The sequence below is a fragment of the Schistocerca gregaria genome, chromosome 3 (genome assembly GCF_023897955.1).
Source record: "Schistocerca gregaria isolate iqSchGreg1 chromosome 3, iqSchGreg1.2, whole genome shotgun sequence".
NCBI classification, from domain to species: Eukaryota; Metazoa; Arthropoda; class Insecta; order Orthoptera; family Acrididae; genus Schistocerca; species Schistocerca gregaria.
The window spans coordinates 778,053,377-778,997,454 of record NC_064922.1 but is presented as its reverse complement, the minus strand read 5'-3'; the positions used below and the strand labels follow the sequence as shown (position 1 = coordinate 778,997,454).

The 944,078-nt window shown below is 42.3% G+C and overlaps 1 protein-coding gene and 1 pseudogene across 13 annotated transcripts; one reads left to right on the top strand and one right to left on the bottom strand.

Annotated features, from left to right (window-relative positions):
* Window positions 1-58,182: 58,182 nt before the first annotated feature.
* On the bottom strand, window positions 58,183-685,737 carry LOC126354167 (phospholipid-transporting ATPase IA). 13 transcript variants are annotated; one of them, XM_050003592.1, is made up of 25 exons: window positions 685,602-685,737; window positions 290,386-290,603; window positions 284,479-284,577; window positions 276,021-276,181; window positions 247,035-247,232; window positions 246,125-246,402; window positions 243,985-244,094; window positions 225,120-225,215; window positions 224,717-224,842; window positions 210,609-210,732; window positions 185,291-185,513; window positions 185,085-185,205; window positions 167,536-167,673; window positions 167,291-167,443; window positions 166,976-167,173; window positions 166,620-166,778; window positions 147,612-147,797; window positions 128,385-128,648; window positions 114,618-114,736; window positions 110,605-110,739; window positions 105,855-105,956; window positions 74,722-74,753; window positions 74,437-74,521; window positions 68,919-69,016; window positions 58,183-64,111 (listed from the first exon to the last, which is right to left on the bottom strand). In XM_050003592.1, the coding sequence occupies exons 1-25, from the start codon at window positions 685,666-685,668 to the stop codon at window positions 64,014-64,016; spliced, it is 3,588 nt and encodes a 1,195-aa protein (XP_049859549.1). In that variant the 5' UTR covers window positions 685,669-685,737; the 3' UTR covers window positions 58,183-64,013. The 13 variants fall into 13 exon arrangements, 12 of the variants coding, with proteins under 12 accessions (XP_049859549.1, XP_049859547.1, XP_049859548.1 ...); XM_050003590.1 differs by lacking the exon at window positions 685,602-685,737 and adding an exon at window positions 404,313-404,547; XM_050003591.1 differs by lacking the exon at window positions 685,602-685,737 and adding an exon at window positions 292,778-292,967.
* Window positions 335,063-335,179, top strand: LOC126356703 (5S ribosomal RNA; annotated as a pseudogene).
* Window positions 685,738-944,078: the final 258,341 nt, after the last annotated feature.

The window sequence follows — 944,078 nt, the reverse complement described above, 5'->3', positions numbered from 1 at the left end:
CTGCTTACATCAATGGTGCATGGCCTGGCTGACCAACACTTCCGATCACATGAAGAAGTCACAAATTGGATTGATTCATGGATCGCTTCAAAAGATGAACAAGGTTTTTGACACAGGATTAGTACACTGCCCAAAAGATGGGAGAAAATAGTAGCCAGTGATGGAAAATACTTTGAATGATGCATGTGTAACTAATTTGTTTCATTAAAGCCTCAAATGTTGGGGAAAAAACAGCGGAAGCAAAATTGTACACCTTTTAGCAAAGTTTTCATTTTTTCAAACAACAATATTGTCCCCTTCAGAGTAGTTCCTTTTGGGGCAATCCTTTTCATTGTCTTGGTAGCAATGCTAAAAGGCTACAATTGGTAGGCCCTTTAACATGTCGGTTGCATTCTTTTGAATGTTTTCCATAGTCCCAGAATGGTGTCCTTTTAAGACATTTTTCAATTTCAGGAAAAGAAAAAAGTCTGAAGGTCCCAGATCATGTGAATAGGGAAGCTGTGGAACAACAGGAATGGCTTTTGAGGTCAAAAATTCTGTGATGGAAGTGGATTTGTGACATGAGGCATTGTCATTATGCTGCATCTTCAGTCAAAATTTGATGTGCAGTGAGTCTTTAAATTAACAGGTCACCCATCATCCTTATTGTTAAATATCAATCTGATGTCATAAGACCAAGCACATTTAACATTTTCATTGGTTTTTGAAGCTGAAGATCTCGCTGAGCGAGGTTCATCTGTAATGTGATCTCGTCCTTCCAAAAATGATTTGTGCCAGTGCAAAACCTGCAGTCTTGATGAGGAATGATGGAGTAGGACTTCCCATTTTAATGTTTCCAAGTACATTTTGAACTTTTTTGCAATGTGAGGTCGAGCATTGTTGTGCTGTCCCCATAGTACTGTTTCAACTTTTCAAAGGTCACACTCATGGATTCCTCAAGTTTAACACAAAACTTGAGTGCATAATGTTGCTCTAAATTCCACTGTTCCATTTTCGTAACACACAACAAAAATACAACTTCACTGATGGTGCTCTCAAAAATCACATGATGGCTGTATGAAGCTGAAACTCTGACTGAACATCGGGAAGGCATGAAGACACCAGTCTACACAAGCATAACAACACAGTGTTTCCAGGTTGCTTGCAGTGTTGTCAGTCACATTACGTTTTTCATACATCTCATATACTCTGAAAAACACTGTCAAGTGCATAACAGAGAAGACTTGCTGTTGTGTCAAATGCTAGTATTTCTTCACATTCCTTTCATATATGCAGTGCAGAAAGAATGCTTGCATAAATGCCTATGTGCATGTTGTAATGAGTGAAATCTTGTCAATGTGATCACCACAGGAGTAATATACATAGGGAGTGCATAACAGTTATAGATTTCCCATGTAACACTGGTTTTTGAAACTTCATAAGTAAGCTGTTGTAGGGTAGTTTGTGTCAGTGTCTGCCAGTTGAGGTTTTACAGCAGTCCCAAGACTCTCTGCCAAGGGTCAATAAAACGTCTATCCAATCATGTTGTCAATAAAAAGATCCTTTTATTAATTTATGCCCACCCTCAGTACTGATACTTGCCAAAAAAAAAACGTGCCTACAGTTGTTTCTATCTTGGTGGATTTGAGTTTCTTGTCTACTAAAACTGATACAACACCTTCATTTCCCATTAGCCTATTCTTTTGACATGCACTTAGATTTACCCCAAAAATCTTGCTGTTGTCATTTTTGGATTTTAAACAGCCTTCTGTACCTAGTATTATATGAGCTTTCTAAGAGTTCAGAACACTGTGGCACTTTGCTACAAATGCATCGGCAATTGATCTCTAAGATTTAAAATTCTCATCTGTGGTAACGAGAGAAACCCACCTGCAGTCATCCACCTCAGTACAGCTCAATCTCTTCATGGAGTCTGAGTAACCTACTCTCCCTTTTTAGAAGCTACTAGAGTGTTGTCACCTTTACTTTTGTGTGTATCTATTGTCAGAACTAAACATTTGCTCCCTGAAGGTAAGCACTAGCCAGAAATTCTGTCTAATTATTAATATGAGTTTCTGTAAGATCAAGATTAAGTTTCTTTTTGTGAACCAGCTGTAAGCCTGCCCCACTATTTTTTATTTATAGAATGTGTATTTTGTAGATGCATACTGCTATGAGCTCATGCTAGGTGTGTAAATATCAATATCCTGATTTTTCTGCTGCAAATTGGCCAGGCTCTTGTCCCAGTTCTTCATTCTTAATTTTTTTTTCTTTTCTTCCAGCAAGCTTTCTTCTGTTCACTATGTTTCTTCTTTCTGTCTTCAGACCATTTTGAACCAGTCTTTTTTTGCCACCCTCCCTTGGAAACCTCCCTTTTCCAATACTGTTTCCTAAAAACTTCTCTGTTGTTTATGTCTTCTGTTTTTTATTGTTTCTTTCTAAATTCTTTTTTACTTCATTGACTCAGCTTGTTGTGGGCTTCTTACCTCTCAAATATTTGAAAATCTTATTAGTTAATCTACTGTCTTGCATTCAACATAAATGTCCAGAAAACACAACTCTTCTTTTTCTCATTACATTTGAAATACTTCTTATATTTTGGGATATTTCAGCATTACTGTGTAATTTCCAACCTTCTGCTGTTTTTTGTGGTGCTAATATTTTCCTTATATTCACCTTTCTAATACTTCTAATTTATCTAAATTGTACTGTAATGTCAGGCATTTGATTGAATATAGGCATTCTGGCTTCACTACTTTGTTATAATGCCTTATTTTTCCGTCTCTTATTGTGGATGCCTATGGTGATACCATATGCTCTCCCCAGTTTATGCAATCTTTCCTCTATTGCAGATTGTTCCAAAGCATGTTCTTGGGTTATCTCCCCTAGATATTTGAATTTTCTTGCCCTCTCTATTTGGTTGATACCTGTTTTCAGGAATTTTGGAGCATCCTTAATGCTTATTAAAAATTTTATTTTTTCTGCAGAAATTCTTATGTCAGTTCTGCTGGCTATTTTTTCTAGGAAATTTATTTGTGCTGTAACTGATGCCAAATATTCTGACTATATTCAATAACATTTACGTTATACGAGGGCTGCTATATATATTTTTGGCCTAATAATGAAAATACGAATATTTATCAACGAAAATGGTTTATTGTTTTTCAAAATATTCTCCATCAAGATTTATACACTTTTGCATGCGCTCAAACCAATTTTCGAAGCACTTTTTCCACTCCGATTGAGACACCTCCAAAACATGGTTTTTGAATGCTGCAACAGCATCTTCTGGCGACAAAAATCGTTGACCACGCATTTTTTTCTTGATGTGTGGGAATAAAAGAGCCGATGTGTGACAGCTCGCATTGTCATGGTGCACAATGATTCGTCTTCCCTTGTTCATTTTTCGAATTTCTCCTAAGACTTCAGGCAAACAAATGGTGGTGTACCACTCAGAATTGACCATCCTACGTTGCTCAAGCGGAACAGTCGCCACATGACCAGTTTTGCCGAAGAAACAGGCGACCATTTGCTTCGAAGTGCTTCTTCCACGAACAACTTTCGTTGGATTTGGCTCGTCTTGGAAGACCCACCCGGTCGATTGCTGTTTTGTTTCGGGCTCATACGCATAGATCCATGATTCGTCACCTGTGACGATCTTATAAACGTCTTTTGAAGCACCGCGATCGTATTTTTTCAGCATTTCTTTACACCAATCCACACGAGCTTTCTTTTGAGTGATTGTCAAATTGTGCGGGATCCAACGAGAACAAACCTTTTTTACGGCCAGGTGTTCATGCAATATCGAATGTATGCTGGTGGGAGAAATGCCTAGGCATGCCTCTATCTCACGGTATGTCACATGACGGTCTTGCATTATCAGTTCACGTACGGCATCGATGTTTTCTGGCACAACGGCTGTTTTTGGACGACCTTCACGGAATTCGTCTTTGAGCGAGCGTCGGCCACGATTGAATTCGTTGTACCAGTTTTTCACAGTGCTATAGGATGGTGCTTCGTCGCCATACAAAGATTTAAGTTCATCGATGCACTCTTGTCGTGATAATCCACGTCGAAAGTTGTGAAAAATGATCGCACGAAAATGTTCACGAGTTAATTCCATTTTTGTGCCAAATTGATTTCTTCAAGTCCCTGTAAAAGAAAAAAAAATTGTCGTAAGTCAAAAAGTTCTGAGTACATTTATGCTAAAAAATGTCAAACTTTCCAATGGAAATGTCAGATTGCACCTGGCAACACTTAGTGTTGCCTAGGCCAGAAATATATATAGCAGCCCTCGTAGTAAAAATAAAAAAAGATTTATAATAAAGAGGCTAAAGGATTATAAAATCCAAACAACAAATGATTATTATTCAGACACTTTAATGTGGTAGTTGTAGGTGGGAGGTGTTTTGAGCTATGGCTGCGTAAGATGAAATACCACATTTACAACACTACCAACCACAGTGAACAAACACTTTGTCATTGTTAACCAATAGTTAGTGTACTCCACTTTGCTATGTGTTGTATATTGCTTATTGTTTTCTTTTCTTACTTTCAAATGTATGACATGACTAATCCTGGTCCTTGACAGGGTTCAAGTACAATCCTCATCACATCAGAAACAACTGGCAATTCCTATGATCATTATGTCAGTTCTTCAGCAGGACCACAAAAGACGGACATAGATTGCCAGCAATGCGAGAAGGAGGATGTTCCAGTTCTCCCACTCTGCTTCTCTCCCCTCAGGTTGTCAAAGTTTTCGTTCACTTGTTTACACCTGCTGCAACTGCCATGATATATTGCCTGCACTACACCGTTTTCAGACTTAAAGGGTTATATGTTCCGAAAAAATATTACAGACACAGTCATTGATATATACTTGGGTGACAGTTCAGAAATACGTATTCAAATAATACAATGACTAAATAAAAATAACTAGATCTACATGCTGTTTGAATAACAGTTGCCTGTTGTGAAACTGTTTTAAGTAGACACTTATTTAAGGGGGGAGGGGGGACACTTGTATGAGTGATAAAGTACCAGTATTTAAGGCATTCACAACAGTGTCTTTTTTAGGGTCAGGTGGACAGAAAAGAACAAGTTTTGAGAGGTTTTAGTATGAACAAACCTTTTCTTTGAGAAAAAAAGTAAACAACATAATTCTGGCATATTGCATCAGCACTAACAGCTGCTACAGGGTGTTTCAAAAATGACCGGTATATTTGAAACGGCAATACAAACTAAACGAGCAGCGATAGAAATACACCGTTTGTTGCAATATGCTTGGGACAACAGTACATTTTCAGGCAGACAAACTTTCAAAATTACAGTAGTTACAATTGTCAACAACAGATGGCGCTGCGGTCTGGGAAACTCTATAGAACGATATTTTCCACATATCCACCATGCATAGCAATAATATGGCGTAGTCTCTGAATGAAATTACCCGAAACCTTTGACAAAGTGTCTGACGGAATGGCTTCACATGCAGATGAGATGTACTGCTTCAGCTGTTCAATTGTTTCTGGATTCTGGCGGTACACCTGGTCTTTCAAGTGTCTTCACAGAAAGAAGTCACAGGGGTTCATGTCTGGCGAATAGGGAGGCCAATCCTCGCCGCCTCCTGTATGTTTCGGATAGCTCAAAGCAATCATACAATGATCGAAATATTCATTCAGGAAATTAAAGACGTCGGCCGTGCGATGTGGCCGGGCACCATCTTGCATAAACCACGAGGTGTTCGCAGTGTCGTCTAAGGCAGTTTGTACCGCCACAAATTCACAAAGAATGTCCAGATAGCGTGATGCAGTAATTGTTTCGGATCTGAAAAATGGGCCAATGATTCCTTTGGAAGAAATGGCGGCCCAGACCAGTACTTTTTGAGGATGCAGGGACAATGGGACTGCAACATGGGGCTTTTCGGTTCCCCATATGCGCCAGTTCCGTTTATTCACGAAGCCGTCCAGGTAAAAATAAGCTTCGTCAGTAAACCAAATGCTGTCCACATGTATATCGCCGTCATCAATCCTGTGCACTATATCGTTATCGAATGTCTCTCGTGCAGCAATGGTAGCGGCGCTGAGGGGTTGCCGCGTTTAAATTTTGTATGGATAGAGGTGTAAACTCTGGCGCATGAGACGATATGTGGACGTTGGCATCATTTGGACCGCAGCTGCAACACGGCGAATGGAAATCCGAGGCTGCTGTTGGATCACCTGCTGCACTAGCTGTGCGTTGCCCTCTGTGGTTGCCATGCGCGGTCGTCCTACCTTTCCCGTACGTTTATCCGTCACGTTCCCAGTCCGTTGAAATTTTTCAAACAGATCTTTTATTGTATCGCTTTTCAGTCCTTTGGTTGCATTAAACCTCCGTTGAAAACTTCGTCTTGTTGCAACAACACTGTGTTCTAGGTGGTGGAATTCCAACACCAGAAAAATCCTCTGTTCTAAGGAATAAACCATGTTGTCCACAGCACACTTGCACGTTGTGAACAGCACACGCTTACAGCAGAAAGACGACGTACAGAATGGCGCACCCACAGACTGCGTTGTCTTCTATATCTATCACATCACTTGCAGCGCCATCTGTTGTTGAAAATTGTAACTACTGTAATTTCGAAAGTTTGTCTGCCTGAAAATGTACTGTTGTCCCAAGCATATTGCAACAAACGGTGTATTTCTATCGCTGCTCGTTTAGTTTTTATTGCTGTTTCAAATATACCGGTCATTTTTGAAACACCCTGTAGTTAAAAATTCTCAGCAATCAGCAGAAATTTTATTTCCACCCAGTTTTAACTCAGTCAAGGTGAAATCCAACTGTCTTTATTACATCAAAATATTCAAGGACTAAGATTTAAAATTAATGTACTACTTACCTGTGTTGTTGAATTAGTCATCAAACCCACTTGACATAATCTGCCTCTCTGAACATTGTGTGAGCACTGGTTTAGATGTGATAAATGTTACAAGATTTTTAAGTTGCATCTCACTTTTGTAGAGCAGAAATGGAGAAAGGAGGAATTGTCACATTTATAAGAAATTGTCAAAAATTTAAGAACATAGACAGACATTCATAAATTTTGCTTAGTGCACATATGGAAGCGCATGTGACAAAAGCAGAATTTCGTAACAAATCCTTCTTGATAGTAAGACAGACAGACATTGTTAATTATTTGTTGAAAGGTCTAATTAAGAAAATTATATTACAAAACTAGTAGTCAATGGCGTCTCAGTCCATGACATGCAGTTCATTTCGTTAAACGTTAATAATGAACAGGATATAGAATTTATCAGATCTGAAGAGGGTAGTCTGTAAGTCAAAAATCGATTATTTTAGGACAGTAATTGAGGATATGAACTGGATTGATGTATACAGCACTCATAAAATGCTTATCTTGTTTGAATACCTTTTTCCCCCAATACTAAATCAGACTAGACCAATGTCTACAAAGAAGCTGTGGATTACTCAAGGAATGAAGGTAATTTGTAAGACAAACAGGAAACTGTATCTGTCAGTCAGAAACAGCTCTGATATGGATGCTGTAGCACATTACAAAACATACTGCAAAATATTAATGATGATAATAATAACATCAAAGCAAATACATTGCAAGAAAATGACAATCACATCAACTAACAAAATAAAAACAGTGTAATATATAGTGAAGGAAGAGACTGGTAGAATTACGCATGAAGAGTGGCAGACAGCATTAAGACTAAATGATCCATTGGTAACAGGTGTGTAAAGCGAAGCAAACTTTTTAACAAGTATTTAATAACTGTTACTGAAAAGACAGAGTTGTCAGTTTCAACGGATGCTGCCATGGAGCACCTCAAACCAATCATTACACATAACTTCAGTGATATGCATATGACCCTTACTGTCCCTGTGAAGTAATGCCACCTTAAAAATCTTTAAAACAAAAAGAATTCTAGTGGTTATGATAAAATACTAACGAGATTAATAAAATAGTGTGTTTCTGAGTTTAGTAACATTCTATGCTATCTGTTTAACCACTCATTTATCAGTGGAGCATTTCCTGATTAGTTGAAATGCGCTGAATTTAAGCCCTTGTTTGAGAAAGGAGTTGAGTAAATACCATCCAGTTTCACTTTTACCAACATTCTTAAAACTTTTAGATAGGTAATTTACAGTCGTCTTCTTAATCATTGGACAGAAAATGGAGGAGGAGGAGAAGGAGGAGAAGATTAGTGTTTAACACCCAGTCGACAATGAGGTCATTAGAGATGGAGCACAAGCTCCAATAAGGGAAGGATGGGAAGGAAATCGGCCATGTCTTTTCAAAGGAACCATCTCGGCATTTGCCTGAAGCGATTTACGGAAACCACGGAAAACCTAAATCAGGATGGCCGGACAAAGGTTTGAACCATTGTTCTCCTGAATGCATGTACAGTATGCTAACCACTGCATCACTTCAGTTTGTGGCAGAAAATAATAAGAATTATGAACTGGATAAATTGCTATTAACTGTCAACATGACACGCTGAATTGCAGACAGGCCAATGAAAAGACTGTTACACACTAAGCTTTTTACCAAAGCCTTCTTGAGAAAAGAAAGCAAAACACACACACACACACACACACACACACACACACACACACACACACACACACACACACACACACACGCTGGTCACTCAAGCCACATCACAACTGTTACGATGAACAATAAGAATATTATTATTATTGTTATTAATAAGTGTTGATATTCCATTATGGTTTGGGTTTCTAGAGGGTTCTGACGTTCGGAGATCTACCTATACTTAAAGTGAAAATGTACTTTTTGTGGTCCGTCAAAGTCATTTGACTGTGGATCACAATATCCTTTTACATAAATTTGCTTACTGTGGTATAACAGGAAATGCTGCAGAATGGTTCAAACCATATATCTCTGCAAGGAAACAAAGGGTGTCATTAGGAAAGAGACATGTATTAAGCGATCAGGCATTTCACAACTGGAAACTAATTAAATGATGTGTTCCACAAGGTTCCAGCTTAGGGCCCTACTTTTTCTTGTGTGTATCAATGGCCTTTCTTCTGTAATGTCATTAAATGCCAAGTTTGTTTGGTTTGCAGATGATGCAAACATTGCAATAAATAGCAAATCGAGTACAGTTTAAAAAAGATTAGTTAATGAAATTTTCATGGGTATTAATAAATACTTCCTTGCCAATTCTTTGTCACTAAACTTTAAAAAAAGCACACTACATGGAGTTCAGAACTTGTTTTCCACCAGCATATACTTAAAATGTGATGACAGCAGATAGAAGAAATTTGTGGGATTGCAGCATGATAACAAATTCAACTGGGAGGAGCACACAGAAGAACTGCTGAAGTGCCTAAACAAATTGCTATCTGCAACACCAATGTTGTCATGCATATGGGATATAGAAATAGAAAAGCTATGCTTTTCCATATGGGATTATTTTTTGGGATAATTCACCAAGCCAATTTAAATTTTGTCAGGTACAATAATGTGTAATAAGAATTATTTGTGGTGTGGACTCAAGAACATCCTACAGAAGTCTATTTAGGGAACTGGGGGCATAACTACTGCTGCCCATTATATTTATTCTTTAATAAAATTTGTCATTAAAATATATATCTTTTTCAAAACAACAGCTCAGTTCATGGAATTAATACTTGAAATAATAGTAATCTATACAAAGATTTAAAGTTCCTTCACTGAAGAAGACAAAGTAATATTCCAGAATTTGAAACAACCACCACCACCAAGATGAGTAATTTAGAAGCATATATCCTTAGAGTAGTGAAGCAAATTAATTACTTAATAAAAGGAAGTCTTCTGGTACAGACTGTATACCTGTTAGGTTCCTTTCAGAGTACACTGAAGCAATAACTCCATACTTATCAATAATATTCAACCATTCACTCGATGTAAGATATGTACCCAAAGACTGGAAAATTGCACAGGTCACGCCAATTTTCAAAAAAGGTGATAGGAGTAATCTGCTAAATTACAGGTCCATGTCATTAGCGTTGATGTGCAGCAGGATTTTGGAACAGATGTTGTGTTCAAACATAATGAATTACCTGAAAGGGAACGGTCTACTGACACAGTCAACACGGATTTAGAAAATATCTTTCTTGTGAAACACAACTAGCTCTTTACTCACGTGAAGTACTGAGTGCTGTTGACAAGCGATTTCAAATTGATTCTGCCAACTATCAGTTTAGTAAGTTACTGTTTGGAAAATACTAACATAAATTCTTTACAGACAAATGGAAAAACTGGTAGAAGCCGACCTCGGGGAAGATTACTTTCGATTCCACAGAAATGTTGGAACACTTGAGGCAATACTGACCCTACGACTTATGTTAGAAGCTAGATAAAGGAAAGGCAAACCTACGTTTCTAGCATTTGTAGACTTCGAGAAAGCTTTTGACAATGTTGACTGGAATACTCTCTTTCAAATTCTGAAGGTGGCAGGTGTAAAATACAGAGAGCAAAAGGCATTTACAATTTGTACAGAAACCAGATAGCAGTTATAAGAGTCGAGGGGTATGAAAGGGAAGCAGTGGTTGGGAAGGGAGTGAGACAGGGTTGTAGCCTATCCCCAATGTTATTCAATCTGTATATTGAGCATGCAGTAAAGCAAACAAACGAAAAATTTGGAGTAGGAATTAAAATCCATGAAGAAGAAATAAAAACTTTGAGGTTCGCCGATGACATTGTAATTCTGTCAGAGACAGCAAAGGACCTGGAAGAGCAGTTGAACGGAATGGATAGTGTCTTGAAAGGAGGATACAAGATGAACATCAACAAAAGTAAAATGGAGATAATGGAAGGTAGTCGAATTAAATCAGGTGATGCGGAGAGAACTAGATTAGTAAATGAGACATTTAAAGTAGTAAATGAGTTTTGCTGTTTAGGGAGAAAAATAACTGATGATGATCGAAGTAGAGAGGATATAAAATGTAGACTGGCAATGGCAAGGAAAGCGTTTTTGAAGAAGAGAAATTTGTTAATATCAAGTATAGATTTAAATGTCAGGAAGTCGTTTCTGAAAGTATTTGTATGGAGTGCAGCCATGAATGGAAGTGAAACATGGACAACAAATAGTTTAGACAAGAAAAGAATAGAAGCTTTCGAAATGTGGTGTTACAGAAGTATGCTGAAGATTAGATGGGTAGATCACATAACTAATGAGGAGGTATTGAATATGATTGGGGAGAAGAGAAATTTGTGGCACAACTTGACTAGAAGAAGATGATCGGTTGGTAGGACATGTTCTGAAGCATCAAGGAATCACCAATTTAGTTTGGAGGACAGCGTGGAGGGTAAAAATCATAGAGGGAGACCAAGAGATGAACACATTAAGCAGGTTCAGAAGGATGTAAGTTGCAGTAGGTACTGGGAGATGAAAAATATTGCACAGGATAGAGTAGCATGGAGAGCTGCATCAAACCAGTCTTGGGACTGAAGAGCACAACAACAACTTAGGAATTACAATTACAAATAACTTAAATTGAAAAGAACACATAGAAGATGTGGTGAACGTGAATCAAAGATTGCATTTTATTGGCAGAACTCTTAAAAGATCCAACAGATCTAGCAGAGAAACTGCCCACACATTACAATTGTCCACCCTCCTCTGGAATGCTGCTTGCTCGATGTGGGATCCTTTTCCAGATAGGATTAACGGAGTACATCTACAAAGTTCACTGTGTGTTATCGAGAAATGGGGGAGAGACTGGCATGAACAAGATACACAATTTGGGGTGGACATAATTAAAACAAGTTTTTCTTGTTGTGGCGGGATCTTCTCATGAAATTTTAATCACAAATTTTCTCCTCTGGATGTGAAAATACTTTGACACTGACCTACATAGGGAGGAATGATCATCATAATAAAATAAGGGAAATCAGATGGGAAGATCAAGGCATTTGTTTTGTCAGCGCTCTGTTTAAGAGTGGAATAATAGAGAATTATTGTGAAGGTATTGTGATGAGCCCTCTGCCAAGCACTTAAGGTGATTTTCAGAGTAGCACTGTAGATATAGATGAAGTCACTTACTTTGGCCCAAAAAGGTGTATATTATTAAGGAACAAACGGTTTCAATAATTTGACAGCAGCCATGAAAAGTTTAATTACCAATTAACTTCAGTTTAAGTGTAACCTAAAGAATTTATTGGTAGCCAACTACTGCTACTCCACGGATGAATTTATTAGTTAAACCAACTGCAATGTGTGTAATATCAAATAGTGCGAGTATTACTAAAATTTGACTGCTGTGCAACAATGCAATAATTGTAAATAAGTGTTATAAAATGATTTTTCTGTTTAGTATTTATTACATTTTATATGAAAATACGTAGAAATTTTTTTAATTCATTCCACAACTGTGAAGATCATTTCACTTGTAATCTGTGGAATGTACATTAGAATATTTATTTTTTATTGTAAATATTTATTGTGTATTCTTGTTTTTCTGGCAGTTTATACAATAGTCAGTCAGTTGGAAAGAAAAGTATGTCTAACCTAATCTAATCTTATTTGGTAGGTTATCATGTACAGTCTTAGACATAAAAACTGACCGCCGGCCGGCCGCCACAGAGACTAAGTCTGAGTCGTTCATTTAAGGTGGCCAATAAAACTGACCGCCCCTGACAACGTCAAGTCCGGCCATCTGCACAATCTGGCAACACTGTAAGATGGCGAAGTGTCAAGAGGAAGTGTTGTCTACTTCCGAGGTGTTGTAGGATTGTGTGAGCCCGTGGTGTAGTGGAAACCGTCGTTCATTCTAAACTTATGGTCGCCTGTTCGCCTCCAACTATAATTTTTTTTTTTTTTTTTTTTTTTTTTTTTTTTTTTTTTTTTTTTTTTTTTCCTCTCGGCCCTCGTCTAAAGTTATGTGTGTAATTGAACATCGAACATCATTCGCTTCACATTCAACCCACCAGCAATAACAAGAACTTCTAAAAACAATTCCGCAGGACAGTTAATGGCTGCGACGTGATCAGAACAGCTTACGCTCGAGCGTTTTCCTCTCGCTGCAGCGGCTACCGGCCACCGGCCACCGGCCAGACGCCACCCGCTGCCTGAAATACGGCGCCGCTCATGTCAACGCGGCGCGACGCCGTCAATGTATGTGTCAACTGTCATTTTCGAATTTGAAGCTCTAGTTATCATCTTACAGTTAAGCATTGGATTTTGCATACCTGAAAATCATGAACTACGGTTAAGCATTGTAAAATTGAGTCGCAATTGGAAAAAAGGTGTAATATCTGCAACACAATATATACTTTTCTTATAACAGAGGGGTGAAGGCAGAGGAGGCGGCTAGAAAGATTTAAACAGTGTGTGGAGTGAGTGCTTTTGGGAAAAGTACGCCAGAAAAAGATATTCATGTTTCAACACAGATCGTTCTGGCATGAATGATTTTCCACATTAAGGAAGTCTCGACTACTGATATAGGTGATGGATTACCACTTAATCATCATGCGACATTTGCATTCAACAGGGAAAGTTCATAAGTCTGGTGTAGGAGTACTGTTTGCTCTAATTCTAAACAAGAAAAATCACCGGAGTGACTATTATTGAACGTCATCAGGTCGCTCACTGAGTATTCCTATGCAGTACTGTTACTGGTAACGAGTTATGATGCCTTTATCGTTAACTTTCTAAGAAGAAATGAAAGGCTGAGCCCTACCAAAAGACATAAACTCGAGCAAAGGGTAGTGTGAACATAATAGTTTACATCTGATGGCACCAAAAATGTGTTTTGAGCTACGAATTCTGAGTTTTGCAGTACCATAAGGTTTCCTCTCTGACACTAAGAGGTGCTAAATGTAGCAAGACGAATTTTGCTCGAGCATTGTCTTATTGAGTTTGTATCTGCCTGCTTGTAGCTCTGCTACAAAAGAATTAAAAATCTGGCCTTCAGCAAGTCTCGAAAGGCGAACGAAAGCAGCCTGCACCTGGTAGCCAAGCATGTTACCTGAAAACTGGTTTTTCCCTAAATTGGGTAGACATTATTTTGAGGTTGAATTGTTGGCAAATGTCAGTCAGACGTGTGCCGTTGGTGTGAATGTTTCGGTGTGTTGAATTTGTACCAATGATTTTTGTATAGGTTTTTTTCTGCCCCAAATAGAGAGTTGAAGTCTCCCAAGCTGTGTCACAGAGGAAGACCGCACTGCAGTTCCTTCTCTAAACCCTCGCACAAAAGAAAAAATGGCTGACATCGAAATATGTGTCCAAGGAATAGAAAAGCAACTGAAATAATTCAACAGAGGAATGTCCACTGGACCTGACGGGATACCAATTCGATTCTACACATAGTACGCGAAAGAACTTGCCCCCTTCTAACAGCCGTGTACCGCAAGTCTCTAGAGGAACGGAAGGTTCCAAATGATTCGAAAAGAGCACAGGTAGTCACAGTCTTCAAGAAGGGTCATCGAGCAGATGCGCAAAGCTATAGACCTATATCTCTGACATCGGTCTGCTGTCGAATTTTAGAACATATTTTTGCTTGCGTATCTTAGTGTCAGTATCTACTCTGTAGGAATCAACATGGATTCCGGAAACAGCGATCGTGTGAGACCCAACTCGATTTATTTGTTCATGAGACCCAGAAAATATTAGATACAGGCTCCCAGGTAGATGCTATTTTCCTTGACTTCCGGAAGGCGTTCGATACAGTTCCGCACTGTCGCCTGATAAACGAAGTTAGAGCCTACGGAATATCAGACCAGCTGTGTGGCTAGATTGAAGGGTTTTTAACAAACAGAACACAGCATGTTGTTCTCAATGGGGAGACGTCTACAGACGTTAAAGTAACCTCTGGCGTGCCACAGGGAAGTGTTAAGGGACCATTGATTTTCACAATATATATAAATGACCTAGTAGATAGTGTCGGAAGATCCATGCGGTTTTTCGCGGGTGATGCTGTAGTATACAGAGAAGTTGCAGCATTAGAAAATTGCAACGAAATGCAGGAAGATCTGCAGTGGATAGGCACTTGGTGCAGCGAGTGGCAACTGACCCTTAACATGGACAAGTGTAATGTATTGCGAATACATAGGAAGAAGGATCCTTTATTGTATGATAATATGATAGCGGAACAAACACTGGTAGCAGTTACTTCTGTAAAACATATGGGAGTATGCGTGCGAAACGCTTTGAAGTGGAATGATCATATAAAATTAATTGTTGGTAAGGCGGGTGCCAGGTTTAGATTCATTGGGAGAGTCCTTAGAAAATGTAGTCCATCAACAAACGAAGTGGCTTACAAAACACTTGTCCTACCTTTACTTGAGTATTGCACATCAGTGTGGGATCCGTACCAGGTCGAGTTGACAGAGGAGATAGAGAAGATCCAAAGAACCACGGCGTGTTTCGTCACAGTGTTATTCGGTAAGCGTGATAGCGTTACGGAGATGTTTAGCAAACTCAAGTGGCAGACTGCAATTAAGGCGCTCTGCATCGCGGTGTAGCTTGCTGTCCAGGTTACCAGAGGGTGCGTTTCTGGATGGGTACTGAATATATTCCTTCCCCCTACTTATACCTCCCGAGGAGATCACGAATGTAAAATTGGAGAGATTCAAGCGCACGTGGTGGCTTTCCGGCAGTCGTTCTTCCTGCGAACCATACGCGACTGGAACAGGAAAGAGAGGTAATGACAGTGGCACGTAGAGTGACCGATGCCACACACCATTGGGTGGCTTGCGGAGTATTAATGTAGATGCAGAAGTAGATCAGTATTTTCATGTCTCTTGGTGAATTTTGCTCATAGTTTTATCGAGTGTGTTACAGAATTTTTCGACATTTTCGGTGTTTTTCTTCTTTTCGATGATCGTCTGAGCATGTGCATTAATGAGTGTATATTTTTTATTGGGGCTCTGAATAAGCGTAGTCATAAGTCGATTGTTGATGGGTGTGATTTCTTTGACAGAGTTGATGATAGATCTGTGTTCGAGAAATGCCATGCTGAAGATTGGTGCGAATATCGCTATCTTCTGTTGTGTTTTGCTCTTGAAGATGCGATGGTTCCTGTAATGCAAGGTTTCGTTGCCAGTTTGTCGTGGTACTGGAAGAGCAAGCAGGAGAATTTTTTGTCGGTCGATTTCTTATGTGAGATTATGTAGTTTTCGTGTTTGGATCAATGTATCGATGTTTTGTTTTTAAATGCATGTTTTCTGCATGTATGGAAATTTACCAGAGATCTCCGATATTCTCTGCCGTGCTAGCCTGGACTCCCCAGAATCCGAAAATCCAGCTGCCACCTTTCGACGGGCGGGTTGTTACTGTGATGTCACCGCCAGACACCACACTTGCTAGGTGGTAGCCTTTAAATCGACCGCGGTCCGGTAGTATACGTCGGACCCGCGTGTCGCCACTATCAGTGATTGCAGACCGAGCGCCGCCACACGGCAGGTCTAGAGAGACTGCCTAGCACTCGCCCCAGTTGTACAGCCGACTTTGCTAGCGATAGATCACTGACTTCTTCGCTCTTATTTGCCGAGACGATAGTTAGCATAGCCTTCAGCTATGTTATTTGCTATGACCTAGCAAGGCGCCATAGTCAGTACTATTGATATTGTAAACCATGTATCGTCAAGAGCGACGTTCGTCATTAATGGATTAAAGTTAAGTATTCCACCAGCTACGTCCGTTTTTCTCAATTCTAATTCCCTTGTCATGTTCCAGATCTCACACCAGCCTGCGTGAGCTAAAACGCGTGCATTTCGGCCTCCTTTAGTTAATGTTGGCTCTCCTGCCAACCACAACAAGTACCACCTGGGGTAAAGTTGACTTTGCTTGCACAGTTCATGTTTGTTTCTGTTTCATTGGTATGGCCTTGGTGATAACAGGACCAGACAGGACCAGAGGGTGCTGAAGCTCATTGAGCTAACAGACGGTGACCAGGGTACCGGTGATTTTCACTCAGATGTGTCTGGATTTTGTGTTCAACGGATTGAGTAGCCGTTCAGAATTGTGTTAGTATTTGGTTCACCCCAAATATTTTATTTCCTCGCTACCACCCATATGTGGGAGGCTTTCCCGTTTCCGCCAACTGGATTATTATTATTATTATTATTATTATTATTATTATTATTATTATTATCATCATCATGATGTCATCAGCAAATCCGATATGGTGTGTCTTCCCATCACTGAAGTAGATGTGTATTGTTCGATTCAATATTTCCATCACATAAATGTGGGTTATAATTACGTTACATTGCTGCTAGTGGGCATATTTCTCACTTTTTCTTAGACAGTTGCTAAATGTTACCCCATCAAAGGAATTATGTGCCCAGCATTGTTACAATACAGACTTTCAAATTATCCGATTTCTGTAATTTCATTTCGATACCAGATCGTTCTAATCGGAATCAGCCAGTCAGTCTTCATGTGGATATCCGACTACGGCTCTCATCATACACGATAGACTGGGTAAACCACATTCTTCATCGGACTGTTGAATCGGGATCACTCATCTATGACAGGGCCTGAATTCTTAAACATTATGGAAAATACTAATACAATGTGCTTATTACAAATACGTTATTTGAATATAAATATATGAAGTAACGATAGAACAATTTATTTACAGGAACAGTGCCCCATCCATCATACCAGAGCAGTGCAAGATTGGTTTCAGGGCGAAGAGAGGATAAATCTGTTGCGGTTTGTTACACGATCACCGACCATCAACCAGATAGAGAATGTGTGGGCAGAGGTAATAAGGTCATTGTCATGTGGACCTACAAATGCAACTGACCTTTGGACGAATACAGAAAATGTATCATGCGAAGTAAACCATGACGCTACACTATCGATGACTTAATGAAATTAATGCCCCTACGATTTCGATACGTCTTACGTAATGATGGTGGGGAGGTTGGTTACTAAAAGTATACTCGTCCACAGAACCCATGTAGGCAATTATCTGATAATCGGTCAAGCTTTGCTTTCTCGCATCTCTTTAGCATACAAGTCCATTTCCTTTCAGTCTCCTCCTTACAATTCTTGCAATGCAAGGTAATTGAGAAATCTCATCCACTCGACGCCAACTGAGGAACTGATTGGAGCATGTGTTGTTCAACTCACAGTAGTCGTCACCCTGACTGGTATCAATGTGTGTGTGTGTGTGTGTGTGTGTGTGTGTGTGTGTGTGTGTGTGTGTGTGTGTGTGTGTGTTTGTTTTCGTGTTCACGCACAATCTGAATCAATACTATTAACATTAGAGAGACAACCAACAATAAATATTGCATCAAATATGACTGTAAAGTATTTTAATGCGATGGTAAGTTACAAACTGAATTTTTACCCAACCCACGTCCTGCATATTACGTTAAGTAAGTAAGATGTATTAACTCCATAATATCGTTAGGAGAGACAGTGCACTCTTGTTGTCGCAGCTCGTAAGTGCAGCGACTAGCAGTGCTCAATGCCGCCGCGATTTGTTTATGTTGCCTGAGCGTGGACACTGCAGCAGACACTTCATCATAAACAGAAAGAAATCACCTTGGCTCTGAGTGCAGTGAGCGGACATCACTACCTCCATGATCTTATAGTAGCAAACGTGAGACTCTACTCACATGTGCCATGGAGAAATTGCAACAGGTATCATCAGAGCATTTACCACTCTACTTGAATCCCAAAAATATGGGAACATTCTCACAAAGTAATGTGAGATGATACCAAAATTTATCTAATAAGCAAAAATTAACTGCAGAGCTTCCAGGCACGCAGTAGTAGCACATAAGGAAATACACTCCTGGAAATTGAAATAAGAACACCGTGAATTCATTGTCCCAAGAAGGGGAAACTTTATAGACACATTCCTGGGGTCAGATACATCACATGATCACACTGACAGAACCACAGGCACATAGACACAGGCAACAGAGCATGCACAATGTCGGCACTAGTACAGTGTATATCCACCTTTCGCAGCAATGCAGGCTGCTATTCTCCCATGGAGACGATCGTAGAGATGCTGGATGTAGTCCTGTGGAACGACTTGCCATGCCATTTCCACCTGGCGCCTCAGTTGGACCAGCGTTCGTGCTGGACGTGCAGACCGCGTGAGACGACGCTTCATCCAGTCCCAAACATGCTCAATGGGGGACAGATCCGGAGATCTTGCTGGCCAGGGTAGTTGACTTACACCTTCTAGACCACGTTGGGTGGCACGGGATACATGTGGACGTGCATTGTCCTGTTGGAACAGCAAGTTCCCTTGCCGGTCTAGGAATGGTAGAACGATGGGTTCGATGACGGTTTGGATGTACCGTGCACTATTCAGTGTCCCCTCGACGATCACCAGAGGTGTACGGCCAGTGTAGGAGATCGCTCCCCACACCATGATGCCGGGTGTTGGCCCTGTGTGCCTCGGTCGTATGCAGTCCTGATTGTGGCGCTCACCTGCACAGCCCCAGGAGCAACAGTGTCCCTAATTTGCTGGGAAGTGGCGGTGCGGTCCCCTACGGCACTGCGTAGGATCCTACGGTCTTGGCGTGCATCCGTGCGTCGCTGCGGTCCGGTCCCAGGTCGACGGGCACGTGCACCTTCCGCCGACCACTGGCGACAACATCGATGTACTGTGGAGACCTCACGCCCCACGTGTTGAGCAATTCGACGGTACGTCCACCCGACCTCCCGCATGCCCACTATACGCCCTCGCTCAAAGTCTGTCAACTGCACATACGGTTCACGTCCACGCTGTCGCGGCATGCTACCAGTGTTAAAGACTGCGATGGAGCTCCGTATGCCACGGCATACTGGCTGACACTGACGGCGGCGGTGCACAAATGCTGCGCAGCTAGCGCCATTCGACGGCCAACACCGCGGTTCCTGGTGTGTCCGCTGTGCCGTGCGTGTGATCATTGCTTGTACAGCCCTCTCGCAGTGTCCGGAGCAAGTATGGTGGGTCTGACACACCGGTGTCAATGTGTTCTTTTTTCCATTTCCAGGAGTGTATTATGTCTTGGAAGCGTATATTTCATTTCCTCATCTCATATCGTAGCTTTTGTTTTTATTTGAAGTAAAAATAAACTGTTTAGGATTTTGAAGCATAATATGACATTAGATTCTTTTCGTTGGGCGCGCTATTGGAAAAGCAAAAAGCAGGGAGCTGTCCATTCTTTTGTCAAACAGTAAGTTTCCCTTCATGCATTACTGCCGCTCGGAGATTATTTTAGGACTAGTGGGCATCAAGTTCAGCAGAATAAGCCGTATCTTATTGTGCTAATTACAGTATGGGAAAAATTCAACAAAGACGAGTTCCCCTAGAGCAGTGATGATATTTGCACATGTCTGTATTCAGCAGTGATTGCTAACTGCCACAACACTTCACATAATTTTGCTCTAGCATTGTCTTACAACTCCCTCATAGAGTTTATATCTGCTTCCTTGTAGGTCTGCTACAAAATAATTAAAAATTTGGGTTTTAGCAAGTCTCGAAAGATGTACAAAGGCAGTGTACACCTGCCAGGCAAGCACGTTACCGGATATCTGTGACTTACTTATTGGCCCAGTAGCCGCTACGGCAGTTAAATCACAACAGAAGAGACGAGAGTTGTTGTATTTCCCGTGTGGGACGACTTCCCTTGACTCAAAAGCATTAACTGATATCTTTGTGTCTCATTTCAAGAGAAAATCACATTATTCAATTGAAATGAAACGATAATGTCAAGTGAAATAAGCAGGATAGTTCTGTGCCATCAAGGAAGTAACTTGTCAGTCACAGAGTTGCCAAACATATTCTGCACTGTTGCCAAGTTTCAGTTATACTGCTAGGAAGGATACCAACTGATGTATTCGATGAGTGACCTCGAAAGTGACTAGAGCTTCTTCTCAGAGTTGCAGGTGGCAAGGGCCTCAATATCATTATATGTCAATGAGTCTTATTCGCATTTCTGTAAATAGGTTTAGGCGCTAGAGTGTACTTGCTTGTAACACTTCGATGCAATGAGTGCTAACTAAATGTCATAAATTAATAACTGTGACAATTATTTGTGTTTTACTGTCTTAATCGGACCGAAACCTTGAAAGTGTATTAACCAGACACGGTCTCAATTTTTGGAGATCCTCCAGTGGTTGAGTTGTCAACGTATCTTTGCTGTACAATATTGTTATTGAGATCACTGCCATTGGCACATCCGCCAGAAGACGGGCATGGCCTGGATTTTTTTTTTGTCAGCTTTTCTGACGGATATTCTGCCTTCGCTCGAAACATGGAGACTTATTCCATATGGCGAAAAATTTGATGATTCTATTCTTACAGCTCTAACATTCCAAAACAGTTACAATAAGCGGCAGAAAAGCGCCTGTGAACCAACGATTAATAATGCAGTGATAATTGGTGGAATCTGACAAATTCCATCTGTCATCTGATAATTGTGAAAAACTACTTTTTTCTTCTGCACAACACTGCAGTATGAACTAAAGGGTTTCATAGGACTCCTATACTTCATTTCGTTGTGACCGTTTTCAATGACAGTAGGGGAGGAGTAAAACCATCTGACCTGAAACAAAATTTTCCAGTGGGATTTGAACCTTTGGCTACAGCTGCAGTAGCACGTCCAGTCAGGTATCAAGAATGTGACCAATCACTCATTGCTGTAGTACAGGCTAGGGCAGAAAGAAGCAGGTTTCTGACAAAGTAAACGATGAGAGACACTGTCGCTGTGACGTATTAAAGAGAAATTGTTCAGAAAATTACACCTATATGTAATGAAATGAGTAGGATGATGTAGCTCCAGTCCGGCACTATCACTGAGTTGCCAAACATTTTTCGAATAGCACAAGATAAAAATATCTCTCTGTGTGTGTGTGTGTGTGTGTGTGTATGTCTGTTCTTTCGGACATTTCCGAAAGGACAGATACTACGAATCATATAGACAGCTTTGTTAATCAATTAAATATCGAAGGACAGAACAACGGTATCATATGAAAATTTGTGCCTGACCAGGTTCAAACCCCGATTCGTAGTGTCTTTTCTTTCGGACATGTCAGAAAGAACAGACACCACACATATACCCATATTCAGGGTGTTTCAGGAGGAATAGTAGATATTTTATCAGGTGGTAGTACAGACGAAGTGCATAAAAAATTCCAAATAAATGCGTCCACTTTTTATTGAATACAGAGATACAGCTGTTAGTAGGCAACCCTAACAAACTCAAAGGAAAGGCAAATGAGGACGTTTAAAGTTGATTTTCAAAAATTTCCCGCTAATTTCAATGCACATTTGACTTCCCTTGATAACTTGATAACACCATGTGCAGCTCTTATGAGGGCGTCTTTGCGTTCTTTTATGAGGGCTGCACTATTCATAATCCGAACGATCAAATCGGCTGTTGGCTTTACTTTTTCTTTGTATACTTCACCTTTAACCATCCCTGCTGGCAAACATCCAAAGAGATAAGGTCCGGGGACCTTAGTGGCCAAGAAAAGTGTCCATATCTACTGATCCATCTTCCGGGAAATGTTAGGCTTGGATACTTTGTCACCTGATGACTAGAATGTGCAGGAGCTCCGTCATGCTGGAGGAACTTCCGCATTCTTGTAGCCAAAAAAACCTCTTCCATTAACAGTGGAAGCTCATTTTCAAGGAAGTGTAGACAACTGGTTACTGTAAGGACCAACATACGAAACGAAAATGCATTTAACCCAGCTATATGCACTCAGTAAAAATTGGTCACATGTTATATGGCATTTTGGTGCAATTTTTCTATACTACCACCTCCTACAATGTTTACTATTCCTCCTGAAACATCCTGAATAATTATTCAGGACTCTACGGGTCATCGAAAGTTTTCAGTGCTAGACACACGTCATCGTCAGACCTCTCGCGGGAATTCAGTGTGGCCATGAGCGAGTGGAATAATGTAAGGGTGGGGTGGGGGGGGGGGGGGGGGAGCGGAAGGTGCCGCGCATGTGGTATGCGGCAAAGATGGGAATTCGCGTCTGACGAGGATCGTGTGTAGATAGGTGCTCCAGAGAGATTGGCTGCTGTCTCCCGATAGTGCCCACCGTCGGCGGTTCGAGTTCTCCCTCTGGCATGGGTGTGTGTGTGTTATCCATAGCGTAAGTTGGTTTAAGTTAGAATAAGCAGTGAGTAAGCTTAGGGACCAATGACCTAAGCAGCTTGGGCCCATAAGATCTTACCACAAAGTTACAAAACTTAAATCCAAAATACTGCATCTCGGTTCTTACAATAGTACGATAGGTGCGCATTGGTTAGATGTAACTGAAGGGGAGGAGTAAAACTCGGATTGTGGGTAAGGGCGAATCCCAATCTCATGGCTACGAACAATTGGGAGCGGAAACTCAATGTCATCGGAACCTTGTTGAAGGACCATGACATGCGATCGTTAGACTGACTGCAGAAAGTTCATTTTATAAATACATACATACCTAGCAAAATATATGATGTGGCAGCAGTCTTACCGATACCGCAGGTCACCGCACATAAAATACAAGCTGCAGCGTGTTGGTATACGTGGAAACAAAATATCTTCAAAGTATCCTTCCACACGGCGACTTTGCAGAGGCAAAACGGAGGACTTGGAATTAAAGACGTTAAATCTAGATGTGACGCACTGTTTCCAACTCGTTCTTTTATAGTAATACATGCCACTAAGACAGGCATCACGAAACTTCTGTTCTTCTCGTTAGATACTGGGGATAGGAACGCTCCTGCTAATGTAGCAAATTTAGATAGCCTACATTACGGCCGAAAGTACTATGTCGATTGCAGCTGTATAAGACTTCTACCAGCACAAACCAACACTAGAACCGCCTATGATTATATTACCAGACATGGTCTTCACCACCCAATTCAGGTAAATTGTTGTTGTTGTTGTTGTTGTTGTTGTTGTTGTGGTCTTCAGTCCTGCGACTGGTTTGATGCAGCTCTCCATGCTACTCTGTCCTGTGCAAGCTTCTTCATCTCCCCCTACCTACTGCAACCTACATCCTTCTGAATCTGCTTAGTGTATTCATCTCTTGGTCTCCCTCTACGATTTTTACCCTCCACGCTGCCCTCCACTGCTAAATTTGTGATCCCTCGATGCCTCAGAAAATGTCCTACCAACCGGTCCCTTCTTCTAGTCAAGTTGTGCCACGAACTCCTCTCCTCCCAAATTCTATTCAATACCTCCTCATGAGATATGTGATCTACCCATCTAATCTTCAGCATTCTTCTGTAGCACCACATTTCGAAAGCTTCTATTCTCTTCTTGTCCAAACTATTTATCGTCCATGGTTGGTTGCTTGGTTGGTTTGTGGGGAGGTTAAAGGGACCAGACTGCTAAGGTCATCGGTCCCTATCGTCCATGTTTCACTTCCATACTTGGCTACACTCCAAACAAATACTTTCAGAAATGACTTCCTGATGCATAAATCTATATTCTATGTTAACAAATTTCTCTTCTTCAGAAACGCTTTCCTTGCCATTGCCAGTCTATATTTTATATCCTCTCTACTTCGACCATCATCAGTTATTTTGCTCCCCAAATAGCAAAACTCCTTTACTACTTTAAGTGTCTTATTTCCTAATCTAATTCCCTCAGCATCAGCCGACTTAATTCGACTACATTCCATTATCCTTGTTTTGCTTTTGTCGATGTTCATCTTATATCCTCCTTTCAAGACACTATCCATTCCGTTCAACTGCTCTTCCTAGTCTTTTGCTGTCTCTGACAGAATTACAATGTCATCGGCAAACCTCAAAGTTTTTATTTCTTCTCCATGGATTTTAATACCTATTCCGAATTTTTCTCTTGTTTCCTTTACTGCTTGCTCAATATACACATTGATCAACATCGGGGAGAGGCTACAACCCTGTCTCATTCCCTTCCCAACCATTGCCTCCCTTTCATGTGCCTCGACTCTTATAACTACCATCTGGTTTCTGTACAAATTGTAAATACCCTTTCGCTCCCTGTATTTTATCCCTGCCACCTTTAGAATTTGAACGAGAGTATTCCAGTCAACATTGTCAGAAGCTTTCCCTAAGTCTACAAATGCTAGAAACGTAGGTTTGCCTTTCCTTAATCTAGCTTCTAATATAAGTCGTAGGGTCAGTATTGCCTCACGTGTTCCAATATTTCTACGGAATCCAAACTGCCCGCATCTCGTGGTCGTGCGGCAGCGTTCTCGCTTCCCACGCCCGGGTTTCCGGGTTCGATTCCCGGCGGGGTCAGGGATTTTCTCTGCCTCGTGATGGCTGGGTGTTGTGTGATGTCCTTAGATTAGTTAGGTTTAAGTAGTTCTAAGTTCTAGGGGACTGATGACCATAGATGTTAAGTCCCATAGTGCTCAGAGCCATTTGAACCATTTTTGAATCCAAACTGATCTTCCCTGAGTTCGGCTTCTAGTTTTTCCATTCGTGTGTAAAGGAGTCGTGATAGTATTTTGCAGCCGTGACTTATTAAACTGATAGTTCGGTAATTTTCACATCTGCCAACACCTGCTTTCTTTGGGATTGGAATTGTTATATTGTTCTTGAAGTCTCAGGGTATTTCGCCTGTCTCATACATTTTGCTCACCAGATGGTAGAGTTTTGTCAGGACTGGCTCTCCCAAGGCTGTCAGTAGTTCTAATGGAATGTTGTCTACTCCTGGAGCTTTGTTGCGACTCAGGTCTTTTAGTGCTCTGTCAAACTCTTCACGCAGTATCATATCTCCCATTTCATCTTCATCTACATCCTCTTCCATTTTCATAATATTGTCCTCAAGTACATCGCCCTTGTATAGACCCTCTATATACTCGTTCCACCTTTGTGCTTTCCCTTCTTTGCTTATAACTGGGTTTCCATCTCAGCTCTTGATATTTGTGCAAGAGGGTCTCTTTTCTCCAAAGGTCTCTTTAATTTTCCTGTAGGCAGTATCTTTCTTACTCCTAATGAGATAAGCCTCTACATCCTTACATTTGTCCTCTAGCCATCCCTGCTTAGCCATTTTGCACTTCCTGTCGATCTCATTTTTGAGATGTTTGTATTCCTTTTTGCCTGCTTCATTTTCTGCATTTTTCTATTTTCTCCTTTCATCAATTAAGTTCAATATTTCTTCTGTTACTCAAGTATTTCTAGTGGCCCTCGTCTTTTTACCTACTTTATCCTCTGTTGCCTTCACCACTTCATCCCTCAAAGCTACTCATTGTCTTCTACTGTATTACTTTCCCCCATTCTTGTCAATTGTTCCCTTATGCTCTCCCTGAAACTCTGTACTACCTCTGGTTCTTTCAGTTTATCCACTCCCCATCTCCTTAAATTCCCACCTTTTTGCAGTTTCTTCAGTTTTAATCTACAGTTCATAACCAATAGATTATGGTCAGAGTCCACATCTGCCCCTGGAAATGTCTTACAATTTAAAACCTGGTTCCTAAATGTCTGTCTTACCATTACATAATCTATCTGATACCTGTCAGTATCTCCAGGCTTCTTCCATGTATACAATCTTCTTTTATGATCTTGAACCAAGTGTTAGCTATGAGTAGGTTGTGCTCTGTGCAAAATTCTACCAGGCGGCTTCCTCTTTCTTTTCTTACCCCCAATCCATATTCACCTACTACGTTTCCTTCTCTCCCTTTTTCCTTCTGGCGAATTCCAGTCTCCCATGACTATTAAAAGTAGGTAAATTAACCTACTAAAAACTGGATGAACGTCTGGAAAAATATCAACAATAAAATTCTACCAACTAGAGTCAGGGCAGTATGGTACGACGTTGTAAATGAAACCATACTCACAGTGGAACAATTATGGAAAATCAAATTAAGACCATCTCCATACTGCGACAAATGTCGGCTTGTAGAAACTGTAGCATACATGTTTTTTTGTGAAAATAGAATCAGAATTTGGAGCTGCAATGGGAAGAAATCAGCACTATCAACAGAACGGCAGAAAGTCATATGCCGATAACTGAAGCTTTACAACCCGACTGGAAATGTTACCCGTCCTCAAAGAATAACAGTTTTTCGTGGCTTCTGGGACAGTTTGTGTTTTACGTGTTAACAAAAAACAACTTCGAACTTAGAAGCGTACATGTTTTATATTGCAGAAGAACATTTTAAACTGAAGAAGAATAACAAATATAAGGAATGGTTTCAAAATGTTTTGTTGTTGCTTTATGTGGGCTACAAAGATGTGGACAGTTTTATTGATTAGAAGCAGAATACTATTCTTTCACTTTTTTTTGTTCCTGGAATCTTCTTTTACGTTGGTTCTAAAGTCGGAACTGTTCTAATTTGGCAAAACCCCTCCGGCTCCGAAATTTCTTTCATTTGTTGATAAATATAGGGCTTCTTTGCAGACGTCATATGCATCCAGTGCATAATAACTCAAATTGTAATATGTTTCTGAATGAATGTTTGTTATGTAATTTTTCCGTCACCCTTTTGACTGTTATAAGTTATGTTCTACAAGGAACGCAGGAGGCGGCAATCTGTAATTTATTTTACCTTAATTACTACTTCAATTTTGTTCCACAATTTAAGGCACATATGGCAATAAACATGGAATATATGGGAATAATGCAGCTGCTCAGTAGACAGGTATGGGGGAGGCATTGTGCCCAGGCCTCGGATCTGCGACCCTGCCCTCTTTGCCTCCACCTACCTGGTGCTGAAAGACTTCTCAAAAAAAATAGTGCAGTGGTCAGCGCATCTGTCTAGTAAGAAGGAGGTACAGGTTCGAAGGCCTTTCGGTCTCAAATTTTCATCTGCCGTCGTTGCTGTATTTCAACGCGCTGTGACAGTGTGGACGTTCGTCCTTCGATATTTAAGATGCCATTGTTTTTTTTTTTTTTTAGACAACATAGGTGATTTGCCAACATTTGTCGTGCCATCAACGTACCGGGACTTCACTGATATGCAGCCCTTAGTCATTGCTTTGTGACGACGCTAACCAATGTCATATACATGCGAATCAGGTTGTAGCGCATATTTAGTCAAACGACGAATGGTCAATATACAAGTATTTACGAACAGTAGAAGCAGCATTGCAGCGAACAGATCACTTAACCAAGTGCAACGTAGAGTACCTGTGTAATGAGTCATTCCAGCTGCATAGCTGAGGGTAATATTTGTTAAGCAATTCACTGCAGATTTAATGTTATACCCGCACGATGATCTCTGTAGTCACACTGTATTATTAGCAGCTCGCGTATGGAGTACTATGTTCGTTAACACGGATTACTCAAGCTGATACCAAATAAAGAAAAGCGATGACCCCACCACACTATCTTTACTTAAGTAGGTAGTCAGCACTTAATTATGTGCGCCACCTGTAAACAGTTTGACAACCACACCAACACAACTACTGCCGACCTGTACCATTATCAACATGACGTTGTAACTCGCATAGATTACAAGTTGCTGATGTTTGTCAAGAATAACGGCAAGCGCCTCATAAATGTGAAATTCTATTTCCATTACGCCTAGGACGGAGAGAATCCTAAATAATAGTAATAGGTCACCCAGCGAAGAGAAGAGTCGACGTATTGTCTCAACTTCTTGCAGTTTGACATTAGTGTAGTTCCCGATGGCTTCACAATAACGGGTTCTTTAGCCTATTGGAATACTCATGTGAAAATTATCAAAGTGTAATTGCTAGAATGCTCAACTACCTTAATAACACGTCATTCTGGATTGAATACAAATCGGAAAGTGACGTAAATTTGACATTTCCGTCCATGTATTGACGTCTTACTGAATGAAGTCTGAAGTGCACCCACAGTTGTGTTGCCTGCCGCATGGATTCTGTGAAGTGTTGTGGCAGCTGGCAGTCATTCCCGAATACAGACACGTGCAAATGTCCTCACTGCTCTAGAGGAACTCGTCTTTGTTGCATTTTTCCAATAGTGTAATTAGCACAATAACATACGGTTTATTCTGCTGAAGAACTTGATGCCCACAAGTCCTAAAATAAGAATCTCCGAGCGGCAGTAATGAATGAAAGGAAACTTACTGTTGGACAAAAGAATGGACAGCTCCCTGCTTTTTGCTTTTCCGATAGCGCCTACGATAAGAATCTAGTGTCATATTATGCTTCAAAATCCTAAACAGTTTATTTTTACTTCAAACAAAAACAAAAGCTACGATATGAGATGAGGAAATGAAATATACGCTTCCAAGAAATATTTCCTTATGTGCTACTACTGCGTGCATGGAAGCTCTGCAGTTAATTTTAATGTATTAGATAAATTTTGGTATCATCTCACATTACTTTGTGAGAATGTTCCCATAGTTTTGGGATTCAAGTAGAGTGGACATTTCATCACTGGTAAATGTTCTGATGATACTGTTGCAATTTCTCCATGGCACATGTGAGTAGAGTCTCACGTTTGCTACTATAAGATCATGGAGGTAGTGATGTCCGCTCACTGCACTCAGAGCCAAGGTGATTTCTTTCTGTTTATGATGAAGTGTCTGCTGCAGTGTCCACGCTCAGCCAACATAAACAAATCGCGGCGGCATTGAGCACTGCTAGTCGCTGCACTTACGAGCTGCGACAAGAGCGCACTGTCGCTCCTAACGATATTATGGAGTTAATACATCTTACTTACTTAACGTAATATGCAGGACGTGGGTTGGGTAAAAATTCAGTTTGTAACTTACCATCGCATTAAAATACTTTACAGTCATATTTGATGCAATATTTATTGTTGGTTGTCTCTCTAATGTTAATAGTATTGATTCAGATTGTGCGTGGGCGGCCGTGGTGGTCTAGCGGTTCTAGGCGCTCAGTCCGGAACCGCGCGACTGCTACGGTCGCAGGTTCGAATCCTGCCTGGGGCATGGATGTGTGTGATGCCCTTACGTTAGTTAGGTTTAAGTAGTTCTAAGTTCTAGGCGGCTGATGACCACAGATGTTAAGTCCCATAGTGCTCAGATCCATTTGAACCAGATTGTGCGTGAACACGAAAACACACACGAACCCCCCCCCCCCCCCTCCCCCCTCCCCCCCCACACACAAACAGTCATTGATACCAGTGAGGGTAAGGAGGAGACTGAAAGAAAATGTACATGTATGCTAAAGAGATGCGACAAACCAAAGCTTGACCGATTATCAGATAATTGCCCACATGGATTTTGTGGACGAGTATACCTTTAGTAACCAACCCACCCACCATCATTACGTAAGACGTATCGAAATCGTAGGGGCATTGATTTCATTAAGTCATCGATAGTGTGCACCAATCTTCGGCATGACATTTCTTGAACACAGTCTTATCATCAACTCTGTCCAAGAAATCACACCCATCAACAATCGACTTATGACTATTCTCAATCAGAGCCCCCCAAAAAATATACACTCTTCAAAGCACATGCCCAGACGAACATCGAAAATAAGAAAAACACCGAAAATGTCGAAATTTCTGTAACAAACTCGAAAAAACTATGGGCAAAATTCACCAAGAGAAGTGAAAATACTAATGGGAGACTTCAACTCTATTTAGGACAGAAAAAACGTATACAAAAATCATTGGTACAAATTCAACACACCGAAACATTCACACCAACGGCACACGTCTGACCGACAATTCAACCTCAAAATAATGTCTACCCAATTTAGGGAAAAACCAGTTCTCAGGTAACATGCTTGGCTACCAGGTGCAGGCTGCTTTCGTTTGCCTTTCGAGACTTGCTGAAGGCCAGATTTTTAATTCTTTTGTAGCAGAGCTACAAGCAGGCAGATACAAACTCAATAAGACAATGCTCGAGCAAAATTCGTCTTGCTACATTTAGTACCTCTTAGTGTCAGAGAGGAAACCTTATGGTACTGCAAAACTCAGAATTTGTAGCCCAAAACACATTTTTGGTGCCATCAGATGTAAACTATTATGTTCACACTACCCTTTACTCGAGTTTATGTCTTTTGGTAGGGCTCAGCCTTTCATTTCTTCTTAGAAAGTTAACAATAAAGACATCATAACTCGTTACCAGTAACAGTACTGCATAGGAATACTCAGTGAGCGACCTGATGACGTTCAATAATAGTCATTCCGTTGATTTTTGTTGTTTCGAATTAGAGCAAACAGTACTCCTTCACCAGACCTTTGAACTTTCCCTGTTGAATGCAAATGTCGCATGATGATTAAGTGGTAATCAATCACCTATATCAGTAGTCGAGACTTCGTTAATGCGGAAGATCATTCATGCCAGAACGATCTTTGTTGAAACATGAATATCTTGTTCTGGCGTACTTTTCCCAAAAGCACTCACTCCACACACAGTTTTAAATCTTTCTAGCCGCCTCCTCTGCCTTCACCCCTCTGTTATAAGAAAAGTATATATTGTGTTGCAGATATTACACCTTTTTTCCAATTGCGACTCAATTTTACAATGCTTAACCGTAGTTCATGATTTTCAGGTATGCAAAATCCAATGCTTAACTGTAAGATGATAACTAGAGCTTCAAATTCGAAAATGACAGTTGACACATACATTGACGGCGTCGCGCCGCGTTCACCTGTGCGACGCCGTATTTCAGGCAGCGGGTGGCGTCTGGCCGGTGGCCGGTAGCCATTATTTATTTTAAAAAAATCTCATTTTGTTCGTTTTCGTTCGTTATATCTGCTCGGGGCGGACGTCGCAAGACACCCAGTTCCGTTTGTCGTTGCTACATTAGCACAGTTTTTTTTATTACAGAAGGCAGCTAACCCTCCGACCATGCCGGCATCTCCACTAGACCACGAGTTCACACAATCCTACAACACCTTGGAAGTAGATAGCACTTCCTCTTGACACTTCCCCATTTTACAGTGTTGCCAGATTGTGCAGATGGCCGGACTTAACGTTGTCAGGGGCGGTCAGTTTTATTGGCCACATTAAGCAAACGACTCGGACTCGGACTTGGTCTCTGTGGCGGCCGGCCGGCGGTCAGTTTTTATGTCTAAGACTGTACAAATTACTCCAACAGAGTAGAATGACCAGTTCGATAGAAACTGACATACACCAATGAGTCAAAACAGTATGTCCATCGCCCAGCATTAGAGTGTCTGCCACATGGTGGCTTGCAGGCATGTGACGCAGCAAACAGAATGGAGGCAAATGGTGAGTCATTCTAGTTACAACATGGGCAGGAAATCCACTGACATAAGTAACTAACTGAAGAAACTGCAAAAAGGTGGGAATTTAAGGAGATGGGACCTGGATAAACTGAAAGAACCAGAGGTTGTACAGAGTTTCAAGGAGAGCATAAGGGAATGATTGACAGGAATGGGGGAAAGAAATACAGTAGAAGAAGAATGGGTAGCTTTCAGGGATGAAATAGTGAAGGCAGCAGAGGATAAAGTAGGTAACAAGATGAGGGCCACTAGAAATCCTTGGGTAACAGAAGAAATATTGAACTTAATTGATGAAAGAAGAAAATAGAAAAATGCAGAAAATGAAGCAGGCAAAAAGGAATACAAACGTCTCAAAAATGAGATAGACAGGAAGTGCAAAATGGCTAAGCAGGGATGGCTAGAGGACAAATGCAAGGATGTAGAGGCTTGTCTCACCAGCGGTAAGATAGATACTGCCTACAGGAAAATTAAAGAGACCTTTGGAGATAAGAGACCCACTTGCATGAATATCAAGAGCTGAGATGGAAACCCAGTTATAAGCAAAGAAGGGAAAGCACAAAGGTGGAACAAGTATATAGAGGGTCTATACAAGGGCGATGTACTTGAGGACAATATTATGAAAATGGAAGAGGATGTAGATGAAGATGAAATGGGAGATATGATACTGCATGAAGAGTTTGACAGAGCACTGAAAGACCTGAGTCGCAACAAAGCTCCGGGAGTAGACAACATTCCATTAGAACTACTGACAGCCTTGGGAGAGCCAGTCCTGACAAAACTCTACCATCTGGTGAGCAAAATGTATGAGACAGGCGAAATACCCTGAGACTTCAAGAACAATATAACAATTCCAATCCCAAAGAAAGCAGGTGTTGGCAGATGTGAAAATTACCAAACTATCAGTTTAATAAGTCACGGCTGCAAAATACTAACATGACTCCTTTACAGACGAATGGAAAAACTAGTAGAAGCCGAACTCGGGGAAGATCAGTTTGGATTCCGTAGAAATATTGGAACACGTGAGGCAATACTGACCCTACGACTTATATTAGAAGCTAGATTAAGAAAGGCAAACCTACGTTTCTAGCATTTGTAGACTTAGAGAAAGCTTTTGACAATGTTGACTGGAATACTCTCTTTCAAATTCTGAAGGTGGCACAGGTAAAATACAGGGAGCGAATGGCTATTTACAATTTGTACAGAAATCAGATGGCAGTTATAAGAGTCGAGGGACATCAACGGGAAGCAGTGTTTGGATAGGGAGTGAGACAGGGCTGTAGCCTCTCCCCGATGTTATTCAATCTGTATATTGAGCAAGCAGTAAAGGAAACAAAAGAAAAATTCGGAGTAGGTATTAAAATCCATGGAGAAGAAATAAGAACTTTGAGGTTTGCCAATTACATTGTAATTCTGTCAGAGACAGCAAAGGACTTGGAAGAGCAGTTGAACAGAATGGAAGAGCCTTGAAAGGAGGATATAAGATGAAAATCAACAAAAGCAAAACAAGGATAATGGAATGTAGTCGAATTAAGTCGGGTGATGCTGAGGAAATTAGATTAGGAAATGAGACACTTAAAGTAGTAAAGGAGTTTTGCTATTTGGGGAGCAAAATAACTGATGGTCGAAGTAGAGAGGATATAAAATGTAGACTGGCTATGGCAAGGAAAGCTTTTCTGAAGAAGAGAAATTTGTTAACATCGAGTATAGATTTAAGTGTCAGGAAGTCGTTTCTGAAAGTATTTGTATGGAGTGTAGCCATGTATGGAAGTGAAACATGGGCGATAAATAGTTTGGACAAGAAGAGAATAGAAGCTTTTGAAATCTGGTGCTACAGAAGAATGCTGAAGATTAGATGGGTAGATCACATAACTAATGAGGAGGTATTGAATAGAATTGGGGAGGAGAGGAGTTCGTGGCACAACTTGACTAGAAGAAGGGACCGGTTGGTAGGACATGTTCTGAGGCATCGAGGGATCACAAATTTAGCAGTGGAGGGCAGCGTGGAGGGTAAAAATCGTAGAGGGATACCAAGAGATGAATCACTAAGCAGATTCAGAAGGATGTAGGTTGCAGTAGGTACTGGGAGATGAAGAAGCTTGCACAGGATAGAGTGGCATGGAGAGCTACATCAAACCAGTCTCAGGACTGAAGACCACAACAACAACAACAACAACAACAACAACAACAAGTAACTTATACAAAGCGCAGATTGTTATGGCCTGGCACATGAAAACAATTGCCTCAGAACTGACAAAGCTGATTGATTTTTTCTATGCTACTCTTGTGAGAATCTATGGAAAGCTGAAGGATGATAAAATGAGAAGTAAGCGACAAGATGCCTGATGTCCACGCTTCATCACAGAACATAGATGTTGGACACTTGCCTGCCCTGTAAAGCAGGATAGGTGGTGATCTGTGGCAAATATAATTAAAGAGTACAGTGCTGCTGCTGGTAGAAAGTGTTTCAGAGAACACCATTCAGTGCACATTATTGAACTTGCTGCTTTGCTGCAGATGACCACTGTTAGTTAGTTAGTTATGTTACTTTTTCCATGGATCATGAACACGATTCTTTCGTAATGATGTGGAACGTGTCAAAGTACACAAGATTCATTTATCCCAAATAATCATTGTTAGTCTTATATACGGTACAATTGTTAATGCTTACTGTATTTCTTTGGCCTATGTCTAAAAATTCATCTATGGAGTAGAAGGAGTTGTCATTCAGGAATTCCCTTAACTTACTTTTGAATGCCAATTGGTTGTCTGTCAGACTTTTGATATTGTTTGGCAATTAATCAAAAGTCTTTGTAGCAGTATAATTCACCCCCTTTTGTGCCAATGTCAAATTCAATGAACGGTAGTGAAGGTCACCCTGTCTACTAGTATTGTAGCTGTGGACTGTGCTATTAATTCTGAAGTGATCTGGGTTACTAACAACAAATTTCATTAGGCTGTATATATATTGTGAAGCTACTGGCAATATCCCTAATTCTTTAAATAACTGTCTACAAGATGATCTTGGATGAGCCCCAGACATTATTCTGATAACACATTTTTGTGCAATAAATGTGTGGTATGTGTGTTCACATGCTGACCAAATGACACCATAAATTATGATTGCAGGCCAAGGGATGATTGAGACTGGACTGTGAATCAATGGAAATGTTTCTTGTTATGTTATGATGTTGGTTATCTATGGATATGCTGTCATCCAGGAAATGGCTTCTCAAAACCTGCAATGCGCAATGGATTCAGCTTGATGGGGGCAGTATTATGTTACAAGGGACATACACCTGGGCTTCCATGGGACATATGATAGTAGTGAAAGGCATCATGGCAGCTGTGAACATTATTGTTGACCAACTGCATCCCTTCATGCTGGATTTCTTCCCCAACAGTGAGGGCATCTTTAAACAGAATAACTGTTCATGCCACAATGCCAGAATCATGCTACAGTGGTTTTCAGGAACTCGTGTAGATATCTTGGCCACCAAATTTGTCCGATCTGAACCCAATGGAAGACAATGGGATGCTATTGGGAGCCAGCTCCACATTCACAAACAACTGGTCCATAATGTATGGGAATTATGTAACCTGAGATAGACATTTGATGCTGTATACCTCCAAAGGCCTACCAAGGACTTATTAAATTCATGCTACACTGAATTCCTGCTGTATTCCATTCCAAAGGTGGATCAACATGTTATTAAGCAGATGGTTATTAGCACAGTGAGTGAAGCCAAACAATGTGAAATAAGGGAAAAAATTCATAGAAGGGAGTGCCACGAACAACTGCGGGTGTGAGCATGTGAGTGGGTGAGGGAATTCAATGTAACGTCTTTTGTGTTTCTGGAATAATTAAAAAATCATGGCTTCTAGTGAAAGTGATTCTCAGTGGAAATTGAACTACATTAAATTTCCTCGACAAAATGACTGATTAATTTTTCTCTAGGACTAACATTTCCCATGTCACAGGAGGTAGAAAAATAGCAGTTATTGAAAACAGAGTTGTACTGTTATAAAACGAATGTTTATTATTAAATAAAGTGGATTAAGAAGAAATATTAAATGTGTGCACCACATCCAAGTGCATCAGAACCATTTTAAGGGATAAATTGTGTTCTAGAGGTGTTGAAGCGTAGATGCTTTGAGGAAAGTCAGGTTGCCAGATTGTGGTCATGCACTTCCCTCTTTCAAAGATCTGTAAACTGAAGAGTGATCAGATGATTCCCCACCCTCTTTACCCTCCTACGTCACAAGAAGAAAATTAAGGATGTTTCCCAAAGGGGAAAAAATCATTGTGCATAAAAAAGCTATCAGGATAATGAGCTGTGTCCATAATAGACACTCTTACGTGTACTTCTTTCAGAAGATGGGGATCATAGTATATGTTTTCCTTGTTGACTTTTGTCTGTAATAACTTTTCTCTGAGCAAAGACAACAGCCAATATCATGACTACAATACAAGAACCAGAAACAGTTTTTACTTGAATTGAAAAGTCTAAATCTGGTTCAAAAATGAGTTTATTTCTCCAGCATTAAGCTGTTTAATGCACTGGCACTGCATATCAAATGTCTTCATAAACAACTGCCAAAATTCGAACAAATTCTGAAAGAGCACCTAATAGAGAAATATTTTTATATGGTAGATGAATCTTTGAGAGAAAAGTGAATGTCACCACTAATTTACAACTGTTTTACAAATACTTTTAATTGATTTTATTTTGTGAACTATCATTGACATCCAAAAATTTGATTTTCGGTATTCATGTATTTATTTATTTATTATAATACTTAGCTTAACTTTGCTTCCAGTATACATTATTGATCCTTCCTCAGTGTAACACAACTTTCTGTTAGTTGGATCTCTTACTGTATTTATATAAGCTACATCTAAACTATGTACAATTTGACATACTCCATATCCTTTAAATTCACCCACTACCTGGATCTAAGGAACACAAAATAAATAAACAGAATAAATAACCCTTCCTTTTGGTTGGCAATGATAGGAAAAATCTATAGATTAAAAAGGGAATTGTGTTGAAAAACAAAAAAATTCCAAAATAATTTGTTTTGTGGGCATGTGGCGCACTTTGTAAAAGAATAACTGTCTTTATGTCACCAAGGTAAAGATGAATGAGCAAAATCACAGTTTAATCATAGTTTAATTCAACAACAGTAAAATAAATTTACATTATATGAGCTAAAACACTGCTTAATTAAAGAATAATAAAATAAACTTTCATTATATCACTCTTTCATCATGTACAAGTGTTACCCCACAGTAATGACCATCTGCAAGCATTTAACAGCACAGCTGCTTCAGGGCCCAACCAACAACTCATTTGATTACTAATTATCTCATAGACAGCTGCCTTATTATGGGATTGTGCTGCTAGCTTGTGATCTGGGTCTTTCCTTGCCAAAATTGTAAATTTTTTCTCACGCAGCTTGCTGTTTACTTTATGTTACTGATGCTCTCTTGGATGTATGACAACACAACTTATCACTGTGTTAGTTGATGCAATAATGCAGGAATAAGTATGGACCCACAACTGGAAAACAACAATGGAACAGTACAAGACAGTGTCATCTGTGATTGGTGCACTCTATACATAGACATGCCAGCTTGAGGAGTAACATTCCAAATTCCACAAAAACTCTCTATAAGTTTTGCCAACTAACAATCCTTGGAGAAATTTCTTTACAGCATACACTGTTCACTTGTAGGATTTTTTTGTTATTGATACTTCAATGTAAAATTCCTTGCACTTGAAATGCTATTGTTAAACAATGTTCCAGTATCTGTGTTATTAGACTACTGGGAGCTCTACAGGTTGGTGTGATAATGTATCATTTTACATTACACAATGTAATAGCAGCTAGTACCTGTATAGCTGTGATGCTGCAAGGTGAAGTAGTGGTTAGCATTGCTGACTGATATGCTGCAGATTGCCAGTTCAAATCTGGTCACCAGCAAATGCTTGTTACTTAGTATTTAACATTTCTAGAAGGTTACTGAAACTTCTTACATTTGTAATGTTTACACATTCTGGGATAATGCAAGTCTATATAAATACCAGCATTTCTGAATACTTTGTTTGTATAAATAGCAGCGGGATGTCAGTTCTTTCCTGTTTGTAAATTGGAGACTGTAATAAACATGTTTTCAGTGCTAAGTGTTGTACTTTACTGATGGCCATATTTTCAGATTTGGACTTGATTGTGGGTATGATGTGACACTGTTAGAGGGAGATGCCAAAACATCTATATAATCAAAGCTCCAATTAGGCAATGTAAAAGCCATCACTTATACAGGCAGAAACTGGAATACAAGCAGGACATTGTTCCCCAATGTCCATATATTATGGAGACCAGTGGATTCTGAAATAGCTGTAAGCCAGCTGCACATCTGGGATTCACAGTATTTTCTGGTGATGCTGGTCAGTACCTGACAAAATAGCTGAAAGGGTTTGACCAAGATGTCAAATATGTCAGGTGGGATGACATGATGTGTTTGGCACATGCATACTTTTACTTGGATACCACAGCTCAAGAGTAGTTTGAGAACAACAAATAGAAGCTAAATAGCTGGTACAAAATGCAGGTTGCACTGAAGAAAATGTTTGGTGATAATCAGCAGCAAGTCCACTTGGCAGATGTACAACTGAAATATAGCACCACAGATCATACAGAAATGACAGGATGTTTTGTCTCTTTTCCACATTGTGAATCTGAATATGGCAGAAGCCAACAAAATCTCACTCTTGATGAATGAAATCACCATAGATATGTACCAAGCCCTTCTGGTAAAGGATGTCACAACAACTGAGGAATTTATCAAGTTGTGTCAGAGCATAGTGGAAATACAACAGAAAAGAGTCAGATGAAAGAGGTTTGAGCAACTCCCACAGTTGGTCTCTATGACAGTTGTGGAACACTATCATGAACTCAGCTCTCTCATATACCATCCTGTAAAAGATGAGATACAGCAGTTTATGAGTGACTCGGATTTAAGTCACAGTTGTCAAATGATGCTCCGCCAGGTATAATGCTCTGCAGAAGAATATCTATTTGGAGGACAACATGCTAGTATGTTTCCACTGTAGCCACACTGGATAAATTGTATGCTTCTGCAAAGAAAGGAGACAATTTTCAGTGACTAATGCCTCAAGCCCCTCCTGCAGTGTCAGGGGCTAGAATTGACCCATGGTCCTTCCTTGAATGTTGTAAGAGGCGACTAATAGGAGTCTCTTTTGCTGTTGGGTATTTGGACAGGTGTCCCACGAGGGCAACCCTTTCGACCAAACCCTCAATGTTTCAACTGTCCAGTACCACACCCTCCTCGTTCACCAAATTTTCAGTGCTTGAGAGGGAGAAGAAAATTCAAGATCGTAAAATGGTTGACCACCTGTCTTATCAGGATGCAAGGCATAAGTTTGAAAGACTGTCATGTCACAATGCACACATCATGGGATGACAATGTATCACATGACACCTACAGGCCCTGGTTGTATTCTGTGGCCTGCCCTACAATTGGGGGGAGGGAACATTAGCTCCCTCATCCCCTACACCTATACCACTGATGGTTCCCACACCGTTTGTGGCCAGAGATGCTCAGTCATTCTCTGGTGTCAGGGATGAAGACACCGGTCAAGATGCAACCCCTCAGGCTGTGGGCTGAAGAAAAGTATGGTCCTCTTCATTCCCAGAAGATAAAATGGGGAAAACTTCCCAGAAATTGAAGTCTCAGAAGGATAAGTGGAAAGGTAAACTACTTTCTGAAGCTTTGGATATTCCACTTCCCAGCCCTGCAGAAGTTGAGCCTATGCATACAGACAATGGATCACACAGTCATGTGGACCACAACCTGGTAGGAAAGTGATCACATCCATATTTGCAATTCGCCACTTTCTCAGACCTGACACCAATGTTCTTTCAATAGAACTGTAATGGCCACTATCAGCATTTGACTGAACTCTGTCATTTAATGGCTACTTACTCTGAAATTGGCAGAGTGCTTCAGAAAACAGGTTTATGACAACACACCTCCCTGCTCTGGAAAACTGCAAACCCTTCTGTACCAATTGCGTTAATGTTGAGAGAATGTCCATTGGGGTCTGTACTCTCATACACCCTGATATGTTCAGCTAGCAGATGTCCCTCTCACTGCTCTAGAGGTTGTGGCCATGTCAGTTTATATGACAAAAGTAATGTTTATCTACCTCCAGATGGACCTTTACATTATCATGAGCTGTTAAAGTTAGTGGACAGCTATTTTCCCCCTTCCTCTTGTTGGTTGACTTTAATGCTTACAGTCTTCTGTGAGATGGTGACACTATGTCTCATGGAGAGTAAGAACTATAATTCCTCCTTTCAGAGAGGGATGTCTGCCTGCTCAGCACTTGAGTTGCAATCCATTTCATTGTGGCCACAGAACATTTTCTGCTATTGATTTCGCAGTTTGCAGCACGAGTATCTTAACCCTGATTCAGTGGCACAACCGTTGCAGTCTTTGTAACAGTGACCATTTTCCTATTGTTCTCTTCCTCTCCACTCACAGACATTGATCGCTTGAAAAAGCTGATTGGCAGGCATTCTCCTCCTCAGCCACTTTTGCAGCCAGTCGTGTAATGGATATTGAAAAATTCATACTGGATACTGTTGATACTATCACTTGTGCTGCAGCTGCAACAATACCCTACTCCTGTGGCTCATCCCTGTGACAGCTGGTGCCATGGATATAGATATAGCCACAGGTATCAGGGAATGCCACAGGGTGCTTCAATGGCACAAATGCCATCCTTCTGTGCATAATTTAATAGCATTCAACAGACTCTGGGTGAAAGCACAGTTTATAATAAAGAAAAGGAAGCAAGAGTGTTGGGAGCAATACATCTCGACTATGTGATCCCAGATGCCATCAATCCAAGCCAGGACTAAATTCCACCACCCACGGCAGTTCCTGGCATCTTTGTCAATGGTAACATCTGCACTGACCCTGTGGTACTTCCCAAATGTTTAGCAGCACACTTTTCTGGAGTATCCACATGTACAAATTACAAATTACCATCCTCATTTCCTGACCCAGAAACACCTTTTTGAGTGCCACATCCTATTTTTCCATAGACGTGGCTCTCTACCAAATTGTCCCTTTAAGTGAATGGGAGCTTCACAGCACTTTGGCAGTGTGTTGACATAAAGCCCGTGGACCCAACAAAATACACAACCAAATGTTCAAATATCTTCATGCTGACAGCATGAAACGTATCCTCGTGCTTTTAAATTGCATTTGGCAGGAGGAAGTATTTCCCTTTCAATAGCCTGACTACTATTATTCCTACCCTGAAAATGGGAAAGGACTCACATTTATTTACTAACTACAGGCCAATAATGGGCTGTGTAAGCTGTTAGAGTGAATGATCATCCGCCATTTTTGTTGGTGCCTTCAAGCTGGAGAGCATATATCATGATTCCAAAGTGGCTTTCAGGATTTCCGGTCTACCACAAATTGACTGGTTCATTTGGAACCCACAGTGTGCAATACTTTTGCACATCACCAACATTTGATTGCTGTGATCTTTGACCAACAGAAGGCATGCAATACTAGCTGGCAACATCACATCGTATCTACACTGAATTAGTGGGGTTTACCCATTTTTTAACCAGAATTTCCTCTCTCCTTGACTTTTTTGGGTCCAAATAGGTTCAACTCTCAGCAACCAATATGTACAGGAAACTAGTATCTACACTGAATTAGTGGGGTTTCTGGGTAAGTTTACCCATTTTTTAACCATAATTTCCTCTCTCCTTGACTTTTTTGGGTCCAAATAGGTTCAACTCTCAGCAACCAATATGTACAGGAAACTAGAGTTCCGGGGTACTGAGCCTGACGCTGTTTGCTATTGCTATCAATGGTATCATAAATGTAGTGGAGCCCAGAGTCTCTCTGTCACTGTATGTTGATAATCTTTGCCTGTATTATGCCTCTGCATCACTGTGCACCAACTTCAGGAGGCTGCCTGAAGCATCCATGATTGGGCCATGAACACAGCTATCAATTTTCTCCTGCAAAATCATGAGTTATGCATTTTTGTTGACTCCAGTTGGCATTTTATTTCTCAACAAGCTAACTTGGCTGCTGCATGTCCACCAGCTCAAGGAAACTTGCATGAAGAAGCTGAATGCTCTCTGTATTCTTAGTCACTCCCCATGGAGCGCAGACCACACAGTTCTTTTGAGACTTTACAAAGTGCTGATTTTTTCCTGCATGGACATTGGATGTGTTGCCTACGAGTTGGCAGCACCTTCTGTACTGAGCCTGTTCACCACACTAGCATGCAGTTGACAATGGGGAGCCTTCTGTATGAGCCCCGCTGACAGCCTCCTGATGGAAGCCGGTGTCCCACCACTGTGGGTGTGATGACGGCCGCTTCTGGCAAATTACGCACACACTGTCAATCAGATACCTACACATCCATGTCACTCAACTCTGTTCCAAGACCAACAGTTCAGACTGTTTGTTTATTGCCCAAAAGTAGGTAGACCAGCTGGTTTCTGACTCGATATTCTGTTGAAGGATTTCCTACAGCCTCTTTTAGTCCATGTTCCTAGAGCTCCCTCTTGACACCTGCCATGGTCTCTAACCTGTCCTATGGTATGGATGGACCTCTTTTGTGGCCGCAAGTGGGATGCTGATCCTACCCTTCTCTGACACCTGTTTCTTTTGATCTTCTATGATTATTCTAATTTTGAATGCATCAATATGGATGGAGCAAAAGTCAATGACAGGGTCAGTTACGCTTTTGAACATGCAAGGGTACATGAGAAGCACTCGCTGCCGAGTACCTGTAGTGTATTCACTGCATAATTAGTTGCCATATCTCAGGCTTTGCAGTACATTAAATCCCAGACCATGATGAAATTTCTGATCTGTAGCAAATCCATGAGTTCCTTAAAAGGCATAACCCTGTACTATCCCAAAAATCTTTTGGTTGCCAATGTCCATGATCTACTGGTTGACCTCTACAGCTCTGGAAAGACAATGACCTTCATCTGGACACTGAGAACAAAGGCATTCCAGGAAATGAACTTGCCAACTGTCTAGCTAAAGATCAGACTACAGGAGATCAACTTCGACGCAATATTTTGAGGCTCTGGGAATTTGAATTGCAGGTTACTATGACCCAGAACAAGTAGAGAGCATTTAAAGTGTCCACTAATGTGTTACACACATCTTTGCAGGCATCTCAGAAAGATACCATTTATCTATTGCAATACGTATTCCATAGATCCTGTTTTGCATGGTAATGCATGGATGTGGAATGAGTCAAAACATTTAATTCATTATTACATTTGTTTCCATCAGGACAATAAACAAAGATTAAGAACACAACTGAAAATAACAATAAAGTAACATAATCTGTAAGTTCTAATGACACTCACAAGCAGAGGTTAAGATATAATTTTCAGATCTTATCTAAACAAATTTTTACAGAGTAAAAGTGATCGTCTCCTTGACTTGCAGATCACCAGTTAATCAAATTAAAGCCATGAGATACGTTGAATAAGGAATTCACAATAATACATGCTAAACAATCTTAGCCATCTCTGCTACAGAATTCTTCTTGAGCATAGAAACTTTTTTCAAGTACAAACTCCTTTAGCTTACTTTTAAATAGTAGATTATTACCCCATGACGTACTTGACTTATTTCCTGTTGGATCATAGGGCAGCAGTAAAGACCTTCCATCTGGTTCTGTTGACAGCCAAACATTTCACTTCACTCCATGCATTACCAGCTTTCAGAGCTTCTTCTTCCACTATTCTTTTCCATGTCTTTTTCGGGCGGCCACGTCTATGTGTTCCTTGTGGGTTCCAACCCAGTGCTGCCTTTTCAACAACTCCTTGTTGTTTGTGTTTTGTGTGACCAATCCACCTCCATTTCCTTTCCTTTATTTGTTCACTGATTGGTTCTTGATATAACATCTGGCCACCTCACATTTATAATTTGCGAAGATACCTGTTTAATAAGACTTACAGCTTGTTTACAATCATGTTTGTTACCTTCCATGCTTCACAACTATTCAGGAGGACTAACTTTACGCTGCTATTGAACAAGTGCAGCTTGGTTCGTCTCGAGATGTTCTTATTATGGCAGATTGGGTACAGTTGTGCAAAGGCTCCATTTGCCTTCCATCTTTACTGACAGTACTTCCTAGATATACAAAGGAGTCTACTTGTTCCAATTCCTTTCCATACACTGTTAGCTTCACTAGTTTTTCGGATTGCATTCTCATTCCTCTTTCAGTCTTTCCAACTTTTCTTCCATGTCACGCAATCTTTGTGAGAGCAGACAGATATTGTCAGCAAAGTCAAGGTCTTCAAGCCTGTCTTGCATTCCCTACTGAATACCTCTTCTCCTACCATCAACAGCTCTTTTCATTATGCTGTCCAGTACCAACAAGAACAAGGTAGGTGATATAATACATCCCTGCCTCACCCCTGCATTTGTTTGGATAGTTTCAGTAAGTTTCCCATTGTGTAGCACCCTAAACTCATATCCACCGTACATGGCTTTAATAATATTTATTATCTTTGATGGTATTCCATACTCTTCCAAGATATGCCGCATAACTCTCCTATTAAGAGAGTCAAATGCCTTTTCAAAATCAATAAATGTAAGGTAGTGTGTGTTCTGCCATTCTGCACTCTGCTCAAGTATTATACACAGTGTGTTGATGAGATCAACAAAACTTCTGTGCTCTCTAAACCTAGCTTGCTCTTTTCTCAGTCGTGCCTTGACTGAGTCCTTGATACGATTTAGCGTCAATCTGAAGAGTACTTAACTTGGTACAGATAGGAGGGTGAAGCCTCGCCACTTATTACAGTTGGTAGTATCCTCTTTTTTTGGCAACTTAATAATCAGCCCTTCCTTCCAATCCTTTTGTATTTTCTCTTGTGATCATATCTTTTCAAACAATGTATGCAGTAGACTTACGGTGGTATCAATGTTTGCTTTAGCACCTCAGGTGCAATATTATCTGTTTCTGGAGCCTTCCTGTTCTTTTTCTGTTTGAGAGCTATTTTAATGTCAGTCTTAGTTGGTGTGTTTACATTGATTCCGTCACTTGCATCTGGATAATTCCATTACCTCTCCCTCTCTTCAGGTTGCTGTCTGTTTAGGACTTGAGAAAAATGTTCTCTCCACCTTCTAAGCTGGTCTTCTTCTGTCGTCAACAGTCGACCCTCCTTGCTTTTCATAACTCTGTTCTTGTTGAAACCTTTGTTGGACAACATTCTAGTGATGCGGTACAGTTCTTTTGCATCACCCCTTGCTGCGTCTGTCTCTGCTTTCAAAGCTTGCTCATCCATCCAATTTCTCTTATCATTCCTCACACTCCTCTTTATTTGAGAGTCAGTAGCTGCATACTCAGCTTGCATTCGAGTTTTCTGCTGTCATGTTGTACTCATATTTAATTTTGCTTTAATCTCCTTCCTATACAGCTGATCAAATTCCATGCATGCTTAGACATCCAGTCTTTCTTCAAACGGTTTTTAAAGCCAAGGACCTGTTTGCTTACATTGCAATAGATGTCCTTAATCTGAGTCCATGTATCATCAACACTATTTTTATCATTTTCCTGTGCTTCTTGGAGTGCCTTGTAGCAGTTTCTTAGTTCAAGACAGAAAGTTTCTTCTTTTGCTGTTATTCTAAGTTTTCCCACATCATATTTTTTGTTCCGTTGTTCGGATTTTCTATTTGTAGTCATAATTTTTAGCCTAAAATTTGCAACAATAAGGTGGTGATCACTGCCAACATCAGCCCCACGTTTATTTCTCACATTCATCAGCGACCTTCTAAATTTTCTGCTTAACGCTATTTGATCGATTGGTTTTTCGTTCTGTGATCAGGAGATAGCCATGTAACCTTATGGCAGTTCTTGTTTGGGAATAATGTACTTCCTATCACCAAATCATGACTGGCACAGAAATTTGGAAACATATCCCCATTTTCATTCATTTCTTCGATACCATGAACTCCCTTTACATGCTCTAGCCCTTCATTGTTCTTTCCAACTTTTGCATTTAGGTCTCCCATAATAATCAAGATGTCTCTCTTACCGGTACTTTTAATGGTGTCACTTAAGGACAGGTAAAGCTCTTTTTTTCTGTTCCATATCTGAGGTATCTATAGGAGCATAGCATTGGATGATTGTGACATTTCGAATGTTTGTCTTAAAACGTGCTGTCAGTAGTCTTTCTGAAACTGGTTTCCATTCCATGAGACTCTTTTTTGCTCCTTTGGCTAACAAAAGTCCAACTCCATTTCTGTGCTTTGCATCCTCTCCAGTGCGCCCAGAGTATAAAACGGTGTATCCATCTTGTGTTTGGATTTCTCCAAAATCCAGCCATCTCACTTCACTAAGTCCGAGAATATCCAACCTGTAACTCGTCATCTCCTTTGTAACCTGTTTCAGTCTGCTGGCTTCTCTCAATGTTCTAATATTCCAGAAACCTATTTTCATTGTCCTTTTCATGCCAAAGGTTGTCATATTTGAGTCCATCTGGCTGTTCTTTTCTGCTGTTTCTTTAATCATTTGTTTTTGGGAGTGCCGCTTGATTGGCCCACAACTCCCTAGTCTCAAATAGAATAGAATAGAATAGATTTTTTTTCATAATAAAACAAAAATTATTACCCCATGGACACTTAATATTACTTGGAAGTGCATTGAAGATTTTTGTGCTTGCGTATTTTACATCTTTTTGTGCCAGACACAAATTTTTCAGTTTATAGTGTATGTCACATTTCATTCTTGTGTTATGATAATGGTATGTTTCTTTCATTTCATGTTGATATAGATTGTGCAGCATAAATGTCTTGATTGAAATGAGATGATATGAAGTAGTGGTTAGTATTCCTATTTGCTTAAAAAGATTACAACATGAGGTTCTTGGAGGCACTCCACGCAAAATTCAGGCAACCTTTCTCTGACTTGTAAAGACTTTTTTGACAGTGGTGAATTGCCCCAGAAGATTATACCATAACACATAAGTGTATGGAAGTAGCCAAAGTAAGCAGGTTTTGAGTCACTGATGTCTCCAATTTTGGCAATTATCAGGATGGCAAATGTTGCTTTCTCGCAGTTAAGCCTGTTATCTGTATGTATGCCCAAGAATCTCAAACATCTGTATCTGCTGGCTCTCATGTTCAATATTTATCTCCTGTGAGATTTTGTGACCAGGATGGAAATGAATGTAATTAATTTTGCTGAGGTTTATTGGTAGAGAATGTACTGTGAACCAATTCAGAACGTCCTCAAGTAATTGGTTAATTGGTTGGCATTTAATTCTAGGTCAAGGGATGTCTTATTGTCTATCACAATACCTGTATCATATGCATATATTGTAAAGTTGCATGCTTTGTTTGAGGACAAAGGTAGGTCATTGGTATACATGAGAAATAGCAGGGGCCCAAGGACAAAACCTTGTGGAACTCCATAATTTACTGTTCCCCAGTTGGACTCTACCCCTCCTACCTGTGTATTGTTACCACCAAACACTATTTTCTGTTGTCTCCTCTGTAGATAGGATTTAAGCCAGTTGTCCATTTGTCCTCAGAGTCTATAGTGGTATGGTTCCTCTGTAAGTATTCTATGACTGACACAGTTGAAGGCCTTAGACAGATCACAAAATATCCCCACAGGTAATGTCTTCTTGTCAAGGTATTGGAAAAAGTTATTGGTAAATGTAATTGTAGCTTTGGTTCTGGAGATATCTTCTCTGAATCCAAACTGGTTTTTACTAATCACTGCAAAGTTTTCTAGGAAACTGACTGTACAGGCAGGTACACACATAAAAAAAAGTTTTGCATCAACCTGGGCCCAAGAGTTCCGGAACCTGTACAGAAAATTGGAATAGAGATCAACATAAACATTATTTCCGCCCTTTTTATTGCCCATGAAAACCACACATTGCATGTTGTACCATCATACAGCAAGACCTTCAGAGGTGGTGGTCCAGTACCTCTAATACCCAGAAGCACATCCTCTTGCATTGATGCATGCCTGCATTTGTCGTGGCATACTATCCACAAGTTCATCAAGGCATTGTTGGTCCATATTGTCCCACTCCCCAATGGCGGTTTGGCATAGATCCCTCAGAGTGGTCACATTGGGGGTCACATTGTCCATAAACAGCTCTTTTCAATCTGTCCCAGGCATGTTCGATAGTGTTCATGTCTGGAGAACATGCTGGCCACTCTAGTGGAGTGATGTTATCCTGAAGGAAGTCATTCACAAGATGTGCATGATGGGGGTGCAAATTGTCATCCACGAAAGTGAATGCCTCGCCAATATGCTGCCGATATGGTTGCACTTTCAGTCGGAGGATGGCATTCATGTATTGCATAGCCATTACTGCACCTTCCATGACCACCAGTGGCGTATGTCAGCCCCACATAATGCCACCCCAATACAGCAGGGAACCTTCACCTTGCTGCACGCACTGGGCAGTGTGTCTAAGGCATTCAGCCTGACAGGGTTGCCTCCAAACATGTCTCCGACAGTTGTCTGGTTGAAGGCATATGCGACACTCATCGATGCAGAGAACATGATGCCAATTCTGTGCGGTCCATTCAGCATGTTGTTAGGCTCATCTGTACCGTGCTACATGCTGTTGTGGTTGCAAAGATGGACCTCACCATGGACGTAGGGAGCGAAGCCTATTGTGCATAGTTTGAGTTATAACATGATATCCTGTGGCTGCATGAAAAATATTATTCAGCATGGTGGCATTGCTGTCAGGGTTCCTCTGAGCCATAATCCATAGGTAGCAGTCATCCACTGCAGTAGTAGCCCTTGCGTGGCCTGAGCGAGGCATGTCGTCGACTGTTCCTGTCTTTCTGTACCTCCTCCATGTCCAAAAAACATCGCTTTGGTTCACTCCGAGATGCCTGGACACTTCCCTTGTTGAGAGCCCTTCCTGGCACTAAGTAACAATACAGATGCATCCAAACTGTGGTATTGACCGTATAGGCAAGGTTGAACTACAGACAACGCGAGCCATGTACCTCCATCCTGGTGGAATGACTGGAACTGATCCGCTATTGTACCTGCTCCATTTAATAGGTGCTGCTCATGAATGGTTATTTACATCTTTGGGTGGGTGTAGTGACATCTCTTAACAGTCAAAGGGACTGTTTCTTTGATACAATATCCACAACTTTTTTTGATCTGTATATTAATTTTTTGAGGACTGTAGAAAATGTAGTCAAAAGCGAGATAGGACAATAGTTTGTACCATCTGAGGCATCGCCTTTAAGAGGGGCTTTATAATAGCATACTTCATCATGCAATGGAAGATACCCTGTTTCATTTAGGCTTGGAATATATGAGCTAGGACATCACTGAACTTATTGCAGCAGGCTTTTATCAGTTTACTGGAGATATTATCAACATATGTTGAATTTTTGCTTTTTGAAGAAATAATGTTTTTCTTTTTTTTTACTTCCTGTACTGTTACAGGTTATACTACCTGCTCTATGGAATTTGGGAAATGACCTTTCAGTATTTTTAAGGCCTCTTCTAAGGAGCCATTGTGTCTTGTTTTTTTTCAGCGACACTTGGAAAGTGCTCATTAAAAATTTTTGATATAGTCTCTTGATTTTGTACTTGTCTACCTTGATTACTGAGAACAATGTTTAGGACCTACTGGGGCAATCTGCACCAGTCTCACTCCTTAACACTTCCCATATTTTTTTTTTTATTCTGGTATTAGATTTATTAACTTTGGAGCAGAGATACAAACTTTTTGTCTCTTGAATAGCTTTACTTAGTATTTTAAAGTATTTTATAGTGATTTAGCTGGTTGTTGCAGTTTGAATTTTTGTGGTGATATACGGCTCTCATTTCCTTTTGCAAGAAATCTTAATACCAGTGGTTATCTTGGGCTTCTGGTATGTTTTGTGGTTTTGGTCTTATACATATTTTTTTGGGAAGTTACTTTCAAATATCAGTGCCACTTCATTACCGAAAAGATTGTACTTGGAGCTGGCATTTTCAAAATTATACACAGGTCTCCAGTCAATGGCTTGGATATGTGATTTAAAAAGTCTGGATAATTTCATCATTACTTGTCCTAGCTATTTTCCAATTGGGGCCACTATCATTCTCATAGATACACTCAGTATTTTTACCGAATCTTTCTCCATCATGGTCAGAGAGACCATTCTGAACTTGCCTGGTAGTTATATTGCCTATTTTCGTCTGGTCTACAAATATATTATTGATCAGTGTGCTCATACATGAAGTTACTCCAGTAGGGAAGCAAGATTATATGTGGACATCAGATTTTCTAGGTCTGACCTGTCTCTGGAATTTGTTAGAAAGTTTACATTGAACTACCCAAGCACTGTCACATCTCTTTCATGCCTGAATAAGTATCTTAGGAGGGCTTGTAACTTCTTCAAAAAGAGACTAAAGTTCCCTGAAGGTGCTCTGTACGCTGTAACTTCTGATATATGGGAGTTAGCCTATGGCACACCCTTCCAAATGTTGTTCTAAATAATAATTCTGCACATCAACTGCTCTACATATGACACTATTTTTAACATAAATTGCAAAACCACCTCTTTCTTTACACTGCTTACAAAATGATGATGTTAATTAATAATTATTTACCACAAGTTTTTCTATACCAGTATTAATATGGTGCCCACTTAAGCACAGAACATGGGCATAATCCATACATCAAAACTCATGGATACTGATGATAAGTTCATTGACCTTAGTGCAGAGGCCTCGAATGTTTTGATAATAAATTGCCCATTTTGGTTTAGGGAGGCATTTACATTGCTTTTCTTTAAAAAAAAAGTTTCAATTGAAGGTCTGGGCAAGATATTTTTAACTGCCCATTTCTCGAATTTGGTCTGTTTCCACACTGATAGATAGAGAAGCAGCTCTTTTACCTTTTTTTTTCTACCAACCAGTTGTCTGCTTGTAGCCAGTCCTACAATTATCTTGGGTTGTGGCACACTCTTCATTCAAATCTGATTGTCCTGGGTTCATGTTGTTCCCCGCATTTGCCATTATGTCAAATTATAGTTGCTAGATGAGTTTCCTCCTGCCAGTTGAGTTGAGGGCAGTGAGTGGTGTAAAGTTCCCTACCAAATTTGTGAACTTCATCTTATGAATATTTTCAAAATTGCTGCAGATTTTTGCATAATGTCTATTTGTAGTTATTACTGCCCCCCCTCCCCCCCATGAACCATGGACCTTGCCATTGGTGTGGAGGCTTGGGGCCTCAGTGATACAGATGGCCATACTGTAGGTGCAACCACGGCGGAGGGATATCTGTTGAGAGACCAGACAAACGCATGGCTCCTGAAGAGGGGCAGCAGCCTTCTCAGTTGTTGCAGGGGCAACAGTCTGGATGATTGACTGATCTGGCCTTGTGACACTAACCGAAACGGCCTTGCTGTGCTCGTACTGCGAACGGCTGAAAGCAAGAGGAAACTGCGGCCGTAATTTTTCCCGAGGGCATGCAGCTTTACTGTATGGTTAAATGATGATGGTATCCTTTTGGGTAAAATATTCTGGAGGTAAAATAGTCCCCCATTCAGATCTCCGGACAGGGACTACTCAAGAGGACGCCATTATCAGGAAAAAGAAACTGGTGTTCTACGGATTGGAGCATGGAATGTCAGGTCCCTTAATCGGGCAGGTAGGTTAGAAAATTTAAAAAGGGAAATGGATAGGTTAAAGTTGGATAGGGTGAGAATTAGTGAAGTTCGGTGGCAGGAGGAACAAGACTTTTGGTTAGGTGAATAAAGGGTTATAAATACAAAATCAAATAGGGATAATGCAGGAGTCGGTTTAATAATTAATAAAAAAATAGAAGTGCGGATAAGCTACTACAAACAGCATAGTGAACGCATTATTGTGGCCAAGATAGACACAAAGCCCACACCTACTACAGTAGTACTAGTTTATATGCCATCTAGCTCTGCAGATGATGAAGAAATTGATGAAATGTATGGTGAGATAAAAGCAATTATTCAGGTAGTGAAGGGAGACGAAAATTTAATAGTCATGGGTGACTGGAATTCGGTAGTAGGAAAAAGGGAAAGAAAGAAATGTAGTAGGTGAATATGGATTGGGGCTAAGAAATGAAAGAGGAAGCTGCCTGGTAGAGTTTTGCACAGAGCATAACTTAATCATAGCTAACACTTGGTTCAAGAATCATGAAAGAAGGTTGTATACATGGAAAAATCCTGGAGATACTGACAGGTATCAGATAGATTATGTAATGGTAAGACAGAGATTTAGGAACCAGGTTTTAAATTGTAAGACATTTCCAGGGGCAGATGTGGACTCTGACCACAATCTATTGGTTATGAACTGTAGATTAAAACTGAAGAAACTGCAAAAAGGTGGGAATTTAAGGAGATGGGAACTCGATAAACTGACTAAACCAGATGTAGTACAGAGTAAAACTGCAGTAAATGAAGCAGGCAAAAAATAATACAAGCGTCTCAAAAATGAGATCAACAGGAAATGCAAAATGGCTAAGCAGGCATGGCTAGAGGACAAATGTAAGGATGTAGAGGCTTATCTCACTAGGGGTCAGATAGATACTGCCTACAGGAAAATTAGAGACACCTTTGGAGAAAAGAGAACCACTTGTACGAATACCAAGAACTCAGATGGAAACCCAGTTCTAAGCAAAGAAGGGAAAGCAGAAAGGTGGAAGGAGTATATAGAGGGTCTATACAAGGGCGATGTACTTGAGGACAATATTATGGAAATGGAAGAGGATGTAGATGAAGATGAAATGGGAGATACGATACTGCGTGAAGAATTTGACAGAGCACTGAAAGACCTGAGTCGAAACAATGCCCTGGGAGTAGACAACATTCCATTAGAACTACTGATGGCCTTGGGAGAGCCAGTCATGACAAAACTCTACCATCTGGTGAGCAAGATGTATGAGACAGGCGAAATACCCCCAGACTTCAAGAAGAATATAATAATTCCAATCACAAAGAAAGCAGGTGTTGACAGATGTGAAAATTACCGAAATATCAGTTTAGTAAGTCACAGCTGCAAAATACTAACACGAATTCTTTACAGACAAATGGAAAAACTGGTAGAAGCCGACTTCGGGGAAGATCAGCTTGGATTTCGTAGAAATATTGGAACACATGAGGCAATACTGACCCTACGACTTATCTTAGAAGCTAGATTAAGGAAAGGCAAACCTAGGTTTCTGGCATTTGTAGACTTAGAGAAAGCTTTTGACAATGTTGACTGGAATATTCTCTTTCAAATCTGAAGGTGGCAGTGGTAAAATATAGGGAGCAAAAGGGTATTTACAATTTGTACAGAAACCAGATTGGCAGTTATAAGAGTCGAGGGATATGAAAGGGAAGCAGTGGTTGGGAAGGGAGTAAGACAGGGTTGTAGCCTCTTCACGATGTTATTCAATCTGTATATTGAGCAAGCAGTAAAGGAAACAAAAGAAAAATTCGGAATAGGTATTAAAATCCATTGAGAAGAAATAAAAACTTTGAGGTTCGCGGATGACATTGTAATTCGATCAGAGACAGCAAAGGACTTGGAAGAGCAGTTGAACGGAATGGATAGGGTCTTGAAATGAGGATATAAGATGAACATCAACAAAAGCAAATTGAGGATAATGGAATGTAGTCGAATTAAGTCGGGTGATGCTCAGGGAATTAGATTAGGAAATGAAACACTTAAAGTGGTAAAGGAGTTTTGCTATTTAGGGAGAAAAATAACTGATGATGGTCGAAGTAGAGAAGATATAAAATGTAGACTGGCAATGGCAAGGAAAGCGTTTCTGCAGAAGAGAAATTTGTTAACATCGAGTATAGATTTAAGTGTCAGGGTCATTTCTGAAAGTAATTGTATGGAGTGTAGCCATGTATGGAAGTGAAACATCGATGATAAATAGTTTGGACAAGAAGAGAATAGAAGCTTTTGAAATATGGTGCTACAGAAGAATGCTGAAGATTAGATGGGTAGACCACATAACTAATGATGAAGTATTGAATAGAATTGGGGAGGAGTTTTTGGCATAGCTTGACAAAAAGGAGGGACCGGTTAGTAGGACATGTTCTGAGGCCTCAAGGGATCACAAATTTAACATTGGAGGACAGCGTGGAGGGTAAAAATTGTAGAGGGAGACCAAGAGATGAATACACTAAGCAGATTCAGCAGGATGTAGGTTGCAGTATGCACTGGGAGACGAAGAAGTTTGCACAGGATAGGGTAACATGGAGAGCTGCATCAAACCAGTCTCAGGACTGAAGACAACACCCTCAGATTTAGTGGTGATAACCCATCAAAAACTAAACACAGATCAAGGATGAAAACAGATAGGTGTATGAACTGTCAAAAAGAGGAGAAATATAAATAGTGAATGGTCCAAGCCCAAGGTGTGCCATTGAGGGAACTGCATGAACCACGGTGACGTGGTCACAGTGTTGACTACAGGGGGAGAGCCATGCTGAAATCATTTTTTTCACAAAATTATGAACTGCCTGTCGGGACACTGTCGTGTCTGTTCGCTATGTTCAAATTTGTGTCTGTGTCCAGGTGTAACAGCCGTTTGCAACAAGGAAGGGACTTCCAGATGTACGTAACTCCTCTATTAGTTCTACACAACTGCCACATGTTATGACTCTTGAGTTTCATTTTGGAAGTTTTGGCTCTTTAATTCCTTTGTTGTAACAATGTTCACACCCATTTACTGTTGATTTCATTTCTGTGAGTGCTCTATCACCATCTCATCCGCTCTCATTATTCATCATATTTACTCGTGACTTTAGTATAATCTTGCCACATGACTCATCTTCTATAACCAATGCATAGTATGACAATTGCCAAGATTGCAGGAGAAGAGCAGACATGTCAGTGATAGAAAGTTCATTATTTTGTGGGAAAAAAGGGACATGAGGAAGACATGAACATTGGACCTTCTGCTTCACAGTACGAACTGTAATCACACAACCATGATGCCAGGGTTCTTGCAACTCCCCCAATGTTGCACATCTTGAGCTTGGACCGTTCAATGTTTCTATTTTTTTTTTCTTTGTTTTCCCAGCTCAGAATACCTTCTTCCTGTTTTCACTGTTCAGTTTTTGACAGGCTATCCTGTGGGTCATTTTACCATTAAACTGGAAAGGGGTATGATGGGGAGTTTCCCTTATTAGTATTTATCATTTCTAGAAGATTCTCTAAATTTTGTATATTTGTAATGTTTGCATTTTCTGGAATACATGATGTTTGAATAAACAGCAGAACTCTCCATGCGTAAGGCAGTTTTGTTCCATCTGTACATTGGTGTCCACAATAAACATCTTTTCAGTGTTTAATGTTGTATTCATGTTGCGGTTACTGTGTGACAGTATGAAAGATTAGATGTTCAAGCTGGTCAAGCATATCAGAAGCAATAGTGGTCACATAATAACAAAAACAACTTACTGTATGTTTTTCCAGTCAAAAGATGGCTTTTCTATTTGTTTAAGAAAAGGCTATAATTCAGATACTATCTTTTATCAATGCTAATTATTGTTAAATATGAGAATTCAGTTACCGCAAATGAATTACTTTTGCAGAGCCATTATAAATTATTATCTTAATAAATCTAAAGTGTGATACATTATGCAACAATAACAACTTTTTTGGTTTATCATGAAATTTAATTTGCTTCACTCATGTTGCTTACACATTTTTTCCAAAGAATAAATAAATTTACAAACATTTCATAAGTAATTTTTATCTGTATATCAGTATGTTGAAATTTACAAATGGAAAACATTAAAAGTTATGTCCCCATAAAAATATTGTTATGTATACATAGGACAATAAAATATGCCTTGCATGCTCCCTTTTATTTACAAAATAATGTTCTTAGAGCTTACTATTTAACAACTTTGTAACGTTCTATTACGTTATCACTAGACACAGAAAATATAAATCATTACAGTTGTTTTATCAGATTCATTATCCTCACAGGTTCTAGTACAGTAGTTTCTGACATGCACACGACCTCCGATAAAACAGGTTAGTGCAGAGTAAAATGTGCAAAACAGTAGAGCACAACTGTCTGGTGATTATATATAAATGCTAAGTGTAATGTGGTTCTTACATGGAGTAGAAGACATTTCAGTCAAGGATGTACCCATTCCAATTTTACATTTTTTCAGTAATATTTAACTTACTAAAATTACTTACATTATAAATGAACAGGTAAAGTATATCAATTATACAATCACTGCCAGTACTTAAGAAGCCAGCTCTGGCCTAACATAAAATTAAACAAGTGTGAAAGTACGCAATTGCTCACTATTTCCTTGGAGGAAATGCATGTGCGCGCTCACACACGCATGATCGCACACGTGCACGCACACTCTCCCACACGCACACACACACATACAAACTCTAAAGAACAATATCAAACACAACTATAATTTACTAAATGTAACTGTATCCATAAAATGAGACATTAAAAAAATATACAGCAAAAATGTTTCAAATATGTGTTTATCAATAATGCACGAAAAACAGTAACAATACTGTTTCCATGTCATACATTTAAAAGTATGGGTCCTACTGATCTCTCAGGCCTCTGTTTCTTTTCCATGGGAGAGTATGTGAGATACAACACTGGAGGAGGGGATGAAGTCTACTGAGTGAAGTGCATGTTATATAAAAATTATATGTGTATGTGAGATACAACACTGGAGGAGGGGATGAAGTCTACTGAGTGAAGTGCATGTTATATAAAAATTATGATTAAGAAAGGCAAATCAGACATGATTAACAGAGCATGAGGTACAACATTCCTGATATCCCTCTATTTTATTTATAGTGGTCGGACTTGCTTTTAATACAAAAATACTTTTAAAATGTCAGGTGTTACTAAGCACATTGAAGTGTTACTAAGCACATTGAAATAGTAACAAAAAATATGACACTTTCAATTAACACGTTGCAAAAGTAAAGTTCATGTTCACATTCCAGGTAGTGCAGAATTGTGACAAAATACATCGAACAGTAAGCGAGAGATATGTCAACAGGCACCCACTAACAATATTCATTCTTGCTAAGAGGAAAAGTAGAACATCTTTGTATGAAAAGCTTGTATATATTCAGTGTTACCTAACAGGGAATCATTGTCATGATGTCAGTATTTTTTGTATTACTTTTGTAATACATCAAGAACATCTGTAACTGATGTGATGTTGATAAACAAAACACTGAATGGGAATGGGAACTTGCTTCATTCAATTCTAAGGGACAATAATATGAATTTTCAGTCTGTCCTCATTATGGAATTCTATGGCCTATGAGAACTTGAAGGTATATATTTAGCACTTTTTCCAGTATTGTAGCCCATATATTAGTGCTACCCATATATTTACATAATCTCATAAGATTGAATCTTGTGTTCTCTGAAGTGAAAAACTATGATCCATAAAGTAAAAGGAATTCTTGAAGTTCTAAATGAAAATGAGAAGCTGGCAACTTCTAATATCAGACATGCTAAAACTTCTATGTCTTTTATTGAACAGAATGCAACACACTGGAAAAATAACTAATCACAGACAAAAAGAAGCTATATAAGCCAGTTAAAAGCTACAGATATGGAAAGCCTGTAAACAGAGAAAAATTGAGATAAACCAATAACTAAAGAGGAGATAAATGATAAGTAAGTACATGTAAACGAACTAAAATGGAGCAAAAGGAGAGGGGGAAGCAGAGGAGGGGGAGAATTGACATTCGCAAAAAGAACCTGAAATGGAATTTCTGTCCAGTTGGACATTTATATATATATTTTTGGATGTTGCAGAGATTCTTGTTAAAGCATGATATTTGCCTTCACAGCAATGTTCAGATAAATCAATAGCAGCTTTGATTTATTTTGAAGAACCACAACACACATAAGCATTTAACAATGAGAAATTAGAAACTGTATTATTTAAATATAGTTGTAATATTCAAATATATGGAAGTTGTAAGAAGGACATTTGTACTAAGTTGTAATTTAATCATCTTGCATCAAAAGTACACTAAATGTCAGGACTGTGGAATGTGTGTATACATCTGCCAGTTCAAACCGCAGTAGTAACCATACTGTGCAAGGACAATATGCCAACTCTAGGAGATAATTTAGGATCTACAAGTTCCTCCAAAACAAGATTGTAGAGGCATACTAAAGGACAAATGGAACCTGCAGCAGGTACATGAGAGAGATGATCTAGCTTGATGTTACTGATGACAGTTTGTAAATACTACATTATAGAACACAAAACTATTGACACAGGGCTCCAACGTATATTTCTGACGATGCACAATATTACAGTGCAACCACACACATGATAAAACTTATTTCCTCAAATATACACTTATGTACAATTGTAAGGCGAGTTAAGGTTCACGAGCAACACTCAAAAGTATTAACATATACATAGATGTAAATTTGTACATAAGCTACATACTGTAAGGAAACATTGCGTTTTAATGTAATTGACAATTCTGAGACATACACTTCTCGTGCCACATGTAGGAAGAATTAAGCATACCGAACTACAACACTTAAAATTACAACAATATTATTTTGCTGCACAGTCTTAATACAACTTCAAAGAATAATAAATACATAGGCCAATGAATTAAAACAATCATATTAGCACGTGAAGTGAGACAAATTTCTTTGTGGAAATTAAAAAAATGAATCACATTTGATTAATCTTTCAACTACTGGCATATTAATTGTTCTCTTGTTGAGTTTGTGGAGATTGAATGTTTTTGACACTCTTCTTAAAGAAGAGTATTTAGTTTAGTCAACAGCTCTGAACTCTAAGAGTGTGGAGTTTTTTATTCCTCTTCACCGATTAATTTCCTTGTATCCTTGTATCCTTATCCTATCCTTCCTTATGGCAACTGCAGGAGTATGCAAGTCTTTATTGTGTTCTAATGAATGACAATGTTAAAATGCAGTTTTGAATAGTTCATTTAGTTCATATTATGCTGATTCACGTGTAAGATATGATAAAATCTTTTGTCCCAAACTACTCTTAAAATTAGAATCTGTTCAATTCTGGTTTGAGGTTTAAGTCATCATATACCTGACTGATTTCAACATGGGGGAGCACTGTCATTGCTCCCCTCAAAACTATAGTATTTGGCTTCAAATTTCTCCTAGTTAACTTCCAGTAGTATTACTCTTAACAAATACTGCAAGGTATCAATATGAATGGTAGAAAAAAAAAGATCATTATTAGAAAAAAAGGGGAAAAATGTGGAGGTGGGGATGATGACAGATTCAAGGAGATTAGTTGTCAAAAACAGGAAACATAATTTACATATTAATTGCTTGCAAATGCTTTTGTGTTTATTGGTATGTACCTAACCTACAAGACCAGGGTATTTTACAGGTTACTGTTAGCACCAAAATTAATTGATAAAACATTTATAGCACATCAAATCTTGTCGCAGCATTTTCTGAAATAAGGAAGCTGTCTAGCACTTGCCTTTCTGACCGTTTAGTTCCTAGAAAAAATGACTATAATAATCCAAAAGCAAAATCATATTTGATGCCAATGCCTATTACAAGGTCCTCTATACCATACAAATCGTAACTTTTCTCCCTTCTATTATGCACGAAGACACATCAGAAACTTATGTAGAGAGCAGCACACTCCAAAAGAGCTTCATGTTACCTTTTAACATGATCATGGCACTAATTGATCCATTAAAAACCATCGCATTTCAGTCAGCAATAACAATACTGGGTACCCTGAATTGACACTTATACTAAGAATACAGAAGCATTTAAGAATGAACAGGCACAAGCAATAAATTCCCATAACCGTCATCTTTGAGAACTCACTCATAACTGGAAGAACATTTCTGTTCTGGCCGTGTAGACTTCAAAAAGGACGTATACAAAAAAAGCAATGCATCACAATTTGTTTTGATGATATATAAATCTTACACAATTTGGTACAACTATTATATGGTAACAAGGAAGGTATGATTTGGCTATCTGCAGAAACACAAAACATAACTCACAGCACCTAAATGCAAAATTCCTAGATCCAACTCACCAGCACTACTAACATTGATGGGTAGGTGGTTAATACATTAGTGCTATTTAGGTCAATTACAAGTGCTTGATATATAGTTGAAAAATGCTCAGACTTCAAGAACATAACAATCCCAGTCCAAAACAAGGCATGTGCTGATAGGTGTGAATATTATGTCACCATCACTTTCATTTGTTACGGTTACAAAATAATGTAAAAAGTTCTAGAAGCGAACTTGTGAGAGATTAGTTCGGATTCTGGAGAAATGTAGGGACACACAAGACAGTATCGACCATACTACATATCTTAAAAGATAGAACAAAGAAAAACAAACCTGCATTTATAGCATACATGATTTAGAGAAAGCTATCAATATTGTTGACTAGAATACACTCTTTGAAAGTCAGAATTTAGCAGGAATGCAACACAAAGAGCAAAAAATTATCTAAAACTTGTACAGAAATCACACTGCAGTTATAAGACCCAAACGATATGAAAGGGAAGCACTAGTTGAGAAGGGATTTAGAGGGGGTCCATAGCCTATTCCTGATGTTATTCAACTTGTTTATCCAGCAAGAAGTAAGGAAGCCAAGGAGAAATTTAGAAAGGGAAGTTAAAGTTCACAAGGAGGAAATAAGAACTTTATGTTAGACTTAACAAAAGACTTGAAAGATCAGTTAACAGGAACTGATGGTGTCATGAAAATAGGTTACAAAATGAACCTCAACAAAAGTAAAAAACAGATAATAAAATATAGTCAAATTGAATCAGGTGATGGTGAGAAATGGGATTATAAGTTCAGGCACTGAAAGTAGTAGATGAGGACATAAGATGCAGACTTGCAAGAGCAAGTAAAGTTTTCTGAAAAATAGTAATTTGTAACAATGGTACATACATACAATTTAAAGTCCCCCACTGTGTTTTTCTGTCTGTATGTGACAGCTAGTTTCAGGAACTATTTTAGGGATTTTGATATGGTTTTCACTATTAGATAACTGATTCATGAGAAAGATTTGTGCATACAATTTATAAATGCTCCACTGAAAATTGGCTGAACTATGATGAATTATAGTTCTCCACCATGTTTTTTCTGCCTATATGTACCTCAGGATACTGACACTGTTTTCATCAATAATAGACTGATATACGAAGAAGGTTTATGTACAACATTTATTAACACTATGCAAGGCAAGTTGTGTGTTGTTTACTGCGTGATGCCAAAGTGGCCTACTATTCATACATTTAAGTGTTACAAAATCTTCTGTGACATTATTTGTCTATGTTGTAGTCTTATAGAGTAGTGGATCATGGAGAATATATCACTACAAACAAGCAGAGAACAGAAGCGTTTGAAAAGTGGTTTTACAGAATGATGCTGAAGATTAGATGGGTAGATTGGATGTCTAATGAAGAGGTACTGAATCAAACTGAGGAGAAAACAAAACATTATGGCAAAATTTGACTAAAAAAGGGGGCCAGGCAGCATGGAAGAGTTAATTTGGTAATATAATGTAGTGTAAAGGGGCAAAAATTGTAGGCGAAGGAGACCAAAGCTTTAGTACACTAAACAGGTCAGATGGATGCAAGGTGAAGTTGTTATCCAGCGATGAAGAGACTTGAACAAGACAGACTAGTGGGGAGAGCTCCATAAAGACGACGACAACACTTCATAAAGACAACGACAACAGCAACAAATAATATTTTGGCCTAGAGCTATAAAGCCCATCTTCAATGTAAATAGAGGTTGCCATTTTTGTGTTTACCTTGGGGTTTTATCCATGGTATGTGCATATATCTGGCTGGATCACAAAATTTCATTGCTACATCACTCACTGTTACTACAAGACAGACATGGTTATAAAATTTTGAAAACACTATAGTACTTATTAACACATTATGTGGAAGCAGATGATATTTGGATGTCTGTGTAATAAAGCTATTTTTTCAATGTGCAAGATTTTTTTTTCAAACTGGAGTGCAGGGTAATAAGATGAGCTATAAATTTGTTATTGCCTTTCATGTGTTATAACAGCACTCCGTCCTGCTAAAGAAAGTATGATAAAATTTGAAACAGTGAATTGTCCTTGTGTATCACTTACCATTACAGGTATATCTGAGCATGTGATTCTTTGTTTCAATTGCATATTGATATAACCAATAAAATTGTGTTGCTCCATTGAAATATATAATTGTGTTTGCACATGGTGTTACACTCATAGATTTATAGCAATGACTTTCACAGGTAAAAAACAAGACGTGAAAAACATAATTGTTACAAGTAATATGTCGTGACAGGCTTATTAGTTTCTTCGATATTATTGCATATAATCTGCAACACAAACACTTAAAATAGCAAAATTTACTTTTTATTTTAAATATAAGTTACGAAAGTGAAAATATGAACATTCAGAATGCATTCATATATAGTACAATTAACAAAATTTTTCTTTGAATTTATTTACCACATTCACGATGGACGTGCTGCCACATTCATTTACATATTACTGATTCTTGATTAGTAACACTGTTTCACATAACAATAAATCTGCATTTGTAGCAGAGAGGGGGGAGGGGAAGCATCTTTCTTTCAATTTTTGTTGTCAGTAACTTTGTCTCTTGCACAACACTTTAAAAAAACCTGAATATATAAAATACAAAGGCTGATACAAGCGTATAAGAACCATTACGTCTCTGGATGCACAATTAATATGTGTTATAAACAGCATAAATTCTTACTCTTACAATACTGAATGAAACCAATAGAAACAAAAACCTGATTCCCAGTACTAGGAAAAAAGAATATTTGGATAACAGTTTGTTTTAAAATTTACTCTATTATAGTTTGAAATTTCATACTGTTATGAGCGAAACAGGTTGATAACACTGTTTCTGACTGAATATTGCTGGACAATGAGTTATGGTACTTTCACTGTTATTCCCCAGTGAGTTAATATTTATAACTTCAACTCAGTCTCTGTTTAAAGTTCTATACTGGTTACACATAATTTAACATAATTGAACGAGGCAAAGTGTACAACTTACTCTAAATCTCACTGAACTGATGATTTTTGATGTCAAAATGTAGTAACAAAAATGTATGTCCATGTATTATAAAAAAAGAGGGTGACTATTAAAAATGCCTACAAAAAATAAAAAAAGTCCCCACATATGCTAAGACTCTCCTGATTACATTATTAATAGAAAATGAAATAGTGACAACTTACAACATTAGTAATGTATCTGACAAGCAGATATTGACTTTAGCTACACCATATTCTATCAAAATACATTTTTCATAAGGAACAGTAGAACTGGAGGTACTGATGATGGAAGGAAGAACACTCAATGTGAAAATAGTGTCACAGTCAGAAATAGTGACCTCATTGTCAGATTTACACTTTATCTGAACAGTGATGCATTTGCCACTGATGATTTAGTTATTTGTAAGCTGAATACTGTTGGTATCTACAGTAAGTACTCACTTAAGACTTAATTAATTTTGTTGAATATACTCATAATAAAGAAATATAATGTTTCAGATCAGTTACATAAAGCATAATTTACCCTGTTTCCTTTCTTCAACTGAGATCCATTCAGTATGAAACACTGAACTGGTTTGAAAATAAAAAATAAAAATGTACTTTACATAATATGAAATTGACTGTACAGCAAACGCACAGACATACACCACAAACACCATTTGTGAAATCTCTGATGCATACTAATACCAGCATTCACAGAATACAATAGCTGCAATAATTTGCAAATTAAACCCTGCAGTAACTAGTCCAAATGTCATCCCATTTGCACATGCAGGATTGTAATAATAATGTCTCTTAAATTTTACATGCCACCCGGTTTTGGTAAGTTGGTGTTGTAAGCACGAATAACTTCTGATTGTGTGACAGCACCACCTTCTTCTTGAGAAAATGCAAAGCCATCTGCCAACAAAAAGAACTGAATTCATTACCAGTGAACTATGTGACAATATCTTCTTATAAATTTTCAATGTAACATTCATTTTTAAAGCATGTTGTATGAAGAATAAAAAATACTAAAATATTAAAATTGTAACATATAGAAACTATTTTTTACTGACACATCACATCGTCAGCAGAAATTTCGTATTTATAAACTATTTTTGTTCTGATTTACTCCATATTTCTATGTGAATACAATCACTTGAAAAAAAACAACATAGACTGTTACTCACCACATAGGAGATGGTGTGAAGCAGACAGGCGGAATGAAAAATACTACTAAACATTTAAACTTTCAGACAAAAGCATCCTCCTTCAGAAATTGAAAACACCTTCAAGCAAACACGACACTCACGCACACATGGCCATTGTCTCTGAGTGCCTTAAGACCATGAGCAAGTATGTGTGTGAGCTGTGCTTTTGTTTTAAATTTGGGAGCAGGACTTTTTTGTCTGAAAGCTTAAATGTTTAGCAGTCTTTTTCATTGTGCCTTTCACTGATTCAATGTCTTCTCTATGTGGTAAGTAACAGTCTATCCTTTTCACAGTGTTGTTATTCCATCCTAGACTTTACATCATTTAACCATTCTAGCTTGTAAAAGGATTACGCCAAAAGCAAGCAAGTTTTCTTTCTTCTTGTGTGAGCTTATTGACAACTTAGTGCTCTGGTGATTGGTCTCCCTTAATCCAAAAGTATTTACATTCTACAAAAATTTTCCTACAACATTTACATTTTGATTCTTTAATTTTTGCTTCACTGTCATCAAGTGATTTTGTTTTTATAATGCGTAGAAATGCTGCAAGTGATACAGAATCTGCCCACGAACACATTAGGTGTAAATTATCTGTGCTGTTTTGCTTCTTTGTTGAGGAGTAACAAGGCTACAACAAAGGTTGTACAAAAGCCCCATGAAAAAGAGGTATGCAGTATTATTTGAGACAATACGGAAATTTTTTGGGTGTTGTATGTGTGACAGGCACTATACATTCACAGCTCATTTAGTTTATTTGTTTTATGTTATGTAATTCATTACTTCTGAGACAGAATTTTCATTCTAGTCTTTTGATCTGCTGTCACAATGACTTGTTATTGTTATTTGTCTTAATGTTTGTGGAGAAATGTAATGATAACATCTACTTCTGATGATAACTTTTCCCGCCACATGTGTATTTTCTGTTACACATTATCTATCAAGTATTATCTTTTAAATCTATAACACTTTTGAAACTCAAATACCAATTTTTATTTCTTGTTTTTGCTTCTTTAAATCTTTCAAATGTAAAGTTGCAAATCATAATATCTGAGTTCATAGTTCAACAGTGAATTTCAAACGCAAAGTAATATATTTACTACCATCATATTATGACTTCATTCTGCAACAACAACTAGAGTTCCTTTTTGTTTGAAGACTGCTTCTACATTTTTATGCAGACGTTGTGTACTTTCATGATCAAACATTTTCTTGTCTGCTCTATTTTATGCAAAAGTATGCAGGAAAAGCCAGTTGTTATTTATGATTTTAGCACTATGTGCTTGTCATTATTTTTATCCAAACAAAATTTATGATGGATGCCACATAATGTCTAGCTAATTATTGGTTCCCTGTTTCATTCTGGAAAGTGGTTCACTTGCTTTCCATACAGCAACACAATAAAAGTTATTGCTTGCAATAGTAAGAAATATTTGTTATGCTAGTTTTTACCTAGTTTTAATAAAAATATGAGAAGCCAGTGCAGAAGATTTCAGTAATTTTGTAGTGATGTGCAACTTGGGATGGCTGACCACTTATTCAGGATTTGTATAAGCAGAAGCATTATTGCATCAAATCCATTAGAAAACTAAATTTGTAAACAGGAAAGGTACAGTGTAAATTGTTCTCAACCACCAAGGACAAATGAACATTGTATTTACTTAGATGCCAATAGCATTTATTTTTACAGAAAATAATAACTTCTTTGCAAAATTAGTTTTCTGACCTTTTAGATTATGTGCTTCATGTGCAGTAATCATTTTATGTTTTTTGGAAATATACTGTAAAAAACATGCAGTCTGCATGATTGGTTGATGCCCAAATAAACACTGTTCTTAGCTTTCATTTGACATGCATCTAGTAGTGAAATTCTGTAATCATATGCAACTGCAAGTGCTTTGAACATGTGAACATGGAAAACATCACTATATTTTTAGGCCATTAAAATTTATGTCAGAAAGTCAAATTCCTTGAATTCTCTTTAAATATGGCCCCCAATCAATCTACAGTTCAAAGTTTACTCGGATACTGATCTTTTTTTCACACTGAAAATTTTCTTCAGACTGCACCAATTGCTGCAAAATTCAGCATAACAATTTTTCCTCTAGGCAAAAAAATATATGAAGTTGAATGTTTTAAGCGATATTTTTTCTGCTAGACTGCTAATTAACATAGCACACACTGTGCAACGCTAGAAATGAAAATCTAATACATATTTCCTTGTGTTGTAATGCACTAGCACTGCCTCATGTTAATAGCTTGCAAATTGAGGAAAGGAATTAGAAGTTGCCAATCAATACCTTCTCTTCCTCACAATTATCGAAAAAAGTTATATGCTTGTATGCTACATATTTTGTCAAATCGCCAGAGATTCAATGAATGGAAGCTGCAGCGTAACACCTATAAACATTTTCATCAGCAATCTGTCAGCAGTTAATAACATTTCAGCCTGAAGTCTGTGAGGTAAGAAGCAATTAACTAGCACAAAAATAAAATAACTTTCACTGCAAGGGGGGGGGGGGGGGGGGAGTAAGACATGGAAATAAAAAAAATGTATTCCCAAAAAATTATTGGAGTCATGTGAAAATTTATTATGTCACTTTGAAAGGTTGGGTAAAATAAAGTGAATCCTTCCTTTCTTGAAAAATAACCCGTGGATCTCCTACAAGTATCTTGCTTCAAGTTGTATGCATTGCTACTTCATCTCATGTCACTTTCTTTCCATTATTTTATTTTATTTTATTTTATTTCAAAGGCAGAAACGGTCACTCTGGGAAGTGAAAACAATGCCCATCAATGATATTGTGTGCTTTTGGAACAGAAATAATTTAGAGGAGAGAGATTTGGCCTGTAAACTGGATGTGGAAGTGTGTGATTTGAGACATTCTAGCTCACAAAATGAGTGTGGTGATTGACCTTAAGTTTGGTAGTGTTGTGAACAAAATGCTTTGAAGTGCAACCCTTGGCTCCTTTCCTGGTCATTTTTGAAAGACTCTGAAAATTGTACTTCAGCACAATAATCTCCAGTTACTCCCCTAACTTGAAATGTGTGTAAGATAGTTTGCTAACACAGTGATGAAACTGCACACTAATCTTTGTGCCAGACCCGTTGCCTGTTTCATTTTTGTCGAGTGAGTGTAAGATCCAGATTTATAGCTGCTTCACATCTGGGTCAAACTGGTATGGACATGTGTTTCAAATAACTTTGTGTTTCAATTAACTTATGATGTAGAATATAGGTTCTGACTAGCCAGGATTAAATCTATACAAGCCCTGTTTACAGTACACGTGCTCACAATTTCTTTTTCTTGAAGCAAAGTTGTGAAAGGGCATGCTGAACTGTGAATACCTGGAATCAGATTGTCTTTAGTGAGGTATGATACTCATTAATAAGGAAAAAATCCTTCCCCTTCTCTCTCTCAGCAAGAAAGTGTACAGAATCTGAGGAAACAATTGTGACAAACAGACATGTCACAGGTTACCATCAAATTTATGTATGCCTATGTGCACATTTAAATCACATTCTGTTACCAATGGTGGAACAGCAGAGTTCTGGAGTCACGTTTAAAATTAAATTTCTGCATCACACTAAGTAATTTAATAATAAGCCTAGGAAGGAATCCTATGAAAACTCTCATCTCACACCAAAACAAATACTTTACACAGAACAGAAAACAAATCAGATTATTTGTGTTGTAATAACTATCTGCCTCGCAGGAAATACGTATCATATTTAAACTTTTGATGGCAGCATTAATTATGGGTTTCGGTGTGTTTAAAACTGGAGGGTATGCACAAAAATGTTGTTATATTAGGTTTGTGAAGACTGAATTGAAGAACTTTGCTGCATAAAAGCAACTTGCTGCTATGTTATTAGTGACATTTCTACATCTTAGCTGATATAAGTTATTTGAATTTTTTTTTAACAATACATAAAAATACAATTGGTGCTGAACTGTGAATATAACATCAACTAGTGGACAGCTGCATAAGAATACATTAAGCAAAGAACAAAAAATTATTGTAGTGATACTGAAAAGCAGTGCATGTCTATTGTAAATAGCCTTTGTCTTATTATGACTACAATAGGTCTTAATAAAGCTAAGGTATGTACATTACAGTATTACATCTTATGTTTTTTAGTATTGAGAATATATGAATGGATAGAAGCCCCTCCCTCTTCTTACTTGATCTAATTAGCAGCACATTTGTTGAGAAAAACCAAACTATTAAAATGATCTGATTGGGCACAATACACAGATTAAAATGGGTGTATATAGCAACTTGAATGTCAGCAAACAGTTAACAAATGACACACACACACACACACACACACACACACACACACACACACACACACACACACAATGTTAAGCATCAACCTTTCATTTCCCTGCTATCTGGAACTTTGTTATCAACTGTTACAATGTCTCTTAGTTAATCAGAAGAAAAACTGAATTATATCACAACAATAATGTACAATCATGAATTCCAGTAATCAGTAGCTCAGATACTTACGAGAAAGTTCCACTTCCATATTTACCCTGGTGGCAGAGCGTCGGTTGAATGAAAATACACTTCTCACATTCTTCAGGAGCCTTGCTGTTTCCGTCAGTCTGAAAATGTGGGTTGCAATGTTTTCTACGCATTACGAAAGTCTAATCTTAACCCATTTCAATTTTTTCAATAAAAGGAAATTATTGTAACATGCAGCTTCACATAAGCCATGCAAGCACCCTGGTATATATTAAGATACACTGCAACGTACTCAAAATATATATTTACCTTTTTCTATATGTCCAGAAATGATGAGATATTTCACTTATATTTTAATTTAACAAAAGTTATGTTGCAAAACAATTGTCTTCTCCTCCCCATCCATCATTCATTCTCTAAATTGGACACAAACTTTGATAAGCTTTACAGTCCTCAATGAAAATTTGCTAGTCTTTATATCATGTCTACATACCTCCATTCAGGTTAACACATGGACAATGTTTTACACCCTGAACTCCCTATTTTGCTCTCATGGTAGAGATATGGGTCACCAAAGTTATTATCATGTGCCTTGATTCATTTATGAGTGCAGGATGTGGACAAATCATCATATAAAGTTTTGCAGTACATTATACATCATTCTGCAATGACCAGTAAGGGGTAGATGCTATCAGTACAGACTGACTCATTTTCTATGCAATCCACAATGGTGTGCATAAAAAAGACTGGCTCTGCACTGTGAGCTTTAGCCCATGTGCTGTGATTTTGTTTGCCATGTCTTTGATATAGGCATAAAAGAATGCCATTTCAAAGTACAAGCTCTTTGAACAAAATAATTAATAAGCATCTCCAGGGTTTCAGAATATGACAGTTACAAGAGAGATAACAGCAAGAATACATCACTCAACAGATAATCTTCCCAAGTTTCCACTCATAGCTCCTCCAGTAGCGTAGTTGCAAAATGTGATGCTAGCAGTCATATCATGGGATAAATCAGAGCATTAATGTATTTTTCATATTTGAACTCACTAAATGTGATTAAATTGTGATGATTTACACCAGGTGGTAGGTGGGAGCTTCAATTGATGATACTATTGATGGGTTTACAAGAAATTCAGAGAGATTGTCTTCTTGTACACTATGGCAAAATAGGTGATGTCCAGGCCTACCAACTAGGAAGGTGGATACTATGGAAAAAAGATTTATCACAAGCCATAACTTGATGTGGTCCTTTCTTATTTTAGGATTAAATAAAAGATTATGTGACTGCACACCCAATGCCATATAGTTCTCACAAGTACTAGGAACAGTCACGAATGTTGTCATTGATATGAACCATAATACGTTTGGACACACTTGCAATGAGTTAGAATTAAGTATTAACATTTGTTATATCATAAATGAAAGCAACATTTAACATTTGAATGGTGTACTTAAAACTTGCAGAGATTCTCTATACACTAACATACGTCCTTTTGCGGTCTTTCCTGTAGTTGGTGCACAATCATATTCAATGGTTTTATGCTAACAGATATTGCTGCAAAGAATTGTAGTGGTTGACAGAGATAAATTAACACCGCAATGTAAGCTGACAGTAACCATGAAGTATTGTACAGTGGATGAATATTTGCAAACTAGACTTTTTCCAAAGTTCACACAGATACAACATAAGAGACTACATAATGTTACTGAAACAAATGACCCCTGCAGAGATGTTAACTGTAAGCTTTCCAGTAGTAGACAGCAGATTTGTTGGTGGACCAAAGTATATAAGTATTGGCATGTGGATATTTTAGGGTTTTGAAAATTACATATTTGTTCATAAAATTGCAGGATGAAAATTTATTTGAGCAGTTAAGTTTCAACAAGCACTTGCTTTAACTGAAATATGATTGGTTAAAATAAAAAAGGTTACACACCTATTTAGTATTCCTCTGCTGTGTATTACTGATTTAAAAGCAACTGCCATATTTGAAATTGCATTCATTTATAAATATTCTCAATTAGTAACGTAAGTGAACAATGAAGAATGTCAATGAAAGTGTTAACATTTAATCTTGGAATGTAACAAGTACAGTGGTTCAATTGGCAAAAGTAAATTTGAATGTAACCAATCTTTAATTAAAGATAGCTTTTAAGTGAATTAGTTTTCAGAAAACTGAAATTGGTCATCAGAAGAAATGAAATATAGGCTTTTTAATGAGCAGTGTCAATACTCTCAAATCTACTTATTAGCTCATTCTTATTTTGAACAATACATGATGCAGTAATAATTTCAATTATCAGTTACTCTTAATGAACATGGTTTTCAACAAAACTATATCATTGTAACCAGTGAACTGAAAACCATCACCTGAATAAAATAATAATGAGATATTGTGTATGTACAGTAACTTGTCAATTTCAAATGTTTGGTGTATACAGACAGACAGATACAACTGAAATATAAAGGGGAAAAATAGTTATTCAGCAGGCATAGAAAAGCAGCAGTTGGAATAGTTACAGGTTGTTACATTTCACTGTTCAGTCTGTGTAACCTTTTTGGCAGTTTTCTCTCTGTACCTCATTCAGATTGCCTGCAAAATTCTTACACTGGAAAACATTTATCTATGGTCTGTTCATTTCCACTGAACAATTTATCATCTATCCAATCATTTAAAATTGGCAATGATCCCAAGCAAAATAACAGAAGCCCATGGAAGGCATTCTCTTTAGAGAGCTTCACAGATATGAAGCTAACTGGGGTAAAAAACCAATCAGTATGCAGTAACTCTGCAACTAATTGCTGGAGATCAAGAGTCACTAACACAAAAATACTCAAAGATATCCCTAAACAGCCTCTAAAAGTTTGTTGATGGATTTCTGGTTCACCATGTATACATTTTTATGTGTGTCTCAAGTTTGGTATTAAAGTTTCATCAAAACATGTTTTGTAGTTTTGACTTCTTTCACATCACTGAGGACCATTTCTCTTATAATATGTGGAAGCAACATCAGTACATCTCTTTTTCTGTATGTATCACTACCTGACAGAAAAAGTGAAGCACCCAGAGAACTTAGTAAGATGTCAATGTAACTTTGCACATGTACACACCAAGTTGGGAATACAAGTGATTAGAAATGAAATTCTCTGTGACAGGTGGAATGGGCACCAGAGTGCATTAGTGTTATTACCAGGTCTGGTAGAGTATATAAGGTGTGTGAAAAGCATCAGATGTTGTGGGATTACTGTGAAGGAAATGGAGATGATGCATACTAATGTGATACAGCTCATGGGTTTCCATTTGGCCATCTGGTCGAATAGTGCAAAATTCAGATTTGTAGGACATTTGGATGTGACAGTGGCCCAATGCTACACTGCATGGGAATGTGAGGGCAGATATACATGTCATCAATGTTCCGGTCAACCATGCCCGACCACTACATTGGGTGATTGTTGCATTGTGCACTAAGCACATCGTAACCCTTTTGCATCTGTGCCTGCTATCCAAGAACAAGAAAGGGATTCCCTCCAACATTCTGTGTCACCCCACACCATTGGTTGGAGACTAACAGCAGACAGTATAGGGAATTATTGTCTCTTGCATAGGCTGCTATTAACTCCACAACAGAAACAGCTACATTTGGACTGGTACCATGACCAAAATGTGTGGACTGCTGATGAATGACATCCCATTGTGTTCACTGATGAATCACAGTTCTGCACTACACCGGATGAATGTTGCTGGCGAGTATGGCAGCAACCTGGGGAGAGGTTCCTTTCTTCCAATGCTTTGTGGAGGCACAGTAGTAGTTATTTTGGTGTCATGATGTGAAGTCCCATTGAGTATGACTTCAGGTCACAGCTGGTAGTGATTGAGGAAACTCTGATGTCACAGCACTACATAACAGACATTCTAAGAGGGGCAGTCAAATGAAAACTGAACACCTGCCACAACACAAGCATGGACTGGTTCCATGAAAAAGTCGTCACCACATGTGTTAAGACCTTTACCACAAGGGAGACTAGATGCTCAATTACTGTTTTCACAGAATGAGGTCAGACCACACCCACTCTTTCATTTCCTTGTCTGTCTGAAAGCGATGTCCATGTATGTCTTTCTCCAGGTCATCGAATATGTGAAAATCACGCAGTGAAAAATTCAGGCTGTACAAAGGATATTGTAGTGTTTCCCAACCTTCATCCAATTGGCAGTGTGGGAGCAGGTGTTACTGTGCAACAGGATGATCCTGTCCAACAGCAGTGCGACAACCTGAGGGCAAATGGCAAAGCCAACAGCAGAAACATCCCACATCTCCCCCATCAAAGAACTCCAGAGCTGTTCACGCAAGTTCCAGTAAGGTCACGGTGACCTACTCCATCAACTGCAGGGGCCCTCTGTCTGTTAAGTTCCTCAAGTGTAGAACCACAATCAATGCACAGCACTACGAAGACATCTGAAGAAACTGTGATGCAACTTAAAGTCAAAATGTCCCGGAATGCTGTCAGACAGAATCATCCTGTTACATTATAATGTCTGCCCCCACACAACTAATCAGATGGAGGCTATGCTTCATTGATTTGGTTGGGAAACATAGCAACATCCTTTGTACAGCACACATCTTTCACATTGTGATTTTCACATACTTGGTTACCTGAAGGAAGACATGCATGGACATTTATTACAGTTGGACAAGGAAGTGCAAGAGTGGATGTGGCTGTGGCCAACCACATTCTATAAAACATGAATTAATTGTCTTGTCCTCTAGTGAAGTAAATGTCTTAATGCGCGTGGTGAATAATTTTGAATGAAACCATTTCATGGCTGCGTCGTGGTGGGTGTTCAGTTTTCATCTGAACACCCCTTATATGTCCTCTTTTGTACTTCTCATGGAAAGGTATGGTGATGCCAGCTTTCAACAGAACAATGCATGTGGCATGTGTTTCTATGAACTGTCTGCCTGATGTTGACATACTCCCATAGCCAAAAATATCCTTAGATCTGTCATTGATAGAACTTGTGTGAGGCCACTTTGAACTTTAACTCAGTCCTGTACCAGTATCCAGAATTTCAAGGGCCAGTAACAAAAGTTGTGGGCCAGCTTGCCTATGGAAGGAATACAACAGTACTGTGACAGCCTTCCTACCTGAATCGGTGCATACATCCAGGCCAGAGCTGGTGCAGAGTCATACTGCTAAGTGGGCTCATACCACCAAACTCTTTGTAATCTGATTCGATAGTACTATCACTGAAATAACATCACATACTCTCGCAGCCTATGAAGTTTAATTATATTTCTTCCTTCGCTTCTGAGTGCTTCTCATTTTTTTTTGTAAGGCAATGTGTATTACATATTTCTACATCCTTCATGATCTTCACACTATGGATCTATTGAAAAAAGTGTATCTATCTATCTAAATATTATGCACAGAGACACAGTCAATTGTCCTATCATTAAAAAATGCTTTATTACCAAGTTATATTTGCATAATATGATGTTCTAAGATATAACTTTTGTTCCCTTATGATTTAATCTATTTTATAGTTTTCGTACAAACCGTGTGTAGAATCTGCATTGGTTCCTGTGATGAAAGCAACAGAGTGGTGATGTGATGCGATCTTCATCTGTGCCATGCCACGTAACTTGCAAATCAAAATATTATGGTAACAACTTTATTACACTACATGATGCATTACACAATGAAAAATACTACTGTACCTACAAATTGTCCAACAAAAATTATGTGAAACAGCATGAATTAATGACTACAGTATATTTTAACAGAAGAGCAGCATGCAGTACAAGTCATATTATTTTTAAGGTGTCATTTAGTAGTACTTACATCTCGACAGCTGTCCAATTGCATGCAACGGTCTGAAGAAATTGATGAGAAGGGAAAGAAACAAAGAGAAAGAACACCATCAATAGAATAACAAAGACAAGGTTTGGGTGTCAGGAAAACATAGAATTATTAGTAACTACAATACATACGTAAAGTCAAACAACCAGTGACAACTAAACAAAAGATGTTAAAAAACATGATTCTTTTTAATGCATATGGAATTTTTGTTAGAAATAATAGTTATATCATCACCGTGGAATCAAATTGTAGTATTAGGTTAAATGCAGGTCTCTTTGATAGTGTGCATGCTGGAGCAGCCACGTCCATTCTAAAGAGTTTGTGGGTAAGGAGATGGCTGTATTGCATGATGAGCACTCACTTGAATTTGATGAGCAAACAAATGTAAAGGAATTAACCAGGAAAGTGACTGTATTTTAAAATTAAACTCAAATGTTTTAAGAGTAACTTACAATTTTTAAAATAACTACACAATAATATTTTTATAGGAGCCACTAAGTACAGAAACTAATACATAAATGTGAACAGAATAAAAGCTTTGTACAAAGCAATGACAAAATTAATTCATAATTTAAAGGGTGATGGTGCTTATCTGAATTTATTTATTAACTTGGAACATGTGCGTAAGGAATATACAAATGTGTCTACAACTGCTATAATATGCACACATTCAAATCTATATTTAATAATGTCTGTTTTCAGTATACAGTCTATGATATTACAATACTTGTACAGAAAAAGGTAGTGTCTTTGTTAACAACTTTAGGATAAAATACTTTTGGTGACGACTGATGTGCAAGTGTAAACAGTGTATTGTACACAGAATTACACAGAAGAAAAGTGATACTATACACAAGATTTCTGGAATCTGTAGAATAATTTAACTTAGATGTGCACACCTGCAGCAGTAACGAATGTATCTCTTCCTTTTATCACTTTTTTGTGTTATATGCTTACTGCAAATAAATGTTTCTCATTTTTTCTTTGTGAAGCAAAGAAAGGAAATTTGTAACTTTCATACTGAACAATGATGAAAAAAGGAAAAGTCTATCCTTAGAATGATTCTAAAATTGCAACAAAAGAAAATTTGCACCTTCATACTTAACAATGATGAGAAAAGGAAATGAGTATCTTCAGTATGATTCTAAAATTGGAAGCAAGTTGTACTTGAGACATGTATATAAAGAAAATCTAAAATAAATACTTGGTGCATACACATTAACTACAACTATTTGCACACCACCTTTCCATTTCTAAAAGGAAATTTACATAACACCCTAATTTGAGAATTACTTTCACTATTGTGAAATAAGTTTGTGAAACACATAACATCAAAAATTACAGTAATATTCCATACATCTGCTCTTGAACCTGCCTAAGAACATCTCATGTCAGAAGGTACTATTTTTAGTACTTTTCAGTTTGACATCAAGTAATTTGCAACAGTTTTCCTTTAAATTCTCATTTTAAATAATTCCTTTAGACTGTTTTTCTTTTTGAGTCTATAGGAACTACGAAAGGAGTGCCTACTATTCAACTACAAAAACAAGAGTGAGAAATTGTGGATTACAACGTTAAGAATTACTCAGGTACCCTCTGAATACAATAAGATTACATCCCCAAGTATATTTCAGGTAGACTTGATTAAGCTGAACTTATACACAACTGTAGAAAACCGAAATTTGTCAGTCTGTGACAGATATTTCACATGAATCCTATGTGTCAATGTTCATTATTAGCAATGATACTTAAAGAGAAAATGCCACAGAAGCGTAATGATGATTCTGGTCAGCCCATAAAATTAACTGACAAAAGCCAATTCGCTCTGCAGCAAACTATCAGTTTTCTGTTGTTCTTGTCATCCACAACAGAGAACGTCCATTGTAGCTCACATTCAGACATCAATAACAGAATGATTAACTGAAAAGTGATAGTACTATGTTTTCCTCCTAATTCTGCTACCTAAAAGCCACTGATCTAAAGAATGAATCTTTCCTTTGCAGTGCCCATTATCCAGCCAATCCCGTTTTAGGACTGATACCAATTTCACTGAGAACCAACTATGCCCATATACATGATATTATTATTATAACTATTATTATTATTATTACTACTATGAGCTCACCACAATCCATGTACACTTTCTTATGTATTTATATAATAGAGGGAAACATTCCACGTGGGAAAAATATATCTAAAAACAAAGATAATGTAACGTACCAAACGAAAGCATTGGTATGTTGATAGACACACAAACACACACATACAAAATTTGAGCTTTCGCAACCTATGGTAGCTTCATCAGGAAAGAGGGAAGGAGAGGGAAAGACAAAAGGATGTGGGTTTTAAGGGGGAGGGTAAGGAGTCATTCCAATCCCGGGAGTGGAAAGACTTACCTTAGGGGAAGAAAAGGACAGGTATACACTTGCACTCACACACATATCCATTCGCGCATATACAGACACAAGCAGACATATGTGAAGGCAAAGAGTCAGGGCAGCGATGTCAGTCGAAGCGGAAGTACAGAGGCAAAGATGTTGTTGAATGGCAGGTGAGGTATGAGCGGAGGCAACTTGAAATTAGCGGAGGTTGAGGCCTGGTGGGTAACGGGAAGAGAGGATATATTGAAGGGCAAGTTCCCATCTCCGGAGTTCTGATAGGTTGGTGTTAGTGGGAAGTATCCAGATAACTCGGACGGTGTAACACTGTGCCAAGATGTGCTGGCCATGCACCAAGGCATGTTTAGCCACAGAGTGATCCTCATTACCAACAAACACTGTCTGCCTGTGTCCATTCATGCGAATGGACAGTTTTTTGCTGGTCATTCCCATATAGAAACCTTCACAGTGTAGGCAGGTCAGTTGGTAAATCACGTGGGTGCTTTCACATGTGGCTCTGCCTTTGATCGTCTACACCTTCCCAGGTTACAGGGCTGGAGTATGTGGTGGTGGGAGGGTGCATGGGACAGGTTTTACACCAGGGTTGGTTACAAGGGTAGGAGCCAGAGGGTAGGGAAGGTAGTTTGGGGATTTCATAGGGATGAACCAAGAGGTTAGGTTGATGGCGGAAAGACACTCTTGGTGGAGTGGGGAGGATTTCATGAAGGATGGATCTCATTTCAGGGCACGATTTGACGAAGTTGTATCCCTACTGGAGACAGTGTTACACCATCTGGGTTATCTGGATACTTCCCACTAACACCAACCTATCAGAACTCCGGAGATGGGAACTTGCCCTTCAATATATCCTCTCTTCCCGTTACCCACCAGGCCTCAACCTCCGCTAATTTCAAGTTGCCTCCGCTCATACCTCACCTGCCATTCAACAACATCTTTGCCTCTGTACTTCCGCTTCGACTGACATCGCTGCCCAGACTCTTTGCCTTCACATATGTCTGCTTGTGTCTGTATATGCGCGAATGGATATGTGTGTGAGTGCAAGTGTATACCTGTCCTTTTCTTCCCCTAAGGTAAGTCTTTCCACTCCCGGGATTGGAATGACTCCTTACCCTCCCCCTTAAAACCCACATCCTTTTGTCTTTCCCTCTTTCCTGATGAAGCTACCATAGGTTGCGAAAGCTCAAATTTTGTGTGTGTGTTCATGTGTCTATCAATATACCAACGCTTTCGTTTGGTAAGTTACATCATCTTTGTTTTTAGATATATTCCTATGTATTTAGTGTATTTGCATGGTCAAATGTGACATTTTTCAAAGTGTTTGCACATCATGTATCCAAGTCAGGACTTGTGAAACAGCCAAGTATTTGCCTAGGTGGATGTGGAAAGTCACCTAATAATCATATGTCAACACTGACAATTCTAGTAATGGTACGGTGTGATGTGACATAGCTCTTTTGTGTGTGTGCGTTTCGGGGGGGGGGGGGGGGGGGGGACACAGAGAGGAAGGGTAGGCATTTAGTACATTAGTGTGTGGTCGTGACAGAAAAATTCATTGCAATGGCCTGGGGCTTAGGTCACCAGTTTTGGCCGATGGCCAAATGAATGCAGGTGTTAATGGAAACAATTTGGAGAGGAGAATTCATCTCAACTATAGTAACAATTTGAAACAAAATACTTACCTGTGCCAGGAAAATAATGGTACTGTCCAAATAGTGAAGGTCAATGGACTGTCGTGTGTATGAAAAGTGGATTTGCTGGACTGGTCTATTCAGAGTGCAGATCAGACTGCAACTGGACACTGTTGAGCTTAACTAGGATGCTGTTTTGTGTTGCATGTATCTGCACAAAATCTTGACAACAACCGTACACTGCCCGTAACGTAGAATGGAAGTAAATACCACCTTCAGTGTACAAGAATACAATGGAAGGTCGCCTTTGGTTGTTGAAAGTTATAACGACAGCAGAAGGAAGCCCTACATTTTATTAATTACATGGATGACATCTTTGGAACAGACAGCTATGGAGGATTTTGGTCACACAGTGTGTCTTTTCAGGTTTGATATGTTTAGTATTGTTTGAGTGACATATGATTCTATCAGTGTCCCTACATTTTTCTAGGCCACTGAAGACAGCAAAATATAACTTACAAAGTATATGCTATTTAGTTTCCTATTCTTTTATTACAGTATACCTGCAACTGTCTTAAAGTGTAATGTTTGTGTTGAAAATTATGATTCTCAGTTGCTCTGAAGTTTGGATATTTACTATGCAAGATGTTCAAACATATTAAAAAATTATGCACTATTGTGTATATGAAAATGCTGCTCCAATTCATGTTCTCAATGATTAAATGAGTTCCTTCATACTGGCATGAATGCCACTCTGAAACAATGTTCAATAAGGATTCACTCAATTTGTTATATGTTTCTACTGAACTCTAGTTCATATTCCAATTTCCAATTTGTAGTGTCTCATATGCTGTCCCACTCTATCTCATTGGCACTTCAGCTCATGACCAATAAATCATTAAATAGTATTTTATTTTTAGTTTTCTGAAAATCCAGCCTAAGAAGAGACTATTAATATCCAATACAAAACTGCTTTCTTTATTTCTTTCCAAATACATATAATTCACACTTTGTGTACCTGTTATTGCCTATTTATTCTTCTTGCTTTGTATTTACTACAGCAAAGTTACAATCAATGCAGGTAGGCTACTTTGATATTCTGTTTGATTAATTGGTATGGAAATGTTATCAAAATTTTACATCAGACAAATACCTGTAAAGTCTTTTTCAAGTCTCTTGTTGCGGCTATTTTCACAGCAGCTATATAAACTACTGCAATTTACAGCCATTTTCCACTTTCTGTGACTAGAAGAAATAGCAGTTAAAACATGACAGTCTTGAATTGTCTGAACATGCATAGCAAAAGTTTGTCAAAATGACAACTTTTATGAATAAGAAATCTCATTCTAATCTAATTCTTGAATGACATGAGCTTTCCACAATCACAGGGTTGAACATTGGTGGAAAATTAAAGTTTTGTGACACTAATTTTAATTCAGATTCCTCTCTTCTGTGAACAGCAATACTCTGGTGAATCATAGATCTGTGACACATTATGTATCTATGTTTACAGTGAGCTCTCCATAGCCTGTATCACAGCCAAGTATTCCATAAAACATTTTTATAGTATGCTGTAATTAAATGATATGATTGTCTGAACTGTGTTATATTAAAGGGATCACCAATGGATGTGATCATAGCATCCAGTCAACATATGACCATAACAGACCCATGACTGGGTTCCCAAGAGAAGTTATGCTTGACAAGTACTAGGAGACATGGAAAGCTGTCAGCATCTCACATCTGCTTCAACAAAGATTTAAGAACTAAATACCGTTCCACATGTTTCAATCAGGGTTAACCAACTGATGAAGAGGAACAGCCAGAAATTCATAAAAATAAAGCAAATGAGACTAATTCTAAGAAATGACAAAATTAAGATAAAAATAATGAGGAGGTTACAATTATGTAAAATCAAAAATCATTCTTTAATGTATTACGAACAAAAGAAAATAAAGAAGACAAAATTTAAGAATGAATAAGAAAATAGTTGAAAATTATGCAAAACTATAAACATACTACAATGAAAGTAGAAAATACAAAAAACAAACTGAAAGTCAGTGTAGTAAGTTTTAAGAAATGACAACAAGCAATACACAGAAGCAAAGTGGAAAAGCATATGCAAAAAAAGTAAACACTGAATACAAATTATTAAAGGAAGATCAATGGTCTGACTGTGTTTGCAATCAAGCAGAAATATATAAAATGTTCCCTCATGGTTATTTTTCGAATGTAGTATACTATAACATATAAGCTCTTGGGCAAAAATCCAGTGATGTATCTGTAATACTGCTGCAGAAACAGTATCGTGAGGAAACTCCATGTTTTTACAGAGAGTATGGAATGGATCTTGCAGTGGAATCAAAAGCTTCGTTGAATATGTTTAGGAAGGGGGAATAATGTTATTGTAGATAAGGCACAAGAGAGTTAAGTTATAACACATGAGAAGGTAATGAGACCTGAAACCAAACTAAACTGTCTTGTTGTTACAGTAGACCATTCCTGATTACCATTATGAGATGAACTTAATGACATACAAAATTAGATAGATTTTTGTATTTTGTGCTCAGCAGTTTCAATAATTGTATGAATGATATTTCAATAATTACATCAAAGCTGCAAGTTTTCTTATATTTACTTTTCCACTGCCATTTTGATACGTGGTTAATTGCCAAGCTGATAGTCTGATTTTATACAAGTATTGGTTGAAAGTGAATCATACTTAAAACTGACAACAGAATAGAAACTGGTGACACAAAAATAATTGTAATGACAATTGCAAATGTGGAAGAATATATTAAGAAGTTAAACAACAGAAAGTCCAAGATGGAATAACAACAATATGAAAGGGATTGAAAGGAAGAGATGCTACACCATGTAGACGAGGCTCTGAGTCACAGACAGCCACAATGTTGACTGCAAGTTTTTGGGCAAAAAAGTCCTCCTTCCAAAATAGAACCTCACTGGAGAGCTTCTGTAAAGTTTGGAAGGTAGGAGACGAGATACTGGCAGAAGTAAAGCTGTGAGTACCGGGCGTGAGTCGTGCTTCGGTAGCTCAGATGGTAGAGCACTTGCCCGCGAAAGGCAAAGGTCCCGAGTTCCAGTCTCGGTCGGGCACGCAGTTTTAATCTGCCAGGAAGTTTCAAATATCACTTCCTTTCCAGCCTGACTGTTCATCAGATGTGTCATCAAATGAACATGAACAGAACACAATAAACTAAACAAAGCTTCTAGGAGTTAAGTCAGTGACTTGTTGACCTGCATGAACACAGCATATAGCAATGTCTCAGCAATAATTCTGGAACTCTCCATTCAATATCATTTTGCTTGTGGTTTGAAATTTCATTTCACATCAAAGAACAGATGAAAATTATACTTTAATAACCTGCACAAGCTGAGATTGGACAAGAAAGGGAAAGGAAACAGACAGTGGACTATTCAGAAGAATTGTCCCAGCACCAAGCTCTGAAAGTATTTAGAAAGTCACCGAAAATTTGATAAGCATTTGACCATCCTTCTACTGAATATGAGTCTAGTGTCTATAACTGAGTCATGTCGCTTGGTAATTTGAATAATAATAATAATAATAATAATAATAATAATAATAATAATAATAATAAGTGATTGCTTCCTTGCTTTAACAATTTATTTTTATCAGTCTTCATCACATGTGACATGCATTCCAACCATTTCTTCCCTCAGCATTGTTATACTTTTAAGTACTCAATTTTTCTAACGCAGGTCTATGACAACTACTATTAAACTTGCATATGAGATGTTTACGTATGTCCTACTGCAGATTGTTAATTAAGTCTTGAAACATGGAACAGGTTCCTAGGTATGTAAGTGGCTTTAAGACTTCTTAAGTAATAGAATCCATGTCATTATGATGGATGAGAAATATTCATCAGAGGCAAGAGTATCATCAGGAGTGCCCAAGGAAGGGGCTGCTATTGGTCTCCGTATACATAAATGACCTGACAGATTTGGCGAGCAGTAATCTGTGACTATTTGCTGATGATGCTGTAGCGAATGAGAAAGTGTAGTCCTTTAGCAAGGATGACTTAGCCAGATTTTCTATTCGGTGTGGTGAATGGCAGCTTGCTCTAAATGTACAAAAATTTAAATTAATGCAGATCAGTAGGAAAAACAATCCTGTAATGTTCTAATGCAGTATTAGTGGTGTGCTACTTGACAGAGGCACACCAATTACCAGTTAAATATCTAGATGTAATGTCATAAAATAATATGAAATGAAACTAGCTTGTAAGGTCACTAATAGGGAAAGCAAATGGTCACCTTTGATTTCTTGGGAGAATTTTAGGACAGTGCACCTCATCTATAATGGAGAGCACACATAGAACACTAGTGAGACCCATTCCTGACTAATGCTAAAATATTTGGTATCCTCAGCAGGTCATGTCCAAGCAATCCAGATGTATGTTGCTAGATTTGTTACCGGTAAGTTCAATCACGACACAAATATTATGGATATGCTTTGTGAATTCAAATGGGAATCCTTGGAGGGAAAATTATGTTCTTTTTTGTGAAACACTATTGAGAAAGTTTAGAGAACTGGCATTCTTGGCTAACTGTAGAATGATTCTACTGCCACTGAGTTACATATCACATAAGAATTGAGTAGGGAAGATAAGGGAAATTAGGGCTAATGCAGAGGAACATAAGCAGTCATTTTCTCTTTCTCTATTTGTTTGTGAGTGGAACAGGTAAAGGGATGGTTAGTAGTGGTAAAATGTACCTTCCGCTATGTGCCGGCTGGTGGAGTATGTATGTAGATGTAGACAAAATGAAAACACTTTAATTTCTTGAGAACTGACATCCAAATTGATTTTCATGCCCACATATGTTAAGCGCAGTAGTACCACAGTTTAATTTAGCAATATTTGTTCATTTCTTGTAATAAGTCAATAATGGCATGTAGTATGAACGTATTTATTAAAAGCAATGAGAACTTTATAGAAAGTACTGAATATTATTGACCTTTTAGAATTCAGCTTCCTTCTTTATGAGAAGTACGGTAATGAGGAGTGGTGAAGTAGAAGACAGAAGCGGGTAATTGCTCACAACCCATATCAGAACGAATGTCACACCCTCACTTATTCTTTTCCTGTGATACATGATGCCTTTGTGATCAGATATCACAGTTCAACAAATGTAAAGAAAATATCCTTTCCGATAGTTTCTGTTGGCATCAATTTTGTGTATATTATCTTTAGTGATTACAACAGCCTTGCTGTCATTGAACATTTTGCATATCATGGCAGAATCATAACTCCATGATCTGCAAGGAAGATAACATGCAAAATATTAATGGTAAAAATTATTGATGATGAACATTAGATTAGCAAATTTAAGTGTGATAGGCTAATGCATAATGTATGAGTCTTATTGGTTTTCATTTCACAGAAGATTATTTACATGAAAATATTTAATGAGTTAAAAAAATTCTTTTAAAATTGAACTAAAGGTATAACTAGTGAATAGCATTCCCTTTCCAACAGAGTAAAAAAGTAATATGTACAGTTTGTTTTATCTTTCTGTAATTGATCAATTATCCATGTTTGTTTAGACACCTTTTAACTGAAAAATAAAACTAGGATAGGAATTGGTTAACTAAAAGTAAGGAGATGACTCACATACAAATACAAAATAAAAAGACAAAAAAGAAACAGTAGTGTATTTTGTCATTGCAATATTGTACAACAAAAAAATCTGACTTGTCATACAACAAAGAGTTTTAGTAAATGGTGGGCATGAAGTGAATTATGTACACAAGTATCTCACCTGTCCTCCTGTAGTGTTCCAAAAGCAATGACTATCTATAATACTCTAATGCTCATGCACACCATTCCACTAAAAAGCACTCATATGCAAATTTCCAGATAGTTTAAAAACTGTACATGCTGTTTATAACAGACAGAAATTTGAATCAAAAAGACAAAATTTTTAAAATAAAGTGTCCCAGTAACTTCAAAGTCTCTTAGGACAGTTATTTACATGCTATCTCAGTAACTTTCATTACATTGCAAATGAAGCCCTCTCGTATGTTATTCCTCTCAATATTAATCATGTTAGTTATATCATAAAACACAGCTAACAAAATTAATACAACAGTATTCCTAAAATATGATACACAGTATACTTTCTAAACTGTAAGAAATGTACATGGTTTTTAGTCTGGAGATACAGTTTGCCATAAGTGCACAGAATTAGGTGAATAGAATACAAGAGATCAGGCAATAGTAATTATTCAAGCACAACCATGCAAGTCTTTGCATTGACAGTGCATGGTCAGCAGGTATTTCTGCAGACAGTCTTAAATATTCAGTCATGTGACCTCTACAACAGAAAGAGAAAAAAGGAGGTGATAACTACAGGCTAAAATTGTTCCAAAAGTTTGGCCACATTTACCTTCACATACAGATCATTGATAATTTCATAGTTTGGCTTTAGCAATGGCTCTTCTACTGATCAGGCAAAAATCCAGTGAAATTGGGTATCTTTTTAATCAAGGGTTTTCACTATGTAGACCATTGACATAATGCTAAATTAAAGTCACTTGCACTATTTTTCGCTCTTTATCTGAAGGCTAATCTCAGGAACTCCAGTAGAGGTTTTGATATGGATTTCACTACTGGACAGATCAATTCAGGAGGAAGGTTTATGTCTGTACACTGCCCAACAAAAAAAGTGAAGCACTCAAGAGGACTGCATCACATATCAATGTAACTTCGTACATTTACACAGCTTTGGACAGTATATAAATGATTAGATTTGTACTTCTCTTTGGCAGGTAGAACAGCCAGCAGAATGCATTAGTGTTGTTCTCGTTTAGTATTGTTATTAGGCCTGATAGGGTATATAAGTGGTGTGAAGATGCCGAGTTATCAGTGAAGGACACAGAGACATCACATACTCGTATGGGCCTATGTTATTAGCCCTCGACACGGTGTGAAAGGGACCTCACTGTGGGTCAGCAATTGGCCAGCTCGTCAAATCATGCAATATCCACATTTGTACAGCATTTGGATGTGACAGTACCCTGACACTGGACTGCATGGGAATGTGAGGTCAGGCATACTTATCATAAAGGTTCTGATCAACCACGTCTGACCATCACAAGAGAGCATCACTGTGTTGTGCATCATGCACATTGATCTTCTTTCACTGTACCTGCCATCTGTGAACAAGTAATGGACTCCCACAAACATTCTGTGTCATCCCACGCCATCTATACTACTAAGTGACTGTACTGGAAAGTCGATACCAGTTGCAGGTCACTTATTTAATGGTTCCAGAGGGAATAAAAATCTGATTTTCAATATTTTGCATAATTATTGACTGAATTAAACAATTTCAAATGCTAATATAATCTACTCATTATGTTAAAAGTTTAACACAATAAGACAAGTATTACTTAGAAACTGTGTGTTTGTCTTGAGGCAGAGTAACTGATGGTGTGCAAACACCCAGAATTATTCATCCAGTGTTTGAGAATGGGAACACTTACCAACTTCCAACAATCTTCTTCTCACTTACATGCTTAATGTAAAATGTTGAACACCTTAAATCACTTGTAATGTAACCAGACACATGAAGCTATTGTATACATGGGAGTTCAATTCTAGGGGTTTACTGATTAGTCAGAGACTAGGAGCAACCAAACTAGGGAATTACTATCCCATGTGCAGGCTGCCATTAATACCACTATACAAACAGCTGTGTTTGGAGTGGTGCAGTGACTGGGAAGTATGGACTGCTGATTAAAGACATCACATTGTGCTGAGAGATGAATGGCAGTTTTGCACTACCCCAGCTGACCATTGTCATATGTTGGCAACCTGATGCCAGGAGAGGCACAGTGGTGTTACTCCTGGCATCACCGTGTGGGGAGCCATCAGGTATGACTTCAGGTCACAGCTAATAGTAACTGAGGTAACTCTGATGCCACAACGACATGTTACAGGTATTTTGTATCCTCATATGTTACCTATCAGTGGTGGGACCATAGAGCCATTTCTCAATATACGTGAATAGCATAGCATGTCTCTCTTTCAACTGCCAGCAGAATTTTGAGGTACTCTCATGGCCAAGAAGGTCCCCAGATCTGTCCCTGACAGAGCATAAGTGGGACCAAATTGGATGTGAACTCTGTCCCAGTGCCTATATCCAACATACTAAGGACCAGTTACAAAAGTTGAGGGCCTGCTTGCCTCAGAAGAGCATACAACAGCATTATGACAACCTTCCCAATTGAATCAGTGCATCCATCCAGATTAGCTGGGGTCTAATGTCACATCGGTGAGTGAGCATATACTGTGAAGTTCTACGAAAATTTTACTCAATTTTGTACAACATCACGTACCCTCTCAATCTGTTAAGTTTCATTTCATTTCCTCCTCCCATTATCAGTGCTTCATTCTCTTTTTTTTCTTTCCTTTTTTTTGTCATGAAGTCTAACTTGTTATTGTTACACCAGAAAATTCTGGTGATAGAAGGTACTCAGTGCTACCCATGTGAAGCTGGGGCAAGTCGTTAGAATGTTACTAAATAAGTTAGAACATTATGGAATGATGGGTCTGACTGAAGGTTCATTTGCTTTACAAGCAGCAGGAAGCAGAAAATTGTTTTAGGCAGCGTCACATAGCAAGCTTTCCAGCTCCCAACTGAGTCACTGTTACATTTGATGCTCCTCAGAATTCCATAGTAGGATTACTTCTTTTCCTCATAATACATTAATGATTTGCCTTCAGTTGTAGCAGGTGACGTAAAAGCTGCTCGGTTTTGGGCTAATAAAAGCATAATTATTGTTGATTCTTTCTAGGAATCTAGTAGTACAACAAACAATATTCTCAAATAAAGTGATACTTATACATTGTTTGTGTTCTGCATCTCCTCCTAAACTACTGGACTGATTTCAACCAAACTTGGTACACACTTCCCTTAATATCAAGCAACAATTGCTACAAAGGTTAGAATTATCAACCTATCATAATTCAGGAGATATGACATCATAAACAACAAGACACTTTAAAAACTGCCACATGAAGTATAAATGTATTACTTCTGTGTTACTGACTGTGTTGGCAATAAATTTTGCAGGCAGTATTTACATATGCTGCTAAATAAACTTTCAAAAGTATATCATGGTACCACATATAGTTTAGGAGATATGATGTCATCAACAATGAGAAACAATGTGAAAAACTGCCACATTGTGCATGACTTTTAAATTTATTACTTCTTGTCTACTACATCTATTCATAACACATTTTGCAGACAGTATCCACAAATGCCACTGAATGTACCTACACAATCATATCATTTTATGATGCATAGATCAGGAGATAAGTCATCAAATGCTGAGACCAGAAAAAAACTGCAGCATCATGCCTGACATTTACATTTATTACTTTTTTGTTACTAATTTTATTCGCAACACTTTTTGATGACAGTATTGATGTGTACTGCTGAGTACCTACACAAATATATCTTTGTATGACATTAGTTCAAGAGATATGTCATCATAAATAATGAGATACATGAAAAAGATGCCACATTATTTATGAAGTTTTAATACATTTATTTTTTAGTACTAAGAAAGTCGAGTCAACTTAATGAAACTCCTCATACATGTCAACTGTGAAGCACAAATGGTTGTAGGTGGAAATGGTAGTTTTCTATAGAACCGTGAAGAGGTGTTGGCACAGAGACGTTTACAAAACCACAGTGTAGATATGTGACGCAGCTGCGTCCAGCATACAGAAACTGGCTGGTATCACTTCTCTTAATTTGAATACTGTACTCATACATTTGCACATTATTCATATTTCTTTGTACAGCTGCTTCATAATTTCAAAGTTTTTACAAATACATAGAAATGGAATTTTTTCGGTACTTCACTACAAACACAGTTCTTTTTTGTTTTTGTTTCTAAGAGAGAACAGGCAAAATGAATGACACCGGGTTTGTCAGCTAGTTGCAATGTAACATAGTACAACTAGTTTTTGGTACACAATTCTGTTCAAAAATATGCAACTCACTTACAATTGTGGTAAAATCATGTAGAGAAAAAAGTCTGGGTCAGTGAGTAAGAAATGCACTAAAAGTTGGTTATTTCACACCCGTCCTTTTGGTGACATGACAGGTAATAATATTTTGGAACATTTCACTTCACAAAGGAAGAATATTTTTCAAAAGGAGACCACCAGTCACACATCACATTAATTCACAATACTCAAACAATGGAAAATCCAGGACAGAATGTAACAATATAATGAAAAGGATAATTGTTACTCACCATACAGTGGAGATGTGGAGTCGCAGATAGGCACAACAAAAACCTACTCACCACCAGCAATACCTCCACTTCGACGGCTGTCACCCTATCCATACAACCTAGTCATCCGTGGTCGTCGTATCTGCAGTGACGAGTGGTCCCACTTGAAATATAATGAGGGTCTCACTGAGGCCTTCCAAGACCGTAATTATCATCCAAACCTTGTATGAAAACAAATCTCCTGTGCCTTTCCTTTCCAGTCTCCCACCACCTCCCAAAGTTTCACCGTCTGGCCATAGAAGAGCATTCCCCTTGTAACTCGGTACCACCAAGGGCTGGAGCAATTGAATTACATTCTCCCTCAAGGGTTTTGACTACCTCTTGCAGTGCCCTGAAATGAGAAAAGTCCTGCCCACTATCCTTCTCACTCCTCCAACAGTGGTATTCCGTCGTCCGCTGACCCTACACAATATTCTCGTCCATCCCTGCACAACCCCTGCTCCCAACCCCTCCTCGTGGCTCACATCCCTGTAATAAGACTATATGCAAGACCTGTCCAATACATCCTCCCACCACCAGCTGCTCTAGTCCGGTCACAAACATCACCTACCCCATCAAAGGCAGGGCTACCTGTGAAACCACTCATGTGATCTACAATCTAAGCTGCAACCACTGTGATATACTCTATGCGGGGAAGACAACCCACAAGCTGCCTGTTTGCATGAATGGCCACCAACAAACTGTGGCCAAGAAACAAGTGGACCATCCTGTTGCTCAGCACACCGCCGAACATGACATTCTTAATTTCAATGACTGCTTCACAGCCTGTGCCACATGGATCCTTCCCTCCAACACCAGTTTCTGAATTGCACAGGCGCAAACTCTCTTTGCAATATACCCAACATTCCCGTTACCCTCTTGGCCTCAACCTTCATTAACCATTGACCTCAGCCTCTAGCCCCTTTCCTGTTCCTAGTTCAGCACTACACAGCCCATTCCACCAATGCACTCAGGCTTTTTACTTTTCTGTTTTCCACTATCCCCCACTTCTCCCCTGCCCTCCGTACAACCTCCCGACTGCACCTAACTGACTTACCCTCTCTACACCTAGCTCTGCACACTCCCCATCAGCTCTACACAAACCCCACCCCTACACTGCTATCCCCCCTCCCCCCCCCCCCCCACCCAACCTGCACCAGCCTCCTCCTTACCTGCACACAGTTGCCTCTCCCATCATGTGCTGCTGCTGCTGCTGCTGCTACAGTGTGGCTTCAGCTGCCAGATATGGCAGAGAGTGTGTGTGTGTGTGTGTGTGTGTGTGTGTGTGTGTGTGTGTGATCTGATCTATATTTGACAAAGGCCTTGTTGGCCAAAAGCTTATTTTGTGACATTCTTTTTGTTGTGCCTATCTGTGACACAACATCTCCGCTAAATGGTGAATAGCATCTATTCTTTTCATAATATTGTATAATTCACATGAACTAGAAATTCTTACAGCATCATTTCACTGCATCTACTGATTCATGAGAGTATGCAGTACTCTGCAATAGATATTTTCAATGGGATTGCACAACAAGGTTTGAAGCCAGTTTGTGAAAAATCGCTGTTTTTCAAATCTAAGTTGAAGGTTTTCTCCTAGCAAAGTCCTATTGATTTCAGGAATACATCTGATGCCTTGAGTGAATGGACAATGTTAAGTTGTGAAATATGTCACAATTGCCAGGCTGTAAAAAGAGAGTAGTTGTCATCTTTTATTATATCTGTTTTACAATGTATCTCAAGGTACAATGCCAATCTGAAAATGGCTGTAGATCTCAGGTGGAACCTTTCACTGTAAAAACAAAACTAGGTATTGTCATCTGGTAAAGTCCAGTGCACAACTGTCATACCTCTCTGCTATGAGGGTGGTTTGAAAAGTTCTCAGAATCACCATGGGAGGTCAGCACTAGCAGGACGAGTTGTTCATGTCATATTCATTGGACTGTTGCCTGTAAATACATGCCTCATCAGTGCTCTTGGAAGAGAGCCATGGTGGTGATGTGACTCTGTTGTTGTTCCAACGTAGTGATTTGTGAAGATGGAAAAAAAATCGAGATTCGAGTAGTGATTAAAAACTTCATAAAGTCATAAAGAAAGGTAGGAAAGCAAAGGACATTCATGCCAATTTGCAGAATACACTGGGAGACTCTGCTCCTTTATATTCTACTGTTGTCAAGTGAACAAATGAATTTAAATTTGGTCAGGAGACCTTAGATGATGATCCGCGCAGTGGTCGCCCAAGATGTGTTACTACTCCAGAAATCATTACAAAAGTGCACAAAATGGTCATGGAGGATTGCTGATTGAAAGTGCACGAAATTGCTCATGCCTGCCAGATGTCATCTGAAAGGCTGTATCACATTTTAACTGAAGAATTAGAAATGATAATGAGCTGGGGAGCTATTAATATCAATGGGGGCTACTCAAGGGAAGAAGGTAGAGTTGGCAGAGGCTGCAAGTAAGATGGGGCTGGACATTTTAGCTGTTAGTGACATTCGGGTAAGGGGTGAGAAAGAAGAGGAAGTGGGAGAATACAAGGTCTACCTGTCAGGAGTCAAAGCAGGAATAGCACAATGGGGTGTAGGGCTTTACATCAGGAAAGGTATGTAAACGAACGACTGATGTGGATAGATTTGACAGTGTCTAGCAAAAAGATTAGTATTGTGTCAGTATATGCAATATTCATATTGTGAAGGGACAGGTCAAGATAAGATGGATAGTTTTTATGAGGCACTCAGTGATGTAGTTGTTAAAGTAAAGGACAAGGACAGTGTTCTGCTCATGGGGGATTTTAATGCCAGGATTGGAAATCGGACAGAAGGGTATGAAAAGGTTATGGGTAAATTTGGAGAGGATATGGAGGCCAACAGGAAAGGGAAACAACTCCTGGATTTCTGTGCCAGTATGGGCTTAGTAATCACAAACTCATTTTTTAAACATAAGAACATTCACCAGTATACTTGGGAAGGCAGGGGAACCAGATCTGTCATTGACTATATAATAACAGATCAGGAATTCAGGAAGGCTGTAAGGGGACACACGTGTATTCAGGGGATTCTTTGATGTCACGGATCATTATTTAATCTTCAGTGAAATTGGGATTGTGAGGCCGAAAGTGCAGGAGGTCAGGTCCATATGTAGGACGATAAGAGTGGAGAAACTTCAGGATAAGGAAATCAGGCACAAGTACATAACAGCGATCTCAGAAAGGTACCAGTTAGTTGAATGTAGTCAGTTACAGTCATTGGAAAAGGAATGGACAAGATACACGGGCCACAGTACTAGAAGTGGCTAAAGAATGTCTTGGAACAGTAGTGTGTAAAAGTAGGATGAAGAAAACAGCTTGGTGGAATGACACAGTCAAGGCAGCATGTAAAAGGAAAAAGAAGACGAATCAAAAATGGCTACTTACTAGAACTCAGGTAGACAGAGAAAGTTATGTTGAAGAAAGAAACAAAACCAAACAGATAATTACAGCATCCAAGAAGAAATCTTGGGAAGACTTTGGAAACAGGTTGGAGACTATGGGTCAAGCTGCTGGAAAACCATTCTGGAGTATAATTAGCAGTCTTTGAAAGGGAGGTAAGAATGGAATGACAAGTATTTTGGACAGGCCAGGAAAACTGCTGGTGAATCCTGTGGATGCCTTGGGCAGCTGGAGGGAATATTTTTGAAGAGTTGCTCAATGTAGGTGAAAATACGATCAGTAATGTTTCAGATTTCGAGGTAGAATGGGATAGGAATGATGATGGAAATAGGATCACATTTGAGGAAGTGGAGAAAATGGTCAATAGATTGCAGTGAAATAAAGCAGCTGGGGTGGATGAAATTAAGTCAGAACTCATCAAATACAGTGGAATGGCAGGTCTTAAATGGCTACACAGGATAATTGAAATGGCCTGGAAGTCAGGACAGGTTCCATCAGACTGGACAAAAGCAGTAATCACACCAATCTTTAAACATGGAAACAGAAAAGATTGTAACAACTACAGAGGTATTTCTTTAGTCAGCATTGTGGGTAAAATCTTCTCAGGTATTGTTGAAAGGAAAGTGCGAGTATTAGTTGAGGACCAATTGGATGGAAATAAGTGTGGGTTTAGGCCTCTTAGAGGTTGTCAGGACCAGATCTTTAGCTTACGGCAAATAATGGAGAAGTGTTATGAGTGGAACAGGGAATTGTATCTATGCTTTATAGATCTAGAAAAGTCATATGACCGGGTTCCTAGGAGGAAGTTATTGTCTGTTCTACGAGATTATGGAACAGGAGGCAAACATTCGCAAGCAATTAAAGGTCTTTACATGGATAGTCAGGCAGCAGTTAGAGTTGACGGTAAATTGCGTTCATGGTTCAGAGTAGTTTCAGGGGTAAGACAAGGCTGCAACCTGTCTCCATTGTTGTTCATATTATTTATGGATCATATGTTGAAAACAACAGACTGGCTGGGTGAGATCAAAATATGTGAACACAACATAAGCAGTCTTGCATATGTGGATGACTTAGTTGTGAAGGCAGATTCGATTGAAAGTTTGCAAAGTAATATTTCAGAGCTAGATCAGAAATGTAAGGACTATGGTATGAAGATTAGCATCTCCAAAACGAAAGTAATGTCAGTGGGAAAGAAATATAAACAGATTGAGTGCCAAATAGGAGGAACAAAGTTAGAACTGGTGGACGGTTTCAAGTACTTAGGATGCATATTCTCACAGGATGGCAATATAGTGAAAGAACTGGAAGCAAGGTGTAGCAAAGCCAATGCAGTGAGTGCTCAGCTACGATCTACTCTCTTCTGCAAGAAGGAAGTCAGTACCAAGACTAAGTTATCTGTGCACCGTTCAATCTTTCGACCAACTTTGTTGTATGGGAGCGAAAGCTGGGTGGATTCAGGTTACCTTATCAACAAGGTTGAGGTTACGGATATGAAAGTAGCTAGGATGATTGCAGGTACTAGTAGATGGGAACAATGGCATGAGGGTGTCCACAATGAGGAAATCAAAGAAAAAGTGGGAATGAACTCTATAGATGTAGCAGTCAGGGCGAACAGGCTTAGATGGTGGGGTCATGTTACACACATGGGAGAAGCAAGGTTAACCAAGAGACTCATGGGTTCAGCAGTAGAGGGTCAGACCAAGGAGAAGGTACCTGGATTCGGTTAAGAATGATTTTGAAGTAATAGGTTTGACATCAGAAGAGGCACCAATGTTAGCACTGAATATGGGAACATGGAGGAATTTTATAATGGGGTATGCTCCAGACTGAACGCTGAAAGGCATAATCAGTCTTAAATTATGATGATGATGATGATGATGAATTAGAAATGAAAAAATTATCTGCAAGATGGGTGCCACGACTCTTGACGCGTGCCTGCACACACGTGCCACCGCCATGGCAAAATTGCACGAACTAAGGTACGAATTGTTGCCATACCCACTTTATTCACCTGATATGGCTCCATCAGACTTCCATCTCTTCCCAAAACTGAAAATATTTCTTGGTGGATGAAGATTCACTTCAAACGAAGAACTGATGGTTGAAGTTGGCAACTATTTTGCAAGTCTGGAGGAAACTCATTTTCAAGATGGGATCAATTTAAGTTCCTGGATCATAGATAAATGCCTGTCCAGAGTAATATATTTCAGTTTTCTCCTAGAGATATGGAATTACTATCCCTTTATCTAGTTTACTGAGCATGTAAATTGCCATATTTGTTTTAGTTGTCCTTTATATTTAGGTAAGCACTGTTGCTACAACTGCCTCAGGGTCACTGACAGCCGCTTCAATGTGGAGATCTAAGACATCAAGTCTATCTGTTGCCAATAGATCTAGTACATTTCCATTATGAGGTGGCTTGTGAACTACCTGTTGTAACTAGTACTTAGAGAAAACATTTAGTATTGCTTTGCAGGAAGTACTGTCAGGCTCTCCATTTACAAATTGCAATTACCATAGTTAAGTACTGTATGATAAAGTCTCTTTCAGAGATCACAGTATGATTGTGGAACACACATATTAGTGAGAGTATTTAGTGATAAGGTGTAAAGGTATCAAGTGACAGTATACTTGAGGCACTGAGTTGTTGACAAACACATAAAGAAGAGTGATAATGTCAACTAGCTTTACTGCAGTGCCAGCTAGATAAGCTTGTGTTTATAGGAAGGGCTGCGTGATGCTCGGTTGCAGATATTACCACAGTCATAGCATTGGCACTCTGTCAAATGTGTTGGCAGAGAATTATGATGTCTTACAGTTACTTTACCTACCATTGGATGGTCTGCAGTCAGTTGTGTGGTTTGAGTCATGTTGTAGGCTACATTAGTTTTTGTTGTGTTTGTGTGCCTTACTGTATAGTACTGTCAACCTCAGGTACATATAATGGTGTTTTACCTTCTTCCAAACACAGATTCACTTTTGTGTTTACTGTTATTGTGCTGCTTGTGCAGCACTCTCTGATAAGCTGTTTTGCAGACTTTTCCAGCTCAGGCACTGCACAATCTGCACACCTGATACAGAGAAGTGTGTGCTACGTTTGACGGAAGAATCCCTTGGGACCAGTGTGTGACAATTAGTAACAGCACAAGGGAAGTCTCATTCTCTCAAGAACAACTGCTGCAACCATATCAGCTACAGCACATTCAGGTCCTAAGTTCACAGAATCATCATGGCAGACAGCAGTCCTGTCAATGGCTGTTGCAAAAGTATGCCGCAGATCTGCTGTTTACACCCAAGATTTTATTTACGGATTAGGCAGGGTTCACAAAAGATATTATTGTGAATTTCCATAACCAGTATGTATGGGCAGATGTAAATCCCCTAGCAATTCAGGAAAGAAAGCACCAACACTCATTCTCAATCAACATATGGGCAGGCATACTTGGCAATAGATTAATAGCACCATGCATGATACAACAAAGGTTAACTGGGGCATGTTATCTAGACTCTCACATTAATACATTGCCTTCCTTGTTGGAGGCTGTGCCAGTGTAGCAATGAATACAAATGTGACTCGTGTTGGCGCACCAGCACACCTGGTTGGAAGGGAAAGGGGGGGGGGGGATAGGGCGGGAGGAGATGCCTTTAACTGCTTGTTTCCCAGACACCAATCACCTAGACTTTTGGTTGAAGTAATTGCTCAATGCCATGCCAATCAATGATGTGCGGTCACTACAGGGTCGTATCTTCAATGTGTGCCAGCAGGTACAAGAACAACTGTGTATACTTCAGAGGGTGCACCATTCCTTGTGCTGGAGGGAAGAGGGGTGCATTGTCGTTGGAAGCTTCAGTTCTTGATCATCCTAAGAAAACTCAACTTCAATGGGCATTTAATTAATATTTAGTTTATTTACTTATGGTTACTGTTCTGTTGCAGGACAATGCTATCAGTCAGATCCAAAAATTTTGAAGGAAAAAATGCATCAGTACACTGTGATAATGGGTGAAGACTGGGGAAGACACTGTTATAGTATATTATATATAGATGTCACATCACAGGAAAAAAGGAAATCTCCTTTCTTCAGCATGTGAGAAAGGATATTATGTTCCTCATTCCTGTTACCTGATGAATCTCCTAATTTACAGAAAATCTGTGGCTTTTACATCACAGTATTTTATGTTTACATTCTACTTTGGAGAGCTTATGTGACTCTTTAACGAAATGTCTACAATGTCTAACAGATGGTTATACAAACTGTACAAACTGAGATTGCCAATTCTTACACGACAAACTTATGTAAATAGTGCAGACTGAATTAAGATTTTATGATTTTGTTAATTACACCAATCTGTTCCTGACTTATAAGGTATGTACCCATTATTATTATCATTATTATTATTATTACTATTATTGTTGTTATTATTTTATTCTATGTTATTTTTTGAAAAAAGGAAGACTATGATAGAAAGCATGTTCCCTTTTAAACACACATCTACATAACAATAATGGAAATTTCTGGATGGAGCAGTATATAAAATAAGGAAAAGGCAACAACTCATTCTGTAGTGATGCTTGTAGCACAGTAACACATAACAGAAAACAGCGAGAACTAGCTCTTTTTCCCATGGCCACCGGTGTGTGCACTTGTGTGTGTGTGTGTGTGTGTGTGTGTGTGTGTGTGTGTGTGTGTGTGTGTGTGTTTGTGTGTGTATTTATTTGAATGCGTGTACTACTGCTGAAAAAAATAAATAAAAAAAAGGAGTTTGTGTTCAAAAGCTAGTGCAAATGCTGTTTCCTGTTATGTGTTACTGTAACCCAGGCATCGATCCACTATACATGAGTGGTTGCCTTTCACTTATTTTATCTTAGGATCTATGTAAACCAGGAATGAATATTAGTTTATTATTTGGAAAACGCTTATGGGGAAGATGCATTATTACTTATTTAAGTATTAAGACTGGAAATCTTGCCAGAAAGAAAGTAACACACACACACACACACACACACACACACACACACACACACAGAGAGAGAGAGAGAGAGAGAGAGAGAGAGAGAGAGAGAGAGAGAGAGAGCAGGGGGGGGGAGTTAGGGATTGATTTCCTGGCTGATTTTCCTATCTAATACATTAACAATGAAATATAATCAATTATTAATAATACAAATTATATTAGTAATTGATTAATTTCTCTGAACTGTACCCCTTTCCCTAAACCTCTCCAGTCCTTTTCCTTCTCCGTCAACTCTTCTGCCAGAAGGAGGAGCCATTGTCTCTGAAAGCTTATAAAAGTTAAACCCTTTCGCGTGTGTCTTCCCCTGCCACTGCTTGGTGAGTAGATTTTTTTAGATTATCTAACTAATTAATGGAAAATCTCATATAAAGATGTGAAACAATTACTAACAAAGAGATAGAGGGGCTGGCCAGTACTTACCTCAGCTCAGTACAGCCGATAGAAACACAAAAAACAACCGAAAATTTAAGTTCCTAGCTTTCGGAATAAATGTTCCTTCATCAGGGAGGAGAGAGGGGAAAGAAAGGGAAGAAGGGAAAGTGGATTTAGTTACTCACAACCCAGGTTATGAAGCAACAGGGAAAGGAAAACAGGGAAGGTAGCAAGGATGGAAGCATGGTTGTCTGAGGGAAGCCAAAGATATTCTACTGCAGGTACTGTGCCAGCTTCAAACCAAAGAGGATGCATACAGAAGTAAAGAGGTGTATAGTATAAAGATGTAGGATGGAAAGATGCATGAATGGCTAAAGAGGAAAGGGAAAGAGGAGAAGACTGAAAAGTAAATGGGAGTGAGGTGGTTTAACGTAGGTTCAGTCCAGGGGGATGGCGGGATGAAAGGATGTGCTGGAGTGCAAGTTCCCATCTCCGCAGTTCAGAGGGACTGGTGTTGGGTGGGAGAAGCCAAATGGCACATACAGTGTAGCAGGTTCCTAGGTCCCTAGAATTATGCTAGAGGGCATGCTCCGCTACTGGGTATTGCACATCTCCTAGGCGGACAGTTCGTCTGTGTCCGTTCATACGCTCAGCCAGTTTAGTTGTTGTCATACCAATGTAAAAGGCTGTGCAGTGCAGGCATGTCAGCTGATAAATGAAATGTGTAGTCTCACACGTGGCCCTGCCTTGAATTGTGTATGTTTTCCTAGTAGCGGGGCTGGAGTAGGTGGTTGTGGGGGGATGCATGGGGCAGGTTTTGCAGCGGGGTCGGTTACAGGGGTAGGAACCGCTGGGTAGAGAAGGTAGTCTGGGAATATTGCAGGGTTTATATATATTTATATATATTTTCGTCACCAATTGTGCTAGTTTCATTTGCCTCCTATTGTCTTGTTCGGTTTATACTCCACTTCTCTTGTTCTCTGTATTGATTTATTTATTTAACATTCCATTATTTAACATTCCATAGTTTTAACGTTCGTTATTCACTGTTTTCCAGCCAACAATCTCTTCCACACCTATCAGTATCATACAATTCCGTCGATTTCGTGTTGCTGGTGATATTTTTGTGCCATTGCCTATCTTTCTCTGCCATAGGAAACATTTTTTGGAACATTTCTGCGCCACCCGCGAACCTTTTTGCGGCACGCGCGAACCTTTTTGCGGCACGCGTGATCTTTCTTGCGCACGCACGATCTTTTTTACGGCACGCGCGATCTTTTTTGCGTCACGCGCGATCTTTTTTTCGCTACTTGCTATCTCTGTTTTTGAGCAGCGTGTGTTCTTTTTCCCCTGATCTGGACATACTTGCTTGGTCTGGTCAACTTTTTCCGTATTTTTCTTATTTGGTGGTCTTTCTTTGGTATTTAACGTTACCAACACAATTTCTTTCTTTCTCGCCCTTCCTTCCGTGTTTTATTCCTTCTTATGATTACTATTCTAACTTTAGTTATTTAATTTCCCTACCCACCAGTTACCCACTATGTACCCTAATCCTATACCACATTATTTACATTCATTCCGGAAACATGCATTTACCATAGCCAAACTGCAATCCCACATACTTTTCCTCCGTTCCTGCTTAACCTTTGGAATTACCCCTAAAGGACTTACCTTAAAAGTTCCCATCTCTGGGTGCAATTCCTCCTTCCACCAATCTCTCCTGGACTTCCAGAACCTTCAATCCTTAGCCCTTACCCAACTTGTCCTGAATCTCTACACTACTTCATGTAACCACCACTCCCAACAGCTCCTATCTCTCTTCAAAGTCCTCCACCTCTCAAACCCTTGCTTGGAGAACACACTCAGGAACATCATCCTAGAAGCCAGCCACGAACTTGAGTCCCATGCCACACACCACCTGAAAAAACTATCCACAGTGCTAGTGCAACACCTAAGAAGTGGGGTCCCTCTCCCTATCCCTCACAAACACCAACCACAACAGAACTATCAACAAACCCCCCTCATAGCCAACAAACCTAGCCTAGCCACCCTACTCAATCTCCCGATCCCAGCACATACCCCACACAGACCAAATCTCAACTATAACCACAGTCAAATGCCACATATCACCAACTCCAATTCAGTTCTAAACCTCTCATCCAGATCCCTCTCTCCTCAAGAGACATCTGTTCTATCAAAAGGCTTAACCTTTAGCCCCACACCTAAATTCAACCACACTGCCCTGGTTAAAGATCTCCTCTCTTTCACCCGGAACCTCAACTGGAAATATCACTTCACCACCCAAACACAGCCCCCAAATACTAGACCCAGTGTTGAACCTTGTTTAGAACAGTTCCGACCGCCTTCTCAAAGGGATCCTCCTCCCCTCCCCCAAAACCATCCCTTGCAGACATTTCAAGAATTCCTCACATCCAGTGTTGCCTCCCAGTCCTTCTTGAAGAACATCCCGACAACCCCCAACATCACCCCAGCTGAATCCCGTGCCATTAAGCAGCTGAAAACAGACCGCTCTATTGTAATCCTTCCGGCGGATAAAGGCTCCACAACTGTGGTACTTGACCATGTGGAGTATGTGGCAGAAGGACTGCGTCAACTCTCCGACACCTCAACCTACAAAGCTGTTACCCAGGATCCCATTCCCTCCATTCAGACTGAGCTGCAGAAAATCCTAAAAATCCAAGGTCCCTCACAAGGCCTCACAATGGCTTCCATAGACTTACTCACTCCACCTGAGCCACGTACCCCTACCTTCTACCTATTACCCAAAATCCACAAAGAGAACCATCCTGGCCGTCCCATTGTAGCAGGCTTCAAAGCCCCAACAGAACGTATCTCAGCTCTGGTAGACCAACACTTCCAACCTATCACCCGCAGACTCCCATCCTACATCAAAGACACAAACCACTTCCTAGAATGCCTCAAATCCATTCCCACTCCTCTCCCACCTTAAACCTTTCTTGTCACCATAGATGCTACATCCCTTTACACAAACATCCCACACACCCATGGTCTCTCTGCCGTTGAGCACTACCTCTCCCAACGCCCACCCGCAGCTCTTCCAAAAATCTCGTTCCTTATCACACTTACCAACTTCATCCTCACCCATAATTACTTCACTTTTGAAGGCCAGACCTACAAACAAATCAGGGGAACGGCCATGGGACACAGGATGGCTCCGTCCTATGCCAATCTCTTCAGGGGCCGCATGAAGGAGGCTTTCCTGAAGACCCAACAGCTGCTTCCCCTGGCCTGGTATAGGTTTATAGATGACATCTTTGTGGTCTGGACTCATGGTGAAGAAACACTCCTTAATTTCCTGCATAACCTCAACTCCTTTTCGAATCTGAATTTCACCTGGTCCTTCTCCAAAACCAAAGCCACCTTCCTGGATGTTGACCTTAATCTTGTTGAAGCTCACATCCACACCTCTGTCCATATCAAACCCACCAACAAACAACAGTACCTTCACTTTGATAGCTGCCATCCATTCCACATCAAACGCTCCCTTCCCTACAGCCTAGGTATTCGTGGCAAACGTATCTGCTCCAGTGACGAATCCCTCAACAATTACACCAATAACCTGACCAGTGCTTTCCTCTCCCGCAACTATCCTGCAGACCTTGTCCACAAACAGATCTCCCGAGCAATAGGAGCAATACATTCCTCCCCGTCCAACAACAATATTCCTACCCTCAGACCACACAGAAGCATCCCCCTTGTCACCCAATATTATCCTGGCCTCGAATACATCAATAAATTACTCCGCCAGGGATATGACTTTCTCAAGTCAACCCCTGAAATGAGATCATCCCTTGACAAAATTCTCCCCACACCACCCAGAGTTGCCTTTCGTAGTCCTCCTAACCTCCGTAACATCCTTGTTAAACCCTGCAATATTCCCAGACTACCTTCTCTACCCAGCGGTTCCTACCCCCGTAACCGACCCCGCTGCAAAACCTGCCCCATGCATCCCCCCACAACCACCTACTCCAGCCCCACTACTAGGAAAACATACACAATTCAAGGCAGGGCCACGTGTGAGACTACACATGTCATTTATCAGCTGACATGCCTGCACTGCACAGCCTTTCACATTGGTATGACAACAACTAAACTGGCTGAGCGTATGAACGGACACAGACGAACTGTCCGCCTAGGAGATGTCCAATACCCAGTAGCGGAGCATGCCCTCCAGCATAATTCTAGGGACCTAGGAACCTGCTACACTGTATGTGCCATTTGGCTTCTCCCACCCAACACCAGTCCCTCTGAACTGCGGAGATGGGAACTTGCACTCCAGCACATCCTTTCATCCCGCCATCCCCCTGGACTGAACCTACGTTAAACAACCTCACTCCCATTTACTTTTCAGTCTTCTCCTCTTTCCCTTTCCTCTTTAGCCATTCATGCATCTTTCCATCCTACATCTTTATACTATACACCTCTTTACTTCTGTATGCATCCTCTTTGGTTTGAAGCTGGCACAGTACCTGCAGTAGAATATCTTTGGCTTCCCTCAGACAACCATGCCTCCATCCTTGCTACCTTCCCTGTTTTCCTTTCCCTGTTGCTTCATAACCTGGGTTGTGAGTAACTAAATCCACTTTCCCTTCTTCCCTTTCTTTCCCCTCTCTCCTCCCTGATGAAGGAACATTTATTCCGAAAGCTAGGAACTTAAATTTTCGGTTGTTTTTTGTGTTTCTATCAGCTGTACTGAGCTGAGGTAAGTACTGGCCAGCCCCTCTATCTCTTTGTTAGTAATTTTTTTAGATTATATAATCCTTTAATATGTTAGATAATGGAAATTTTTTGGTGAAATATAAACAATGAAAGGAGTAATGGTACCAACTGATGATGTAATTTATGCACTGAGTTGTTGACAGGCACATAAACAAGGCTGTTAATATTGTGCAATTAAACTGCAGCTAAGAGGACTATGTAGCTGTGCATCTGTACTGTGTGTGTATATGTGTTCTGTTAAATCTGAAGGAGGACAAGTTCAAGAGCTTAGCAGCATTCAGAACCTTGTTTATGAGCTTACTGATGGCGCATCACCTCAACTTTACTGTACAGGCTGCCCTGCCAATTTAATAATTTACTTAATTATTGTGTGGTTCAAATATAGCTCATTGTGGCCTACGTGCCAAGTAAAATCATGGCTTCAGTGGATGCAGTTTGTTCCTGTGAAGTGTGAGCTGTTAATAATCTGCCCTTACGCAATAACTGCATCTAGCCTATAGGATCCATGGGAGAAGATTAACATGTTGCCTATTAGCTGCCACTGAAGATTGTAGATTCCAAGTCACAAACACTGGCATCCAGCTAATTGCGGCATGTTTCTTTCCTGACTTCTTCCATCTCTAGCGTTTCACCTTTTGGCCCCACCAGAGAGTCTGGTGCCCCTGTAACCTGACCTGGGCATGCACGACTGTAACCTACACAAGGAATCAACTTCCCTTAGGTTCCTAAAAAATCTACATTTTATGATTTAACGACCATAAAGATGACCAAACTTTGACTATCCTAACTAGGCTCACTTTGCAGCTGAACAATATGGTGAGTTTTACCTTTGCTCCTGCAGGAAGTCTAAAATACATACTTCAAGCACATTTTTGTTTCTTTTTATGGGTGAAGTATACCTTAGTTTATATGTAGTGACTTGGAATCTGGAGAAATTACAGAACACGGTGCATAGCTGAATGACTCCCCTCCCCTCGATTACACAGATGTCTCATCTGTCATTATTCATCTGAAGTTATCTTTTGGACTACACTTCCCTAAATAGATATTTTTAAACACATTTATGAAAAAATATTCAACAAAAATAATCAATTTGTAGAAGAATAATGTAATTGGAAAGATAAAAAAAATCTACTCACCAAGCAGTGGCAAGAAAACACATACATAAAGGTATTAATATTTGCAAGCTTTTGGACCCAGTGGCTCCTTCTTCTGGCAGAAGGATTGAATGGGAAGGAAGAGGGGCAAAGGAAAAGGACTGGTGAGATCCAGGAAATTGGGAGAGATTGGAAAAATTTCCAAGAACTCCAAGAGACTTACTGGAGAGGATGAGAAGGAAAGTCTCTGGGTAAGGAGAGATTTACTGGACCGGATGGGAAGGAAAGTCTTTCCTTCTCATCCTGTCTGGTAAATCTCCCCTGACCTGCAGTTCTTGTTGACTTTTTCTGAAATCCCCCACCCCCCCCCCCCCCATTTCCTAACCTTCACCAGTTCTTTACCTTCACCCCTCTTCCTTCCCCTTCAACTCATCTGTAAGGAGAAAAAAAAGCTATTGGCTCCAAAAGTTTGCGGATTTCAGTACCCTTATATGTGCATTCTCCTACCACAGCTTGGAGAGTAGATTTTTTTTATCTATCCAATTACATTATATTTTCAAACATTTATAAAAAGGTGGTTTATGGTAAATTCTGTGGAATTTTGCTTGAAAATGACCTGACCTTCTTACATTAGCATCAATACTGTATATTCAAAGAGGAAGTGTCATCACTGTAAATGCACAGAAAAGACTGGTGACAAATAAATGAGCAATACCATGATCTATTAATCACTCAAGTGCAGCTGTAAGCTCAATAAATAATGGATTACTGAAGTTCCGTTGCTGTGAAAGGTTAGTAGCATTAGTCACAACGCTATTCTACTGAAGATGGTGTTTCTTATCTACCCTTTACATTTTCTATTTCTGAGTATGTAATCACTATACTACTGTTAGGAAGTGTTTCTTGCCTTGCTGTTTATGAAGCACTTTGGAATAAAATTAATCAATGTGATACAGTCATGCTTAAGAATATATGAAAAACAAACTCATAAATAATTAATGCGTAGTTGACAATGCAACCATTTCAAGTTGTCAACATGAGCAGAAAAATAAGTTTGCTTCTATACCACTCTTTAAGTACTACATATATACAGTGTTGTAAATATTATTTACACACATTACACTGCACACTTATATTGTAAAACATAATTACTTCCAATGAAAAATGCATGCAGGCCACACATAACAAATAGAAAACTTTTAGTTAGAAACATGGTAATATACTGAAGAACATGCTTCAATAAATATTACAGGAAGGTAAATCACCAGTTCTCACAATATAAATGACATAATGAGCAGTGTATAGAACACACTGATAGGCTACACCTGTTTAGATTTACTCGTATTCTCTTCATTTCTCACTGTTTCACCATTAAGTGAAAAAGTGATCCACTTTTCCTGTAATTATCTTCTCAGATGTATGTTGTGATTTACCATCAAATACTAAGATCCTGACTGATAGTTACAAGAAACAACTGTTGTAAAAAATTGTAAGCTGATGTCTGATTAAAAATTCTAAACCTTTTTCTTCAGATATAAGAAGTTATTAAATGCTCGTCATGTACAAAGATGCGAACTATTAATATACATATGAACAATAATCAAATATCAATATTTTTCATTTTTATTTTTATTTTTTAAAAATACACTGAACTTTAAAGTCAATGAATAAGTTATTTACAAACTACAGCCAAAAAGCATTTTGTAGCACTTCATTCAGTCATGCATATCTGAAGAGCCCACTGTAGCGTAAAAGGCAATCACATCAATTGCGTTTACTATTTGGTTTACTATACCAGTAGCTGAAAACAAATAAATGTCTCTCTCTGTATTACTGCAGTAATAACTGTCAATAACAGAACATCACTGGGGCACTGCATTAAAAATACATGGTTGTAAAAAAAACCACACCTGATAATGTTTAACACCATTATTATTATTGAAGACAACTTCCAAGGACAAAGCTACAAATTTTGTTAATTTTTAGTTTTTTTATTCTCAAAAGGCAATTTCAGAACGCAGTATGCAAAGTGATGTTCTGCATGTGTGAACTAAGAAATGGATATTTTCTACTACTCACGAGTGCCTTGTTTCTCTCATTATAACATTTCCTGGGTCTGTTTTCCTGATTTCACTTTCCCTCGCAGCTTCTGTAAGTGATTTAAATGCTGTCGAATGGATGCTGTAAAGAAGTTTCCGAATTTGTAAGAAAGATATAATAAGAGACAATTTATCTTTATGTTTAATAAATGTCATAATGTGGTTTCTTTTCAGTTTAAATGAAGTGAAGCATAAAACTATATCAATATGTGGCATATAAATAATAAACATGCAAAATTAATTAGATGCATGTAAATTGATGAAACTGTGTGCTAAACCAAGACTAACATTAACACCTTCCTTTTGAGGACAGTGATTCAATAACTGTTGTTATTTGAGAATGAATTTTGAATTCACTCAAAACATTAATTTTTCACCAGGTTCACTCTATCTCCTTCCAATTTCAAAGAAGTCATCCATTATATTTTGGAACTGGCCACTCCAGAAGAAAGCATATGCTGTAATAATGTGTTGCTTATGGTGATATAGGGAGTGGGGATCTGATGATAAGATAGAATAGAATGGACATGAGACCACTGAGAGAAAGGTATGGTGGGAGATTAAGATAGAATAGAATGGACATGAGACCACTGAGAGAAAGGTATGGTGGGAGATTCATTGGCTACAAAAACGAAAGTAAGGGGAGAAGAAAGAAATAATAAAATAAATAACTGATTTTTTTGAGAGGTCGGGAGGGTGGATTCCAGGATTGTGGCATAGAAGTCGAGTTTGATGGGAAGGGGAGTGGAGTGTGTTAGGGTGAGGTGGGATGTGAAAACCCAGACAGCATGGGCTGTGCAGTAGCCACTGATCTTGGTCACATACTCAGTAACATGCTCAGCCATTACGTGGTCACCTTTGATCTAGACTACAGTATTGTGGTGCCCATTCATACACATAACAGAACAACTTAATTTATTTTACGAAAAAATTCAGTGGATTCCATATGCTAACAACACAGATGCAATAACACGAAGACAAACATGATTTTAACACCTCTCCAGATTCATCATTCATCAGCGATACAACAACAAAGGATATGCAACAAAACATACTTATAAGTAATCTGTCTCAGGGCCAATCAGAATTCCACTGCAAGACCAACATGAAACAGCCATAACATTAATAGAAAATAACATTGGAACTGAAACTCACTGGAAGATTAAAACTAAGTGCTGGACTGGGACTCAAGGACCTTTCTACATCTACGTCTACATAGATACTTCACAAGCCACCATATACTGTGTGGCATGTGGCAACCTGTACCACTACTAATCATTCCCTATCCTGTTCCACTCACAAATATGGTGAGGGAAATACAACTGTATACATCCCTCCAGATGAGCCCTAATTTCTTGTATCCTATCTTCATGGTCCTTACATACAATGTATTTTGGCGGCAGCAGAATTGTTAGGCAGTCAGCTTCAAATGCTGTTTCTCTAAATTTTCCCAATAGTGTTTCTCAAAAAGAGCATCACTTTCCCTCCAGGGTTTCACACTAGAGTTCCTGAAGCATCTCCATGACCCTTACGTGTTGTTCGAACCTATTAGTAACAAATATAGCTGCCTGCCTCTGAACTGCTTCAATGTCTTCCTTCAATCTACCTGGTACGGATCCTAGACACTCACGCATAATTCAAGAATAGGTTGCACCAGCATCCTGTACACAGCCTCCTTCACAGGTGAACTACTGTTTCCTAAAATTCTCCCAATAACCCAAAATCGACCATTCGCCTTCCCTAACACAGTTGTCACCTACTCGTTATCACTTTTGCAATGTTATGCCCAGATATTTAAACAACTTGACTGCATCAAGCAGGACTCTAGTGATACAGTATCTGAACATTACAAGTTTGATCTTTCCACTCACCCACATTAACTTACATTTTTACACATTTATTTAGAGGTAGCAGCCATTCATCACACCGACTGGAAATTTTATCTACCTCACCTTGTATCTTCCTACAGTACTCTACTTTGACACTTTACCATACACCACATCATCATCAGCAAACAACCACAGATTGCTGCCCACCCTGCCCACCATACCATTTATGCCTTTTGTGCGCAAATACTCTACTTATTGAACTACCAAATTACAACTCATGACCTGCCCGCACAACTTCTCCTCTCCCAGTACCTCTCTCATCTCAACTAAACTACATCTGTGTTTCAAACAAAATAATATGGGAACTGCCATGGGTTCAAATACTCATGTATTTCATTAAGACTGTCAGTGATTGTTCCTCTCTTTTGGTAGACTATTTTTCACGGAGTGGCTTTAAGTGATTATAAATAACTGCAGGCTCTGAAAGGTTGTTGATGGTGATGATTTACAATCTGCAGAAATTTTACATGATATGTATTCGTCCTGCCCTAACTGCTATTGACTCATTATCTCATAAGCAGGCATTTTTTTTCTATACCATTTTGGAGTTTTTTGTGATTACGATTTAGAATGTTTGTTTAAAAGCAGTTACGTAAATAGCAAATCATTCTATGATTAGTGGACAGAGTGCAATCAATTTAACAATACCAAATTTGAAGTTGGAGGCTCGTTACATATTAAATTAAAAAATATATGCTATCACACTTTTTGGCATCATACACCACCTCTTAGGGAGATTAGTTTGGGTTACAGAGAAATGTAAGAACATGCAGGACAATACGAACACTATGACATATCTCACAAGACAAATTGATGACAGCCAAACCTAAAATAATAGAATTTGTAGATTTAGAGAAATTTTTTGATAATGTTGATTGGGCTACACTCTGAAACTCTGGAGGTAGCATGGATAAAATACAGAGAACAAAAGGTTATAGACAAACTGTATGGGAACCAGACTGGAATTTAAAAGAGTCAAAGGACACAAAAGAGGCAACAGTTGAGAAGTGAGTAACACATGATTGTTGCCTTCCCTCCATGTTATTCAATAAGTACACAGTAAAGAACATCAAGGAGAAATTTGTAAAGAGACTTAAAGTTCAGAAAGAAAAAATAAAAACATTGTGGTTTGCAGATGACATTATAATTCTGCCAGGAGTTGGAGGATCAGTTGAACAGAACGGATAGTGTCTTGAAATGTTATAAGATGAATAACAACAGAAGTAAAACAAAGGTAACAGATTGTAGTAAAATTAAGTCAGATGGTAGTGAGGGAATTAGATTATGAAATGAGACACTAAAGATTGTAGAATATTCTGTCACTTGAGTGGCGAAGTAATGGGTGATGGCCAGATTAAAAGAGGATGTAAAATACAGACAGGCAATAGTATGAAAAGCAGTCCTGTAAAACTGTAAGTATTTACCTGGAAACGTAACCTCATATAGAAGTGAAATGTGGACAGTATACAGTTCAGACAAGAAGAGAACAGAAGCTTTTGAAATTTGGAGATTAGATGTGTGGATCGGATAACTAATAAACAGCTACTGAATTGAATGGGGGAGAAAAGAAATTTATGACACAACTTGATTAAAAGAAGGAATGATAGATAAGACCTTTCCTAAGGCATCAAGGAATTGTCAAGTTGATAATGGAAAGAGGTGGGGGATATAAAAATTGTAGAGGGAGACCAAGATTGAGGACATTAAGCAGTTTCACATGTATGTAGCTTACCGTAGTTATGTAGAGATGGAATGAAATTATGAAAGAAAATTGTAGTTTAATATCTCATTGGCTATGAAGTCTTTAGAGGGGAGCACAAGCTCGGATTATGAAACTATGGGGAAGGAAATTGGTCGCGCTCTTTTCAGAGGAACCAACTGCATTTGCCTGGAGTGATTTAGGGAAACGATGGAAAACTTAAATCTGGATGGCCAGATGGGTATTTGAACCTTCATCCTACAGAATGTGAGTCTAGTGTGCTAACCACTGTGCCACCTCACTTATGCAGGATATACTAATGTGGAAACCTTGCCTCAAACCAGTTTTTAGGCTGAGTACAACAACAACACCTCTCGTACTCATTTATTTATTTACAAACGCACACACGCACGCACGCACGAACTTCAAGGATCAGGAGTGAGTCAAATTATATATTAATTGGCAGGATCAGCCACTGAAGGCTATTTCTATAAAGTATGCTAACAACCAATTATGATTTGTACTTACCTACTCACATTGCAAATTCCTTCAAGATGGGAATTATTTTACATACCAAAAGTAAAATTCACACAAGAAAAGTATAAAATTATAAAACAGCGTTGCTGGCCAGTACTTACCTTCAGGAGGGTGACATTTTTAACACTGCTGATAGACACATATAATAATACAAAACTCTAGGATATCGCTGCTTTCAGAATGATAAATTCCTTCCTTGGAAAAGAGAGAGGGATAAGTTTAGGAAGGTCAAAAATAAAGGGCAGGTCACTCGGATTGCAGGATGCGAGGGTCTCATGTTTTGTGAGTATGATGATTGATGGGATACAAAGATGAAGAGGGAGGTACCAGAGAGAGTAAGACGTCGAAGAAAGTAAATTAGTGAGAGGTAATGAGAACAAAGTGAGATGTAAAGATGGATTAAAGGATGTGGAATGAATAGGGCAAATAAGAGCTAGTAGGAAAAGGAGATGAAAAATAAAAATCCGTTTCTCCTCCCAAAGTAGGAAAGTACTGATCAGCAATTCTGCCTCATACTTTGAGTATTATTTCACATGATCCTTACAAGACTATCAGTAATGAAGGACAACACACAGTCTTTAATATATACAGTAGCTAACACTTACACCTTGTAGGACACATCTGCTATCAGCGTACTAAATGGGATGAGAATGAGTCCAAGCCAAAAAACAGGTGAAGTACACATCATTCGATCCATTCCCAGCATAACAGCTCCAACAGGGATGACAGGCCAAAAATTACTGTAGAATGAATGACAGTATTAGCACCTGTAGATTCAATATGATACTGTAACTGCATAAAATGCAAACCTAAATATGGGGTGTTCAAAAAGTCTCTCACAGTGCCGCATGATTGTTAGCCACACGCGCTGTATGCCACAGTGAATATACCAAAATGAAACTCAGTGAAATACAAGTTATTAATTTATTGAATATTCATTTTTACTTACAAATTTTCACATTAAATGTTGAAAGTGTCCCCCCTGTTTTTGGATACAGAATTCAATTCTGTCTAATCATGTTTCCAAACACAAGCTGTAACATTTCTTCTGTAACAGAAACAGTGAAAGTGGATATTATAGTTTCCAATTCATTGATGGATTTTGGATGGTTTTCATAGACAGTTGCTTTCGCTGCACCCCAGAAGAAAAAGTCCGGTGTTGTTAGGTCAGGTGATCGTGGAGGCCAAAGTCCCTGTGAAATTATGCAATCACCAAAAACATCAGCAAGCAGTGACACTGAAATGTGAGCTGTATGCACAGTTGCACCATCTTGTTGAAAATAACCGTTTAGTATTTCACTTGACACAAGTTCTTCTATGAATCGGTACAGAATATTACTGCAGTATTGTTGTGCGTTTATTGTTTTGTTGAAAAATATGGGACTCACAATCCAACGTCTATAAATTGCAATCCAAACTCCTATTTTCACAGAATGAAGTGGTCCCTCATGAATACATAATGGATTTGCGGTACACCACATACGAGAATTTTGCGAGTTCATGTACCCGGGTAAATGAAAGCACGCCTCATCAGTGAAAAACGTTTCATTAAGAATATCCCTTCCATTTTGTTTAATGAAATTTTTGAACCATTGACAATAATGCAGCCTCTTGCCATGATCAGTATTTTTCAGTTCTTGCTGGACTGTCACTTTGTATGGGAAAGTTCTAATTTTTCCTTACAGTTGTGTGGGGTGTTCCGACACTAACATCAATTTCCTGGGCGAGTTTTCTTACTGACTTGTTTGGATTCATGGGCATTTTATCAGAAATATCGAGTAGTTTATCCTCAGACAAAACACTAGGACAACCGTTTCTCGGTGCATCTGTCACTGAATCCGTACTTCGAAATTTGTAAATCAAATCTCACACAGTATCGCAATGTGGGAGTGTCGTCTCTGGGAAAACTGAATTATTAAATGTTTGACAAACTGAAACTGTGTGTTTACTGCCAGCTTTGAACACTTATTAGACTAAAAACACACATTCTTCAATGGTTAGCATTTTAACAATGACAAAAACAATACAAACGAAGAAAGGAACTAAACTTAAACATTCACGTCAACATGTAATGACACACACCAACGATACTACTGTCGCTGGCTGAGATAAACGAAACAGTGGAATGTTGGGAGAGTCCACTTGAAGGGAAGTAAGCCAGGCGGGCGAACAATCCTACGGCACGCGTGGCTAACAATCGTAGCACTGCAGAGAGACTTTTTGAAAACCCTGTATGTCCAATGAGATGCTTTTCCATTAGTACAACCACATTAAATATGACAATGACTGGTTATTAATACATGTATTGTCTCTGTTCTTTCAGACATGCACATCTGAAAGAACAGACACCACTGTGTCGATCCACAACTGCATATCACTCTCTCTCTCTCTCTCTCTCTCTCTCTCTCTCTCTCTCTCTCTCTCTCTCTCTCTCTCTCTCTCCTTCCTCCCTCTCTCTATGAGAAACAACTTAATGGGTAATGGTGGTAGATGAAAATTTGTGATGCACTGGGATTTGACCCTGGATTTCCCACTTAACGTGAGTGGTCACCTTATCCTCTTTAGCTGTCTGAGCAGTCTCCTATTCCATCCAAATCTCCATATGTCACTCACCACAGAGAAGTGTCCCTTTCATTATTCCTCTTTGCTCCAGCCCTATTGTATTCCCATGAGAGGTCAGACATCATTGTGTATCTGCACTAAGATCAATGGGCCATCAGGCACATATGTTATATAGGTATGGTGTCTCTTCTTTTGGACATGGACAGGGGAATCTACTCAGTAATGTGCGACGTATGGAGAATCTGGGTTGAACAGGAGATGTACTTGGATAGTTGAAGTGGTTAAAGTGACTGCTTGCATAAAATGGGAACATCTGCATTTGAATTCCCAAATTTTCATCTATCACCAATGTGTAATTTCAGTGCCCCAATGCAGCAAAAGTTGGAAATTCCTTTTGTCAGTATCATTAAAATATCACTGTATATTTATGCCAACTTATGAAATTGCAATTCTAAATAAAACTCTGCTACGTAAGTTGAGAAATGAGCATTTCTGTAAGCAACATGTCTTCATATAAATATTATTCCACAAATAACACTAACCATATAAGCTTCACACATTGAGGACTAATAATTGTGGAGGAGCTTGCTAGATGATTGGGGAAAGAAGTGCTAACTATTTAGTATACAACACGACAACTATACCTGGGACATTTTATTGAACAACACAGGGTAAGACCAAATAGCTACCAATAAAAAGGTCAACAGGATTCAGAATTAGGATTCTGTCAGCCACTCTATTCATTGGATATCGTGCTTCTTTCCAAATGTTGGCTTACTGGATGTGTGTTCTGTGGATAGAAATTCTCCCCTTAAAGCCTAGGTTACATGAATAAACTGAAATGTGAAGTTTGTTTCTTGAAACCAGTGTTGCAAAATAGTTTTCATAAATGGCTGTCTATACAGTGACATCAGTGAACACTTCAGTTTTGACATTTGGTGAGTACCAAAGCACTGTTTTTAACTCTGAAATGAAATTGTGGCAGATACATTTGTAGTAAAGGAGTTGAGGCTTGTCTGAATAAAATTCGTACAAAAGGAAAAGAACAAAAATGCTTGAATTATTGACTGGATAAAAAGAAGATGTGAATTTGGGCATTCAGTGACAACATTTTGGCACACTACTCTAAAAGTTACTTTAACCACCTATGAATGATGTCAGAAACATTCATAGATCTTAACAGAGTTTAAGAGGCTATGAGGAAAGAATGTACACTAATGTATGAAATACCATCAGCACAAATGAAACTGGAGAACATATAGCAATATTTTGGCAAGTGGAGATTTTTATCCTCATCCCTGTAGTACCCCACATCATGTTCCATAATTGATAAATCTGTTCCAGGTGTTTGTGATGCCACCTTTCAGCGGTCGTTTCTTATCTCTGGCTTTCTGCCATCAAGCTTTACACTTCTATGTTTTAAATTTTCTATTTTCACAATTAGCTTCACAGTATAATCTTTGGGCAGCTTTCACAACTATACAGCAGTGGCAAAAGAGAGAGAGAGAGAGAGAGAGAGAGAGAGAGAGAGAGAGAGAGAGAGAGAGAGAGAGAGGGAGGGAGGGAGGCAGCTTTCACATCTATACAGCAGTGGCAAAAGAGATAGATAGATGGAGCGAGAGAGGGGGGGGGGGGGGGGGGAGATATTTATGTTCAGTCCAGATGTTTGGATCATGGTCATATAATGTCCTCTTAATACTCTAATGACACACATAATGAAACAGCTATACAGCTTCTCTTCCTTTCTTTGTTTCAAGGGTTGATTATTACCTTACTGGAGGGATCACATAAATAAACGTGGCATGATGGGGACTGTTATGAGAGATGTTCATGTAAATCAAATTTTTCCACCATAGTTTTTGTTCATATGTCTGTCTTTCAGGGTGCACTAAAAGGCCTTAATGGTTCATTGTCTACTTCCACACAGCTAAATATTCCTTGTTAGCTGCTCCACATTACAATCTCAGTGAGGGACAAATCTAGGATTGTCCCATACAATTAGTTTCATTATACCTTTTATTAAAACTAGTGTATATGTTCCACCAGATATACAAACCTGTACACAGCAACAAAGATAAACCACATGGCAATAGAGCCCCAGATTGCAAGATGAGTGAGCCACGTCCATGCATTTGTCACCAAGCCAGCCTTCAAACATACTGTCACTACGACATACTGAAACAAAGAAAGTATTTTATATCAGGTGATGCCATAATAAATTACAAATATATCATGTAATAATTTCATCAGGAGCAGTGACATTACAAGTCAGTCTGATTTCCCCTTCTGGCACACCCATCTCAACATGTGAGCTGAGTGAACAACCCCTAACTCCAAAAGCCACTTTGCTTTCCTCACTAAGCAGGAAACACAGTTCACAAGTCAATGAATAGTTTTCTCTACTTTTAAATGTATCAACGAATAGCACTTGAATTTAATCTCCTGGAGACAAGTACTGGTCAGCTATTTAGTCTTTTTGTAATTTTACAGTTTTCTCTAGTAAATTATCTTTTTGATATTATACATTATTAATGTTCACTGAAGTTAAAATTAGCAAAACAAAATTAAGAGGAGGGTTCTTAATTTAAAAAAAGGCTGATTCAAATTGTTATATTAAGTGGTTTTACTCAGAACTGACTTGTAAACAAAATTCTTCGATTTTATTATGAAAATGATAGTTGCTACTCATCGTATAGCAGAGATACTGAGTCGCGGATATGCACAACAAAAAGACTGGCAAACACAAACAAATCTTTCAGCCAAACAGGTCTTCATCAAAATTAGACCCTCCCCCCCCACACACACAAGCATGTGTGTGCAAAATGCAGCTCACACACACACACACACACACACACACACACACACACACACACACACACACATTACTGGAATTCATGATTGTACATTATTGTTGTGATACAATTCAGTTTTTCTTCTGATTAACTAAGAGACATTGTAACAGTTGAAAACAGGTCGATGCTTAACATTGTGTGTGTGTGTGTGTGTGTGTGTGTGTGTGTGTGTGTGTGTGTGTGTGTGTGTGTGGTGTGGTGTGTGTGTTTTGTCTAATTCTGATGAAGGCCTGCTTGGCTGAAAGCTTTGTTTGACAGTCTTTCTGTTGTGCCTATTTCTGACCCAACATCTTTACTGTATGGCGAGCAGTAACTATCCTTTTCATAATACTGTCACTATTCCATCCTGGATTTTCCATTGTTTGAAATTCTTTGATTTTATGTTCCCATTATCATTATCAGTTTTGACTTCTCAGAAAATCATCACCATATGATCTCTTTAAAAGGAGAGAGGAAAAAAGGGAAACATTCTCCTTCAGAGGGATGCCTAGAACTATGCAGTAAAAGTGCGACTCTATGAGAGGTGCCAATGGTGTAAACAGGTTTGCACTCATGTTGGGAAAGTTGAAGGTTCCAGTTAGCTGCAGAATAATATAAAGCATGCAACACATAAATTGGACAACATAAAATTAAAAAAAAAAAATCATTATAATAATATGATTGTCAGATACACCCTACCCAAAAGTAAAAACTAGTAAAAAATACATAACTACCGGTGTAAAAAAGTTAGAGGTTTACTAGAAATGAAGTACATAGTGCTTGTCTTTAGAAGTGATACACAACTGACAAACTGGCCATTGGCTGTGAACACTCAACATCCAAAATGAAACATCTGTTCAGACAAGCTTCAATTAAACCAATATGAACCGTCAGAAAAGAAAGATGGTAGAGAATAAAGGTAGTAATAAAACAGCTTTTGGTTCTCATTTGAAAAAATGAGGACACAATGTGAGGTACACACTTCAGCATCCTGGCATGTCATTACATTCCAGTACGATGCCAATAATTGACATGTACATGAAATTTTTATTAATATAAAAACATCAGTCATTAAATGAACAAAGCTTTTTTTCAAGTACTTAATATATTTATTCTCCTTCTTTTGCTATGGTTCTCTTCTGTAAGTGCATCCTCAAGTAGCAGGTGTTTGATATTGGATATTTGGTGGACACCAGTGGTTACTGGTATCCAGTTTGTCGCACACAGATAATATATGCATGTGGGCATCATCTACTCTGCTACAATTTATTTACATCAGTGGCATGTTACTTTTAGTTTGAGATGAGCATGTCTTACAATTAAATTAACATTCTAAATCTTTTAAAATTATATTTGCAGTTTCAGAGTTGCAAGCTTTATACTATTATACACTTAAATACAGCTTTGATCTTCACCTATCAGATTGCATATATGTTTACACTGCGAGTGCATGTCTTAACTTTGTATTTGATCTTCACCTATCAGATTGCATATATGTTTACACTGCGGGTGCCTGTCTTAACTTGTTCAGTTCTAATTTTACTGAAGTGCTGCATGCTTCCTTTTTACGAGTTACTACATAAAATATTCAAATGCATGTTAGCTGATTTGAGTTTGTAACTTACTTACTTAGTTAATTTACATTATTATTGTTATTGTTATTATTATTATTATTATTATTATTATTATTATTATTACTAAACAATGGAAAATCCAGGATGGCATGTAACAATATAATGAAAAAGATAGATGCTGCTAACCATACAGCAGAGATGCTGTGTCGTAGAAGGGAATAACAAAAATAATTTGGAAAGTTAACTTTTGGCCAATAAGGCCTTTGTCAAAAGTAGACAACATACATACACACACACACACACACACACACACACACACACACACACACACACACACACACACACGCAAACACAACTCGCACACATATGGCATGGTCGTCTGGCTCCAACTGTCAGACACTGTGGTCATCGGTGTCAGTTTTGAGTGTGAGCATATGTGTATGCTATCTATTTTTGACAAACGCCTTGTTGCCTGAAAGCTAACTTTCCGACAGTCTTTTTGTTGTGCCTTTCTGAGACACGGCATCTCCATTATATTACTATTATTATTTTATTAGTGTAATGTGTAAAAGGTGGTAGGTAGGAATTACTAACACGTGTGTATATAATAATAATAGTAATACTAATAATAACAACATCTGAGTAAGGAATATAATAATAATAACTTAAAAATGATCAGCATAATTTGCTTTGTGAATGTAAAATGACTTGTTCCACATCATTATCATTTATATTGAAAATGATCCATGTAACATGAAACTAACCAACCAACTATTCCTCTTTTTTACTTTTTTCCAAACATATCATCTGATGATGGCTTTTTAAGAGTCTGAATCTGTTAATAGTTCCATGTGTATGACCCGTGACTAGAAAGACAGTGTAAAAGAATTTAGTTAGAGCTTATCTACTACTGCTTGCTTAGTATTCACAAAATTCTATAAGAATTATTGAAGAATGAGGATTGTTGTTGTTGTTGTTGTTGTTGTGGTCTTGCAGGGTTGTGCAATAAATTACTTTTATTCAAAGTATCTGTATAAATGCTGTTTTTATTGTGGCCAGTGATCCCACAAGTGGTGAACCCTAAAAACAATGAATACATGTGAAATGACACTGCCGGCTACAACAAATGGCATTTCACTAGAACAATCTGTGTTTTGAATAATGTACATACAAATATTCACTCTCAAACAGCTCTAGCTACAGAAATTCTCCAGTATTTGTGAACTGTGTGCAGCCTACAAACATTTTGCCTGTTCATTGCACTGCATCCTCTGCGCCGAATAGCACAGTCGAGATTCTGCCAAATATGCCACATCAGTCAAACTTGAGTTTGAAAATGCTCAAATTTTTGTTTGCCGCTTATGGTTTGCATGACAACACATTGCAGTTAATTCTTACTACTGATGCACTGGATGCACAGGCTCTGTTGTTCATGCCACCCCTGAACAGGGTACATATCAATACCTGAATGACAACGTGCTTAAACGAGTGTGTAAATTGCAGGATCTACACACGCAGCAGGTTCTATACAGTATTGTTATTAGTGACTAATCTCCCTCAGAATTTTGGTGCCACCTTCATGCATTAGTTACAGAAATTTGAAGTATCTGGTGCAACACCGCACAAAGTATGATTTAACCAACTGCCATTTGACGTTAAAAGTGCTGTGACTTCCAACAGTGGTGACATGTCTTCACAGTTGGACATTATGAACCAAATTCACAGTATTTTGCAAAATGACAACACAGGTGCAGCATCTCAATATTGTAATGGCATTGCAGCCATAGTTTCACCTGATGCTGTAAGACAACATCAGCTTCTGCCTGCGGAGCAGCTCCATGCACATAGGTCATATCCAGTGGCAAATAAAGGAAACAGAACTACAGCATTGACACACACCAGCTGTGGCAGCAACATCCATTGGACCACATGCTGAAGGATCAACAAACAGATGCTGACTCAGTGTTGGTACCACTTGCTTATCAGAACACAAGCAAGGAAGTGCATCTTCCCTTGTGGTTACCCAAATGACAAAAATGACTGGATTTAGGCATGACCGGCAGCATGAAGAAGAAGCACCCAACTACCAACGTTACTACTAATCAAGGAAGACTATTTGAATTGGCCTTGTTCCATGAAGCCGACAACCTGAGCGGTTTGCAAGACTACCATACAGCCAGCTACCATCCAGCCAGCAATGGGATGGTGAAATGGTGGCATAGGGCTGTGAAATTGTCATTAACATGCCACCATACACTACAGATATCAGTACTGCTTTAATGCTAATAGGATCATATACGGCTGAAAAACCAGACGCTGGTGCCTCTGAGGTGGATTTTGTTTATGGAGAAACCCTTCAACAGCAGGAGCATTTTCTGTCTACATCTACATCTACATAGATACCCTGCAAGCCAACGTACACTGTGTGATGGAGAGTAACCAGTACCACTACTTGTCATTTCCTTTCCTGTTACACTCGCAAATAGAGTGAGGGAAAAATGACTATCTATATGCCTCCTTATGAGTCCTACTCTCTCGTATGTTATCTTCATGGCCCTTACGTGCAACGTACATTGGTGGCAGTAGAATTGTTTGGCAGCCAGGTTCAAATGCCAGTTCTCTAAATTTTCTCAATAGAGTTCATAAAAAAGAATGTCGCCTTCCCTACAGAGATTCCCACATGAGTTTCTGAAGCACCTCCGTAACACTTATGCATTGTTTGAAACTACCAGTAACAAATCTAGCAGCCCGCCTCTGAATCGCTTCAATGCCTTTCTTCAATCTGACCTGGTACAGATCCAAAACACTCGAGCAGTATTCAAGAATAGGTTGAACTAGCATCCTATATGCAGTCTCCTTTACAGGTGAACCGTTCTTTCCTAAAATTATCCCAATAAACTGAAGCCAACTGTTCGCCTTCCCTACTACAGTTCCAACATGCTCATTCCATCTCGTATCGCTTTGCAACATTATGCCCAGACATTTAAATGATTTGACTGTGTCAAGCAGGACACCAGTAATATTGTATCTGAACATTACAGGTTTGATATTCCCATTCATTCACATTAACTTACATTTTTCCATATTTAGAGCTAGCTGCCACTCATCACACAAACTGGACATTTTGTCTACGTCATCTTGTAGCTTCCTACAATCACTCAACTTCGACACCTTACTGTACACCATGGCATCATCAGCAAACAACTGTAGACTGCTGACCACCCTGTCCGCCTAATCATTTATGTATACAGATAACAGCAGCAGTCCTATTACATTTCCCTGGGGCACTCCTGATGATACCCTTTTCTCTGATGAACACTCACTGCCAAGTACAACACACTGGATTCTATTGCATAAGAAGTCTTCGAGCCACTCACATATACATGTGAACGTATTCCAAATACTCATACCTACTTAACAGCCTGCAGTGAGGCACCAAGTCAAATGCTTTGTGGAAATCTAGAAATATGGAATCTGCCTGTTGCCCTTCATCCACAGTACATCATGTGAGAAAAGGGCAAGCTGAGTTTTGCACAAGCAACGCTTTCTACGGCCCTGCTGATTCCTGGACATAAACTTCTCAGTCTTAACAAAATTTATTATATTTAAACCGAGAATATGTTCACGGATTCTGCAGCAAATGGAAGTTAGGGATACTGATCTGTAATTCTGTGAGTCTATTCTTGTACCCTTCTTATATATGGTATCACCTGTGCCTTTTTCCAGTCAACTGGCAGTTCATACTGAGCGTGAGAGTCACAAAAAATGCAAGCTAGGTAAGCAGAGAATCCTGTAGAGCTGCCACTTGTCATTCAACATGTAAAGCATTATGTTTCTAAATTCTGCCCATATTTTTGTCAGTAATGATACCCACACTTGTTCTTGTGCAGTGTTAAGAAGGGATGCAGTTAGAGTGCCACTACAGTCTCCATACACTAGCCTGTATACAGTCTTGGCAAATGATGAACACACACTGAAAATCCTACAGAGTGGTAAAGCCACTACCATAATATTATAATAAGTTAATCCTGTCTACGTATTACCAGAGGACACAACTTCAGCTTAACATTATGACTGTCAATGAAGCCTATACTATAAGACAAGTGTTGATGAGACTACACCATCACCTAAGCAGCCTTTGCCATCACTGCAAGCTACGCAGGTTTCACAGGATCCATTGCCAATTTGACCCAAGGCTGGGCAAGTGCTGCATTACAAATATCCCTTTACACCTGAAGCTCCAATCCACAGGGTGAGAGGGGTGTCTATGTGGCAATGCAATTAGTGAACTAAAGACAAATACTGAGAGAGAAAAATTTGATATGTCTGACTTCGTTCACATTTGTTCAGTTCTCTTTGTTCCTTCCACATGATTGGTAAATTTTGAATTTATGTTGATTTTATGTTTCTTGCAGGAGTGTGCAATAAACCAGTATACATTCTGCTTTTGTTTTTATTGTGGTCAGTGATCCTACAATGGTTTTCAATTCTTGACTATATATAATCTGACAGCTTGTAACAGTCGATAACATTATGTATCTGGTCCTGGTTGCGTAAGTTTCTAGAAGCACTGTTACAATAAACAGAAGCATTTTGGACTCATTCTTAATATATATTCTTAAACAAGGAACTCTCTGGGCTATATTGCAAATACACACTCGTATGTAAAGGAGAGATTGCCATTCACCACAAATTACTGCTGCATATCGAAACTTTTGGACAAAAAAAGGTCTTGTTGCAGTCAGACACAGTGGTCAGTGTGTGTGTGTGTGTGTGTGTGTGTGTGTGTGTGTGTGTGTGTGTGTGTGTGTGTGTGTGTGTAATAGCAGTCTGTCCTTTTCGTATTGTTATTATTCCATTCTGGACTCCCACAGTTTAAATACACATTTATACAACATAAAATATTCTAAGTACATGATGAGTTAGAAGTAAAATTAACAATTAAATGCAATATCATCAGTTAATTTAATTTTCAATCACTGAAAAACAAGGTTTATTTGAAGATAAGATAGAAAACTATGTTCCTAAGTTTCCTACATTCATCCAAAAGCAACTTTTGAAATAGTAAGTTTAACAGTTTTTATGATATTTAAAGATTTATCATTTTTCTGAGTGAAATAGGAAATAATTTATTTATTTATTTATTTATTTAACCTGGCAAGATTAGGGCCATCAGGCCCTCTCTTACATCTAACCAGGCATTCTACTTATTTTACATTCATATGTTTTAGTAGGCATGTTTAACTACATCTAATACAAAAAGTGAAATAAACAATTAGAAAGGTACACCTGGAAAAATACATTATTGAAGAGAAAGATTTTAGATAGGAGTGCTGGCAGCAGAGAGTATGAGGGAGACTCATGGTGAAGGGAGGAGAAGAATAGAGAGACATAATGAAACATAATTAAGGAAATATAAAGGAAAAGAAGACTGCGTGGCTAATAGAGATAGATAAAGAGGAAGGCATCTCAGGAGCAAGATAGGAGATGCTAGCTTTGCTATTTGACAGATGAGAGGATTGGCCTTGCACATTAATTTTGTGGAGAATTTTATGAGGATGATAGTAGGGAATGCTTCAACTTCTTCTTAAAAGCAACTGGAGATTGAATTTTCCTCAAGGTAAGGGGCAGTTTGTTCCAGAGGCGGACAGCGGCAACTGAGAAACAGTTTGCTAAAGTTTTTGTTTTGTGAGTGGGCACAGTTAGGATACCAGATAAGAGTGACCTCGTGTTTCAATTATGATGGCATGACAGGTTTTTAATCTCTGAAGCTAGGTACTGGGGTGCTTCCGCGACGAGGAGTCGGTGAAGTAGACATAGAGTGTGGTAGTCACGCAGTTTGTCAGGCCGCAGCCACCCTAGCTCGGAGTATGAAGCACTAACATGATCATATCAGCGAATGTTGCAGGTGTAACGCACACAGGCATTCATGGTTAGCTCTAGCCGTCTTTTGTTTTCACTACTCATGCCTTGTTGAATCACATCACAATAGTGGAGGTTCGGTAGAACGAGTGCTTGCACAAGCTGGTGTTTCAAGTCCTGTGGAAATATGTTCCGAAACTTTTTGAGAGCATAGAGACAAGCAGACGTCTTTCCGCACACTGCGACTGTATTCTCCACCCAGTTGAGATGCTCGTCCAAAGTTACACCCAAGTTCTTCACTGTTTTCTGATATGGTATTGGAGTACCGTCGAGCAGAATAGGAGGTAGCCGTTCGTGGAAATCTGAACTTATTAATTTATGATGGGCTATTAAGATTACTTGCGTCTTTTTTGCATTTAATTTAAGCCCAAGGTTTTTCGCCCAAGTCACTACTGAAGACAGATCATCATTCATCAGAGCGATTGCAGTGTTTACATCTTCAGGTCTGACACTTAGGTAGAGCTCGAGGTCGTCGGCATAGAAATGATGTTTACAGGAGGACAAAACCGACGTAATATCGTTGACATATAAAGAAAACAAAAGTGGTCCTAAGACTTATCCTTGTGGCACTCCCGAAGAAACATGTTTCCAGGGAGATTTTTCATTTGCACAGACAACACATTGCTGTCTGTCTTTTAAGTAGCTTTCAAACCATCTCATTGCACTATCAGAGAAATTAAGCTGTTGCATTTTTCTGAGTAATACGTCAAAGTTAACAGTGTCAAAAGCTTTGCTGAAGTCCAGTAGCGTCAATATTGTTGCCTTTCGATTGTCGATGGCATATTTCAGGTCATCAGTTACTTTAATTAGAGCAGTGTTTGTGCTGTGATGTTTACGGAAACCGGATTGAAATTTGTCATATAGACTGAATTCATGCAAGTGTTCAGTGATTTGGTCATGAACAATATATTCAAGTGCTTTGGAGACTGCAGGCAGTATGCTAATTGGTCGGTAATCACTAGGCAGTTGCGGGTTTTCGATCTTAGGGATGGGTCGAATTATGCTTCTTTTCCATGCAGTGGGGTATATTCCGTTCACGAGGGAAAAATTAAATATGTCAGTTAAGACAGGTACTAAGATATCGGCAACATTCTTAATCATGGTTATACCGTTACTGTCGTTGCCTATTGCATCAGAAGAGATTCTCATTATTGCTTTTCTTGCCGTATTTGTTGTTACATGTTTTAGATGGAAGGTATCGTTGTTGGTTATCCTGTTTGGGGATTCTTGTGGACAGTAATTATCAGCCGTGCTGGTATTCAGAGGTGCAGAGAAGAATTCATTTAATTCGTTAGCTGACACATGAAAAGTAGTTTCCGATTTTGCCTTTCCGACCCCCAAGCTACGGAGATTCTTCCATAGAGTCGTGGGTGTCAGATCGCTGCATACAAGAGAGCGAACGTGCCTGATTTTGGCATTGCGAATGCATTGTTTCACTCTGTTCCGTAGCTTTCTATATTCTTCGAAACGCTCGGGTTTCGGATCTGCCTTGAAACGCAGCATCCCTATTAGTCATCATTTGACATAATTCAGCTGTCAGCCATGGAGCAGGAGATTTTCTTACACGGACTGTGCGCACAGGTGCAAGTTTGTCATAGAGGGCAGTGAGTTTATCACCAAGTTCATTTATTTTGCCATCGATTGTAGGTTCTCTGATTATTTGATGCCATGAGATTTCTGAGCAATCGGCTGTTAAGAGCGTCAAGGTCAATGCGTTTCATGTTCCTACAAGTTATGTAACGCGATTTGATCCTTGGGGGCTGCACAGAGTAGGCCAGGAATATTACGTCATGTGCTGAGAGGCCAGTGGCCGATGATTGACCAACATCTCTTACTTTGTCAGTCTGTTTCGTTGCGATCACATCTATAAGAGTATGACTGTGCGCCATATGGTGTGTAGGTTGTAATGGAAGAATGTTCATGCTATTGCAACTAAACAATATTCTTAGGTTTATTGCGGAGGGAGTGTCTCTTAGCAGGTCTATGTTCAAGTCACCCATTACGATGACATGTTTGTATTGACACTGAAGTGAATGTAATTCCGACTGGAAGGAACTCATTGAGCTTATTTTTGGCGGCTTGTACACTACGCCAGTCAAGAATTTCCGACTTTGTATATTTATTTCAATGAACATGAATTCAGCCTCTTTTTCTTCAGCAGGATTTGACGTACACAAGACTTTCGCTTTGAGATCTGTTCGTATATACGCGCCGACCCCGCCACTTCGGTTTTTTGATCTGTCTGCCCTAAGAAATGTGTACCCTGGTAGATGAATAGATGCAGAGTATATGTGTGGTTTCAACCACGTTTCGGATAAGAGGATTACGTGGTAGTTTAGTTGGTTGAAGAGGAGGCTAAGTTCTTCGTAATGCGCAGGTAAAGACTGAATGTTGCAGTGAGCTGCTAAAAGCTCTGATGCGTTCCGCTGAGCAGCCTGGAGTAGGGTGGCAGACTGGTTTGTCCCTTTCTTAGACACTACCTGCCGCGAGGGGCACTGGCCGGTGTTTCCGCCAAGTGACATAATACAGGGGTGTCCGAGATTTTGCGCGCCCTGTTTGTGACTCCGCGAGTGCCGAAAGAAAGGCGACTGCAAGAGATTTCCTGAGGTTGCGGGAGTATATAAAATTGATAAGTGGTATTCGGTGCAGGGAGAATATGATCAAAATAGTGACGGCTGTGTGTCACTGAGTATCCTATGTCATAAGAGGAGAAATGTAATTAGCGTATTTGAAACAGATTAGGGTGGAAAATAAGGGAAAGGGGAGTGATTTAAGAGGCCGATGCTGCCAGCAGAGAGAAGTAAGCTTAATATTTAATAGATTATCGTAGGAAGCTAGAATTAAATTAAAATTTACTAGAGTGATACTAGTAGTGATTATCGTAGGAAGCTAGAATTGAATTAAATTTTACTAGAGTGATACTGGTAGTGATTATCGTAGGAAGCTACAATTAGATTTAAATTTGCTAAAGTGATACTGATAGTGATTTTTGTTATGAACAATTTAAACCGAAGAGATGGTTGACTAATGAACTAAAGGAGAGACTAATAATTGCAATAGAACTATTACAGAACGGAAAAGAATAAACTGAGGAAATGGAAAAAAGTATTAGCAGTAACTAAAATTAAGCAAAGGCTACAGCTACAGACACAAAAAAATAGTAAAAAGTTAATACAGTTAAAAAACAATTAGTTGAAGGTACAAATAATTAAAAAGTTAATACAATTACAAGACTATATCTGAGTATAGGACTGTTTCAATTTGCAAATGGTGTTAAATTTTACTTTTGGCTTGAGTAGGTTCACTTAATACTATTTAGTTCAGTCATGTTTGTGACTGTCTTCTTTCCAGCTGCAGTCTTAATGATTACTCTGCCATCCTGAGTCCACACATTCTGAAGACCGAAATGGGATATGGCACTGTTTAAAATCTTTAGCCGCTCGTGTGACAGATCTTCCCTTATTGTAAGCCCTGTCCTTGCTAACTTCTTCTTCTGGGTAAAGATCTCAGCCCTTTTCCGGTACGACACAAATTTAATTATTATTGGACGAGGTTTGGTAGCACCTGGTAGTTTTCGTCCCACCCGGTGGCTCCTGTCAGTGTCTGCCTTGGTCACTTCAACGCCTAATTTTTCACGCGCAACCTGTATAAGCAGGTTGTGCGTGTCTTCTTTTTTATTTTCTGCTACTCCAAACAGTCGTAGACTATTTCGCCTTTGGTACTGTTCTAGCTCGTCTGTTGCGGCAGATAGTTTCACTTCCAAGTCTTGTGCCTTTTTCTCGTATTCAGACACAGACTTTTTTAGTGCTGTAATTTCGGCGGTATTGGCCTCAACAGTTTCAGGCATTTTGGCCAATACTGCTGCCGTTACAGTATCTAATATAGTGCCTGCTATCAGATCGAGATTGTTTTTATCGCGAAGCGCAGCATTTACCTCAGAGCGGACCAGCTCCGCTATACCGGGAGCCGCTGCCGTACCTTCCACCAGGAGCAGGCCCGCCGCACCTGCTGCTTCCCCGCTGCTGGACGCGCTGCTGTTCACTCTTCTGTTTACCATTTTATCAAAGATATTGGCGGAGCACAGAAAGAAAAATAGCACTACTGCACAGAACACTGTTGTTTACACGATTTCCACTTGTGCTAGACAACACCACCTGCGAGAACACCTTCGAATTCGACTAAATTTCGCGAGCCGAACTTAACACGTGTTACACTGCAGCCGCCATGACACCAAGGCTGAACGATTGCTACAAAGGTCATTATTAAAGAACCAGCACTGGTTTATATTGGACAAGGATGAAGAATCAAATTATCCCAAATTGCCTGACATGCAATTGAACCATGTTTCTCTTAAAGTCCAGTATCTTAACTACTGTAGCCTTTTACTTGACCCTATAACAGGAGTATGTTTATACAACAGTATCAGTTAATGGTACAAGCTTGAACCAAAACCCTATACACAGTTCTGCTATCAATATAACACCTAAGATGGTGACAGAAACTCCATGTTTTCTAGGTGAAATAAAATAATAGGCGAATTTAATAGTTTAAAAAGTGACACTGAACTTAATAATGAATACTTCTAATAAGCAATTTTTTAAAATCAAAAACATACCAAAAAGAGGTGAGTCATTTTGATGACAAGCCAGGTGTTCTATCAAAGTATGTACAGCTTTGAGTAAGTGTGGCATGAAAAAGACATAAATAAGCCACATTCTGCTGCTTCATGGTATAAAGCCATGCATCACTTACTCTGTCATGGTCAGCATGGCATTATACCTTTAAGCACCAGGATCTGGCTTGTTTCGGTCTTTTTCATGCTACGCTTACCTAAAGTTGTACACACATTATGAGAGAACTCCCGTCATGTCATTGTAATGCCACATCTGTTTTATGGCATGTTTTTATTTTTAAGAAAATTACTTATTGGAGGCATTCCTTATTGTATGTTGACTTTGGGTTTTATTAAACTATATGAACAGAATTTTATGAGAGTTGTTATTTTACAGCATACTGCATAATCCTTAAGTGACAGACTAGTGTAAGCACTGTATGATGTTAACTGCTACTGACTGGTTTTATGGTTATGTAATTTTTGTCACTGACCCTACATGCTTGTTGTGTATGCCCTACTAAATTTGTTTTTTAATTTTTCTATGGTATTCTTGTAACCTTCATATATTTTTCTTTTAAGATCAGAGGATGGCAATGCATATTACTGAAACTAGTAATCAATTGTGTTAACATAACAGGCTTGGCAAATAATTTTTTTTCTAAAAGAAGACTACACTATAAACTTATATGTCACCTCCTGTGCTGAATGATCATGTCAGGTAACCATTAAAACTGTTTGTTGCTTAATTTATTAGACACATGAACATCAATACTTAAAATTATCAGTAAATCTACAAAAATGCACAGGGCAACAAGAAAGTATTTGTTCTACTATAAACTATAACTATAAATTAAACAAATAAATTAGTTTTTTTTCCATACCGTATACACAATATTTCCTAGAAGCAGATAACCACCTTCTCGTCCATTGGCCCATATAACATCTTTCTGCAAAGCAAATAATGGTAGCCAGTACAGCAGTACTGAGTGTACAAGAGCATTGAGGATCCATACCCAGAAAACTCTAACATTGAACAGATCAGCATTTTGAGATGGTTTGTACAGAGCAGGATACTTCAGCATTGTCTCAGCAGAACAGACTTTGTCAAACAGACCCAGTGCAAGTGGTGGAGCTGCTGTGAACAACTAATTCAATGTTTATACTTCAGAAGTTATTTTAATAATTAACAATGGCACAATAACAATAATAAGAATATGAAATACTTTTTTAAATAAAGTACAAGGAAAAAGCATAATTATAGAGAATGAAAAAATTTCATTTACAGCATACTAACAATTTGGAAACAATACACTGCCGCTCACCATATAGAATAAGCCTAAATCCAGTGCTTCCTTTATATAGTGAGCAACAATTTATCCTTTCCATATTGTCGTTGTTCCATCCTTAATTCATTTAAAGCATCCTGTTATATGTGTGACTTGTCTCATGGTACGTAATTTTCAAGTCTTCTGATTTATTATACGAGAGATGCATTGTGTTGCTACATGCTCAAGTGACTGGTAATATGAAAGTTGTATTCCACAATTACATAGAATTAAGTAAGAGAAGACAATGAGGTTAAAAAAAACAATAAAAGTCTTCATTAAATTAGTGAGTGCCAAAATCTGAATATTAATTTTGTGTGTGTTTCAAGAGTGACTGAGAGGAGACGATAAAATAATGCCCCACGAATACGAGTATTTTTTCTCCATTTTGTTAGTTGATACTTAACAGCACTAATAAGTTACAAACTACTGTCGAGATAGTAATTTATTTTAAAACCATGTTTTATAAAAACTGCCTTCAACTGCAAGAACACACCTGCAAGGTGAAGTTGGCAATAAAAAGTCCCCAGCGTGTGGAAACTTAACATCACAGAGTGGTTCTTCCAGAACTTGCTACAAATATACAGTTAGGTTGGTCACAAAAAGTAGTGCCACTTTGGTCAGTCAACCATTTCCTCAGGGATCCAAGAAGAAAAGTCACATTTCCTTCACAACTAGTTTCTAAGAAACAACATGCATTTCTGTGGTCAGTACACATTTCTGTGGTTAGTATTGTCAACTACTGGACTACATGGACTTTTAGTTTGGGTGCCATGACTGTAGAAGTTTTTTGAGGGAGTTGAAGGATGGCTACCAGTTTTCAATGAGCAGTCATTTTATTCATCTTACTACTCACTAGTCACAAAAATTTATTTAGTTAAAATAACGATGCTAGGCCAGAATAGTGATTGATTTACAATGGAATGGAAAGTCTGGAAGTTTTCTTCATATACCATTGCATGAATGACGCCAACAAAACGAGTATGCCGACTTCCTCACAAAGGGTCCAATACCCAATGGTGGACAATTGCTTATGCGCCACATCAATACATTCGACCTCATCTCTAACAGTAAAGTGAAGGCTTATAACATATGGAAACGTCAATGGGAAGAAAAATAATGGCAAATAATGGTAAGGTGGCCACCAGTACAATTTCCCGCTGGCATTACTACTGTCCTCAAATCACAAAATGCAAAAGTTATCAAGAACTTTATAAGAAATTTTGACCTGTAAATGTAACTGATTTTGTGTTCCCAAGGTGACATTTTATATGATACCAAGGACTTCATATCAAGCGATATTGTTGTATCTATGTACTGCTTAATCTTTTCCTTATCAAAGCTACCAAACAACAATAAGATAATGTCACATCATGCCAAAAACTTCCTAGTGGAATTCACAATCCATGGGCACATGGGCCAGCTTGCTGCCTGCATAATTCAGAAAAGTGCTGGTCCACCATAGTGAAAGTGTCCACTCTAGTACAATAGCCAGTGAAGTTATCAAACTCTGGCCTCCGACTCTTGCTGCTTGGGGTCTATATAAGATGGCACCTTTTCGTAACAATACTGGTGAGCCCATATAAATACAGCCTTGCATTATCTGTCATCAGCAGTCATTTATCCAATGTGGGTCATCTAGTCTCTCTTAAAACTAAAACTAGTCTCCGCCTTTAATAGCCTCTGGTCTATAGGTTGCACCTAGAACTGATGCTGCTGGGGACTGAACTAGAACCTTCCACCTGGGGCATCTGATGGCTGACATGAGCCAAGTTCTGGGCACTTCCGAGGTGGTTTTTGATTCGCAGATGGCAAAATGGGGTGGCCTCTGCTCCTAACCTATTCTAAGCTTGTGATTGGCAGCAGTAGTCACATCTAATGGCATAACTGGTCTACCTGCAAGATTGCCGCCACTAAGTTCCTGATATCTGTAGGCCTGATGTAACTGTACACCTGCTGTGATGCTGACACCACTCCTTCACTGTGGCCGTCTTTTCAGCCCAGTGTCCTTTCACTGGTTAGGTGCTGAGCTGGGCAAGCCAGTACCACCTAGGGTTATTATACACCACTGGGCCACTATCTGCTTCAGATGTATGAGTTTTGCTGAACAAATATGTTACTGTTGCCACTGCATTTATGATTCAATATTGCCAAAGAACTGGTTATTAATACCTGCAAGTCCAGTTAACTGACATTAGCTTTAATAACCTGGTGTGAAGAATGACCAGTGACTTCAAGCAAAGTCACCAGCGTAGAGGGGTGAGAGAAAACAAACTATACTTTTTGGCTGTGCTGCCTTCAAGCATCACAGCATGTCAGGCCAATTAGATTGATGGACTCATTTGAACGTTCAAGGGTAATACAAGATAAATTTATGCTGGTATATATCTTGTCAGGTATACATCATTTCTGCTGTGCTTCATGTGCAGAACATATGGGCATTACAGTACAAGTGCAGTGAGTGTGCATGGTTTGTACTTAGGTGGAGAAATTGAGTTGTATCAAGAGTTGTTAAAGTGTCTTTGTGTTTATTCTATTCTGTTTGTCCTAGTATGTTAGACTGTAGCTTCAAAATGAGTGAACTACAGGGACATGTGGTTACCACTCAGGAAGGAGTTCAGTTTTTCTAGATCAGGTAGCACAAATGAGAGTGGGTAATACAGAATTGTATAGGTAGTTAGATGCTATGAAGAAGGACAGAGTCCGTTCAGTTTTTGAGTAGTTGCTTTAGATACTATTACCGTTAGCCTAGTTGATTCTTTTATGGGTAAGGTGGGGGAGGATATAGTGTTTGTGGATAACTTGTTGATACCTGCAAAGCTAGGTTATTGGATAGACGAACAATTGTTGCAAATGATCTAATAATGTTTAACAGGAGACACAAAAACTTATATTATGTACCACGGGGATCTGGAACATGCACAAATATATGAAATGCTAGAGAGATATCTGATACAAAATACAGAACAGCTGTAGGTACTATCACAGGCAATTAAATGGTGTGTCATGGAAGCAAGGTGAATCTATTGTAAATTTTGTGACTAGGCTAAGAAAACTCAATGTCAATACCTGTGAGTTAGCTGTCAGTGACAACACAAACAAAATCCTGCAAGAAACAGCGCAATATGCATTAGGTGCATTTTTATGGGAAATACCAAATGATGTGTCAAGGAAAGGGTGGGTGGAATTTCCAAGGGACTTCTAGTGTTGTAAGGGAAAGAGCAAACGGCCAACTGTTAAATGGCAGTGGAAGCCCCTGGTGTTCCTGGTAAATTTTAATGCTACAGAACCATAAGCCAGAATTTTGCTTGATTGGTGTAATGGGCAGTAGCTAAAACTAGTTTTTATTAGACACAGATGTACAGTTAAGCCCTCCGTGGTATAATTTAGGCAGAGTCAGGGGTAATGGCGTGTTTTCACTGGGTTCAGCAATATTAAGTTTTCAGATGGGAGCAAAATAATTCTGGGAATGTATGCTTTGTATATATGAAGGTTACTGCATGATCTTGGTGTTAGAGAACCTTTACAAGCATCACATTACAATTGACCTTGGATGATATTGTCGCAGAAGAAGCCGACTAGCACAGTCGATGCAATATAGTGGCTATGATACTGGATTGTTGCATGGAGGGTTGTGAGTTCAAAACTCACCTGAACTGAAACATTTTAATTTCTATATTAGGTTTGAGTACATTCTAGAAGTATCCACAAATGGCAAGAATCATTGTACTAGAATGTTCTGTAGCTGTATATATACCATGTGTGTTCTGGCCGGAAGCAGTTCGCTCTGCGCTCTTGTATGTGCAAGTGCTGAATAAACCTTCGTTAAGTGAAGTTAGTGGGTCATTCATCTACTTACACCTTTCTCTACATGATATTATTCTGGTGGAGGCGCTGGGTAAAGGAACTTGTAATACTGCACATTATCAATGACACAGTGGCTCCCATCAGGCCATGACAGAGCCGCCATTTACATGGTGAGAAACCCGAGTTCAAGCCATACTCAACAGATCGCAATCTATTGGAGACAGAAGAAGAAGATGTCATGATGACAGCAACTGTGTGTCACCACATGAGACATCCTTCCAGGTTTTCTGGTGACGATGTCCAAGATCCAAACACGTGGCTGAAGGTATATGAGCGTATAGCCAAATTTAACAAATGGGATGACACCGTGTGTTTGGCTAATGTATTTTTCTACTTGGAGGGCACTGCCAAGCAATGGTATGACAACAACGAGGAGAAGGTCACAAGCTGGGAAGTATTCCAGGCAGAACTGCTCAAGTATTTCAGCAACACACAACAACAGAAGCACAAGTCTGAAGATAAATTAAAGCCCACAGCGTCCAGGAGAAACAACAGCATCCTACATTCAAGACTCCTTGGAGCTGTGTAAAATAGTGGATCCTCAAATGAAGGAGGAAGATAAGGTTGCAAATCTCATGATGGTGTTGCTGAGGACACATATCAAGCCCTACTCCTGAAGGAGGTTTCGACAGCAGACAACTTCATAAAATGGTGCCAGTATTTTGAGACAATGCATCAAAAAAGAATTACACACAAGAAGTTTGAGTGGCTTCCAAACATCGTATCGATGTCTGTGATGGAGGAAGAAAGTGATTTCACAAGTGTTCTTTGGAAGTTCACAAGACACTTGGATTGCACGGCGAGCAAAAAAATGAGACGCTTCAAGAGGTCATAAGGGAGGAAGTGAAACAGACATTGAACCCAATCTCTCGTCCTTCATTTCCCTTTAAAATGGTAAAAAAGGTGAGGCCCAGGCAAAGTTACGTTCCTACAATGCCGCATGAGGAACCTGTTTGGGCACCAAGGAAGACTGATGTCTGGAGGACCCAGGATAACCAACCAGTCCACTGCGGACGACCGGGACATGTTGTGTGCTATTGTCGAGAAAGGTAGTGGATATTTGAAGATGCCTGCGTCAGAAGACGGCAGACCAATCTTAGCCGACGCCAACTCCTGGACGACGAAGGTTAATAATTAGATGTATGTGCAGGACGATGTGTGTGCAACCTAGCCGCTGCAGAGGATGCTACCCAACATGCCGATCAAGGTCTCCATCATTGTTTAGAAGCTCCAGATGATCACCTAGCCACCACAACCTGGAAAACTAAAGGGTGTGACCTTCCTTGGAGGTGAGGCCACCGAAGAGAAAAATCCTCCGCCGTCCATCACTACAAAAATGATAGGAAACTACATTGATATCCTCATGGATGGCCAACCAGCCCAAGCTCTTGTGGACTCTGGAGCATCACATTCAGTCATTTTGGAGAAGTGCTGTTGCCAGTTTCAGAAAACCGTATTCGTCGACAACAAAACATCTCTGCTGAAGGTGGTTAATGGGAAATACATAACACCTACAGGAAGATGTGTCATTCGTGTGGGAATAAGTGGCCATACACAGCCCTTAGAATTCATCGTCTTACAAGAGTGTAGTCATGACGTCATTCTTGGATGGGACTTTTTGAAAGCTTCTCAAGCAGTTATAGATTGTGGTCACTAGAAGATTATGCTAGATGAGATGAGATACTGTGGACAGGAAGACACGCATTCGAGTGTGTGGAGGCTATGTGTGCTGGACGAAGTGATCATTCTTGCAGTCAGTGCTAGAAGGTAATTGTCTCCTGTCATGCAATGCGTCAACCCATGGATCTTGAAGTGGAATGAAGAATAACTTGGTCATCCCAGCCTCTGTCGTCTCGTTTAAGAACGGATTCGGTGAATTGTGGATAGTTAACTGCCACCGAGAAGTGCAGGACCTTCCAAGATGCATGTGCGTAGCATACGCTGAGCCATTAATTGAAGAACAGATGAGCATCATAGAAACCTCCCGTGCTGAGTCTGTGGGCGAAATTAGTGCTACCACTTCGAGATAAAATCTAGCATGACTATCACCAGATCTCAATAAGGAACAACAGAAGAAGCTACTTACCATTCTTCAAGAGTACCCTGAATGATTCAATCCACAGGTGAAGAGCAAATTACACAAATTAATGAAGCACCGGAGACTACCAACCAATAAGCCAGAGAGCATACCGTGTGTCAGCAACAGAATGTCGAATAATTCGTGAAGAGGTAGAGAAAATGATGAAGAATGACATCATTCAGCCTTCGCAGAGCCCATGGTCGTCACTAGTGGTCCTTGTCAGGAAGAAGGATAGCAGTTGGTGCTTTTGTGTTGATTACAGGAGGCTTAATAAGGTAACTAAAAAAGACGTTTACCCTCTTCAACGAACTGACGATACACTATATTGTCTGAAGGGGGCTAAGTTTTTCTCAATGATGGACATGTACTCGGGATGCTGGCAAATGAAAGTAGATGAGGCTGATCGTGAGAAAATTATATTCATCACCCCCTGAGGGCCTGTATGAGTTTAAGGTAATGCCGTTTGGTTTGTGTAATGCACCAGCAAGTTTTGAACGAATGATGGATAATCTTCTAAGGCACCTGCAGTAGACAATGTGTCTTTGTTATTTAGATGACATTATAGTGTTCTCAGAGACATTTGATGAACACATAAAAAGACTGAGGGCCGTTCTTAAGTGTCTCCAACAAGCCAGACTGAAACTTAATCCAAGAAAGTGTCTCTTTGGAACAAAAGAAAATAAAATACTTGGCCACCTTGTGTGAAATGGAGGTGTGTGGCCAGACCCAGAACAGGTGAGAGCTATAACGGAATTTCCTATTCCTAAAAGTATTAGAGATGTGAGAAGCTTCCTCGGATTGTGTTCTTATTACAGTCGTTTTATCAAAGACTTTGATATCAAAGCCAGGCCACTCCAAGAATTGTTAAAAACTGATGCTAACTTCATTTGGTGTGGTGCCCAACAAGATTCTTTTGATGTGCTATGAAAAACTCTGACAACTGACCCTGTACTTGGTCTGTATGATGAAAGAGCACCTACAGAATGACACACAGATGCCAGTGCGTATGGGATTGGTGCTGTTCTGGTGCAGAATTCAGATGGAAAATAGAAGGTTATAGCCTATGCTTCTAGGACACTTACAAAAGCTGAGAGAAACTACTCACCTACAGAAAGTGAATGTCTTGCTGTGATCTGAGCCATGTGTAAGTTCTGACAGTATCTCTATGGAAGGCCATTCACAGTTGTTACAGACCATCACTCACTTTGTTGTTTGACAGGTCTTAAGGATCCAAGAGGACGACTCAACACGTGGGCACTACATCTTCAAGAGTATGACATTACCGTAGTGTACAAAAGTGGAAGAAAACACCAAGATGCTGACTGTCTCTCAAGAAACCTTGAGCAAGACCATCAAGACTTTGATGAAGATAGTCTCACTACACTCCAGTATCTCTCTGCTGAACAGAAGGAGGACGCCAAGATATCACAAATTATGCTTGCCTTAAATCGGTCAGAGGATGTGAAAGAACAATTTAAGGTAGTTAATGCATTACTTTGCAAGAAAAACTTTGATCCGTTTGGAAAGAGGTTGTTGCCAGAGATTCCTAACCACATATGCTTAGATGTTCTACATAAATTCCATGACACACCTGAGGCCGGACATTTAGGATTTATTAAGACATGCGATAGGATCCGCAAGAGATTTTTCTGGCCGGGTTTACTTAGAAGTGTTCGTCACTATGTGTCGCACTGTCTAGAGTGCCAGAGGAGAAAGGCAATTCCTCAGAAACCACCTGGCTGACTCATATCAATTCCACAAGCCAAAATGCCTTTCCAGCATGTTGGGATTGACCTCCTTGGATGATTTCCAATGTCTGCTAGTGGCAATAGATTGATTATTGTTTGCACCGATTATCTGACGTGCTATGCCATTACAAAAGCATGAAAACAGCCGAAGCATTCAAGGTAGCCAAATTCATTGTAGAAGACATTGTATTAAAACACGGTGCCCCAAGGTCATTAATTATGGATTGAGGGAAAGTTTTTCAATTGAATCTTGTGCCAGAGATAAACCGTGCGTGCAACATTACTCATCACGTGACAACTGCCTATCATCCGCTTACTAACAGGCTTACTGAATGCCTTAATAAAACCTTGGCCGATACGCTATCAATGTTCATCAGTGTTAAGCAGAGCACCTGGCATGAGGTGCTACCTTTCGTGATGTTTGCCTACAACACTGCCAAACAAGACACCACAAGATTTATGCCAGTTTTCCTGGTGCATGGGCATGAGGTGATGACGACGATGGACACTGTGTTTCCATTACATCCTGATGATGTGGATGATGACTACATCGGCCATGTGTTAACCAGAGCTGAGGAAGCTTGGCAGTTAGCTCGACTCCACACACTGTAGGCTCAAGAAAACAATCGCCAAAGGTATGACGCAAGTAACCATCCTGTTGCCTACCAGCCTGGTGACCTCGTTTGGATCTTCACTCCTGTTCAGAAGGTTGGTCTCTCTGAGAAGCTCCTCAGGCGCTACTTTGGACCTTAAAAGGTTGTAAGACAGTTATCTGATGTTACTTATGAAGTTGAAGATTTCGACCCCAACACAAGATGACGAAAGATCAGAGATACGGTCCATGTCCTTCGAATGAAGCCCTATATGGATCCTGCAACCCAGGGTAAATTTGAAGCTCCAGTGACAGCCAACAAGTGGAAAGGTATTGAAGAACGTAGTTGCAAGGGAAGATCACCGCTAGGGTGAACATCAGTCATTGGGAGTTGGAGTATGCAAGACTGATGACTCGTTCCTGGACTAGGAGGACGTTACACCTAGACGCTGTTCTCTTAAGGAGGAAGCAATGTCGCAGAAGAAGCTGAGTAGCGCAGTCACCGTAGAATAGTGGCTATGATACTGGATTGTTGCATGGAGGGTCGTGAATTCAAAACTCACCTGAACTGAACCATTTGAATATCTATATTCGGTTCAAGTACATTCTAGAAGTATCCACAAATGGCAAGAATTATTGTACTGGAATGTTCTGTAGTTGTATATATACCATATGTGTTCTGGCCGGAGGCAGTTCGCTCCACTCTCTTTTATGTGCAAGTGCTGAATAAACCTTCTTTAAGTGAAGTTAGTGTTTGTCATTCATCTACTACACCTTCTTCTACGTGACAATATGTAGCAGAACTCTATGGAACAATGTTTTATCTGGGAAAACTGTTACCAGTGCTACTCCGCCACAAGAGTCATCTCTTGTGAAAGATAAACAAATTAACCTGTGCGCAAGAGCACTAAGGATCAATTCGCTTGGTAAGATGCCTCAAAGTACAGGGAAACTGTTGTGTGTGAGTGTAGGAAGAAAGCTGTCTGTAAAAATGCTGCGTGCAGTTAAGCCATGGGAAAAAATGATGAGTTAGATAAATCATGATGTTTTGCACACAAGAGTATTGAACACGTAAATAACATAGACAGTGAGTGAGTAGTGCCAAATGGTATTGATAATTTTCAGACTGAAGGTTTGGATTTGTCTAAAGGGTTGTTAGTTGCCAATTTAGATGTTTTAAATGAATATGATTTAGACAGGATGAATTCAAACCCTTGCCATAAGCAAACACCCAGTGTACCTCTATTAGACGAGAAGACGAACACAACAAGTAGTAGTTGTTAGAATCTAAGGGCTTGTTTAATCCTCATAGATCTTTACTCACAACCAGTAATAAAAGACAGAAACCCTACTGGGAATGAGCCACCTGTGTGTTGTAAGCCACATAAAGTGCCCCATTGCCTATAACTTGTGCTGGAGGGATTCATTAACAAGCAAGTACACTACAGTATCCTTGAAGAAAGCACCACCAACTTGTGGGCTGCGCTGATGGTGATAGTGGCATAAAAGAGCTCAGACAGAACAAAGAAGCATCGATTTTGCTGCAACTACTGGTACCTTAACAGTCATATAGTTACAGACGCATATCCAATCCTGAATACAACAGACAACCTAGACAACATGGAGCTACAAAGGTATTTTTTCATGAGAGATTTACAGAATGGTTATTATCAGCTAGCAGTAGCACAAAAGGACCAACTGAAAACAGCATTTAGGTTCCTCAGGGACACTACAAGTATCAGCATATGCCAATTCAGTTAAAGACTGCACCAGCTACATTTCAACGTGTTGAGAGGATTAAAACCAGACAGTGTATGATGTATCTGGATGATATTACTGTGTTTGTGGAAAAACATGTGTGACAACTGAAGGTATTTAAGAGGTTACACACAGCACAGTATGGAAAAATATCGCTTTGCACTGCAGGAAGTAAATTATTTTGGACATAAAATTAGTAACAAGGGAATATGGACCCTAGATTGGTGAAAACAGTATGAAGTTTTTCAAAGCCTCAGACATGAAAGGCTTTTTTAGCATTAGTGAATTATTGTAGGAAATTTTTACCAGGATTTGTGGAGATAGCATGTTGTCTTACACACTTGTTGAAAAAATGTGCAAAGTTCCAACGGAAATTGTAATATGAAACTGTATTTTGGAAACTGAAGGAATTACTGACAACTAGTCCAGTGTTGGTCTTCCTGGTCAATGAAAAAGACTCCATATTATCATGTGATGCTAGCAATCATGCATTGGGCTGTGTTTTGAGTCAACTGGCAGAGGGGAAGGAATATTTGGTCACATATGTGTCACAACAATCAAACAAAGCATAGGGAAGCTATTCTATCACAGAAAAGGAGATTCTGAACCCCAACAATCTGTAATCACTTTTCCCTTCTTGACATATCTGTCATATAAAAATACCCATATCTAACATGCTGTGTACATTCAACAAAATGAATAACCTCAGTTTCCAACATGTGACATTCCTTTGCAAACACTATATGACCATCACAGTCAGTTTAGATAAAATGCTCAAATCAGCCTTCAAAATAATCATTAACATATGACAAAATGAAATCTGCCCACATTGTCAATTTGAAAATCAATACCTGAAAAGTACCACAACAAAGTCCTTCATTTGTGTACTGTTCACATATCTTCATTACCAAGTTTCATGACACAACAGACACCCAGTAAAACTCCAAAAATCTTAATATGTTATCTCTTCTGTGGCTTTAACTCATATAGCAATGTATGTGTAACTTGTGAGGTTGTGGCCAATCTTTTCTTCTTAATGTCCTCTAACCCCTTTCAGAGAGTGGCACTGGTGCTGTAAGTAATGAATCTGGCACACCCCAGGAAGGACGTTTACATCTGACATGTATGATGATCGTACTCGTCGGAAGTTGCAGTTTAACCTTCACTCACAATGCCATCTCAGTAACCTGATATGGACCCTGAATGACTTCTTTTCCCCCTTTGGGGTGTAAGGGCTTGTGAACATACCCACTGACCCACACTGTACTAGCATTGTGCTGCCCTATCAATTTCCGAAGTTCAAGGGCCTCTCTGTACCCACTGGTATGCGTGACTCGTCATTTGTTCCCACCTTAGGGTTGATTATCTCAAAAAGCTATGGTGTTTTGCAGCTATACACAACTTTGTTCAGTGATAGGCCTGTACTTTCATGATTTTTTTTTTATTTTAAGCGCAACATTTCATGGAAATAAAGCATAGTGGCTAAGCACTTTCCCTATTATTCGAGGTACATGCTCTGTTCTTCCATTTGCTTGTGGCTAAAATAGGCTTCTCCTCAGCTTATGAACATGTAGGAAATGGCACAACTGCTTCATCTATGCCGGTATAAAACTGGTGCTCTAATCTGTAATTAACATGTGAGAATGCTGGATTTTAGTAATTAATTATTCATACTGGCTTGTGGTTCTGTGTCACCTTGCTGATTCAGGATAGTTATCATTCCCATGGTAATGTGAGAAATGACATAGCAGTTCCCTGCTGATGTCTGGAAAAAGGTCCTAAAATGTTCACCCCAGTCATTTAAAAAGGTTTACTGGCTTCAGGCAACGTATACAGTGAAATACATTGATGGCTCAACTCCACCTTCTGTGTGCATGGCACACCGTACATAACATACTCCCCTACATCTTGTCTGTGCATATGACACCCATGGTTCTGTGCCCTGTTGATCATATTATATGTGATCATGTGCCTGTTTTAAGACTTCTTCTCTCAGTGTGGCTGGCACCACAACATGCAGACCAAGCTTTGCTGTCTTGCACAACACACCATTTTGTACAGCGAACTGTGACTGCACTGCAAATTGCTTTCACACCTTGTGCCACTTCACAGTGGTATTACCTAATAATACACCAGTCTTCATACTGACACCATCTGCATTACCGTGATAGCTCCCATTTTTATGGACTACTTTTAAGTTGAACTCGCTCAGTTCCAGTGCTCAGCACATTAGCCTGTGTGACTGACTGTGATGGTCATATAGTGTTTGCAAAGGAATGTCACATGTTGGAAACTGAGGTTATTCATTTTGTTGAATGTACACAGCATGTTAGATATGGGTATTTTTATATGACAGACATGTCAAGAAGGGAAAAGTGATTACAGCTTCCTTCCTCCACCTGACACAACCAGTGAGGATGACTGCAAGGTGTATCACACTACTAGTGGTGCTGCACCTCCACAGCTGTGAAGGTGATGATCATCTTTCAAGAATAACCACTGAAGGGAAAGGTATTTTTCACCAGGCAGGATGACATCGTCTTGATCAGTCACCAGTAGAAAAAAATGGTTCAAATGGCTCTGAGCACTATGGGACGTAACTGCTAAGGTCATCAGTCCCCTGCAACTTAGAACTACTTAAACCTAACTAGCCTAAGGACATCAAACACATCCATGCCCGGGGCAGGATTCGAACCTAGCGACTGTAGCGCCTAGAACCGCTCGACCGCTCCAGCTGGCAGTCAGCAGTAGACACAGAGATTAACTTGTAATGCAAAGTGAGTAAGAAACAAGGTGTGAAGGCTGCACAAAGCTTTCTCAACACCTTGAAAGCAGGAAGAAGGCTGTGTTAAGAGAGATATAAGGGAAGTACCAGGTGCTGCATCTCTTGTACGAGCACTTATGGATCAATTGCAGCAAGCCATGGACTTGGTGCCTACCCTCTGGCTCCTATCCTTGCAACCGCCCCCGGTGTAAAACCTGTCCTATGCACCCTCCCACCACCACCTACTCCAGTCCTGTAACCCGGAAGGTGTACACGATCAAAGGGAGAGCCACGTGTGAAAGCACCCACGTGATTTACCAACTGACCTGCCTGCACTGTGACGCTTTCTATGTGGGAATGACCAGCAACAAACTGTCCATTCGCATGAATGGACACAGGCAGACAGTGTTTGTTGGTAATGAGGATCACCCTGTGGCTAAACATGCCTTGATGCACGGCCAGCACATCTTGGCACAGTGTTACACCGTCTGAGTTATCTGGATACTTCCCACCAACACCAACCTATCCAAACTCCGGAGATGGGAACTCACCCTTCAGTATATCCTCCCTTCTCGATATCCGCCAGGCCTCAACCTCCGCTAATTTCAAGTTGCCGCCGCTCATACCTCACCTGTCTTTCAACAACTTCTTTGCCTCTGTACTTCCGCCTCGACCGACATCTCTGCCCTTACTCTTTGCCTTTAAATATGTCTGCTTGTGTCTGTGTATGTGCGGATGGATATGTGTGTGTGTGTGCGCGAGTGTACACCTGTCCTTTTTTTCCCCTAAGGGAAGTCTTTCCGCTCCCGGGATTGGAATGACTCCTTACCCTCTCCCTTAAAACCCACATCCTTTCGTCTTTCCCTCTCCTTCCTGAAGAAGCAACCATCGGTTGCGAAAGCTAGTAACTCTGTGTGTGTGTTTGTGTGTTTTGTTCATGTGCCTGTCTGCCGGCGCTTTCCCGCTTGGTAAGTCTTGGAATCTTTGTTTTTAATATATTTTTCCCATGTGGAAGTTTCTTTCTATTTTATTTACATCATCATTAATTTGAACCCAACAATTACGTTTGTTATTGTCTCTGTTGCATTTCAAAATCTTCTCTATCGTCTTACTTTCTCTTTTTGTTTGTACAAGAAGTTTCACTTTGTATTCATCTTCCATTTTTCCGTAATCTACCATACATTTTATCCTGCCTAATTATACTCTATAATACGTAATTAACTTCCAAACCATAACCTAAAATTTTCAACGCTTTCAACATAACCGCTGCTATAAAATCCATTGTTCCAAGTTTACAAACATTTCGTGTAAACTCGTGAATACTATTTCACAGCTTCAGTTCCTTTCACCCATTACACAACCATCTCAGTTTTTTCCAACAACTTTCGTTTTATTTCCATTCCTGTTTTTTCCCACATAACCAATCATTTTTTAGCAGCTTCCCACAGGTTTACACATTATTTCTTCATCAAACAATTGTTAGCCTCATTCTCATAACCTGCCAGTACATAACCAGTCCTTTGAATACATTTACACACATAATCTTCGAGATTTTATTCGAAATTTTTTTTCGAATTTTATTTTTTCGGAAATTATTTTTTCGAAACTTTTTTCGAAATTTTCTTGAATTTCCCCATCCTTTAACGTGATCTGGAGACAACATAACTACCCAACCTTTGCACCCATTGTTGTTCACCAACCTAAGTTCAGCACATGATCAACATAGCTCATCTCAAACCATCACTTTTTCGACTTTTTTCACACCTTTATCTCTCCCTATATAAATCTCTATTTACTTTCACTATAACCTCATATTACCCTTTCCACCTACTAATACCATGTCAACCCCACAACATCCCTACAATGACCCCATTAAATTTTATTTACATTCCCTCCGCAAACATGCCTTCACCCTAGCCAGATTACGCTCCCATATTTTATTTACTCAGGCTTGTCTGACATTTGGCATTACTCCCAAAGGCCTCACACTTAAAGTTCCCATCTCTGGCTGCAATCCTCCTTTCCATCAGTCCTTATACCAGTTCCAAACAGCACAATCCATAGCCCTCATCCGCCTAATCCTTCACCTATACATCGACTCGGCCAATGAACACACCCGTCAACTCCTATCCCAAATCAAAGTCCTCAATCTTTCCTCTCCCACATCCACACCGGCTGTACATAGCATCCTCCTACAGGCCAACCGCAAATTAGAACAACATGCCACCCTCCACCTCAAAAAACTATCCAATCTCCTGGTTTCCCACCTCCGGAAAGGCAACTCACTCACCCTCCACAACCTTTCCAACAAACCTCAACCTCCTCTCATTGCACACAGACCCTGTCTCTCCCATCTACTCAATCTCCCACTTCCAGCTCCACTCCCTCCCCCAACACCTCAAATTTCTAGTCAACACAATCTGGAACCACAACACCCCAATTCAGTAGTTAACCTTTCCTCCAAACCCCTCTCCCAATCCGAAACCTCTGTCCTATCCAAAGGCCTCACCTTCAGCCCCACTCCCAGGTTCAACCAAACTGCCCTTGTCAAAGATTTACTGTCCTACACTCGTAGTCTCTGCTGGAAATATCACTTTGCCACGAAGAAAAACAATCCTGATCCCACTCCTAATGATCCAACTCCCCAAGACACTATCCAAATTGAAACCTGCCTGCAACAGTTCCGTCCTCCATCACAGCGGGACCCACCTCCTCTTCCTCAAAATCACCCTCTCCAAACCTTCCAGGAATTTCTCACTTCCAGCCTTGCCTCTCAATCTTTCTTGAAAAACCTTAATCCTACTCCCAACATCACCACAGTCGAAGCCCAGGCTATCCGTGATCTGAAAGCTGACCGATCCATCATCATTCTTCCGGCTGACAAGGGTTCCACGAGCGTGGTACTTGATCGTCGGGAGTATGTGGCTGAGGGACTGCGTCAGCTTTCAGACAACTCTACATACAAAGTTTGCCAAGGTAATCCCATTCCTGATGTCCAGGCGGAGCTTCAAGGAATCCTCAGAACCTTAGGCCCCCTACAAAACCTTTCACCTGACTCCATCAAACTCCTCACCCCACCGACACCTCACACTCCTACCTTCTACCTACTTCCTAAAATTCACAAACCCAAACATCCTGGCCGCCCCATTGTAGCTGGTTACCAAGCCCCCACAGAACGTATCTCTGCCTACGTAGATCAACACCTTCAACCCATTACATGCAGTCTCCCATCCTTCATCAAAGACACCAACCACTTTCTCGAACGCCTGGAATCCGTACCCAGTCTGTTACCCCCGGAAACCATCCTTGTAACCATTGATGCCACTTCCCTATACACGAATATCCCACCAACACCAACCTATCAGAACTCCGGAGATGGGAACTTGCCCTTCAATATATCCTCTCTTCTCGTTATCCACCAGGCCTCAATCTCCGCTAATTTCAAGTTGCAGCCACTCATACCTCACCTGTCTTTCAACAACATCTTTGCCTCCACACTTCCGCCTCGACTTACATCTCTGCCCTTACTCTTTGCCTTTAAATATGTCTGCTTGTGTCTGTGTATGTGCGGATGGATGTGTGGTTGTGTGTGTGTGTGTGTGTGTGTGTGTGTGTGTGTGTGTGTGTGTGTGTGTGTGTGCGAGTGTACACCTGTCCATTTTTTCCCCTAAGGGAAGTCTTTCCGCTCCCGGGATTGGAATGACTCCTTACCCTCTCCCTTAAAACCCACATCCTTTCGTCTTTCCCTCTCCTTCCTGAAGAAGCAACCATCGGTTGCGAAAGCTAGTAATTCTGTGTGTGTGTGTTTTGTTCGTTGTGCCTGTCTGCCGGCGCTTTCCCGCTTGGTAAGTCTTGGAACCTATGTTATATTCCTTACTGTCATTTCTTGTTAACAATATTAGCTTATTCCCAAGAATAAGCAGCTTTCACTCAGTTAATACTCAGCAGAAATCAAACATGCATTTGGATCAGACTTTCTTAACTCTTGTGCAGAAAGTTGTGTCGTATACTGCTGCATCCATTTTCAATAAGCTACTACGCAAATTCAGAAATCTCAGCAGTAATCTACGCTCTTTCAAGTCAAAACTCAAGAGTTTCCTCATAGGTCACTCCCATTCTGTTGAGGAGTTCCTTGAAAAAGCAAGCTGATCCTTGTTGTATTGTCGATTGCTTTTACCTAAACTTATGAATTGGCTTTTTTCGCGTTTATAAACATTTTATTTTTATCTGTTATTACTTTTGTGTTGTAATTTCATGTACTGACATGTTCCATGACCTTGGAGATTTGCTCCTCAATTTGGTCGTACAGAACGTGATGTGTAAATAAACCAAAATAAATAAAAACTTGACTTTCCTGAACAATACTATGGATCTTGAGCTACTCAGTCCTGCGGACAAGTTTACAATAGCGTAGGACGGATGTAATAGTGCAGAGCTAATGTTTCTAAACATAACACTGTACCACAGCAGGTTCAAGCACAAAATTGTGGTGACTGACATCTCAACTTCAAGTACCATCTTGCACAAATTCTGGTTTGTGTAGCAAACATCTATCTATGACACAGAACTGCCTATTCTTCTGAACTCCACACTCATCCTTAGAAAATAACCAGTCATTAAGCATACTGGATATTGGGCCTTGTAAACTTGACTAGATCAGTATAAGATCCATTGGGACAAAAAGCGTACATAAATGGGAGAAATGGAAAAATTAAAATGTAATGTTTAAGTATCTGCAAAGTTAATAACAGTCTGTGATCTGATGGAGTGGATCTTCTGAAGGGAGGAGGAGCATTATAACACCACCCAGTGGACTTCAGAATCCTTGGGTAGGTGGAACAGCTTCCTGATTGCATAATTCTGGTGTGTGGTGCTGAAAAGTGCTGAGCCAGCATGGTGAAAGCTTCTACCCTGGTGAGCACGGTTACCACACATTGGGCCCTGACATTTATTTGCTAGGCACCGTACATGATGAGAAGTGGCACCTTTTAATAATAGCACTGGGCAAGCCCATATATGTAATCGCTGCTCCATCAACTGATGCTTACACTGTGAATGCATCCATTCCAGCTGTCACCCCAATGTGAGTCACCACCACATGCCACTGCCTCCGCTAACTGCTGGTCTATGAGCTGTGCCAAAAACTGATGCTGCCAGGTCCTGCGCTGATGTCTTACAGATGAAGCCTGCTTTTAGCTGACAGTAACCAACTCCCTGGAGGTTTCAAGGGGTCTTCAGTTTACAGACCACCGTGGGGTGCCTCCTGCACCTAATCCACTGTGAGCTGTAGGCTGACCTTGCATTCCCTGCATTCATGCCTAACAGTGTACCCATGAGACTACTGCTGCTGTGCGTCTGACGTCCGCAGGCCTGATGTAGCTGCTCAGGCCATGCTGTGTGCTGGGCTGAGCAAGCACTGCCACTCATAATCATCGCCTGCTATGGGGACACTGTCTCCTTCAGCTGTACGAACTCTACTGAACAAATATCTTGCTGTTACCATTCATTTATGATTCTATAGTGGTCAAGGAACTGATCCTTCATAAACACTGTCCTGTCAACTATTATGGTCCGTAATATCATTTATAATTACTGTATTTGTACTGTTTTTCACCTTTTCCCTCTTGATCATTATGTATTGTTGTGATTTGCTATGAGTTGCTGAATGCTGTGCATCTGCTTGCACAAAATTTTTGGAATGATAGGATGATATATAAATAAAATTCTGATAAATGAATAAATTAAATCTGTACTATCACATGAAGTGGCCCTTTCTGACATGCACGAAACTGCTTTGAAATTTGTGCTTTGTATTCTTTAACATTCATATCTTGAACATCATTTCTTGATGGCAATATAAATAAACAACATAACTGACCTGTACATGATGAGAATAGGTATTAAGTTTCAAAAATATCAACAGCTCTTGTTAGAAATTTCAGAACAGAACTAAATATCAAACAAGTACACTTACCACATTGTATAACCCAATAGACCAACGTTCAAACAGGATTTGTCCTGACCACCCTGAATATATTGCAAACCACAGTTCAATTACGTAAAGGCATATGTTTTTGTAAAAGCTGTACAATATTAATTTGCACATTCGATTGTAGTTCCATGCTCCATGGACAAAAAGCAGCTTCAGAAGAAATCGAAACTGCAAACAATAATTTGTGTTAATTAGCATGAAAATTCTGCTTGTATGTTTCAGCATACTGATAATGTTATATTACTTTTACACTTAACTAGATTAACAACAATAAATTTCATAATCATTACTAAATCTGCACATCATAACAGTGATCGCTCTATGTAACATGCTAATTTATACATGAATCCTCACAGTGCCATATAGTACATAAAAATGAAACAAAATATTCTTTGCAGATCTCAGCTCTACAAGTACATATTGAAGTCCTAAATGCTTCATCTTTTGTATCTCCAGCCTAACAATCAATAAAACAACAATGAGTTATGTATGCATCATGCTTACAACTTTCACCAAGATTTTTAAAAATAAAGTAGCCAGTAAATGACAAAATAAAATCTTGCAGCCTTTAACATAGTACCACTGATCAAACACAAAAAATGTACATGTCAAACACAGAAACAGTAAAACTTTTGAAAAAGTTATTGACAGTTCTAAAGTTTGTGTAACTGACCTTCTACTTTATAAACTTCCATAGCAATTGCCAATTTCAAGTATCAGAAGTCAGCAGTGCAAGACAATATTTGTAGAAATACAAACATTCCTCTAGCCAGCTCTTGTTTTTTGTGTAAAAAATTGGTAAAGCCATTACCAGGCAGTTAAACTAAACTCAGCTTTTGAAGAACAGTCCACAATGTCAATTACTCTTGCAAAGTACTCACTGCAACAGGCGACTTCCTAAACTGATCAGTCAATTAATCAATTAAAAACTAGCGACCCTTTGCAGCAAAACCTTCACATCTACACTTACAGTTCAGAAATAAAAGAATTCAAAATAGTGTGATGGGAGTTTCTCAAAGTAATTATGTTTATTATGGAACTATAAATACACTAAAATTAGTGTTTTACTACCTGCAAACAAACTGACTGTACCAAGCAAAGGGAATATTTTGTGGCTTTCCCCCCTCAAATAAACTTAGAGCCATGACTACAAAACATGTCTATGCAGGCATAAATGCAGACAGAAGTCTCCAAATTATATGAGGAAAGATATCAGAGATGCAAGACATTGACTGAATTTCCAGTTCACTTGGTGCTCAGCTAACAAGGGAGTGGTCTAAACCAACATGTCAAAATCCACCCTGAAAATTTTATACAGGAAGAATACAATAAAAGTATTCACTGTAAAAATTTCAGCTGGTAAGTTGCACTACACGGATTTAAAAAAATGTTGAAGTTGCTTGTGTGTGTTTTTTCCACCCCTCACATGAAGAATCACTTATGAAAGCAGTTTGTACAGCTCTTTGTGCCTAGTATGTGATTGGCCATGACAAGAGAGCATAGTGCTTTGTAGTGCTAATATAGGGAGTAGCACAAGCATATTTAAAGCATCTAAACCACATGAAAATTGTCATGTATAATTAATGGTTTGAATAAGGGGCAGATTGTATTCACACCTAAACTTTCGCATATGTAATTCTTACAAAAGTGACTAGCAGAGGAAAAGAAATCAAGGCAATGTTTGATGTTTGATTATAAATGACTTTCATCAACCATAACATCAGTTTATTGAAATGAAATATTTCTTATAACGGTTACTATAGTACATTTCATAAGATAATTTTTGAATGTGTATTTTCTTGTAATAACTCATTGTTTATTACCAATAGTTGTAAAATAAATTGAGGTATCATCTGAATGACGAAAAAAAAAATTTCTTCTTTAGGGCCAGCAGCATAATATATGTCTTGTAATGACATGATTGTTAGGGTAGATACACCAAATAGCTGCTTATAATAAGTAATCTTTGTTTACATTTATGACAGACTGACCACATTCAAGTACGTCTAGACTGATCTGACGTCCATACTGCATCGTTAGTGGACTGCTTTGTAACTGTCCCTGCTTTAATAAAATAGTAAATGTTGTCAAGATGTTGAAATTAAATGTTAATTATGACATGACAGCAGTTTGACAGTTCCACTCTTATGATGCTGTAGGTTTACAAAGTGGGACTGTCAAACTGCTGTCATGTCGTAATTAACATTTAATTTCAACATATTGATAAAATTTACAATCTTATTAAAGCAGTGACAGTTATAAAACAGTCCACTAAAGATGCAATATGGACGTCACATCAATTTAGACATACTTGAAATGGCAATTAAGCTGAAACAGTCTGTTGTAAATGTAAACAAAAATTATAAGTAGCTATTTGGTGTACCTACTCTAACAATCATGTCATCATCAGATGAAAACAAACATTTTCCTTTCACCACGCACACCTGACAAAAGAAAAATTAATGCTTTCAGGCTTGTCTCAGTAACTGAAGACCCCACAGAAGAAAGTGGTAAGTCCATATAATTAGGAAATGAGTTTATGGCACATTCTGATGTCTAGTTGTTCGTACTACAAGGCAATTAAAATGACTTTCAAATAAAGTAGCAAGTCACCTAGAAACAAAGGATTTCACTTTTAGTGAAAAAGGAAAGAACATTCTAAGTTTTCACGGAAAGAATGGGGCAAGCCCGAGGTTTGCTTCCACTGTTCACATTACACCTTTAAAGTCAGCTGAGTTGCAACTGCAAGCGTGATTGATTGAGTTTCTTACTATGTGATGTTTCCTTAGAGTAAAAGTGTTTCAATTGAAGTGTGATAGTAGTGTGGCCCTCATAGGATTTTCAAAATGTGTGGTTTATCACAAGACAGTGTGAAACCATCTGTTACTCAATCAACTAAAAAGTAGATAGTTATGGCAAAGTGAATAAGGTTTGTAGGGACCTTAGGGCAATGTCTCAAGAGTTAGGCACTGACTGTAAATGCTTACTGTTTAAGTGTTTCAGGAAAATGCTCACTGTTTAAGTGTTTCAGACAAATCAAACCCCACGAAAAAGAACAGCTTATTAAGAAGTTTAATTTGTTAGGTAACTAAAATAATCACTCTTCCTATTTAATCTGCTTAATTTCTGTGACATTAATTGCTCATAGAAGGCCTAGGTATCATGATTTCGATGCCACATATTCCTTTTTCTGACACATTATAAGAATCAAAACAAAATGATAGGATGAGTGAAATTCCTGTTTGCCAAAAGGCTGTTATTACTTTGCATGAAATAATAAAGCACAGACTGCATACTATATAGCGGAGTACGAAGGATACTGGAATAAGTCCCAAAGATAAGAGAGATATACATGATACTTGCCTTGGAAACTATCCAAGGAAATTAACGGAAGAGAGATCCTACGACAAGGAAAAGACAGACAGACTGTACCTTCAGGAATACCTATCAATAAAAACATGCCATGAATTATATAAAGAAAAATATCCCAAACTTCCTGTTGTGTATGAGACATATCAGAAAATATTTAACAGCAAATTCAGCTTATCACTGGAACATCTGCATACCGATACCTGTTCAACATGTGACAAAGTTCAAGCAAAATTAAGAGGTTTGAATGCAAAGAATTCACAAAATATCTCTGAAAAAGAAAAGTTAGAAATTACAAAGCAAAGTACTTAGCACAAAAGACTAGGTTCGTAAGATAAAGACTGTTACATTTTATTCAAGAAAATGAAAAGCATTGCAGGAAAGTCAAAAGATTAAAGAAAATGAAGCAGCATGCATGGACTGTAAAAAAGAATCTACCCTTGCCAAGTATCAGCACAAATGATGTTTATTACAAGCGTCAATTGTGGTTTAACATGTTGACATTTATCAACTGACCAAGAGTGATCCAATATTTTATACTTAATTTATTATTTATTAATGTTTTAAATTTATTAGTCTTTTTAAATTTATTAGTTTCTTGCACAGTTATGTGAGTGAAATTCTTGATCCAAAAGTAAGGGTTCTTGAAATATTTTGTGATTCATGGTCAGGACAAGATAAAAACTATGCAGTGTTTTTACATCTTCATTACGTCATTCATATGACTAAGAGATTAGACAACACCACAATAGTATTTCCACTATGAGGACACTGTTACGTGGAATGCGATAAAAAATTTGGTTTTATAAAATAGAAAACTACTGCAGAGTTAACAATAGGCTGGATTATGGGTTTTGGAACCACAAGAGTGAATCCAAGGACTTACGAAGTCATTCCTGGTCAACAAGAAATTATACAAGACTGGACGACATTTTTAAAAACATGTTACAAACTGAAGTGTTCTTTGAAGAAATGACCATTCAAGAAGCTTTGGTTGTGAAGGAAGATAAGTCGTTCAAATACAGGATTACTTACAATGGAACCTGGCCACCACCAGATAGGGAATGTTCTGTTGATCTACACTTACACGTCAAGTCCAAGAATCAACCTCAGGGACCTGATGAATTCTTATGGCCTCATTGAGGATGTAATGATATGTGTTCTGTAATATGAAATTTTTTGTAAGGTAAATGAAAACTGTTTGCAGATAACTGATTCTAGGGGTATACTTTCAGCACTCCTGCCAATATCTTACGAAAAATATGCAGACCTTCAAGAACTTAAACAGTATTGAGATGAAAGACGACCAAAAAGTGATGGTCTTACCATAGTCTTTTAGGAGCAACAATATACTTTCTTTGCATGTATAGTCTTTTTGATCATATAATTTAAATTATTATTTTTTCCTAAGGTACTTCTCATCTACAATCATCAAATTTGACATTGTAGCTATATTGTTTACACTCAATTATTGAGTTTTAAGTACTTTTTTTGTAATCTTGGAAGTTTAAATTTCCTCTCCTGAATAATGTACTAAATATGACTTATCCATGTTTTCTGTGGGCTCTTCAATTACTAGTGTTATTTAGACAGAACTGCAGGTGAGTAAGAAATGGTCCTGGCCTGTACACCAAGCATACTTAAAGCAATTCATGAAACATGCCAATGCAAACTGATAATGCATAAATGACTAGAATTTAAGAATACTGTTCTCCTGATAAACCTCAGCTAATACGGAGCAACTGAAAATTATATTGTTTCAAAATTTCCTTAAAAATATTTTCCACTGTTGAAAATATTATTTATTGGGACTCACACTGACTTTTCTGGGTGGCATCTGAATTACTTCAACAGTGTTTTCGTTGCCCTCCTGAAAGACAGATGTATCATTATGTCCATGCCAAGTGTCCAGCCTAAGTATGCAGCTGGTTAGAAACAGTTTTGAATGAAATATTCAATATTATTCTTTCCTATTTTTTTCAGATTTGAAAATATAAATTGTAAGATTTTTGCCACCATATAGTCATATTTATGATTTTGGTTATAATGCCTAATAGTCCCTGAAGACAGATAGAAACCCATGGAAAAAGTAATCCACTCCTACTTATCAAAGTCATTGTTGTTTATGAATGTGTCATAGCATTAATCAAATTGCACAACTGATTTTTTTTTTTTTCGCCTTAAAAAGATAATGTGTAATTTACTCAAAGTTCTTTCATGAAACCTTACTGATCGGCATTAATTGATCGGCATTAGACACAGCAGATGCGCAGATAACAACAAGCTTCATCTTCATGTCAGCTATGAATTACTTACATCTCCTTTACACTTTTACTTGAAGTAAAATTTGTTGTTTTGCCACTTCCTATACTGTATTACTTGCTTAATCGTTTAACCAAGTCGATGAAGACATGAAATCAGCAATGTTCATCTCAACTGCATTTCAGAGAGCCCAGTGTGCTGCCTCTCATGATCAGCTCTACATAGTTCATATCATTCAAGCTTATAAGTTTATGTTGGTTATCAATGGCGGGTAATGGGACTTTGTGGCCACCCTGTACAGTGAATCATTCAGATGATTTTTCTTTCACAGTTTTACAGGTTTCATTTTGAGGCATATATATTACTTTGTGTAAATCTTTTTTCCATTTATACAGTTCATGGTCAGATTTTACAAAGCAAAACTGGATTTGCACACTGCTTAACATTAAGAGTTAAACACAATGAATATTAATTCAGTTTTATCTCCATTGTTAAGCCTTATGCTGCTGCAAAAGCAACTGGTAATTATTATGGATATTATATGAGCTGCAAATTTGAGTGAACAGTAATTGCAAACAACCGTTTCATGAAACTTTGAATGAAAACTGAAATTCGCTATGCATATCATGATAGCACTGAGCTGTGTTGCCTGTTTACCAATGCACCATCAACCAAGAACATATGCACGCAATGTTGCACAAGCACAGTCCAATACAACTCCAGTAATAGTGTACACTGCTCCAGTAACCTGGTGAGCTACAAATTTGGCAATTTTCAGCATAAAAAAAATTACTTGAAGTGTGTCTTAGCAGCTAAAATTTTGACAGGATCTTTCTTTCAGTGAATTTTTCCCATATAAAAAAACCTCAGGGCATGTTCTGACACAGACCATTCCCTCGCAAGGAAAATGAATTGGAGAACTGCCAAATTCCATCCTAGCCTTAAGAAGAGATGGAAGGATGTTGCAATGATCAACACTTTGTTTTTCAGTTCTGGAATTAACTGAAACAGCAGCAGTCTAAAACACACTTTATTGAGGTGCAGTATGTTAAGGGTCATGTGAGAAAAGGAAGGAAGGAATATTAGGTTTTAATGGTTAATCAATGAGATTATTTGGTGTGACGTCACGTATGCTGCACTGCTGTTGAAATAGCTCGTTAATATTTTATAAATTTTAGACTTCATTTACTTATTTCAAAGTTTATTTGTTTTAATATTTACCGTAAAAATAACTTATTAGTAGATTTTCATTAATCTCAGTCTTTCTTCCTGTGTTATTGACTCAAGTGGTCTGTTATTTGTGAGTCTGCTTTGTCGTTCGTCTAAGACTCGCGCCTCTGTAGTGTGTTTACATTTTGCGGCGTGCACTGCAGCTATAGCGGAAATAAGCTAAGTACTGACAAACTTATTTGTGCTCTGTAATACAGTTATTAAATTTAATAGATTTCAGCAGTGTTGCATGCCGTTTGTGGCAAAATAATGACTTAATAAGCTTTTGTAATCGTTCGCTCGCTGTGTTTTAGAGAGTTTTCAGTGTGTTGAAGTCATTAGTAATTTTCGTGCTTTAGTTTTCAACTGACGTTTATTATTCTTTCTAGTGAAATATTTCAGTGAAATTTTCATATAGTGTTTTAACTTCGCTTAGTGTTACAGTGGTAGTTTTAATTTATTGGTTGTAGCTAATAATTTTGTGAAGTTTTGCTGGTATTGGTATTGGCTGTGTTGTAGTAGTATTAATAGAAGTTGCTGCTTTCTTAGTAGGCAGAGAATTTCGAGACCATTATTGTTAGTTCTTAAATAGTTCTACTGGTGTGACTGAACTTTGGTAACGTAGACGTATAGTTTTTTTTTCAGTAACTGTAAAATTTACTATGAGTGAAAAGTGTGGGCTCTGTCATAGGTTTGTGAGTAGTGGATTCCGGTGTGGGATTTGTTCAAAGTATTTTCATTGGGGGGGAATGCAGTGGGGAAGCCAGTGGTCATTTTAGGGAGATCCTCTCCTGGGAATGTAGAATCTGTAGTAGAAACAAGTTAATAGAGGAGCAGGAGCGCAAGATCTGTGCCCTTCAGGTGCAGTTACAATGCGCAAAAGAGGAACTAGATAGGTTGAGGAGGGTGAAGGGTGGTGGGGAATGGGAACTGGCCGTTGGCAAGAGGGTAGCTAGGAAGAAGAGGTACTCAGACAGTTTTACTTTGCATACATGCAATAGATATGACCAACTGTCAGAGTTGAGTGGAGAGGAGCCTTGTGTAGCCGTAGATGTGGGTAACTTGCAGCAGTCCTCAGCAATTAGGAGGCCTAGGTTAGTTGCAAAGTCTAGCAGAAAGAAGGTTCTGCTGCTAGGAAGTTCCCATGGTAGAGGTGTGAGCCAGCAGTTGCAGGGAGTATTGGGGAGTGAGTACCAGGTCACCAGCATTGTGAATCCTAGTGCAGGGTTGGCTCAGGTGACTGAAAGCATAGGGGAGTTATGTAAGAATTTTAAGAAAGAGGATCAGGTAGTGATAGTGGGTGGAGCAGGGAACAGTCTCGATAGGGACGGGGAATATGATGTCAGTGACTTGGTTAAGATAGCTACTCAAACTGATGGTATTAATGTGCATTTCGTGCAACTGTTTCAGCGCCATGATCGCCCTCACATTAATGCGGCTGTTAGACGCGTTAATGTGGGGCTGGGGACGGCACTGGTGGCGGAGGGCATGGATCAGTTCCCAGGGGTGACAGTTGGGTCTATCAGTAGATGGGGTTTCACTAGGCATGGCCTGCACCTCAATAGGTATGGGAAGGGAAGGCTGGCTAAGCTTGTAGGTGACAGTGTAGTGGGTGATGGTGGTGGTGGTGGTGGTGGTGGTCGTATCACTCATGGAAAAATTGGTGTTAGAGCTGCACCTTTTTTTAGACTGAAGTCAGCTGATAGGTATTCCTGCTTAAAGGAAGTGCCTCTAACTAAGGGCTCACCTCCAGAGGATGTAATGTTTCCAAGTAGAGAAGGAATTAGCATATTTCATCAAAGTATAAGAGGTATTGTAGATAAAGTTAGTGAACTGTTAATAGATGCTAACTCTGAAATTATTGGTATATCTGAGCACCACTTAAATAATTTGATAATTCAGAGGCTCCCTTTACCAGGCTACAGATTAGCTGGTTGTTTCTCAAGGAGTTCCTTGTGGGGTGGGGGAGTGGCTCTGTACGTAAAAAACAGTATTTCATTTGACTCCATAGACGTATCACGACACTGCACTGAACAGATATTTGAAAGTTGTGCAGCATTAGTTGAATTTAGTGCAACTAATCTTCTAATTGCTGTTGTTTATAGGTCCCCTAACTCCGACATCAGAGCATTTTTGCTTAAGCTAGATAGGGTTCTTGATTCACTTTGCAGAAAGTAGTTCTATGTGGTGACTTCAATATTAATTTTGTACATGATTGTGCAAGAAAAAAGATGTAGGTAGATCTCCTAAATTCATATGATTTGATGCAAACTGTGTTTTTTCCAACTAGGGTGCAGGGGAACAGTAGCACAGTCATAGGCAATATTTTTATTCATTCTTCATTACTAGATGGGCATTCTGTTAGGAAAAGGGTGAATGGCCTTTCAGACCATGATGCACAAATTTTAACACTAAAAGGTTTCTGTACTCTAACCAATGTCGTATTTAATTACAAACTACGTAGGAAAGTTAATCCAACAGCAATAGAGAGTTTTTCAAAACTTATTAAGAAACAAGAGTGGCAAGATGTTTATAGTGCTGATAATATAGATTATAAATACAATGCTTTCCATAACACGTTTCTCATGCTCTTTGAGAGTTGTTTTCCATTAGAACATTCTAAACGGGGTACTAGCAGTAATGAACAGCACGGTTGGCTGACTGATGGGATAAGAATATCATGTAGAACAAAGCGGGAATTATATCAAAATGTTAGAAGTAGTCACAATCAAGCTACAGTAGCCCATTACAAACAGTATTGTAAGGAAAGACTTACCTTAGGGGGAAAAAAGGATAGGTGCTTGTGTCTGTGTATGTATGGCTGGATGTGTGTGTGTGTGTGTGTGTGTGTGTGTGTGTGTGTGTGTGTGTGTGTGTGGGCGCGCGCACGCGCTCGAGTATATACCTATCCTTTTTTCCCCCCTAAGGTAAGTCTTTCCGCTCCCGGGATTGGAATGACTCCTTACCCTCTCCCTTAAAACCCACATTCTTTCATCTTTCCTTTTCCTTCCCTCTTTCCTGACGAAGCAGCCGCCGGTTGCGAAAGCTCAAAATTTTCGTGTGTGTGTGTGTGTGTGTGTGTGTGTGTGTGTGTGTTATTTTATTGTGCCTATCTACCGGCGCTTTCCCGCTTGGTAAGTCTTGGAATCTTTGTTTTTAATATATATACTTCTTTGTGTTACAGACAAGAGGGAGACTGAGACAAATCATTGAAGACTAAGGACTCTCATGGTTATGATGGAGTGTCTAGTAGAATATTAAAGTACTGTGCTGCACATGTTAGCCCTGTATTTAGCCATATTTGTAATTTTTCCTTTAGGAATGGTCAGTTTCCTGAGCGATTAAAGTACTCAGTAGTTCAAATGGTTCTGAGCACTATGGGACTTAACATCTATGGTCATCAGTCCCCTAGAACTTAGAACTACTTAAACCTAACCAACCTAAGGACATCACACAAACACCCAGCACTCAGTAGTAAAGCCACTTCATAAAAAGAGAGAAAGGGATAATATAGATAATTTTAGACCTATTTCTATGCCATCAGTGTTTGCAAAAGTTATCGAAAAGGCTGTGTATGTAAGGTTAATTGATCATTTTATATCACACAATTTGCTATCAAATGTACAGTTCCGGTTTAGAAGTCATTTGACAACTGATAATGCTATATTCTTTTTTCTCTGTGAGGTACTGGATGGGCTAAACAAAAAGTTTTGAACGATTGGCGTATTTTTTGATGTAACAAAGGCATTTGACTATGTTGATCACACAATATTGCTCCAGAAGTTGGACCATTACGGAATAAGGGGAGTAGCTCACAATTGGTTCACCTCTTACTTTAGCAACAGGCAGCAAAAGGTCATTATTCACAATGTTGATAACGACTGTGATGTGGGATCTGAGTGGGGTACTGTCAAGTGGGGGGTGCCCCAGGGCTCAGTGTTGGGGCCGCTCCCGTTCCTTATTTATACAAATGATATGCCCTCTAGTATTATGGGTAACTCTAAAATATTTCTGTTTGCTGATGACACTAGCTTGGTAGTAAAGGATGTGGTGTGCAACATTGATTCAGTTTCAAGTAGAGCAGTACATGACCTCAGTTCATGGCTTGTAGAAAATAAACCAACGTTAAATCACAGTAAGACTCGGTTTTTACAGTTCCTAACACATAACAAAACCTGACGTTTTAATCTCACAGAACGGGCATATGATTAGTGAAACTTAACAGTTCAAATTCCTAGGTGTTCAGATAGATAGTAAGCTGTTGAGGAAAGCACACGTTCAGGATTTTGTTCAAAGACTTAATACTGCTATTTCCACTATTCGAACGGTATCGCAAGTGAGTGATATTTTGACACATAAATTAGTCTACTTTGGTTATTTTCATTCACTTATGTCATATGGTATTATGTTTTGGGGTAACTCTTCCAATTCTAGAAGGATATTTTTGGCTCAGAAACGGGCGGTTCGGGCAATAAGTGGTGTGAGGCCACGAACCTCTTTTCACGAGTCTGGGTATTCTGACATTGGCCTCTCAATATGTATAATTCTTATTGTCGTTTCTTGTTACCAATATTAGTTTATTTCCAAGAATAAGCAGCTTTCACTCGGTTAATACTCGGCAGAAATCGAACCTCCATTTGGATCAGACTTCCTTAACTCTTGTGCAAAAAGGTGTGCAGTATACTGCTGCATCCATTTTCAATACGCTGCCACTCGAATTCAAAAACCTTAGCAGTAATCGACGCGCTTTCAAATTGAAACTGAAGAGTTTCCTCATGGGTCACTCCTTCTATCCTGTCGAGGAGTTCCTTGAAAAATTAAGATGATTCTCACTGTATTGCTCATAGTGTTTGCTGAAACTTATGGACTGATTTTCTTTCAGGTCCATGAACATTTATTTTTATCTGTTATTGCTTTTCATGTTGTAAGTTCATGTACTGACACGTTCCATGACCTTGGAGATTTGCTCCTCAATTTGGTCCTACAGAACTTGACATTTAAATAAATAAATAAATAAAGTCATTAGGGGTGGAGAACATGGTATGGACAATGATGGAGCAAAGTGGTCAATCTGGTACTCATCTTAACTGATTTAGGGAACCCAAGGAAAACCTAATTCTGTGTGGTAAGATGAGGACTTGGGTCCTCCTCCTGAACTGAGTCATGTGTATTTACGATAACATCATTTCATTTGATATCACGATATGATGTACTAAACTGATACATGTCATGGCCAACTCTTTCACAGCTACATGATAATTGTATGTAACAATGTCTTTTACTGCTGAGATGTTTTCTCCTGGCACAACTTCATGTGCCTAGCATACTCACCCCTGCATCTATGACTGAAGTGAAGCTGTTTTAGAAACTTCCTACATGACTCAAATATCTACAACAGGGCAAACAATAATCAGCATAGTGTGATTTTTGGTAGATTTACATGGGTTGTGTGCCTTAACTTATTGAAAATGCATGACAGATATCTGGATAACTGCCCTGTATTGTATTGCTGGATAACTGCCCTGTATTGTATTGTATTTTTATTAACTGTGTTGTTTACAAATGCAGTTTATGTTGCGACTCACCGATCATTCAAAGTGATGCCGCGCAATTATACATGTCCTCTACATGCGGCGCTGTCTGCCAGCCATGCAGCAGCCACACCACCTAAGCGGCCAGCCAGCCAGCGGCCACTAGGCTTGGACTCAGTGCTGTTTTGAATATTACCGTGTTCACATGTCTTGCTTTGTCAACTTGCTCTGTGACTTACATGCGTTGTGTCGTTTTTGAAATATGTGTGTTCAACTTGACGTTATAACATGGCTACTTTAGAGCAACTATTGCAACGCTTCTCACATCGGCGATTCGCGATTTTGTCGTGGCATCCAATGCGGGCCGTTCCTCATCATTGTCTATACCTCCTTTTCCTCCTTATGACGAGACAGCAGAAGACCAGTTTGATTACGCAAAATGTCTTCGACAGCACTTCTTGGCATTTCATGTAGCAGATGAACAAACATGTAAGTTTCTGTTCTTTTCATGGATTTCACCGCAAATATATCGCTTGTTGTTGCAATTGGCTCCTTTGAAAACTCCTGCGTCTTTGTCCTTTGCTGAAGTGTGCTGACTTCTGTCCGTCTATTTTCAAAAGCAAGCGCATGTGGTAGACTCTCATGTTGCCTTTTATCCCTGTCAAAACCAACTGAATCAATCCTATCGCGCTTGGGCTGCTGAACTTCACAGCCTCAGTAGAAAGTGTCAATTTGTTACTGAAGTTCACAAAGAATCCTATGCCAATTCCATGGTCTGGGATGCTATTATTCGGTCGGTGCCCGACAGAGAAGTTAGGCAGCATGCCCTTCAGTTGGCAAATCTGACTCTCGATGAAGTCCTATCCATCGCGCAGTCGTTTGAAATTTCTCGAGCCGCTGGAGCGCAAATTGAGGCGTGGAGCGATGTCGGAGAAATACAACCTCTATGCACTATTGATGATGCGTGCGGCGTGTCCCCGCAGGCCTAAGTGGCAGCAGTATGCTCCCAAGCACAGCCTCGGCCTAACCGTAGTAAACAAAACTCTAAGAAACTGCAGCAAAACCCACGGCAACTTCCTTCATGTCCGCATTGTTTTACGAAACATTCATGCGAGGATTGTTCCCAACGTTGGGCCGTGTGTCACAATTGCAAAAAGAAGGGTCATATGTCTTCCGTTTGCAAATTCGACCACATACATGATGTTCATGAATGTGACGCTGATTCTGCTTCTGTGTTGTCTGTCAATTGCACTTCTTCCCTTACAGGGAAGTTATTCCTCACTGTCCAAATCCTTGGTAGGGATGTTCGCACGCAGGTGGATACTGGTTCTGCTGCCACTATTATTAATTCTCAGACATATCTTCAGTTGGGTTCACCATTCCTATCACCTGTCACTTGGAAATTACGGACGTACAATAAACAGAAAATTTCTCTCTTGGGACAATTTAATGCTGAGGTATCTTACAAATCCATCGTTCGCACTGTTCCCATATTTGTGGTTGACCAGAGCAATGCAGAGAATCTTTTTGGTTCCGATGCCTTTCGCATTTTTGGGTTCTCCATAGATGACTCTGTCAATATTGTCTCTGATGCTATTCCTTATGCTCAATTGGATTCCTTGTCGACGACATTTTCGTGCCTTTTTTCTCCTGGGTTAGGCCGTGCAAATGACTTTGAAGCTCATATCACACTCAAACCTACTGCTCGGCCTAAGTTTTTTCGGGCTCGGCCCATTCCTGTGGCCCTTCATGATCGCGTAAAACTGGAGCTGGATCATCTCACTACTTCAGGGGTCTTGCTTCCTGTCACTTCCAGTGAGTAGTCCTCTCCTGTTGTTGTCTTTGCTAAACCCAATGGTGATATTCGTCTCTGTGGCAATTTTAAGGCCACTGTAAATGTGCAATGCCCCATCGACACTTACCCCATGCCTTGACCTGAAGAATTGTTCACTAAACTTTGCGGGACGCCAGTATTTTTCTAAAATTGACCTGTCAGAAGCTTATCATCAACTTCCTCTCGACACTGCTTCCCGGCAGTTTCTGGTCCTTAACACGCCTTTCGGCCTCTATCAATACCAACGATTACCATTCGGGATTGCCAGCACCCCTGCTCTCTTTCAGCGATTCTTGAAACAATTATTGCTCCCTGTCCATGGGTGTATCAATTACATGGACGACATTGTTGTCACTGGTTCCACCACTGAAGAACATCTTCAGAATCTCCGACCACTTTTTCATGTCTTACAGACTGCCGGTCTTAAGTGTAATCTTCAGAAATCACAATTTTTTCAGGCATCTATCACATACTTGGGGTTTCAACTCTCTCGGGATGGTATTCGTCCGCTTCAGCAAACTGTCGCTGCAATTGATGCCCTTCCTCGCCCTACATCTGTTAAGGAACTACAGGCTTTCTTGGGGAAAATAGCATACTATCACAGGTTTTTACCGTCTGTGACTTTAGTGGCTCAGCCGTTGCATAAAAATGTGCCTTTTCACTGGTCCGCATCATGTGATGCGGCTTTCCAAAACTTGAAGACTATGTTAAAACAGGCCCCATGCCTGGCTACTTATTGACCTGCCCAACATCTCGTTCTTGCCACAGACACCTCTCAATATAGGGTTGGTGCAGTCCTTGCGCACCATTTTTCTGACGGTTCTGAACAACCCATTGCTTATGCCTCGAAAACGCTCACGGATGAGCAATGAAAATATTTTCAGATTGAAAAAGAAGCTTTGGCCATTATTTGTGGTCTTCATAAGTTTGGTGTTTTCTCTATGGATCCAAATTTCATATTGTTACGGACCACAAACCACTTGTTTCCTTGTTTCATCCATCAACATTGCTTCCGGTCAAGGCTGCACACCGCCTCCAGCGTTGGGCTCTTTACTTGTCTCGTTTCAATTATGAGATTCATTTCCGGCAAATGGCTCAACATTCAAATGCTGATGCACTGCTTCGCCTTCCCATGGGTCCTGATCTGGTATTCGATAGGTACAAACTTTTGTGTTTCCACCTGGATGTTGCTGAGCAGCAGGTTGTGGACGGGTTCCCCATCACCGGGGACCGGCTGGCGTCTGCTACGAGTTCTGACCCTACCCTCTCCCAGGTTTTACGCTGTATTCAGAAGGGTTGGCCATATCGTCCGTCCACTAAGACTTCTGATCCATTGCAGAACTACTACACTTTGCGTTACTGCCTCACGGCTAGGGATGGTGTTACCCTCCTTTCCACTGAAAATGCTTTGCCGCATGTTGTGGTACCTGGGTCTTTGCATGCTTTGGTCTTGCGCCTCCTTCACCAAGAGAACTGGGGTGTCTCTCGCACAAAATCTTTGGCACGCCGTCATGTGTAGTGGCCCGGCATCGACTCTGAAATCGCACACATGGTCACTGCTTGCGGCCCTTGTGCAGCATAGGCCGCCACCCCGAAGTCATCTGTCACCGTGGCCTTTACCTGAGAAGCCCTGGGAGCACATTCACACTGACTTCACGGGACCTTTTTTAGGTACTTATTGGCAACTAGTATTTGATGCCTACTCTAACTTTCCTTTCATTATCCGTTGCACGTCGCCTACCACCGCGGCAACCACAAGTGCTCTCGCCCGCATTTTCTCTTTGGGAGGCCTTCCCTCTACTCTCGTTACTGATAATGGTCCGCAATTTGCCGCTTCCGAATCTGTGGATTTTTGTGTTCGTCACGGTGTCATGCATGTCACGGACCCTCCATTCCATCCACAATCAAACGGTGAGGCTGAATGACTGGTCCGCACATTTAAGGCTCAGATGAGGAAACTCCTGACTTCTCTGCTGCTGATGATGCACTTCTACAATTTATGGCTTCTTACCGTTTCATCCCCATGGGGGCCACAGCCCAGCTGAGCTTTTACATGGCCGACAGCCCTGCACACTACTTCATCTTCTGTGGCCTTCCACCTCATGGCCGCGGGTGCCTTCACTTGGCCGATTCACCAACGGCGACCTTGTATGGGTACAGGGATATGGCAGGCGGCCAAAATGGAATCCTGGCCGCAACTTATGACACCATGGCCGATGCCTGTATGAAATCCAGATGGACAAGGGTGTTGCAGTGAGTCATTCAGACCAGCTTCGGCCTCGTGTGCCAGCAACGCTTGTTCCGGATGCCGCTACACCACCTTCGGCTCTCCCTGACGTTCGAGATCTTGGCATCTCTCATTTCTCACTACGCAGCCCTCTCACCATCGTCTCGGTCCCAGCAGGAGATGTGCCCATGCAGGAACCGGATGACCATCATCTGTCGGAGCAACTCTAATCACCTCCTTCTCCTACGGACGCCGACACATCACCCATGTCTCCTGTTATAACAACCGGACATGCCGCTACAAGCAGATCGGTGCATGGGGCCTCAACAGATTTGAGCCCTATGTCTCCTGTCATCTCGACCCGTTATCATCGGGGACATCTCCGTCCATACGGGAAGGCTCCTCCTCGAGACTTTACGGCCAGTCAAACCACGCCTATGGACGTTAGCAATCTACAAGCCACCTCCATCAAGACCAGTGCAAAAACTTCAAAGGGGGGGAAAAGTGTTGTGACTCGTCGATCATTCAAACTGCTGCCGCGCAACTACGCGCATCCTCTACATGCGGCGCTGTCTGCCAGCCATGCATCAGCCACGCCACCTAAGCGGCCAGCCAGCCAGCGGCCGCTAGACTTCGACTCAGTGCTGATTTGAATGTTACCGTGTTCACATGTCTTGCTTTGTCAACTTGCTCTGTGACTTACATGTGTTGTGTCGTTTTTGAAATATATGTGTTCAACTTGACGTTATACCAGTTTATGCTCGCAGTTTTGATATCATTGGGCTCTCCAATACAGAGTGGAAAATTCATTCTGGAATTTGTTTGTTTACAAGTTCGTGAAGTACTAGAACACACTGTAATCCCTGAGCCATAGTTTCTTAGCAGGTAGCTATATGGGGCCACTAATAATTATCAGTTTGAAAAAAAATAAAGTTACATAATTCATTTATTGCTTGTTTGTGAGTACATGTCTGCTGTCCCAGTATATATTGTAATCCCTGTGCCACAGTACTGCTGCTTGTTGCGAGGAGTCAATACAAAACAGTACAGACCATTACCACTTTATCAGTGGGTCGTGCCATTTGCTACGGATTCCTCTAGCAACAAGCAACAGAGCTGTGGCACAGGGATTTCATTGTGTACCAGGACTGCAGACATATACCTCCAAACAAACAAATAAAAATTAATTATGTAACTTTACTCTTTATACAATAATTAAAATGTTATGACTATCCCTCACACATTTCCAGATTCTATTATTGTTAGCTACTGATCTGGTATTCATAACTTCACAACTTGTGATTTCAAGATTTCTCATTACTTACAAGGGCTTGCTGAAAAGTAATGCATCCAAATTTTTAATGTTAAAACTCTTAAAACTTCAAATAAAACAAACATTATTAACATTCTGCATCTTTATTCTTCATTTATACATATTTGCAGCCCTCCGTCACTGGAAGGCTCCTCGTTGTAACATGTAACTCGGCAGTGTGTAATGTAACTATTTCAGTGTATGAGTAACAGTGTTCTGTAATTGAATTCAAAGAGCTCGTCCACATGTGGAGCACCCTCTCCTTCAGCATGGCAATGCAAGACCACACAAGTGCTGCGAGATCTGACATCACTGTCATTGATCATTCTCCATGCATTTCCAATGTGGCCCCATCTGATTTTCATCCATATCCAAAAAGTAAAGAACACCTTTGGGGAATTCACTCTGATAGACTGAAGTGTTAAGTGGTGTTAGCAAAGGTGAGTGTGTGGCTCTGTCAACGAAGTCAGATTCTACAGTGATGGTATCAACAAAGTAGTCTCCTGCTATGAAAAATGTGTTTGTTCCCAGGGGGACTATGTTGAGAAATAAATACGGAGACATGAAGAATAATCATGTTTTTTTTTTTTTATTTAAAAAGCTTTACGAGTTTTCAAATACAAAATTCAGAGGCATTACTTTTCAGCACACTTGTATACTGCTTAAATTAATAAGGTTTTTTATCTTTATTCTCTAACATTCCATTTTATTAATGTATTCTAAGTCTCCCTTCTACGACAACCATCCCCTATGCACAAATGTTATGCTTCTTTCTTATCTCACTATCATTATATTTACAAAAATACACACCAGTGCCAATTACTGGTTTTATGAACATAAGCATTTTTGGAATCTCATAATAAAAAAGGTAACATTTACCAAGCTCTTTTCTTTCTTTTGTCGGTGAGCTATGTAAAATCATTAAACATATTGTGTATTCTTACTAAATGCTATTCTGTCATTTCACACTTGACATCTTTTATTGTTACAAACTTTACACATTATTTTCTTCACAAGTGAATGAATGATTAGACACATATTTTCATTGTAACTGGGTATGTCACAGCATAAATGAAGTGTGTGTTTGTGTGTGTGTGCGCGCGCGTGCATGCGTGCGTGCGCGTGCACGTGTATGCGTGTGCGTGCGTGCGTGCTTGCGTGTGTGTGCGCGCTGAAAAATAGGAATAGATAAAGGCAAAGTAGTGTAAGAAAGTGATCCAAATTTTAGAAAGGTAATGAAACTAACCTGTGCTATTGAGTAATCAGATGCGCATGCTGCTTGGAGACCTTCAACTCCTGAGATTCCAACTCCAACATGAGCTTTTTGGATCATAGCAACATCATTTGCACCATCTCCTATAGCCAGTGTAATACTTTTCGTATGTGATGTAACAAGTTCCACAACCTGACAAAAATAAAGATTGATTTTTAATCAAATTATACTGGGTTAAAATGACAATGTTCGAATTTGTAAAGTACAGGTGAGAGAGCTAAAACAATTGTTACTAAATAAGAGTACTACAATATCCTATGTAAAAAATCAGTTTCTCGGAATTAATCTTTTACAACAACTTAATATTTCCTGCAATTATTATTACGAACCTCAGCCTTCTGCATTGGGGAGACACGGCAGCAGATAACCACATTGCAACTGACACAGAGGTCAAGAAAATCCCTTCTGACATCACAACTGAGGGCATATTTTAGAGTTTTCCCATCAATAACAAGAGCAACATCATTTGATTTGCCCAACTGGTCACCAAATTCTGAACTATGGCGTGCTATCGTTTCTCGTGTACTCTAAAAGAAATGATAAATAGCTTTCAACAAAAAATAAAGTGTTATGGAAATTTACAAATTTGCTTAAATTCTAATAAGTAACAGTTGTATTAAAATTTAAAAGTCATATAAACTTACATCGAGGCTATCTTCATTCAGTATCAGTAGTGGTGTTCCATGAACTATCAGCTTACATGAATAGCCAATATTAATAGCAGTTTCTTGTTTATCCCCCGTCAATACCCAAACACGTATATCAGCTTTAATGAGAGCTGCTATTGTTTCAGGCACCTAAGAAAAAACTTTTGAGTAAGTTTTAAGTTGGTACTGTTGAGCCCAGAACAGTTTTGTTGATTCAAGACACCACTATTTACAGATTTTACCTGATCTTGTAATTTGTCTTCTATAGCAGTTGCTCCCAGAAGTGTTAGATTATTTTCTATTAAGTTTGCTGCATCTTCTAATTTCCTCTCCCGATATTGCATTGAAGTGCTTGCTTTATGGTAAGTGTTTTTCCATTCCTTCAATTAAATATACAATTTATAAAAGGAATCAAACAATGGAAACTCTAGGTATGAATATCACTAATGTAGGAAAATACAGGTTGCTACTTACTATAAAGATAACAAGATAAGTTGCAGACAGGCACAATTAAAAGACACTTACAACGTATAACCTTCCAGCCACATCCTTCATCGGAAAAAGAGAAACACATACCAATCATTCATACAAGCAAGCACACCTCACACACACATGACCGCCCACTCAGGCAGCTTGGGACAGGAGGTGAATTACAGTATAGATGACTGACACAGTAAAAGAAAAAAAAATCTCTTCCTAGCTTTAGGAAATGTTACCTCCTTTGTAAAGAAGGAAAGTGGGATAGATTTTGGACGGTTGGGAAGAAGGGCAGGCCACTCACACCCCAAGATGAGCTGGACCTACCTGATGTGAGGGTCTTACCTCACCTCCCTTATTCTCACATCAACTCCGTCTCTTCCTGGGGTTTGAGTGACTCATCCCTCCTTCTCAGCCTTATGAAATGTATCCCTATTTCCTCCCAGACAAAGGAACTAACAGTATCACAGCTGGGAATATATGTTTTTTACTTTTAATGTGTCTGTCAGCATTACTATAATTACTGTCTCCTTGTTATTTTACAGTTTATGAAAGTGAATTCTCATTTTCATTTTTTTCTTTGCTGCTACAAATACTTTGTTGACAGTATCTGTGGCATTATGTCCTCTGTTGACATCAACATTACCATTAGACATAACCACTGAACTGTACTGTACTAATTTGGTCATGTACTACACACTCCTGAATTTCTAATTGCACATTAGCATGCTAAGTTACTAAATTTATGTCTTCATCAACAATGTAAAGTTGCACTGTGGTTCAGACTCAACATTAAACTGTAGAATTCCAAAACTGATGAGTAATTCAGTTCAAAGGTCAAAAGAAGCAAAGGCCTATCACGTCAGATAAGACCATTCCTAGCGAAGCATTATGGTGTTCAAAACAACCTTCAGGTTACGGATTACTTTATGTTTTACATCACTCAAACTATATATCATCTAGTATTTACCTTAGGTTTTTCGAACATGATATATCAATTTCATTTTGTGCTGTAATATATTTACAGTAAACGCATTAATGACTCCCTTACTGATTCTAAATTACACACATTGCAATCAAGAATTAAACTCTATGCAAGATCGTATGCATATTCTTCTGGATTTGTGTATGCAAGATGTAGCTGCTCTCAGATGGGATCAAAACAATTTTCTTGCAAAATTTTATGTTTTGAGTACAAAGAACAAAGCATGATAGCTGAACATTAACTGCTGTTGCCACTGATTCACAACAGTGCCCAAAACTGTTTTATCACTTTGTTAACACTGGTCCAACATATGGATAAATCCCCATCCTCTCTACAAGGAGTAGTCATGATGTTTCAGTTGTCACCATGAAAAAATAAAGTTACATAATTTTTTTTTGTTTGCTGGTACACTTAACAGCAAAAAAACTAACCCATTGTAGACAAAAGGCAGAAAAATTACATCATTTGACAGCAGCAGTATAAAAACCAGGCTGTGGTGTGACATCAGACAAAAGAAGTGGGTTATTGATTGAAGAACTGTGAGATACCTAATGCTCACTCTGTATTCACTCATGCCCCACATACTAAGGATTGCTTACTTTACGAAACAGACCACTGGCCTCACAATGTTAGAGTTCCAGTGACAGCATCTGGATATCAACAGATATGAGGCACAAAGGCAATAAAAGTTTTACAAATGCATTTATAAGGCCTCACTATCTACCGCTCAGGATTAACTAAGAATGTAAGACAAATTTTACCAACAAGTTTTCTTCTCAGGTCACTCATATTTGTCTTTTGAAATGATAATTTTGCATGTTTTAGACTGAAGAAAAAACACACAAAATTACCTATGATGAGCATATAGACTCAAGAGTTCAAGGAAACTTCTCATGTCTGTCTCTTTCATGGCAGAATGGACAGCGGAATGGAGTTGTAATCTGAAGGTGCAAAGTTCAAAGGTAGGTATAATGATGATGTAAATAAAATAGAAAGAAACTTCCACATGGGAAAAATATATTAAAAACAAAGATTCCAAGACTTACCAAGCGGGAAAGCGCCGGCAGACAGGCACAATGAACAAAACACACAAACACACACACAGAATTACTAGCTTTCGTAACCGATGATTGCTTCTTCAGGAAGGAGAGGGAAAGACGAAAGGATGTGGGTTTTAAGGGAGAGGGTAAGGAGTCATTCCAATCCCGGGAGCGGAAAGACTTCCCTTATGGGAAAAAAAGGACAGGTGTACACACACACACACACACACACACACACACACACACACACACACACACACATATCTGTGTGTGTGTGTGTGTGTGTGTGTGTGCGCGCGAGTGTACACCTGTCCTTTTTTTTCCCCTAAGGGAAGTCTTTCCGCTCCCGGGACCATCGGTAAATAAAATTTCCATTTGTTTTTTCAACTTTTGTACGAATTCACTAGAAAGAGAAAGATTGTAAAATTTTGGCCAATGATTATCCAAATTATGAAATTGAGTGTGTGAGTAATGAAATACTGATTGTTAGTTTCACTAAAAGTCAAATATTATCCAAGTAACTACAGTTATGGTGCCTTGTGACAGAGAAAATACCCAACCACAAATGCAAGTTTTGGACGGTTATTTACAAAAGTCAGAACTGAACATGAAATCATTGGAACTTAACGTAATGTAAGGAAGCTGGCAAAGAGCTGATAGTAGTATTGCATGATACCATTTTTATCCTTGTCTTGCACGTCAAGGTGAAGCTGGTGATCCTTGACTAAATTATTTCAGTAATGCTCAAGTTTTGGGAGTTGATTCACGTCTGCTGATATATTTTTCGCGTAATGGCACCTTGCTGCACCGGGACTGCATTGAAGCTTGTGGCGAGGACCAGAAGTTGTGAAAGTAAGAAACCATCTATGAAGCGTATTAGGAGTTCTTTCATCATTTAGGGACAAATAAACAACAGAAAAAATATCAGCTGCAATAAACTGCATTTGGTGCCTAAATGTTTAATCTGTTTCGTTCTGATATTATCTAAAACTGTTGCTTTAGCATCTTTCACCTTCTTAATGACCCTGTCAAGTTCTTCCATGGTGATTCCAACTGCGGGGTTGCTACTCTCAATATCTATTTGTCATTCCCTTATAAATAAAACAGAAAGAAACTTCCACATGGGGAAAATATATTAAAAACAAAGATTCCAAGACTTACCAAGCGGGAAAGCGCCGGCAGACAGGCACATGAACAAAACACACAAACACACACACAGAATTACGAGCTTTCGCAACTGGCAGTTGCTTCGTCAGGAAAGAGGGAAGGAGAGGGAAAAATGAAAGGATGTGGGTTTTAAGGGAGAGGGTAAGGAGTCATTCCAATCCCGGGAGCGGAAAGACTTCCCTTAGGGGAAAAAAGGGACAGGTGTACACTCGCACACACACACACATATCCCTCTCCCTTAAAACCCACATCCTTTCATTTTTCCCTCTCCTTCCCTCTTTCCTGACGAAGCAACTGCCAGTTGCGAAAGTTCGTAATTCTGTGTGTGTGTTTGTGTGTTTTGTTCATGTGCCTGTCTGCCGGCGCTTTCCCGCTTGGTAAGTCTTGGAATCTTTGTTTTTAATATATGTCATTCCCTTATGTTATATTTATGAGACCCATAATTTTTCAGTTACACAAGAGCTAATGAGCAACAGTATGAGGAGACATGCTGATGTTCCCAGCACCTATCTCAAAGGCAGTATTCTATCTTTACAATAGCCTCCATGTGTTTTGACTTGTACAAGACATGCCAAACATTATACGGGTTTATATGGAATGATTTTGTTTATCTACCATTAAGCTTTTCAGCTACATTACTCTGTCAGAGGATTTAGCTGAAACAAAGAACAGTGTTTACATAATACAACATTAGATTATGTCCCAGAACATAATTTACATTACACCTGGTCTGGTCTGAAACTGTTGTTTATCACTACCACGGCAAGGTCTCAGTCTGCTAAAGACCAGACCAGATTAAGTTGTATACCTACTTAACAAATTGTTCATTGCCACTCAGCATCTAATCATATTATGCACTCACAAAAAAATTTAATGATTGTCAGCTGAAGAAGAAAAGTGCTGGAATTTCATAAGATTTTCACCTCCAGATTTAAAACATACTGAATACAAGTTACAAGAAGACTTACATTGCAGAGGTTTTCTTAAGATTTCCTTACCAATTTTTGGTCTGGTAGTTTAAAGAATGTGGAAGCCAAGTAATAATCCTCCAGCAAGCTTTGAACCTACAGCTTATACTGCCACTGCTTCAGACAACATTCATATTACCACTACACTAGCAAGCCAGGACTGTGTTCCATGCTTTGTCACTGCTATAGTAATAGCTAGCAAAGATAACCTGTAGTGTACAATATGAGAGCATTTTATTTTTCTATGGATCAACCTCCTTGTGTTCAAAACCATACATATGTTAACCCAATGTCGCACATAACACCTGGCAAGAAAATATCAAATGAATTTAGCACCTGCAGGAAGAGCCTGACAATCACAGAGTTGTCAAGTGTGATATGCAACATTGTCAATTTTAGCAGCCACAGAAACACAAAAAAGTGCCAAAGAAACTGGTATAGGCATGCATATTCAGATAAAGAGGTATGTAAATAGGCAGAATACAGCATTGTAGTCGGCAATGCCTATATAAGACAACAAATATCTGGCACAATTGTTAGAGTGGTTACTGCTGCTAAAATGGCAGGTTGTTAAGATTTAAGTGAGTCTGAACATGGTGTTATTGTCGGCGCACATGCAAAGGGACACAATATCTCCGAGGTACGGATTTTCCTGTGCGACCATTTCACGAGTGTACCATGTACACTACTGGCCATTATAATTGATACACCAAGAAGAAATGCAGATGATAAACAGGTATTCATTGGACAAATATATTATAAAAGAACTGACATGTGATTACATTTTCACGTAATTTGGGTGCATAGATCCTGAGAAATCAGTACCCAGAACACCCACAGCAACGCCTGGGCATTGAGTCAAACAGAGCTTGGACGGCGTGTACAAGTACAGCTGCCCATGCAGCTTCAACAAGATACCACAGTTCATCAAGAGTAGTGACTGGCATATTGTGATGAGCCAATTGCTCTGCCACCATTGACCACATGTTTTCAATTGGTGAGAGATCTGGAGAATGTATTGGACAGGGCAGCAGTCGAACATATTCTGTATCCAGAAAGGCCTGTACAGGACCTTTAAACATGTGGTCGTGCATATTCTGCTAACAGTCATTGGATCTCGACCAACGCGAGCAGCAATGTAGTGATGCGATAAACCGCAATTGCGATAAGCTACAATACAACCTTTATCAAAGTCGGAAATGTGATGCTACGCATTTCTCCTCCTTACACGAGGCATCACAACAACGTTTCACCAGGCAATGCCTGTCAACTGCTGTTTTTGTATGAGAAATCGGTTGGAAACTTTCCTCATGTCAGCACTTTATAGATGTCGCCACCGGCGCAAACCTTGTGTGAATGCTCTGAAAAGCTAATCATTTGCATATCACAGCATCTTCTTCCTGTCGGTTACATTTTGCGCCTGTAGCATGTCACCTTCGTGGTGTAGCAATTTTAATGGCCAGCAGTGTATATCAGAAATCTGGTAAAACATAAATCTCCAACATTGCTGCAGCTGGAGAAAGATCCTGCAAAAACAGGACCAATGATGACTGAAGAGAATCATTCAACATGACAGAAGCGCAAACCTTCTGTAAATTGCTGTACTTTTCAATGTTGGGGCATCAGAAAGTGTCAGTGTGTGAACCATTCAACAAAACATCGTCGATAGGTGCTTTTGGAGATGAAGGCCCGCTCATGTAACCTTGATGACAGAACAACACAAAGTTTTACCCCTGGCCTGGGCCCGTCAACACCGACATTGGACTGTTGATGACTGGAAACATGGTACCTGGCTGGACGACTCTCATTTCCAGCGGATGGATGTTTACAGGTATGGAGACAACCTCATCAGTCCATGGACCCTGCAGGTCACCAAGGGATGTTCACGCTAGTGGAGGCTCTGCAATGGTGTGGGGCATGTGCAGTTGGAGTAATATGGAACCCCTGATATGTCTAGATATGACTTTGACAAGTGAAAGTATGTAAGCATCTTTTCTGTCCTCTCTGCAGTGAGTACGGGGTGTGAGTCATGCTTGGGTAGTTCAGTTGGTAGAGCACTTGCCGGCGAAAGTCAAAGGTCCCGAGTTTGAGTCTCGGTCCGGCACACAGATTTAATCTGCCAGGAAGTTTCATCCACAGAGTAATTCTGTAAGCTGTGAGTCGCTTAAAGCCTTAAATATTTCAAGTGAATTCTGCAAAGAAACAAAGCACAATCTGTGCAATTACCGGGAAAGCACACTGCAAAGGCATATAGACATTAAAACAGGGAGTGTAAAAATGGACACAGTACACTGACAGTATAGTCTTTAAGGAGTCATTCTAAAGTAAAATTCTCATTCAGTGTGTAGTAATCAGAATAACGCAAAGTACATCTACTCATAATGATTACAAATCATTGCTGATACTATGTTCATAAAAGTGAAAATATTCTTATGAACAAACAGTTTAGTTTGTAGTACACTTATGACAGAGAGAGACAGAAATAACAAAAAAATGGCTCTGCGCACTATGGGACTTAACATCTTAGGTAATCAGTCTCCTATAATTTAGAACTACTTAAACCTAACTAACCTAAGGATATCACACAACACCCAGCCATCACGAGGCAGAGAAAATCCCTGACCCCGCCGGGAATCGAACCCGGGAACGCGGGTGTGGAAAGCGAGAACGCTACCGCACGACCACGAGATGCGGGCAAATAACAATAAGAAGTTGATCTAGAGCAAAGGGCTCATTTGCAAAGTAATGCTTCACAGCCAGTGCAGTTTTTTCTTACATTGTTGCCTGATTGTGTGATATTAACTTTTCTAGGCCTTGGGAATCATGAAGGAGTAATTGCTAGAACAGACAAGTGACATCAGCATGGTCAAACATGAAAAGGTCATTGGAAAATCATAAAATGAAATTGAAATATACATCGCTTAACCCTCAACCTCCATCCTGTAACGTCATCAAAAATTGAAGGACAACAAAAAGGCAAGTCAAACAAAATAACATAGTTTACTCCCAGTTTAACCAGCCTCATAACGGTCATTAACTCTCACAGCTAGTTATTTGCTCTCCAGAGCTGCCTTTGCTTAGTTACATCATCTTCTTTTGTCTCCATATGCTATAAGCTGAAGAACAAAACTGCTGATCAGCCAAAGTTCCCTGCATCAAGTCAAGTGTTTCTGCACTACATCAACACTCGCCTTCAGATGTTGCATTTTGGCGATGATATTCAATGCCTACACACAGAAACAGAATTTATTCTTGTAGTCTTTCTACATCTAGAACGAGCTTGACAAATCCCTGTGGGTCCCAAATGTCAGTTTTGATAAATTATTATACTACTGAAATAAATCTGCATCCATTTGGCTGCTAAGACCACTCTTCTATGAGTGAAAACAATGACTCATTGATTCTATGAGTTCTCAGTAACCCATGAAATTTTTAAGATCCCTGCATTTTTGCTGATTGATGCTGTAGCTACAGTTTATTTGCCTTCTTATCACACCGATGGGCCTGTACGCTTGTCCAGACTCCTGTGCCCCCAAAAATAGTTCTCTACATCAAAGCTCAAGTAATTCACTCACTGAAAATATCAGAAAAGATCTCATGAGGTCATAGGAAACCATCACATCAAGTTCAGGACAACTGCTGAAAGTGGACTCCCGTCACTGATGGCTGTGTATAAATCAAAGCATCTAACTTTCCTGTCAACCTCACCCAGTAGCTCGTCAGAATGACAGAAAGAAGTGGGAGGAAAAATTAAAGGTAAATAAATATTAGAAGAAATCTTTTACATATTTTTGGCAGGATGGAGGAGGTACAACAGATGGCAACAGGGATGGGTTTGAAATATCAGAAAATAGCCTTAAAAAGTCACTCATAATTTATTATTTTAAGTATATAGGCAGAGAGCAAGTGAAATAGATATGTAATACACAAAAAATATATTTAAAAAGAATTTATTTCAATAAAAGAATAACTTAAAGGAAAACTAACTCACACTTTATTATCTCATTTTCGATACTTTTCCATTGTCAACTGATTTTCCACATACTCTCAATGCCAGAAAATTGGGCAAAAGAACAAGTAAAGAAAATTAAAATGTTTTCAGTGCTCTAATATCATCTCCAGAATAGCCCAATGTTTTCAGTGCTCTAATATAATCTCCAGAATCCCCCATGATTTCTAACTTTAATCGTGTGTCTTGGCATGGGAACTATGAGGAGTGAGACGTAATTGCCAGGAGAGACAACTTCCTTCCAGGATTCAAGGATTCAGTCTCAAAGGGTGTCACCTGTAGCAGGTTGGTTTTGTGGCCAGTTATCTGAGAGTTTTCATGCTACTTCAGCTCAGTTATTCTCCATTGGATTGATATCAGCAGCATGTGGCAGCCAGTGCACCAGATGGCCAACACCCCAAATGGGGTGTCTTGACCAATAATCCCATGTACACATTTCATTTTTTCCTTCAGTGTGTAGCACTCCCACTGAAGGAAGTATCACATTTTTCACTATATGGGCATACTGCCTGCTATCGGGAGTTTCAATCAAGTACTCCCACTTTCTTCACATAATTCCAACTCCAGTAGCAAGCCAACAGCACCTCACTTCTCCTTGTAATTACTACACATTCTTCATGACGTCTTGTCCCTTGTGGCCCTTAAGTCATTCTTGGACCAATATTGCTTACCAAACTCGCCTTTTCATCAGTAAAAATTACGTTTTCCCCTGCCATGTTCAGAGGGAGCTACAAAGATGCCAACTGGTATAAGACATTTTTCTCTCTGAGTTCCTGTTTCACAGCATATCTTTGTGCATGCAGGTCATTTCTTCTCAGCGTTTGGCGAACTTTGACACTGTAGCGAAGGAAGTTGGTCTCTTGCTGAAACTGCTTCATGGTTAGGAAGGGAAACTGTCAGCTCTTATGCACAAGCTCTCTGTCCTCCTAGTGCCTTCTCAGTCTCTCCCTGTCTAGACAGGAACCCTGTTGGTAGTGCCTCTAGTCTGGCACACCATACCTTCTGCTAGCATCTATAGCTGAAAACGTGCCATCTGCAATCACAGTGATGATTCTGTCTTTAACTGAATGCTCTTAGTGAGCAATTACAAAACCTGCAAATATGATTCCTGCTTGCCATTTGTATACTGATGCCTGGAGAGGAAGTAAACATGTTTCCATCAAAATGAGGTGCAGATGTGTCATACTGTGGAAGACCTATTCAAAAATTCTTGGTACGTAAGTCAATGTGGTCCTGGCTTGTGAAGGTGAGCGGGCAAAAATACCAAGACACTTTTTCAGAGATTATGGATTTGAATCCTGCACATGAAATTGACACTTTTGTCTTGAATTTGTGTTTGTCCACATCATCTGTGTGTGTGTCCCAAAAGTGTGGACTAGTTCTTAAGACACTTGCTTGAATTTTTAACAAATAATTGATAGCTGCACTGTAAAGTTACTAAATGTAAGTAGTTGCCATTTATAGCAGGCACATATCTGACGACAATTTATTTAAGATGTATATGTCTAAATAAAGAGAAAAAGTCTGTTTGGCAAGACTCCTGTTGCAGGTGGAACTAAGGAAGCAAGACAGAGATCACTGGTTCAAACGTATTCCAAGTGTTGGTGATTTTCGTTCAGTGTTTGTGTTGTTTTTCTGCATACTCAGAGAGTAATAATGATGACTACAAAACACAGTGAATGATTGTTTTGCCTAATGGTCGAATGGCAATTTCAAGGATATGAACCACTGCATTGAATATTGATTCTGAAACAACAGAAAAAAGAATCATGTACTCAAAATATCTACATCAGACATATATGTAATGCATGTCACACTGTTGTTGGTTTCTCCTGAAGACCATGCATTTATTGGGTCCACAGCACAAGTCTATGATTGCACCCTTGGTAGTCTGAAATTTGAGCCATCGCAGGGATGGATATTTAATCCACAGTTCCCAATACAAAGGCAACTTCCTTTCTCATAGTCATCCTTAAGGTGAATTTATTTAGCTTTTGACAATAAATGTTACTGCCACTTTATCACTGTCGTGTGGATCCAGGATACCTAAAAACTCATAAATTTGCTAGATATGTGAGACATGTGAATGAATAAGTCAGTTTACCTGTATACTGTTACTAAACACAGCATTCCAAAATTCCTTCACCAAAGAAGACAAAATAAATATCCCAGAATTCAAATCACAAACAGCTGCCAACATGAGTAACTTAGTGGTTGATATCCTTGGAGTAGCAAAGCAACTTAAATGCCAACATGAGTAACTTAGTGGTTGATATCCTTGGAGTAGCAAAGCAACTTAAATTACACAATAAAAGCAAGTCTTCCGGTCCAAACTGTATACCAGTTAGGTTCCTTTCAGAGTGTGCTGATGCAATAGCTTCATACTTAACAACTGTATACAACTGCTCGCTTGACAAAAGGTCTCTACCCAAAGACTGGAAAGTTGCACAGATCACATCAATATTCAAGAAAGTTAGTAGTATGAGTAAGCCACTAAATTACAGGCCCATATCATTAATGTCGACATGAAGTAGATTTTTGAAACATATATGTCTGAACATAATGAATTATCTTGAACAGAACAGTTTATTGAATAAAAATCTCTCGGTGTACATGCCACATCAATTCAGGATAAAACTTCAAGCTTTCGACCACTACCTCCATGGTCGTCGTCAGGGCTAAAACTGACTGTTGCGAACTAGCGAGGCTCCTACTTTTATATACAAAAGGGCGGCCTCTGATTGGCTGGAATATGTCATAGCAACAGCGATATGGCGCGTAATGAAGTGGTGGGCTCTACTTCCATAGAAATGAGAAAAAATGGGCAGCCAACAGTTGTAATGTGTCATCAACAGGTACTTTGGTGTATGGAGAAACCATGTCGAGGCTGACCATATCATTTGGGCCTACTTTCATTTGTTTTATGATATCAACAAACATTTTTGAATTCGTAATATGATGTGGGCAGTGACCAACTATAGGTGCCAACAATTTAGTTAAGTGTTTTGCAAGCCTGTACATAGAGAGCCAATAGCGCTAACAATCGGTCTCAACAGGACATTCTCCTTATGAACCTTTGGCAAACCGTACAGTCTTGTTGGCCTAGGTGCTCTTGGCCGTAAGTTCTTCACCAGTTCGTCAGAGGGGCCAGAGTTTTTAGTAGCTCCCTTGTCTTCCTGCTGAGTGCCTATGTGGGATCCCGTCTGAGAATCCGGTATGTGCTGTCCTCCAGTAACAATCCAACTTTCTTGTGGTAATCTGTAGCAATGAGGATTACCGTGGCGTTCCCCTTGTCAGCAGGTAAAACAACTAGATCTTCATCCTTCTGCAACAATTTCAGTCCTTGTCTCTTCTCCCTGCTGATATTTGACTTAGGCGGTTTGGATTCCTCAGAAATTTTGAAGTTGTTCCGGCATACCTTGACAACCACTTACTTTTTATACAGTGGAAATAATTATGGAATGACGGATGGAACAGCCATGGGTTCACCACTGTCACCAGCAATAGCAAATTTTTCCATGGAGGATTTCGAAGAACGGGCGTTGAGCAGTGCTCACCTCCGCCCATCATGCTTCTACAGATATGTCGACGATACTTTTTTAATCTGGCCACACGGCAGTGACACGCTGCAGCAGTTCGCCAAACATTTAAATGGTGTACATCCAAATATAAAATTTACATTGGAGGTAGAGAAGGAAGGGAAGTTACCTTTTTTAGATGTGTTGGTGGAGCAAAAGCCGGATGGACAACTGGGCCATTCTGTGTACAGGAAGCCAATCCATACAGACTTATATCTGCATAGCCACAGCTTCCATCATCCGTCTCAGAAGAGAGCTATGCTGAATACTTTAGTACACAGAGCCAGGACTATTTCCGACAAGGACCACCTTGGTCCCGAGATTAACCATTTGACGACTGTTTTCAAGAGGAATGGTTATTCTGCTGGTGAAATTAAATCAGTATTGACCAAGAAAGTAGGACACGATGCCGGCCATATACAAAAAGAGGACCAACACATATCGCGGCTTCCTTTTTGTGGTGCTACAACAAGCAAGATAGGCAGAGTCCTAAAGAGGCAAGGAATAAAACCAGTTTTCCAACCACTTAGGAAAATTAAAGAAATGTTGAGACCAGTCAAAGATAGTCTTGGCTTAAGAGTGCCAGGAATTTACACTATTCCTTGCGAATGCGGCAAGAATTACGTGGGCCAGTCTGTAAGAACTGTTGCCGACCACTGCATTGAGCACCAGTGCCACCTGAAATACAGGTATTTGGAAAAATCAGCGGTGGCTGAACAAAGCCTGCTTAACAAGCATAAGATTTTATTTGAAGAAACCAGAGTAATAGCCCACGCATCGAATTACTGGGACTCTGTGATCCGGGAAGCAGTCGAAATTAGACTTAGCGATAATAACTTTAACAGAGACAATGGCTATGCACTTAGCAACACTTGGAAGAGTGCACTGGATAAAGAAAAATCGCAGACAAAAACTTCCCGCACTTTTCCTCCTGATTCAAGGGATGGCGCTGCAAGCATCGCGGGATAGAAACTACATCTATGGAAGTAGAGGGGACCACTTCACTATGCGCCATATCGCTGTTGCTATGACGTATTCCAGCCATTCAGAGGCCGTCCTTTGCATATAAAAGTAGGAGCCTTGCTAGTTCACGACAGTCAGTTTTAGCCCTGATGATGACCATGGAGGTAGTGGTCGAAAGCTTGGAGATTTATCCTGAATTGATGCGGCATGTACACCGAGAGATTTTTATTCAAGAAATACGTCGCGAAAGACTTCGTAGCCACACAGTCAACAAGGATTTAAAAAACATTGTTCTTGTGAAACACAACTAGCTCTTTATTCGCATGAAGTCTTGAGTGCTATTGCCAAGAGATTTCAAATTGATTCAATATCTCTAGACTTCCAGAAGGCTTTTGACATTGTACTATACAAGCACCTTGTGATGAAATTGTTTGCTTATGGAATATCGTCTTAGTTATGTGACTCAATTCATCACTACCTGTCAGAGAGGTCACAGCTCATAGTAACTGACGGAAAGTCATCAAGTAAAACATAAGTGATCTCTGGCATTCCCCAAGGTAGTGTTATAGGCCCTCTGCTGTTCCTCAGCTATATAAATGATCTAGGAGATAATCTGAGCATCCATCTTAGGTTGTTTGCAGAGATGTTGTCATTTATCATCTAGTAGTCATCAGAAGATCAAAACAAATTGCAAAACAATTTAGAAAAGATATCAGTATGGTGTGAAAATTGGCAATTGACCCTAAATAAAGAAAAGTTTGAGATCATCCACATGAGTTAGTGGAATATGTTAAACTTCGGTTACACGATAAATCAGTCAAATCTAAAGGCTGTAAATTCAACTAAAGACCTAGAAATTACAATTAAGAACAACTTAAATTGGAAAGAAAACATAGAAAATGTTGTGAAGAAGTCAAATTAAATACTGAATTTCATTGGCAGAACAAATAGAAAATGAACAGATCTACTACAATACACGTGTCCATCTTCTTTTGAAGTACTGCTGTACAGTCTGGGATCCTTACCAGATAGGATTAATGGAGTATATGGAGATAGTTCAGCTCAGAGCAGCACATTTTGTATTATTGCGAACTAGGGGAGACAGTGTCACTGGCATGATTTAAGTTGTTCTTAGTTGTAATTCCTAGGTCTTTAGTTGAATTTACAGCCTTTATATAAGAAAATAAAGGAAATCAGAGCTCACACAGAAAGACATAGGTGTTTGTTTTTTTCGTGCATTGTTTGAGATTGCAATAATAGAGAATTATTGTGAAGGCAGTTCAATAAATCCTCAGCGAGGCTCTTAAAGGTGATTTGCAGAGTATCCCTGTAGATGTAGATGTACTGCAGGTGAATGCCAAGTCCTACGTGACTATTGCTAGGTTCACATTGGAGAATAGGCCACGTTGTCTAAGAAAACTGCTTTAAACACCTTCAACATCATCAGCATGACAAAAGCGATAAATAAACATCAGGTCAATATGCTACATCTGTCAAAAGCCATAAACTTCTTTGACAACACCTCGGTTGTCAACCACCCATAATCAGCATCTTGAGCATAATACAATTTGAGTTAAACCTTTAACATGAGTAATGATATCCAGTGGTATGTTCACTGGTTTGTGTGTATTTATTTTTTATGTTTGTTACTAGTAATTAGTGTCCCATGATTGCTCAAAGGCCTCTCCCAACTTTTTCCAGTGCTCTGTGATAGTGTTGCCATGAGGGGTTCATCACATGGTTGGCAGTCATTTCGCCATCTTCTTCCTGGTTTTCCCGTCTCGTTTTTTCTTTTAGGGGCAGTTAGTCTGCCATATGATCATTTCATTTCATTTCAAATGATCACAGGGAACTTCGCATAATATTTGTTGTCCCAGAATTCACGTCCAAGATATCAATCACATATGACGAAAATCTGGGTAATATTACAAACTCCTTGATGAAATTTATGACCTTTTTTTGCCAAGAAGGGTTTCTGGAACTGCATTTCACAGCATCAACATTGCATGGACCCTATGCAGGCATTTTAGCTCTGGGAACGGAAAGTGAAATAATAGGTCAGCGCACGTGATGGATGAATTTCGTAGGTGTATGATAGCGGTTTGTGATGCAAGGTTCTGCTTAACTAGCCCAGCGACAGGAAGATATATCGAATCACAATTTTTACTATTTTCATTCTCTCTCATTATGTTTGGTTTGTATTTAATGAACAACACTGAACTACCCCATTAATTGCATTTACCTCATTAGTTGAGATGTGAACATCTGAGTTCAAACTCCTCTGTAGAACTTTGAATTGTGTGCATAATTTAGTTCTAGAAGTCCATAACAAACTTCATATACTTCAGTTAATACTTTCTGACAAGTAGGTATCCAGTAATGTTATTTTACTAATTTGCTAAAACTGTCCCTTCATGAGCGCTTGAACGGCTGTTTCTAGGTGCACAAGTACCAGTAACAGCCTTACTCATTCACTGTTGATTGAAATATTCTACCATTCATTTATTGGGAAAATGCAACCACTGTCTCTAAACTATTTGTAGCATTTTTTACACTGAATTAGTAATGATTTCCTGTTCAGACCAATCTTTTGAGAACAGCTCTCCAAAAATTGCTTTTGTGGTTGTGTATTTTCTCTGACATAAGACACCATAAATCTCCCAACTGTAGCTGCTTGAAGAAAAATATATGAATTTTAGAGAAGCTGATACACAATTTTTCTTTATTCTCACATTTGATTTCATACTATGGGTAAACTTTGTCCAAAATTCTGCTGTCTTTTTCTTTCTAGTGAATAAAAAAGAAATAAAGAAAAGGGAGCATATAGCTCTGAATTCTGCACCTTCAGATTATGACTCCACTCCTCTAACCATTATGCCACAAGAGACAGATGTCAGAAGTTTTCTTGTACACTTGGATCCATATGATCATTGAAAGTAATTTTGAGGCTTTTACCTTCATTCTAAAAAGTACAATGTTAGCATTTCATCTTTCAAAAGACAAATATGAGCAATTTTAGAAGAAGAAGAAATAGAAGAAGAAGAAGAAGAAGAAGAAAAATACCTAGTTGGTAAAATAGATCTTTCATTTTTAGTTAACCTTGAACGGAAGATAGTGAGCTATCATAAGCACATTCTTAAAACGTTGATAACCTCTGTGCCTCATATTTGTTGTTATCCAGATGTTGTCACTGTGGTTTGAACATTCAGTCTGGTCTATAATCTGTGTTGTAAGGTAGGCAATCCTTTGCACACGAGGCAAAGGTGAAGACAGAGTGAGCATCGGATACGTCACAATTCCTCAATCAATGACCCACTTTCTCTGTCTGATGTCATGCCCTGGCCTGGTTTTTGTGCTGCTGTTGCCAAATGGTCTGATTTTTCTGTCATTTGTCTACAGTGGTCCAGTTTTTTTGCTGTTGAGTGTACCAGGGAGCAAACCAAAACTTAGTAATGCAACCTTTTTTTTTTTTATGTAACAATTAAAACATTATGACTATCCCTCATACATACACCAATGGACATTCAGACTGAAACTTGATAGCAAAACTTTGATGTAAAAAAATAGTGCACTGTTGTTTATATCTAGCTATTCTGGCAGCTTTTAGAATGAAATGTTACACACAAAATAATTTTTTCTGGTAGTTTTTGCAGTAGCCACCAGAAAGATCGCGGGCAGCGCACATCGGCATGGTGCGTCGCGGATGGTAGTTGCCGCAAGTAGAGTCCCATCCAACAGCGCGCACGCGAGAATTCGGACGCGACCTCTGCCAGCATAACAACAACAACAACTCAGGCAGTATGGGCCGTGCCAAATCAGTTAACATCATGCATGCCTAGGACACAGTCCCGGTCTACGCTAAGTGAAGTGCGACGTAAACGTGAACAGTGTTACTACACTTTTCCACAATTTTCATGTCCAGCTCAACGAGACAACATTTGTCTAGTTTCCAAAGAAAGTGGCAGGACTATATACTGCTCATGGTACCAAAAACCAGCTGCTTTGTAGCATACCAATGAAGCTCATTAACACATAGTTCAACATTTCTTCTTCTGGTAATGAGCAAAGATTTGAATGACCCTCAACTCCATGTCACATCCTCCATCTTTTCCCTATCTTGAAAGTAGGCTCCATTATCTTTCCTATTACCCACACTCTTCTCCTACACTGATTGTAAGAACATTAACAGCAAGTCATTGCTCCTGACCAAGAAGGCATTTTGTGTGCTCAAGTTTAAATAAGAATATAAGCCACACTGGACTTGAATGCTGCTGTACCTTGCAGTGTCACAAAGTTTAGTTCCCTGCAGCTACAATATGGTTAGTTGAGTAACGATAATGGAATTACTATACATGCCAACACTGTCACCATTATCCTACAGAAAGGTAATAACTACAGTAACTCACCAACTTCTGTAAATTCTGGGTGGTGTACCAGAAAAAAATTTAGCAAATTGAAATTTCACATATTAGTTTAAAAATTTTGGAAAATTTTCCTGAAAGGCCATAATAAGTTTAATAATTTCACCAGCTTCTGACCAACTACAAAAGTAATAAAGGCTTCATTTAATACCACTACTATCTCACTGTAATTAAAACTTTTACCTCATAGGCCTCTTCTGATATGTTGGCAACTGCGCAACACAATGTTCTAAGCCCTTCAGTAGCAAATTCTTCCAGGTGTCTGAGAGTTGCCTCACGAAACTGTTGCCCATCTGGAGATAACCTTAAACAAACTCAGATTGGTTAGTTAACAGTCTTATAGAAATACATAGAATGGAAGATGAGATGCTACATTTATAAATATTTACCTTTCATATATCACAGTGTCTGCACCTTTACAATATAACTTTATTTCACCAGCTGAATTCCGTGTAATGACTGACATTCTTTTCCTACTGCTTGTAAATTCCAAGACATTCAGAATTTCATAACGCTCTCTTGTTCCCAAAGCACTTATTTCTACATGATTTGGTGTCCTGGTGTCAAAAACATAGCCAAAAAGGCAAGCACCACGAACAAGAGCCCTCTCATCTGGAAGAAAAAAAGAAGTAACAGCAACCCGAAGATTGTGTAATGTCTATTACACAAAAACAAGAGAAATATTTGTTACCTGTGGCTCAGAACACTATATGGGGAAGATGTTTTATTCTATGACTCAGCTGCTAACAGCTTGTTGCGTCTGTCTGCTGCTCCTTATCACCATCTCACACACAGACATTTCCATTCCATCTGAGGATTTGCCATCATAGTATTTACTGCATCTTGCAGTTTTCATTGCTAACTACAGAAATGCTAGGTCTTCATTCTGATCACTTCTTTATCTTTTACCAGTTAAAGATATCAAATATGTGCCTGCTCACTGTACTTCCAGAAGTTGTATGACAAATACCTCTGTGGTTAAACTGTGAAGTTTGAGCTGGTCAGAATTTCTGATTAATTAGTGAGAAAGTTTGAATTTCCAAGTAGTGTGCTTTGTCCCATTATCCCTGGTACTACTACAGGAGGTCACAAGCAAGTCTGAGGTTGGCTGGAGCAAACTGAAAGTTCATTCATTTGAGCAGAACAAAGGTGGCCACTAAGTGTAGAAATACCAACTAAAGTCCAATTTATGAACTATGGCAGCCTGCACAGGTCAAGGCACAGAGGGGACAGCAGTGTTGCCAGCGACACTTGCAGTATGTGCATACAGATCATTTGTGCTTGAAGAATGTGTCAATCCTGTAAAATTAAGTCTTTTGCTTGTTTATGTATAATTTGACATTTACCACCATCATCAGCCATGACAACTTGCAACAAATGGAACAAAACTTCACTAAATAATTTGCTATGATCTTGTTTAATGCTCACACAGGCTATGAAATTCACAGCAGAGTGCTCAGGACACTACTGAATGCTCAATGGCGGTCATAAAATGGATGACATCTCAGGTGCACAGAATGAGTCTAAACTTGACAGCTATTGTTCATTGCTCCACTGGCTAGGAATACAGAGGGGAGTCAAATGAAAAACTTTAAAAATGTAATTAAAAATCAAAGTTTCATGCCATTGGTCAGTAAGTTGAAGTTGACAGTACCATTACCAGTGACGTAAGGAATGCCCTACAGGCAGCAGCACACGCACACACACACACACACACACACACACACACACACACACACACACACACACACACACACAAAAACGAAATGAGGCCACGATACCAGTTCAAAAAAATGACTGCCCTGCTTGTGACACACGCCAATGAAGAATGAAGAATGAAACCAATTGAAATTCATGGGCAAATGAAGGTCTCATAGGTGATGAATGTCCATCACTGCAACAAGTGTATGAGTGGAATAGAAAGTTTGGAAATGGCTTGACTTCTGTGACAGACGTTTAGCACCCAAGTCAGACATACTACGTTGCGACACCAGAGTCTACTGCAGCAGTTGAAGCCACAGTAATGGAAAATTGCCATCGGACAGCAAATGAAACAGCCACAAATCTGAACACTAGTCAAGGCTCAGCACATCATATCATTCATGGAGTGCTTAAGTTTTGCAAAGTGTCTGCCATGGTTGCCCACTTCAGAACCGAAAATGCAAAGCATTGACACCTGCGAAGAAATTCTGCAGCACTCTGAACCAGAAGGTGATGGTTTCTTAATGAGAATCATTACAGGAAATGAAAACTGGGTACACTACCCCCACCAAGCAAGGTGGCACAGTGGTTAGCACACTGGACTTGCATTTGGGAGGATGAAGGTTCAAATCCACGTCCGGCCATCCTGGTTTAGTTTTTCCATCATTTCCCTAAATTGCTTCAGGCAAATACTGGGATGGTCCCTTTGAAAGGGCATGACCAACTTGCCTTCCTAATATAATGAGACCAATGACCTCACTGTCTGGTCCCCTTCCCTTCCCCCAACCAACCAACACTACCACCGATCCTAAACAAAGAGAGCAAGCAAGGAATGGTGCCAGTCCTCATCACCAAAGTTCTGGACACAGCCATCTGGAGAGAGGATTTTGCTGACATTCTTTTGGGATGCACGAAGCATTGTCTTGGAACACTACACAACTAGGGGAAACACCATCATATTTCAATGTGTTAAATTTCATATTTCAATGTGTTAAAAAATCTATAATAAGATTAAAGCAATGTAGACTTCTGACTACAGGTGTCATTTTGCAACATGATATTGCTCAGCCTCATACTACTAGTATCGATGATCTGAACTTTGATACTCTGTCACGTCTGCCATACTCACAAGATCTCACACCAAGAGATTACTATGTTTGGACGTTTCAGAGAGGCAATGTGGGGAAAGACATTTCATTCCAGTGGAGACGTGCAGCAGACGGTGCAGAAGTGACTGTGCACACAACCAACAGATTTTTTTCTTCAGTGGAATCGATGTACTTTTTACACACTGGAAAATGTGTTTTGAATTACAGGGAGACTATGTCAAAAAACTATACACTTGTGTTCCCATTTTGTTCCATAAAAGAATTAAAAAATATTTAAGATTTTCATTTGATTCCCCTTCATGTATTTTCCATGATGTGTTACATAATGGAGAAAAAGGCTCCCCTTTCAACTCTATAGAGTGTCACGGTCATTATACAAGATGTCCACTGTGAGGGTGCAGCCCTGACTATGGTACAGAAATGTATTCATTTCAGTGACTAACATTTTTAATGCCCTCTCTTCACAAATCAATTGCCTAGAGCAGCGATATTCAACCTGGGCAAGCATATCCTCATGGGTACACAAAGGCTTTTTAGGGAATATATAAAATTTGTTTCCTGAATAATCACAAATAACAAAAAATATTTTAGCCCGAGAGATTTTAATTGGCCTCTATCCAAGAATCCATTTTGCTTATTCTACTGGTCTATCCAACAATGTTATCTTACAGATGATCTCAGTAATCATTGTATTGTTTGCTCCAAACACCATCAACAATAACAGTGTCTGCTAACATATGTTACTGACTGATTTATTAACTTTCAGTACTCAGAATAGTTTTGTGACTTATGTGCAGTAAATATAACGAAAAGATAGTCCAAGTTGTAAATATTTTGGTTTTAATTTGATGACTAGTTTCATGCCAAGACCCATTTTCAAATCAACATAACATAGTCGAAATGGCATTTCCAAAGATATAAAAAAATGTATAATGTACATTTACAGTTATCTGTATGCACTGTAAATGTACATTATGCATTTTTTGACATATTCCAAAACTCCACTTTCAATTTTGTTATGTTAATTTGAAAATGGGTCTCGACCTAAAATAGTCATCCAATGAAAAATAAAATATTTGCAACTTGGACTGCTTTTTCATTCTATTGATTAGCAGAAGTTGCAGACCCAAGCTACTCCAGCATGCTGGAAGTTCGTGTTACGTGCAGGTACACTATGTGATCAAAGGTATCTGGACACCTGGCTGAAAATGACTGAAAATGGCTTACATGTTCTCGGTGTCCTCCATCGGTAATGCTGGAAATCAATTTGGTGTTGGCCCACCGTTAGCCTTGATGACAGCTTCCAATCTCGCAGGCATACATTCAATCAGGTGCTGGGAGGTTTCTTGGGCAATGGCAGCCCATTCTTCATGCTGTGCTGCACTGAGGAGAGGTATTGATGTTCGTCGGTGAGGCCTGGCACGAAGTTGGCGTTACAAAAGATGCCAAAGGATCTATAGGATTTAGGTCAGGACTCAGTGCAGGCCAGTCTATTACAGGGATGTTACTGTCATGTAACCACTCTGCCACAGGCTGTGCATTGTGAACAGGTGCTCAATCATGCTGAAAGATGCAATTGTCATCCCCGAATTGCTCTTCAACAGTGGGAAGCAAGAAGGTGCTTAAAACATCAGTGTAGGCCTGTGCTGTGATAATATCACACGAAACAACAAGGGGTGCAAGACCCTTCCACGAAAAGTATGACCACATCATAACACCACCACCTCCGAATTTTACTATTGGCACTACACATGCTGGCAGATGATGATCACTTGGCATTTGCCATACCCAAACCCAGCCATGGGATCACCAAATTGTGTACCGTGATTCGTCATCCTAAACAAAATTTTTCCAATGTTCAGTTGTCCAAAGTTTACACTCCTTACACAAAGTGAGGTGTCATATGGCATTTACTGGTGTGATGTGTGGGTTATGAGCAGCTGCTTGAGCATGAAAGCCATGTTTTCTCACCTCCCACCTACCTGTCTAGTACTTGCAGTGGATCCTGATGCAGTTTGGAATTCCTGTATGATGGTCTGGATAGATGTCTGCCTATTACACATTACGACCCTCTTCAACTGTCGGTGGTCTCTGTCAGTTGACAGATGAGGTCGACCTGTATGCTTTTGTACTGTATGTGTCCCTTCATATTTCCACTTCACTATCACACCATAAACAGTGGATCTAGGGATGTTTAGGCGTGTGGAAATCTTGCATACAGACATATGACACAAGTGACACCCCATCACCTGACTATGTTCGAAGTCTGTGAGTTCGATGGAGCACCACATTCTGGTCTCTCATGATGTCTAATGACTACTGAGGTCGCTGGCAGTACCTAGTACCTGGCAGTAGGTGGCAACAAAATGCACCTAACATGAAAAACGTGTTTTTAGGGGTATCCGCATACTTTTGATCACATAGTATATGTTTTCTTTACTCAAAGCCACATATCTCATTCTTTATATTTGTAAACAGATTTTCAGATTAACACTGTTGAATTTCTTTTTATTATTTTGGTAGCAGACTACATATTTTAATATTTGTTGGCAGATGGATAAATTCTTTGTAAGAACAAAACATAAAACCAATGAAATAAGTGCTAGTAGTGATAGTATTGAACCACCGCCAGTGAAAAGTGTGATAAGGCATTTTCCACCAGGGGACATAGGTGAAGATACTGTTGAAGTTGAGGCATCTACAAGTAGGACAAGTAACCCAAGAAACATAAAATCTAATATTACTGTGAATCTTACATTAAAAAAGGATTTGTTTTGTATATCTGTGATCCACCTCTTCCCCTCAGCATTATTTTGAACCAAACACTGTTGAATAATTCTATGATACCATCCATACTTCACATACACTTGGTAACCAATCACGGCAATTATAAAGACAAGTCAGTCAAATTTTTCAGATGCAAAGTAGAAAATTTAGATAAAACTGGAAACAAAATACACAATTTTACAAAATCAACAGAGGTGGCACTGGAGACACTATATGAGTTAGCATTGCTATTGCAAAAAGTAAATCACTTTATATGGCAGTTGAATGTCGTTTCATTCCTGGTTCTATCATTGTAGCAGATAAAATGTTACACAAAAATTCTGCTAGAATTGCTGTTGTTGTAGTGGTCTTCATTCCAGAGACTGGTTTGATGCAGTTCTCTGTGCTACTCTATCCTGTGCTAGCTTCTTAATCTCCACATAACTAAACTGCAACCTACATCCTTCTGAATCTGCTTAGTGTATTCGTCTCCCGGCCTCCCTCTACCATTTTTACCTTCCCTGCTGCCCTCCAATACTAAATTGGTGATCCCTTGATGCCTCAGAACATGTCCTACCAACCTATCCTTCCTTCTAGCCAAGTTCTGCCACAAATTTCTCTTCTCTCCAATTCTTTTCAATACCTCATTGTTAATTACTTGATCTACCAATCTAAACTTCAGCATTCTTCTGTGGTACCACATTTTGAAAGCTTCTATTCTCTTCTTATCTAAACTATTTATCGTCCACATTTCACTTCCATATATGGCTACACTCCATAAAAATACTTTCAGAAAGGACTTTCTGACACTTAAATTTACACTCAATGTTAACATATTTCTCTTCATCAGAACCGCTTTTCTTGCCATTGCAGTCTACATTTTATATCCTCTCTACTTTGGCCATCATCAGTTATTTTGCTCCCCAAATAGCAAAATTCCTTTTCTACTTTAAGTGTCTCATTTCCTAATCTAATTCCCTCAGCATCAGCTGGTTTAATTCCACAACATTCCACTATCCTTGTTTTGCTTTTGTTGTTGTTCATCTCATATTCTCCCTTGAAGACACTTTCTACTCCGGTCAACTGCTCTTCCAGGTCCTTTTACACTGTCCATTCCTTCAACTGCTCTTCCAGGTCCTTTCCTGTCTCTGACAGAATTACAATGTCATCGGCAAAATTCAAAGTTTTTATTTCTTCTCCAAGGATTTTAGTTCCTACTCCAAATTTTTTTTTTCTTTACTGCTTGCTCAATATACAGATTGAATAACGTCAGAGATAGGCTACAACTGTGTATCACTCCCTTCTCAACCCTACTTTCCTTTCATGCCCCTTTTATTCTTACAACTTCCATATGGTTTCCATACAAATTGTAAATAGCCTTTTGCTCACTGTATTTGACCCATGCCACTTTCAGGATTTGTAAGAGAATATTCCAGTCAACATTGTCAAAAGCTTTCTCTAAGTCTACAAATGTAGGTTTGCCTTTCCTTAACCTATCTTCTGAGATAAGTCATAGGGTCAGTATTGCCTCATGTAGTCCAACATTTCTATGGAATCCAAACTGATCCTCCCCGAGGTCCGCATCTACCAATTTGCAGCAGTGACATATTAAACTGATAGTTCAGAAATTTTCACACCTGTCAACACATTCTTTCTGTGGGACTGGAATTATTACAGTCTTCTTGAAATCTGACAGTATTTTGCCAGTCTCATACATCTTGCTAACCAGATGGCAGAGTTTTGTCAGCACTGGCTCTCCCAAGACTACCAGTAGTTCTAATGCAATGTTGTCTACTACTGGGGCCTTGTTTCGACTTTGGTCTTTCAGTGCTCTGTCAAATTCTTCGCGTAATATCATACCTCCCATTTCATCTTCATCTACATTCTCTTCCATTTCCATAATATTGCCCTCAAGTACATTGCCCTTGTATGGACCCTCTGTATACTTCCTCCACCTTTCTGCTTTCCCTTCTTTGCTTAGAACTGGTTTTCCATCTGAGCTCTTGATATTCATACAGATGGTTCTTTTTTCTCCAAAGGTCTCTCTAATTTTCCTATAGGCAGTTTCTCTCTTACCCCTAGTGATATATGCTTCTACACCCTTACATTTGTCCAATAAACATCCTTGCTTAGCCATGTCGCACTTTCTGTCGATCTCATTTTTGAGACATTTGTATTCCTTTTGCCTGCTTCATTTACTGCATTTTTATATTTTCACCTTTAATCAATTAAATTCAATATCCCTTCTGTTACCCAAGGATTCATATTAGCCCTCATTGTTTCGTCTACTTGATCTTCTGCTGCCTTCACTATATCATCTCTCAAAGCTACCCATTCTTCTTCTACTGCATTTCTTTCTCCGTTCTTGTCACTCATCCCCTAATGCTCTCTCTGAAACTCTCTACGACCTCTGGTTCTTTCAGTTTATCCAGGTCTCATCTCCTTAAATTCCCACCTTTGCAGTTTCTTCAGTTTTAATCTACAGTTCATAACCAATAGATTGTTGTCCAAGTCCCTAGAAATGTCTTACAAATTAAAACCAGGTTCCTAAATCTCTGTCTTACCATTATATAATCTATCTGAAACCTTACAGTGTCTCCAGCCCTCTTCCACATGTACAACCTTCTTTCATGATTCTTCAAACCAGTTGTTAGCTATGATTAAGTCATGCTCTATGCAAAATTCTAACAGGCGGCTTCCTCTTACATCCTTTACCCCTATTCCATATTCACCTACTACTTTTCCTTATCTTCCTTTTCCTACTATTGAATTCCAGTCCCTCATGACTAGTAAATTTTCATCTGCCTTCATTATCTGAATAATGTCTTTTATCTCATCATACATTTCTTCAATCTCTTTATCATCTGCACAGTTAGTTGGCATATAAACTTTTGCTACTGTGGTAGGCGTGGACTTCATGTCTATCTTGGCTACAATAATGTGTTCACCACGCTGTTCAGAGTAGCTTACCCGTGCTCCTATTTTTTTAATTCATTATTAAACCTACTCCTGCATTACCCATATTTGACTTTGTATTTATAACCCTGTATTCGCCTGACCAAAAGTCTTGTTCCTCCTGCCACCGAACTTCACCAATTCACACTATATCTAACTTTAACCTATCCATTTCCCTTTTTAATTTTCCTATCCGATCCGTGTAATGCCAGTTTTGTTTCTCCTGATAATGATGTCCTCCTGAATAGTCCCCACTCGAAGATCCAAATGGAGGACTATTTTACCTCCAGAATATTTTACCCAAGATGATCCCATCATCATTTAACCATATAGTAAAGTTGCATGCCCTCATAAAAAATTATGGCTGTAGTTTCCCCTTGCTTTTAGCCGTTCCATTACCAGCACAGCAAGGCTGTTTTGTTTAATGTTACAAGGCCAGATCAGTCAATCATCCAGACTTGCCCCTGCAACTATTGAAAATGCTGCTGCTAGAGTAATCAAAATAATTCTGAATTCTGACAGAAGCATAGGGCGTAGAATTCATGACATGGCACAAAATACTGTTGGCCAAATAGAAGAAAATATTAACATGGTCAAAGGAAATGGTATGGATGTCAGATGATGCTGAGCTACATAGACATTGTGTTTCACAATTCATGTTACCTACTTCTAGAGATTGTAGAGGGTACTTATTAGATCAAGTTTTACATAGGGACTCACATCCAATGACACTACAAAATATCAAAGTTATAGGTGCTGGCACCTGTAAATGTATGTACACACAGGGTGATTCTGTGATGATGATATGAACTTTTATGATGATGGAGATGGACTAACGTATCAATCTGAGGTAAGGGACCCTGGTTTGGAAATAAATGAGTCGAAAGTTACAAATGAAATCATTCTGATACCACTGACAATGGAATACACGTACCGGTACTGTTTTTACTAAGAATGTAGGGTATGCAACTTTCAGAGATGGTAGTATGGATCAAGACAATAAAAAAAATGTCTAGTAAGCATCAGCTCTAAAATGCATACCTGAGGAGCTATGAGCAACTGTTCTTATTCACTGGTGTGAAACACACATCAGCTATTGAACAAGAGCTCATAGCTCTTACGGTATGTATTTTGGAGCCCATGTTTACAAGACATTTTTTTCTTGTTTTAGCCTATACTACCACCTCTGAATGTTGTCTACCATACAATCTTAGCAACGTCAGTACTGGTACGTATGTTACACTGTCAGAGGTATCAGAATGGTTTGCGCTTATAACTTTTGACTGGTTTGTTTCTGGTACAGAGATCCTTACCTCAAATTGATTCACTTATCCTTCTCCGTCATCCATAAAACTCTATAACATCATCATGGAATCACACATTATATACATACATGGGTGAGATATCTACATTTTCAAAATATGTGCAAATGTCGGGCAAGGCAATGGTTTATCTCCAATTATGTTGAACTATATCGTGGAGAAAATTATAAGGACATGGAAGGAAAAACTGAAAGAATCCAAAATATCACCAATTTTGCTAAAGACAAGGAACAAAGACATTACAATAAACTGCCTAGCATTCATAGATCATTTTGCCATACTTTCTGAAAGTGTTAAAGAAGCAGCAGTGCAAGTCAGTCTTCTGGAAGATACAGTGTTATAACTTCAAGTTGAACAAATATATTTCAAGGGAGATGTAATACATGAAAGTCATAGATCAAGTAAACAGAGTAAGACGTGTGTACACTTTAACAGTCAAATCATAACTGAGTCCGAGTCTCGAGGCAGCTGGCTGGCTGGCCGCTTCGGTGGCGCTGCTGCTGCATGGCTGGCAGACAGCGCCGCATTTAGAGGACGCGCGTAACTGTGCGTAACTGATCGGCAAGTCACAACACTTTTCCCCCCTTTGAAGTTTTTGCACAGGTCTTGATGGAGGTGACCTGTAGATTGCTAACGTCCGTAGGTGTTGTTTGACTGGCCGTGAAGTCTCGAGGAAGAGGCTTCCTGTATGGACGGAAGTGTCCCCAATGATAACGGGTCAAGATGACAGGAGACGTGGGGGTGAAATCTGCTCGGACCCCATGCACCAATCTGCCCGCTGTGGCAAGTCCGGTTATTATAACAGGAGACATGGGCGATGTGTCCGTGTCCATAGGAGGAGGCGGCGACAGGTGATGGTCATCTGGTTCCTGCATGGGCACGTCTCCTGGTGGCAACAGTTCTTGTGCTGGCACCGATATGATGGTGACAGGACGGCGCTGTGGGTAATGAGAGATTCCAATATCCCAAGCATCAGGTAGAGCCGTAGGTGGTGTAGCGGCATCCAGAATAGGTGTTGCCAGCACATGAGGCCGAAGCTGGTCCGAATGAAGCACTGCAACACCCGTGTCTGTCTGGATTTCATACAGGTGTCGGCCATGGTGTCGTAAGATGCGGCCAGGACTCCACTTTGGCCACCTGCCATATCCCTGTACCCATACAAGGTCATTGGCGGTGAACCAGCCAAGCGAAGGCACCCGTGGCCATGAGGTCAGGAAGGCCGCAGAAGATGAAGTAGTGTGCGTGGCTGTCGGCCATGTAAGAGCTCAGCCGGCCTGTGGTCGCCCATGGGGGTGAAACACTAAGCAGCCAGAAATTGGAGAAGCGCATCATCAGCAGCAGAAGAAGTGAGGAGTTTCCTCATCTAAGCCTTAAATGTGCGGACCAGTCGTTCAGCCTCACCGTTTGACTGTGGATGGAATGGAGGGGCCGTGACGTGCATGATGCCATGACGGGCACAAAAATCCGCAAAATTGGAAGAGGCAAATTGTGGACGATTATCAGTAACGAGAGTAGAGGGAATGCCTTCCAAAGAGAAAATGCGAGCTAGAGCATTGGTGGTTGCCGCAGTGGTAGGCGACGTGCAACGGACAATGAAAGGAAAGTTAGAGTAGGCATCAATAACGAGAATCCAATAAGTACCTAAAAAAGGTCCCGCGAAGTCAGCATGAATACGCTCCCAGGGCTCCTCAGGTGAAGGCCACGGTGACAAAGATAACTTCGGGGTGGCGGCCTGTGACACACAAGAGCAGCAGGCAGCGACCATGTGTACGATTTCAAGGTTGAAGCCGGCATAGTACACATGACGGTGCGCCAGAGATTTTGTGCGAGAGACACCCCAGTGCTCTTGGTTAAGGAGGCGCAAGACCGAAGCACGCAAAGACGCAGGTACCACAACACATGGTGAAGCATTTTTGGTGGAAAGGATGATAACACCATCCCTAGCCAAGAGGCGGTAGTGCAAAGCTTATCAGTTCCGCAACAGATCAGAAGTCTTAGCACACGGACGATCTGGCCAACCATTCTGAATACAGTATAAAACAAGGGAGAGGGTAGGGTCAGAGCCCGTAGCTGCCGCCAGCCAGTCCCCGGTGATGGGGAACCCGGCCACAACCCGCTGCTTGGCAACATCCAGGTGGAAACACAAAAGTTCGTCCCTATCGAATGCCAGATCAGGACCCATGGGAAGGCGAGACAGTGCATCAGCATTCGAATGTTGAGCCATCGGCCGGAAATGAATCTCATAATTGAAACGAGACAAGTAAAGAGGCCAACGCTGCAGGCGGTGCGCAGCCTTGTCGGGAAATAATGTTGATGGATGAAACAAGTGATTTGTGATCCGAAACTAGATGAAATTTGGATCCATAGAGAAAAACACCAAACTTATGAAGAGCATAAATAATGGCCAAAGCTTCTTTTTCAATCTGAGAATACTTTTGTTGGGCATCCATGAGTGTTTTGGAGGAATAAGCAATGGGTTGTTCAGAACCGTCAGAAATACAGTGTGCAAGAACTGCACCAACCCCGTATTGAGAGGTGTCCGTGGCAAGAACAATATGTTGGCCAGGTCGATAAGTAGCCAGGCACCGGGCTGTTTCAGCATAGTCTTCAATTTCTAGAAAGCCACATCGCATGACGCAGACCAGTTAAAAGGCACGTTTTTATGCAACAGGCGATGCAACAGCTAAGCCACCGAAGCAGCAGACAGTAAAAACTTGTGAATATGCTATTTTCCCCAAGGACTGCAGTTCCTTAACAGATGTAGGGTGAGGAAGGCCATCGATCGCTGTGACAGTTTGCTGAAGCAGACGAATACCATCCTGAGAGAGCTGAAACCCCAAGTATGTGATACATGCCTGAAAGAATTGTGATTTCTGAAGATTACACTTAAGACCGGCAGTATGTAAGACATGAAAAAGTGTACGGAGATGTTGAGATGATCCAGCTCCCGTTTTACGCGATCACACAGGGCCACAGGAATGGGTCGAGCCCGAAAAACTTAGGCCGAGCAGTGGGTTTGAGTGTGATATGAGCTTCAAAGTCGTTTGCACGGCCTAACCCAAGAGAAAAAAGGGACGAAAATGGCGTCAACAAGGAATCCAATTGAGCATAAGGAATAGCATCAAAGACGATATTGACAGTCATCTAGGGAGAATCCAAAAATGCGAAAGGCATCGAAACCAAAAAGATTCTCCACATTATTATGGTCGACCACAAATATGGAAAAAGTGCGAACGACGGACTTGTAAGATACCTCAGCATTAAATTGTCCCAAGAGAGAAATCTTCTGTTTATTGTACGTCCATAATTGCCAAGTGACAGGTGACAGGAATGGTGAACCCAACTGAAGATACGTCTGAGAATTAATAATAGTGGCAGCAGAACCAGTATCCACCTGCGTGCGAACATCCCTACCAAGGATCTGGACAGTGAGTAATAACTTCCCTGTAAGGGAAGAAGTGCAATTGACAGACAACACAGAAGCAGAATCAGCATCACGGTCATGAACATCATGTATGCGGTCGAATTTGCAAACGGAAGACACATGACCCTTCTTTTTGCAATTGTGACACACGGCCCAACGTTGGGAACAATCCTCGCATGAATGTTTCATAAAACACTGCGGACATGAAGGAAGTTGCCGTGGGTTTTGCTGCAGGCTGTGCTTGGGAGCATACTGCTGCCACTTAGGCCTGCGGAGACACGCCGTACGCATTGTCAATAGTGCATAGAGGTTGTATTTCTCCGACATCGCTCCACGCCTCAATTTGCGCTCCAGTGGCTCGAGAAATTTCAAACAATTGCGCAATGCATAGGACTTCATCGAGAGTCAGATTTGCCAACTGAAGGGCATGCTGCCTAACTTCTCTGTCGGGCGCCGACCGAATAATAGCATCCCAGACCACGGAATCGGCATAGGATTCTTTGTGAACTTCAGTAACAAATTGACACTTTCTACTGAGGCTGTGAAGTTCAGCAGCCCAAGTGCGATAGGATTGATTCAGTTGGTTTTGACAGGGATAAAAGGCAACACGAGAGTCTACCACATGTGCTTGCTTTTGAAAATAGACGGACAGAAGTGAGCACATTTCAGCATAGGACAAAGACGCAGGATCTTTCAAAGGAGCCAATTGCGACAACAACCGATACATTTGAGGTGAAATCCATGAAAGGAACAGAGACTTACATGTTTGTTCATCTTCAACATGAAATTTCAAGAAGTGCTGTCGAAGACGTTTTTCGTGGTCAGACCAGTCTTAAGATGTCTTGTCATAAGGAGGAAAAGGAGGAGACAATGACGAGAGACGCCCCACATTTGATGCTGCGACGAAATCATGAATCGCATTTGTGAGAAGCATTTGCTGTTCTATGAGACCTTGCAATAGTTGCTCTTAAGTAGCCACAGAAACATGTGGGTCAATGATGGAAAAGAAAAATCACTACCTCGTCGCCAATTGTTATAACTTCTAGTTGAACAAATATATTTCAAGGAAGATGCAATACATGAAAGTCACAGATCAAGTAAACAGAGTAAGACGTGTGTACACTTTAACAGTCAAATCATAACTGAGTCCGAGTCTAGCAGCTGCTGGCTGGCTGGCCGCTTAGGTGGCGCTGCTGCTGCTGCATGACTGGCAGACAGTGCCGCATGTAGAGGACAAGAGTAACTGAGCAGCAGCACTTTGAAAGATTGGCAAGTCACAACATACAGCCAACATGACAGGCTTAAGAATCTCTATGGAATAAATGCAATTTTTGACAAAAACTGCTAGAAACTATTTAACAACAGATAATAGGCAAACAGAAACATAAAAAAAATCCAAACATTAGGACAGACTGCTCAAGAAAATAGTTTAGAAAAATCTGCTTAAAAGGAAAGGATACACAAGACAGTAGCTGAAGATGAGATGAGGAATATGATACTGCAGGAAGAATTTGACAGAGCACTGAAGACTTAAGTTGAAACAAGGCCCCTGGTATAGTGGGCATTCTATAAGAATGTTTTTTTTTTCTTTAGAGGAGAAGAAAGGAAAACTACAAAGAAACTTGGAAATGGACTATGTGAGTGATAAAACTAACAAAGCTCTTCCAGTGAGTAAACAGGACAGTTGTTGCAATTGTGCACTTAAGGCTATGAAAGCTAACCTCACTTGGTGCAAATACCACACACTTCTGATGAAGGACAATATCTTTACCGAGTTTATAAACAAGAATACTATAGTCTACAAAAAAAATTTGTGGTCTTGTGTATGGCAAAGCATGCAACAAAGTTTATAGAAACCATGCAGGTTTTGACAGTGAAAATGGGTTTAGACTATGATAATACAAAGTGATTTCCTTTGTACAACTTTCATTGCCATAGCAAGGGACTATAAGGAAATCTGAAATCTATAGCTAAAATGCACCGACTTTACATTAATGAAAATGAAAGGAATGATTTCCAGAGTTGTAGAGATAATACAAACAGAATTACATACACAAGAAAATTTAATCCCTATTTCAAAATGCCTCATATTGAGACTTGTAATATGTGATGTATGGTTATTCAAACAACAGGATATAATACCTCTGGATGTTCGCTTACATTGAACTCGAGTCTCGGCTGCTCAAAGACGAATAAGACTTTTGTTTAACAATTAATGATTTGCAGAATGCTCTTGCAACACCAAAGATCTACTAAAGTTGTGTTCTATTTGTAGCAATTTTGGGTGTTCAGCTTCAGTATCCATATATGTAACAACGATAGTGGTGTTAGGTGTATGACACCTGTAGACATGAGTTCACAAAGTGTTTCAGGAATCATGTCTTGTTTGTTAGACTTCTAAGTGTCCCAGAAAACACACTAAAAAGGAGACTTTGCTTTTGTTTTATGATTCCTGCTCAGCACAGAACACGAATAATACATTGTACCTGATATCTTATTGCCTTGTAATGGTGGGAGATTACTCCAGCAGATTGGTAGAGGCTGACAGAGGATGCCCAAGGAAGATTTTCAACATCTGTAAGATTTGTGCCATGATGATTGACTTTGGCAAACCAAGGATTTTCCAATTTAAAGAAAACTACTCTCCACTGAATTTTTGGGAGGAAGCTGAGCTTTTGAACAGAAATACTGGATGACCTCAGAAACACACAGCATCAATACATTTCAACCCAACGAAACTATTTCAGGATTACAATACGTGAAGCAGCAGAAACATTGCTGCTGCAAAACTGAGGAACTCGTTGCCCCTGTTCTCTTAGATCCCTGAAAATCATAATGCCATGTATTGTCCTCTTTGATCGTACATTCAAGGTGTAAAGAGAGAGAGGAGGAGGAGGAGGAGGAGGAGGAGGAGGTGGTGGAGGAGGTGGAGGTGGAGGAGGAGGATCAAGACAGCCGGAAGTAAGCACCTGTGGCTGCTTGGAGTCAGTGTGACTCGAACTCCTATCACTAATAGTTAACCTTAAATGTAACAAGACATTCATGTTGAAATAAATCTAAACTAACTGCATTTTAAAACAAGTAACGGACTGAAACTGAACAATTGTAAAAGCAAACCATTTCTTAAAAATTTCATTTTTCAGATTGGGAGCTGACATTTTTAAACAATTAATAGACATTACAAGCTATTTTAATTTTACCACATTTTTTGGACTATTAATGTTTATGAGCCAAAAAAGCTTCTGGAGAAATGTAGGAATATACAAAGCAATACTGACCCTACAACTTAACTTACAAGTTAGGTTAAAGAAAGGCAAACTTACATTTACAGTATTTGTGGATTTAGGGAGAGCTTTTGAGAGTGTTGACTGGAATACACTCTTTGAAATTATGAAGGCAGCAATGATAAAATACTGCAAACAAAAAGTTATTTACAACTTTTACAGAAACAAGACTGCAGTTATAGGAATGGAAGGACATGAAAGGGAAGCAGGAGTTGAAAATGCAGTTGAACAGAATGGATTGTGTCTTGAAAAGAAGTTAGAAGATAACATTAAACTACAGAGGAGGTAAAACAATGGCATATGCAAATGTGACCGGCTGACCACTTATGAAAAACATAGGTGAGCCAGTCGTACTGTTAACACATTATGAGCATCTCCCCATAATCGTGGGAAAAAATGCTAGACACTCACAAAACTCTAATTCTAACCACATTCACTGGAAAGTAACCAAGGTCTGTCGGCAAATCTGCCATTACCCCCAATCTGAAAATAAGACACAGTCTAATAAAATGTAGCAACAATGATCTGTTGCCACAAGCACAAGGTTTCTCTTGCTGTAGAAAAAAACCATGTACACAAGGTTGCGCCTATGCAAAGATGAGTAAGGGCACTCTTGTCCTGTCAGTGTGGCTGGAAAGGTGCATGTTACGAACATGTTGTGTGCTTTATTGTATGGAGCTTACTGTCTGTCACTTCAAGTCACTCATCCTCCTATCGATGCAAGACTCCATATCTCAACAGTGAGATGATAGCATGCACAGGGATGGCACATTGAACTAACTGAGGATTGCGACTCACCTCCTTGGCTGCTACATCTGTCCTTTTGTTCTCCACAATATCCATGTGCCCTGGCACCCAGCAGAAAGACACCTCCATCCCCAGTTGCTGTAGCTGGAGAAGGGTGTCCTGGACATTCTGGATTACTCTATCTGCTGGATACAAGTTTCGCAGAGAGCAAAGGGCACTCATAGAATTAGAACAGACAAGGAATTTAGCATTGGAATCTTGTTTCATTTGCTCCAGTGTCCACAAGGTTCCATATAGGAGGAGGGGATTAGTGTTTAATGTCCCGTTGGCAACATGGTCATTAGAGACAGAGCACAAGCTCGGCTGAGGGAAGGATGGCGAAGGAAATCGGCCGTAACCTTTCACAGAACAATCCCGGCATTTGCCTGAGCTGGTTTAGGGACTTCGCGGAAAACCAATGGTTAGATGAGAGTCTGAACTCCCAGCCTGTCAAATGCAAGTGAAGTGTGCTAACCACTATGAAACCTCGCTCAATAAGATTACATATAATTCCACAGCAAAGAAAGTAAAGTCCTGAGGCAGTCAGATCCTGAGGATACAATCAAGAAAAACAAGAGAGCAAGCAATGGAGTGCCACTATTTTGACTCATCCACAAAGACAACTGTGGAGCTGTGGTGCTCAGTTAAAATGTTCTTGAATAATGTATGAAAAACTTGTACTGCACTGAATCTAAAATTACCCTGGGTCTTGCAGTAACCAGGGTGGTACACGGTTCAAACCTTGGATTTGACACTGTACTTGCTCCACACTACCTGACTGCAGCACATGCTGCACGCAGATCCCAAATGGCCTTGTTGCTCATGAACGACTGGAGAAAAGGCATTCCAGAGTTGGACAAGTAACATTATTGTGTACCAGTGAATTCAGAGCTGCAAGGAACTTACGTGCCTGACACACCATGAGAAGTTGCCATCAGATTGTAAGTGGCAATTCACCAGCCTCAGCACAGAGACTGGATAGGGGGTGGTTCTATAAGCACCTGTGACCAGCCTAATCCCTTCATAGTAGACAGCTAAATGATCTTCACATAAGAAGTCCTCGCTGATCCATATACTGTGATACTATGCACCCATAGTACAGCTGCAAATGCATGAAATCCCTCTACAACTAGAGCAGATGCACCGTCCACTCCCCAAGCTTGTGGCTAAGGCACTTTATGATATTCAGTGCCTTTAAGTACCTGGCTTTCAGATATCTCAGGCGGGCCAACCATGTCAATTTGGAATAAAGAATGAGGCCTAGAAACCCCACTCTTTAAAATTTAGAAGGGTGCCCGTCATATGCAAGTGAAATAAATTAAACACATGACAAGTTGATTGGCGACTCCTTGGAGTGCTGTGTGCACAACGACCATATATGTTAAATTAACAGGAAGGTAATCGTTGGCCGTAATATTGATGTTTTATTGACAGCAGAATTGATTTTCGATCACATAGTGACCATCTTCAGTACTGTAAAAATTCAACTCAGATACTGGTATCACGTTATCAATAACCAAAACTAAGAAGCGATCACAATAACTTTATTGCTAGTTATTGTGATCGCTTCTCAGTTTTGGTTATTGATAACTTGATACCAGTGTCTGAGTTTAATTTGCACAGCACTGAAGATGATCACCATGTGATCGAAAATTGATTCTGCTATTAATAAAACATCAATATTATGGCCAATGCTGACCTTCCTTTTAATTTAACATATGACAAGGACACATTTATCCACAGGTAAATGAAAACCTGTCTTTACAGCCCATTCCTCTAATCTCTGCACCGTAAGTTGCAACTGGCGAGTTGTTGTGGCAACACTAGAGGAGGTACAAAAATGCCAAAATTGTCCACAAATAAGGAGCACTGTACAGAATTCTCAATGGAGACATGATACTGTTTGTGGCTGTAGCAAAGAGAGTAACACTTAAAACACTGCCCACAGGGACACCATTCTCCAGCTCAAAATGATCGGACAGTTGTCACCAACAAGGGGGCCTAAGAAATCGCTTAGACAGAAAGGACCATGTGATGATTTAGAGGTGGCACTGAAAGCCCCACAGATGAAGTTGCTCTAGTAGTGTCTATGCATTACTCATCTCATAGAATATACCAAGACAGTGACGTTTATGTAGGACAGGCTTCTGAATATCCATCTCTAGCAGGATCAGTTCATTGACAGTGGACAGATATCTCTGTAATTCACACTGAGAGCAGCTAAGAAATTGCCTGGTCTCTAACAACCAGACTAGATGGCAATTAAACATTTACTTTAGGGTCTTTCTGACAGAGCTCATTAAGGCAATACTCTGGCAACTACTGGGACCCCTGCAGTCCTTTCCTGGTTTGAGGAGAGGGATCAAGATTTCCTCTTCCTTTCTGCCATAATAAATTAAACATTTGAGGACTTCATTTGATGCTTTAGGCAAATGTCGAAGAATGCAGTACCAGATTGGCTCATGATCGGGTTCAATATCTCAAGTCTCAGACAGTGACGATTCCAGCTCCCACATGGAGGAAGGTTAATTGTAGAACTCAGAACGGTTGGATCTGAAGTTCCACTTGCCAGTCCCTACAGTTGCACAGAACCAGTGAAATGCTGGATCCTGGCTGGTACTCGCAGCAGTCTTTGGAAAATGCTCTGCCATCACCTGAGTGATGTCTCCAGGTGTTCCTTGTTTCAACACTACTACTATTGGTAAACAACTGTGTTTAATGGAAATCCTCCTGACAGCTTCTCATACTTTTGTGGAACAAGTGGAATGGTAATTGAGCCCAGGAACACTTGCTATGACCTTTTCTTTCTCTCTTTAATTATGCGTCGAGCCATGGCTCTTGCAACAAGAAATGCTGTGAGGTTGTCTGCTGTTGGCTGGTACTTAAACTGCCAGAGAGCCACACACCTTCCCAGATTGCTGAGCAGCATTCACCAGCCCGTCAATGTAAAGGTTGCTTCCTACGATGATCTGAGAACTTTCAACTGGATAAGTCAGTGGCATCTGGATCACTCGTATAATGTGGTCCACCCATTCCTGGACACTGTCACATTGTCCAAACACAGACAGCTGACTGAGCAGAATCCAGGTAGCCATGCTGACCATCCATTTTGATGGCTTCTGTTCATGAATGCTCCATCCAGTAGGAAAATCCACAGTGGGAAGTGGTCAAGGGAATGAAGGTTGTCAATGATTTCCACAGAATACAGTTTGTGAGGGCTGGGAGCAGAAAGAGAGGTCAATGGCAGAGGATGAGCCAGTAGCAGTTCAGAAATGAGTGGAAGTACTTATGTTGAGAATGCACAGCTTGTGAGATGTCATGAGGCTCTCCACAACCCAACCCTGAGGGCAAGAAGAGGTCAAACTCCACAAGATGTGATGGGCATTGAAGTCTCCCAGTAGGAGAAATGGTTGAGGGAGTATTCCATAAGATCTGCAAGAGCCTCGGAGTCTATTGCATCTTGCAGAGGTAAATACAGCGCGCAAACAGTTATCTGAACACAAATGAATTTCAGCTGCAACTGCTTGCAGATCAGTAGCCAGTAGGGGAGCAGAGGACCTGTAGCACAGGGCTGTCAGTATCTTGAAAATGTGTTTCTTGTAAACACAATGATAGGGGGTATGCCTGTGCTAGGAGTCTCAGTTCGTCCACATGAGTCCTGATCTCATTCATGTTCCACTGTAGTAGGGGAGCCATTTCAGTGGTGTGGTTTTAATTTACCCCTGTCTCTGTGCTGGGGACACAAGGCACATGTAGGGCACAGGGGAGCGGAGGGAATGCCTGGGTCTACTGATGAGGCATCTAACTCCATGAGGTGCATCTGGTGGCAAGGCATCCAACCCCATCATCAATCAGATGTGCCAGAATGACGTCTGATGGACCATCAGATAGCTTTTGACGCAAATGTTGTGACCCTTTCCCTGCTCCCCCGTCCCTTGATGATGATCAGGAAAGGGGGTCGTTGATAGGTACTTTGCTTTTAGTGTGCCTTCTCAATGCTCACTGTGAAAATGTTGATTGTCTCTTCTGTCATAGACACCTGGATTGCTATGTCTTTACTCACTTTGCCTTGGCATGTACAGGTGCGAGTACAGATGTTGGTGGTGGATCGTGGTATTATGGACCTTGTCTGCTTCAAAGTGTCTACCTTGGGACTAGATTTCTGCACTATGGACGCATACAAAGTGGCTAAGACAGTTTTTGTCAGCTTAAATTCTTTTTTTTTTTGGCTTCAGCAGCATAGGAAATCTGTTTGGTTCTTTTATTTTGTGAATTTTGTGTTCCTCAGGAAATATAGGGCAGTCTCGGCTCCAAACTGGGTGGCTCCCAGATGAGCTGCCTTTCCACACTTCCCGCAGGTTGCTTCACCACCACAACTCATCACTGTATGACCAAAATGCTGGCATTTATAACACCACATAGGCTTAGGTATGTAATGCCTAACTGTTAAGTCAGAGGAAAACTGCCATCATAGGTTCGGGCAGCATTGGACAATTAAAGGTGACAGTGAAGGTGGTGGTCTTCTCAATTTCTCCATTATTCCTATGTGTCGTTTGCTCCGTTTCCACTATCTCCTCTGACACCTATTCTTGTTTCAGCTTAGCTACATCTGTGTCCATGATACCACAGCACATGACAACACCCATGCTGCGTTGCGTTTCATTCCATTGCACTGCGTTGCGTTCCATTGCATTGCCCGCACTGAGGGTAGTAGAGCTCACATGTCACGAGAACTGTGTGTATGAGTTGTGGTGTGCCATTGAGGCCCTTGGCTCATTCGGGTAACCGGCCTAACCCAGGCATTCAACACTGCTGGAAAGGGAGGAATAATTGGCTGCACATGAGCAGATTTGCGTTCTGAATCATCTGCACACCTTTGAGAACTGTGAAGGTTTGATGTGCTGGAAACCAGGCATTCTTGATCCTTTGGAATGGAAAATAACTCATAATCCAAAATAATGCGTAATACTATCATAAATGTAGTACAAACAACTTTTTATTGGTTTATGCACTTCATTCTTTACCTTTTCTGCTTCCTTCTATAGCCTACATGTTTATGAGATCTTTTATGAAACCTGATCTCAAAATTTTTATTACACTTTTGTCCACATTTCGAATATTGTCTAGAAATGTTTCAGCAATCTCTCTGCTGTAATCTCTCTGTTTTTTATATTCTTCTTTGTGTAATGTTCATGGATCATTTTCCACAAACAAGGTCCTTTGCATTACAGTTTTATAATTTTTTTGATTTGATCTGAGTGTTGGTCCACTCCTTTGCCACACTGTAACTAAGTAGAACTTGCTGTCATGTGAAAACTGTAGGAAAACTCATGAACTTTATGAATGTGGTCTGACCCATTCTGCAGAATCCAAATGTGTGTGCTGAGCTAATGAGCCTGCTTTGGCTGTTCCGAGAACTGCAGGTGACAGCCAGGTGTCCCTAACATCCATTCCTTTGTGGCCAACTAAAGCAGCCCCATGCAGACAGTTTGGCATAGCGACTAGCCCCTTAATTGTATGTTGTTGTTGTTGTTGTTGTTGTTGTTTATTATTTATTGAACAGCAAAGGTGCTTCCAATGGCAAGGATTAGGAAACATGTAGAAGACAAAAAGAGTTTCCCTGAACCTGGAGGAGGGAACTGACACTCATCTGAAGAAACTGAGGGGTAGCATTGTATGACAAAATTTTACACAGGTTGTAGATACTGATCTGTAACAAAATGTCTACCAGATAAGATGTCTACCAGATAAGCCACTCAGAAGCCAGACTTTGCCTTGGGAAAGATGTACCTTGTGAGAAAAATATAAACTTCACACGATGTGAGAACAGCTCTACTGTCATATAACTGCCTAACATACATGTGTGTCAATAAAAACTTTTAAGTATTTGTCGTTTCCTCATAAAGTATTATAAAAACTTGATAATTAGTAGGGTAACCTTTAATAAAACTATCTATTTCATTGCATCATAAAATAGAGTGTTTTTTCATGTGCACATGACAATAAGTCGATTTAACAATTGCAAGCAATGGAGGATATTTAAGTAACTGTTTTGTTTCTGGTGCTACAGCCATCAGATAATCAAATATAGCACCAGAAGTGAAGTACAGTGTCAGTAAATACTGTGTGTAGTAAAAAACTGCTTGAAAATGGGCAACAGAGTCTTTGTTAGGCACCCAGAACTGTGTGACGCCTGGCAGGCATGCGACTCAACGAGAAGCCGAGCCATAAGGGCACTTTGCTAGATTTAGGTCCTGGTTGCACACTGCTTGGCCTGGAGGGCCTTGGTGTGACTCCACTGGCCGACTGGCAGCACGAGTTAAGGCTCATCCGGCAGCCATGGCTGCAGTCCTAGGCAGGCTGCACAGGCTCAGTGCATTCCTCTGGCATGCATCCCAAAAATGATGTTACAATCACCCAATTTTTGTGACTTCCTAAGCAGTTCCATCTGCTTTGACTGATTAATTTTGACCAACGACGAACCCTTATGCAACCATTTAATAGACTAAGGTGCCAGCAAACTCTTCTAAACCTTTAGGGAAATAGAAAGGGGACACTTTTTCAAACACCCTTCCTTCCTCTTGATCATCAAAAACACATTTTGATTTATGACTCCTCAAGCACTATTACTGAAGACCAACTGATTATCAGGAGAACTAGCCTCATTCATTCATTCATTTTGATGAATGGGCATGAGTAATCCCAGACAGTACATCCATCACATGGTGAAGAGAAGAAGAAGACTGCAAGGGTCCCATCTGAATCCCATGAGCAGGGTCCACTCAGACAGAGCCCTATGTGCCTGAGTATGCCTTATAGAATGGAGGTGCGACAGGTACCCCAGAGGTTGCCCACTAACAACTATTCCACCTTAACAGCCACAAATCTCTTCAGTGCACAGCACACTTTGAGGTCGAGGGGTTATTTATAGAAGATTTCAACATCTTCACAATCCAGCTGCTCAAGCCACGATCCCCATTCCTTGTGACACACAACATTCCACTGTTGCATTGCATGGTGGTCGCTAAAGCATGCCCAGAGCTTACTGTAACAGAGGACTTGCGGCACTTACCAGTCCCCAGCTAAGGAACCCCTGGGTTGCCAAGTGTGTACACAGCAAATAAATGCTGAAAGGGCAAGGGAATTTAAATCAAGTGACAGTGAGGGAATCAGATTACGAAACAAGACACTATAATAGTAGATGAGCTTTCTATTTGGGCAATAAAATGACTGACGATATCCAAAGCAGAGAGGGTATAAAATGTAGACTGGCTACAGCATGAAAAAAAAAATTCTTAAAAAGAGGAATTTGTTAACAATGGCTATAAATTTTAGTGTTATGAAGTCTTTTCTTAACGTATTTGAGTGCCCTCCATAACTCACCCAACAACACCGTTTGTTAAGGATAACATGGCAGTTGGTCAGTCAATACCAATGCACCTGTGAGGGCCTGTGGATGAAGTTTACATTTATGTTATGGTGTCTTGTACAGAAGTGAAACATGGATGATAAGCAGCACAGACATGAAGAAAATAGAAGCTTTTGAAATGTGATGCAATAGAAGAATACCGAAGAAAGATGGGTACACTGAGTAACTAATGATGGTATCAAATCAAACTAGGGAAAAAGAAATTTATGGCACAATTTGATTAAAAGAAGGGATTGATTGTTAGAACACATCTGAAAGCATCAAGGAATTGTCAATTTGGTAATGGAGAGAAATGTGTGTGTGTGTGAGTGGGGGGGGGGGGGGGGGGGGGTGTTAAGATTTGTAAACAATGACCAACAGGTGTCAGTTTCAAATGGATGAAGGTTGTAGTAGTTATTTGAAGATGATGAGGCTTGCACAGGATAGATTAGCATGGATGGCTGCATTAAACCAGTCTTCGGATTGAAGACCACAACAACATGTATCAAATCTGGTGTTCACTATTATGATTGGGGATACATGTTTCTGCACTTCTGGTGATTTTGCATCCACTGTGCATGTTTAAATATTTTCATATATGTAATTTTATTCGATGCGACATATTTGTTGTGAATTAAGTGTACGATGGTCATGATTGATTTCTGGCTTTTTAAGTAACTGTTAATGAGCAAGTTTCAAAAACCAGAGTTATAATGGTCAGGATAACGAAAATAAATTCTCAATTTAAAATATTGGTATTAGTATTGCAACACCTTGAACACTGTTGAGTCCAACTATGAGTCTCAGGTTGTGTGTTGCTTTCATCAGCACTTCTAGGCACAGTTTAACTACCAGTACAGCACAATTCAGAGTGCAAGATTTTGTTTCATGCTGTCATTAAAGAGTGTTTATTTAACTGTATCTATAAATTCCAATAAAATAAAAAACAAACCTGGTGATGCAGCATTGTATATAATTGTATCCTTACTCTTCTCAGGAATGACTGTATGACAAACAGACATAAGAATAAGGAATTCTCTAAGGTAGAGAGCTGAAGGATGACCAGACTGCAAATTCTGAAAATAATATAAAGCACAAAACACATTAAGGAACAATGACGTGCCACAGGAGCATAAAATTTCATAAATATCCTTACTTCACAACAAAAATAATGTAACGACAAAAATGAAAGCTAATATCACATATATGACTATAATTATAGAACCACAGTAATTAGTATGATGTGCAAACATTGCTTAAAAGTTGCATTACAGAGTGGAGAAGTAACATAATCCAGACTTACTATGTAAAATAGAAGAATTCAGTATATTCAAATTAACAAAAAAGTTCAATATCTGGTCCAAAGTTTCCATTAAATGAATTCACTACTTGGAGCTTAAGTAAGGTTAGCAATGAGTGTATTCATTTTTAATCCTGACATCAGGTAACTCCAGTATCCCTACTAACGCCACACTGAGATTTATTTCCTAAAATGATTAAACATACAGTAGTAATACCCATTTATAAATATGGTAATTATAGACTGATTATCCCTACTTCCTGTATTTGCAAATTTTTTTGAGAAGGTAGCTCATAGCGGGGAACTGAACAATCTTTCTGACAAAAATCCTTTAACAGCAGCTCAGTGTGGCTTCCACAGAAGTGTCTATACAGAAAAAGCTGTATATGACCTTACAAACTCTATTCCATTAGAACCAAACAAGAATGATTACATATATACAGGTATAATAAAGGTGATGACGGCCAACGATTCCTTCTGCGCAGATGCACTCTGAGCTCGAACTCTTATAGGAATTGGCAAGATGCCATGAGTAATGAAGCTAATGAGCTGGGGCATTATATCAGTAGTGTGAGGTGTAAGTTGAGAATTTGGCTCTGATGGAAGGCATGCGAGGGTAGTCTGTGCAATTGTGGTGACCACTGTGTCCAGACAGCATAGCTGTCAGCACATCTGCCTTGTATGAAGGAGACCCGGTACCGATCCGCGGTCCAGCACAAATTTTCGATTTGCTCCACTGTTATGAATCAGTGCCCTTGAAAAAAAAAATTACCATGTTGGTTTTTTCTGTGACCTCACCAAGGGTGCAGACTGTGCAGGTAACAAAATTCTACTTGGGGAGACAGAATGTTATGCCATTAAAGATATTCCCACTGCGTGGATGGAGTCGTGTCATATCAATAAAGAAATAGTGTGTCACATTAATTAATGATAACATTATGTATGGAATGGGAAATCCTTAAATATGGTGGCCCAGCCCTCTTCTTGACTTACATGAAATATTTACCAGGGATATTTGAGGACTCTTCAAAAAAATTCAGAAGTTTATTGATTACACAAGTAAACACACAAAGGGTCCAATGGCCATGAGAATAATTGAAAATGCTTACAACTGGTTTCTAGCAAATAGCTTAATACTTAAATTTACAAAGATTTATGTTAACTAACTCCAATCAAAAAAGAATGACTTGTAGATATCAGAGCTAGAGATCTGTGGGTATACACTATACAAAGGCCATATTCAATGTTCCCAGGCTTTCAGATGGGTAGCAAACTGAGGTTACAACAGCATGTGAATACATTAATCAGAAAGCTGAGGTCACCTTGACTGCAATCAGAAATGTCTTTCAGTGTGTTGACATGAACATGGGATTGCAGGCTTGTTTTTCACTTCATACTGGTCCTATGGCAGAATCATCTGCGGAAATGCACCTAAGATCAAATAATATTTATTCTACAGAAGCATGTAATAAGAATATTACAAAATGATAACTGCACAATTTTAAGAAGCCTCCTCACGAACCTTGGGACTGATACACAACATATGCCAACACATTTAATTCCTAATGATATTTGTGGCTAAATACAAGGGTGAGCTGAAAAGAAATGCCTCAAAATTTTTTATGTGAAAACTCTTATAGCTTTTTAAATACATAGACATTACTAACACTCTACATCTTATTTCTGCATAACTGCAGCTCACTGCTGCTAGAACACTTGAAATTGCAGCATGTAACATGTTGATGTTTAACATAATTAGTCGATGAATGACAAAAAGCATGCTATAATCGAGTTTCAAATTTGAAGAGTTCGTCCACACATGGAGCACCCTCTTCTTCAGCATTGCTATGCCATACGACACATGAACGGTGCAGCAACAATCTGATGCATTGGGTTCACTGTTGTCGATAACCCTCCATAAAGTCCTGACTTGGCCCTATTCGATTTTCATGTCTCCAAAACATAAAGAACACTTTCACAAAGCTGGGGTTGTGGCTCCACCAACAAAGCAGAATTCTACAGGGACAGTATCAAAAAACTCCTCTCTCATTGGGAGGAGTATGTTTGTCATCAGGGTGACTATAATAAGAAATAAATACAAAATTATGAAAAGGATATATTGGTACCACCAAATAGTGGAAATATGGAGTCACAGACATGCAAAACAAATGCTACTAAAAACATCCACACACACACACACACACACACACACACACACACACACACACACACACACACAGAGAGAGAGAGAGAGAGAGAGAGAGAGAGAGAGAGAGAGAGAGAGAGAGAGAGAGAGACTGAAAGCTTACATGTTTAGCAGTCCTTGTTGTGCCTGTCTGTGACTCAACTCAACATCCCCGCTATATAGTGAGTAGCAGTCTATCCTTTTCAATTGGCAGCAGAACACACACATAAAAGATGGTTGTAATTGGCAACCTTTCGGAGTCAGTGGCTCCTTCTTCAGGCAGAAGGAGAAGTAAGAGGGGTGAAGTAAAAGGACTGAGAGGTCTAAGAAAAGGGATAGATTTAGGGGAAAGTCACCCAGAACCACAGGTCAGGGGAGGCTTACCATATGGGATGAGAAGGAAAGATTTGGTGGTAGTAATGCCAACGTAGAAGGCCGCACAGTGTTTACATAACAGCTGATATATGATATGTCGTTTCGCAGATGCTCATCCCTTTCATAGTATATGTTTTGCAAGTAACAGGGCTTTTATAGGTGGTGGTAGGAGGGTACACAGGGCAAGTCTTGCAGGGGGATGGTCACAGGGGTAGGAGCCATAGGGTAGGGAGATGGGTGCAGAAGGAGCATAGCGTCTGAGAAGACTATTGCAGAGATTGGGAGGATGATAGAAAGCTATTCTAGGCGTGGTGGGCAAAAATTCAGACAGAATGGATCTCATTCAGGGCATGATTTTAGGAAGTCATGGCCCTCACGACGTAGCTGATTAACACATTCCAGACCAGGATAATACTGAGTCACCAATGGTGTGCTCCGAAGTTGTTTTTTGGAGGGATCATAGGTACCAGGATTGGATGTGATGGCCCGGGAAATCTGCTTTTTAACTAGACTGGTGAGGTAAATATGTGCAGTGATGGCTGACATGAGAATGGTGGTGTATTGCTGTAAAGAGTCTGCATTCCAACAAATGCATTTGCCTCGAATGCCAAGGCTGTATGGAAGGGAACATTTGACATGGAAAGGATGGCAACTGTCAAAATGTAAGTACTGTTGTTTGTTGATAGGTTTAATGAGGACAGAAGTGTGTAGTTGGCCTTCGTTGAGGATGAGATCAAGATTGAGGATAGTGGCACGGGATTTGGAATAGGACCATGTGAAATTTAATTAGGAGAATGTATTCAGAGATTCCAGGAATTTTAGCAGGTCAGCTTCACCATGAGTCCATATGATAAAGATGTCATCAATGTATCTAAACCAAACCAGGGGCTGAAGACTTATGGATCACAGGAAAGCCCCCTCCAAGTGACGTATGAAAAGATTGGCAAAGGGAGGAGCCATCCTGGTCCCCATGGTTGTACCCCTGATCTGTTTGTATGTTTGCCCCTCAAAGGTGAAGTAGTTGTTGGTGAATGTAAAGTTGTTTAAGGTGAGTAGGAAGGATGTCATAGGCTTGCAATCAGTTGGGTGCTGACTGAGGAAATGTTCAGCAATAGACAGACCATGTACATGCAGGATGTTGGTATAGAGAGAGGCAGCATCAATGGCGACAATAAAGTTGTGTGGTGGAAGTGGGACGGGCACGGATCTCAGACGATATACGAAATGGTTGCTATCTTTGATGTATGAGGGGAATCTTTGTACCCACCTAGCCTTAATTTACATTAATTCCATCTGTCTCAACATTTCTTCACTGCAACTATTGTTTTCTTCACTCCATTTTAGTTTTCTACATGTCTATTTTTCACCCCCTCCCACCTCTGTTATGTACAATGCAGTTAGCTTTTCATTCTTATTAACTCATGCATGATGTTTCAACAGTAATTTCTGTCTGCATATTACCCTATCTTCCGCCTTTAAGCTCTCATGTTTTCAAATCTCGTCTGATGTTGTCCCCAACAATCAGTCTTTCCTTCTTATCCAATTTGGTAAGTCTCCCCTGATCCATGGTTCTGGGTGACTTCCCGAAATCTACCCCTTTTCCTAGACCTCTCCAGTCCTTTACCTCTCCAGTCCTTTTCCTCTCACACCTCTTCTATCCCCTTCAATACTTCTGCCTGAAGAAGGAGCCCCTGATTCCAAAATCTTGCCAACTCCAACCATCTTTTATTGTGTGAGTAGATTTTTTAAAATCTATCCAATTAAATAATTTTGTATTGTTTGCATTGTTATAAATCTATCCTTTTCATAATCTTGTCATTATTTCATCCTGGCATTTCCATGGCATGAAAAATTAATATGTAGACACGAAGAATATGGTGCAGAATGTTAATAAATTTGTTTTATTTACAAATCTTTCAAAGTTTTCACATAAAATTTCAAGAGACATTACTTTCCAGCATGCCCTCATATCGAGTGTATTTAGGATGAACAATCCACATCATACCACAATACTAAAATTAAAAATAACTTCCACATAGAGCAGGCATCTCCATCTCAGCTTCTGAATGGAATTTAATATTCCAATGCAAAAGCAACAGGTCGTCAATAAACATCAGACAATAAATTGAAAACCCACTGAAGTTTATAAATAAGTGGAACAGTGCCATATTAGCCACTCCTCCAAAATGACAATTTAACAGGATATCTGGACTCAGGGACATAGTTTTTTATTAACACAAAATTAGGGCATGTTGAAGGTGTTCTTTAAGTTTCAGCAACATGAAATTGGATGGGGTCAAGTCGAGACTGTATAGAGCATGATTTATGAAAATGAAGCCAAAATGTAGGATTGTTGCAGGAGTTGAAGCACTTGTGTGTGGACTGGTATTTTCATGCTGAAGGAGACAGTACTAAATGTGTGAATGAACTCTTCGAGTTTGAAACTCCGTTACAGAACGCTGTTTCTCACACACCGACTTAGTTATGTTACACACCATCATGTTAAGATACCACAACTTGGAACCTTCTAGTATAAGAGGGCTGCAAATATATAGAAATGGAGAATACATTTTTAGAATGTTAATAACATTTGTTTTATTTAAAAAGTTTTAAGGGTTTTCACATAAAAAATTCTGAGGCATTATTTTTCACCACACCCTAATATTTAATATATTTCTTCAGCTTTTCCAATGCATAGGCAGCTATAGCGGTTTATGAAACAGGTGAAGTTACATAATTGTTTAGCATGAAGTAACAGTTGAAAGCCACAACAGAATAAATAAGCAATAAGCAGTTTTTTTTTTTTTTTTTTTTTTTTTTTTTTTTTTTTTTTTTTAAGTAGCTGCTAGTACACTTTACAAAAGTTGCCTTACCTTCTGCTTCTGCCTGTAAATGGGGTTTACAGAACCTGATGTGTGAATGAATGAATGAATGAATGTGCACACTTAAAGGGAGCACAGTGCAACAGATGGGATGGAGCTACTGTGTGATGGTAGCATACTCCTCCTAGACAATGCCTAATTCCACTTTTGAGTACTACAGGAAGATGTGCGTCAAGAGATTTGGCCAGGGGATACCTCACATTTCTCATCTGAAGCCTATCTCTTTTACTATGGGACTTATACTTTCTGGTGAACTAAAGAAAGACATCTAGACATAATTTTGGAATGGATGATATTTCATTTGACAATCACTTGCCTAAATATGTATATGAGATAAGGCACAACTATTTGGTCTCTCTTGATTTACAAGCCTTAGCTGTCATGGAGTTTACATTTGAGATAGTAAAATTGTTTAATGACATTTAGTGAAAATCATCCAGTTTCATTTTTATTCCCCCTAGTGGTTTGACAGTGAAATTTGTAACTATGGTATAAACAAGGTGCCAGACTGACATTTGCCTCACTCTTTGGTGTTATATCAAGTGGCTCATTGTAAATTTGGAACATTCAATATTACACTCCTGGAAATTGAAATAAGAACACCGTGAATTCATTGTCCCAGGAAGGGGAAACCTTATTCACACATTCCTGGGGTCAGATACATCACATGATCACACTGACAGAACCACAGTACATAGACACAGACAACAGAGCATGCACAATGTCGGCACTAGTACAGTGTATATCCACCTTTCGCAGCAATGCAGGTTGCTTTTCTCCCATGGAGACGATCATAGAGATGCTGGATGTAGTCCTATGGAACGGCTTGCCATGCCATTTCCAACTGGCGCCTCAGTTGGACCAGCGTTCGTGCTGGACGTGCAGACCGTGTGAGACGACGCTTCATCCAGTCCCAAACATGCTCAATGGGGGACAGATCCGGAGATCTTGCTAGCCAGGGTAGTTGACTTACACCTTCTAGAGCACGTTGGGTGGCACGGGATACATGCGGACGTGCATTGTCCTGTTGGAACAGCAAGTTCCCTTGCCGGTCTAGGAATGGTAGAACGATGGGTTCGATGACGGTTTGGATGTACCGTGCACTATTCAGTCCCCCCTCGACGATCACCAGAGGTGTACGGCCAGTGTAGGAGATCGCTCCCCACACCATGATGCTGGGTGTTGGCCCTGTATGCCTCGGTCGTATGCAGTCCTGATTGTGGCGCTCACCTGCACGGTGCCAAACACGCATATGACCATCATTGGCACCAAGGCAGAAGCAACTCTCATCGCTGAAGACGACACATCTCCATTCGTTCCTCCATTCACGCCTGTCGCGACACCACTGGAGGCGGGCTGCACGATGTTGGAGTGTGAGCGGAAGACGGCCTAACGGTGTGTGGGACCGTAGCCCAGTTTCATGGAGACGGTTGTGAATGGTCCTCGCCGATACCCCAGGAGCAACAGTGTCCCTAATTTGCTGGGAAGTGGCGGTGCAGTCCCCTACGGCACTGCGTAGGATCCTACGGTCTTGGCGTGCATCCGTGCGCTGCTGCGGTCTGGTCCCAGGTCGCCGGGCACGTGCACCTTCCGCCGACCACTGGCGACAACATCGATGTACTGTGGAGACCTCACGCCCCACGTGTTGAGCAATTCGGCGGTACGTCCACCCGGCCTCCCGCATGCCCACTATACGCCCTCGCTCAAAGTCCGTCAACTGCACATACGGTTCACGTCCACGCTGTTGCGGCATGCTACCAGTGTTAAAGACTGCGATGGAGCTCCGTATGCCACGGCAAACTGGCTGACACTGACGGCGGCGGTGCACAAATGCTGCGCAGCTAGCGCCATTCAACGGCCAACACCGCGGTTCCTGGTGTGTCCGCTGTGCCGTGCGTGTGATCATTGCTTGTACAGCCCTCTCGCAGTGTCCGGAGCAAGTATGGTGGGTCTGACACACCGGTGTCAATGTGTTCTTTTTTCCATTTCCAGGAGTGTATTTTGGATTAATCAGAATTCAATCACAATAGCAAAAGTAAAAATAGCTTTCATAAAAATTATGTAACCCTATCTGCATCTACACTCTGCAAGCCATCTAACGGTTTGTGGCAGAGGGTATTTTGCATACAAGTGCTGCTTCCTCCTTTTTCCATCCCAGTCATGAATGGTTTGTTGGAAGAACAACTGCTAGTAAGCCAACATGTGGATTCAAATCTCTCTAATTTTATCTTCATGGTCTTTTCTCAAGATATACGTAGGATGAAGCGATGTACTGGCCGACTCTTCATGAAACATACACACCCGTAACTTTAACAGCAATATCAGTCCTATCTGGTACAGATAGAGGATTCATGAGCAATATTCAAGTACTGGTCAAATAAATGTTTTGTAAGCTAGTTACTTTATTAATGGACTACATTTCCTGAGGATTTTTCCAATACATTTGACTAAATTTGTGATCATTACATTTCAGATCACCCCATAGCTGCCAAATTCAGAGAGTATTTCTGCCTTTGTATATGCAAATATGTTACATCTGTTTATGCTGAGGATCAGCTACCATTCCATGCACCACGCCTGGATCCTCTGCTGGTCTTCCTGCATCTTGCTACAATTTTCCAGTGTTGCAACATCTCTGCGTACAACAATATCCATGAAAAATCTCATGCAACTTCCGACATTATCTACTAGGTCATTTATGTACATTTAGAAAATAATGGTTCTATAGCATTCCCTTGGGGCATGACTGAAGTTACTTTTACATCTAAAGACACCTCTTCATTCGGAATGACATACATTGTTCTGTTTGCTAGAAACTCTTCATCCCAGTCACACAACTGGTCTGACATTCTGTACACTTGTATTTTGGTTTTTAGGTAGCAGTGTACAACTGTGCTGAATGCTTCACAGGTGTTAATGAAAATGGCATCTATCTGGGCACCAGTATCTACTGCTTTCATGGTTTTGTAGGTCAACAGAATGAGCCAAGTTTTCCATGATCATTCCATGTTGATTCCTACAGAGGAGATTTTCAGTCTCCAGAAATGTCATAAGACACAAGCTTCAAACATGTTTCAAAGTTCTACCACAGACTGACTTCAGAGATACGGGCCTATAATTTTGCGCACCACTTAAATGACTCTCCTTGAAAATGGGAATGACCCCTACTTTTTACCAATCATCAAGAATGCTTTGTTACTCCAAATACCTATGATCTCAGCTGGTACAAGACAGGCAAGTTATTACACAAAATCGGTCTGCTATACCATCAGATCCAGTGGTCTTTAGTTTGTTGAGTGATTTCAATTGCTTTTCCATCCCTTGATCACTTATTTTGATATCTGTTATTTAGTCATTTGTGTGACATTTAGAAAAGGAAATTACAGTGCCCTCTTCCTCTGTGAAACAGTCTTGTAGAAAGGCATTTAGTATTTTGGCCTTTACTGTGACATTCTCTGTTTCAATGCCATTAGCGTCACAGAGTGTCTGGATGCATGGCTTCGATCCATTTCCCTATTTAACATAAGACAAAAACTTGTTTTTTCTGTCAAGTCAGTAGATAAAATTATACTTTCGAATTCACTGAACACTTCAAGCATGGCCCTCCAGATGCTAATTTTGGCTTTGTTTAGTTTTTGTCCATATTCGAGTCACTGGCTACATCTAGGGTTTATCTGCTTTAGTCTGCAGTCATACTTCTATTCTGTGAAATGACTACTGATTTCAGAATCAAGTGCCATTATCAGGTCATCCCCTGACGTGAAGTATATGACATACCTACCTGGAGTATATGAGGATGGTTTGAAAAGTTCTTGGAATGGAATAGAAAGAGAGTACTTACATCATTGAAACTCTTTTATTTTTCAATGTATTCTCCCTGTAAATTAATGCACTTGGTCCAATAATGTTCCAGGGCCTTGATCCCATCTCGAAAATGAGTTTCCTCCAGGCCTGCAAAATAGATGTCAACTCCGGCTATCAATTCTTCATTTGATGTGAATCTTTATCCACCAAAAAAGATTTTCAGGTTTGGGAAGAGATGGAAGTCTGACAGAGCCATATCAGGTGAATAAGGAGGGTGTGGCAACAATTCATACCTTAGTTTGTGTAGTTTTGCCATGGTGATGGCACATGTGGGTGGGTGCGCATTGTCCTGACAAAAGATGACTTTCTTCTTGCAAAACCTGGCCTTTTTTCACGTATCTTTCATTGAAATTTGTCCAGGAGGTTAGCACAGTATTCCCCAGTAGTTGTTTGCCCAGTGGGGAGATAATATACAAACAGAATCCCCTTCACATCCCGGAACACTGATGCCATGACCTTTCCTAGCAAAGGAATTGTCTTTGCTTTCTTTGGTGACAGAGAATCAGCATGTTTCCACTGCTTTGACTGTTGTTTTGTCTCTGCGGTATAGTAGTGCACCCAAGTTGCATCTATTGTTACAAATCGACACAAAAAAATCTTGTTCGTTTCTCCTAAAATAGACAAAACACTGTTCGGGTATGTCCATTCTCATGCGTTTTTGATCCAGCATCAAGAGTCACGGCACCTGTCTTGCAGAGAATTTTCTCATTTCTAATTCTTGTGATATATCCTTTTAGATGACACCTGGCAAGTGTGAGCAATTTCACGCACTTTCAATCAGCGATCCTCCATGACCATTTTGTGCACTTTTGCAATGATTTTTGGAGTAGTGACACATTGTGGCCAACCACTGCGTGCATCATCATCTATGCTCTCCCGACCAAATTTAAATTCATTTGTCCACTTGGCAACAGTTGAATATGAAGGAGTAGAGTCCTCCCTTGTATTCTGGAAATCAGCATGAATGTGCTTTGCTTTCATACCTTTCTTTATGAAGTACTTAATACTGCTTGAATCTCGATTTTTTCTATCTTCGGAAATCATCATGTGGGAACATCAACAGAGCAACATCCTTGGCACAGTTCTCTTCCAAGAGCACTGACATGACACATGTTTACAGGAAACAGTCCAATGAATATCACGTGAACAACTCATTGGGCTACTGCTGACCTCTCATGATGATTCTGAGAACTTTTCAAACCAAACCATACTCGTCACAATATTATGAAAAGGATAGTTGTTATTCACCATATAGTGCAGATGCTGAGTTTCAGATAGGCACCACAAAAAGACTGTCACAAAATTAGATTTTGGCCAACGAGACCTTTGTCAAAAATAGAACACACACACACACACACAAACACACACACACACACACACACACACACACACACACACACACACCTCTCTCTCTCTCTCTCTCTCTCTCTCTCTCTCTCTCTCTCTCTCTCTCTCTCTCTCTCTCTCTCAAGCAAATACAACTCATACACACATGACACAGTCTCTGGCAGCTCAGACTGTGGTCCTTGACAAAGGCCTTGTTGGCCAAAAGCTTATTTTGTGACAGTCTTTTTGTTGTGGCTATCTGTGACTCAGCATCTCTGCTATATGATGAGCAGCAACTATCCTTTTCAGAATATTGTTACATTCCATCCTGGATTTTCCATTATTTGACATACCTACTTGGGTAAGAGGGAGAGATGACTGCACACCAGAGGTAAGATGGCCTGATGGAGGTACTTGGTATCGAAACTGATAGTAATTTGTCGGAATGGGAGTATCACTACATATTACTGCAAATAAAAAAAATTATGACTTAGTTGTTTACTGCCACAATCAACAGTTTGTCACAAATATATGTTTTCATAATTTTTCTAATAGTGTAAATTTAATATTAGTGTTAAGAACATAAAAGAAGTCAGTTTTTTTATTCCATGTTTTCTGCAAAATGAAATTTGTTTTAAACGAGTATCTGAATACTTCTTACTTCCTCCTTCTGACCATTGTGCATTAATACTTTGTCGTACTCCTCACCTCAAGATACGCACTATTTCTTGTTAAGTGTTCAGTAGTTCCTTATTCTTGTTAAAGTGCACATTATTGCTTTCCTGTCATTAAAACATCAGCAACATGTGTGATAATTGTGGATGTTGCTGTATGTTACGCCGTCTGGTTATAACATGTTAGAGTATGGTTTCGTGTTTCACTGGGATGACTAGCTGGGAAGTTAGTAAAGTATTTGATTAGGCTCTCCCATGGAACTGTAAAAATATATATAATAGAATCATAAAGCAAAGGAAGAAGCCTTCAGGCACAATTAGAAATACGTATTTTGAATTAGATATAAATAAAATAGAAAGAAACTCCCACATGGGAAAAATATATTAAAAACAAAGATTCCAAGACTTACCAAGCGGGAAAGCACCGGCAGACAGGCACATGAACAAAACACACAAACACACACACAGAATTACTAGCTTTCGCAACCGATGGTTGCTTCTTCAGGAAAGAGAGGGAAAGACGAAAGGATGTGCCTTTAAATATGTCTGCTTGTGTCTGTGTATGTGCGGATGGATATGTGTGTGTGTGTGTGTGTGTGTGTGTGTGTGTGTGTGTGTGTGTGTGTGTACACCTGTCCTTTTTTTTCCCCTAAGGGAAGTCTTTCCGCTCCCGGGATTGGAATGACTCCTTACCCTCTCCCTTAAAACCCACATCCTTTCGTCTTTCCCTCTCTTCCCTGAAGAAGCAACCATCGGTTGCGAAAGCTAGTAATTCTGTGTGTGTGTTTGTGTGTTTTGTTCATGTGCCTGTCTGCCGGCGCTTTCCCGCTTGGTAAGTCTTGGAATCTTTGTTTTTAATATATTTTGAATTAGATAGGTTGACAAGGAGAGAGATGATGGGAATTCGTAAATCGTAGTAAGTAAAAAAGATTAGAAGAAAATTCTGACAACACAACTGACATTCCAGTTATCAAACAGTTTGATATGTAATATGGAATAACCCTTTGTCACCTGCAAAGCAATGTAGATTGCAGGAAACTCATAGGATTTATGTTAATACTAGGTTGAAAGTAAAATCAAATGAAAGACAGACAGACTTGCTGACAGCAATAAAGGAAAAGCTGTGGGCCAGGTGCTACAGAGAAAGCTAAATGTAGAGGACCAACTCACAAATAATGTGAAACCAGGTATTGGAGTTAGGTTACAGAGAACATAATGAGCATGTGCCATGATTTTGCTGACAAAAGAAAAGTGCCCATAATGAAAGAAGCAAGAATGGCTTGCTTAACAACTTAGATTATTCAGGATGAATTTTCACTCTGTAGCAGAGGATGAAGACCTTTTAAGGCAAAAACTTACTTGTTTGACAGTCTTTTTGTTGTGACTGTGACTCAGCATCTCCACTATATGGTGATTAGCAACTATCCTTTCAGAATATTGACATAAATGGCTGTATCTTTTGACTGCATTGACTTTGAAGTTTACATTTATTACACTGCCAAGGGACCTCAGACCTTAGTATGTGACATTAATTTCAACTTGATACTTCTATCCATTCATGAGAAAAAGGGGTCTCAAGAGACACACAGACAATCAGATCGCAAATGACAAAAAAATTTTTTTTGTATGATATAGTTACAAATTAACAATTATCGGATTTCTTCCTTTAGTTGTACTGTCACACTTTGGTTGCACTGACATTAAAGCTTCACTGACAGGGCACCGTGGACTTCAGTATATGGCATAAATTTCAACTTGATATGTCTATCTGTTCCTGAGAAGAACAGTTTTTTAACAGACAGACAAAGGGTTTCATTTTTACCACTTCAGATACAAAACCCTAAAAATGACCTGGACAGAACAGGAGTACGAACAGCAACACAAGACTGGGTTATGGGAAGCTTCTGCAATGCCATAATGACCCTGGTTCAACACAGCACTGCCAACATTCATATAAACAAAGAGCTGACTCTTCTTCCAGAAAGTAGACTTATGGGTGAATTATTGCAATGTCCTAGTCCTCTAATTACTACTAAATGTCTCTGCATGAGTCAAAGTGAGGCATTCTAATGTTGAGGGGCAATACTGCTAGCAAACCACATTTGAGAGGCAATATTGCTAGCAAATCACATGTTACCCATAAAAATGCTCATCACAATGCCACCTTCTGGTATGAATGAATGAATGAATTGAATGAATATGATCAATTGTACATGTTTAAAATAATGAAAAAGGAAGTTGTGAAAACAATGTATCACTGGCGCTCCAATGTTTACCTACATTTTCCAGCATTGTGCTGAAATGACAAACACAATTCCAGAGTGAGTGTTTGTTTGTGTGTGTGTGTGTGTGTGTGTGTGTGTTTTAATTTACTAACTAGTCCAATAAAAAACTATTCTGAAATAAGTGAGAAGACAATCTTTATTTTTTTTAAAAATAGCCAGTTTCACTTACCTTCACTAACTCTGTGTCATTTGGATTATCTGCTAAAGTATAAATTTGTTCAGCTATGGAACACTTCTTGAAATCCATTATATTTCTTGTAAGTGTGCCAGTCTTATCTGAGAATATATACTTCACCTAAATTAGAAACATAACATTATCTCAAGAGTGTGTATCATTTATCCACAACTACAGCATTCACACAGAACAGAGAATAAAAAGAGAGACTTTCTCCTATAAGAATTTTCAGGATTTTGGCTATCAAGCAGGCAAAGAGCTGAGCTCATCAACGAGTTGATATTACTTTAGACATGTGTTATTTGACATTACAATGTGACAAGATATACCAGAAATTATTCACAACATTTAATCATATTGCATCTTAAATCAGTAATGCACACAAAAAAATCTGTACCTGTCCTAGCTCTTCATTCAGATTTGATGTCCTTGCCATAGCTGGTGTATCGCTTTCTTCGTGGTACATATCAATATCCATATTAATAAAAATAGCCTGAAAAATTAATAGTTTGTATCAAAAGGTGATCCACTGTATTTACTGAGCACACAGTTTTAAGAATGATAAACCATTCTGGATTGGAGGGTAAGATACAATATTTGTTAGATTTCAAAAAATGTGTATCTGCTTATGTTTCTTGATGAGATGGACCACTTAAAGAAACGCATACTTTCTAAATGTCATTCATTTTACAATGTGATTCTTTCCCCTCGGAGAAAAAATTACAGAAACTTTTTCGTGAGTTTTCAAGTCTCTAATACATAGGTGCAAAAATACAGTGCAATTATTGATGTCTTGGTACTGTCATTTGCAATACTGCTGTTAGACAAACTGAGGAGGAGATTATTGCCATGTTGGTAACTATACCACAATTTTTGAACTGCCTTCAGGCATTCAGGTGAGTGGTACGATCTAGTTGGCGGCTGAAGTTTTGATGTGATGGGACGATCTTCTTGAAAGAATGGATGCATGGTTGTCTCGGCATCTCTATGCGCGTTTGTTATCGGGATGTGCGGATGTTGAATGCCTGCCAGAAAAAATGGATTTCAAAGGCCAATAGAGGGCAGTGTCACTGCAGTGCTGGACTTGCCTAATGAGTGTGCACCATCTCGCTACATGAATACACTGGCCAATAGTGTCTCTTGCAGCTGGCATATATACCACCACACATCGACCGCTCAGTCAGTCATGCACTTCATCTGATAGTGTTCGTTACTATCTCCACTGTAGTACTTACTACTTGCCGCTGACTTTGCTTTTGATATTGGTTTTCCTCTCAGGTCTCAATTTGCATTTGGCACATACTTGATCTGTTGACAGGACTGAATCAAAAGTTTGCCGCACTTTGTTGTATCCTAGATTGCTCTTGCCTTGCTCTTGTTGTGCCGGTCCACTGTTCGCCTGCCCTATAGTTCAATTCTGGTGTGGGTTTGAGACCCAACCACAGGCGGTCTTCCCGTCTTGCACCATCATCATTTCTTGCCTTTTCTCTGACATGTGCACTGGTAAGTGGCAACTCACAGATATAGTACAGAGAGACAAGGGAGGCCAGAAGATACTCTTTCCTGCTATGTAATTTGTTCAGATTAATATCAATGGGGGCTATTCTGGGAAGAAGGTACAGCTGGCAGAGGCTGCAAGTAAGATGGGGCTGGACGTTTTATCTGTTAGTAACATTCGGGTAAGGGGTGAGAAAGAAGAGGAAGTGGGAGAATACAAGGTCTACCTGTCAGGAGTCAAAGCAGGAATAGCACAATGGGGTGTAGGGCTTTACATCAGGAAAGAAATGGAACCCAGTGTAGTTGCAATAAGGTATGTAAACGAACGACCGATGTGGATAGATTTGACAGTGTCTAGCAAGAAGATTAGTATTGTGTCAGTATATTCAATATTCATATTGTGAAGGGACAGATCAAGATAAGATGGATAGTTTTTATGATGCACTCAGTGATGTAGTTGTTAGAGTAAAGGGCAAGTACAGTGTTCTGTCCATGGTGATTTTAATGCCAGGATTGGAAATCGAACAGAAGGGTATGAAAAGGTTATGGGTAAATTTGGAGAGGATATGGAGGCCAACAGGAAAGGGAAACAACTCCTGGATTTCTGTGCCAGTATGGGCTTAGTAATCACAAACTCCTTTTTTAAACATAAGAACATTCACCGGTATACTTGGGAAGGCAGGGGAACCAGATCTGTCATTGACTATATAATAACAGATCAGGAATTCAGGAAGGCTGTGAGGGGACACACGTGTATTCAGGGGATTCTTTGATGACACTGATCATTATTTAATCTGCAGTGAAATTGGGATTGTAAGGCCGAAAGTGCAGGTGGTCAGGTCCATATGTAGGAGGATAAGAGTGGAGAAACTTCAGGATAAGGAAATCAGGCACAAGTACATAACAGCGATCTCAGAAAGGTACCAGTTAGTTGAATGTAGTCAGTTACAGTCATTGGAAAAGGAATGGACAAGATACAGGGACACAGTACTAGAAGTGGCTAAAGAATGTCTTGGAACAGTAGTGTGTAAAAGTAGGATGAAGCAAACAGCTTGGTGGAATGACACAGTCAAGGCAGCATGTAAAAGGAAAAAGAAGACGAATCAAAAATGGCTACATACTAGAACTCAGGTAGACAGAGAAAGTTATGTTGAAGAAAGAAACAAAACCAAACAGATAATTACAGCATCCAAGAAGAAATCTTGGGAAGACTTTGGAAACAGGTTGGAGACTATGGGTCAAGCTGCTGGAAAACCATTCTGGAGTGTAATTAGCAATCTTCGAACAGGAGGTAAGAAGGAAATGACAAGTATTTTGGACAGGTCAGGAAAACTGCTGGTGAATCCTGTGGATGTCTTGGGCAGATGGAGGGAATATTTTGAAGAGTTGCTCAATGTAGGTGAAAATACGATCAGTAATGTTTCAGATTTCGAGGTAGATTGGGATAGGAATGATGGTGGAAATAGGATCACATTTGAGGAAGTGGAGAAAATGGTCAATAGATTGCAGTGCAATAAAGCAGCTGGGGTGGATGAAATTAAGTCGGAACTCAAATACAGTGGAATGTCAGGTCTTAAATGGCTACACAGGATAATTGAAATGGCCTGGGAGTCGGGACAGGTTCCATCAGACTGGACAAAAGCAGTAATCACACCAATCTTTAAACATGGAAACAGGAAAGACTGTAACAACTACAGAGTTATCTCTTTAATCAGCGTTGTGGGTAAAATCTTCTCAGGTATTGTTGAAAGGAAAGTGCGAGTATTAGCTGAGGACCAATTGGATGGAAATAAGTGTGGGTTTAGGCCTCTTAGAGGTTGTCAGGACCAGATCTTTAGCTTACGGCAAATAATGGAGAATTGTTAAGAGTGGAACAGGGAATTGTATCTATGCTTTATAGATCTAGAAAAGGCATATGACTGGGTTCCTAGGAGGACGTTATTGTCTGTTCTACAAGATTATGGAATAGGAGGCAAACTTTTGCAAGCAATTAAAGGTCTTTACATGGATAGTCAGGCAGCAGTTAGAGTTGACGATAAATTGAGTTCATGTTTCAGAGTAGTTTCAGGGGTAAGACAAGATTGCAACCTGTCTCCACTATTGTTCATATTATTTATGGATCATATATTGAAAACAATAAACTGGCTGGGTGAGATTAAGATATGTGAACACAAAATAAGCAGTCTCGCATATGCATTTAGTTGTGATGATAGATTCGATTGAAAGTTTGCAAAGTAATATTTCAGAGCTAGATCAGAAATGTAAGGACTATGGTATGAAGATTAGCATCTCCAAAACGAAAGTAATGTCAGTGGCAAAGATATGTAAACGGATGGAGTGCCAAATAGGAGGAACAAAGTTAGAACAGGTGGACGGTTTCAAGTACTTAGGATGCATATTCTCACAGGATGGCAACATAGTGAAAGAACTGGAAGCGAGGTGTAGCAAAGCTAATGCAGTGAGTGCTCAGCTACGATCTATTCTCTTCTGCAAGAAGGAAGTTAGTACTAAGACTAAGTTATCTGTGCACCGTTCAATCTTTCGACCAACTTTGTTGTATGTTAGCAAAAGCTGGGTGGATTCAGGTTACCTTATCAACAAGGTTGAGGTTACGGATATGAAAGTAGCTAGAATGATTGCAGGTACTAGTAGATGGGAACAATGACAGAAGGGTGTCCACAATGAGGAAATCAAAGAAAAACTGGGAATGAACTCTATAGATGTAGCCGTCAGGGCGAACAGGCTTAGATGGTGGGGCCATGTTACACGCATGGGAGAAGCAAGGCTACCCAAGAGACTCATGGGTTCAGCAGTAGAGGGTAGGAGGAGTCGGGGCAGAACAAGGAGAAGGTACCTGGATTCAGTTAAGAATGATTTTGAAGTAATAGGTTTAACATCAGAAGAGGCACCAATGTTAGCACTGAATAGGGGATTATGGAGGAATTTTATAAGGCGTACTATGCTCCAGAATGAACGCTGAAAGGCATAATCAGTCTTAAATGATGATGATGATATTTATTTGGTTCTGCATCTCCTCCTTGTAGAGGAACTTCACCTACATCTACATGTATACTCTGTAAGCCACTGTGAAGCAGAGTGTACATTCCTGTTACACCAGTCATTAGGGTTTCTTCCCATTCCATTCACTTATGGAGTGCAGGAAGAATGACTGAATGAAATGCCCCTATGTGTGCTGTAATTAATCTTGTCTTCACAATCTGCATGTGAGTGATAAACAGGAGTTGTAGTACATTTCTAGAGTCATAATTTAAAGATGGTCCTTGAAACTTTTTAAGTAGGCTTTCTCGAGACAGTTTACATCCATCTTTAAGAGGCTGCCAGTTCATGTTTCTTCAGCATCTTGGTGACACTCCCCCATGGGTCAAACAAACCTATGACGATTCGTTCTGCTCTTCTCCATATAGTTCACTATCCCCCGTTAGCCCTATTTGGTATGGATCCCCATACTTTCCAGAATGGGTCACACGAATGATTTGTGAGCAATCTCCTTTGTAGACTGATTGCATTTTCTCAGTATTCTACTAATAAACCAAAGTCTACCACATGCTTTACCCATGACTGAGCCTATGTGAGCATTCATTTTCATATCCCTACAAAGTAGGAGTTGGCCAATTCTAAGTGTGACTCACTGACATTATAGTCAAAGGATACTATGTTCTTCCATTCTGTGATGTGCACAATTTTACATTTCTGAACAATTAAAGTAAGTTGCCAATCTTTCCTCCATTTTCAAAACTTCTAAGATCTGACTGAATATTTGCACAGCTTCTTTCAAACAGTACTTTATGACAATAACTGCACCACCTGCAAAAAATCTGAGGTTACTATTAATATTGTCCGCAAAGTCTTTAATATACAACATGGACAGTAAGGGTCCCACCACACTTCTGTGCAGCACACCAAAAGTTACTTCTACCCTCCCTGCCAAAAAAATCTTGAATTCAATCACAAATTTCATTCGATAGCCCATCTGATCACACTTTGAAAATAAACATAGCTGTGGTACTGAGTTGAATGTTTCTCTGAAATCAAGAAATATTGTATCTACTTGGCTGTCTTGAACCAAAGCTTTAAGTATATCAGTGAGAAAAGTGTGGGTTCGGTTTTGCACGACTGAAGCTCTCAGAATCTATTCTGGTTGTCATGGAGGAAGCAATCTGCCTGAGGTACCTCAGTGTGTTTGAGCTCAGAATATGTTCTGAGATCCTACAACAAATCGATGTCAAGGATATTGGATAGTAGCTTTGTGCATTACTTCTATCACCCTTCTTGTGAACAGGTGAGACGTGTGCTTTTTTCCAACTATCAGCATGGTTTTTTGTTTGAGGGATCCATGATAGATTGTAGTTAACAGCAAGACTAACATAGCCGCAAATTCAGTATAGAATCCGATAGGAATTCCATTGGGCCCTGGAGCTTTGTTCCATTTTAATGATTTCAGGTGTTTTCCATTGCCACTGACACTAACATTTATTTTAGTCATCTTTTCAGTGGAACAAAAATTAAATTGGGACAATTCGCCTGGATTTTTCTTTGTAAAGGGACATTTGAAAGTGGCCTTAAGCACTTCAGATTTTGCTTTGCTACCATCAATTTCAGTCCTTGTCTCATTCTTGAGTGACTGGACACTAACTGCCTTGCCTTAACATACAAGTAGAACTTCTTTGGATTTTGTAAAATATCATATGACAGTATTCTTCTACGGCAATCATTCAAGGCTTTGTGCAGTGCTTGCTTGATGGCTAAATGCATTTCATTTGGCATCTCTTTATCTACAGGCCTATGCTTTGTTTGAGACCTATTAAGCAGTAGTCTCTCTTTCTTCAGAAGTTTCTTTACAGTGACTATACACCACTTGGCAGCATCTTCCATTATGAACATTTCTAATGAGTAATATATATCCAGTACAAGATCAACTATTCTTTTAAACTTGAGTCATAGTTCCTCTACATGCTCATGTCATGTGCTGAAAGTTTCAAGTTCTTCATTCAGATAGACTCTGCTGCTTATTCTTGTTTACTGAATAAACATACGTCTCTATTTGTTTCAGTTGTCCTTTGTAATTTGGCAATCACTGTTGACACAATCAAGTCATGGTCACTGATACCAGTTTCGATGTGGGCATCCTCAAAAAGGTAAGGTCTATTTGTTGCCATTGTATCTAATATATTTCCATCATTAGTGAGGTTCTAAACTATCTGTTCTAGGTAGTTTTCAGAGAAGGCATTTAGAAATGTTTCACAGGTTGTCTTGTATGCTCACCAACTGTAATTTTCCCAATTGACTGTTGGATAATTGAAGTCTCCACCGATGATTACAGTACGATTAGAGAACTTATTAAAAAGCAAACTGAGGTTTTCTCTAAAGTTTTTGGTCATATCAGGAGGCAAGTCTGGTGTGCCGACAGAACAATTTAATTAGCATCTTAACCCCAACCCAGATGTGTGATATTTGGCTTTCCTAGAAGATAATGATCTTCAACTGCTCTTGGATCTTCAGCTGGATGAATACATAACAGATATTCAAGACCATCCTATGCCAGATAAACCAAAGATCACACTACTCTTTATTTTTAAATTAATTATTATTATTATTTGAAACATATTTTACTAACTCAAGTGTTTCATAAGCTCTGATCTGAGAGATGAACATGGGTTGTTCTTACAAAGTGGGGGTGTGGTAATTTAAGGTAAATGTTGGACATTCATTAACATTCAATCATTCCCACAGCACATCAGAAGACTGGAAGACAAATGCCACGTGATATTTTCTAGTAAATTGATTATTTTGCTATTATTAGTGACTGCTGTGGTTAAACATCAAGATGAAAAACCAAGCTAATAGCCACCTAACATGGCATTACTCGTTAGAGATACTCGATGTACTTTAAGATGGAATTAATACTACTCTATAAGATACAATAACAAAAAATACAGCACGAATTTCAAGAATGATGCTCAGTTAGTACAGCTGGAAGTCTCCTGCAAAGTCATTTGTTCAGGATCATTCTCAAATGAATTAGGGAGGTAAAGTTACTTCTTCTTATACAGATTGTAATTATCTGTACTGCTGCCATTGATGCAAATGGAAGGAGGATGAGAACTGTTATATATGTTACACCTTGTCATCATTAAAGAGGACCGAGGCAATCAGCAGTCCAGTGTTTCCATCATGTGAACAATCATAACCAACTATGCCTTATGCTCAGAGTTGACACTGATTTTGTCCGTAACATCATACATAACATAAATTATTAGGAACTGTCTGTTACTTCTACCCTTGGCTCACAATAGAAAAATATACAATCGATATGCTTTCTGCCAGTGGGGCAAGAATGATCTCATCCTTTCATGTTCAAGAGTCTTACAATATAAATGAGATATTCCATGGTATTAACTTTCTGCAATGTAAGATGATTAACACAGACTTTTATATCCTGCCCATGGAAAAATTTGTCACAAAAAGCAACACAATGGAAATAATGGAATCTAACTAACACATCAAGGATAAGTTTATTTATTTGCAGTTCTGTGACAGTAAAAGATTGTAGTAATAAAACCTCATACGTGGCTACATGTCAAGTTCGGATACAACTGCACATCATTTATACTAAGATATTAAATTAAAGGTTGAATGAAAGTGGATTAAGAAGAATGCTGTTGGTTCTGTGAGGACCCACACAGTTTTTTTCCAACTGAGTGAGCTGTTGATCAACAGCAAACACAGGGAAGAATATTGCAGTCCTTCAGAACATTAATACATTAATTCCTGTTTATCTGAAGGCTGTAAATAGTTATTTTTAAGAGGCTTTCCAATTTTATGTTCCTTTTGAGTAAGTTTCCATCAGTGCAAGAAAGTGTGTTAGTAGCGCTCTATTGTTTGACAACTGTTGTTGAAGGAAGTATGTAATTTCTTGTAGTGACTGAGTTTGGGCATTTGCATGGTTTGGTATGGTGTGGTGAAAACGTAATTTTCTAGCTAGTACCAAAGATGAAAATTAAAGCAAAATGACATGTAATACCTTCAGAGATATTTAATACTATCGGGTACAGACACATTTACTGTAAGATATGTTCCATAACAATTAATTTGTTGTGCTGGCATTCAGAAAAATGACCAGTTTGATGCAGCTATCTACACTACACTATACTGTGTGAGCCTCTTCATCTCTCCAGAACTTTTTTAACCAATATCCATTTGAAATGGCTTACAATAATCAAGTCTTGGTCTCTCATTTCAATTTTAGCCTCTCACACTTCCCTCCATCATCAAATTATCTTTTTCTTGATGTCTCAGTATGTACATGTAAACAGATCCACAGTCAAGTTGTGCCATAAATTTATTTTCTCCTCTGTTTAATTCAGTACAATTTCATTAGTTATCTAACCTACTCAATTAATATTCAGCATTCTCATGTCACATCACATTTCAATTGCTTCTTTTTTCTTTTTGTCTGTGCACAGCTTACTGTCTACTGTTCACTCTTCACTTCCACACAAAATTAAAAGGAAGACATATACTTCCAAAAAAGATTTTCTAACACTTAAATTTACATTAGTTAAAATATCTGCAGTTCTCACAAAAATTTTCTTGCCACTGCAAGACTGCATTTTTTATCCTGTTTACTTCTGCAATCATGTTATTTTACTCCATAAATTGCAGAGCACATCTTCTACTTTCAATGTCTCATTTCGTAACCTAATTTCATTAGCATCATCTGCTTTAATCCAACTACATTTCATCACTTTTGTTTTGCTCCTGTCGATATTCATCTTATGACCGATCTTTAAAGACATAGTTTACTGCAGAAATGAAAATATGTTTTCACCTTTGACTGTAATTATTTCCAAAGGTAGACAACTATGTCATTTCAGAAATTTTGTTCCACTGCCACTGTGAGGCATACCCGCAAAAAAGTAATGTAACAATCCGTTTTGCTCAACCTATCCTCCAAATTTGTTGCTGTCTCAGACACAATTAAAATGTCATCAGCAAATCTTATTTCTTCTCACTGCACCTTAATTCCCTTTTCAGACTTCTCTGGGTACCTTGACAGCTTGCTCATTGTTGCTTTTAGATCTTCATTTATATGATGTTTTTTATATACTACCACGTACATTTATTATTTGTGGTTTTAATAATTCTTCTTTTCTTTTCCTAAGATGCTTAAAACTAAACATTGCCCATAGTGTTGGTAATAGTAGGCCACTGCTACTGACCCACTTTCATATCACTGTATTTCAGAATTCTGATCTGATGGTTATTACAATCAAAAACAATCACCTCTAGTATACTGAAAAGAAACTGTAATTTAGACTATTGCTTTTTGTTTTTATACAAAGCACAAGGTTTGAAGATTCAACATGTTACCAGGTAGTTATTTGGCTGTCTGGTTAGTGCAAACAACAGCAATTTAACTCAAGTCCATTAAAAATTATACTGAGTGAGTGAGTCTAAAAGCATAAAAGTTAGTTTATTAAACAATTAATATGTATGGTTGTGTGGATGCTAATGCACTTGTTCTCGTCAAAAATGAAATGAAACCATGAAGGGGCCTATATGCTCTGTAACATCTTACAGAGGAGGCAAAATTGTGTAATGTTCCATTGTTATCAAAAGATACATACACATTTACTCCTACCTTGCCTACTTCCCACAACTTTCTTCCCTTAGCTCTTCAGTTCTCCTCAGATTCCAATAACAGCACTCACATTTTTAAAACCACAAGATTTGGCCAATACTGTCTCATATTGCTGGTAGCCTTGTCTTTGTTTTGTTACTGGTACATGTTTCTTCCTTTACATTAATATAGCTTCAAAGGGATAATAACGTATCTACAAAATCCTAAATACAAGGGTTGGAGCTTAAATAGTGGCAACTATTTATTCACAACCAATACAAAAGAGTTGCATGTTTGCACCTATTACTGTCCTTCAAAGTAGTCACCAGCTTTGTGTAGAAACTGTTGCCAGTGATGTGGAAAGTACAGTATACCATTACCAGAGCCTGTTCAATTGACGGTGCAAATGGAGTGGTCTACTGCCTGTCGAATCTCTGGAACAGTTCTGAAGCAAATGCCACGAAATGGTTCCTTCATCTTCGGAATCAAATCAAAGTCACAAGGACTTAAGTCTGGGGAGTATGGTGGATGGTACAGTACTTCCCAGTCCCATTGACTGAAAAGAGCAGCCACAGCTTGCACTGTATGCGCCCGTGCATTGTCATGCAAAATGATGGGTGGGTCGCACAGAAAGTGTCACCAATTCTTTCACAAAGCTAATTACAGGTGATCCTCCAAAAACGACCAGTAATACTGTGCACTGAGCTTCTGCTGTGGGGGAATGTAAGATGTTAGGATAACACCATCACAATCGTACACAAAAATCACCATTATTTTTACCATACTGGGGCTCTGACGCACTTTAATCTTTCGCGGCAACTCATAATGATGCCATTTGTTGGATTGGCATTTCAGTTTCGGCTTGTACGATGTGGACCATGTGTCATCCAGTGTTATGACACAGCCTCTACTTTGCACTCATAGCGCTCCACGTGCGTCTGAGCAGCGTCATAAAGCATCCATTTCTGCATTTCCATCAATTCATGTGGAACCCATCGTGTGGCGTAATTCAGGATGCAAAGCACAGTCATATGCGGTAACCCAGTTTTGTGGGCGAGCTCATGAATCATGGCATTGGTCACTGTCCACTAATGTGGCAACAGCACGCAGTTTTTCAGAGATGCTAGGACAACCTGCCCAACACATGTCTGCCACAGTTTGGTGACCTTCATTGAAGGCTTTTACCCAATGTTCCACTGTTCTGTACAGCAATACCGATTCCTCGCATGCCTCTTGAAGACCTTGATGACACTGTCATGCTGTATGACCTCTGGCACATTCAATCTTGATCAGACTCCATTGTTCCTGTTTCTAAAACACAGTGACACCATTATGTTAGACTGCTCGCTCAAAAGTGACTGTGTTTCCCTCAATTGTGTGCACGCCGGTGAACTGGGACGGGTGAGTCCATTTGCTCGGAAGTAAGGTAGGTATGTCAACAACGTGTGCTATCAGCGACAATAGTAGATTCCACTGCATAATGTCTCCACAGCAGTGTTGCCAGTATTTAAGTTCCAACCTATTTATAATGTACCTGGATAGACAAATAAATTTACTCACCAGGTGGCAACAGGAGAAAACACATATAAAAGGTATTACAGTTTGCAAGCTTTCAGAGTCAGTGGCTCCTTCTTCTGGCAGAAGGACTGGAGGGTAAGGAAGAGGGGTGAAGGAAAAGGACTGGTAAGGTTTAAGAAAGGGAGTAGAGTTCAGAAAAGGCACCCAGAACCCTGGATCAGGGTATACTTACCAGATGAATTAGAAGGAAAGACAGTTTGTTGGGTACTATACTGTATGAATTTTGAAAAACTGAGAGCTTAAAGATGAAAGATAAGTAATATGCAAGGGAGAGATTACTGCTAAAACATTGTGCATGAGTTAATAAGAGTGAAAAGCTAAATGCATTCTTTGTGATAGAGATTGGTAGTGGAATGGAAAAATAGACAGATCAGAAAATGAAAGATGTAGAAAACTAAAATGGAGTGAAGAAAGGAACAGTTACTGTGAATAAATGCTGAGACCAAAGAAATTGTTGTAAATTAAGGCCAGGCAGTCGGAGACATTCAAGGACATGGAGCGCAACTTCCCACTGCGGAGTTCTGAGAAACAGGTGTTTGGGGAAGAATCCAGATAGTACATATGGTGAAACAGGCACTGAGATCATGACTGCCATGTTGTAGAGTACACTATGCAACAGGATATTGTCTGTTGCTAGTATAGACCCTCTCCCTAAGTCCACCATCCTAACCGATAACTTGGTGTTTACATAACAGCTGGTATATGATATGTCATGTCACAGGTGGCTCTCCCTTTGATACATATGTTTTACCAGTTACAAGGCTGGTATATGTGGTGATGTGAGGGTGCAAAGGGCAAATCTTGCAGCAGGAATGGTCACATGGGTAGGAGCCATAGGTAAGGGAGATGGGTGCAGAAGGAGCATAAGGTCTGATGTGGATACTGTGGAGATTGGTAGGACAATGAAAAGCTATTCTAGGTGTGGTGAGGAAAATCTCTGACAGAATGGATCTCTTTTCAGGGACATGATTTTAGGAAGTCATAGCCTTGTTGAACTAGCTGATAAATACATTATTTTTATCCTGGTCTTGAAAAAATTAATCAGCTACTTTGACATGGCTATGACTTCCTACAATCTATTCTGGCCAAGATTTTGTCTACCACACCTAGAATAGTTCTTCACTGTCCTCCCAATCTCTACAATATCCTTGTCTGATCCTATGCTCCTCCTGCAACCATCTCCCTTCCCTATGGCTCCTGCACTTGTGACCATCCCTATTGCAAAATTTGCCCTATGAACCCTCCTACCACCACCTATACAAGCCCTGTAACTGACAAAATATATACTATCAAAGGGAGAGCCACCTGTGAAATGACACGCCACAAATCAGCTGTTATGTAAAAATTGTTTGGTCTTTTACATTGGCATGACTCCCGCCAAGTTATCAGTTAGGATAAATGGGCATAGGGAGACAGTGTATCGTGGCAACAAACAATAACCTGTTGCACAGCATGCTCTACAACATGACAGTCATGACCTTAGAGCCTATTTCACTGCATGTGCCATCTGGGCTCTTCTCCTGGACACCAGTTTCTCAAAACTCCACAGATGGGAACTGGTGCTTCAGCATGTTCTCAGTTCTCACCACCCAACTGGCCTTGTATTCTGTCTTACGGCAGGTCTCCCACTTTTGTCTGTCCATAGCCAGTCTTTTCATTTCTGAATATTTGCCTCCTTTGATATTGTCCAGCATTTGATATCTTCTTTTTTCTCTTCCCCTCTTTCCCTCCACCATTCCTTCTTTCAATAAACAGTCCCTCCTCAAACAATGTCCAATCTACTTCCGTTTTCTCTTTCTGATGACTTTTAGCATATTTCTTTCTTCTCCAACTCTTCATTCCTTACTCAGTTTCCCATTTCACTTTTTCCATTCTTTGATTAGATTAGAGATGAGATTAGATTAGATTAGTACTTGTTCCATAGATCATGAATATGACACTTTGTAATGATGTGGAACATGTCAGGTTAATAAAAGGTGTCTATACAAGGTATTACATTAGACAAAATATTACATGACACTCAATTTTTTTTAGTGGGTGTTGGGAAATTACCCACTTACTATATCCAAAAATTCATCTAATGATGAGTAGAAGGAGTTTCCATTAAGAAATTCTTTTAATTTCCTTTTAAATGCTATATGGCTATCTGCCAGACTTTTGATGCTATTAGGTAAGTGACCAAAGACTTTTGTGGCAGCATAATTTACCCCCTTCTGAGTCAAAGTAAGATTTAACCTTGAGTAGTGAAGATCATCCTTTCTCCTAGTGTTGTAGCCATGTACACTACTATTACTTTTGAATTCGTTCAGATTGTTAATAACAAACTTCATAAGTGAATATTTATATTGTGAGGCTACAGTGAATATTTCTAGCTCTGTAAATAAGTGTCTGCAGGATGATCGTGGATGAGCTCCACACTCTTTTACTCAATGATGAGTTACCCCAGAATATGACACCATACGAAAGCAGAGAATGAAAATAGGCGTGGTAAGCTAATTTACACAGATGTAAATCGCCAAAATTTGCAATGACCCTAACAGCATAAGTAGCTGAACTCAAACGTTTCAGCAGATCCTGAGTGTGTTTTTTCCAGTTTAACCCCTCATCAATGCATACACCTAGAAATGTTGAATATTCTACCTTAGCTACTGATTTCTGATTGAAGTCTATATTTATTAATGGGGTCATTCCATTTACTGTGTGGAACTGTATATACTGTGTTTTGTCAAAGTTTAATGAGAGCCCATTTGCAGAAAACCACTTAATGATTTTCTGAAAAACATCATTTACAATTTCACCAGTTCATTCTTGTCTGTTGGGTGTGATAGCTATACTTGTATCATCGGCAAAAAGTACCAGCTTTGCATCTTCATGAATACAGAATGGCAAGTCATTAATATATGTTAAGAACCTTGCGGCACCCCATTCTTGATTGTTCCCCAGTTTGAGAAATCACCAGTTTTTTGCATATTATGTGAACTGTTTATTTCAACTTTCTGCACTCTTCCAGTTAGGTATGATTTAAACCATTTGAGCACTGTCCCATTCATACCACAGTACTTGAGCTTATCTAGAAGTATTCTATAATTTACACAATCAAAAGCCTTTGACAGATCACAAAAAATCCCAACGCGTGACTTCCGGTTACTCAGAGCATTTAATATTTCATTAGTGAAAGTATATATAGCATATTTCGTTGAAAAACCCTTCTGGAAACCGTACTGACATTTTGATAAAACTTTATTTTTACAAAGGTGTGAAGCTACTCTACAATACATTACTTTTTCAAGAATTTTGGATAAGGCAGTCAGAAGGGAGACTGGGTGGTAGTTGTTGACATCAGATCTATCCCCTTTTTTATGCAGTGGTTTAACAATGGCATACTTCAGTCTATCTGGGAAAATACCCTGCTTCAGAGAGCTATTACATATGTGGCTAAGAATCCCACTTATTTCTTGGGAACAAGCTTTTATTATCCAGCTGGAAATGCCATCAATTCCATGTGAGCTTTTATTCTTGAGAGAGTTTATTATCTTCCTAATTTCAGATGGAGAGGTGGGTGGAATTTCAATTGTATCAAATTGTGTAGTTAAGGCATCTTCCATTAACTGCCTTGCTTCTTCTAATGAACATTTAGATCCTATTTTCTCTACAACATTTAAAAAATGATTATTCAAAATGTTTTTGACTTCCGGCTTGTTGTTTATCAAGTTTCCATTCACTTTGATGGTGATGCGGTCATCCTGTACTCTTGGTTGTCCTGTCTCCCTTGTAATAATATTCCAAATTGTTTTGATTTTGTTATCAGAGGTATTAATCTCAGACATGATGCACATGCTTCTGGACTTTTTAATAACCTTTCTTAATGTAGCACAGTAGTTTTTATAATATTTGGCTGTTTTTGGGTCATTACTCTTTCTTGTTGTTAGATACAGTTCGCTTTTGTGGTTACAAGATATTTTTATTCCTTTAGTAAGCCAAGGTTTTTTGCATGGTTTCTTATAATTAGATTTAACTACTTTCTTGGGGAAACAGTTTTTAAATTCTCTTACAAGTGTATCATGAAATAAGTTATATTATAAATTAGTAACGGGTTCCTTTTACACCTCATCCCAGTCTAACTGCTAAAGATTTTCTCTGAAATTTCTAATTGTTGAGTCATTAATTGAACGCACAACTTTGGAGGGTAGTTTTGAATTACTGAATGGAGCTATGTCATATACTGTAACTAGCTGAGAATCATGATCAGAAAGCCCATTCTCAACAGGACAAGATTTATATTTTTAAACCTATCTTGGTCTATAAAAGTGTTATCTATCAATGTGCTGCTGTCCTTTACTACCCGAGTAGGAAAATTAATGACAGATGTCAAATTGAAAGAACTGAGCAAGACTTCCAGGTCATTCTTCCTATTACACTCATTCGATGAATCAACAATGAAGTGCCCACAAATAATAATTTGCTTTCCCTTATCTGACAGATAGCACAACAAGGCATCCAAGTTTTCCAGGAATAAATGAAAGTTTCCTGAAAGGGGCCTATATACTGTAACAATTACAAAAGAGCCCTCCTTCGGTTTAAGTTGACAGGCACATGCTTCTATATGTTGCTCTAGACAAAAAAAAAAAATTGTGTCTAAGCTTTCTACACAGTGATAACTTTTGACATATGTGGCAACTCCTCCTCCCACCTTATTCTCTCTACTCACATGTGAAGCTAGTTTATGACCACTGATATTTACCTTTTCCATATTGGACACAATGTGATGCTCAAACAGGCATAGTATATCTATTACATTATCAGATTTAATGCCATCTAAACAAACCAGGAGCTCATCTACTTTATTCTTCAATGCCGGAATATTTTGGTGAAAAATGGTAACATTATTTTTTACTTTACTTTTGTGAGAATCTACTTTTTTGTTTAGTCCACCAATATTTTGGTTAAATTGGGTAACATTATTATTTAATTTCCTGTTGTGAGAATGTTGTGAGTTTTGGACCTCTTTAGCACCTGCCTGCCTGAACTTCTCATTGGAGACTGATATTAGTCTAAAAAAGAGGTACATCCTTGAGTACTAGTGTCGCCCCTTAAGGATTTCGCTAATAACCCTGCAAGTTTACCCTTCCCTTTCCTATTGAGATGTATGCCATGCCTTGTGAAATCCCCCCTATCAATAGCCTCAACAGGAACCAACCCAATGTCTGACAGAGTGGCCGCCCTATGCAACTGATCCAACTCCATATTTACCCTCCTGACAGAGCAGTTCAACTGAGGCTGATCATGCCACACAAAAGGAGGCACCAGCCCAACATTGGTATGGATCGCTGCCGAGGCTATTTTCACCAGGTCACACTCAATCCTGTAGCACTGATCCCTATCAATACTGTTTCCCACTCCACCCACTATCATCACATGATCCTGCTTTGTGAATCCCTTGCACAAGGAACCTATATCCTCTATCACGTGGCTACGACTTGCACTTGTCTTGAAAAAGTTTGTGCCCTGGTACCTGTCACCCAATTTTTCCTGCAAAATCTGGCCCACACCTCTTCCATGGCTGCTACCTAGCAACGGAACTTTCCTCTTACTTTTTACTTTTTTTGAAACAGTTGGTTTCCTAGTGAGATTCTGTTGCATCTTAACTACATCTACTTACCTTATTCCTACTTAACTGTGGTAGCAAGGCAAATCTATTGGTTGTGCCAGTTGGGAAACTGTCAGACACTGTCCTCTTTCTGTGGCCCCTGTTCCCAGCTACCACTTCCCACCGCTGTTTGCCCTCCTCCCCCCTTAACCTCTTCAGTTCCTCCCTCACTCTGTCCAAATCAGCCTGAAGGGCTCTAATTTTCTCCTCCGGTTGAGCTATAATCCTATCTCTTGAGCAAACCCTGCAAGAGAATGGAAGAGTCTCGTTTGCTTCCCCAATTCCCACACCGCTACAATTTCCCCAATGAAACCACCTGTCACAACAGCTGCACAAAACCCCTGAACTAACTTTCCTACTGCAGCTCACACACTTAGTATCCATGGTAATTTGGAAATTAGTTAAGAGATTCACTAAGTGATAATGATAATATTTAAATACAGATGCAAAAGGACACTAAACTAATATATAAGTAAACTATTACCAAATGCACTTAAATTTGTGGTATAATGCTAAATATGCATGATCAAAATTAGGCCTAAACAGCCAAATGTAACCAAAATGAACTTTTTGCAATAAGTGGAAACATATGTAAAAAAAAGAAAAGAAAAGAAAAACCTTTAATGACAAGCTTGAAGAGCACACTAATGAATGTATTTAATTAGTTAATCTATACAAAATTCACTTAAGATTGTGGTATAACGCTAAGTACGCACACTCGGAAAGTAAGGCAAAGCCGCGAAATATAAACAAAACAAACTTTTCGCGATTACTGGAACAATACACAAATAAAAGGAAAACCTTTAATGGTGAGCTTGAAAGGCAGCCTAATGAACGTATTTAATCAGTTAAATTACAGCAAATGCACTTCCAATTGCGGTATAATGCTAAATATGCACACACAAAAAATTAGGCCTAAGCAGCAGTAAGTAAACAAATGAACTTTTCGCGATTACTAGAACACTACGCAAATAAGAGAAAAACTTTTAATGGTGAGCTTGAAGAGTACACTAAGGAACATATTTAATTAGTTAAAAGTGTTCAACTACAATTAATTACAACCTAAATAACTTATCTTTATCTCTATATCCACATCTCTAGTGCCTCCAATCTTCTTTCACCTTCCTTCCTCAATGTCCAGGTCTCTGCCTGGACTTAATTTATGTTAATTCCTTCTGTCTCTGCATTTCTTCAAAGTAACTATTCCTTTCTTTACTCCCTTTTAGTTTTCTACACCTTTCATTTTCTAAACCTGTCTTTTTATGCACCCTCTCACCTCTATCACATACAAGCATTTAGCTTTTTGCTCTTATTAACTCATGTATGGTGTTTTAACAGGAATCTCCGTCTTGCATACTATCTATCTTCCACCTTTAAGCTCTCAGGTTTCCAAATCTCGTTCAGTGCAGTCCATAAGAATCACCTTTCCTTCTCATCCAGTCCGGTAAGTCACCCCAGATCCTAGGTTCTGGGTGACTTTTTTGAACTCTCCCCCTTACCATAAACCTCACCAGTCCTTTTCCTTCACACCTCTCCCTTACCCTTCAAACCTTCCATCAGAAGGAGGTGCCACTGGCCCCAAAAGCTTGCAAACTGAAATACCTTTTATGTTTTGTACTCCTACTACTGCTTGGGGAGTAGACTTTTTATCTATACAATTACACTACATTTTCAAAAATGGATTATTTTTGTTGTTACTAGATCCAAAGTAATTTCAAATGTTACAAAATCAGTGAGAAATTTAGAACTTCAGTGAATTATTAGAGCAAAACAGTTACCAATTTCTGAAGCCTACTATATAGAAAATATGAAGTGTCATCTCCCTTTTGATCAAAAAGGAAACTCAGGTAAATTACAAAACTGGCACTGCATTTACACCATTCACATTAAAGTACTGACCTGTACAAAACGAACAACTTCAAGAGAAACTTGTAAGGATATTGGTATCAGGTTGTTGTACAATATTATGAATGTCAGAAGATTATATCCAAAGTTGAGATTAATCATTTCTGAAAATGAAAACATACTGTATTACAAAGTAAGAAAACAAAATGATAAATACAATACAAACTTTTTTTAAATGTCACAAGCATTCTCTAGCACAACTCAATATTACATTTCACAATAAACCAATTAAATAAATCTGTTGCTTACTTATTTCAAAATATAGGAACATCTCCAAGAAACTAAAACCAAAAGGAATATCAATAAAGTGAGATGATAAGGATGACAGAACAAAAACCATAATGCAAGAAGATTGATATGCACTTCTAACAGTGTGAGGCTAAGGGCACATAAATTGAAGGAGGGAAAAACAGCAACAGTAATAATTTACTCAATATTAACTCTGATGAACAGCAGATGTACAGCTCACATTTAATCATGGCAAGCAGCAAAGTCCTGAAGCATCACACACAGAGCTTCAATTCACGGACATCATTTCTGCACAGACGATGCCTGTCAAATACTCTCAAAACATTTTGTTAACACATGAGTCAGTGTATAGTAGATAGTCGCATCAAGAATTCAGAATGTTCAAATGTGAACTGTTGGGAGCAGTTCAAAACAAATGCTATACTACATAATTATTTCATTAATCACTTGAGAATGAATCAGATTATTTATAACCACTGTAATGTACCACTTTCATCTGTTCATACAGAATGCTACAAAAATGTTTACATAGCTTAATAACTGACATTTTACATTCTGACTAATCACTGTACTTTTCATGAAGGTAAAAGTGTGAAAATATTCAAGCATATCTGACTATTGATATATCAACTATGGTCTGTTATTCTTATTTAGTTCTACATCTGAAGTAATTGCCCTTAGTTGTACTGTTGTGGTCATGAACATATCTGCACTTGCTTATCCCCTCTTGATTTTACAAAAAAAATGTTATTTATACAAATAAAAGGAGTGTAGTGTTAGATATTGATGAATTACAAATGACTCATGACAGACAGTGTCCTAATCCACGCATCAAAGTGTGGACACTGAATACTTGATGGAGAAACTCGTTAACTGCCATTGTTAATCTGCATTCTTCCTTGAAGTCATATCATGTTACTAGCAGCAATTTGTTTAGCAAACAACTTTGCCTTTGAGTGCCTACACACACTATTCATCAAGGTTGCTTCTTATCCTATTTTACTGTAAGATTTACAACACAATATAAAGCTGATTGGCTTTTCGAATATCAAATGTATTAGAAACTCACTATCTCAGAATAGAGACAGACACCGATGTTTGGGAAAATGACAGCATTTAGAAAGAATGGCATGAATGAATCCAAATTCAGAGGATATGTAGAACAGTCTACCAGTAATGTCGGATTAAGACTGCTGGGAGATGTGGTACATGTAGATCTAGCTACAACCTCTCTCACGAGACTGTAAAGGCCACTGTTATATCTAGCTAAATAACTGAAGAGACATTAAAAAAAGGAGAACCTTAAAAGCAAGTTCTAATGCACCTCACACATTACAGACCTCATGCTGGACACTGTAACCAAGCACACAATTCTACTGGAACTAATCAGCTGTGAAAAAGCACCTGGCATGAAATCTGCCATTTACTCATGGCAGTGTCTTCTCCTAGTGTGACCACATTGTACATAGTCTCCACCAGTGAGACTGACTAGAAATGGTAGGCTCAACAGTTTCTAGAGTTAACACTTGTGTGTAACGAGCCAGATCTGCAGCATCTGTGCCTGTACCTTCTCAATACCCTAATTACCATTATGTTTTAAGGTATTAGAGAAAGTCCTTCTTCAGATAACACACACACACACACACACACACACACACACACACACACACACACACACACACACAAATACTCAAAACTTGTAATCCATGCACAGAAGCCCAAATTTGTTCAATAGCTTAAAATATTTAACAGATTCTTTTTAATGTGCTTGTCTGCCACTCAATACAGTGAGTAACAGTCTATCCATTCCATGCAGATGTTTTTTCTAATTTATTTTAATTATATGTTAAAAAGAACATATTGTAAAGTTGATGTTAAATATTACCATCAATACCAATATACCAGTCAGTTCTTGCATGTTCCTTAGTCCATATTTCATTAAATATAGCAGATAGCAGGCACAGAACAATGAGTATGAAGAACAACATCAGTATCTGTGTGTTTGTGAGCTTATCAACAGTAGAACGTTTCAGTGGAGCTGAGGTAGAATTCTTCATGAGTTTGGTCTCATGACCAGTATATACCACAAGGCCAAATATCCAGCTGGTATTGCGCAGCATTGCACCTCTAAGTAAAAGCTGGTCAGGTCCCAGTGGTAATGTCCTGCAAAATTATACTATCAGTATATCCACATTTTTAATTCTGAGCTGTGATATACATTTTTCTTTTTCTTATCCAAGTGAACTTGCAAATGAAAGCTAAACACAGAAGGCATAAAAGGATTGTGTGTGTGTATGTGTGTGTGTGTGTGTGTGTGTGTGTGTGTGTGTGAGAGAGAGAGAGAGAGAGAGAGAGAGAGAGAGAGAGAGAGAGAGAGAGAGAGAGAGAGAGAGAGAGAGTGTGTGTAATTATCAGATATATTGCTGTTAATATCTGTAAGGGAGTTTATTGAAACAGCAAAAGTTAAGAAAAGTGTAACACACAAATCTAACAATTCTTGTCTTTCAGGTACACAAAGTGACAGAATTAGCTGTAAAAACTACATGCAACTGAAATAATAATGTAATATAACTTTAATCACTAGGTGCAGCTATTAGACAATAATAATGTTACTAAAATTTTGTGATAAATAAATGAGCTGTAACATAACTGAGAATGGCGCTTTCAAATATCTTACAAAACAAAATAACTATTGCACTAAATATTGAAAGGTAATTTCTGTCAATATTCTAGGTCCTTCTAATATTATTGTATACAGCACTGTTACATAGATAGGAAAAGAAGACACCACATACTGTTTGTTTGTTTCTTTCAAGATTCCTGTGAACTCATATAAGTGACGATTTGGGAGCTCACATTCCAATGTTCCAGTGAATTGTGTCAAATCTTTTGTTTCCAAAAGATGCGCTGTGTCAGGCAGTGCTTGTCTGATTTTCAAGTTTGTTTCTCCATCCAGGTTTGATGTTTCAATGTAGCAAATTGCTTGTGGCTCACTGTAATTAAAGTCACACAAATTTGAATAATTTCCTTTCCGCCATTGACCATATACTGTGAAAAAAGTATCTTCATTAAAGAAAACTATGTCTTTTTTTCCCAAGAGGATTCTTTTAAGAAAAAGACTACTTTTATACAAACATTCTTAAAAACTAATGCCAATAGCACATGGTGTGCTCCGTTCCATAAGTGACTCCCATGATTCGTAAAAGTGATACACCAAATTTTGTTTGATCATGAGTTCTACGCACTGAAATATTTGTTTCTTGCTGCTGTTAACAATAATTCAGCAGTTTTTGTGCAGTAGCTCCACATCTACATCTATGCTGTAGAAAGCACTGTGAAGTGCATGGCAGAGTGTTCGCCCCCGTACCAGTTACTAGGGATTTTTCCTGTTTCGTTCACATTTGCAGTGTGAGGAGAATTATTGTTTAAATGCCTCTGTGCATGCTACATGAAATCAATCATGTCGTCCTAATCTCTATGGATGCATAGAGGGTTGTAGTATATTTTTCTAGAGTCATCATTTAAAGCTTGTTCTTGAAATTTCGCAAGTAGCTTTCTCGGGATAGTTTACACTTATCTTCAAGAGTCACTCAATTCAGTTTCTTTGGCATCTCTGTGACTCACTCCCATGGATCAAACAAACCTGTGACCATTTGTGCAGCCTTTCTCTGTGTACATTAAATATCCCTTTTAGTCCTATCTGGTATGGGTCCCACACACTTGAGCAAAATTCTAGAACATGTTACACGAGTGGTTGGTAAGCAATCTCCTTTGTGGACTGATTGCATGTTACCGGTATTCTGCCAATAAACCAAAGTCTACCACTGCTTTGCCCATGACTCAGCCCTCAGCCTAAGTGATCATTCTCTCCCCCCGTTGGACGTTCGAGTCCTCCCTTGGGCGCGCGCGCGCGTGTGTGTGTGTGTGTGTGTGTGTGTGTGTGTGTGTGTGTGTGTGTGTGTGTGTTTTGTTCTTAGTGTAAGTTAGATTAAGTAAGCCTAGGGATCAATGACCTTAGCAGTTTGCTCCCATAGGAACGTACCACAAGCTTCCAAAATGTGATCATTCCATTTCATACCCCTACAAAGTGCTACACCCTGGTATTTGTATCGGGTGACTGATTCCAACTGTGACTCATTGATATTATAGTCACAGGATACTATGTTTTTTTTTTTTTGTTTTGTGATGTGCACAATTTTATACCCCTTAACAACTAAAACAAGTTTACATTCTTTGTACCACTTTGGAAACTTATCAAGATCTGAGAATAATTGCACAGTTTCTTCCAGACAGTAATTAAAGCTAGATAATGCATCATCTGCAAAAAGTCTGAGGTTACTACCAATATTATCTAAGGTCGTTAACATACAATATGAACAGCAAGGGTCCCAATACATTTCTCTGTTGCACACCAGAAATTACTTCTATATCTGACATTGATTCCCCAACCAAGATAATAAAAAAACTATACATCTGGTAACAAAAAACACATTTTTCACACCATTTCACAATAAATATTAATAGATTATTTTATCTTTTGTCTTTTAACTGACACATCACAATTTTCAAATAACTGAATATTATAATATAAATAAAACAGAAAGAAACTTCCACATGGGAAAAATATATTAAAAACAAAGATTCCAAGACTTACCAAGCGGGAAAGCACTGGTAGACAGGCACAATAAAATAACACACAAACACACACACAAAATTATGAGCTTTCGCAACCGGCGGTTGCTTCGTCAGGAAAGAGGGAAGGAGAAGGAAAGATGAAAGGATGTGGGTTTTAAGGGAGAGGGTAAGGAGCCATTCCAATCCCGAGAGCGGAAAGACTTACCTTAGGGGGAAAAAAGGATAGGTATATACTCACACGCGCACACACACACACACACACACACACACACACACACACACACACACACACACACATCCATACAGATACAGACACAAGCAGCAGTGATATATGCCTCTACATCCTTACATTTTTACTCTATCCATCCCGCTTAGCCATTCTGCACTTCCTATCAATCTCATTTTTGCCTGCATAATTTACTGCATTTTCATATATTCTCTTTTAATCAATTAAATTCAATGTATCTTCTGTTACCCAAGGATTTTTCCTTGCTCTCGTCTTTTTACCTACTTGATCCTCTGCTGCCTTCACTATATCATCTCTCAAAGCTACCTGTATTCCTTTCCCCCATTCTTATCAATAATTCCCTAATGCGCTCCCTGAAACTCTCTATAACCCCTGGTTCTGTCAGTTTGTCCAGGTCCCATCTCCTTAAATTCCCACCTTTTTGCAGTTTCTTCAGTTTTAATCTATAGTTCATAACCAATAGATTGTGGTCAGAGTCCACATCTGCCCCTGGAAATGTCTTACAGTTTAAAACCTGGTTCCTAAATCTCTGGCTTACAATTATATAATCTATCTGAAACCTTCCACTATCTACAGATCTCTTCCATGTATACAACCTTCTTTCACGATTCTTGAACCAAGTGTTAGCTATGATTAAGTTATGCTCTGTGCAAAATTCTACCAGGCGGCTTCCTCTTTCATTCCTTACACCCATTCCATATTCACCTACTACTTTTCCTTCTCTTCCTTTTCCTACTATCGAATTCCAGTTACCCATGACTATTAAATTTTCATCTCCCTTCACTATCTGAATAATTTATTTTATCTCATCACACATTTCACCAATCTCTTTGTCATCTGCGGAGCTAGTTGGCATATAAACTTGTACTATTGTGATGGGCGTGGGCTTCATGTCTATCTTTGCTACAATAATGTGTTCACTATGCTGTTTGTAGTTAGCTTACCCATGGTCCTATTTTTTTTAAATTCATGATTAAACTACTCCCGCATTACCCCTACTTGATTTTGTATTTATAACCCTGTATTCACATGACCAGAAGTCTTGTTCCTCCTGCCACTGAACTTCACTAATTCGCACTATATCTAACTTTAACCTATCCATTTCCCTTCTTAAATTTTCTAACTTACCTGCCCGATTAAGGGATATGAAATCCCACGCTCTAATCCATAGAATGCCAGTTTTCTTTCTCCTGATAACAACGTCCCTCTGAGTAGTCCCCTCTCAGAGATCCAAATGGGTGACTATCTTACCTCTAGAATATTTTACCCAAGAGGACACCATCATCATTTAACCATATAGTAAAGGTGCATGCCCTCGGGAAAAATTACGGCTGTAGTTTCCCCTTGCTTTCAGCCGTTCGCAGTACCAGCATAGCAAAGCCGTTTTGGTTAGTGTTGCAAGGCCAGATCAGTCAATCATCCAGACTGTTGCCCCTGCAACTACTGAAAAGGCTGCTGCCCCTCTTCAGGAACCACATGTCTGTCTGGCCTCTCAACATATACCCCTCCATTGTGGTTGCACCTAAGGTACAGACAGCTATCTGTATTGCGAGGCATGCAAGCCTCCCCACCTTTGGCAAGGTCCATGGTTCATGGGGGGAGGATATATGTGCTATAGTAAGAAAATCACAAACACCAATTTACTATGAAATAGCTTATGCGCAGGACAGTGGTAACTTCTGGAAATTCTCAAAAATAAACTTATTTCTCATGTAATTAAACAACAAAATTAGGTAATGATTGTTTCTGTATGAGGGCTACTAATAAGAAAAATTTCAATTCAGGTCTAAAGTTGATGAAAACATTACGAGTTTATTGTGGCACTTGCAAATGTTCAAAATATCACAATCTATTCTGGTACATGTGAGTAGCAACTCAGTCAATGGAAGGTTATGCAAAATGGATACAAACAGCAAACATTAGAATCTAGTATTTTGAATTGGCAAATGTATCAGGCAAACACAGCCACACACAAAGGAAATTTTGGAAGTCAGCCTTTGTATAAATAACCATGTGAATTACAAAGACTTTCTTAGCTGATTCTGTGACAATCTCTACACTGAAGTGTTGAAGAGGAACACTGTAGCATCAGTTTATCTCAGTGAAAATTGTGCAGCACCAACACAGACACCATGTCTTTTGCTTGGAGCAGCTCGCACTGCAATATCTCTTGTTACTGTTGACATTATCCTATCAGAGAATACAGACTGCACTCATCATCATCATCATCATCATTTAAGACTGATTATGCCTTTCAGCGTTCAGTCTGGAGCATAGCTCCCCTTATAAAATTCCTCCATGATCCCCTATTCAGTGCTAACATTGGTGCCTCTTCTGATGTTAAACCTATTACTTCAAAATCATTTTTAACCGAATCCAGGTACCTTCTCCTTGGTCTGCCCCGACTCCTCCTACCCTCTACTGCTGAACCAATGAGTCTCTTGGGTAACCTTGCTTCTCCCATGACCCCGCCATCTAAGCCTGTTCGCCCTGACTGCTACATCTATAGAGTTCATTCCCATACTGCACTATGTTTTCAAATTGTATTTGAGGGGAAACCCCTATGGGGATCCTGGGAGGTAAGAAATGATTTACCTGGCACATTTTCATGGCATCAGCCATTTTTTCAAGCTACTTTAGTTGTTTCTGTGATACTGTAGAAGAAAGGATGGTCACACTAATCATTTAGAGCCCACAGTAAACGAAAAAGCAAAGAATGAGTACAGCGGCAAAGAAAAAAGTAGAATTTGTGAATTCTGTCTGCAAAGTATGGCCAGACACTTTTAAGCCTAAAAAGATAATTTCGCTCATCAAGGACACAGGAATCTGACCCTATGATAGGTCACAGTATTCTGTTCATCAACTGGATTCCGAAGAAGTTCAGAGATATAATATACAAGACAAAACAACATTGAATGATCCATAAATGTCACTGAGCTGGGTCACAACATTTCTGAAGATGATGCCATGTTGTCTTAGAGTGATGGAGGTGAACTGAAGCTAATGGCTCTGGAAGCAGTTAATCTCTGTTCACGCCAGTGAATCTTCAGACAGCTTTGAGAATTTATCAATTCAGAGAATAATAATAAAAAAGACAAACCTGTGATCATGACTAGTTGTCACATCATACCTCTGAAGAATACAGCAAACTCATGCAGGTCAAAAGCAAAAGAGATAGAAAGCTACGCCTGTGGCCAAAGCTGTGGCAATTATATGAAAGAGAAAGGAAACTGAGGGGACCGGTCAGATTCTGATATCTCTTGGAGAAGCGACAACAGTCTGTATGATTTTGATCCCTTTGAAGAATGCACACCACATCCCATTGTAATGACTGATCCAGTACATGTAGTTGGAGGAGATTATACCTTGACTAAATTTCAAAGATTAAAGAGGAATTCACACAGCTACAGACACCTCTGTGCTAAACAAAAAGTACTGGAAAATTACCTAGAAGTTGTGGCACTAGAATGTCAGGAAAAGGAAAAATAATTTTTAAATTAAATGAAAAAGACATTTCTTTTATTAACATGAGTGCTGAAATTGGGAAATCGCCAGTTCCTCATTTTACAGTGTGTATGAGCTTATCACATGTGTATCATATTTTGGACCAGGCATATCGTATAAGATTTTTAGTCAAAAAATGAACATTATTTTGAAACAATTTGCATACACAATTTTTTCCTATCTGCTATTACGTTTCTTTAAAAGATACAAACAAATTTATTTAGATCATCTTACCCTACCTTCTTCTGTCTTTCTAGAATGTCTGTGAAATGACCAAAGTGTCATACAATAACAAACTGTAAGAAACTGAATTAAGTCATCCTTAAATACATATCACTGACTAAATCTAACAGTTTTCACATTATAGAGGACACCCTTGACATTCTCCTCCCAGCCCAGTTTCTAAAATTTTTAATTATTAGCCTTCTATGTCCACAGTTAATCACAACACAAGTTGCTGTGATTTACAGGTCGGCAAAGCAGTTTATTAGATGCAAACCAATTTAATAGATAGTCCAGGATTTCCAGCATAGCACAGTGCAGTTCTATAGCATTGTGACATGCATTAAACAGTTTTGTATCATCTGCATAACAGATAACTGACTGAAGCCCAAGATGACTGACCAATTTAGTCCCAGGACTGAACCCTTTACTTCCCTTACAGAACAGTGCCTGTTTTCACCTGAGGCAAATTGTCCCATGTTGCTTAAATATTATCAAATCACAGCTAAGGATGAGTTAATTATCTCATACTATTCAAGAATTTCAAGCAGAATATTGCAGGGGATACAGTGAAAGGCTTTACTTAAATGACAAAACACTACAGATATAAGGGATACTCTAAACGTTTCTATTTGAGGGCAATGCTGCAGCGTACATGCAACATAGCATGACTCTGATGTGGGTACATGAGCCCTGACATGTAGCCAAGGAATTAGTGTGACATTCATGTCTTTCCAAAGAGTGTGCAGTAAATTCGAAAATGTGGCAACATTATCACCAAAAGTGTCCTGAAAGGATCTGCATGCTATTATTCTTTCCTTGGCTGTCAAAGGACAAACACTGGAAGACATCCATCAAAATGAAGAATGTGTATGGGAAAGCATGTCTGTCAAAAACCACCATTGTGAAAGGGTGCAACAAGGGGTCATGCTGCTTCATGATATTGCATGATATGTCCTCATATTACAAATGTCATAACACAAAAGTTACATCAACTCAAGTGGGAGACACTCCAGCGCCTACCCTAAAGTCCTGATCCCTCCCCATGTAATCATCACAGCTTTAGTCCCATTAAAAAAAGACCTTGAAAGGTTGACAGTTGCTGTACGACAAGGGTATGCAACAGCCAGTTATGGATTTCTTCACTCAGCAGGATACAGTGTTTTACTAAAGGCAATGTTCAACCTAGTGTGTCAGTGGGATGGTGGCTTCAATGCTCACAGTGATTTTGCCTTATTGGCATTCTGATTCTGGACTGCACAGCTATCTAACGGAAACCTTTTGGTCACCCCTTATATTTTGTTCTTGTTTTCAGATGCAGTCCAGTGCTCAATAACAATTTGAGGGAAGATTCTGATTTTCAAAATAATAGCACAGCTGATGTAAAGAACACACTCAAATATTAGAGAAAGGATTGGGAGTTAATCTTGATAATTAACACTGGGTTACTTTAGAAATTTTCCGTGACTAGAAAAACACTCTGTATTCTGATCACTTATCAAGTACTGATGAATGGTCTACAAATAAGACGTATTGTTTTCTTCAGTTATGTGAATAGATATAACATAACAATCCATATTTCTAAAATTGGTGAAGTCAGAAACAACTTTTATCACATCTGTGGGTGTGGTAATAATATACCAGTGGAAACCAGAGAGGCTTACACCATGCAGATGTATTGTATGTTCTCTTTTGAGTGGAACTTGAATCTCAGTTTATTTACTGGGATCATAAATTTTAAATTATGTTGGTCAAGAATTATATCTTATGTATGAGTACGAGACTGCTCTTATTTTACAATATGCAATGCTGCATTCAACTTTCAACACATTTTTCACAGGGTACTCTTTTAGCCAGAATAAGTTTGTCTTTTCAAAGTTTCTTGCATTCAGATACAGCGTGTCATATGGCACTGCATGACCCTCATAACAGCTTTTATTAATTCCAAATACTGTGCCCATCTGAACCTTCCTGGCAGATTAAAACTGTGTGCTGGACCAAGCCTCGATCTTGGGGTCTTTGCATTTTGGGGGAAGTTCTCCACAAACTAAGCTACCCGAGCATGATTCACAACCCATCCTCATAGCTTTACTTCCACCAGCACCTCATTTCCTACTTCTCAATGAGTAATGCTTCAGTAGCTCAGTTGGTAGAGCACTAGGCTGCTAAATGCAAAGGTCCCGAGTTGATTCTCAGTCCAGCACACAGTTTTAATCTACCAGGAAGTTTCATCAGCACACACTCCATTGCTGAGTGAAAATTTCTTTCCAGTTTGAGCTTCTCTTCCCTAACATTAGCCATGTAACCACAGGACCATTTTAGTTTCTTCTTTCAAAACAGATGTTTGGGATGGGTCTTCTTAAGTGGCGATTAAGAGTAAAATGAATTAATGAACAATTGCAAAAAAAAAAAAAATTTAGAACAACTTCAACACTGCTCATCTAAACAAAATTATGGTCAATAATATTCTTCTTGAGTGTGCAGCCGGGTCATAATGTCATCTTGTCATAATATTTCAGCGGTCCAACTTGTCGCCATCTTCAGGTGAGAGTGCTGGTATACAATCTCACCGGAACTGACTTCTCAGTGCAAGCGGCGGCCCCTATACAGGCCACAGAAGGCCCACAACGTGTGCATGAGAAGGTGCCGTAACTGTCCTCTAGCGCAAGTAAACATACCGCACTGCCAGTGGTGAAAACAGGCAAAATCGAAGTATCGCTATTTTTTAAAAAAAAAATTATTCAGTCGATCGAAACACAGACCTTAGTTTTTTAATTGCTGATAACAGCGGGTTCCAAGTCTTACTTAAAAGGTAACTCTTGTCTCCATTAATAAGATTATCAGATAAATGAACCTCTATGGATTCATTTAAAACACAGTCCCAATAACGAGATGCAGGGGCAACCATTTGTGTCTCGTCATACAGCATTCTATGTCCTGTGGTGAGACAGTACTCCACTACTGCAGATTTCTCAGGCTGAAGCAGCCATGTGTGCTGCTGGTGCTCAACACATCGGTCCTGAATGGTCCGGATTGTCTGACCAATATAAGCCTTCCCATAGTGTCAAGGGATCTTGTAGACAATGGGCTTCCTCAAACCCAAGTCATCCTTAACAGAGCCAAGAAGTGCTCTAATCTTGGCTGACAGACGAAAAATACTTTTGATATGATATCTTTTTAGAATTCTTCCTATCTTCGAGGAAATGCCCCCAGCAAAAGTTAGAAAAGCCACCGATTTGCAGGTATCTTCTGGTGGTTCAGGCGAAGATCCAAACTGGAAAGCATGATGGATCTGTTTATCTGTATAGCCATTCTGCTTGAACACAACCTTGAGATGGTCCAATTCTTGTGTCAAGCTTTCTCTGCCTGAAATGGCATAAGCTCTTCTTGCCAACATCCGCAGGATCCCCATACGCTGGAATGATGGATAACAGCTAAAAGCATGCAGGTAAACGGTCCGCGTGCCTAGGCTTTTGATAAACACTGTGTCCCATCATCCTTTCTGTACACCAGAACATCCAGAAACGGAAGCTTACCATCACTTTCCACCTCCATAGTAAACGTGATGCTGGGATGCAGGGAATTAAAATGATCTAGTAGGCGGTCAAGAGCTTCTCTCCCATTAGGCCACACCATAAACGTATTGTCAACATACCTCCAGAAACACGTTGGTTTTAAAGATGCCGTCTTCAGCACCATGTCCTCAAAATCCTCCATAAAAAGATTAGTGACTATTGGGGACAATGGGCTCCACATAGTCACTCCATCAGTCTGTTCAAAATATTAGTCATTGAATAAAAAGTACATCGATGTCAGCACATGGCGACAAAGCTTGGTTGTTTCCTCATCCAGTTTCTCACCAATTAACTGCAAAGATTCTTCCAGAGGAACCCAGGTAAAAAGCAGCACAACATGAAAACTCACAAGCAAATCCCAGGGACTAAGGGACAAGGACTTCAATCTCTGAATATACACCATAGAACTGGGAATGTGTTGTTTACATTTACCGACGTGAGGGCCAAGAAGATATGCTAAATACTTGGCTAGATTGTAGGTAGGAGCACCCAAATTACTCATGATCGGATGAAGAGTGACCCCTTGCTTATGAGTCTTGAGTATTTGGCCACCCAGATCCCCTGACATAAATCCCACCAAACATTTACACCACATAATTGAGAGATCAGTTTGTGCATAAAAGTGAGCATCAATAATAACACTTTCACAATTATAGACAGTTATAAAGGTAGCATGGCTCAATGTTTCGAAGGGATTTCCGAGTTGTTGAGCTCTTGCCAAACAGTGTTGCTACACTAATCCAGGCAAAGAGGTCCATCACAATATTAGGAGCTATTAAGTGACTATTCTGGACCCAGAAGCTGTTGCAGGTTGCCTACCTAAAGGCTTCTGGGGGTCAACAAAAATTTGATTTTTAGTATTTTGCACAATTATTGGCAGATTTAAAAATCTGAGATGTTGTCATAATATACTCATTTAATTTGATGTTGAAAGTTTAACACGATAAGACTAGTAATACAGTTAGAAACTCTCTGTTTATCTTGAGGCAGCATGACAGACGGCACGTAAATTTCTGTACTTTATTCATCCAGTATTTGAAGAAGAGAGCACTTAGGGCGAATTCAATAAACTTGATACATAATTTCAAACCTTTATGAAACTTTTTCTTGCTGACACTCCCCATAAAATGATAAAAGGAAAGAAGTTTATCGTTTAATAAATTTTTGCTATTCATGCAGTAAAACTTCAGCATCAAATGACATTTTAATACTTATTTACTACCGACTCCACAAACAACACACCTTGCAGACAGTATCCACATATACCACTGAGTGTGTCTGCAAAATTATATCATTGTTTGACAGTTACTTCAGGAGATATGGTGTCATAAAAACTGAAATGCATGAGAAACTGTCTTCTGCTTAGAACAGAACACAAATTACCCATCAAGTGTTTCATAATGAGAACATCTAGTGACTTCCAATAAACTCTAAGCATAATTTCAAACCTTTTCCAAACTTTTATCATTACCTGCTTAATCTCAAATATTTAACACACTAAATCATCAGCAAAGTAATCAGTCATTTGAAACTGTTTTACATATGGAAATTTGATTCTTTAAAGAGTCAGCAATTTATACAATGTAAATTTAAAGACCCTAAAAGGCTACAACATGTGTAAGTTAACAACAACAACAACAACAACAACTCAGCCTTACACAGCTGAATTCTGCTTTCGGTTCAAAATACTACAACTTAACACTTAACTTTGGAAATCTAACTGAATCTCTACAAAATATCTTTGTGAAATGATTTGGGTGAAGGTCACGGTTAAAGCAGGCTCAGACATGGTAATTGGATGTCTCTATAGGCCCCCGGGCTCAGCAGCTGTTGTGGCTCAGCACCTGAAGAATAATTTGGAAAATATTTCGAGTAGATTTCCCCACCATGTTATAGTTCTGGGTGGAGATTTTAATTTGCCGGATATAGACTGGGAGACTCAAACGTTCATAACGGGTGGCAGGGACAAAGAATCCAGTGAAATATTTTTAAGTGCTTTATCTGAAAACTACCTTGAGCAGTTAAACAGAAAACCGACTCGTGGCGATAATATATTAGACCTTCTGGTGACAAACAGACCCGAACTATTTGAATCAGTTAATGCAGAACAGGGAATCAGCGATCATAAAGCGGTTACTGCGTCGATGATTTCAGCCGTAAATAGAAATATTAAAAAAGGTAGGAAGATTTTTCTGTTTAGCAAAAGTGACAAAAAGCAGATTACAGAGTACCTGACGGCTCAACACAAAAGTTTTGTCTCAAGTGCAGATAGTGTTGAGGATCAGTGGACAAAGTTCAAAACCATGGTACAATATGCGTTAGATGAGTATGTGCCAAGCAAGATCGTAAGAGATGGAAAAGAGCCACCGTGGTACAACAACCGAGTTAGAAAACTGCTGCGGAAGCAAAGGGAACTTCACAGCAAACATAAACATAGCCAAAGCCTTGCAGACAAACAAAAATTACGCGAAATGTAGTGTGAGGAGGGCTATGCGAGAGGCTTTCAATGAATTCGAAAGTAACGTTCTATGTACTGACTTGGCAGAAAATCCTAAGAAATTTTGGTCCTATGTCAAAGCGGTAGGTGGATCAAAACAAAATGTCCAGACACTCTGTGACCAAAATGGTACTGAAACAGAGGATGACAGACTAAAGGCCGAATTACTAAATGTCTTCTTCCAAAGCTGTTTCACAGAGGAAGACTGCACTGTGCTTCCTTCTCTAGATTGTCGCACAGTTGACAAAATGGTAGATATCGAAGTAGATGACAGAGGGATAGAGAAACAATTAAAATCGCTCAAAAGAGGAAAGGCCGCTGGTCCTGATGGGATACCAGTTCGATTTTACACAGAGTACGCGAAGGAACTTGCCCCCCTTCTAGCAGCGGTGTACCATAGGTCTCTAGAAGAGCGAAGCGTTCCAAAGGATTGGAAAAGGGCACAGGTCATCCCCGTTCTCAAGAAGGGACGTCGAACAGATGTGCAGAACTATAGACCTATATCTCTAACGTCGATCAGTTGTAGAATTTTGGAACACGTATTATGTTCGAGTATAATGTCTTTTCTGGAGACTAGAAATCTACTCTGTAGGAATCAGCATGGGTTTCGAAAAAGACGATTGTGTGAAACCCAGCTCGCGCTATTCGTCCACGAGACTCAGAGGGCCTTAGACACGGGTTCACAGGTAGATGCCGTGTTTCTTGACTTCCGCAAGGCGTTTGACACAGTTCCCCATAGTCGTTTAATGAACAAAGTAAGAGCATACGGACTATCAGATCAATTGTGTGATTGGATTGAGGAGTTCCTAGATAACAGAACGCAGCACGTCATTCTCAATGGAGAGAAGTCTTCCGAAGTAAGAGTGATTTCAGGTGTGCCACAGGGGAGTGTCATAGGACCGTTGCTATTCACAATATACATAAATGACCTGGTGGATGACATCGGAAGTTCACTGAGGCTTTTTGCAGATGATGCTGTGGTGTATCGAGAGGTTGCAACAATGGAAAATTGTACTGAAATGCAGGAGGATCTGCAGCGAATTGACGCATGGTGCACGGAATGGCAATTGAATCTCAATGTAGCGAAGTGTAATGTGATGCGAATACATAGAAAGATAGGTCCCTTATCATTTAGCTACAAAATAGCAGGTCAGCAACTGGAAGCAGTTAATTCCATAAATTATCTGGGAGTACGCATTAGGAGTGATTTAAAATGGAATGATCATATAAAGTTGATCGTCGGTAAAGCAGATGCCAGACTGAGATTCATTGGAAGAATCCTAAGGAAATGCAATCCGACAACAAAGGAAGTAGGTTACAGTACGCTTGTTCGCCCAATGCTTGAATACTGCTCAGCAGTGTGGGATCCGCACCAGGTAGGGTTGATAGAAGAGATAGAGAAGATCCAACGGAGAGCAGCGCGCTTCGTTACAGGATCATTTAGTAATTGCGAAAGCGTTACGGAGATGATAGATAAACTCCAGTGGAAGACTCTGCAGGAGAGACGCTCGGTAGCTCGGTACGGGCTTTTGTTGAAGTTTCGAGAACATACCTTCACCGAAGAGTCAAGCAGTATATTGCTCCCTCCTACGTATATCTCGCGAAGAGACCATGAGGATAAAATCAGAGAGATTAGAGCCCACACAGAAGCATACCGACAATCCTTCTTTCCACGTACAATACGAGACTGGAATAGAAGGGAGAACCGATAGAGGTACTCAGGGTACCCTCCGCCACACACCGTCAGGTGGCTTGCGGAGTACGGATGTAGATGTAGATGTAGATGTGTGTGTGTGTGTGTGTGTGATTACAAAAGCCAGTAGGATGTAAAACTCAATTCAACCATCCATAAACCAATATTTAATGCCAATACAATGTCAACATTTTCAAACATGCAAATGTTTCAATTAGGACAGTGATGAAGCCAATATTAACTTCAGTGTTAGAAAATAATGCATTTGCTTAAAATTTTAAAACATGCTACCAAGTCTCAAAATTCCATTTATTTAATTTGTAAACCTGAAATCATGAAAGAAAATCAAGAAGTTGTTAACAAGAAATATGTATACATTATTGAAAAGAACACCCCCCCCCCCCCCCTCCATGAGCCATGGACCTTGCCGTTGGTGGGGAGGCTTGCGTGCCTCAGCGATACAGATAGCCGTACCGTAGGTGCAACCACAACGGAGTGCTATCTGTTGAGAGGCCAGACAAACGTGTGGTTCCTGAAGAGGGGCAGCAGCCTTTTCAGTAGTTGCAGGGACAACAGTCTGGATGATTGACTAATCTGGCCTTGTAGCAATAACCAAAACAGCCTTGCTGTGCTGGTACTGCGAACGGCTGAAAGCAAGGGGAAACTACAGCCGTAATTTTTCCCGAGGGCATGCAGCTTTACTGTATGATTAAATGATGATGGCATCCTCTTGGGTAAAATATTCCGGAGGTAAATTAATCCTCCATTCGGATCTCCGGGCGGGGACTACTAAAGAGGATGTCATTATCAGGAGAAAGAAAACTGGCGTTCTACGGGTCAGAGCGTGGAATGTCAGATCCCTTAATCAGGCAGGTAGGTTAGAAAATTTAAAAAGGGAAATGGATAGGTTAAAGTTAGATATAGTGGGAATTAGTGAAGTTCGGTGGCAGGAGGAACAAGACTTCTGGTCAGGTGACTACAGGGTTATAAACACAAAATCAAATAGGGGTAATGCAGGAGTAGGTTTAATAATGAATATGAAAATAGGAATGCAGGTAAGCTACTACAAACAACATAGTGAACGCATTATTGTGGCCAAGATAGATACGAAGCCCACACCTACTACAGTAGTACAAGTTTATATGGCAACTAGCTCTGCAGATGACGAAGAAATTGAAGAAATGTATGACCAAATAAAAGAAATTATTCAGATAGTGAAGGGTGACGGAAATTTAATAGTCATGGGTGACTGGAATGCGGTAGTAGGAAAAGGGAGAGAAGGAAATGTAGTAGGTGAATATGGACTGAAGCAAAGAAATGAAAGAGGAAGCCGCCTGGTAGAATTTTGCACAGAGCACAACTTAATCATAGGTAACACTTGGTTCAAGAATCATAAAAGAAAGCTGTATACATGGAAGAAGCCTGGAGATACTGACAGGTTTCAGATAGATTATATAATGGTACGACAGAGATTTAGGAACCAGGTTTTAAATTGTAAGACATTTCCAGGGGCAGATGTGGACTCTGACCACAATCTGTTGGTTATGACCTGTAGATTAAAACTGAAGAAACTGCAAAAAAGGTGGGAATTTAAGGAGATGGGACCTGGATAAACTAAAAGAACCAGAGGTTGGGTTGTACAGAGTTTCAAGGAGAGCATAAGGGAGCAATTGACAGGAATGGGGGAAAGAAATACAATAGAAGAAGAATGGGTAGCTCTGAGGGATGAAGTAGTGAAGGCACCAGAGGATCAAGTAGGTAAAAAGACGAGGGCTAGAAGAAATCCTTGGGTAACAGAAGAAATATTGAATTTAATTGATGAAAGGAGAAAATATAAAAATGCAGTAAATGAAGCAAGCAAAAAGAAATACAAACATCTCAAAAATGACATCGACAGGAAGTGCAAAATGGCTAAGCAGGGATGGCTAGAGGACAAATGTAAGGATGTAGAGGCTTATCTCACTAGGGGTAAGATAGATACTGCCTACAGGAAAATTAAAGAGACCTTTGGAGAAAAGAGGACCACTTGTATGAATATTAAGAGCTCAGATGGAAAACCAGTTCTAATCACAGAAGGGAAAGCAGAAAGGTGGACGAGTATATAGAGGGTCTATACAAGGGCGATGTACTTAAGGACAATATTATGGAAATGGAAGAGGATGTAGATGAAGATAAAATGGGAGATACGATACTGCGTGAAGAGTTTGACAGATCACTGAAAGACCTGAGTCGAAACAAGTCCCCTGGAGTAGACAACATTCCATTGGAACTACTGACGGCCTTGGGAGAGCCATTCCTGACAAAACTCTACCATCTGGTGAGCAAGATGTACGAGACAGGCGAAATACCCTCAGACTTCAAGAAGAATATAATAATTCCAATCCCAAAGAAAGCAGGTGTTGACAGATGTGAAAATTACCGAACTATCAGTTTAATAAGTCACAGCTGCAAAATACTAACACGAGTTCTTTACAGACGAATGAAAAAAACTAGTAGAAGCCGACCTCGGGGAAGATCAGTTTGGATTCCGTAGAAATGTTGGAACACGTGAGGCAATACTGACCCTACGACTTATCTTAGAAGCTAGTTTAAGGAAGGGCAAACCTACGTTTCTAGCATTTGTAGACTTAGAGAAAGCTTTTGACTATGTTGACTGGAATACTCTCTTTCAAATTCTAAAGGTGGCAGGGGTAAAATACAGGGAGCGAAAGGCTATTTACAATTTGTACAGAAACCAGATGGCAGTTATAAGAGTCGAGGGACATGAAAGGGAAGCAGTGGTTGGGAAGGGAGTGAGACAGGGCTGTAGTCTATCCCCGATGTTATTCAATCTGTATATTGAGCAAGCAGTGAAGGAAACAAAAGAAAAATTCGGAGTAGGTATTAAAGTCCATGGAGAAGAAATAAAAACTTTGAGGTTCGCCGACGACATTGTAATTCTGTCAGAGACAGCAAAGGACTTGGAAGAGCAGTTGAATGGAATGGACAGTGTCTTTAGAGGAGTATATAAGTGAGACACTTAAAGTAGTAAAGGAGTTTTGCTATTTGGGGAGCAAAATAACTGATGATGGTCGAAGTAGAGAGGATATAAAATGTAGACTGGCAATGGCAAGGAAAGCGTTTCTGAAGAAGAGAAGTTTGTTAACATCGAGTATAGATTTAAGTGTCAGGAAGTCATTTCTGAAAGTATTTGTATGGAGTGTAGCCATGTATGGAAGTGAATCATGGACGATAAATAGTTTGGACAAGAAGAGAATAGAAGCTTTCGAAATGTGGTGCTACAGAAGAATGCTGAAGATTACATGGGTAGATCACATAACTAATGAGGAAGTATTGAATCAGATTGGGGAGAAGAGAAGTTTGTGGCACAACTTGACCAGAAGAAGGGATTGGTTGGTAGGACATGTTCTGAGGCATCAAGGGATCACCAATTTAGTATTGGAGGGCAGTGTGGAGGGTAAAAATTGTAGAGGGAGACCAAGAGATGACTACACTAAGCAGATTCAGAAGGATGTAGGTTGCAGTAGGTACTGGGAGATGAAGAAGCTTGCACAGGATAGAGTAGCATGGAGAGCTGCATCAAACCAGTTTCAGGACTGAAGACCACAACAACAACAACATTGAAAAGAAAAGATAGCAAGTAATGAAATTTTACTTATTTTGAATGTACAGTATACTGGAAGATTAAATCATTAAATTTTTTGACTCTTTGAAAGCATACAGAGCTGCCAACTCTGGCAATAACAGCAGTTCTAACCCAGCCTGTCATTCAATTGAACTGAGCTTAGATGACAAATACATGTATCATTCCATGCTGCTTCACATCTATGCCAGAATTCATCAATTGTAGTGGCTGATGAGTGGTAGAGTGCCAGACTATTACAAACCCATGACCAAATGTTCCTGGTAGACGAGATCTGTACAATGTGCTGGTCAGGGCAACAATTCAGTATCCCCAGTATTGAAGAAAGTGAGGACAGCATGGGTGACAAGTCATTTTGCAATATAATGATGAGCAAAAACATTATGATCACTGTCCACTGTGAGACTGAATGCCTCCTGGTGCTGCTGTGGGCATGTGATGCTGAAAGGAAAGAATGTAAGTGGAACAGATATGAATGGGTAGATGTTATGGTGAAGATAAGGGAGGCAAGTGGGAAAATCCACTGACATAAGCGGTTTTGATAAAAGGGCACATTGTTGTGGCACTGTGGCTGGAAACAAGAATTTCTGAAACAGTGAAGCTGGTCACCTGTTGATGTACTACGGTCATAAGCACCTGTGGAAAGTGGTTGAAGGATGGTGAAATAAAGAGTAGGCCTTATGACATTGGATGACCATGGCTCATCACAATCTGTGGCAGATCTGATGACAGAGAACAATACTGGTACAGGCACATATGTTTCAGAGCACCCTGTTCAAAGGCCATTGTTCAACATGGAGCTCCACATCATACAACTCCTATGTATTCCTGTATCGACATCATCATTTATAATTGTAGTGGGCACAATACCACTGACTGTTCACCGTGTATCAATAGAAATGTGTTGCCTGTTGAATGAAACACATTTATTGCTACACCAGGTCGACGATTGGGTGCTTACACACTGTCATCCAGGCAAATGGCTGCTTGAAACATGCTTCATGCCACAGATGCAGGCCACTGACGGCATAATTATGCTACAAGGTACACTGAGTTGGGATTCTATGGGACCTATGGTAGTACTCGAAGGCACCATGACAGCAGTGAACTCCACTCGAACAGTCCATGAAGGCCCAATGGCACCAACCAGCCGCTGTGTCATCCTCAGTCCACAGGCATCACTGGATACGGATCTGGAGGGGCTTGTGGCCATATGACAATTTACGAAACTGGAGCCGCTACTTCTTGATCAAGTAGCTCCTCAGTATGTCTCACAAGGGCCGAGTGCAACCTATTTGCCAACAGCACACACCAGATGGTCACCCCCGACAGCGCTTCGGTGATCTGACAGGAAATGGTGGTACCACTGCACCAAGGCCATTGGCGACAGCAGTGAACTATGTGAACATTATTGTGGACCATTTGCATCGCTTCATACTTGAAATCTTCCCTACGGTGATGGCATCTTCCAGCAGGATAACTGTCTATACTGCAAAGTCAGAATCATGCTCCAGTGGTTTGAGGGGTGTTCTAGTGAACTCACATCAGTGTCTTGGCCAGCAAATGTGCCTGCTCTGCACCCATTGGTACACACTTAAGGTGCCAGCTGCATTTCTGTAAACCATCTCAGAATCCATACCAAGCAGAATCTCTGTTACACTGTGTTTGAAAAGTGAAACAACAGGCTATTTAACAGGTGGTCATAATGTCACACAGACCTTGAAGATAGAGCACAGCCATCAGCCTTAATATATCAGAAATGTAATGGCTGATTTCCACATTACTAGCTATGTGAATCAGATGTGGTCATGTTGTTTATCCAGTACAATAGTGATGAGTGTAACGTGGCAATGTTTGTTTTCCCCAGAGCCTCCACATAAAGACATGCCCAACATGATGCTGTATGCACAACCAGAACTTGTCTGAGAAGATAACAGTGCCATGCCTGCATCCAGTGTTATCGTTGGGCACACCACCACTGGCATGCCTCTATTTGCTGCCTTGTCAAGGAGGCTGCAACAATTGTTGCAGTGCTGACCCTGTAGCACCATCTGTGTGGTACTTGTCTTGCTGCAAGCAAGCCAGTACCTGGCTCAAGTTATGCAATATGGCTGTATGATCCTACACACCTGAATCAACAATATATCAGCCCCTTGGATATAGGCACATGGGGCCGTCGTGAACCTTCACAGCATTAAGTATGACCGTCATTTCACTAGCTACATATACGTCTACATAGCTACCCTGCAAATCACACTTAAGTTCCTGGCAGAAGGTTCATCGAACCACCTTCGCAATAATTCTCTTTTATTCCACTTTTGAGCAGTGCACGGAAATTATGAACAACTATATTTTTCCGTGCAAGCTATGATTTCCTTTATTTTATTATGATAATTGTTCCTCCTTGTGTAGGCTGGCGTCGACAAAATGCTTTCGCGTTCGGATGAGAAAGTTGTGTTTGAAATTTTTGTGAGAAGATCCTGTTGCAATGAGAAACGCCTTTGTTTCAATTATGTTCATCCAAAATCCTGTATCATGTCTGAGACTCTCTCGCCCAGTTCTTGATAAAACAAAATGTACCATTCTTCTTTGCACTGTCTCAGTGTACTCCTTTAATCCTAACTGGTAATGATTCCATGAGGCGCAGCAGTACTCCAAAAAGAGGATGGACAAGCATAGTATTAGGCAGTCTCTTTAGTAGATCTGTTGCATCTTCTAAGTGTTCTGCCAATAAAACACAGTGTGGTTTGCCTTCTCCACAACGCTTTCTATTGAGTTGAATTTACAGCCTTTAGATTTGATTGATTTATCGTGTAACTGAAGTTTAACAGATTCCATTTAGCACTCTTGACGGTGATATCACAGTTTTCATTATTTAGGGTCAAATGCCAATTTTTGCACTGTACAGACATCTTTTCTATATAATTTTGCAATTGTTTTGAGCCTCTCAAGACTTTACTAGATGATTAATGACAGCATCATCTGCAAACAACCTAAAATGGCTGCTCATATTGTCTCCTAAATCACTTATATAGATAAGGAACAGCAGGAGCCCTACAACACTACCTTGGGGAATCCCAGAAATCACTTCTGTTTTACTCGATGACTTTCTGTCAGTTACTATGAACTGTGACCTTTCTGACAGGAAATCATGAATCTAGTCGCATAACTGAGATGATATTCCACGAACATGCAATTTGTTTATAAGCCACTTGTGAGATGTGGTATCAAATGCCTGCTCAAAGTACAGAAATGTGGAATCAACTAGAAATCCCTCATCAATAGCACTCAGCGCTTTGCGTGAGTAAACAGTGTTTCAGAGAAATGATGTTTCCTAAATCCGTGTTGTCTGTGTGTCAATAGACCATTCTTTTCTGGTAATTCATAATTTTCAAACACAATGTATGTTAGAAAAACCTGCTCCATATTGACATTAATGATATGGGCTTGTAATTTAGTGGATTCCTTCTATTGCCTTTCTTGAATATTGGTTTGACGTGTGCAACTTTCAAGTCTTTGGATATAGATCTTTTGCTCAGCAAGCGGTTGTATATGATTGTTAGGTACAGAACTGTTGCATCAGCATACTCTGAAAGGAACCTAACTGGTATAAACTTTTGACTAGAAGACTTGCTTTTTATTAACTGATTTAAGTTGCTTCACTTACTCCAAGGATATCTACTTCTAAGTTACTCATGATGGCAGCTGTTCTTGATTCAAATTCTGGAATATTTGTTTTGTCTTCTTCAGTGAAGGATTTCAGAAGGCTGTGTTTAGTAGATCTGCTTTAGCAGCACTGTCATCGATAGTACTTCCATTGGTACTGCGCAGAGAAGGCACTGATCGTGTATTGCCACTAACATACTTTACATACGACCAGAATCTCTTTGGATGTTCTGCCAGGTTCCCAGATAAGGTTTTGTTGTAAAATATTGCCAATCTTGGGGATTTTGTGTTTATTTAAATTCTACTGGATTCTGATGCAGGCTGATAGGCATTACATTATCCTCTTACAAATAACCGATGTTTAAATGCATTTCTGAATGAGCAAATCAATGTGTAATCTTTCAATATCTACAAACTTTTGATGGCATTATGCCTGGTGGCACTGAAATGCTAATTGTTTACATATACAGTCAAGCATTTTGTTCATGCCACCTTCTTGGTGATGAAGTTTTAACAAGCACTGTACATTTAAGAAAGATCTATTTTTCATCTATATTCTTTCTTATGTAAAGTTTATGCTGTTGTCACTGCTGTAAATCCACTTTTCTTTCTGAAACCTAAATGACAGCTGACAACAATCTGCCAATGGTGATTATGCTGGGAGCAAACTAACAACTCTGTTAATACTCTTTGTCATGCGGTAAACATGTAACACAATGATCTGCTTTTTGTTTCAGTAAAATATATGACTGTTCTGGCAAAGCCCCCCCCCCCACAGAGGGTGAATCACCTAAAACTTGAACCACAAATATTGGAAAAATGGGAAGTGCTATTGATGTGAGGTTTTCACAGAATGCATTGATTGTCAGCAGCTCGTATTGTCAGCCAATAAACAGATTGTAATAATACTTAGAAAGCGTATTTTTGTACAGACCCACACTTTTTTTTAAATGGAACAGTGCCTATTGACATTAACAGACTAAAAGTATGGTAAATTAAAATGTCAGTAGCATTTGTTGCAGGATTCTAGAGCAAGTCATTTACGACATACCGAATTTTGAAAAGTTTCCACATTGACACTTGTTTGTTCCATTCAACTTTCTAAACTTGCTACGTACAATGTTGTTATGTTTGATTACAGTGTGCTTGTGTGTTCCTCGAGTGCACTGTGACTTGCTAGTCAGTCAGTGTTTGGCAGTCCAGTAGGTTGTGAGTAGATGGTGGGATTTACCAATGCAGAAAAAACTCGCATACTGATAGTGTGTGATGAGCGTATGAAAAACGCAATTTGTTCTTGTGCAGTATATGCGGCAAGATATCCTAATAGACATCAACCATCTGGGAAATCATTTATCAATCTCATCAATCATTTGTGTGAAACTGGTAGTGAAGCACCTAGACAATGTAACAAAATGAAACAACTGATGATAGAGGAGGGGGAAATTAATGTTCTTACTGCTGTTGCAACTGATCCACACTTTAGCTCAGATGCAGCCACATGAAGAAGTGGCACGAGTCAGCAAGAGTCCTATGCATTCTCGATCAACATAGGTTCCATCCATATCCCATCTCTCTCCATCAAAAGCTGCTTGGAAATGATTATGCGGATTGTGCCAACTGCTGTAAATGAGTATTATAACAGGATACTCCACATGTATCTTGTTTACCAATCATTACCAGGTACCATAGGCAAGTATAAGACAAGGGTTCTTCCCAGATTCAGATTCTTTATTCACCATTGACCACCTGATGTGGAATAGGCAATTTACTTGGATATCATATAACATTTTCCTTGAATAGTGCCTTAAAGCTAAATGAGCATTGCAAATAGTGCCCATAGATGATAACATACACCAAAACATAAGATAAATACATTCAGTGACATTACATAATGAAATCCTTAAAATTAATGTCAATTGATTTTATATACATAAATTCTGTTATATTGTGAAAAGGATTGATTAGTAACCAGTTTAGTAGCTTGCTCCTGAAGCTACTTATGTGAGCCAACCGAGAAGAAAATGGAAGTTTATTAAATATTTTTAGACTATTGATTAGATGGGAATTCCCTGTTCTTGTCGGCCTGTGCCTAGGTGTGTCTAATTTTGTTTAGCCTCTGGTATTATGGTGGTGTATGCTTTCCCTCATTTCAAAATCTGCTATATTGTTTTTTGCATACAATGGTGAGGTGTATATATAAAGATTGATAACTGTTAATATTTTCAGCTGAATGAACAGTGGCCGGCAGTGCTCTGATCTACCAGAATTGCTCATTGCCCATATCACTTTTTTCAGAATTTTTGGAACTTCAGAGATGTGAAGAGAGTGTCCCCATATCAGCAATCCATACTCTATACATGACTGAAATATTCTTTTGTCACCAGGCTTCTCAGTTTCCACTTTAAATACGTAACTTGAGACAATTTTGTGTAGGTATGGTTGATGTGTGTTTCCCACGATAACTTATCGTCTACATGAATTCCTAGAATTTTAACTGCTTTCACCTCTACCTCTTTTGACAATCCTACTATAATTTGTTGGTTTTTATCAGGATTGCAAAGCAGTGTATCTGATGAGAACCAGTTTAGTGCTGCTTCCAGGACATCTTGCATCACATCTTGCAGAACTGATGTGTTCTCAAGCTGAGCAAGCAAAGTTGTGTCATCAGCATAACAAATAACAGCACTGGGGCTACAATGGGGTAAATCATTGACTACAATTATAAAAAAGAAGGGCCCAATGACAGAATCTTGTGGGACTCCTGTCTTAACTTCTAGCAATTGTGAGTCTTTGTTTCTGACAGAGGCAAACTGCTTCCTATTGTTTAGGTATGATTCAATTACTGCCAATGCAGAGTCTTGTACACCATAGAATTTGAGTTTAGCTAGTAAGATATCATGAGAAAAGCAGTCAAATGCCTTACTTAAATCACATAAAATAAGTGAAGTTTTATTTTTATTCTCAAAGGCTGTTATTACTTCATCCGCAATTGAAAGAACAGCAGTGGTGGTATTTGACTATCAGAGAGTAAGTTATGCAACTGAAAGTAGTAGTTTAATTGGTTACAAATAAGAAATTGAAATATTTTCGAGAAAATGGGAACTATTGAAACTGGTCAGTAATTTTTGAGATCATGTTTGTCCCCTTTTTTCTACACTGGGTTAACTTTCGATATTTTTAGAGTTGTAGGATAGACTCCAAACTCTAGACACCTATTAAACAGTAAGGCCAATGGTTCACTAAGTATATGCACTCTTTTTTTTTTTTTTTTTTAATTCATCATTCGAAAAATACAAGCTTGCCTTACATACACAGATTAAACTAATGAAGTCAATGTTTTTACATTGTTTAATAGATTAATACAAAGCTTGTCTTATACTTAAAAATTACATTTTGGCTATTGAGGTTTCATACAAATTTATTTTGAAGAATTCAGAAGGGCAAGGCGTAACAAATGCTTTCATCTGCACAGGCTTGAGATTTCCCGCCTTGCCGAAGCGCACAACAATATTTTGGAAGCATGGAGCATTCTCACAGCAGTATAGAAGTAAAATTCGCTAGGTGTTCGGGAAAAAAACAACTGAGTTCTCAGGTCCCACTGTCACCACAACCTCAGAAATCACAACATATTCAGAAGAAATCGCCAAACATTTGTGACAATGAAGATGTAAGTTTCATAGCTGTTCTATTAGTTGATGACGATGATGGTTAATGATAATGATATGAAGACAAAGGTAAACAGATTGGCAGTGAAGATAAAAAGTAATGTATATCATTTATTTTTGACATTTCTTTTTGTTTATTTTATTTACCCTTGTATTAACAAAATGAATAAATGAGATAAGTTTAGAACTAATGCATTGTTAACTGTTTCAGTAGAACCTTACATCCATAAAATTTTGTAATATTGAAGCCCGAAAATGTTAAAAAATGATTTTGTATCAAGGAACCTCTTAAAAATGGGGGTTGTCTAGGCTTGGGTAGCTCCATGGTAAACTGCCAAAACATGCACTATTGGTCTGTTGACAATCCCGATTGGTTTTGTCAGGTGGAATCCCAGCACCGATGGAGTTTAAACATGTGGTGTGAATAGTGACCCATCAGCTCATAGGTCTGTTTTTCACAGACTGAACACTGAACACATACAAGTACTGCAGCCTCCTAACAGACTATCTTCCACAGATGCTAGAAGACATTCCTCTGCAGACTAGGAGGAACCTGTGGTATCAACATGATGGCTATCCAGCCCATAATGCATAAAGTACTGCAGCATGTCTTCACAAATTGTTTTCAAATCGCTTGATTGAAGTGTCAGTGTGGGAATGTTTCAAAATATGATACCTTGTAAATGACTCACACTAGAATCCTGCAACAAACACTATTGACATTCTAATTTACCCTACTTATAGTTTGTTAATATCAATAGGCACTGTCCCCTTTAAAAAGTATATGTTTGCCAAAAAAAGGTACTTTCTAAGTATTATCACAGTTTGTTTATTGGCTAACAATATGAGCCTCTGACTAACAATCCATTCTGTGAAAACCATATATCAATAGTACTTTCCTTATTTGTGGTGCAAGTTTTAGGTGATATATATATATATATATATTAAAAACAAAGATTCCAAGACTTACCAAGTGGGAAAGCGCCGGTAGATAGGCACAATGAATAAAACACACACACAGAATTTCGAGCTTTCGCAACCGGCGACTGCTTCATCAGGAAAGAGGGAAGAAAAAGGAAAGATGAAAGGATGTGAGTTTTAAGGGAGAGGGTAAGGAGTCATTCCAATCCCGGGAGCGGAAAGACTTACCTTAGGGGGAAAAAAGGATAGGTACACACACACACACACACACACACACACACACACACACACACACACACACATCCATCCGCACATACACAGACAGCACCGGCAGACAGGCGCACCGGCAGACAGGCACAATGAACAAAACACACAAACACACACACACAGTGTGTGTTTGTGTGTGTGTTTTGTTCATTGTGCCTTTGTGTGTGTGTGTGTGTGTGTGTGTGTGTGTGTGTGTGTGTGTGTGTGTGTGTGTGTGTGTGTGTGCGCGCGCGCGCGCGCGCGCGCGCGCGCGGTAGTGTACACCTGTCCTTTTTTTTCCCCTAAGGGAAGTCTTTCTGCTCCCGGGATTGGAATGACTCCTTACCCTCTCCCTTAAAACCCACATCCTTTCGCCTTTCCCTCTCCTTCCTGAAGAAGCAACCATCAGTTGCGAAAGCTAGTAATTCTGTGTGTGTGTTTGTGTGTTTTCTTCATTGTGCCTGTCTGCCGGCGCTTTCCCGCTTGGTAAGTCTTGGAATCTTTGTTTTTAATATGAGATGCATAATTTCTATTAACTTCACTCTGTTGCTAAATGAATTAAATTTATTATATATTGCCTCTTTGCAAATGAACACAGCTCAGTCTTCTATTACAAGGTTCGCTATCACAGAGCAGAAGAATTTTAAAGCTGGCTTGAATAAAGTTAATCAGGTTCCAATCTCTTCTGACAGTAGTTGTCTTTCTCCTGCTACAGTCTTATAGTTAAATTTATGACTTATCTGAAAGCAAGTCAGAAGTCTTTCAGCACCTCAAAGCATCCTACGTTCCTCAATTCAGTCTCAAATTTTATTAAGTATCTTACACATTATTAACATTCTTCAGTTTCTGATTTACAGTTTTGGGATCGTAACATTGATTTCAGTTAGACTGCTAATGTACGTGACCTTATAAATGAGTCTCTATTTATGCATGAGAATCTAGTTATCGGATCTGTGATGCTAATAAACTCCTCTATGATGTACAAAATATATTGTCATTCATATGATAGTTGTTTACAGATATCTTACGAGTTGTGATGGTTGGACTCATTATCAAAGGATATTCCAAATAAGACATTTCACAGTAGAACATTGTTCTTGGAGTAAAACTTGAAGACATGATATATCGCCATTCCACAAGTGAGCCATCTTCATGCACAGATACACAGTACACAATGAGAATTGCTAGCTACCTTCCAATGTAAATATGGCTTTTAGTGCCAGTAGTATCTGAAGAGATGTACAGCTCACCTTTGACCCAGCTCTTTTCACTTAAGCAGAGAGGCTGCATCTCTGAGGGAATTTCAAGCTGTCAGGAAAGAAAAGAATTCAGAAGGAATTGGCTGTGACCTATAGTAAGGAACCAACCATGGCATCTGCCTATATTGGAAATGGGAAACCACAGAACACCATTTTCAAGGTTGCTGGCAGATGGATTCAAACTATCTCATCTCCTGAGTACAGGGATTGCTCGCTCAGCACCTCAATGCACAAAGCTAGCCTGGTCAGGGGAGAATTTGGAGAAACATTTGACAGTGCATAATTTAAGATTTAATTACACATGGAATTCTTGGCTTTAGTTATTATAAGATTACAAGAGCGTATATAGATTTTGGAGCCACAGTTGGCTCAGATGAATAGAAGTAGCCTGCTGAAAAAATCGTTTACACGTGAACGCTGTCATCACATACCCCTTTCACTCTCCACAAACCCCTCCTCACTGTCCCATATCAGAATTGGTCTTCATAACTGAGCACTGCGCGGGTGACCAGATTGAGCAATATTTTGCCATTTGGAATATTAATGATAGAATATTGAGCAATTTTTTTTAAAGAATACAAACCTTCACCATTTGGGCAACATAGGCAAGTCCAAGTATGTTTTTATGCACCAGTTTTAATTTAATTTTGTTTGTAATGCTGTTTACAGTTCCACTGCCTGAAATACTGAAATATTGCAGCTCTAAAGTTCTACCAGTCTCAAATAATGATTCAAGTGCTAATATTAACCTACTATGGATAAGTAATTAGGCTACTATAGTAGTGCATATGTATTTTTAACTTACCATAACACTAGTGGATGATCTAAAACAGATTTTCCTTTTTTGTCTTGCTGCTAACTTAACCATAATTAGAAACTGTCACAACAATGCACAGCACAAAAGCGATAAACACCAGTACTTACATTAGATTCAACTGGAATTAGCAACTGAAGTGATCAACGAAACAACAGCCGAGTTCAAGTAAATCCAAGCAACGGTTGGTCTTCGCTAAAGTATAAATTGGCGATAGATGATAGTGCTACTGGCATATTGATAGTTTGAATCTATCAATGGCCTTGTTGACTATTGATAGTGTGTGCCCCTTTTTTGTTGTACGACTGAAAATCAAAATAATTCCCAATTGCACTGCACAGCAACAGCACTACAGCAGTAGATGAAAGAGTTGAAATACAATGAGAAAACCTACTGAAGAACAATACAGTGAACAGACCAGTGTTTATAAATGCATAGAAAAATTTGTGCAGTGAATTGCATCAGAAAATAATAACAAAATAAATAGTACAATAGTGTAATGTTACACAACAGCTCCACCACTGTACCAAGGATGAAAAAGGACATTTTAAGATGCCAGAATTGTAAGTGAAGAACTTTCACATGAAAAAGTGTATTTTTGAAACATAATAACTGATGCAAAACTCTATATCCCAGAAAGGCTGTGGTATTAGTCATAATAACCACACCAGCAGCAGACATCATCAGACTTCAATTTCTGGCCAATCACTGCCTCTCCCCTCCTTTCCTGTCTTGCCTGCAAGTATCCTAACAGGCACGCCAGCAGCGAATAACAAACAGAGAGTTGTCTGTTACTTTAGATTACCACAGTTTATTTATAAGTAACAATTTTGTGTATGCACAAGTGCCTGAAGATGGGCAGAACGTGTTCCAAACTCACTGAAATATGTTCAATAAAACAAAAAACAAATAAAAGTGATTGCTAGTAGAAAATACAAACAAATAACAACTGACATTGTTCCTCTTGTTTTACAATCTCTATAGTAATGTAAATCATAATTAGCTGTTTGACATCCATCACTGGGCAATAAATATTACCTTGTGATCTTCATGTACATGCTTTTTTTTGTTTTCAATAATATTTTGATAAATGTTACATCTGCTATATTAAATCACCAGATAAACCAGCTTTACAGAAAGGAAATAATGAAGCCATAAAGCTAAGAAATTATACTACACACTACAGCTTTTTACCTTGATGATAGGATAATGAGGTCTGCTGGAAAAAACTGATTGTTGTGCACTTTGACAATATCTCCCACCACTACATTTCGCCACTGTATCCAAAGCCAGTGACCATCTCTTAACACTTCAACATCACGATGATTGATTTCATTGTCTGCATGATGCCTTTTCTGGAAGGTGAAAAAATGAATAATCAGTTAGGACAAATGTCTTTATGATAACACTATGTTTCTTAATTTAAGAAATGTTATGAAGATAGGTACAAAAGAGTGATAATTGATGTACTGTAGCCTAGCTACTGAGCTTTTGTGTGAAGCTGCCTACTGCAATTTCATTTTTTGGATAGAGGATTTTGTATTACACGTTAATTTCTCTTAACAATGAAGGAAGTAAATTTAACATCTCAAGGAAGAAATGTTGTTTTGATGTAACAGTCATACAACTAATTACAGACTAAATTTTCACAGAAGTAATATGTGGCCTTATAGACATGTATTTCAAAACTGATGTGATAAGTACTGCAATATTATGGAGAATATGAACTTTTTCTCTAGTTGAATGACAAATCTACTAACTGCTATACTCATATTAGTATGGCGAATAACAGAGACAGAACAAAAAGATTTTATCCATAAAAGAGGAACAGAGGAAATGAAAAACAAAAGACAGAAAGATAAAAGTTAACTTAAAAATAAATAAGAAAATAAAAGAAACATCACAGAAAAGTGCCAGATAACTGATAACATACAACTCTATAGAGGACTTCTGAATAAAGATTGACTGAAGAATAACTTCTGATAAGAAGACAGAAAATGCGTAACATAAGAAGGCAGATAAGGCATGACTGAATAGATGTTCATTAACATGTTACTCGAAAGCCCTAAATGGAATACAGACGATGGAAAAAATAAAAAGACAGTCACTTTTCCTACAGATGAATTACTGGTCAGTACACATGCATATAAAAGAAAGACTGAACTTGTAATTAACCATTCCTTCCTCTTACTCACTCCTGCCAATTCCACTACTCAATCTAATCAAGCAAGAAAATCAACATTGTTTGTGTACCTGTTTACCACCCAACATTTCAAGCATACAGTGGGTGCTTATCTTACTGTTTCCATTGTTTGAATATTAGTTCAGTATGACTAGTTGTGTGTTAATGAAAGTAACTGTGAAACCATGAATAATATACATAATTTTATTGGAACTGCTATTAAATATGTTTTGTTGACATTATCTGTAAATCATGTTACATCTTTAACATTATGGATATGAGAAAACTGACAAAACTTTCTAACACTGAAAATGAAAACAAGAAGCTCACTGATGAAATCTGAACTGATTCATAAACAGTAATTGGAATAAATTTCTTTCTTTGGGCACACTAGCATTTGAGAAGTGTGAGTGTTGTGTCTTTTATTTCTGTTCAGTGTAGATTCTGTTGATAGCCGATGAGTAAGTCAAATGAGTAGTGTTGTGCTGGAGTAGTTGATGAGTAAATGAGTGGGTAACTTGGGTGCTGGGATGTTGTCCATTCAATGCAGATAGCATTAATAGGGTCACCTAGTTTAACATTCCTGTCTGATATACAGGGTGCTGCAGGAGGAATTACCATTATTCAAGGATATGACATGAACAATCAATTGAAGCCAAAAACTTCATATGGAAGTAAGCTTAATAGTTTAAGAGATGGAACACATTTCATGCACATTTGTTTTTGGGCTTGTGGCATGCATGAATGTATGTCATCCTAATTGCTGGATTGGTTGTGATAGTACAATTAACTGGTCAGCGAGATAGCCAGACCTTATACCACTAGATATTTATTTATGGGATTGGATAAAGTCTGAGGTGCACAAACAAAAGGGGATATGACAGATGAACTGCTTGGTCAATCATGAATGCTGCTCCCCTCTTTAGAGAACATGCAGAGACACACGCAACACAATATGTTCTCCCAACAGTGCAGTTGACAGTGGGATATTTGAACATGTATTGTGAACTGTACAACAGCTGTAATGTGATGTGTATGATAATGCTTACTTTGTAAAATGTAATATTTATTGACTTTATACAAGTGTAAACCAGACAATGTCCTGAATAACACAGCTACAACAAATAATGACATCAATGAAATGTGATCTATCTCAAAAACAATTCAGAAAAAGGCATGCCCGTATGCAGTTTTTTTTTCTTTTTCTTCAAATGATTGTTCCTCTCCTATCCTTAGATACTGAGCATTACTCCTGGGATACTCCATATGAATCACCAACTATGATGTCAAATAATCTTCCTGCATGAGACAAATTGGACTACATTTCTCACAAATATGAGTTTGTTCCCATACTTATCAAGATTGAATTTCATCCCATTGTACACACGAGGATGTCATCAGCAGCCTCAACAGTATTTTCATGACTGCATGAGCATATCTGCCTTTTGATACAACCATATTACCAGAGTTCTGTGAATCATTACTTAAGGTTAATATTTTCCTTGCTTCAAGTGTCCAGTGGTAAGATTACTGCACACACAATAGTATCAACCTTGTGAATTGCTAGTAGCAGAGGTGGGATGCTGGTCTATGTGCTCCACGATGAGGGTGGTTCTGAGTGTTATGGTCACTACACTATTGTTGACATCCAGCCTTATACTGGTTGCAGATCACTTGCATTGTGCTCAGTATGGCAATGTATCCAGTCATGGTTACTGATAAAAATTCACATACTAGTTGACTGTCATCCTTGTCACTGACATATTGAGCACAGCAGTTGGCACTGAGATTGTGGTTTCATTAAACCAAGACACTTAAAGCAGTCATTTGACACAACAGAATTAGTAAGGCCCTGTAACATCAAAGCCACATACCCTACCAACTATTCCATTCTTTGAGACATCTGCATCTGCTTTTACATTAGTTGATCTGCCCTTTAATGTGTGACAACCATGACTGGAAGATACAAAATGAAAACATGGAGGATTGCTATGTCATAGGATGGATATATTGAAGGCATAGGAAACAGAACTAGGAAAGCAGGATAAAAAAAGATAATTTGAAAAAAAAAAAAAAGAGGATTATTTCTACTCTGATGGGAGGTAGCAATGTGGGCACAGCAAATCATGAATGTTAGTAACTGTAGTCCTTGCCAAGATTCTAATGACAATCAACAAAAATAAATTATCCTAACACATAAATACTATTAATTTAGTAATTCATAAGTTACATTTTCTTGATAATATAGCCAACTACTTTATGCAAATTCTTGTCCATTTCTTTTGTAAGTATGTTGCTGTAGCATACATAATGATATTGATCTGCATTATATTTATGTCCTATGAAGAAAGATTTATTAATGGCAAACTGTATAAGCTGTATTAGACAGGTGCTCAACAAATGATGTTATTTTTTAATAAGTAATTAAAAGTACTATCTAAAATGTAAATTATGTTCAACTTCTTCAGCAATAAAAAATAACCAAGAACATAGAGCTAACAATAAAGTGTTTTACTACACAAGGTCCAACTGGACCCAATTATCTGACTTTCCCTTAATCTTACTTGCAAACAAGCTCAACATGCGCTTGCATGGGAATCTACAGTTGAAAGTTGAATCCAAACCAAGATGGAACTTGATTTTATCACATTCTCAAAGCAATGACAGAGGTGTAATTTGTGCTACTTGCCAAAGTAAACCCCAATCCAACAATTGAAGACGGAACCCGAGACTTCTGGATTTGTGATAATACACCTGCACATTGACTCTAGTAAACAATTGCAGTTAAACACCAGTAAACTTCAAAAACAAAATTAAATCACATCTGGAACCAACTATAACTCTAAAATCTACTAGTCTGGAACATGAATACAGTATATAATGTAATGCAAGTATATAGACACCATAGAAGGTTGTTAATAAATCTTTTTAATAAAGGGGTATTTCATAGAGATCCAGCTGACATCTCAAGACTATATCTTCTACATGAACAGAGGTTGACAGTTGGGGAGAATTTGAACTTACACAGAAAAATTTTAAGTTTATCTCAGCAACAACTGTCAATTGTCGGTTCATGTGGTTGCCAGCAATGATCTCCCCTGTGCAGCTACGTTAATTACTCTTTCACCACACAATTACATGAGAACATGCTGGAAATTTTATTTTTCAACAAGGCAGAGTACTACTGCAATGGCACGTCCATGTAAGGGCATTCTAAACAATGAGATGCCTTGATAATGGGTTTGTCGTAACAGGTGTATGGATCTCAAAATCCCCCATTGGCCTCTAAGGTCAGCTGATTATATTATATGACATCTTTTTTGGGCATTTGTGAAAAGTCCGGTCTAGGTGCTCCTCCCCTTTTTCAATAAGATTAGGTGAACTGTGTTGCTGCATAGCAACTCCACACATGCTCATAAAAGTATGGAATGAGCCAGATCATAATTGGATGTTTCTTGTGCATCTAGTGGATGGCACATTGAACACCTGTGTAAGGTAAATAACAACTTTGCTTCTAAACACAACTGTCAAAAGTACCCAAATTGTATGTGCATGCATGTAAAATACATACCTTTGTAAAAATGGGCTATTCTTTTGAAAATAAAAACTTTGTAGTTAAAATTCACCCCTTCTTTCTACCTTCATTCATGTAGAAAACATAGTCTACTGAAATCAGATGAATCTTTTCTAAACACCCTGTGTATTACGATGGTATGCAAATTTCCAATGAAAGTTTCAATGCAGAAATCAATCTTAGTCTCTGAAAGATCTGCTTTCTCCCAAGCTCTTCAAGATACTAACCATGCAACCATGATGGGGAGCCTTTGAGAAGTAGAACAGAATAAACTGTAATATGCACCTTTAACACACTCCAAATGTCATATTTAGGTGGCCCAATCTGGAAAGTCTAATGAGCTATCATTAACAATATCAGAGGATCTTTAACATATGAGTGATACTTTCAATCAAAGAATTACAGTATCCTTCAAATCACATTTCTGCTATTAAATTTTGTTGTAGTTTATATTCCTGTTTTGCATCTCATCATATCTTTTTCAACATAGGTGCTATCTGCACTTCATTTGCCAATGGACAAAGCATTCCCTACTCACATGCCGATGATGTTATTTTTTTAATTATCTGAAACATCAGTTACAAGTTCCATAAACTCTTTGCTGTCGACTTAATAATATTTTGCCAAACTTGTCTATTTTTACAATAGTCTCTATAAATGGTAATTTTCTTAAAGAAAAGTATCTTTCCACATTATCTAAAAATGTTATTCTTGGCTGCCCAAAATGTCTATCTTCTGGGACTGGAAGTGTCATCTTGCAACTTCATTACATGACCAGTCCACTTAATTCTTCTAACTTTTATCTTTGCTGTAAAGACAGTTTCTTTAAATTTATCAGATCTATGTTCTTTTTTCAGATTCACAGTTACCTTCACCACTACAAAAATTATGCACTCATCTTCATCCACTCCACGATGCTAACTAATCCAGGTGGAGTTATAACTTTCGCGACGCCTTTTCAAATTTGCCTGCCCCCACCCTTCCCAGAGCAACTGTCACTTGTGGGTGCCAAATTCAAACATGGAAGTCGCTCTGCCCCACCCAGAATTAGTGACTTATAGATGCCTATTTTGTTACTTTTTCCCTTCCCTAGGGATTTTCTGTTCTTGAAGACATTTGACATGTGTAATACCTTTTGTTTGCTTTCTGAATTCTAATTTCTTCTTCACCATTATCCGTTGCATTGATATATAAACTGATTTACATGTTCACATGTTTCAGTTTGGCCTTTCAAGTTGTCATTCTTGAAAATATCTTGTCTTGTAAATATTTGACTGTCAATCAGGTTCTGTGAGGGCTTCAGTTAAATGCTGTTTGAGAGCTACAATTTCTCCTTCATTGACATTGGTTTGCAGTAGGGTTTTGGAGCATATACTGTATTAAAACATTATGAATCACCTCGAAGGGAACGATCTAATGATACGTAATTAGCATGTTTTCAGAAAACATCGTTCTTGTGCAACGCAGCTAGCTCTTTATTCGCACAAAGTAATGGCTGCTATTGACAGCGGATCTCATGTTGATTCCGTATTTCTAGATTTCCGGAAAGCTTTTGACACCGTTCCTCACAAGCGACTTCTAATCAAGCTGCAGGCCTATGGGGTATTGTCTTAGTTGTGCGACTGGATTTGTGATTTCCTGTCAGGAAGGTTGCAGTTCGTAGTAATAGACGGCAAATCATCAAGTAAAACTGAAGTGATATCAGGTGTTCCCCAAGGAAGCGTCCTGGGACCTCTGCTGTTCCTGATCTATATAAATGACATGGGTGACAATCTGAGCAGTTCTCTTAGGTTGCTTGCAGATGATGCTGTAATTTACCATCTAGTAAGGTCATCCGAAAACCAGTATCAGTTGCAAAGCAATTTAGGAAAGATTGCTGTATTGTTTGGCAGGTGGCAGTTGACGCTAAATAACAAAAAGTGCTAGGTGATCCATATGAGTTCCAAAAGAAATCCGTTGGAATTCGATTACTCGATAAATAGTACAATTCTCAAGGCTGTCAATTCAACTAAGTACCTGGGTGTTAAACTTACGAACAACTTCAGTTGGAAAGACCACATAGATAATATTGTGGGGAAGGTGAGCCAAAGGTTGCGTTTCATTGGCAGGACACTTAGAAGATGCAACAAGTCCACTAAAGAGACAGCTTACACTACACTCGTTCGTCCTCTGTTAGAATATTGCCGCGCAGTGTGAGATCCTTACCAGGTGGGATTGACGGAGGACATCGAAAGGGTGCAAAAAAGGGCAGTTCGTTTTGTATTATCATGTAATAGGGGAGAGAGGGTGGCAGATATGATACGTGAGTTGGGATGGAAGTCATTAAAGCAAAGACGTTTTTCGTCGCGGTGAGATCTATTTACGAAATTTCAGTCACCAACTTTCTCTTCCGAATGCGAAAATATTTTGTTAAGCCCAACCGACATAGGTAGGAATGATCATCAAAATAAAATAAGAGAAATCAGAGCTCGAACAGAAAGGTTTAGGTGTTCGTTTTTCCCGCGCGCTGTTCGGGAGTGGAATGGTAGAGAGATAGTATGATTGTGGTTTGATGAACCCAATGCGAAGGACTTAAATGCGATGTAGATGTAGATGTAGAGGTAGATTGTCTCATAAGAGAATTATGTCAGAGTGTGATGTTACGAAAGAAATTTCATCTCACATCACAGACAGACAAAATAACTGTACTAATGAGATAAATTGACTGTGAACGGCAGACTGAAATACATCATTTCACATAAAAAAGTGAAAGAATGTTGGGCTGCACATATGTCCTTGTTCAAGATAAAATTAAACATGGGAAGGAAACTAAGCAAATACAGTTAACTTTGATAACATTTAAGTAATGGTGCAAAAATGTATAAGTTACATTAGCCTGTGTCGAGATGGGTATAACAATTTACATTAGCTCTCAGTATTCCACAAATCATATAAAACATTCATAAGATTATATGCTTTAGAGAACAGGTATCATCTGTAGAATTCAGAATCCACTTTATTTAGATTATGAATGTAACAATGTAATATGCTAGGAATGACATAACTGAGGCACTGGAACCATAAGGGCCTAAAGCACACTGTCATCAGTTCTGAGATTGTAACATGATATTTGTTGATCTTATGGTGAACCAGCTGTAGGCCCACACTGTGTACATGAACATTCATGAAATGCTGTTTCACCAATTTCTCCAATATTCATTTCCATACAGACCCACAGAACAAAGCACAATTGACATTTTGTGTCTGCACTTTGGACCCTTATGGTTCTTCTACAAAATAAGTTTATATGTGTTGCTTGTCTCTTCTTGATATCATCTATAGAATACAATGAATGAATGAATTATTAATTAGCATATCAACAAAAATTACTATAACATGTAACCATTATGGTCAGCTCTCTTTTATGTAGGAATGTGTACTAAATCTGATGCCTTCTGTTAAATGAATCTCTTTCATGCGGCCACTACTAATGTTCAGGCCATTATTAGAAATCTGACCTGTCACATCTGTTTTCCTGTTTACATTTCCTCCTCCAACCCACTAGAACTACCAATCATGGGTTCCATATGATACATCTTCTGTCCTTAGATCCATTTTCCTTAGTTCCTCAGGAAACTTGTGATTCAGAAATGTAAAATTTAAGTAATAATAATCTTGATACAGTCCAAGACACTTTACTATTTACTTTTGGTGGCTAGTTTCAGTTAAACAATCTTCAGACCAAAACTGGTTATCAGATATAAAGGTTTCCTTTTCATGATGTTGAAAACTATTAAAATTTAAGTATTCACTTATGTGTTTTTCTATATTCTTACTTTAGATGCTTTGTTAAAAGAAGATAATCAATTATTAGTGATGCACAAAAACATTCAAAATATGGCAGCTCTCATACTTACAACATCTTCAATAATCTCCTTTATAGCTGATACACTAAGGATGAACACTAGAGGCACCAATGTGGTATACCGCCCAGTAGGAGACACATCAGGAATTTGCTGTTGAAAAATATCATGTTAGTTCACGTAAAATATTTATAAAACATGAGTTACAACTACTCTGCATTGAAAGATTTACTGAATGTTAATTCTACTTTTTGCCAGGAACTGCTAAAGCATCAAACACATTATTTTTAACACACAGGAGGAATTTAATCAGCTGAACAGTCTCTTCAGTTTCCATTCTCATTAAAATAAATATGTTTAACCATGTCTTTCAATGATATTATACAAATTATGTTAATTTGCTGACATTTTTCTACTCAGACTATTGCTCAACTCTGCTATGGTTCACATCACAGTATGCATACACACAAAGAATATATCAGGTTCATATAATCACTTTCTCTTTGATTATGATTTTGGTTTTCTTGTTTCTGTTATGGCATCATCCCAGTTTCTGATTATTCCCATCTTCATGATACCATTCTCCTACATGTAACACATATAGAATTTTCCTTCGTGTAAGTACTGTCAGTAGAAACATTATAAAGTGAAAAAGTTAGTCTACACTTTTGAAACTATTAGTTCCTTCCTCAGGTAGGAAAGAAGGATAGGTCAGGGACAATTAGAAAGGAAGGAAAGGTCACTCAAACACAATATTTTAAGATCTTTAAACTTGCAATGCAGCAACAAACATCCTGCTACATTCGCACGTAGCCGAATATTACTAGGAACATCAGAGCTCCGTAACAAATGGAAAAACAGGTGGAAGAGGAACACAAACCAATGGTAGGCAAGCAAAACGTGATAGACAGAGAGCACACAAACAACAGATGATGACAAGAACATACAACACAGATGACAATGAGGCAATAAGCTAAGCCTTCACCACAATGACAACGACAACGGCCGAAGCAGTGGAGACACAAATTCGAGACTTGACAAAAGAGTCTAACTGAGTGACAAGCAAGGTAGTTATCAAGCAGTCTTAGCATACCAATGATAGATGTCTCATCAGATTTGGGAAGGATGGGGATGGAAGTCGGCTGTGCCCTTTCAAAGGAACAATCCTGGCATTTGCCTGAAGTGATTTAGGGAAATCACAGAAAACCTAAATCAGGATGGCCGGACCTGGGATTGAACTGTCGTCCTTCCAAATGTGAGTCCAGTGTGTTAACTACTGCGCTACATCGCTTGGTGACAGATCCAATGATATCAAGCACTACATTGATGAGCTGTGTATTGGGTGGCCACCTATATACTTGCTATATGTAACTCTACTGGCCACCATATTTATGAGGAGTGAGGCAGTGGCACATCCACCATGCTATCGCAGAGCTGCACAGATGTGGTGCCCTCTAACAGACACCTATGTCCACCTCCTCTGGTGGGCATTCGACCGCCACGGCATCAGATGCCAGATATCCTACTCGTAATGATGGGTGCCTAGATAATATTATCGTTAATTTACTTAGAGACGAATACGTTGCTAGCCTGGTCTAAGTAGCTTTCACAGATCATGATCCATTACTTTCACATTTTATCATAACCAACCAATTTATTCCATTGAATTTAATGTGACATGGGCATGAGGGCAGAAATAGGTGCACATTATGTTATTTATTGACAAGTTGGAGAACACATATTGGGACTCTGTATATGAGTGTCAAACAGGAAAATCTGGAAAGATGAAAATTATTTTGATGATTTTTTAATAAATATAAAGACTTATGGTAATCTTGTTCCCCATTAGCTCTTCAGGTAAACATAAAAATACAAAACTTAACTTTGTATACAAAAGAATTAGCAGAAATTAGAGAAAGCACACTCATCCTGTATCGAATATATAAATGTGAGGATGACTGAGGGGTGAACAGGGGGATCTGATTTACAATGATTACCATAGAAATGAAATGTGTTACAAAGCTGAGCTCATAGAAGTTGAAAAAAGCACCATGTAAAGGTACATAGGAGATGCAACAAACACACTAATTTCAGAACAAACAGAACACCTTGAATGACTAGAGATAGGATGTTCAAATTCACAGGACATGTACATTAGTATGTTCTGCAGAAACGATTAGCATTTCAGTCATCTCGGTTCATCATGTGTTGTGTAGCCTATTAGGAATAGGGTATGCCATGAGCTCCAATAACTTGTGCTATGTGTGATGACATTGATGCATATAAGGCATGAATGGTGTCCTGTGGCACAGGCATCCATGCTGCAATCATTTGATTCAAAAGTTCATCTGTGGTGGTTGGCACTGAGTCACAGCACTGCACCCGTCATTTAACCATATTCCACACATATTTTATTGGCGGCAAGTTTGGTGAGCTAGTGGGCCAGTGCAAACGGCTGATAGCATCAGATGCCAAGAAGGCATGTGTTCATGCTGCAATATGTAGTTGTGCATCATCTTACTGAAAAACGGTGTCTGGTGTTGTGCAGAAAGGGTGTGGCTATGGGCCACAGGATGTCATACACGTAGGTCACACTGGTCACAGTGCCCTGGATGTGTACCAACAGTGAGTTTCGGTTGTACTCAATAGCATCCCACATCATAATGTTTCGAGCTGGCACTTTCTGTCTTGTGCAAATGCAGTCACTGTGATGTCTGCAGCGAACCAAAATGCGACCATCGTTTTCAAAAAAACAGAACCTGGATGCTATCTGCTATCTGATGACATTCCTATCCCCAGTGACATCATTCCATCTGAAGTTTTTTTAATGAATTGTCATATTCTGATTTGATCACACCTTTAAACAATTTCAGTTTGTTAGTTGACAATCCATTCTACAGTATGAGAGAATTCTTTGATACGTCCAGTGCTGAAATTGATACTGAAGATTGTGATTTAAAAGCTGAACAACTTGTTATTATCGTTAAATTTAATTTGTACATGAAATGTGAACATTAATCTTAATATTTTGATTGTAACTGTAACATGCTGTCACCGAGAGAGCCTATTCTACAGCTTGTGGTCAACGGCAAATAAAGAATAGGATGAAAGGGACCAAGAAAGACATTTTCAATCTGAGGGATCTATTCTTCCTTTCTAAACTTTCCCAGCCTCTCTTTCTTTCCTCCATGAGGAAGGATTTGGCAATTCCATACGCTAGAAACAGTTTGTTCACTTTCAAATGTGTCTATTGATAGTACTGGAATTTGACCCCTTGGAGGTAAATACTGGCCAGCCATTCTGCCTCTCTGTAATTTTATAGTTTTCTCCAGTGAATTTTCCTTTTGAGATATTTTCATTATGTTTATCATTTCTTTTTCATCTGCCTGCTATCTTCACAGTCTCCTTCACACATTGACCCTATTGTGTTCAATAATTATTTGATTTTGTATAACGTAATTTGGCTTTTGTTTCTTTTGCACACTGTTTTCCTGATGTCTTGCTCTGCCTAGTACTCTTCTTACTTAAAGTCCATGTCTGAAACTAAAACACAGTCATATGCTTTCCCTGTATTCTCTATCTCTTTATTGTAAAATGTTTTCAGTAAGCTACAAAAACCAGCATTTTGTCTTGTGCAAAAGCACCATTCTGTTGTAGTACTCACTGGAGTCTCTTATGAAAGACTCTGTACTCTTGGAGTTCTGCCTTCCATATTAAAGATTCCAGTTTTCTGTTGTCAAGCAGCTGTACTGATACATACAAAACCAAATGAGGAAAAATAACTGATGAACCTGACAACTTTTTTCTCCGATTCTATAAAATTATGTATGAATGTACGATCACCACACCAAACTTATAATTAATTCCTTTGTGCTTTTTGACATATGCACTATCTAATGGAAGGAGTAGAAGGAACTGCTTACCACACAAATAAGATATTGAGTGCATACAAACGTTGGCTTCTGCAGCCATTGTCACAGGCAATAAAATTTTTCTGGGTTTGTGACTGCACACACACACACACACACACACACACACACACACACACACACACAGAGAGAGAGAGAGAGAGAGAGAGAGAGAGGTTTTATAGGTGGGTAGAATTGCACACAGAAAGAGGGCAGGGGTACCACAGAGGAGGATGGACAGGGGTACCACAGAGGAGGATGGAGACTGCTGCAGAGAGGGCATAGAGGGTGTGCAGATGTTGGTAATTCACTGAGATTGGACATAGCCAATCATATGATAGCATATGGCAGCCAATGAGTATTGCTAAATTTAATGATTTCTTTTGGCAGAAGCTATGGATTGATTACAACAGTTATCGATATGGAGAGAGCCAGAACAGATTTTACTGATCTGGTTATTATGAATTCTAAGCTTGTGTACTGATTTTCAAAATTCTTTGACGACTGGAAAAACCAATGTGAGGTGACAGACTGACCTAAGGAAGCCAGAGCCTAGGTTTGGTTGTAATGTGATAATTCAGTTGTGAATGGTGAAGCCAATAAAAGTGAAAGCAAAAAACATGGTTGTGGTGACAGACTGATCTGATTGGAGTGTAATAATTTGCGTGTTAGTTGGCAAAGCCAATGGATCTTACAATGAAAATGAGATTGCTGTTATAGACTGACGTCCAGTGTAGCCTGACATACACATTCGTCACTATAATAACCTACTTGTACATCTTATTTCTCATTTTGTCAAAAATTCCAATGATGTGGTTACATTCTAACCTTATACAACAGAATACCAGCTAACAAGATTTATGAACCATAGGAAATTACCGATGAGAATGTCATTGGCTACCTACATCTCACTCATGAACTATCATTCAACTTCCCCAGAATCATCATGCGAACTGCTACAAACAGCAACCCACAATGGAAAAGCCACCAATACGTTAGTGCACTTTTACCAAGATTAATGGAGTGAAGACATGGGGACAGGGAATAAAGGAGGTTGAGGCCAGGATTGTGGGATTGAAAGATATGTTTATGGGAAATAGTAATCCAGGAAATTCAGAAAAGAGCTAGTATTGGGAGTGTTCACCTACTGGATTAATAAACACATCAGCTACACTAATTTGCTAACTTTTTTTCCTACAGCAACTGCTCTTGTGCATATTTGCACAAACTGCATCAGCAACATACATGCTGATCAGTCCGATGAGTAGGTCTTCTTTATCCACCCCACAGCACTAACTCTTCTAGACTGCAAATATGAATAGCACAGGCTGTGTCTCATTAACATTAGAGCTTCAGTATCTACTAATACTACATCCTCAATCAGTTTACATTCTTTCTCAGACTTCCTTTTTCTAATTTTCTCCATTTACTTCCACCTTCTGTCCCATTTTGCTTTCACTTTCACTTTCTACTTTCATTGTCTTACTTTTCTATGCAGCACTTTTCCTTCCTCTCTCTTGATCACTTGTTCCTTCTTTTCTACCCCTAACATTGCCCTGCCTCCAATCTCGCCCCATAGTGGAAGTAAGCAATATTAATTTTTCTGACTCTTATCTTGCATAATGATCATGTCCTCCTTCTTCCTAATACACAATGTCACTTCATTTCGTCATCATAAAATTCTGGTGTGCCTATGAAAGCATAGCATATGCACTCCCAATACTGACACTACTTCGCCATTGTGAAGAACCACTGTCTCTGATGTTGCACATCAGCCTACACACCACAAATAATTTCATCATAGAAGCAGCTTTAATATTTACGTTTTCCGTTTTTATTTTGTTTGTTACCCACCTCCCCCCCCCCCCCCCTCCCAGAAAATGGGATAAATACACAAACCAAACACAATTTAATATAAATGGCAGAAAATGATTAAGTCATAAACGAAGTATTTTGATCAACTGACATAGGTCTGCTGGTATAATCAGCTGCTTACACTAAAAACACAAGAGTGAGTGGAAAAATAACAACTTGCATACATTTTTTAACAAACCTGCAACAGTGCGATGAACAGAAAAAAGATGTTGGAGTAACGACGAAACTGCTCAAAAAGGAAGCTTGGTACAAAAGAGAGCATGTTGTATTTGGCAGTGGAGATGTGATTACTGCAGTATTTGCTTGGTTGTGGACGGTTCACAAATATAATTCGGTGCTCCACTAAACCTCCTTCCACTTCCTCCGTGATGCCCGAAGTCGTCTCCACATCTTCATCTAGAAAAAGAGAAAAAACCAAATACGACTGTCAATGACATTACCAGAATCCATTTTCTGTAACAGGTATTCTTTGTTGTTTACTGATTTATTTGTTCTGTAATAATTACAAATGATTAGTAAAGAACAATAAAAACTAAAGGCATGCATGACTTGAACACAAAAACATGTACACTGCTGTGTGCCTATTATGCTTACATGAACAATTTGCTTAGATATGGTGTGATCTTCTGGGGAAATACAGGTACAGCAAAACAAGCTTTCAAACTTCAAAAAAGGGCTATTAGAATAATGACAGGGGTTCTCTGCAGAGTGTCATGCAGGGAAATATATAAGAATTTAAAATAATGACTCTTCCTAGCTTATACATCTATGAATGTGTATGCCTTCTGAAAACTCACCAGGAATCTTCAACATTAAATAATCAGGTTCATATCCATGAAACAAGGTTCAAATGGTTATGAGCACTATGGGACTTAACATCTGAGGTCATGAGTCCCCTAGAACTTAGAACTACTTAAACCAAACTAACCTAAGGACATCACACTCATCTATGCTCGAGGCAGGATTCGAACCTGCGACCATAGTGGAGCGCATAGAACCGCTCGGCCACACTGGCCAGCTCATGAAACACATAGAGATACCTACAAAGGAGCACTATACCAAAAAAGTGGAAACTACCAGCCCAAAATTCTTTTTAGTGCATTGCCGTCTACAATAAAGAAAATTAAAGAATTTCATAAATTCAAGGTAGATCTTAAACAATTTTTACTAACACATAGTTTTTATAGCATTGAAGAATATCTGAATATGGAAAAGTAATACTGTTTATATATACTGATATAAAATATTTGTATTAATTATCCAAGTTTTTGAAACAAATTAAAGATAAGGAACTATATTGTAATTGACTACTACCATATAAGTTATATTGTTAACGGATGAGTAAAGAGATTGATTGGAATATTTGATGTTGATTTCCCAAGATTTTGTCTTGTGCAGTCATCCTACACTGAGTAACAGTTTCATCTTACATAGATGATGGAGAGAGAGAGAGAGAGAGAGAGAGAGAGAGAGAGAGAGAGAGAGAGAGAGAGAGAGAGAGAGATGAATCAAAATACTCTTAAGAGATTTGTCTACAACTTCTGACTGTTTCTTTTGCTTAAATTTACTTTGCAGTTTTAGTTTTTATAACAAAAATGTGTGCGTTTGGTACCCACACTATGGATGAATTGGATACCAACATCTTCACAGCACATTCACACTGATTACATATGTGAACGTGTAAACAAATTGACAGTCTACAGTAGACTTCAGTCTACATTCCACTCTAGACCTCGAGCTACACTTCAGAACAGTCTGCCACCAACACAAAGACTTCATGGGATGAGGGGTATTCTCTTACTCTACCTGTAGCCTTCATGTGGTGGTTATTTGATGCTTCAGTATTTCTCTCACTAGTGTCATTTATTAAGTCTTCATAATAACTCAAATACACCAATATTTAATGACATTTTCAATATTCGTCTTTTGTATTGCAAATATAGCTCAGTATATCTTAGTATTCAAAGAACTGTGACTGACGCTCAAACAACAGGGGCTTACATGCATTGAGAGTAAAAAACATCACATTGAGAATGTCTAGCTACTAGCCAAAATCCGGATTTGCACAATAAAATCTAAAAAGGACGACTGATTGCTGCACTCTATAGTTTATAAATATCTCAGATGCCCCCATTTTTTTTCTTTTTTATTTGTGGCAAATTGCATTATTCACTAATATAAACACCCCCATGAGTTTGCAACAAATATTTTGTAGGCTAACTAAATGGCACTGTAGCAGCATACATCTCAATTTAATAGGGACAAAGCACAAGTCACACCTACGGTTTCTTTCTAGTTATCCATTTTATCTGTTAGTACGGTAGATTTTGGGTGAGTACGTGGAGAGTAAAGTTAAGGAACTACCGGTATTTTATTTTCAATGTGACATCGTGCAGTAGAATGTTATTAATTAGGTGTGTTTATCATTATGAATCCACATTTAACGTATATTGCGTAAAAGACAATGGTCTCTTTCTTAATCCGTGACTATGTAATGACAGTGACATTCAAAAACTTCTACGACTTGCATTTCTTTAATGTTTCTAGTGAGTGAACTAACGTAAACTAACTGAATATCCGTAGTTCAATTGTCACTTCATCTGCGTAACTTCTTCCAGCCGGATGTAAACTCTGGGATCGGTCCATCAGGAAGCTGTAACAGCCAGTTTGTCCTCTGCATTTCCCTTAAAACAAGAAATACCCGATAACTTCGCTTTTCCTTTTGAGTTTAACATTCATAACACTTCCGATCTCAACATAAAACTAAACGTGGACAATCAGAGGTATTAATTGTACGTCCCAACTCTCATAGTTGTTACAAGCAGGCTATGAAGCATGTAAATTATCAGAATTAACTGTATTGGCTATTCGTAAATCAGAAACTACAACGGAAATGCTGACAGTAAATAAAGTCAAGTTTCCGGTATCATCTTTGCTTTTTAATATCGTCGAGCAAAGTGCAGTGGTATGTTGTCCTACTTGACAGTTCTGGAATTTCGCTGAAGCTGAACTTGTTACAATTCCACTGTACTTTGACAGCATCACTGCGCTATTGCAATACTGCGCATTATACATATGCTAAGACCACAGTGTATCTTGTTGCTATGTTGATAACAGAAAAAATGGCGGATTCATAATCACCATGGCTCCTTTATACTTAATGAACTTGCGCCACTTCCCGTTTCTTCCAACCACTTCCCTTTCTAAGTATTAGTCTACTCCGCAGTGAATTCGTTAGGCAGGAATCATCATCCAACGGTACCGTGCACTTCAGCAATATCCAACTACAAAACGTGAAAACCATCCGTAAAGTCCCTGCTTGAGGAACTGCGTATTCACCATAATTCGTCAATGATCCGACACTTTTTATATCTGCAGCTTTCAATTATGAATTAGGACTGGTTTCCATATTTATTAAGTAATATGTCAGATATGATTATGACATATCAAGACCCCCCCACCACCAAAACGAATAACGGATCGCAGTAACTCGTTGTCCGTTCGCGCGATGTGTCAGTGTGTTTGTGCAATTCGTAGCTATGGATTGCTGATCGCTGAAACATCGATGAACGACATGTGACGAATCGCCAGTGTGTGGCAATGTGGTTGTCTGAATGAGTCTGTTAATTAAAGATGGTTGTGTTTCGTCTAGCTATGTCCATGTTGGAGTGGGTCTGCATCGACAAGTATACTCAGCAAATCACTGTTAAGTACATGGCAAGTGCACTTCCACAGTACCAAGTATTAACTCAAAACTCACGTGGTGACTTTTCTGTAACGTGTACTACGAGGTGTGGTCTCTGAGAGTCCTATCTTTAAACCAAGATTAAAGCTATAAATGACTTGAAAATATAATTTGTGTTATATAACATTTATGGTTAAAACTATATAATTGATGCTTAAATACTCCTTGTTGATTTTATTGCACTAAATAAAGTCAACAGTATTTTATTTTTGTATCAAGCAAAAATCACATACTTTTGTGAAGCTTTTTCAATCGTACACATAACGAATTGTTAGATAACTAAATTTTACGTTCTGAAAAATTATAGTATCTCTGTAGAAAGTAAATTTTCGCATAAAACTAATTTCCAGGGATTAAATTTGCATATAAAAACTGAACTCGATAGCCAGAAAAAGAAAGGCTGCAAAATTAATATTCAGTACTGAAATCTACATATTTCCTTACCACCACCAATAATACTTTTAATTTTAACTAACATCAAGTATTTTGTTGGGGAAACAGAAAGGTCCTCATCACCATTGTCCTGAAGTTCTTCTTCTGAATGGTTCTCTTGTTCGCTAGCAGAAATGTGATCACTGGCTATTGAAAAATCGTTGTCTTCTTCGTCTACTTCTTGTTCTATATCATTGACATCATTCTCCATCCAGTGACTAAAACTTTCATCGAACTTAGAGGGTGTAAAATTGTTACATTCTTGTTAACTCATTTTGTACTGAACTGACGAAAGAAGATGCATAGTTCACGAGGCGCGGTCTCGTCACATGTCAACAACAATCAAAAAGACGATGACAGAACTGACAATAATAATTTGTAGGGTTGGTGATTACAAGAGGGTGTCATTCTCATTAGTCGTCTTACTCATTGCCGAGGGTCGTGACCTCATTTCCTCATTCACTCTTATGCAGTTGAAACTTCAGACAGACGCCTCCATTCACAGAGGTCTTCGGTCTTTCTTAATGTATGATGTGAAGAGGCAGGATGGTAATCTTCTTCGGTGTTGTGTGATGTCCTTAGGTTAGTTAGGTTTAAGCAGTTCTAAGTTCTAGGGGACTGATGACCATAGATGTTAAGTCCCATAGTGCTCAGAGCCATTTGAACCATAATCTTCTTCACTTGATCCAGCCATCTGTTTGCTGCCTTCCCTTGTGGTCTTCTGCCCTCAGTTTTTCCTTGCACGATTGTCTTCTGTAAATTATCTCCTTTCCTTCTCAAGATGTGCCCAAGGAACTGAAGGTATCTTTGGCTGGCGCGAGAAGATATCTTCTGGTGATTTTAAGCTCTATTATTGAAACATTTGGTCTTTTTTGTGTCCATGGTACACGTAGCATCCTCCAGCAACACCGTATCTCGAAGGCATGGCGGCTCTTATCACTACATTTCACGGTCCAGGTCTCGCATCCGTTTAAGAATACAGGAAACACCAATGCTTCTACCAAGCGCATCTTCGTTGTCTTGGATATTGCCCGAATCTGCCAGTTAGTTTGACCATTGCGACTCGGCCAAGAATGATTCGCCGTCTTGTCTCTGTATCACATTTGGCTCTGCAATTGATCAGATTGCCTGGATATACATAACCACTCACTATCTCCAGATTCATTAAGCATCCTGTAACTTGATTTTGATCGATGCTTTGGCGATTTATAACTATTAGTTTTTTTTTCGTGTTTATCTCTAGGCCAAGTTCCTAGGGGCTCGGATAGATAGTAAGCTGTTGTGGAAAGCCCATGTCCAGGATCTTGTCCAGAAACTAAATGCTGCTTTATTTACCATTAGAACAGTATCTGAAATAAGTGACACTTCAACACGAAAAGTAGTCTACTTCGCATATTTTCATATTATTATGTCATATGGTATTATTTTTTGGGGTAATTCTTCTGATTCAAAACGGGTATTTTTGGCTCAAAAACGTGCTGTACGAGCTATATGTGGTGTAAATTCGAGAACCTCTTGTCGACCCCTATTCAATAGTCTGGGAATTCTGACATTGTCCTCACAGTGTATATTTTCTTTAATGTCGTTAGCTGTTAGCAATATTAGCTTATTCCCAAGAGTTAGCAGCTTTCACTCAGTTAATACTAGGCACAAATCCAATCTGCATGTGGAATGCACTTCCTTGACTCTTGTGCAGAAAGGAGTGCAGTATTCTGCTGCATCCATTTTCAATGAGCTACCACAAGAACTCAAAAATCTTAGCAGTAGCCCAAACTCTTTTAAGTCTAAAATGAAGAGTTTCCTCATGGCTCACTTCTTCTATTCTGTCGAGGAGCTCCTGGAAGAGGTAAAAAATTATGCAAATTCCAGTGTTACATTGTTGATTTTCTTTATTTAAACTTACGACTTGTCACCTGAATATGTTTTTTATATTTCATTTTATCTGTTTCTAATATCGTGTTATAATTTCATGTATTGACTCGTTCCATGACCATGGAGACTTCTCCTTAATTTGGTTCCACGGAACAATAAATAAATAAATAAATAGACTAATATTTTTCACTCGTGGGAACAGGTTTCTTCCTCACTTCCTGCTATGAATGTAGTATCATCTGCGAAGCGTAAATTGTTGATTTTCCTGATGCCAATTGAAATCAGCCATCCAGCACTTTCCTGATTACACACTCTGCATAGATACTGTAGAGTTGAGGTGACAGTTTGCAAACTTGTCCGACGCCATTAGTCACATCGAAAAATTCCGAGTATTCACCATTTACTTTTATGGTTGCGGTATGGTTATTATAATGACCTTTTCATAAGGGTATCAGGTGTTTTGGAAGAAGAGGGTAGGTTGTGTATAAAAATGTTCCTCCATAACTGACCTACGAGAGCGACTTAGAAAATTCTGGCGCGGTCTGAGAGGCCACACCTCGTGAGTTAAGGGTTAAGGTTTCCCCTCCCCTTTCACTTAAGGAACTCAGGAAGAATGACTGCTTAAAAGCCTCTGGGCACACTGTAATTATTCTAATCTTGCCTTTGTGGTCCCTACGCGAGCGATACGTGGCGTTGTAGCACATTTGTAGGTTCTTCACTCTAGTCAACAAAGGAAAATTAGGAGGAAAAAAATCGTGCAGGCTACATGGGAGTGGTCATTGGCCTGGGGGGGGGGGGGGGGGGGGGATGGTACAGGATGGAGCGTTTAAATGGTCACTTTTTCATGTTTTTCTCAAATAACGAAAACCGCGGCTCCTATCGTACATGTTTCGCAGTACAAAATTTAACTACATTACATTTCCTCCAAAAATGATACCATTCATTTTTTTCTCTAGGATTAACAGTTTCCGCGTTGCAGGGGATGGAAAAAATCGCAGATTATTAAAACCACTTTTTAACGGTATAAAATCAATGTTTTATTTTAAAATGAGTTAGAAACAAATATTAGATGTGTGTACTACATCTACGTGTATCACAGCCGTATTAGTGGACAAACTGTATTCTGGGGTGTAACAGGGCAACAGGGGAGATGGGTCGGCCAGTAGCGCGAGGGAAGTTAGGTAGCTGGATTGCGTTCATTTACTTCCCTTTTCGAAGGTCTGCAAACAGCTGATTTCCACTTCGTCTACCCTGCTACTTCACAAGAAGCAACTACGAGGAGTTTCACGGATCCTGCACAGCATGGCTTATGAATCACTAGCGACGGAGTGCGCAGACATGCCTGAAGAGTGTTTATTTTGCCCAAAATATGTTAATACCACAGGGAAAGCGAAAATGAGTCACTGATAACACTAAAGTAACAAACGCATAAGGACAGAATCTACATAAATTTCAGCTCAGTTCTGCACTGCCAGACGGTAAATCGCTCATTAGTCGTCCAGTATGGCAGGTGTACTGTTCTTCCGGGAAAGGCAACGTGCCACACCACGAGCGTTGCTCACTTGTCAGTTTACAGGCAGACTGTGTCCGCCAGCAGTTTCCGTCTAGTTCTCTTACGTGAGGGGATAAAATAACTTCACCTACCTTGTGGTCATATAGCAGAGATGTTTTCGGTTTATTGAGTATTTATTTACAGTTGTTGCATGAACTGTTACGTAAAAACGCTGAATAGCTGGAGCTGACAAATGTCTAGTATACTGAAGAGCGTAACATGCTGCCAATATGTATCAGACAATTTCGATTTTATTGTCTCCACTATTAATGACAGCGATACTTCACACAGCATGATGTGAGTTAACGAACGTTGCGCTATCATTTAAATATATGGCCGAAAGAGTCAGCCTACAGGAATTGTAAAACGAACCCTGTCGTGCAGGACCGTGTGCCACAAAGGGCACAGATTCACCACGGGATGGCGAAACTCACAGGCGTCTATAGTCTATTAAGGCCAAAGTACTGTAGTGTGCGAGTGAGACAGATGAGAACCTACGTCATAGGGAAACCAGTAGAAGGCCTTTGTGGCCAGGCTCAAAAATGTCTCTGAGCACTATGGGGGAGTTGAGGTCATCAGCCCCTAGAACTTAGAACTACTTAAACCTAATGACATCACACACATCCTTGCCCGAGGCAGGATTCGAACCTGCGACCGTAGCGGTCGCGCGGTTGCAGACTGTAGCGCCTAGAAGCGCTCGGCCACTTCGGCCTGCTATGGCCAGCGAGACGTAGCAGTGTTAAATATGGCGGACCTAAGATCAGCCATAAAGGGAAACATTTATGAAAACTATTTAATTGTGTAGTAGTGCTGGGAATGAAGCCACAGTACTTTTAATCTACCATACTTCATAAAACTTCATAGTGATCCCAATAAAACTTTGATATTGATCACATCCATAATAGTTTAGGATTTACTGTTAAAGTGAAATTAATGAGTTTTGTAACAAAGACCTGAATGACATCTCGTGGAAATCGGGTTTTCTGCCGGATATCAGTGTCTTCCAAACACGATATTTCGACGTCATTACTTGACGTCTTCATCAGGTGTTCCCTGAGACAGTCTCGGGGAACACCTGATGAAGACGTCAAGTAATGACGTTAAAATATCGTTTTGGAAGACGCTGACATCCGGCAGAAAACCCGATTTCCACGAGATGTCATCAAATCGCCGGGAAAGTCTTAGAAATTACATCAAAAGACCTGAATGCTAAAATCTGAACGCTTTGGTCGGTCTTAACGATCTAAATTTCACATAGAAGCGCATCATTAAGGTGACAGATATTGTAAATATCAACTCTGTAACTTTATTTGTTTAAAAGATATAGTAAATTTAAATTATCAGTATTTAAGTTAAGCAACAGATCATCATTTCCCCCACACAAAACACACTGAACGATGACAGTATGACACCTTATTGAATCATTAGGTAATAGAATATTTGTTGTAAAGTTTAGTGCATAATAGTTACTTTTGTTCTTTATTTATTTATTTATCAGAAAGCGCATTGGTGCAAGGCTACTGGCCGTGACGTTCAAAACTAAGAAGGAAATTGTATTGGTTTTATGTAAAAGAATTTAACGTCTATTATGTAATGGATATTATTGTTACTTTATTTAGAACGTGAAAGTGACCAAGCTTTGATTATTTAAACGTGTTGAAATGTAGAGCAATTTAGAATAAGCTGTAGCCAATTACATGGACAGCTTCAGGAAAGGGAACTGCACTAGTCAGTTGAGCGAGGATGTTCGGCGCGAGGGAAACGCAGCCGGGGATGGACAGAGGGCAGTGCTGGTGCAGGCGCGAAATCGGACAGTTCGGCTGAGGGCACGAAAGCTTTAGGCAGCTAGGAAGTGAAACGACTTAGAAAATTTCGCGCTGTGTGGTATCGCGAGACCTAGTCTCTGAGCGGTGAGCGCGCCGCGCGTCTGCTGCGAACTCTATCTTTTTGTGTAAATGACGAGGTGGAGTATCGGACTTGTCTTTCGCGATGGGACTGTGAATGATCGAACTATGTCAGATGAATATGCGCTCGAGCGTAACAGTAACTCTGCATCATTTATGGGTCGTTAATTTAGTTCCTGATGTTATTATTACAGTTATTGTATGTTATATTAACTTTGCATTTCGCAAAATTGCCATCAGCTAGACAATTTAACCAAAGGGACAGAAGTGTCACGTTATATAACTTTGCATTTCGCAAAATTGCCATCAGCTAGACAATTTAACCAAAGGGTCAGAAGTGTCATGTTATATTAACTTTGCATTTCGCAAAATTGCCATCAGCTAGACAATTAAACCAAAGGATCAGAAGTGTCATGTTATATTAACTTTGCATTTCGCAAAATTGCCATCAGCTAGACAATTTAACCAAAGGGTCAGAAGTGTCATGTTATATTAACTTTGCATTTCGCAAAATTGCCATCAGCTAGACAATTTAACCAAAGGGGCAGAAGTGTCATGTTATATTAACTTTGCATTTCGCAAAATTGCCATCAGCTAGACAATTTAACCAAAGGGTCAGAAGTGTCATGTCATATTAACTTTGCATTTCGCAAAATTGCCATCAGCTAGACAATTTAACCAAAGGGTCAGAAGTGTCATGTTATATTAACTTTGCATTTCGCAAAATTGCCATCAGGTAGACAATTTAACCAAAGGGTCAGAAGTGTCATGTTATATTAACTTTGCATTTCGCAAAATTGCCATCAGCTAGACAATTTAACCAAAGGGTCAGAAGTGTCATGTTATATTAACTTTGCATTTCGCAAAATTGCCATCAGGTAGACAATTTAACCAAAGGGTCAGAAGTGTCATGTTATATTAACTTTGCATTTCGCAAAATTGCCATCAGCTAGACAATTTAACCAAAGGGTCAGAAGTGTCGTGTTATATTAACTTTGCATTTCGCAAAATTGCCATCAGGTAGACAATTTAACCGAAGGGGCAGAAGTGTCATGTTATATTAACTTTGCATTTCGCAAAATTGCCATCAGCTAGACAATTTAACCAAAGGGGCAGAAGTGTCATGTTATATTAACTTTGCATTTCGCAAAATTGCCATCAGCTAGACAATTTAACCAAAGGGTCAGAAGTGTCGTGTTATATTAACTTTGCATTTCGCAAAATTGCCATCAGCTAGACAATTTAACCAAAGGGGCAGAAGTGTCATGTTATATTAACTTTGCATTTCGCAAAATTGCCATCAGCTAGACAATTTAACCAAAGGGTCAGAAGTGTCGTGTTATATTAACTTTGCATTTCGCAAAATTGCATTCAGCTAGACAATTTAACCAAAGGGTCAGAAGTGTCATGTTATATTAACTTTGCATTTCGCAAAATTGCCATCAGCTAGACAATTTAACCAAAGGGTCAGAAGTGTCATGTTATATTAACTTTGCATTTCGCAAAATTGCCATCAGGTAGACAATTTAACCAAAGGGTCAGAAGTGTCATGTTATATTAACTTTGCATTTCGCAAGCTTGCCATCAACCAGACAATTTAACCAAAGGGTCACAAGTGTCATGTTATATTAACTTTGCATTTCGCAAAATTGCCATCAGCTAGACAATTTAACCAAAGGGTCAGAAGTGTCATGTTATATTAACTTTGCATTTCGCAAAATTGCCATCAGCTAGACAATTTAACCAAAGGGTCAGAAGTTTCATGTTATATTAACTTTGCATTTCGCAAAATTGCCATCAGCTAGACAATTTAACCAAAGGGTCAGAAGTGTCGTGTTATATTAACTTTGCATTTCGCAAAATTGCATTCAGCTAGACAATTTAACCAAAGGGTCAGAAGTGTCATGTTATATTAACTTTGCATTTCGCAAAATTGCCATCAGCTAGACAATTTAACCAAAGGGTCAGAAGTGTCATGTTATATTAACTTTGCATTTCGCAAAATTGCCATCAGGTAGACAATTTAACCAAAGGGTCAGAAGTGTCATGTTATATTAACTTTGCATTTCGCAAGCTTGCCATCAACCAGACAATTTAACCAAAGGGTCACAAGTGTCTAATTTAGGGCGTGTAATGCGACACGTGCGGTTCAACCCCTAGACGAGTTTTAGCCAAGACATATCGACGAAGGGAAACCGCTTGTGAGTCCGAACATCTCTGGGATGTTAGCTCGCAATAGGGGTATCAAATGCATCATTCCAGCCTCAGCTCTCCCGAAATCTGTAGAGCCTCAAACGCTTAAATTTTCCCCCTCTGGAGCAGAAATAGTTTACCTAAGTTTTATAGAACATCAGAAATTTCAACATAAGACAAGCAATGCATTATAGTAGTTTGTTGTTCAACTTCTGAACATGATCTGTCCCATTCCATCTGACACATTCACAGCCATCTTGGAAGATATACTGCGTACTGTGCAGCCCACACTACAAGTGACATAAATTCCTGAATGGAAAAGATTTATGCAGTGTACCGTCATCACAATTAATGATGAGAGAAGTGCAGTAATTTTTTGATCATTCATTAATCCACCACCAAGTTTTTAAAACTCGATTAAAGGGTTTTACAATATGCTGTCAACGACATACAGCAGAAGGTACCACTTTTACCAGCCCAATTACACTCCAACCTGCACTACATAGGGCACTGAAAACATCATTCTTAGAAACTGAACACACATGAACGCAATTTTCAGATTTCTTTACTAATTTTCACTCATGCTTTATTTCTGACTGTGTGGTCAGGTCTTATGTGGTGCTGAATTTTACCTAAATTCATTGACAGTCCATTTGCAGAGAACCAGTAACTAATTTTGAAGAAAACACTATTTACATTTTCAAGAGTGCATCTACTTCTGTATACTCCGGAAAAAAGATTCAAATGCTCTGAGCACTATGGGTCTTAACATCTGTGGTCATCAGTCCCCTAGAACTTAGAACTACTTAAATCTAACTAACCTAAGGACATCGCACACATCCATGCCCGAGACAGGTTTCGAACCTGCGACCGCAGCACTCGCGCTGTCCGCAAGCCACCTTACGGTTTGTGGCGGAGGGTACTTCTGGGACCATTCGCGAATGGCGCGAGAGAAGAACGTGGGTAAACTTCCCAATTAGCTCTAGTATCTCGGACTTTCTCGTTGTGGTCATTTCGCGAGATACGTGGTACCGCATTGGTGTAACTAAGGTTTTGGGAGTCCCGCTGCAAATAAGTTTTGGGGGTTTTGTTTACGAAAAAACAAATATGATAACATCAGGCACTCATACATCAGAACTCAGGTTAAAAGTAAAATATATGAATTTTCCGACCTGTTGTATTATTATAACAATAACTGCAGCTAAATGATCTATTGATACTACTTTCTCTAAGGAAAGGCCCGTGAGGCTTGCGTGATCTGCTATTTATAATTTTTAGTTTAGTCTCTTCAGTTTACCTGGGAATAATCCTCTACCAGTGCTTAAAGATGTATTTTGCTCATTAACTTTCAAATTGAGAAGAACAATCTGTTGCTGGTGAATATGCGTCTTGCGTCTATTGCTAGTGGCACGTTTCCAAATTGTGCATCACCAAATTTTACTCTTGGTTCCTTTTAGAAGCTGGTAACGTGTCCTATATGAACTTGCAAACTGTCAGAAACTTCCCGCGTCTCGTTTTTGCAACTGTATTGGTCCCCAGTTTCAACTTTTACATCGTCATTTTTTCTCCAGTTCCACTTTCATTACCAATTTTAGTACATATCTGCCCTGGGCGTGAAGCGGATCGCTGGAATCTTCATTGTATTTTCAGCTTCTTGTCTCGGCAGTTTTTTAAATTTCGCTTTTGAGCACCACTTAAATAAGACCTTTTTTATAGACCTTGTCGTTTTAACTTAACGCAAAATTTAAGAGAAACTCAAATAAGAATAAAAAATTGCAACATGTTTTATATGACCGTAAGCGTAGCTTAGATGAAGAGGAAATAAGTCACTCTCTATTACCATTTCACATTGAGGTGACGAAAGTCACGGGATACTAATATCGTGTCGGACACCCTTTTGCCTGGCTTTATGGAGCAAGTCGTTGGAAGCCCACTGCAGAAATATTGAGCCATGCTGCCTCTATAGCCGTCCATGATTGCGGAATTTCCAACTACCATTCCGCGCCCAAAGTCTGTTAATTCCCGTCGTGCGGCCATTATCACCTTTTCACATGAATCCCTGAGTACAAATGGCAGCTCCGTCAACGCACTGCCCTTTTTACCACCATCTGTGTATGTGCGTATCGCTATTCCACGACTTTTGTCAGCTCAGCGTACTTGCACTATTACACGGCGTCTATCACAAACGTACAAATAACTTCAGGGAATGTTAGTAGAGGAGTCTATTGTTGTCAAGGCCAACGGAAGGAAATACCTGGCGTGGGTAGTGCATTCCAGAACGCTATCTGCGGTACCGCCCATGGCTTGAGTAGAAAATTAGGCTGGTGGAATCTGCAGACTGTGCATAGTGCCGGCCGCTACACGCTGTAGCATTCTCGTGAACGTTGAACAAGAGGGGTGCGAAATGTTTTCTGGCACGCTTCTCCTTAATGAGTTTCCAACTGAATATAAGAAGAGAATTTTAAATAAATCATTAAAACCAGTTTGCCACCTTCCCCCAACTCCCTCCAGCCCCCTAATCCTCCCCACCCCCCATTGTGGGGTCTACGTGGCGGTTATTTACGCCACTGCGCGGGAGAAGGTAGTACGTTGTCCGACTCTTTCCGGAACGCATTTTCTCGGAATTTCACTAGCAAAGGTCTCTGTTATGCACAATGCCTCACTTGTAACGTATGCCGCTTGAGCTTGTCGAACACTTCTGTAAAGCTCTCGCACCGACTAACACGATCCTGAGACGAAACCGACCCGTCTTCGTCGGATATTGTCTATTTCTTCAATTGGTTCAAATAGCTCTAAGCACTATAGGACTTAACATCTGAGATCATCAGTCCCCCAGACTTAGAACTACTTAAACCCATCTGGCCTAAGGACATCACACACATCCATGCCCGAGGCAGGATTCGAACCTGCGACCGTAGCAGCAGCGCGACTCCGGACTGAAGCGCCAAGAACCGCTCGGCCACAGGGCCGGCAACAGGTAAAGGTATGCGTATTGAAATACAGACATATGTAAACAGGGTCACTACGGCGCACTTGTTAGCTACGTTACTGCTGCTACAGTGGCAGGTTATCAAGGTTTAAGTGAGTTTGAACGTGGTGTTACAGTCGGCCTACGGGCGATAGGACACAGCATCTCCGAGGTAGCGGTGAAGTGGGAATATTCCCGTACAACCGTTTCACGAGTGTACCGCGAATATCATGAATCCGGTAAAACATCAAACCTCCGACATCGCTGCACTCGGAAAAAGATCCTGCAAGAACGGGACTAATGACAACTGGAGAGAATCGTTCAGCAGCGTGACAGAAATGCAATCCTTCCGCAAATTGCTCTTGATTTCAATGCTGGGCTACCAGCAAATGTCAGCGTGTGAACCATTCAACGAATCGTCATCGAAAGGGGTTTCGGAGCCGAAGGCCCACTCGTGTACCCTTGATGACTGCACGACACAAAGCTCAACGCCTCGCCTGCACCAGTCAACATGTTGCTTGTTAGGACGAGCCTCGTTTGAAATTGTAGCGAGCGGATGGACGTGTACGGGTATGGAGAGACAACCTCATGAATCCACGGATCCTGCATGTTAGCAGGGGATTGGTAAAGCTGGTGGAGGCTCTGTAATAGTGTGGGGCGTATGAAGTTGGAGTGATACGGGACCCCTGATACGTCTAGATACGACTGTGGCAGGTAACACGTACGTAAGCATCCTGTCTGATCACTTGTATCCATTCATATCAATTGTGTATTCGACGGACTTGGGCAACTCCAAAAGGACAATGCCACACCCAACTCGTCCAGAATTGCTACAGAGAGGCACCAGGAACACTCTTCTGAGTTTAAACACTTTTGCTGGTCACGAAACTCCCCAGACATGAGCATTATCCAGCATATCAGAGTTGCCTTGCAGCGTGCTGTTCAGAAGATAGCTCCACTCCCTCGTACTGTTACGTTTTTATGGACAGCCCTGCAGGATTCATGGTGTGAGTTCCCTCTAGCACTACTTTAGACATTAGTCGAGTCCGTGCAACGTCGTGTTGCGGCAGTTCTCCGTGCTCATGGGGGCCCTACACGATATTAGGTAGGTCTAACAGTTTCTTCGTCTCTTCAGTGTATAAGGGCTTCATTGTACTTCTCCATTTGGCCGGCTAGTCGAATCGTGCAATATTCAGATTTGTGAGGCATTCAGATGTGTCAGCGTCGCGATGTGAGACTGTATGGGAACGTAAGGGGAGACATTCTCGCTGACAAGGTCCCGGTCGACAGCGTCTAGAATCACCGTATTGCGCACCGAGCATATCTTGGCTGCTTCACATCTGCGCCTGCCATCTGACAACAAGTAATGGACTCCCTGAAACTCTCTGTGTCACCTTGCGCTACTGCTCGCAGACTAGAAACAGCCGGACTAGGAAACGGCTGCATTTGGATTTTTGCCGCGACTGGGAAGTACGGATTGCTGATTAATGACGTCACATCGTATTCAGCGACGATCAGCGGTTCTGCACTACCCAGGATGATCATCATCAGTATGGCGGCGACCTGGGGAGAGGTTCCATTCATTCACTCAAACGTTCATAACGGGTGGCAGGGACAAAGAATCCAGTGAAATTTTTTTAAGTGCTTTATCTGAAAACTACCTTGAGCAGAGAAACAGAGAACCGACTCGTGGCGATAACATATTAGACCTTCTGGTGACAAACAGACCCGAACTATTTGAAACAGTTAACGCAGAACAGGGAATAAGCGATCATAAAGCGGTTCCGGCATAGATGATTTCAGCCGTAAATACAAATATTAAAAAAGGTAGGAGGATTTTTCTGTTTAGCAAAAGTGACAAAAAACAGATTTCAGAGTACCCGACGGCTCAACACAGAAGTTTTGTCTCAAGTACAGATAGTGTTGAGGATCAGTGGACAAAGTTCAAAACCATCGTACAATATGCGTTAGATGAGTATGTGCCGAGCAAGATTGTAAGAGATGGAAAAGAGCCACCGTGGTACAACAACCGAGTTAGAAAACTGCTGCGGAAGCAAAGGGAACTTCACAGCAAACATAAACATAGACAAAGCCTTGCAGACAAACAAAAAATACGCGAAGCGAAATGTAGTGTGAGGAGGGCTATGCGAGAGGCGTTCAATGAATTCGAAAGTAAAGTTCTATGTACTGACTTGGCAGAAAATCCTAAGAAATTTTGGTCTTATGTCAAAGCGGTAGGTGGATCAAAACAAAATGTCTAGACACTCTGTGACCAAAATGGTACTGAAACAGAGGATAACAGAATAAAGGCCGACATACTAAATGTCTTTTTCCAAAGCTGTTTCATAGAGGAAGACTGCACTGTAGTTCCTTCTCTAGATTGTCGCACAGATGACAAAATGGTAGATATCGAAATAGACGACAGAGGGATAGAGAAACTTAAAATCGCTCAAAAGAGGAAAGGCCGCTGGACCTGATGGGATACCAGTTCGATTTTAAACAGGTACGCGAAGGAACTTTCCCCCCTTCTTGCAGCGGTGTACCGTAGGTCTCTAGAAAAGGGTAGCGTTCCAAAGGATTAGAAAAGGGCACAGGTCATCCCCGTTTTAAAGAATGGACGTCGAACAGATGTGCAGAACTATAGATCTATATCTCTAACGTCGATCAGTTGTAAAATTATGGAACACGTATTATGTTCGAGTATAATGACTTTTCTGGAGACTAGAAATCTACTCTGTAGGAATCAGCATGGGTTTCGAAAAAGAGGGTCGTGTGAAACCCAGCTCGCGCTATTCGTCCACGAGACTCAGAGGGCCTTAGACACGGGTTCACAGGTAGATGCCGAGTTTCTTGACTTCCGCAAAGCGTTTGAAACAGTTCCCCACAGTCGTCTAATGAAAAAAGTAAGAGCATATGGACTATCAGACCAATTGTGTGATTGGATTGAAGAGTTCCTAGGTAACAGAACGCAGCATGTCATTCTCAATGGAGAGAAGTCTTCCGAAGTAAGAGTGATTTCAGGTGTGCCGCAGGGAGTGTCATAGGACCGTTGCTATTCACAATATACATAAATGACCTGGTGGATGACATCGGAAGTTCACTGAGGCTTTTTGCAGATGATGCTGTGGTGTATCGAGAGGTTGTAACAATGGAAAATTGTACTGAAATGCAGGAGGATCTGCAACGAATTGACGCATGGTGCAGGGAATGGTAATTGAATCTCAATGTAGACAAGTGTAAAGTGCTGCGAATACATAGAAAGATAGATCCCTTAACAGTTAGCTACAAAATATCAGGTCAGCAACTGGAAGCACTTAATTCCAGAAATTATCTGGGAGTAGGCATAAGGAGTGATTTAAAATAGAATGATCATATAAAGTTGGTCGTCGGTAAAGCAGATGCCAGACTGAGATTCATTGGAAGAATTCTAAGGAAATGCAATCCGAAAACAAAGGTAGTAGGTTACAGTACGCTTGTTCGCCCACTGCTTGAATACTGCTCAGCAGTGCGGGATCCGTACCAGATAGGGTTGATAGAAGAGATAGAGAAGATCCAACGGAGAGCAGCGCGCTTCGTTACAGGATCATTTAGTAATCGCGAAAGCGTTACGGAGATGATAGATAAACTCCAGTGGAAGACTCTGCAGGAGAGACGCTCAGTAGCTCGGTACGGGCTTTTGTTAAAGTTTCGAGAACATACCTTCACCGAAGAGTCAAGCAGTATATTGCTCCCTCCTATGTATATCTCGCGAAGAGACCATGAGGATAAGATCAGAGAGATTAGAGCCCACACAGAAGCATACCGACAATCCTTCTTTCCACGAACAATACGAGACTGGAATAGAAGGGAGAACCGATAGAGATACACCGTCAGGTGGCTTGCGGAGTATGGATATAGATGTAGATGTAGATTCAGTACTTTGGTTAGCACGCTAGCACCACTGCACTGGCGTCATGGGGTTGGAAGCCATCGGGTACGATTTCAGTTCACAGCTGGTACTAATTGAGGACGCAATGGTACGTCACGGGCACTGCGACTCTTCATGTGTTTACCTCCCAGGCGACAGTACCGTGGTGCCATTTTTCGATAGGATAAGGCTGCTCCACACATGCCGCATGTCTCTTTGAATTGTCTGCGTATTATTGAGGTACTCCCGCAGACAACAAGCTTCCCAGATCTGTTCCCAGTGGGAGGTGCGTGGGACCAGCTCGGACGTCAATTTCGTCCCAGTGCCAGCCCCAGTGTGCCGAGGACTAATTAACAACATTTATGAGGCAGCTTGCCGCAGCAGAGAACACGATGGCTTATGATACCCTCCACAACCGAGTAAGTGCTCGCACTCAGGTCAGAGGGAGAACAACATCATACTGATACGTGGACTCTGCCAAGTCCATAACAAATTTGACTATATTTGTAATCACCGAAATAACATCACTTACCCTCTCAACCTGTGAAGTTTTATTTCATTTCATCCTCCTCTTCATTTTTTTTTTTTTTTTTGTCAGGCGCTGTGTATGTGGCAAAATTATGCATGGGGACGGTCAGTAACATAAAAAAATGTTCAAATGTGTGTGAAATCTTATGGGACTTAACTGGTAAGGTCATCAGTCCCTAAGCTTACTCACTCCTTAACCTAAATTATCCTAAGGACGAACACACACACCCATGCTCGAGGGAGGACTCGAACCTCCGCCGGGACCAGCCGCACAGTTCATGACTGCAGCGCCCTAGACCGCTAGGCTAATCCCGCGCGGCCAGTAACATAATTTGTGTCCGTTATAAAATTGTTCTGAATTACTGCTATGCAACATTATACAGCAAAACGAACGAATTTTTAACGTCACATGAGATGGAAAAAACAAGGAAGGTACAAATTAATTTCAAAAAATGGTTCAAATGGCTCTGAGCACTATGGGACTTAACATCTATGGTCATCAGTCCCCTAGAACTTAGAACTACTTAAACCTAACTAACCTATGGACATCACACAACACCCAGCCATCACGAGGCAGAGAAAATCCCTGACCCGCCGGGAATCGAACCCGGGAACCCGGGCGTGGGAAGCGTGAATGCTACCGAACGACCACGAGATGCGGGCACAAATTAATTTAATCTTAAGTTTAGTGAACAATAAAGTACGAAGTGAAGGAATGATAGACAGACTAAGCGTCTTACGAAATCCTTAGCAAACCGATACATATTGAGGGAATATATACCTATGTATACAGAAGTAGGTTATCCGGCCACGGGACCAACAGCGGGCGGGGAAGTTACAAAGCGAAACAAAGACTGGAAATACGAATATAGAGCAATGAAGAGATTTCGTAGGAAGCGTGTAGGATAGGGAGAAACTAGAGAGAATAATGACTGAGAAATTCGCACATGCAGGCAATCCATGAACGTGTAGCAAGTCACCGTTTATATACCCGCATGCAACTTTCTGGAACAGCAGCTGCTTTACGGTTAGTGGAAAATTAAAGAGGACATTCCGATGTTTCAATGTGTGAAGGCCCGCTATAGAAGAAATAATTGAGTCGTGTTGATCAATATCGGGGTTATCGCTAGTCCGAAATAAGAAGCAAATGTCGCACAAACGTTTTTGAGTCGAAAGTAGATGTATTTGCGCGTGTGAAGGAAACAGGTAGTGACGAGGGAAACGTAGCAAATTCCAGTTTTAGAAAGTGAATCAGGTAGTACAGAACAAAACCAGAAGCTATGAAATCGCTGAAATTGCGCACGTTATCTCAGCTTTTAGTTTCCGTATATTGTGAGACAGCTGGATTCCGGAAATGGGATAAGAGAAACATATAAATGTTTTCATTGTTGTAAACTTTGTGACATTATTTTAAATACGGATATTACAGTTGGAAAAAGTCGTTATAAATGTGTAATGGTTTTAAGAATAACCTATCGGCAAACTCTTTCGGCAACAGAGCCAAATAGCAATAGCACAACTATTGAAATTTCTTTTGCGATCCAGGTTTTCTTAAACTTTAAGTGTGGCTCTCCTAAGAAGTGTTTTTCTATAAACGTCAATCTGATTACGTTCGCTGATGTCGGCTCCTTCCAGCTTGTATACTTGTTCGTCTACCTCCTTTCGTTCATTGTTCCCTGTACGTGGAAACCGTCTCAACATACCTTTCTCAGTACTCTAACTACACCTCCCTTCACTCCACAAAGCGCCCTAAAACTAACTTAATAAACTTTAAGTAACGTTCCAAATAAGATAAGCTGGATAAAACTTGATATCAAACTTAATAGCGACATTACTTATTGATAACATTAAATTTTAAGGCATCCATAAAATTGAATCATGACAATGTAAACACCAATGTGGAGAATGGTCTTGCTTTTCCATCAATAGTTTGCTTAAGTCAGTTCTGCATGTGGTTGTTTTTAATTTTAGACACGATTCCAGGTCCTTATTAGTAAGACGAATTCTCAATTTACACTCGATAGGGTTAATGCATGAAAATGAATGCTGGCATAAAAATGCGGACCCGAATGAGAAAAGAACAGCAAACGCTAGTTTTTTTCAGTTAATTGTATCAGTCAGGAATACTATTTCAGATGTTAGAAACCAAGGTATCTTCCTTCGTCAAGTCTTTCAAAGCAGACTTTTTCCAATATTTCTGTATCAGCGCAAATACTGAGCTTGAAACTCCACAATTGTTTGTTCTTAAACCCAACAATTGCATTGCAAAGTTTCAGTTGCCAATATTAAAGGGATAAAGCTTTGATTCTACTACAGTAGCATTAAAAACTTTTTTTTTTTCTTCACAAATACTAATGTGGTTTTGATGTTCCCAATTCCTGAAACCTGTCACAAACGATTCCCTCATATTTCAAAGTGTTACTTTTAATAGAAAGTCAGTTTTGCAATACACGCAAAAATATCGTGTTTCTTCATCGTTAATGATACTGGTGACCGTATTACGATAACAATAACGATGAGAAAGAGAGCAAAAATTAATCAGCAGAGATCCGTCACAGGTGGAGAACAATAGTGGTCAATAACAGGGAAACGAGTCGGAAGGCGTCTTAATATTCCTATGACGTGATTTACGATAACCATGATAAAATGAAACCGCTCGTATAAAAATACCATTCTCACGAATACGAAACTACTGTCTTAACTAGTGCACCGTGTAAGTCGCTGCGGATTTGAAGCGCTCCTGTAAACCAGATCAAGCGAAGGGTATCGCTGGGCGGATAACACGTCCTTTTCGAACAAAGGAACTGGATGAAATTACAATGAAATCCAGACCATTAGCTGCTTACAGGCGTTGATAAATATCAACTGTCCCCGTTGATATTTATCAACGCCTGTAAGCAGCTAATGGTCTGGATTTCATTGTAATTTCATTCTTCGAGAGCTGCAAGATCACTAGTGGTTTCTGTTCTTTCTGACATGACCGAAAGAACAGATACCATCTTCATAAAGGAAATGCAGTACGCCCAACATGCCTTTGTTTCTTATATTGCTTCTCGGAACTGGAGAACGAAGTAACTGTCTAATTTTTGCTTTACCATGCGTACACCGAAGGACCCTATACACAACAATATATTGCTGGCAGTTCGGCAGCAACATCACCTGGAAACAACATTTCTCGTCGACACCCTTCATACACGGGCGATTTACCAAGCAAGTTCAACCACACCACTGAGCCTGCTGAAGTTAAAAAACAAGGGGGGGGGGGGGGGGGAGTACGTTTAGCAGCCGTGATACTTCATCTGAAATTGTCGAGTAATACTTATAAAAACTAGAGACGCAAATCACCTGATGTTTAACTAAAACCCCTTTTTACTGCTGGCCGGGGTGGCCGAACGGTTCTAGGCGCTACAGTCTGGAACTGCGCGACCGCTATGGTCGCAGGTTCGAATCCTGCCTCGGGCATGGATGTGTATGATGTCCTTAGGCTAATTAGGTTTAACTAGTTTTAAGTTCTAGGGGACTGATGACCTTAGAAGTTAAGTCCCATAGTGCTCAGACCCATTTGAACCCTTTTTACTTTTAAATAAATTTCTTGATATTACTGATTCCAAAATCATCAGCAGGAATTGTGAACATTGCGACCATTTTTATGAAATTCTGCTTCAGCAGAAATAGTTTCAAAACGCTGATCAATGCGAAATCTCATAGACAACTGGGGCGCTTCCTGTCAGCCACATTTATATTCGTCGACAAATCGTCGCCAACAATTTACCGGACCGCTTTGGAAATATGAGCGATCAGCCATTAATCGATGGTGTCTACTGACAGGTCGTGCGACCTGGCAACGTGTCGTTTTGATTCCCGACGTTTTAGTGGGTGGGGGGGGGGGGGGGGGGGAGCTCTCCCCTAAGCGGAAACTGATTTTTTTTCACGGTGGATTTATAGATACAGTGGATCGGTAGCTCAGTGGTAGCCGGCTCGGTAGCTCAGCATGTTCGGTCAGAGGGTTAGTCCGCCATTGTAACAATAATGATAAAAAAAAAACTGAGTGAGCGGATCAAGGATGAAATTGAGACGGTACCATGGGCACCCGCCCCGAACAAATGCAACGAACAATAAAAAAAGGTAAACTGCAAGATTATCGATCTCTGGTACGATCCTGGTTCACTGCTAAGGTTTTTAACTGCCACTTATCACTTCTTTGCCCGCTGCCAATGTTTGTTTGTATGAAAAATGCCGAACTGACCCGTGACTAGGAGCCCCGAGGTTGGCGGCCATCTTTCTACATTTACGTTTATACTCCACAAGCCACCCAACGGTGTGTGGCGGAGGGCACTTTACGTGCCACTGTCATTACCTCCCTTTTCTGTTCCAGTCGCGTATGGTTCGCGGGAAGAACGACTGTCTGAAAACCTCCGTGCGCGCTCGAATCTCTCCAATTTTACATTCGTGATCTCCTCGGGAGGTATAAGTAGGGGGAAGCAATATATTCGATATCTCATCCAGAAACGCACCGTCTCGAAATTTGGACAGCAAGCTACACCGCGATGCAGAGCGCCTCTCTTGCAGAGTCTGCCACTTGAGTTTGCTAAACATCTCCGTAACGATATCACGGTTACCAAATAATCCTGTGACGAAACGCGCCGCTCTTCTTTGGATCTTCTCTATCTCCTCCGTCGACCCAATCTGGTACGGATCCCACACTGATGAGCAACACTCAAGTATAGGTCGGACGAGTGTTTTGTAAGCCACCTCCTTTGTTGATGGACTACATTTTCTAAGGGCTCTCCCAATGAATCTCAACCTGGCACCCGCCTTACCAACAATTAATTTTATATGATCATTCCACTTCAAATCGTTCCGCACGCATACTCACAGATATTTTACAGAAGTAACTGCTACCAGTGTTTGTTCCGCTATCATATAATCATACAATAAAGGATCCTTCTTTCTATGTATTCGCAATAGATTACATTTCTCTATGTTAAGGGTCAGTTGCCACTCCCTGCACCAAGTGCCTATCCGCTGCAGACCTTCCTCCATTTCGCTGCAATTTTCTATTGCTGCAACTTCTCTGTATACTACAGCATCATTCGCGACAAGCCGCATGGAACTTCCGACACTATCTACTAGGTCATTTATATACACTCCTGGAAATGGAAAAAAGAACACATTGACACCGATGTGTCAGACCCACCATACTTGCTCCGGACACTGCGAGATGGCTGTACAAGCAATGATCACACGCACGGCACAGCGGACACACCAGGAACCGCGGTGTTGGCTGTCGCATGGCGCTAGCTGCGCAGCATTTGTGCACCGCCGCCGTCAGTGTCAGCCAGTTTGCCGTGGCATACGGAGCTCCATCGCAGTCTTTAACACTGGTAGCATGCCGCGACAGCGTGGACGTGAACCGTATGTGCAGTTGACCGACTTTGAGCGAGGGCGTATAGTGGGCATGCGGGAGGCCGGGTGGACGTACCGCCGAATTGCTCAACACGTGGGGCGTGAGGTCTTCACAGTACATCGATGTTGTCGCCAGTGGTCGGCGGAAGATGCACGTGCCCGTCGACCTGGGCCCGGACCGCAGCGACGCACGGATGCACGCCAAGACCGTAGGATCCTACGCAGTGCCGTAGGGGACCGCATCGCCACTTCCCAGCAAATTAGGGACACTGTTGCTCCTGGGGTATCGGCGAGGACCATTCGCAACCGTCTCCATGAAGCTGGGCTACGGTCCCGGACACCGTTAGGCTGTCTTCCGCTAACGCCCCAACATCGTGCAGCCCGCCTCCAGTGGTGTCGCGACAGGCGTGAATGGAGGGACGAATGGAAACGTGTCGTCTTCAGCGATGAGAGTCGCTTCTGCCTTGGTGCCAATGATGGTCGTATGCGTGTTTGGCGCCGTGCAGGTGAGCGCCACAATCAGGGCTGCATACGACCGAGGCACACAGGGCCAACACCCGGCACAATGGTGTGGGGAGCGATCTCCTACACTGGCCGTACACCTCTGGTGATCGTCGAGGGGACACTGAATAGTGCACGGTACATCCAAACCGTCATCGAACCCATCGTTCTACCATTCCTAGACCGGCAAGGGAACTTGCTGTTCCAACAGGACAATGCACGTCCGCATGTATCCCGTGCCACCCAACGTGCTCTAGAAGGTGTAAGTCAACTACTCTGGCCAGCAAGATCTCCGGATCTGTCTCCCATTGAGCATATTTGGGACTGGATGAAGCGTCGTCTCACGCGGTCTGCACGTCCAGCACGAACGCTGGTCCAACTGAGGCGCCAGGTGGAAATGGCATGGCAAGCCGTTCCACAGGACTACATCCAGCATCTCTACGATCGTCTCCATGGGAGAATAGCAGCCTGCATTGCTGCGAAAGGTGGATATACACTGTACTAGTGCCGACATTGTGCATGCTCTGTTGCCTGTGTCTATGTGCCTGTGGTTCTGTCAGTGTGATCATGTGATGTATCTGACCCCAGGAATGTGTCAATAAAGTTTCCCCTTCCTGGGACAATGAATTCACGGTGTTCTTATTTCAATTTCCAGGAGTGTATATTGTGAAAAGCAATGGTCCCATAACACTCCCCTGTGGCACGCCAGAGGTTACTTTAACGTCTGTAGACGTCTCTCCATTGACAACAACATGCTGTGTTCTGTTTGCTAAAAACTCTTCAATCCAGCCACACAGCTGGTCTGATATTCCGTAGGCTCTTACTTTGTTTATCAGGCGAGAGTGCAAAACTGTATCGAACGCCTTCCGGAAGTCAAGGAAAATAGCATCTACCTGGGAGCCTGTCTTATAAGGAGACCACGCCTACCCGTTGTCACCTTTTTCGTCTAAATTAACGGTACGGCCTGGAATGAAAGTCACAGAAGCGGGAGTTTCAGCAGTGTTGCGGCGGGTGAGGCAAGACATAAGCCATTTATGTTAGGTAGTTTCAAGGAAGTGGTTGGCGCAGCGGAAAGATCACGGAATGGTAATCTGAGGGTCGTGAGGTCGAGTGTCTATGAGGAAACTTCTTTGTATTTTCAATTTTTACGTTACGTATAGTGTAAATAAACTGAAATAGTGCTCCACATTCTGCGTTTATTAATATTTTTTAAAAGACATGAAAAGGAAAGGTGAACGAAAACTTGGGACTGCAAATAAATTTCCAGGAAGCGTTTGCAGGGCGTACAATATATTGAGCATTATTTCAGTTTATTTGCATTTTAAGTAACGTAAAAATTGAAAATAAAAAGAAGTTTGCAATAGGAACGTAGGTCGGTGTCAACAAAATATTTTCGCATTCGGAGAAGAAAGTTGGTGCTTGGAATTTCGTGAGAAGATTCCGTCGCAAAGAAAAACGCCTTTCTTTTAATGGTGTCCAGCCCAAATCCTGTATCATTTCTGTGACACTCTCTCCCATATTTCGCGATAATACAAAAGGTGCTGCACTTCTTTGAACTTTTTCGATATTCTCCGTCAGTCCTGTCTGGCAAGGATCACACACCGCGCATCAGTATTCTAAAAGAGGACGGACGAGCGTAGTGTAGGCAGTCTCCTTAGTAGATCTGTTATATTTTCTAAGTGTCCTGCCAATAAACCGCAGTCTTTGGTTAGCCTTCCCCACAACGTTTTCTATGTGTTACTTCCAATTTAAGTTGTTCATAATTGTAATACCAAAGTACTTAGCCGAATTTACGGCTTTTAGATTATTCTGATTTATCGTGTAACCGAAGTTTAACGAATTCCTTTTAGCATTCATGTGGATGACCTCTCACTTTTCGTTATTTAGGGTTAACTGCCAATGTTCGCACCATTCAGATATCTTTCGTAAGACCTCGGCAAAATGCTGTTTTTCTTTCTTAGCCCCTGGTCACCTGAATCTGCCACTTCTGTCACTTTTATTTCTGGCCATGCCCCTGTACAAACCATAAATATGGAGGACCTCAGTAATGGCAAGTAGGTACGTCCCTTTATTAGCTCTCGAGGCCGGTTTTACCAGCTTCAGTTTAATTAAGAACATATTATTCCTGTCTGTCGAAATATTTTTTGTTACTAAGCAGGAAAATTACACCATTAAGAAATTGTTAACGATAGTTGAAGTTTACGGATTCGGCTGAGAATCTAATTCGATTCGGGCAGCAGTGTGGTCCGAGAAACTGCCTAAAAACTACGCCATGCAGGCCTGCGCACCGACCCTCGTCATTAATTCGCCAGCAGGATTCGATCTGTGGAGGGCGCATCTCCGCATCCTGGCAGATGGGCTTTAACACGCACAGCTATCCGGGCGGGTACGGAAAACAAAGTCTGTTTTCTAGAAACAAGAATCGCTGATAAGCCCTTGCCGACAAGTATGCTCAGTTTTGATTACAAAAATCATTACTTCAGTATGAAATGCACCGAATTACTTGGGGTTGCCTTGGAAAGACTCTTTCGCATTACGGAAGGCGGCTGACCTTGGCCTGCCAAGCGACCAGAGGCTTGTCCTCTGCCTGGGGCGACGTATAGGTGTGACACCTGAACAGAACGTCCATCTTCCGGTCGTTACCACCCACCGGCTTACGAAACCCTAGCCGCTACTACCGCTTGACTAACTCCACAATACACCTCATGTATACCTGTTGTTGTCCTCAAACGACATGAAAATCATACAGTATCGCTGGTCGATTCTTTGTGCCCTAGACAGTTGAATCAAGCCAGTTTTTTTTTTTTTTTGACATATTGAAAACTGATCTCTGTCGTAACTATATCTTTTTCAGTTGACGGTACAAGATCGAGAAAAGCTCTACAAGTGTGGTTAGAGGTGAAGATTGTGCTCATTGTGTTCTTCAGTTTTAACAGCATAGTTCTCTATTATTTCTTGCGACCAATAAAGAGTACTATTTATAAGTAATCCGAAAGAAAATGTCGGTCTTGTGGTGAAACAAATCATGGCTTTTGCATCACCATAACGCACCTAATTATACTTCGTTCCGCGTTGGTGAATGTTTGGTCACAAATAGTACCCGAAAGATGTGACATTTTTCGGTTACCAAAAATAATGAAAATCTTTAACGGCCATCGTTTTACAAGCGCAGACGAGATTAAAAACGCACTGCTGAGAGAGCCGAAAGCTATTCCAGAGAACGAGCTCTACAGATATTTTGAAGATTGGAAAAAGTAGTAGTGTACGATTTTAATACACAATGGGGACTATTTTGAAGAGGACAGCTCTGGGGTATACGCATAAATAAAATTGTTTCCAAAAAAGAAAATCTGCCCCTATCTTTTTGGAACACACCTCGGATGCAAAAGTGTGTAATAATTAACCCCAGCCCCTTCACCCGCATTGTCTCCCAAATTGTTTATATAGAAATTATTTCGGCCCATATGTGGCATACAGCAAACCAGTGCTTGACAGTTTGGTTAAAAACAGTCTTGGTTGCAATTTTATTTCTTTATTTTTCAACGGCTCGTTTCGCTTTATTTAGGCATCTTCAGATTATCTACATAGAAAACAGAGAACAAATACATCTGTTTGAGAACCGCGATCGCGTTGTGCAGACTTGGATAATCTATAAGCACGTATAAACAGATCAACTAATGAAAGAGCAAATACCTTAATTTGGTATTTCTTAGAAGAATCCTTTTGTCACTGTAGCCAAAGGACCAATATCGCCTTCGTTTTCAATAGTTGATCTGTTTGTACGTACTTCTAGGTTATCCAAGTCTGCACAAGGCGATTTCAATTCTTAAATAGATGTATTTGTTCTCTGTTTTATATGTAGATAACCTGAAGATGCCTAAATAAAGCGAAACGCGTCGCTGAAAAATAAAAAAAAACTAAAATTGTAACCAAGACTGTTTTAACCAATATTGTTTATATAGATTACAATTAGCAGAGGGGCTATAACACTTTCTTCGGGAACGTCAGATACAGCTTCTGTTTTTGGAGAAAACTACATTTCGTTTAAGGAGACGATGATTCGCTTACTAAAATGTTTTGTTTATTTCTTTAAACAATCACAACTGGTTTTGGCTCAATGTCTATCTTCAGATGCTAAAAGTGGCATTTGGTGAACACATGTTCACCCGTTATCAACCTTGTCCCCGACACCATTCATAATTGTCTCACAAAAAGTTACTGCGTCAAGAAATAAACAAAACTTTATCACTTCTGTTTCACTTGACGGTTTACCGTCAGCTACTATGAACTGTGTCTTTGCTGATAGGAAATCACGATCGCAATCACACGACTGAGAGAATATCCATAGGCCGCAATTTGATTAGAAGCGGCACGTGAGGAACGGCGTTAAAAGCCTCCTGGAAATCTAGAAATATGGAATCAACTTGATATCTCCTGTCGATGGTGCTCAGTACTTTGCGTGAATAAAGGGTCAGTTGTGTTTCACAAGAATCATATTTTCTGAATAAGTGTTGACTATGTATCAATAGATCGTTTTCTTGGAAGTATTTCATAACGTTCGAACGTAGTGTAAGTACCAAAACCTTGTCAGTCAATAATTCAGTGGATGACTTCTGTTTCCTTTCTTGTGTACTGGTGTGCCCTATGCAACTTTACAGTCCTTAGATACGCTCCGTGCTTAATTGTACAATATGTGACGAGCTACACGCGAATACGATAATTTTATGACCTGGATATGATTGGTACCGCAATCGAAACCGGTCGTATGATGATATAGCTTTGCGATTTGGGCAGATAAAAAGTTTGTATTTTTTTCAAAATGACTGAATTTGTAAGTCTGCCTGTGTGATGAGACAGGGTGCAAATTCGATTTGCGACAATAATTTTCGTCTTTGAAGGCTGGTGTAGCTGACATCACCTGCCCTGATTGATGAGCTCTTGCGGGCCAGTCTTATGTCTTACGAGGAAGCGCGCTCCCCTGTAATCGGAGGGGGGGGGGGTGGGGGGGCGACTGCGGGCAGACTGGATGTGCTTTCGGCCGGGGCAGCTCCCACCAACGACCGTTGAGAATCAGTGCTCAAGGTCACACGACGACCGCCCCTACAAGCCCCTCGGGTTACATTGAGCCACCGCCACACAGGTGGCGTTGATTGAGCACAGTGGCACTGGTGTGTGGAGAAGTCCAGGACGGGCAGCTTGTCACTGTGGTGAGTCAGAACTTAGTCGCCACATCAGTCGTACCAATCGAACAGCAGCTTTCTAATTAGACCGACTGAGCTCTTCGCCATACATCGCCGATGCTGACACCACGTACAGCCATTATTTCAACACAAATTCGCGGGCCAAAATTGTTAACAGGAAGGAGAAGAAGCGAAATATCACACAGAATGACTAGGTGCACGAGAGATATTGTCAAAAATTGTTAGGTAGATGAAGTATACTAGAAATAAGAATTAAACGAAAAATGTCGACTGCAAATCGATAAAACGCGAATTGGAAATGTGAAGTAAGGGGCATATCTACGAAATTATGTAGATTGTATCGGAGATAATCGGTAAGCGGAGGATGATCTTTATGGAATTATGATAGATTACGAATGTTCCAATTCTTTCTTTAACACACAGAATACGGAAAGTAACCTAAGGACATCACACACATCCATTCCCGAGGCAGGATTCGAACTTGCGACCACAACAGTCGCGCGATTCATTTTTGGGGGAGAAATATAACATTTTATTTTCTTTAGTTCTTTTTAGTGAACTGTGATGTTGCAGATATTGTCATATTGTTTGCAGTTGAGCTTTCTATACACTGCATGAAATGTTCATTAGCCGGCCGGTGTGGCCGAGCGGTTCTAGGCGTTTCAGTCTGGAACCTAGCGACCGCTACGGTAGCAGGTTCGAATCCTGCCTCGGGCATGGATGTGAGTGATGTCCCTAGGTTAGTTAGGTTTAAGTAGTTCTAAGTTCTAGGGGACTGATGACCTCAGATGTTAAGTCCCATAGTGCTAAGAGCCATTTGAACCAATGTTCATTAGTATAGCACAAGAGAAGGAAAGAAGATTAGTGGTTACCGCCCGATGCCTTCGTTGTCATTAAAAATGGAGCATTAGCTCAGGCGGAAAGGAATGGAAGAAGGAAGCAGCCCTGGTCTACGTAAGAAAGCGTCTCGGTATTCGACAGAACTTAAATTAGGATGACAGTACAATGGGTATAGCTCCAGTCCATTGTCATAACTACCAAGCTACTTCGTTTGCTCGGAGATTGGGAGATTATACTGTAGATATTTGTATAACACCAGCTATTTTTGAGATGTACATCATTAATGCGTTACCTGTTTCTAGCTTATTTTTTTTAGCGAGAACCGGGGGGAAGGGGGGGGGGGGGCAAGGGGTCTCTTAGCGATACACAATTCCGCTCTTCAGCCACGAGCATTAAAAAATATATCAAAGGCGGAAACAAATACTATCAAACGGTAAAATGTTTACAGATAGTTTTAAAAACTGTAAAAGGGATTGTTTTTTTGGAGTTTATGAAGAAACATTAAGACTCTTACTTTACTGTTTTTAGGGTTCTATACCATAACTAACAATTTATGTTACATATTTTGAGACTCAGAAACTCACTCATCAAAGCTTATAGGTTACTTCCTGTTGGTCTAGAATCATGAATTTTGGCAAGAATCAAGGTTTCAAATTACAAGTAAAGAGAAACAATCCGAAAATTTCGACTTTGTAATTGCATCACAGGAAAAACGTTTTTTGGCATTTGTTATTCGACTTTGTCTGTCTGTTAAGACAACGTTTTCTCAGGTACGTGTAGACGCAACAGATGGAAAGTTACGTCACATTCTACGGTCTATAGTTCCTTGGCGCTGTAATAAATGTAAGCTTCTAAGTCAATACAATCAAAAGACATAGCCATTTATGTCAGACATTTTGATACTCACAAACTCACTAATTAAAATCCATAGGGCACTACATTTTGACATAGAATCGCGATGTTCGTCGGGAAGCAAGGTTTCATAGTACAAGTAAAGGGAAAAAAAATCAGAAAATTGCTAATGATAATTATTACACATGAAAAAATGTTTCTTTTATCATTTGTTATCCGACTACAGACTTAAAATCAAAACATTCTCGAAGGTCTTGGCGTTCCTGGGACCGATATCTTGCCAATATCAGTGTCGATAACAATCAAAAATGGCCGAGACTCTCGATTCCCGAGATGGATGAACTGTATGTGTGCGTAATTAAGTTTATACGGACCCCTCAGAGCCCGACTCGTACTCGCACCTGACCGATTTTTTAAAATTAAAATCAGAAGACTAAAAGATAAAAAAACAACAACAATACTGTATATACATTTAAAACCACGTCGTGGGAAAGGTGAAGAGGATTTGGGATAAGAGAGCTCATGCACACAGGGTTTTTCCCCCCTTGTTTTGGTCCATACTATCACCTCTCAGCACCTGGAATACTTATCTGAACACCCTATGTGTATGTATACATCAGGATGCCCACGCACGCCGTCCTCCGTTGAGGTTAGTTAATCCGGGATACCACAGATTCCGAAAGGTTTGCCTAAGCAGAACAGTAAAGGGGACTTCACACCAAGAAAGAGGAGACACTGCCAAACGTAAGACCAGCGCTTGAAAACAAACACTTTACAGCTATAACTGGTCCTATAGCTCGTTGCTAGAAAAATTGCTTGCTGTAGGTGGGGTGCCAGGATCGATTCCTGGGTTCGAAGACGGTGACTGTGTAGAAGAATGGTAGTTCCTGATCAAAACAATACGCATAAGAGCCAAAGCATATTAATTATCTGTTTCAAGGCACATCAACATATGACAGGTAATTTATGAACAACACATAATGCAGCAATTCGTGCTACCTTGATGAAGCGCCTCTCGATATTAGCATGAATACCCCTTAATATTTATACAAATACTGGAGCGCATGCATGACATGTTTGTTCTGTTAACATACATTTAGATTTTCCGGTTCCGTTTCGTAAACCCTGGCTTTGATATAATCATATAAGAAAAAATCGAAGGGCATTAAATCATGCTGTCTCGCTGACCATCGAATGCAACCACCACGACCTATCCACTGTTTGCGGTACACAGTCTTGAGACATTCCCTAACCCCTCTACAATAATGGGGTGATGCACCATCGCGCTGAGACCAGTGCCCCACAGCTAACTGCACTGGAATGTCTTATATGATTTCCCCAATATTCAGCTCACTCTGTATGAAGTGCAAATACAGTCGAACAATTGGTCTGGGAGCCAAGTAAATTGGTCTGGTGATGTGGTCTCCTAGGATGCCGCACCATAGATTACCGCCCCACAATAATGTAGATTGTGTCTATTATGAGTGGCGTCATTGGCGAAAATCTGTCTGATGAAATCCAGATTTACCGCTACTTTATTTACGAGACATCTAGAAAACGATAGCCGATTTTGGAAATCGTATCCTCATAGCTGTTGGTGTAGGTGCAACTTAAAAGGATGCTACGCTACTGGCCATTAAAATTGCTACACCAAGAAGAAATACAGATGATAACCGGGTATTCATTGGCCAATATATTATACTAGAACTGACCCGTGATTACATTTTTACGCAATTTGGGTGCATAGATCCTGAGGAATTAGTACCCAGAACAACCACCTATGGCCGTAATAACGGCCACGATACGCCTGGGCGTTGAGTCAAACAGAGCTTGGATGGCGTGTACAGGTACAATTGCCATGCAGCTTCAACACGATACCACAGTTCATCACGAGTAGTGACAGGCGTATTGTGGCGAGCCAGTTGCTCGGCCACCATTGACCAGACGTTTTCAGTTGGTGAGAGATCTGGAGAATGTGCTGGCCAGGGCAGCAGTCGAACATTTTCTGTATCCAGAAAGGCCCGTACAGGACCTACAACATGCGTTCCTGCATTATCCTGCTGAAATGTAGGGTTTCGCAGGGATCGAATGAAGGGTAGAGCCACGGGTCGTAACAAATCTGAAATGTAACGTCCACTGTTCAAAGTGCAGTCAATGCGAACAAGTGACCGAGACCTGTAATCAATGGCACCCCATACCATCACTCGGGGTGATACGCCAGTATGGCGATGACGAATACACACTTCAAATGTGCGTTCACCACGATGTTGCCAAACACGGATGCGACCATTTTGATAATGTAAACAGAACCTCTATTCATCCGAAAAAATGACGTTTTGCCATTCGTGCACCCAGGTTCGTCGTTGAGTACACCATCCCAGATGCTCCTGTCTGTGATGCAGCGTCAAGGGTAACCGCAGCCATGGTCTCCGAGCGGATTGTCCATGCTGCTGGAAACGTCGTCGAACTGTTCGTGCAGATGGTTGTTGTCTTGCGAACGTCCCCATCTGTTGACTGAGGGGTCGAGATGTGGCTGCACGATCCGTTACAGCCATGCGGATAAGATGCCTGTCATCTCGATTGCTAGTGATACGAGGCCGTTGGGATCCAGCGAGCAGCAATGTCGCGATACGATAAACCAAAATCGCGATAGGCTACAATCCGACCTTTATCAAAGTCGGAAATGTGATGGTACACATTTCTCCTCCTTACACGATGCATCACAACGACGTTTCACCAGGCAACGCCGGTCAACTGCTGTTTGTGTATGAGAAATCGGTTGGAAACTTTCCTCGTGTCAGCACGTTGTAGGTGTCGCCACCGGCGCCAACCTTGTGTGAATGCTCTGAAAAGCTAAACATTTGCATATCATAGCATCTTCTTCCTGTCGGTTAAATTTCGCATCTGTAGCACATCATCATCGTGGTGTAGCAATTTTAATGGACAGTAGTGTAGTAGCGACTGGGTAGCGCCTAAACTCTCGCTGACTGCTTTCGCCATGAAGCAGCGCTGCTCACCCGCTCCTGAAATACTGTTTATTAAAATTAAAAAAAATGGTTCAAATGGCTCTGAGCATTATGGGACTTAACTTTTGAGGTCATCAGTCACCTAGAACTTAGAACTACTTAAACCTAACTAACCTAAGGACATCACATACATCCATGCCCGAGGCAGGATTCGAATCTGTGACCGTAGCGGTCGCGCGGTTCCAGACTGTAGCGCCTAGAACCGCTCGGCCAGACCGGCCGGCACTGGTTATTCTTCATGGTTTAATATTCCATGTTAAAACTTATCATTAAAACGGATATCGCGCTAGACTAATTTGGGACTGCTCTGTCGAATGGTCACGTAGAATCTCATTTTAAAATAATTTTGTTCGTTACGGGAAACAAATCGACGCTTTCCTTCGACAAAGGGCGTCGGAAGAAAGACGTGACTTTCGCTGACTCCAACATACATCGACAAATCTCATGGGAACACTGTGTCAGTAAAATGGTTGCTGCCAGCTCGCCCCAAATTCGACGTGGAGGGGGAATTAAATTATCAATTAAAAAACGTCTTGGATATCCGTGTGCTGAATCGATCGTATAGCTGTTTTCTATGTGGGATAGCATGGGGTGATTATTGAAAGGGCAGTGTTGTGGTCAGCGTAGGAAGCGATAACACGCTGTGGTAACACGGCACGGCGCGACGCTTATCAGGAAGTCTACACTTGTTGCGAAAGTAGTCGCCAGCTGCCAGCAGTAACCAGATCACGCGCCAGATTTTGATGATGGGTGTGAGCGGTGCCTAGGGACACAATTCTTGCGATTAAGACATTTTGACAGGTTCCCAGCGGATGTGCGTGAGGGTGTCTATTGAGGCAGTCACCGTGTTGACAGATTATGGATGATTCGCATTCTTGTAAGCCACCGAATGAGTAGGCCTAATACTGAACTCGCATTAGATTTACGATTTCAGTGGTTCCGCTAAAACACTTAAGGCAAATAAAAGAATGGTTCATTTGAAAAGCATATGGTAGAATTCCTTCCTCAACCATCTCCTATCAAATCTCGTAATTCGTCTCAAATTACCTCATCGCCGACGGGGCGCTATACTTTCGTCTCCTTTCCTTAGACTCGTTGGCTGTTTACAAACACGTTCCAAATATTGCTTCAGTCGAGTAGTCTCTACAACGGTAAGCAGTGGAGGCGTAGATGATGCGACGTTTTTCTGGCCAAAGGGCCCACAATACAGTTTCATATTGCCTCATAGTAAACGAAAGACGTGCATATTGCATATGTAACTAACTTTTTACATACACTACCTGACATTTTCAGACCACAGCGACATCTTAAAGTGTTTTTATCACAAATTATATGAATGGCTTACGCGCTATTAAATGTGATTAGCGTTTTACTTGTAAATCACTGTGGCAATGATGATTCAATGTGAAACTTCAGGCAAAAACCCATTCGTAGGGTTTTTAAAGCGTAATAAAGAGATATTTTAGTAGCTGTAATGATTTCCGTTAGTAAAATTTTCTGCTTCAAACAGAGCTCAGTCCTTCTCAGTGAGAAGAGAAAGGTAGTCGGCAGGCCTTTGAGAAATGTGATTAAGATCGCTACTATTCAGAGAAGGACGACGAAGTTTTACCACGCCTGTCGAGTCATGAGAAAATCGTTGCTCAACGCAGGAAAAGTTGCATCTGACCAACATGTCATAAACTGGTATAATGTATTGTGCGTAAACAGGCGATAAGACCCAACATTACTGGTACTGTTTGCTTACGCCAGCGCTTACCCTGTCACTGGAATCAGTCTCGCAGTTGTCAGGCATCTGGGAGTATCCATCCAGAACGATTTGAAAATGAAGCGGTAACGCGGGGAATGCGGGGAAAGAGGCGATAATTCGATAGTTTACTTACTTATTCGACAAACTTTGAGTGTTTACCAGTCAAATTAATCGAAGTTTCGAGGAATCGGGAGGGCGTTTTAATTGTATTTCCTTGATGTATATGTAAAGCTATTGCTTTTTAAAAATCCGGGTCTTTTACTCGGCTGGACGGGAAATTATTTACACCACTCAAATCCCCTACTGGGAGCCGTTATATAAGATATTAACAGGGAGTGAACTGATGCAAAATGTCCACAGAAAATTACATCCCACAGACAAGAAGTAATTCTGTCATGCATTTTGCTTCAGCCGTTTGCTATTATCTGCTATTCACGATTTTTTTTCGGGGTGACTTGGAGAGGTGAGCAGTGGACTTCTGAGTACTGATATAGAAAAACATGCGTTAGCATCATAGTCTGAATCCAGTGAAATTGACGTGTAACAGGAAGATAAAGGTATCAGTCGTGTTTTAGTTTTTTTAATTTCTTTTTATTCTCAAGGGATTGAGAAATAAACTGTAGTTCATCTGCAAAAATAAAACTAGATAAATTCAATGAACCATTTCTACTTGGGCTGTTTAATTAGAACAAATGCTTTACACTGCGCTACTTGGTAGTTGCGAATACATCCACAGTGATCTTGTCAATGACCAAGGGTCAAAATACACGTACAAAATAACGCCTCCTGTAATTTCAAGTATGGTTTGTTAATCCATAGGTGCGCACAACTTTGTAACATAGACCACCAAACCATGCGTATGCTAGTTGTGATATTCATAGCCACATGTGACCAGCACGACTTTTCCGTTTATAGTAGGTAGAGACTGAAAAGTTGACCAGCGGTGTTGACTGAATTGCTAGCCATCTGTTCTTTAAGTTGCTTCATAAGGCTAGTGTGCGGCATACATGTTTCACGGGTCACTATGGAGCCTAAAGCGCGAAGGTGATACAAATTTAAGACGTGGTTGGAAGGGCAATAATTATAAATAACAGTAATGAATATCAAGAGCTCAGATAGATAACCAATACTAAGCAAAAAAGGGGAAACTTAAAGGTGGAGTGAGTATATGGAGAGTATAAAAAAGGGATATGAACTTGAAGGCAGTCTTATAGAAATGGAAGAGGACGTAGATGGAGATGAGGTGGGGGATATGATGCAGCGAGAGGAATTTGACAGAGCACTGAAGGACCTAAGTCTCCAAGGAGTATACGACATTCCACCTGAACTACTGAAAGCCTTGGGAGAGTCAGCTATGACAAAACTAACCCATCTGCTGGTCTTCACGAAGAACTTAATAAAAGCAAGCAGGTGCTGGCAGGCGTGAATATTAGCGAACTATCGGTTTAATAAGTTATGGTTGCAAAATGCTAATACGAATTCTTTATAGAACAGTGGAAAACTGGTAGAAGCCGACCTCGGAGAAGATCAGTTTGGATTCCATGTAGGAACACACGAGACGATACTGAACCTACAATTTCTCTTAGAAGATAGTTTAAGGAAAGGTAATCCTATGTTTATAGAATCAATAGACTTGGAGAAGGCTTTTGACAATGTTGACTGGAATACATTCTTTGAAATTCAGGAGGTGGCAGGAATACAATAAGGGAACCGAAAGGCTATTTACAATTTGTACGGAAACCAGATTGCAATTATAAGAGACGAGGGGCATGAAAGGGGAGCAGTGGTTGAGGGTGTGAGACAGCGTTGTAGCCTATCTCTGATATTATTCATTCTGTACTTTGAGCAAGCCGTAATGTAAATCAAAGAAAAATTTGGAGTAGGAATTAAAGTCCAAAGAGAAGAAATAAAAAAAAAATGAGGTTTACCAGTGACACTGTCATTCTGTCAGAGACAGCAAAGGACTTGGAAGAGGAGTTGAATGGAATCGACAATGTCTCGAAATGAGGATATAAGATGGACTACAACAAAAGCAAAACAAGGATAATGGAAGGTAATAAAATTAAATCATGTGATACTGAGGGAATTAGATTATGAAATGAGAGACTTAAAATAGTAGATGAGTTTTGCTATTTGGGCAGCAAAATAACTGATGATGGCCAAAGTAAGGAGGATATAAAATGTAGACTGGCTATGGCAAGAAAAGCGTTTCTGAAGAAGTGAAATTTGTTAACATGGAATATAGATTTAAGAGTTAGGAAGTCCTATCTGAAAATATTTGTGTGGAGTGTAACCATGTATGGAAGTGAAACATGAATGATAAACAGTTTAGACAAGAGGAGAATGGAAGCGTTTGAAATGTGGTGCTACAGAGGAATGCTGAAAGTTAGATGGTAGATCATGCAACAAGTGAGGAGTTGCTGAAGAGAATTGGCGAAAAAGAATTTTGTGGCACAACCTGACTAGAAGATGGAATCAGTTGATAGAACACATTCTGAGACCAGTTTAGTATTGGAGGGAAGTTGATGGGTAGAAACCGTTAAGGGAGAGCAAGATACGAATGCGGTAAGCAGATTGAGAAGGATGTAAGTTGGCATTAGTTATCGGAGATAAAGTGGCTTAGACAGGATAGAGTAGCATGGAGAGCTGTATGAAACCAGTCTTCGGACTGAAGACCAGAACAACAACAAGAGCAAAAGCGAGGAGGCGAAGGAAGAGCGAAATCGTGGTGCCAACAGGGAACTCAAAGTTGACACAGTACTAGAGCAGAATATAATTGAAAAACAGAACATTGCGGCCTTGGCTTCACTGTACGTATTTTTACTCTTGGCGACGAAAGTGTGAACGCGGAAAGTATCTCTGTTACCTGAAACAGCGTGTGTACGGTTCTACTTCGTTACTGCTACGTCATGGTAAGTAGTGAACGATTCCATGTGTTAGTGGTGCGTCACCTTGCGAGAGCCTCGAGTTCCGTACAGCGGTGACCCCCCCCCCTTTCTCCCCCGCCCCCCTCACCCGACCGCATCGGGTAGGCTGGTCGACCAGGCTTATCGCCGGTTTGGTTGCGTCAACCCGGGCAAGCGGTTAATAGTCTCGCTTCCACGTTCTGAGGTGGCCAGTGCCGTGCTCTACTAGTGTTTTCCTCAAGCTTCCTGCTAGCTTCCGCCAGTATTGTTGTTGAAGAAACGTATAATACGAGTATTTCTGTGCTGTTTGTTGGACAGTATAAACGATGTCTAATAGAATGGTATAAGATAATTTACTAAAAGTGGCGTCCTTCGGCAGCTACAATCGTTTCGTTCAGTGTGGGTAACAAATGGATACCGTATTTTGTTTTAAAAAGAAGAAAAAACCAGTTTCTTTTGAGGCGATGGCCCATTGGGGTAGATTTCTACATCATAAAAGATGTGAAGTGTTGTTCAGAAGGGACATGCTTGCTTGGACTGAAACAAATGGTAATCGGAACGAGCGATGTGCGGTGAATATGGTGGGTGGGGGCTAGCCATTCCATCGAAGTCCCTTCGAGGTTATCTTCACTCGGTTAGTGACATGTGATTTGGCACTGTCATGAAGCAAAATTAGTTTGTCATGTCTTTAAGTGCGCGATTCGAATTGAGTGATTGTGTTTCGTAACGTTCAGAATTTTCTGTTTGACCCGGTTGGAGCAGCCACCACCACCAACTTGATCTCACCAAATATACAGCATAATTTTCTTGTTATGTATATTGTCGAAATCAATCATTGCGCGTTGTTTCCGACAGAGCATGTTCTCCATACGTTTCCACTAGCAAACGATGACTTTACGCAGCAAATTACTCGAGATGAAAGCAGAAGGTGAACATTTCCCGCAAAGCTCTTTGGAGATACAAAACTCGACATATTCAAGGCACTAATGAGTTTTTTTGCACTCCACTCTGAAGCGGATCTGAAAGCCTTATATTTTTACTGTTTTACTGTTAAATGGGTCTCGTGTCGCTGTCCGCAAAGTATTGTAAGTACTGCCATCTCTTCGTCGACAGTGAGAATTAATAAAAGCTCTCAGTAGCAACTGATGTGCAACTAGGATGTTTCTTGCGACTTAAAAAAAAGTTACCGGAAAAGGAAATGATCTATGGCGTAGATAGTTAAGTATTCTAGGTATATTCACACACTTTGGGCGCCATAGAACAGAGAGTGTTTTGTCTTAAATGTAACAGTTCCGTCCGCAGCCCGTGGTCGTGCGGTAGTGTTCTCGCTTCCCGCGCCCGGGTTCCCGGGTTCGATTCCCGGCGGGGCCAGGGATTTTCTCTGCCTCGTGATGACTGGGTGTTGTGTGGTGTCCTTAGGTTAGTTAGGTTTAAGTAGTTCTAAGTTCTAGGGGACTGATGACCATAGATGTTAAGTCCCATAGTGCTCAGAGCCATTTTTTTGTAACTGTTCCGTGTGATGTGTGCGTGCAGAGTGTAGTTACATGATAGTGATGAAATGTAAATGTCGTTTAGTAAAGTTGGTTGCGATATCCCACGGAGAGGGCTCAAGCGCCTGTCGGATATGTTGTTCTTCCTCTGTGCTCAGTAGCCATTTCTTTGCGATTAGGTGAGAGTTGCGTCGTTGAAACGAGTAGGTGACAAGCTGTTGGACGTTCATGCCTCAACGTGGCGTTCGGAAGCTTGCTCGTTCTGTACAGCGGATAGGCAGCAAACTGTGGCAGGTCTATGATTTAATTAGAGAGAGAGAGAGAGAGAGAGAGAGAGAGAGAGAGAGAGAGAGAGCGTGTCTCCCTCCAAAAGATCATGCGCGCGGATTTTGGGAGACGGTCTGGCAATCAAGAGTTTTACGTCATTACTCTATTTCACTTTCAAACTCTGGTGTGGCAAATTTCTTCCACTAGAGTGGTTCACAAGAACTCTTTCTCCGTTTCAACTACCGATGACTTAAGCTACTGCGCCAGATACAGCTAGCTTTGACAAATCACTATACGAAACTAAAGTCAATCATTTCAAAGTGAGATGTGTCTCAACATATTCTTAAGTTGCCCGTGAAAAGCAAATAATACAGAAAGGAATCGACCTCTGCAAACTTCCGGTGGCAGTTCGCGAATGTTGACTGATCTCCGATACCGTGACGCAGAGACCTCGACGTCGACGAGAATCAGTTTCAATTCACGTCGGAAAGATGGTCATTTGGGGATGGTGTACTAGTACAGTTAGACAAAGATCCAAATTTTAGACTATAAAAAATGTCTTGGTGTCATAATATTTATTTAGTCGAGATGGTAATAAATTATTTGTTTTTATTTACGGTAACTGGTTTTCGTCTACGTGACCATCTTCAGACCAAAGGCTTAGAAGACGTGAGGAGCCGGTAGACGGAGCCGTTGTGAGAACCTACTGGTAACTGTCATCAGCTGCTCAAGTGAAGCCGGTTACAAGAATAAACAATAAATAATTTATAACGATCTAGCAAACTGTTTTTGTTAATGCATAATTTTTTAAACTACGCGCCTAAGTGAGGCTGGTAAATTTTTGTGTTGATGATGGCTGCAAAGCCGAAACCAGTAATCACTTTTAATAAAATATATGTGTCCAAATTAATGACTTTTATAATCTTCACCATTACAAAATGTCACTGGTCTCCTTAGGAGGTACAAACGGTCTCACTTCGCGTCAAAAATTTTATACTAGCAACGAAATACTCCAGAGAATACTTCTAACCACCTGCCTGTCGGTGGTCAAAAATAATCTGAAAACTTGTAACGGTGTTGCAAGATAGGTTGTGCTGGGAAATAATTTTTAAGAAAAAAATTCGATACGTTACGCTGTTTTCGATTTAATTGCCATTGAATTTAGCCAATCAGGCCCATGTGAGAGCAAATCCAACTGACCCGACAGATACCGTTAGTGTCAGCTGTTCTCATAGCGTAGATGACAGCGCAAGAGACTGCTCAGACTTTGCCTCGGGTTCGATCCTTACTATCGTCCCACGTGCAGTTTTTGTATCGCTCTTCTGTCCGCTTTTAGGGAACCATACGAGGAACACATTTCGCGACACAATTGTGCGCGCAACGACCTGATTGGCTTTCAATGCTAATTAGCTTTGAAAGGGCGCGGCGTATCGAATCTGTTTTTATTTCTCAGCACAAACCACCCTGCAACATTCTTACAAGCTTCCCAGGCTGTTTCTGACCGCTCCGTACAATCCAACACCTGCTGATAGTTGTTTATTGCAAAATTTGTTGTCTGTCGATCTTCACGATAACGAAAAAACTCTGAAGCAGTGCGTTGTCAGATATGCTGACGAAGTACGTTCGACTTTAGGAGCTCCGAAAACACTGATAACCCGGAACAAGGTAAGTCGACTGGAGCCTACCAAGTGAGATGGCGCATAGCTTCTACATCAATACATCTACATCAACACTCCGCAAGCCACTTGGTATTTGGGGGAGTGTTGTTCTGGAACCACCAGCTTAAGGCCATGGACTCGCATTCGGGAGACGCAGAGTTCACATCTCAATCTGGCTGTCCAGATTTTGGCTTTACGCGGCTTACCTTTGAATTGAGCGCTGGTTCTTTGAACAGGACACTGAAAACTCTCTTTCCTATCCTTATTATATTCGAAGGAAGGAATATTAGGGTTAAAAGTCCCATCAACCGAGAAGTCATTAGAGATGGAGCACAAGCTCTGATTAAGGAAGGATGGAGAACGAAATTGCCAGTGTCCTTTCCGCGAAACCATCCCAGCAATCACATGAAACTGGTAATATATGTAACACTTATGTTAAATGATGTTTACAACTTTGTGTAGTACAAAGAGTATATTGTATTGGTATTAATAGATTCACAATAATGTCTGACGAATACCAAGTTTATATTCCCAAGTAATTAGGCTTGAGTATCAGCGAAGAAGCGAGTAATGCTATAAATATTTTCCGATGACCTTTAAGGCATTCGTCTTCAGAGCTGGTTTTGTGTCCAGGTAGCATCTGGAAGCATGGAAGTGAAACATGGACGATAACTAGTTTGGACAAGAAGAGAATAGAAGCTTTCGAAATGTGGTGCTACAGAAGAATGCTGAAGAATAGATGGGTAGATGACGTAACTAATGAGGAGGTATTGCATAGAATATAGGAGAAGAGGAGTTTGTGGCACAACTTGACTAGAAGAAGGGATCGGTTGGTAGGACATGTTCTGAGGCATCAAGGGATCACCAATTTAGTATTGGAGGGAAGCGTGGAGGGTTAAAATCGTAGAGGGAGACCAAGAGATGAATACACTAAGCAGATTCAGAAGGTTGTAGGTTGCAGTAGGTACTGGGAGATGAAGAAGCTTGCACAGGATAGAGTAGCATGGAGAGCTGCATCAAACCAGTCTCAGGACTGAAGACCACAACAACAGCGTCTGTCATCTGTGGATTTACTCGTCTGATATAAACCACGATGAGTTCAATTCACAGAAACTTTTCTGTGTTATAAAGTATTAAACCACTAACGTAATCGTTTGTAAGGATAGTTAGGGCCTACAGCTAGTTTTGTCCCTGCCGTAGATTTAGGTGAAAAGATCGTCGTGGATTCACCTTAATTACATGCTATGGAATGCTTCTGATTAAGAATGGACATTGGAGATAGTATTGTTTCACAAATTTCCACGAAAATGTTGACCGCGGTAATAATGCAAATTATTTCGGCTGACAGTGCACATGCAGGATTGTTACTGGAAATTTGCAACGTGATGAAAACAGTTTATGCACTCATTTGAATATCATAGGCGTGTTATTTACTTATTTTTGGTTGGTTTTTGATAGTAAGAAGGATTTGGAGACAATCTGATGCAGGTGGTGTAGCTACTATTTCTACTGTTCGAAACGCTTCTACAATAACTGATGGTAGTCTGGGTAAAACGTTATCAAGCGTACCAGTGGCCGAAACGTCTAGTACAGATGCAGCAGGTAGGGTAGGCTGCTTATCTGTGCATATGAAAATAGTGAAACTGATGCTGAAGTAGCTGCCGATGCGGATTTATAGACATGGTTTAAAGATGGTTGTGAACTCTAGCCCTTTGGGACATTGCTAATTTCTCGCAGATTTTATCAAACTCTTTCAACACAGATTCAGTGATACGAATATTTACCACACCGTAACTCACGGTGGACTTGGAAATATATAATAAACTGAGCAATTTTATTGCATACTATTCCCAAATAGTGGGCAACGGCCTTGCCACAGTGGATACACCGGTTCCCGTGAGATCACCGAAGTTAAGCGCTGTCGGGCGTGGCTCGCACTTGGATGGGTGACCAGCCAGCCGCCATGCGCTGTTGCCATTTTTCGGGGTGCACTCAGCCTCGTGATGCCAATTGAGGAACTACTCGACCGAATAGTAGCGGCTCCGGTCAAAGAAAACCATCATAACGACTGGGAGAGCGATGTGCTGACCCCATGCCCCTCCTATCCGCATCCTCAACTGAGGATGACACGGCGGTCGGATGGTCCCCATGGGCCACTTGTGGCCTGAAAACGGAGTGCTTTATCCCCAGATACTGTAGTACATACTATAATGTACGAGGGTAGGAACTTAAAAAGTGTCAACTATTTATTCACAACCGATACAAAAGAGTTATATGCTTGCACCTGTTATTGTCCTCCAAAGTAGGCACCAGCGTTGTGTAGAACCCGTTGTCAGCGATGTGGAAGGCGTAGTATACCGTTAGCATAGACTGTTCCACTGATGGTGTGAATGGAGTGGTCTACTGCCTGTAGAATCTCTGAAACAGTTCTGAAGCGAATGCTGAAACGCCAGTGCAACGAATGGCGTCATTATGAGTCGCCGCGAAAGTCGAAAGTGAGTCAGAGGCCCAGTACGGTGAAAGTTATGGTGATCCTCGTGTAAGACTGTGATGGTGTTATCTTAATGCACTACGTTCCTCCAAGGCAGACCGTCAGTGTACAGTATTACTGTTCGATTTTGGAGCATCACCTGCGACATTTTGTGCGCAACCCACCCATCATTTTGCACGACAATGCGCGGGCGCATACAGCGCAAGCTTTGGCTGCTTTGTTCGGTCGATCGGACTGGGAAGTACTGTTCCATCCACCATACTCCACGGACTTAAGTCCTTGTGACTTTGATTTGATTCCGCAGGTGAAGGAACCACTTCGTGGCATTCGCTTGAGATTCGACAGGCAGTAGACCGCTCCATTCGCACCATCAAAAGAACAGGCTCTGTTAATGGTATACTACGCCTTCTGCATCGCTGGCAACGGGTTCTACACAACGTTGGTGACTACTTTGAAGGACAGTAACAGGTGCACACTTGTAACTGTTTTATATCGGTTGTGAATAAATAGTTGCCACTATTTAAGTTCCAACCTTCGTATTTGCGCGCCCGGCTAGCCGCACGGTCTGACGCGCTGCTTCCCGAGCGGCAAGGCGTGGCGGTCCCCGGCATGAATCCGCCCTGGGGATTAGTGTCGAGGTCCGGTGTGCCGGCCAGCCTGTGGATGGCTTTAAAGGCGGTTTTCCATCTACCTCGGCGAATGCGGGCTGATTCCCCTTCAAAATGGTTCAAATGGCTCTGAGCACTATGGGACTCAACTGCTGTGGTCATTAGTCCCCTAGAATTTAGAACTACTTAAACCTAACTAACCTAAGGACATCACACACATCCATGCCCGAGGCAGGATTCGAACCTGCGACCGTAGCTGTCACACGGTTCCTGACTGCGCGCCTAGAACCGCAAGACCACCGCGGCCGGCCTGATTCCCCTTATTCCACCTCAGTTACACTATGTCGGCGATTGCTGCACAAACACTGTCTCCACGTACGCGTACACGATCATTACTCTACCACGCAAAGATTTGTGGTTAGACTCGTCTGGTATGGGATGTTCCCGGTGGGGGGGTTACTGGGGGCCGAACCGCACAATAACGCTGGGTTCGGTGTGGGGCGGCGGTGAGGTGGATGGTCTGCTGTGGTCTGTTGTGGGCTAGTGAACCATTGAGGGTTACGGCGGGACGAAGCCTGTCCATAGTTTCTAGATCCCCGGTTCAATACACAGTACACACAGTAATGTATTTCAATGGTATGCTGAACAAAAGGGTTAAAATATTTAGCAAAATCTGCCGGTCTGATGGGGTTTGGAATCCCCGACCTCCCGCAGACGTGTCAGTGACTTAGCAGTGTGCCACCTTGCTTGCTTATGTCCTGCCCGCGTCTCTAATGACCTAGTCATGACGGAACGTTGTATCAAAAAGTTACATATTTCTGCTTGAAATAAGCTCCCAGTTTTATAAGGCGTCCAATTTAAATCTTAACACATCAAACTAAACATACTTTCCTTAAAAAAGTAGAACTATGCAAGTGTGCGTTCTGCGCTAGAGTAGCAGTTCTCGGTAAGACACGTAGAATGTTATAACAGTCCTGAGAATAACTTAGGGAGCAAAGGCAGATTCTCAATCAGGATTGATCTGCAGTTCATGTGTGACGACTGACTGAAGCAGCGCCCAGAACTTCCTGGCAGGACATCCGAGATGAATGTAGAATAGATTTTGCAACTGCCTGGACGTGAGAGGAAGGAGTGGACGCATTTAATGCTGACACTGATGCATTCGAGGAGTCTCGCGATTTCATCGGTGTAAAACGTGTTTGAAGCTTAGCAGACTCTGGAACTCCGGCATGAATTCGTATCTTATTTCAGTCGCAATAATCCTCCGATAGTGCTCGATTCAAATCGCCACAGAAACGTGAGAAAAATGATGAAATTTAAATTTATGTTTTCTCCGTCATTTCTTCTCAGGTCAATTAAATCGGTACCCAATAGAAGGGTCGTCTTACTGTAACCATCCTATAGTACAGAATGGAAGTTTGAATGTTACGCACATCATCCCGCTAAGGAAAATAGAACAAATCGGTTGTTTTTCCTTTTGCATTCTATGTGGTCTTTAGTGTGCCTTAATGGGCTTATGGAGGCACCATTTAGTTCATGGGCGGTTCCTGAGAAAACACAAAAAAGCGTTTTTCGTCATTTTTTGCCGTCAGCGGCGGGTATCTAAATAATTAACTGCAGCATATCGCCAAAAAAATGGTTCAAATGGCTCTGAGCACTATGGGTCACAAGTACCCTAGAACTTAGAACTACTTAAACCTAACTAACCTAAGGACATCACACACACCCATGCCGGAGGCAGGATTCGAACCTGCGACCGTAGCAGCCCCGCGGTTCCGGACTGCAGCGCCAGAACCGCACGGCCACCGCGGCCGGCAGCATATCGCCAAAATTACAGTGTATTCTCTAGGTATATATCAAGAAGCGCCATCTTCCTGTTATCAAAAATCTAAAATCTTTATCCGTTGCCCAGATAAACTCCAGAAACTTGGTATTTTGGGTATCAAATCCGCGCTGCCATTTCCAACACCGATACGCACAGTCAATGGCTGTAATTTTTACTATATATTCCTAACATTCCGATATCGAACAATCTTTAAAATTTTGCTGGTATCTTTATGCGTTTCCGAGATACGGAGGCTCAAAGTTACCCTACTTGTACATGTAGAATACGTGCGTAAAACCGGTGTGAGACGAAAACGTAGTTTATAAAGTGGGATAGCTCGGAGAAATATGCTGTAAAGTGTCTCCGTTATCATCAGAAGTGTTCTGTGACACCATGTTGTAGTGCTGAAGAGCGTGAAAAATAGTTGTGCACCTACAATCCTGTCTGGGGTGTAAAATTAGTTTTGCGTTATTCCAGTTTCACATAAGTAAACTATTAAAATTTTGCTGATCAGTAAAGTTCTTTTCATATAAGTGACATTCTCAGATGTGGCAGGGAAAATAAGTGAACCAATGGAAAAAACCTCCTATCAGAGCACAAAAAAGGCGAATAAGATCCTATTTAAAAGATTTCGACTGAAAAGTGGCGATCCAGCTGCCTCATTCTGCCTTCCTCAGCATCTTTAAAAATTTTCTCAAAAATTTTGACATGCGAACGTATTCGTGCTTTTTTATGCTGAGAGATGACAATGGCAATTGCAAAGACACGGAAAAGTAATAAATACTGGAAGATAATACAATGGTTGTGGTATAGAAAGAGCGAAGGAGACAATGACAGTGCTAGTCGTAGAAAAGGACATAGTAGCAGTTGAACATAGTTGACAGTGACAGAACAGTGCTAGGAAAAGAGTGAAGGAGACAATGTCATTGGGAGAGGAATAAAGAGAAGGAGAAAATGGAAGTGGGTGAGAGTGAGAGCCAGTGATAATGACAGACAGAGTCTATGGCAATGAAAACGAGGAAGACAGAGATGGTGACAGTGAGAAGAGATAGCAGCAGTGGGAAGGAGTGAATGAGATCGTAGCACTAGGAGAGAGCAAGCAGGAGATAGTGTCAATGAGAGGAGACAGTATTAGAGGGGCAGAACGAAGGAGACTGTGGCTGTGAGACAGGAGACAGTGACAGTTAGAGGGGCAAAAAGAGATAATGATAAGGAGTTGGGCTGAATGAGTGAATGAGATTTCGCAAGTGGAAGGAGACGGGTATGAGCAATGGGCTAGTAAGTGAGAGTGAGTTACAATTAGGAGAGCTTGAGGTAGCGAGATGTGAGGTTCATGTTAAAAAGAGCGCAAATATGTTCGCATGCCAAAATTCATGGGAAAAATTTTAAAGGTGCTGAGAGAAGTAGAACGTGGCTGCTGGTTCCGCACTTTCCAGTCAGAGAGTTTTAAACAAGAGCATATTCACCCCTCTTGTGCTCCGGTAGGAGCATTTTTCCGCTGTTTATTAAATAGCTGTATTTGTCTCATTGAGAACATATATGCTGGAATCACAAAGTTGCGCAGTTCTTCTTGGAAAAGAAAAAACAGAAACAGTGCTGGTGCCTTTAAAACTCGATGGCTAATATGACTATGGAAAACAAGGGCACTATTTTATCAGCTATGGGACAAGTGAGCGTTGCACTGAACGATTCGTGTCTCATGTTCCAGTGATGGTCAGCATTTCATTAACTATAACAGCGGTTAGTAATGGAAACTCTTATCATATTACTTATAAAGAGATTATTCAGATTTATGGAAAATGCAGGGGTCTGCCGAGAACGAAAGTGATAGACGTGGGAGTTCCAGATGGCAAAGTGTTTAGAAAAAAAATGGAATTTTCGGCGCGGGTCGGGGGAAGCATCATCCACTTACGTTGGCTTCGTTTCCAGGCAGTGGTTGGTGCAGCGGAATGAATTCAGAACAATAATCCGAGGGTCTCTGCGTCGAGTCCCTATGCGTAAACTTTCTTCTCTTTTTTAATTTTCAATGTTTACTTTAGTAGTAGTAGAGAGGATACAAAATGTAGACTGGCAATGGCAAGGAAAGCGTTTCTGAAGAAGAGAAATTTGTTAACATCGGGTGTAGATTTAAGCGTCAGGAAGTCGTTTCTGAAAGTATATGTATGGAAGTGTAGCCATGTATGGAAGTGAAACATGGACGATAAACAGTTTGGACAAGAAGAGAATAGAAGCTTTCGAAATGTGGTGCTACAGAAGAATGCTGAAGAATAGATGGGTAGATGACGTAACTAATGAGGAGGTATTGAATAGAATAGAGGAGAAGAGGAGTTTGTGGCACAACTTGACTAGAAGAAGGGATCGGTTGGTAAGACATGTTCTGAGGCATCAAGGGATCACCAATTTAGTATTGAAGGGCAGCGTGGAGGGTAAAAATCGTAGAGGGAGACCAAGAGATGACTACACTAAGCAGATTCAGAAGAATGTAGGTTGCAGTAGGTACTGGGAGATGAAGAAGCTTGCACAGGATAGGGTAGCATGGAGAGCTGCATCAAACCAGTCTCAGGACTGAAGACCACAACAACAAAAACAGCTTTAGTTACACTGCAGATAAACCAAAATAATACTCGATATATTGTGTTTAATAATATCTTCATAAAAAGAATGAAAAGGAAAGCCAAAAGAAAATTTTGTATTGGGAATAAATTCCCAGAAATGATTGTGCTTACAGAGTGAACGACGACTCTGCAAATAACTTTCCAAGAAGGGATTGTAATTAAAATGTCCAGGAAATACACCGCAGCTGCATGCGAACAGTAGGTTCCCCGCATTTTACGATGAATGTAACTCCAGCACGTCCAAATCATGATCTATAAGATAATAAAAAGGATCCACTTTTGTAATACGATGTTCTAATGAGTCACTTACAATTCCTTCGTGAAAATTTATATGCAGTCCCAAATTTTCCTTTAATTTTGCCTTTAATGATAATTTTAATAAGTACATTATATTCAACATCTTTCGCTTTATTTGCAGTATAAGTAACGTGAAAAACGGAGAAAGAAGAAAAGAAAGCTTCCCGCATGCGGACTAGACCCCATGAGCCTCTGATTTCCTTTGTAAAGTCTTTCCGCTGCGCCAACTGCTGACTCGAATCTGTGCTACCACAAATGGTTCATGCCTCATTCGAACCGCCACAAAAATGCTATTTTTTTTCTAAATGCTTGGCCATCTGGAGCTCCTATTTCTGTCGCTTTTATTTCTGGCCAAGCATTGCATATACTATAAATTTTGGCGTAAACGGTCAGGAGGAGTAGCTGGATACAAAGTCTTACTAATTTACTGTCGCCATTTCCTTCAGTAGCAACGTTTATGTATGCCAGTAAACTAAATGCCATAAAGTTTAAGAAATTAAAAAAAGAACCGGGCCTGGTTGCATTGGCAGGAATTCTATTAATTCGTATTGTTTCAAATAGAACTTAAGGAGGAAACGGACTCTACAGAAGTAAACAACAGTTTTTCCCTTACGCGGGAAGTCGTAGTACAGTTAAGTACACAGAAGAGAATTTGTGGTGGCGTGGTTAGTCAGAGCAGATGTGTCATAGACGCGCTTAACTAAATTCCTTCGGGAGAGCCAAAACAAATGCGTTGTGCGTCACGAGGACGATTAAGGAAACAGTTCTGGGAACAGACCTTCCGGGAGGACTTAAGAAATGTTTTACTGCTTCCGGCATACTAGACTGAGATGTAGAAAGATCTTGCTATTACTTAGTCACAAAGACCGTGGCTGCTAAATCCATACATATTATAAAAGTGGATGTATGTATTTAAGTATGTATGTTTCACATCTTGTCCTAAAGCGCTGGATCGATTTCAACCGAGTGTGGTGCACATATCATCTTCTGTCTGCGAACAGCCGCTTACTACATTTTCACTGCTCATTCAGGGTTTAAGAGGGGACTGCCTCGCATCAGGCATGACCTTTTAATTTATTATTCTTTACTACTAACTCTATTAGCAACTCATTTTGCAGACAGTATTCATATATACCACTGTATGTACCTGCAAAAATACCGGATGATCAAAAAGTCAGTATAAATTTGAAAACTGAATAAATCACGGAATAATGTAGATAGAGAGGTACAAATTCACACACATGCTTGGAATGACATGGGGTTTTATTAGAACAAAAAAATACAAAAGTTCAAAAAATGTCCGACAGATGGCGCTTCATCTCATCTGAATAGCAATAATTAGCATAACAAAGTAAGACAAAGCAAAGATCATGTTCTTTACAGGAAATGCTCAATATGTCCACCATCATTCCTTAACAGTAACTGTAGTCGGGAAATAATGTTGTGAACAGCACTATAAAGCATGTCCGAAGTTATGGTGAGGCACTGGCGCCGGAAGTTGTCTTTCAGCATCCCTGGAGACGTCGATCACGATACACTTGCGACTTCAGGTAACCCCAAAGCCAGTAATGGCACGGACTGAGGTCTGGGAGGCCAAGCATGACGAAAGTGGCTGCTGAGCACACGATCATTACCAAACGACGCGCGCAAGAGATCTTTCACGTGTCTAGCAATATGGGGTAGTTCTAATAAAACCCCGTGTCATTCCAAGCATGAGCGTCAATTTTTACCTCTCTATCTACATTATTCCATGGTTTTTTAAGTTTTCAAATTTTTTACTGACTTTTTGATCACCCGGTATATAATTGTATGACAAAGAGTTCAAGAGATATGACGTCATAAACACTGACATGGAAGAAATACTGCCGCATCATGCTGACGTTTTAATTTTTTATTCTTTACTACTAACTCTTTTCACAACTCACTTCGTAGACAGTATTCAAATATACCACGGAATGTGGTATTTTGCTACCCATTGTTCTGGAGATCGAGCTTCGTGAAAACGAAACCGCAGGGCGAAATTGGCTGCATATGGAGGTGAAATACGTGTGAAATGTGTTAAATGTATGTGAAATATATGTGACAAGTGCGTATGCAGGCAAAGTTGCTGGTAAAAAAAACCCCTCCTAAACCCCTGGATCGATTTCAAACTAACTTAGTGTCTGGAAAGAAATATTGTGAGAGTAAGAAGCAGAAACATGCTATTGAAATGGAGGTGATAACTTATAGAAAGAAGGGTGCAGCAAAAGATGGACAGAGAGAGTTGGGGAAGAAGGAAATGGACAGAGAAATGGAGATCGACAGAGAGTGAGTGGAGGAGGAGATAGAGAAAAGAATGAGAAGGAGACAGAGAGAGAGAGAGAGAGAGAGAGAGAGAGAGAGAGAGAGAGAGAGAGAGAGAGAGAAAGAGAGATGGGAGAAAGAGATGCAATGTGAGAGGGGGGAGGAGAAGAGGACAGAGATGGGGAGGAAGAGTACGTAGTAGAGAAACAGATGGACAGAGAGGGTGGGTGGGTGGGGGGGGGGGGGAGGGGAGGATACTGACAGAGAGTGATGGGACAGAGAGAGATAGAGTAGTAGGAGTTGGATAGAGGGGGAAGAGGAGATCGACAGAAAGGGGAGGAGGAGGAGGAGGAGGAGATGGACTTTGAGGAGATGAGGAGATGGGAAAGGAGCAGTTGGTCAGGGAGTGGAGGGAGGAACTGATGGACAGAGAGGGGGCAGGTAGCAAATAGATAGGGCAGGAGGAGATGGACAGACTGGGATTCATTGGAAGAATCCTAAGGAAATGCAATCCGAAAACAAAGGAAGTAGGTTACAGTACGCTTGTTCGCCCACTGCTTGATTACTGCTCAGCAGTGTGGGATCCGTACCAGATAGGGTTGATAGAAGAGATAGAGAAGATCCAACGGAGAGCAGCGCGCTTCATTACAGGATCATTTAGTAATCGCGAAAGCGTTACGGAGATGATAGATAAACTCCTGTGGAAGACTTTGCAGGAGAGACGCTCAGTAGCTCGGTACGGGCTTTTGTTGAAGTTTCGAGAACATACCTTCAGCGACGAGTCAAGCAGTATATTGCTCCCTCCTACGTATATCTCGCGAAGAGACCATGAGGATAAGATCAGAGAGATTAGAGCCCACACAGAGGCATACCGACAATCCTTCTTTCCACGAACAATACGAGACTGGAATAGAAGGGAGAACCGACAGAGGTACTCAAGGTACCCTCCGCCACACACCGTCAGGTGGCTTGCGGAGTATTGATGAAGATGTAGATGTAGACAGAGAACGTGGGAAGGAGAAGATGGACTGACACAATGCCCTACAGTCATCTAGTAGAACTGTTAAAGAATACTCAGACAAACGCTGAAGAATAAATCCTTAGTAGGTCTCATTTTCAGCATGTTCTATGTTGTGACGGTCCCTTTACTAGCAACCTTCATTTGTGAATACAAGATTCGTTGCCTCTTTTTTCTGAATAGAGACGCCTTTGCTTGAATGTAGTTACTTGCATAACCTTCATTAGGTTTAGTCATAGCAGAGAATTTTTAATTAGCGGGAATACTAGTTTTGTCAGCTTTCAGTAAAACACTTGAAGTTTATTCGAATGGAAGGCACGGACAGGGCTGCTGGAAACCTTATTACGCACAGCATTAAAGCCGACGCTTGACGGGAAAAGCCAGGAGGACCTGGGAAGCAAACTAGTACTGCTAAAGAGAGCGTTCCTCGCTAGATTACGTCTACTAGTATCAACGACATGCTTTAGCTAGAGAAAGCCATTGCTCTGAATGTTTGGGAGGTGCGCAGAATTCTTTGGAATCGAATTACGGATTGTGTAGAAGGGGAAAGAGGAGAATCGAAGCGTCTACGGTGTGGTGTTTGAGAAGGATACTGAAAACTAGGTGACATAAGAGGTGCATTCAAGTTCTAAGGTCTCTGATTTTTTTCTCCCGACTGGAAAGAGATAGAAACATGCGCATTGTTTTAAAATGAGGCCGCGTTCATTGTCAATACGTCCCAGAGATGGCAGCACCGTACGGCAGATGGAATTTTACTGCCAGCGGCGAGAATGAGAACTGTTTTAAATACTTAAAATGGGGACGTTTTCCTTACTTGAAAAGCGTGCAATCATTCTTTTTCTGAATTTGCGTGGTGTGAAAACAATTGAAATTCATCGGTAGTTGAAGGAGACATGTGGTGATGGAGTTATGGATGTGTCGAAAGTGCGTTCGTGGGTGCGACAGTTTAATGAAGGCAGAACATCTTGTGACAACAAACCGAAACAACCTCGGGCTCGCACAAGCCGGTCTGACGACATGATCGAGAAAGTGGAGAGAATTGTTTTGGGGGATCGCCGAATTCCTTTTGAACAGATCGCCTCCAGAGTTGGCATTTCTGTGGCTTCTGTGCACACAATCCTGCATGACGACCTGAAAATGCGAAAAGTGTCATCCAGGTGGGTGCCACGAATGCTGACGGATGACCACATGGCTGCTCGTGTGGCATGTTGCCAAGCAATGTTGACGCGCAATGAATGGGACTTTCTTTCCGTCGGTTGTGATAATGGATGAGACGTGGATGCCATTTTTCAATCCAGAAACAAAGCGCCAGTCAGCTCAATGGAAGCACACAGATTCAAAGCCACCAAAAAAATTTCGGGTAACCGCCAGTGCTGAATAAATGAAGGTGTCCATGTTCTGGGACAGCGAGGGCGTAATCCTTACCCGTTGCATTCCAAAGGGCACTACGGTAACAGGTGCATCCTACGAAAATGTTTTGAAGAACAAATTCCTACCTTCCTGCACTGCAACAAAAACGTCTGGGAAGGGCTGCGCGTGTGCTGTTTCTCCAAGACAACGCACCCGCACATCGAGCTAACGTTACCCAACAGTTTCTTCGTGATAACAACTTTGAAGTGATTCCTCATGCTCCCTACTCACCTGACCTGGCTCCTAGTGACTTTTGACTTTTTCCAACAATGAAAGACACTCTCCGCGGCCGCACATTCACCAGCCGTGCTGCTACTGCCTCAGCGATTTTCCAGTGGTCAAAACAGACCTCTAAAGAAGCCTTCGCCGCTGCCATGAAATCATGGCGTCAGCGTTGTGAAAAATGTGTACGTCTGCAGGGCGATTACGTCGAGAAGTAACGCCAGTTTCATCGATTTCGGGTGAGTAGTTAATTAGGAAAAAAAAAAAAAAAAATCGGAGGCCTTAGAACTTGAATGCACCTTGTACTGGGAAACGAGGAGGCTCTTCGCAGAACGACGAAGACAGGGATATATGGAAAACACTATAGGGCTAGGGATAGTATAATAGGATTTGTTTCATCAGAGAATAATTTCCGTCGCCCCAGAGGGAATCGTAGAGGAGACTGGAATGTATAAAATAGTAATTAAGAACGTTGTGTGTTACGTGCTGCTCTGAGAGATTGCAGCGGGTTGCGCCACACCACTTACAACACTGACTAAAAAAGAAACCTTTTTGGTCTTTATATAAAATACATACACATATATTCAGCATAGGCACTGATAACCAAGCCGTAGAGTGCCCCAAAAAGGGCATCGTTATCAGCATCATGGTATAATCATTATCATCACAGTTCTTTCAAGTCGGAAGCGGGTACAGCAGAGACGATGTAATCCTTGTGCTGGCTCTATAGCATTCGCTTTCCTTCTTTCTTTACTCCTTAGTGATGTCTGAGAGTGGGGCAAGGTTGTTGATGCAAGCTTTTAACGTAGTGACAACATCGTTGTGAGTCCTGAGTTAGTGTTCCTATTCTTGACGCTAAGGAACTCGAACGGGGCGATTGTTAGCATTAATTAGTAGGCTGTTCTGAAATGACTCATGTGCGACAAGTAAGAGCGATTCCGGTTTAGTCAACAGCGAGTTTCGTAATAAACAACCTAAGTGATGAAGACAGGCGCTGCTAAGAGGAAACTCATATGGTATGTCTTGTTACCTGAAGATCCGAGGGGGAACTGGAATATCTCCACGTCATACAGTTATGGCGTCTGGAGCAACCTTGGCTTGAAAGTAACTGCAAACGGCTAACTAGGAGTTACTCTGCAAATTTCTCCGTGCACAGATGCTGAGGAGTGCTGGAGCAATTTAATAAAACTGGCTGATTCACTCACGGCTGGTATTCGGGATGAAGGCGGTTTAGATTATCGTCCTTGCATCCATATCAAGCTTTCAGTGCTTTAAAAAAGATGGCTCTGAGCACTTTGGGACTTAACTTCTGAGCTCATCAGTCCCCTAGAACTTCGAACTACTTAAACCTAACTAACCTAAGGACATCACACACATCCATGACCCAGGCACTATTCGAACCTGGGACCGTAGCGGTCGCGCGGTTCCAGCCTGTAGCGCCTAGAACCTCTCGGCCACTCCGGCCTGCTTCAGTGTTTTTCGTGATTCGATGAATACAAATGCCGGGATGGTATCCCTGAAAAGGACACCGCCAATTTCACATTCATATCCTACTCCAATTCGAATGTGTGATCCTTCTCTAATAACTTCGTCGTCGACGAGATATTAAACCATTATCTTCCACCGTTCTTCCCATTTACTCTTAAAAACGCATATAAAGGCAGAGTAAAATATTTATGGAAACTGAGAACACCTTATGCAAATAGAGTTTAATTTATACTCACCAAAATAAGTTTCTTAAAAAATGGTTCAAATGGTTCTGAGCACTATGGGACTTAACATCTGAGGTCATCAGTCTCCTAGAACTTAGAACTACTTAAATCTAACTAACCTAAGGACAACACACACATCCATGCCCGAGGCAGGATTCGAACCTGCGACCGTAGCGGTCGCGCAGTTCCGGACTGAAGCGCCTAGAACCGCTCGGCCACACCGGCCGGCCTAAGTTTCTTCATCGACAAGGTTTCTGTTCTTTTTTTTTTGCTTCGTGTTATGAAAATAAATAAAACAGCAAGCTACTGAAGAAGGTGTAGCGATGGCGAAACGTGTTGGGGAACACAAAGTAAACAGTATTTGCGTGAGGCGGACACAATTCTCTAAAACACAGAAACAAGCTTGGTAAGCTACAGTTACAACTACTCAAGATTCTGAGCTTAGGGATAGACTCCGCAGATCATCTGAAATGAATGCCTGGCGCAGAGAACGTAGAGAACATATGACTGCGTCAGTATCCCCACCCCCCTCTATTTCAGTGTTACTTGATTTTCGCCGTTCCACAATGGTTGAGGTACCATCGTCGCAGCAGTAATATTTACACGCCTTCTTTAACCATTACACACACAACAAATAAAAATAACTGTTTTGCTATTTCGCAAGACGTTAATATAGCTAGGCTTTTAAAATAGGAGACAGACATTGCGGATACGCTGCTTAAAAAAATAAGAGAGTAGTTTTCATTGACGACTTGATTTAAAACACACGGAGAACGTTATGAGCATCAAGATAAGCTACTGCCTGAATAAAAAGTTTTGTATTAAGCCATACGAGTAATTTGCTCTGTGCAGCATTATTTCTTGAAATGTATATGTGTGTTCAGAGAGCGGCATCGTTTTACGAACCATTCCGTTTCACATTTGTGGCGGACATCCTTAGATCGTTACAGCTACTATGTCATATGATTTTGTATTGGATATAATTATAAAAAGATCCTCTCAAATAGTATAACCTACAATATGCACATTGACTTACGTTTTTTGGACCTGGTGATGATCTATATGATCTAAATTGTCAGTGAATGTAATGGTTTTTATTCAGAAAAAAATTAAAGTATTAATTGTCTAGATCACAGTAAAATTGCAATAATTAGATAACTAGCTTCCGTTGAAAAAAAAAATCAACCATCTTCAGATCCAGTTTGGTGAGAATTTACTATATGAAACGAATAAAACATAGGATCTGAATAGTAGGAAGCATTCCCATCGAAAATATATAAAATGAACAGTTGTGTACCACAGTGGAATCTCATGAACGAAATAAGTTCATTAGGAATAGACCACGTCAACAGAAGAGCAACGAAGTGCTTCTAAAACATGCTGGAGGTAAATGCACACAAGTATAAGAAAAAAAATCTATGCTTTGCATCGTTACGTATAGTAACTTGTGAATCAACACCGGTACAATGTACGGATATGCAAGCAGCTCAATGCTGATAGCGATTTATTCGAAGGAACACAGCAAACTCAAAGTACGTTATTGCTCTTCTTTTGATATGGTCCATTTTAATGAACATATCTCTTTCATGAGATTCCATTGTGGTGCTCGAATGTTCGTTATATATATTTTGCTGGGAATGCTTCCTACTGTTTGGATACTGTTTTTTATCCGTTTCACATTTGGTTAACATTAAGTTCTTCGCCAAAACGCACTTGAAGAGGGTTGATATTTATCTAATTATTGTTATCTTTGTTGCATTCCAGACAGTCAAATTATTTTAAACATATTTCAAACATTTTTAGATATAATAATTATATCTGAGATCGCTTCTCTCCATCCTTAACAAATTTTTATTCTCTTCAAACGACTCACGGTTACTTGACGCTTTACGTTTCGATAGGTAAACAACCATGAACCATGGACCTTGCCATTGGTGGGGAGGATTGCGCGTCTCAGCGATACAGATAGCTGTAACGCAGGTGCAATCGCAACTGAGGGGTATCTGTTGAGAGGCCAGACAAACGTGTGCTTCCTGAAGAGGGACAGTAGCCTTTTCAGTAGTTGCAGGGCTAACAGTCTGAATGATTGACTGATTTGGCCTTGTACCATTAACCAATACGGCCTTGCTGTGATGGTACTGCGAACGGCTGAAACCAAGGGGAAATTACAGCCGAAATTTTCCCGAGGGCATGCAGCTTTACCGTACGCTTAAATGATGATGGCGTCCTCATGGGTAAAATATTACGGAGGTAAATTAGTCTCCCATTCTGATCTCCGGGCGGGGACTACCCAGGAGGACGTCGTTATCAGGAGAAAGAAAACTGGCGTTCTACGGATCGGAGCGTGGAATGTCAGATCCCTTAATCGGGCAGGAAGGTTAGAAAATTTAAAAATGGAAATGGATAGGCTAAAGTTAGATATTGTGGGAATTAATGAAGTTCGGTGGCAGGAGGAACAAGATTTCTGGTCAGGTGAATACAGGGTTATAAATACAAAATCAAATAGGGGTAATGCAGGGGTACCTCGTACCACAACTAGCATCTTCTCTCGCTGTTCCACTCCCAAACAGAACGAGGGAAAAATGACTGCCTATATGCCTCTGTACGAGCCCTAATCTCTCTTCCGTGAAGAGTTTGACAGAGCACTGAAAGACCTAAGTCGAAACAAGGCCCTGGGAGTAGACAACATTCCATTAGAACTACTGATGGCCTTGGGAGAGCCAGTCATGACAAAATACAATGTGGTGAGCAAGATGTATGAGACAGGCGAAATACCTTCAGTCTTAAAGAAGAATATAATAATTACAATCCCAAAGAAATCAGGTGTTGACAGGTGTGAAAATTACCGATCTGTCAGTTTAATAAGTCACGGCTGCAAAATACGGACACGAATTCTTTACAGACGAATCGAAAAACTGGTAGAAGCCGACCTTGGAGAAGATCAGTTCGGATTCCGTAGAAATGTTGGAACACGTGAACAATACTGACCTGACGACTTATCTTAGAAGATACGTTAAGGAAAGCCAAACCTACGTTTCTAGCATTTGTAGACCTAGAGAAAGCTTTTGACAATATTGACTGGAATACGCTCTTTCAAATTCTGATTGTGGCAGGGTTCAAATACAGGGAGCGAAAGGCTATTTACAATTTGACGGAAACCAGATGGCAGTTATAAGAGTTTAGTGGCAAGAAAGGGATGCAGTGGTTCTGAGGGGAGTGGGACAGGGTAGTAGCCTCTCCCCGTTATTATTCGATCTGTATAGTGAGTAAGCAGTAAAGGAAAATAAAAGAAAGATTTGGAATAAGAATTAAAATCCATGGAGAAGAAATGAAAACTTTGAGGTTTGCCGATGACACTGTAATTCTGTCAGAGACAGAAAAGGACTAGGAAGAGCAGCTGAACGGAATGGACAGTGTCTTGAAAGGAGGGTATAAGACGAAAATCAACAAAAACAAAACAAGGATAATGGAATGTAGTCTAATTAAATCAGGTCATGCTGAGGGAATTAGATTAGGAAACGAAACAGTTAAAGTAGTAGATGAGTTTTGCTATTTGGAGAGCAAATTAACTGATGATGGTCGAAGTAGAGAGGATATAAAATGTAGACTTTTCTGAAAGTATTTGTTTGGAGTTTATGGATGTGAAACATGGACGATAAATAGTTTAGACAAGAAGAGAATAGATGCTTAAAAATGTGATTCTACAGATGTGGTGCTGAAGATTAGATCGGTAGATCATGTAACTAATGAGGTGGGATTGAACAGAATTGGGGTGAAGAGGAATTTGTGGCACAACTTGACTAGAAGAAGGGATCGGTTGGTAGGATATGTTGTGAGGCGTCGAGGGGTCACCAGTTTAGTCGTGGAGGGCAGTGTGGAGGTAAAAATCGTAGGTGGAGACCAAGAGATGAATACACTAAGCAGATTCAGAAGGATATAGGGTGCAGTAGGTACTTGGAGATGATGAAACTTGCACAGGATAGAGTAGCATGGAGAACTGCATCAAAGCAGTCTCTGGACGTAAGAACACAACAATAACAACAGCAACAACAACAACAAAAACAGGCAAATAGCTCTCATCACTCGAGATCCTTTGAATCGAAAATTGGTAAAGTAAAGAAAAAGATGTCGCTACACGTCCATCTCAATTATACACACTTAGTTTCGAGTTATATTCCGACTACTCTGCAGATTTCCGGTAATATCTCTATGCTTGGCTACAGCTTGGTTATTATAGTTTGTTCAAACCGCACTTTGAAAAACGCAGCTGATTTCAAGTTGAGCTCGATAGCTTCCATCTTCGTCACTCAGTATCGTAAATGTCGAAGACGTGCACTATTAGCAATTGCATCTTCTTCACACACTTTACGGACGTTGAAGCATTACGCATCCAGGCGTTTGTGTTTATTAAATTCAGTGTATATGATGCGTTCCTTAACAGTTTTCCGTTTCATTAAGACGGTAGTCTGTGCAGCTTTGAGCTCACACGCTCGGACGCTGCCGGTTTTTGCTGTAATGTCAATTACTCACGCACTGACAGTGGCACATGTAAGTGGGTTACTGTTAATGGGACGCCCTTCTCTGACATTACATTTTTATAGAAAAAACCGATACCATTCATATTGTGGATTATTGTATAGGTGAACGTTATCTCAGTTGCTTAACTAAAAGAATTTCATATGATTTTGTATAGAATGTGTTATATTTCAGGCTAAAATGTATAAAAAGAAATTAATCTGATAGCACTATGTACGTACAGTTAAAATTATTCTTCTTTTAAAAATATTACCTAACCGTTCACACGCAAATAACGGGTAGAACATTTACACGTTCCTGCTATTCAGAAGGCACTAAGAAGTTCTTCTGGCGTCTCTGGGGACAAGTTCCCGGAACCTGAATTAACTTTTCATGGAGTGCGATTCCTTTGCTGCAATGTTTCCTGAGTTCACCATGACGCCGTCGCTCTCGTGCTGAATAAACAGAAGCGATATAAATAGGTCAGCACTTTGGAATTCCTGGTCTTTAAGTTACTACACTGATTCTTCCAAGTGATGTTCGTTATAAGTTCCTCTCATTTTATCTTGATAGATTTTACACACTTTCATTTAATGTATCGTCTTTAGTGTCCATAGTTGATATCAGCGGGCCGTGTCTATTTGTTCGTAGTTGTATTTGTAATATTACGAGTTGCCGTGAAAAGGGGCTGGGCCTGTTCAATTCTTATTTGGGTCCTTTATTAGTACCGTTGTGTCATTAGTAAACACTGCACGTTTTTTTTTAAAAAAAACTCCCCTCAGAGTTTTTTCCGAGGCATTTATGTAGGGTTAAGGTGGTTAAGATATTTCAGTTACAAATATCGACTGACGAGCGTTCCGGAGCGACCGATAATAACTCTGCTTCGAAGAGCAATTGTACTTGCATGACTTTGCAGTAACCTTTCCTGAATAGCTCTCCTAGAGTGAAATTTAGACGGTAGCTATAAAATTACATTTCAGTATCATTCGCTATTCCACACTATAACTAAGCATCTAATGTCCTATTACAGAATCGAAGATTCTGCGTATTCCTGAAAGAGGGAAGAGAAGTATATGAGAAACCAAAAGAATTGTTTTCCACAAAGGAGCATTCTTCCCTCTGTTCCGTACAACATCTACAGAAATGACCAGCCACTACAGCCAGAAATTAAAAGGTTGATATACGCAGACGACACCGCCATTACTGCTCACGGAAAAACATTTGAAGAGAATGGAATAAAACTGACAATGTCTTTGGAAATCCTTAGGAACTGCTAGACTAGACAATAGCACCAGTCTAAAATAATGGAAATGACCCGATACCGTGCGCTGTCATTTAATAAACACTGTATCCTAAAGGAAAAAAATATGTGCAAGAAACAACACTGTACATAAATTGACTGTATCAACATGTGATGGGCGCCTAGAAATTATTCGATCATTTACAGTGGGACCATGTTTTGCAGCTCGAGAATATGCGGCACCAATATTGGAGCCTACTCAAAACAAATAGACATAGCTTTTAAATTTGTCAGGACTGTTAATTGATGTCTGAGTCCAACACCTATTCAAAAAATTTCCGACCACCAGATATCAGACGCAAAGTAGTCCGCGAAATAGAGAGGAATAAAGGAAACAGAGCACGGGTGTTATTGAGTAACTACCAAGCAGTCGTGAGACCCACCATGTATTTTTTCTGGTTGGACTGTGTGCAAAATACAAACTTGCAGGCCGGCCGAAGTGGCCGAGCGGTTCCAGGCGCTACTGTCTGGAACCGCGCGACCGCTACTGTCGCAGGTTCGAATCCTGCCGCAGGCATGGATGTGTGTGATGTCCTTAGGTTACTTAGGTCAGTTCTAGGGGACTGATGACCTCAGACGTTAAGTTCAAAATGGTTCAAATTGCTCTGAGCACTATGGGACTTAATATCTATGGTCATCAGTCCCCTAGAAATTAGAACTGCTTAAACCTAACTAACCTAAGGACATCACACAACACCCAGTATCACGAGGCAGAGAAAATCCCTGACCCTGCCGGGAATCGAACCCGGGAACCCGGGCGCGGGAAGCGAGAACGGAAGTTAATTCCCAAGTGCTCAGAGCCATTTGAATTTGAACAAACTTGCACTTCAAACAAGAAATCACGCAAGACCAGCAATTACAGTACAGTACATGGAGAGCACTGAATAAATTAAGTGCTGGAGTCACAAAATGTAAAGTAGACATTGTTATGTGCGTCTACTCTGAAGATGGCCAGGGTAAATCCGGAGAAACACAGATGACTGAACATATACTCATGTGCCCACGGATGTAGTCTGCTTGAACAGCGGAAGATATATTTTTATGCAATAATAAGACTATTAAAGCTGCAGAGCTTTGGAAATAGAGAGTTTAACTGTTGCCCAGACACGGAAAGCAAAGTAAGTACTTGCCTAATAGCATATTGGTCCACCTACTGACTGCAATACAACAGCAATCCTGCGTGGCACGGATTCGAAGTCGTTGGTAGGTTTCGAGAGGTAAGTGGCCACTATTTCGTACGCGTAGATCACGCAGTTCCCGCAAATGTATGTGCCCGATGGCGTTCCAGTCGTGCTCCACAGAGTACAGAACAGGTGGTCAAGACATCAACTTGACTATCAAGCCCTTCGAGTCACTGTAACACAATTATTCCCTTGTGACACGGAGAGTTATCCTAATGAAAGATGCCATAGCCGTCGGGGAAGACATCAAGCATGAAGGGATGTAGATGATCCGCAGTAATGTTCACGTAGTCCACATCTGTCACGGTGCCTTCGAGTACTGCCACTGGTCCTATGGGATTCGACGTCAAAGTCCCCCATAGCACAATACTGCCCCACCGCCGAAGCGGTGGATGTTTCGGGCAGCCGTTCGCTCGACCATTGACCCGGTCTTAACAAGACCAGGCGACACGTTTACACTGACCAACGGTCTAGCCTCGAGGATCCCGTGCCCACTGAAACCGTAAGTGACGATGACGTTGGGTCAACATGGTAACATGCAGGGATTGTCTCCCGCGGAGCACCATATACGACGATGAGCGCCGAACGACGTGCTCCAAACGGTGCCTGCGCCGGCACTGTAACTCTGAGCTCAAGACTGTCGCAGATGGTCACCTATCGTTCTTTACAGAGTGGCGGCTGTCCAGCGCCTCGTCACGTATTCGTAGCTTCAACAACCTTCCAATAAACGCCCTGGACTGTAGCACATTAACAGTGACCATTTTCCACCGTTACCGGGTTGCCCGTTCCCAGGCGTCGGGCCCTTTCTGAAAGTCGCTTATGTCCGTGGATTTCTCCATTTATAGCCCTTACTGTCGCTAGAATGATTACTCATTCGTCACTTCTCCACTTATGCACTTTCCTTGCGCATCACGCCAGCAGGCATTCAGATTCGCGGCGTGCGGTGGTCATCATGTTTAGCTCAAGGGCATATTCTGATAAATCACGTTGCTAATATATTGTATTCTCTTCACTGATATCAAAATGGAGCTACACTCATGAGGCTGCGCCTAGTTGATGTGAGCTGGTGATTTTTTATCATCTTCGTATAGTAATATCCAGTGTTTGTACCCAACATGTCCCCGACACAATATTCTCCACAGGCGAGTCACGTCGTTGTCTTCTTAAATCAATAAAAGGCAAATGACATGATGATTCTGTAGAAAGGCATCCGGCCTGTTTCCACTGCTATACTGTACTGTACGTCTTTGTGCTTTGTCTCCGCATCTTCGCCACTGACGGAACGTTAATTCATAATCTTCGTTCACTCTGTAATATCCTATAGCTGCTCTAGCATGTATTCTTGTTGCCTTTTATCCAGCGATCGCAGAATTTCGCAGTTGTTGTGGATTCTCCACTTTCTCACTTACCTCATGAGAGAACCGCTAGTAACAGTGTTCGGGAGACATTTGTAGGGACATCAGTGACATTCGGTTTGAAACATGCCTGGAAGCGTGCTCAGATAGGCTAATCGTCAAGGAGTCAGCTGATAAAAGCATAATATCCGTGTTCGATCCCAATCTGGCACACATTTTCATTAGTCATAACAAATTCATTATATTTGAGTTCAGTATTTCCGAACATTACGTCGATATACCATTTCACATTACAGCGCCTTCATTGATTTCATCTCCATCACAACCACTCACTTCATATCAGTTGAACTAAGCCATGATCTTCCTTCCCTTTCCATCTGTCGGCTCATTTTGTTGTGGCTAAACCCCTATGCTCAATAGATCCTCTTCACGTTCACGCCTATGAGTGCACTACAATAACAACAATTCGGGATCCCTGCGAATTCCCTATTTGGATACGCTGGATAGAATTCCCTTTGGCAAGAGCCAGAAAGCGAGAGCTAGTGTCACACACTGTCTCTCACAGAGGACCATATCCCCTTTAAGATTCAGCGCGTAACGTTACGGCTGCTTCCGCTCGCTAAGCTACAGTTAACCGGAAGCGTCAAGCGACACGTTTCGCTTCAGGTGCTCCCCTGCTGTGATAACCCCCACTTTTGGAATTGAAGCTAGCGGTGTGTTTGTCAATGTTATTTCCATAAAGTTTAAAATGCCAAAAGGAGAAGCTGGCTAGATGCTTTAAATCGCTCCTGCGCCTGCGCAATAACACGCCAACCTAGCACCCAACTGCAGTCGTACTCAAGAGTACGCTGTAGTACTACATTTTCCCGAAAAAAAAGTTTCGTCCTGAAATAACATACTTGATTCTGAAATCCATTGAACGCATTAAGTCACGACACTGGACTTGCATTTTGGAGGACAACGGTTCAAACCCCTGTCTGGCTCCTCCAAATTTTAGTTTTTGCTATCTTTTCCGAAAATGTTTACGCCAAAAGTCGGGATGCTTCATTCAGAAGGACAAGGCCGATTTCTTTCTCCATTCTCCACCAACTTGAGCATATGTTCCCTGTCTAATGCTCGTCGTCTGCCTCTAAGCTTCTTTCTTTTTTCTTTGCAAAAGTAATTTGAAACAGTCGTAAACATATTTTCGTTCCTAGCATCTTTTCCGTAAAATTCCAGCAAGACAGAATACTTGTCCGTCACTTTTTGTGGCAAATTATTAGGTCTACAACATTGCTTCCACCATTTTTTTCCCTCGAAGTTCAAGGCTTTATTGTGAAAAACTTACAAAAAGTTTACAATTCAGAGTGATGGCCATCGCTGACCACTACTTTCCCCTGTCTTTCGGGTAGCATACGAATCCCGTGGTGGAATCGATCCAATTTTGCGCTTGTTGATATGACCGGAAGTGCTGGTCAGCAAGGCCGTCTGCCATTAGTCGAAGAAGGTGCTAGTCAGAGGGAGCAATGTCTAGAGAATACGGCGGCTGTGGTAGGAGTTTCTACTTCAACATTTCCTAGTATGTTTCGGCGCGTTTTGTGACACGGGGTCGAGCAATGTCACGCTGCAAAATGACCTTCTCATGTCTGTCACTGTATTGTTGCCGTTTGTGTTTCAGTACTCGGCTCAAACTCATCAGCTGTTTTCTATAACGACCTCCTGTGACTGTTTCCGTCTCTTTCAGTAGTTTCGAAAACCGTCTCTCTTCCACCGCCATGCCGGTCTTCGACGTCAGCCGCGGGGTTTAAGGCGTCTCGTCGCAGTACGCGCTGCTCCTCCCGTCAGAGGTTTGAGTCCTGCCTCGGGCATGGGGGCGTGTGTTGTCCTTAGAGTAAGTTAGATCAAGTAGGGTGTAAGCTTAGGGATCGATGAACTCAGCAGTTCGGACCCTTAAGACCTTACCGCAAATTTCCAAGATTCTTCGACGTCAAAATCATCGTTCTTGAAGCGTAGAAACCATTCTCTGCACATTCTTTCACCGATAGGTGCCTCGCCATACGTCTTACCAAGCACTTTGTGAGCCTCAGCCGCAGATTTTTTGATTTTAAAGTAGATAATGAAAACTTGCCACAGGAGCCGCGCGGGATTAGCCGAGCAGTCTCAGGCGCTGCAGTCATGGACTGTGCAGCTGGTCCCTGCGGAGGTTCGAGTCCTCCCTCGGGTATGGGTGTGTGTGTATGTCCTTAGGATAATTTAAGTTACGTAGTGTGTAAGCTTAGGGACTGATGACCTTAGCAGTTAAGTCCCATAAGATTTCACACACATTTGAACAATTTTGTAAGGTGACGAGAATTGGGTTCGATAGTCGTTATATTCGATCGAGAATAAGATCAGGATGTAATCACAAATCGACTAATATTCTGATGGCGTTATGTTTACAAATGCCTAAGCTCATTTTATGAAACTGCCCCACCACGATATTATCGCACTTGACCTCCCGCGGCCGTTAACGGAAACACCGTTACCGTAAAGAAGTACAGTGATGACTAGTGAAAACACATCACGCTATGAATGCTTTCAGGACATAGTTGCACATATATTATCGAGTGGTACACCGTGTCCTCGTCACATATCACGATAAAAACTGACGATATGCCCACCGAAGCAGCCTCACTCTCAGGTGCAATAATATTCTGGTCGACTGTACGAGCTACCACCTGCACCACCACTTGCCGCTACTGCCATCTATTGCAGAACGGCCGAAACGAAGTTGCAGACGTAATAGAGCAAAACTTTATATCAATGAGTTGCGGAAGTTATACTGTGATGCGGATGTTCGTATACACTACGGTCGACTGGTCGTGGGAAACGAATTCGTTTCACATTAGTATGTTAATAGCTTCGTGTGGCTCCTCAGCTTTTTTAACGTTCTTTCCCGCTAACACATCGGCCCGTTCATCTAACTTTTTCTCACTGCTTGTGTTACTAGTGATCGTTTTGTGCCTTGCCGCCCCACTCATTTCATAACACTTTTCTATGGACGCCTATTATCTAACTTCCGTGCGCTGTTAACTATTCTTTTGTGGGATATGGCTGCAGTGAAAAAAATCTAACTGTGCTGGCTGCGTAGTTTTTGTACCATATTTACTACTTTCGGCCCCTCAGCAATCAGTATACATAATAGCAATCGCAGTTAATCCTATACGTCATCTTCGTAGGGATTGGACAGAAATATGGAAACACCGCTACAAACGTATACCTGAACATAAATGTAGAAGCAAACCAAGTGTGCAAGTTGCGCTGTTGTACTTGAAACTTAACCATGAACGGCACTTGTGCAATGTCCTTCACACGTTGTAGCTGTCGGTCGGACTGATGACCCTGTGGTTTAGTCCCTTTCTCACCAGATCAACTAACCAACTGTCAGCCGTAGTCGGAACGGAGCTCTGTGTTCTTGTGACTGCATTATGTCAGAGCTGATTGAACTTAAACGTGGGCAAAAAGTTGCTACTCCTAAGGTGGGTGCTTCCGTAACCAAGAGAGCTGAAGTATTTGGAGTTTCAAAAGGGAACTTACCGAAAATTTATACCGCATACAGCAAAAGCGGAAGAACGTCATACGCTAAATCACAACGCGGACGAGGTTGTGTGGTCGGAAAAAGACCTTGACTGAGAGGGACCAGAGACGCGTTTCATGGGCTGTTAATCAAAATCGCTTCCCAGCAGGACAGTAATTACTGCCTGTAGTGAAAGAAGGTCCGGCCCAATTTGTTACCGAGGGATCATTGCACCGGGACCTTCATACAATGAGCAGTTGGAGTCAGTAACCTCGCGAGAGGTGAGCCACGGATACATAAAGATGTCAGCAGCAAAGTTCCTCGGGATGGAAGAAAATGTGACTGGTTTCCCGAATTCTCCTCCAACCTGATATATTTTGATTGGCCTGCAACATCACCCGAGTTGGAGCCCATAGAAAATCTGCGGTACATATTGGAACATCGGGTAAAACACCGATATCAGTATCCTGGCAATTTGTTGAAACTGCGCCATCAAATCCCAAGCGAGTGGCGTAACCTGGATGTGACGTGCCTGTTCAACCACGTGGACTCAGTTGCTAACCACATCCATGGAATGATTTTTCTAGGTGTGAGCTTAGAAATAAAAAGTTTTTGCAATAAATGCCTGTCAGCAATCCAGCCTTTAGCGAGATAACCGTGAATGCGTGGCTACGAGTTACCTTAGGTTCCTGAATGAAATGTTATCCTAGTTAGTGGGAATGTATTTGAAATATAAACTTTTTGAATAATTGGGCTCAAATTTGACACAAGACCCGTCATGTGGTACTTGCTAAGTGAGGCACCAGCACTTTTCAGCTTCTGATCGAAGACTATATCCAACGCCATAACGATCAGGGGGATCCGGAAAACCAGAGCATCGCAGATACTCACAGGCGGTTGCAGAATGTGTGCGGAGACGTGGTAGTGAACAAAAGTGCGGCAATTTCGTTGGGCGAAGCGTCTGACGTCATCGTAACAAGGTCGCGCAAACCCGTCTGATCTTTCGTGTGCCGGCTGGCCGCGCGCAGCTACGACTGCTGCAATGTTGGAACGCGCGGACACTCACTCGAGGAGATAGACGGATCACAGCCAAACACTTCGCTGCTCTACTGGACGTCTCCGTTGGCAGTGCTGACACACTCGTTCACCAGCAGTGATGCTCGAAGGAGCGTGCGAGCCCGCTGCGTTCCTCTCCATCTACGTACAGGGTGTTTCAAAAATGACCGGTATATTTGAAACGGCAATAAAAACTAAATGAGCAGCGATAGAAATACGCCGTTTGTTTGCAATATGCTTGGGACAACAGTACATTTTCAGGCGGACAAATTTTCGAAATTACAGAAGTTACAATTTTCAACAACAGATGGCGCTGCAAGTGATGTGAAAGATATAGAAGACAACGCAGTCTGTGGGTGCGCCATTCTGTACGTCGTCTTTCTGCTGTAAGCGTGTGCTGTTCACAACGTGCAAGTGTGCTGTGGACAACATGGTTTATTCCTTAGAACAGAGGATTTTTCTGGTGTTGGAATTCCACCACCTAGAACACAGTGTTGTTGCAACAAGACGAAGTTTTCAACGGAGGTTTAATGTAACCAAAGGACCGAAAAGCGATACAATAAAGGATCTGTTTGAAAATTTCAACGGACTGGGAACGTGACGGATGAACATGTTGGAAAGATAGGGCGACCGCGTACGGCAACTGCAGAGGGCAATGCGCTGCTAGTGCAGCAGGTGATCCGACAGCGGCCTCGGGTTTCCATTCGCCGTGTTGCAGCTGCGGTGCAAATGACGCCAACGTCCATGTATCGTCTCATGCGCCAGAGTTTACAACTCTATCCATACAAAATTCAAACGCGGCAACCCCTCAGCGCCGCTACCATTGCTGCACGGGAGACATTCGCTAACGATATAGTGCACAGGATTGATGACGGCGATATGCATGTGGGCAGCATTTGGTTTACTGACAAAGCTTATTTTTACCTAGACAGCTTCGTCAATAAACAGAACTGGCGCATATGGGGAACCGAAAAGCCCCATGTTGCAGTCCCAGCGTCCCTGCATCCTCAAAAAGTACTGGTCTGGGCCGCCATTTCTTCCAAAGGAATCATTGGCCCATTTTTCAGATCCGAAACGATTACTGCATCACGCTATCTGGACATTCTTCGTGAATTTGTGGCGGTACAAACTGCCTTAGACGACACTGCGAACACCTCGTGGTTTATGCAACATGGTGCCCGGCCACATCGCACGGCCGACGTCTTTAATTTCCTGAATGAATATTTCGAGGCGGCATGGATTGGCCTCCCTATTCGCCAGACATGAACCCCTATGACTTCTTTCTGTGGGGACACTTGAAAGACTAGGTGTACTGCCAGAATCCAGAAACAATTGAACAGCTGAAGCAGTACATCTCATCTGCATGTGAAGCCATTCCGCCAGACACGTTGTCAAAGGTTTTGGGTAATTTCATTCGGAGACTACGCCATATTATTGCTACGCATGGTGGATATATGGAAAATATCGTACTATAGAGTTTCCCAGACCGCAGCGCCATCTGTTGTTGACAATTGTAACTAATGTAATTTCGAAAGTTTGTCTGCCTGAAAATGTACTGTTGTCCCAAGCATATTGCAACAAACGGTGCATTTCTATCGCTGCTCGTTTAGTTTGTATTGCCGTTTCAAATATACCGGTCATTTTTGAAACACCCTGTATATAATCCGCTAGACACCAAGCGGTGTTTGGCGGAGGGCACAGTTCGCGCCAAAGTCATATTCCCCCCCCCCCCCCCCCCCACTCTGTTCCATTCGCGGATCGCGCGAGGGAGAAACGACTGCCTGAACGCCTCGGTACGAGCTCTTATTTCCTTTATCTTTGAATGATGATCATTACGCGATTTGAAAGTTGGTGGTAATAATATATGCTCTACATCCTCGGTGAAGATTGGACGTCAGAATTTAGTGAGCAGCCCCTTCTGTTTAGCGCGTCGTCTATCTGCAAGTGTGTCCCACTTCAAACTTTCTATGAGATCTGCAACGCTCTCGCGATGGCTAAATGTACCAGACACGAATCTTGCCGCTCTTCTTTGGATCTTCTTAATCTCTTGAATCAGACCCAACTGGTAAAGGTCCCATACAGACGAACAATACTCTAAGACTGGACGAACTAACGTGTTGTAAGCTATTTCCTTTGTTGAAGGAATGAATCGCTTCAGGATTCTACCAATAAACCGCAATCTAGAGTTCGCCTTACCCGTTACTTGTGTAATCTGATCATTCCACTTGAGATCATTTCGAATAGTCACACCCAGATACTTGACTGATCTTACCGCTTCCAAAAACTGATCATTTATTTTGTACTTATACATTAATGGAGATTTTCGCCTTGTTATACGCAGTAGGTTACACTTACTAATATTGAGAGATAACTGCCAGTCATTACACCACGCATTTATTTTGTGCAAATCGTCATTGATTTGTTCACAAATTTCGTGTGATACTACTTTCTGTAGACTACAGCATCATCGGCAAACAGTCTAAGGCCGCAATCAATACCATCAACCAGTTCGTTTATGTAAATCGTAAAAAGCAGAGGACCTATTACGCTCCCCTGGGGCACACTTGAAGTTACGCTAGTTTCTGTTGAAGTCACCCCGTTCAGGACAACATAGGGCTCTCTGTCTGTTAGAAAACTTTCTATCCAACCGCATATGTCATTGGATAGACCGTAAGCGTGCACTTTTTGTAGCAAGCGACAGTGCGGAACTGAGTGGAACGCCTTTCGAAAGTCGAGAAATATGGCATCAACCTGGGAGCCGTTATCTAGAGCCTGTTGTGCATCATGCACAAAGAGGGTCAGCTGTTTCTTGCATGACCGCTGTTTCCTAAAACCGTGCTAGTTTCTGCAAAGGAGCTTCTCAGAGTCTAGGCTCGCTGCCCAACAGAAGGCCCCGAGTATCGGAGGACCATCCGTGCAGAATTGCTTGCGCGTTACGAGACTGATCGTGACAATTTTTTGTCGAATATCGTCACAGGCGATGAAACATGGGTTCATCAGTTCGACCGGGAAACAAATTAGCAAACCATGGAGTGGCGCCGCGCATCCTCTCCTCTGAAGAAAAAGTTCAAAGCCGCATCCTCAACCGGCAAAGTCACGGGGATGGTCTTCTGGAACACTAAAGGAGTTATTCTGTTTCATGTACTCCCTCACGGTGCAACGATAAACTCTGAAATGTACTGTGCAACTGCCAAGAAACTGAAAAAACGACTTCTGCAAGTTCGTCACCATAAAAATGCAAACAAACTTTTCCTTGAAACTTCCTGGCAGATTAAAATTGTGTGCTGGACCGAGACTAGAACTCGGGACCTTTACCTTTCGCGGGAAAGTGCTCTACCATCTGAGCTACCCAAGCACGACTCGCGTCCCGCCCTCACAGCTTTACTTCTGTCAGTACCTCACCTCCTACCTCCTACCTCCTACCTTCTAAACTTTACGTTGCAGAACTAGCACTCCTGGAAGAAAGGATACTGCGGAGACATGGCTTAGCCACAGCCTGGGGGATGTTTCCAGAATGAGATTGTCACTCTGCAGCGGAGTGTGCGCTGATATGAAACTTCCTGGCAGATTAAAACTGTGTGCCGGACCGAGACTCGAACTCGGGACCTTTGGCTTTCGCGGGCAAGAAGAAAGGATTCTGCGGAGACATGGCTTAGCCACAGCCTGGGGGTTGTTTCCAGAATGAGATTTTCACTCTGCAGCGGAATGTGCGCTGATATGAAACTTCCTGGCCGATTAAAACTGTGTGCCGAACCGAGACTCGAACTCGGGACCTTTGCCTTTCGCGGGCAAGTACTCTAGCACAGAGTTACCCAAGCACGACTCACGACCCTTCCTCACAGCTAGTTCTGCAAGGCACGCAGGAGAGCGTCTGTGAAGTTTGGAAAGTAGGAGACGAGGTACTGGCTGAAGTAAAGCTGTGAGGACGGGGCGTGAGTCGTGCTTGGGTAGCTCATATGGAAGAGCACTTGCCCGCGAAAGGCAAAGGTGCCGAGTTCGAGTCTCGGTCCGGCACACAGTTTTAATCAGCCAGGAAGTTTCATATCAGCGCACATTCCGCTGCAGAGTGAAAATCTCATTCTGGAAACTTTTCCTTCTTTATAACAACGCCTCATCCAACTATGTGCACCAGAGAGGAACTCACAAAAAAGCCTTTTGACTGTTATTCCTCATGTACACTACAGCCCCAATCTTGCACTTTCCGACTTCCACCTGTTTGGTCCAATGGAAGATGCACTCCGCGGGAAGATTACTGATGCAGTATGACGACAGCTCCACAGGCCCTCCCACTAATGGCCGTCGCAATGACCGGAAATATGTTGAAAAATAGGGTTTTTAGCCAAAAGAGAAGGAAATAACATGATGTATTGGAATCCTGAATAAAACCAATGTTGTTTCAGAAAAATAAAAATGTGTTACATTACTTACTGAACGTCCCTCGTAAATTGTAACATGTGACGTGCTGAAGCAATACCGTATTTCTTGCCTAAGTAGGTTACAGATGGAATTCGAGCTCAGTTTGAAGGAGAATTAATAGAAAAGGTTATATTTCAAATACGTATATACGGACTAGGGCAATATTTCACACTGAACTATCCCCCAAACGAGTTCACTGGAACGTGTTTCCTCCTGTAACCGCGTACTTTCTCCCGTGACAGTTTTGCGTATTAATTACGATATGTCCTGCACAGCTTATCAGATCCATTGCTTTTGACCTCGAACATAAACGAGCGCGCTATGTGACGTAACTGCGCACGAACAGTAGTCACAAATTGCGACAGAAAGCAGTCAAAAGTTAAAGGGATATAATCAAACAAAATGCGATAGTGTACGCCACTCGTTGACAGCAGTAAAATTTATTAAGAAAGTGTATAACCTGTGGTGTCCCCTGCAGAACGAGGTTTCGCGCAAAACCCGGTACCTCACGACGGCACCACGCATCTACGTCGGTGTACACGTTCCCCCAAATGTTTCCTTAGGCCGCCGTAGCCGGAGAGTTATTTACGTCCGAGCGCAGTGTAGCTCAGCCCCCAGTCCTTATGCAATCAGCGACCACTTGTGTTAATCGTCTTAGCACAGATCCGGCTGCGTGATAATAGAACAGTTATTCAGAACTCTACATCAAGTTATAGACAACCGTACTCTGATGTGAAACTTTCATTCTGAAATCAACGAAGTGCTAAATTTTGCAAATATCAGCGACAGTATCAGACACATGTCACCTATGAGGACAATAATTGTTTCCAAAGTATTTTCCACATTCAAGCTTTAATAAATTTCTATTAATTTGTGTTTGTGTTCCAGTATCTGCCGGACCTCCTCCTGAAGTAGTCCTGACTTGCTACGATACACAAGACTTCCGGAAAGCATTTGATACGGTGCCCCATTACAGGCTGTTCACGAAGGTAAGAGCATATGGAATAAGTTCACAGATGTGTGAGTGGCTCGAAGACTTCTTAAACAATAGAACCCAGTATGTTGTCATATATATATGTATATACAGGGTGCTCCAAAAATGTACGGCCAAACTTTCAGGAAACATTCCTCACACACAAAGAAAGAAAATATGTTATGTGGACAAGTGTCCGGAAACGCTTACTTTCCATGTTAGAGCTCATTTTATTACTTCCCTTCAAATCAGATTAATCATGGAATGGAAACACACAGCAACAGAACGTACCAGCGTGACTTCAAACACTTTGTTACAGGAAATGTTCAAAATGTCCTCCGTTAGCGAGGATACATGCATTCATCCTCCGTCGCATGGAATCCCTGATGCGCTGATGCAGTCCTGGAGAATGGCGTAATGTATCACAGCCGTCCACAATACGAGCACGAAGAGCCTCTACATTAGCGTAGACAAGAGCTTTCAAATGCCCCCATAAATGAAAGTCAAGAGGGTTGAGGTCAGGAGAGCGTGGAGGCCATGGAATTGGTCCGCCTCTACCAATCCATCGGTCACCGAATCTGTTGTTCAGAAGCGTACGAACACTTCGATTGAAATGTGCAGGAGCTCCATCGTGCATGAACCACATGTTGTGTCGTACTTGTAAAGGCACATGTTCTAGCAGCACAGGTAGAGTATCCCGTATGAAATCATGATAACGTGCTCCATTGAGCGTAGGTGGAAGAACATACTGACGAAACTAAAATGAGCTCTAACATGGAAATTAAGCGTTTCCGGACACATGTCCACATAACATATTTTCTTTAATTGTGTGTGAGGAATGTTTCCTGAAAGTTTGGGCGTACCTTTTTGTAACACCATATATATATATATATATATATATATATATATGATTTGGAGAACAGGGTGGGCAGCAATTTGTGGTTGTTTGCTGATGATATCATGGTGCACAGTAAGGTGTCGAAGTTGAGTGTCTGCTGGAAGATTCAAGACGTCTCAGACAGAACTTCCAGTTAGTGTGATGAACGAAAGCTGGCCCTAAATGAGGAAAAATGTATGTTAATACGGATGAGTAGGAAGATCAAATCTATGATGTTTGGATACAGTATTACTAGTGTCCTTCTTGACACAGTCAAGACGTTTAAATATTTGGGCGTAACGTTGCCAAGTGATATGAGACGGAGCGAGCATGTGAGAACTGTGGTAGGGAAGGTGCGTGGTCAGCGTCCGTTTATCGGGAGAAGTTTAGGAAGAGTGGTTCACCTGTAAAGGAGACCACATATAGGATGCTGGTCTGACCTAATCTTGAGTACTGCTCGAGTGTTTGGTACCCGTACCAGGAAGACATCGAAGCAATTCTGAGGCGAGCTGCTGGATTTGTCACCAGTAAGTTCGAGTAAGTTCGAACAACATGTAAGTGTCATGGAGATGCTTCCAGAAGTCAAATGGGAATCCCTAGAGGGAAGGTGACTTTCTTTTCGGGAAACACTACTGATAAAAGTTAGAGAACCGGCATATGAGCCTGAGTGTCGAACGATTCTACTGCCACCGACATACATTGCGATTAAGGACTACGAAGATAAGATACGGGAAATTAGGGCTCATACGGAGGCATATAGACAGTCGTTTTTCTCTACTTCTATTTGCGAGTGGAACAGGAAAGGAAATAACTAGTAGTGGTAGAGGGTGTCCTCTGCCATGCACTGTGCGGTGGCTTGTGGCGTATCTTTGTAGATGTAGACCTAGACATAGGTACTTGATGGTTTGCGGCGACATGTAAAGCAACTCAAAATCTTTTGTGTAGACTTTTTTCTAATCGACTCATATCATTTTGTTTCAGGTGACAAAAAATTATCAGAAATTACTACACCTCTAGACGGAGCGCAGTCTTCCACTGCTGTCCAAAGAAATTTCCGGTGTGAACTGGTAAATGAGGCTTTAAACGTTGAGACGATTAAGGCTTGATACGACAAGTTTCTAATCACCGGAAGCGTAAACATTGTTTACAGACAGGAATGGTAGAGGTGATGAAACGTTAGAGGAGATCAGAGAGACCTTCCAAACAAGCACATTCAAGTCAGTTCGCTGAACACCATGAGATATAAACATCGCTCCCTCAACAATTCACTAGGTGCTGAATGAACGCGATCACCTGCACGCTTACAAACTTCAAATAGTGCAACCATTAAAGAGAAACGACCTGTACCTTCGCCACGGATTTGCTGCTGAGATGTTGGGCCGGACCGGGCAAAAACCCAACTACCTAGAAAATGTCGTTTTTTCTCTGAAGAAGCAACCTTCCACACATGTCGGTAGGTTAGTTTGCATAACTTTAGCATTTGGGTTTCGGAAAACCCCCGGTTTCCGGAAAAGTGTCAGACAGCGAAAAGGAGAGTGTGTGGTATGCACTGATGAAAGACAGCATAGGTGGATCTCTTTTCCTTCATCGAGCAAACAGTACCAGCAATCGTCTATCTGGACATTCTTGAACAATTTCAAGTAGGAATTTTCATTGGTCAGCAATGGATGATTTCATTAACACATACCACACCGTGCGCTTGGCTTTTTCTTGAGGTGTAATGATTTCTACTGACGGTTTAGCAACTGAAACGAAGCAGAAACACACGGTTAGCAAAGAACTCTGACTTGCTTCTCATGACCCTGAAAACGGTAAATATCTGTTTCTCATAGTTGTTTTTCCAATTGCATTTGGAAATAAGAGATGTAGAAACCTCTCTGGGAACTCACATTCTGCGGAACACATTATCAACATCGCTTCTCAGTAAACGTGTAATGCCACGTCGTGGACAATCGGCTAATTGAATCTTGTTACGACGTTTACATAAGGAGACTTACTAAAAATGAGTTGACACTGTTATTGGAAAAGGTTCCTACAGCGACATCACGGCACCAACTACTTTACGAAGACGGAGTCCCTGTACGCTATAACCGGCAGGTAACACATAATGTAAATCCGACACTGCTGATCGATGGATCGACCGCACCAGTGACGCGCATTGGTCGCCAAGGTCATTAGACCTCATTCCAGTAGGACGGATGGAAAACGAAATCTAGAGACAGAAATGTGAAACAAGAGATGAATTAGTCTCTCATGCATTGAACAATGTACATTAATAAACGGCTATTCTGGTCCATGGTTCATGATTAGAGTTGCAGGTTGCCTATCTAACAGCTTCAGGAGCAATAAAAGTTTGATTTTTAATATTTCGCCTCATTCTTCATCGAATTTAAATCGCTGTCATAATCTCTCAGTAAAATGTATAACCTTATGTTGAACGCTTAACACAATGAGACAAGTATTATATAGGGTGGTCCATTGATAGTAACCGGGCCAAATATCTCACGAAATAAGCATCAAACGAAAAATCTACAAAGAACGAAACTTGTCTAGCTTGAAGGGGGACACCGGGTGGCGCTATGGTTGGCCCGCTAGATGTCGCTGCCATAGTTCAAATGGATATCAACTGCGTTTTTTAAAAATAGGAACCCCTTTTTTTATTACATATTCGTGTCGTACGTAAACAAATATGAATGTTTTAGTTGGACCACTTTTTTCGCATTGTGATAGACGGCGCTGTAATAGTCACAAACGTATAAGCACGTGGTATCACGTAACATTCCGCCAATGCGGACAGTATTTGCTTCGTGATACATTACCCGTGTTAAAATGGACCGTTTACCAATTGCGGAAAAGGTCGATATCGTGTTGATGTATGGCTATTGTGATCAAAATGCCCAACTGGCGTGTGCTATGTATTCTGCTCGGTATCCTGGACGACATCATCCAAGTGCCGGGACCGTTCGCCTGATAGTTACGTTATTTAAGGAACAGGAAGTGTTCAGCCACATGTGAAACTTCCGCCATGACCTGCAACAAGTGATGATGCCCAAGTAGGTGTTTTAGCTGCTGTCGCGGCTAATCCGCACATCAGTAGCAGACAAATTGCGCGAGAATCGGGAATCTCAAAAACGTCGGTGCTGAGAATTCTACATCAACATCGATTGCACCCGTTCCATATTTCTATGCACCAGGAATTGCATGGTGACGACTTTGAACGTCGTGTACAGTTCTGCCACTGGGCGCAAGAGAAATTACGGGACGATGACAGATTTTTTTGCACGTGTTCTATTTAGCGACGAAGCGTCATTCACCAACAGCGGTACTGTAAACCGGCATAATATGCACTATTGGGCAACGGAAAATCCACGATGGCTGCGACAAGTGGAACATCAGCGACCTTGGCGGGTTAATGTATGGTGTGGCATTATAGGAGGAAGGATAATGGCCCCCATTTTGTCGATGGCAATCCCAATGATGCAATGTATGCTGATTTCCTACGTAATGTTCCACCGATGTTACTACAAGATGTCTGCATGACAGAATGGCGATGTACTTCCAACATGATGGATGTCCGGCACATAGCTCGCGTGCTGTTGAAGCGGTATTGAAAAATATACATCATGACAGGTGGATTGGTCTTCGAAGCACCATACCATGGCCCGCACGTTCACAGCATCTGACGTCCCGGATTTCTTTCTGTGGGAAAAGTCGAAGGATATTTGCTATCGTGATCCACCGACAATGTCTGACAACACGCGTCAGCGCATTGTCATTGCATGTGCGAACATTAAGGAAGGCGAACTACTCGCTGTTGAGAGGAATGTTACACGTATTGCCAAATGCATTGAGGTTGACGAACATAATTTTGAGCATTTATTGCATTAATGTGGTATTTACAGGTAATCACGCTGTAACAACCGAAGTAAAATGTTCAAATATACCTACGTTCTGTTACCGTCTGTTCGTCTAAAATCGTGAGCCATATGTTTGTGACTATTACAGCGCCATCTATCACAAAGCGAAATAAGTGGTCCAGCTAAGATATTCATATTTCTTTACCTACTACACGAATATGTAATAAAAATGGGGGTTCATATTTTAAAAAACGCAGTTGATATCCGTTTGACCTATGGCAGCGCCATCTAGCGCGCCAACCACAGCGCTATCTGGTTCCCCCCTTCAAACTAGGCAAGTTTCGTTCTTTGTAGTTTATTCGTTTGACGCTTATTTCGTGATATATTTGGCCCGGTCACGAGCAATGAACCACCCTGTAAAATACACTCCTGGAAATGGAAAAAAGAACACATTGACACCGGTGTGTCAGACCCACCATACTTGCTCCGGACACTGCGAGAGGGCTGCACAATCAATGATCACACGCACGGCACAGCGGACACACCACGAACCGCGGTGTTGGCCGTCGAATGGGGCTAGCTGCGCAGCATTTGTGCACCGCCGCCGTCAGTGTCAGCCAGTTTGCCGTGGCATACGGAGCTCCATCGCAGTCTTTAACACTGGTAGCATGCCGCGACAGTGTGGACGTGAACCGTATGTGCAGTTGACGGACTTTGAGCGAGGGCGTATAGTGGGCATGCGGGAGGCCGGGTGGACGTACCGCCGAATTGCTCAACACGTGGGGCGTGAGGTCTCCACAGTACATCGATGTTGTCGCAGCGACGCACGGATGCACGCCAAGACCGTAGGAGTGCCGTAGGGGACCGCACCGCCACTTCCCAGCAAATTAGGGACACTGTTGCTCCTGGGGTATCGGCGAGGACCATTCGCAACCGTCTCCATGAAGCTGGGCTACGGTCCCGCACACCGTTAGGCCGTCTTCCGCTCACGCCCCAACATCGTGCAGCCCGCCTCCAGTGGTGTCGCGACAGGCGTGAATGGAGGGACGAATGGAGACGTGTCGTCTTCAGCGATGAGAGTCGCTTCTGCCTTGGTGCCAATGATGGTCGTATGCGTGTTTGGCGCCGTGCAGGTGAGCGCCACAATCAGGACTGCATACGACCGAGGCACACAGGGCCAACACCCGGCATCATGGTGTGGGGAGAGATCTCCTACACTGGCCGTACACCTCTGGTGATCGTCGAGGGGACACTGAATAGTGCACGGTACATCCAAACCGTCATCGAACCCATCGTTCTATCATTCCTAGACCGGCAAGGGAACTTGCTGTTCCAACAGGACAATGCACGTCCGCATGTATCCCGTGCCACCCAACGTGCTCTAGAAGGTGTAAGTCAACTACCCTGACCAGCAAGATCTCCGGATCTGTCCCCCATTGAGCATGTTTGGGACTGGATGAAGCGTCGTCTCACGCGGTCTGCACGTCCAGCACGAACGCTGGTCCAACTGAGGCGCCAGGTGGAAATGACATGGCAAGCCGTTCCACAGGACTACATCCAGCATCTCTAGGATCGTCTCCATGGGAGAATAGCAGCCTGCATTGCTGCTAAAGGTGGATATACACTGTGCTAGTGCCGACATTGTGCATGCTCTGTTGCCTGTGTCTATGTGCCTGTGGTTCTGTCAGTGTGATCATGTGATGTATCTGACCCCAGGAATGTGTCAATAAAGTTTCCCCTTCCTGGGACAATGAATTCACGGTGTTCTTATTTCAATTTCCAGGAAATATATATATATATATATATATATATATATATATATATATATATATATATATATATATATATATATTATTTTTGAGGCTGCGTCATCCAAATAGTCAGTGATATTCTTCCAGTATTTGAGAGTACAGCACTTAGTGACGTGCAACAAACTTAACATATAATTTCAAACCTTTACCAAGATTCTGCTCGCTGACATTCCCCCTCAAACTAATGAAATAAAAAAATGGGGTATCGCTTAGTGTGCCGGCCGCGGTGGTCTCGCGGTTCTAGGCGGGCAGTCCGGAACCGTGCGACTGCTACGGTCGCAGGTTCGAATCCTCGAATCCTGCCTCGTTTATGGATGTGTGTGATGTCCTTAGGTTAGTTAGGTTTAAGTAGTTCTAAGTTCTAGGGGACTAATGACCACAGCAGTTGAGTCCCATAGTGCTCAGAGCCATTTTATCGCTTAGTGTTGCGACAAGAAGAGCATCGGCCACAAAGCTAAAATAAAATTTGCCAAGTCTCGAAAAAATAATGGGTATTTTACGACTGGATAAAGACTAGGACAGACGAGTAGAGTCAAGCTACAATGGTCGTTTCCGCCAGTTTACGCGCAACACGTTTCCATAGAGGGCCAACTGCAATACCCCGCACGACATGGCTGCCCGAATCATCACCGAAGCTACGCCATGTTTCACTCTTAGGATGTAAACGAGGCGGAAAATTGGAAACAGTGTGAAGCAAAACTTTCTTCCACTGCGCCATAGTTCACGTTACACGGCTTCTTCGGAACTACGTTTTCGTGTCACGGACATTTGCATTGCTGTTGAGTGGTTTTTGGAGTTCTATCTGGCTCCGCAATTCCCTGCTTATGGAGGTCCCTCCGTGTTGTTGTGGAGCTGACAGGGTGGTTCGCGAGTGCGTGCGACATTCAGTTTTGCAGTGACTTCTGCAACTGTCTTCCTCTTACTTTTTGTCACAGTCCTCTTTAACGACGGTCTGTCACTATCATTTAGCACACACTATCGTCCACGCTGTGACTTAGCGAATCATGTTTTTCCTCTTTTCTTGTATGCAGCATAAATCTTCAATACGATCACTCTTAAACACCAAACGTTTCGGCTACCTTGATTAAGGAAGCTCTATCATACGAGCACCAACAATTTGCTCACTTTCGAATTCACTTAGCTACGGCATAATGCGATCACAACTACACAGAACACTGCTCTGGTCAAGCATTGAGAACATTGCACATGTGTCGTTCGCGGTCAAATGCGACAGAGCAACCTACAAGCTTGGCTACCATTTGGATTTACGTTCGAAACACGCACGTTCAAAACACGCGGTGTTTGCGTGTTTTCGTCCAACCCCTGTATCTCTTCATCGGTGTGAGGCGGCGGATGAGCAGAAATCTGCAGCGAGAGCACGCGCGGTTGACTGTTGACCGCCCCTGACCTGAACCAGAGAGTCTGTGCGCCTCGGTCCGCCTGCCATGTCTGCGCAACGACCAACTCACAGTGCAGGTCAGCGTTGTCTTTCACGTCACGCGCAACGGAAAGAAATGGCGATCAATGCCATAGCACCGTTCTGCAGCACTGAGAGCGTGCACTTTTGTTCTATCAAGTTGTTGTTGCCTTCCGTCCGAAGGTCTGTTTGATGCAGTTCTTCTCATTAGTCTGTACTGCACACTTATCTTCATCTCTGCATTAGTACTGAAACTTACAGTTGCATCTGTGAGCGTCATTTTTCAACGAACACGAAATCAACAGATGCGGAACGACTGCAGCGCTTCGTAAAGTGGTATTATTTGTTACCGCACAGCTGTGCCAGACCAGGAATTTTGGAAAATGCCTGTGTTTCATAAGAAACAAATGCTTGAAGCATTGACGTTAGCCGCGCTGCCTTGAACCGCAATACGCAGACGTCTGTGACGTGTCCACGGTAGAGTTTGTCATAGAGTTCACGAAGATGGAGAATTATTCGTGGCACGAGCTAGAAAGCATTGATGATGTAGTCCAGGCATTCTGTGACGGCTTGATTTTAAATTTGGATATTACTACCAGAAAACAAAACCTATGAGCGTGTAGGAAATCAAATTTTATATATATTTTATACATCTGAAAACTGTAAATGTAAATTAAAGGTGAAAATTACAATAAAATTCTTGTTTATCTCGTCAAGCTGCCCCACAGTAGGATTTTTGTATGCGGTTCAAATGGCTCTGAGCACTATGGGACTTAACTTCTGAGGTCATCAGTTCCCTAGAACATAGAACTATTTAAACCGAATTAACCTAAGGACATTACACACACCCATGCCCGAGGCAGGATTTGAACCTGCGACCGTGGCGGTCGGGCGATACCAGACTGTAGCGCCTAGAACCGCTTGGCCACTCCGGCCGGCTTTGTATGTGGTCCCGAAGCCGAATACCCCAGAGTAAGTACAAAATGATTTTCGTGCGTGGTCCCGTAGCCTAGATATCGAAGAGTATGCAAGCGAGGGCAGTTTACAATCAGAGTTCAGAGAAGGAGCACAGGCCGGTCCCTCCTACATCCCCCCCCCCCCCCCCAACACTCTGCACTTTGGCCTGACTTGGTAATAATTATAGTCAATGAAACAGTAACCTCCATCAAGCGCATCGCAGTAAAATGTTAACTGCTTCCACTAGACTTTTTTTTAAAGTTATCTCTTCTCTAGAAGATCGTAGAATTCTTTTCTTCTTCGTGAAAAACGTCAGCAATTTCTTTCTTTAAAAGGTATTTTCATAAACAATTGAGATAGTTAGCTAAGACACACGGCCAAAAAAAAGTGCAAGTTTTTTAACGTCAGTTTTTGATACTTACAATTACAGTTAATAAAACTGTAAAAATTATCGAGTAATATGGTAGCAAAACTCTTTATGAAGCAATTAAGCCTAAAAGCGTTATTGAAGGGCCATCTGCTGAGAAGATCTAGCCAATTATCGACAGCGCCCTTTTTTTTTAAAAAAAAAAGATCCATTTATCTCGAGAAATAATTAATATTTTTCAATTTTTCGAACAAGTATTTCTTCGACATGCCGTTGGTTATAATTAAGGTACATAGATAGTACGGGAACGTGAAAGTTAACGGTTACAGAGAACCCAACTTTTAACAGTTATATCTTTTTAAGCCATACAACTTTCGCATTTTATATTTTGGTCGGAGCTACAGGTATTTTTATTTGTGTAAGACAACCGTGTTACGAAGCTTCGCGACTTTTTTTAGCCATGTTCGCCATGTTGGATAGAGTTCCATGAAAAAGAGACTCTATTTAAAATTTAATTTCCTATGCATTTATATTTTTTGTTTTCAGGTAATATTTTTTGCAATTATTTTTTCAGAATGCTTGGATTAATTAGCGAAAACATTGTGCCCATTGCTCACCGCGAGGGTGAATTTCGTCTGGTTGTGTTGTGGTCACGTGACGCGGTAAGGAAGATACAGAAAAGGTGCGAAGAGGAATGGGGTATCATTTTGTGCACGACACGGGCTGAAAATGGGGAAATCCACCGGATAATGGCAAGTGACATTTACAGCATCGAACTGCTATGGCCCGGCGCGTGAAAAGAAGCACCTGGAAATCGGCTGTTTGCCTGCTATATCGAGTGCGTCTATGGAAGTGACTGAATGTTGATACAGTCACGAGTAGGCGGCCTGTGGCAGATCTGACGGCAGAGGAGAATGATGGCGCAGTCATTTCTCAGCCAACAATATAAAGAGAATACAAAGAATAAAAAATAAAAAAAGTTAATGACATACAACAGTAAGCAGCAGTGAGCTTATTAACAACATTTAACACTATAAAGTTTACTTGCAGGAACTATTTGCGAATACTTACTCAACAAACGTCGTTAGCGTGCAGAAAAATAATAAACAGCACTTCAACAAACAACATATTCTGATGATCTTATAATAGAGCTAACTATCTGTTCGCTATCGCGTAAATTTTACATGTGCCAATGTAACGTATGCGAGTGTCTAAGGGTATGTGTGTTGTGAGTTCAGTGCTGCTGCCACATTATAAGTTACTGATAGTAAACAAAACGGAGCAGCAACAGTACGCTCTATCTCTGATGATAGTGTCGCCTACGGGATATTTAACCCTCTAAGTCTTCCATTCGTGAGTCAATCTTCCTATGTACATATACATCCAACAAGCGGTTCTAGGCGCTTCAGCCTGGAACCGCGCGACCCCTACGGTCGCAGGTTCGAATCCTGCCTCGGGCATGGATGTGTGTGATGTCCTTAGGTTGGTTAGGTTTAAGTAGTTCTAAGTTCTAGGGGACTGATGACCGCAGATTTTAAGTCCCATAGTGCTCAGAGCCATTTGAACATCTGGCCTTCAGATATACGCCGAGGTGACTTTTGAGTCACGGGGTAGCGAGATGTACATATACAGATGGCGGTAATATCGCGTACACAAGGTATAAGAGGGCAACGGATTGGCGAAGCTGTCACTTGTATTCAGGTGATTCAAGTGAAAAGGTATCCGACGTGATTATGGCCGTAAGACGGGAAGTAACAGACTTTGAACGCGGAATGGACATTGGAGCTATACGCATTTCAGATTCGTTAGAAAGTTTAATTTTCCGAGATACGCAGTGTAAAATGTATGCCTAAAATACCACATTTCGGGCATTCCGCCTCACCATGGACAACGCAGTTGCCGACGGCGTAAACTTAACGACCGAGAGCAGCGGCTTTTGCGTAGAGTTGACAGTGCTAGCAACAAGCAACACTGCTTGAAGTAACCACAGAAATCAGTATAGGATTACAACGGCCGGCAGGGGTTGCCGAGCGGTTCTAGGCGTACGGTCTGGAGTCGCGCGACCGCTACGGCTGCAGGTTCGAATCCTGCCTCGGGCATGGATGTGTGTGATGTCCTTTGGTTAGTTAGGTTTAAGTAGTTCTAAGTTCTAGGGGACAGATGACCTCAGAAGTTAAGTCCCATACTGCTCAGAGCCATTTGAACCATTTTTTATGTACAACGAACGTATCTGTTAGGGCAGTGCGGCGAAATTTGTCGTTAATAGGCTGTGGCAGCAGATGGCTGACGCGAGTGTCTTTGCTAACAGCACATCACCTGCAGCGCTTCTCCTGCACTCGTGACCGTATCGGTTGAGCCCTAGACTGGAAACCCGTAGCCTGGTCGGATGAGTCCCGATTTCAATTGGTAAGAGCTGATGGCTCCACAATGGTGTGGGCCGTTCTTACATGCCACGCATTGTCTCCTCTGGACATTCGGCTACGTGGTGCAGCCATTCACAGGCGTATTGTTCCCAAAGAACGGCGGATTTTTTTGTGAATGATAACACTCCATGTCACTGGGACACAACTGTTCGTCACTGGTTTGAAGAACATTGTGGACAATTCGAGGGAATGGTTTTGTCACCAAGAGTGCACGACATGACGCCCATCGAACATTTATGGGACATAGTCGAGAGGACAGAGCGCGCACAAAATTCTGCACTGGCAACACTTTCGAAGCTGTGGAAGGCTATAGAGGCAGCGTGGCTCATTGTTTCTGCAGAGGGCTCCCAATGACTTGTGAGTCCACGTCACAATGTGAGGAAACGGGCAAGTTGAGTTTGGAGTTGGCGTGACCGCACGGGCCGCTAGGCAAGCCGGGGCGCGGCAGCAGAAACGTAGTGGCGAACGTTAGCCTGACAAGTGGGGTAGCCCCGGTCCAGCTGCATGGCTGGGAATTCCATTGTGTCGATGTCGGAGACGCGTCGGGAGTGCCAAAGATGGCGGAGTTCGTCAAACCTTAATGGCCGACATTTGACAGTTCGTATAGAAATTAATAGTTGCCAGATGAATCATGATACCTCAAAAAGAAACATGAACGTTGCCATTATTTGCACGACGATTCTGATGGTGTAATCAGATTTTTAATAGGCAGACCGGGGCGCGGAAGCAAAAACGTGGTGGCGAACATTAGCCTGACAAGTGGGGTAGCCTCGGTCCAGCTGCATGGCTGGGAATTCCATTGTGTCGATGACGGAGACGCGTCGGGAGTGCCAAAGATGGTGGAGTTTGTCAAACCTTAATGGCAGACATTTCACAGTTCATATAGAAATTAATAGTAGCCAGATGAATCACGATACCTCAAAAAGAAACATGTACGTTGCCATTATTTGCACGACGATTCTGATGGTGTAATCAGATTTTCAATATCTTTATTTAAAGTTTAGTATTTGACTCGGTCTAAGGCGCTGCAGTCATGGACTGTGAGGCTAGTCCCGGCGGAGGTTCGAGTCCTCCCTCGGGCATGGGTGTGTGTGTGTTTTGTTTGTCCTTGGGATAATTTAGGTTCAAATGGCTCTGAGCACTATGGGACTTAACATCTGTGGTCACCAGTCCCCTAGAACTTAGAACTACTTAAACCTAACTAACCTATGGACATCACACAAATCCATGCCCGAGGCAGGATTCGAACCTGTGATCGTAGCGGTCACGCGGTTCGAGACTGAAGCGCCTAGAAGCGCACGGCCACACCGGCCGGCGATAATTTATGTTAAGTAGTGTGTAAGCTTAGGGACTGATGACCTTAGCAGTTAAGTCTCATAAGGTTTCACACACATTTGAAAATTTGAACTGTATCTGACCGTAAACTATTCAAGTAACACCCAGCAACGAATTTCTAAAATTTAAACGGTTCGTCCGATCTCGTCGATCTATATGTCTTTAGAAAGCTATCAGTGTAAATCTAAATAGGTATGAATTACAGGCATGTGACTTAAATAGTACATGAGTTATTGGAGGTCAAAGTGGCAGATTACTATCGATCGCTTCAGGCCGTAAGTACTCCACAGTTACACGAAAAAACGGTAGCAGCATGCTTATAAATATATTTATTCATCTATGTCTTTGTTTATATCCGATGTATACTATTCATGAAGAAACTGGTTAAATGCTTACTGTGTTTTAGAAAGCACAGAGACATTAGGTTACTGTCCGACCTTTTGTTGCTATTCCTTTGATATATGTTTATTTAATTCCTATATGTACTTAATAATGTGTGTTAGAGCGTGTTTATGGTCCAGCTGTAGGAATATTTATTTAATTTCAAGTTATTTAAATGTAAGTCCAGTATTTCGTATGAGTTTCAATTTGTTTGTGAGTGGACGTTGGCTTGGAGACATGGAGGGAGCGCTCTAGCCAATAACAGCGATCGTTACTAAGAGAGACGTATGGAGGTTTGGGAGGATCGTCGGCTCCGGAGAGGACACGAGCGAGTTCTGATCAGGGCGGCGCGAGGGAGAGTCGCACAGGACACGCGGAGTCTTGGACAGTACGGCGGGACGGACGCACGGTCGCGGGGAAAGACTTGGACAGTGGAGCAATTTGCGCGTGGTCGCGGAAGATAGAAGTATTTCGGAGTGTCGACTTGTGCTCTTGTGTGATTTCCGTGGCGCCTGTAGTGAAGACGTAGTGTGCGTTTAGAAGTGAATATCTCGCGAGCTATGTTGTTGTTCATAACTAATTACGTGCAGTAGGAATCTATTGCGTCCCTGTTACTCAACTTGTATTTTATTTAATTGCTGGACCATCGACACCAATAAGTGTTTTGCAGAAATCTACGGCATCCTCAAAAGTACTTCTGCATTCCTACTCATCATTTAAAGTCGTTAAAGTAGTATCTGCAGATTTTATTTAATTCCCATTTTTCATTTATAAATTTCTATATTAATTCGCAATTGCCGAATGATAGGAACCTTCGACCATTCGATTCATGTCTGTATTCGTATTGCCGGCTGGGGTGGCCGAGCGGTTCTAGGCGCTACAGTGTCGAACCGAGCGACCGCTACGGTCGCAGGTTCGACCCTGCCTCGGGCATGGATGTGTGTGATGTCCTTAGGTTAGTTAGGTTTAATTAGTTCTAAGTTCTAGGCGACTGATGACCTCAGAAGTTAAGTCGCATAGTGCTCAGAGCCATTTTTGTCTTGTATTGTATACTGTGGCCTCTGCAGTATTTGGCTTGTAATGCGGCAACTACGTATCCCAGCCCCTAGATAACGAAACCAGCCAACACTTTTAATACTTCGGGTGTGTAGTTGAGAGCCACCACATTACACATCATTTCAATTTTATTAATTCGAAAGCCCGCAAAATGCAGTTGTTGCATTACACAGGGAAACAGGAGGTCCGACACGATACTGAGGAGGTATCCGATGACTTAGGTCTCCTCACTGTATTTTTTTTAAACTGTGTAGTGTGGGCTGAAGAGATCATCCTTGATGACTTCTAGTACGCGATGTAAGGATAAAAGGAAAACACTTTATTTATTACACATTCAGTTAGGCTTGGGCACTCAATGGGTCCTTTAGCTTGCTGTCTATGGTGATGTGTGTGTGCTGTGGAGGTTGAAATGAGTCTAGGCTGTTATGTGTGACTGCTTCCTCGTGTTATGACAGTTTGCCTATGGGGGGTGAAACGTTATTGACTTCGATACTCGATACTTGTGCCATCTTGCAGGGTTTACCGTTCCTATCGATTCTAATTGTCGAACTTCGTCCCTAAGGGCGTCGATTTTGTCAAAAACTCGTAGAGCCTTGTCACGGACCTTCTCTTGTATAGTGGTCTCGTGGAGTGCGGTGCGGATGTCGACGTTTCTTGCCCACCACCGAGCTCCTGTGATCCATCGAAAGCAAATGTTCTGCAGCGCTTGGAGTTTGTTGTAGTTGGAGACGCACGTACTTCCCCACGAGGTGGAGCCGTATAACATTGTTGGTGCCATCGTTGCCTTATACAATTGGAGTTTAGTCTTAGGGTTGAGATCCTTACTCTTTAGTGTCGCCCTAACCGCCGTCTGCTTCACGTCTGCTCTGCAGCGAGCTACCTTAATTTAAGTATTAACTGTATTTTTCTTACTTGTCACTTCTTCTTCGGTGTGTTTTTGCTTTTAGGAAGTTTTAATTGTCGAGTGCTAGTAATAGTGTTCCATAGATTTCGTGTTTGTTTTGAATACAGTCAGAGAGAGTCCCTTTAGTCAGCCATAGTGCCAGTAGTGCTAGTGTTTGTTTTCAATACAGTCCAGAGACAGGTAGTGCTATTTTCATTGTTTTATACAAGAAGTGGTTATCAATCACAGTTTAGTCAATAATCAGCCGCCTTTAGTGAATTAGCAGTCTAGTTAAAAGTTGATTAAGTCTCTTCAGTAAATTGATTCCTTAGGATGGATAGGATGTGTGACTGCTGTGTACGGACGCAGGAGGAGCTGGCCACTGTTCGCGAACAGCTGAACGTGTTGATGGCCGCGGTCAGCCGTCTTCAGGCTGCTGCCTCGGAGTGTAGCGGCAGTGGGGAGTCTGGTGCGTCGCAAGGTACACCCCAGGTGTTACATGCTTCACCCACTGTCCCTGCTGTCGAGACATCTTCGCGGGTACCGGGCGCGGTTGGGCCACCCTCTCCCCAAGGGGAGTGGCGGGTTCAGCGAAGTTCGCGGCGCACGAGGCGGAGGGTCAATGTGGAGGCTGGCCGTGTGGCATCGCCCGCTCTGCCTGTGAGTGGATATGTGGCTGCTCCTAAAGCATGGTCCGAGCAGGCACATGGGGGGAGGGGTTTATTAGTTATTGGGAGCTCCAACGTTAGGCGGGTGATGGAGCCCCTTAGGGAAATAGCGGAAAGGTCGGGGAAGAAGGCCAGTGTTCACTCTGTCTGCTTGCCGTGGGGTCTCATCCGAGATGTGGAGGATGCCCTACCGGCGGCGATAGAGAGCACTGGGTGCACCCGACTGCAAATTGTTGCTCATGTCGGCACCAATGACTCCTGCCGTCTGGGTTCAGAGGTCATCCTCAGTTCGTACAGGCGGTTGGTGGAGTTGGTGAAGGAGGAAAGCCTCGCTCGTGGGGTGGAATCAGAGCTAACTATTTGTAGTATCGTTCCCAGAACCGATCGCGGTCCTCTGGTTTGGAGCCGAGTGGAAGGCTTAAATCAGAGGCTCAGACGATTCTGCGGAGAGCTGGGGTGCAAATTTCTCGACCTCCGCTATCGGGTGGAGAAATGTAGGGTCCCCCTGAATAGGTCAGGCGTGCACAACACGCCGGTAGCGGCTACGAGGGTAGCGGAGTACGTGTGGAGTGCACATGGGTTTTTTTTAGGTTAGAGAATTCCCTCCCTAGGCCCGACAAGACACCTCCTGAGACGCGGCAAGGCAGGAGTAGGAAAAATGCAACAGGGAATAACAATATTAATGTGCTAATAGTAAACTGCAGGAGCGTCCATAGAAAGGTCCCAGAACTGCTCTCATTAATAAACGGTCACAACGCCCATATAGTACTAGGGACAGAAAGTTGGCTGAAACCACATGTAAACAGTAATGAAATCCTAAACTCAGATTGGAATGTATACCGCAGAGACAGGCTGGACAGTGAAGGGGGAGGCGTGTTTATAGCGATAAGAAGTGCAAAAGTATCGAAGGAAATTGACGGAGATTCGAATTGTGAAATGATTTGGGTGAAGGTCACGGTTAAAGCAGGCTCAGACATGGTAATTGGATGTCTCTATAGGCCCCCGGGCTCAGGAGCTGTTGTGGCTCAGCACCTGAAGAATAATTTGGAAAATATTTCGAGTAGATTTCCCCACCATGTTATAGTTCTGGGTGGAGATTTTAATTTGCCGGATATAGACTGGGAGACTCAAACGTTCATAACGGGTGGCAGGGACAAAGAATCCAGTGAAATATTTTTAAGTGCTTTATCTGAAAACTACCTTGAGCAGTTAAACAGAGAACTGACTCGTGGCGATAACATATTAGACCTTCTAGTGACAAACAGACCCGAACTATTTGAATCAGTTAATGCAGAACAGGGAATGATCATAAAGCGGTTACTGCATCGATGATTTCAGTCGTAAATAGAAATATTAAAAAGGTAGGAAGATTTTTCTGTTTAGCAAAAGTGACAAAAAGCAGATTACAGAGTACCTGACGGCTCAACACAAAAGTTTTGTCTCAAGTACAGATAGTGTTGAGGATCAGTGGACAAAGTTCAAAACCATCGCACAATATGCGTTCGATGAGTATGTGCCAAGCAAGATCGTAAGAGGTGGGAAAGAGCCACCGTGGTACAACAACCGAGTTAGAAAACTGCTGCGGAAGCAAAGGGAACTTCACAGCAAACATAAACATAGCCAAAGCCTTGCAGACAAACAAAAATTACGCGAAGCGAAATGTAGTGTGAGGAGGGCTATTCGAGAGGCTTTCAATGAATTCGAAAGTAAAGCTCTATGTACTGACTTGGCAGAAAATCCTAAGAAATTTTGGTCTTATGTCAAAGCGGTAGGTGGATCAAAACAAAATGTCTAGACACTCTGTGACCAAAATGGTACTGGAACAGAGGATGACAGACTAAAGGCCGAAATACTAAATGTCTTTTTCCAAAGCTGTTTCACAGAGGAAGACTGCACTGTGCTTCCTTCTCTAGATTGTCGCACAGTTGACGAAATGGTAGATATCGAAATAGATGACAGAGGTATAGAGAAACAATTAAAATCGCTCAAAAGAGGAAAGGCCGCTGGTCCTGATGGGATACCAGTTGGATTTTACACAGAGTACGCGAAGGAACTTGCCCCCCTTCTTGCAGCGGTGTACCGTAGGTCTCTAGAAGAGCGAAGCGTTTTCAAGAAGGGACGTCGAACAGATGTGCAGAACTATAGACCTATATCTCTAACGTCGATCAGTTGTAGAATTTTGGAACACGTATTATGTTCGAGTATAATGCCTTTTCTGGAGACTAGAAATCTACTCTGTAGGAATCAGCATGGGTTTCGAAAAAGACGGTCGTGTGAAACCCAGCTCGCGCTATTCGTCCACGAGACTCAGAGGGCCTTAGACACGGGTTCACAGGTAGATGCCGTGTTTCTTGACTTCCGCAAGGCGTTTGACACAGTTCCCCACAGTCGTTTAATGAACAAAGTAAGAGCATAAGGACTATCAGATCAATTGTGTGATTGGATTGAGGAGTTCCTAGATAACAGAACGCAGCATGTCATTCTCAATGGAGAGAAGTCTTCCGAAGTAAGAGTGATTTCAGGTGTGCCGCAGGGGAGTGTCATAGGCCAGTTGCTATTCACAATATACATAAATGACCTGATGGATGACATCGGAAGTTCACTGAGGCTTTTTGCAGGTGATGCTGTGGTATATCGAGAGGTTGCAACAATGGAAAATTGTACTGAAATGCAGGAGGATCTGCAGCGAATTGACGCATGGTGCACGGAATGGCACCATGTAGACAAGTGTAATGTGATGCGAATACATAGAAATATAGGTCCCTTATCATTTAGCTACAAAATAGCAGGTCAGCAACTGGAAGCAGTTAATTCCATAAATTATCTGGGAGTACGCATTAGGAGTGATTTAAAATGGAATGATAATATAAAGTTGATCGTCGGTAAAGCAGATGCCAGACTGAGATTCATTGGAAGAATCCTAAGGAAATGCAATCCGCCAACAAAGGAAGTACTTGTTCGCCCACTGCTTGAATACTGCTTAGCAGTGTGGGATCCGCACCAGATAGGGTTGATTGAAGAGATAGAGAAGATCCAACGGAGAGCAGCGCGCTTCGTTACTGGATCATTTAGTAATCGCGAAGCGTTACGGAGATGATAGATGAACTCCAGTGGAAGACTCTGCAGGAGAGACGCTCAGTAGCTCGGTACGGGCTTTTGTTAAAGTTTCGAGAACATACCCTCACCGAAGAGTCAAGCAGTATATTGCTCCCTCCTACGTATATCTCGCGAAGAGACCATGAGGATAAAATGAGAGAGATTAGAGCCCACACAGAAGCATACCGACAATCCTTCTTTCCACGTACAATACGAGACTGGAATAGAAGGGAGAACCGATAGAGGTACTCAGGGTACCCTCCGCCACACACCGTCAGGTGGCTTGCGGAGTATAGATGTAGATGTAGATGTAGAACGGAATCAATGACCTGGGCATCTTCTGGGCTGTCGTCATCTTGTCGTCAATATGTTGCATAAAGAGTAATTTTTGTCACAGTGTAGCCGGTCACCAGACAAGCTTTAGTTTCCGCGACGAGCGAAGCACACCTCATTTGAGGAAGCGACATTGCGAGTGACGGAAGCAGCTATCGGCCGCTGCGAGTGGAAACGGCAAGATAGCGGAATTTCTCCCGCTCCTCGCGTATTGCAATGGGCGATTTGGAGCGGCCACCACGAACCGTGCCGTGCCAACAGGATGACAGCATCGCCGCGGACCTGAAATAGATAGCAGCTAGGGAAACAGCGGAGCCCCGTTACACGAATGCGCTCGCTCTATTTCGCTGTGGCGTCGCGGCGCAAGCTGTAGCTGGGTGCGAGCAACAGCTGGCGCTGTGATAACACCGGCAGGACGCTATGGGTCATAACGTGCGGCGGTGGACCTGCTATCGGCTGCTTTTTGGAACGCCATTTCCTGCATTATTTTATCGTAACATTCGGCGGCAGAAATCTATGAGCGTCGGTTTACGAGCCACTGCTGTTCGCGATATACGAGGGGCGCTCTATAAGTAATGCAACACTTCCCTTCTCGCCCAGTGTAGGTTGAAAAAATGTGGAATTTGTTGTGGGACAGCGTGGAATATTCCCGCTTTAGCCCCTATAGTTTCACGATGTTGCATTGGGTGGCAGCGCTATACGTAGCTTTCAAAATGGCGCCTGTAAAGGATTTACTTTCCAAGCAGAGAGCTGTAATTTTCTTTTGGCGGAAAACCAGAGCATCGCAGATATTCATAGGCGCTTGTACACTACTGGCCATTAAAATTGCTACCCCACGAACATGACGTACTACAGACGTGAAATTTAACCAACAGGAAGAAGATGCTGCGATATTCAAATGATTAGCTTTTCAGAGCATTCAAACAAGGTTGGCGCCGGTGGCGACACCTACAACGTGCTGACATGAGAAAAGTTTCCAACAGATTTCTCATACACAAACAGCAGTTGACCGGCGTTGCCTGGTGAAACGTTGTTGTGATGCCTCGTGTAAGGAGGAGAAATGCGTACCATCACGTTTCCGACTTTGATAAAGGTAGGATTGTAGCCTATCGCGATTGCGGTTTATCGTATCGCGACATTGCTACTCGCGTTGGTCGAGATCCAATGACTGTTAAAGAATATGGAATCGGTGGGTTCAGGAGGGTAAAACGGAAGGCCGTGCTGGATCCCAAAGGCCTCTTATCACTAGCAGTCGAGATGACAGGCATCTTGTCCGCATGGCTGCAACGGATCGTGCAGCCACGTCTCGATCCCTGAGTCAACCGATGGAGACGTTTGCTAGACAGCAACCGTCTGCACGAACAGTTCGATGACGTTTGCAGCAGCACGGACTATCAGTTCGTAGACACGGCTGCGGTTACCCTTGACGCTGCATCACAGACAGGAGCGCCTGCGATGGTGTACTCAACGACGAACCTGGGTCCACGAATGGCAAAACGTCATTTTTTAGGATGAATCCAGGTTCTGTTTACAGCATCATGATTGGTCGCATCCGTGTTCGGCGACATTGCGGTGAACGCACGTGTATTCGCCATACAGCAGTGTCACCCGGCGTGATGGTATGGGGTGCCATTGGTTACACGTCTCGGTCACCTCTTGTTCGCATTGACGCCACTTTGAACAGTAAACGTTACATTTCAGATGTGTTACGACCCGTGGCTCTACCCTTCATTCGATCCCTGCGAAACCCTACATTTCAGCAGGATAATGCACGACCGCATGTTGTAGGTCGTGTACGGGCCTTTCTGGATATAGAAAATGTTCGACTGCTGTCCTGTCCAGCACATTCTCCCGATCTCTCACCAATTGAAAACGTCTAGTCAATGGTGGCCGAGCAACTGGCTCGTCACAATACGCCAGTCACTGCTTTTGATGAACTGTGGTATCGTGTTGAAGCTGCATGGGCAGCTGTACCTGTATACAGCATCCAAGCTCTGTTTGATTCAATGTCCAGGCGTATCAAGGCCGTTATTACGGCCATAGGTGGTTGTTCTCGGTACTGATTCCTCAAGACCTATGCACCCAAATTGTGTGAAAATGTAATCACATGTCAGTTCTAGTATAATATATTTGTCCAATGAATATCCGTTTATCATCAGCATTTCTTCTCGGTGTAGCAATTTTAATGGCCAGTAGTGTAGAATGGCTACAGAGACCTGGCAGTGAACAAAAGCACGGTGAGTAGATGGGCGAGGCGCTGTCATAATTACAATAAGGTCGCAAAAACCATCTCGGTTTCCCGCGTGCCGCCCGGCAGGTGCAGTGCTGGGACGTGCGGACACTCTCATTCGAGGTGATCGACGGATCACAATCAAACTCTTCGCTGCACAACTAGACTTCAATGTTGGTAGTGCTGACAAACTCGTCCTCCAGCTGGGATACTCAAAGGTGTGTGCCCGCTGGGGTCCTCGCTGACTAACAGACCATAAATAGCTTGGCCCAATGAAGGATGTACTCCTCGAGGAGTAGTATGTGGCTGACGGGGAAGTTATTGATGCAGCAAGACGTTGGCCCCCACCAATAGAATGGTACCGTGCGGGTGTACACGCCCTTCCAGTAAAGTGGCGCGAGGCCGTCACATCGAACACAGATGCTGTTGAAAAAGCGAGTTCTGTAGCGGAAAAGAGTATGGAACAATATAGTGTACTGGAATCCTCAATAGAACGAGCCTGCTTTCAGAAAAAAAAGGGTTGCATAACTTGCTGTACGCCTTTCGTATACACTGCTCCTCAAAACTGAAGGACAAGAACACTTGTGTTCAGGAAAGAACAGAACACCTAGAATGACTAGAGATGTTGTTGTTGTTGTGGTCTTCAGTCCTGAGACTGGTTTGATGCAGCTCTCCATGCTACTCTATCCTGTGCAAGCTTCTTCATCTCCCAGTACCCACTGCAACCCACATCCTTCTGAATCTGCTTAGTGTAGTCATCTCTTGGTCTCCCTCTACGATTTTTACCCTCTACGCTGCCCTCCAGTACTAAATTGGCGATTCCTTGATGCCTCAGAACATGTCCTCCCAACCGATCCCTTCTTCTGGTCAAGTTGTGCCACAAACTTCTCTTCTCCCCAATCCTATTCAATACTTCCTCATTAGTTATGTGATCTACCCATCTAATCTTCAGCATTCTTCTGTAGCAGGACGTTCATATTCACAGGACATGTCACGGTGATGCTGCTCTCCCTGCCTGCGGCGAACCAATACGCGGCCTTCACTTTCAAACAAGCAGAATCCGCATTCGTCCGAAAACACTATCTGATAGCATTCCTGTCCCCAGTGACGTCGTTCCTTACAGCATTTACGTCTAGCACGTTTCTGCACATTCGTCAAAGGCAGGCGAAGAAGTGGACGACACGCGGTGACGGAATGTTACCACTGACAGTGTACGATGTATTGCGCTGTTCCACTGACTCGCCAGAGCCGAGGAGGACTCCTGTCCTGCAGTGCCACTCGGATGAGGTGTCGACCTTCTCTGGAGGTGGTTAGGGTGGTACGACCTGACCCCTCTTCTCGTGTTCTACGGGCTGGGTACACCCGTTGCACTGCCGAGACAATTCCCGCCACACTAGCAGCATACTGTCCCATTACTTCATAGTCCTCAAATTAAATTAGATACCGATGAGAGGCATCCGACATCTACACGCGATACCAGCCCAAAACATGACTTACGCAGCTTTCTTGTGAGCCTATGAGATGTGGACTGCTACCAGGTCGCTCCACATTCATCTACGCTAGATTGTTTCAGCTCGAGTGGCCACTTGGATGGACACCCACGAGCAGTGGTGGGTACAGGTGGACAGTTATTCGCCTACACTGGACTGTTTCACCTTAAGTGGCCACTTGGATACAGCTGGGCACCCGCGGGCAGAAGTGGACATGGGTGGGCAAACAACTGAAGTGTGGCTGTTCGGCAGCTGGACTATAGCATACGCAACCTAGAGCCCTGATATCATGGCAGCAGGCAGACAGGCCAAGTGGTACGTGCATTAACAGATTGCATGCTATAGGGTACCTGGTGGATAGCCTGCACTAGCTGCCCAAGGCCTAAACGAGCTGATGGGTGCTGGACACACCCGTTGCACTGCCGAGACGATTCGTGCCACACTAGCAGCAATTTCCCAGATGGATGCATCACATTCTCTCATGCCAATGATGCGCCCTCTTTCAAACCGACTGATTTGATGGTACGCTTCACGCATACGTCTGTGAGGCATCCTGCACGTCTGCTCAAGTTACGCTGATCCATTTATAGCAACAACGAAAGCCGCAGGCATATTTTACCAGTAGGTGGTGTTGCAAGCGATATCAATGTTGATCTTGAACCCGCGGGCCGACATAGTTCAAATGCAGAGCATACTAATGTACAGAGAATACGTACGTCCTATCTCTAGTCGGAAGAAAGGTAGTGGTCCAGTCATCCACAGGCAGCTGGAAATCACAAAGCTTGAGCTCGGCGTGACTGAAGCGCCATATGGAGCTGTCTCTGCAACACGAGGCAGCAGAAAGTGTGGCCGAGCGGTTTTAGGCGCTTCAGTCTGGAACCGCGCGACCGCTACGGTCGCAGGTTCGAATCCTGCCTCGGGCATGGATGTATTTAATATCCTTAGGCTAGTTAGGTTTAAGTAGTTCTAAGTTTTAGGGGACTGATGACCTCAGATGTTAAGTCCCACAGTGCTCAGAGCCATTTGAGCAGCTGAAGGAATCGGAAAAGACAGCGTGTGTTAATCGGCGAGCACAACGGTGCACTGTGCTGGTGCTTTTTTTTATTACAGCTGCCCCGCAGACGACATCTGGATGACGTTACACGGAAACAATCATTGGGAACGTGGAAAAAAGACAAAGTGTGACGAATGTAGTCCAGGAATTTTGGTCTTGCTCACAGCATTATTTTACGTGCAGGGAGAGCGTAGCGAACCACAGGCACGCTCAGCTATAGCAGCAAATGACCGCTACATTGTGCACCAAGGAAGAAGGGTCCGCGTTTAACTGGAATGGAAGGCACGCAATCTCACGCTCCACAGTGGCACGATGACTGCCTACAGGCACTGTCTTTGCCCGACGAGCCGTATGTTGTGTTCTGTTGATACTTGCACGTGTGCGGCACCGTTTGCGGTGGTGCCAAGAGCATAGAAACGGGTCCAACGAGGAGTCGGGTCGCATGGGAGTAGATTCAGTCTTAGTGATCTGGACGTACCATTATATGGGAGAGTTTGGAATACGTAATGAACTAAGGAACATTGTCGAACACGATCGTTTTGGTGATGCAGGTGTTATATGTGGAGAGGGGGGAGGACATTAAGTTAGACGGACGATTGGTCTTCTAGATCTTTGAATATGGCACACTCACCGGTCAACATTCTTCTGACACTGTACTCCCTCCCCAACTGCATCTTCTCATAGGTGCATTCGGTCCAGACTTGATTTTTGTGGATGACATTGAGGGACCGCATCGCACAGCGCAGGTGAGCAGTTCTTGGAACGAGAGGATATTCGCTGAATGCACTGGCCTGTCCGTTCCCCCGACTTAAATGCCGTCGAGCATGTGCGGGGTGCTTCGGGAGACGTATTGGGGCAAGTCCATGTGCACCAACGAGCATCCACGAGTTCAAAATTGTTAAGGCTTTCGTGGCCACTTGTTGACAAACAGCCTATTAGCTTCTGTCTCGGGTTCTTCGGCCGACGTTCATCTAATGATTTTTCTGACGTTTCGCCAGCACGAGTGGCTGGCATTGTCAAAGCTTCACCCTCCATTGCCGGTGGTGAACTGGAGCCGAGCTCGCGGCCGCAGACTGTATGTACCTGGCGAGCCAACGTCCGAGGGCTTCTCCGCGGTCATTTCCGGTGCGGTTCTCCTCTTGCTACCTGCGACGGTCGTTCGTTTCAGTACAGTAAGCCAGGATCCGTTTACCTTAAGGCTTTGCTCTTTCTTGTTGAAGCTGTTCGCGTATTTTTGTATTTCTACAGCTTCTCTAAACAAGCGCGCATGATAGTGCTGCTCTAAAGCCAGAAATTCCGTTTCGGCGAATTTTATTACGTGGTCGGTCTCACTCAGTGCGTGCTCTGCCCCAAACTGCAATGTCGTTTATGTTCTTTGATCCTGGTGTTGATTGATCGTCCAGTCATTCCGACATAAACTTTTCCGCATGTCCAAAATATACTGTATATTCCCGACATTGCAAGTGGGTCCCTTTTCTCCTTAGGCGATCTAAGACATTCTTTGATCTTCCTTGTTGTTTGTTTTGGTCCTCAGTCCTGAGACTGGTTTGATGCAGCTCTCCATGCTACTCTATCCTGTGCAAGCTCCTTCATCTCCCAGTACCTACTGCAACCTACATCATTCATCTCTTGGTCTCCCTCTACGATTTTTACCCTCCACACTGCCCTCCATTACTAAATTGGTGATCCCTTGATGCCTCAGAACATGTCCTACCAACCGATCCCTTCTTCTGGTCAAGTTGTGCCACAAACTTCTCTTCTCCCCAATCCTATTCAATACTTCCTCATTAGTTATGTAATCTACCTATCTAATCTTCAGCATTCTTCTGTAGCACCACATTTCGAGAGCTTCTATTCTCTTCTTGTCCAAACTATTTATCGTCCATGTTTCACTTCCATACATGGCTACACTCCATACAAATACTTTCAGAAATGACTTCCTGACACTAAAATCTATACTCGATGTTAACAAATTTCTCTTCTTCAGAAACGCTTTCCTTCTCATTGCCAGTCTACATTTTATATCCTGTCTACTTCGACCATCATCAGTTATTTTGCTCCCCAAATAGCAAAACTCCTTTACTACTTTAAGTGTCTCATTTCCTAATCTAATTCCCTCAGCAGCATCCGACTTAATGCGACTACATTCCATTATCCTCGTTTTGCTTTTGTTGATGTTCATCTTATATCCACCTTTCAATACACTATCCATTCCATTCAACTGATCTTCCAAGTTCCTTGCTGCCTCTGACAGAATGACAATGTCATCGGCGAACCTCAAAGTTTTTATTTCTTCTCCGTGCATCTTAATACCTACTCCGAATTTTTCTTTTTTTTTTCCTTTACTTCTTGCTCAATATACAGATTGAATAACATCGGGGAGAGGCTACAACCCTGTCTTACTCCCTTCCCAACCACTGCTTCCCTTTCATGTCCCTCGACTCTAATAACTGCCATCTGGTTTCTGCACAAATTGTAAATAGCCTTTCGCTCCCTGTATTTTACCCCTGCCACCTTTAGAATTTGAAAGAGAGTATTCCAGTCAACATTGTCAAAAGTTTTCTCTAAGTCTACGGATGCTAGAAACGTAGGTTTGCCTTTCCTTAACCTTTCTTCTAACGTAAGTCGTAAGGTCAGTATTGCCTCACGTGTTCCAACATTTCTACGGAATCCAAACTGATCTTCCCCGAGGTCGGTTTCTACTAGTTTTTCCATTCGTCTGTAAAGAATTTGTGTTAGTATTTTGCAGCTGTGACTTATTAAACTGATAGTTCGGTAATTTTCACATCTGCCAACACCTGCTTTCTTTGGGATTGCAATTATTATATTCTTCTTGAAGTCTGCGGGTATTTCGCCTGTTTCATACATCTTGTTCACCAGATGGTAGAGTTTTGTGAGGACTGGCTCTCCCAAGGCCGTCAGTTGTCTACTCCGGGGCCTTGTTTCGACTCAGGTCTTTCAGTGCTCTGTCAATCTCTTCACGAAGTATCGTATCTCCCATTTCATCTTCATCCACATCCTCTTCCATTTCCATAATATTGTCCTCAAGTACATCGCCCTTGTATCGACCCTCTGTATACTCCTTCCACCTTTCTGCTTTCCCTTCTTTGCTCAGAACTGGGTTTCCATCTGCGCTCTTGATGTTCATAGAAGTGGTTCTCTTATCTCCAAAGGTCTCTTTAATTTTCCTGTAGGCAGTATCTATCTTACCCCTAGTGAGATAAGCCTCTACATCCTTACATTTGTCCTCTAGCCATCCCTCCTTAGCCATTTTGCACTTCCTGTCGATCTCATTTTTTAGACGTTTATATTCCTTTTTGCCTGCTTTATTTACTGCATTTTTATATTTTCTCCTTTCATCAATTAAATTCAATATTTCTTCTGTTACCCAAGGATTTCTACTAGCCCTCGTTTTTTTACCTACTTGATTATCTGCTGCCTTCACTACTTCATCCCTCAAAGCTACCCATTCTTCTTCTACTGTATTTGTTTCCCCCATTCCTGTCAGTTGTTCCCTTACGCTCTCCCTGAAACTCTGTACAACCTCTGGTTCTTTCAGTTTATCCAGGTCATATCTCCTTAAGTTCCCTCCTTTTTGCAGTTTCTTCAGTTTTAATCTACAGGTCATAACCAATAGATTGAGGTCAGAGTCCACATCTGCCCCTGGAAATGTCTTACAATTTAAAACCTGGTTCCTAAATCTCTGTCTTACCATTATATAATCTATCTGATACCTTTTAGTATCTCCAGGGTTCTTCCATGTATACAACCTTCTTTCATGACTCTTAAACCAAGTATTAGCTATGATTAAGTTGTGCTGTGTGCAAAATTCTACCAGGCGGGTTCCTCTTTCATTTATTAGCCCCAATCCATGTTCACCTACTACGTTTCCTTCTCTCCCTTTTCCTACTGCCGAATTCCAGTCACCCATGACTATTAAATTTTCATCACCCTTTACTATATGAATAATTTCTTTTATTTCATCATACATTTCTTCAATATCTTCGTCATCTGCAGAGCTAGTTGGCATATAAACTTGTACTACTGTAGTAGGTGTGGGCTTCGTGTCTATCTTGGCCACAATAATGCGTTCACTATGCTGTTTGTAGTAGCTTATCCGCATTCCAATTTTCCTATTCATTATTAAACCTACTCCTGCATTACCCCTATTTGATTTTGTGTTTATAGCCCTGTAGTCAGCTGACCAGAAGTCTTGCTCCTCCTGCCACCGAACTTCACTAATTCCCACTATATCTAACTGTAACCTATCCATTTCCCTTTTTAAATTTTCTAACCTACCTGCCCGATTAAGGGATCTGACATTCCACGCTCCGATCCGTAGAATGCCAGTTTTCTTTCTGCTGATAACGACATCCTCTTGAGTAGTCCCCGCCCGGAGATCCGAATGGGGGACCATTTTACCTCCGGAATATTTTACCCAAGAGGACGCCATCATCATTTAATCATACAGTAAAGCTGCATGCCTTCGGGAAAAATTACGGCCGTAGTTTCCCCTTGCTTTGAGCCGTTCGCAGTACCAGCACAGCAAGGCCGTTTTGGTTATTGTTACAAGGCCAGATCAGTCAATCATCCAGACTGTTGCCCTTGCAACTACTGAAAAGGCTGCTGCCCCTCTTCAGGAACCACACGTTTGTCTGGCCTCTCAACAATGGGTTTGAAAATCGTCTTTACGCCGTGATTGCGCAATATACTGCCGATTCTGTCCGTCACTCTGGGAATGTATGGCACAAAGGGCGTACCCGACATCTCTTTTTCTGATTCCTTACTTCACCGAGTGTTTGGCTCTGTTACACTTCTAATATAATTTGTAGAGTACTCGTTGCTCCTCAGAACACTTTCCAAGTGTTGCATTTCGCGTCTGAGGTGCTACGGCTCACATATTCGTCCTGCTCGCGTTACGAGCGTATTAATCATGCCTCTTTTCTGGTGGTTGTTCCATAGTTTGTGCAGGTATCGGTCCGTGTTCAGAGAAGCTGTAGAAAAGCAAAAACACGCGAACACAACAAGAAAGAGGATAGACTTAAGGTAAACGGATCATGGCTTCCCGTACTGCAGCGAACGACCGTCGCAGGTAGCAAGAGGAGAACCGCAACGGAAATGACCGCGGAGAAGCCCTCGGACGTTGGCTCGCCAGGTACATACAGTCTGCGGCCGCGAGCTCGGCTCCAGTTCACCACCGGCAATGGAGGGTGAAGCTTTGACAATGCCAGCCACGCGTGATGGCGAAACGTCAGTAAAATCATTAAATGAAGGTTGGCCGAAGAACCTGAGACAGAAGCCAATAGGCAGTTGGTCATCCAGGAGTTGTCAACTCCGCTAGTCGAGAAGGGGAACGCCCTACCACAAGAACTCCTTAACAATCTCATAGCCAGCAAGGGTTCACGTTGCAGAGCATGCGCTGCCTCCGTGGTGACTGCACACCCTATTAAGAATCATGTTCCGCCTACTGTAATGTCCAGAGAATAATCATAAATCGTAATGACTTCAGTGTAATTATTGTCTTTGAATTAAAGCGTCATTTGTGTTTGTCTCATTGCGTATTTATTTCTGTTACGTGCGGTACTTTACTGTAGCAGTTCTTTCTATGTACGGTACGAGTTTCATCGAGCTACCTTACATAGCTGTGACACATCATGCGAAAGTTATTTTTACCCTTAGGTCTTGCACCTGATGTATAAATGTTCGATCGCTTTTATACCAATGACTCATAATTGGAATATGTCAGTTCTGTGGAATGATAATATAAGGTTGCTCTGTATTAAAATCGCTGACTGCGCTGTGTGCAGTCTGTGGCTGGTTGGACTCATTGTTGGAATATTCGTTAGTGTAGTGTTGGGCAGGTGGTCTGTTGGAGGTTAGCCACCAGCAGTGATGGATGTGGGGAGAGAGAGATGTTAATATGAGGACGATCTGGACGTGTGTCCATCAGAAAAAGGAAATTTGTCCAAATGGATGTCACGAATTTATATATATATATATATAATGACTTTTGAACACTATTAAGGTAAATACATTGTTTGTTCTCTATCAAAATATTTCATTTGCTCACTATATGCCTATCAGTAGTTAGTGCCTTTAGTAGTTAGAATCTTTTAATTAGCTGGCAGTATTGGCGCTCGCTGTACTGCAGTAGTTCGAGAAACGAAGGGTTTTGTGAGGTAAGAAAATGAAGGATATAGGTTATTTTGTGAGGTAAGTAACTCATGAAGAATATAGGTTATTGTTCGTCAGGGCTTTTGTTTTGTAGGGATTATTAAAAGTCAGATTGCGTTGCGCTAAAATATTGTGTGTCAGTTTAGAAACGATCAGAATAAGTAAAGAGAAAACTGAGTACGTTGAGCTTTACTCAGATGTTTCATTATCAAATAAAGTAGAAGTTTACCAGCACAGTCTTTCTTCAAATTCAAAGGGGAAGTTTCAGATTGCTTAGAATAAACTCGTGTCATCTATCCTAGAGCCCTGCCGAAGTATGAGAGGAGCATGCCAAATAGGTCTAACAGTGGCTATTGAACGTATACAAAGCAACAAGGCTCTATTTAGTTTGTGTACATCCCCAGGCAGAACTCGTGGTGCGCTCAATATAGGGGAAATTTTGTGATAGTTAAGCCAAATAAACGTTGGAACGCGTGACGTGATACTGACCCCATACTTATCTTAGAAGATACGTTAATTAAAGGCAGACTTACGTTTATAGTTTTTTTAGGCTTAGAGAAAGCTTGACTGGAATGCTTTCTTTGATATTCTGAATCTAGCAGGCATAAAATTCAGAGAGTAAAAGGTCATATAAAACTTGTATAGAAACTAGAAGACAGTTATTAAGAATCAAGGGGCACGAAAGGAGAGCAGTGGTTGAGAAGGGAGCGAGGCAGTGTTGCAACCTATCCCCGATGTTATTCAATCGGTTAACTGAGCAACCAGCAAAGGAAAATTTGGAAAAGTAATTAATTTTCAAGAAGAAAAAGAAGTAAAAGCTATGAGATTTACAGATGACACTGCAGTTGTGGAAGTGAACTTGAACGGAATGGACAGAGTCTTGAAAGGAGGATTTAAGGCGAACATTAACAAAAGCAAAACAAGGTTAATGGAATTCAGTCGAATTTAATCAGGCGACGTCGAGAGAACTGGATTAGGAAATGAGGCACTAAAAGTAGCAGACGAATTTTGATATTTGGGCAGCAAATTAACTGTGGATGGATGACGTAGAGAGGGCAAAAATGTAGATTGGCAATGACGATTCTGAAGAACAGAAATTTGTTAACCTCGAATGTAAATTTGAATGTTAGCAAGTCTTTTGTGAAGGCATTCGTCTGGAGTGTAGCATTGTACAGAAGTGAAACGTGGACAATAATCAGTTCGTACAAGAAGAAAACAGAGGCCTTCGAGAAGTGGTGCTACAGAAGAATGCTGAAGATTAGAGGGGTGGATCGCTTAAATAATGTGGTACTGAATAGAAATGGGGAAGAAAGAAATTTGTGGCATAACTTGAACATCGGTTGACAGGACACATCCTGAGACTCAAGGACTCGTCAGTTTAGTATTGCAGGGAAGTGTGTGTGTGTGTGTGTGTGTGTGTGTGTGTGTGTGTGTGTGCGTGTGTGGGTGGGTGGGTGGGATTTAAGAGAGAGGTGGAGAGATAAATACAGTAGGCAGGTTAAAATGGACGTGGGTTGCAGTAGTTACTCGAAGATGAAGAGGCTTGCAAGGGCAGAGCAGCGTGGAGAGATACTTCAAACCAGTCTTCGGACTGGACTGAAGATCACACTAACAACAAGACCAACAACAACACAAAAAAACAGCATTTAAGTGCAGTTTTCTAATCAAAAGTCTGTAACATAATATTTCAGGCTTATTATTTAATTTATTCCATTCCATTGTGACCAGTTGGTACAACAACCGTTTGGAGTTCTTTCAGGTTGAATACCCGTCTGGGTTGCGAACTTATTTATTTCAATGACGCGTTCTCCCCTTCTGAGGCTTCATCTGTCTATCTTGTAAGTTCTCGTATATGTTTCAATTCTCTTATTAGCGTAGTTGTAGAAGAAGGACCTTGCCCTTCCCTCCACTTTGTTCTTAATGTATTGATTTCCTGTTTTATAAACAGTCAGATCATGCCTCAAAAGCATGGAATGCGTTATTGAAAAAAATAAGTTTGCAACCCAGACTGTTTCTAATCTGAGATATGATTTAATTGTATAAAATTTTACTGTGTGGCTTGTTATATAATGAACTGATGAGATTGAAAAATGAAATTTTAAAAAATTCTTTTCTCCTTTAATTGTATTTTATGGCAGTTCAAAATAATAGGTCATGCAGAAAAATGTAAAAAAAAAATGTTATTGCAGTAACAGTTCTACTTTGCTTTTACGTTGTCATTAACTCGACAATGATAGGTACACCACCAGCAGCAGTCCTGAGTATTGCGCTAGAATGACGGGTACAGCCGTCAACAAGCTGTGACGGGGGTGTTTCTGACCCCGGTTCTGACCTAGCTTTTCGGGAAGTTTTCCTTGGTTGTAAGCCAAATTATTGAACTGGTAATCGCCTCCCAAATGGTCCAATCCGGGGTACCACTCCCAGCTCCTTTGGTAATTGGCTGGAAAGTCATTACTGGAACAGACCTCTTCTCCTTGAGGGACAGGGAATGAAAGTATGTGAACAAAAAACTAACGTAGGCTACATGATCTATATTACCGAACGGCTAACTCGGTTCATGGTACCCAATCCCAGTTGCAGGTTGCCTATCTAAAAGCTTCCAGCGTCAACAAAAATTTCATTTTCGTTACTTCATACAGTAGCCAAACTTAAAAAGTTTAAATGCTACCAGAATGCAGTCATTAACAGGAATAATTTTATGCTAAAGGTTTAACACAGTTAGATGGAAACTGTGTATATAGAATGATCCAGCTGCCCCTACCGATGTCGTTTGATGCAACACGCAATGTTGTATGTAGCCTTCAAAGACCGCGCGCGAGGTTTTCATATTCTCTTACGCGTTAGGCGCAAACTATTGGCGATACAGAAAACAATGAACAGGGCATGTTTGTGGGATACTTTTTCGGTAAACGCCGTGGTTTACGATTTTGTCTATCCAAGGAAAACGTATAAAAGTGACCTTCAAAAGCATTCCCACTCCTAAACTCAGCCACCATCACTCAGTATTTCTTGTGTGCGGTTCATGGTACTCGCTCCTATCACCGCACAAAAGTTTACGACTGGGCGAGTTATTCGACCTTTATTGGCGTTTATTGACTGGTCTCACCACACCACCGACTAAGTAGAGCACTTACAAAGTGTAAAATCGATGTTTATGTAAATTATACCTAACAATGTTGTGAAATTTAACATCATAAAATAATAACAATGTCATACTCGTAAGACTGCTGACTATGAAACTACTGTGCTGAGTTATTTCCCACATTCGACCTGTTTTGGCCTTCATTGATTGGTCTCATTACACCACTGACTAATTGGAGCACGTACAAAGTGTAAAACCGATGTTTGTTTAAATTTACCTAACAATTTTGTGAATTTTAACAGCATAAAATAATTACAATGTCATACTCGTAAGGCTTCTGACTATGAAACTATTGTGCTAAGGGTTAAGATTTGATCGAATTGTCAACATAATTAGTTTTAGCGTAACGATTACTTAAGTCGTTTATCTTTCTTTACCTCCGCGGGAATGTTTAAATTAATAATGTTAATGAAATACGCGACTATGATTATGGCTTAATAGCCCAATCAATTAGTGACTAAAAAAGGTCGAATAACGGAACAGTTCGTGCAGTCCAACATTTTTGCACAGTGGTAGGAAGAAGTGCCACTAACTCACGTCAGCGGTGAGTGTGCGGGTGGTCGTACATTTTAGGTCATTTTTGTACGTTTTTCATGAATAAATCGAAGGCTGTGGCCTCCGGCGGAAATGTATCTCAGTACAAATTGAACTACATTAAAATTCTACAAAAAGGTCCTGTTCATTTCGTTCTGTAGGACTAATAGTCTACGAGTAACGAGCGAGAGAATATGAAAATTTCGCAGTTGACTTTTGGTGGCCGCACATAAAATTGCGGGTTGTATAAAACAACATCGGTAGGGGCAGCTAAAACACCCTGTATATCTTGAGACAGTGTAGCTCATGTCGTGCGGTTCAAGTTTCATCCAGTATCTGAGAATGAGAGTACTTAATGACTTGCAGAAAACTTTACTTACAGTATGGTTTCAAAGCTTTACGAGACTTTCTCTCACTGCCAGCCCCCACAAAACGAGGAAAGGAAAACAGTTTATCGCTTACTCCATTTCCGCTGTCATCACAGTAAAATGTCAGCAACAAACATGGCATTATAAATTATTATGTCTTTGCTACTATATCCGCACGACTGATCAGCGTGGTTTACTGCTAAGCAGAGGACCTGAGTTCAATTCCCAGTATTGCCAGGGATTTTTCTGTGGTGAGAGGACAGGTATGGGGTGAACTCTGCCTCTTGAGGCCAACTGAGGATCTGTTCGGCAGATCAAGGTTGAGAAACCCGATAATGACCGGAGAGCGGCGTACTGAACGCTTGTAGTTCCATACCATACCCAATGACACCATTGGCAGAGGATGACATGGCGGTCGGTCGGACCCGAATGGCCTCCCTAGCGGACTTTTACCTATTGCAACTACATACACACTCTGCAAGCTACCGTATGGTGCGTGGCGGAGAGTGAACTGTACCATTAATAGTCATTTCTTTTCTTGTTCTACTCTCAAACAGGGCGAAGAAAGAACTACTGTCTATATGCCTCCATATAAGCCTTAATCTCTCTTCGTTATCCTTACACGAAATGTACGTTGGCAGCAGAAGAATCGTTTTGCAGTCAGCCTCAAATGCTGGTACGCCAAATTTTCTTAATAGTGCTCATCGGAAAGAAAGTCAACATTCCTCCAGTGATTCTCATTTGAATTCCCGAAGCATCTCCGTGGAATCTGCGTGTTGTTCTAACTTACCGGCAGCAGTTTTAGCAGGACGCTTCTGAGCTGTTTATATGTCTTCCTTTAATCCGACCTGGTGAGGATCCCAAACGCTCGAGCAGTACTCAAGAATGGGTTGCACTTAGTGTTCTACATCCTGTCTCCTTTACCACACTTTGCTAAAAATTCTCCCAAAAAACCTAAGTCGACTATTCGCCTTCTCCACTACAGTCCTTACATGCTCGTTGTACAACATCGCATTACTTAATATTAGTCGTAATCCATGGATTCTGCGGAGTGTGGTCTTTGGGATGTAGAAAGAAATCAAAGACATAAACTTAATTTAAGTGCAATACAACGAAATGGTATAAGGTTACGAAATACTATAGAATTACAGTGCTAATTCTAACTATAAAATAATTTCAGACATTATGTTTAAGATTTTCTTTGAAGATATTCTTCATTGGAGAGATGGTGTTGTCCAATAAAAAATCATTTTAATTTTCTTAAACATCAGCACTTTATCTACGCGGCAGGTTCTTGAATTCATGTCTTACTCAAATATGACTCATTTCTGTACCAACCTTCCACAGTCTCTGTATAATTTGTTTGTGGTACTGTATTCATGTTTTTCATTGCATTTCGAGAAAGAGGAAAGGATAACAATGAATACATAGTGAAATAACTATGAAAATATCAAGTTTTTCGAAATGGATTCTGTACAATGTTCACTTGCATTAAGCAAATCAAACAAGCTCATTTATCCATCGAGTTGTCTGCTTTCTAAACCATAATTCACGTGTGAATAGTGTGAAAGATGTGCGGCCGGTTAGTAAAATTTATGGTTTACGATAAAAGCCCGGCACCAACGTCTGTCTCTCTCGAGGTCCTGATGCTACTTAATGTTTGAGGCTTTCAATGGTTACCTTTACGAGACACTCGTTATAAATGAAGCCCTGCATGTGCAAAGCGACCGAATCTAGTAACATTGCCGTTTGTCCCTTGCTCCTTCGCACGTCTGTTTCTTCTGATATTGATTCCAGAAGGGCGGGTGTTGGTATCTTGCCAACTCAACTAGATTCATTGCGGTTCGCTGAATGTAGGAATAGTACAACTAAGGTAAACACGTGAAGGTTACAAGTGTTACACAAGTTAACCTGTCGCATAACAACAACGTGCAATGTTTTATTGTTTTTTTTTTTTCTTCGGTGACTGCAGTTGCAGTGAGAAAATATCGCCACGCATCAACATTGATACAGATCCTACACGTTACAGCAAAAAGTATGTCTACGAGGTAAGATCAGCCAGCAAACAGTTCTCGCTCTGGACGGGACAAGTGCCACGCATCGTAAAAATTTGCCAGGTGCGAGCAGGACACGCCCACTGAGGGTTGCGTACGGACTCAAGTTACGTAGGTAGACAGACCAACCATTCCGGTAATACAGAACCTCGACGATTTTTGCCTGTTATCAACATTGATACTGACAATATATCGGTCCCAAGGGTTACAGGGCTATCGAGAAAGTTTCAGTTTCAGGTCGGAGATTAAATGACAAAAGAATTATTTTCCGTGAGATACAATTACAAATAAACAATTTTCGGATTTTTTGCCCTTTACCTGTACCGTGAAACGTTCATTCTTGCCGAATTCCATGATTCTACACCAACTGGAAGTACCCAATAGGTTTTGAAGAGAGAATTTGCGAATTTCAAAATATGTAACATAAATGGCCGTATCTTTTGAGCTTAACTTTCTTATTGCACCAGAGGACCATAGACCTCAGAATGTGACAAAAATTTCGAATTCATACGTGAACCTGTTTCCGAGAAAAAGGGGTCTTAATTGACGGAGAGAGAGAGAGAGAGACAGTCTCATAACAAATGACAAATTTTTGTGTAATGTAATTAAAAAATTAACAATTTTTGGATTTTTTCCTTTGCTTGGACAGTGAAATCTTGCTTCTTGCCGAATTTCTAGACAAGCATCAAAATACGTGACATAAATGGCCGCAAGTTTTTGACTGCGTTGACTCAATCTAACGTTTGTTAGAGCACCAAAGGAGCATAGGCCGTAGTATATGACATAAATTTTAACTTCATACGTCTTCCCGTTCCTGGAGAAAAGGATTTTTAAAAGTCGGACGGACAGGAGATGGACACCAGAGTGATCCTTATAAGGGTTCCGTTTTTTACCGACTGAGGTAAATCCCTCTGGAACGCCTAAAAAGCGCCGGCACAGTTCTTCATCGTTATTCAAAAGCTCTTTTCTTTTGTGCAAAAGTAGGACGCTTTAGAGGGCTACGTCGATACTCCCGGTGCTACCAAAGGGAAAACCTTTTGACCCAGGTCATGTTGACGGACATTACACTGTTCATTCATTCAGTAGTTTAACGTTTCAGAAGGAATGAAGCAGCAGCGGATACTGTGCTAAGATACTCTCTGACCTTTAAAACTGCGACTTTCATTTGTATTCTCGTATGTACCTTCATTGCTAATTGAAACCGTACAAGTGCAGCGGGGACGCGAATTAAAGCATAACACGAGAATAAACAATACCTCAAATTCCACTCAGGTTCACGGTACGGTAGGTGGATTGTTCTGTGATTTGCCACATGTTAGTCAGGTCAGTTCTTACGTTGCAGTTCTTGTCTGAGTGAAAATGTGTGTCTGAAACAGATCTGCGCGTCCTCGGCCGGGCTGTCAGTAGTGCATTGCACCCGGTGTCACCCAAATATTAAAAACTGCGAAATCCGCAAAATGTTCGATGGAAGCATAGTGACATGGTGACATCCTGAAAAGGAATAAAAGCACGGGTGCAACAGTGGCCTCCACCGAACAAGAAAGGCGCACTGAATAAGTTCGAAACAAATCGCCACAATTAATATGTAAATAATACGAGCTGGATAAAATTGAAAACTGTTTTTAACTTGCGATGCACATCCTTCGACAGTGACGCCGTTACATAACGCGCAGTAATAAGCTCCTTTTCGCATGCAGAGGTCAAACCGGTTCCGGCGTCGATATACGACACAATGACGGCGCATCAACACAACGCCTCCAGCGGTGTACTGGACTCTGGGTGAATACGAACCCGTGAGCGGCGTCGGCCGGAACGTCTGCCTCCACCAGCGGCCGCCCCGGCTGCAGATTCGCAGCAGCGTCGGCGGCAGCCGTCGCCAATCGCACATTGCTGCAGCTCGCACGCACCGGGTGGCGTCACACGCACCGAGCTCACGCTAAAACTCATGCGACTTTACGCTTTTGTAGCGTAGCGTTGCGACGGGCACCGAGCCAGCACGTGACAACTGACTACAGATGGCACTAGTATTTCGGCTGCGCTGCGAGTTGCAGCCGGTCGCCGCCAGAGGCGCTAACGCCTGGGGGCTCCTGTGTGCGCCTGTACGCTATCTAGCGCGCAAACGGAGAACGACGAGGTGGTGGCAAAGCCGTACAGATCCTCTGCACTACTGGGAATTCTTTTCCATTTACATTTTTATAGCGTTATCAACCTTTAAGATCCTCGTACTCTTCTAGCGTGGTTATGAGTCCTCTCCTCCAGACGACTCTGTGAAAGTACCGCTCCTCCTTCCCGAACAAAGGAGACGTGAAGAGAAGAATTCCATATTTCTATTTTTCATCCCCTCGGCATACCAAAAAATGCCCCTGATACAACCGGGTCACGCAGCAGTCTAACTAGGACTACTGTCTGGTAGAATTTCGGGATTACACCCCTCCACTATTCTCCACACCTACAAAACTCTGTAATGAACCATCCTCTGCAACTCAAATGTTACACGGACCTATAAACCTTTGGTTTATAAGTCCCTCCAAATCCTCCAACGCCACGTACTCCGTCTCGCCTTCCGCATGTGTTCATCTTCTCCTATATAGATCTTCTATCATCTCATCAAATTCCCACCCCTCCTTACCAAGTCGAAAACCTTCGCGTCTCCTCTGCTATCCGCAAACTAGATTCCAATAGTCGCATTGTCTGATCACTAGACCTGGCATGCTGCCTTTACAAAGACGGCCCTCCATCTTTACTCTTAAACATACTCCATATCCTATCCCAATTTAATTTCAACCAGCTCCCTCTCCCAGACAACGAGATCCGCTCCGATATTTATCCATCTCACGAACTCTTCCCAGCTGTCCCACTCCACATCAGGGCTCCTTCTATCTTTTCCAATCCATCCATCCCCAACCCCTTCTTCTGGTTACAGCCACTCTACACACACACCAAACTCCTCCACATCTTTGTCTTTCCCACCTTCAGTCTTCCCATAATCAACCCCAACATCTACCTTCTTTAACATTGTTTTCCTACCAAACAGTCTCCTACCTTTTGTACCTTTACCCTATGGAACGTACTCTCTCCTCCCAAAATATTTCTCTCCCAGTGCAGATCCCACAGATTTTAAGTGAAAGTGCTTTTGTCTTAGTATAATTACACCATTCTGCGATGTGTTTTTAAAATGTATATACACTATGTGATCAAAAGTACGCAGACACACCCAAAAACATACGTTTTCATATTAGGTAGTCCATATCAGCGACCTCAGTAGTCATTAGACATCGTGAGAGAACAGAACGGGGCGCTCTGCGGGACTCAACGGACTTCGAACGTGGTCAGGTGATTGGGTGTCACTTGTGTCATACGTCTGTACGCGAGATTTTCACACTCCTAAACATCCCCAGGTCCACTGTTTTCGATGTGATAGTGAAGTCGAAACGGGAAGGGACACGTACAGCACAAAAGCGTACAGGCCGACCTTGTCTCTTGACTGACAGAGACCGCCGACAATGGAAGAGGGTTGTAATGTGTAATCGGCAGACATCTATCCAGACTATCACACTGGAATTCCAAAGTGCATAAGGATCTACTGAAGTACTAGGACAATTAGGCGGGAGGTGAGAAAACTTGAATTTCATGGTCGAGCGGCAGCTCATAAGCCGCACATCACGCCAGTAAATGCCAAACGACGCTTCGCTTGGTGTAAGGAGTGTAAACATTGGACGATTGAACAGTGGAAAAACGTTGTGTGGAGTGACTAATCACGGTACACAATGTGGCGATCCGATGGCAGGTTGTGGGTATGGCAATTGCAGTGATCATCATCTACCAGCGTGTGTAGTGCCAATAGCAAAATTCGGAGGCCGTGGTATTATGGTATGGTCGTGTTTTTCATGGAGGGGGCTTGCACCCCTTGTTGTTTTGCGTGGTACTATCACAGCACAGGCCTACATTAATGTTCACTGTCGAAGAGCAATTCGGGGATGGCGACTGCATCTGTCAACACGATCGAGCACCTGTTCATAATGCACGGCCTGTGGCGGAGTGATTACACGACAATAACATCCCTGTAATGGACTGGTCTGCACAGAGTCCTGACTGAATCCTATAGGACACCTTTGGGATGTTTCGGAACGTCGACTTCGTGCCAGGGCTCACCACCGACATCGATACCTCTCCTCAGTGCAGCACTGCGTGAAGAATAAGTTGCCATTCCCCCAGAAACCATCCAGCACCTGATTGAATGCATGCCTGCGAGAGTGGAAGCTGTCATCAAGGCTAAGGGTAGGCCAACACCATATTGTATTCCAGCATTACCAATGGAAGGCACCATGAACACGTAAGTCATTTTGAGCCAGGTGTCCGGATACCTTTGATCACATAGTGTACCTGCACGTAACACGAACTTCCAGCATGCTGGAGTAGCTTGGGTCTGCAACTTCTGTTAATCAATAGAATGAAAAAGCAGTCCAAGTTTCAAATATTTTTCTTTTCATTGGATGAATAATTTTGGGTCGAGACACATTTTCAAATTAACGTAACAAAATCGAATGTGGAATTTCGGAATATGTCAAAAAATGCGTAATATACATATACAGTGCATACGATAATTCTCGCGCTTGACGGCTGATGCTATCTCCGGAATTGATTGATATTTTTCTGAAAGTCTGACGGTACATCGCCAGACTCATACATTCTACGTACCAACGTGGGTAGTTGTTTTGTTGCAAACTTCCTCCAATGATTTTAGAAGTTTCGATGGAATTTTATGTATCCCTTCTGCCTTATTTGATCTTAAGTGTTCTAAAGCTCTTGTAAATTCTGATCCTTATATTGGGTCGCCTATCTCTTCTAAATTAACATCAGCTTATTCTTCTTTCACATCAGAAAAATCTTCCCCTTCATAGTGGTCTTCAGTGAACTCTTCCCACCTATCCGTTCTCTCCTCCGCATCTGTGAAATTACCACTGCATTCATACTGTTACCGCTTCTGCTTCTAATTTCACTGAAGGCTGTTTTGACTTTTCAGCATACTGAGTCAGTCCTTCCGATAGTCTTTTCTTTTTCGATTTCTTCGCATTTTTCATGCAGCCATTTAGTCTTAGCTCCTCTGCACTTCCTATTTATTCCGTACCTAAGTGACTTGTATTTCTGCAGGCCTGAATTTCCCTGAACAATTTTTACTGTCTTCTTTCGTCGATCAATATTTCGTTCGGTTTATTCGCAGTTACGTTCTTTGTACCTATGTTTCTCTTTCCAGATTTTGTGATAGCCCTTTTTATAGATGTCCAATCCTCTTCAACTGCAGTACCTACTGAGCTATTCTTAATCGCAGTGTCTTTAGCTTCAGAGAAACTCAAGAATGTCGCGTCATTCCTTTGTACCTCGTATGCCACTTATTTGTGCATTGATTCTTCCTGACTAGTCTCTTTAACTTATTTGTATTTCTAAAATTATCTAGAACTCTCGGAAATTAATATATTATGTTTTAAACCATGGTGTGATTACATGTATTCCATGTAACTTTCTACTCTGATGAACATTGCCCTAGAGCAATCGAAACGGTGGTCATTAACAAAAAAATTTGTCCAACTGAATTGGCTGTATATGCGCCCTGAGATGAAATAAGGTATGGTTGCTGTATCACAGCCAATCAGATGTTTAAAATTTCTAAAAATGTGAACGCTTTTAGGGAGTTCTGACCCCGCGTCCCGCGTCCCTTCCGCCTCTGGCTCAGCGCCTGTTTCGAATGTATGTATGCGAACCAAAGACTGCGATTCATTGGCAGAAGACTTCAGAAGGTGCAACAGGTCTACTAAAGAGACTGCTTATACCACGCTTGTCCGCCCTATTCTGGAGTATTGCTGCGCGGTGTGGGATCCGCAATAGGAGGGATTGACGGATGACATTGAAAAAATACAAAGAAGGGCAGCTCGTTTTGTATTGTCGCGAAACAGTGGAGACAGCGCCACAGACATGATACCTGAATTGGAGTGGTAGTCATTAAAACAAAGGCGTTTTTCGTTGCGACGGGATCTTCCCTCCGATTGCGAAAACATTCTATTGGCACCCACCTACATAGGGAGAAATGATCACGATAAAATAAGAGATATCAGGGCTCGCACTCGTAGGTGCTTTACTGAACCCTCTGCCAGGCAATTTATTGTGAATAGCAGAGTAATCACGTAGATGCAGATGTATGTACATTGCGGGGAACTCTGTAGCAGCAGACGCTGTTGTACGACACATAATTTTAACCTGGCAGCTAGGCGGCGACTGGGAAAACAGAGTTTGGCTCATGGGTATTCTCGTGTCTGTGTAGACGTGGTTGGGCCGACGCAATGGAGTCATCGGCCTGAGAATAGCAGCAGCGAACGTACCGCTGGGTGCAGCGGCGACTCGCCGGCCGCTAGCCTAAGGCTCTGCGAATTAGCATGCAGCGCGCGCGCCGCCGAGTCACGGCCCAACAGCCGTACATAGGACTGCTAACCGTGACCGACAACGCAGCGGATGGACTCAGACCCGACCAGTTATCACGTCGCTCTCTGTAATAGAATCTGACACAAAAGGTTCCGCTCAGGAGATTTCCTAGATTGACAAACAAACCTTTTAAGACGTGTCTTCTCTTCTTTTCCATTAAGCCATAGTACAGGAAGCTGTACACGGTGGTCCATTTATAGTGACCGGGACAAATATCTCACGAAATAAGCGTCAAACGAAAAAACTACAAAGAACGAAACTCATCTATCCTGAAGGGGGAAACCAGATGGCGCTATGGTTGGCCGCATAGATGGCGCTGCCATAGGTCAAACGGATATCAACTGCCGTTTTTAATAATAGGAACCCCCATTTTTATTACATATTCGTGTAGTATGTAAAGAAATATGAATGTTTGAGTTGGACCACTTTCTTCGCTTTGTGATAGATGGCGCTGTAATAGTCACAAACGTATAAGTACGTGGTATCAAGTAACATTCCGCCAGTGCGGACGGTATTTGCTTCGTGATACATTACCCGTATTAAAATGAACCGTTTACCAATTGCGGAAAAGATAGAGATCGTGTTTATGTATGGCTATTGCGATCAAAATGCCCAACGGGCGTGTGCTATATATGCTGTTCGGTATCCTGGACGACATCATCCAAGTGTCCGGACAGTTCACCGGATAATTACGCTATTTAAGGAAACAGGAAGTGTACAGCCACATGTGAAACGCCAGCCATGACGTGCAACAAATGATGATGCCGAAGTAGGTGTTTTAGTTGCTGTCGCGGCTAATCCACACATCAATAACAGACAAACTGCGCGAGAATCGGGAATCTCAAAAACGTCGGTGTTTTTAGACTGCTACATAAACGTCGATTGCACCCATTCCATATTTCTATGCACCAGGAATTGCATGGTGACGACTTTGAACGTCGTGTACAGTTCTGCCACTGGGCACCAAAGAAATTACGGGACGATGACAGATTTTTTTGCACGTGTTCTATTTAGCGACGAAGCGTCACTCACCAACAGCGGTAACGTAAACCGGCATAATATGCACTATTGGGCAACGCAAAATCCACAATGGCTGCGACAAGTGGAACATCAGCGACCTTGGCGGGTTAATGTAGGGTGCGGCATTATGGGAGGGAGGATAATTGGCCCTCATTTTTATCGATGGCAATCTAAATAGTGCAATGTATGCTGATTTCCTACGTAATGTTCTACCGATGTTAGTACAAGATGTTTCACTGCATGACAGAATGGCATTCGGGAGGACGACGGTTAAATCCCGTCTCCAGCCATCCTGATTCAGGTTTTCCGTGATTTCCCTAAATCGTTTCAGGCAAATGTCGGGATGGTTCCTCTGAAAGGGCACAGCCGATTTCCTTCCCCATTCTTCCCTAACCCGAGCTTGCGCTCCGTCTGTAATGACCTCGTTGTCGACGGGACATTAAAAAAAGCTCGCGTGCGGTTGAAGCGGGATTGAATAGCATATTTTATGACAGGTGGATTGTTAGTCGAAGCACCATACCATGGTCCGCGCGTTCACCGGATCTGACGTTCCCGGATTTCTTTCTGTGGGGAAAGTCGAAGAATATTTGCCATCGTGATCCACCGACAACGCCTGACAACATGCGTCAGCGCATTGTCAATCAGCGCATTGTCAATGCATGTGCGAACATTACGGAAGGCGAACTACTCGCTGTTGAGAGGAATGTCGCTACACATATTACCAAATGCATTGAGGTAGACGGACATCATTTTGAGCATTTATTGCATTAATGTGGTATTTACAGGTAACCACGCTGTAACAGCATGCGTTCTCAGAAATGATAAGTTCACAAAGGTACATGTATCACATTGGAACAACTGAAATAAAATGTACAAACGTACCTACGTTCTGTATTTTAATTTAAAAAACCTATCTGTTAGCAACTGTTCGTCTAAAATCGTGATCCATATGTTTGTGACTATTACAGCGCCATCTATCACAAAGCGAAAAAAAGTGGTCCAACTAAAACATTCATATTTCTTTATGTATTACAGGAATATGTAATAAAAAATAGGGGTTACTGTTTTAAAAAACGCAGTTGATATCCGTTTGACCTATGGCAGCGCCATCTAGCGGGCCAACCATAGCGCCATCTAGTTTCCCCCTTCAAGATAGACAAGTTTCGTTCTTCTTAGTTTTTTCGTTTGACGCTTATTTTGTGAGATATTTGGCCCGGCCACGATCAATGGACCACCCTGTATAAACAGATCTGAGGATGGGGGACACCGCCCTAAACCGGTCACTATGCACAGCAAAAATCAAACAACAGCCGCATTTCTATCAGCTCTTTTGTGTTTTTAAGCTACCTATTTCGGCGCTGTTGCCATCCTCAGGCCCCTATGCACATGAACGGATGTACCACTAAGTTTGGAGCAATACAAGAGTACCCACGAAATAAATCTGGATTCCGTGAATATTTTTCTGAAGTGAGTAGCCCAACGGATAGACAACAGGTGACAGTTCATGGAATCAAGATTTATTTGGTGGCTTCTGCTGTACCGCAACAAGCTTTGTCTTACATCTGTTCATTGTACATTAGGGACCTGAGGATGGCAACAATGAAGTGCTGAAACTTGATGCTAAAAAAAAGGAAGTGATTGGAATACGGCTGTTATTTAGTTTTTGCTCTACATATTGTTTGATCAGCCCTTCTCCCGAGTCCATAATGGATTCAAGAAGACTAAATCAGCCAGGTTGAAACAATAAACACAGAGATCGACAGAGGGAAACGAACATCTGTTTTCTAAAAGAAAGGATCGCGGATAACTCCATAGATGAGCATCAGATGCCCCAGATTACTTGTAGATGAACTGGAAAGGCTCCTTCAGACTACGGACAACGAATGATCTTGGCCCGCCAAGTTTGTCTCGTCCTCTTCCAAAGGCAGGGACGGCCAAGAATTCGAATGTAGTACTTGAGAACGCGTGGGAATTTCTCTTGCTTGCGTGCACAGTTACTCCTCTACCACGCCACGCTGCCTGTGCAGGAAGAGGGAAAGCTGGCGAAACTACGAAAGCGCCAAACGCGAAATGTGGCTTTGTTTCATATTTCTCAGTAACACAGATCACAAACAAAATAAATTTTTAGTATTATTTGATTTCATTTACAATACAATTTATATCTGGATCAAGCTGTCGGCATCCGGACAGACGCAGACAGTTTCGCATATTTTCGTCACTCAGGGTGAAATCTAGTCGTGACTTTTTTGGTTTCATAATAGAAAAATGCCTTTGCACTTACCTTCATCGAAATAGTAATATATAACTGCATAATGGAGACATGAAACTCTTACTGAGGAAAACAATGTAGAGCTCTTGGACAATTTTAACTTAACACAATTTATCTGTTAATCTGGAATCAGAGTGCAGATCAACTACTACGATCTGTAGATCCGCAAGGGCGCTTTCATCTGAAATGGAAAACGGTCTCGAAAACAGCTCAAAAACATATGTAAGATCTGCGGTATCCTCAAACATAGAGAAAGCTATTCCTATAATTCTTTCAACGCCACAATGGATTCTTCAAAATTCTCGTTTTCTTGGCTTAGGGAAATGGACTGCGTTCCTTGTCAATAGTTATCCCTTCTGCTATGAGACTTTCTCTTTTAGTGCATCCCCTTTCGACATGAAATCAGAAATAATTTGCTTCTAACCTTGCACTGTCTTTATCAGGCAATCTGCAGTCAACTCTATTTAAAATGCAAGGTCTGTAACCCATTTTGGATTTTGTAATTTTTGTTCTTGCCTTCCTTTTTTTTCATAAATTCAACAGTAGCGGGTCTTAGATCGAAAAAAATGTTTCAGGCATATCCTTTGACCTAAGCAACGTACTTTTTAATAATATTTAACGTCTGCATATTCTTCCTTCAATTCCAATGCAAAATTTTGCAAATAACGATATTGGAACGTGTTCAAAAATGGTTCAAATGGCTTAGATCACTATGGGAGTTAACATCTGAGGTCATCAGTCCCCTAACTTAGAACTACTTAAACCGAACTAACCTAAGGACATCACACACATCTATGCCCGAGGCAGGATTCGAACCTGCGACCGTAGCGGTCGCTGTAGCGCCCAGAACCGCTCGGCCACATCGTCGGGCTTTGGTACGTGTGCGACTTCAAAAAATTTACTGTTCGCACTATGAATTCCATCACGTATTACACGCTCGATGATTTACAGAGTAGCCTGTACAAATCGTTGTCGAACATTATGGGTTTTAGCTCCTTCATCATCAATTAAAGCTTTACATTACCTGTGCTCTAACACCGTTTTATAGGAAACTTGCGATACCTGTTGATCCGTAATATGTGCAGATATTGAGAGTTTTCATTCTTCTCCTCTCTGCTTCCTATTCATTTTGAATAGACGATAGATTGATGGAGTGCCTCCTTTTCCGCAAACAGCTACTGGACTTTCGATATGCTTTTACTCCACGAACAAACAGCGAAGGATAAACAGGCTTTACCTCATACTGCTGTCAAACTGAAGAAGGCCGTGCCGAAAAAGGTAAGCCCTACCAATAGCTGGAAGAAAGTGTCGAATTGCACCGCTAAATGAAATGTAACGCTATAGACATGTCGAGCCTCGACCCACACGTGTGCAGAACATTGTGTAGGAGTGAAGTTTTGTACAACGTGGGCAACCCTGGCCTAAGGCACCAGTGCTGGAGTGACAACGGGGAATACCCACCTTCCGGTCGTAAACGCGGGCCTACGAACCCCGAGCCGCTACTACTACTTTAGATAACCCCCCCCCCCCCCCCCCCTGTTGCCTTCGTGAGGCCGAAAACGCCTATTATAGACCTCAAATCAAGGAAAATTCACTCACAGTTTCTTAGGTCGCCTCTTTGAACCTCGTGTAGATAAATTAAATCAAATCTCTTTTTGGTATGCTGTGAAGCGATGTCTGTCAATAACAACGGGCTTTGCAATTGACAGAAAAATGATTCTCATGGACAGTTAAAATACGTGTGATTTACAGGGTGACTCATAAGGTTTTACACAAATTGAAGGAGCTGATATGGGAGACTTATTGCAACAACTATGGAATAGGAACTTGCAGTCTTACAAGTAACCCTAGGCCAGTGAAAGCTTTGGAGTCAGCAACAACAAGAACCATCAATGCCCATGCACCTTACCTTCAGCGTATCTATATCTACATCTACATCCATACTCCGCAAGCCACCTGACGGTGTGTGGCGGAGGGTACCCTGAGTACCTCTATCGGTTATCCCTTCTATTCCAGTCTCGTATTCTTCGTGGAAAGAAGGATTGTCGGTCTGCTTCTGTGTGGGCTCTAATCTCTCTCATTTTATCCTCATGGTCTCTTCACGAGATATACGTAGGAGGGAGCAATATACTGCTTGACTCTTCGGTGAAGGTATGTTCTCGAAACTTTAACAAAAGCCGGTACCGAGCTACTGAGCGTCTCTTCTGCAGAGTCTTCCACTGGAGTTTATCTATCATTACTAAATGATCCAGTAACGAAGCGCGCTGCTCTCCGTTGGATCTTCTCTATCTCTTCTATCAACCCTATCTGGTACGGATCCCACACTGCTCAGCAGTATTCAAGCAGTGGGCGAACAAGCGTACTGTAACCTACTGCCTTTGTTGTCGGATTGCATTTCCTTTGGATTCTTCCAATGAATCTCAGTCTGGCATCTGCTTTACCGACGATCAACTTTATATGATCATTCCATTTTAAATCACTCCTAATGCGTACTCCCAGATAATTTATGGAATTAACTACTTCCAGTTGCTGACCTGCTATATTGTAGCTAAATGATAAGGGATCTTTCTTTATATGTATTCGCAGCACATTACACTTGTCTACATTGAGATTCAATTGCCATTCCCTGCACCATGCGTCAATCCGCTGCAGATCCTCCTGCATTTCAGTACAATTTTCCATTGTTACAACGGCTCGATACACCACAGCATCATCTGCAAAAAGCCTCAGTGAACTTCCGATGTCATCCACCAGGTCATTTATGTATATTGTGAATAGCAACGGTCCTATGACACTCCCCTACGGCACACCTGAAATCACTCGTACTACGGAAGACTTCTCTCCATTGAGAATGACATGCTGCGTTCTGTTATCTAGGAACTCCTCAATCCAATCACACAATTGATCTGATAGTCCGTATGCTCTTACTTTGTTCATTAAACGACTGTGGGGAATTGTATCGAATGCCTTGCGGAAGTCAAGAAACACGGCATCTACCTGTGAACCCGTGTCTATGGCCCTCTGAGTCTCGTGGACGAATAGCGCGAGCTGGGTTTCACACGACCGTCTTTTTCGAAACCCATGCTGATTCCTACAGAGTAGATTTCTAGTCTCCAGAAAAGTCATTATACTCGAACATAATACGTGTTCCAAAATTCTACAACTGATCGACGTTAGAGATATAGGTCTATAGCTCTGCACATCTGTTCGACGTCCCTTCTTGAAAACGGGGATGACCTGTGCCCTTTTCCAGTCCTTTGGAACGCTTCGCTCTTCTAGAGACCTACGGTACACCGCTGCAAGAAGGGGGGAAAGTTCCTTCGTGTACTCTGTGTAAAATCCAACTGGTATCCCATCAGGTCCTGCGACCTTTCCTCTTTTGAGCGATTTTAAGTTTCTCTATCCCTCTGTCGTCTATTTCGATATCTACCATTTTGTCATCTGTGCGACAATCTAGAGAAGGAACTACAGTGTAGTCATCCTCTGTGAAACAGCTTTGGAAGAAGACATTTAGTATTTCGGCCTTTAGTCTGTCATCCTCTTTCGGTACCATTTTGGTCACAGAGTGTCTGGACATTTTGTTTTGATCCACCTAGCGTAGGTAATAAACTGCTTACTGAACAAATCTGTACACTGCAGATGGTGTTCAAAATGGTAACTGCCACATTCAATACAGGTTTTATTTCGACTCCGCTATCAACTCCATCAATGTGAGCGCAACTTTTTGAATCACCCTGTATAATATCGGGTGATTGAGTACGACACGAACTAGCACAGAAAAGTTTGCAAATCCATCATCGTCCAAAATTGTGGCGCATTCTACTAAGTACACCAGGCATCGGACGAGCGTCATCAGACGCTGCGAGTGTCTTGGCTCTTTCTGAGAAGTGTTTTTTCGTTGGGAACTGGTGTCACGTTTGAGGCGTTTCATATTCACCAACAAATAAGAAAAGCAGATGGGTTTCTCCTTCCTGTTTAACGCCTGGAATATGTGGCATTGTCAGCGTTACATACTATCACAGAAAAGAGTGCATGTCCTTCGCCTAGGTGTATCACACCTGACGGTGCATATTAAGTGGTACATATTTGGAAGAGTTTGTTCGCTGTAGACCGTGTATGTCACTTTCCCTCACTCCCTTTCACTAGCTCAAGTTAACTTGTAAGGCCAAAAGTTCCTATTCTAAAGTTGTATTTTGCCGGCCGGAGTGCCCGTGCGGTCTAGGCGCTACAGTCTGGAACCGCGAGATCGCTACGGTCGCATGTTCGAATCCTGCCTCGGGCATGGATGTGTGTGATGTCCTTAGGTTAGTTAGGTTTAAGTAGTTCTAAGTTCTAGGGGACTGATGACCTGAGCAGTCAAGTCCCATAGTGCTCAGAGCCATTTGAACCATTTATTTTTGTCTCCTCTATCACCTCCATCAATCTGTGCGCAACCTCCTGAATTACCCTGTATAACACATAGACCAACCTACTATTGAACGTATGGAACGTTATTACGGAAGTGTGTCAGGCTCAACAATTTATTCTTAATGATTATTTTAATAAAATTTAAAAAGAAAAACTATAATTGTAACTGGTTATGTCGGTCATGACTGACAGGCCTTCGTTTTGGGCACGCCGTATTGTGGCGCTGCTTTAATTTTATTTTAATGCCTGAAGTGTCACAATTGTATGTGTAAAACAAAAGTGAATCATTGAAATTAATTTTAACAGTTGTAACGAAGATCTGTGCTGTTAAAATTAGGTTGTTTCTACGATTAAAAGTGCAAGTAATGTTTTAATTAGTATGAGGCTGTCTCATATCTCTCCTAGCGACCTCTACCGAAGTTGTGAGGCGATCAAGATGGAGCAGCATTCCAGTTTTCTGCGTTCGACTGGAAATAAATAACACTATATGCTCATACGAAGTAATGAGTAATCAGTATTTGCTTACCCACATGTGCATTGGTGCGAACTGCGTGATGATGTCATTTACCGTCATGTAAAGTCATCAGATGATCAAAACGACTTGCAAAATGGTTTAGATAAGATATCTGTATGGTGTGAACAATGGCAATTGATCCTGAATAAAGAAAAGTCTGAAGTTATTCACCTGAGTACTAAAAGAAATCAGCTAAATTTTGATTACGCGATAAGTAACACAAATCTGAGGGCTGTAAATTCAACTAAATACTTAGGGATTACAATTACAAATAACCTAAATTGGAACGATCACATAGATAATATTGTGGGTAGAGCAAACTAAAGACTGCGATTCATTGGCAAAACACTTAGAAGGTGCAACAGGTCTACTAAAGAGACTGCTTACACTGCACTTGTCCGCCCTATTCTGGAGTACTGCTGTGCAGTGTGGGATCCGCATCAGGTGGGGCTGACGGATGACATCGAAAAAGTGCAAAGAAGGGCAGCTGGTTTTGCATTATCGCGAAATAGGGGAGATAGTGTCACAGATATGATACGTAACTTGGAGTGGCGATCATTAAAACAAAGTTGTTTTTCGTTGCGACGAGATCTTCTCATGAAATTTCAATCACCAGTTTTCTCCTCCGATTGCGAAAACATTCTGTTGGCACCCACCTGCATAGGGAGAAATGATCATCACAATAAAATAAGAGAGATCAGGGCTTTGAATTTCGCCGCGCTACACTCGTTCCCTCAGATATAAATTATACCGTCGCAGCTGTACGGGCGCTCGACGGCAGAGAAAATATATAAGAAAATGAAGGTACTAAAATTGTAACTCTTTTTTTTTTACCCGCTTTTGTCTTTGAGAGCGGAAGCTTAACTTACTTATTAGATAGTCGTGGTCGGATTCAGACGAAAAAACTTATTGATGTGCAGGCATATTGTGGAATGATTCCTGGACGATTGCAAAATTTCGGAGCAGCTACGACTTTTCACGCAGAAATGAAACAGGAAATTTTTGGAGAACAAGACCCGGACGCCGCTCGAGAGAAAACATGTTAACATGGTAAAGAATGAACTCTTATCTACGCCATTTCCCCCTGTTAATCACATTTTGTTATTCTCTGTTCTCTTTCAAATAATTTTTGTAGTGGAAATTGGTTTGACTTTTGCTCAGAAACGCCACAAGGACCACCCTAACAATAGCTTTTCCGAATCACGAAGTCCGATTACTTTTCTGTAATACGAAGTCTGACTGGCATTTCATTCTTTCCCTTTTTCACGGTCATTAACGATTTTAAAAACCCCTTTTTATTCACGATTTCTTCCCATATTTTCAACCTGTTCTTTTTTTCTCTTTTTCTTTTTTATTAACTACTACACATTGAACCCTCTGCCAGGCACTTTATTGTGAATAGCAGAGTAATCACGTAGATGTAGATGTAGATTGTACTCACATCTATGCTCTGTAAAACATTTATTGCTTAGATGAAACTTTTTAATGCTTTATGTAACGTTCAACTTGTATGTAAAATTATGAAAATACACTATAATTTTTGTCTTTGTTAACATATTAAGTCTTTAGCAGGCCATGGTTAGAAAACTGACGTGATGGTCCGAAACGAGTCACCACAAAGAAATGTTATCGAAACTGTGGCGGATATTGAAGGAAAATAAAGATTTAATAATCCAGGTTGCTGATCCTATCACCGTCAGTATGTTGCAACTTCATATAGCGGGAAAATTGTTAGGGCATTAAAAAACTCAGTTCTTTTGCAGATATCACATGTTCCATGGTAGAAGATCATCCTTTTCAAGTTACAAGGTGTTGCGCCAAGGACGAAGTATGGCTTAACTTCCACACTATATGTATTAGTTTTATAAACATATGGAATTTTACTCGCCATAAAACTCTGTCACTGAAGAATTAACAGTATCCTCAAAGCAGGTTCAGTACATTATAATACACCACTTAAATATGTAGGACTCGTAATATCTACAAACTCCGCAAAAAACACAATCTCATGCCTCGCCTCAACCGACGCAGCATAAGATGCGGGAACTGCTCGTGGCGGTCTCCAGTGCGCGTTCCTTTATGTGACTCTAAAGTCGGACACTGGATTGAAACAACGACCAGAAAACTTCATATGTCCCTAGGTACACTCCCCTCCAAGAACAACATTCTCCCCTACATTATATTGTTCACGCTGAAGGTAACTTTCAGGTGTGTCATAATTGCTCTGTTCAGATCCTTCATCCTTACTGTAGTTCTTTTTGATCCGAAGCGAACACAACAACTTCATCTGCAAATAGAAGATGCTTTCGATACAAGCTAGGTCTGCGTTCATATCAGTTTAATGAATTAACCATTTCCTTCAAGGTTGAAAAAAAAGTTTTGGAAAAGGGATTCACCATGCCAAATTCCTTTCTCAATTTTGAACTTTTTATTGTCTTGTTCTAACTGAATGGTAGCAATAGGATGTAGAAAAACTACACAAAGTTTTTGTGTTTAGAGGAGATAAAAATTTCACAGGTCAAACCATTCCCCGATAGGGGTCAATGAAGATCTTGGCGCCGGTGACACTGAGAGACGCTGTTCAAACTGCTGTCCAATGAATATTATTTTACAGATGCTGCTGAAAATGCCTTCCGTTTACATTAATCACAACCAGAAATTGGATTCCCTTGGGGCTATGTGCTCAACTCAACGCGATATTAGTATTGTAAACAAGTAAGTTGGCAGTATCGTTCGTAAGAGGTTTGAAATCATTTATTACAGCAAATCGATTTCAGTAACTGTGTGGGCATCTTCAGTGCAAATATTAAAGTCTTGAAAACTCATGTAATGAAAACACACATTAAAAACTTACCAAGGCGTCATACAGAAGAACAGCAGCTAACGAACAAATTTTGAACTCAAAATTTTTGAACTCAAACTTTGTTCATAAGTTGCTATGTTCTTCTGTACTGACGGCATATTGAAACTGTAATTCTTCTGTATTGACGCCATACTGAAGCTTTAATATGTTATTCTTTTACATAGGTATTCAAGAATTTAATATTTGCACTGAAGATGGTCACACAGTGACTGAAATCTATTTGCTGTAATAAATGATTTCAAACTTCTTGCGACCGATACTGCTAATTTTGTTGTTTGCAATTCACAACAATGTAATCAGCTAAATAGCTGCGACAGCTGAAAAAATATAATAACAAAAAACTATCATTTGCCTGACAACGTTTGTCTAACACAACTTAGCAATATTCACGACCATACGGTCTTCTGCCTCAAACGCTCGGTGGCGGAAATTTCTGTAGCCTTTCTCTGTGAAGTACTACCGGAAATGTCTCAGAATGTCCCGCTAGCAGCCAGGCTACTGTTACGGTTCCAACATGACGGAGCCCCACCACACTTTGCTGTTGGTGTCAGAGATTTTTACACAATGTTTCCTCCTGTTGTTGGATCTAGGGGGGGGGGGGAGGGATACGGGAGTGGAGGGAGTACCATGACCACCACTTTCTCCCGACCTCACTCCTATGGATTTCTTGTCGTGGAGGGAGAGGAAGCGTTTGGTATATAGAAACGTGACAGACACACCAGAAAAGCTGGTTGCCTCTTTGGCTGAAGCTGCAGTCACTATTTGTGAAACACCTGGTTGTTTGGAGCGCGTCAGATAATCATTAGTATGCAGACCCCAGTGTCTGTTAATGTAAACGGACGACTTATTCAGCCACATCTCTAAATCAGCATTCATGAGACAGCAGTTTGAACACCGTGTCTTGAACATCATTAGCGTCAAAACTTTCATGGACCGCTAACGGGGAAACTGTACAATTGTGACATTTGTCACATAAACAAATGTTGCTTGTTATCTCACTAGGGGTAAGATAGATACTGCTTACAGGAAAATTAAAGAGACCTTTGGAGAAAGGAGAACCACTTGCATGAATATCAAGAGCTCAGATGGAAACCCAGTTCTAAGCAAAGAAGGGAAAGCAGAAAGGTGGAAGGAGTATATAGAGGGTCTATACAAGGACGATGGACTTCATGACAATATTATGGAAATGGAAGAGTATGCAGATGAAGATGAAATGGGAGATATGATTCTGCTTGAAGACTTTTACAGAGTACTGAAAGATCTAAGTCGAAACAAGGCCCCCGGAGTAGACAACATTCCATTGGAACTACTGAGAGCCTTGGGAGAGCCAGTCCTGACAAAACTCTACCATCTGGTGAGCAAGATGTATGAGACAGGCGAAATACCGTCAGACTTCAAGAAGAATATAATAATTCCAAACCCAAAGAAAGCAGGTGTTGACAGATGTGAAAATTACCGAACTATCAGTTTAATAAGTCACAGCTGCAAAATACTAACGCGAATTCTTTACAGACGAATGGAAAAACTGATAGAAGCCGACTTCGGAGAAGATCATTTTGGATTCCGTAGAAATGTTGGAACACGTGAGGCAAAACTGACCTCACGACTTATCGTAGAAGAAAGATCAAGGAAAGGCAAACCTACATTTCTAGCATTGGTAGACTTAGAGAAAGCTTTTGACAATGTTGATTTGAATGCTCTCTTTCTAATTCTGAAGGTGGCATGGGTAAAGTACAGGGAGAGAAAGGCTATTTGCAATATGTACAGAAAGCAGATGGCAGTTATAAGAGTCGAGGGGTATGAAAGGGAAGCAGTGGTTGGGAAGGGAGTCAGACAGGGTTGTAGCCTATTCCCGACGTTATTCAATCTGTATATTGAGCAAGCAGTAAAGGAAACAAAAGAAAAGTTCGGAGTAGGTATTAAAATCCATGGAGAAGAAATAAAAACTATGAGGTTCGCCGATGACATTGTAATTCTGTCAGAGACAGCAAAGGACTTGGAAGAGCAGTTGAACGGAATGGACAGTGTCTTGAAAGGAGGGTATAAGATAAAACATCAACAAAAGCAAAATGAGGATAATGGAATGTAGTCGAATTAAGTCGGGTGATGCTGAGGGAATTAGATTAGGGAATGAGACATTTGAAGTAGTAAAGGAGTTTTGCTATTTGAGGAGCAAAATAACTGATGATGGTCGAAGTAGAGAGGATATAAAATGTAGATTGGCAATGGCAAGGAAAGCGTTTCTGAAGAAGAGAAGTTTGTTAACATCGAGTACAGATTTAAGTGTCAGGAAGTCATTTCTGAAAGTATTTGTATGGAGTGTAGCCATGTATGGAAGTGAATGATGGACGATAAATAGTTTGGACAAGAAGAGAATAGAAGCTTTCGAAATGTGGTGCTGCAGAAGAATGCTAAAGATTAGATGGGTGGATCACATAACTAATGAGGAGGTATTGAATAGAATTGGGGAGAAGAGGAGCTTGTGGCACAACTTGACTAGAAGAAGGGATCGGCTGGTAGGAAATGTTCTGAGACATCGAGGAATCACCAATTTAGTATTGGAGGGCAGCGTGGAGGGTAAAAATCGTAGAGGGAGGCCAAGAGATGAATACACTAAGTAGATTCAGAAGGATGTAGGCTGCAGTAGGTACTGAGAGATGAAGAAGCTTGCACAGGTTAGAATAGCATGGAGAGCTGCATCAAGCCAGTCTCAGGACTGAAGACCACAACAACAACAACATCCCGTTTAAGCACTACAATTTTGTGTACATGGTTTTACATATTCTGAACAGACTGATGGAGGTAGATTCATCCTGATGAATAATGAGTATACACGACGAGGAATGAGTGATTTGCCTTATGTGCTAAATTTACATGTCTAAGGAAAGACAGCCATCAAGCTCATCTCTGAGAGCGCTTTCCGCTGCTTCCATACGCCACAGGACCGCCTAGCGACTCTACTACATACACAGTTGTTATGCTGTGCGAGTTGCCTAACGAATGGTGGCGAGGCGGTGCTTCCATTTCGTTGCGGCCGCCTGGGAAAACTTGAATACGAAGGGTAATTACATTGTAGCGTCGTTACTACAGTCGCCATTAACTTGTTTGTAGACCTCTGATGACCATCATTGTGTGCCACCAACTTAATCACAGAAAATCCCGACCTAGCTTGTGTGCAATTAGCTTGCCTTGTGTTCTATAACTACCAGTGGTGAAGAACAAAAATCCAGAGTTACAGACAAACAGCAACGTCGAATGCTCCCGTCTTGTTTAAGAAGTGTTTTGGTACTTCCGTACCAGCTAATAGGGGTAATTATCACACGTTGCGTAAAACGCATAAGAGGGCAATTGTAACGTATTTTTATATTCTTATTCTATTTGGTCACGATCCCTGCTGCTGTTTACTACTTTATCTATGACAGAATTTTTATGATATGAACTATCCTCGCCTAGTTCTGCGTTCTGACAGTATTGATGTCGAGCCACAGTATTGGTCAGTCGATGCACTAACCTCAATTTGGCCGCGCGGGGTAGCCGTGCGGTTTATGGCGTCTTGTCACGGTTCGCGCGGTTCCCCTCGTCGGAGGTTCGAGTCCTCCCTCGGGCATGGGTGTGTGTATTGTCCTTAGCTTAAGTTAGTTTAAGTTAGTTTAATTAGTGTGTAAGCCTAGGGACCGATGACCTCGCCAGTTTGGTCCCATAGTCCTTACCATAAATTTCCAATTTTCCCTAAATTTGTAAGGTTTAAATTTATGAGGGCGGGCTGAAAAGTTATGCCTCCAAATTTATGTGAAAACTCTTAAAGCTTTGTAAATAAAGCAAATGTTATTAACATTCTACATTTTTATTCTTCACGTTTACAAATTTGCAGCGCTCTGCCGCTAGACAACTCTGTATTGCAGCATGTAACATGATGGCTTGTAATGTAACTATCCCGGCGCCTGAGAAACAGCGTGTGCTTTAACAGAGTTGAGAATTCAAAGAGGCCGTCAACACATGGCGCACCCTCTCTTTTAGCGTCACAATGGCAGACCACACAGGAGCGCTGTGACATGGGCAACAATCCAATGTCTTGGGTTCACTGTCATCAATCATCCCCCATACAGTCCTAAGTCACTGGAAAAAAGCGCAGGTGATTCCTGAAGAAGAGCAAAAGAACTGACGAGGAAAATTACGGACCAATGTCCTTAACATAGGTTTTCTACAGAATTCTTGAATACATTATCAGTTCGAATGCAATGAAGTTCCTTGAGACGGAAACGCTTCGGTTCGCAAATCAGCATGGTTCAGAAAGTGTAGCTTGTGCGAAAGTCAGCTTGCCGTTTTTCACATCACTTCCTGTGAACAATGCGTGAAGAGCAACTAGAAAATTCAAAATTTCCAGTTTTCCGAAAAGCGTTTGGCATGGTGCCCCACTGCAGACTGTTAACAGACATTCGAGCATACGGAATAGATTCCCCGACATGTGAGTGGCTTGAGTAATGTGCCCTCTAGGGGGAGTGTTCTTCAAGGACAAGACGTGCCCCAGGATATGTGACAGGAGCGCTATTATTAACAAAAAATATGAATTATCTGAGGGATTGGACGAGCAGCAATCTACAGTTGTTTACTGATGATGCTGTGATGTATGGGAAGGTGGCATCGTTGAGTGACAGTAGAAGGATGCAAGATGGCTTTCACAGAATTTCTAGTTGAATGACAGCTAGCTCTAAATGTAGAAAATCATAAGGACATGATAATGAGCAGGAGAAACAGCCCAATAACGTTCTAATGAAGCATAAATAGTGTGCTACTTGACACAATAAGGTATACTGAACATCTAGTCGTAACAATGCAAAGCGCTATGAAATGGTACGAGGGCGGAAGGATTGTACTGGGGAAGGTGAATGGTCGACTTCGCATAAAGAACACTAGTGCGACCAATTCTTGACTGCTGCTTGAGTATCTGGGATCCCTACCAAGTAGGATATGTTTGTTTGAGTCATCATTGTTTGGACTAGTTTGATGCGGCCTGCCACCTGCGCCAAGCTCTTCATCTCAGAGTAGCACTTGCACCCTACGTCCTCAATTATTTGCTGTGTGTATCCCAATCTCTGTCTTCTCAGGAATTTTTGCCTTCTATAGCATAAAGGTAGAAGGAGTATATAGGGGGTCAATACAAGGGAGATGTACTTCAGGGCAATATTATGAAGATGGAAGAGGACGCAGATGAAGATGAAACGGGAGATATGTTACTGCGTGAAGTGTTTGACAGAGCAATGAAGGATCTAAGTCGAAACAAGGCCCCGGGAGCAGGCAACATTCCATTGGAACTACTGATAGCCTTGGGAGAGCCAGTCCTGACAAAACTCTACCATCTGGTGAGCAAGATGTATGAGACAGGCGAAATACCCTCAGATTTCAAGAAGAATATAATAATTCCAATTCTACATGCTGCGTCAGTCCATCCGACGATCATTTCTTTTTCGATTTCCTGTAGCCATTTAGCCTTAGCGTCCCTGAACTGCCAGTTATTTCATTGCCATGGTTAAATTACCATATTATTGTCTTTCCTTTAGCATTTCTGTACCTCATTCTATCGTCGATCAGTTGAAGTATTACCCAAGGTTTCTTCAGAATTACCTTCGTTGTAGCTATGTTTGTCTATCCAGCATCTGTGATTGCTCTTTTTATAACTCTTCATTCCTCTTCAACTGAACTGCTCACTCTGGTATTTCTACCGCAGTGTCCATATCATTAGCGAGCTTAATCGTCCCTCAGTAATTCAGTATCCTACTTCTTTCCACACTGATTCGTCCATATGATTCTCTTAAACTTCAGTCTACTCTTCATCAATGCTGAATTGTGATCTCAGCCTATATCTGATCCTGGGTACAATCCAATATCTGTTTTCGAAAACTCTGTCTGACTAATATGTAATACAGCTGGAATGTTCCCATGTCTTCGGATATTTTCCAAGCATAACTCCTCGTCTTGTGATTCTTGAAAAGATTATTCGCTATTAACATTTGAAATTTATTGCAGTACTCAGTTACTTATTTTCTTTCCCTTACAACCGCGTTCCAATCACCCATGATTATAGATTTTCATGTCCCTTAACGTACTGAATTAGCTGTTCAACGTCCTCGATACTTTCTCTGTCTTCATCTTCTGCTTGCGACGTCGGATTAACTACCGCCGTCGCCGTTGGCTCGCAGTCGAATCTGACGAGAATAGTCCCATCCCTACTGCTAACACAATGAGGAATGATAAATTGCCGTTGGTGCACATTTGCGATATTCTCAATTCAATGACGATTAATGACTTACGCTTGCTGTTCGGTATGGCACCTAGGGTTGCTCACCAAGAACTGAGGTCCTGTTCGTTATGTTATGGATGGTGAACCTTAATTGTGAAATATATTACTACAACGCTCGAAGAATTGTGGCTTCTCCTGGATACCAGTATTTACTACACAGCCAAGGACTGGCTTCGTTACGTGTGACTAAATTACTGGTTGCGATTCGCAATAGCATCTACTCTTTGCGCGAGGCTTTGTTATAGAAATTTAATTTGGGTTCTCGCGTATAATGCTCTGCACCTTCCACTAGTGACAGTCATATTTGTCTTACTCCTCGTAATAGATCAGCAATCCGAATTATAAGAGCATGCCCGAAATACCCTTAAGTCACTTGCAAAAAGCAGTACTTTGGCAAACAGAAAGTCTTCATATTTGGTGCAATTATCTATTTTGAAATGTGTGTTTCTTATTTAAAGGGCCATGTGTTAAAACAGTAACTAAAGATTAATTTTTGTGAATTGTTTGTTCCTTTTTAAAGACTCTTGTGTTAAATTATCACAATTACGTTTTTTAAATTCAAGGTTACAGAGCCGAAATATACACTGATAAGCCAAAAAATTACGATCACTGCCCGCGGCGACGTTGGATGCCTCCTGGTAGCCTTGTGGGCACGTGACGGACTAACGTATGTACGGGGAGCAGACACGGACGGGAGATCACCCTTGCGGATATATGGGCTGACTATTAATACGCAGAGCCTGTGAACGAGTACCTCGAAAACGGCGAAGTTGGTCGAATGTTCACGTGCTACTGTCACGAGCGTGTACGGGAAAAGGCGGAAAGACAGTGGAACTGCCACTAGGTGCACCAAATGATTCGGTGTCCAGGACTCTTCACAGAACGTGGGGTGAGAGGCTTGTCTGCTCCGTCAAGTAGGAAAGATGGTGATCTGTGGCATCTCTGCCGAAAGAGCACAACGCTGGTGCACGTACAAGTGTTGCGGAGCGCACCGTTCATCGTACATTCTTGAACACGGAGCAGACTACCCCTACATGCCCACATATTGCCTCAACGACATCGTCAATTACGATTGCTATGGACACGGGACCATCGGGATCCGACCGTCAATCAATAGAAACATGTAGGCTCTTCGGGAAAATCACATTTTTGCTGCACTAGGTCGACGGTCGTCTCACGAACGCCATCATCGGAGTGAATGGCGGCTGGAAACGTGTAGCGCGTCACGGACGCACACTGGTGGGAACAGTATTATGCTATGGCAGAAATTCTCATGCGCTTGCATGGCACCTGTGGCAGTAATCGAAGTCACGCTGACAGCTGTGAACCACATGTGTCACTGCATGCTTGATGGCTTCCCCGACAGTAAAGTCATCCTTCAGCAGTATAATTGTCCGTGTCTCGGACCCAGAACCGTGCTACAGTGGTTTGAGTAGCATTAGAGTGAACTCATGTTGATATCTCGGTGAGCAAATTCTCCTGATGTAAATCATATGGAACCCATCTGGATCGTTATCGGGCGCCATCACCACGTACGCAGACCAGATGCCCGTTAATAACACGAATTACATGCCCTGTCCACAGACATTTAATGCCACAAACCTCCACAAACATACCAACAAACTGTCAGATCCCTGATTCGCAGAATCAGTGGCGTATTTCGTTCCAAAGGCGGACACAACAAGCTATTAAGGAGACGGTCATAATTTTTAGGTCATCGGTGTAGAGCCTTGTTGATCAGAGTTAAAGCCTGAAAGCGCCTCTGAGATTTTATAAAAAATGGCTCAAATGTCTCTAAGCACTATGAGACTTAACATCAGAAGTCATCAGTCCTCTAGACTTAAACCTAACTAACCTAAGGACATCACATTCATCCATGCCCGAGGCAGGATTCGAACCAGCGACCGTAGCAGCAGCGCGGTTACAGCCTGAAGCGCCAAGAACCGCTCGATCACAACGGCCGGCTGAGATTTTATAGCGTGCGATATGTAATTCATTTCAGCTGTTGTTACCTTGTGGCTATGTGATTTTAATTTTCATCCTGTGTATATTTTAGAGTGCCTAATCTGGCTTAATAAAGCGACAGAGGAGTGTCTGGGGTAAGCTCAAGCTGGTCACCCGATGTCAACGCCTGATAATTAACCAGATGTACTTGTTTCTAGCTTCTTGAACTGTGATTTAATACTGTTAATGCTTTTATTGTTTATTAATTCATCTAATGAATAAAGAAAAGCCGTTGTGAAACTAATAAATCTCGTTAATACTGATCATTTCGTTGTTTCTGGGATTTAAGAATTCATAAGCGCAAAAATCTTTAAATTTTCTTGGAATGTTTAAAAGAAGAACTAAAAGCGTCGTTCGGATTGTGTGATATACTAATAACTTTATGTTGGTTCTTATAACGTCAATGTCCGCCCCGATAGCTGAGCGGTCAGCGCGGCGGTCTGTCGTGCCAAGGGGCCCGGGTTCGATTCCCGACTGGGTCGGAGATTTTCTCCACTCAGGGACTGGGTGTTGTGTTGTCCTATCATCAGTGGAAGGCAACGGGAAACCACCACTGGAATCACTTCCCTAGACGCTCATGCGGTGGACCTCTCTGACGAGGTTTCCCCATGACAAGACCTGGGGTAAGATAGAACACAAAATTTGTTTCATAATGTTAATTTTGGAGGAAGGCGAAATAATTCTGTGTTAACTGAAATATTATCTCCTTCGGAATTTTATTTTTCATTATTGCCAATATTAAAAAAATGGTTTAAATGACTCTGAGCACTATGGGACTTAACTGCTGAGGTCATCAGTTCCCTAGAACTTAGAACTACTTAAACCTAACTAACCTAAGGACATCACACACATCTATCCCCGAGGCAGGATTCGAACCTGCGACCGTAGCGGTCGCGCGGTTCCAGACTGTAGCGCCTAGAACCGCTCGGCCACACAGGCCGGTTTGCCAATATTGCTGAATTCCGGTGAGGCGAATAAATGTTGAATAGTACTGCCCATTCCCTAAAGCTTAGTTTACATTGTTAAAAACATGTTTGTTACACAACATAAATGAAGAGTGCTCAGATTAAAACTTACTCAGCCAACGTCAAGACGTCACAAACTTCAGCTTTATAACAGTTTAACCTGTAATAATGTGTAGTTTAATTATTTATTGTATTTAACACTGTCCATTGTGTAAAGTGTAATTTCAACGTTAAGAAACAAGTTTGATGTACAACACTCTGAGCAATTGGATTGTATCTTTGGTTATAGTGTTGGTTAACTAACAAGTAGTGTCTGTTTCAGAAGCTATTCGGCTGTTTCCTAAAGATGGCCCAATAAGCCGTAAACTAGTTAGAAATAAACGAAAATCGATAGAACAAATATAGAGAACTTGTTATTCAACCTTGCAAATAAAAAAATGTAATTTTTTTCTTTCTGAGCATGTTAATTTCAGCACCTCACCACTCGCAGCTCCATGCAATCTGCCATATCTTTTCCTTATTGTTGCAACAGCTAATGGTAATATTCGTTAGTGAACGTCTTTTCGTTAGCGATTGCTTCACTTGCTCTACGAAATAACAGCGTCAACTACTTCGTAACTGAACTCGGCTAGACCTTGCCAGTTTTAATTCCCGCCATGGCGCGTGCGAGACTCGGATTTGTCAGCTAATACGTGTTTCGCAAACATCGTTGTTGACAAGGAAGTGCCTAGGAGAAGGCGTGCCTAGCGACAGGGCGGGGCGGGTGGGAAGGATCGATAGGGCGGCGCCAAACGTCATCAACGCCGGCCATTGACGCCACCCAGACAGGCGTCGCCGGGGGATGGACACACGGTGGTTAACCGGCCAGCCACCTGTAACACGGCCACACCGTCCAGCGTTTATCTGACGTTCGTCGTTACAAGTAGAGATGTACGGCAGTTGAGGTTACCTGGGCCATAATTTGACACTCATTCAGAAAACTGACTTGGGGGACATGCTTCACCATTTTAAGTTGCTGTCGTTTACATATAAAAACACACATTTTGTTGCCACCCGTTACATTAATCATTTATTTTTGGTGGTTTAGGTTTCGGATTATTAGTCTGCTGTCTAGGACAACTGACCAATATCCTGACGTGCACAGTGGTACAAAGCATTTACGATCTGCATGTTGTTATCAATGGACAGACGTCTACAGACGTTAAAGTAACTTCTGACGTGCCACAGGAGAGTGTTATGGGACCATTGCTTTTCACGATATATATAAATGACCTAGTAGATAGTGTCGGAAGTTCCATGCGGCTTTTCGCGGATGATGCTGTAGTATACAGAAAGTTGCAGCATTAGAAAATTGTAGCGAAATGCAGGAAGATCTGCAGCGGATAGGCACTTGGTGCAGGGAGTGGCAACTGACCCTTAACATAGACAAATGTAATGTATTGCGAATACATAGAAAGAAGGATCCTTTATTGTATGATTATATGATAGCGGAACAAACACTGGTAGCAGTTACTTCTGTAAAATATCTGGGAGTAGGCGTGCGGAACGACTTGAAGTGGAATGATCATATAAAATTAATTGTTGGTAAGGCGGGTACCAGGTTGAGATTCATTGGGAGAGTCCTTAGGAAATGTAGTCCATCAACAAAGGAGGTGGCTTACAAAACACTCGTTCGACCTATACTTGAGTATTGCTCATCAGTGTGGGATCCGTACCAGATCGGGTTGACGAAGGAGATAGAGAAGATCCAAAGGAGAACGGCGCGTTTCGTCACAGGGTTATTTGGTAAGCCTGATAGTGTTACGGAGATGTTTAGCAAACTCAAGTGGCAGACTCTGTAAGAGAGGCGCTCTGCATCGCGGTGTAGCTTGCTCGCCAGGTTTCGAGAGGGTGCGTTTCTAGATGAGGTACCGAATATATTGCTTATAGGTTAACCGACTATGATCGACGGGAGGCAATACACTCACAGACGTCGGTATCTCTTGTCACGTGATTTCTGTTGTGGAGTCACGTCACGTGCCATCATGGAACAACCCGATGAACCGAGGCGCATGTCCGTCCGCTGCCACTGGTATCGAGTCCATGTAGGTCATCCACAGAGAAAGTGGACCAAATGGTCGCTTAGCACAACGGCTGTATCAGTAACAGTTTCCGGGTCGTGGCTGTCCATCGCAGGCCTGTTTTGCGAGATTGGAAAAACGGCTTCGGGAAAAGGGCACCTTCAAGGCTAACAGGGGCAGACGCCCCACATCGTAAAAAAGTGGAGAACTGATCGACCGGAACTGGTTGGCAAGTGCCAACAACATGGCAGGTTCCGCGGGTGTATCCCAGACCAGCGTCTGGCCCAAAGACATGGTGAAAATAATTTGATTTCACAAGGGCACTGCAGTCGTGAAACATTTTGAGCTTTAGACAGAACGCCATTGTGATAGTAAGGGTCTCTTAAGCAGGGTTATACTGTGACTTGTAAGGAAACAGACAGAACATTATATGTTTGCTGAAGCACACATACACTATTTATTACTTGTAATTATACTGCCTACACATTCCATTCTATGTGAAGAAACATGGTGACGAGGTACACAGCGTTTAATTGCGAAGATTAATTCGAGTAAGGCACCAATGTTACCTTTCGCAGGTACACTGATATTTTTGGTGTACAGGACGTTAATGCAATATTGCTTGACCAAAGTTTCTTTAACATAATATAAACATAATGATCATGCATGTATTTGCAAGTTTCCTGTTTGAAATCAACAGCCTTCAAAAATGTGGATAATACTGTCAAGAGGCTGTATATTAGATCATTGACAAGACTCTGTATATTTTGATGCTTATGTGTACAGAAGCGAAAACAATAGTGGGTCTATGCACTTGATGACAATATTATGGAAATGGAAGAGGATGTAGACGAAAGTGAAATGGGAGATATGATACTCTGTGATGAGTTTGACAGAGCACTGAAAGACCTAAGTAGAAACAAGGCCCCGGGAGTAAACAACATTCAATTAGAACTGCTGAGAGCCTTGGAAGAGCCAGTCCTGACAAAAATCATCCATCTGGTGAGCAAGATGAGACAGGCGAAATACCGTCAGACTTCAAGAATAATATAATAATTCCAATCCTAAAGAAAGCAGGCGTTGACAGATGTGAAAATTACCGAACTATCAATTTAATAAGTCACGGCTGCAAAATACTAACGCGAATTCTTTACAGACGAATAGAAAAACTGGTAGTAGCCGACCTCGGGGAAGATCACTTTGGATTCCGTAGAAATGTTGGAACACGTGAGGCAACACTGACCCTGCGACTTATCTTAGAAGAGACGGTAAGGAAAGTTAAACCTACGTTTCTACCATTTGTAGACTTAGAGAGAGCTTTTGACAATGTTGACTGGAATACTCTCTTTCAAATTCTGAAGCTTGAAGCGGTAAAATACAGGGAACAAAAGGTTATTTGCAATTTGTACAGAAACCAGAAGGCAGTTATGAGTTGAGGGGCATGAAAGGGAAGCAGTGGTTGGAAAGAGAGTGACACATGGTTGTAGCCTATCCCCAATGTTATTCAATCTGTATATTGAGCAAGCAGTGAGAAGAGAGTAGAAGCTTTCGAAATGTAGTGCTACAGAAGAATTCTGAAGATTAGCTGGGTAGATCACATAACTAATGAGGAGGTATTGAATAGAATTGGGGAGAAGAGAAATTTGTGGCACAATTTGACTAGAAGAAGGGACCGGTTTGTAGGTCATGTTCCGAGGCATCAAGGGATCACCAATTTAGTATTGGAGGGAAGCGTGGAGGTTAAAAATCGTAGAGGGAGACCAAGAGACGAATACACTAAGCAGACTTAGAAGGATGTACGTTGCAGTAGGTACTGGGAGATGAAGAAGCTTGTACAGCATAGAGTAGCATGGGGAGCTGCATCAAACCAGTCTCTGGACTCAAGACCACAACAACAACAACAACAACAACTGCGTACATTTATCGGACATAAAATTAAAAACAATGAAACGGGAATCCTCTACGTAACTATAACCTGTGGCTGATTTCATGTAGTACGTAAAAAAATAAAAAATAAATGAAGAAGCTATCTTATAGGTGACATACTTAAATGAGACACTGTGTCTGTGACATAACTCAAAGGAAGGTGTGTTATAACCAAAGACATCGTAAAAAAATTCAAAATTCTCGCATAAGCTTACCACCACAGTGGCCATGCTCAATTTGCCCGCTGTTCCCAGTGGATCACGTACACGACCCTAGTACCTCCACAGGGTACAGGCACACAGTCCAGCTAGTTCTGCGCCGATTGCCCGTTACTGCGTATTGTTCCTGCACTGTTGTGTCGACGTTCCAGACTTCGCTTGGATCAATCTTTTCACACATGAAACGCATTTCACAAAGAAAGGTCTGCACAAACGTAGCAACAGCCACATTTGTGATGAGGAGAACCGTTATGGAACACATCCTCGAGGATTTAATTATCGTTTCGGTATTACTCTGTGGACTGGTACGATATACTGTCGTCTGATTGGCTCTTGTGTTCTGTCACTCCGTCCAACGGCTCACACCTACTTGGCCTTCCTGCAAGACGTACTGGCGCAGGATTTGGAGGACGTGGTTGCATATTCGTCGGACGATGTGATTTCAGCGTGATGACGAGACAGCCTGCTTTTCTCGCTACGACCATCAGTACGTTCACAAAAAATTCGGAGGCAAGTCGATAGGTCGTGGTGAACCAATTAAATGGCCACCACGATCACTCAATTTAACACCTCTGGACTTTATCCTGTAGGGCTACTTGAAGAATACTGTTTACGAGACTCCTGTGGAGTCAAGGCGCGATATCCTTGTTCGGGTAATGGTTGCAGCGGACATCATTCAGGGCGTTTTAGGACTTTTAGACCATGTGTATATGAACATTGTTCGCAGATACAGGGTGTTTCAAAAATGATCGGTATATTTGAAACGGCAATACAAACTAAACGAGCAGCGATAGAAATACACCGTTTGTTGCAATATGCTTGGGACAACAGTACATTTTCAGGCAGACAAACTTTCGAAATTACAGTAGTTACAATTGTCAACAACAGATGGCGCTGCGGTCTGGGAAACTCTATAGTACGATATTTTCCACATATCCATGCGTAGTAATAATATGGCGTAGTCTCTGAATGAAATTACCCGAAACCTTTGACAACGTGTCTGGCGGAATGGCTTCACATGCAGATGAGATGTACTGCTTCAGCTATTCAATTGTTTCTGGATTCTGGCGGTACACCTGGTCTTTCAAGTGTCCCCACAGAAAGAAGTCACAGGGGTTCATGTCTGGCGAATAGGGAGGCCAATCCACGCCGCCTCCTGTATGTTTCGGATAGCCCAAAGCAATCACACGATCATCGAAATATTCATTCAGGAAATTAAAGACGTCGGCCGTGCGATGTGGCCGGGCACCATCTTGCATAAACCACGAGGTGTTCGCAGTGTCGTATAAGGCAGTTTGTACCGCCACAAATTCACGAAGAATGTCCAGATAGCGTGATGCAGTAATCGTTTCGGATCTGAAAAATGGGCCAATGATACCTTTGGAAGAAATGGCGGCCCAGACCAGTACTTTTTGAGGATGCAGGGACGATGGGACTGCAACATGGGGCTTTTCGGTTCCCCATATGAGCCACTTCTGTTTATTGACGAAGCCGTCCAGGTAAAAATAAGCTTCGTCAGTAAACCAAATGCTGCCCACATGCATATCGCCGTCATCAATCCTGTGCACTATATCGTTTGCGAATGTCTCTCGTGCAGCAATGGTAGCGGCGCTGAGGGGTTGCTGCGTTTGAATTTTGTATGGATAGAGGTGTAAACTCTGGCGCATGAGACGATACGTGGATGTTGGCGTCATTTGGACAGCAGCTGCAACACGGCGAACGGAAAGCCGAGGCCGCTGTTGGATCTCCTGCTGCACTAGCTGCGCGTTGCCCTCTGTGGTTGCCGTACGCGGTCGCCCTACCATTCCAGCACGTTCATCCATCACGTTCCCAGTCCGTTGATATTTTTCAAACAGATCCTTTATTGTATCGCTTTTCGGTCCTTTGGTTATATTAAACCTCCGTTGAAAACTTCGTCTTGTTGCAACAACACTGTGTTCTAGGCGGTGGAATTCCAACACCAGAAAAATCCTCTGTTCTAAGGAATAAACCATGTTGTCTACAGCACACTTGCACGTTGTGAACAGCACACGCTTACAGCAGAAAGACGACGTACAGAATGGCGCACCCACAGACTGCGTTGTCTTCTATATCTTTCACATCACTTGCAGCGCCATCTGTTGTTGAAAATTGTAACTACTGTAATTTCGAAAGTTTGTCTGCCTGAAAATGTACTGTTGTCCCAAGCATATTTGCAACGAACGGTGTATTTCTATCGCTGCTCGTTTAGTTTTTATTGCCGTTTCAAATATACCGGTCATTTTTGAAACACCCTGTACCCTTTGTGTAACGAAACAGGTGATCGCCACTTCTAGCGCATGCTGTAGCTGCGGTAGGTGTGATTTGGTTGAGCATTGAGTTTAAGTACGAGGCGTTTTTTTTAAGTAAGTACCGTTCTGAAATTAAAAAAATGACGTGCTAATATATCTCAATAATTTTATTTTCACATGAAAGCCTGTACCTTAATCTACTTTTCTACATAATTTCCGCCAATATTGAGGCACTTGTCATAACGTTGTACCAGTTTTTGGATACCCTTCTAATAGAAGTCTGCTGCCTGACTAGCTAACCACTGCATCACACTATTTTGACTTCGTCATCGTCTTGAAGACGCTGACCGCCCAGGTGTTTCTTCAAGGAACAGATGGCAGTCACTGGCCGCAAGATCGGGGCTGTACGGAGGATGATCTAGAGTTTCCCATCGAAAAGATGTGATGAGATCTTTGGTATGATTCGCCACATGTGGACGGGCATTGTCTTGCAGCAAAACTATGCCTTTTACTCAACATCTATGGACTGTTCCTTTGATTCTGGTGTGACGTAGGCCACCCGTGTTTCATCCCCCATAACAATTTGGCTTAAGAAATCATCACCGTCGTTGTGATACCGCTCAAGGAAAGTCAATGCACTGTCTAAACGTTTGGTTTTGTGTACATCCGTCAACATTTTCGGTACCCAACGTGAGCACAATTTTCGGTAATTCAAGTGCTCGGTCACAATGCCATACAAAACACTACGAGAAACATTAGGAAAGTCATTCCGCAAGGAGGATATCGCAAAGCGTCTGTTTTCTCTCACCTTATTGTCCACTTCCTGCATCAAACTTTCATTAACACGTGAGTGACGCCCACTCTGTTGTTCATCATGCACATTTGTGCGGCTATCTTTAAATGCTCTCACCCAATTTCTTACCATTCCATCACTCATAATGTTTTCTCCGTAAACTGCACAGATCTCACAATGAATATCGATCGCTTTTAGGTCTTTAGCACTAAAAAATCTTATCCGTACTTCACAGTCGGCGAGACTCACGATTATCGGAGGCATCCTAAAGACTCAGTACACAACGTAAACAAGGAAGAATCGGACTGTAATGGCGTCAGTGCGTAGGTAAAGACTTTCATGTAAAAATAAAATTATTGAGATATGTTAGTGCGTCTTTTTTTAATTTCAAAACGATACTTACTTAAAAAACACGCCTCGTACTATACAGGGTGTTTCGGAAGTGATGGTCAATATTCAAGGATACGAAAGGAATGATCTTTCGAAACGAAAAAGTTAAATAAAAATGGGCGCTGAAACGCATACCTTAAGAGCTATGAGCAATTCTTCATTTTCGATACTGTGAAACAAATCTCTTCTACTGCAAGCTCTTTGCTTTCCATATTTTGAGAAATGGTAGCATGGACCAAAACAAGAAAAAAATGTCCAGTAGGCATGTACTCACTCTGAAACGCATGCTTTAAGAGCTATGAGCGCTAGTTGATCTTCGCTACGTTGAAACACAGCTCTTATAATGAACAACTCATAACTTTTAATGTATGCGTTTTAGAGCACATGATTGGTAGACGTTTTTTTCTTATTTTCGTCCATACTACCAACTCCCAAAATATGGAAAGCAAAGAACTTGCAGTAGAAGAGATTTGTTTCACAGTAACGAAGATGAAAAATTGCTCCCAACTCTTAAGGTATGTATTTTCGACCCTATGTTTACCGAGACTTTTTTGCCTCTAGTATCGCGTACCTTCAACTGTATGCGTTGCGCCATTGATTACGATACACTCTGCATACATCGAAGAAACAATGACGGAAAGGTTCAGCAGTGGGATTAAAATTCAGGGTGAAGGGATACCAATGATAAGACTCGTTGATGACATATCTACCCCCAGTGAAAGTGAGGAAGAATTGCAAGCGCTGTGGAATGGAATAAACGGTCTAATGATCACACGCTATGGACTGAGAGTAAACCGAAGAAAGAGGAGGACCACGAAGTGATCGATACAAAGAAAGGCAAATAACATATGACAGACGAAGCAAGGATGACATAAAGAACGGACTAACACAGGCAAAGATGGCTTCCATGCCCACATGAGGCTACTAGTTCAATGGTTCAATGGCTCTGAGCACTATGGGACTTAACGGCTGAGGTTATCAGCCCCCTAGAACTTAGAACTACTTAAACCTAACTAACCTAAGGACATCACACTCAAGGAGGTATATAAACTACATAGAGTGGCTATCTGTGAGGTATCAGCGCTCCCAGCGGCTGCCAAAAGCAACACCGCCCACCATTTTTTGAAACGTCTACATGTCAGTATATTTAAATTTGGTGTATAGTAGTGGCGTTAGAAAATAACTGTTTTCCGGTTGTGATTTGTTTTAAAAGTCTTATTGACCGATCGCGAATCATGCCCAGTGTATGTGCAGCGTACAATTGCGCTAATAGAAGTGATAAAACAACTGGAATATCATATTTCAGGTGAGTATCTAAATGCGTGTTGTACTTAGCGTCTTGTGCATCATTTTCGTGTTTAAGCTGTATACAAAATGTAAATAAGCTACTGTATACACATCTCTTTATTTTTAGATTTCCTCTGAAAAAGAAAGAGCTGTTAAGTCGGTGGGTAGCCAATATGAGGCGAGATAAGTGGCAACCAACTCAATATAGCTACATATGCTCGTTTCACTTTGAAGATACATGTATAGTACAAACGAGAAAAGACGACTTCTGGCAAACGCAGTACCGACAATATTTACGTTTCCTGACCATCTGCAGAAAACAACTATAGTATAGAGACAACCAAGGAAACGGCTTGTTAGTGAAGAATCAGCTTCCTTATCAAATGAGCCAGGTAAAATAGTTTTCCTGTTATTTATTTGCTATGTGGGTTATGTGTGAATTTTACTATTAATCAATGTATGGTAAAAGAAAAATAAAGCTTAATGATAATACTTCGTTTTTTTAGGTGAAAGAGTGAAGCAGAATGATCATACAGATCATTCTTATTGTTTGCCTAACACCAAAAAATAGAAACAGAATTATGAGGCACTACAGAAAAGGACCGAGAAGCTGAGGAAGCAAGCGAAACATGCAAGGCAACGTGTTTGAAGAAAGAAGAAACAAATTGTGACATATAAAACAGTGGTTGTGGGTCTAAATAAGAGACTTCAAGACTGTGCTTCTGAAGTGATAGGATGTGACAAAAATAGTAATGTTCTGAAGCCATTTTTGCAATGCAAAAAAAGTTCAATTCCTGAATATCCTAAAGAAATAAGACAGTTTGCCCTTACACTCAATTTTTACTCCTCCAAAGCTTATAATTATTTGAGGAAGTTTGTTAAATTACCCCATCTTCGAACATTCCGCAGGTGGGCAACTACAGTAAATGGCAGTCCTGTATTTACAGAAGAAAACTTAAAAAAATTAGCACATGAGGTTCAACATAGTTCAGGACCTATTTTCGCTGCACTTATGTATGATGAGGTGGCTCTTAAAAAAGACTTAATATGGAGTGGTAATAAGGTCTGGGGTTATGTTGACTTAGGGCAAGGATGTGAGGAAAGTGATGATAGCCAAATAGCAAAAGAGGCACTAGTGTTTATGGTCACTGGGATTAATAGGAGTTGGAAAATTGCTGTTGGCTGTTGTTTTCTTAATGGTTTAACAGCAAGTGTGAAACTTAATTTACTGCAGCAGTACCTCCGTAAATTGGAGGAAACTGATGGAAAACAGGTTTCGTTGCAAAAAAAATAGCTTTTATACTGTTCCAAAGGGTGTATTCAAATTGTTAACAGTGGCAGAAACGGTTATCAGGGACTGTCAAACCTTAATATGGAAAAAGAACTACCTTCTGTAGTTGTGTGTGGATTTGTTCAGAATGTTGGGTGACAGGCCGAATTTATTTACTCGATTTTGACCATCTAATGGTTCCAGCTGAATTTGGAGAAGAGTCACATTACTCTTTTCTAGTCAGGATGCTGTTAAAATAGTATTTAAATTGTAGGTTACACCATTCGTGCAAAAACCAGGCCAATGGAAGAAAGAGGGAAACATATTCGGCAAATATATACAAACTTATATTGTTTAAGGGACAATGAAAGGGCCTGCGCTGTCAATTGATCGTTTTTGGACCTACTGAACTATTTAAAATTGTTTTTGACCTAATCTATATGGCATTGCAGCAAAATGAACTGCAACATTTCGAAATAAACTTTTCAATTAATCGATGTCACATGTGTGTTTCATTTCTTTTAGCCTTCATCAGTATATGTTTTACAGTAGAGAAATCAGACTGTCAGTGCAGATTGGCTTTTTTTTACGCCATGCGTAGTAAACAATAACAACATTCAGTATTAGCAGACGGCGTGTAGGCTGCACCTTGACATTAGAAGACATGGCGGCTCAGTTTTCAAGTTGCTTGTTGTTTATATAGGTCGTTGATCACACTCATCCATGCCCGAGGCAGGATCCGGACCTGCGACCGTAACGGTCGCGCGGTTCCAGACTGAAGCGCCTAGAACCGCTAGGCCACTCCGGCCAGCAGGTCTACTACTATCGGCCTTAATTTGAGGAAGAAGTTTCTAAGAATGTACGTTTGAAGCACAGCATTATTTGGTAGTGACTCATGGACTGTGGGAAAACCGGAAGAGAAAAGAATGAAAGTGTTTGAGATGTGCTGCAGAACAATGCTGAAAATTAGGTAGCTCATAAGGTAAATACGAGGAGGTGCTCCGCAGAATCGGCGAGGAAAGGACTATACGGAAAACACGGACAACAGGAGGTAACAGAATTACTGTACGTGTATAAAGATATGAAGAATAACTTCTTTGGTACTTGGAGATGTAGAGGCTGAAACCTGTAGGAGGCGACAGAGATTGCAATGTACACTGAGGTGACAAAGGTCAGCGGGTACCTCCTAATATCGAGTCGGACACCCTTTTGCCCGGCGTAGTGCAGCAGCTCGGCGTAGTCGTTGTAGTCCCCTGCAGAAATATCCAGCCATGCTGCCGCTATAGTCGTCCATAATTGCGAAAGTGTTGCCGGTGCAGTATTTTGCACGCGAAATGATCTCTCGATTATGACCCACAAATGTTCGATGGGATTCCTATTGGGCGATATAGGTGACAAATCATTCACTCGAATTGTTCGGAATTTTGTTTAAACCAACCTCGAACAGTTGTGGCCCGGTGACGATGCTGATTGTCATCCATAAAAATACCATCGTAGTTTGGGAACATGAAGTCCATGAACGATTGGAGGTGGACAATCATCGGTTCAATTGGTCCAGAGGACCCTGTCCATTCCGTGTAAACACAGTCTACACCATTGTGGAGCCACTACTAGCTTGCACAGTACCTTGTTGACTACCTGGGTACATGGCTTCGTAGGGACTGCACCACAATCGAAACTATCATCACGTCTTACCAACTGAAATCATCTGACCAGGTCACGGTTTCCCAGTTGCCTAGGGTCCAACTAATACTTATCTACATCTACATTTACGTGATTACTTTGCTATTCACATTAAAGTGCCTGGCAGAGGGTTCAATGAACCACCTTCAAGCTGTCTCCCTACCGTTCCACCCTCGAACGGCACGCAGGAAAAACGAGCACTTACATTTTTCAGTGCGAGCCCTGATCTCTCTTATTTCATCGTGATGATAATTTCTCCCTGTGTAGGTGGGTGGCAACAGAATGTTTACGCAATCGGAGGAGAAAACTGGTGATTGAAATTCATGAGAAGATGTCGTCGCAACGAAAAACGCCACTCCAATTCACGTATCATGTCTGTGACACTATCTCCCCCATTTCGCGATAATACAAAACGAGCTGCCCTTCTTTGTAATCTTTCGATGTCATCCGTCAGTCCCTCCTGATGCGAATCCCACACCGTACAGCAATACTCCAGAATGGGGAAGTCACGAGTCCAGCAGAGGCGCTGCATGCGTTATCGTACTGTTAGCAAAGGCACTCGCGTCGGACCTTTGCTGCTTTAGCCCATTACCACCAGATTTTGCTGTATTGACCTTTCGGATAAGTTCGTTGTACGTCACACTTTGACTTCTGTGATTATTTCACGCAGTGTTGATTGTCTGTTAGCTCTTTCAACGCTACGCAAACGCCGCTGCTATCGGTTGTTGAGTGAAGACTGTCGACCACAGCCTTGTCTATGTGGAGAGATAATGCCTGAAATGCGGTAATCTCGGCACTCATTTGACACTGTGGATCTCGGAGTATTGAATTCCTTAACGATTTCTGAAATGAAATATCTCATGCTTCTAGCTCCAACTATCATTCCGCGTCCAAAGTCTGTTAATTTCCGTCGTATAGCCATAATGACGTCAGAAACGTTTTTACATGAATGGCAGGTGCGCCAATGCAGTGCCATTTTACACCTTGTGTACGCCATACTGCCAAAAATAATTCGAATGGCTCTGAGCACTATGGGACTTAACATCTATGGTCATCAGTCTCCTAGAACTTAGAACTACTTAAACCTAACTAACCTAAGGACAGCACACAACACCCAGCCAGGCAGAGAAAATCCCTGACCCCGCCGGGAATCGAAGCGAGAACGCTACCGCACGACCACGAGAAGCGGGCGCCATATTACCGCCATGTGTTTATGCACAAGGTATTCCTTGACTTTCGTCGCCTCAGTGTATACAACAAGTAACAGCGAATATCAGGTGCAATAGGTTGGCAAAAGACATCGCTCTGCCTGTAAGTCATTTCTCGGGTGTTGCGTAATGTAGATGTACTGGGCAGCAACGTTACTTTCAGTAACATCTTCCGCGTTTCAACAAGGAGGGACTTGTCGCGCTCTTTCAAACGCTCCGTGATCAAGGTGGTAATAAAAAACGATCGCGTGACCAGTAACTCTTAGCAGTTGCATGAACAACAAGCGGAGGACAGTAAATGCTGCTTAACCTGTGGCGCGAGCAGTGGGACCCCACATACGCGTTGTGTCTGAAACAAGCAAAGACTTACGTTCCGGTGTCGATCCGTTCTCGCCAGACGCTACAGCGTGAGGTCGATAACACTCGACAGTCGTAACCAGTCGTAACCAGTGCGACATCGATTAGGAGCACAGGAAAACAATTGTCGGCACGGAGATCGTGGACGTTATTAAGGTATTAACTCCCAACTCCGCTACGGCAGCAACACAAAAGAAAACAGTAATTTCTCCGGGTGACAGCTACTACGAGAAAACTGATTACTACTGAAGGACTGCCACTTCCATCACTTGCCGTCGCTGTGGTGTAGAGAACCGAAAGTTTCTTTTTTGTGTTCTAAATAAAGTAAAAATAACTGTCAGTGTCCTGATGGCTACGCAGAATAACTGGCATATAAAGACAGTTAAAGGCAGTTAATGCGACTGTGAAATCTGACAACGAAAAAATACGTGAAAAAAGGACGGCGGCGTGCTCTTTTTTATATTTTTGTGACTAACCTTGAGGAAGTCCCGCCACTGTTTGTCACTAGACTTTCGGAAAAATATTAACCACACAATCACTATGAGAACACGGGCAGATCAGTGCGAAAATTATCGTACAGCCAACTTAACCCCTTACTTACAAGAATAATACACGGAAGAATGGAAAAGAACATCGAGGAACTGCTAGATGATGATCAGTTTGGCTTTCTGAAACGTAAATCCACCAGAGTGTTCTGCCGATCGGGTTGGTAATAGAACCGAGCGAGATGGTGCCGTGGTTACTCTCATGCGGGAGGGCGACGGTTCAAGCCCGCGTGCGGCCATCCAGATTTAGGTTTCCCGGGAGTTCCCTAAATCGCTCCAGGCAGTTGCCGTGATTGTTCCTTTGTAAGGTTCAACTGGTTCAACTGGGTCTGAGCACTATGGGACTTAACATCTATGGTAATCAGTCCCCTAGAACTAAGAACTACTTAAACCTACCTAACCTAAGGACATCACATTACACCCAGTCATCACGAGGCACAGAAAGTTCCTTTGTAAGGCAACGGTCAATTTCCTTCCCCCTACTTGACACAATCCCAGTTTGTGCTTCGTCTCTAATGACCTCGATGCCAACGTTAAACCCAATCTTCCTTCCTTTCTTTAGTAATGAAAGCAAGACTTGAAAAAAATGAAGCCACGTTCCTTGCTTTTCGTTGATCTACATATAATTTAGACAATGTAAAATGGTGTAAGATGTTCGATATTCTGAGAAAAATATGAGTAAGCTTTAGGGAAAGTAGGGTAATATACAATATGAGCCAACACAGAACAATAAGACTGGAAGTCCAGGAAGAAGGTGCTCGGATTAGAAAGAGATTAAGACAGGAATGTACTCTTTGACCCCTACTGTTTAATCTACACATGGAAGAAGCAATGATGGAAATAAGAGAAGTTATCAAGAGTGGAATTAAAATTGAAGGTGAACGAATATCAATGATAAGTTTCGCTTATGACATTGTTAAATGGTTCAAATAGATTTAAGCACTTTGGGACTTAACATTTGAGGTCATCAGTCCCCCTAACTAACCTAGGGACACCACACACATCCATGTCCAAGGCAGGATTCGAACCTGCGACCGTAGCAGCAGTGCGGTTCCGCACTGAAGCACCCAGAACCGCTGGGTCACAGAGGTCGGCTTGACTTTGTTATTCTGGGTGAAAGTGAAGAAGATCACAGTGCCTGTTTACTGAAATAAACAGTGTAACGAGTACACAATATGGATTAAGAATAAACTGGCGAAAGATGAAAATAATGAGGAGCAGAAAACACAGGATATGGATGAAGAATAAACCAATGAAAGATGAAAGTAATGAGGAACAGAACATCCTGTCTAAATGAAAAGAGCGATCAACTTAACATCAAAAGCGATGACCACGAAGTAGACGCTATTAAGGAATTCTGTTGCCTTTGGAAGAAAATAAAACGTGGCCGACGAATCAAAGAGGATAGAAGATTTATGATCTGAAATCAAGAAAAAAAAACTTTCACGCCTTGTCTACTAATTATACTCGCGGCGAGAGTGAAGAGTCAGCTGCATCGAAGAGCTACCAACTCATCGATCTAGTGTTCAACCTTGAATGGTGCTGTTAATGTGCTTACGGTTTTCTCGAAAGGCTCTACTAATAATGACAGGTGCTACTATTGCTGTATGGAAGCCCGAGAGACAAACGCCGTTTTGTAAATATTCGATGAGGACTTGGTCACTCCGCCTTGCTGATTCCAAATAGAATTCACCCTACACAAAATTCATGAGATATATCTAGGTATGGCAGAGGACTGTATATTGAAGAGCATTACATCAATATTTACTTCATTAACAGATTAATAATTGGCTTCTAACAATGCTATGTTTTCAGATTGATTAGTATGCGTGGTACAAACAAGCCATTAAAATTTATTTTCTCCTTGGCAGCAGGTCAAGTACTGAGGTGTGGATGTGTAGAGGCGGAAGGGAAGTCTATACTGACAGGTATAGTCTATTTCATGGTGCAATTACGACCGTACACAGAGCATCTAGCTGTAAGTTAACTGAAATGTTTACCGGAAGATCTTTAGCTGCAGACAAAAACAACTTACACATTGAAGCAGGTACATATTAAGGTAACAATGGTTACAATATCTGTATCTATGCCCCTAACACACTTTATATGTACAGAGTGTCCCAGAAATGTCGTGACAAATTTTAAGAGATTGTAGACGACGTCTTGAGGAACAAATCGAGGATAGGAAGCCATGTCTGGCAACGCTATCCACCATCGCTACAAGGCGCCGGCGCATGCCACCAGGTCATCCATTCGGCAGCAAACTTGACTTTGTACGCTGACGGACTATAGGCGGAACGTTTCACAGTGTTGCTTGTTATTCAGTGATTGGAGAAGATGGGGTAAGCTACTGCATAGACATGCCTTTTCTCGTATGAATGCCCTGGTGGACGGTACCCATCTGCAGTTTATTTTTCTCCTGTATACCGAAAAACAGAGGAGATTTTGGAGAGTTTCCAGGAGAGAAATAAACTGAAGACGGAAACTCATGTACGAAACCGACACCAGTAGAAGCAATCGTATTCACAGGAGATAAGGCATGTCTGTGCGGCAGCTAGCTCCATCTTTTCCACTAGCGATTGTGGTAGTCAGTCGCGATCCTGAATAAACTACATTCTGATTCGTTCCGTCTACGAGACGTCATCGTAAAAAACAAGGTTGCTGCCGAAGGGATGGAAGTGCCTATAACTTCGACGCTCTATAGTGTCGTTGGATGACTTTTCCGGACATGAGTTTCTATCCTCACGTAGTTTTTCGGCATCTTTTTCGTCTACCTTGAAGGGGGAAACTAGATGGCGCTATGGTTGGCCCGCTAGATGGCGCTGCCATAGATCAAGCGGATATCAACTGCGTTTTTTAAAATTTTTTAGTACGTAAAGAAATATGAATGTTTTAGTTGGACCATTTTTTTCGCCTTGTGATAGATGGCGCTGTAATAGTCACAAACGAATAAGTACGTGCTATAACGTAAAATTCCGCCAGAGTGGACGGTATTTGCTTCGTGATACATTACCCGTGTTAAAATGGACCGTTTACCAATTGCGGAAAAGGTCGACATCGTGTTTATGTATGGCTATTGCGATCAAAATGCCCAACGGGAGTGTGCTATGTGTACTGCTCGGTATCCTGGACGACATCATCCAAGTGTCCGGACTGTTCGCCGGATAATTACGTTATTTAAGGAAACAGGAAGTGTTCAGCCACATGTGAAACGTCAACCACGACCTGCAACAATAATGACGCCCAAGTAGGTGTTTTACCTGCTGTCGCGGCTAATCCGCACATCAGTAGCAGACAAATTGCGAGAGCATCGGCAATCTCAAAAACGTCGGTGTTGAGAATGCTACATTAACATCGATTGCACCCGTACCGTATTTCTATGCACCCGGAATTGCATGGCGACGACTTTGAACGTCGCGTACAATTCTTCCACTGGGCACAAGAGAAATTACGGGACGATGACAGATTTTTTTGCACGCGTTCTATTTAGCGACGAAGCGTCATTCACTAACAGCGGTAACATAAACTGGCATAATATGCACTACTGGGCAACGGAAAATCCACAATGGCTGCGACAAGTGGAACATTAGGACCTTGGCTGGTTAATGTATGGTGCGGCATTATGGGAGGAAAGATAATTGGCCCCCATTTAACGATGGCAATCTAAATAGTGCAATGTATGCTGGTTTCCTACGTTATGTTCTACCGGTGTTACTACAAGATGTTTCACTGCGTGACGAATTGCCATGTATTTCCAACATGATGGATGTCCGGCACATAGCTTGCGTGCAGTTGAAGCGGTATTGAATAGCATATTTCATGACAGGTGGATTGGTCGTCGAAGCACCATACCATGGCCCGCACGTTCACCGGATCTGACGTCCTCGTATTTCTTTCTGTGGGGAAAATTGATGGATATTTGCTGCAATGCCTGAGTCCGCGCATTGTCATTGCATGTGCGAACATTAAGGAAGGCGAACTATTCACTGTTGAGAGGAATATAACAAGTATTGCCAAATGCATTGAGGTTGATGAACATCATTTTCAGCATTTATTGCATTAGTGTGGTATTTACAGGTAATCACGCTGTAACAGCATGCGTTCCCAGAAATGATACGTTCACAAAGGTACATGTATTACATTGGAACAACCGACATAAAATATTCAAACGTACCTGCGTTCTGTATTTTAATTTAAAAACACATACCTGTTACCAACTGTTCGTCTAAAATTGTGAGCCATGCGTTTGTGACTGTAATAGTCACAAATACATGGCTCACAATTTTATCAGAAAGCGAGAAAAGTGGTCCAACTAAAACATTCATATTTCTTTACGTACTAAAAAATAAAAAAAAACGCAGTTGATATCCGTTTAACCTATGGCAGCGCCATCTAGCGGCCCAACCATTGCGCCATGTGGTTTCCCCCTTCAAGCTAGACAAGTTTCGTTCTTCGTAGTTTTTTGTTTGACGCTTATTTTCTGAGATATTTGGCACGGTCACGATCAATGGACCATCATATACTGTATATATGAGTCATTTCATCGTGGCAACAGTAGTATGTTAATATAGAAAGTTACATAATGGATTTATACGTAGCTGATCTTTGACATTCTTTACGAATTCAGTGATCAAATACACAGAAGCGAACAGAATGTATCAAAATTCTATAAAATGGCTAGTATCATTTGTAAAAAATGATTTTTGCCAGATTATTAAATCGTGTTGTAACAATGCTGCTAGCAAGTAGTAGCAAGGGCGAAACCTGCATGAAAACTTTCGTCACAAACAGATGCAAACACATGAATGTATTCCCCTAGGGCTTGAAATACATAGTGAGTGTATTTGTGACTGAATGTGGGCTGCTGCTACAGTATTTCAAGTAAATAACATTCCTTTCAAAATTATATGGGAAACATAATGGACATAGTGGGCAAGATACTGTGAACTGGTGAGAAAGGGTTACCGCGAACGAAAAATATATGAGATCACGAAGGAGACAAATATACATGAAATTCAGTTGTTTGGAAATGATCTTAAGGCAGAATGTTGTACCGTATGTATTCCGTATTCTCGAGACACTTGTCCGTTAGAAAGTGTTGGTTATCACTTACTTTCGTTGTTGAATGCCCTTACAATAATTGTTTTTGTCTTAGATTTGTTGCGAACGTCCTCTCAATGAATATGACTCTTGAAGAAACCACATTTTATTTCCTAGCTCTTCTCTGAACAAAAACATACTTTACTTCTTTTCAGCTACATGACAATTGCACTACGCAGAAAATGAACTAAATCATCTTTAGTGCGAACTCACATGAGCAGCAAAGAATAACTGGTCCATGAAAAATTGAACTACTCCCTTCACTCAGATCAGAACGCGATTTATTCTAACAAATCACTGACGTCATGTGTTAGGAACCTAGACCCTTTTGTTATAATAAATAAACAAACACCGTCTGTACCACAGCTGTTTATTTACCGACAACCAGTTTCAGTCTAGCCTGTAGATTATCTACAGTTCCAAGTTGGAAAAAATGCGTTTACAGAAGTTTACGTGGATAGTAGAGATGAGAGTAAAATATTATATACTCACACATACCTGTCGCCGCTAAGTGCAGTTTGTCAACTTTCTGTGAAACTGACAAATAAAATAAGGATGTGATGTGGAGAAAAATTTTCGTATAGTCACGTGGCATGTGCGTAAGTAGTAGATGAGTACATTAATTCAGTTTAAAACAATTCCTCTATGTGTCATTAAATAAAAAGTAATAAAAATTGAGGCTTTAAGGACACATTACTGTAGTGCCTTTCAGCAGGAATGATGCGTTACACAACAACAGATGAAAAAAGAAATGTTATAAACGTACTGATAGGAGGCTTTGCATCATACATTTTCAGTCCTGTTTATATATTTAAATTTTTTTTAAATGCCAGTAGAAAATTAAGGAATGAACTTTTATGTCACATAACGTTGACAAACTGAGCTTAGGCGCCAGGTATGTTTACTTTCATAATATTTTGTGACATTTCTGCTAACCATGAGACAAGCGTTCATAACATAACACTTCTATAAAAACATTGTGTTATTGTCTTTTTGTTCTAAGCTAGGCCTGAAGATGATTGAAACCGGTTGTCGGTAAATAAAAAATTGTGATGCAGACTGTGTTTACTTATTCTAACAAATTTAACTGAAAGTAGGTAGGTCTAACTAATAGGTGTCAGAGACATTCAGTTCCTGCCTACATAGGCAGTGAGAGTGAGAGGGAGATGGCGGGGGGAGGGGGGAGGGAGCAATGATTATATTGAAGCTGATTGGCACAACGGCTCAAGGCGTCATATTTTTACCTGTGTCTACCGTGGCTAGAGTAGCACGTGCGGTGCTGCCGTAGACTGGTTTTAGCGCTTACATTATCCTTTCTTCTTCTTCATCTTCTCCTTCTCCTGCCTTTGTCTCGCATCTACGCGGCCTTGTCATAATTATTATTGGATACGGAATGGTTAATTTGAGGGATGCCCTCCATGTCACCATCCCTTTACTCCCGGGACGAAATACGTGTACCTCAACTGTCTGTATTTAGCGATATCCCTGTGAAAGTGTGCGAACCTTTTCTAAATATTTGCCATAAAAGTTCAAATAACACAATTTGTCTGTGTCAGTCACTTTTTATTTTCTCCCACGACGCGTTTCGAGAGTTTATACTCTCATCATCAGACGATACCATGTCTCATGTGTACCAGATGGGTGCAGCTAGTTGTTTGGTTTGGTTTCAGTTTGCTACAAAAAGTATAACAGGCACTTGATATCGTCATATGGCGCTAGTATTATGCATTTGAAATGGCGATGGAGTTATTTACAATTTGTTCCAGCGTACAGAATCCTTGTTGTTCTGCAAGCGCAAGATTGAATAGAAAAGCCACATTTTTACTATCAAACAACTGTTGGACTATTTTGGTCTCTGGCTTACAAGAATCATTAAAGCTGTTCATTAAATGCATAATAAACTATGACTCATAAGTATTTAAAGCCGCATTTTAGTACCTGTCGTAGTAGGCAAGTGGTGTAATGCCTGATTAGCAACCCAAAAAACTCTCATTCAGTCCTCAATCAATTCCACTTTTTTTCGCAGTACTGCTTCCTTGACCTCTGCCAGTGATTTGTTCATGCAAAAAAAGTGATTTACTTCTTGTACATGTGTAGTAATACATTCAATGAGAGCACATATTTTCTTTTTTAACAGATTAATTTTTTCATTGTAGTTTGTTGACAGTTACAGGGCGAATTACTTATTATGCAGAACAAAGGGAAAGAAATATAAACTTTGTATTGCGCTAATAGGGGTATAACGTGGATAAACAATTATCTGTTATGTATTGCTGCTACTGTGTCAGTGGAGAAGATATGGACCTAGATGTTGCGTTTTCGAAAATCAGCTATTCTGAACTTGTTCTTATCATTCTTTATGTTTAGCTTTTCTACATATCAGTGAAGAAATACATTTTCTGGATTTCCTCAGTACAGCAACAGGTTATTAAGTATTGCCGCCCTTTCACCTAATAGGATGGATTTGTTTGTAAAATGCATTTAATGTGCAGTATGTCTAGGAGTGAGCCAATTTTTAAAAGGAAGTCATATTCAGCTACAGTAGACTCGATCTCGGGTGACTGTGTTTAGCATTGCCCTCACTCGATGACGGCAGATACGTTCTACATTCATGCACAACAACGAAATTTTTTCTCGGAACTCCATACAGATGGAGATATTGCAACAACATAGCACGTACCTAAGTCAAATTACTGCAGCCAGCTTCTTAAGTCATCGCTTAGATAACATTACATTTTAACGCCCGTGATATTATAATTAATTACACGCTCAGCTCAAATATATTCAAGAAAGCGACCCCTTCTTACATCTCCACTATGAGATTCTGTCAGTCAGAGTCCGGTGAGGGTAAAGTACTGGAGGAATACGGAACCTGTCGACGTGGTCCGAACCGGACACGAACATTTCACATGGTAACGATACTTCTTGTCTTGCGTTGGCTTTAGGTGAGGACTCTGTACAGGCCAGTCCATTACTGGAATGTTACTGTATTCAATAAATGTCACACAGATGCTGTGGTTTATAACAGGGCGCGCTGTCATGCTGATACAGTTATCGTCTTCGATCTTTCCTCTTCCATACATATTCGCCTGCATTTAGTGTTTTCTTAAGCACAACAAAGGGACCAATCCCTAACCACGAGAAAAACACCCACATCTTAACACAGCGTGGCTGGTGGCACTTCACGTAACGTCAGGCGTTCGACAAACCCAGATCCTTCCGTGGGGCTGCCACAGAGAACAGCGTGATTCGTCGCTCCAAATCAGTCGGTTTCAGTCATCCACTGGGCACTGGCGCCGCTCCTTACACTCCCTGAAGCGTCGCTTAATACTGCCTGCAGAAACGTGCCGCTTACGAGGAGCTGCTCGACCACACCCCATTGTTCTAACTCCTTACGTACAGCCATTGTGCTAGCTGGACTTGTGGCAGCACTTTGGAACTCACGAGTGACCATGTAACACCGCAACTCAGACCCTACCTAACTGTTTACTGATTCATTTTTCCTTTCTGTTTAATCAAGATTATACCGTTGAGCTTTTGTAATCATTATTAACTCAATACTGTACAAAACATGTATAATCTTTTCTCAGTTGAAAACTTTAATGTCATTTAGATTGTAGGAAGTGTAATCTCTGTAATATGTGCAATATGAGCAAATTATATGTTTTGTATTTCTCATATAATCTCTTTGGTTATCTTTAAAATTGAATAATTTTATTTAAATAGTTTTTTTGTAGAGCTACCGATATGTGCAAACGATATGTTTTGTTAAAAGTGATTGTTTGCTGTTATGTAAACTGCAGACCTTCATTTAGGGCTTTTAGTTATTTTGTATGTAAAAGGTGGTGTCGTTACCCTCGGGAACGGAACTGAGTAGCGCGCGCAAAATGTGGTTGGCATGGATAGAAGGGTGGAACAAAGAGTCAGTCGGAGACGAGCTACTGAACCGCTAACAGCTTATGTAAAAGTTTTGATATGTGCTGCTGCCGAGAGGGGCTTTCAGTGCCGTTTTAATGCGCGTCAAAGCCTCGGATGAATGGAGTAAATGCTAACAATACTCTGAAATTAATATCTATCTTCGCCACCAAGAAATGACAGTGTCCAGTTTGTCTATCTGCATCTCCAGCCAACAATATGCACTCGCCACCACATTGCGCAATCACTGAAAAAGGAGCAGGAAATAGTAGAATTGCACAGTGAAGGATCAGCTCATTGGATATTTCAGTGTGCTCAAACATAAGATAATTTATACCTGAAATCTTGTACCTATCCTGATTTTTTATCCTCAGTCACTTATCCAATCAGGGTCCTTCGCATGTTAAAGTGCTTACCGAGTATCCTAATTGAAAGAATATTAAAGCCCACTGTGTTATATTAAAGGCCTCTTTCAAACATTAAAACTTTTGTTAAAATTAAAAAAAGTTTGGTTAAAATTAATGTGGATAAGGAATGTGCCATGGTAACTGTTTATTGAAGTAATTTTTGGAATCAAAGTTGTTGCTTAAATATCAATGGGTTTTCAAAGAATTATCGAAAATGTAGAAGCAGATAAATTCAATTAGGTTTTAAAACAATTTGATGTTATTTCAAAGCTGAGACTACAAAATTTTGTTCAGTAAATGAATAATATAGCTTGTTGTCCACTGCACCAGGTGAGTCAATGCCTGATGTTTTATGTTAACTTGTGCCTTACTGCAGGAACAGGTTAGATTACTGATGAAAGTATGAAGTATTAGGTTTGCTAAAATAAAGATCTCATGTGTGTAGGAAAGTGCATATCATTAGTGTAATGGGACGTACAGTTTGCTTATTGTGCTCACGAGTAGGAAACATTTCATAGATACACCATTTGTTATGATTATAGTAAATGCTTTCAGCCATAGATCAGTGAGAAAGTGTTAGTCAGTGCATTTCATTTAAATTTTATTCTAAGTAGAAAGGTATTTAGCTGAGAGAGACTTAACCTTAGCCCAATTCATAATTTTATAGTGAACTATGTTTACATTCCTTTGGTAGATAGGAAAATGTTTGAAAAGTAAGACAGAAGCTATGTCCAATTTATGATTCCATGGTGAATATTAATAGTAACATAGTCGAGACCATCCTGTTTGAATAAGCACTGAAGACAATAGTGTGTGTCAGTATCTGTTGTACTTAGGCAAATAGTTTGTTCTGCTCTGACTATCGGCTCCAACCTTAACGTTAACATATGCTTGTGCTAGAGTTCATTGCACTCTCGTGTGGCAAAGTATAAGTTGTGTTTGTCCACTAAAGTTACTCATGTCCATTTTCTTGAATAGGAATGTTACTCATTCTTATGCCTAATTAGGATGGCGACCGTTTTCTTTATCATTTGTACAGTGTGGGTAGGTAAATTTTGTTTGTCACCGTTTAAACATTTACGTAATTCTGACTTTCCCGACCGATAAGCCACTTCCGATAGGAACATCACGGTCAAAATAACAAAATTCTTTACAGAGGGTAACACTGCTCTGCTTCTTTATAGTATAATTGCTTTGACTAATAATTTCGTGATACAATTTGCCTCCAGCTTTGGGGGTTATGGTATAACAGTAGCGGACGGTAGTCTTACAATCAGTTCCGCTGAGTTCGTGAGTTTTTTTAAAAGCACTCTTCGAAATGTTCAACGGACCTTGTCCGTCTGTATGTGACATCTGCTTGGTCCTGGTTTAGCTCGGTTGTTCCTTCTTGTTTCCACTTCAGCCACATCACCAACAGTCAACGTGCGCAGCTTTAGACGGCATGATTCATTCCATTCCATCGCTGGCTGATTGATACTGTAACCGGTTTTCATAGTCATATTAAAAGTAAAAGTCACGGTAGCAATATAAGCTTTAGAGGGGTTGAAATGTCGCTGACGGATTTGTTTCTCAGGTGACACTGAATCGCGTTCGAGTTATACTGTCCGCAGCTCGTGGTCGTGCGGTAGAGTTCTCGCTTCCCACGCCCGGGTTCGATTCCCGGCGGGGTCAGGGATTTTCTCTGCCTCGTGATGACTGGGTGTTGTGTGATGCCCTTAGGTTAGTTAGGTTTAAGTAGTTATAGGTGACTGATGACCTTAGATGTTAAGTCCCATGGTGCTCAGAGCCATTTGAACCATTTTGAGTTCTACTGACAGTCCAATTCTCGTGTTACTGCTTCTTTGCAGTCAATGCAATACTCCACACCTTCTTTTATACTGGCGTATCCGCTTCTCATGACATCTGGTGGTCAATTCCGTACTACATAGGGGTGTCCGGACTAGATAGCATATTTCATTTCTTAATATTAATTTTGTTTCTATGTACTACATCTAGATTTGCCTCTCAAAGAAAAGTCGGAGAGTATAAAGACTCTCACAGCCAGATTGCTTATGTATTGCAGAAAAGTGACGCGGAATCTGATCTATCGTATGGTCACCACGAGAAAACGTAATTTCTCCAAAATGGCTACCGTCATCAGAATCTGCTGAAAATTTGAACTTCTTCGTAAAAGATGAGCATTCGTCTAGAAAATGTTCTCCTCCGCGTCGGTTGGCACCTTGAGGAGCTAGCTCTGAGGCACGAAGGCATATCCGTTTTCTCTGTCCCAGTAGGTAAAACAAGGTCGCTGCATTTCTCAGCAGTTGCTGGAATATTTAGTGTGGTCGGAAGCTTACTGAGTACCAGTCATTGCGAGGTCATAAAACTCCGGGTCGCGGCCGTCACGCACCCAGTTCTTCTCGTCCCGACGTCTGCGGTTGCATGTTCGGAAGACGCCAATAGTTACCGCATTCGATTCGTCATTTGCCTCTTAGTATTTCGTTACTGTTTTCGCTCTTCATTATGGTAGATAGAGGTGCATAATTACGACCGCGATAATGAGGTACCATCAACTCAGCTACCGAGTGACCGTTTAGAGTCGAAGTTTACACTATTTTTTACGGTACCGTTTATATCAAATACTTTCGTTTGAAACAGATCCGAAGTCAGGTACAGTGTTTGACAAGTATCACTCTAAGTCAAATGCTAATCCTGTTGGTAGGCGCATCCAAGAAATTCTTTAGCGGCTACTCGTCATCACTGATCCCATCCAAATTTGGAGTATATGCAGACCTTACCCAGAAATGAAAGTGACAGATGTGGGAGTTCCAGATGGCCCAACGTTTAGAGGAAATAACATTTTTGACGCGGATCGGGCCATTTATGTTAGCGTAGGTTCCAGGCAGCGGATAGCGCTCCGGAAAAATCGCGGAATAATCCGAGAGTAGTGGCGTCGGGTCCCGAAGCCGAAAGTTTATTTATTTTCCATTTTTACATTACTTACACAGCAAATAAACCGAAATAATGTTAAATATATTGTATTTATTAACATTTTCGTATAAGGCCTTAAAAGGTGAAGCAACATTTGGGGTTGGAAATAAATTATTTTTCAGTGAATTTATACGTGCTGTGGTGATACTGGTTGTAAGAAAAGGGGAAGCACTAATTTTTTCGGTATCTTACAAACGCTATAAATGATCCATTTTTGCAATTAGATCGTTGTTTTAAAGTTTCTACAGAAAAACAAACTTGGTCTACGTTCATAAAAGATTTACTCTCATGGAACGGTTTGGCAGCATCATTTCGTCAAATATTAGTGATGTACAATGAAATGTATATTAATGCAGTCTTCTCGGGATGTAATGTCTTTTGTCTCTCTCTGTGAGAAAAGTGTGGTTCTGAAGCTTTTTGATAAAATTCTTTATCTGACAATGAAAATAGACATCACAGAGTCGCATTAGCATAGTGCATTTGGAGGGGGGGAGTCGCTTTGATACTGCACGATGGCAACCCTTCTTGTCTTGAAAAATCGGAAAATCTCGCCATATAAATGTAAATTCGTCTGTGCCCCCCCTCCCCCCAAGACCGTTAACAGAAGAAATTTGTTCTCCTTCATGTAAGGCTCCATTATATCAGTCCATTTTTTTTGTATGGGGCTATTGTAAGTTTCTCCTGACAAAGTAATGACGGCATTTCTATATTTTGCAGCGTACTCATGCACCGTTTTTAGAGTCGTCGGTCCAAAAGAGCCAGTACTATCTTGTGAGAGTACGTAGAATGTTAGCAATAGTTTTTCAGTAAGGGTTATACGATATTGGGCTGAATGCAAGTGGCTTACTTTGTTCATATCTCCGTTTATTTGTAGTGTAAGTAACGTAAAAATTGAAAAAAAGAATAAAAAATTCCACAAAGGACTCGACTCCACGTGCCTCGGATTTTCGTAGCGTACTTTTCCGGCAGCGCCAACTGCCGGCTGAAGAGTGAAAAACATATGACTCAGGCTCAGACCGACCCGTGCCAAAAATTCTATTTTTTCTAAACGCTTGGTAATGTAGAGGTCCCACTTCTGTCAATTTCATTTCTGACCAAGACCAGCGTACACCACAAATCTGGACGAAACAGGTAATGACGAGTAGGCGCGGTCCTCGTGTAAGTCCATTCGCGATTCTGTGCAGTGGTAGACCGGCTGTTCTTCGTTGACGCTCGCCCTAACTGTAATGGTGGGCCTCGGTTCCGAAGTAGACCCGCCGATTGACTCTGCAGACGACAACCCACATAAACACTCGGCAACCGGAACGACATCAAGCAATGCTCTGCTTCTGCCCTTGCCTTGCCGAAACTACGACTTTGGCCTTAAGTCATCTTTCCGCGTAACGCCTACCGAGCGGGCAACCCAGCAAACACTGGTGTATGCCGTGGAGCCTATCGCCCAGGCTACAGCATATTCGTAGGCAACCATTCCACTTGGTTGTTTCGACCAAATTTTCATAAGTGCTATAATTTCTCTGTTCTCTGCTTCTTCCAGCAGTATATGCAGCGTGGATGTTAAATTTATCTGCTAGAGGAACGGTGTGCTGTTCATCACTCCATAATCATTTATTGTTCATTAACTCACTAAAAATTGAAGTTTCTTTAAGCGTCAGAATTTTCTTGTGGTAGTCTGTCGTGTAGCCTTGGCTGAATTGTGCTTTTGTCAAGACTGTTTTTGGCAATGTGAATGTCTTTTGTTTTAATTGGAGAATATTTTAATGATAAACTTTTTCATTGTGTACTATTAGTTACGTCCACATCCACAGTTTCTTCATCAGTTTAGAACCCCTCACAAGTGGGGGAAAGAATGAGATGAAGAGTGAGAACCCGAAATCATAATTTTCCGGCAGATTGGGCACAAGATGGAGACATTCTTCTGGTTTCAGTTAAGCTGAGTGACTCTCTGACAGGCAAAGTTACAATGAAGTATGTGGTTGGTAAGCTAGGTCAATGATCACGACGCTGAAAGTCGTGCAGCAGTAACATTACTGAGTCCACCATCAGGTACGGCAAGCAGCTGTACCACTCGCCAGACCGGACTCCAGCATGGCGCCTTAGAGTTATGGTCAGTCGCCACATAGATCGCGAACATATTATGCCTCTCCCAATAACTTACAGATCATCCGATCCATCCGCAGATAGTTGTGTCCGACGCCACAAAGGACGCTGTTACCAGGGACTACTTCCTTCATCCATCAGATAGTTCGCAGATGAACATCTTCCCGTCGACCGCAAATTAGCCGACCGCGGTGGTCTAGCGGTTCTAGGCGCGCAGTCCAGAACCGCGCGACTGCTACGGTCGCAGGTTCGAATCCTGCCTCGGGCATGGATGTGTGTGATGTCCTTAGGTTAGTTAGGTTTACGTAGTTCTAAGTTCTAGGGGACTGATGAAAAAAAAATGGCTCTGAGCACTATGGGACTCAACTGCTGTGGTCATTAGTCCCCTAGAACTTAGAACTACTTAAACCTAACTAACCTAAGAACATCACACACATCCATGTCCGAGGCAGGATTCGAACCTGCGACCGTAGCAGTCGCACGGTTCCGGACTGCGCGCCTAGAACCGCGAGACCACCGTGGCCGGCGGGGACTGATGACCACAGATGTTAAGTCCCATAGTGCTCAGAGCCATTTGAGCCATTTTTGACCGCAAATTTAAGCGGTCGCACCGCTTCTCTCAGGCAGCTTCAGTTGCAGTTACCTACAAGTATCGTTAAATTGCGCAACTATCGCCTAGTGTCGGAGTGTTTATCTATCAACTGAGACTGTCACTGAGAGCAGTCAAGACTGAGCTACAATTAGCCATAGCTCTCTGAGTTAAATTTAGACTAGTGTTCAGAACTTTTACACGAGCTTTTTCATCAAAATGAAGTTCAGTATTTACTTGTGTAGCGACGACCAAAGTCAATTGGCATAAGGGGCTAATTAGCACTCAGCTCCTCTTTCCTGCCACTATGTAGCTAGGACGGTGTCCCTGTACTAGCGAGGAGAGGATGAAAAGGTGCCCCACCCACCGTAACCTCATTCTGCTTGGAAGCGTCACGAAGGCAGGACCTCTGATTTATCGTTTTTCTGACAGGTGAGTAATTTATTTATATATTTACTTTTTTGTTCCGGTGAACTTGTAGATCGAACTGAGGCGTTACTGAGGGCGCTTTTCGAAAGAGTGGTTAACTATTATTCCATGCGTGTGTCATAATATTTTGTTTCTGATATTTGGAGTTACGTGATACCCACTTCGTTTTAAATATCCCCTCGGGGCTTGTTGGAATGGGCATGGGAAAAGTTGATATAACTATGAAAAGTCGTACTGCACCTATGCCAACTAATTTCTCCATTGATATTCATTAAAAATCCTCTTCACTTTTCTGTAACACATGAAAACCCCAGAAGGAATTCGCCCTTTCTACAAAGCCTTGCCACGACAGTAATCCAACCATGGCCGGAAACGAAGGTTTACTGACAGTCCCATCGAAGACACAATCTTGGTAGAAAGGACCAGTAAGAAGGAAAAGCCATGATGAGTCAAAAAGGGCAACATGCTCGTGGTTGACAAGTCTAAGAACAAAACCCTTTCCAGAAAACGCCAACCTGAATTTTTTTCTAAGGGTTCTGCTGACGGCGTGTCATACGTTACCAAGGCCACAATTGACGACTGCTTGGCCTTTCTTAATGATAGTTCAGAGGCTGAAGAACTTCTCCATGGTGGAGCAGAGCTTTCGTCCTCAACCTCCTGCCGAGACGATGGTGACATTCTACAGTTTCCACGAATCCTGGAAAACCTCAAAAAGATGCTAAAAGGTCACACCGTCCAAGACCAACGACGAAATTCCCGCAATCCTAAAGGCCTCCCAATCACCCTCAATAGCTGGCCGGGGTGGCCGAGCGGTTCTAGGCGCTACAGTCTGGAACCGCGCTACCGCTACGATCGCAGGTTCGAATCCTGCCTCGAGCATGGATGTGTGTGATATCCTTACGTCAGTTAGGTTTAAGTAGTTCTAAGTTCTAGGGGACTGATGACCTCAGGAGTTAAGTCCCGTAGTGCTCAGAGCCATTTGAACCATTTGACCCTCAATTCCACGACTTTATTCTGGTGAAGCGTCGTGCCCGCCAGTACCCTGTGAATATTGTCGTAAATAATGGCAACCAGATTCGCATTTTAAAAATGGTCAAACAGGGCAAAAAAATGGTGAAACAGGGCAATAACTGAAGATGGCAAGGCGAAAATGATTCAGCTTCATAACACTAAAGTAAAATTGTGAAGGAATTGAAGACATGTGTTCAAATGAACAAGCGCCCAACTCGTACATTCATGGCTGATTTAAAACACTGAGCTAATTCTATTTGAAAATATTTAACACTCCGTTGGCTGCCCGGACGGCAACCATTGCGAGCAGAGACGGAAGCGAGTGGACTGCTGCGCCAGCAACACCAGCGGAAGTTGTCAGATACAGGGTAATTTAGATCAGTTTCTTTCAAGTACTTCTTCGAAAAGTGAGCTGTATTTGTCTATTCTACTGTGTTTTAGTGTTTAACAAATTACTCCGGATCCTTATGTGAGACAGATTCCTAATGTAATTTCCCGGCCACACGGGATTAGACGAGCGGTCTCAGGCGCTGCAGTCATGGACTGTGCGGCTGGTCCCGGCGGAGGTTCGAGTCCTTCCTTGGGCATGGGTGTGCGTGTTTGTTCTTAGGATAATTTAGGTTAAGTAGTGTGTAAGCTTAGGGACTGATGTCCTTAGCAGTTAAGTCCCATAAGATTTCACACACATTTCAGCACTGTTTTGTAATTTTCCGCCGTCAGAAAGGCCACGTCACATCTCCACGTTTAAATCTCGTGTCGGTACACAGCATATAGATTAATCAGTGCACTGATGTCTGTATATTTGAGGAGCATTGTTTCAAAACGTATTAAACGCAGCGAAGGTCAAAATTTATTTTGATGCGTTTGCAGAACAATTGTGATGGGCCCTTAAACACTGTTGTGTCCGATCGAGCCGTTTCGTATTCTTTCCCATATTAGTTTAGTGTTGAAAAACATGAATAGTATTATGTACACCGCAGTCGACGGTTCAGGAAAGTTTGCCAATCCATGTTATAAGCCAGCTCTTTTGCTCGCTGTTTCCGCTATTGTCATCTTACAGCCAACAGTGTGGTCTTGATTTCATGACTGTGCACTGTCGATCATCATGGAGGGCTATATACCCGTAAGAGAGCGATCTAAAAGAAGTAGTATGAGAATTAAAGCTGCGACAAATTGAAAGACAGCGTGAAAAGGAACCTAGCAAGTAATAACATCTGATGTTTTCAGTGACATTTATAATCTCAGTGCATCGATGTGTTATTCGTGTGGGAAAGATTGTACAAATGCATGTTTTTATACTTTGGTTTTTACTATCTGTAGTTATGACGTGATGAGGTGCATTTCGTTTTAGGTACTTAACGCGAGATCAAAAATTAAATAATTTTGAACCGCCTCATAATCACAAAGAAGGTTGATTCAAGAGTGGAAGCATCCCAGTATTCTACGTGTCGGAACATTATGCAGGAACTCGTAGTCTAAATTCCTGTAACAAAACCGAGAGAATTGCCGACGCTAAGAAACTGGATGTACATAAACTGTTGTAAACAACGTTTGGAGACTACTGGAAAGAGGTTGATAGTTTGTAGTTTTATGTTTCGGCATTAAACATCGATAAGATGTCAACAGAAACTTTTAGGCCGACTCATGAGATCGATGACTGTGCCTGTTCGTAGGGGAAAGAAGGACTTAGTGCAAGACAGGAACTCATCCATCTACAGACAACAACATGTTAATCATTTTATTTCCTTGCGTGAATGGCTGCGTTCAACAATAGACTCAATAAAAAAAATTGAATGAATGTTTCATATCATATTATGTGAAAACATGATTGGATCGAAAAGTATTTTGTTAAGTGAATTGGCTTAAAACGTATTAAGTGCAGTTTAAAAATTAAAACGGCGCTTCCATGCAGTGGTAAACGATTAATCATGGCTGATTCTGGAACATAATCTAAATAACTCGGTCCTTACGTCAAGCATTTTGACATATTTCATTTGATTCTACATCTACATCTACGTGATTACTCTGCTATTCACAATAAAGTGCCTGGCAGATGGTTCAATGAACCTACTTCAGGCTGTCTCTCTACCGTTCCACTCTGTAACGGCGCGTGGGAAAAACGAGCATTTAAATTTTTCTGTGCGAGCTCTGATGTCTCTTATTTTATCGAGATGATCATTTCCCCCTATGTAGGTGGGTGCCAACAGAATGTCTTCGCAATAGGAGAAGAAAACTGGTGAATGAAATTTCATGAGAAGATTCTGCCGCAACGAAAAACGCCTTTGTTTTAATGATTGCCACTCCAATTTAGGTATTATGTCTGTGGCACTGTCTCCCCTACTGCACGATAATACAAAACGAGCTGCCCATCTTTACTCTTTTTCGATGTCATCCGTCAGTCCCACCTGATACGGATCCCACACCGCACAGCCATACTCCAGAATAGGGCGGACAAGCTTGGTGTAAGCAGTCTCTTTAGTAGACCTGTTCTGCCAATGAATCCCAGTCTTTGGTTGTCTCTACCCACAACATTATCTATGTGGTTGTCCCAATTTAAGGTATTTGTAATTGTAATCCCTAAGTATTTTGTTGATTTTAAAGGATTTCTTTGAGTACTCATGGGAATAACTTCACACTTTTCCTTATTCAGGGACAATTGCCACTTTTCGCACCATACAGATATCTTATCTAAATCATTTTGCAATTCGTTTGGGTCATCCGATGACTTTACAAGACGGTGAATGCCAGCATCGTCTTCAAACAATCTAAGATGGCTACTTGTATAGCCTCCTATGTCGTTAATATAGATTAGGAACAATAGATCAGAAACGTTTTTTACGCTTCCTATAAAATTATGGATTGTGAATTTAATATGACTTGGAATGATGCTCCTCATTTATTTCCTGCATTAGCTTCGGGAGGCAGATTTTCTATTAAAAGGCAGTTGTTGATGCATCCATTTCCAGTAAAAGAATGTTTATCTGTTTTAAGAGTTGGTGGGTCTTGCGGTCTCAGGATATACTGACAACGCTGCAGATCATATTTTTTTACTCTCCTCGTTGCATTATTCGTGCATTTCAACTTCAGTACAAGCAAAGTAGCCGGCCGGTCTGGCCGAGCGGTTCTAGGCGCTTCAGTCTGGAAGCGCGTGACCGCTACGGTCGCAGGTTCGAATCCAGCCTCGGGCATGGTCGTGTGTAATGTCCTTAGGTTAGTTAGGTTTGAGTAGTTCTAAGTTCTAGGGGAATGATGACCACAGATGTTAAGTCCCATAGTGCTCAGAGCCATTTTTGAACAAGCAAAGTAGACTAGTTTTCTTTTCTGCGGGTCTGGTAGTACTTTATAAGCTAAGTTTGACCACTTAGTTTGCATTTTTTGAGATCTTACATTAATTTGTAATGCAGTGAGTTAGGGCCACTGTTTGTTGTGAGCGGACACAAGCTAATTGATTGCTTCCCGCAAACAGATGGTAGCTGCGTTGGCTATGGTCGACAGACTTCTGGCTAATACTCAAAGCTGCAGCGATATAGGGACGCAGGTGGACAGACTTGCGACATGTTTTATGCCTCTCGAATCCTCTGGTGACCAGTTCGTCCGCACTCGTGAGTGAGTGGGGGACAATGGTGGATTTGTGCGTCACGGGGCGGAAGTCGAAAAGGAAAAGGGCCACGTGGCTGACTCTTTACGCCTTAGCAACTGATAAGAACTCTTTTTTTTTTTAATCATTAGTATTCTGAACCATCAGTCTTCTGACTAGTTTGATGCGGCCCGCCACGTATTCTTCCGAGTGTCAACCTCTTCATCTCAGAGTAGCACTTGCAACCTACGTCCTCAGTAATTTGCTGGATGTATTCCACTCTCTGTCTTCCTCTACAGTTTTTAACCTGTGCAGCTCACTCTGGTACCATAGAAGTTATTTCTTGATGTCTTAACAGACATTCTGCCATCCTATCCCTTCTTCTTGTTAATGTTTTCCATAAATTCCTTTCCGATTCTGCGGAGAAATTCCTCATTCCTTCCCTTATCAGTCCACCTAATTCTCAACATTTGTCTGTAGCACCGCGTCTCAAATATTTCGATTCTCTTCTGTTTCGGTTTTCCTATAATACATCTTTCACTGTTATACGATGCTGTTTTCCAAACGTACATTCTCAGAATTTTTTTCCTAAAATTAAGGCCTATGTTTGATTGTTTGATACTAACAGACTTCTCGCGGCCAAGAAAGCCCTTTTTGGCACCGCTAGTCTACTTTTCATGTCCCCTTGCTCAGTCTGTCGAGGGTTGTTTTGCTGCCTAGGTAGCAGAATTCGTTAACTTCATATACTTCGTGATCAGCAACTCTGATGTTAAATTTCTTGATGTTCTCATTTTTGCTACTTATTATTACTTTCGTCTTTATTCGATTTACTATCAATTCATATTCTGTACTCAAGAGACTGTTCATTCCATTCAGCAGTCCTGTAATTCTTCTTCACTTTCACTCAGAACAGGAATATCATCAGCGAATCTTATCATTGACATCCTTTCACCTTGAATTTTTATTCTACTCTTCAACCTTTCATTTATTTTCATCATTGCCTCCTCGTTGTATAGATTGAACAGTAGGGGCGAAAGACTACATCCCTTCGTTCTTGGTCTCTCACTCTTATTATTCCCTCGTGGCTCTTGTACTTGATATATATTTCCAGTCTTTCCCTAAAGCTTACGTCTATTTTTCTCAGAATTTGGAACATCTTGTAGAATTTGACACTGCTGAACGTGTTTACTGGTCGACAAATCCTATGAAAATATCTTGATTTTTTCTTTAGTCTTACTTCCATTATCAACAGTAGCGTCAGAACTGCCTCTCCGGTGTCTTTACTTTCCTAAAGCCATACTGATCGCCATATAATACATTCTCAATTTTCTTTTCCATTCTTCTGTATATTATTCTTATCAGTAATTTGGATGGATGAGCTGTCAAGCTGACTGTGCGATAATCCTCGTCATTGTCAACTTTTGCAGTCTTCGGAATTGTGTGGATGATTTCTTCCGAAAATCAGATGGTATATCTCCGGACTCATACACTCTACAGACCAATGTCAATAGTTGTTTTTTGCCACTTTCGCCAATGTTTTCAGAAATTCTGGTGGTTTTATATCAATCGTTTATGCCTTATGTAATCTCAAGTCTTCCAAAGTTTTTTTTAAATTCTGATTCTAATACTGAATACCATATCTCTTGCCTGTCGATTCCTGTTTCTTCAACTATCGCGTCATGAGACAAGTCTTCCCGCTCATAGAGGCGTTCCTTGTACTCTTCCCACCTATCCGCTCTCTCCTCTGCATTTAACAGTGAAATTGCCATGGTACTATTAATGTTACCTCCATTGCTTTTAATTTCACTGAACGTTGTTTTGACTGTTGTGCTGAGTCAGTCCTTTCGACAGTCATTTCTTTTTAGATTTCTTCACATTTTTCATGCAGCCATTTCGCCTTAGCTTCCCTGCAGATTCTTTTTATTTTATTCCTAAGTGAATTGTATTTTTGTATTCCTGAATTTCCCTGAGCATTTGTGTGCTTCTATCTTTCATCGACAACTTAGTACTTCTTCCGTTACCCATGATTCTTCGCAGTTACCGTCTCCGTACCTATGTTTTTATTTCCTGTGATCGCTTTTTTAGAGCTTTCCGTTCACCTTCAAGTGATTTTCCTAGTGAGCTATTCACTATCCCAGTATCTATACACAACGTCAAGCGTAATTCTTCATTCCTTAGCACTTCCGTATCCCACTTCTTTGCGGATTGTTTCTTCCTGAGTAGACTCTTAAACTTCAATCTACTCTTCATCACTATTAAATTGTGATCTGATTCTGTATTTGCTCCTGGGTATGCCTCGCAATCCAGTATCTGATTTCGGAACCTACTGCTGACTATGATGTTATCTGACTGAAATCCTCCTGTATCTCCAGGCCTTTTACAAGCATATCTCCTCCTCTTGTGATTCTTGAACATAGTATTAACTATTACTAGCTGAAATTTATTGCAGAACACAATTAGTCTTTTTCTTCTCTCATTGTTTATAGCAAGCCCATATTCTCCCGTAATCCTTTCTCCTTCCCCTACAGCCGAATTCCAGTTCCCCCATGATTATCATATTCGTAGCTCCCTTTTCGTACTGAGTTGCCCGTTCAATATCCTCGTGTACTTTCTCTATCTCTTCACATTCAGCTTGCGACGTCGTCATGTATACCTGAACTATCGTTGCCGGTGTTGGTTTGCTGTCAGTTCTGATGGGAGCAACCCTATCACTGCACTGTTCACAGTAACACACTCTTCGCCCTACCAGTGTTGACAATACTTCTGAGCCAGTACGGGATGCCTCTGCTGTTGGGCCAGCGGCTAAATCTCCTGGCGGTTATGCCAGTCACTGGGAGCTCCAACGTTATGCCTCTTAGGGTAATAACATGCAGGGGAAGGGGGGGGGGGGGTTGCCAGTGTGCGCTCAGTATGTTTGCCAGGGGATCTGTCTGTGACGTGGTGGAGGACCTTCGGCGCCTATCGAGCACGCTGGGTGCAACTGGCTGCAAATAGTAGCACATGTGGGCACGAATGACGCCTGCCACTTGCGTTCTAAGGCCATCCTCGGCTCCTTTCGGTGTGTGATTGGTTTGGTGAAAGCAACCAACATCGCACATGCGAATTTCTAGACCTCCGCTGTCGGGTGGAGAACTGTAGGGTTCCTCTCAATAGGTCAATTGTTCACTACACGCACAGGTTAGAGAACCCCCCCCCCCCCCCCCCCCCCCCCAACTCCCCTTGGGATCAATGACGAATTGCGTGTCAAAATCGCACTTATTAGCCACAACGTTCTAAGACGATGATCGACCTCGCAGATCGGATATAGAAAAGGTTAATATGGCGTTAGTACGCTGCAGGAGCATCCAAGTAAAGGTTCAAAATGGTTCAGATGGCTCTGAACACTATGGGACTTAACTTCTGAGGCCATCAGTCCCCTAGAACTTAAAACTACTTAAAGCTAACTAACCTAAGGACATCACACACATCCATGCCCGAAGCAGGATTCGAACCTGCGACCGTAGCGATCGCTGTAGCGCCCAGAACCGCTCGGCCACTCCGGCCGGCCCAAGTAAAGATTCCAGAATTAGTACTACTAACTGAAGGTTAGTATTAGGACAGATAGTGGGTTGAAACCGGAAGTGAACAGCAACCAAATCCCAACTTCAGATTATAATATTTATCATAAGGATAAGTTAGTCCGCAACGGTGGCTGAATGTTTATTGCTGAAATGAATTCGATATTATCGAGCGAAGTGGTAATGGATCCCGACTTTGAATTAATCTGGGTTAAGTTAAGCATCAAAAATGACAGTGGATGCTTTTATAGATCGCCTGGGAAGGAGCTGTAGTGACAGAGCGCAACGACGAGAGCGTGCAGAATATCGTGAATGAGTTCCCCGATCATGCTGTTGCGATATGGGGTTACTTGAACTGTTCTGTCAAAGTATTTCTATCCGTTTGAGGCTATGACAACTCGTCCCTAGGGGTATGTCAGGGAACCCCAGGTGTGGGGATGGTTGGCACAGTTGCTGGGTACTACAACATTTTGTAGTCAAAAAGTTAAGCTCTCCGCCGCATTCACCAGAATTTCTCTAAGTATCGTAAAAAAAAAAAAAAAAAAAAAACAAAAAGAAAGAAATAAATAGAAAAATGGTAAATCAAAATCTAGGCAAAGCGGCTTCCGGTTTCCCTATATATTATTTTGATAAATTATTGTTATTCGTTATTCATCGTATTGCAAACATTATTTTTTGCTGTATTTATATTTACCCTCTGACAAGACAAATGCAGGGCGCAACTAGCAATGATTTCTGTGCTAGGGTATTCGCTTCCCGCTACCCTTCTGCTTGCCGCCAAACTTATTTGGTGAATACAAGAAACATGTAAGTGCGATACGTTAAAATTTAGAGGTTCGAATTGTATGCGAGTGCACAGGAGAAAGATTCCTGTCAAGCATTTTCGTCGAGGTGTCTTTTGACAGCCGCGCGGCAAGGAGCACAGGTAGGCGCCACGTAATTATCAGCGCCGCAGCAGCTCGAGCCGCCACCACCGCCGCCGCCGCCGCCGCCGCCGCCGCCGCCCCCGCCACCCCCGCCAAAGGTCAAGGGCCACTCGGGCGCCCGTGCGCATGCTCAATGGCTGACCCGGCTCCATTCACAAGGCGCGTGTCTCTTTTCTCAGATCTGTGGCGCCCCACTCCACGGTCTGATCCCAGTTGCGATCGCAACTGGCTGCGCTGACCAGCAGCCCAGTATCGTCGGTCTCGTGTTTCGCAGGCATTCTCACTCTCTCTATACTCCGCTAGCCACCTTGCGCTGTGTGACGGAGAGTATCTGTGTTACTGAGAAAAGGTGAGCCCGGTTTCTCAGACGCTCCGCTTGCAAACTAGCATCCACTAACCTGCCCCCTGCCCTGACAGCTCCTAAAGCGTCGAGTTAATCTACACTCCTGGAAATTGAAATAAGAACACCGTGAATTCATTGTCCCAGGAAGGGGAAACTTTATTGACACATTCCTGGGGTCAGATACATCACATGATCACACTGACAGAACCACAGGCACATAGTCACAGGCAACAGAGCATGCACAATGTCGGCACTAGTACAGTGTATATCCACCTTTCGCAGCAATGCAGGCTGCTATTCTCCCATGGAGACGATCGTAGAGATGCTGGATGTAGTCCTGTGGAACGGCTTGCCATGTCATTTCCACCTGGCGCCTCAGTTGGACCAGCGTTCGTGCTGGACGTGCAGACCGCGTGAGACGACGTTTCATCCAGTCCCTAACATGCTCAATGGGGGACAGATGCGGAGATCTTGCTGGCCAGGGTAGTTGACTTACACCTTCTAGAGCACGCTGGGTGGCACGGGATACATGCGGACGTGCATTGTCCTGTTGGAACTGCAAGTTCCCTTGCCGGTCTAAGAATGGTAGAACGATGGGTTCGATGATGGTTTGGATGTACCGTGCACTATTCAGTGTCCCCTCGACGATCACCAGAGGTGTACGGCCAGTGTAGGAGATCGCTCCCCACACCATGATGCCGGATGTTGGCCCTGTGTGCCTCGGTCGTATGCAGTCCTGATTGTGGCGCTCACCTGCACGGCGCCAAACACGCATACGACCATCATTGGTACCAAGGCAGAAGCGACTCTCATCGCTGAAGACGACACGTCTCCATTCGTCCCTCCATTCACGCCTGTCGCGACACCACTGGAGGCGGGCTGCACGATGTTGGGACGTGAGCGGAAGACGGCCTAATGGTGTGCGGGACCGTAGCCCAGCTTCATGGAGACGGTTGAGAATGGTCCTCGCCGATACCCCAGGAGCAACAGTGTCCCTAATTTGCTGGGCAGTGGCGGTGCGGTCCCCTACGGCACTGCGTAGGATCCTACGGTCTTGGCGCGCATCCGTGCGTCGCTGCGGTCCGGTCCCAGGTCGACGAGCACGTGCACCTTCCGCCGACCACTGGCGACAACATCGATGTACTGTGGAGACCTCACGCCCCACGTGTTGAGCAATTCGGCGGTACGTCCACCCGGCCTCCCGCATGCCCACTATACGCCCTCGCTCAAAGTCCGTCAACTGCACATACGGTTCACGTCCACGCTGTCGCGGCATGCTACCACTGTTAAAGAATGCGATGGAGCTCCGTATGCCACGGCAAACTGGCTGACACTGACGGCGGCGGTGCACAAATGCTGCGCAGCTAGCGCCATTCGACGGCCAACACCGCGGTTCCTGGTGTGTCCGCTGTGCCATGCGTGTGATCATTGCTTGTACAGCCCTCTCGCAGTGTCCGGAGCAAGTATGGTGGGTCTGACACACCGGTGTCAATGTGTTCTTTTTTCCATTTCCAGGAGTGTAATATGTGTGTGATTCGACCTTGTCTTCACAAACACAGTGGAGTAAATCAAGCGAGATGACAGATCAGGGACGGAAGGTTACGGCACCACTCTACGTGAATAAGAGTTGTGGGATGCGCTTTCAATCAATAATGAATGAAATGATGAGATGAGGCCTCGAACTACGCACCCTCTGACTCGAAATATTGAAAGTTTTGGCTGGTTTCATTGTCTAGGGCCTGGGATACGTAGTTGCCGCATTATAGGCCAAATTCTGCTGAGAATACAGTATACGATAAGAATACACACATGAATCGAATCGTCGAAGGTTTCTATCACTCGGCAATAAATGAAAGATTGCAATTAAATAAAATCTGCAGGTACTATCTTAACGACTTTAAATTATGAATACGATAGTAGAAGTACTTCTGAGAATGCGGTGTATTTTTGCAAAACACTTATTTGTGTCGGTGGTCCGGCAATTAAATAAAGTATAAGTTGAATAACAGGGAAACAATAGATTCCTACAGCGCGTAATGAGTTATGAACAACAACATAGCTCGCGAGATATTCACTTCAAAACGCACACTACGTCTTCACTGCAGAAGCCACGGAAATCTCACAAGTTGACAAGTCAGCACTCCCAAGTATATCTATCTCTCGCGACCACGCGCAAACCGCTCCACTCTCCAAGTCTTTCCGTGCCTCCGACGCGCCGTCGCGTCCAGCACTTCCCGTGCCCAGTGCCGTACTCCCCTGAACTCTACACCCGAACTCGCTTTCATCCAGTCTCCCCATTCATGAGCGTTGTGATTGTCTAGAGTGCTCGCGCCATGTCTTCGTGCCAACACAGCCACACAAACATTCGAAATACTGGATTTACATTTAAATAACTTGAAATTAAATATATTCCTATGGCTGGACCATAAACAAGCTGTAACACATATTATTACATACATAAACAAATGAAATAATCGTATGTCAAAGGTATAGAACTAAAGGTAGAACAGTAGTCTAATGTCTCTGTGCTTTCTAAAACACACTAAATATTTGACCAATTTCTTCATAAATAGTATATATCAGATATAAAAAAGACATAGATGAATAAATATATTTATAAGCATGCTGCTACCGTTTTTTCGTGTAACTGTGGAGTACTTACGGCCTGACGCGATCGATAGTAATCGGCCACTTTGACTTCCAATAACTCATATGCTATTCAAGTTACATGCCTGTAATTCATACCAATTTAGGCTGACACTAAAGGCTTTCTAAAGACACGGCGATCGACAAAATCGGATGAAGCGTTTATATTTTGGAAATTCGTTGCTGGGTGTAACTTGTATAATTTACCGTCGGATACTAAATTTTATACTAATAAAGATATTGAAAATCTGATTAGACCATCAGAGTCGTCGTGCAAATAATAGTAATGTACATGTTTCTTTTTGAGGTATCATGATTCATCTGGCTACTATTAATTTCTCTACGAACTGTGAAATGACTGCCACTAAGGTTTCACGAAGTGCGCCATCTTTGGCACTCCCGGTATAGAAATCTCCTTCTTCGACGCTAGTTCAAGGACACCGTCCTAGTTACATAGTGACAGGAAATAGGAGCTGAGTGCTAATTAGTTCCTTATGCCAATTAACTTTGGTCCTCGCTACACAAGTAAATACGGAACTTCATTTTGATGGAAAGGTGTGAAGCTAGGGTAAAAGTTCTGAACACAGCGTCATCGTGGAATTCCCAGCCACGCGGCTGGATCCCTCTTGCTTCGGCCAGCGTCTGCCACCACGTGGTCTGCCTGTCGAGCGGCTCGCCCCCCCCCCCCCCCCCCCCCCCAGCGGCCCGTTACCTCACAGAGTCGACTACAGACTCAATTGAAAAACCGCAGGAGTCGGACAAAAATTTTAGAACACCGGGAGGAGTGCATGTCTGAACAAAAAAAAGGAGGTGATAGCCAAGCCGGCAGGTTGCGCTGTTGCATTTGACTACGAACGGCACCTGCGCAGTGTCCTCAGTACGTTGCAAGTGCCAGTAGTGGGCAGAGCAGTGTTCCGTGTAGATGTGATTGCAGTATGACTGGTGAATTTGAACACAGGCGAATTGTTAGTACTGCTGGGGGGTTGGTTCTTCCATAGCCAGGGTACCAAAAGCTATTTGGCGCTTCAACAGAGACCATGTCGAGGATTTATACATGGAAAGCGGAGAAACATCAACTACTAAGTCACTACGCATACGAAAGTGTGTGTTGGGGGAACATGACGGATTGTCACTGAAGAGGATTGCGACGAAAAATAAGGGGACGGCAGCTTCATACGTCACTACGGAACTGAATGTCGTACTCGCGAGCCGGCCGGAGTGGTTGGTTGGTTGTTTTGGGGAAGGAGACCAGACAGCGAGGTCATCGGTCTCATCGGATTAGGGAAGGACGGAGAAGGAAGTCGGCCGTGCCCTTTGAAAGGAACCATCCCGGCATTTGCCTGGAGTCATTTAGGGAAATCAAGGAAAACCTAAATCTGGATGGCTGGACGGGGGATTGAACCGTCGTCCTCCCGAATGCGAGTCCAGTGTCTAACCACTGCGCTACCTTGCTCGGTCCGGCCGGAGTGACCGTGCGGTTCTGGGCGCTACAGTCTGGAGCCGCGCGACCGCTACGGTCGCAGGTTCGAGTCCTGCCTCGGGCACTGATGTGTGTGATGTCCTTGGGTTAGTTAGGTTTAATTAGTTCTAAGTTCTAGGCGACTGATGACCTCAGAAGTTAAGTCGCATAGTGCTCAGAGCCATTTGAACCATTTTTTCGTACTCGCGAACTCTGTCAGCAGCAAAACAATACGAAGAGAGCGAACTGCAGGGCGAGCTGGAATACCAAAACCACCATCAGTGACGCAAATGCCCGTAATAGGAAAACGTGGAGCCGAAGCCACAAAGCCTGGATTATGGAGTACGGGAAGAAGGTCATTTGGTCTGTTGAATCTTGTACACTGTGTTCAGCTTTGGGCCGAGTTTACGTCTCAGGAGTAAAAAATGACTGGGTATCGGTGATGATTCAGGCAGCCATATCGTCGTATTCCACGGGCCCCATGGGTACTTCACAAGGCCACATTACCGCCAGGGATCACGTGACCATTTCGGCTGATCAGGTCCGTCCCATGCTACAATGTATGTTGTCCAATTAGGATGCTGTGTATCAAGACGACAGAGCTTGTCTTCGCATAGCTCGCATCGTCCAGGACAGTTTTTGTGAGCAAGAGGTTGAATTTCTCTCATTTCCCCTGGCCAGCACAGTAGCCAGGTATCAGTATTATTGGACATTGTGGTCTATTTTGGAGAGAAGGATGCTTGATCGTCATCCAGTTCAGTCATCGTATTTATCCATTCCGAGACGACTGGGAGCTATTTCGATTGACAAAGATTTTTGTACACTGTATTTTTGGTGCTTTTGTTTACTGCGTGTATACTTTAATACATTAATAAACTTGCACGATTGGTCAAGATAAAAGGATACTGAAATAGGTGACAAACGTAACTGGACAGAAGCTAGCTCCGTAAGCAGGACCGGGAAACAACGCTAGAGCAATCAACAGAAATCACGTACTTTAGCACTCGGATGGCTCTTACACAAAGCAGAAATAAAACATGTAATTGAGGGCGAGTGAGACAGTAGCTATCTACACTCCTGGAAATGGAAAAAAGAACACATTGACACCGGTGTGTCAGACCCACCATACTTTCTCCGGACACTGCGAGAGGGCTGTACAAGCAATGATCACACGCACGGCACAGCGGACACACCAGGAACCGCGGTGTTGGCCGTCGAATGGCGCTAGCTGCGCAGCATTTGTGCACCGCCGCCGTCAGTGTCAGCCAGTTTGCCGTGGCATACGGAGCTCCAGCGCAGTCTTTAACACTGGTAGCATGCCGCGACAGCGTGGACGTGAACCGTATGTGCAGTTGACGGCCTTTGAGCGAGGGCGTATAGTGGGCATGTGGGAGGCCGGGTGGACGTACCGCCGAATTGCTCAACACGTGGGGCGTGAGGTCTCCACAGTACATCGATGTTGTCGCCAGTGGTCGGCGGAAGGTGCACGTGCCCGTCGACCTGGGACCGGACCGCAGCGACGCATGGATGCACGCCAAGACCGCAGGATCCTACGCAGTGCCGTAGGGGACCGCACCGCCACTTCCCAGCAAATTAGGGACACTGTTGCTCCTGGGGTATCGGCGAGGACCATTCGCAACCGTCTCCATGAAGCTGGGCTACAGACCCGCAAACCGTTAGGCCGTCTTCCGCTCACGCCCCAACATGGTGCAGCCCGCCTCCAGTGGTGTCGCGACAGGCGTGAATGGAGGGACGAATGGAGACGTGTCGTCTTCAGCGATGAGAGTCGCTTCTGCCTTGGTGCCAATGATGGTCGTATGCGTGTTTGGCGCCGTGCAGGTGAGCGCCACAATCAGGACTGCATACGACCGAGGCACACAGGGCCAACACCCGGCATCATGGTGTGGGGAGCGATCTCCTACACTGGCCGTACACCTCTGGTGATCGTCGAGGGGACACAGTGCACGGTTCATCCAAACCGTCATCGAACCCATCGTTCTACCATTCCTAGACCGGCAAGGGAACTTGCAGTTCCAACAGGACAATGCACGTCCGTATGTATCCCGTGCCACCCAACGTGCTCTAGAAGGTGTAAGTCAACTACCCTGGCCAGCAAGATCTCCGGATCTGTCCCCCATTGAGCATGTTTGGGACTGGATGAAACGTCGTCTCACGCGGTCTGCACGTCCAGCACGAACGCTGGTCCAACTGAGGCGCCAGGTGGAAATGGCATGGCAAGCCGTTCCACAGGACTACATACAGCATCTCTACTATCGTCTCCGTGGGAGAATAGCAGCCTGCATTGCTGCGAAAGGTGGATATACACTGTAGTAGTGCCGACATTGTGCATGCTCTGTTGCCTGTGTCTATGTGCCTGTGGTTCTGTCAGTGTGATCATGTGATGTATCTGACCCCAGGAATGTGTCAATAAAGTTTCCCCTTCCTGGGACAATGAATTCACGGTGTTCTTATTTCAATTTCCAGGAGTGTAATTATGGCACGTGGCAGAAGAACGTGGCAGATTTTGATTAAAATTAAAACTGTGTGCCGGACCGAGACTCGAATTCGGGACCTTTGCCGGATAGAGCACTTGCCCGCGAAAGGCAAAGGTCCCGAGTTCGAGTCTCGGTCCGGCACACAGTTTTAATCTGTCGGGAAGTTTCATATCAACGCACACTCCGCTGCAGAATGAAAATCTCATTCTGGAAACACCCCCTAGTCTGTGGCTAACCTATGTCTCCGCAATATCCTTTCTTTCAGGAGTGGTAGTTCCGCAAGGTTCGCAGGGGAGCTTCTGTAAAGTTTGTAAAGTAGGAGACGAGGTACTGGCAGAAGTAAAGCTGTGAGGACGGGTCGTGAGTCGTGTTTGGATAGCTCAGCTGGTAGAGCACTTGCCCGCGAAAGGTAAAGGTCCCGAGTTCGAGTCTCGGTCCGGCACACACTTTTAATCTGCCAGGAAGTTTCATATCAGCGTACACTCCGCTGCAGGGTGAAAATCACATACGTGGCAGATTGCCTTTGCAGCCGCATAGGGCCATCGGTGGTCCGGAAGCGATCTTAATTACAAGTTGCCATCAAATTCTGAATCATCCGACTGTCGAAACTAGAGGGCAACAAGGTCTTTGGCTATGAAGATACAATATTTTGGGTTGTTCGGCTGTATCTTATTTCTTTTGCACGATCGATGTTTTGACCTTTAGCCTGGTATCTTCTGCAGGACCTTGTGGTGCTGACGGTCAATCACTGTGTCTCGTAATTGCCGGTGCGCTGAGCTGTAGGAAGTGTAGTGCTGTACTTTGGACGAAAATCAACCTGCACAGTTGTAACTGAATTGCAGCTGTTGAAACAAAGAACGCAAAACGCATTTTGTTGCTGTGTTATCATCACCTCGAGTCGACACACATTGGACAATGAACGTGCGAGCGAGCTAGCTCCACCAGGTTGACCCCCAGTGACACTTGAACCGTCAGCTTAGAACTGGCACCAAAGTAAAAGATTTCGATAAGCTAAATCCACCCCAAGTTTCAGTCGTTTTATCATATATGGTATAGAATCTTGTGAAATCGGATGAGTCTTTTGGAAACGCCAAACTTTATGTCTTGTAATAAATACAATGAAATAAAAACATTTTAAAACAAGAAGTACTAGGAGGCCATTCAACACGTCAAACTGTCAGGGAGAATAGTGAACGACTGTCATCATGAGAGTTTCCAGAATATTTTCACTGTGCAATATCCTTTCTTTCAGGAGTGCTAGTTCTGCAAGGTTCGCAGAAGAGCTTCTGTAAAGTTTGGAAGGTAGGAGACGAGATAATGGCAGAAGTACGGCTGTGAGACCGGGCGTGAGTCGTGCTTCGGTAGCTCAAATAGTAGAGTGCTTGCCCGGAAAGGCAAAGGTCCCGAGTTCGAGTCTCGGTCGGGCACACAGTTTTAATCTGCCAGGAAGTTTCATCATGAGAGTTGCCAGTGACGTCACTTACACTCTCAGTTTCAATTACTGGCTATGAGTAGAGTACCACCAAATGAAGATTGTCTTGCCACACAAGACTTATTAAATACCAGCATATAGCATTAAGTAGGGAAGAGAGACAAGAAGATAAAGTAGTATAAAATCATGTAGAATTCCTTTAGAATATGGTAGTTCTGTCAGTTTTCCAGATAAATGTTATTTTAACTTTTACTCCTGTCATAATAAAGTAAGCTGATGTTGACCAATAAATTGTGAGAAGACACGGCTCGCTACGAAAAACACTCAACTACAGTTATGTGACGCACAATTTGACAAATGAGATTAACTACCGGGACTTGCTAGCTGATAATTCACTTCTTGAATGAGTCAAAGTGGTTCTTATCTACGCTGCAACCGGAGCTGAAAAGATAAAGAGTTCTACAGGAACTCAACGTCCGAAGGCGGACACAATTATCGCCCTCTGCAGCTGGCGTTCCTTTGCGCTAGAGCCTGCACATTTGAGCAGTTGACTCTTGTTCTGACGACAAGAGCCTTATGTTACTGGGCCACTACACTTGGCATTTGATCAGCATATCTGTAACACTATAGCCCTGCAAACGTAAGTCGTGGGTTGTGAGGATATGTGTTCTTAAGGTGGGTGTCTCGCATGAAAAGAGCCATTTGGATGTATCCAGCGTACTTAATCAGTAAGTGACGTTGTGAATACCCTTACCATCCAGTCTTTTGGCTACAGCTGTTACTTTATTTTTCATACACAAACAGCAGTTGACCGGCGTTGCCTGGTGAAACGTTGTTGTGATGCCTCGTGTAAGGAGGAGAAATGTGTTCCATCATGTTTCCGACTTTGATAAATGTCGGATTGTAGCCTATCGCGATTGCGGTTTATCGTATCGCGACATTGCTGCTCGCGTTGGTCGAGATCCAATGACTGTTGGCTGAATATGGAACCGGTAGTTCAGGAGGGTAATACAGAAACTCGTGCTGGGTCCCAACGGCCTCGTGTCACCAGCAGTCGAGATGACAGGCATCTTATCCGCATGGCTATAACAGATCGTGCAGCCACGTTTCGATCCCTGAGTCAACAGATGGGGACGTTTGCATGACAACAACCATCTGCACGAACAGTTCGACGACGTTTGCAGCAGAATGGACTATCAGCTGCGGTTACCCTTCACGCTGCATCACAGACAGGAGCGCCTGCGATGGTGTACTCAGTGACGAACCTGGGTGCACGAATGGGAAAACATCATCATGTTTTCGGATGAATCAAGGTTCTGTTTACAGCATCATGATGGTCGCATCCGTGTTTGGCGACATAGCGATGAACGCACTCTGGAAGCGTGTATTCGTCATCGCCATACTGGCGTATGACTCGGCGTGATGGTATGGGGTGCCATTGGTTACATGTCTCGGTCACCTGTTGTTCGCCTTGACGTCACTTTGAACAGTGGACGTTACATTTCAGATGTATTACGACCCGTGGCTCAACCCTTCATTCGATCTCTGCGAAACCCTACATTTCAGCAGGATAATGCACGACCCCATGTTGCAGGTCCTTTACGGGCCTTTCTGGGTACAGAAAATGTTCGACTGCTGCCCTGGCCAGCACATTCTCCAGATCTCTCACCAACTGAAAACGTTTGGTCAATTGTGGCCGAGCAACTGGCTCGTCACAATACGCCAGTCACTACTCGTGATGAACTGTGGTATCGTGTTGAAGCTGCCTGGTCAGCTGTACCTGTACACGCTATCCAAGATCTGTTTGACTCAATGCCTAGGCGTATCAAGGCCATTATTACGAGCAGAGGTGGTTGTTCTGGGTACTGATTTCTCAGGATCTGTGCACCCAAATTGTCTGAAAATGTAACACATGTCAGTTCTAGTATAATATATTTGTCCAATGAATACCCGTTTATCATCTGCATTTCTTCTTGGTGTAGCAATTTTAATGGTCAGTAGTGTAACTGTAAAGTGCCAGTTTGAAGAGGGTATACTCATGTTTTCATTACCTTGTGTGAGACTTGGGCAGTACATAGCAGTGTTATTTCGCCAGAATGTGCAAATGGACAGAGAGTGGATGAAGTAGAAGAGATTGCTCAGCTGGTGGAATTTATATTTCACTAAGCACACGCAGGATATCTACACACCAGTCGCTGAAAAAATGCGGGGTCTTTCAGTTTGGAACTTGTAGCTGTACCTTCCAGTACCTTGTTTGTGAAAATTGACACTAAACATTACACAAACAAGAATGTAAGAAAATGGGGCGTACAAAGATATTGTTGAAACATTTATAGACAGTACTCCAACTATGGACCACGGTGCTATAAAACTTAGCAACAGTCCCAAACAAGGGAATACCTCTAACATTCACGCAGACGGGTTTTCCTGGTGTGAGCGATAATCGGGCATAATATATTGTCAGTAACATCAATATAGATGAGGCCTACATTTTGACTGCTGGAGACTACCATTCTCCGAATGTCTGCCACACAATCCGAGGAGAGACGGAGAAGTTACTAGGTGCTATGTGAAGCGAATACGGAGGTGGGGGGGGGGGATATGGGGAAGAAAGAAAAATTTAATATCCAAAATCAGCTTGCGTAGCTGTGTCCTCTAAGCTGGGGTGTTATGGTGGTGTAAAATCGTCACCTTAGACAACTTTCCAAATAAAAAAATAATGAAAATTACGATGTGACCGTCGTGTTATTACTACAAAATTCACAATGAAGCTTTACATTTGCCTGTATTTTGGCAGACACAGGTCTAAAACAAAATTCTTAGTTTCCGCATAAGTGGTTTCTTCAGTAGTGTGCTTTGTAATACGAAGAAAACCTGCAGTAGTTATGCTAATACAGTATTTAAGTTCTCCTGCATAGCAGTGCCAAGAACTCTGACAAAAACAGTCCATAGTGTGACAACATCCGCTGCACAACGATTTCTGTATCGGTAACGTAACCGGGAAACGCTTTGTTAAATCCTGGCAAGAAGGAAAGCTGCGGCATTATCCAAGAAACATGATGTCTCTGTCAGTGATCGATTTATCGAAGCACAAAGAAAGGCCGCTCCTAGTCCCTTCCCTTCTAATCTGTCTGTACTGACTTTTAATCTTCAGTCATGCACCCCTAACAAACGTCATTTTCTCACCCAGCAGAGTCTAATTGTTGTCACATCCTCTCTCTTTGAAGCCTGTTTTGTGGCTGTACCTACATTTAACTCGTGACCAAGCGAATCTTCAAAGTTATCCACGAAGTACTCTACTTAAATGTTCACGGCTTCTATTATCGTACCCATCTTACTTATCTGAAGTGTGATCAGAAATGTAGCGCACGAAAGTTTCGTTTAGAAAATGTGTCACACTCTCCCTTGAAGTCGCGAGAACACAAGCTGTTTAATCCTTCTCTTATCGCAAACACGCACACGTCTGATTATACTTCATAGTGTCTGCTCTCCTGCAGACCTGCAAATATTCTCTGCACAAAACAGATCAGACAAGAAGAGAATAGAAGCATTTGAAAGGTGATGCTACAAAAGAAAGCTCAGGACTTGATGGGCAGATCATATAACTAATGAAAAAGTACTGAACCATACTGGGAAGAAGCTCGACTAACTTAACTAAAAGATCCATCAATGAAGCACGTTCTGAGACATGAAAGAACCGTCGATTTGGTAATGGAGAGAAGCGACGTGGGGGCTAAAAATTTAGAGAGAGGCCAAGGCTTGACTACAAATGCAGGTTCATATCAACACAGTTATACAGAGATGGTTAGGTAGTGTGGGGAGCTGCATAGCACCAGTCTTCGCACTGAAGACCACAACAAAACTCTAATTCCAGAACAAATACGTAAATATTCCTCTTTCAGATTCAAGAAATTCGAAGTTTAAAAGCTCTTTGGACAACTCTAAACTTAATGGTTAAATAGACGGTGTCTCAAACCTATAGGGTTACATTGAAACAGATGATAGTGGGTCCACAACCTATTATATTGAGACAGAGAACCAATGGTCGGAAATGCGTTTATATTGTGTTATTGACATACACAACGTACACAGCATAACAACAACGTAGCTCGTAGTAACTGTTCAGAGCGACGTCCGCCTGTCTCAGTACATGCATGGCAACCGCACATTCCACACTCTCTCAAAGATCCGCGGTGTCTGTTGTACCAGGAGGAAGGCAGATTGGATCCTAGCAAGAACTGTGGCAGCACTTCTCGCAGGAACAGCAGGTAACGTGGAGCAGTCATACGGTGAGGCAGAAAATGAGGTCACATTACGTGATCTTGGACAATGCCCGCCCATACGTTGACAGTGAACCGTTGCTGATGGCCGCCGATGTGGGTGGCGTGCCTACATCCAGACAAGCCTGTTGCGGTTGCTGAAAACATTATCACTGTTGAATGAGACCACATCCGTGAACTGTACGAAGTTCAGTACAACAGCACTGCAGTGGATAATCCATTGACAGAAGTAGACACTGGTATCATAATCCGTTGGACCAAGTGCTTGCACCCGTTCTTTATGATGCCGTTTCCCCGACACTGTATCTTTCGAAGTGTGCGTTTGACTGGTAATTGGACTGTTCTTATTGCCATGTGGTCTGCCACACGACCCAACGCCATCTCTGCAACGTCTGGCGTTCGGATATGTCTTTGGCGGAACCGTGGCCGGCTCTCTGTCTCTCGTAAGTTGTTATCCACAGAGATAGATTTCTTCCATTTAGGATGATGCCAGTTGGGAGAGAGTTCTCTGTACACTCGGGCTGCTTTACGGGCACTACCTCCTGCCGCAGTGTACATTAAATGCATGTCTGCCAACTCTCGTAACGTTCCATCTTTGACTACGTGTCATGCACTGTACATAGTAACACACCTCACTATGGACACATCACAAGCTGTCTGATGTAATGGAGAACTGGCACGAGGGTTTAGTGGCGTGCGTGCGCCGGTTCGACGCATGCGTTCGTCACTTGTCACTCGTGCTAAGAGCTAATTTATGTACAGTATGACTGTTTGGTGGTCGCGGGTGTACTCTGGTTATCGCCTGCTGCCTGTTCCAGTCTACAACAGAGATCCGGGATCTTAGCGGGAGTGCGGCAGAAGTGCAAGCGCCGTTGCAGTACACGCATTAAGACTTGCGGTCGTCCCTTTGAACAATTACTTTGACCTACGTTGTCGTTATGCGGTGTGAGCTATGTGTGTCCATAACACAAATATACGCATCATCTCAATGTAATCGGTTGTGGATCCTCTATCATCTGTTTCAATTTGACCCAAAAAGTTTGAGACACCCTGTATATAAGAGGCAGTCAAATGAAAACGAGACGAATGGAAAAAAGTAAGTATTTATTTCAAAAGTAATCCCCGTAACTGTCAATACATTTATCCTACTGTGAGACAATGTGGTCAACACTTTCATGGAAACATGTTTGCGATTGCCTACGGAACCGTGACTGTACCCAGACTTTCACCTCTTTTCCCGAAGCAAATCGACGGTCGCGACTGTCTTTCCTGAGGGCTCCAAAAATATGGAAATCGCATGGGAGGGATCGGCACGTATAGAGGATGTGATCAGGGCCACATGTTGCCACAGTTGTTCCGACTAGGCTGCAGAAGTTTCGCTGGGAAGCTCTCACACATCTTCCATACATTCACTATCTCTCCCATACGATTTCCATATTTTTGGAGCCATGAGGAAAGACATTCGTGGCTGTCGGTTTTCGTGGGACGAAGAGGCTCACGTCTAGCATGGCTTCGTAGGCAACCGCAAACATGTTTTTCTATTTACCTGAAGGCATTGACCGTCTTGTCTCACAGTGGGGTAAATGTATTCACAGTTATGGCGATTAGTTCCGAAATAATAAAGAGTTAACCTATTTTTTTCAGTATGTTTCATTTTCATGACGGCCCCTTATGTTAATTTATATTTATGTCTGAATTTACGAAGGTTGGAACTTTAATATTGGCAACTTTTTATTTACAGCTCGTGCAAAATAGACACGTGTTTCAAAGTTTTTCTGACCTTCAGATTACTCACCAGCATTGTGTATAAACCGTTACCAGCGATGTGGAAGTCATAGGATACTCTTAGCAGTGCCGGTTGTGTTGGCAGTTTAGCGGCGCGGTCTATTGCCCGACGAATTTGCAGCAGTTCTGATGCGAATGCCGTGAAGTGTTTCCTGGAGTTTGGAGATCGAGTTGAACTCACGAGGGCATAAGTCAGGGGAGTGCAGTAGGTGGTATAGAACTTAGCAGCCCATCAGTCAAACTAATCAGTGGTCGTATGTTGTGTTCCAAAAATGAACAGCATAGGCACATAAGTTATGACACTTTCTGCAGGACCTGACCATCATTTTGCAGTACAATGCTGAAGCACGTACAGTGTAAGCTGTTACTGATTTGATTGACTGATGGGGCTGCTAAGTGCTATACTACCAACTGCACTCCCCTGACTTAAGCCCTCGTGAGTTCAAGTCGATTTCTAAACTTCAGCAAACACTTCCACGGAATTCGCTTCAGAACTGCTACTAATTCGCCGGGCAATAGACCGCGCCGCTAAACTGCCAATACAACCGGCACTGCTAAGAATATCCTATGACTTCCACATCACTGGCAACGGCTTATACACAATGCTGGTGACTACTTTGAAGGTCAGTAAAACTTTGAAACAAGTATCTGTTTTGCACAAGCTGTAAATAAATAGTTGCCACTATTAAAGGTCCAACCCTTGTATTTTACCTAGCAAGGTTAGAGGCCTCAGGTCCTGTCTTACATCTAACCAGACATCTTTAGTGAGCCAACATTATCACTTTTACAAAAATGGCTCTGAGCACTATGGGACTTAACATCTGAGGTCATCAGTCCCCTAGAACTTAGAACTACTTAAACCTAAGTAACCTAAGGACATCACGCACATCCATGCCCGAAGCAGGATTCGAACCTGCGACCGTAGCGGTCACGCGGTTCCAGACCGAAGCGCCTAGAACAGCGCAGCCTCACCGGCCGGCTCACTTTTACAGAACATGAGCAATATAATAATAATAATAATAATAATAATAATAATAGTAATAAGATACACAGGAAGATAATGGATTAAGAATTAACTACCACTCTTAGCAAAATTTTACTTCGATGTCTTGTTTCTCTGTGAATACGTCGCCACTTCCTGAAATTTTAGCTTCTTCAGCACGCCCTACGATTACACCTTAGTGATGCTGAATAATAAGATGCACTTTCCATTCGTAGATTTTTGCATGCATTACAGTCTCAGCTATTCGTACCCGTGTTGCTCCCTTGACATCCTTCAATGTCACATTGTATTATATTGTCTAGGCCTGGCTACATACCGCCCTCATCTCCGTCGGCTTCGCATTACAGTCATATTTACAACTTTCTCTCCTTTGGAGTGGGCATTCTAATATTTAATTCATTGACCAATCATGATAATGACAAAAACTACTTCCGCTGATGTTCCGCTGTTCCCGTAACCCTCGCAGTTGCTGCAATGTTTGTGACCTAGCGAGTGTTACTTAGAGTGAGTGAAACACTCAGTAACACTTATCAGCGAGTAGATATGACAGCAGCGGAGGTCTCATTTACTGCCTAGAATAATTCAGGCAGGACGCAGATACTACTGGCAACGCGTACTGACATTTCGATAGCGTCAATAATACATTAGGTTTGCGGCTCAGAGCGGCTGTTTGTGAAGCAGTCACAGGAAATAGCCGTTGTGTTTGGAGCACTGTTCGCAGTGTGTGAATAAACACAGAGCTACACGGAGGTCCATTAGTTCGATCTATAACGAGATCTACTTTACCACGTGATGGTCTTTCCCATAAACACACGCGACACTAGACTCGTCATGGCGTCTCTGGGAGCAATTTTGAAAATCTATTCACAGACGTAGACTGCAACGAAACACTGTTAATATTTAAACCATTAGCAGGGTCTTACAGTACGCGCTCGTCACATGAGAGAGCGACCACAAGTTTAAGATTCTTCCAGTAGACCGATGCACTCCAAGCGTAGTGCTGATCCTGAGATACAAATAAAAGAAAGATGAAAATATCCGCTTTTTTGTTTTTCATTATATAAGTCTGCAATTTCAACGATAAACGTAGTAAAAAAAACAAACTGAAATTCTACCACCTGCAATTAGAGATGCTGTAAAGTTTACCTTTTCCCTAAAAAGAAATATTATTTGTTGGATGTTTTCTTATCTCTATCTTCCTCTACAGTTTTTAACCTCTATAGCTCCCTCCTGTACCATGGGCGTCATTCCCTGATGTTTTAAACGTCCTATCAACTTGTCCCTTCTTCCTGTCAATGTTTTCCATGTATTTCTTTCCTCTCCGATTCTTCGGAGAACCTCGTCGTTCTTACCTTATGAGTCCATCTAATCTTCAACATTCTTCTGCAGAATCACATCTTAAATGCTTCTATTCTCTTCTGTTCCGGTTTTTCCACAGTTCATGTTTCACTGTCATGCAATGCTGTGCTCAAAACGTACATTCTCAGAAAGTTCTTCCTCATATTAAGACTCATGTTCGGTACTAGTAAACTTCTCTTGGCCAGGAATGGCCTTTTTCACCGTGCAAATCTTCTTTTGATGTCCACCTTACTCCGACCGTCATAGGATATTTTGCTGCCTAGATAACAGAATTTCTTAACTTCATCTACCTCATGACCCTAAATGCTGATGTTAAGTTTCTAGATATTCTCATTTCTACTAGTTTTAATTACTTTCGTCTTTCTTCGATTTACTCTCAGTCCATATTCTGTACTCAATAAACTGTTCATTCCATTCAGCAGTCTGTAATTCTTCACTTTCATGGAGAAACAAGAAAATTTTGTTCCTCTGTAATATCTCGCACCTAAAAGACTGTTTTCCGCAATAATTGTCTTGCGAAAGTGATGTTAGCGTAATATTTTAGAAGTAGGGGTCATACAAGGAAAATTGAGTGTGCAATCGGATGCTTAAAGACTCTAGCACTGGACCATAAGGATTCGTCCATTCAGTATAACACAAAAATTAATATATTAGAAATTGACGACAAACACTGGAGTGGAAGTTGGGAATCTGACTCAGAGTCTGAAGACTAAGTTAGAAATAGGTTCACGTGCCTCCAGAAAGCAAACCCTCTGTCTCAGCACTGTTTCTTCACTCTTTTCCAGACTGCATGAATGTTCAACTGATTTCTCCCTGTTTCGTCAACTGACTCTCCAACCAGAAAGGAGCCCTTGGCTGCTCACACTGCTAACAGAGTGCTCGAATTTTTCGTCGTATCGGCATTTGTCGTTGGCGGTCCGAATTTGCAAATCTACCCAGACGTGTCTTGACAACGCTTCCCACTGCTCGTGCAGGCTGAAAATTTCCGATCTTGTGGTGTTCAGCGTGTGACTGGGGAATGCCAGTCCCGTTTTCAAGTGTTCTATTATGTTGTGGCAGTTCCCAACGCTGGCTTCATTCCCCCCAGCGAATTGTTCAAGTGTTTGGCTGCATTCCTGAGTTGTCAAGGAAGTAGTTACACAAAAATAAACCTACTTGTTTGTGACTATGCTTCGTTCAAGAGTCTGCAGGTGTCCGTGGCAGAGCAACCCTCTTGTTGTCTGGTGAGCTGCTCATTCACAGCCCGAATGGTCCGCTGACTCGCTCGCTGACCCATCCAGCTGCTGGTGGACACTGGCGGCTGCTTCGCAGACCCCCTACCTGGCTACACTGACGGATTAGTTAGGCAAACACGAGCGGATTTCCGCCGTGGTTCCGTAGGTAACTCTGGCAGATCTGGCTCGCCATGCTGAGGACAATTGTTGCTCACTAACGTGCAGTCGCTGCACGTCGGATTTAGCCCTCCGATTTGCCAGCAGGGCAGATCCGTTAGTGTGTGGCGGCAGGTCGATGGATTTTCGCGATTCATCCTCAGACCCAAGAATACAGTGCTCAATAGCCTAAAGGCCACGTGAGACGGATTTCAGGAGTTGCCACTGTGTTTCGTAGCAAGTATGTTGTATAGAGCGGCGCTTTTTATGTATTTTACTTATTGCAGTACATTCTCGCAGCGTGAAAGTAGTTTATGTCTTAGAGAGAAAGTATAAACAATGCAGTCGCCAGCTGTTTGAGCCTTTGTGAAGTACACTCCTGGAAATTGAAATAAGAACACCGTCAATTCATTGTCCCAGGAAGGGGAAACTTTATTGACACATTCCTGGGGTCAGATACATCACATGATCACACTGACAGAACCACAGGCACATAGACACAGGCAACAGAGCATGCACAATATCGGCATTAGTATAGTGTATATCAACCTTTCGCAGAAATGCAGGCTGCTATTCTCCCATGGAGACGATCGTAGAGATGCTGGATGTAGTCCTGTGGAACGGCTTGCCATGCCATTTCCACCTGGCGCCTCAGTTGGACCAGCGTTCGTGCTGGATGTGCAGACCGCGTGAGACGACGCTTCATCCAGTCCCAAACATGCTCAATGGGGGACAGATCCGGAGATCTTGCTGGCCGGGGTAGTTGACTTACACCTTCTAGAGCACGTTGGGTGGCACAGGATACATGCGTACGTGCATTGTCCTGTTGGAACAGCAAGTTCCCTTGCCGGTCTAAGAATGGTAGAACGATGGGTTCGATGACGGTTTGGATGTACCGTGCACTATTCAGTGTCCCTCGACGATCACCAGAGGTGTACGGCCAGTGTAGGAGATCGCTCCCCACACCATGATGCCGGGTGTTGGCCCTGTGTGCCTCGGTCGTATGCAGTCCTGATTGTGGCGCTCACCTGCACGGCGCCAAACACGCATACGACCATCATTGGCACCAAGGCAGAAGCGACTCTCATCGCTGAAGACGACACGTCTCCATGCGTCCCTCCATTCACGCCTGTCACGACGCCACTGGAGGCGGGCTCCACGATGTTGGGGCGTGGGCGGAAGACGGCCTAACGGTGTGCGGGACCGTACCCCAGCTCCATTTAGACGGTTGCGAATGGTCCTCGCCGATACCCCAGGAGCAACAGTGTCCCTAATTTGCTGGGAAGTGGCGGTGCGGTCCCCTACGGCACTGCGTAGGATCCTACGGTCTTGGCGTGCATCCGTGCGTCGCTGCGGTCCGGTCCCAGGTCGACGGGCACGTGCACCTTCCGCCGACCACTGGCGACAACATCGATGTACTGTTGAGACCTCACGCCCCACGTGTTGAGCAATTCGGCGGTACGTCCACCCGCCCACTATACGCCCTCGCTCAAAGTCTGTCAACTGCACATACGGTTCACGTCCACGCTGTCACGGCATGCTACCAGTGTTAAAGACTGCGATGGAGCTCCGTATGCCACGGCAAACTGGCTGACACTGACTGCGGCGGTGCACAAATGCTGCGCAGCTAGCGCCATTCGACGGCCAACACCGCGGTTCCTGGTGTGTCCGCTGTGCCGTGCGTGTGATCATTGCTTGTACAGCCCTCTCGCAGTGTCCGGAGCAAGTATGGTGGGTCTGACACACCGGTGTCAATGTGTTCTTTTTTCCGTTTCCAGGAGTGTATAATAATTCATAATACCTGTAAAATAATGGACTAACACAGTTATGGATAATAGCATATAATAATGTACATCGTAAAAGCAACATTTTATTACACTCATTGTGTTGGGTTGTGAAACTCTCCCTTTCCACGCCCTCCCACCCCCCTCCCCACCTTTCACAATTCTTTCGAGAGACGTACACCATTCTGAGATTGTTTCTGAAAATACTGAAGCTATTTTAAATCCGTCTTTGCAGATAGAACAAGATACGTATTTTCGTCACAAAACGCGTTTCGTTTTATTGAAAACAGCATCATGAGTGGTCTGTAATGAAACATATTTACAATCTGGCTTCTTTTCTGTATCGTTACAAAATACACTCCGGGAAATGGGAAAAAGAACACATTGCCACCGGTGTGTCAGACCCACAATACTTGCTCCGGACACTGCGAGAGTGCTGTACAAGCAATGATCACACGCACGGCACAGCGGACACACCAGGAACCGCGGTGTTGGCCGTCGAATGGCGCTAGCTGCGCAGCATTTGTGCACCGCCGCCGTCAGTGTCAGCCAGTTTGCCGTGGCATACGGAGCTCCATCGCAGTCTTTAACACTGGTAGCATGCCGCGACAGCGTGGACGTGAACCGTATGTGCAGTTGACGGACTTTGAGCGAGGGCGTATAGTGGGCATGCGGGAGGCCGGGTGGACGTACCGCCGAATTGCTCAACACGTGGGGCGTGAGGTCTCCACAGTAGATCGATGTTGTCGCCAGTGGTCGGCGGAAGGTGCACGTACCCGTCGACCTGGGACCGGACCGCAGCGACACACGGATGCACGCCAAGACCGTAGGATCCTACGCAGTTTCCGTTCGCCGTGTTGCAGCTGCGGTCCAAATGACGCCAACGTCCACGTATCGTCTCATGTGCAGAGTTTACACCTCTATCCATACAAAATTCAAACGCGGCAACCCCTCAGCGCCGCTACCACTGCTAACGATATAGTGCACAGGATTGATGACGGCGATATGCATGTGGGCAGCATTTGGTTTACTGACGAAGCTTATTTTTACCTGGACGGCTTCGTCAATAAACAGAACTGGCGCATATGGGGAACGAAAAGCCACATGTTGCAGTTCCATCGTTCCTGCATCCTCAAAAAGTACTGGTCTGGGCCGCCATTTCTTCCAAAGGAATCATTGGCCCATTTTTCAGATTCGAAACGATTACTGCATCACGCTATCTGGACATTCTTCGTGAATTTGTGGCGGTACAAACTGCCTTAGACGACACTGCGAACACCTCGTGGTTTATGCAAGATGGTGCCCGGCCACATCGCACGGCCGACGTCTTTAATTTCCTGAATGAATATTTCGATGATCGTGTGATTGCTTTGGGCTATCCGAAACATACAGGAGGCGGCGTGGATTGGCCTCCCTATTCGCCAGACATGAACCCCTGTGACTTCTTTCTGTGGGGACACTTGAAAGACAGGTGTACCGCCAGAATCCAGAAACAATTGAACAGCTGAAGCAGTACATCTCATCTGCATGTGAAGCCATTCCGCCAGACACGTTGTCAAAGGTTTCGGGTAATTTCATTCAGAGACTACGCCATATTATTACTACGCATGGTGGATATGTGGAAAATATCGTTGTATAGAATTTCCCAGACCGCAGCGCCATCTGTAGTTGACAATTGTAACTACTGTAATTTCGAAAGTTTGTCTGCCTGGAAATGTACTGTTGTCCCAAGCATGTTGCGACAAACGGTGTTTTTCTATCGCTGTTCGTTTAGTTTGTATTGCCGTTTGAAATATACCGGTCATTTTTGAAACACCCTGTATGTGGTACCTTAATATGTACACACATCTGTGTGTTGGCTATTTCTTCTCTGCGTCGTTCCCTCAAACACGTCACATAACTTACTGCTTGATGTTTTCTGGACAGTCTTAACTGCATCACTAAGTGGAGTATAGCTGTCGGTATAGATTAACTAATTTGCGTCCATGCACCATACTTCAACACCAGACCTGCATTAATTACATGCTCTTGCCATATATGCTAGGGTTGGAACGTAAATAGTGGCAACTATTTATTCACCACCGATACAAAAGAGTTCCATGTTTGCACCTGTTACTGTCCTTCAAAGTAGTCACCAGCGTTGTGTAGAACCCGTTGCCAGCGATGTGGAAGGCGTAGTATACCGTTAGCAGAGCCTGTTCTGTTGATGGTGCGAATGGAGCAGTCTACTGCCTTTCGAGTCTCTGGGACAGTTCTGATGCGAATGCCACGAAGTGGTTCCTTCATCTTCGGAACCAAATCAAAGTCACAAGGACTTAAGTCCGGGGAGTATGGTGGATGGTGAGCCGTGCCGGCTAGTATCGATTGATCAATCGGGTCGTCATGGTGTGATCTTTGGGCTCGGCCGTTTGACGTGGCTTTTGGCCGCGACGGGCATGGGAGCGAGAAAGGAGGGGCGGCCGGAGAGCTGCGCGGCGCGTGAGAATCGGAGGAGAGCGTGGCTGAGCATGCCAGGGCACGACGCAGAGGTATTGGTGTATTTGACACGTTTGCAAGGCCGAACCTGGCTTGTAGTGTGGGAACTGGACTCGGCCACATTACCCGAATCGAGTCGTCGGCCCTGATTAGGATCTGTAAAGGATTTCATAAAAGATTTGAGTGTTATAGTGTACTGTGTGTAGCACCCTGTCCAGCTCGCCCGCTTGTTGTGGGTTCTGGGTCTAGCCGCCTCTCGTATGGGTCCAGTGAGGCCCCCCTTCTGCTACTTGAATTAGCCGGTGCCTATGTGACGTCACCCGATTTGAAAATGTGTCACGAAGGGGCTTATCTGTTTGTATTTTATTTTGTGTTAAAAAATTGTGATATCCATTATTGGTTAAAGTTTATCTCATTATTGTAGTCTCCTTTTGGGAGCTTTACTGTGTACAGAATTTAATTAACTTGCGAGTCACTTAATGCTTCTTTAAAGATTAATGTTGTTGTTTGAACAGGGTGGTTGCCAGTGCTTGTAAGGATTTTTTTGCTAACTTACCTTATCACAAAAATTTTAAAGATAAAATTTTATTTTGCCAAAGAAAAGTGTTGTTGTTATAAACTGTGAATGTTGCTTATGTGGCCCGGCCCTCCCGCTCAACATCAATTGACTGATTAGGGTGAACTGAACACCACACATAGTATAGTACTTCTCAGTCCCATCGACCGAACAGAGCAGCCACAGCTTGCGCTGTATGCGCCAGCGCATTGCCGGGTAAAATGATGGGTGTGTTTCGCAGTACGTGTCGCCGCTTCTTTCGCGAAGCTGGTATCAGGTGATGCTCCAAAAACATACACTAATACTGTACACTGACGGTATGCCGTGGCGGAATGTTATACCTTAGGATAACACCATCACAGTCGTACACTGGAATCACCATAAGTTTCGTCATACTGGGGCTCTGACTCACTTTCGGCTTTCGCGGCGACCCACAACGCTGGTGACTTCTTTGAATGACAGTAACGGGTGACAACATGTAACTCTTTTGTATCGGTTGTGAATAAATAGTTACCACTATTTAAGTTCCAACCCTCGTACTTGGAGATAGTAACCGACCTAAAAGCATACGACTTGTAATACCTATAATTATTAGTCTGCAGATGGCGTAAACACTGCTCTAATATTATTCAATACAACGTTCTCAGTCATCAGTTGAAACATCTGTACCTATGCCCGTTACAGTCTGTGTATTGTAGTAGGCTGGCTGAAATGGCTCTGAGCACTATGCGACTTAACTTCTAAGGTCATCAGTCCTCTAGAACTTATAACTACTTAAACCTAACTAACCTAAGGACGGCACACACATCCATGCCCGAGGCAGGATTCGAACCTGCGACCGTAGCGGTCTATTGTAGTAGGGTAAGCAACATCCTGTTTGTTTCTCCGGTGGTCTTACTCTAGAATAGTAAATGATCGTAAAAAAAAGTAAAACCGGTGAGAACGAGAGTTTAAGTTAAGCCGGGAGGTATGCTCAGACAATCTAAAGATTAAAGTGACTTCCTACGGAAAGCAGGCATTCGCGGTTCGAGTCTCGGTCTGACGTAAATGCTCGTTTGACGTGACACATTCGCCAGCTTCGTAGCTGAGCAGAGAGAAGCCAGTGCTAGGGGTTTGGGGTGACGAAGAACGAGGTGAGAGTAACGCAGAGAAAGCCTTCCAAAATGAATGTATACTACAGGTAGGGGGCCCGGCTTGCACGTTTTCATCTGGGCCGTTACGACCGCAGGGATGATCCCAGTGTGAACCCTGACCTTTGGGCTGTCCATTAGGGTGGCGCGCAGCCCAGGGCAACGCAATAATTGACTGTCGTTCTGGGCGTGGTAGGGACGATGGCTGCACGGCACTCCGGCCGCGCGCCGGCGAGTAATCACAGCCCGGGCTGGCCACGCCTGAAATTAACGTCTCTACAGTAAAAGCTAACTGGGTGGCTCTTCGCTGTTCCACAGACAGAACTCTTGATGTTGTGTCGTTAGATGACGATTTGTTTAAAATGTAATAGAGGAATGCAGTGAAACAGCGTGTAGCTTTTTTGTTTTCGTTCGGGTAGCGCTTGTAACCGCTGAGGATCACGTCTTTATCCATGTTGATTTTAAATATAACAAAGCTGTAATAAAACTATTGCGATGTGCAAAATAATTTGATTCCATTAATTAAAATTACAGGGCTGTCCCATGTCACCATCATTATTTAAAATCTATATAGATATTAGCCTCAGAACATGGTCTCGTAAATGTAATAGTATGAGATTAGAAATGAGAGATGGAGTGTACCTGCATCATTTATTGTTTGCTGATGATCAAGTAGTCGTAGCACAAGATGGGGAGGATGCTAACTATATGTGCAATCAACTAGCAGTAGCATACAAAACTTGGGGTTTGAAGATTAATTACCAAAAAACAGAATACTTGACTAATGATTCAGATGAGCTATACATTGAAGGAAAGAAAATCAAAAAGATAAACACTTTCTGTTATTTGGGATCCATTTTAGAAATCGACGGAAAAGTCAGAGTCAGAAATCAATAAAAGAATTAGTAGCGGACGGAGGGTCATTGGGATGCTTAGCTCAGTCTTATAGAGCAGGAATGTAATGAGCAGAACTAAAATATTAATATACAAATCCATATTAGAGAGTGTGGTTCTGTATGGAAAGGAGACCTAGACAATTAATATGAAGCACATTAAAAATTACAAGCTCTAGAGATGGACTTCTGGAGAATATCGGCAAGAATCTCCAGGAAAGAAACGATAAAGAACACCGAAATAATAAGGAGAATGGAAATAAAAGAAAGAATATATGACGTAATGGACAGGAAGAAATTACAGTGGTATGGGCATGTACGACGAATGGAGAAAACCAGAATACCAAAATTGATACTGGAGTGGGAACCGGAGGAGAGAAGAAGAAGAAGAAGAAGAAGAAGAGGACGACGTATGACCACCTGGCTCCAAAATGTACAGCACACAGTGAGGAGAATGGGCGCAGAGGAAGAGGACACAAAAGATCGAAACACCTGGAGGAATATTTTGACAATATAGTTTAAGAACGTTCGTTGTTTGTATTGTAATTTCCAAGTAAATTATTATGTTGGAGATAAGCATCTGTAATGAGGAAAAGTTCAAAATAATAATAATAACAATTAATTAACAGTTATTTTGATGTGATGGTGAATGACTGAAATGATGATGGAGTTGGTATTATTGTGCTCCAAAGGATACATGGAGCGACTGTGATCTGCCTAGGGCTTAATAGTCAGTTCTGGGTAAATACACTGTCCTGTCACATTAATGTGACTACCTGTCAAAAGAGTGTATAACTACGTTTTGCAGCACTGACCTCTGCGAGAGGTGCATGAAGAGAGGCAATGAAGTTCTGAAAAGTAAGGGCAGGAATGTAGAGCCACGCCGACTCCAGTCCCACGGCTAGCTGTGGTAGGTCTGTCGGCTGAGGATGCACGCCGTGAACATCCCGACTGAGTTAGTCCCACAGATGCTCTTTTGGGTGGCCAGGGGTGTGTGGTCAACTCATCCTGCAATTAGGGATGGTCGTGATCCTCACGGATACACGAATACATGCAATGGTTCACTGTGCCTCCCAGGGAATGCCAAGCAAACATTCCCCAGACTATAGCGCTTCCTCCTCCGGCCTGGACACTTCAGAGCCTGCTGTTGTGGCCGAGCCGTTCTAGGCGCTTCAGTCCGGAACCGCGCTGCTGCTACGGTCGCAGGTTCTAATCCTGCCTCGGGGATGGATATGTGTGATGTCCTTAGGTTAGTTACGTTTAAGTGGTTCTAAGTCTAGGGGACTGATGACCACAGATGTTGAGTCCCTCAGTGCTCAGAGCCACCTGAACCAATTTGACACTTCCGACGACTGTTGCGTCGACGATTGTTGCATGTGTTGCATGACATTTGCTATCAGACTCTTCAAGCCGTACACGGCAACGGCCATCTGTCCGATGCAGCATAAAACGTGAATCATCTGGAAAGACCACCTGTTCCACCCAGTCGACGTGAAATTCCTAGCAACCATTCAACAGTCAAAATCGCATAAAATATTTTTTATTTAAGACAACGGGTTTCAACAGATCTTAAAATCTCATTTTTTTTGGAAAACAAGTTCGTTTTACGCTGACCTCGTGCACAAGATGTCAAGTGAACAAAAATAGCACAAGTCCCACGTGTGTAAACAGTTGTGCTCTTGTGTACCATGTTTGTCTGATGCAACAAGCAACCGTGAGCAATATGTACGAGTGTATCATTGTAGACTGTTGCACAAGGTGCTTTACGTTTTTAAACATTTTAACAGTGACAAACCTTTTATAATGTGCTATTTTAATACCTAAAGATGACAGCACAGTCTGTTGAAGCGGTTGTCTTATAATAAAATTATATTTTATGCAGTCTTGGCTATTGAATGGTGTTTACACTATTGGCCATTAAAATAACTATACCAAGAAGAAATAAGAAATGCAGATGATAAACGCGTATTCATTGGACAAATATATTATATTAGAATTGACATGTGATTACATTTACAAGCAATTTGGGTGCATAGAACCTGAGAGATCAGTACCCAGAACAACCACCTCTGCCGTAAAAACGGCCTTGATACGCCTAAGCATTGAGTCAAACAGGGCTTGGATGGCGTGTACAGGTACAGCTGCCCATGCAGCTTCAACACGATACCACAGTTCATCAAGAGTAGTGACTGGCGAATTGTGACGAGCCAGTTGCTCGGCTACCATTGACCAGACGTTTTCGATTGGTGAGACATCTGGAGAATGTGCTGGCCAGGGCAGCAGTCGAACATTTTCTGTATCCAGAAAGACCCGTACAGGACCTCCAAATGCGGTCGTGCATTATCCTGCTGAAATGCGGGGTTTCGCAGGCATCGAATGAAGGATGGAGCCACGGGCCGTAACACATCTGAAATGTAACGTCCACTGTTCAAAGTTCCGTCAGTGCGAACAAGAGGTAACCGAGATGTGTAACCAATGGCATCCCATACCATCACGCCGGGTCATACGCCAGTATGCTGATGACGAACACACGCTTCCAATGTGTGTTCACCCGCGATGTCGCCAAACTCGGATGCGATCATCATGATGCTTTAAACAGAACCAGGATTCATCCGAAAAAATGAGTTTTTGCCATTCGTGCACCCAGATTCGTCGTTGGGTACAACATCGCAGGCGCTCCTGTTTGTGCTGCAGCGTCAAGGGTAACCGCAGCCATGGTCTCCGAGATGATAGATCATGCTGCTGCAAACGTCGTCGAACTGTTGGTGCAGATGGTTGTTGTCTTGCAAACGTCCCCATCTGTTTAAGTAGTTCTAAGTTCTAGGGGACTGATGACCTCAGATTTTAAGTACCATAGTGCTCAAGTCATTTGAACAATTTTTTTTGGATCTCGACCAACGCGAACAGCAATGTCGCGATACGATAAACCGCAATCGCGATATGCTACATTCCAACCTTTATCAAAGTCGGTAACGTCATGGTACGCATTTCTCATCCTTACACGAGGCATCACAACTACTTTTCACCAGGCAGTGACGGTCAACTGCTGTTTGTATATGAGAAATCGGTTGGAAACTTCCCTCATGTCAGCACTTTGTAGTTGTTGCCACCGGTGCCAACCTTGTGTGAATGCTCTGAAAAGCTAATCATTTGCATATCACAGAATCTTCTTCCTGTCGGTTAAATGTCGCGTCTGTAGCACGTCATCTTCGTGGTGTAGCAATTTTAATGGCCAGTAGTGTACATTAAAATTGGATAAGATGTAACATGTATATTTGTAAGGTTGCAGAAGATAATCGAGGGAAGCAGATACCATAAGGGGATTGGAAAAGATATTAAGTCAATACATCTGCAATGGGAGCGAAAAGCGAACTGTTGGTACACCGGTGAAGAGAATTCAGATAAAGCAAAAAATGAATAATACAAGGGATCAATAGCAGAATTTTGTTACGTTGAAATAGTTGGAGAGCACTTTTAGAGACTGAAATAAAAAATAGGTGGGAGATGGTGGTGTGACTAGACTGTGCACTGGGACATGGTAGTGAGCAGGAGGCGTCGCTATAAAGCTGCTCTTCGCACTGCCCATGTAGGCAGATTAACTGTCCACAAGGAAATTTACTATGCAGTAATGAATTAATGTCAAACTTGAACCGAAACATTCTGTAGAAGGCTGTAATAGCCACTTCATTAAGAAAATGCCATCGACGAATCATTATAAGTTAAACAGCAGACAAGTTCAATAATCAGCCATTTTAAGATAGGAGTTATTACTTAGAGTGGTGCTGGAAAGCCAGTACAAAAGAGGTAATCGTTTTGATAGCGGACCTATTGTGATAATGATACTGATAACAGAAGTGGGGTGCTACCGTAAAATTTTGTTGCGATAAGGACGGACTGGAAGAGTAGTAGTAATTTTCACTATGGACGTGAATAAGGAAGTTGCGCTGTTCGCCCTAAGTAGGATTTTTTACTTCAAAATGTTTCAACGTTAATTTTAAAACGATGCATAGTGCGAAATAAGTTTCGGTTATTGTTACCCACACCATTCCCACGGTAATTACGTACGGATTCTGTGATTGTTACTGTAGGAAAACTTATGTTTGACTTGGTGTGTTTGTGCCCGCACTGATAAGCCGAAACATTATGAGCAGTGCCCACAGCGAGATCGAAAGTCGTCTGGTACACTGGAGGCACGTGACGCGCTAAGGGAAGTATATACAGGCAAAGCAAAGACAAGTAGGGAATCGTTTTAGTGACTAACAGCGGAAATATGCTCCTATCGGAACACCAGAAAGGCTAATATGCTCCTGTTTAAAAACACTCAGATTGATAAGTAGGGTACCAGTAGCCACATTCTACGTTCCTCGGCACCTTCAAAAAATTTCGAAAAATTTTTAGTATCCGAATCGTAACATTATGTGATTGCCTTATCATTTTAAATCATTTACTAATCGAGCAGTCGCTCGGCAACAGCTACAGTTAGCAAATAATGTTGCGAGAATGTAAAAGGTGAACGTCCTGTGACGTAACATGTTTATTGTCGAAGCGCCGTCAGAGATGCAGTGAGTTACTGACTTTGAAAACCGCGGCGCGAAAAACGGACAGAAGAAGAACACTTTTACACACAGGCTTTTTATGTACGAGATATTCTCGATGAGCAGTTACTCAGTTACTCATTTTGCTCTTGTCACTTGCAACTTGTGTCGGACGCGCATGTCTTGCCGCCGTATTATTATTGTTAAAAATAATATTATTTTAGTGTAAAGGAAAAGTGCAATACTGAATAGGAGTAGATTTATTGTGCGACGTGTATGTGAAAACGTAAAGGAATTGTTTTCGTTACGAGAAGAGAAGTCCCAGTCAAAACAGCATCCATGTTAAATTCTTCATTGCAGTGGAAGTTCATCTATTAATTGCCATAAATTCATAGTTAAATGGAACTGGTGTATGGAATATTTATTTAGTATAGAATCTATGTCTCACTCCTTCATGAAGTTATTTAATTTTCTTTGTGTTTCCGCCAAATAGAGAGTTCACAGTCACAAATTCTTTCGTCGAAATCGGACAGAAGTTGCATGCGGCGAAATATTTTCTCCGCGCCATATTCTACTGGTAAATGCAAAAAAATGGTTCAAATGGCTCTAAGCGCTATGGGACATAACATCTACTGTCATTAGTCCCCTAGAACGTAGAACTACTTAAACCTAACTAACCTAAGGACATAACACAACACCCAGTCATCACGCTGGTAAATGCATGATAAACTACGGTCCAGTAGGAAATTCATGTTGAGCTATCCAAAAATAATTATATTTTGAATAGGCATTTACTCTCCTCTGCAATGCAACTTCCGACTGATCAGACGATCCAACAAGAAACAGCCGCACACGGTCGGCGTTCGCAAATATATTTCCACCGCTGATTATAGCTATATGTTACAGCACAAAAGTAAACATATTACTATTATTAGCGACTACGAACGGGGACATTTATAGCTGTATGTTTATGTATACACATTACGTAAACATATCGTTATAGAATATATTCGCGCTCTTTTTAACATGCATCTCTCACAAGCTTCACCTCCGTTTGTATCTTTGTCACTGTCTTCTGTTTCACAGCCACAGCCTCCTCTGTTCTGTTATGCTACTAGTGTCTCCTCTCCATGTCACTATACCCCTCTTGGTCTCTCTTACTGCTATTATCTCGTTCATTCCTTCCCATTGTTACTGTCTCTTCTCACTGACACGATCTCTCTCCTCCTCGTTGTCATTATTATTTGACTATGTCGTCTCTTATTATCACTGGCTCTCGCTCACTTCCACTTTCACCTTCTCTTTATTCCTGTACCGATGCCACTGTCCCCTTCACTTTTTTCTAGCCGTCCGCTGTTGCCGAGCAGTTCTGGGCGCTTCAGTCCGGAACCGTGCTGCTGCTACGGTCGCAGGTTAGACCCTGCCTCGGGCATGGATGTGTGTGATGTCCTTAGGTTAGTCAGGTTTAAGTAGTTCTAAGTCTAGGGGACTGATGACCTCAGATGTTAAGTTTCATAGTGCTCAGAGTCAATAGTCGTGCTTTTCTTCGAAGCCACTTACGAACACTACTTCAGATATGCTATAGACTGCATTATTATTTGGCTGTTGAAGAAACTATTATTATTATTTCTTTCTTATCTCAGACGTTATGTCTGGTCAGAAGTAGAAAGTGACGCGGACCTTGATCGAGCGTGACTTCCTTTTAACTGTACGGTATATGTTATATTGCATTTAGGAACTTTCGAGTAATTGAACATGTATCAATAATTACCGATTTCTGTAGTTGTATATATAAGTTTGGATGTAGCTGTATTGCATTGATGTACTGGTGGATATTGTGTGGTATGACTACTGTAGTTGATAGTATAATTGGTATAATCTCAACTTTATCCTGATGCCACATATTCTTGACTTCCTCAGCCAGTTGGATGTATTTTTCAATTTTTTCTCCTGTTTTCTTTTGTATATTTGTTGTATTGGGTATGGGTTTTTCGATTAGTTGTGTTAATTTCTTCTTTTTATTGGTGAGTATGATGTCAGGTTTGTTATGTGGTGTTGTTTTATCTGTCATAATGGTTCTGTTCCAGTATAATTTGTATTCATCATTCTCCAGTACATTTAGTGGTGCATACTTGTATGTGGGAACGTGTTGTTTTATAAGTTTATGTTGTAAGGCAAGCTGTTGATGTATTATTTTTGCTACATTGTCATGTCTTCTGGGGTATTCTGTATTTGCTAGTATTGTACATCCGCTTGTGATGTGATCTACTGTTTCTATTTGTTGTTTGCAAAGTCTGCATTTATCTGTTGTGGTATTGGGATCTTTAATAATATGCTTGCTGTAATATCTGGTGTTTATTGTTTGATCCTGTATTGCAATCATCAATCCTTCCGTCTCACTGTATATATTGCCTTTTCTTAGCCATGTGTTGGATGCGTCTTGATCGATGTGTGGCTGTGTTAGATGATACGGGTGCTTGCCATGTAGTGTTTTCTTTTTCCAATTTACTTTCTTCGTATCTGTTGATGTTATGTGATCTAAAGGGTTGTAGAAGTGGTTATGAAATTGGAGTGGTGTAGCCGATGTGTTTATATGAGTGACTGCTTTGTGTATTTTGCTAGTTTCTGCTCGTTCTAGAAAGAATTTTCTTAAATTGTCTACCTGTCCATACTGTAGGTTTTTTATGTTGATAAATCCCCTTTCTCTTTCCTTTCTGCTTAATGTGAACCTTTCTGTTGCTGAATGTATGTGATGTATTCTATATTTGTGGCATTGTGATCGTGTAAGTGTATTGAGTGCTTCTAGGTCTGTGTTACTCCATTTCACTACTCCAAATGAGTAGGTCAATATTGGTATAGCATAAGTATTTATAGCTTTTGTTTTGTTTCTTGCTGTCAATTCTGTTTTCAGTATTTTTGTTAGTTTTTGTCTATATTTTTCTTTTAGTTCTTCTTTAATATTTGTATTATCTATTCCTATTTTTTGTCTGTATCCTAGATATTTATAGGCATCTGTTTTTCCCATCGCTTCTATGCAGTCGCTGTGGTTATCCAATATGTAATCTTCTTGTTTAGTTTGTTTTCCCTTGACTATGCTATTTTTCTTACATTTGTCGGTTCCAAAAGCCATATTTATATAATTGCTGAATACTTCTGTTATCTTTAGTAATTGGTTGAGTTGTTGATTTGTTGCTGCCAGTAGTTTTAGATCATCCATGTATAGCAAATGTGTGATTTTGTGTGGGTATGTTCCAGTAATATTGAATCCATAATTTGTATTATTTAGCATGTTGGATAGTGGGTTCAGAACAAGGTAGAACCAGAAAGGACTTAATGAGTCTCCTTGGTATATTCCACGCTTTGTCTGTATTGACTGTGATGTGATATTATTTGAATTTGTTTGGATATTAAGTGTGGTTTTCCAATTTTTCATTACTATGTTTAGGAACTGTATCAATTTAGGATCTACTTTGTATATTTCCAATATTTGTAGTAACCATGAATGGGGTACACTATCAAAAGCAATTCGGTAATCAATGTATGCGTAGATTAGCGACCTTTGTTTAGTTTTAGCCTGATATGTCACCTCTGCATCTGTTATCAGTTGCTCTTTACATCCTCGTGCTCCTTCGCAACAGCCTTTTTGTTCATCATTTATAATTTTGTTCTGTGTTGTATGTGTCAGTAATTTCTGTGTAATGACTGAAGTTAATATTTTGTATATTGTTGGTAGGCATGTTATGGGGCTGTATTTAGCTGGGTTGGCTGTGTCTGCTTGATCTTTAGGTTTCATATAAGTTATTCCATGTGTAAGTGTATCAGGGAATGTGTATGGGTCTGCAATGTAACTGTTAAATAATTTAGTTAGATGTGAATGTGTTGAGGTGAACTTCTTTAGCCAGAAATTTGCTATTTTATGTTTTCCAGGGGCTTTCCAATTGTGAGTAGAATTACTTGCTTTGGTGACTTCATGTTGCAAAATTATCACTTCAGGCATTTGTGGTATCATCTTGTATGTGTCTGTTTCTGCTTCTATCCACCGTGCATGCCTGTTATGTTGTACCGGGTTTGACCATATGTTGCTCCAGAAGTGTTCCATGTCTGTTATGTTTGGTGGATTGTCTATTTCAATGTGTCTGTTATCTATTGTCTAGTAAAATTTCTTTTGGTTTGTGTTGAATGTTTGGTTTTGTTTCCTTCTATTTTCATTTTTTTTGTATCTTCTAAGTCGTTTGGCCAATGCTTGTAATTTCTGCTTCTTTTCATCTAATTGCTCTATCGCTTCTTGTTGTGAGATTTTACCTAACCTTTTTCGTTTTTTTCTGACATTTGATGTCTTATAAATTGTGTTAGCTGTCCAATGTCTTTTCTCAGTTTTTCTATTCTGATCTGTAGCCGGTGTTGCCATGCTGGTTTTGTGGGTTTCTTCTGTGTGTTGGTTGGTTCTGATCTCTGCCTAGTGCGTATATTTAGTGTAGTGAGTGCTCCTACATAAACCAGTAGTTGCAACTCTTCCATAGTTGTGTTTCCATTTATTTTGTTGTGTATGATTGTGTTGATAGTTTTTATTGTTGTTTCGACTTGTGGGTTATTTGGCGGTGTATGCAAGAATGGTCTAATGTCTGTGTTTGTGCCTTTGTATTCTATATATGTCAGCTGAAATTTTTCTTATATATCTAACATGTGTGTCACCTCGTGTTCTGTTTGTACTTGTTCTGGTGGCAGTCTTAAGATTTCGTTCTCCTCTGATTGTTTAATTGATGTGAGTTGTTCTTTGTTTGTTTGCTCTTGAATGTTTGAGTCCATTATTGTATTTTCTTCTTCTTCTGATTGCACATTATTTTGTTCCAGTATTTGTTGTACTTGTTGTTTCATGTTTTCTAATTCTGACTGGGGTATCCTGTTATTTTTGATTATTACACGGATCTGATCAGCTAGTCATTGTTCTGTTAAAAATTTTAATGCTGGGTATCTGGTAATAAATGTTGTGTATACTTGTGATCTGTATCCAGTTGTGTTGGTTCCTAGGTTTGTTGCTTGGTAATAACAGAACATGAGGTGTCGATTAACTTCATCTGACCATCTCTGTCTTTGTTTTCCTTCTAGGGTGGTTGCAGGAAGCATATCCTGCAAAACACCTCTATTTGGATTTAAATCATTTTCCAGTTGGCTAGCAGTGACGTTACCATTGTGGGCGGGCACAGGGTTCAAGCGCCGTCCCCGACCATGACGGCGCTTGTCCGAGGCTTCTTTAGTTGTGTCCTGAACCAACTAATCACACTAAAAGGTGGGTTAGCCCTATTAGTGGTTTGTTCTTTTCGTCGCCTTTTACGACTGGCAGAACATACCGGAAGCCTATTCTTTTCCCGGGCCTCCACGGGGATTATTATTATTATTATTATCTGACACAGTGCATCGCATTTAATGAAAAAAGAAGATTATAATTTCTATGAAAAAAAAGAAGACATTTATTTGGTTTCCTTTTAGACTCCGTTTCCCTTCATAGCTTTCCTTTCTACAGTTCAGGAAACAAATTCTTTCGCGATATAAGATTGATGTTTCCTGCCCTATCTTGATGAAGGAGGAGTAGCTGGATGACTCCCGATTGTGTCACTGTTGATCTGGGTCAAGTTTATGTCGTCCCTAAATGGCAACTAAAAGGACGCTGACGTTAGTGAAGCGCAACAAAATTTTAACAAAACCGTCAAGGTTGTACAGCAGTTTGTCTTTATTAACTGATGAGTATCTTCGAACTTTTTCAGCCCCTTTTCAAATTATCCACATAAGTCATACAACAACATCCATTACGTGTGACCGCTGCTCACATAGCACGCGCCTCTGTGTGTGTGTGGCTGTGGATGTTACCTTTGAGAGTGGACGTGGTGGACTGATGTTATTCAAGTGCCTTTAAGGCGATAAAGATGCCATTACTAGCACCTCACTGAGTTGGAACGAGGGCGTGTAATAGGAATGCGAGAAGCCGGGTGTTCCTTCTGGAATATTGCACAAAGATTTGGCAGGAATGTAACAACTGTACATGACTGCTGGCAGTACCGGTCATTAGAATGTACGCTCGCAAGAACACAGGAGGACATCATTACGGTTGAACGCTGGCCACGTAGAGTGTGTGTGTGTGTGTGTGTGTGTGTGAGAGAGAGAGGCTGAGGGCATTGGGTTCAGATTCACCATTTTAATATTAATTATCGATACATATGTTTTCCTAATGGTTTCGCCGAAAGTGTATGTCTATTTCACATTAGACGAAATCAGTGAATAGGCCGGCTTGACCCCACCTTCCTCTAACAATCAGTGAACCCGCCACCACCCACACACATACGCCAGACGCTATGCATACACATTAAAAAGTAGCTGGTACGCCACTGCTGGTATGGGTATGGGAGTTACAACCATCGCGTTTTTCTTACAGAAAGCGCCAAGTTTAAGAGAAATACGTACGAGCTGCGTTAAAGTGATGGAACTTCCGATCAGCTCATGGTGACATTTAGTAACTAAGTCAGAGACACTGAAGACGGATGACGACTATTCCGGATCGACTGCGCGGAAGATTTGTCGATGGATATTTTGCATGTTTTGGGCGCATTAGTCATAGGACTAATGATACATTAAGGCTGTACTTCATTTAACTTTCAGATAGACAAATGTGCGATCCTCAAAGAAAGATACGGAAACGCCAGTGAAGTTAATAATTTAATGTTGAATTGCTAATGGGGACAAATGTCAAGATGCCCTCTAACTTACTTAATTCAGTCTACAATGATGACAGTTATCAAAGCAGTGGAATCATATATGCTTGGGAACCCAGTGTGTTTGGTGGGGGCGATGGGAAATTCACTACGCATACGCAGCGACTGTGATTTGTCTCTGTAGCGATTAGTTTCCAAAGAATATTTGATAAACAGATCCCAGTGCAGTAATCTGAATGTCGAATGTCTAACAGAAATGTCGTTGTACCATACACTATATCCGAAGGAGCTTTAACATCGCCGCCAATGTATATACAAATGAAATATTAATCAGATGTTGTCACCAGCTCTATCGGATAGTTCTGTGACAGAAACAAATCGTTCTTCGATCATACCGAAATTTAAAACGACTTATAGAGTAATTCCGCTTGATAAGATAGGTGCCACATCTCCTTAAATCTGTGTTAATTTAATACATCGTCCATAATCAAGAAAAAGAGAATAAAAGTATTCGATTACAAGTTAGTGGTAAACTTCTTTACTAAATGTTTCCCCTAAGTACTGCAGCGATGTAATTACTCGAAACGGAACACAATATTAGCAGCAGGGAAGAGGAATACAACAGATTTGTTACAATATTTCTGAACACTGCAGTGCATCTGTTTAGGAAATAGTAAACCAGAAACTAGCGCAACGTATCCTGGAGTAATGCTACAGTATTTGAGATCTTTATCAGAGTCTAGGGTAAATGTGTTCGGCCATCAACAGCGTTCTTAATTGGGGAAGCTGCTTGGGTGAAAAATTTACCCGTACAACGTATGAGAGAAGTCGACAGAATTAATAGGAGCAAAAGAACTCAAATGATAACAGCTGGGAGAAAGGCTACTCTGTACTCGCAAAACAGTTCCGGTAACTTTACAGAACCGGTATTCCGGACAGACAGCGCAAAACTGCAGTTGATTCGTATACCTTGCGAGCAAACCATTAAAACACGATAGGAGACTTTAGAGCGCTTACGAAGCGTACTGACAATCATTTTCCCCTCTCCCCATATTTGAAACAGAACAAGGAACAACAAATACTGATGTGACCCTCCTCCAAGTACTACACAGCAGATTAAGGAAAATTATGCACATTTCATTTACAAAGTAAAATTACCCTCACTCCTCGGTGCATGAAGTTTGTTAATCATAAACGCATGTGATATAAGAGGGCGTGCTGAGAAGTAATGCCTCCGAATTTATGTAAAACCTGTTAAAGCTTTTCAAATAAAACAGACATTATTAATATTCCACATTTTCATTCTACATGTCTACGTATTTGCGGCCCTCTACCGCTACAGCTTGTAACATAGTGGTGTGTAACGTAACTGTATCAGTGTGTGAGAAATAGCGTTCTGTAATTAAGTTTCGAATTCGAAAAGTTCGTCTACACATGGAGCACCCTCTCCTTTAGCACGACAATGCCAGATTACTCGAGCTCTGCGACATCTGTAAAAACTTGACCCCTTCGATGATTCCACTTTAACAGTGATGAGGCGATGCAAGCAAAGGTGAGGTTGTGGCTCCGTCAAAAAATACAAACGTTCTGCAGTGACGGTATCAACACACTGGTCTCTCGCTTGGAGAAATCTGTTCGTCTCCAGGTAGACTATGTTGAGAAATAAAAATGTAGACGTGAAGAATAATGATGTAAAATGTTAATTAAGTTTGTTTTACACTACTGGCCATTAAAATTGCTACACCAAGAAGAAATGCAGATGATAAACGGGTACTCATTGGACAAATATATTATACTAGAACTGACATGTGATTACATTTTCACACAATTTGGGTGCATAGATCCTGAGAAATCAGTACCCAGAACAACCACCTCCGGCCGTGATAACGGCCTTGATACGCCTGGGCATTGAGTCAAACAGAGCTCGGATGGCGTGTACAGCTACAGCTGCTCATGCAGCTTCAACACGATACAACAGTCCATCAAGGGTTGTGACTGGCGTATTGTGACGAGCCAGTTGCTCGGGCACCATTGACCAGACGTTTTCAGTTGGTGAGAGATCAGGAGAATGTGCTGGCCAGGGCAGCAGTCGAACATTTTCTGTATCCAGAAAGGCCCGTACAGGACCTGCAACATGCGGTCGTACATTATCTTCCTGAAATGTAGGGTTTTGCAGGGATCGAATGAACGGTAGCGCCACGGGTCGTAACGCATCTGAAATGTAACGTCCAATGTTCAAAGTGGCGTCAATGCGAACAAGAGGTGACCGAGACTTGTAACCAATGGCACCCCATGCCATCACGCCGGCTGATACTCCTGTATGGCGAATACACGCTTCCAATGTGCGTTCACCACGATGTCGCCAAACACAGATGCGTCCATCATGATGCTGTAAACAGAACCAGGGTTCATCCGAAAAAATGACGTTATGCCATTCGTACACCCAGGTTCGTCGTTGAGTACATCATCGCAGGCGCTCCTGTCTGTGATGCAGCGTGAAGGGTAACAGCAGCCTTGGTCTCCGAGCTGATAGTCCATGCTGCTGCTAATGTCGTCGAACTGTTCGTGTAGATGGTAGTTGTCTAGCAAACGTCCCCATCTGTTGACTCAAGGATCGAGACGTGGTTGCACGATCCGTTACAGCCATACGGATAAGATGCCTGTCATCTCGACTGCTAGTGATACGAGGCCGTTTGGATCCAGCACGGCGTTCCGTTATTGCCCTCCTGAACCCACTGATTCCATATTCTGCTCACAGTCATTGGATCTCGACCGACGCGAGTAGCAATGTCGCGATACGATACACCGTAATCGTGGTAGGCTACAATCCGACCTTTATCAAAGTCGGAAACGTGATGGTACGCATATCTCCTTCTTACACGAGGCATCACAACATCGTTTAACCAGGAAACAGGACTGTGTGCTGGAGAACTACATTGTTAGTAGTGTTAGTGTCGTAAAATACGTTAGTTGACGGTACTGGTACAGCAGCGTAGAGTTGAGACGCAACCATCAGTGTGCCTTGTAGTTGTAGACAGTCAACATGGGTCTGGACAAGGCGAACAGTTTGCTCGTTTTATCAGATCAACAGCAACTGTGCTCTCCGCGAGTATCAAAGCATTAAACGAATACGGAGAGGTCCTCTTTCGGCATCGAGGTTTTAGAACGTGATTCGGAAGGTCGGATGAACTGGGGATTTGGGAATAGCTCCTGGGCGTGGCCGACGGGCAATGCCGACACAAATTGTTGAAGTAGTTTCTGTTCCCATAGCTGAACACAATCTGCGATCTTCAAGCAATGCAGGAGCTATGTCAGGACAGCTGAACATTCAACGGTCCACCACTGGAAAAGAGCTGCGAACAGTCGTGAAATGGTATCTTTACTACGGTTTCAGGCTGTCGTGGATGGATGTGGTCGTCACATTGAGCAACGATTGTAAGTTGGAACATAAACATGGTAGGTGATTATCAAATGTTACCGTCTCATGTGGAAATTAAAATGTGTTTCTTTCAATGGTTTATTCGTTATTTCTCTTCCGAATATCCTTACAAACGTTTCCACCAAGTTTCACTGTCCTACGACCAATCGTGTTTCACGGGGGCCCTCTACAATAGGGAAAGTTTCATTGTAAACATCCAGTGCAGTCCTAATATTATATGGAGCTGTCTTGTGTAACACTTGGAAACGTGTACGTAACGACATAAGGGTTAGTATGTTATCCAAGAGGCTGGCAGCAGAGAGTCGCGTATGAAGAATCAGCAGATATCCTATTCTGCTGATACCAGCAAAGCAGATGTTCAGAGCCGAAAGTAAGGATACATTAAGATTACGCACAGAGATTTATAAAAAAATGAATGTTACCATTTTAACCCTTCAAGTACGAGACCCAAGTGATTTCTGGTCAACGATAGTACATAATTTACTTGTCCATGCACATTCTGGCACAGAATACATCCAGATCACTTCCCTTGTGAGAGATGTTTTTGAAATACATCCCAGAGAAAGGAGGAAAAAGCCAATACTGAGTGGAGGTGAAATCTCTTTGGTTAACCCACTAAAATTTTCAAAGTTCAATCAATAAGCCTGATGTCATAAACTAAAAACATACAAGTTTCATATGCAAACTCTGTGATGGGTATTGTGGACTGAGTGTCTATAAAAATCGACGACAACGGCAATAATTTTGTAAACCTCTGCATATGATCAATACAGATAAAAAAATGTAACCCACCACGTGACAGCTCTCAATCCTTCCGGCATTTAGTCTTAGTTTTCAAAAGAAAAGTAAGCACATTATGGAGAAGCCGTAAACCAATTTAGTGTTCCAGCATACATTTTTGTTTTACGCTGAGGTGGACATTTCTATCGAGAGCAGAGGCAGACCGTCGTGTTCTCTTTCGTATCTTTGGTACATACAGTCAAATATTAATTCTGAATTTAATAACAAAAGTGTTAACTTGTAATACAGAACAATAAAAAAAAGTACACTTTTCTCACTTTGCCACTACCAGTACACAGCTTGGGTGCATAAAAGCGGTAGTAAATGCGTGCTTTATTTTATCACTTCCTGTCGCCGTCCACTGCCACTCTATCTCCACAGCAATAAAATTTATCGTCACTCAGTGTCGAGTTTCGCTTTTTCAACAGAAACAAAAAGTTAAAATTTGCGAAGCAGGTCGGATTTGTATCCATTCCGTCGCTATTTTCGGACAGTTTGGTACATTCTCGCACTTCTTTTGCCAATCGCATGAATGAACCCTGAGTCTGATTCAGTAGTGAAACTGACGTTCGCATCTAAAGGAGAGGAAAGAAAAATAGATAAATGTAACAGGAAATGTCCCGCTAGAGATTGAAGTGCAGAACAACAGAGCACATTTCTCTATCCTGAACAGAGGGCAGATATTATTACCACCAATATTGAACAGTGGGGGCCAACTTAGGAAGTGCCTCCGAATTTCAAAGGGATACACATACTAAAGTAGGATTCGCATTCTGAGGGTTCTGAACAACTTAATTAGGTTTATAGGTAGTAGGTCCACCCTGGAAATCGAGAATCTCGGCGATTTTTGCCTGTTACCGGTATTGGCAAGATATTGGTCCTGCTGATTCCACGACTTTTGACAATGTTTTATTTTTGTTGTTTAAGTTTTAATTTTTGTGTAATTTCGCATTTGCGATGACGAAAAAACTTTTTTTTCGTGTGATATAATTAAACATTAACAATTTTCAGATATTTTCCTTTACTTGTACTGTAAAAGCTAGCTTGCTTCGCGAATTCCATGATTCCAGGTCAACGGATTGTACCCTATAGGGTTTGAAAAGTGACTTTGCGAGTATCAAAATATGTGACACAAACAGGTGTATCTCTTTATTGCATTGACTTGGAGGCTTAAATGTTGTAATCGTGAAGGGACTATGAACCTAGTCTTCTTCTTCCATTGGCACTACATCCGAGGCTGGGACTTGGCCCCCTCAATAATTTTCTGCCATTCCTCTCTGGACTTCGCCGTGGACCCCCAGCTACGGCAACCGACTTTGGCAGCGACCACTCCAATCTCGTCGCTCCATCTCAACCTATGTCGTCCTCTGGCTCTACTTCCTCCAGGTTCACTGCAGCAGGCTTTCCTTGTGGGATCTGTCTCATCGAGTCGCAGTACATGTCCAGCCCATCTCAGTCTGCACAGCTTTATGAACTTCATCACGTCATCCTCCTTGTAGCAGTCATAGAGTTCATCATTTCTTCGCCTTCTCCAGATACCACTTTCATATACAGGTCCAAAAATCCTCCTCAATATACTTCTTTCATGTGATCTCAGTTTGTTTTCACCCTGATTCGTAATTGTCCATGTTTCTGAGCCGTAAGTAAGTACTGGGCGTATCAGCGTTTTGTAAAGCCGGCACTTAGTCCCTCGTGATATGAGCTTGGATTTAAAAGGTCGCAACATTACAAATTAGCATCGGTTAGAAGCACTTATGTGAGCCATTATTTCAGCAAAGGTGGTGGCATTTGCTTCTATCTTTGAGCCCAGATAGGTGAAACATTCCACTCGTTCAAATGTCAGTCCATCAAGGGTTATTGTGGGCTCTAAGAGTTGGTTAGTGCCATTATTCATATACTTCGTCTTTCCTTCATTAATTGTCAGGCCCATCTCTGCACTCACTTTTAAGCCGTAAATGCACTTTCAGGATCTCTAAGTGTTCTGCTCATTAAACCCAAGTGATCTGCATATCCCAGAAATTGTACAGACTTATACACTACTGCCCATTAAAATTGTTACACCAAGAAGATGACGTGCTACAGACGCGAAATTAAACCGACAGGTGAAGATGCTGTGATATGCATTTGATTAGCTTTTCAGAGCATTCACACAAGGTTGGCGCCGGTGGCGACACCTACAACGTGCTGACATGGGGAAAGTTTCCAATCGATTTCCCATACACAAACATCAGTTGACCAGCATTGCCTGGTGAAACGTTGTTGTGATGTCTCGTGTAAGGAGGAGAAATGCGTATCATCACGTTTCCGACTTTGATAAAGGTCGGATTGTAGCCTACCGCGATTGCGGTTTATCGTATCGCGACATTGCTGCTCGCGTTGGTCGAGATCCAATGACTGTCAGCAGAATATGGAATCGCTGGGTTCAGGAGGGTAATACGAAACGCCGTGCTGGATCCCAACGGCCTCGTATCACTAGCAGTCGAGATGACAGCCATCTTACCCGCATGGCTGTAACGGATCGTGCAACCACGTCTCGATCCGTGAGTCAACAGATGGGGACGTTGTCAAGACAACAACCATCTGCACGAACAGTTCGACGACGTTTGCAGCAGCATAGACTGTCAGCTCGGAGACCATTGCTGCTGTTATCCTTGACGCTGCATCACAGATAGGAGCACCTGCGATGGTCTACCCAACGATAAACTTGGGTGCACGAATGGGAAAACGTAATTTTTACGGATGAATCTTGGTTCTGTTTTTAGCATCATGATGGTCGCATCAGTGTTTGGCGACGTCACGGTGAACGCACACTGCAAGCGTGTATTCGTCATCGTCATACTGGCGTATCACCCGGGGTGATGGTATGGGGTGCAATTGGTTACACGTCTCGGTCACCTGTTGTTCGCATTGACGGCACTTTGAACAGTGGACGCTACAGAATGAGATTTTCACTCTGCAGCGGAGTGTACGCTGATATGAAACTTCCTGGCAGATTAAAACTGTGAGCCGGACCGAGACTCGAACTCAGGACCTTTGCCTTTCGCGGGCAAGTGCTCTACCGACTGAGCTACCCAAGCACGACTCACGCCCCGTCCTCACAGCTTTACTTCTGCCAGTACCTCGTCTCCTACCTTCCAACCTTCATTCTGGAAACATCCCCCAGGCTGTGGCTAAGCCATGTCTCCGCAATAGCCTTTCTTTCAGGAGTGCTACTTCTGCAAGTTTCGCACGAGAGCTTCTGTTAAGTTTGGAAGGTAGGAGACGAGGTACTGGCAGAAGTAAAGCTGTGAGGAGGGGGCGTGAGTCGTGCTTGGGTAGCTCAGTCGGTAGAGCACTTGCCCGCGAATGGCAAAGGTCCCGAGTTCGAGTCTCGGTCCTGCACACAGTTTTAATCTGCCAAGAAGGTTAGTGGACGCTACATTTCAGATGTGTTACGACCCGTGGCTCTACCCTTCATTCCCTGCGAAACCCTACATTTCAGCAGGTCATGCACGGGCCTTTCTGGATATAGAAAATGTTCGACTGCTGCCCTGGCCAGCACATTCTCCAGATCTTTCACCAATTGAAAGCGTCTGGTCAATAGTGGCCGAGCAACTGGATCGTCACAATACGCCAGTCACTACTCTTGATGAACTGTGGTATCGTGTTGAAGCTGCATGGGCAGCTGTACCTGTACATGCCATCCAAGCTCTGTTTGACTCAATGCCCAGGCGTATGAAGGCCGTTATTAACGCCATAGGTGGTTGTTCTGGGTACTGATTTCTCAGGATCTATGCACACAAATTGCTTGAAAATGTAATCACATGTCAGTTCTAGTGTAATATATTTGTCCAGTGAATACCCGTTTATCATCTACATTTCTTCTTGGTGTAGCAATTTTAATGGCCAGTAGTGTAATAGATAATACGTGACACAAATTTTAACTCGTTGTGTCTACAAGTTCCTGAGAAAACGGTGTCTTAACAGACTGCATGCAGTCGGATAACAAATGAAAAAAAAATATTTTTTCGTGTGATATAATTACAGATTGACAGTTTTACGATTTATTTCCCTTACGCCTACTACGAAACCTTGTTTCTTGCTAAATTTCATTATCCTACATCAAACGGAAGTAGCGTATAGGTAGGCTATAAGCGAGTCTGCGAATATCGAAATTTGATTTAGAAGCATACAGGCTTACATTTTATGCACCATCAAGGGGCCATATTTGTATGACATAAATTTCAACTTGGTACGCCTACCCGTTCCCGAGAGAAAGGGGTCTTAATAGTCAAACAGACAGATAGACAGTCGGATAAAAAGAGATCCTATTACGTACGCGTTGGTACCGAGTGATGTAAGGAAATCTAAAAATGGGTAATGTCAACAGCTGTTTGTCGAAAACCGTCAGAGATGACGCAGTGGTTGAGACTCTGGATTCGCGCTCAGAATGAAGGTGGTTCAAATTCCTGTCTCTTAATGTAATTTCTGTGGTTTTGCCTAAATCACTTAAGGCAAATGCTAGGATGTTTCCCTGGAAGAGCACAAGGCAAATGTGTTACTCATCCTTATTCAGTCACGGATTGTGCCCCATCTCCAGTGATCTCAGCACTGACGAGACGATTATTTCTATGTGTAGCTGAAAAAGATTGAAAGTCGTGCTAAAATAACATACCTAAAAGCAGGAATTCACAATTCTTAGAGAAACAAGTGACCCCACGTGAGAAAACAGAATTTGCTTCAGGAGCAAAACGGCACAGCTCTTAATACTGTTAAATAAGTTCGGAGATACCATACGTAAGAGACAGAAAACTACGGGAATATTTACAGAATGGGCAACAGACTCAACAGAGGCCTGTTAAAGATATATGTGAAGTATTTTTAGGACATAAGAAAACTTAAACACCACATACCAACAAAATAATTCAAATGTATTTTTCAAACTGAAGAAAGGAGAGATGGAGAGGTCTACATTCGTCAACAAGTAGACGAAACTGTCCTAACCAATCGTACACAATGCTCTTCGTTCGAGTTGCAATCTTTCACACAGTATCAATATGCAGGTTTGGAACGAGAGTGCTTGCTAAATAGCTGCCGACCAGTAATGCCGAATTTGTCATTCAACAAAGGCGTTTATTGAGCTATATTGATCTTTAGTCCTGAACTGTGCACGTGAGGCAAAATAATCAGCGCTATTCACGATAACTCCTTTTTTCGGAGATTTATTTTCGTCGCAGTCAATAGAGAGCAGTGTTTTTATACGATGTGTGTCACAGGCTGGCGGGGTGATTTAATGAGGAGATATTTTGGACCATCATTCGACCAACAAAAGAGACAATCTGACCCGAAAATTTATCAATAGGCTGCCTTCGGTGCTCGAATGACAGACCTACATGGAGTGCGCCATACAGTTTTTCGCTCTTACACGATCCCCGAACATGCAAGGCTGAAAAGCGAAAGGCGTCTGCTGTCGGAAAAGTCACATTAGTACTTCTGAAATCGAATTTATGGCTTTCATTTGCATATAGTGGCATGCTCCGGGAACAACAGAACAGGAGGGAGAGGTTGTATGTAAACAATGCGTCATTTGCAACGAATGCACTTTTTATTTACTTCTTTGGGGTACACACAACTATCAGGCATTTAGCCAGCTAAAGGTACACGCATTGACTCTATATATTTATATGAAATTCTTGATCTGACATAAAATTAATGAAACCTAAGGAAGCATATATCAACTGAAATAGTATGTATACAGTAGTTGAATGACAAGTACAGTTTTATCAAAAACAAATATTTGGTTTTAAAACAAGAAAGTAGGACAGCAACACAATAATAACAAACACAATAATAACTAATAGTAATAGAATTTGCTTCATACTACAGATTAACAGTGATGATAGATTAGGCTTGCACATACTTTTGCAATGGCAACTACGATGATCCCTAGTGGTGCATTATCAATACTAGGGTTGCTCAAAGAGAAGAGATTGGGAGCGCTTTTGGGAAATTATGCTTTGGAAAAATGACTTACTGTCTCGGAGGTAAAGTGACTGACTTAGGTACTTCATTTTTTATATTTTTCGCAATACTGTTATAGCTTTCGACCGGCCAGAGGCCATCTTCAGAGCAAGGACACATGCCCACAAATGGTTTCTTTTTCATTGTCAGCAATACCATTTTCTCATTGAAACCGATAAAAATATTGTGAAATACTCTTGTGATTGAGTCGAAAAAAATAAATGTGAAAGAAAGAAAATTTTACTTTGGAGCAGTTCAGCTGTTGTAAAAATGGTCATCTATTGCTTTTCCATTTTCGGCATGGAAACGAAATGTGGTTAAGAACGCCTTGTGTAGATTTGGTACAGTCGCAGTGTGGGCCAGAATTCATTTCAGTGCGGTGAAAATGTTCCTGGAAACATCTGTGGTTAAGCCTTATATGGCAAATACACTGCCTGACAAAAAAAAATTGAAGCAGCTAGAAGACATGGTCGGACGTCAGCCACATAAGCTGTCACACTGGTCGGCAAAGAGCGGGCAAAGACAGACTCGCAAGAAATGCTCCGCCAACACCATATCGGTCGCCAGTATTTAGATACCTGCCCCGGACCGGAGGGCCCAGTCTTTCAGTCAGACCAGTCGAAGACAGAACCAATCAAACAATCAGTCGCAGTCGGAGTTGCATTCACAGACAATGAGTCATAGTCTGTAGCTCAAAGTCAGTTGCAGTCGCAGTCAGCTCAGTTACTAGCTCAGTTACTATTGTAGTTGGCGTCTATCAGCTCACAACACGGCTACGAGACACTTCACCAGCAGTGAGGCTAACGTGTACTAGCCAATGAGGACTATTAGGGAAGAGTTTGTACCACAACACGTGGACGAGCTTAAGATAAGTAGCTTCTTATTCTTACGAATAAAGAACACTGTTAATGCATGTGTGCAGGTGTGCTGTAGAAAGAGGACAGCGACCACCAAACAACATCTTCTCCCTTGCTTCTCCTGGTACAAGTCTCAACAGTGTCAATGACAACAGAAAACACACCATCAGCGATTATGTAAATTTTTAGAGTTGTATTTTCCTGTGATGACCCCGAAAGTGAATTAATGTTGTTCGTATTTAGCGTTGTTCCCAGGCCTGGTAGGCTTTGAAGGGGTGTACACGGCACCAGATGTTGAGTGATCACCGTGAAAGGCACGCAGGTGCCGTGTACTCGCATGAGACACCGTTATCAGCACTGAGTTTGGGACCTCTTTGTGGATCGCCGTTTGGCCGTCTGGTCGGATCGTGCAGTATCCAGATATGTAAGGCACTTGAACGTGAGTGACCTCATGTTGGAATTCGCGGGAACGTGGGAGCAGGCATATTCGTCGTCAAGATTCCGGTCGAAAGCGTCCGTTCAACAGAAGGGAGGTTCGCTTGGTTGTGCACCAAGCACATCCCTTCTCATTTGCGTCTACCATTTGAGAACAAGTAATGCAAGGAATGCAAGCCCTGAAGCATTCGATGTTATCCTGTAGCACTGATTAGTGTCTAGTAGAAGCCAGACTATGGAATTACCGTCCTGTGCGTTGGCTGGCGTTAACACCACGTCTGGTGCGTTGGAGTGGTGCCGTAACCGGGAAGCGTGGACTTCTGATGCATGATGTCTTACTATGGAAAGCAGTGCTGCTCTACGCCGGATATCCGTTGACAGCGAGTGCGACGGCTAGCTGAGGAGAGGTCGGCTCTTCTAATGTTTAGCAGAGACACAGCGACGTAAAATGCGATCGTCATGGTGTGGGGAGCCAGCGGGTATGACTTCAGGTCGCGCCTGATAGTGATTATGGTAAGTCTGACGGCGTAACGGTTCCTTGTGGGCATCCTGCCCCGTCAGGTGTTACCTCTCGTGCCACAGTATCGTAGTGCCATTTTTCAAGAGGACAATGCTCGTCTACATATGCAACGTCTCTCTTTGAGCTGTGTATGTAGCGTTGAGGTACTCTCGTAGCCAGCCAAGACGTGGGATTTGCCCCCAATAGGACAAAAATTACACGAAGCGAAATGTAGTGTGAGGAGGGCTATGCGAGAGGCGTTCAATGAATTCGAAAGTAAAGTTCTATGTACTGACTTGGCAAAAAATCCTAAGAAATTTTGGTCTTACGTCAAAGAGGTAGGTGGATCAAAACAAAATGTGCAGACACTCTGTGACCAAAATGATACCGAAACAGAGGATGACAGACAAAAGGCCGAAATACTAAGTGTCTTTTTCGAAAGCTGTTTCACAGAGGAAGACTGCACTGTAATTCCTTCTCTAGATTGTCGCACAGATGACAAAATGGTAGATAACGAAATAGATGACAAAGGGATAGAAAAACAATTAAAATCGCTCAAAAGAGAAAAGGCCGCTGGACCTGATGGGATACCAGTTCAATTTTACACAGGTACGCGAAGGAACTTTCCCCCCTTCTTGCAGCGGTGTACCGTAGGTCTCTAGAAGAGGGTAGCGTTGCAAAGGATTGGAAAAGGGCACAGTTCATCCCCGTTTTCAAGAAGGGACGTCGAACAGATGTGCAGAACTATAGACCTATATCTCTAACGTCGATCAGTTGTAGAATTTTGGAACACGTATTATGTTCGAGTAGAATGACTTTTCTGGATACTAGAAATCTACTCTGTAGGAATCAGCATGGGTTTCGAAAAAGACGGTCGTGTGAAACCCAGCTCGCGCTATTCGTCCACGAGACTCAGGGGGCCATAGACACGGGTTCCCAGGTAAATTCCGTGTTTCTTGACTTCCGCAAGGCGTTTGATACAGTTCCCCATAGTCGTTTAATGAACAAAGTAAGAGCATGTGGACTATCAGACTTGGACGTGATTGGATTGAAGAGTTCCTGCGTGGCAGATCGCAGCATGTCATTCTCAGTGGAGAGAAGTCTTCCGAAGTAAGAGTGATTGCAGGTGTGCCGCAAGGGAGTGTCGTAGGGCCGTTGCTATTCACGATATATATAAATGACCTTATGGATAACGTCGGAAGTTCACTGAAGCTTTTTGCGGATGATACTGTAGTATATCTAGAGGTTGTAACAATGGAAAAATGTACTGAAATGCAAGAGGATCTGCAGCGAATTGACGCATGGTGCAGGGAATGGCAATTGAATCTCACTGTTGACAAGTGTAATGTGCTGCGAATACATATAAAGAAAGATCCTTTATCATTTAGCTACAATATCGCAGGTCAGCAATTGGAAGCAGTTAATTCCATAAATTATCTGGGAGTACGCATTAGAAGTGATTCAAAATGGAATGAACATATAAAATTAATCGTCGGTATAGCAGATGCCAGACTGAGATTCATTGGAAGAATCCTAAGGAAATGCTATCCGAAAACAAAGGAAACACGTTACAGTACACTTGTCCGCCCACTGCTTGAATACTGCTCACCAGTGTGGGATCCGTACCAGAAAGAGTTGATAGAAGAGACAGAGAAGATCAAACAGAGAGCAGCGCGCTTCGCCACAGGATCATTTAGTAATCGCGTAAGATAGATAAATCCCACTGGGAGACTCTGCAAGAGAGACGCTCAGTAGCTAGCTACGGGCTTTTGTTGAAATTTCAAGAACATATCTTCACCGAGGATTCAAGCAGTATATTTCTCCCACCTGCGTATATCTCGCGAAGAGACCATGAGGATAAAATCAGAGAGATTAGAGCCCACACAGAGGCATACCGACACTCTTTCTTTCAAAGAACAATGCGAGACTGGAATAGGAGGGAGAACCGATAGAGGTACTCAAAGTACCCTCCGTCACACGCCGTCAGGTGGCTTCCGGAGTATGGATGTAGATGTAGGACCAGCTCGGACAGCAACTCCGTCCCACTGGCAGTATCCAGGATATCGAGGACCTATTGCAGCAGTTGTGGATCAGTCTGCCTCAGGACAGGATGCAACGGCTTTATGACACCCATCCCTATTGAATCAGTGCATGCCTCCAGGCCAGATACCGAAGCAACTACTTCTTCAATGCAGCAATGTCTATTCTTAGCGCCTTCCAAAGCTCTTCAAAACGAGAGTATTGTAATATGAGGCTTGTGAATGTCTAGACTTAATCAGGACAGACAATTGACGAGGAAAGGAGATTGCATGTCACCAAAACTATTCACATTGGGCGCAGGAGAAATTTGCAGACCTTCAGGCAGGAAAAATGGCCATATCTGCAACACGTTAAGTTTTGATTGTGGTGCAGATTAAGTTAATAATGAATGGATGATCGTAGCGGACTAAGTTTTAAAATTTGCCTGAAAATCAATTACAATGAGACTAAAATAATGTGCAACGAACGCACCGAGAAGAAATTAGCACAAATTGACAATGAAGTCGTAGACCCATTTAATGAGGCTTCGCATTTTGGATTGGAGAATATATCGATTAGATGGGCAAGAAAATCAATGTAAGAGTAAAGATAACCTGGAGTGCTTTGGTAATCTAAGCTGGGGTTTCAAAAATAAAGCTTCCGATGTTTTTTACAAAAATGATTTACAGTTACGACAGTAAGATGTGGACATTTACTAAGAAAACCGTTCAAAAATTGAGTGCGAGATGAATGTTTGGAATTACTGAATCAGTAAATACTCTGAAGCGGAAGAGAGAATTACGACTGTTGTTGTTGTTGTTGTTGTTGTTGTTGTGGTCTTCATTCCTGAGACTGGCTTGATGCATTCTACTCTATCCTGTGCAAGCTTCTTCATCTCCCAGTACCTACTGCAACCTACAACCTTCTGAATCCGCTTAGTGTATTCATCTCTTGGTATCCCTCTATGATTTTTACCCTCCACGCTGCCGTCCAATACTAAATTGGTGATTCCTTGATGTCTCAGAACATGCCCTACCAACCGATCCCTTCTTCTAGTCAAGTTGCGCCACAAATTTCTCTTCTCCCCAATCCTATTCAATACCTCCTCATTAGTTATGTGATCTACCCATCTAATCTTCAGCATTCTTCTGTAGCACCATATTTCGAAAGCTTCTATTCTCTTCTTGTCCAAACGGTTTATCGTGCATGTTTCACTTCCATACATGGCTACACTCCATACAAATACTTTCAGAAACGACTTCCTCACACTTAAATCTATACTCGATGTTAACAAATTTCTCTTCTTCAGAAACGCGTTCCTTGCCATTGCCAGTCTACATTTTATATCCTCTCTACTTCGACCATCATCAGTTATTTTGCTCCCCAAATAGCAAAACTCCTTTACTACTTTAAGTGTCTCATTTCCTAATCTAATTCCCTCAGCATCACCCGACTTAATTCAACTACATTCCATTATCCTCGTTTTGATTTTGTTGATGCTCATCTTACATCCTTTTTTCAAGATACTATCCATTCCGTTCAACTGCTCTTCCAAGTCCTTTGCTGTCTCTGACAGAATTACAATGTCATCGGCAAACCTCAAAGTTTTTATTTGTTCTCCATGGATTTTAATACCTACTCCGAATTTTTCTTTTGTTTCCTTCACTGCTTGTTCAATATACAGATTTAATAACAGCGGGGAGAGGCTACAACCTTGTCTCACTCCCTTCCCAACCACTGCTTCCCTTTTGTGTCCCTCGACTCATAACTGCATCTGGTTTCTGTACAACTTGTAAATAGCCTTTCGTTCCCTATATTTTACCCCTGCCACCTTCAGAATTTGAAAGAGAGTATTCCAGCCAACATTGTCAAAAGCTATCTCTAAGTCTACAAATGCTAGAAACGTAGGTTTGCCTTTCCTTAATCTAGCTTCTAAGATAAGTTGTAGGGTCAGTATTGCCTCACGTGTTCCAATATTTCTATGGAATCCAAACTGATCTTCCCCAAGGTCGGCTTCTACTAGTTTTTCCATTCGTCTGTAAAGAATACGCGTTAGTATTTTGCAGCCGTGACTTATTAAACTGATAGTTTGGTAATTTTCACACCTGTCAACACCTGCTTTCTTTATGATTGGAATTATTACGACTGTATGTGATATGAATTAGAGGTGGGTGGGTCATCTAGCCAGCCGAATGTCTGGTAGATCGGCGAAGGAAGTTCTTTGCTGAATTCGAAGAAATAAGAGAAGTCAGATATGACCTAATGACATCTGTGCAGATGACGCAAAGAAACAGGCAGGAGAAACATGGATTCAAATAAGGATAGAATACGATGCATGCAAATGTATAGACGAGGTTTTGATGTAGCAGTGGATCTCAGCTGATTGATGATGATGCAAGATGACGAATGTGTTTAACGAAACATTTTGCAAGAATATCCAGGATAAATGGTTCAAATGGCTCTGAGCACTACAGGACTTATCTGCTGAGGTCATCAGTCTCCTAGAACTTAGAACTACTGAAGCCTAACTAACCTAAGGACATCACACACATCCATGCCCGAGGCTGGATTCGAACCTGCCACCGTAGTGGTCTCGCGGTTCCAGACTGTAGCGCCTAGAACCGCTCTGCCACTCCGGCTGGAATACCCACGATACGTGCAGAATTTGGGTACTGCATTATTTGATCTTTATGTGACAACAGAGTGAAACCGAACGGTACTGGCATCCCTGCTTCCCACAAGAAAGTTTCGCTACCAATTTTTCGAAGATTTTCTCTGTAGATGCTAACACACTTCATGTTACTATATTCATCGAAAAATCTCCTTTGGAACGTAAAAATTTCCGTCCCCAGTGGGATGCTACGACAAGGATATGTCTAGGAAAATGGCGAAAAAACTGCATTTGGTGTCATGAGAAGGCCCCTGCAAATAGGTTACGTTAAAATTTACTCTGCCAGGTACACCGTTACTACGAGGGCGTGTTGGAAAGTAATGCCTCCGAATTTTTTTAACGGGAAACTCTTGAGGCTTTTTAAATAAAACAAACGTTGTTAACATCCTACTTCTTATATTCTACAAGATTTCGGGATTGCAGCCGGATCTCGTCGACTTCCTTCCACGATATTTCGGCTGACAACCTCACAGCCATCTTCAGGCGAGTGTTTGACACTGGAGAATGCTAGTGCATGTCGCTCTGTTTATACGTATAAGTGCCGCAAGACGCGCATGCGCAAGTTACAGTTGCATGAGCGCTACCTGTCGATGGCGTGATGGCGGCTTTCAATTGAATAAGGCCTGGGACCCGTTGATTTTTTTAATATCAACCAAAAGAAAACTTTTTATGCCTTCTGACATGTCGAGCGACAAGTAATTTTAATTTTAATATTAAAATTTTGCATTTTATTGTTTCGGACACGTGTGCCAACAGGGGGCGTGCATGTTTTACTTGTACCACGCATTCGCTTGCGCTCCATAGATGCAGTAATATTGTAGAGGGCCTCGGAATCGACAGGTGGCGCGCATGCAACGGTAACTTGCGCATGCGCGTCTTGCGGCACTTTTACGTATAAATAGAGCGACATGCACTAGCAATCTCCAGTGTCAAACACTCGCCTGAAGATGGCTGTAAGGTTGTCAGCCGAAATATCGTGGAAAGAAGTCGACGAGATCCGGCTGCAATCCCGAAATCTTGTGGAATATTCGATACGCCGGGAAAACTTCAAGAGTCACATCCTACATCTTTATTCTCCACTTCTAGATATTTACTTCTCAACATAGCCACCCTAGCGACGAACATATTTCTCCAATGAGAGACCAGTTTTTTGATATCGTCACTGTAGAATGTTTCGCTTTGTTGACGAAGACACAACCTCACCTCTCCTTGCACCTCTTCCTCATTATCAAGGTGAAGTCCTCCAGAGTGTCGGGTTGTTGCAGATGTCGCAGCGCTCTTGTGTGATCTGGCATTGTCATCCTGAAGGACACGGTGCTCAATGTGGGGACGAACTCTTCGAATTCGAAGCTCGATTGCAGCACGCTGTTTCTCAAGCACCGACCGACGCCCACGGGAAAGACAGGCCGCGGTGCGTACGTCACTATGGCAGGCCTGACCTCGCTCGCTAGCTTAACTCAGCAGACGAAATACGCTTCGAAACCTGTTAACTCCCAAGTGGGTGTGTACGTACTAACGAGAATTATATATTGTACTGAAATCTGGTATTTTGAAGTCTAACTGATTAGTAGTCGTACAACAAAATTTAAGCTCAATTTTCGACATACACTACTGGCCATTAAAATTGCTACGTCAAGAAGAAATGCAGATGATGAACGGGTATTCATTGGACAAATATATTATACTAGAACTGACATGTGATTACATTTTCACGCAATTTGGGTGCATAGATCCTGAGAACTCAGTACCCAGAACAACCACCTCTGACCGTAATAACGGCCTTGATACGCCTGAGCATTGAGTCTAACGGAGCTTGGATGGCGTGTACAGGTACACCTCCCATGCAGCTTCAACACGATGCAACAGTTCATCAAGAGTAGTGACAGGCGTATTGTGACGAGACAGTTGCTCGGCCACCACTGATCAGACGTTTTCAATTGGTGAGAGATCTGGAGAATGTGCTGGCCAGGGCAGCAGTCGAACATTTTCTGTATCCAGAAAGACCTGCAACATGCGGTCGTGCATTATCCTGCTGAAATGTAGGGTTCCGCAGGGATCGACTGAAGGGTATAGCCATGGGTTTTAATACATTTGAAATGTAGCGTCCACTGTTCAAAGTGCCGTCAATGCGAACAAGAGGTAATCGAAACGTGTAACCAATGGCACCCCATACCATCACTCCGGGAGATACGCTAGTATGGTGATGACGAATACACACTTCCACCGTGCGTTCACCGCGACGTCGCCAAACACGGATGCGATCATCATGATTGTGTAAACAGAACCAACATTCATCCGAAAAAATGACGTTTTGCCATTCTTGTGCCCAAGTTCGTCGTTGAGTACACCATCGCAGGCGCTCCTGTCTGTGATGCAGCGTCAAGGGTAACCGCAGCCATGGTCTCCGAGCTGATAGTCCATGCTGCTGCAAACGTCGTCGAACTGTTCGTGCAGATGGTTGTTGTCTTGAAAACGTCCCCATCTGTTGACTCAGGGACCGAGACGTAGCTGCACGATCCGTTACAGCCATGCGGATAAGATGGCTGTCATCTCGACTGCTAGCTATACGAGGCCGTTGGGCATTCCGTATTACCCTCCTTAACCCACCGATTCCATATTCTCCTAACAGTCATTGAATCTCGACCAAAGCGAGCAGCAATATCGCGATACGATAAACCGCAATCGTGATAGGTTACAATCTGACCTTTATCAAAGTCGGAAACGTGATGGTGCGCATTTCTCCTCCTTACACGAGGCATAACAACTACTGTTCACCAGGTAACGCCGGTCAACTGCTGTTTGTGTATGAGAAATCGTTTGGAAACTTTCCTTATGTCAGCACTTTGTAGGTGTCGCCACCGGCGCCAACCTTGTGTGAATGCTCTGAAAAGCTCATCGTTTGTATATCGCAGCATCTTCTTCCTGTTGGTTAAATTTCGCGTCTGTAGCATGTCATCTTCGTGGTGTAGCAATTTTAATGGCCAGTAGTGTACTTTTTGGCACGCCCTCTTACAATCTAACATAAACACTAATATCTACTTTGCACTACCATATTTGTAACTATTTCGGCAGATAAAAATAAACCTGAAGGGATGACGTTTGACAGATTCTGGCATAATGATAGAAAACGCGATGCGACAGCGGAAGGTCTGCTGATTATCAGTTACAGAGGGCGTTATGAACATCACTCGAGCGTTTGCGTAACTATGTTAAAGATGTATCGGAATATATGATAGAATATACTAGTTTAAAGTGACTTAAATATAAAAAATGAGACTCTTCCACTCGTACTGTCGTACAGTGAATTTAACGTTATTTGAGGTGTGGAAAATTTTATATTGGGTTTCATACTCGCAGCGTTATTGCAAAGGGCAGAAATACACTCTGCTGGACAGTTGAAGGTCCCGTTTGAATTACATTGCCGACTCGCTGCAGTGTAGTTTCCAATACATTAGCCCCTCTTACAAAAATACAGTTTTGCCAATGGGTTATATATGTCAACTGTTGGCTTCTTCCAGCCAAAATGTCTATCAAGAAAAGTGAGTTTGTGGTGCAATACTTTCCACCCCTCTACTGCGTACATTTTTCAGCTACAGACTCTGCTGTCGGAAGAAGACTTTCACCGATAAGACAGCACATCTCGCTTCGCCAAGCGTGAGGCTTTCAGAGCTATCCCACGAAAGATCGATACGGGTCTTCGCCTGAGAAGGCGGCTGGAGGGAAGACTTCCAGGGGAGAGAGGCCCAACTGCCAGAGTGGAGGCTTTTCTATGGTAAAGCGCGTCAGCCGTGGCAATTTCCCAGCGGGTTGGCTCGATAGGGGTGTTGCAGAGTGTCCAGTACGACTCAAGGTCCTCTGGCGTCTTCAAATTAAGAACTAATAATACCAGTCAGTTTGAATCATGAATGAAGGTTCAGACCGTTGTTATCGATTTCACTTCTTAATTATTTGGTATGCACTACGGAGTCTGACGTAAGAAAGTTTCTGGACTGCAGTAATAATTATTTTTTCTGGTGCTTGTGGGAATTCGGCGATTGTTCTCCGACTGTTTGTGATGGCAAAGGTACTGCGTGTGTGTCCGTATTCAGTTACTCCCACTGTTGGTCGAATATGACAGTGTGTGGCAGTGCGGCAACTGCACGATGCCGGTTCTAATATCTATGCAATAAATGTATGTCACCAAAAGACGCCCGGCCATAAGAAGATGAATAGTTGCGGCCATCTCCTGACTTCCAGATTGAGCATCGGTTTTCAGAGCGAAGTTCCAAATCCCTCCACACCTCATTATGAACTCACGGCGCCAGTTACTGCTGGTGGTGATCCGTCCGACGGATGAGCACGTTTATCTGAGCTTTTTGACATGGGTCGACTATCAGAATACTAAATCAGCTTTTGGAAAGAAACAACTGTGTGTGCGTCGGACATCCAGTCTAACTCTGATCTCGAATTTTCCATTAAAATATGTATTTTTTAATCCTCTTCTTTTTCTTTTGCCTTCACTTCGTATCTTAATGTGGTCGACATGTTAATTAACGGATGTGGCACTGTTAATGTAAGACGGTGGCCCTTCGTATCGCCAGCGAGTATGAACAGGGTGACACATTGGTTAGTGAACCGTGATTTATTTTCAAAGAATATTCTTAAGAATGTATTTTATTTACTAGCGATTCATCAAGAACATTAACACATTTCATCACACTATGTAAGCATGGAAGTAGTTGCCAGGGAGTAAGTGATGAAATCATAACCAAATTACTTTTAACAAATGGGACTTTTATTCACTTTAATACTGCCTAAAAGCATTCTTTAAAAGAAACAGATTTCAAATTATAATCAGAAAGCACCCTCTAAATATCAAAGTTACAGTTTATTCAGAGGCAAAAAGAAACAAGTTTTGACTGCATGAGCTTTCGGGCAGAGCACCTTGTGACTCCCTTTTGACACGGCCGTAATTACGACCGCTCACAGCAGCCTCTGAAAGACCACACTGGTGCAAATCTGCAACGCACCAGATTACTTTAAACTAAGAGTTTTAACAATTTACGCAAGCACACAAACTATGCACCCCCGTAGGAGGGATGAAAATGATACAAAACACAAACAATTAAAATATTAACTTTGCCACCGAAGTTGCAACTTGATTTTAACTTCTAAGAAAAGTCGTACTGTGAAAGGGTGGCAACTTTATATACTAAAATAATCATTCGAATAAAAGCCCATGAAATGCAATCTTATATAAAATTCTACAAGGTTGGCCAAACAATAGTTAAGATGCTCTACAGTACACAGATACCGCCTCTCAAGATCATAGAGTATAATATCAAAGTTTCCAAAGATCAAAACATATCAAAACATATTTCAGGTATTAGGCCGTTACACTCCAGGCAATAAATTCGTTAAGACACCAAATCCGATAAACATGACAGAGGCAGCTACCAACGTACGGTAGATTGATAGGGAGATTGGCGAACAAGCCGAACCGCAGGTTGCTCTAACCCGCCCCTACTCCACAAGGGAAAAACGGACCACCCAATTTATAAACAACCACCTTCCCGCGGGTGGGCAAACTGAGAAGAATGGTGGGACGACCCCAAAGCAATACGGCTGCTGACCTCACCATGAAAACAAGTAGAATTTAACAAGAGTAAATCAAACAACATATCACCAATTACTTAACTTCTAATAATCTGCGATTTCTCGACAAGCCCTGGCGCAGCAGCCCCCCCCCCCTCCCCACCCCCCAAATCGCTCTCCCGAACCGTCTGCTGCCAGCCGCTAAACGGACGCAGGAAGGCGCGCCGATCTCCCGTCTGCAGCGTCGCAGCTCATACCGGCCAGCCCGATGTCGTGGGTTGACTCGTGTTGCCCTCGTGTCGAAAGCGAAGTCTCTACCCCTCACAATACGCCGCGGCCCACTGGACTCACGTGGCGACCTCACATGCGCCGACGCTCAAGACGGTCAAGGCATCTTGTATCTCAGTGCTCGACCGACCAACCGATCGGTCCAACCGCCAATGACCATTTTCCTGAGCAAACTCGAGCAGACTGGCGGCCTAACGCGCAGACTCAGATGCAGGAACTAAGCCCCAACTGGGCGACCGCTCGCTGAGTTCTCTTACTGGCGGAATGGAAAGACTTTAAAGGTTGATCCGAACGACAGACAGACACTAACTGTCTAACAAATGCGGACGAGAGACAGACTAGCAAGCTGGGGACGACAGACTGACCGACTGGCGAGCTCATAGCGCCCCTTAAATGCACGTGAACAGGCAACCTTTCCCCTTTCCCAGAGGGAGACACCAAAGCTCCGATTGCCACAGCGGCGCCACCGCCAGAAACGGAGGGCGACTGCTTCATACTACGCACTGCGGCGCGCTCTTCAAAACAGCAGTTTTTACCACGGCTCAGTTAGCACTCTCCCCTCAGATCCTTGTAGTGCTCTTCAGCTATAGGTTTCCATGGTTTGTCTGAAGGAGAGTACTGCGCACAGTAGCATAACAGACGACCAGAAAACGGGCGGTCAAGAGAGCAAATTTCGTTCACAGTAGAGATGGTAAAAACCGACCGGTTACAATCGATACCTGTATACCTGCATATCTTTCACTCCATTAGGCTGTTTGGTGCAGCAACCGTATGTAGATCGTTTTAATTAAAAAGTCTTGGTTGCAATTCAATTAACCGATACCGGTATTTTAGTTCTGAATAATCGATATTTGTTTGGTCTCTGTCACAACAGATGTTTTTAATTTTTACTAGTAACCGAGTAAAAAACGGAAATGTCCGTTAGCCGTTACAGCAGTGCTACAATTTTTCGTTTTTAATTAAACATTTTTCGTAAAAGGAACAATTCGTAAAATTTGCATTGGTTTGAAATATTGTGTTGTTATAGAAAATGGATGGGAAAAGCCATCGCGCTATTTTAACAACAACGCCGACAGAAAGGAGCAAAAATCACAGATCAAAAGAAATGAACAGCACTGCTGAGATAGTAATGTCCCTGTTGACATGTGCCGTGGCTTAAGGTTCAAATGGCTCTGAGCACTATGGGACTTAACATCTGAGGTTATCAGTCCCCTAGAACTTAGAACTACTTATACCTAACTAACCCTAGGACAGCACACACATCCATGCCCGAGGCAGGATTCGAACCTGCGACCGCAGCGATCGCGCGGTTCCGGACTGAAGCGCCTAGAACCGCTTGGCCACAGCGGCCGGCCGTGGCTTAAGGTTCGCGTGTAGGTGCAGCGTGCGGGACCTGGCCACCACTTCGTTGATATACTGTAGTTTCTCCCAGTCGTCGCCGGACATTAATCATACTGCAGAATGGAAACAACCATAGTCAACAAATATTTTTACGAAGTGACATAGCAATGAAATACAAATCTTCACTTGCTCTAGAAAATTATTTCTACGCAATAATGAAAGGGAATTGTTGTTTTTGTGGTATTCAGTCCAGAGACTGCTTTGATGCAGCTCTCCATGCTACTCTATCCTGTGCATGCTTCTTCATCTCCGAGTACCTACTGAAACCAACATCCTTTTGAATCTGTTTAGTGTATTCAACTCTTGGTCTCCCTCTACGAATTTTATCCTCCACGCTACCCTCCAATACTAAATTGGTGATCCCTTGATGCCTCAGAATATGCACTACCAACTGATCCCTTCTTCTAGTCAAGCTGTGCCACAAATTACTCTTCTCCCCAATCCTATTCAGTACCTCCAAATTAGTTACGTGATCTACCCATCTAATCTTCAGCATTCTTCTGTAGCACCACATTTCGAAAGCTTCTATTCTCTTCTTGTCTAAAATATTTATGATCCATATTTCAATTCCATATACGGCTACACTCCATACGAATACTTTCAGAAACGAGTTCCTCACACTTAAATCTATATTCGATGTTAACAAATTTCTCTTCTTCAGAAACGCGTTCCTTGCCATTGCCAGTCTAGATTTTATATCCTCTCTACTTCGACCATCATCCGTTATTTTGCTCCCCAAATAGTAAAACTCCTTTACTACTTTAAGTGTCTAATTCCCTCAGCATCACCTGACTTAATTTGACTACATTCCATTACCCTTGTTTGCTTCTGTTGGCGTTCATCTTGTATCCTTCTTTCAAGACACTATCCATTCCATTCAACTGCTCTTCCAGGTCCTTCGCAGTCTCTTACAGAATTACAATGTCATCGGCGAACCTCAAAGTTTTTATTTCTTCTCGAGGGATTATAATTTCTACTCCAACTTTTTCTTTTGTTTTCTTTAGTGCTTGCTCAATATACAGATTGAATAACATCGGGGATAGGCTACAACCCTGTCTCACTCCCTTCCCAACCACTGCTTCCCTTTCATACCCCTCGACTCTTACAACTGCCATCTGGTTTCTGTACAAATTGTAAATAGCCTTTCGCTCCCTGTATTTTACCCCTGCCACCTTTAGAATTTGAAAGAGAGTATTCTAGTCAATATTGTCAAAAGCTTTCTCTAAGTCTACAAATGCTATAAATATAGGTTTGCCTTTCTTTAATCTATTTTCTAAGATAAGTCGTAGGGTCAGTATTCTGATCTTCCTCTCCTTTTATACAGTTAAACTGGGTTTACATATTAGTCTCTTAAAAATATGCAGATTCAGATAATGTGGCCTTGTTATTACATTGTGGCACTAAGTTCCAAATTGTTTTTGGTTTCTTTGCTGTCCTCCTCTTCCTAACACACGACACTCACGACTAAATTACGTCTTAGATACTGACGTTTACTGATCAGTCACGAACTAATAGAATAAAATATTTATAAATTGAAGTAAACAGAGTTACAATAACATCAACGGCATGGGGAATTCTAACTGGAAAAAAGAATATTCTTACGCTATGACTGGAACTAGCCTTAACGCTCATTAGAGCCACGCTGTCATTTGACGCTTCCTCGAATCGTTTCTGGGAGGTAATTAATCGATCTGACGTATCCGCTTGCGAGGAGCAATAAGGTCAGAGTTCGGAACGTCCACGAAGGTGACTGAGCAGGACACAATGTGTTGGAGTAGGAATATTGAGAAAGTAAGTTTATTACTGTGTTTTAAGAAAGACGAGTGTACATATTTGGGGTATGCCAGATTACTGAATGGAGAAGTCAACACTCTCAATGCCGCTACGTACTGGCTGAAAATGCCTAACGGGACTCTTTCTCTTATAAACTATAAGGTTAAGTCTGAAGTTTTTTGAGCGATATTGCACTTACGGAAGAGGAGAGGATCGAACCTTCTTGCAAGGTTACGCCCAAATACTTAAACGACATGACTGTGTCAAGGAGCACACTGAGTTCGTTTTTCCTACTCATCTGCAGTTAACACATTTTCCTACATTTAGAGCTAACTGCCATTCATCGTTCCAACTACAATTTATCTTAGTAGTTAACAGTCTCTGAAGTGATATGAACATCTGAACGTGAAAGTGTTAAGGGAAGATGATGTGTTTATTTCCGTGCTCTGTGCATGAAACAAACAAATTTCCAGCAAAAAAGTAACTAAATACACTAACACAATTATTTGAACATACAACCCATTTAAGGAACACATTAAAATAAATGTATCTTTCTGTACAGGGTTATTTTATGATACATAACCTCACTAGCATGTCCATCAATTAATACTCGTCATGATTCATAATAAAGTAATGTACATGTAACTGCAATGCGCTTGATAATGGTAGCCTGTAGGTGAATCACGTCGCGCTAATAAACATTAGTAAAAAGTGACGGAAACTGTCAAAGATATTTCATAATAAAAAATACAGTTACAGACGTCGTAAAATTCCATAAACATGGATGAAACTAAGCTTATCAAGTCAATTATTGACAAAACATTTTCTAAAGGTTTTACCCTGTCAGGTGTTGGGGTAATCGTTATATAGTACTGTTTTGCTCCCACCGCTTTCCTTCTCTTACTTCTGTAGACAATCCAGTGTAATCAATATTTCCACATGGAAAGAATAAAGAACCAAGTGGTGAAATGTCTAAGAAACTGAACTCTTGTTCTAGAAGATGAATTAAATCCTCATCCGGTCACCCAGATTTACGTTTTCCATGGTTTTCGTAAATCCCTTATGACGAATGTCGTGTGGTACCTTTGAAAAGGACGATTTCCTTACCCTTGCTTCCCCCATCCGAGAGGTACCCCGTCGTCGATGAGACAGTGAATCCTTGTCTCCATTTCTTCCTTGTTTCACAGTGGAAAAAAGGTTCTGAGGCCTGTCATACAGTTCCTAGAGGCAGAATTCCGTGTCACATAGTATAACAGAGTTGATCTTGCGACCCAATTAGTGTGTCAGTTCAGTGCTGAATGTGTTGAGAAGTGATCACATAATTTCAGTCGTAGGTAAAGCAGTCAGAAGACTTTCGATCATTGGTAGGCTACTAGGAAAATAGAATGTGTCTACAAAATACAGTCGACAAACCACTTGTGCATCCCGTCCTAGAGTAATGCTCAGTTGTGTGGGTCCCGTACCAGTTAGGATTAACGGGTGTATTGGACGTATTAAAAGGGGGCCGCGCGAATGGTATCAGATTCGTTTGACCAATGGGAGAGAGTGACGGAGATGCTGAAAGACATATGAAGACAGACCCTGGCAGACATTTGAAGTTAGATGGTAAGTAAGTCTTTGAAACCTTCTTAGAAAGTTTCTAGAACCAACTTTAAGTGATAAATATAGGAATATATAACGCCCCCCGCATTGCTCCCATAGGGGCCGTGAAGACAAGACTGGAGTAAATACAACGCGCACAGACGCGCTTAAGCAATCGTTCTTCCCGCGTGATGGGATGTGAAGAATACCCGCTACGTGGAAATACTCTCTGACACGCCGTGCTTTTGGGAGTATAATCTCCCAGTACCTACTGCAACCTACGTCCTTCTGAATCTGCTTAGTGTAGTCATCTCTTGGTCTCCCTCTACGATTTTTACCCTCCACGCTGCCCTCCAATGCTAAATTTGTGATCCCTTGATGCCTCAGAACATGTCCTACCAACCGGTCCCTTCTTCTTATCAAGTTGTGCCACAAACTCCCCTTTTCCCTAATCCTATTCAGTACATCCTCATTAGTTATGTGATCTACCCATCTAATTTATACTCGATGTTAACAAATTTCTCTTCTTCAGAAACGCGTTTCTTGCCATTGCCAGTCTACATTTTATATCCTCTCTACTTCGACCATCATCAGTTATTTTACTCCCTAAATAGCAAAACTCCTTTACTACTTAAAGTGTCTCATTTCCTAATCTAATTCCGTCAGCATCACCCGATTTAATTTGACTACATCCCATTATCCTCGTTTTGCTTTTGTTGATGTTCATCTTATATCCTCCTTTTAAGACACTGTCCATTCCGTTCAACAGCTCTTCCAAGTCCTTTGCTGTCTCTGACAGAACTACAATGTCATCGGCGAACCTCAAAGTTTTTATTTCTTCTCCGTGAATTTTAATACCTACTCCAAATTTTTCTTTTGTTTCCTTTACTGCTTGCTCAATATACAGATTGAATAACATCGGGGACAGTCTGCAACCCTGACTCACTCCCTTCCCAACCGCTGCTTCCCTTTCATACCCCTCGACTCTTATAACTCCCATCTGGTTTCTGTACAAATTGTAAATAGCCTTTCGCTCCCTGTATTTTACCCCTGCCACCTTTAGAATTTGAAAGAGAGTATTCCAGTCAACATTGTCCAGTCTACAAATGCTAGAAATGTAGGTTTGCCTTTCTTTAATCTATTTTCTAAGATAAGTCGTAGGGTTAGTATTGCCTCACGCGTTCCAACAATTCTGCGGAATCCAAACTTATCTTCGCCGAGGTCGGCTTCTACCAGTTTTTCAATTCGTCTGTAAAGAATTCGCGTTAGTATTTTGCAGCTGTGACTTATTGAACTGATAGTTCGGTAATTTTCACATCTGTCAACACCTGCTTTCTTTGGTATTGGAATTATTATATTCTTCTTGAACTCTGAGGGTATTTCGGCTATCTCATACATCTTGCTCACCAGATGGTAGAGTTTTGTCAGGACTGGTTCTCCCAAGGACGTCAGTAGAAACAATGGAATGTTGTCTACTCCCGGGGCCTTGTTTCGACTCAGGTCTTTCAGTGCTCTGACAAACTCTTCACGCAGTATCGTACCTCCCATTTCATCTTCATCTACATCCTCTTCCATTTCCATAATATTGTCCTCAAGTACATCTCCCTTGTATAGACCCTCTATACGCTCCTTCCACCTTTCTGCTTTCCCTTCTTTGCTTATAACTGAGTTTCCATCTGAGCTCTTGATATTCATGCAAGTGGTTATCTTTTCTCCAAATGTCTCTTTAATTTTCCTGTAGGCAGTATCTATCTTACCCCTAGTGAGATAAGCCTCTACATCCTTACATTTGTCCTATAGCCATCTCTGCTTAGCCATTCAGATTTCCTGTCGATCTCATTTTTGAGACATTTGTATTCTTTTTTGCCTGCTTCATTTACTGCATTTTTATATTTTCTTCTTTCATCAGTTAAATTCAATATATCTTCTGTTATTCAAGGATTTCTACTAGCCCTCGTCTTTTTACCTACTTGATCCTCTGCTGCCTTCACTACTTCATCCCTCAGAGCAACCCATTCTTCTTCTACTGTATTTCTTTCCCCCATTCCTGTCAATTGTTCCCTTATGCTCTCCCTGAAACTCTGTACAGCCTCTGGTTTATCCAGGTCCCATCTCCTTAAATTCCCACCTTTTTCAAAAGTAAGGTCTTCTATTTTCTTATAAGTACGTAGAACTGTTTATTTCTACAATGGTTTACATCAGTTTACAGTATGAACAGTTAGCTATTTTTCGACACAATCACCACTGCTGTCGATGCATTTTTGTAGACGCCCATGTCATACCAGCTCGCCGCCATGCTGTTCAGAAAGTCATGAACGTCTTCTTTCACCTCGTCGTCGGAGCTGAATCGCTATCCGACCAAACGTTCTTTTAACTAGGGAACAGATGATAGTCACTGAGCACCAAGTCAGGACTATAGGGTGGGTGAGTGATTATGTTCCACTAAAACCGTTGCAGGAGAGCAACGGTTTGCCGAGCGATGTGTGGGCTAGCGTTGTCATGGAGAATGTGTACGCCCTTGGTCAACATTCCTCTTCTTCGGTTCTGAATTGCCCGTTGGAGATTTTTCAGAGTTTCACAGTACCTGTCAGTGTTAATTGTGGTCCCAGCGATTCAGGTCCACTTTCTGAAAAGCACGGCGGCGAGCTGGTATGACATGGGCATACAAAAGCTGCCACAACGTCTACAAAGATGCATGGAAAGAAATGGTGACTATGTCGAAAAATAGCTAAATGTTCAAGCTGTAAACTGATGTCAACCATTGTAGAAATAAACAGGTTTATGTACTTATAAAAAATATAGGAGACCTTACTTTTGGATTTACCCTCGTAGATATAGCTGTACCTTAGTGATATTTGTGTTTCAATAAACGTTCCTAGGCAACGATGTATTCTTTCTCTGTATGCCATAAGGTAAACCCTAGTACATTTACTACTGTTCGCAACACGTCACATTATTTGCGTATATGGACGTCTAAAGGTTTCTCGGTTGCAGCTGCTGCGGTAGCAGCTAACGAGCATACGAGCACGCACGCACACACACAGACACACACACACACACACACAACACACACACACACACACACACACACACACACACATTTCTATTTTTTTCTGTTTCAATTGATAGTATTATCCCTAAAACCGCTTGAGAAAAGAAAAAGGAAGCAGCCAAAAGGGAAGGAGGAAACGGAATGAAACGCCACTGGTTGAGAGTATAGGTGATGTTACTTCAGTGATTACCATATCGAGTAAACATTACGTAAAGCTCGGCAGTATGAGCTCACTTAGCAACATGATGCTGTACCATCTCTGACCTCGAAGCCTCCATTGATTTGTTTGGGAACAGGGTGTCATCAAACCGCTGTATCCTCTCCTGAGGCGAGCTGGCCTACAACTGATGTAACTGGCCCTTGATGTCCTGGATACTGACGCTGGGGCAGAGTTCGAGCTGTTCCCAAGCATGTGCTGTTAGGCACAGATCGTGGCTCTCGGTGCCCATAGGAGTATACCAACAACAGGCAGACCGTTCATAGATACACGAGTTATGGGTGGACGAGCACAGTCCTGTTGAGAAACGAGGACCTCTCCTCATGTCGCCGCCATACTCGCCGATGATGGTCAGGGGTAGTCCAGAAATGTATCCATCTGTGGAGTCAGTTCGACATCATTCATCAGCAATCCATGCTTCCCTATCACGGCACCACTCCAGATGCAGGCGTCTATGTTGCGGTGTTTACACCAACCTACACGAATGGTGGTGGTGGTGGTGGGGGTGGTGGCGAGGGGGGGGGGGAGGGAAGCTGCACGGAGTCCGTCACTTGTTCTTGGATGGGAGGAGCAGATGCGAAGCTTTTACAATGTGCCTGATGCATAGGTCACCGATCCTTCCTTGTGGTAGTCAAATGTGGTCGACAGGAACTTTGACGACTCTTATGTTTGCACTCGCATTCCCTTGCAGCCCAATATCGGCCCACAAATATGAATTTTGTAAGATATGACAAGCTAGCCAAATGGAGACCACAACGAGGCCCCTTTCCTACTCTGTCACACAAACAGACGGCAGCTCTGCATCTTGCACAGTGATCACTCATCACCAGACGCTCTTCACGCCCGCTACAAACCCTACCAGGCCTGGTGACACCACCAGACACGGACAACACGAATGCACGCTAGTCGTCGTTATGTCTCTCACAGAGAATTGGACCTCTTAATGATTTACATACCCGCCGACGGTGCGTACGAGTACGAAGTTTCAATGACGTCTAAACATGTCTTCTTTGGTCCCCGCCTTTTTTTGCCAGGTAGCGTAAAAATTAATTCCCATCCCCCGTTTTCAGTAAAGGTTTTTAGATTGTTTCTCTTGGTTATAAGGCGAATCTCAGAACTGGAGAGCCCATACCAAATATTCCACAGTGGGAACGCCATTCGCAGCTTGCTGGAAAATGGCTTCTAATAACAAGTTCTACAAAAGCCCGCCCTGTCTCCATGAAACACAAAGTAAAAAATTGAGTACATTTCGAGCAAGTCATCGACTGTAGTCTCTTAAAATGCACACACATGTGGAAATACAAACATAGGCCAGAGCTTAATGTCTGTGGTTGGGATATGCTAAAAAAAAATAAAAAAAATAGCCTCAATCCGTTCTCTCCGACCACGGTTTTCGGGAGAAAACACCAGAAATGGATAACCTCTGCGAAAATTCGCAGATGGAATCCCTCTGCCCACTCCTAGGATCAGTCACAGTGCATACAATTCAAATCATAGTAATATTTTTTTTTACAAAATTGTGGAGGCAGTGTTTTTCTTTAAACCAAAATAATATAATTTTGAATCAGGAGACGAAATTTTCGCTTTCTACGTGCGAGGTAATCACGTAACACTAAACACGAGCATATTTAAAAATTAAGAGAACCACTGTTGGAATAGCTAGTTAGTTATGCTGTGAAACTGTCCATAGTGGATTGGGAACCGTATTGTTTCATAATCGTTCTTCTGTCCTTTTTTCATTTTTGGTGAATAGTAAGCACGTCTACCGTTTCCGACGACAGTGATTTGCAGAACTCAGGAGTTCAGTCGGATCGGAGATGTGTATTTTCCCAACCTTGTTTCGGTCGTGATTCAGAACCACTGTCCTTATTTACGAACTAAAAGGTCTACCGTCACACGGTTGTTTTGATTTAACAATGTATCGTGTATGGGTATTGCACGCTATCTTGGTGGAATGCCTGTTTGCAGTAACTCGACTATGGACTGATTTACAGTTCGTGAGTTCGTCTCGACAATCAAAACAATCTCACCGGCCGCGGCGCGTTATCGGACGTCAGCCAGCTTATCTGGAGCCAGCCGTGCGTCGGTTGCCGTGATAAAGCAGTGTTTCCCGCCGTACTTCACTGCAGTAATCCGCACGTGACAGAGGCGTCGACGTTTCCTGAATGATGGAACGCTTGCCCACCTCACGCAGATTTACAGAAGGGCCCAAAACTATTAACTCAATGAATTTCGTATGTTTGTGTGCATTGGAGAAGTGTATGGACTTCCTTATGTCCTATTTTATCCCTAGAAGCTAAGATCCTGCAGCAATGTTTTTCTGATTTGTATTAACTGTTTGCTTCTGTAAACAGAGCAAACTACATTCCTTAATAGAGTGGATAGCATCGTTTTTTTTTTTTTTTGGGGGGGGGGGGGGGTAACTCATCGAGCTTAAGTTGTCCAATCAAAATGAGTTCCACGAATTGATTGTGGTGTGAACTGAAGAGCGTCATGCAGATGCCTGTACAATGAATTTATTACTTAGCGATATTAGTCATATATTATATATATCTTTAGCAAACCAACTGCTCAGTTAGCGGAATAAATACTAGAAATATTAAAAGAAAACTTAATGAAGATTTAGGTCATTTCCTTTGTTCCAGAAAGGTTTTCATTATTCAGGAACATATTTCCAGTGACTCGCCTGCAGCCATAAAAAGTTTAATTACTAATAAAGTTCAATTTAAGAAGAGCCTAAGGAATTTGTTGGTGGCTTCTCCATTGACGAAGTGTTACGTAAAATCTGACTTGTGCAAACCTTCAGTGGCAGGCGAGTATGTATATCTCTTTTTTTTATTCATATGTATTATATATTCTTGTTTTATGACACGGTCTAAGTCCTTGAAGATCTCCTCACAATGGCTGTATGCAATGAATAGTATAGATAACAAGTAACATAAACAATCAAACGTAAACAATCAAACATACTAAACATAATCTAGCAAATACTGCACTTAAACAAGAACACCAACAACGTCAGAAACGCAATATCTTATAAATACGAGAACGACCAGTGCCTCGTAACGTCCGGTGAATCGTTTGCTTCGGTTAATGCCACGTTATTTGGGGAACATTGACAGCAGGATGCTACTAAAAGGATACCTTCTAGAATGTTGGCGTTCGTAATAGAAATATATATATATATATTGGTTTCCATAAATCAAAGAGGTATCAGGAAACTCTTTAACTCAAAAATGAATACTAAGAAACGGCCGAAGTGTAGAACATATGTTAATGAAACATAAAAATGTATTTGGATGTAAAGAATGTGAAACGTGGGACGGAGTTATTTGGGAACTGTGAACATAAGTGAGCACTGTATTCCACTTGAAACAGAGACCTTTTCAGAAATTGTTCTAATAAGTTCTAGAAAACACTTTGAAACACTTTTTTACAGCAGACCTATGATCGATCAGTCAAGAATATTTACTTTGCACTTCACTCTTTAGAATTCTATCTCTTGAGCAGTGAATGTTAGGCCACGATTAGAACAAATTCACAGCTTACCTCTTTGTCTTCGTCAAATATGCAGAACTTCTATACAAAAAATGTTGTTTCTTTTCCTCTTTTTTTTTTAAAAAAAACTACATATTTCTGATAAAGAAGATCGTAGCAGACTTAGTTCTTTCCGAAAACCGTCGCTACAATGTATGTTGCCTTTCAGTATCTGAGTAAATCGTCGATATAGTTCCAGTTTTTCAGATTGTATCAGACAAATTGTATTGACCCCTGGTCTGCGAGCAGTTTTCGGGAGTTACCTGACACCGGGTAATACGTGATGTCAAGCAATAATAAAGAAATTTTTAGAAGGCGTAATTGTCCCATAATGTAATGAAAACAGAGAATTGGCATTAACGTTAACTAGCAGATTTCAACCTCCTTTCTGTTTGAGGCTTATGAACTGAAGATTTGTGGGTTTACAAGAGAAATCATAAAAAATAGGTAGCGTCTTTTATTAGTAATCAAAACATCCTCGGTTCCAGATTCGAAACACGCCACCGTTTACATTTTGAATAAAATTCAGCAGTAATGGCCGCAAAAGACTACCGACCAAAGAACTCACAGTCATTCTGCCAACGGCCTTGCAAAGAGGGCGGAGGAGCGTACAGAGGTTCTGCCCCTAAAGGCGGAAGAATCAGCAGTGATCAATAGCACGTGAATGCAGAAGGCAATGGAAACCGCTGCATTAGAGACACATAATGTGTATCCACAGGACATGTGGTCTGTTGTTGAAAAAAAGTGTCAAGGTGATCTCTTCATTGGCAGAAGATTCTGTAGTAATCCCCCATTTAAATCGTCGCGAGGGGACTGCCAAAGGAGAAGTGACTATGAGCGAAGAATTGAATAAAAACAAAAGGATAACATTCTACGAGTCGGGGAGTGGAATGTCAGAAGTATGAACGTGGTAGGGGGGCCAGAAAATCTGAAAATGCGAATTATAAGGCTCAATTTAGATATAATGGTTGTCGGTGAAGTGAAATGGAAAGAGGACAAGTACTTCTGGCCAGATGAGTACACGGTAATATCATCAGCAGCAGAAAATGATACTACGGGAGTAGGATTCGTTATGAATAGGAAGATAGGGTAGAAAATGAGTTACTGTGAACAATTCAGAATCAACAACAATCCAGCACCCACAACGATACTTCAGGTAGACATGTGACGTCGCAAGCTGAAGATAAAGAGATAGAGAATGTATGTGAGAAAAGTGAACGATTAATTAAGTACACAAGGAAGAGATGAAAATGTAATAGTCAACAGAGATTGAAATGCTGTTGTAGGGGAAGGAGCAAAAGAAAGGGTTACGGTACAATGTAAACTTGGTACTACAACGAGAGAGGATAAACACTAATTGAGATCTGCAAATTTCAGTTAGTAACAGATAATACTCTGTCCAAGAATCACAAGTGATGGAGGTATGCTTGGAAAAGTTCGGAAGATACGTGAAGATTTCAGTCAGATTACATCTTGCACAGACAGAGATTCAGAAATCAGACACTGGCTTGTAAGGCGGCCATGGAGCAAACAGATAACAATTTAATAGTGACAAAGAGTAGGCTGAAGTTTAAGAAACGAGTCAATGAGCAAATAAGTGGGATACGGAAGTACTAAGAAATGAAGATATAAGCTTGAAGCTCTCTGACGGTACAGATACTACTGTAAGGAGTAGTTCAGTAGGCAATTCAGTTGAAGAGGAGTGGAGTGCTGTAAAAAGGGCACTCACAGAAGTTGGAAAGAAAAACATAGGTACAAGGAAGGTAACTGTGAAGAAACCATGCGTAACAGAAGAAATACTTCAGTTGGTCGACGACAGAAGGAAGAACAAAAATCTCGGGGAAAATTCAGGACTGCAAAACTGTAAGTCACTTAGGAAAGAAATAAACTGGATGTGCAGGAAAGCTAGGCCAAATGGCTATAGGAAATATGTGAAAAATTCGAAAAGGAAGTGATTGTCAGAAGGACTGACTCAGCATATAGAAAAGTTAAAGCAACCTTCGGTGAAGTTTAAAGCAAGGATGGTAACATTAAGAGTGAGATGGGAATTCTACTGTTAAATGCAGAAGAGAGGGCGGATAGGTGGAAAGAGTAGTATGACGACTCGATAGAAGAAGAAACAGATGTGATATAGAAGAGATAGGGGATCCAGTATTAGAAACAGAATTTAGAAGTAAATCGAAGAAAGACGAAAAAAATTAAAATTAAGAGAAATGAGAACATCGAGAACATCACGATTGGTAACCATGAAGTACATAAGTTAAGGAATTCTCCTACCTACGCAACAAAATAACACATGACGGGCGGAGCAAAAGGGAGTTAAAAAGTAAACTAGCTCTGGCAAAAGGGGTATTCCTGACCAAGAGAAGTCTACTCGTATCATACAGGAGTCTTAATTTGAGGAAGAAATTTCTGAGACTATATGTTTGGAGCACAACGTTGTATGATATTGAAACGTGGACTGTGTGAAAAACGGAACAGAAGAGAATCTAAGCGTCTGAGATGTGGTGCTACAGAAGAATGTTGAAAATTAGGTGAGCTGAATAGGTAAGGAATGAGAGGCAAGGAAAGGAATATATGGAAAACGCTGACAAGAAAAGGGACAGGCTGGTAGAACATCGGTTACATCAGGAAATAACTTTCATGGTACTAGAGGGAGTTGTAGAGAGTAAAAACTGTAGAGGAAGACTGGAATACATTTAGCAATTGAGGACGTAGGTTGGAAGTGCTACTCAGAGATGAAGAGGTTGTCCCAGGAGAGGAATTCGTGGCGGGCCGCATCAAACCAATCAGAAGGCTGTTGGCTCAAAAAGATAAGAAGAAAAATTATAGTCCTCTTGTTTTAGAGATAACAGTAATTTCAAATTATGTGAAGTGATTGGAAATATTTTTCCTGTTCCCAAAAATTTCTACTCTCACTGCATCTGAAATATTTTAAGTGCAAAGGTGAAAATGCATTAATAACTGTTTGTTAATGATACCTGAGATGAGGTGTTAGACTGTTCCCACACAGAATGAATATTTCGTCACTTGACAATGGAACGCACCGTTTCTATGGCGAAGTGTTTTCGACCGCACATGAAAATGCAGTTAATTGGATTACTGCCCCTTTTCATAACAAACCTAGCAATAATGATAAAATATCGGTCATTGTATATGTTTTTCTTTAATCTACGATCAGATTTACACATTTACAGACTGGTTTATTCATTAAAATGAGTTGTGAAAACTGTTCAGATAAATACTTATGACGCCGGCCGTTGTGGCCGAGCGGCTCTAGGCGCTTCAGTTCGGAAACGCGCTGCTGCTACGGTAGCAGGTTCGAATCCTGCCTCGGGCACGGATGTGTGTGACGTCCTTAGGTTATGGTTCAAATGGCTCTGAGCACTATGGGACTTAACATCTGAGGTCATGAGTCCCCTAGAACTTTAAACTACTTAAACCTAACTGACCTAAGAACGACACACACATCCATGCCCGAGGCAGGATTTAAACCTGCGACCGTAGCGGTCGCGCGGTTCCAGACTAAACCGCCTAGGACCGCTCGTCCACTCCGGCCGGCTTCCTTAGGTTCGTTAGGTTTCAGTAGTTCTAAGTCTAGGGGACTGATGACCTCAGATATTAAGTCGCATAGTACTCAGAACCATTTGAACTTATGACAGTCAATAAGTAACGAAAAAAATTTACTACTTCACATGCGTCAGAAATATGTCCCTAATCTAACGAAATACGTTCCGAATGCGACGAGTCGATAGTGATAATTTTACCACCGAGTGTAATAAGCTTCAATATTAATACTGTTATCCTATAATGTCGCCTGTAATCTCGTGCTACTTTTTAAATTCAACAGCTCACTACACTTCTCTGATTGGTGCCGGAACTGTTGTATGTCTGAAATCCGGCCTCAGTAGAGATCGAATTACTCTTTCAGGTAGCTCTAAAATGCTCCGTCGTCGGCGTCGATTGTTTTGTCGGCATATATTATTTGAAAATGAACAGCTAGCATCCGCGTTAATATTTATTATTACCTACCATTCCACTACATTTTGAGTTCTAATTTCTATTTGAAATAAATTCACGCGAAAGTCAGGTGTATCGGACAGCTGATTGTATGGGACAGGCGTCTGTCTAAATTCTAGCGACAGTGACTCCACCTGTTGCGCCATTGCATTGTGAACTATGTAGGAACATGACGGACGCAGTTTCGAGTCAAAACAACATTGTGTTTGGAAGTGGCAACGAGTTATCTACATGTAGTGAATTTTCTGTGCACGACCTTAACTTTGGAGTGTTATGTTTTGATAGCGAGTAAGTAAGAGTACGTTCTTATTGTACCTTTAGACAAATACGAGGTTATTTTTAGACTGTGTTACAGCGTGAATTACACCGGGAGTAGGTAGTACATCCGTCCGCAGGTCAGACAATATATATCTCGCAGACGCTCTGCAGTCCGCGATAAATCTCGTAAGCTGCAGAATGGAAGGGAGACACGCCACGGCGCGGCAGAGCAGCTGCCGCCGCGCTCGGTTGGCGCTGGCCCCACGCTTGCTTTCGCCGCCGCAACAGTTTGTTTTCTCTCAGCGGCGCCCCGTTACGAGACAGCGGCTAGTTTTACGCTCGCGGTGTTTGCTTGCGCGTTTACCTCTGACGACGCCTCATTCGCGGCACGCGACCATCTGCTGTTCCGAGCAGCGCCAAAGATACTGCGTCATCACTTGGCACGCGCCACCTCGTCCTCAATCTCTCTCTGACGACACGGAGGGGAAAAAAGATAAAATGGTTTCCTAAACATTTTAAAATTAACGGCAGTAACGGAGCTCCGCGCTTTTTGCGGACGTGAAGCTGAATGTGGGTGAATCAGGAGGATACGGAAAAAAAGCTATGACGGGTGATCTAAGAAGTAGCAGACCGTGGCCAATAATAGTTCCCTAATTCGTCCTCGGTGCAGGATGAACGTAACCTCACTCGTGCTATTTGTATTTACATCTGACGTATTTCGCCTTTCACATCCTGTCTGTTCGTCCAGGAGACCCATAAAGCAGTAGATGCCGGCGCCCCGGTAGACTTCTGGGAGGCGTTCGATCCAGTTTCACTCTCCCGCCTAATGCACAAAATACGAGCGTATGCTACATCAGGCCGAATGTGAGACTGGACTGTCTCTCTCAACGGAGAGAACTCTTCAGACGTGAAAGTAATTTCGGGCGCACCACAAGGGAGAGTCACAGCTCCATTACTTTTCACAATATAGGTAAATGATATAGTAGACAACGTAGTAAGTTCGATGAGGCTTTATATATACGATGCCGTTTTATACCGAGAAGTCACATTGCTAGAAAACTGTAGGGAAACGGAGGGAGACCTGCAGAGGTTCATGCTTGCTGCCCGGCCTAGCAGCTGACACTCAGAATAATAAAATGTGTCTATTACGCATTAATAGACAGAAATAAATTTTCTTGTATGATTGCACAATTCAAGAACAATCACTGGAAGTAGATATTTCCACAAAATATCCAGGAGTATGATATCGGAGCGATTTAAATGGGACAACCACATGAAACTAATCGCACTTTTAAAAAACCTCGGTTTCGACCAACACCTGAATATTGTTCGTCAGTATGGGATCCGTACCGGGTTTCGTTGACAGAGGGAATGCACAGAAGAGCACGGCGTTTCGCTAGATGTTCGTTTAGCAAGCACGACAGCGTCACGGAGATGTTCAACCAACTCAAGTGACAGACGCTGCAGGACAGGAGAGATGGAACGAGCATGTGAGGATTGTCGTTGGGAAAGCGAATGGTCAGCTTCCGTTTATTGGGAGAAGTTTGGGTAACTGCGGTTCATCTGTAACGGAGACCGCATACAAATACAGGAAGCTAGTGCGACCTGTTCTTGAGTGCTGCTCGAGTGTTTGGGATCTGCACCAGATCGATATTAAAGAAAGACATCGAAGCAATTCAGAGGCAGACTGTTGGATTTGCATTCCATAACACATGTGTTATGAAGATGCTTCCGGAATTCAATTGTGAATCCCTGGAGGGAGGACGACGTTCTTTTCGCGAAACGTTTCTGAAGAAATATGGAGTACTTGCATTTGAAACTCACTGCAGAACGATTCTACTGCCGTCAACATATGCATTTCGTGTAAGGACCACAGAGATAAGATAAGAGAAATTAGGGCTCACACAGAGACATACAGTTAGTGGAACAGGAAAGGAAATAACTAGTAGTGGCTTAGGGTAATGCTTTACTATTAAAATTCCGGGAGCATATGTTCGTAGAAGAGTAAACAAATGTATTTCCTTCTCCTATGTATATATAGCGAAATACCATAAAGCCAAAATTAAAGAGATTCGAACCTACTCGGAGGGTTACTGGAAATCGTTATTCCCGCGAACCATACGCTACTGGAACAGGAAAACGGGGAAGTTACTCTAGCACACTGGTACACAAAGTACACGCCGCCACACACCGCAAGGTGAGTTGCGGATCGCAGACGTACATGTAGATGTACAGTAACATCAGTTGCTTTTACTCTAAAAATGGTTCAAATGGCTCTGGGCACTATGGGACTTAACATCGGAGGTCATCAGTCCCCTAGAACTTAGAACTATTTAAACCTAACTAACCTAAGGACATCACACACACCCATGCCCGAGGCAGGATTCGAACCTGTAACCGCAGCGGTCGCGCGGGTCCAGACTGAAGCGCCTAGAACCGTTCGGCCTCTCCGGCCGGCCGCTTTTACTCTCTCTTACTTTTTCACTGGTACCTCGTTTTGTTCTTCGGTTATACTACAGGTAGTATTAGTTATTACCTCTATAAAATAAAATGAAGTAATTAGTTTTTTGTTTGTTTGCAAGTATATGTCTGCAGACCTCGTCCACACCGCAGTCCTTACACCACATTGCCATAGCACGCCACTAGTGAAGCGAAGACTGACGCAACCCTCTGATAAAATAAAGTATCGTTCGGTAATTCGTTTTCTGCATTTGAAGGGGAAAAACGTCGCAAGACTTCATTTTGCACTGTTAGAAGTGTACAACAATACGGTTTCATATGGAATGGTTATAAGGTGACGTACACGGTTCCAATGTGGTCAAACGATGGTGAAAGAACGAAGTGGCAAACATTGTCTCTGTGGAGATAGGGAAATCACAAGGGAAAAGGAGACGGCGGTGCTCGAAGATTCACGTGTCACAATAAAGGTGATAGCAGGAAAAAAAACTAAAAATCACTCAGGGAAAAGTTTTCAACACTTTGCACTATATTTTGAACCTGACGAAAGTCTCCTCCTGGTTGGATTCTGCGCCCTCTCACATGCATTCAAGAATCCCGCTGAACCGAGCAGCAGCGTAAATTTTGCGTCAGGTTGTTCTACCCTGCCCAGTCTCAGTAATATGTGCCCCCCCCCCCGCCCACCCCCTCTGTTCGACATAAGCTTGCAATAACTACTCGCAGGGGATAGGTGGCAGTACTAGCAATGGAGAGTAAATAAAGTGTGCCTGTGTGGGAAGTAGGGGGGGCAGAGAACAGTGCAGTTGTTGTAATGCGGAAATGAAGCGATTTATGTGGCGCTCAAAAGGGCGTGATCATTGGCTTTCGGGCCACGGGTGGAAGCATTTCCAAAACGGCTGAGTTCTTAAACTTTCTCCTGGACTGGGCGGCTGGTCCCAGCGGAGGTTCGATTCCTCCGTGGGGCATGAGTGTGTGTGTTTGTCTTTAGGATAATTTAGGTTAAGTAGTGTGTAAGCTTAGGGACTGATGACCTTAGCAGTTAAGTCCCATAAGATTCCACACACATTTGAACATTTTTGAATTTAAACTGTCTGCGTGCCACCATGTTTAAAGTATGCCGCTCATGAAAAAATGGAACTATTCAAAACTAACCCCGAGGCAGCTGCTATACACCACGGGCCACATATGACGGGTGAGTAATGGCTGCGGATATGTATACGGGGAATCGATGTGCAACTGTTGAGCAACTGACCACCCAGATGAACCAAGAGGCTACCAACAATGTATCCTCAATGACCGTTTGGAGAAAGTTGTGTATGGACGTCCGCTGCAGGTGGCAGCAGTTTATCGGCGACGAAGGCTGGAATTTGCACGCCAGTACCACAAATGGATGTCCACTGAGTGACGACAGGACCTCCTCGGATGAATCATGTTGGGTGTTTCATATGACAGATGGCTGTTGACGTATGGCGTGAAACGTCTCAAAGCAAAAGACTTTCAACCTGGAGGGAGCTGTTACGAGATGTGGAATGTACCCTTAGCATTCCCTAGGTGAACTCGTCATTCTGGAAGGCACAGTGGTTCAACACAAGTATGAATCTATCCTTGGGGACCATGTCCATCATTACATGCAGTTTGTTTTTCCTCGGGACAATGGAACGTGTCACACAGTTCACAGCGTATTCCGACGAACACCAAGGTGAGTTTACCATACTCTCCTGGCCACCAAACTCCCCGGATTTAAATCCAATCGATAATCTGTGCGACTACCTCTGTCGAGCTTTTCGCTCCATGAACTCTCAACCGAGCGTGCTAGCACATACGGCCGTGGCACTGGAATCGTCGTGGCTGCACATTTCTGTTGGTACCTTCCGGAACCTCTCTTCCTGCACGGTTTTTGCTGCTAAAGGTGGTTATTCAAGTTTCTGAGAGGTTGTCGTGTTAATGTGACTGGACAGTGTAGATGATTCTTTTAGCCGCTTGAGCACCATCGTGTGCTGGATGTATCACCATGATACCAATGAAGCATCAAAGCAAGCATTGCAAACAAGTGGATTCACCTATGCAGACGAACGCTCGGCGTTGTTTGGGTCTGCCATGGGCCCTGGAGAGGTGCTAACAGATTAGTCTCGTAAATGGTAAATCGTCTCTGCATTGTACCACTGACGAGGTTATGGGAGGTTATAAAGTCGAAGAGTCATGGGAAGCCGTATAAGAGACTGTTTTTGCTCCACAACAACACTCCACCTCATTCTGCATGGGACACAGCCCACATACTGACTGCTTCTTTGGGCTATCAACTATTGTTCATCTTCCGTACTCTCCTGACATGCCACCCAATGACTTCTTCCCCTTTCAGCGGATGAAGAAGCTATGGCATGGCACATCCGTTTCTAAAATGTCGATGATGTGATTTTGTAAGCGTAACTTTTCCCCTTGCAGCCAAAAGGCAGGTTTCTACAACCAAGGTACCCTCTAAGTCATTCAGCGAGACACAGTCTACGCTTCATACTAGAAAAATTCTTTAAACGAGGAATCCCCTCTTTGTTTGTGGTAGTCTGCTTCGTATGTCCTCTTCCATATTTTGTCAAAAATAATTTTAGTTCCCAGTTTGCAGAACTTTTTTCGCGTTGTTTGCTTCATGGAACTTCAATTTTGATGTTAACTTTATCGCCGATTTCGTTTCTGCACCTCCACATTACTATCGCTTTAGAATCCGGACGTAGAAAATTGGATACAGAATCCTACGACACCCTGTTCTGTTTAGACTGAAGTGGATCGCTGATTACGAATCCAATGTTGGAATTAGAAAATTCAAAGTGTCGGATCCAGCATTGGTGGGTCAAAAATTATAAATTTAGCTACTGGAGTAAAACTTCGGGTTTAAAGCATTGCGAGGTCACTGATAGCGAGTTAGAAGTCAAAATTGCCGCACTGAAATGTTCCATTCGATATTTTACATTTTTCAATAGACATCATTGTCACATTTGTCTCTTGTGTCATAATGCTTTCAGAAGGGTCGCTGTCGCATCATCCACTGGGAGATGGTCGAAAAGCAAATGTTTTACTTCAAGTGGCATCTATGCTCTCCAATAATCACTTTGTGGACTCTCGGGATGAAATGAGCCGAAGCCATAAGCCCATGGAATATGGTGCTTATCGTTTTCTCACGGGAATATTTGCTTGTAAAATATCGGTAACACCGGGTATCCTTGGCCCGTGCACGTCTTCAGATAGCCGGCCAATCGGCAACGGAACAGCTTTGATTGTGGGATATCCAAGCATCAAAACTATGTGGACAGATGTTGGCATCGGGTATTATTACAGAATGTCGTAGGACCGGTGAAGTTGAAACAAATATACATTTTTTTAGAGTCCTTGATAGATATGTTTCAGTTCTAGAGTTCCCTGTACAAAATTTGAATACTCCTGCAGCACTTCACGAGAAAAACAATATTACTCGGGGAAGTGTTAATCTCGTAAAACAACATTTACCAATTTGCGAAAAAAATTATGATCACAATTTCGAACAGCTCCCCAAGAATTCTAGAGAAACCTTAATGATATTTTTTTGTGCATTTAAAAATGCAATAATGAGAACCCATTTTTACAATGTGGGACAGCCGCACGGTAGAATAATGACCGTCCACTAAAAAGTGCAAATACGTGCATGCAAATGCATTTGAAGTTGTTAACCATACTACTAAGGTAGTAGGTGAGCCATTTACAAAAGTAGAGACACGGAGAGGAAATTTTGTAGCTAACGATTTCAGATAATGACGGTAGTAATTTAGTTTTATGTCGATATCCGTATTTATACCGGTTAAAAATGTCATAAACATACCTCCTGGAGTGCCACCCATCTATTTCACCCTGACAACAAGGCACAATAGCTGTCATGTATTAAACAGGCCACATAAACAGTATCTGAAAAATGTGTCGCTGTCCGATTCGCTGTTTACCGTCAACTGTCAGAGCACGTATAATATCGAATGGAGACTAGAACGCCGGCCGCGGTGTGTGATGTCCTTAGGTGAGCTAGGTTTAAGTAGTTCTAAGTTCTAGGGGACTTATGACCACAGCAGTTGAGTCCCATAGTGCTCAGAGCCATTTGAACAATTTTTTTGAGACTAGAACCATACCACAGTGCTGGGCAAGTACGCGCCAGTGCAGCCTACTCAGTATTTCGCGGAACTAAAGTCGATTCGTTCGTCTTTTCCTGTTCTGTCCAGGTTTTTGAGCGAAATGGTCCACTGTGGTTTAGGAAAAATGTGTCCCACTGAACGATGAATATGTACACTAACACTACGTTTCATGGACATAGCTTGATTTTCGAAGTGATAATTAAAACTATATGACTCGTGGAAACTTCACTATTCACCCAGAACTTAAAGTGAGGTTACACAGTAGTTAAAATAATGGACTCGCATCACAGGATTGGATGAAAATCCCTATCTGCAGTCTAGACTTAAGTTTTCCATGAATTCCCTAAATTGCTTACAGCTTTTCTTAGAAAAGGGCACGCTCGGTTTTTTCCCGATCCGTATCAAATTCAATTTTCTGCCCTGCCGCTATTTACCTCGTGATCGATGTGATGTAAAACCCCAATATTCTTTTCTTATATGTTCACCGCGTCAGTATAGTAACGCCGATGGGTGCAAAATCCGGCCACGCAAAACTAAAACAGACAAATACATTAGCTGTTATTTGACATTGTTAAATAGGGACACAGGAGATCTGTTATGTTAACCAAGGTGGGTAAAAATCCTAAGTCAAGATCGCAAAAATTCCGTTATTGATAGCTAGTTGCAGCTGATTCATGAGCCATCTTCAGATCTAAAATAGAGAGAATTGCGTATAAGAAGCGAACAATAGCAAAATACGTTTCATATTTAAACTTCTATTATAGAAAACATATCAATAAAAATTATCACTTAATTCAGTGTATAGAAGCCATCAGGCACAGCACATCGTCATACTCTATGGAGCTGAATTGCTGTAGCTTTCACGAATATAGTGAAAAATAAAGATGAACTATAGTATATTTGGTAGGTGATATAAAAATATCATCTTACCTAAAGAAGAAGGTGGTCATGGTTACGTAATTTACGGCGTTGGCCACAATCTTATATACAGTGTGTCTCTCCTAAGAGGCGTCAGGCTCGTTTTCTCTATTGCTTCGGTAGATATTTGCAATTTCTTTTTTGCATTGTGTTGTTGGAGTGCGGCCAAACAGTTACCGTTCGTCACGTCTCCCATGCGACACCCAGATTCAACAGAAAGCATCGATTTGCTTGGCGTTATAGTTTTTTTTTAAATCGGGATTTTACGTGCCCATTCGTTAGAGCGCTACCAAAATAGCTTAGCTCAATATCATTTCACCGATACGTATTAATAGGGACAGAAAAACAAAAAGAATAAAAAGAACCCCAGCAACGACTCAGTTGCGCTGCATGTTTGGCGGTTATTCTTCGAGTTTTACTGTCCCTGCTTAGCCATATCGACGAAAGAGATATCGCACTATAGTAATCTGGGCCGCTTTATCGAATGCGCACCTAAATTTCCTGTTTAAAAATCATTTTATATGTAACAGCAAACAAACCGACGCATTTTGTCTACACTGGGCGTCGCATGAAAGACGTGAAGAGCAGTATTTGTTTGGACTGACTTCAGCTACACAAAGCAAAAACGATATTGCAACTATCTGCTGAAACACCAGAGAACATGCGTCTGATGACTCTTAGAAGAGACGTCCTATATATCGAGTGCTCAGACCAGTAGATGTGTGTTTTGTTACAAGGCGGTTACTGTGGTAACAGTTACTTAGCCCTTTTGTGGATGTAATTAAGGCGTAAAAAGGGATTACTGCTTTCTTGACAGGATTTTTATCCATACATTTGAATAAAAAAATGGCTCTGATCACTATGGGACTTAACATCAGAGCTCCGCAGTCCCATAGAACTTAGAACCTAATTAACCTAAGGACATAATACATATCCATGCCCGAGGCACGATTCGAACTTGCGACCGTAGCGGTCGCGCGGTTCCAAACTGAAGCGCCTAGAACCGCTCAGCCACACTGGCCGGCACATTTGAATATACACTCCTGGAAATGGAAAAGAGAACACATTGACGCCGGTGTGTCAGACCCACCATACTTGCTCCGGACACTGCGAGAGGGCTGTACAAGCAATGATCATACGCACGGCACAGCGGACACACCAGGAACCGCGGTGTTGGCCGTCGAATGGCGCTAGCTGCGCAGCATTTGTGCACCGCCGCCGTCAGTGTCAGCCAGTTTGCCGTGGCATACGGAGCTCCATCGCAGTCTTTAACACTGGTAGCGTGCCGCGACAGCGTGGACGTGAACCGTATGTGCAGTTGACGGCCTTTGAGCGAGGGCGTATAGTGGGCATGCGGGAGGCCGGGTGGACGTACCGCCGAATTGCTCAACACGTGGGGCGTGAGGTCTCCACAGTACATCGATGTTGTCGCCAGTGGTCGGCGGAAGGTGCAAGTGCCCGTCGACCTGGGACCGGACCGCAGCGACGCACGGAATGCACGCCAAGACCGTAGGATCCTACGCAGTGCCGTAGGGGACCGCACCGCCGCTTCCCAGCAAATTAGGGACACTGTTGCTCCTGGGGTATCGGCGAGGACCATTCACAACCGTCTCCATGAAGCTGGGCTACGGTCACGCACACCGTTAGGCCGTCTTCCGCTCACGCCCCAACATTGTGCAGCCCGCCTCCAGTGGTGTCGCGACAGGCGTGAATGGAGGGACGGATGGAGACGTGTCGTCTTCAGCGATTAGAGTCGCTTCTGCCTTGGTGCCAATGATGGTCGTATGCGTGTTTGGCGCCGTGCAGGTGAGCGCCACAATCAGGACTGCATACGACCGAGGCACACAGGGCCAACACCCGGCATCATGGTGTGGGGAGCGATCTCCTACACTGGCCGTACACCTCTGGTGATCGTCGAGGGGACACTGAATAGTGCACGGTACATCCAAACCGTCATCGAACCCATCGTTCTACCATTCATAGACCGGCAAGGGAACTTGCTGTTCCAACAGGACAATGCACGTCCGCATGTATCCCGTGTCACCCAACGTGCTCTAGAAGGTGTAAGTCAACTACCCTGGCCAGCAAGATCTCCGGATCTGTCCCCCATTGAGCATGTTTGGGACTGGATGAAGCGTCGTCTCACGCGGTCTGCACGTCCATCACGAACGCTGGTCCAACTGAGGCGCCAGGTGGAAATGGCATGGCAAGCCGTTCCACAGGACTACATCCAGCATCTCTATGATCGTCTCCATGGGAGAATAGCAGCCTGCATTGCTGCGAAAGGTGGATATACACTGTACTAGTGCCGACATTGTGCATGCTCTGTTGCCTGTGTCTATGTGCCTGTGGTTCTGTCAGTGTGATCATGTGATGTATCTGACCCCAGGAATGTGTCAATAAAGTTCCCCTTCCTGCGACAATGAATTCACGGTGTTTTTATTTCAATTTCCAGTAGTGTATTAATGTTACTGTTGGTTGTTGCAGGTAACAGTTCGAAGATTAATTTCGTGCATATCTCTCTGTTAGTCTATCCTCTGCAAGTCTTTTCAATTCTGCATAACTATTGTCCGATCCACGATCGATGGCGGTTCGTGCTTGTTGAGGCGCAGACGGGGATTGCGTTGGTGACGACTGCAGGAGACAGTTGCGGCAGCGCATATGCCGAATTTGTCGCTTACCACCACAGTCGGCTACGAAAACTCGCAACAAATGGAATAGAAATTGACTAAACAATTCGTTACGATCACGTTTAACGGTCACATTAGCTACAGCATACACAGCAGAGCGCTCAGAACAATATTGAACGCTCATTGATTGTCTATATATGACGTAGGTGCCCAGAACAAGTCTAAACTCTATCACCTTCGTCCCTGACTCCAACTAAAAGGCAACCTACAAGCTGCATTCAGGCCGTGCCTTTCCCGTACGATTTTTACCCCATCGCCTCCCTCCCTCCCTCCCACGCTTCCCTCCATTACGAATTAGCCATTCAAAGGCTCCAAGCACTATGGGACTTAACATCTGAGGTCATCATTCCCCTAGACTGAGAACTACTTCATCCTAACTAACCTAAGGATCCAGGCCCGAGTCAGGATTCGAACCTGCGACCGTAGCAGCAGCGCGGTTCCGGACTGAAGCGCCTAGAATCGCTTGGCCACAGCGGCCAGCAATTAGCTATCACTTGAATTCTGTTGAGATATTAAAAAGTATATTATTTAAAAAAAAAGAGTTTCAGTATAATGATGCTACGCTCAGGAGGCACAGTGAACATTTTATGTACTAGTGGAACACGAGACAGTCCACACAAATGGAGTAATTTCATGACAGGTCAAATGTAAATAGTACTTGTCAGCTGCAAAACTGGCAATATCCATAGACTCAAGGATTGCTAGCAATTGAAAAGCTACCTTTTTTCTTCGGAATTTGTGATTCGCAAATTTACAGACTTAGAAGTTTATCTCTAGCATGTTCAGAAGTATGATATTACCCTTTTTGCTGTAAGAGTCGTCTGCTTGTGATTCATGATGCCTGTAGGAATTCATACCGGAGAAGAAAGTAGTGTAAGTCTTTGTTCTTTCTCCACGCATGTGACCAACGGGTTCTGATTATGGAAGTCTTGAAATGGGACACAAAACAAACAGCCCCCATGGAGTCTGGTAACGTGTATTTTTATTTTAAAAAACGCTATGAACAAAGGTTGTAGGCTGCAGGTGGCGTACAACTAAGTCTCCGATCTGGGTGATATTGATTTAATTGCACCAAAAAGGTTATATGACATTGTGGTGCTGCTACGGTCGCAGGTTCGAATCCTGCCTCGGGCATGGATGTGTGTGATGTCCTTAGGTTAGTTAGGTTTAAGTAGTTCTACGTCTAGGGGACCTCAGATGTCAAGTCCCATAGTGCTTATAGCCATTTGAACCATTTTTGAGCAGTTGTGGTGCGTCCTTTTGTTACTGGGATATACCACAGGCAAACGCTAGTTGTTTAGTAATAATTCATAGTGGTTCGTTGACGCAAACGCGTACGGTAATGGCAATAAAACATCACAAAATGGTAACGATTACCTTTCCACCGAATCATCAGAGTGAAGATTCTGTATCAGGTGCATAGGTAGCACAGTGCTCAGTACGCGATCCATAAAAATGGCTCACAATGATCGTATTGGAAATAATAACTAGATAGTTGTCTTTTGCGGAGTGCTTCAGGTACGTACGTAAACATACTTTCAACATGTAGCAAGTAGTTGGGATTTAAGACTCTCGAAGGTAAACAGCTACCACACGTCACGTATCGGGAAAGAAGTGCTGGAATTTCTGTTGAATGGTTTCTCGGCGGATGTGTAGACATGTGCGGCGAATCATATACTTAAAAATAAGCTGTTGCTGCAAACATTGAAGCTGGATGGCGTCGGATAAATTCCGTTGGTAAGCTTTAATGATGTCTGGAGATGCCCCAGACAGTAGTGGGATGCTAACCTGACAGATAAACAGGAGTGTGTTTTGGCGTCCCAGTTTTTCATAGAAGGATATCCTTCCCGCACAACGGTACATCGAGGAATTTTTTTTTTTTTTTAGAGTTATCGGTCTTCTGACTGGTTTGATGCAGATTCCTCTTCTGTGCCAACCTCTTCGATATTCTACGCTCCGTTTAGTTGTCCTTCATGGTAAGCCATCCTGGATTTACATTTCAGCAAGATAACGGCCGCCCATGGACGGTGAGAATTTTTACCGATGGTCTTCGTGCTTGCCAAACCATACTTTGGCTACCAACGTCACCAGATCTGTCCCCAGTTGAGAACGTTTGGATCATTACCGGCTAGCCCCTCCAATCTTGTCTCTGTTTCCTGATGCACAGACGAAATATTCTACAAAAGTAAACATAATTATACACTAAAGGCTGCAAAGCGGTTATAGGCGCTACAGTGTGGAACCGCGCGAACGCTACAGTCGCAGGTTCGAATCCTGCCTCGGGCATGGATGTGTGTGCTGTCCTTAGGTTAGTTAGGTTTACGTAGTTTTAAGTTCTAGGGGACTGATGACCTCAGAAGTTAAGTGCCATAGTGCTCAGAGCCATTGAACCATTGAAAGGCTGCAAAATAGATGTCACAGAATTAAATGCCCTACGATAGAAACTGCATCCCCCAGCTTTGCAAATTAAGAAATTAAGGAGAAGAATGCAAACGGCAAAGTTTTGCGTGAGGAACACAAAATGGTTCAAATGGCTCTGAGCACTATGGAACTTAACATCTGAGGTCATCAGTCCCCTAGAACTTTGAACTACTTAAACCTAACTAACCTAAGGACATCACACACATCTATGCCCGAGGCAGGATTCGAACCTGCGACCGTAGCGGTCGCGCGGTGTCAGACTGAATCGCCTAGAACCGCTCGGCCACACCGGCCGGCCGTGAGGAGGATGCGATTGTCTGTATACTGCGGGAGTTAGAAACATTCTTCACACACAAATAAAGAAAAGATGTTACGTGGACATGTGTCCGGAAACGCTTAATTTCCATGTTAGAGCTCATTTTAGTTTCGTCAGTCACCAACGCTAAATGGAGCACGTTATCATGATTTCATACGGGATACTCTGCCTGTGCTGCTAGAACATGTGCCTTTACAAGTACGACACAACAGTGGTTCACGCACGATGGAGCTCCTGCACATTTCAGTCGAAGTGTTCGTACGCTTCTCAACAACAGATTCGGTGACCGATGGATTGGTAGAGGCGGACCAATTTCATGGCCTCCACGCTCTCCTGACCTCAACCCTCTTGACTTTCATTTATGGGGGCATTTCAAAACTCTTGTCTACGAAACCCCGGTACGAAATGTAGAGACTCTTCGTGCTCGTATTGCGGACGGCTGCGATACAATACGCCATTCTTCAGGCCTGCATCAGCGCATCAGCGATTGCATGCGACGGAGGGTGGATGCATGTATCCTCGCTAAAGGAAGGCATTTTGAACATTTCCTGTAACAAAGTGTTTGAAGTCACGCTGGTACGTTCTGTTGCTGTGTGTTTCCATTCCATTATTAATGTGATCTGAAGAGAAGTAATAAAATGAGCTCCAACATGGGAAGTAAGCGTTTCCGGACACATGTCCACATAACATATTTTCTTTCTTTGTGTGTGTGGATCCTGAAAGATTGGCCGTACCTTTTTGTAACACCCTGTATAAAGATTGGTTTGTGTGTGTTTGTGTGTGTGTGTGTGTGTGTGTGTGTGTGTGTGTGTGTGTGTGTGTGTGCGTGCATTGCTTAGAGACAACGATATTCGTCGCAGAGCGATTAAACGACACCTGCTTGTAGCAGACGATGCCCAGAGTGCACCGAGTCGGTTCGAGGGGTTGGGGAGCAGTTTTAACGTCCCACGCCACGCCACGCGCTGCATAACGCAGCTCGCGCTTCGTGGGCGACACACCGTCACGTTACTGGCTGCTACCCTTATGAAGAGCGCTTCCCTGAAGCGATTACTGCCTGCAACTTTCATGGGCCGCCCGCCACGAATAGCCACCACAGCCACGGCCGGGGCGCTGCTCCTTTGAAATCAATTCCCGCGCCGTCTGCTCTGGTATGCCCTGGTCGACAGCCGCAGTCAGAACGAGCGACGAGCCTCGTAGCCGCACGCTTCGCTTCACACGGGCGCTGCCTGCTCATCAGGAAAATGCTCGCAGTCCGGACGCACCTTCAACGCCAAGAGCGCCCGATGAGCTTTCGTCGTGATTGCCGTTTCACGGTGGCTCTGGTCGGATAGAACTGGTTACGAGTCTCGTTATGAGGCAGGTTTCCGAAATTACGACGAAATCTGAGGCGTACGCCGCAACCCTAATTGAAAAGGAGAGACCTAGCATGGCGGCTCGTACGTCCTCAGAACACATTCGGCACTGAGACGACAAATATCGTGAGACACCTCCCAACATCGTGTCGCACCTCCTTTTGCCCGCCGTAGTGCAGCAACTCGGTGGTATGGGCTCAACAAGTCGTTGGAAGTCCCCTGCAGAAATATTGAACCTTGCTGCTTCTAAAACAGTCCTTAATTGCGAAAGAGTCGGCAGTGCAGGATTTTGTGCACAAACTGACCCCTCGATTATGTCCCATAAATGTTCGATGGGATTCATGTCGGTCGGTCTGGGTGGCCAAATAATTCACTCGAAGTGTCTAGAACGCTCTTCAAACCAATCGAGAACAATTGTGGCCCGGTGACATTGCGCATTGCCATCCCTAAAATTTCCATCGTTATTTGGGATCACAAAGTCCATGAATGGCGCAAATGGTCTCCAGTAGCCGAACATAATTCTCACTTGGCTCAGTTGGACGAGAGGACCCATTCCATTGCATGTAAACACAGTCCACACCATTAGGAAGCCACCACCAGCTTGCACAGTGTATTCTTGACACCTTGGGTCCAGGGCTTCGTGTGGTCTGCGCTGCATTCTTGATTTCTGCAGTTACTTCACGCAATGTCGCTCGTCTGTTAGGATTGACAACACTACACGAACGCAGCTGCTCAGAGTCGCTAAGTGAAGGCCGTTGGCCACTGCGTTGTCCGTGGTGAGAGGTAATGCCTGAAATTTCGTATTCTAATATATACAAATGGCTCTGAACACTATGGGACTTAAACATGTGAGGTCATCAGTCCCCTAGAACTTAGAACTACTTAAACCTAACTAACCTAAGGACATCACACACATCCATGCCCGAGGCAGGATTCGAACCTGCGACAGTAGCGTTTCGTATTCTCGGAACATTCTTGATACTGTGGATCTCGGATTCCCTAACTGCCCCTCTATGCCTTGTGCACCCGATACTAATGCCATCTGTATCCGTACATATCGCCATCGCATGACATATCACCTGAGTGCAGATTGAACAGTGCTTTCCAACTTTTCTAAGACGATTACCCTGCCTGCAATGAGATAGTAGTCACTAGCCTGCTCCCATAATCAACATTAACAACTAAAACTACTCCAAAATGAGAAAATTTTCTTTCAACTCTTTCACGTTTAAAATGTCGAATGATAAATGATGTTTATTGTTTGTAGGTATATTATTAAAGACAACGGCCTTGTCGCAGTGGATACACCAGTTCCCGTGAGCTCACCGATGTTAAGCGCTGTCGGGCGTGGTCGGCACTTGGATGGGTGACAATACAGGCCGCCATGCGCTGTTGCCATTTTTCGGGGTGCATTCAGCCTCGTCATGCCAATTGAGGAGCTACTGGACCGAATAGTAGCGGCTTCGGTCAAGAATACCATCGTAACGACCGGGAGAGCGGTGCGCTGACCACAAGCCCCTCCTCTCCGCATCTTCAACTTAGGATGAGACGGCGGTCGGATGGTCCCTATGGGCCACTTGTGGCCTGTAGACGGAGTGTTTTTTTTAGGTATATTATTAAGCCACGGACAATTCAGTCAATATGACATTTGGTACTGCTTTTTTCTAACACTTTTCTTTACAGAATGGTAAAGCAATTTTCAGTGCGTCGCGAGTGCTAACAACATCTCCTCACAAACGTAGGATAACTATCCACACTGAGGATACAGACCTGTTGGAAAACCTGCTTCTCCTGCATCACTCCTCTACCTAGCGGCAACCTCATTTAAAATCCATGAAATTAAAATATGTGCGCTATACTTAGGTCTTCTGTTTGTAAATCAATAAGTTGTTGTATTCCATAATTCTGAACTGGTCAAAATTTGAAGATTTCTGGCTGCCAGTGCTCTGATGATTGCCAATAAAAATAATAATACAGTGTAGGGTATAGGAGAGCGTGGTAACCACTGCGTTGTTTCGGTTGTGTTGTGCTGTCGGTGTTGGAAACTACTGACGTAGATAATCGAGGGTAAAGTAACTATGGGTAAAAACGATCTCTGCCTTTCCCACGCAAAACTGTGCAGTTCGTATTGTTCTCTTTGATTCATTAAGTTTGGTGACGCAGTTTTCACCATAGGGCATTTACGTCTATTTGATCAAACCACCCGGATACCTATTAGTGGACATTAATATGGGATGTGTCCACACTTCACCGGCTGCTGTGCCCGAGCGGTTCTAGGCGCTTCAGTCCGGAACCGCGCTGCTGCAACAGTCGCAAGTTGGAATCCTGCCTTGGGCATGGATGTGTGTGATGTCCTTAGGTTAGTTAGGTGTGCAGTAGTTCTAAGTCTAGGGGACTGATGACCTCAAATGTTAAGTCCCATAGTGCTTAGAGCCATTTGAACCATACTTCACCACCGATTTTGCCGGCCGCGGTGGTCTCGCGGTTCTAGGCGCGCAGTCCGGAACCGTGCGACTGCTACGGTCGCAGGGTCGAATCCTGCCTCGGGAATGGATGTGTGTGATGTCCCTAGGTTAGTTAGGTTTAAGTAGTTCTAAGTTCTAGGGGACTAATGACCACAGCAGTTGAGTCCCATAGTGCTCAGAGCCATTCACCACCGATTTTCTGGGGACGCTTCGCTTTCAATGATGTGTCCGACTCTCTGTGGAGAAATGGCAGTCCATTCTGCCTCAACAGCCAAAACCGAAGAAAGCAGTGCCGTTAGACACGGGGATCTGGTGCGAAGTCGTTCTAACTCGTCCCAAAAGCATTACTGTTGGTTCAGATCGGGACACTGGGCACACTAGTCCATTTCAGGAATGTTATTCTCCAGAAACAATTCTCTCATAGAAGCTGCTTTATAACAGGATGCACTGTCGTGCTGATGGAGTCAATCATCGTCTCCGAACTGTACGTAGTGGTTACCGCTGTAAGATGTGTTCATATCTTTGTGCAGTCATCGTTTTCTCCCATACCGTACAACCTAAACTCTTCCGTCTGATTGCCACAGGGTATAGCGCGCTTAATCACTCGTTTCTAGTTATCCTCCGTCCAGCGGCGGCGCTCTTCGCTCCATCTCAAGCGTCCCTTACCACTGGCTACATAAATATGTCCTTTACGAGGTGTTGATCGTCTGTTGTACCCCATTCCTCAGCTATTGTGCTAGCTAGACTGCTGTAGCACTTGGAACTCACCAGTGATTCCTTCTGCTGATTTAATTCAATTTTTCAGAACCGCCCTCCACACTGCTCAGTGTCCCCTATCCCTGGCCGTCAGAACATGAGGGCTGCCTGGTATTGGTTTAGCAGGGGTGGTTCCTTCGCCATTCCACTTCACAATCACATCGCCAGCAGTCGATCTGAAATGTCACTGATGGATTTGTTACTCAGGTGACACTCGAAGAGTCCCCACCTCCTTTTGTACTGACGGTCCGTCTCCCGAGATCTCTAGTGACCAGTTCCGCATTCAACATGACATACAGCTCTCCAGATACTTTGGATCAGACGCTATATGTGTAAAAAGTCTGCGTGGAATTACTCACGGTCTTCCAGAGTTACGTTTATAAATCAGTGTTGTTCCACTCCCATCAACAGAAGTGCGAGGAGTGTCTTATCGCCCTCGTGATCCTATATGGAGAGGTGGAGATCTCTTCTGAACAGCGCGTTGGAAGGCATCCCAGATATGCTCAATAATGTTCGTGTCTGGGGAGTTTGGTGGTCAGCGGAATTGTTTAAACTCAGGAGAGTGTTCCCGAATCCATTATGTAGCAATTCTGGACGTGTGGAGTGTCTCATTGTCCAGCTGGAATTGCCCAAGTCCTTCGGAATACACAATTGACATGAATGGATGCAGGTGATCAGACAGGATGCTTACGTACGTGTCACCTGTCACAGTCGTATCTAGACGTATCAAGGATCCCATATCACTGCAACTGCACACACCCCACACCATTACAGAACCTCCACCAGATTGAACAAATCCCTGCTGACGTGCAGGTTCCATGGATTGATGAAGCTGTCTCTATACCCCACACATCCATCCGCTAGATACAATTTGAAACGACACTCCTCCGACCAAGCAAAATGTTTCCAAAAGTTTCCAGCCATCAACAGTCCAATGTCGCTGTTCACGGGTACACAAGTGGATCTTCGGCTCCGACGCCCCACATCGATGAGGTTTTGTCGGCTGGTTCGCATGCTAACACTTGTTGATGGTCCACCATTGAAATGTGCAACAATTTGCGTTTCTGTCACGTTGAACGATTCTCTTCAGTCGTCATTGGGCCCATTCTTGCAGGATCTTTTTCCAGCCGCAGCGGTATCGAAGATTTGATGTTTTACCGGATTCGTGATATTCACGGTACACTCGTGAAATGGTCGTATGGGAAAATCCCCACTTCATCGCTACCTCGGACATGCTGTGTCCCATCACTCGTGCGCCGACTATAACACCATGTTCAAACTTATTTAAATCTTGATAGCCTGCCATTGTAGCAGCAGTAACGGATCTAACAACTGAGCCAGACACTTCCTGTCTTATACAGACGTTGCCGACCGCATCGCCGTATTCTGCTTGTACGGATGCCTATACCAGTTTCTTTGGCGCTTCATTGTATACACACGTTGTTAAGGGCACAAATGCAGATACTTTTGTTGGTGACCGAGTATAGTCTACTGAATAACATTACATCAGTATTTAATTCATCAGCAGAGTAATAAAAAGCTATTAGAAGGTGTAAATTTTTAGGATGTTTTGTACTTCCAAGTGTAAGCCATTAATGCGTATATTCCCCTGGGCAGCAGATCAGGTGGCCGGCCGTTGTGTCCGAGCGGTTCTAGGCGCTTCAGTCCGGAACCGCGCTGCTGCTACGGTCGCAGGTTCGAAGACTGCCTCGGGCATGGATGTGTGTGATGTCCTTTGGTTAGTTAGGTTTAAGTAGTTCTAAGTCTAGGGGACTGATGACCTCAGATGTTAAATCCCATAGTGCTCAGAGCCATTTGAAAGAGTTTTGAAGCAGATCAGCTGTTGAAGTATGGACACGTGGATGCAAAACGGTTAGTGTATACTGACAGTCGTAGTCTACTTTGTGGCGCTATTAGCACTTTGCAGAAAACATCAGGGAGTAAATTATGTGACTTGTTTGTGGGAAGACTGCTACAAGCGGAGAAAAACAAGTAATACATAAAAATGGGTACTTATTACATCTACATCTACATCCATACTCCGCAAGCCACCTGACGGTGTGTGGCGGAGGGTACCCTGAGTACCTCTATCGGTTCTCCCTTCTATTCCAGTCTCGTATTGTTCGTGGAATGAAGGATTGTCGGTATGCTTCTGTGTGGGCTCTAATCTCTCTGATTTTATCCTCATGGTCTCTTCGCGAGATATACGTAGGAGGGAGCAATATACTGCTTGACTCTTCGGTGAAGGTATGTTCTCGAAACTTTAACAAAAGCCCGTACCGAGCTACTGAGCGTCTCTCCTGCAGAGTCTTCCACAGGAGTTTATCTATCATCTCCGTAACGCTTTCGCGATTACTAAATGATCCTGCCACGAAGCGCGCTGCTCTCCGTTGGATCTTCTCTATCTCTTCTATCAACCCTATCTGGTACGGATCCCACACTGTTGAGCAGTTTCCTTAGGATTCTTCCAATGAATCTCAGTCTGGCATCTGCTTTACCGACGATCAACTTAATATGATCATTCTATTTTAAATCACTCCGAATGCGTACTCCCAGATAATTTATGGAATTAACTGCTTACAGTTGCTGACCTGCTATTTTGAAACTAAATGATAAGGAATCTATCTTTCTATGTATTCGCAGCACATTACACTTGTCTACATTCAGGTTCAATTGCCATTCCTTGCACCATGCGTCAATTCGCTGCAGATCCTCCTGCATTTCAGTACAATTTTTCATTGTTGGAACCTCTCGATACACCACAGCATCATCTGCAAAAAGCCTCAGTGAACTTCCGATGTCATCCACCAGGTCATTTATGTATATTGTGAATAGCAACGGTCCTATGACACTCCCCTGCGGCACACCTGAAATCACTCTTACTTCGGAAGACTTCTCTCCATTAAGGTAACAATGATCACAATATCTGCACTTACAGCCTTCACACTGTAAATGCGCACACGTACATGTACATAGGAAACTTGTCAACTGATCGTTAACTTTTTAATTTTGTAACACCGACGACTTTACGATACTACGTGTTGTTTTTCTGAAGCTAAGTTGGCTGTTAGGCGTTTCCCAGTGCGTGCCACTGGCGTGTGGGAGGGAAAGAGCCAGGACGAAGTGCTTTTCTCCGGTGAACGGTTTCAGGGAACTACTATTCTGGACGGTGGCATCAATATTTGAGGAGGGTGCGCTCTGCTGGTGCTGCTCCGGAACCTTCGGCAGGAGACGGGCCGGCCAATCAGCACGCCTGCTCCCTCGCCGACCCACATTGCGCCGCCATGAAGAAACCATGAGGACCACCGACGCCAAGGTCAGCACTGACTCAACGACTCGCCTGCGGTGAGCGACGTAAAAAGAAGTGGTAAGAATAATGCCACCGGCACTTACAACACGCACAAGCGAGCGAGGTGGCGCAGTGGTTAGCACACTGGGCTCGCATTCGGGAGGACGACGATTCAATCCCGTCTCCAGCCGTCCTGATTTAGGTTTTCCGTGATTTCCCTAAATCGTTTCAGGCAAATGCCGGGATGGTTCCTTTGAAAGGGCACGGCCGATTTCCTTCCCAATCCTTCCCTAACCCGAGCGTGCGCTCCGTTTCTATTGACCTCGTTGTGGACGGGACGTTAAACTCTAACAATTGAGACTGTTTCCAGCTCTGCAGACCAATTGCTTTCGTCACTCATTTGATCTAAGTTTGTCAGAGACTATCAGGCTTCCTTATCACAGTATTACAATAAATCGCAATTTCATACCGAGGTGACAAAAGTCATGGGACAGCGATATGCTCATATTAAATGAAACAACAAGTTTACTGTTACCAGTCACTGTTTTATTTATTTCCACGACGCGTTTCAAAGGTTTAAACCTCCATCATCGGGTGGATTTACATTAGTTAGTGCGACATTTGTGTGTGTATTGTGTTACGGTTTTTTGGAGGAACTTGTGGCACTGCTTAGTGGAGAAACAAAAAATGGTTCAAATGCCTCTGAGCACTACGGGACTTAACATCTGTGGTCATCAGTCGCCTAGAACTTAGAACTACTTAAACTTAACTAACCTAAGGACATCACACAACACCCAGCCATCACGAGGCAGAGAAAATCCCTGACCCCGCCGGGAATCGAACCCGGGAGCCCGGGAGTGGGAAGCGAGAACGCTACTGCACGACTACGAGATGCGGGCAGTGGAGAAACAAGACACTATTTCAGAACATGGTTTAGGATTACTTCTGACAAAAAATTAAACTGATATCTGATGGTAAACTAGAGTACCTCCAGTGTTCAGAGTTTCCTTTCGCTGTCGAAACGCATCACATGTATACTGTCACATTTGTAAACAAATATGGCATCTGGAATCTGCTGGGTGTAAGGTTCGTATAGCAGAAGAGAAGACATAATCGCAAAGTGCAAAGAATATACATCGTAACACCATTATTACATAATAATTGTTTATAGCATTTGGAGGTGTTTGTTTTGAGGTGTCGAATAAAACAGTGACTGGTAACAGTAAACTTGTTGTTTCATTTAATGTAAATAACAGTCATGGTAAAGCCTAACCTAAAAATGTTTGCATTTAAAGATAGGCACATACACAGGGTGGTCGGAAATTCCCGTTACGGACTTCTAGGACTTGTAGAGGGGAGTGAGTACATCGTATTTTGAATTGGAACCCATGTCCGGAAACGTCATCCAACGAGACTACAGAGAGTCAAAGTTATAGGCGCGGGCGTCTGTAAATGTACGTATACACGTATATGTTACAGACTTTCTAGGATGATGCAGAACGATAATGTATTAATTTGAAGCAAGGATCCCTGTCCCGGAAGCGAAAGAGTCGAAAGTTATAATCGAAAACCGTTCTGATGCCTCTGACAGTTGAATACATGTATCGGTTCTTGCGTTGCAAAGCGTGTAGGGCTGGTAACTTTCAGTGGTGGTAGTGTGGACAAAAACGAGAAAAAAAGTCCAATAAAGGTGGGCTCTAAGGTGCGTACCTTAACAGCTATGAACACTTGCTCCGTAGGGGAGATATGTTTCACATTAGCGATGATGAACGAATGGTCATAGCTCCTCAGGTATGCAATTTAGAGCCCACGTTTATCGGACATTTTTTTCTCGTTTTTGGCCACACTACCACCACTGTAAGTTACCAGTCCTACACTCTTCGCAATACAAGAACCGGTACATGTATTCAACTGTCAGACGTATCAGAACGGTTTTCGTTTATAGCTCTCGACTCATTCGTTTCCGGTACAGGGCTCCTTACTTAAAATTAATACAGTTATCCCTCTCCATCATCCTAGAAAGTCTGTAACATCATTACGGAATCACCCCATGGATACGTACATTTACAGGCGCCCGCGCCTGTAACTTTGATGCCCTGTAGTCTCGTTGTATGACGTTTCCGGACGTGGGTTCCTCTTCAAAATACGATGTACTTAGTCCCCTCTACAAGTCCTAGCAGTCTGTAACGGGAATTTTCGACCACCCTGTATAGATGGCGGTAGTATTGCGTACACAAGATATAACCGGGCAGTGCGTTGACAGAGTTGTCGTTTGTACTCGGGTGATTAATGTGACGACGGGAATTAATACTTTGAATGCGGGATTATAGCTGGAGCTAGACACACGGGACATTCCATATCGAAAATCGTTAGGGAATTCAGTACTCTGAGATCCTTAGTGCCAAGAGTGTGTGGAGAACACCAAATTTCTGGCATTACCTCTCACCACGGACAGAGCAGTGGCAGACGGTCTGCACTTAACGACCGAGAGGAGAGAAGTTTGTGTATAGTTGTCAGTGCTAGCAGACAAGCAACACTGTGTAAAATAAACGCAGAAATCAAAGTGATGAACGTATTCACTTGGGCAGTGCGGTGAATTAGGCGTTAATGGGCTATGGCGGCAGACCATCGCCACAAGTGTCTTTGCTAACAGCGAGATGGAATTTTTTTGGATGACAAAATACCGTGTCACCGGCCCACAGTTGCTCGCGACTGGTTTGAGGAACATTCTGAACAATTAGAGCAAATGATGTGGCCAGTGAGATAGCCCGACATGAATTCCATCTAATATTTGTGGCCGGCTGGAGTGGCCGAGCGGCTCTAGGCGCTACAGTCTGGAACCGCGCGACCGCTACGGTCGCAGGTTCGAATCCTGCCTCAGGCATGGATGTGTGTGATGCCCTGAGGTTAGTTAGGTTTAAGTAGTTCTAAGTTCTATGGAACTGATGACCACAGCAGTTAAGTCTCATGGTGCTCAGAGCCAATTGAACCATTTTAACATTTGTGGGGCATAATCGAGAGGTCAGTTCTTCTACAAAACCCTACTCCTGCAACACTTCCGCAGTTATGGACGTCTGCAGAGGCAGTATCGCTCAACATTTCTACAGGGGACTTCCAAAGACTTGCTGAGTCCACGCCACAGCGAGTTGTTACACTACACCGGACAAAACGAGATCCGACACGATATTAGGAGTTACCCAATGACTTTTTTCACCTCTGTACCAGTATCTACATATGTAATGAGTCGGTTTATGTATTTGCCCCATGCCCACAACACACGGTTCGGCATCTTTAAACTGCTGTAGTACTTACTCACAGTGTCTGATCAAAGTTATTTGCACACACTTCTATAATGGGTAATTGATCTCAAGATGTCACAAGAGCCGCACCCACTATAAGTTTTGTGTTGTCAGTAGAGAAGAAGAAAATTGAAGAGTTCCTAGATAACAGAACGCAGCATGTCATTCACAATGGAGTAAGAGTGATTTTAGGTGTGCCGCATGGGAGTGTATTAGGACCGTTGCTATTAACAACATATATAAGTGACCTCGTGGATAACATCCGAAGTTCACTGAGGCTTTTCGCGGATGATGCTGTAGTATATCGAGAGGTTGTAAGAATGGAAAATTGTACTGAAATGCAGGAGGATCTGCAACGAATTGACGCAATTGAATCTCATTGTAGACAAGTGTAATGTGCCGCGAATACACAGAAAGAAAGATCCTTTATCATTCCGCTACAATATATCAGGTCAGCAACTGGAAGCAGTTAATTCCATAAATTATCTGGGAGTAGGCATTAGGATTGCTTTAAAATGGAATGACCATATAAAATTAATCGTCGGTAAAGCAGATGCCAGACTGAGATTCATTGGAAGAATCCTAAGGAAACGCAGTGCGAAAACAAAGGAAGTAGGTTACAGGACACTTGTTCGTCCACTGCTTGAATACTGCTCACCGTTGTGGGATCCGTACCAGATAGGGTTGATAGAAGAGAGAGAGAAGATCCAACGGAGAGCAGAGCGCTTCGTTACAGTATCATTTAGTAATCGTGAAAGATAAACTCCAGTGGAAGACTCTGCAGGAGAGACGCTCAGTAGCTCGGTACGGGCTTTTGTTGAAATTTCGAGAACATACCTTCACCGAGGAGTCAAGCAGAATATTGCTCCCTTTTACATATATCTCGCGAAGAGACCATGAAGATAAAATCAGAGAGATTAGAACCCACACAGAGGCATACCGATAATCTTTCTTTCCACGAACAATACGACACTGGAACAGAAGGGAGAACCGATAGAGGTACTCAAGGTACCGTCCGCCATACGCTGTCAGGTGGCTTGCGGAGTACGGGTGTAGATGCAGATGTAGTAGAGAGGGATGGCCAGAAGAGCTCAGCGACTTCGATGCGCAGCAATTGTGGGATGCACCTGAGTAACAAGACCATCAGCGACATTTCAGTCCTTTCAAAGCTGCCCAAGTCGACGACTCATGATTTGACAGCGAAATGTATACGCTAAGGAATAACCATCCGTAAACTAAGAGCTTTTATGTACAGATGGACAGGGACCATCGAGCATTGTGGAGACTAGTTGTAAAAAATGCAGGTTCGAATCCTGCCTCGGGCATGGATGTGAGTGATGTCCTTAGGTTGGTTAGGTTTAAGTAGTTCTAAGTCTAGGGGACTGATGACCTCAGATGTTAAGTCCGATAGTGCCTGTAGCCATTTGATATACCGCAGAGACCAGATGAATGTGCTATAAGTATGTTGATTTCCGAGGCGTGTGTTAATCTCTTCAGTGTGTACTGGAACATCATCTTGAAAAAGTACTTAAAATGCTAAAACACTGACCCGATGTTCCTCCTTGTTGCAGTGGCCTTCCACAAAACATAGACTACATTACCTGGGAATTAGTGCTTCTATGTGTTGTCCGTCATAAGACCACCGACACCAAATTTATTAGATTTTATTGGCCCTGAAGTAAAGCAGGTCGGTGTTGAGAGAGAGGGAGGGAATTTTTGGAACCACATTAATGGGTTACACGGCATTCAGTGACACAGCGCGAGTCGGCGACAAGCTCTTGGAGGCCGTTTTCCTCCTGTTAATAGCGGAAAAACTTACGCTGTACATGTATAAGGCATTTGTTCTTTGAAAGAATATAATTTTCAAACTTATGAATTTGCAACATCTCCTCTCGTCGTCCTTCAAGACGCGATGATATGGGCTAGATGTAACAGCCAGATGTTTCACTCAGTTGTTGCCGGTATTCTTGTACACTTCAGGTGCAAGTCGCGAACCGTCTTCTACAATGCTTCCTTTACGCAGAAGATATGCCATAGTCGAAATTTCGTAGACGCCCTCACCTTGATGCAATGTCCGCCCCGATAGCTGAGTGGTCAGCGTGACGGATTGCCGTCGTACGGGCCGGGGTTTGATCCCCGGCTGGGTAGGGAATTTTCTCCGCTCATGGACTGGGTGTTGTGCTGTCATCACCATTTCATCCCCATCCGGCGCGCAGGTCGCCCAATGTGGCGTCGACTGTAATAAGATCTGCACCAAGGCGGTCGGACATGCCCAGCAAGGGGCCTGCCGGCCAATAACGCCAAACGCTCATTTTCATTTACCTTGATGCAATTATTTTTTAATTTTTTTTTTTGCTTTTGGTTGCAAATTGCTGAGGCTATAAGCGTTCAGACTGCAATGAGAATTGCTGCAAATGATTAACGGGCCACTAACTTGTTGACAATGAGTACACAAGCATTTCTCAGGGATGTCAACTTTATAATTTTTTTTTACCACAAGAACTATTCTTGGGGAATATGCATCACTCATACTCAGAGTCACTTTGAAGATTGAAATAAAGCTTAATTAAAATGAAGTAAAATCTCATAGGTTGATAGGGGGGGGGGGCGTCATATTTCTTCTATACGATCGACATTCGAGCATTCTGCTGCGATCTTGCTCAGGGTTTCGTGGAGTCTACGGATGACTGGACACTGACAAAGACCAATGTCGCATTTCTTAAAAAATGGAGTTGACCCGTGCTTATCTGAAGAAGAACAATAACCCGGTCCAACAATATACGATATTTTACATTCAATAACACTGGCCACGAAAGCCCGCAGACTTATTTAACCAAACACTTTAAGTTTTAATCTGCCAGGAAGTTTCGTATCAGAGCACACTCCGCTGCAGAGTGAAAATCTCATACTGGAAACATCCCCCAGGCTGTGGCTAAGCCATGTCTGCGCAGTATCCTTTCTTTCAGGAGTGCTAGTTCTACAAGGTTCGCAGGAGAGCTTGTGTAAAGTTTGGAAGGTAGGAGACGAGATACTGGCAGAAGTGAAGCTGTGAGTACCGGGCGTGAGTCGTGCTTCGGTAGCTCAGATGGTAGAGCACTTACCCGTGAAAGGCAAAGGTCACGAGTTCGAGTCTCGGTCGGGCACACAGTTTTAATCTGCCAGGAAGTTTCGTATCAGCGCACACTCCGCTGCAGAGTGAAAATCTCATTCTGGAAACATCCCCCAGGCTGTGGCTAAGCCATGTCTCCGCAGTATCCTTTCTTTCAGGAGTGCTAGTTCTACAAGGTTCGCAGGAGAGCTTCTGTAAAGTTTGGAAGGTAGGAGACGAGATACTGGCAGAAGTAAAGCTGTGAGTACCGGACGTGAGTCGTGCTTCGGTAGCGCAGATGGTAGAGGACTTGCCCACGAAAGGCAAAGGTCCCGAGTTCGAGTCTCGGTCGGGCACACAGTTTTAATCTGCCAGGAAGTTTCGTATCAGCGCACACTCCGCTGCAGAGTGAAAATCTCATTCTGGCACTTAATAGTTTTTTGGAAACTATCATTTACCATCTCTTCTGTTGCTTCTCTCCAATGTGGTTTAGTGTAACACTAGTATCGTCTGCGAAAAGTACCAATTTTGGTTAGTGACTGTTAAGTAGAACGTAATACACATACAAGGAATAGGAGCGGCCTCAAAGGTGAAACCTGTGGGATGCACTTTGTGATTTCTGAACTGAACACCGAAATAAACTGAGTGATACTACTGTATGGAGAAACTGAGTGTGTTATTCGAATAAATCGCCTGTAACTGTTACGCAACGCTTGCGTTGAGTTATTCCGATAGCTTGTCAGGGTGGAATATTCCAAGAGAGTAGTGAGTGGCAGTACTGTTTTTCGGTTCAGTAACCGTGACTCCCATGTCTCCTGTGGCCACGGAGCGAAGAGAGCGGCGACTGTGTCGTAAGAATGAAAGTTCCCGACACCGCCGGACGGGCAGCTTACTACACCAACGCTACGACCGGAGCTCGGTGGCACTGTGTAGTTGTGAATGTTGCAAACGAGGCGGGCAAAAAACTGCGCTGGCGTCTTCCCAGGTGCTGCCACACACACCAGCGCGGCCGTGCGCCCAGAACTTGGCCGGCACGCCTATCCTTCCAGGAGGTCGACGCAACGCCACACGGATCTAAATTTAGGAGCTTCACAATTTTTGCACCCGAATAACCGGCGTGAAGCGCAATCTCCGCCTCAGCGCACAGTGCAGGGAAATTGTCTCTTCCTAATCTCCTCGGCCAGTAGTATGTCACCTTGTCCTAGTCTGTCAACAGATTACTGCACATCTATAGGTGCAACGACCTGGAACGTAAACGAGTTTATCTGTGTAATTCCACAAGATAGATTAAAGGATGAGCTTATCACCAAGAGACTGCCCGCAGGTGTGGCCGAGCGGTTCTAGGCGCTTCAGTCTGGAACCGCGCGACCGCTACAGTCGCGGGTTCGAATCCTGCCTCGGGCTTGGATGTGTGTGATGTCCTTAGGTTAGTTAGGTTTCAGTAGTTCTAAGTTATGGAGCTGATGACCTCAGATGTTACGTTGCATAGTGCTCAGAGCCGTTTGAACCATTTGAACCAAGAGACTTGGTGCTGCAAAAGATGGTCATTAATAAAAATTTTTGATGCGTTCTATTATCACAAGGACGAAAGTAACTTTCGCATGGTGCGCCACTGACAGGTAACACAACTCGATTGAACTTGGATCGTACGTGGAAATAGCTCCTACATATAGTACAGAAGATAAAGTAATGAGGAAATGACACTTTTATTCAAAGACAATAATTACACTCAAACTGCGAATCATGGTGCTCCCCTGACATTGAAAAAAGGTGGTACTTGGTTCTTAGTACGGATTGTGATCACCATGGACGGCAGTGCATGATCTCCATTGTGCTCTCATGCTGATCACAACACTCTACAGCTACAGCTACATCTACATCTACATTTATACTCCGCAAGCCACCCAACGGTGTGTGGCGGTGGGCACTTTACGTGCCACTGTCATTACCTTCCCTACCTGTTCCAGCCGAGTATGGTTCGCGGGAAGAACGACTGCCGGAAAGCTTCCGTGAGCGCTAGAATCTCTCTAATTTTACATTCGTGATCTCCTCTGGAGGTATAAGTAAGGGGAAGAAATATATTCGATACCTCATCCAGAAACGCACCCTCTCGCAACCTGAACAGCAAGCTACATCGCGATGCAAAGCGCCTCTCTTGCATAGTCTGCCACGTGAGTTTCCTAAACATCTCTGTAACGCTATCACGCTTACCAAATAACCCTGTGACAAAACACGTCGCTCTTCTTTGGATCTTCTCTGTGTCCTCTGTCAACCCGACCTGGTACGGATCCCACACTGATGAGCAATACTCAAGTATAGGTCGAGCGAGTGTTTTGTAAGCCACCTCTTTTGTTGATGGACTACATTTTCTAGGACTCTCCCAATGAATCTCAACCTGGTACCCGCCTTACCAACAATTAATTTTATATGATCATTCCGCATCAAATCGTTCCGCACGCATACTCCCAGATATTTTACAGAAGTAACTGCTATCAGTGTTTGTTCCGCTATCATAAAATCATACAATAAAGGATCCTTGTTTCTATGTATTCGCAATACATTACATTTCTCTATGTTAAGGGTCAGTTGCCACTCCCTGCACCAAGTGCTTATCCGCTGCAGATCTACCTGCATTTCGCTACAATTTTCTAATCCTGCAACTTCTCTGTATACTACAGCATCATCCGCGAAAAGCCGCATGGAACTTCCGACACTATCTACTAGGTCATTTACATACATTGTGAAAAGCAACGGTCCCATAACACTCTCCTGTGGCACGCTAGAGGTTACTTTAACGTCTGTAGACGTCTCTCCATAGAAAACAACGTGCTGTGTTCTGTTTGCTAAAAACTCTTCAATCAAGCCACACAGCTGGTCTGATATTCCGTAGGCTCTTACTTTGTTTATTAGGCGACAGTGCGAAACTGTATCGAACGCCTTCCGGAAGTCAAGGAAAATGGCTTCTACCTGGGAGCCTGTATCAAATATTTTCTGGGTCTCATGAACAAATAAAGCGAGTTGGGTCTCACACGATCTCTGTTTCCGGAATCCATGTTGATTCCTAGATTCTGGGTTTCCGGAAATGACATGATACGCGAGCAAAAAAAATATTCTAAAATTCTACAACAGATCTATGTCAGAGAGTCTATACTTTTGCGCATCTTCTCGACGACCCTTCTTGAAAACTGGAACTACCTGTGCTCTTTTCCAATCATTTGGGACCTTCCGTTCCTCTAGAGACTTGCGGTACACGGCTGTTAGAAGGGGGGCAAGTTCTTTCGCGTACTCTGTGTAGAATCGAATTGGTATCCCGTCAGGTCCAGTGGACTTTCCTCTGTTGAGCGATTTCAGTTGCTTTTCTATTCCTTCGACACTTATTTCGATGTCAACCATTTTTTCGTTCGTGCGAGAATTTAGAGAAGAAACTGCAGTGCGGTCTTCCTCAGTGAAACAACTTTGGAAAAAGGTGTCTAGTATTTCAGCTTTACGCGTGTCATCCTCTGTTTCAATGCCATCATCATCCCAGAGTGTCTGGATAAGGAGTCCTTGAGTTAGGCCCTACATACCATACCAGGGCGCTTGACAACTGCTGCATCATTGTTGGGGCATGTAAAGTGCTGCAGCGCGTCTCCCAAACGCATTACACACGTTCTCGATCTGACTGAGTCTGGGGAACGAGCAGGCCAAGAGTTTGACGAATATTCTCTGGTTCCAAGAGCTACTTCACCTACGCTGTTCGATGCGGTTGCTCATTGTCCTCCATAAAAATGAAGTCAGGGTCAGACGCACAGCTGAAAAGCCTCACGTCGCGAAGGAGAACAGTGTTACAATAATGTTGAATGATAAGTACATCATGTTCAAAAATCTGAAGGTCAGTACGTCCATGCAACATTATACCTCCCTGCACCGTAACACCTGGACCACCGAAACGGTCATGTTAGGTAATGTTCCTGAACGTGTTCCCACCTCTCGCCATATGCAGGGTGAAAAGTATTTAAACCGACAAACTCTGGGTGGTTGTAGGGGACATCAAAACAAAGATTTTTCCTAATGTCTTTTTTTCCTATGAGGAGTATTTAAACCGGTAGAGGAAGATTTCTCTGGCGACAAATTAATTAAACCAACAAAAAAGTCCAGAGGGGACATACCTGGGGATCGAGCAGGCCATGGTACAGGACCACCTCTGCCAATCCACGTTTCTGGGAACCGTCAGTCCAGGAATCGACGCACACGACGACTGAAATGTGCCGGCGCCCCGTCATGTTGGAACCACATGCGTTGTCTTGTAGGGAGCGGGACGTTTTCCAGCAATTCTGGCAATGCTCTGGCGAGAAAATTGTAATAGTGCGTGCCATTTAATGGCCTAGGTAGCAGATACGGCCCAGTTAAACAGCCCCCAACAACACCGACCCACACATTAACGAAGAACCGCACTTGATGAGCGCTAGTAACTGTGGCATGTGGGTTATTTTCACTTCAAACATGCGAATTGCGCATGTTGAAGACTCCATCACGCCCGAACGTTGCTTCATCGGTAAACAACACAGAAGATGGAAATGTAGGATGCATTTCACAGCGTCCCAGTTACAGCTGCGAAAACTGTGCTCTGGGTGGATAATCAACTGGTTCCAGGTTGTGGACACGCTGTAAGTGAAATGGACGTAAGAATTGCTCTCGAAGGACTGTTCTTACATTCGTCTGATTCGTTCCCATGTTACGTGCATTTGCACGAGTGCTGATTGAAGGATCCTGCTCCACATGCTGCAAGACAGCTTCCTCAAATTGCAACGTTCTTACCGTGAGACGGCGTCCCTGTCCAGGTAATCCCCTAAATGATCCGGTCTCACACAGACGTTGGTACACAGCAGCAAAGGTCGTATGATGCGGGATACGGCGATTAGTATATTATTGTTGATAAACCCGCTGTGCAGCAGGTCCGTTTTGGTGCGCTAGGTAATAAGCACCAACCATATCAGTGTACTCACTCCAGGTGTATCGCTCCATTAGTAAACAGAGACAATGCACTACTACACTGGTGGATAGCAGTTGCCTAGAACTGAAGAGCGTCATACGCCCTCTAACAACTGAAGAGCGTAATACGGCCTCCGCTGGTTTAAATACTCCTCATAGGAAAAAATGACGTTAGTGAAAAATATTTGTTTTACTGTCCCCTACAACCTCCCAGAGTTCGTCGGTTTAAATACTTTCACCTTGTATAGGTATGTCTAGCATAGTCTAATGTGATCGGTTGCTTTGTTGCATGGGCGTACTGACGTACAGATGTTTGAAACAGTGCACTCAGTAGTCACCATTCCCGTGACATTGTAATCATGTGAGGCTTTTGAGGGATGCACTCGGTCCTGACTTCATTTTTACGGACGACGATGCGCAACCGCTTCGAACGGCGCAGGTGGAGGGTCTCGTGGAAGGAGGAAGTCATTCGACGATAGACTGGCGTGCCCCTTCCCCCGATTAAATCCCATCGAGAACTTGCGAGATGCGTTTTGGAGACGTATTGCAGTAAGTTTACCTTACAATAATAACTCGCTAGTAACCTTGCGGCGAGCATGGGAGCACGTTGCACGGCATGCACTGCCGCCTGTGGTCATCACCCTATTAAGGACGACGTACTACTTGTTGTAACATTGAGGGGATCATCATTAATAGCGGTGACTTCAACGTAACTATTGTCGTTGAATAAAAGTGCCATTTCTGATCGTCTGTGTATTTCCTTCACTTATTTACTTCCTTTTTATAGTGTACGAGGGTGAGTCAAATGAAAACCTTAAATTTATAGCAACAAATCGAAATTTCGCGCCTTTATTCTGTAAGTTGGTAAGCGGGCTACAAACAGCGTGCAGAATGGCCTGTAGGTGGCAGCATTGTGCAAATGCACACATACCGTCGGAGTATCGATACAAAGATGGCCGCCCCACTTGAAACTTGCACCAGGGAAGAATAGCGTTCTGTTATTCGGTTTTTGCGTAGTGAAGGTGTGGAACCTATTGAAATTCATCAACGAATGAAGGTTCAGTACGGTGATGCATTTCTGTCACAGTAGCAAGTCTACAAATGGAGTAGGAAGTTTGCAAATGGTGTGACTTCAGTGGAAGATGCTCCTCGTCCAGGTCAGGTACAACGAGTTGTGACTCCACAGAACATTGCAGCAGTTGAAACCATAGTGAAGGAAAACCGCTGAGTGACACTGAATGACATTGCAGCATGTTTACAGATTATTCATGGGTCACCACACCACATTGTGCATGATGTGCTCCAGCTTCACAAAGTGTCTGCAAGATGGGTGCCACGGCAGCTGACCCCCTTGAAATGAGAGAACAACGTGTTGATGCTTGTGAAGAACTTCTTCGGCACTTTGAACGAGAAGGTGATGGCTTCCTTGTCAGAATCGTTCCTGGGGACGAAACCTGGGTTCACTTTCACCAACCGGAGACGAAGAGAGCGAGCAAGGAATGACGACATTCCTCATCACCAAAACCAAAGAAGTTTCGAACAGAACTATCAGCAGGGAAGGTTATGCTATCTTTTGGGACGCAAAAGGCGTCATTTTGGAGCGTTACATGCCTAGAGGGACCACTGTCAGCAGTGCATCATACACAGATCTCCTATAAAATCATCTGCGGCCAGCAATCAAATCAAAGCGGCATGGATTGCTGTCAGCAGGTGTACTTTTGCAACATGTCAATGCAAGGCCCCACACTGCCCGTAGAACAGTTGCAACAATCACAGACCTGCATTTTGAGTGTCTTCCTCTTCCACCATACTCACCAGACCTTCCCCCAAGTGATTTCCATATGTTTGGAGCAATCAAAGACGCTATGGGAGGAAAGAAGTTCCGTTCTGATGAAAAGGTACGCCACGCGGTGCATGAGTGGTTGTGCTGACTACCAAAAGAAATTTTTTCTAAAGGAATTTATGCACTTTATAAGAACTGGAGGACTTGCATTGAGCTTGGGAGAGATTATGTTGAAAAGTGATACAGCTTTGTACCACTTCAACACAATAAATAATATTCAAAAAAAATATTTAAAGTTTTCATTTGACACATCCTCGTAGCAATTCTTTCTATGTGTGGTCCAAGTTTCATCAAGGTATGTTGCTTGGCAGTAACACATCACGCGAAAGTTACTTTCGTTTATAAGTCTTTGACACCAAACTGTGTATATAGTGTATGTGTGTGTGTGTGTGTGTGTGTGTGTGTGAACGTAATTTAACGTGAGTTTCTTAAAAATGTCCTTTGCTCGTACGAGAACATTTTAATTAATTATCCAGTAATAGACAATTTAGCGTATCCCCGCGAATTCATATCAATTCATTCAGTGTTATGTACCTGTCCAACAGGCTACCTACTTTTGAGGCGCCAAGATGCTCGTCTTTATCCGTTTCTACGCAACGCGCGACACTGGTCACTTAAGATAGCGGCCGACAAGCAAGAGCGCATTGGATGTTCAAAAGTTTGAACTAAACCGCTGTAAGAAACACGTTTACCAAAGGTTATGTCGTTTAGCAAAAATTTACATTATTCGATAAACATTTGCCAAACTTATCCAGTATCCTTCTTTGTTAGATGGTGGTTAGCTTGTCATCTGTGTGAGGTGTTCGCAATCTGCCTGACAGTCTTCTTTTGGTACAGTCCTCCACAAAGTGATTGGTGCTCATTGCAGTGCCACAATCACAGAAATTGTTAAATCGGAGGCCGTATTCGTGCCTCACGTAGTTGCAGAATGTCCAGTGAAGTAGCGATTAAACTGGGACCACAATTCACTCGTTAGGTGTGCAAATTGATTCGCGGGTATGGCGCGAGGACGTGTCGAACTGAGGAATATTTCTGTTGTCCGTACTTAGAACACCTTTTCCCTGATCAGTAAACAGAATTTTTCTGTGCAATGGTGGCGGGTAAAGTTTTGGTAACATTGAAAGGAGTTGATCAGATGGTTACATTCACTAAAGTGCATTTGCCAGCTCGTCAGTTTGATCAGTTATGAGTACTTCAAAGCGGAGAACCGAAGAACAAGCGAAATACATCTTAAGAGCTGTATTCCCTCCCAAACAGGTTCACGCAAGCTTCTATAGTGGTTTTTTGAGCTTTACTTCTGTTTTTGGTGTCCCCACTTTTTTGAGTTTCGCTCCCATTGCTGCTGGTTTCCAGTTTTTTTTTTTTTTTTTTACCTTTTCCTAAGTCACAGACCGGGTGCTAATGACCCGTTTTGCGCCCTAAAACCATAACAAAAAAAAAAAGCTTCTGGAAGAGGCTAACACGCGAATGCAATTTACGTGCTGCGTGTGAAAGGTGTAGGCGCTACGAAAAGACTAGAGTACAGCTACGTATTCACTTACGATAAGGAATGGTAAAGGAACAAGAAAGCCTCCGTTTCAACACCTTCGCAATGACCCGAAGTAGGCTGGGTAGGAGCTTGGTTCAAAGCTCCATCCAGTCATCGTGATTTAAGTTTTCCGACTTTTCCTGTAATCGCTTCATGTGAATACCGCGATGCTTCCTTCAAAAGACCATCGCCGATTTCGAACGTCAAGATTATGGTGTTTTCAGTGGCATCGCTGGCCACGCTACGTTTTTCTGTAAACTGAGGGAACCCACTGGAAGTTGAAGCGAAGTGGCGGTACCGGAATACGAATTCGACTGCTCTACAGTGTACGACTAGAGTTGAGCGCATCGCCTGTTTTCCGCCCGTTTTAGTTTTTCATCCGTGCAACATTTTCACAGCGAAAACTCTCAAATGGCAGATGCTGGGATATCGCTTCGTGGAAAGCTTGAGATAGTGCTGTTTACTTATGAGTAATGCGAAAGCTTACGCCGTTTGAAGCGTGATGCTCAGTCGCGTGACAGAGGTGTTAAAGCTGCACGCAAGCGCTGAATGAGATTACCAGCTGCCTCTTCTTCCACTCGTTTCAACGCACTCCACACGGCGCGCTCTGCAGAGGCAGACAATACGCGAAAAGTCGAGAATACACTACGCAACGGAATTAAAGAATCACTTCTCTGTAATCGTCTCCCATTGCGACGCAGAAGTTTGAATGTTGGCTCAAAAGTGCTGCAACCTTCCCCGTCATGGTGCAGAAGTGTGGCGCCCTGCTACGTCACACTCGTGCTCTGTGAGCTTCAATCAGCAAGCTATCGACACAAACGAAAGAAAGGCCAGACCTCACAAGTTCATATGAGCTGTAAGGCGGGTTAATGATGTCACACTGGCACAAAATTTCACCACAGTTCTGCCCAACGCCACCGAGGACGTGTCGCAAGATGAGACTGTCATCACACCCTCTTACCCACATTTCACCACTTGTTTTGATGTCTCTGCGATGGAGGTCAGAACCGCGACGCCCAGATTTCGACTCACACGGTTTTATTATGGGTGACAGAGGAGCACATTTTAGACACAAGGGACTCTCAGAATCGACACGAAAAGGCCTCAGAGGGTGGCATAATGGGCATCAATGAAACCATCCATTTCTCTGCTTGCAGAAAATAACAAAAAATTATGACTGGCAAAAGCAAATATTATTTTATAAAAAACAAAACCAACCTGATGAATGTATGACGATTTAAAAGCTGAGCAAGAAAATTATCCAGGAGAGAAGTTTTCATCCATAAACTGTGAGAGCCTAATGTATTCGGGTAACAATAGTAACACCACATTTGGTATGGTACGTGTATGATTATCCTATGCTAACTGTGATGGAGTCTTGTTTGCAAGTCCTCGCCTTTCGTGGTGATACTTAGCACTACTGCGTCACTGCCTCCATATTTATAAAGGCTTATTACAATGGTCTAGACACACGTAAGTAATTGCAAAATGTGTTTGTATTAAGGTAAAGTATAAAACTGTTATAAGTGTGGAAACAGCAACTCAAAAAAAAAAAGTGTTAGACTTACCTCTCTCTAGCAACGTGGCTGCCAGGGCGGCAGACATTGCATTTTCGGCAGTTAATGCCGCGATTGCAAGAGGACAGTGATAATTTCGTTTGCCAACGGGACGGTGTACCACTGCACTTCCACAGCGACGTTCGTGAGCTCCTGGACACTGAGCTCCTGCGACGGTGTACATTACCCGGCAATCTCCAGTTGCTGGGATGTTACCCACCTTCCCATGGACCAGACACCACGCGGCTTTTACCCTAGGGTTACACTGTTTTCAAACGTCCACCTCCCCACAACTGCACTAAAAATGAAATGGCATTCCTTGCCGGGAGGCACCATTGGGGGAAGTTCGGCCGCCAAGTGCGAGTCTTATTTCAGTCGACGGCACATTGGGCGACTCGCGTGCCTCTGATGAGGATGAAATGACGATAATACAACACCCAGTCCACAAGCGGAGAAAATCTGCAACCCGGCCGGGAATCGAACCCGGGCCCGCTGCGTGGGAGGCAAGCACGTTACCTTTTTTTTGTTGATCTCATTTTGTTCGGTATTGTTCACTCTATTTGTTCGGGGCGGACATCCCATGACGCTTGTTCAAGTTCATTGTTGATCCATACTCAGGCTGAGCTACCGTGCCGGCAGCAAAGCGCGGACATAACTCCACTGACTTTCGAGGCCATATCAGGGCAGCTGTGACTTACGTCGATGTCGACACTTTACGGCGAGTGTGTGCTAAACTGGAGACACTGGACGTGTGTCGTGTGACTAACGGGTCATACTTTGGACGTTCGTGAACATGGCACAAAAACAGGGTGTTTCAAGTATGACAGGAATGATCATTCGAAACAAAAAAGTTCAATAAACATGGGTTCTAAAACGCATACCTTAAGAGCTATGAGCAATTCTTGATTTTGATACTGTGAAACAAATCTCTTCTACTGTGAGCTCTTTGCTTTCCGTAGTTTGGAAAGTGAGAGTATGGACCAAAACAAGAAAAAATGTCCAGGAAACATGTGCTCTAAATCCATACCTTAAAAGTTAAGAGCCGTTGTTCATTAGAAGAGCTGTGTTTCAACGTAGCGAAGATGAACTAGTGCTCATAGCTCTTGAGGCATGCATTTCAGAGTACATGTCTACTGGACATTTTTTTCTTGTTTTGGTACATACTGCCATTTCCCAAAATATGGAAAGCAAAGAGCTTGCAGCAGAAGACATTTGTTTCACAGTATCGAACATGATGAAGTGCTCATAGCTCTAAAGGTATGCGTTTCAGAGCCCACGTTTACTTCACCTTTTCGTTTCGAATGATCATTCCTGTCGTATCCTAGAATATCAACCATCACTTCTGAAACACCCAATATAGTACCTAACCTCAATACATATTTTACAATCACTGGAAAGTGTACTGATTATTTTGAATAACGCTCTACTTCACTGTTTTCTGTACCATAAATTTACGTGGTTTTTTGCGGTGACAGTGGCATACAGATCCACCTGCGGAAACCTTCGCGGGAACTTTAGCACGATCCGCCACGCCTCTGCCACTGTTCATCTACGAGAGAGCTCCAGCACCACTCGGAAAGACCGTTCGCCTTTCCTCAGCAGTTGATTCCAGAAAACACGCTGTACTGGCTCCTCGCATGTTGCCAGCCCAGATGGTGCCGTAAGCACGCTCCTTCCACAGGAACGACACAGCAGTTTGTCCTTATTTAGCTTCTAGTAAGGTAAATTTTTGGGCTAATAACTGTCTTCTCTAACGAGAATTTAACAGCTTCGCTCTCGCTTCCCGTTCCAAGAAGGCGCCATTGTGGAAAATTCCCACCGACACATGACCCTGCGCCGTGAGTCGCAGTGTTATTCCTCTGCCACCTTTCTCGTTCAAGTCAGTGACAGTAATTAATTTTAAAAAGTCTGTAAACACACAATACCGGGATTTGTCTAACGTTTTTACCAAAAATCTTTAAACGTTGTTGACTAATTTACTTAAACTACAGTAAATGTTCAAATGGGCACAGGGTAATGTATATCAATTTGAGGTAGTTTCCCTACTTGACAGACCACAAGTGTCCCACATCAAACTGTTCGTCTCAACTTTCTACCTGAAGAATATGCGACCTCAAATTGGGCTACAAAAGCTACCTAAGCTACAGACCATGAGCATCGAGCGACGTTTTCAACATTCTCGCGCTCTCTTCGCACAAACCATTAGTTCTATAGAAAAAAAAATGAATGGGACCTTTTTTTGCAGGAAATTCAATACAGTTTTCACTGAAGGGTGGGGTTTTCGAGTTATTAAAAAAGCGTACAAAAGTGGTATTAAATGTGTTCTATCGCGGAAACCATTGGAAATAGGGCATACGTACATATGAAGGTTTTTGTTGAGAATCACTAATACTATCACCTGACTCACCCTACCCTATTTTTACACAGTACTTTAAAATTCTAATAAATATTCTGACAGACGCAGGATATATATTAAGTTGTAAGGCACAAACACACACACACACACACACACACACACACACACACACACACACAAATATATATAATTTTATAAGGACAAGTCGATATTTAACGTTGTTACCAAAAATCTCGAAAAGTTCTTGACCGATTTCCTGCAACTTTTGACACGATACACCAACAAATATTGAGATGGAAACGGGCTACACATTTTTTCAAACGGGAATTAACAGGTTTTCTGTTAAAATTGAGTCAGAAAGGAAATTCTGTGCTCTGATGCACTCTGCGTTGGAAGTAAAATAGGCAGGCACCTAAACCGTTAGACAAATTGTTTCTAACTCGTATTTTCTTTCGTATTATGCATACTTTCAAACAATAATCGTATACACAACGATGTACTGTTTTGTTGTCTTGCTTGGTTTTACAGAGAACGGAAAATGTGTTTTCATGGCTTACCGGCTTACGATTAGAATACTACAACGGACTCTGGGTCGTTCAAGATTTTAGAACCCTACCGATTCATAGATTAAAACTATGCGATATACTATATATGAAGGTAGTATCTGTTCCCAAACGAACAGTTACCGTTGATGACCATGCAGCTTTCGCTAGAATGAAATAACAATTAAATGGACACCATAGCTGCAAACAGGCGTTGATGTACTTCATTGGGGACATGTTGAAAATGTGTGCCCCGACCGGGACTGGAACCCGGGATCTCCTGCTTACATGGCAGACGCTCTATCCGTCTGAGCCAGCGAGGGCGCAGAGGATAGTGTGCCTGCAGGGACTTAACCCTTGCACGCCCCCCGTGAGACCCACATTCCCAACATGTCCACACTACATGTAAGCAGGAGATTCAAGGTTCGAGTCCCGGTCGGGGCAAACATTTTCAACATGTCCGCAATGAGGTACATCAACGCCTGCCTGCAGCTATGGTGTCCATTTAATTATCATTTCATTCTATGCGATATACTGTCATAGGCCGGCCGGCGTGGCTGTGCGGTTCTGGGCGCTTCAGTCTGGAACCGCGAGACCGCTACGGTCGCGGGTTCGAATCCTGCCTCGGACATGGATGTGTGTGTGTGATGTCCTTAGGTTAGTTAGGTTTAAGTAGTTCTAAGTTCTAGGGGACTGATGACCACAGATGTTACGTTGCATAGTGCTCAGAGCCGTTTGAACAATTTGAACCAAGAGACTTGGTGCTGCAAAAGATGGTCATCACTAAACATTGTTGATGCGTTCTATTATCACAAGGACGAAAGTAACTTTCGCATGGTGCGCCACTGACAGGTAACACAACTCGATTGAACTTGGATCGTACGTGAAAAGTGCTCCTACATATAGTACAGAAGATAAAGTAATGAGGAAATGACACTTTTATTCAAAGACAATAATTACACTCAAACCGCGAATCATGATGGTCCCCTGACATTGAAAAAAGGTGGTACTTGGTCCTTACTACGGATTGTGATCACCATGGACGGCAGTGCATGATCTCCATTGTGCTCTCACGCTGATCATAACACTCTACAGCTACAGCTACATCTACATTTATACTCCGCAAGGCACCCAACGGTGTGTGGCGGAGGGCACTTTACGTGCCACTGTCATTACCTTCCCTTCCTGTTCCAGCCGAGTATGGTTCGCGGGAAGAACGACTGCCGGAAAGCTTCCGTGAGCTGATGACCACAGGTGTTAAGTTCCATAGTGCTCAGAGCCATTTGAACCATTTTTATGACCACAGATGTTAAGTTCCATAGTGCTCAGAGCCATTTGAACCATTTTTTACTGTCATGGGAGGTACTGTCCTCACAGACCGAACAGTTCAGTTTATCTCTTGTACCCGTGCACCAATGATCGCAATTGATTTACCTGTACATTTGAAGTGACTCACATTCCGAATGAAGTTTGCTTCACAATAAAAGTAAAGAAGGTTCAGTGTGAATGAAGGTGCAGGGAGAGATGGGGAGAGAGGGGGCTTGAGTCGATGCACAGAGAAAGGAAGGGGAAGAGGAGGGGGTGGACGAAGAGAAGAGGGTGGCGGACGTGGGAAGAGAGGGGGAGGGGGGGAAGGAGATTAGGACGTAAATCCAATTCCCTTTCAAATTTAGCAATTGCGAAGCTTTGCTGGGTTCGCTAGTGCCCCAATCACTACTGGCTGGTAGTCCGAAATAGAAAGAGGATTTCATTCCACAGTGTCCGAAATGTCCCGAAATAAACTCGTAGTTTTGTGCGGCACGACGCTTGGAGAACTTTACGGCGCAGGGCGAGTCGTGGTTAATATTTGAAGCGCGGCCCGGAGTGCGGCTGGGCGCGGGCAGAGGTTGACCGCGGCGGCGAGTGGCGGCGGGCGGACGACGTCTGAACGCCGCTCCGCGCCGGCGGCAGGACAGGGCAGGGATACGCCGTGTTTGATTGACCTTTGGCTTTTAGAGCCGCGGCCCGCCGCGCGGATCAATGGCGGCTCAGGCGGCCTGCATCCCAATCCCCAATTCTGCCGACACTTCTGTGCCGGGGCCGAGGGCGCTCTGCGTGAAACGTCCCCTTAGAACAATTATACAAGCCTGTGCTTAAACTGAAACACAATATTTTTGGCACAACGCAATCTGACTTCCAAAAATTCCTACGAAAGAATGGCCCTGACTAACATTAACCTATACGTTTCACAAATCACTTACCTCACAAAAAATCTTCGTTACTCGAACTACTGCAATACAGCGAGCACCACTACTGCCAGCTAAATAAAAGATTCAAACTACTGAAGGCACTAACTACTGATAGGCATAGTTAGCAAATGAAAGATTTTAATACAGAACAAACAATGTATTTACCTTAATAGCCATAATATATATATATATATATATATATATATATATATATATATATATATATATATATATATATATATATATATCAGTTCGTGACACCAATTCTTACAAATTTCAAAACTCCGCCATCTCTCTCCCCACGTCCATCACTGCTGGCGGCTCACCTCCAACTGCGCGACGCTACGCGTTGTTACCATCCAGCTGCCGCTGCCCAACACTACAATGGCGAGTATTACAACAATGCCAACCAGCCACAGACTGCACACGGCACAGCCAGTGATTTTCATACAGAGCGCTACGTGGCGGCGGCGTTACCAATAAAAAAACCTAAACAGCCTACTTACATGCGAGCCTCGCAGACTTCTCAGCTGCACCTCGCCCCCCCCCCCCCCCCCTGCGTCCACAAACGTACCATTGTAATACTGCTCGGCTGCCATCTGCACAGATTTTTACGTTATTCGCAAATTAAATTGTAACACCTTCTAAGCTATTCCCGCTGTAAGTAGGCTGTTTAGTTTTTTTAATGTTGGTAACGTCACGTAGCGCTCTGTATGAAAATCACTGACTGTGCTCTGTGCAGTCTGTGGCTGGTTTGCATTGTTGGAATTCGCCATTGCAGTGTTGGGCAGCTGGCTGTTAACAGCGTGTAGCGTTGCGCAGTTGGAGGTGAGCCGCCAGTAGTGGTGGATGTGGGCAGAGAGATTGCGGAGTTTTGAGAGTGGACGATTTGGACGTGTGTCCGCCAGAAAGTGTAAATTTGTAATACAGCGTATCATGAACTGATTTTATATATATATATATATATATATATATATATATATATATATATATATATATATATATATATACTCCTGGAAATGGAAAAAAGAACACATTGACACCGGTGTGTCAGACCCACCACCATACTTGCTCCGGACACTACGAGAGGGCTGTACAAGCAATGATCACACGCACGGCACAGCGGACACACCACGAACCGCGGTGTTGGCCGTCGAATGGCGCTAGCTGCGCAGCATTTGTGCACCGCCGCCGTCAGTGTCAGCCAGTTTGCCGTGGCATACGGAGCTCCATTGCAGTCTTTAACACTGGTAGCATGCCGCGACAGCGTGGACGTGAACCGTATGTGCAGTTGACGGACTTTGTGGTCGGCGGAAGGTGCACGTGCCCGTCGACCTGGGACCGGACCGCAGCGACGCACGGATGCACGCCAAGATCGTAGGATCCTACGCAGTGCCGTAGGGGGACCGCACCGCCACTTCCCAGCAAATTAGGGACACTGTTGCTCCTGGGGTATCGGCGAGGACCATTCACAACCGTCTCCATGAAGCTGGGCTACGGTCCCGCACACCGTCAGGCCGTCTTCCGCTCACGCCCCAACATTGTGCAGCCCTCCTTCAGTGGTGTCGCGACAGGCGTGAATGGAGGGATGAATGGAGACGTGTCGTCTTCAGCGATGAGAGTCGCTTCTGCCTTGGTGCCAATGATGGTCGTATGCGTGTTTGGCGCCGTGCAGGTGAGCGCCACAATCAGGACTGCATACGACCGAGGCACACAGGGCCAACACCCGGCATCATGGTGTGGGGTGCGATCTCCTACACTGGCCGTACACCTCTGGTGATCGTCGAGGGGACACTGAATAGTGCACGGTACATCCAAACCGTCATCGAACCCATCGTTCTACCATTCCTAGACCGGCAAGGGAACTTGCTGTTCCAACAGGACAATGCACGTCCGCATGTATCCCGTGCCACCCAACGTGCTCTAGAAGGTGTAAGTCAACTACCCTGGCCAGCAAGATCTCCGGATCTGTCCCCCATTGAGCATGTTTGGGACTGGATGAAGCGTCGTCTCACGCGGTCTGCACGTCCATCACGAACGCTGGTCCAACTGAGGCGCCAGGTGGAAATGGCATGGCAAGCCGTTCCACAGGATTACATCCAGCATCTCTACGATCGTCTCCGTGGGAGAATAGCAGCCTGCATTGCTGTGAAAGGTGGATATACACTGTACTAGTGCCGACATTGTGCATGCTGTTTTGCCTGTGTCTATGTGCCTGTGGTTCTGTCAGTGTGATCATGTGATGTATCTGACCCCAGGAATGTGTCAATAAAGTTTCCCCTTCCTGGGACAATGAATTCACGGTGTTCTTATTTCAATTTCCAGGAGTGTATTATGACTTTTGAGCACTATTAAGGTAATTACATTGTTTGTTCTCTATTAACATCTTTCATTTGTTAACTATGCCTATCAGTAGTTAATGCCTTCAGTAGTTTGAATCTTTTATTCAGCTGGCACTATTGGCGCACGCTGTATTGCAGTAATTTGACTAACGAAGATTTTTGTGAGGTAAGTGATTCATGAAAGGTATAGGTTATTGTTAGTCAGGGCCATTCTTTTGTAGGGTTTTTTGAAAGTCAGATTACGTTGCGCTAAGAATATTGTGTGTCAGTTTAAGCACAATCATTTATGATTTTTCTAAGGGGACGTTTCAACTCTAATTAACGCCATAGAGACATTGTCGTTTCTGAATGTACGTCTGACCAAAATGCGATTCTGGTAGCTGAAGTCGGAGGTTTTTAGTAATCCTGCCTTTTGAGTTCTCGTGTTGATATTCCCACAGAAAGTTTCATCCCGAACTTTTTTTATTTCTAATAAAGAAGTGTGATACAAGTTTTCGTACATTTAGCTTTAAAAACGTTTTAATGTAACGAAATATATTTTTTAAAATTTTCTTCCTCTATTTCACATCCTGAGGAAGTGAATTTTCAAAACAACGAAACACGTATTTTCGTTATTTCTAACCGGGAAGTCAAGTAGCAATTTTCGTAAAAAAAGCTTTAGAATTTCTTTTAGAGCGTTTTATTAAAAAAAAAGCCCCCAGGCACTACTGCGTCCTCTATTACACCAATTTCCAAAAATTCACAAACTCTTATTTTATTTTATTTCTGACTGAGAAACCAAATCCCAATTTTCGTAGTTATAACTTTGCCTTAGTAGCGGCATATTTTCAAAAAAATTCCATCCCCTATTTCATCCCCCTAGGGGTGGAATTCGAAAAACCTCTTCTTAAAAGACGACTGCAGTATGAGATCAACACCCTCTCCAAATTTCAAATTTCTCAGTGGTTTGGGATAGGCGATGATGAGTCTGTCAGAACATAGCCTTTTATATTGGATGTTAAAAAACCATCCACTATTTCAGGGGATGATGGAACGCATCGAAATAAGACAAAAATGTCGTATGACTGTGGGTCCCACAAAACATACGTTCTGACATATGGTATATGAACACGTGTTTATAGGAGATGCTCTTGTGGTGTCATCTATGCAAATGCATTACTTCTACTACTGACGACTTGGTTCAAATGGCTGTGAGCACTATGGCCCTTAACTTATGACGTCATCAGTCCCCTAGAACTGAGAACTACTTAAACCTAACCAACTTAAGGACATCACACACATTCATGCCCGAGGCAGGATTCGAACCTGCGACCGGTACCGACGACTACCCGATAATTAAAGTTAAATACAACCCCTAGCATGGAATACGGCCTGGTAGGACGGCACCAACAAGATGTGATTGCCGATTGAGCCCCGTTGTCGCATTGGCGCTCCGTGTCATACCAGGGTTTACAGCGTGCTGGAATACCGCCGTGGCCGCCCGGGGTAGCCGCGCGGTCTAGGGCGTCTTGTCGCGGTCCGTGGGGCTCCCCCCGTCGGAGGTTCGAGTCCTCTCTCGGGCATGGGTGTGTGTGTAGTACTTATCGTAAGTTAGTTTAAGATAGATTAAGTAGTGTGTAAGCTTAGGGACCGATGACCTCAGCAGTTTGGTCCCATAAGACGTTTCCACAAATTTCGAAAATACCGCCGTGTAACATCGATGTAAACATTAGTTTGCTAAGTGGTCTACAGTGAGTTGTTCCCTTAACGTTGTGTGATTGTACTGTAGTCTTGTTACACCTGGTTACGTTCGTATACATTTCCGAGTGCGTACCGTTATGTTTGACGTACGTGCAGGTCACTTTTGAAGTTCATGTTATTTTGATGTCTGTGGTGCGGTTTTTCCTCTTGCACATAATCTGACACAAACTAGCAATGGAGAGCGAGAGAGAGAGAGGTTCAAATGGCTCTGAGCACTATGGGACTTAACATCTATGGTCATCAGTCCCCTAGAACTTAGAACTACTTAAACCTAAGTAACCTAAGGACATCACACAACACCCAGTCATCAGGAGGCAGAGAAAATCCCCGATCACGCCGGGAATCGAACCTGGAGAGAGAGAGCCGCATTCTTGAACAAATTCAGATGACAGATAAGCCTGCATGCTGCGATGTTCTATTTGACCATGAACGGCACCCGTGCAATCTCCTCAATATGTTGCAAGTGTCAGTCATGTTCACGACAGTGTTCCGTGCAGTTTTCAAGCCATGTGTCGGAGCTAAGTGAATTCGAACGTGGGTAAATTGTTGGTGGTCGTATGGTCGGGCACTTCCTTAACCAAGGTACCCAAAGTCTTCTGATGTTTCAAAAGGCATCATATTGAAGATATATGCTGCGTATAGGGAAAACGAGAAAATATCATCCACTAAGTCACAACGCGGACGAAAGTGTATGTTGAGTTATCGTGGCGGACAATCATTAAAGGCGATTGTAGGGAAAAATAATGGGTCGGCAGCACTAAAACAGGACGAACCGAGCTCCATAATCTGGGAACCGCAGTATATGCTGAAATTCCAAAACAATACATCAGTGATGCAAGTCCCCGAAACAGCGAAATGTGGTACCGAAGCCATGAAACCTGGACTGTCTAGGAAATGGAAGAAATCATTCCCCCAGAAGAGTGTTTTTTTCACACTGTTCCCAACTTCTGGCCGAGTTTCCGTCTCAGGAGTGAAACACGGCGCAGTTTCGGTGATGATTTCGGCGACCATATCGTGGTATTTCATGGGCCCCATGCTTACTCTGCAAGCTCGCATTACTGCCAAGGATTATGTAACCATTTTGGTTGTTCGGGTAGGAAATCTGTTCCCCAATGGTGATGCCGTGATCCAAGACGACAGGGCTCCTTTTCACACAGCTCGCATCGCCCAGGACCGGATTTGTTCAAAACAAACCGACGGTGTGGCTATGGGGAGTCCTTTATCCCCCATAGTCGCTAATCTTTTTATGGAGGACTTTGAGGATATGGGCCTGAAAACATCTTTTTTGAAGCCTTCGTGTTTTCGATGCTGACGATATGTTTCTTGTTTGGCCACATGGAATAGACTTTTTGTACCGGTTATTGGACCATTTTAATTATCTTCATGTGAACATCAAATTCAGGATGGAAATTAAAAAGGAGGGAGAGTTACCTTTTTTGGATGTACTAGTTCATAGAAAAGAAGACGGACCTCTTGGACACAGTGTTTACAGGAAACCGACTCACACCGACAGGTATTTACATGATATCAGTTGCCATCCACCTTTTTAGCGTACAGGAGTCCTTCGGACCTTGGTTAAACGAGCATATGCTGTCTCGGATGCTGAAAATTTACCACAGGAGCTGCAACATCTTAAGGACATGTTCAATAATAACGGCTATACGGACCGACGAATTCGACGTGCTTTTGACTTTGGACTTCTACATGAACCTCCTGACGACACCTGCAGCCGTCGCTTTTGCGATTGATTTATTACAAAATCTTCAGGCGGCTGTGTAAAAACAGCAATGACAGCATATACAAGCTAACAACCGTACTAGTAGATGATGTAAAAAACTGAGAGATCAATAATATACAAGAGTGTTTATAGTTAATATTTTCTACCAGCCAAAGAGGAGAGTAATATTTTTTAAATTAATATTAATTGGCAACAGTGTATATAAAAGTCACACAGCAATAAAGGCTAATCTGTGCATCGAACGTCAGAAACACACGTCAACCTCAGATACCTAAGGTGTCTCATAATTAATGGTTGACAGTCGACACTTTTTCTGACTTGTCCCTGGCAAGGAATACTTGTCATATACAGTAGATGCATATTTCTTTGGGTTTCTTGCTCTCTGATTTTGGTGAATACCCCTATCCTTTCATATATCTCTCATACTCGACAGAAATTCCCGTATAGTTTTGTACGTCTACTTCAGCAATCTGCCGTCTATTGTGTTACCTAACTACCCTACCATTTACCCATCTATTATCCTCATACTGATCTTAATTGGTTCAAATGTCTCTGAGCACTATGGGACTTAACATCTGAGTTCAGCCGTCCTCTAGAACTTAGAACTACTTAAACCTAACTAAACTGAGGACATCACACACATCCATGCCCGAGGTAGGATTCGAACCTGCGACCGTAGCAGTCGCGCGGCTCCGGACTGAAGCGCCTAGAACTGCTCGGCCACCGCGGCCGGCTGATCTTATTTGGTTATATCTAGCTCTCATATTATATTTTAATATTGTTTGCATAGTGGTAATTCGTTGCGGCGTGTTATGTTAGTTTTAAATTTTAGTTTTTTATTTACTGCGAGACGCCTTATTATCTGAAGTAGACGTCGATATATAGATTGTTTTTGTTTCCCAGTTCATATTCATAAAAATAATTTTTAACTGTTATCTTTTTACATTTGTGTGATTCACTAACATTGACGTAACATCCTGTGTGGTTTGGAAGTCGGAAAATATTTGCAGCAAATTCTCTTGTATATTAATGATCCCTCAATTTTCATACCATCATTTTATTAGTATGGTTATTAACTTGTCGATGTTGCCATTGTTTTTACATGGGGAGTCTGCAGATGGCGTAATAGAACTCCGAAACTGGTTGCCTAAACAAATTAAACGCAAAAGAGACGGCAGCAGGTGTTTCAGTTTCCATTTTGTACTGAACAGCCGAAGTCCCTGTAACCATCTACTACAAGGATGGACATACAAAGGTTTTAGTAATTGTCCCACATACCTGTTCCTTCTTCTGGTGCAGGTTTTACATGGACTTCTCTCATCATAACTCTTTCTCGTGTCTCTTCATTTAATACCTCATCTGTAGACTGAACTTTTAACATTTATAATGATTTCAACCATATATCCACTGGAGTCCACCAAGGACTCCAGATGTTACGATGCTTTCTGTCACCTCTTCTTTCAGTAAGTTAGTCTCATTACTTCAAGATGTAGTATCACAAATGAGTTGGCTTTCGCGAAAGAACGTCTTTCCTGCTGTTTCCGGCTCAGCGCTAACAGCAGTAGCCTTAAGAGATTTAGTGAGCACCCGGTTTCCTCGACCAGGGAGTTTATACTGTGAACGCACGCAGTTCTCCACCTTAGAAGTCCGGCGGCAAACAACTTCCTCAACTTCGCCACTTTGCCCTTCGCTGAACCGATCTTTCCGGCGCTGCCTCTCCAAGACTCACGAAGACTCCTCCGCTTGTTGATTCATTTTGGAGACTTTTCTTCTTTAATTAAAGTGAACAAAAAGTCCGTAGCGAACTTTCTAAACCGGGTGCTTTGAATTCCTGGTGCACTTAGAACATGGGAGTGAATCACAAATACTTCAGTCTTGTTGCTGCCGTAACGAACGAATGTTAGAGACGAAAAGTATGGAGACAGATTTCAGGCGAGTTACCTCACCCATCTGGAACATATTTATTTGGCTAACATGGAAAAAGAAGTAAGATTGCAGATCCACCATTACTAGGCAGCCGTCCGGACTCAGCGGTCCTGGCAACCGAACTGACTGCTCCACCACGCCTGCCGTCATTCTCAAATTCTCAGCTTATCCAGACACAACTAACGTAGTGTCCCTTACCTGTTATCCTCATTAATCTCGATTCCAGAAAGAGTTCGAGCCTGAGAATCGGCGAAATGCCGCAAGTAATGAGGATGATAGGTAAGGGACACGACGTTAGTTGTGTGTGGATAAGCTGAGAATTTGAGATTGACGGGAGGCGTAATAAGATAGTCCGTGCAGTTGCCATGCCGACTGAGTACGGACAGCTCAGTGGTCAAGCATGTGATTAGTAAGCAGGAGATCCGACTTCAAATCCCAGTCCAACACAAATTTTCAACTTTCCCCATTGATTTCAATCAATGCAGGCCCGCAGTCAGTGTCTGTAATTCCTTTGTGTCTTAAGAGACTGGTATTAGAAGCTGTTTGTCTGTGTAGTATTTGATGACTGCTCACGAACGCTGGAGATGTCCGTCCTGCTTGTGCAGAATATCGTAGGCAATTTCACAATCTTGGACTACCTTATTCGAGGGCTTGCTTGTGTTTTCAAAAGAAATGAGTGAAACGGCTTCTATTCCAGCTGATACGTTCTTTCCGAATGTGATACTGAATATACAGTGCAAGAAGCGTGAAAGTTTAGTTGCAAAATTTTCTTACTACATCTTACAGACAGGATAAATAAGAAATACAAGAATACAGCTGAACTTTATGTCAAACATAAGAGTCAAACAGCGTAAGAGGCTAACGCAGATAATGCCCGCTTCTAGGAAGGACGTGACAGCAAAATTTGCATCGAAGTCGTAAAAAAAACATGGTTTTTATCAGAATGATGACAGACAATGTGGTTATGAACTTACATGGGCACGTACATGGACAGAATAAAGAAAAGCAAGTTCCTAGAACTGTAGGTAACAGAAAAATAAAATTCTGATGAGGAGACAAGAATCATATTTGCTGCTGCACTGCCAATATTTCGGAAACTCAAACGTGTAACATGTAATTGTGACTTCCAGTTTAATACAGGTGGGAATGTGTAATGAAGTTACTGCTGCATGAAGTCTATGCCTAGGTCTTAAAGGCGTGAAGGATCTGAAATCTGAATATGCCGTTGTAAGTTAAATATCCGATGGATGGCTCATCTAACCAATAATTAACTACTGCAATGTGCCGGTAAAAATCTCGAAGTCATAAACACTAACCCCATGTGGAGCTGCTAGTCTCCCATCGGGAGCCTCTCCAGGTGGCGGTGAGGGGAATATTAACCAAACATGTTGCATACCGAGGAAATAAAATACCCGGGGCAGACCAAAACTAGCAAACTGCTGCCTTGCAGCTGGGAGTTGGGTCTCCAAAGGCTAAGCGAAGAAAAACCTGAATAAAAGTTACGCGTCCTCCGATAGAGGTTGGACGTAGGTTTGACAGCCCGCTCTGTAAAAAAAGCACCTGTTACAAAACTTCAATAAAGAAAAGACGGGTGGATATAGGTTGGCGGACATACCATGGACAAGGTTATGGAGGACGGGCAACCAAACGATGGAGACAAAAAAAAAAAAAAAAAAACCAGAGAGAGAGAGAGAGAGAGAGAGAAAGAAAAATAATATGAAGCGTAAATCGGATTTATTCATCGGTACGCGGAATGTCAGATCACTCTACCACCCAGGAACCCTGAAAGTGATGCTAGACCAAATAATGAAAGCGAAGCAGAGGGCTATTGCATTAGAAGAAGTAAGATGGACTATGAGTGGAATCCTAGAAAAAAAAGACGCAAACATATTTTATAATTGTAGCGAAAGGAACCATGAGATCGGGAGAGGATTTGTCGAGCATCAACAAGTGAAGCACTTAGTAACAGGATTCAACCCCCTAAACCCAAGACTGTTGACACATAAAGGGGAAATTCTTCAATTACTCCATAATTAATGCCCACTCACCAACTGAAAAGAGGATAAGGAGAAAGAAGCTTTTTACGAATCTCGAATAAGCATATGATGAATGCTCAGAGCATGATATAAAAATACTGGCCGGTAAGAGAACAGACCTACAGACCAATAAGCGGTATCTACAGAAAAACTAGAAACATGGTGGTATTTCCCACACAAGGAAATGTGCAAGGGAACATACACAGCACCAGACGGAAATACAATAAATCAGATCGATCATCTAGTAATTGCTGCAAGGTACGAGTTAGAATTACTGGATGTAAGCAGTCTAATAGGTCCAAATACAAACACAGATCACTATCTAATTTGGTCACGGGTAAATGCAAGAATATCTAACGCAATGAAAGGAACCTGATACAGAAATATGACGCCACAGTTTTAGAATCATAGGAAGTAAGGGAAAGATATCAGGAGAGAAAAATTCAGGCCCTTGAAAACGCTGGAGAAGAAGATCAATGCGAAAAGATAAAAAGGCTCAGGCAGCAGCAAGTGAGCTACTTGCGAACAGCATAAGGCAAACAAGAACCTCGTGGTTCGATGCCGAATGTTAAATAGTAACAAACAAAAAAATGAAGCAAACAGAAGGGCACTACAACCACATTGTACCCGGAGTGTAAGGGAAGAATATAAAGAAAAACGGTGTATTTGTAAGTAGGCTGTTTAGGTTCTTATATTGGTAACGCCACCGCCACGTAGCACTCTATATGAAAATCACTGACTGTGCTGTGTGAAGGCTGTGGCTGGGTGCCATTGTTGGAATTTGCTATTGTAGTATTGGGCAGTTGGCTGTTAACAGCGCGTAGCGTCGCGCAGTTGGAGGTGAGCCGCCACCAGTGGTGGATGTGGGGAGAGAGATGGCCGAGTTTTGAGAGCGGACGATCTGGAGGTGTGTCCGTCAGAAAGAGCGAATTTGTAATATTGGATATCACGGACTGATAGATATATTATGACTTTTGAACACTATTAAGGTAAATACATTGTTTGCTCTTTATCAAAATATTTCATTTGCTAACTATGCCTATCAATAGTTAGTGACTTCAGTAGTTAGAATCTTTTATTTAGCTGACAGTATTGGCGCTCGCTGTACTGCAGTAGTTCGAGTAACGAACATTTTTGTGAGGTAAGTGATTAATGAAAGGTATAGGTTATTGTTAGTCATGGGCATTCTTTTGTAGGGATTTTTGAAAGTCAGATTGCGTTGCGCTAAAAATAGTGTGTGTCAGTTTAGCGCTGATCAGAATAGGTAAAGAGCGATATGTCTGAGTACGTTCAGTTCTGCTCAGCTGTTTGAAAATCAAATAATGTAAGAGGTTTATCAGCACAGTCATTCATAAATTTTTCTAAGGGGACGTTTCATATACTGAAAAAAGGACCGATCAAAGGAAAAAGAGGGAGTGGATGAAGGCAAATATTGAAGAAATAGAGCGTCTGAGAAGTGCAAACGAAGCAAGGAAATTTTATAGGGAGGTGTATAAGGCGCAAAAACATATCAGAAGCGGAAAAAGTTTAATAAAAGACGAGAACGGCGAAATTATAAGCGAAGAGAAGGAGATATGTGAGAGGTGGCGTCGCTACTCTTATTAACTCCTTATTAATCCAGCACCAGTTGTACCAAGGAGCCCAACAGAAATACAGGAGGAAGAAGATCCAGATAATAGAGTGGACCCACCTAACATACAAGAGGTGAGACCTGCAACGAGGAAATTAAAGAACAATAAGGCGGCAGGAATAGACAACATTCCAGAAGAACGTTTTAAGCAAGGAGGCTCTAAATTGGAAATGAACATCCTGAAACTGGGTAATCTTAATACGGGAAGAAGAAGCATTGCCTCAAACGCAGAAAGAGGGAATTACGTGCCCTATATATAAGAAAGGATACCAGATGGAACTCGGTAACCACAGAGGAATCATACTGCTTCATCTGCGACATAAAGTCCTCTGTAACATACTATACGACCGACTCCTTCCAATAATATTGAGGGTAACTGGGCCGCGCCAATCTGTATTTATCCCTGGTAAGTCAACAGTCGACCCGATATTTACCGTAAGACAAATTCCGGGGAAAAACAAAGGAATATGGGATCGGAATGTATCATATTTTTATTGGTTTTAAAGCAGTGTATGTTAGTATACACAGAGAGCAAATACATCAAGCTCTTCGTGAATTGGGTATTAAAAAAAACTGATTAGGGTAGTAAGGATGAGATGTGAGAAACGCAAGGTTGCATAAAAACTGGAGGAATGTTGTCCAGCAATTTGGAAATTAAAAATGGAATACGGCAAGGAGAAACGCTGGCATGCCTCCTATTGAACGCCGCCTTGGTGAAAGTGATGAGAGAAGCAGATATCTTGAGTAGGTGAACGATTTTTCACAAATCTGTACACATACTGGCTTATGCGGACGACATCAACGTAGTAGCGAGAACTCTGGTGGCAGTGAAAGAGACATTCATTGCGCTTGAGGAAGCCGGCAGGAATACAGGACTAAATATCAACGAGCGGAAAACAAAGTATTTGGCTGCTGGGAAAGCGCACAGGGAGAACATGCCAGCCAAAATAATGATGGCTAGTTACACTTTTGAAAAAGTCGATCATATAAAGTACCTGGGTTCGATTGTAACCAGCGTAAATGATATCTCATATGAAATAAAGCAGAGACTAATTGCTGCCAGTGAAGCTTATTTAGCCTTAACAAATCTTCTATCTTCAAGGCTCCTGACTAGGACAACAAAATGAACCATTTATAAAACGTTGATCAGACCAGTGCTCACATACGCCATGAAACCAGGCCTGTGACAGGAAAGGATGCTGAATCGCTGTATGGATTCCAGAGAAGCATACTCAGGAGTATCGTCGGCCCAGTTTGAGAAAGGGAAAGATGGAGGAGGAGATGCAACCATGAGGTGTACGCCGTCTACAAAGACCAGCCTCTTACAAGCATTGTGAAGTCATCTAGGCTGAGATGAGCTGAATGCATGGCAAGGATGAATTATATAGAAATCCAAAGAAACATTTTACAAGGAAAACGAGGTGGACAGGGAGAGAGTGAGGTCGACCAAACACGAGATGGGAGGACGGAGTCATAGAAGACCTACGGAAGAGGTGAGCTGAACGCATGGCACGGATGGATCATACAGAAATACAAAAAAAAGATTTTACAAGGAAAGTCAGGTGGACAGGGAGAGAGCGCGGTCGGCAGAAGACGAGATGGGAGGAAGGGGTCGTAGAAGACCTTCGGAAGATGGACTTCAAGGAATTGGAAAACGCTAGCAAGGGACCGGGATAAATTGAAGGAAACAGCTGAAGAGCTCAAGACTCATCATGAGTTATAGGGCCGCAGACGAAGAAGACATAAACACTAACAAAATGGCTCTGAGCACTATGGGACTTACCTTCTGAGGTCATCAGTCCCCTAGAACTTAGTACTACTTAAACCTAACGAACCTAAGGACATAATACATATCCATGCCCGAGGCAGGATTCGAGCCTGCGACCGTAGCGGTCGCGCGGTTCCAAACTGAAGCGCCTACAACCGCTCAGCCACACTGGCCGGCACATTTGAATATATTAATGTTACTGTTGGTTGTTGTAGGTAACAGATCGAAGATTAGTTTCGTGCATATCTCTCTGTTAGTCTATCCTCTGCAAGGCTTCAATTCTGCATAACTATAGTCCGATCCACGAACGATGGCGGTTCGTGCTTGTTGAGGCGCAGACGGGGATTACGTTGGTGACGACTGCAAGCGACAGTTGCGGCAGCGCATATGCTGAATTTGTCGCTTACCGTCACAGTCGGCTATGAAAACTCGCAACAAATGGAATAGAAATTGACTAAACAATTCGTTACGATCACGTTTAACGGTCGCATTAGCTACAGCATACACAGTAGAGCGCTCAGAACAATATTGAACGCTCATTGGTTGTCGTAGTATATATGACGTAGGTGCGCAGAACAAGTCTAAACTCGATCACCTTCGTCCCTGACTCCAACTAAAGGGCAACCTACAAGCTGCATTCAGGCCGTGCCTTTCCCGTACGATTTTTACCCCATCCCCTCCCTCCCTCCCTCCCTCCCACGCTTCCCTCCATTACGAATTAGCCATTCAAAGGCTCCAAGCACTATGGGACTTAACATCTGAGGTTATCAGTCCTCTAGACTTAGAACTACTTTAACCTAACTAACCTAAGGACATCACACACATTCAGGCCCGAGGCAGGATTCGAACCTGCGACCGTAGCAGCAGCGCGGTTCCGGACTGTAGCACCTAGAACCGATCGGCCACCCAAGCCGGCACTAACAAAAACAGCGAAATTTTAGACATATTTGGAAGCGAGAAGTATAATTGATCATAGAGGGAAAGGTAGGAGAGAAATATGGATCTGTACGGAGATGAATTTCACGATCGCTAAATCTTCAGTACTAACTCTATACTGATGGTGTTGCCACGGTGATCAGAAAGGCTGAAAATCGAGAAAAATTGGTTGTAGGAAATCTTCTGTAAGAGAATAAGACAATGATGAATATTTGTACGATCTTGTATTTCCGTCTGCGGCTATTGTCGCTAGCAACAATCGAGTTGGGCTTACTGACGTGATCAGACGTCTGCAAGGTATTGGTGTCTTTGCTGCCATATCGTGCACAGCTTTGTGGCTGCATGGGTGCCACTCTATGAATTCAAATGCCGGGAAGTCGATATCCGGTTGGTGCTCGGAATCGTTAGTATGATGTTCACATTTGGCAGTGTGCACGTGGAGACGTGATTCGGGTTGAATGTTACACTGTTAGACTTCCTGTCACTGCGTTGGCAAATCATTACACAGGATGGAGAAAGACAAGAGCTTATCTGACGTAGTGGGACCAGACCCAGTAAAGTCCGTTTCTTAAAGTCTTCCCACTCGTTGGCTGCTGTCCCTCTACTTTCCACGGATTTAATTCATCACTATTCTAATACTTCTTTTCGTATTTTACATTAAGGTGTGGATTTTAGGGCCGTTGGTATAAGCTTTGAATGAGATTTAATTAACTAGTGTGGAGAGACGAGGAGTGAATGAGGGTTACAGGCAGTTTAATTTGTTCGTAACTACGATGCTGGTATCCTGGCTGCTTTGTGGCTACCGAACTTGGTATTTAACAATTAGGGGCGATGCAGTCATATATTTTCATGTGGATTCATCTCGTATGAATTAATTCTCGGCAGCGTACATACACTCTAGTTCAGAAAAAAACAGAACACCTTGAACGACTCGAGACAAGACGTTCACATTCATAGGACATGTACATTAATATGTTCTTCAGAAGTTATTATGATTTCAGTCACGTCGGTTCAGCATGTTTCCTGTAACCTAGTAGGCACCTAGTCAGCAATGAGCCCATGCGTAATGGCAACGACGCGTACGAGGCTCGAATGGCTTTCTGTGATATAGACATCCATGCTGCATTCACTTGGTTCCAAAGTTCATTTGTTGCGGTTGGCATTGGGTCACAGCGCTGCAACCGTCATTTCACCATACCCTACAAATTTTCGATTGGCGACAAGTCTGGTAATCTGGTGGGCAAGAGGCTCACATCCTGTAAAACCTAGAAGGCACATGTTCGTGCAGCAGCATGACATCGTACATTGTCTTGTTGAAAAATGGCGTCTGGGCGTTGTGCAGAAAGGGTACAGCTACGAGTCGCAGGATGCCATTCACGTAGGTCACAGCGGTCGCAATGCGCTGGAGACGCACGAATTATGCTTTGTGTTTATACCTAATAGCATTCCACCACAAAGCCTTGAGTCGGCGCTGAATGTCTTGTGCGAAATGCAATGACTGTGATTCCGCCCCCACCGTCTACAGCGAACCAAAATGTGGCCTTCGTTTCCTAACAAACAGAGCTTGGAGTCACCTGAAAACACTATCTGATGCCATTTCTGCCCGCAGAGACGTCGCTCCATACACCATTCCCTTCTATTACGTTCCTGCACACTCGCCAATGGAAGGCGGAGAAGTGGACGACGAGCACATAACCCGTGTAGTAATAAACGGCGACGGACTGTCACGCCTGATAACGTACGATGTGTTACACTGTTCCACTGATGCGCCAGAGCCGAGGAGGATACAGATCTGGCCTGCAGTGCCCTTAGGATGAGATATCGATCTCTTCGGCGGATGGTCTGGTGGTGCAACCTGACCCATCTGTTCCGTATTTTACGGCTTTCCGTTTCACCGCCGAAACACTGCGTCCTACATGAGCTGTAATTTCCCGGATGGATGAATCACATCCTGTCATGCCAATGAAGCGGCCTCTTTCAAACTCATTGATTTGACGGTACGGTTTACGCATACGTCGAGTCATAATGATCCGTTAGAAAAATTATGGAATAGTATGTGCAACATTAAGTGGATTACAGAAATCAAGGAAGATATGGATGAGCTACAGATTACATTGGAAGACCTAAGAAACAAAACTGACAAAATCAGGAGACTCACAGACAAACAAACCAGACTGCAAATGAGAATCAACAAATAGACCAAAGGAAAGATGATGTCCGATGAAAAAAGAAGCATGAGTTGCGAGAGAATGAAGAAGTATTGGGCTGACAGGAAACAGAGTTACCCAATAAGGCCATAAAATGAAAATAATAATAATAGTATTATTACTACTATTACGAATAACTGGGAAGGAGTGCCTGCTTCCCGGCACGAATCCGCCCGGTGAACTTGTGTCGAGGTCCGGTGAGCCGGCTAGTCTGTGGATGGTTTTTAGGCGGTTTTCCATCTGCCTCAGGGAATGTGGGCTGGTTCCCTTTTCCGCCTCAGCTACACTATGTCGGAGATTACTGCGCATACGAGTTCTCCACGTACCAGTACACCACCATTACTCGACCACGTAAACATAGGGGTTACACTCGTCTGGTGTGAGACATTCCCCGGTGGGTGGGTGGGTGGGGGGGGGGGGCGGTGGTCGACCGGGGGCCGAACCTCACAATAATCCTGAAAGAGTGATTCGGTGTGGGGTGGCGGAGGGGTGAAGTGGACTGCGGTAGTCGTCGTGCGTTTGTGCACCACTGCGGCTGCGGGGGGGACGGAGCCTCTCCGTCGTTTCTAGGTCCCCGGTTAACATACACTGCAATACTATATATAAACTAATTATAACTGTGTTAGTGTTGATTATAGTTAATGTTGTTTTCTTGTAAGAAGATGCTCCCTGCCCTGACAGGCAAAGTGCATTATCTAACCAAAAGTAGCCGGCTACCAATATGTAGCGCGGAATTGATCACTGGATGTCAAGAAGTGTCGGAAGTTCCGTGCGGCTTTTCGCGGATGATACTGTAGTATACAGAGAAGTTACAGCGTTAGAAAATTTCAGCGTAATACAGGAAGATCTGCAGCGGATAGACACTTGGTGCAGGGAGTGACAACTGACCCTTAACATAGACAAATGTAATGTATTGCGAATACATAGAAAGAAGGATCCTTTATTGTATGATTATATGATAGCGGAACACATGCTGGTAGCAGTTGCTTCTGTAAAATAGCTGGGAGTATGCGTGCGGAACGATTTGAAGTGGAATGATCATATAAAATTAATTGTTGGTAAGGCGGATGCCAGGCTGAGATTCATGAGAGAGTCCTTAGAAAATGTAGTCGATCAACAAAGGAGGTGGCTTACAAAACACTCGTTCGACCTATACTTGAGTATTGCTCATCAGTGTGGGATCCGTACCAGGTCTGGTTGTCAGAGGAGATAGAGAAGATCCAAAGAAGAGCGCCGCGTTTCGTCACAGGGTTATTTGGTAAGCGTGATAGCGTTACAGAGATGTTTAGCAAATTGAAGTGGCAGACTCTGCAAGAGAAGCGCTCTGCATCGCGGTGTAGCTTGCTGTCCAGGCTTCGAGAGGGTGCGTTCCTGGATTAAGTATCGAATATATTGCTTCCCCCTACTTATACCTCCTGAGAAGATCACAAATGTAAAATCAGAGAGATTCGAGCGCGCACGGACGCTTTCCGGCAGTTGTTTTTCCCGCGAACAGGAAAGGGAGGTAATGACAGTGGCACGTAAAGTGCCCTCCCCCACACCCCGTTGAGTGGTTTGCGGAGTATAAATGTGGATGTAGATGAAGAGAGGCAGACCCGGTAGTAGGAGTTGGGGACTTCTACGTCGTCAGTAGAAAGAGGTCAAGTGAGCTCAGTTACTTCGACATGACTGTCACAAAACAATCAAAGACATTTCAACACTCCTAAATCGATAGAAGTCGTTTGTTGGCGCTATGATTGTGATTTGGAAGGGTAGGCAGACCTCACAGTCCTGGCGGACAGGGATCGTGGAGCACTGTGCTGCATGGATATAAAAAATAGCATGAAATTAGCAGAAGGAATCCCTCGTGAGTACCAAAGTGCTACTCGTACCAGTAGTCAAGGTAGCGCAGTGACTTTGCTTGGGAGAAACTAGTGGGACACGGTGGCAGAGCAGCTCCTCATAGGCCACACAATAGCGTAGTCTGTATTAAGTGACTCCTGAGGTGGTGTATCGAGAGACGACACTGGACACTGGAAGCGAATGCTTTTGAGTGCTAAATCTTGTTATAGCCTTTGGCCATCTGATGGAAGGGTTTGGATTCGGCCAATGTCTGGAGAACGTTACCTGCCATCACGTGAATTACCATCAGTGAAGTGTGGAGAAAGTGGCGTTACGGTATACAGATAATTTTCGTTGTTAGATTGTGGTCGCCTTATTGCGCTTAATAAAACGCTAAATACAGAAGGACTTGAACACATTTTATAGCCTTTTGTACATCAAACATCAGAGGATCAGTTCGCAAACGATGACTGTTTGTGTCAGCGTTAAAACGCACCCTGTCATAAAGCAGTGTCCATGAGACAATGATTTGTGGACAAGAACATTTCTGAAATGGACTAGTCTGCCCAGAGTCCAACCTGAATCCAATGGGGTGATAATACTGACTCCACTCCACTCTCCAGCGTCCAAAAATAACCTCTCTGGTTGGCTCTGAGTACTATGGGACTCAACTGCTGTGGTCATTAGTCCCCTAGAACGTAGAACTACTTAAACCTAACTAACCTAAGGACATCACACACATCCATGCCCGAGGCAGGATTCGAACCTGCGACCGTAGCAGTCGCACGGTTCCGGACTGCGCGCCTAGAACCGCGAGACCACCGCGGCCGGCAACCTTTCTAGTTTTGGCTCTTTACGGAGAATGGGCAGCCACTCTTCCAGAGACATTCAGACACCACATTGAAAGTGTCCCCAGCAGTGTTCAGGCTATCACAAAGGCGGTCGTACCCCATATTATTGTTCACTAATAAGCGCCTGGATACTTTTGGTCATAGAGTGTGTAGCAGTAATCCACCTTTCTTTAAAGAATCGAACTTCCTTGTATAAAAGGGCTTAAACTTCTGATTACTTTAAACATGAGTTAATGTGTTAAACATCTGACTTCAAGCATGTAAGCTAGAAGTAATTTAGTAAATGTTTGAAGTTACGTTTAGAGTTTGTTGGAAGTCGCTAAGTGCCCTCGTTATCAAACATTGGATGAGTACAGTCAGGGTAATTTGAGCTCAGTTATTAAACAAAAGCTAGGTTTTCACGCATGTCAATGTCTGTGGTGCCGTACCTCCTGAACTACCTGTAGCACGACTATACAATTCTGTAGGAGCATTCATTGGTAACTGCGAATACTGTCTACAAAATCTGTTGCGAACAGAGTTAGTAGCAATGAAGTATTAAATTAAATCGTCATGCCTGATGCGGCAGTGTTTCTGCATGTGCAGCGAGAAGTAGTAAGCGGTAAACTCCTTTCCTTTCTTCATTTTGCGGAGGATCTCAGTAAGCAAAAGTCTCGAAAAGGATTGAAATTATACATTAAGTTCTTTGTAAGGCACTAATGCTCTCACTCTCAAATACCGGAAGCATACAGTCCGGGGATTGTGCACACTGATTTACGCTGCCCAAAATACATAGTTACTGACTGTAATACTAGTCTTATGGTGTTAAACCTCTAACATAACATTACATCTTTTAATGAGTAGATGAAGACAGCGTTTAAAATTTTTAAATTGGGTCAGCAATCACGAGATTTTTTGTTGCCACTGGAAGCTGTTAGATGCGTAACTTTCAGCTGGGTTTGTGAGGAATGGGCCATGAACTAGGTTAGCCGTTTATAATAATATAAATATGTAGCAACATTGAGGCTTTTCTCACTGAATAGCCATATTCAGCGTTCAGTAATCTCCTTCGAGTGAGCTCTAAAATTCCTGCCTATCTCTCTGTACATTGATGTTGTAATTGCAATGTATACTTTCCAGTTGTATTTGTTTTTCTTTATGTCATTGCTTCGAACTGCTTTAGTTGTCGCGTTACTGAATTTATGGGCGACTACAAATGCTTGTCATTTAAAAATATTTCTTATCCGATGTATGAGAGCATTGTTATGTTTCTTTACGTGCAATATACGTTGTTCCTTAAGCCGTTAAGTTCTTCCACGCCTTGGTACTTTGTGCTATGTTTATGGGGACTGGTGACTGTGTGTTTTTCATTATCTTTCTATGTTCGTCATTTACCTGCCTTCTTATGGAGTTGTAACTGTGTTAATTTAGATGAACGTCGTAGAGAGCTGTAGAATGTGAAACGTTTGGTTACTTTCTTTTTCAACTGTGATCAATTAACAAGCGACTCGTCATCGCTTTTACATTTGTTAAAATAGCGAAAATTTCTTGCCATCACTAACGCAATGAGTGATTAATAGCATAAATTTCTCTGGAAGCAGTGAGCCGCATACATTCACCCAATTCTCCCAGTCAGATTTGTATAATAATCTGATGACGGTACAAGGGCGTAATAGTTATTCCACTCAAGAGGCTCCATTATACTGATTACTTTCAGTGTTTATTGTGTATTCATATATTCTCTTGAGAAAGGTTCCGGGCTTTGTATTCGCGGTGATTTGCGCCGAGCTTAGAGTGTACGTAAATTGTTTTCTAAGGGCGCTTTAGAGGCTGGAAGAGCGGGAAGGCAATGCGAGGGTGTGGGGATTTAGTTCTGCGTAATCGTTGCTGTTTGCTTGGTGTGCCCCGTGACCTGGAAAGAGGTGTGCCACGGCATCAACTCCCTTGATAACGGCGTCATACGCATTACCATCGTATCGACCGCACGCAACACGCTACTTCCCCAACAGCATGCGTAGCACTAACACACTCCATAAGACACACTCGATGCATCACGAGTGCCAAACATGTACACCGCACCCAACACGACCCAGAGTACGATAGCAAAGTGCCGCTGCGGATGTTTTTACTTGTAACGTCGAAACCCCATATCACAAACGGTTAAGTAAGTTGTCCAACAACACCTGCTATACAAATAGTCGAGTACTTTTCTGCATGTTTGAAACATTAAGTAGCGTATAATCTGTTTACAATGACGTAACTAAGGTAACTGGCGCACTGGACGAATTCTGCGACTCCTTACCCCCCCCCCCCCCCCCACCGAAATGTAGATCAAATTTTTGTTTGACACGCATCGCTACATAACCTATATATTCGTTTACTGGGATAAAGACAATCTGACAGTGATTCAAGGCATAGAAAATACACGGTCCAAATTGCTTGCAACGATAACGCTAGATTTCGTGGCCGATAATTTGGCGTGACAAACAAACTAAGAAACGCAAAATATATTTTTTACACTTGTGTAGCTTTCGCTCCCCTGTCATGACGATTATGGCTGCATAGAGCTGCCAGAAACAAGACAAAGACGTCCCCTTGCCAGGGAGAGGCAAAACGTACGGAACTATTGCTCACACAATTCAATATGAATCTCCTCCTTTTCACTACTGACTGTAGTGAGACAGTGTGTGTTTCGGAAGTTAACAGAAGCCACGAACCCCCTTGAAGATGTCCAGCGCAGATGGGGACGAAACGTTGGTTTACAATGCGAAATCCATCAGACCACGGCATAATAGCCCGGAAAAGAATTTTATTAATCATGAGAGGAAGCTAGGCATGTAACTCATACGAGGTGATTCAGCCCTACCGATGTCGTTTTACGCAACATCAAATGTGATTTCTGGCCTTCAAAAACCACGCGCGCGATCTTCATATCCTCTCGCTCGCTACGGGCAAACTATTAATCCCACGGCGAAAATGAACAGTATCTTTTAGTAGTAGTATATTTTTTACTGGGATACGTTTTCAGCGAGAGGCCGTAGTTCTAAGAGTTATTGAAGAGTAACGCACAAAAGCGACGCAAGTTGTTCATGGCACTCCCTCATTCCCGGCGGGGTCAGGGATTTTCTCTGTCTCGTGATGACTGGGTGTTGTGTGATATCCTTAGGTTAGTTAGGTTTAAGTAGTTTTAAGTTCTAGGGGACTGATCACCATAGATGTTAAGTCCCATAGTGCTCAGGACCATTTGAATTTGACACTCTCTCCTAACACAGAACAAAAATTTGCGACTGCACGAATTATTTGCCACATTAGACCTGTTCTGGTCGTCATTGACTAACCTTATTACGCCACCAGCTTAGTACAGCATTTAAGAATTGTAAAATTGATGTTTGTGTAAATTTTATCTAAAAATTTTGTGAATTTTAACAGCATAAAATATCCAGTTACATCGCTGTATTCGTCAGTCCTTCTGGCTACGGAACTACTATCCTTGCAAAGTTTAAATTTGGATCGAATTGTCAACGTAATTAGTTTCATTACCCTCAAGGACACGTTTAAAGTAATAATGTTAACTAAATATCAGACTATGTTGGCGGCGTAATAACCCAATCAATAGAGACAAAAAAAGGTGGAAGATCGAGAATAGTTCGTGTAGTCGCAAATTTTTGTGCAGTGGTAGGAGCGAATGCCACGAAGAAGATAACTGGAAATCCTAACTGGTTAGGAAAGAGTTCGGGGATGGACGTGCGTCTGAAGGTGACTTTCGTACGTTTTCTTTGAATAACTCGAAAATCATGGCCTCCAGCGAGAATGTATCCCAGTACAAAATTTAGATACACTCAATTTCCTACAAAAAAGGTCTTGTTCATTTTTTCTGCAGGACTAGCAGTTTGTGCGTAGTGTTAGAGAAAATATGAAAATCTCACGCCTGGTTTCTGAAGGTCTGATATAACAGATATAACATTGCGGGTTGTATAAAGCGACATCGGTAGGGGCAACTGAATCACCATGCTACCTAGCGCCAGACTAAGCAACGCTTGAAGAATATGTGCAAATAAACTTATAAAACTAAATCGTAAATTCTACAATTACTGGCTCAACATCAAAGTCTATACATAGCATATTATAAATTAAAGCCGCGCTTTTCTCTCTCTACGAAAATGCTGCTGTATGGATTTTCATACGGTTTTCACTTATAAGTAGACTGTTTCCTGAGGGAGATTTGTGTATATAATTTATAATTATAGTAATGATGAGTGTGTAATACATCTATTTTAATCTGTTTCATATTTAATTGGCGTTTTGCAGAGAGTTCTTCGGCAGTGATAGAAACTGGGAAACTCCAGAGAGCAGCGAAGTCTAGAATTCCTCAGACCTGTTACTGAGTGTCTAGCGCGCCTCTGTGTCGGTGGATGACTTTGATGAATTCTTGTACAGTGCAATGTGTATTGTGTTGTTATGGATGAAGAGAAGAGAGAGGATGAATTCCACAAACTTACTAAAAATTACTAGCGCTAGTGTAACGCTCCCATATTGAAGCCTCCATTTGCATGGACTTGACACACAGAAATAACTTTCATAAAGACTCTGTATTTCTGTTGTTACAAAAAAAGTGTGAAAGCGACATGGCTAGTTGAAGTTGCTGGAGAATACAATTATAGAAGACCAAGCTGGTTGAATGAAAAGGACGATAAAACTGTGGTAGATAAAATTACGCCATACAAAACTAAACTGTAGACTGAAACATAATTGCAAAAGACAGACGCAGAATATGTGCCACGAAATATTAACGAGGACCGAAAATGGAAAACTTGGTGAATGAGAAACTAATCTCAATACCTGCTACCTCAAAAGTTTCATGCAACTATCTTGAATCGGTAACTTGATGCATTTTCGTTTATATTTATAAGAAACGACTCTTATGTTCTTGGATAGAAAGTTATAGCTTTCCGACTTTGGATGGACATCCGATACAGAGAACTAGGAAACTACAATCATGTAAGACAAATTTGATTACTCGTTCGTCCTCTGTTAGAATATTGCTGCGCTGTGTGGGATCCTTACCAGGTGGGATTGATGGAGGGCGTCGAAAGGGAGCAAAAAACGGCAGCTCGTTTTGTATTATCACGTAATAGGGGAGAGAGTGTGGTAGATATGATGCGCGAGTTGGGATGGAAGTCATTAAAGCAAAGACGTTTCTCGTCGCGGCAAGATCTATTTACCAAATTTCAGTCACCAACTTTCTCTTCCGAATGCGAAAGTATTTTGTTGAGCCCAACCTTCATAGGTAGGAATGATCATCAAAATAAAATAAGAGAAATCAGAGCGCGAACAGAAAGGTTTAGGTGTTTGTTCGTTTTTCCCGCGCGCTGTTCGGGAGTGGAATGGTAGAGAGATAGTATGATTGTGGTTCGATGAACCCTCTGCCAAGCACTTAAATGTGAATTGCAGAGTAATCATGTAGATGTAGATGTAGAGTGGGAATTGTTAAGTAAGCATCCTCTTATTTTGTTCCTCGGTTTTCTTTCATTGTCTCCCACATCGTTTATGTGTTCAAATATATGTGAAATCTTATGGGACTTAACTGCTAAGGTCATCAGTCCTTAAGCTTACACACTACTTAACCTAACTTATCCTAAGGACAAACACACACACCTATGAGGACTCGAACCTCGCCAAGACTAACCGCACAGTCCATGACTGCAGCGCCCAAGACCGCTCGGATAATCCCGCTCGGCATCGTTTATATCGGAGGCCGTTGTTGACATTCATCCCTGTAAATGGCGGTCTTCAATTCAGGAACAGTTTCCTCACTTTTCCGATACGGCGTGTTAGGGTCTTGATGAAAGCCAACGTCAGCGCACAGCCTGCTCCTTTCGAGTGGCACCAATGGTTGGACCCCGAGCTTAACGTCCTCATACGACGGGCGGATCACCATGAGACACTGCAGGGAGTTTTGGAATTTAATCCAGGGCATTGGTGCAAATACCGGTCATCCGGAATTTTCGCTACCATCTCTCCTCCATTGTCGTCCAAATACTGCAGTGGAAATTTCCCACCACCAGGAGTTGAACTCTGTGCCTCCGAGTTGAGTACCCCCGCACAAGCGTGCATTAGCGATCTTTACTACGGACGAGGGTATACATGTCTGTATCTATATCTGTATATCTTGCACATTACAGTACCCCGCTACGTTTCTCTGTCTGCATGCGAAGGCCAGTCTCAGAACCTGCAGTTTTCGCCAATAGATAGGCCGGTTCAAACGGAAATTTTCGAAATTCTGAGACAAACAGGGGTAAGCCATAGGGAGAGAAGGGAAATATACAGTATGTACAAGAACCAACAGGGACCAATATCACGCCAGCCGCGGTGGACGTGCGGTTCTAGGCCCTTCAGTATGGAACCGCGCAACTGCTACGGTCGCAGGTAAGTATCCTGCCTCAGGCATGGGTGTGTGTGATGTCCTTAGGTGAGTTAGGTTCTACGGGACTGATGACCTCAGATGTTAAGTGCCATAGTACTCAGAGCCACTTGAACCACTTGAAAAATAAGACTGGAAGCTTAAAGAACGAAGAGCTCGGATTGAAAAGGCTTTAAGATGGTGATTAGTCTTTCGCCCATACAGTTCAATCTATGCATCGAAGACACAATGATGGAACTAAAAGAAAGGTTCAACAGTGGAAATAAAATTCAAGTTGAAAGGTTACTAATGATAAGATTCGCTGATGGCATTGCCACCCTCAGTGAGACTGAGGAAGAATTACAGGATATGTTGAATGGAATGAACAGTCTGATGAATACAGAATACGAATTAGAGTAAATCGAAAAAATGCGAGAGTACTGAGAAGTTGCTGAAATGAGAACAGCGACAAACTTAAAATCTGGATTGATGGTCACGAAGTACATGAAGTTAAGGATTTCTATTACCTAGGTAGCAAAACAAGCAATGATAGACATCAAAAGCTGACTAGCGCTGGCAAAAAGGGAACTCCTGGCCAAGAGAAGTGTACTAGCATCAAAGAAAGGCTTTAATTTGAGGAAGAAATTTCTGAGAATGTACCATTGGAGTGCGGCACTGAATGGCAGTCAAACGTGGACCGTAGGAAAAAAATGAACAGAATAGCATAGAAGAATTTGAGATGTGGTGTTACAGAAGAATGTTGAAAATTAGGTGGGCTGATAACGTGGGGATGAGGAGTTTCTCTGCAAAATCTGCGACGAAAGAAATATATGGAAAACACTGACAAAAAGAGGGGACAGGATGCTAGGATGTCTTTTAAGACATCGGGGAACAACTTCCATGGTGTCAGAGGGAGTTGTAGACGATGAAAACTGTGAAGGAAGGCAGAGATTGGAATGCATCGCCCGCATCTCGTGGTCGTGCGGTAGCGTTCTCGCTTCCCACGCCCGGGTTCCCGGGTTCGATTCCCGGCGGGGTGAGGGATTTTCTCTGCCTCGTGATGGCTGGGTGTTGTGTGATGTCCTTAGGTTAGTTAGGTTTAAGTAGTTCTAAGTTCTAGGGGACTGATGACCATAGATGTTAAGTCCCATAGTGCTCAGAGCCATTTTTTGGAATGCATCCAGAAAAATAATAAGGGCTAAAAAAAGTAACTAAAGGAAAAGGACATTGAAGTTTAGTGTCTTGTCAACATCGAAGGCACGGACTATACAATATATATATATATATATATATATATATATAAGAAATGGCAGCACGAAATATCACAGACTAATTTGACCTTCGCATGGGATGACGGAAATGACGGAAAACTTGAACTGGCGGACGCTTGAAGGTAAAGTCCAGCTATTCCGCGAAACATTTGTACAAAGTTTCAAGAATCTAGAACACATAGCTCTCCAGTAGGTACCGTGAAGATAAGATTAGGCTAATTACAGAGCGTAGAGAAGCATTTAAGCTGTCATTCTTACCGCAGTCCGCACGCGATGGAAACAGACGAAACATTAAAAAATGGTATAGTGGGAGGAATGCTCCGGCACTCATTTCACAGTGAGTTGCAGAGTATGGAATCAGATGTAGATTAGACAATTGCAGAAAAGAATGCCCTATCCGTATCTCAAGGACCATCCCAGGGTTCTAGATGGAAATCGAGGAAAATATAAATCTGGATGGACACTAGGGGATATGAAGCGCTCCTCTTAAACGAGAGATGCTATGTATGCTTGGGGCAAGGCAGAAACTAAGTGAGTGGGAAAAGATTCCAAGCTGAGACATACCACCAACTGAGCGTCACGCGCTATAAGACTGGCTGGCGCCAAGCACAGGTAGCGTCATCAAACAGTGACAGCGAGGGGAAGGTATTTGCAGACGCTTGCTAAAATGCCGCCTACACTTCTTTACAAGTCGGTGTTACTTCGTCTCTCTGCTGACACACATAGCTCGTTTTCAGCTGGAAGCTCGGCAACATACTAAAAATTCACGTTACCGGAACGAAAATTTGTTCCCAGTTAATATCGTTATAACTGCCCTTTACTGTGAAAGATTAGTGATGGAGGAGCCTTAGGTATCCTGAGCGTTCTATTTCGAATTCCGCTGTGCCTCAATGTCAGATACTTTGGGCGGCATAGGAAATCCACCACAGGCGCCAGAAAGGCACAATACTGCTGGGTGTTGGTTAGTAATTGTATCATGTTATTTTTGAGAGGCGCTGTGCGTATGGATGTAGTTCAATTCACATTAGACGTTAACTGCAGGGAGCGGAAAAGGTGACGTCATCATCAAGTGGTATTGTTGTCACAAAACGTCTCTTCGTTTTGGGCAGTACCAAATGGTGAAAGTGAGGTTATGACGTACGAGGGGGATTCAAAAAGTAATTACACATTATTAGGGCAGGTCAAGAAACCTGATTGCTGCACTACAGTTCATAAACATTCTGCCAATCGTTTAAATTCCTAGACGATGGAAATCTGCTCCTTTGTCACGGAGTCCTTCGAGAATCACTGTGTAAATGTCCTCATTGTTGGAAAATCTCTTTCGTCCCAGATGTTCGTTCAGCTTGCCGAAAAAATGGGAATCGAATGGTGGAAGATCTATTTTGTATTTCATAGTGTTGTGTACAGGTTCATGGAAGAGGTTCCGTTTCCTCGTGTCGTGCTTGTGTTGATGTGCTGTTATATCGAGTACCGGGAGCATATTTCAACTTTGTCCAACACAGGAATTTTATTGGTATATGCTAGGTGGTGTTAGGATCTTAAAAGCTATAAACCGTAGCCTACTTGATTCTGTCCATTTAATGTTGGCTATCGTTCTTATAGCGGTTGTTTGTAATATGAACACAATTAATATTTGTTTTGGAGGTGCCTCCCCATGGGACTATGCCATAACTTATCGTCGAATGGTTTATTGTATAGTACATCATTTTCGTAATATTTGTGCGTTTTAGGTAGCTCAGTCTGTGAATAACATATGGGTATGAGCTGATTTTCCCACAAATATATTCAATGTGCTTATCACAATTTACATTTTAATCTATTATTATTCAAAGAAACATAGTGTATTTGGCGTTATCTGCTATGCACACTTCTATGCAAATGTTGATACCTTCACTGTGAAGGTTTTTTCAGTTTGAATTTTAGACAACGTGTTTTAGTAATGTCGTTAATTCAGTGAATCTTTGTATAGCATTGATATTATGAGGTGGAAAGTTGCTAGTAACCATATAGCGAAGATGCTGGGTCGCAGATGGGCACAACAAAAAGATTTTCACACTTATAGCTTTCGGCCAATGGCCTTTGTCAACAATAGACACACACACACACACACACACACACACACACACTCACGCAAATGCAACTCACACACACACGACTGCAGTCTCAGGCAACTGAAACCTGAGATTGCAGTCGTATGAGTGAGTTGCGCTTGTGTGTGTGTGTGTGTGTGTGTGTGTGTGTGTGTGTGTGTGTGTATTGTTGACAAAGGCCATTGTCAGAAATATTTAAGTGTGATATTGTTACACTCCATCCTGGATTTTCCACTGTTTGATTCGAATAGCATTATTTTCTTGTAAGCTGGCTTTTATTTACAGATTTCCTATGTATTTATCCATGAACAGCAGTGTCGCCTGCATCAGTAACTGTGTTGCCATAATTAATGATATTTGAGGTGTGATTTGTGTATAAAATGAAAAGCAATGGCCAAGGATTGATTCCTGTGGCACAGTGAAATGAAGTGTTCTCTCTTCAGCTCTTATTTTCTCTCCTGTCGTTTTTGTGAGTTCTGTATACTGTCACCTGTTTGTATCGTATGATAGCATCCAGTCTCCTGCATTACATCTTATACCATATACTCCTAGTATTTCTACTAAAGTTTTTTGATCTACACAGTCAAATGCCTAACAGGGGAGGAGTTTCTGAAAAGATGAGAGAGAGGCAAATATTAAGAAAGATTTTTGAGCACTTAGTGAGGCAGAGCAGTGCAGAATATGGCAAAACAAAGAACTGGAAGAACATGCGATTATGCTGCCTAGTATCGGAATTCAAGAGCATCCGATTAAGATGGTTGGGCTACGTAGAGCGAATGCCAGAGGATAATTTCTGTCAAGAAGGTCAGCACAGGAAGTCCAAGTGGCAGAAGGTAATAAAGGAGACCACGGAAACGATGGCTGGATGCTGTCGACGATGACTTGTGAAAGATGAGCGATGGAGAAAACAAACAGATCACTAAGACTGGACTGCGATCGTCAGAGAGGCCAATCCACTATATGGACTGTAGCCCGTGGAGTAAGTAAGTAGTGGCCGAATCGACCTTAATAATGCAAGTTCTTAACAAAGTTTAGGTGATTAACTGCTGAGAAAGGAAAACGTATGTCTAAACATTTCAAAAGATTGAGATTTGTTTGCTAGAGAAAATATAGACATACAAGCAGGCTTGCTCTGCGTATTCCAGTGATAAAATGTTCTCAGGTAACAGCATCTCTATACTTCGTCTGAAGATAATGGGTATGAAAGTCACTGAAACGTTGCAACAAGACGACGTCACCACTCGGATGATCACTCGAGAGGATTTTATCATATATACATACAAAGACATGAAACAATATTTACAGTACAATGAATAGAAGGTCGTTACCTTATTCATTGTATTATTATTTTCTTTCTAAGCGCCAAATAAGGTAAAACACAACTGTTTATCTCCTTCAATAGATCCGGTTTTCCAGTGTTAGAAAAAGGTTATTTAAGTATCAATTTAGGTTTTTATTTACGCAAATTGTAGGCTTTTCATTTGTCCAGTTTCAGCAAAACTTCAATCATTTTTCGATTTCAGGTATCTGCCCTCTTTTGTGGAAGAATACACATGGGAAAAATATGCAGAACGTTCTGGAACAAAGCAGGCAACTAAATAAAAACTAAGAAGACAAACAAGCACGAAATCCAGAATCATACCATGAATAAGCGAGGCGAGGTTACCTTTCGATTTTAGCATACGACAGCATCGATCCCCCCACCATTTCTCCCCGACCCCCTCCCCTCACCCTATTCCGTTCCGGTCAATGATTTGAATGCCACCATTTGAAATGCATTGTGGAATGTTTTGACGTTCCGTTCCGTTAATGGTGAATCGACCTTAAGTCGAAGTATACGAAGTGGGGCAGCACAGTGCCAGCCAGAGGTTCTAGTTCATACCTGAAAGCGGCCACCGGCATAGGAGAGTCAGGCGAAGAACAGCTGAAAAGATAGCAGGTCACTTTCTCACTAGTTGTGGTCGCTGGTGTGGTGGCGCTCTTTATTCGCTGATTCTAGTCCTGATGGTGGAAGAAATTTGGCTTACCAGTATATTGCCAGCACGGAAAGGATATTGTATACACATCTGCAGGGTTCAGTGCTAGATGAAAAGTAAGGAAGATTAGGGTATGACGTTTCGTCGATAGCAAGGTTCACACCTTCCTATTGGGTACGGAAATCGCCCACGTCCTTTCAGAGGAAGCAACCTAGCATACGCCTTAAGCGATTTAGGGAAATCACAGAAAACCCAGCGAGGCCTGCATTTGAATCGTCATCCTTCCCAATAAGAGTCCACTGCCTTACCACCGAGCCGCCTCGCTAGTTAATCCTAGACTCCTGGATTAAGGAGACGTGATTTTGATGGAGGTGATCTATCCGACGGAGGGAGACGTTAACGACACCTTTTTTTCGACCATTACTTCTTTATGTCCCAGTTAACTACTAAATAAACACGACACAACGGTCTGCTTGCACTCATCACAGGCATGTTAACTGCACTGTTGCAGTCACATCACAACACTCACTCGAGAAAACCTTTCTGATCTAGATGACTGAACCACTAGTGGGGGGCGAAAATCATAGCCAAAATACTATCCGAAACATCCAACACTTTCCATCTGTAATGTTTCGATTAAATACAGTTAATATTTACATAGAGCACTCTAGTTATTAGCAGAGACAGCAAACAATTACAGAGGGACATTCTAATGTAATTTCGCCCATCATATGTTTTGGGCGACTTTAATTCCTTTTCCTGTTCCTCTGCCCTTCTTCTCTCGTCACCCATCTAGCAAACCGGATGCAATTAGACACCATTGCTCGATTGGTTCTCTTGATATTATTGTCGTATTGATTGTAATAATAAATTATCAATACAAGTGGCACTCACGGATGTAAACAGTTATTTTGAGAAGAAATAATAACCAAAAGGCGAAACTAAGTATTTACTGCTTCAGCATACTCCTTTGTTATTCGTAGTAACCTTAATAATTATTTAAGCACCCACTCATTTTTTATTCTTGCGTATTGTTCTGTAAAGTATGATATGTAGCATCGTGTACTCTAGAGATGGGTCGTTCGCGAACTAACGGGTCCAAAGGAACGGTTAACCAAGATGAACGGAACGAGCGAGGAACCAGTTCTAAGTAACTGGTCTTTCATAGTTCACTTCGGTCGCGGCTTTCTATTTATAGTTACCTGGAACGGGAAACGGTCGGTCTCGTTCCCGCAACGGCACGTCGGCCGGTCTCGTTCCAGCCTCGGTCCCTTTCCCAACTCGGTCTCGCTCGGCCGGACTCGTCCTTCTTCGTGTGGCCACAAGACGCAGTTCCACTGCCGACTGCTCATAGTTCAGTATCGAGTTGTCGTTCGTTTCGTTCGCTTCGCACGCCCTTTCTAGATCCGTTTCAAATCTTTTCTGAACTCTGAACTTCTGGTTCTTTTCGTATTCTACTCAGCGACCACGATCGGTAATTAAAATTTATTTTATGATTACGTAAATTACATAAAAATTACGTGGTATGTAAGACATACATCTTTTCAGGTAAGAAAACGGCATATCAGCTTACTTCACTATTTCGATAAACAGTAGAAGAAATACTTGTAAAAAGGCAAGATTTTTTTGTTATTACACATGCAAAGGACGGCGGCAAGGCGCACACGAGTTGCCATTTTCCGTCTTTATTTGATCCAAGGTACAAGAGTATGTTCACTGTTATGGAAGGCAGACCGACTCACAGCCGAATGAAGCCCGCGCTTCGTAATCGAGTGTCACATTTTGTAAAGAGAATATGATGACTCCTACAATATTATTTCAGTGGTGCAGGGTGGCGCACGAAAAATCGGCCCCGAGTATTAGACTGCTCATTGTCGCTTACCAGTCGTCATCTATTGTTCCGAAGCTGTTTGCATTTCTTCACTGCCTAATTGTTACATGTTCCTCTATTCTGCTCGCAGCGGTCAACAAATCGTGCGTAATTGGCGAGCAGTCTGTGCTCGGGACCGAGTTTTTCTTGCACCACCTTATATTGTTTCACTGCGATCGGCCACATAACGCTACAGTTGGCTAATCGAGATGTTTTGCAGAATCACGAAAATTACAAGCGTGTGAGAATTCTGTTATGAATGAAAACTCTGTACTCCAGGGGGTAGGCAAATGCCCCCTCTTGGGGCCTTCCATCTTCAGTCACCTATGCTACTAATTTTCAAGTTTTCATAAGAACCTTACAACAAACACAATGAACGGTGAACGAGAGAAGACGGACGGTTCCCAAAAAAGAGCGATCACCAGTGAACTAGTTCCCAAGGATGAACGACTTTGCCCATATCTAGTGTATTTACACTAAGACGCAGTACGAAATATGTTAACAAAGCACGCCTCTTAGTAATGGTATATAAAGGTAACGTCGAGAGGACCTGCAGTTGTTTTTACACGATGTCCTCTCCACAGATCGCAGACTGAGGTATTAGCAGCCAAGCAGACATAGTTGCCTTTGCATTTGATTACTTATTTATCTTCTCTTAGTACACAGTGCACAACAGACTCTGCGGCGTCCTGCGGGGAGAAGATACGAAAACAGTGACAGCGGGGCTTTAGCCCCAAACACACAAAAAGAAAAGGAAAAATTGCATCTTATTTTCTTTTTGATGGCCATGATGCAGTCTTACCATCAGTGTGAATCGTATGGCGAAGAGGAATGAAAAATACCTCTAAACGAAGCAGCGAACAGCACTGAAGACAAGGCCGTACTGTTTAAGGCGCCAGAGTGCAGCCGCGCGGGATTAGCCGAGCGGTCTTGGGCGCTGCAGTCAGACTGTGCGGCTGGTGCCGGCGGAGGTTCGAGTCCTCCCTCGGGCATGGGTGTACGTGTGTGTGTGTTTGTCCTTAGGATAATTTAGGTTAAGTAGTGTGTAAGCTTAGGGACTGATGACCTTAGCCGTTAAGTCCCATAAGATTTCACATATATTAGAACATTTGAGACAGAGTGCCGCTGCGCAGTACTTTCGCTCTCACGTTACCTCGACCTCCGCTCATCTGACCCCTCGCCGTTTTCACAATGATACATTGTCGCCGCAAAATACTATACTGGTGACGATCAAAATTGAAAGCAAGTAATGACAATTTCTTAATTGAGCATACACAGTATAGAAGAAAGTAAACGTAAAAGTTGTATATAATTCTGGAAAGAACATCATATAGTAAAGAGATAATTATGATAACTACCCCTCGTATATGGACCAAAGCACATATATTGTTAAGAAAATTCTTTCTCTATACATGTGGTGCACCATACTATTTTCCTTTTTGGTCACTGAAATTGAACATTGGATTTAAAAGCAGATATAATGTGATTTAATTCAGTCCGTGGCGGAAGAGGAATTCAAGACGTGAAAAATCGACTCTAGGCTATTGAAGACGCATAGAGATGGTTCCACTGGCAAACGAAACTGGACGAGAAGATGGGAGACCAGCATCAAACGCAAATCAAATCCCGTCGGAAATGTGAAACAATCAATTGCGTCTACGCGGACACAAAATGTCACTGTGTAGGAGAAGTCATTCACACTGCAGAACTGAATGTTTCCTAAAACTGTTATTATTTAAGCAGCCAGTTTCGACGCTTCGTTAGCTCAAAAAATGGTTCAAATGACACTGAGCACTATGGGACTTAACATCTGAGGTCATCAGTCCCCTAGAACGTAGAACTACTTAAACCTAACTAACTTAAGGACATCACACACATCCATGCCCGAGGCAGGATTCGAACCTGCGACCGTTGCAGTCGCACGGTTCCGGACTGCGCGCCTAGAACCGCGAGACCACCGCGGCCGGCTCCTAATCAAGTTATTAATCATAAATATTGGGCTTCATTACACAACTATATGCATAGCACTACACAAGGAGCACCTAAATTCACAATACAGCTCAAAAATTGTTTCGATGCCTCCCTTCCTTTTCGAAAAGGGGCTCAAAGATCACGCTAATGAAGCTTCGAAACTAGTTTCTTAAATAATAACACTTTTAGGGAGAATTACGCTTGTTGGTATCTTTTTTTCTGGGAGTTACTGACCAGCCTAATCCCGTATCCTCATCTATACGATGAATCTACAAAAACAATGCCATACGGACGATTGTACGGGATTGTGTGTGACACTGACGCCCATTTCGGGGAGAAATGTGATACACTCAAGCGTTCAAAGCTAACAAAGGCAGACATATTTTTTTATTACTATGTGGTGACAAATGAAATGTGGTCGCGTCTTTGTGACCCGGAAACAATCCAACAACATATGCATCCTAAACAACATGCACCAGTTAACAGTGAGATTGTGATCGCTTTTGCGAAAATGGTTCAAATGGCTCTGAGCTCTATGGGACTTAACATCTGAGGTCATCAGTCCCCTAGACTTAGTACTATTGAAACCTAACCAAACTAAGGACATCACACACATCCATGCCCGAGGGAGGATTCGAACCTGCGGCCGTAGCAGCAGCGGGGTTCCGAACTGAAGCGCCACAACGGCCGGCTTGCTTTTGCATATTTAGAGCCAGCTTTCATCCTGTGCTTCCAGATATTCAGCCTGCGCATGTATTTTCCACTCGAGTTAATTAATGAGGCTATTACTTAACAATGGCTGCCAGACACCAGATATTTTAAGTTCCACTTCGTTTTCTTCATATTTACAGACGAAACATTCACTATTCATGACAAAAAATATCCTGTTCGCACAGACAAGCTTTCCCTCCCTTGCTGCACTAATTTACGAACGAAAAGTCTTTCACTTGTAGCCACTTGCCCGCATAGAGGTTAATGAAATCTGGGCCCGATATGAGGTAATTATTACGGCATTGCACCGCCCGCTCCCCACCACCAGGACGATAACTGGCATAGGGAAGGGACGGGAAGTAACTAGCGAGTTATTGATTGCCGCCGGGTTTATCGTGTAACGCATCACCGCCGCAGGATAAACACCACGGGGCCGTAAACACCCACGTTGTCACACGTCGAAGCAGCATCAAATGTGTTTGGCGACGTAACTGAATTTCTGTGACCCGAGCGCAAACGAGTTTAATTGAAAACAACGGCAGCCCGCAGCACGGTTGTTTCTGATTGATAACAGTAATCTGTAGCTACATAATTATGCAAGGAAAGAAAGAAGTAACGCTGGGGGCTTTCGTGGTCGTCGGTTTCCTGTAAACTCTGTGCCGTAGTGCACTGATCAACATTCGTCAGCTTTACCATCAAGATTGAGTTCTTCCCCTTTTTTTACAGGGAGTTTCATGTTACACACTTGTGGAGATCATAGAGGGAACTTAGTAGATAAAGTTTTACATTGGAATTCTTGTCCGGAAACGTCATCCAGAGACGCTACAGAGCATCAAAGCTACAGGCGCCTGTAAATACATGGTGATGTTAGAAACTTTCTAGGATGATGGAGAAGGACAAAGGTATCAAAAATTGGTTCAAATGGCTCTGAGCACTAAGCGACTTAACTTCTGAGGTCATAAGTCGTCTAGAACTTAGAACTAATTAAACCTGACTAACCTACGGACATTACACACACCCATGCCCGAGGCAGGATTCGAACCTGTGACCGTAGCGGTCGCTCGGTTCCAGACTGTAGCGCGTAGAACCGCACGGCCACTCCGGCCGGCGACAAATGTATCAATTTCAGATAAGGGTCCCTGGCCGGAAACGAACGAGTCGGAAGTTATCAGCGAAAACCGTTCTGATACCTCTGACCTTGAAGTGTATGTGCAGGTATTTTTGTTGCTAAGACTATATGTTAGGTATGGACCGAAACAACAAATATGCCTAGTAAACGAGGGCTCTAAAATGCATAACTGAAGAACTATGAACACTTGTTCAATAGAGGAGATCTGTTTCACGGGAGCGAAGATGAGCAAGGGCTCATAGTTCCTCAGTGATGCATTTCAGAGCTGGTGTTTACTGCATATTTTTTCCTTCTTTTGGTACACACTACCATCTCTCAAAGTTGCCTACCCTACATTATTAGCACCAACTGTATTGTTATATGTATTCCAGTGTCAGAGGTATCAGAACGGTGAACGGTTTTTGCTTATAACTTTCGAATCGACCGGTACAGGAAATTGGAAATTTGTAGTAAGGTCTTATGGGACCAAACTGCTGAGGGTCATCGGTCCATAAGCTTACACACTACTTAATCTACCTTAAACTAACTTACGCTAAGGACCACAGACACACACCCATGCCCAAGGGAGGACTCGAATCTCCGACGGGGAGAGCCGCGTGGAGCGTGACAAGACGCGGCTATTCCGAGCAGTCCTGTACAGCGGCTATGACATTTCCGGATATGAGTTTTGTATGCAAATCTTATACATGGAAGAATCCTGGAGATACTAAAAGGTATCAGATAGATTATATAATGGTAAGACAAAGATTTAGGAGTCAGGTTTTAAATTGTAAGACATTTCATGGGGCAGGTGTGGACTCTGACCACAATCTATTGGTATGAACTGTAGATTAAAACTTAAGAAACTACAAAAAGGTGCTAATTTATGGAGATGGGACCTGGATAAACTAAAAGAACTAGAGGTTGTACGGAGTTTCAGGGAGAGCATAAGGGAACAACTGACAGGAATGGAGGAAAGAAATACAGTAGAAGAAGAATGGGTATCTCTGAGGGATGAAGTAGTGAAGGCAGCAGAGGATAAAGTAGGTAAAAAGACGAGGGCTAATAGAAATCCGTGGGTAACAGAAGAAATATTGAATGTCATTGATGAAAGTAGAAAATATAAAAATGCAGTAAATGAAGCAGGCAAAAAGGAATACAAACGTCTCAAAAATGAGATAGACAGGAAGTGCAAAATGGCTAAGCACGGATGGCTAGAGGACAAACGTAAGGATGTAGAAGCTTATCTCACTAGGGGTAAGATAGATACTGCCTACAGGAAAATTAAAGAGACCTTTGGAGAAAAGAGAACCACTTGTATGAATATCAAGAGCTCAGATGGAAACCCAGTTCTAAGCAAAGAAGGGAAGGCGGAAATGTGGAAGGAGTATATAGAAGGTTTATACAAGGGTGATGTACTGGAAATGGAAGAGGATGCAGATGAAGATGAAATGGGAGATACAATACTGAGAGAAGAGTTTGACAGAGCACTGAAAGACCTGAGTCGAAACAAGGCCCCTGGAGTAGACAACATTCCATTAGAACAACTGACGGCCTTGGGAGAGCCAGTCATGACAAAACTCTACCATCTGGTGAGTAAGATTTATGAGACAGGAGAAATACCCTCAGACTTCAAGAAGAATATAATAATTCCTATCCCAAAGAAAGCAGGTGTTGACAGATGTGAAAATTACTGAACTATCAGTTTAATAAGTCACAGCTGCAAAATACTAACACGAATTCTTTACAGACGAATGGAAAAACTGGTAGAAGTGGACCTTGCGGAAGATCAGTTTGGATTCCGCAGAAATGTTGGAACACGTGAGGCAATACTAACCTTACGACTTATCTTAGAAGAAAGATTAAGAAAAGGCAAACCTACGTTTCTAGCATTTGTAGACTTAGAGAAAGCTTTTGACAATGTTGACTGGAATACTCTCTTTCAAATTCTAAAGGTGGCAGGGGTAAAATACAGGGAGCGTAAGGCTATTTACAATTTGTACAGAAACCAGATGGCAGTTATAAGAGTCGAGGGATATGAAAGGGAAGCAGTGGTTGGGAAGGGAGTGAGACAGGGTTGTAGCCTCTCCCCGATGTTATTCAATCTGTATATTGAGCAAGCAGTAAAGGAAACAAAAGAAAAATTTGGAGTAGGTATTAAAATTCACGGAGAAGAAATAAAAACTTTGAGGTTTGCCGATGACATTATAATTCTCTCAGAGACAGCAAAGGACTTGGAAGAGCTGTTGAACGGAATGGACAGTGTCTTAAAAGGAGGATATAAGATGAACATCAACAAAAGCAAAACGAGGATAATGGAATGTAGTCGAATTAAATCGGGTGATGCTGACGGAATTAGATTAGGAAATGAGACACTTAAAGTAGTAAAGGAGTTTTGCTATTTAGAGAGTAAAATAACTGATGATGGTCGAAGTAGAGAGGATATAAAATGTAGACTGGCAATGGCAAGGAAAGCGTTTCTGAAGAAGAGAAATTTGTTAACATCGAGTATAGATTTAATGGTCAGGAAGTCGTTTCTGAAAGTATTTGTATGGAGTGTAGCCATGTATGGAAGTGAAACATGGACAATAACTAGTTTGGACAAGAAGAGAATAGAAGCTTTCGAAATGTGGTGCTACAGAAAAATGCTGAAGATAAGGTGGATAGATCACATAACTAATGAGGAAGTATTGAATAGAATTGGGGAGAAGAGGAGTTTGTGGCATAAATTGACGAGAAGAAGGGATCGGTTGGTAGGACATGTTCTGAAGCATCAAGGGATCACCAATTTAGCATTGGAGGGCAGCGTGGAGGGTAAATATCGTAGAGGGAGACCAAGAGATGAATAGACTAAGCAGATTCAGAAGGATGTAGGTTGCAGCAAGTACTGGGAGATGAAGAAGCTTGCACAGGATAGAGCAGGATGGAGAGCTGCATCAAACCAGTCTCAGGACTGAAGACCACAACAACAACAACATGCAAATCTTGATCTACTAAGCCCCTCTACAACCTTTAGACATGTGTACACGAATTGTGAAACAAGCTACAGATCTGTTGATCTTCAGAAGACCTAATCATAATGTAGGGCACATGTATTTACATGATTTGGATAAAAATGTGGAAACACCAAAAACACGACATATTACCATGACTGATACGGTATAGAAAAACCGTTGGAGTTCAAAACACCTTCCAGTTCTCTCAGAATGAATAATGCAGGTCGTGTACGGTTTCCAAGGAGATCTTATACCGTGACCCCTGCAAAATAGTGGTAACTTCAGGTAACAGTGATAGAGGTACATAGCAATCACGCACTATTGTCTCCAAAATAGACCAGAAGAGCTGAATAATACAAAGATGTGGTGACTGTGGTAGCCAGGAAGATCCGACATCGTTCCTGGACGATGCGAGCTGTGAAAACAGGATCCCTGTCGACTTGGAGAACAGCATCACCATTGAGATACAGATATTTTACCACGGGATCGACCTGATCAGCTGAAATAATCACGTAATCCTTGCCAGTAATGCCTCCTTGCAGACTAATCACGACGCCCGTGGAATACCAGGGCATGAGTGTCCAAGTCATCACTGAACTCACGAACGTTTGACGCTTCTCAGAAAGCAGACTGCATTATATGCTTGGAACGCCGTACGCCAGACGTAATTTCGTCTAGAAGTTGGAATCATTGTGATTCAAGACTCATCCAACCAAATGACTTCCTTCTATTGCTCCAAAGCCCAGGTTTTATTAGTTCGGCACCACGTTTTCCAGTTACGGCCATTTGCATCACTGGTGTGTGCCTTTCGAATTCCAGCACAACCTGCAAAAAATGGTTCAAAAGGCTCTGAGCACTATGGGACTTAACTTCTGAGGTCATCAGTCCCTTAGAACTTAGAACTACTGAAACCCAACTAACCTAAGGACATCACACACATCCATGCCCGAGGTAGGATTCGAACTTGCGACCATAGCGGTCGCGCGGTTCCAGGCTGTAGCGCCTAGAACCACTCGGCCACCCTGGCCGGCCACATCCTGCAATTCCCAGCTTATGCAACTCCTTTTGTGTTGTTTCGGTGCTGACAGGGGGGTTCACGAGCGCGACTTCAGATTAGCAGTGACTTTTGCAGCTGTCGTCCTCTAATTTTTCGTCACAATCCTCTTCAATGGCCGTCTGTCACTATCACCCAACACACACTTTCGACCGCATTTGACTCAGCGGATGATCCTTTTCCGCTCTCCCTTTAAGTGTATAAAATTTCGATAGGGTCCCCTTTGAAATACCAAACACCTCCGCTACCTTGGATGTAGAAACATCCAGCTTAACAATTTGCCCAAGGTCACTTAGCTCCGACATATCGCACTCACAACTACACAGTATACTGTTGTGACCGCGACTGACACTTGCAACTCGTTAAGCACACTTCACAGGTGCCGCCGGTGGTCAAATACAACAGCGCAACCTGCAGGCTTGGCTAGCATCGGCTTTGCAATTGGAGCAGGCATTTTTCTCGGTCTTTTCCTCTTTTATCCAACCCCTGAGAACCGGTTCATGCCACCAGCTAGACTAGCAGAAAGCCATTCTGGACACTGTCTCCGCGTTTATTTTGTATCAGGGACAGTTAGAGCTTGCCACCATGGATCTGTTTCCTTAGGGCAAAATTGGCGGCTAACAGCTATGATGGCCTTACCGTAAACATGGCCTCCAAACGAAGCTGTAATAATAATAACGCCAAGAAGAAGAACAAGGAACCTTCTGCACTTTTTGTAATGTTATCGTTTGTGGATAGAGTGACCGACGGCATGAGAAGAATTGTCTGGAAGAATGGTATAAGGACTACATTTTTCAGTTGTTTGCTGATGCCACCAGCTTGGTAGTCAAGGATCTTGTGTGTAATATTGAAACTTTATCAAATAATGTAGTTCATGAAATAAGTTCGTGGCTTGTGGAAAATAATTTGATGCTAAATCACTGTAAGACTCAGTTTTTACAGTTTTTAACTCAAAATTCAACAAGAACCGATATTTTTATCAGACAGAATGGGCATATTATAAGCGAGACGGAACAGTTCAAGTTCCTAGGCGTTCGGATAGATAGTAAGCTGTTGTGGAAAGCCCATGTTCAGGATCTTGTTCAGAAACTAAATGCTGCTTTATTTACCATTAGAACAGTATCTGAAATAAGTGACTGTTCAACACGAAAAGTAGTCTACTTCGCATATTTTCATACGATTATGTCATATGGTATTATTTTTTGGGGTAATTCTTCTGATTCAAAAAGGGTATTTTTGGCTCAAAAACGAGCTGTTCGAGCTGTATGTGGTGTAAGTTCAAGAACCTCTTGTCGACCCCTATTCAATAGTCTGGGAATTCTGGCGTTGTCCTCACAGTATATATTTTCTTTAATGTCGTTTGTTGTTAGCAATATTAGCTTATTCCCAAGAGTTAGCAGCTTTCACTCAGTTAATACTAAGCAGAAATCAAATGTGCATGTGGAATGCACTTCCTTGACTCTTGTGCAGAAAGGAGTGCACTATTCTGCTGCATCCATTTTCAATAAGCTACCACAAGAACGCAAAATTCTTAGCCGTAGCCCAAACACTTTTAAGTCTAAACTGAAGAGTTTCCTCATGGCTCACTCCTTCTATTCTGTCGAGGAGCTCCTGGAAGAGCTGAAAAATTAAACTAATTCCAGTGTTGCGTTGTTCATTTTCTTTATTTAAACTTACGAATCGTCGCCTGTATCCGTTTCTTATATTTCATTTTATCTGTTTCTACTATCATGTTATAATTTCATGTATTGACTCGTTCCATGACCATGGAGACTTATCCTTAATTTGGTCCCACGGAACAATAAATAAATAAATAAATAAATAAATAAAATGAAATAAAAATCCTCTCGGTCTCGGTCCTAGAATGGACTTCCCTGACGTCCCCCGCACTGCGGGAGTATTTGAAGTGACGTGTGGTTCTGACTAAGTATATAAGTTATCATAGAAGCTGGAATAACAATAAAAATGCGTTAAAGAACACGCTCATGGCAAAATGTGATATAAGCGATCGTGGATCACTAAGAAGAGTGTGACCATGCTATGGATTTTAAGAACATAGGCGTGTTAGCCACAGAAGATAACAAAGAGCTACTATACTCAACTTCTTCGTTTTCAGAGCTCTGTATTTTCCAAAGTATTACATGATCAAATATGAATACTGCATGAAGAGAACCGTAAACTCGGAGAGTTTGGATTTTGCACGCTACAGATATTCTATGAGGCTCCCCTGGTTATATTGCACACGTCCAACCAGTAGTCAGTTTCGTTCCACACCATACGCAGCAACGTTCTATCGGTGGTTACCACATCAGCATTGATGCTTTCTCTCAGCTCTCCCTGTGTTCTTGGCAGTGAGGTTACGTAAACACGCCCCTTATTGCAACCCACCCTCCCCCGAAAGAAAAAGTCACAAGGCGTTACATGATTCAAATGGCTCTATGGGACTTAACATCCATGGTCATCAGTCCCCTAGAACCTAGAACTACTTAAACCTAACTAACCTAAGGACATCACACAACACCAGCCATCACGAGGCAGAGAAAATCCCTGACCCCGCCGGGAATCGAACCCGGGAACCCGGGCGTGGGAAGCGAGAACGCTACCGCAAGACCACGAGATGCAAGGCGATGTGAGGGGTCAAGTGGACAGAGTCACATCAGCTTCACCTTTACGTCTAACCCAGCGTTTAGGTACCGATGAACACCAGTCCTCCTTTGAGAGAGCGTCCCATCCTCATGGAAGAGGAAATTTCTGAATCTGCAGTCAGTTGCGCAAACAGCCACAACTGGAGCATGTCAAGGTAAGAAGGTAATGGTAGGGAAGGCGAATAGCCGATTTCGGTTTACTGGGAGAAAGTGTAGCTGGGGGAAAGTGTAGCTCTTCTTTAAAGGAGACCGCTTATCGGACGCTAGTGCGACCTCGTCTTCAGTCCTGCTCGAGTATTTCTGATCCGTAACAGTTCGGACTGAAGGAAGGCACTGAAGTAGTTCAGAGGCAGGCTGCTAGATTTGTTACTCATAGGGGCGAACAACACGCAAGTATTAGGGAGATACTTCGGGAAATCAAATGGGAATCACTGGAGGGAATGCGATGTTCTTTTCTGAGGAACACTATTGAGAAAATGTAGAGAAATAACATTTGAAGCTGAATGCAGAAAGATTCTACTGCCGCCAACATACATTTCTCGTAGGGACCACAAAGATAGAAGAAACTAGGGCTTATAGGGCATATAGACAGCCGTTTTTCCATTTCTCTGTTTGCAACAGGAATGGAAATGAGTAGTAGTGGTACAGGGTACCCTTCACCACGCACCGTGAGGTGGCTTGCGGAGTGTGTGTGTAGATTCAGATGTATATGTAGATGTAGAATTGCTTCCGAACACGCTACGCTGTTGTAACAGATAAACATCTCGTATATTCCAACACACAAGAACTATTTTCTTACTTTGTCGTCATTCTGTCGAGGCACTGCACTTGTGGCGCCAAGTAGTGGGCACAATGCAAACTCGGTTCTATTCATGCGTCAATCGTGTTAGAGGATGAAATACTTTGGAAAATATAGAACTGCGGAACGAATGAATCACTTATTGCAGCAGTGTGTTTGCAGAAGGGATGTCCGCGAAGCAATCGAAACGTCGAAGAACGAGCACAATGTCAAAAGCAATGACGGCTGCAGACTTCCGTCTTCGTCGCTGCCCGCAATCATGCAAGTAAATACTCAGCCACGGCGAGTGAAGGACGTAACAGGTACTACGAAAAAAATCGAGGCCGTACAACAATAGAAATATTTTCGATTTTCTCTCTCTTTTAGTATCTGGCTTCAATATTTATCCAGTGATATCGGCCTACCAGAAACAGCCTTAAGGATTTTAGCCAGTAACTCAGCTTCTCCGAAAAAGCACGAGAAAACTGGCTTTTATATGTGAATGCGAGACTGTCTTTCGACAGTGTTCAGCCATGCAGGGACACCAATGATATCCTTGAGAAGACTCAGCAGAGGGATCGGAACGTCGAGCAGTGAAGAAGTTTGAAGAGGAATATCACGCAGCCCATTGACTAAGATGTTACCACTCTTTTGGATTCAGCAACGACCTGCGAGTAATAGAAATAGATCCCAGGCTCTCTAGCTAAAAAAGAATAAGAATGCATACTTTCTAGTAACGCAACTTACCACTCTGCGTAGAGTATCTTTACCATCTGTGTTAACACCAAAATACACTACAAGATATTAAAACTGCTACAGCACGAAGGTGACGTGCTACAGCATGAAATTTAACCGACAGGAAGAAGATGCTGTGATATGCAAATGATTACCTTTTCAGAGCATTCACACAAGGTTGGCGCCGGTGGCGACACTTACAACGTGCTGACATGAGGAAAGTTTCCAACCGATTTCTCATACAAAAACAGCAGTTGACGGGCGTTTCCTAGTGAAACGTTGTTGTGATGCCTCGTGTAAGGAGGAGAAATGCGTACCATCACGTTTCGGACTTTGATAAAGGTCAGATTGTAACCTATCCCGATTACAGTTTATCGTATCGCGACATTGCTGCTGGCGTTGGTCGAGATCCAATGACTGTTAGGAGAAGATGGAATCGGTCAATTCAGGAGGGTAATACGGAACGCCGTGCTGGATCCCAACGGCCTCGTATCACTAGCAGTCAAGATGACAGGCATCTTATCCACATGGTTATAACGGATCGTGCAGCCACGTCTCGATCCCTGAGTCAACAGATGGGGACGTTTGCAAGAGAAGAACCATCTGCACGAACAATTCGACGACGTTTGCAGCAGCATGGACTATCAGCTCGGAGACCATGGCTGCGGTTACCCATGACGCTGCATCACAGACAGGAGCGCCTGCGATGGTGTACTCAACGACGAACGTGGGTGCACGAATGGCAAAACGTAATTTTTCGGATGAATCCAGGTTCTGTTTACAGCATCATGATGGTAGCATCCGTGTTTGGCAACATCGCGGTGAACGCACATTGGAAGCATGTATTCGTCATCGCCATACTGACATATCACCCGGCGTGATGGTATGGGGTGCCACTGGTTACACGTCTCGGTCACCTCTTCTTCGCATTGACGGCACTTTGAACAGTGGAAGTTACATTTCAGATGTGTTACAACCCGTGGCTCTACCCTACATTTGATCCCTGCGAAACCCCACATTTCATCAGGATAATGCACGACTGCATGTTGCAGGTCCTGTACGGATCTTTCTGGATACAGAAAATGCTCGACTGCTGCCCTGTCGTGCACAATCTCCAGATCTCTCACCAATTGAAAACTCTCTGAGCGCTATGGGACTCAACATCTGAGGTCATTAGTCCCCTAGAACTAAGAACTAGTTAAACCTAACTAATCTAAGGACATCACACACATCCATGCCCGAGGCAGGATTCGAACCTGCGACCGTAGCGGTCTCGCAGTTCCAGACTGCAGCGCCTAGAACCGCACGGCCACTTCGGCCGGCCAATTGAAAACGTCTGGTCAATGGTGGCCGAGCAACTGGCTCGTCACAATACGCCAGTCGCTAATGCTGATGAACTGTGGAATGGTGTTGAAGCTGTAGGGGCAGCTGTACTTGTACACGCCATCCAAGCTCTGTTTGACTCAATGCCCAGGCGTATCAAGGCCGTTATTACGGCCAGAGGCGGTTGTTCTGGGTACTGATTGCTCAGGATGTATGCACCCAAATTGCGTGAAAATGTAATCACATGACAGTTCTAGTATAATAAATTTGTCCAATGAATACCCGTTTATCATCTGCATTTGTTCTTGGTGTAGCAATTTTAATGGCCAGAAGTGTAGGTTATTTAATGAGAAATCACTGGAATCTAATTCACTGTGATTATCTTCCTCACGGAATCTGTCGTGGTTCCTTAAGCCACAAATACAATTACAGCCATCACCTTAGATCATTACCAAATCTGTATGTTGAGCATGTAGAGCCAACGTGATCCATTCGTTAATGTGACCACCACGTATGTTCGTCGCCAACGCGCAGCGCTGGCAGCGGAAGGTGTATAAATTGTGTCGGGGAGACGCCGGATACAGTGCAGTCACTGTCGTAATTAGGAAACGAAGCGATTTGTCTGCCGCTCAAAAGGGCAAACATCATAGGCTTTTGGGTGAAGGGTGGAAGCATTTCCGATAAGGTCCAGTTTGTGAACTGATCGTGTACCGCTGTGGTCAAAGTATACAGTGCATGGCAAAATGGTGCTACAGAAAACCGGCGCCGAGGCAACTGTGGTGCAACATGGAGCATAGATGACAGGATTGAACGCTAGTTGTGGAGATATGCACGGGAGAATAGACGTACAACAGTTGAGCAAGTGACCGCCGGAATGAACCAAGAGGCTACCAACACTGAACGTTGCTGAGCATGGGCCACCGCAACAGGCGCCTGGTTCGCGTCCCCCCCCCCCCCCCCCCCCCTTGCTGACTCCTGTTCATCGGTGGCGAACAGCGCTGCTACCTGCCGAGAAGTAGTCAGACTAGCTCTCATACACATGTACATAATTTGCACGCCAATACTGCACTGAGTGGCGACAGGTGGCCTTTTTAAATGAATCATATTTTATGTTCCATCGGACAAACAGCCGTTGGTGTGTATGGCGTGAAACGTTTGAATACAAACGCCCTGCACCAGGAATTCCATGCGTGATCTCGTCATTCCAGAAGGCACAATGGGTCAACACAAGTATGCATCTACCTTTGGGGACCACGTTCAGCCCTAAATGCAATTTACTTGTCCTCTGTACGATGACATCTATCACCAGGACAACGCGACGTGTCACACAGCTCGTAGTGGTTCAAAGAGCATCAGGATGAGTTGGCCGTGGTGCTCTGGCCACGAAACTCTTCGGATTTAAACTCAATCGAGAATCTGTGGAACCACCATGATAGGGCTGTTCAAGCCAGGAATCTTCACTGAGAAACCTAGCGCAGCTGGTTAGAAAAGTGAAGCTCTCGCTCTCGCTCTCGCTCTGTCTCTCTCTCTCTCTCTCTCTCTCTCTCTCTCTCTCTCTCTCTCTCTCTCACACACACACACACACACACACACACACATATATATATATATATATATATATATATATATATATATATATATATATATATATATATATATATGTGTGTGTGTGTGTGTGTCTGTCAAAACACAAAATAACCGCATTTTGTATTTTCTCTGCCTCGTGATGACTGGGTGTTGTGTGATGTCCTTAGGTTAGTTAGGTTTAAGTAGTTCTAAGTTCTAGAGGACTGATGACCATAGATGTTGAGTCCCATACTGCTCAGAGCCATTTTGTTTATAAAAGGGCAGTCAGGGAACTCAGTATTCCGAGATCCACAGTGTCAAGAGTGTGCCAAGAATACCAAATTTCAGGCATTGTCTCTCACCATACGGAAGTCAGTGGCCGAAGATATTCGCTTGACGACGGAGAGCAGGGGCATTTGAGACGAGTTCTCGGTGCTAACAGACAAGCAACACTGCTTGAAATAACCACAGAAATCAATGTGGGACGTACGACGAATGTATCCCTTAGGACAGTGCTGTGGTATTTGGTTCTAATGGGCTATGGTTGCAGGATACCGACGCGAGTGCCTTTGCTAACAGCACGACGCCACCTGCAGCGCCTCTCTTGGGCACATGAGCATATCGGTTGGATTCTAGACGACTGGAATACAGTGCCTGTCATATGACTCTCGATTTCGGTTGGTAAGGGTCGATAGTAGGGTTAGAGTATGGCGTAAACCGCACGTAGCCATGGACCCAAGTGTCAATAAGCCACTATACAAGCTGGCGTTGTCTCCATAATGGCGAGGGCTATTTATACGGAATGGACTGGGTCGGACCATTTGCAGCCATTAATGGAAATCGTGTTCCCAAACATGTTGTTGGGCCACAACTTTTCGCGACTGGTTTGCAGAACATTCTTGACAAGTCGAAAGAATGGTTTGACCAGCCTCGTGAACCGACACGAATCCTATCGAAAATTGATAGGACGTAATATAGAGGTCAGTTGGTGCACAAAATCCTGCACTAACAACACTTTCGCATTTATGGACGGCAACAGAGGTAGCATGGCTCAGTATTCCTGCAGGGGCTTCCAGCGCTTTTTGAGTCAATGCCACGTCGAGTTGTTGCACAACGACGGGCAGAAGGAGGTCCAAGTCGCTGGAAGCCCCCTGTAGGAATATTGAGCCATGCTATCTCTGTTGCCGTCCATTAAGTGCGAAAGTGTTGTCGGTGCAGGATTTTGTGCACCAACTGACTCTTTATTACATCCGATAATTTTTCGATAGGATTCATGTCGGTTGACGTGGCTGGTCAAACCATTCTTTCGAATTGTCAAGAATGTTCTGCAAACCAATCGCGAAAAGTTGTGGCCCGGTAACATATTTGGGAATATGATTTCCATACTATTGTATGTAATATTTATTGTGACATGCTATGAACAGAGAAATTAATATGTACATGTATTGAAGATGGAAGAGGGAACTCTTGGGAATTTACAGCTGAAAAACGGAACGAAGAAGAATTGGCGTAGAGGACATATTGTAAGGAATAAACAGCGAAGGTAATAGAAGATGAATCTGACGGACCGAAAAGTTAATAATTGGTGCGAAAGAAGTGTAAGAACGGAGCACAGACCGTGAGGTCAAGTGATAAAAGTTTTTTGAGACTCCGATAACGAGATTAAAGTATACAGGCACTACTGAGAGAACTATAATACGAAAGAGGGTCGTTGTTTCGTGACGACCCATTTATGAGTGCTTATATAGCTGATATATGCCATGTTCAATAAAGATCGTGCTCCAGCAATTATAAGCCGTGCGCCCAAAGAGTTTCGAGACTGATTGTAAACCTGGCTTACAAGCGACGTCAGCGAGGTAACGACGGTGCCAGCTGGACCTAACAGCTGTAAACAACAGATGTGCATTCGAGCAGCCATTTGTGAGCAGGCAGCGTTAAGTAATGTATGTAAGACCGTAGTGTGCGAACGTTGTTAAGTCACAAATGTAAATGGAACAACATCCCTATTCAGTATTGTGCAGCAACGTTCAACACATTTTTCAAAATGTTTCGAAGAAGGGAAGTGGTGTACAAAGTTTTTCCCGCACATCTCGATTCTCGAACTGAAACAATGGCGCATGGACGCCTGCCGCAACTTGAAACGTAAAACACAGACAATTATTTTCTGAAAAAAAAAATCATCACAGTGACTTGGTGTTATCAATGCGAACCTACCTCAGAATGACAACGTGCAGAAATTCACATCAAAGGTCAACGCTTTTATGACGTAACCGATATTTAAGCCAATGTCCGTTGATCCATCATGGACCGGGGACATCAGCTGGTTCAGTAATTGTTAGTATTACCAAAATTCTCCAACAGCCGTGTAGCTAAGATATTACTTTATTTTAGTTTGACGACAACCAGTATCTGCATTCCACTATGCCATCTTCAGGCCTCGTATGCATCTCTCAGAATAAAAGATAATGCCATAGAGTGCCATATTTCCCTGGGTTTCATGAATTCAAACCGTTTCAGAGGGGCTTCACACGAAGACTTGATAGCAACTATCAAGATGCTAGCAAATCTGCCAACAAACCGCAGTTTTGATTCGCCTTCCCCACAACTCTGTGATCGTTCCAATTAAAGTTGAATTCCTAGGTATTTAGTTGAACTTAAAGCCTTTAGATTTGTGTGATTTATCGCGCAACAAAAATTTAATGGATTGCTTTTAGTACTCATGTTGATGACCACACAGTTTTCGTTATTTGGATTTCGTTATTTGGAGTCAATTTTCACTTTTCGCATCATACAGATATCTTGACTAAATCATTTCTCTTTTGGTATTGATCTTCTGATGACTGAAACAGCAAAGGGCTTATAATACTTGCTTGGGGAACGCCAGATATCGCTTCTGTTTTACTCGATGACTTTTCGTCAGTTACCACGAATTGTGACCTTTCTGTCAGGAAATCAAATATCCAGTCGCAGAACTGAGACGATACTCCATGGACACTTAATTTGATTAGGAGCCTTTTGAGAGTAAGGGTGTCAAAGGCGTTCTGAAAATACGTAAATATGGAATCAATTTGAGACCACCTGTCGATAACAACGAGCTAGTTTTATTTCACAAGAACGATACTTTCTGAATCCATTTTGACAGAGAGTCAATAGATTATTTTGTTAGAGGTAATATGTTCAAACGCAGTATATGTTCCAAAATCATACTGCAGATACACGTCAGTGATATATCCTCTATAGTAAAAGGAAATTAGAATTGTTTCGTACGTATCATTTTACGTATATGCACGGAAGACTTTCGTTCTTCTGGCTTGATAAAAAAAAATCTGGGAGAGACAAAATCAAGTAAAGGAAATCTCCATATCCAGCCAATCTCCCGTTTCTCACATGAATAAAAGAACTAAAGTAAAGAGGCGTTATTCCTTTGGGCGCAGTGGGCGAAGCGTATCTTATTAAGCAACGTCAGAGAAAGGAGATATCCGGTATTCTGATGAGAAGTTCTATTAATTTCCCTGTCGAAAAGATAAACGTTGTAAGGTAAATAACACCCCGGAGAGAGGTTGCCGATTACAGAGGTCTTTCTTCTGCAACGGCTTGATCACACTTTTTCAGCAAATTACTCTTCTTCTGCTAATGAACCCAGGTGCTTTAATCTTAGGTGAGACATTTTTATCTGACCTGATTAACTCTCGGAAATTACTTTTTGGCGTGTTGGTTCGGCCACAAACTGTGCACGTTTTCTTTTTAAGAGCACTTATAATGATGCTCATTATTTTAATGACTGTTCTATAGCTTTGTCTTAATATTTTTGTTTTAATGATCTCTTGTCGTGGCTGGCTTCAGAAGTAAAAATTAAATCAAAAAACGAAAGAGCGAAACCAGGCATAAAATGAAAATATCTATGGAGTGAGCATATAAATGCGCGGAATGTAGCCAACATGCACTGTTTTCCAAAAGTATGGCTGTGTTTGAGACCGACTCGAACTGTTCAAACAGTATACGTCACAATTCAGGAAATCATGGGTTCCGTTCGAACTTTCGCTTGGCTCGCAGTCTTGGCTATTGTTGATATTATCTCTACGACTCGTCTTAGCGCTTTAATGCATTATGTATTTTGCTAACAAAAGTAACTGTGATGCACGGACTACAACATTTTCTAGTGTGTAGGTCACATGTAACAACAGCAGATGATAATAAATAAATAAAGAACTGCAATCATGGTTCTGACCAGTTCTCGATCTTTCACTCGTCCCCCGATCTAGTGTCGTGTGATGGTTTCATCTCCAAGACGCCTCTTGCCGCTGTAATTTATATTCGTGACGACAATTATAGTCAGTTTCCCACAATATACTGAGATGATAAAAGTCATGGGATACCTGCTAATATCATGTCGAGTCTTGTTTTGCACGCCATTGTGAAGCAGCTCGACGTTTCATGGGCTCAACAAGTCGTTGGTAGTCCCCTTCAGAAATATTGAACCATGGTGCCTCCATTGTTGTTTTGTTGTTGTGGTCTTCAGTCCTGTGACTGGTTTGATGCAGCTCTCCATGCCACTCTATCCTGTGCAAGCCTCTTCATCTCCCAGTACCTACTGCAACCTACATCCTTCTGAATCTGCTTAGTGTATTCATCTCTTGGTCTCCCTCTTCGACTTTTACCCTCCACGCTGCCCTCCAATGCTAAATTGGTGATCCCTTGATGCCTCAGAACATGTCCTACCAATCTATCCCTTCTTCTAGTCAAGTTGTGCCACAAACCTCTCTTCTCCCCAATCCTATTCAACACTTCCTCATTAGTTATGTGATCTACCCATCTAATCTTCAGCATTCTTCTGTAGCACCACATTTCGAAAGCTTCTATTCTCTTCATGTCCAAACTATTTATCGTCCATGTTTCACTTCCATACATGGCTACACTCCATACAAATACTTTCAGAAATGACTTCCTGACACTTAAATCTATACTCGATGTTAACAAATTTCTCTTCTTCAGAAACGCTTTCCTAGCCATTGCCAGTCTACATTTTATATCCTCTCTACTTTGACCATCATAAGTTATTTTGCTCCCCAAATAGCAAAACTCCTTCACTACTTTAAGTGTCTCATTTCCTAATCTAATTCCCTCAGCATCAACCTACTTAATTTGACTACCTTCCATTATCCTCGTTTTGCTTTTGTTGATGTTCATCATATACCCACCTTTCAAGACACTGTCCATTCCGTTAAACTGCTCTTCCAAGTCCTTTGCTGTCTCTGACAGAATTACAATGTCATCGGCGAACCTCAAAGTTTTTATTTCTTCTCCTCGGATTTTAATACCTACTCCGAACTTTTCTTTTGTTTCCTTTACTACTTGCTCAATATACAGATTGAATAACATCGGGGAGAGGCTACAACCCTGTCTTACTCCCTTCCCAACAACTGCTTCCCTTTCATGTCCCTCGACTCTTATAATTGCCATCCGGTTTCTGTAAAAATTGTAAATAGCCTTTCGCTCCCTGTATTTTACCCCTGCCACGTTTAGAATTTGAAAGAGAGTATTCCAGTCAACATTCTCAAAAGCTTTTTCTAAGTCTACAAGTGGCTCCATAGCCGTCCATAGTTGCGAAAGTGTCTCCGGTGCAGGATTTTCTGCACGAACTGACCTCTTGATTATGTCCGGTAAAAGTTCGATGGGAGTCACGTTGGTCGATCTGGATTGTCAAACCATTCGCTCGAACTGTCCAGAGTGTTTTCCAAACCAATCGAGAATAATTGCAGCTTGGTGACATGGCATATTGTGATCCATAAAAGTTCCGTCGTTGTTTTGGACATGGAGTCCATGAGCAGCTAAAGTAACCAAACATAACCTCTCCCAATCAATGATCGGTTCAGGTGGACCGGACTGGAGCCAGTCCATTTCGTGTAAACTCAGTCTACACCATCATTGAGCTACCAAGAGCTTGCACAGTGCCTTGTTGACAACTTGGTTTCGTGGATTCGTGTGGTGCGAGTCACACTCGAACCCTACCATCAGCTCTTACGAAATGAAATCGGGCCTCATTTGACCAGACTAGTCGTCTAGGATCCAACTGATTTGGTCACGACTCCAGGAAAGGCACTGCTGGCGATATGGTGCTGCTACCATAGCCCATTAACGTCAAATTTCGCAGCACTGTCGAAACGAATACGCTCGTTATCCATCCTACATTGATTTCTGCTGTTATTTCACGCTGTATTGTTTGTCTGTTAGCACTGACAACTCTATGCTAACGCAACTGCTCACCGCCATTAACTGAAGGCCTCGGCTACTGCGTTGGCGTGCTGAGAGGTAAAACCTGAAATTTGGTACTTTCGCCACACTCTTGGAGCTCTGAATATTGAATTCCCTAACGATTTCCGAAACACAATGTCGCTTGCATCTAGCTCCAACTAACAATTCGCATTCAAAGACTGTTAATTCCTGTCGTGCGCCCATAATGTCGTTGGAAACCGTTTTATTTGAAGCACCTGAGTATTAATTACAGCTCCTCAATGCACTGGCCTTCTATACCTGCATGTATGCGAAACTGCCGTCATCTGTATATGTGCATATCACTACCCCACGACTTTAGTCGCCTCAGTGGGTATTTTGTTAGGTATTTAGTTTTTGGCCAGTCTTATCCCTTGTTTTATATGAATGTTGTCACTTTGTTTTCGAACTGATCTGTACCGTTTTTACCTGTTATTATACTATGTAAAAGGAATTAAAAAACTGTTTTGCAACCCATTTACTAAATTATTAACCTCTCATTAAGAAATAAGGTATTGTACTGGGATGAGTTAAATAACTTTTTCTTTGAAGGACAACATTTTCTTCTTTGCCTGTTACATTTACTTGAAAACCAGCATAAATGTTTATACTGTATCCATACATACTGTTATTCTGTGAGAAGTCTTATTGAAAATTTGTTCAAAATGGGTCTGAGCACTATGGCACTTAACATCTGAAGTCATCAGTCCCCTAGAATTTAGAACTACTTAAACCTAACTAACCCAAGGACATCACACACATCCATGCACGAGGTAGGATTCGAGCCTGCGGCCGTAGCGGTCGCGAGGTTCCAGACTGAAGAGCCTAAAACCGCTCGGCCACACCGGCCGGCTGAAAATTTTTGCAGCGGTGGTTTTAATGTTATTACCTTCTGAGTTTCACGAAATGGTCAGGCTTTATGCAGAGCATGAGTAGTTCGTGATTTCTCACGAATCCTTTGCACTTGCGCCGCGCGAATCTAAAGCCACGTAAATGCTCAAACAGGACCAATAATGTATCGAGCACTGCGGCTTATCGGGGAATCCCGAGCCCGTTCGAACGCGAGTATCGATTGCCGAGCCCTATTCAAATGTCTTGGGATTAATGGTGCAACATAAGGTTTGCCAGTAACGCTCTGAAGATTCTGAATGCCAGTACATCGCTAGTACCAAACAGATTCCATTACAAAGCACCGTGGACTTTGAACACGTCTTTCATTGTCGTCTTAATAATTTGAATACAGTCTACGAAGTGATCCCAACTTAAAGCTTCGAAGAGCATTTGGCTTGGTTGTGTCGTCACAGCTCCGATGTAACTATTTTTGCAATTTTTTTTATACAGGAATAGCAGGGACAGCCACCGATATTTTTAGATTTTGTACCACACTTGGTCATATTGCCGAGCCTCTGTTTTAATAAATTACACTGCGCTGATGCCGCGAAATGGATAACATGCTAAGGTGGACGTACTTCGAAAAATATTGAATCTGGTGCTATGATTATATAGAAAATTAGTGACCTATCGCACTTTTAAATATTTTTAGACACAAAATTCGTCAGTTCTTACTTTTGCTAATGCTTGACCTTTGTTTATCCTTAGGAATACTACGATTACACTTTTTTGATTTACACTTTACTTTATCTCACCTTTCATGGTGCGTCATTTGACTAATTACAGTACTTTGGTCTAACCGTAGGTGGCAAAACAATCAGTAGTAGTGTAAGCGCTGCACATTACAGCCAAATGTCTGAACTGCTGTCATTAGGTGAGTAGACAACATGGAGCGTGATCATCAAGGACAGCGCTTAACGACATGAATTCTGTGGAAGGAGGGTGTACGCACTGCGCGGAGTGTGTGGGTGGCAGTGTGTGGAGAATGTTTACCGCCACCAAAAATGGTCTGCAAGCACGAAACACTGGTTCCCATAAAAGGCGGAAATCCACCGCTGTCATTGCTGAAATGGGGTTCCAAGTACTGCCACACCCACAGTATTCTCCTGCCTTGACCCTTTCCAATTACATCCAATTCAGGGCTATGCGGAAATCTCTTCGCGGACATATTTCCGCAAACTTTCAGGAACTGCGGGCAGCTGCCCGGAGGTGGATACGACAGATTGCAGGAAAGCGGTTCGATGACGGCCTACAGGCCAGTTCAGGAGAATACAGAGGGTGTGGCAGCACCTAGAACACTCTTTCAGCAATGGTGGAAGACCATATATAAAATCCCAGCGTTAGTTCAAACTGAAACACATGTGAATGAGAAGTATTAAAAAAAGGAACAACAAAATAACGCGAATATCGAGAGAAAAGTTGCTTCTGAACAGACCACACTATTTTGTTTTGTTCGACATAATGGGTTCTAACGACCTTAAAATGTCGTCTGACGGCTGATTTCGGCGTCAGAGTGCCTCATTAGGCACGTATCACTTGAATTTTTCCCTGACCAGTAAATAGGCCTACCCAGTGAACTGAACGTGAAAATACACAACTAGAATTGTCTTTCTTTACATATATAAAGCTTCGCCAGATGTTAAAGACACATTATCGGCTGATTTCAGGACTGCATTACTATTACAATAAGTGAATAAAATAAATAATAAAAGAAAATATCGTCCTTAGTTTACTGAAATGTAAACGATCTTTGCCGCGCGGGATTAGCCGAGCGGTCTATGGCGCTGCGGTCATGGACTGTGCGGCTGGTCCCGGCGGAGGTTCGAGTCCTCCCTCGGGCATGGGTGTGTGTGTGTGTGTTTGTCCTTAGGATAATTTAGGTTAAGTATTGTGTAAGCTTAGGGACTAATGACCTTAGCCGGCCACGGTGGTCTCGCGATTAAGGCGCTCAGTCCGGAACCGTTTGACTGCTACGGTCGCATGTTCGAATCCTGCCTCGGGCATGGATGTGTGTGATGTCCCTAGGTTAGTTAGGTTTAAGTAGTTCTAAGTTCTAGGGGACTGATGTTAAGTTTCCTAGTGCTCAGAGCCATTTTTGACTAATGACCTTAGCATTCAAGTCCAATAAGATTAAATCATTTACATTACATTAAACCCTATTAAAGGCCATATTTTCTTTTATTAAGTATTTTGAGGCTGTGGATCCACACAGAAACAAAATTTCATAGAATGGAATCTACGCATTCGAGAGCCACTTCAGGCATGGGTAATGTTATGTTCCGCATTGTGTATCACTTCCGAGAAGCTCCACAAACGATATGAGAAAGGAAGTTATATGTGGGTATGATAATATATACGAATATACCTGCATATGAAGGGTGTTCCACCTAACTCTGCCACATCACAATTTCCGAAATGAAACAAACTGTGAAATGTGCAATTGGTCAGAGATGCTCATATCTCAGGGGCTCATACAGTGGTTACGTTTTTTAAAATGCCACGCGTATGTTTTTCTATACGAGTAGAAATAAAAACTCGATGCACCATTAGTGATGTCAGAAACCTCATACATTCTGAAATATTCGACTTAATGAGGCGCCGCAGTTTCTGCCGTAATGTACAGGGCAAGGCTTACCTGCACTCTCGTGCAGCCAGCTGTAAACAGACAATTATCAGTGTGCACATTCTACCCGCATTGTCCAGTGTACCTGTATCTCCTGCTGTTGGTGTCAAACAGGAAAATGTACTGTGACGCGTTTCACGTATGTTTCGGACAGTGCTTCCCCTGTTTTGGTGTGGCTTGTGAGATTTGCGGTCGTCTCGTCGATACGCCGGTCGCCATTAACGAAGAAAAACTAGATATGACGGAGAATGTCACAGAAATGAAACAACGACTGTAGTAAAGTGCGCTGAACGTTACCCACATCGACGGCGTACCATTTCAATATCTGCACGTCTCATGGAAACAGGCAGCTGGGCACCCAGAAAGCGGCAACATACTGACGCAGCAACTAGCAATGGCAACGAAATTGCAGTTCTGGCTGCTGTAGGTACAATCCTGAGGTGACTGTACGACAGATTGTACACGGTTCTGGAATAAACTGTTGCAGTATGTGTAGAATTTTGCATAGGCTTACGTTTTATGTGTGATATCGCACTCCATCAAAAACTGTACGGGAAAGACTTTGAATCCCGTATTGAATTCTGTCGTTTTGCACTTCAGCGATTGCAATTTCACCTTGGCTCCCTACGTGATACATTGTTTACGGATGAAGCATCGTTCACAAATCATGGTCGTGTGAATATGCGAAACATGCACTACTGATCCGTGCAAAATCCCTACTGGCTCCGTGCGGGATGTCAGCGCTTGGTACGGCATTATTGGTACCCTTATTGTTGGTTCCTACTTTTATCAGTTAACATTAACTGGATGGTGATATACATCATTTCTGTAAGACACTTCTCATGGAGGACGTGAGATTGGAAACGCATCTGTCATCAATGTGATTCCAGCATGACGGATGCTCTGCGTGATACAGACGTGTTTCCAGGGAAGTTGTGGATGCACTGTTTCCAGATAAGTGAATAGGACGGGGAGGTCATGTGAACTGGACAGCCCGGTCCCCCAACGTTGCCGTTAACTTCTTTCCCCGGGACGCAGTCAAAGAGTGTGTGTACCACGACCCCCCCCCCCCCCCCCACACCCTCTCCCCGGATACCAGAGGATATATACAACAACATACTACCACTGTGTTTGCAACATCATCTGTGGAAACATTGCAAACTGTGCAACGATCGCTTCTTCACCATCTGAACAAGTGTACTGATGCAAACGGTGGGAATTTCGAACATCTATATTGAGGTGACGCAGATTCATCGGACGTGACGATACCGATTATTTGCGAGTGCGTTTCCCGTGCTGGACTACTGAAGTTTATGTGGCTTTTATGTGCCACTAATAATTGTGTTTAAGACGCCAAAACCACGTCTTATCACTAAACTATACTTTCGGTTTTCATTACTGTAGAAGAAACATATATATATGCCATTAGAAAAAAGCTAACGTTTTGTAGAAAGTGGTGTTCGTTGACCTTTATGAATTATTCATTGCTGCCCGGTATGTGAGCCCCTGACATAGGTTCATCCCTGACCAATTTCTTTGATCACATTTTGTTTCTTTTCAGCAATATATGAGGTCTTGCAAGGAGGATATAAGATGAACATCAACAAAAGCAAAACGAGGATAATGGAATGTAGTGGAATTAAGTCGGGAGATGTTGAGGGTATTAGATTAGGAAATGAGACACTTAAAGTGGTAAAGGAGTTTTGCTATTTGGGGAGCAAAATAACTGATGATGGTCGAAGTAGAGAGGATATAAAATGTAAACTAGCAATGGCAAGGAAAGCGTTTCTGAAGAAGAGAAATTTGTTAACATCGAGTATAGATTTAAGTGTCAGGAAGACATTTCTGAAAGTATTTGTATGGAGTGTAGCCATGTATGGAAGTGAAACATGGACGATAAATAGTTTGGACATGAAGAGAATAGAAGCTTTCGAAATGTGGTGCTACAGAAGAATGCTGAAGATTAGATGGGTAGATCACATTACTAATGAGGAAGTGTTGAATAGGATTGGGGAGAAGAGAAGTTTGTGGCACAACTTGACCAGAAGAAGGGATCGGTTGGTAGGACATGTTCTGAGGCATCAAGGGATCACCAATTTGGTATTGGAGGGCAGCGTGGAGGGTAAAAATCGTAGAGGGAGACCAAGAGATGACTACACTACGCAGATTCAGAAGGATGTAGGTTGCAGTAGGTACTGGGAGATGAAGAGGCTTGCACAGGATAGAGTGGCATGGAGAGCTGCATCAAACCAGCCTCAGGGCTGAAGATCACAACAACAACAATGAGGTGACAGAGTCTGTTGGAGCACATTCGTATATTACGGTTAGGGAACAGCTTTTGTCACTAATCTAGCTGCGTTGCGGTGATATTTTTTCCGTGAAGTTACTAATAATATGTTAAAGACGGGTGCCCCGGGTGCTCTGGCAGGCTCTTAACACCACAAACAAGGGCGCTGTCTCAGCTCTTTTGCCCGCATCTCGTGGTCGTGCGGTAGCGTTCTCGCTTCCCACGCCCGGGTTCCCGGGTTCGATTCCCGGCGGGGTCAGGGACTTTTCTCTGCCTCGTGATGGCTGGGTGTTGTGTGGTGTCCTTAGGTTAGTTAGGTTTAAGTAGTTCTAAGTTCTAGGGGACTGATGACCATAGATGTTAAGCCCCATAGTGCTCAGAGCCATTTGAACCATTTGAATCAGCTCTTTTATTACGAAAAGAGTCTGACGCCTCCGGCACAACGAAGGAAAATTACGGTTTAACGTCTTTACGGAAAAGAGGCCATTAGAAATGGCTCACAGGCTCGGACTAGAGGATGGGGAAGGAAATCGGCCGTGTGCGAGGGACGAGTGCTGAAGGAATCTCAATGTCACGGAGGCAAAGGAGCAAAGCAGGCAGGGGAAACACGTGGATTCACCCCAAGAAAAGTTGAAGACTTATCATCGGGGAAGGTGATGATGACTTTCGTTTTTGAGTTGTCACAATGTTCGTTATGGACGAGCCGACGCAGTAGCGTACTACCGAAATTCACAGACAAAAAAGACTCTTTTAGCATGTGCCGACATGATGTATAATTCATTGACATATTTTATAGCATTGCATGACGTTCAGAATGCATAAGTTGAATTCTTATACAGCATGACGAAGTGAATTAATATCACATCTGAAGGTGGTAAGCCGGCCTCTGTGACCGAGCGGTTCTAGGCGCTTCAGCCCAGAATCGCACTGCTGCTACGGTCCTAGGTTCGAATCTTGCCTCGGGCATGGATGTGTGTGATGTCCTTAGGTTAAATTAGGTTTCAGTAGTTCTAAGTCCATGGGACTGATAACCTCAGATGTTAAGTCCCATAGTGCTTAGAGCCATCTGAACCATTTTTTTGAAGGTGGTAACACACTGCCACAACCAGCAATGTGAATATAGCAGCAATTAGGCTATCTTGTCGTAATAAATTATTATACAGTGGTCAAAACAAATGTTGCATATTAATATACTGTCAATGTAGGACATAATAGGAAACAAAACTGATTTTGTTCTGTTGGGTAGAGACATAAGGAAACAAAAATAAAGAAGTTAAACACATTTCACTTGATAAACACGAACAGAATAACAAAAACAAAACCTCACAAAAGATTCCACTGCACACATTACAGTTTCTTCTCACCGTCATCTTGCATAACATATTGTTTGTGAACCAATCGGTCCTTCTCGTAATCGGAGATACTTATGAATGTGGTTAGGGATACTGATTACCAAGTTGTCCAAATATGCGTGTGGGATTCCTCCAGAGAAGTCTCTGTGGTGTCTTGTCGTCTGGATTTGGACAGGACGACTGCAAACCGCACGTTTTAGCATGGCCCATTTTCAATGCAGCTGATATCGGAGAATACGGGGGCCAACCAGCCGACTGATTCTATGCTCAGTCCCAAGATTTGACGATGGGGGCGTGCAATTTCGTTCACCAGCATGAATCCCGCTCCAATTTGTTCACCAAATGGAGCCACGATACATGCAGAGATGCCGGCCTCCTACGTCTTACCCATTATCCTCCCCTGTATTGGGACAAGGGATGTCTTGCAGCCATACATTATTCCACCTGAAAACATGACTGAACCGCCTTGATAAGGATGGCAGTCTCTGATGCAGTAACGATGTGAATACTGTGCTCGTTACCTCCACATAAATGGCTCTGAGCACTATGCGACTTAACTTCTGAGGTCATCAGTCGCCTAGAACTTAGAACTAATTAAACCTAACTAACCTAAGGACATCACACACATCCATGCCCGAGGCAGGATTCGAACCTGCGACCGTAGAGGTCGCGCGGTTCCAGACTGAAGCGCCTAGAACCGCACGGCCGCACCGGCCGGCGCCTCCACATAAGAATATCAGTATTTTGTCTCCTTAGAAAAGAGCATTGTGTCCTACTGCTGCTAAGACCACAAAAAGTGGTTTGGTGCCCATGTGACACGAGCCGCTCTCCCAACCCAATTTAGAGGAAGAGGCTTGAGAGGTAACCCCACCTCGCGGAGCGTGTTTCATTTCGTCGGTGTTGACACCTGCGCTCCTGTACACATCTGGAACTGCCGCCTAGGCGGGTAGCGTTGTGTTTTACGCAGGTATCAGTCCTGCACGCGTATTGTTTTTGTTCCGTTGCCACTTCTGTGATGATCCTCAAAACTTATTCCGGATTCTAGAGACATCACTTCAACTCACAGCAACATTCGCTGTGATGCCTACCTGTCTCATTCCCTGCCCAGTTAGAGAGGTTATAAGGAGCCTCTAATCGTACATTATTGTTTTCCGAACTGTCCTGAAGCAACAGAGCTGTCGTAATGACACACAGCCGAAGTACTGCAATGTTTACAGGCGATGCGGCTACCATAGACTGCATATACCGTTCCCTCATGGTAGAAGCAAGGGCTGTTTCCTCTATAATTACATTAAAAACAAACCAATGTATTGATGTCATGAAGTATTTATGGATCACAGCTTCCAGTATTAAAGTTTCGACAGCACTCAACATTTATTTTGACCTCTGTATATAAGTTTATGAGGTCATGTGCTTCCATTTGAATCCAATTCTTTAAACTAATGCTGTATATTGTCTCCTCCGATGCATATCTCGCGAATGAACCGTGAATATAAAATCAAAGAGCTTAGGGACCACACGGAAATTTACCAACGATCGTTCTGACCGCGCTGTATTCGGGATTACAACAGGAAAAAAATGACAGAGGTACACGAAATAAAGTCGTTTGATGAGTACATATGTAGCTGTAATGTCAAGTGTGACATATGTTGCAGAAGCTTTTAAGAATATGATCTTATCCATAAATCTCCAGAGTTTCATTTGAAAGAGAATGTGGTATAATGTACAGAAATCTTACCGAGGGAGTAGTGTTTCCTGCATAGTAATTGAGGAATACTGTACTTGGATGCTTCTGTACTGAAATCTGATAATGTAGAAGAGGACTGTTATGACCTTAATAAGGCGTATACGAACTATGCTATTGTATATTGACTGCTGGAAATATAGTAAGATATATAAACAAAAACCGTGTCACCTAATTGTAGAATAGCTGTGTATATAGCATTTTAGCTCGAAGAATGTTGTTTCTCACAAGACGAGAACACTCAGGATCGATATACTGACCAACCACAGCATGGGACCAGCCCTTGAAATCAGACAATTAGGGAATTAACTGACTACGCGAAGCTGAACTTCGGCACTGACTCTGCAGCCAGCAGGGGTGCATTTCTCAACCACTGGCGAAGTGCATTTCTTTGGAACGCTAGATGCTGTGGGGAGAATTAAGGTTCTCTTTTCATCCACAACGACATGGTGTTTAGTAGATTTTTCTGACGTGCTTTTTCGTGTCTCAAGTCACGTTGTTCGGACCTCTCCTTAAACTTGTTTTTGAGATAAGGAGTTAGGAACAGTTTGTGTATTTGATGCTAAATCCACGTATGTAATGATGAAAGCAATGTGTGATTGCATCTGCAACAATAATCTTAGGACTGTCACAGTCAGGAACAAACTTAGAGCAAATATAACAACTTCAGCCGCAATGGAAATCAAATTTTCTTCACGAACTATTTTCAACGTCCTCCTCAGGCAGTATTACTTCTACATGAAAGGTAGCCAATGTAAGGATTACAACGTGGGGGCAGGGGATTAAAACCAGAATGATTTAGATTTGTTGTGGTCTCTAGCGAATGCCGGGATGGTTCCTCTGAAGAGGTCGTGGATGCTTCCTGCTTCACCTGAGCTAAAACTGCGTTTGTAATGACCTCGATTTCGACAAAAGTCTCAATCTCCCTTAATTACTACAAGTTAACGTAAAACCTTGCCCTGTAGACTCTGTCGCAGATCTAGTGTTATCTGTTCCCTACTTCTTTTCCATTCAGTACAGCTTCTTCGGTCGTTTTTTGGAGTGATTTTCAAGCCTTATCTGGTGTATATTTCAACATGGCTTGGTGAGATGGAGGCGTTTCCAAACATATCGGACATTTGCTGTGCTCAAATCTTCTGTAACGGTACGGAGTCTAAGATAACACAGGCGCTGTCCAGTACAAATATGTGTTGTTACTGTCAGAATCTAGTTTTCCATCAACACATTAAAAATAAAACGAGCCCTAAACCCTTTGACCAAGCCGGAATATAGCTTTGGTAAGCGTCGAGGCAGCGTCTTGGTCACCTTTATACCTTATATAGGCGATGCAGCGAAGCAGGACACCCATCTCTGTTCGCCGTTGTACGGATAGGGGGGTTGCTCGAGTCCCGGCATCTCTTCACCCCACCTTCTCGGTTGGGATCGGTCGCAGCTTGTTTTGGCGATTAACGGGTCCCAAGCAGAAATTCGATAGTCACCCTTATTAGTCGCTTGTCCGCCCTTCTCTAGAGCGCTAGTGCGCGGTATGGGATCCGCATCAGATAGGATTGACAGAGAATATCGAAAAAGTTCAGAAAAGAGCAGCTCTTTTTGTATTACAGTGAAATAGGGGAGAAAGTGCCACGGATATGATACACCTCATCCGAATGCGAAAATATATTGTTGTTGTGCACATACATCGGGAGAAATAATCACCGTAGAAGAAAAAAAAAAGGGGGAAATTAGAACTCGCACAGGTTTAAGTGCTCGTTGTTTTCTCGCACTGTTCGAGAGAGAAACGTTAGAGGTTTAGGTAGAAAGTGGTTCGATGAACCCTCTGCCAGGAACTTAAGTGTAGACTGGAGAATATTCAAGAAGATGTGCAGTTTTTTCTTGTGTTGTTACAAGAAGTTAGGAGGGTATGAAATGCTGTTGGGACCTCAAGAGGACATTGTTGGCAGTGTTCTCGTTGTATGTCTCGCCGTACAATAGAGAGCAGAGATATTTGAGAGATTATTTTCTTCTGGGTGGGCCCTGCAGCCACAGTGAATTTAAAAAATGACTTGAATCCAGCAGTTTATGTCGAAAATTAGTTTACTTGCACTATTTTCATATACTGCCCGTTTTCAAGTGCATGTATAGCAACAGATGTGGACACGTCGTGGTAAATTCGTTAAGAAATGTCTTGCACATTTGCGCACAGCACGGTCGTCAACGGTCGTCTTGTAAAACATAAGGTGCATCACATGCAAAGTATTTTCGAGCTGTTTGTTGTGTACCTCACACCCATTTACACATCATGCACCTTATGTTTCAGAAGATGACCATTGAAGATTGTGCTAAGCAAAAACATGCATGGCACGCTGATTTTTTTTAACGGAATGACCACCATATGTTACTATAGATGCACTTCAGAATGTACAGTGTTTGAAATAAGCAGTGTAAATAAAGCAATTTAAAACACACGCTGGTGAAATCATCACATTTTTCATAATTGAGAGACCGCGACAAAATTTTATGTGTAACTCTCATTTATGCATAGGAACTAGTGGTCCTCATTTTGAACAATTGCCACAAGCTTAAACTGTTGTCAAAGAAAGGTTCAAATGTATGTGAATTCCTAAAGGACCAAGTTGCTGAGGTCATCGGTCCCTAACTTACACACTACTTAAACTAACCTATGCTAAGAACAACACACACAACCATGCCCGAGGGAGGACTCGAACCTCCGGCGGGACGTGCCTCGCAGTCTGTGTCATGGCGCCTCAAATCGCGCGGTCACTCCTCGTGGCAAACAGTTGTCAGAAAGAGTGTTGTTTATACTAACTAAAGACTAAGTATTAATTTTCGACCACAGCTTTACTATCTCAAAGGAAGTCTGTATAGAGAAGTGGAACATTGTACTTGTATTTCTTAGCTGAGTGATTTTAGTTTATATTTCATATCAGTATCACCTATCCCAGTAGCTGTCATTTCGACGTTCGCGTGGCAATTGAAGGAACTGTAGGTCTTCCTCAGTGAAACAATTCCGGTACACTGAATTCAGTATTTCAATCGCACTCCGTTTCGGTTCCAGCGCGATCACTAAACCAATGGGTAAAGACTTCCACCCTTATATTTTACGTATAACCAAAATTCTTAGAAGTTTTCGTTGATGGGCTAGTAGAATTTTATGTTCATTTCGTTTTGGCTTGGTTGAGCTTTTGTTTGTCAACAAGTCTTTGGCTTCGTTTAAATCTGTGCTGAAGCTCCCTTTTTTTTTAGAAACGTACTTCCAAGGTTGTTGAACCGCGCCAGGTCTTTTCCCTTCCTATTAACCTTGTTCGGCACATATACGTCTCATAGAGTGTTGTGGAAAACTCTTGAATTTTATTCCACTGTGCTTCACGTTTTCAGCCACAGAGATGAATATCTGATGTTGAGTGCTCAGGTAATTTATATTTGCTTCTCTTTTTGCACTAGTTAAACAGAAATATACTCCTACCTTTCTCGATATTATAATACCTTTTTAGGCGTAGGTAATATTCCAGCAATGGTTATTGAATAGTTCGCGAATTTCTTCACGTCCTTTTGCCACCAAGAAATCTAAGACACTTCTCACTCTAATCGGTTAATTACCTATGCAAGATAATTAGCAAATAGCGTGTCTAGAAAAATCTCTCCCGAATTTCTGTGTTTTTCAGCTATTTTAGTCCTGCGAGTTTTCCAGTCTGCGGATAGAAAGTTTCAGTAAGAATTCCAGATTCATGTCTCCTGACTATGCGACCACTTTTCATCTTTATAAATTTCTCTTAGTCACCTACCAGATAAGAGCGTCACGAAGATAATATGTACAATGGATCTCTGCGTAGAAGCATTCATCTGAAAACAATGGCATGAGAGCGTGTGTACACACACACACACACACACACACACACACACACACACACACACACACACAAGGCTAATGTGCAAGAGAGTGAGTGAGAAAGAGACTGAATAATAAGGTACGTTGAAATGAAATATGATTGCGTCATTGAAAGTGAAGCTGTTGTCTAAGCAGCAAGTTGAGGTAAGCCTGTTATGTAAAGTATAAAAGCCGAAAGAAGCTGCGTTGAAAGAGCTCTTCCCTGAGAACTGTATTGTGAAAAATATCCCATTATAAAGGTCATACGAAATTTCTAATATGGCTGTAGTATGTATTGTTACAATATTGAATGATGACGACAGTGAAACCGATCGCTCAGTACGACGATAACTGGCTGATCCCTTCTAGTGAGCAAGGTGGTAGAGTAAATCCTAGTCACACGGGACGAGTTGGTTGAAGTTGATGTGGAGATCTACGTGTTTTGTGGCATCACTTTCTGCTGTTTCACGCTGAGGAACCACTTCCTCACGTGGGACATAAAACAAATTCTGCAACATTTCGACGAGATCTCACTTGAAGTAGAATCACTGGGAAGCAAACATGGTCCTTGTGTCACACGCAGGAAGTTGAGGCCCGCAGAAAGCCAGACACCCTATTGTATTCGTAGTGTTCGTTGGAAGCCCAGCTTCGATGGCTTTTATGTTGTACCTCAAACCCCATGAATATACGTTGCTTACAAGCACAAGCACATTCACCGTCGCAAGAACGAATCGTTATTGGTACGATTTGTTGTAATGAAACTACGAGAAGCGTCGTATTGGTGGTAAAAGAATTATCGTATTTAGTTAATGCGTTATTCCCCTGTGTAAGCCGTTTTAAGGCACCGGCAGACTGAAATTCTTTAAACATCTAGTTCTTGTTAGAATTTGTTATAACTAAATGTAAACTAAAAACGTCTCAGTGATTAAAGCCTGTAGAAGACTAGAACTTGAAATACAAAGTTGCTCATGAGTTACCTATAGGCTAGCGTAGTGAATACAGGGTGTTACAAAAAGGTACGGCCAAACTTTCAGGAAACATTCCTCACACACAAAGAAAGAAAATATGTTATGTGGACATGTGTCCGGAAACGCTTACTTTCCATGTTAGAGCTCATTTTATTACTTCTCTTCAAACCAGATTAATCATGGAATGGAAACACACAGCAACAGAACGTACCAGCGTGACTTCAAACACTTTGTTACAGGAAATGTTCAAAATGTCCTCCGTTAGCGAGGATACACGCATCCACCCTCCGTCGCATGGAATCCCTGATGCGCTGAGGCAGCCCTGGAGAATGGCGTATTGTATCACAGACGTCCACAATACGAGCACGAAGAGTCTCCTCTACATTTGGTACCGCGGTTGCGTAGACAAGAGTTTTCAAATGCCCCCATAAATGAAAGTCAAGAGGGTTGAGGTCAGGAAAGCGTGGAGGCCATAGAATTGGCCCGCCTCTACCAATCCATCGGTCACCGAATCTGTTGCTGAGAAGCGTACGAACACTTCGACTGAAATGTGCAGGAGCTCCATCGTGCGTGAACCACGTGCTGTGTCGTACTTGTAAAGGCACATGTTCTAGCAGCACAGGTAGAGTGTATCCCGTATGAAATCATGATAACGTGCTCCGCTGAGCGTAGGTGGAAGAAACTAAAATGAGCTCTAACGTGGAAATTAAGCGTTTCCGGACACATGTCCACACAACATCTTTTCTTTATTTGTATGTGAGGAATGCTTTCTGACAGTTTGGCCGTACCTTTTTGTAACACCCTGTATAGGAATCACATCGCAGCCGACTGCGTGCACATCAATGTTAGCTGCGGCAAGTCTGCCGACGGCTTAATAGTGAGGGCCTAGTGGAATAGAATTGCCATTGCCTCCTTTCATGTGTGAAAGTGCGTAACATCCTCATGTTGTTGACTGTGATAATGATCGCCAGCGAACTGTTCTCTCTGTACTGATTTTCAGAATGACGAGATTGAGCGAGCACTGGTGCTGGCGCACAATCCTTCCTCCAAGCTTAATGTGGCCATCCATCAAATGGATCACTGTCAACGCTGTAACATGCTTTTTCGCCACGAAGGTGTTTGGAACTTAGTCCAGAGCGTTCGCGCTCTGTCTAGTAGCCATAGACTGTAAGATTTCACCTCTCCTTCCTTCCTGACCAAAAGGCGACGAGAAAAATTAATTTCATCACTAGAATCTAAAACGCAGCCAATTCACTTGTTGTTAAAACCATACATAAGAGCAACATTTTAAAAGATCAGATAAACTGAGAGATAGAAAAATGGTTCAAATGGCTCTGAGCACTATGGGACTTAACATCTATGGTCATCAGTCCTCTAGAACTTAGAACTACTTAAACCTAACTAAACTAAGGACATCACACAACACCCAGCCATCACGAGGCAGATCCCTGACCCCGCCGGGAATCGAACCAGGGAACCCGGGCGTGGGAAGCGAGAACGCTACCGCACGACCACGAGATGCGGGCAGAGATAGAAATCTTTCACATTACTTTTCACTTACCACTGTAACACATGTGATCGACTGTTAAATTAAAAGCAAGATGAAATAAAAAATGATTAAATCAGCCACGCGAGGATACACTTTAAACTTACCCAAGCAATCTAGGGATAACACACAAACCATAAAAATAGCCAGCTCACTTGTTGCACCTTCTGCCGACAAAAAAACTATACATAAACAATAAAAAGGTCTCGTTTTCACATTATGCGACAGACGACTGCTTGTCGGAAGATAAATTTCTTTCATTTTATTGGTGGTGCATTGGGTCGGACATGCAACATGTTTACGAAAATATCAGTTTTTTTGTATATCGAATGGTTAAACGATATCAAGTATGTAACAAAACACTCGTGTCTTCTGCGCCTCATGTGTGGCACCAAACACAGTACTACTTTCACTTACGGTAAAGAAGATATTTTAGTAGAAACTGTAACGGCTTTCTCATGGTGAAAAATGGTAGTACGGTAATATCTGCAGGAGACAACGCTACAATGGCACCTTACTCAGATTCCGTTCTACTTCTGTTTTTTCTTACCATCTCATATGCTAATTTTGTCCTATATTTCTGTCTCTTTCTCTGACCACTCAACTTCCTCTCAAGATTGATTCCTTCTCCATCGTTGTCGAAAGTTTTTATTACATATTGCTACTCAGATTCGAAAAGCACGTAATGAGGAAATTGTTTAACATACTTATGAACTTCTGCATATTGTTTATAAAAGTAAACACCGCAAATGAGTTCAGTATTTTGCTGGATTTCGTATTTTGTCACTAGCCGGACACTTTCCAAGCGTCTAAGATTGCATGATGTATCGGCAGATAATAAAGTGGCTTTCTGAAGATGGCAAATGAATATTTTATCGTTGCCAATGGTTTTCGAGTGCCCGCTAAAATCTTTCGGCATTGCTTCCAATTTGCCGAGAAACACTAAGACCACTTTCACTTATTTACTCGAAAGCAGCTGTAATACGGTTTTCAAGTCGTTTCTGGTCGCCTCTGCTATAATAAGGAAACGTATTCATTATTATACGTATTGTCGTTAGTGCTATTATCATTCCTAGTATGTAGGGTGAGTACGTAAGACGTAACACTCCTTTTATTTCCTGAACGGCTTCAGATATCGGAACGAGGTTTTCTGCATTCGATAGTGTGCTGAGGGGCAAGTAACGTGTTGTACGGATAAGGCTCGGTACTCTGATATCAAACGAAGTATTGAAACAAGTATGTATTTTTTAAAGGAATTGTATGATTTTCATAACTGCTTTCATTCGCTCTTGGAAAACAATTACAGTCATATAGCGCTTGTTAGTATTGAAGTTGCAAGCTTTTGCACAAGAACCCGAGAAATGTAGTGAAATTGGAAAGCAATACGGGCAGAGTCGGTTACTGCGGTGTAAACACCGCCAAGTATATCTCTCATGCTGTTAATGCAGCAAGACACGCCTACGCTACTAAGATAGAACCTCATTTCCCATACGACGCAGATACAGGGTCAGCTATGATACTTGTAAACGGAACTACGGATATGCTAGCTTCTGCCGCATCAGATGGGGCTTAAGAAAACGATTTCAAATGTGCGTACGTTTCCAGGCTTTTGTGGAAACAAATACAGTTTGGTCAGGTCGTTTTCCATTACCGTCTCGGAAGCATTTGTTTGACATTCATCGTATAAAAGTAGCATTCTAACGTCTCCTCACTGGTGTACTTGTATCCATGCAAGAAATGTTGAAGCACAAACGATCTGCGAATAAACAACACAGCTCCTGGTAGTTCTGCAGTGCAGACAGGTAAACAGTCGATAGACTCGATACTACGACGTTGTCTGGCAAGTGAGTGTTTACAACGCGTCTGCCGATTTCGGCCGACTTGCTTTGCAATTAGGCCGGCCGCTGTGGCTGAGCGGTTCTAGGCGCATCAGTCCGGAACTGCGCTGCTGCTACGGTCGCTGGTTCGATTCGTGCCTAGGGCATGGATGTGTGTGATGTCCTTAGGTTAGTTAGGTTTAAGTAGTTCTAAGTCTAGGGGACTGATGACCTCAGATATTAAGTCCCATAGTGTTCAGAGCCATTTAACCATTTTTTTGCTTTACAATTTTGGAATATTTTTCGGATTCTTTTTCGAAGTGTTTGAATCTCAAAAGCTACATCACTGTATTCGTCTTTTCAATCTCAAAAATTACATAATTGTATCATTCTTTTCTAGCGCTTTCGCAAGCCATTAAAAAAGTATCTCATTCCTTTTAAAATATCATACTTTCTTCAACATATCGATCGATAAAAGATTCTTTATTATACACAAACGTATGTGCCCCTTAGCGTACTATCAGCTGCCGAAAACCTCGTTTCCATGCGTAAAACCGTTCACGAAATAAAAGTTGTGTTACGTCTTACATGACTGACCATCTACACTGCTAAACTGCCATACAAATTGTAATATTTACGCACTGAGGAAGCCAGCTTAGATGTAAGAGAGGGCTTGATGGACGTAATCTGGCCAAGATAAGCACATAAACATATAAATAATTTTAGATCAACTTCGGGAGTGCCTCCGTTGTCACAATCGGTACCACTTCTCCATTACTCGCTTTCAAGACGACTGTGGTCTTAATCTATCTTGCCCAAAAAGTACCATTCCAATAGCTAAAGGGAATTACTAATTACGTGCTGCATCGGTGTCTATCTTATCAGAGACGGAGCACATGTTCGGATTGTACGAGGGTAGGGAATACATACGTACCCTTGTTTAAAGAGCCACCCCTGCATTTCTCTTAGTTGGCTGAAATAAACTACGGAAAACTTAATGGGGAACTGAATCCTGCTCTACTCGAATTCGTGAGATAGACACTGTGCCACTTCGTTCAGCCATAAGGTTAGATCCGGAGTTTTGAGGTAGTACGTGGATTTCGTGCTCTAGCATCGAGCGAGCTGTTGTGTGTGTAAGAGCTGGGATCCGGCGCAATTCCCGCAGCACTTAATCCCGGTTTCGTGCTGACATGCAGAACGGCCTCGCAGAATCCCCAGTCTGCTCCGTACACGACGCTCTACTCAGCACTGCGGAAACAGCTACTCCTGAAGTTTATCAAGTTGTTGTTGTTGGTGGTGTCTGTGGTGCCGCATATTATACAGCGCGTCAGTGTCCACGTTAAATATAAATTACAATTACAAAGTACACGTTGCACATCATAAATACAATTTACACTTTTCCGAAGGTGTAAAAAAAATTAACCAACAGCTGTTAGTAAATTCAGCAAGCGAAGTTCCTTTTTGAGCTCTCACGCATTTCACAGGACGTACAGTAGTTATGCTATAAGACAACTTCTCCAGTCTCCCATTTATTATTATTTTTAGATTAACTGTTGACCTATGAGCTATAGAACTCTCTCTTGGTGTTTTAAGAATTTTTTTGGAACCCCACAGCGTGAGGCGATATTTATTTATAAAAATTGTAGTTCTGTTTGCTGGTATGAATGCAGCCTAATTGCGAAGAAAATATGAATTATATTTTGGTTTGTTACCTCGTAGCCGGTCGCGGTGGTCTCGCGGTTCTAGGCGCGCAGTCCGGAACCGTGCGACTGCTACGGTCGCAGGTTCGAATCCTGCCTCGGGCATGGATGTGTGTGATGTCCTTAGGTTAGTTAGGTTTAAGTAGTTCTAAGTTCTAGGGGACTGATGACCACAGCAGTTGAGCCCCGTAGTGCTCAGAGCCCTTTGAACCATTTTTTGTTACCTCGTAACATTCACAGTCAGTATAATTTCGTAAGAAAAGAGCGGGAATAGTGCGTACTAAAACAAAAATTATTATGTTGACACAATCACAACAACTAACCTACAACCGACTATATGTAAGTTAGCTGCTGTCTCCTTAAGTTTACTACACGAAATAAATTTAAATGTAGAAAAACGTACAATCACGTTTAAATGAAAATATTGCAAGAACGCGATTACACATGTTTCCCTACCTGGGGTGACTATCCGTAATGGTTAGGGAACTGTGCTCTTGAGAAGCCAAGGTAATATTAAACATACATGCGCGAAAATAATTTCCACTTACGTTATCTGCCAATATCTGTGAAGAAACTAGAATATTGAAAAGTACAGGGGTAGACAAAAACTATGGAAAAACCACAAACGCAACACATTTTATGACGGAAGAAAACCGTTGGCATTCAAAACAGATTCTAGTCGTTTCGGAGTGGATAAATATAGGTGTTCTATGGTTTTCAAGCGAACCTTATACCATTCTCCCAGCAAAACAGCAGCGTATTCAGGCATCGATGATGTGAAGGTAGACAGAAGTCACGCACTCTTCTCTCCAAAATAGACCGCAAACGCTCAGTGACATTGACATCAGGTGACTGTTGGCCAGGGGAGAAGTGATAACTCATTCTCGTGCTCTCATAACAAATCCTGGACGACGCGAGCTGTGTGAATAAGGGCCCTGTCATCTCGGAGCACGGCGTCATCATTGGGGAATAAACATTGTACCTTGGGATGGACATGAACAGCCAAAATGGTCACATAACCCGTTTCAGTAATGAGACCATGGAGAGTAACTGGGGACCATGGAATAGGCGGTATGGGTGCGCAAATCAGCACCGAATCGCCAGACATGTTTCGCTGCTGGAACATAAATTCGGCCAGAAGTTGGAAACAGTGCGCAATAAGAGTCATCCGACCAAATAATATTCTTCCATTGCTCCGTAGTCCCGATTTTATGGCTTCGGCGCCACGTTTTCCTTTTACGGGCAATTGCATCACTGATGAGTGTCTTTGGATTTCCAACTCGCCCTGCAATTCCCTCCTTATGAAGTCGCCTTCCTGTTGTTGGGGTGCTGTCAGATTGGTGGTTAAAGAATTTTCGGATTTAGTTATTGCGTTATAACTCTGTGTTATTAGTGAAAACCGTTTTGAGGCAACGGCACATTGAAAATTCTTAAAAACGCGTCGTTCTTGTTAGCATTTGTTACAACTAATTGTAAACTAATAAAGTTTCAGGTATTAAAGCCTGCAGAAGACTAGAACATAAAATACAAAGTCGCTCATGAGGTGGCTACAGGCTAGCGTAGTGATTACAGGCACTATACACTCAATCGCAAAAGTATTCGGACAGTGGGAAGTTTCACAATGAGTACTCGAGAAACACTGACTATGGTGGTGGTGGTGGTTTGTGTTTAACGTCCCGTCGACAATGAGGTCATTAGAGACGGAGCGCAAGCTCGGGTTAGGGAAGGATTGAGAAGGAAATCGGCCGTGCCCTTTCAAAGGAACCATCCCGGCATTTGCCTGAAACGATTTAGGGAAGTCACGGAAAACCTAAATCAGGATGGCCGGAGACGGGATTGAACCGTCGTCCTCCCGAACGCGAGTCCAGTGTGCTAACCACTGCGCCACCTCCCTCGGTCACTGACTATGAAACCTAAACATATTTATTAGCAATATATGTGCGTAACAACATTAATTATAGAAGAATTATTGTATTATTTCATTTCCAAAACATAAATAACAGAAAAATTAACAACAAAAATGAAACATCCTGCACACCCTGCTGCTACAAAAGTATTCGGACACTGTCCAATAAATGTTCATAAGTTGTACGACGAAAATGTCAGTACCTTGTGGGTCCACCTTTCATTTTCAATTCCTCCTCCAATCTACTAGGCATGCTTTCCACGAGTTTTTTTTCGTGAAATCTGGGCCTATATTTGCCCATTCTTGGCGCAGTTTCTCTTTCAAGGTCTCCTTCGTATAGATGTTCTCCGCGCGGAGGCTCCGTTTCAATTTATCCCACAAATGTTCGATTGGGTTAAGGTCTGGTGATTGGGGAGGGGGGTGCAATACTTTCGGGCAACTGAAGAGCAACCACATTTGTACAATATGCGCGGTATGCTTGGGATCATTATCCTGATAAAAATGAAAGTTGTTCGCAATACCTAGATGTCGTGCACTCTGCTTCAAATGTTCTCGCAATATATTCAAATACGCTTCCTTGTTCATCGTATCATCACCCACACCATTGCCGGGCATGCATCCCCACACCATGATACTCCCACCTCCAAACTTTACTGTTGGTTTGAGCTTCCTGGGATTGATCTCTTCATTGGTCTTTAGCCACACGTTTGCCTTTCCGTCGCTTTACCATAGTGTAAATTTACATTCGTCGCAAAATATCGCCCGATTCCGCCAAGTCTCATCATATTCGGCGTATTCTTTCGCAAACTGCATACTTTCATCTGGTTCACTGCATTTATGAATGGCTTTCGCCGTGTCACTCGACCATGGTACTGCGATCGTCGTAGAACTCTCCGCACGGTTTCGGGATGAACTTTTATACCAAGGTCTCCCTCCACCTCACTTGCAATTCGTGTGGCAGATATTTTCGGATTCTGTTGTACCTTCCGCACAATCACACGTTCATCTCTCTGTGAAAATGTCCGTGGCCGTCCTGTACTGCAACGGAATTCCAATCGGTCTTCTTTCTCGAACCGTTTAATAATGTCGTGAACTGTGCTTTTCTTCATGTTCACTATTGCGGCAGTTTCCCTGCAGGTTTTCCCCTTCGCTTGATTATAACCGACAAGATGCTTTTGCTCGAACGTAGAACACTTCCCTCTGCGTCCCATCGTCGACCTGCATAGACTCTCGATAAGTGTTTACTAATCATCGCTATCGTCTCGCGGAAATGTCGGACACACTGCAGTCGCTTCACCCTCTGTGCGTCTCGGAATGAACTATTCTCTCACGTTGTCCACCTTTGTCCAAATACTTTTGTTGCACCTTCCATGCCCTTTTCAGGAAATATTACGTGACAGACACATGTCCAACAACAATTCTTCGTATTTGACGCGTGTTTCACGTTGCGACATCGTACCCAGAGTCCCAAATACATTACAAAGTGCAATTTCTGTATTTGTTCATGCGGCAAGCTGCAAAATTATGCACCGTTACGTGCTGGCCGAATACTTTTGCGACTGAGTGTATTGCAGCCGACTGCGTGCACATCAATGTTAGCTGCGGCAAGTCTGCCGACGGCTTAATAGTGAGGGCCTAGTGGAGTCGAACTGCCATTGCCTCCTTCCATGTGTGAAAGTGCGTAACATCCTCACGTTGTTGACTGTGATAAGTGATCGCCAGCGTACTGTTCTCTCTAATGATTATCAGTAAGACGAGACTGCGCTAGCACTGGTGCTGGCGCACCATCCTACTCCCTGAGTTTAATGTGATCATCCGACAAGGTTCGTGAGTACGACATTCAGTTCTGCAGTGACCCATCTAGGTCTACATGGGTACTATGCATATCACACTGAAGTGGCTGACAGAGGGTTCATCAAACCACATTCACAATAATTCTCTATTATTCTAGTCTCGAATAGCGAGCGGAAAAACGAACACCTGTTTCCTTCCGTGCGAGCCCTGATTTCCCTTGTTTTATTCTGATGGTCCTTTCTCCCTATGTAGGTCGGCGTCAACAAAATATTTTCGCATTCGGAAGAGAAAGTTGGTGATTGAAATTTCGTGAGAAGTCTTCGTCGCAACGAAAAACGCCATTGTTTTCATGATGTCCGCTCCAAATCCTGTATCATGTCAGTGACACTCTCTTCCCCATTTCTCGATAATACACAATGTGCTCCTCTCCTTTGGACTTTCTAACTGGTAAGGATTCCACAACGAGTAGCAGTTCTCCAAAGGAGGACGCACAAGGGTAGTGTAGGTGGTCTTTTGAACAGATCTGTTGTGTATTTTAAGTGTTCTGCCAATAAATCGCAGTCGTTCGTTCGACTTACCCACAGCATTTTCTACGGGTTCTCTCCAGTTTAAGTTATTCGTAACTGTAATTCCTAGGTATTTAGTTGAATTTACCGTCTACAGATTGGACTAATTTATCGTATAACCGAAGTTTAACAGATTCCTTTTTGCACCCATGTGGATGACCTCATATTTTTCATTAGTTCCGGTCAATTGCCAATTTTCGCCCCATACAGATATCTTTTCTAAATTGTTTTGCAATTTTTTTTGATGACTTTACTGATGGCTTTACTAGACGATAAACGCAGCATCATCTGCAAACTAACTAACACGGCTGCTCATCGTCTCCTAAACCATTTACATACATAAGGAACGTCAGAAATCATTTCTGTTTTACTCGATGATTCCCCGTCAATTACTATGAACTGTGACCTCTGTGACAGGAAATCACGAATCCAGTCACATAACTGAGACGATATTCCATAAGCACGCAATATGATTACAAGCCTCTTGTGAGATCAAGTGTCGAAAGCCTTCTGGAAATCTAGGGACACAGAATTTGAAATCCCTTGTCAATAGCACCCAAACCTTCGTGTGAGTAAAGAGCTTGTTGTGTTTCACAAGAATGATGTTTTCTAAATCTGTGTAGACTGTGTGTCAATAGACCGTTCTCTTCGAGGTAATTCATGATGTTCGAACACGATAGGTGTTCCAAAATCCTTCTATTTTTTGGCACAGTTTTCTTCAATGATAATCTCTCACGAGACACACAACACACAATTTCGTCCGCGTGGTGAATTAGCGGATGATGTTTTTGCGCTTTCCCTGTATGCGGTATAAATCTTGAAACAGCAAACACTTCGGCTACCTCACTTAGCTGCGAGACAACGGACTCCTAACTACACAACCACTGTTGGGACCACCACTAATATTTGCAACGTGCTGAGGGCGCTGCTCAAATGCCGTTCGTGGTCAAATACAACAGCGCAACATCTGCATTTTGTTGAAGCGTGCATTTCTCGCGGTTTTCTATATTTCTGTCCAGCCCTATATTTAACAGTTGCACGGAATACATAGTCCTTTCACTTCCAAATTTCTACAGTATTCACAATGGCCATTCCTCGGATGAGCAGTCATCACGAACACAATCTTTGGGTGTCCTCTCCAGTAGATGTAGCATGCTTCCATGTAGTGCATCCAACACACCTGTAACGCAATTCCTTGTGTTTACCTTCGTCTCCACAGATGTAACATAATTCAAGAGGTTCTTTACTACTCGTAGTAACAATTTTAGTGCTCCAGTAAATCGGTTCTCGTAATCGTCGTCGTCTTCACAAATATTAGGAACATATGATATCCCCCATGAATGCGATGTTTCCTCATTACTTCTGGCTTTGTCCTCCTCTTCTGGGTGCTCGGTAAAGCACCCACGTACAGATTTCCTATTCTTCTTCTACAGCCTGGTCTGTTGTTTCTTTTCATTCCTTACTATCTTCATGTCACCTTCTTTTGCACGGGGGTGTGAACTATTCTCTTTTAGCGCACCATTCTCAGTCTGCCATTACATACTAACGTGATCAAATTCTATATGTTACATTGTTTAATCTCTGCGATAATACAATGAACTGCGATCATGTAAATCAGTAATAACTTTACGCTTACCTCCTTATTTGTTGTCTAATGAAACTGGCCTGTTTCATTTACCTCAAACTCACACATTCGACAGCTCAAATGGCGCCTGTCTTCTTGTTTCTGTTTATTATTTGCAGGAATCAAAACAGGGTGGCAGTAGTTGCCAGTCCTCTCGTTTACTGTGAGTTTCAAATATTGAACAGTTACGATTACCCGTTACGCACCATCATCCAACTCTTCCTTATACGTATTCGCTAGGTACAGCTCTGGAATGGCCCATGATTAAATCTTGTGCAGATTGTGGAACCTATGAACTTTTGTATTCGGTTTAAACTATATATAACCAAGTTTTGGTGGAATGCTCGACAGCTTTTGAAGGACTTATTTCAATAGTGGTATAAGTCCATTTTTGTTCATTTTGAGATACAGAGACATAAAGTCAAATGAGCGCTGAAAAATCTGCAGTTGAGATATCAGAAATATTCAAGTGTATGGCTTCTGTTTGTTTGGATCATTAATTTCAGAAGCATTATAGGCAGAAAAGTGCAGGTAATGGACTTGTACCACTATTGAAATAAGCCCTTCATTTATTCAAAATACTCTAGTATTCTGATTTTCGATACTTCGTCTTCCCATTTGCTTCTTGTCCTACTACATAAATCGTAATCATTTAATTTTTTAAGATCTATCTATCAGTCGTCTTCACTACGCCATCAACCGTTTTATTAAACTTGCTTTGGACCCGTATAAATTAGTTCTTCTGACTGGTTTGACACATCCCGCCACGAATTTCTCTCCTGCGCCAACCTCTTCATCTCAGGGTAGCACTTGCAACATGCGTCCTCAATTATCTTTTGGATGTATTCCAACCTCTGTCTTCCTCTACAGTTTTTGCCCTCTACAGCTCCCTCTAGTATCATGGAAGTCAGTCCCTGATGTCTTAACACATGATCAATCATCCTGACCTTTCTCCTTGTCAGTGTTTTCCAGGTTTTCCCACAGTCCACGTTCCACTAACATACAATGCTGTGCTCCAAACGTATACTATTAAACTAAGGCCTTTGTTTGATACTAGTAGACTTCTCACGGCCAAGAATGCCCTTTTTGCCAGTGCTCGTCTGCTGTTGACGTCTTCCTAGCTCCGTCCGTCATTGGTTGTTTTGCTGTCTAGGTAGCAGAATTCCGTAACTTCATCTACTTCGTGACCAATTCTGAAATTTCTCGCTGTTCTCATTTCTGGTACTTCTCATTACTTTCTTCTTTCTTCGATTTACTCTCAGTCCATGTTATGTACTCATTAGATTGCCCATTCCATTCAACAGATCAAGGTGTATCATTGATACCCTTTCACCTTGAATTTTAATTCCACTCCTGAACTTTTCTTCTATTTCAGTCACTGCTTCTTCGATGTACAGATAGAACAGTAAGGGCGAAAGACTACATCACTGTCTTACACACTTTTTAATATGAGCATTTCGTTCTTGGTCGCCCATTCTTATTATTTCTCCTTGGTTTTTGTACATATTGTATTTTACCCGTTTCTCCCTATAGCTTACACCTATTTTTCTCAACATATCAACATCTTGCACCATTTTACATTGTCGAATGATTTTTCCAGGTCGACAAATGTTATGAAAGTGTCTTGATTTTCTTTAGTTTTGCTTCCAATATCAATCTCAACGTCAGAATTGCCTCTCTAGACCCTTTAGATTTCCTAAAGCCAAACTGATGGTCATCTAACACATCCTTAATTTTGTCTTCCGTTCTTCTGTATATTATTCTTGTCAGCAACTTGGATGCATGAGCTGTTAAGCTGGTTGTGCGATAATTATCTCACTTATCAGCTTTTACAGTCTTCGGAATTGCGAGGATGATATGAAAGTCAGACGTTATAAAGCCAGACTCATATATTCTACACACCAACGTGAATAGTCATTTTGTTACCACTTCCCCTAATGATTTTTGAAATTATGATGGAATCTTTGATTCCGGTTGCACCCTTAATGTTACCACCCTTGCTTTTAATGTCAACGAAGGTTTCTTTGAGTTTTCTATATGCTGAATTAGTCCTTCCAACAATCATTTCTTTTTCAATTCCTTCACATTCTTGATGCAGCCATTTCGTCTTAGCTTCCCTGTACTTCCTGTTTATTTCATTCTTCAGCGACTAGTGTCTCTGTATTCCTGAATTTCCCTGAACATTTTTGTACTTCCTTCTTTCATCGATCAGCTGAAGTATATCTTCTGTCATCTATGGTTTCTTTGAGCTACCTTCTTGTACCTATGTTTTTCTTTCCAGCTTCTGTGATTGCCCTTTTGGAGATGTCCATTCCTCAACTGTACTGCCTGCTGAACTATTCTTTATTGCTATATCTACATCCTTAGAGAACTTCAAATGTATCTCGTCATTCCTTACATCCTTGCTGACTAATCTCTTATTCTTCAGCCAACTTCTGGCCTTGTTCTATAAAACCGTTCTGTAAAACGTTATCAGAAAATGTGAAAATGATATCAAATATATAAAGATTGGAAAATATATGTATAAAATCACGGATAAATATTTACCCTCCGAAGATGATCTAGCAGTCACTAATAACGATACGAGAAACTATATATGGCGTAGAGAAAATACACAAGACAAATCCTGAAATATAGGTCGACAAGACGCACTGCATAGAAACACAGAGTCAGGAAAATTTACTTAAATACCTGAGAGCGAGCATATAGCCATGAACAGCCAGCTGCTAAAACTTAGGAAGAGGTACTAGACTTGAAGAAGCATATAAATGGCCTACATACTGATATGAATCACAACGACAAAAAAGGAATGTCATTTATTGCAACATTATAAGAAAGTCGTCAGTATGCATCGGAAGCTACCTTCATTGGAGGATTGTCACATCTGCGACGCCAGTAACTACGCACAGATCCACGAAAAACATTTAGCAGTAGCAGCAGTAACAAACCAGGTATTGGCAATAAAATGGATGATTCACTCGTGGCATATCTCCTTTCAGCTACCTCTAACGCCGTGGTTGTGTTTTTATCATGCTTCCGAATAATACCCTGTCATTAGACGTATGGCAAACTATACTGGAAGTTGGGCCATCAGTATGAGACACTTGTGTTGTACCTATAATAATTCACTACAACGATATAAAAGGAATTTTGTTCGCTAAGGGTTTGGTGAGAACGAGGGGGTCTACTTTGGCCTTTGGGTGTCGATATATTAAGAACCGAAAATCTAAATTTCTGTGTGCATTCCCATTGCATATGGGTTGTAGTTCTTACTTTTTCCATCAGTTTGTCTCTAATTAGTCAACTGTACTGTCTTCTTGTAAAAAATTGCCACGTACGCCATTTCTCATCGAATCTGCGGACAACATTTCTTACCAAGTCAGTTCCACAGTCCATGGTTCACTTCTGCACAATGTGGTCCTCCAGACAGATATTCTCAAGAAAGTTATTTATGAAATTAAAGCGTATATTTGGCATGGTAGATTTCTGTGTGCGTTAGTCTGATTGGTCTGTCTCAGAATAGCTTGCGTCTATCTTCATGTATGATAGCAGCCACTGGTTCTCATGAATCCCATTTCTCTCTCACAGTTCTGCAGTAGTATTTTTTCAACAGGATACATGACTCTAAACCACAAGTGACAACAGCCACGAAGTATGTGCGGTACACAAGAACCTCATTTACCCAGCACTCATTATCCCGGATTCACTTTTTGTACCCTTTTTCTTTTTTTTCACGCAAAAATATGCGATGTACAGTTGGCGTGATACGATACATGTGCAGTTGTTATGTTGGCGAAGCAGATAGTACAGAGATCGACAGTCCCACACTTCCAGCTACAATTATTACAGTCAGTGTGTACCTGATCCACACGGAGTTATACAGCTGTGCCCGTATTGTTCTTTTGTTCCTGTATTTCAGGGGAAGAAATAATGCCTCATGTGGAGGCAAGGGCAAAGGTTTAAAAACTAATGGCTTACCTAGAACGTCAGCAGGAAACAACACCTGCTGAACTATTAGTGAAACATCTGCGTGATCGTACAGTTCTCAAACGGCTCTCAACTTTGAAACAACAGAGCTTGCGCACTATTTCAGAAAAAAAAACGTGAGTGGACTTCCCTAACTATAGAGTTCAAGTGCCAAAAAAGTGTTTCTTGTTACTGCCAAAATAAAATGGATGTATATAGTAGTACATACGAAGGAAGTCATTTCTGAAAGTATTTGTATGGAGTGTAGCCATGTATGGAAGTGAAACATGGACGATAAATAGTTTGGACAAGAAGAGAATAGAAGCTTTAGAAATGTGGTGCTACAGAAGAATGCTGAAGATTAGATGGGTAGATCACATAACTAATGAGGAAGTATTGAATAGGATTGGGGAGAAGAGAAGTTTGTCGCACAACTTGACCAGAAGAAGGGATCGGTTGGTAGGACATGTTCTGAGGCATCAAGGGATCACCAATTTGGTATTGGAAGGCAGCGTGGAGGGTAAAAATCGTAGAGGGAGACCAAGAGATGAATACACTAAGCAGATTCAGAAGGATGTAGGTTGCAGTAGATACTGGGAGATGAAGAAGCTTGCACAGGATAGAGTAGCATGGAGAGCTGCATCAAATCAGTCTCAGGACTGAAGACCACAACAACAACAACAACATGCTATGTTATTAGTTTATTATAAATATATACTATAGTATTTGACGTGTAAATATAAGTTTACCTTTTTCAATTGGCGTAATCTACAGGACAGCTTGCGCTACTTGTATAAAGATATTTTGCTCCTTTTTCTTTTACGCTTCATAATTCACATGTTGCAAAGATTCTGCCACTGAGTAGGAACAGTGATCAAGTAAGACTGACCTTGGGGTGATACTAGAATGTGGGAATGACAAAACAATGTTTATCTTACGTGGAGAAGTACTGCAAATTTGTATCGCACTGTTTGTGACGGAACTTTTGTAAGCCTGTGTCCTTATTGATTGACCTGGTACTTTCCTTTTCGTGGACGATGGAGGAAATGTGCGTTTTAATAGAGCTTACATGGGAATTTTACGCGTGCCCGTGTAGTAATTAGTATGATTTACGAACTAGAAACATCCCGCAACTGCCGCTGGAGTGCGTTGTGATCGCGTATACCACGCTGGGGCCCACGTGCCGTATGCACAACTCGCATCATTTCTGAGCGTTCAGCAGCACGTTGAACTTGGCACGCTCAACGTTGACGTTCGACAGCAGCGTCCGTGTGCCGATGGCTTTAGTTTCATCTCTGCCCACATGAACCGCAAGCCATGTAAATTACATTTTGGCACAGCAAACGATCTGTAGACCAACGTAGAGAAATGGTGGAAAGCTCTGGTGGCTGCCTTCAATGACTAGGGTATTAGGAAGTTGGTATAACGCTACGACAAACGTCTGAGTCGGAGCGGCGACTATGTAGGAAAGTAGTTGGTAAATGCTGCTAACTGTTGCAAATAAAACATTTCTGATTTTCGCTGTGGTTTCCATTTCGCCACCGATCGGACCTTACTGTCCGCATAGTTATCGTATTAGAGATTTTGTATTTAGTAGAAGATTTCCGTATTATCCGGACGTTCGGTAATTCGGATTACATTCATTTCCACCTGGTCTAGGTACACGAGGTTCTTGTGTACATGGATAATTTTGCTTTTTGTGACCTTTCGCAGTAATGACCACAATAATAAATAAACATGTGGATACCCATAATTAATTTTTCCAACCCTGATCACAGTAATAAATAAAAATGAGGGTAGGCAACAGCTCATTTGTAACTGTTTATTGTGTGGTTCGGAGACACTCATAACAGCGCAGACATATTACCAGATTTCGAGCACATAGAGTGCTACGTGCCGTTTATGGGTGGTTGCTTAGGCTGGCGTTGTACTATGTGGTCTACAATTTTTGTTAGAGTTGTCATTAATCTGATTTAGGCTGCTGCTCAATAGTTTCGTCTTCTTCACGCTCAGTCTACATTCTGTGCTTAGTATTTGCGTTCGACAGGTGCTATAATTCTTCCTAACTTTTGCAGAGGATAGCAGTGTCATTAGCGGATATGCTTTCACCTTGAGCATTAATTCTACAAATAGGGCCGTAGAACATCAGGTGTTCGTAAGTGAAATGAACGCTGATCGCAGTGACCTGCTGGGTGTGGGCATCTAAAGGAAATCGGAGGAGGAAGAAGGTAAGCCATTGCGACTGACAAACAGCTAATATTAGCGGAGAGTAAGGGAGAGAGAGAGAGAGAGATAGAAAGGGAGAGAGAGAGAGAGAGAGAGAGCCAGACAGTGGTGGTGGTAGTGTTGACGCGCCTAGGTGCCGACATTGTCTGCGTAGGCGCCATCCTCGGCTTTTGTGGCGCCTTCTTTGTTGGATGCCTCTCGAAACTGAGAGCTCCAGGTAGCCACAAAGGACAAAGGCACAATGGGGGATCTGTTCCCGTACTGCCACGACATCGTCGCCAGCCATTCGCGCCCGCAGTAATTCCAGAAGTGTACGTAAACTGTCTAGTTAGTTCTGAATAGCGAACTACGTGCATCCGTTTCTCGTGTAGACAGGTACAAGCTACTGGCAAGCGTTAGGCCTCAAGGTTATGCTTAGTTAATATTAATTCGCTGTTGATTATAAAAGATGTAAACTGATAACAAGTACCCTTCATCTTTAGACCACAAGTAGCCCATCGGTACCATCCGACCGCCATGTCATCCTCAGGTGAGGATGTGGATAGGAGGGCGTGTGGTTTCCTTTGACCGGAGACGCTACTGTTCGGTCGAGTAGCTCCTCAATTGGCATCACGAGGCTGAGTGCACACCGAAAAATGGCAACAGCGCATGGCGGCCCAGATGGTTACCCACCCAAGTGCCGGCACGCCCGACAGCGCTTATCATCGGTGATCTCACAGGAACCGGTTTATCCACTGGGGCAAGGCCGTTGACTTGACACCTACACCTATTAGTGTACATTAATTTCGGCCTGTCCGCCCTTCGGCTTTATGACGACTTCACAACTCCTGTCGACACTTTCAGCTAGGTGTCTGAATGTTAGTGGAGGAATGATGGCCATTCTTCCTTAAGAGCTGAAACCAGAGACGCTGGGGTCTGAAAGGAAGTCGACGTTGCAACTCATCCCAAAGGTGTTCCATTGGGTTCTGGTAGGGACTTTTGACAGATCTTCCATCTCAGTAATGTTATTATCCGTAAACCATTGCCTCACATTCGCTGCTCTACGGCTAAGTGCGTTGTCATGCTGATACAACCATCGTCTCGGAACAGTTCCTTTATTGTAAGCAATACTGTAAAGTGTATTCATACCCTTTCGCATTTAACGTTTTCGTAAGCGCATTTAGGGGACCACGCCCTGACGATGATAAACACCCCTATACCTTAACACCACGTCCTCCGTACTTCAGTATCGTCACTACACATGGTGGCAGGTAACATTTTCCAACCATTTCCCAAACCCAAAGTCTTCCATCGGATTGCTACAGGATTTGGTGTGATCCATCATTCCAGACCACTCGTTTCCAGTCATCCACTGTCCATTGGCGTCGCTCTTTACACCGCCTCAGCTTAGCACTGACCGCAGCAATGGGTGGCTTACGAGTAGCTGTTCGACTATTGAGCCCCATTCTTCCTAACTGACGACTCACAGACATTGTGCTTGCTGGACTGCTGGTATCACTTTAGAATATTGGAAGTTGGTGGTAAGTTCTATGGGACCAAACTGCTGAAGTAATCGGTCCCTAGGCTTACACACTACTTAATCTAACTTAAACTGAGTTACGCTCACACCCATGCCCAAGGGAGGACTCGAACCTCTGACGGAGGGAGCGGCGCGAATCGCGGCAAGGGGCCCTATACCGCATGGCTATCCCGCGCTGCATCACTTTGGAACTCACGAGTTATTCCTTCCACTGTTTTCATGTGATTTTCTTACAACCATCCTCTGCAGTGCTGGACGGTCCCCATCCTTCAGTACATAATGTCTGTTGGCCTTGTTTTAGTTCTCTTTCTTCCTTCAGTCACATGATTAACAGTCGATCTGGGCAGCTTAGAAGGGCTTTAATGCTTCTGGTGAATTTGTTACACAGGTGACGTCCGACGACTACTCCACGTTCGAAGTCACTGACCCATCCATTCTGCTGTTACTACACTGGTGTCCAAAGTTAAAGCAACAAACCACTATTCTCACCAGCTGCGACATAGTCGCGAATATGAACACTGTCAAATGTTTTTTTTATCCAGTCTTTGATCACAAGACCACTATTTCCGCTCCTGTGTCTAATTCACGCTATAATCATACAAACTGTCAACAGATGTCCTTACGATCGTGTTTTGCACGGAAGGTGGCATTCCGGTCGACGGACAACCACGCCACGATGACATCATGACACCTATCAAACGAGGTAATGTTTGCTGGATAGTCCCACATCCACAATCGCTGCGTACACAGTCACAGACGGTGCAGTATGGCACAAAGAAGACGCCAACTAGACTCTCTGTAGTGAAGGACCACTGGAAGAATGGAAGCAGGACAGTCGCAAACTCGTGTTGCCCCATGGTTTAACGTAAATCATTTTACTGTTTCTCGGACGTGGCGACAGTTTATAGAGACCGAAACCGTATCCCGAAGACCAGGGCAGGAGCGACCACGTATCACATCAGACACACACACACACGCACACACACACAAAGAGAGAGAGGGTGAGAGAGAGAGAGAGAGAGAGAGAGAGAGAGAGAGAGAGAGAGAGAGAGAGAGAGCACCGTTATTTGGCTGTAAGAGCTCGACTGCACCGCCTCGGTGCTGCTCGGTAACTGGTATCTGACCCCACAGCATTCATTGGGCGTGTTGTATCAAGGCAAACGTGTACAGAGGACTTCGCTAGGGCGACCTCAACTGTCGGATAGCTGAATGGTCAGCGTGACGGACTGCCGTCCTAAGGGGCCCGGGTTCGATTCCCGGCTCGGTCAGGGATTTTCCCCACTCAAGGACTCGGTGTTGTGTTGCCTTCATCATCATTTCATCCCCATCCTGTACGTAGGTCGCCCAATGCGGCGTCGAATGTAATAAGACCTGCACCAAGGCGACAGTACCTGCCTCGTAAGCGGGCCGTGGTGGCCGAGCGGTTCTAGGCGCTTCATTCTGGAACCGCGCGACCGCTACGGTCGCAGGTTCGAATCCTGCCTCTGGCATGGATGTGTGTGATGTTCTTAGGTTAGTTAGGTTTAAGTAGTTCTTAGTTCTAGGGGACTGATGACCTCAGATGTTAAGTCCCATAGTGCTCAGAGACATTTGAACCTGCCCCGTAAGGGGCCTCCCGGCCAATGACGCCAAACGCTCATTTCCATTTACCTTATTGTCGGAGACGTGCTGTATGTGTACATCTGACGCGTTTTCACAGAAGGGAACGTCTAAAGGGGAGTCGTCAGAATGGCACATGAACGGTAGAACAGTGGGCCGATGTTCTTTTCACAGAGGAGTGCCGTTTTTGCCTGGAGAGAACGTGGAACGCGATTAATCGGCCAAAACATTGTGGAAAGAGACTGATATGGAGGAGGAGTGGTCAGGATTATGTTGCCCACTCGAAAACTTCTTCATGAAATTCTACAGGCGATTTGTAAAAGTTTAGCTGCTGTCAGACATCCGGGAGAGATCTTGGGACGTCAACTGCGGTTGTTGCGAGGCGCTATGGGCCCATGTTTCGTACTGATGGACGATAATGCTCGACCTCATAGAGCACAGGTGGTTGGCTACTCGCTCTCCCAATTTGAATTCCATAGAGCATATCTGGGATGCACTAGGGAGACGGGTTGCATAACGACAGCATCCACCAACCACTCTCCAAGAGTTGTGAGCAGCTCTGCTGGAAGAATAGAAGTTATTGTCTCTCAACATGAGATTAATGGCATGATCCACAGGTCTTTGCCAGGCCTGTATTGTTGCCAGAAGTGGTCACACTCCACACTGAGCACATTAACCATGATCTGAATGTGTGTGCAAATCAATTTAAGTTGGAAAAAATGAGGAACATTTTTGTCTACCGTTATGCATATTGCAGGAGTTTACGTTCTGTATTCTTCGCATTGTTTCTGCTTTACTGTCACCTGCTTATACGGTTTTGTGGAAAAATAAATGCAAACTTACAAAATATTCATTTTTTGCTTTAATTCTGGACATCATGTACTTCAACACTGACAAACAGTATTGCCCGCCTCCTTTTATACTGGCGGTTTCGCCTTTCGTGACGTGTGTTGGAAGTTTTGCTGTGATTTCCCTGAAGCTGAAGCTCGGTCCGTTTAGGGCGCGTTTCTGTACATTCTCTGATATTCATCAAGAAAGAGAGAAACTATATGAAATTGCGCTGCAGTGGGCCAAAGAGATTGGACGTTGCAAGAATTGTGAAGGTGCATTTTAGTGCATCAGACTCATCCGCAGATCACTCCACAATGTCTCAAAATTTGGTATCTTATATATGTGTCTCTGTTGCTGCAACAGGCTAGGTGTAGTATTCAGAAGGCTACATAATCGTCCTCGTCATCCAAGATCAATTTGACAGAACTACATTATCGCGTTGCAACGCGTATCATAGCGCCACAGGGTGGCAACAGAAATGATGAAAGGCAAATCTTCACTTTATATGCCAAATCCGTATTTCGTTTGAAATTGAGTAGATGCTCTTGCACGTTTTAATATCAGTTTATAATTAAAGAGTACTTGCTTAGCAATACATAATTTTTGTCACCAGTAGTAGTATGTAACATGTTCCCACGCTGGCCGCAACGTCGGTAAGGAGTTCTGTGGTAGCGGGTTCCATTCCTCCATCATCGCTGCTGACAGCTGCTGAATGATCGATGGTTCTTGTAGACGAGCGGAAACACGTCACACCAACGCATTCCCAGGGGGGAATGGCCTCAGTCCATTTGCTGACTATTTTTTCCTTCCATGAGCTAAAGGCCTCGCATTTTCGATGCTGTCGCGCATTTTTACACATAAAATCGAAGTCACGGCCGAATGCATTTTGAGAGGGAGTACTTGGGAAAGTCAGTAGGCCCCAACGACATTTCGCCTGCGCACACCATAACACCGGGACCACCGACATTGTTCCTGGGTACATTACGTGGTCCCATATCTCGCATTGCGATGAAATGTCCAGCTTTGTAGGATACAATCGGTTTGGTGGCCCAGCGGTGGGGAGGTATTATGTTACCTGGACGTACAGCCTAAAAAATATACACTACTGCCCATTAAAATTGCTACTGCACGAATATGACGTGCTACAGACGAGAAATTCAACCGAAAGGAAGAAGATGCTGTGATATGCAAATGATTAGCTTTTCAGAGCATTCACCCAAGGTTGGCGCCGGTGGCGACACCTACAACGTGCTGACTTGAGGAAAGTTTCCAACCGATTTCTCATACAAAAACAGCAGTTGACCGGCGTTGCCTGGTGAAACGTTGTTGTGATGCCTCGTGTAAGGAGGAGAAATGGGTACCATCATGTTTCCGACTTTGAAAAAGGTCAGATTGTAGCCTATCGTGATTGCGGTTTATCGTATCGCGACATTGCTGCTCGCGTTGGTCGAGATCCAATGACTGTTAGCAGAATATGGAATCGGTACGTTCAGGAGTTTATTACGGAACGCCGTGCTGGATCCTAACTGCCTCGTATCACTAGCAGTCGAGATGGCAGGCATCTTATCCGCATGGCTGTAACGGATCGTGCAGCCACGTCTCGATCCCTGAGTCAACAGATGGGGTCGTTTGCAAGACAACCTTCTGTATTATACTGGAGTAGTTCTTTCTATGTATGAGCCACGTTTCATCAAGCTATGTTACTTGCCAGTGACGCATCGTGACAAAATAACTTAGGTCCTTACGTTTTGCACACGGTTCTAACTTCATTTGTGTTCTAGTGACGGGTAACCAGGGAAGAAACGGAATTAAGAATCGTATTCGCATTCTGTGAATCTGGATTGACGTCACCTGTTTGTGATCCCGGATTTCCTACTTATCACGAGCTGTCACTTTAACGACTTCGGCTATCCGAGCACGCTTGCAGGACCGGCCCAAACTTCCATACGTCACGGAGTCCACAGCCCGTACATTCGCAAATTTAGTGATTCATGCACAGGGATTCACACATGTTTTATCGTCGTTCTGGGCTGTCGGGGCATGGATACATCTTTGATGGTTACAATGTCTGCATTTACACATTGCATGTCTGAAGGACATTGAAATGTAAAAATACAGACGCTGTACAGATACAGACATTGCAACCATCAAAGAAGAAACGATCTTTGGGAAGCACGTTCACACAGCTGCAGTTCCACATCCAGTTCAAAGAGAGCGCACTAATTAACACAGGCCAACGATGGAAAAACTTTTTTGCTGAAAACACCTTATTCTTATGTTTTGTAGGGTGGGAAATCCAAATATGATACTTAAAAAACTGTATCATCCACAATTTCTTCACATTTTACCGTTACATTTATTAAATTAGGCGATTTTTTAAAGAATCTAACAGCTTTTATATAGCTAAAATAATTTAAAAAGGAGGTGTAATGAATGTAGATGACGTTGCTAGCACTGCTGAAAAACATTTGCTGCCTAAAAAAGGATGTTTCTATTTTTGTGTTGACAGATGGTGTTTTGTTTACTGTCAACTTAACCTAACTTTCCTGCTTCCTGTACATGTGCTCAATATAATGTCTAATCTTGGTTGTAAAAACTCTGCTGGAAGTTTTTGTTACATTTTTGGTGAATGTGTGATTTAAAAACACCAAAGAAGCATTACAGACTTTGTGAAAAAGGTTTGTCTATCATACTTTGCATCTAAACTTGATGATCAAGATAAATCTTGGGCGCCACATAAGGTATGTTATGAGCGTGTCGAAGATATGAGAAAATGGTCCAAAAAGAGAAAAAAGCCGTTAGATTTGCTGTTTCTATGATATGGAGGAAGCCAAGAAATCAGTCCGATGATTGCTACTTTTGCAGTGCTGATATTACTGGTCATAATTCGAATAACAAGAAGGTAATAAGCTACCCTAACCTTCCATCCGCCATCCGATCAGTAAGGCATGGTTCCTGATCCACCAGAGGATTTAAATTCTATTCCAACAGAAGTATTTTCTGATGAACAGTGTTATTTAGATGAACCATATGATGACCAATTCCACTGTAATACATAAAGTCCAGAGCCCAAATTGTTTAGTCAGACCGAGCTTAGCGATTTGGTTACGGATCTTGGCTTAACCAAAGAAAAAGCTGAATTGCTTCGCTTTAGATTAAAAGAAAAGAACTTATTCGCAGTTGGAACCAGTCAACATGTATACAAGGAGAGAGCAGCAATTTTCCAAGTTTTTTTCAACACGAAGGTGATTTAGTGTACTGCTCAGACATTCCCGGTCTGATCAATGAGTTTGGTATAGAAAACAAAAAGGCAGACAGGAGGCTCTTTACTGTTCATCCAAAACAAGTTTACATGCTGTTTTATTACACAATGGTAACATGCATGCATCTATACCTGTTGGCCATTCTGTACATATGAAAGAAATCTATGAAAACCTAGAAATAGTGCTAAATAAAATAAGCTATTCTGCTCATGGTTGGATGATATGTGGCGATCTAAAAGTAACATCCATGCTCCTTAGTCAGCAAGGTGGCTTTACCAATTTTCTATGTTTCTTATCTGAATGGGACTGTAGGGATAGGAATCAACAATGGTGCAGAAAAAACTGGCCTATGAGGGAGTCTTTAAAACCTGGTGAGAAGAACATTCTACGCAGAAACCCAAAAAACCTACTCCTACCACCTCTACACATAAAGGTAGGCCTAATGAAACAGTTTGTAAAGGCTTTGCCGAAAGATGGACCATGTTTTAAGTATCTCTGCCAAAAGTTTTCACACCTTTCAGAAGTTAAACTAAAAGAAGGCGCCTTTGTCGGACCTGACAGTAGAAAATTGATCTTTGATGTTAACTTTGAATCCACAATTACCTTAAATAAGAAAGAAGCATGGGTATCATTCTAGCTAGTCGTTCCAATGTTCTTAGGACATGAAAAAGACCCAGAATATGTTTCTATTATAGCTACAATGTTAAAGAAGTTTAAAACTTTAGGATGTTTAATGAGCCTGAAAGTTCACTTTTTGAACAGTCACCTTGATTACTTCCTGGAGGACAACATGGGAGATGTTAGTGAGGAGCAAGGAGAGTGATGAAAAAACGCTACCAAGGCCGCTGGGACACCAACATGATGGGGGCTACTGTTAGTCACTTCGCCGAGAAGTTCAGCAAGCGACTCATCGTAGAAAAAGCTACACAAGAAGCTTCAAAGAAAAAAGAGAAAGAAAATAGAAACCAATTCCAACTGAAAAGTGAAACCTCTATTAACACATTTCGTTGTTTTAAATAGCTTACTGTAAATACAAACCATGCTCATGTTGTAACAAAGCGTTTCATTAACTTCCCTGTTTACCATATAGCATAGGACTTTCATAGTATATAATAAAAAGCATATTGCTCGAAAACTATTGGTGATACAAAAAAAACTAAGGCTGGACTTGGATTCAGCTCATAAAATCTACAAAGATCGGCTATTAAAGTAAAAAAGTTTTTTAACAAAAATTTTCGTTGGCCTGTGTAATTTGTGCGACGTGAGCTCACCTGAAGATGCCAGGGTGGTGCCTGGACGAAACGTTGTGCATGACAGGTAACAACGATCGTCTGATTTACCAAGCCATCGTCGAGTATTTAGCATGCTGGGAAAACGTAAAAAATCTCGTGGGCTCTAGGTCGAATATGTTGGTCCTACGCGTATCGGTTGAGTACATAGGGTAAATCTAGCCTGCTCGGACACTGTGTCCACAACCTGTATACCGACGCCGCGACAGCTCCCAGTGGCTACCGGGTGGCGCTTTTATTATTGGAAGCTGGACACCTTCAGAATTTCTAAGCCCTTCATGGGGCAATTTTCCGGAGCTAATTTCCGAGGCGCAGCGTGGAGCAGGTAGTCACTACCGACAGTCTGAATGCCAGACGACAGACAATAGACTGCGGATTGTTAAGTTTCTACGTACAGCTCGTGACTAAGGCACCATAAAAATTAAAAAAAGCGAAAAATGTCCAAACACAAGGAGAAGTATGGTTACGAAGCGCACCTCATTCGGTGGCTTGCTGGGGAACTGTGCCAACTCCCAAATGTGAGCCGAGCTATTTTCGGAACAATGTACTATAACTGAGACTGAGATCAGTATATCTACAAAAGCGCCGCGAAACCTCGTCGAAATGTTTGCTTTTGGGTGCGTCAGAGATAAGACGTGAAGGAAGCGTTATGAAAGTTTCAGACAGTATGTTACGGGAAGGAGTGGCATTATCGCACAACGCGACGTAAACCTTACCAGCATTAACTGTTTCGCAGAAGCTGTAACAGACAAAAAGTTATTTTCAACCATAATGGCTATGTTTGTGCATCGAGACTGTGTGGGATAATTATTTCAAGTTTCTGCTACCAGTCACTTTTTACTTTATGCTTAATCTAACATAATTCAACGTGTTTCGAACATGTTCTATTAATCTTCAGGCGTTTATACATACATATTTCTCTATATGTATGTATAAACACCTGAAGATGAACAGAACATGTTCGAAACGCGTTGGCCGGCCGAGGTGGTCGAGCGGTTCTAGGCGCTACAGTCTGGAACCGCGCGACCGCCACAGTCGCAGGTTCGAATTCTGCCTCGGGCATGGATGTGTGTGACGTCCTTAGGTTAGTTAGGTTTAAGTAGTTCTAAGTTCTAGGGGACTGATAGCCTCAGCAGTTAAGTCCCATAGTGCTCAGAGCCATTTGAACCATTTGAAACACCTTGGATCATGTTCGATTAAGCATAAAATAGAAAGTGACTGGTAGCAGAAACTTGAAATAAATGAGACAAAAAGTTACCTAAACACTGTTTAAAAAAAATAGTTAAAATGGCTCTGAGCACTATGGGACTTAACGTCTGAGGTCATAGGTCGCCTAGAACGTAGAACTAATTAAACCTAACTAACCTAAGGACATCACACACATCCATGCCCGAGGCAGGATTCGAACCTGCGACCGTAGCGGTCACGCGGTTCCAGACTGTAGTGCCTAAACCCTAAACACTGGTGCTACAAAGCTAACAGGACAGCAAAAATTAATAATTCGATGGACACTGATAATAGCGCGATTCAATCACCGAAATGCACACAAATTTAAGTGATTTTTCTAATACTGGTAAATAATATTTTTTAAAAAAGCCTTAATTCATCGCCAATCATTGGAATATCTAATGATAATACACTGTGCAGTCACATTAATGTGTCCACCTGTCGAAAGCCTGAATAGCCACCTTTTGCAGCGGGGACCGCTGCGAGACGTGCAGAAAGAGCGTCAGTGAGGTTCTGGGAGGTATGGCCAGGGTAGCTGAGCCACGCCCATTCCAGCGCCATGGCTAACTGTGCTAGGCTTCTCGCACGGCGGAGTTTGGTGACCAGGGGAGTAAGGTAAATTCAGCCTGGTGATCTTCGAACAAAGTACGGACGCAGTGAGCTTTGTGACGCATTGCATTGTCCTGCTGGTAGATGCCATCGGGCCGAGGGAAAACAAAAAACCAACACCGTGGCGGACATGGTTTCCAGGGATAGATGCATACTTGTTCTGATCGACTGTGCCTTCCAGAATGACAGGATCTCACAGGGAACGCCATGAAAGCGTTCCCCAGGCCATAACGCTCTGTCCTCCGACCTGGAACCTTCCGACGATTGTTGAAGGGTGTTCGCTTTCAATCGTTTTAAGTCGTACACTCAACAGGCCATCTTTCAGACGGAGCATAAAACCTGATTCATCTGAGAAGGCCGCCCGTCGCCATTCAGCGGGCATCCAGTTGCGACACTGGAGTGCAAATTCCAGCCTTCGACGCCGATGAACAGCAGTCAGCATGGGTACATGACGCCTGCTGCGGAAGCCCATACGCAGCAACGTTCGCCGAACGGTCGTTGGTAGCCCCCTTGGTTCATGTGGATGGTCAGTTGTTCAAGAACTGCACATCTACTCGTCCCCTTAGGAGATGATTTTTAATATTTTGTATTTTTTATTAGGCTTGCTATTATGCATATCTCCGCAGCAGTCGGCTCTGGGTGGGGCCATTTAGACGGGCACGGTATAGATGGGCACGGTATACTTTAACCACGGCGACACCGAACGGTTTACACACTTAGCCATCTCGGAAATGATCAGATCAATGATAATGCTGTTTTGGACATCTGACAAATTGCTCCGTTTCCGCATTATATCAACGGTTGCACTGTTTTTCCGCCCCCCCTCCACCCCCACCCCTCCACTGATAGCATTGCCATCTGCCGTCTGTGAGTGGCTGTTACACGTTGACATCGAACATAGGCGGTGGTCACATTAATGTGACTGAACTGTGTAAATACTTCTTTATTACGACCGGTTTCATTTCTTCAGACGACTACCAGGTATCATAAGAATTTTAATTTTTATGTGAATACACCGCCATTTGACTGTATTGTTGTTTATTTAATAACAACCAAGGTTACGGCCTTTATGCCATTTTCAGGTGATTGAGTTTACGACATTAACATATGTAGCAGAACATTGATGATATCAATTGTGTGTGGCTGAGTGCAAGAAGTCCGCGGTGAGACCAATACGTGCTCCGCGTGGATGGCGGGCAGTAACTAGTGTGAAGTTTAAACCAGTGGATCAAAGAAGCCACGCACAATTGATATCATCGAAGTGTACGCAACGTCGAAACTAGTAGCCAAATAAATATGAAATCTTAAATACAGCTGGAAATGTTTCATTTTAAATTTAAAAAAATGTACGGGCTGATGTCCCACCATCATCCAGTTTAAATATGGATGTACGAAGACTGTTCTTTTTTCAGTGCCCACTTCTGGCGAGCTTTGATGTACTTCAAGAACTAAATAATTTGTGATTATAAAGGATTCATAGAACTCCAGTCAACATACTTTCTGTTACGTCCAGGAGGTGGGCCTTCGTGCTGCCCGAAATCACTTGTGTTACTAAAACTTCAAGCTCAGTTGTAAAATCATAAATCATGCAGTCCTTGACGTGTTTTGTCCACGTTTAATCATGAAGTTCTTGTCGTGTTCTCTCCACAATTATTCGTGAAGTTCTTGACGTGTTTTGTCCACGATTAACATCTTACAAAACAAATGTTCCAATGTGTTTGACATCTTATGGGACTTAACTGCTAAGGTCATCAGTCCCTAAACTTACACACTACTTAACCTAAATTATCCTAAGGACAAACACACACACACACCCTTGCCCGAGGGAGGACTCGAACCTCCGCCGGGACCAGCCGCACAGTCCGTGACTCCAGCGCCCCAGACCGCTCGGCTAATCCCGCTTGGCTAACATCTTACATATTGGTGTCCAGTAACTATAAAAATTCACTGCAATGCTACAGTAGCTGAACTGAGCAAATCAAGAGGAAATACTTGGTAAATCGTTCCGAATTTCTTACCAATTTTCTAGAAATCACGCCTTCCTATGGACAACTTCATAGTTAGCCAACAATTTGAGAGTGCTGCCGATCCAATCTAGCAATTTATCCATGAATTGGGAAACAGCAACGATTCGATTTAACATTATCAATGTTTATTTTGTTGCTTTTGAACAGTCGCCACTCACAATGACTTACCTGATTTCTACGAGTCAAACTTATTTAAGTGAATAGCATATTTGAGACCAAGCCCGTATGTTCCAGTTTTTCTTTTACGCGCTAACAGAGCGCTCTTGGATTGGAAGTGGTTCATTGCGACGAAGTGGGTAACAGGTGGGCGAGCTGTGGATCCGTCTGGCACCTCCTGGCTGGGTAGTGTTTCATCAGCGTCGCTCGTAGCGCTGATGAATGGATTCTGGATAACTGCCGGTAAACTACGTTCCTGATGCAGATACTTCTATATTTAGCTGATGCCAACAGACTGCTCGCAGCCTCTCGAGCCTAAATCCATCACTGAGGGAGAGTATTTGTGTGCTTCTATTCTAGTCCATTTTTTTCATTGCATGAAGTGTGACGCAGCAGAGAACTGGCAGAGGCCAATGTTTTTCAGAATGCTGTTTACAATGCTGATTTCGAACTACTTCAGTAGCTTTCGAGTGGCGACTGCTTTGCGCTGTCTCCCGCACACGTTTATTCAAAAATAAATGGTTCAAATGGCTCTGAGCACTATGGGACTTAACATCTGAGGTCATCAGTCCCCTACAACTTAGAACCACTTAAACCTAACTAACCTAAGGACATCACACACATCCATGCCCGAGGCAGGATTCGAACCTGCGACCGTAGCGGTCACGTGGTTCCAGACTGAAGCGCCTAGAACCTCACGGCCACAACGGCCGGCCACATTTATTCGTCATTCATCAAGAGTAGCCGAATTAGCTGTCAAGAATAAAGCTTCCTTTCTCATCCTCCTGTCGTCTTTCATCAGCCCATCCGAAATGGCTCAACACCAATAAAGGAGAAGCCTGACTGTTTCATACGTAGTAGGGGGGCCCCGGAGATAGGAAACGAGACACGGCGCTTCTCTGCAATGACAACGATAGCCTAGGTCAAGTGCTAGTTGTCTCCCAGATCGTATCTCTGACTATTCCAAGAGCGTTGTCCGTACATGCGCGAAACTAACGTGTTCCTGTCGATCACAGAGCAGTAATTTAGTTTTTCGGGCATGTCTCTCACAAGATTGTGGAAAGTTTCGGACAAAATTTGTCCTGCCATGTAAAGATACGTACACGTGACGTAACCCGCGTCATAATCCAAGAACTCGTTAGGATTTCATACTGCTGTATCTGCTTTTGCATAGAAGATAGTTATTTAGGGAATACGTTGTGTAGTTTCGAATTGACTAATGCATTCTAACAACTCTGATTGATTCTCAGCTGGTTATTAAAATATATGAGTTAGCTAATGTACCATATGTCATCGCTTTTTCCAGTCATTTCCCCAAAGAAAAGACTTACGAGAATGGTTTTTCGTCTCCAGGACTTCTTAAACTAGTTTTTTTTCCGCATGATTGTATTACCGACAACAAATTTATAAAGGCAGGTAATGACATATCCAAAACGATGCACGGCAGTTGTGATAGTGTTGTCGGCGAACGACAGAAATTTCATAACATTATGAGATACTCCCAGAATTTGGAAACCGTCTACACAGCTTTTAACTGATTTTCCTCACTATTACTGAAAACGTGTGTCTCATTGGCTCTAGGGGCTGTTAACAACTGTTGCCAGAACGACTTATCGCCTATAGAAAATGTCTGCGTATGGGCAAAAGAATAACAAGAAGCAAGAAAGAAACCAGACTGGTATTTTAATCAGCTGTGATAAATCCTTCGCAGTATACAAGTCACGAAAGTGAGCGACAATTTTCGTACGCAAAAGACGGTGCTGTCTCCTGTGTGAACGATTCGCAACACGATAGAGCTTACCGCTGCTAATAATGCACCTCCAACACTTTTCGTTGTGGCCTCAACAGCATATATAGGCAACCGGATTAAGGAAGAGTAAGAAACATATGGAATTACTTTTACTTGTCTGGAAACTGTTACGAAGTATTTTATTTAAAATACAGTCAAAATCTGCAACAGTTTCAAGTTAATCGAGTCATCCTGAGTCTTACGATTTGTAAATGATACTGTCCATATGTTCAACAGCCGTTATTCGGTTGGCAACTATACGTGCAGTACTGGTCGTTAGAAAGGATGTATTCTCCTTTATAAGTATGAATGAACCTTCCAGCCTATTAACAGCGTTGTATAAAATATTTTGTAAACATATGTAACGCATAAAACACGAAGATCCACTCGGCGGTGAAGACAGCCAAATTATGCAGAGACGAGTTGTTGGGATAGCACAGTGCCCTTGAAAGGCTGATAACAGATTTTCAGACTTGATTAGGCGCAAAATTGTTTTCTTCATTTGTCAAAAAAATGTCTCACTCATGAATTCCTAGAATTTAAGCCTTTCACATTAGAAGAAACAGCTGCTGTTATAACACAGATATCTGAAAGGACACTATTTGGAGTGTTTTACCTGCATCATTAGGTGAACACAGATGTAAGTGACGTTACATGCTCAGTTTTATAGGCAACATGTCGGAGTGCAAGGTGGAAAGAAATTGTTACACTATGTGAAGTCGAAAGTTTGAACGCATGTGATGAATCCTCGTAAAAAAGGTTCACTTTCTTACCGGCATCTCAGTGGAATATTCCAAAGACCACCTTTTTCAATAAAACATCCCCAAAAACCTTTCATTGTGTCCTCGACGGTTTAAGCCTGTCCGGCTACGAACGGACGAGAAACATATGGTACACGCACAACATTAAAAGTAGTTACTTGGTTAAGATACAAATCAGATGTAGCTAATTAGGTAAGAGCAACGGTTGCGAAAGGTGTTTCAGAAGGGTTTGGGCTGATAATTCCTTTCATTTATCAAACAGATTTTAGCAACAGTTATGTAGAATACTAAGATTTTAATTTATATGTAACTGTAAATGTTAAGATCAGTTGAATTGTATGAACATGTTTAACTAGACTTTTTTCATTTCCATTACGAAGCTTCCACCACCGCTGTCGGGTGCTTTCAGTTGTCAATGCTGTTATTATTCACTTTTCTGTGAGCAATCGATGACACTATCCAGAATGGAAAACGAAGACAAAATTATTTTATTATTTAAAAATGAAAATTTACGACAGTACACTAACTTTAATTGAACCCGTATGATGAATTTTTGTCAAAAGAAGGTCACCTTCTTGTCGGCATCACAGTGGAGTATGCCAGAAAACATCACTTTTCATAAGATGCCTCCAAGGTACTTTCGTAGTGAGTTGGACGCTGTAAGCCTGTCCGATTACGAAGGGACGAGAAACATATGGTACACGTAGAACTCTGGGAGTTGCTACTCGGTTAAAAGGCTTGGGAGAAATCATTCAGTAGTAAGTTGTAATGTTCGTATAAGGCGTTTCAGGCACGGTTGTTCTTAGAATATAGAAATTTTAGCCTGTATTAGCATGGTTAACCAGTCTTTTTTTTTTTCAATTTCCTTACGTGCTACTGAGTATCTACCACCATTGTCAGGTGGATTCAGTATTGCAGACAGTGTTGTTGTGAACTGTTTTGTGAGGAGCCTGTTGCACTATCTGGAGCGGAAAGCGAACAAAATATCGTTATAATATGTGATTAACATTCATCGAATGATAAATAATACTTTGGAACACATCGTGGAAGTGCAAAATTGAGAGAAGCTGCAATGAGTACCACGCAGGTGGGTGGCCAGAAGACAGCGGAGAGAGGAAGGAGACTTACGGGAGGAGACGCGCGCCCTCCAAGGGCACGGGCAGCGTCGCAGCAGGAAGGCGCGCGCGGCCTGCATCACGGCTCGGCACCGGCTCCCACTACACAAACGTCAGCCCGTCGCGACCGGCTCCATGCCGCGCACTGCGCAGCGCACCTCCTGCCTACTTGTTGGAGCCGCTGGCCGCGGCCTTCGCGCATGCGCACCTGGCGCGCACCGCATGACGTCACGAGGTATCGAGCGTGGCCCGTGGCCCGGCCGGTGAGCACCAATACGAGTGCGTCCCGACTGACAGCGGCGCCCAACACCTACAGGGGGTGGGGCGGGCCAAATTGCTTTCACTTCGTATTACCTCCGAAGCTCGGGCACCGTTATTAGGACGGCGCTGACTCAAGTTTGGGCGGTCACCTCGATTATTCCGGCGGACGAGTAAACACAAAACGGCGACATCGGACATGACCTCACTGACACGTCATCGCCCAGCTCAAACCGCTAAGGACAGAAACTTAAAAACTGGCGATGGTGTGATCTCACACACTAACAAGGGGAGGCCACGACGTTTGGAACGCGGATTTACTACACTCGTAGTACTCCACGAGGACAACAAAATGTGTAAGCAGTAGCGCGTACTTCTCAAGCGTTATTGAGGAAATCGCAAGATAATTTCGGTTGTCAAATACATACCTGTGCGTGGCCATTTTTACGATGAAGAGGCGGCAGCAGACTGGTTAGCGTTCAAGCCCGGGAGGTGTGTTTGATATTGTGGATTGAATAAATGGATTGAAAATGTGGATTTTTTTACGAGATCTGTTTTGGAATTGTTTTCGTTTCCTCGGTTTGTGTTACTCAACAGACAGTTAAGAGATTCTCGCATTCGAACACTATACTCTGCAGCTGCACTGCGACTAGACAACTACAGCAAAACAAGAGACAGGGTACAAAACCAGTTTACAAATATGGCTGACAGATTTCGATCAAAGATGGAAGAAATTTCTCATCCAGAGTCAAAAAAATTTAGTTTTCACTGAAGACTTGAAAAACATATTCCACTTAGCTCGTGAAAATAATGTGGAATTGGTGCTGAAAATGCTCAGAAGATTCAACAATCAGAGTAAGGACCTAAGATTTGGATCTTTTGTCTTTGGACCAGTTGTTATGAGAATATTTTACTACCTGAATAAGCCAGACGAAGCATTGAATGCATTCAAAGACTCTGCTCTTGATGGGATTTTTGATGAGTTAATATCATATCAGTTACTTTTGGACCTCCTCTACAAGAATGAGAAATACCAATATGTGCTAACTGTATTTGAAATGATTAAAGACAAACAAATTCAGAATGCAAGATTTCCAAAAAACGTTGTTGTATTAACTATGGCAGCTTGTTACAAATTGAATTCAGAGGACAGCTTGAAGTATGCAAGTGATTTATGGAAAAATTTGCAAGAAGTGGATCATTAGCCGACAAGAAGAGCTGCTACATTTATTGCGGCTCTTGCTTTCAATTAAAATGCACCCCACATTGCAGCAGAGAGCATATCGTATGTTGGTGCACAGAACTATATTACGGTAAGGAACCTCAAGGCAGCTGCACTTGCAAATCTGAACAGACTTGAAGATACTGTGGCTGTGCTGAGGCGAGCCGTACAAGTGGATAATCCCAACCAAGAAAAGGTTTCCTTCACTAAAGATGTCGTTGAAAACGTGAAGGCAGCAAGTGAGAGGGAAGAACGTAAAGAAATTGCTCATGAAGCTCAAGCTTTGCTTAAACATCTTAGTGAGAACGGTCAACACAGTAGACCACCCAGATTCTGGACGACATGGTGTGTGCAGAAATTGCAGTGACCGACTTGCATGGCCCACGAAATCGTGAACGAAGGTACATAGCAGCAACATTTGGACCTACAGAGAGAAGAGACCCTCCAAGAAGCTACCAAAGACCTGGTCTTAGAGATCTTTTGTGAAGTAAAATTTATTGTTAGTGCAATGGTGGATCCATCCCACCTCGGTGCCTGTCAGTACATAGCGATGCACACAGAACTCGAGTGAAAGTTCTTTTTTCTCTTTTTTTTTTCTCTGCCGCTGGACAGAGTCACGCTCGTCAGTTTTTTTTCTGTTTCTAATATTTTGAAAAACCTCTCTTTCAGCCGCTAATTTGGAAGTAAACCATGCATAACGCAGCATTTCCTTAAATATCGGTGCTGATCATTGCATGCAGTATCGAGTGTATTTTAATAGCGACTTCAGGAGAAGCAATTTCTCGTTCTCTTTCGATTAAATACGAACAATTTTGAAGACACGGACAAGCGTACATTTTCAGTATCGCTTTATGCGTTTGGTCGTTTACTAGTCGTTAGTTATGAATATTATGTTATTTGAGATAATAAAAATTTGTATACTGCCAAATAACATTTTAAATTTAATAAAAGTTCATCCGATTACACGTATTTTTCCCATTACATCGTCGCAATATAAATAGTAAAGAAAATGACTGTGTTAGAAATTAAAAAATTGACGAGCGGGACTCGATCCAGCGACCCAGCGATTACGGGGCTTTTTTTTTAAATCTCATTTTGTTCGCTTTTGTTCGTTACGTCTGCTCGAGGCGGACGTCGTAAGACATCCCATTTTTGCTCGTTGTTGATCGATTTACTCAGTTTTTTTTTTTTTTTAAATACAGAGGCACGTAACCCTCTGACCGAACACGCTGAGCTACCATGCCGGCTTGGGGCTTGAACGCTAACCATTCGGCTGCCGCCGCTTCATAGTAACAATGGCCACGCACAGATATATATTTGACGACAGAAATTATCTTGCGATTTCAGTCTGGAACCGCTCTGCTGCTACGGTCGCAGGTTCGAATCCTGCCTCTGGCATGGATGTGTGTGATGTCCTTAGGTTAGTTAGGTTTAAGTAGTTCTAAGTTCTAGGGGACTCATGACCTCAGAAGTTAAGTCCCATAGTGCTCAGAGCCATTTGAACCATTTTGTGTTACACTGTTTCCGGAAATTCAACCCCTAAGGGTTGAAATAGCGGATGAAAGTTTTTAAGGAAATATTCCAATACGAAAATACACTCCTGGAAATGGAAAAAAGAACACATTGACACCGGTGTGTCAGACCCACTATACTTGCTCCGGACACTGCGAGAGGGCTGTACAAGCAATGATCACACGCACGGCACAGCGGACACACCAGGAACCGCGGTGTTGGCCGTCGAATGGCGCTAGCTGCGCAGCATTTGTGCACCGCCGCCGTCAGTGTCAGCCAGTTTGCCGTGGCATACGGAGCTCCATCGCAGTCTTTAACACTGGTAGCATGCCGCGACAGCGTCGACGTGAACCGTATGTGCAGTTGACAGACTTTGAGCGAGGGCGTATAGTGGGCGGGTGGACGTACCGCCGAATTGCTCAACACGTGGGGCGTGAGGTCTCCACAGTACATCGATGTTGTCGCCAGTGGTCGGCGGAAGGTGCACGTGCCCGTCGACCTGGGACCGGACCGCAGCGACGCACGGATGCACGCCAAGACCGTAGGATCCTACGCAGTGCCGTAGGGGACCGCACCGCCACTTCCCAGCAAATTAGGGACACTGTTGCTCCTGGGGTATCGGCGAGGACCATTCGCAACCGTCTAAATGGAGCTGGGGTACGGTCCCGCACACCGTTAGGCCGTCTTCCGCCCACGCCCCAACATCGTGGAGCCCGCCTCCAGTGGTGTCGCGACAGGCGTGAATGGAGGGACGCATGGAGACGTGTCGTCTTCAGCGATGAGAGTCGCTTCTGCCTTGGTGCCAATGATGGTCGTATGCGTGTTTGGCGCCGTGCAGGTGAGCGCCACAATCAGGACTGCATACGACCGAGGCATACAGGGCCAACACCCGGCATCATGGTGTGGGGAGCGATCTCCTACACTGGCCGTACACCTCTGGTGATCGTCGAGGGGACACTGAATAGTGCACGGTACATCCAAACCGTCATCGAACCCATCGTTCTACCATTCCTAGACCGGCAAGGGAACTTGCTGTTCCAACAGGACAATGCACGTCCGCATGTATCCCGTGTCACCCAACGTGCTCTAGAAGGTGTAAGTCAACTACCCTGGCCAGCAAGATCTCCGGATCTGTCCCCCATTGAGCATGTTTGGGACTGGATGAAGCGTCGTCTCACGCGGTCTGCAAGTCCAGCACGAACGCTGGTCCAACTGAGGCGCCAGGTGGAAATGGCATGGCAAGCCGTTCCACAGGACTACATCCAGCATCTCTACGATCGTCTCCATGGGAGAACAGCAGCCTGCATTGCTGCGAAAGGTGGATATACTCTGTACTAGTGCCGACATTGTGCATGCTCTGTTGCCTCTGTCTATGTGCCTGTGGTTCTGTCAGTGTGATCATGTGATGTATCTGACCCCAGGAATGTGTCAATAAAGTTTCCCCTTCCTGGGACAATGAATTCACGGTGTTCTTATTTCAATTTCCAGGAGTGTATATTTGAAACTAAATCCCTGAATATTTGAGTTTGGCTTGTCAGTTTTTGGGAATTCAAGCCCTAAGGAGGTGAAATAGGGGCTGAAAATTTGTATGTAAGGAGATGAAATAGGGGATGAAAATTTTTATGAAAATATTTCGTTACTTTAAAACATATTGAAAGCTGTTTTTGTTGTGGTCTTCAGTCCAGAAACTGGTTTGATGCAGCTCTCCATGCTACTTTATCCTGTGCAAGCTTCCTCATCTCCGATTAACTACTGAAACCTACATCCTTCTGAATCTGTTTAGTGTATTCAAAGCTAAATCTATGAAAAATGGTTTTTGCTTCTGAAGAAATACGTGTTTGGGTACGAAATATGTTATGGTAATTTCACGACAATAACTCAAAAGGCAGGGTTAACAAAGACTATGGACTCCAGCTAATAGACATTTTTTGGTCAGAAGTACATTCGGGAAAGACCGCGCTTCTATGGCCGTAACTGGCGGGGCAAGCATAGATGATGTTATAATTTCTGAACAGTATAAAAATTCGATTAAAGGGAAACCAAAAAATCTGTGCTGACCGTACAGTTTACCCGAGGGAAGCAGCAGCCGCTAAGGAGAAATACAAAGTGCTATTGATGTGCGGTTTTCACGGAATGGATTGGAACTCAAGGGTTCGTATTGTTCACCAATCAACAGATTGTAATAGTACTTAGAAAGTGTATTTTTTGTCGACGTCGATATACTGGGACAGCGTTGTTAGAGAGGCCATCGAAATTCGCATCAATGACGACCTCATAAACCGTGACTGTGGCTATAATCTTAGCAAGGCTTGGGAACCAGCGATTGGATTAATCAAGAGTAAATCGAGCAAACGCATAGTTGTGACGACCACGGCGGACAGAGCCATCACACCGACGTCATCTCAGACGCCGTCGCAATCTGTTCCACCGCGAGACCGTGGCGCGGGGCGCGGACGGCGGAGGGAGCGCGCCGCGGGCGGAGGGTATTTAAATCGGCCGCCGCCGCGACCGAACCCAGTTCCCCCTGAGCAGCCATAGCGTACTGATCTCCGTGCCGGCACGTTCACAGGAGCTCAGTCCGTCAGTTCACCTGATGATGGCGACATATTTGATCGCCGAAATATTGTGCCCATTGGACACTATAGACCGGCAGTACACCCGTGGATATTTTGATTATCAAATACGCCGTGAGAAACTCAAGAATCACACCCTGTAGATAAATTGTCAATGCAGAAACTGTATGTGGCGCCTGGCTAGGTCGTAGCTACTGACTTAGCTGATGGCTATGCTAACTAGCGTCTCTGCAATTGAGAGCTCTGAAACTATAACGAGTGAACCATTCCTATTAAAGTCGGCTGTAGAACTGGCCAGTGCGCTAGCTTGTCTCGTAAGACCAGCCGAGTGGCGGCGCTCGGTCTGCTAGCGTTGACAGTGGCGACTCACGGGTCCGATGTGTACTGACGGACCGCTGCCGATTTGAAGCCTACAACCTAGTCAGTGCGGTGCCTTGCGGTTACACCACAGTATAAATCTTTCTTCGATACGGTGACTCTTCAACTACCAAACACTTGGATTAACTTGGTTATGGAAGCACCCACCATTCGAGCACCAACGATGTCCCCATGTTGGAATTCATGTAGCTCCGACGTAAAGCACTCATAAGTAAACAAAACAACATTCTGACTATGACCGACACTTGCAGTGTATAGCGGATACTGCACAGGGGTCGTTCGTGGTGTGATATTGTAACACCATAACTCTAATGTTCTATTGATTTATTTTGCTTTTGCTTCATTTAATATTACATCGTTAAGCTTCTGTAAATGTGTTTGAGTGAATAGATAACACAAAATTATATACTCCTTTCTTTGTGCAAACTTTGATGTCATGGTTTGGTTCTATGCAAAGTAGTGTATCTGTCATTTAAAATCTTTGTCCCACTTGGAGGGAACAAAACTTACTGTATATAATTGTCATTTTGTGTGAATAATTTTTTGTAGCTATGTCATTATGTGCAAATGTTCTGTTTTATTAAATGTATTTGGTTACTGTTATGTAAACTGCTGGTCCTCACTTAGGGTTCTTAGTTAGTTTGTATGTAAAAGGAGTAGTGGTTCCCCTCGGGAACGGAACTGCGTAGTGCGCTCAAATTGTGGTTGGCATAGGTAGAAAAGGTGGAACAAGAGTCAGTCGGGGACGAGCCACGAGACTGTGCATTGCCATATAAAAGATGCATATTGTGCTGGTTCCGAGAGAGTTTTTTTCTGCTACTTTCCAATGCCACGGATGGATGGATAAATAGCTGGAACTATTCTTGAATTTGTATCTATCATCGCCACCAAGAAATGACAGAGTCCAGCAATTCTACCTGCAAATCCACCTACCAACATGCCGTTGCCACCAAATTGCGCAATCACTGTATCGGAATGCTATAATAATGTACAGTGAAGGATCAGCTCACCTGATGTTTTAGTGTGCACAAATATAAGGTAACTTATAACTGAATTTATGTACCTACCTTGATTTTTTCCTTATCATAACACCTCTTACGTTCCTCTCCGTTTGAACTAAAGTGATTACCGAGTGTCCCTACTGAAATAATATTAAAGACCAGTATATATATTTTTGGATAGGGTCCGCCTTTAGCAAAACACGGTTTTGTTTTTTAACCCAAACATGTTTCACTGCAGTTGCAGCATCCTCAGAGGGCTTTTATTTTCCATCTGTTAAAGATGGCTTAAACAATTTATCTACTTTAAGGTATAAGTGGTTGCAGATGACAAACTGTCGGTCACTGTAGAAACACAAGACGTCAGAAAAACCACACCATGTGGTAAAAAGGTATGGATTTTCATAATTTATGTGTTTCTTCAAATATCTATAATTACATTTTTTAAAAACTAATAGCTACATGTATACAAAACAACAAAGAACGTTCTTTATCTTTAACAGATGGAAAATAAAAGCCCACTGAGGATGCTGCAACTGCAGTGAAACATGTTTGGGTTAAAAAACAAAACTGTGTTTTGCTAAAGGCGGACCCTATCCAAAAACATATATATTGTTAAAGCAAACACGGAAAAAAAGAGCTTCAATACCATGATGATTATTAAAGACCAGTGTTTTTGCTAATAAATGCGTCTTGAACACAGTAAAAAGAAAGTTAAAGTTAATGTGGCAAGAGAGTGAGTTAAAGTTAATGATGCTTGCTGAAAATAATTTTCCTAGTAAAACTGTTTATTAATGTATTGTTGCCAACTTCAAATTAAGAGTTCTTAAGACTGAAGCTTATAAAGTTTTGCTTAGTAAATGATCACTTTACTGCCTGTTGTAAATCACAGAAAGTGAGTCAGTATCTTACATATATGTTAATTTTGTCTCTCAATGTAGTAAAAGTGGAAAACTGCAGTGTGAAACGTTATATACTCATGTTTTCTAAGTGTTTGCCTCTCTTGTGTATTGGAAGTGCATATTAATAATAAGACAGGATCCACAGTATGTCTATTGTGTTAATTCTAGGTAACAAGTAATGGGAAGACCACTAACTATGAAAAACATTATTTCTTTATTCAAATGATAGTGAGAAGCAACCTGTTAGTGGATTCCAATTAACGTTCATTTTAAATAGTAAAGTATTTAACTGAGATAGACTTAACCTATATCCAATTAATGACTCTGAAGTGAATAGTAATAATAACGTTATAAAGACCATTCAGTTTGTGTAAGCCCTGAAAGTAATAGTGTGTTTCGGTATCTGTTATAATTTTGCAAATAGTTTGTGCTGCTCTAACTGTTAGTTTCAATCTTACCTTAAACATATGTATGTGTCAACAGTTCACTGCACTCGCGTGTGACAAAGGATAGGTTGTGTTTATCCATTAAAGTTATTAATAACTATTTTCTTGAACGAGAATGTTAATCATTTCCTTGCCTAGTTAGGCTGGCGACCGTTTTCTTTATCCGTTGAACAGTGCAGATAGGCAAAATTTTGTTTGTCGCTGTTCAAATATTTACGTAATTCTGACTTTCATTTCCCATAAGCCACCACCGTTAGGTACAACACGGTCAGCATAACAAAATTCCTCTCAGAGGGTAACACTGCTCTGTTGCTCTATACCATAACTGCTTTAACAAGATACCTTTATTTCACGACCTGCTTCCAACTTTAAGGTTATGAATAGCAGTAGCAGACAGACGGCAGTGTTATAATATGACAGTGCAACCTGCAGGCTTGGCCAACATCTGCGTTTATTTTCAAGCACGAATTTCTCGCGGTGTTTCCATATTTTTACCCAACCCCTGTAAGTCAGCTACAGCACCGAGAGCGGGGACTTCGCATCGCTGTATCACAGTACCGGCGTGCTGTCTGAACTGTTTGGCAATAACCACAGAAAGAGAATACCTCGAAACGGCTGCATGTGAAACATCTCACTGACCTATGTTCCGTAAATTAGCAAAAAAAAAAAAAAAAAAAACTAATATTTAAGAGAACACAAATTTATACGTTGGTTGATTTCATCACTGGCGTATACGCTGTGCTCTTAGAATACGGGATCTCCAAGAGACCTACAGATGTAGCGACGACATGGCCTGACACTTACGTTGTTGGTGTGGACCGTAGCAGTCGACAAGTCTCACGTTCTCCCCGTTTCCACGCCTAACGTTCGTGAATACCCGAACGCCACATTACCAGAATACAGAATACGCCGTGCTGAATCGGGAAATCGATTCGAATCTGCCAGGAAGTTTCTTAACAGGCTCCTCTACAAAGATTCAGTTCATTCTGGAAACGATTGGATAGCGTTTACACAGATCCTTCCGGCATACGTGTGTGATCCGAGTTCATGCGCCGACAGAAGTGGCCGTGCGGTTCTACGCGCTCCAGTCTGGAACCGCGTGACCGCTACGGTCGCAGGTTCGAATCCTGCCTAGGGAATGGATGTGTGTGATGTCCTTAGGTTAGTTAGGTTTAACTAGTTCTAAGTTCTAGGGGACTAATGACCTCAGAAGTTGAGTCCCATAGTGATCAGAGCTAATTTTTGAGCTCATGCTGATGGGTTTGTTAATTTAGATGGCTCATCTACGTCCGGTATATTTCCATCGCTTGTGACAACTAGCAATCTACTTGAACGAGATGTCACAATGCCGAAACTAATGAAGGCAATGAAAGGAATTCGGTTCACCATGTTCTCCTCATCTATTGGCAGAAGCTTACTGACCATCAATGCTGCTGACGCACTCGGATTTTTGGAAGAATTTCAGCTCATTGGCGTAGTAGACTCTCAGGCCGGTCATCCGTAATGGCTTACCTGAAACAAAAGAAAAAGAATTAGTTACAAGATCGTACGATCAAATCTCTGCACATCCTATTCAGAGATATAGGAAGAATATGGGACCTTATATAGAGCAAAATCTAACGTGACATGGACATTGTTTATTGCACAAGCTTTGTAATTTATATCTTGCAAAAACCATCAGAGAATAGCGAAGTAACCCCAAACTCTTCAATTTTTAGACACAAATTGCAGTAAGTGGTTTCGTTTCCAATTTCTTGTCGCACATGATCAAATTATCATACCAAACCACGAGACGGTTGTACGGTAAGGACATTGCGAACTGCTAAAGAATGCACAAGCAAATACCTCAAAATCGTCGTAATTCAATGAAAAGTAATGTAGAATGCACACCAGTACGATGAAAGCTAATCCACGGATTTAATACTAGTAAAATGTCCTTAGATATATGTTTATATGTCACTAGGTACAGTTATCCGCCGGCCGCGGTGGTCTCGCGGTTCTAGGCGCGCAGTCCGGAACCGTGCGACTGCTACGGTCGCAGGTTCGAATCCTGCCTCGGGTATGGATGTGTGTGATGTCCTTAGGTTAGTTAGGTTTAAGTAGTTCTAAGTTCTAGGGGACTAATGACTACAGCAGTTGAGTCCCATAGTGCTCAGAGCCATTTAAACCATTTGAACAGTTTATTCAAGACACAGATTGTAAGCTACAGTATTTGAACTACACATATGGGGCCCTTAGAGTTACAGTGGGCAAATGAACTACGAAAGACCGAATATGAAATTTTACATAAGAACGGTTATAACGACTTCCCTCTATGGTAGTGAGTAACGGGTACAATAAAAGAAGGGCAAAGAATCCAAGCTGTAGAAATGATTCTAGAAAGAAATTTTCACTCTGCAGCGGATTATGCGCTGATATCAAACTTCATGGCAAATTAAAACTGCGTGCCGGACCGAGATTCAGACTTTTTTGTAGAAATGATATTTTTCAGGTTAACTTCTTGGAGTAGGTGTTCCCAGTCATGTAGCATTTTTTAAAGGACATTATATTCGCTGTTGGCTGCAGAAATTAATTATTTCACATTTGCAATTTCGACCTTTGTGTCATTTTTAAGAGGTACTGCAGAAGATGTTGCTTCAGAACGTTTCAAACTGTTTCGCCCTCGTTTCTACAGTGAAAAGGGCTTAGTTTTGACAGTAACATGTATACATGTTGCAGCAAAAAGTCTGAGAAGCGCTGAAGCGAAGTCTTTTGGAGTCTTTTTTCAGTGTCATCAGTCTTCTGACTAGTCAACGGCCTAGTTGCAGTGGTAACACCGCTTCCCGTCAGATTACCGAAGTTAAGCGAGTTCGGGCTGGGCTAGCATTTGGATGGATGACCATCCGGTCTGTCGAGCGCTGTTGGCAAGCGGGGTGCACTCAGCCCTTTTGAGGCAAACTGAGGAGCTACTTGATTGAGAAGTAGCGGCTCCGGTCTCGGAAACTGACATACTGCCGGGCGAGCGGTGTGCTGTGCACATGCCCCTCCAATCCGCTTCCAGTGACGCGTATGGAGTGAGGATGACACGCCGGCCGGTCGGTACCGTTGGGCCTTCATGGCCTGCTCTGGAGGAGTTTAGTTTTTTAGTCTTCTGACTGGTCTGTTGCAGTCCGCCACGAATTCCTATTCCGTGCCAACCTCTTCATCTCAGAATAGCACTTGCAACCTACATGCTCAATTATTTGCTGGATGTATTACGACACCGTGTTCCTCTACAGTTTTTGCCCTCTACAGCTCCCTCTAGTATCATGGAAGTCATTCCCTAATGTCTTAACAGATGTCCTACCATCCTGTACCTTCTCCTTGTCAGTGTTTACCACATATTCTTTTCCTCTACGATTCTGCGCAGAACCTCCTCCTTCCTTACCTTATCAGTGCCCCTAATTTTCAACATTCTTCCGTAGCACCTAATCTCAAACGCTTCGATTCTCTTCCTTTCAGGTTTTCCCACAGTCCATGTTCCACTAACATACATTGCTGTGCTCCAAACGTATATTCTCAGAAATTTCTTATTTTACTATCTAGGCAGCGGAATTCCTTAACTTCACCTACTTCGTGACAACCAATCCTGATATTTATTCTCGCTATTCTAATTTCTGCTACTTCTCATTACTTTCGTCTTTCTTCGATTTACTCTCAGTCCATATTCTGTATTTATTAGATTGTTCATTCCATTCAGCAGCTCATGTAATTGTTCTTCACTTTCATTCAGGATAGCAATGTCATCAGCGGATCGTATCACTGATATCCTTTCACCTTGAACTTTAATTAGACTCCTGAATTTTTCTTTTATTTCCATCATTGCTTCATCTTCGATGTACAGATTGAACAGTAGGAGCGAAAGACTACATCCCTGTCTTACGCCGTTATTAATCTGAGCGCTTCGTTCTTGGTCATCCACTCTTATCGTTCCCTCTTGGCTTTTGTAGATATTGTATATTACCCGTCTCTCCCTATAGCTCTTGGAGTACCGCTTGAAAATGGCACATAGCCTGAAACTGCAATTGTGAAATAAGTAATTTCTACATTCAAGGGCGACTATCATGTCCCTAAAAATTTTTTGAGGTTAGTCCTGCGTGTCACCACAAGAGGCAGAATGAGTCATACGTGTATACACAGAAGATGTCGAGTAAAAGAATACTCCTTTACTACCCAGAATGAAGAAGAGACAAATGTTGGCAAACGAAACAGAAAATACTGAGGGAAGACGATAAGAGGAAGTACAGATACAATGTACTGTAACTTACTTTTTGATCGAACTTTATATTGTTTGTTTTATTACCCAGAAATATTCATTATATTTTACTGCAGACACAAGGTGTTAACATAAGATACTGGCAAAACGTTCGCCTCATTCACTTGGTGGCACAAAAGCGCACCTTGTGTCGTTTAGGAATCATCCGCCTGACAAGAAAGCAACAGTATAATTATGTTCACGAAGGGATCCATTTTAGGCGAAGGAAGGTGTTGTTAGAATCGGCTACCAGGCTGAATACAACCCCAAATATTTTTTTAAAATCTTCCACCGCCTGTTGAAGGGTCATCACATATTCATTTGTCAGTAATTTTATAAGTCATTAGTGAAGATAAACTTTTTTGAACAAAATCGCTAATAAAAATAACCTTTATTCTAGATAACCAGTTTAGGTACTCAAAGGTACAATCTTCAGATCTCGACAGACAGTTATTACATATGTATTGAAATAGGAGTGAAAGTATTCAATCTCATGAATTGTCAGACAACAGTCAAAGGACCAATGAAAGAATGTTATTTGATCGGATGAGTCTCGTTTCATACTGTTTCGAACTTCTGACCAAGTTTACGTCCCAAGAGTGAAATATGACAGCTGTTTGGTGATGATTTGGGCCACCATGTAGTGGTATTACCTGGGCCCCTTGGTTTCCCTGTAAGGTGGCATGGTTGTTCCCCAATTGTGATCCTGTGTTCAAAGACTACAGGACTCCTGTTCACAAAGCTTGCATCGTCCAGGACTGGTTTTGTGTGCACGAAGTTAAACTGTAGCATCTCCACTGGCCACCAGAGTTACTAGATCTTAATTTTATTGAGTCTTTGTGGTCTAGTTTAGAGAGAAGTGCGTGATCGCTATCTATTTTCATATCACCAACTGAACTTACCAGTTTTTTACAGAGGGAATGGTGTGAGATACCCCTTGAAATCGTATAGGGTCTGTATTTATCCGTTCCGAGACGACTGCAAGTTGTTTTGAAAGTCAACTTTCTCTACACAGTATTATGTACGGTAATATGTTACGTTTTCATATTTTTGTCCACCGTCTGTAGCTACCCTGGCTGCATCAAGGTATCTAATAAACTGGGGAATTATATTATTACTCGTACTTATAATGTCTAGGGAAAAAAGGAAAAAAAAACAAGCCGGGCGGATAAGGGGAGAAATAGTGTAATTCGAGATGAACTGAATATGCAGTACATAACTGTCACAGTGATGCAATATCACTTATGCTAAGGAGAACACTTTACTGTGTGACAATGCAAGAATCTCTAAAGCAATATAACAGTACTTGCCCAGTTTTGAAGTGAGATAGTTCAAAAGGTCGAACCCCAGGTGATTATTAATCAAATGTGAAGAAGATCAAAAAGTGATCGAAACTTGTCATTATTTGTGAAATTTTGCAATAACAGCTTTGACGGTAGAAGGCTGTGAAAGAGTGTACTGTCTTTTAAGCGGTAAGTTGACACTTTCTCTACTTCTATTCGCTTTGTTTCGGAATCGATGCCTTGTTTCTCATGCATTCAGGTGTAGACGGAATAGAAGCTAAAAGGGGTGTTTTACACCATTTAACACAGGGTTGAAGAGTCTGGCTGCATTATGCCACTTCGGATCATAGAACCAATGTCCCTCTATCCACAGCTTCGCGATCTAATATGATGCGCAACTGCCACCTGTCAGCGTGTTCTTGGAGAACTATCCAGTTACAAAGTATTTCCCATGGAAAGAGTGGTAATGGTTGGATCAAGTATCATGAAACCCAAAACATGGAGAGAAAGAATTGGTGCCTTCTAGTAACCAAACAGTTCGCGGTGAATTGTAGAAACGTTCGATTGTCTAGCTCAAAACACTTCGAGCAGTCCCAGAGAAAATTTTCAATTTATGAAAGTAGATTGGTGGTGCCCTTTGACGAATGCTGAACGACACTGCACACCTAGCTGAGGAAAGATAACTAAGGAAGAGAAGGTAACAAGCTCTTTGCTAGAAATTTAAGAATTTACATCAACTGAATAGAGGACACGCTGAGAATTTTCTTTCGGTTTTTAGAAGTATCGATGTACTGTACTTTAAATAACTTTACTTATTTTAAAGATGCGTTGTCGATTGCTGCAACGGGGAGAGAGCAGCATGACCTATTTACAGCCATATGGAAAAAAATTACCGTGGCTAAAATGATGCGCTAAGGTGAAGAAAGGTATGCTGAATATATGTGTGTGTACTTTGTGAATGCTGCGGCACGTGATTCGCGATGTGTAATCTGTGTAGTGCGTGTCTGCAGCATCTATTAGGCAACAACTTGCATGATTTCACATTTTCACTGAATATTGTTATCAGAAGGAGCCAGCAGTTTACTGTAATAATAACTACATAGGTTTAGTTATCTAAGGAAGAGATTCCTTTTGTATTATATGCAATCTGAATTTAATTTAACGCCAAACAATTTATAACAGTGCATAGGAAACTGATCATCAGCGAACTTTCCAAGTTCAAAATTGTGCTGCGTGTTGACATATATATCGAAGTTTACACACGCAACGAAAAACAGATTATATGTTCAAATGGTTCAAATGGCTCTGAACACTATGCGACTTAACTTCTGAAGTCATCAGTCGCCTACAACTTAGAACTAATTAAACCTAACTAACCTAAGGACATCACACACATCCATGTCCGAGGCAGGATTCTAAACTGCAACGGTAGCGGTCGCTCGGTTCCAGACTGTAGCGCCTAGAACCGCACGACCACTCCGGCCGGCTAGATTATATGTCATATGAATGTAGGACACCATGCTTAATAACTAACACTACGATATTAGTATTCAACAAAAGACAAAAACATTGTTGATGGTTAGATAAAGTAGCGTACTCCTTTCTGTGCCACTTTTTTCGTCTCAAAGTGGCACTTGTACCCTACGTCCTAAATTACTTACTGGATGTATTCCAATCTCTGCATTCCTCTACAGTTTTTACCCTCTATAGCAACGGTTCCCAACCTTTCTTAGACCATTACCCCTGGGAACAATCAGATATTAGTTTCTTACCCCTCTCAGTCCCGCAACCATCGACAACATTAGCGCCTAACTACACTTTGGTATAAAAAAGAACTTCCTTTGACGACTGATAAGTGACATTTAGTGTTTGTAGGCATTTTACACTACTGGCCATTAAAATTTTTACACCACGAACATGACGTGCTACAAACGCGAAATTTAACCAACAGGAAGAAGATGCTGTGATATGCAAATGATTAGCTTTTCGGAGCATTCACACAAGGTTAGCGCCGGTGGCGACAGCTACAACGTGTTGACACGAGGAAAGTTTCCAACCGATTTATCATACACTAATAGCAGTTGACCGGCATTGTCTGGTGAAACTTTGTTGTGATTCCTCGTGTAAGGAGGAGAAATGCTTACCACCACGTTTCCGACTTTGATAAAGGTCAGATTGTAGCCTATTGCGATTGCGGTTAATCGTATCGCGACATTGCTGCTCGCTTTGGTCGAGTTCCAATGACTGTTAGCAGAATATGGAATCGGTGGGTTCAGGAGGGTAATACGGAACGCCGTGCTGGATCCCAACTTTCTCGTATCACTAGTAGTCGAGATGGCAGGCATCTTATCCGCATGGCTGTAATGGATCGTGCAGCCACGTCTCGATCCCTGAGTCAACAGATGGGGACGTTTGTAAGACAACAACCATCTGCACGAACACTTCGACGACGTTTGCAGCAGCATGGACTATCAGCTCGGAGACCATGGCTGCGGTTACCCTTGACTCTGCATCACAGATAGGAGCACCTGCGATGGTGTACTCAACGAAGAACCTGGTTGCACGAACGGCATAACGTCATATTTTCGGATGAATCCAGGTTCTGTCTACAGCATCATGATGGTCGCATCCGTGTTTGGCGACGTCGTGGTGAACGCACACTGGAAGGGTGTATTCGTCATCGCCATACTGGCGTATCACCCGGCGTGATGGTATGGGGTGTCATTGGTTACACGTCTCGGCCACCTCTTGTTCACATTGATGGCACTTTGAACAGTGGACGTTACATTTCAGGTGTGTTACGACCCGCTCTACCTTTCATTCGATCCCTGTGAAACCCTACATTTCAGCAGGATAATGCACGACCGTATGTCGCAGGTCCTGTACGGCCCTTTCTGGATACAGAAAATGTTCGACTGCTGCCCTGGCCAACACATTCTCCAGATGTCTCACTAATTGAAAACGTCTGGTCAATGGTGGGCGAGCAATTGGCTCGTCACAATACGCCAGTCACTACTCTTGATGAACTGTGGTATCATGTTGGAGCTGCATGGGCAGCTGTACCTGTACACGCCATCCAAGATCTGTTTGACTCAATGCCCAGGCGTATCAAGGCCGTTATTACGGCCAGAGGTGACTGTTCTGGGTACTGATTTCTCAGGATCTATGCACCCAAATTGCGTGAAAATGTAATCACATGTCAGTTCTAGTATAATATATTTGTCCAGTGAATACCCGTTTATCATCAGCATTTCTTCTTGGTGCAGCAATTTTAATGGCATTAGTGTACTAAACATCAAACTAATGAGTCAATAAGGCAATTGATCCTACTTATTTCTGACAACCTTGGGTATTCATTCTGTCAATTTTCCATTAGAAACGAAATCTTATACGTATTTGTGCAGAAGATTCGGTGTTGTCTGATTCCAGACAGTTGCTCTACGCTGGAAGGAGGTGCTCCGCGTGTCTACAATGCGATTTTGTAAACGTCTCTCTGGCAACGCCTCTGCATAACTTTATACACGGTTATTGTTTTCGAGTACAGCAGTTTGTGCTTCGCAGTTGAAAGCTGATAAAAACGCTGCCAGTTGCCAGGAATTTCCTTAAGTTGTCTCGACTGTAGGAATGTCTAAATAGCGAAAAAATAAATGTATTAGACTTAATGCATGATGAGGCAGTTGTTAACGCATCTCAGAGTTCATGACAGAATAACTTCTGAACTATGTTATGTAGGTGGTTCTTACCCAAACAACGATTGTTGTCTGACAGTAATCGATATGTGTACCATGTTTGTCTCAAGTCGCTCAAGTTGTTTAGGAGGAGATATGGAACATACTTGCACACATACATAAATGCATCTGATTTTATAATGTATATGAAGAAACCAATTCTCAGTACATCGGCAGACCTACCTGCCACTCCTTCTCTGAGAAGAAAGCATATTAAGGGGAGACACTTATTACAAAACATGGTTCCTCTACAGCACCCTAGTGACTTTACCCACTCCCTGCAACCCTTTTTAAAATCAACTCAGTACTTAATGATCTCAGCGTCAGCTCCACTGCACTCCCTGTAAAAGAATCTTAATACTAACTAAATTTAGTGGAAAGGGTTCAAGGCTTTCCTATTTTTAGGTAGCTGGTAAAATAACGTCGAAAAAGCACTTTATCATTGGAAATTTTATTCTACTCACAAAACATTGTTTATAAATTGCACTATTGATAAAAGGAAGTGTTTTAATACAGGATGGTAAAAACCAACAACGTCCAACAAAAATGTGAACGAATATTCCCTGAATGGGTTTCCAAGTTCTACAATGGATCGAAGGATGACCTATACCAAATCACATCTATAATTTTGGTTTAATTTAAGTTTCACAAAAGAGAAAACTATCAAAATGGTCTACAGTGACCTTCAATTATCTTTACTAACTTATCTAACTTGTCGTAAATTACAGTGGCTGATGTGGCTTCTCAATAACTATATAAAAGAAAAATCATCGCGTTTCAGATCTGTTCTTCAAGTGGCAAATGTGAACACCATGAGTTTTAATTAACGATCGACACTAGTATTACGCAAAAAGGGGGTGTAACAGATAAGACTTCTGCAGTTCTGAGTGAAGCCTTATGCACTCAAAAATGCGGCATCGCGTGCGTTCATTACCTTGTCGGTGTTTAGGCAGCGTCAGGGCAGCGGCGGGCAGCACAGCTCCGCTCACATCGCCATCTCGGAAGCAACTCTCTTAACTTCTCCTTACTACAATTTACCGAAGTAGATTTAAAAAAGCTATCTGGCTGTGTTTTCATCTGACCAATCAGGGTCTTAATGTTAACCTTAAGCTCCGCCTACAAAGATTGTGTCTATCCAATGAGAAACGTTATACTTTTCGTGGTGGGGCAATGTTTTTAAAGTTTGCAACGTAACAGAGACGCTAAAGAGTCTCACGCTAAAACCTGCAGCTGGTGTGATCCTTTTAGCGTTATCGTAAGATCTATACTGTTCTTCTGGAGGGCTCTATCTTTTAACATGGGCTGGGAGGTGGTCCTTGACGTACCTGAGACGCGAAAAAGTCTCACGCTAAAACGTGCGGGTGGTAGACTTAGAGGAAGGCTGGCGACGTGGGTGTCCAGTCCGTCTCTTATCGTAGGGCCTTCTAGCTTAGCACGGTTCTGCTCTCGGCTTCTGTCCTCGTTTCTCCCCTCGGAACTGCGTCTGCCTCACGGTGGGAAGGTACGACATGCATTTAGGCATTCTTGTGTTAGTCTGTGGCATTGCATTTGCTCACTCGTTACTTGTATTACTTTGGTTAATTTAATGTCACGATTTATTCGGAGCTATGTGACATACTAGTAGATTTGCTTATTATGTCAGGGTTTTCATGGAAGGTGTTGGATTTACCTGACACCTTACACACACCCGACCGTTTGTATGCTCCACCCCAAAACATACGTGACCTATCTCGACAAGAATAGCGGTCTACGATACACTTGTGAGATAAACGCTGTCCTCGTTGCATGCACACACGTACGACAGAGCGTTTTGTCTTACTGCTGCCTAGCCCACTAAGACTGGTTTCGTGCCCGTGAGACATGGCCCCTCTCCAAATTCAGTTTAGAGGAGATGCCTCGAGAGACCTTCTGGCACTTAATTCCTGCTCATGGAGTTTATTTCTTATAATTTGTGTGAACACTGGCTCTCCTGCAGCTGTTCATAGCTGCTGCTGTAGACGTGTCGCACCGTGTTGAGTGTGTGTTCTTGCTGTTACATGCAGATGTCGCTCCTGCACACCTGTTGTTTTTCTTCTGCGACCACTATTGTGACGATCCTCGAATGACCCTGTCTCTAGAAACTTGTTCCCGGTTATATTTATGACGTTACTCTGACCCAAAGCTACATTTGCTGCGACGTCCAACTGTCTTATCCCTGTCCCCTTGGAGTGACTGCAATGGGGCCTCTAATCGTACGTTATTGTTGTTAGAACTATCTTCAACCAAAAACTTTGAACATAGCTGCTAAGGTTCAGTGACCGTGTCAGAATTATATTAGAACAAATAAGCCCTCGGTCACAAATATTAAGTCATAATTGACCAGGTTTAGACGCTACTATGAGCGTCGTCTTCAGAATTAAATTAACAGTTAGTTTAATTTTGAAGACGACGCTCATAGTAGCGTCGAAATCTGGTCAATTTTGACTTAATATTTGTGACCAAGGGCTTATTTGTTCTAATATATCTTCAACCAACACAACTCTTGAGTGATACACAGCACAAGTGCTGCAATGTCTAAATGTCATACTGTTGCAATAGACCGCTCATACCGCCCCCTCACGGTAACATGGGATGTTTCTACTAGAACTGTATTAAAAACACACCAATGAAGTGATATAATAACGTGTTTCTGGATCGTAAAGTTCAGTTTTAAAGCTTCGGCGACAGACAACATTCTCTTTTGGCCAAGAGTAATCAAGTATCCCCCCTCCCCCTGTTATTATTACTGTAATTGCGTGAGTTTTATCACTCGAGGTCTGTATGCCATAGCAAAAGAATCGCCAACAGCACAGTTATACTACTTAGATATGGTTGTAAACATTATCATAAATTACACAGACATCCTGTTTTTAAGCACTACCCACTCTGCACTCACTAGCATGAAAAATGACCTCATAATGATGGTCGAAGTAGAGAGGATATAAAATGTAGACTGGCAATGGCAAGGAAAGCGTTTCTCAAGAAGAGAAATTTGTTAACATAGAGTATAGATTAAAGTGTCAGGAAGTCATTTCTGGAAGTATTTGTATGGAGTGTAGCCATGTATGGAAGTGAAACATGGACGGTAAATAGTTTGGACAAGAAGAGAATAGAAGCTTTCGAAATGTGGTGCTACAGAAGAATGCCTAAGATTAGATGGGTAGATCACATAACTAATGAGGACGTATTGAATAGGATTGGGGAGAAGAGAAGTTTGTGGCACAACTTGACGAGAGGAAGGGATCGGTTGGTAGGACATGTTCTGAGGCATCAAGGGATCACCAATTTAGTATTGGAGGACAGCGTGGAGGGTAAAAATCGTAGAGGGAGACCAAGAGATGAATACACTAAGCAGATTCAGAAGGATGTAGGTTGCAGTAGGTACTGGGAGATGAAGAAGCTTGCACAGGATAGAGTAGCATGGAGAGCTGCATCAAACCAGTCTCAGGACTGAAGACCACAACAACAACAACAACAAAAGTGTTCAAAAAGCAATGACATCACTAATAGACTATCTTCGAGACTTGAAATAACGACAGAAAATTCATAGTACAGACACACACACACACACACACACACACACACATGCCATCTCTAAATGTACAGTGTAAAAAATTACTCCCACTGTCATAGGATCGGAGTAGGGTAGACATGCACAAAGTGCTGCTGAGCTTGGATGAAAGATACAATTGCTTCAATTGACTGCAAGAGTTAAGCAACCATAAGTGGTGCTGAGGCACCCCATGAGCAGGTGTTTTCAGTGGGTGCGACATTTGAGGAAAGTGCTGGCCAGGGCAACAGCTGAGAATCGTTTGCATCGAGGCAGGGGTGGACAGCGATCTTGTGCAATTTTGTTGAAAGATATCATCAGAGAGATGCCAAAGACAGGGCAATGGTATTGGTCTCAACACGTGAAAAAGGTAGAGGCTACGTGAAACAGAGGCGATCACGTCGTGTACCCAATGGATATCAGCACTATCACACCACGTTCTGGGACTGTACGATGATTACCCCGTGCCATCTAGCAACTGCAGTTCTTGTTGGAGGTTCCACACGTGGATACGTCCACACTGACGCCGTACGCAGATCTGGGGCTCGTCTGAAAAGACTATGCAGTGCCACCCCTGTGTCTAGTGTAATCACTGGGCGACCCCTACAGCTTCTTCGCTCTCTATTTCTATGACAAGGGAATACACAACAACGATCGCCGAGTGGGCAGATCGTGATGCTCCAGACGTTGTCGTACAGCATGTGTTGATACTTGTCCTGTTATAGACAAATCCTCTTGCTGAGTCAAGGTACGTGACATGTCAGTATGTTCCTGCACGAGCGAGTGAACAATAGGTCTGTCTTCTCAGGTGCTAGTCTAGTGGGGCGGTTGGTTTCGTGCGTGGGATTAAGTATGGCCGTCCTGAACCCATCAATTCCATATTCGCAAGAGAGTAAAGAAAAAATTTTGGAAATTTGTGGTAAGGTCTTATGGGGCCAAACTGCCGAGGTCATCGTTCCCTAAGTTTACGCACTATTTAATCTAACTTAAACTAACTTACGCGCTAAGAACGACACATACACCCATGCCCGAGGGAGGACTCGAAACTTCGACGGGGGGGAGTCAAGGATCATTACCAACGTGTGGAGCAATATCGTTCAACGATAAACAACAGTCTCAATAGGCCACGCTCGTTTCACTGTCGGATTGCGGCGCGTACTGGTAGACATTTATTCTTCTCACATGAGGCATAACACTCTTTCTGAATGAGACTCCCGAGGCCTAATCTTCCTTGTTTATTTATGTATTTATTTATTTACTTAACTTGAGCAGATTAGGGCCTTCAGGCCCTCTCTTACATAGAACCAGGGTTTCATACACTCACACACACGTATAGTACCTTTTTTTTTACAACTTAGTTATCTAAGAAATAACAGTAATTTTACTATGACAAATAGTGATATAATGATTTGTCTGTAGATACAATGTGAATAATAATAATAATGACAATAATAATAAGAATTTATAGATGTACTAAATAGATATTTTCTGATATAGCAAGTTCTGGAGAAGATAAATTTAAGACTGCAGTCATGGACTGTGCGGCTGATCCCGGCGGAGGTTCGAGTCCTCCCTCGGGCATGGGTGTGTGTGTTTGTCCTTAGGATAATTTAGGTTAAGTAGTGTGTAAGCTTAGGGACTGATGACCTTAGCAGCTGAGTCCCATAAGATTTCACACACATTTGAACTTTTTTTTTTGATAAATTTAAGAAGACTGCACCTGCCAAGAACACCAGGAAATGAGGAAAATATGGTTGGAAACAAGGGTGTAAAAGGATAACGAGTGTGTAAAGGGACAATGGTAGTTATTATCGTTGCTTCAGTAGATCTGTCATTAACTGTCTCTTGAAACTGGAGATTTTATTCTGTTCTTTAATACAATGAGGGAGGTTATTCCAGCGCCAGGTTATTGGTACTGAAAAGGACTTTGGAAACGTCTTTGAGCGATGAAATGGACGGAAAGGATTTTGCTCTGTTGGGAATGGATGTTTCTGCCGTGGTGTTCAGACAAGAGCGTTACTGTCGAGAAGAGACATGAGAGACAGTGTACGTTGATAGGACAATAGAGGAGACAGAGTGTATGGAAATTTCCGCACTTGTTTGCATGCAGCCACCATACCCGTGCATATGACGGAGAAAAACATCAAAGAATCTAACATCACAGATATATCGAACATGTGCGTTCATAACCAGTTCGACCTCTCCCGCCGGAGGTTCGAGTCCTCCCTCGGGCATGGGTGTATGTGTTGTTCTTAGTATAAGTTAGTTTAAGTAGTGTGTAACTCTAGTGACCGATGACCTCAGCAGTTTGGTCCTTAGGAATTCACACACATTTGGGGAGGAGGAGATTAGTGTTTAACGTCCCGTCGACAACTGGGTCATTAGAGACGGAGCACAAGCCCGGATTAGGGAAGGATGGGGAAGGAAATGGGGCGTGCCCTTTCGAAGGAACCATCCCGGCATTTGCCTGAAGTGATCTAGGGAAATCACGGAAAACCTAAATCAGGATGGCCGGACGCGGGATTGAACCGTCGTCAATCGAATGCGAGTCCAGTGTGCTAACCACTGCGCCACCTCGCTCGGTCACACACATTTGAACATAACCAGTTCCAGGGGTCGTGAACTTTCCTGAGAAAGTCCTTTCAGGATAATATCAGTGTAATCAATATTTGGAAGTATAAATGTCTCCACAAATTTATTTTTCAGGCCAAGAGGAAAGAGCTTTTATATTTTTGTAGGGCATGGAGAGATTACACATTGCATTTATGTGCTCGGTCCAAAGTAGATACCCATCTATTATTACTCCTGGACTCTGTGCTGAGGGATAGAAGATTTACAGGATTTAGATGGTGTTAGCCCTACTTTCTTTAAGTGGCTGTGCTGAAAATTTTAACATTTGTTTTTCCAAGCATGCACTGCACTTCATATCAAGTTTATGTTTGTTGCATACTATCTTCTTGGCACTGCAATTTCAATGACGTGCAATGTGTTACAGAGTGAAGAGAGTAATATCCGACAATGGGATTTAAAACTGGGCGCTGCCGAAGAAAATATTACGATGGGTCTTTCTTTGACCATCAACGCATGACTGCAGTGTAAGCGTGACATGTGCTGGGCTGGAATTGTGTTATGGCTACAGATGCAAGCCTAGAGCACGCTAGAGACTCGCAACGACGTGTACTTTAGGTATATTTAAGATATGCAAAGCAATTGCTAAAGACAATGCACAGGTTGTGAGCTGCACCAGAAGAATGGTTGTAGAAAGAAAATAAACACTGTCTGTACGTCATGGAAGCTATACAGGATATAAAGGTTTCAGGTGCAGATTTTTTTATATGTATTACCTTAATATGTACACACGTCAGTGATTTGGTTGCTTTAATCTGCGTCGAACAAAGACGTCACAAACTTGTAATGTCCGATGTTTTCTGCACGGCTGTAATTGCAGCACCAAGTGGTCTGCGCCTGTCAGTGTAGACTAATCGTTTTCAGTCCATATGTCCACACTTTTAACACTTGACCTGCTGCCTAGGGGAAAATAAGCATTAATGGCTTGTTCTTGGAAGATGTATTTGGAGGTGCCAGCAAAACTAAAGCGTAGTCCTGCTAACAGTATCGCTAGTAGTATGCAAAGGAAGTAAATTCTGATGTAATGTTGTTCAGTACCAGTCCTCAGTCACCAACAGTAATATGAGCAATTATACCCATTACATCCTCTACATGAGGGTTGGGATTTTTAATAGTGGCAACTACTTATTTACAACTTACATTAAACACATACATGAGTTTAACAGTTCTTCAGAGTAGTCATCAACTGTGTGTAACTCGTTGCCAGTGACGTGGAAGTAGTAGGATACTCTTAGCAGCCGCAATTGCGTTGATAATGTGAGTGGAGAGATCCGTTGTCTGACGACTCTTCTGAAACGAATGCCAAGAAGTGTTTGCTTCACTTTACATACCAAGTTGAAGTCACAAGGGCTTAAGTCCGGGTACAGCACTCCCCAGCCCCATCTATCGTACAAATCAGTCACAACTTGAGCCATACTCGCCCTAGCATTGTCCTGCAAAATTATGGGCGGGTCGTGCAGAAAGAGTCGTCGCTTCTTACTCTAAGCTGGTCGCAGACTGCGTTCCAAAGACGAACAACTTAGAGAAAGAAGCTGCGACACTTTCTACACCACACACCCATAATTTTGCAGAACAATGGTCGGGCGCACATGGCGCAAACTGTGACTGATTTATTCGACCGATGCAATTGTGAAGTTCTGTAAAAACAACCACACTTCTCGGACGTAAGCCCTTGTGACTTCAACTTGATTTTTAAATTGAAGGAAGCACTTCATTGCATTCGTCGCAGAACTGTTACAGAGATTCGTCGGGTAATAGACCACTCCACTCAAACTCTCAACACAACTGGTGCTTCCACGTCACTGGGACCGGGCTGGTGACTACTTGGAACGACAGTAAAACTTTGAAACATGTTTCAACTTTGTATAAATACCGGGTGATCAAAAAGTCAGTACAAATTTGAAAATTGAATAAATCACGGAATAATGTAGATACAGAGGTACAAATTGACACACATGCTTGGAATGACATGGGGTTTTACTAGAACCAATACAAAAGTTCATAACTGTCCGACAGATGGTGCTTAATCTGATCAGAATAGCAATAATTAGCATAACAAAGTAAGACAAAGCAACGATGACGTTCATTACAGGAAATGCTCGATATGCCCACCATCATTCCTCAACAATAGCTGTAGTCGAGGAACAGTGTTGTGAACAGCACTGTAAAGCATGTCCGGAGTTATGGTGAGGCATTGGCGTAGGATGTTGTCTTTCAGCATCCCTAGAGATGTCGGTCGATCACGATACACTTGCGACTTCAGGTAACCCCAAAGCTAATAATCGCACGGACTGAGGTCTGGGGACCTGGGAAGCCAAGCATGGCGAAAGTGGCGGCTGAGCACACGATCATCACCAAACGACGAGCGCAAGAGATCTTTCACGCCTCTAGCAATAATTTTTTTTACGGTTCTAATAAAATCACATGTCATTCCAAGCATGGGTGTCAATTTTTACCCCTATATCTACATTATTCCGTGGTTTATTAAGTTTTCAAATTTATACTGACTATTTGGTCACCCGACATATAAGACAACAGGCTTTCGTAGACATCGAAGGTAAAATCTTCTAGATTGTTCAGTCGCGTCATTTTTGTTCTGTACTATCGACGTTTCGATTCTATGGCTGGGATGTTCTTCAGCATCTTGTGGTGTCGACCATAGATTGAACACTGTCAGAGACCAGTGTAGTTCTTTTATAAATGGTGACTTTCCAGTGCTTATGCTGGAGAATCGGGATTTGTTGGGTAAAATTTTTGTGGCTATCACTAAAGGACCATGGTCATTGGATAGCAAGTGAAGATTTCAGCGCTAATGCTGAAGAAGTGGGGTTATTGCTACTACCTTTGGTGGGCCATTGTAAATGGATTGAAAGGGTTTTTCCCGCGCTTATGCTGGAGAAGACGTATTGGTTAAATTTCTTTTTACTGCTGTTGGCGGGCCACAGTCATTGGATAGAAGCTAAATGGGCGGAGAAAGAGAGGGGGGGGGATGTTTAACAAAAATATTATTGTCCGCAGAGGACGTAGTTTGTATCGTTAGCACACCGCGGCCGCGTATTCATTTCCTTGTCGCCAGCAGCAGCCGACATTTTTTATGGAATATTTGGAAGACAGGCATTAAGGAAATCTCCTTTATAGTCATGTAGCATTAGTACCGTGCCATTTAATACAGTGTCTGCTTGATGAACGGTTTCTCTCTTTTGGTGTTCATCCTCGACTGGTAGTGTACATTTATCACCACTTTTCTGTGTTTTGGACTCTGTTTCTAGTGCGCTGTTGACTACGTGCATTTCGTCGTCACCGATTACTCGCAATTGCCAATTGTTCCAAGAGTCACTTCATCACTACGTGCTAATAAAAGCGAATTTTTACCACTGATGCCGAGTAGGACAGTAAAGTGACAAGACCGTTTCTGATACCAAGTAAACCAGCGTTCTTCCAGTTCGGGCTCCATTAAGCGATCACCACAGCCGTAGTGACGAGTTATTTGTAATTTATGTAAACAAACATGAAATGATGAGTGACACCAATACTTCCATTGATTCCACAAACACGCCTTCTTCAACAGTTTGCAACAGATTATGCACGTTGGCAAAAAGGCATTGTGGGTATTAGATATTATTCGGCTTTTCTTTATTTTTTTGTATCAGTCAAAGAAATTTTTACGAGTCTAGGAGAAAATTTCTTGGCCTGGCAGTGACAGAATGGTTTTTACGTTAAAAATACCTATATTACTCGAATTAATCTCATTTGATCCTTGAAGTTTGTGCAGAGTCTTTCCAATGAATGACTGCAAGCTCAAGAAAGCACCCGCCCTGGCTGTCAACCAACTCATAATGCTTTCCAGTCTTTTTTCCTGTCTTAATAGGCGAAAATCTAAGAGTAACGTTTTTTGCGTGACAGCCTGCATGTTCCCACAGCTCATTTCTCAAATCGCCGTTTTACCATTGACAAAGCACATTTATTTGCAGGTGCATTACTTAAAGGAAGATATTATTGTGCCCTATGGAAGTTAGCGACTACGAAGAGAATCTGCCGCATCCCAGAAAAACACTGGCCATCATCTTTCAAACAGACAAAACCGAGTTCCCCTATTTTGGTGGAATATAAGGAAGGGTGCAGAAGTGGCGTTTTTTAGGCAGATCTTTGAAAGGAAAAAGTTGAGTCGAAAACATTTAACAGTGGTGTGTATAGCATAAATTTTTGTGGTGTGGGCATGCGCGCGTATAGAAGTACAGCTGTCTGTCTTCAGTAGCCGGATCGGCTGACACACATTTTGTCGACGCACTACGAGTCTCCTCACCGTTCACTTCCATCATATCTAGTTTGTAGTGCCCTCTTCTTACGGAGCAGTGCAGGCCTTGCTACAAGTTGTCACATATTATTAAAAGTTCGCGGCGCTGCTCCACGGTAACGGGCCTTTAGCACTCTCTCCCATGGAACGCTGAGTTGACAAGTGTGCTGTCCCCATAGAGCCACTCCTACGCTATGGCTATAATGGAAAACTCCGTAACGACGTCGCACTTAGCGAGGCGCCCTCTGGCAGACCGCTGACGCACGTTGGGTGGTTGTGACTGTGGAAATATTTAGAAATAAAAAGAGTTGCAGGCACTACTTTTTTCACGTATTTGTGTTCTTGAATGTATTACCAAGAGAAAAAAAAACTAAATGGGCTCCTCTCTATAAACAATGATTTTGGGAGAGGCACAGCTATTCTTATCAACAGTAAGGAGTTAGGATCTGAGGTTTAATTACACTCCTGGAAATGGAAAAAAGAACACATTGACACCGGTATGTCAGACCCACCATACATGCTCCGCACACTGCGAGAGGGCTGTACAAGCAATGATCACACGCACGGCACAGCGGACACACCAGGAACCGTGGTGTTGGCCATCGAATGGCGCTAGCTGCGCAGCATTTGTGCACCGCCGCCGTCATTGTCAGCCAGTTTGCCGTGGCATATGGAGCTCCATCGCAGTCTTTAACACTGGTAGCATGCCGCGACAGCGTGGACGTGAACCGAATGTGCAGTTGACGGACTTTGAGCGAGGGCGTATAGTGGGCATGCGGGAGGCCGGGTGGACGTACCGCCGAATTGCTCAACACGTGGGGCGTGAGGTCTCCACAGTACATCGATGTAGTCGCCAGTGGTCGGCGGAAGGTGCACGTGCCCGTCGACCTGGGAACGGACCGCAGCGATGCACGGATGCACGCCAAAACCGTAGGATCCTACGCAGTGCCGTAGGGGACCGCACCGCCACTTCCCAGCAAATTAGGGACACTGTTGCTCCTGGGGTATCGGCGAGGACCATTCGCAACCGTCTCCATGAAGCTGGGCTACGGTCCCGCACACCGTTAGGCCGTCTTCCGCTCACGCCCCAACATCGTGCAGCCCGCCTCCAGTGGTGTCGCGACAGGCGTGAATGGAGGGACGAATGGAGACGTGTCGTCTTCAGCGATGAGAGTCGCTTCTGCCTTGGTGCCAATGATGGTCGTATGCGTGTTTGGCGCTGTGCAGGTGAGCGCCACAATCAGGACTGCATACGACCGAGGCACACAGGGCCAACACCCGGCATCATGGTGTGGGGAGCGATCTCCTACACTGGCCGTACACCTCTGGTGATCATCGAGGGGACACTGAATAGTGCACGGTACATCCAAACCGTCATCGAACCCATCGTTCTACCATTCCTAGACCGGCAAGGGAACTTGCTGTTCCAACAGGACAATGCACGTCCGCATGTATCCCGTGCCACCCAACGTGCTCTAGAAGGTGTAAGTCAACTACCCTGGCCAGCAAGATCTCCGGATCTGTCCCCCATTGAGCATGTTTGGGACTGGATGAAGCGTCGTCTCACGCGGTCTGCAAGTCCAGCACGAACGCTGGTCCAACTGAGGCGCCAGGTGGAAATGGCATGGCAAGCCGTTCCACAGGACTACATCCAGCATCTCTACGATCGTCTCCATGGGAGAATAGCAGCCTGCATTGCTGCGAAAGGTGGATATACACTGTACTAGTGCCGACATTGTGCATGCTCTGTTGGCTGTGTCTATGTGCCTGTGGTTCTGTCAGTGTGATCATGTGATGTATCTGACCCCAGAAATGTGTCAATAAAGTTTCCCCTTCCTGGGACAATGAATTCACGGTGTTCTTATTTCAATTTCCAGGAGTGTATTGTCTGTTCCATCGTAGTAGCTTTTATCTTATCTGCAGTATTGCATCCATTGAAGACTTATTCACTCTGTTCAATATTCTCAGAGCTATTTGCAGGAAGAACACAAACATTGATTCTTCTTTTTGGTGGGAGGCGCCTCATTATTATCTTCACCGTCACCATAATTGTCACTTTCACGATCATCACCAAACTCATCGTTCTAATCCATGAATTTTTTGGTATAAATCTTCTTTTTTCGACTTAAACTGTATTTGATTTATTCTTCCCTTTTCTGGTCACTTCGTCTGCTAAATACGTAATAATTCCAGTTACACTGTTTCGTTGTTTTAATGAGGTCTGGTATTAGCATCAATTCAATAGTAGTCGTACTGCAATGCTTCGATAAGTAAACCAGCAACTTCTCCGCAAGATAGGTTTATTTAGGAAGTGAAACAGGTATACAAAGTTACTAAATATGTACCAGTGTACATATCAAGTTTCAATAAAGTCACGATGGTTGTATAAGCACTTGTTTCATCGATAGTGTGTTTATGTAAATTGTTTTGCCCTATTCCAAGGCATATAAGATTTGCTTCTTCAAACTGTTTTACTGACAGATTATTTGTGTTTGATTAATGAATGTTTTGACTTTTCATTACTCATTCATTACTCATATTAATAACTCAGACTTCACTTAAATGTACCCTATGGAACACACTTCGCATTTCGGCAGCCGACCTCGTTCCCGTCAATGTCTCCATTTTGGAACAGTTATTCGAAATGCATCATCAAAGCTACTTCCATCTACGAGTGGCGTTTGAAAGCTTTGATCGTCTCTTCTATCTTGACGTAGAATTTTCTACGCAGTGGATATTTATACAACCATGAGAGTACTTTTCTTATTGAAGCACTCTTGTGATTAAAAAACCGTTCGCTCCCAATTACCAATGAATGATGTATACAGCCAATCGGCTGCATAAAGTTTATTGCAATAACCATTGACCAGCTTTCTATACCGCTAGGGGTACCTTCTTCAGAAGGAATAAAGTCACGTAAATTAAATTACGTCAAAATTATAAGTATACATTGTGAGCTAAAACACTCAAGTGAAATAGCAGATGTCACAGATTAAGTCGTCCATGGAAAAAAGCAAGAATTAGTACACAGGTACAGCTTATGATAAGAAAAGGCACCGAACTCAATGTCTGTTTTTATAATAAGCTGGTACCTGTGAAGTAATTCTTGCTCTGTTCAATGTCTGTTCTTATAATAAGCTGTACCTATGGAGTAATTCTTCCTGTTTTTCACGTAGAACTTAATCTATGATTTCTTCTATCTCACTTGAGCGTTTTAGCTCATAGTGCAGGCTCATAATTTTAACGTATGCAGGTTATGACTTTACTCCTTCTGAAGAAGATACCCCTAATGGTACTGAAACCTGGTCGAGGCTTATTACAGTAAACTTTGTGCAACGATTGGCTGTATACATCATTTACTGAAAGTTTATTTACCGCTGCTGCTGTCAACTACATTTAAAATTGTGAGTATTCTCAGTTAGTTATCAAACTTTCGTTGAATAGCTCCCACCAATTACTGTAAGTCAGTTTTCTCAATGGAATAAGATTCCTTTTTTGAACTTAGTCAGAAGACTAAATATTTAACCCCCGAATATCTTCAACGATTTTATTGCCAGTATGATTTGTGTTCTCACTGGGTTTTTACCATGAAATGCTATTGTTTCTATTTTTCCAGAGACGTTTTCTTTTCCAGTTCCCTAGCAACTTGCATACAGCTTCGTGCTTTATCGTATGATAAAGTTGTTGGCAATAGTCATGCATACACTAATCATCATCATCATCATCAGCCAGTGCAATCATTAAATGATGTGGCATCTTCGAGTCGTGGATTCAGGTAGGCTTTCAGCAGTCCTCTCCGAGTGGAACGGTCTTGGGCAGTTCTCTGCCAGGTGCTACCAGCGATCTTTGTCCCATCTGTCTGGTGGTCTTCCTCTAGGCCTCCGATGATCTCTCGGACCCACCCCAGTACTAGTTTCGTCCATCTGCTGTCTTTTCTTTTCCCGGCGTGGCCAGCCCACTGCCATTTCAAGGAGCCTGCTGTCTCTAAGATGTCCTTAACCTGCGGCACAGCCGGCCGCGGTGGTCTCGCGGTTCTAGGCGCGCAGTCCGGAACCGTGCGACTGCTACGGTTGCAGGTTCGAATCCTGCCTCGGGCATAGATGTGTGTGATGTCCTTAGGTTAGTTAGGTTTAAGTAGTTCTAAGTTCTAGGGGACTAATGACCACAGCAGTTGAGTCCCATAGTGCTCAGAGCCATTTGAACCTGCGTCACAGACCGGATGTCATCTGCCCTTTTCCTATCCTTTCTTGTATAGCCCAGCGTTGGTTACCACCTTCTAATAGATTACTGTTTGTGAATGTTGCAACATCCAAAGAAGTGGTCTGAATAACCCCTAAACCAGAGGATGTTTAGAACAGTGGAACGATAAAGAGTGATTAATACTGTAGAGAGATGGCATAGACGTAGGATCAGCAGACCCCTCTTTTGTGTGACGGGACTGGTCAGTGTTACGTCAGACCTTGCAGAGTCATCCGACGAAGCGGAAACGTGCAACCAGCTGCCGGTATGCGTCGTTGACGGAATATCAGCAGGCGAGTTAGTAGAATGTTTGGTCCCCGGGAGTCTGGTTTTTTATATCGTGACACTGAGGCTCGTACAGAGAACCAAAGCTATGACAGTAACGCGTGTGTGGAATGAGGGTCGTACACAGCGACGAGCGGTGACTGGTCAGTGTTAAGATAGCCCTGGATGAATGGTCGTAATCTACAAAACATCTACGTCCACAGTATAAGCTCCATGTTGGAGCACTATAATGGGTGTGGACATCTCTGTGTCGACGGTTCGACACCATGTACTGAGGGATGACTAGTGGCACATATCCCATTTCGTTGACATCCATTGACCATAAACCACAAACTCTTCAGGCAGCAATGGGTGCGTCAACGCCGTCACTCGTGTGTGGCAAAATGTATTGTTTTTGGGCGAGTCCTGCTTTAGTCTGCCCTATAGTAAGGGTCGCGTACTTGTTAGACGCTATCGTGGTGAGCACAATTGGCCGGACTCAATTTAGTAGCGGCATAGAGGACAAACACCAAGTGTGATGGTCTTGGGCGACTCCTTTCAGAGATGGCAGGTACCACTGCTCTCCTGTGTTGCACGTTCGCCTGACGAGTCGGCCATCGACCGCCTGGGATACGTTCGGTCGCCACCTTGTTGGTTCAGACCCGTCGGCAAACCCATTTCAACGATTATGTAGACTCGCCTATAAACCACGAAGCAGTGCGTTCTCCAGCGGGATTTCCAGGCCCTCTTTGATTCCTTGGCACAACGTCTAGAGGCTGTCATTGCAGCACGTGATGGCCTGGCTTAGTACTGAATAATCACTGTCAAAGTTCGCGTTTAGTTTTGTACGTCTACATATACATCTACATGGGTACTCTGTAAATCACATTTAAGTGCGTGGCAGAGGGTTCATCGAACCACCTTCACAGTTCTCTATTACTCCAATCTCGTAGAGCGCGCGGAAAGAATGAACACCAATATCTTTTCCGTACGAGCTCTGATTTCCCTGATTTTATGGTGGTGATCGTTTCTCCCTATGTAGGTCGGTGTCAGAAAAATATTTGCGCATTCGGGGGACAACGTTGGTGATTGGAATTTCGTGAGAAGATTCCGTCGCAACGAAAAACGCCTTTCTTTTAATGATGTCCAGCCCAAATCTCTCTCTCCTATTTCGCGATAACACAAAACGTGCTGCCCTTCTTTGAACTTTTTCTATGTACTCCGTTAGTCCTGTCTGGTAAGGATCCCACACCGCGGAGGAATGTTCTAAAAGAGGGCGGACAAGCGTAGTGTAATCAGTCTCCTTAGTAGATCTGTTACATTTTCTAAGTGTCCTACCAATAAAGTGCAGTCTTTGGTTAGTCGTCTCCACAACATTTTCTAGGTGTTCCTTTCAATTTAAGTTGTTCTTAATCGTAATTCCTAGGTATTTAGTTAAATTTACGGCCTTTAGATTTGAATGATTTATCGTGTAACTGTAGTTTAACGAATTCCTTTTAGCACTCAAGTGGATGACCTCACACTTTTCGTTACTTAGGGTCAACTGCCAATGGTAATTCTAAGCACTTGTGTGTTGTCGTGTTCCTAATCCGTGGAATAAATTTCATTGTAAATGATTGAATCTAAGACAAAAGTAGACGCACCACGAAGGAATTTCCCGAATGGGACGGAAATCGATAAATGTGATGTACATGTACAAACAAACAAATGATTTTAAAGTCAGAAAAGTTTGATGATTTGTATAACGATAATTTCTGTCCAATTGTCACGTAAGATCATCAAAGTCCCGAGTTGGTTGGAGGTCCCTGACCATAATGCTCCAAACGTTCTTAATTTTAGAGAGATCTGACGATCTTAATGACAAAGATAGGATCTGGCAAGCTCGAAGAAAAGCAGTAGGAACTCTCACCGTGTGCAGGCGGTCATTACCTTGCTGAAATGAAAGCACAGAATGGCTTGCCATGAATGGCAACAGAATTGGGCATAGAATATCGTCGACGTACTGCTGTGCTGTAAGGGTGCCGCGGGTTACAACCAGAGGGGTCCTGCTATGAAAAGAACTGCCACACCAGCCCATCACTCCTGGTTGTCGGACTGTATGGTGACTGACAGTCAGGTTGGTATCCTACCGCTGTCCAGACCGTCTCTAGATACGTCTTCGCTGGCCATCGAGGCTCAGTTCGAAGCGGGACTCATCTCTGAAGACAGTTCTACAGCAGTTATTTAGATTTGACGCCGAAGACCTGTCTGGAGATGCCCTGGACAGCTGTGGGGTACCAACCTGACAGTCGCCCGGCATACCGCCCGACATCCAGGAGTGTTATGAGTTCAGGTGCTATTCTTCATAGCAGTGTCCCTTGGGTTGTCATTCACGGTACTTCATGGCAAGCCTTCCTGGGCTGACATTTCAGCAAAAAAAATGCCTAATTGCACTTGGTGAGAGTTTCTATTACTTGTCGAGCAAGGTAAGTCCTACTCGGACTTGGCAAGAGTACCTACCATTTGTCTTCGTGCTTGCTAAATCCCACCTTGGCCAGCAAGGCCGTCCGATCTCTCCCTAACTGAGAACGTTTGGAGCATTGAGAGGAGGATCCTCGAACCAGTTCGGGATTTTGGCGATGTAATGTACCATTTTAACAGATTTTGGCATGATATCCCTCAGGAGGACATCAAACAGCGCTATCTAAGCCGAATGCCACAAGGCATAGCATAAGGGCCAGAGGCAGACCAACGCGTTATTGACTTGCTCAATTTATGAAACTCTTTCTCCTGAGTGAATCATCCACTTTTTATGAAATTATAACCATTTCTTTGTCTCTGCATGTACATATCCGTCCCATTCATTCCAATTCCTTTGCAGCTCGTCGTTTCCTTTTGTCATAGACTGTATCTCTGTCTTGCTGGAATTTTCACAGATATAGGAGACAAACAAATACTTCACGGGACAGACTAGAGTGGAAAAAGGTAATTATGACTGGAATGCTAACAAAGCAGAGAAGCCGAGTTGATGGCAAGTAAAAGGGTAAAAGGGTAAAAGGGTAAACATACCTGGCTGTTGTGATTACAAGCGTTTTCTTTATGTTGCTCTCTCATAACTTTTGAAATATTAATAGATTAACGACTAACTTGTAAAATTAGGTTAATTTAGGGAACATGCCTGTTTTGTTTGTGTAGCATTTAATTCTTTCGTATGCACATGAGGTTTTTAATTCCACAAACACGGCAGAAGAACCTCTTCTGTTTATATTGATTCATTTGTCTTTTGTCTTTTGTCATTTGTCTTTTGACTATAGCTGGAGTCTTTCTGTTCAGCGAATGACACTCTAGTGTGTAAGTGATAATGTTGACGTACGCTTATTTAATTAGGCCCACAATTTGTTCTAGATTTTTATTTTACGCTGTCAATGCTACTTTTGTGTAGCATAAGAGCACCAGTCAGTCGCTTCTTGTCTACATCGTGCTAGTACCGCGTGACGCCCTGCCTTGATAACGTCTTCAGATCGCCGAAGATGAGAGTCCACAAGTTTCTTCAGGAACGCCACATCGCGCTATCCTCTCGATGAAGATTAGATGCGCTAGAGGTAGCAAATTGCTACGTTTTACGCACTGGTCCAAATAGTCCCAGACATTTGCTTCGAGATTAAGATGTAGCTAGTTCATCTCCTTAAGTTTCCTTTTCGCAGAACTTGCTATATCAGATAAAAATCTATTTTGTACACCTATAAATTTTTTTATATCTGCCACTATCGTTGGTATACCTGTTGTCATTATTATTCTTCTTGTTATTATTGGCAGCAACTGCAGTAGTACAGTACTGCCAGAACTAACTTTGTTAGTTCGTAACCAGTATTATCTACTTAAAGTGACACTTCAGACAATCAAATCATTTTAAAACTATATGTCATACAGTATTGGAATGGTTATTTCTTAGGAAACTATGATTTTAAAAAAAAGTTAATGTATGTGTGAAACCCCGTTGGGATGTAACAGGGGGGCAGATGGCCCTAATCACGCCATGTTAAATAAATAAATGTAGCGGAATAGATGAAATACGGTAGGGTTAAATAAATAAATAAATAGATAAATTTAACGGAGCGGTAGAGACGCGATAGGGTGCCCGAGTAAATTCAGTACCATATGCTTGTAGGCCTGTGAAAACGGCTATTGTCATTATGAAAGATAGGGCTGTCTACAGCATACTCATCATGAAGAATGGGCAACTGGTCACCGAGAATGTTTTAATAAACATATTCGCGGTGAAACTGGAGTTGCATTAAGGGAGGTGAGTGAGTCGTCATGACAGGCTAATAGGAGCAGTGTAAACACGGCAGACAGTCAAGAGCGCCTTTCTTCAATCTGAATACATCACGTGTCACAGCTCAGAGAGGCAAACACGCGTCACTCTGTTGTCCCTGGCTGGCGCTGACATACGAGCCGCACGTTCCAGCTTGGATGCAGCGTAGGCGCCCTCTGATGCTGACAGAAGGCCTGGGCGGACAGGCCGTGCCTTCAGCTGCTTCGCCTGGCAGCATGGTTCCGCAAGCATTTACGGCTGTGGCACGTGGAAAGGGCTGTGCGCGGGCTGCCCTCTGCCAGGAGTCGAACAGCTGGTAGCGCTGAGGCACGGTCACAGAAATAGGCAGCAGCAGCCACGGGAGGACGGTTAGCGGGTCTGTGGCACCAAGTCCCGCGAGGGACTTAGTGTGGTCTCGATTCCATGGCTGCTGTAGCTGATGCCCTGTCCTCTCACTGCCCGGTGTGGTCCTTGACATTGTGGCAGTGCTACGGGACGAAAGAGTGGCTTCTGCCTCAAAATCGAGACACACGAGGGCTACTCGGAAAGAAGGTCGCGAAATGGAAACCACAGTGAAAATCAAAACAGTTTCATTTGCAACGTTAGCTACACCTTCCAGCTACTCCTCTACACTCTCGCCGCTCAGACGTAGACATCGTTATAGAAGACAGCCGCCAGTGCTTTTCGACAATTTTTTACTCTGGACTGCAGCTCGTTGTCTGTGTCAAAATATTGTCTTCATGGCCATCGGTTCATTTTCGCAGAGATGAACCTCAGGGGTATCCAATTACAGGCTGTATTGTGGCTGATCAAACACTTCCCATCGAAAACACTGCAGGAGCGTCTTCATTGCCCCTGCAGAGTGCGGCCGAGGATTGTCGTGAAGAACGAAACGCATGATAGTTATGTTATGTGGATTGCATAGCTTCAGGCGAAATCTTTCGCCAGGCCCTCCTACTTGGTGGGAGACGCTAATTTCTAGCCATCTTTACGTTCTCACTCTGATCTGAGAACTGAAAGAGCGATATTATGCGATCGACAGAGGTACTTGACATAGTGCCCAGCACATATCTACAAAGATTCATCAGATTTTCACAGCATTTTCCATTTCGCGACCGATCGTTCCTTACTTTCCGAGTAACCCTCGTATTTCTATTCTTCTGAGGCGGTTTTGTTTCGCTACATACTGACTCCTAGTCACGTCACCCATAACAAGATACTTGCCCTGAGGTGGTAACATCGACGTGTCTGCTACAGTCAGTACTGATGGTTCAAATGACTCTGAGCACTATGGGACTTAACATCTATGAGCATCAGTCCCCTAGAACTTAAACTACTTAAACCTAACTAACCTAAGGACATCACACAACACCCAGTCACCGCGATGCAGAGAAAACAGTCAGTACTGCTGAGTGCTGTTAGTTACATATTGCTATCCCCTTACGCGTATGTTATACTGGTCCACATACTTGCCACACTTGCGTCTACCAGCTGGCGGCTTTTAAAGCAATGCGTCACGGTGACTTCTCATTATTATAGCTAAAAACTAGGCAGCGGCTTTTCAACAGTAAGCTAAATAATTCGCGCCAAGTCATTATATGTAAAACATGCCCGGAACAGGACCTTCGAGCAACACCCTTCACATACTGAGGGTTATATGCATCACTAGGCCGTCAGTGCACTCTACATCTTGCATCATTTGAAAAGAGGCGAAACGGTGACTCGTCAGAGCATACTACATGCCTCAAGTTAACTAACAGCAAGCTGCTATGTGTGTTGGCCCAATGACGAAGTGCAGTTTTATGTACCGCTGTGAACAATAGCCTTCTGTAAGGTACTCCTGTCTATTATACACAGTTCCTATAGCAATGTTCTAGCGGAAACTGGTTGAGATGTACGAGGACCAGCTTTAAGTAACGGCAGCACTATCGACATTTAAACGGATGCCAGACAGAATCTATAATTTTTGAATCTGGTCATGAATCTAATTGGCTGATTTGTTGGTATTTCAGTGAGGACTGTCGAACGAGTCTGCTAGGAATTATGTACCTCACGCAGCCATATAACATGACAAAAGAACAGAGATCGTAACAAAGTTCCAACCGACATATACTGGAGAAGAGTATCATAATTGTCAGTGACAATCAATTTCAAGAGCGACAGGAATTGCTGCTGTCGCTGAATCTACATTCTCGATCTGTTTCCGAGATAGTCACATTTCGACGGGCTTATTCCTTCGATGTTAAGTTGGCGTATATACATCTACATCTACATCCATACTCCGCAAGCCACCTGACGGTGTGTGGCGGAGGGTACCCTGAGTACCTCTATCGGTTCTCCCATCTATTCAAGTCTCGTATTGTTCGTGGAATGAAGGATTGTCGATATGTTTCTGTGTGGGCTCTAATCTCTCTGATTTTATCCTCATAGTCTCTTCGCGAGATATACGTAGGAGGGAGCAATATACTGCTTGACTCTTCGGTGAAGGTATGTTCTCGAAACTTTAACAAAAGCCCGTACCGAGCTACTGAGCGTCTCTCCTGCAGAGTCTTCCCCTGGAGTTTATCTATCATCTCCGTAACACTTTCGCGATTACTAAATGATCCTGTAACGATGCGCGCTGCTCTCCGTTGGGTCTTATCTATCTCTTCTATCAACCCTATCTGGTACGGATCCCACACTGCTGAGCAGTATTCAAGCAGTGGGCGAACAAGCGTAGATGGTCCAATTCTAAGAACTTGTGCGTCCGGGGAAGAACTTTTTGGGTGTTTGCTCTATATTCTATGACCGGGAGGCCTTATCGGGCAGTTCGGTCTCATCCTGTTGTTGTTACTCATTTAGCACCACCCAGGAGGCACGTGTGACTTAGGGTATGTCACGGACGCGATTAACTTTGCCCTGGAGGGCTCAACTGGATCAACAGATTGGAATTAGAAATAAAAGAACTTGTGTCATGTGTAGATAATTTAGCATAATAATTTGAACATTTGATTCTGTACATGTATTTTGCTTGTCATTTCTTGCACTATATACTCTTAAAATTACGTATTTGATCCATGCTCTGTATCATCACACGATAAATCAATAAATAAATAAAGTTTCCGAAAAAACACTGAAGGGCAGTGGACATCTCTAGTCCGGTACTTTACAAAGGCCATTGCTTAACAGCGGCAAAAGAAGCTGTTCGTGTAGCTGACTGGAGGCGTGGAGTGTGTTCCAATGAGTAGAGATTTTGCTTGTTTCCAAATGATTCGAGGTGTCGAACGACGGCTCAATGAGACGTTTAATCCTCAGTGTGTGGAGGGCAGTTCAGGTCGAAACCTGTTATGTGATGTTTTGTGGCTGCTCTTCGTAATGTTACTTAGATGCATTCATTCCGATTACCACAAATATGATATGTCATTCAACATTTTTTACAGCAATTGTTGACTTCTCTTTTGCACCTTAATGATTAGTACACTGTGCACGTGTCTTCCAAGACGACTACAGCCAGTTTCACAAGGCTGCATACAAATGTTCCTCAGGCACTCTTTTGCAGCTTTACCGGCTCGATAAATCATCTGCTCTTAAACTCATAGCAAATATTTGTCAATGGATTATTCAGTTAGCAATATAACATATCCTTGTCTCGATCACAAAGCTTTTTATTAACACATGACCTGATTCAATGCGTTATTCACGTAGAGACTAACAACACTTCAACACTTTCTGATACCTGAGAAATACCATATCAAGGGACGGAACTGTCGAAACTAGAAGCACAAAACAGGGTAAGAAAGGGAGCTATTTTCTTTCCTTAAGTGCTGTACCTTGAGTGGCACCAGGAAGTTCTGTGCCAGCCAAATAGATCATGTTTAAAACGTATCTCCTGCCAAATAACTTGGAATGCTGTGTAATTGACAAGGCAGATTTGAGCAAATTACAAGAAGATGAACCGAAATTTCTGTCACCAGCGTTGTACAAGATTAGAAGAGATAAAACTAGGAATGAAGACATTAGAGGAGAGATGAAAGTGGATCAGTCAATGACTGAGAGACAGTACTGCACGGCTCAAGTATTTTGCACATGTGAAAAAATGTTCAAATGTGTGTGAAATCTTATGGGGCATAACTGCTAAGGTCATCAGTCCCTAAGCTTACACACTACTTAACCTAAATTATCCTGAGGAGAAACACACACACCCATGCCCGAGGGAGGACTCGAACCTCCGCCGGGATACCACATGTGAGGACTATGAAGGGTAACTGCCTGCCAAAACAATACTTGGATAGTATTGTACAGGGAGAAATCGCTATAGGACGAGCCGTAAAAAGATGGATAGATGAGATTAAGGAAGATCTGAAGTCTAGAGGAGAAAACTGGTAAAAATCCACAAGACAAGGAGTATATCAAGATAGAGAAAAATGGAGGAAATTGTTCATGAACACCCAACCCAGCTCGCTGTAAGGGTACGAGAATGATTATTTTGCTATAGACAGAAAATGTTAATGCAATACCGATAGTATTGTGATTGCTACAAACTAAAGACGATGTCACCATTGCAAGGATTGTTCAGTATTACAATACCAAACTTCGCACAGTTCACACTGGTCGAGGACGGGGTCTCTTACCTATTGTGGTGTTTTTATCTGTGCCTACAGCCATGTCTGTAGTGATGAAAATCCATAGGGCCCTCCACCTACAGGAAAGGAATTTTACACACATCAAAAAAAGTTTTGCATCACCTCGATTGCGAGAGTTCCGGAACGTGTACAGGAATACAGAATAGAGACTAAAATAAACATTATTTCCGCCCTTTTTATTGCTCGTGAAAACCACACATTGCATGTTGTACTACAATACAGCGAGACCTTCAGAGGTGGTGGTCCAGACTGCTGCACACACTGGTACCTCTAATACCCAGTAGCACGTCCTCTTGCATCGATGCATGCCTGTATTCGTCGTCGCATACTGTCCACAATTTCATCAAGGCACTGTTCGTCCAGATTAACCCACTCCTCAACGGCGGTCATCCACTGCAGTAGCAGCCCTTGGACGGCCTGAGTGTGGCATGTCATCTGCAGTTCCTGTCTCTCTTTATCTCCTACATGTCCGAACAACATCGCTTTGGTTCACTTCGAGACACCTGGACACTTCCCTTGTTGAGAGCCCTTCCTGGCAGAAAGTAACAATGCGGACGTGATCGAACCGTGGTATTGACCGTCTAGGCATGGTTGAACTACAGACAACACGAGCCGTGTACCTCCTTCCTGGTGGAATGACTGGAAATGGTCGGCTGTCGGACCCCCTCCGTCTAATAGGTGCTGCTCATGGATGGTTGTTTATATCTTTGGGTGGCTTTAGTGACATCTTCGAACAGTTGAAGGAACTGTTTCTGTGGTACAATATTCACAGTCAACGTCTAACTTCAGGACTTCTGGGAATCGGGGTGATGCAAAACGTTTTTGATGTGTGTAGTTCTTGCATGATCTAATCTGGTCAAAACTAAATAATATGTTTTGTTTTGGTATATGCACGGTATTTTCATCATAATTTACCATTCAGTACTGTTTCTATTTGAAACTGACTTTGAATCCTTTCATGGTTTCATCTTCAGGTATTTAGGCAAGGTTACCGAAATGGTGTACACCTACACCTTTGGTGTACCTTTGGTCTCCATAATAAATTATATGTTTGCGTGGAAGGTCAACGTTCGCAATAGTTATCATATAACAAGCGGTATTATTATCTTTTTCTCGTCTTAAGCATACGATCAACTGATATTAAAGCGTTTAAGAGAAAATTAACACGATGATACTTGTTCAAAACAAATATATTTTGAAATCAGTTGTTTTTGCTTCGTATTTCTTTATATGTAAGGCTTCTTACATTTTACATATACGATTTTAGTATCAAATAAAATTCAAGGATAATCCGCTCCCAGGTGCCTTTCTCTTGCTACTCATTTTAGGTCTTAGATGTTGAACATGTCGAGTCAGTTTTTTGGGAAAACAGACACCGCTAAATCCATCTGGTAATTCGATGTTACGTACCTCGTAGTAATTAACACGTCGACAGTATTGAAGATATTGCCGGAAAAAGCAGTGCCACCTTCGTGTATGAGCGGCAGGATTTGTTGTTGCCGGTCTGCCACGTCTCTAAAGCCATTTCTGACAAGTGCTACGTACACGCTTTGCCTTTATGCCATACATACGAACCGTAACGATATTCGAGTGGATGGATGCTCGTATTCAACTCGCTGAATGCGCGTTTTACGCTCGGTTATCTCATTAACTAGATGTATGTAATGTGAATGTAGGCCATTTTTTACACTGCATTTTAATTAAATTTTTAATCATTTTCACGACATTGGAACAGTAGCCCGTTCCACATCAGAAGGTAACAAAGCGCTAATGTAGTTTGGCAAATTAGCGTGAGTTAAAACAGTTGAAAAGAGTTCTGAATTGTGCATGTGCGTGTCTTATATCGCTTAAAATTTCGGAAAGGAGTGCTTCATTCCACAACAAGTGAACCGTTTTTCGAAGCTTGCCGACAAATTGAATTTGTGAAGTGCAAACTGTACTTAGACTCAACACCCCTGACCCTTTGGGCGACTACCCATCTTCGGCATTCTTCTTTAACACTAAACCACCCGGTGGGTTCTTCGCCTCCTAACAGAACTCTTCCATCTTTTTGGCCCAATGAAGGACACTCTCAGCAGAAAGCAGTAGGTGGATGACGGGAACGTTATTGACGCAGCAATACATTGGCTCCGACGTCGACCACTAAAGTACTACAGTGGGGGCGTAAAGGCCCTCCCAGTGAGGTGGCATGAGGCTGTCACATTGAACGGAGATTATGCTGAAAAATAGGGTTTTGTAGCTTAAACTGTGATGAGTAATATAGTGTACTGGCATCATGAATAAAACCAATCTGCTTTCAGAAAAAAAATGTTGCATTACGTATTGAGCGCCCTGGAACCTAAAAAGGAAGATCGACGTGTGTAGCATCGGCTGAAGTTTGGAATAAAGCATTATTCCTGCCTAAGGATCAATTTATTGGACATTTGGAAGTCCCAGCCTGCAAACTTTGAAAGCAAAATATTGTCAGTAACACCGAAACGGAAGATAACAGAGAGAAGGCCGAAATACTGAATTCGGTCATCCGAAATTGTTTCACCGCAGAAGATCATAACACGGTCCCTCCTTTCATCCATCGTATGAACATCGAAATTGCAAATATAGAGACAGCTGATCGCGGAACAGAAAAGCAACTACAATCGCTTGGTAGTGGAAAGACATCAGTTCCAGACGCGATACCTATAATATTTTACACAGATTATGCGAACGAATTTGTTCCTTGCTCCCCTTCTGTAAGCTATATATCGTAGATCGTTGGAGCAACAAGTGGTACCTAGCGACTGAGAGAAGGGCTTTAGGACAGATGCATATAATTATAGGCCTATATTGTTGACGTCAGTTCGTTGTAGAATTTTTGAACATGTTTTATGGTCAAGAATTAAGACGTTTTTGGAGAACGAGAATCTCTTTAAATTCAATATGGATTCCGAAAACAGATATCTTATTTTGGAGAACGAGAGTCTCTTTAAATTCAACATGGATTCCTGAAACAGATATCTTACGAAACAGTACGTTCTGTTCCTCCATGAGATCAATAGCGCTGTAGACAACGGAGCTCAGGTTGATACCGGGTTCCTTGACTTGAGGAAGGCATTGTACGCTGTCCCGCGTAAAAAAAAAAAACTACAAGCTTACCGACTATCGGACCAGACTTACGACTGGATCAAGACTTCCTTACAGACAAAATTCAACCCGTCCTTATTAACAAAATCAACAGATGTAAAGGTAATTTCCGGAGTAGCTCAAGGAAATGTGATGAGTCCGTTACTGTTCACAACATCGATGAATGATCTAGTAGAAGGCATCTTTAAGACTGTTCGCAGGTGATGCAGTTGTTTATAACAAAGTAGCAACTCCAGAAGACAGTATCGAGCTGCAGAATGACATGCAGAGGATTGGTGAACGGTGTAGGCTCTGGCAGTTAACCCTGAACGTGTTTAGGACCACACAGTTCAGCGTACGTTGTTGGAAAGGGGTCTACGCAAGAGGCGACCCCTACGTCTTCGCTTATGGGTTTTCCCACATGGTCAGAAACGATTGCAGCGAGCAGCGGATCATATTGATTGGACCGTGGACAATGGAAACGTGTCGCCTGGGCGATTGAATCAGGCTTATTGTTACACATGACCAATGGTCGTGTCCACATACGCCGTTATCGAAGCGAAGGGCTGCTTGAAACAGCCGCTCCAAGGACGCAAAATGGCGGGGGCAGTATCATGCTCTAGGCGGCGGAGAACAGAGGGAGGGGGGGGGGGGGAGGTGTCAAGGACATTCACCTGAACACTTCCACGGCAGCTGTGGACTACGTGACCATTATTGTAGGCCACTTGCATCCCCCCATGCTTGAGGTCTTCCTTGACTGCAATGGCACCTTCCAGCAAGATAACTGTCAGTGAAAGACAGTGTCGAGCTATAATACACTACTGGCCATTAAAATTGCTACACCAAGAATAAATGCAGATCATAAACGGGTATCCATTGGACAAATATATTATACTAGAACTGACATGTGATTACATTTTCACGCAATTTGGGTGCATAGATCCTGAGAAATCAGTACCCAGAACAACCACCTCTGGCCCTAATAACGGCCTTGATACTCCTGGGCATTGAGTCAAACAGAGCTTGGATGGCGTGTACAAGTACAGCTGCCCATGCAACTTCAACACGATACCACAGTTTATCAAGAGTAGTGACTGGCGTATTGTGACGAGCCAGTTGCTCGGCCCCCATTGACCAGACGTTTTCAGTTGGTGAGAGATCTTGTGAATGTGCTGGCCAGGGCAGCAGTCGAACATTTTCTGTATCCAGAAAGGCCCGTACAGGACCTGCAACATGCGGTCGTGCATTATACTGCTGAATTGTAGGGTTTCGCAGGGATCGAATGAAGGGTAGAGCCACGGGTCGTAACACATCTGAAATGTAACGTCCACTGTTCAAAACGCCGTCAATGCGAACAAGAGGTGACCGAGACGTGTAACCAATGGCACCCATACCATCACGCCGGGTGATACGCCAGTATGGCGATGACGAATACACGCTTCCAATGTGCTTTCACCGCGATATCGCCAAACACGGATGCGACAATCATGATGCTGTAAACAGAACCTGGATTCATCCGAAAAAATTAAGTCTGCCATTCGTGCACCCAGGTTCCTCGTTGAGTATACCATCGCGGGCGCTCCTGTCTGTGATGCAGCGTCAAAGCTAACCGCAGCCATGGTCTCCGAGCTGATAGTCCATGCTGCTGCAAACGTCGTCGAACTGTTCTCGCAGATAGTTGTTGTCTTGAAAATGTCCCCATGTGTTGACTCAGGGATCGAGACGTGGCTGCACGATCCGTTACAGCCATGCGGATACGATAAACCGCAATCGCGATAGGCTACAATCCGACCTTTACCAAAGTCGGAAACGTGATTGTAGGCATTTCTACTCCTTACACGAGGCATCACAACTACGTCTCACCAGCCAACGCCGGTCAACTGCTGTTTGTGTATGAGAAATCGGTTGGAAACTTTCCTCATGTCAGCACTTTGTAGATTTTGCCACCGGCGTGAACCTTGTGTGAATGCTCCGAAAAGCTAATCATTTGCATACCACAGCATCTTCTTCCTGTCGGTTAAATTTCGCGTCTGTAGCACATCATCTCCTTTGGTGTAGCAATTTTAATGGCCATTCGTGTAGTTAGAGAGCATGGTAGTAAATTAACGTTGATGTCTTGGCCACCAAATTCGCCTGATGTGAACCAGACGGAACACATCTGGGACGCTATCGGATGCCAGCGTGATGCCCACAAACCACCTTGACGTAATTTTCGGGAACTGCGTGACATATGCGTGGATATCTGGAACCAGGTACCAGATACCTCTGGAAACCTGCCAAGGACTTGTCGAAACAATACCACAAGGAATCATTGCTTTAATGCCTTCCAAAGACGCTTCCAAACAGCCTATAACACTCATACGGCCGTTCGCGTGCGTGTGCTACACTGTTTCCCAATAAGAGAACTTCTGACCTGTCACAAGGAAGCCAACCAAGTACGACCCAACTGCAGGCTAATAAATACCAGTTAAGGTTTAAAACGCACCATATGGTGTTACCCTCTGGGAGAATTTTGAATTTGACCGTGTGTTACCTAGCAGACAGAGGGAATCGAAAATGAATTTCTTAATGGTAGGAGTTGGTAGATAACAGAAAGACTAAATTTTTGTAAGAAGTAACAGTAACATTATTCTTGTAAATAATGGAATTGAATTAGGCATAATAATGTGAAAACGTTATCCTCAATAAATTTCTCTTTGCTCTTGCAAAAGGCCGGCCGGTGAGTCCGAGCGGTTCTAGGCTACGGTCGCAGGTTCGAATCCTGCCTCGGGCATGGATGTGTGTGATGTCCTTAGGTTAGTTAGGTTTGCGTAGTTCTAAGTTCTAGGGGACTGATCACCTCAGATGTTAAGTCTCATAGTGCTCAGAGGCATTTGAACCATTTTTGAACTCTTTCAAAAGGAGACTTCCGTAAATACTTTCTTTGTAAAGTTCAATGAACACCTATTACAACTAGAGAAACTACACAGTGAGAAGCAGTAATTATCAATGGCACGGTTAAGCAATCACAGAAATGGAAGAAAGACTTTATCCTTGTTAACTGCACTGGCTGGGGCGGCCGGGTGATAGCTCCATATCTCAAACGATTCGATCAGCCGGCCGCTGTGGTCGAGCGGTTCTAGGCGCTTCAGTCCGGAACCGCGCTTCTGCTTAAGATCGTTTCTCATGTGCACTGATAATATTTTCCACAGGCTTCAGAAATGACTTCAAGTTAAAATCAAACTGCAATTATCATCAAAACCCAGTGGTTTATAACATCACTTGTGAAGCAAGTGGTTTTAAATGAAGCTCAATTTTGTTAATCTATACTGTAACTTTGGCACTTTCCAACTGTGGGTAGTCATAGCAAATCAATACTTTTTATCAGTTATATAATGTGTCCTATTTACTACTTGTGAAGCAAGCAGTTTTCACAGACAGCCTTTATGCTACTGAACATTAAAGCAATGACACTTGTAAAGTAGAAGCAAACCAAAGTAAATTGGAACCTTTTATAAATTTGTCAACAAGTGCCCCTCTTTTTCTATGCAAGAGTTAATTTAATTAGCAACATATTAGTACTTTATCATTGAATTTTAGGCACATGTAAATAAATCTGACAATACCCAGTTTTATAGAGAGGATATTCAGACTTTATCAAGTTAAGGGTAGGATCCTACTTGGTTATACGCACAGGACAGACTTAAAGTTTAAACACACTTTTTGCAATATTTGAATTATTATTGCAAATTAATTCACACAAACACTCTGGTTCATACTGTTGTACAGTTCTAACCTCTTGAATTTGGTGATGTGGTGGCGTAATAGTGGTGGCGAGCACAAGGCGGCTGGTCTCTCCTCTGGCAGTAATCTGCTCTATTTACTTCTTCTTAGCGGGGGGGGGGGGGGGGGTGAATATTATTTTTAGAGGCATTTTCGAGAGCACCATTTTACAGCCACTATCACACCCGAGGCCATTCCATTTCAAACTGATTACTGGATGCCTTACTCGGCACCTGCGCTGTTGACTGTACGACTGCTGGTTACTGACTGCCTGTTGTGCTCTCTCGCTTCCCGCTCAGCCTGACCGCCACTTCCACATTTTCTTTGCGCGCCAAACCACTCTCTTAGTGGAGGGGAATCACTACGTATTTTATATTATACAATACAAAATCTCTAAGTATGAACCAGTTTTTACATTAGAAATTCTCACACATAAAGAAACAAATTTAATGAAGTTTCATTATTTAAACATACAGTTATAATTCCACTAAACATATTTCGCTAAACTCCTCTTCCATACAGTAATGCAAAGATATTAAGCAGAAAAGAGTAAACACTTTATACTTCACATAACAAACGACTCACTATCGATTGTGGTGTTTCAAGCCGATCATGAAGTTTTGGCTCATTAGTGTGTGTACATACTGTATTACAGATTACATCTACACATATACACCATTGTAAAGCACATGGCGGAGGGTACTTCTGGAATAACGATTTGCTTCAATGCCTCTGTGCGTTCTGTAATTACGCTAGTCTCTTCTTCACGTGAGCGATACGTAGGAGGCGCTATTAGGTTTGTAGATTCCTCGTGTAATTCCGGTTCTTGAAACTTTGCACGCAGGCTTTCTTGATACAGTATGGGGCTACCTTCAAGCGTCTGTCATTTCAGTTATTTCTGTATTACTCTCCGTGAATGAAAGAAAACTGTGACCATTCGTGCTGCCACGTTCAGTATCTCCTGGCAGTCCTATTTGGTGCCATTCGAGCAACCCTGAATCGTGAATCCAACGACAAATTTCTTTCGATACCACAAGTGATCGTACTTTCATTAGTAAACGTTGTTATGGCATCGATTCAAAAGATTTTGGGAAGTCTTCGACCTGACTGACTTGATCCATAGCGTGCAGGATGTAATGTGAGAAAAAAGTGAGTTGTGCTCTATGTAGCTGAGGTTTTCTTAATCTGTGCTGATTGGGAGTAGGAGGACGAGGAGAAGGAGGTCATTCTGTTACATTTGAGCACAGAATATATTCAGAGATACTACAGTTGGATATCAGTGACACTGGACTGTAGTTTTGTGGATTGATCCTCCTACCTTTTTCGTAGATTGGTATGTATTTTTTCCCACCTTACGGGCGAGGTTTTTTATTCCAGGAATATACAGTGTATTATGTTTAAATTTTGCACAAAAACTGACTCTAACATCTGCACCATACATTTCTGTAGTGGTGAGAGAATTAAACTACGGCAATGTTCCTGGATGAGACTAAAACTTGTTGAGGACAGTTAGTCTGGATACGGGAAAGAGCACTTTAAGTACGCGTTAACAACCTGCAGAAGCTAATGCGACATGTCTGTCGATGTTAGGTCAAATATGCTTTTATCGATGTATCAGATAGAAAGAGAAATTTCACTCATTATCAGAATAAAACTCACAGACACTTATTTGTTCAGAGAAATATGAAATGAATGGAGAGACGGAGAGAGTGCATCGTTAGCGTCCTTTAAGGTTGAACTCTGATAATGAGGAGAAGTTTATACGGCTTCCGTTCTTGACGAGTGGAGGTGGTGCAGCTCGACCGACCGAACCGCTACTCGACCCAAGCCCCCACACTGCCTCTGGGCAACGAGTTATCTCTCTCCTCTAACGTTCAGATCCGCGCAGGAGCTGGAATTTCCGAGCAGAGTTGAATCCTTATCCGCTCGTTAATTGCGCGGCGAGTTCCGCTGTTCGTTTGTGAGTTTGCCGTAACTGCCGTTGTTTGAAGTCTGTCTGATGCATTTCCATCAGTAGCAAGATAAACAAGACTTCTCGAACTCCCCTTCAGAGATGAAACTTTATTCTGTGCTGATGAATTAAATTTTTGGGAATATTACGTTCGGAAAGTGACAAGGATGTGGAATCCCGCCGGCCGCGGTGGTCTAGCGGTTCTAGGCGCGCAGTCCGGAACCGTGCGACTGCTACGGTCGCAGGTTCGAATCCTGCCTCGGGCATGGATGTGTGCGATGTCCTTAGGTTAGTTAGGTTTAAGTAGTTCTAAGTTCTAGGGGACTAATGACCACAGCAGTTGAGTCCCATAGTGCTCAGAGCCATTTTTTTTATGGAATCCCTGTTGCTGTTGCAGCCCTCTTGGATATTAGAGGTGGTAGTTACAAAATCTCGTGACGTCCTACTGAAGAGATATTTATCGAGTCAGAGTTTTGTAAGTTATTATAGTGTCTGACATTCTGCACCCTATGGAGTTTGTATACAACTCAATTAACAGCAAAAACTGATGTGGGCGAAATTGCACGATAGCAGAAGCAAAACACAGTACACACGGATCCCAGAAAAGACCTCTTAGTAAGATAGTTGCGAATGTATGGTTACGAACCACGACTGACTTCGGAATGAGTAGATAGGCTGTACCACGTGTGGCACAAAAAAAGGCTCTGAGCACTATGCGATTCAACTTCCGAGGTCATCAGTCCCCTAGAACAGAACTACCTAAACCTAACCAACCTAAGGACATCACACACATCCATGCCCGAGGCAGGGTTCGAACCTGTGACCGTAACGGTCTCGCGGTTCCAGACTGAAGCGCCTAGAACCGTTCGGCCACTCCGGCCGACACGGCACAACCTCTCCCCCTTCTCTAATGTTGTACAAAGAAGGGCTGTTGTCCTCTAATCCCGTGTTGTTCTGTAATTAACCTATTGTTCTGGAACAAATCACTATTGTTCTCTGTCTATTGTTCAGTAAACTGGTCTTTCATGTCACCCTTATGTTGTTCTGGCACAATAGTATTAGCTCCCAAGGTGATTCCGACCTACTGGGATTCACAGTTCGCAACAAAGAGTGTTATTTCCTCCACAACTCCTCTGACGTCGGCCAATTGCCCTTTGTATCAAATGGCTGGAAACGCAATAACTTGCAGAAAATACAAAATTTGGTCGGAAATTAAAAAATAGCCCAAATTTGCAACAGCGTCTCCCTCCCCCTCTCCTATGATGTCAGTGTCATAGTAGAGCCTGTCCTGTAAGACAAAATTTGTTTTTCTGTTGTCAGTCTGAGAATTTAGTTCTGGGCAAAGGGCATTGTTTCCCAACTACACTACCCCAGCTCCCCACCTCCTGCATCAATTCCACGACAAAGACTATCTCACTTGAGGCAAAGAATGTTTTCCCATATGCAAGTCCAATCCTGTCTAATAGACGCCAGTCTGAGCCTTTTGGCTAGATAAACAAGTTTTTCACCCAACAGGATGCAACCATTCTTACCTTGCCTGCAAAACAACTTTCAGCTCAGTCCAAACTCAATTCCTATTCAAATCCAATTGAGTTTAAATTTGAATTCTATTCGGTTCCAGTTCAGTTCTAATTCCATTTAATTCAGTTCAGTGTCAATTTGAATTCAATCCAGTTTCAAATCCAATTCAATTCGGTTTCAGTTTGCATTCAAATTCAATTACATTCAAATTCAGTTAATTTCAATTCAAATCGAATTTAATTCTATTTAATTTGAATTCAGCTTCATTCTAATTTAATTCAAATTAGATGAAATTCAATTCAGAATTGGAACCTACCTTAAGTTAAAAAGCAATTTCCCCTGTGATGTTAATTGTTAAACAATTCCCCTCAACCCCTACCACCCTCCGATGCCACAGTTGAACAATTGTTACTCAAAAGTTTGGATCTGACTTGTCCCTTAGTCATGTGTGGTAGGACCAAATAGGAAAGGGATGCACTTGCGTCTTTGTTTACACAAATACCATGCAGTGGGAAGGGTCTTCTCGGGCCGGGCTCCCATGGTTCCTGCTTGTCGGGGTAAGTTCCACACCGCTGCTGCAGAATCATCCCAAAACACCTCTGTGCCAGCAGCCTAATCCACAATGTGGACAGTTGTTCCTGATATAGTGTATTCTACATGTAGTGCACCCCTACTACAGTCAACTACACTATTTTGCACTTAAGAACTGTAAGCTATCATAGCGGGCTGTAAGCGAGACCTCCTCTGCTACCTCTGCGACTGCATTTCATTCACATCGCTCTTGTCTCTGCCCATATTCAACCAAAGCAGTACAGTCGTGCTTTCTTTTAAAATGGTTCAAATGGCTCTGAGCACAATGGCACTTAACATCTGAGGTCATCAGTCCCCTAGAACTTAGAACTACTTAAACCTAACTAACCTAAGGACATCACACACATCCATGCCCGAGGCAGGATTCGAACCTGGGACCGTAGCGGTGGCGCGGCTCCAGGCTGAAGCGCCTAGAACCGCTCGGCCACAGCGGCCGGCCCACAACGAACTCAAATTTCCAGCCTAGCACTCCGTTTTTTAGTGATTTCCCAATAAAAACACACTAACGAGCCAAAGAAACTGTTACACCTTTCTAATGTCGTGTACGGCCCCCGTGAGCAGGCAGAAGAGCCGCAAAACGACGTGGCATGGACTCAACTAAAGTCTGAAGTAGTGCTGGAGGGAACTGACACCATAAATCCTGCAGGGCTGTCTATAAATCCGTAAGAGCACGAAGGGATGGAGATCTCTTCTGAATAAAATGTTGCAAGACATCCCATACATGCTCAACAATGTCCATGTCTGAAGAGTTTGGGCCATCGGAAGTGTTTAAACGCAGAAGAGTGTTCCTGGAGCCACTCTGTAGCAATTCTGGATGTGTGGCATATCGCATTGTCCTGCTGGAATTGCCCAAGTTTCTCGGAACGCACAGTGGACATGAACGGACGGAGATGATAGACAGGACGCTTACGTACGTGCCGCCTGCCAGAGTCGTATCTAGACGTAACAGGGGTCTGGTATCACTCCAACTGCACGCGCTCCACACCATTACAGAGCCTCGACCAGCTTGTACAGTCCCCTGATGACATGCATGGTCCACGGATTCAAGAGGTTGTCTCCATACCAGTACACGTCCATCCGCTTGAAACAATTTGAAACGAGACTCGTCCGACTAGGCAACGTGTTTCCAGTCATTAACAGTGGAACGTCGATGTGACGGGCCCAGGCGAGGCTCAAATGTTCAAAATGTTCAAATGTGTGTGATTACCTGAGGGACCAAACTGTTTTATTTCATCGGTCCCTAGACTTACACACTACTTAAACTAACTTATGCTACGAACAGCACACACACCAATGCCAGAGGGAGGACTCGAACCTCCGGTGGGAGGGGTCACGCAGTCCGTGACATGGCGTCTCAAACCGCGCGGCGGCTCCGCGCGGCCCAGGAGAGGCGTAAAGCTTGGTGTCGTGCTGTCATTAAGGGTACACGAGAGGGCCTTCGGCTCCGAGAGCCCATATCGATGATGTTTCGTTGAATGCTTCACACGCTGACACTTGTTGATGTTTCAGCACTAAAATCTGTATCAATTTGGGATAGGTTGCACTTCTGTCACGTTGAACGATTCTCTTCAGTCGTCGTTGGTCCCGTCCTTGCAGGATCTTTTTCAGGCTGCAGCGATGTCGGAGATTTGATGTTTAGCCGGATTCCTGATATTCACGGTACGCTCGTGAAATGGTCGTACGGGAAAATCCTCACTTCATCACTACCTCGGAGATGCTGTGTCTCATCGCTCCTGCGCCGACTGTAACACCACGTTCAAACTCACTTAAAACTTGATAACCTGCCATTTTAGCAGCGGTAACCGATCTAACAACCGCACCAGACTCTTGTTCTCTTATACAGGCGTTGGCGACTGCAGCGCCGTGTTCTGCATGTTTACATATCTCTGTATTTGAACATTCATGCCTATACCAGTTCTTTAGCACTTGATTATATAAGTGTACGACCAGTTAAAAAGTAAACATCCTCGCCTCTGCCCCAAACTTGCTGCAGACGTTAGAGTCCATCAAACGAAGACGCATGTCGGATGATATGGAGACATGATTTCCTGTAACATCTTGGATACAGATCGATTTTGTGCACAGGCAATAAGTGGTGCTCTATGCATACGTTTCTCTAGCCATTATTGTGAAACTATGGGAATCTAATGTTCTGTTATTGTTTAGAGTTTTAGTGCAGCATACTGTTTAAGCTCGGACGTCAGACAGTGCCATACATTTGTCTATTGTCGCCAAAGAGCTCACTTTCATCGTGTTGGCGAGTGAGGTACGTATTGATAACAGCAGTTTTTTAATGTAAGTATAACTAGCAACCAACTGTCAAAAGTCGGTAGTTTACCGTAGGCAGCTGTTAAAACCAAACTATGTTTGAGAAGATTACGCAGTTGAGATGAAGTACAACCATCGAGAGTTACAGAGATTTGAAAAATTCACCACCAACGAATCTAGTGATATTTGCAGCACTTGTGCGTGTGTACAAGACCTTCGTACTACTTCTGTCAGGCTACAACGTTATGATCTTAGACGGTGTTCGTCATAAATCGTTTACAAATCTCTCAGAAACGTTTGATGTGATTAAAATTAAAATTAAACTTTCAAAACGCTGTAGAAATAACGCCACTGGTCCGAATGATGTCAAATTGCAACGGAGTATTATCGGAGAAAGGGGAAAACGCACGGCAGAAGAAAAAAAAATAGTGTGAAAATTGATCAATGGATGGCGCTGTATGTGTCAGAATACGTAAATGGAAACACCTGTTATGCGCATGACCGATTTAAGTTGGTATAACACGCCGGATACACTGCTTTTCCTCCTTCCACCTCTGCGACTTTCGTCATGACTATCTCTGCTTGTAAAGCTGTATTACAAGAATGATGACTGTGCACACGTCGCTCTGCAGCAGTTCCGGACACTGAAGCGTCTGAAAAAAGGTGTTGGTCCAATGACTGCCGTGGGTCTGAAGAAAATGATTCGGAAATTGGAAAAGACTTTTCTTTGTGCAACCTGGTAGAGGAGGAAAACGAATTGATTCGACGTCAGTGGAAGCAGTGGCCACAGCAAAGCAGGAGGAGACGAGTGGTGGGTGTTGTGCAAACGTGTAGTGCACGGAGAGTTGCCCCGAAAATTGGACATACCCGTGAGCACGTTGCGTAAAATCCTACCAAACGTCCTTCTTTGCTATCCATTCAAAATTACCCATGTGCACGAGTTGCTTCCTGTTGACCTCCAGCAAGAGAGTCCTTTGCTTTAGAATTTCTTGCTCGCATGGAAGTGGACAATGTTTGGCCATGGAAGATTGTGTGGGCAGACGAAGCCCCCCTTCCATCTGACAGGAATTATCGAATGTGTCAACGGAAAATCCATACGCAAATCAACCAGTACCACTTCATACTGAAAAGGTCACTGTGTGGTGCGGGTTTACGGTATCATTTATCATAGGGCCATATTTTTTCGAAGAGCAGGTGCTTCCGGTCCTATTACCTGTAGCGTCACTGGTAAGCGCTATGAGTGTCTTTTGCGCAACCACGTCATTTCCGCTCTCCAACAGCGTGGATGTGTGGATGGGATCATTTTTATGCAAGATGGCGCACCTCTGCACATTGCAAATCCAGTTAAGCAGCCGCTGAAGCGCCACTTCGGAAATGCTAGAATTATCAGCCCTACATGCTGGCAGTCCCGATCACCCTATCTTAATCCGTGTGACCTCTGGCTATGGGGCTATCTGAAAGCTGTTCTGTTCAGTGTTCCGATTGCAAACTTAGCTGCACTGAAGGCACGCATTGCGCAACACATTCTGAACGTGACCCCGGAAACATGCTGTTTCTCGATTTCAATTTGTTGATCCCACACATACTCGATGAAATTTAAGTCGGGAAACGGGTAAGCCAGTCCATTCGCCGAATACACTCTAGTTCCAAGAGCTCCTACACCTGCGCTGTTCGAGGCGATCACGCACTGTCATTCATAGAAATTACGTCAGAGCGTAATGCACTCCTGAAAAGACGCACGTGGGGAAAGAGTAAAAATGTTCAAATGTGTGTGAAATCTTATGGGACTTAACTGCTAAGGTCATCAGTCCCTAAGCTTACACACTACTTAACCTAAATTATCCTAAGAACAAACACACACACACCCATGCCCGAGTGAGGACTCGAACCTCCGCCGGGACCAGCCGCACAGTCCATGACTGCAGCGCCTGAAACCGCTCGGCTAATCCCGCGCGGCTGGTAAGAGTAGAACGTCACAATGACGTTGAACAGAAGTGTACTGTTCAGGATTTGGAGCTCAGAATGTCCAAGAAATATTATACGAATATTTCCCCACTTGGACCACCAAAAAGCTCATCTTCGACAATGCTGGATGTAACAACTTATGGGGAGAGACAGGAACAAGCTAGCTATCCTGGAGCATTGTCGGACATGATCGTTTTGGTGGTACAGGTATTATGGTTTGAGGAGGTATACTGTTGCATCTTTGAACTCTGTGCACACATCCGTCAACGTTATTGTGATACTGTACTCCCTCCCCATGTGCGTATTTTCAGGACTGCCTTCTATCCTCACCTCATCGAATGGCGCAGGTGGAGAGGCTCTTGGAACGAGACGATATTAGGCGAATGGACTGGCCTGCCAGTTTTCCTGACTTAAATACCACCACGTACGTGTGGGATGCGTTACGGATATGTATAGCAGCACTAGCGACCATCCAGCAGTTGTTAACTGCTTGGGTGAAGGAGTGGAACGTCGTACCACAAGAACCCCTTAACAACCTTGTGGCCAGCTTGTGAGCACGTTGCAAAGCAGGCGCTGCCAACCTTGGTGACCACACACTCTATTAAGAACCAAATGTAATGTCCAAAATGGTTCAAATGGCTCTGAGCACTATGGGACTTAACTTCTGAGGTCATCATTCCCCTAGAACTTAGAACTACTTAAACCTAACTAACCTAAGGACATCACACACATCCATGCCAGATGCAGGATTCGAACCTGCGACCATAGCGGTCGCGTTGTTCCAGACTGTAGCGCCTAGAACCGCTCGGCCACTTCTGCCGGCCATTGTAATGTCCAGGGGACATCATTAATCGTGATGAGTTCAGTGTAATTATTGTCTTTCAACAAAAGTGTCATTTCTGTTCGTCTCATTGCGCATTTCTTTCAGTCACCTTCTGTAGTATACCGTAGCGGTTCTTTCTGTGTGTGGTTCAAGTATCATCGAGCTACGTTACTTGTCAGTGACGCATTTCGTCTTTAAGTTTTGCACACCAGTATAGCTGGTGGTCGCAAGTATACACTGAACAATCATGGTGAAACAATTTAAATCAAACTAATATAAGACAAATTAGCGTCGGTGCCTCAAGATAGCGGGGGTCGACGGTTCTATTCGGGGGTTTTATTTCCGGTCCGGTCGGATATTTTCGTCGCTCGAGCAGTGGGTACTTGTGTTGTCCTAATCATTTCACCTAATCTTCATCGACGCACCAGTCACGAAAGACATCAGATGGAAATAATATCTGCACCAGATGTGCTAACAACCACAACGGTGGGGTCTTCTGGTCAATAATGTAATACAATAGTTTAATTTTAATAGACAAAACTGCGAGCCGACATAAAAAGCAAACAAAAGGGAGAGAGAAATCATAACAGTCGAGCAAATATACTTCGAGAAAGCTTCTGTTACGGTAATCGCTTTGTTCATTTAATAACTGTTACAGGTATTTTTTTTTAACCATCAACACTTCAAGCTCGTCAAGTGTATCCACATGGCACCCTTTTGGATGTAATGAGAGATTTCAAGATATTGATCAATGTGTCGCATTTCCTGTTCGCATTTCAAAACGAGAATCCAAACTATTTTATTACTGTGTATGTTACCACATTCTCTAAAGTGGACATAAAGAAATCTACCTGTTTGGCCCATATAAAATTTCCGAAAGGTGCCACATTTTATCCTGTACAGAACTACTCTTATGCCGTATTTTATGTCGAAGCTAATTATCTGCTTTCATTTTATCCTTAGGAAAAGACCGAGCAATCTGGTCAGATGCTCATCCTCTGTGAGTAAATACAAGGAACTCTTTTTTTGTGTTTCGCGTTTATTATTTATACTGGTCGTCCATTGCACAGAACACGTAACTGCAGTGTGCAAAAAAGCACCAGCATCCCTGCATGTACTACAAAAATACAAAAAACTCTTCCCTTTCGATCTGAAAAAGAAATTAGAACAAACGCTTATACTCCCAATCATTGACTACAGCGATATTATCCTACAAGGCCTCTCTCAGGAAAATTCCCGGCGTCTAGAACTGGTCATGAATGCCTGCGTCCGATTTATCTGCGACGTTCGACTTTTCGATCACATTTCAACAGCATATGCAAAATTGTCCTGGCTGCGTGCAGACAAACGCAGAGATTTCCTTACACTCTGTCTCATCTACTGCCTTATAAATGAATACTTTTGGATGTAATGAGAGATTTCAAGATATTGATCATACCTCTCCTCGTCCTTAACGCTTATGTCGGAACAACATGACAGAAACACACGTTTCCATCATAATAAAATCCTATCTGTTCCACTGCATCCCTCAGTCACCTTCTCCAAGACCTTTACAGTATCGGGAACCCGACTCTGGAATAACCTCCCTTGTTATGTTAGAGAACTTAAAAACAAGTCCGGCTTCAAAAAACAGTCAATGATGTATCTACTTAAGCAACAGTAATGCCTTCCTCTGTACATGAATGCATTTCACCTCATTACTTCCCTCTTTTCCCCTCCTTAAATCTCCCTTCCCCAAAACTTGCTATACTAGGAAACATCTACTTTACACACCAAGATGTTAATGTACATCTGCACAAATCTTCATTACTATAGCCAATTTTTCTCATGTTTATCATTATTATTTGATTTTTTTACTGTTATTATTATTGCTTTTATCATAATTTGTATGTATAGCATCTGATGTAAAAATACTGCCAGCATTTACTTTATTAGGTCTTAGTCATTACTCTTTATTCATATTGTCACTAGAGTAATCTAATTTTCTTATTTAAACTATTGTCATGATGTAACTCTGATGTGTGAAATGCTGCATGTGTGGAACACTGGTCCGACGTAAGAGAGGGCCTGATGGCCCTAATCTGATCAGGTTAAATAAAGAAATAAATTTCTTAATTAATTTCTTACGCAAGTTAATAGCGTCTTTTGCTTTATAGCTGTTACTTGCAAATACTTGTTTTAATGTGTCAAGTTCATGACTATACTCATGCTGATTTGGACTCTGTAATCTACGTATGACAGACCGGAATTAAGTCCACTTACATTGTGCGGGATGTTTTGACTTCTGATTAATGATAGCACCTGAACAGGTATGCTTAATTCTGTTAAACAGGTCGTATAATGATATTCTTTCAAGAAATACGGCAACCAGACATTTGTTTATGTATTTTTATTTATGCCAATACGATTTCGAGCCCGCCGCCGTGGCCGAGCGGTTCTAGGCGCTTCAGTCCGGAACCGCGCTGCTGCTACGGTCGCAGGTTCGAATCCTGCCTCAGGCATGGGTGTGTGTGATGTCCTTAGGTTAGTTAGGTTTAAGTATTTCTAAGACTAGGGGACTGATGACCTCAGATGTTAAGTCCCATAGTGCTTAGAGCCAATACGCGTTCGATTTTTTTATCCATCTTCAGTTGGCGTAATACATATTTCAATCTTCAGACAGTGCGTCGTTAAAACATCGAATGTAATTTGTATGTCACAGCTGGGCTATGCAAAATAAGTTTGGTGTAGCAACTATATTTCGCGAGATAGAAGTTTCGCGAAGTGTAGTAGCTAAACAAAATTGTTATTTTGCACAGCAAACTGCAGTCGGTGTTTTAACGATGTACTAACTGAAGATTGAAATATGTGTTACGCCAACTGAAGATGGGTGAAAACCCGTAAAGGATAATGATATAAATAAAAAAGCATAAAAAGTGGCTGGTTGTTGTATGTCTTAAAATAATATAATCCCAGATCACAAAGCTTAACAGCCAATAAAATGGAAAAATTATTGTGACCTGATGATGACTTAGGATTTAGCTGGAATTGATAATGATACTACTCCTGTGAGCTGAGGCTGTAATAAATACAAACGTTTTACAAGACGATCTCTGTGAATGTCTTACTATATCCTTTTTGTGCTTGTTTATGACAGAGATACGTAGGAGGGATTAATAGATATTTTACGCGGTAGTTTTCTTGGTAGAGGTCACAGTAAAAATGGAATGAGCGTTTCGTTTCAGCTTTGTTGTTTATTTCTGATCTTCTGACAGCAGGACGCACGCTTGGTTTTAGCTGGAACAGAGCCACAATGAAGTACGTCTGAAACCTGTTGGATGCCGCCAGGGTAAAGGCAACTGTGGCGTGCTGCCATCTCGTGACAACGACCGGAACTGCAGCTGCCGTCACACCCCTGCCTGGCGGACAGGCGAGGTGTCGACATCTGTCAAGCCCTTAAAGGGGAGGCGAACTACAGGGAGACGAACTGGCACAGCGTGCGTTGCGCTGTGCGGGCTGGTCACATTTCTTTTTTAGCCCAGTCAACGAAGGAAAATTTGATGAAAAATCGTGCAGTTTGCAAATTTTTGTAGAGTGGTAACGATGGGAGAGGGTGTCATAAACAACATAATCAAAATCCTGCCCTGTGGAGTGTGGGCGTTGGGGTGGGGGTGGGAGGTTCTCTTGATTAACTCGGAAACCAGGGTTTTTAGCAAAAATGTTTCCCAGTACAAAATTAAACTACATGGAGTTTATTACCAAAAGGTCCTATTCATTTTTTCTCTGGGTTTAATAGTTTCTGTGTTATTAAAAATAGCATAATAACGGTATAAAATTACTGTTTATTATTAAATGAAGTAGATTAAGGTTAAAGATTAAATTGTATGCCACGTCGAAGTGCACTGGAGCTGTATTAAAGGATAAATTGTGTTCTGGGGGTGTACTAGGCTGGATGGGAGTCGAGGGTAAAAGCGTAAGGAAAGGTAGTCAGCCAGATTGTGATCATGTACTTCCCTCCTTCACAGGTCTGCAAACTGAAGAACGAACAGGTGATTCCCCATTCTATCCACCCCATTACATCAAAAGAAGCGATTACAAGGTGTGCTATACCGATCCTCCACAGCGCCAATTACGCATCACCGGCGACGCAGTGCCTTAATACTACATTGCATGCAGATATGAGCTACTAAGCACAAGAAAGGCATGCACACAGAATCTACATTAATCTGTGCACACTATTGTACGCTCATAGAGAGGAAATTAATTCTCAGCCATCCTGTGTGGCAGTTGTAGCGTTATTTTTTGAAGGACTACTACCCTCGACACAGCCGCTGCTCGCTTTTCGGTTTACAGACAGACAATGCCTGCAAAGAGCTTCATTGAGCTCATTTTTATACAGTGGGGTTATTTTCAGTTTATTAATGGGGAAATATTACCAGTTGTTAAGAGAACTTTTGTGTACAATAAGCTTCTCTAAACAATAGTTGAGAACTATTTAATTTGTATATATCATTGACAGGGTATTCTAAAGTCATGTAAATGTGTTCTAGTAACTTAATGGTGAATTAATGAATGATCGGAAAGTTACTGCACTTCTCTCGCCAATAACTGTGTTACTGATTGATTGAATAAATGTGTTCCACATAGGACTTGCTGGCACACTGAGAGGAGCCACTTACCACATATCCACAGCATATCTTGCAAGCTGGGTGTCACTATGTCTGATAGAACGGGACTGATCATGTTCAAGCCTAGAGCAGTAATGTGCTGTAATGCATTGCTTGGCTGACGTTGAAATATCTGAAGTTTCATAATACTTCGGACTTAGGTGATCTGTTTCTGGTGTAGTGGGAGACAGTTTAAACTTTTATCCTCTTCAGATATTGGGAGAGCTGGGGCTGGGGTGATGGATTTGATACCCCTCGTACTGTGGAAAGTATTCCAGCCAGTGGTAGCTGATACCATGAAATCTACTTTGTCGAGTACGTATTGACAGCATTTAGCACTTGGGACATGCTCTTCCGATTGGTAGACAATTGACAGCTCCGGTTATTGAGTGTCTTTACACAATAGCTCCCTGCAAATAAGTTCTCACTTGTTGTTGTTGTGGTCTTCAGTCCAGAGACAGGTTTCATGCAGCTCTCCATGCTACTCTACCCTGTGCAAGCTTCTTCGTCTCCCAGTACCTACTGCAACCTACATTTTTCTGAATCTGTTTAGTGTATTCTTCTCTTGGTCTCCCTCTACGATTTTTATAATCCACGCAACCCTCCAATACTAAACTGGTGATCCATTGATGTCTCAGAATTTGTCCTACCAACCGATCCCTTCTTCTAGTCAAGTTGTGCCACAAACTTCTCTTCTCCCCAATCCAATTCAATACTTCCTCATTAGTTATGTGATCTACCCATCTAATCTTCAGCATTCTTCTGTAGCACCACATTTCGAAAGCTTCTATTCTCTTCTTGTCTAAACTATTTATCGTCCACGTTTCACTTCCATACACGGCTACACTCCATACAAGTACTTTCATAAACGACTTCCTGACACTTAAATCTATGCTCGATGTTAACAAATTTCTCTTCTTCAGAAACGCTTTCCTTGCCATTGCCAGTCTACATTTTATATGCTCTCTACTTCGACCATCATCAGTTATTTTGCTCCCCAAATACCAAATATTCATTTACTACTTTAAGTGTCTTATTTCCTAATCTAATTCCCTCAGCATCACCCGATTTAATTCGACTACATTCCATTATCCTCGTTTTGTTTTGTTGTTGTTCATCTTATATCCTCCTTTCAAGACCTTGTCCATTCCGTTCAGCTGGTCTTCCAGGTCCTTTGCTGTCGCTGACAGAATTTCAATATCATCGGTGAACCTCAAAGTTTTTATTTCTTCTCCATGAATTTCAATTCCTACTCCAAGTTTTTCTTTTGTTTCCTTTACTTCTCGCTCAATATATAGATTGAATAACATCGGGGATAGTTTACAACCCTGTCTCACTCCCTTCCCAACCACTGTTTCCCTTTCATGTCACTAGACTCTGGTTTCTGTACAAATTGTAAATAGCCTTTCGCTCCCTGTATTTTACCCCTGCCACATTCAGAATTAGAAAGAGAGTATTCCAGTCAACATTGTCAAAAGTTTTCTCTAAGTCTACAAATGTTAGAAACGTCGGTTTGCGTTTCTTTAATCTATTTTCTAAGACAATCCAAACTGATCTTCCCCGAGGTCGGCTTCTAGTTTTTCCATTCATCTGTAAAGAATTCGCGTTAGTATTTTGCAGCCGTGGCTTTAATCTGATAGTTCGGTAATTTTCACATCTGTCAACGCCTTCTTTTTTTGGAATTGGAATTATACTTTTCTTGAAGTATCAGGGTATTTCGCTTGTTTCATACATCTTGCTCGCCAGATGGTGGAGATTTGTCGGGGTTGGCTCTCCCAAGGCTATCAGTAGTTCTAATGGAATGTTGTCTACTCCCAGGTCCTTATTTCGACTTAGGTCTTTCAGTGCTCTGTCAAACTCTTCACGCAGTATCATATCTCCCATCTCACCCTCATCTACGTCCTCTTCAATTTCTATAATATTGTCCTCAAGAACATCGCCCTCGTATAGACCCAATATATGCTCCTTCCACCTTCCTGCTTTCCCTTCTTTGCTTAGAACTGGGTTTCCATCTGAGCTCTTGATATTCACACAAGTGGTTCTCTTTTCTCCAAAGGTCTCTTTAATTTCCTGTAGGCAGTATCTATCTCACCCCTGGTAAAAAAACTGAAAATAAGTCCATTCTCTAAAAACTGGCCTAGTGAAGTTTCTCAAATGAGAGTAATGGAGGGGAAATTCTGGAGAGGTATAATCTGTAAACTAAACAGAGAGCGGCGCTATTGGTGTTGGTGGTTCCCTTTCACAGAAGAATGTTATTGCTGCTGTGCAGGGTGACTAAAAATCAGTTCCCTCTTTAGCAGTGTAGAACAGTGTGCAGAGATTCATACAGATTCTTCCGACATACATTTGTCGTGTTAGTATGATTAGTAACTCATATCTCATTCCATATGGTGTTAACACACTTTGTGAAAAACAAACACCCCCCTGGGCATGTCTACGCATTGTGTCGCCAGTGGTTTATAAGGCGCACTACAGGGGGACCGTATAACATTGTAAATACTCTGTAGTTGCTTCCTGTGACGTAGTGGGGTAGATGGAGTGTGGCATCAGTGGCCGCCCTTCAGATCTGTGACCTATGATAGAGAGAATAGTATGGTCATAATCTGGCAACATACTTTCTGTGGTTACAATATGTCTCGTGGTCTTATCGTGGCGTGTTTATCTTCTGCCGTTAGGTCAGACGATAGAAATGCCATTTGCACGCTTAGAATAGCAGATTGACGGTGACCAACTTTAAACAGAACTTGATTAATTTTCACACACATTTATTAAAATAATAACAAGCATAAAAGTTACTTAACTTGGTTCTGGATGCTATTTACAATTGACAATCTGAAGCTCCTTTGGTACTGGCACGTTAATCTTATTCTCACATATATCTTAATACTTGACAAAAGTGTCTATACATTTGTCTTCATGGCTATGTACAGGAATATGGTAATCTTATTAGGCGCAGATTGAAACTTGACTACAGACTGGTACAGACTGGTGTAGACAAATGCAGACGGTATAGACTGGTGCAGACAAATGCAGACTGACTAATCGGAGGTCTGTATACTCGTTATAATACCTCGCGCTTGCTTTTATTCAAAGTAACACACACTCAGTCTTTGCTACAAGCTCCAAAACTGTCCAGTGAGAATATGTTCGTGAATTCACAATTAATTTAGAAGCTGCCAGATGCATACTAACCGTAATGCCGCCCATACTGTCGCAGTTAATAATCCGTAAAATAATTTGTTTCAAACAACTCGCCATATAACAGTCACTGACAAAATACATTTAAGATTTTGATCTAATATCTTCTCACAGAGGCAGTACTTCTCATCAAGTTACAAAAAGAAAGACAGAAAGATACTACTTCTATATGAGACAGCTGTGATGAACCTACAAAGGTTCAAAAATTAGCTGATCGTACACCGACCAAAAAAAGTAGCAACAAAATAATTAAAGAAGGCCAATGAAATTTCGGAAATACATTTGTCAAAATAACATATTTAAATAATTAACATTGCAATAAAACAGGTTAATGTATACACGAGATAAGCCATTACAAATGTGAAATTCTGCTACATTAATAACCGGTGCAACCGCCAAGACATTGAATGTAAACTTGCAAACGTTCTTACGTTGTGCTGTGCAGGTGCCGGATGTCAGTCTGTAGGAGGTAGTACTTGGCCAATCAATACTTTTGTGTCGTCTCGTTGTCACTGTAGGCTTGTACCATGGAAAGCAAGGAGAAGGTGTTGTTGTTGGTGAGCGGTATCCTCTTTCTATGACATAAACTGCACGGTTGTATTAACTGGGTTCTTTATTCATAAGAATAAGAAAGCTACTTAGCTTAAGCTTGTTGTTGTGGTACAAGCTCTTCTGTAATAGTCCACGTTAGCCTCGCTACTGGTGATGTACAAAGTCCTGCTGCGTACACTACTCTGGTGGCTAGGTACTGACTGAGCTAGAGGCCGAGCTAACTGCGGCTGCAACTCCTACTGGGCTGCGACAGATAACTCTACTCGTTGACTCACCGGATGACAGACAGGTACTCTGGTCCGCGGCGGCGATCTACATACTGGTGGGCCGAGAGGGCGTTGGCGGCGCGTTGTTTGCGAGTCGGTCGTTGGCCTCTCTCCTGATAAGCTCGCTTGCTCCGGTGCTTACTACCGATCTTCTCGCAACCTCTTTGCCACCTAGTATGGTGGCGACAGCTTATGCCAGCACAAACACGTTTTATGCTGTTTGTGGATGACACTAGAGTTGTCGCCCAATGATGTCCCATTAAGTTCTCGACTGGAGTCAGATCTAGTAATCTAGCAGGCCAAGGAAACATGTCGACACTCTGTAGAGCATGTTGGATTATAACAGCGGTATCTGGACGAGCGTTATCCCCCTGGAATGTTGTTTATGAATGGCAGCATGGGTCGAATCACCAGACTGACGTCCAAATTTTGCAGAGAAGGTGCGTCAGATAACGACGAGAGTGCTCCTACGAAATCTCACCCCAGGCGTAGGTCCAGTGTGACTAGCAAGCAGATAGGTTAGTTGCGGGACCTCAACGGGGCTCCTTCTAACCAAAACACAGAGATCATTGGTACCGAGGCAGAACCAGCTTTCATCAGAAAACATAACAAACTCCACCCTCCAATGAGCTCTCGGTTGACGCCGCTGAAGTCGCAAATGGCGGTGGCTTAGGGTCAGTGGAATGCACGCTGCAGGGCGTCTGGTTCTGAGCTTGTAATAAGAACGACTCTGTACTATTGTGCGTATAAGTAATCCTTTTCATCTGGGCGTCTGGTCCATACGTAGGCAATGTGTTGGGATATGTAGAATGCAAAACCTCGGGTGAATACCCGGTATGTCAGGGAGCGGTAAAAGGTGGATGGCAGGCGAGCGCGGGAAAATGCGCGCGGGCACTGCACGGCACAAAGGGCACAGTGATAGAGTTTGGCACTGGTTTGAGCAACACCTTCTGGAGGGGGGAGGCTCTCCTGGAAGACATAGCTTCACTGAGCCTCGGGTATGCCGTTCCAACACCCACACAGCATGGCAAAATTACGTAGGCACTGAATGGAAAAGTACTGCGACGCTAAGAACAATTAAAGTGCCGATACGTCAAGAGCCAAAGTTGTGGTTGTATGCGTGCTCTGTGCCTCGCCATGTTGCCGCCCGCCAACCGCCGCATCGATACTAGCAGGTTGAGACTTTTAGTACTGTATTCGTATGGATCAGAGAGTGAGCTGTGTTTTTTTGGTGCAATAATAACCTAAATTTTACCAGAACTTTTGCATCATTTAATTATCCTCACAACTAACCTGGACAGGGTCCTTTCCAAACGTTATGCAATCCGAGTGTCCCGAAATGAAAATTAAAAATTGTGTTAATGATAATTATTTGCAGAACTAGTTATATTAGAATGGGGTTTATAGAAATGTTTTGTTAATGAACCAGTAAATGTATAGCGACGGTCTAACGAAGTCGAAAGATGACTTTAGTATTGACATAGCAATGAAGTTTATTATTTCGAGACATTTAAAGGCATTTAAATGAGCAGTAAATAAAAGAAAAGAGTAGTAGCTTATATACTGTAAATCTTGAACGAATAATAATTTCAGTAGTCATTTTTTTAAATATAGCGATCATAACAGTTTCAGGTCCCCCCCCCTTAATTCACTTGAATTCTGAAGTGTTCTAAATTGGTTTGACCAGCAAAACTCAAAGTCAATATAAAAGTCAAAACTTATCAGTGTTTTATCTTTATCAAAATTGACGTTTTGTGTGTGGCATGAAAGTACAAATTCTAGGGTAACCTATGCCCGATTTTAATCAGATTAATAGACAGTATAAAGTTTTGTAGTAAACATTATAGTGTAGTGTTATGTATTCATGGTTTTCCATATCAATACAGAACGTGAAATTGTCAGTTCAATAGATTTTCTGGTTCTAAAATTCTACTATGTTATGCAGTGTTACAACTTGTTGCTTTGGACGAATATATACCAACTTGTACAGGGAAGAAACGCAGTTAATGCCTAATTAGGCTGGCGACCGTAGTATTATCACATTGGTAGCATCTTCTGGGTTGCTTTTGGTTCAAATGGCTCTGAGCACTATGGGATTCAACATCTTAGGTCATAAGTCCCCTAGAACTTAGAACTACTTAAACCTAACTAACCTAAGGACATCACACACACCCATGCCCGAGGCAGGATTCGAACCTGCGACCGTAGCAGCCCCGCGGTTCCGGACTGCAGCGCCAGAACCGCACGGCCACCGCGGCCGGCGGGGTTGCTTTTGATCCATCCTGACGTGTAATTGCATTTCGAACTTACTTGACGGATCATTGTTATTACAGAGTGGAGGTAAGTCTGATTTACCACCATTCAGGTACACGCGGTCGATATCTACGCGAAAATTCTTTCTCATAAGGTGAATCCCGCTCACTTACCATAGCACAGGCTTTAACGAGTACTGTGTCACGGAGGTTACAAGCTGTCCTTGAATTAACCGGTTTGTAACAGTTTGTTGTGTCACTGTGATGCCAGCTGCTGCTCATATTGCTGTTGCAAGTGCAGCACGATGCACCAGAGCCGTACACTGAACACTCTCGTCTTCCCACAGGGTAGTGTCATGTGGCCTTCTGATCTTCCTGCGACCGTACATTCTCGTGTCCACCTCTGCCAGCAATCATGTACAGCAACTACATTCCTTCCAAGTCTTCCTGCAGTATCACGGAAGGAGCACCGAGCTTCTCGTAGCCCTATTACATGATCTCTTTCAAACTCAGGAAGGTGTTCACAATGTAGTCTTTGCCGACTTAAAGTCATTCTTGACTAATTTCAGATCACCAACTCCAATCTCAAATATAACTAACGCTCGCGATCGCTACAGAGTGTATTTAAAGCAAACCAGATTTGCATCCTTACAGTAACATCTTACTCTCAGTGTTCTGTTATGTTTCATTTCTAGGATTTTTCTAATTTCTTTATTTCCAGAGAGGATACTGCACTTCGACTCTGATCTTTTTCTCTCTTCCTTAATTTACCAAAATTCACACGGGCATATGCGTGTGCTTTCTGCAATTCTTTGAATATAATCATTTAGTTTTGTTTGTGTTCTCGCTATTTCAAAGAATGGAGCTTAACATAGCCCCATTATCCAATCTTATTTTTAGTATCTTCTACACACCTCCAATTTGTAAGTGTAGATTGTGGAAATTAGGCTATATTGCACAGGGTCCAAGTTTGTCACACTGCTATAAAATTCGTATCTCTTTAACTATCTAACATTTAGTGAGGTCAGCATGAAGTACATGTTTCTTGGAGCCATACTGTCAGCTCTGAGTTCATGTGTCAAAGCTCAGCTCACCTGAAAACAGCTTTGAATTTTTTGCATATGTGGTGATGGGAATTACTGATATAAGATAAGTGGCAAGATAGTGTACTATTTATGGGTAAATATATATGAAACAACCTTATTTTTCAGATAGTCGTGAGTCTGTATTCATCATGATTCGTTTGTGGGAAACTGACAAAGAGAGAATGATAACGGTGCCTATAGTGAACTGCTGTAAGTTTTTGACATTGTATCGTGACAACTGAAGAAACTTGCTCGTATAGTGAGCCCTACAAAATGTGTTTAGCATTGTTAGTGCAACATAATATTTATAAATTGTGTGGCGAATGCCGTTCTTTATCCAATGTTATTAATTAAATCATTATTTTGTACTACAGTATAGCAACAGAAAGGCGTTATAGTAAGCGAAACACAGATGAAATATATTTAACTGTAATATATCTAAATGGGAATCGTGGATTAAATGAACGCGCACACATAAAAAATGTGCCTAAGCCAGCTATTAAGAGGCGTACTAAAAGTAAAAACAAAATGCAAAGGCTAGAATACAAAATTTTTTAGACTCATTAAAGTATTTTCCAGCGAAGTTGTAAACCCACTGGAAGAGCATACTCTTACATTTGAATACATGATGTTCAGCTTAAGAACGTTGGACGTAAGAAAACTTGCATTCGAACGAAACGGATTATCCCATAATTGTAATGCAGAAGAAGCCATGGCAGGAAAAAATTGGGATGTAGGTGTCCGTCCACGAAATCTACTAGGAAGATATCACAGAAACTCATTCGTAGAACAGAGGCACTGAACTGCGAGTTGTGATCGAATGGAAAAAACAATCAGATGTGTGACATGCAAAATGTGGATTCATGAAAAATGTGCAGGCGTGGGGAAAGGAGTGAAAAACTTATTTGTAATGCTTAAAAATAGTGACGTAAGAACTAAAATAATGAATATTTCCTTAAACTTAGACTAGTACATATCTTTAAGCTCAGGGATATAATTTATAGGCCAGGTACGATTTACGCACCCAGTAGTACAAATAAATACGAAATGACATTCTTAATCGTACCATTCGCAGATGTTTGGAGAATTAAGGGTAGTATCTTCTTTCTCAGAATTTCCATGCTTTGAATCAGTTACCATGAAGAACACCCTACAGTTAAGGATGGAATTGTCTAAATAATTTTGTAAGTTGCAAAATCTCAATGGTGCGATTTAGGCAACTCTCCCCTACACAAGGAAAGTTAAAAGAACAAATTTTAATACTAAATTTTTCATTGTCTAATTCGTGCTGGTCGTCGCCGCACACTATCATATAAACAATTTTCTTTTAAAGACCACTTGTAATATCATTAAAAAAGCTTCCTCAACATGTTAAGTAATTATCACCATTTCTTCGAGGATAGTTAACTTCTCCGTGTCTTCTTTCAGATAAATTTTAATGAGCATAGAAACCAATAGACAACGCGGTCGAAACGAATTGTTACTTTGAAATTCCTCTGATAGCACATTACTGAGCTGGTGCACGCACAGTATACGGCTTTAATTGCATTAATGAAGTGTATTAAGACACAAATATTGCTCATGGTCAGCTACAACTTATTTAATGTTACTGTGTCAGTTTAGAAATACTCACTGTAAAATGTGGCCCACATCTCATTAGCGAGTTAAAAGGGTTAGAGCATTGGGGAGCTACAATGGAAGGCTGAAGCCACCACCTACTTCGTTATATCGCCTTGGGAAACCGTAAACTACTTCAGAGGAAGTCACAAAGTTAACTGAAAGCTGGAGAGAAAAGGGTTTCGTCTACTGTCACTCCAGAAAACTCCACCCCTCTTGTGTTAATGCTCCTGTCGCGTCAATGGTAAAGTTTAAGTTTCAAACAAAATTTTTTGCCTTTGGCTTCGGGTAATGGTGTGGCAAGGGATGTTGCTAAATATAATAGCATTTTCGCAAGGCTGACAAGACTGTAGGAAAAAATACATCTAACAACTGTAGCCTTCCTATGTGCGTCGACATCACAGTGTTGCTGCAAATACCGTCCAAGCATAGCTTCATCTACTGAGTATCAGGTTATCCACCTAAATGCACACAAATGAAAAAAAAGCTCAAGTGTAGATAAAGAAAGCCAGTTCCATGCATATTTTCTTTGCCAACAATATGTATCCTGATGGGGCGGGAGAGGCGTTTGAAAACTAAATCAGGGAAGCAGAGTAGATTGGAGAAACTTTCTTCACTATCGGGTAAAACATCAAAAAGACATTAAACAATAAAAGAATGTATATGAAGATAGTAACTGTTCTCGAAAGAACAGTTATCACTGATGACCGAGCAGCTTCTCTAGAATAAATGATAATTAAGAACCCTCAGCTTCCGGCAGGTGTTGTTGATATACTTCGATGGGGACAGCTGAAAATGTGTGCCCCGATCGGGACTCGAACCCGGGATCTCCTGCTTACATGGCAGACGCTCTATCCATATATATTTTTTTTCATTTTGTTCGGTATAGTAAGTTGCGTTTGGTCTGAGAGGACGTCACAAGACATCTATTTAAGTTGATCGTTGAATCCTTTACTCAGTTTTTTGTTACAGAGGGCGAGCAGCCCTCTGACCGAACACGCTGAGCTACCGTGCCGGCTATATATAGTTAAAGGCTACCCAGCCATTTAACTTCGTCTGCGCGTACGCGCACAGGTTGCCCGAACTCTTACGGGAATCGTCACCTCAGTTGCGCGAGTAACGAGTGGACGGGCAAATATCTATTAGGTACCTTACGTATGTAGATTGTGGACAGTTGGGAATGTGGGCCTCACGGGAAGCGTGCAGGGGATAAGTCCCTGCAGTCGCGCTATTCATCTGTGTCCTAGGTGGCTCAGATGGATAGAGCGTCTGCCATGTAAGCAGGAGATCTCGGGTTCGAGTATCAGTCGGGGCACACATTTTCAGCTGTCCCCATAGAGGTATATCAACAACACCTGCCGGCAGCTGAGGGTTTCAATTAATTATCATTTAATAAAAGAATGGTTATAAATACACTCATGTTCAGAAGAAACAGAACACCACGGCTGACTACAGGTAGGACGTTCATATTCACAGGACACGTATATTAGCATGTTCGGCAGAAATGCTTAGCATTTCAGTCACCTCGATTCAGAATGTTGCCTAGTAGGCACAAGGTCAGTCATGGGATCTGATATCTTGTTCCATGCGTGATGGCATCGACGCGTATAAGGCGCGAATGGCGTCCTGTTATATAGCCATCCATGGTGCATTCACCTGGTTCCAAAATTCTTCTGTGGTGGTTGGCGTTGGGCCCCAGCGCTGCTACTGCCGTTTCACTATTTCTCGCACATTTTCGACTGGCTACAAGCCTGGTGATCTGGCAGGTCAGAGCAAAAGGCTGGCATCCTGTGACACCAAAAAGGGACATGTTCGTGCAACAACTTGTAGTGCATTGTCTTTATGAAAAATGGCGTCTGGGATGATGTGCAGAAAGGGTATGGCTGCGGGTTGCAGGATGTCAATCACGTAGGTCACACTGGTCACAGTGCCTTGGACACGCACCACCTGTGATTTGTGGTTGTATCCAATAATGCCCCACACCATAAGGCCTCGAGTTGGCGCTGTATATCTCGTGCGAATGCAGTCTCCGTGATACCGCTCCCACTGTCTGCGGCGAACCAAAATGCGGCAATCATTTTTAAACAAACAGAACCTTGATTCGTCCGAAAACACTATCTGATGCTATTCCTGACCCCAGTGACGTCGTTCCATACACCATTACCGTCAAACATGTCTCTTCGCATTCGCCAAAGATTGGCGGAGAAGTGGACGACGCTCACTTAACTCGTGCCGTAGTAAACGGCGACGGACTGTCACCTCTGATAAGAGTACGATCCCGGACCCGGTCGTGTGACCAGGGCCTGCCGTAGGGTAGACCGTTCGCCGGGTACAAGTCTTTAGATCTGACGCCACTTCGGCGACTTGTGCGTCGATGGGGATGAAATGATGATGATTAGGACAACACAACACCTAGTCCCTGAGCGGAGAAAATCTCCGACCCAGCCGGAAATCGAACCCAGGCCCTTAGGATTGACATTCTGTCGCACTGACCACTCAGATACCGGGGGCGGACATAGTGTACGGTGTGTTCCATTGTTCCACTGTTGTGTCGGAGCCGAGGAGGACGCAGATCTGTGCTGCAGTGCCATTTCGGATGAGTTGTCGATCATCTCGGGGGTGGACCGGGTGTTGCGCCCTCGATGTGTTCCGCGACCTTCTGCGAGTCATTCTGCCCACGCCCGTTGCCCTGCCGAAATACTTCGCCCCAGTCGTTTACCGGATCGATGCATCACATTCTCTCATGCCAATAATGCGCCATCATTTAAACTCTCTGATTTGACGGCATAGTTCGCGCATACGTCTGCGTGGCATAGTGCACGTCGGCTCAAGTCACACTGATGCATTACCTTCGGTTTATAGCGAGAACGAGAGCTTCAGGCACATTTTACTCATAGGTGATTGTTGGACCGTGTTCAACCTGAACCCGCTGACACGGTTCAAACGCTAATCACTTCTGCAAAACATACTCATGTATATGTCCTGTGAATGTGAACGTCCTATCTGTAGTAGTTTGTTCTGTGTGGTTAATTTTTTTCTGAACATGAGTGTAGATACTACTGTCACAACATTGACACATGCAATTGCCTTAGGCAGTGAGTATACTGTATGGCACTATACAGTAATAGAGCTTGCTCAGTATCTTTTAAGTCACAGTAACTTCAATAACGATGAAGTCTGAACAAATAATTGCTATCAAGAAAGAAAACAGAGACTATAAATGACAACAGGAGATATATTACTGCTCAAAGTTTATTGAAATATCTTAAATTTACGCTACTGGCCATAAAAATTGCGATACCAAGAAGAAAGGCAGATGATAAACGGGTATTCATTGGTCAAATATATTATACTATAACTGACATGTGATTACATTATCACGAAATTTTGGTGCATAGATCCTGAGAAATCAGAACCCAGAACAACCACCTCTGGCCGTAATAACGGCCTTGATACGCCTGGGCACGGAGACAAACCGAGCTTAGATGGCGTGTACAGGTACAGCTGTCCATGCAACTTCAACATGATACCACAGTTCATCAAGAGTAGTGACTGGCGTATTGTGACGAGCCAGTTGCTCAGCCACTATTGACCAGACGTTTTCAATTATTGAGAGATCTGGCTGTACAGGCTCTGCAACATTCAGTCGTGCATTATCCTGTGAGAGATCTGGCTGTACAGGCTCTGCAACATGCGGTCGTGCATTATCCTGCTGAAGTGTGGAGTTTCGCAGGGATCGAATGAAGGGTAGAACCACGGCTCGTAACACATCTGAAATGTAACGTCCACTGTACAAAGTGCCGTCAATGCGAACAAGAGGTGACTGAGACGTGAACCAATGACACCCCATACCATCACGCCGGGTGATAAGCCAGTATGACGATGACAAATACATGCTTCCTATCTGCGTTCACCGCGATGTCGCCAAATACGGATGTGACCATCATGATGCTGTAAACAGAACCTGGATTCATCCGAAAAAATCACGTTTTGCCATTCGTCCACCTAGGTTAGTCGTTGAGTACACCATCGAGGGCGCTCCTGTCTGTGATGCAGCGTCAAGGGTAACCGCAGCCATGGTCTCCCAGCTGATAGCCCAAGCTGCTGCAAACGTCGTCGAACTGATCGTGCAGATGGTTGTTGTCTTACAAACGTCCCTATCTGTTGACTCAGGGATCGACACGTGGCTGCACGATCCGTTACAGCCATGCGGATAAGATGCCTATCATCTCGACTACTAGAGATTCGAGGCCGTTGGGATCCAGCACGGCGTTCCGTATTACCCTCCTGCATCCACCGATTCCATATTCTGGTAACAGTCATTGGATCTCGACCAACGCGAGCAGCGGTCACGATACGATAAACCGCAATCACGATAGGCTACAATCCGACCTTTATCTAAGTCGGAAACGTGATGGTACGCATTTCTCCTCCTTACACGAGGCATCATGACAACGTTTCACCAGGCAACGCCCGTCAACTGCTGTTTGTGTATGAGAAATCGGTTGGAAACGTTCCTCCGTGTCAGCACATTGTAGGTGTCGCCACCGGCGCCAGCCTTGTTTGAATGCTCTGAAAAGCTAATCATTTGCATTTCACAGCATCTTCTTCCTGGCAGTTTAATTTCGCCCCTATAGCACATCATCTTTGTGGTGTAGCAATTTTAATGGCCAATAGTGTAGTTCTTCAGATAAGTGGCTTCAGTATTCTGCTTGTACACTGTCCAGTCATATTAATGTGAGCACCTGTGAAAAGCCAGAATAAGCACCTTTTGCAGCGTAGTTTAATCTGCCAGGAAGTTTCATATCAGCGCACACTCCGCTGCAGAGTGAAAATCTCATTCTGGAAACATCCCCAAGGCTGTGGCTAAGCCATGTCTCCGCAATATCCTTTCTTTCAGCAGTGCTAGGTTTGCAAGGTTCGCAGGAGAGCTTCTGTAAAGTTTGGAAGGTAAGAGACGGATACTGGCAGAAGTAAAGCTGTGAGTACCGGGCGTGAGTCGTGCTTCGGTAGCTCAGATGGTAGAGCACTTGCCCGCGAAAGGCAAAGGTCCTGAGTTCGAGTCTCGGTCGGGCACACAGTTTTAATCTGCCAGGAAGTCCCTAAGTTTTTATTTCTTCTCCATGGATTTTAATACCTACTCCGAATTTTTCTATTGTTTCCTTTACTGCTTGCTCAATATACAGATTGAATAACATTGGGGAGAGGCTACAACCCTGTCTCACTCCCTTCCCAACCCCTGCTTCCCTTTCATGCCCCTCGACTCTTATAACTGCCATCTGGTTTCTGTACAAATTGTAAATAGCCTTTCGCTCCCTGTATTTTACCCCTGCCACCTTTAGAATTTGGAAGAGACTATTGCAGTCAACATTGTCAAAAGCTTTCTCTAAGTCTACAAATGCTAGAAACGTGGGTTTTCCTTTGATTAATCTTTCTTCTAAGATAAATGTGCATATATATTTCGCAAATGGTGCATATATATTTCGCAAATGGTAAAATGGCACTTTCTGCACTACATGTTATCTATTTCCACTCCATTCACACATGGATTGTAGGAGAAATCACTGTTCATACGACACGGACTCAAAACCAACGATAATTCCTTTCGTAAGGGCGGAGCTGCAATAGTGACATGATCTGCCACTAGAAGGCTCTACACACACACACACCGTTTTGATTCAGCTGAACAGCCGTGATCGCTACGGAATCTCAAGTAAATTAGAGCACTTCTTTTTCTAAACGCTGTTTGAAGCTGTCAGCAAATTAGCAGTTACTGTCATAGGAAAATAACTTGCTGAAATCAGGCTCTGTTTCCTGTTAAGTAAATGAGCAGCGTAAACCGCCACTCTACTTCGGTAAATGTTTCATATCCACTCTATCCAATGGATCTAACACTGAGGATGGAAAGTAACGTTAAGGGAAGCGTTTTTAGGATCAGAGAGAAGTGAAACTACAATCTTTGGCGCCCCTATACTGCAAAATAAGAGAAAACTAAAAAGAAACTGTTCTTTTGTGAACAGCGCTGGGGCAAGCGTAATACCAGAGTTGGTACTTAAATAGTGGCAACTATTTATTCACAACGAATACAAAAGAGTTACATATTTGCACCTGCTACTGTCCTTCAAAGTAGTCACCAGCGTTGTGTAGAACCCGTTGCCGGCGATGTGGAAGGCGTAGAATACCGTTAGCGTTCTGTTGATGATGCGAATGGAGCGGTCTACTGCTTTTAGAATCTATGGAACAGTTCTGAAGCGAATGCCACGAAGTGGTTCCTTCATCTTCTGAATCAAATAAAAGTCACGAGGACTTAAGTCCGGGGAGTATGGTGGATGGTACAGTACTACCCAGTCTCATCGACCGAACAGAGCAGCCACAGCTTGCGCTGCATGCGACCGCGCATTGTCGTGCAAAATGATGAGTGGGGTGCGCAGAAAGTGTCGAAGCTTCTTTCGAAAAGCTGTTCTCAGGTGAATTAGCCCTTGTGTCTTTGATTTGATTGCTTAAATATCTTCATTATTTTCTATTCCGTTAAACGTGATAATTGACGGAGAAATAGCACGTATGTACGGTGGCAGTAAATAAACTCAACTGTGGTGCCAACTTACACAAGAGGCTTCAGTTTAGCGTACGCCGATGTTCGGGATGCTCTACAGAAAAGTGTAATAATGTCACTGAGGGGATTGAAGTTGGTGTACTGTAACATAGAGACCTGTTGCGTATGAATAAAACCAGCAAATACCGTTGATGACGTTATCCTTACCGCGTATATGATAAATTTACGATTTAAACCCATCATCATTAAATCTGCATTTCAGTTCCCTGAGGCGACACTTGCTGGTCCACTGTGAGGAATCACCGACAGTACATACCACGCCAATCGCGAGGCCACGAAGTCGATTTTAATCTGAGAAGAGGAATATTGTGTACACCATTCGTGTTCTGAGGTGAATCGGTGCAGCATTCATCTAAACTGACGTGAGAAATGGCTTGTAATCTATAATAAGGCATGCTCGGTTACCAGACCAATGGTTGTTATTTTATACAAAACAAAATTTCTCATGGCTGTCTCCATAGACACCCGGAAGGAGGGAAGCGGATATTCGGTGGGGTGGGTGGGTGGCAGCGAGCGAGTTACACTTGGCTCCTCCTGAAACATGGTTTTTTTAAACATTACAGAATTCTCTCGAATTTCTAGGAATCATTGTCTGTGCCTACACTAAACTGCAGATATAACATTGCCCAGCATGACGAGAAATATTGCAGCTCTAGCAGCCATTACGGTTACAGCCTGGAAGCGCCGTAACAAATATGCCTGGAAAGGCCGTGCACAGTATCGCAGTTTGGGAGGGTCTGCTACTCGATTCCTGTTTTAGCTAGGAACGTGGCAAAAAAAGTTTTTGGTTTAGCCTGGACCAGCGGCCATTTGTATGGCCATTTGAACATCTGTCTTAATGTGGCTACGTTTTCTTGTGACAATCTATTAATTCCTTTTGCAAGAGATTTTAATTGGGCTCGAATTAATGCGCAGCTAATGGTATGTGCAACGTTCGGATTTTACGTGAAAAAACAATCAGTCTTAAATAAACCCGGACTAGGGCGAGACTGATGGTTCAAATTTTGTCAGCTGGTGCACCGAACCTCGGTCTGTGATATGTTTTAACCGTTTTACAACTCTTGCTTCGTTTGGATTTTACCTGCAAAAGAATACGTTTTTCTGGGAGGTTTTGATGCGCGCTACGTTCTATAGTTGAAACGAATCGGTTCAAACTTTGCATTTAACGTAGATAAATGGCTGAAATGAAAACGAAAGTTTTTATTGAGAAGTTTTTATCCGTTGTCGAGGAATGAAGATAATTAGATTTTCGGCTTATCTGGCAGCTTCAAAGACATTAAAATCAAAACATCTTGATATATTCTTGCTCTTTTCCGTGTTAAACCTACTTCTCCAGCGCAGTGAGCTCTCTTAGACACACTCAGCGTTACATTTATGGTGAGGGGTGTAAGAACAAGTAGAAACAAATATATGTGCTTCTAGAGAGTGGAATGTGTCTACAATAAGAAGTAGGGTGAAGGAGGTTGCATAAATAATGGGAAGTATGCCAGAATGGGGATGCATGCATCGTAGAGTTTCCAGAATGGGGATGCATGCATGTTATAGTGACACTTCGTGTCACGTTACACGACATGACAAATGCCTTGTTGGATGAAATGATGGTAAGTGTCTTGTTATACGACGTGACATCACGTATCATGTTACTTTACATGACAGGATGCATTACACTACAAGACAAGGGTGCTATTGGTACTAACAAGTAAAAAAGCACGAATATGTCAAGAGGTAGTTGTTTAAATGTCTTTGAAGCTGCCAAATAAGTGGAAAAACTAGTACCCTTCTTTTACTTACCAAACTGTGCCAAGAACATATTCTCACTAGAAAATATGGGAAAAAATTTCGAGCTTGGCAAAATTTCTCTCCACGACTAGTACCTTCTCGAAGTTGGATGAAACATAGCCGTACATGCAATCACAGAGTTACGAATTCTGCGGCCCATTTGGCATGCTGCATAATAATGTAACAAACTGGAGAGACGACGATTATTCTGGTTCAATCGTAGCCTCCTAACAGTTTAATCTACGAGCCAAGTTGAGGATGTACATCGAAAAACCAGTCCAAAGTTGCAAATTTCACTTCTTTTATTCGCTCGACGACTTTTTCGGACCGGGACCCATTTCAGATAATCGTAACACAGTCAAAAATGGTATTTCCGAAAATGTGAAAACGATATAAAAAATATGCAAACGAGCAGATACAGCAAATGTATACAGATAATTGTAATTCTTCGTTAACACATTTTTGATATGGTTTTTACTTTTTGGGGAAAATCATTTTTCACTGTGTTACGATGAACTGAAAATTGGTCCTGGCTAGAATAGTCATCGAGTGAATAAGAAACTTAAATTTGGAGCTTTGGACTGGTTTTTCGTTGTACTGATTAACAGAAGTTACTGACCTACAGCTATTCCAGCATGATGGAAGTTCGTTAAGTTCAGGATGGTTTTGGTGGTTCTCTACCTTCGTCTAGTTGCATATTGGCCCTGCGTCGATATTTTACGCCTCGTTTCGTTGCCCTTCATGGGAAATCATCTTGGGCTTACCTTTCAGCAAGATAATGCTCGACCGCACACAGCGAGAGTTCCTACTGCTTGTCTTTGTGCTCGTCGGACCTTGCCTTGGCGAGTCAGGTCGCCGGATATCTCTGCAGTTTAGAGCACTATGGATAGGGACCTCCAGTCAGAGCGTGGTTTTGACGATCTAACGTGCCACAGTGTACTTTGCTGAATGGGAAACCTAAATCTTTACAAGATCCTTGATTTTAACTTGAGAAAAAAATCCTCAGTTAAGTGATCAATAATAAAACATTAAAAACTGCACTCCAAAAACAGATGACTGGCTGTCATTTATATATAGAACGGGAAACAATCAACCGCTCTGAAACATGATAAAACCGTCAGATGAGCGTCTGCACACACACACAAACACACACACACACACACACACACACACACACACACACACACAATGACTAAGTCTTTTATAAAATTAATCTGATAATCATTAGATAAAATATTTCTTGAATAAAAGTGAACTGCAGCGCTGCAATCTTCTCATCCTATGTGCACCTTAAAAAGCTGAATATTGCCGTCAAGGGAGAAAAGCGTCACAGAAATAATGAATTAATGGTCGCCTAAATGCAAAGCTAACACCTTCGGCTACATAGTGGCTGTTTTCGCTTTGTGACAATATCGCCTTACCGAAGAATGCTTCTGATATATGCAGAAAAAGAGGGAAAATACGATGTAATTACTTAAAGCAATGAAATGTTGTAATACATAATCTTCTGTGGAGTAGAAGAAGATGACTAACCGGAAGTTTTTGATTTTTCCTTGCACCCACTATTATTACCAACCACAAGATAATTCATATGCTGTGGCGAGTTGTTGAAAACATATGTGTCGATCTATTTGATTCATTTCTAGGCAAAGTTCAGTTATTTTAGAAGTGGCATTTAGTCGTGCTATTAAAATCACATTGCGTACTGCATTTTGTGAAAAGAGAAATTATGGTGCGACGAACAATAATACCTCTGAGACGCTAGTGTACGCTGAAAATGTTACCCCTGTAAGTCACGTCCAAAGCTGGGGTCCGTACTGGAATGACGAGACATGCGGAAAGAAGCAGTTTCTTCAATTTTTAATCATCTATAATTGCAATCACGAGTAGCTGAATTACCGTACCATGTGAGGTGCATATTTTATAACTCTCATCATCGGATGGCAACCCATAACTATGCACTTACAACCTACTCGTTGAAGAGGTCACCGTTATTGGGCCCAGCACACTCTGAGAGATCGCCAAGATTTGTATACGTCACAAACATTATTGTTACTGCGATCAGATTCATATGCGACTTTTTTTGTTTTTCGTTTTTGAGTCATCAGACTCCTGACTGGTTTCACGCAGCCCACCACGAATTCCTCTCCCCTGCCAACCTCTTCATCTCAGATTAGCACTTGCGACCGACGTCCTCAATTATTTGCTGGATGTATTCCAATCTCTATCTTCCTCTACAGTTTTTGCTCTCTGCAGCTCCCTTTAGTACCACTGAAGTCGTTACCTGATGTCTTAATAGATGTCCTAACATCCTGTCCCTTCTCCTTCTCAGTGTTTTCCATATATTCCTTTCCCCTCTGATTCTGCGCGGAACCTCCACATTCTTTACCTTATCAATCAACCTAATTTTCAACATTCGCCTGTAGCTCCACATCTCAAATGCTTCGATCATCTTCTTTTCCGCTTTCCCATAGTCCATTTTCCACGATCGCGCTATGCTGTACTTTCTCATACATTTCTTCCTCAAATTAAATAGACTTTTCTTGGCAAGGAATGCCCATCTTTCCAGTGCTAGTCTGCTTCTGATGTCCTCCTTTCTCCGTTCGTCACTGACTGTATTGTTGCCTAGCTAGTAGAATTACTCGACTCCATCTACTTCGTAACCATCAATAGTGATGTTAAGTTTCTCTCTGTTCTCATTTCTGCTTCTTCTCATTACGTTCATCTTTCTTTGGTTTACTCTCAATACATCTTCTGTTCTCATTAGACTGTTCATTTCATTCAGCAGATCATGTGATTCTTCTTCACTTTCACTCTGGACAGGACTGTCATCAGTGTGTCTATCATTCATATCCTTTCACCTTGAATTTTAATTCCACTTCTGAACCTGTTATTTCCATCATTGCTTATCCGATGTACATAATTGACAGGAGGGGCGAAAGATTCCATCCCTATCTTACACCCTTTTTAATCCGAGCAATTTGTTCTTGGTCGTGCACTCTTATTTTTCCCTTTTGGCTTTTGTACATATTGTATATTAAACGTCTCTCCCAATAGCTTACCCCTATTGTTCTCAGAATTTCGAATATCTTGCGCCATTTTACATTGTCGAACGCTATTTACAGGTCGACAACATCTATGAAACGTGTCTCGATTTTTCTTTAATCATGCTTCCATTATTCGTAGCGTCAGAACTGCCTCTCTGGTGCCTTTACCTCACCTAAAGACAAACTGATCGTCGTCTAACATATCCTCAATTTTCTTTTCCATTCTTCTGTATGCTATTCTTGTCAGCAAAATGGATGCATGAGCTGTTAAGCTGATTCTGCGATAATTATCACACTTGTCAGCTCGTGCAGCCTTCGGAACTGTGTGGATGATATTTTTCCAAAAGTCAGACTCCTACATTCTACACACCAGCGTGAACAGTCGTTCTGTTGCCACTTTCCCCAATGATTTTAGAAATTCCGATGGATTGTTATCTACCCGTCTCCCTTATTTAATCTTAAGCCCTTTAAAGGTCTCTTAAATTCTGATTATACTACTGGATCACCTATCTCTTCTAAATAGACTCCTGCTTCTTCTATCACATCAGACAAATCTTCCCCCTCATAGGTCTTCAATGTGCTCTTTCCACCTATCCGCTCTCTCCTCTGCATTTAACAATGTAATTCCCGTAGCATCCTTAATGTTACCACACTTGCTTTTAATTTCACCGAAGGATGTTTTGACTTACGCTGAGTCCTTCCAACAATCACTTCTTATTCGATTTTTTAAAATTTTTCGTGCAGCCATTTCGTATTAGCTTCCCTGCACTTCCTGTTTATATCATTCCACAGTGACTTGTATTTATATAGTCCTGTATTTCTTTTAACATTTTTGTACTTCCTTTTCTCATAGATCAGCTGAAGTATTTCTTCTGTTACCCATGGTTTCTTCGCAGTTACCTTCTTTGTACCTAGCTTTTTCTTCCCAACTGCTGTCATTTCCCTTGTTAACGATGTCCATTTCTCTTCAACTCTAATGCCTACTGAGCTATTCCTTATTGCTGTATCTACAGCCTTAGAGAAGTCCAATCGTATCTCGTCATTCCTTAATACTCCAGTATCCAACTCCTTTGCGTATTGACTCTTTTTGACTAATCTGTTAAACTTCAGCCTACTTTTCATCACTACTAAATTGTGATCTAAGTCGATTTCTGCTCCTGCGTAAGCTTTACAATCCAGTATCTGATTTCAGAATCTCTGTGTGACCATGATGTAATCTAAATGAAATCTTCTCGTCTCTCCCGGCGTCTTCCAAGTATACCTCTTTCACTTGTGATTCTTGAACAGAGTATTCCCTATTACTGATTCTTATTGCAGAACTCAAATAATCTTTCGCTTGTCTCGTTTGCACTACCAAGCCCATATTCTCCCGTAAGCATTTCTTCTACTTCCTCCCCTACAACCACACTGTAGACCCCCTTGGCTATTAGATTCTCATCTCCCTTTGCGCACTGAATTACCCTTTCAGTATCCTCATAATACTTTCTCTAACTCTTCATCTGCAGCTTGCGACGTCGGCATTTATACCTGAGCTATTGTTGTCGGTGTTGGGTTGCTGTCGGTTCTGATAAGAACAACCCTATCACTGAACTGTTCACAGCAACACACTCTCTGCCCGACCTTCCTATTTATAACGAATCCTTCTCCCGCTCTACTATTTTCTGCTGTTGTTAATGTTACCCTACACTCATCTGACCAGAAACCCTTGTCTTATTTCCATGTCACTTCACTGACCCCTACTATACCTAGATTGAGCCTTTACGTTTCCCTTTCCAGATTTTCTAGGTCCCTACGACGTTCAAGTTTTTGACATTCCACGCCCCGACTCGTAGAACGTTATTCTTTCATTGTTTATTCATACTTTTTCTCATGGTAACCTCCACTCTGACAGTCCCCTTCCGGAGATCCGAACGGGGATTGTTCCGGAATCTTTTGCCAACTCCAGGCTACGTGTCCTATGGACACATGTTATGTGTCTTTAATCTAGTGTTTTCCCATTGCCTTCTACATCTTCATGCCGTTGATCATTGATGACTCTTCCACCTTTAAGGGCAGTTTCGCACTCCAAGGAAAAGAGAATGCCCTGACATATGCCACTACAGAAACCAAAAGGAGTGTAGTAGACTCTCGTTTTCACGAGCGGTCGAGAACTGGAGGGTTCGTGAGAAAACGCCAAGAAACGTTCGGGGTGTGAGGGGTGAGGTGTGGGGATAAGGCGGTGGATCGTTACTGTTATGGCCGCTGGAGCGAAAAATGGACCGCCATACGCTTTTATATCGGACTCCTAAAGTCTCCGACCCCTGCTGGATGTCTCAAGTGTTTGGCTCCTTACTGTGGCAGGGGAGTCGTTAGCTTCACAAGCCAACAGATGAAGACACTATGACGTCATCTGTCTTTTGAACTGACATGCGTTGTAAGGTTAAAGTATGATCATTTGCAGCTGGCGGTAGAAAGACGAAATGGAAATTACTATATAACACTGAGAAGTATTGAGATATTTCACATTATTAAGTAACCACACTGATGGAAATGGGAAGTGCTACACCATGATGAAACTCTGTCGAGATGTTCATCATATAACGGGGAATTTAGGTTACATCTCAGTCGGAACTGAAGTCCATCATCAACAGTATGAGGTGTGACTTTCACAGGAATGAACACACCGGTATTCGATGCTCTCTGAGAGCGAATAAGGGAACAAGACAGGTCAATTGCGGTTTCGTATGTTCCTCAAGCCCTTTGTGGTGAGAACTGCTGTGTGTTGTCTTGCATTATCGTGCTGGAATGTGCCACGTACCGATGTACAGGATTGACATAAATAGAACTGACAAACTGGAGGGGGCGGATTCTTGACTGAAAATGGACTGTGTGTGTGCGCAATGACAACAAATCGTCCCGGAATGTAGTACACAGCTGCAGCGCGAACACGTCACGACAGATGTTTAGAGTGGTCTCCATGGTATTTCTGGTGATACGGGTAGTCGTGGTTGTCATGCAGTGTACACATAATGGTACTCTGGTTTACACCATTTGGCGGGCCACTTTCGTGCAATTCGTACTTGTGTTCACCTCAATATCCTGTACAACCTGGTCCTCCAAAGCTGGTGTACGCACAATCCGCCGCCCCCTGCACATTCGTCTGTCTGAAAGGACCCACGATCACACAAACGCCCAGAAAGTGCTTTAAATGTTGTTTGATGTTGCTGATGTCCGTGTCCATTTTCTTGGCAGCACAAAAACACCATCTCGACTTGTTCCCGAGATGAATAACGGACCATTCTGCTGCTTGCAGTACACTGTGTCAATCACACAGCCTGTAACGCAGAAGGAATACACGATCAGTGGCCAAATGAACCTTCGTTCGTCAGCGCCATTAGCATGGCAACGATGCATTTCCTGACACGTGTCCATGCGACATTTTTCCTCCATTTGCAGTCAGGAATCATCCGTCCCTGCAGTTTGTCGCGTTTATTGATGTTCACTCCGTAGAATGAGCGTTAAAATGGGAACTGCAAAAACCATGCCTACTAAACATGTAAGCTTTTGCCCATAAGGCATTCTTCTAAAATAGACAAAACACACACACCCACACACACACAAAACAACGCAAATATAGTCGTAAGATCTAAAACACAGCAGAAATAAGAAAACCAGTGGAAATATTTAATAGACGACAGTTCGTTTCACTTGCAGATGGCTGGTCGCTGGAATAAATGGGGTGAGCCAACCACTCTGCAACACGCTAAAACCTCCAGCCAAAAAAGCTTGGGCCAGAGTCCACACATGTCATACAAATTTAAGAGCTTGACCAAACTCGTCTCGCCATCAGCTAAAATAGAGGACAGATCCCCACCTCAATTTGCTTCTGTCCACTTATCACAAAACAAAATACACTCATTTAATTTACATCTACATCTACATGGTTACTCTACAATCCACACTTAAGTGCCTGGCAGAGGCTTCATACTACTTTCATACCCACTTTCGAATGGCGCGTGGGAAAAAGAACACCTAACTATTTCCGTTCGAGCTCTAATATCTCTTATTATTATAATCATTTCTATCTACGTAGGTGGGTGTCAACAAAATATTTTCGCATTCGGAAGAGAAAGTTGGTGATGGAAATTTCGTAAATAGATCTCTCCGCAAAGAAAACCGCCTTTGTTTCAGTGACTGCCACCCCAACTCGCGTACCATATCAGTGACACTCTCACCCCTATTGCGCGATAACACGAGCTGCCTTTCTTTGCCCTTTTCTCGGCACACAGTCATTTGCACGCCACATGCAGATCACTGGGGGTCCCTTCGCTGGAGTAAAAGTGAAGCGTTAGGGGACAGTGTCCATTCTGGAGGCATGTCAGGGTCAGTTTATCCTGCGGGAGCTGCCGACATGAGGAACGCTATGGTTCATGGCTGGATAGATGGCTGCACCAACCACGGCTTATTGTCCGTGACTGGCAGCCACTCTCCTCTCACAATTGGGTGAAACTGCGACTTAACAGCGAAATACAGGCTGCAGGGGAGTGGCACACTGTATAATTTTATGTTCCCTGCAGGCTTCCTTAATGGCTTTGCCTACCGGTTCATTTCACCGAACTCCCATGTGCGCGGGTACCCAGCCGAATAACACCGCTTTCTCCGCCACTGTAGGTCGTACAGTTGGTCACTAGCTGGAGCATTTCTCTGCAGGTACATGCGTTGCAACATCAGTCTCCTTTGCCTTTGTATCAGACCTCGCACGCTACATTCTGTGTTGGGCATAAAACACTACGTAGCTGCCAGGTCAGTGCTGTAGCCTGTGGTTAATGAAACACAATTGATTGGTAAGAGACTCAGCACACTGCCATGACGTTGCTCCTCTGCAAGGGTTTGACGATTTCATTTTATCTCTACTTATTACTTTTGAAACGTCCCCTTTGAAAAATTTATACACGACTGTGCTTAAAGTGACACACAATATTTTTAGCGAAACGTAATCTGACTTCCAAAAATCCCTACGAAAGAATGGCCCTGACTAACATTAACCTATACGTTTCACAAATCACTTACCTCACAAAAATCTTCGTTACTCAAGCTACTGCAATACAGCGAGCGCCACTACTGCCAGCTAAATAAAAGATTCAAACTATGGAAGGCACTAACTACTGATAGGTATAGTTAGCAAATGAAAGATTTTAATAGAGAACAAACAATGTATTTACCTTAGTAGTCATAATATATATATCACTTCATGACACCAATTCTTACAAATTTCAAAACTCCGCCATCTCTCTACCCACGTCCACCACTGCTGGCGGCTCACCTCCAACTGCGCAACGCTACGCGCTGTTAGCATCCAGCTGCCGCTGCTCAACACTACAATGGCAGACAACAATGCAAACTAAACACAGACTGCGCACAGCATAGCCAGTGATTTTTCATACCGAGCGCTAAGCGGCGTTACCAATAAGAAAACCTAAACAGCCTACTTACACTTTTATTTATTGATTTATTTATCCTGGAAAGATAGGGGCCATACACCCGCTCTTACATACAGCTAGATATTGTTAGTATTTGCAATTTCATTATTTAAGACACACATGTTATAAGATGATTTGCATCCAATATGAAATCGAAGACTTTGATACAGTTGTGATACAGTGGACACAATAATCGCTAGACAAAACAAAAGCACAACTTAAAACGTCTCTAAGTTCCTTTTTTCTTTTTCTTTTTTTGTGTTTACGACGCATTTCGGAGGTTTTGTCTCATCATCTGGTGGCAGTTCGGACGTTTAGGTCAAGAGCACTGATACTGGGACAGCAACTGTGTGAAACTATCTAGAATATTTTAAGTATTTTATATTTATACCAGTTAAAGATCACAATATTTTATTCCAGGTAATTAATTTCAGTCTAAGATTATCTTCAAGACCTCAGTACGCACAAATTTCTTTGACATCGAGCCAACATGCGTAAATATTTTACAGTCTGAAAGTAATAAACCAAAAAACCTTCGTCGTTACATGTTAAAAATGTAACACAACACACATTTACATAATATGTTGGCTCGATGTGATTGAAAATTTTTTTCACTCATGTTTTGAGCATGGCCATTATAGACTGAAAGAAACCGAAATGAATTAGCTGGTGTAAAATATTGTGTCCATAACTGGAATAAATACAAAACCTCAAATCATTCTAGATACTTTTACATAGATGACTTCCAACGGGCAATGCATCCCTGAGGACCCTCCATACTGTAAATCACGGATTTTAATGCACTTCAAATATGTTGTAGAAGCACTTACCCTGAGTACGTGGCTATCTGGTTCTTTAGCGACGGGCCTTGGTATTTGAGAAAATCGATTTTGAAGTTCATTGCGAGATTTGCATACATGTAACATTACATGTATTCCGAATAAGTCGGCGTAGCGCAGCGGTAAAGCTTAGCGGCTACCGCACCGGAGGTACCTGTTCGAATCCTGCTCGTGCACTTCTTTTTTTCAAAATCGACCGAATTTTTCAATTTTATTTCAAAGAATATCAAAAAAGTGTAAGGTGTGCGAAATTATAAAGATATATTCAGTGATTAATTTTTTCAAATAATCATTTCGTTTGTGGTTCGCAGTTGGAGTTTCAAATATTCGTACAAAGGTCGCATCTTGTATTTCCTGATATCGATCTCCGCCCATTATCGCCCCTTCTCCCGTGAATACTATTTGTCACAACGGGAGCCCCAGCTCCTAGGCCAATGACGTTGCGAGTTACATTCCTTTACGTTCGTGTCTAGCTACAGCGTCAGTTGCTCGCAAAGCGTCTCTAGTGCCGTGTGTTAGAAAAATTCTGCTAAATGGAAGAACCAAGTGTTTCTGCAGTAGTGCAGGCAGAAGAAGATCCACAAGTAGAGGAACTGAACGAAGAATCAAAAGGTGAAATCACAGGTCGGCCGCGGTGGTCTAGCGGTTCTAGGCGCGCAGACCGGAACCGCGCGACTGCTACGGTCGCAGGTTCGAACCCTGCCTCGGGCATGGATGTGTGTGATGTCCTTAGGTTAGTTAGGTTTAAGTAGTTCTAAGTTCTAGGGGACTGATGATCACAGATGTTAAGTCCCATAGTGCTCAGAGCCGTTTTTGGTGAAATCACAAAATTATTTAATATACACTGAAAATCTACTCCTTACTTGAATCTCGCAACGAATACACGCATAGCGTGATCTCTGTCAATTCCGTTGCAATTTGCGATGAGATATGTATCGCAATACAGGGTCTCTTGGCCAAAAACAGATCATTATTGATGATGAACTGATAGATTTCAACAAAGAAGATGAACTGGGAGAATATGATGCGATGCGAACCACTAACGGAATGAATATTTCAAAAAATTAATAACAAAACATATTTTAATTTCGCACACTTTACACTGTTTGTTGATATTCTTTGAAGTATAATTGAAAAATTCGGTCGATTTTGAAGGAAAAAAAGTACACGAGCAGCATTCGAACACGGTACCTCCAGCGCGGTAACTGTGAACCTTTACCACTGCGCTACGCTGACTTGCTCGGAACATACGTGACGTTACAGGTATACAAACCACGCAGTGAACTTCAAAATCGATTTTCTCAAAAACCAAGGCCCGTCGCTAAAAAATCGGATAGCCACGTATTCAGGGTAAGTACCTCTACAGCATATTTGAAGCGCAATAAAATCCGTGTTTTACAGTATGGTGGGTCCCCTTGTGAGCTGAACGTCCGAACTGCTTCCGAAACACCTCGAAAATTTTTAAAAAGGCTTGAAATTTAGTGACTGGTTAAGCCGTGTTTTATTTAGGTTTGAAACAATCACGGTAACAGACTACCAAAAATGTTCAATAAGTAATGCAACACATATTCGTCTTCAAAGCAAGCTGATTTTATTCAGGGTTCCAATACATCGTATTATTCCCCACTCTTTTGGCTACGAACCCTGTTTTTCAACATAATCTCCGTTCAATGCGATGGCCTTACTACACCTTACTGGGAGTGGCTGTCTACCCGCAACTTAACACTCGACTGGTCGCCGTCGGAGCCAGCGCCTTTCTGCATCAATAATCTCACCATCATCCACCTACTGCTTCGTGCGGAGTGTATCCCTCACTGGGCTAAACACTTGGCAGGTGCGAGATCCGGGCTGTAGAATGGTCCAATAAATTTTTGTGAGCTGCTCTCGGGTGCCCAGTTCTGTGTGGGACGTCGCTTTGTCATGGAGAAAAAGTTCGTTTGCACTTTCGTGATGAACACGGTGAAGTCGTTGCTTCAGTTTCCTGAAGGTAGCACAGTACGCTTTAGAATTGATCGTTGCTCCTTGAGGAAGGTCGTCAAACGCAACAACCGCTACAGACTTCCAGGAGAACGTCGACACCACTTTATCGAGTAGGAGTGAGGTTTGAACTTTTTCTTTGGAGAACAAGTGGTGTGGCGCCACACCGTGGATTGCTATTGTGTTTACTGTTCGAAGTGATGAACCCATGTTTCACCACCCGTAACAATGTTCCACAAAAGTGTCACCATCAGCACAGATGGTCTTCGTTGCCCCTCATTGCCTTCCGTTAGGTGGCGAGGAACGCAGCGGGCGGACACGTTTGAGTACCCCAAATGGTGGACCAGTGTGTCATCGCTACCAACGGAGACGTCCAGCTCGATTGTGATCCGTCGGTCACCTCGAATGAGAGTGTTCGCACGTTCCTACATTGCAGGAGTCACAGCTGTGTGCGGCCGAACGGCAAGCGAAAGATCGGATAGGTTTGCGCGGCCTTGTTGCGATGATGACAGTTACAGCTTGGCACCCACCTCCTTTGCAGACGGCACTTTGAAAGCTAGATTTGGCGCCACCGCCAATCGGTTACAAAAAAAAAAAGAAAGGTTCAAATGGCTCTGACTTATCATCTGAGGTCATCGGTCCCCTAGAACTTAGAAATACGTAAACCTAACTAACCTAAGGACTTCATACACATCCATACCCGAGGCAGGATTCGTACCTGCGACCGCAGCAATCGCGCGGTTCCAGACTGAAGCACCTAGAACGATTCGACCACCGCGGCCGGCACCACGAATCGGAACTTCACCTATAGGAGCTGAAGCGGGAATATTTCATGATGTACCACAACAAATTCCGCATTTTTCCAAAGGAAATTAACCGGGGAAAAAAGGGTCGCATTTTTTTAAACGCCCATGGATGTTCTAACGTAATAGCTAAAGCAGAAAAAATAGTTTACATTCGCATTTGAGAAGTAGAACAATAAACAAAAATTAAAGGCAAGTAAATTTAGACTGTAGACAATGACAGCAATGAAAGTGAGGAATGGATAGAAGAGGGAGAGACAGAGATGAGGTAGAAGATAAGTAATGAAAAGAGGGAAAATTGGAGTGACCTGACTAACTGAGAACGAAAAGAGGAAGACGTGCAGCAAGAAGAATATGTGCGAATTTGTTTTAGTTATTGACAGACAGAAAACAGGCTTTTTTATTTTTGAATCATTGGTCTTCCGACTGGTTTTATGCGACCCGCCCCGAATTCATCCCCTGTGAAAACCTCTTCATCTCAGAGTAGAACTTGCAACCTACGTCTTCAATTATTTGATGGATGTATTCCAATCTCTGTTACCCACTATAATTTCTACCCTCCACAGCTCCCTCTGGTTTTCTACTTCACATTATTACCTCTTGGCTGTTGTTCATGTTATATATTACCCATCTCTCCCGCTAGCTCACACCTATTTTCCGCAGAATTTCTAACATTTTACATTATTTCACACAGTTTTCTTTTCCTTTCTTCTTTATATTATTCTTTTCAGCAACTTGGATGCATGAGCTGTTAAGATTATTGTGCGATAATTCTCTCACTTGTCGGCTCATGTTGTCTTTGGTACAGTGTGGCTGAGGTTTTTCCGAAAGTCAGATGGTATATCCCCACTCTCATAAATTCTACACACTAACTTGAATAATCGTTCTGTTGGTACTTCCTCCAATGATTTTAGAAATTCCGATGGAATGTTTTTGTCCCTTTCGCCTTATTTAAACTTAAGTCCTCAAAAACTCTTTTAAATTCTGATTCTAATAGCAGATCCCCTGTTTTTTTCCTGTCGACTGCTGCTCCTTCTATCACCTCATCAGATAAATCTTTCCCCTTCACAGAGGCCTTCGCTGTACTCTTTCCAATTATCCGCTCTCTCGTCTGCATTTAACAGAGGAATTCCCGTTGTACCCTTAATGTTACCACATCGATGTTACAAAACACCGAAGGTTGTTTTGACTTTTCTACATGCTGAATCAGTCTTTCCGACATTCATTTATTTTTTGAGTCCCTCTATTTTTCAAGCAGCCATTTCGCCTTAGCTTCCTGTACTTCCATAAAGTTAAGGGATTCACGCAGGGAACTGGTTCAGCTTTTCTAGAAATGCAACAGTGTATCGGTTTCCGCGCAGAGTGCATGGAAGCTTGTTTCAGACGCGGACAGCAGAAATGGACATTGGATTGCTCATGATTTTAAAAGGGCGCAGCTTTTGTTGTTGTGGTTTTCAATATGAAGACGCGTCTGAAGAACCTCTCCACGCCAGTCTACCCTTGCAAGCCTCTTCGTATCTGAATAATTACTGTAACCGACATCCATTTTAATTTGCTTACTGTATTCATGCCTCGTTTAAATCAATTGATCGTCACCATAGAGTCATGGGACGTGTAAGCCTACTACCAGTGATTGGGTGCGGTCAGGTAGGAAGAGAACACCTGAGCCGCCAGGATAGTCGAGAGCGGGGGGGGGGGGGGGGGCGTAAAAAAAACGGCGTTTACCCGCCTACCGTTCTGTACTTCAATGGTGGTTACGGTGTGCAAAACCCGCACTGTGCCGAACATTAGTCAGCTATGGACGCGACCGAGCGCGCTGGTATACTGCGACTACTGATTTTTACTATACTGCGCTCCGCGAACTGGCTGTACAACCGCCGTCGCCAGAGCGACAATCAGCAGTACAACGCGTCAAGGCACAATTGCTTCGTATCAACGCCGTACGTCTTGCGGGTGTGCGGGTGCGAGCGAGGACGACTGATGATGTTCGTGGTGAGCGACCTTCCCTCCACCATATCATTCAAGAACGCCGAAAACGCAAGAGGCAGCTCATTACCGAGGTTGAGACGGAGGATGGGCGACGCGTTGACGCACAAATGGATATCGTCCGAGCGTTCACACAGTCATATAAACTTCTTTACGAGAGGGAGTCCCACATGAATGTAGGGGTCAGGGAAGTCCTATCTGACCTACCAGTCTCTCGGAACCTACAAGATGATGCTACGCTCTTGTCGGTGGTGACTTTGGAAGAACTGCGAGAGGCTCTGTTGCGTGGCTCTCCCAACAAAACGCCTGGCCCTGACGGCCTCCCTCTTGAATTTTACAAGCGTTTCTTTGATCTCATGGGCCCAATGTGGGTCAGGATGTACAGTGAACTCCTGGACGCCGATTTTCAGGTACCATCTGACTTTACTGAGGGTCTCTTGATCCCTGTGCCCAAACCCGGCGGAGGCCGTCGCCCTCTTGATTTTCGCCCGTTGACTATGCTAAACACTGACTATAAGCTGTTGACACGCATGCTCCGTGAGAGGCTCAAACCTACGGTAATGGCGGCCATTCACACTGATCAAACCTGCCTCGGGGGCGACACTAATGTGTTTACGACTTTAAGCACCTATAGAGACGTGGTGGCGCTCATGCAAACTTGCCGCCTCCAAGGCGCTCTTGTTGCGCTGGACTTCGACCATGCTTTCGACCGCGTTAACCATGGTTTCCTGCGTGCTGTTATGGAACACATCGGTGTCCCGCGTCTGACGACGTCTGTTGTGCTTCGATTGATCCATGGGGCTGTCACGAGGATTATGATCAACGGCTGTCGGTCCGCCCCCGTCCGTGTCAACAGGTCCGTCCGGCAGGGTTGTCCTCTTTCTGCCATGCTCTTCGCCGCTGCCCTCGAACCAGCTCTTCACGGACTACGGCGACGCTTAGAAGGACTTACCCTCCGTTCCGTAATCTTTCGATGTGGTGCATACGCCGACGATGTGATGTTCTTAGCACGGTCTGGTGACGAAATACACACGGCGTTTTCCTGGCTCCACCAGTATGGGGCGGTGGCAGGCAGTGTGCTCAACCTTCGGAAATCACGCTACATGGAGGTTGGACGAGGAATGCCTGCAGGTCTGGCCGTACCTCTGACAAAGGTCCCGATGCTCAAGTGTTTAGGGATATCACTCCATCGACAAATACAACGCACGGCGGCCTTTACGTATCGTATGATCTTACGACGACTCCGTTTAGAGGCTCGTCTCAATAAATTCAGATCATTGAACATTTTGCAACGCGCCCACTACGTCAATGTGTACATGGCTTCTCACCTTAACCATTACGCCCATGTACTGCCGATAACGGACACGATGGCTTCCAGGATACAGGCAGTGTTTGGACACGTGGTGAACGATGGTGCTGTTTTCAAGATCCGTTTTGTTACGCTTACTTTACCCTTCGACAAAGGCGGTGTTGGACTCACTCACGTCAAGCACAGAGCGCTGGCACTGTATCTCCGTTCCATGAGGCGACTCTGGCTTTCAACAACAGCCAGTCTCCCCGGCCTACTGATTGAAGAAGTGGCCCCAAGTACGCTGTACCCACCGGTACCAGTTGGACATTTATCGCCCTCGCTGTCACATATTAGAACGTTTTTCGTAGAGCATAGCTATGTGTTGCGTGTTATATCGGAGACACGGAATCCGACAGCGAAGACTTATTATAGTGCTCTCCAGCACTGGACTCCGGATAACGACATTGTACGGCGCCACCCTACGGTCGACTGGCCACGGGTATGGCGAGCCATCCACGCGCCGTTCCTGTCTACTTTCGTGCGGTCGACGTGGTATGTGGTCGTTAACGAGAAACTTCCAACCCGACAACGGCTGCATGCCATTCACCTAATTGACGACCCTGTGTGCCCCCGTTGCACGACGTTAGACACGGACGAACATAGACTGAACTGTGGCCCCGCGCGTGAGTGCTGGAAACTGATCCGCCAGATCCTGGCTTTCCTGCTCCGCCGCCCCTACGTTTCGATTTTACCCCAAGAACTCTTTCATCCCGACGCTGTCTATTTCCCTATGACCCGGATGAATGCGGTTAATTGGGTACGAGGAATGGCGATACACTACATATACCGCGATGGAGACAAAGACGTCCTCGATTTATGGTACTATATGATCGACGAGTTTCTGGTCTTAACGAACAGACAGGATTACCGGAACCTTTTTGCGAACTATTTGGGTTCGTCATTCATGGACCCACCACCCAGCTGGGGTGTGCCGGGTGTGAGAAGACATTAACTTGTAGATGTGATCTTTCCACGATTCCCCTATGGTAACAGAAACAGTCTCTGACTGTGTGCAGCGGCCCCGGGCGCTCCAACGATTGGTGGCTGGTGATGTCCAATGTAATGACGACCGCCCGTTCCTGGCCGCCCGCCTAGCAATGTGACCGATGCGAGCAAGATGGCCCTTTTTAGTTCACTTTATTGGCAACTTTTTGCGCATGGCTGCCTTGTTTTTTTATGCATTCTCAAAAAAAAAAAAAAGAAGTGGTAAACGTCACGTAATGTAGACACAAAGTCGCGAGTTCGAGGTCACTCTTTTGTTCTTTTTTTTTTAACCACATTTCGGCTCTCTGCAAAAGGGTGGAACCCCAAAGATAATTTGCTTCACTTTCTAACCCAACAGTAAAAAAAAAAAAAAAAAAGAGCGCTAACACGCTGCTTCCTGGACTCGGGTAGGTGCGCTGGCCCCGGATCGAATCCGCCCGGCAGATTAACGACGACGGCCGGTGTGCGGGCCAGCCAGGATTTGGTTTTTAGGCGGTTTTCCACATCCTACTAGGTGAATACCGGGCTGGTCCCTACGGCCCGCCTCAGTTACACCACTCGAAGACACGTGAAACACATTCACACTATTATACGATTTACACTCGACGCAGACAACTGAGGTACACTAATTCCGTCCCGGGGGGTACGGGATGACGGTAGGAAAGGCATCCGGCCACCCCTTACAAATTAACCATGCCAAATCCGTACTTAACCCTGCCGACCCTGTGCACAACGCGGGATAAAGGCAGTAGCAAAAGAGAGAAAGGTACGAAGAGAACACCTCAAGTGGAGGAGGAACTTCTTGTTGCTGGTAACGACTACCCTAATGTCAGTGTAATACATTTAGCTGCAACAAGTAAATCTACGATGTACAGCATGTGCATGAACTATCAGCAGGTGAGTTTCCTGCACGGATACAAAATTCGTCGCTTGCGTCCCGTTTGTGTCTGGCTAGTGTCGACACTGGCATCCCAGCAATAGAGTTCCTGCGAATGTTCGTTCAAAGTTAAAGGCCACCTTCACTTTATTGCAAATGTGTTCCTGGATGAGGCCTCGTTTCAAAGTAGATAGTTCGTGTGTTAAATAATTGTAGAAAATGAGCTCTAACATTGAAATAAAGCGGTTCCGGACCCACGTCCTTATAACATATTTTTTTCCTCTATGTGTCAGAAATATTGCCTGACATTTTGGCCACAGCTTTTTGTTACACTCTGCATATTGCGTTTTACAAAGATCAAATGTCGCTCCACACCTCCTACCATCCACTTTACCGCAATGAGTAGTTTTCCAATATTACATGCCCCACGTCACCGTTCCCAACACAAGCAGCCCCGAATTAGGGCGCCATATTTTTTACTGTATAAAGCTAAAGCAGAGAGAGAAAGATGTGGAGTGACTGGCTGATGGCGGGGGTGTGTGGGTGGGAGGTTTGTCCTCGTTGGCACAAATTAAACTACCTGGATGGCGTGACAGACGGCGCCCGCGCGCTTCGCTAAACGCGCGCCTGCAGGCCACCAGCTTAACACGGCTGGCGCAGCCGCGGGGGAAATCAACGACCGGCAGGAGGAGCGCCCGTATTTCGCCCCCCCCCCTCCCCCCGCTGCCACTGCAGCTGCTGCGATAATGCCCAATTTATTTCTTCATTCCGTACTCTGCCACTGCTGGCCACCAGTTGAGAGATCCCAGGCTCTTCTCTGCAAGCACGTAACACAGCGAATCGGTATCATGGACAACAGCCTTTACATTGCAACATGTGGCGTGACACATTTGTAAGACACTGGAGCCGCAGTCGGGAGAACAGCTGTTCAGATCTTCGTTCAGCTACGCTGATTTTGTTTTCCGTGATTTCCCCAAAACTCTTTATACAAACGCAAAGTAGTTTCCTCTGAAGAGGCGCAGTCTATTTCCTTCATCATTCGGAGCTTGTGCTCTGTATCCAGTGACCTCATTGTTGACAACTCTTTACAATCTAAACATTCTTTCCTTTTCCTACTTGTCCCTTCAAATAACTGTGATTTAGGAAATTATCATAGCTGTGAAACAATTGTGTCGACGGTTTATTTCCTACTGACCATTAGGAATCCATCTGCAGGGGTTCACCGAATGTGAGCCCCTAGGACAGTTTGTGGCGGTCGAGCGAAGAGGTGGTGGTGAGCATCTGGGTCGTGCCAAAGGTGTCGCCGGCCGGGGTGGCCGAGCGGTTCTAGGCGCTACAGTCTGGAACCACGCGATGCAACGGTTCGAATCCTGCCTCGGGCATGGATCTGTGTGATGTCCTTAGGTTAGTTAGGTTTAAGTAGTTTTACGTTCTAGGGGACTGATGACCCCAGAAGTCCCATAGTGCTCCGAGCCATTGGAACCACTTCAACCAAAGGCTTCAATAAGACACATTGAATTAACATTACTGCTGAGAACCTAACAGTGATTTTCTCCTACTTTACGCGGCCTGGTACCAAGCGTGCAATGTACACTTCGTAGGAGTGGGCCGAGCATCGCATCAGATCCGGTCGTGAAATTTACGGTTGTAGCCACTGGTTTTGGCCAATGTCAGTTCCTCGGCCTTGTCCAGGGCAGAGCAGTGGCCGGCGGATCCCCGCAACCTAGCGTGAGTGCGGACGTCCGCAGAAGCGTCAGCTTTCTAATGGAGCGTAGTTGCGCTTAGGCTTGTCTCCTGAAATCTGCGTACCCACGGTGATAGGCGGGACTTCCAGCAACGACAAGGAGGACAGCCTAAGGGGCAGTCCCAGGTTGCAAGCGGTAAGGCGGTATAAGCACTGTGAAGGATTGGCCACATCAGGCACCCTGCTCTCCACTCAAGCAACTTGCAGTGGGACAATTTGCTTTTTCATCCACAGTATAACTCCTCAGCACTCATCTTTAGTCGCTCATCACAGTTACTGGTGGGAATGGCAGCTTGCAGAGCTGAATTTCCCCTATCGCAGTCGGACGGGTCTGGTATTCTAGAAGTAGACTCCAAATTGGCACTGGACTCGCATTCGGGAGGACGACGGTTCAATCCCGTCTCCGGCCATCCTGATTTAGGTTTTCCGTGATTTCCCTAAATCGCTTCAGGCAAATTCCGGGATGGTTCCTTTGAAAGGGCACGGCCGATTTCCTTCCCAATCCTTCCCTCACCCGAGCAAGCGCTCCGTCTCTAATGACCTCGTTGTCGACGGGTCGTTAAACACTACCCACCACCACCTCGAAATTGGCAGTAGATGGCTACATTATGTCAACAGGTCATCCAGCAACTAACGGAACTGGCCTTCAGTCCCTATCAACGGTGCAGACTGACTGAACAGACCCTGACGCTGAGTGGAGGGAGGGGGACATTTATATAGTGGTCGATGGCGTGGTTCCCCTGGGCGGGTAATTGAGTGTGCTCCTGTTTTCCGAGACTGTCAGCGTACTCTGCGGGGCTAATGTTTAGTTTCAGTGCTTCAGACTGTTCTTTTGATCTAAGTTTGCCGTCTGAAAGGCGTCTTTGCATAGTCTTTAGATGTAGTTATTCCCTTCTGCCCCATTAACTAAATGTTCTTAAGCCGCCACTGTATTGATATGGTGCTGAACCAGGTGTTCCTGACGCTCTCTCTCGCACAGTCTGTTCAATGTAGTCCTTGCTTCTTTGTAGTCCGGGGTCCTCGACTGTTTATATTTGTCACGCACTCACTGCATACTGGGCAGGCGCGTTACACCTGGCCGTCGTTCCTGACAACTCGAAAATTTTGTTGTTCACTCTAGTATTATGTTGCTTTGCTCTTTGAAAACAGATTCTAATTTCAAGAGTAGGTGAGAGCCATAACTACTTCTGTGCATTAAGAATCCATCTTATTGGTCACAGACCTGATGTAAATCAACTCAATTAGTCAATAACAATTTATTCAAAAAAATGTCTACGTTCACCTATCCCACTGAGAAAAGACATTTACCTACCTATGTGTGGAATGTACACAGGTCAGTCTGTTGCAAAATGTCGAGCATATTATTATGGGAAAGATAAGGCGAGGGTTACGGAAGATTATATAGGGTGTCTGTAAAATCAATAACAACAATCTCTCATAATCTATATGGTTTTTGACTATTGTAGCTATAAATAAAAGGGGTGTTGTTGTGGTCTTCAGTCCTGAGACTGGTTTGATGCAGCTCTCCATGACATAGTAAAGCTGCATGCCCTCGGAATAAATAACGACTGTAATTTCCCCTTGCTTTCAGCTGTTCGCATTACCAGCACAGTAAGGCCGTATAGGTTAGTGTTACAAGGCCAGATCAGTCAATCATCCAGACTGTTGCCCCTGCAACTTCTGAAAAGGCTGCTGCCCCTCTTCAGGAAACACGCGTTTGTCTGGCCTCTCAACAGATACCCCTCCGTTGTGGTTGCACCTACGGTACGGCCATCTGTATCACTGAGGCACGCAAGCCTCCCCACCAGCGGCAAGGTCCATGGTCCATGGGGGAGGACAAAAGGGGTAAGCAGAGGAAAATGAGATAGTAAAATAATCCTAGTAAACGTAAGTCAGAAAAGCAATAGTTTCCCTGATATGACGTATGCGCAAGTTGAGTCATGGTAATGGTACAAAACTGTTAAAGTCTAACGCTACGTTTCTTGCGAAAAACCACCAGTGAGGGGCAAATTGCGAAGTAACTGCCCTAGTTTGATTTTTATCATCATTTCGGTACCTAAGTTGCTGTTCTGACAAGTGTATAGGTGGTGGTGTATTACGGCCTCCCAGGCCTCTTGATTTGAGCCCTTTGGATTCTTTTGTGTGGGGAGATTCAAGGGTTTTTGTGTATTCCAGCCCTGCTTATAGTGTTAGTGAATTCTGGGAACGCATTGGGATTGGTTGTCAAAGCATTCGAAACAGGCCTTGGAGATTAGACAGTGTAAGGTATCGATGAGGAGTCGTGCTAAAGCCAACTTTCACGTGAACGATGCCCATGTAGAAGGCTTCTTATAACGTGTTTGTCCTCAAGTGCATATCTGCAGTTTGAATCGTCGGGGTTCCTGTTATAAGGTGTTAGTGTAGTCAGTCGTAATATGTGTACTGGAGAAATCGTGTGTGTCGTGATCTACGTTTACTGGGATTATTTCCTTCTTTCATTGTCCTTTACTCGCCATTTTCGTTTGTACCTATAACAGTAAAACATCCTGTATATTTAGCTGAAAATAGCAAAACGAATGGTTGTCAATTGCAACTAAGCGTACACATGGCCATAATGAGTGACATCGTGTTGCCGAAGGTGGAACACTCAGCCGACCGCTGTGACCGAGCGGCGCTTCAGTCTGGAACCGCGCGACCGCTACGGTCGCAGGTCCGAGTCCTGCCTCAGGCATGGATGTGTGTGATGTCCTTAGGTTCGTTAAGTTTAAGTAGTTCTAAGTTCTAGGGGACTGATGACCTCAGATGTTAAGTCCCATAGTGCTCAGAGCCATTTGAACCATTTTTTGGAAGTCTCACGAACTCTTACATTACTTATGAATACAAAAACACGCTAAAAATACATTGCGAAAGAGTTCACGGGAAGCAAAAACGTTCGTGTAGGCCAAAAAACGCGTCAAATTAGCGACTAGACGCACGTTAAGACTCGCGAAAACCGAATGATCGAAATTTCGTGACACGAAAACGCCGAGAATGTGCATTTAATTTTGGTTGATAACGCATATAATAGAAATGATAACAGGCCTTTTGAAATAGGAATAACAATGATTACGGCTTCGGCACCCACAGCTCATAGCGCAGCCCGACATAGTTGTCACGTGTCTCCTCACATCTGCGTGTCCTGGCAACTGGAAGTATGCGCCGTATACCTAGGCAACTTAACAAAAGACGCACATGTGTGCCAAAAGAGTCTGGTGCTTCAGCCATATCGATGCTCTCTTGGTACCTTTGCTTCAGAAAATACTTCGTCTGTCGAAGGCTGAATTAGTACTAGAAGTGTGATGAATGTTTACTGCTTTACATACAGGCAACATTGCCAATTTTTATTGTACTACAATAGTATTAAAATAAATTCCCAGATTATTAGGATTGAATTATTGTCTTGAGTTCCATCCAGAACGTTTTAGAAACTTGTTACGAACCACGCCTACAAATAATTTCCGTCCGTCCGATTAACCGGAAAATTCACCGTGGCAGCCCCTTCATTGCCGATCGGGTTGCGCGGACGGGCTGTCCATCGTACGAAAATAGATGCTGGTAGCACCAGTAATTGCCATCTTAAATGAGCTCAGTGGTCGTTTCGGAGTTCTTTAGATGGTGGAGATTTGGTCCCAGGTGTTCATGTGATCCTCCACCCTTGACATAAGTTATGACAACAAAGTGATGTGGGTGTGACTCTTGGTTCTATGGAATCAGCGCAATAGGATTCGGTGGTATGGATGCGTGACAGAATGATTCTGTGGTAAGTTACTATGGGACCAAACTGATAAGGTCATCGGTCCTAGGCTACTTAATCTAACTTAGACTAACTTATGCTGAGGACAACAGGCACGCCCATTCCCAAGGGAGGACTCGAACCTCTAAAGGAGGTGAGTCGCGAGAACAGTGGCAAGGCACCTCACATTGCGTGGCTACCCTGCACGGCTGACAGAAGGACAGAAAGGAGCTATTGTGTTGGGACTGCCCATGACAAGACCGTAAAAGACTTAACCAATTAATTGTTGTGTAAATTGCGGATTGCCCACCCTGTCTTATAGCAAAGGTGTACCACTCGCATGCAACTAAAATTACTTATGAGCAGTGGTCGTCAAACGGTCCTAACCAACAGCGTCCAGGGGCGAGTGTCTCGCCTTGCAAGTTACAATCGGTTTTAAACGACAGCAGCCGCTTCCGTAGTGAACACACGTTCATAGAAGCCAAGTTTCCGAGCGAACATTGCAGAGGGAACAGCGTGCAATGACGCACTGACTCGAGTCGCTCACAAGGCGGCACGGCTCACAGAGCCACGTGGCCCCAAGTAGGACTTTGTACAGTAAATGAGGAGCGTATGGTGTGCTCCGTTGAGCGGTGATTTTGCCTGCTCATATGATCTCCTGGCTACGAAGACAATGTTTTGGCACAAACAACGAAAGGCAGACCATCAGAAAGCACAGGTGGTTGCTTTCTGTGACGAGGGTACTGGAAAGTTTGTACAACGCCACGACACATGTCTAAGTCGGAACGGTGACTGTTTAGAAAAGTATCTGGAAGATGTTGAGGCGTGACCGATCGGACCTTACTTTTCGAACAGTCCTCGTATTTTAACTCGTCGCCGCTGATTCCGCATAAAGTCCCGGTGTAATTAACATATATAGTTCTTTCTCTTTCCTTCCTTTGAGTAGCCTCAATGGGCAAGGAATCCACTACCTTCAGTGATGTTGCACAGTTACATTCGACCTTCTGCAGAAATCTCAAAGCAGCGATCATGGAAAACATGGCCGAGGAATGCGGATAGGTGGCGCTAGTGGGAATGTGGGGCAGTCAGCAGGCATTCCGAGGTAGTCAGTGCAATTGCAGTGAACAATATGTGTGGATGAGGCAGTGGTTAACGCAACTGTCTAGTAAGAATGAGATCCGGGGTTCGAAACCCGGCCCGGCACACAATTTCACTCGCCGCCGCTGGTTCCACATTAAGTTCCAAAGCAGCTGACGGCAATAGTTCCTTACCTTTCTCTCCCTCCACCTTTGATTTACTCACCTGTGAATGATCGAATGGGACGTCTGAAAGCTACTTCATGTTTGAAAATAAAAGAATGCCAACTCAATTTATTAAAAATTAGGGAGAAAATAGTCTTTAGAACCAGTCTAACAGCAACACTGATACCTAACCTCGTGGAGTTAAATCTTCACTTATCGAGCATCACTGCAAGTTTATAAAATTGTCCCTGTCCAGGGTGGCCGAGCGGTTCTAGGCGCTACAGTCTGGAGCCGCGCGACCGCCACGGTCGCAGGTTGGAATCCGGCCTCGGGCGTGGATGTGTCTGACGTCCTTAGGTTGGATAGGTTTAAGAAGTTCTAAGTTCTAGGGGACTGATGACCTTAGAAGTTAAGTCCCATAGTGCTCAGAGCCATTTGAACCATTTTTTTTTTTTTTGGTCCCCATGCAACTTAAATGACCACTCGAAGTAGCACACTATAGTTCAATTCTTTTGTCTTGGCGGCTCGCGCATACCCGCCCAGACGCGGGAGATTGCTGCGTTGCCAGTTGCAAACCACACACGCGCCATAGTATAGTATAGTTAGCAAACTTACGTTTATGGGGGAGCGCGCAGTTTATGAAGTAAAGCCAACACGGCCGCATTAACCCTTTCGTTGCTACAGAGACTTGCTCCCCGCATTCCGCGCTGTGCGTGATTTTGTCATCACTGCACTGCTCGCCTGTGCAGACACGTGGTGTTCCGACTGCTTTGGCACACTTATCATTCGATTTCACATAAACTATTTGGCCCAAAAATTTGATTTTTACACATCTTCTTGACTGATACCTTTCCCTCATAAATGACTTAATTTTGTTTCGATGTTCAATGCAGTCATTGTGCAGCATTAAATGTAGTAAACCATTGGACGAAACAATTTGTGTTTGTCATAAACGGACAGCAACTACTAGCCAAAACATAGATCAGTCGACGAAAACTTTGAATATGATGTTGCCAAAGCAGCGAAGCATAGAATTGCGTCAATCAAGTAGCTCGGCAACGTACGAGCCGATATTCTGCTCTAAATAATACTTTTAATGCTGTCGCAAAAGAATATATCTCAATATGAATAGTAAAATAGCGATTGGAGAAGAGAAGATACACAAACAAAACAGGTAACATGAATATCGTATGTGTGCCTTTTCATTGTTTTTAATTGCTGTGAAAAGAAATATTGGAGGACAAAATCAGAAAAACCGAAAACTTATTATGATTATAATGAAGCGACAAAGCACTAGAAATTTCAAAAAATTATATTCAAACGAATAAAATTCATTAAGTAAGGCACTTCGATATTCAGGAAACACATTACACGTCGACTGGTCTGCCACATCACCCAGTTTAATCTTGGAGGAAATGCCTGGGACCACTTGAAACATCGTGAAAATTTGTAGCTCTATATGTTATAATGATCACTGAGTGGCCTCAACTAGATATGACATACGCGAAGAAACTCTTCGCCAAACAATTAACAGTTCTATAGGCGTCGTAACACGGGGGTGGGGGTTGATTGTGTAATGTGCTTAGATTGATTAACATGATTTAAACATAAGAACATATTTTAGATGAATCAGCTAGTGATGGGAATTAGTCAGCATCCGTATCGACATACACCAGTATCAATTACAGTGCACAGTGCTACTAACACAGCAGCAAAAGTGGTCGTAAAAGGAAATTTTAAGCTGGAGGATGAGGTACAAGGTATATTTGTCGAACTGCATTGCGATATCATCGAAATGACTCTAAGCACCATGGGACTTACTTAACATCTGAGGTCATCAGTCCCCTAGACTTAGAACTGCTTAAACCTAACTAACCTAAGGACATCACAAACATCCATGCCCGAGGCAGGATTCGAACCGGCGACCGTAGCAACAGCGCGGTTTCGGACTGAAGCGTCTAGAACCGCTCATCCACAGCGGCCGGCTGCGATATCATCAAATAGTGGATAATACATCATTCTCTGCCCTTCCACTACCGGAAACAAGAAAGTAATATTGTTGGCCAATGTATATCGCTGGAGAACGGAGTAAACTAGATAAAACCTGTGTAAATGATAATCGAAAGACAGAAAAAGTGCTTTGGCTTGAAAATCGCAGAAAATAGCGGAAAACTCTGTTTTGTAAGCATCTACATCGCTGCGAATGTGCTCTCCCTTGGAGGGGTGAGATCTGAAATAAACTTAAACTACCACACGATAAAAGCAAATGGGCTGCGGTACTGTGCGTAGCAAACAAGGTATGCTCCTAAGACTGGAAGAGACACACTGCTCAAATGATAATGTCGCTCTCTATGCAAATTTCAAGCGATACGATTCTCTTTCTACTGTTATCTCGGTCCAAAGAATTTTGCATCTTCAGCAAATACATGCTCCGTCGGAATCACTCTACTTTTAGTGACAATTGCAAGAGGGCGAAGGAAGAGTCATTTCAGTATTTATTCTAGTCACAATGTAAAATATCATCAGATTTCATAATAACCTAACTTTACAGATGCATGGGGTTTCCAGAGAGACGTCTTGTCTGCTGAAATGAAAACACGAGGCACAGCCTACGTTTGCTATGGAAATTTACGTGTTTCGTTGTAGTGTCAAACTGTCTGCCTGGGCCATCCAGTTATACAATGAGGTGACAGGAATCGTGGGATACCTCCTAATATTGTGTCGCACCTCCTTTTGTAGTGCAGCATCTCGACGTAGTATGGACTCAACAACTCTCTGGAAGCTCCCTGCAGAGCTATTGAGCCATACTGACGCTATAGCCGTCCATAATTGCGAAAGTGTTGCCGGTATAGGGTTTAGTGCACGAAGCGACTTCTCGATTCTGTCCCATAAATGTTCGATGGGATTCACGTCGAGCGATCGGGGTGGCCAAGGCATTCGCTTGAAATGTCCAGAACGTTATTCAAATCAGACGTGATCGACTGTGGCCCAGTGACATGATAAATCGTTGTATGAGAACATGAAGGCCATGAACGGTTTCAAATGGTCTCCAGCAGCCGAACGCAACCATAGCCAGTCAATGATTGGTTCAATTGGATCAGAGGACCCAGTCCATTCCATACACACAAAGCCCACACCATTATGGACCAGCACAGCTTGCACAGTACGTTGTTGACAACTTGGATCCATGGCTTCGCGGGGTCTGTATCACACTGAACCCAACCATCAGCTGTTAGCAACTGGAGTCGGGACTCATCCGACCAGACCGCAGTTTTTTAGTCGTCTAGGATCCACCGGATATGGTCACGAGCTCAGGAGAGACGGTACAGGCGATGTCGTGCTTTAAGCAAGGGCACTCGCGTCAAACGTCTGCTGCATAGCCCATTAACGCCAAATTCCGCCGCACAGGCCTAATGGGTATGTCCATCGTACGTCCCACTTTGATTCCTGCGGATATTTCACGCAGTGTTGCTTGTTTGACGCCGTTGCTCTCGCTCGTTAAGTGAAGGCCATCTGCTACATTTGTTTCTGGTAGGTTTGATCATCACGCGAGTGTTACGAAAATGCTTCAGGAACTCGGGTGGGAGTCTCTGGAGAAAAGGAGGCGTTCTCTTCGTGAATAGCTACTGAGGAAATTTAGAGAACCAGCATTTGAGGCTGACTGCAGTACAATTTTACTGCCGCCAACTTATATTTCGCGGAAAGACCACAAAGATAAGATAAGAGAGATTAGGGCTCGTACAGAGGCATATATAGGCAGTCATTTTTCCCTCCCTCTGTTTGGGAGTGGAACAGGGAGAGAAGATGCTACTTGTGGTACGAGGTTCCCTCCGCCACGCACCGTATGGTGGATTGCGGAGTATTTATGTAGATGTAGATGTCCTTGTTGAAGCTTTCCTACCCACCGAGCTACAGTACAGTATGGGAGGGCATTGTTCCTCACATGCTACGGTTAAAACAACAACGTTTCTTCGTTTTTTACCAAAAATTTCTATTATAATTTTAGAGAAATGTATTTTAATGCGAAATTTATACATTTATACATTAGTCAGAATATCGGATGCAGAGAGAGGCATGTGCTGTTGGCTCTAGTACTGAGTCCAATCCACTGTGACAGTCTCCCGCATTTCACCCTCGGAGAATTGCTGTTCTGATGTATGCGCTCTACTCAACACGGCTTACTTCCATCTCACGACGCTCGCCGCAAAACTGATTTCGCAGCGCACTATGTGCTACTACCAGCTGTCACAGAGCCTTCTGTTGTTATGATTACACACTATACCTGCACAGCTTTCACGAGACAAACAGCAGTTTCTAATCAACTCGGGCGTGGGTGTGTGTGTTGTCTTTGGCGTAAGTTGTTTTTAGATTAAGTAGTGCGCAAGCCTAAGGACCGATGACCTCAGCAGTTTGGTCCCATAGGAACTTGCCACTAATTAAAAAAAATAGTTGTAAGGACTTCTATCCCACCTTTTGTATATTAAATTTCTATAGAGGCGAACGTCTGAAAATGTTTCACCATGCAACTCTGTCCGCTGCTGATGTGGAGTACCTCACACGTTTATTGTTCAGTGTCAGCTGATACTTTTCACACCATCCAGGTACAGGTTCCGCGTAATCGCCGCGCTTACCGAAAACGCGTAAATCGAGTCATTTTATGTGTAAAATGTAGGGTTAGGTTCTCGTGTCCTCACGTGTTACGGTTAAAATAACAGCGTTTCTTCGTTTTTTACCAGAAATATCTATTATAATTTTAGAGAAATGCATTTTTACGAGAAATTTATACATTTAAAGATTTAACAATGAAAGATACAACAAATCACTGATGTCTTATTTCGTATCCAGTGAACTCCAAGCCTGCTATTGTCACAACTCTTTACTGCTCTAGAATTCTGTGGGTGGTAAAAAATAAACGGTTTTCATTTGCAATCCGTTGCAACGTTTCCTCCGAAAAGAAGGGAGCATCGACCCTCGGCAACCTTAAATCCAGGTGCTGTTTCTTCTTCAATAGAAGTGAACATACGGCTAGGCATTCATTTCCAAAATAAGTCCATTTCATCAGAGTTGAAAACCTGCTTCGCAGCATAGTCTCCTTCTGTCACAATCCGTTTAAATGTCTTTTTAAATTCCTCGGTTCAAACGTCGTCTGCCGCAGCTGCATCTCCTGTCATTTTAATGTTATGAAGGCCAAAACGGTGCTTGAAGCGATCAAACCAATCTGGGCTGGCCGAGAAACGTGTTGGATCCTCCTGTTCTTAGTTACATTTGCGAACATGCTACTTAGTCAGAATAGCGGATCCAGAGAGAGGCATGTGCTGTTGATTCTAGTACTGAGTCCAATGGCTTAGTATTTTTTTTCATCCCTCCCATCGCCTCCGTGCGAGATTTGATCACTTTCGTCATATTTAAGTCAGTTGAATAACAAATAGCTTTTCGAAATGATTCTGCATTGTCACAAACAGTTCTCACACTGGTTTCACCAAGTCCCAAAGCACACTGAAAATCAACAATATTCGCCCTCCTCTTATAGCTATCCAGAGTTATCACTTTGTTTCTAAAGAATACGGACCACATCCACTCTCCTTTCCCTCTACAGGCACACTTCCTCTCAAGTGCACCTTCACGGCTCTAATGACCTAAACTGACGGTTCACGTCTCGACACACGACAGAAAATACGCATTGACATGCACAAATGCAGTAGTGCTTTCGCGTACTGTTTACTGATGACAGCACTGGACTAAAAACTAAAATCACATATTTAGGAAACCGCGGATGACTAATCCGCTTGTAACGGTGTCTACATGTATCTGCAAAGCGTTCTGATCTTCTGATAACTGTACTACACGAGAAACGATGGTATCCTCTGTAAACAGTCCAAGAGGAAAACTCAGAATCTCTTCTAAATAGTTTATATAGATTAAGATATGCAGAGGACCTATAACGCATTCTTGGCGAGCCCCTCGTTTTCACTCAATGAATTTCTGTCGGCTACTATAAACTGTGACCTTTCTGTCACGAAATCACGAACCCAGTCGCGCAGTTGAAACGGCACTCCATATGCAAGAAATCTGATTAGAATCCCCTGTTGAGGAACGGTGTTGAAAGCTTGCTGGAAGTCCAGAAATACGGAAATTTTCTTTAGCTTACACATTGCCTTTAATGACTTCATCGTCAGTGATAAGTTCAGCTTGAACCTTCCGGATTTTATTTTTTCCCTCTCGATGTGTCTATTTCTAGTAGTTCTGTATAGCCGCAGCGCAAATATTTTGTTTAGTAAAAACGTAATCAGATTGACTTTATTCTGTAAGGTGTTCATTATTAACACTAACGGGGAATAACCGGGGCACTTGCCCTGAGAAACAAACAGTGCCTCGGACAGGCAGTATCTAGTGGGGTGATAACTGCAGCGGAAAATCACAATGGCAGAGAAATCTATCAAGGCGGTGAGCCGCGGAGTACGAGGGCTGCAGCCTTTTACAATAAAAGCAGCCAACTGGTCAGTAATGGCCTCGCAGTAGCGTTGGCATCGCTCTTTCCGGTTTATCGAAGGCCATTGCCGCGCAAGTACGGCAATAATGTTTGGAAACTGGCTGACGTCTCATCCTACATCCCCGCTAATGCAAAAAGTGTAGAACTGAAGTGCCAAACTTCGTTGTCTTCATCATGCGATCAGGATCAGAAGGAAATGTGACCAGCTGTAAAAGCCTTGAATAACTACCTTTTGAAGCACGGACGTGAACGAAGAGTGTCAGTGAGGTTTTGGAGGGTAGCGACAGGGATGTGATGCCACGCCGACTCCAGTGAAGTGGAAAGCTGTGCTACATTTCTCGGTTGAACACCCCAGTCGAGGTGGTTCCACGAATTCTCAATTGGGTTTTAATCCGGTGAGTTTGGTGGTCAGGGGAGTACGATAAACACATCCTGGTGACCTTCGAGCCACGAACGTACACTGCGAACTGTTTGACAAACAGCATTGTCCTTCTGCTAGATGCTACCGTGCCGAAGAAAAACAAACTACGTGTTGGAGTGGACATGGTGCATACTTGTGTTGATCCAGTGTGCCTTCCAGAATAACGAGGTCAGCCAGGGAACGCCACGAAAACATTCCCCTGACCACAACGCCCCCTCCTCCGGCATGGTCCCTTACAACCACTGTCGCGGGACCATAAATGTCTTTCCGACGGAGGGTACAATGTATTTCATCTGAAAAGCCCAGTTGTCTCCACTCAGTGGCGTGCAAATTCCAGCTTTCGTTGCCTATGGACAGCAATCAGCAAGGGTGCACGAACCAGGCGTTCGCTGAACTGTTAGTAGCCCCTTGGTTCTTCTGGATGGTCAGTTGCCCAACAGTTGCACGTCTATTCGCCGACGCCCAACTCCACAGCCGTCGTTCAGTAATCTGTGGCCCGTGGTGCACAACAGTTGCCTCTGAGCCAATTTTGGATAGCGCCATTTTACTATGACGACGTGCTCTAACCACGGTGGGGTGTGAACAATTTACAAACTTAGTCATTTCCGAAATGCTTCCACCCTTGGCCCGACAGCCAATGATCATGCCCTTTGCCCTTTCGGACGTCCGATAAATCGCCCCGTTTCCGCATTACGACGACGAGTGCAATGTTTTCTGTGTCTCCCGACACTCTTTTTATACGCTCCACTGCTAGTGCTGCCATCTGCCGTCTGTGAGTGCTTATTGTACGCTGACGCGAACATAGGCAGTGGTCACATTAATGTGAGTGGATCGTGGGTAAATAAGTAGCAGATGAGATTGACAGACACGCAAGATGGCATGGGAGGAGTGGCTAGAGGAGAAATGCAAAAGATGCATGGTTGTGAGAGAGACATATCTAGCTTATAGGAAAATTGTAGCAACCCTTCAGACAAGCAAAGTGGTACTGTGGACACAAGAGCTCTAAACGAAAGCTATTACTACAAAAAGGAGAGAAACCTGAATGGTGGAAGAATGCATGTGAGGGCCATTAAATGGAAAGAAGATTTATGATAATGTTACGGAAAGGAAGAGAAAGTAGATGGAAATTAGACAGGTGATGAAATATGGCGAGAAACCTTTGATAGAAAGCATCGAAAGAAGACACCTTGAATAAACGAATTCCCACAGGATTATAAAGAAGCTCAGGTGAACCAATCACTCAGAATATATGAGATAGGTGAAATATTCGCACACTTCACGGAGAATGTAATAATCCAAATACCAAAGAGGGCAAGTGCTGAGAGGTGTGTATATTACCTAACCATCACATTGATTAGCCATGGTTACACATTACAAATACGAATTATTATGAGAGAATGGAATGGCTGGTTTAGGCCGACATGGGGGAAGAATAGCTTGGGTTTCGGAGAAATTCAGGAGCACATGAGGCAATTCTGAGACTAAGACTTTACTTATTGTGAAAAGTGGCAAACCTGCGTTTTCGGATTCAGGTAAAACTTTTGTCATTGTCCTCTGGAACACCTTCTTTGAAACTGTGAATTTAAGAGGGATAAAATGCAGGAAGGCGAAGATTACCTACGTCTTATACAGAAACCACATTGAAGTTATAAGAGCCGAAGAACATGAAAGGAAGGCGGCAATTGATAAGGTAATTAGACGAAGTTGTAGCCTGTCCCCCATGTTATTCAATACGTACATCGAGCAAGGAAAAATATCATAACAGGAGTTCGCGGAGACGAAATACAAAACTGACATTCACCGACGATTCTGTAATTCTGTCATACACAGCAAATGACTTTCAAGATCATTTGAGGTGAACAAATTAGAAGTTAAATGTCGATATAGTTAAATGAAGTTTAGTCGAATTAGTTCGGTGTTTCTTTCCGCTGTTGTCCGTAGACTTTCTTCTTCATAACGAGAAGTATTACTTCGAGAGAATTAAGTGAATGTGTATGTGAAGTCAGTTAAACATATATCGTGATGGATGTTCGATCATTTAAATACTACAAGTAAAAATTACGATTCACCGGAGACAAACGTTAGTGCTGGAAGAGTATAGTTAATTCCGTGTCGTGTTTAATCTTAAAAACACGCAAATTATAAAAGTTATTAAGAACGGAGCTCTACAGAGAGAATTCGTAATTAACATCGGCGTCAAACCGAATATCGTTACCTGTTCGAAACCCAACTGGTGCGACCTTCGGCCTGCTATAATTTTTTCATCTAGATCAGTGCGCGTGTCAGTAATTATTTTCTCGAATATTTGAAAATGGTGCAATACGTAACGGTACGACATTGTGATGCAGCTTTCTCTTCTGCGTTTCACATTGTCGATTGAGTTAAACAGAATTGCGTTTCAACAGGAACGTTTTCGAAATCTCAGGGCTTGATCTACGTTCTTGCAAAAAGAAATGTTGGTAAAACGAGTTTATATAATAGTGTAGGAAATGGTAAAAGAGGCAATACAGAATGTGAACACCTTTCATGTATTTCATGACCTCCCGTTATCGTGTGCACTGCTTTAACTCAGTATTAATAAATCTACGATCTGTGAATTTTTACCATAAATGTTAGTGTGCTCAGAGCAGAGAAATACAATTGGAAAAGAACGAGTCTACATTTTAGGTGACTTGGACGTCGAGGCCATTAGAGGCTGAGCCCTAGTTGCGATTGGAAGAGAATGGAGTTTCAAATCGACCTGTAAGTTCTCCCTTTGCTTCCGCAAATGTTTATTGTTGTACATTTCGGCCAGTCGGCGCAGAAATTTGGAAACAAAGTTTTCCGACAAATCGCGTAATAAATTCCGCCGTAAAGCGGCGGGGCGACTAACATATGGAATAAAAGTTACTAAAATATGGCACCGGACTGGCTGTAAGAATCAGAGAGAACGTACATTCCGTGTCCCTATGTGAAACTCGCGAACGTACACTGCTTTCAGAGGCAAGCGCGACCTGTCCCTTGTGGCCTATGTAAAGATAAGTTGGGGGGAAAATACATTCATTTTATCTTTACAGAAATAGACTGGATCGGACTTCGTGAGAGGAAACTAGCTACAGGTTCCTGGTCGCGGCTCGCCATGACCCAAGAACAAAATTAAATATGGTGGCCACAAAAGGAAGTAGATAAGTGAATTCACGTACCACAGTTACTGTGCAGCGTCGAATCGTAATCGGGGCCCAATATTATATGAGATTTTGAAAATAAAATTTCCAAGAAATAACTTCACGGGACTGCAAGATTGTTGATTCGTTGGACCGTCAATGGAAAACAGTGTCGATACGTTATTTTGTGGTAATTATTCAGCATTTTACGAACAACACATTCTCTACGTCTTTGCAGTTCGACTCACAGATAACAAAAGAAGACTCTTCGTCGAGAAAAGAACTGAAGGCGAAGCGGCTCTTTGTTTTACCACGTTATTCCTTCCTACAGCTAATATAAATCTTTGACAATAACTCTGCTTGAAAATTATTATAATATTTATAGAAAAGAGAAAAGACAATAAATAAAAAAATTAAAAATGAGTATTTAAGTAGTTATTCTTCAGGCCGTGGTCGTTCTTATAAGTACGTCCCGAACGTCGCGTTAAGTGATATGATAAGACGACAAATGTGCAGAAACGTAAAAGAAATTACACAAAATTAATACATTGTCGCTAAAATATATCTTCATTACTGCAAAAGATAAATTTTCACTATCAGTACATTGAATTCCTAATTACATACTACGTAAGTCTTGCAACTCCGCGTTTAGTTGCTAAAAACATTCGGCAGCGAAGATCGCATGGATATTTCTTTATTTTAAACAATGAGTTTCAACCGACTTTGCTGTCGTCTTCATGTCTTGATAAATCTTTTGTTACGAAACGTCTCCATTTTACGTTGGACTTCATGCCAAATGGTCATTTGTATAAAAATCAACATAATATAAAAGGATAGTCAAAACTAAAATATTTAAAATAGTGTAAATCGCCATGTCCATATGTACTGGGTGATCAAAAAGTCAGTATAAATTTGAAAACTGAATAAATCACGGAATAATGTAGATAGAGAGGTACAAATTGACACACATGCTTGGAATGACATGGGGTTTTATTAGAACAAAAAAAAAAAAGTTTAAAAAATGTCCAACAGATGGCGCTTCATCTGATCAGAACAGCAATAATTAGCATGACAGAGTAAGACAAATCCAAGTTGATGTTCTTTACAGTAAATGCTCAATATGTCGACCATCATTTCTCAATGTTGTGAACAGCACAGTAAAGCATGTCCGGAGTTATGGTGAGGCATTGGCGTCGGATGTTGCCTTTCAGCGTCCCTAGAGATGTCGGTCGATACACTTGCGACTTCAGGTAACCCCTAAAGCGACTAATCGCTCGGGCCTGGGGTCTGGGGACCTATGAGGCCAAGCATGACGAAAGTGGTGGCTGAGCACACGATCATCACCAACTGACGCGCGCAAGAGATCTTTCACCTCTCTAACACTATGGGATGGAGCGCCATCCTGCATAAATATTTTACGTCCCAGCAGGTGTTCATCAGCCAGGCTGCGGAGGATGCGATTCTGTAACATATCGGCGTACCTCTCACTCGTCACGGTAGCAGTTTTGCTGTCCAGCTCCATCTGTCGGACATTTTGTAAACTTGTTTTGCTTCTAATAAAACCCCATGTCATTCCAAGCATGTGTGTCAATTTTTACCTCTCTATCTACATTATTCCGTGGTTTATTAAATTTTGAAATTTATACTGACTTTTTGATCACCCAGTATACCGCTCACAGATGCTTCTGCGTCACTAAAGCACTGTACACACTAGCACTTAACAAAAGATTTTTTTTACGACCTAAAGATGAGAGCGAAGTCTGTCGAAATCGGTTGTTTTCAATTAAGAAATATTTATGAGATCTTGGCTGTTAAACGCTTTTAGCAAGTAAAACAGATCGCTTTTTTGATCTTCTCAAAATGAGAAAATTCGATGCACATTCACTCTACCCCACCTTGCGTGTAACTATTGCTGTGTGTATTGACTCTATGGCCACAGCCGAAAGTTAATGTAGATGTGGCTACACAAGGTAGAACGGTGATGCATTGGGTTATCTCCGTGTATGTAGTCAGGAATTAATGCAATAGTCGCTACTGGCAACTAAGTCTTGACAGTGATACCCAAGTGCGTCTATGTTTGTCTTGTCATTTTAACCTTTGAAGAATGGTCCTCATAAAAACTTTGAAATCGTGAAGTGGATTGTATTATTAAGGACAAATCTGAATACAGAAAGCAGCGTAAAATGATGACGGGTGGCTTTTCGTGGAGTGCACGGAGCAGAATTGTGTCGTAACTTTACAGAATGTTGCAGAAATGAGTGCAATAGTATATTTAGGAGACGCATCTCATGAAAGTACTAGGGTTATTGAATCATATGTTATGCAGAATAAGTGCAAAAGAAAAGAGTGTCAAGAATTGATGTCACAATCAGTAAAGTAATTTTCGTTTATCGTCCCCAGAGACCAAAGGAAACAGATGCCCATTCGCAAAGGAGGCATCAGAGATGTTAAACAGTTTAGGTATTTTATCAAATCGAGACGAAAGAGTCTGCCTCAAAGGCCTACATTTATGGACAAAAAGCTACCATTTCTGTGTAGTAATATGCGTATTTTGTTATCTGATGGGACATTTTACGTATCACCCGAGTGGTTCTAGGCGCTACAGTCCGGAACCACGCGGCCGCTACGGTCGCAGGTTCGAATCCTGCCTCGGGCATGGATGTGTCTCATGTCCTAAGGTTAGTTAGATTTAAGTAGTTCTAAGTTCTAGAGGACTGATGACCTCAGAAGTTAAGTCCCATAGTGCTCAGAGCCATTTGAACCATAAAATTTCCATCAGGTTTACATGTTTCGTATGACTACACAAACTACCATGGGATATGTCCAAGTTGCTACTTGTTTAATGTTATCAAAAAGTTGTAACAGCGTACGAATGCAAGTGGAACGGTATTCATAGTTTGTGCACTAAAATTTTTAACCCTGAAAGATTCAGTATGTTACCCATCTTGTTGTACATATCTAAATAATCAGTAAGCAGCTGCAATAAACGAAATTTAATTTCTTAACCGGTTTCCCAAACTTAGTGATGTTCTTAGAAGATTGTAACTACAGCATTATTTGAATACATCTTATTTTTGACACTCGCAAATAATGCGACAGTTATAACCTTCCGAAGAAAGGCAATAAATGCTTGAAACCGGTTAAGAAGCGAAAATTCTTTTATTGCAACTGGTTGCTGATTATTTCGGTATGCCTGAAACATTAATCTTAGGTTTTGAAGCTGCAGTTCAGTGGCGAGCCAGAATGTGTTTCTTATTGTTAACATTAAAGTGTGCAGTTTTCACTTAGTTCAGGAATGGTATCGAAAGATAATCGAATTTTGACTTCGTTACGAGTATGACAATCCTGAGTCATAAGTCGGAAATTTATGAAATATATATTTGGTTTAAGATTTCTTCCTCCAAGCATAGTTGATGATGCGTTCGTAGAGTTGCATCTAATATTGTTCCCAAACAAATTAAGTTAATTTTTTAGGGCTGTCTGCTTGAAAACTATGTAAATGAACGTTCTATATTTACCAATGCTTTCCGGCTCGGTATACCAAGAGCCGAGCGGTTCTAGGCACTTCAGTCTGGAACCACGCGACCGCTACGCTCGTAGGTTCGAATCCTGCCTCGGGAATGGATGTGTGTGATGTGCTTAGGTTAGTTAGGTTTAAGTAGTTATAAGTTCTAGGGTACTGATGACCTCAGATGTTAAGTCCCATAGTGCTCAGGGCCATTTGAACCAATTCCTGTCAGCTGCCTTCTGGTGCTATCAAAATTTTTTGTCGACCAAATATATGCAGCATAGCTCTCCTTGTGAAAGAATGCGTAAAAAATACTAATGACGAAGATATCTCAATTTGCGCAGACTTTCTGACCGTAGCACCGAAGTGGCTTAATTAGGTCGATATCAGCATGTGATTTTATTTATGTCCTCTTACACGGAACCAGGCATTCTTAATACATTTTGCATTGCATTTATTGAGATACATACATTATAAGAGGTTTTATAACTGCGCTGCAAACCAACACTTTGAAACGGTAGTGACAAATGTAAGACCTTTTACAAGAAATAAAAAGTTTATATTTGGAAATATAGAATAATAACGAAAAATTACAAACAGGTAGGTTTAAACTGTGGGTAATAATGGCAAGACAAAAAAGGTAGGAGAAAGAGGAAGTCGACAGAACGTTACAGGATGGGATAGAAAGTGATGACTCGCCGAGAAGCGAAACTACGAGAAAATGTGAGATTGCTTCACAGAGTAATTAAAATAAATAAAAAATAGCGGCGCTGAAAAACGAAATTGCTTGGGAGTTATTTTAAGTCGAACGTTGTACAGAGTGCAGGCTAGCTTGCCCCAGAGGCGGGCAGCAACAAAGCAGAGAGATTGATAGGATAAAAAAAATCGCTTCAGTTGCCAGTAATGCGTTATTACACGACCGGTTTCAAAGCCTAAAGCTTCGTCTTCAGGTGCCACTAAATAATTGTGGAGACATAAATGTCTGGCAGTCGGGCTAGTCAGTCATGAGGGCTCACAGCCACGTCAAATAAACGCACTGGAGCGTAGGACCAACTGAATTCCGTGTCGCACTGTCTAGGCGGGTGCCTCACAGGAATTATGTGCTTCAATTTTGCTACAAGATAAACTACTTCTAACAACAAAAAAGACGGCACCGCCAGCCGCATTTATCCTATCCTTTCCGAACACTGGTAGGTCCTTCGCAAAAGTTTCGGCTGAACTTATCTCTGACTTTAACCAGCTTTTCGTGCCTATAATGATTTGAGCATCAGGGCTTTCTATTACCGCTAGGAGCTCTGTACTTTCCCAACACAGCTACAACAATTTACAATTCTTATACCTATAGCTCCTAGAGATACGTTATTTCTGTGATCGACTTCTAATAAAAATGCCCTAACGCTGCCTAACTGACTGGCGACCAAGCGCACCATAGATTACATGAAAAACAGACTCACAGATCTTGTCCACTAATTGTGCAACGCGCTCATGCATCTTTGTCCCAGTACAGCAGAGGCGAAATACTTACAGTCGCAGAAAACATATGCAAACCTGAGTTCTAACAGATTTATGGTCTTGCCATTAGCTTCATTTTGTAGTACTCTCAGTTTTTTTCTATCCTGTAAATAACATGTTTAGATCCTGGCATATGCTGTGCAGTACAGCATTTATGTGTTCCTGTATATTTGTGCCTGTTTGTTACAAGTTTTTTTTAAATAGGTTACCCCTTTTTGTGATATGGGGCTGTAAGGTGTCAGGCAAATCCAACACCTTCCATGAAAACGCGGAATGATAAGCAAATACAGTAGTATGTCAGATAGCCCTGAATAAATCGTGACATTAAATTAACCAAAGTAATACGAGTAACGAGTGAGCAAATGGAATACCACAGACTAACACAAGACTGCCTAAATGCATGTCGTACCTTCCCACTGTGAGACCGACGCAGTTCCGAGGGGAGAAACGAGAACAGAAGCCGAGAGCAGAACCGTGTTAAGCTAGAAGGCCCTACGATAAGGGACGGACTGGACACCCACGTCGGCAGCCTACCGCTAAGACTACCACCCGCACGTTTTAGCGTGAGACTTTTTCACGTCTCTGTTACGTCAAGGACCACCCCCCAGCCCATGTTAAAAGCTAGAGCCCTCCAGAAGAACAGTATAGATCTTACGATAACGCTAAAAGGACCACACTAGCTGCATGTTTTAGCGTCTCTGTTACGTTGCAACCTTTAAAAACATTGCCCCACCACGAAAAGTATAACGTTTTTCATTGGATAGACAGAATTTTTGTAGGCGGAGATTAAGGTTAACATTGAGACCCTGATTGGTCAGATGAAAACACAGCCAGATAGTTTTTTTAAACCAACTTCGGTAAATTGTAGTAAGGAGAAGTTAGTAGAGAGTTGCTTCCGAGATGGCGAGGTGAGCGGAGCTGTGCTGTCCGCCGCTGCCCTGGCGCTGCCTAAACACCGACAAGGTAATGAATGCACGCGATGCAGCATTTTTGAGCGCATAAGGCTTCACTCAGAACTGCAGAAGTCTCATCTGTTACACACCCTTTTTGCGTAATACTAGTGTCGATCGTTAATTAAATCTCATGGTGTTCACATTTGCCACTTGAAGTAAAGATCTGAAACGCGATGATTTTTCTGTTATATAGTTATTGAGAAGCCACATCAGCCACTGTAATTTACGACAAGTTAGATAAGTAATTAAAGATAATTGACCACTTTGATAGTTTTCTCTTTTGTGAAACTTAAATTAAACCTAGATTATAGATGTGATACGGCATAGGTCATCCTTCGATCCATTGTAGAACATGGAAACCCATTCAGAGAATATTCGTTCACATTTTTGTTGAACGCAGTTGGTTTTTACCATCCTGTATTAAAACATTTCCTTTTATCAATAGTGCAATTTATAAACGATGTTTTGTCAGTAGAATAAAATTTCCCATGGTAAACTTAACTGCTTTTTCGACGTTATTTTAGCAGCTAACTAAAAATAGGAAAGCCTTGAACCCCTTCCACTACATTTAGGTAGTATTAAGATTCTTTTACAGGGAGTGCAGTGAAGCTGACGCTGAAATCATTAAGTATTTGGTTATATCATTGCTAGTCTCATTGAACTCTTCTGAATTCTACATGTCATGTGTGGTCTGGCGTCTCCTTACCAGCAACAGGTCCCAGGTTCAAACTAGTCAATTCCCTAAAAACATGCTCAGAGCGCCGTTGCGCGAAAGTGGTAGGGAGACACGATATAGAGCAAACAGACACCATGAATGTATAGAGGACTTAAGTACGGGATGCTGGCAAATATTTTCTCTTCTTTCTTAGTGTGTTAGTTTGCTGTCTTAATATTGTCTATTTTTGTGTCCAAATTATCAATACTTTTGGCTGTGCAGCCATTGTTTATGGCAATACTTCTTATTGTGTTCCATTCTGTTCAAAGGCGTGTGCTCTGTGTACCATGGACTTAAATGCAACATGTTTACGGGCAATGGATGGCATTATGAGCTGTCAATTTTTGTATATGTGTATGTGTGTTTTCTGCGTATTCTGAATTTATGTTTTTCTTGGGGTTTGGTGATACCAAGAGCCAGTAAATTAATGCTTTTCTCGTCCTCATCTCTACTGTGAATTTTGTATTTTTGGTGAAAAGAATTGAATAAAACACAAAAAAATTGTGACTGAAGGCGCTTTTGTTCAAGCGTTCTGTGTACTGAATACGATCACGTTCACTGCTACAGAATATGGATAAAATTAATTTAGCTTTTGAATCTAGCCCTGCAATGCGAAACGAACATTGACAGCCAAAAAAGAGCAGTTTAGGGGCACATGTAGTGCAGTGCTTCCTGAGTGAACACACACACACACACACACACACACACACACACGTACATTGATGGATAAACGTACAACTGACATCCATTCTCGAGGCGAGAGCTGGACCAGCGACCCCTCGCAGTCCTTCCACTGTACGAGGACACTAGAAAGCTGGGTCGACGCACTCGTTTCCCATTTATTCGAGGACCACACTGTCCGTTTTACAATCTGTGTAATGAGATGGAAAACTGGCGAGTTCATTCGAGCGTCAGATGTGTGGAAGTTGCGCAACGGCCGACACAACTATGGGGAGAGGGGGTAGGGGGGGTTGGCTCTAGTTTACGCAAGAGTAGATGCCCAACGGCAGGCTTACGGTTAAACGAGCAGTGGACGCTGGATGCAGCTGAAGTGTGAGGGAGGGGTGAGCGCTCGTGGGATGTCGAGTAGCTGCGGACAAGGGCGGCGCCATCCCACTGCGCTGCCTTATTTGACATAAAGCCGCCAACATTTGCGTGCGGCTCTCTGTAAACCGATTACCCACTCACAGCCGCCTCGCTGCTCATTTAGCATTCTGACGGAGTGCCACGTTGTGGGGTCTGACAGGGTATAAGCACACCCAATGGGGCACAGATTTGGCTCATCTTTTGCAGGACTGTAGTACGTGCTTACAGGGTGTCCAGAAAAGGACTCCCTGATTTCAAAATTAAATATCTCGAAAGCAAAGATCGATAGAGGAATGCAGTAAACGGTATGTTTATTGTGGATGCTGTAAGAAGTTTATACAGCAGTTTGAAATAATAGTTTCAAAAGCTGCTTACAGAGGGCGCTGTACGCTGTACAGCTCATATCAGCATACGTAAGTGAAGTAATCGTATGAAACCAATCCTTGTAAACAATCACAATGTTTTCAAAATGTTCACCACTGGCACTACAGAGGTGACGCGAACGAAGAATGAAATTCGCCATCACATTTCGTAGTGTCTCAACCGAAATGGATTCACGTGCCACAGAGATCGCCGATTCAAGCTCGTCCAGCGTGGCGGGATGCTTCGGGTAGACCATGTCTTTCACTGTGCTCCACAAAAAAAAGTCACAGGGAGTCGAATCCGTCGAATATGGAGGCCAATCCATGCCTGCACCAGTAAATTTGGGATATTCCAAAGCAATGACTCGCTTCCCGAATTATTCCTCAAGAAAGCGAAACACTTGTTCGGTCCGATGTGGTCGGGCTCCATCTTGCACAAACCATTCAGTACCTGGTCGATCCTCGAACGCTTGCTGTGTAGCGACAAATTGTTCCAAAATTGCAACGTAACGTGCACCACTGACCGTTTCTCGAATGAAAAAAGGGCCAATAATGCCTCTGCTGCATACTGCAGCCCACACAGTAACTTTAGGAGAATATAGGGGTTTCGCTTCACATCAATATGGTTTTTCGGAACCCCAAAATCGGCAGTTCTGCTTATCCACGTATCCATTCAGGTGGAAGTGTGCTTCATCTGTAAACCAGATGCAGCCAACATCAAATCCTTCACTACCAATCATTGTGAGCATCTGATTAGCAAAGGCAACCCTTTGTTGTACAGCCTGTACGGGTATGGCCTGGTGCGTTTGAATTTTGAATGGAAACATGTGTAGGCTCTTTCTCAGTATTTTCTGCGTGTTGGAACGCTTCAAACCAGTCTCAGATGCAATTCTACGGACGGATGACATTGGATTTCGCTGAATAATTCCAGAAACTGTGGCGATATTTTCAGGCGTAACTGCGGTTTGCTGCGGCCAACATGCCCCACTAGATCATCAGTTACGCTGCCTGTTCGTTGAAATTTTGCGAAGAGCGTACGATTGGTTTTCGCATCGGGCCCTTTTGGAACTTTAAATCGTGCTTGAAAACTTCGCCTTGTTGCCGTAGGACTCTCTTCTAACCTGTGGTACTCTAGCACCAGAAAAACGCGTTGTTCAATGGAGTACATGGTTTTAATCTCTTCCTTCGGTACGCTAACCTCCTTTCACGTTTCAATAGTGGAACTGATCGCTCTGGGCTTCGAATCACTATTTATACTAGGCATTACGTATGGCGATTACAGCGCCATCTGTTAGCAGCTTTTGTAACTATTATTTCAAACTACTGTATAATCCTCTTACAGCTTTCACAATAAACATACCGTTTACTGCATTCCTCTATCGATCTTTGTTTTCGAGATATTTAATTTTGAAATCAGGGAGTCCTTTTCTGGACACCCTGTGCATGTACTAAGGGCTGCTCTAGTATAGCGCGCACAAAACAGTCCCTACCGCAACTGCCGGCGCAGTAGAGGCCTCGCCACGAACGATCACCGTGCGGCAGTGCAGTTCGACACCTGAAGTCTTCGCACAGACACATACTTCGCGTCATTTGCAAGCCACAGCTAACGCGTCTGTAAACCATCATATTAACTTACCGGTACCACCCGTAGTTTGACAAGTATAGTTGCTCAGAGCCTGCGTCTTGTCATGTACCTCTTTTTAAAAAAAAAAAGATGGAACGAAATACCTGTGCATAACTGTTCCAAAAGCTAGTTAATCGGAAGTGGACTACACCACAGTGACCTCAACAGGAGTATAATCATTAGATTCAAGGTTCAGTATTCTGAAGCATTATACTGGACTAAAATGGTTCTGTTACCCGCTGGAATCATTTTTTCTTTTTTAGGCAGATGCAGAGTTGGGGAGCAGGAAAGCTCGCTGTCAACGGACCATGATAATATGCTGTATAATGCAACAGAGTAGTGTGTCTTACACGAAGAAAAACAGTAATCGGACTTCGTGATAAGAAATTTAGATTACAAGGCTCGAATCATGCAAAATGCAAAAGGGCATGCAATGACATGCAGATGGCAGTTAATCGACACGTCACCAAACCAGTCGCTTCCCAAAGTTATTAAAAACTGAAATATGAAGAGGATTTGTATATCATTAGGAAAGGACAGTGGTCCATTTTCAAATAAATAAAAATGTAGCTCAGGTTAATTACTCCTATAATTAATGAAAATATTACAGAGAAGAAGAAAATGGCGAGCTTACATTCTGCAAGATGTAAGAGAAGAGAGTCACAAGAGGGAGGTTTACTCTTTACTTTGTTTTAAAACAGACGATAATCCTAAATCAGTCATTCAGACTTTCAGTACAACAATGTAAGTTACGTAGAACCCCATAATAATCATATCGCTGACCTTAATATTTGCATCAATTTATTACAATGCTCTCTTGATTGACTAAGAGAAAGCCTACAACAGAGTTTGGAGGAGCCTTTCAATTACCATACTCAAAGGATTATCTTGACTCGTTATTGGTACATAGGGATAAATACGTAGTTATTTTCACTCACATGTGAAATTACTTTACCAACAGGTATTTGGGATGTTTTGCGAATAATTCTACACAATTACAGTAATAATCTGCACATAAGTGATAAGTGGGACCAAGCGATAACCATGTAAGATGAAATCGCAAAATTTGGGGTCCAATTTTGCATATAAATAAATACAATTTAGTTTAAACTGGGAGAGAATAAAGAAAACAAAGCAATTTAGAAGCAAAATGCTAACTAAAATGTTCAACAATACAGGAAATTATATTACGGTACAGTATTACGGATTGCATAAATGTATCTGAAGTTATTATGACTTAGAAGGCTTCCTGAAATCTAGAAATGTCATCTGACGCGTCAAATATTTTTTTCTTCTCACGCAAACTTCTCTTCTAGCACGCTAATAAATGTTTTATTCCCTGTTTTGTAGCAGAAATGTGAATTTCATTGCAGTCTATGTTTTAGAAAATTTTTTAGCCCTTTTTCAATTGAACTGATGACATCTGTCAAGTTTTCATCCATCATTTGATATTCTGGTTGACTTGGGTATAAATAATCAGGCTATTAAACGATTTGCTCTTGCTCACGCATCTCCATAAGCTCATCAATTGTCAGCTCCTAACTGTGTGAGTCCAACAATTCTTCAGTATCATCACCACCCATCCCTACATTTAATTGTCTGGATAGATCGACCACTTTTTAAGCATTTAGTAATTTGATCAGGATCTGGTGCCGATTCCACCTGGGTTGCAAACACCATTTAAAGCTTTTTGTGCAATTTAATTAACAGAGAACTCGTTGTTTTGTCTCATAATGTCAGGTACACGCGCAAACGGTCGTCTCGTGTAGTAAGCTTTAAATGTTTTAATGACTCCCTGGTTCATGGCCTGAAGCACACTCGTTATATTCGGTGGCAAAAATACAATTTTCACACGTGGGTACAAATTAATTAGAGTAACACTGGGATGACCTGATGGGTTGTCGATTAGTAGCATCACTTTAAATGGGATTTGTATGAAGTAATGACCAAAGCAGTCATCGAAAAGGGAAGCTCTCACCCAAACTTAAGCAATCGACTTTAAAACCACTGGCAACCCATCTTTTTAAAGCTTTTGGATTTTCTGAGTGACAGACTAAGAGAGGTTTTAAGTTTCAGTCCCCAGCTGCATTCGCTCCAACCGTCGCTGTCAGTCGATCTTTCGCGATTTTAAACCTGGAAAGGTTTACCCTTCACGCGCGATAAAAGTTCTTCTAGACATCATCTTCCAGAATAGATCAGTTTCATCGACGCTGTATGTGGTTTGGCTGGTATAGCCACCTTCTTCTGAAATTGGCTTGAGTTTCTCTGTACAGAGCGACCCACTCTTTGTCAACTCTTGCCGCATTTCCACTTGCTGAGATGCTATGCCAATTACAACGACATTTCAACTGGCTAAACCAATCGATACTATTACAACTCTCAAAAATAAGGTTAGCTTGAGAGCACACCGTGTTTTGGTCAATATGACAATTTTTCACTCGTACTTGTTTATCACACCGTAACTTTAACATTGTTTCCATCTCAGCGATAATACCATGACGCTTACGAAGGATATTTCAATTCAAAGACGGAGCATTTTTCACAGCTTCGAGAAAGTTTTCTACCTTTTGTAATTGTCCTGAATGTTGATTCCGGTGGATGAAACTTCTTTATCAATTCACGTATTTTAATTTTTGCATCGACGTCTTTAATAACGCATTCCGTAGAAAATGACCTTATGTTCTTGTTTGCTGCAAGTGAATGAGTTCTGCTTCTTCTGAATGACATAGAATCTATCAATGAATCCAACAGATTAGTGGATAAAACGATTGCCGGCTGGAGTGGCCGTGCGGTTCTAGGCGCTTCAGTCTGGAACCGCTTGACTGCTACGGTCGCAGGTTCGAATCCTGCCTCGGGCATGGATGTTCAAATGGTTCAAATGGCTCTGAGCACTATGGGACTCAACATCTTAGGTCATAAGTCCCCTAGAACTACTTAAACCTAACTAACCTAAGGACATCACACACACCCATGCCCGAGGCAGGATTCGAACCTGCGACCGTAGCAATCCCGCGGTTCCGGACTGCAGCGCCAGAACCGCATGGCCACCACGGCCGGCGGCATGGATGTGTGTGACGTTCTTAGGTTAGTTAGGTTTCAGTAGTTCTAAGTTCTAGGGGACTGATCACCTCAGAAGTTAAGTCCCATAGTGCTCAGAGCCATTTGAGCTATTTTTGATAAAACGATTCCGCACGATACGCATCCCAACCTGTCAAAAGCCAAACACTGTGTGGGCAGAGTGAAGGAATATAGACGCTTGGTGCTCAAACGGACGGAGGACGTAACTCGGGATTCGCATAAAATGGGGTAGCGTAAGTCAAGGTATTACTGTAATCCAAACTATGCAATCTTCTTACCATGAAATGAATTTAAACAGATAATCATTATACATTGTTTAGCATTCAGTGAGTAAAACATGAGGTGTCATGACTTAGAAGTTCACTTTAACAGCAGTGAGTATCTTGTTTATACACAGTGGCTGACTTCATATTGCTGCTGCGATGTTTCATCTCAGTAAAGTCGGTTTCCAAAACATTTTTGTTCAGCAACGTTAATCATCAGTGTGTTGATACTGATTTGGATTACGTAATTTCACATATTTCATTCCAGTTATTTTATGTTAAAAATCGGGAAATTGTCCAAAATAGAACCTGAAATGGTACGTGAGATGCCAATGGGAGCGTATTCGCTGATGCGGCTATAATGGTGTCGTGCTGAAACGAAATAATTAATCCTATGTTCAGTCCAACTACCAGTAACATAATACAATGCTTAGCAGTTTAGTAGATGTGATAAAGAAAACGTCAACAACTCTCCATAGTGAAAAGCGAGATCTCAAATAAACTAGATTCATTCCACAATGAAATGTCTACTGAAATGATGAATTCCGCAATGGAATTTCTTTTCAAATAACAAGTTTAGTCACCACTTGATCGCCTTTAATATTACAACAAAAGGCTACGAAGACTGACATGACAAATTTGTCATTACAATAAGGCACATTAATTACCGAAAGAGTTGCATTGAAAGATGCGTACAAGAGCCATTTGGCCTACCATGGTGCATCGGAAATATTGATCCTTGATAATCTAATGATCACATTCTTTTATTGTACTCTCGGTCGCTGTGATGTATCCCACTTCTGAACAATTAGCCATCGGAAGAATTAAATACAAGCATTTCTTTTTCATGCGTTCGCTTTTAAGGGGATAAATTACAGTTTATGTGACTACACTGCAATTCACACTCAAGTGCTCAGTACAACGTACATAGAACGACTTTCGGACTGTTTCTCGACTTTCCTTTTCTCGAATAGTATGTGGCGAAAAACCAACTCTTGAATCTAAATGTATGATTTTCTTACTTTATCATAATGGTCATTTCTCTCTATGTAGGTGTGACTGAACAAAATATCTTCACATATGGAGGAGAAAGTTATTGAAAAGATGTCTCCGACTACGAAAAACGGCTTTGTTTTAATAATTGCTATCCCAGCTTGCTTGCCACAACGGTGAGACTCTCTCTCGTATTTCGCGATAATACAAAACGAGCTCGTCTTCTTTAAATTTTTCAATGTCCTCTGTCAATCCTATCTCGTAAGGTTCCCGTACTGTTCAGAAAAGAATGTGCAGGAAAGATGAAATCTCATAAAAGAAAGACCTAAAAAGTGTAGTGTAGCAGGGAGCGTCGTTTACTGCGATACTGAAAATGTAAAACAAGGCACATGTGTCGCGTGAAAACTATTTGTCAGTCCCTTAACAAACTGTTCATCAGTATTACGGATGCTGGTTGAAAAATAACGCAAACCACTGCACCTCGCATTTCTAGACTTCGAAGAGGCTTTCGATCAGGTACTGCATGGCCTAACACTTCCAGATCATGGCATTCCGGAGTACGTCGTTAAAAGGATATGGCTTCTGTACGTTGAACAGAGGAGCTACATCTCAGCTTTATCACCACTACTGTTCTTTCTTGTGATGGACACCGTCCCATCAGACGTGCAAATGTCACCACTGTGGTCACTTCTCTGTGCTGATGATGTCACGTTGGCTGCGGAGAACATGTTTGGTTACCTGCGTGTGGAACGAACGACCTCCGCGAGATGGCATGCGACTCAACAAAAAGGGAAACTCAATACATGGCATGAGATCGTAGAGAAGTTGGGGAGAAATTCGGTACCTGACATCAGATATTCGAGAAGTTGGGGCCATCAACGTTGACACAAAAAGTCTATCACGAGTAACAAAATTTAAGAATTGGTTAAAAACAGTCTTGGTTGCAATTTTAGTTTTTTATTTTTCAACTACGCGTTTCACCTAATTTAGGTATCTTCAGGTTGATCTTAATTTGGTATTTCTTAGAAGGATTCTTTAAACAGTCGAATACATCAGGCCAACATCGCCTTCGTTAAACTTTTGAGTTATGGACACATAGCATGTATCGATCGGACATCTGGCATATAGTTGAAAAAGTGTCTTGATGATTTCTCAACTGACAAAAGATTCTGGGGACTTCTGGAAGGGGACTGTCAAGTTGGAGGTGACCATGAGAAAAACACTGGATAAATAACGAAAGGGTCTACAAATTTTGTGAGCTGATTGTATTTGTATCACTGTTCCCGCTGAAGTTTAAGAAAGGAGCAACCAAAACGTAAAGAATTGGGATACAGAAGTACTAAGGAATGAAAACATATGCTTGAAGTTCTCTGAGGCTATAGATATTGCGGTAATGAATAGCTCAGTGGCAGTTCAGTTGAAAATGGATAGACATCTCTAACAAGAGTAATCAAAGTAGTTGGAAAGAAAAAATAGGCGCAAGGAAGATAACTGTGAAGAAACAATGGGTAACGGACGAAATACTTCAGTTGGTCGACGAAAGAAGGAAGTACAAAAATATTCAGGGAAATTCGGGAAGGCAGAAATACCGATCACTTAGGAACAAAATAAATAGGATGTGGTGGGACACTAAGGCGACATGGTTGCGTGAAAAACATAAAGAAATCGAACAGGAACTCATTGACGGAAGGACTGACTCTGCATACAGAACATTGGAAGCAATCTTCAGTGAAATTAAAAGCAAGACTGTAACACTAACAGCGCATTGGGGATTCCACTAATAAATTCAGAAAAAGAGGGGATACGTGGAAAGAGTACATAGACGACCTCCATGTGGGTGAAGCGTGGGGGATTTGTAAAACAGGAGTCGATAGGAAAGAGATAGTGAATCCAATATTAGAAAGAGAATTTAAAAGAGGTTTGCACGACCTTAGATCAAATAAGGCAGAAGGAATGGATAATATTCCATCAGAATTTCTAAAATCATTGGGGGAAGTGGCAACAAAATGACTACACATGTTAGTACGTAGAATGTACGAGACTGGCGTTATACTACCTGATTTTCGGGAAAACATCGTCCACACAATTCTGAAGATAGTAATGGCTGACAAGTGAAAGAATTATCGTATGATCTGCTTAACAGTTCATGCATCCAAGTTGCTGACAAGAATAATATACAGAGGAATAGTGAAAAAATTGTGGATCTGTTAGATGACGACAGTTTAAATTTAGGCGAACTGAAGGTACGAGACAGGCAGTCCCGACGCTGCGGGTGATAACATAACTCAGACTGAAGAAAACTCCAGATACGTTCATACGTTTTGTCTGGGCGGCCAGTTGCATGTCTGTTCGCCCATACACGTCTCCGCAGTCCTCCTTCACACCTATCGTCTATGGCCAGCGGTGCACCAGAGTTGCCTCTGCGCCGACTTTGGATAGCACCATTTTGCCATGTATGGTACACTTCAACCACAGGGCAGGCAGGTCAACAGTTTGCAAACTAAGCCATTTCGGAAAAGCTTCCACCCTTGGCCCGAGAGCCTATGATCACGTCCTTTTGGTTGTCAAATAATTCGCTCCGTTTGTTCATTACGACAACCACTACACTCTTTCCGCGTCCCCCACCCCGATTCGTTTTATATAACATCCACTACCAGTGCTGCCACCTGCCGAGTGGTTATTGAATGTTAACGTGTCTGGACCGTTCAGAACCACGAAAATTGTTCCTGCCTCGGAATCTCCGCACTCGTATAAGGCAATAAAAATAAGAATGTCTCCACTACTTGCCCGAACGTGTTGACAAGCGACGGGCTCCGCATTGTGAGATCTGCGACGCACAAGTCGCATCTGTCCACGCACAGCGACGCGTAGCAACATGTAGCACCACTCATCAGTCCAGATCTTTCTCCAAGGGTGTAACGTCCACTGGCGGTGTCCCTGCGGCCACCATAATTCCAGTGGCTTGTGACGTGCAGTTAGCACATATATGTACATGCCTCTGCGCCCCATTGCTAGGAAATGATTATTGTTCATATGGCTGCTACATACTCGTAGTCCACGCATCATATGAATGGTATTTTCATCTAAATGTTTTGGAATGAGCCTGTTTCTAGGACATGTATGTACGATTAGTTTGAACAGTAATAAATACATCATTTGTCAGTCTTACTCATGGAACTGCATGCAGCCGGCCGGTGTGGCCGTGCGGTTCTGGCGCTGCAGTCTGGAACCGCGAGACCGCTACGGTCGCACGTTCGAATCCTGCCTCGGGCATGGATGTGTGTGATGTCCTTAGGTTAGTTAGGTTTAAGTAGTTCTAAGTTCTAGGGGACTGATGACCACAGAATTTGAGTCACATAGTACTCAGAGCCATTTGAACTATTTTTTTTGAACTGTATACATTTTTTTCTTTTATAACAAGTTATTAGTTTTAAATAAAAAGTCATCTGTGGAATATAAGGAGTTACCTGGAAGAACTGATTGTAGGTTAGGTTCAAAAATTCTTTGTTAGCTGTCAGACATTTTATGTTATTGAGCAAATGACAAAAAGAATGGTTGGTGCATACTGAACGTCTTCCTGAAACACTGATAACTTCAATAATGCGAAATATGCGTCATTTTTTTTCTTTTGGTAGCGTTGTTATATACAAATATATTCTTCTCAAATAGTGATGGATTATTTATGACGAATTTCGTTAGCGAACATATACAGGGTGATTCACGAAGATATGCAAGTATTTTAATATTTTATTAAAAAATGAAACTTTAAAAAAGTTCATATAAACATAGGTCTGCAAATGTTTAGTTACGGCGTTACCGCTAAGAAAAGATTTTGCCTGAAATTTAGCAGCTTCGCTAGTATGAAGCCATCGCAAAAGGTATGAGGTTAAAGTAATTCACGATTTCCATTTATTTTGTTGTTATTGGTCTGGTGAATCTAATAAAACATGTCCCAGACATGTATCTGCAGTAGTTTTCCAGAACATTCCAGTGAAGCAAAGATTATTACACAAGTAAATTTGTTTACTTTCCATTAAGAATGTAGGTGTATGTCATTGTTGGAAACCATTAGTGAGTTTCCTAACGTTGAAACGAGTTAGTTTTCTGTTCAAAAAATGTGTGTCAAATCTTATAGGAGTTAACTGCTAAGGTCATCAGTCCCTAAGCTTACACACTACATAACCTAAATTATCCTAAGGACAAACACACACACCCATGCCCGAGGGAGGACTCGAACCTTCGTTGGGACCAGCCGTAGTTTTCTGTATTCTTCAGTGAAAGTACATAACAACAGTGCATTTAAGTGAAACCACCTAGTAACTGTTCTGGTTTGTATGTTGTTTACGAAATATGGTTCAAATGGCTCTGAGCACTATGGAACTTAACATCTGAGGTCATCAGTCCCTGCCGCCGTTGGATAAGCAGCTATCAGCAGCAAGTCGTATACTCCTAGCTCACTTATTTGTTACATAGTTTAATTCTTAATTTCTAAGCGTGTTTTTGGGTACCTGCATTGTTTAATTTACAAATTTCGGCTGTATTATAGTATTTGAGAGTTGTAGCATCACGCTTTAGTACCTGATTAGTGTAAAATCACGTAGTCTCCTTCTGGCGCCGAGCAGTGTGTCAGCAGTGCGCAGGTAGCAGCATTACTGCATTTACTAGGCAATATTGTATTTAATAACCGTTTAAATTTTGTGTCGAATTGTTTGTACTCTCTGTAGATTAGTTCAGACGTTCTTTGCACAACAGTTTTTAGCATGGATAGGGACTGTGACTGCTGTGTTCGGATGCGGGCTGAGTTGGCATCTCTTCGCCCCCAGCTTCAGGCAGTGTTGGCTTCGGTCACACAGCTTGAGGCTGTTGCCAATGGGCATCACTGTGGGGGTCCGGATGGGGGTTTGTCGGGGACGGCCAGCTCGTCCCACGCAACCCCCGATCGAACTACGACTGTGGCTACCCGGGATACTGCCCACATTGAGGCTGATCCCTCACCTGTGGTAGAGTGGGAGGTCGTCTCGAGGTGTGGCAGGGGGCGAAAGACATTCCGGAGGACTGAACGGAAGGCCTCTCCAGTTTGTCTGACGAACCGTTTTCAGGCTCCGTCTCCGGCTGATGCTGATGTTCGGCCGGACACGGCTGCTTGTCCTGTTTCAGAGGTTGCCCCTCAGTCTGCCAGATCTGGGCGGTTGCACAGGGTGGGCTTACTGGTAGTTGGGAACTCCAACGTCAGGCGCGTAATGGGGACCCTTAGGCATATCGCAGCAAGAGAGGGGAAGAAAACCAATGTGCACTCGGTGTGCATACCGGGTGGAGTCATTCCAGATGTGCAAAGGATCCTTCTGGATGCCATGAAGGGTACTGGGTGCATCCATCTGCAGGTGGTCGCTCATGTCGGCACCAATGATGTGTGTCGCTATGGATCGGAGGAAATCCTCTCTGGCTTCCGGCGGCTATCTGATTTGGTGAAGACTGCCAGTCTCGCTAGCAGGATGAAAGCAGAGCTCACCATCTGCAGCATCGTCGACAGGACTGACTGCGGACCTTTGTTACAGAGCCGAGTGGAGGGTCTGAATCAGAGGCTGAGACGGTTCTGCGACCGTGTGGGCTGCAGATTCCTCGACTTGCGCCAGAGGGTGCTGGGGTTACGGGTTCCGCTGGATAGGTCAAGAGTCCACTGCACGCAGCAGGCGGCTACACGGGTATCAGGGGTTGTGTGGCATGGACTGGGCGGGTTTTTTTAGGTTAGATGGCCTCGGGCAAGTACAGAAAGGGCAACAGCCTCAAAGGGTGCAGGGGAAAGTCAGGACATGAGGGGACCAAGCAGCAATCGGTATTGTTAATTGTAAACTGTCGAAGCTGCATTGGTAAAGTACCTGAACTTCAAGCGCTGATAGAAAGCACCGAAGCTGAAATCGTTATAGGTACGGAAAGCTGGCTGAAGCCAGATTTTCTGCCAAAATTTTTACAAAGGCACAGACGGTGTTTAGAAAGGATAGATTGCATGCAACCGGTGGTGGCGTGTTTGTCGCTGTTAGTAGTAGTTTATCCTGTAGTGATGTAGAAGTGGATAGTTCCTGTGAATTATTATGGGTGGAGGTTACACTCAACAACCGAGCTAGGTTAATAATTGGCTCCTTTTACCGACCTCCCGACTCAGCAGCATTAGTGGCAGAACAAGTGAGAGAAAATTTGGACTACATTTCACTTAAATTTTCCCAGAATGTTATAGTCTTAGGTGGAGATTTCAATTTACCAGATATAGACTGGTTTCAGTTAGATTATATAATGGTAAGACAGAGATTTAGGAACCAGATTTTAAATTGTAAGACATTTCCAGGGGCAGATGAGGACTCTGACCACAATCTATTGGTTATGAACTGTAGATTAAAACTGAAGAAACTGCAAAAAGGTAGGAATTTAACGAGATGGGACCTGGATAAACTGAAAGAACCAGAGGTTGTACAGAGTTTCAGGGAGAGCATAAGGGAACAATTGATAGGAATGGGGGAAAGAAATACAGTAGAAGAACGATGGGTAGCTTTGAGGGATGAAGTAGTGAATGCAGCAGAGGATCAAGTAGGTAAAAAGACAAGGGCTAGTAGAAATCCTTGGGTAACAGAAAAATATTGAATTTAATTGATGAAAGGAGAAAATATAAAAATGCAGTAAATGAAGCAGGCAAAAAGGAATACAAACGTCTCAAAAATGATATCGACAGGAAGTGCAAAATGGCTAAGCAGGGATGGCTAGAGGACAAATGTAAGGATGTAGAGGCTTATCTCACTAGGGGTAAGAAAGATACTGCCTACAGGAAAATTAAAGAGACCTTTGGAGAAAAGAGAACCACTTGTATGAATTAAAGAGCTCAGATGAAAACCCAGTTCTAAGCAAAGAAGGGAAAGCAGAAAGGTGGAAGGAGCGTATAGAGGGTCTATACAAGGGCGATGTATTTGAGGACAATATTATGGAAATGGAAGAAGATGTAGATGAAGATGAAATGGGAGATGTGATACTGCGTGAAGAGTTTGACAGAGCACTGAAAGACCTGAGTCGAAACAGGCCCCGGGAGTAGACAACATTCCACTAGAACTACTGACAGCCTTGGGAGAGCCAGTCCTGACAAAACTCTACCATCTGGTGAGCAAGACGTATGAGACAGGCGAAATACCCTCAGACTTCAAGAAGAATATAATAATTCCAATCCCAAAGAAAGCAGGTGTTGACAGATGTGAAAATTACTGAACTATCAGTTTAATAAGTCACGGCTGCAAAATAATAACGCGAATTCTTTACAGACGAATGGAAAAACTAGTAGAAGCCGAACTCGGGGAAGATCAGTTTGGATTGCGTAGAAATACTGGAACACTTGAGGCAATACTGACCCTACGACGTATCTTAGAAGAAAGATTAAGGAAAGGCAAACCTACGTTTCTAGCATTTGTGGACTTAGAGAAAGCTTTTGACAATGTTGACTGGAATACTCTCTTTCAAATTCTAAAGGTGGCAGGGGTAAAATACAGGGAGCGAAAGGCTATTTACAATTTGTACAGAAACCAGATGGCAGTTGTAAGAGTCGAGGGACATGAAAGGGAAGCAGTGGTTGGGAAGGGAGTGAGACAGGGTTGTAGCCTCTCCTCGATGTTATTCAATCTGTATATTGAGCAAGCAGTGAAGGAAACAAAAGAAAAATTCGGAGTAGGTATTAAAGTCCATGGAGAAGACATAAAAACTTTGAGGTTCGCCAATGACATCGTAATTCTGTCAGAGACAGAAAAGGACTTGGAAGAGCAGTAGAATGGAATGGATAACGTCTTGAAATGAACATCAACAAAAGCAAAACAAGGATACTGGAATGTAGTCGAATTAAGTCGGGAGATGCTGAGGGTATTAGATTAGGAATTGAGACACTTATAGTAGTAAAGGAGTTCTGCTATTTGGGGAACAAAAAACTGATGATGGTCGAAGTAGAGAGGATATAAAATGTAGACTGGCAATGGCAAGGAAAGCTTTTCTGAAGAAGAGAAATTTGTTAACATCGAGTATTGATTTAAGTGTCAGGAAGACATTTCTGAAAGTATTTATATGGAGTGTACCCATGTATAGAAGTGAAACATGGACGATAAATAGTTTGGACAAGAAGAGAATAGAAGCTTTCGAAATGTGGTGCTACAGAAGAATGCTGAAGATTAGATGGGTAGATCACATAACTAATGAGGAGGTATTGAATAGGATTGGGGAGAAGAGAGGTTTGTGGCACAACTTGACTAGAAGAAGGGATAGATTTGTAGGACATGTTCTGAGGCATCAAGGGATCACCAATTTAGCATTGGAGGGCAGCGTGGAGGGTAAAAATCGTAGAGGGAGACCAAGAGATGAATACACCAAGCAGATTCAGAAGGATGTAGGTTGCCGTAGATACTGGGAGATGAAGAAGCTTGCACAGGATAGACTAGCATGGAGAGCTGCATCAAACCAGTCTCAGGACTGAAGACCACAACAACAACAAGAACAACAACAGACTGGGACACTCAGATGTTTAGGTCGGGTGGTAAGGACGGAGCATCGAGTGACATTATACTGAGTGCACTATCCGAAAATTACCTCGAGCAATTAAACAGAGAACCGACTCGTCGAGATAACATCTTGGACCTACTGATAACAAACAGACCCGAACGTTTCGACTCAGTAAGCGCAGAAAAGGGAATCAGTGACCATAAGGCCGTTGCAGCATCCCTGAATATGGAAGTAAATAGAAATATAAAAAAGGGAGGAAGGTTTATCTGTTTAGCAAGAGTAATAAAAGGCAGATTTAAGAGTACCTAACAGATCAAAACGAAAATTTCTGTTCCGACACTGACAGAACACAGCATGTTGTTCTCAATGGAGAGACGTCTACAGACGTTACAGTAACCTCTGGCATGCCACTGGTGAGTGTTATGGGACCATTGCTTTTCATAATATATATATATATATATATATATATATATATATATATATATATATATATATATATATATATATATATATATATATATAAATGACCTAGTAGATAGTGTCGGAAGTTCCATGCGGCTTTTCGCGGATGATGCTGTAGTATTCAGAGAAGTTGCAGCATTAGAAAATTGCAGCGAAATGCACGAAGGTCTGCAGCGGATAGGCACTTGGGGCAGAAAGTGGCAACTGACTCTTAACGTAGACAAATGCAATGTATCGCGAATACATAGAAAGAAGGATCCTTTATTGTATGATTATATGATAGCGGAACAAACACTGGTAGTAGTTACGTCTATAAAATATCTGGGAGTATGCGTGCGGAACGATTTGAAGTGGAATGAATTTATAAAATTAATTGCTGGTAAGGCGGGTACCAGGTTGAGATTCATTGGGAGAGTCCTTAGAAAAGTAGTCCATCAACAAAGGAAGTGGCTTACAAAACACTCGTTCAACCCATACTGGAGTATTGCTTATCAGTGTGGGATCCGTACCAGGTCGGGTTGACAGAGAGAAAGACAAGATCCAAAGAAGAGCGGCGCGTTTCGTCATAGGGTTATTTGCTAAGCGTGATAGCGTTACGGAAATGTTTAGCAAACTCAAGTGGCAGACTCTGCAAGTTAGGCGCTCTGCATCGCGGTGTAGCGTTCTCGCCAGGTTTCGAGGGGGTGCGTTTCTGGATGAGGTATCGAATATATTGCCTCCCCCTACTTATACCTCCCGAGGAGATCACGAATGTAAAATTAGAGAGATTCGAGGGCGGACGGAGGTTTTCTGGCAGTCGTTCTTCCCGCGAACCATACGCGACTGGAAAAGGAAAGGAAGGTAATGACAGTGGCACGTTAAGTGCCCTCCGCCACACACCGTTGGGTGGCTTGCGGAGTATAAATGCAGATGTAGAACTTAGAACTACTTAAACCTAACTAACCGAAGGACATCACACACAACCATGCCTGAGGCAGGATTCGAATCTGCGACCGTAGCTGTCGCGCGGTTCCAGTCTGAAGCGCCTAGAACCACTCGGTCAATGAAATAGGGATGCCTTTTAAATTTACGACAGAGGATTATGCCGATATGGTGTTTATTTATGGCAATGTGATGGTAATGCTAAGGCTGCAGCTAACGAATATCGCATACGTTATTCAACTCGGACGATTCCGAATGCACGGACCATTACTGGAGTATTTCGAACGTTACCGAAGACAGGTGGTCTACCTAGCGTTCATAATCAGTACGAGCGCTCGCCCGTACAGTACGTACCTCTCAACGACTAGGCATTTCGCAAACTAAGGTATGGCATACACTGAAGTACAATAATCTGTATCATTACCACAAACAATAAGTGCATCATTTACATCCGGGAGATCCTGCCCTTCGCTTGGAGTTGTGAAACTGGTTAAACACTAATCGGCAATTACACAAATACATTTTATTTATTAATGAGGCACAGTTTACTCGAGGTGATATAAAAAGTTTACATAACGAGGACGTATGGTCTGAAGCAAACCCACATGCAACATGTGATATACCTTTTGCATTTCTTACTTTTATGTTTTCATCCTCTTTAAAAGCAAAGAGAAAAGATGAGGTGGTAGTAGCCCAGCGTAGAGCCTGTGCCTACCGTCAGGTATTTTTGACTTTCAGATGTTAAAAGACAGAGCAGTTTTTGTTCTTGTACGAGTTGTTGGAAGGAAGGTTTCGCCCAGTGAGTGAACGAGTGAGAACCGCCATTTTTTAGCGAGTAATTGCAGACCGCCATTGTGTGTATTTTCTACGTGCATCGAACAGAAATATAGTAGTGTTTTATTAACAGAATATTTGTGAGAGTTATTATTATTTCAAGTAGTAATGCAATAAGAAGAACGGAAGCCCACCTGTGTACTTCGGAAAATTTACGAAGATCCGAATATAACAACACGGCCACAGTCAAGGAGACGGCGATCGGACATAATATTAATAATTGGTACGCATAAAATACTATGAAGACGATTTATTTATATAAATATGAACTAAAATGATTCCTTTCCCGTTACAGGCAATGCCTAGCTTATTGTGCTTGTCCTTCATACCAAAGAATTAATCTCTTTAATTCATCCATTTTAAAAAAGCCACACATTCCAACATTTTATTATCATTCATTCCCTATCCTATTATATTATCATTTTATTATATTATAAACAGTGCAACGTATTTTCCAGCAGCGATTTAGCATAAAGGTTAATTCGGTTGTTTCCAAGGCTAGCAGTTATATGAGGAGCAAAAGTAGCTCAACTTGTTTCTTTGAGCCACTCAATAAAATTCTTCTTCTATTTCAACCTTTCATCAAGACATACACCCCAAAGATTAGGTGTATTTTACCCTGTTTACTACATCCAGTTCATATAACACAACAATTGTTGGTATGCCTCCGATTCATGCACAGAACTGAATATAGTATGTTTTCTGAAAATTAAGAGAGAGCCAATTTTCCGACAATCATTTAATATTTGTTTGAATAACAACATGTTCTTTAGCTACCTTCTCTCTGGTATGATTAACTATAGCACTACCACCGTCTACAAAAAGTGCCAATTCTGCTTCATGAATGTTAAGTAGGAGGTAATTCACATACATAAGGAGTACGAATGGGCCCAAAGTTGTACCCTTTGTGATTTCTCTCGAGTCTCAAAGTTTTTTTCTCTTTCCTACCTTGTTTGAATTATTCAGCAGAACGTTTCTCATTCTCCTTGATCACCACCTGTTGTTGCTCAGCGTTGACTTGCAGAGTTATTTCCTGCATGGGGTCTTTCTATCCGCAGTTACAAGCTGCAATAGTCGATAATCGCTGTTGCTGCCAACAGAAACCGACTCTAACGACGGTGCTTTTCCGCTGATCGAGATAATCGATCGCGACCTTGCCTTCACCGTCACTTGTTTTGTCTTCATTTTTGCTCTATCGTCATTTTTTGCTGCACGTGCAGTGTTAGACCAGGTTTCTACATCTACATACGCATCTCCAAGATTACTGTGTACTGCCAATGAATCACGGTTTTTGGCTCGCTTTCCCTACAACCCTATTTGACGTTCCACACCATTACCAAGTGTCGTATTCATGATCTATGGAACATTCTAATCTAATTTCATCATTCCAATTCAAATTATTTATAACTGTAGTTGTTAAATATTTAGTTGAATATACAGAGTTTAGATTTGTGAGTTTTATTCTGCAACCGAAATTTAGTGGATTCCTCCTAGTATTTATGTGAATGATATCATACTTTTCTTTATTTAGTGTCAACTGTCACTTTTTTCACCATACAAATATTGCGTCTAAATCGTTTTGCAGTTTGTTTTGATCATCTGATGATAAGACGGTAAATAACAACATCATCTAAAAACAATCTAAGAGGGCTGCTAAGGTTGCTTCCTAAATAGTTCATAGCTCAGGAACAGCAGAGGGCCTATAACACTTCTTTGCCGAACGTCAGATATTTCTTTTGTTTTATTCGGTGACTTCCCGTTAGTTACTACGAACGGTGAAATGGCTGTCAGGAAATCGCGAATCCAGTCGCACGATTGAGACAACTGCACTTAACCGGCTGAGCCATCCAGTTTGCCACGGCGACATCAGCGCTCTTTCTCCACTGTAGCATTAACTGCACAATTCAGTCTTTGAAGAGAACACGCGCAGAGTGTTGAGAGCAGTGTGGGAAAATGCTCTGTTGAATCTTATTTCTCTTGGCATCAATGGTTGGGAACTTATACCAGGTATAAGGGTGGATTGAGGTCTAGGAGAGGAGATATGAAGGAGGGGGAGGGGGGAGGAGGAAGAGGAAATGTTGTTCTGAAGATCTGAAGATGGTGAAGCAAAGTGTAAAAAGAGCAGACTTATTGAGTTGAGATGCAGGAGTTACAGATTGACAGAACACAGTGTAATGTGTAGTGTGCCAAACATTCTCGCACACTATGTTCCTGAGGAGCTGAGTGACTTTAAGTGAGTTTGTGTTATTATTAATCTATGCCTTTAACGTATTAGGTTGATAGTAGTAAATTAAACTATATAACTGAGTTTATTTTTCCAAAGAAAATTCCGCACTGGCTGTACCAATGAGTTTTATTAAATCTGCGACCGGTTTCTCACCACTTATCGGCGCATCCTCAGTCAGGCCGTGTCCGCTGCAACGCGGCTCCTCTCAGCCAGCACGGTCATTGCCACACCCATCATTTAAAAAAAATAATTAAAAAGATCTTTAAATTTTAAGTACCGCTTTCACCAGATGACAGTATATTGGACGTGAATGGTGGGGAGTGGCTACAGGGCAATGTTCAACGTTATCATGTTATAAATAGCGTATATTGCCTGAGGATGCACCGATAAGTGGTGCGAAACCGGTCGCAGATTTAATAAAAAATATTGATACAGCCAGCACGGAATTTTCTTTGGAAATGTCTAAGTTTGGCTGTGGTTGCCCGCCCTACAAAACAACATGAGTTTGTTTTATCTGTTTCATGCCACCAAGTGAGAGCTGACAAGAGCAGTGTTGCATGCTTCCTTTGTAACAGGACTGATCAGCGGTGGTCATAGGAGACTAACGAGCTGATGGCTTCTTTTAAAACCATTGTATGTCGTGAAATTTAAATGAGTCAGTCGATGTCCATCAGCCGAATTTTAAACTTTAACTGCAAGGTATCCATAACTCTAGGAGTAATACATTTGATTGTAGCAGACGGTTTTGTTCTAAATTGTGTGTCAATGTCGAGGCCCAAACTAAAGTTGGTTTTCAAGGTTTTTCTGTTGTTGTGTGAAAGCAGAAATATGTGGGAAATTGCAAAAATTTATGAAAAAAGGGTCATAAAACTATTAATTTCTCTGAAGAAACTAACATAAGGAGTTAATTAATTTTGTAATGATGAGTGGGTAATGGGTACCGCAAAACATACGTTGATATTTCCTGTTTTTCACGAAAACTAAAGCAAAATTTACAATCAATAACAAAATTTGTATAATTCAAAATTCATTAATAAAAACCCATTGTGACAGGATATGATAGCAAAACTGATAGCCTGAAACTACTGGTGCAGGGGACCAAGAGCAGAGAGGGGGGGGGGGGGGGAGGCAATGAGCAAGTTAGGAGAAATAAGTGGGAAGTGAATGTGGGCAGTATGAGATTTATAGTTTGGCAGAAATAGTGTAAGTTTTTAGACAGTGAAATGCAAGTAGTTCAAGGAAATAAATGAGAAAGATTGGGTGAAAAGGAAGTATGCATGAAGCTGAGGGATGAGATCTAGGAAGATGAGGAATGAGGTGTGAAAGATGAGAAATTAGAGACCAGTATGAAGAACAAAATGGAAACAGTTGAGCGAAGCAACAGAATAAAGGTGAAGGAGTATGGAAATGAAGGAGGAGAAGAAAAAAGTGAAAGAGAATAGAGGATGACGTGAAAGAGAGAGAGGTTGAGCAGAACGCGAAGGCAGGACGACGAAAAAGATGGAGGATGAGGAGGTTTAGGAGAAAAAGGTGGGGGTGAAGCAAACATGGGTAAGAGGGGTGGTGAACATAGGTGGAGGAGAAGGGGAGTACGAGTGGAGGAGAAGGTGGAAAGAGAGAGACTGAGGAGGATAAGCTGAAAGGTAGTGGTGATATTGAAGGGACAGAGGAGGAGAAGGAAAAATGTATAGGAGTTTGAAAAGAGAGGTGAGGTTGTGAATAGTTGATAGGCTGTCTGTGACACATGACGAGCTAGGCTAAGGTACCGAATGCGCACAGGTATTGATCTATACTTGAAGCGATGACACCATCAGCGAAGTATCCTGCGACGCAACAGCCTCCGCGACAGAGCCGTGCCCGTACGGTGAATATTGCATGCGGCGCATGATGCCGCGAGGCGCCGTATCTCTGGGGACAAGCCGGCAGAGTCTGTGCCTGTGCCCGCGCTGTGCCACGGCGCTGCGATCGATAGCGTCGTGGGTGGGTGGCGCGCTAACGCGCTCGCCGTCGCCGCTTCCCGCGCCTGCCGGCCGGTCCAGGTCAGGCCGGGTCAAGGTGCGGCCCGCCGGCCAGGGGGCGCCGGTCGCTCTCTGATGGGCCCGCTACCAGTATACACACAAGCCGGGGCAGTACCACCACTGTGCGTAACGCAGCCACACTAGCCGGGCTCGCCACGTGTCCAGAAGTGTACACGTGCGTTCGCTTGAGGCTTCTGGCAGAGACATCCCAAATACACTACTGGCCATTAAAATTGCTACACCAAGAAGAAATGCAGATGATAAACGGGTATTCATTGGACAAATATATTACACTATAACTCACATGTGACTACATTTTCACGCAATTTGGGTGCATATATCCTGAGAAATCGGTACCAGAAGAACCACCTCTGGTCGTAATAACGGCCTTGATACGCCTGGGCATAGAATCAAACAGAGCTTGAATGGTGTGCACAGGTACAGCTGCCCGAGCAGCTTCTACACGATACCACACTTCATCAAGAGTAGTGACTGACGTATTGCGACGATCCAATTGCTCGGCCACTGTTGACCAGACGTTTTCAGTTGGTGAGAGATCTGGAGATTGTGCTGGCTAGGACAGCAGTCGAACAATTTCTGTATCCTGAAAGGCCCGTACAGGACCTTCAACATGCGGTCATTCATTATCCTGCTGAAATGTAGAGTTTCGCAGGGATCGAATGAAGGGTCGTGACACATCTGAAAAGTAGCGTCCACTGTTCAAAGTGCCGTCAATGCGAACAAGAGGTGACCGAGACGTGTAACCAATGGCACCCCGTACAATCACGCTGGGTGATACACCAGTATGGCGATTACGAATACACGCTTCCAATGTGCGTACACCGCGAAGTCGCCAAACACGGATGCAACCATCATGATGCTGTAACCAGAACCTGGATTCATACGAAAATATGACATTTTGCCATTCGTACACCCAGGTTCGTCATTGAGTACACCATCGCAGTCGCTTCTGTCTGTGATACAGCGTCAAGGGTAACCGCAGCCGTGGTCTCCGGGCTGATTGTCCATGCTGCTGCAAACGTCGTCGAACTGTTCGTGCAGATGGTTGTCGTCTTGCAAACGTCCCCATCTGTTGAATCAGGGATCGAGACGTGGAGCCGGCGTGTGTGGCCGTGCGGTTCTAGGCGCTTCAGTCTGTAACTGCGTGACCGCTACGGTCGCAGGTTCGAATCCTGCCTCGGGCATGGATGTGTGTGATGTCCTTAGGTTAGTTAGGTTTAAGTGGTTCTAAGTTCTAGGGAACTGATGACCTCAGATGTTAAGTGCCATTGTGCTCAGAGCCATTTGAACCATCGAGACGTGGATTCACGATCCGTTACAACCATGCAGGTAAGATGCCTGCCATCTCGACTGCTAGTAATACGAGGCCTTTGGGATCCAGCACGGTATTTCGTATTACCGTCCTGAACGCACCGATTCCATATTCTACTAACAGTAATTGGATCTCTTCCACTGCGAGCAAAAATGTCGCGGTACGATAAACAGCAATCGCGATAGACTACAATCCGACCTTTATCAAAGTCGGATACGTGATGGTACGCATTTCCCCTTCTTACACGAGGCAGCACAACAATGTTTCACCATGCAACGCTGGTCAACTGCTGTTTGTGTATGAGAAATCGGTTGGGAAATTTCCTAATGTCCGCACGTTGTAGGTGTCGCCAGCGGCGCCAACCTTGCGTGAATGCTCTGAAAAGCTAAGCTAATCATTTGCATATCACAGCATCTTCTTCCTGTCGGTTAAATTTTTATTATGTAGCACGTCATCTTCGTGGTGTAGCAATTTTAATGGCCAGTCTTGCAGCGATGTCAGACATTTGATGTTTTAGCGGATTCCTGATATTCAGGGTATAATCGTCAAATGTCCGTACTAGAAAATCACCACCGCTACCTCTGAGATGCTGTGTCTCATTGCTTGCGCACGCTCAAACTCACTTGAATCTTGATGATCTGCCATTGTAGCAGCAGTAACGAGTCTAACAACTGCTCCAGACACTTGTTGTTTTACATAGGCGTTTCCGAGTCCAGTGACGTAATCTGCCTGTTTACTGTATCTCTGTATTTGAATACGCATGCTTATATTATTTTCTTTGGGGCTTCACTGTAGAAAACATGTGATTCTACGTACAATACCTTCTGAAGAAGACAGTTGTAAAACTGTCGAAACCATGGTCAAGGTTTAACAAAACTGAGTTTTGCTACTTGTTGACAGTTATTTCCAATCCATTGAAGGTCTTGTATGCACAATTGCTGAAGCTCAGCTAGTCCAAAATCTTATTAATAGACAAGATAGAGGAAATCGAAAGAGTTGCAGTCCGTTTCATTAAGGGATCGATTAATTGACGCAAAATTGTTACGTAGATGCACAACAAACTACAGTGGCAGACGTTGCACGAGATGCGCTATGTACCACGGAGAAAGGTTACTATAGAAATTCCGAGAGAGTATTTTCCGGGATGAGTCGAGTCTTAGATTACGACATTCCACAAACGTCTCGCGAAATGGCCCTAAATAGAAAAACAAAGAAATTATGAGTTCATACTGAGGTTCAGCGACAAACATTCACCCTATACCCCATACGCGATGGAAAAAGAAAGGGGGGAGAAAGGCCATTGATACAACGTAAGGCGGCTTTCGGAGGATAGATATACATGAGAAGGCTTCCGTGAAAAGCGAGTAATCGCAGGACAATGAAACTTCGTGGAAACATTTGTAAGGACATGCAGAAGAGAAATAACGACTAAACTATTGAAAGAAACACATTTTCACTTACACGTAAGAGGATTTAGATCTGTCCAAAGGTGTGGAAAAAAGACAGTGCTCTAAAGTCCGTCCCTATTAAAATCCACGGAACTATTGCCAACAATTTTAACATCACCAAAACATGGTAAATTATCTGAGAAGCATTGTCACCATTTTGTCTTATGACTTGTCCTGTATCACAGAAAAACTGATTTCACTTTATACCAGAGAATATGGACCAGCGTTAACAGAATAAGAACAACTACAGCAGATGTGCGGAGTCATTTTATAGACGGGTAAGGCAGATTCATAAGAATGTCAATGTAGTTCCAATAGACAAGCTATCTACCACATTACAGCAGATTGCCCTTTTTGGGTCACTCGTTCGGTTTTTTCTAAATGTGTTTCATAGGTGTTACAGCATGGGAGGCATAATGTTGCATGGGTGTACTGACCTCCAAATCTTCGAACACGGTACACTGGACAGTCGACTTTATTGTGACACTGTACTCCTTCCCCATGTCAATAATTTCAAAAGTCCACTCTTCCCTGATGTTTTTTTTATCAATGACAATGTGCAAGCGAATCGAACAGCGGCCGGGAGTAGTGGTCGAGCGGTTCTAGGCGCTTCAATCTGGAACCGTGCGACCGCTACGTCGCAGGTTCGAATCCTGCCTCGGGCATGGATGTGTGTGATGTCCTTAGGTTAGTTAGGTTTAAGTAGTTCTAAGTTCTGGGGGACTGATGACCTCAGAGCCATTTTTCTAACAGCGCAGCAAGAGGAGCTTTTGAAATGAGAAGATACTCGGCGAAGGAAATGACCTGTCCGTTTCCTCGACTTAAATTCCTACCAGCGACCATCCATCACGCTGCACGAGGAATGGAAAGTTCTACCACAAGAACTCCTTATCAACTTTGTTGTCAGCATGGAAGCACACTGAAGAGCGTGCACTGCCGTCGTTGGCATCATACACCGCACTAACAACTGTGTCTCATCTTTTGTAATGTCCAGGTTAACATCACTTCAGCGTAAATGTTGTCTCTGAATAAAATATTATTTCTGTTCGTTTCATTGAGTATTCATTTCAGTTACCCTCTGTACGGTACTGTGGTGTACTATACTGGAGCAGGTCTTTCTACACTCCTGGAAATTGAAATAAGAACACCGTGAATTCATTGTCCCAGGAAGGGGAAACTTTATTGACACATTCCTGGGGTCAGATACATCACATTATCACACTGACAGAACCACAGGCACACAGACACAGGCAATAGAGCATGCACAATGTCGGCACGAGTACAGTGTATATCCACCTTTCGTAGCAATAGAGCATGCACAATGTCGGCACTAGTACAGTGTATATCCACCTTTCGTAGCAATGCAGGCTGCTATTCTCCCATGGAGACGATCGTAGAGATGCTGGATGTAGTCCTGTGGAACGGCTTGCCATGCCATTTCCACCTGGCGCCTCAGTTGGACCAGCGTTCGTGCTGGACGTGCAGACCGCGTGAGACGACGCTTCATCCAGTCCCAAACATGCTGAATGGGGGACAGATCCGGAGATCTTGCTGGCCAGGGTAGTTGACTTACACCTTCTAGAGCACGTTGGGTGGCACGGGATACATGCGGACGTGCATTGTCCTGTTGGAACAGCAAGTTCCCATGCCGGTCTAGGAATGGTAGAACGATGGGTTCGATGACGGTTTGGATGTACTGTGCACTATTCAATGTCCCCATGATGCCGGGTGTTGGCCCTCTGTGCCTCGGTCGTATGCAGTCCTGATTGTGGTGCTCACCTGCACGGCGCCAAACACGCATACGACCATCATTGGCACCAAGGCAGAAGCGACTCTCATCGCTGAAGACGACACGTCTCCATTCGTCCCTCCATTCACGCCTGTCGCGACACCACTGGAGGCGGGCTGCACGATGTTGGGGCGTGAGCGGAAGACGGCCTAACGGTGTGCGGGACCGTAGCCCAGCTTCATGGAGACGGTTGCGAATGGTCCTCGCCGATACCCCAGGAGCAACAGTGTCCCTAATTTGTTGGGAAGTGGCGGTGAGGTCTCCTACGGCACTGCGTAGGATCCTACGGTCTTGGCGTGCATCCGTGTGTCGCTGCGGTCCGGTCCCAGGTCGACGGGCACGTGCACCTTCCGCCGACCGCTGGCGACAACATCGATGTACTGTGGAGACCTCACGCCCCACGTGTTGAGCAATTCGGCGGTACGTCCACCTGGCCTCCCGCATGCCCACTATACGCCCTCGCTCAAAGGCCGTCAACTGCACATACGGTTCACGTCCACGCTGTCGCGGCATGCTACCAGTGTTAAAGACTGCGATGGAGCCCCGTATGCCACGGCAAACTGGCTGACACTGACGGCAGCGGTGCACAAATGCTGCGCAGCTAGCTCCATTCGACGGCCAACACCGCGGTTCCTGGTGTGTCCTCTGTGCCGTGCGTGTGATCATTGCTTGTACAGCCCTCTCGTAGTGTCCGGAGCAAGTATGGTGGGTCTGACACACCGGTGTCCATGTGTTCTTTTTTCCATTTCCAGGAGTGTATTTTCGCTTTCGGAGGAGAAAGTTGGTGATTGGAATTTCATGAGAAGATTTCGTCGCAACGAAAAATGTCTTTCTTTTAACGATTTTCAGCCTATGTCCTGTGTCATTTCTGTGACGCTCTGTCCCGTACTTCGCGATAATACAGAAAGTGCTGCCTTTCTTTGAACTTTTTCGATGTACTCCGTCAGTTCTATCTGGTAAGGATCCCACACCGTGCAGCAGTATTCTAAATGAGGACGGATAAGCGTAGTGTAGGCAGTCTCCTTAGTAGGTCTGTTACATTTTCTAAGTGTCCTGCCAATAAAACGCAGTCTTTGGTTAGCCTTCCCCACAACATTTTCTATGTGTTCCTTCCAATTTAAGTTGTTCGTAATTGTAATACCTAGGTATTTAGTTGAATTTACGGCTTTTAGAGTAGACTGATTTATCGTGTAACCAAAGTTTAAGGAGTTCCTTCTAGCACTCATGTGGATGACCTCACACTTTTCGTTATTCAGGGTCAACTGCCACTTTTCGTACCATTCAGATATTTTTTCTAAATCGTTTTGGAGTTTGTTTTCATCTTCTGATGACTTTATTAGTCGATGAACGACTGCGTCATCTGCAAATAACCGAGGCCGGCTGCTCACATTGTCTCCCAAATCGTTTATATAGATAAGGAACAGCAAAGCAGTACTATTAATACTCTACCTTGGGGAACGCCAGAAATCACTTCTGTTTTACTCGATGACCTTCTGTCAATTACTACGAACTGTGACCTCTCTGACAGTAAATCACAAATCCAGTCACATAACTGAGGCAATATTCCATCAGCAAGCAATTTCAACACGAGCCGCTTCTGTGGTACAGTGTCAAAAGCCTTCCGGAAATTCAGATACACGGAATCGATCTGTAATCCCTTGTCAATAGCATTCAAGGCTTGATGTGAATAAAGAGCTAGTTGTGTTTCACAGGAACGATGTTTTCTAAACCCTTGCTGACTGTGTGTCAATAAACAGTTTTCTTCGAAGTAATTCATAATGTTCGAACACAATATATGTTCTAAAACCCTGCTACATACCTTCTGCGTGCAAGAAGAATCTGCTTTAATCGTTGAAGACGGTGATGCGCCTTTCCATTTCCCAAGTGATCGTCTGATGGCACTAGTAGAGCAGTGAACGTCGATGCCGTGCCGTGAGTCGAAGACGGGCTAGAGATGGGCGTTCCCTTTGCGTTGTCCCACAGCTGTTACTCGATTCGCAACAGTTGGTGTTGACACGTCAGGGCTCACACTCCCTCTTATCCGGCCTGTGGTAGCTGCACCTGATAGTTATACCAGATCCGTAGCACAACTGACGCAGTACGTCCAACTTGTATGTCAGTTCCCCGAAGAGACTGTAATGCTATTGTAAATACACTCCTGGAAATGGAAAAAAGAACACATTGACACCGGTGTGTCAGACCCACCATACTTGCGCCGGACACTGCGAGAGGGCTGTACAAGCAATGATCACACGCACGGCACAGCGGACACACCAGGAACCGCGGTGTTGGCCGTCGAATGGCGCTAGCTGCGCAGCATTTGTGCACCGCCGCCGTCAGTGTCAGCCAGTTTGCCGTGACATACGGAGCTCCATCGCAGTCTTTAACACTGGTAGCATGCCGCGACAGCGTGGACGTGAACCGTATGTGCAGTTGACGGACTTTGAGCGAGGGCGTATAGTGGGCATGCGGGAGGCCGGGTGGACGTACCGCCGAATTGCTCAACACGTGGGGCGTGAGGTCTCCACAGTACATCGATGTTGTCGCCAGTGGTCGGCGGAAGGTGCACGTGCCCGTCGACCTGGGACCGGACCGCAGCGACGCACGGATGCACGCCAAGACCATAGGATCCTACGCAGTGCCGTAGGGGACCGCACCGCCACTTCCCAGCAAATTAGGGACACCGTTGCTCCTGGGGTATCGGCGAGGACCATTCGCAACCGTCTCCATGAAGCTGGGCTACGGTCCCGCACACCGTTAGGCCGTCTTCCACTCACGCCCCAACATCGTGCAGCCCGCCTCCAGTGGTGTCGCGACAGGCGTGAATGGGGGGGCGAATGGAGACGTGTCGTCTTCAGCGATGAGAGTCGCTTCTGCCTTGGTGCCAATGATGGTCGTATGCGTGTTTGGCGCCGTGCAGGTGAGCGCCACAATCAGGACTGCATACGACCGAGGCACACAGGGCCAACACCCGGCATCATGGTGTGGGGAGCGATCTCCTACACTGGCCGTACACCTCTGGTGATCGTCGATGGGACACTGAATAGTGCACGGTACATCCAAACCGTCATCGAACCCATCGTTCTACCATTCCTAGACCGACAAGGGAACTTGCTGTTCCAACAGGACAATGCACGTCCGCATGTATCCCGTGCCACCCAACGTGCTCTAGAAGGTGTAAGTCAACTACCCTGGTCAGCAAGATCTCCGGATCTGTCCCCCATTGAGCATGTTTGGGACTGGATGAAGCGTCGTCTCACGCGGTCTGCACGTCCAGCACGGACGCTGGTCCAACTGAGGCGCCAGGTGGAAATGGCATGGCAAGCCGTTCCACAGGACTACATCCAGCATCTCTACGATCGTCTCCATGGGAGAATAGCAGCCTGCATTGCTGCGAAAGGTGGATATACACTGTACTAGTGCCGACATTGTGCATGCTCTGTTGCCTGTGTCTATGTGCCTGTGGTTCTGTCAGTGTGATCATGTGATGTATCTGACCCCAGGAATGTGTCAATAAAGTTTCCCCTTCCTGGGACAATGAATTCACGGTGTTCTTATTTCAATTTCCAGGAGTGTAGATCAGAACTTTGCAATTTTATCGTCGCCACCAACAGGAAGACGGAGCTATCTACATCGAGAGCCGTACCTGCGCAATGTTACTACGCAGCACCGCCTCATGCCATCTTCGACATCAGTAAAAGGCAAAGTACTTTATTTAGAAGTGTATCACAGTATCAACCATCCATCTTCAATCAGTGGAATATAAGTGTTAAATGTACCTTTGTGTTTAACCGTGATTTTCCTATGTCATTGACCTCAGTAGGGTCCTTACCTAAACGAATATATTCCGAGTATCCTGATGTTTATTGAAGCTTGAATAAAAGTAAATTACTGGCAAGAGCACTGTTTTGGTAGTAAATTCTGAAAATCATTATTAAATGCTAAAGTTTGTACGTATCAGTTTAAGGGCCACCGCTTTGCGTGACCATGAGGATACGTTTTCAATAGTATCTCTGAAAGTAAAGTAACATGATTGTTTAACTGCAACAATCTTCAGAGTAATTGTTTGCGTTGCTTCTCCAAGTCAAAGAAAGCCAGACAAATATTGGTGTTAGTAGAACGTTAACAAATAGCAGTCCTAAAGACATGAAATTTAGTCGTGTTAAATAATAGTTTTGGTCATATGAATGATGGCTATAAGATTAATATTTTTTTGTATCCTTGTTGAAACATATGTGTGTCTTCTTTAAATAATTACTGAAGTATAGTGATAAATTCCATAAGTAACAGAAAGTGGGATTAATAGTACTTACTGCCAAGTGACCGTAGTAAGTGAAAGTAGTTATTTATTCAGTGTTGAAAATTGACTTCATCCTTTTGTGTAGACACTGTGCCCGATTTGGGCTGGCGGCCGTTCTTTTAAGCGAAACAGTTTACTGCTATAACAGGCTTCGTCTGATAAAAGGTTTCCAAAAGTAATTAGTCTCACTGCTTTTCCCCCTAACTGTATGATTCGAAGAAAAATAGTTCGATATTTTACCATTGGGTTGAACATCGTTAAAATCTCTCTCCGAGAGTCGATGGTTTGGAGTGTCAGTGCTGCGTGATTTTTGGTGGTGTTCCTGCCGCTACTTACTGCACAGTTCTGACATTCCGAATCGTGGATCTCCCGTCTTTACAGTGGTAGAATTTAAACTTTCTGGTACTGCATTGACGATAACGCGAAAGAACCGTTCCAAGACCATCCATCCAGCCACTCACAAGGCGAAAATCTGACCCCTTTCCAATTCGCTCATTTGGCTTTAGAAAGCTCGAGTGCATCTCCGTGGCATGGTTGCCTGCTTTTGCACCACACTGAGCATCCAGGCTGTGAGCATTTCCTACTAAAGGATAGACGCATAGATGCAGATGGCGCTCTGGTAGCGATGCCGGTACAGTATCTGTTGTCGGACGATTCTGAAACCACTATCAGTACATCTACTATCTCCCAGGCGGCACACGCCGTCATAAGATCAAAATCAACACCATCTTTCCAGATGTACTAATTTTTTTCATGGCTGGGTATTCTTCTCTCTGGGTACAGTGAGTATCTGGCTAGGTTCAAAAATGTTCAAATGTGTGTGAAATCTTATAGGACTTAACTCCTAAGGTCGTTAGTCCCTAAGCTTACACACTACCTGTTGTTATTGTTGTTGTTGTTGTGGTCTTCAGTCCTGTGACTGGTTTGATGCAGCTCTCCATGCTACTCCATCCTGTGCAAGCCTCTTCATCTCCCAGTACCTACTGCAGCCTACATCCTTCTGAATCTGCTTAGTGTATTCATCTCTTGGTCTCCCTCTACGATTTTTACCCTATACGATGCCCTCCAATACTAAATTGATGATCCCTTGATGCCTCAACACATGTCGTACCAACCGATCCCTTCTTCTTGTCAAGTTGTGCCACAAACTTCTCTTCTCCCCAATCCTATACAATACCTCCTCATTAGTTATGTGATCTACTCACCTAATCTTCAGCATTCTTCTGTAGCACCACATTTTGAAAGCTTCTATTCTCTTCTTGTCTCAACTATTTATCGTCCATGTTTCGCTTCCATACATGGCTTCACTCCACACAAATACTTTCAGAAACGACTTCCTGACACTCAAATCAATACTCGATGTTAACAAATTTCTCTTCTTCAGAAACGCTTTCCTTGCCATTGCCAGTCTACATTTTATATCCTCTCTACTTCGACCATCATCAGTTATTTTGCTCCCCAAGTAGCAAAACTCCTTTACTACTTTAAGTATCTCATTTCCTAATCTAATTCCCTCAGCATCACCCGACTTAATTCGACTACATTCCATTATCCTCGTTTTGCTTTTGTTGATGTTCATCTTATATCCTCCTTTCAAAACACTGTCCATTCCGTTCAACTGCTCTTCCAAGTCCTTTGCTGTCTCTGACAGAATATCACTGTCATCGGCGAACCTCAAAGTTGTTATTCCTTCTTTATGGATTTTAATACGTACTCCGAACTTTTCTTTTGTTTCCTTTACTGCTTTTTCAATATACAGATTTAATAACATCGGGGATAGACTACAACCCTGTCTCACTCCCTTCCCAACCACTGCTTCCCTTTCATGTCCCTCACCTCTTATAACTGCCATCTGGTTTCTGCACAAATTGTAAATAGCCTTTCGTTCCCTGTATTTTACCCCTGCCACCTTCAGAATTAACCTAAATTATCTCAAGGACAAACACACACACACCCAAGCCCGAGGGAGGACTCGAACATCCGCCGGGACCAGCTGCACAGTCCACGACAGCAGCGCCTCAGACCGCTCGGCTAATCCAGCGCGGCACTGCATAGGTTCTTCAGGTATTTTTTCGTGAGGTTGTTATCAATAATGTTAGATTTAAAGTCATCAAATGTGGCTATTGTTTTTATTGCATGAAGTTACTGGTCATAGTCAACTTTGTACATACTAATAGGAAGGAGACGATATGTCATGTGGTGTAACGCTAAAGTTTCATAAGTAGTCGGGTGTATAGAGGAAGCTGTGATGAAAGTATGAGTAAAGGAGTATTTCCGGCCAGATCGCAAGACCTTGTGGCAATGTTCTGGTTTGTATTCCAGGAATCATCAAATGACATTCATCAGGATAACGTTTACTCTAACTATATCATGCAATGGTATAGGGCTATCTGCATGGGAATGGTTATCTGCGAGATTAACAAGGTTCCACTCTAATGTAATGGAGCCTGTGACATTGTTGTAAGTTATCGTTTCATCAAAAGCAGGTCAACACAAACACAACTCTTTGCGATAAAGAACGTTTCCCAATTATCCAAACGATACACCTACACATCCAAAATATCAGTCACAATATGAAGGAAAACAATGTACAAACGCATCTACTGAAAAAAAAAAAAAACAACAGTAATGGTCGCTATGCCACACACTGACAGAAATTCCAAAATATATGAGTGTAAAAGGATCTAAAAACACTCCACCGTATGCTAAAACAGTAAACCGTTCGGAAGGAATACTCTCTTGTATGAATATAAAACACAACCGGTAAAATTTGACCATTTTTGCCCTTGCGCTGAAGACCTCATTTTTTCATTTGTAAAATGAGCAATTATTGTCAAATATTTTACATAGGTTAGCATACGGCACAGAGTTGAGATATCACTGTATTTAAGCATTCCAGCAGGCCGGTGTGGCCGAGAGTTTCTAGGCGTTTCAGTCTGGAACCGCGCGACCGCTACGGTCGCAGGCTCGAATCCTGCATCGGGCATGGATGTGTGTTATGTCCTTAGGTTCGTTAGGTTTAAGTAGTTCTAAGTTCTCGGGGACTGATGACCGCAGATGTTAAGTCCCATAGTGCTCAGAGCCATTTGACCCATATGATTTTGATGCATTCCATGTTGTTTATTTACAATTCGTCTAAAGCAGTGGTCCTCAACTTTTTTACTCAAGGGCCAAAACTAACAATATGATGTGCCACCTAGGGCCACAGATTTCCAGGTCTTTTTATTAACTGGCAAACCACGTAAATGGTGTGTAATGTACCTCCAATATACTAACTATAGAAAAGAAGCGAGAGGTGTACCACTGACTTTCTAACACTTAACGTTAAAGTCGATACCATTCGGATCACTAGGTGTAAAATGTTCTCTGTTTAACGTTGTTGCCACCCTCAATGTCCCGTAAATTGTAACACTGTAATTTCCCGACGAAATGTTGGTGCGTTGTCTTTGTGAACAGATGGTTAATAACAGCAAATGGACTTTCCCCTCACTCACCATCTCTTCACCCCTTTATCTGTCCATTTCGCACTCTCCCTGTATGTGTCCATCATGCCTCCTCCCACTTCTCCCTTCACATTGCCATCCCCCGCCCCAATAAGACGTCCCCTTTGCTTACCCCATAATATTTCTTTACAGACTGAAAATAATATGTGTAGCAGTATGGTTGAAATCGATCCGAGGGTATGGGAGGAGAAGTGGAGGACACACACACACACACACACACACACACACACACACACACATTTTTAAGAGCTAATGACTAATTATTTCTTTTAACAATTATGTACCGCATATGAAGGGCTTTTTTCAATAGTGATACAAGTCCATTTTTGTTCATTCTGAGATACATAGCCCTAAAGTTAAATCACAGCTGAAAAATCTGCAGTTGAGATACCAGAAATATTCAAGTATATCGGACTGACGGAGGACATCGAAAATGTTAAAATAAGGGCAGCTCGTTTTGTATTATCGTGAAATAGGAGAGAAAGTGCCACGAATAATATATTTGATTTGGTGTGTCAACCATTAAAACAAAGGCGTTTTTCGTTGCGGCATGATCTTCTATTGAAATTTCAAGCGCCAACTTTCCCGTCCGAATGGAAAAAAAATTGTTGGCGTCCACCTACTGAGGGAGAAATGGTCATCACAATAAAATAAGAGAAATCAGAGTTTGCACGGAAAGATTTAAGAGTTCGTTTTTCCCTAGGTGGTGGCCGGAGTGGCCGAGCGGTTCTAGGTGCTACAGTCTGGAACCGCGCTACCGCTGCGGTCGCAGGTTCGAGTCCTGCCTCGGGCATGGTTGTTTGTGATGTCCTTAGGTTAGCTACGTTTAAGTAGTTCTAAGTTCTAGGGGACTGATGACCACAGCAGTTAAGTCCCATAGTGCTCAAAGCCATTTGAACCATTTTTTCCCCCTAGGCTGTTCGAGAGCCGAACGGTGGAGAAATAGCTTGAAGGTGGTTCGATGAACCCTGTGCCATGCACTTAACCCTTTCGTTATCAGTGGGACATCTGCGTCCAACATACAAGTTTATTTACCTGAATTCACAAGGATATAAAAGTCCACATGCGTCTGGTGCTGAGATCTATAGTTGAATGTGTCAACTGTTTGAAGCCTACGGGCTCATTGTTTGGCACCTAATGCGCGAGGTGTCGTGTAACTGTTTACTTTGTGCATTGTGTGTTGTGTTTTGGCGGTTTTATGTAAATTTTTCCTATCTCTGATAGATAAATTCAGTAAAGTTATTTATTGTGTTTTTTAGTTGTTTGCTAGAAATATAAAAATACGTGCACGTATTTATGGTTAAAACACTTTTAAATTCGTTTAATGGTTTTGTGTTGTGGTCATTGTGTGTAGAGAATTTGTATTTGTACCTTTTGTTCTTATTTGTGACTAAATTTTTACTTTTATGTAATTACAATAGGAGATGTTTTTTGTGATGAATGCTTGCCTACCCCTTGTCTTTATGTTTCTTCCAGTTGAAAGCGTCTGACGAGAGCAAGGTAAAAAGAATGTTTGCCACATTTTCCTCCTCTTTCTTCACAGTTCCACATGATGAAACCATATATACTACTGCAATGTCTCCACTGGTCAAACACGTCTACATCTCCCATTACAGCTGTGTATCCTGCTGTGACTGCAGGGCAAGATATAGCTGAGGTTGCACCATCTCTATTGTTTTTCTTCTTTCAGATGATGAGCCACTGACGAAACTATAAGTGGCTTTTTGTCTTGCCATTTTACTGCAGATACACAGGCGATGATGTGTGGTTATGTAGGGTTCGAAAAAGTTTTTCAACAAGGAGATCACGGAGATGATGGAAACATTGCAGCACACGTATAGAAGATATGGATAATTTCATATGAAGTCACTGAAAAGTACGACAATTTATTCAGCCATGTTCTGAAAAATTACACAGACGTGTTAAGCTATGAATAACCTGAAAAATTTAAGCTGTGAATAAATAATATAGTTTGATATAATAGTGGTACTCACTTTCTTCTTTTTACAGAGCCTAATACCTAGGGAAAAAAACTATTTTAAGTTGGACGCATATACCCTATTGGCCTCAAGGAGGAATACATGTAGAGAACCATTTATTTCTCCTAGAGTCCAGCGGGGCGTATGTGGCCCACTCAATTATGAAACAATAAACAACAATCGAAATTTAGAAACACAGTTTGACTCAGTATCCATTCAAAAGGCAGGGAACCAATTTTCACAGTAACATGCGAAATTGTAATTAATTGGGTCACTAAAGGGTTAATTTGGAACTACATTATACCCATATAGATGTAGCTGTACCAGGTGTTCAAAAAGTCAGTATAAATTTGAAAACTTAATAAACCACGGAATAATGTAGATACAGAGATAACAATTGACACACATGCTTGGAATGACATGGGGTTTTATTAAAACCGAAAAAAAAACAAAGTTCACAAAATGTCCGACAGATGGTGCTGGACAGCAAAACGTCAGTAACTGCTATCGTGAGGGGTGAGAGGTACGCCGATATGTTACAGAATCGCATCCTCCGCAGCCTCCGCAGCCTGGCTGATAAACACCTACTGGAACGTATGATGTTCATGCAGGATGGCGCTCCACCCCATATTGGTAGACGCGTGGAAATCTCATGCGCGCGTCGTTTGGCGATAATCGTGGGCTCAGCCACCACTTTCGTCATGCTTGGCCTCCCATGTCCCCAGACCTCAGTCCATGCGATTATTGGCTATGGGGTTACGTGAAGTCGCATGTGTATCGTGATCGACCGACATCTCTAGGGATGCTGAAGGACAACATCCGACGCCAATGCCTCACCATAACTCCGGACATGCTTTACAGTGCTGTTCACAACATTATTCCTCGACTACAGCTATTGTTGAGGAATAATGGTGGACATATTGAGCATTTACTGTAAAGAACATCATATTTGCTTTGTCTTACTTTGTTATGCTAATTATTGCTATTCTGATCAGATGAAGCGCCATCTGTCGGACATTTTTTGAACTTTGTATTTTTTTGGTTTTAATGAAACCCCATGTCATTCCAAGCATCTGTGTCAATTTGTACCTGTCTATCTACATTATTCCGTGATTTATACAGTTTTTTGATAGCCTGGTATGTGTAGGACAGCTAGGAAATGAAACATATTGCTTCTGAAGACCGTTGTAACGGCAGGCAGTGCATTCCAGTTGGTCTTCACATTTGAGTAGTTAAATGGTTCAAATGGCTCTGAGCACTATGGGACTCAACTGCTGTGGTCATCAGTCCCCTAGAACTTAGAACTACTTAAACCTAACTAACCTAAGGACATCACACACATCCACGCCCGAGGCAGGATTCGAACCTGCGACCGTAGCAGTCGCACGGTTCCGGACTGCGTGCCTAGAACTGCGAGACCGCCGCGGCCGGCTTTGAGTAGTTAGTTGTGTGTTTTATGACAACAGGATTTGTGTTCAGAATCGTAAGAGAGCGACAGAATTTAGGTAACTTTATTTTTTGCGGGTTATTGGCAAGTTTTTTTTAACTAGAAGGCGACTCGAAGGTGTGAAAAATAAAATATGCTGCTGGCTGTATGTAATTACTTAATTATCAGCCTCAGCTCCTTTTGGAAGCTGCTCTTCTGCGCGCCGATTTCGTCCTGAGAGAATTGGACACGTGACTGGAGTGCGTAACGGGAGCGCCGTAATGGCGACGCCTGCCCGGCGCCGCTGGTATTCCAGTTATGAAAGCCATTTCGGCCGCTGCTCGCCGCCCTCGCTCCCGGCGCAGGGGCCGCACACTTGGAGCAAACCGCGCTGCTCGCCTCACGGCTATATTTGCTCCCATATTCCGCCAACCGCTCCGCCGCGCACGGCTGCTTTGTCGGATATTGGTCTCATCGTTTCTTCCACCAGAGCAACTAAAGGAATTGTTTTCACGCTCGCGTCTGTATGTCTTCAGGTTCGTACCGAGCGACTGTGTACAGGTGCTACAAAACTGGACTCGCATTAGGGAAGACGACTGTTCAAATCTGCGCCTGGTCGTCCAGGTTTAGTTATAACGTAGTACTGTGTTGGAGGTGAATATATCACTTTAAAAAAGTCATACAGCCGGTGAAAAATGATTTTATTACTCAAATTGCTCACTCGACACGTTTCGGGTTTATTTCCATTATCAGAAGTCTCAGAGCACTGTGTGTTACAAGCATAAAAGCGTTACCACACGTAGAGTAACCTGTTAGTTTATGTTACATAGAGGGATGTAGAGTAGTCTGTCAGCTTACGTTAAACATACAGCTGGTAACGCTCCTATCCTGTGACTCTCTGTGAGCTTGGATATCTGATGACAAAAGAGCAATTTGAGTTATAGTCATTTTTCACCAGCTGTGTGACTTTCTTAAGGCGACCTATTCAATTCCATCCAGAACTGCTTTACAGTATAACTATGGTCACCTGCCTCCTATGAGATTTCATGTTTCAACTATGCCCAGAATTAGGTACTCCATGATTGCCTGAAACCGCTCCAGGCAAATGCCAGGGTGGTTCCACCCCATCCTTGAAATGTTCCGTGCTTGTCGTCCGTCTCTAAGGACTTCGATGTCGATGGAACATTGAACACTAATCTTCCTTCTTTCATTAATTTCGATCCTCCATAGCATGGGCCGTTTGATCGAAGCATTATTGTAAATGCTATGACGTCACAGGCCAGCGTAAGCACTCACGACTCATATCACACCTGCTCGAATTTCAGTCGTGAGTTTGCCTCCGCCAAGTCAACAACGCATCGAGGTTGTAGACTGTTTCCGAAACACGTGCGAAAGGCAGACCGTGAATGTACAAAACAGGTAAGTTGTTTGCCAACTGGAGGAATGAATGGGCAGTGCAGAAAGAACCTGGTCATATCAAATACATCCACATTATAAAAATAGACGTACGTATACAGGGTAGTCCATTGATCGTAACCAGGGCCAAATATCTCAAGAAATAAGCGTCAAACGAAAAAACTACGAAGAACGAAACTTGTCTAGCTTGAAGGGGGAAACCAGACGGCGCTATGGTTGGCCCACTAGATGTCGCTGCCATAGGTCAAACGGATATCAACTGCGTTTTTCTTTAAATAGGAACTCCCATTTTTTATTACATATTCGTGTAGTACGTAAAGAAATAAGAATGTTTTAGTTGGACCACTTTTTTCATTTTGTGATAGATCGCGCTGTAATAGTCACAAACATATGGCTCACAATTTTAGACGTAAAGTTGGTAACAGAAAGGTTTTTTAAATTAAAATACAGAACGTAGGTACGTTTGAACAATTTATTTCGGTTGCTCCAATGTGATACATGTACCTTTGTGAACTTATCATTTCTGAGAACGCATGCTGTTACAGCGTGATTACCTGTAAATACCACATTAATGCAATAAATGCTCAAAATGATGCCCGTCAACCTCAGTTCATTTGACAATACGTTTAACAGCATTCGTCTCAACAGCGAGTAGCTCGCCTTCCGTAATGTTCGCACGTGCATTGACAATGCGCTGACGCATGTCAGGCGTTGTCGGTGGATCACGATAGCAAATATCCTTCAACTTTCCCCACAGAAAGAAATCCGGGGACGTCAGATACGGTGAAAGTGTGGGCCATGGTACGATGCTTCGACGACCAATCCACCTGTCATGAAATATGCTATTCAATACCGCTTCAACCGCACGCGAGCTACGTGCCGGACATCCGTCATGTTGGAAGAACATCGCCATTCTGTCATGCAGTGAAACATCTTGTAGTAACATCGGTAGAACATTACGTAGGAAATCAGCATATACTGCACCATTTAGATTGCCATCGATAAAATGGGGGCCAATTATCCTTCCTCCCATAATGCCGCACCATACATTAACCCGCCAATGTCGCTGATGTTTCGCTTGTCGCAGCCATCGTGGATTTTCCGTTGCCCAATAGTGCATATTATGCCAGTTTACGTTGCCGCTGTTGGTGAATGACGCTTCGTCGCTAATTAGAACGCGTGCAAAAAATGTGTTATCGTCCCGTAATTTTTCTTGTGCCCAGTGGAAGAACTGTACACGACGGTCAAAGTCGTCGCCATGCAATTCCTGGTGCATAGAAATATGGTACGGGTGCAATCGATGTTGCTGTAGCATTTTCAACACCGATGTTTTTGAGATTCACGATTCTCGAGCAATTTGTCTGCTACTGACGTAAGGATTAGCTGCGACAGCAGGTAAAACACCTACTTGGGCATCATCATTTGTTGCAGGTGATCACAATAGCCATACATGAACACGATATCGACCTTTTCCGCAATTGGTAAATGGTCCGTTTTACACGGGTAATGTATCACGAAGCAAATACCGTCCCGCACCGGCGGAATGTTACGTTATACCACGTACTTGTACGTTTGTGACTATTACAGCGCCATCGATCACAAAGCGAAAAAAGTGGTCCAACTAAAACATTCATATTCCTTTACGTACTACACGAATATGTAACAGAAACTGGGGGTTCCTATTTAATAAAACGCAGTTGATATCCGTTTGACCTATGGCAGCACCATCTAGCGGGTCAACCATAGGCCTTCAGGCTAGACAAGTTTCGTTGTTTGTTATTTTTTTCGTTTGACGCTTATTTCGTGGGATATTTGGCCCGGTCACGATCAGTGGACCACCCTGTATATGTACGTATGTATGTATGTAGGTTCATATCCCCTCCCACACCACAGGACCAAACTTGGTACACATAACACCTACTGTAGGGAAATCATCGTTCCGGCGGCAAGAACCACTTTCAAAGGGGTGGCGTAGGTGTGGAAAAGAAGTGTAGCCCACGACGCGCAAATGGATATATCTTAGTGTCCAGTATTTGAGACCGAGCGCACTTAGTGACTTGCAACAAAATTTTACATGTAATTTCAAAGGAAACAGTGTGCAACAGGTTCATCCGTCATATGACTTAGTTCCATTGCTCCACATTGCAGGTTCTATGGCTTCGGCATATGGTAGTGAGCCAACCATTACCATGATCAAAAGTATCATTAATGTCGATACTAAAATTAAGTCTACAACCACAGAAAACACAAGGTCCGTCGACAAGTGCAGTAGCAGTAACACTCTTCTTGTCTCCAGATGTTGTGGCGAACTCGATGTTCTCGATCGTTTTATAAACTGTATATTTAGAACGGCGACGTGCATCATTGATGTGTGGTTTTGGAATTCCAGCTTGCCTTGCAGTTCCATGATTATGGAACTCTTTTCACATTGATTTGACGATGACAAGGTTCGTGAATGCGACATTCGGCTCTAAAGTGGCTTTTACGGCTGACGCCCCTATTTTTTGTCACAATCTTCTTCAATGTCTGTCTGGCACCATCATTCGGCACACGTTTTCGTCCGCGTTGTTACTTAGTGGGCAATTGTTTTCTCTGCTTTCCCCGGATGTGGTGTAAATCTTAGATACTGTGCATTATGAGACACCAAATATTTCTGCTACCACCCACCGTCCGAGTCCACTTGGCTCCGCTGTAATGCACTCACAACTACACTGACCGCCGTTCTCGCTACGACTGATACTTTAAAGTTACAGAGAACATTTCACAGGTACCGTTCATGGTCAAATACACCAGCACAACCTGCAGTCTAGGTCAGCATCTGCATTTATGTTTAAGCAAGCGTTTCTTGCGGAGTTTCCAAATCTTTTTCCAATCCCTGTATATTCAACACTTTAGTGATTGTATTAACAGACACCACATACATATAATTCAGGTGAAGACGGCCAGTGATATCTTCAGTGTGGATGCACACCAGGCTCAAACTCTCATGGGAATCGGCGAGATGTCGTGCGTAATGAGGATAAATGGGCAAGAGGCACTACAATAGCAGTGCGTGGATAAGTTGAGAAATTGGATCTGACAGGAGGCATACTAGGGTAGTCTGTACAGTTGCAGTGACCACTGTATCCGGATGGCTAGCCAGCACGGTAGCCCAACACGGTAGCCCAGCGCGTTCTGTCAAAGGGACGATTGTCCTCTGTAATAATAGTAATAATAAAACGAGTAAAGGAATGAACGGATTTCATGTGGCGTCCGCCCAGACCAAACGAAACGAACAATAGCGAACAAAAATATATAAAGAAAAGCATGCTCGGTCACAGGGTTATATGCCCACTGTAATAAAAAAGACTGAGTGAACGGATTAACGATGAACTCGTAAAGGTGTCATGTGACGTCAGCCCCAAACAGATGCAACAATAACGAAAAAAACCAGATAAAAAGATTGCTTGGTGGTCAGAGCATATGCCTAATAAGCAGGAGACCCATGTTCGAATCCCGGCCCGGCACAAATTTTCAACTTGTAAGTGGGCTGTTTAGATTTTCTTATTGGTAACGCCGCTTAGCGCTCGGTATGAAAAATCACTGGCTGTGCTGTGCGCAGTGTGTGTTTAGTTTGCATTGTTGTCTGCCATTGTAGTGTTGAGCAGAGGCAGCTGGATGCTAACAGCGCGTAGCGTTGCGCAGTTGGAGGTGAGCCGCCAGCAGTGGTGGACGTGGGGAGAGAGATGGCGGAGTTTTGAAATTTGTAAGAATTGGTGTCATGAACTGATATATATATATTATGACTATTAAGGTAAATACATTGTTTGTTCTCTATTAAAATCTTTCATTTGCTAACTGTGCCTCAGTAGTTAGTGACTTCCGTAGTTTGAATCTTTTAGTTAGCTGGCGGTAGTGGCGCTCACTGTATTGCAGTAGTTCGAGTAACGAAGATTTTTGTGAGGTAAGTGATTTGTGTAACGTATAGGTTAATGTTAGTCAGGGCCATTCTTTCGTAGGGATTTTAGGAAGTCAGATTGTGTTGCGCTAAAAATATTGTGTGTCAGTTTAAGCACATTCGTGTATAATTGTTCAAAGAGGACGTTTCACATAGACCAGTCTTGTATAATTTTTCTAAGGGGACGTTTCAAACTTCCTCCATTAATTTAAATCAATGCCCAATTGCAGTGAAGGTCTGTAACTCCATTGTGTCCTAATTATGAATGGAGTTTTGATAGTCTGATTATATAAATTGTATTAGACAATAAGACTGCAGTTTAATTTGTACCAGCAATAAACAAATAATTGACATAGTGCTACTCTAACAACCCAGCACATGCACATCAAATGGTTCAAATGGCTCTGAGCACTATGGGACTTAACATCTGAGGTCATCAGGGGAAGAATGACGCGCTGTGAGGAGAGAGGCATGGAGAAAACTTAGCGGTGTTGCCAGAGTGTACCGTATCTTTGACCCTCGTCACATGCTCCAACTGTTGCCTACCCTGCTTACTGGCAACACTGGGATAAGCGCCGCACCACGTTGTTATTTCTTCTTCAGAAGCATGCAAGAAAAATTCATAATGTTTGATAACCTACTGCTGTCACTCGTTAATGTAATACTTGCCGTTTTTGCAAAAAGACTCTACATACTCAAACCAACATGTAAAATCAACACTATATCTAGAACTACATCTACGTCACTAGTCTGCAATTTACACTTAAGTGCCTGCCAGAGAGTTCTTCAAACCACCTTCAGGTTTCTTCTTTACTGTTTCACTGTATAATTGTGAGTGGGAGAAAGGAATATTTAAATATTTCTGTGACGAGTTCTTATTAAACAAATGAATCATGTGTAAGTAGGCTGTTTAAGTTTTCATGTTGGTAACGCCACGTAGCGCTCTATATGAAAACCACTGGCTGTGCTGTGTGCAGTCTGTGGCTGGGTGGCATTGTTGTAATATTCGCTATTGTAGTGTTGGGTTGTTGGCTGTTAACAGCGCGTAGCGTTGCGCAGTTGGAGGTGATCCGCCAGCATTGGTGGATGTGGGGAGTGAGATGGCGGAGTTTTGAGAGCGGATGATCTGGACAGAGACAGTAAATTTGTAATATTGGATATGATGGACTGATACAGATATTATGACTTTTGAACACTATTAAGGTAAATACATTGTTTGTTCTCTATCAAAATCTTTCATTTGATAACTATGAGTATCAGTAGTTAGTGCCTTCAGTAGTTAGAATCTTTTATTTAGCTGGCAGTATTGACGCTCGCTATATTGCAGTAGTTCGAGTCACGAAGATTTTTGTGCGGTAAGAATTCATGAAAGGTATAGGTTATTGTTAGTCAGGGCCATTCTTTTGTAGGGATTACTGAAAGTCAGATTGCGTTGCGCTAAAAATATTGTGTGTCACTTTAGTGAATGTCTGAGTACGTTCAGTTTTGCTCAGCTGTTTGAAAAGCAAATAATGTAAGGGGTTTACCAGCACACTAATTCACAAATTTTTCTAAGGGGACGTTTCAAATGTACAGCCTTGACACGGTGCTACTCTAAGAGCCCAGCACCTGCATGTCGCTGGAGATGGTGTGTCCCATGTGTCGGGTATTTTCCTGCAGTCAAAGTCGCTGATACCCTGACACCGTTCATTTTCTGGTTGGTGACAGTAAAATATTATCACATTCAGAGAAGAAAGTTGGTGATTGAAATTTTGGGAAAGATCTTGCCGCAACGAGAAATGCCTTTACTTTGATGAATGCCGCCCCCACTTCCTTATCATATTCTTGGCATTCTCTTCCCTACTTCTCGATAATACAAAATGAGCTGCCCTTCTTTGGACTTTTTCGATGGCCCGCATCAGCGTCGTCTAGACTCTAGAAGAGGATGAACATGCGTAATGTACACAGTATTTTCAGTAGACCTGTTGTATCTTCCAAGCGTTCTGGTTTGTTTTCCTCACAACATTGCCTATGTACAGTTGCAATTAAAGTTGCCCATAATTGTAACTGCTAGGTATTTAGTTGAATTGACAGCCTTTAAATTTTGGTGATTTATCGTGTAACCGAATGTAACGGATTCTTTCTGGTACTCATGTTGGTGACCTCATACTTTTCCTTATTCGGACACAACTGCCATACAGAACACATCTTATATGCGCACCCAAAAGCACACTCTGCAGACGGACGCGGAAGAATGTCGTTATTGGCTGGTGTGGTCATAGTGCTTTGCCAAGCGGTATTCTGCACTGACCCACCACCTGCTTTCTTTAGTGTAGACAAATGCAGGACAAGGCAGACACAAGCCAGCAACCAGAACACCATCTAGTCCATACAGTAAGGAGGTATCCATGTGCTACGCCAACGATTTCCCAAGCACAAAGAAGCCACTAGCGAAATAACAACGTCCCATATTCGACTCTGAAAATCGGCAATATCCATAATTTGTATGCGTCTTCACTGCTATTGTCTTCCAAGCTATGATGAAGTGAAATACACCAATGGAGAGGCAGTTTAAAGCGAGTAGGGTTAATTGGTCAAATGAAAACTATAGGAACTGTTCTTTATTGTACATAATTCGGTGCTTCACTAACAAATAAATGCCAGGTAACAAAACTTGATGCAGTGACTAACTACGTATTAATGGGTGGCGTGTTTGAACAGCTACCGATAATATCTGATCCACACGAACTTAATTAGCCATTATAATTGATATACTACTAAAGAGGTTTGGTTATTAATTCACAATTAATTAAAGGTAGATAAAAGAACATACATAACAGTCTGTTGTAATATTAATTACAATAAATCAGGTTTCCATTTACAATTCTGTGTATTTGATGTAATTACTGCCTGTACACATTCTGAGGCTAATTATCTTAATTGCAGGTAAACAACCGAGCGATGTGGTTTAGTGACTAACACACTGGCCTCTCATAGGAAAGAGCGGCGGTTCAGACCTCCATTCGGCCATTCCTATTTAGCTATTTCAAATAAGGCAACTGCTTCGACTGTACAATGAGGAAGATAATGAAAATCATTCAGAATATAATACTTCTTACTTGATAAGGACCTGATATAAATATTTTTCTCCTTTTGTTATTTTGTTTTAGACGTGTTCCTTTCCTGTAAGAGAGCCTGTTTTAACCATCGAAAATGAATGATCGATGGATAAGGGAGTTGACGGCGGAGGAGACGATTGTTGACGTAACGCCAGGACTGCTGGCTTGGCTTTCGTGTGTAATGATACTGATGAAACAGTTAAGGCAATAGCACCGTACCAGTGCGAACTGCAGGAAGCCCCTTACTACTACTGGGTAAACTGTGACCTGTGCGTCATTCTTTCATTCCTAAATGGACTAAGAGGGTTTTGGTGTGTGCAAGGAATGATAGTGAAACAATGAGTGTGCACGGTATCAGATTTGAGTATCACGAGGATTGATTTTATGTGAACAAAAATTTATAATGAGCCTTAAGAGCTAATGTTTCACAGTAGGTCATAACTCAGAAGAGATGCAGCATAGAGTCTACGTTTATTGGACACTTTTTTTGGTCTATAATACATCCTCTCAAAATATGGGGAAGAGGTGTCTTTCACAGTGTCCTACATGAAGAATTGCTCATAGCTCTGAAGATATACGTTTTAGTGCCCACGTTTACTGCACTTTCTTTTGCTTCGAATGCTCGTTCCTGTCATATCCGTGGATACTGACCATTCCCCCTGAGACACCCTGTATAAACGTAGTGTTTACATCCCTCACCTTAATTTTTCTGTTGGTTGGTGAAATAGTAGTGACACATACTCCCACTCATTCGATACACCTGCCATGTTCCGCAGAGTCTGATTTCTTACATAATACATAATTTGTGTTTGGGGCTGGTTTTTTTACAATATCTTTTAATTCTCATGAGTTGGGTGCGTCAGAACATTTCGAGTGACTGAGAGCATTTCTGTGGACGTGTTTGGTTATTAGTCAAAAAGATTGGTGCTATACTTGTACACTTGCGAAAACTATATATAATGACATGAAATGATGATCATTTAATGTTTATAGTCCTGCTTTTTGCATGATTCAATACAAGCACAAGGAGAGTAAACTGCTGTAACTTAATGATTTTGTGTTGGAGAGTAAATTTCGTTTCACTCTTTTTTACCTCAGAACCCCACGCTTTAGCTCATTCAGTACAACATAACGAGATTAGGTCACCACTTCATTACATGCCCATTTACACTATTTAAGTCGACCATATCGCTGAGTCATAGTCTGGTATGAGGACTGTGTAGTTCATACTGTTTCGTCCAGCACGTTCACTTTGGAATGTTTGGTTGTGATGTAGCATATATGGCTTAAATTTTATGAACACTTTGATCCTTGGTTCTCTCTCTGTATTTTTTGTTACCTTTGGAATCCCGCACGGAATATTTTCATTCTACCCTTATGGAGCTTTTTATTCTGAAAGGAGCGCTGTGCATACGCGGAAACGACGACGTGTAGCCACGATGAGAAATTTAAATTTTGTGTCCGCCTCTGTAACGGAATCGGGGTGCAGTATAGAGACCTGCAGCCGTGGGCGCGAAATGCCAGTCGCGAGATGTGCGCCGGCGGAACTGACATTTTGCACCGCAAGCCCGACGCCCTTTGACCTAAAACAACATCGGTGCTGACGTTACCGTTCCGCGACACAGGGCTCTTTTCGTTTCATCCCAGACGTGAGAAGGCGTCGGATATCAAAAGAAGTCTGTAGGACAGGAGTTCATGAGTTCTGCTTATCGTATAGGGGGGGGGGGGGGGGGGACGAGGGAGAACTGCCGCTTTAGATCGACAAAAAAGCGTACTGCTTCATCTAGAGGAGCGTCAAGCAGTAAGAACTTTGGCTCCACGTTTCTTTCTCGTTCCCTGTCCCCATTCGCCTTAACACAGCACGGTGTTTATATCAAGCTTAATGTCTCATTTGAGAACGGCGTAGTAAAGGGGAAGAGGTTATAATGGTACCAGAACTATCCTCTACCACACACCGTCTGATAACCGAAGAGGTGAGGCCATGGTAAGACACTGGCGCTGACGGTAGATGACAACCTCCGTTTACTGGCCAAATACTGACAGTGATAATTTTATCCACCATCAGGATTGGAACTGGCTACCTCCGAATCCTGCGTTACTGCACAGGTGTGTGTTAGCGACCTCAGACATAGAGGCGGGTTATGACACCACAAAGGAAAAAAAAATTACGTCGTGTCGATGACATGGCAATTAGTGCGAGACCTAAGCTAGGAATGGCCGGAAGGGAAGATATGACCTTCTTTTCCCCTCTAATCGAATCCAATGGCTTAAGTACTCTCCGCCTCACATGATGTTATTTTTTTTAACATCAAACTAAGATTTGCTCAAATTCATGCTAGCATCCGTTATGACTTCATTTTTACAGTATTTCCGGAAGCATGTAGGCTTATCTGTTGTTAAAATTATTGTCGGTGAATAATATGAAACTGTTGCTCAATACGTCTCATATAGTGTGTGACGAAATCGCTAAGCTATGCACCCTAGAGCAGCAGTGGTTCTCACCCCGTGGGTAGTTACCCTCCGATAAATAAAATTAATTTTTCTGGGGGTTAAAAACAAAAAGGTTACGGTAATTGAAGTCAGTTATTTTTAAAAGATCATTACTAGTATCTCTTGTCAGCAAAATTCTTCTAAATGTCATCCATGACTGCCGGAAACCTACACAGATAAAAAAAAATTACCAGAGGAAGCTTGGACTATAGCAAGGCTTTCGACGGTGTTCACTGGAAAGAACTGTGAACGTACTAGTGGAAATGGGCGTTCCTGATCACCTTATTACCGTTATCAGAAATATCTACTCTGATAGTAGGGCAATAACCAGACTAGGTAAAATTATTTCATGTCATTTTCAGCAGTGTAAAGGAGTTATACAGGGGTACATTCTACCAACGGTTCTATTTAATATCTGTGGAGCATATGTCATGAGAGGACGAAGAGTCAGTAATTTAAGATATGCTGATGACACCATACTGTGCTGCGAATCACTAGTGGAAACTAAGGAACTACTGGATAGAGTTAAGAGAGAGACCGAGAAACTTGGATTGTCAGTCAATAAGAAAAAGACCAAGATCATGAAAATTGACATACGTTATTCACTGCTAGCCTCTGATGTACCACCAGAATGTAATGGAGTTGATCACTTTGTCCACGTGGGCTCAGGGGCTTAGAAAGACGGTGGCTCTAACACGAAATACGACGTAGAATTGTTCTGGGTAGGGATGCTGCATCGACGCTGACAGTGATTTGGAAAAACCGAGAGTTAACCAGATATACTAAACTGAGAGTCCTGAAATCTCTGGTGTTTCCAGTTTTCCGTTATGGCGTTGAAACATGGACAATAACTGAAGGGGACCACAAAAGAATTGATGCTTTTGAGATTTTGACATATAGGAAATTGCTGAGAATATCATGACGGACAAACGGACCAACAAATCAATCCTTCAAGAACTCTGAGTGCTGCTGCTACGGTCGCAGGTTCGAATCCTGCCTCGAGCAAGGATGTGTGTGATGTCCTTAGGTTCGTTAGGTTTAAGTAGTTCTAAGTTCGAGTATAATGTCTTTTCTGGAGACTAGAAATCTACTCTTTAGGAATCAGCATGGGTTTCGAAAAAGACGGTCGTGTGAAACCCAGCTCGCGCTATTCGTCCACGAGACTCAGAGGGCCTTAGACACGGGTTCACAGGTAGATGCCGTGTTTCTTGACTTCCGCAAGGCGTTTGACACAGTTCCCCACAGTCGTTTAATGAACAAAGTAAGAGCATACGGACTATCAGATCAATTGTGTGATTGGATTGAAGAGTTCCAAGATAACAGAACGCAGCATGTCATTCTCAATGGAGAGAAGTCTTCCGAAGTAAGAGTGATTTCAGGTGTGCCGCAGGGGAGTGTCATAGGACCGTTGCTATTCACAATATACATAAATGACCTGGTGGATGACATCAGAAGTTCACTGAGACTTTTTGCAGATGATGCTGTGGTGTATCGAGAGGATGCAACAATGGAAAATTGTACTGAAATGCAGGAGGATCTGCAGCGAATTGACGCATGGTGCACGGAATGGCAATTGAATCTCAATGTAGACAAGTGTAAAGTGATGCGAATACATAGAAAGATAGGTCCCTTATCATTTAGCTACAAAATAGCAGGTCAGCAACTGGATGCAGTTAATTCCATAAATTATCTGGGAGTACGCATTAGGAGTGATTTAAAATGGAATGATCATATAAAGTTGATCGTCGGTAAAGCAGATGCCAGACTGAGATTCATTGGAAGAATCCTAAGGAAATGCAATCCAACAACAAAGGAAGTAGGTTACAGTACGCTTGTTCGCCCACTGCTTGAATACTGCTCAGCAGTGTGGGGTCCGCACCAGATAGGGTTGATACAAGAGATAGAGAAGATCCAACGGAGAGCAGCGCGCTTCGTTACAGGATCATTTAGTAATCGCGAAAGCGTTACGGAGATGATAAACTCCAGTGGAAGACTCTGCAGGAGAGACGCTCAGTAGCTCGGTACGGGCTTTTGTTAAAGTTTCTAGAACATACCTTCACCGCAGAGTCAAGCAGTATATTGCTCCCTCCTACGTATATCGCGCAAAGAGACCATGAGGATAAAATCAGAGAGATTAGAGCCCACACAGAGGCATACCGATAATCCTTCTTTCCACGTACAATACGAGACTGGAATAGAAGGGAGAACCGATAGAGGTACTCAGGGTACCCTCCGCCACACACCGTCAGGTGGCTTGCGGAGTATGGATGTAGATGTAGAAGTCTAGGGGACGGATGACCTCAGATGTTAATCCCATAGTGCTTAGAGCCATTTGAACCATTTGAAGAACCATTTGGAGAAGAGGTTGTGTACTACATGTTGCTAGAGAATGCTGCAGTTGTTTGCACATATAATTCGACGACATGAGGACGACTTGAAAAGATGATCATCCAAGGCAGAGGCGAAGGGAAAAGATTGCAGGAAAGACAACCGAGCCGATGAAGAGATCAGATAAAGGAGACGACACGGCAAATATGGACCAGCTACTCCGAGACGCACAAGACTGAGGAAAATGGAGACAGGCTGTTAAGCGGATTGTATAATGGGTGGAATTAAAATACAAGGTGAAAGGAAATTAATGATACGATTCGACGATGACATTGCTATCCTGAGTGAAAGAGAAGAAGAATTACATGATCTGCTGAACGGCTTGAACAATCTAATGCGTACAGAATATGGACTGAGCTTAAATCGAAGAAAGACGAAAGTAATTAGATACAGAGAAATGAGAGCAGCGAGAAACTTAACATCAGGATTGATGGTCACGAAGTAGATGAAGTGAAGGAATTCTGCTGCCTAGGCAGTAAAATAACGAATGACGGACGGAGCAAGGAGGACATCAAAAGCAGACTAGCATTGGCAAAAGGGCATTCCTGGCCAAGAGAAGTCTACTAGTATCAAACATAGGCTTTAATCTGAGGAAGAAATTACAAAGAACGTACGTCTGGAGTATAGCATTTCATGGTAGTGAAACCCAGACGGTGGGATAACCGGAACAGAAGTGAATCGAAGCATTTGAGATGTGGTTCTAGGGATGAATGTCGAAAATTAGATAGATTGATAACGTAAGGAATGAGAAGGATCTGCGCAGAAGGGACAGGATGATAGGACATCATTTAAGACATGAGGGAATGATTTCCATGGTACTAGAGGGAACCTTAGAGGGCAAAAAGTGTAGAGGAAGACAGAGATTCGAATACATCCAACTAATAATTGAGGACGTGGGTTGCAAGTGCTAGTCTGAGATGAAGAAGTTCGCACAGGAGATGAATTCGTGGCGGGCCGCATCAAACCAATTTTACTGATTACATACGTGACCAATAATTAACTCTTTTGCTACTAGCATTATTAAGAGTTCGGACATGTCCGAAAGAACAGATACCATCTTCATATAGTTAAGAATAACCGGCTATTGAATTTCCTCTGTGCGGATACACACGCATTGCCCCAACTCTTACGGGATCTGTCAGATCGTCTGCCGCGAGTAATGAGTGTAATGGGCAGGGGCACTACGAATGTAGTGTGTGGACGTTAAGCTGGGAATGTGGGTCTCACGGGGAGCGTGCAAGGGGTACATCCCTGCAGTCGCACTATCCTCTGTGCCCTCGCTGGCTCAAGTGGATATAGAGTCTGCCATGTAAGCAGGAGATCCCGGGTTCGAGTCCCGATCGGGGCACACATTTTCGACTGTCCCCGCTGATGTATATCAACGCCTGCCGGCTGCTTAGGTTCTTGATTTAATTATCATTTCATTCTAGAGAGCTGCACAGTCACCGATGTCGTCTGTTCATTCTGACATGTCCGAAAGAACAGATACAATCTTCATATAATCACCTTTCTTGTTACACCGTATCGATGATGGTTTCTGTATAGGCCGCCACCCAGGTGAACGAAAGCTTGGAACATGCCCTGAGACATAGACGGAGGCTGGTGCTGTGGGGCACATACACTAGGGAATTCCTGGGGCCCGTGGTAGTACTCGAAGGCATTATGACACTTGTGGTTTACGAGCGTAGCAGTGCATCCGTACATAGCGATGGCATCCTTCAGTGGAATAATTATTCGTGACAAAAGGCCAGATTCGTGCTACAGTGGTTTGAGGAGCACGATAGTGAACTCGTATTGCCGGCCGATGTGGCCGAGCGGTTCAAGGAGCTTCAGGAACCGCCTTGCTGCTACCGTCGCAGGTTCGAATCCTGCCTCAGGCATGGATGTGTGTCATGTCCTTAGGTTAGTGAGGTTTAAGTAGATCTAAGTCTAGGGGACTGATGACCTCAGATGTTAAGTCCCATAGTGCTTAGAGCCATTTGAACTCGTATTGACGGTTTGGCCACCAAATTCGACACACTGTACTTGATGGAGCGCGTCTGGGACGGTTTAGAGTGTGCTCCACGCTGAAAAACCACCGATACGTAATTTATTGGACTCGCCTAGTCATCACGGTGCCACCTACCTCCACAAAGCTACCAAGGACTTGTCGAATCACTGCCACACTGTCTCGCTGTTATACTGAGTTCCAAATGTGCAGGTGATCGTAATGTTTTGGCTCCATCAGTATATTCCCACTGTGCCGACTGCAGGCACATTCGAACTGAAATGAAGACCTATGGCTCGCGGTGGTGGCGCCACCTGTAATCTGTGCGAGAAGCAGTGTCCAGGAGCGCGAGGAGAAGGCAGTCCTGGTCAGCCGAGGTGGTTACAGGCAGTCCTTTGTGGTTGTGCTCGGCCTTGCATTCGGTACTGGGAATTAGTAATTGAATGGCCTGGGTATCAAAGTCAACATTACCGGCATTATGGGCTGAAGTGGAATTAACTACGATAATGTGGTGAAGGGATGGTGGTTATAGCTGAAACAAACAGTTTTCGGTTATATTGTCTTTTTTTTTCAACGCCATTTCAACCTGAATGTTTAAACCACTCAAAAAACTGGTTTCTGAAGTAACCGATTATCGGTTTTTATTCTTGTTGTTTTGTGTAATAAAGGTAGGAATTCAACAATATACATAGAATCAAAATGTTAAATTAAATAGAGAAATAAAAGAAAACTTAGTCCACCCGCGGTTCGCTGCTTTTCTCGAAACGTGATAAATGTTTGAATACTATTAAAAATCTCCGGTATTCTCCTAGTGATTCTTATTTTTTGAAGCTCTACTACAAAACCACGTTGTAATCGACGACCATACCACTATTTGGTCATTACGAATAGTCAATGCTGAGGGCTGGGAACTGAGGTTGAAGAACTCTGTTTTTCGTGTTAATTTGTCAGCTTTCTAGGGCTACAAGCAGATAAAGGCATATTATGTAGCCACAGCCAGCAATGAAATACTTTCTACTTTTATTATAAACCATGAATGAATTGTTAAGTTTCCACTTTTCTACTTATATGATGCCAAGTTTGTTGTCGCTGGTCCCATTGCTCATATTTTAAAGCAAATGGAGCCTTGTACTTTACTGATATCGCACTGCGTAAAATACTTCCATCCTAAGGATGGTGCCATTCTGTAACGACAGCAAGAAACTACCATATAGGCCAGGTGACAAGCCCTGCACAGTGCATCCAATAGGCCACGCCACATGGTCACAGGTACATTATTTTCTCAGCAGTGCTGTGCCAGCTCTTATGCCATTTGTTCAAATGTGTGAAATCTTATGGGACTTAACTGCTAAGGTTATCAGTCCCTAAGATTACACACTACTTAACCTAAATCATCCTAAGGACAAACACACACACCCATGCCCGAGGGAGGACTCGAACCTCCGCCGGGACCAGCCGCACAGTCCATCACTGCAGCGCCTCAGACCGCTCGGCTAATCCCGCGTGGCTATGCCATTTGTGTGTGTGTGTTGCTCGTTTCTGTCGGCATTGTTACTGTAATAGCACTAATCGCTTTTCCCTTTTCCATAACAACGCAATATTTCAAAGCTGTATTAGCCTTCTGAGGACAGCCAGCAAATTTGGTATTGCACCACTCTGGATCTGTGCTTAATATTCCATATTCCATCAGACTACGCCACGACCCAAGTTATAATAAACCAACGGTACTCAAAATTACTCTCCAAATTACAACGAGAAATTTTAAATAAATTCTTCGGTGTGTAACGTTCCCTCTTTCTGTTTATTTAGGTTTGATTTGTTTGATTGTTATTCTTTATTTCTATTATTCGGAATCTTTTTTTTTTATTAAATTGAGCCTGAAACTTACGTAATAAATACTTCGCGTGAAGTACGATTTGCAGCATAAACAAAAATTAATTTCGGAAATGTAATCCACTGAATATTAAAAGTAAAGCTTTTGAACAACGCGCGTGACTGACTAGATACATTCAGAGGGTACGTACATTCGCGTGCGAGTGGTTGCGGTCTGATGAGAAATGTTCATTGTGAAATAATTTCGTCGTAACACACTCGGAGATTGCGAGCGTACATTCAGAGTAGAGGCACGTACGTTCTATCATTCCCCGTGGCCTGGGTAAAAGAATGGCAATTATTTAAATCTAAGAGTATTTCTTTTGCATCGGACTAGTATTTTTATAAGAAAAAGAAGATTGCAGGTTCTGAATGTCTCGGCAAAACGAATCGGATGTAATTTTAGCGGCCACGAAAGGAAAGTAGAGAGCACAATCACGTACCTCTATTGTTGAGCAGCGCCGTTTTGAAGATCTTCGGTTCCATCTAAAACTCGCCTTCTCTGCTTAACATAAATACTCCATAGGCATGGGAATAAGGCTTGTTGTGCGATGAAAATAATATAAAACACATCTTGCGTCTTTTAACTCATTCATTTACCACACACACACACACTAGTAATTAGACAGTACGACATCCCACCAGCCCATCAGAACAAAAAGGTAGTCGTTCATACAAGAAAAAAAAACGAAGGGCGAAATTGTTCCTATGTCTCTCAAAGATAAAAAGTTTACCAGATATTTATTTCTCTGGTGTGTCACTGGAACAATTTTTCAGCACCTCTGCGATTAAATCACAATATTTTCAGTTCCTTTACAGGTGCTATTACTATGTATCGTAAGGTGTGTAGCAGCTAACACTAGGCAAATTAAATTTTTAATAAATCGGTTAACAAACAGCTTAAAAGTATGCCACATGAAGCTACTGCCGAAATGAATTGCGTATATCTTCTAAAAGATCTTGGCATCTGATGAAGGAAATCACAACATGCAAACAGCAACAATCACAAATACCTTTTAAAATACAATCCTGCCTGGGTGCACTCAACTTCAAAGTAAGGCTTTCTTAGGTTAATAACTTATTAGGCTTGACGTCTGGTACATTACTGCCAGCTACACATAGTGACAAAACATTCATAAGCACAAGCTCCAGCGTCTGACTGATTCCATGAATAAACAGTAATGTCAAACGAAGGCGCTGTCTGTAAGCACTGCATCAGTAATTGTTTAACCAAACTGTAGAATTAGTGAAGGAGAGTCAAGTGCAGTTACTGAAATCGCGAAGCAGGGAAGCCAACACTCAAGCTAAAAGCCAAGCATTTTAAGTTTCAGACGAAAGGTAACGGTGTATTTATTGTTTCTTGTCCTGCCATGGCTCAAAAAGGAAACAACTCCCCTCCTGGAAGTTCAGCTGTTCCGATTTAGCCCACCACAGCAGGAAAAGACCGACCGGTTAAAACCCATACTCACCTACGATGTCCCATACCGATAATTTAGTTCATGGTTCTGCGTAAAGTATGGCTTAATATACTGTACCGAAATTCGTGAATCCGTATAACACAGGATGAAGAAGACTGCATCTGTACGTCTTCCTGTGTTTAACACCAATTACTTGTAATTGATATGACCGATCTGTCATCAACTCCGTCGTCGGCAGCTCACGGTCTACTGGCTACCATTGCTACCTCAGGATCACAGGGTCTCGGGTTCGAGTCCCGGCTGGGTTGGGGATTTTACCTGCCAGGGGACTGGGTGTGATTGGATTGAAGAATTCCTAGATAACAGAACACAGCATGTCATTCTTAATGGAGAGCAGTCTTCCGAAGTGATTTCAGGTGTGCCGCAGGGGAGTGTCGTAGGACCGTTGTTATTCACAACATACATAAATGACCTTGTGAATAACGTCGGAAGTTCACTGTGGCTTTTTTCGGATGATGCTGTAGTATATTGAGAGGTTGTAACAATGGAAAATTGTACTGAAATGCAGGAGGATCTGCAACGAATTGACGCATGTTGCAGGGATGCCAATTGAATCTCAGTGTAGACAAGTGTAATGTGCTGCGAATACACAGAAAGAAAGATCCTTTATCATTTAGCTAGAATATAGCAGGTCAGCAACTGGAAGCAGTTAATTCCATAAACTGTCTGGGAGTAAGCATTAGGAGTGATTTAAAATGGAATGATCATATAAATTTGATCGTCGGTAAAGCATATGCCCGAATGAGATTCACTGGAAGAATCCTAAGGAAATGCCATCCGAATTATTATTACGGAGGTAATAGATGAACTCCAGTGGAAGACTCTGCAGGAGAGACGCTCAGTAGCTCGGTACGGGCTTCTGTTGAAGTTTCGAGAACATACCTTCACCGAGGAGTCAAACAGTATATTGCTCCCTCCTATGTATACCTCGCGAAGAGACCATGAGGATAAAATCAGAGAGATTAGAGCCCACACAGACGCATACCGACATTCTTTCTTTCCACGAACAATACGAGACTGGAATAGAAGGGAGAACCGATAGAGGTACTCAAGGTACCCTCCGCCACATACCGTCAGGTGGCTAGCGGAGTATGGATGTAGATGTAGAAGTGAGACAGAATGTAGGTTGCGAGCACATAAAATCCGAAACAACTCCTCACTATGTTTCAGGAAGATAGGTAACAAATTCTGAATTTAGTGGCTCAGCGATAGGATTTCCCCAAAGTGTAAGAGTCGTAAAAACGAAACAACATTAGAATTTAAGGTCACTGGGGGAAGATCGGACTGGATTTTGATGGAGTAATGGAAAGGAGGAAGACTGGTGTTTGAGTGCAGCAGACGTTGAGGTTATAAGAGACGGAGCGCAGATTATGGTAAGAGATGAAAAGGAAGAGAAATCAGCAATGCAACTTTCATATCGGAAATTGCATTAAGTAGTGTAGGGATAGCACAGGAAATCTTAGTCAGGATGGTCGAATTTTAAATCTATTGTTCCCGTATACGAGTCCAGGCCCTTAACCATTGCTCCGTTCCGATACGTATGTAAGTGCTAATGTAACGAAAGGGCGTCCTACACGAAATTACTTGCATGAGCGACGGGATTGAGAGCTTACGGGAACGGGTGTTCAATGACTTTTTAGTCCACCTCATGTACTTACTACCTTCACTCTCATCGATATTTATTAAGAGAATTCAGTATGGAACGCAGTTTATCTGACAGTGTAATACGGCAGCTTAGCTGGAACACGGCTGTGACGCAGAGAGCATGTTTCGCAATCGCCTCGTTACGAACGATGCCCCACCCCCCTCTTCGTCCCCTCTCGCTGCTGCAGTCAAAATGAGGCTGCTTTTCACAGCATCTGCAGCATTCATGATCAAGGCAATCTTGTTACCCTCCATTATGAAGCATACCGCCATTATGCAATTTCCTGCCTCTTCTTGAAAGCTCAGATTGAGTCTTTTGTGCTGAAAACGAGCCCCTGCTCACAAAAGGCATTATTGTAGTGAATTAGGTTGCATATTAAGTAGTCGTTAGTTTTTTCCAATACTACTCTTAGTGAATCAGACTATATAAGCAAAATATTCTCCTTCAATTCTTGTTATGAAAACTGAACTTCCCGATTACACACAGAGGACCACGCGATGTCTACTGGCAGCCGTGTCATCCTCTCCCATATGACGACATTCGGATGCGATATGGACAGCTCTCTCACCTTGGCTGAAGTCTTTCTAGATGTTGGCGCAACTATTCCTGATTCAAATACATCGTCGATTGACATCATGAGGTTTAGTGCACTCCGTTTCTGTCCTACAACCAACGACAAAGCTGTTGCAGTACCGGGCATTGAACCCGAATCCGCTACATGGCTGTCTCTTTCGTTGACCTCTCAGCTACGGAGATGGACTATACTTCATGTATCTACAACAGTAATTAAATCAGCTCAACGTTAGCTGAAAACATTAATCAGTTAATATAATTGCGATTCACTTTAGATGCGAAGGTTTTTACCAGCACGAGGCGAAAGCCAACGAGACGATGTGATTTTAGGCTTCCGGAATGCCTTTGAGAAAGTCCCTCAGAGTCGCCTGGTTCATAAAAACATCCGTATGGAATATCAGGCGAAGTATCTGTTTAGACAGAAGTCTTCACATCAAATAGAACCCAATATGTCATTTTCTAGACTTTTCAAAAGCAGAAGTGGCATCCGATGCATCGTTGGAAAGTTAAACGTGTACAGGATGCAGCAGAAGTAATAGCGAAAACTGGCCCAGGTGGAAGCGTACGATCATAAAACCAAAACCTTTCCAGTGAACATGGTTGGCTCGTGCTGCCACTGAATTCAGTATGAAATATTATCCTAGTTAGCTCAAATGTAAGTTTTTCGTTTAAGTTCCCAACTAATTTTTATAGTAGGTTTATTGGATTAACAAGTTAGCTAGTTAGTTAGTTGGTTGTTCATTCATCAATAGATTTACAAAATGATTTCAGGACTTTCATCGTAACAGAAAAAAGAAAGTAATTTTTACAAAACTAACAAATCCATGAATACCATAATCTGCTTTAGTATACGACTACTTTAATATGTTGTGTTGTTAATTTGATACTTTGTGTACAGTGTTTTTATACACATTTGGTTGCTATTACGTCTTTGAATGAAGCAATTGTATAACGATTGAATTCACGATATCCAGTGATTTATGGTACTATACGACAAGTTCGTTTATTTGGATAGATTCGTATGGGGCCTGAAGATGGCATAATGAAATGCCGAAACTAGTAGTCTTCACAATAAGACAAAATAATATCTTAAAGTACACGGGTGTTGGTGAATTTTACTGATATTGATATTAACCAGCCGCTAGCCATGATGGACTAACAGAGGTTGCTTCGACACATGTCATCTTCCGTGGGTATCGATTTACAAAGGCGTGCTGAAAAGTAATGTCTCCGAATTTTTATGTGAAGCGTCTTAAGCTTTTCAAACGGAACAAGCGTTATTAACATTCTAGACACTTATTCTTCATGTCTACATATATGCAGTCGCCTGCCGCTGGAGGGCTCCGAACTATAGAGTGTAATATGATGGTATGTATCGCAACAATGTACACTCCTGGAAATTGAAATAAGAACACCGTGAATTCATTGTCCCAGGAAGGGGAAACTTTATTGACACATTCCTGGGGTCAGATACATCACATGATCACACTGACAGAATCACAGGCACATAGACACAGGCAACAGAGCATGCACAATGTCGGCACTAGTACAGTGTATATCCACCTTTCGCAGCAATGCAGGCTGCTATTCTCCCATGGAGACGATCGTAGAGATTCTGGATGTAGTCCTGTGGAACGGCTTGCCATGCCATTTCCACCTGGCGCCTCAGTTGGACCAGCGTTCGTGCTGGACGTGCAGACCGCGTGAGACGACGCTTCATCCAGTCCCAAACATGCTCAATGGGGGACAGATCCGGAGATTTTTCTGGCCAGGGTAGTTGACTTACACCATCTAGAGCACGTTGGGTGGCACGGGATACATGCGGACGTGCATTGTCCTGTTGGAACAGCAAGTTCCCTTGCCGGTCTAGGAATGGTACAACGATGGGTTCGATGACGGTTTGGATGTACCGTGCACTATTCAGTGTCCGCTCGACGATCACCAGAGGTGTACGGACAGTGTAGAAGATCGCTCCCCACACCATGATGCCGGGTGTTGGCCCTGTGTGCCTCGCTCGTATGCAGTCCTGATTGTGGCGCTCACCTGCACGGCACCAAACACACATACGACCATCATTGGCACCAAGGCAGAAGCGACTCTCATCGCTGAAGACGACACGTCTCCATTCGTCCCTCCATTCACGCCTGTCGCGACACCACTGGAGGCGGGCTGCACGATGTTGGGGCGTGAGCGGAAGACGACCTAACGGTGTGCGGGACCGTAGCCCAGCTTCATGGAGACGGTTGCGAATGGTCCTCGCCGATACCCCAGGAGCAACAGTGTCCCTAATTTGCTGGGAAGTGGCGGTGCGGTCCCCTACGGCACTGCGTAGGATCCTACGGTCTTGGCGTGCATCCGTGCGTCGCTGCGGTCCGGTCCCAGGTTGACGGGCACGTGCACCTTCCGCCGACCACTGGCGACAACATCGATGTACTGTGGAGAATTCGCGCCCCACGTGTTGAGCAATTCGGCGGTACGTCCACTCGGCCTCCCGCATGCCCACTATACGCTCTCGCTCAAATTCCGTCAACTGCACATACGGTTCACGTCCACGCTGTCGCGGCATGCTACCAGTGTTAAAGACTGCGATGGAGCTCCGTATGCCACGGCAAACTGGCTGACACTGACGGCGGCGGTGCACAAATGCTGCGCAGCTAGCGCCATTCGACGGCCAACACCGCGGTTCGTGGTGTGTCCGCTGTGCCGTGCGTGTGATCATTGCTTGTACAGCCCTCTCGCAGTGTCCGGAGCAAGTATGGTGGGTCTGACACACCGGTGTCAATGTGTTCTTTTTTCCATTTCCAGGAGTGTATGTCCGTGAGAGATAGTCTGCTGTAATCGAGTTTCGAATTCTAAGATTTCGTCATACATGGAGCACCCTTTCCTACAGCATAACAATTCTAGACCATCCACGATCGCTGCGACATCAGCAACAACCCGACACCTTGGACTGACTGTCATCGATCATCCTTTAGACAGTCCCGAGTTGGCCCATCCGATTTTCATCTGTTTCCAAAACTTAAGCCTTCGAGGACTTCACTTTGCTAGTGATGACGCGGTGCAAACAGGAGTGAGGTTGTGGCTCCGTCAACAAAGTCAAACATTTTACAGAGAAGACAGCAGAGATCTGGTTTCTCGTCGGGAGAAGAATGATCGTCGCCAAGGTGTCTACGCTGAGAAAATAACTTGTAGACATGAAGAGTAAAGATGTAAAATGTTACTAACTTTGTTTTATTTTAAATTTCACAAAAAATATGGAGGCATTATCAGCACGACCTCATATTTTTGTAAAATATCATAGAAATTTCATGGTTATTTTGTGGTATTTTGGCCTAAAAACTATGATATGTGCAGTTTATTTATTTTGTTTCATTTGCTCTCCTAAGACCACATTAGTTGTGTGAAATCTATTTCCACAGGTTGTCTTTCTTCCATGTCTTTTATCATTTGAAGGCATGTTAGCAGTATATTTTTTGCTATTTTTTCAAAACACTCTTCCGTGAGTAGTGGTTGCGTATATTCTGCAGGTACCTTTTCGTCCAGTGTGTCCCTTTGATGTGCTTTTTCTTTTCTTTTTCTTTTGTAATTTTGAAATGTGTTGTAAGTTCCTATGGGACCAAACTGCTGAGATCATCGGTCCCTAGGCTTACTCACTACTTGATCTAACTTAAACTTAAGCTAAGGACAACACACACACCCATTCTCGAGGGAGGACTCGAACCTCCGACAAGGGTAGCCGCGCGAGGCGCTGCCCAGCGCCCAAAGACCGCGCGGCTTTTTGTAATTATGAACATTGTTTCCAACTCATTTACATACTTCACTCTCACCTGTTTTCACATTATCTTTTTTTCACAAAAACGAGATTTGAACAAACACTTATGTCGCCATACTCATACACCAACCCTGTGCTATTGTCGACGTACACTCGTTCATCGTTCTGTTCTGTCCAGTGTGGCGCTACTACTTTAATGCTTGGTGAAAACTCTTATGGTGTGTTTGCTAGGCGAGTATTTATTTGATGTGTGTGTGTGTGTGTGTGTGTGTGTGTGTGTGTGTGTGTGTGTGTGTGTGTGATGGTTGAGAGAGGTAGAAAAAGGGAGGTGAAGACCGTGTTTGGGTACTCGAGAATGTATGAGTCATTAAGTGTTGCGAAAGTTTTAAAATGTGCTGAGGAAGATAAAAAGAGGCAGCTGATATCCAGCTTTTCAGTCAGAGTCTTCCAAGCAGTAGCATATTCGCCTTTTTTGTGCTCCGGTAGAGTATTTTCCCGCTAGTCGTCTATCAGAATGAGTTGATTCTCTAGAAAATACGTGCTCTAGTAAAGATCTCTAGTCCCCACAAGTATTTTATGGAAATTTTCAATAGTATATGTTGTGAGACACCATGCGACTGATTCTATTCTTTGTCTGGAAGGTATAGTCGTTACTTCCTGTATCATATATAATGTTTGTTTGAGTACGTGGGAAGCGACAGCGTTGCTGTTCTCCGGTATTTATAGAAGAATTTTGACAAAGTCCTCTTGGGATGTCAGTTCTGTGGAGTTCTGGAGTTGATGTGTAAGTGAAGATACAGTCGACAAAGACCATCAGCGTTCCTTAGGCAGTCTGAAGAAATCACTGGAAACAAGTCAACGACTGTAGTTACATAGATCAAGAGTTTCTAAGGTCATTTGCAGGCGATTACAGTGTCTCCTGTACAACTAGCAACTCATTCAGAAACTGGTAGATGTTGTGTGACCATTACATGGATATTACCGAGTAAGAAGCGGTTGGCTGATACGAGTTGTCACGAGATAAGCGACATTTCATTTATCAAGGAAAAACACTAGACACGAAATCCGGATTTGACTGTTGTATTACTTCAAAACTGTCATTGGATGGAACGTTACAGTCGAAAAGTAAACGTATTTTGCTTACGAAAATGTTCTTTTCGTCTTATGTAAATAATTAGTGTTGTTTGTTAAGTATTCACACTGAGAACTACTGCAGGACAGTTTATGCCACTACAAATTAGGGAGAATGACAAATTTGCAAATAAAAGATGATGACGAAATGTTTTAATTATGGTTGTTAAGGTAAAATGCATCAAATCATCAATGTTGATGTACAGAACAGTCGTAAGGAAACAGTTAATTTGACAGTTACAAGTGATTATAAGAAATTTTCAAATTTGCTGATGATAAAAATGCAAGTACACAGATTTTTATAGTAATTTTATTAACCTACGCAACTTGCAAAAAGTTCTACATTAGTAACAGTTATTCGGAGTGGAGCCCCCAGTTTCAAGTGGGCAGTATATCAACGCACAAAGTTCTTTTGTACCCGTTCGAGCAATCCTGGTTAACGCTGGTATTTGAGCAATCCAGACTCGGTAATAATTCTAGCTACGATATGATCTTCATTCGTGAAAAGTTCCAGGCGTTCCCTGAAATATATATAGAAACAAGAGATCATATTTCGTGGCCAGCTCGACTATTTGATCTGTTCCTACATGATTCCCTCTTGTGGCTCACGCGAAAAGTCTTGTCTGTGAGACATATGAAATATGCTTCGAGAATGTAAATGATCTGCTAGTAAGAATTCTTGTCGCTTCGAACAACTGTCGTTAAAGCAGCTCCTTGTGCGAGCATAGGGACTTGTAGGAAAAAGCTCACCAGGACAAGTTTGTGTAGTCACAATTCTGCAGAACCACCATGCTCTGTCTTCGAGGTCGGATGTGCCATGTTTCGTGTCGACAGTGGGCTTAAAAAGTTGAACTGCTTACCTGCAAATAAAAGAAACAAGTGTTATTTTCAAACCTTTGTTTTACACATAACAATTATTTCTCTTCTGAGATTTCAATATTTAAATTGTGCGGAGAATGGCAAGCTTTGGCGTTATTGTAATTGTGTAAGAGAGTCGATTTTTCTGAGTAGCTACTGAAATCAATATGTTTTTTTATATAAAGCAAACCGCCTTTTTCTGTGCTACGATACAGTAAATCCTTATTTAGTGCAAGTTGTTCCTCTACTATATAAAATACGTCTCTAGTTAGGGTGCTGCAATTGTAGAATTATTTAATCTTACAAAAATTGACTAGTGATTGAAAACAGTTGCTCTTTTAGAAACTTCGTGGCAGATTAAAACATTGTGCCGATCCAAGACTCAACACTGTTAGTAAAACAAGAAGTGCAATAGACAGTAATATAAAAGAGAATATCGAATAAGTTCATAGATGTTTGAGTGGCTCCAATCTGCTGAAGTAATAGAAGCCAGTACGTTGTACTCGACAGTGAGGGCTCCTCAAGACAAGGGTATCATCAGGAGTGGTCCAGGGAAATGTGAAGGGACTTCTGTTGTTCTCTATATACATAAATGATTTGGCGGACAAGGCGGGCAGCAATCTTCCGTTGTTCACTGACGATTTTGTGGTGTCGAAGTTGAGTGACTGTACGAAGATACAAGTCGACTTAGACAAAATTACGGTTGGTGTGTTGAATTAGAGCTAGCTCTAAATGTGCAAAAATGTAAGTTAATGCGGATGATTAGGAAGAACAAACCTATAATGTTCGGACACAGTGTTACTAGTGTGCTGATTGAGACAGTCAAGTCGTTTAAATATCTGGGTGTAACGTTGCAAAGCGATATGAAATGGAAGGCGAGCGTGAGAACTGTGGTAGGAAAGCCAAATGGTCGACTTCGGTTTATTGGGAGAATCTTAGGAAAGAATGGTTCACCTGTAAAGGAGACCACATATAGGAAGCTGGTGCGACCTATTCTTGTGTACTGCTCAAGTGTTTGGGATCCGTACCAGGTCGTACTGAAGGAAGGCATCGAGACAGTTCAGAAGCGGCTGCTAGTTTTGTTGGCGGTAGAATCTAACAATACGCATGTGTTACGCAGATGCTTCGGGGACTCAGATGGGAATCCATGGAGGGAAGGCGACGTTCTTTTCGAGAAATACTATTGGGAAAATTTAGAGAACTGGAATTTCAAGCTGAGTGCCCAACGATTCTACTGCCGCCAACATGCATGCGCTTAACGACTACGAAAATAAGATACGAGAAATTGGGGCTCATATGGAAGCATATAGACAGCCGATTTCCCTCGCTCTATTTGCGAGTGGAACAAAAATGACAAGTAATGGTACAGGGCACTATCCGCTACGGTCCGTACGGTACCTAGATGTAGATATCAGAACTGCACGGGGTTACGCCCTTTGACTTTTAGCAAGTAACGGCTTCCCGCACAGCGCCACAGTGGGCAAACGCATCGAGATCCAAGCCTTTTACACGTGTACGGGGGTTTCGTGGTGGTTAGGTATAGCGGATGTCACTGAAACAAATGGTTTTCCGTTATACCGGTTTTCTTTGTCTCCAGTTTAACCTGATTGATAAAATGGCTCTGTGCACTATGGGACTTAACATCTATGGTCATCAGTCCCCTAGAACTACTTAAACCTAACTAACCTAAGGACATCACATAACACCCAGTCATCACGAGGCAGAGAAAATCCCTGACCCCGCCGGGAATCGAACCCGGGAACCCGGGCTACCGCACGACCACGAGCTGCGGACCGCTCAAAATAACTGTTTTTTGAAATAACAGATTTTCAGTTTTTTTAATTGCTGTTAGACAATTTCCAGTAACAAAGGTAGTCTTCGACACTGAAGAAGTCTATTGAATGTGAAGATCTCGATCGATATGGGGTTGAGGCTGTGGCAGAAATCGGTCTCATTGTCTCCTGCAAAGATGGCGAAGGTGAAGGAGACGGGCGTGATGACGGCGAGAGCGGCAGGTCGCAAGTTGATGATTTCGCTGCATCGTCACTTTTGGTTGGTATCAATTTTTCACCCTGAAGGAAGCACAATGTTAAAGATTCAGTTATTGTCCCAAGTTTATTACACTTAAATAAATTTATACGTACACTCCTGGAAATTGAAATAAGAACACCGTGAATTCATTGTCCCAGGAAGGGGAAACTTTATTGACACATTCCTGGGGTCAGATACATCACATGATCACACTGACAGAACCACAGGCACATAGACACAGGCAACAGAGCATGCACAAGGCAACAGAGCATGCACAATGTCGGCACTAGTACAGTGTATATCCACCTTTCGCAGCAATGCAGGCTGCTATTCTCCCATGGAGACGATCGTAGAGATGCTGGATGTAGTCCTGTGGAACGGCTTGCCATGCCATTTCCACCTGGCGCCTCAGTTGGACCAGCGTTCGTGCTGGACGTGCAGACCGCGTGAGACGACGCTTCATCCAGTCCCAAACATGCTCAATGGGGGACAGATCCGGAGATCTTGCTGGCCAGGATAGTTGACTTACACCTTCTACAGCACGTTGGGTGGCACGGGATACATGCGGACGTGCATTGTCCTGTTGGAACAGCAAGTTCCCTTGCCGGTCTAGGAATGGTAGAACGATGGGTTCGATGACGGTTTGGATGTATCGTGCACTATTCAGTGTCCCCTCGAGGATCACCAGAGGTGTACGGCCAGTGTAGGAGATCGCTCCCCACACCATGATGCCGGGTGTTGGCCCTGTGTGCCTCGGTCGTATGCAGTCCTGATTGTGGCGCTCACCTGCACGCCGCCAAACACGCATACGACCATCATTGGCACCAAGGCAGAAGCGACTCTCATCGCTGAAGACGACACATCTCCATTCGTCCCTCCATTCACGCCTGTCGCGACACCACTGGAGGTGGGCTGCACGATGTTGGGCCGTGAGCGGAAGACGGCCTAACGGTGTGCGGGACCGTAGCCCAGCTTAATGAAGACGGTTGCGAATGGTCCTCGCCGGTATCCCAGGAGCAACAGTGTCCCTAATTTGCTGGGAAGTGGCGGTGCGGTCCCCTACGGCACTGCGTATTATCCTACGGTCTTGGCGTGCATCCGTGCGTCGCTGCGGTCCGGTCCCAGGTCGACGGGCACGTACACCTTCCGCCGACCACTGGCGACAACATCGATGTACTGTGGAGACCTCACGTGTTGAGCAATTTGGCGTTACGTCCACCCGGCCTCCCGCATGCCCACTATACGCCCTCGCTCAAAGTCCGTCAACTGCACATACGGTTCACGTCCACGCTGTCGCGGCATGCTACCAGTGTTAAAGACTGCAACGGAGCTCCGTATGCCACGGCAAACTGGATGACACTGACCGCGCCGGTGCACAAATGCTGCGCAGCTAGCGCCATTCGACGGCCAACACCGCGGTTCCTGGTGTGTCCGCTGTGCCGTGCGTGAGATCATTGCTTGTACAGCCATCTCGCAGTGTCCGGAGCAAGTATGGTGGGTCTGACACACCGGTGTCAATGTGTTCTTTTTTCCATTTCCAGGAGTGTATATGAAAGAAATTTATCTTCTCTTCTCAAGAATATTGTGGATGGTTCTCTCCTTACATCATATCGCAAAGTTGTCCCGCCTCCCATTTTTAGTCTGCTAAAGAAAATGGCTTATTGTACCTCCTGGGTACCACCTGTACTGGTAGGTAGGACATCTTGGCTGTGGAAGTGGAAGGGTAGCCCACAACATAGACAACAGTATTCACAATCTTCCAGCAATAAAGGCTCTTAACAAATCTCAATTAAGCAAGGACATAAACATGATAACAAACATATGTTAAGCTTCAACAGGTGAATATCCCCAATAAAGAATTCTCATTTAAATAAAACATAGATAGGAAAATGCCTTACCAAAATGCTTGAATAGTGTAAAATCATGAAAAGCTGAGTTACAACATTTCTCACAAACTACTTAGGAATTTTCAGCAAATAAACAAGTTTGATCTGTTTAACCAGAAGGTAACTGCGAAGTCCAAGCGACCGAAGCCACTCTGAGCGGACGACCGCTCCAACGCTGGTCATCAACCGACAGCGTCACGGCCCAGTGGCCACCGTGCTAAAACAGACTAACTTTTCGGTAAGAGACCGAGAGCAACACAGGAGTAACAGTGACTGAAAGTCGGCGTACGCCTTACGAAACACGGCACTCCCTGAAACGGGAGCAGGCACAGCTGGCTAGCGGCCATACAGCCGCGAGCAAACAAATCTCACGCCATCCGTACTAATGCGGGAAATGACAGCGAGCGACAAGACGCCACGCGCAAAGCAGTAACCGTGCCTACCCCTCGACCAAAAAATGTGCGCTGTCTCCTTGTCTATGGTAATACAATTTATAGCACACAAGAAACAATTTAATAATGGCATTAATTCAACGCAAGATCAGTTAACAGTTAGGTCCAGTAAAGATTTACCGATGGATTTACCTTCAAACCAACTTCCGAACCACAGGCGGAAATTAGTAAACTTGGCGTAAGTTTTCACCAGACCGATAAACAAGAAATCAAATTAAACAGTTGCCAAAAATACAGTCACGATACGCAAGCCCTTAAAGACATAGCTACTTTACTCACAGTTATCATTAAAGGCGACACATACACAAATGAATGACAAGAAATTCACCATTGAAAGCAAAAAAACAACACACCACAAAGGTTAAATTAATTAATTTGCAGACGAGCCAGTCACTGAAAGCTCAGTTCCACAAGATTAGGACTAACCTCACTCGGCAGCAATAGATTTGTGTGCGTCATAAGTAGGCTGCCCAAACAGGACTCCAAAACCCAAAACAACAGGTCGTACGTTAGCTGTCTTGTTCTCGGATACTGGGCACCAGCGGGCTAAGACAATCGCGACAAAAGAAAATCTTTGAAATTACAGCTGCCTGCAGCAAAACAAATTGGTGAGGGTGCATGAACGTAAAGCACAAGCCACTGTTCCAGCCGGATCGTAACCTTTTCAATGCACATACGGACAGAACAACACACATCGGCATAAAGGGAGCAGCAGATGCGTACCAAGCAAACTATACTGCGCCAAAATACGACCCACGTCACGTCCACAAACCGGAGCACCGCTCCCGGAGCTGGTGTCTGCTCCCTGGACTGCCGCAACTCTCTGTCCCCCGGAAAGCGATGCTGACTGCTACCTTGCTCGACGCTCCCTTCTCGGCCGCGCGCAACTCTTCTCTTGTCGCCTCAGAGTGCGGCCGGTTCTCCCCTGCTGTCCGCCCCAGACTCCCGTACTCGCACTCACTCCCTCGTTAGAACCCGCTCCGACAGGAGGCGCTCGTGATCGCACATAGCGCCAGCCTCAACCAGAGGAGTAATCGATAGCGTCTTGAGCCAGAGAGCCACGCCACGGCTCACCACCCTTTATGGAATACTTTCAAACGGGCGATAATACCTTTCTTCAATACAACCGATGCCCGAGGACGACAGAGAGAAACTGCTGTATAGACCAAGTGTGTGCACGTTTTGGACACTGCATGCACACGCAAGTTGTCTAAAACGCCACGCCACACAGCAACATGCACGTCTGAGGAGTCCTGTACCGGTTCTTATGCCATAGTTTCGTTGGTCGGTTCAAAGTGACGGCGTTGTTATTCAAATAGCAATGATTGTTTTTTTCCATTAGCTATAAGAACCCGAGACTTCTGAGCAATGGAAACGTTACGAATAAACACTGTTCGTTTTTTAAAAAAAAGTTGTATTTAAGAAACAAAAATTGTAACCCTGCTGCTGTGACAAATTGCGGTACCGTTTTTTTTACCTGTTTCCCTGTTATGACCGAGACCAAACAAATACCGGAAGACGGTTATTAGGAACTAAATGGCCGGTATCGGTTTTAACAGGCAGGTTTTCCCCATCCTAATTCCGGCTGGCAACAAGAGAGCGCCGTCTCGATTCCCGGCGCACCACCTGGGCGGACGCCTTCAGAGCTGTGCGTGGCGAGGTGCAGGACGTTGGCACTCTGCGAGCATGGCGCTATGACGCGAAGTGGGCAGCTGTGCAGAAGACCACCGAATCGTCGGGTAGCCAGGCGTGGCCTGGGAAAGGTTGTATGAATGTCCGAAAGAACAGACACCAAGCATTCATGTGACTGATTCGTCTCGATGGCCAACGGACCGACCTTCTTCAGGGCGGATGCACAATTACGTCTGACTTCCTACGTGACTGTCAGAGTAGCGAACATGGAGAACACGGATAGGGACCGCGGAAAGCTGGTGCTCGGGGGGAATGTGAAGCGGCCGAGAGACGTACCGAGACAGTCCGCCCACTTGAAATAAACACTGTGTCCGGGTGACGCTGTGGTTAACGCATTTACCTACTAAGCAGGAATCCCAGGTTCGATTCACAGTCGGGCATACATTTTTATTCGTCGCAGCTGATTCCGCATCAAGTCTGGATGCAGGTGACATCAGTAGTCCCTTCCCTTTCCCTTCCCTCTCTGTCCCCTCCTCCCTCAATTTACACGCAGAGGAAGCCTGTTGTATCAGCTTGCACATCTCTGTTCAGCCTAAAACAACTGCACTTCGTGAACGCGTTTCAGAAAACTGCCTGCTACTGTGCACTTGCACTTTGGAGCTGACGTCCACATGTAGTTTGATGCTATTTGGTGGACATTACTCCTCACTGAGTTGCAGTCGATTTTGTACGTGTTTCTTGTGGGTTCAGACAGGACTTGAAAAGAGTGGACATTACTCCTCACTGAGTTGCAGTCGATTTTGTACGTGTTTCTTGTGGGTTCAGACAGGACTTGAAAAGAGTGGATTATTCAGTGTGTCATGTCAAATGGCTTCCGCTCATCACTTTGTTCTTGTTATTGCGGGTCGGAATGCAGTGTTTTTCTCTTAACGTTTAAATTGCTCATGTCTTGTTCTGAGCTCAGAAGTGGATGACGAGATTAAGTCTGAGTTGCAAGCTCGTCTGATCTTGATCAATGAGCCCTTCTGGTTCTAAGATTTTTATTATGTGATTTTATTTTGTAACTCATATTAGCTGATGCTGTGCCTTTCTAAACATTCATGGTGGTGTCTGTTTGTTCTATATCGTGTTTCCCTACCACTTTCGCGCAACGACGCTCTGAGCGTGTTTTTTAGGGAATTAACTAGTTTGAACATGGGACCTGTTGCTGGTAAGGAGACGCCAGACCACACATGACATGTAGAATACAGAATAGTTCAGTGAGACTAGCGATGATATAACCAAATACTAAATGATCTCAGCGTCAGCTCCAGTGCACTCCCTGTAAAAGAATCTTAATACTAACTAAATATAGTGGAAAGGGTTCAAGGCTTTCCTATTTTTAGTTAGCTGGTAAAATAACGTCGAAAAAGCAGTTAAGTTTACCATTGGAAATTTTATTCTACTCACAAAACACCATTTATAAATTGCACTATTGATAAAAGGAAATGTTTTAATACAGGATGGTAAAAACCAACTGAGTTCAACAAAAATGTGAACGAATATTCCCTGAATCGGTTTCCAAGTTCTACAATAGATCGAAGGGTGACCTATGCCATATCACATCTATAATCTAAGTTTAATTTAAGTTTCACAAAAGAGAAAACTATCAAAATGGTCTACAGTGACCCTCAATTATCTTTAATTACTTATATAACTTGTTGTAAATTACAGTGGCTGATGTGGCTTCTCAATAACTATAAAAATAGAAAAATCATCGCGTTTCAGATCTTAACTTCAAGTGGCAAATGTGAACACCATGAGTTTTAATTAACGATCGACACTAGTATTACGCAAAAAGGGGTGTAACAGATGAGACTTCTGCAGTTCTGAGTGAAGCCTTATGCGCTCAAAAATGCGGCATCGCGTGCGTTCATTACCTTGTCGGTGTTTAAGCAGCGTCAGGGCGGCAGCGGCCGGCGCAGCAGCCATCCAGCTCGCCGTCTCGGAACCAACTCTCTAACTTCTCCTTACTACAATTTACCGAAGTTACTTAAAAAAAACTACCTGGCTATGTTTTCAACTGACCAATCAGGGTCTCAATGTTAACCTTAAACTCCGCCTACAAAAATTTTGTCTATCCAGTGAGAAACGTTATACTTTTCGTGGTGGGGCAATGTTTTTAAAGTTTGCAACGTAACAGAGACGCTAAAAAGTCTCACGCTAAAACCTGCAGCTGGTGTGGTCCTTTTAGCGTTATCGTGAGATCTATACTGTTCTTCTGGAGGGCTCTATCTTTTAACATGGGCTGGAGGATTGTCCTAATGTAACAGACACGCGAAAAAGTCTCACGCTAAAACTTGCGGGTGGTAGTGGCCCTTTTTGTGTTATCGTAAGATCTATACTGCTTTTCTGGAGGGCTCTAGCTTTTAACATGGGCTGGGGGTGGTCCTTGACGTACCTGAGAAACGAAAAAGCCTCACGCTAAAACGTGCGGGTGGTGAGCCCTCGTGGTTAGCTGGAGACGTGGGTGTCCGCCCCTTATCGTAGGGCCTTCTAACTTAACACGGTTCTGCTCTCGGCTTCTGCCCTCGTTTCTCCCCTCGGAACTGCGTCTGCCTCACGGTGGGAAGGTACGACATGCATTTAGGCATTCTTGTGTTAGTCTGTGGTATTCCATTTGCTCACTCGTTACTTGTATTACCTTGGTTAATTTAATGTCACGATTTATTCGGAGCTATGTGACATACTACTAGATTTGCTTATTATGTCAGGGTTTTCATGGAAGGTGTTGGATTTGCCTGACACCTTACACCTTTGCTTAGTTCTGTTTCATTAGACTTCCGTGATCAGCACTGTTTATTGCAAGCTCTATTACCTTTGTAATAGGTTTACCAGGATTTCTTATTGGTGGTTTATTACTGCAAGGTTAATAGTTACTTCATTAATGGTGACAGTGTCTGTGTTCCTGCACTAATGCATTTATTGTAAGACAATGTCCTTCAGACATACATGCATATAATACATGTAGTTATTGCATGAATATAGACGCTGCCGCCATTTTAATGATGTAATCACGCCTAGCGGGGCTAAAATAACAATGACCTTCCTGAGCCAAGTTTCACGAATGTGTGCGCATGTGGACTGCGACTGCGCGACATATGGAGGTCTGAACCGACGCTGGAGGCGTGCACGGACAGCCGGCGTTCTTAAGGCGACCGCTCATATGAATCCATTTAATTAATAGTTTTCGTCGTCAGATACCAGTACTACTGTTTTATTTATTCTTCTTCTTATCTGTGGGGTTTATATTGTTTATTAGTATCACGAAAAGTTATTTGAAATGAACAGGGTGTCTCAAAAGATACAGTACAACATTAATGTTTTACAGCATTCAAATCAATTAAAATATTCACACCACGTTTGGCTTTTGTGACACACTACCTCACGAGTGTTTATGCCATTCAGTTTCAACATGTATGCATTCGGTAGCACGCACAACATCCAGTCTCTGTTCAAACTGTGTTCACGATCGGTGCAACATATCCACATCAGCGGTGGCAATGAGAGCAACGATTTCGTTCTGAAATTGTTGATGTGGCTGACAAGCGTATTATAGACTCTGTCCTTGATACATCCCCATAGAAACAATTTATATCCTCCTCTAAACGGCGAAGAACGTACGCAGCGAATTGCATACGTTATAGACTGTCGTCTGATTTCAATGCGTGCAACAGTTGCAACCGGTATGGAAACATTTCCGAAAGAACCGCTGCACGGTCGCCCTAGGGATTTGCAACACCTGCGATGCCCTTCGAACAGACTCCTGCCGTGAAAGTTGAAAAGCCAACTGTATTCGTTCTGAGTCAGCTTCACTTTTTCCGGTTCGTCCAGTATGATACTTCACATCAAAGCTTTCTGTCTGCTTAAAATTCCAGTATCAACGGTGTATCGCTGTATCGGCTATACTGTTTTTGGAAGTTTCTTTGTTGAACCTGCGTATCCTGTTTGGTGTGAATAAACTATTCGACACACTGAGCCTTTTCTTGAACGCTGTTACTATGCTTCACTCTCGACAATCTGGAATACACAGCCTCTGTGAATTTGTCATATCAGCTAATTATGGTCTGAATATCTTAATTAGCTGGCGTATTATAGCAGACTGAAGCTACAGCGTACGTTTTGAGACACCCTATATTTCTGGAGCAGGCCATGAAATATGTAACTTGGGGAACTTGGAAGAGCTGCCCGCTTTGTAAATTGGTAGTTGAGCGTTTGTTAAGGGTATTTTATTTATATTTCTTTAGAAGTACCAGCGACTGCGCGGTTTGGCCAGATGGCGTAGAGGGGGGCCTTCAGTACTATCAGCTAGTGCTGGGTTTGAGTGCGGCCCACATGCGGATGACTATAAGAGGAAGCTATTTGGGCATCTGCTGGTATTTATAATTGTTTTGTGATCCTTTGGCCAATTTTGTATTTTGTTGCTCACGAGCGGTTTATTTTAACAAAATTGTTGTTTTGCGAATGATGCTTATTTGACGGCCTTGCTCTACCACGCCACAAGCACCTTGTTCATCTGCCATTTCAGTAACAGATTTCTGCAGAAAACATGTTATATTCATTTACTCAGTAAAACAAAGTATTGTTGGAAATGCTGGCCGGCTGGTGTGACCGAGCGGTTCTAGGCGCTTTAGTCTGGTATCGCGCGACCGCTACGGTCGCAGGTTCGAATCCTGCCTCGGGCATGGATGTGTGTGATGTCCTTAGGTTTAAGTAGTTCTACGTCCTAGGGGACTGATGACCTCAGGTGTTAAGTCTCATAGTGCTCAGAGCCATTTGAAACATTTGGAAATGCTGCCATGCCCGTTAACTTAAATGTCAATTAACTCAGCGTAACGTGAGAAAGTCATGTAATATAGTAGTAAGATGATGTTGTCAAGAGAAAAGACCTCACACTAAAAATGCAGAGTTCAAGGAATTTATGTAGCTGACACATAGAAAAGTGTGGAGAAGCTGACGAGAACTAGGTTGCCATATTGTTCCTTTGTTAAGTTTATAGCAATGAAAAATACATACGTGCGTCTGTTGTAGATGATTGAAGTGAACATCGGCGGTGTATTATCAATACACAAAGCCACAAAATTCAATTGTTCCCAGTCCAACTGGCACCAGAGTCGCACAGGAATTAAAATCCAGCGGAAACTGCCAGCATTCATTGGATGGTAACCAATGTGAGGTAAAACTAGCGCTCGCATTATTTTTTGCCCGCCGATGATGCAGAGTACAGGCAAATGTGCAACTGTTCAAACGCTGATTGTGGGCAGTTGTTCGTGCTCTCTTCCACATTCTTTCGGTCTCTCCCTCCCCATCCTCTCTCCCGATTACACACACACACACACAAACACACACACACACACACACACACAGAGGTCTGTTAAAAAAATTCTGGAACATTTGTAATTTCGCGCCAATTGTGTGTTGCAGCGAAATGCGGAAATGCGTTTGGCCTGCAGCAGCCTGTATTTAATATGTAACTCCCGGAAATTTCATTGTTGCATGTTTGTTAGTTATTGTTCAGCGCTGAACTGAGTAGAGCGTTGTGTCGCACAGTTTGCGAATATCGAGATGGCAAGTCAGAGGAGCATCGCGTCTGCATTAAATTTTGCGAGAAACTCAACAAAACCTTTACAGGGGCATACCGAATAATCACTGCGGTGATGGGTGCTTCAGCCATACTGTGTGTTACGAATGGTACACGCGGTTTAAAAATGGCCAGACGAAAGTTAAAGATGGCCCTCATTCTGGACACCTTCAACGTCTACGGACGACGTTCATGTCGGGAACGTCAACGAAATGAAACGTCAACGAAATTGTGCGTGCCAATCGAAGACTGACTGTCCGAGAGATTTCAGAAGAATGTAACATTTCAGTTGGATCAAGTCATGAAATCCTGGCACAGCATAGTGGAATGCATCGCATTGGCGCTAAGTTCGTCCCATGGCTGATGAGGCAATACCAGAAAGACCTTCACCTCCCAACCAGTGCATAGCTTTTGGACCGCGCAAAAGAGAACGAGATGTTCCTTAAAAGAATCCTAACTGGTGATGAGATCAAGATTCCATCCTCACAATGGGTCATGAAAGGTTTTCCAAGATAAAAAACAATCTCATCAGATCAGGCCAAATGTCAAAACTATCCTGGTAATAATCTTTGACTTTGAAGGTTAGTTCATCAAGGAGGAACAGTTAATCGATAGTACTATCGGGATGTGGTTCGACAGCTGCGAAACAGAGTGAGAAGGAAGCGGCCTGAAATGTGACGAGACAATTCATGGCTCTTGCATCGCGAAAACGCACCGCACATTTGTCCCTGTTGGTGTGTGATTATTGCACAAAAAAGAATCATTCTGCTACCACATCCCCCGTATTCTCCACACTTGACTCCTGCACACTTTTTGTTTTGTTTCCGCAGTTTTAAACACTTTGAAACGACGAAGATTTGCAACGATAGACGAGATAAAAGAAAAATCGCAGTCGGCGTTTTGCGTGATCCAACAAGAGGTGTACCAAGTCTGCTTCCGGAACTGGAAACGTCGTTGGGAGCGGTGTATCAATTGTGGAGGAGAGTATTTCGAAGGATAACATGGTCAATAAATAAAACATCAGCGCAGAAAAATTTTGTGGACCAAGTTCCGGAAGTTTCTGAACATACTTCGTATATGGAATGAGCAGTGAAAAAAAGGCGAATGATTTAGAGTTGCTAGGAACATTTTGACACGATGTTGTTCTTTTGTACTCTGTCAACGTAACTACATGCACCATTTCAATGCTAACTATGCGGCACTACAATCAGGAATATGTTCATATAGCAGACATGTAAGTACTACAGCAATGTCCAGAGAACTTGAAAAGCAGTCGTCTAATGAAGAATCTCGGGGAACTCAAATGGTATTTGTCACTCTGGCTATAGCATGTTTGAAAATTTTAGCGAATCGGTTTCGAGACAAACGTCGCAAACTTTCACTGTTTCCATCGTGTACGTATATTGCGTAGGTGCGGTGAAACAAGATAGGAAAGACTGGGATGCCTACGGAAGCTTACAGTGTGTCGTTTTTCCCCATTCCTTAACGTGAATGGAACACGATATTGTCACACTCAATGACTAGTATTGTAGACCACGCACTGTAATCTGACTTACAGCATACAGACAAACATGTGGATGTTTTCACCCATTTCTTCTGTCATCAAAAGAAATTTCTGAAATCGTTACTAAGTTGTCTAATAGATAGGTTAACACTCTGGTCTAGGAAAAACTATAAGGGGCGATCAAAAAGCTTCCATATGAGGTCATTGCTGCAGCAAGTATGTAACCAAGCGCGACTCAGGTGTGGGTATAAAACCACTGATACGTAAGCAAGGCGTTAGTATGGCATGTCCAGACTAGACCAACGTGCTGTTACTCTTTTCTTGATTACCGAAGGACCGGGAGGCATCGTTCGGAGAATGCAGAATATGTAAGGGCCAGCACGTCCGTCAAAATTGAATGGTGCCATTATGGGTTGCTTCTGCTTCATGATAACGCACGTCCCATATCGCAAATTTCGTAATTCAGAAGTTACACCAACTCAAATGGGAGACTCTCGAGCACTCGCCCCATAATCCTGATTCTCGGTAAACGATTACCACGGCTTCCGTCCTTTAAAAAAAAGACCTGAAGGGTCGGCGATGCCTGTCGGACGGTGAAGTGCTGCAGGTAGTTACGGATTTTTTTCTCGCGGCAGGACAAAGTGTTTTACCAAATGCGTATCTCTGACCCGGTACGTCAGTGGGATTATTGGCTTAGTCATCTCTGCGATTTTCCTCATTGGAATACCGATTCTGGACTGTACCGCCTTCGAACGGAAACTTTTTGATCGTCCCTTATAGCTGAAATTATAATGTATCTATGGATCATCAAAACAGTTCATATGGTATGTCTGAATGGCGTTATAGATAAGAACCTGATAAATTCGTACCGTTGCATTTTTAAATTGACTAGTGCTATTTTCCTAATCACCGGACTATACATGGAGACAGAACTCTAATACTTCTTCCTCGAATTGCAGTTTTTAAGATGCATCTCTTGCCTAGTTGTGTTTTGTTAATCAGAAACCTATTTTTCAACACGCTTTTCGTAACAGGCACCCGCTACGCACAGCAACTTCTTTAATGAAGACGGAACTAAACCTGCATTCTAAATGTAGTTCAATAATCCACTGTGTCTGCAAAGGCAAACAGGATGACATTTCTTGTAAACACTTTTTATTCCGTCAACATGCCTTGAAGAATCATTTCAATCTTAAAAGAGAACCGAGATTACTGTACATCACCGATTTCGTCCAGATTTATGGTAAACGGAAGGCTTGGCCAGAAATGCCAGAAATGAAAGTGAGGCGTGAGCCATTTGCTAGCGTCGTTTGCAAGCTCGGTTTGGCGCAGCGGAAAGAGTATACACGGTAATCCGAGTGTAGTGCGCTCGATCCCTACTCGGAAACTGTTTTAATTTTCAGTTTTTACGTTACGTATGCTGTAAATGATTCGAAACAGAACTGCATCCAAATACATTCCGTCGCACATCGCCAGTTACTTCGGCACTATTGGGCGAAATGATACGTCATGCGTGGTTTGCTGACAAACTGAGAGAGAACCTTTTACGAATGCAAAGGAATTATGTTCCTCTAGAGAAATGCGACGTTTATTAAGTGTGCAAGATGCCGGAAAAATTACAACTTGCCCTATATTTGCAATGAATATCGCACCAGCATGTGTAAATCATTAACTGTAAAATAATGAAAATATCTAATTTTATATGCGATGTTCTCGTGTACACCTTGTTAATAACAAGGGTTCTTTAAAAGTTTATTTTCAGTCCCAAATTTTCCTTTGGCATTTCTTTTCAAGCCTTTTATAAAAACTTTAAGAATTCCTTCCACGATCCGCTCAAAAAGTGATTTTTTTAACGTTTGGCATTGTAGAGCTCCCATTTATATCACTTTCATTTCCGGCCAAGCCCTGCATATACCACAAATTTGAGTTGCCTTGTGAGCGCACTGCCACTCCACAACAGGAAGGGTTGCTGGCAGGGAAAGTTGCCCGCCTAAATGATGTATACCGTACCACCGACGTTTGAACATTCAGCCACTACCGCAATACACAAAAATTGAAGATCTTTCTCGGCCGGCCGCGGTGGTCTCGCGGTTCTAGGCGCGCAGTCCGGAATCGTATGACAGCTACGGTCGCAGGTTCGAATCCTGCCTCGGGCATGGATGTGTGATGTCCTTAGGTTAGTTAGGTTTAAGAAGTTCTAAGTTCTAGGGGACTAATGACCACAGCAGTTGAGTCCCATAGTGCTCAGAGCCATTTGAACCATTTTATCTTTCTCGCAGTGGTCGCCAGTGTTTGACAAAACTGGTTGATAATCGCTTCCTACAATTATTATGGTTCGTAGATCAGATATACATGCCATCGTCACAAGCAGAAGATGAAGAGGCAAAGTATAGAAGGACATTGAATGGGCAATTCAGCATACAAAAGGAGAACATAATCTAATAATCATTGGTAAGTGGAACAGGATAGTAGGGTAAGCAAGAGAAGAAAGAATGATGGGAGATATGGGCTCCATAGTAGGAATGAGAGAGTCAAATTCGGTTCTACAGTTAATAGTGAATATCAGAGGAGGAGGTATACTTGTAAAAGACATGGAGACACTGGAGGATCCACTTGGATCAAAGTTAGGCAGAAATTGCGAAATCAGATACTGGATCGTAAGGCGTACCCAGGAGCAGATGCAGAATCAAATTACAATTTAGTAATGATAAAGAGCAGGCTGAAGTTTAAGAGAATCATGCGGAAGAATCGATGCGGAAAGTAATGGGATACTATTGTACTAAGGAATGATGAGAAGCTTTTGAAATCATCTGAGGCCTCTACAAGGAGGAGTACTCGTCTGATGTCGTGATTGGGGAAGGGTGGGAGTCGATGTGGAAGACAGGCGATACAGTATTAGAATTTTGCAAGAGGAATTTCTGAAATCATCGGGAGAAGTCTCACCAGAGGCACTGTTCAAGTTGGTGTGTAGAACTGATGAATCAGGAGGTATACCGTAGGACTTTAGGAAAAATATTGGCCCGCATCTCGTGGTCGTGCGGTAGCGTTGTCGCTTCCCACGCCCGGGTTCGATTCCCGGCGGGGTCAGGGATTTTCTCTTCCTCGTGATGGATGGGTGTTGTGTGATGTCCTCGGGTTAGTTAGGTTTAAGTAGTTCTAAGTTCTAGGGAACTGATGACCTAAGATGTTAAGTCCCATAGTGCTCAGAGCCATTTGAACCATTTTTTTGAAAAATATTATCCACACAATCTCGAAGATAGCTATGACAGGTAAGTCGATGAATTATCACAGGATCAGCCAGTTTTCAAATAAAATTTATACACAAGAGAATGGAGAAGAAAACTGAGGATCTGTTGAATCACAATCAGCTTGTCTTTCTAAAAGGTAAAGGCACTAGAGGTGCAGTTCTGACGCTACACTTGATAGTAGAAACAAGAATTACAAACACATTCACAGCATTGCTCTGCTTTGGTACTATAGAAGGATGTTTAAAATTAAGTGGACTAAGAAGAGAAGGAATGAGGAGGTGCTCCCAAGAATCTGAAAAGAAAAGAACGTATGGAAAGATTTGACAAGAAGAAGGGACGGAATGAAAGGACATGTTAAGACATTTTAGAACAACTTCCATGGTACTATAAAGATCTGTTGAGAGGAAAAACTGTAGAGAAAGACAGAGATTGGAATGCATCCAACAAATAATTGAGAATGAAGGGTATAAGTACTAAGTTAATCCAGGTAAAAGACAGAAAAACACTGCCCCTCCCACCCATTATTGAGACAGAATCCTCCAACCTACTGTCCTCCCATAAACTCAACGTTTAGACAATGGGTTCACGTTTCGAGATGGTAATGCATCGGGTACACCATGCCCACCTTCTGAACAGCTTCCTCAAGGAGACAGGAATCAACCAAATAGAATGGACCATTACATTTGCTGCCATGAACGAATTAGGCCGTTTCGCCTTGAGTGCCCACCTACGAGCAGCCGGTGGCACCCAGGCAGGTCTGGGGAGGGGTGGGCACGTGGCTCAGGTGCTGGTAGCCAGGTGCGTTGTGGCATAGGCGACCATGCTGTCCTGGCCAAGTAGTTTGTGCATGCACAGAACCAATGCTTCCTCAAATTATGACCTACGTTTGGCGCCAGCAGACTTCTCTTGGCCAGAAACGCCCTCTTTGCCTGTACTAGTCTCCTTTTTATCTTCCTTGCTTCGTCCGTCATGGATCATTTTTCTCCCAAGTTATCAGTACTCTGCTATGTCGCCTACTTCGTAATTACCAGTTTTGATACTAAGTTTCCCACTATTCACATTTTTATTACATCTCACTACTCTTTATTTTTCCGGTTCACTCTCAGTCCATATTCTGTATTCATTAGACTGTTCATTCAATTCAACAGATCCTGTAATTCTTCAAAAAACAAAACAAAAAATGGTTCAAATGGCCCTGAGCACTATGGGACTTAACATCTATGGTCATCAGTCCCCTAGAAATTAGAACTACTTAAACCTAACTAACCTAAGGACATCACACAACACCCACCCATCACGAGGCAGAGAAAATCCCCTGACCCCACCGGGAATCGAACCCGGGAACCCGAGCTTGGGAAGCGAGAACGCTACCTCACGCCCACGAAATGCGGGCTGTAATTCTTCTTCGCTTTCATTGTAAATAACACTGTAACCAGCGCATCTTTATCATTGATATCCTTTACCACTCCTGAGCCTGTCTTTTATTTATTTTGTTGTTTTTTCATGTACAGATGGATCATTAGGAGTGACAGACTACACCCCTGGCTTACACCCTTTTTAATCCGGCCACTTGGTTCTTGATCTTCGAGTCTTATTGCTCCCTCTCGATTCTTGTACGTGTCTTTCCCTTCAGTTTACTCCTATTTTTATCACAATTTCGAAAATCTTGCCTCGTTTTATATTGTCCAATGCTTTTTCTAGGTCGACAGTCATAAGACATTGTCTTGATTTTACTACCGCCTTTCTTCCTTTATCATGCGCAACGTTAGGATTGCCTTCACCTGCCCTAAAACCTAACCGGTAGCTTGGATGCACGAGCTGTAAAGCTGATTGTGCAGTAGTTTTTGCACATATCTGGGCTTGCTATTTTCGGTATTTCGGGGCATATTTTTCCAAAAGTCTGGTGATACGTCGCTACTCTCGTACATTCGACACTCCAGCAAAAACAGACGCTTTCTTGTCACCTCCTCAATGAGAATAGTCGTTTTCTTGCTACTTCCAACCAGTGATTTTAGAAATTCCGATGGAACGTTATCTTTCGCTTCCGCCTTATTTGATTTCAAGTCTTCCAGAGCTCTTCTAAAATCTGATACTGATCCCGTGTCATCCATACAGAATTCAATTGATTTTCTATAACATCATCAGAGAAGTCGTCCTCCTCATGGAAGCATTCAATGTACTCTATCCAACTATCCTCTGTCTCTTCTTCGTTTAACAATGGAATTCTCTCTTAATGTTGCCGCCCTTGCTTTAATTTCATGTACTTGTTTTGACCTTTTTATTTGCTGAGTTAATCCTCTTGCCGGTTGTTTCTTTCCCTCTTTCTCGACATCTTTCCTGCAACCATTTCGCCTTCACCATCCTGAACTTCCTATTCATTTTATTCGTAAAGGATTTATATTTCTGTGTTCTTGCCTTCCCCTGAACATTTTTGTACTTTCTTCTTTCGTCGATCAACGGAAGTATTTCATCTGTTACCCAAGATATCTACACAATTACCCTTCTCGTACCTATGCATTTCTAGGCACTCCCCGTCAACTGAACTGCCTGCTCTTGTGTTCCTTATTGAAATATCTACATCCTTATCGAACTTCAATGCATCTCGTCAGTCATCATTACTTCAGTAACCCCCCTTTCCTCACAACTGATTCTTTCGGATGATTCTCTTAAACTTTAATCTATTCTTCATCAGTACTAAATTGAGATATGAGTCTATATATGCACCTGGGTACGCCTTACAATCCAATGTCTTATTTAGGAATTTCTGTCTGACCACGTTGTAATCCAGCTTCAACCTTCCCGTGTCTCTGTGTCTTTTCCAAGTATATCTACTCCTCTTGTGATTCTTGAACAGATGGCTAGGAGAGGGTAAGCAGTTTGCGTGCGGACAGCCAGGCAGCTGGGCTATGGCATACGCAATTGTGCTACACCTGCCAGGAGCCCGAGGGCAGGGTTGGCTAATTGGCTAGCGTGTGTGCAGAATGCATGCAATAGAGAATAGACCATCTGGCGGATAGTCTAGCTGCCTGAACCTGCCTGTAACCGAGCTGATGGGCTCCCGGCAGCGTTGGACATTCTATTAAAGCTGAAACCTTTGCACCTCTGATGACCCCAAGAAGGCTACTGTTTAAAGGCTAGGCGCATATTGAGAAGCGTATAGCACGTGTGACGTGACACGACACTACAGCGCTACACGCACGTGCTGCACGGGTCGCGCGGGTGCAGCGCATATTGCGACGCGTACACCATACGTCGCACGCGCCGACTGGCGACGCTCTGCGCTGACTGAACCGAAGCACGCGCAACCTCTTATCTTTCTCAAACAATTTTACACAAACTATTCTCTGAAAATATATGATTTTTGCCTTACTTGTAGCGTTATATGTCAGCTTCGTGCTTATCACCTCGCTAATGACCATTCTTATTGTGATGTACACATTTTAGTAAGACACTACGCAAAACTCAAAAAGTTTGCAACAAAAATTAGGGGTCGCTATGATTTTGCGTTTGGTGCGTATTACTCCATATGTTGCTGCGTATGAAATTTAGCTAACATGCTGAATTTTTGTTTAGACTTGGGAGGAGATCTCTAGCTGCCTCCGATCTCGAGAAAATGGATCCCATGTAGCGCGCTCACTTCCGATCTCACGCCCGCGAGAATGAAATACTCGCAACATCTCTCGTATCTCCTAAACCGCTCGAGACATCGAAACGAAAGTTTGGCGAATGATAGCACACAAGGAGGAGGGTGTTTTGCCAATTATTAAACACACGGAACTTTCTTATCTATGGCGACATACCACTACTTATACTTCTCTTTTTATTTATTTCACTCCAGTGACTGTAATTTTTTTTAGAGTTATCGACAGCTAGCGAAACAAGAGCTTCCTAGTATGAAAATAAACATGAAATTTCTTCTTTTATGTTACTGCAAACCGATACTATGAGGTTTTTCGTAAGCTATTGAGCTCTGTAATTGCCAATTACTTGTTTAATGAGGCCCTGCGTTTCGGAATTCTGTCTCAACAGCTGCTGTGAGATGAGTTTGGCAAATTACATGGTGACAAAGGAAGTACAATTAAACCAGTCACCAAGAAAAATGTGGCCTTTACTCCTAAATTGTGATGCTTCTTCGAATGAGAAAAGGTTAACAACTCACACAAAAACAGATTGGCAATTCTATGGAATTTTGGTGGAATCCCCGTAACCCATCGTATTTTTAACACTGAGCGACGGGAATGGAAACTTACCAAAGGATTTTATTCCTTCTGTTGTTCTGAGCAGTATTAAAATAATGACGAGCGTTCCTTCAGGTGGAATGATAGGCACATGCCAGATACTGTTTACTCACCTACGGGTTGCCAAACTGACAATGCGTGATCGCGAATAAAATAGTTGTTATTGAGAAAAGTAAACAATTGATCTGTCGCACAACACAATGGTCAGTGTATTGTCAGCAGCGACGGATACTGCACGCGACAGGAATGCACAAGTTAGCCATGTGTGCCTTATGAGATGGAATCCGAAAAACATTGTCATGAAAGTAGATCTGCCTTTGTCAGCAGCACATTTCAACAAATTAAATATATCTAATCATAACACTCATTTACGATATTCCTACTTACGTAATAATACCGACCATTTTCTTCATTTGTGTAGCCTGTTCTTGTATAATTAGTTTATTAATGCTGATAATGTCCATGCAACAATTGATATGCTCTTTCTCATCACTGCGAACCAATTAAAACGTTGTTATTTGTGACTGCTTTTCGACTGTTTCTAGCTTGCAGTGGAAATATGTTGTTCACATGCATGTAGTACAGTGTGTCGCATTACATTATTACATTCATATCAGAGTAATCACAGTGAAACTTCTATACTTCAGATCTTGGACGCTTTTTACCACAAGAACAAAGGGAACACACCTGTGGAGATTATCCCTTTCTAAATTTTTGCAACAGATCGTACAGATACGCTAGCTTACTAGGCAGCGAGAATATAACCTTGCTCTACTTTCCTGCCTTGAGTCTTAATCACATGATTTTATAATATTCCTTGCTTCCTTATTCACTACCCTCTGTCCCTTCTTCCGATCTGAAAACATCACGGAGGCATATGGTGCAATTCCAGCGGCCAGTGGCTCATCAGTTACTGAAGTATACATTTTTCTTGACAGAAGAAAAAACAAAACAAAACTATGCAGATATAGACAAAAGAAAAGTATAACGTGCTAACGAAGAAAGCTGGAGCGTTTAAAAGGCGGAAAACGAAACACTACCCAAAGGCAATAAAATTCAGTACACAGTAAGGCAACATTTATCGTATTGGCACTACTACCACTGCTGATATGCGCCGTTCCGACGTGACCATATGGCTGGGCTTCTTTTCCGCTCCCCTCCTCAAATTTCCCACGGTGCTAGCGAGGCAAAAAGCGCGACGCGCGGCTCGAGAAGCTGTGCCTCAACCACAACGCCGCGCGACCTGGTCGCAGGCGCGTGTCGCGTCCCAGTCGCGTCGCGTCGCAATTTGCGCGGTCCCATTTGAACCTGTGACGTTACAAAAACGCGCGCTGCGCTGCGTCGCGCCACACGCACTATACGCGTCTCAATTTGCGCCTAGCCGTGGGAAACTTTTGAGTGGCAACGCACCTGACGCCTTCCGGGCATTACGCTGAGGACGATCCAAGTTTCCTCCATAGCGTGGAGCAATGCGGTATTGAATGCTACCCAGCAATGCACACTTTCGAAAAGATTTCCCTCATTTTTGTGATTGCTGAGTTTCTATTTCACTGTAAATTAAATTTTTAAGATCATATATGTTTGCAGGTATACAGATGATAAAACGCATTTTTTTTTTTTTTTTTGACAGTATATATGCGAAAGCAAACTCCAGAAACTCTGGTGATTGCACTCTGTGTCATGTCTGACTGTGCTTGACACTGCATATGAGTGCATCCACAACGAGCGAATATTACACATATTTCTTTATTTACTGATTACTAATCAGTAAATAAGGCGGATGCGTGGTATGTTTGATGCACTCTGCGTACAATGGGACGGAACGTACTACCCTGGTAACTCGCAACACTGCGGTAGGCGCAACATAGGCTTATGAATGCTTATGAACGTCTCTAGATAATTTTGCATGGATGCAAAATTACCATTAACGCACTGCTTGGTGTATTTGCCTTTTGCCACTCTTAATAAACGCGGAACACGCGTTTACGGTAGACTGTGAAATCAACACGAAGAAGCCTGTTGGCCACAGTTCTCTTGTGGATCCGCTGCCTGTGTGCATCGGCTGCCAACTTCGTTTTCGCCGAGCCTGCCGCCTCCTGCATCACCTCAGGCCACAAGGAATTGAGTTGGTACGAGTATATAATGTCAAAGAAGATGGAGAAACATAGGCTGATTTACCAAAATCCTTATTAGCCAATTCAGATATATGGTAAGTGCGAAATGCAATAACGTCTCTGTCAACAAAACTTTCAAGTCCAGCAACACTTGGTACTCCTGTACCACCACGAACAATGGCTAAGGTAAACCATCCGTTACCATGACCAAAGGAATCATTTATATCTAAACTAAAATTAAGTCTACAACTGACGAAAACAGCAGGACCATCCAGCAGAGCTTGTGCAGCGACAGACTTAACTGGAATTCGATTCTTCTTGTCTCCAGCTGTTGTAGCGAATTCGATGTTCTCGATGGTCTTGTAGACTGTTTGTTTCGAACGGCGGCGATATCTTCTGTACGGCATTTCGCACTTACCATATATCTGAATTGGCTAATAAGGATTTTGGTAAATCAGCCTATGTTTCTCCATCTTTTTTGACATTATATACTCGTAACAGGAGGAAAATATCTGTAAACGAATCTGTATTTATTTGGGTTAAAGGCAAAGGTGTATGTGAATATGTAAAGTTTGTTGGTGATTGTACCGTATATTTTCATAAATAAATTGTTTTTTGCAAACTGATCTGTAGCGTAGCTGAGAACCTGACAAGGGTACATCTAGAACCGGGGGGCTCAAGGAGGCAACAGCATGTCACGTCACTCTGTTACGGACCTCTACCGCAATAATTATATTTTGTTTTGTTCTCCTTTTCGTAAAAGAAACTTCATCCTGTCTCTTGTTTCAGTTAATATGAGTGTAAAAGTATCATTCCGTTGGATTAATGTATTGCAGGACTGTGAACGGCCGTTGCCCAGGTTGTTCAACTTCCTCAAATTTTAACATCTGGGGCCGGCCAGATATAGATTTTTGAGGAGCCATTATTGACCGTTACTAAATTTGTTACATTCTTTCTTAACGTTTTATTATCTGGCACTGGCTAAGCTTTTAATTAAAGGGTTTTTTTAGATTTAGAGCCAGTGTGTTAACCCTCCGATAGTCGCGCATGTATCTGTGAGATACATGACCTACTTTTTATCTAATATTACCGCAATGAACAGTGGTAACGGTTTGCTGGCCCACGACATCTTGTGTCATACCTTTCTTATTGCTTCACAGGAATTTCAGTCTTATCCCGATACTGACAAGGTCATAAATGAGTCAGGTGTGGGAACGTGTACTGCCTGTATCTCTCAGATACAGCCTGCCTACTAGGGTAACGCTTTGTCGCCGCTAATGACTGCAGGTGTCGCATTGTTTGGAGCGTACGCAAGTCGGCAGTTGCGTTGTTGTCTTCTAAATGAAGCAACGTTTCGTTGTAGCTACGCGCACTTTCTTTCAAAATTAGTAAACGATATGATCTAGAAAATCATAACGATTTGGAAGAAGTACATCGCCTTCTTCTTGACGACGAGGTATCCATTGAAGATGAAGGTGATCTTGCAGAAACTGATTCAGAAACCGAAGATATACTCGAAACACGATTTGTAGACTCAGACACAGATCATGAATTCGATGAAGAGGAAAGTAATGAAGCGCAGGAAACTGATGAGCATTACTATTTTGGTGAGTAGAAAAGACAATAAATATGCTTTCAGATGTAATAATAACAATATCTAATAATGGTGTAATGTACTTATTTTTTATTTTAGGTGAGGATGGAACTAAATGGAGGAAAGTGCCTTGGAAAGCAACACAGACACGGCTTCATAATATACTAACCAAACTGCCTGGGGTAGTTGGAGACGGAAAGAAAATGGTAACTGAAATGGACTGCAGGAGCCTATTCATCAGTAATGATATCCTAGATCTAATTGTGGTCAACACTAACAGGCGTATAGCTGATCTAAACGGAAACTTTGCTCGCGCGAGTGACTGCAAGGACACAGACGCAATCGAAATAAAAGCCTTTTTTGGCTTGTTATACCTTGCTGGTGTGTTCCGTGGTGGACGACAGAATGTTCACGACTTATGGACAGCAGATGACCTTGGTCTGAATATTTTTAGAATGACGATGTCTGAAAAACGTTTCCTGTTCCTAATAAGATGTGTTCGTTTTGATGATGGAGCCACAAGACAAGAACGGCGCAAGACAGACAAATTAGCAGCCATCAGGGAATTGTTCACCATGTGTTTGAATAACTACAAGACACATTACTCCCTTGGTCAGAACGTCACAGTTGATGAGAAGCATTTCAAGGCCGGTATGGATTTCGCCAGTTCATACCATCCAAACCATCTAAATATGGCATCAAAATTTTCTGACTATGTGATGCCAAGCTTTATTATACTTACAACATGGAAATATATTGTGGATTACAACCAGAAGGATCCTTTCAGAATAACAACTCCGCCAAAGTAGTAGTTCTGAGACTTGCCGAACCAATATATGGGATGGGTACAAACATTACAACAGATAACTGGTTCACTAGTTTGGAGTTAGTAAGAGAATTGGATAAAAGGAGACTGTCGTTTGTAGGCACAATTAGAAGAATACAAGAAGGAACTGCCATCGAATCGAATTTCGTAGCACCAAAAAGTAGACAGCAATATGATAGCGTATTTGGCTACAGCAAGAATGAAACCCTTGTGTCGTATGTCCCGAAAAGAGGGAAAACTGTAGTCCTCCTTTCGAATATGCATGTATCGTCAAGTGAGGTTTCGGAAGGTTTAGAGAAAAAAACCAGTAATTATTCTACACTATAATGACACCAAATCTGGAGTTGGTGTAGTTGACAAACTCTGTGCAACATACAATGATGATGGCCTATGGTGATTTTTTCCACCTATTGAACATTGCAGGCATCAACTCGAGAGTAATTTTCTTGGGCAACAAGAATAAATACTCAAATCTGCGCGAGTACTTCAAAACATTGTCTCTGAATCTACTACAAGATCATCTCAAAAGAAAAGCTCTTATTGTAACTCTTCCTGATGATATACAGTCAATGCTAGTAAAGTACAAACCTAAAGGAAAAGAGCAAGAAAACGCTGAACAATCCTTGGAATCAGAAAACAAGAAATGAAAAAGGTGCTGGTCATGCTACAGGGAGACAAAAAAGACTTGTCTCAGCAAGTATACATGTGCAAAATGCGGTACACATCTTTGTTTGCAAAAGCACACAAAAATAATTTGTGAACAATGTCTTTCTGTAGTGGGCAATCAGTAAAAAGAGACATGCTTTGATTAGTTCAGTAATTTATTTCTATCTATAATGAAATAATTTTTAAAAGAATTTCATGTACTTCTCCTTTACAAAATGTCAAATATTTCTGTTAATTTGAAAGTGTAATGAGCCTGATGTTCACTTCTGTATTTGTAAAATCTGTAACAATAAACGTTACTGCAATTTAAAACAAAAACAAAAGAAAAAGAACCTGTAAACAAACAAAAAACCACAAAAATCGTCGCATGTATCCACGAGATACATCGCGACTAGTGGCGTCATGAAGGTTGACGCGCCTGCTGGAGGGTTAATGGGGATACATTTATAATAATGGTTGGTTTGGGAAGTAAAGGGACTAAAACTGCTTGGTTATCAGTCTAAATTTATAAGAAATTGTCCTTATTACCCATCATGTTCTCAGTTTCATATTAGTCGCCATCCCGTTTGCAGATGTGATCTAGAATCTTATACCACAAGGGGAATAAGATTCTAGAGCACCTGCTGGTCGTCTTTACCAGAATAATTACACCGAATGTTGGCATTGATAGCTTTTTTTCTGTTTGTAAATAATAAATTCAAAAATTAAACTAAATTTTGTTATTTCCTGTTCCAGCTATATTTAAGAGTTCTGTGGGCTATTTTTAAATTGTTAAAATTTTTTTGCGTTTATTCAGCGGCAAAACCAGTTGGGGTGTATGCTGAAAGTTTGCTTAATGTGAAACTGGAAATTTGCATTTTATAATAAATTTTTTACTAATGGTAACTGATGTTTAACCGTAATCCGGTACAGTCCTTCCACGTAATTTACTCTGAGCCAGGGCGCCATTTGACTATCGTGGGCTTACATTTCAGCAAGATAATGGCCACCTAAACACGGCGAGTGTTTCTACTGCTTGCCTCCGTCATTCTCAAACACTACTGTGGCCAATAAGGTCCAGATCTCTCGCCAACTGAGAACGTTTGGAGCGTTATAGGTAGAGTCCTTCAGTCATCTCGGGATTGTGACGCTCTGCCGCGACAATTGTTCAGAGTTTGGCACGATATGCCTCAGGGGTACATCCAACAACTCTATCAATCAATTCCAAACCGAATAACTGCTTGCATAAGGGACAGAGGTGGACAAACGCGTTACTGACTCACCCAGTTTGTAAAGCATTTTCTGTTGACTAAATCATACAACTCTTCTGAAACTGTAATCATTTGTTTGTCTTTACATGTACATGATATCTATCGACTTCCGTCCCATTCGGATAATTCCTTCGTGGTGCGTCGTTTTTTAAATGAATAAATGGTCGTATCTTTTTACTGCATTGGCCGGCCGTAGTGGCCGAGCGGTTCTACGCGCTTCAGTCTGGAACCACGCGACCGCTACGATCGCAGGTTCGAATCCTGCCTCGGGCATGGATGTATGTGATGTCCTTAGGTTAGTTAGGTTTAAGTAGTTCTAAGTTCTAGGGGACTGGTAACCACAGATGTTAAGTCCTATAGTGCTCAGAGCCATTTGAACCATTTTTTTTACTACATTGCTTAAACCGTTAAATCTTTTATACCGCCAAGAGACCACAGACACTAGTATGTCACATAAATTTGAACTTGATGAATCTACCCGTTGGCGAGTACACGGGCTCTTAACAGTCGAACAGTCAGACAGATGGACATCAGAGCGAGTCTATACTGAAGTGCCAAATAAGCTGTTATAGGCATGCATATTCAAGTACAGAGATATGTAAACAGGCAGAATACGGCGCTGTGGTTGGCAACGCTTATATAAGACAACAAGGAGCTGTCGAAATTGTTAGATTGGTTACTGCTGCTACTATGGCAGATTTAAGTGAGTTTCGTAGTGGTGTTACAGTCAGCAGACGAGCAAGGGGGCACAGCATCTCCGACCATTTCACGAGTGTACTGTGAATGTCAGGAACCGGAAGAACATGAAATATCCGGCATCGCCGCGGCCTGAAAAAGGTTTGCAAGAATGGGAGCAACGACGACTAAAGAGAATCGTTCAACGTGACAAGGAGCAACCCTTCCGCAAATTTCTGCAGATTTCAATGCTGGGCAATCAACAAGTGTCAGCGTGCGAACCACTCAACGAAACGCCATCGACATAGGCTTCGGAGCCGAAGGCCCACTTCTGTATCCTTGATGACTGCACGACACAAAGCTTCATACCTCGCCTGCGCCCGTCAACACCAACATTGGACTGTCGATGACTGGAAAATTGTTGCGTGGTCGGACGTGTCTCTTTTCAAATTGTGTCGAGCTGCTGGATGTGTACGGGTACGGGGACAACCCATGAATCTTTTGACCCTGCATGGAGTGATCATGTTGGTGGACTCTCTGTAATGCTGTGGGGCGTGTTCTGTTGGATTGATATGGGACCGCTGATACGTCTAGATAGGACTCTGACAACTGACTCGTACGTAAGCATCCATTGTGTCCGCTGTGCATTCCGACGGACTTGGGCAATTCCAGTAGGACAATGCCGCACCCCACACGTCTAGAATTGCTACAGAGTGGCCCCAGGAGCACTCTTCTGAGTTTAAACACTTCCGTTGGCTACCAGACTCCCCAGACGTGCACAGTATTGAACATACATGGGATGCCTTTGAAAAAAAATAATAATGTTCAAATGTGTGTGAAATCTAATGGGACTTAACTGCTAAGGTCATCAGTCCCTAAGCTTACACACTACTTAACCTGAATTATCCTAAGGACAAACACACTCAACCATGCACGAGGGAGGACTCGAACTTCCGCCGGAACCAGTCGCACAGTCCATGACTGCAGCGCCTAAGACCGTTCGGCTAATCGCGAGCGGCGATGCCTTGCAAAGTGCTGTTCAGAAGAGATCTCCATCCCGTAGTACTCTTACGGATTTATTGACAGCCCTGCAGGATTCATGGTGTCAATTCCCTCCAGCACTACTTCAGACAGTCGAGTCCACGCATCGTCGTGTTGCGGCACTTTTGCGTGTTCGCGAGGGCGCTTACACGACATTAGGCAAGTGTACCAGTTTCTTTGGCTCTTCAGTGTATAAGGGTTCCGTTTTTACAGACTGAGGTACGGAACCCTAAAAGTTCCAATACTATCGCGTACACCTGGGCGACTTGATATCTGCAGACATCACACAGGATACTGAAATTCTGTGCTAGTAATCAGTGTGAAAAGTTTAGACACTAAGCCTAAAGTAAACTTGTGTATTAATTCCAGCCGATCTATATCCTGACATTCCCTCTCGAACTGCTTGACACATAGGCGCCTACTTTCGCAACTTATCTCGGCTGAAATGAAATTTGATCAATTCCTGGAATTGTGTGCTCTCTATTAGGATACCACCAAGTTTTCGTATGACATGAAAGTGTGATTCCAAAACAGCTTCCCTCTCTGGTGCTTCTCGTTTAGGTACTTGAACTGCGTCCAGTCCAGACAGCACCGGTCGGTCACGTGAAGGACTGCTAATTCCGAGCACGTCCCCGCTCGCAGCAATTACCGGCCAGGCTGTTGCCTCGGGACGTCGGCGGGGGCCCCGGTTACCGGCTACGAGCACTTGCTGGGCAGCCTGCCTCTGATAACGGCCAGCGTGCCTCACACCCCATGTGCGCCACTTTTCTGAGTTGCAGCCTCATCCTGAGCGGCGCTTCGTCAACTGTACTGCTGAATGCAAACGAGGTTTCTGTTAACTTGTTGTACAGTAAATTTGTCCCTGCATAGTGAAACCTGGCAGACTTATCTAGTACAAGTTTCGTGTCTTGTTTATATTTTGCTGCGTCTCTAGTTTTTTGCCATAATACGTCCGAGTCAAAATTGACCTTCACGGATGTATTCAAGTTGTTGTTGTTGCTGCTGCTGCGACTGCTTGTTCAGTCCGAAGTAGGTTTGATACCAGTCATAGTCAAACAGAGGCACACTGACCGCTTACGGCCCGAATCATGTACTCGTATTTAGACATTAAGCCTAACGTAAACTTGTGTATTAATTCCAGCCAATCTATATCCTGACATTCCCTCTCGAACTGCTTGACACATCGACGCCTACTTTCGCAACTTGTCTCGGCTGAAATGAAATTTCATCAATTCCTGGAATTGTGTGCTCTCTATTAGGATACCACCAAGTTTTCGTATGACATGAAAGTGTGATTCCAAAACAGCTTCCCTACCCTCCTCGTCGTATTTTATAACACTAACAGCTCAACCGAAAAATGTCAGCTAACGTTAAGGGATTCTTAAGAGTGTAGTTTTCCTGCTCACGATCAGTAAGAAATAAAAATACGAGACAGTAATACAATAAAACCAATGGTTAGTGTAAGAGCGAGATAAAACATTGCAAACTTGAAATGCTGGTACATTAATAACCGGGGTAACAGCCAGAATGTTGAATGCAAGCAAGCAAACTTGCATGCACTGTGTTATGCAAGTGGCAGTTACCAGTTCCTGCCATAGAGTTCCACACCTGTTGCGCTTAGGCGGTCAGTGCAAGGACGGTTAATGTTGGTTGTGGATGACGCTGGGGTAGTCGTCCGATGATGACCCATATGTACTCTACTGAAGACATATATGATGATCGAGCTGCCTAAGGCAGCATGTCGCAACACTATAGAGCACGTTGGGTACTACAGCGGTATATGAACTAGCGTTATCGTGTTGCAAAACAGCCCCTGGAATGCTGTTCACGAATGTCACCACAACGTGCCAAGGCAGCAGACTGGCGTAATAAGTTTGCAGCCAGCCTGCGTGGGATGGTTACGAGAGCGCTCCTGCTGTCATACGAAATCGCACCCCAGATCATAATTCCAGTGTAAGTCCAGTGTGTCTAGCACGCACCGACACAAAGCCGTCTGTAGCACCGAAGCAAAACCAGCTTTCGTCACCGCGCGGGATTAACCGAACGGTCTTAGGCGCTGCTGTCATGGACTGTGCGGCTGGTGACGACGGGGGTTCAAGTCCTCCCTCGGGCATGGGTGTGTGTGTTCGTCCTTAGGATGATTTAGGTTCAGTAGTGGAAAGCTTAGGGACTGATGACCTTAGCAGTTAAGTCCCATAAGATTTCACACACATTTGAACACCAGCTTTCGTCAGAAAACACAACTGACCTCCATCCTTCCCTCCAACGAGTTCTCGCTAGGCACCACTGAAGTCGGAAAAGACGATGGTTTGCGGTGAGTGGAATGTAAGTTACAGGGCGTCTAACTCGGAGCTGTTCTTGAAGTAACCAATTTGTAACAGTTCGTTGTGCCACTGTGGTGCCAGCTGCTGTAAAGTTGCTACTGCAGACACAGCAACGATACGCCTGAGCCTACGACAAACATGACGGTCTTTCCACTCCGTAGTGTCACGTGGCCATGCAGAGCCCGATCTTATTGTGACCGTATATGCTCGTGACCACCGCTGCCAGTAATCATGTACAGTGGCCACATTCCTGACAAGTCTTTCTACACTACTGGCCATTACAATTGCTACACCACGAAGATGACGTGATACAGACGCGAAATTTAACCAACACCTACAACGTGCTGACATGAGGAAAGCTTCCAACCGATTTCTCATACACAAACACCAGTTGACCGGCGTTGCCTGGTGAAACGTTGTTGTGATGCCTCCTATAAGCAGGAGAAGGGCCTACCATCACGTTTCCGAATTCGATAAAGGTCGGATTGTAGCCTATCGCGATTGCGGTTTATCGTTTCGCGACATTGCTCCTTGCGTTGGTCGAGATCCAATAACTGTTAGCAGAATACGGAATCGGTGAGATCAGGAGGGAAATACGGAACGCTGTGCTGGATCCCAACGGCCTCGTATCCCTAGCAGTCGAGATGACTGGCATCTGATCCGCATGGCTGTAACGGATCGTGCAGCCACGTCTCGATTCCTGAGTCAACAGATGGGGACGTTTTGCAAGACAACAACCATCTGCACGAACTGTTCGACGACGTTTGCAGCAGCATGGACTATCAGCTCGGACATCGTGGCTGCGGTTACCCTTGGCGCTGCACCACAGACAGGAGCGCCTGCGATAGTGTACTCAACGACGAACCTGGGTGCACGAATGGGGAAAACGTCGGGTGAATGCAGGTTCTGTTTACAGCATCATGATGGTCGCATCCGTGTTTGGCGACATCGCGGTGAACGCACATTGGAAGCGTGTATTCGTCATTGCCATACTGGCGTATCACCCGGCGTGATGCTATGGTGTGCCATTGGTTACACGTCTCGGTCACCCCTTGTTCGCTTTGAAGGCATTTTGAACAGTGGACGTTACATTTCAGATGTGTTACGACCCGTGGCTCTACCCTTCATTCGATCCCTATGAAACCCTACATTTCAGCAGGATAACGCACGTCCATATGTTGCAGGTCCAGTACAGGCCTTTCTGGATACAGAAAATGTTCGACTGCTGCCCTGGCCAGCACATTCTCCAGATCCCTCACCAATGGTAAACGTGTGTTCAATGGTGGTAGAGTAACTGTCTCATCACAATACGCCAGTCAGTACTCTTGATGAACTGTGGTATCGTGTTGAAGCTACATGGCAGCTCTACCTGTACACGCCATCCAAGCTCTGTTTGACTCAATGCCCAGGCGTATCAAGGCCGTTATTACTGCCAGAGGTGATTGTTCACGGTAGTGATTTCTCAGGATCTATGCACCCAAATTGCGTGAAAATGTAATCACATGTCAGTTCTAGCATAATATATTTGTGCAATAAAAACACGTTTATCATCTGCATTTCTTCTTGATGTAGCAATTTTAGTGGCCAGTAGTGTACAATATCACAGAAGGAACATCCAGCTACTCGTAGCTCTATTACACAACCTCGTTCAAACTCAGTGAGGTGCTGATAATGGCGTCTCTATCGCCTTAAGAGAATTCTTGACTAACATCAACTCATCACGTTCAGTCTCAAATGTAGCTAACTCTCACGATTGTTATCATGTATTTGGAGTAACCCTGATATGCATCCTCATAATGGTGCTACTTGCACCACTCTCATTCACGCGGTATTTGGAAAGACGTCATTTTTCAGGTGTAGAAACATGCCTACCAACTCTCGTTTAACTCGTATATCTCCTTCTTGCTGTAGCGACTTTTCTTTCGCCGGTGGCCGGCCAGTGTGGCCGAGCGGTTCTAGGCGCTTCAATCTGGAACCGCGCGATCGCTACGGTCTCAGGTTCGAATCCTGCCTCGGGCATGGATGCGTGTGATGTTGTTAGGTTAGTTAGGTTTAAGTAGTTCTTAAATTCTAGGGGACTGATGACCTGAGATGTTAAGGCTCATAGTGCTCAGAACCATTTGAACCATTTGAATCTTCCATCGGTGTATTTGAAGATGTGCTTAATTTTAATGACATTGGCGAATTCGACCGCGAGATAAGTAAAATTTGCCACTCAGGGCCAGAGGAGTAACTAGCGCGGGGACTTCGAGGTTAGAAATTGTCATTGTTTATCTTCCACTGCTAACAAGTTAAGGCCGTGTGCTTCTTACGGGTCAGCTAATATGGCATAAATTTCAAATGCCACTAATGTAGAATCGTGAATTCAAATTATAGATACGGTCATCTTCAAACGCAGTATTGTAGCAAGGCATGTGAAATTAAATTAACGTTGTTGTAATACGGCGCAGTGAGTAGAAGAAAAACGACATTCAAAGCATTTAGTACATATTTGTCATCTTATTGAATAATGCATTTAAATGTAAGTACAATTGCTGTTGTTAGTCAATTAATCGTCTGCTCACACAACACAACACTTTGCCAGGGAAGCACACTGTCGAAACTTTGGTATCTCTGAGGGTGGCAGCATTCTCAAACAGAGAACAGTCGACACGAAGTGTTCCGAAGAGTCCTGACTTCGAGCAATGAGTGTTTGGGGGTCGGCAGCAAACTTATCGTGTCCTTACTGCAATTGTAGTTGCTATGCAACCGTGGTCTAGCGGTAGCGTCTTTGTTTCGTAATCATAACGTCTTAGTCAGGAAATCGAAAGTCGCCACGTTTAAATTTTGATTAATAGTCAGCATTGGCGGCCGAAGACTTCCGCTATAAGAAGTCACCCTCATTCTGCCAACCGCCGTGTCAAAGAGGGCGGAGTAGCGGTTGGAGACTCAAAGCATTCTCTTGTCCTTGGGGTAGGAAATTTCCGGTACAGGGGGAAGAATCAGTGATGATCATCGGCGTGAGGATGTAGAAGGCTATGGAAACCACTGCTTCAAAGAAACATAACGTGTAACCACAGGACATAAGGACTGTAACTGAAAAAGCGTCATGATGATCTCTCTCTCCACTGCCAAAAATTCCGGAATAGTTCCCCATTCGGATATCCGGGAGGGGACTTGTCAAGGGGAGGTGCCCAAGAGAAGAAAATTGAATAAACAACAAGAGGATAACATTCTACGAGCTGGGGCATGGAATATCATAAGTTTGGAGGTGGTAGGGAAGATATAAAATCCGAAACGGAAAATGCTAAGGCTCAGTCTAAATATATCAGGGGCGAGTGAAATGAAATAGAAATAAAACAAGGATTTCTGGTCAGTCAAGTATGGCATAATATCAACACCAGCAGAAGATGGTATAACAGAACTAGGGTTCGTTATAAATAGAAAGGTAGGAGAGAGTTACTGTGAACGGTTCAGTAAAAGCGTTTTTCTAAGCAGACTCGACAGCAAACCAAAGTCGACAAGGATAGTCCAGATACACATGCTGACGTTGCTAGTAGAGGACGAAGAGATAGAAAAAAAGTATATAAGAATAGTGAACGGGTAATTCAGTACCTAAAGGAAGATGAAAATGTAATAGTCCTAAGGGATTGGAATGGAGTTGTATGGGAGGGAGTAGAAAAAAGCGTTATGGGTGAAGATGGACTTGGAAGTAGAAACGAGAGGGGAGAAAGAATAGTTGAGTTCTGCAATTAATATCAGTTAGTAACAGGGAATACTCTGTCAAAGAATCACAAGAGAAGGGGGTATATTTCAGAACAGCCGGGGGATAGGGAAAGATTTCAGTTAGATTACATCATGGTCAGACAGAGATTCCGAAATCAAATACTGAATTGTAAGACGTATCCAGGAGCAGGTATTGACTCAGATCACAATGCAGTAGTGACGAAGACTAGGCTGAAGATTAAGAGATTAGTCAGGAGGAATCAATACACAAGGAAGTGGGTCATGGAAGTACTAAAGAAAGACGAAATACGCTTGAAGTTCTCTTAGGCTATAAATACAGCAATAGCTGAGTAGGCAGAACAGTTGAAGAGAAATGGTCACCTCTAATCGGCAGTCACAGAAGTTGGAAAGAAAAATATCGGTACAAAGGAGTTAGCTGCGAGGAAACGATAGGTAAAAGAAGAAATACTTCAGTTGATCGATGAAAGAAGGAAGTAAACAAACGTTCCGTGATATTCAGGTATACAGAAATACAAGTCGCCGACGAATGCAATAAGTGGGAAGTGGAGAGAAGCTAAGACGAAATTGCTGGATGAAAAATATGGAGATATCGAAAAAGAAATGACTGTTGGAAGGAAGGATTCACTCGGATTTCCAAAGTGCTGACAGCAGTCTGCTAGCACAATGGCTGTGCGCATGAAGTTAAAAAGAAGCGGGTACAGCGGTAGAGCAGCTCGTCATAATCCGCCCTTTTTTGGAACAAAGCTAAGCGATGTTAGAGGTGATGTAAAGAGCGATGACACTGCACAGTGGATGACTGGAAACTAATTATTCGCCCCGTCCCCTGTGTCCTGTGACAATCCAATGGAAGGTATGGGTTTAGCGAATGCGTGGAGAACGTTAGCCGCCATCGTGTGTCGTGCAAACAATGATGTAGGAAGGAGGTTTTGTGCAGGATGGGAAGTGTTTTTCGTGATTACAGTGTGATCCCCATACTATCCTTGAGGACAAGTTCAATGTGGAAGGATATGAACTTACTTTACAGGATTGTGTGCTGCCTACAGTAGAGGATCAATCTTTTCTAATTTTTACTTTTTGTCTTTTTTTTAAGAAAAAATATTTTCTTTCCCTTTCCGCTGTGCTCTGTTCGACCATTTGGGTTATACATTTATTTATTCATTTTTCGCACTTTTACAGTTTAATAGTTTTATCTATTACTATTTCTAAAATATTCGTTTTATTCTTTTTTAGCTTACTATTTGGAATACATAGGTGATTACTACTTTTTGGCAGTATTGCATGACATATATCTTGACTATACACAACTTCCTTTGTTTAATGCAGAGGCTGGTTGCTCCAATTTTTATAATTAGTCTAACTTTTTATCTGATGGTTTTTTTTCCTCTTTTGTTTTTATTGATCTTATACTCTTTACTAGTACATTTTCCTTTGATAGGCGGAGGCTGGTTACTACAGTCTGTATGCTTATATTTTACCTACATTTGTTCTATCCAAGGATGCCAAAACCGTGCGGGTAACGTACGTTAAAATTTAGTTTTCTATTGTCTTTCATCCAGGTGCTGAGTCTTCCTCGTGTTCGGAATATGAGGTATGATTTGGTAGTATTTTCAGCCAAGATTTGGTTAGAGCGTATGTTCTGTTTGGAATTTCTGTTGACATGTGTTGTGATGGTTAGGGGGTTTTCCATGTCCAGTCTTGGTTGGACGATATGTTTCCTGTACCTCCCTCCCAGTTTGACTAAACGGGTTTTCAGGGGCCTATTTTGGAGGCTTCGTACACTTCGTAGCTTAGTGTCCTGCTGTGAAGTCTCCTGAAACTTCTACATAACTTAGCTTTCTGCTGTGGTTTTTGTCATACCTCTGAGGGGCTAGGGCTCCGTATTCTGTTACTGACATCACGCACTGAAGCGCCAAAGCGACTGGTATAGGTAAGCGTCTTGAAATACAGAGATATTTAAACAGGCGCAAATGTTAGATAGGTTAATGATGCTATAGTGGTAGGTTATCGAGACCTAAGCGAGTTTGAACGTGGTGTTATAGTAGGCAGACGAGCGATGAGACACAGCATCACCGAGGTAACGACGAAGTGGGGATTTTCCCGTACGATCATTTCGCGAGAGTACCGTGAATATCAGGAATCCGGTAAAACATCACATTTCCGACATCGATGCGGCCGGAAAATGATCCTGCAATAACGGGACCAACGACGACTGAAGAGAATCGTTCAACGTGACAGAAATGCAATCCTTCCGCAAATTGCTGCAGATCTAATGCTCGGCCGTCATCAAGTGTGAGCGTGCGAACCACTCAACGGAACATCATCTATGTGGACTTCGGAACCGAAGGCCTACTTGTGTACCCTTGATTACTGCACGACGCAAAGTTTTACGCCTCGCATGGGCCCGTAACACCGACATTGGACTTTAGATGACTGGAAATCAATATGCAGCCTGCTCGGACGATTCTCAAAATTGGTTCAAATGACTCTGAGCACTATGGGACTTAACTTCTGAGGTCATCAGTCCTCTAGAATTTAGAACTACTTAAACCTAACTGACCCAAGGACATCACACACTTCCATGCCCGAGGCAGGATTCGAACCTGCGACCGTAGCGGACGAGTCTCGTATCAAATTGTATCGAGTGGATGGACATGTACGAGTATGGAGACAACCTCATGAAACCATGGATTCTGCATGTCAGCAGGGGACTATTCAAGCTGGTGGAGGTTCAGCGATGGTGTGGGGCATGAGCAGTTAAGTGATATGGGACGTCTGATACGTTTAGATACGACTCTGACAGGTGACACGTAAGTAAGCGTTCTGTCTGATCGCCTGCATCCATTCATGCCCATCGTGCATACAGACGGAATTGAACAATACCAACATGTTCAGAATTTCTACAGAGTGGCTCCAGGAACACTCTTTTGAGTTTAAGCACTTCCGCTGGCCACCAAATTCCCCAGACATGCACACTGTTGAACATACATGGGATACTGTGCAACGTGCTGTTCAGAAGAGACCTCAACCCCCGGGTACTCTTACGGATTTATTGACAGCCCTGCAGGATTCATAGTGTCAATTCCCGCCAGCACTACCGTCAGACATTTTCGAATCTATGACACATTGTGTTGAGCACTTCTGCGTGCTCGCGGGGACGTACCCGATATTAGGCAGGTGTACCAGTTTCTTTGGCGCTTCAGCGTATATGTGTTACAGGTGTGCAATGCCGTTCTGACGCTGCATCTACGATATCTGCCTCGCACTTGTTTGACACCTAATCTTATTTAATACGTACTGCTTGCAGAGTTTCGAGCTGCTTGACATAATGGAAGCCTATATGACTTGCGTTGTCGCTGAATGGCAGTGTAAGAGGAACAGTTCTGAGACAATGATTATTTGTATCAACAGCTGTGAGGCAACTGTTTGTGGGCAATACCGTTCCTCAAATGGACCGGCCTGCCCAGAGTGGCGACCTGAAACCAATGGAACACATTTGGGATGGATTAGAATATAGACTTCGCTCCTGACTCCAGCCTCCAAAATCACTATCCTCTCTGGCTTCGGCTCTTGAGGAAGAATGGGCTGCTATTCCTCCACCGACATTCAGACATTGGGATGAAAGTGTCTCCAACAGGGTTTAAATCACCACAAGGGGAGTGGAAGCCATATCCGTGAAAAATGTCCACTAATAAGCGTCTGGATGAATTTGATCGGATGGTGTACGAGAGCGTGTATACATTCGAAAGACAAATGGAGTTCCCCTTCCTCCTTCGGCCACTTTGGCGGTGCCACGGTCACGTGTAGGTGGGACGTGTGATGGGAGGTTCATTCTGGGTATGGAGTGTGGCGCTGTTTCAGAGGCGTGAGTCAGGGAGGGCACAAGTTGGGCGCCACGAGGGACGTCGCTTTGTCTGCCACGCTGAGCTGGAGAGGTCGTCAGCCCGCGCCGCGGGACTCATTAGCGAACTCCGGCACCGAGCACGAGGGGAAGCCGTCTGCAGCGAGCGACCTAGGAGTCAGGTGGGACTGCAGAACACGCCGGCCGTCCCGTTACTCTGCTGCGGCCGGGGAGGTACTAATGGCTGCCGTGAGAGGTCTCGACTGAAGCAGAAATCTGTTGCCGTATTGTCTGTACAAGGTCAATAATTCCGGATGAACTTTAATTAAAATATGCAAAACAAGTTCTTCACTGAAAATGGCACTTCACTACGTAATAGGGGAAACACTTTGTGCTTATTATCTACTAAAAACAACGTCGGAGTAACTGAGAGAGAGCACGGTTTATATGCTAACAGAAATGGAAAGAACGCTTTTACCGAACGCTACTAAACTGATACTCCAGTATTTCCACGTCTGTGACCCATTTTTACTAAAGTTTCATGTTTATAAGGACTTATTTCCTATGGGGGAGAGTGTTGTAACTAGGGCGGAGTGTGCCTAAGGATCCATGGTGTTTTTTGGTTGTCACTTCACTCTAAGGACTGAGTACAGAATCACATGAAGTAATGCTTACTAGAGACGAGTTTCTGCTTTGTGCAGGATTTGTAAGTAATTACCGTCTTACACTTTTAAGTGGCACACAATACAAAAAAATCACAGTACCGAAAAACAGCTAATGTAGACTAATGAAATTTAGGGAATACTTTTGTGTAGGTAACATATTTAAGTGATCACCATTCCCAAAACACACTGCGAGGTAAGCCATTGCAAACGTGAAATATTACTTCATTAGTGACCGGTGTAGCCGCCAGAATGTTGAATACAAGCATGCGTGCATTGTGTTGTTCAGGTGCTGGATGTCAGTTTGTGGGATGGAGTTCCATGTCTTTTGCACTTGGAGGGTCAGCAGAGGGACCGTTAATGCTGTTTGTGGATGACGCTGGAGTTGTAGTCCGATGTTGTCGCATATGTGATCGATTGGATACAGGTATGGTAATCTAACAAAGCTGTTTCACACAGGAAGACCGCACGGCAGTTCCTTCTCTAAATCCTCGCACAAACGAAAAAATGGCTGACATCGAAATAAGTGTCCAAGGAATAGAAAAGCAACTGGAATCACTCAACAGAGGAAAGTCCACTGGACCTGAAGGGATACCAATTCGATTCTACACAGAGTACGCAAAAGAACTTGCCCCCCTTCTAACAGCCGTGTACCGCAAGTCTCTAGAGGAACGGAAGGTTCCAAATGATTGGAAAAGAGCACAGGTAGTCCCAGTCTTCAAGAAAGGTCGTCGAGCAGATGCGCAAAGCTATGGACCTATATCTCTGACGTCGATCTGTTGTAGAATTTTAGAACATGTTTTTTGCTCGGGTATCATGTCGTTTTTGGAAACCCTGAATCTACTCTGTAGGAATCAACATGGATTCCGGAAACAGCGATCGTTTGAGACCCAACTCGCTTTATTTGTTCATGAGACCCAGAAAATATTAGATACAGGCTCCCAGGTAGATGCTACTTTCCTTGACTTCCGGAAGGCATTCGATACAGTTCCGCACTGTTGCCTGATAAACAAAGTAAGAGCCTAAGGAATATCAGACCAGCTGTGTGGCTGGATTGAAGAGTTTTTAGCAAACAGAGCACAGCATGTTGTTATCAATGGAGAGACGTCTACAGACGTTAAGGTAACCTCTGGCGTGCCACAGGGGAGTGTTATGGGACCATTGCTTTTCACAATATATATAAATGACCTAGTAGATAGTATCGGAAGTTCCATGCGGCTTTTCGCGGATGATGCTGTAGTATACAGAGAAGTTGCAGCATTAGAAAATTGTAGCGAAATGCAGGAAGATCTGCAGCGGATAGGCACTTCGTGCAGGGAGTGGCAACTGACTCGTAATATAGACAAATGTAATGTATTGCGAATACATAGAAAGAAGGATTCTTTATTGTATGATTATATGGTAGCGGAACAAACACTGGTAGCAGTTACTTCTGTAAAATATGTGGGAGTATGCGTGCGGAACGATTTGAAGTGGAATGATCATATAAAATTAATTGTTGGTAAGGCGGATACCAGGTTGAGATTCATTGGGAGAGTCCTTAGAAAATGTAGTCCATCAACATAGGAGGTGGCTTACAAAACACTCGTTCCACCTATACTTGAGTATTGCTCATCAGTGTGGGATCCGTACCAGATAGGGTTGACGGAGGAGACAGGGAAGATGCAAAGAAGAGCGGCGCGTTTCGTCACAGGGTTATTTGGTAACCGTGATTGCGTTACGGAGATGTTTAGCAAACTCAAGTGGCAGACTGTGCAAGAGAGGCGCTCTGCATCGCGGTGTAGCTTTCTCGCCAGGTTTCGAGGGGGTGCGTTTCTGGATGAGGTATCGAATACATTGCTTCCTCCTACTTATACCTCCCGAGTAGATCACGAATGTAAAATTAGAGAGATTGGAGCGCGCCCGGAGGCTTACAGACAGTCGTTCTTCCCGCGAACCATACGCGACTGTAACAGAAAAGGGAGGTAATGACAGTGGCACGTAAAGTGCCCTCTGCCACACACCGTTGGGTGGCTTGCGGAGTATAAATGTAGATGTAGATGTAGATGAACATGTCGACACTCTGTAAAGCATGTTGGGATACAGCGGTATATGGGCGAGCGTTATAGTGTTGGAAAACACCCACTGGAATGTTGGTCTCGAATGGCAGCAGAAGAGGTCAAATCACCAGACTAACATACAAATCTGCTGTCAGGGTGTGTGGAATAACCACGAAAGATCTCCTGCCTTCATACGAAATCGCACACCAGCCTGTAACTCCAGGCGTTCGTCCAATGTGTCTAACATGCGGACAGGTTGGTTTCGGGTCCTAGACTGACCCCCTATATAAAGAACACACAGCCATCACTGGCGCCGAGGAGAACCAGCTTTCATCAGAAAGCACAACGGACCTCCACCCTGCCCTCCAATGAGCTCACGCTTGATAAGGGTAAGAACTATCCTTGAACTAACCGATTTTAACAATTCGTTGTGTCACTGTGGTGCTGTCAAACTGCTGCTGCAGATCCATTGCGATACGCCAGGGCTACACTCCAAACTCGATGGTTTTCCCTCTTTGTAATAACAAGTGGTCGTCTCAAGCTCGACCTTCTTGCGACTGTACACTTCTGTAACCACCGCTGCCAGCAATCATGAACAGTGGCTACTTTCCTGCCGAGTATATCTGTAGTATTACAGAAGGAACATCCAGCTTCTCGCAACCCGCCAGTTATTTATGTACACACAACAAAAAAGCTTTTGCATCACCTCGGTTCCCAGAGTTCCGGAACCTGTACAGAAAATTGGAATTGAGATCAACATAAACATCAATTCCACTCTTTTTATTGTTCAGGAAAACCACACGTTGCATGTTGTACCACCATGCAGCGAGACCTTCAGAGGTGGTGGTCCAGACTGCTGTACACACAGGTACCTCTAATACCCAGTAGGACTTCCTCTTGCCTTTATTCGTCGTGGCATACTATCCACAAATTTATCAAGGCACTGTTGGTCCAGATTGTCCCACTCCTCAACGGCGATTCGGCGTAGATCTCTCAGAGTAGTTGGTGCGTCACGTCGTCCATAAACAGCCCTTTTCAATCTATCCCAGGCACGTTCGATAGGGTTCACGTCAGGAGAACATGCTGGCCACTCTAGTCGAGCGATGTCGTTATCTTGAAGGAATTCATTCACAAGAAGTGCTCGATGTGGCCGCTAGTTGTCCTCCATGAAGACGAATGTCTCGCCAATATGCTGCCGATATGGTTGCGCTATCGGTCGGAGGATGGCATTCACGTATCGTACAGTCGTTACGGGGCCTTCCGTGACCACCAGCTGCGTACGTCGGCCCTACATAATTTCATCCCAAAACAGCAGGAAACCTCCACCTTGCTGCACTCGCTGGACAGTGTGTCTGAGGCGTTCAGCCTGACCGGGTTGTCTCCAAACACGACTCCGACGATTGTCTGTTTGAAGGCATATGCGACACTCATCGAAGAAAATGTGATGCCAATCCTGACCGGTCCATTCGGAATGTTATTGGATCCATCTGTGTCGCGCTGCACTGTGTCGTGGTTGGAAAGATGGACCTCTTCATGGTTGTCCGGAGTGAAGTTGCGCATCATGCCTCCATGCATCCTACTGCGCACAGTTTGAGTGGTAACACGACATCCTGTGGCTGCATGAAAAGCATTATTCAACATGGTGGTTGCTGTCAGGGTTCCTCCGAGCCATAATACAGAGTTAGCGGTCACACACTGCAGTAGTTGCCCTTGGGCGGTCTGAGCGAGACATGTCATCGAGAGTTCCTTTCTCTCTGTATCTCCTCCATGTCCGAACAACATCGCTTTGGTTCACTCCGAGGCACCTGGACACATCCCTTGTTCAGAGCCCTTCCTGGCACGAAGTAACAATCGCGGTATTGACCGTCTAGGTACGGTTGAACTACAGACAACAGGAGCTGTGTACGTACCCCCGTCCTGGCGGAGTGACTGGAACTGATCGGTTGTCGGACCCCCTCCGTCTAATAGGCGCTGTTTATGCATGGTTGTTTACATCTTTGAGCTGGTTTAGAGAGATCTCTGAATAGTCACAGGGTCTATGTCTGTGATACAATATTCACAGTCAACGTTTAAGTTCAAGAGATCTGGGGACCGGGGTGATGTAAAACTTTTTTTAATGTTTTTATATAGAGAATAAGAGCGGTGCTGTTAAATTCGCTTGGCATTCTGGACGATACCCTTACTTCTGATGACAACTTGTAACCGGTGTTTCATAATGCTTCTGATTACTTTGATTTCACTTACTGAATACTCGTGTGTAGTTGAGTAATAATGTAACAGGTGGACTATTAAATGCAATACTGGCATGATTCTCTCGACTGCAACGCTGTTATCATACATTCGTCGCTATGGAAATGACTATGTATCTTGGAACATGTTTTCACATTTCGAGAACGCTTAATTTACCGGAGTACGTTTGCATATACAAAGTGAAGACGTCATTTAAAAAAGAAAGAAAGAAAATATATTAAACTTCTGTTACAGAGATGACTAGATGCGAAAGTCTGAAAAGCGTGTCGCGGAACAACACCCTCTTCTGTAGAAGAAAACCTAATCCTACAAGCGAAGATTAGTGTGAATACGCAACGGCTGTTGCGTTTGCCTAACCTCACTGGAACTTTTTAGATGCATCTCGCAACATAGCAAGCCCAGAGGTCGTGCAAGTGCAATGATTTGCTGACTTTGACAAAGGGCTAATAACTGGCATTAGACCATGGGAGTATTTACTGACATGTCACACAGACAGTTGGCTGTAGGTCAATGGTTGCAGAACGCATGTTGACAAGGTGGTCTCAGCATGACAGTGTGACAGGAAGTGTGGGCAGAGGTCCTTGCGGAAGGACTACACAATGAGGTGACCGTGAGATAGTTAGCCTCTGAGGCGTTGATAGACGGCCTGAAATGTGGGGAGAGTGTACAAGCAGGATGTCACTGTTTTATGTTGACAATAGATTACGAAGACGTGGGTTGAGATCTCGAGCTGCCATGTGTCGTTTGCCGCTTACACGGTCCACAAACAACAGAACTGAGACATGGGGTTTAGTCAGAGGCAGCTGGGACACTTAGTGGCGTTCGGTGGTGTTGAATGGTGAGCCTTTTTCTGTTTATGGCAACCAGAACGACATCAACATGTCCGTAGACGACTACGAGAAAGATCACGGGAAGCAGTGATTCTTGGAACGCTGGAGCGTTGAAGGAGGACACTTGATGACAGAATCATGCTGTGTGGAACTGTTGGATATCGCAGCAGGATAGATATGATGATTTCTGAAGGAAGGCTCAATGCTCGCCAATAGGTGACGAGGACGTTCAAAATGGCTCTGAGTACTATGGGACTTAACATCCATGGTCATCAGTCCCCTAGAACGTAGAACTAAAACCTAACTAACCTAAGGACAGCACACAACACCCAGTCATCACGAAGGAGAGAAAATCCCTCACCCCGCCGGGAATCGAACCCGGGAAGCAAGAACGCTACCTCACGACCACGAGCTGCGGACGACGAGGACGTCGAAGGCCGTTGTCATAGTCCTCCTGATCAGGGTACACGAATAAATGGTACATCCTAGCAAGATATGTAGTTTCCACTTGGATGGTCTTAATTTTACTAACTGAAATACCTATATCGGTGGTGCTAATCCATGTCCTGGTACTTGTTTTAAAATTCATTGTTTAGTTACCAATCGACTGGATGATCTAGAGCATGGGTGGGCAATCGGTGGCCGAAGTGCCCAATCTGGCCCTCAACTGGTTTACGTCCAGCTCTTGGAAGAAATTCAAAAATGGTTAAAATGGCTCTGAGCACTATGGGACTTAACATCTGAGGTCATCAGTCCCCTAGAACTTAGAACTACTAACTGACCTAAGGACATCACATATATACACGCCCGAGACAGAATTCGAACCTACGACCGTAGCAGTCACGAGGTTCCAGACTGAAGCGCCTAGAACCGCTCGGCCACACCTGCCGGCAGGAAGAAATTTGTGGAGGGAGCGAGGAACTGAAGCATTTAAGTTTTTGAGACATCAATTGTAAAACGTCTGAAGTAAAGAAACAATGTCCACGACGCGTAAATAAATGTATCACATCGGAGCATTACCACATAACCATTAAGGTCACGGGCGCTATAGTTTCGACTTCTCTCGCTAACTGCGCTGCTGTCGTTTCACGTGAGGGGGCGGACCGCGAACTTGAGTAAGTATGTGAATCAGGCAAACGGCTCACCAAAGCTTGTCCATCTCACATCTAGTGAGAACGGTACGAATTCTACCTGCTTCTCCTGAAATTACTATTTTATTACATCGATAAATATTAGATACTTCAGAAGTAGATCTCCAAAACATATTTAAGCTGCAACATCAAGTTACGATAATAAAAAAAGGTAAAAGGTCCTAAGTGGTTCACTTCATTGTTGATTTTATACTATTCTGTGTTTTAGAATTTGTGTTGTCTGCGTATTAAGCGACCACTGATGCTCCGAGAGAGGTACTGTTTGCTATACCCAGTTACTTATGTGTTCATCCTCGCATGCAAGATATAGATTTGTTGTTATCTTCAGTCCTGAGACTGGTTTGATGCAGCTCTCCATGCTACTCTAACCTGTGCAAGCTTCTTCATCTCCCAGTACCTACTGCAACCTACATCCTTCTGAATGTGCTTAGTGTAGTCATCTATTGGTCTCCCTCTACGATTTTTACCCTCCACGCTGTCCTCTAATGATAAATTTGTGATCCCTTGATGCCTCAGAATATGTCCCACCAACCGGTCCCTTCTTCTTGTCAAGCTGTGTCACAAACTCCTCTCCTCCCCTATTCCATTCAATACCTCCTCATTAGTTACGTGACCTAACCATCTAATCTTCAGCATTATTCTGTAGCACCACATACCGAAAGCTTCTATTCTCTTCTTGTCCATTTCCATGTTTCACTGCCATACATGGCTACACTCCATAAAAATACTTTCAGAAACGACTTCCTGACACTTAAATCTATACTCGATGTTAACAAATTTCTCTTCTTCAGAAATAGATAGCGGACTTGTTTGTTTAGTAAATGATATGAAATCATAAGATAAATTCAAATCCAACATTCAAATGTTTACTAATTTTTTATTGATCACCTCGCTCCATTTAAATTACTAGCATACCTACTTTAGTACAGACTTGACGGATAATGCTAGAGCCAACACTGCAGTCAGGAGACTTCTCGACTGGCCTGCTTCTTCCCGAGATTTGTTACCTATAATGCATATTCAGGACGAGATAGGGAGAGGTAGCCTTTCATACTTTCATGAACTGACACAACGTGTGTTTTAGGCACGGCAAGAAATTCCTCAAGGTGCCATTCTGAGCCTGTTTTCTTCCATTGCACTATTAGTACAAGATCATATTTGCGCGCCCTTGCTGGGTACACCTCATACTGATGATGATGGACATGAGTTGCGAATGGCTTTAAAGCTTAATCATTTCATATCCATTACGTGATAAATAAATCAACAAATATTGATGAATGGTGGAGAGTGGCTTCATTGTGTAACAGTTTACATTTTAATCAGAATACATTCCTGCAATCGCCTCTAGAAGCTACAGTTCACTCCGTCCAAAACTGACTGCTCTACGATCTCAACAGCTGGATGGCGGGGTTGGGAGAAGAACCAGATAAGGGATACTAGAAAAACGGGAAACTCTGCGTGCCGGACGCTGTGGCTGAGCGGTTCTAGGAGCTTCAGTTCGGAACCGAGCTGCTGCTACGGTCGCAGGTTCGAACCCTGCCTCGGGCATGGATGTGTGTGATGTCCTTAGGTTAGTTATGTTTAAGTAGTTCTAAGTCTAGGGGACTGATCACCTCACATGTTAAGTCCCACCGTGCTTAGAGCCATTTGAACCATTTGAAACTCTCCGTCCATGGATAAATATGTTTAGTGGTAGCTTATTCCGACAAATTTCACTTCCTGACGAAAACTAAATAAATAAAATAAATAAATGAAAATGAAATTAAACGTAGCACCCAACAGGGGAGACGGACATGGAATGAAACGTGAAGGTTAGAGACGGTATCTGATCTTATTTAAATGTTCATGAAATCGAATAAAATGTACAATGGATTTCAGGATATGAATCTAACTGTCACTATGAAGTTGCGCCTCTTTTCGTCTGAATGTACGAGGGCGTGCTGAAATGCAATTCTTCCGAATTTTTTATATATAAACTCTTCATGAAAATTATTGGCAGTCTGCATCTTTATTCATCACAGATTTACTCAACATCTTTACGATGAACACATTTCTCACAACGAGAGGTCTGCAGAATGTTTGACTTTGTCGACGGAGCCACACTCGCAAGGCCACTTGCCCAGCGTCATCGACATCAAAGTGAAGCTCTCGAAGGTGTTCTTTAAGTTTTGGAAACAGCTGAAAGTCGGACTGTATGGAGGATGATCGATGACGGTGAACCCAAGGCGTCCGATTGTTGCAGATGTCGCAGAGCTTGTGTGCGGTCTGGCATTTTCGTGCTACAAGAGACGGTATTACGTGTGTGGACGAAGTTTTCTACGGTTAGGAACTCCATTACAGCACGCTGTTTCTCACCCGCCGACATACACACCAGCATGTTACACGCTACCATTCGGAGCACTCTAGCGGAAGAGGGCTGCAAATATGTAGACATGAAGAATAACGTTTTAGAATGTTAATAACGTATGTTTTATTTAAAAAGGTTTAAGAGTTTCCACGAGAAAAATTGGGTGGTATTATTTTTCAGCACACCCTCCTAAACACTGATTCCACTGGTAAGGGTGTTGTAAACCATTGTATCCTCTCCTGAGAAAACTCTCCTCAGAATATGTAAATGGAAGTTAGTCACCCTACCAGACCTGTTTTTGAGTTACGCTCTTACTTCATATTAGAACATGTTTTCTAACTGTTGGTGCTTGATGTTCTGCATATCGTGGATGGCGTGGAGTTGACGACCGAGCTGGACCCACAGATGTGCTATCAGGGACAGATCTGGGGATCTTGCTGGCCACAGAAGTTCCTCATCTTCACGCGGCCACTTTATACAGACATGTGGAATTGTGGACGACCGTTGTCCTGTTGAAAAATGTCACGACGATACTGTCACAAGAGAGACACAGGAGAGGACACACCATCTCCGTGACGTATTGTTGTGCTGTAACAGTTCCCTCAATCGCTACCAGTCATGACTTGAACTCATCCCCGATGCCCTTCGCACCATCTCAAACGAGTAGCGCAGCTGTGTTTGTGCAAAGCGTTGGAAGGATGGAACTTCTGTCCATGTTGCCGCCATACTTTCCGGACCGCAGTCAATGTAGGTAGTGCAGTACCACGATTCATCGCTGAATACAAGCGGTACCATTCATTAGTAGTTTACGCATTTTGGTGGTCATTACAATACTCCAAAAGTAGCAGTTTGTGTTGTGGTAGTAACGGCAGCCTACGCGTGGGATGATGATTCCCTTGTCCAGCTGCTGCTGTTCTCCGATCAAAGGAGAGAGACGACACAGAATGTTGCAGAGAGTCCATTACTTGGATCTGAAGGTATGGAGACAGGCCTGGTACACAGTACGGCGAACCTTTCTTTTGGGAGTCAGACGTGATCTACCAGAACCTTGACAGTATTCCTGCCCAACATCTGGCCACTGTCATATCCGAATGCTCCACAAATCTGGACACTACGCGATACGACCAACTGCCCAATTGGAGACCCACAGTAAGGGCTCTTACGATCTCTGTCTCACACGAGTACGTAACATCTCCGTGTGCTTCACAGTGATCACGTCATCACTTAAAATCTGATGCTGATCATGTCCCTTAAACTGGTTATAACTAACTTCCCTTTACAAACTTTTAGGATAGGTTTCTTACACCAAAACAAGAAATAAATGTCGAGTAAACTTGAACTCTAAAATGCATACTTTAACAGGTATGAGCAGTTGTTCATCTTTGCTACTGTGAAACACAGCTCTTCGAGTGGACAAGTGCACACAGCTCTTAACATATTGCATTTTACAGCCCACATTTACTGGACATTTGTATCTCGTTTTGGTCCATACTACCTTCTCCCAAAATGTGGAGAGCAAAGAGAAGAGGTGTGTTTCACAGTACCATAGCTCTAAAGGTATGTATTTAAAGCCCACGTTTATTAGACATTTTTTCTTGTTTTGGTGTAAAGATCCTGTCCTCAAAGTCTCTAAAGGGAAGTCAGACACCCTGCATACCCTACCAGTCCTGATGGGAAGAAATACCAACGCTATGGCTTTTTTGCTCTCAAGTTACGTCCTTATTTCGCATCAGAAACTTTTTTTTCACACTATGACTTACTTCCATAATTCCATAAAAGTATGGTACTTTTGCAAATGTACTTCATGTTAGAGAAATGAATCAGTTCAGGGCATCGAGCTGTCCGAAATTTTTTTTTAAGACTATACATGTTCATTATCTCTTGAAATATCAATTCATTTCTTTCTTTAATAATTATATAAGAGACTGGGGTTCTTGGAACCGTAGTGAGTACACAATAAACATATTTCAGAACTGAAAAACATCGTAGAAAAAAGAATTGTTAAGTCTCACACCATGATGCAGCTCCAACTGGGCCAGCCGTTGTGGCCGAGCGGCTCTAGGCGCTTCAGTCCGGAACCGTGCTGCTGCTACGGTCGTAGGTCCGAATCCTGCCTCGGGCATGGATGTGTGTGATGTTCTTAGGTCCTTACGTTTAGGTAGTTCTAAGTCCAGGTGTTGATGACCTGAGATGTTAAGTCCCATAGTGCTTAGAGCCATCTGAAACATATAGCTCAAACTGGACAACATGACACTGTGTCATACTACAGAACTGAAAATTCAGTCCTGTAGCTTTCTCAAATCAAATGGCTCCAAGCACTATGGGACTTAACATATGAGGTCATCAGTCCCCTAGACTTAGAACTACTTAAACCTAACTAACCACACACATCCATGCCCGAGGCAGGATTCGAACCTGCGACCGTAGCAGCATCGTGGCTCCGGACTGAAGCGCCTAGAACCGCTCCGTCGCAGCGGCCGCCTGCAGCTTTCTCATCTCGTACCTAGGGCAATAGACTAATCCGAAACTAAAGGTTTTGTCCAGTGGGAAACTTGAAGATTCATTCCTACAGCTCTCGTATATTGATGTATTCCTCAGAACTGCAAATTTTTCCCACACATATTTGCACTGAGCCATAGAGATCGGAGTTTCTATCACATACGTTATACACAATCAGGTCGAAAGTATCCAGGCACCACTAAATAATCCTGAACTGACCACTAGATGTCACAAGAGGCGGACTATACATTGTAAAATGAGGCAGGCAGTGTTGTGTTGTCAGTAGAGGAGCAGCAACAGCACAATGGATCCGTCAGCAGGGCTCAGTGACTTGGAACCTGGACTGGTCGTTGAGTGTCACTTGCGTAACAGATTCATCATGGGTATATCAACCATTCTAAAGCTGCCCGACTGTTCGGCATGTGAATATCAAGTGCGAACAACAAGAAACCTCTGCATCTGAACCAAGGCCAGGCATATCTCATGCACTGACTACAGGATCCATCAAGCGTTGTGGAGGGTGGCTGAAAAAAATCGCATGCAGTCAGTGGAAGGACTCACTCGGAATTGGACAGTGCTGCCACCAGTCCAGTTAGCACACTGACTGCGCGTAGGGAGTTAAGTAGAGTATGCTACAGTGGTCGAGCAGCTCCTCATAAGCCACACGTTTCTGTAATCGATAATAATCGATGGTTGAGGTGGTGTAAACAGTGACGCCATTGGACCGCGGATGACTGGAACCGTCCAGAGCTTCACGCGGCTGTTCGCAGATGATGTGGTTGTCCATAACAAGGAAGCACTGCTGGAAGACTGTAACGAATTCCACAAAGACCTGCAGAGCATCGATGATTGGTGCAGGGATTGCCTGATGACCCTGAACGTCAAAGGAACGTGCTACGACGTGACAGAAGTCATGAGATAGCGATATTCAGATTTACAGATGATGGCAATATCGCGTACACTAGGTATAAAAGGGCTATTTGTACTCAGATGATTAATGTGAAAAGTTTTCCGACCTGATTATGGCAGCACGAGGGGTATTTATAGACTTTGAACGTGGAATGGTACTTGGAACTAGAAGTTTGGGACATTCCATTTCGGAAATTGTTCAAATTATTCAAATGGTTCTGAGCACTATAAGACTTAACATCTGAGGTCATCAGTCCCCTATAACATAGAACTACTTAAACCTAACTAACCTAAGGACATCACACGCATCCATGCCCGAGGCAGGATTCGAACCTGCGACCGTAGCAGCAGCCAGCGCGGTTCCAGACTGAAGCGCCTAGAACCACTCGGCCACAGCGGCTGGCTGGGAAACTGTTACAGGATTCAATATTCCGAGAACCACAGTGTCAAGAGCGTGCCGAAAATACCAAACTCCGGATATCACCTGTCCCACGGATAACGCAGTGGCCGGCGGCCTTCACTTAACTACTGAGTGCAGCGGCATTCCCATAGACATAGATACCGTGTTTCTTGACTTCCGCAACGCGTTCGATACAGTTCCCCACAGTCGTTTAATGAACAAAGTAAGAGCATATAGAGTATCAGACCAATTGTGTGATTGGATTGAAGAGTTCCAAGATAATAGAACTCATCATGTCATTCTCAATAGAGAGAAGTCTTCCGAAGTAAGAGTGATTTCAGGTGTTCCGTGGGGGAGTGTCGTGGGACCGTTGCTATTCACAATATACATAAATGACCTTGTGGATAACATCGGAAGTTCACTGAGGCTTTTTGCGGATGATGCTGTAGTATATCGAGAGGTTGCAACAATGGAAAATTGTACTGAATTGCTGGAGGATCTGCAACAAATGGACGCATGGTGCGGGGAATGGGAATTGAATCTCAATGAAGACAAGTGTAATGTGATGCGAATACATAGAAAGATAGGTCCCTTATCATTTAGCTACAATATAGCTGACCTGCACTTAATTCCATAAATTATCTGGGAGTAGGCATTAGGAGTGATTTAAAATGGAATGATCATATAAAGTTGATGGTCTGTAAAGCAGATGCCAGTCTGAGATTCATTGAAAGAATCCTAAGGAAACGCAATCCGAAAACAAAGGAAGTAGGTTACAGTACACTTGTTCGTCCACTGCTTGAATATTGCTTACCAGTGTGGGATCCATACAAGATAGGGTTGATAGAAGAGATAGAGAAGATCCAACGGAGAGCAGCGCACTTCGTTACTGGATCATTTAGTAATCGCGAAAGCGTTACGGAGATGATAAACTCCAGTGGAAGACTCTGCAATAGAGTAGCTCGGTACGGGCTTTTGTTGAAGTTTCGAGAACAAACCTTCACCGAGCAGTCAAGCAGTATATTGCTGCCTACTACGTATATATCGCGAAGAGACCATGAGGATAAAATCAGAGAGATTAGAGTCCACACAGAGGCATACCGACAATCTTTCTTTCTAGGAACAATACGAGACTGGAATAGAAGAGAGCACCGACAGAGGTGCTCAAAGTACCCTCCACCACACACCGTGAGGTAGCTTGCGGAGTATGGATGGAGATGTAGATAGATTTGTCAGTGCTAACACACAAGCAACATTGCGTAGACTTGTCAGTGCTAACAGATAAGCAACACTGCGAGAAATAACCCCCAGAAATTCTATGTGGAACGTACGACTAACGTCGCCGTTATATGGTGTTAATGGGCTGTGACGGACGCGGGTGCCTTTGCTAACAACACGACGTCGCCTGCAGTGGCTCTGCTGGTCTCGTGATCAGATCGGTTAAACCCTAATGACTGCAAAACAGTGGTTCGATGAATCCGGATTTCAGCTGGTAAGAGCTGATGGTAGGGTTCGAGTGTGGCGTAGATCCCACGAAACCATGGATTCCTGCTGTGAACGTGGCACTGTGCAAGCTGCTGGTGAGTCCATAATGGTGTAGGATATGTTTACATGGAATGCACTGGGTTTTCTGGTCCAACAGACCCTATCATGGACTTGAAACGATTCTTTTCGGCTACTTCGTTTACAGCCATTCATGTGCTCCATGTTACCCAACAGCGATGGACTTTTTACGGACGGCAATGTGCCATGTCACTGGACCGCAGTTGTTCGCGACTGGTTCGAAGAACATTGTGGACAATTCAAGTGAATGATTTGGCCACCCACAGATCGCTTGACATAAATCACATCAAACATTTATGGCACACAACGTAGAGGTCAGTTCGTGCAAGAAATCATGCACCGACAACTTTTTTCACAATTATTTTCATGTTGTGTCCTTGTTGACATCTTGACATCTGATAAGACACTTTTTTCTTTCTTATCACATGTCTGAGCCGTGGCGGCTGGCGCTAGGGTGTTCTTGCATCAAAAAAATGGTTCAAATGGCTCTGAGCACTATGGGACTTAACTTCTGAGGTCATCAGTCCCCTAGAGCTTAGATCTACTTAAAGCCAACTAACCTAAGGACTTAACACACATCCATGTCCGAGGCAGGATTCGTACCTGCGACCGTAGCGGTCACGCGGTTCCAGACTGTAGCGTCTAGAACCGCTCGGCCACTCTGGCCGGCTGTTCTTGCATCGCTGATATTGATATTCGGCTGTCTCGCTATCTTTTACTGCTCCCCCCCGGCGGGTTTTCCGGATGAACGTGTGACGGAAAGTCTTCGGTCGGCGTTCATCGAGCCAACTTGTGTTGGAAACAAGCTGGCGTCCCTAACCGTGGTGCATGGGCGTCGCCGTGCTCGCCGTCCTTGTCTTTTGTCGAGTCGGATATGCGGTGCCGATCATTGGGCGACTTGACGTGCGAAATTGTGGTGGGTTCGTCGTCTCACGCTGAACAGCTTCCCAGCTCGTAATCTGTAAGCTCCAAGTTATTCTGTGTTTAACTAAGGAGATTGTCGAAACTTATTTTGGCACGGGTAGCCGCCGAGAGGGCCACAGTGGCTATTTTAAGGAGGCTGATGTTCCTCATTTCGTTTCTCATCATTTGTGGAGTGTGTGTTTTAAGTGGTTTTCATGAAAGTTTTAACTTGTTTCAGTACATATTGACCGCTTGGAGACTGGTTGCCGCTGTGTATGCTCCTGGCAACCGTAGAGTTAATGGTTTAATCATTTGTCACGACAGCATTATTCAATGTTGAAAGTGCCTTAAGGCAACTGCAAGTGATCTCTAAGTTTCCCGCTAATTTACTGGGAGCCGGGTACGGTTAGAGTATTGCTTCATAGGAATTTGGGGGCATGCGTATTATAAATTCCAGTGTGGCTGTGATTTGACCTTGTTTTCATTGCAGTCTATTTGTGCTGCAGGCAATTTGTTAAGTCTGCTCGTTTCCTGGCGTTGGTGCGGTTATGGATTCTTGTCAGGGCCGCATATTGTGAGGCCAGTTGGACTATATATAAATATATATACCGCCTGCTTGTGAGTCTGTGCACAAGCCGTGGGGAGTGAACGCTCGTATTGCCTATCGGCCCTAGGGTTATTCCTCCCAATTACTGCTGTGGGCCTTAACGCTGCTCTTTAAAGTTAAGTGAGGCCACTTTGTTAATATTAGCGTTTCTGTAAGTTGTTTTACTGCTTATAACCAGCCATTCTTATTCAACACTTACGTTAATCTTTGGTGTATCTTAAATGAATGTGCAACTTGTTATTTTTCCTGTGTGCCAGTTTTGCAACCTCCGTTGGCCCTCTTTGCGCTTTTATTTTAAGTATGTTTCACTGTGGATCTTTATGTGGGCAGTTCAGATTTATTAAGCTGTATGATCCTTGTTTTTTAAATGAAGTTGTGGTATTATGTGGCTGTGTAACTTTGGGTTGGAAGTGTATAGTGTTACTAGCCTTTTGAGATATGGTTAAGCAAGATCAGTTGTTTATGTTGATTATTCACGGTGCCTAATATCTACGTTTTTGGTTGCGGATGCAAAATATGATTCTTATTCGTGTTATGTAATTCAGTTAAAGTGAAAATTTGTATATTGCATCAGTAACAGGGCAAATGTCCGAATTGAAGTTTATAATAAAGGCTGTTTTGAGTCAAATTAAAACTGTAAAACCATCACAAACTTGCCCATCACCAGTGATCTCGGGCTTCCTATTTTCTTTAAATAACTGTGATGAGATTGTAATTTTGATTTTCTATAGAACTGAATAGTACCACGGTTCAGTCTACAAGGACACAACATCAAAACGTTTTATACATGTCTCATATATTTTGTTTGAAACTACTGGGCACTGTTCGCGCCGATATTCTCTTATTGTATGGCGAGACAGAGTAGTATGGAATACATCTCTAGAAGCTGTTTCAATTTAATTTGGACAGGCGACGAAGTGGATTGGCCCTGGAAAAAATTTATTATATGCAGATGGTCTGAAGATGGCAATTTAATTTATATGAAATTGGTATTTTTGTGCGATCTGGCCGAATAAACAACCTCGTGTACTGGTATAAAAAAAAATTTCACAACTAAAGTAATAAGTCAGACAAGTTAATAATCAACCATTATTACTCAAGTAACACCAAAGTAACGTAACTAACGAGCAAATGCCAGATTGTGACAGAACCACCGATATCCCACGGATGTCAAAACCATCATACGGGTTTAAAAATGTATAATAATGAAATGTACATTGTAAGACGTGTATCTTTCTATTGTCTAACCATAATTTATGAAAGATGTTTATATTTTATTAATAGGATTAAGTAGGAATAATTAATATTTGTCATGTTGGAAATAATTGTGGTAGCAGGGAGTGTCTGCACCAAAGTATTGTTGGCGGGAGAGATCGCATTTTGACATAATTTTAAAAAGAGCGGGAGAGACAGCGTATGGATACATTTTAAGAAAAGAGCGGGAAAGACCGCGCACTGATACATTTTGTAATGGTGGCAGGGACTGTCTGCACCATAAAGCATTGTTGGCAGGAGAGACAGCACTTTAGGGTTCGTAGGAAGTGAGTAGTAAGCGAGATGTGAAGCGAGTCGGTAGCAGGTCTCAGGCGAGAGGTTGAGAGGAGCGGTGTGCCTGCCAGCTACTAGCTATGATTTACAAGAGATTATAAACGGATGTACAGAGACATCAGCTAACTATTATCATAAGAGGAACTAATATTATTGAATTATTTTTTTGAGAAACTCAAGACTACTGAAGGTATGTTTGCGCATTGCTAGTTGTAAGATTATTGAAAAAGTAAGTCCCATTTGAACGTTTGTAAAATCATTTCATTCAGAATATAATTAATTTTGGCAGCAATATTGCATTACTATACTGTAATCCATCTAAAAAACCATCAACATAAAACTTTTCAAAATTTTATTGTTGTCAAGAAAAAGTTTAACTATGAATTACGTCAGCTTTGCTATTAAAGAATAACGTCGCTTTAGTAATAAATACAGCCACTTATTATGAAAGCCCACCAGCAGCTAATAGAGTATAGTAAACAGAGTAAGTATGTTCATGTTGCAGTTCGATGTAGCAGTCAGATGGCGATGCAGTAACAGCAAAAAAGGCAAGGAACAGTTTTGGGTTATTGCAGGTAACGACTGAGAGCCATGTCGACGACACATTATATGTTTCGTCAAAATAATGAGAAAATAACTTTTAATAAGCAACATTTAAATTTGTATACGAAGATTGAGAAAGAGAATTAATTTCAAAGGGAAGATTTCATTTGTTATTATTAAGCAAGAGGTAGAAATCGTAAGGGAAGGTTTCATAGGCTATTGTAGAAGGGAAGGTTGCTTAGCAAAAGAGATATAGAGGAGACGGCTATTGAGTAACAAAAGAGATATAGTAGAGACGGGAAGGTTTCAACATAATAATTACCCATAAATTGTAAATAAAGTACCAAAATTATGTACCATTTATTTACAAATAGCCTGATGATGGCATTTAAGCCGAATTACGCATATTACAAAAACATACCGCAATCAGTGTTAGCAGTGCACCAGGAATATTAATTATACAATGTCCTTGAAGAGATAAGTTAGTGATGGTGGCTTGGGGCGTGGCGACCTGTAGTGGAGTCGTGCGTGCTGGCAGAGGTGGCTCAGAGCGATCTACAGCAACCAGGATTGCCATCCTAACGAACCGGAGGCGTGGGCAGTGACGTGCCACGGTTGCGGCAAATAAACGCGCAACGTCGTCAGTCACGCTTGTCGGCAAACCACGTCACGCTGGTGATTCACGAGGCGGCGGGCGGCAGGCGTAGCGCGCCCGCGGGACCAGAAAAGCGCGATTACGCCGTCACCCGATAGGCGCTGCCGATGGCAGACGAGCGGCGATACGTTAACGAGGAGCTACCAGCCACTGACAGGGGCGTCATTAGCGTAATGAAGCAGCGATGCCGCATCGTCGCCTTACTTCGTCTCCGCGTGCTCCCGTTCAGGCACTGACGGAGGACCGAAGAGCCCACCAGACTCGTGATTTGAATTCTAAATTTTATCGTTTAAATTTGCTGTTTTGCCTTCTGAAGGCGTTATACGGGCCTGGACCGAGAGTAATGTTTCACACTCTGGTATAAACGCTGTGGAGCAGGAGCTCGTTGGGGATGATGTTTAGCTGCAGGGGGGAGGGAGGGGATGCAAAGCGTTGACTCTTAAACAACTGCATTTAATTGTTGTTAACATTACGAACCACGAAATTGCCAGAATGGAAGAATAACACAAAAGGAAACAGGAACTCACGCTCAGTTTTGCAAATGACTTCTAATACAACATACAGGGTGGTCCATTGATAGAGACCGGGCCAAATATCTCACGAAATAAGCATCAAGCGGAAAAACTACAAAGAACGAAACTCGTCTACCTTGAAGGGGGAAACCAGTTAGCGCTATGGCTGGCCCTCTAGATGGCGCTGCCATAGCTCAAACGGACATTAACTGCGTTCTTAAAAATATGAACCGTCATTTTCTATTACATATTCGTGTAGTACGTAAAGAAATATGAATGTTTTAGTTGGACCACTTTTTTCGCTTTGTGCTAGATGGCGCTGTAATAGTCACAAACGTACAAGTACGTGGTATCATGTAACATTCAGCCAGTGCGGGACGGTATTTGCTTCGTGATACATTACCCGTGTTGAAATGGACCGTTTACCAATTGCGGAAATGGTCGATATCGTGTTGATGTATGGATATTGTGACCAAAGTGCCCAACGGGCGTGTGCTATGTATGCTGCTCGGTATCCTGGACGACATCACCCAAGTGTGCGGACCGTTCGCCGGATAGTTACGTTATTTAAGGAAGCAGGAAGTGTTCAGCCACATGTGAAACGTCAGCCACGACCTGCAACAAATGATGATGCCCAAGCAGGTGTTTAACTGCTGCCTCGGGTAATTGGCACAGCAGTAGCAGACAAATTGCGCGAGAATCGGGAATCTCAGATAATGGGTGTTGAGAATGCAACATCAACATCGATTGCTCCCGTACCATATTTCTATGCACCAGGAATTGCATGGCGACGACTTTGAACGTCGTGTACAGTTCTGCCACTGGGCATAAGAGAAATAACGGGACGATGACAGATTTATTGCACGCGTTCTATTTAGCGACGAAGAGTCATGCACCAACAGCGGTAACGTAAACCGGCATAATATGCACTATTGGGCAACGGAAAATCCACGATGGCTGCGACAAGTGGAACATCAGCGACCATGGCGGGTTAATGTATGGTGCGGCATTATAGGAGGAAGGATAATTCGCCCCCATTTTATCGATGGTAATCTAATTGATGCAATGTATACCGATATCATACGTAATGTTTTACCGATGTTACTACAAGATGTTTCACTGCATGACAGAATGCCGATGTACTTCCAACATGATGGATGTCCGGCACATAGCTCGCGTACGGTTGAAGCGGTATTGAATAGCATATTTCATGACAGGTGGATTGGTTGCCGAAGCACCAATACCATGCCCCGAACGTCCACAAGTACTCGCTGTTGAGAGTAATGTCGTTACACGTATTGTCAAATTGCACTGAGGTTGACGGACATCATTTTGAGTATTTATTGCATTAATGTGGTATTTACAGGTAATCACGCTGTAACAACATGCGTTCCCAGAAATGATAAGTTCACAAAGGTACATGTATCACGGTGGAACAACCGAAATAAAATGTCCAAACGTACCTACGTTCTGTATTTTAATTTTTAAAACCTACCTGTTTCCAAATGTTCGTCTAAGATAGTGAGCCATATGTTCGTGACTATTACAGCGCCATATATCACAAAGCGAAAAAATTGGTCCAACTAAAGCATTCATAATTCTTTACTTGCTACACGAATATGTAATAAAAATAGGGATTCGTATTTTAAAAAAACGCAGTTGATATCCGTTTGACTATGGCAGCGCCACCTAGCGGGCCAACCATAGCGCCATCTGGTTCCCCCTTCAAGCTAGACATGTTTCGTTCGTTGTAATTTTTTCGTTTGACGCTTATTTCGTGAGATGTTTGGACCGGTCACGATCAATGGACCACCCTGTATGTTATGCTATGAGACCAAGACGCTAATGTGTTGGATTACATCGTTTATTAGAATAAGCCTATTTAGGCGTGAGCGCCATCTCCAGGTTATCTGCGGGAAGTACATAGTTTGGCAAAATATTTCGAATTTTGAAGTGAATTATTTAACGTATTATAGAATTATGATTTGCTACATCCCTCGGGTGGTCTTGGTATCCATGTGACATCGATGTCTCAGTTGCTGTCACACTACTATATACGTTTGCTTCTCTGATGTTGGTGGAGCTGTATTAGGTGTTATACTGTTTCAGAGCAGTTATTTGTGAAGTTGTCGCATTGTGAAAGACTAATTCGTTACGACGTTACTTGACAGCTGAATTGACAGTTGAGTCAGCTATGTTATATGGTTACAGGATGTTTGCTTCAACGGTATTCTGTAGGTCATATGTTTGCTCTTACCAGCTATATTATTGCTTAAATGATTCGGGTTCATGTTGTTCTATGCTCATATGTAATTTAATCCCATTTTTTAAAAATTGGTTATGCCAGATACTGCAGTAATGCGGGAGATGTATGGTAATTTCTTCATGTTGTTTTGCACTTAAACGTTTTCTTTCCAGTGGTTATTTTTAATTTGATCCAAACATGATCTTTGAAATGTTTGTAAATTTTGTTTTTCTACTAATCTCGTGTTCTTGAAGAGATTGAAACGCATTCACACACACAAAATTACCCTCCACAATTCTAAATGAACAGATCGGTTAGGAACACAAACGCCAAACAGAAAAATTTATTGAAACTACCCTCCAAAGAGCGAGATGAGCAGAAAAATAAAATATAAAAACATATCAGAGATCTCAGAGATAACTGCTGAGCAAAAATTTATCACCAACTACAGCTCCACCAACATCAAAGAAGCAAACTTATACAGTGGTGTGACAGCAACTGAGATAGCAATTGTTTTCATTGTGTCGATGGAACCTTATAAGGTTCTCTAAAAGGTGAGTTCGGAGGTTCTACTACAAGGCATGCTCTCATGATTTATTTTTTACATTTCGTAAATGGCATTGTAATATAGCATCCCATTGATAAAACGGGGACTACCATAGCGTAAAAAACAACAACGCCCTCTTCAATTATAGCTTTTTGTTGCCAAACGTAAAATGATTGTGCTTTATCCGACAAGTGAGCAAATGGTGTGAAAGGCTGCGTTCTGTAATGTTATTTCAGATGTCTGAAATTTTCTTAATACACAAGTGCTTGGCAATTTATTTACAAACATTGATTTGAACGCCAGGGATACTCTCAAACGATGTAATTTTGTCCATATAACTGAAAGAAATTGGTTAACTTAGAGGTTTTTTTTTCTTCTTCGGTGTTTAAATTCTAGCTTTTTCTTTACTCCGATGACATTCTGCAGTGATTGGTAGTTTTTGCAGCAAAATAGCGGAAGGTTTTTTCGATTTTAAGCAGCGTGGGCTTGTATAGATTTGAGGTACGTTAATTCATCTGTCGGGCGTATGGCTATAGAGCACCGACCTCTGTAGTTTGGTCATCTGTAATCGGCTGCAGTGCTGTTTTTTTCCACATCATTGGAATTCGCAAAACAACGGGAGGTGAGGAGAGAGAGAGAGAGAGATGCGAACTGTGTCTTGCAGTCGAACGTAAAAAGGTATACTGATTTTGCCCGTAAAACTAAAAGAAAATGGATTGCACCTATTTTCGTGGTGGCAGAATATTTATTATAATCGTGATTGCGATTTTTTTAAGTAGATTCTCGCTTATAAAAGGTGTATAGTCGTTAAATATAACTGGTACAATGAAATGTCTTTCCTCACAGAACGGCTTGCAACAGAGGGAGCTATCGGTTGTGGCAGGGACATTGCGGCACCGCTGCAGTTTTAGACAAACAACTCGCGTTCGTGACAGCTGTCATTAATCTCAGTTTTCTCAGTGGCCTGCAAGCATCGCAGTCTATTGTGCGGGCATTGGTAGTGCTGACCAACTGCCTCGACCGCCTTGACCTCCGGCTATGACCGGCCACGCCTACTCCCTAGGGTGGATTGCGTGGCTGCGTGCAAAAGCCAGAAATGGTAGAAGCTGGTGTTTCAAAAATTATTGTGGAGAGTTCTCCGGAATTTGATTGTTGTTCCATGGGGAAGGGGGGAGGGGGCACCGGTTCCAAGAGAGATGTTCAACGGATTGCAGGAAGCGTCCTCTTGTGGTGTCTTTTGTCTATTTGTGACTGTTTTCCACAGGTCAGAGGCAGTTGTAAGTAGGCTGTGTAGGTTTTTTTTTATATTGGTAACGCCACGTAACGCTCTGTATGAAAATCACTGGCTGTGCTGTGTGCAGTCTGTGGCTGGTTGGCATTGTTGTAATACTGCCATTGTAGTGTTGGGCAGCTGGATGTTAACAGCGCGTAGCGTTGCGCAATTGGAGGTGAGCCCCCAGCAATGGTGGATGTGGGGAGAGAGATAGCGGAGTTTTGAAATTCGTAAGAATGGATGTCATGAACTGCTATATATATTATGACTATTAAGGTAAATACATTGTTTGTCCTCTATTAAAATCTTTCATTTGCTAACTATGCCTATCAGTAGTTAGTGCCTTCCGTAGTTTGAATCTTTTATTTAGCTGGCAGTAATGGCGCTCGCTGTATTGCAGTAGTTCGAGTAACGAAGATTTTTGGTGAGGTAAGTGATTTGTGAAAGGTATAGGTTAATGTTAGTCAGGGCCATTCTTTTGTAGGGATTTTTGAAAGTCAGATTGCGTTGCGCTAAAAATAATGTGTGTCAGTTTAAGTCCAGTCCTGTATAATTGTTAAAAGGGGACGTTTCATACAGTATATGACTGCCACCAGGGGGATCTCTTTGAGGACCATCAGCAACAAGTTAGAAGAAGCCTATATCCCTACCTACGGTGAGGAGAGGGAGGGAGGGATGAAGGGTGAGAGGCAAGATTGGCTCTAAGTTGATTTGTGCGTGACCGCACATCGGGGAGAACACACATGCAACTGCCTCCCCTCTCTCCTGGTGCACTCTTTTGGGGTCAGTTTTTGCTGTAGTTGTGTTATTACGATGATTTTTCCAAGCCCCAGTATGTGTGTGGCATTATGACCTGTCGCTTACGAGTGCTGATATTTCTCACGACAACTTGGATGTGTAACTAGAACAGTGAAGCAATTTCCAACAGTTGTCGTAGCGTGAATTGGCCTTCCTGAATTTCGATCACCAGTGCTGCAGTGTGATTGTCAAGCAATGCAGTGGGAGACGTTTGTAGCGAACAGTGGTAGACAATGTTCTCAGCTGTATGCTTACAGGTAATATTAAACTCCTGTCTGTTCAGTACCAAAATTATGTCAGTTGAACACAATTCCCCCAAAAATAAACAGTAACTTCCACTCCAACCTTTTTTTCGCCAGCTTGAAGGTGAAGGGATCATCCTATTTAGAGTATGAGTTCGTATGCCACTAGTTTCGAGTGGTATTTCCCAGCACGATAACACAAGTTGTACGACATGGTCAATTTTTGAGCTGTATTGTGAATTTAGGTGCTCCTTGTGTAGTGCTATGCATATAGTTGTGTAGTGAAGCCCAATATTTATGATTAATAACTTAATTAGGAGCCGGCCGCGGTGGTCTCGCGGTTCTAGGCGCGCAGTCCGGAACCGTGCGACTGCTACGGTCGCAGGTTCGAATCCTGCCTCGGGCATGGATGTGTGTCATGTCCTTAGGTTAGTTAGGTTTAAATAGTTCTAAGTTCTAGGGGACTGATGACCACAGTAGTTTAGTCCCATAGTGCTCAGAGCCATTTGAACCATTTTTGAACTTAATTAGGACCGATATTTATTGCAGTTTCCTGCCCAAAACAAGTAAAGTACACTAACCTAAGCTCCCTCTCCTTCATCTGGATAGTTTGGCTGCGTTGAGGGATGCTCTTGTGCTTTCCGGAAAGGGCACCGCTATTTTTAATTTTCCGCCGATTCAAGGGCACGGGGGGGGGGGGGGGGGAGGGTCAGAAAAGCCTTGAAACAAAGAAATTCCCGCCATTTTTGAAATTCTCACTTTTTTTAAATGTCTCGCCAGAATTCGAATTTCCTGACTGTAGGACATGTGGATGAGGGGAAGAGGCAAAGGGGGGAGGGGGAAGGGGAAGGGGAGGGGGGATCCACTCGCCAGCTGACGTCATCCAGGGAGGGTTGGGCGTGGAGGGTAATTAATTGGTCAGTTTAATTAATTTAGATATCAATTTGATATCAAAATTGGGGTCAGAGCCCCATTACCCTATTACTCCCTGCCTCACGCCTTTTTTAATTTGAGCACTTCGCTCTTCCTCTTCCAGTCTGTTCCCTCTTGGTTCCAGTGCACATTATATATTATCTGTTTTTCTCCTGTAACTTGCACCATTTGGCATTGCCAACACTTTTTCGAGGTCCACAAGTCCTGTAAATGTGTCCTGATTTTTCTCGAGTCATGCGTGCATTACCAATTGCAACATCAGAACTGCTTGTCTGGTGCCTTTGTCCTTCCTAAAGTTAAACTGATCGTAACCTAACACATCCTCAATTTTCTTTTCCATTTTTATTCTTGTGAGCAACTTGGATACCTGAGCTGTTAAGACATTATGCGGTACTTCTCGCATTTGCCAGCTCTTGTTATCTTCGGAATTGTGTGAATGATGTTTTTTTCCGAAAGTCTGATGATATATTGCCTGTCTTATACATTCTACACATCAATGAGAATCGTCGTTTTGTTGCCACATCCACCACTGATGTTACAAATTATCGTGGAATGCTATCCATGCCTTCTGCGTTTTTTGATCTTGAGTCAGCCAAAGTTCTATTAAATTACGACTCTAATCATGGATCTCCTATCTTTTCCCTGTCGACTCCTGTTTCTTCTCCTATCGGTACATCAGACAAGTCCTCCCCCTCATACGGGCTTTCAATGTACTCTTTCCACCTATCCGTTCTCTCGCCCACATTTAAAAAAGGAATTCCAGTTCATTCTTAAAGTTACGAAACTTGATTTCAATTTCAGTGAAGGTTTTGACTTACCTGTCTGCTGAATCAGTTCTTCCGACAGGCATTTAATTTTAATTTCTTCGCATTTTTCATGTAACCATTCCGCCATAGCTTCCCTGGATACACTGTTTATATGATTCACAACTGACTTACATTTCCATATTCCTGAATTTCCGAGAAACCTTTGCACTTCCTTCTTTCGTAAACCAACTGCACTATTTCTTCATTTATCCATGGTTTCCTGTACCTATGTTTTCATTACCAACTTCTGTGATCGCACTTTTTAGAGATGTCCATTCCTGTTCAACTGAACTGTCTAATGAGATATTTATTATCTCAGAATAGAACTTCAAGCGTTATCTCTTCATTCCTTAGTTCTTTTGTATCCCACTTCTTTTGGGAGTGATTCTTCCTGGCTAGTCTCTGAAATTTCAGCCAACTGTTAATCATTTCTAGATGATATGAGCCTGTATCTGCTCCTAGGTAAGCCTTAGAATAAAATAACTGATTTCGGAATATCTGCCTGACCATGACGTAATGTAACTGAAACCTTGCCTGTCTCTGAGCCTTTTCCAAGTATACCTCCTCCTCTTGTGATTCTTGAACAGAGTAGATTCTAATGAAAACAGCCCTATCACTGAGCTGTTTACAGCAGCTCACTTTTTGCCTTATCATCCTATTCGTAACGAATTTAACTCCTGTTGTACCGTTTTCTGCTGCTGTTGATATTACCCCATTACTCGTCTGACCAGAAATCCTTGTCTTCTTCACATTTCACTTCACTTTTTGTTGTCATCAGTCTTCTTACTGGTTTGATGCGGCCCGCCACGAATTCCTCTCCTGTGCTAACCTCTTCATCTCAGAGTAGCACTTGCAACCTACTTCCTCAATTATTTGCTGGATGTATTCCATTCTCTGACTTCTTCTACTGTTTTTGCCCTTTGCAGCTTCCTCATGTCTTAACAGATGTCCTATCATCCTGTTCCCTCTCCTTATCAGTGTTTTCCACACAGTCCTTTCCTCTCCGAATCTGCGCAGAACCTCCTCATTCCCTACCTTATCAGTCATCCTTATTTTCAACATTTGTCTGTAGCACCACATCTCAAACGCTTCGATTCAGTTTTCCTACAGTCCATATTTCACTACCATACGATGCTGTACTCAAGGTGTACATTCTCAGAAATTTCTTCCTCAAATTAAGGCCGATATTTGATGTTAGTAGACTTCTCTTTGCCAGGAATACCTTTTTTGCCATAGTTAGTCTGCTTTTGACGTCCTCCTTGCTCCGTCCGACAATGGTTATTTTCCTGTCTAGGTAGCAGAATTCCTTAACATTATCTACTTCATGACCATCAATCCTAATGTTAAGTTTCTCGCTGTTCTCATTTCTACTACTTCTCATTACCTTCGTCTTTCTTCGATTTACTCCCAGTCCACAATGTGTAGTCATTAGACTGTTCATTCCGTTCAGCAGATAAAGTAATTCTTCTCCACTTTCACTCAGGATAGCAATGTCATCAGCGAATTGTATCACTGGTATCCCTTCACCTTGAATTTTAATTCCACTCCTGAACTTTTATTTCCGTCATTGCTTCCTCGATGTACAGGTTGAACAGTAGGGGCGAAAGGCTACATCATTGTCTTACACCCTTTTTAATACGAGCACATCGTTCTTGGTCGTCCACTCTTATTATTCCCTCTTGGCTGTTGTACATATTGCATATGACTCGTCTCTCCCTATAGCTTACCTCTTCTTTTTTCAGAATTTCGAACATCTTGCACCATTGTACGTTGTCGAACGCTTTTTACAGATAGACAAATCCTATGAACGTGTCTTGATTTTTCTTTGGTCTTGCTTCCATTATTAGTCGGAATGTCAGAATTGCCTCTCTCGAGCCTTTACGTTTCCTTAAAGCCAAACTGATCGTCATCTAGCGCATCCACAATTTTCTTTTAAATTCTTCAGTATATTATTCTTGTAAGCAACTTGGATACATGAACTGTTAAGCTGATTGTGCGTTAATTTTCGCATTTGTCAGCTCTTGCCGTCTTCTAAATTGTGGGGAAGTCAAATGGTAAGTCGACAGACGCATACATTCTACACACCAACGTTAACAGTCGTTTGTTGCCAGTTACCCCAATGATTTTAGAAATTCTGATGGAATATTATCTATCCCTTCTGCCTTATTTTATCTTACGTCCTCCAAAGCTCTTTAAATTCTGATTCTAATACTGGATCCCCTATCTCTTCTAAATCGATTGCCATTTCTTCTTGTTGTATCACACAATCTTCCCGCTCATAGAGGCTTTCAATGTATTCTTTCCACCTGTCCGCTCTCTGCTCTGCATCTAACTGTGTAATTCCCGTTGCATTCGTAATGTTCACACTCTTGCTTTTAATGTCAAAAAAATGGTTCAAATGGCTCTGAGCACTATGCGACTTAACTTCTGAGGTCAGCAGTCCCCTAGAACGTAGAACTACTTAAACCTAGCTAACCTAAGAACATCACACACATCCATGCCCGATGCAGGATTCGATACTGCGACCGTAGCGGTCGCGCGGTTACACATTGTAGCGCCTAGTACTGCTCGGTCACGCCGGCCGGCCTTTTCTTCTTTCATTTCACTTCAATGGCCCTTTGCATTTACCTTTTCACAGTTTCTAGTTTCCCTGCCACGTTCCAGATTTTGACGGTCCACGACTTGACTCACAGAACGTTATCCTTCCGTTGTTTATTCAATCTTTTTCTCATGGTAACCTCCGCCTTGGCAGTCCGCTCCCGGAGATTCGAATGGGGAACCATTCCGGAATCTTTTGCCAAAGGAGAAATCATCATGACACTTCATCAAATACAGGCCACATGTCCTGTGGATACACGTTACATGTCTTTAATGCAATGATTTCCATTGTCTTCTGCATCCTCATGTCGTTGATCATTGCTGTTTTTTCCGCTTTTATGGGCAGTTTCCCACCCGTAAGACAAGAAAGTGCCCTTAACCTCTGTCGGCTCCTCCACCCTCTTTGACAAGGCCGTTGGCAGAATGAGGGTAACTTCTTATGGCGGAAATCTTCGGCCCCCAAAGTCGATTATCAAACAAAATTGAAGCAGCGGTGGGATTCGAACCCGGGAGCGAAGGCATTTTGATTATGAATCAAAGACGCTCTCCCCCTTTTTTTAGTGGTATAATTTTCGTTGCATGTGTTCGGGGCGGACATCTCTGACACTCGTTCAAGTTTAGCGCTGATCCGTTCACTCACCTCTTTTATTACAGAGGGCAGCTAACCCTCTGACCGAACACGCTGAGCTACCGTGCCGGCACCCCTAGACCACCGTTGCAATCCCACTAAATCTATATATTTTCTTGCTTGCCTTGTCTGTTTGTCGCATTTACCACTTCCAAAATGCCCACCCCTCCCGTTCCGTCCCGTACTCAGGCGCCACAGCCGCAAGTGTTAAATGCCACACAGTTCATGCAGATGTTTCAGTTCAAGATGCAGCAAATCTCTACGTTACTCAACTCGGCTCAGCAGCTACTGGCCAATGCTACGCGCCCGACGGAACAAGCACCGACTACTACATCTGCTGCACCACGTTTTCGACAGTTTCATGACCAATGAGAAGAATGACTCGAGTGGTTGTCACTGTCTGAGGTGTACCTCCTCGCTCACAATGTACCAGATACTGTGAAACTTCCATGTCTATTATCCACGATAGGAAGGACAGTGTTCCGATTCATAAACAAACTTTTTCCTAACGCCACTCCGACTGAACTGTCTTATGAGCAGCTGGTAGCTTCACTAACTAACTATTATGACCAAAAAGGGAATGTGGTAGCAGCTAGGTATCAATTCCTTAATTGCAAAAAAGGGTCAGAACAAACTTATCGCGAGTGAGTAACAGACTTGCAGGGTATGACAAGCAAATGCACATTCAAATGTGTTTGCGGTGCTTTGTATTCAGATGTTACGTAGCTTGATGCGATTGTGTACAATGTACCTGATGACAGACTGAGAGAACAGATTTTGAAACAGTCCGATCCATCATTTCAGCAGGTAGTGCAAATACTAGATCAGTCCGATTCCGATGCCCTGGCGGCCGATGAATTTGAGCAGCCAGCGGTTTGTCGGTTTGAGTCCCTTGCTTGCGATCGCCCCATTCCGCAGCGGCGGCTTGCGCTAGACAAGCCGAGTAAACAGCACCTCTCGGCACCGCGTAAGCAGATCGCTACACAGGCGAATAGAATTAAGTCTTGCCCTCAGTGTCATTCACGGCACAATTGCCAAGACTGCCCCTCCCGACAAGCTCAGTATTACGTTTGTGGTACGAAAGGGCATGTACAATCGGTATGTTTGCAACGGAACAAACATAAGATTTGGCCCATACACAGAAATCTTGTCACAAGGCCCATGTCATTAATGAAGTATATTCAGAGTCTGCAATAGGCATTCTCTAAACCTATCAAGCGTGCAGTTTCTTCAGTGATACGTCAGTCAAACAAGCATTTTGGTCATTTACTTATTAGTTGGAAACGTGTGAAATTTCAGTTGGACACGGGTGCTTCTGTCACATTGCTCGACCGTCACACATATGAACTGTCAGACTTCTCATGCCTGTCTAAAGGTAGCACACAACTGAAGGCTTATAATGGACACCCAAATAGAACAGATGACGTCACAGCGTCACGCATGTGCGGAACGTGCGGTCTGGGGCGCCTTGCCACGGTTCGCGAGTCTATCCCTGTCAGAGGTTCGAATCCTCCATCGGGCATGGGTGTGTGTTTTGTCCTTAGCCTAAGTTAGTTTAAGTTAGATTAAACAGTGTGTAAGCCTAGGGACCGATGACCTCAGCGCCGGCCGGGGTGGCCGAGCGGTTCTAGGCGCTACAGTCTGGAAACGCGCGACAGCTACGGTCGCAGGTTCGAATCCTGCCTCGAGCATGGATGTGTGTGATGTGCTTAGGTTAGTTCGGTTTAAGTAGTTCTAAGTTCTAGGGGACTGATGACCACAGCAGTTAAGTCCCATAGTGCTCAGAGCCAATTTTTTTGATGACCTCAGCAGTTTGGTCCCATAGCAACTTACCACAAATTTCCAAAATTTCCATGTGCGGAAAATCAGTCCGCTCCGCCACAAAAATTCTCTGCTTGGCCTAAGCCGCAATCGCAATGGCAGCGTGTACACATAGACTTTGTGACTGACACCTTTTTGGAACATTCGTTTCTTGATTGTTGTTGACTCGTACATCAAGCTTCCTTTCGCTGTGCCAATGAACTCGACAACGTCACCTAGCACAATTCAGGCGTTGTCATCGATATTTCGCCTTGAAGGACCTGACGTAACAGTGTCAGACAAAGGAGCTCAGTTCACATCAGATGAATTTGAAACATTCTGTGAACGCAATGTCATTCAGCATCGAATTAGTGCACCGTTCCATGCATAGTGAACCAGCGAAGTGGAACGTTTTGTCAGAACCTTCAAGCAGCAGATGGCCAAACTTCGCTCCGCACACAGCGGGGATTAACCATTGCAACTTGTTATATCCACAGATTAACACACATTTGCGAACAAAAATTTTTTATTAGGTGGAGCCAGGCCACCGCTTAATTTTACAAATGATAAACTTCCTTCGAAAACAAAAAGCTTCTGCTCCTGCAAAAATTGTATAACAAGTCAAAGAATTATGCCATCTTATTGAACTGAAATATTAGCAACTGAACTGAATTTACGTTCCTTTGTCTGGTTTTCCCTACGCTTTCCGGCGGATGCCGATGTGGTAGACAGGCGCAGAGTTCGGGGTCGTTGGCCGGCGTAGCGAAGACGTAGCACCTGGACGTTCCGGCTGCGTCGAAGTCTCTTATGGGCGGCAGTCCGCGGCGGGTCGGAAGACGCCTGCTGTCCTTTCTTCCGGCTATTTAACCCGGCGGCTCCAGTCTTCCTCCGCTGATTCCGGAGCGATGACTGGCGGATGGTGATATCATTGTGTGGCCATCCGCGCCGGAAAAAGGATCGTGATCGTGCGTAGTTCGCGGCTGATTGAATGTTTGGCGGGAACGCCTCCAGCGCAGACTGGCGGAACGCGCCGGTACCAAGTTGCAGGCGCCACGTAACTCTGCCGCGGTAGCCGCCCGTTGCACACGTGTGACTGTGCGCGCCAAGGGACAACTGTTTCTCGCTTCATATCGTTTGCAACCACGAGATGCACCATCGCCGGCGGAATTGCTTAACGGCCGCCGCCATCGGACACTGCTCCACTCTCCTCAGCATCCAGCGCCGAAGGAAGGTCTCTCTTCGCGCCGAATGATATTGTCTTAGGATTACTAGCGGCAGCAGACGGTGGTCGCGAGGCGATATCGTCCGTGGAATTGGCAATTGCATGTATCTTATTTCAGGTCCAGATGGCTGGCATCAAAATCAGCTTCGCCTCTGTCATGTGCACAATGATCTTTCAATGGCTCTTCTCCCAGATTCACGGATCCCGTGTGAGAGGTGGCATGAGCCCCCTCTCATATTTCTATCCTACTCTGAGTAATTCGATTTTCCTCTCTAATTGCATGCTGTGAAGTTGCTGTTCCTTCACACGTGGACTTCCCACGCAGCGTCTCTCGTCTCCCGGGTGGTCCGGTGACAGGCGGGTTCTGCTGAACTTGAAAGGGTTGAGCCGACGGGTGTGAGGGAGTCGAGTGGGTGCTTTCCAGACGCCGACATTGTCATAAGAGCGGGAGCGACATGCCCACAGGGGTCTGACGGAGCGGCTGGGCTAGAGATTCCGTTACTTCGCAGAAACTTACTGAAAACACTTTCTGGACGGCTACCAGCGAGGCGTGGGAATGACTTGGCGGGAAATTCCCGCGTTTTCTGCAAAATCATAACTGTTATTGGCTGGCTCAGGGAATAGCTCTGTGACGTAGCAAAATCGGCGCAGAAATTGGCGCCATGTATCTCCATTGCTGGAATAGTAGTGCGTCGGCAATAGAGTTGAATTTTCCGCCGGTTTTCGAGTTGCTGATTGGAACGTTTAACCACGGCCACTGTCGTGGGGGCGGGAATGTTCTGTGTTCGGCTTGTACAGGTGCTCTTGAGAGAGTCGGCTCTCGCCTTTCGGTCACAATAGGTTACAAGACTGAGCTCTCGCTGCTCTGGACAGCCTGCCTTCCGTTGGCTGTCTAATATACTTTCATTTAATTGTAACTGTTTGACGAAGTTGCTGAAGTTTCGACTTCAATGTAACTTTCCGAGTACAGTTGCAATTGAGCGTTCTGCGTACAAGCGGCCTATGTTATCCGTCTTGAGCAGTTTTGGCTAAAGTTGACTGTATCGGAGTTACTGTGTGACTTCTCTTGTTAAAATCACTCACTGTACCGTCAGTGCTTGTGTAGCGAGCCTTCTTCGTCTCCCTCAGATGCGTATTTGTGTTGCTAGGAAGTCTTTAGTCTGGAACAACCAGTCCGGGAGAATTTGTTTCGGGCTATACTCGCGACATTATCGTCACCACGACGGGACGTCGAAGCAACCAGCCATCGCCTCCGGTACGGCCAGATCGTGTCCTTGCAGTTAAAAACATAGCTTGGTAATGTATGTCAGCAGCGCCGGCAGACTAGGGAATTTTGCTCTGTGATAACCAGAGCTCAGCAGAGCGTGCCTGTTCCCTTCTTTTCTTACGTGGTTCTGCCTTGGATGCTCATTGTCTGAGGTCTCACTACTGTAGCAGCAATTAATGTTGGGTTGATTGGATGTTTCTCTTAAGATTTGAGTTGCAAGGAATTGGCTCCACATACCACTTGGTCATAAACGTCACAAGCTAGTTTATGGACAACTTCACCTTCACAACATTTATTTGAATATCTAATTTGACGCATTGTAAATGTTTCATGTGTTTTGTTTATTATTTTGAGTTTAGTCATAATAAATCAAATTGTTATTTTGTACAGAACTTTCATTCTGGGAATCGGTAAAGCAACCCTTTCATTTCTCACTATGTGAATGAAAATTTCCTTTATCTAATGAATTTCTATTCCATGAAATTATTGCAGGTGCCAAACTCTTTTCTACTCCATTTGCAGGGTCGATTACAGTCAGTTCGCGTTTCTTCTTAATCCATGTGCAACAGCAAAAGTCGGAGTTAGAAAAGGGGGGGATGGGGGGCTTAGAGCATCAGTTTCATATGAAGATTCTAGAAGAATATAGTGTTAAATACACTGCTAGACCCGGCACCTCGCACGAGGACAACGCGGCCACAGCAGCCTCCAGAGGGTGACGCCACAACACCGCGGGAGGACGCCACAGAGACGGAACCTTCGCCTCCTCCGCCTCCTCTCGTCCTACCCGACCACACCACAGCAGTCGCCGCCTTCTTCATCTGGTTCACGACATCAGGAGGTGGACGCGTACCCGTCTGGTCGTTTTACTGCGGACGCTTCCGCCAGAGCGTAGGCCGAAAGGCGGGGTGCGGCCCGACCGGAAGCTTGGCGTCCCCTGCAGCCACAGCTTCCGGTCCCGCGATGCGCCCA

Coding starts and splice junctions, on each gene's coding strand:
- LOC126354167 (XM_050003590.1), bottom strand. CDS start 404,409: ATGTGCGATTGGCGACGGCTGCCGCCGACGCTGCTGCGAATCTGCAGC. Junction 185,206..185,290: donor GACACTGTGATATATGAAAG/GTAAATATTTAT, acceptor AGTTTGTTTAAG/GTTATCTCCAGATGGGCAAC. Junction 105,957..110,604: donor GCAGATGTGTCCTACAAGGT/GTAAGTGTTAGC, acceptor ACTTCTTTACAG/CATCCATTCGACAGCATTTA.